Source organism: Pristis pectinata, chromosome 4 (genome assembly GCF_009764475.1).
Source record: "Pristis pectinata isolate sPriPec2 chromosome 4, sPriPec2.1.pri, whole genome shotgun sequence".
Lineage (NCBI taxonomy): Eukaryota > Metazoa > Chordata > Chondrichthyes > Rhinopristiformes > Pristidae > Pristis > Pristis pectinata.
The window spans coordinates 114,948,084-115,915,071 of record NC_067408.1 but is presented as its reverse complement, the minus strand read 5'-3'; the positions used below and the strand labels follow the sequence as shown (position 1 = coordinate 115,915,071).

At 46.7% G+C, this 966,988-nt stretch overlaps 4 protein-coding genes across 12 annotated transcripts; 2 read left to right on the top strand and 2 right to left on the bottom strand.

The window, feature by feature from the left end:
* Positions 1–82,826: 82,826 nt before the first annotated feature.
* On the bottom strand, positions 82,827–652,829 carry robo1 (roundabout, axon guidance receptor, homolog 1 (Drosophila)). Of its 7 annotated transcripts, none has more exons than XM_052015221.1 (31): positions 652,470–652,829; positions 557,705–557,833; positions 456,793–456,876; positions 369,388–369,714; positions 214,447–214,604; positions 200,268–200,388; positions 199,813–199,951; positions 196,297–196,424; positions 174,168–174,292; positions 172,874–173,045; positions 169,495–169,700; positions 167,221–167,302; positions 163,630–163,798; positions 160,643–160,809; positions 159,485–159,606; positions 155,523–155,757; positions 152,215–152,336; positions 147,964–148,135; positions 145,454–145,657; positions 130,819–130,845; positions 128,683–128,725; positions 126,078–126,229; positions 122,099–122,434; positions 118,406–118,516; positions 115,596–115,743; positions 113,972–114,220; positions 111,084–111,523; positions 109,320–109,472; positions 88,755–89,075; positions 87,942–88,165; positions 82,827–84,217 (listed from the first exon to the last, which is right to left on the bottom strand). In XM_052015221.1, exons 2-31 carry the CDS (start codon positions 557,799–557,801, stop codon positions 84,203–84,205), a joined length of 5,049 nt encoding a protein of 1,682 aa, XP_051871181.1. In that variant the 5' UTR covers positions 557,802–557,833; positions 652,470–652,829; the 3' UTR covers positions 82,827–84,202. The 7 variants fall into 7 exon arrangements, with proteins under 7 accessions (XP_051871181.1, XP_051871183.1, XP_051871182.1 ...); XM_052015223.1 differs by having other exon boundaries at positions 145,466–145,657; XM_052015222.1 differs by having other exon boundaries at positions 87,942–88,162; positions 652,470–652,828.
* A 207,817-nt stretch (positions 652,830–860,646) lies between these two features.
* On the bottom strand, positions 860,647–888,418 carry LOC127570037 (E3 ubiquitin/ISG15 ligase TRIM25-like). Of its 2 annotated transcripts, XM_052015255.1 has the most exons (8): positions 887,771–888,418; positions 883,466–883,561; positions 879,768–879,998; positions 879,623–879,645; positions 875,087–875,245; positions 873,120–873,257; positions 867,511–867,620; positions 860,647–862,046 (listed from the first exon to the last, which is right to left on the bottom strand). In XM_052015255.1, exons 1-8 carry the CDS (start codon positions 888,353–888,355, stop codon positions 862,042–862,044), a joined length of 1,347 nt encoding a protein of 448 aa, XP_051871215.1. In that variant the 5' UTR covers positions 888,356–888,418; the 3' UTR covers positions 860,647–862,041. The 2 variants fall into 2 exon arrangements, with proteins under 2 accessions (XP_051871215.1, XP_051871217.1); XM_052015257.1 differs by lacking the exon at positions 867,511–867,620.
* Positions 888,419–891,083: 2,665 nt separating this feature from the next.
* Positions 891,084–916,203, top strand: LOC127570038 (E3 ubiquitin/ISG15 ligase TRIM25-like). 2 transcript variants are annotated; one of them, XM_052015258.1, is made up of 7 exons: positions 891,085–891,734; positions 896,057–896,152; positions 899,941–900,171; positions 901,342–901,364; positions 907,897–908,004; positions 910,340–910,447; positions 913,925–916,203. In XM_052015258.1, exons 1-7 carry the CDS (start codon positions 891,150–891,152, stop codon positions 914,109–914,111), a joined length of 1,338 nt encoding a protein of 445 aa, XP_051871218.1. In that variant the 5' UTR covers positions 891,085–891,149; the 3' UTR covers positions 914,112–916,203. The 2 variants fall into 2 exon arrangements, with proteins under 2 accessions (XP_051871219.1, XP_051871218.1); XM_052015259.1 differs by lacking the exon at positions 896,057–896,152 and having other exon boundaries at positions 891,084–891,734.
* An 11,532-nt stretch (positions 916,204–927,735) lies between these two features.
* c4h21orf91 (chromosome 4 C21orf91 homolog) lies at positions 927,736–964,698 on the top strand. The gene is made up of 6 exons (XM_052015294.1): positions 927,736–928,087; positions 941,666–941,796; positions 954,919–955,105; positions 955,167–955,459; positions 961,823–961,885; positions 964,370–964,698. The coding sequence occupies exons 2-6, from the start codon at positions 941,673–941,675 to the stop codon at positions 964,534–964,536; spliced, it is 834 nt and encodes a 277-aa protein (XP_051871254.1). The 5' UTR covers positions 927,736–928,087; positions 941,666–941,672; the 3' UTR covers positions 964,537–964,698.
* The last annotated feature ends 2,290 nt before the right edge of the window (positions 964,699–966,988 follow it).

Here is a 966,988-nt window from a genome sequence, read left to right as displayed (position 1 = left end):
TCAACGTGGGATTGATTCAACTCGGGACACCCTCCATGGCTTCTTCGACATTCCTGGAGGGAGATTTCTGAGGAATTTTGACCAGGAATCCCCCATGAAGATGAATCCTCACTCTTTGAGAAGTTGAATTAATTCAAACAAAAAATGTCTGGAAATAAAGAGCAAGCACACAAGATGCTGGAGGAACTCAGCGAGTCAGGCAGCATCAGTGAAGGGAAATGGACAGTCGACATTTTGGGTCAAGACCCTTCGTCAGGACTGGAAAGAACGAGGGGAGGTAGCCGGTATAAAAAGGTGGGGCGGATGGGGCAGAGCAAGAGCTGGCAGGGTCCAGGTGAGGTGGGGGTGATAGACAGGTGAGGGAGGGGGGTGAGTGGGAATGTTGTAAGAAGCTGGGAGGTGACAGGTGGAAGTGACAAAAGGGCTGACGATGGAATCTGATAGGAGAGGACAGTGGACCATGGAATAAAGGGAAGGAGGTGGGGAGGGGAACTAGAGGGTCTGGAAATCTGGATATAAGGATCAGTTACCAGCGATTAAAGTGGAGCTGGATATGTATTTGACAGATTAAGGAATAGAGAGGTATGGAGAAATGGCACAGAACTGTCAGAACATTGAGGGAATGGAGGGAAATGGATCACGTACAGGCAGATGGGATTAGTTTAAATTTGGCATCATGGTCAACACAGACGTCGTGGGCCGAAGGGCCTGTTCCTGTGCTGTACTGTTCTATGCCCTGTGTTCTAACCCCTTTAAGATGTCCTGAAATGCTTTTCAGCCATTGAAAGAACTGTAATTCCCAACATGATGTCGGAAACATTAAGCATCGAGAGAATGGAATTTGGACGGGGGAGTCAGGGTGGTGGGGGAAGGAAAGGCCAGGGTCAGAGCGAGCATGTTCTCTGAGCCAGATCTGAGACTCAGGCAGGATGAGAGCTGGGACAGAGAGTGTGGGCCCCACAGTGTAAATTTTAAGCAGCTGTTTTAACACATTCATTGTTGTAAATGTACACCACAAATGCAAAACAAGTGTGCTCCCAATCACCATGAGGTTTGCTGAAGCTCTCTGCAACACTGCTCCTGATACAACAGCACCGGTCATCACTGATTCCACTGGGACCAGGGGAATCGGAATTGGTTTATTCTTGTCATATGTACAAGCTACAGTGAAAAACTTGTCTTACATACCATTCATACAGATCAATTCAGTACAACAGTGCAATGTAGTACAAGGGAAGACAATAACAGAATGCAGAATAAAGTGTTACAGTTACAGAGAAGGTGCAGTGTAGGCAGACAATAAGGTGCAAGGTCATAACGAGGTAGACTGTGAGGGTCAAGAGTCCATCTTATTGAACTAGGGAACTGCCAAAGTATTCATGAAGGTAGACTTCCCAGCACCTGAGGGACCCATTATGCCGATTAGCTTCCCTTTAATCCTTTAACAGTGGGATAGAAGCTGTCCTTGAGCCTGGTGGTACGTGCTTTCAGGCTTTTGTATCTTCTATCTGATAGGAGAGGAGAGAAGAGAGAATGTCCAGGGTGGGTGGGGTCTTTGATTATGCTGGCTGCTTTACCAAGGCTGCAAGAATTGTGGACAGAGTCCATGGAGGGGAGGCTTGTTTCCACGATGTGCTGAGCTGTGTCCAGAATTCTCTGCAGTTTCTTGCGGTCACGGGCAGAGCAGTTGCCGTACCAAGTCGTGACGCATCCAGATAGGATGCCTTCTGTGGAGCATTGATAAAAGTTGGTGAGGGGCTGCTCACTAAGAAGTATTGCAAGGAAAATGTGCCACTGGGGGCCCAAGAAACCTAAGAAGGTAAGTTGATTGTGCGCTCTCCCTCCTGCTCTGATACCTGCCATCCCTACTCCCTGATCTCCCGATCTTCCGACCTCTCAGATCACTGAACTCTAATCTTATTTCCAGTTTCCGCCCCTCTGAAACTCCGGATGGTCCCCCCTCCATTCCCCTGTGCTTACCCCCTCCCCCAATCCCCCTCCTTCACCCCATGTCCCCTCTTCTTCCTGCCCGATCGCCTCTCCTCTCTCCCCACACGCTGACCCCCCACTCTTCCCTCCACCCCATCCACTTGTCCCCTCCATCCACCTCTCCTTTTCCCCCTCTAATCCACTCTCCTCCCCCCCTGCGGTCTCCTGCCTGCTGTCCCCTCTAATCCCGTCGCCTTTCTCCGCCTCTCTCCCCTCCATTCACCTCTCCTAACTCCCCTCCAATCCCTTGTGCCCTCTCCAACTCAGACTTCCTGTCCTCTATCCCCGTCCTTTCCCCAGTCTGTCCCAGTCTTCCGTCCCCCTGACCCCTTCAATACCCTTTCCCTTCTCCATAACCCCCTCCTCATGGTTCCTGTCCCTTGTACTACCTCTCATCCTCACCTCTGCTCACCTGTCCTTTCATTGCCAGTTGTCTCACCGCCCTCACAACAACGCACACAAAGTGCTGGAGGAACTCAGCAGGCCAGACAGCGTCCGCGGAGAAAAGCAGGTGGTCAATGTTTCAGGTCAGGACCCTTCTTCAGGACTCTGTGGAAGAGTTGGAGAGTATGTGACGTGTCACGGACATAGGTGGGAAGGGATTGGACCAGGGGGGACAGGATAGAGTCCAGATACAAGGATACGAGCTCCATAGGGTAAGATATAGAAGAGTTGGAGAGCGTGTGATGTGTCACGGACGAAGGTGGGAAGGGTCCTGCATAAGGGTCCTGACCCGAAACGTTGACCGCCTGCTTTTCTCCACGGATGCTGCCTGGCCTGCTGAGTCCCTCCAGCACCATCGTGTTGTTCATTGAGTGATGTAAGAAGCTGAGAGGCGATACGTGGAAGAGGCAAAGGGCTGAAGAAGAAGGAATGCGGGAGGAGAGGACGTAGACCATGGAATAAAGGGAAGGAGGTGGGGAACAGATGGGCAGGTTATGAGGGTGGAGGAGGGGAAAGGGGTGAGGGGGCCACAGGAATGAGGGACGACAAAGTTGGGGGGAGGGGAAGAGAAAAAAGGTGGGCAGAAGAAAGGGGGGGGGGGTGGTTACTGGAAGTTAGAGAAATCGATGTTGAGGCCAGCAGGTTGGAGACTCCCAAGGCAGAATATCAGATGTTGTTCCTCCAAACTCATATTCTCATATGAGTTCCTCCAGCATTTTGTGTGTGTTGCTCCAGATTCCAGCATCCACAGAATCTCTTGTGTCACCCAGCTCACATCCCGACCTACTCTTGCCCTATGAAGGAGGAGTATGGGGAGGTCTCCTGTGGAAAGGCGATTGGGGTGATGCTGAGAAGGGTGGGTGGTGCTAGATCAGCACTGATTTCACTAACTCTAGTACAGACTCGATGGGCTGAATGGCCCTCTCCTCTTTTTGACTGCAGTGGTTGACAAGAGTTATTTGTAACTCTATTGCATAAATTTCAATACCATGACAGGAATGGAAAGGGCTGAAGATATAAGACACCTCTCAAGGAATATTTGATGACCCTTCCTATCGAAATATGACTAATGTAGGTCTTGTTATCAGCTGAACAGCAGGCTGCGTGTGACTGAAAAAAAATTAATGGCATTTTCATTGAAGGGTTGAGGGCCTTCGGCAGGTTTGCTTGGTAAACCCCAAACATAAGGGCAAGACGGGAACACAATTCACTGTTCACGTGTGATGCTATGTGTACGTTTGACTTTCAAATGAGAATCTATTGTTCCCTTTCTGCTTACAATGGAGGCTTTGAGATGAATCACTTCTCTGATATCTAGTGACCCTCCTACCCATTAATCAACAAAAATTGACAGGCTTTGAGGGGGAGTTGGAAGATGGGGACTAGAAGAGCCTTTCAACTGCTCTTGATGTGTGCTGTGCTTCTATTCATAATTGGTAATTGCTTTATTATTGTCACACGTACTGAGATACAGTGAAAAACCTTTGCATACCATCCAGACAGGTCATTCCATACATAAGTACAACACGGTAGAACAAAAGACAAAAAACAGAACGCAGAATAAAGTGTTACAGTTACAGAGAAAGTGCAGTGCAGGCAGACAATAAGGTGCAAGGGCCATAATGAGATAGATTGTGAGGTCAAGAGTTCGTCTCATCATACTGGGGAACCATTCAATAGTCTTATAACAGCAGGATAGAAGCTGTCCTTGGGCCTGGTGGTATGTGCTTTCAGGTTTTTGTATCTTCTGCCAATGGAAGTGGGTAGAAGAGAGAATGTCCAGGGTGGGAGGGTTCTTTGATTAGATGGCTGCTTTCCCAAGGCAGTGTGAGTGAAGAGGGAGTCTATAGAGGGGAAACTGGTTTCCATGATGTGCTGGGCTGTGTACACAACTCTCTGCAGTTTCTTGCAGTCACGGACAGAGCAGTTGCTGTACCAAGTGTGATACATCCGGATAAGATGCTTTCTGTGGTGTGTCTATAAAAATTGGTGAGGGTCAACAGGGACATGGTGAATTTCAGGAAGCAGTTTGGTAACACTTGGCGAATTACAGAAGGTGACAGACTAACGATGGGCAAATGAGACTCATGTAAATAGGACTTGATGATCCACATGGATATGATGGGCTAAAGTGCTGTATAATACCATGTGCATGTTGGTAGGTTAATTGGCCACTGTAAACTGCCCCTAGTTAGTAACTGAGTGGTAGAATCGGGGGGAATTGATAGGAATGTGGAGAGAATAATCTGATTCGTGTAAATGGATGCTTGATGGTTGGTGCAGACTCAATGGACCCAACTCCCTGTTTCCTTGTTGTATGATTCTATGACTCTATGATTAATGGCTCCTAGGGGCAGGTTACAGCTACTTTCCAATGCAACATTGCATTGCAACACAACGTGGGCAGCATGGTAGTGTAGCAGTTAGCATAACACTATTACAGCGCCAGCGGCCGGGGTTTAATTCTGGTCATTGTCTGTAAGGAGTTTGTACGTTCTGCCCGTGACTGCGTGGGTTTCCTCCGGGTGCTCCGGTTTCTTCCCACATTCCAAAGATGTATGGGTTAGGAAGTTGCGGGCATGCTATGTTGGCACCGGAAGCGCGGTGACACCTGTGGGCTGCCCCCAGAACACTCTACGCAAAAATGCAATTCATTGTGTGTTTCGAAGTACGTGTGACTCATGAAGAAATCTTATCTTTGTCAAATTCATTATCTTGTGCTCAGGAGTATTCATCTATTAATGGGAAGATTTAATTCATTCTATTTCCTAGAACCTAACTCTTCAATTTTCCCATTACTCTCCCCTCCTCCCCTTATCCACACTACCATTTTCAGGAGTGCATTAGATACCCACATAACCCAACCAAATAATCACAGGAAATGCTCGAAACGCTCAGCAGGTCAGGCAGCATCTGTGGGGAGATGAACAGAGTTAACGTTTCGGGTCAAAGACCTTTCATCAGAACCCAAACATCTTGAAACAGCGGCATATGAGGAGATCTCTCGGCTTCTGAGCCTGCTCTCTCTCACCATAGAACATAGAACAGTACAGGAACAGGCTCTTCGGCCCACGATGTTGGGTAAACTAATGACACCTTATCCCTTCTGCCTGCACATGGTCCGTATCCCTCCATTCTCTGCACATTCACGTGCCTATCTGAGAGCCTATTAACCGTCTCTGACATACCTGCTGCCACCACCACCCCTGGCAGCACATTCCACACTCTGTGTCAAAAGCTTGCCCCGAACACCTCCTTTGAATTTTCCCCCTTTCACCTTAAGTGCATGCCCTCTAATATTAGGCATTTCCACCCTGGGAAATAGATACCGGCTATCTCTGCCTCTCGTAATTTTATAAACTTCTATCAGGTCTCCCCTCAGCCTCCGTCGCTCCAGAGAAAACAACCCAAGTTTGTCCAACATCTCCTGAAAGCACATGCCCACTAATCCAGGCAGAGTCTTGTTAAACTCTTCCTGGTAAACCTCCTCTGCATCCTCTCCAATAGACTCCACATCTTTCCTCTAATGGGGCGACCAGGATTGAATGCAGTGCTCCAGATGCGGCCTAACCAGAGTTTTATAAAACTTCAACTTAACTTCCTGACTCTTGAACTAAGTGCCTTGACTAATAAAAGCAACCATGCCATACGCCTTCTTTACCACCCTATCGAATTGTGCAGCCACTTTTAGGGAGCGATTAACTTGGACCCCAAGATCCCTTTGGACATCCATGCTACTAATGGCCCTGTTGTCATCTGTTTACTGTCCCTTTACATTTGATCTCCCAAAGTGCAACTCCTCACATTTGCCTGGATTAAACGCCATCTGCTATTTCTCCGCCCATATCTGCAAATGATCTACAGTATATCACCAGACCTGGAACATCTGAAGTCAACTGCACTAACTTGCTCTAGGGAGATATCCCTTGATAACATTGTCCATTAAGAACCTATCACTCTCAGTCTTGAGATTTTCAACAGATAGTCCTTCTCCCAACATTTACGCCACATCCTCATCCAGCTTGAGCAGTTTGTTGAGGGGGAGTTCCAAATTTCTACTTGGCAAATACACAGTGATCTCCCACTGATCGGTGAGGTGACAGATGCTGGGTGTGTGGAAGTGACCAGGTGCAGGGAGGCCTGGAGATGGTGTAGTACCAGCCTTAATGAAGACAGCACAGACAGGAACACCAGAAAGTAAGAGCAGGAGTAGGCTACCCTGCTCCTCAAGCCTGCCCTGCCATTCAGTACGGTCATGGCTCAATATGATCATGAAAATATCAAATACTAGAGGGTGCAGCTTTAAGGTGAGAAGGGGAAAGTTTAAAGGAGCTATATGAATCAAAGATTTTACATGGAGAGCGATGGGTGCCTGGAACACACTGCCATGGGTGGTGGTGGAAGCAGGTACGATAGCAATATTTAAGAGGCATTTAGACAGGCACATGAACATGTGAAGAATGGAGGGATATGGACCACGTGCAGGAGGATGGGATTAATTTGTATTAGCATCATGGTCGGCACAGGCATGGTGGGCCAAACAGTCTGTTCCTGTGTTGTACTGTTCTATGTTCTATGTTCTATGGCTGATCTATGATGGTCTTAACTCCTCGTCTGCTAGCTCCCCATGGCCCTCGCTTCCTCAATCTTTATTTATCGTTATTTATTTAATAAATCTTTATTTATTTATTCCGCAATATTTATCTATCATCACCTTAAATATAACCAATGATCTGTTCTCCACCACTCCAGGGGACAAACAATTCCAGAGATTCACCGCCCTCTGAGAGAAGAACTTTCTCCGTACCTCAGTTTTAAATGATCAGCCCTTCACTATGTAGCTAATCCCCATGTTCATGACTCCCCAACTAGTGGAAACATCACAATATCTAACTGCAAACTGGAGGAACAGCACCTCATTTTCTGTCTTGGAACCTTGCAGCCTAACGGCATGAACATTGAATTCTCCCACTTCAGATAATCCCCACCCACTTTCCCCACACCACCCCCCACCCCCCGTCACCACGCTTCTTCTCTTCTTCCCTTTCCTAGCCTCTTTTTTACTCTCTTACCTTTGACCCATCCCCTGGTGGATCTGCTCTCCCCTCCTCCCCCACACCTGCCCATCACTATTTCTTACCTACATCTACCTATCACCACCCTGTGCCCACCCCGCCTCCCCTCTTTTGTCCACCCATCACTGCTCTGTTTTTCCCCCCATATATTGGGCTTCCCCTTTTCCTATCTTCAGTCCTGAAGAAGGGTCCTGACCCGAAATGTTGACCGCCTGCTTTTCTCCACGGATGCTGCCTGGCCTGCTGAGTTCCTCCGGCATCATCGTGTTTTTCATCTGGATTCCAGCATCTGCAGTCCTTTGTCTCTCCATCACAATTTCAGCAACCTGCAAAGGAATTAACAGAGAGATGAGGAGAAACCTTTTGTTGGGAGTGGCAGGTTACTGCGATTTGGACAGGGTGGTGAAACTCCCTTCTTCATCATTACTGGGTCTAAGTCCTGGAACTCCCTCCCCAACGGCACTGTGGGAGCACCTTCACCAGAAGGAATGCAGATGTTCAAGAAGGCACCTTCTCAAGGGCAATTAGGGATGGGCACCTTGCCAACAAAAAGTCCGGATCCTGAAAGATAAATGAATAAAATAACTAAGCTATTTCACAAGGATCTTGGAGAAATACTTGAATGATAAATGGTCGTGTGACACCATTTGGCAGGCTCTTTAAAAATCTTTGATTAAGGAATTCAAAACTAAGACAGGTGAATGAAGTTAAGATATCTATCAGCCAGATTCTCACACAACTGGAATTGGAATTGGTTTATTATTGTCACATGTACTGAGGTACAGTGAAAAACTTTGTTTTGCATGCCATCCATACAGATCATTTCATCACATCAGTACATCGAGGTAGTACAAGGGAAAACAATAACAGAATGCAGAATAAAGAGTTACAGTTACAGAGAAAGTGCAGTGCAGGCAGACAATAAGGTGCAAGGGCCATGATGAGGAAGATTATGAGGCAAGAGTCTATCTTATCGTACTAAGGGACTCTTCAATAGTCTTCTGACAGTGGGTTAGAAGCTGTCCTTGAGCCTGGTGGTACGTGCTTTCAGGCTTTTGTATCTTCTGCCCGATGGGTGGGGGGGGGGGGGGGGGGGGGGGGGGAGTGGAAGAAGAGAGAATGTCCGGGGTGGGTGGGGGTCTTTGATTATGTTGGCTGCTTTACTGAGGCAGCGAGAAATGTTGACAGAGCCCACAGAGGGGAGGCTGATTTCCGTGATGTGCTGAGCTGTGTCCACAACTCTCTGCAGTTTCAATGAGACATGCTGGAGAACCTGAACAGTTTCCTCCTCTTCTGATAAAATTTCCCCTCTCCTCCAATAGGGCCAACCATTTAGCTAATACAACGCCACACCCTGGAACCCGTCACTCAGCTTTCTAACTTTTAAAACTCTCCCTGTTAACCAAATCTTCCTGCTGGCCCCAGTTGTCTTTGTACAATTGTTCCCTGGTATGTAGGATCAGATCAGAACATTGCTTCTTATTCCGTTGTTTAAAAAAGGATCTAAAAGTAAACCAGGTAATTGCAGGCCAGTGAGCCTGACATCGGTAGTAGGTAAATTATTGGAAGGTGTTCTGAGAGACAGGATCTACAAGTATTTGGACAGCCAAGGGCTGATTAAGGATAGTCAGCATGGCTTTGTGCGCGGTAGATCGTGTTTAATGAATCTTGTAGAGTTTTTCGAGGAGGTTACCAAGAAAGAAGATGAAGGAAAAGCTGTGGATGTTGTCTACATGGACTTTAGTAAGGCCTTTGACAAGGTCCCACACGGGAGGTTAGTTCAGAAGGTTCAGACACTAGGTATCCATGGAAAGGTTGTAAACTGGATTCCAAATTGGCTGTGTGGGAGAAGACAGAGAGTGGTAGTGGATGATTGTTTCTCAGACTGGAGGCCTGTGACTAGTGGTGCGCCTCAGGGATCTGTGCTGCGGCCATTGTTGTTTGTTGTCTATATCAATGATCTAGATGATAATGTGGTAAATTGGATCAGCAAGTTTGCTGATGACACTAAGATTGGAGGCGTAGTGGACAGCGAGGAAGGCTTTCAAAGCTTGCAGAGGGATCTGAACCAACTGGCAAAATGGGCCAGAAAATGGCAGATGGAGTTTAATGTAGACAAGTGTGAGGTGTTGCATTTTGGAAGGACAAATCAAGGTAGGACATACACAGTAAACGGTAGGGCACTGAGGAGTGCGGAGGAACAAAGGGATCTGGGAGTTCAGATACATAATTCCCTGAAAGTGGCGTCACAGGTAGACAGGGCATCCTGGCATTCATAAATCAAAGTACTGAGTATAGGAGTTGGGATGTTATGGTGAGGTTGCTTAAGACATTGGTGAGGCCAAATTTGGAGTATTGCGTGCAGTTCTGGTCACCTAACTATAGGAAGGATATCAGTAAGATTGAAAGAGTGCAGAGAAGATTTACTAGAATGTTGCTGGGTCTTCAGGAGTTGAGTTACAGGGAAAGACTGAACAGGTTAGGACTTTATTCCTTGGAGCGCAGAAGAATGAGGAGGATTTGATAGAGGTTTACAAAATTATGAGGGGTATAGACAGAATTAATGCAAGTAGGCTCTTTCCACCTAGATTAGGAGAGATAAGTACGAGAGGACATGGCTTTAGGGTGAAAGGGGAAAGGTTTAGGGGGAATATTAGGGGGAACTTCTTCACTCAGAGAGTGGTGGGAGTGTGGAACGGGCTGCCATCTGACGTGGTAAGTGCGGGCTCACTCTTAAGTTTTAAGAATAAATTGGATAGATACATGGACGGGAGAGGTCTGAAGGGTTATGGACTGGGTGTGGGTCAATGGGACTAGCGGAATAACGTTTCGGTACAGACTAGAAGGGCCAAATGGCCTGTTTTCTGTGCTGTAGTGTTCTATGGTTCTCATAATTAAGTATTGAATCCAGTCTCTGTTCCATTCCTTTTGTTTGATCTCTCTGTTATTCTCTCCTGCAAGCATTTCTTACTTCTAAGTCCTAAACAGAGTGATCTGGGTGTGAATGTACACAGATCTGTGAAAGCAGCAGGCAGAAACAGAATCAGAATCAGGTTTATTATCACTGACAATATGTCATGAAATTTGTTGTTTTGCGGCAGCAGTACAGTGCAAAACTTATAGTAAAAATTACTATAAGTTACAAAAATAAATAAATAGTGCAAAAGAGGAATAACGAGGTAGTGTTCATGGGTTCATGGACCGTTCAGAAACCTGATGGTGGAGGGGAAGAAGTTGTTCCTGAATCATTGAGTGTGGGTCTTCAGGCTCCTGTACCTCCTCCCCGATGGTAGTAACGTGAAGAGGGCATGTCCCGGGTGGTGAAGGTCCTCAGTCATGGATAGTTGTGCTGACTGAGTCTGCAACTCTCTGCAGCCTCTTTCGATCCCAGGCAGTGATGCAACCAGTCAGAATGCTCTCCACTACACATTTGTAGAAATCTGTAGGCAGATTGTAAAAGTGATCCTGGAATCATAAATACAGGCATAAACATACAAAAGCAAGATGATACCTTTGTGAACCTTTATAAAGTTTAAATGAAAATAGAAAATAATGAAAAGAACTCAGCAGGTGAGGCAGCATTCATGGAAAGAGAAATGGGGTCAATGTTTCAGGTCAAGCACCTTTCATTAGAACAAGCTTCTAAATAGGAACAATAAAGGTGTGGACTATTTTCTAACTGGGGAGCGAATTCAGAAATCAGAGGTTCAAAAGGACTTGGGAGATCTGGTAGAGGGTTCCCTAAAGGTTAACTTGCAGGTTGAGTCAGTAGTAAGGAAGGCAAATGCAATGTTAGCATTCATTTTGAGAGGAGCAGGATATACAAGCAAGGATGTACTGCTGATGCTTTATAAGACGTTGGTCAGACTGTATTTGGAGTATCTCTGGCCTCTGGTTTTCAATATCTGAATTATTGGGAAAGGTTTCTCACTCACCGCCATATCTATGTCCTTCATGATTTGTTTTTGGCTCCTTCAGGTCCCAAGACTCCTCCAACTCCAGGCGTTCTCTCTTCTCCCCCCTTTCCATCGGCAGAGGATACAAAAGCTTGAGAACATGTACCACCAGGCTCAAGGACAGCTTCTATTCTGCTGTCAGAAGACTCTCAAACGGACCTCTTGTATGACAAGGCATTGGTCAGACCACATTTGGAATATTGTGAGCAATTTTGGGCCCCGTATCTAAGGAAGGATGTGCTGGCTCTGGAGAGGGTCCAGAGGAGGTTCGCAAGAATGATCCCTGGAATGAAAAGCTTAACACATGAGAAGCGTTTGATGGTTCTGGGTCTGTACTCAACGGAGTTCAGAAGGATGAGGGGGGATCTCATTGAAACCTTCCAGATACTGAAAGGCCTGGATACAGTGGACGTGGAGAGGATGCTTCCATTAGAAGGAATGTCTAAGATCTGAGGACACAGCCTCAGAATAGAGGGACATCCCTTTAAAATTGAGATGAGGAGGAATTTCTTCAGCCAGAGGGCGGTGAATCTGTGGAACTCGTTGCCACAGAGGGCTGTGGAGGCCAAGTCATTGGGTGTATTTAAGGCAGAGATTGATATGTTCGATAGGGGTTAAAGGTTACGTGAGAAGGTGGGAGAATTGGGTTGTTTATAAATCAGTCATGGTTGAGTGGCGGTGCAGACTCAGTGGGAAGAATGGCCTAACACTGCTGCTATACCTTATGGTCTTACTAGAGGACATGCATTTAATGTGAGAGGGGGAATGTGCGGGGAAAGTTTTTTTTATACAGAGAGCGGTGGGTGCCAGGAACGAGCTGCCAGGGATGGTGGTGGAAGCAGATACAATATTGTCTCTTAAGAGGCTGTTAGATAGACACATAAATATGCAGGGAATGGAGGGATGTGGATCACGTGCAGGCAGAAGAGATTTAGTTTAATTTGACACCGTATTCAGCGCAGACATTGTGGGCCGAAGGGCCTGTTCCTTTGCTGTACTATGTTCAATGTTCTAAGCTTACTTTATGCTGCAGAAAGGGTAAGGTGAAGAGATCAGAGGGAATGTCTGTGATAGGATGGAGATTTAAAGGTGTCAAGGTAACCATTACTTTTTCCAGTTCTGCCAGCATCTTCTGTTTGGAAGAATAAAGATGCAGATCTGCAGTGGATGAGCCAGGAAGTGGGACCAAATAAGTTGCTCAAGCAGAGTACTAACATGGACTTAAAGGGCTGAATAGCCTTCTCCCACACTAATGGTTCATATGGGAGTGAGCGACAGCGAGAGATAGAGACAGAAATAGATTTATCATTCAGCTCAACCTGGTGAATGTAAAACGCTTGCTGCAGTGTGTTCCAGAAGAACAGTGGCTGACTTCAAAAGCAAGAATAATTCATTGTATACAAATCACTGTGAGATGTTGGAGAGAGGCGGGAAGTGGTTACATAAATCACTTGCTGATGGGAGGACAGAGGGCAGTGTGCTCACATTTATTTTACAATTCCAATGGCAGCATTCCCAGGTGCAGGAATATTTCTCATCGTATCCCAGTGAACAGGTGCCAAGTCAGTTGGTTGCAGCAACAAACTCAAAGACCGCAATGAAAAATAGTTTTCATTGGCTTTATGCAGAACAATTAATCACTCTGGAAAGGGATTTGGAAAAAAAGTCTCTTTGCGGGGCTTTATCACGGCTGTTGAGAGGGGAAGATTAACAAGAGCTCAGTAAACAGTAACATATCTGTTGAAATATTGGATCAAAAATAATATCAAAAAGATTGCCGTGAGTTAATAAAAGGATCATAAAATACGATAATTATTTCATCATTGGCAAGGCTTAAGGATTTTGCAAAGTACTTTGTGAGTGCTCTGGCTTTGAGTAAACAGCTCAAAGTGGAGGGAGAGACCTCCCTCCCTTTGTCCCCATTGTTTCCTCCCTTTTCTAGAAGGCACTAACTTCTTATGTCTCATGGAATGGACGTGGGCATCACTGGCAAGGCCAGCATTGATTGCCTGTTCCTAATCCTCCTTGAGGAGGTTGTGATAATCCACCTTCCTGAACTGCTTCCATCTGCACCACAGCTTGGTATGGCAACTGCTCTGCCCAAGAGATTGCAGAGAGCTGTAAACACAGCCCAGTCCATCACAAAAACCAGCCTCCCCTTCACTGACTCTGTCTACACTTCCCGCTGCCTCAGGAAAGCAGCCAACATAACCAAAGACCCCACCCATTCCAGTCACTCTCTCTCTTTCTCTTCTCCCCCCCCCCCCCCCACCCTTCCATCGGGCAAAAGATACAAAAGCTGGAGAACATGTACCACCAGGCTCAATGACAGCTTGGAAAGAACCTCTTATACAATAAAGGTTAACTCTTGATCTCTCAAGCTACCTCCTCATGGTCCTTGCACCTTACCGTCTACCTGCACTGCACTCTCTCTGTAACTGTACCACTATATTCTGCATTCTGTTATTGATTTCCATTTTACGACCTCAAGGTACTTATGTATGGAATGATCTGTCTGGATGACATGCAAACTGGTTCTCAGTACATGTGACAATAATAAACCAATTACTAATTATTAATTACCTTCTGGTGAAAGTGCTCCCACAGGGCTATTGAGGAAGGAGATACAGGAGCTAGACCCAGCTACAATGTATGAACAGCGATTTATTTTCAAGACAGAACGGTTCAGAGCTTGGGGGAAGCCTGCAAGGGATGGGGTTCTCTTGTGCTGACTGTCCTTGATCTCCTAGGTGGTGGAAGTCATGAGTTCAGCAGGTAGCCCGAGTGAATAACTGCAGCAACAACCAAACTGTTGGAGGAACTCAGCAGGTCGAGCAGCATCTGCAGAGGGAGATGAACAGTCAATGCTTCAGGTCAAGACTCTGCGTCAGGATTCAAGGTGCAGTAACTGGAGAGCATTTTGTAGACGGTACGCACTGCAGCCACTCTGTGCCAGCATTGAAGGGAATTAATGCTGAGGGTGGTGGGTGGGACGCCAATCCAGTGGATGTGATTTATTTTATATATTCATTCAAGGGACGTGGGCTTCACAGACTGAGCCAGCGTTTAATTGCCCGTCCCTAGTTGCCCTTGAGAAGGTGGTGGTGAGCTGCCTTCTTGAGCTGCTGCGTGTGGGGGTACCCACAATGAGTTCCAGGGTTCTGACCCAGTGACAGTGAAGGAATGGCGAAATATTTCCAAGTCAGGATGGTGTGCGGCCTGGGGGATGTGATTCTCATATCGACCCATGTCACACAAGCTCAACCAATCCAAGGCTTTCCCGAAAAAAATTGCACTCAAAGAAAACTTTAGCATAACCAAACAAAATTCTTGGAAGTGCAATCTTTCGTAGCCAGAGGCAGCACCTTTTTCATTATAGCAAGATCCCACAGCAAGAACCAAACAACAACCATGAGGTGGCTCAAATTTACTGATGATACCACAGCTGTTGGCAGAATCTCAGATGGCAATGAGGAGGCGTACAGGAGTGAGATAGATCGGCTGGTTGAGTGATGTCACAACAACAACCTTACACTCAACGTCAGCAAGCCCAAGAAATTGATTGTGGACTTCAGGAAGGGGAAGTCGGGAGAACACACACCAGTCCTTGAGGGGTCAGCGGTGGAAAGGGTGAGCAGCTTCAAGTTCCTGGCCCAACTTATTGATGCGATCACAAAGAAGGCACACCAGTGGCTCTACTTCATTTGGAGTTTGAGGAGATTTGGTATGTCACTGAAAACACTTGCAAATTTCTATAGATGTACGGTGGAGAGCATTCTGACTGGTTGCATCACAGCCTGGTATGGAGGCTCCAATGCACAGGAATGCAAGAGGCTGCAGAGGGTTGTAGGCTCAGCCAGCTCCATCACGGGCACAACCCTCCCCACCATCGAGGACATCCTCAAGAGGTGGTGCCTCAAGAAGGTGGCATCCATCACTACGGACCCTCACCATCCGGGACATACCCTCTTCTCGATACTACCATGGTGGAGAAGATCCAGAACCTGAAGACCTGCACTCAACAATTCAGAAAGAGCTTCTTCCTCTCCACCATCAGATTTTTGAATGGTGCATTAACCCAAGAACACAACCTCATTATTCCTTTATATTGCAGTATTTATTTATTTTTGAAATTTATCGTGATTTTATGTCTTTGCACTGTACTGCTGCCAGAAAACAACAAATTTCATGCAATCAGAGTCAGTGATAATAAATTTGATTCTGATTCAACCTGCTCATCAGCCTTTGGTCCAGGAGATGGGCAATATTCTTGTCCATTGAGAACCAGAGTCAAAGTCAAAGTCAAAGTCAAGTTTATTGTCAAATACACAAGTCCATGTGTGCACAGGTGCAATGAAAAATGTACTTGCAGCAGCATCACAGGCACAGAGCATCAGATAAGCAGCATTCACAGGAATAAAACTCATAAATTAACAGCATAAATTATACAAGAAAGAACACAAGAACAGTCCTGTCGAGCTTGTGGAATTCTGAATTCTGAACTCCCTCCAATTGATAATTTAGCAAAGATTTCTTGAACCAACTCCAGAAAACACATTTCAATGGACTGTTCACACCCCCCTCCCCCTGCCTTTGTGGTATCTTGCTGTGTGCAAATTAGAGCCAGAAAGGGAAAGGTGATAGGAAGCCCAGTCTTTCATAATTTCCTGAAGGGGATAACCAACCAAGGGAAAGTTTCCAAGGAAAAACAATCTCTGAATGTTTTCTCCTTGGTCCTAAACCAGACGTGGCCACAGACTCAGGAGCCTCGATCCAACAGAACACCATTCCATGCTGACCACACAAGACTTGAACTGCTGCATTGAACACTTGAGAGCTTCATTCTGTCCACCCGCACTACGTCAAGGCTCCTCCGCAATTCATCCGGATCCTTCTGAAGGAATTAATTAACACACCTGTGTAATTTGACTGGGAGGTCGTTGCGCGTTAACTAACTCTGGGTTGCGAGGTGGATGAGAAGAATGCCTTTTAAGCTGCAGAAATACATGGAAATGAGAAGGGAATGGGACTGATGGAATTGTTCCTCTTGCAGCTGGCATGGATCCGATGAGCCGAAAGACCTCTTCCTGTGTTGTTATAAGATAGTTTATTCATATCCTTTGAGAGCTTCAAGTTCCCAGGAGTGAACAGCACCAATAGCCTGTCCTGGTCCAACCGCATAAACACCACGGTCAAGAAAGCTCACCAGTGCCTCTACTTCTTCAGGAGGCTAAAGAAGTTTGGCGTGTCCCCATTGACTCTCACCAAGTTTTACAGGTGCACCATAGAAAGCATCCTACCTGGATGAATCACCGCTTGGTATGGCAACTGCTCTGCCCGAGACCGCAAGAAACTGCAGAGTGTTGTAGACACAGCCCAGCACATCACGGAAAACAGCCTCCCCTCCATGGACTCTGTCTACACCTCTCGCTGCCTCAGTAAAGCAGCCAACATAATCAAAGACCCCACCCACCCTGGACATTCTCTCTTCTCCCCCCTCCCATCCGGCAGAAGATACAAAAGCCTGAAAGCACGTCCCACCAGGCTCAAGGACAGCTTCTATCCTGCTGTTATAAGACTATTGAACAGTTCCCTTGAATGATAAGATGGATTTAACCTCACAATCTACCTCGTCATAACCTTGCACCTTATGGTCTGCCTGCACTGCACTTTCTCTGCAAATGTAACACTTTATTCTGCATTCTGTTATTGTTTTCCCTTGTACTACCTCAATGCACTGACGTGATGAAATGATCTGTATGGATGGCATGCAAAACAAAATTTTTCACTGTACTTGGGACAATGATAAACCAATTTACCAAAATTAATTGATATTGCAATGAACTCCTTACACAATGGAACGTCGTCAACCCGTGAGGCTGTAGGCTTCTGAGAGACCCTGCATCCTACATATTCTGGATGGTTTGTACTATGTGGATTACCAGTGAACATCTGGATTATATAGGCTCCAGCTGGCTCTGCTACATATTGACTTTTGACAGACTCAATCTCTTTGAATCCTAGTAGACTAAGCCTATACATGTTCAATTTTAATTTTCATAGAACGTAGAACATAGAACAGTACAGCACAGAACAGGCCCTTCAGCCCACAATGTTTGCCGACATAGCTAATCCCTCCCACCTACAGAATGCCCATATCCCTCTATTTTCCTCTCATCCATGTGCCCGTCCAAGCCCCTCTTAAAACCCCCAATGAATTTGCCTCCACCACCCTATCAGACAACACATTCCAGGCATCCACCACTCTCTGAGTAAAAAACTTACCCCTCACGTCTGTTCTGATCCTACCCCCTCTCACTTTAAATACATGGCCTCCGGTATGGGATCGCTCAATAATGGGAAAAAGATATTGCTTGTCCATCCTACCTATGCTACTCATAATTTTATACACTTCCAACAGATCACCCCTCAGCCTCTGCCGCTCCAGAGAAAAGATCCCAAGTTTGTCCAGCCTCTCCTGATAGCACATGCCCTCTAATCCAGGCAGCATCCAAGTAAATCTCCTCTGCACCCTCTCTAAAGCCTCGACATCCTTCCTGCAGTGAGGTGACCAGAATTGTATACAATACTCTAAATGTGGCCTAACCAGACTTCTAGAGAGATGTATCTTGACTCCTGTACTCAATACCTTGATTAATGAAAGCAAGCATTCTATAAGCCTTCTTTACCACCCTATCTACCTGTGTAGCCACTTTTAGTGAGCCATGGACTTGCACCCCAAGGTCTCTCTGCTCTTCAACACTCTTAACGGTCTTGCCCTTTGGAATGTTTTCATTGAAATGGACAAGATCCTTAAGGTACAGGGATTATGTTTCCCCTGGCAGGGTTGGCTCTAGTCAGGAGTCAGGTGTAGACAGCAATGGGAAGAAGTTTCTTATCCAAGAGGGCTGAGGATGTTCACTTGTTGAGTATATTCAAAACTGAGAAATAGGAAATGGATCTTCAAATCTTAAAGAAATGACAGGATGGAGATTGGTGTTGAGGTGATCAATCAGCCTTGATGATATTGAATAGCAGTGCAGATATAAAGTTGTCGAGTTGTACAGCACAGGAACAGGCCCTTCGGCCCACTGAGTCGATATCAACCGTCAACCACACGTTCACACCAATCCCACACTAATCCCATTTTATTCTCCCCACATTCCCATCAACTTGCCCCCAGATCCCACCACTCACCGATACACTGGGGGTAATCTGCAGTGGCCAATTAACCTACCCACCGCATGTCTTTGGGATGTAGGAGGAAATCGGAGCAGCCAGGGGAAATGCATGTGGTGTAACGCAAAGGCGCTGGAGGAACTCAGCCGGTCGGGCAGCATCCGTGGAGGGAAATGGACAGTCAACGCTTCAGGTTGAGATCCTTCATCTGGACTGGAAAGAAGGAGGGGTAAATAGCCAGTATAAAGAGGTGGGGGGTAGGGGTGGAGCAAGAGCCAGCAGGTGATAGGTGGATCTAAGCAAGGGGAGTGATAGGCTGGTGAGGGCAGAAATGATGTCCGAAGCTGGGAGGTGAAGGGTGGAAGTGACAAAGGGCTGAACATGATGGGAGAGGAAGGTGGAGGACAGAATAGAGGGAGGGAGGTGGGGAGGGGAACCGGTGGGAGGAGTGTGTGGGTGACGGGCAGATCGAGAGGGTGGGGGAGGGGAGAGAGACAAGGTGATGGCGGCCAGTTGGAACAGGAGGAGAGAGAAAAAGAAAGGAAGAAAGGGGAAAGAAAACCCATGAGATCACAGGTACAGCGAGCAGACTCCACACACAGACAGCACTGGAGGTCAGGATCGAACCTGGGTCACTGGAGCCGTGAGGCTGTATTCCACTGTGCTGACCTGACGTGCACCATCGACACAGTGCCAACATGAGGGGCTGAATGGCCTACTATTTCTTATATTCTTACTTTCTATCCAGTTTTATATCCTGTAGATCACTGTCTGACTCCTATACACAGTTGATTGGTTATTGTCAGTTCATCAATTCAGAACTGCTTCTCAACACTTACCAAAATGTTACTGTAGGTTAGATAACTGCAAAGAGAAATGTTTTGCTCTAACCCAATCCATTTCATAAAACTGATGGGAAAATACTTTTGGTGCTGTTATTTTTCTGGCTGTGTCCTCGCCAATATATCATTGCATAGAAAATCACAGACATTTATCATTTCATCGGAGGGACAAGGGAAAGGGTAAGAAAGTGAGCCGCTCTCTACAGTGAAAGGACAACAAAGAGAATCTGGGAGTGCGTGAGCAGGGAGAGAACAAAGTGAGAGACTGAGTGACAGAGGCAGGCAGACAGAGCAAAAAAACGAGCTGCTGGAGGAACTCAGAGGGTCAGGCAGCATCTGAGGAGGGAAATGGACCGTCAACTCTGGTCTCAACTCAAAACGTCGACTGTCCATTTCCCTCCACAGATGCTGCCTGACCCGCTCAGTTCCTCCAGCAGCTCATTTTTTGTTCCAGATTCCAGCATCCGCCACCTCTTGTGTCTCACAGATAGACAGAGATGGACAGGAAGGATCAGAGAGAGGACGTCACCTTCTTGAGGCACCGCCTCTTGAAGATGTCCTCGATGGTGGGGAGGGTTGTGCCCCTGATGGAGCTGGCTGAGTGTGAGAGGTGGACGGAGAGAAAGAGACTGAGAGAACAAAAGTTGAGAAGGGACTGAGACATTCAGAGACAGGCAGAGGGAAAGACGTAGAGAAAGAGAGAGAGAGAAAAAAGTGAGAGGCAGAGAACAATGCAGAGAGAGAGAGAAAATGAAAGAGAAAAAGAGAACGATGTCGAGAGGGGGGGGGGGGGGGGAAGAAGAATGAACCACTGACGATTAGCCAAAGCCCAGTGAAGTACAAATGCAGAAAATGTCACAGCCAATTAGCACACAGCAAGATCCCACAGACGGACAGATTCCGGATTGAATTCTCCAACTTCAGATAACTCCCTCTTTCTTTCTGTGTGACAGTCCATTTTTGCCTGCTGTCTTTTTTCTCTTTTTCCTTTTTTCGTATCGTCCAGCCTGCTGGGCAATTCCCACAGGCCACACTGTACAACGTTACATGGACTTTACAACATTAGCAACACATTACACAGAGCAACAAGCAATCTGCTGGGGAAAATCAGCGGGCTGAGCAAATTCCTTGGGGGTAGAAGGTGAGGAATTGTCATGTTTCGGGTTGAAACCCTGCATTGGGACTGAGGGTAGAGAAGGAGAGGGGGAGTGGTGAGACAGGGGCCAGTGGGTGATTGGTGGATTGAGGATGACCAGCATTAAACAGACAAAGGAGCTTTAGTAGCCAGATTAACTCTCCCCTCCAGAGAAATCCCTTCTGTTCCACCCCCACCTAGATTAAATAGTTTCTCTCTTTTTCAACTCTGGTGTAAGGTTCCTGACCAAAAGCATTGACTGCTTCTCTTTCCACAGATGCTGCCTGACCTGCTGAATGTTTCCAGCATTTCCTACTTTTAACCCGCTAACAGCAACGCAATAATGACCTGATAACCTGCTCTACTGACATTCATTGAGCAAAGAATATTGACCCAGACATTAAAGATAACTGCTCTGCTCGACCAGTCCTGATGAAGGGTCTCGGCCCGAAACGTCAACTGTTTATTTCCCTCCGTTGACGCTGCCTGACCTGCTGAGTTCCTCCAGCATTTTTTGTGTGCTGCTCCAGATTCCAGCATCTGCAGAATCTCCTGTGTCTCGACTCTGCTTCAGCATGGTGTTGTGAGTTCTCTTCCGTCCAACTGAAGGGACAAAGACTAGATTTTTCCTCAGATAGGTAGAGTGAAACTCAAATCTTTTTCCCAGGGTTGAAATGTCAAATATTGGAGGGCAGACATTCAAGGTGAGGGGGGGAAAGTTTAAGAGAGATGTATGGGGCAAGATTTTTACACAGAGAGTGGTGGGTGCCTAAAACGGGCTGCCAGGGCTGGTGGAAGCAGATATGATAGTGGTGTTCGAGACTGCAAGGTGGACACGTGAATAGGGGATGGAGGAATATGGATCATGTGCAGGGGAAGAGAGTTCATTTAATCTGGCATTGTGTTCGGCACAGACATGGTGGGCCTGTTTCTGTGCTGTACCCGTCTATGTTCCATGTTCTATGTTCAAACTTGGAAGTTTTGGACTCAGGACCACAGCTGAAACTGAGCGGCAGGCAGAGATAAAGAGGCTGAGAGGCAGAAAGAACAGAGAGAGAGTTGAAAGCACAGAGTACGATGGGGAGTGAGAGTGGCAGAGAGACGACGCACATATAAAGAGCACGAAATAAAGGGGCGGACTGCAACTGAAAGATCGAGAGAGTGAGAAAGACCAAGATTGTGAGACAAAGTCAGAGGGAGACAGAGAAAAGGACAGAGATGGTGAGATGGAGATTGAGCAGGCTGGTGTTTAGCTGAGGGTAAAAATCGATCAAAACAACCACGTATAGTCACTGCAAAGATCGATAACAAAGAAATAAAGGGGATAAACAGAGAGAGAGAGAGAACAAGAGAGGAAATGAGAAGGTGGTTGGAAGGATGGCAGGAAGGAAAAGAGAAAGGAGGGGACGAAAATAAAATGAATGGTAAGAGGGGCAAGTGAATAGCAGAGGGGAAATAGAGAGAGAGTAGAGGGAGGGAACGCACACAATCAGTATATGTAGAGAATAGGAACACATGCAGTATACATGTAGAGACGGGATAGATATTGATATTGATATTTATTTGTTCGTCACGTACATCGAAACACACAGTGAAAGGCATCTTTTTGCGTTACTGAGAATGTTCTGGGTGCAGCCCGCAAGTGTCGCCACACTTCCGGCACCAACATAGCATGCCCACAACTTCCTAACCCGTACGTCTTTGGAATGTGGGAGGAAACCGGAGCACCCGGAGGAAACCCACGCAGACACGGGGAGAACGTACAAACTCCTTACAGACAATGGCTGGAATTGAACCCGGGTCACTGGTGCTGTAATAGCGTTACGCTAATCGCTACACTACTGTGCCAGAGAACACAGATATATGTAGAGAGAGGGGATAGAGAGAGGGAACATATATATATGTAGAGAGGGGATAGAGAGAGGGGGAACACATATATATGGGGTAGTAGAGAGACAGGACGGGTAATAGTAGAGCTGAGCAGGGAGATCAAGAGAGACAGCAGAGAGCAGGATTGAGACAGGGAAGAGAGGGCATGGGAGGGGAGAAGACAACAGTCGGCTGGAACAGAAAACAAACAGATGAAAAGTGCTGTGAGGAATGAAGAGGAGAGAATGGAGAGGAGCTGTGCCACAGGAGACAATCACACGCCCTCAACAAGAGCTGGCCAGGTTCCAAACTCACGGGGAGAAATTGTGTAGGGTTGAGGACATCAGTTAAATTCAGGCAGGCTGGTCGAACTGAGCCTGGCCAGCTCCTTAAATCTGAACGTTTTGCTTGGCAAGTTCCAATATGGTATCCCAGATGTAGGGGAAATTATATCAAATCATGCAGATTACGTGGAGCTCTGTTGTGCCAGAATAAAATTCCCCACGAGCAGGAGTCAGAGTGAGTCATTCCAAGAACAGAAACGCGAATCCCATAATCCAGCCAGCACTTCGAACTGACAGTGGTGCGCTGTTCAAACCTTAGGTGGATAGAAAAGATTCCCTATAGAACTATTTTAAGAAGGTCAGAGAGCTCAGGGCACAGAAGCACAACTAACAGAGCTGCTGACTCACAGTTCCAGCAACCTGGGTTCGAACCTGACCTCCGGTGCTGTCTGTGTGGAGTGTGCGTGTTCTCCTTGCTTCTGTGTGAGTCCCCCTGGATGCTCTGGTTTCCATTTATATCCTAAGATATAATACTATGTTAATTGGCCACTGTAAGCTACCCGACGTAGGGGAGTAGGAGAGTTGGGAATTGATTGATATGTGAGAGTGAATAGCTTACAAGGAAATACATGGGGGAAGGAGGCTGATCGAACTACCTCGAAAGCTAGCATAGTCTCAGAGCCTCGGGAAAGCAGCCAACATAATCAAAGTCCTCTCCCTCTCCTGTCATGCTCTCTTCAGGTATGGTACTGTAGCAGTTAGCGTAACGCTATTACAGCGCCAGCGACCCGGGTTCAATTCTCGCCGTTGTCTGTAAGGAGTTTGTACAGTCTCCCCGTGTCTGCGTGGGTTTCCTCCGGGTGCTCCGGTTTCCTCCCACATTCCAAAAACATACGGGTTAGGAAGTTGTGGGCATGCTACGTTGGCATCGGAAGCGTGGTGACACTTGCAGGCTGTCCCCAGAACACTCCATGCAAAAGATGCATTTCGCTGTGTGTTTTGATGTACATGTGGCTAATAAAGATATCTTATCCCATCGGGCAGAAGATACAAAAGCTTGCAATGCACCACTAGGCTCAAGGACAGCTTCAATCCCACTGTTATAAGACTCTTGAACCGAACTCTTGTACAGAAAAGATGGACTCTTGATCTCACAATCTACCTTGTTATGACATTGCACCTTATTGTCTGCCTGCACTGCACTTTCCCTGTAACTGTAACACTTTATTCTGCATTCTGTTATTGTTTTCCCTCGTACTACCTCGATGCACTGTATATTTAGAGCAATCTGTTAGGATGGCATGCAGAACAAAGATTTTTTACCGTACCTCAGTACATGTGACAATAATAAACCAATTGCAAATTGATGGGCTGAATGGCCTTCTTCCGTGTTGCTACGAGACATGAGCCCTCTCTGATGTCGTGGGGCTGATACATATTCCATAACTAAACATCGCAAAAGCAAGTGATTTGATCACGTGCTGCTTGTGGGTCTTGTTATAGAATCACAGAGTTGTACAGCACAGACACAGGCCCTTCGCCCACCACGTCCATGCTGACCTTTTTGTCCATCTGCACTAATCCCATTCAGTATATAGAAAAAAGAACAGTACAGCACAGGAACAGGCCTTTCAGCCCACAATAATGTGCCAAACTAATTAAACTAGTAATTAAATAACTAAACTAATCCCTTCTGCCTACACAACCTCTCCTTATAGCACATACCCTCTAATCCAGGCAGCATCCTGGTAAACCTCTTCTGCACTGTCTCTAAAGCCTCCACATCTTTCCTGTAATGGGGCAACCAGAATTGAATGTAATACTCCAGATTTGCCTACATTAGGTCCATATCCTCTCTGCATTTTCTATTCAAGTATCTATCTAAAGGTCTCTTAAATGTAGAGATTGCATCTGACTCCACCACCTCCTCTGGCAGCGAGTTCCAGATATCAACTACTCTCTGTGTAAAAAAATATTTCCCCTCAGAACCCCTTAAAGTTCTTTCCTCTCACCTTAAACCTATGACCTTTTATTTTATGGGAAAATGATTCTATCTCCCTATCTATGGCTCTTATAATTTTACATACCTCTGTCAGGTCGCCCCTCAGTCCCCATCACTCCCAGTCTATCCAATCTCTCCCCATAACTAAAGTCCTCCAATCGAGGCAACATCCTGGGGAATCTCCTCTGCACTCTCTCCAGCACGACCAGAACCTCCCCACAGTATGCCAACTGCCCACGATACTCCCAAATACAATCTAACTACATTTAAGACATCTACACAAGCACTTGAAGCGGCAAGGCATGGAAGGATATGAACCTGATGTATAGATCGGTGTAGATGGGCAATAAGGTTGGCTGAAGGGCCTATTGCTCTGCTTTACAGCTCAATGATTCCATGACTCCGTGCCATCCGAGGAAGAACCTTTGGATCCCAGCATTGGCCTCATGAGCCACCTCAGTACCTGCTGAACTTGAGTGGCAGCAGGTCACCCCCAGTACTGAGGAACCGAAAGAGGAGGCGAGATTGGTGAGATTGGGGAAACGGTGTGACATATGTATAGTTCTGTAAATAATTCTTTAGGTGAGAAAGCACAACAATAAAAATCGTCTGTGCATGTGTGTGCGTGTGTGTGTGTCTGTGCCTGTGTCTGTGTCTATCTATGTGTGTCTGTGTGTGTGATGTGTGTCTCTGCATCTGACTGTATGTGTGTGTCTATATGTTTGTGTGTGTGTGTGTGTGCACATCTGACTGTGTCTGTCTTTATGTGTGTGCAGGTCTGTGTGTGTGTGTGTGTGTGTGTGCACATCTGACTGTGGGTCTGTCTATATGTGTGTCTGTCTGCGTGTGTGATGTGTGTCTCTGAATCTGACTGTGTGTGTCTATGTTTGTGTGTGTGTGTGGGTGTCTGTGTGTCTGTGCGTGTGTGTGTGCACACAGCTGACCATGTGTCTGTCTATATGTGGGTGTGTGTTTGTCTGTTTGTCTGTGTGTGTGCGTGTGTGTGTGTGTGTGTGTGTGTGTGTGTTTGTGTGTGTGTGCATTTATCACTGGTGTGAAAGATTCTACTAATTTTCAAAGGGGAGTTGGATAAATTCTTAATAAGGAAAGATTTGCAGGACTCTGAGGACGAGCAGGGAATGGAACTACCTGGATAACTCAGAGAGATGGAATCAATAGGACAGGCAAATGGTCCTCTTTGTTACCGTATGACAGTTTGAGCTGAGTTGAGCTCTTGGTGCAAACATCTAAGAGCATCAAAGTTTGTTTTGTTAGCTCATCATCATAGACAGTGAAGATCATTTGGATTCATTGTTAAGGTCACTTTCATACAATTTTTTGGAGATATGTGGGAAGGCCAACATTTATTGTCCATCCTGAATTGCCCCTGAGAAGGTGGGGGGTGAGCCTTCTTTGTGAACCACTTCAGTCCATGCGTTGAAGAGGGTCTACTTCATTAGGAGATTTTGGTACGTCACCAAAGATTCTTACATATTTCTATAGATGTACGGTGGAGAGCATTCTGACTGCATCACCGCCTGGTATGGAGGGTCCAATGCACAGGATCACAAGAGGCTGCAGAGGGCTGTAGACTCAGCCAGCTCCATCACGGGCACAACCCTCCCCACCATCGAGGACATCTTCAAGAGGCGGAGCCTCAAGAAAGCAGCATCCATCACTAAGGACCCTCACCATCTGGGACATGCCGTCTTCTCATCACTCCTATCAGGGAGGAAGTACAGGAGCCTGAAGACCCACACTCAATGATTCAGGAACAGCTTCTTCCCCTCCACCATCAGATTTCTGAACGATCCATGAACCCATGATCATCACCTTGTTATTCTTTATTTTGCACTATTTGTTTATTTTTGTAACTTATGGTAAGTTTATGTCTTTGTACTGTACTGCTGCCAAAACAACAAATTTCATGTCATATGTCTGTGATAGTAAACCTGCTCCTGATTCCCATTGTGCTGTTGGGTAGGAAGCTGTGGGATTTTGACCCAGTGACAATGAAGAAACAGCGATATATTTCCAAGTTAGGATGGTGTGGGACTCGGAAAGGGAATCAACAGATGTTGTTATATCATACAAGTAAGACAGCTAATGATACTTGTGAAGATCTGAGGACAAACACACAAAGAGATATGCGAAACCAAGCCTAGATTGGTTTCTACTTGCAATGCACAAGGCAGTTGGATAGTACCAGGGGAAATCAAAATGTGTGGCACTGCAGCAGACTCGTTTTACTGGATGGGCAACTGGAGGATCGGGCTATTGATTGGGGACATATAACCAAGCGATGAACGTGGAGCATTCAAATTTACAAAATAAATCTGGAATAAAAAATTAACAGTACTGATGGTGACCATGAATCAAGGCTTGTCGTGGAAAGAAACTTGGTTCACTATATTAATTTGGATAAGTACAAGGTGTTGCGCTTTGGGAAGACAAATGAGCGTAGGACATTCAGCGAACAGTAGGGCCCTGGGAAGTGTTGTAGAACAGAGGGACCTTGGAGTACAAGTACATGGTTCCCTGAAAATGGCATGCTGGCCTTCGTCAGTCAGGGCACTGAGCACAGAAGTTTGGGTACTTGCAACTGTAAAGTTGCATTTATACAAGACTTTGGTGAGGCCGCATTTGGAATATTGTGTTTAGTTTTGGTCACCCTGCCACAGGAAAGAAGCCATTAATCTGATAAAGATGCAGATTTAGTTTTGGTCACCCTGCCACAGGAAAGAAGCCATTAATCTGATAAAGGTGCAGAGAAGCTTTATGAGGATGTTGCCAGGACTCGGGGAACCGAGTTATGGAGAGAGTTTGAGCAGGTTGGGACTTTATTCATTGGAGCGTAGGAGACTGAGGGGGGATCTTACAGAGGTGTATTAAATCATGAGGGGCATCGATAGGGTGAATGCACTCAGTCTTTTTCCCAGGGTTGGGGAATCAAGAACCAGAGGGCACAGGTTCAAGATGAGGGGGGGGAGACTTAATTGGAACCTGAGGGGCAAATTTTTCACCCAGAGGGTAGTCCGTATATGGAACGAGCTGCCAGAGGAAGTGGTTGAGGCAGGTACATTAACAACATTTGAAAGGTACTTGGACAGGTATATGGATAGGAAAGGTTTAGAGGGATATGGGCCAAATGCAAGCAAATGGGACTAGCTTAGATTGGAATCTTGGTCAGCTTGGACCAGTTGGGCTGAAGGGCCTGTTTCCGTGCTGTATGACTCTATGAAATCTGCCGTCTTCACCCAGTCTGACCTATAAGTGTCACCAGACCCAACGTAATGACCCATTAACTGATGGTAAATCACCCATTTCAGGGACCAGTTCAGAATGGGGAACAAGTGCTGCCCTTGCCCGCGGTGCCTATATCCCATGAACTAATACATAAAACAGGAAGAGGCTGAATCTGTATTAGCCAGCCAGATTGTTCCTCTGTGTTCAGTGTAGAAAATTAAAAGGGAAATTCCTTGAAGTGTTGCCTTGTAAGCCAGATGTCCCGGTGAGATTCCAACCACATCATTGCCACCCACCACCCACTTCACCCAGACCTTTTTTCCTCCATTTACTGTATTGGTATTGGTTTATTATTGTCACTTGTATTGAGGTACAGTGAAAAACTTGTCTTGCATATCGATCATACAGGTCAATTCATTACACAGTGCAGTTACATTGAGTTAGTACAGAGTGCATTGAGGTAGTACAGGTAAAAACAATAACAGTAGAGATTAAAATGTCACAGCTACAGAGAAAGTGCAGTGCAATAAGGTGAAAAGAACATTATTAGTGATAGTGACATACAGTTTAAATTTCAAAGTGTAGAACGATTATAGTAAGGGTAATGAGTAGATCTGGAGAGAGCAGCTTGCAACGTGTCGCCACGCTCCTGCGCCATCTTGCAATCCTAGTGTTGTTTGTTTTGTTGTTTTATTTGCACATATATAAGATATGTATAATTTATATTAATTTAAGTTGATGTTAACTTATGTTTGTCCTCGTCTTGTACTGTTCTGCTATACTGCAAGAAGCTTACTGTTATGGCATTTATACCCTGTGCTTGTGACAACAATGAACTTGAACTTGATCTCACGGTAGTGTAGCGGTTAGCATAACACTATAGCAGCACCAGCTACCTGGGTTCAATACCGGCCGCTGTCTGTAAGGAGTTTGCAACATTCTCCCCGTGTGTCTGCGTGGGTTTCCTCCGGGTGCTCCGGTTTCCTCCCACATTCCAAAGACGTACGGGTTAGGAAGTTGTGGGCATGCTATGTTGGTGCCGGAAGCGTGGCGACACTTGCGGGCTGCCCCCAGAACACTCTACGCAGAAGATGAATTTCACTGTGTGTTTCAATGTACATGTGACTAATAAAGAAATCTTACCTTATCTTTCTTATCTCTGTATTAAGACTTCACTATTCCAACATCTCTTGTCTGGAAACCCGAGTTTAGTCAAAGCTCTGGTTCTCTGTATCATAATTAGCAATGTCCCATCTGCTTTCAGCGCTGTGCTTGCTGACCAGTCTAGGCTGCTAGTCTACCGACTGCTTGATTTTAAGATTCTTACTCTTGCTTTCCAGTCCACCCAGTCCCCCAGTCAAGATGAGTTGCACCAACTCTTTCCACTCGATCACCCCAGATTTTCAGTACTCCACCTTCAGCCGACCAGGCCTCAAGCTCTGGAAGTCTGTCCCTTCACAAGGATGTTGCCAGGACTTTCAAGAGGATCTTGCTGGGTCTAGACGACTTGACTTATAAGGAGAGACTGGATGGGCTGTGGCTGTGTCCCTGGAGAGAAGGAGGCCGAGGGGTGACTTTACAGAGGTTTATGAAATCATGAGGGGCATAGATAAGGTGGATGGTCGCAGTCATTTTTCCCAGGGTAGGGGAGTCTAAAACATCAGTTTTAAGGAGAGAGGGGAAAGATTTAAAGGGGATGTGAGGGGCAAATTTTTCACACGGAGGGTGGTGGGTATATGGAACGAGCTGCCAGAGGAAGTGGTAGAGGCAGGAAAAATTAAAATGTTTAAAAGATATTTGGACAGGTATGTGGATAAGAAAGGTTTAGAGGGAGATGGGTCAAATGGGGGCAAATGGGACTAGCCCAGGTAGGCACCTTGGTCAGCAGGGACGAGTTGGGTTGAGAGCCTGTTCCCATGCTGTATAACTCTATGACTGACTCTAAACCTCTCCACCTTTCTCTTCTCCTTTAAGGCATTCCTTTAAACCTGTTCCTTTCAATGTGCCTCTACTCAGAATATCTATTGTATTTTAGGGTCAATCTTGCCTGGATAAACCCCTTTTTAGAAGCACTGGAAGTTCCACCACAGTAGACATGCTATTTGGTGTGCATCAACAAACCAATGGCACCGCCTCCAAATTATTTTCTATCAGAAATAAAACGTTCTTGGAATGATTTGCAGCACGAACAGACCAGTATTTATTGCCGCCTTTTCCCTGAGGATATTGACCCCTTAGAGATGGAGACATCTGGTTGTCTATTGACAGCAGTTTTCCTTCAGGAAGGAGACTTCAGGGAACCAGTTAAGAATTCTGTACGAGTCAGTCAGATTGCCTCTCACAGAACGTGTAGGGCCTGCCTGCTTCACAAGAGAATCCTACCACCCATGGAATCAGTCTGGTGAACCTTTGATGGTAGTTACATCTTTTCACAGGTAAGGCCTCCTAAATTGCACACAATACCCTCAAATGTGATCTCACCACACGGTAGTGTAGCAGTTAGTGTAACACTATTACAGCGCCAGCCACCCGGGTTCAATACTGGCCGCTGTCTGTAAGGAGTTTGTACGTTCTCCCCATGACTGCGTGGGTTTCCTCCGGGTGCTCTGGTTTCCTCCCACATTCCAAAGATGTACGGGTTAGGAAGTTGTGGGCATGCTACGTTAGCGCCAGAAGAGTGGTGACACTTGTGGACTGCCCCCAGAACACTCTACGCAAAAGATGCATTTCACTGTGTATTTCGGTGTACATGTGACTAATAAAGAAATCTTATCTTATTAATTGCAGCAATATATCCTTTCTCCTGTGTTCACAACCTCTCGCTCTGAAGGCCAACAGACCATTTGCCTTCTTAACTATTTGCTGCAGAGGGTCTTGACCCAAAACGCCGACTCTCCATTTCCCTCTACAGACGCTGCCTGACCCACTGAGTTCCTCCAGCAACTCAAAGTTTGCTTTCAGTGAATGGTGTCCAAGGACACACAAGTCTCTTTGCCCATTAACTTCCCTTAAAAAGACCCATTTATTCCGACTGGAGCAACACACAAAGGAGTTGGAGGAACTCAGCGGGTCAGGCAGCATCTACAGAGGGAAGTGGACAGTCGACATTCCAAGTCAAGACCCTTCATCAGGACAGGGAGAAAAGAGGGGACATAGCCGGTATAAAGAGGTGAGGGGAAGGGGTGGAGCAAGAGCTGGCAGGTGATAGGTGGATCCTGGTGAGGGGGTGGTGATAGGCAAGTGGGGGGGGGGAGAGTGGGAATGATGTGAAAAACTGGGAGGTGATGGGTGGAAGTGACAAAGGGCTGAAGAAGATGGAACCTGATAGGAGAGGACAGTGGACCATGGAATAAAGGGAGGGGGGTGGGGAGGAGAACTGGAGGGAGGAGTGTGTGGGTGAGGGGCAGATAGAGAGAGCGGGGGAGGGGAAAACATGGGGTGATGGGGGCCAGTAGGAAAAGAGGAAAGAATCAGGGACCGAGGACTTGGTTACTGGAAGTTAGGGAAATTGATGTTGAGGTCATCAGGTTGGAGACGACCAAGGTGGAATATGAGGTGTTGTTCCTCTAATCTGCGTCTAGCCCCAACCTGGCAGTAGAGGAGGTCGTGGACAGATATGTCGGTGTGGGAATGGGAAGTGGAATTAAAACGGCTGGCCACCGGGAGATCCCGGCTGGTGCGGCGGACGGAGCTAAGGTGCTTGAAGAACCAATCCCCCAATCTGCGCCAGGTCTCACCAATGTAGAGGAGGCTGCACCGGGAGCACCGGATGCAATAAATTACACCAATGGATTCTTCATGTACTCCTACTCACCACTTCCTGCCTGTCAACCAGTTTTAAATCCATGCCAATGCCTAACCCCCAATACCATGTGCTTTATGTTAACACACTAACCTTTTATGAGGGACTTTATAAAGAACATTCTGAAAATCCAATTTCACCACCTCCACTGGATCTCGTTTATCTGTTCCACCAGATACATCCTCAAAACCTCCAGAAGATTTCTCAAACATGATTTCCTCTTCAGAAATCCATGCTAACTTTATCCAACCCTGCTGTGTTTGCCAAGTGTATTGTTAGTTCATCTTTTATAGTAGCCTCCTTGCCTTCTTTTGTCTGACCTCAGTAAAACTTTGGAAGAAGAGGACAGTGCTCTAAGGCTTTAAGACACCTGTGTCCACACATAACTCGAGTCCCACACTGAAATGGATAACTGTTTACTGCCTTACAACACACTCAATGGTATGAAACTGCTGTTGGAAGATGACCTCTACCTCTTCTCAAGGCAACAGGTAGCACAAGACCCAGCAGTTAGTATTGCTGCCTCACACTCTCAGTGACCCAGGTTCAGAGTACAGGAAGGAGATAGAGAGCTTAGTGACATGGTGTCATGACAACAACCTTTTCTTCAATGTCAGCAAAACAAAAGAGCTTCAGGAAAGGGGGGGGGGGTGTACATGCACCTGTCTACATCAATGGTGCTGAGGTTGAGATGGTTGAGAGCTTCAAGTTCCTAGGAGTGAACATCACCAATAACCTGTCCTGGTCCAACCACGTGGACACCACATGCAAGAAAGTTCACCAGCGCCTCTACTTCCTCAGGAGGCTAAAGAAATTTGGCATGTCGCCTTTGACTCACCAACTTTTATCGATGTACCATAGAAAGCATGCTATCCGGATGCATCATGGCTTGGTATGGCAACTGTTCTGCCCAGGACTGCAAGAAACTGCATAGAGTTATGGACACAGCCCAGCGCATCATGGAAACTAGCCTCCTCTCCATGGACACTGTCTACACTTCTCGCTGCCTTGGTAGAACAGCCAACATAATCAAAGACCCCACCCACCCCAGACATTCTCTCTTCTCCCCTCTCCCATTAGGCAGAAGGTACAGGAGTCTGAAAGCACGTACCACTAGGCTCAAGGACAGCTTCCATCCCACGTTATAAGACTTTTGAATGGTTTGCTAGTATGTTAAGATGGACTCTTGACCTCACAATCTACCTCATTATAACCATGCACCTTATTGTCTGCCTGCACTGCACTTTCTCTGTAACTGTAACACTTTATTCCGCATTCTGTTTTGTTTAACCTTGTACTACCTCAATACACTGATGTGATGAATTGATCTGTATGAATGGTATGCAAGACAGGTTTTTCACTGTACCTCGGTACATGTGACAATAATAAACCAATTCCAATTCCAAGATAGGCTGAATAAGTTGGGTTTGTTTTCCTTCGAGCAGAGAAGGCTGAGGGGTAATTGGTAATTGGTTTATTATTGTCACATGTACCAAGGTACAGTGAAAAACTTTGTTTTGCATGCCGTCCAGACATATCATTTCAAAAACATAAGAATATCAAGGTAGTACAAAGGGAAAAGCAATAACGATGCAGAATATCGTGTTACAGTTACAGAGAAAGCGCAGTGCAGGTAGACAAATAAGTTGAAAGGCCCATGATGAGGTAGATTGTGAGTTCTAGAGTTCATGTTTACAAGACCGTAAGATTTCTGAGCAGAATTGAGCTATTCAGCCCATCAATTCTGCTGATTTTTTTTCAATCATCCTCCCGCCTTCTCCCCTTACCAATCAAGAACCTATCAATCTCTGCCTTAAATACACCCAATGACTTGGCCTCCACAGCCCTCTGTGGCAACGAATTCCACAGATTCACCACCCTCTGGCTGAAGAAATTCCACCTCATCTCAGTTCTAAAGGGACATCCCTTTACCCTGAGGCTGTGCCCTCAGATCCTAGACTCTCCTACTGGTGGAAACATCCTCTCCACATCCACTGTATCCAGGCCTTTCAGTATCCGGTAGGTTTCAATGAGATTCCCCCCCCCCCAACCCCGCATCCTTCTGAACTCCATTGATTTCAGGCCCAGAGACATCAAACACTCCTCATAGGTTAAGCGTTTCATTCCTGGGATCGTTCTTGTGAACCTCCTCTGGACCCTCTCCAGGGCCAGCACATCTTTCCTTAGATACGGGGCCCAAAATTGCTCACAATGATCCAAATGTGGTCTGACCAACGCCTTATCATGCAAAAGGTCCGTATAAGGGTCTTCTGAGAGCAGAAATAGAAGCTGTCCTTGAGCCTGATGGTACATGTTCTCAAGCTTTTGTATCCTCTGCCTGACGGAAAGGGGGGACAAGAGAGAATGTCTGGAGTCTTGTGACCCGAAAGAGCTAAAATAAAATCATGATAGGGTGGTGAGTAAGAAACTTTTTGCAAAAATGCAGATATTGAAAACCAGAGGGCATAGGTCTGTAAGGGATAAGAGTGCCAGATTCGTTGAGTCATAGAGCAATACAGCATGGATACAGGCTCTTCGGACCAACCAGTCCATGCCGACCATGTTGTCCACCCAGCTAGTCCCAATTTCCTGCGTTCGGCCCATATCCCTCTAAGCCCCGCCCCTCCATGTACCTATCCAAGTGCTTCTTAAATGTATTGTACCTGCCTCAACCACTTCCTCTGGCAGCTCATTCCATATACCCACCACACTCTGCGTGAAAAATTTACCCCTCAGTTCCTTTTTAAAACTTTCCTCTCTCACTTTAAATCTATGCCCCCTAGCTTTGGACTCCCCTACCCTGGGGAATAGACCGTTACCGTCCACCTTATCTATGCTTCTCATAATTTTAAACACTTCAGTAAGGTCGTCTCTCATTCTCCTACATTCCAAGGAATAAAGCCCCAGCCTGGCCAACCTCTCCCTATAACTCAGGCCCTCGAGTCCTGGCAACATCCTCGTAAATCTTTCCTGCAGTCCTTCCAGTTTAACCACGTCTTTCCTATAACAGGATCACCAAAGCCAGAGGGGATCTAAGGAAAATGATTTTCACCAAGAGGGTGTTGGAACCTGGAACGCATTGCCTAAGGAGGTGGTGGAGGCAGAGACTCTCACAACACTTACAAAGTATCAGCACAAGCACTTGAATCGCCAAGGCATAGACGGGTACGGACCAAGTGCTGGTAATTGGAATCATATGGATGGGAATGATGATCAGCATCGACACTGTGGGCCGAAGGGCCTCTTTCTATGCTACATGACACCATGAAACACATTCCTATTAGCAGCTCTAATTCCAGGCTCCTTTCTCTAACCCATTCAGAAGGGATGCACAACCTCAGAAGTGATTTTCCCTTGGTTGTAAAGGACAATATTTCGAGAAAGCAAAAGAAAACAGATTCGCTTGCCAAGCGTCAGAATTAAATAATTCTCCTCCCTGAAAGTGATTAACTACTAACATTTGGCATCCAATACCTTCATCGCCCACTGCCCAGATTACAAGATTGGATTACATTAATTTCCTTCTGAAAAGGGGGTTTAGTAAATACACCATTGTGGCACTCCTGCATTTTGTCTGCAGGTTTTTGAAGAGCAGGGTGTTCTGAAGAAAAGCTGTGACTGTTTTGTGATGGGATAATTGTAATATCGGTGTCACTTTTCTCACCCCTCCCCACCCCCTACCCACTGCAAAGTACCATATTCTTTGGTGCTATTCTACTTGTGATCTCTTCCTCTGTCATTCAAATTCACAGCACAAGCAGGTCAGCGTCACTACAGAGGAACTCTTCGTCGGTTTACATTGAGAGGAAAAAATGTCACTGCGTGGGAGTTTTTACCGATGCCTGCAAGAGAGACTTGCATTTCTGTAGTGCTAGACATTCCTAAATCTCTTAATCCCCTTGAAGCGCTGTCGGAAACTGGGAAATTCAGCAGGCAGCTCACATACAGGCAGCTCCCACAAATGACCTGCAAACTGTTCCAGTGATGATGCTTCAGGTTCGAATATTGACCAGGACCCCAGGAGAATTCCCACTGCTATTTTTCAAAATTACGCTATAAGGTATCCAAGTGTCACCTGAGAGAGCAGAAGCAGTCAAGCACACGGGGTTTACAGTGTCCGACACTGAGACATACACACACGGGGTGTACTGGGTCCAACACTGGGACATACACACAGGATGTACTGGGTCCGACACTGGGACACACACACACGGGGTGTACAGTGTCCGACACTGGGACACACACACACGGGGTTTACAGTGTCCGACACTGGGACACACACACACACGGGGTGTACAGTGTCCGACACTGGGACACACACGCACGGGGTTTACAGTGTCCAACACTGGGACATACACACAGGATGTACTGGGTCCGACACTGGGACACACACACACGGGGTGTACAGTGTCCGACACTGGGACACACACACACGGGGTTTACAGTGTCCAACACTGGGACATACACACACGGGGTTTACAGTGTCCAACACTGGGACATACACACAGGGTGTACAGTGTCCAACACTGGGACATACACACAGGATGTACTGGGTCCAACACTGGGACACACACACACGCGGTGTACAGTGTCCAACACTGGGACATACACACACGGGGTTTACAGTGTCCAACACTGGGACATACACACAGGGTGTACAGTGTCCAACACTGGGACATACACACAGGATGTACTGGGTCCAACACTGGGACACACACACACGCGGTGTACAGTGTCCAACACTGGGACATACACACAGGATGTACAGTGTCCAACACTGGGACACACACACACGCGGTGTACAGTGTCCAACACTGGGACATACACACAGGATGTACAGTGTCCAACACTGGGACACACACGCAGGTGTACAAGGTCCAACACTGGGACACACACGCGCGCGCGCGCGCGCACACACACACACACACACACACGGTATACAGGGGCCAACACTGGGACGCACACACAGAGTGTACAGGAGCTGATACCAAGACACACACCTTAAACCCAACTTCTTTGACCAAGATTCAAGATCCAGGTCACACTGTTATGTGATTTGGCATTGGTCCACTTAGAAAGCATCTACAGGTACCAAGGTGTAGGTTATTGAGTCTCCAGCCCTGAGACTCCAGCAGGAATATCTTGGATGCTGGGATGAGATCCCATGGGAAATGTGGTCTGAAGCCACGCTTTCTTCCCAATACATGAGAAAAGACACAACGGAGAGTTGACAAGGGCAACTTCCGAAGCACAGACTGAAAATAATATGCCAGTCTCACTCTGTGTGTCAGTAATGCTACAGGATTATCAGCTCTGAGCAAAAGATAAGATATTGTGGAAGGAGAAGTAGCAAAAAGTTAATGGAATTTCTCCCCTGCTCCACCATCCTGTGTCAATCAGTGTTGTTTCAAGTCTTAACTCCTGCTATCAGCTTAGTTTTCTAATCTAAAGAGCATCTCCACGAAAGAAAAAACATCTTGAAGCCTCTAAAATAATTAACTTGGGAAGACAGAGCATTCAACCCCTTGAGTTGGTTTTGCCATTCAGTAAGGTCACAGTTAATCAGTGACCCAAACTCCTTTCTCCTGTATTTTGCAAAAGCTTTTATGAAGATTCTGTCTGTGGAGGAATAGCAGGAATCTCCACCATCCTCCATGTGCAGAAGTCATCCTCAACTACATTCCTGCAAACCTGGGTCCAGTTTTCAGACTCTGCCCTTTCAGCCCAAGACTCTTCACATTACTACCATCAGGGACGAGGTAACGGCTTCTTCCCCTCTGCCATCAGATTTCTGAATGGTCCATGAACCCATCGTTATTCCTCTTTTGCGCTATTTATATATTTTTGCAACATAGTAATTTTTATGTCTTTATGTCTTGCACTGTACTACTGCTGCAAAGCAACATATTTCACAACATACGTCAGTGATAATAAACCTGATTCTGAATTTGATTCTGACTCCCTGACGAGCAGAAAAACTTTCTAACATCGGAAAGTACAGCATAGGAACAGGCCGTTCGGCCCACAATGTTGTGCCGAACTAATTAGGATAATGACACCTAATCCCTTCTGCCTGCACAAGGTCCACCTCCCTCCATTCTCTGCACATTCATGTGCCTATCTAAGAGCCTCTTAAAGGCCACTGTTGTATCTGCCTCCACCACCACCCCTGGCAGCGCGCTCCGGGCACCCACCACTCCCTGTGTAAAAAACCTGCCCCATACATCTCCTTTGAACTTACCCCCTCTCACCTTAAATGCATGCCCTCTGGTATTAGACATTTCGACCCTGGGAAAAAGATATCGGCTATCTATCTATGTCTCTCATAATATTATAAATTTCCCTCACTCCAGAGAAAACAACCCAAGTTTGTCTAACCTCTCCTTATAGCTCATGCCCTCCAATCCAGGCAACATCCTGGTGAACCTCTTCTGCACCCTCTCCAAAGCCTCCACATCCTTGCTGTAATGGTGTGACCAGAATTGAATGCAATACTCCAGATGCAGCCTAACCAGAGTTTTATCAAGCTGTTCTCTCTACTAGTTTTCATAAATGGTTTAAAAAATTTAATTGTAATACCTCTTAACTTTCTCAAATCCCAGCAGTAAAAGCCAACATTGAAATTTATCTTTTGGAGTTCAGATTAAGCCCTGGAATCTTCAAGCTGTAGCAGAAATTCTCCCTTACTGCTCCATCACGAAGATGATGTAAAGGCTTCTTTAGCTCCCCTTTCCCTTTCTCAGTAACATAAGGATTGCTCCATCAACAGCTGACATCCTACATTCTTTGAATTGGAATTGGAATTGGTTTATTATTGTCACTTGTACCAAGGTACAGTGAAAACTTGTCTTGCATACTGTTCATAGAGATCAATTCATTACACAGTGTATTGAGGCAGTGCAAGGTCAAACAATAATAGAATGCAGAATAAAGTGTTACAGATACAGAGGAAATGCAGTGCAAGAGGACAATAAGGTGCAAGGTCATAACAAAGTAGATTGTGAGGTCAAGAGTCTATTTAATCGTACTAGGGAATCGTTCAATAATCTTATAACATTGGGGTAGAAGCTGTCCTTGAGCCTGGTGGTATGAACTATGCCCACAACTCCCCACACTTTCTTGCGGTCCCAGGCAGAGCAGTTGCCGTACTAAACTGTAATGCATCTGGATAGGATGTTTTCTATGGTGTATCGATAAAGAGTGGTGCAGGTCAAAGGGGACATGCCAAATTATTTTAGCCTCCAACCACCTCCTTGGTCAAGCTTTGTGTCAATTGAGCTAATATGCTCAAGTTTGAAAACATTCCTTTGTCGGGCCTTGGTACATTTCATGACAACAATTGTGCAGTATAATTGCAAGTTGTCACTGCCACCGCTCATTAACTCTCCAGCATCGATTTTCGCTTACATTACAAACATTATTACAAGTGCACAGTTGTTTGAGTGGAACACGACTAGTGTATAGTCAGCTCTATCAGTTTTAATAGTCGTTTTTGGGTTTGAGTGTTGTGGATTCAAATCTATACTGACAAAGGGAAATTTTTCTGCTGAAACAATGAAACAAGATCCCATCTTCACCTGCAGGTGGACCAAAAGATCCCCTTGTTCTACATTAAATCTAGTTGTCCGAGGTAAAAATGAAAAAATACTGTAGATGCTGAAAACCTTACACAAAAGCAGAAAATGCTGGAAATACTCAGCAGGTCAGGAGAACGAAACAGTCAAGCAGTCAATGTTTTGGGTCTGCAGCCCTCCATCAGAATTCTGCTCCTCTTCTCCTCTGCTTTAGGAGGACCACTATCATCCAAGGACCCCAGAAAAACAAGGTAATGTGCCTTATTGACTACCGCCCAGTGGCTCCGACATCCACCATCATGAAGTGCTTCGAGAGGCTGGTCATGGCATGCATTAACTCCAGCCTCCCAGACAACCGACTTACTAAAATTCGCCTAGCGCTGAAACAGCAGATGCCATCTCCCTGGTCCTACACTCATCTCTGGAGCATCTGGACAGTAAAGACACCTACGTTAGACTATTGTTTATTGACCACTGCTCCTCCTTCAATACTATAGTTTCAAGCAAACTCATCACCAAACTCCGAGACCTGGGACTCAACATGTCCCTCTGCAACTGGATCCTTGACTTCCTGACCAACAGACCGCAATCAGTGAGGATAGGCAGCAACATCTCCGGCACGATTGTTCTCAACACTGGTGCCCCACAAGGCTGCATCCTCAGCCATCTACTCTACACCTTATACACTCATGACTGTGTGGCCAGATTCTGCTCTAACTCCATCTACAAGTTTGCACATGATACCAACATAGTGGGTCGTATCTCAAATAACGATGAGTCGGAGTGCAGGAAGGAGATAGAGAGCTTAGTGACATGGTGTCTTGACAACAACCTTTCCCTCAGTGTCAGCAAAACAAAAGAGCTGGTCATTGACTTCAGGAAAGGGGGTGGTGCACACGTACCTGTCTACATCAATGGTGCTGAGGTCGAGGGGGTTGAGAGCTTCCTTGGAGTGAACATCACCAATAGCCTGTCCTGGTCCAACCACATAGATGTCACAGCCAAGAAAACTCACCAGCACCTCCACTTCCTCAGGAGGCTAAAGAAATTTGGCATGTCCCCTTTGACTCTCACCAACTTTTATCAATGCAACATAAAAAGCATCCTATTGGGATGCATCACAGCTTGGTATGGCATCTACTCTGCCTGGGAACACAAGAAACTGCAGAGAGTTGTGGACACAGCTTAGCACATCACGGAAACCAGCATCTCCTCCATGGACTCTGTCTACACTTCTTGCTGCCTTGGCAAAGCAGCCGACATAATCAAAGACCCCACCCACCCCGGACATTCTCTCTTCTCCCCCCTCCCATTGGGCAGAGGATACAAAAGCCTGAAGGTACGTACCACCAGTTTCAAGGACAGGTTCTATCCCACTGTTATCAGACTATTGAATGGTTCCTAGTACGACAAGATGGACTCTTGACCTCACAATCTACCTCATTATGACCTTGCACCTTATTGTCTACCTGCACTGCACTTTCTCTGTAGGTGTGACTCTTTATTCTGCATAGTGTATTGTTTTACTCTGCACTGCCTCGGTGCACTGTGCAATGAATTGATCTGTATGAACAGTATGCAAGACAAGTTTTTCACTGTACCTCGGTTCAAGCGACAATAATAAACCAATTCTTATTCCAATTCCAATGCTGACAAAGAGTCCCAGATATTGACTGATTCTCTATCCACGGATGCCGCTTGACCCGCTGAGTGTTTCCTGCATTTTCTGTTTCTTTATTTTAGTTCTCCGTGGTGACTGGGAACAACAGTCATTTCCCCAGCTGATATCACCACAATGTTGCTCACTGTGCACAACCGGACCACGAGGTATTGTGTTCCTTTTTGGTCACCCTACTATAGGAAAGATGCCATTAAACTGGAAAGAGTGCAGAGGAGATTTACGAGGATGTTGCTGGAACTCGAGGGATTAAATTATAGGAAGAGGTTGGACAGGCTAGGACTTTATTCCTTGGAGCATATGAGAATGAGGGGTGATATTTTTGAGGTGTATAAAATCATGAGGGGCATAGATAGGGTGAACGCACACAGTCTTTTTCCCAGGGCTGGAGAATCAAGGATGAGAGGGCATAGGTTTAAGGTGAGAGGGTAAAAATTTAAAGAGCAGGCACAGTCGTGTAGTGGTTAGCGTAACGCTTTACAGCGCCAGTGACCCGGGTTTAAATCAGGCCACCGTCTGTAAGGAGTTTGTACGTTCTCCCCGTGTCTGCGTGGGTTTCCTCCGGATGCTCTGGTTTCCTCCTACATTCCAAAGATGTACAGGTTAGGAAGTTGTGGGCATGCTATGTTGGCGCCAGAAACATGGTGACACCTGTGGGCTGCCCCCAGAACACTCTACACAAAAGGATGTATTTCACTGTGTGTTTTGATGTACATGTGACTAATAAAGATATCTTATATTAATAGGAACATGAGAGGCATTTTTTTCACCCAGAGGGTGGTCAGTACATGGAACAATCTGCCAGAGGAAGTGTTTGAGGCAGGTACATTAACAACACAGAAAAAGCACTTGGACAGGTACATGGATAGGAAAGACTTAGAAGGATAAGGGCCAAATGCAGGCAAATGGGACTAGCTTAGATGGGCGTCTTGGCCAGCATGGACTGGTTGGGCTGAAGGGCCTGTTTCTGTGTTGTGTGGCTCTAGATCCTACACGTCCTATCATCATGACCGCACCTCAGAAGTGCATCATTGTTTGCTAAATGCACTGGGATCATCTGAGGCCAATAAATCCACTGAAGAACATAAGCTTTAACGTGGCTTTCTTGGTAAGCCATAGTTATAAAACCTGAATGCAGCTTGAACAGTGCATCTGCTGCTTCCGTCAGGCATGTCCGTCTAGAGACCGCTTTCTAACAGATGGCAGGGTCCTCGAATGATGGACAAATTGTTTTTCAAGATAATTCTTCACAAATTATTTCTGGTTGTTAATTATTATTTGGGATTTGACAGACTTTGAAATAAACAAATGATCAATCTTGATGCTGGTGGTGGCATGAACCAACGTACAGTACCGGTCTCTGTGACAGGCTGCAGTGGGAGTGCTGGGAACAGGAGACAAGATAACTCCTGTTAAATCAACCGGCAGGTAGTGTGTGAGAGAATCCAACAATCCCAAAAGGACGTCACAATTACTGGGAACAGGGAAGGGTAACGAGCAATCTAACCAGCACGTTGTTGTCTCCCAACCCACCTTCTACTCCCTCCTACCTCCACATATCCTCAAGACGTCCACCTTCACATCCTTACCTTCTTCCCATATCAAAGTCAATGTCAAAGTCAAAGTCGAGTTTATTGTAATATGCACAAGTCCATGTGTGCACAGGTGCGATGACAAACTTACTTGCAGCAGCATCACAGGCACAGAGCATCCGATAAGCAGCATTCACAAGAAAAACATAAATTATACTCAAATTTTTACAAGAAAAAAAACACAATTGGAACAAAAAAAAGTCCATTTTAGTGCAAATTGATCTGGCCATAGTGTTGCTGAACTGTCGTGGTGATTGTCACTCAAGCCCAGTCAAACAACCACATCTTCTAACCCCACCCATCCTACTTTCTCTCTGATCCCTCAATGCCAACTGCTCATAATCCCCCCATTTGGCTCAATCTCACCCTTCCACCATCTCCTAAATGCAAGGTGATGCGTTTTGGTCAGACAGGGGTCGGACATATACATTAAAAGGTAGTGCACTAAGGAATGTTAATGAACAGAGAGACAGAGGGGACCAAGTCCATAGTTCCCTGAAAGTGGCAACACAGATCGATAGGGTGGTGAAGAAGGCATGTGCCGTGCTTGCGTTCCTAGGGCGGTGCACAGAATTGGGATGTTATGTTGCAACATTACAAAGCACTGGTTAGGTGGCACTTGGAGCACTGTGTGCAGTTCTGGTCGCCACACTGCAGGAAGGAGGTGGTTGCACTAGAGAGGGTGCAGAGGAGATTTACCAGGATGTTGCCTGGGATGGAGGACTTTAGTTATGGGGAGAGACTGGATAGGCTGGGCTTGTTTTCCCTGGAGCGAAGGAGGCTGGAATCTGGAGCAACACACAAAATGCTGGAGGAACTCAGCGGGTCAGGCAGCATCTGTGGAGAGAAATGGACAGTTAAAACTCCACCCCTTCCCTCCACCTCTTTATATTGGCTATTTCTCCTCTATCTTTAAAACTGGCCATCTCCCCTCTATCTTTCAGTCCAGATGAAGGGTCTCGACCTGAAACATCGACTGTCCATTTCTCTCTAATAGATGCCGCCTGACCCGCTGAGTTCCTCCAGCCTGTTGTATTTTGCACATCTGAATTAAAGTCCATCAACCATTCCCTGGCCCGTATTCCCCGTTGATCGAGATACTGTTGTAGCCTTAGACAACCTTCTTCACTGTCCACCACACCACCAATTTTGGCGTTGTCCGCAAACTTACCAATCATGCCACCTAATTTCTCTTCCAAATATTCAATACAGATGATGAACAATAAAGAACCCGGCACCGACCCCTGTGGCACACTACTGGTCACAGGTCTCCACTCTGAAAAGCAACCCTCCACTACCACCCCCTGCCTCCTACCACCAAGCCAAATTTGTATCCAGTTAGCCAGCTCATTCTGGATCCCACGTGAGCTAACCTTCTATAGCAGCCTACCACGCAGGACCTTGTCAAAGGCCTTGCTAAAGCCCATGCAGACAACATCCACTGCCCTCCCCTTGTCAATCCTCTTGGTCAACTCCCAAAAAACTCAACTAAGCCCTTGAGATTTCCCCGATATAGACTTTATATCCCATCCTTCTGCCCATTCACTCAGCATGACGATATCCCCTGTTGTCACCTTCATAACTTACCCTTACCCTTGCACCTATCTTTGTTCGTGTCAACAGAGTTGGACCTACCAATGTAAAACATTCACTCCCTCTATCTAAGTCATTAACATGGCTTATAAACCACAGAATCTCCAGCACTGATTGCTGAGTAATCCTACCTGTTATAATTTGTCAGTTTGAAAAGTACCTTTTTATTCCCAGCAACACACACAAAATGCTGGAGGAACTCAGCAGATCCCTATTACCCCCCTTCCCCCACCCACCTACCTTCCCCCTCTCACCTGGACTCAACTATCACCTACCAGCTCATGCTCCTCCCCTTCCCCCTACCCTTTTACTCTGGCTTCTGCCCTCTTCCTTTCCGGTCCTGATGAAGGGTCTCGGCCCGAAACGTCAGCTGTTCATTTCCCTCCACAGATGCTGCCTGACCTGCTGAGTTCCTCCAGCGTTTTGTGTGTTGCTCCAGATTTCAGCATCTACAGTCTCTCTTGTGTCCAGCTTTTTATCCCTTCATCCTTACATTCTGCCTGCCCTCAAATCCTCTACCCTCATTTTCTGACGTGGCTTTCCTTTTAGAAATCAGAATGTGGCATCCCCCATCATAAGACCAGTTGGTTACGTACTCGGAGAAGTATACTAAATTTATTAAACAACATTTTTCTTTTGTCGAATAATATTGACTCGGTCTAATCATGTTAGTTTCTTAAAAATGCTCAATTATCACCTCTTTCATAATGCATTCCAATATTTTTGTAACAGCATGTTGGGCCACAATGGAGACAACAAGAGACGGCAGATACTGGAATCTGGAGCAAAAAACAATCTGCTGGAGGAACTCAGTGGGTCGAGCAGCATGTGTAGGGGAAAGGAATTGCTGATGTTTTGGGTCACAGCCCTGTATCAGGACTGAGGGCGGAGAAGGGAGGTGGCCGGTATAAAGAGAAGGAGAGTGGAGAGAAAGAGTTGTTGGGCCAACTTCCCTGCAGAGCACAGTGTTCTGTCTACCCCCTTTCTTGGACAGCAGTGTCACATTTGCACATTGTTGAGCCATCAGAACCCTTCTGGAGCTCAGGGAGTCATGGAAGTTTACAATCAATGCATCCAGCTCCTGTAGAACCCAACAAAACCTGGATGTATCATGGCTTGGTACGGCAACTGCTCTGCCTGTGACCACAAGAAACTGCAGAAAGTTGTGGACACAGCTCAGCACATCACAGAAACCAGTCTCCCCTCCATGGACTCTGTCTACACTTCTCGTTGCCTCGGTAAAACAGCCAGCATAATCAAAGACCCCACCCACCCCAGACATTCTCTCTTCTCCCCCCTTCCATCGGGCAGAAGACATAAAAGCCTGAAAGCATGTACCACCAGGCTTAAGGACAGCTTCTATCCCACTGTTATAAGACTATTGAACGTTTCCCTAGCACAATAAGATGGACCCTTGATCTCACAATCTACCTTGTTATGACCTTGTACCTTATTGTCTTCCTGTATGCACTTTCTCTGTAACTGTAACACTTCATTCCGCATTCTGTTATTACTTACCCTTGTACTACCTCAATGTACTGATGTGATGAATTGATCTGTATGAATGACATCCAAAACAAAGTTTTTCACTGTACCTCGGTACATATGACAACAATAAACCAATTTACCAAGTTACAGTGGAAAGCGTTCTGACTGGTTACATCACGGCCTGGTGTGGAAACTCTAATGCACAAGAACACAAGAATCTACAGAGAGCGGTGGACTCAGCCAATTCCATCACGGGTACAGCTCTCCCCACCATCGAGGACATTGACAAGAGGTGATGTCTCAGGAAGGAAACATCCATCATTAAGGACCCCCACCATCAGGGCCATGCCCTCTCCTCGATGCTGCCATCAGGCAGGAGGTACAGGAGCCTGAAGACCCACACCTCAAGGTTCAACAACAGCTCCTTCCCCACCCCCATCAGGTTCTTGAACCCACCTGAAAAACCCCAACACTACCTCGGACTGTATTTCTTTTTCTCTCTCAACTTGCACTAATGTCGTTATATGTAGTTTGTCATGTGAGTTATGTGTAATTTATGTTAATTTAAGTTCATGCTTACTTGTGCTTTTCTTGTTTGCAATGTACTTTGCTGCTGCTGCAAAAAGCTAATTTTCATGGCATTTATACCCTGTGACAATAAACCTATATACCTATATACTTATATACAATATACCTATGACAATAAACTTGGCCTTCAGGCATTATAGATCTCTCAATCGTTATGACCTTGCCCCTTATTGTCTGCCTGCACTGCACTTTCTCTGTCACTGTAACACTTTATTCTGCATTCTGTTCTTGTTTTCCCTTGTACTACCTCAATGCATTGATGTGATGAAATGATCTGTGTGGATGGCATGCAAAACAAAGTTTTTCACTGTACCTCGGTACATGTGACAATATTAAACCAATTTACCAATTTAATTTACCAATTTACAGTTGAATAGAACAGGTTAAATGAACCAAATATTATTTCTATTAGTTAATCCCTGTCCCTGTCCATTCCCTGTCTTTTTCTGTCCATCCTTGTCCATATATTCAAACATTTGTCTGTTTTTCTTAAAACCGTTTGCAGGATATGGATGTCACTGACAAGGCTAGCATTTACTTCCCATCCCTAATCACCGTGGAATTGACCATAGCTGAGGGCATTTAAGGGTTAACCACAATGCCTAATCTGGAGTCACGAAAGGCCGGACTGGGTAAAGATGGCAGATTTGATTCCCTCAAGGACATTGGTGAACCAGATGGGTTTTTACGACAATCCAGTAGTTTCATGGTCTCTGTTACTGCTGTTATGTCATTATTTATTTGATTTAATTAATTCCCCAGCTGTCATGATGGAACTGAAATTCAAGATCATTAGTCCAGGGTTACAAATCAGTAACTTAACAACAGTGCCACTGCATGCCTTAGTAAATAAACTGTACCTTGACTGGACCCCACTTGGAACACTGTACTCCATTCTGGTCCCCAAACTGTAAATGTGATACGGAAACCTTTCACCAAGTGCAAAAGAGATTTATAAGGATAATATCAGAGATCGTAACTATCCGAGGCTGAAAAAAAGAGGTATTTAAGATTATGAGATAGCTCCGTAGGATGGAAGTTTCCACTTGTGCAAGAAAAACTGGGGGCCATAGAGGTAAGACAGTCACTGATAAGTGCAAGAGATGAGACTGTGAAACCTGGTCCCACAGGGAGTGTTTGCAGTAAACAGAGATGCATTTAAGGACAAAGCATATTTCATATTGGTTGTGAACAACAATTGTTACTTTAAGGCTGTTACCCCTTTAAGAGTTGTGTCATATAGCACGGAAAAAGTGTCCATGCCGACCAAGATGTATGTTCAAGCTAATCCCATTTCCCAGCAGTTGGTCCATATTGCATTCTAGAATTCAAAATTCCAGATATCTGAATTATTATATTTGAATCCAGCACAGTCATTCCATGTTGCATGAATCTATGACTCTGTACATGCCACTGGTGTGTTCTCCAAGGCCTTTCCAGGGTCCAGAATTGGGCACCAGCTGAGGTCTAACCAGTGTTTGATCTTCACCCAAAGTGAAAATGCCTCCTGAACACAAGAACAGGGTCAGGTTGAGAAGAAAAGGCCCAAAAATGGAGTGCTGGCTGATGACATAGAGTCATACAGCATGGAAACAGGCCCTTCAGCCCAACTGGTCCATGCTGACCAAGATTCCCATCTAAGCTACTCCCATTTGCCCGAGTTTAGCTCATATCCCTCCAAAACTTTCCTCTCCATGTATCTGTCCAAGTGTCTTTTAAAAGTTGTTAATATACCTGCCTCAACCATTTCTTCTGGCAGCTCATTCCATATACGTACCACTCTCTGGGTGAAAAAGTTGCGCCTCAGGTTTCTATTAAATCTCTCCCCTCTCACCTTAAGCCTGTGTGCACTAATTCTTGATCCCCCAACCCTGGGAAAAAGACTATATACATTCACTCTCTCTATGCCCCTCATAATTTGATATACTTCTATAAGATCACCCCTCAGACTCCTGAGCTCCAATGAAAAAAGTCCCAACCTGTTCAACCTCTCTCCATAACTCAGTCCCCTTAGTCCTGGCAACATCCTCGTAAATCTCCTCTGCACTCTTTCCAGCTTAATGCACCTTTCCTATAGCAGGGTGACCAAAACTGAACACAGCATTCCAAATGCTGCCTCACCAATGCTTTGCTCATGCAGAAGGAAGACTCCCCTTCCATGAGCTACAGGGAGGCCTGGCTGACACTCACAAGCCAACTTCTCAGCATAGCAGTCGTCCTCAGTTCACAACTCCCCTCCATGGGAGATCTGGACCTGTTCTAGGATTGAGGAAGAATCCGTCCTAAAAGATGTTTCAGAAAACATTTATTTCACTCTGCAATCTGGAATGAATTGCTGAACAGTAATTTCTGAAGAGAATCGATAACTACTTTGAGAAGCACTTTTTGCAGAACTCTGGGCAGAGTGCAGGAGGGTGGGGCTAGCTGGATAGCTGCTTCAGGAATTCCAATGTGGCCTCATCCTGTGCTTGACTGTATAACAGGTAATATTTCACGTCAGGGGCAAATAGATTTGTTCACTTCACCGAAAATCAACTTGACTCTCCTCTTAATGGTTTGTGTTGGATTCGAGCCTAGAGAAACAGGACTCTGTGAAAAGTTAATAGAGTTTTGTGTCTGGCCCCAGAAAGAGCAATTAATTACCTGCAGTGCACATATACTGTAGGAGTTTTGTCTGCCCGTAAGTGTGTCTACAAAGCTGGCCAGAGAGAGATATGAAGAGGCTGGGGTTTTTGCAATTCCCAAGGGCCGGGAAGTTAAAAAAGAATTCATTCTGCATTGTTCTTACCAAAACATTACACAATACCTTGAAATTCCTTGTGTTAAAGGTTAAAATTCCAGCATCTGTCCTGAGAGATTATGGAGTCTGTCGTGTTAAAGAAAACCCATTAAAAGTAACACGAGAAACAAAGTGCCTTCAAATTGAAAGAAGCTGGGTGGTTTTAGGCTCTTGTGTAAGCTTGGGGCTCTGTATCCAACACTCTTACTTTGGAGTTTGAGAGTTCTGGGCTCAAATCCTACTCAAAGGACTTGTGCACAAAAATGCTATGCAGTACTGAGACACAACTGTTTGAATGCAGAGCCATACCCATTTATTCATTACCTCTGGGCTAGCTGACATATTATTTTTTGATTCAATTAATGTTGCGTACTCTGACAAGACTAGCTTTATTAGCCATCCATAGTTGCCCTTGAGAAGGTGGGGGTGAGCTTCCTTCTTGAACCACTGCAGTCCTTCTGGAGAAGGTGCTCCCACAGTACAGCTAGGGAGGGAGTTCTGGGATTTCGACCCGGTGAAGACAAAGAACGGGCTCCTAATTCAGCAAGACCCCATTCTCAAAATTTTTCACACACAAGAGAGACTGCAGATGCTGGAAATCTGGAGCAACGCACAAAATGCAAAATGCCGGACGAATTTTGTACGTTGCTTAAAAATTTTTCAGTCTGGTACCAAGTCTCTGTGTGGCTTCACCCCTCTCTAGCTCTGCAGTTGCTCCCACCTCTCAACCCAAAGGTTTTTGTGCCTCTTCAAATTCTGCCTCTTGGTCATCCTTGATCACCCCATCAATGGTAGCTGTGCCAGCCAGCTGCAAAAGGCTCTAACCTTTAATTCGGTTTCCCTTTCCCCAGATGCTGCCTGACCTGCTGAGTGTTTCCAGTGTTTTCAGTTCATTGTTTCAGATTTCCAGCATCTGCAGTTTTTTAATGCATGTTTTAATTTACTCTGAAATACCCTTCCCATGGAGTGTTGCAATTGGGTAATATATCCAGCACTATGATTGGCTGTAACAGAATCATGTGATGCACTATGTATGATGTTACTGTACCTATATTAAATCTGGTTACCTTGAAGAACAGACATTCCAGTATTTCAGTGTAGATAGTTGTTAGTGAGTCAGGTACTCAAGTAAACTCTGGTAGTCTGGGTACAGTGAACATCGCAAGAACACAAGAAAATAAGAGCAGGAGTAGGCCACTTGGCCCCTCGAGCCTGCTCTGCATTCAATATGATCGTGGCTGATCTGCACCAGATCCCCACTCCTTCTCTGTACCGGTTCCCCACAGACCTCAGTCCCTGATCTTCCATGGAGTGGTCAGAGGTAAGCCGCTTCGTTCCTACGTGTCAACGTCTCAGAGGATCTATCCTGAGCCCAACACATTGATGCAATCACAAAGAAGGCACGCCAGTGGCTCTACTTTGTTTGGAGTTTGAAGAGATCCAGTATGTCACCAAAGGCTCTTGCAGACTTCTATAGATGTACGGTGGAGAGCATTCTGACTGGTTACATCACCGCCTGGTATGGAGGTTCCAATGCACAGGATCGCAAGAGGCTGCAGAGGGTTGTAGACTCAGCCAGCTCCATCACGGGCACAACCCTCCTCGCCATCGAGGACATCTTCAAGAGATAGTCCCTCAAAAAGGCAGCATCCATCATTAAGGACCCTCACCATCCGGGATATGCTGTCTTCTCATTACTACCATCAGGGAGGAGGTACAGGAGCCTGAAGACCCACACTCAATGATTCAGGAACAGCTTCTTTCCCTCCATCTGAATGGTCGATGAACCCATGAACACTACCTTGTTATTCCTTTTTTTTGCTCTATTTATTTTTGTAATTTATAGTAATTTTATGTCTTTGCACTGTACTGCTGCCGCAAAACAACAGATTTCACATCATTTGAGTCGGTGATAATAAATCTAATTCTAATTCTGAAATCCCACCACAGCAGTGGGGGAAGGGGGGATTTAAAATCGAGTAATTAAATAAATTGTTTTTTTTACAAAAAGGACTGTTAGTGCTATTAGAGGTGACCATGAAAGTATTAGATTGTCCATCTTATTCACTAATGTCTTTAGCAGAGCAAGGAAATTTCCACATTACTCAGATTAATTTATATGTGACTCCAGACCCTCCACTAATGTGATGATTGCTAACAGACCCCCTCAGTTCAGGGCAACCGGGGACGGACAATAAATGCTGGCATTACCAGTGACGTCCGCATCGCATGAATGAGCACATTTTAAAAAAGGGACTTAATGACAGCATGCTCTTGAGTACAAGAGTTGGGACTTCATGCTGCAAATGTACAAGACGTTGGTGAGACCCCACTTCAGAATCAGAATCAGGTTTATTATCACTGACATACGTTGTGAAATTTGTTGTTTTGTGACAGCAGCGCAGTGCAAGACATAAAAATCTATAAATTACAAAAATAGATAACTAGTGCAAAAAAAAAGGGAATAACGAGGTAGTGTTCATGGGTTCATGGACCATTCAGAGCTCTGATGGCGGAGGGGAAGAAGCTGTTCCTGAATCGTCGGGTGTGGGTCTTCAGGCTCCTGTACCTCCTCCCTGATGGTAGTAACGAGAAGAGGGCATGTCCCGGATGGTGAGGGTTAGGAAATCAATAGCTCTGTGCAGGAGCCCAGTAACTTAACTCCTATATTGTACCCTTTATGACTGTGAGCCGACCAAGATGCCCATCTAAGCTACACCCATTTGCCCGTGTTTGGCCCATATCCCTCTAAACCTTCCCGATCCATGTACCTGTCTAAGTGCCTTTCATTCTTGTTAATGTACCTGCCACAACCACTTCCTCTGGCAGCTCGTTCCACATACTGAGTGAAAAAGTTGCCCTTTAGATAAGGTGGACAGTTATGGTCTTTTCCCCAGGGTTGGGGAATCCATAACTAGACAGCACAGATACAAGAGGGGAGAGATTTAAAAGAGACCTGAGAGGTCTTTACACAGGGGTGGTGAGTACCTGGAACGAGCTGCCAGAGGAAGTGGTCGAGGTGGGTACAATTTCAATTCTTATGGATAGGAAGGGTTCAGAGGGACATTTACCAAACGCAGGTAAAAGGGATTAGCTCAGGTAGGTACCGTGGTTGCATGAACTGAAGGGCCTGTTTCTGTGCTATATAACTCCATGACACTAATAGGGAGATCTGGAATACTTGCTTTAAGATGGCAGATTGTTGACAAGATCATACGAGGACGGTAAATCTGTGGAATTCATTGCCACAGACGGCTGTGGAGGCCAAGTCATTGGGTATATTTAAAGCGGAGGTTAATAGGTTCTTGATTAGTAAGGGCATCAAAGGTTACGGGGAGAAGGCAGGAGAATGGGGTTGAGAGGGAAAAATAAATCAGCCGTGATCGAATGGCGGAGCAGACTCGATGGGCTGAATGGCCCTTGTGTCTTATGGTCTTATGATCTTGAGTTTATATAGAAAGTAAAGAAAGGAAATAACTTCAATAATCACTGCTTAGGCCGAGTGACCATATTAGAGTCACAGAGTAATAGAGCACGGAAACAGGCCCTTCGGCCCAACTGCTCCATGCCGACCACAGCATCCTCCCTGCTAGTCCCAGCTGCCTGCGTTCAGCTCATAACCCTCCAAGCCCCTCCCCTCCATGTACTTATCCAAATGCCTCTTAAATGTTGCAATAGCACCCGCCTCAACCACTTCCTCTGGCAGCTCATTCCAGGTACTCACCACCCTCTGTGTAAAGAAGTTACCTCTCAGTTCTGGACTCCCCAACCCTGGGGAAAAGACTATGACCGTCCACCTTATCCAGACCCCTCATGACTTTATAACCTTCTATGAGGTCAGCCCTCATTCTCCTATGCTCCAAGGAATAAAGATCCAGTGTGACCAACCTCTGCCTATAACTCAGGCCCTCTAGTCCGGGCAGCATCCCTGTAAATATATTCTGCAAACTCTCCAGCTTGACAATGTCTTTCCTGTAACAGGGGGACCAAAACTGTAAACAATACTCCAAGTGCAGCCTCACCAACGACTTGTATAACTGCAACATAATGTCCCTACTCCTAAACTCGATGCCCTGACTGACGAAGGCCAGCGTGCTAAACGCCTTCTTCACTGCCCTGTCTGCTTGCGCAGACACCTTCAGCGAACTGTGCACTTGTACTCCCAGGTCCCTCTGTTCCACAACACTCGTCAGTGCCCTGCCATTCACTGTATAAGTCCCACACTGGTTTGACTATTGTAACAGCTCTTATTTGGGACAAAAACTGGGGACTTGGAGGATACATGGGTAAGTGGCAAAACAACCAATGGGTGTGTGGGAGAGAACTAAGATGGAGAATGGGACAATGGAATATCTCAGTTGGAGACAGGCATGGTTTCGATGGGCTGAATCACCTCATTCTGTGTTGCAAAAGTAAGTAAGGAGAATGGAATGTGAGATGAAGGAATTCAGCATATTGAAGACTGACGCTGGGACTGGTCTCCTTGAAACAGAGGAAGTCAAGGAGAGAGGCCTTCAGAGTGATGAAGTGCTTAGATAGTGTATTTTTAAAAAATATTTTTTTATTAGTCACATACATCGAAACACACAGTGAAATGCATCTTTTTGTGTGACTGAGATTGTGCTGGGGGCAGCCCGCAAGTGTCACCACTCTTCCGGCGCCAACATAGCATGCCCACAACCTCCTAACCCATACGTCTTTGGAATGTGGGAGGAAACCGGAGCACCCGGAGGAAACCCACGCAGACACGGGGAGAACGTACAAACTCCTTCCAGACAAGAAACAGGTTTCAGTTGTAGGAAGGTCACTAATTGGAGATCAAAGGGGATCAGCTAACAAATCGGGAGAGGAGGTGGGGAAATGTTTTGCATGGAAGGTTGTATAACCTGGAAGCAGATTCAACAGCAACTTTCAAACGGGAACTGAGGAATGAATAGTGGAAGGGAAAACGTTGCTGAGGTCTGGAGATGGTGCAGAGGAGGAGATTCATTTAGACGCCACCAACACGATGGACCAAGTGGCCTCCTTCTTTGCTTTCTGTTCCTGCATGTTGAGAAAATGGAGAGGTGATCTAATTGAGTGACAAGGTGCGGGAAGAAACTTGCTTAGAGACTGAGCCCCAGTCAGTGGCGGTGAAACATTTCCCACGGAGGCAACACAATCTCATCTGCTTCTGGAATTCGAATTTCAGAAAATGTTCCCACTGCCAAGTAGTGTGGTTATCACTAATAACTGGCAATGAATTTCCAGCCAACACTTCAATTCCACATCCCTCTCCCACACTGACATGTCCATCCACGGCCTCCTCTACAGCCGCGCTGAGGCCAGACACAGGTTGGAGGAACAATACCTCATATTCTGCCTTGGGAGTCTCCAACCTAATGGCCTCAACATCAATTTCTCAAACTTCTGGTAACCCGCTCCCCCCCCCTTCTTCATCCCCCCCCCACCCCCAACTCCATTGTCTTCCCTTATTCCTGTGGCTCCCTTCCCCTGCCCTGATGACCTGCCCATCTCCTCTCCTCCCCTCCCCCATCTTTTATTCCATGGTCCGCTGCCCTCTCCTTCTTCAGCCCTTTGCCTCTTCTATCACCTCGCAGCTTATTACATCTTCCCCCCTCCCCCACCCACCTACCTTCCCCCTCACACCTGGACTCACCTGTCACCTGCCTGCGTGTGCTCCTCCCCCTCCCCCCACCTTCTTATTCTGGCTTCTGCCCTCTTCCTTTCCAGTCCTGATAAAGGGTCTCGGCCCGAAACGTCGACTGTTTATTTCCCTCCACGGATGCTGCCTGACCTGCTGAGTTCCTCCAGCGTTTTTTGTGTATTGCTCCAGATTCCAACATCTGCAGACCCTGTTGTGTCTCCACTTTACTCTGGTAGCTGGAGTCAAGAGAAAGGGAACACATACTTAATCTTAAACCAGGCATTCTGAAGTGACTCTTAGACTTAAACAGCACAGAAACAGGCTCTTCAGCCCACTGAATCCATGCCAATAATCAAGCATCCATTTACACAAAGCCCATTTTATTCTTCCCATATTCCCATCAATTCTCCCCCCCCCTCCGCCCCCAGCAGATTCCACCACACACCTACACACTGGAGGTGATTTACTGCAGCCAGTTAACCTACCAACCTGCACCTCCTTGGATGTGGGAGGAAACCGGAGCACCCAGGGGGAAACCCACACGGTCACAGGGAGAACGTGCAAGCTCCACACAGACAGTGCCGGAGGTTGGTATTGAACCTGGGTTGCTGGAGTGATGAGGTAGCAGCTCTGCTAGTTGTGTCACTGTGCCTTCTCAGTTTTTGGAAGATCTCTTTCAAAAGAGAAGTCAGCTTTGGTGACTGACCTCAGCCTGGGCTGTATCAGGATAGCTAGCCTAAGGGAGGTTGATTGCTTGAATTGTATGCAACTCCAAAAGGTTTGTCAGGGGATTTCACTCACCGGTTAGTGACCTGTGGAGCCCTGATCCGTCAGTTGAATTGCCAGAGGCTGCAGGATATCCAATGTGATACCAAACATCAGTAAAGTGGGGGTCACAGATGGGAAGTTAGTCGTAATGTATCTGTCATACGTGCTGTCAAAGAAGCATAGAGTCATAGAGCAATACAGCACGGATACAGGCCCTTCAGCCCACCCAGTCCATGCCGACTACGGTGTCCTTGGCCTATATCTCTCCAAGCCCTGCCCCTCCATGTACCTATCCAAGTGCTTCTTAAATGATACTGTTGTACCTGCCTCACCCACTTCCTCTGGCAGCTCGTTCCATATACTCACCACCCCCTTCATGAAAAAGTTGCCCCTCAGGTCCCCTTTTAAACCTTTCCCCCCTCACCCTGAACCTATGCCCCCTAGTTTTGGACTCCCCTACCCTGGGGAAAAGACTGTTACCGTCCACCTTATCCATGCCTCTCATAATTTTAAACACTTCTATAAGGTCACCCCTCATTTTCCTACGTTCCAAGGAATAAAGACTTAGCCTGGCCAACCTCTCCCTATAACTCAGGCCCTCTAGTCCTGGCAATATATTTGTAAATCTTTTTGGCACTCTTTCCAGTTTACCATATCTTTCCTATAACAGGGTGACCAAAACTGTACCCAGTACTCCAAGTGCGGCATCACCAATGACTTACTCAACCGCAACAGAATGTCCCAACTCTTATACTCAACGCCCTGATTGATGGCCATCTTGTTAAATTAAATCCTTGTTGTCTTCTCCTGCTATCAGCCCTCCTGCCCCACTCCTTCCACCCTCAGCTCCTGAAGGCACTGACCCTGGCCAAGGATTATTCTGTGGGTCCCAAAGGTTCCTCTTCCAGATCAAGTCCAGCCTTACGTTTTGAGGGAAGGGCTGCACTGTTACTGGTCCTGTCTGACAATGGTGCAACTGGTAGAGCTGATGCCTCACAGTTAATTACTATAACTAAGGTCCCATTCAGCCAAGAAGGTGCACTTAAATGATCCAAATCTACTACCTCGAAAAAGGTTGGGAAACTCTTCCCTGGTCTCGTGCAGTAATATTTGCTTTTCAATTGATACCCTTAAAAAGCTGGTCTGGTCATTGTGGTTTGTTAGATCTTGCTGTGCAGACAGGGATGTTGCCGGGACTGGAGGGCTTGAGTTATGAGGAGACACTGGATAGGCTGGGATTGTTTTCCCTGGAGCAAAGGAGGCTGAGGGGCAGCTATATAAATGTTTATAAAATCATGAGGGGCGTAGTTAAAGTGAATGGTAACTGTTTTTTGTTCCTCAGGGTAGGGGATTCTAAAACTAGAGGGCATAGGTTTAAGGTGAGGGGGAAAAGATTTAAAAGGGACCTTGAGGGGCAACTTCTTCACACAGAGGGTGGTGGGTGTATGGAACGAGCTGCCAGAGGAAGCTCGAGAGATAGGTACAATTATAGCATTTAAAATACATTTGGACAGGTACATGGTTAAGAAAGGTTGAAAGGGATATGGGCCAAATGCAGGCAAGTGGGACTAGCTCAAGTAGACAACTTGGTCGGCATGGACGAGTTGGGCCGAAGGGCCTGTTTCTGTGCTGTATAACTCTATTTGACTCTAAATTGGCTTCAACAGCAGCTACACTTCATTGGTTGTACAGCCCTTTGGGGTGTGTTGAGATGACAATAAAACTGAAGGAAAGGGTTACATCTTTATAACACCTTTCACCATCTCAAGACATCAGAAAATGAGCGTCTTTCAAAATATTGACTGGGAATTTCCTGGAAGCATTGACTCATCACAGTCACTGCGACTGCACTCATAATGTAACTGAAGCAGGATTTCCTGACTTTCCTGGGGATTGCCACCAATTCCATATGGAACTACAGGCATTTCCCCAGGAAATCCAGGATTCCCACACAACTGATCGCAATCATGAAAGTCCTAAGCTTATCACTGTTATTCCAATGTTGGTTAATAACGATAAATGCTAGAAATACTCAGCAGGTCAGTCAGCATCTGTGGGAAGAGAAACAGTGTTAACGTTTCAGGTCAAAGACCCTTCATCAGAACCAGAAAGGAGACAAAAGAAGCTTGTTCAGCTGCAGGGAGGGTAGGGGAGGGGGAATGTCTCTGATAAGGTGACCATGGGGATAAGCTGTAAACAGGTTATCTGTACAGTGAGTGAATGGGAGCAGTCAGAGAGTGAGAACATAAATAAAAGAATGTGGGAGTTGCAAAATGCAGAGTAGGAAGACATGACCAGCAGGTCAGCTTGGGCATGTCCTCCCTTCTTAGAGAGAGAAAAAAAGAAGTAACTGAGGAGTAAAGAAACTATGAATTAAGCTAATATCACAGATGGATGACTGATACAGACCAAGAAATCAAGTTACTCGAAGTTACAGAATTCAATATTGTCTAGAAGGAAGCTTTTAAATTTTATATGTAGCATCTGCTAGAGTTCTATGGCACAACATAAGGGCTGTAGGCAGTTAGTTCTGACCTTATTGGTGAGTTCTTACAAAGAAAAGGGCATCCCTATTGTAAATCACATCACCTGAGTGGCCTGAACAAGCCCCGCCTACTGATCTCTATTGACAGCTGGTTAAGCAGTAGCCCAGGTTTCAACAGCTGTTAATGCCTTTGAGTACTCTGAATGTTTCTCACTTGACAAACTTTCAAAGGATTCAAAACTAATAAAAATTAATCATCCTATTAAAAGATAAAATCAAAAATACACTAAGAAAACAATAAAATTGAAGTTTGCTGTGAAGCTCACCAATAAAAGAATTAAATGTTTTTAATTTAAATCAATTAAATCAAAGAATCAGCTGAAACCTCCCTCTCCCTTGCAACCCTTCGTCAGTTACGTGAGGTGAACTGCCTGCAGTTCCACATGGAACTGGTGACATTCACAAGGAAGGCAAGCCAGGGCTCTACTTCATTCAGAGATTTGGTACGTCACCAAAGACTGGTGCAAATTTCCACAGATGTACGGTGGAGAGCATTCTGACTGGTTGCATCACTGCCTGGTATGGAGGCTCCAATGCACAGGATCACAAGAGGCTGCAGAGGGTTGTAGACACAGCCAGCTCCATCACGGGCACAACCCTCCCCACCATTGAAGACATCTTCAAGAGGCGGTGCCTCAAATAGGCGGCATCCTCACCATCAGGGACATGTCCTCTTCACATTACTACCATCAGGGAGAAGGTTCAGGAGCCTGAAGACCCACACTCAATGTTTTAGGAACAGCTTCTTCCCCTCCGCCATCAGATTTCTGAACGATCCATGAACCCATGAACACTACTTCATTATTCCTCTTTTGTACTATTTATTTATTTTTGTAACTTAATGTAATTTTTATGTCTTGCACTGTACTGCTGCTGCAAAACAACAAATTTTGCAACATATGTCAATGATAATAAACCTGATTCTGATTCTGATTCCCCAGGAGAATAGAGGAATTCAACAAGTCAGGTATTTGAGGCTTACAACTTACATAGAACATAGAACACTACAGCACAGTACAGGCCCTTCGGCCCACAATGTTGTGACAACATTTTATCCTGCTCTAAGGTCTATCTAACCCTTCCCTCCCACACAGTCCTCCATTTTTCTATCATTCATGTGTCTATCTAAGAGTCTCTCAAATGTCCCTAATGTACCTGCCCCCACAACCTCTGCCGGCTGTGCGTTCCACGCACCCACCACTCTGTGTAAAAAACTTACCACTGACATTCCCCCTTATACCTTCCTCCAATCATCTTAAAATTATGTCCCCTCGTGTTAGCCATTGTCACCCTGGGAAAAAGTCTCTGACTGTCCACTCGATCTGTGCCTCTTATCATCTTGTACACCTCTATCAAGTCACATCTCATCCTCCTTCTCTCCAAAGAGAAAAGCCCTAGCTCACTCAACCTATCCTCATAAGACATGCTCTCCAATCCAGGCAACATCTTGGTAAATCTCCTCTGCACCCTCTCTAAAGCTTCCACATCCTTTCTATAATGAGGTGACTAGAACTGAACACAATACTCCAAGTGTGGTCTGACCAGAGTTCTATAGAGCTGCAACATCACCTCGTGGCTCTTGAACTGAATGCCCCGACTAATGAAGGCCAACACACCATATGCCTTCTTAACAACCCTATTGACCTGTGTGGCAACCTTGAGGGATCTATGGATGTGGACCCAAAGATCCCCCTGTTCCTCCACACTACTGAGTCCTGCCATTAACTTGATAATGACTCCCAAGCAAGTTAAAGAAGCTCTCTGTTGTGTTAAACTGGAAATAATAAGGTTTTAAACCCACACTGGGATTAAGAAGGACAACTGAACTGGCTAGATGTGGGTGGCATGGTGACTCAGGTCATGGAGCAGCTGCCTCACCCCGCTGGTGACCCTGGTTCAATCCTGAGCTCTGCTGTGGATAATGCACAAATATTGTGTGCAGTTCTTGTCACCACACTACAGGAAGGATGTGGCTGTGCTGGAGAGAGTTCAGAGCAGCTTCACCAGGAGGTTTCTTGGATTGGAGGCCTTAAGTTATGGGGACAGATTGGATAGGCAGGGCTTGTTTTCGGTTTAGAGGGCTTTGGGCCAGATGCGGGCAGATGGGATTAGCTCACTGGGCAACACAGTCGGCATGGACCAGTTAGGCTGAAGGGCCTGCTTCCATGCTGTATGGCTTTGTTCAACCTCCATCCATAACTCAGTCCCTGCAGTCCCGGCAACATCCTCATAAATCTCCTCTGCAGTCTTTCCGGCTTAATGGCATCTCTCCTATAGCAATCTATTGTCTAACTGCTCCCATTCACTCATTGACCAGGTAACCTTGTTTACAGCTTATTGGTATTGGTATTGGTATATTATTGTCACTTGTACCGAGGTACAGTGAAAAACTTGTCTTGCATATCGTTCGTACAGGTCAATTCATTACACAGTGCAGTTACATTGAATTACTACAGAGTACATTGATGTAGTACAGGTAAAAACAATAACAGTACAGAGTAAAGTGTCACAGCTACAGAGAAAGTGCAGTGCAATAAGGTGTAGGGTCACAACAAGGTAGATCATGAGGTCATAGTTCATCTCGTCGTATAAGGGAACCGTTCAATAGTCTTATCACAGTGGGGTAGAAGCTGTCCTTAAGTCTGGTGATATGTGTCCTCAGGCTCCTGTATCTTCTACCTGATGGAAGAGGAGAGAAGAGAGAATGACCCAGGTGGGTGGGGTCTTCGATTATGCTGGCTGCTTCGCCAAGACAGCTTCACCAAGACCCCATGGTTACCCAGTTTTACCCTATCAGAGACATCACCCTCCCCCACACCCCCCCCCCCCCCCCCGCAGCTTCTTTTGTCTCCTTCCCAGGCCTGACGAAGGGTCTTTGACCTAAAATGTTGACCCTGCTTCTCTTCCTACAGATGCTGCCTGACCTGCTGAGTATTTTCAGCATTTTCTGGTTTTATTAGGAACTTGCTGAGTGCAATTTAGCTGTTTCTCCACATTAGGTTAGTGACTGCACTCAACTTGTTGAAATGGACTCTGAAATACCTGGAAACTTATCTGATTGTTGCTTCAGCAATACTTGTTTTCTGTCTCATTTGAATACTGTTCCTTGGCAAATCCCCTGGGCTAATGAGTCTAGTGGGATTGTAACGAATAATAGATCAATTGTACAGCCCAGACAAACTGGTTTGAGCTTCTTCAAACAGTGACAGGAGTTCTGACTAAAGGTATGGCAGTAAGTGACACTGAAGAAACAAACTTTCAACGTGATGAACCTGTTCTAAACATTAAATGTTCAACAGCTCAGGGTGGCTTTGTCAAGACATGAAGTATTTTTCACGCCTAGTTAGACCTTGAGTTGCTCCCTTGGACCGCTGCAGTCTATGTGGTTAGGGCACTCCCATGGCGGTGTTAGGTAATGTGTTCCAGGAATTAGACCCAGCAACAACGAAGGGTGTGGTGTACCTTATGCAGAGACACATTGCACCATCTGCATCCATTGGGTGGATTCTGTTGGATAGCAGAGTCATGTGAAGTGCCAGCACTTGTAAGAACATAACGATTGGAACATTCAGACGTGCAGCAGGAGTCTGAAGTCTCAACGCATGAGAAGGTTAAGATCACAGCCTTGCGAATAAACAGCTGTTGCCTAGAAATTATCGTCACCCTCTTTTGGTGAGACAAACGTGTGCTGCATTCAGTGCTGACAATTACTCGGGTATCCCAAACAAACTTGTGAAGTTGGTCAGAAATGCAGTATTTTGTACACAAGATCCACTTGGTGAAGCTGGGCCATGCATTTCCTTCAGAAACAGCATGAAGCAAATCCCAAGGACGTAAGAATTAGAAGCAGGACATGAAGCCTGCTTAGCCATTTGATAAGATCATAGTTAATTTATTTTACCTTGGTGCCACTTTCCTGCATTTCCCTTGTACTGGTCGTACCCACGTAACGACAGGGTTCAGTTTTTACAGATACCCATGAGGTGATTTTGTCTGCAAGTCAGAAAATACAGAAATGTCACTGGATATGGTTGACCACACCTCGACAGTACTGTAATGAATGGCATCAAAAGCACATAAGGCTGATAAGAAAGAGCAATGACTCAAAGTGGAGAGAGAGAGGAAACTAGTTCTGCCATTCGTAGGAATGAACATATTCTAATATTATGGGAGCTCGTTGGTGTGTAAGGGTGTCTGTAAGTCAGGCATTCGTAACCCAGGGACGGCCTGTATCTCTTGATTGTCTTGACGTGCAGATATGTATCAATCTCAGTGTTGTCTGTATTCACCCAGTGAGTCTCCACAGCCCCTTGGGTACAGAATTCCAAAGTCTTATCCTCTGGGCGAAGACATTTCTTTTCATCTCTGTCCTGTATGGCCGACCCTTTATCTTCCATCACTCCGTCACCCCATCACCCCGTCACCCCAGCACTCCGTCACCCCGTCACCCCAGCACTCCGTCACCCCAGCACTCCGTCACCCCGTCACCCCAGCACTCCATCCTTCCATCTCTCTGTCACTCCATCACTCCATCACTCCGTCACTCCGTCACCCCATCACTCCATCACTCCATCACCCAGTCACCATCACTCTGTCACCATCACTCTGTCACCTTCACTCCGTCACTCCATCGCTCCGTCGCTCCATCACTCCATCGCTCTGTCACTCCATCACTCTGTCACCCCATCACTCCATCGCTCCATCACTCCGTCACTCCGTCGCTCCATCACTCCGTCACTCCATCACTCCGTCACCATCACTCCGTCACTCCATCGCTCCATCACTCCGTCACCATCACTCCGTCGCTCCATCACTCCGTCGCTCCGTCACTCCATCACCCCATCACTCCATCACCCCGTCGCCCCGTCGCTCCATCACTCCGTCGCTCTAATTTCCCCAGCAGTGTAATTTCACCTGGAGATGATCGCTGGTCCAATCTACCCTGAGTAAAATCACCACGGGCATCTAAAAGAAATGGGTCCAGTTCCCAGGTTTATCATTCCTGATCCACACATTGATGCATTTTTGAAGACATTGTAAGTTGGTGACACGGGTGGGATCTGAGAGACTTTCTCTTTGGGAATACCAACAGCACCCTTTTACGCAGAGAGCAGTGTAACAATGAATGGGAGGTTGCACTGATGGGAGAGGATGGGAGAGATCTCCAACAGGTCCAGGCGAATTGGACAGTTGGGTGGGCAACAAAAAGAGACATAGAACATAGAACAGAACATAGAACATAGGACAGTACAGGAACAGGCCCTTTGGCCCACAATGTTGTGATGACCATGATGCCAAATCAAACTAAGTCCATCTGCCTGCATAGGATCCGTATCCCCCCATTCCCAGCTTGTTCATGTGTCTGTATAAATGTCTCTTAAATGCCACTATCAAGTCTGCTTCCACCACCCCGGCAGCCCGTTCCAAGCACCTATCATTTTCTGTGTAACAAACTTACCTCACACATCACCTTCAAACTTGTCCCTTCTCACCTTAAAGCTAAGTCCCCTACCATTTGACATTTATGCCCTGGGAAAAAAGACTGTCTACCCTATCTATGCCTTTCATAATCTTACAAAACCTCCATCAGATCTCCCCTCAGCCTCTGATGCTCCAGAGAAAAGAGCCCAAGTTTGTCCGACCTCTCCTTATAGCTAATACTCTCTGATCCAGGCAGCATCCTTGTGAACCTCTTCTGCATCCTCTCCAAAGCCTCCACATCCTTCCAGTAATGCAGTGACCAGAACTCGCATAATACTCCAAATGATGTCTAACCAAAGTTTTATACAGCTGCAACATAACTTAGAATCACAAAGTAATACAGTAAGGAAACAGTCCCTTCAGACCAACTCATCCATGTCAACCATATGCCCACCAAGCTAGTCCCATTTTCCCATGTTTGGCTCATATCCCCTTAAACCCCTCCCGTTCATGTACTTATCCAAATGTATTGGTATTGGAATTGGTTTATTATTGTCACTTGTACCGAGGTACAGTGAAAACCTTGTCTTGCATACCGTTGGTACAGAACAATTCATTACACATTGAGGTAGTACAGGGCAAGAGCAATAACAGAATACAGAGTAAAGTGTCATAGCTACAGGGAAGTGCATTGCAGGTAGACAATAAGGTGCAAGGTCACAACAAGGTAGATTGTGAGGTTAAGAGTCCATCTCATCACATAAGGGAACTGTTCAATAGTCTTATCACCGTGGGATAGAAGCTGTCCTTGAGCCTGGTGGTACGTGCCCTCAGGCTCCTGTATCTTCTGCCTGATGGGAGAGGACAGAGAATGACCTGGGTGGGTGGGGTCTTTGATCGTGCTGGCTGCTTCACCACTGGCTGTTAAACTCCTCCTTCACCGCCCTGCCTACCTGTGACGCTGCTTTCAGCAATCTGTATGCTCGTCCTCCTTGGTCCCTCTGTTCCACAGCACTCCCCAGGGCCCAACCACTGACCTGCCCTGATTTAACCTGCCAAAGTGCAACACTTGCACTTATCCAAATTGAAACTCATTTGCCATTCCTTGACCCACTTACCCAGCTGATCAAGATCCCCCTGCAATTTTGATAACCTTCCTCATTGCCTATGATATCATCCTGACTCTTAAACTCAATGCCCCGACCGATGACTGCAAGTATGCCACACACCTTCTTCACCACCCTGTCTACTTGTGTTGCCACTTTCATGGAGCAATAGACTTGCATCCCAAGATCCCTGATTGTCTGAACCTACGTGCCTGTGATGCTGTTACAAGCAGGTTTTTAATTGTACCTGTACCTCACCGTACCTGTGCACATGGCAATAAACTCAACCTGATTTGACTCGGTACCTCCCTCCGTAGAATTAAAATACTACTGAGAAATGAAGAATTTCCCAACATCCAGAAACGTGCACACAGCCAATTTTGAACCTCACAATGCTCCTTATTCCTGAGTTGTGTGAATTAATTCCTAGCACATCAAATCATTTTTGCAGCAGTAACAACTATTAAATAAGCTGTGTCACTGGATAGAGAGGCGCCTTTCAGAGCTTACACTTACACAAAGGACAACACCTCTATTTAACAGACCACTGGGCTTCTCAATTATAGCTAATCTTTCACCATAAACAGTTTCTTTAATTGCCTCTTTTAATGTCTGAGACAATGACTGTTCTTTGGATACACTGTGGTCACACCCCTGTAGGCACAGCTGAATCTGCACAAAGACTTATTGTTGACAAAACAAACATAATTACTTTGCACTGTCTGAGAAAGGAGGAATTGTATTTCTAGTGCACCATTGGGATGTTCCAGGACTTTTCACAGCCAATGAATTACCTTCTTGAAAGCTGTTCACTGCTGTAATGTAGGAAATGTGGCTCCAATATCCACACAGCAAGATCCCAGAAGCAGTAATGTGTTCAATGCTGGTGCAATCTGATTTAGTCATAGAGTCATAAAGTTATACAGCACGGAAACAGGCCCTTCGGCCCAACCTGTTCATGCTGACCAAGGTGCCCACCTGAGCTAGTCCCACTTGCCTGCATTTGGCCCATATCCCTCTAAACCTTTCCTGTCCATGTGCCTGTCTAAATGTCTGTTAAATGCTGTAATTGTACCCGCCTCGACCACTTCCTCTGGCAGCTCGTTCCATATACCCACTGCCCTCTGTATGAAGAAGTTGCCCCTCAGGTCCCTTTTAAATTTCTCCCTTCTCACCTTAACCCTATTCCCTCTAGATTTAGACTCCCCTACCCTGGGAAAAAGACTGGGACCTTTCACCTTACCTATTTAAATTTTTTTTTATTTACAGTGTGGTAACAGGCCCTTCCAGCCCAACGAGTCCACGCCACACATTTTAAACCCCAAATTAACCTACCCTTACGTCTTTAGAATGTGGGAGGAAACCGGAGCACCCGGGGGAAACCCACGCAGACACGGGAGAAAGTACAAACTCCTTACAGACAGTGACAGGAATCAAACCCCAATCGCTGGCGCTGTAATAGCGTCGCGCTAACTGCTACGCCACCATGCCGCCCCTCATGATTTTATAAACCTCTACATCGTCACCCCTCAGCCTCCTTCGCTCCAGGGAAAACAATCCCAGCCTGTCCAGTCTCTCCTTATAACTAGAGGAACAAAGGACTGCAGATGCTGGAATCCAGATGAAAAACACTATGATGCTGGAGGAACTCGGCAGGCCAGGCAGCATCCGTGGAGAAAAGCAGGCGGTCAACGTTTCGGGTCAGGACCCTTCTTCAGGACTGAAGATAGGAAAAGAGGGAAGCCCGATATATAGGGGGGGAGAAACAGAGCAGTGATAGGTGGACAAAAGAGGGGAGGCGGGGTGGGCACAGGGTGGTGATAGGTGGATGCAGGTAAGAGCTAGTGATAGGCAGGTGAGGGGGAGGAGGGGAGAGCAGGTCCACTGGGGGATGGGTCAAAGGGAAGGAGGCAGGCAGCATTGGGGGAGGGAAGAGAGGAAATTGAGGGCTGCTGATGATAGAATCTGATAGCATGGAACCAAATCGGGGAGGTGGGGAGGGCAGATTGGGAGGGGACCCAGCGGAGGGGTGTGTGGGTGATGGAGGAGGGGAAAGAAACAAGGTGATAGGGGCTCGAGTGGGTGTAGGAGGAGCTGGGTAGATGAGGGAGAAAAGAGACAAAGGGGGAGCAGTTTAAAGGACCAGCACCTCATGTACCCCCTGGGTCAACAACCCGACGGCTTGAACATTGAATTCCCCAACTTCCGGTAAACTGCTCCCCCTCTGTCCCTTTTCTCGAATACCACAGGGTGGACGTTTAAGGTGAGAGGAACATTCAATGTTCAGACTATTGGGCTACCTAAGATAGGTGCTGTTCTTCTAGTTTGTGTTTAGTCTCACTGTGGCAGCGAGAAGGCCGAGGACAGACAGGTCAGTGTCGGAAAGGGGAGGGCATTTGAAGTGATAGGTTGGTGAGTGGGTTTCCCAACTTCAGCACCTTCAGAGCCAGTGAAGTAACACTCACTCTTGTGGAGAACGATGTCGGCATTCCAGATCCCATCAACAGTGATGGCAGCGTAAAGTCATGGTGATATAAGAGTCCATTCCATCCTTGAGACCATACCAAAATAACAAGCAAATAATCAATTTTCATCTATTGTTGGTTAGGGGCAAATATTGGCCAGGAATCCATGCACAGACATTTTGCAGTTGCTTAAGAGTCAGGAAGGACTGAGCTTGATATTTCTGACAATCTTTGAGGTGGCAGAGTATCGACAACTAGCAGAGCCACTGCCTCCCAACTCCAGCGCCCCAGGTTCAATCCTGAGCTCGGGCGCTGTCTGTGTGGAGTTTGCACATTCTCCCTGTGACCGCGTGGGTTTCCTCTGTGCCTTCTGGTTTCGTCCCACGTAGAGTCATAGAGCACAGAAAAAGGCCCACAGAAAAGACAAGTGGGTCGGTGGGTTAATTGGCCGCTGTAATTTGCACCGAGTGTGTTGGTGAATGGTAGAATCTGGGAGGATGTGGGGAGAATAAAATGGGAATAGTGTGGGATTAGTGTAAATGGGTGGTTGATGTGGATTGAAGGGCCTGTTTCCATGTCACATGACTCCACCTCATTGGACAACAGGACCCTGAGGGCACGTACCACCAGGCTCAAGGACAGCTTCTATCCCACGATGATAAGACGATTGAACGGTTCCTTTATATGATGAGATGGACTCTTGACCTCACAATCTACCTTGTTTGACCTTATTGTCTACCTGCAATGCACTTTCCTGTAGCTGTGACACTTTACTCTGTATCCTGTTATTGTTTTTACCCTGTACTACCTCAAGGCACTCTGTACTACCTCAATGAACTGTGTAATGAATTGACCTGTACGATCGGTATGCAAGACATGTTTTTCACTGTACCTCGGTACAAGTGACAATAATAAACCAATTCCAATACCAATACCAATACAGCACCCCCTCAATGCTGCACTGGGAACAGTTGCACAGGTTACACATACAAGTTTCCAGAGACAGGCTTGAACCCAAAGCATGAGTCGGGAGTGCCAACCATTGATCCATGCCTTACACTGGTCCCGTGAAGGAAATAGTGGGATCGCTTTGTCCTTCAGCAGTGACAGGCCCCAGACAATAAGAAACTCCAGGCTACACCTCTGCCAGTGGAACAGACACGATGGGCCAAATGGGCTACTTCTGCTCCTTTGTCTTGTCTTGTGATCTTGTGGCTTCAGTGCTAATAAAAATTGGGCACAGATCTGAAACAGGCTGATCTATTGCCAGATCAACTCCAATGTCTTTCTGAATGAAAGGCACTTCATTCACTACACTGCCAATGCACAATCATTGAGTGAATACCTCTCATTTTGCCTCATAAATCTGGACCTGATTTGATGTTGGCCACCCTTGTGAAATAAGCAAAGCTTTGTGACGCTTAAATGGGTTTGCGATCTGTCTCACGTCTTCATAATAAATCCCTTCGGCCTGACAGCTCTCTCTCTCTCTGTTGACAGCTCCTCTCCATTGCAGTTCAATCAACAGCAACATGAACTGTACCGTATTGCCCTTGCAGTGGAATGTGCTTCAGGGAGCAGTAAGAATAATTCATTGTTAATACTGGTGGGTCATTAGGGAGGTGGGACCCAAAATTGCACTGGGAACAGGCCAGTGAGTCTCATTACTGGAGGCAAGATTAGGAAGTTGTGTGACACACATTATTGTTCCGTTTTATTGTTAATTGACTTTCTTATATAAATTAAACACAGATGTCAAACAAGGCAAGAAACCTCAAACAGGCAGATTGTTTTATGAGGAAAAGTTGGACAGTCTAGGACTGCATCTGCGTGGGTTTGGAAGACTAAACTTGATTGAAACATATGAGATCCTGAGGCATCTTGACAGGGTGGACGTAGAGATGATGTTTCCTCTTATGGGACAATTTGGAACCAGGGCTAAAAACAAGCTGCTGGAGGAACTCAGCGGGTCAGGCAGCATCTGTGGAGGAAGAGAGATGCTAGATGTTTCAGGTCGAGACCCTGCATCAGGACTGAGAGCGTAAAGGGGAGACAGCCGGGATAAAGAGGTGAGGGAGAGGGGTGAGGCAGGAGCTGGCAGGTGATAGGTGGATCCAGGTGCGGAGTCAAATATTTATGACAAAAATGAGGGGAATTTTTTTCTTGTCAGGGAGTCATGAATCTTCAGAACACCCTTAAAGTCATAGAATCATAGAGCATGGAAACAGGCCCTTCAGCCCAATTCGTCCATGCCGACCAAGATGTCCATCCAAGTAAGTCCGATTTGCCAGTGTTTGGCCCATAACCTTATAAAACCTTTCCTATTTCCTAATCAGTTGTTATTGTACCTGCCTCAACCACTTCGTCTGGCAACTCAATCCACATACGTACCCCCCTCTGTGTACGAATTGGAATTGCAATTGGTTTATCATTGTCACATGTACCGAGGTACAGTGAAAAACTTGTCTTGCATACCGATCGCACAGGTCAATTCATTCCATAGTGCATTGAGGTAGTACAAAGTAAGACAATAACAGAATGAAGAATAAAACGTTACAGTTACAAAGAAAGTGCAGTGCAGGTAGACAATAAGGTGCAAGGTCATAACGAGGTAGATTGTGAGGTCAAGATTCCACCTTATTGTACTAGGGGACCATTCAATAGCCTTATAACAGCGGAATAAAATGGTCCTTGAGCTTGGTGGTACGTGCTTTCAGGCTTTTGTACCTTCTGCCCGATGGGAGGGGAGAGAAGAGAGGATGTCCGAGGTGGGGTCTTTGACAATGCTGGCTGCTTTACCGAGGCAGTGAGAAGTGTAGACAGAGTCCATGGAGGGGAGGCTGGTTTCCCTGATGTGCTGAGCTGTGTCCACAACTCTCTGCAGTTTCTTGCAGTCACAGGCAGAGCGTTGTCATACCGAGCCGTAATGTATCCAGATAGGATGTTTTCTACGGTGCATCAATAAAAATTTGTGAGGGTCGATGGGGACATGCCAAATTTCTTTAGCCTCCTGAGGAAGTAGAGGCACTGGTGAGCTTTCTTGTCCGTGGCGTCTATGTGGTTGGACCAGGACAGGCTATTGGTGATGTTCACTCCTAGGAACTGAAGCTCTCAACCCTCTTGACCTCAGCACCTTTGATATAGACAGGAGCATGTGCACCGCCCCCCTTCCTGAAGTCAATGACCAGCTCTTTTGTTTTACTGACATTGAGGGAAAGGTTGTTGTCATGACACCATGTCACTAAGCTCTCTATCTCCTTCCTGTACTCCGACTCATTGCTGTTTGAGATACGGCCCACAACGGTGGTATCATCTGCAAACTTGTAGATAGAGTTAGAGCAGAATCTGGCCATGCAGGCATGAGTGTATAGGGAGTACAGTAGGGGGCTGAGGATGCAGCCTTGTGGGGCACCAGTGTTGAGAATAATCGTGCCGGAGGTGTTGCTGCCTATCCTCACTGATTGCGGTCTGTTAGTCAGGAAGCTAAGGATCCATTTGCAAAGGGAGGTGTGTAATCCCTGGTCTTGGAGTTTGGTGATGAGTTTGCTTGGAAATATAGTATTGAAGGTGGAACTGTAGTCAATATACAATAGTCTAACAAAGGTGTTTTTACTGTCCAGATGCTCCAGAGATGAGTGTAGGGCCAGGGAGATGGCATCTACCATAGACCTGTTTCGGTAGTAGGTGAATTGCAGTGGGTCGAGGTTGTCTGGGAGGCTGGAGTTAATGTGTGCCATGACCAGCTTCTCGAAATGCTTCATGAGAGTGGATGTCAGAGCCACTGGGCGGTAGTCATTAAGGCATGTTACCTTGTTTTTCTTAGGTACCAGGATGATCGTGGTCTTCTTAAAGCAGGTGGGAACCTCTGATTAAATAGTAAAGAGTAAAAAAATTGCCCTTCCTATTAAATCTTTCCCCCTCTCACCTTAAACCTATGCCTTCTAGTTCTTGATTCGCCAACCCTGGGAAAAAGACTGTGTGCCTTCAACCTGTCTACGCTCCTCATAATTTTATACACCTCTGTAAGATTACCTCCCAGTCTCCAAGTAATAAAGTCCTAGCCTGTCCAACCTCTCCCGATAACTCAGCCCTTCAAGTCCTGGCAGCATCCTTGCAAATCTTTCCTGCACTCTTTCCAGTTTAATAACGTCTTTCCTGTAGCAGGGTTGAACCACAATGTGTCGTGGAAGCAGAGTCCTTGAATATGTTAAGGAAGAAATAGTTAGATTTATGGTGAGCCAGTGGGTGAAAGGTTATACTGTGGGTAGACCCAAGAGCAGAGATAAGGTCACAATCAGATCGAGCGCTCTTATTAAACAGAGGAGCAAACTTAAGATGCTCAGTGGTACTCTTGCTTCTTTTTCTAAAGTCCTTATGTTCATCCACTTCACAATCCCACAACTCCCATTTCCCTAATTAAATCCACACATGTAGTGCAGGGAGTGTTGTGGAATGGGGGACCTTGGAATACAAATATATAGTTCACTGAAAGTGGCATCACAGGTAGACAGGGTGGTGAAGTAGGCGTTTGATACACTGGCCTTCGTCAGTTATCACACTGAGTGTTAGAGCTGGGACGCTATGTTACAGTTGTACAAGACAGTTTACCATAAAGATGTTATTAAGCTGGAAAAAGTGAAAGGAGATTGACAAGGATGTTGCCAGGACTCGAGGGCTTGAGTTATAGAGAGGCGTTGGGCAGGCTGGAGCTTTATTCGTCGGAGTGTGGGAGAATGAGGGATGACCTTTTAGAGGTGTATAAAATCATGGGGGGCTTAGATGGGGTGAACACACACAGTCTTTTTCCCAGGGAAAGGGAATCAAAAATTAGAGGGCATAGGTTTAAGTTGAGGGAAAAGATTTAAAAGGGACCTGAGGGGCAAGTTTTTCATGCAGAAGGTGGTGTATATGGGCAAACAATCAGCACAGCCTCTGTGTTTTTCTCAGTGAAAATCCTTTTACAAATCTGTGTTGGATCTCCTTAATCAATGCAGACCTCTCCCAGTGCCTGTTCAGTGTTTCCCTCAATTACTTCTTCTGAAACCTTTGCGAGCACTGATGAGAAACTCTCTGGTCTCTCAGTAGGAACGTACATATATTCTTCCTTCAACAAGGATGTCCCATTTGTGACTTTCCAGTTCTCTGGCACCTCCCATGATTCCAGGGAAGATTATGGCAAGCCATTCCATTACCTCCAGGCCCACTTCACCACCACCACCTCAGCTAACCTGGGATGCAAACCTCCAGACCAGATGAAATTTTAACTCTGTTTCGCTGCCCACAGTCTCCCCTGCCTGACCTGCTAAATATCCCCTTATTTTCCATGCTTTTTTTCAGATTTCCAGCTTCTGTGGTCTTTTGTCATTTAATGCCTCTTTTCCAGACAGGGTAAGGAAGTTCTTGTGAACATATTTCAGAAATTACTTCCCCTCCTTTCCTTGGCTCTTACATTTTTCCCAGTACTTGGGCACTTAAAGCCCCTAACATCACTTCTCAATAGTTATTGCACATCTCTGTAATCACTCCATCTCTTTCCCCTCAGCACCCTCACCCTCTTCACCTGCCCATCTCCCACACTAAAGACATCTTTATTAGTCACATGTACATCGAAACACACAGTGAAATGCGTCTTTTGCGTAGAGTGTCCTGGGGGCACCCACTTAAGACAGAGATAAAGTGAATTGTTTTGCCTCAGTGAGTCTTTGGAACTCTCTTCCTCAAAGGCAGTGGAAACAAAGTTTGATTATTTTTAAGGCAGAGTTCAAGAGATTCTTTATAAAGATAAGATCTTTATTAGTCACATGTACATCGAAACACACAGTGAAATGCATCTTTTGTAGAGTGTTCTGAGGGCAGCCCGCAAGTGTCGCCACACTTCCGACGCCAACATAGCATGCCCACAACTTCCTAACCCGTACGTCTATGGGATGTGGGAGGAAACCGGAGCACCCGGAGGAAACCCACGCAGACGCGGGGAGAACGTACAGACTCCTGACAGACAGCGGCTGGAATTGAACCTGGGTCACTGGCGCTGTAATAGCGTTACGCTAACCGCTCCACTACCGTGCCTGCCCCCCACACTACCGTGCCTGCCAAGGGGAGAAAGGTTACTGGGGCAGCCAGGAGTGCAGGACTGAGGTTACAATCAGATCTACAATGATATTAAATGGCCGATCAGACTTGAGGGGCCAGTTGGCCTACTCCTGCTCCTAATTCCTGTTCCTGTATATTCCCTCATGAATCTTATCCCTTAGTTTCTTACTCTGTACCTAACCTGCACTGTGGTATTGTTCGATGGGACGGCACAGAGGGAGCTGATAACTTGATAATTTAAAAATTCTCATTCTTGTTTTTCATCTCCTCCCACGATTTAGACCCCTCTTATTCTTTGTAATCGCTGCCCCTCCAATTCTACCTCTTGGGCATTCTGTCTCGCTGCTATAAGACTATTGAATAGTTCCCTGGTATGTTAAGGTGGACTCTTAACCTCACAATCTACCTTGTTATGAACTTGCACCTTATTGTCTGCCTGCACTACACTTTCTCTGTAGCTGTTTTACTTTACTCTACATCAATACATGCAAATTTATCTTCTTAGGATGTTTTCCGTAGTGGGGGACTCCAGGACCAGAGGGCACAGCCTCAGAATAGAAGGATGTTCCTTTAGAACCGAGATGAGGAGGAATTTCTTCAGCCAGACGGTGGTGAATCTGTGGAATTCATTGCTGTGGAGGCTAAGTCATTGGGTGCACTTAAAACAGAGGTTGATATGTTCTTGATTAGTGAGGGCATCAAAGATTATGGGGAGAAGGCAGGAGAACGGGGTTGAGTGGGAAAAATAAATCAGCCATGCTCGAATGGCGGCGCAGACACGATGGGCCGAATGGCCTAATTCTGGTCATAGTCTTATGGTCACTTTCCTTCCCAATGTACCAAAGTTATCAGGTTGACCTCAGCACTCCAGTCCTCTAATAGTGATATATCCACAGCAAATCAGATATGCCACAACATGTCTTAACGTGCATCAGGTGTGGTTCACTAATGTACCTGTCTGTAACATACACTGCTCTTTTATACACCACACTTGATCTTGTGATTAATGTGTCCCTGTTGCACACTACAACCACATAAACTATAGTTCCCTTTTAATTACATCCTTAGCATTCTATTCACTTGTATTCTTTAGAGTTATAGTATTATACAGCAAAGAAGTGGCCTTTGACCATTTGCTCCATCTATCTAGATGCATCATGGCTTGGTACGGCTACTGCTCTGCCTGAGGCTTCAAGAAACGGAAACCAGCCTCTCCTCCATGGACTCTGTCTACACTTCTTGCTGCCTCAGTACAGCAGCCTATGTAATCAAAGACCCCACCCACCCCGGACATTTGAGCTTTGGGTTTCCGTCGTGATACCCCTGGTTTGATGACCAGTTGTGTGGGATATTGCCCGTCCTCTCTTCACCCCCCTCCCATCGGGCAGAAGATACAAAAGCCTGAAAGCACGTACCACCAGGCTCAAGGACAGCTTCTATCCCGCTGTTATAAGACTATTGAATAGCCCCTTTGTACATTAAGATGGACTCTTGACCTCACAATCTACCTCGTTATGGCCTTACAGTTTATTGTCTGCCTGCACTGCACTTTCTCTGTAACTGCAACACTTTATTCTGCATTCTGTTATTGTTTTCCCTTCTACTACCTTGATGTACTGATGTGATGAAATGATCTGTGTGGACGGCATGCAAAACAAAGTTTTTCACTGTACCTCGATACATGTGACAATAATAAACCAATTTACCAATTTAATTTATCAATTACCATCTACACTAATTCCAGTTACCCACATTTGAGCTGTATCCTTCTGGGCCTTGTTCACCTATGTGTCTGCCTAAATGTCTCTTAAACAAAGTAATTGTATCTGACTCCACCACTTTCTCTGGCAGCGCATTCCAGATATCAACCACTTTCTGTGTAAAAAAATATTCCCCTCAGAACCCCTTAAAACTCCTTCCTCTCACCTTAAGCCTTCACCCTCTTGTTTTTGATGCCCCTGCCTCTGACTGTCCATGCTTCTCATAATCTGTTATATTACAATCAGGTCACCCCTCAGTCTCATTCACTCCAGGGTAAACAAGGCCAGTCTATTCAATCTCTCTTCATAACTACAGTCCAACAATCCTGGTGAATCTCCTCTGCACTCTCTCCAGTGCAATCACGTCCTTCCCTTAGTGTGGTGACCAGAACTGCACACAGTAATCCAAGTGTGGTCTAACCAGTGTTTTGTAAAATTCCACCATGAGGTCCCAACTCTTATATTCTATGCCCAAACCTATGAGGGTCAGAAACAAGCATGTCATATACCTTCTTCACCACTCTACCTACCTGTGTTGCCACTGTTAAGGAACTATGGACTTGTATACCAAGGTCCCTCTGTTCATCTCCTCTGTTCTAACACCCTTTTCTACAGTTGGAGAGGTCATAGTTTTGAACATTCATTCACTGGTGCACCGTGGCTGCGGTGTCCACCAACAACAATGCACAGTTGTTACTCACTCAGGCTACTCCAACAGCAAATCCCAAACTTGTGACCTCCTCCTCTCAGAAAGCTGAGGGCAGCAGGCTCATGGGAACACCACCATCGACAAGTCATGCACTATCCTGACTTGGAAATGTATTGCCATTCCTTCATCATCACTGGATTTTAATCCCGTAATTTTGTCTGCAAGCAAATCAACCCGGAAAAGTGTGAAGTGATACACTTTGGAAGATTGAATCTGAAGGCAGAATACAGAGTTAATGGCAGGACTCTTAGCAGTGTGGAGGAACAGAGGGATCTTAGGGTCCACGTCCATAGATCCCTCAAGGTTGCCACGCAGGTCGATAGGGCTGTTAAGAAGGCGTATGGTGTGTTGGCCTTCATTATTCGGGGTATTGCGCTCAAGAGCCGCGCGTGGGCAGGCACGGTAGTGTAGTGGTTAGCGTAACTCTATTACAGCGCCAGCAACCCGGGTTTGATTCTGGCTGCTGTCTGTAAGGAGATTGTACGTTCTCCCTGTGACTGCATGGGTTTCCTCTGGGTGCTCCGGTTTCCTCTCACATTCCAAAGACGTACGGGTTAGGAAGTTGTGGGCATGCTATGTTGGTACCGGAAGCACGGTGACACTTGCGGGCTGCCCCCAGAACACTCCAGGCAAAAGATGCATTTCACTGTGTGTTTTGATGTACATGTCACTAATAAAGATATCTTATCTAATGTTGCAGCTCTATAGAACTCTGGTTAGACCACACTTGGAGTATTGTGTTCAGTTCTGGTCCCCTCATTATAGGAAGGATGTGGAAGCTTTAGAGAGGGTGCAGAGGAGATTTACCAGGATGCTGCCTGGATTAGAGAGCATGTCTTATGAGGATAGGTTGAGTGAGCTAGTGTTTTTCTCTTTGAAGCAAAGGAGGATGAGATGTGACTTAATAGAGGTGTACAAGACAAGAGGCATAGATCAAGTGGACAGTCAAAGAATTTTTCCCAGGGCGACAATGGCTAACACGAGGGGACATAATTTTAAGGTGATTGGAGGAAGGTATAAGGGGGATGTCAGAGGTAAGTTTTATACACAGAGAGTGGTGGGTGCATGGAACGCACTGCTGGCAGGGGTTGTGGGGGCAGATACATTAGGGACATTTAAGAGACTCTTAGATAGACACATGGATGATGGAAAAATGGAGGGCTATGTGGGAGGGAAGGGTAAGATGGATCTTAGAGCAAGATAAAATGTCGGCACAATATCATGGGCCGAAGGGCTGTACTGTGCTGTAATGTTCTAATGTTCTACGTTCAAAGGTTCATGAACGTTTAAGTGGGATTCTGACTTAGAAGTGTTCCATCGTAATGCCGTGTAAGGTAGCTTCACACCATTGGCTTCTCAGCCAGGCACATTCACCAAATGTCTGAACCTGTGGTTTCCCTGTACTGAGTGGGATTATTATTGCAACGACACATCATCACCACCTTCTCAAGAGCTGGGGTAGTATGTGCTGGTCTTCCCAGTTTCCAAAGAAAAAAATGAATAAAAATAATGAAAATAATTGGTAGAAAGAGGGTAGATGAGAAAATATTGTTTTACCCAGAATATTATACGGCTCTGGACAGTGGAGACAAAAACCCTTCCAACATTTAATCAGTTCTGGGATGGGTATTTAACGAGCTGAGACCCACAGGTCCCAGTGCTGAAAGACTATGTACAAGAATGGTCTCCTCAGTTAAGGAAGGATGTTAAGGCACTAGAGCAGTTCCAAGAAGGTTGACTGATGAACAACTGTAATGGGCATTGACCCAGAATAATAACAGGAATCTGGGACTGCTGCTTAGTACAAAGACTGGGGAAGCCAGGGTTGTTCTCCATGGATACATGAAGGTTGGAAGGAGGTCTGACCGAAGTGGACTTGCACCTCGATGAGTAGCTTGATCGGTAGCTTGCAACAAAGAATCTGCTGGAGGAACTCAACAGGTTAGGCGACATCTGTGGAGGGGGAAAGGAATGATCGACGTTTCCGGTCGAAACCCTGCACCAGTCCCCCAGATTCCAGCATCTCTTGTGTCTTGTCTCTTGCATCCCTGTCTCTTGTGTCTCCAGGTTGGGAGGTTAATTGGCCACTGTAAGTTGCCCCTGGTGTGTAGGTGAGGGGTAGAATCTTGGGGGGGTGGGGGAAGTTGATGGGAATGTGGAGAGAATATAAAATAGGATTAATGTAGGATTAGTGTAAGTGGGTGGTTGATGGCCGGCACGGACTCGGTGGGCAGAAGGGCCTGTTTCCTTGCTGTATCTCTCTGTGACCCTGTGCCTGTTGTGCTCAAGTCTCTGGCTTCCACCTTCATGGAGGGTCGAGGGTGAGTCCCAAGTGGGGAAAATTTCGCAACTGTACTGGCACTAAGGTGGCAAGGGCACAAAATCACTCTTAATGAAAGGAAGCTGACAAAAATCAAGGATTCCAAGCTGCCTTCCAGTACTCAAATCTTTAGCTCCCATCATGCCAGCCAGACTGACTGGAGTCCAACTGCTTAAAAGCACTTCAGCTTTGGCCAAAACAATTAAACGTACAGAATAGTTTGTGTTTTTCGATTTTCTGTCCTTCTCTCTTGGGCTCATTCTGGGTTACATTTCCAAGGCCACTAGCTTGGCTTACGGTCCTTCAGTGCAAGTCCTGGCAGGCTATCCAACTGCTGCAGGCCTCACAGATAAGATTAAACACTGGCGTCACCTCTGGTTCTTATAGGTCGTCCTAAGTCTGTAAGCAGCAGCAGAAAATCTGGCCGGTCTATCTTTTCTCTGGCCTCAGTGGCCAGTTGATGCTTTCTCCTTTGCCAAAAACTTCCCCCTTGCCAGGACCTGTAAACAGTGAGCAGCTTTATTGATTTCTTCATGCACGGTTTCGACCCAGAACGTCGACAATTCCTTTCCCCCTCATAGATGCTGCTCGACCCATTCAGTTCCTCCAGCAGATTGTTTGTTGCTCCAGATTCCGGCATCTGCAGTCTCCTGTGTCTCAGTTTATTGATTTAGACTCATAGAGTCATACAGCATGAAAACAGGCCTTTCGGCCCAACTCGTCCGTGCCGACTGTGTTGCCCAGCGAGCTAGTCCCATCTGCCTGCATTTGGTCCATAGCCCTCTAAACCTCTCCTATCCATGTACTTATCTAGATGGCTTTTAAACATTGCTAACGTGCCCGCCTCAACCACTATTTCTGGTAGCTCATTCCAAGTACGCACCACCTTCTGTGTGAAGCTGCCCCTGATGTCTCTTTAAAAATCTCTCAACTCTGATCTTAAACCTCTGCCCTCTTGTTTTTAGCACCCCGTCCTTGGGAAAAAGACTGTGTGCTTTCACCTTGTCTATGCCCCTCATGACCTTATGTACCTCTATCAGGTCACCCCTCAATCTCCTACATTCCAGGGAATAAAGCCCTAGTCTACGCAACCTCTTCGGGTAACTCAGGCCCGCAAGTCCAGGCAACATCCTGGTAAATCTTTTCTGCACTCTTTCTAGTTTAAGAACATCTTTCTTATTAAAAGAGTGACCAAAACTATACACCAATACCTCATGTAACTGCAACATAACTTCCCAGTTCTTATTGTCAATGCCCTGACTGATGGAAGGCCAGCGTGCCAAACGCCTTCTTCAGCACCCTGTCTACCTGTGACACCATTTTCAGCAAACTGCATTTGCACTCCTAGGTCCCTCTGTTCCATAACACTCCCCAGAGCCTTATTGTTCACTGTATAAGTCCTACCCTGGTTTGATCTCCCAAAATGTAAAACCTCACACTTATCTGGATTGAAAACCATTTGCCAATCCTCAGCCCACATACCCAGCTGATCAAGATCCCTCTGTAATGTCTCATAACCTTCTACACTGTCTACACCACCTATTTTAGTATCGTTCCCTTGTCACAGCACCATCTTACCAACCGACAAGAGGCGACATCCACTATCAGCAGTCAGTCCAAAGCAGCGTCACTCAAAGAGTTAATGTGTCACTGAAGTAACGAGACACAGAAAATGCTGGAAATACTCAAGTCAGACGGAGGGAGCCACAGAGTTAATGCACTGGGCTCAGCCTGTACCCTGCACTCACTTCTGACCGACGTCCTGCAGTCACGGTGATGTTTTCTGGCCTGGTCCATGAGGTCAAGGAGGCCACAAGTGGGATCTAGTCGAGACTAAGCTCCCACCCACAGGTCGCCCTGCTAGCCTCTGATGGCTCATGGTCGGAGGTCTTCTTCCCCCCGATGATTGGAGACACCAGAAAATCGGAGCAGGAGTTGACCACTCGGCCCCTCAACCTGCCCCGCCATTCACCATGGCTGATCTGCCCCAGACCTCAGCTCCTCTTCAGAAATGGTTCAAAAACATTTAGAAATATTAATAAAGAATTTTAAAAGAATAATAATTTCATACACAATCACATTTCTCTTCACTGTCTCATATAATTCATGTGTAATTTATGTTCTGTGTGTTGTCTGTACCTGTGATGCTGCTGCAAGTTTTACATTGTACCTGTACCTCACTGTACTTGTGCACATCAGTCATTAATGTAACTTAATTAGAATGCTGATATTTATTAAAGTAAGAAGAAAAAAAAATGAACATTCATTGCCATTTTTTATGTAATGGTCAGTGACCACATTCAGACACGGTAGTGTAGCGGTTAGCGTAACGCTATTACAGCGCTAGCGACCCGGGTTCAATTCCTGCCGCTATCTGTAAGGAGTTTGAACGTTCTCCCTGTGTCTGCGTGGGTTTCCTCCGGGTGCTCCAGTTTCCTCCCACATTCCAAAGACGTACGGGTTAGGACGTTGTGGGCGTGCTATGTTGGCGCCGGGAGCATGGCAACACTTGCGGGCTGCCCCCAGAACACTCTACGCAAAAGATGTAATTCACTGTGTGCTTCAATGTACATGTGACTAATAAAGATGTCTGTCAAATGATACACAGGTGTGGCTGGCTTGTAAGGATATTTATGAAGTGCAATCGGTCCATCTGCTCAGTAAGTTACAGAAGCAACCCTGGGCTCAGCAGAGATCAGGAGGGCCCCAGCACATTCCACACTTCTGTGTCACTGTGCAAGGTGCAGACGTTCAGAACACAACATGCCACTGCAGTTTGTTGGCATATTCTATCCTTCAACACGATCCAACCCAAAGTTTCAGGTCAATAATAAGTCTGAAGATGGACGAAGGTTGGGAAGGGAGGGGAGAATGTAGGGGAAAGCTGGGTGACAAGATAGAAAAAAGGGGTAATGGAACAAGAAACAGAAGGGGGGGGGGCTCACAGGAGGTGTAATCAGGAACAGCAGAATCCTCAGCTGAAAATAACATTTGGACAGATACATGGACAGAAAAGGTTTAGAAGGATATGGACCAAATGTAGGCAGATGGGATTATGTAGATAGGCATCTTGGCCTGCATGGACGTTGGGCCGAAGGGCCTCTTTCTGTGCTGTATAACTCTATGAATCCACAAGAAATTACTGAAACTATTGTTGAGTTTGGAAGGCAGAAGTATGTCCAATCAGAAGATGAGGTGTTGTTCCACAAGCTCACAAAAAGCTTCAGTGGAATAGTATAGGAGGCCGGAGTCAGAGAGATCAGCGGGGGAATGGGATGGAGAATTAAATGGATAGGTAACCGGACGTTCAGGATAACGCTTGTGGACTGGAGTCAGAGGTACAGCACGGAAAGAGGCCCTTCGGCCCACCAAGTCTGTCCCAACCACCAACCACCCATTTACACTAGTCCTACATTCTCATTTTTTTACGAACCCCCCCCCCGATAAGATTTCTTTATTAGTCACATGTACGTCGAAACACACAGTGAAATGCATCTTTTGCGTAGAGTGTGCTGGGGGCAGCCCGCAAGTGTCGCCACGCCTCCGGCGCCAACATAGCACGCCCACAACTTCCTAACCCGTACGTCTTTTGGAATGTGGGAGGAAACCGGAGCACCCGGAGGAAACCCACGCAGACACGGGGAGAACGCACAAACTCCTTACAGACAGTGGCCGGAATTGAAATCGGGTCGCTAAACACTAGGGGCGATTTACAGTGGTCAATTAATCCACCAACCTGCATGTCTTTGGGATGTGGAAGGAAACGCACTTGGTCACTGGGAACACCACACGGACAGCACCGGAGGTCAGGACTGAACCTGGGTCTCTGGTGCAATGAGGCAGTTGCTCTATTAGCTGTGCCATTTTGGCACCAACCACACATATCCATTGCATCTGCAGAGCAGGTCAGCATGGTTTCGTATCTTCTGGCAAGTGACTCACCTACTGTTTCCCAAAACCCTCTTCAGCTTCAGCAAGGCACAAGTCAGCGGTCTATTGGAATGTGCTCTACTTGCCTGGATGAGACTAGTTGGAATACTAGTTGGAAATATCAACATAATCCATTATCTACACCATGTACCACCAGTTTACCAGTGGCTACAGTGTGTACCATCTGTAAAATGCTCTGTATTTTCAGGCCCAGGCTAATCTGACAGCACCTCCCAAACCTGCGACCTCTATCGCCAAGGACAAAGGCAGCAAGCACATGGGAACACCACCACCTGCAGGTTCCCCTCCAAGTCGCACATCATCCTGGCTTGGAAACGATTCTTCACCAACACTGGGTCAAAATTCTGGAGCTCCCTCCCCAAAACCACCATTGGAACACCTTCACCAGAAGATCTGCCATGGTTCAAGGTGGCAGCTCATCACCGCCCCCTTGAGGCAGGCAGAAACGGGCAACAAGTGTTGGTCCAACCAGCAACACCCATGTCACATGTATGGATAAGAAGAAAGAAGAACAATAAACAGAATGGGTAAGTGCACTTGATGTAATTGAATGGTAAAACAGATACAAAGGGCTGAATGGTCTCCTGTCAATATTATGTTGCCTCCCTGGAAGACAAGAAACTTGTTCAAATTAAAATGGAGACACAAGACATTGCAGATGCTGGAATCTGGAGCCACAAACAATCTGTTGGAGGAACTCAGCGGGTCGAGCAGCATCTGTGGGGGGGAAAGGAATTGTTGATGTTTCGGGTCCTGATGCAGGGTTTTGACCTGAAATGTCGGCAATTTCTTTCCTCCCACAAATGCTGCTCGACCCGCTGAGTTCCTCCAGCAGTTTGTTTGTTGCACAGATTAAAAGATTTATTCCAAAGAACAATCATGATGAATATTCCCTTTTCTTAAGAAAAAGTCTCAGACACAAAGAATCGTGTTTGTGATCTTGAGGACAATTTTTAATAAATAATGTGGCAGGGAAATTATATGTTGAGGGTTATTAGATCCTGAATATGTAAAATTATGACTACAGAAAGGAACTTTTACATAAAAAATACCAAGACAATGTGGGCAGGTTGTCTTAGCACAATACATTGTTGCCCTTGGTAACCACATGAGTGGTTGACAAGACATTCAACTTGAAATATCCATCCGGTGACACTGGGTAACGCAGGAGATTTGGGAGTTCTTTAGGGTGGTCATTCTGAACAGAGTTTTCCTTCAAAAAAAAGGGCATCCTGTTGATTGAAGTGAGTGAGCTTCTTCCAACTAGAACTCAGTTACTGAATCTCTCTCCTCACCACTTCCCACACCACCAGGGGCAGCAGTCAGTCCGGACGAACTTTTGCAAGTTGCATCAGCAAGCGTAACAAGGTATTGTACTTTTATTAAGTCGAGCTTGCAGCTGTGAAGTCTTTACAGGATCTATGCAGATTGGAAAGTCTTTGAATTCTTGTAAACTGCCGTAGGTTTCATCTCCATTCTTCACCTAGGCAAGAATTTTGTCTTACAAACTAAAGGACTGATTCTTTCATTTGCTTCTGTGCAAGTGTAAAGATTTCTCCCATTCCCTCCCTAGAGATCCCGACCAATCACCCCCAACCCCTCCCTCGCTCCCCCCCAATACAAAACCATCATCTCATTCTCAGATGGCTAAAAAAAACCTCAGACATTTCTCCATTTGCTTCCCCTCTGTCACACTTTAATACTCCACAACGATGTAGGAGATTAAAACCATTAAAAATGCTTTTTTCTTTCCAAATTATAAAGTTTAGTGATTGTGCTTTTGAAACCAAGAAATACAAAAAAATTAAAACAGTGCATTACAACGACAAAAAAACAATTATATATATTAAAAAAACAATTCAACTTTTTGCCGAGAAGGCCATTCTTTGGAGGATGGTGTTAGAACATGTCACTTATATACAACAGGAGGTTGGAGGACTAACAGGGTGTGACAGAGAACTCCAATATGTATTTACAATATGAATCACCCTATTTTAGCTTTCTATCTTTCAGGGAACTAATGTGTTTAAAGAAAAGTTGACAGGTATAAGTTACAATTGAAAGCTAAGTTCATCCCAACACCCCTCCCCTCAAAAAGATTCAAAAGTCAAATGAAAAAAAACCTAAACTGATGTGGTCAATCAACATGATGAAAACATTTATAATTTACACAATCCCCCTCATTGTACCAGACATTATATCTGGCATCAAATATCTTCCATGGGTAAGGAGTTTTACAAAAACTGGCATAGACCTCTCCAAAGTTTGATCGGAGTTAATCACTTGACATTAGCTTCCTTCTTCAGCTTTCCATTTCCTGGAGATGGAAGGATAACGAGTCAACAACTTAAAGCACCAACAGCAGTTTGTTTTGCATATTCATTTTCTCCCCCTGCCCTCATGTAGCTTCATTTCAAGTACAATAGCTCACTGACTGTGGAAATGAAGTAGAGATTAAGTTAGAGACACAAGAGATGCTGGAATCTGAAACAAAGCACAAAACACTGGAGGAACTCAGCGGGTCAGGAAGCATCTATGGACCCGAAACATCCCATATTGACCTGAAACATCGACTGTCCATTTCCCTCTATACCACTGGATTCCCTCCCTCACTACTCCCCTCCAGCCACCCCCCCCCCAACCTCCCTCCCTCTGTTCCATGCGCCACCTTCCTCTCCTATCAGATTCCGTCATCTTCAGCTCCTTTTGTCAATTCTACCTTTCACCTCCCAGCTTCTGGTGCGATTCCCAGTCTCCCCTCCCCCATCTGCCTATCAATACCCCCTCTCTCACCTGAATCCACCTGTCACTTGCCAGCTCTTGTTCCACCCCTCCCCTCCACCTTTTTATACCAGCTCTCTCCCTCCTCAGTCCTGAACGCCGACTGTCCATTTCCCTCCACAGATGCTGCCTGACCCGCTGAGTTCCTCCAGCGTTTTGTGTGTTGTTTATAGATTAAGTTATCCGTGCCTGAGAATGGGGTTGAGAGGGAAAAATAAATCAGCCATGATCAAATGGCAGAGCAAACTTGATAGGCTGAATGGCCTAATTCTCCTCCTATGTCTTATGAATGTGGGCCCTCCATACACGGGAACCAGCCAAAAGCATAAAACGACAATTCCAATCTGCACTCCAAGATGCACTTCATTCCAGCTTGGAAATAGATTCCAGCTTTTCCAGCTACTTCCAGCTTCCAGCCTTTCCTTCGTCACTGTGTCTAAATCCCGAACTCCTTCCCAACATCACCATGGGAGCACCTTCACCAGTAGGACAGCAGCAGGTCAAGAAGGCGAATCTGTAGTGATTCGGTTGTCATCCCTCTATAAACTTCTGGTGCATCTGCCACATTGGAGTATGGGGCTTCTGGTGCAATACTAGGTAAATGGAGTTGGTCAGTAAATGCTGAGCTCGCCAGCAACGCCCAGATCCCCAAAATAAATTAAAGATCTCTGAAAAAGCCATTTGTGGCAGTTGCTGGGATATCACACACTGGATCATTAACATCATTTACCAACCAGCACAACCTTAATCTCTACAGTTCAGCAACACGATGGCCACTTTGATCACTTTGCACTGAAATGGACCTCATCTTTTTTGTTCTTAAATTTGTTCTTTCTTGTAAAAATTGTCCATAATTTATGTTTTTCTTGTGAATGCTGCTTATCTGATGCTATGTGCCTGTGATGCTGCTGCAAATAAGTTTTCCATTGCACCTGTGCACACACGTACTTGTGCATGTGACAATAAACTCGACTTTGAGGAAGGGAATATACAACTATTCCTGCCATTCCTCCAACTGTCCACACCTTTTTACACAAGTTTTCAACCTCTATCTCCATCTTCTCTTGTTTGTCCCTTGTACATTTATCCAGCTTCCAATGCCATAGCCCACTGCTGGTAACCTCTATTATTCCCTATAAGAAGGAGTTTCACATTCTCGGGGGAACGAAGGGTGTATGAGCGACTATCCTCTGTTAACACCTCCAGCCTGTTGTCACCAGAAGTGGAGTCACCTTCTCTGCTGTGATTCCATCAAATCCTTAAAGACCTCCCATCAGCCTTCCCACTTCTAGAGTAATGAGCCCCAGCCTGTTTCAGCATGGTTGAGAGCTTCTAGGTATAAATATCACCAATAACATGTCATGGTCCAACGGCCAAGAAAACACAGCAGCTCCTCTACTTCCTCAGAAGGCTAAGGAAATTTGGCGTGTCCCCAATCTTACAGATGTACCATAGAAAGCATCCTATCCAGATGCATTAGGGCTTGGTATGGCAACTGCTCTGCCCGTGACTGCACAAAATCGCAGAGAGATGTGAACACAGCCCAGTCCATCACGCAAACCAGCCTCCCCTCCATTGACTCTGCCTCCACTTTCTGCTGCCTCAGGAAAGCAGCCAACATAATTAAAGATCCCTCCCACCACAGTCATTCTTTCTTCTCCCCCCTCCCGTCAGGCAGAAGATACAAAAGCTTGAGAACACGTACCACCAGGATCAAGGACAGCTTCTACCTCGCTGTTATCAGACTCTTGAACGGGCCTCTTGTACGATAAAGATGAACTCTTGATGTACTTCGTCATGGTTCTTGCAATTTATTTGTCTACACATACTGTACTTTCTCTGTAACTGTAACACTATATTCCGCATTGTGATTTTTTTTTCCCTTTTGTACTTCCTTGATGTACTAATGCATGGAATGATCTGCCTGGATGGCACGCAGACAAAAGCTTTTCACTGTACCTCAGTGCATGTGAGAATAATAAACCAATTAGCTTCTCCGCCATGACCCTATCAAATCCTTAAAGATCTTACATCAGCCTTCCCACTTCTAAAGTGATGCACCCCAGCCTGTTTAGGCTTCCTGATTGCTAAGAACCTTTTAGTTCAGGTTTCAAACGTGACTGCAACTTCTCTTTCTCCTGACGATGCGGAGCTTATAAGAGAGTACAGCATCCGACCAACCAGGCTGGGCTGAAAGGCCTCCTTTGGTGCTGAGCGGTACTCTTAGAAACCATAGAAACCATAGAAAAACTACAGCACAGAAAACAGGCCATTCGGCCCTTCTAGTCTGTGCCGAAACATTATTCTGCTAGTCCCATTAACCTGCCCCCAGCCCATACCCCTCCAGACCTCTCTCGTCCATGTATCTATCCAATTTACTCTTAAAAGTTAAGAGCGAGCCTGCATTTACCACATCAGATGGCACCCCATTCCACAGTCCTACCACTCTTTGAGTGAAGAAGTTCCCTCTAATGTTCCCCCTAAACCTTTCCCCTTTCACCCTAAAGCCATGTCCTCTCGTACTTATCTCTCCTAATCTAGGTGGAAAGAGCCTACTTGCATTAACCCTGTCTATGCCCCTCATCATTTTATAAACCTCTATCATATCTCCCCTCATTCTTCTCCTCTCCAAGGAATAAAGTCCTAACATGCTCAATCTTTCCCTATAACTCAAATCCTGAAGACCCGGCAACATTCTTGTAAATCTCCTCTGCACTCTTTCAATCTTACTGACATCCTGGTCTCACTAATGACTTATACAACCTCACCAAAACATTCCAACTCCTATACTCAATACTTTGATTTATAAATGCCAGGATTCCAAAAGCCTTTTTTACAACCCTGTCTACCTGTGACTCTACTTTCAAGGAATTATGTATCTGAGCTCCCAGATCCCTTTGTTCCTCCGCACTCCTCAGTGCCCTACCATTTACTGTGTGTGTCCTCCCTTGATTTGTCCTTCCAAAATGCAACACCTTACAGTTGTCTGCATTAAATTCTATCTGCCATTTTCTGGACCATTTTTCCATTTGGTCCAGATCCCTCTGCAAGCTTTGAAAGCCTTCCTCACTGTCCACTACACCTCCAATCTTAGAACTACTGGGAGTTTCTGGATGAGCTATCAGGGGCCAAATTCTACCCCCACCACCTCCGCCATATCTGCCTGGCGACGCTGTTGAAACCAAATGTTGGGAGGATCTCAGTTGGAATTCCCAACCCTGCTCCACATCCCACCATCACCCCATGCACCCTGAATTCACCTCGAACTCTTCCTCTTCACACTCGTTCATTCCCATTTCCAGCAGACCGGCTTCCGAGGCCAACCTACGGGATGGGCCGGCGACGTTCCCCGGCGCGGCTTGCTCTCCTCTGCGCCGCCCTCCGGACCCTCTCGATGAGACAGAGCTGGAGGAGCTGGGCTCCCTGGGGTTCTGCGCCGATGGAAACGTCGGGCGGCTGTAGGGAAGGACATCCTCCACACCTGCTACAACACGGGGAGGTTTAAGTCCAGGGGTCCCACCTGACTCTCTGCTCATTTTCGTTCCCTCTTGCTCATCACTCTGACGGAACGGGCGTGAAATGGTTAACGGTCTCCATTCTACACATGGTGCCTTGGACGGAAATTTTTAACCCTCGCCTCCCGTACCCTCAGAGGTTTTTGGAAGCCACCACATCTCCAGAGACTTAGCTATTGATTCCTGTTCACCCAAACCCTTCCAGAAGGTGGGGCCATTATGGAGAGGAGGGAGTGTTAAGGAGAGAGTGTTAGAGAGAGGATGATAAAGATGACAGACCGTTATAGAGAGGAGAGGGTGTTATGGAGAGGAGAGATTACTACTGAGAAGAGATACAACAGAGGCATTTAAGAGGCTCTTAAAGACAGATACATAAATATGCAGAGAATGGAGGAATTGTGTGCAGTCAGAAGGGATTAGACATCACTAGCTTAATTAATTCAGCACAACATGGTGTTCCTGTGCTGTACTGTGCAATGTTCTGTGTTCTATGTTCTAGGAGAGCACATTGCAGAGAGGAGAGACTGTTATGGACAGGAGCTGTGTGCTGGCCCTTACCTTGGGGAAGCCGTGCCTTGGCCTGGGAGCTCTCCCGCTTGCCGGCCTTGTTCAAGCGCTGCTTGGCTCCATGGACTTCGTTCTGCCAGTGCTCGGGGAGTTCCCGGCACTCTCCCGGGTTGACGCGGCCTTCCGCCAGGTGCTGGGGCTCTGTGCCCTCCCTCCCTCGGTGGGGCCCGGCCTTCCTGTCTCCGGCTCGCTCTGCCTTCTGCTCTGCTGCGTGGGGCCTCGGAACCACAGACTGCCAGGTCTCCAGCTGGGTCTTGGCCTGGAAGCTGGGTGATTTGATGGCGGGAGGGGGAACTGGTGGTGGAGGCAGCTCTGGGGTTTGGAAAAACACAAAAAACTTTCCTAATTATATCCCTGAACTTTAACAAGCTTCCTGCAACAACTTTGTCCTCAATAATAAGTTTGCATTTATATAGCACCTTTAGAGTCATAGAGTAGAGTCATACAGCATGGAAACAGGCCCTTCAGCCCATCTTGTCCATGCAGACCAAGATGCCCATCTAAGTGAGTCCCATTTGCCTGCATTTAGCAATATAGTATAACATTGAGTCATAGAGTAACACAGCACGGAAACAGGCCCTTCAGCCCAACTCATTCATGCCTACCAAGATGCCCACCTAAACTAGCCCCATTTGCCCATGTTTGGCCCATATCCCTCTAAACCTTTCCTTTCCATGTACATCCAAATGACTTTTAAGTGATGTTCTTGTACCTGCCTCAACCACTTCCCCTGGCAGCTCGTTCCACATACCCACCACCCTCCGTGTGAAGAAGTTGCCTCTCCCTTTTAAATCTTTCCCCTCTCACCTTAATCCTGTGCTCTCTAGTTTTTGGTTCCCTTTCCTAGTGCATTCACCCTATCTATGCCCCTCATGATTTTATTAACCTCTATAAGGTCACCCCTCAGTCTCCTATGTTCCAAGGAATAAAGTCCTAGCCTGCCCAACCTCTCCCTATAACTCAGGCCCTCAAGTCCTGGCAACATTCTTGTAGATCTTCTTGGCACTCTTTCCAGCTTAATGGTGTCCTTCCTATATCAGGGTGACCAAAACTGCACACAACACTCCAAGTGCAGCCTCACCAACATCTCGTCCAACTGCAACATAACGTCCCAACTCCTACACTCAATGCCCTGACTGATGAAGGCCAGCGTGCCAAATGCTTTCTTCACCACTCTGTCTACCTGTGATGCCGCTTTCAGGGAACTATGTACCTGTACTCCTACGTCCTGCTGTTCCACAACATTCCCAGGGCCTGACCATTCACTGAATAAGTCCTACACGTAATATAGTAACATTCCAAGACAGGAGCAATACAATCTAAATTTGACACCATGTTAAGAGACATTATGACAGGATGACAGGCGACCAAAGGCTTGGTTAAAGAAATAGATTTTCACCAGCAACTTACAGGAGAGAAGAAGAGTAGAAGATGGTGAGACTCAGGGAAAATCTTCCTGCTGAATGCCGTCACCCATCAGTTTTGAAGTGATGGACATTATAGTTGAGTAAAGCGGCCAGAATTCAAGAATTGTAGAGATCTCGGAGGATTGTAGGGCTTGAGAGAAGGGTGAGGGCCAGGAGGGATTGCAAAACAAGAACAGGAGCATCGCTCTGTAGTGCAGCTTGTGTGAGAAGTTTGAAGGTTGTGCTGGGTATGGAACGATACCCAGAACTACATATGTTCCCACTGCATTGTACACTGCCGTTTCAACAATTTGAACTTGATAGGCAAGCCCTCATCCAAATTGGTGAGATCCTATGCGACAGAGTAATACAGATCCAGAACAAGCCCTACCCGCAAAAACATGGTCAGCCAATAAAGCCACACCAACCACATTTCTGCTTGTCAGGAACTTTGAGTATTTCTGAATGTCACTGACATTCAGAAACATTCTCAAGCTATTAAAAATGAATTGACCAATTAAAAATTTAATAACTAAAATTATTTAAAATGAATAAACCACTTGAAATGCCTTTAAATAATTAAAATCAGTACAGCAAACACTATTAATTTAAAGTATAAATAGAACCTTGTACTTCAATCGAACTCGCCATCACCATAGAGGAGACAAGGCTATTTCTGAGCCAGGTCTAAGCTGGCACAGGTGATGGGAGCAGGTTCCTCAGGAAAAGCCAGGGGAAATGAGCAAGTGTGCGGGCACAGCTACCAGTGTTGGAGCGCAGCCTGGAAAATTGCAGCAGAGTCCAACCAAGTTCAGGACCTCCAGGGTAAATGCCAAACGTTTGCTACTGAGCTACTAGGATTTACCAGTAAGCTCCAGCCCATGGAGATGGATGCTATTCCTATCATCACATTAGTAAAACTCCAATGCAGGGAAAGACTGCAGAAGTTGAGAGGGGGAAGGGGGAAAGTTTAAAGGAGATGTGCGGGGCAGTTTTTTTTCACATAGAGTGGTGGGTGCCTGGAACAGGCTGCTGGGTGATAGTGGTACAAGCAGATAATTTAGTGGTGCTTAAGAGGCTGTTAGATAGACACATGAATATGCAGGGTATGGAGGGATGTGGATCATGTGCAAGCAGAAGAGATTTTGTTTAATTCGGCATTGTGTTCGGCACAGACAGTCTGAATTGAAGGGCCTGTTCCTGTGCTGTGCTGTGTTCTGTGTTCTAAGTTAGGTTCTTCTCTGAGAGCAGAGAAGGGGATTTAATACTGAGATTCAAATCATGCAGAACACTGATGGAATTAATAAGATAGGAGGGGCGAGGACCAGACATTGGAAGAAGGAGAGGGGAGAAGAAGGTCAATGTCTTTACCCAGTGAGTGGGAGATGGGCTGTTGTAAGGCCAATGGAGGCAGGTGCAACAAGAACTTCCCAAAGGGGAACAGAAAAAAACTTAGAGGGGAACACTTTCAGGGTTGTGGTAAATTGGTAAATTAGTAAATTGGTTTATTATTGTCACATGTACCGAGATACAGTGAAAAACATGTCTTGCATACCGTGCATACAGATCAATTCGTTACGACAGTGCATTGAGGTAGTACAGGGTAAAACAATAACAGAATGCAGAATAAAGTGTTACAGTGACAGAGAAAGTGCAGTGCAGGCAGACGATAAGGTGCAAGGTCATAACGAGGTAGATTGTGAGGTCAAGAGTCCAATTTATTGTACTAGGGGACTGTTCAATACTGTTATATAACAGCAGGATTGAAGCTGTCCTTGAGCCTGGTGGTACGTGCTTTCAGGCTTTTGTATCTTCTGCCCGATAGGAGAGGGGAGAAGGGAGAATGTCCGGGGTGGGTGGGGTCTTTGATTATGCTGGCTGCTTTACCGAGGCAGTGAAAGGTATAGACAGAGTCCGTGAAGGGGAGACTGGTTTCTGTGATGTGCTGAGCTGTGTCCACAACTCTCTGCAGTTTCTTGCGGTCACGGTCAGAGCAGTTGCCATACCAAGCCGTGATGTTTTTTTATTATGCATTGCTAAAAGCTGGTGAGTGTCAAAGGAGACATGCTGAATTTCTTTAGCCTCCTGAGGAAGTAGAGGCGCTGGTGAGCTTTATTGGCAGGGGAATGGAGTTGACCTGAGTCTCTGAAAGAGCAGGCACAGTCTTTCTGTCCTGCACCTATCTCGATTGGAGTCAGCAAGGGATGGATTTGGGGAATCAGAATGGGGAGTGTAGCCAGGACAGGCGGTTGTGCACCGTGAGTAGGATTACAGTTGTAGGTTCCTGGAGAGCCAGGCTGCCACACTGCTCTTTGTTGCAATTCATTGTGGAGTTCATTGGGATGTCCGATGGTTGTGAAAGGCTCTGGAGAAATGCAGGTCTCTCCATCGAGCTCAGTTCCACATGCAATGTTCCATCTGCTTGTTAGCTCTCCACCGTGGGATCAGAGGCAGCACTAGCAGAATGAACAAGAAAACAGGAAAACAATGGAGGTGTTCCAGAATAATCCAGCGATCCTGCTGGAAGCATTTAATATTCATCAAAGAAGTCTCTGGCTTTATGTCTTTATGCCTGCATCCTTTTTAATTCAAAACATCTGGATTATGAAGTGACCCGGTGCAATGACCTCTAATTAAATACCCTGTTCTTTTTCAATCTAATTTACCTCAGACAAAACCACACTGCATTCCCTGCCCTTCCAATCAGTTTTTTCATTACACAATCACCTCTGGCAATGAATTCCTAATATCAGGGGTTTAAGCACACAAACCCCCAATCTATTTTAATCTTCCGTTTGATTATTCCTGTTCTCTCAGCCCAATCCTAGCCTGAAGGTCCACTTCTGCTGCGATTAAATCTGGGAATGAAATACATTAAAGTTCTTTGGATCTGTCTCGTAACCGTCCCTTCCAACCTTTAAAGTCTTTGCATTCCCTATTTTTATATTCTTTATGCCCATTCCTCGGGGTATAGGATACCAGACCTTTGGGTGGGTACATGGAAAGGAAAGGTTTAGAGGGATATGGAACGAACATGGCCAAATGGGACCTGCTCAGGCAGGCAACTTGGTGGGCATAGTGAGTTGGGCTGAAGGGCCTGTTTCCGTGCTGTATAACTCTATGACTCCTGCACTATTACATGGATAGAAACAGTTCAGAGGGATATGGGTCAAACACGGGCAAATGGGACCATCTTAGATGGGCGTCTTGGTTGGCATGGACCAGTTGGGCTGAAGAGCCTGTTTCTGTGCTGTATGACTCTATATGGGGAGGCGTGGCATGCCAGCAAGAGAATGGCTGGTGTTATATTAGTGTACCTGGAAGAAATTGAAGTTACTTTCAAGGCTCCCTCAATCCCCACTCTCCTAGCACCTGACACAGCTCCAGAGACCCGGGTTCGATCCTGACCTCGGGCGCTGTCTGTGTGGAGTTTTCACGTTCTCCCTGTGACCGCGTGGGTTTCCCCTGGGTGCTCTGGTTTCCTCCCACATCTGAAAGATGTGCTGGTCAGTGGGTTAATTGGCCACTGCAAATTATCCCAAGTATGTAGGTGAGCGGTGGAATCTGGGGGGAGTTTGATGGGAATGTGGGAAGAACAAGTTATAGGGAAATAAATGGGGGAATGGGATTGATGGGATTGGTCTGCTAGCCAGCATTGACTCGATTGGCTGAATGGCCTCCTTCTATGTCACTATGAAAATATCAGTAATATAAAAATAAATGGGATCATGTTTACGTTTAAATGACCTTCTGTCGATTTAGTGACAATGGTTGCGGAAACAAATAATGCTGGAAACACTCAGCAGGTCAGGCAGCTTCTGCGGAAGAAGAAACAGAGTTAATGTTTCAGGTCTGGGACCCTTCATCAGAACTGGGAAAGAGGGCAAAACAAGTTCCCTTGAAGTTGTGGAGAAGGTACCCATGGAACAGCTGGCACAGTGGCAAAGCCACTGCCTCACAGCTCCGGAGACTTGGGTCCATACCAGACCTCTGGCGCTGTCTGTGTGGAGTCTGCATTTATGGGCAGGCACGGTAGTGTAGTGGTTAGTGTAATGCTATTATAGTGCCAGCGACTCGGGTTCAATTCCGGCCGCTGCCTGTAAGGAGTTTGTACGTTCTCCCCGTGTCTGCGTGGGTTTCCTCCGGGTGCTCCAGTTTCCTCCCACATTCCAAAGACGCATAGGTTAGGAAGTTGTGGGCATGCTATGTTGGTGCCAGAAGCGTGGTGACACTTGCGGGCTGCCCCCAGAACACTCTAGGCAAGTATGTTTTGATGTAGATGTGACTAATTAAGATATCTTATCTGAAGGTTGGGGGAGAACTGGGGAGGACAAAGGGGACATTTGTGACAGGGTGAGTCCAGGTCAAATGGGTTAATGAGGACAGTTGGACAACAGTTATGTTTTCTTGTCATTTGTGTTGCTAATTACAGGACTACCGGTCAGGTTGAGCTAATGGAGAGAGAAATACCGAGCCAATGTCACAGATGGATGACCTACAGTGACAATAGAACGGAGATACTTAAGCAGGAACCTGTTTTCAGGTTCAGTTGAGGTTCAGTGATTAGGTAGGTCTCTCTCTTCTAGTTCAAAGATCATGGGTTCAAGTTGCACCAGAAATTTGAACTCAGAGTCCAGGTGCACCTTCCTTGGCAGTAATGAAGGAAAGTTGAACTGCTGGTAGTGGTGACTGGCTGCCCCATCAGTATGGTGACTCCCAACCCTTATGACATGAAGTCACACTGGAGAAAATATGGGCTCCTACCTTCCCTTCAGCACCTGATGACATTATAGAGCTATACTGCATGGAAACAGGTTCTTCGGCTCAACTCGTCCACGCTGACCAAGTTGCCTAACCAAGCTGGACCCATTTGCCTGTGTGTGGCCCATATCCCTCCAAACCTTTCCTATCCGTGTAACTATCCAAATGCCTTCTAAATGTTGCATTTGTACCCATCCCTACCACATCCTCTGGCAGCTCATTCCATATACCCACCACCTTCTGTGTGAAAAAGTTGGCCCTCCGGTCCCTTTTAAATCTTTCCCCTCTCACCGTAAACTCACACCCTCCAGTTTTTGGTTCTCTTTCCATGGGAAAGAGACTGTTCATTCACCCCATCTATGCTCCTCATGATCTTATGCACCTCCATAAGGTCACCCCTCAGTTTCCTCCGTTCCAAAGGGTAAAGCCCCAGCTTGTCCAACCTCTCCCTATAACGCAGGCCCTCGAGTCCTGTCAGTATTGTCGTAGATCTTCTTTGCGCTCTTTCCAGCTTAGTGACAACTTTACTATAACAGAGTGACCAAAACTGCACACAATACTCCAAGTGTGGCCTCACCAACGTCTTGTATAACTGCAACCTAACGTCCCAGTCCCTATCCTTAGGGTTCTAAGCGCCTTCATCACCGCCCTATCTACTTGTGATGGCACTTGCAGCAAACTATGTATTTGTACTCTTCGGTCCCTCTGTCCCATAACACTCCCCACACTATATGTGTTCAATTAATCAGGGCAATGGCATTCATGGGTTCAAGTTGCCCCTAGCTTTGGACTCTCCTACCCTTGCAGAAAGACTTTGGCCATTCACCTTATCTATGCCCCTTATGATTTTTTAAACCTCTATAACATCACCCCTCAGCCTCCTATGCTCCAGGTAAAAAAGTCCCAGCCTATCCCACCTCTCCTTATAACCAAAGCCCTCTAGTCCCAGTAACATCCTCGTAAATCCTTCTTTGCACCCTCTCCAGTTTAATGGCATTTTTCCGAGATCAGGGCCACCAGAACTGTACGCAGAAACCTGTCACAGGCAAGTACTCCCTTGTGTGCTTGAACAATGGTGTGATTCTGGGTGCAGTTTTCTGATAAGGTTATAATGAGGCCCCGATTGCTCTCTCATGTGTGGACGTTAAAGATCCGGCGGCCACTTTTTTCGAGGAGGGTCTAACGTATCACGTGAAAGGCAGGACCTCCGGCAGAGCAGTTCACCTTCAGTCCTGCACCATGTGTCAGGCCAGGTTGTGAGCTTCAAGTCTCTGGATTGGGACCTGGACTGAAGCCGGAGGGAAACCCCTTGAGTTACAGCAGACACCTTCGAGTCATTGAGGGACCAATTCTTGCAAATTACTGAGACGGTCAAACTTGTGGAGATTCGTAATTTTGTGCAGGAAACCAACCCCAAGTCACAGAGTCATAGAGTTATACAGCAAGGAAGCAGGCCCTTCGGCCCAACTCGTCCATGCTGACAAAGATGCCCATCTAAGCTAGTCCCATTTGGCCAATATCCCTCCATACCTTTCCTATCCACGTACCTGTCCAAGGGCCTTTTAAACGTTGTTATTCTACCTGCCTCAACCACTTCCTCTGGCAGCTCGTTCCACATACCCACCACCCTCTGTGTGAAGAAGTTGCCCCTCAGGTCCCCTTTTAAATCTTTCTCCTTAAACCTACATGAGTTTCTCTTGTGTGTAAATTATCCCATACTTTCAATTACATTACGTAACTCCCGGGAAAAAAAGGAGGAATTTAATGTAAAAACATTGAATTCCACCTTAGAATTACACAACTTTAAACTGCATAATCTATAACGGAACAAGTGAGTTCTCCCTAATAACAATGCCAATTTGCCTCCACAGACTGCATAGTTGAGTACATTTCAAAGAAAACTGCTAATATTACACTGATACCTCGTAAAAGCCTTACAATTAAAATGCCAGAGTTTTATGTCCTATTAAACCTCCAGAATCCATTTAGTGAGATTTTCAGAAGAATTTAAGTGTAGCGTCAGTTGCGATTTAGCCACCTTGTCAGCTAGGAAAGGGACAGGATGTATTCCCTCCTCACCGATAATCACCAGAGTTCAGCTTTCATTAAAGTGTCAGCAATTTGCCAAAAGGATTGAGGGATGGAAACAACATGAGTGAGACAGAGAGTGGAGTGCCGGCAGGAAGGTGCAGAGAGAGAGAGGGAGAGAAAGAGAGAACGAGGGGGAGAGAGAGGGAGAGGGGGAGAGAGAGAGAGAGGAGAGAGGGTGAGAGAGGGAAAGAAAGAGAGTGAGAGATGGAGAAAGAGAGGGAGAGATAGAGAGAGAGGGTGAGAGAGGAGGAGAGAGAGAGAGAGAAAGAGAGAGCGAGGGGGAGAGAGAGGGAAAGAGAGGGAGGAGGAGAGAGGAAGAGAAAGAGGGTGAGAGAGAGAGAGTGGGGTAGCTGTTGGTACATGTGCAGAAACACCAACCCAGACAGAAAAAAAGCAACAGAGAAAGAGAAATACAGAGACTCACACAGAGGTAGAGGCACGACAAGTGACAGAATATTACAGACGAATCTACAGAGAGTGTGAGCTGTGGAGAAATCTAATGAAGGAAGAGAGAAGTGCAGGAAAACTCAGGGATAGAGACAATCTGATGGAGACACACACACGCACACACACTCACACACACACACTCACACACACACTCACACACACACGCACACACACAGACACACACACGCACACACACACAGACACACACGCACACTCACACACGCACACACACACACAGACACACACACATACACACACACGCGCACACACACACACACACACACACATACACACACACACACACGCACGCACGCACGCACACACACACACGCACACACGCACGCGCACACACATGCACGCACGCACGCACACATAAGGAAATAACAAGCAGACAGCAAAAGACACAAACATGGAGCCACAGACAGACAGATAATCTAAAAGAGGGACAGCTAGACGGAGGCAGATGCAGAGAAAAATGGAAGAGAAGGGATGAGATGAAGCAAGAGAGAGACAGAAGGCACCAGCTGGTATTGCAACACCAAACACTGATATTAGAGATGGTTATCTGTGATTAAAGTCACTTTTATGCCATTTGTCTATGACAACTCTCACTAGTTGACAGGGGAAAATAGATTCAATACCTTATTTGTTATTTGGCAAACAAAACAATTTCCTGGGACCCTTATCTCCACCCCTTCACTTGCAGCTCTCTGTCCATGCCATTATCTGATATTAGGCCCTGGCCAAGACGACTTGCACCTGGGTCATGTTGGCTTTCACCCAGTAATCATGGAGCCCAGTGGATCTTGCCGTTAGATCTGTCTCTGGGTTGCTGACATGCTTGTGTGTGTGCTGCAGAGAGATTCTGGTATGTCCAGGCCTTCTTTCTTTTTGTGCACTGCCTATAGGCAATCCTTTACACACAGTAACAGGTCATTCAACCCAGACGCTCCATGCCCATGCTTCTGGACCCCAAGAGCAGCTTCTCAGCCCTCCTCATCTCACCTCACCACATCGCCTATTCTTTTCTCCCTCAGTTGTTTATCCAGCTTTCCTTTAAATCCTTCTCTGCTCCTTGTGTCAACCACTTCCTATCGGACTGAGTTCCCCATTCACCCCACTTTCCAAGGAAAGATGTTTCTCCGGAATTCCCAGATGGATTTATCAGCCATTATCGTATATCTAAGTCTGCTAGCTTTGGGTTCTCCCACAAGTGGAACCACCTCTGTGAGATAAGAATCTAAGAATTAGGATGCCTTCAAGAGAAGGTGCCTCAAGAAGGCAGCATCCATCTGGGGCATTCCCTCTTCTCGTTACTACCATCGGGGAGGAGGTACAGGAGCCTGAAGACTCATACTCAACGATTCAGGAACAGCTTCTTCCCCTCCAGCATCAGATTTCTGAAACGTCCATGAACCCATGAACACTACCTCATTATTCCTTTTTTGCAGTATTTATTTAATTTTTAATTTATAGTAATTTTATGTCTTTGCACTGTACTGACCATAAGACATTGGAGCAGAATTGGACCATTCAGCCCTTCAAGACTGCTCTGCCATTTGATCATGACTGATTTATTTTTCCCTCTCAAATCAGGCAGAAGATACAGGAGCCTGAGGGCACGTACCACCAGGCTCAAGGACAGCGTCTATCCCACGGTGATAAGACTATTGAACAGTTCCCTTATATGATGAGATGGACTCTTGACCTCACAATCTACATTGTTATGACCTTGCACCTTATTGTCTGCCTGCACTGCACTTCCTCTGTAGCTGTGACACTTTACTTTGTATTCTGTTATTGTTTTTACCCTGTACTACCTCAATGCACTGTGTAATGAATTGATCTGTACCAACGGTATGCAAGACAAGTTTTTCACTGTACCTCGGTACAATTGATAAAATAAAACCAGTACCAATACCAACCCCATTCTCCTGCCTTCTCCCCATAACCTTTGATGCCCTTACTAATCAAGAACCTATTTAAATACACCCAATGACTTGGGCTCCACAGCTGTCTGTGGCAATGAATTCCACAGATTCACCACCCTCTGGCTAAAGAAATTCCTCCTCATCTCAGTTCCAAAGGGACGTCCTTCTATTCTGAGGCTGTCTCTTCTGCTGCCACAAAAAAACAAATGTCACGTCATATACTGTAGGTCAGTGATAAACTTGATTCTGATTCTGACTAGGAGCTGGTTTGGGATATCTGGCACTGGATTCTGTTCCACCATTCAACAAGTTCATGGCTGATCTTCTGCCTCGGTGTCCTTTCCCCGCCCTATTCCCACATCTCCTTATTCCCTTTATATCCAGAAAACTCTTGATTTCTCTTTTGAATAACTGAGACTCAACAATTCTCCGAGGTAGAGAATTCCAAAGATTCACCCTACCCCTTTGTGTGAAGCAATTTCTCCTCATCTCAATCCACAGTCTTTTTCCCAGGGTTGGGGAATCAAGAACCAGAGGGCATAGGTGTACAGTGAGAGGGGAGAGATTTAATAGGAACCTGACGGGGCAACTTTTTCACACGGAGGGTGGTGCATATATGGAACAAGCTGCCAGAGAGCTTGAGGCAGGTGCATTAACAACATTTAAAAGGCACTTGGACAAATACATGGATAGGAAAGGTTTAGAGGGATATGGGCCAAATGTGGGCAAATGGGACTTGTTTAGATGGGTATCTTGGTCAGCATGGACCAGTTGGTCAGAAGGGCCTGTTCCTGTGCTGTATGACTCTACGATTCTGTATGGCTGATCCCTTACTCTGACATGGAGACCCCTTATTTTGATCCCTTGTTCTAGATTCCACAGCCAGGAGAAGCATCCTTGCCATCGAGCCCTGTGAGAGTTCCGTAAATTTCAATGAGATCGCCTCTCATTCTCCTAAACTCTGGAGAAGAATGGCCCAGTTTACTCAATCTTTGGTGCCAGGATGAAAAGAAAGAGAGATTGGAGAATAAAATCACCAAATGGAAGCAATGCAGAGACAGAGAGATTACAGAGAGAGGAACAGAGAGATGAACAGAGAGATTACAGAGAGATGAACAGAGAGAGAGAGGGAGAAAAATGGAAAAGAGAGATGAAATAGAGAAAAAAAAAGCATAGAACAAGAGAGGGAAATCAGTAAATTGATAAATTGGTTTATTATTGTCACATGTACTGAGGTACAGTGAAAAACTTTGTTCTGCATGCCATCCATACAGATCATTTCATCTCATCAGTGCATTGAGGTAGTACAAGGGAAAACACTAACAGGATGCAGAATAAAGTGTCACAGTTACAGAGAAAGTGCAGTGCAGGTAGACAATAAGGTGCAAGGGCCACGACGAGGTGGATTGTGAGTTCAAGAGTCCATCTTATCGTACTAGGGGACTGTTCAATAGTCTTGTAACAGCGGGATAGAAGCTGTCCTTGAGCCTGGTGGTACGCGCTTTCAAGCTTTTGTATCTTCTGCCCGATGGGAGGGGGGAGAAGAGAGAATGTCCGGGGTGGGCGGGATCTTTGATTATGTTGGTGACAATGAGAAAAATTGAGGAGAAAATGAAGAAATAGAGAAGGGGAAGGAAAGAGTGGATGAAAGGAGAGCAGTGCACCGTAGAAATAAAGAGGAATAGAAAGGAGCAATGAATATGTTCAGAAAATAGAAATATATTAGAAAAAGAGTGACGAGGGAGAGTCGTGTCAGTAATTCTATGGCTCTATGTAGGCAGGCAAACTGGTGCCAGTGTCCTGGCCTAAACTTATTCCCAATATCTGAAAATCTAACATTATGAAAAAAAGTGTAATTATATCATATGATTAGGAACTTGTTGTGGAAAAGAGATGATCCATTTTAAAAATTACAACTCTTGGGATTATTAAAGGTGTCATATATAATCCAAGTCACTTCCTTGATTTGAGTTCTCTCACCAAAAACACAAAACTGACTCAAAAGCCCTGGTTGGGGGTACAGTGGTATATTGGTTAAGTTGTTAGATTCATTTTCTGAAGCCAGTACCATTGATCCAAAGGCATGAGTTCAAGTCCCACCACACCGTCTGGAAATGTAAATTCAAGTAATTAAGTAAATCTGAAGTTAAAAGCTGTGTCAATAGTGGTGACCCTGAATTACTGGATTCCCATAAATACACATCAGATTCATTAATGTTCTTGAGGAAAGGAAATTTGCCTTCCCTATCCTGCCAGGTCTATTTGTGCCTCTTGAGTCACCACTGTACTTAACTCCTGTCCCCTGAGTCACTTAAGGAATATAAATGCTGAATTTGCATATTCCCTTCCAAATTGCACACCATCCTGACGGGAAAATATATTGCCTTTCCTTCAGCATCGCTGGGTCTAAATCACGGAACTCCTTCCCCAACAGCACTGAGGGAGCACCTCCAGCAGACCCATTGCAGATCAATTATGAATTCTTATTTAACACAGATTTACACAGAAGCAGCAGGAACAACCTCTTGGCTCCTTGAGCCTTCTCCACGTTCAATAAGATCAGGGCTGATTTGATTGCAACCTCTGGTCTGCATTCCTGCCTGGCCTGGTAACCTTTCACCTCTCGTTTACTAAAAATCTATCCACCTCTGTCCTAAGTATATTCAAAGGCTCCGCTCTCAACACCCTTTGAGGAAGAGAATTCCAAAGATTCATGACCCAATGTCAGAAAACATTCCAGCTCATCTCATCCTTGGATGGAGAACACCTTATTTTTAAACAGTTGAACCATTGAACCATAGAACAATACAGCACAATACAGGCCCTTCGGCCCACCATGCTGTGCCGACCTTCAAACCACTCCTAAGACTATCTGACCCCTTCCTCCCACATATCCCTCTATCTTAAATTCCTCCATATGCTTATCTAACAATCTCTTGAACTTGACCAACGTATCAGCCTCCACCACCACCCCAGGGAGCGCATTCCATGTACCAACCACTCTCTGGGTGAAAAACATCCCCCTGACATCTCCCTTGAACTTCCCACCCATTACCTTAAAGCCATGCCTTCTTGTATTGAGCATTGGTGCCCTGGGAAAGAGGCGCTGGCTGTCCACTCTATCTATTCCTCTTAATATTTTGCATACCTCTATCATGTCTCCCCTCATCCTCCTTCTCTCCAAAGAGTAAAGCCCGAGCTCCCTTAGTTTCTCCTCATAATCCATACTCTCTAATCCAGGCAGCATCCTGGTAAATCTCCTCTGCACCCTTTCCAACGCCTCCACATCCTTCCTATAATGAGGCGACCAGAACTGGACACAGTACTCAAAGTGTGGTCTAACTAGAGTTTTGTAGAGCTGCATCATTACCTCGCGGCTCTTAAACTCTATCCAACGACTTATGAAAGCCAACATCCCATAAGCTTTCTTAACTACCCTATCTACCTGTGTGGCAACTTTCAGTGATCTGTGGATATGAACCCCCAGATCCCTCTGCTCCTCTGCACTGCCCAGAATCCTGCCATTTACCTTGTACTCCGCCTTAGAGTTTGTCCTTCCAAAGTGTACCGCCTCACACTTCTCCGGATTGAATTCTACCTGCCACTTGTCAGCCCAGCTCTGTATCCATCAATATCCCTCTGCAAGCTTCGACAGCCCTCCACACTATCCACAACACCACCGATCTTTGTGCCATCTGCAAACTTGCTAACCCACCCTTCCACCTCCTCATCTAAGTCATTAATATATATTACAAAAAGTAGAGGTCCCAGAACCGATCCCTGTGGGACGCCACTAGTCACAGCCCTCCAATCTGAATGTACTCCCTCCACCACAACCCTCTGCTTTCTACAGGCAAGCCAATTCTGAATCCACACGGCCAAGCCTCCCTGGATCCCTTGGCCACTGACCTTCTGAAGAAGAAACCTTGTCAAACGCCTTACTAAAATCCATTTAGACCACATCTACTGCACTACCCTCAGCAATCTTCCTGGTCACCTCCTCAAAGAACCTTATCAAGCTAGTGAGGCAAGATCTTCCCTTCACAAATCCATGCGGGCTGTCCCTAATCAGTCCATGATTCTCCAAATGATCAGAGATCCTATCTCTTAGAATCCTTTCCAGCAGCTTACCCACCACAGACGTAAGGCTCACTGGTCTGTAATTCCCTGGACTATCCCTACTACCTTTTTTGAATAAGGGGACAACATTCACCACCCTCCAATCCTCTGGTACCATCCCCATGGACAACGAAGACTCAAAGATTCTAGCCAGCAGTTCAGCAATCTCCTCCCTCACTCCCCGAAGCAGCCTGGGCAATATTTCATCAGGCCCCGGGAACTTACCTGTCCTAATATTTTCTAACAGCTCCAACACATCCTCTCTCTTGATATCTACATACTCTAGAACATTACCCTTACCAACACTGTCCTCAGCGTCATCAAGACCCCTCTCCTTGGTGAATACTGAAGAGAAGTATTGATTGAGAACCTCACCCACTTCCACAGCTTCCAGGCACATCTTCCCACCTTTGTCTTTAATTGGACCTACCTTTACTCTAGCCATCCTTCTGCTCCTCACGTATGAGTAAAAAGCCTTGGGATTCTCCTTAACCCTACTCGCCAAAGCCTTTTCATGTCCCCTCCTCGCTCTCCTCAGCCCATTCTTAACTTCCTTCCTTGCTAGTCTATATTCCTGATGAGCCCTATCTGATCCTTGCTGCTTACACCTTATGTATGCTGCATTCTTCTTCCTAACTAGTTGTTCCACCTCTCTTGTCACCCATGGTTCCTTCACCCTGCCATTCCTTCTCTGCCTCACTGGGATGAATTTATCCCTAACACCCTGCAAGAGATGACCACATCTCTACGGTACATTTCCCTTCAAAAATGTCATCCCAATTTACACTCTCAAGTTCTCGCCTTATAGCCTCATAATTCGCTTTTCCCCAATTAAATATCTTCCCGTCCTCTTTGCTCCTATCCCTGTCCATGACAATGCTAAAGGTTATTGAGCAGTGGTCACTGTCCCCCAGATGCTCACCCACCAATAGACCTGTCACCTGACCCGGTTCATTACCTAAAACTAGATCTAGTTTGGCATCCCCTCTATTCGGCCTGTCAACATACTGTGACAGGAATCTGTCCTAGACATACTTAACAAACTCTGCCCCGTCTAAACCCTTGGCACTAAGTAGGTGCCAATCAATATTTGGGAAGTTGAAGTCTCCCATTATAATAATCCTGTTATTTTTGCATCTTTCCAAAAACTGCCTCCCAATCTGCTCCTCTGTATCCCTACTGCTACCGGGGGGCCTATAGAATGGTCCCAGTAGAGTAACCGCTCCTTTCTTGTTCCTAACTTCCACCCATATTGACTCTAGAGAGGATCCTTCTACATTATCCACCCTTTCTGCAGCTGTAACAGTGTCCCTGACCAGTATCGTCACCCCTCCTCCTCTTCTTCCACCCCCCAGTCCCTTTTAAAACACTGAAAACCAGGAATATCCAATATCCATTCCTGCCCCGATGTCAGCCATGTCTCTGTAATCGCCACAATAGCACTCACTTCTGGATTTGAACACCCTCTCAGGAGGAAATCCTCTCCACATCCCCCCTGTCAATACCTCTCAGGACCCTACATTTCTTAATCCAGTCTCCTCTCATTCTTTTAGACTTGAACATTCACAAGCCTACTCTGTCCAACCTTTCCTCAGAAGATATACACCCATTCCAGGGATCAGTCTACCAAACCTTCTCTGAACTGCTTCCAAGGCATTATACTTCCTTAAATAAGGAGACCAAGCCAAGTGTGCACACGATACTCCAGATGTGTTCTCATCAATGCTTTACGAAAATGAAGCATCAGCTCCCTGCTTTTGTATTTCAATAACTTTTATCAATGCACCATAGAAAGCATCTGGATGCATCACGGCTTGGTACAGCAACTGCTCTGCCCAGGACCGCAAGAAACTGCAGAGAGTTGTGGACACAGCCCAGCGCGTCACAGACACCAGCCTCCCCTCCTTGGACTCTGTCTTTACCTCTCGCTGCCTTGGTGAAGCAGCCAGCATAATCAAAGACCTGACCCACCCGGGTCATTCTCTCTTCTCTCCTCTTCCATCAGGTAGAAGATACAGGAGCCTGAGGGCACGTACCACCAGGCTTAAGGACAGCTTCTACCCCACTGTGATAAGACTATTGAATGGTTCCCTTATACGATGAGATGGACTCTGACCTCACAATCTACCTTGTTGTGACCTTGCACCTTATTGTCTACCTGCAATGCACTTCCTCTGTAGCTGTGACACTTTGTACAGTTATTGTTTTAACCTGTACTACCTCAATGCACTCTGTACTAACCCAATGTAACTGCATTGTGTAATGAATTGACCTGTACGATCGGTATGCAAGACAAGTTTTTCACTGTACCTCAGTACAAGTGACGATAATAAACCAATAACAATACCCAAAGCAAAAAAGGTTACCGAGTGAGACATATAGAACATTGAACAGTACAGCATAGAAACAGGCCCTTCGGCCCACGATTGTCTGTGCCGAACATGACACCAAATTAAATTAAATCTCTTCGGTCCACACATGATCCATATCCCTCTGTTACTTGCATATTCATGTGTCTATCAAACCCGTGCTGTCCCTGCCCTGGGAGTGTGTGATGGGACAGTGTAGAGGGAGCTTCACTCTGTATCTAACTGTCCCTGCCCTGGGAGTGTGTGATGGGCCAGTGTAGAGGGAGCTTCACTCTGAACCTGACTGTTCCAGGCACCCACCACTGTGTGTAAAAAACTTGCCCCACACATCACCTTTAAACTTTCCCCCCTCCACCTTAAGTGCACGTCTACTAGTATTTGACATTTCTACCCTGGGAAAAAGATTCGAACACCCTACCCTATCTATGTCTCTCACAACTTTGTAATTATTGGACAGGAAGGTGGAGTGGTGGGTTACAATCAGGAGAAGGCTCGAAAGAATGACTGGCTCTAGTAGTAGGAGAAACTGCAGATGCTGGAATCTAGATGAAAAACACGATGATGCTGGAGGAACTCAGCAGGCCAGGCAGCATCCGTGGAGAAAAGCAGGCGGTCAACCTTTTGGGTCAGGACCCTTCTTCAGGACTGAAGATAGGAAAAGGGGAAGCCCAATATATAGGAGGGAAAAGCAGAGCAGTGATAGGTGGACAAAAGAGGGGAGGCGGGGTGGGCACAGGGTGGTGATAGGTAGATGCAGGTAAGAGATAGTGATGGGCAGGAGGGGAGAGCAGCTCTACCAGGGGATGGGTCAAAGGTACGGAGGCAGCACCCCATGGGGGGAGGGGAGGAAAGGAAAAGGAGAGAGAAGAAAAAATGTCAAGGAGAAAAAAGAGATAGGCTGAGAACGGGAAAAAACAAAAAGGAGGCCTGGTGGGGCTGCGGGGGGTGGGGGTTGGGGGTTGGTTTGGTTTTTACCAACACCCCCCACAATGCCTCTTCTTTTCTTCCCTTTCCTAGCCTATCTCTCTTTCTCCCCGCCTACTATTTTTCCTTTCCTCCCCTCCCCCCATGCCGCCTGCCTCCGTACCTTTGACCCACCCACCGGCGGATGTGCTCTCCCCTCCTGCCCCGCGCCTGCCTATCACCATCTCTTACCTGCATCCACCTATCACCACCCTGTGCCCACCCCGCCTCCCCTCTTTTGTCCACCTATCACTGCTCTGTTTCTCCCCCATATATACTGGGTTTCCCCTTTTCCTACCTTCAGTCCTGAAGAAGGGTCCTGACCCGAAACGTTGACCGGCTGCTTTTCTCCACGGATGCTGCCTGGCCTGCTGAGTTCCTCCAGCATCATCGTGTTTTTCATCTTTCCCCTTGCAATAGGGGTATCCAGGATAAGAAAGGCAAGAGGTGTAGACTGACAAAGGAGAGGGACAGGGAGTGTCCGATGACCAGACCTAAACATATTCCCATACCTGAACACCTACCAGAATCAGGAGGGGCATAGATAGGGTAAATGCACACAGTCTTTTTCCCAGAGAAAGGGAATTAAATACTAGAGGGCATAGGTTTAAGATGAGAGGGGAAAGATTTAAACGGGACCCAAGGGGCAACTTCTTCACACAGAGGGTGGTGGGTATATGGAACGAGTTGCCAGAGGAAGTGGTTGAGGCAGGTACAATAACAACATTTAAAAGACACTTGGACAAGTACACGGATAGGAAAGGTTCAGAGGGATATGGGCCACACACAGGCAAATGGGACTAGCTTAGATGGGCATCTCGGTCAGCATGGATGAATTAGGCTGAAGGGTCTGATTCCGTGCTGTATGACTCTATGACCCTAATTATTATATCACAAGACGAGGGATCTCACTATAAAAAAAGCTGATCAGGTTTGAGATACCGGAAAATGGCTTGAACGACCTCCTCTCTCTCAGTGAGACGCATGCATCATGAACCACTTTGTCAAAATCTCTTCAACATCAGCACTAAGGGCTAATGTTAACGGTGTTATTATATCACACTTCTGGGCAGTTTGCAGTGCGAAAACAGCAAATGCATTTCCTAAATTTTAACATCATTTCCCAGATTATGAAAGGTGCAATGCAAGTGCAAGATTCTTTTTGTAACTTCTCTCAGCAAGGACACATAACCAACTCATAACCCCTATGAAGCTCTCTGCTGTTGAACTGTCAAGTGCTTTGAGTCTGACTGCAGAGAGAGACTACAGAAGGTGTTGCCGGGACTACAAAAGCGAAGCTTTGAAAAATGGATTAATTAAGTTGTTTTCCTTGGAATAGAAGAGACTTAACCAAGGAGTATAAAGTTATGAGGGGCTTAGATATAGGAAGTTAGGAAGAGCTTATTTTCTTAGAGGGAGGCACACTGGCACAGCGGGTAGAGTCGCGACCTCACAGCGCCAGAGACTCGGGTTCAATCCTGACCTCCGGCGCTGTCTGTGTGGAGTCTGCACGTTCTCCCAGTGACTGCATGGGTTTCCCCCCGGATGATCCGGTTTCCTCCCACATCCCAAAGACGTGCAGGTTGTTAAGTGGCCGTTGGAATTGCCTGCAGTGTGTCGGGGTGGGGTAGAGTCTGGGAGGAGTTGACGGGAATGTGCAGAGACTAAAAAAATGTGATTAGCGTAGGATTAGTGTAACTGGGTGGTTGATAGTCACAGAGTTATACGGCACGGAAACAGGCCCTTCGGCCCAACTTGCCCATGCCGACCACGGTTGGTGTAGAATCAATGGGCCGAAGGGCCTGTTTCGATGCCTTATCTCCCTTTTGCTGCCAGCCGGGGTCAGAAATCGGGGGGGGGGGGGGGGGGGGGGGGGGGAGGTGATGCAGGGATTTAAAGCAATTGGGAGATGGATTAGAACGGAGATGTGGAAAAGTTTTTTCATCCAGAGGGTGGTGAGGGTCTGGAACTCGCTGCCTGAGAAGGTGGGAGAAGAGAAACCCGAGCCACCTACAGACAGCACTTGGATGTGTCGCTGAGCTGCAGGCTGCTGACCCAGTGCTGGGAGGTGGGATTAGGCAGGGGGGAGCTCATTTTTATCAAGCGTGGACAGGATGGGGCAAATGGCCGCTTGTGTGGTGACTTTTCCCTGACCCTCAAGCTGGCGCCACACATAAGATATCTTTATTTGTCACATGTACATCGAAACACACAGTGAAATGCATCTTTTGTGTAGAGTGTTCTGGGGGCAGCCCGCAAGTGTTGCCACGCTTCCGGCACCAACACAGCATGCCCACAACTTCCTAACCCGTACGTCTTTGAAATGTGGGAGGAAACCGGAGCACCCGGAGGAAACCCACGCAGACACGGGGAGAATGTACAAACTCCTTCCAGACAGCGGCCGGAATTGAACCCGGGTCGCTGGCGCTGTAATAGCGTTATGCTAACCGCTACACCACCGTGATGTACCGTCAGTGAAGATCTCTCGACGCATGTGTCCTGGCTGCTGCTTCTGCTTCCTCATGGGGCGAGCTTTCTGCATCACAGCGGCGCTGGCATTGCTGTCTGTGGAGAAGGGGCTTGTTGGCCGGGGACAGTGAGACGCTGGGAGGTGTCGCTGGCCTGCGGAGGGGAAAGCAGGGAGAACCATTAAACAGGGTGGCAAGGAATCCACCCGGTAACTAACTGACCAATATTCCACCCCTGTGAGGAATTCTGTTGTTTATCAGAGGCCCTCTCCACTGGGTGAATGAGTTGAAAGCACACTAAGGTTTTCACTTTGAAATGTTCAGCAGACACACAGTGAGTCGACACTTCTCCTCGGACCATCTCACTTCAGACCCAGACAACCCTCCAGTAGTTGGCGAGTGTATGCTGTCTGACAAAGAGAGGCTGAGGGAACAGAAATCGAGCTGTTGCAGAGATTGCAACCTCCTCTTTAGGAGGATGTTGCCAGGATTAGAGGCCCTGAGTTATAGGGAGAGGTTGGCCAGACTCGGTCTTTATTCTTTGGAGCGTAGGAGAATGAGGGGCGACCTTATAGAAATGTTTAAAATTATGAGAGGCAGAGATAAGGTGGATGGTAACAATCTTTTCCCCAGGGTAGGGGAGTCCAAAACTAGGGGGCATAGGTTTAGGGTGAGAGGGGAAAGATTTAAAAGGGACCTGAGGGGCAACTTTTTCACGCAGAGGGTGGTGAGTATATGGAACGAGCTGCCAGAGGGAGTGGGTGAGGCAGGTACAACAGTATCATTTAAGAAGCACTCGGATAGGTACATGGAGGGGTGGGGCTTGTAGGGATATGGGCCGAACGCAGGAAATTGGGACTAGCTGAGTGGGCACTGTGGTCGGCATGGACCTGAGGGGCAACTTTTTCACGCAGAGGGTGGTGAGTATATGGAACAAGACGCCAGAGGAAGTGGTGAGGGTGTTAGTTAGCGGGCAGTGGGAAAATGATCCCTCTTGTGTTTATTGATCTCGTTACTGGAGATTCAGTGGACCCTGCCACTTTGATCTGGGCAATGAGAAATAAGTATGAACGGTTGGTGACACAAGCACACCAAGAATGAGTTTTCAAAAGTAGCATTGAGTCATTGGGTTCAAAACTCTTTGGAAGTATAGGAGAAAGAGAGGTGGTCTGATGATTAATTTGGGGTCACCGTTCACTGAATCTTCATGAATCTGTAAATAACATGAATCGAAGCAAGCAGCTGGGAGGGATCATCCTGGGTCATGGGTTCAGTGGAAAGAGTTTAAGCTAATTGGTTTCCACCAGGTAAAATTCATCACCTCAAACTGTCTTGGTCAGGAAGCGGACAATTAATGGGAGGCATGAAACTGATGAGGTGAAATTAACCAGTGTCTGGTGTATCACTAACAGCACAGTGTAGAGGGAGCTTCACTCTGTATCTAACTGTCCCTGCCCTGGGAGTGTGTGACGGGACAGTGTAGAGGGAGCTTCACTCTGTATCTAACTGTCCCTGCCCTGGGAGTGTGTGATGGGACGGTGTAGAGGGAGCTTCACTCTGTATCTAACTGTCCCTGCCCTGGGAGTGTGTGATGGGACAGTGCAGAGGGAGCTTCACTCTGTATCTAACTGTCCCTGCCCTGGGAGTGTGTGATGGGCCAGTGTAGAGGGAGCTTCACTCTGTATCTAACTGTCCCTGCCCTGGGAGTGTGTGATGGGACAGTGTAGAGGGAGTTTCACTCTGTACCTGACTGCGTTGTACATACCTGCCGCCCCATCCTGCGCGTGGTGCCGAGCGACCTTCAGGCCTGCGTACTCAGCGGCTGCAGCCACGGCGTGCGCGAAGTCGGCGTCGGTGAAGAAGGAGCCATCAGAGGAGCTGACGGCGCTGGAACGGCCGCTGGAGCTGTTGCCATCCTCCTCGGAGGCCGAGCCCCAGCCGTTGATCATGGAGCCGGTGACGGAACTCTCCAGGTCGCCCACGCTCGAGGCAGGAGTCTGCTCCAGCCCATGGAGCAGCAGCCGGTGGGTGTGCATCTTGGCCACCTCCACCTCCACCTCCTCCTCCTCCTCCTCCTCCTCGTCCTCTTCCTCGTCCTCTGGGGCATCGGTGTCCATGTCAGAGACCAGCGGCCCCGAGATGTAGCCGTAAGTGTGTGGGGGGGAGATGGGCCTCGGTGGTGGGGGTGGACTGATGGGGTGTCTCCTTGTGGAAGGAAGAGACTCGTTTTAGACACAAACATAGAACACAGAACAGTACAGCACAGGAACAGGCCCTTCGGCCCACCATGTTGTGCCGAATCAATTACCCTACTAATAAAACACCTAACTAAGCTAATCCCTTCTGACTGCACAATGTCCATATCCCTCCATTCCAGAAGACCATAAGACATAGGAGCAGATTTAGGCCATTTGGCCCATCAAGTCTGCTCCGCCATTCGATCACGGCTGATTTATTTTTCCCTCTCAACCCCATTCTCCTGCCTTCTCCCCGTAACCTTTGATGCCCTCACTAATCAAGAACCTATCAACCTCTGCTTTAAATATACCCAATGACTTGGCCTCCACAGCCGTCTGTGGCAATGAATTCCACAGATTCACCGCCCTCTGGCTAAAGAAATTCCTCCTCATCTCTGTCCTAAAGGGACGCCCTTCTATTCTGAGGCCGTGCCCTCTGCTCCTAGACCCTCCCACTACTGGAAACATCCTCTCCACGTCCACTCTATCCAGGCCTTTCAATATTTGGTATGTTTCACTGAGATTCTCTGCACATCCATGTGCCTGTCTTAAACGCCTCTATCGTATCTGCCTCCACCCCCACCCCTGGCAGCACATTCCAGGCACCCACCGCTCTCTGTGTAAAAATCTTGCCCCACACATCCCCTTTGAACTTGCCCCCTCTCACCTTAAATGGATGCCCTCTAGTATTAGATATTCCGATCCTGGGAAAAAGATATCGGCTATGTACTCTATCTATGCCTCTCGTAATCTTATAAACTCCTATCAGGTCTCCCCTCAGCCTCCACCGCTCCAGAGAAAACAACCCAAGTTTGCCCAACCTCTCCTTATAGCTTATGCCCTCTAATCCAGGCAGCATCCTAGTAAATCTCTTCTGCATCCCTTCCAAAGTCTCCACATCCTTCCTATAATGGGGCGGCCAGAACTGAATGCGATACTCCAGATGCATCCTAACCAGAGTTTTATATGAAGTCTTGCCTGACTTTAACCATCCCCAAACACCTTACAATGACATTCTTCACCTTACAATGGTGTTCTTCTTGATGTATACGGGGCCCTGGTGAGATTGCACCTGGTGTGCTGTGCACTGTTTTGGTCTCCTTACCAAAAAATAATATATTTGTCAATTGGGGGGTGCAACAAAGCTTCACTACAACAGCAACGGCAGATTTGCTCTATGGGGAGAGATTGAGTCTACTCAGTCTGTGTTCTGTAGAGTTCAGAGGAATGAGAGTGACCTCATTGAAGTGAGAGCTGGATAAAACACATGGGTGAGGTGGGAACTGGGGAGAGATGGAGAGGGGTGGGGGCAGGTCATTCGTATGTCTGCCTGTGACTCTGTGGTGTGTGTGTGTGTGTGTGTGTGTGTGTGTGTGTGTGTGTGTGTGTGCACACGTGTGTATCTGTTTGTCTGCATGTCTGTCTGTGGATGGGTGCACGAGTGTGTACAGTTCTTATATATGTGCACAGGCGTCAATGTGTGACTGTGTGCACGTGATGGAATTGCACATGTAAGACTTTGTTAATGCATGCACCTAGATCGAAGCGTGTGTATGTTTGTGGACTCATAGTTTGTACGTGGTGTGAATGTTTATAAAAGACTGCAAGAGGGAGTGTGTTCAAGTCTGTGAATGTGTGTCTTTGAGCGTGTGTAAGAGCATGTGCATGTGTGAATGTATGTGAGTGTAAGTAAATTAATGACAGAAAGTGTGTATTTGAGAGTGTGAGTGTGAGATAGGGAGAGTGCAAGGGGTGAGTGTGTGTACATTTAAAATTGCACTTGAGTATGAGAGAGTGCTATGCCAAATGAGTGTGAATTGCAAGTGTATATGAAAATAAGTGTGTGAGAGTGAGGGGCAAGTGTGTGTACATTTGTGTGTGAGAGCGCGAGGGGCACATATATGTACATTTGTAAGTGTGAGAGCACGACAGGCAAGGGCGAGGGTGTGTACATTGGTATGTGTGTGTGAGTGTGTGATAGTGCAAGGGGTGTGTGTGTACATTTGTAGGTGTGTGTGAGTGTGAGGGGTGTGTGTACACTTGTAGGTGTGTGTGAGTGTGTGAGAGTGCAAGGGGTGTGTGTGTACATTTGTAGGTGTGTGTGAGTGTGTGAGAGTGTGTGAGAGCGCAAGGGGTGTGTGTGTACATTTGTAGGTGTGTACGAGTGTGAGGGGTGTGTGTACATTTGTAGGTGTGCGTGTGTGAGCGGTGTGTGTGTGTACATTTGTAGGTGTGTGTGTATGAGGGGTGTGTGTGTACATTTGTAGGTGTCTGTGAGTGTGTGAGGGGTGTGTGTACATTTGTAGGTGTGTACGAGTGTGAGGGGTGTGTGTACATTTGTAGGTGTGTGTGTGTGCTCCTGTGTGGCGCGTGGGTCTCCCCTCTCCCACTGTACCCTCTGCACGTGTGCCATTACCTGCGGTCGCTGGCGGTGGGGAGAAGGGCCAGGTTCTCCCGGCTGTCATGCAGCATTGGGACCAGCTCCTCCTGCGGTGAGGGAGTCAGCGTGGCGGTGGACTGGTGGCTGTAGGACACGGCCGCTGGGGACGAGGCCGCCCCTCGGATGGGGGGTGTGGGACCCCGCTCATCCTCCTCCTCCTCCAGCTCGTCTTGCTGCAGGTACATCCTGGCCGGCGGCAACGGACACACCCCGTCCCGGTCGTAACTGCAAGAGGAAATCACAGAGAGGTATGACTCGGGAGGAGGCCACTCAGCCTGTCGTGAGAGAGAACTGCCCAGTCTAATCCCACCTTTCTGGACTGGTTGGTACCCCTCTGGGTCACGGCTCTTTCAGCTACACTTCCAATGTGTAGAGGGTAGCTGCCTCTCTCACCCTTCCAGGCAATACCTGGAGAGAGTGCAGAGAGAGTGCAGAGAGAGTGCAGAGGAGAATCACTAGGATTGGAGGACTTTAGTTATGGGGAGCGATCGGACAGGCTGGGCTTGTTTTCCCTGGAGTGAATGAAAGCCGAGGGCTGACTAGAGAGTATGTAAGATTATATAAGACATTGGTGAGGCTGTACTCGGAGTACTGTCTACAGTTTTGTTCACCCTGTTATAGGAACAATGTTACTTAACTAGAAAGAGTGTAGAAAAGATTTACCAGGAAGTTGCTCGGACTTGGGGGCCTGAGTTACAAGGAGAGGTTGTGTAGACGAGAACTTTATTCCCTGGAACGTAGGAGATTGAGGGGCATAGACAGGGTGAAAGCACACAGTCTTTTTCCCAGGAAGAGGCTGCTGAAACATAGATTTAAGATCAGAGGCAAGAGATTTTAAAGGGACATCAGGGGCAGCTTCTTCACGCAAAGGGTGGTGCGTATTTGGAATGAGCTGCCAGAAATAGTGGTTGAGGAGGGCACATTAGCAACATTTAAGAGCCACTTAGATAAGTACATGGATAGGAGAGGTTTGGAGGGCTATGGGCCAAACACGGGCAGATGGGACCAACTCGATATGCAACACAGTCGGCATGGACGAGTTGGGCTGAAGGGCCTGTTTCTGTGCTGTATGGCTCTATTATGAGAAGAATAGACAGGGTCGATAATCAAGGCAGAGGCATCAAAAACAAGAGGGCATATGTTTAAGGTCAGAAGAAAGAGTTTTAAAGGGGATTGACGGGTTAAGTTTTTTGCCACAGAGAGTGGGTGATATCTGGAACTCACTGCCAGAGGATGTGGTGGAGTCAGATACAATTACCACGTTTCAGAGGCATTTAGACAGACACTTATTTAGGTAGGGCATAGAAGGATATGGTCTTAATGTAGGCAAATGGGATTAATGTGGATGGGAAAAAGGGTTGGCATGGATGTGAGGGGCCCAATGGACCATCTTGGTGCTGTCCAACTCTGTGACCAAAGCAGTCATCCAGCTCCCTCAAGCACCGAGGTTGGGGATGGGCAACGAAGGTCTTAACAACAACATTAACGTTCTCGGTATAGTATCCAAAATCAGACCCAAACCCACAAACTGGAATCGCCTAATCTGTATTCGCACCTAATCGCACCCTCCACTGCTGAATGGAGACACATGAGTCCTCACCTGTCATCTGCAGCAAGGCTGTATTCCTCAGGGTTACTTGCGCTGGGAGGCGGGTGTGTTGGAGGTGGTGGCAAGAGATCTGCCCAATTCATGCCACCCTGCTTGGGCAACTTTGGAGTCCGCACGTTCTTCTTGTGACCCTGGCTCCCTGGATAAAAACACAATGAAGGACTATGGGCTTCAGTGAGAATCTTTGGCTGGAAATGATCAATTTTAGAATGCAAGAAGTAAGAAGGTTGGGAGGTTTGTCCCCATGAGCCTACTCTGCTGGTTAATGACATCATGACTGTATGAGACATCAACTGATTCCAAACATCTACAAAACTCAAGCTGACAACTGAACATCCACAACCCCATAGAGAATTCCAATGGCTCATAATTCTCTATCAATCTTAGCCTTGAATATACTAAACAATTCAGCATCCACAGCTCTCGGGAATTAATAATTCCGAAAATTTTCCATGCCCTAGGAAGCATGGAAAGCATCTTATCCAGATGCATCTGGTAGGGCCACTGCTCTGCCCAAGACCACAAAAAATTCCAGAGAGTTGTGAACACAGCCCAGCACATCATGGAAACCAGCCTCCCCTCCATGGACTCTGTTGACACTTCTCACTGCTTCAGGAAAGCAGCCAACATAATCAAAGACCCCACCCACCCCGGACATTCTCTCTTCTCCCCTCTCCCATCGGGCAGAAGACACAAAAGCTTGAAAGCGCGTACCACCAGTCTCAAGGACAGCTTCTATCCCGTTGTTATAAGACTATTGAACGGCTCTCTTGTACGATAAGATACTCTTGACTTCACAATTTACCTTGTCATGGCCCTTGCACCTTATTGTCTGCCTGCACTGCACTTTCTCTGTAACTGTAACACTTTATTCTGTATTCTGTTATTGTTTTCCCTTTGTACCACCTTGATGTACTGATGTGATGAAATGATCTGTATGGACGGCATGCAGAACAAAGTTTTTCACTGTACCTGGGTACATGTGACAATAATAAACCAATTACACTGTGTGAAGGAATTTCACTTCATTCCTAAATCTCCGGTCTTGAGCTGGTGCCAACTGGTTGTAAACTCCCCAGCAAAAGGAAATAGCCTCCCAAGCATCTACCCTGTCAATCCCTGTCACAATTCAATACATTTGATGAAATTATTCTTCCAAAGACTAGAGAATTTTATCCCATCTTACCTAATCTCTCCAAATGGGAAACTCCTTCTACCTTCCCACAAGATAAATATTCTGTAGATGCAGAGCTTGGCTATGTCTTAGATGCACAGCATGAACCCACTCCACATGAAAGGCAGACAGGGCGACAGGGAGCTGGGAGAGCAACATGGTTGCTTTGGAGACTTGATCTAGTTCTGGAATCAAGGTGGCTGAGGGGGAACTGAAGGTTTTAAACCTCTGAGCAGGATTGATGTGGAGAGAAGTATGACCCATAAATATAAAATAGGAGAGCATAAAGTAGCAGAGGAGCAGCTTAGTTAGGCTGATTCTCACTCTCTCATGAAGCGGTTTCTGCTCTTTTAAATGTTAGACTCATACAGCATGGAAACAGGCCCTTCGGCCCAACTGATCCATGCCGGCCAAGAAGCCCATCCAGGCTAGTCCCACCTTCCCAATCCGTGTACCTGACCAACTGTCTTTTGAAAGTTGTTGTTGTACCTGCTAAAACCACTTCCTCTGGCAGCTCATTCCACATGGATATCACCCTTTGTGTGAAAAAGTTGCACCTCAAGTTCCTTTTCACCATGTTCCTGTCCACCACAAGAGCAGTTTGGCCTTGGTTTAACATCTCATGCAAACAATGGCCTTGGTAGTGTCCAGGGCCCTCAGCACGGATGGGACTTGAACCCACAACTTCCTGAAGCAAGGGTATGTCAAGAACTTAGTCGCAACTGTCACAGCTCAGGGATTTCGTTTAGGATGTCGGACTCTCCCAGAGGGAATGGTTAGGGTCAATGCCCAGACTTCAATGAAGGCACAAGGGAAGAAGAAATGGAGGCTGACTACATATGGAGGACTGAGAGAAGGGGAAGTTCCTTCATCCACTGGGTGGTGAATATTTGCTAAGTTCTTGACATGATCTTGCATCAGGAAACTGGCTCATACTGGAGGACATGCATTTAAGGTGAGAGGGGGTAAGTTCAAAGGAGATGTGCGGGGCAAGTTTTTTACACACAGAGTGGTGGGTGCCTGGAATGTGCTGCCAGGGGTGGGGGTGGAGGCAGATAAAGTAGAGGTGTGGAAAAGGCTCTTAGATAGGCACATGAAAATGCAGGGAATGGAGGGATACGGACATTGTGGAAGCAGAAGGGATTAGTTTAGTTAGGCATTTAATTACTAGCTTAATTAGTTTGGCACAACATCGTGGGCCAAAGGGCCTCTTCCTGTGCTGTACTGTTCTATGAAGCAGGAACTAAACGACCGTATAAATTTATGGCGACAGGGAGATGTAAATGGTGCATAACTTCTGGTATACACTAAACAGGCCACACGACCTATTTGTACACTAAATACATTGTATTTGTAGGAAGATCCATCCTCGGGGGTTCTGTGATGAGCGGCATGGCATTCACATCACAGAGAAGCCATTCAGCACAATTCCTACTTTACTGACTGAGACCGCCCCCCCCCCATCAACATACCCTCACACTCCTTTCTCTCTCCAATACTCATCAACCTACGTGCTGTTCATCACAGTCTCTCAAATCTAGAATATTCCACCTGCCAATCATACTTTCCATGTCTGATAGACCACTGGTTCTCCAGAACATCTGGCTAAGCCCAGCTGGTTACTAACCAGATGTGTTGCTGCCTCTGTCTGAGCTGTTGTAGGACCCTCCTGTCCCATGGTCACTCGACTGGTTGTAAGGAATTGTGGGAACGCTGCTTGTCTCCACCAGTCGATAATCTGAAAGCAAAGATGAAGGTCAACAATCAGATCAGGAGTGTCAACAGAGGCCCCTCTCCCTGCCAGCGTTTGTGAGGTAAAGTGAGAGGGATGTCAGCCATTGGAGAAGGTTTTACTTACCTATGCCATATACACGTTCTCCCAGGGCAGGGACAGCACGGGTTAGATACAGAGTGAAGCTCCCTCTACACTGTCCCATCACACACTCCCAGGGCAGGGACAGTTAGATACAGAGTGAAGCTCCCTCTACACTGTCTCATCACACACTCCCAGGGCAGGGACAGTTAGATACAGAGTGAAGCTCCCTCTACACTGTCCCATCACACACTCCCAGGGCAGGGACAGTTAGATACAGAGTGAAGCTCCCTCTACACTGTCTCATCACACACTCCCAGGGCAGGGACAGTTAGATACAGAGTGAAGCTCCCTCTACACTGTCCCGTCACACACTCCCAGGGCAGGGACAGTTAGATACAGAGTGAAGCTCCCTCTACACTGTCCCGTCACACACTCCCAGGGCAGGGACAGTTAGATACAGAGTGAAGCTCCCTCTACACTGTCCCGTCACACACTCCCAGGGCAGGGACAGTTAGATACAGAGTGAAGCTCCCTCTACACTGTGCCATCACACACTCCCAGGGCAGGGACAGCACGGGGAGAAGGTTTCTGTTGTCTCCTCTCTTGCCAGATGACATACACCCGTCTTTCACTTATTTCTGCTGTGATGAAAGTGGAACCACTTCTGGTTTTGCAGGATGTCTGCTGGCATTTGTAACCACTGGATTTTGAGGGGAACCTGCTGGAATCATTGGTGGGTGTGGTGTGTGCCTTCTCACTTTGGGTATCGAGGCTCGTTTGTCTGACGGTCGTGCAGCACTTTCACTGTGTCTGCGTGACAGATGTGCTTGTCATTTTGCTTCAGGGTTATTAATAACTTTCAGGTGACTAAAGTCAATTCTTTTGGGAACTATTAAGATCAAAATCTGTGGAAAATTTCACCAGAAACAAATGTTGGGTGATGTCAGTTAACCGAGCTGGATGCTAAAACATTGGCAGTGTTCGCAAAATTCTCAAGACAAGTATTTTTTTTTGATGAAGGGTTTTCACTCTACAAGAATTCAACACAAGTGGCAGCACATGAATTGGTCCAACAGCCACAGTGACTTTGCAACTGACTTTGACTTGTATATGTAAAGTGAATGAGAAGATTTGCTCTTTCAAGCCAGGGAGGAATATTCTGTGTTCCTTTGAAATAGTGGCCGTGTTACCTTTCACTTCCACCTTAAAGGCCAGGAGGAAGCTTTTGTGTGAAGCCTCAAACAGAGGATTTAAATTTGATGTTTTCTTGAGGGGCACAGGCGTGGGGCCTTAATGTTATGTACTTGTGAATGCTATAGCTTTGTTCGAGAGTCATACAGCACGGAAACAGTGATGAAATGAATGGCATGCAAAACAAAGTTTGTCACTGTACCTCGGTACATGTGACAATAATAAACCAATTTACCAACAGGCCCTTTGAGCCAACTCATCCTTGCTGATCAAGTTGCCTGGTGAAAAACACAATGATGCTGGAGGAACTCAGCAGGCCAGGCAGCTTCTGTGGAGAAAAGCAGGCGGTCAACGTTTCGGGTCAGGACCCTTCTTCAGGACTGAAGATAGGAAAAGGGGAAGCCCAATGTATAGGAGGGAAAAGCAGAGCAGTGATAGGTGGGCAAAAGAGGGGAGGAGGGGTGGGCACAGGGTGGTGATAGGTAGATGCAGGTAAGAGACAGTGATGGACAGGTGTGGGGGAGGAGGGTAGAGCAGATCCACCGGGGGATGGGTCAAAGGCAAGAAGAGAGAGGGGAAAAAAGGCTAGGAAAGGGAAGAAGAGAAGAAACATGGTGGGGGGGTGGGCGTTGTGGGGAAGGGGGGGGTGAGGATTACCTAAAGTGGGGGAATTCAATGTTCATGGCATTAGGCTGCAAGGTTCCAAGATGGAAAATAAGGTGCTGTTCCTCCAGTTTGTGCTTGGAATTCTCCTGGCAGTTGATACGTCAGTCCTCGGCCTCCTCCACTGCTTTTCCCTCCTATATATCGGGCTTCCCCTTTTCCTACCTTCAGTCCCGAAGAAGGGTCCTGACCCGAAACGTTGACCGCCTGCTTTTCTCCACGGATGCTGCCTGGCCTGCTGAGTTCCTCCAGCATCGTCGTGTCTTTCATCTAGATTCCAGCATCTGCAGTCCTTTGTTTCTCCGATCAAGTTGTCTACCTGAGCTAGTCTCATTTGTTTGCACTTGGCCCATATCCCTCTAAACCTTTCCCCATCCATGTACCTGTCCAAGTGTCTTTTATATGTTGTTATTGTACCTGCCTCAACCGCTTCCTCTGGCAGCTCATTCCACTGGAGTTGTCTCTCGGATGATTATGTGGGTAGTGGCTGGGGGGGAGGGATGAATGTGCCTCGACTAACCCCTTTCCCACCCATGCACATGTCTCTATATCCTAGTGTCAGCACCTCTGACAGTGTAGCACTTGGTTGGTACTGCTGTAGGTGTAATAAAAACAGCTGGATACACTCATCAGGTCAGTCAGCATCTGCGGAGAGAGAAGCAGTCATCAGAGGTCAAAGACCCTCTGTCAGAACTGCAAAAGAGGAAAAACGAGTCAGTGTTAAGATGTTGAGAGGGATGGTATAAATGGAATATCACTGATAAGGTGAGGCCAGGATTGCAATGTGATGCTGTTGATGATGTCGTCTGATTGACAGGTTACTGAGGGCAGTTAGAGAGAGAAAAAAATCAAACAAAAGGGCACGTAAAAGCTGTGAAATGTGGGTCAGACCTTTTGGAGAAGCCCAGAAGATCAGCCAGTGTTAATGGAGAGGAAAGAACAGAGTTAATATTACAGATGACTGGTTGCATCACGGTCTGGGATGGCAATTCGAATGCGCAGGAACGTAAGAAGCTGCAGAGAGTAGTGGACTCAGCCCAATACATCATGGGCACATCCCTCCCCGCCGTCGGGAGTATCTACAGGAGGCAACACCCATCACCAAAGATCCCCACCATCCGGGCCATGCCATCTTCTCACAGCTACCATCGGGCAGGAGGTACAGAAGTCTGAAGTCCCACACCACCAGGTTCAGGAACAGCTACTTCCCCTCAACCATCCGGTACTTGAACCAACCGACAAAACCTTCATCACTACAGTTTAGCAACACTGTGACCACTTTTATCACTTTGCACTAAAATGGACTTTGTTTTTTTTTGTTCCAATTTTGTTCTTGTAAAAATTGTGTATAATTTGTGTTTTCTGGTGAATGCTGCTGATATGACGCTCTGTGCCTGTGATGCTGCTGCAAGGTAAGTTTTTCATTGCACCCGTGCACACATAGACTTGTGCGTGTGACAATAAACTCGACTCTGAGGTGGGTAACCAACAAGGGAAACTGGCCAGTTCTGGTATAGAGAAAGCTAGTTCACCTCCTACTGCACTGGGTGTGTTGGCCTGGATTTGATCCTCAAAACACTGGAGGGGAAGGAACCTTCCGAGCCGAGGGAAGAACCTCTGCCGAGCCTCAGCTAGTCCCTCCTTCCTTACCCTTGTTGAGTTTGTTCTGCTCCATGATGTTGTACTGCATGGGAGATATCTCCTGCTTGCTCTGCAGCGCCTGTTTCCAGTGCTTGTCATTCAGGTCCATCCCGCTGCTGTTCATGTTGTTTCCCAGGGTGGTCTGGATGAGCTGGGTGGTGGCGTACGGGGTGGGCTGCCCTGTCTGGTTCAGGCACCGACCCTCCTTCAGGTTGGGGCTATTGAAGGTCTTCATCTCATTGATCTTGTTGCTCAGGTCCATGTCTCCGTACACTGCCGTCTCCGGAAGCGTCAGGTTGGTCTGCTTGTTCTCCAGCTGGTTGTTATAGTTGGCAATGCAGTCAGCTGACCAGACATAAGAGAGGGAGAGGGAGAGACGCCACAGTGAGATTTCGACTCCATCACCAGATCACAAGAGAGAGGAGCAGGAGCAGGCCATTCGGCCCATCGAGTCTGCTCCGCTACCTCACCATTGGCTAAACTATTCTCCCATCTAGCCCCAATTCCCGGCCTTTTCCCCATATCCCTTGATACCCTGACTAATTAGATACCCATCAATCTCCTCCTTAAACACCCCCAATGATCGGGCCTCCACAGCTGTACGTGGCAACGAATTCCATAAATCCACGACCCTCTGGCTAAAGAAATTTCTCCTCATTTCTGTTCTAAATGGGTACCCTCTAATTCTAAGACTGTGCCCTCTAGTCCTGGACTCACCCACCAAGAGAAACAACTTGGCCACATCTACTCTGTCCAGTCCTTTCAACATTCGAAATGTTTCTATGAGGTCCCCTCTCATTCTTCTGTACTCCAGTGAGTACAGTCCAAGAGCCGACAATCACTCGTCATATGTAAGCTTACAGTACAAATCAATCGGATCAGAGCTGCCGAGAAGTGTGGCTTCTCAAGAGGTGGCAGATACCAAAAATACCACAACAGAGTTAGATAAAAGTGGTCCGTCTGTTCCACAACTATATCAGTATTGTTGACGTAGCTAAGATGGCTGGTCCACACAACGAGGTTGTAACCCAGTGTGTGTGGAAGTGTGTAAATGAGAATTGACCTCCTCAGAAAACATCAACTCTTAAAAGACTCCGAATGCCTTTGAAACAGTTATTGATTACAAACCTATTTGCAGTCTGTTCAAATCATTTTTTTCAGCAGAGGCAAGAGAACTAGCAGTTAGACTTTGCACTGTTAGCTCCTTTCTTTGTGTCCTGTTCCTACTGATCTACCAGCTTTCCTCTCCGCACACTTACATACCATTCCCAGCAAAACCCAACTCCTGCCAATATGTGCACTGGTTCTTTTCCACTTGGAACAAATTAATCACTCACATTACTTTCCACTTTGCACTCTTGTGCTTATAAGGTTCTACTTGTGATATCTCCTCCTGGTGAGTGGGAGACAGAAATGGATTGAAGCCTCTACTATTCCTGGGAAGGTGCAATCCTTACCTCCTCTACCACCCCAGGGCAGGGACAGTACAGGTTAGATACAGAGTGAAGCTCCCTCTGCACTGTCCCATCACACACTCCCAGGGCAGGGACAGTTAGATACAGAGTGAAGCTCCCTCTACACTGTCCCATCACACACTCCCAGGGCAGGGACGGCACAGGTTCGGTGCCATTTTGTGTCAAGGTGTGGTGAGTTGAGGACTTTTTTTCACGGGTGCTTTATGTCTGTCTAATACCGCCTGTGGAGAGAGAGAAATCAGGCCAAATCTCACCAGTAAAGTCACGATGCAAACATCATTGATAAGCTAATCAGTCAGCAATTTCAGTGAATACAAGAGACTCACAGAACGTAACAGTACAGCACAGGAACAGGCCCTTCGGCCCACCATGACTGTGCCGACCACGATGCTGAATTAAACCTTTCCCCCTTTCTCCTAGTTCTTTCACTTCAATCAGTCTCTCTTTGTTTTCATTTCATGGCTTCTGATTTCACTTCAGGTCACTGAATTTCCTTCTCCTATTTCAAATAATCCTTAAGTTTCATTGATGAAGGATACAGGCTGGGAGTCCCGTTGTTTAGTGCGGACCAATGACTTGACCTAGCCTCCGGCCAGTGGATACAGTCTCAGGATAGGGAGTCGGCCACTTGGGGTCAAGATGTGGAGAAGTTTCTTCCCAGAGTGTTATGACTTCTTGGAATTCTCAGAGTGTAGAAGTCAAGTCATTATATTCAAGGATGAACAATATATTTTCGGGAATTTAAGGAGTCCCCACCATTGAGAACATCTTCAAGAAACGGAGCCTCAAGAAGGCCGCATCCATCATTAAGGACCCTTACCATCCGGGACATGCCCTCTTCCCGTTACTTCTTGTTACTCAGTGAAATAAATGTGAAGCAACTTGATAGTCAAATTGCTAATGTACGTCATTGAGTTATACAGTGCAGGACAGGGCCGAAGGGCCTGTTCCTGTGCTGTTCTATGTTCTATGTTCTATTGTGTCCATGCTAACGATCAAATCTCTACCTGCACTAAACTCATAGTCCAGCACTCGGTCCGTAGCTCTGGCAGTACAAGCGCTTGCCCAGGTACTTCTTACAAGTTGTGAGAATCTCTGTCTCCACCACCCGATCAGGTGGCGCATTTCCAACACCAACCACCTTTTGGGAGATGACGTTCTTCCTCAGATCCCCTCTATTACCCCTTACCCCAAACCTATGCCCTCTAGTTTTGGACATCTCCGCATGGGGAAATGTTTCCAACTACCTACCCTATCGATGCGCCCCATAGTTTTGTACACCTCTGCCACGCCACCCCCTCAGCCTTCACCCCTCCAAGGAAAACAAACCCAGTCTGTCCTTGTAAATGAAGCTCTCCATCCCAGGTAACATCCTGGTGAACCTTCTCTGCACCCTCTCCAGTGTAGTCACATCCTTCCTACAGTGTGGTGACCAGCACTACGCACAGTACTCCAGCTGTGGCTCCTGTTCCAGCTGTGTATTGTTACCAGCAAGCTATCAGGATTAAAGACTCCAATCAACACCATGAAATTTCCCACTTGATTACATTCCTGTCCCATTAATCCCAACTCCTGAAGATATCACCACATGCGTTAAATTCTATCCCATCCGAAAAGATGCCATGGCCAAGAAAGCTCACCAGCACCTCTACTTCCTCAGGAGACTAAAGAAATTTGGCATGTCCCCGTCAACCCTCACCAATTCTGATCGATGCACCATAGAAAGCATCGTATCAGGATCATCACAGCTTGATACGGCAACTGCTCTGCCCGTGACTGCAAGAAACTGTAGAGAGTTGTGGACACAGCTCAGCACATCACAGAAACCAGCCTCCCCTCCATGGACCCTGTCTACACTTCCCACTGCCTCGGTAAAGCAGCCAACATAATCAAAGACCCCAGCCACCCAGATATTCTCTCTTCTCCCCCCTCCCATCAGGCAGGATACAAAAGCCTGAAAGCACGTACCACCAGGATCAAGGACAGCTTCTATCCCACAGTTATAAGACTATTGAACAGTTCCCAAGATGGACTCTTGACCTCACAATCTACCTTGTTTGGACTCTGACCTCACGATCTACTTTGTTGTGACCTTGCACCTTATTGCACTGCACTTTCTCTGTAGCTGTGACACTTTACTCTGTACTGTTATTGTCTTTACCTGTACTACCTCAATGGACTCTGTACTAACCCAATGTAACTGCACTGTGTAATGAATTGACCTGTACGATTGGTATGCAAGACAAGATTTTCACTGTACCTTGGTACAAGTGACAATAATAAACCAATACCAATACCTTGCACCTTAATGCCTGCCTGCACTGCAGTTTCTCTGTAACCGTAACACTTTTTTCTGCATTCTGTGTTGTTTTACCTTGTACTACCTCAATGCTCTGTGCAGTGAATTGATCTGTATGGACGGTATGCAAGACAAGTTTTTCACTGTACCTCAGTACTTGTGAATAATAAACCAATTCCAATTTCAAGAGGACTTGGCACAGAAAGAACCGCACCTGGCCTACTGTAGGTTGTAAGGTTACTGTCGCTGTTAGCATGCGTGGAGGTGCAGCAGTTGATGCTACAATCATTGTGTTCCGTTCCTGTGTTGGGCCATGTATCTGCCAGCCATGGTTGGTTCGAATCTCCAATGTTTAGCAAACCTGGTCTGGTGCAGAGCAAAAACAAAATGAAACACATTAAGAAAAAATTCGGCAGATAAATTCAACCTAACAGTTTAAGTAGTCTGGTCTGGGTTACCAAGTCCCACACAGCATTTTTAATCTCTTGCCTGAAGGATTGGGCAGGAAGATTCCAGGTTTAATCCTGTTATTTCCCTGCTCTGAGCTACTCCCACAGTCTTGCTGTATAGATGTTAATATTCTCGGCTTTCAGATTTTCTTTGTTTGCAGATCCCTGCATGGCCTCACCCCTATCTCTATAATCTTTTCCGGCCCCCAAAATTCTTGGAGATCCCTGTTCTCCTCCAATTCCTGCTTTTAGATCCAAAGGTAACTTTCAGCTGTGCCTTCAGCTGTCAGAATCCAGAGCTCTGGAATTCTCTCATGAAACCTCTCTGTCTCTGTACCTCCCTTTGACTCCTTTAAGAAATTCCCCAGAAATTACCCCTTGGGACAAAACATCTGGACCACAGTCCACTCCACACGCCACTCTTCCATAGCTCCACAATTTCTGCTGATAATTTGTGAAGCTCGGATACTTTGCCATTTTACAGGCTTTTGTGTGTGTGCCCGAAAAAGAATTAGCCCCAGTTCTGGTTTGCAATCGAGGTCAAGACGAGGGAAAATCAGGGAAGGGATTGTTTTTGTTGGTGCACACTATGATTGGACAGTTTAGTCACACTTGTGCTCAGACTCAAGTGAAAAAATTGGGTGATTTAGGGGAACACTGCCTCAGCGGAATCTTCTCAGCCAGGGTACCGGAGAGAACTCTCACACCCACGCATAAACATGTGAGACACATGCAAAGTCCATGCACAGATGGATGGGCAAACACGCCTGCACATATTTATACTCACACATGCAGAAAGATTTCCAGCTTTACAGCAAGTGTCCGGTGACGGAGCAAGGGTGTATCCGTGGTTGATCACCATTGCCCTTTTAGAACAAGGATACAGAGGGACTGGAGAAGGGCTTTTTTAAATTCATTTTCAGGATCAGGGCATTGGTGGCAAGTCCATCCCTAATCATCCTTCAGCTACTCCAGTCCTTCTGGTGAAGGTGCTCCCACGATGCTGTTGGGGAGGGGGTTCCAGGATTCAGGCTTAGCGAAGATGAAGGAGCGATAATATATTTCCAAGTCAGGAATGTGTGCGAGTTGGGGAACATGCAGATGGTAGTGTTCCCCTGTACCTGCTGTCCTTGGTGTCTGAGTTTGCAGGTTTGAAGATGTTGTTGAGAAAGCTAGGTGAGTACTGTCGGTGTAGTTTGTAGATGGTACACACTGCAGCCACTGTGTACCAGTGATGGCAGGAGTGAATATTTTGGGTGGGGGGTGGGATACCAATCAAGCGGGCTGCGTTGTCCTGTGTGTTAAACTTCTTGAGTGTTGTTGAAGCTGCATGCACCCAGGCAACTGAGAAGTAGTCCATCACACCCCACACTCGTGCCTTGCACTTGATGGGAAGGATTTGGGGTGTCAGGAGCTGATTCAGCATACCCAGCCTCTCACCTGCCCTTGCAACATTCATATGGGTTAGTGCAGTTTAGTATCTGGTTAATGCTGAGAGGGTTTACAAGGAAATGCCAGGATACACATACTGTATCAGGGAGGGATGAACAGATCGCGTCTCTCTTCTCTTACAAAGGCTGTGAGGTGACCTAAAGGAGGTCTTCAAAATTTGAAGGGAGTGGCTACAGAGAGAGTGTTCCACTTGTGGGGAAGAGCGAAACGAGAGACCAATGTAAGACGGCCAATGAAATATCCAACAGGGAATTTTGAAGAAACTTCTTTACCCAAAGGATGGTGGGAATGCGGAACCCACCCCCACAGGGGGTGTTGGGGCGAATACTGCAGCTACACTTAGGGAGATGCTGGACAAACAGACGGGGGAGAAGGGGATAGAGGGTCACACTGATGGGGTTGGATGAGGAGAAGAGGACAGGAGATGCAAATGGAGCATGAACACCAGAATGGATTGGATGGGCTGAACGTCCAATCCATTCTGGTGTTCAGGCTCCATTTGCATGTACAGTCTGTCCCTGGGTGATGAATAGGTTCCATTTTCACAGAAGCCCATGTCGATTTTGTCCGTAAGTTGGAAACTACACAAAAATCACTTGACGTGATAACCGTACCTCCACAGTGTTGTAATGAATGGCATCAAAAGCTGATAAGAAAGAACAATTACCGAAGTTGGAGAGAGGGGGGAAACTAGTTCTGCTGTCTGTAGGAAAGAATGTACGTTTGTATTTCGGACTTTGAATTTAATAATACTATGGGAGCTCGTCTGTATGTACCGATGTTTGTAAGTCAGGCCTTTGTAACCAGGAGATGGCTAGTAATCCTCCAGCTGATTATAACCTGAAGCTCTGACTGAGGTGTAATGGGTTCTAGACACTCTCAGCCACTGTGTTCTTCCTCACCACAATCCCAGCTTACCTTGCTCCACTGCTCACCGTCTCTCCCCCTCTCTGATAGGCCACTGCAATTAAACACAAACATTTCCTGTTACACATCACCCGACTGGCGACTCGATACATAGACACAAGCCCCACATCCCTCAAGATCCTAATGGTTTCTTTCCCGAGATTTGTCCCTTGGAGTAGCTTCAGAAAATATACATCCCCTTCCCTCACCTTATCATGGTGGGCACAATTTCCCATTTCCCAAATACTTCCCACATTGTGCAAGAGAAGCAGTCTTACTCCTTAATAGCATCCCTTCTGGGCTCGCCCCTTAAATACCATGGAACCATAAGCATGGCAGAGGCTGGTGAGTCAGCTCCTGGTGCCCTAGAGCCTTTCCTCTATCTACAAGGTACATCAGGATTGTGAAATACTCTTCAATTGCCCTTGATCAATGCAGCTCCTATGTTCAAAAAGCTCGACACCACCGAGGACAAAGCAGCACTCCATCCATCACCTTAAATATTCACTCTCCCTCTACTACCACACACCATGATTACAATGTGTACCATCTACCAAACACACTGCAGTTACTCACCTACTGCTACAGCACCTTCTAAACCTGTGACAACCTGCCATTACATACCAATGTGACTTGGGAATAAATCGCTGTACCTTCATTGGTTCTGAGTCTAACTTCTGGAATTCTCTCCCCAGCTGTACTGTGGGAACACCTTCACCAGGACTGCAAGAAACTGGTTCAAGCAACTGACTCACCACCACCTTCTCAAGCGTAATTAGGGATAGGCAATAAACTTTGTCATTAATAGTGATGTCAATGTGTAAAACACTGCCTCCACTGTCAACATACTCCAAATATGGGTCACCTTCACTCCCACTCAGTTCATCTAACGATAGGGACCTTTTGGTATAGAACAAGGGCATATATCACCTTCCCAATTCACAATCTGTAGCCCAATAGTTTATGGCTCTTCAAGTGCTCATCCTTCTTAAATCTGAGGAGGGTTTCCATCTCCAAAACCCTTTGAGGCAGTGACTCGAGGTCTCTCAGCCCCTTTCTGGCTGAAAACACTCCTCCTGAACTCCCCTTCGAACGAAAGATCTCAAATCAACATCCTCTCAAGTCGCCTGTCTCTTTTATTTCAGGTTTTCAGCATCTGCACTGTTCATCGACTACTTACATCTCCTCCAGACAGATCGGCTGCAGTTAACACGCCTTCCTCACTCTGTCTCATCCAGAAACACCCCAACTCTTGTTGTGCAGTCTCCCTTGGTCTCCATCCTATCACAGACATCCCTTGGATCTCCCCAGTCCTCTCCCTTCTCTGCAATTTATATGCCTCATTTCTAACTCAGCCTGCCTCTGAAATAAAGTTCATTGCCCCGAAGCTTCAACCCTTTTTCTCCATTCTCTGTGGAGAGAAATTTATCCTTCATCTCAGATTTCTAGCATCATTTTCTTTTTGCTTTCTGATGTACCCTCAATACGTGTCTCATAGAACATAGAACATTGCTGCACGGTGCAGGCCCTTCAGCCCACAATGTTGTGCCGACATTTTATCCTGCTCTAAGATCTATCTAACCCTTCCCTCCATTATCCATTAGGATAAAAGTTAACAATCCTCTCAAAATTCCTTCATCGCCTCAAGTGACTTGAGACCTTAATATTCAACATTCACTGTCACAGAAGCGCAACAGGGAGAGAAGCAGGACACACGGAAACAGTGGCAGTGTAGTGTACAAAAAGCAAAGGCAAAAACAGTTGTTCTTTTGGAAAGTTGGGCCGGACAAGATGTCCTCCTTCTGTGCTGCCCGATTCCAACAGCAGGCCATTCGGACCATTGACCCCTGCACACTGCTTGGAAAGATTGAGCTGGAGAAACACCAGAATTCCGCTGAACCAACTCTGCTCCCACAGGGGGAAGTAGAGGTTTGGAGTTTGACCAACCAACAATCCCACCAATATTTTTCCTCGCATCGTCACCGTGCACTGGGCAACCTGAATCAGGGTTTGACTGTGACATTGAACTTGCTTGAGAGCATGGAGAGAGCCCTCAGACTCCAGCGGGGTGGAGGCAGGAACAGAGGGAAGGAACTCACAAACACAAGAGTGCATGCATGCAGGAACACGGCAAGCAGGGATATTTACCTGTCGGTGTGAAGGTGAAAGAGGGGACTGAAAGAAAGAAGCAAAAGAGAGGTTATCAGATGGCAGGAAGCAGGGAGAACAGGTCCACAAATCGCCAGTTAGAACCATAGAACCACAGAACACCACAGCACAGAAAACAGGCCATTTGGCCCTTCTAGCCTGTGCCGAAACTTAATTCCGCTAGTCCCATTGACCTGTACTCGGTCCATAACCCTCCAGACCTCTCCCGTCCATGTGTCTATCCAATTTATTCTTAAAACTTAAGAGTGAGCCCGCATTTACCACGTCAGATGGCAGCTCGTTCCACACTCCCACCACTCTCTGAGTGAAGAAGTTCTCCCTAATGTTCCCCCTAAACCTTTCCCCTTTCACCCTAAAGCCATGTCCTCTCGTACTTATCTCTCCTAATCTAGGTGGAAAGAGCCCGCTCACATTTACTCTGTCTATACCCCTCATAGTTTTGTAAACCTCTATCAAATCTCCCCTCATTCTTCTATGCTCCAAGGAATAAAGTCCTAACCTGTTCAATCTTTCCCTGTAACTCAACTCCTGAAGACCCGGCAACATTCTAGTAAATCTCCTCTGTACTCTTTCAATCTTACTGACATCCTTCCTATAGTTAGGTGACCAGAACTGCACACAATACTCCAAATTTGGCCTCACCAATGTATTATACAACCTCACCATAACATCCCAACTCCTATACTCAATTCTTCAGTTTATGAACGCCGGGATGCCAAAAGTCTTCTTTACAATTCTGTCTACCTGTGACGCCACTTTCAGGGAACTATGTGTCTGAACTCCCGTTTGTAAGATAGTTACAGAAACAGGCTGTCAGTTTCATTCTTGGTCTCTCTGAGGGGTAACCTTTCACCCAGAGGGCAGCCAGTATATGGAATGAGCCACCAGAGGAAGTGGTTGAGGCAGGTACATGGTTAGGAAAGACTTGAAGGGATATGGGCCAAATGGGACAAGCTATGATGGGAATCTTGGTCAGCATCGACCAGTTGGGCCGAAGGGCCTTTTTCCATGCTGTATGAATCTGTGACTCTCCCTTTCCCCTCCAGCCCCAGCCCCAGAAGCCCTCCCCACCCTCTTCCCAATGAAGCCACAAGTGTTTTGTAATAATGTCAATAATTTGAAGTCATCCAAAATTCTGCTGCCCTTGTTTTATTTTACCCCGTGCCCTTTCACCCGTCTCCTGTCAGCTCACTGATTTGCACTCACCCCCGGTTAAGAAGTTCCGTGACTTTAAAGTTCTTAGATTCAATTCCCAGACAATCCACAGCCTCAGCCCTCCTAGATTCTGCACCTCACGTGTTTATCTCTGCCCCTCTCCTCTCCTTGCTTCCTGTGACCTTCTGCGATCTCTGCATTCCATTGACTCTGGTCCTTTGATCATTTTCCACTGGCAGCTGTACCCTCAGAGGCCTGGGCCCCAATCTCTGGACTTTCCAAGGTAAAACTGCTCAGACACTCTCTACTCCGTAATACCCCTTAAAACCTCGCTTTTGGACCAAGCCTTTGGTCATCCCTTGTGAAACCTCTTGGGATACTTTACTGCAGCAGAAAGGGGAGTTGCTGTTATAACATACCAGCTCCAATATAGAGTCATAGATTCATACAGCACGGAAGCAGGTCCTTCGGCCCTCCTTGTCCATGCTGACTGTGTTGCCCAGTGAGGTAGTCCCATCTGCCCGCATTTGGCCCTTAGCCCTCTAAACCTCCCCTCTCCACATACTTAACTAGGTGGCTTTCAAATGTTGCTAATGTGCCTGCCTCAACCACTATTTCTGGCAGCTCATTCCAAATACGCACCACCCTTTGCGTGAAGGAGCTGCCCCTGATGTCCCTTTTAAATCTCTTGCCTCTGATGGGAAGAACTCTGTTATCCCAGGACAGACCTGGAGATCAATGTATGTGTGGATTATGGGAGCCATCCTCATGTAGACACAGGAGACTGCAGACGCTGGAGTCTGGGGCAACAAACAATCTGCTGGAGGAACTCAGCGGGTTGAGCAGCGTCTGTGGGAGGAAAGGAATCGTCGACGTTCCCGCTGAGTTCCTCCAGCAGATTGGTCGTTGTTCCTCCTGGATTTTCTGGATCCTATTTCAGCTGTTAACACCTCTCTAAATGGAGCGCTTTCTGACATTGGTATTAAAAACCCTACTCCCTATATACTCATGACTACGTGGCCAGATTTTACTCTATATCCATCTACAAGTTTGCAGATGATATCACTGTTGTAGGCCATATCTCAAACAGCGATGGGTCAGAGTACAGGAAGGAGATAGGGAGCTTAGTGACATGGTGTCATGACAACAACCTTTCCCTCAATGTCAGCAAAAGAGCTGGTCATTGACTTCAGGAAAGGGGGCAGTGCACATGCACCTGTCTACATCAGCGGTGCTGAGGTCAAGAGGGTTGAGAGCTTCAAGTTCCTGAGAGGGACATCACCAATAGCCTGTCCTGGTCCAACCACATGGACGCCACAGCCAAGAAAGCTCACCAGTGCCTCTACTTCCTCAGGAGGCTAAAGAAATTTGGTGCCTTGATGAAGCAGCCAGCATAATCGAAGACCCCACCCACCTGGGCCATTCTCTCTTCTCTCCTCTCTTATCAGGCAGAAGATACAGGAGCCTGAGGGCACATACCACCAGGCTCAAAGACAGCTTCTATCCCACGGTGATAAGACTATTGAACAGTTCCCTTATACGTTGAGATGGACTCTTGACCTCACAATCTACCTTGTTGTGACCTTGCACCTTATTGTCTACCTGCACTGCACTTCCCTGTAGCTGTGACACTTTACTCTGTATTCTGTTATTGTTTTTACCTGTACTACATCAATGCACTTGTACTAACTCAATGTAACTGCACTGTATAATGAATTGATCTGTACGATCGGTATGCATGACAAGTTTTTCACTGTACCTCGGTACAAGTGACAATAATAAACCAATACCAATAACAAAATTTGCCCTTTCAGGTTGATAAAGCTTCATCATATCTGAGAAATGTTTGACATTGAGTATGTTTTTAAGTTGCAGAGAAGGGAGAGGAGTGGGAAGGACAAAGGGACTGTCAGTGATTAGATTGAGACCAAGAGGGGGTGAATGATGTCAGTGGTGCTGGCTAAAAGGCTGAAGGCTTGTTAATCACAGCTGAGCTGTATTGTAGAGGTATAAATGGAAGGTGAATGAAGCCAGAGAAAGAGAGAGAAATAGAAATTAAAATATTGCTGGAACTGTGATAAACATAACTGCAGATAATGAAAATTTGAAATAAAGGCAGAGATTGCTGGATATATTCGGCACAACATGTCATATGAGGATAGGTTGAGCGAGCTTGGGCTTTTCCCTTTAGAGAGAAGGAGGATGAGAGGTGACTTGATAGAGGTGTACAAGATGATAAGAGACATAGATCGAGTGGACAGTCAGAGACCTTTTCCCCAGGGCGACAATGGCTAACACGAGGGGGCATAATTTTAAGGTGACTGGAGGAAGGTATAAGAGGGATGTCAGAGGTAAGTTTTTTACACAGAGAGTGGTGGGTGCGTGGAACGCACTGCCGGCAGAGGTTGTGGGGGCAGATACATTGGGGACATTTAGGAGACTCTTAGATAGACACATGGATGATAGAGAAATGGAGGGCTATGTGGGAGGGAAGGGTTAGGTAGATCTTCGAGCAGGATAAGATGTTGGCACAACATCGTGGGCCAAGAGGCCTGTACTGTGCTGTAATGTTCTATGTTCTGTGTATGTTCTAGGACAAGCAGTGTCTGTGGGGCTGTTAGTGTTACAAATTGATGACCTTTCATCAGAACTGGTTAGTTTTTATATAAACTGGAAAGGCTGGTTATCTGAAATGTTTGAATTTAATATTGCCCTCAGGGTTGTATTGTGTCTCGTTGGATGACGAGGTGCTGTTAGTGAAACTTACATTGAGCTTCAAACAATCTGCTGAAGGAGCTCAGCGGGGCAACCAGCATCTGTGGGGGGAAGAGGAATTGTCAGCCTGCTGAGTTCTTCCAGCAGATTGTTCGTTGCTCTGGGCTCCAGCATCTGCAGTCTCGTCTTACACTGAGCTTTGCTGGAACACGGGACGAGGTCAAAGATAGAGAGGTCAGAATGGGAGGGGGATGAAGGATTCATGTGATGGACAACTGGAAGCTCAGGGTCACTTGTGCATTGTTGGTCCACTGTCACCCAATCTGGGTTTCTCCGACACGGAGGAGACCACATCATGAGCTCTGAATTTTGTACACTGAACTGGAAAATAGACTGAGTTGCTGCTTCACATGGAAGGAGTGTCCAGGTTCCTGGATGGTCAGAAGGAGAGAGGTGGACTTTGCACCTTCTGGGGTTACATGGCTAGTGGTGATGAGGAGAGCGGTTATTGTTGGAGATGCAATCCTCGGCAATTCCTCCATCGTTCCTCTGGAAGCTCTGCTCCCATCTCATCTTCCCCTCCGCTCCTCTTTCACTTCCACTGTCACCCACTCCCCTTCTCACAGCACCTTGCCATGCGATCGCAGCAGATGCAACCTTGCCATGCGATGGCAGCAGATGCAACCTTGCCATGCGATCGCAGCAGATGCAAAACTAGCCCTTTCCTCTCCTCCCTTTCCACCACCCAAGGTCTCAAACACTCCTTCGAGATGAACCAACGACTAATATGTCCTTCTTCCAATTTAGTGCATTGTGTTCAATGCTCATGATGTGGTCTCCTCTACGTTGAAAAAAATCGGAATTGCAATTGGTTTATTATTGTCACATGTACCGAGATACCAGAGAAAAACTTGTCTTGCATACCGTCCATACCTTGCATCAATTCATTACACAGTGCATTGAGGTAGTACAAGGTAAAACAATAACAGAATGCAGAATAAAGTGTAAAAGCCACAGAGAAAGTGCAGTGCAGGCAGACAATAAGGTGCAAGTTCATAACAAGGTAGATTGTGAGGTCAAGAGTCCATCTTATTATACTAGGGGACCATTCAATAGAGCACAGATTGGGTAACCAAGTTTGCAGAGTCCCTCCATTCAGACTGCAAGGAAGACCCTGAGCTTCCAACTGCCTCTCATTTTAATTCTCAATCTCACTCTATCTCTGATCTGCCCTTACACTGCTCCAACTGCATTCCAGGAATAGCACTGCATCTTCTGACCAGTGACAATATAGTTCTCAGGACATAATGAATGTAACAAATTCAAATAACTAACCATTTCACTTTGTACCTGAACTGGTTTGTACTGATGAAAGATCATCAGTTTGTAATGCAACCTCTGTTTCTGACTTCATTGATGCTGTTTGATCTGCTGAGAGTTTCCAGCATTCTCTTGCCTTTATTACAGATTTTCAGCACGTGCAGAGTTCCAGTGCGTTTTTTGTTACCCTCTCTCCTTCCTTGTCTTCGTTCACCTCCTCCAGACAGGTCAGCTCTGACCGACAAGCCTTCGCCACCCCCTCTCAGCCAGCACCAGCACTTGTTGTACCATTCAGTCTCTCTTGGTCTCCCCCCATCACAGATACTCCCTATATTCTCTCCACCCCTCCCACTTCTCCGCAATTTAAAACGTGTCTGTTTTCCAAGTTCTCCGGGATGTGATAAAAGCTCACCACCCAACATCTTAACCATGTTTCTCTCTCCATTGATGCTGCCTGACCTGCTGAGTATTTCCAGCAATCTCATTTTGATTTCGGATATCCAACACCTACAGTTTTTCTTTGCTTTACTAACTTGGATCTTCACACATTTAAGCCCTTTTCTTTAAAATCAATTTTGGGGTCCGGGTACCTGTTCCTAAACACCCCTGAACGTTGGAGGATTGCTGTGTGAATTTCAGAAGGAAGTTACAGGTCACCCACACTGAAGAAACCGCAGTTGGATGCATTCCAGAGGGGTTAGGACTGACACCTTGCATTGTTCAAAAGGGAGCTGGATAAGGAATTAAAGCAAGGTAATTGTAGGATAATGGCAGGAGGGCAGGGAAGTGAGACTAATCAGATTGCTCTTCCCCAAAGCCAGTACAGACTCAATGGGCTGAATAACCTCCTTCGAAAGTCGTAGAGCATGGAAACAGGCTCTTCAGCCCACTGAGTTTGTGTTGGCTATCAGGCACCCATTTGCATTAATCCCGCTTTAACCTCCCCACATTCCCACCAACTCTCCTCAGATTCCACCACTCACCCACACACTAGGGGCAATTAACCTACCAACCTGTACGTCTTTATGATGTGGGAGGAAACTGGAGCACCCGGAGGAAACACACGAGTTCACAGGGAGAAAGTGAAAACTCCACACAGACAGCGCCGGAGGTCGGGATTGAACCCAGTCACTGGCACTGTGAGGTAGGGGCTCGAATAGTTGTACCACTGAGCTGCCCTTGTTGTAACCATTGTGTGATTTCCTTCCACAATGGATTTACAATCAGCCAGTTTTATGGTTAATAGTATTAAGAATTAACTTTATTTCCAAGAGGTTTCACAAGGGTGTTATCAAACAAAATTTGACAAGGCTTGGTCCAAAAGCAAGGCTTTCAGGGTATTAAGGAGTAGTCTGAGCGGTTTTACCGAGGCAAGTCCAGAGATTGGGGCCCAGGCCTCTGAGGGTACAGCAGCCAGTGGAAGACGATCAAAGGACCAGAATCAATGGAATGCAGAGATCGCAGAAGGTCATAGGAAGTAAGGAGAAGAGAGTCGCAGAGATGGACAAGTGAGGTGCAGAATCTAGGAGGGGTGAGGCAGTGGAATGTCTGGGAATTGAAGTCCTGATCTACAGCAATCTTTATGATTTTATGTAAGTTTGCTGCAGGATTAGTGTAACAGTGTCACAGAGTTATCCACCACAGAAACAGGCCCTCAGCCCAACTAGTCCATGCCAACCAATGTTTAGCCTCCTCTCCATGGACTCTGTCTATGCTTCTCGCTGCCTCGGTAAAACAGCCAACATAATCAAGGACCCCTCCCACCCCAGACATTCTCCCTTCTCCCCCTCCCATCGGGCAGAAGATACAAAAGCCTGAAAGCACGTACCATCAGGCGCAAGGACAGCTTCTATCCCGCTGTTATAAGACTATTGAACGGTTCCCTAGTACGATAAGATGGACTCTTGACCTCACAATCTACCTCGTCATGCCCTGCACTTTCTCTGTAACTGTTGCATTTTATTCTGCATTCTGTTATTGCTTTTCCCTTGTACTACCTCAATGCACTGATGCGATAAAATGATCCATATGGATGGCAGGCAAAACAAAGTTTTTCACTGAACCTCAAAATATGTGACAATAATAAACAATTTACCTAATTGAGTTAGTCCCATTTGCCTGTGTTTGGCCCATATCCCTCTGAACTTTATCTAAACCTATCCAAATCTGTTCAAATACCTTTTAAACTTTGTAAGTATATCCACCTCTACTCCTTCTCTGACAGCTCGATCCAAATACCCACCACCCTCTGTGTGGAAAAACTTACCCCTCAGGTCCCCTTTAAAAATTGGACAGGCTGGGATTGTTTTCCCTGGAGTGAAGGAGGCTGAGGGTGATCTCACAGAGGTTTATCAAATCATGAGGGGCATAGATAGGGTAGTTAGATAGTTACTGTTTTCTTTCCCAGGGTAGGGGAGTCTAAAAACCAGGGGGGTTTAAAGTGAGAGGGCAAGAATTTAAAGGGGACCTGAGGGGCAACATTTTCATACAGAGGGTGATGGGATATGGAACAAGCTGCCAGAAGAAGTGGTAGAGGCGGGTACAATTACAATGTTTGAAAGATCCATGGATAAGAAAGGTTTAGAGCGATATGGGCCAAATGCAGGTAAATGGGACTCGTTCAGTGAGGCACCTTGGCCAGCATGGATGAGATGGGTTGAAGGCAATGTTTCTGTGCTGAATAACCTGATGTTTACTATATTACACTAATCCCACAGTAAACTTACATAAAATCAGAAAGAGAGCCACAGAGAAGTTCAAGGACCTACATAAATGGCCTTTGGAAATGCCCAGTAAAGCCAACCTTCCTGTGAAGCTTGTCCCCATCCATTTGATCCCTTCCCTGTACCAGCTGTTTGATGCTACAGTGTGAATAAAACCCAACCCTGCCACACCAGCTACTGCGACCGCAGTTCCTGAGCACCCCGGGCTTTATCCATTGTCTCCCATGGCCAGGAGCCCAGTTCGATTCTCCGACTGAGCTGCGAAGCTGCATTCCTCATTAACCAGCTTCCTTTGTTAGCCATCCTCCAAGTCCCCACTCAAAGCATGACAGCGTATTTATCAAAAGAAACAACAAAACAGTAACCATAGTTACAAGATTTGAGGGAGAATAGGGAAAGCAGAACGCACTGAAGAATTCTCAAAAATGGTGGGGGTTGGAAGCAAGAGACAAAGAGTCAGCCTTGCACAGGTAACAATTAAAGATGCTTGTGCAAGGATACACACTGGGGCAGAGCTCCAGGGACAGGAATTGGAACCGGTTTATTATTGTCACACGTACCTATGTACAGTGAAAAACTTGTCTTGCATACCATTCATACAGATCAATTCATGACACAGTGCATTGAGGTAGTACAAGGTAAACCAATAGCAGAATGCAGAATAAAGTGTTACAGCTACAGAGAAAGTGCAGTGCAGGCAGACAATAAGGTGCAAGGCCATAACGAGGTAGATTGTGAGGTCAAGAGTCCATCTTATCGTACTAGGGGACCATTCAAAGGTCTTATAACAGTGGGTTAGAAGCTGTCCTTGAGCCTGGTGGTACGTGCTTTCAGGCTTTTGTATCTTCTGCCCGATGGGAGGGGGGGAGAAGAGAGAATGTCCGGGGTGGGTGGGTTCTTTGATTATGTTGGCTGCTTTACTGAGGCAGCTGGAAGTGTAGACAGAGTCTATGGAGGGGAGGCTGGTTTCCGTGATGCGCTGAGCTGTGTCCACAACTCTCTGCAGTTTCTTGCGGTCACAGGCAGAGCAGTTGCCGCACTAAGCCGTGATGCATCCGGATAGGATGCTTTCTATGGCGCAGCAAAAAAACTTGGTGAGCGTCGATGGGGACATGCCAAGGTTCTTTAACAGAGAAGGGAAGACAAATCTGCTCCAGCTGTCCTGCACTCTGAGAGTGGGTTCGGGCAATCACTCTCTCAAGCAGGGGTCAAGCTAAACAAATGGAGACACACGAGACTGCATACGCTGGGATCTGGAGCAACGCATCCCTCTATCTGGATAGAGTGGACGTAGAGAGGATGCTTCCATCAGTCAGAGAGTCTGGGATCCGAGGGCACAGCCTCAGAATAAAGGGATGTCCCTTTACAACTGAGATGAGGAGGAATTTCTTCAGCCAGAGGGTGTGGAATCCGTGGAATTCGTTGCCACAGAGGGCTGCGGAGGCCACGTCATTGGGTGTATTTAAGGAAGAGATTGATAGGTTCTTGATTGGTGAGGGGGTTAAGGGTTACTGAGAGAAGGTGGGAGAATGGGGTTGAGAAAAAAATCAGCCATGATTGAATGGCAGAGCCATCGATGGGCCGAACGGCCTAATTCTGTTCCTATATCTTATGATCTTATGCCCTCCCCACCTCGCTCACCTGATTCCATGCTCCACCTTCCTCTCCTATCAGATTCCATTATCTTCAGTCCTTTATCACTTCCACCCATCACGTCCAAGCTTCTGACGCCATTCCCACTCTCTCCCCTGTCCAATCTGCCTATGACACACCGCCACCCCTCACCTGGATCCACCTATCACCTGCCAGCTCTTGCTCCACCCCTTTCCCCCACCTTTTCATACCGGCTTTCAATCCAGGTGAAGGGTCTTGACCTGATATATCGACTGTCCACTTCCCTCCATAGACACTGCCTGACCCACTCAGTTCCTCCAGCATTCTGTGTGTTGCTCAAGCTAAACAAAGCCCGCTGTGCCCCTCTCTCCACACACCTGGCCAATCTCTCATCTTAAGTCAGAAGGTGTAAATGCAATGTTAGCATTCATTTTGAGAGGACTAGAATATAAAAGCAAGGATGCAATGCTGAGGCTTTATAAGGCATTGGTCAGACCACATTTGGAGTATTGTGAGCAGGTTTGGGCCACATATCCAAGGAAGGACGTACTGGCGTTGGAGAGGGTCCAGAGGAGTTTTACGAGAATGATCTCGGGAGTGAAAGGGTTAACATATGAGGAGCATTTGATGGGTCTGGGCCTGTACTCGCTGGAGTTTAGAAGGATGGAGGGGGGTTCTCATTGAAACCTACCGAATATTGAAAGGCCTGGATAGGGTGGGCGTGGAGAGGATGTTTCCAGTAGTGGGAGAGTTGAGGACCAGAGGGCACAGCCTCAGAATAGAAGGACATCCCTTTAGAACTGAGATGAGGAGGAATTCCTTTAGCCAGAGGACGGTGAATCTGTGGAATTCATTGCCACAGACGGCTGTGGAGGCCAAGTCACTGGGTAATTTAAAGTGGAGGTTGATAGGTTCTTGATTCATAAGGGCGTCAAAGGTTACGGGGAGAAGGCAGGAGAATGGGGTTGAGAGGAAAAATAAATCAGCCACGATCGAATGGCGGAGCAGACTCGATGGGCTGAATGGCCTGATTCTGCTCCTATGTCTTATGGTGTAGATGAGAGAGGATAGTTGGCTACTAAAGTGCGGGGGACTCGCAGCTGAACACAATCCTGTGGGTACTGTCCTATACATACAACACACACAGACACACATGCACATACTGCTGCACACACACACACACCCCCTCACCGACACACTTGTACATACAGACACACACAACACACTACAATGGTTCCAGTGATGAAGCAGTTCAGCCACCAGGGGTTAGAGTGGGAAACTGGAGCAAAGAAAACACAAGAGACAGCAGATGTTGGAACCTGGAGCAACACACAATCTGCAGGAGGAACTCAGCGGGTCAGGCAGCATCTGTGGATGAAATACAAATAATCTTACCCCTCAGATGCCCATAGAAGACAGAGGGTGGTGGTAGATGGAGCGTATTCTGCCTGGAGGTCGGTGACCAGTGGCGTTCCGCAGGGATCTGTTCTGGGACCCCTGCTCTTTGTGATTTTTATAAATGACTTGGATGAGGATGTGGAAGGGTGGGTTAGTAAGTTTGCTGATGATACAAAGGTTGGTGGTGTTGTGGATAGTGTAGAAGGTTGCTGTAGATTACAACAGGACATTGATAGGATGAAGACCTGGGCTGAGAAGTGGCAGATGGAGTTCAACCCGGAAAAGTTTGAATTGATGCACTTCGGGAGATCGAATTTGAAGGCAGAATACAAGGTTAATGGCAGGACTCTTAGCAGTGTGGAGGAACAGAGGGATCTTGGGGTCCACGTCCATAGATCCCTCAAGGTTGCCACACAGGTCGATAGGGTAGTTAAGAAGGTGTATGGTGTATTGGCCTTCATTAGTCGGGGTACTGAGTTCAAGAGCTGCGAGGTAATGTTTCAGCTCTATAATACTCTGGTTAGATCACACTGAGTATTGTGTTCACTTCTGGTCGCCTCATTATAGGAAGGATGTGGAAGCTTTAGAGAGGGTGCAGAGGAGAGTTACGAGGATGCTGCCTGGATTGGAGAGTACGTCTTATGAGGATAGGTTGAGTGAGCTGGAGCTTTTCTCTTTGGAGAGGAGGAGGATGAGAGGTGACTTGATAGAGGTGCACAAGATGATAAGAGGCATAGATTGAGTGGACAGTCAGAGACTTTTTCCCAGGGCGACAATGGCTAACACGAGGGGGCATAATTTTAAGGTGATTGGAGGAAGGTATAAGGAGGATGTCAGGGGTAAGTCTTTTACACAGAGACTGGTGGGTGCGTGGAACGCACTGCCTGCAGAGGTTGTGGGGGAAGATACATTAGGGACGTTTAAGAGACTCTTAGATAAGCACATGAATGATAGAAAAATGGGGGGCTATGTGGGAGGGAAGGGTTGGATAGATCTTAGAGCAGGATAAAATGTCAGCACAACATTGTAGGCCAAAGGGCCTGTACTGTGCTGTAGTGTTCTATGTTTCATGTAGATCCCCTTTAATACTCCTTCCTCTCACCTTAAACCTCTGCCCTCCTGTTTTTGATACCCTGTCCATGGGAAAAAGATTTTGTCTATCTACTCTATCTATACCTCTTATAATTTTATATACTCTCTTATATACCTGCACGTGGAGGAACGGGGCTGAGAGGGAAATGGGCTGAATGCAGAAAATTGGGACCAGTTGGGTGAGCACTGTGGTCAGCATGGTCCCGTTGGGCCGAAGGGCCTGTATCCATGCTGTATTGCTCTATGACTATGCTGTAGCCATAGACAACCTTCCTCACTATCCACAACACCATCAACCTTTATGTCATCCGCAAGCTTACTGGCCATACCTCCAACATTCACATCCAAGTCGTTAATACATACCACAAACAAGGAGGGTCCCAGCATCGATCCCTGTGGTACACAACTGGTGACAGACTTCCAATCAGAAAAACATCCTTTCACCATCACCTTCTGTTTCCCATCAACAAGCCAATCTTGGATCCAATTAGCCAGCTCACCTTGGATCCCATGTGCCTTAACCTTCTGGACCAGCCTTTCATGCAGGACCTTGTCAAATGCCTTACTGAAGTCCATATAGACAACGTCTACAGCCCTGCCTTCATCTATCTTCTCAGTTACCTGACAGATGGAAGGGTCGGTGACAGGTTGAATGAGGGACAAAACATGGGCAGGCAGACAATTCTGATGACAGGCCATTGACCTGAAACATTGACTCTGTTTTTCTCTCTCTGCAGATGCCGCCTGACCTGCTGAGTGTTTTGAGCATTCTCTGTTTGTATCCCAGGTGAGCGTTCAGGAGGGCCAAGTGTAAGGTTGTCACCTTTGTACCCAAGGCAGGCAAGCTGAGAATGGCCAAGACTGGCAGGAGTTGAGGGTTGGTGGAGAGGTTTCAGGGTCCAAGTACAGAAATTAACCAAAGCTGGTAAAAAGGGAATATAAATGAAAAATTAATCATTGCTGGCATTTGGGCACGCTGGCCTTCACCAGTCAGGGCAGTGAATATAAAAGTTGAGAGGTCATGGTACGGTCATGGTGAGGCCGCACTTGGAGTATTGCATACAGTTTTGGTCGCCCTGCTGTAGGAAGAATGTTATTAAACTGGAAAGACGGACAAGGATGCTGCCAGGACTTGAGAGACTGAGTTATAGGGAGAAGTTGGGTAGGCTGGAACTTTTATTCCTTGGAGTGTAGCAGACTGAGAGGTGACCTTATCGAGGCGTACAAAATCATGAGGGGCATAGATAGGGTGAATTCACACAGTCTTTTCCCCAGGGTTGGGGAATCAAGAATGAGAGGGCACAGGTTTAAGGTGAGAGGGGAGAGATTTAATAGGAACTTGAGGGGCAACTTTTTTTTTTACTCAAACAGTGGTCCGTGTACGGAACGAGCTGCCAGAGGAAGTGGTTGAGGCAGGTACAATAACAACTTTTAAAAGGCACTTGGACAGGTACATGGATTGGAAAGGTTTAGAAGGTTATGGGCCAAACGCGGGCAAATGGGTTGGCATGGACCAGTTGGACCGAAGGGCCTGTTTCCGTGCTGTATGACTCCATGACTCAGGGGGTGGAGATCAACAGGAGGGACTGAACCTCGAACTGTGCACCACGCAGCCCCAGTGCCCGTGTGGAACTACTGAGTGTGGTTCTGGGTCCTGTTGCCAGAAGGAATGCGATGCAGAAGGGGCTCACCAGAACGTTGTCCAACTCAAAGGAGGTTAGGATTAGAACACGCAGATTCACACACACACACACGCACACGCACACGCACAATCAATCACATGAACACTTCGAGCAATCACAACACAGAGAGAATCACATACACATGGGCAAACACATACACAGAAAGATAAACACACACCAGAAGTGGTGCATTTACTGTGACCACAGTGTGTGATCTAGCGGGGCTACGACCAAGGAGACTCCTACAGCACCTCCCAAATCCGTGACCTCTGAAATCTGGAAGGATGGACGGGAACCCCACCACTGGCAGGTTCCCCTCCAAGTCACATACTTGGAATTACAACTCATTGTCACTCAGTCCAGATCCTGGACTCCCCAACCCAACAGCAGTGTGGTGGCACCTTCACCTGAAGGACTGCAGTGGTTTAGTTCTGAATAAAACTCCCCATACACAGTCTCATCACACAGGGCAGGGACAGCACAGGTTAGATACAGAGTGAAGCTCCCTCTACACTGTCCCATCACACACTCCCAGGGCAGGGACAGTTAGATACAGAGTGAAGCTCCCTCTACACTGTCCCATCACACACTCCCAGGGCAGGGACAGTTAGATACAGAGTGAAGCTCCCTCTACACTGTCCCATCACACACTCCCAGGGCAGGGACAGTTAGATACAGAGTGAAGCTCCCTCTACACTGTCCCATCACACACTCCCAGGGCAGGGACAGTTAGATACAGAGTGAAGCTCCCTCTACACTGTCCCATCACACACTCCCAGGGCAGGGACAGTTAGATACAGAGTGAAGCTCCCTCTACACTGTCCCATCACACACTCCCAGGGCAGGGACAGTTAGATACAGAGTGAAGCTCCCTCTACACAGCAGGGGTTAGATGAGAAGATGAGAACACAACACCTTTCCTCATACCAGCGTAGCTGGTGGTCAGGCCAGTGCGCTTCTTCCGGTGCCGGTACAACCATATACTGAAGACCATCAGGATGATCCAGCAGGCAGCGCCGATTCCTGCAATGAAAGCGGGCTGCTTCACCACGTCCGATATCTGCTGGGCCAGGCTGACCTGACCCTCCGAGTGCTCCGGGGTTAGCCTCCCCGAGGAATCTGCAGAGGGAAAGATGCGCTGGTGAGCTGGTTGAAAGCCCCGATGAGATTGGGGATTCTTTCCGAACCACCTACTTTTCCTATGTCGACAGTCACGCCGCGATTGCTGGCCATGCTCGCAAGAGTTGCGGAGTCTCTGCGCTCTGTCCGCATCCCGAGCTCCCGGTTCCGTGCCAATGCATCACCCCTCCCCATTCCCGCACCGACCTGCCTGTCCTCGGCCTTATCCACTGCCAGGGTGAGGCCCAACGCAAATTAGAACATTCGCTCACCTTCCGCCTGGGTGCTCTACAACCCAACGGTGCGACATTGAATTTTCCAATTTCAGATAGCCCTTACCTCCAGTCTTTCTCCCCCTGCACCCACCCCCCCTTCTCCTTCCGATCCACCTCTGGTTCTCCCAATCTGTCCCCTTTCCCGTACCATTATTGCAGCCCCCCACCCCTCCCCCATCACTCATTCTTGTCCCGCTCCCCCTCTTGGTCCCATCCACTTACTACCCACAGCCTTCACCCACTGGATCCCCCTTCCCCGTCTGGTCCCACCTGCCCTACACCTCTCCCCTAATGATTCCCACTCTCACCTTCCTTACAGTCCAGCACTGGTGGTCTTTGCGTTGCTGCGTATCCCCCCCCTCTAGCTTCACACTCCCCTCCTCCCCCCACCTGCCTCCTGGCTCCCGATCCACCCTTCCCCCACCTGGCCCCATCTACCCATCATCCTTCGCCCCTCCTCAGTCCACCCATCACCTACTGGCCCCTGTCTCCCCTCTCCCCCATCCTCTCTTTACACCGGCCATCTCCCCTCTCCATTCTCAGTCCTGATGCAGTGTTTCAACCCGAAACGTTGACAATTCCTCCCCCCCAACCCCCACAGTTGCTGCTCGACCCACTGAGCTCCTCCAGCAGATCGTGTGTTGCTCCAGATCCTAGCGTCTGCAGTCTCCTGTGTCTCCACACAAGGTGGTGCTTTGCTGAGAGTTTCTGCAGGAGTTGTGAAGGAGACCATTTGGTCCATCTTGTCTCTGCTGGCTCTGTGAAAGAATGTCATATTTCACATTTCCTTTTGACATGGGAAGCCATTTGGCCCCTCGAGTCTATGCTGGGTCACAGAACAATCCCAGTCCCCGATAATTTTCACTGTAACCCCACTCCCTCTGCATTCCCATCACTTGCCCCATGTCCTACCAACCATCGACACACCAGTGGGCATCTATAGTGACCAATCAACTTACCGACTCGTCTTTGGGACTTGGTCGGAAACCGGAGCACCCGGGGGAAACCCACGCAGTCACAGAGAGTACACACAAACTCCACATAAACAGCACCCGAGGTCAGGATCGAACCGGGCCTCTGGGGCTGTGAGACTCTCCCCACGGGACACCGTCCAATTTGTCCCACAATCCTTCCCTTTACCTGAAATACACTCCTAACACTGCCTACTGGAAAAAGGGGGGGAGGGGGGGAACAAGGGGGCAACAGAGGGGGCAGAGGGGAGGGAGGAGGTAGAAGGGGTGAGAGGTGCGAGAGGGTGAGACCAGGTGGAAGGGAGGTAAGAGAGGTAGTGGAGGGGCTGTTGGAGAGGCAGAGTGCAGGTGGAGGGACGTAGGAGGAGGGGCAGGAGAGGGGATGAGAGAGGGGATAAGAGGGGGTGGAGGTGGGCCAGGAGAGGAGCTGGAAGGGTGTAGGAGGGAGGGGTACGAGGGCGGGAGACGGGGTGGGAGGGAGGGGAGTTAAGAGAGCGGTGGAGGGAAGCTGGGGTAGTGGAAGGGGGAGGGGGTAGCAGAGGGTGAGAGAGAGGGTAGAGAAGGGGTAGGAGGTTATAGGGTGGGCTGTAGGAGGGGAATAGGAGAGGGGATGGGGGTTGAGAGAGGTAGGAGGGGGTAGGAGGGGTTGTAGGAGGGGTGGGTGAGGGGGTAGGTGAAGGGTTAGGAGAGGGGTAGGAGGGGTTGTAGAAGGGTGGATGAGGGAGTAGGTGAGGGGGTGGGGGGTGGGTGAGGGGGTAGGTGAGGGGGTGGGTGAGGGGGTGCGAGGGAGGGGAAGTGTGAGAGTGGTGGAGGGAAGCTGGGGTAGGGGAATGGGGAGGGGGTAGTAGAGAGGGTTAGAGAGGGTAGGGTAGGAGGGGTAAAGGGCAGGTTGTAGGAAGGGAATGGGAGAGGGGGTAGGGGTAGAGGTAGGAGAGGGGGCAGGAAGGGTTGAAGACGGGTAGGAGAGGGGGTGGGTGAGGAGGTGGGTTAGGGTGTAGGTGAGGGGGCAGGAGAGGGGGCAGAAGGGGTTGTAGTCAGGGCAGGAGAGACAACCACTCACCAAGCTGGATGTAGCGAGGCTCACTCCGGGCTCCGTCTCCGGCCGAGTTACTCGCGGCCACCTCCACGCGGTAGCGGACCCCCGGGGTGAGGTGGGGGATGGTCACCGAGAGGGCGGGGGCCATCACCGTCCTGTTGATGTGGAAACGGCTCTCATTGCCCAGGCACCAGACCTGGAGGTGGGAGAGGAGGGAGGGGTCAGGGCTGGGTGCAGGGAGAGAGGCGTCGGCAAACGAGGCCCCCTGATGTGAGGAGGGCAGGTACACACTCAGTCATGTACTTACACAGGCACAACACACACATGCGTGTGCACACGTACACACACATGGTCACGCAACGCACAATCTGCTGGAGGAACTCAGCAGGTCGAGCAGCATCTGTGGGAGGAAAGGAATTGTCAACGTTTTAGATTGAAACCCTGCATCAGGACATCAGGGAAGCAGAAAGAATGGAACAGACTCCATACAGGAGGCAGGGTGGGACCAAGAGTGGTCAAGATAGCTGTGGGAGTCTGCGTAACGTGCTTCTTCTGTCTCCTTTCCAGTTCTGACTGAGGGTCTTCGACCTGTTTCTCTTCCCACAGACGTGGCCTGACCTGCTGAGAGTTTCCAGCATTAAGCGCTTCGACCCGAAATGCCGACTGTCCATCTCCCTCCACGGATGCTGCCTGACCCGCTGAGTTCCTCCAGCATCTTGTGTGTTGGTCCAGCATTTTCTGTGTTTATTTTAGATTTCTAGCATCTTCATTTTGATTTTTACATCATTATACCTCTGCTAAATTTTGCATTGACTGAGACTCCCACCTCCTTCTCCTGTTTCCGGCTTTCTACCCAAAACCTGCGGTCCTGAGGCCAAAAGTCTTGATACCCAAATAATAGAATCAAAAGCCGTCAGTTTCTGTGAGAATTAGACAGGCCCCAGCAGCCAGCGAGGGATTAAATGTTGCGGAAATGACTTACGAATGTTACTTGGACCTTGGAAGTTAATTCAGTTGCAGCTTGAGGAAGGAGAGCTGGAGGTCAGCTGGCCACTGGTGCTGAGGAAAGAACAGTGTGCCCTGACCACGAGGCAAGACCCATCAGTTAACACCTGCAACGCCAGCCCCGTCCAGCAGGTGGGGATGGATCTCCACTGACAACAGATGGCGCTCCAACACCACAGTCCATTCGCAGAGCCCAAGGTGAAGAAGGCCGTGTTTCCTGGGACAAGTGGGGGACATCGGCAGGGCAGGACCAGCAGCAATGAAGGAAGGCCGGCTCAAGAGGCAGGTCGAGGAGCGCTGTGACCATGGTGACCACCAAGTACTTCAAATCTTCTCAGGATGTTGGTCATAGAACAGCAATGGACAGGCCATTCGGCCCACAATGTTGTGCCGATCTTGATGCCGATTTATACCAAATGTCCTCCTCCTGTGTATCATCCATATCTCTCCATTCCCTTCGTATTCATGTGTCGATCTAAAAGCCTCTTAAACTCCACCAGACTGCCTGCTTCCACTCCTACCCCTGGTAATGCATTCCAAGCACCAACCACTCTCTGTGTAAAAAACTTGCCCCTCATGTCGCCTTTAAATTTCCACCCCCCCCCAACCTTAAAAGCATGACCTCCGGTGTTTGACATTTCTACCCTAGGAAGCAGACTCTGTCTACTCTATCTATGCCTCCCATAATTTTAAAAACCTCTATCAGGTCTCCCCTCAGCCTCTTGACGCTCCAGAGAAAACAACCCAAGTTTGTCCAACCTCTCCTGATAGCTCAAACCCTCTAATCCGGGCAGCATCCTGGTAAACCTCTTCTGCACCTTTTCCACAGCCTCCATCTCCTTCCTATAATGGGGCGACCAGAACTGCACACAATGAGCCAGTCTAAAAGTCACACTAATCCACTTAAGGTTAAACAAACAGGGGCCAGCTTGGGTTCAGATGGGGAAATGGGGAAATGCATACACTCAGCCCTGGTCTGGTGACATACTGTGACGACGAGAGGGTTTGTGTTGAAGTTCTGGAGATCTGTAGGAGGAATGACGGAGGATAGGGATGGTGGGTTTAATGTCCGAGGAGAGATTGAGTAGATAAGATCTGTATCCTCCAAAGTTCAAAAGAATGTGAGGCGATCTCATTAGATCTTTCGAAATTCTTACAGGACTTCGTGGTTGGATGCAGGGAAGGTGTTTCCTCTGGCTGAGATGTCTCGAACCAGGGGTCACTTTCTCAGAACCAGAGGTCGACCATGTAGAAATGAGATGAGGAGAGGTTTCTTCACTTGGAGCGTGGTAAATCTTTGGAATTCTCTTACCCTGGAGGACCGGGGGTGGCTTAGTCATTGGATTCAGTCAGAATTGGAGGTCCATCTAACTGGTGATGAAGGCATTTGGCATGCTGCCCTTCATCAGTCAGGGCATTGAGTATAGGAGTTGGGGCGTTATGTTGCACTTGTACAAAACACTGGTGAGGCCACACCTGGAGTATTGTGTGTAGTTTTGGTCGCCCTGTTATAGGAAAGACGTCATTAAGCTGGACAGAGTGCAGAGAAGGTTTACGAGCATGTTGCCAGGGCTTGAAGAACTGAGTTATAAGGAAGAGGTCGGGCAGGCTAGGACTTTATTCCTTGGAGCGTAGGAGACTGAGGGGTGACCTTATAGAGGTGTATAAAATCATGACGGGCATAGATAGGGTGAATGCACACAGTCTTTTTCCCAGGGAAAGAGAAGCAAAAAACTGGAGGGGATAGGTTTAAGGTGCGAGGGGAAAGATTTAAAAGGGACCTGAGGGGCAACTTCTTCAAGCAGAGGGTGGTGGGTGTGTGGGACGAGCTGCCAGAGGAAGTGGTTGAGGCAGGTACAATAACAACATGTAAAAGACACTTGGACAGGTACACGGATAGGAAAGGTTTAGGGGGATATGGGCCAAACGCGGGCAAATGGGACTAACTTAGATGGGTATGTTGGTCAGCATGTATGAGTTGGGCCGAAGGGCCTGTGTCTGTGCTGTATGACTCTATGACTCTAATAGATGTCTGGATATTAAAGGAATTGAGAGATGCAGAGATAGTGCAGAGAAATGAAGTTGAGGTAGAACAGCAGCCATGATCTTGACGTATGATGGACCAGGATCGAACAGCCAGACAGCTCACTCCTCCTCCTATTCCTTAGGTTCCTCTGCACTCTGCAGCAACTTTTAGAATGTTCCAAAGCCCCCACCACTGGGATTCGGAAGGGTGGTCACCCTTGTCACACAGGGAATGCAGCTACTCACAAACAGCAGGTAAAATGACATAGAAGATAGAACATAGGTCAGCACAGGCCCTTCGGCCCACAAAGTCTGTGCTGAACACGATGCCAAATTAAACTAAATCCCCTCTGTCTGCTCATGATCCGTTTCCTTCCATTCTCTGCATATTGTATCTGCTTCACCACTACCCCTGACAACCCATTCCAGGCACCCACCACTGTCTGTAGAGAAAAAACTTTCCCCACACATCTCCCTTAAACTTTCCCCCTCCCACCTTAAATGCATGTCCTCTAGTATTTGACATTTCTACCCTGGGAAAAAGATACTGACTGTCTACCCTATCTATGCCCCTCATAGTTTTATAAACTTCGATCAGGTCTCCCCTCTGACGCTCCAGAGAAAACAACCCAAGTTTGTCCAACCTCTCCTGAGAGCTCATACCCTCTAATCCAGGCAGCATCCTGGTAAATCTCTTCTGCACCCTCTCCAAAGCCTCCATGTCCTTCCTGTAATGGGGTGACCAGAATTGCAATCGGACAATCCGTCTCCCTCGTGATAAGTACCGTCCTACAGAAATCTTCCAGTGATCGCAAGATTGCTCACAATCCCCTGGGGGAGAGGCGGGGCCTCAGATTGTCCCTTTATCCAATAATGACACCCCAAGTAGTCCCAACCCTCTCAGATGTCAGTGCGATTTCACTTTTCCAGTCTCTGGAGTGGGATTTGAACCAGCAACCTCCAACTCAAGAGATAAAAGAGAGCGTAGTCCACTGAGACACAGAGGGGAGCTCCACCAACATTGACGTCAATAGTAACAATCTACCATCTTAAACGGAGAAAAACATCACAGGCGCATTTATAGAGAAAGTTCAACACAGCCACGCTGTAACAGAAGCAACCCAAAGGTCGGTCAAAGACAGGATCTAAGGCGAAGGTGGAGAGGATTATTGGAGGGAGTTCCAGAGATTGGGGTCCAATGCGGGGACAGTGGTGGACCAGCTAAGGACAGGGATGGGGCTTTACCTTGTACTCCTGGAGGTCACCATTCAGAGAGTCTTCGGGAGGAGGTTGCCAGGAAACCATGATGCCAGTTCCATTGCCATTATTCAGAGTGACCGTGATCCTCTGGGGTGGCGCGCTTGGCGCTGTTCATTCAGGGACGGAAATGAGAGCCAGTGTTAGCACCGGATAACCATGAAATTGGACTGTGCGACAAGTTACACATTACGAAACCTGGCTTCGCAGTACAGGTTGCTCCCCGGGTTAAGGCAGGGTTCTGTTCCCGTGAACTGTCCGTAACCCAGACAGTCCGTGAGTCAGACGCGCAGCCACCAATCGAGTTCCCACCCGGCAGATGATACCTGCAGCCCCGCAGCCAGGAAATCCATCCCACCTGTCACCCAAACACTCGTTCGTGTGTAGGGGCTGAACACAAGTTGGGCGTTCGTAGCCTCTGGAGGACCTGTACTGCAGTTCAAAATGTTCGTTACTTGACTCTCACCCATTTGGGCAGAGGAGGATTGAATTGGGTCAACACAGTGATGGAGAGGTAAGAACAGGGGGCCATCCAACCCCTCAACCTCGTTCCATCATCCAATTTAATCTGTGACTGCTTCACAGGACAATGTGCTGCAGGGAGCAGTAGGAAGTGGTCAAATTCTGGAGACCAGGGCCAGTGTTCTGGAGACTCATTCAATTCCCACCACAGCACTGGAAAATCTTAAAATGATCAAATCGTCCCTGATAAACCCAACGGCCTCACTAAATCTGCTCTCCCTGACCTGGTCTGACCTCCATTGTGCTGCAGACCCACCAGTGGGACTGACCACTCTATCCATTTGTATTCAGTTCAGGAGGCAGGTGATGAGTGTTGGTTATAGTTAAATAAAGAAATATATATAATGTTCTTTGCAAAATCCCATGTGTTTGGGGGAAAGGGTTCCAGATTCTCCCACTCTTTGTGTGAGGAGGGTGCTTCAGAAACCCTGAGTGCAGTGGCTGTGATGTTTGGGTTCAAACTGATTTAACCTGCCACTGACTCCATCTCACCATCAGGGGGAAGGGTCTCACCCACCTCTTTGCAGACTCTGGATTTGCTAAGAGGGTGCGGAGACGGACGTGAGGGTCCGTGTCCCGGTTCATCCCCAGCATCTGCGTGACAGAGGACTCTCTGATCTACGGGCTGTTCCCTGGGACACACACCGAGACAGACATCAAGTGCTGCTGGCAGGTCATCAGCTCGGTGAAGGACGCCCTTTAGTCTGCCCAAAACTCGTTGGTCTCCCAGCACAGCGAGATGTCCATAAGGGAATGCTACCGACTGGCACATTCCAGGCTGCAGGAGTGCGTGCTGAGGGACGCACTGAAGCTCGGTGCAGCCAATGCTAAGACTGTGGGGAAGGTCCACAGTCTGGGCTCCTTCCGCTACCGCACATGGAGGTGCTGAGTTGGGTGGGGAAGCCCCTCGAGCATTGAAAGGGGCATCACCTCAGGAGGCCATGTGAGTGGCAATGGTGCTATGTTTGTCTGTGTGTTTTTTTTCTTTAAAGTTTACATTACGGAATGTAACAGCCACCAATGTTAAGGTTTTGTTTTTGCGCTGTTTCTTCCTTTGTATATTTTTTATTATGAATAAAGTTTATTTCTGAAATTTAAAAAAAATTGGCGGAAAGGTCTCTCTCTTTTCTACATTGTCAAATACTTAGTGCACCTTCTGTATCCTTGAACAAACCCCAGACCAGACCCAGCACGCACACCTCGCAATTTAACCGGCTCGTCCGTGACGTAACGCTGGAGAACCCTTGATCAAGGCAAAGCCAACTTAAATGATTTGGGAGATCACATTACTCCAGATGTTAGGGGAGGGGGGAATACAGGGGAGGGGAAAGGAAGAGGTTACCAGATTGGGGTGACATAACTGGAGAACGGGATCCAAGAGAGGGAGGGTGATCAGACTCGGTGATGGGATCCTCATAGAGTCATCGAGAGATACAGCAGGAAACAAGGCCCTTCGGCCCACTGAGTCCGTGCCAACCATCACCACCCGTTCACACCAATCCTCCACTAATCCCATTTTATTCTCCCCACATTCCCATTAACTCCCCAGATTCTACCCCTCACCCACACACTCGGGGGCAAATTACAGCGACCGATTAACCAACTGACCCATACGTCATTGGGATGTGGGTGGAAACCGGAGCACCCGGGGGAAACCCACGCACTCACAGGGAGAACGTGCAAACCCCACACAGACAGCACCCGAGGTCAGGCTCGAACCCGGGTCCCTGGAGCTGTGAGGTAGCAACGCCACCAGCTGCACCTCTGTGCTGCCTGTTGGGGCAGCCTATGGGATGGTGGCAGAGTTCAACAGACTGGGGAAGGGGATTACTGAACTGGAAGAGGTGGCAACCAGGGTGGGAGAGGTATAACTGGTCTGGGCAGGGGTTAATGGACTGAGGGAGGGGGTAACCGGACTGGGGAGGGGTAACTTGGGGGTCCTCGTGCAGGATACCCTAAAGGTTAACCACCAGATTGGATCAGCAATAAGGAAAGTGAATGCTATGTTGGCATTCATTTTGAGAGGAATAACTTATAAAAGTAAGGAGGTGTTGATGAGGCTCTACGGGGCACTGGTGAGACCTCATTTGGAATACTGTATGCAGTTTTGGGCCCCTTATCTTAGGAAGGATGTGCTGATGTTGGAGAGGTTTCAGAGAAGATTTACGAGGATGATTCCTGGAATGAAAGGGCTTATATACGAGGAGCATTTGTCGGCTCTTGGACTGTATTCATTGGAGTACAGAAGAATGAGAGGGGACCTCATAGAAACATTTCGAATGTTGAAAGGACTGGACAGAGTAGGTGTGGCTAAGTTGTTTTCCTTGGTGGGTGACTCCAGGACCATAGGGCACAGTCTTAGAATTAGAGGGTACCCATTTAGAACAGAGATGAGGAGAAATTTCTTTAGCCAGAGGGTCGTGGATTTATGGGATTCGTTGCCACATACAGCTGTGGAGGCCCGATCACTGGGGGTGTGTAAGGAGGAGATTGATGGGTATCTAATTAGTCAGGGTATCAAGGGATATGGGGGAAAGGCCGGGAATTGGGGCTAGATGGGAGAATAGTTTAGCCAATGGTGAGGTAGTGGAGCAGACTCGATGGGCCGAATGGCCTACTTCTGCTCCTTTGTCTTGTGATCTCGTGAACTGGACCGGGGAGGTGGGAACACTGCCAGTGAGCTGCGGGATATAAAGCCCAAGTGGGAAAGCGTGAATGGAAAAGCAACAGGGGAAGAGAGAGCGCAGATCAAGGACAAAAGGCTCGAACTTCACCTTCCTCCAGAGTCTTGGCGTACTTCACATCGCTGTCCGCGCCCTGGAACTCGTTGAAAAACGGCCTCACTTTGACGTCATAGCCCACCCCTTTGCGAAGCTTCGGCACCACGGCGCTGCGGTCTGTGGCCGACCTCACCTCGAAGGTGGACCAGTTGGATTCCGGCCGATTCTCCGGCGAAGACGGCCTGTAGAGGATCCTGTATCCCTGGATGTACTGTGACGGCTGATCCACCTGGTCACATGGAGAGGCAGGGGGGAGAGGGGGACAGTCAGCGGGGAGTGGGAGTGGCTCCGGTTACAGAGAGGCACATCGAGGTACACACCACACGGACACCTGGCTGGGTGAGAGGGGTATGAGGGAGGAGCAGTGAGCAGGAGAAGGCCATTTGGCCCATCTTGCTTGCTCCGTTGTTCGATTAACAGATTTATACATAGGAATGAGGAACAGAAGTTGTCCATTCAAACCCCTTGAACCTCCAGCATTCAATTAGACCATGGCTGATCTAATTGTATCCTCAACTCCACAATCCCGTCTAACCTATCACCTGCCCTGCATATCGAGGATCTGTTTAACTCTGCCTTAAAATTATTCAGAGACTCTGCTTCCTGGGACCATTCTGACCAGTCTTCCCGTGCATCCTTCCACACTGTGTTGGACCCAATAGCCAGCTCCAACAGAGATCAATAGATATCAAGGGAATCAAATGATACTGGGTTCGTTCAGGAAAGGAACGCTGGGGGAATATGCCAGCTGTATACAGTTTTGGTCTCCTTATTTCAGGAGAACAGTTCAGAGAACATTTACTGGACAGGTACTTGGAATGGGTGAGTTGGCTTATGAGGAAATATTGGTTGGACCAGGCTGGTATCCACTGGAGACACAGGACACTGCAGATGCTGGAACCTGGATGCTGATGTAGGGTCTTGACCCGAAAGTTCGACAATTCCCTTCCCCTCGCAGATGGCTCTCGACCTGCTGAGTTCCTCCAGCAGATTGTTGTAACGACTGGAGTTTCAAGGAGTAAGAGGGGACTTCATTGATTCTGAGAGGTTGAGAGGGTGGACGTAGGGAGAATGTTTCCACTTGTGGGAGGATCTGGAACCAGGGGAAGAGTTTCAAAGATGGATGACCCAATGAGAGAAAAATTTCATTTCATCTGTCTCAGATGGGTGAAGAGAAACACGATGATGCTGGAGGAACTCAGCAGGCCAGGCAGCATCCGTGGAGAAAAGCAGGCGGTCGACGTTTTGGGACAGGACACTTCTTCGGGACTGTGGAAGGGTCCTGGCCCGAAACGCTGACCGCCTGCTTTTCTCCAGGGATGCTGCCTGGCCTGCCGAGTTCCTCCAGCATCGTCGTGTTTTTCATCTAGATTCCAGCATCTGCGGTCCTTTGTTTCTCTCAGATGGATGACCCCTGGTTCTAGATTCTCCCACAAGAGGAAACATCCCCTCCATATCCACCCTGTGAAGATCTTCAGGATCTTATACATCTCAATCAAGTCATCTCTCATTCCTCCAAATTCCAGTGAATACAAGCCTGGCCTGTCCAATAAGGCACCCCACTCATTCCAAGCATCTGTCCAGTAAATATTGTCTGAACTGTTCCTAATACATTAAAATAAGGAGACCAATAATGTTTACGGCTGACATTTTACCCCAGTGTTCCTTTCCTGTACTTACCCTATATCCTTTGCTTCCCTTAATAGCTACAGATCTCAGTTGGAGTTATAAATTGAGTTAGCTATTGGGTCCAACACAGAATGCATGTGAAGACCGATCAGGATGGTCCTGAGGGATTTCAGGTAAATCTGAGACTGGGGGAAATAAAACAGAATGATGGAGGAACTCAGCGGGTCAGGCAGCATCCATGGAGGGAAATAAACAGTCGATGTTTCAGGTCGAGACCCTTCATCGGGACTGGAAAGGAAGAGGGGAGAAGCTAGGATAAGAAGGTTGGGGGAGGGGAGGAGCGCACACAGGCAGGGGAGAGGTGAGTTCAGGGGAGAGGTGAGTTCAGGTGAGAAGCGAGTCCAGGTGAGGGGGGGGAAGGCAGGTGGGTGGGGGAGGCGGAGAAGATGTAATAAGCTGAGAGGTGATAGGTAGAAGAGGCAAAAGGCTAAAGAAGAAGGAATCCGGTAGGAGAGGGCAGTGGACCATGGAATAAAAGATGGGGGAAGGGAGGAGAGGAGATGGGCAGGTCATCAAGGTGGGGGAAGGGAGCCACAGGAATAAGGGAAGATAAAGCAGTGGGGGGGGAGAAAAAGAAGGGGGGGGGGGTCACCAGAAGTTAGAGAAATCGACGTTAAGGCCGTCGGGTCGGAGACTCCCAAGGCGGAATATGAGGTGTTGTTCCTCCAACCTGCACCTGGCCTCAATGTGGCAGTAGACGAGTATCCGTGTATCCATGGAGGCAAAAGGGGTAATTGATGTTTCGGGTTGAGACCCTGCATCAGGACTGCGGAAGCTGGATGTGGTCTCCTCGGTGCAGAGGAGGTGGAGAGAGGATTTGAAAGTGGTTTCTCAAGTGTGGCCAGGAGTGAAAGGACATTACTCCTGCTGGTGGAAGGGTTGAGAACCAGGAGCTTGTCAGAAGAGCCAGGGGTGAGCTAAGAAAGAACCTCCTCACACAGCAGGAGGTTACAGCTCTCGCAGTCCCATCAGGAACGGGCTGGACACCTGAAGGAGAACAGTTCGTGAGCCTTATGGGGAGGAAGCAACTGACGGGACTGCTTTTGCAAAGAGCCAGCTTGGGTTCGATGGGCCGGGTGGCCTGCTTCTGTTCAGTATCGATTCTATGGTTCAATATTGCCTCTTGCCGGGTTCTAGTTACGGACAGTGATTGAGTGTTACCAGGCAGGGATTGAAAGTTGTACATTACAGGGTCAGCAGTACAATGTCCCTGAACCATCGGATGACTTTCACTTCATTCCTCACTTGGCTCACTTGGCCCAAAGTTACCTGGCCATTGTCACACAGTCCAGTGTGGGAGGTGGTGTGCATTAGTTACCTGCTCTGTTTCCCACATTAGGACAATGACTGAACATTGGAAGTACTTCACCTTGCAACGTTCTGAGATTCATTCCTGATAGAAGTTTATAAAATTATGAGAGGCATAGATAGACAGTCAGAATCTTTTTCCCAGGGTAGAAATGTCAAAAACTAGAGGACATGCATTTAAGGTGAGAGGGGGAAAGTTCAAAGGAGATGTGCGGGGCATGTTTTTTTCACATAGAGCGCGGTGGGTGCCTGGAACGGGCTGCCAGGGGTGGTGGTGGAGGCAGATACGATAGTGGTGTTTAAGAGGCTCATAGATAGGTGCATGAATATGCAGGCAATGGAAGGGTATTTATTATGTGCAGGCAGAAGAATTTTAGTTTGATTTGGCAGATATCGTGGTCTGAAGGGCCTGTTCCTGTGCTGTACTGTTCAATGTTCTATGTTCTAAATAAACGTCTTTCTCAATTTCCCTGGAGAAAGAAGCAGACGACCAACCCAACAAGGAGGTCAGGATGAGCATTGTCCCTCAAAGCCTCACTGCAACCAAAAAATATTGAGCTTCAGGACAGAGTGGATAGCCAGCACCTTTTCCCCAGGGCAGCAATGGCCAATACCAGAGGACATCCCTTTAAGGTGAGTGGAGGAATGTCAGGGGAGATGTCAAGAGGTAGGATTTTCACACAGAGAGTGGTGGGTGTGTGGAACGCACTGCCGGGGGTGGTGGTAGAGGCTGATACAATAGGGACACTTAAAAGACTCTTAGATGGATGTAAGAAAAGTGGAGGGTTATGGGCTGTGTAGGAGGGAAGGGTTAGATTGATCGTGGAGTAGGTTTATATAGGTCGGCACAACAGTGTGGGCTGAAGGGCCTGTACTGTGCTGTACTGTTCTAAAATTCTAAAATTCAAGTTGGACACAAAAGTTGAAGGAAAGCACTAAATGGAAGGGTCAGTACTTACTGTCCAGTGAAGCTGGATGGAAGATGATGAGAGGATGATGGGATTGTGGAGATGGACGACCACTTCGCCAAGCTCCCGCTGCACCTGTTTGTGGTCCACTCCTTGCCCAGTGAGAGGAACATCTGCAGCAATTAAACAACCAAACGTTCACCACCAGTCAAAGCACAACACCTCCAACGGAGCCCTCAGCTTCAGCTTCCACGGATCACACACCCAGCAGACACAACATTCTGCTTGATGCCACAGTTGAATACTCCCAGGGCGGGGACAGCACGGGTTAGATACAGAGTGAAGCTCCCTCTACACTGTCCCATCACACACTCCCAGGGCAGGGACCGTTAGATACAGAGTGAAGCTCCCTCTACACTGTCCCATCACACACTCCCAGGGCAGGGACAGTTAGATACAGAGTGAAGCTCCCTCTACACTGTCCCATCACACACTCCCAGGGCGGGGACAGTTAGATACAGAGTGAAGCTCCCTCTACACTGTCCCATCACACACTCCCAGGGCGGGGACAGCATGGGTTAGATACAGAGTGAAGCTCCCTCTACACTGTCCCATCACACACTCCCAGGGCGGGGACAGCATGGGTTAGATACAGAGTGAAGCTCCCTCTACACTGTCCCATCACACACTCCCAGGGCAGGGACAGTTAGATACAGAGTGAAGCTCCCTCTACACTGTCCCATCACACACTCCCAGGGCAGGGACAGTTAGATACAGAGTGAAGCTCCCTCTACACTGTCCCATCACACACTCCCAGGGCAGGGACAGTTAGATACAGAGTGAAGCTCCCTCTACACTGTCCCATCACACACTCCCAGGGCAGGGACAGTTAGATACAGAGTGAAGCTCCCTCTACACCGTCCCATCACACACTCCCAGGGCAGGGACAGTTAGATACAGAGTGAAGCTCCCTCTACACTGTCCCATCACACACTCCCAGGGCAGGGACCGTTAGATACAGAGTGAAGCTCCCTCTACACTGTCCCATCACACACTCCCAGGGCAGGGACAGTTAGATACAGAGTGAAGCTCCCTCTACACTGGCCCATCACACACTCCCAGGGCAGGGACAGTTAGATACAGAGTGAAGCTCCCTCTACACTGCCCCATCACACACTCCCAGGGCCATAGAAAACATATCCCTTTTACCTTGTGTTTTGACAGGGTCGGAGATAGGACTGGGGTCACTGACACCGTATGCATTGACGGCACGGATGAGGAAGAGGTAGACAGCGTTCGATCTCAGGCCCTTGACAGAGTGTGTTTCGGCCTTCACCCGTTCGGCCACCGTTTGCCAACTGCTGCCCGCGGCGTGGCTGTGGGGAGTAACCACAGGGATTGAGTGAGATCACCGGGCACGGGTGAGAACCAAAACACCAAAACAACATCCCTCCAACATCAAGGCTGCCTTTTCTTTTGATGCTTTCAACCTTCCCTTTCAAAAGCTGTGCTGCAGCCAAAAAAGTAGTTTTAAAGTGTTGCCACTGTTGTGGTGTAGCAGCCAATTTGTGCACAGTTGCGGAACTATTTGTTCCATTCATTGGTAATTGGTTTATTATTGTCACATGTACCGCGATACAGTGAAAAATGTTTGTTTGCGTGCCATCCAGACAGATCATTCCATACATAAGTACATCGAGGTAGTACAAAAGAAAAACAGAATGTAGAATAAAGTGTTACAGTTACAGAGAAAGTGCAGTGCAGGCAGACAATAAGGTGCAAGGGCCATGATGAGGTAGATTGTGAGGTCAAGAGTCCATCTTATTGTACAAGAGGTCCATTCAAGAGTCTGATAATGGTGGGATAGAAGGTGTCTTTGAGCCTGGCAGGATGTGTTCTCAAGCTTTTGTGTCTTCTGCCCGATGGGAGGGGGGAGAAGAGAGAATGTCCGGGGTGGGAGGGGTCCTTGATTATGTTGTCTGCTTTCCCGAGACAGCAGGAAGTGTAGACGGAGTAAATGGTGGGGAGGCTGGTTTTTGCGAATGGACTGGACTGCGTTCACTACTCTCCGCAATTTCTGGTGGTCTTGGGCAGAGCAGTTGTTATTCCAAGCTGTGATGCATCTGGATAGGATGCTGTCTGCGGTGCATCTATAAAAAGTAGTGAGGGTCAACAGGGACATGCCAAATTGCCTTAGCCTTCTGAGGAAGTAGAAGCGCTGGTGAGCTTTCTTGGTCAGCTTATGTGGTTGGAGCAGGACAAATTGTTGGTGATATTTACACTGAGGAACTTGAAGCTCTCGACCATCTCCACCTCAGCACCATTGATGGAGACAGGGATGAGTACTCTGTCCTGCCTCCTGAAATCAATGACCAGCTCTTTTGTCTCACTGACACTGAAGGAGATGTTGTTGTCTTGTCACCATGCCACTAATGATAATGTGATAATGAGCAGACAATTTACAAATGTTGATTGGGACAAATATTGGCCTGAATAACCAGGTAACCACGCCATACCACTCCCTTCAGCTTGCCTTCAAAATAAAGGATCTTCTATATCCACCTTCAGAGAGCCTACTGGAGCTTAGCTGGACATCTCATTTCAGAGATGGCATTTGAACCAGTGCCGAGATGTTTGCACTCAAGCCTCAGAAGTGGGTTTTGAACCTGAGACCTCCTGGGGTACAAGGAAGGCAACAAACCACTGAGTCACAGCGTTCCCTGGGAAGTCCTTGGACTTTCCCATGCCTCATCAGCAGAAGGTTGTTGGCTTCCTGAGACAAAGAGACCAGGATAATCCCAGCCTTAATTCCTAGCATGTGCTGAGTGCACAGAAACAGCACTCCCTCCAATGCCCTGGACCCCAGACACATTAACAATTATTGTTACCTAACACTTTTAACCTTGCTAAAGCTTTCCAGGCTGAGTCATCACACATTCTGATGGTGTGCCATGTGAGGATCTCTTGGGGCAGCTCAGTGGAGGGAGGGATAGTGTTTGAAGGGTGTCTTGGGAAAAGGCAAAGAAAGATGAAAAACTTTGGATCACACAGAATAAATCTCTGAAGGCATGGCCACTGGTGGTGAGCAACAGAAATGAGCCCAGGATTGAATCAGTCTTCATTGGTTGATCACAGAGTACAAGAGTAAGGAAGTCGTGTCGCAGCTGTCTGAAACTTTGGTTAGGCCACATTCTGGTTGCCCCATTACGGGAAGGATGTGGAGGCTTTGGAGAGGGTGCAGAAGAGATTTAGTTGGATGCTGCTTGGATTGGAGGGTTCGAGCTATAAGGAGAGATTGGACAAACTTGGGTTGTTTTCTCTGGAGTGTCAGACACTGAGGGGAGGCCCGACAGAAGTTTATAAAATTATGAAAGGCATAGATAGGGTAGACACTCAGAATCTTTTTTCCAGGGTAGCAATGTTAAATACGAGAGAACATGCATTTGATGTGAGAGGGAGAAAGTTTAAGGGAGATATGCGGGGCAAGTTTATTTTTACACAGAGAGTGGTGGGTGCCTGGAATGTGCTGCCAGGGGTGGTGGTGGAGGCAGATACGATAGTGGTGTTTAAGAGGCTGTTAGACACATGAATATGCAGGGAATGGAGGGATATGGATCACGTGCAGGCAGAAGAAATTTAGTTTCATCGTGTCCATCACAGATATCAGGCACTGAAGGGCCTGTTCCTGTGTTGTAAGATAAGATATCTTTATTAGTCACATGTACATCAAAACACACAGTGAAATGCATCTTTTGCGTAGAGTGTTCTGGGGGGCAGCCTGCAAGTGTCGCCACACTTCCGGCACCAACATAGCATGCCCACAACTTCCTAACCCATACGTCTTAGGAATGTGGGAGGAAACCGCAGACAAGGGGAGAACATACAAACTCCTTACAGACAGTAGCTGGAATTGAACCCAGATCGCTGGCGCTGCAATAGCGTTACGCTAGCCGCTACACTACCATGCTGGCCCCTGTACAGTTCTATGTTCCGTGTTCTAAATGAATGAGAAAATTGTGAATATCATGTGTGATCAAGCAAGTAATCCCTCACCTCTGATCAGCACAGGGCACTGGCTTCATGGGATGGCAGGAGAAGGAGGGGGCATCTGTTATCTGTACAACTCTTCACCAACAGTAGGCAGCACCTTCCGGAGACCTAATAAAACACTACAGCAAAGCTGAGGTGAGACTGACCTGAAGGCCTCGATGATGTAGGATGTTGGGGTCGCTCCGACCTTCATGTTTGGTTGCCATATCAACGTGACCCCATTTTTGTTGACGTCTGTTACTTCCGGCTTGGATGGGATTCCAGGGATCAGGTTGGGATCCGGCAGTCGAGGAGGTGGAACTGGGACTCCAAATTCTGTGATAAGGAAGGACGAGATAAAATCAACAACAGCCTGCATTTATGTAGCTCCTTCTTCCCCAAAGAACGCACTCCAAAGGTGCTTCACAGGACAGCTATTGGACAATTGAAGAGTTATTGGGGTGGTGACTGAAAGCTCAGTCAAAGAGAGAGGTTGCAGGGAATAAAGAGTGACAGTAACCCATAGCGTTTGGAAGCAGGATGGGTGGGGAGGGTAGTTCCAGGACGTGGGAGCGTCATGGCTGAAGGTACAGCTGTCAGTGGTGAACTAGCAAAACAAACATCTAGAACTGGAGGACTGTCGAGATCATGGGGGCTTGTAAGGCTGCAGATACCTGGAGATACAAGGTGGAGCAGGGATTTGAGGATGAAAATGTTAAAGGAAATAACAAACTGCTGGAGGGACTGAGCAGGTCAGCCAGCGACTGTGGAGGCAGAGGGATGGTCGACATTTTGGGTCGGCACCCTGCACCAGGATTGGCAGGTTCTCAGGGGTCACAACCCAAAACTCCGACCATCCCTCCTCCTCCACAGATGCTGCTCGACCCGCTGAGTTCCTCCAGCAGTTTGGAGACACAAGAGACCGCAGATGCTGGAATCTGGAGGAAAAAAACAAGATGCCGGGGGAACTCAGCGGGTCAGGCAGCATCTGTGGAGGGAAATGGACAGTCGACGTTTCGGGTCGAGACCCTTCATCTGCACTGAATGTAGTGTCTCTAACGTCTTGTTTATTTGATAAGATAAGATATTTATTTATTAGTCACATGTGCATTGAAACACACAGTGAAATGCATCTTTTGCGTAGAGTGTTCTGGGCGCAGCCCGCAAGTCTCACCACGCTTCCGGCGCCAACATAGCATGCCCACAACTTCCTAACCCGTACGCTTTTGGAACGTGGGAGGAAACCGGAGCACCTGGAGGAAACCCACGCAGACACATGGGGAGAACATACAAACTCCTTACAGACAGCGGCCGGAATTGAACCCGAGTCGCTGGCGCTGTAATAGCGTCATGTTAACCGCTACACTACCCTGCCGCCTGCAGTTTGTTTTTTGCTCCAGATTTCAGCATCTGCAGTCTCTTGTGTCTCTGAAAATTCTAAAACCTTGCTGTTGCAGGCTGGCAGCTAATTAGAATATCGAAGCATAATGTAAGTCCCTGCTCCTTCTGTTGAAGTACACCAGTCCTGCTGAACATCACATTGTTCCATTACGTCCAGGTATTTTTGGTACCTGGACTTTAGATCTGGAACAGAACAAATCTTCGGTTGGGATTGAGGTAGCTGACTTCAGCTTTGGCCATGAATAACTTCACCAACTCCGATTGGATGCTGTCAGCAGGTTATATCACATGACTTCAGTCCCACCCCCCTCCACCTCTTGCTATTGGTCATTCTGAAAGGGTCCATGTCTTCCCACTGCCAATTGGACACATCCATTGACATTCGATTGGATGGTCCTTACCTGCTAATTTTTAACTCCAGTTCTACAAATGAACAAAAGTGTTCAAAGTACATGCAACTTCCATGGATTATTATTACTGAGATCTCCAGGACAGTGGGTATGCATCCCAAAGGGTGTCACTGGGGATATGAGATAGAGAAAGGAAACAAAACTTAGCCAGGTTTCCAAAATCTGATGATCTGAACAAAGGGCACAGAAACACCTGGAGTGGGAGACTTTATTACTGATCAACAATTCGCTTGATAGCATCAATACTGACTGAACTGGCTGCACCTTAAAAAGGCACATCTGTCAGACTGAGTCTATGGCAGGAACAAACAAAAGAGAAAATCTACTTCAGGGTGAAAGCACTTAGTCTTTTTCAGGGCTGTGGGGGGGGGTGGTGGTGGGGGGTGCGATAAACAAGAGGGCATCGGTTTAAGATCAAAGGCGAGAGATTTAAAAGGGACATCCGGGGCAGTTTCTTCACGCAAAGGGTGTTTGCAATGAGCTGCCAGAAATAGTGGTTGAGGCGGGCACATTAGCAACGTTTAAAGGCCGTCTAGAAAGGAGAGGTTTAGAGGGCTATGGGCCAAACGCGGGCAGATGGGACTGGCTCGCTGGGCAACATAGTTGGCATGGACGAGTTGGGCTGAAGGGCCTGTTTCCGTTCTGTGCGACTCTACGACTTGAACTCATTCTTGCCGGTCTACCTGTGGCAGATGCTTAAGTCCACGACAGTGTTAGTAGACGTGACCACTGCGTAGTCCTTGTGGGGACTGAGGTCGCCCTTGTGTGGCACTACATACGTTCCTAGCATTAGAATAGATGGGGCAGCTCAAACTGGGAAGTGTTGTGGACCCATTAGCAGCAGAGGTGTACACCGGTACAGTCTGTAACCTCAAGGGCCCTCATTACGTCAGGGCATGGGATCTACTCTGAGGGGTGCAGTGGGACATGCTGGGTGTAGCAATAGACATGGTGAGATGCCAACCTACTAAAGCTGCTGCACAGGACCACACGCATGCTAGACCACAAAAGGAAAATATTTGGTGTAACACTGTTAACGGAAGATGGGAAAACATACAATGGCTTGAACAAACAGAAGATGTGGTGATAGAGCAAGATGGGGAGAGTGTGACGAGCCTGTGTGGATTATAAGCACAGAGCAGTGATGTTGGGTGGTCTCTTTCTGTGCTGTTTGCTTGGTATAATTTGATGCAATGTTAGATCTGGTTTGATCTTTCTCATCTTCAGTTTGGATTTACATCCAGTTCTGACTGTTGGTGTCTACCTCAAGCAGATCAAGGCACTATTATTCCGCAGACACCGGACACTGATCAGTGATCTCACTTTGGCGGATCATCGCTGGTTAACGTTAGGTTGCAGCTATTGGAAAATCTTTTCAACTTCTGAACTATTGTAAAAGGAGCTTTACTGTGTATCTAACCCATGCCGTCCCTGTTCTGGGAGCGTCAGACTGGAGAGGATAGAGGGAGCTTTAGTCTGTATCTCACCCATGCCATCCCTGCCCTGGGAGTGTGTGATGGGACAGTGTAGAGGGAGCTTCACTCTGTATCTAACTGTCCCTGCCCTGGGAGTGTGTGATGGGACAGTGTAGAGGGAGCTTCACTCTGTATCTAACCCATGCTGTCCCTGCCCTGGGAGTGTGTGATGGGACAGTGTAGAGGGAGCTTCACTCTGTATCTAACTGTCCCTGCCCTGGGAGTGTGTGATGGGACAGTGTAGAGGGAGCTTCACTCTGTATCTAACCCGTGCTGTCCCTGCCCTGGGAGTGTGTGACGGGACAATCTGGATGGATCTATACTCTGCAACTAGCCTATGCTGTCTCTGCCCCAGCAGGGCTTGCTACGGATGCTGTTCCTGAAACTTGGAAGGGCTTTATTCCCAACCCCGACAGATCTCCTCTTGATCTGCAGGAAGAAATGGAATTTCAGAGTGAAAGGAGGCTCTTACCTTGAACCTCAATGCGTGCGCTCCAGGAAGCTTCACCACTTGGTGTTGATGCAATGCAAGTGTAGATGCCTGAGTCACCCAGCTACAAGTACAGAACGAAGGAGAGGAAAATAAAATTAAAAATCGAATGAGATTGAAAGTTTGTCTGAAGTTATGCTCTGTGCTTTAAGGCATGTTCAATGATTAACCCTTGAGGTGTCCACTGACTGGAGGCTTGCTAACCAGAATTTCAGATAACTCGCACATCCTGGTGTCCTCCTCTACACACACACTCACCTGTCCACCTTGTATTCCGCTCCCTTAGTTCATCGCTCCCACCCCTTCCCCGACTGAGTTCCTTCCGCCCATCATCCCTTCCCCATCTTGTTCCACCTATCGCATAGCAGCCTCTGTTCCATCCTCCCTACACACTGCTATACACTGGCAATCTTCCCTCTTCCCTCTCAGTCCTTACGCAGGTTCTTAAACTGAAACATCGACTCCGCCTATTGCCTCTACGGATGCTGCTTGGCCCGCTGAGTTCTTCCTGCATTCTTTTTCTCGTAACCAAGGACACTGAAACAGTTATCCCTGGAACCGCAGGTGGAGATGAGGGCTCACTAATTTTCACTCAATCAGTTGTGATCTGCAAGGTCCTGACAGAATGGCTGGAGAATACTCAAGGGAGTACAGTGTGAATGGACCGTAATTAAACCCATGAGTTAAATGATGAGAGATTGCAGAATTAAGGGCTGAATTCTCTGGAATTGAGAAGATTTCACATTTTCATACGACAGAGGAGGAGCCATTCAGCCCATCAATTCCCAGTAACCTATTCTCTATCACATGACTATCTACCAACCCCTGATTCTTCTACCATCTACCTACACAAGGGGTATTACAGTGGCCAACTAATCTACCAGCACTTCTTTGGGATGGAAGAGGAAAATGGAGCACCCAGGGGAATCTAGACAGTCACAGGGAGATCGTGCAAGCTCTAGACACCCATTAAGGAGAGGTTCGACTGATGCTTTTGAGATACAGAGGAGAACTGGTGGAGAGAAAACTATCACCACAAGTTGGGGAGTGTGAGACGCATGCACAGTCTACAGGATGTGTTACAGGAGTGCAGTCTACACACAGAGGGCAGTACAACTTCAAAACTCTCTCGTGCAGATGGCAAATGGTGCTGGAAAAACGGTTCATGTTAAATCTGAGACGGGCAGGATTTTTTTGTTGATGTAAACTATGAAGTGATATGGGGAAATAGCTGGATATGAGGTCACGGATACATCAGAATTTCAACGAATGTCAAAGACGCTTGAGGGACCAAGCAGCTTCTTCCTGCCCATTCGATAAGGCAGTGGAAGCAGATTTCATGGCTGAGCTTCAAAAAGGAATGGGTTAAATGTGCAAAACAAAAAAAAAAGATCCATGGGTATGTACAGGGGAGAGGAACAAGTTGGACAGCACTTAATCTGCATGACGGGACAGTGTAGAGGGAGCTTCACTCTGTATGTAACTGTCCCTGCCCTGGGAGTGTCTGATGAGACAGTGTAGAGGGAGCTTCACTCTATATCTAACGGTCCCTGCCCTGGGAGTGTGTGATGGGACAGTGTAGAGGGAGCTTCACTCTGTATTTAACTGGCCCTGCCCTGGGAGTGTGTGATGGGACAGTGTAGAGGGAGCTTCACTCTGTATCTAACCCATGTTCTACCAGCCAATTTGTGCACAGCAAGCTGTGACAAACACAACAAGGATAAATTGAATCCTTTAACTATAGGTCAGGACAGTGGGATAACTCCCTTCTGTAGAGATAATGGGATGTTTCACATCCATTGGGGAACAGACAGTACATTGATTCAATGTGTCATTCAAAAGCCACACCACTGACTTTACATCCTCTCTTCAAAACGCATCAGTGAACAGTGTTGTCTTCTACAGGCAAGCAGCATTATGGTCATTCAGGTTACGGAAATTCAATTCACAGATCACTCCTCAAGAATTTGAGGTATGGAATGAAGTTCACTCTTGGGGAACTTAAGTGAAAGGAAGTAAATAAATAAATACAAAATGTACTTTTTTCTTAACTCACGTTTCTTGATGCACGCGCGGATGAGGTGCCTTCACGTTACGGAAAATCGTGATGCGGACCATTTTCTAGGAAGGCAAACCCCTCGTAACACGGTGACTGAACCCATCCCAGACAACTGGTGTGCACCACACGCACCTGGGACTCTACAGCCAGTGAGGTATCTGCCCATAGAACAAACCAAGAGGCACCACGTCCCATACCTTGGCGTAGCGGATCTGCAGTGTTCCCGTTTCCTGTTGCTTGATGCGCGAGTCGTGGGTGGAGACCAGGACCCCGTCCTTCCGCCACAGAATGGTGGGTGGGGGGGAGCCACTGGCCAAGCAACCGAGGGCGACCGTGCTGTCGACGGCAACCGTCTGATTGACGGGGCCCTGGCGAATGACAGGTGGGGGCCGGTCCGAAATGACTAGAAGGAAATGAAGCAAATAAACCTTCAACAATTGGAATCAATTCAGTTTTAACTTTTTATAAACCATGCAAATAGCAATGTCAGACATCTGTTGCAGAGACATGCCTATAATTACAGGACTAATTGTTACTGGTACATCCCTATTTGAAGTAAACGTAAACATATGTGGAAGACTCTTCCCACACTGAATTAATAATGAACAGGCATATAGCTCTGGCTCACCTGGAATCAATAAAGACAAGCAGGCCAAAATCCTTCAGGCTTACCTGCTTAAAGAGGACCTGCCTACCAGTAAAAGTCAGTAATAATCAGGCCTACGAATAGCAGTTAGCAGAACAGCACACAAAAAGCTGGAGCTGCAGAGGAGATTTACCAGGATGCTGCCTGGATTGGAGAGCATGTCTTATGAGGATAGGTTGAGTGAGCTTGGGCTTTTCTCTTTGGAGAGAAGGAGGATGAGAGGTGATTTGATAGAGGCGTATAAGATCGAGTGGACAGTCAGAGACTTTTTCCCAGGGCGACAATGGCTAACACGAGGGGGCATAATTTTAAGGTGACTGGAGGAAGGTATAAGGGGGATGTCAGGGGTAAGTCTTTTACGCAGAGAGTGGTGGGTGTGTGGAACGCACTGCCAGCAGAGGTTGTGGGGGCAGATACATTAGGGACATTTAAGAGACTCTTAGATAGACACATGAATGATAGAGAAATGGAGGGCTATGTGGGAGGGAAGGGTTAGATAGATTAAGATAAGAGCAGGATAAAATGTCAGCATAACATCGTGGGCCGAAGGTCCTGTACTGTGCTGTAGTGTTCTGTGTTCTATGTACCTCAGCGGGTCAGGCAGCATTGATGGAGGGAAATGGACGGTCGACGTTTCAGGTCGAGACCCTTCATCTGGACAAATGAAATCCAGATGAAGGGTCTCGACCTGAAACGTCGACCGTCCATTTCCCTCCACAGATGCTGCCTGACCCGCTGAGTTCCTCCAGCTTTTTGTGTGTTGCTCCAGTTTCCAGAATCTGCAGTCTCTTGAACCAAACGGCACAACCCTAATCACTACAGTTTAGCAACACTATGACCACTTTGCACTCAAATGGACTTTATGTTCTAGTTGTGTTCTTTCTTGTAAAAATTGTATATAATTTATCTTTGACATGTTTTTCTTGTGAATGCTGCTCATTTGATGCTCTGTGCCTGTGATGCCGCTGCAAGTAAGTTTCTCATTGCACCTGTGCACACATGGACTTGTGCATGTGGCAATAAACTCGACTTTGACTTTTTGACTTTGATTACTAGAATCCAGTCCAGTTATACCTGTTGGACTGACTGACAAGAATCAGGTAAACTAATAACAGTTAGTCCTTGCAGCTCCGAGAAACTTACAAGGGATAGGAAGGATGACAGAGATCAGTTAGGCCTTCCAGAACCCACTGAGTCCTTGATAATCCATCCTCTAAACTGGAACTCCAGAGTCCCAGAGTTGTACAGCATAGGGACAGGCCATTTGGCCCACCACATCTCTGCCAACCAAAATGCCAATCTATACCAGTCCCATTTGCCAACATTAACTCCCTATCCCTCTATACCCTGCTAATGTAAGTACCTGTCCAGATGCCTCTGAACTGTTGTTCCCGTTCCTGCCTCCACCACCTCCTCTGGCAGCTCGTTCCTGATACCAACTACTCTTTGTGTGAAAAATTTACCCCTCAGATCCCCTTTCAACCTCCTCCCTCTCACCTTAAACCTATGCCCTCTAGTTATAGACTCCTCTACTATAAGAAACAGACTGACTATTTCTATGCCTTTCATAATTTTATAGACCTCTATCATGTCACTTCACTCCAGGGAAAACTGATCAAGCCTATCCAATCTCTCCTTATAACTCAAGTCCTCCAGTCCAGGCAACATCTTTGTGGATCTTTTCTGCACCCTCTTCAGCTTAGTCACATCCTTCCTATAGTACGGTAACTCAAACTGCATGCAATACTCCAAGTGCAGCCTAACCAATGTTTTACAGCTGTCACATGATGTCCCAACTCCTTTAGTCAATGCCTCGGCCAATGAAGGTAAGCATTCTTCACCACCCTGTCTGCTAGCGTTGCCACTTTCAGGAAACTATGTACATGCACCCAAGGTCTCTCTGGTCAATAAAACTCCCCAGAGCCCTGCCATTCACTGTATATGTCCTGCCTTGGTTTAACCTTCTAAAAAGCATCACTTCACACTTGTCTGAGTTAAATTCCATCTGCCATTTCCTTACCCACTTTCCTAGTTACCTCTACTTGAGGTAACCAAGTGAGAGTCCATCAAACAGGGTTTTATTCACAGAGATACGATGCTAGTTTTGAGAGAGCTGAAGACAGTTTTTAATCTCAGTGGAGATCTCTGTGATTTTAACAGTGAAAGGCAGAACTGTATGAGTGTGACTTCCTTCTGTTCCAAGGCAACTTTGAGCCTGTAGACAAGTAGACAGGGTGGTGCAGAAGGCATTTGACACGCTGGCCAAAGAAGTTGGGACGTTATGTTGCAGTTGTACAAGATGTTGGTGAGGCCTCACTTGGAGTATTATGTACAGTTTTGGTCACCCAGTTATCAGAAAGATGCCATTAAGCTGGAAAGAATACAGAAAAGATTTACAGAAATGTTGCTCGGACTCAAGGGACTGAGTTATAGAGAGAGGTTGGGCAGGCTAGGACTTTATTCACTGGAGCGCAGGAGAATGAGGGGTGACCTTCTTGAGGTGTATAAAATCATGAGGGGCATAGATAGGGTGAATACGCACAGTCATTTTCCCAGGGTTAGGGAATCAAGAACCAGAGGGCATAGGTTTAGGGTGAGAGAGGAGAAATTTAATAGGAACTTGAGAGACAACTTTTTCACCCAGAGGGTGGTCAGTATATTGAATGAGCTGCCAGAGGAAGTGGTTGAGGCAGATACATTAAAAGACACTTGGACAGGTCCATGGATAGGAAAGGTTTAGAGGGATATGGGCCAAACGCAAGCAAATGGGACTAGTTTGGATGGGAATCTTGGTCGGCATGGACCAGTTGGGCTGTTTCCATGTTGTGTGGGCCTATATGACCTAATGATCATTTGTGGCTGGGGGGGGCTTTCAGTCACAGATCGCCGGACCTTGCCTGGACCTCTGGTGTAGACCCCAAATTGCCTACCGTCAGTCACTTCCAGGAAGGCTTTGATGATGACACTCCCAGCCACGTTGAGGGCCTGACAGCTGTAGTAACCCACATCGGACCTCTGGACGTTGGTGATGGTCAGGTCCCCCACCTGCGACACCGAAAACCTGCTGGAAGGTTCCGGAGGCTGGTAGGAGAAAAGCAGATTCTGCAAGGACAAGAACACACAAGGAAGGAACGTAAATGGGTGGTCAATGAGGTGGTGGGATGGGGGAGCTGGGAGGGAGGGGGTGAGGAGACGGGCCACGGGGAGAAAGGAAGGGGAATGGAGTGGGGAGGGCAGGGAAGGAATGGTGAGTGACAATGGTTTGGGGAGGGGAGACGGGATGGGAGGGGTGAGTAAAGTCAGCAGGTCAGCAGAGGAGGTGAGGAGGAATCTGGGAGAGGAGGCAGATGGGAAGGGTTCAGAGGTCATGTGGCCGGTTGGGGCAAGGAAACACCAATGGAAAGAGGGGGCTGTGCAAAAGAGGAGAAAAGAGAGGGATTGAGGGAGGGGGGAAACGTTATGGAGGGAAGGGGAGGAGGCAGGAGGGGAGGGGAGAGGAAAGATAGGAGGGGCTGGGGTGTGGGAGGGGAGGAGAGGAGAGGAGAGGAAGGGATGGGGAGGAAGGGATGGGGTGGGGGAGAGCAGGAGGTAGGGAGGGGAGGGGAGAGCAGGAGGTAGGGAGGGGAGGGGAGAGCAGGAGGTAGGGAGGGGAGGGGAGAGCAGGAGGTGGGGAGGGGAGGGGAGAGGAAGGGGAGGACATGGTTTCTGGGGACAGAGGGAGTTGGAGACAGGGAGGGACCCAAGCAGCATATTGAGTAGCTCAGAATAAGGCCTTTATCCCACCAAACCCCCAGTGAGTCCCATGGAACGTCGATCCGTGGAATTCCCCGTGCAGCCACAGTGTTCCTTTCTGGAGTCTGTGGCAAGTCGGCAGAGTGGGGATTGTGCTCACCCTTCCCAAAGGGCCATTCCTGGTCCTGGGACCACTCTGGGTGTCCTGTGGGGGGTGCTGAGGTCTGAGCAGGAGCTCAGACAGTAGTGAAAAGGGGAAGGCCTCCAATGTACCCACAGATACCGCGTGCTCCTTCTCCAGGGGCACCCGGGCACGGGGGGTAACCCCAGAAGAAGGGCAGGCAACCAGCTGGGGCAGGACCATTGACCGCCCGCCTCCTGGACCCGTGAGTGGCCGCAACGCGCCCCTCCTTGCACTCCCACCACCGCGGTGTGTTGGCGCACAGTTCCGGGAGCCTGGGCGGCGAGGGGGTACCTCCTCCGTGCACCCACCTGACTGCCCTCCCTCTGCCAGAAGATGGCCGGCTGCGGGTTCCCCGTCGCCTCGCACATGAAGGTGACCGTCCGACCGACTGCGACCATCTGGTCCCGGGGCTTCACCACGAACTGCGGCGGGGCTGTCGAGGAGGAAGATCACAGGATCACAAGCCATTCGGCCCATCGAGTCCACTTCACCATGAGCTAAACTATTTTCCCATCTAGCCCCAATTCCCGGCCTTTTCCCCATTTCCCTCGATACCCTGATTAATTAGATACCTATCAATCTGCTCCTTACACACCCCCAGTGATCAGGCCTCCACAGCTGTACGTGGTAACAAATTCCATAAATCCATGACCCTCTGGCTAAAGAAATTTCCCCGCATCTCTGTTCTAAATGGGTACCCTCTAAGACTGTGCCCTCTCGTCCTGGACACACCCACCAAGGGAAACAACTTAGCCACACCTACTCTGTCAAGTCCTTTCAACATTTGAAATGTTTCTATGAGGTCCCCTCTCATTCTTCTGTACTCCAATGAATACAATCCAAGAGTCGACAAATGCTCCTCGTATGTCAGCCCTTTCATTCCGGGAATCATCTTCATAAATCTTCTCTGAACCCTCTCCAACATCAATACATCCTTTCTAAGATAAGAGGCCCAAAACTGCACACTGTACTCCAAATGAGGTTTCACCAGTGCCCCATAGAGCTCATCAACATATCCTTACTTCCATACTGGAAGAGACCGGGGGGGTGGTTACCACAGGAGCCGTGTGAGGTCACTGAAGAGAACCGTAGAGCAACAACAGTACTTCAAGGTATCAGACTTTCGTATCTTCTGCCCGATGGGGGGAGGGAATGTCCGGATGGGACATGAGCCTGGGCAATAGGCCACTCAGCCCATCCTGCCTGTGCCAGCCCTAACTCAGGAATTAGTCCCACTCCCAACACTTTGCAAAATCTACCTGTCCAAGGACTTATCAGGTAGAAAGTTCCCATTGAATCTGCTTCCACCGTCCTCTCAGGCAATGAATGCCAGATCACAGCAAAAAATTAATTTACTTATATAAATTAAGCCTTGTGGTTTGTCCCATCTGATATTGAGCTCAAACTCTTTTAATTCATCCCATTGTTTTGTTCTCTGGGTTTGCCTCCATCTGTCCCAGTGCTTGAACTATCCAATGTTATTCTTTACAAATTTTTCACTCACAGAGAAGCGAGAGAGAGAGAGAGAGAGAGAGAGAGAGAGAGAGAGAGATGAAGCACACTGTATGACTGTATGATGGTTCTGTGGGTTTCACAGTGGTGGGTCCTACATTGGGGAAACCTGCAGGATGTCAATGAAGAACAGACAAGGGTTTTATTGTCAGCCTGTCACTCACTCTGCTCCAGAATGAGCACTGTGTGCATTTCTGGGCTCTGCCCTGTAGGAAGAATGTCAGACTTTGGAGAGGGTACAGAGGAACAAACACCGACCCCATCGTCAAAGGGCCTCTGTCAACACTCCACAGTTCTAGAATTGGATCAAAAGGCCTTGATTCATTCTTGAACCTTCCAGCATATCTTCCTAATACCCTGCTGGGTTGTGGGCATGCACGTGGACACACACACACTCACACAAGCACCAGTCATGCAAATATCATGTACATAGAGATGTACACGCTCACCGATGGACGTGTGTATACAGACATGCACACAAACACACACACATGTGCAGAGATGCACATATAGGCATATACAGAGACACACGTGTGTGCAGACACACTGCATAGACACACATGCACAGACACACATGCACATACATATACATATATGCACACACATACAGCCACGTGCACACACATATGCACATATATCCACACATGCATGCACACATAATTTCACACACACACATGCATTTACACACTCATTCTTTCAGCTGACTGGATGTTGCATTTTGGAGAGACTCATGTGTATCAGTTCCACGTGTACAGTTCAGCAGAAACATTCCCATGGAGTTCACACTTAGGAAGCCCTTTGACTAGCTTTCCCCGGACCAGCAGAACTCAGAATGGGGTTGGATAGAACATTTGGAAACTGCTGAGACTCACAGAACCAATCATTTCTCCTCTACAACTGAATCAAATTGCAGAACTTTCGAAGTACTATTCAGTTAGCTCCTCGCCCCTGCTCTGTCCCCATTGCCCCATCACTTCCTCTTCAGATAAAACAGTCACCTTCCCTTTCTGACTGAATCAGCTTCCACTCTCCTTTTAGGCAGTGCATTCCAGAGCACAGCACGCTGTGATAGAATAAAGTGAGTAGAATCAGTTTGGCTTATTGGTTAATTATTGTCACGTGTACGGAGATACAGTAAAAAGCTTTTGTCTGCGTGCTCTCCAGGCAGATCATGCCGTACATAAGTACATCGAGGTAGTAAAAAGAAAACAGAATGCAGAATGTAGTGTTACAGTTACAGAGAAAGTGCAGTGCAGGCAGACAAATAACGTGGATTTAAGAGAACATTGTTATTGATTGACAGACTTAGAATTGAGATTATATTGAAATGATAATTGAGAAGTAAATGGAATGAGAGCATGTGCTATCACCTCGCAAAGAGTTGCCATGCTCTGGTATCATCTTGATTGATGTCTGGGGCAGAAAATGTTGGTAGGTGCTGTCTATAGATCCACAATCAGCATTGCTAATATGGGGTATAGTATAAGTCATGTCATGAGAGGTCATGTAACAAGGATAATACAATGACCAAGGGGAGAGGTATTTAAGCAACTTATCGACTAGACAAACCAAAGGTCTAGGAAAACATAGAAACATAGAAAACCTACAGTACCTGAACCTAGAGAAGATTCATTGTTCTGTTTTTGAATCTAATGTAGACTTTCAAACTCCGTGGGGACCCTTTTTTGAATTATTTTCAAAATCTTTGAATTGGTGACTGAAATGCAGACACTGGCTGACGTTGTTACGTTTCAAGGGTTTTTCCTTGTTTTTTTTTTATCCAACAGCTTCGGTTTTTGGTAGTGGGAGTAGATTTTTTTATATAATAAAATATTCCAATTTTTCATTTATTAACTATTACATGTGACTATTAATTCAAAGTATTGTGATCTTAAGTATAATTTAACACAATGTATTCTGTAATATTTTTACTCTTTTTTGATGCATGTACTCTGTATTTTTTCTCATGGAATTAATAAAAATATTGTAAAAGGAAAGGAAAACCAACAGCACAATTCAGGCCCTTCAGCCCACAGAGTTGTGCCAAACATGTCCCTACAATAGAAATTACTAGGCTTACCCATAGCCCTCTTATTTTTCTAAGCTCCATGTATCTATCCAAAAGTCTCTTAAAAGACCGGCAGCCCATTCCACACACTCACCACTCTCTGAGTAAAAAACTTACCCCTGACATCTCCTCTATACCTACTCCCCAGCACCTTAAACCTGTGTCCTTTTGTGGCAACCATTTCAGCCCTGGGAAAAAGCCTCTGACTATCCACACAATCAATGCCTCTTATCATCTTATACACCTCTATCAGGTCACCCCTCATCCTCCGTCGCTCCAAGGAGAAAAGGCCGAGTTCACTCAACCTGTTTTCATAAGGCATGCTCTGCATTCCAGGCAACATCCTTGTAAATCTCCTTTGCACCCTCTCTATGGCTTCCACATCCTTCCTGGACTAGTGCGGAGAGCAAATTCACGGAGTGTATGGAGAATGGTTCACTAGATTGATGTGCTCAGACCCAATAATGGAACAAGTGACTTATATCCAGTACTGTGCAATGAGAGGAGGTTCAAAGAGTCATAGAGCGATGCAGCACGGAAACAGGCCCTTCAGCGCACCGAGTCCTTGCCGACCATCAATCACCAATTAACTTTAATCCTACACCCATCCCACTTTTTATTCTCGTCAACTTCCCCCCCCCCACCACCCCCCCCCACAAGATTCTACCCCTCACCTCCACATTGGGATCAATTTACAGCAGCAAATTAACTGACCAACCTGCACGTCTTTGGGATGTGGGACGAAACCGGAGCAGCCAGAGGAAGTCCCTGTTTTCACAGGGCGAACGTGCAAACTCCACAAAGACAGCACCAGAGGTCAGGATCGAACCCGGTTCTCTGACGCTGGGAGGCAGCAGCCTTACTAGCTGCGCCACTGTTGCTGTTTGGGTTAACTAATGATGTGGTGATTCAGAGTCCCCGAGGGAACAGTGATCATTATGTAAAATAATTCAAAATAAAGATTGAAAGTGATTTAATTCAATCTGAAATCATGATCTTATGTCTAAACAAAGCAAAGGGAGAAGGGACTGAGTGTGAGTTGGCTATGGTAGACTGAGAAACTACATTAAAAGGTATGAAGGGAAACAAGCAATGGGTAACATTAAAATAATTACTATTTAATTTAAAACATACATATCCATTTAAGGCATATAAAAACAATAAGAAAAGTGGTTCAGAGGAAGGGGCAGAGGTGGGTACAATTAAAATGTTTAAACAACATGTGGAAGGTACATGGATAGGAAAGGTTTAGAGGGATATGGGCCAAACACAAGCAAAAGGGACTAGCTCAGGGAGGCAACTTGATCAGCATGGACAAGTTGGGCTGAAGGGCCTGTTTCCGTGCTGTATATCTCTATGACTCTATGACATGCTGGTTGGTAAATTAGCCACTGCAATTTAACTTACCAAAGTGCAGGTTAATGGCAAAAAAAACATAAGGGGGAGTCGATGGGTGTGTGTGAGAGAAAAAAAACAAATTGCATGGAGTCAAGAACACAAGAAAATAGGAGCAGGTGTAGGCCATTCAGCCCCTCAGACCTGCCCCGCCATTCAATCTGACCATGGCTGATCTACCTCAGGTCTCAACTCTTCCTCAATACCAGATCCCCAGAGCCCTCAGTCCCTCGATCCTTCAAAAAGTTATCTACCTCCAAAATAATGAGGGGGGAAATGGGATTGCACCTCTGGGAGCAGGCATGGACCTGATGGGCCAAATAATCTCCTCTGTGTTGTTATAATATCATGGATGCTGGCCATTTTTGAACCAGTTTCCCCACACTAAGAGGAGCGAGGGACACCCAGAACTGTCCGTCATTCCTCAAACAACACTTGGTACGGCAACTGCTCTGCCTGAGACCGCGAGAAATTACAGAGAGTTGTGGACACAGCTCAGCACATCACGGAAACCAGCCTCCCCTCCACGGACTCTGTCTACACTTCTCACTGCCTCGGTAAAGCAGCCGACATAATCAAAGACCCCACCCAGCCGGGTCATTCTCTCTTCTCCCCTCTCCCATCAGGCAGAAGATACAAAAGTTTGATAACTTGATGTACTGTTTTTGCCTGTATGGGTGGCATGTAAAATAACGTTTTTCACTGCATCTCGCAACATGTGACAATAATAAACCGATTACTAATTAATTACCAAAATAACTTACCTGGTGAGAATCACATTAATGTTTTATGGGAGCTTGCTGTGTACAATTTTGTGCCAGTGACTAGACTAGATTTTAAAAAGAATCTCTTCAGCTGCAAGGAATTGGGGAAATCTCTCTCTCTCTCTCTCTCTCTCCTCTCCCTGACATTTTAAGCATTTATCATTAAGGGGTAGCCTTGAATCCATTGAGTTCTCTTCACTCAGAACTTCCACTCCACATACTGCAGATGGGCAAAAGAAACGTATAACAACACCTCATCACCTCTGGATGTCAAATTGGGTAAAGAGCAGACTTGTCCTTGCCTGCACTACGTGGAGTTCAGACATAGATTAGCCAATGGCTATTCAAGTGGTGGACAGATTCAGTGAGCCGGACAGCTCCTCCTCTTCCAACGTTCCGAACTTCCAGTGCCAGATCACTTGAGGTCTCCAGTCTCCACAGGTGGTGACCATCACACAATACCACCCCATTCCCTAAATTCCTCAGAAATTGCCGGGGATTCAAACCCACACCAGACCATTTGCTTAAAAGACCTTTTCTTATCATCTCAAATATTTCAGCCAGAGTTCCTCATGGTCGCTTGATTACGACGCATCGCACACTGTCTTAGGTACTTGCTGGGAGTTCTGTCAGCAGTGGGGTTTCACAAGAGGAGCAGGGGAGATCCACTGCTGAGGCAGATTCCTCAGTCACCATCACTAATACATTTTCTCTGTTGGAGCTGGCTGTGGTTACCATATTGTACAAAGGACCTCTTTGGTTGCAAGGGTTGGGAGACACCTTAAAGATTTGAAAGACACCATTGAAGCATAAGTTTCAGTGAGCAAAACAACAAATTAAACTATCCCACTGAAAATACATTCAAATTACCAACATTAAGCCCTCCCCAAAACTTCCAAGTCTTGCTTGAAATCTTCACTTACCTTACTCCTTGCCAAAACCTGTGGAGAAATGTTTTAAGCGACATAAGATATATTTTACCTTATCTCTTGGTTCAACATTACCCATACTCCCCTCTCAGTTTTTTTTTGTTTAAAAGGCCTTCCTGTTGCCTGACCTTGTTACCAGCGACAACAGACCATGTAAGCGTGTTGATTGGTTGTTTGATGGAGGATGGAGGGTTTGGATGGGTGAAACACAGTCAGCATGAAGCGCAGAGAATGACGGATGAGGTTTCAACTTACCAACTGAACCAACTGGAACAGAACAAAGCAGATAAAAGGAAATAAATTAACCGATCGGGTGAATCACAACAGTATCAATAACAATGCAAAAATGAGAGATCAGTGCCACCACGCAACCTTCACACATGACGCTTGTTCCATGTTCATTCTGTACGATCCATTACAGCAAAGAAGGAGGCCATTTGGCTTTTCAAGTCCATGTTGGCTTAATGAGAGTTATTGGGACTAATCCCAATTTTCTTGGTTCTTGATTGGCAAGGGGTTTAAGGTGGGAGGATGGGGTTGAGAGAGAAAAAAAATCAGCCGTGATTGAATGGCAGAGCGGACTCGATGGGCCAAATGGCCTAATTCTGCTCCTATACAAGACCATAAGACAAAGGAGCAGAAGTCGGCCATTCGGCCCATCGAGTCTGCTCCACCATTCTATCATGAGCTGATCCATTCTCCCATTTAGCCCCACTCCCCCACCTTCTCACCATAACCTTTGATGCCCTGGCTACTCAGGTACCTATCAATCTCTGCCTTAAATACACCCAATGACTTTGCCTCCACAGCCACCCGTGGCAACAAATTCCACAGATTCACCACTCTCTGGCTAAAGAAATTTCTCCGCATTTCTGTTCTGAATGGGCTCCCTTCAATCCTGAAGTCGTGTCCTCTTGTACCAGACTCCCCCACCATGGAAAACAACTTTGCCACATCTACTCTGTCCAGGCCCTTCAACATTCAAAATGTTTCTATGAGGTCCCCCCTCATTCTTCTGAACTCCAAGGAGTACAGCCCAAAAGCCTCAAACGTTCCTCATATGTTAACCCTCTCATTCCTGGAATCATTCTAGTGAATCTTCTCTGATATTTTATATCATCGCCTCCACTAGATAATAGGCCCCAGACCCCACCACTCGTTGGGAGAGCACCTCTTCCCTCAACTTCCCTCCAATCTTTTCACCAATTAACTTAAAACTGTCGAGATAAACAAAGGACTGCAGGTGCTGGAATCCAGATGAAATCTCTTGTGCTTTTCAGCTTAAAACTTGTCCCTTAGGCTGATGGAAGCAGCTCCATCCTGATCACCTATTCGAGACCCTGCATAATCAGAATCATAGAGACATACAGCATGGGTAAAAAACATGACGATGCTGGAGGAACTCAGCAGGCCAGGCAGCATCCGTGGAGAAAAGCAGGCGGTCAACGTTTCGGGTCAGGACCCTCCTTCGGGACTGAAGATAAGAAAAGGGGAAGCCCGATATATAGGAGGGAAAAGCAGAGCAGTGATCGGTGGGCAAAAGAGGGGAGGCGGGGTGGGCACAGGGTGGTGATAGGTAGATGCAGGTAAGAGAAGGTGATAGGCAGGTGCGGGGGAGGAGGGGAGAGCAGATCCACCAGGGGATGGGTCACAGGTAAGGAGAGAGAGGGAAAAAAAGGGGAAGAACAAAGGGAGCTAGGCTGGGAAAGGGAAGAAGGGAAGAAGCATGGGCAGGGGGGTGTTTTGGGGAAAGGGAGTGGGGATTACTTAAAGTTTACAGACAGAGCACAAGTGTTCTGTGAAATAGTTTTATGGATATTACACTAAGTAATAATCCAGATTTAGGCATCTGCAGTCCTTTGTTTCTCCGGCTGACCAAGTCCACACCGACTAGCAAGCATCCATTTTTACACTAATCCTACCCTGACCCATTTTCTCCTCCCCCCATTCCCCTGAAGTCCCCCCCGCCCCAGATTCACCCACTCACCTGCACACGAGGGGCAATTTACAGCGGCCAATTAACCCACCAACCCGCATGTCTTCGGGATGTGGGAGGAAACCGGAGCATCTGGGGGAACCCCACGCAATCACAGGGAGAAGGTGCAGACTCCACACGGACAACATCTGAGGTCAGAATTGAACCCGGGTCACTGGAGCTGTGAGGAAGCATCTCCACTAACTGCGCCACTGTGCTGCCTATACAACCTCGATTAAATCGCCCTTTATTTTCCTGTCCTCTGTTTACTGTCTGTTCCCTCACTACCTCACACTATGGCGATGGATTGATGTAACCAAGATGCTGGCCAGACCACTTCAGAGGAGTGCTTAAAGTTCTACACGTCAGTGAGGGATTGGAGTCACATAGAGGCCCAGACCAGAATGGTTTGGCTGGCTTCCTTCCCTCAATGAGATCGCTGTGACAATTTGACAGCTTCCATCACTTCTGCAGATGTAAAAATTCAAGATCCACAGAAGTGGAATATGGATTTATGCTCCCTGAATTTTTATCCACTGATGTAGCCAATGCACCAGCAGCTGGGCAGGTCTCAATTCATATCCGTCATTTCCCATACAGACTAGTGTGTGTTCTGGAGCACTGTGTTTGCTCGGAGCACACCACACCAATATACATTGGTCCTGGAGGGAGTGGAGTGCAGATTCACTGAAGATGATATGGGATTGGATTCTGAGGACAGTTTGCACAGATCGACACAGTGGCGCAGCGGGTAAAGCCGCTGCCTCACAGTCCCGGTGAGCCGGGTTCAATCCTGACATCGGACCTTGTCCTTGTGGAGTCCGCACTTTCTCCCTGTGACCGCGTGGGCCTGCCCCGAGTGCCCCGGTTTCCCCCCACTTCCCAACGACGTGCAGCTTGGCAGGTTAACTGACCACTGTAAATTGCCCCTCGTGTGTCGGTGAGGGGTAGACTCTGGGGGGGGATAGTTGACAGGAATGTGGGGGGCATAAAAAATGGGATTAGTGTAGATTAGTGTAAATGGATGGTTGATAGTCGGCACAGACTCGGTGGGCCGAAGGTCCTGTTTCCCTGCCGTAACTTTCTCTGGGACTCACTAAGACTCTCTAGGTCATTTTCCAGCAGAGAAGATTAGTTATGATTAAAAAGAAAAGAACAAGTGAAATGTCAGCAGGTCAGGCAGCATCTGTGGAGAAAGGAAGAGGCTTAACTTCCAGCAGACTGATAGGATGAATCAACAATACTCAAAGAGAGAGCAGTGCTGCAGGTGAATGCTTTCAACCTGTGACACAAACTCTTTCTCTCTGTCCACAGACTATGCCTGACCGGCAGAGAGAGGTCAAGAAGCGAGGAGGTAGGATGAAAGTGATTGGCAGAAGAACCAAAACTGACAGGGGAAAGGTTTTTTCAGGCAGCGAGTGGTTGGCACATGGTATGCATTGCCAGGGTCAGGAGTTGAGATCAATTGTAGAGTTCAACAGGGAGCTGGATGTTCCTCAATGTAATTTTCACCAATAACTTGTCCTGATCCAGCCATGTAGATGCACAGCCAAGAAAGCACATCAGCACTTCTACGTCCTCAGAAGGCTAAGGAAATTCGGCATGTCCCCAATGACACTCACCAACTTTTACAGATGCACCACAGACAGCATCCTATCCAGATGCATCACAGCTTGGTACGGCAACTGCTTTGCCCAAGACTCAAGAAACTGCAGAGAGTTGTGGACACAGCCCAGCGCATCACGGACACCAGCTTCCCCTCCATCGATTCTGTCTACATTTCTCGCTGCTTCGGGAAAGCAGCCAACATAAAGACCCCACCCACCCCGGACATTCTCTCTTCTCCCCCCCCACCTTCCCATTGGGCAGGAGATACAAAAGCTTGAGAACATGTGCCACCAAGGACAGCTTTTATCCGACAGTTATCAGACTCTTGAATGGACCTCTTGTACGATAAAGATGAACTCTTGACCTCACAATCTACCTCGTCATGGCCCTTGCACTTTATTTGTCCATGTGCACTGCACTTTCTCTGTAAATGTAACACTATATTCTGCATTCTGTTTTCCTTTTTACTACCTTGATGTATGGAATGATCTGTCTGGACGGCACGCAAACAAATCTTTTCACTGTATCTCGGTACTTGTGACAATAATAAACCGATTACCAATGTGTATCCAAAGAAAAGGAATTTGAACAGATATGGGGAATGGAACCCAACAGGCTGTTCCTATATGGAGCCAGCATGGGCTCGATAGACTGATTGGACTCCTTCTTTGCTGCAACCATTCTGTGATACCAAAAGAAAATAAATAAAAAATTCCTGAGTGGATTCGCTGATTGATTTTTGCAGTGTGCATTCCTTTCACCATTTTGAGTGTTCGGCCTGGCTACACACACTCCGGGTGAGGATTCCTGTTCAAAGTTGTGTTGCCGACTAGTTGCTGAACCCGGGCCAATCTTTGAGCAGTGACAGGGTTTCAGTGAAGGATTGGAGGTTGCACACAGGCCTTTCGTTCCCCGTCCTTTCGGGGCTGAGGCCGTCAGCCATTCGGAGGCCCCAGCGGTTTGACAGGCTGGAATTTGGTCATGTGTAATTAGGCTAGTAAGTAGTGGCACTGACACATCAAAGCAAAAAAAATCAAACGGGTAACTTTAATGGTTATGAGACAGAGGTGCCCTTTCTTTCACCAGCCACGCACTGTTTGTAGCACTTAGAATAATGATCGCTCAATCGCTCTTGATCGATGTCTGTTCAGGCTAGCCCTTGCATGCCCTCCAAGGCTACAGTTGATACAAGCATCTTTTTTTTGAGGTCACAGCAATCTGATAAGTATGCAGCTCGTTTCTGTAGCTCGGTTTTGAGGCTTCCAATTTCTTTGTCGCTGAAGAATAGCTATAAATTGGTTGGGTCTGTCCTGCCGAATGATAGTAACTTGATGAATTTAAAAGTGTGTGTCTTTCCCCGCATTGCTTAAATGCGTGCGCTGTGTTTTGTCTTTGTTTGTTCATCCATGTGCATCCTCGTGCACGCGTGTGTAAATTGAGAGCTTTTGTGTGTGAAGTTTTATATACTTGCATACTTTCCATTTACATTTTCACTGTGCCTTATTTCTGAGTGTGTACTTTGGGGCTGTGCGTGTTTTGTAATTGCATGTGTTTTGTAACTGGTTTGTGGTAGCCTTTGTTTTATCGCTGCGTGCTCTATGGCTGTGCATGCTCTGAGACTGAATACGACCTAAGAACATGAATAGGAGCAGGGGTAGGCCTCTCGGCCCCTCAAACCTGTCCCACCATTCGATACGATCATGGCTGATCTGCCCCAGGGCTCATCTCCTCTTCTGTGCAGCTGGGTTTTGAGTCTACATCTGCTTTGTGATGTGCATTCTGAAACTGAGTATATTCTGTCACTGTGAGTGACTTGCAATTGTGTTTGAGAATGAAGGTGTTTGAGAATGAATGTGTTTTGTGAGTCAGTGTTTTGTGACTATGAGCATTCCAAGACTGTATATTTTTGTGACTGCATATACTATGAGACTGTGTGTGTTTTGTGATTGTGCATTTGTTTGGAGACTGTGTATTGTAACTGTGTATGTCTTCTCCCATACACGTTGCTTTTGACTGTGTTTTGTGACAGTGTTTTGCAACTATGAACATGCATGTACCATGTGACTGTGTTTTGGAACCCTGCATTATCTTGTGACTTTATATGTTTCTTTTTCTTTGTGACTGCCAGTGTTTAGTGATTGTGTAATACATCACAGAAACAGGCCCTTCAGCCCAACTCGTCCATGCCAACCGGGATTCCCATCTAAACTGGTCCCATTTGCCCGCATTTGGCCCATATCCCTCTAAACCCCTCCTATCCATGTACTTATCCAAATGTCTTTTAAATGTTGTTATTGTACCTGCCTAAACCACTTCCTCTGGCAGCTCATTCCATAGACCCACCCTCTGTGTGAAGAAGTTGCCCCTCAGGTCCCTTTTAAATCTTTCCCCTCTAACCTTAAGCCTGTGCCATCTAGTTTTTGGTTCCCTTTCCCTGGAAAAAAGACTGAGTGCATTCACCCTATCCATGCCCTTCATGATTTTATACATCTCTATGGGGTCACCCCTCAGTCTCCTACATGTGACTTGTGACATCATGTTTACCAACTGTGTTTTATGACTGTGTGAATTTTAATATTTATTTGGACGATGTCTCAGTAACGGTGACTTTGGACTCTGGAAGGACAGAGGAATCAGGGGCACTCGCTGCAGAATGAGCGACAAGGAGGGAAACGGGACCTCATGCACCAACAATGAAACAGTCACCGGTGTTAACAGACGCAGAAATGAGCAAAGCAATGTGTGTTTACTGCCACACTACCTGGAGACAAAATCCTTCATCACAGCGCAAAATGAGAATGAGTCCGTCCACGAATGAAGCAGACTGATCGGTTAACTTGGCACCAATCGTCTTTGTTAGGTTAATTTCAGGAAACAACACTGTTGGATTCAATATCCATGGATTTGAGACAATGCATCATCCGACTAAAATGTGGGAGGAGGTGGTGACCTGGTTTCCGATGGCTCCGTGCCACGGCAGGAGTGGGGTCCACTCACTGCCTTTGGGATAATAGTTCTCCCTCAATCAACACCAAAGGTTGATGGCACGGCCATTATGCCACTGATATTGGTGGGAGAGCAAGTTGCCAACACTTCCAGAGTTAACTGCAAAGCACATTGGGACCATCTGAAAGGGAGCTGGAAGGGGATAAATGAATGCAAACGTAGCAATTAGGAGCAGGAGTAGGCCACTTGGCCCCTTGAGCCTGCTCACTCATTCTAGGAAGTTATGTCTGATCTCAATGCAATGTCAACACATTCTGGCCTATCAATACAGATCTTTCCTTCAAAGAGACTCAAGGCCACCACAGCAATGACCAGTGGGATGCTATAAAGTCAACCACACTTCCTTGGTTCTTCGTCCAAGGCTGCTTTTGGAAAGTAGCCAACATAATCAAGGACCCCTCCCACCCCAGACACTCTCTCTTCTCCCACCTCCTGTCGGGCAGAAGATACAAAAACTTGAGAACACGTACCACCAGGCTCAAGGACAGCTTGTATCCCACCGTCATAAGACTCTTGAACGGACCTCTTGTATGATAAAGATGAACCCTTGATCTCCCAATCTACCTCATTGTGGCCCTTGCACTTTATTTGTCTGCCTGCACTGCACTTTCTCTGTACCTGTAACACTATATTTTGCATCCTGTTTTCCTTTTGTACTACCTCAATGTACTTATGTATGGAATGATCTGTCTGGATGGCACGGAAACAAACGTTTTTCACTGTCTCGGTACATGTGACAATAATAAATCAGTTACCAGTTCTGTTTAGCCAAACTGTGATGTCCCTCTCCTGCCCTCATGCCCCCACCCCAGGTACATTTAAAGCAGCACTGAGGACCACTAGAGTCTCCCACCTCTTGTGTAGCCCCAATAACCCGATCAATACAGTGTAATGGGTGGCACTGTGGTGCAGCGGGTAAAGCCACTGCCTCACAGCTCCAGCGACCTGGGTTCAATCCCGACCTCTGGCGCTGTCTGTGTGGGGTCTGCACGTTCTCTCTGTGACCGCATGGGTTTCCCCCGGGTGCTCCAGTTTCCTCCCACATCCCAAAAATGTGCAGGTTGGTAGGTTAAATGGCCGCTGTAAGTTGCCCCCAGTTTGTGGTAGAATCTGGGGGGAATTGATAGGGAATGTGGAGAGAATAAAAAATGGGATTAATGCAGGATTAGTGTAAATGGGTGGTTGATGGTTGGCACAGACTCAATGGGCCGACGGGCCAGTGTCCGTGTTGTTTCTCTCCATGACTCTCTGACAATGTGAATTCTAGACTCACGTTTTGCATTTACCAAACTTGCTGAAGGTCTCTCTCCATGACTGTGTGTGTGATGCCCCCTGCGTATCCCCCTCTGCTAGCAGCCGAAGGCAAATTTAACAAGAGTGCATATACTCAAGCTGCCAGTCACACTGTCTGGATCATGAGGACAGGCACCTGGTTGACTAGTCCAGTAACATAATCATGGCACCAGTGCTCACAGCACTGAAGAAGAAGTCCGTGACCTCTGTGTCAAGGCCCATTTGTTCTCAGTGAGGCAACATGCAGGCTCCAAAATCATGAATTTAAGGCTACAGTAGGTGTGGCAACGGCAAAACATGAATATTTCCAAGTCAGCTCCCAGGAATGGAATGAATTGTTTATGTGTTTGGGTCTCACTCCTATCAGGCTTGATCTAAAGCCTTGTGTATTCACAAGGGTCAAAACTATCAGTCAGTCAAGCACTGTTATGTCTCATTTCCTTTGAGAGGAATAGAGGAAGCTATAAATAAACAGACAAATAAATCTCTGGAACGGCAAGGGGAATAAAGTTTGCCTAGTGTTGTAGCTTTCTTCTGAGGAGCGTGGTAGTGTCAGAGAACATAGGAGATTGAGGGGTGACCTGATAGAGGTATATGAGATCATGAGGGGCATAGACAAGGCGAAAGCACACAGTCTTTTTCCCAGGGAGGGCGTGCTAAAAACAAAAGGGCGGAGGTTTAAGATTAGAAGCGAGAGATTTAAAAGGGACATCAGGGGCAGCTTCTTCACGCAAAGGGTGGTGTGTATTTGGAATGAGCTGCCAGAAGTAGTGGGCACATTAGCAACATTTAAAAGCCATCCAGATAATCAGCTTACAGGGTACTGGTGAGGCCAGACCTGGAGCACTGCATGCAGTTCTGGTCTCCTTACTTGAGGAACGATATACTGGCTTTGGAGGTGGTACAGAGGAGGTTCACCAGGTTGATTCCGGAGATGAGGGGGTTAGCCTACGAGGAGAGATTGAGTCGCCTAGGACTATACTCGCTGGAATTGAGAAGAATGAGAGGGGATCTTACAGAAACAAATACAATTATATAAGGGATATAAGATAGAGGCAGGAAGGCTGTTTCCACTGGTAGGTGAGACTAGACCTAGAGGACATAGCCTCAAGATTCGGGGGAGTAGATTTAGGACAGAGATGAGGAGAAACTGCTTTTCCCAGAGAGCAGTGAATCTGTGGAATTCTCTGCCCAGGGAAGCAGTAGAGGCTACCTCATTAAATATATTTAAGACACAGTTAGATAGATTTTTGCACAGTAGAGGAATTAAGGGTTATGGGGAAAAGGCAGGTAGGTGGATCTGAGTCCACAGCTGGATCAGCCATGACCTTATTGAATAGCGGAGCAGGCTCGACGGGCCAGATGGCCGACTCCTGCTCCTATTTCTTATGTTCTTATCTAAGTCCATGGATAGGAGAGGTTTAGAGGGCTACGGGCCAAACGTAGGCAAATGGAAATAATTCACTGGGCAACACAGTCAGCATGGACGAGTTGGGCCGAAGGGCCTGTTTCCGTGCTGTATGACTCTATGACTCTCAAGACAAGATGGCTCATGCTTAGTGTTTGGGATGTAGCTTCAGGCTAATGCAACAACAATCACTGAGGCTGTAGGCAGGTAAAATGGCCGTTGTAAATTGCCCCTAGTGTGTGGGTGAGTGGGCAGTTGATGGGAATGTGCGGAGAAGGCAATGGGATTGGTGTAGAATGCGGATTGGTGGTCAGTGTGTACTAGGGACTGTCTCCGTGCTGTGTGACTCCATGTGCAATCCCCTCTCCACCCTTAATGTTCTTTCCAAATCTACCTCTTAGACCGAGATTTTGGGCACCCATCCTGATACCTCTGGTGTGATGGCCATTTGTGTTGGATATTATCCATTCCCTCCTCCCACCTCCCATCAGGCAGAAGATACAAAAGCATATACAGTGATATGATTAAAATTCTCCAAAAGCACCTCTAAAATCTGTGACCTCCTCCACCTTGAAGTACAAAAGCAACAGGAACAAGAAAACCCCACACCCATCACCAACTTGGATACCTAATCTTAATAGGAGGCCATTCGGCCCATTGGATCCATGCCATATTCCAGAGGAGCATTTCCAATCAGTCCCTTCTCCTCTCTCCTTATTTCCCTGGACCCCTGCAACTTATTCCTTCACACAAATGCCCACCAATTTGATTCTTTTTCCCATGAACCTACACCAGGGACTATTCACATCAGCCAATTAACCTACCAATTTGCACGTCTTTCAGACTTGGGAGAAATCCTGAGCACCTGGGAGAAACCCAAGCAGTCACAGGAAGAACGTGCAAGCTCCACACAGACAGCACCGGAGACAAGGATCGAACCTGGGTAACTGGAGCTGTGAGGCAGCAGCCCAGTTAGTTGCACCACTGCGCCATTTGTGCAGACGTATTAGCTGGTCAGAATGCTGGAATTTCCTAGCCTGAAAGACTCTCTGTGCACCACAAACAACAGCTTGCATTTAACACAGCAAAACCTCCCAAATTCTTCACTTTAGCATGATGATTTATATGTCCTACTGAACCGCAGAATGAGGGATTTGGGCAGGCCACCACAAGCTTGGTCAAACAACGAGGTGTTAAAGAGCCACTTAGAGGTGGAGGGAGAAAAGCAGAGAGGTTTGGGGAGGAAATTCAGAGCTTACAAGCCAAAAAACCAAAGGCATGGCAATTAAATTTGTGGATCATCAAGAGGCTAGCAACAGTGAATGGAGATCTCCAAAGCTTCTGAGGCTGGAGAATGTTAAAGAAACACAGAGGGAAAAAGCCACAGAGGGATTTGAAAACACGGTTCAAGAAAAACACCAAGCTTTTCCCAAGTAGAGCTGTGTTCAAATCCCATCTCGGCAGCTGGGGAATTTAAATTCATGCAAGTTCTGGAAGAATGAGTTAGCACCTGTAATGGTGAACATGAAATTAACAGGTAGTCATATAAATACACTGATGAAACCACCGTAGTGGGCCGTATCTCAAATAACTATAAGTCGGAGTACAGGAAGGAGATAGAGAGCTTAGTGACATGGTGTCATGACAACAACCTTTCCCTCAATGTCAGCAAACAAAAGACTTCAGGAAGGGGGCTGTGTACATACACCTGTTTATATCAATGGTGCTGAGGTGGAGAGGGTTGAGAGTTTCAAGTTCCTTGGAGTGAACATCACCAATAGCCTGTCCTAGTTCAACCATGTAGACGTCACGGCCAAGAAAGCTCACCAGCACCTCTACTTCCTCAGGAGGCTAAAGAAATTTGGCATGTCCCCTTTGACACTCACCAACTTTTATCGATGTATCATAGAAAGCATCCTATCAGGATGCATCACGGCTTGGTATGGCAACTGTTCTGCCTGTGACCGCAAGCAACTGCAGAGAGTTGTGGACACAGCTCAGCACATCACAGAAACCAGCCTCCCCTCCATGGACTCTGTCTATACCTCTCGCTGTATTGGTGAAGCAGCCAGCATAATCAAAGACCCCACCTACCCGAGTCATTCTCTCTTCTCCCCTCTCCCATCAGGCAGAAGATACAGGAGCCTGAGGGCATGTACCAGCAGGTTCAAGCACAGCATCTACCCCACTGTGATAAGACTATTGAACGGTTCCCTTATACAATGAGATGGACTCTTGACCTCACAATCTACCTTGTTATGACCTTGCACCTTATTGTCTATCTGCACTGCACTTTCTCTGTAGCTGTGACACTTTACTCTGCATTCTGTTACTGCTTTTACCTGTACTACCTCAATGCACTCTGTACTAACTCAATTTATCTGCACTATGTAATGAATTGACCTGTACGATCGGTATGCAAGACAAGTTTTTCACTGTACTTCGGCACAAGTGACAATAATAAACCAATGCCAATACCTATGTCTTCTCGGAAGGAAATCTGCTGTCCTTACCCAGCCTGGTCTATATGTGACTCCAGACCCACCAATGCAGTTGACTTTTAACTGTGGTCTGAATGGTCCAACAAGCCACTCATTTCAAAGCAACACACAAAACACTTGAGGAGCTCAGCAGGTCAGGTAGCATCTATGGAGGCAAATGGACAGTCGACGTTTCGGATCAAAATCCTTCATCTGGGCTGGAAGATGGAGGGGAGACGGCCAGTGTAAAGAGGTGGAGGAAAGGGGTGAAGCAAGAACTGGCAGGTGATAGGTGGATCCAGGTGAGGGGAGGGGTGGGGGGGTCAACAGGCAAAGGGAGGAGGGGAGAGTGGGAATAGTGCCAGAAGCTAGGAGGTGACGGTACCCTCGTGATGCCACCTGACCCACTGAGTTCCTCCAGCAGATTGTGTGTTGCTCGAGATTCCAGCATCGGCAATCTCCTGTGTGTCCACAAATCTGGAGACACCAGGGACCGCAGGTGCTGGAATCCGGAGCAACACACAATCTGCTGGAGGAACTCAGCGGGTCGAGCAGCATCTGTGGGAAGGAAAGGAATTGTCAACGTTTCAAGTTGAAAGCCTCTATCAGATTTTACTTTATAGATCTGGCCTTGTCAGTGACATTCATATGTCAAAGGGCTGGTAGGGGCCAGGTATGTACAAGAGGGGTTGGTGAGCTGGGTACTGGTGAGAGTCCCATATTTGTTCGGGTGAGGAATGTTCAACTGTTCCTTTTCTTGCTGGACTTCAGTCAATCGATTGGCTCGGTAACAGCAGTCCAAGAGCTTTTAAAAGGCTTTCAGGTTTATCAAGTTCAATTTCACAACTTGCTCTGTTGGAATTTGAACTCACACCTGAGACTGCCAACCAATCATTATGCAACCGAGCCCTGAAAGCAGCGTCAAGTGCACGTGACTGTTCCCTGAATACCCTGGTGTGTCCTTGAGCCTGGCTGTACCTCCTCCCAGATTCTACCCCTCACCTACAAGCCAGAGACAATTCACAGCGGCCAATTAACCTACCAACCTGCGCGTCTTTGGAACATGGGAGGAAACTGGAGCCCCCCGCACCGTCACAGGGAGAACGTGCAAACTCCACACAGACAGCACCGGAGGTCAGGATTGAACCCGGGTCACTGGAGCTGTGAGGCAGTGGCTCTACTCACTGCACCACTGTCCCATCCTATACATGCACACGAAAACATAAAAACACAAACACATACACAAATGTACACATACAGATAAATGCACACACAAACTCATAGGCATGCACACCAATGGATTCACACAGACACACATGCAACACAACACTCAAACACAATACACACAAACACACAGACAAATGTGTACACACACACACACACACAGACACACACACACACACGCACAGATCCACAGTCACAAACACACAGATACACACAGACACAAACACACATACACACAGACACAAACACACACAGATACACATAGACATAGATACACACAGACAGACACACACAGATACACATAGACACAGACACACACAGACACAAACACACACACACAAACACACACACACATAGAGACAAACACACACACAGATACACAAACACAGATTCACACAGACAGAAACACACAGATACACACAGACACAAACACACACACACACACACACAGACACAAACACACACACACACATAGAGACAAACACACACACATAGAGACAAACACACACACAGATACACACAGACAGAAACACACACACACACAGACACACACACGCAGATACACATAGACACAGATACACACAGACACACAGACACAAACACACACACACATACACAGACACAAACACACACACACAGATACACAGACACAGATACACACAGACAGAAACACACAGATACACACAGACACAAACACACACACACACAGATACACATAGACACAGATACACACAGACAGACACACACACACACACACACACACACAAAGAAGGGAACAGGACTCGTGTCCTGCGTGGCTGTTGAATGAGATCACACCTACAATCAGAGCTGATTACCACCTGGGATAAGTGGGAGTTGATTACAGGAGTGCTGGAGGACAAGGATGTGGCCTGGCTCTGATAATAATCTCGAGTCTCGAACAGCACCCAGAGCACAGATCAAGGTTAAAATACTTTAAAGACCTGCCCTGCCCTCCCCTATTGTGGACAGTCTGCCTCACCCATGTCTATCTCTCTACCCTGTGGGATGGTTTCCTGAGCAGACTGTCCAAATCATCTGGCAGAACGCCTCACCGCCAGAACTCACCAACAAGCATCAAGACAGGCAGTCGAGGGTTCTGCCAAGCTGATTGCCCGCCCCTCTTCCGGGGTTACCTCAATGTCCATGCGCCCCTGGAGAAAGAACATGCGGTATCCACGGGTAAAATGGGGGATTTCCGGGACCGGTGGGCACCTCAGGGGCTCAAGTGTGTTCTGGACAGCGATGATCGTGTTAGAATTTGAAACTGTGAATAGTGTGTATGTGAAGTACTGTAATGTTGTGTGAACGTGATTCCGTAATCACTGAATAAATCTCCTTTGGAAAAGGAAAAGGGCAGGGACCGACCACAGGGGCTCGAGTGCGTTCTGGATAGAGATGATTATGTAGTAATTTGAAGCTATTGACTGTAAATAATGTGAATCATGAATACTGTAGCACTGTAATAATGTGATGCTGTAATCACTGGATAAACCTCCTTTGGGAAAGGAAGAAAAGGAAAACAAACAAGCATCAAGACCTCGCTTGGCTGGCAGTGAGAGGGTTCCCTCCTGTCAGATCCTTCCTGCACAGTCAGATTCTCACTCCCAAAGCACGCTGCTTATGAGACAATTGCCCACCTCTTTGCGGACTGTGCATTTGCAAAGAAGGTCTGGAGGACGATGCAAGGTGCCTTGTCGCAGTTCGTCTTGAGCAGCAGCAGCGACAGAGGACTCTCTGATCTATGGGTTGTTCCCAGGGTCACACACCGAGACAGACATCAAGTGCTGCTGGAAGGCCGTCAACTCAGTGAAGGACGCACTTTGGTCTGCCAGAAACTTGCTGGTCTTCCAGTACGACGAGACGTCGGTAAGGGAAAGCTGCCGACTGGCACATTCCAGGCTGCAGGAGTCCGTGCTGAGGGACGCGCTGAAGCTCAGCGCAGCCATTGTAAAGGTTTCGTGGGGAAGGACTGCAAGTCTGGGATCCTTCTGCCAACAGACACTGAGGGGCTAAGTCTGGTGTAGAAACCTCTCAAACACTTGAAGTTTGTATCATGGCAGGAAGCCACATGAGTGGCAACGGTGCCATGGACACAAATGAACACTATCAATATATAGAACCGATAACGCCAAATGTACAGACTGAATACTGCAAATGTAGAGAGCCTTGCACTCTATTTTATATACTAAGTATATATTTTTTATGAATAAAGTTTATTTTCGAAATTAAAAAATCTCCTTCACTTTATCCTCACAACCATAATCACTAGAGCTTAGCAACACTATGACCACTTTGCACTAAAATTGACTTTGTTTATTGTCGTTCTAATTGTGTTTTTCTTGTAAAACTTGTGAATAATTTATGTTTTTCTTGTGAGTGCTGCTTATCTGATGCTCTGTGCCTGTGATGCTGCTGCAAGTAAGTTTTTCATTGCACCTGTGCACACATGGACTTGTGCAGATGACAATACACTCGACATTGACTTTGAATCTCTCGCTTTTCCTCTCCCTTCTCTTGCTCGTCCTCTCTCTTCCTCCCTCAGTCTTTCCCTTGTTCCCTTCCTCTCCATTTCCCCTTTCCTCAGTCCTTTCCTCTCTCAATTCCACTTTCTTTCCTCCTTTTATTCCTTTACCCACTCCCTTTCTTTTCCCCCTCTCACTCTGTTCCACTCCTGCTTCCCCCTCTTCTTACCCTCTCTCCCCCCCCCCCCCTCCCCTCTACTGCCAGCATAGTTGACAGGGTATATTTGCTCACCATGAACTGTCAGTGTGACCGAGGCCTCCGTTTTTCCCACCATGTTCTCAGCCACACAGCTGTAAGTCCCCACGTCGGCTGCCGTCACATGTTGGATGACCAGCGTGTTACCCCCCTGGATCTCAGACCTGGGGAAGAGATCGGCACCAATTAGGGAGACGGGCTCCAGTCAACAAGCAGCCACCACAGGACCGCACTCCAGAAGGGAGAAGGACACCCAGCTGTGGTAGGGGCAGCAGAAGTGGGGGAAAGGAGACACCACACAGCCAGCCCAAGTGGCTGAAGAACCTCTCTGGGCAAAAGAAACATGGAATTTTTATGGCCCAAATGTGTTTGAGAATTTAGACCTGATAGAAGTCTATAAAATTATGAGAGGCGCAGATAGAGTAGACAGCCGGGATCTTTCTCCCAGGGTTGAAATGTCTAATACCAGAGGGCATGCATTTAAGGTGAGAGGAGAAAAGTTCAAAGATGTGCGGGGCAAGTTTTTTCACAGAGCGGTGGGTGCCTGGGATGGGCTGCCAGGGGTGGTGGAGGAGACAGATACGACAGAGGGGTTTAAGAAGCTGTTAGATAGACACGTGAATATGCAGGAAATAGAGGGATATGGACCATGTGCAGGCAGAAGGGATTAGTGTAATTAGGTGTCATTAGCTTAAATAGTTCAGCATAACATCGTGGGCCGAAGGGCCTGTTCCTGTGCTGTACTGTTCTGTGTTCTAATTCTTGTCAATCTTATAATGGGGGAAACAAGGCAGCAAGTTTATGCACAGGAAACTCACATCATGATGGTGCCCAGATTATGTGCTGTTGGTTCAGGGTTAGATACTTGCTAACACACAATGGACAACTCCCCTGGTCTTCTCCAAGAAGGTTCCATGAGGCTATTTACACAAAGGTGAGGTCACAAGCCTCCGAGTTTATTGTATCACGAGAGAAACAAAGGACTGCAGATGCTGGAATCTAGATGAAAAACACAATGATGCTGGAGGAACTCAGCAGGCCAGGCAGCATCCGTGGAGAAAAGCAGGCGGTCAACGTTTCGGGTCAGGACCCTTATTCAGGACTGAAGATAGGAAAAGAGGAAGCCCAATATATAGGAGGGAAAAGCAGAGCAGTGATAGGTGGACAAAAGAGGGGAGGTGGGGTGGGCACAGGGTGGTGATAGGCAGGTGCGGCGGAGGAGGGTAGAGCAGATCCACTGGGGGATGGGTCAAAGGTAAGAAGAGAGAGGTAAAAAAGGCTAGGAAAGGGAAGAAGAAGCGTGGTGGAGGAGGGGGGGTTGTGGGGAAGTGGGGGGTGAGGATTACCTAAAGTGGGAGAACTCAATGTTCATGGCATTAGGCTGCAAGGTTCCAAGACGGAAAGTGAGGTGCTGTTCCTCCAGTTTGCGCTTGGAATTCTCCTGTCAATGGAGGAGGCCGAGGACTGACATACCTGTGATAGTGTGGGAGGGGGAGTTGAAGTGACCGGCAATGGGGAGATGCGGGGTGCGGTTACGGACAGAACGCAGGTGTTCTGCATAGGTTATTGTATCGCTCAGGTTATTGTATCGCTCCCTTGGTTGTGTCAGTTGCACTCTGAGCTCTGGAGGGGAACTTGAACCCGCAATCTTCAGACTCGAGGCACAAATAGGAGAAAGATGATGGTTCTTCCAGAGAACTGGCAGGGCAAAAAACCCCCTGTATGATTTGCAAAGGAAGGAGGTCAGGAAGAGGCTGGACAGTTCGTCACACTGGCCAACCCTGAGGGGGCAGGGACATCATTACCCAGCACCTCCCGACTCCCTTCTGCCCTGCAGTCCCAAGCGAACGTCTACCCATGCCACCTGCCCTGAAGCCCATGTTGTGAGGGAGGGAGGGAGTGAGGAAGTAGAAGAATTGTGAGGGAGTAAAGGAGGGAGGGAAGGAGGGAGGGAGGGATTGCGAGTGAGGGATTGTGAGGGAGGGAAGAAAACACAAAAAATACTCAAGAAAATTAAATATATTGAAACATTTCAAATCCTATCTGCACTGTGGCTGAGTGGGAGATCATCTCCAGTGATCGTGAGGTACAGCTCGGAAACAAGACCTTCGGCCCGTCAAGTTCCTGCTGACTATCACGCGCCCATTTATACTAATCCCATTTTATTCTCCCCGCAGTCCCATCAACTCCCCTCCTCATTCTACCCCTCACCCACACACTTGGGGCAATTTGCAGCAGCTAATTAACCTACCGACCTGAATGCTTTTGGGATGTGGGAGGAAACAGGGGCACCTGGGTGGAAAGCCACGTGGACACAGGCAGAACGTGCAAACTCCACACAGACAGCACCCGAGGTCAGGATTGGACCCGGGTCGCGGGAGCAGTGAGGCAGCAGCTGTGGTAGCTTGTCACTGTGATGCACTGAGGCTTCTCAATCAGAAATCCCACACCAGGAACTTGAGCACAAAGGCCTAGACTGGCTCTCCAAGGCAGTACTGAGGGAGTGCTGCATTGGCACAGTTGCTTACTTTCAATGACACCTTATGTGGTGGGTGTAGATAAGGCCCCAACACTATTTATTCACCACAAGTGGATAAGGTGGTAAAGGAGGCATATGGGATGCTTGGCTTCATTGGTAGGGGTGTTGAGTACAAGAGTAAGGAAGTCATGCTGCGGCTGTATAAAACTTTGGTCAGACCACACTTGGAGTATTGTGTGCAGTTCTGGTCGCCCCATTACAGGAAGGATGTAGAGACTGTGGAGAGGGTGCAGATGAGGTTCACCAGGATGCTGCCTGGATTAGAGGGTATGAGCTATTTGGACAAACTTGGGTTGTTCTCCCTAGAGCATCAGAGGCTGAGGGGAGACCCGATGGAGGTTTTTAAAATTATGAGAGGCATAGACAGGGTAGACAGTCATGAATCTTCTTCCCAGGGTAGAAATGTCAAACGCAAGAGGACACGCTTTTAAGATTAGAGCAGGAAAGTTTAAAGGTGACGTGAGGGACATGTTTTGTATGCAGAGTGGTGGGTGCCTGGAAGGGGTTACCGGGGGTAGCAGTGGAAGAGGTAGTTTGGTGGAGTTTAAGAGGGTTTTAGATAGACACATGAATACGAAGGGAATGGAGGGATGTGGATGATACACAGGAGGAGGACATTTAGTAGAAATCAGCATCAAGATCAGCACAACATTGTGGGCCGAATGGCCTGTCCCGTGCTGTACTGTTCTCTGTTCTATGTACAATGTTAATATTTGGAAGTGCAATGGGCAAGATCTCCGCAGTGTCTGGTCTATACTTAACCCTCAATGTACATCACTGAAAAATCAGTTTTCTTGTCATTAGTCACATAGTCACATTGCTTAATTGGGCTCTTGCTATGAACATGGGAAGGTGTGTTTCCCAAGTTATGAAGGAGAGACCAAGATTGAAAATGTAGTTCATTGGCCCTAGTGCTTGTTGAGAAGTCCTAAGAGGCAGAAACATAAGCGTTGCCCCAGGGCAGTGTGTATTCCAGCAGTTGGGACAGCATGCACGGGGCAGATCCTCAGCACCTGAGTTTGGGCAGCTGGCCGTCCTCCTTCCTCCAGTGCACGTTGGGCGTTGGGTCCCCTCGAGCCTCACACTTGAACTCCACCGTCTCGTCCACCAGCAGGACCTGGCTGTTTGGTTTCTTCACAAAGGATGGTCGCTCTGAGGGAGTAGACAAGAGAGATGGAGAACACGATCTACTGTGGAGGGAGGTGAGGGCTTCACTTTTCAGTCCATCCATGTCCCTCCCTTCCCTGCTTGTTCACGTGTCTGTCTAAAAGCCTCTATCATATCTGCTTCCGCCACCACCCCTGGCAGCCAGCTCCAGGCACCCACCAATCTCTGCGTATAAAAATTGCCCCACACACCTCCTTTAAATTTTACCCCTCTCACCTTAAACCTATGCCCTCTAGTATTTGACATTCCCACCCTGGGACAAAGATTCTACCCTATCTATGCCTCTCATGCACACACTCACCCAGGACTGTCAGCTCTGCCACGTCGCTCTCCCGCTCGCCCACCATGTTGGTTCCCACACAGACGTACTTCCCAGCATCACTCTTCCGAGTGTTGGTAATCATCAGTTTTCCTCCTCGGATCTGCGTGGATTCAACAAGGACATCAGTTAGCTTAAGCCCCTGGACAGGGGAGAGGTGCGCTCAGGGCTGGGAAGGGGAAGTGGAAGGACAGGATGAAGAAGCTGCACAGAGTAATGGACTCTGCCCAGTACATCACGGGCACATCCCTCCCCACCATCGGGAGTATTTACAGGAGGCGCTGCCTCAAGAAGGCAACATCCATCATCAAAGATCCCCACCATCCGGGCCATGTCATCTTCTCCCAGCTACCATCGGGCAGGAGGTACAGAAGCCTGAAGTCCCACACCACTAGGTTCAAGAATAGCTACTTCCTTTCAATCACTCAGTTCTTGAACCAACCAGCACAACCCCAGTTTAGCAACACTATGACCATTTTGACCACTTTGCACTAAAATGGCTGTTTTTTTGTTCTAATTGTGTTCTTTCTTGTAAAAATTGTGTGCAATTTATGTTTACGTTTTTCTTGTGAACGCTGCTTATCTGATGCTCTGTGCCCGTGATGCTGCTGCAAGTAAGTTTTTCATTGCACCTGCGCACACATGGACTTGTGCGTATGGCGATAAACTCAACTTTGACTTTGATCCATCACCCTCTCTCACATTACCGACAGAATGTCCTGTGTTCCAAGACACTTACACAACATCCTAAAGAGTCAAATGGGGATATTTGGAAGTGCAATCTTTGTAGTTATGTAATCAATTACAGTCAATTTGCACACAATAATTTTCCACTATTAGCCATGCAAAGATGACTTGATAATCTGTTTTAGTAATGTGGGTAAATATTGTCTCTGGTGATCCCTGCTCGTTCAAGAAGTGATCAAGGGATCTTTCAGACTACCTGAGGAGAGATAGGATCTCAATTTAATATCTCATCTGTCTAACTCCTACAGTACAGAAAATCAAAAATAAAACTGCAAATGCTTGAGATCTGACATGAAAACAGAAAACTGCTGAACACTGATCAGGTCAGGCAGCATCTGTGGAGAGAGAAACACAGTTAATGTTTCATGTCAGACCTTTGATCTTGATGAAAGGCCTATTATTCAGAAGCTTATCAATTGCCTTTTGGAAATCAATATACCACATCAACTACGTTTCCCTCATCAATCCTCACTGTTAATAAATCTTTCCCAGTTCTGATGAAAGGTTTCGGACCTATGTCTGTTGAGACTTTATCTGTTTCTCTCTCCACAGATGCTGCCTCACCTGCTGAGTGTTTCCAGCACTTTCTGTTTTTACTCCTATAGTGCAGTAAAACTCCGATAATCCACTATTCAGAAAGCCTGGTGGTTCGGCATCTGGCTCACCAGGAGACATTTACTGTGCTCACCTTCCACTCAATGGGGAGCTGTTGCGTACGCTCCCTACCGACTCACTGGGGGCCTGGTTACCTCACTCCCCATCCATTTGATGGGGCCCCAGTTCCTGTGCTCCCTTTGAACCCACCTGCCTCAGTTTCCCACACTCACTTTAAACTTACCGGGGCCTTGCGTTCCCTCGTTCCTTTAACATTACCAGATTCCCTGGAAATGATTATTCGACTGTGTAACATTCAATAAAAAGGGGAATTAGAGTCATGCAGTTACATAGCATGGAAACAGGCCCTTCGGCCCGACTCGTCCATGCTGAGCAAGGTGTCTGTCTGAGCTGGTCCCCCTTCCCTTCATTTGGCCCATGTCTCTCCGAACATTTTCTGTCCACGTACCTGTCGAAGCCATTGGTTTCAAGTGTTGAAGCATTACAGAGTAACATCAAATAGTGTAGAAAACCTACCAAAGTCCTGAGCGGGCCAGATTAACAGAGTTTCACTGTGTAGTCTTTTTCTCCATAATGCCCCTCCTACAATGCAGCAACCTCTCCAACAGAGCAGTGCTCCCTCACTGCTCACCCTCCAACAGAGCAAAACTCCCTTAGTATTCCCTCTACAAAATGCATGCATCATTCACAACAGCGCGACACTCCCTCAGTACAGCCCCTTTTTTTTATATAAACATTTATTCGCTAAATGCACTACAAAAAGACAACCAGTGTCAATACACTACATCTAATACAGAGAAGAGACTATGCCACAGTAGAGAATGCAAACTAATACTAACGAAACACACACACGACGCTACACCCGTCAACGCAACACGCAACACTTCAAATAAGAATCGCGTTTGTACCGTCCACGACACACGCGATCCCCTGAGGGGTCCACCAAGTGCGGAACTCAGCCAGGGTGCCCGCGGAAACCACGCGCTCCCTCTCTAAACACACCGGCGCGCGCACGTAAACACGGAAGACAGGCAGGCAGACCGGCCAGTACCCTCGGCTGCCCGCCGCCGCGTCCCGTGGATGGCCAGCTTGGCCAGGCCCAGCAGAAGACCAACCAGGAGATCCTCTGCGCGCCCCGCCCCACGCCGCACCGGGTGCCCGTAGACCAGCAGCGTCGGGCTCAGTACATCCCCTCCCACAGTGCAGCACCTCAATGCTGCCATGCAGTATGAATCAAGGTGCTGGGAGTTGGTCATACACCACAACTCACTGGTGCAGAAGTCCCTTCACCTGACCATAGCTGTCACTAGTTGCAGTCTAACTTGGACTGACAGCCATCCATCGACAGGAGAAAAGCACCTGCATTACTCTATCACCTTTGACCACCTCATCAAGTTTGGCAAATGCAAAACCGGAGCTCAAAGCTCACCAGAGTCATAGAGATACAGCAGAGAAACAGGTCCTTTGGCCCACTGAGTTCCTGCTGACCATCACCCACCCATTCAGACTAATCCTACACTAATCCCATTTTACTCTTCCCACATTCCCACCTACTCTGTCCAGGTTATGCAACTCACCCACACGTTAGAGACAATTTACAGAGGCCAATTAACCTACCAACTCGCACGTTTTTGGGATGTGGGAGGAAATCAGAGCACCCGGGAGACACCCACGCGGTCACGGGGAGATCGTGCAAACTCCACACAGACAGCGCCTGAGGTCAGGATTGAATCTGGGTCTCGGGCTCTGTGAAGGAGCGGCCATCCTGAAATATAAGGGGACTCACAGCGTAATGGGAGAGCTGCGTCCATCCACTTCCCTCCCTCTCTCTGAATGTAAAATGGTTGGAAAGCGTAACTTAACACTTCCAGCGCCCACAAAACCTTCATTAAAGGCACGTTCTTCCTTAAAGAAGTGCCTCAGGATTAAGGATCCTCTTTCCTTGAATACTGTAGAGTCGGCACTGTTGTTCCTCGGATTTCAATGATTATGCAGGAATGGATGTGTTCTGGGGCACTGAAGGGGGAAGGTACTGCGGGCTGTTTGCTTTGTTGAGATGACTAGGCTCAGATGTTGCAGTGTACAGCATTTGGCTTTCGGCTAACTCAACAGCATCTCAACTGGTTTCTGTTTTTTCTGTTCAGATAAATGTTTCAGGTCCCGAAGACTGAAAGTATTTGCATTTGCCTCCCCACCATATGCTTCCCGCTGCCTTGGTGAAGCAGCCAGCATAATCAAAGACTCCACCCACCCTGGACATTCTCTCTCCTCCCCTCTCCCATCGGGCAGGAGATATAAAAGCCTGAAAGCACGTACCACCAGGCTCAAGGACAGCTTCTATCCCGCTGTTATAAGACTATTGAACAGATCCCTGGTATGATAAAATGGACTCTTGACCTCACAATCTACCTCGTTATGACCTTGCACCTTATTGTCTGCCTGCACTGCACTTTCTCTGTAACTGGAACACTTTACTCTGCATTCTGTTATTGTTTTACCTTGTACTATGTCGATGTACTGTTGTAACGAATTGATCTGCATGGACGGTACACAAGACAAGTTTTTCACTGTACCTCCGTACATGTGGTAATAATAAACCAATTTACCGATTTCCATAGCAGCATGCATAATTTCAAGGAACCCAGACCAATCCATAACTAATGAAATATCCGCAAATTAGATGCACCAGTGCAAGACAGCAACCAGTTTACATGCAGCAAACTTGCAGAAACAACACGGCACGTTAGCGTAGCGGTTAGCGCGACGCTACTACAGCGCCAGCGATCGGGGTTCGATTCCCGTCGCTGTCTGTAAGGAGTTTGTACGTTCTCCCGTGTCTGCGTGGGTTTCCTCCGGGTGCTCCGGTTTCCTCCCGCATTCTAAAGACGTACGGGTAGGTTAATATGGGTTTAAAATGGGCGGCGCGGACTCGTTGGGCCAGAAGGGCCTGTTACCACGCTGTAAATAAAAAAAAATTAAAAACAACACGATAACAACCAGAATATCAGTGCAAGCATGCGGCCTGTAGGGTAAACGTTGGGCAGATCACCTGAGGTCTCTCCTCACCTTCCTCAAAATGGTGCCATGACTGCAGACACAACAAGGGCAGGGTAAGAAGGTGGGTGGAAGGGGTTGGGGGATAATGAGGAGTGGTTGGGGTCTCTGGCTGGAGCATGGGTGGGGTTGGGGTTCTCTGGGGGAGAGGGTGGATGGAAGTGGTTGGGGGTATGGGGATAGGGTGAGCAGGAGGGGTCGGGTCTATGGGGATAGGGTGAGTGGGAGAGGTTGGGGATAGGACCTCTCCCACTCACCCTATCGGGGAGAGGGTGGGTGAGGGAGGGATCTATCGGGAGAGGATGGGTGGGAGGGGTTGGGTCTAGGGGGAGAGGGTGAGTGAGGGAGGTTGGGGATGTGGGCACATCGTGGCTGGATGTGGTTGGGTATATGTGGAAGGGGGGCAGTTGCGGATATAAGGAGAGAGTGGGTGGGAGCAGTTGGGAAGTATTATGCATCCCTCTGAAATAAACTGCAAAATCTGTGAGTTATTCAAAGCAGAAAGTTTTGCACCTTTCAGAAAAAACACAGAAACTCCGCAGAGCCCAGAGTGTGGGACTGTGAGGGGATGCAGGAGGTGACTTGGCGCTGGAATCGATTGAACGGTGGAGCATAGATGGACCACCTTCCTCATTAATTGGAATTGAAACCATCACAGATGTCGATGACAAGACCTGCCTGGTCTCGGGAGTGAGAGACAGGTCACAGGATCTCTCGTTGCAAGACCTCTTGCTTTAACGAAGCTCCTCCTGAGCCTCACTAAGCACCAATTATTTCCTTCCTTGTTTGAAGATCAATGGACTCAGGTAGCAAGATCGAATCTGGCTTGGCTCAATAAGGAAAGTCATTGGCTAGCCTCTCCCCTAAACAGCATGTGTCACTAACAGCGGAGATGCTTTGATGACCTACACAGTATAGCTGGAATGCAGTCAAATTCCTTGACTGTGATCCTCTAAAACAACAGGCAGGCACGGTAGTGTAGCAGTTAGCATAACGCTATTAGAGCGCCAGCTACCCGGGTTCAATTCCTGCCGCTGTCTGTAAGGAGTTTGTACGTTCTCCCCGTGTCTGCGTGGGTTTCCTTCAGGTGCTCAGGTTTCCTCCCACATTCCAAAGACGTATGGGTTAGGAAGTTGTGGGCATGCTATGTTGGCACTGGAAGCGTGGCGATACTTGCAGGCTGCCCCCAGAACACTCTACACAAAAGATGCATTTCACTGTGTGTTTCGATGTACATGTTACTAACAAAGATATCTTATATACGTATCTTACACATCAATTTACAAATTCTTTATTACCTGCTCTCTCAATCCAAATAAGGCAGGCAGATTATTATTTTCAACCGTCCAACCACCACTTTGCAATCTGCTCTGAGTACCTTAACGTTCTTTCCTCAGTGTCACAACAGGGAACCACTTCATGGATCAGAGATCATCCAACATTCACATTAACCTTCTGACATCTTGATACATACTTCTTTCCATATCCTTGACGTTTAAAGTGAGAATCACATTGGTTTGACAGTGTGAGGGAGCTGGATTAACATCGGGAGACATGCAACAGCGCAGCGTGCTGACTGAGCAGGGTCGCTGAGTCAGAGAATGTCAAAAAACTGCAGAAACTGGAAATCTGAAATAAAAACAGAAATTGCTGGAAAAACTCAGCAGGTTAGGCAGCATCTGTGGAGAGAGAAACAGTTCAGAATCAGAATCAGGTTTATTATCACTGACGTCTGAATCAGGTTTATTATCACTGACATATGGCATGAAATGTGTTATTTTGTGGCAGCAGTACAGTGCGAGAAAATTACTATAAGTTACAAAAATAAATAAATCGTGCAAAGGGGAATAATGAGGTAGTGTCCATGGGTTCCTGGACCGTTCAGAAATCTGATGGCGGAGGGGAAGAAGCTGTTTCTGAAATGTTGAGTGTGGGTCTTCAGGCTCCTGTACCTCCTCCCCGATGGTAGTAACGTGAAGAGGGCATGTCCTGAATGGTGAGGGTCCTTAGTGATGGATGCTGCCTTCTTGAGGCACCGCCTCTTGAAGATGTCCTCGATGGTGGGGAGGATGGTGCCCGTGAAGGAGCCGGCTGAGTCTACAACCCTCTGCAGCCTCTTTCGATCCTGTGCATTGGAGCGTCCATACCAGGCTGAGATGCAACCAGTCAGAATGCTCTCCACTGTACATCTGAGACCCGTTGAGTGCTTCAGCTTTTATTAGCAAGTAACAGGATGTGGGGAGCTGGATTCATGTTGGAGAAATGCTGTCAGTTTCCTGGGGGAGAGGGGTCCCTCTCCATGACTTCTCTTCAACTGCTGGACACTGAGGCTTTTTTCTGAATCTAAAGCATTTATAACAGCAACAGCAAATGTTTCAGTATTTCAGTCTGAAGAAGTGGGTTTTTAAGAAGGCCACAGAAGCAACAAAGAATCAGTTTCCAAGGGAGAGGGAGAGACCGCAGGAACTGGAAACATTGGGCAATGGGTGGAGTCCTTTTCCCCAATGGTGCTCTGTGAGACAGGACGTAGGAAAGCAGAGAGTCAGAGGGGTAATGCTCCAGTGGTGTGACATTAACCAGTTCAGGGACAACACTTGATACAAGTCACAATGTTTTTCACTATAAAAATCTTACAAGAACCACTTTAAAGGGCAGGGGAAATCAATCATGTTAAAGGGTAGTAAACAGAGAAGGATGTATTGGTGTTGGAATTGGTTTATTATTGTCACTTGTACCGAGGTACAGTGAAAAACTTGTCTTGCGCACCGATCGTACAGATCAATTCATTACACAGTGCATTGAGGTAGTACAGGGGAACAACAATAACAGAGTACAGAGTAAAGTGTCACAACTACAGGGAAGTGCATTGCAGGTAGACAATAAGGTGCAAGGTCATAACAAGGTAGATTGTGAGGTCAAAAGTCCATCTCATCGTATAAGGGAACCGTTTAATACTCTTATCACAGTGGGGTAGAAGCTATCCTTGAGCCTGGTGGTACGTGCCCTCAGGCTCCTGTAACTTCTGCCTGATGGGAGAGGGGAGAAGAGAGAATGACCCGGGTGGGTGGGGTTTTTGATTATGAAGGCAGGATACTTCCCTTGTGAAGCACAACATGGCAACTTTCACAGCGTCAGCCTCAAACTGCCAAACCTGCGCAGAGTGACCATCCCAAAAGCAAGCCATTCGGCCCATCGAACCTGTCAGTGTTCATGCTCCACTCTGACCTCCTCCTGCCCCTCTCCATCTCACCAGGAGGGAGCTTCTCGTCTTTTCTCCCTCAAGTAATCATTGAGCTTTCTGTCAGCAATTCCCACAGCACAGGAAGAACCCGTTGTTCATTGTTCCTGTACCAGCTCTGCCAAAACCCTATTCGGTAAGTCTATCACCACACACAGCAATCTCCACGTAGATCGATGACTTTTTTCCACATCCATTGTTTAACAAGTATTTACCTGAATGACAGTGCTTAAACTTTTCAGAAGTGTTCCTTTCTTGCCATTCCCTTGATGGTAACTGGTGGAGAGAATTGGCCATCCTTTCTGAAACACATCCGATTACAACAGTACAATCCAAGGGTGGGAGAGATTGGGTTGAGGATACAGGGAGAGAGTGAGTGCCTTCTCACATTCAACCATTATGACTTACTTGCACAACCAGAGAAACGGATAGGGTTAAGTCAAAACCAGGTATGGCCAAGAGGCTATAACATGGAACAGTACAGCACAGGAACAGGCCCTTCGGCCCACCATGTCTGTGCCGACCATGATGCCAATTTAAACTGCACATCTGCCTGCACATGGTCTATATCCCTCTGTTCCCTGCTTGTTCACGTACCTGTCTAAGTTACTCTAAAACATTTCTATAATATTGGCTTCCACCACTATCCCTGGCAGCATGTTCCAGGCACCTACCACCCTGTGTATAAAAGAATTGCCACGTAAATCTTCTTTAAACTTTTCCCCTCGCGTCTTAAAGCTATGCCTTCTAGTATCTGACGTTCTACCCTGAGAAAAAGATTTTGACTATCTACCCTATCTATGCCCCTCATAATTTTATAAACTTCTATCAGGTCTTCCCTTGGCCTCCGATACTCCAGAGAAAACAACCAAAGTTTGACACTAAATGAGAAAACAAAGGTCTTCTCAAGGGTTGGCAAGAGGTCAGGGTCTATTTATGCATCCATTGGTTGTGGACTGCGCTGGTAACTCTGGGACTTATTCTCCATTCCTTTTCATCCCTGAACCCTTTCAGGAAATGGTTAATAATCAATGCCATTGAGGGGTTGGAACCAGCTATAGACCAGATGGATAATGCATGGATAAGGGCTATGGATTTCCACCTCCGTGAGATGTTTCCAAGGTACAAGTCAGGACCATTCCCCACTTGCCTGGATGAGGGCAACTGCAACAACTCTCAAGGAGCTCGACACCACCCAGGACAAAGCAGTCATGTAGATTGGTATCCCATCCACCATCAGAAACATTCACTCCCTCCACCACAGGCGTACCCCATAGAGCCATTGCCTCACAGTTCCGGCAACCCAAGTTCGACCCTGACCTCAGATGCTGTCCAGTGTGTACCACCTACAGGATCCATTGCAGTCAGCCACCAAGACAACTTCCACAGCACCTCCCAAACCCTCCAACCAAGAAGAACAAGGGTGACAGGTGAGGGAGAGCCTCCACCCACAGAATTCTCGTCAAGTCGCACACCAGACTGACTTGAAATATTTCACTGCCCCTTCACTTTCATCATCACTGGGTCTAAATCCAAGAGCTCTTTCCCCAGTAGCACTGTGAGAGAAGTGGTTTAGAAAGGAGGCTCACCACCATGTTCTCAAGGACAGTGAGGGGTGGGCAATAAATCTGACTGCATCCCATTTGAAAATGAAAGACTAGAGGAACACTGGTGTGAAGATCCACCAATTAATCGGATTCTGTGGTGTTGCCAAGGAACACAACTCGTCCAGGAAATGAGAAAAACTCACCACGCAAATAATTCCATGGATACTTTACATCGTGGGGAGCGGGCAATCAGAGGCGCTAGATTGATTCGCTTAAGTGACAGAGCTCACCCAGAACAAAGGTCTTCCTTTACTTGGTTCTGAAGTGTCTCAGAGTCCTGGGTTCAAGTTCCCCTCCACACACTGCCAGAAGTTCCAGGTTGACCAGTCCAGTGCAGTACCAAGCCTGTGATGTACAGTTTGCAGTGCTGTCTTTTGACTGCAATTAGATCTCGTCTGTATCTCAAGCGATTTCCTGAGATCATTTGGAACTTGTTTGAATAACAAGGAATTAGCCATGTTCTGGATCCATGACCATCCACCATTAAGCAAAAGTAGACTATCTTGTCGGTAACTATTTCAGGTGCTTGCTGTGCACAAAATGGGCTGTGGCCTTGGGCCAGCAATGCTTGGTTTTGTGAGAACTTAAGGAGATTGTTGAAAGAGTTGGAGAGGAAGAAATTCATTGAGTCATGCAGCATGGGAACAGACCCTTCAGCACAGAGGGTCAGTACTGTCCAATAAACATCCATTACATTAATCCCATTTCTTCATTCTCCCCGCATTCCCATCAATGCTCCCAGATTCTACCTCTCACCTACATTCCAGGAGCAATTTACAGCAGGCAATTAACCGACTAACTGGCACATCTTTGGGATGTGGGAGGAAACCGGAGCACCCGGGGGAAACCCACACGGTCACAGGGAGAAAGCGCAAACTTCACCCAGACAGCACCTGAGGTCAGGATCAAACTAGGGTTGCTGCAGCTGTGAGTCGGTGGCTCTACCTGTGCCACCCAGTTCTTTCAATGTGCCATCCAAACTCTTTGGATACTGAGTTCTTGCAGGCTTTTTTGTGCTCACTGCCTTTCCCCAGTCAAACTGGTGAAGCAGAAGGCGTGACAAAAGCACGTGGCATGCTTGCCTTCATCGGTCGGGGCACTGAGTATAGAAGTTGGGACGTCATGATACAGCTTTACAAGATGTTGATAAGATCACACTTGAAGTATTGTGCGCAGTTCTGCTTGCCCAGCTATAGGAAGGATGTGATTAAGCTGGAAAGGGTGCAAGAAAGATTCACGAAGATGTTCCCGGGACTGGAGGGCTTGAGTTATAAGGAGAGACTGGATAGGTTGAGATTATTTTCCCTGAAGGCTGAGGGGTGACTTTAATCATAAGGAGCACAGATAAGGTTAATAGTCTTTTTCCCAGAGCAGGGAACTCTAAAACTACAGGACAGAGGTTTAAAGTGAGAGGGGAAAGATTTAAAGGGGACCTGAGGAGAACCTTTTTTATACAGAGGGTGGTGGGTCTATGGAACGAGCTGCCAGAGGAAGTGGTAGAGGCGGGTACAGTTACAATGCTTAAAAGACATTTGGACAGGCGCATGGACAGGAAAGGTTTGGAGGGATATGGGCTGAATGCAGGCAAGTGGGACTAGCTCAGGTAGGGCAACTTGGTCGGCATGGATGAGTTGGGCCAAAGGGCCTGTTTCCGTGCTGTATAACTAACTTTATGACTCTTAAGAAGTAAGGCCTCTTTATTTGATCCAATCTGCGCATCTGCTGAAAGCACTTTGTAATCAGTCTTCAAGTCTCCGTCAACATCTAAAACCCAGACAAATGCCTTCACCTGCAAACACCAGAGCAGACTACAAACATAATCATTCTTTATTTCAAAGCGAGTGAGAACTTTGTCAAAAGGATCCATCCCTTGAAAAGCACTGAAATGTTGCAGCATTCCTCAGACAGGTGAGTGCTGGTGTACTAATGTTTGGACAGGAGTCTTTTCAGGTGTCACAGGGCATCCTCCAAACAAGACCTTGGTAGGTGATGTTTTAAATGCTGGAGATCAGGAGGAGTGGGAGGGGCCGGGAGGGGGCATCAAACGCCACAGGGGTCGGCACTGCCTTAATACAGCCCTGTGCTCTCTTCCTCCGGCCACCAAAGTGAAGGGATGACATCCCGCTGTGTGCATCCTCTCCCCTGCCATCAGAATGACAGAAGGTTGGAGGGAGGGAAAGAACATCGAACATAGAACAGTACAGCACAGGAACAGGCCCTTCAGCCCATGAAGTCTATGCCAACCATGATTGCAAATTAAACTAATCCCTTCTGCCTGCACATGATCCATAACCCCTCATTCCCTGCATGTTCATGTGTCTGTCCAAAAGTATCTTAAACACCTCTATCGTATCTGCCTCCACCACTACCCCTGGCAGCCCGTTCCAGGCACCCACCACTCTCAGTGTAAAAAACTTGCCCCGCACATCTCCTTTAAACTTTCCCCCTCTCACCTGAGAGCTATGCCCTCCAGTAAGAAAGAGAGAGAGACAGAGAGACAGACAGACAGAGAGGGAGAGAGTGAGAGAGAGAGAAGAAAATGAGAGAAGGAGAGACAGGGGAAGAAATCAAATGAGTTGGTCTTACGTGGCCGAACTCTCAAACCTATAGTCACATCTGTGTCTAGGCAATCCCTCTGGGGTCAAGGGTGGCTCGATTTCTCATCAGTTTTGTACATTCGGAGGTGATTGATGAAGCTAACGGAGTCATCGAATCATACAGCGTGGAAACAGGCCATTCAGCCCAACTCATCTCTACCGACCAGTGGGCACCCATGTGTACTAATGCAATCTTCCAGCACTTGCCCTATAGCCTTCTAAGCCCAGGCGATTCAAGTGCTCATCTGGACACGTAGAACTGTACAGCTATGAAAACAGGCCAGTCAACCCAACTCATCTCCACCTACGGGTGAGCACTCTTCGTGTTAACCCCGGCACTTGATCCATAGCCCTCTATGCCTAACTGAATCAAGTGGTCATCTGGACACCTCTTAAATACTGTCAGAGACTCTGCTTCCAGCACACTCTCAGGCAGTGCAGTCCAGGTACTCACCTCTCCCTGGGTGAAAAAGGTTCCCCTCACATTCCCTCTTTCCCCTTACCCTCCACCTATCTTTGTATCATTGGCAAACCTAGCAACAAAGCCATTTATTCCATAATCCAAATTGTTGATATACAATGTAAAAAGAAGCGGCCCCAACACGGACCCCTGCGGAACACTACTGGTAACCAGCAGCCAACCAGAATGGGATCCCTTAATGCCTTTCATAATTTTATAAACTTCTATCAGGTCTTCCCTCAGCCTCCAACGCTCCAGAGAAAACAACTCAAGTTTGTCCAATCTGACATTAATTCCATTTTCTTTCCCCCACGTTCCCCGTCAACTCCCCCCAGATTACTACCACTTACCTACACTCCAGTGGTAATCCACAGTGGCCAATTAACCTACCGATCTGAACTACTTTGGGATGTGGGAGGAGAATTGTGTGCAGTCCTGGTTGATTGTGTGTAGGTCTGGTCACCCTGCTATAAGAAGGATGTCTCTCAGCTGGAAAGGGTGTGGATAAAATGGACAAGGAATTTACTGGGACTGAAGGGGTTGCATTATAGGGAGAGATGGGATAGGCTGGTTTTTTTTTCCCCTGGAGCGAAGGAGGCTGAGGGGTGACCTTATCGAATTTTATAAAATCACGAGGGGCATAGATAAGGTCACAGATTTTTCTCCCAGGACACTGGAGTCTAAAATTACAGTGCAGAGATTTAAGGTGAGGGGGAAAAATTTGAAGGAGACCTGAGGGACAACTTTTTCATGCAGAGGGTGGTGAGTATGCAGAACGAGCTGCCAGAGGAAGTGGTTGAGGCAGGTACAATTACAACGGATAAAAGACACCTGGACAGGTGCGTGAATAAGAAGGGTTCAGAGGGATATGGGCCAAACGCAGGCAAATGGGACTGGCTCAGGTAGGCAACTTGGTCGGCATGGATTAGTTGGGCCGAGGGGCCTGTTTCCCTGCTGTACGACTCTGTGACTCTATGAAATATGGAGGAAACACACACGGTCACAGGGAGGACGTGCAAACACCACACAGACAGCACCCGAGGTCAGGATTGAACTCGGGTCACTGGAGCTGTGAGGCAGAGGCTCTACTACCTGAACCACTGTGCTGCATTTTAAACACTACAGTTGAACCTGCTTCCACTATTAGCCATGCCACTGGGGTGTAAGGCTTGATTTTGGGCTCATCTCCAGAATGAGAGGTTAGAGGAACAAAGGAGCCTCTAATTCATGAGAGGAATGTGTCATGAACTCAGCACCAGGTATGTACCAATCAGCGAATGCAGTACCAACACGAACTCAAGGATGACGTTTCCAACCTTGACACTGAATTCAAAGCCCAAAAATCTCTGGCTGAAAGTGAGGAAGGAGGAAAAGAAAGTGGTTAGCGTATCGCTATTACAGTGCCAGCGACCCAGGTTCAATTCCTGCCGCTGTCTGTAAGGAGCTTGTACGTTCTCCCCGTGTCTGCGTGGGTTTCCTCCGGGTGCTCCGGTTTCCTCCCACATTCCAAAGACGTACAGGTTAGGAAGTTGTGGGCATGCTATCTTGGCGCCGGAAGCATGGCGACACTTGCGGGCTGCCCCCAGAACACTCAACGCAAAAGATGCATTTCACTGTGTGTTTCGATGTACATGTGACTAATAAAGAAATCTTATCTTATCTTCCTTCAACATATTGTCCACTCTGTGGGGTGAATGCTTTCCTAGTCAAGGTGCTTACTGGTGGGAACATACAGTGGAGGAGAAGATCATTCAGCCCACACCACTGCTCTGGTAGCCCAGCTAACAGCAGAGCAAGGAGGCCAAGGGTTTACTGACACAAGCAACAGGCATTCCTATTTTACCGTGATCCTTTCATCCCGGTCATCCAGCCGGACACTGTCCTTCTTCCAGGAGATGGTGGGCTCCGGATGTCCACGAGGTGGTTGGCACTCCATGACAGCAGGCTCACCGGCAGCGACCATGACATCGGAAGGGTTCTGCCTGAAATCATCCCGTAGGACTGTGCAGGAGAGAAGACCAGGGTTAACTCAACATCTCATCACACCGTTCATTCAAAGCACTGATTCAGACAAGTGGAAAAAGCTCAATACAGAAGAGTGGTAGTCATGCCAGAGCAGCGCTTCACATCAGCCTACAAACTACCCAAACCCCACAGCTCAGAGTTTATTACAAATCAGCTCAGTTCAAGATAACTGGAGAGTTGAGGCATTCTCCATTCCTATTTCAGTCCCTGCTTAAAGACATATCTGTCCCCACCTGTACTGTTCTCCACTGTTATATCTCCATAAATGCTGTACCCAAATGTTATACGGAGACAGATCTGTCTCCACCACTGTACCCTAGTGTTATACAATGACAGACCCATCCCCACCAGTACTGTACCCCAGTGTTACACAATGACAGACCCATCCCCACCAGTACTGTACCCCAGTGTTATACAATGACAGACCCATCCCCATCAGTACTGTACCCCAGTGTTATACAATGACAGACCCATCCCCATCAGTACTGTACCACAGTGTTATACAGTGACAGACCCATCCCCACCGGTACTGTATCCCAGTGTTATACAGTGACAGACTCGCCCCCACTGGTACCGTACCCTGGTGTTATACAGTGACAGACCCATCCCCACCGGTACCGTACCCCGGTGTTATACAGTGACAGACCCATCCTCACCGGTACTGTACTCCAGTGTTATATGGCGACTGATCTATACCCAAAATATTCATTCAATGTTGTCTCTTTCCAGCATCACACAGTCAATATTAACCCCAAATGAAAGAGAAACAATGAGAATGGTAGGATGGTTGAACAACAGAGGGAAAAAGAGAGAGAGAGAGAGAGAGAAAGAGAGAGAGAGAGAAAGAGAGAGACACACACAGGGAGAGAGAGACACACACGGGGAGAGAGAGAGAAAGAGCAAGAGAGAGGCAGAGAGAGAGTGAGAAAGAGAGAGAGAGAGAGAGAGAGAGAGAGAGAAAAACAGAGGGGGAATATGTTACAGAACGACAGAGAATGAGAGATATTGTGACAAGCAGTAAGGAGGATTCAGCGTGAGTAATGCTTTCAAAGAGACATGAGGAGATAGTGAAGAAAATTATGAGCTGTGCAAGCTGGAAATGACAGAAAGAGACAGGGTGAGATGGAGTGAAAGAATGCAAGGAGAGTGGACAAGACAGAGTGAGGGAGACTGGGCATGCACTGAGATGCCTGTGACATCGCATGTTGTATTCATCTTAATCCAACTCCTACTTAATTGAAGTCCAGTGAAGAGAGAACATCAGTCAGGGATTGTGGGAGAGCCCATTACAAGACTCGAACTAATAACATGCTGGTGTAAAACCTACCCCCAGATTAATACCATTAGGGAGGAAAATGACTGTGTGCAAAGAGTCGGAACTTCTGAAGTGTCCCATACCTTGAGCGATTAGCTGGCGTTTGAGCACTGAGCAATTAGTGTCTCACTAACTACACAGCAGCTTCCAACACTGTCAACCCAGCAATATGATTAAACATCTTAAAACAGGTCAAACACTCTGCACATCAAAAAGCAGCAGAGGAGGAGGAGGAGAGCTGTAATTAGCCAGGAAGAGGTCAGGCTCATGTTTCTCAATGAGCTAACCGTCAGAACACCAAATGCCTCGGGCAGAACAGGCAGGAGAGGGGAAGAGAAGTTCAGGGGGGCACTCTGTAAGGGACTGGTGAGGAGATGCGGTCAAGACCAAAGGAGAAAACCTCTTGGGTCCGTGTTGCCGATCTACCGGGGTCCTGAACAGATCTTCCCAGAACATCCGAAATGGTCCACACCACCTGAACATCTGGTGTAGTACAGCTATTTCAGATTTCAAGGGTAGAAGGTTGACTGAATCAACTTTTCAAAACATATGGCTCAATCAAATCCAAAGGGCAACCTAGTGGTGCAGCCAGTAGTGTTGCTGCTTCACAGCACCAGAGACCCGGGTTTGATCCTGACCTCCGGTGCTGTCCAGGTGGAGTTTGCACGTTCTCCCTGTGACCGCATGGGTTTCCCCCGGTGGCTCACGTTTCCTCCCACGTCCCAAAGACGTGTGGGTAGGTAGGCTAATTGGCTGCTGTAAGTTGCTCCCTAGTGTGTAGGTGAGTGGTACATTCGGTGGTCGGGGGGTGGTGGTGCGGGGGGAAGTTAGATGTTATCCCTGGAGTGTTGGAGGCTGAGGGATGACCTGATAGGTGTAAAACATTATGAGAGGCATAGATAGGGTGATCTGCTCTCTCTCTCTCCCGCTTTTCCATTCACGCTTTCTGGAAAGACGGTCCAATTTTCAGACTGCCCTCTAGATTTAAAGTCCCCCACCACTGAAGACAGTTGCTCTCTCCTTATCCTCTTTGTTACCCTTAATATCATGACAACTTCAATCACATTAACAGTTTAATCATCCAAATTCTAGGACTATAACCTGTGGATTCTCTGCTGAGCTGACTCTTAGAGTCCATTTATCATCTGAGCTGATTCTACCCTGTGGTGTTCCAAGCCTAAAACATCCTTCCCATGATATGGCCGCTGGAACTGCTGACAATTTTCCATTGACGCTGAGCTTAACAAGAAGAGTTTAATGCCAAACCAAATAACTTGCACCAAATACTTAATTCATTTATGTGACATATATTAGCTTGCTCTTTCATTGAAGATATTAATTTGTCTAAAGCAAATAGTTTAACATCCTTGTTAATACTCCACTTGCTTGGATAGTATAAGGATATTACCAAACATCCTCATATTCCTTGGCTTTAGTTTTACAAAGTATTCTGAGGACTTTATTTCCCAAAAATACCTTATTTTGTTTCAATTATCAAGTTAATTGCATTGTAAGTAGTGCAATGCATTCCCCCTGCTTTTCTGTTAAGAAGGTCCAACCAATCGCACGGAAAAGTGGGAAACGTTCCTTTTTTTCGCCTCACTCGTGAGGTGTGGGCATCACAGGCAAGGTAAGCATTTATTGTCTAGCCACTGCTTCCCAAAGTTGAGAAGGCAGTTAGAAGTCAATGGTGGGTCTGGATTCACATATTGGCAAGAGAAGATAACTCTATACAATACAGATACAGTTCCTTCAGCCTGACTCATCCATGCCAACCAAGGTGACTATCCAAGCTAGTCCCATTTGGTTCATACTTTCTAATCCATTTACCTGACCAAATGTCTTTTAAGTGTTGTAATTGTACCCACCTCTGCAACTACCTCTGGCAACTTTTTCCATAAACCCACCACCCTCTGTGTGAAAAAGTTGCCCCTCAGGTCCCTTTTAAATCCTTCACCCCTCAAACCAATGCCCTCCAGTTTTAGACTCCCCAACCCTGGGATAAAGACTGTAGTTATCTACATCTCTCATGATTTTACAAGCCTCTGTAAGGTCACTCCTCAGCCTCCTTTATTCCAGGTTAAAAAGTCCCAGCCTGTCCAGCCTCTCCTTATAACCCAAGCCCCCCCCCCCCCACCCCCGCCGTCCTGGTAATGTCCTCAAGAATCTTTCTTGCACCCTTTACAGCTTGATGACATTTTTCCTACAGCTGGACAACCAGAACTGCACACAATACTCCAAGTATGGTCTCACCAACATCTCGTACAGTTGCAACATGACATCTCAACTCCTGTACTCAATGCCCTAATCGATGAAAGCAATAATTCTAAATACCTTCTACCCTGTACCACCCTGTCTATCTGTGTTGCCACTTTCAGGGAACAATGTACCTGTACCCCTGAGTTTCCCTGTTCTACAACATTCCCCAGGGCCCTTCTATTTACTGTGTAAGTCCTGCCCTGGTTTAACTTATCAAAATGCAACACCTCGCATTTGTCCGAGTTAAATTCCATCTGCCATTCCTTGGCCCACTTCACCAGATCCTGTTGTAAGGATGTTGTAAAGATCACTTGAAGGAGCATCAGTAAACCAGATATGTTTTTAACTGACATGCAGTAGTCCCATACTCACCATTACTGAGACTAGCTTCTTAAATCTAGAATGATTTAGCTGCTTAAATTTAAACCCCCTAACTTCTATAACGAGCTTTCAACCTGTATCTCTGCATCAACAGTTGACCATTCTGGATTCTCGCCCAGTAACTTAGCCCCTTTGCCACCAGGCCTGCTGACAGACTAACTTTCATCACAAGTCAGTCAGGCACCAGGATAATGAAATCAGCTCACAAATTGCACTTAATCTGACAACCGTTAGGAAAACGGGAATAATTTAGGATTCGTGACTCTGGAAGATTTTTGTGGGACGACTTGATAGTGAGGAGCTTAAGGCACACGTAGAGAATTTGTGGGGATGTCTGGAATGAGGGAACATACATGGACAACAGCCACAAAGAAATTACAGAGAAACAAGAGAAAATCTTTTCGCAGAGAGCAGCGAGAATGTGGAGCCCACAGCCAACAAGAGGGCTGAGGTAAGAAACACTCTGCTGGAGGAACTCAGTGGGTCAAGCAGCATCTGTTGGGGGGGGAGGGGGACAAGGAATTGTCAATGTTTGCCTTTTGCGTCTAAATGTAAATTGGTCCAATTGTAAATTGGTTTATTATTGTCACTTGTGCTGAGGTACAGCGAAAAACTTGTCTTGCATACCGATCATACAGGTCATTGCATTACAACATTCATCGAGGTAAAACAATAACAGAATGCAGAATAAAGTGTTAAATTACAGAGAAAGTGCAGTGCAGGCAGACACTAAAGTGCAAGGGCCATGATGAGGTACACTGTAAGGTCGTGAAGCAGTTAGCGTAACGCTGTTACAGCACCAGCAACCCGGGTTCAATTCCCGCCGCTGTCTGTAAGGAGGTTGTGCGTTTTCCCCGTGACTGCGTGGGTTTCCTCCGGGTGCTCCGGTTTCCTCCGACATTCCAAAGACATACGGGTTAGGAAGTTGTGGGCGTGCTATGTTGGCGCAGGAAGCGTGGCGACACTTGCGGGCTGCCCCCAGAACACTCTACGCAAAAAAGATGCATTTCACTGTGTGTTTCGATGTACATGTGACTAATAAAGAAATCTTATCTTATTGTACTAGGGGACCATCTAACAGCCTTATGACAGCGGGATAGAGGCTGTTGTCAGGACCTGACGCAGGATTTCCACCTGAAACGCCGACAATTCCTTTCCCCCCAACAGATGCTGCTTGACCTGCTGAGCTCCTCCAGCAGAGTGTTTGTTGTTCCAGATTCTCGCACCTGCAGTCTCTTGTGTCTCCAAGTGGATGAGGTGTATGGTGTGAATGGGTATGAGGGATTCATGGACTGGTACTTAAGGGCGAAATGGAGAGAGGAATGCAAGGATAAGAACTCGGGTGGGACAAAGTCTTGTGTGAGCATAAAACACCAGCACAGGCCAGTCGAATGTATAAATTATTTGGATAAGTGTAGAGGATGTGAGCTGATAGCATCTCCTGTGGAACAGCAACCACAGAATAAACAAGATAAACATAAGCTGGAACCAGAAGGTCAGCCTGTGGCGTAGTGGTTAACTCTGCTACCTCAGCACTCCAGAGACTCAGGTTCAATCCTGACCTCGGGTCCTGGCTGTGTGGAGTTTGCACGTCCTCCCTGTGCTCCGGTTTCCTCCCACATCCCAAAGATATGCGGGTTGGTGGGTTAATTGGCCGCTGTACAGTGCCTCTAGTGTAGATGAGCAGTGGAGGAACGAAAGGGGAGCTGACGGGCATGTGTGAAAACATAAGTTGCCGGGAATCCGGGAAATAAGGAGAGGGGGGAATGGGATAATGGGATTGTTCTACTGAGAGCTGGCATTGACCTGATGGGCTGAAGGACCTCCCTTAAATAGGTAAAACACATTGTTCAAGAACATAGGTGTGTAACTTTAAAAAGAGCTAACTTCAAGTGAAGAATATTGATGTATATGAGATTCTGAGGGGGCTTGGCAAGGCAGATGTTGAGCAGATGTTTCCCCTGGCAGAGGAATCTAGAACTAGGGTTTAAAATTTCAGGATAAGGTCACCCATTTAAAGCAGAGATGAGGAGGAATTTCTTCTCTCACAGGATTGTGAATCTTTGGAGTACATTACCCCAGACAGCTGTGGAGTTGGAGGCACTGAATGTAGTCAAGGTCGCGATAAACAGATTTGTTTCTTTTGGGGAGTCAAGAATTGTGGGGATTCGGGAGGAAACTGGGGCTGAGTTAAAGATCAGATTAGTGTTAGGACTGTAAGGATTGTAGATTCCTTCTGGCCCATCATAAATAGGTGAATTCTTATTTTTCCCAGTGTAGAAATGTCAAGTACTGGAGGACATTCATGTAAAGTGAGAGGGGGAAAGTTTAAAGGAGATGTGCAGGGCAAGCTTTTTTTACACAGAGAGTGGTGGGTGCCTGGAACGGGCTGCCACGGGTGGTGGTGGAGGCAGATACGATAGCAACATTTAAGAAGCATTTAGACAGACACATGAACAGACAGAGAGTGGAGGGAGATGGACCATGTGCAGGCAGATGTGCAGTTTAAATTGACATCATAATCAGCACAGATATGGTGGGCTGAAGGGCCTGTTCCTGTGCTGTACTCTTCTGTGTTCTATGTTCTATCCCGAGGCTTCATCTGAAATGAAAAAATCAGGGGAACTGTTTCTGTCTTAAGCAGTTTTTTTTAATACAAATCTCTCCATTCTTCCTGGGAGACAAGTGATTTATTTCTGCAATGTTGTAGTTAGTGGCAATCGGAAATTCCCTAATGTAATATAAAAATGATGATGAATGTCTGTTTAATGCTAATAGTTCTTGAACTCTGCATGTCGAGACTCATGTTGTGCTGGTTACATCGCCCTTAGATCGCCTTTGAATGTCACTTGGGTGGATTGACTTCTGTGCAATTGTTCGCGTCTCCCATAGATGATGTCACGGACGTTGACAGCTGGCGGCTCTTTGCACAGAGCCGAATCTCTCAGAAATGCCCGGGGAATCGCAGCTGTCTCTCTCCACCTCTCTCCTTAAACCTTCTTGACTTTGAACAAGCATTTGGTCACCTGTCCTAACATGTGGCTCAGTGCCAAATGGAGGATCCTTGGGACATTTTTTACAATATTGTTGCAATTTATCTCACAATCAATATGATTACAACAGATTATCTGGCAATTACTTGTCCTGGGCTTCTGGGATCTTCTTGTGCACGGATCGGCTGCCAAGTTTTGTACATTCCTCCACTTCAAAGGTGCTCGATGCACTGTTAAAATGAATTGATCTGTATGAAAGGTACGCAAGGCAAGTTTTTCACTGTACCTGGGTATATGTGACAATAATAAACCAATTTACCCTTGGCTGTTGGCTACAGTGGATGTCCTCACGTTGTTAAAGGGGTCTATATGAAGATAAACAAAACAAACAAGCTGCTAGAGGAACCCAGCAGGTCGGGCAGCATCCGTGGAGGGAAATGGACAGTCAATGTTTCAAGTCGAGACTGGAGCCCAGATGAAGGGCCTCGCTCGACCTGAAAACATCGACTGTCCATATCCCTCCACAGATGCTTCCTGACCCACTGAGTTCCTCTTGCAGTTCGTTTTTTGCTTCAGATTCCTGCATCTGCAGTCTCTTGTGTCTCCATACGAAGGTACAGTAAGTTCTTTAATCCTTCACATCTAGTCTAGCAGTTGTGCTGCCACATCCCTGTAGCTGTGACACTGCGTTCTGCTATTGTTTTCACCCTGTACTATGTCAATGCACTGTGTAATGAATTGATCTGTACGAACGGTGTACAAGGCAAGTTTTTCACTGTACCTCAGTACAAGCGACAATATTAAACCAATACCAATACCAGAGGAAGTGGTTGAATGAGGTACAATAACAACATTTAATAAACATTTAGATAAGTACATGGATAGGAAAGGTTTAGAGGGATCTGGGCCAAACATGGGACTAGCTTGATGGGCACCATGGTTGACATGGACGAGTTGAGCTGAAGGGCCTGTTTCATGCTGTTTTACTCTATGAATTCTATGATTCTATAACTGTCACCTCAAATAGACATTAATTGAGTGGGAGGAGGTTGAGGAATATGGAGAGAAAGTGGTTGAGTGGGGTTGAGGGGTGAGGAGAGAAGGTGTTGGGGAGAAGATGGGTGGTGGGGTTATAGAGAGTGTGGTTGAAACAGATGGGGAGCAGGTGGGAGGTGTTGGGGTTTATGGGAGAGGGGAGCTGTGTTGTGCAATATGGGGAAATATGGGCTTGACATAAGAGATTCTGCAGATGCTGGAATCTGGAGCAACACACACAAAATGCTGGAGGAACTCAGCAGGTCGGGCAGCATTTATGGAGGGAAATAAACAGTCAACATTTCGGGCCGAGACCCTTCATCAGGACTGGAAAGGAAGAGGGCAGAAGCCAGAATAAGAAGGCGGGGGGAGGGGGAGGAGCACACCCAAGCAGGGGACAGGTGAGTCCGGGTGAGGGGGGGAAGGTAGGTGGGTGGGGGGAGGGAGGAATGAAAGGGAGTGATGTGAGAAGCTGGGAGGTGATAGGTAGAAAGAGCTGAAGAAGAAGGAGTCCAGTAGGAGAGGACAGTGGACCATGGATTAAAGGGAAGGAGGTGGGGAATGAGAGGTAGATGATGGGCAGGTCATGAGGGAGGGGGAGGGGGAACAGAAATGAGGGAAAACAAAAGGAGGGGGGAAAGGGGAAGACAGAGGGGAGGGAGAAATCGATGTTGATGCCGTCAGGTTGGAGACTACCCAGCTGGAAAATGAGGTGTTGCTCCTCCAACCTGTGTCTGGCCCCAATACGGGCTTGATCTCTGCTAAAAAAAAACTGTGACTTAGAGGTTTCTGTTCCACAGTTTTAGTACAACTTTGGTCACCTTTCTGTGCGAATGGAACGGAATGTCGATGTAGTGTGGCAGCAGGGGATGGGGAGGCTCGGGAGATTAGGCAACAAAACGCTATTGAACTGCAGCTGTGTGATCTGTAGCTGAGATAATTGTATTGAATTCAGAAACAGTTCAGCCCATTGACTTTGTTAATGGGCCACGGTGCTGTGACATTTCAGGATCCTTCCTATGCAGTGACTGCGAGAAGGAGATTAAAGTGCTGCTGGAATTAACTGGGCTTCCCTTCCCTTTTATTTCAGTCTAATCACTGGAACATTTTGCACACACTCACTCAGCTCACTGCTCAGTTTATGGGGATATACCTCTACGCCGGAGGAAAAGGTGGATTCGTGACAATCGGCTGCTGTGAGAATCCTAAATCTAATTCCTTCAGGTTCAGTGTGGTTCAGTGGTCAGCAGTCACCCTGAGACTGAACAGGTTGTGGGTTCAAACCCCACTCCAAAGACTTGGATACACAAACTTCTCTCAGACACTGGGCACACTATTGATCAGAGAGGAAGGAGAGGCATCACAGAAAGGGTATTGGAACTGGAATTAGAATTGGAATTGGTTTATTACTGTCACGTGTACTGAGGTACAGGGAAAAACTTCTGTTTGTGTGCCATCCAGGCAGATCATGCCGTACATAAGTACATCGAGGTAGTAAAAAGAAAGCAGAATGCAGAATAGAGCATAGCAGCTACAGGGAAAGTGCAGTGCAGGATAACCAAGAGGGAGTGATAGTTGTCCGGTTGAGAGAAATGAGGTCCAGAAAGACAGGACAACAGAGAGAGAGAGAGAGAGAGAGAGAGAGAGAGAGAGCGAGAGAGAGAGGGAGAGAGAGATAGAAAGAGGGAAGGCAGAGAAGCAGAAAGAGAGAAGAGGCAGAGGAAGGGGAAATCAGATTGGAGAGAAAGTGGGTGGAATGGAGAGAGAGGGGGATAGAGGGGAGGTGAGGAACCAAAAAGAAAAAATGTAGAGAGACAGAGAATATGAGGGACAAAGAAAGCTGGAGAAATCAGTTTGGAGGGAAGAGGGTAAGAGAGGAGAGAGAGAGAGAGAGAGAATGTGTGAGTAAGAGAGGTAGAGAGAAAGGGTGTGTGTGTGTATTTCTGTGTGTGTGTCTGTGGTTGTGTGTGAGAGAAAGAAAACAAGTAGAGAGCAAGAGGAGAGAAAGATAGTTAGAAAACACGGTACCATCTGTGAGTTCCGTTATAACCGGCAATGAGGTGTTACATTCCATCAAACACCACAGTGAGCCATTTCCTGTGTCACACAGGTAATCATGATGTTATCTGTGCTATCTCAGGAAGAGTGAGACTGCTGGGATCCTGTTACAGATTAAAAAGTCGTACGAGCATGGGTAACCAAAGCAGTTCCCAAGGATTGGTCAGCTCCCCGCGGGAAAGGAGGACCATTCCTGTCAATGGAAGGAGGTGGGTCCGGGTAACAATCAAACTGGACGGAGCACTAGTCAGCCTCCAGTTCAGATTCCTGAACGGTCCATGAACCCATGAACACTACCTCGTTGTTCCTTTTTTTTGCACTATTTATATTTGTAATTTATGGCAATTTTATGTCTTTGCACTGTGCTGCTGCCGGAAAACAACAAAATTCACATCACATAAATTAGTGATAATAAATCTGATTCTGAGTTTGGGTACCAATAATAAAGAAATACACAAGGTTTACAGGCCCAACCGGCTTTGAGCTCCACATTAGCCAGACCTCTCACTCTGTACTAACTCCACTGCAGTTACTCACCCAAACTATTCCATCAGCACCTCCCAAACCCACACCCCACCACCACCAGACTTAAGGACAGCTTCTACCCCACTGTGATAAGACTATTGAACGGTTCCCTTATACGATGAGATGGACTCTGACCTCACGGTCTACCTTGTTGTGACCTTGCACCTTATTGCACTGCACTTTCTCTGTAGCTGTGACACTTTACTCTGTACTGTTATTGTTTTTACCTGTACTACCTCAAGCACTCTGTACTGACTCAATGTAACTGTGTAATGAATTGACCTGTACGATCGGTATGCAAGACAAGTTTTTCACTGTACCTCAGTACAAGTGACAATAATAAACCAATACCAATACCAAGAGGCAAAAGATCTTCAGGGGTTCATGAACACCATTACCTCCTGATTCCCCACCAAGTCACGCACCAACCTGTCCTGAAGATATGGCATTCATTAGGAGCTTGAGGAGATTTGGTATGTCACCACTCTTACAAATTTCTATACATGTACGATAGAGAGCATTCTGACCGGTTGCATCGCAGCCTGGTATGGAGGCTCCAAGGCGCAGGATCGCAAGAGGCTGCAGAGGGTTGTAGACTCAGCCAGCTCCATCACGGGCACAACCAGCAGCAGCACGGTAGTGTAGCGGTTAGCATAACACTTTACAGCGCCTGCGGCCTGGGTTCAATTCCGGCCGCTGTCTGTAAGGAGTTTGAATGTTCTCCCTGTGTCTGCGTGGGTTTCCTCCGGGTGCTCTGGTTTCCTCTCACATTCCAAAGACGGACGGGTTAGGAAGTTGTGGGCATGCTATGTTGGCACCGGAAGCGTGGCAACATTTGCGGACTGCCCCCAGAACACTCTATGGAAAAGATGCATTTCACTGTGTGTTTCGATGTACATGTGACTAATAAAGATATCTTATCTTAACCCTCCCCACCATCAAGGACATCTTCAAGAAGGCGGCATCCATCATTAAGGACCTTCACCACCCGGGACATGCCCTCTTCTCGTTACTACCATTGGGGAGGAGGTACAGGAGCCTGAAGACCCACACTCAATGATTCAGGAACAGCTTCTTCCCCTCCGCCATCAGATTTCTGAACGGTCCATGAACCCATGAATGCTGCCTCATTGTTCATTTTTTTTGCACTATTTATTTTGTATTTGCACTGTACTGCTGCCACAAAACAACAAATCTCCCGTCATATAAGACCTGATTCCGATTTTGATTCACTGTTCCTTCATCATCACCGGATTTAAATTCTAGAATTCACTTCCCACCGGCACTTCGCCACATGCAGACAAGGAAATATTATTTTTCACCAGAGGATGCCTCGAGCTCAGTGCCTGAGACGGAGATGCAGGCAGAAACTCTCACCACGTTTAAACAACATGTGTACTTTGAGACCTGCAGGGCTGGACAGTGCGTTTAAGCCAGATGGCTTTTCTTGACCATCATGGACACGACAAGCCAAATGGCCTTCTTCTATGCCGCATATTTTCTGTGATTCTAAGGACTGGAGCAGTTCAAGGTGGTTCCTCATCACCTTCTCAAGGACAATCAGAGGTGGGCCATAAACGCTGGCCTTGTCAGCAATACCCACACCCTGTGAATGAACAAATAGAAACCCTACAAGCGATAAAAGTTTCCTGTGGGTGTACTGAATATGTGAATGTTTGTGGCATTGTCCCTTTATCTGGATTACAAACTAATTGCATTTGAAAAAAAGGTTGTTTCAGAGAGCAAACTACCTGGATTGAAATCAAAACCTGCTTCCAACAAGGAGACTCAGCCAGATCCAAATGGGTTTGTTCTGCTGCAGTTTAAAAAAAGTTCTACTCTGTGCCAAATCCGATAAATCTCTGCCAAAATCTCTTCCATTTTTTACTAACTAGTGTGCTCATTAAATGCCTTGAATGGTATCAATGGGCTAACAGTCTTAAAAACCAAATTATCAGCACTCTCTCTATACCAGACTTCCAGCCACTCCAGGTATTAAGATGGAGTTGTTATAAATTCAATATTACACAACTCTCCTCGGTTCAAACTTTGTTTTGTTTGTTTCTTTCTTGTCCTTGTATCAGGGGCACCAGACTCATATATAAACACCAGCTTAATGATATTCCAATCTGCAGTACTGAGTGAGCCATACAGCATGGAAACAGGCCCTTCGGCCCAACTCATCTATGCTGACCATGGTGCCCCTTAAACTAGTCCCATTTGCCCATGTTTGGTCCATGTCCTTCCAAACCTTTCCTATCCATGTACTTATCCAAATGTTTTTTAAAAGTTGTTATTGTACTTTCTTCGACCACTTCCTCTGGCAGCTCGTTCCCTATACGCACCGCCCTCTGCATGAAGAAGCTGCCCCTCAGGTCCCCTTTTAAATCTTTAACATCTCACCTTAAACCTATGCCCTCTAGTTTTTAGTTCCCCTTCCCTGGGAAAAAGACTGTGTGCATTCACCCTATCTATGCCCCTCATGAGTTTATACACCTCAGTAAAGTCACCCCTCAATCTCCTACATTCCATGGCATAAGGTCCTAGCCTGCCCAACCTCTCCTTATAACTCAGGTCCTGGCAGCATCCTCGTAAGTGTTCTGTGCACTCTTTCCAGTGTAATGATGTCTGGTGCCTCACTTGTCATGTGTGCCGTCTTTTGGATAATATGGTAAACTCAGGTCCCTGTCTACTTTTTCAGGGGGATGTAAAAATTCTCATAGCGACTGCACTGAAGGACAGCAGAGAAGTTCTTCCTGGTAACACTTGCTCCTCCTGCAACACCTCCCGAAAAATTTATCTGGTCACATGTCCCATTACTGTGTCTCCCCCCCATGGCTTCTCCACTACACAGTATCCTGAGACTGAGGATGGCTCTGAAGTAATATTAATAACGTTGTCCACATTAATGGGAGCCACTAAAAATTAGCACAGAGTCACAGAGCATGGAAACAGGCCCTTTAGCCCACCGAGTTCCCGCTGCCCATCAACCACCTATTGACAGCAATCCTACATTGATCCCACTTTTTAATCTCATGAACTCCCCCCGGATTCTACCCTACCTACACACAAAGGGCAATTAACCAACCAGCACTTTCAAGCGTTTTCCTTTGATAATTTTCAGTGGAGTTATTTTACGCTGAGGAATTCTCCCTGTGCTATACTTTTTCACAAAGCTGATGGATGTTCAACAACTATGACCTGTGTGTTAATATAAATAACTGTACCTCCAAACATAATTAGCATATTCAACATGATTTTAACTTCCTTTTGCTGATTTTCTCTCAGTGATGAGGGTGCCAGCTGGCTCTGGTGAGGCAGTAGTAGCCCTCGCAAACTCTCCCCTCAGAGCCAGCTCAGACAGGGAGTGCCGGCAATATATTTGACCTCGGAAGGACGGTTGGATAAAGTGCATACCCAGCTCCTCCCTGCACCCCAACATAGATACAGAGGCACACTCTCCCTTGTTGTACTTACACACTCCTCTTAACACATTCTCTCTCTCTCTCTCTCACACACACAAACCCTTTCAATGAATTCTTTCACTCTCTCACACACACCCTTTCAATAGATTCTCTCTCACACACACAAACCCTTTCAATAAATTCACACACACACACTTACAGTGGATTCTCTCTCTCTTACACACACACACACACACACACACACACACACACACACACACACACACACACACACACGAACCCTTTCAATAAATTCTCTCTCTCACACACAGACACAGACACACACATGTAAATACTTCCAGCAGATTCTCTCTCTCTCTCTCTCTTTCTCACTCCGGACAACATCCTGGTGAAACAAAGTACAGAATGCTCAAAGAACTCAATGGACCAAGCAGCATCAGTGGAGACTAAAGGTGTACATTGAGGTTCCTTAGTTACCTCCCCAAAAAGCTCAATCAAATTTCTGAGACTGGATTTCCCCCACACAAAGCCACGCTTACTATCCCTGATACTCCCTGCCTTTCCAAATGTACAAAAATGCCATCCCTTCGAATTTTCTCCAATAATTTCCCCACCACTGATGTAAGACTCCCCTGGCTTATTCCTGGTGCTGTTCTTAGATAAAGGAACAACATTAGCCAGCCTCCAGTCTTCTGGTACCTCACCTACTACAGCTTTAAATACATTCAAAGACTCTTCTTTTACTGCCCTTTGACGAAAAGAGTTCCAAAGGCTCATAACTCTCAAAGAGAAAAAAAATTCATCTCATTTTAAATGGATGATCTCTTATTTTTAACCAGTGACCCTAGTCCCACAAGAGGAAATATCTTTTCCACATCCACTCTCAATCATTTCCTCTCATTTTTCCAAACTCCAGCAGATACAAGCCTAGCCTGTCCAATGTTTCATTCCAAGACAGCTCGCCCATCCCAGGTATCTGTCGACTAAATCTTCCCTCAATTGCTTACAACATTGTTTTAGCATCTGTTTCCGTAATTCCAAATTCCGGGATAATTAGCCCAGGAGACAGGAATGATTCCAGGGATGAGGGTTTTCAACTACAGGGTCAGACAGGAGAAGCCAAGGCTGCTTTCTTTGGGACAAAGAAGATTGAGAGAAAATTTGACGGAGGTAGACAACACCATGACGGGTTGTCTGAGGAGGAACGGAGGGAAGCTGTTCCCATTTGCAGATGCTTCAGGGACCTGAGGGTATAAATGTTGAATTTTGGACAAGAGGTACAAGGTGGATATGAGAAAATCAGTTTTTTAGACAGAGCATGGTCACAGAGCCATACAGCACGGAAACAGGCCCTTTGGCCCAACTGGTCCAAGATTCCCACCTAAACTAGTCCCACTTGCCTGCATTTGGCCCGTATCTCTCTAAACCTTTCCCATCCATGTACCTGCTCAAGTACCTTTTACATGTGGTTAATATACCTGTCTCAACCACTTCCTCTGGCAGCTTGTTCCATATACTGAGCACTCTCTGGGTGAAGTTGTCCCTCAGGTTCCTATTAAATCTCTCTCCTCTAACCTTAAACCTATGTCTTGTAGTTCTTCATTCCCCAACCCTGGGAAAAAGACTGTGTGCATTCACCCTGTCTATGCCCCTCATGATTTTATACACCTCCATAAGATCACCCCTCATTCTCCTACACTCCAATAGAAAAAGTCCCAGCCTGCTCAACCTCTCTCCATAACTCAGTCTCTCAAGTCCTGGCAACATCCTCGTAAATCTCCTCTGCACTCTTTCCAGTTTAATGATGTCTTTCCTATAGCAGAGTGACCAAATCTGAACACAGTACTATGATGATGATGTGGAACTCACTGCCAGTAGGGGTGGTGGAAACAGGGACTATCAGAGCTTTCAGAAGAGAAGTGGATGGGCTTTGGACTTACTGGAGCATAGGCGAGGAGTGAACGGATAAGAATGAAGGGATTGCTCCAATAGGAGCTAGCATGAACTCAAAGGTCTGAATGGCCTCTGGCTAAACCAAAATGATTCTGCGATTAAAAAAGAGTTCTTTTCTGCTAATCAGTACAGCCAGATAGGGCAGTCAGAGCCTCAGAGGGCATGAGAAAGATATAGTGAGAGAGAGTGTGAGACAGCGAGAGAGAGAGATTAAGTGGGGGAGACAGAGAATGAGTCAGTGAGAAAGGACGGCGTGAGAGAGTGCATGAGAGAGTGGGACTGTGAGTGTGAGAAAGAGAGATTGACTGGAAGCAAGTGAGTGAGTGAGAGAGGGAGGGTGTGAGAGAGACTGTGAGAGTGTGAGAGAGAGAGATTGAGTGGGGGAGAGAGTGTGAGTGAGTGAGTGAGTGAGTGCGTGCGACAGGGAGGTTTTGAGAGAGATTGTGTGAGAGAGAGTGCATGAAAGAGTGTGAAAGCGTGAGGGAGAGAGGGAAAGAGAGAGATTGCCGCTGCGTTACAGCCTACGTTCTTTAACCCTCAGAAGAATCAGGACAAACTTGGAAGGAACACAGGAGATTAAGAACCCAAGGTTTGAATAAAGGTTTTTTTTACAGTCATATTGCAGGAGCATTCTGCTAATTTTAGCTGCAGGAAATGGATATATCCCACATAAAACAGATGATGTCATGAATTTCTCTGGAACTGCACACTTGGACTTTCCCTGGTCCACACTCCTGGAGATGTGAGGTCATTGTGTCCGGCCTGACAGGCAGGATTGAAGAGACCTTGACAGTCCAGTCACTGATTAATGCTCCCCTCTGAGAAGGTGAAGGGGGAAGGTGTCCATGCGCAGGGCAGTAACTGATCTCCATTCAGTCCAGTTTGTGGATCTTGGGTCTCTGCTGTATAAAACCACCTCAACGAGAAGTCTGAGTTTCATGCTACAATTAACTGTTCAATTCCCAAAGTGTGCACAATTCCGCCTTGGAGCAGGGGGTTTTGATGGATGTATTCCATACAATTACACTGATGACGTGCAGCTGAGATTTAAGCTTTCTTTCTTTGCCATTGCAAGGATTAGCTCGTTGATTTTAACAGTGCAGCCCTTTGAACACAGCTGCAATTACTTTAAACATACTTGGCCCAAATACTGGTCATTGGCCTTGTGATTTGTTTGCAAATATCCACTCCCTTCTCTCAGCCAGATTGTGGTGCCGAGGTTGATGCTAAAATTAAAGCCCTTTGCAATCATGAACCTTGGGAGAGGCAGCTCAGTACTCAAACCAGGAGGCAACGGAGATGTAAAGACTTGCATTTCTACAGCACCTTTACATCCCTTTCAGGATCCCCCGGAGTGACTTACACCCGATGAAGTACTGATGTAAGGCATACAATAAAATCATTTCCACACATTGAACTCCCACAGGGTGTAACGTGATAATGACCAGATAATCTGCTATAATTATGGTGATTAAAGGTTAGGGCAACAGACACTCTGCTTCAATAGGATGTATACAAGATCTTTTACATCAGCCAGGGTCTCTATATCTCACGAACAGAGCACATTACCTACAACAGAGTAGCATCCCCTTCATACCACAGTGGCACAGCTAGTAGAACTGCTGCCTCTCAGTGCCAGAGTCCTGGGTTCGATTCTGACCTCGGGCATTGTGGAGTTTGCACGTTCTTTCTCCCTGTCACCACATGGGTTTCCTCTGGGTGCTCGGGTTTCCTCCCACATATTGTCTTGAATATTCAGAGGATCAAAGGAGTTGGGGTTAGATGTTAAGATGTTTTCACTAGTGGGAGAATCTCGAGTGAGCAGACACAGTTACAAGGTAATGAATAGCCATCTTAGTCGAAGGTTGGTAGAAATTTTTTTTCGCAGAGGGTAGTGAATCTCTGGAATTCTCTGCCCAAGGGGGTTGTGGAGGCTGGATCACTGGAAGTATTTAAAGATGAGGTAGATATCTTTTTAAAGACCTGGCTTTATTGAGGGCAATGGGGAACTGACACAGAGGAGGAGGTGAGGCCTGGGGCAGATAGGCCATAATCACACTCCCCCCCTCCCCCCTCCCATCGGGCAGAAGATACAAAAGCCTGAAAGCGCGTACCACCAGGCTCAAGGACAGCTTCTATCCCGCTGTTATAAGACTATTGAACGGTCCCCTAGTGCAATAAAATGAACTCTTGACCTCACAATCTACCTCGTTATGACCTTGCACCTTATTGTCTACCTGCAATGTACTTTCTCTGTAACTGTAACACTTTATTCTGCATTCTGTTATTGTTTTTACCCTGTACTACCTCAATGCACTAATGTGATGAATCGGTCTGTATGAACGCTGTGCAAGACAAGTTTTTCACTGTATCTAGTGACAATAATAAATCAATTTACCAATTTATTGATTGGCATGCCAGGCTTGAAGGGCCGAGTGGCTACTCTTGCTTCTACATCTCCTCATGTTCTAATCACTTCATAAGCACCTGCCTGTTGATCTTTCCCTGACCTTCTTGGAGAATGCCACTCACCATTGCCTCTGGTTCAAGGTGAGTGAGGGAGAGTTACGCACAGAGGAAGGGAAAGGCTGCAGAGCAGGGTTCCTACCTTCCCTCTAACGGCAACACTTCCTCTGAGCTTGGCCAACTAATTGGCCGCAGTTGGTAGGGGTAGGTTTCAGGCAGAGGTTCAGGCAGCAGGCACTGAGAATGTTAAAGAGAGTTCTGAACGTAGTGCAGTCCAACACAAAAACCAGCCTCCATCTACGCTTCCCACTGCCTCGGGAAAGCAGCCGACATAATCAAGGACCCCTCCCATCCCAGACATTCTCTCTTCTCCCCTCTCCCACTGGGCAGAAGATACAAAACCTTGAGAGCACAAACCACCAGGCTCAAGGACAGCATCTATCCCACTGTTATCCGATGCTTGAATTGACCTCTCAGACCCTAAATGATGAACTCTTGATCTCCCAATCTACCCCGTTGTGGCCCTTGCACCTTATTTGTCTACCTGCACTGCACTTTTGCTGTAATGCAACACTTTCTTCTGCACTCTATTTTCTTTTTTACTACCTCGATGTAAAAAAGTCAAAGTCGAGTTCATTGTCATGTGCACAGGTACATGTGTGCACAGGTGCAATGAAAAACTTACCTGCAGCAGCATCACAGGCACAGAGCATCAGATACACAATATTCACAAAAAAAACATAAACAAGAACACAATTAGAACAAAAAAAAACAAAGTCCATTGTTGTGCAAAGTGGTCATGGTGTCGCTATACTGAGGTATGTAGGCACGGTAGTGTAGCGGTTAGCATAACGCTATTACAGTGCAGGCGACCGGGGTTCAATTCCAGCCGTTGTCTGTAAGGAGTTTGTACGTTCTCCCCGTGACTGCGTGGGTTTCCTCCGGGTGCTCCGGTTTCCTCCCACATTTTAAAGACGTACGGGTTAGGAAGTTGTGGGCGTGCTATGTTGGCGCCGGAAGCGTGGTGACACTTGCGGGCTGCCCCCAGAACACTCTACACAAAAAGATGCATTTCACTGTGTGTTTCGATGTACATGTGACTAATAAAGATATCTTATATAGTGATTCGGGTAGTACAGGTTGGTTCAAGAACCGAATATAATTTTGTCTGGTATGATCTGTCTGGATGGCACGCGAAACAAAAGTTTTTCACTGTATCTTGGTCAATGTGACACTGATAAACCAATACCTGTACAAAGTGCAAAAACCAAAAAGCATCACCCTCTGCTGACCTCTTCCTCCCACCAACACACAGGAATGTTGCAGCACTGAAGACCCTCAACAACTGCCAGACACTGCACAACACCTCAGGGAGATACACTGTGAAGGGAGATGGGGGAGCATGAAATTCCATAGTACGAACTCATAGAAACATAGAAAACCTACAGCACATACAGGCCCTTCGGCCCACAAAGCTGTGCCAAACATGTCCCTACTTTAGAAATTACTAGGCTCTATTTTTCTAAGCTCCATGTACCTATCTAAAAGTCTCTGCCTTCACCACCGTTGCCGGCAGCCCATTCCATGTACTCACCACTCTCTGAGTGAAAAACTTACCCCTAACATCTCCTCTGTACCTACACCCCAGCACCTTAAACCTGTGTCCTTTTATGGCAACCATTTCAGCCCTGGGGAAAAGCCTCTGACTATCCATACAATCAATGCTTCTCATCATCTTACACACCTCTATCAGGTCACCTCTCATCCTCCGTCTCTCCAAGGAGAAAAGGCCGAGTTCACTCAACCTGTTTTCGTAAGGCATGCTCCCCAATCCAGGCAACATCCTTGTAAATCTCCTCTGCACCCTCTCTATGGCTTCCACATCCTTCCTGTAGTGAGGCGACCAGAACTGAGCACAGTACTCCAAGTGGGGTCTGACCAGGGTCCTATATAGCTGCAACTCAGACCCACTGGGCAGCTGGAACTGACTTGGTGTGTTCCATCAATACGTCATGGAGGGACCTTCCTGGAAAACAGTAGAATCTAGGTTCTGGACACGGTGACAGGAGTTCAAATCCCACCACAGCACTTGGTGAACTTAACTCCAAGTAAAACCTGGAATTATGAAGAAAGAGCTTGCCCCCAGTCCTGGATAGTTGCAGAAACTACTGCCAGCATTCTCTTCCATTGTTTCTGGAAGGAAACCTGCCATCCTTACTTGGTCTGGCTCATGTGTGACCCCAGACCCAGCGGATAGGGTTGACTCTAAACTGCCTCTTCGGGGCAATTAGGGATGATCAATAAATGCTGGCATTGTCGGTGGTGTCCACAACTAATGAATGAAGTAAAAAGATCTGCCCTTTACCTCTCCTGCGTTGAGAAGAACAACCCACATCTCCAGGATTCTTCTGCTTCACCACCTCTCCATGTCACCTTTGGGGAAGGAGATGCCCACGGTTGCTGCAGTTCTCCCGTGGGGTCTATTTGGTGTTTTATAAAGACCGTGCCTGGTGCAATCTGCTGGATTTGCTCCAAAAAAAGCCCCGTCACACTTTCAGCTCCACCCCTCCCATCCAGATGGAAGTGAGTCTCTTCCAGTTTGGATCCAAGTGCAACCATTGCAAGTCAGGTGTGAACAGCCTGGAGGCTGTTCCCAATCACCCTTGCAACAGACGCTCAGAGTCTGTAAGAAATTAGTCCAGTAATTCTCCACAGTTGGGATCTTAAAGCTCACTGACGCCCGCTCCCATAGAACATTCGGGATCATTTACAATCTCATCTGTCTTGTTTTTCACTGAATGCTTTCCTCTTCCTACGATCTTCTCCTGCAGCAGGGTGCACAGGTTATCCTCCTTGCACCCTGGGCAGGGTGGTGGAGGGGTCAATGAGTAGGTTGCGGGGCTGGGTGAAGGAGTTAAATCCCGATCGCTCACCAATCAGTCCTTGCCTTTGGACAGTGTCAACCGTCTCAGCCCCAGTATCACATCTTTCCTCCAAGCTCATCCCTCCTTTCCCCCCTCCCTTCTCCCTCTCTTACACATGTCCATTCTCTCCACTCTTCCCTCCTTCCTCAAACTCCCCCCCCCTCCTCATGCTCTGTATACCCTTCCTCTTTTTCCTTTCCCTCTTCGTCATTCCTTCATCCCTTAATGATGATGGCAGTTTCTGGTCTGTGTCACCAAATGGGCGATCCCTGGTATTGTGCACCACAGCCACTCAAGGCAGCTGGGTCTCAAACAGCTACGCAACTACAGTCGGGTCCACAAGCATCCAGCCTTGTCCTTGTGACGCAGTAGATGGCGGGCAATGCTCAGGACAAGAAATGCACAGTGGAGGCTGCAACTGTGGCCCAGATCTGCCAACCCACCACTAAACAGGGGATCAAATTTGCTCCTGTGTGTGTGTTTGTGCAGGTGTGTGTGTGTGTGTGTGTGTGTGTGTGTGTGAGAGAGAGAGAGAGAGAGACAGACAGACAGACAGACAGAGAGATGGTAAGAGAGAGATTGAATGAGTGACTACATGACAGGGAGGGCATGAGAGAGAGACTGTGAGAGAGAGTGCATGAGAGAGTGTGAGAGAGAGAGACTGAGTGGGGGAGAGAGAGAGTGAGTGTGAGTGAGAAAATGAGGGCATGAGAGAGAGAGAGTGAGAGAGAGTGTGAAAGAGAGATTGAATGGGAGAGTGAGTGAGTGCATGAGAGAGGGAGGGCATGAAAGAGCATGAAAGTGTGTGTGTGTGTGTGTGTGTGAGAGAGAGAGAGAGAGAGAGAGAGAGAGAGAGAGAGAGAGAGAGAGAGAGAGAGAGAGTGTATCTGAATGCAACGGTGGGAAGGCCCATCACTGGGTCTAACAGATCAGCCCCAGTTGCTCCTGGACACATAAGTTCTCCCTCTGTATCTGTGGAACAAAGACACAAGAAAATCGGAGCAGGAGTAGGCCACTCGGCCCCTCAAGTCCACCCCACCATTCAATATGATCCCAGCTTATTTGCTCCAGGCCTCAACTCCTCTTCTGTGCCAGTTCCCCATAGCCCTCAATTCCCTGATCTTTCAAAAACGTATCCACCGCTTCTAACGATCCGGCCTCCACAACCCTCTGAGGCAGAGAATTCCAGAGATTCACCACCCTCTGTGAGGTGAAATTCCTACCTACCCCTTATCTTGGAACTCCATCCCCTCCTTCGAGACACCAGAGGTTTCTGTCTCAGGACAGGTTTAAGACTCAGTGCCCTCAGTGGGGACAGTGACCATCCTGACCACCACCACTGAACAGTTCCTCATCTTGACAAATTTTGCCAAAAAAAGGGTTCTGGCAATGTTCCAAAGCCCTCAGCTCGGTGATCAGCTTCCTGACACTGCTGACTGCTCTCTGTGCAATGCTGAATGGTTTTAATTTAGACTCTGATGGGGTTGGGTAGGGCCTCTGGGGTTGGGAGAAACGCAGAGGTTGGAGGGGGTGAATGAGCTTATGGTTGCCTCGGCAGGACTGTCATTAGAACACTCTGCCTTGCGTGGTACTGAGCCAAAGCTGTCAGCAGGAGCTTCACACTCCTGCCAGTGTATCACCACATGTATAAAGGCTCTCTCCCTCCTCCAAGTGAGACGTTGCCCCCGAGTTAGTGACAGGCAGATAGTAACATCAGAGCTTCCCACTTCCGATCAACACCCTCATTCCCAAGAGGCAAGGAGGTCAAGAGTATACTCAGCGTTCTCAAGTGAGAAGCACTCCCTCAATGCAGTTGCAGGTCCAAGACCCACCCTAGAGGCAAAATCCAGGCTCGCAGTCCCACGGTAGTACTGAGGGACTGCCACACTGTCACAGGCCCCATCTTTCGGATGAGGCTTTATATCGAGGCCCTGACTGCCCTCTCAGGTATATAAGAAATTTTCCCCAGGCAAATGGGACCAGCTCAGAGGATCACCTTGGTCGGCATGGACTGGTTGGGCCGAAGGGCCTGTTTCCATGCTGTGTGACTCTACGATTAAATATCAGCAGGAATCAACTATATTGTCCCTCAAAACAGTTCTGTCATTTAATAAAACTCACGGCTGACCTCATGTTGGACTCACTTCCAGTTTCCTACCTCACAACGTGCCTTCTTTTAGAGAACAAAAGTCTGTTTCTCTCAGCATATACTCTATGCCGCCGCTGACTGTAAGGAGTTTGTACATTCTCCCCGTGTTTGCATGGGTTCCCTCCGGGTGCTCCGGTTTCCTCCCACATTCCAAAGACGTACAGGTTAGGAGCTGTGGGCATGCTATGCTGGCGCCGGAAGAGTGGCGATGCTTGCGGGCTGCCCCCAGCACATTCTCAGTAACGCAATAGGACGCATTTCACTGTGTGTTTCAATGTACTTGTGACTAATAAATAAATATCTAAATCTACTCAATAGCTCCACTTCCTCAGGTCTCTGGAGCAGAGGATTCCAATGATTCATGGTGCCCTAAGGGAAGACATTTCTCCTCATCTCCTCCTTAAACTCTGACATCATGCTCCCGATAAGGAGAAACCTTCTCTGCACATCCACTCTCTTGGCTCCCTTAGAATCTTATATATCCCAACAGGTCTGACCTTCACCCCTCATTCTTCTAAACTCCAAAGAGCAAAGGTCCAACCTGCTCAACCTTTCCTCATAAGACAACCCCTTTGTCCTGGCGTCAACCAATCTTCTGTTTCCAATACAAGTGCATCCTTCCTTAAAATAACAGGACCAAAAGTGGACACAATACTTTCAGGGGAGAGGGGGACCTGGGGTGGAGGGTGCTGCACCGGGCAGTGCCGTGCAACCGTTTCCTAAGCCGGTTCACCAACACCCCGGCCGCCTGTCACTTCTGCGGCCGGGAGGAGACGGTGTACCACGTGTACATGGAGTGCGAGAGGTTGCAGCCCCTCTTCACCTATCTGAAGGGGATGCTGCTCAAGTTCTGGCTGCACTTCAGCCCGACGCTGCTGAGCTACGGTCACCTGGTGCAGCGAGGGGCAGGTTGCTCGGGGATCTCCTGGTGAGTCTTCTCCTGGGCCTGGCCAAGCTGGCCATCCACAGGTCACGGCGGTGGGCGGCCGAGGGTTCCAGCCAGGCCGCCTGCCTGCCCGTCTTCCGGGTTTACGTCCGCGCGTGGGTGTCTTTGGAGAGGGAGCATGCGGTCTCGGCGGGCACCCTGGTTGAGTTCCGCACGCGGTGGACCCCTCAGGGGATCACGTGTGTCGTGGACGGTGTGATTGGGATTCTCATCTGAAGTGTTGTGTGTGCATTTAGCGGTTGTTAACATTATTGCTGTAGTTATGTAGTTTGCACAGTTTTTCTTCTACTTTGTTGTATTAGTTGTAGTAGTTTTGACACTAGAGAATGAATGTTTGTATTAAAAAAAAGGGGAGGGGGGGAAGTTTAAAGCAGATGTGCGGGGCAAGCTTTTCACACAGTGAGTGGTGGGTGCCTGGAACGGGCTGCCAGGGGTGGTGTTGGAGGCAGATACAATAGAGGTGTTAAAGAGGCTTTTAGAAACATGAATATGGAGGGAATAGAGGGAAATGGATCATGTGCTGGCAGGTAGGTTTGGTTTAATTTGGCATATCATGGTTGGCGCAGACATGGTGGGCCGAAGGGTCTGTTCCTGTGCTGTACTGCACAGGAATAGGTACAGAAGTTGGCCATTTGGTCCCTCAAGCTGCTCTGTTCAACAAGATCATGGTTGATCCAACTTTCCTCTCTCACACCCTCTCCCCATAAGCCCTTATTCCCCAACTGATTAAAAATCTATTGATCTCTGCTTTAAATATATTCAAGGATTCAGTCTCCACTGCTTTCTGGGGCAAGGAGTTCCAAAGACGCACAACCCTTCGAGAGAAGAAATTATTCCTCATCTTAATCTTAAATTGGTGCCCCCCCCTCCCCCGACTTATTATGAGACTCTCAGATAAACACATGAATGATGTAGAAATGGGGGGGGCTATGTGGGAGGGAAGGGTTAGATAGATCTCAGAGCAGGATAAAATGTCGGCACAACATCATGGGCCTTAGGGCCTGCACTGTGCTGTAGTGTTCTATGTTCTATGTCTTCCAGTAGGGAACTCTCCCATGAGGAGAAACCTTCTCCCAATATCTAACCTGTCAAACCCTCAAAGAATCTTTTCTGTTTCATAAAGATTACCTCTCATTCTCTAAACCTCAAAGAGCACAGACCCCAACCTCCTTTTATCCAGTCGGTCGAGTCTGCACCAACCATCAGCCATCCATTTTACACTAATCCAGTATTAATCTCTTTTTTTGCTCTCCCCACATTCTCTTCCACTTCCCTCACATTCTACCACTCACCGACACACTAAGGGTAACGTACGGTGGCCAATTAACCGACCAACCCACTCATCCTTGGGAGAAAACCAGAGCACTTGGAGGAAACCCACATGGTCAGCATCCGAGGTCAGTATTGAACCCGGGTCATGGGCGCTGTGAGGCAGCAGCTCTTCTTGATGGGCCACTGCGCTGTCTTTCCAGATAAGACAATCCCTCCATACCCAGGATCACTTCAGTGCATCTTCACTGAACTGCTTTGAATAATACCTCCTCCTTTTAAAAAGGAGACCTACAAATATTCACACCCCAGGGAGAGTCAGTACCTCGGGGACTGTACCCCGGGGAGCGTCGGTACCTCAGGGACTGTACCCCAGGGAGAGTCAGTACCTCAGTGACCGTACCCCAGGGAGAGTCGGTACCTCAGGGACTGTACTCCAGGGAGAGTCAGTACCTCAGTGACCGTACCCCGGGGAGAGTTGGTACCTCGGGGACCGTACCCCGGGGAGCGTCGGTACATCAGGGACTGTACCCCAGGGAGAGTCAGTACCTCAGTGACCGTACCCCGGGGGAGTCGGTACCTCGGGTACCGTACCCCAGGGAGCGTCGGTACGTCAGGGACTGTACCTCAGGGAGAGTCAGTACCTCAGTGACCGTACCCCGGGGGAGTCGGTACCTCAGGGACTGTACCCCGGGGAGAGTCGGTACCTCGGGGACTGTACCCCGGGGAGAGTCAGTAACTTCAGAGAGTATATTTCAGGGAGACTCAGCACTGTCACATCCTGTGCCCCTTCAAGAGACAGGCAAAAAACAGAGGAAAGGAACACAACGCATTTGTAATTTCTGCCGGTTCTGTACTGAATGTTGCGACGAGATAAGTTCGCCAGCCATCCTGGGTTTAATCACAATCTTCATTCCTCAGGCTGATGACTGATAGTTTTCCTTGCTGGGGATGAATGTGACAGATGTCTGACCCAGCGAGCAATTAAACTTCAGAAAATTCCAGCCAGATGAAAGAATTAGAAAGGGTGCAAAGGAGAAATCGCAATTAAAAGCCTGTTACAATCTCGGCCTTCTGCCACTCTCCCTCCCTTCCTCTGCCACCGCCTCTCTCCCCCTTCATAGTCCTCACCAGATGCTTTTTAAACTGTAACAGATGTGTCTACACACACACACACACACACACACACACACACACACTCATTCACACTTGCATTCATGCACTCAGCCACAGACACACATACTGCACCATGCACACAGTGAGACACACACACATATCTGCAGATATACATGTAGTCATGCACACGCACACAGCAACACACACACACATTCAGACACATTTGCATTAATACACTTATACATACCCGCACACAAAATGAAAGACACACACATACATTCAGCATGGATATATGCATGCATGCCCACACATACATATTTGCAGACATACATTCAGTTGCATACACACACACACACACACACACACACACACACACACGTGCACACAGACACACACTAAAGCTAACATGCAGAGAATGGAGGGATATGGACTATGTGAAGGCAGAAGGGATTTGTGTAATTAGGCATCATTAGCCTAATTAGTTCGGCACAACATTGTGGGCCGAGGGGTCTGTTCCTGTGCTGTACTGTTCTGTGTTCTGACAGATATGCATACAAACACACGCAGACACACACAGACACAGACACACAGACATACACAGACACACACAAGCACACACACATGTACACACATACAGAGACACACACACAGACACACACACACAGACACACACAATGACACACACACACATTCACACGCACAGACAGATACACACACACAGACACATATACACACATACAGACACACACACATACTTTTCATGCCCATGGCACATTTTCATCCCCGAACTTTGCACAGTCAAATGGGGGAATTGGGAAGTTCTCCTGACACACTTTCCTTTCAGAAGCATGCAAGGTGTAACTGAAGACCGGGAAGGGGAGGTGTGGAAGTACTGGCAGGCAGCAGCTCAATAGGGCCACAGAATGGGTGTGGACACGAAGGAGGCCCCTGAAGGAGGCCAGTGGAGTGATCTGGGGTCTGATGGAGCAATTGGGGACAGGGAGGGGAGAGGGTGGTAGATGGACAGGAAGGGGTTAAGGGCACCTAATTTGGACAGTTTACTGAAGGACTGACAACAGTGTGCGGTAATCTAATCACACTATGTACATACCCAGGGACTGATTACACACAACCTTGACTGGAAGAACTGGAGAGGCCCAGTGCCCTTTTAATGAGGCTGTAGATGAACCAACCTTAGCATTCCCCACTGCCCCTCACCAATCCTCAAGTGCCCCCTCCCCGTCTAAACCCCTCCTCTTCCCTCACCCTCAGCCCAACCCTCGCCCCCATCACTGCCCCTTCTCAAACCCCCACTGAGCCCACCCTCACTTCACCGGCCTTGCCAATCATCCCACACCCTAACCCAGCCACTCATCCTCCTACTCTCCGCGCTTGGGTTCCACAATCCTGTCCCTCCCCATCTCCCTGCTTGCTCACCCAGTGGCCCTCTCCACCCACCAATGTATGGAGAACTTGCGTTCAGTCCGCAGGGTCTACTCTGTGATTCAGGTTGCCTGACACATTAATTCCCCATCCTCCTCCCACCTTTTCCCGATCTGTTTCCTATTTCCCCCCTTCCTCATTTGTTTAGATAGAAAAGGTTCAGAGGGATATGGGCCAAACACGGGCAAATGGGACTAACTTGGTGGGCACATTGGTCGGCATAGACGAGTACCAGACCTTACTACTCAAAGACCCCACCCAACCCGGACATTCTCTCTTCTCCACCCTCCCATCCGTCAGAAGATACAAAAGCCTGAAAGCACGTACCACCAGGCTGAAGGACAGCTTCTATCCTGCTGTTATAAGACTCTTGAACTGTTCCCTAGTACGATAAGATGGAATCTTGATCTCACAATTTACCTCGTTATGACCTTGTACCTTATTGTCTGCCTGCACTGCACTTTCTCTGTAACTGTAACACTTTATTTTGCATTCTGTTATTGTTTTCCCTTGTACTACCTCAATGCACCGTGTAATGAATTGATCTGTACGAACGGTATGCAAGACAAGTTTTTCACTGTACCTCGGTACATGTGACAATAATAAACCAATTACATTAAGGTAGTAAAAAGAAAACAGTATGCTGGATATAGTATTACAGTTACAGAGAAACTACAGTGCAGATAGACAAGTTTGCAGATGATACCACCGTAGTGGGCTGTATCTCAAATAACGATGAGTCGGAGTACAGGAAGGAGATAGAGAGCTTAGTGACATGGTGTCATGACAACAACCTTTCCCTCAATGTCAGCAAAACAAAAGAGCTGGTCATTGACTTCAGGAAAGGAGGTGGGGTACATGCACCTGTCTACATCAGTGGTGCTGCGATTGAAAGGGTTGAGACCTTCAAGTTCCTAGGAGTGAACATCACGAATAGCCTGTCCTGTTCCAACCACATAGACTCCACGACCAAGAAAGCTCACCAGCGCCTCTACTTCCTCAGGAGGCTAAAGAAATTTGGCATGTCCCCTTTGACACTCACTAACTTTTATCGATGCACCACAGAAAGCATTCTATCTGGATGTATCACGGCTTGGTGTGGCAACTGGTCTGCCCGGGACTGCAAGAAACTGTAGAGAGTTGTGGACATAGCTCAGCACATCACGGAAAACAGCCTCCCCTCCATGGACTCTGTCCATACCTCTCGCTGCCTTGTTGAAGCAGCCAGCATAATCAAAGACCCCACACAACCGGGTCATTCTCTCTTCTCTCCTCTCCCATCAGGCAGAAGATACAGGAGCCTGAGGACACATACCACCAGGCTCAAGGACAGCTTCTATCCCACGGTGATAAGACTATTGAATGTTTCCCTTGTACGATGAGATGGACTCTTAACCTCACAATCTACCTTGTTATGACCTTGCACCTTATTACCTACCTGCACTGCACTTCCCTGTAGCTGTGACACTTTACTCTGTATTCTGTTATTGTTTTTATCCTGTACTACCTCAATGCACTGTGTAATGAATTGACCTGTACGATCAGTATGCAAGACAAGTTTTTCACTCTACCTCGGTACGTGACAATAATAAACCAATACCAATACCAAAACCAAAATAAAGTGCAAGGGCAACGATGAGGTCGATTGGGAGATCAAGAGTTCATCTTTTAGCGTAGGAGAGGTCCGTTCAAGGGTCGGTTAACGGTGGGATAGAAGCTGTCCTTGAGCCTGGTGGTACATGTTCTCAGGCATTCCAACGGGAGGGGGGAGAAGAGAGAATGACTGCCTGTATACTGTCCACTCATCACCGTGTGGTGGTCAACTGATGCTGTCCCCTGGATAGCAAGACCTCGATATAGAAATTCTGAACTTTGGTTTAATTACACCACGGCTTTCTGTTCTTTATCTCTTTTGCCTGTTGGATGTTGCCAGGTCTTGAGAGTCTGAGAGAGGCTGGACAGATTCTATTCATTTTTTCATTGGAGTGCAGACTGGGTGGGGGGGGGGGGGGGAGAGGGTGACCTTTAAAGGTGCATAAAATCATGAGGGACATAGATAGGGTGAATGCACTCAGTCTTTCCTCAGGGTTAAGGAATCAATAACTAGAGGACATAGGTTTAAGGTGAGAGGAGAGAGATTTAGTAGGAACTTGAGAGGTAAGTTTTTTACACAGAGAATGGTGCATATGTGGAACGAGGTGCCAGAGAAAGTGGTTGAGGCAGGTTAAATAACAACATTTAAAAGACACTTGGACAGGTACATGGATAGGGAAGGTTTAGAGAGATATGGGCCAAACACTGGCAAATGGGACTAACTTGGATGGGCATTTGTCCGGCATGAACCAGTTGGGCCAAAGGGCCTGTTTCCGCGCTGTATGACTCGATGTGTCTGCACAACTCTCCGGGATCTCTGCACTCCTCTAATTCTTACCTCCCGATTTTTCCCAAAGTTAATCCCTCCACCACTGACATCCTCACCTCCGGCTGCCCATTCCTGAGCCCTGGAATTCCTTCCCCTGGAATCTCTCCTCCATCGTGATCCCAGCCTTCAGCAATCGCCCTAATATATCCTGGCACCGGTTTGCCGCACTGTGAGCTCCAACTTGCACTGATGCGGCCTTCACTGACCCAGTCAAATTCTTTTTGATAAATTTCCTTCGGACATCAAGGGTGCCATAAAGATGCGATTGTTGTTGTTGGTGTATGTGTGCACAAAGTATCGCAAATTGTCCAAGGCCTGCAGGCCAAATCCTCAGAGTCTCTGCACGATTGCAAATTCGACAGTGATGAGGTGGCTAAAGAAAATAAGGCTGGTGGTTATAGGTAGAGAGTGTTCAGAGGTAAGGGAGACCTTAAAAGGGCCCCAGATTTAAAGGCAGCCTGACTGAAACATTTCATTCAAGTTTACACCATCTGTTTAGAATTGCATTGGCATATTTAGATTTGCACTCTAAACAATGGTGGTCAGTAACAGACGAAAGCCCTGGAGAATCAGCATCATGGTCTTGTTTACTTAGACAGGCCTGGCAAGCAAGCAACCGTTTTGCTTTCCTGTTTATGTAGAGATGGCTGCTGCTTGACATACCGATCCCTTCGTGAGGTTTCAAGAATCTGTCTTGTGTGGAACCAAGAGCCGTAAATAAATAGACACCCTCTCTCATCTGCCTCGAAGCCCATTCAAGAACCAGAGCTTCAGTTGGGTCTCTGACCTCCGCAATGGCCTTTTGACCGCCCTGAGCCCTTCTCCACTGTGCGGAGTTTGTCTGCTGATGGAACGTGTGGGTTTCCCCCGGGTGCTCCAGATTCCTCCCACATCCCAAAGATGGTAGGTTAATTGCCCACTGCAAATCGTCCTTGGTCTGTAGGTGAGTGGTAGAATCTGGAGGGGGGGAGGGAAATTAGTCATAGAGTTATACTGCACGGAAACAGGCCCTTTGGCCCAACTGGTCCATGCTGACAAAGTGCCCATCAAAAGCTACTCAACCACTTCCTCATTCCAAATACCTACCACTTTGCGTAAAAAAAGTTGCCCCTCAGGTCCCTATTAAATCTCTCCCCTCTCAGCTTACACCTATGCCCTCTAGTTCTTGATTCCCCAACCCTGGGAAAAAGACTGTGTGCATTCACCCTATCTATGCCCCTCGTGATTTTATTCACCTTTATAAGATCACCCCTCATTCTTCGACTCTCCAAGGAGTAAAGTCCTAAACTGTCCAACCTCTCCCTAAAACTCAGTCCCTCGAGTCCTGGCAATATCCTTGTAAAGCTTTTCTGCACTCTTTCCAGTTTAATGACATCTTTCCTGTAGCAAAACATAGATCATAGAACAGTACAGCACAGAACAGGCCCTTCAGCCCACAATGTGGTGCCGACATCGCTAATCCCTCCTACCTACAGAATGCCCATATTCCTCCAATTTCCTCTCATCCATGTGCCCATCCAAGCCCCTCTTAAAAACCCCCAATGAATTTGCCTCCACCACCCTATCAGGCAACGCATTCCAGGCATCCACCACTCTCTCAGTAAAAAAAAACATACCCCTCACGCCTGTTCTGAACCTATCCCCTCTCACCTTAAATGCATGCCCTCTGGTATTGGATTGCTCAATAATGGGAAAAAGATATAGCTTGTCCACTCTATCTGTGCCCCTCATAATTTTATACACTTCCAACAGATCACCCCTCAGTCTCCGCCGCCCCAGAGAAAAGAGCTCAAGTTTGTCCAGCCTCTCCTGATAGCACATGCCCTCTAATCCAGGCAGCATCCTAGTGAACCTCCTCTGCACCCTCTCTAAAGCATCGACATCCTTCCTGTAGTGAGGTGACCAGAATTGCACGCAATACTCTGAATGCGGCCTATAGAGATGCATCATAATTTGACTCCTATACTCAATACCTTGATTAATGAAGGCAAGCATTCCATAAGTCTTCTTAACCACCCTATCTACCTGTGTAGCTAAAACTGAACACAATAGTCCAAGTCCGGCCTCACCAGCATCCTGTACAACCGCACCATGACCTCCCAACTTTTATACTCAATGCCCTTCCTGATGAAGGCCAGTGTGCCAAAAGCCTTCTTCACCACCCTGTCTACCTGTGACTCCACTTTCAGGAAATCATGTACCTGTGCTTCAAGGTCCCTCTGTTCTATTGTGCTCCCCAGGGCCCTACCATTCACTGTGAAAATCCCTACTTCGATTTGACTTTCCAAAGTGCAACACCTCACACTTCTCTGAATTGATGGGATGGTGGGGTGAACTAATTGGGATTAGGATAGCAACACACAATCTGCTGGAGGAACTCAGCGAGTCGAGCAGCATCTGTGGGGGGAAAGGAACTGTTGAGGATTTGGGTCAATTCCTTTGCTCCCAGAGATAAGATTTCTTTATTAGTCACATGTACATTGAAACACACAGTGAAATACATCTTTTGCGTAGAGTGTTCTGGGGGGCAGCCCGCAAGTGTCGCCACGCTTCCGGCGCCAACATAGCATGCCCACAACTTCCTAACCCGTCCGTCTTTGGAATGTGGGAGGAAACCAGAGCACCCGGAGGAAACCCACGCAGACACGGGGAGAACATACAAACTCGTTACAGACAGTGGCGGGAATTGAACCCGGGTCGCTGGCGCTGCAACAGCGTTACGCTAACCGCTACACTGCTGCGCCTGCCCAATGAGATGCTGCCAGACCCGCTGAGTTCCTCCAGCAGACTGTTTGCCTCTCCAGATTCCAGCATCTGCAGTCTTTTGTGTCTCCTGGGATTAGGGTAGGCATAGTCTAAATGGGCAGTTGATGGCCAGCACAGACTTAGTGGGCCGAAGGGCCTGTTTCTGTGCTGTATCTCTCTCTAACCAACACAAGCATCTACCCTGTTGTTGTGCCTTGGTCCAGTGAACACTATGCAGGGCACCTGGTCTTTGGTCGAGGTAAGGGTACAGGAGCACTGCCTCAGCTCAGTCTTGTTTCAAAAAGGACGTGCATTTCTATAGCTCCTTCCACATCCCCTTTATTTCGCCAATGAAGAGTTAATGCAGCGCCATCGGCCTTGGAACAAAGAGAGCGTGACAGCAAATGTGTCGATGGCAAGCTGTCACAAACAACGAGGTGAATGATCTTATCCCAGAGGGAGGTTTACTACAACGATAGCAAAGATGAAGGAGTTCGGCTACAAGGGCTTCTTCTCCTTGGATCAAAGGAATCTCATCTCAGCTCCTCAAGACTTCTCTGCCACTCAGTACGATCGTGGCTGTTCTGATTGAAGTTCATCATCGTATATCTATGTAGCCATCATAACCATTTACCACCTTGTCCCTCAACAACCTATTTACTTCTGCCTCAACAATATTCAAAGACTCTGGTTGAGAAAGAGAGTTCCAAAGTCCTAAGACCTCCGAGAAGAAAAAAAAGTCTCATCTCTGTCTTCCCTTTGTTTTTAACCAGTGACCCCTAGTTCTAGATTTTCCCATAAGAGAGAACATCATCTCAATATCCACCCTGTCACAATCCCTTAGCATCTTATGTATTTCAAGCAAGTTGTTGCTCACTGTTTTAAAGTGCTGAAGATATCAGAGGGAGGTTTTTTATCCAGAGAGTGGTTGGGGCATGGAATGCGCTGCCTGGGGCGGTGGTGGAGGCAGGTACATTGGTCAAATTCAAGAGATTGTTAGGTAAGCATATGGATGAATTTCAAATAGGGGGATATGTGGGAGGAAGGGGTTAGATAGACTTAGGGGAGGTTTAAAGGTCCGCACAACATTGTGGGCCGAAGGGCCTGTATTGTGCTGTACTGTTCTATGGTTCTATGGTTAAGATATAACCTTTCCTCATAAGACAACTCCCTGGTCCAGGTATCAGTCCAACTCTGAACTGCTTCCAACCCAGTTTTAGTATCCATTTAAGTAATTCTGATTCAGGGATATTCGTTTTGGCCCAGGACACAGGAATGGTTCTGGGGAAGAGGGATTTTCAGTCACAGGGTCAGACTGGAGAGGCTGAGGATATTCTCTCCTGGTAATGGAGGGACACAAGATCAGAATGGGCTTAGCTTGGGTCAGTGGAAAGAAACCACGGAGGTCTCTTTTGGGGCAACACAGTGGTGTAACGAGTACAGCCAATGCCCCAAAGTGTCAGTGACCCAGGTTCTGTTCTTGGGTGATGTTCCGTGTGGAGTTTGCACGTTCTCCCTGTGACCACGTGGGTTTCCCCCGGGTGCTCCGGTTTCCTCCCACATCCCAAAGACGTGCAGATTGGTGGGTTAATTGACTGCTGTAAATTGCCCCTTTCGTGTCAGTGAGTAGAATCTGGGGGAGGTTGGGGAGAATAAAAAATGGGGCTAATGTACAAATAGGGTTGATGGTCAGCATGAACTCAGTGAACCGAAGGGCCTGTTTCCCTGCTGTATCTTGCTGTGACTCTGAAGTTGGGTCATTGCCCACTCAGGCTTAGAAGAACGAGAGGTGTCTGTGCTGTATCTCTATGACTCTAAAATTTTGCTCAACTAATATAAGGTCGAAGCACGTTATCTGGCCGATGTCTTTCTCCTTCTTTGTATGTGTTGGCAGTGCACAAACTGGCTGCCACATTCTCAGTCGAGGGTTAGAGGATGCTCACACTACAGGAGGTGCCAGCTCTTTGAAAGAGCTCTCCAACTGGACTCTCCATAACCCTGAAATCTATCCCCTTTCCAAGTATTTGTCCAATTCCCTGTTGAATCTGCTTCCACCGCCCTTTCACAACCTTGGAAAAATGTTTGCACCTCTCTCTGTTCCTTTTGCTGACTACTTTCGTAAGTCCTCATCGGACAAAAATCCATGAGGCTGGGAAGGGTGATTGAGAGTCTGGTGCTGGGGAGGGGAGTTTCTTCGGGAAGGAGATATCTGAGGAGCTGGATGTGGAAGCTTTGGAACGGGTGCAGAAGAAGTTTACCAGGATAAGATAAGACAAGATACTGTATGTTTAGTCAAATGTAAGTCTAAACACACAGTGAAATGCATCTTTTTGCATCGACTGTTCTGGGGGCAGCCCGCAAGTGTCGCCACGCTTCCGGCGCCAACATAGCACGCCCGCAACTTCCTAACCCGTACGTTTTTGGAATGTGGGAGGAAACCGGAGCACCCGGAGGAAACCCACGCAGACACAGGGAGAACGTACAAACTCCTTACAGACAGCGGCCGGAATTGAACCCAGGTCACTGGCGCTGTAAAGCGTTACGCTAACCGCTACACTACCATGCCTGCTGGCTGGATTAGAGAATATCCACGAGGAGAGGTTGGACAAACTTGTATTGTTTTCTCTGGAGTGTCAGAGGCTGAGGGGTGATCGGATAGAAGTTTCTAAAATTGTGAGAGGCATAGACAGGGTAGACAGTCAGGGTCTTTCTCCCAGGGTAGAAATGTCAGATACTAGAAGGCAATACACAAAAAAAGTGCTGGAAGAACTCAGCAGGTCAGGCAGCATCCGTGAAGGGAAATAAATAGTCAACGTTTTGGGCCAAGACCCTTCATCAGGACCGGAAAGGAGGAGGGCAGAAGCCAGAATAAGAAGGTGCGGGGAGGAGGGGGAGGACCACACGCAGGCAGGAGACAGGTGAGTCCAGATGAGAGAGGGAAGGTAGTGGGTAGGGGAGGGGGAGAAGATGTAATAAGCTGAGAGGTGATAGGTAGAAGAGGCTAAGGGCTGAAGAAGAAGGAATCCGGTAGGAGAGGGCAGTGGACCATGGGATAAAGAATGGGGGAGGGGAGGAGAGGAGATGGGCAGGTCATCAAGGCAGGGGAAGGGAGCCACAGGAAAAAGGGAAGGAGTGGGTAGGGGGGGGGAAGAAAAAGGGGTGGGGTTACCTAGACACCTTAAAGCTGCCTAGGTAACCCCTAGACCTAGTGTGGGGCAAATCCTTTTACATAGAGAGCGGTGGGTGCCTGGAACAGACTGCCAGGAGCAATGGTGGAAGCATATTCAATAGTAACATTTAAGAAGGCATTTAGCCAAATGATGAACAGGCAGGGAAGAGAGAGATATGGACCATGTGCAGGAAGATGTGCAGTTTAAATTGGCATCATGGTCAGTGTACGTCAGGTATGGTGGTAAGGAAGGGCTTGTCCCTGTGCTATGTTCCAGGAGAAGCAGAACAAGAGGCAGAGGCAGAGTAAGAGGCCACACTGTCCAGTGGGTAGGATGAGCTCTGATCCGAGCCCTCGGAGATGATGGATGTTGCAGAGATCTTTCAGAAACTACATCTATGTTTTTATTCACTTTTTGGAACCTGGACATCACTGACAAGGCCAGATTTACTGCCTATCCCAAATTGTCCATCCCAAATTGCCCTCGAGGAGGTTTGGGAGTGAGCCGTTTTCTCGAATCCCTGCAGTTCTTCTCGTGAAGGTGCTCCCACATTACTGTTGAGGAGGGAGTTCCAGGATTTAGACCCAGTGACAATGAAGGACCAACGATATCTTTCCAAGTCAGGATGGCGTGGGAGTTGGAGACGAACCTGGACTGGGTGGGGTTTCCCTGTACGTTCTGCCATTTTCCTTCCTGACAGTAGAGGTCACGGGTTCAGGAGGTGCTGTTGGAGGAGCCTGGGTGAGTAACTGCAGGGCACTCTGTAGATGGTGCACACTGCAGCCACTGTGTGCCAATGTTGGAGGCAATGAATGTGTAGGGTGGTGCATGGGGTGCCAGTGTTGATGTTTTACAGTATCTTCACCAGGGAAAAGCACTGAGGAGCTTATCAAACATAATTCCATCCTAAGGCACAAAAAGAGACCTCAGGATAGGTATCCTACATTACAATGGCATCATAGTCATGGAATCAAAGCATCACACAGCATGGAAAAAGGCCCTTCGGCCCAACTGGTCCATGCTGACCAAGATGCCCATCCAAGCTAGTCCCATTTGCCCATGTTTGGTCCATATCCCTCTAAACCTTCCCTCGCCATGTACCTGTCCAAGTAACTTTTAAATGTTGTTAATGTACCTGCCTCACCCACTTCCTCTGGCAGCTCGTTCCATATACGGACCACCCTCTGGGTGAAAAAGTTTCCCCTCCTGTTCCTATTAAATCTCTCCCCCCTCACCTTAACCCCATGCCCTCTAGTTCTTGATTTCCCAACCCTGGGGAAAAGTGTCCTCGGTATCCTCAATGCACTGGTTGAAAGTCATTAGGTGGGGTGCAGAGAGGTGAGTGGTGGGCAGGTGTGGGGAAGGGGTGGGTCGGTGAAGTCCAAGCCCCCTCCATCAGCCCACTGCCACACCGCTCAGGTTTCGACGTGGAGAGCAACATCTGAAAGGCAGCGGGGAGTAACCTGAGCAGAAAACGTCTGGAAATCAGCCACTAACCACAGCCTGCCCACCACTGAAGCTCACCCCCGAGACGGCCGTGCGTTCCACAGAACGGGCTCAGGCTGTGATCACCATGTGCTTCTGTTCGAGAGCGGCAGCCTTTGTGGAGGGGTGCTTCCTGCTTTCCTGCATTTCATCGTTCCTCCACCGGTGCCTGCAGCCTCAGCTGCCTGATCCTCAGCTCTGGAATTTCCTCTCCCCCTCTTTTTCCAAGGGGCTCCCGAAAACCTTTGAACAAGCCTTCGGTCTTCTGCACTAATCACTGCGTCTCATATTTCCTTTCCACATGGAAGCAGGCCATTCAGCCCATTTAGAGTATGCCAGCACTCAAGAGCAATCCCATCAACACCCTAACTTTCATAGAACAGAGAACAGTTGTAGCGGTTAGCGTAACGCTTTACAGCGCCAGCGACCTGGGTTCAATTCCGGCCACTGTCTGTAAGGAGTTTGCACGTTCTCCCCGTGTCTGCGTGGGTTTCCTCCCACATTCCAAAGACGTACGGGTTAGGAAGTTGTGGGCATGCTACGTTGGCGCCGGAAGCGTGGCGACACTTGTGGGCTGCCCCCCAGAACACTATGCGAAAGATGCATTTCACTGTGTGTTTCAATGTACATGTGACCAATAAAGACATCTTATCTTATATTTAAAGCGGAGGTTGATAGGTTCTTGATTAGTAAGGGTATCAAAGGTTACGGGGAGAAGGCAGGAGAATGGGGTTGAGAGGGTAAAATAAACGATCGAATGGCGAAGCAGACTCGATGGGCCGAATGGCCTAATTCTGCTCCTATGTTTTACGGTCTTGCACCCCATGATCCCCCTGCACATCAGTGCTCCTAAGTGTCCTGCCATTTACTTTCTTTTTGCATTTGACATAGAACATAGAACAGTACAGCACAATACAGGCCTTTCGGCCCACCATGTTGTGCCGACCTTTAAACCTCGCCTAAGACTATCTAACCCCTTCCTCCCACATATCCCTCTATTTTAATTTCCTCCATATGCTTATCTAGCAATCTCTTGAATTTGACCAATGTACCTGCCTCCACCACCACCCCAGGCAACATATTCCACGCCCCAACCACTCTCTGGGTAAAACACCTCCCTCTGATATCTCCCTTGAACTTCTCACCCATTACTTTAAAGCCATGCCCTCTTGTATTGAGCATTGGTGCCCTGGGAAAGAGGCGCTGGCTGTCCATTCTATCTATTCCTCTTAATATTTTGTACATCTCTATCATGTCTCCTCTCATCCTCCTTCTCTCCAAAGAGTAAAGCCCGAGCTCCCTTAGTCTCTCCTCATAATGCATATTCTCTAAACCAAAGTGCACCTCCCACTTGCCCAGATTAAACTTCATCTGCCCCTTCTCTGCCCATTTCCCTTCAACCCATTCTCTCCCACATGACCATCAAATGCCCCTTGTTTCTCCTGTCCAGCACTTACTTTAGGGGTAATTTTGACCAGCTAATTAATCTATCAACCTGTGCATCTTTGGGATATGGAGTCATTGAGTCACACAGCATGGAGACAGACCCTTTATCCCACCGGGTTCATGCTGACCAACAAGCACCAGTCCTACCTATCAACTCCCCCTCCCTCCCACCCCACCAATTCCCTCTCTACCCACCGACAGTGGGAGCAAATAATAACGGCCAATTAACCCACCAACCAGCGTACCTTTGGGATGTTGGAGGAAATCCGAGCACATGGACAAAATCCACGTGTTCACGGTATGAACATGCGAACTCCACACTGACAGTGCCGGAGGTCAGGATCGAACTCAAGAACTCACTGGAGCTGCGAGGCAGCAGCACTAACCGCTGAGCCACACAGTCACCCTCTTCTGATGATTGTCCTGTGAATTGCCCAGGGTGCTTTACTACATTAAAGGCACAGTGTTCTGAAGGATGCTGAGCCCTGCACCAAGCTGTTGCATAAAGGGTATTAAGGGATATGCAGAAAAGAGTAGCCAAGGTTGGGCCAATGGACCAAGGAGGTGAGTTCAAATCTCACAAAGGCAGTTGGGGGAACTTAAGTAAATCTGGAACAAGAGGCTAATTTCAGAAATGGACACCACAAACTCACCATTTTTCTTTAACAAAAAGACTGGTTCACTAATACCTTGAAGGAAGGAAATTTACCATCGTTAACTGGCCTGTCCTAAAGGACACAGCTTGTCCAATCTCTTCAAGCCCTCTGATCTTCCCTGATGATGAGGGAAGTTTGATGCTTCCCGGCACACATTGCAGAAGGTCCAGCGTCCATGTCCAGTGGTTGGGGAGGGTGGAGAAAGTAGGGAGCTCCTCATCATCAGCATGACAAGGACATAGTCAGTTCCTCGTGAAGTGAAATGGCTGGGGAAAATTAGTATGAATGATAAATGTTGGCCTTGTGAACAAAACCCAAGTCTAGTAAATAACTTATCCTCTTATGATCCTGAACCTGCTCTGAACCTCCTCTGCTCTAAGGGGAGCAATCCTAGCTTTTCCAAACTCTCCTTAAAACTCAGAGGCCTGACTTTGCTCCGAGACTTATAATTCTCCATGGTTCCACATAGCTAAGTCAGGCTGAGGAGGCACCCCAGATTTACGAGGGACTGATTGTGTCCTTGTCTGCCAATGACGAGGAGTTCTCTGCTTGCTCTAACCTTATCATCCACCCATTGGAACATGGATGAGACTTGGACACTGGATCGATATGTGTGCCAAAGATGAGGAAAGCATCAAACAACAGAACATTAAATGTTTTTTGTTTCCCAATCTCCCCTGGACACTTGATCCAACTTCTCACCACCTGACTAACAGTGCTTGGGTAGAGTGAGACTTGAACCTGCAACTTCCTGATTACAAAGGCAAGTGTGTTAGCCATTGAGCCATAACTCACACCCAATAAAAGCAGCAGAACTGCACCAGTTGAAGGATGCGTTAGCCTCCTGGGTCTAGAAGTCATAGAGATTATTACTTTCAGACTTATTTTAACAGCGCTTTCCCTCTGCAGAGTGAGGGTATGGTGGCACACTGGTTATGGGATGGGATTAACAGCCGGACTTCTGGGCCACTGATCATGGGTTTGAGCCCCACAAAAACAGCTAGGGAGTTTAAATTCAAATAATTAAATGAAACCTAGACATATGAAAAATAAAACTAGTCTCAGTGATAGTAACTGTGAAACTAATGGACTGTTGTTAGAAGTACCTATCTGGTTCACTAACACCCTGCAGGGAAAGATATCTGTGAGTAGAACATGGCGTCACAGAGAGATACAGCACTGAAACAGACCCTTCAGCCCACTGAGTGTGTGCTATCAATCGTCCATTTAACTAACCCCACCCTGTCCCATTTTGTTCTCGCCACATTTCCATCACTTTCCCCCAGATTCTACCAATCTACTACACACACACTCGGGACAATTTACAGTGGCCAATTAACCTACTGATGAGCACGCCTTTGAAATGTGGGAGGAAACTGGAGTACCCTGAGGAAACTCACATAGTCACAGGGAGGCCATGCAAACTCCACACAGACAGCACCCGAGGTCAGGATCGAATCTGGGTCACTGGAGCTTGGAGGCAGCGGTACTACTGGCCGCACCATTGTGCTTCCCATCTGCTGTCCTTACCTGGTCTGGTCTCTGTGTGATTCCAGAGTACTCCCCCATCACCAGTGGGTTGACTCTTAATTATCTCTTTGGTTCAGAGGCAATTAGGAATTTACAATAAACGTACACATCCCATGAACGGCAAACAAACATCTACAACCAAAGCGCTCAAGAAATTTGGCATGTCCCCTTTGAACCTCACCAATTTTTATCGATTCACCATCGAAAGCACGCTAACTGGATGCATCACAGCTTGGTACGGCAACCGCTCTGCCCAGGACCGCAAGAAACTGCAGAGAGTTGTGGACACAGCCCAGCGCGTCACGGAAACCAGCCTCCCCTCCGTGGACTCTGTCTACACTTCCCACTGCCTCAGTAAAGCAGCCAACATAATCAAAGACCCCACCCACCCCGGACATTCTCTCTTCTCCCCCTCTCATCAAGTAGAACATAGAACAGTACAGCACAGGAACAGGCCCTCCGGCCCACAATGTTGTGCCAAACTAATTAAACTAGTAATTAAACGCCTAACTAAACCAATCCCTTCTGCCTACACTACGTCGATATCCCTCCATTCTCTGCACTCGAATACCTCTTTCATATTTGCCTCCATCACCACCCCTGGCAGCACATTCCAGAAGATAGAAAAGCCTGAAAGCACGTACCACCAGGCTCAAGGACAGCTTCTATCCCGCTGTTATAAGACTATTGAATGGTTCTCTAGTACGATAAGATGGACTTTTGACCTCACAATCTACCTCGTTGTGACCTTGCACCTTATTGTATGCCTGCATTGCACTTTCTCTCTAACTGTAACACTTTATTCTGCATTCTGTATTGTTTTCCCTTCTACTACCTCAGTGCACTGTTGTAATGAAATGATGTATGGATGGCATTCAAAACAAAAGTTTTTCATCGTACCTCAGTACATGTGACAATAATAAACCAATTTACCCATTTACCAAGGGCATTAGGTCCAGGAGAACATCTCCCTCCTGTTCCCCTCTCAGTCACACACCATCCTGACTTGGAAATATATATACTGCTGTTTCTTCAGTTCCTGTAGCTCCCCACCCAACGACACGTTCACCAGAAGGACTGCACTGGTTCAATAAGGCAGCTCAACACCACCTTCCGAAGGGTAATTAGGGAGAGGCAATAAATGCCGGTCTGGCCCGCAATCCCCAGATCGCTCAAGAATCTGATTTGGTTCCTTTTGAGGAACGCCTGCAGTTCCTCAAGATTAATGAAGGGAAGATCAAACCAGACACAGTTAATGAACTACACACATACAGGCACGCACACACGTACACACACGCACACACAAACTCAGACAGCTAACTCCCCAGTTCTAGCTACTAATTGTAATTGTTAAATTCCAGTACAATAGAGTCCTTCTCACTTTCACTTAGTTATCATATTATAATACACCCAGTTCCCTCTCATTTTGCCATCATTGAGCACAGCTCGGTGAAACATGAAGCCAAAAGTCCTGCTTCACTGCAATTTCCTTTTCGCAACAAATATTCCAAAGTTCCATAGTTTTCCAGATCAGCCCAACAATCCTTCTATTCTCTGAGAATGGCATTCCCCCAAACCCTGCTGTCTTCAATCAAACCTTGCCCAACAACAAGAGTAACAGCCAAACTCTAAACATTTCAGTGAAACGGGCTGGAAGCAGCGACAGAATGGAATTTATTTGACCTTATTAAGGCCATTAAAAGAAAATGGTTTGTTCTTAAAGTGGTACTGTGACCAGGCAATCTGTTTTGTGTGATGTGGGATGGAGAATAGAGTTATAGAGTCACAGAGTCATACTGCAGGGAAACAGGCCATTTGGCCCAACTGATGAGAGGGGACCTCATAGAAACATTTAGAATGTTGAAAGGACTGGACAGAGTAGATGTGGTTAAGCTGTTCCCCTGGTGGGTGAGTCCAGGACGAGAGGGTGCAATCTTACAATTAGGGGGTATCAGTTTAAAACAGAAATGAGGAGAAATTTCTTTAGCCAGAGGGTAGTGAAATTATGGAATTCTTTGCCACGTACAGCTGTCGAGGTCCAATCATTGGGGGCGTTTAAGGAGATTGATAGGTATCTAATTAGTCAAGGTACCAAGGGATATGGGGATAAGGCCGGAAATTGGGGCTAGATAGGAATAGTATTAGTTTAGCTCATGAGCAGACTCGATGGGCCAAATGGCCTACTTCTGCTCCTTTGTCTTGTGATCTTGTGATCCATGCTGACCAAGATTCCCATATGAGCTCATCCTATTTTCCATGTTTTTGTCCCAAATCCCTCTAAACGTTTCCCATCCATGTATCTGTCCAAGTACCATTCAAATGTTGTTATTGTACCTGCCTCAACCACTTCCTCTGGCACCACGTTCCATATACGGACCACCCTTTGGGTGAAAAAGTTGCCCCTCAGGTTCCTATTAAATCTCTCCTCTCACCCTAAACCTATGCCTTCTAGTTCTTGATTCCCCAACCCTGGGTAAAAGACTGCATGCATTCACCCTATCTATGCCCCTCATAATTCTATGCACCCCGTACCCTCAAATGTTAATTTTATACACCAATATTTTAATTTTTTTTAAGAATAAACTGTGGATTAGTCCCCTGCCTCTCAACAGTAGTCATGGGAACTTTAAATTCACCAGAGAAGGCAGACACAGGCCACAGGTTAATACATAATCCCTAAAATAGTGACTCTGATAGGGCAGCACTCCCTCAGTACCAACGACAGGAGGCCCAGCCTGGATCTATGACCTTCTAACTGAGAGGTGAGAGTGCTTGTGATGTCTGCTTTACACCCCCAGCAGCACAAACCCACCCCCACGTACAACAGGGTGAACAAACTTGTAACATGAACAGCACTTGCTCTTCCCCCAGAGTAATCCAACGTGGCTCCAGTTGCAACAGAGCTGGCTTACATCAGCTTGGTGATTGTAAATTGATACCGACAACCATACATGCTAAATCAGTGATCACCATGCAGTTACAGTAATAGTATCACCCAAACAAAGCTCGGACACAAGTTGTCTCTGCTGCCTAATTCCCCCAGCTCATAGCTCAACTTCTAATGGCTTGCAAAAGAAAATAGCAGGCCCTCAACTCTGCTCCCTCAATTCATATCATGGCCGATTCCATGACTCATATCCATTTTCCTGTCAAATTCCTCAATTACAAACACAAAATTACAAACTACTGGTAAAATGGTTTATTATTGGCACATGCCCTCTTTTCCTTACTACCATCAGGGAGGAGGTACAGGAGCCTGAAGACCCACACTCAACGATTCAGAAACAGCTTCTTCCTCTCCGCCATCAGATTTCTGAACGGTCCATGAACCCATGAACAATACCTCGTCATTCCTTTTTGTTGCCCTATTTATTTATTTTGTAATTTATATTAATTTTTATGTCTTGCACTGTACTGCTGCCACAAAACAACAAACTTCACGTCGTATGTCAGTGATAATAAACCTGATTCTGATTCTGAGGTGCAATGAAAAACTTTGTTCTGCATGCCATCCATACAGATCATTTCATCACATTGGTACGTTGAGGTAGTACAAGGGAAAACAGTAACAGAATGCAGAATAAAGTGTTACAGTGACAGAGAAAGTGCAGTGCAGCCAGACAATAAGGTGCAAGGCCATAATGATGTAGATTGTGAGGTCAAGAGTCCATCTTATCACACTAGGGAATTGTTCAATGGTCCTATAACAGCGGGATAGAAGCTGTCCTTGAGATGACAAAAACACGAAATGTTGGAAATATTCAATGTAAGGCAGTATTTGTGGAGAGAGAGTGTCAGTGTTCTTGGTCAATAACCTTTCATTACCATCTCTTATGGTCTAAGGGGCAGCATGATGATGCAGCAATGTTGAGCCCTGCTTCCTCCTGATTCCAGAGACCCAGGTTCAATCCCGACCTCTGGTGCTGTCTGTGTGGAGTTTGCATGTTCTCCCTGTGACCGTGTGGGTTTTCCCCGGGAACTCTGGCTTCCTCCCACATCCTAAAGGTGCACGGGATGGTGGGTTAATTGGCTGCTGTAAATAACCCTCAGTAAGTTTAAAAAAGGCAAGCTGAGGGGCATGTGGAAGAGGTACACGAACAAGGGAAAGGTCCTGATGGGATGGCTCTGCTAGGGGCTGGCATGGACTGGGTGGGCCGAATGGGTCCCCTTCCCTGTTGTAAGAAATAAGTAGGTAAGTCTATCAAATTCACCCTTGAACAACTGAACAACTGAACACTGAACAAAGAAGCAGAGAATGCAAGAATAATAACCCTTTATATGACAGCATTTGGGACAGAACTGGAATATTGTGCCTGGTTCTGGTTCTGGAAAGGCTGAAGAGTGAAAGGAGTCATAGAGTTGTACAGCAAAGAACTAGGCCCTTCAGCCCATCACAAACGTGCTGATCCCACTTGCCTGCATTAACTCCCTATCCCTCTATGCCCTGCTCATTCAAGTACCTGTCCAAATGCCTCTTAACTTATACGATGAGATGGACTATGACCTCACGATCTACCTTGTTGTGACCTCGCACCTTATTGCACTGCACTTTCTCTGTAGCTGTGACACTTTACTCTGTACTGTTATTGTCTTTACCCTGTACTACATCAATGCACTCTGTACTAACTCAATGTAACTGCACTGTGTAATGAATTGACCTGTACGATCCGTATGCAAGACAAGTTTTTCACTGTACCCGGTACAAGCGACAATAATAAACCAATACCAATAAATATTGTTATTGTTCCTGCCTCCACCACCTCCTCTGGCAGCTCACTCCAGATGCCAACTACTCTCTGTGTGAAATATCACTCCCCAGATCCCCTTTAAACCTACTCCCTCTCACCTTAAACCTTTGCTTTCTGGTTTTATCATTGAAAACAGACCCTGGCTATCTATGCCTCTCATAACTTTATATACCTCTACCATGTCACCTCTCAGCCTCTTTTGTTCTAGGGAAAACAGACCCAGACTATCCAATCTCTCTCGATAACTCGAGCCCTCCAATCTGGGCAACATCCTCGTGAATCTTTTCTGCACCCTCTCCAGCTTAATCACATCCTTCCTGTGGTGTGGCGACCAGAACTGTGCACAGTACTCCAAGTGTGGCCTAACCAATGTTTTGTACAGCTGCAAAATACAGAATACGTTTATTAGAGTGGATCAAGGAAAGATGTGGATGCACTGCAGAAGCTGGGGTTGTTCTCCTTGTGGCAGAGGAGGTTGTGATGAGATCTGAGAGGTATTTTAAAAAAAAAGAAGGGTCTAGACAGAGCAGATGGAGCGTGTCCTCATTGGCAAAGGGGTCAAGAACCAGAGGTCACAGAATGAAGGATGAAGGTGACTGGCAAACAAAAGTGGTATGTGGAAAAATAAGTATGCAGCAAATGGATGGGGTCTGTAGTGCAGTGCCGGGTAGTAGTGGAGGTAATTAGTAATTGGTTTATTATTGTCACATGTACCGAGATAGAGTGAAAAACTTTGTTTTCATACCATACAGATCATTTCAAAACATCAGTACATTGAAGTTGTACACAGGGAAAACCAATAACAGAATGCAGAATAAAGTGTTACAGTTACAGAGGAAGTGCAGTGCAGGCAGACAATGAGGTGCAAGGGCCATGACAAGGTAGATTGTGAGGTTAAGAATCCACCTTTATTGTATAACAGGTCCATTCGAGAGTCTTGTGACAGCGGGATAGAAGCTGTCCTTGAACCTGATGGTACATACTTTCAAGCTTTTGTATCTTCTGCCTGATGGGAGAGGGGAGAAGAGAGAATGTCCGGGGTGGGAGGGGTCCTTGATTATGTTGGCTTCTTTCCCGAGGCAGCAGGAATTGTAGACAGAGTCCATGGAGGGGAGGCTGGTTTCCGTGATGGACTGGGCTGTGTCCACAACTCTCTGCACTTTCTTGCGGCTTTTGGGCAGAGCAGTTGCTGTACCAAGCCGTGATGCATCTGGATAGGATGCGTTCTATGGGTAGATGCGGTTGTGGTGTTCAAAAGAGAACTGGATTATTAATTGAAAAGAAGGACTATGGGGAGAGCGTAGGGGTGTGGGACTGGCTGAATTGCTTTGGCATATGGCCAGCATGGATTTGATGGGTCGAATAGCATTCTTCCATGCAGTAATCTTTCTGTGATTCTGTGAACATTCACAGCCCTCTGAGCAGAAGATTCCAAATATACTGTGAAGGATTTTCTTCCTTGTCTCAGCCTGAGAAGCCTCATTCTTTACTGTGAACCTCTGCTCTCTGATTCCCGATTTTCCATTCAGGGAAATGGTGTCTCCATATCTATCCCAATGAAGAGGCCAAGGCTGTTGCTGATGGTGGGACTGGAACTTGCTCAAGCTAAGCTGTGGTCAACAGGAATGGCAAGAATGAGTCTGTGCATTCCCAAGGCTGAAGGAGAGGAGGTGTAGAGAGGGGGAACCATATTAACCTGTGTCCCCCATCAAGTTAGAACAATCTGGAACATATTGCCTGAAAAAGAATTATTTTACAAACTGTTGTCTTTGGCTAAAGTCTATCAGAGCAGCACAATTTGCCTGGAATGCACCAGTAATAAAGCTGCTCACACTCCACAAGGACACTTTTCAAACACCAGCTTCATGCAATCATATGGTACAAAGGGAGGCCATTTGACCCAATGAGATTGTGCTAGTTCTCCAAAGGAACTGCACAATAATCCCACTCATCTGCTCTTTCCCCGGCTCCCAGCAACTGTTTCAAATATTAATGTAATTCCCTTTGGAAGTCCCTGTTGAATCTGTCCTTTCAGGCAGATGGTAACAATTCACTGTGTAAAAATAGTCTTCACCTCACCCCTCCTTGCTTTCCAATCACCATAAATCTGCATTGTTTGATTACTGATCTTTCTGCCAGTGACAGCAACTTCTCTCTATTTATCATAACCCCTCAGGAATTGAGAAAATATAAATTATTTTTGTGATTAAAACTAGAACAACGGGCAAGAGAGAAAAGCTCAGTCATGGGGATTCTCTGCTCTTTCTCTCTGCTGATACCATCCAGTCCTTGTGGTGTTGCTGCCTTCTCCTTCCTGAGGAATTGTTCCACAGGCACTGGGTGCTGTGATCTACCCACGCCTTGCACACATCAGAGACTGAGTGTTTGACACAGACACCCACACATACATGCACCCACACATACACACACACAGGCCTGTGTGCACACGCACACGTGCGTACAAAAGCATACAGATGCACTCACACACAGCTGCAGGACCACACACACACACACAATCACACTCACATGTACTCACACACATGCTTACAGCACGGAAACAGGCCCTTTGGCCCAACTCGTCCATGCCGACTGCGTTGCCCAGCTAGCTAGTCCCACCTGCACGCGTTTGACCCATAGCCCTTGAAACATCTCCTATCCATGTACTTATCTAGATGGCTTTTAAATGTTGCGGACGTGCCCACCTCAACCACTGTTTAGAACATAGGACACAGAACAGTACAGCACAGGAACAGGCACTTCGGCCCACAATGTTGTGCCGAACCAATTACATTAGTAATCAAACGCCCAACTGAACTAATCCCTTCTGCCTACACAATGTCCATATCCTACCGTTTCCCTCACATCCATGTGCCTATCTAAGAGCTTCTCGAACGCCCCTCTTGTATCTGCCTCCACCACCACCCCAGGCAGCACAATTTCTGGCAGCTCATTCCAAATATGCACCATCCTTTGTGTGAAGAAGCTGCCCCTGATGTCCCTTTTAAACCTCTCGCCTCTGATCCTAAACCTCTGCCCTCTTGTTTTTAGCACCCCCCCTCCCTGGGAAAAAGATTATGTGCTTTCACCCTGTTTGTGCTCCTCGTGATCTTGTATACCTCTATCAGACACATACATACACACAACTGTGCACACACACACATACTCTCAATCTCCCCTCTCCACTCTCAGTCCTGATGCAGGGCTTCAACCCGAAACGTCGACAATTCCTTTCCCTCCCACAGGTGCTGCTCGAGCCACTGAGTTCCTCCAGCAGATTGTTTGTTGCTCCAGATTGCAGCATCTGTGTCTCCTTTTGGGTTAGCTGCTACGAGCTGTAGGATTAATGGGCTGAATGGCCTCTTTCTGAATTGCAATGGTTCTATGATTTTACCAGCCAAAACAGAAGCTAGCCAAAGGCTTCTGACACAACCCCAGGGAAATCTCAGTGCAAGAGACAGGACTTGGAAAATTCCCAGAGAAATGCTAAGTCTGTTCCTATTAAGTGTAGTCTGCAGCATACTGTGTTACCACACAGAGCTTCAGTTGTACAGTCGGCCAGTTATTCTGTTTGGTGTTTGAATCCAGAATGATCTCATGACTGAACAACACCATGTAAAATTGATTGGATGGTGGAGCCAGTGAAGGTTTATTCGTGCTGCGTGGCTGGAGGCAAACACTGGTGGTCACAGTCCGGGATCACGTCAGAGTGAACATAAGGATATTAGAGACAGAGGCAGGAGCAGTTCGCAGACCCATTGCTGCCTCCTCTGCCATTCAGTAAGGTCGAGGGCAGATCTGTACCTCAGATCCACCTTCCCACTCAAATCCTGTACCTCTCGACCACCACCGTCGGGAGTATCTACAGCGGGCACTGCCTCAAGAAGGCAACATCCATCATCAAAGATCCCCACCATCCGGGCCGTGCCATCTTCTCGCAGCTCCCATCGGGCAGGAGGTACAGAAGCCTGAAGTCCCACACCACCAGGTTCAGGAACAGCTACAACCATTTGGTTCTTGAACCAACCGGCAAAACCCTAATCACTACAGTTTAGCAATGCTGTGACCACTTTGATCACTTTGCACTAAAATGGACTTTGTTTCTTTGTTCTAATTGTGTTCTTTCTTGTAAACATTGTGTACAATTTACGTTTAACATGTTTTTCTTGTGAATGCTGCTTATCTGATGCTCTGTGCCTGTGATGCTGCTGCAAGTAAGTTTTTCATTGTACCTGTGCACACATGGACTTGTGCAGATGACAATAAACTCGACTTTGACTTTCGGCTTCTATGTCAAGTATCCAATTTACCTTGGTCTAGAATGCAACGTGTGGCTGAACATCCGCAGACAGCCAATGATTTCCAATCCTCCCTGTGTTAAATATCCTGAAACTTCCTTAAGAGAGAAAGTGGGACAGAGGGAAATGGGGAGGAGCAGGCAGCGGTAAGGAGAGAAACTGTGAGGTGAGAGAAAAGGGAGAATAATCGACACAGGTGGAGGAACAGTGCAAGGCTATTGGGACAAACAGATACTGAGGGGGAGATGGAGATAGAGAGAGAGAGAGAAAAAAGAGGGAGAGACAAAGGGAGGGAGAGACAGAGAGAGAGGAGGGAGAAAGAAAGAGATGGAGAGAGAGGCAGAGAGAAAAAGACAGCTAGAGAGAGGGACAGCAAGAGAGAGCCAGAGAGACAGAAAGACAGGGTGAGAGCCAGAGAGAGACAGAGACAGAGAGAGAGAGGGAGACAGAGAGAGGAGGGGGGGGGGGGGGGTAGAAAGAGAGAAAGAGAGAGCCAGAGAGACAGAAAGACAGGGTGAGAGCCAGAGAGAGACAGAGAGAGAGAGGGAGACAGAGAGAGGGGGGGGGGGTAGAGAGAGAGAAAGAGAGAGCCAGAGAGACAGAAAGACAGGGTGAGAGCCAGAGAGAGACAGAGAGAGAGAGGGAGACAGAGAGGGGGGGTAGAGAGAGAGAGAGAGAGACAGAGAGAGAGGGGGGAGAGAGAGGGGGGGCGAGACAGAGACAGAGAGAGAGGTGGGAGACAGAGAGAGACAGACACAGAGAGAGACAGAGAGAGAGAGGGGGAGAGAGAGAGAGGGGAGAGAGAGGAGAGACAGAGGGGGGGAGAGGGGGGAGAGAGAGGGGGAGAGGGGGGAGAGAGAGGGGGGAGAGAGGGGGAGAAAGAGTGAGAGAAAGAGAGAGAGACAGAGAGAGGGGGGAGAGAGGGGAGGAAGAGAGAGGGTGGAGAGGGGGGGAGAGAGAGTGAGAGAAAGAGAGAGGGGCGAGAGAGAGAGACAGAGACAGAGAGACAGAGGGAGAGGGAGAGACAGACAAACAGACAGAGAGAGACAGAGAGAGAGAGAGATGGAAAACCATACCCTGACTTCCAGACTCCAATGAACCTAAGCCAATCTTACTCATTCTCTTTCTGATTCCCTGATCCCGATTAGGTATGAAATGTTACTTTAGTAACAGCCAAACATTTAAGGCTCAGTTCTGGGGCGGCATTGATTTACGGAGAACTAAATGATCTCTCGAGGTACTAGTCCTCTTCCCTGAAAAAAAACAGCAGTCGTCAGGTTTGACACTGGGTTTCTAAAACGGTCACAGCAGGAACTCTTCCCCATTGGACTGTGAAGCACTGAGTCTCAAACACGTCAGGGAGAAGCAATTGTAGCCTCTTGGTAAGTATTTTATTTGTCAGTCTTGAATGTTCTGCAGGCAATTCCATAGCTGGAGGGGTGACAGAGAGTGGAGGCAGAGAGAGAAGGGAAGCAAAAGACAATGAGGTCATTGGAGTAAGGCAACACGGAAACAGGCCCTTTGGCCCAACTCACCTATGCTGAGCAAATTGTCTAACTAAGCTAGTCCCATTTGCCTGCATTTGGCCTGTATCCCTCTAAACCTTTCCTATCCATGTACCTGTCCAAATGTCTTTTAAACTGTGTAAATGTACCCACCTCTACCACTTCCTCTGGCAGCTCATTCCAGATACCCACCACCCTCTGTGTGAAAAACTTGCACTCGCCTTAAATGTGTGCCCTCTAGTATTAGACATTTCGACCCTGGGGAAAAAATACCGGCTGTCGACCCTATCTGTGCCTCTCATAATCTTATAAACTTCTGTTAAGTCTGTCTGTAAGGTGTTTGTACGTTCTCCCCGTGACTGCGTGGGTTTCCTCTGGGTGTTCCGGTTTCCTCCCACATTCCAAAGATGTACGGGTTAGGAAGTTGTGGGCATGCTATGTTGGCGCCGGAAGCGTGGTGACACTTGCGGGCTGCCCCCAGAACACTCTACGCAAAAGATGCATTTCACTGTGTGTTTCGATGTACATGTGACTAATAAAGAAATCTCATTTTACTTTTCTAAACTCCACTGGACACAGCCCTAACCTGAGCAAATCTTCTTTGTAAGACAAATACCATTGTATAGTTATTCTTCCATTTCAACTTCATATTAGTTTCAACATGCCTTCATGCTTTGTGTTGAAAGGTTGACCAGTTACTGAAAACAACTGCAACCTGCAGCAACACCACAATTTCAGCTCACTTAATGGTAGGCTAATGAGGAACGATCATTTTCTTTATAACTTGAAGTGTTTGAGAGGGCACATGTTCAAGTCCTTAGCTGTAAAGAATGCATCACAAGTGCAAGCTGTACTGTAAGAACAAAAGTAAGCCATTTCTGGGCAGGCAAGTGCCAACCACAAGCATATGGGACTGGAGTAGACATGAAGGCAACCCATTTTCTTTCCTAAAGGAATGTAAATGAATCGGTACATCTTGACAGCACACTGAAGAGGTTTTTTAATTTCTAAAATTGTTGTAAGCTATTTGACTGCTGCCAACATGACAGCAAATTCTCAAACTGTTGGATTTAAACTCATGTTTCACAAGCCGAGTTTATTGTCATGTGTGCAAGTACGGTGAGGTACAAGTACAATAAAAAACTTACTTGCGGCAGCATCACAGGCCCGTAGGTACAGACAACACACAGAACATAAATTATACATAAATTATACAAGACAGTGAAGAGGAAAAAAAAAGACTGTGCAGAACAAGACACTAGTGCAAAGAAAACACAATCAGAGACAAGTCCAGGGCAGTGCAAGAGGTGGTCCGTAGTGTTCCGTTGCTGAGGTAGGGTTAGGGTTGTGCAGGTCGGTTCAAGAACCTAGAGAAACAAAAGAATGCCGATGCTGGAATCTAGATGAAAAACACGATGATGCTGGAGGAACTCAGCAGGCCAGGCAGCATCCGTGGAGAAAAGCAGGCGATCAACGTTTTGGGTCAGGACCCTTCTTCAGGACTCAGGTTCAAGAACCTGATGGATGTAGGAAAGTAGCTGTTCCTGAACCTGATGGTGTGGGACTTCAGGCTTCTGTACCTCCTGCCCGATGGTGGTAGCGAGAAGAGGGTATGATCCAGACTCTGGAGTATTAATCCAGTAACATAACTACCAGATGGCTTGAGTAGTCAAGCTTCAGGCATGGGACTTGGCTTTGAGTTGCCCCAAACTTAAGCAAAGTCTTGGACCTTTGCAGACTGTGCAGGAGGGAACAAAGGGGAAAATCTCCGATGGAAATACCATATCTAAGAAAGGTCAAGAAACTGCACCAACACCTCTTCTTCCTCTGGGGCTAAAGAAATTTGGCATGTTCCCTTTGACTCTCACCAGTTTTTATTGCTGCACCATAGAAAGTATCCCATCCGGATGCAACTGCTCTGACCGAGACCACAAGAAACTGCAGAGAGTTGTGGACACAGCTCAGCGCGTCACGGAAACCAGCCTCCCCTCCATGGACTCTGTCTATACTTCTCGCTGCCTCAGTAAAGCAGCCAACATAATCAATGACACCACCCACCCCGGACATTCTCTCTTCTCCCCTTTCCCACCGGGCAGCTGATACAAAAGCGTGAAAGCACGTACCACCAGGCTCAAGGACAGCTTCTATCCCGCTGTTATAAGACTATTGAATGGTCCCCTAGTACAATAAGATGGACTCTTGATCTCACAATCTACCTCGTTATGGTCTTGCACCTTATTGTCTGCCTGCACTGCACTTTCTCTGTAACTGTAACACTTTATTCTGCATTCTGTGATTGTTTTACCTTGTACTACCTCAATGTACTGATGTAATGAAATGATCTGCATGGATGGCATGCAAAACAAAGCTTTTCACTGTGCCTTGGTACATGTGACAATAATAAACCAACTTACCAATTTATCACATTGGTTATTTAGGATTCATCAGTCTGAGAGCACAGCTGGAGAGCTACTGGCTACAGACTGTAGTGGTGAACAATGATGGTGAGCCGTCACCTTCTCAAGGGGCAACCAGGCATGGCCGGTAAACACTGGCATTGCCGGCAACAGCAACATGCCAAGGAAGACTTTGGAAGCAAAAATTCCGCTGCTTGACTGGATTCCTCAAGTGCGCAGGTCGAGATGTGGGAATTAGACACAAAAGCCAAAGCATGTTGCTCTGCCTGAATTAAGCAGATTACAATCTTGTTTCATTCAGGAGGTGATTAGGCTTTAGCATCTGATAGCAGAGCCTGTACCCTGAGGTCTAAACAAGGCTCTGGGGGGGGCGGGGGCATCAATCATCCGTCTCTGGGGATGATGAGTTCTCCGGCAACCCTACAGGGTTCAACATGTCGCAGAATGATAACTACAGCAGCTGAAATTAGTCCTCGTTAATTAAACGTGGAAGCAATCAGTTCACAGTCTCCATCTTTAGAATGCTTCCATCATTCTCTGAGGAGAGCTGGGCTCAAGAACCTTTGGGGAATTTCGGGAATCTGACAGTGCACCTTTCCATTCTGATGCCTTGCCCCCTTGTTGTGGGGGGGGGGAGTGGGGTATAAACATACCACAGCCCACTGCTTCAGAAGAGTCTCTGCAATATGCCGGTGGAGGGGAGTCAATGTTTACCCCTTGGCTGACATCTCTAACAAAAAAGGGTGATCTCTCCAACCAGGATGGACGACTGGTTAAGGCGTTGGACTTATGATCCAATGGACGTATGTCCATGTGGGTTGGAACCCCACTCCTGGTATTAGGATTTATGGGCAGGCATGGTAGTGTAGCGGTTAGCGTAACGCTATTACAGCACCAGCAACCCGGGTCAAATCCAGCCGCTGTCTGTGAGGAGTTTGTACGTTCTCCCCGTGTCTGCATGGGTTTCCTCCGGGTGCTCGGGTTTCCTCCCACATTCCAAAGACGTATGGGTTAGGAAGTTGTGGGCATGCTATGTTGGCGCCGGAAGTGTGGCAACACTTGCGGGCTGCCTGCAGAACTCTCTACGCAAAAGATGCTTTTCACTGTGTGTTTCGATGTACGTGTGACCAATAAAGATATCTTGTCTTACCGCAAAACCACCCATGGGATCTTGCTGTCCAAGCCTCCCTCCCTCCCCCAGTTCCAAAACATTCTGCAGGCTTTAAAAATTTGGGACACCCTGAAAGAGGTGCACAAGACATTAAAACAACATGGATTTCTTTCCTCAATAGTTAACAGAGTGGAAGCTAAGTTCTTCTTTTCTCCTTAAATGATACAATTTCACATCACTGAGGTAACAAATACCTCGCAGGAGTTGAACGTGAGCTTTCTAGCCAAGCATGCAGCTTCCACTCACACTATCAGATCTATCTCCACAGCTCTGGGAATGGGAATGGGATTGACCTTTCAGGTCAGCAGGTCAAACCTTCAGGATCAATATCATTGCCCTTCAGGTAATTGTAGCTGGGGCCAAGATTGAATTAAGTTTCAACAGTCTTGAGAAAGAGACAGGTCCCCTGGGAGGTCAGAGCAACCTCCAGGTCAAAACTGCAGTCAATGCAAAGTTGGGGCTTACAGTTCCGATCGTTTAATAACACTGGATGCTTAACTGGGATCAAAGTCCTCAGCGGCAAGTGGTGGGGGTAGGGCTGGGTGTTCTTTACTTCACAAACAAACCCTTAGTGTTGCTTACACTGGGTCTCTGCATCTGTTGGTTTACACAGAGAGGGGAGCAACTTCTCAACAAGCTCAAGGGCTAGTTTTTGTTCAGAGTGCCAGGAGGAGGATTTGGGTGAGTCCCCCATGCAGTTCGCAGCTGCAAAGACCTCATCAATTGGAAGGAGCAGCCAGAAGAGAATTCAACGGGGCAATTCTACATCCAGTTCAGTATGGACATTTGGTGCTTGCATCCAGGGACAGGCAGTGTGAACAAGGTTACTACTACTTCTAGAGAGAGAGGGGATTTGGGGATAAGGTGAGACAAGTGGTGTGATGCAAAGGTGCAAAGAAATGTAAACATTAGGGCAGCCCAGTGGCACAGCGGGTAGAGCTGCTGCCTCACAGTGCCAGAGACCCAGGTTCAATCCTGACCTCTGGTGCTCCTGGGCAGGCACGATGGTGTAGCGGTTAGGGTAATGCTACTACGGCGCCAGCGACCTGGGTTCAATTCCCACCACTGTCTGTAAGGAGTTTGTACGTTCTCCCCGTGTCTGCGTGGGTTTCTTCCGGGTGCTCTGGTTTCCTCCCACATTCCAAAGGCGTACGGGTTAGGAAGTTGTGGGCATGCTATGTCGGTGCCGGAAGTGTAGCGACACTTGCGGGCTGCCCCCCAGAACACTCTGCACAAAAAAGATGCATTTCACTGTGTGTTTCAATGTACATGTGACTAATAAAGATATCTTATCCTCTGGTGCTGTCTGTGTGGAATTTGCAAGTTCTCCCCATGTCTGCGTGGGTTTCCTCCGGGTGCTCCAGTTTCCTCCCACACCCCAAAGATGTGTGGGTTAGAAGGTTAATTTTCCACTGTAAATTGCCCCGAGTGTGTAGGTAAGTGGTGGATTCTGGTGGGGCAGTTGATGGGAATGTGGGAAGAGTAAAATGGGATTAGTGTAGGATTAGTGTAAATGGGTGGGTGATGGTCAGCAGGAACTCAGTGGGCCAAAGGGACTGTTTCCGTGTGATAGGAAGAGGTGTGATTGAGGGATGTATGAAGGTGGGTGGGTGGGTTAACAGGTAGGGTTAGAAGATGAAAGGGTAGAGTTAATGGATATGGGAGAAGGTGAAGAGCAAGGCTGGATGAAGGTGGAACGGTGGGGAAGACGGAACATAAGGGGAAGATGGTCAGTGGGGTACAGGGATTACATGGAACTGATCCATAGAAAAAGGAATGAGGGACCCAGCCGCCTTTTATTGTTCTTGCATATAAGTTATCACAAAGGGTTTAGAAGGATATCAGAATCAAGTTTATTATCATTGTCTTATATAATGTGAAATTTGTTCTTTTGCGGCAGCAGTACAGTGCAAAGACTTAAAAATTACCATGAATTACAAACTAAATAACTAGTTCAAAAAAGAAAGGAACAATGAGGTAGTGTTCATGGATTCATGGACCGTTCAGAAATCTGATGGCGGAGGGGAACAAACTGTTCCTGAATCGTTCAGTGTGGGTCTTCAACCTGAAATGTTAGCACCTCCTCCCTGATCATAGCAATGAGAAGAGGGCATATCCCGGATGGTGAGGGTCTTTAGCGATGGGTATGGGCCAATCGCAAGCAAATGGGACTAGCCTGGATGGGCGTCGTGGTTGGCATGGACGAGTTGGGCTGAAGGGCCCGTTTCCATGCTCTATGACTCTATAACAAAGCAGAACAAATACCACCCCAGGCAGAGTGATGAGCTGAGCCAAGGAAGCTGAACAAGGGAACTCAAAAAATATTTCTTTAGTGCCTTTTGTAGCCACCAGATATCTCAATGTTGCTCACAGCCAGTCCCTGTTATAAGGTGGCAAAAGTGGCCAGCAAATTGCGCAGAAAAAGCCCCACAACCTTAGCACAGCACAGAAACAGGCCTTTCAGCCCAACTCATCCACGCCAGTCAAGATGCTTGACTATGCTCATCCCTCAGATGTGGAACCTGTACACCTGCTCTGTCGTGGAGCGAGGGACCCAGCTCTCACACTGACCAAGAGGACGCAAGTTTGAGAGGAGGATGACTTAGCTTCTTGCTGTTCCACACAAACCTTGCCAAGAATTGAGACTAAGCACAAAAAGTGCTGGAAACACTCAGCAGGTCAGGCAGAGCTAAAATTTCAGGTTGAAGGACATTCTGATGAAGGATCTTCAAACCGACACCTTAACTCTGTTTCTCTCTCCAAAGATGCTGCCTGACCTGCTGAGTGTTTCCAGCATTTTCTCCTTTTTTTTCAGATTTTCAGCATCTGCAGGTTTTGATTTTCATCCCGCAAAGCCAGTTTATCGGAAATCTTGCTTTTTAAAAATATAGGATCTTCCATTTAATACTGAGGCGAGGCCAAATGTTTTCTCTAAGATGTTGTGGGCCTTTGGAACTCTCTTCCTCAAAGGGTGGTGGAAACTCTTTGAATATTTCTAAGGCAGATGGAGATAAGCAGGGAAGGTGGAAGGTTGCTGGGGGAGGCTGTATGTGGAGTTGGGGTGACAATCAATCATACTGATTGGCAGACCAGGTTCAAGGGGCTGAGTGGCCTACTCCTGCTTCTTGTGTGTGTGGTTTGTCACATTAGAGATATTCAGCATGGAAACAGGCCCTTCGGCCCAACTCGTCCATGCCGGCCAAGTTGCCTACTTGAGTTGGTCCCATTTGCCTGTATTTGGCCCATATCCCTCTAAACCTTTCCTATCCGTGTACCTGTCCAAATGTCTTTTAAACGTTACAATTGTACCCGCCTTAGTTTGCCACAGTTATAGTCATAGAGATGCACAGCACGGAAACAGGCCCTTCAGCCCACTGAGTCCATGTCAACCAATCACCACCAATTCACACCAATCCTACGCTAATTCCATTTTATTCTCCCCACAATCCCATCAACCTTCCAGATTCTACCAGTCACTGACACACAAGGGGCAATTTTCAGCAGCCAATGAACTTAACAGCCTGCACAACTTTGGGATGTGGGAGGCAACCAGAACACCCGGGGGGAAACTCGCACAGTCACAGGGAGAACATGCAAACTCCACACTGACAACACCCGAGGTCAGGATCGAACCTGGGACTCTGGCGTGGTAAGGCAGCGGCTCTACTGGCTGTGGCACTGGGCTGCCCCCCCTGCCCTGCCACCACCCATCAGAGGTGTCATACATCAAATAAGATACTAAACTCAGGCCGCGTCTCCCATTGCAGTTGAACAGCGAAGATCCCACAGTGGTGGTGTTGCCATGGCACGATACACAGACCTTCATCGTCATGTCCGTCCTGCCTATGAACCTCTTCTCTGCTTTTGTTTTCCTTTTCAATCCATGTTCGTACATAACAATAAGGTCTGCATTTCAGAAATACTTCATTGACTGCAAATACCACAATGTGTGGAGGTTGTGAAAGATGTCTCAGTAACGTAAGTCAGTCTTTCTTTATTCTTAGTTCTGACTAGCATGGCTGGCTCAAAGGACAACAGGGAGTGTTATAAAGCTGTCCTTAGGAGCAGCCCGCTGCCCTCTATTCCAAGAATTCCTTCGAAGGTCGAGGAATTCTAATCCCCAATTACTCCTTGACGTTTCTGATGCAGCCTGGGATGATGTATGGAGACAGGTGGTCACGCAAGGAAAAGCAAACAGGAAAGGTATAAAATGGTCCAGGCAGGCTGGGTCAAAAGGGGCAGGGGGAAGGAAGTCAGAGGTCATGAAGACATCCAAGGAAATATTTTGGACTGTATCTTCCAATTGTTTGTCTGCAATGCATGCAGTTAAACATCAGAGGATCATCTCTTTGGTAAAACTCAAATTGTTAACAGCCATGCTGCTGTAAAGGCCACATGACCCTCCCCCTTATCTGCTCCCAATAATAGCCTCAACGTCACATTTGTTCCTCAAACCCACATCCCCTGATTCCCAAGGTTGTCCCACCACTGATCATTTACCCCCTGCGTGTACTCAATGACACAGTCTCGCTGAGGAAGAAAATTCCAAAGATTCCTCACCCTCTGAGAGAAGGAATTCCTCTTCACATCATTTCAAATGGCTGAACCTTTAATCTATCTGGTATGTTGAGATGGACTCTTGACCTCACAATCTACCTCGTCATGGACTTGCACCTTATTGTCCACCTGCACTGCACTTCCTCTGTAGCTGTGACACTTTATTCAGCATGAATTGATGAATACGATTATTCTGCATGAATTGAGTGCATGAAATTCTGCATGAAGCAATGGAATGATCTGTACGAACGGTATGCAAAACAAATTCTTTCACTGTACCTTGGTACATGTGACAATAATAAACCAATTCCATCTGGTACTTGACTTGCCACTCTGGAAGAAAACCTCATCTTGCTGCCTACCTGCAATCTCTCTCAGAATTCTGCATGTCGCAGTGAGATAGAACATAGAACAATACAGCATAGGAACAGACCCTTCAGCCCATGGAGTCTGTACAGACGATCAAGTGCTCAGTCACTTATGAATCTTATTTTATTCTTCAAACATTCACATTAACTCCTCCCAGATTCTACCCCTCACCCACAGACGAGGGACAATTTACAGTGGGCAATTAACCTGCCAACCCGCACGTCTTTTGGGATGTGGGAGGAAATCGGAGAACTACGGGGCTAGTAGAAAACTATGGGGCTATGTGGGAGGGGAGGGTTAGATAGATCTTAGAGCAGGATAAAATGTTGGCACAACATTGTGGGCTGAAGGGCCTGTACTATGTTGTAATGTTCTATGTTAACCTGGAGGAAACCCACACGGTCACAGGGCGAACGTGCAAACTCGACGCAGACAGCACCTGAGGTCAGGATCGAACCCGGGTCTCTCGCGCTGTAAGGCAGCGGTTCTACTTGCTGCACCAAAGGGCTGCCCTTACTACACCAGCTTCTCACCCACTCACTAAGCTGAGACGATGGAGTTCACCCATTTTGGTGCTTGGAATGGGATCTGTGTTCCATGCACACACCCAGGTGGAGGAAACTTAAAAATTGAAAAACTGGGAAAAATTACCTTTAAAAAAGAATTAGGCTGGTTTCTCCTCCAACAGTTGTGATAAAAGGTGACCTGAACAGCGCTTGGAGACAGCCACCCAATCAGATCAAAGCTACCAGGAATCATGGGAAGTGAGTCATAGCCTTAAAGAGCTGTTGCATAAAAAGCTGCCATGGAGGTGAGGGAGCCTGCAGTGTGTTGGACTCACTACTCAGCTCCACAGATTGAGTCACGTGCCACGAAGGTCCCCGAGGCATGGACTTGTACTCAGGCAGAAATGTAGTGTATGAGGTAGAACGTCTACAGTAAGCATTGAGGGACCCAGCAATGATGTAACAAGAATGCAGAGCATTGAAAATATGACCAGGCAGGTGCAGACAGCAACACATCATGAACCCAGTGTGAACCCCTTAATCCACAGCTCCAGCTGACTTACTGTGGGGTTTTCTCCCACTTTTACTGTGAGTTAAAAACGAGGGTAGTAGGTTGCACGTTGCTGCTCCAATTTCTGTCAATGAGACAGAGGTGACTCTGGTGACATCATTATGCATACCAGAAAATCATCTGCTGTGTTTCGGTGATCTGTACCTGGTCCAATCTCCCGCTGAGCAGGATTTCCGCCGGGAATCGCTGAAATCCCAGGAAAACATGGACAGCACACTCTTAATGCGTGATTGGGTCATATCTCTCCACTTTTGCATCCTCCTCACAGATCTCTTTCCTACCAAGCTTCAAAACCAGCAAACTTGTTGGTTTGTTTTTCATCAAAGTCTTTACCATCAGTTGTGTATATCTGAGAGAGCAGCACTGATCTATTAGATACCTGCCTGCTGTGATAAGGGCATGCCAACCAGAAAATGACCAGTTTATACCAGTTCACTGTGTGTTTTTCTCTTTAACCAGGCTCTTTTCCACATTATCCACAGTCACACAAGCTCTTGTTTTATGTGACGATGGTTTGGGAGGGGGCTTGGTTTGCTCCTGGACCCATGGGTCCAGGTAGCGGGCAGTCGAGGGTTCTGCCCGAGGTGATTGCCTGCCCCTCTTCTGGGGTTACATCCATGCCCGTGTGTCCCTGGTGAAGGAGCAGGCAGTATCCACGGGTACATTGGCGACCTTCCAGGACTGGTAGGCACCATAGGAGCTCGAGTGCATTCTGCATAGAGGATACTGTGTTATAATTTGAAGCTGTTGACTGTAAATAGTGTGAATAGTGGAATATTGAAGTATTGCAATAACGTGATGCTGTAATCACTGAATAAACCTCCTTTGGAAAAGGAAATAAGAATTGCTTTGGGAGGTATCACACTTCTCTGTGAAAATCCAGATAGACCCGTCTCCCCTACCTGCCTGTGAAAAACTGACCGGATTAGACAAACATGATTTCCCATTCATAAAAATTTACAGAAATCTGACTTTATGCATATTCTCCCACACACTTTTAAAGCAATTTTGAAAATACTAAAAATAAGAAAGTTATTGTAGATTACAGGGGGATCTTGATCAGTTCAGGAAGTGGGCTGAGGAGTGGCAAATGGATTTCAATACAGATAAGTGTGAGGTGATACATTTTGGAAAGTCAAACCAGCATAGGACATACTATGAATGGTCGGGCACTAGGGAGTGTCATGGAACAGAGGGACCTAGGAGTATAAGTGCGTAGTTCATTAAAAGCAGTGTCAGGGTGGTGAAAAAGGCATTTAGCACGCTGGCCTTCATCAGTCGGGGCACTGAGTATGGGAGTTAGGACATTATGTTGCAGTTGTATAAGTCATTGGTGAGGCCACACTTGGAGTACTGTGTACAGTTTTGGTCACCCTGTTATAGGAAAGATGTGGTTAAACTGGAAAGAGTGCAGAAAGGATCTACGAGGATGTTGCCAGGACTCGAGGGCCTGAGTTGTAGGGAGAGGTTAGCCAGGTGAGGTCTTTATTCCTTGGAACGTAGGAGAATGAGAGACGACCTTATTGAAGTGTTTAAAATTATGAGAGGCATAGATAAGGTGGACGGTAACAATCTTTTCCCCAGGGTAGGGGAGTCCAAAACTAGGGGGCATAGGTTTAGGGTGAGAGGGGAAAGATTTAAAAGGGACCTGAGGGGCAACTTTTTCACGCAGAGGGTGGTGAGTATATGGAACGAGCTGCCAGAGGAAGTGGGCGAGGCAGGTACAACAGTATCATTTAAGAAGCACTCGGATAGGTACATGGAGGGGTGGGGTTTGTAGGGATATGGGCCGAACGCAGGAAATTGGGACTAGCTGAGTGGGCACCGTGGTCGGCATGGTCGGAAGGGCCTGTATCTGTGCTGTATTGCTCTATAACTCTGTTAATAATATAATGTTTCATGGTATTCATTAATGATTGGATACAGTGTATGTTCTATAAGTTTAATTATGGGCAGTGTTAGAGTGATTATTCAATGAAATTAAGGAATTATATAGCACCAGCGACCTGGGTTCAATTCCGGCCGCTGTCTGTAAGGAGTTTGTACGTTCTCCTGTGTCTGCGTGGGTTTCCTCCGGGTGCTCCGGTTTCCTCCCACATTCTAAAGACGTACGGGTAGGTTAATTTGGGGTTTAAAATGGGCGGCGTGGACTGGTTGGGCCGGAAGGGCCTGTTACCACGCTGTAAATAAAATTTATTTAAAAAAATTTATAGCAAGAGTATGTAAAGCGATACAATCCAGGTATCTGGAGAAAATGGATGTTTGTGACTAATGAGAACAAGCTGACAAACAGTTCTCAGGAACAGAACCCCTGTGAAACCTGGGGACTGCCTGCAAATAAGATTATGGGACACATCCATGGCGGAGATTGTCAAGTTCCTTCTTCCTGTGGTAGGGGCATCAAAAACAAGAGGGTAAAGGCTCAAGGTGAGAGGAAGGAATTTTAAGGGGATCTGAAGGTAACTTTTTTTTACACAGAGAGTGGTTGATACCTGGAGCGCGCTGCCAGAGGGGGTGGTGGAGTCAGGGACAACAACCATGTTTAAGAAGCATTCAGTCAGACACTCAAATGGGCAAGGCGCAAAATGCCTTAGTCCTAATGCGGGCAAATGGGATTAGTCTAGATGGGCAAAAAGTGGGAAAGGACATGCTGGGCCGAAGGGCCTGTTTTTGTGCTGTACAACTCTGTGACTCTACCCAGTACTGTACCCCAGTGTTATACAGTGACAGACCCACCCCCACCGGTACTGTACCCCAGTGTTATACAGTGACAGGCCCATCCCCACCGGTACTGTACCCCGTTGTTATACAGTGACAGACCCGTCCCCACCGGTACTGTACCCCAGTGTTATACAGAGACAGACCCATCCCCACCAGTACTGTACCCCATTGTTATATAGTGACAGACCCGTCCCCACCAGCACTGTACCCCAGTGTTATACAGGGACAGACCCACAGTCCGGTCCCCACTTGTACCATAAGCAGTGATTAATCTGAATAAACATTGTAGTGATTGACCTGTGGTGCTGTTCCCACATCCTCTCAGTGCCATTAAAGTCTGATGTAGCTGTGTCAATAATGTTTAAGTCTCCATCTTCAAGGGAAAGGGACACTCTCTCCTGACCAGCTCTGGTGCATATTCACTGGTTGCATTTCCCAGAACACTTAATTGTGACCAGCTCCCAACCCCACCCCCACCCCCACTCCCTCCCATCCCCAACTCCCCACAACGCAGACAGTAATTACTGTACAACAAATTGCTTCCTTAAACCAGACAATTCCTTCAGAATTAATCACCTCAGGCCAGACATCCCACTGTTATCTGCATCACTCAAGAGTGGTGGGGATTGACCAACCCCAGGCTTTGGAGTGACCTGTTGCTGTCTCACTTTACATTGTCCTCCCCAACCCCCTCAACCTCAGTTCTCTGGCTTCACCACCCCACCCCCCTCCCTTCCCCCCCCCCCCCCCCACATATCCCACCAAACTCAAAACTTCAAGCGGATTCTTCCTAGACTTACCAAGATTCTGAGCTGCCACTTTTCTCAGTTACAGCCCTACAACGCATGTTCATGTTCAATCCATCAAGATTAATAAAACATCAAAAAGAACATTTCTGATGTCTTCTTCAGTCTGGACAGGAATGGATTCTGTTAAGTGTGAGATGGACATTTGTTTCAAGGGGGGGAGCACTTCTATTTTGGATGTACTTCTGATAACTTCCTGGCTCCCATAGCCACATTACAATGATTAAGGTACCTTTATTAAATATGGTCATTGCTGCAAATGTCCACTCTACACACAGTGATGAAACAATGACCAGATGGCAGATGGAGTTTAATCTGTCCAAGTGTGAGGTGTTTATAAAACTCTGGTTAGGCTGCATCTGGAGTATTCCATTCAGTTTCAGTCACCCCATTACAGGAAGGGTGTGGAGGCTTTGGAGAGGGTGCCGAAGAGGTTCACCAGGATGCTGCCTGGATTAGAGAGCTTGTGCCATAAGGTGAGGTTGGACAAACTTGGGTTGTTTCCTCTGGAGCGGCAGAGGCTGAGGGGAGACCCGATAGAAGTTTATAAGATGATGAGGGGCATAGATAGGGTAGGCAGCCAGAATCTTTTTGCCAAAGTCGAAATGTCTAATACTCAAGGCGTGCAATTAAGGAGAGAGGGGTTAAATTCAAAGGAGGGGTGCGGGTTACATATTTTACACAGAGAGTGGTGGTGCCTGGAATGGGCTGCCAGGGGTGGGGGGTGGAGGCAGCGTTTAAGAGGCTCTTAGATAGAAATGCTGGGATATAGACATCACGTCGTCAGAAGGGATTAGTTTAATTAGGCATTTAATGAGTAATTTAATATGCTCAGCACAACATTGTAGGCTGAAGGGCCTGTTACTGTGCTGTACTGTTCCATGTTCAAATAATCTGTTTTACTGCAGTTGACTGAGGGAGGAGTTGATCAGGCTTTCACACACTCACAGGCCAAGTTCTAAACCACTGATGATCCTTTCACTGAGGCATTCGGGAGGAAGGGCCATCCCTTCAACATCCACCAAAGGTCCTCCAACAACCTGCTGTATTGCAATAGAGTCACACAACACAGAAACAGGACCTTTGGCCCAGCAGGTTCACAGGGACCATCAACCTCCCATTTACACTGATCTTCCACTGATCCTACTGTCTTGTGACAATAAAGTTTCATAAGACTCTGGAAAATGCAGACTAGTTCCCATCTCTTGGGAGCCACCCCTCAGAGAAGGCAGATGTCAATAATGGAGTTCACCAGTGCCTCCAATCTTGGGTCAATTGAGGAAAGGGATATTTGAAGAACAGGACAAGAGGTCTGGCACAAAGCCCATGGTCTACTGGGCCGCAGTGACTCTCCTGTCAATAAACCTGATTCTGATTCAGATACGTGCTTCCAAACCCTGAACTACCTGCAGCAGGTATCTAAAGTCATTGGAAAAATACCATCAACATTGTCTCCATGAAATCCCCCAAGTTCACTTGAAGGTTAAGCAACCAACAATAGTGTCCACTCCCAGGCCAACATCCCCAGGATTGAGGTCCCAGTCACACTAGGAAATAGGGAAAATGTTCTAGAATTGTACAAATAACTCCAAAGCACAAAGGGAGCTGTTATTAAGCTCCAATCTAGATGTCCGGACTTGTGTGAATATTTATCAATTGGATGATTTTATGATTATTAAGTTGATTGGACATGCTCAATCTGCTTGAGTAGTTGTTCTCCCTCGTGGCCAATAATTGTCCAAAGATAAATTCACACTGGCTCTATCACTTGGCCAGACTCTCAACCTGCCTCACTGGCAATTTAAGAATCTCCTCTCTTTTTAACAACAAACCGTCAGAAGTTTAATGTTAAGCTATGCTTAAGAGGCATTTAGATGGTCACTTCAGTCGGCAGGGTATAGAAGGATATGAACCTAACGTGAAATTCGTATAGATGGACAAAAGGTCGGCATGGACATGGTGGGCAGAAGGGCCTGTTATTGTACGTACATCTCTATGATTCTGACTATGACTGTATGACGATGAATCTATGACTCTCTGTGACCTTACAAATCTCTGTGCGAATCTATGACTCTCCATGACTCTTTGACTCTACAACTATGACCCTTTGACTGTGACTCTATGACTTCATCACTCCACGACTATGAATCCATGACTATGACTATGACTATGACTCCATGATTCTATGACTATGATTCTATGATGCTATGACAAGATGAGTGTGACCACCACTCTTACGTCAACCACAGGCCATCAGTACTGGACCAACCCAAGCATGCTTCGAGATCAACTAGTCAACTTCTGAGTGAGACAGCAATTCACTTGTACTTCTTCCAGTGTACGGTACTTTATTTGGTGCTCACAATGCGGTCTCCTCTAATGGTCAACCTCTGAATATTATGTGGCTGACTGTCAACTGCCCCCTTTCAACATGTTCCTGCAAGCCCATTGTGTCAAAGCCACTCCACACTGTGGGGAAACTTTGCAGACTGCAGTGGTTCAAGATGGAGGCTCACCACTGCCTCCTCAGTGACAGTTAGGGATGTGCAAGAAATGCTGGCCTTGCCTTGAAGTGTCCAACAGTGCCTCCCAAACCCATCACCTCAGCAACCATGAAGGGAAAGAGTAGCAGGTGCAGGTTCTCCTCCAAGTCACATATCATCCTGACTTGGAAATATATTACCTTTCCTTCATCATCACTGGGTCCAAATCCTGGAGCTCCCTTCCTAACAGCACTGTGAGATCACCTTCACCACCGGCACTTCGAGAAGGTGGCTCACTACCAAGAGCCATTAGTGATGGGCAATAAATGCTGACCTTGCCGGTGACACCCAGATCACGAAACATAAATATTTGAAAGCAGAAACATATTATCAGCTTCTGTGTGGACACTGATTGCATCCAACTCTCCTTCAAAACTGTCAGACTGTGTATCAGCCAATCTTGTAATCTTGTGATCTTGTGACTGGGTGAGGGGGAAACTCCCTCAAAAACAATGGGGAAATTAAAGCCATTCCCTTCCCCGTCACAAACCCTGTTCACTCACCATCAGCTCCACCCCCCTCAGAAACTTAGGTGGACTTCACACTGGACATGGGTTTATAAGCCACAACGGGCTACAAAACGAAGTCGGGCAACATCGTCGACAACAGCCCATCGCTTCCCGATGAGCTTAATGCATTGTATGCACATTTTGAACAGAAGGGGATTGGTTTGTCACCACCCTCCCCGACAGCCTCCAATGCACCTGAACCCATGGTCACCGTTGACGACGTAAGATCAGTCTTCTGGAGAGTGAATCCACGGACAGCATCTGGCCCGGATGGTGTCCCTGGCTGTGTCCTCAGATCCTGTGCAGATCAGCTGACGGGAGTATTTAAAGATATTTTTAACCTCTACCTGCTTCAATCTGAGGTTCCCACCTGATTTAAGAAGACTACCATCATCCCAGTACTTAAGAAAAACAAGGTAACATGCCTTAATGACTACCGCCCAGTGGCTCTGACATCCACCATCATGAAATGCTTCGAGAGGCTGGTCATGGCACACATCAGCTCCAGCTTCCCAGCAAACCTCAACCCAGTGCAATTCGCTTACCATCAAAACAGGTCTACGGCAGATGACATCTCCCCGGCCCTACGCTCATCTCTGGAGCATTTGGACAGTAAAGACACCTATGTTAGACTATTGTTTATTGAGTACAGCTCTGTCTTCAACACTATAATTCCAAGCAAACTCATCACCAAACTCTGACACCTGGGACTCAATACCTCCCTTTGCAACTGGATCTTTGACTTCCTGACCAACAGACCGCAATCAATGAGGATAGGCAGCAATACCTCCAGTACAATTATTCTCAACATTGTGGCCCCACAAGGCTGCATCCTCAGTCCCCTACTCTACTCCCTATACACTCGTGACTGCATGGCCAGATTCTGCTCCAACTCCATCTACAAGTTTGCAGATGATACCACCTTAGTAGGCAGTATCTCAAATAACGATGAGTCAGAGTACAGGAAGGACATAGAGAGCTTAGTGACATGGTGGCATGATCACAACCTTTCCCTCAATGTCAGCAAAACAAAACAGCTGGTCATTGACTTCAGGAAAGGGGACGGTGTACATGCACCTGTCTTCATCAATGGTACTGAGGTCGAGAGAGTTGAGAGCTTCACGTTCCTAGGAGTGAACACCACCAATAGCCTGTCCTGGTCCAACCATGTAGACGCCATGGACAAGAAAGCTCACCAGTGCCTCTACTGCCTCAGGAGGCTAAAGAAATTTGGCATATCCCCTTTGACACTCACCAACTTTTACCAATGCACCATGGAAATTATCCTGTCTAGGTGCATCATGGCTTGGTATGGCAACTGCTCTGCCCAAGACCACAAGAAACTGCAGAGAGTTGTGGACACAGCTCAGCGCATCACGGAAACCAGCCTCCCCTCCTTGGACTCTTTCCATACTTCTCGCTGCCTCAGTAAAGTAGCCAATGTAATCAAAGACCCCACCCACCCCAGACATTCTCTCTTCTCCCCCCTCCCATCAGGCAGAATATAAAAAAGCCTGAAAGCACGTACGACCAGGCTCAAGGACAGCTTCTATCCTGCTGTTATAAGATGATTGAACAGTTCCCTTATACGATAAGATGGACTCTTGACCTCACAATCTACCTCGTTTTGACCTTGCACCTTATTGTCTACCTGCACTTTCTCTGTAGCTGTGACACTTTACTATGCATTTTATTATTGTCTGACCCTGTACTACCTCAATGCACTGTGTAATGAATTGATCTGTACGAATGGTATGCAAGACAATTTTTTCACTGTACCTCGGTACAAGTGACAATAATAAACCAATTCCAATTCCAACAACGAAGACCATCTATTTCCTACTCTCTCCCGCCTCAGCTCATTCCCTGTTAAAACTCTACTTGTGTAGATGCGACTACTTCAATGCTCTCCTGACTTCTTAATTCCTTCTGTAAAACTGGAGAATATCCAAACCCCATTGCCCATGTCTGACCTCAGAACAACTCCTTTCTGCCCATCTAACCTCTCTCCCAATGAAGTAATACTTTGATTTCATAATTTTTATCCTTTTTTTCAAATTGCCAGCATGGCTTGATGGGACCAAATGGTTTCCTCCTTCATTGTAAGGACATATGGAAATTAACTCTCTCTGGATGCCTGAACCCAAAGCACAGGAATATCCTCCCCAAAGCCTCCTGGCATCACTTTGAAGCAACATTAGACTAAACCTTCACTAACTTACCTTATGTGGCTTAGCACCAATCTGTTCATAAGATAAGAGGTATCTTTATTAGTCACATGTACATCGAAACACACAGTGAAATGCATCTTTTTTGCGTAGAGTGTTCTGGGGGCAGTCCGCAAGTGTCGCCACGCTTCTGGCGCCAACATAGCATGCCCACAACTTCCTAGCCGGTACATCTTTGGAATGTGGGAGGAAACGGGAGCACCTGGAGAAAACCCACACAGACACGAGGAGAATGTACAAACTCCTTACAGACAGTGGCTGGAATTGAACCCGGGTCGCTGGCGCTGTAATAGCGTTACGCTAACCATTACACTACCGTGCCCCTGTGATGTCTTTTCCATACACTGGCACAATATTTTTGGACAAATGTAACAAAGTAAGAGGCCAACTCCTGCTTCCAATTCATATCCAGGGACCCGAACAGTTCTTCTGCGCAATGCAGCGATTCACTTGTACTTCTTCCAGTCTACAGTACTGCATTCAGTGCTCACAATGTGGTTTCCTTCACATCGAAGAACCCAAATGGAAAGTGGGTGACGGCTTTGCAGAGCCCGAGTCCAGCCCACAGGATTGACCTTGAGCTGCCACATGCTGCCTTTGAATTTACCATCTCTCTCCCATCCTGACTTCTCTCTAAAAGACAGAGAGGCCCAATGCAAGTGTGAGGAACACCTCGTCTTCCATCTGGGCACATTGCAGCCTTCCACCTTCAATACCGAATTCCACAGCTTCAGGTAGTTTGCTTCTCTGTCTATATTGGGACTGGACATTTTTTCTCTCTTCATGAGCACAGCCTGACCTGCTGGGCATGTCCGACAGCCTTGCATTTCACAATGTTATGGAGTTATACAGCACGGAAAGAAGCCCTTTGGCCCAACTAGTCCATGCTGACCAAGATGTCCATCCAAGCTCGTTGCATATACCTGCATTTGACCCATATCCCTCTAAACCTTTCCTATCCGTGTACCTATCTCAATGCCTCTACCATTCCCGTTGGAAGCTCATTCCATATACCCACCACCCTCTGCGTAAAAAATGTGCTTTTCAGGTCCTCTTCAAACTTTTCCCCTCTCATCTTAAACCTATGCCCTCTAATTTTACTTTCCAGTGCCCTGGGAAAAAGACTGTGAGCACTCACCATATCTAAGTTCTTCATTTTAAACTCCTTTGTCCATATTATCACTCTCTTAACTGCCGCTATTAGCCCATTAATTACGACTTATCCCTACAGCAACCCTGGCCTCACCCCATCACAGATATTCTCTTTGTCCCATCCATTTCTCTCCCAATCTTCTCTGCAACTTGAAACTAACTTGTTTTCACTTTTTCCCCAGTTCTGACAGAGGGTCTTCGTCCTGAAACAATAACTTTGTTTCTCTCTCCACAGCTGCTTCCTGACCTGCTGAGTGTTCCCAGCATTTTCTGGTTTTACTTAATAAACCTGGTATCTATGTTTCCTTTTGTGGAAGAATCTAGAACTTGGAGTCACAGTTTAGAAATAGTGGCCGCCCATTCAAGACAGAGATGGGGTCTAAAGTTTTTCTCCCAGAGAGTTATAAGTCTTTGGAATCCTCATCCTCAAAGGGGAGTGGAAGCAGGGTCTGAATATTTTTAGGGCAGGGGGTAGATGGATTCTTCATAAGTAGGGGGATGAAAGGTCACGGTTGTAGGCGGGAATGCAAACTTCAGATTACAATCAGATCATCATCGTCTTACTCAAAGGCAGGCAAGATTGATGGGCCGAGTGTCCGACTCCTGCTCCTAATTCATACATTGGTAAATCTGCCAATGATGTCAAAATTGGCAGCATAATTGGCAATAAGGAAGAATACTCTAGACCGCAGGGATATGTCAATGGACTAGACAACTCAGCAAAGCCATGGTGAATGGAAGTGCAAGGCAGTGAGTGTGGGGAGATGAAGCAAAATGAGGGATGTCAAGAAATGAAGGGGAGGACAGGGATTACATGCATATTCATAAACCCTCAAAGACAGCGGTGCAGGCAGATAATGTGGTTCAAAGGCATGTGGGATCACCGACCGATACGTAGAACACAAAACTAGCAAGTGACAATTTGCTGGAGGATCTCAGCGGGTCGGGCAGCACCTGTGGAGGGAAATGGACAGTCGGCGTCTCGATCAGTCCAGATGAAGGGTCTCAACCCAAACTGTCCGTTTCCCTCCACAGACGCTGCCTGACCCACTGAGTTCCTCCAGCAGTTTGTTTCCTGCACCAGATTCCAGCATCTGTCATCACGTGTCTCTCCAAGTACAAAACTTGGAGGGAGAGTTAGGGTCATGTTTGAATTAAGGGTCATGTTTGAACTACAGGTCCTCCCCGTGTTATCCATGAATGAGCGTTTGGGAGACCGGCAGGATGGAAGGGGATGGATTTACTGGCTGCTGCAGGGATCTTCTGCCGGGTGGGAATTCGGTATTTCCCTGTGACTTCTCTCCCCAACCTCCGAGCCTCAACAATCAGGGACTGGCTGGAGCCGAGCAGAACAGACACCAGATCCACCCCGGACATTCTCTTTTCTCTCCCCTCCCATCGGGCAGAAGATACAAAAGCCTGAAAGCATGTACCATCAGGCTCAAGGACAGCTTCTACCGCTATTATAACACTATTGAACGGTTCCCTAGTGCGATAAGGTGGACTCTTGATCTCACAATCTCATTATGGCCTTGCACCTTATTGTCTGCCTGCACTGCACTTTCTCTGTAACTGTAACACTTTATTCTGCATTCTGTTATTGTTTTCCCTTGTACTACCTCAGTCCACTGTGTACGGTGGGCACGGTAGTGTAGCGGTTAGCGTAACACTATTACAGCACCAGCGACCTGGGTTCAATTCCACCGCTGTCTGTAAGGAGTTTGTATGTTCTCCCCGTGTTTGTGTGGGTTTCCTCTGGATGCTCCGGTTTCCTCCCACATTCCAAAGACATACAGGTTAGGAAGTTTTGGGCATGCTATTTTGGCACCGGAAGCGTGGTGACACTTGTGGGCTGCCCCCAGCACATTCTCAGTAACACAAAAGACCCATTTCACTGTGTGTTTTGATGTACATGTGACTAATAAATAAATGTTATCTTCAATACCTTATCTTAATGAATTGATCTGTATGAATGGTATGCAGAACAAATTTTTCACTGTACCTCGGTACGTGACAATAATAAACCAATTTACCAGACTCACTCGCTCACTCACTGAGTCGGTGAGACCGGCTGGCAGCCACTCTTCCCATGCCTGCTCGCTGTCCCGAGACAGCTGCTGTGATCCTCCCCCACACACTAGCGTTGTTCATTTCCCAGTGACAAACAGTTCGGGTTACGAACAGTTCTCGGGAACGGAACCCCATCGTAACCTGGAGACTGCATGGATATAGAACACTAGTTTAGGCCACTGTTGGAATACAATTCCAGTGGATGTATTGGGAAGAAGGTAGCGATTGGGGATAAGTACTTCACTCAAAAGACTGGAGGGGTCTGGAACTCACTGCCTGATAGGAATGTGGAGGGAGAAACCTTCCCATTTTTAAACCTGGAAGAGCCATGCTGGGAAATAGGATTAACCTCAAGTTTTTGGCTGAATCCGGTGGAATCATGCCTTTAAGACAGCAATGTGTCCACAAACCTTTTACCATGGTTATTGACATCACCTGTGGACCCACGAGGACAGGTAAACAAAGGCCTGGTCTCAGATGCAGGCCCTAACCAGTGTCATGAGGGAGAAGAGAGAGACAGAGGGGCTTCTGAGAGGGAATTCCAGAGACTGGGGAACCAGTCAAACATGGTGAAGTGAGTACAAATTGGGCATAACGAAGTGTGCAGAATTTTAGGAGGACAGTGATCTTGGAAGGTCTGTCACGCTGGAGAGGATCAGGGAGAAAGGAAGAGGCAAGACCATGGAGGGAATTGTTTGAGAGTTTTAAAGTCAAGGTTTTTTTTGGGTCGGGTGCCAATACAGGTCAGTCTGCACAGGAGTCTGCAAGATTAATCGCAGCATCAGTCAAACTGAGGCGTTGAAAGTGGAAGGAAAGGTTTAAAAACTAGGTTCCTCTTACTGCAGTTCAATTGTAGCATTTCAAGCACAGAGCATAAATCTTCCAGGTGATGCAATGAAACATCAAACTCTGCCTATACATCACTTCAGCCTAGAGGCTGCGGGCCGTATCCATTCGCCCAGAATGGTTCACCAGCCAGGCAGACATCGCTTGCCTGACGTACATCACAGGGAGACTCGGCCGAGACCCTGGGGCTGAGTGATTTATTCTCAATAGTTCCTGGTTAAATGAGTCACAGTCTGCCTGACAGGGTATTATCAGTCATGGGCAATTGACCATGTCAAAGGATGTGTTCGCATTGTGTGGCACCTCATTATTTCTCTCCCATTTGGAGGGGAGCCTCTGAGAGAGCCCGTGCAGTGTTGCAGCCAAACCATTCCTCCCTCCTCAACCCCCGCACTGGGAATTGGGTTGATTTTCCACTCCTTCCGACGCCTAGTCTTCCCTTTTAATGACTCCTCGACCTGTTCAAGCAACAGGATGCGGAAGCTGGCCTTTGTTCTTGCACACATCATATGGGACTACTTCAACACTAGTCATAGAGTCGTGGAGTCATACAGCACAGAAACAGGCCCTTCGGCCCAACCGGTCCATGCCAACCAAGATGCCCACCTAAGCTAGTCCCATTTGCCCGATTTGGCCCATAACTTTCTAAACCTTTCCTATCCATGTACCTGTCCAAATGTCTTTTAAATGTTGTTAATGTACCTGCCTCAACTACTTCCTCTGGCAGCTTATTCCACAAACATACCACCCTTTGTGTAAAAAAGTTGCCCCTCAAGTTCCTATTAAATCTCTCCCCTCTCACCGTAAACCTATGGTTATTGATTCCCCAACTCTGGGAAAAAGTGTGTGCATTCACATGTCTGCCCTCATTATTTCATACACTTCTATAAGATCACCCCTCATTCTCTGACACTCCAGTGAAAAAAGTCACAACCTGCTCAACCTCTCTCCATAACTCAGTCCCTCAAGTCCTGGCAACATCCTCGTAAATCCTTTCTGCACTCTTTCCAGATTAATGGTATCTTTCTTATAACAGGGTAACCAAAACTGAACACAACATTCCAAATGCAGCCTTACCACAACTACAATAAGACATCCCAACTTCTATACTCAATGCCCTGACTGATAAAGGCCAGCATGATAAAAGCTTTCTTCATCACCTTGTCTACCTGTGATGCCACTTTCAGGGAACCATGTACCAGTACTCCTTGGTTCCTCTGTTCTACAACACTCTGCAGGGACCTACCTTTCACTCCGAAAGCCTGGATTTGACCTCAATCTCTCTATCTTCTGGGAACACGACCTCTGAAGGGGTCAATTTAATACTACGTGTGCAAAAGGCATATTGAGGACACTGAGCGGGATAGATTTTCCTTAGGAACATACAAGATGCTGGAGGAACACAGCGGGTCAGGCAGCATCTGTGGAGGGAAATGGACAGTCAATGTTTCTGGTTGAGACCCTTCAAACGTCAACTTGCTTGTTGCTCCAGATTCCAGCATCTGCAGTCTCTTGAGTTTCCATAAATGTTCCTCACTCTGTCTGATGTCCGTGCTACCTTTCTATAGATAAGGTCCAACCTTGACTGTAAATTCTCACCAGCAAAGCAATGACTGAGTTAAATAGAAAGTGTTTGCACTTACGTTGTTATTTTCAGAACTTCAAGGTGCCTGAAGAATTAATTATCGGAACAGTTCTAGGGATGAGGGATTTCAGCTCCACGGTTACACAGGAGATGTTGGGGTTGTTCTCCTTGAAGCAAGGATGGTTGAGAGGAGATCTGACAGAGGTGGAGAACATCGTGGTGGGCCTGAGACAAGGAAGATAGAGGGAAGCTGTTCCCAATGGTTCAAGGATCAGGCAACATAGAAGTAAAGTTCTGGGCCAAAGATACAAGTGGGATGTGAAGAAGAATTGTTCCTTTTCATGGACAGCATCTGGAACTCATTGCCTTTAGGGGTGGTTGAAAGAGAGTCAAAATGGAACTGGGTAGTCACTTGATGGAGGATAACTTGCAGGGTGGATGGGAAATAGAGTTGCAATGGGACTAATGGGATTGCTCTGCTAGGAGTGAGCACAGACTCAGTAGGCTGTGCTGTTATATAACTCTATGAAGTGTAATCGTTGCTCTTATGTAGGAAACATTGCAATTTTTACACGGCAAGTTCCCGCATACAGCAGTGTGATAACCCAGATGATACTCAGTGCAGTAACGATAGGATAACTGAATTTGTGAGTGTTTGTCATAGAGTCACAGAGCATGGAAACAGGCCCTTCACGCTGACCACGAGGCACTTATTTACACTAATCCTACACCAATTCCACGATGGACCTGAAAGACTAACTCTGTTTTTCCCACCATAGATGCCGCTTGATCTGCTGAGTGTTTCTAACACTTTTTGCTTTTATTTCAGATTTCCAGCATCTGCTGTTTTTTTTGATTTCCATCTGCTCCCTGTGAGAGCTTGTTCCATGCCTGTCACTCGCTGTACTTTGGACATTGCTACAGTTCAGAGTTCCCAGTCTTCTTGAATGAATGCCTCACTTGCTCACACTCAGTAAAATAGACTCACCCATTCCCCAGGCCAAACCCAAGCTGTTGATCTCACAGGCAGCTCATTTTAGGAATTGGGACTGTCCTGGGCATTGCTACATTCAGGGCTATAGGCATTTTTTTTTTGCTAACTTTGCGAACTTTCAAAATAGATGACCTCGATATTATTAAAGCCTCCAGCACCCTTGTAATCTCCAGTGCCCCAGAAGGGGCCATGTGCCCCAAATGGGTTCAAAGTATTTCATTGGCTATGAAGCTCTTTTGGATATCCCGAGTCTGTGAACATAGAACATAGAACAATACAGCACAGAACAGGCCCTTCGGCCCACAAAGTTGTGCCGACATAGCTAATCCCTCCTACCTACAGAATGTCCATATCCCTCCATTTTCCTCTCATTCATGTGCCCATCCAAGCCCTTCTTAAAAGCCCCCAATTAATTTGTCTCCATCACCCTATCAGGCAATGCATTCCAGGCATCCGCCACTCCGAGTAAAAAACGTACCCCTCACGTCTGTTCTGAACCCACCCCTTAAATGTATGCAAAAGGTGCTACTGAAACGCGGATCTGTCTTCCTTGTCTCCTCTCTCCCAGTTAACAATCCAGGTGACAGACTGTAGGATAGAATCCTCGCTCACCACTTAATCGATAGAGTATTAGAGTCATAAAGCACAGCAACTGGCCCTTCAGCACATAAAGTCCATGTCAATCACTGAGCACACAAACTTTGCAGAGTTCCACATTCTGTATGTTCTCACCCCTTCTGGATCAGAACTCAGGAGTAGATAGTGTCTTATTTAAGATAAATGTCAGACCATTTTACATTTCAAGAACATTGGAGTGTATGAAACATTGAATATAGAACGTAGAACAGTACAGCACAGGAACAGGCCCTTCAGCCCACAATATCTGTGCTGAACACGATGCCGACTTAAATTAAATCTCTTCTGCAAGTATATGATCTACAGTATATCCTTCTATACCCTGTATGTTCATGTGTCTATCTAACAAGCCTCTTAAGTTGCACTCTCTTATCTGCTTCCAATACTACCCTGGGCACCCACCACTCTCTGTGTAAAAAAACTTCCTGCACACATCTCCTTTACATGTTCGCACCTTCACCTTGCATGCATGTCCTCTAGTCCTCGACATTTCTACCCTGGGAAAAACACTCTGACTGTCTACACTCTTATGCCTCTGATAATGTTATAAAATCAGGTCTCCCCTCAGCCTCTGCCGCTCCAGAGAAAACAACCCAGGTTTGTCCAACCTCTCCTTATAGCACACGCCCTCTAATCCAGGCAGCATCCTGGTGAACCTCCTCTGCGCCCTCTCCAAAGCCTCCACATCCTTCCTGTAATGGGGCGACGGGAATCTCAATCCACTCAACCTCACACTTGGTTCCAAGCCAGAAGCTACAGCCAGGTACAACTTAGAGATCTTAAGATGTTCGGCTCAGCCACGGAGAATAAGGTCAGCCGATAAATGAGTGGTAAGGTGCTTTTCAAGATTCATCCATGCAGCACACCAACATCACCTGGACTTTACAAATCGTGGAACTCTGTTGCTAACCTGAAAGGGTTCCCAGGCCAACGATGTCACCATTCAAAAATTTTCAACTTTACTTTCGAATTCCAAGGCAGCACAGTGTTTAAATTACCAGATTAAAACACAGAGGCCAAGATCATAGATCCAGAGATGAGAGTTCAAATCCCACCATTGAAGTTGGTGAATTTAAATTCAAGTAATAAAACAAATGCAGAATAAAAGATTAGCAGAAGATACAAAAGCCTGAAAGCACGTACCACCAGGCTCAAGGACAACTTCTATCCTGTTGTTATAAGACTCTTGAACAGATCTCTTGTATAATAAGATAGGGTATTGATAGGGTAGATAGGGTAGATGGTCAGAGGCTTTTCCCCAAGGGCTGAATTGGTGGCCACAAGAGGACACAGGTTTAAGGTGTTGGGGAGTAGGTACAGAGGAGATGTCAGGGGTAAGTTTTTTACTCAGAGAGTGGTGAGTGTGTGGAATGGGCTGCCGGCAATGGTGGTGGAGGCAGATACGATAGGATCTTTCAAGAGACTGTTAGATAGGTACATGAAGCTGAGTAAAATTGAGGACTATGGGTAAGCCTAGTAATTTCTAGGGTAGGGACAAGTTCGGCACAGCTTTGTGGACTGAAAGGCCTGAATTGTGCTATAATTGTTCTATGTTCTATGTTCTAAGATGGTCTCTTGACCTCCTTCTGACCTTGCACCTTATTGTCCACCTGCACTGCATTCTCTGTAACTGTGACACTTTATTCTGTACGAACGGTATGCAAGACAAGTTTTTCACTGCACCTCAGTACATGTCACAATAATAAACTAATTTGAATTCCATTTAGTCTCCTGGTGTGTAGAGTGTAGGCGAGTGGTAAAATCTGGCAGGAGTTGACGAGACTGTGGGAAGAATAAAAATGATATTAGTGTAGGATTAGTGTAAATGGGTGACTGACAGTTGGTTTGGACTCAATAGGCCGAAGATCCTGCTTGTGTGCTGTATCTCTCTATCACACTATTATTGTCACACATACCCAAAAGTTTGGCCAAAGACAGAGGTTTCAGTGAGACTTATAAAGGAGAGGGAGGTAGAGGGACAGCAAGAGTTGGGGGAGAGAATTCCGAAATTCCTGAATTGGCGGTGCACTGACTGGAAGCAGGGATGCACCAGAGGCCAGGATCGGAGTAGGGCAGTGACTTCTGGGAGCCATGGGCTGCAGGGTTACAGATGACAGCTGTGAGTGAATCACACACACGACATACCTTCGGCGGCTTTCACGGAGCCGGCTTCTTCTGTCTGGCAGCCTGTTCTCTTACGCAACAGCGGTCCAAAGCCCACTGCGGCTAGTGTCTCCTGCCTGTGTGTTCCTTTAGCTCAGGAAGGTTGTGGTGAAGTTGGGAGGGACGGGAGGGGGTGGGGGCGAGTTGGCGGAGGAGGCGGCTGAGTGCTGCTCTCTCCAGGCTGAGGCTGTCTGCTGTCGAGTGCTGTGGACAGCTGTACCATCTGTGGCACATCTCCAGATCCCACATAACACGTTACTTTCATCTCCTCAGCTGCCTGCATCTGCTGGGGACTTTGGCAACAGGAAGAGAGCCGTTCTTTATCCAAAACCCAGTTCAAAGCTGCCACCCAGCAGCCGGGAGAGAGTTCTCGAAACCACAGAATCCTTTGCTTTCAGCTGGGGAGGGCAAAATATATCCTTACCTTCAATGAGAAGTTTGTACATGAAAGACATTCCCTCCAAGCGACTCAACTGATCCTCCGTCAGTGAAAGACACATTTTCTCACTACTCACTATGCTCCTGTTTCCATCAATGGTGCTGAGGTGGAGATGGTTGAAAACTTCAAGTTCCTAGGTGTAAACATCACCAATGGCTTGTCCTGGTCCAACCACATTGATGGCATGGCCAAGAAAGTGCACCAGTGTCGTAACTTCCTTAGGAGGCGAAGGAAATTCGGCAGATTTACCTTGACCCTCACCACAGATGCATTATGGAAAGCATCCTGCTCTGCCCGTGACCACAAGAAACTGCAGAGAGTTGTGGACACAGCTCAGTACATCACGGAAACCAGCCTCCCCTCCGTGGACTCTGTCTACACTTCTCGCTGCCTCAGTAAAGCAGCCACCATAATCAGATCTCACCCACCCCAGACATTCTCTCTTCTCCCCCCTCCCATTGGGTGGAAGATACAAAAGTCTGAGTGCACATACCACCAGGCTCAAGCTCAATAGCCTTATATCCCGCTGTTATCAAGCTATTAAATGGACCTCATAATGATAAGATGGACTCTTGACCTCACAATCTACCTCGTCATCGCTTTGCACCTTATTGTCTGCCTGCACTGCACTTTCTCTGTAACTGTAACACTTCATTCTACATTCTGTTATTGCTTTTCCCTTGCATTACTTCGATGCACTGTTATAATGAAATGATCTGTATGGACGGCAGGCACGGTAGCATAGCGGTTAGCGCGACACTATTACAGCGCCAGCGATCGGGGTTCGATTCCCGTAGCTGTCTGTAGGGAGTTTGTATGTTCTCCCTGTGTCTGCGTGGGTTTCCTCCGGGTGCTCCGGTTTCCTCCCACATTCCAAAGACGTACGGGTAGGTTAATTTGGGCTTAAAATGGGCGGTGCGGACTCGTTGGGCCGGAAGGACCTGTTACCACGCTGTAAATAAAATTTAAAAATTTAAAAACAAAGTTTTTCACTGTACCTCGGTACATGTGACAATAATAAACCAATTCCAATTACTCTTTAAGGGAACTTGCTCTGTGCAAACTGGCTGCAGTGTTTTCCACACTACAGAATAGTCCAGAATGAAGAACATAAGAAACCGAAGCAGGTGTAGGCCATTCAGCCCTTCGTGGCTGTTCGTATCAGAGAAGGGTGACCATACATTCGGTCCCTCATGACTGCTGCCCCTTCAATAAGACCATGGCTGATCTTACCACAGAACAACTCCAACACAGAAGAGGGTTATTGAGGATTGGATAAAGAGCAGAAGGAATGCATATGACAGGGAGAAAGAACTAATGATGAGGGAGGCCTGTCAAGGGTATAAATGGTGTAGGGAGGGACTTAAAAGGAAAATTAGAAAGGTTGAGAGGGATCACCAGAAATCACTGGCAGACAGGATTAAGAAAAATCCAAAGGCATTCTGTAAGTAGACTGAAGGCAAAAGAATAACCGGGGGAAAATGTAGGGTCCAACAGGAGGGTTAAAGATAGGGTAGGCTTCCCTCCATCAGAGGTAGATAAACGTGGAGGGTAAAGGGGGAGAGGTTCAGAGGGAGTGTGAGGGGGACCACCTTCACCCAGAGAGTGCTGAGTACCTGGAATGCACTGCCAGCGAGAGTAGTGGTTAATGCTTCTGTATAAAATTATGCTTCCCCATCCTCGCGACATCCTCACAACTTGGGACAGGCATAATGGCAAAGTCCACTGTCCATTGAAGATCCTGCTTTAGTCATTGAAAGACTCAACTCCTCCAACTGACGTGGACCTGATGGGGTCAAGCAATTCTCTCAACCCTCAGTGAAGTCCATTCAGCCCACCTTACTCTGTACTAGCTCATTGAATGCCTTATCAATTTGGGTCCACAATCATCTCCTCTTTCCCTCCAGAGCTCTTCCCTATTATCTACTTCCAGGTGCATGTACACAAAATTAAAAATTACCACTGAAATTTCTTTCAAACAATGTGTTCCAGATCCCAACAACTGATATCTTAAAAGAACGCTGAACCACAATCTCTTTCTTAGCAGCTATTAATTCGTTTTCTTTTTCCACTTGTTCTTCTCTCGTCCCCAGCTCTGAAGAAGGGTCTCAGACCTGAAACATTAACTCTTTGTTTCTCCCTCCTCAGACACTGTCTGACCTGGTGAGTGTTTCCAGCATTTTCTGCTCTGAGTTCAGATTTCCAACATCTGCAGTTTTTTTTTCCTTAATTATCCCAAAAGCAAGAGCTTTGGATGTAAAACAGAGCAAAAGTCAGAATCATAGAGTTAAACAGCATGGAAACAGGCCCTTCGGCCCAACTGGTCCATGTTGACCAAGGTGCCTAACTGAGCTAGTCCCATTTGCTTGGGTTTGGCCCATATCCCTCTAACCAATTCCTATCCATGTACTTGTCCAACTGTCTTTTAAATGTTGTAATTGTCCCCGCCTCTACCACTTCCTCTGGCAGCTCGTTCCACAGACCCACCACCCTCTGTGTGAAAAAGTTGTCTCTCAGGTCCCCTTTAAATCTTTACGGAGGCATTACTGGCTCCAGGTGAGCCGTGACATAGTAGAATGGACCGTACAACATGACCCAGACTTTACAACATTAGCAACACATTACACAGACACAGTGATGTAGCTGTGAGAGCCGCTGTCTCATAGCACCAGAGACCTGGGTTCAGTCCTGACCTCATTCTTTCTGTGTGGAGTTTGCACATTCTCCCGCTTCAGTTGCTCCAGTTTCCTCCTACATCTCAACAATGTGCCAACAGATGCACTGTTGAAAGTATCCTGACTGGTTGCATCACAGCCTGGTACAGCAATTCCAATGCACAGGAACACAAGAGGCTGCAGAGAGTCGTGGACACAGCCCGGTCCATCACGGGCACAGCCCTCCCCACCACTGACAGCATCTACAGGAGGTGCTGCCTCAAGAAGGCAGCATCTATCATCAAGGATCCCCACCATCCGGATCATGCCCTCTTCTCACTGCTACCATCAGGCAGAAGGTACAGAAGCCTGAAGTCCCACACCACCAGGTTCAGGAACAGCTACTTTCCTACAACCATCAGGTTCTTGAACCAAACTGCACAGCCCTAACCTTACCTCAGCAACGGGACACTGCAGACCACCTCTTGCACTAAGGTCTTGCATTTGCACAGTCTTTTTTTTAACTGTATGGTATAATTTTATGTATAACTAATATTCTGTGTGTTGTCTGTACCTACGTGCCTGCGATGCTGCTGCAAGCAAGGTTTTTCATTGTACCTGTACCTCACCGTACTTGTGCACATGACATTAAACTCGACTGGACTTGATGCATGTAAATTGCTTGTAATGTGTAGGTGAGTGGTAAAATCTGGGGTGGGCTGATGAGCAATTGGGAAGAATAAAATAGAGCGAGTTTAACTGAGTGCCTGATGGTCGGTGTGGACTCAGTAGGCTGAGTACCCTGTTTCTGTGCTGTAGGACTGCACAATTCACTGGTGTGTTGCCTGAGTGAGGAATGTGCCTGCGACCTGGTCTCCACACTAGCAGACATCCAGGCTGTGTAGGAGTCATTATTAGGAAGTACAGCAACAGGATCTGCCGAGGGAAGTGATTGAAGGGTGAGAGAGATAGGGAGCCGCATCATATTAGTCGGACTTGGGATAAGCCTTTTCAACTTTATTCACTTCCAGTCCCACGCATTCCCAAGTACTGGCTGAAACAGGCTAATAACTTCAAATCATCCTCAAGGCTCCTGCACAATATCACATCGGGGAGACCCTCACCATGAAGTCATCTGTTTCCTGATGTCTGGCTGGCTCTGTGTTAGAGATTTCAGCCTGGTGCACTATCTTCCATATTCTTGGCTTATTGCCACAGTCATAGAGTAGAGATACAGGCCCTTTGGCCCACCATGTCCATGCCAACAATCAAATACCCATCTACACTGACTCATTTGCCAGCACTTGGTCCATAACCATGTACCACCTGAGCATTCTTGATTCCAACCACACTCTGGGTGAAAACATTCTTCCTCAGAACCTTCCAAACCTCCTGCTCCCATACCTTAAAGCAATGCCCTTTGGTTTTAGGTACCTCTGCCATGGGGAGAGGATTCTTACTTTCTATCCTATCTAGGCTCCTAATAACCTTGTATATCTCTGTCAGTCCCCCCTCAATTTCCTCTGCTCCAAGGAGAACAAAGCCAGCCCATCCAATCTCTCCTCATGACTGACATGCTCCACCCCAGGCCTGGTGAATCTCCTCTGCACCCTCTCCGGTGTAATCACGTCCTTCCTGTAGTGTATCTAATTCAGGGAATCGAGGGATATGGAGTTGGTGCTTGAGAGTGACGACGAGCTAAAAGATCAGCCACGATCTTATTGAAAGGTGCAGCAGGGACAAGCAGCTAACTGGCCTATTTCTGGAGTCATGAAGCACAGAAAGAGGCCATTTGGCCCATCATGTCCATTGCAACCATCTACACCAATCCCATTTACCAGCACTTGGCCTTCTATGCCGTGGCACATCAGATGCTCATGTAGATACTTGTTAAATGTTGTGAGAGTCTCTGCCTCCACCAAACCACTGAGGTGATTCCAGATTCTAAACTCCCTCCTCTCCTTCTCATTTTTTCCCCCTCTTCTAAACTAACGTCCTCTGGTTATTGACAAACAGTGGTTTGGGGAAAAGATTCCTACTTTCCACTCTGTTCATGCCCTGCACAGTTTTGGTTACTCAATCAGCTCCACAGACTCGTGTTATGACTAACTCTGGGCTGAGTTTGCCTGCCTCTACATCAGTTCCACTGCTCCTGCACTCCTCAGGAGCCAGTGCTGGGACCACTCCTACTTCCGATATGTGGGATGAGCCCAGATAAGTCTGTTCAGGGTAAAATTTCCACATCACCAACAGGCTTAGGAAATTCCACACGTCCTCAGTGACTCTCACCAACTCTTATCGATGCACCGTAGAAAGCATCCTATCTGGGTGCATCACGGCTTGGTACGGCAACTGCTCTGCCCGGGACCGCAAGAAACTGCAGAAAGTTGTGGATACAGCCCAGTCTATCACAAAAACCAGCCTCCCCTCCATGGACTCTGTCTATAGTTCTTGCTGCCTTGGTAAAGCAGCCAAAATAATCAAAGACCCCTCCCACCCCACTCATTCTCTCTTCTCCCCTCTCTCCCGTCGGGCAGAAGATACAAAAGCTTGAAAGCACGTCCCACCAGGCTCAAGGACAACTTCTATCCTGCTGTTCTAAGACTCTTGAACAGACCTCTTATACAATAAAGATGAACTCTTGATCTCTCAATCTACCTCATCATGCCCCTTGCACCTTATTTGTCTACCTGCACTGCACTTTCTCTGAATTGATAACACTATATTCTGCATTCTGCTATTGCTTTCCTTTTTTACTTCCTCGATGTACTTAGGTATGGAATGATCTGTCTGGATGGCATGCAAAGTTTTTCACTGTACCTTGGTATATGTGACAACAATAAACCAATTACCAATTATACACCCGAACCATAGGGAAAAAAAATTCTTACTACCTCTATCAGGTCACCCCTCAGAGGTTCCTCTGCTCCAAGGAAGATAAGCCTAGCCTATCCAGTCTCTCCTTATTACTAATCCTGGTAACGTCCTGGTAAATCTCCTCTGCACCCTCTCCAGTGTAATCATATCCTTCCAATAGTGTAGCGACCAGAACTCCACACAGTTCCCCAGGTGTAGCCTCACCAAAACTTTACGAAGTTCTAACATGAGGTTCTGGGTCTAAGTTACCGTTTCTTCCATTCCCATTGGCAGCTTGGTGACTCCATTTGAAAAGTATGCTGTTTTCAGGATTGTGAGATATCTGTTGTAACTAAAACCTGAATACTTCTCATTGACAGATGACTCCCTCGCACAATTCAGCAAGGCTGATACGCCTAGGGAGGTGTTGGTGGAAGAGGAGGTTACGTGGAGTCCTATCTCCAGGAGCTGACAGATTTTGATGGATATATTACGGCATTCAAACACCCCAGGGAGCCCATCTCCTCAAGTAACTGATATTACACTATTAGACGGGGAAAAGTCACCTCACAATTCATTTAACAGCCTCTTAAGACATGATTGTGCACTAGTCCTGTCAGCAGAACTTCAGTAAAGCAGAAAGACTACATCCCCTAGGAACACGCCCAACTGAAATATTTACCCCACCAATGGGTGAAAAATGCCCCACAGTCACAGTATTGAAGAAGAGCAGTGGAGTTCTCCCATATCTATATTTACTGACTAACGAATGTCACCAGTGACAGATTACCTGCTCATTTATTTCCATCTATGGAAGCTTGCTGGGCATAAACTGGCTGCCGCAGTAGAGCTAACAGACTGTTGAGGGCTCTGGGCAAGTTTGAGGTAGTGATATTTCTGTTCCTTTTGTTTCCAATCCTGTCTCGCTGAGCTGCTGGTTCCCCTTCCCGGATTGGTAAATTGGTAAATAGGTTTATTATTGTCACATGTACCGAGGTACAGTGAAAAGCTTTGTTTTGCATGCTATCCATACAGATCATTTCATCACATCAGTACGTCGAGGTAATACAAGGAAAAAGCAATAACGGAAAGAATAAAGTGTCACAGCTACAGAGAAAGTGCAGTGCAGGCAGACAATAAGGTGCAAGGCCACAACGAGGTAGAATGTGAGGTCAAGAGTCCATCTTATCGTACTAGGGAACCATTCAATAGTCTTGTAACAGCGGGATAGAAGCTGTCCTTGAGCCTGGTGGTACGTGCTTTCAGGCTTTTTTATCTTCTGCCCGATGGGAGGGGGGAGAAGAGAGAATGTCCGGGGTGGGTGGGGTCTTTGATTATGTTGGCTGCTTTACCGAGGCAGCGAGAAGTGTAGACAGAGTCCGCGGAGGAGAGGCTAGATTCCGTGATGTGCTGAGCTGTGTCCACAACTCTCTGCAGTTTCTTGCAGTCACGGCCAGAGCAGTGTGTAATTCAAGTCGTGGTGGGAAATGATTGCACAGACAATCCCGGGGTTGCAACAGCTGAACTTGTTGCCAATTACCCGCTCCTCTGCCACAGCCACAGATCAAAGTAAAGAGAGCAACTTCCTGCTGACTTGGTCAAATTTATGTAGGATCTCTACCGAGGGAGTCTGTGAACTAACGCAGAATCGCACAAGTTCATTGGTTCATTTCTCAGGGCTGGAGGCCATCCAGCTCTCTGCCTGTTTTCCTACTGCTCTGCAGAGCCCAAAGGCAGCAGATGAAGCTTTCCACATTCGTCAGCTGCTGTCTCGGCTTCTGCCCTGCGGGTCCTGCATTAGACCAACATCGATACAGGCCCATGGCTGGCAAAGCCACAGATGTCAGTCAACCCTTTCTGAGGTCCCCAAGCCAACATCTTTTACATCCCCTTTCCATCGTCGTTCCCTTGGGTACGTGTCCCTCAAGAGAGGCTGGACAGATTGGCTCTATATTGGTATTGGTTTATTATTGTCACTTGTACCAAGGTACAGTGAAAAACTTGTCTTGCATACCATTTTTACAGATTAATTCATTACACAATGCAGTTCTTCTAAATTCCTTGGAGTTGAGAAGAATGAGGGGTGACCTTATACAAACATGTAAGTTATGGGGGCAGATACATTAGGGGCATTTAAGAGACTCTTAGATAGACACATGAATGGTAGAGAAATGAAGGGCTATGTGGGAGAGAAGGGTTAGATAGATCTTAGAGCAGGATAAAATGTCAGCACAACATTGTGGGCCGAAGGGCCTGTACTGTGCTGTAATATTCCATGTTCTGTGTCCTATCCAAAGGGGGATTGACACACTAGATGTGAGATATTTCCACTGGTGGGAGAAGGGGAAACGGTTCCAAAATAGGGGGCAGGTCAATTAAAATTGAGGTGCGTAGTAACCTCTTCGCTCAGAGGATGGTGAATCTCTGGAATTCTCTGCCCCTGAGGGTGGAGGACACTGGATCATTAGATGTATTTACGGTGGAGATAGATGACAGATCGAGGGATTGAGGATGATGGGGAACCGGCACAGAAAAGGAGTTGAGGTCAGTGCAGATCAGCCAGGATCATGTTGAATGGCAGGGCAGAGTTGAGGGGCTGAGTGGCCTACTCCTGCTCCTATTTTCTTGTATTCTTACTTCCCCATGCTGGGTGGGGGATGGGCCCTCCCATTTTCCCTCTGCTTGCTGGGGAATGGTCCCATCCACTGTCTCACACCTCACTCGACGATGAGTTCACTCTTCCCACTCCTTGCTCCCTCTTGGGCTACTTGCCCCGCTCTTCATTGGGGTGTGCACCCCTCCCCCCTCCCCAAGTCCACATTGGTCCTCCACGCTCCCCTCCCTTGCTGGGATACCTCACCTCCACTCCTCAACCTTGCCCAGTAGTCTGATTATTTTTCATGCACCAATCCTGGCAGAGATGAGAGAACTGTTTTGTGAGGGGCTTCACGGTGCATTCCTCACCTCCCTGCTCCTGACCAACATGCCTACACACACACACACACACACACACACACACACTTCCCACACACACACCCCTCCCTGACACACCCCTTCCTGACACACGCACACCTCCCTCACACACCCCTCCCTCACAGACACACATGCACACCTCCCTCACACACACACACACACACCCCTCCCTCACACACACACACACCTCCCTCACACACCCCTCCCTCACAGACACACATGCACACCTCCCTCACACACACAGACCCCTCCCTCACACACACACACCTCCCTCACACACCCCTCCCTCACAGACACACATGCACACCTCCCTCACACACACACCTCCCTCACACTCACACGCACACCTCCCTCACACACACACCCCTCCCTCACACACACACGCACACCTCCCTCACACACACACACCTCCCACACACACACACAGACACACACACCTCCCTCACACACCCCTCCCTCACTCACACACACACCCCTACCTCACAGACACACATGCACACCTCCCTCACACACACACACCTCCCTCACACACCCCTCCCTCACTCACACACACACCCCTCCCTCACACACACACCCCCCTCCCTCACACACACACGCACACCTCCCTCACACACACACAGACACAGACACACACACCTCCCTCACACACCCCTCCCTCACAGACACACATGCACACCCCCCTCACACACACACACACCTCCCTCACACACCCCTCCCTCACTCACACACACACACCTCCCTCACAGACACACACGCACACCTCCCTCACACACACACACCCCTCCCTCACACTCACACGCACACCTCCCTCACACACACACACCCCTCCCTCACACACACACACACGCACACCTCCCTCACACACACACACCTCCCACACACACACACAGACACACACACCTCCCTCACACACCCCTCCCTCACTCACACACACACCCCTCCCTCACAGACACACATGCACACCTCCCTCACACACACACACCTCCCTCACACACCCCTCCCTCACTCACACACACACACCTCCCTCACACACACACGCACACCTCCCTCACACACACACAGACACAGACACACACACCTCCCTCACACACCACTCCCTCACTCACACACACACACCTCCCTCACACACACACGCACACCTCCCTCACACACACACAGACACAGACACACACACCTCCCTCACACACCCCTCCCTCACAGACACACACACCCCCCTCACACACACAGACACACACACACCACTCTCAACACAAATTCTGCCACGCACACGACACACACACTTATCATCCCACACCGACACACACAAACTCATCACTCCACAACACAAACCCTCCCACACACACACACACACACACACACACACACACACCATACGTCCCCCCACACAGTCACACACCCCATAACCACAAACACAGAAACACCCCACACCACAACACAAACCCTACTACACATTCATTCTCCCTCAGACACACTAAATAAATACACATTGCATATGTTAAACATTCGGTCATCTTTCAGATGTGACAGGAATCTGCGACCCCATCTGCTCTCTCAGGTGGATACAGTTCACCCCTGCTGTGGGACTGCACAGGTTACCGTTGTCTCCACCCCACAATGACTGCGGGTTGCTTCAAGCCTTCCTTTCTGATCTCACATCACCCAGGGCTGCAGCTGGGAGCTGGAGTCGGCCTGTGTCTCATCTGATGCTGGGCTTGTGCTTGGGGAGCGAGAGGCAGCCGGTGAGAGGTCAGGCACTGTGAATGTAATCTGTGTCAGGAAAGAAATCTCAGCTGCTGCACGTTATACGCTGATTTTCATTCGAACACTCTGCGAGTGAGTGGGAGATTGGTGAGTTGGGGGCAGTACGAATGTTTGGGGATGGTGGGGAACAGAAGCCGACCGTCTCCATTTGACTGGGGGGGTGGGGGGTTTGGGGGAGGAAGGGGGGAGGTCAGCTACAACGCTCACTCTCACCAGTGATCAAATAAAAACTGTGCCCATTATCACCACTCTGGATAAATGATAATCAGGCTCAGTCACCTACCCGAGACCAACAATTATAAAACCAGCTGCACTTTCCACTGAATTCAGCTACACTGACCCCAATATAGACTCATACAGCATGGAAAGAGGCCCTTCGGCCCAACTGGTACATGCTGACCAAGATTCCCTCTACTCCCATTTGCTCACCTTTGGCCCATATTCCCTCAAAACCTTTTCCCTCCATGTAACTGCCCAAAAACCTTTCCAAATGTTGTTAATGTACCTGCCTCAACCACTTCCTCTGGCAGCTCGTTCCACATACTCACCACCCTCTGGGTGTAAAAGATGGCCCACAGGTCCCTATAAAATCTCTCCCCCCTCACCTTAAACCTATGCCCTCCAGTTTTGATTCCCTGACCCTGGGGAAAAGACGTTGGGCATTGACCCTATCTATGCCCCTTATGAATTTACACACCTCTATGAGATCACCCCTTCATCTCCTACTCTCCAATGAGTAAGCTCCCAACCTGCTCAATCTCTCTCCTTAACTCAGTCCCTCAAGTCCTGGCAATATCCTCGTAAATCTCCTCTGCACTCTTTCCAGCTTAATGGCATCTTTCCTATAGCAGAGTGATCAAAACTGAACGCAATTTCCCTTGTACTACCTCAATGTACTGTTATAATGAAATGATCTGTATGGATGGGATGCAAAACAAAGTTTTTCACTGTACCTCAGTACATGTGACAATAATAAGCCAATAATCTATCAACCTGTTCACTCTTTAACTACCAGCAAGCCATGGAACGTTAGAAATGTTGTGGCACAGAAGGAGGCTATTTGGCCTATTAAGTCTCTGCTGGCTCCAGGTAGAGCAATCTCATCAGTCCCAATTCCCTGCTCTTTCCCACAAATTCTCTCTCAAGTGTCCATCCAATTCCCTTTTGTAAGCCGCAATCCACTCTGTTTTCACCACCCCTCTTTGGGTCTATCAGTACAAGTTGGCCGTCGAGAACTGGAACAAGGTGTGGTGACAGTGGGGATCTCCCTCCCGCTGGGCAGCTCCTTACATGAAGGTTGCTTTCCACAAGTCTAGGGGTGGTGGTGGAGTCAACTCCCTATCCTCACAAGAGTCAGGAGGGATGAACTGCCAGCCCACAGTGGGTGGCACGGTGACACAGTTGGTCGAGCTGCTGCCTCACTTCTCCAGTGACCCAGGTTCCCGGTGCTGACTGTGTGGAGTTTGGAGGTTCTTCTTGTGACCGTATGGGCTCCCCCCCACCCCCTCCCTCCCCCGGTTACTCCGGTTTCCTTCCTCATCCCAAAGATGTGCGGGTTGGTAGGCTGATTGGTTGCTGTAAATTACCCCTGGTGTATGGGTGAGATGTTGATGAGCACATGAGAGTAGGTGTTGGGGAAAATAACTGGGTGAATGGGATTGACACGATTGCTCTGAGAGCTGACATTGACCCGATGGGCTGAATGGCCACCTTTTCTGTGGTAGTGAAACCTAACCCTGCCTACTCTGTCATGTGACCTCCCACCTACAGCAGCCCAGCTCTGCACCTTCCCTCACACACCTGCCTACCCGGCTGAACTCACACTCTCTGCTTCCTCCCCCTCCCACACTCACTTCTCCAACAGGAAACGTTGAGAGTTGGTGAGAGGAACATTATTTTCTTTAACGCTTCCATGACTTTCTCTTCCGCGTTTTCCTTGAAGCAGCGTTGGGGAAATTAATCTTTCACTGCTGGGAAGTTCAGGTCAATTAATGGTGAGTTTCAACCAGTTCAAGGGGGAGGTGTGAGACATCCTCACTTCGTTCCACAAACATGTGGAAGTACCAGGAATGAGCACAGCTTGGACACCGAAGAAGCTTGACAACACCCAGGGCAAGGCAGCCTGCTGGAAATACAGCCCGTCCACCAGCACTCTCTCACACGGATGCTGCCAGGACTTGAGAGACTGAGTTACAGGGAGAGGTTCGGCAGGCTTGGACTTTATTCCTTAAGAGCGTAGGAAACTCAGGGGTAATCTTATAGAGGTGTATAAGATCATGAGGAGCATTAATAGGGTGAATGTACTTTTTCCCTAGAGTTAGGATACCAAGAACTAGAAGTCATAGGTTTAATGTGAGGGGGGAGAGATTTATTAGGAATTTGAGGGGCAACTGTTTTTACTCAAAGGATAGTATCCATGTGGAACGAGCTGCCAGAGGAAGTGGTTGAGGCAGGTACAATAACAACTTTTAAAAGACAGTTGGACAGGTACATGGTTAGGAAAGGTTTAGAAGGTTATGGGCTAAACGCGGGCAAATGGGACTAGCTTGGATGGGGCATTTCGGTCGGTATGAACCAGTTGGGCCGAAGGGCCTGTTTCCATGCTGTGTAACTCTATGACACTCGCACACAGTGGCTGCAGTGCATACTAGTTACAAAATGCCCTGCAGTTACTTGCTCAGGCAGTTACTTGCTCAGGCAGTTACCTCCCAAACCCGTGACTGCTACTAACAAGAAGGACAAGAACGTAGAACATAGGACACAGAACAGTACAGCACAAGAACAGGCCCTTCGGCCCACAATGTCTGTGCTGAACACGATGTCAAATTAAACTAAATCTCTTCTGCTTGCACATGATCCACATCCCTCCATTTCCTGCAAATTCATGCGTCTATCTAAAAGCCTTTTAAGCACCTCCATCGAATCTGGCTCCACCACCACCCCTGGCAGCACATTCCAGGCACCCACCACTCTATGTGTAAAAATACTTGCCCCACACATCTCCTTTAACCTCCCCCACCGCCCCCCCCTCACCTTACATGCATGTTCTCTGGGATTTGACGTTTCTACCCTGGAAGAAAGATTCTGTCTATACCTCTCACAATTTTATAAACTTCTATCGGGTCTCCCCTCAGCCTCCGACGCTCCAGAGAAAACAACCTAAGTTCGTCCAACCTCTCCTGATCGGAGAAGTTGGACAAACTTGGGTTGTTTCAAGGTGAGGAGATGCTCAGAACACCACCACCTCCAGATCCCACACCATCCTGACTGAGAAACAAGTTGTAGTTCTTCCTTTCCCCTGCGGGACTACCTTCAGCACATAGACTGCAGTGGTCCAAGAAAACGACTCCACACCACCTTCTGAAGGGTAACTAGGGATGGGTAACAAATGCTGGCCTTGTGAGTAACAAATGCTGGCCTTGTGAGTAACCTGCCTCCAGGAACAAAAATTGAGGCCTAAAGCAGAAACCAGGCCTTCAGCCTCCGCAGTTGGCGACTGTATAGGACAATGCCTGAGGAAGGGGAGTCGTTGGTGGAGACCGGGGCTTTGCGGAGGGGACATTCCCCTGGGAATGCTGAAAGGGGATGGGGGAGGGGAAGACATGTCTGGTGGTGGAATCCTGTTAAAGATGGCAGATATTGCAAAGGATGTGGTGGCTAAAAAATTCATATATTCTTATAGAACCCAGCCAAAATGGTCTGTGACTTAAAGTCATCGGGTACAAAAACAGGCCCTTCAGCCCAACTCGTCCATGCTGAGTCTCAGCTAGTCCCATTTTCCTGCATTTGGTCCATAAATCGTTCTTATCCATGTACTTATCCAAATGTCTAACAAACATTACTATACCTGCCTCAACCACTTCCTCTGGCAGCTTGTTCTATATACCCACCATCTTCTGTGCGAAAGAAGTTGCCCCTCAGGTTCCCTTTTAAATCTTTCCCCTCTCACCTTAAACCCATTCCCATTCCCTGGAAAACAGACTGAGTGCATTCACCCTATCTGTGCCCCTCATGATTTTATACACCTCTATAACATCACCCCTCAGTCTTCTACACTCCAAGGAATAAAGTCCTCGCCTGCCCAACCTCTCCCTATAACTCAGGCCCTCGAGTCCTGGCAACATTCTTGTAAATCTTCTTTGCGCTCTTTCCTGTTGGAGGGGAACCTGCCCGGGTGGTGTTCCTGTGCATATTTCGTACATTGCAATAGTGATCTCGCCAATATGTCTCACTCTCATCGTAAATGCGGCAATGGAAACTTCAATTGCAGGCAACAGTCTTGATTTTGACAAAAGCCTTGTCCATGGGATCCTCGCTGCAGACAATGAAAGATGCAGGAATCCCTCAATTTACACATGGGATGTGTTCCTGAAAGATAGCTCATTAAGCAAAATTATGTGTGTTGAAAAGGCTGGGCAAGATGCATTGTCATATTCTTTTGCAGGGTATTCCTGTATGTAAAGAATAAAACTACTTGTTAGAGAAACAAATTAGAGAGTTAGAGAAAGCTATTTGTTATGTTGAAAAATAGCTTCATGATCGAAGACACGTGCCTCAAAGACTCCATGGCATTATAGTGGAAATTTGTAAATCAAACACTCATAAATCTTCAGCTCATGGTGCGTTGGATAATCTGGCTCCTGAGATGGAGACGGAGAGATCAAGAAAGGGGAGAGAGGGGTCATAGATGGACCAAGTGAATTTGAGGGTGGGGTTTGATAAAATGACGAGCTGTGCATGAGTGCAGGAAGTGACACCAATGCAGTCGTCAACGTAGCGGAGAAAGAGCTGGGGAACGGTGCCAGGGTAGGTTTGGAAGCCAATGAGAAGGGAGGCATAACTGGGGCCCATTGGGGCCCACAAGTCATCCTTCACCGTCGCTGGGTCAAAGTCCTGGAACTCCCTCCCTGACAGTGTTGAGGGTGTACTCACACTTCAAAGGCTGGCAGTGGTTGAAGAAGGCAGCTTCACAAGGGCAATTAGGGATGGGCAATGAAATGCTGGCTGAGCCTGACTGAATAAATGCAAAAAAAAATCAAGGGATGTCTGCACTTCCGCTGAAGCACACGCAGAACAAACGCAGGAGGAAAGCTCCCACTGACTGAGACCGTTGCCGAGTTGAGGGGTGGCAGAGGGGTGAAGAGAGATTTCTTTGCTCAGCAGGGTTGTGAATCTTTCGCTAGCCCACAGGGGTCATGGCATGAGGTAATGAAGGGGTCATCGAGTGTTCCCAAGAACCCGAGATGAGGAAAGCCATGGCCTGGAATTCACTGGCAGAGGAGGCAGCGGAAGGGGACAGAGATGAGGAGGAATTTCTTCAGCCAGAGGGTGGTGAGTCTGTGGAATCTGTTGCCACAGACGGCTTTAGAGGCCAAGTTAACATCACTCAACGTCAGCAAGACCAAGGAGTTGACTGTGGACTTCAGGAAGGGGAAGTCGGACGAACACACACCACTCCTTATTGAAGCGTCAGCGGTGGAAAGGGTGAGCAGCTTCAAGTTCCTGGGTATCAACGTCTGAGAGGATCTATTCTGGGCCCAACACATTGGTGCAATCACAAAGAAGGCACGCCAGTGGCTATACTTCACTAGGAGCATGAGGAGATTTGGTATGTCACCGAAGACTCTTGCAAATTTCCACAGGTGTACGGTGGAGAGCATTCTGACTGGTTGCATCACAGCCTGGTGTGGAGGCTCCAATGCACAGGATCGAAAGAGGCTGCAGAGGGTTGTAGACTCAGCCAGCTCCATCACGGGCACAACCCTCCCCACCATTGAGGACATCTTCAAGAGGCGGTGCCTCAAGAAGGCAGCATCCATCACTAAGGACCCTCACCACCCGGGACATGCCCTCTTCACATTACTACCTTCGGGGAGGAGGTACAGGAGCCTGAACACCCACACTCAACGACTGAGGAACAGCTTCTTCCCCTCCACCATCAGATTTCTGAATGGTCCATGAACCCATGAACACGACCTTGTTATTCCTCTTTTGCACTATTTATTTATTTTTGTAACTTATAGTAATTTTTATATCTTTATGTCTTGCACTGTACTGTTGCCGCAAAATAACAAATTTCACGACATATGTCAGTGATAGTAAACCTGATTCTGATTCTGTTCGTTGGGTGTACTTAAGGCAGAGGTTGATAGGTTCCTGATTGCTAAGGGGGTTGAGCGTTTTGGGGAGAAGGCAGGAGAATGGGGTTGAAAAATAAATCAGCCACGACGCGGAGCAGACACGATGGGCCGAATGGCCTAATTCTGCTCCTGTATCTTGTGGTCCTATGAGACTGGGTCACATCTTTGAAGAACATACTGGATAAATATTTAAAGACGTGGCAGGGAAAGGGCTGAGGGATGGGGTTAAGCAGGCAACATTACCAAAGCACTAGCAGAGAATCAATGGCCTGAATGCCTTCTTCCCAGCTGTAATGAGGCCACAATTTTTGGGCTTTGAGAGAAGCATGCTTTGGGGTCGCAACCAACAATCCGCTGGTGGAACTCAGCGAGTCGAGCAGCATCTGTAGGGGGAAAGCAATTGTCGATGGTTGGGGTCCAAACCCTGCATCAGGACCAAAACATCGACAATTCCTCTCCCCCCCAAACAGATGCTGCTCGACCTGCTGAGTAGATTGTTTGTTGCTCTGGATCCCAGCATCTGTCTCTTGTGTCTCCAAGGTCTGAGGTTGGATGGGAAGGTTTGGTGCGGAGGTTTGGCCGCAATCTGATGCCATTGCAGAGCAGCCATGCACCCTTCTCCAGGAGATAGTATCCGGAATAACAGGCAGCTTGAGCAAGGGCTATCAACCCGTAATGTTCTCTGAATAAGTGCAATTGAGGAGAGGCAATGAAGGTAGCATCCCACACTCAGGGACCAGGTCAAAATCAGAACTGCCTCCTGCAGTTGAATAACCCTCCGGCATTGCAGCAGAACCAATTCAAACATGACTCACGGAAAGCGGGGTAAGGACACAGCCAGGGAGTTCATTTGTCTCACCTAAAGTGATTTAAATCCTCTCACTCTGTGTCGAATAAGAAGGAATATTATTTAATCTCGCTGATCTACTGAAGCCACAGTAGGGCCGTTCAAAACCCCTGGTGCTAATTTGATTGACAACAGCCAGGAGGTTGTAAATATTGGATTCCCTTTGAGGCTTCTCCTCCCAGCAGACTCTGAAGCCTAAATCACTCCCAACTTGTGGGGATAATTGCCTGATGCCTGGGAACGTCTTTGGGAAGCTGGGTGTTATGCAAATTAATCATGTGAATAATTTAGATTTCTGAGGGTCTCTGGGAGTCTGTGCTGACAAGAAGCCTGAGGGAGCTCTCGCTTTCTGCCACCCCCTCTGCACAATTACTGACAGGCTGCTTCAATACCGACGCACATCAGCAAAATGCTATCCCCACCTTTTGACTCTGTGCGCACGAGAGCATGTTTGCCTCGTTGGCAGAATGAGATAATTGCCTGGTTAAAAGTGAAAGGGGCGGTGACTGTTGGAGAATAAGGGTGCATTAACAGTGGGGTGAGGTTTGGGGAGGGGAGGGGCTGAGAGGACAGTTCCGTGCATGTGGAGAACTTTCCTTCGACTGGCTAAGCTGTCGCTCTTTGCTTCAGTGGAAGGTGAATTGATAAGTTGGTAAATTGGTTTATTATTATCACGTGTAGAGAGGGACAGTGAAAAACATGTCTTGCATACCGTCCATACAGTATTATAACAGTGCATTGAGGTAGTACAAGGTAAAACAATAACAGAATGCAGAATAAAGGGTTACTGTTACAGAGAAAGTGCAGTGCAGGCAGACAATAAGGTGCAAGGTCAGAATGAGGTAGATTGTGAGGTCAAGAGTCCATCTTATCATATTAGGGGACCTTTCAATAGTCTTATTACAGTGGGATAGAAGCTGTCCTTGAGCCTGGTGGTACGCGCTTTCAGACTTCCCTACCTTCTGCCCCATGGGAAGGGGAAGAAGAGAGACTGTACGGGGTGGGTGGGGTCTTTTATTATGCCGGCTGCTTTACTGAGGCAGCAGGAAGTGTAGACAGAGTCCACGGAGGGGAGGCTGGTTTCTGTGATGTGCTGAGCGGTTTCCACAACCCTCTGCAGTTTCTTGCGGTCACAGGCAGAGCAGTTGCCGTACCAAGCCTTGAGGGTTTACTCAAGATGTTTTAAATTATTCGATCATGTGAGAAAGAAAGACCTCTTTTCCATAGCTCAGGGAAGGAGTAAAGTAAATTGGTGCTAGGATTCAAGGTAAGTTGAGAAATTTTCTATACATAAATAATTCTCCTATTAGGAGTTGCTTTTGACCCTGAGCCCAACACATTGATGCAGTCACGAAGAATGCATGCCAGTGGCTGTACTTCATTTGGAGTTTGAGGAGATTTGGTATATCACTGAAGACTCTTACAAATTTCCATAGATGTACGGTGGAGAGCATTCTGACTGGTTGCATCACCACCTGGTATGGTGGCTCCAATGCACAGGATCGCAAGAGGCTGCAGAGGGTTGTAGACTCAGCCAGCTCCATCACGGGCACAACCCTCCCCACCGTCGAGGACATCTTCAAGAGGTGGTGCCTGAAGAAGGCAGCATCCATCACGAAAGACCTTCACCACCCGGGACATGCCCTCTTCTCGTTACTACCATCGGGAGGAGGTACAGGAGCCTGAAGACCCACACTCAGCGATTCAGGAACAGCTTCTTCCCCTCTGCCATCAGATTTCTGAACGGTCCATGAACTCACGAACACTACCTCGTTATTCCTTTCTTTTGCACTATTTATTTTGTAGCTTATGGTAATTTTCATGTCTTTGCATTGTACCACTGCTGCAAAACAACAAATTTCTTGTCATATGTCAGTGATAATGAACCTGATTCTGATCTTGAAAGAATTGCTTCCAGTGAGGTGGAAGGTGTCTGTGTGTGATTTACTTTAATGTGTGGTGGCTGATGCATAATTTGGCAGAGCCAGGTCTTGTTCCAGTGGGAGGGAGGTCCTGGACAATTGGAGACCAGGTTCTGCTGCATAGACTTCACAGACATGCTCCGCACACCACCACACGCACAAACACACACCACACGCACACACACAGGCACGCTACACGTACACACACGCACACCACCAGATGCAAGCACCCCACACACCACACACATAGGCACAGGCATGCACGCACATTGACATTCACACACCACACATGCAAATAAATACATGCAGAGATACACACACATACACACACACCACACACATAAACAGATGTACATAGTAGTCCTCTTCCCCCAGCCCTTTTCCCTAATCCCTTCCTGAACACAGTCCCCCCCATTCCCCTCACCCTCCCTCAAACCACTCCCAATAACCTTTGGAATTCTCTGCCCTGCAGGGGGTGTGGAGGGAGTCACTCCATATATTCAAAGCTGCAAAAGACAGACGTTGGGACCACTTGAGGGTTAGGGGCAGGGTCAGCAGGACAGTGGAGCTGAGGCAAAGACTGGTTTCAGCAGAATATTATTGAATGGCAGAGCAAGCTCAGGGGCCCAGTGGCCAATGTCTACAGCTGCCAGTGATGTTTTAAATTCAACCTCTGGGGAAAAGGAATCATCTGGACACACTTTCTCTCAAGACCAGTGTCTCGCTCTTGAGGAAGAGTGGTCAGAAATGCTCACTGCTCCAGATGTTTAGGTGTGAGGTGTTACACTTTGGGGGATCAAACGTAAAGGGAAAGTACACAGTTAATGGCAGGACCCTTAGCAGCCTGGATATACAGAGGGGTCTTGGGGTCCACATCCATAGCTCCCTGAAAGTGACTGCACAGGTTGATAGGCTAGTAAAGAAGGCATATGGCATGTTTGCCATTATGAGTTGAAGCATTGAGTTCAACAGTTAGGAAGTTACATTGCAGCTTTATAAAACTCTGGTTGGACCATATCTGGAGCACTGCATTCAATTCTGGTCATCCCATGATAGGATGAATGTGGAGGCTTTGGAGAGGGTGGAGAAGAGGTTTATCAGGATGCTGCCTGGATTAGAGAGTATTAGCTTCAGGAAAAGGTTGGACAAACTTGAGTTGCCTCCTCTGAAGCAGCGAAGGCTGAACGGAGATCTAAGAGAAGTTTCTAAGATTATGAGTGGCATAGATAGGCAGCCAGTATCTTTTTCCCAGGGTCGAAATGTCTAATACCAGAGGGCATGCATTTCAGGTGAGGGCGTAACTTCAAAGGAGGCGTGCGGGGCAAGTTTTTTTTACACACAGAGCGGTGGGTGCCTGGAATGCGTGGCCAGGGGTGGTGGTGGAGGCAGATACAATAGAAACATTTAAGAGGGTCTTATACAGGGAGATGAATACACAGGGAACGGAGGGATATTGGTATATAATTGTTACTTGTACCGAGGGACAGTGAAAAACTTGTCTGGCACACCGATCGTACAGGTCAATTCATTGCACAGTGCAGTTGCATTGAGTTAGTACACAGTGCATTGAGGTAGTACAGGTAAAAACAATAACAGTGCAGAGGAAAGTGTCAGAAGGGATTAGCGTAATTAGGCTTCATTAGTGGGACAACATTGTGGGCTGAAGGGACTGTTCTGTGTTCTAGTTGCTCCAACCAGGGTGTTATATCATTGCAGCTTTGCTCCGTCCTCACTCCTCCAGGACAGATCTGCCTCCATCGCTTGGGAGACCATGACCTGCTGGCGTCAGATGGAACACAGAACAGTACAGCACGGTACAGGCTCTTCGGCCCACCATGTTGTGCCGACCTATATAAACACCAACTCCACAATAATCTAACCCTTCCCTCCTACACAGCCCATCACCCTCCATTTTTCTCGCATCCATGTGCCTATCTAAGAGCCTCTTAAATGTCCCTATTGTATCAGCCTCTACCACCACTGTGCTGGGGTGTGAGTGGGTGAACAGTGATCACGTGTGGTGAGGCAGTGGGTGGGCGGAGGTGGGCAGACTCGCCCTGAGACACAGTGAGCAGCCGGCAACAAGGAGGAAGGGGCTAGGCGGTAAGGGGAGGGAGCTGGGAGAAGGGGACACGGAGGGATTGGGTGAGACTGACAGAGGCCATGGTGAGAAGGAGACTGAAGCAGTACGGGCATCAGGATGGGGGTTTGCAAGGCTCGGGGGTTGAGCAGAGGGTTGTGGCCAAGATTGTGGGTCTGTGTCCAAAGGTGCACACGAGTTTGTCTTTGTGTGTGTGTGTGTGTGTGTGTGTGTGTGTGTGTGTGTGTGTGTCTGTATGTGCATGTGTGTGTCTCTGTTTGCATGTACTGTATGTGTTTGTGTGTCTGAGAATGCATGCATTTGTACATCTATGTGCACGTGTGTGTATCAGTGCTTACGCGTGTGTGCATGCATGTGTGTGTTTGCGCACGTGTGCGAGTCTGTGCACATGTGTCTGAATATGTGCATTTGTGTGTGCTGGTGTGCGTGTTTGTGTGCACATGTGTTGTGTGCGCACGTCTGAATGCATGCATTTGTGTGCGCCAGCGCACTTTGTGTATCTGTGCATTCGTGCACACACATGCATGTGTGTGTGTGTGTGTGTGTGTGTGTGTGTGTGTGTGTGTGTGTGTGTGTGTGTGTGTGTGTGTGTGTGTGTTTACTAAGTCTGTGGAGCAGGGTGTGGTCAATCCTCTTGCATCTCTTCTGCCATTGTGCTTCAACTTTGCTCTGTCCAGCCTGTGCGATAGCTGTTGTATAACGTCCACCCCAAGGTGAAGGAATCCATGCACAGGTACCTTGCACTCAGAGTGGGAAAAGTCATCCTCAGCCCCGAGGGGCATCCAAGAGTAAAGAAGGGGAATCACTTCCCTAGTACGATAAGGTGGACTCTTGACTTCACAATCTACCTTGTTATGACCTTGCACCTTACTGTCCGCCTGCACTGCACTCTCTCTGTAACTGTAACACTTTACTCTGTATTCTGTTATTGTTTTTACTTTGTACTATCTCAATGCACTGTGTAATGAATTGATCTGTATGAACGGTATATAAGACAAGTTTTTCACTGTACCTCAGTACATGTGAAAATAATAAACCAATTTACCAATTTAAATTCACCAGTTTTCCAGTTCTGTGGGTAAAATGTAGGCTGTGTTATGTGTTTGAGCAACCCCCCCCCCCCCCCCCCCCCCCAGCTTTCATTCTGTGGTCTTGAATCCAACATTAGGCTACAGGATAAATCTTTATCCAGGAACACAGCAGTTTACTTGCAGGACAAATAATCCAGTAAATCAAACCCGACCAGTGGCAGTTTGGGGATTTGATATCCTGATGAAAACGCAGCAAAAATAACCTTGAAACTTCTGGATTGTAATAAAAACTCTTCTGATTAATTTCCTTCAGGAAAGTAAATCTCACCTGAAGTGGTCTACACCACCTTCTTCTTGTTCAGGTAGTCTCTCGGAGGTCAAGGGTGACTGTCTTCCATTCTGTTCTGTGGGCTCTGAGGTGGCTGATGAGGGAACCACAGACTCTGCCCAAGATGGGGCAGGAGAGTAGGGGAGGGGTGGGGTGCAGGATCCATGTGTTTCCGATGCATAGACTCGAGGTTCTCAACATCATCCCCAAAGTTCCTTCTCCACTCTGAGTGGTCACACGCCATAAGTTCCCAGGGGTCGGTGGGGATGATGCAATTCCTCAATAAGGCTTTGAGAATATCCTTGAATCTTTGGTCTAAATGCAACTCTAAGGCCACAACAAAGTGGTTGACTCTTAACTGCCTTCTAATGCAATTACACCAAACTGCTACTGGACAGGATGTACAGGAGATTCGCAAGGAACATGCCCATGAAGGAGCTCATCAGTTCTGAGGAGAGACTGGAGAGACTAGGTCTGTTCTCCCTGGGCAACCTTATAGAAATGTTTAAAATTATGAGAGGCATAGATAAGGTGGACGGTAACAGTCTTTTTCCCAGGGTAGGGGAGTCCAAAACTAGGGGGCATTGGTTTAGGGTGAGAGGGGAAAGATTTAAAAGGGACCTGAGGGGCCAATTTTTCATGCAGAGGGTGGTGAGCATATGCAATGATCTGCCAGAAGAAATGGGTGAGGCAGGTACAACTGCATCATTTAAGAAGCACTCGGATAGGTACATGGAGGGGGTGGCGCTTGGAGGAATATGGGCCGAATGCAGGAAATTGGGACTAGTTGGGTGGGCACCATGGTCGGCACAGACTGGTCGGGCCAAAGGGCCTGTATCCGTGCTGCATGGCTCTATGACTCTATGGAGCAGAGGAGTTTAAGAGGAGACATGATTCAAGTATATAAGATTATAAGGGGAATGGATAGAATAGACCGCAGGAAACTTTTCCCCATAGACAGTTAGAATCTTTCTCCCAGGCTAGAAATGTCCAATACTAGAGGGCATAGCTTTAAGGTGAGAGGGAGAAAGTTTAAAAGAGATGTGTGGGGCAAGTTTTGTTTTTACACAGAAAGTGGTGGGTGCCTGGAATGTGCTGCCAAGGGTGATGGTGGAAGCAGATGCGATCATGATGTTTAAGAGGCTTTTAGGTAGACACATGAAGATGCAGGGAATGGAGGGATGTAGATGCAGGCAGAAGGGATCGAGTTTAATATGGCATTGTGGCCGGCACAGACATCATGGGCCAAAGGGCCTGTTCCTGTGTTGTGTCCTATGTTCTAAATCTGAGAGAGATAAAACTGAACCTCAAAAGGTTTAGGGTAAAGGGAAAGATATTTAGAGAGGATCTGAAGGGGACCTTTATCACCCAGAGAGTGGTGGGAAACTGGAACGCACGGCCTGAGAGAGTGTTGGGAGCTGAGGTGCTGAGAGTCCAAGCAAGCACTTGCATCGCCTACACATAGAAGGCTATGGGCCAAGTGCTGAAAGATGGGACTAATATGGATGGGTGCCCACCAGTCAGCAGGGGCATGATGGGCCGAATAGCCTGTTTCCATGCTGTATGACTCGATGGTTTAAGAAGGTTCAGCACCGCCATCACTGGGCTGTCCTTCTCGTGACCTGACCATAAATTGATTTGATATCTTTATTAGTCACATATACATCAAAACACAGTGAAATGCATCTTTTGCGTAGAGTGTTTTGGGGACAGCCCACAAGTGTCACCACGCTTCTGGCGCCGACATAGCATGCCCACAACTTCCTAACCTGTATGTCTTTGGAATGTGGGAGGAAACCGGAGCACCCGGAGGAAACCCACGCAGGCACAGGGAGAACGTACAAACTCCTTACAGACAGCGGCTGGAATTGAACCCGGGTCGCTGGCGCTGTAATAGCATGATGCTAACCGCTACACTACCATGCCTGTTGAGATTATAACCAGGAAATATAGAAAAAAGGGTCTTTGATTTCTCCCCCCAGCTCCCCAAAACCCTCAGGGTACAGAGATTGTGGAGGTGAAGTTAAGCAAAGCCTCACTGCCAACTGTCCTCCACTTCTGCAAGGACAGAACCCTCTCAACGTAGGCGAAGGGAAACCCGGTCTATTCTCACAACAGAACAGCCCACAACCTAGAGGCAGGAGATCAGATGGAGGGCTCACCAACATCGAGAGGAACAAGCAACCCAGGGGGTGGAAATCAAGAAAGGAACGAACAATCACCGAAGTGTAAACCTCCCGATAATCCAATTAAACGTGTCTTCAATTAGTCCCAATGTTCAAACGGGTCCCTATTCACAACATGCTCCTAAGGCCTGCAGTCACTAATTACTCACAACTCCTTAACTATAATTAATGCTGAAAGATGCTGGTTTGAAAAGCCTATTGATCAGAGGGAAATAAAAGCCACATGAACGGGGGTGGGGGGGGGGGTGGTGCAGAGGGAGAGAGACTGGGAGGGGGGGAATGGAGAGAGAGAGGTTTCCAGGCCATGGTGTTATTATAGAGTAACTTGAGAAGGGAGGCTTGATGTTCAATATAATAGGAAAATATTTCAGCAATGCAGCGCTCCACCACCAGTGAACAAGAGAATTTCACTTTTGGCAGCCCCTGTCTTTTGCCCTGGTTCATGCTATTATCCCATCAAAGCAGCTTAATGCAGCAACAAGAGCCAATCCGAAGCAGGCGGTATGTAGACAGAGTTTATTAGGAGTGTAAATAAAAGGTATGTTTAGTTTTTTAGCTGCGAGATTTTGGAACTCAAAGGATCACCAAATCCCTTTCATATCGCTGTCTGTCAGCACTCTGCCTTTGTTCTCACCTATTGTTCCTCTTTTCCCTTTAATTAAAGAGGATTTTTGGGAACAGAGTGGGTCCGTACCGAACACAGAGCTCCGAGCAGATTCCCCCTTCTCCTTAATTAACTGGTCTGTGTCCGACATTGTTCTGCACTCATTTTTTGATCTCCCTTCGCTTCACATTCACTTCCTTAGAACTTCTCGCACCTCAGGAAATCCCAAAGTGGCCCACAGCCAATGAAGCAGCGCCTTTGTTGTCATAAGAAGCAGGGGTAAGAGTTGGGCAAGCAGCCCCTTGAGCCTGCCCTGCCATTCAATGTTATCCTTAACACTAATTCACCACTTTCCCTATGCCTCCCTTGTAATTCTAATGTCTGTCAATCTCCACCTTGAATATATTCAGTACCTCTGCCTTTGTGGAGTGGAATTGGTATTGGTTTATTATTTTCACTTGTACCGAGGTACAGTGAAAAACTTGTCTTGCATACCGTCCATACAGATTAAATCATTACACAGTGCATTGATGTAGTACAGGGTAAAACAATACAGAAATCAGAGCAAAGTGTCACAGCTACAGAGGAAGTGCATTCCAAACACCACCCTCTGATAGGAGAAACTCCATCTCATCTCCGTCTGAAATTAGCAACCCCTTCTCCTGAAACTACATCACCCAGTTCTAGATATCCCCACTAGAAGAAGCATCCTCTAAATATTTACCCTGTCAGTCTACCTCAGAATTTTATACATTTCACTGATCACCTCTTGTTCTTTTAAATTCCAATGAGTATGGGCCCAACCGAGTGGACTTTATGTGACAAGCTCTTCATCCCAATAATCAACCTCGTGAATCTTCTCTGAACTGCTATCAATGCAAGCACGTCTTTCCTTAAATACAGAGACCAAAATTCTATCCATCACTTTGGGCGTGCTCTCATCAGCGACCTGTACAGTTGCATCAAACTTTCCCTACTTTAATACTCCATACACCTTGCAATAAAGGACAACATTCCATTGGCCTTGGGAAGACATGAGAGACTGAAGATGGCTGAAATCTGAAGCAATGCACAAAAAGCTGGAGGAACTCAGTGGGTCAGGCAGCATCTGTGGAAGGAAATGGATAATCGACGTTTCGTATCGAGACCCTTCATCTGGATTGGTTAGTGGTGGTCCCAGTTCTGGTCGCCTCACTACAGGAAAGATGTGGAAGGCATAGAGAGGGTGCAGAGGAGATTTACAAGGATGTTGCCTGGGATGCGGAGCATGCCTTATGAAATCAGGTTGAGGGAACTCGGCCTTTTCTCCTTGGAGAGACGGAGGATGAGGGGGGACCTGATAGAGGTGTATAAGATGATGAGAGGCATTGATCAGGTGGATAGTCAGAGGCTTTTCCCCAGGGCTGAAATGGTGGCCAAAAGAGGACATAGGTTTAAGGTGCTGGGGAGTAGGTACAGAGGAGATGTCAGGGGTAAGTTTTTTACTCAGAGAGTGGTGAGTGCGTGGAATGGGCTGCCGGCAACGGTGGTGGAGGCGGATAAGATAGGGTCTTTTAAGAGATTGTTGGATAGGTACATGGAGCTGAGAAAAATAGACGGCTATGGGTAGCCTAGTAATTTCTAGGGCAGGGACATGTTCAGCACAACTTTGTGGGCCGAAGGGCCTGAATTGTGCTGTAGGTTTTTCTATGTTTCTATTGGCAGATAGAATTTATTCCCACAAAATGTGAATAAGGGTAGGACGTATATAGTAAATGGTAGGGGGTGAAGAAATATTGATGAACAGAGAGACCTTGGGGTTCAAGTCCATAGTTCCCTGAAAGTGCCAACACAGGTCAAAAGGGTAGTGAAGAAGGCATGTGGCATGCCTGCCTTCATAGGCTGGGGCATGAAATATAAAAGTTGGGATGCTTTGTTGCAAGTTTACAAAACACTGGGTTGGAATGTACTTGGAGCACTGTGTGCAGTTCTGTCACCACACTATAGGAAGCACGTGGTTGCGCTGGAAAGAGTGCAAAGGAGATTCACCAGGACGTTGTGGGATTTTGGAGGGGCAGTACCAGGGAGTCCTACATTGTCATGAGAGACAGAACCAAGGGAATACTGTACTGTGGGAGGGGCAGTACTGAGGGAGGGTCGCACTGTGGGAGGGGCGGTATTGAGGGAGTGTCACACTGTGGGAGGGCAGTACTGAGGTAATGCCGCACTGTGGGAGGGCAGTACTGAGGGAGGGTCGCACTGTGGGAGAGCAGTACTGAGGGAATGCCGCACTGTGGGAGGGGCGGTATTGAGGGAGGGTCACCCTGTGGGAAGGGAGGTACTGAGGGAGGGTCACACTGTGGGAGGGCAGTACTGAGGGAATGCTGCACTGTGGGTCCACCAATTAACAGTTCAGTCCGCAAGTGGGAGGAAACCGGAACACTTGGGGAAACCCACGCAGTCACTGGGAGAACGTGCAAACTCCACACAGACAGCGCCTGAGGCCAGGATTGAACCCAGGTCACTGGCACTGTGAGGCTCTACCCGCTGTGCCACTAGGCTGTGCCCCTGTCAGAGGTGCCATACTTCAGATAGGTCATTAAACCCCAGGCCTCATCCTCCCGTGCAGCTGGGCAGTGAAGATCCCACAGTGTTGCCATGGCACTGGTGGCACTGAATTCTGGGATACACAGCCCTTCATCGCCATGTCTGTCCTGCCCAAGAACCCTTCCCTTACATTTATTTTCCCTTATTTTCCTTGCCTGATTATCTTTCAGGTTTCTGATCACACTGAACAATCCCGATATATTAACTCCTCTTTGTTCCTCACACTGTGTGTGGCTTCAGGATGAGGCCAATCAGCCCCTCAAAACTATCCCACTAGTCGATGAGATTCACAGAGTTACACAGCATGGAATCAGACCGTTCGGCCCAGCTCATCCATGCCGACCATGACACCTTTCCAATCCATGTGCCTGTCCAAACGTTGCAATTGTACCCGCCTCTACCACTTCCTCTGGCAGCTCGTTCCATATACGCACCACCCTCTGCATGAAGAAGTTGCCCCTCAGGTCCCTTTTAAATCTTTCCATTTTGCCCCTCTCGCCTTAAACCTATGCCCTCTAGTTCGACACTACACTGGTGAAAAAAATGATGACTATGAGAATTCCAGAAATTATCCTGTTTTCTTTCCTCTAAAAACTGTGTACGTCCTTCTCTTTGTTCCGCACGGACACAGAGATCCCTGGAAACCTGGGTGGTGGATCGCATGGTGACAGGAACTTGTCCACACGTGTGACAGACATGGGCACACTGCCTCACTGGATCTCCGTACCCCTCGTAACTGGACTGCTCCCTTCCTCTGCTTTTTATTCAGGCTGAGAACCTTCATGCACTGCCCACATCTAATTGTTTCAGTATGTTGGTCAGAGCTCTTTATGGTCTTAGCTCTGTTTCACTGCCCCTCTCTATCCAAGTGCTATTTTCCTGCTTTCTCTTATCTTCAGGTGGTCCAGATCATTACTGACCATCAGATCTGCTCCCAACCTCAACACAAAACTCTGGTGATATCAAAGTCCGACAGATGGCCAAACTCATGGCCGATCTTGGGATATGGATGGCATTTATTGCCCATCCTGCTGTTCCACTGTGTCCTCCCATCTGATGTTGGTAGAGCCTGGTCAAAATGCAGAGAGTTCTGGACATCACGGAAACCAGCCTCCCCTGCGTGGACTCTGTCTACACTTCTCGCTGCCTCGGTAAAGCAGCCAACATAATCAAAGACCCCAGCCACCCCAGACGTTCTCTCTTCTCCCCCCTCCCATCTGGCAGAAGATACAAAAGTCTGAAAGCACGTACCACCAGGCTCAGGGACAGTTTCTATCCCACTGTTGTAAGACTATGGAACGGTTCCCTAGTACGATAAGATGGATTCTTGACTTCACAATCTAGCTCGTCATGACCTTGCACCTTATAGTCTGCCTGCACTGCACTTTCTCCGTAACTGTAACACATTATTCTGCATTCAGTTGTTTTCCCTTGTACTACCTCAATGTACTGATGTGATAAAATGATCTGTATGCATGCAAAACAAAGTTTTTCACTGTACCTCAGTACATGTTACAATAATAAACCAATTCCAATTTCAATTGACCGATGTTTGAAGACATTTGGGGAGGAAACTGATAGATGATGTCATACCATCCATGACCTGAAGAAAGGATTGAAAAAGCTTCATGGTCCATTTCCCACTCTGTTTCCCTTTGGTTTTTGAGTACATTCTGCTCCCCTTGGCAACCCAATGGCACAGCTAGCAGAACCGCTGGCTCACAGCTCCAGCGAACCGGGTTCAATCCTGACCTCTGGTGCTATCTGTGTGGTGTTTGCACGTCCTCCCTGTGACCACATGGGTTTTCCCGAGTGCTTCGTTTCCCTCCCACATCCCAAAGACTTGCAGACTGAGAGGTTAATTGGCCGCTGTAAATTGCCCCTAGTGTGTGGGTGAGTGGTAAAATCTGGGGGGAGTTGACGGGAAGGTGGGGAAGATAGGTTATGGGGAAAATTAGCAGGGGAATGGGTTTGGGATTGCTCTGTGGGCCAGCATAGACTCGATGGGCCACAAGACCTCCTGTGTCATATGGAAATGTAGAACATAGAACAGTACAGCACAGGAACAGGCCCTTCAGCCCACCATGTCTGTGCTGAACATGATGCCAAATTAAACTAAACCTATCTGCCTGCATATGATCCATATCCCTCCATTCCCTGCATATTCATGTGTCTAAGAGCCTCTTAAACACCACTGTTGTATCTGCTTCCACCACCACCCCTGGCAGCCTGTTCCAGGCACCCACCACACTCTCTGTGTCAAATATCTTGCCCCACACATCTTCCTTACACTTCCCCCCTCTCACTTCAAATGCATGTCTTCTAGTATTTGACATTTCTACCCTGGGAAAAAAAAGATTCTGACTGTCTACCCTATCTACGCCTTTCATAATTTTATAAACTTCTATCAGGCCTCCCCTCAGCCTCCGATACGCCAGAGAAAACAACCCAAGTTTGTCCAACCTCTCCTTCTTGCTAAAATGCAAATTTTCATCAAGATTCTTTTTCATTTAAAAAATGCAAGCCAAACTGAGACCAACAAAATTCTGGATAGTACAGAAATTAAGAGATATGGGAATGGTGCAGGAAATCGATGTTTGAGGTAGATCTTATTGAATGGCAGAACAGGCTCCTAGTTCCAATGTTCTCATAAGCCATTGAAAATGTCAGCTGTTGTGGTGCGGGGCAAGAACAACCATGGGGACCTTAACTATCCCCCAAAGCACGGACAGTAAATTGCCTCCCAATCACTCTCCTCGCATTGCAAAAGCTGGGTCAGAGGTCACGGTGCTTGGAGAGCTGAGCCCTGTTCCCCAGAGGACGTCGATGCACTCAATAGATTGCAGTCAACTGCGTTAATTGTGGGAAATTGCGCATTAAAAACATACTGCAAATGGCAGAATGTGTGCACCAGGGACTCTGGCCGCACAAAGGATGACTTGTTGCCTTTCTACATTTTGCAGATGAAATGTTAAATCCCAGGCCCACATTTCACCTTCAAGTGTGGAATTTTAAAAATATCCCCTCACGCTCCATCAAAAAGCAAAGAGATTTGCCCCAATTTTCTAAACCCAACGACACTGAGAAGATTCACAGATGTGCTCACATTTCTCTAGAACTTGTCATTAAATACATTAGAAATTGTTGGTCATTCGGCACCCCCCAACCCCCCCGAGCCTGCTCTGCTACTCAATAAGATCCTACTTTGGCTCTGTTTTAGGAAGGGAAGTGGAGCTGAGGTCAAGGTTAGATCAGCTGTAATCTTATTGCTTCCTTGTGAAACAGGGCAACGTAGTTAGTGTCGCTGCCTCACAGCTCTAGTGACCCAGGTTCGATCCTGGCCTCCGGCGATGTCTGTGTGGAGTCTGCACTTTCTCCCTTTGACCACGTGGTTTCCACGCTTCCCCCCCATGCCCCACACCTCACGCCCCCAAGTGCTCCAGTTTCCTCCCACCTCCCAAGTGTGTCGTTTGTAGGTCAATTGGCCGCTGTAAATTACCCCTAATGTGGACGGTTGGCATGAGTGTTGGGGAGTTGATGGAAGAGCATAGATTACATGGAGGTAAGTAGAATGGGATTGCACTGTCTTGATAGGCTGAATGGCCTCCTATTTTGTGAAGGAAATATGAGAATAAAATCATGGCTGATCTAATCCTCCCATCCATGTACCTGTCCAAGTGTCCTTTAAATGTTATTATTGTACCTGCCTCAACCATTTCTTTCCTTCTGAACTGATGGCTCCACAGTAGAGCAAAGATCTGCCTTGAGTATATACACGACATCGCATCCCATTTTACTCAGTAAAGTGACATCCCCATCTGAATACAGGAGACCTTAAGACCATAAGATACAGGAGCAGAATTAGGCCATTCGGTCCATCGAGTCTGCTCCGCCATTCAATCATGGCCGATTTCTTATCAACCCCATTCTCCCGCTTTCTTCCTGTAACCCCTTACCAGTCAAGAACTCATCAATTTCTGCCTTAAACACACCCACTGACTTGGCCTTCACGCCCTCTGTGGCAGCGAATTCCACAGATTCACTGCCCTCTGGCTGAAGAAATTCCTCCTCATCTCAGTTCTAAAGGGACGTCCCGTTATCCTGGACATGACAGTGGGTCTGTGCACAGCAAGATCCCACGGCTGCTCCGTGATAACGGCCACCCAATCTGCTTTCTGCTCACATTGATTGAACGACGAGCGTTTCTCATGATGCAGGTGACCTCCCTGCGTTACGGCCGTTTGGTTTTACTGAAACTCCCCCACATGGAATTCACAAATCGTTACCCAGAAGTGTGAGATACAGGATTCAATTCACTCTCGTGGAATTGATTGCAAAAAATTAAATAAAGGTCTTTTTCTCAACTCGAGTTTCTTGACATGTGCGCGGATGGCACGGCTTTGCATTACAGAAGGCAACACCTTCCCACCATAACACAGGGGTCGTCTCTACTGAGTCAACACCTCATAGTGTAATCTTTTCGATTACCCAGAACTCAGGCTAAGGTCTCCTCTGATAGACACCGTCCCCTGCAGTGCAGACCTGAGAGCGTCAGACTGGATTTGTTTGCTTAAGACCTTGGAGCTACGAGCGTCTGATGAGACAAGAATGAGTGCGGCCAAGACCAGGTTACGTTACTGGTCTTTAGTCTAGAGGACTGGTAACCCCTTCACCACCCTCCTTCTGCCACCCCAGTCTCCCGCTTCTCATTCAGTCGCTCCTGCCGTCCACCCAATCATAGACGTCCCCTTTTGCTCCGCCCCTCCTCCTCTTCCTGAGTTAAAAAGCTTGCTTTATCCCCAACTTGCCCCAGTTCTGATAACAGGTCATTGCCCTGAAATGTTAACTCTACTTCTCTTTCCGCAGATACTGCCCGACCTGCTGAGCATTTCCAACAGTCACGGTTTAAGTTTGGAGTGCCAAGATCTGCAGTATTTTGCCTTCTGGTAGTGTAGCGGTTAGCGTGACGCTATTACAGCGCCAGCGACCCGAGTTCAATTCCGGCCGCTGTCTGTAAGGAGTTTGTACGTTCTCCCCGTGTCTGCGTGGGTTTCCTCCGGGTGCTCCGGTTTCCTCCCACATTCCAAAGACATACGGGTTAGGAAGCTGTAGGCATGCTATGTTGGCGCCAGAAGCGTGGCGACACTTGTGGGCTGCCCCCAGAACACTACTCAAAAAGATGCATTTCACTGTGTGTTTCGATGTACATGTGACTAATAAAGAAATAAACATCAAAGGACCAGGCCAAAGCTCGAGAGATATAAACTCAAAAACCAGAACTAAATACCTCGCACAGTAATGGGGATCACTGCAGGAAAAATCCCAACATCATTAAAGGAAGAAAATCTGTTGTCTTTACCTAGTCTGGCCTGTGTGACCACAATGTGATCGATTCTTTACTGTGTCCTTATTTCTGGGGCAAATGGGGATGGGCAAGAAATGCTGGTGTTGACAGTGATGACCACATAGATATGCAGAATGTAAAAATATATCAGTGTCTATCTTGCTACATTATGCCAGCCAGGACGTTGCCTGGATTGGAGAGTATTAGCAATGAGGAGAGATTGGATAAACTCGGACTGTTTACTCTGGAGTGTCCGAGGCTAAGGGGTGACCTGATAGAAGTACATCGCAAAACTCCCTTCCATTGACTCCGTCTACACTTCTCGCTGCCTCGGGAAAGCAGCCAACATAATTAAGGACCCCTCCCACCCCAGATATTCTCTCTTCTCCCCTCTCCTGTCGGGCAGAATCATAGAACCATAGATCAATACAGCACAATACAGGCCCTTCGGCCCACCATGTTGTGCCGACCTTCAAACCACACCTATGACCATCTAACCCCTTCTTCCCACATATCCCTCTAACTTAAATTCCTCCATATGCTTATCTAACAATCTCTTGAACTTGTCCAATGGAACAGCCTCCATCACTATCCCATGCAGCGCATTCCATGCACCAACCACTCTCCGGGTGAAAAACCTCCCTCTGACATCACCCTTGAACTTCCCACCCAATACCTTAAAGCCATCTCCTCTTGCTTTGAACATTGGCGCCTTGGGAAAGAGGCGCTGGCTGTCCACTCTATCTATTCCTCTTAATATTTTGTACACCTCTATCATGTCTCCCCTCATCCTCCGTCTCTCCAATGAGATACAAAAGCTTGAGAATTCGTATCATCAGGCTCAAGGACAGCTTCTATCCTGCTGTTATCAGACTCTTGAACTTTTATATGATAAAGATGAACTCTTGATCTCTCATTTTACGTCATCGTGGCCCTTGAACCTTATTGTCTACTTGCACTGCACTTTCTCTGTAACTGTCATACTATATTCTGCATTCTGTTTTGTTTTCCTTTGTGCTACCTCAATGTACTCACGTACGGAATGATCTGTCTGGGTGGCACGCAGACAAAAGCTTTTCGCTCTATCTTGGTACATGTGACAGTAATAAACCAATTACCAATATAAAATTATGAGAGACATAGATAGGGTAGATAGAGTCTTATTTCCAGGGTAGAAGTGTCAAATACCAGAGGGCAAAGTTTTAAGGTGAGAGGGGGAAAATTTAAAGGAAATTTATGAGACAAGTTTTTTTCACACAGAGAGGGGTGGGTGCCTGGAACGGGCTGCCAGGGGAGGTGGTGGTGGCAGGGATAATAGTAACTTTTAAGCCGCATTTAGAGATGTACATGAAAAGGCAGGGGATTGGGGGAGGTAGCCTATGTGCAGCCAGATGGGATTAGTTTAATTTGGCATCATGATCAGCACAGACACGGTGGGCCGAAGGGCCTGTTCGTGTGCCGTACTGTTCGATGTTCAAACGTAGAACTACAATCTATTTTCCCTCTCTGGTCTGGCAGAGGTACAGACCAGACAGGGGAAATAAAAGACAGGCCCATGAGCTTATGAAAATTCATGACAGCCCATACCACATGGGTCCTGCTTAAACCACATTCAAGTACCATCTGTATGGACTGCATAATGAGAGGATTAGGAGTTTCAAGCAAGCACGGGTGTATCTCAGAGCACGGAATCGCATGGGGTTAATTTCATTTGCCATTCAATCCACGCCATTGGATCTTGGATCAATGGAAGTGTAAATCAGCCTCCCTACCTTTTGCCCCCTCCTCCCCGGCATTCACAGCTTCCCAGCTTCCCCCACCAGACCAGGCAACACTCCCCAGCATTGTGGCGTGCTCAGCTGCTTAGTGCAAAAGAAGTCGGGGTGATGGGGGGAGAAAGGAGGGAAAATCCATTGGGATTAACCACATTGTTTTCATCCCAAATAAACTTGACTGGGTTGGGGCACTGTTTAACTGATCTACTTGGCACAGTATGAGTCACATCCGAGCAGCCAAGAGAAGACACAAGTGAGAATACTCCACCCCAGGAACAAAAAGGCACACATCTTGCTCTCAAAACCCTTAACACCCAGCAGCTGTGAAATAAACTGTGGATTGGGAAGTAAATGTCCACCGTTTATATTGTATAGAAGTAAAGATCATTCAGCCAATCGTGGTGGAGACATAAGAGAGACTGCAGACGTTGGAAATCTGGAGCAACACGGTACGGTAGCGTAGTGGTTAGCGCAATGCTATTACAGCGCCAGCGATCGGGGTTCAATTCCCGTCGCTGTCTGTAAGGAGTTTGTATGTTCTCCTGCGTCTGCGTGGGTTTCCTCCGGGTGCTCCGGTTTCCTCCCACATTGCAAAGACGTACGGGTAGGTTAATTTGGGTTTAAAATGGGCGGTGCGGACTCGTTGGGCCGGAAGGGCCTGTTACCACGCTGGAAATAAAATTTTTAAAAATTTTTTTAAAAACACACACAAAATGCTGGAGGAACTCAGCAGGTCAGGCAGCATCTGTGGGGGGAAATGGTTCAGAAGAGATATGAGGGGTACATTTTTTACTCAGAGAGTTCTGGATGCCTGGAATGTGTTGCCTGATAGGGTGGTGGAGGCAAATTCATTGGGGGCTTTTAAGAGGGGCTTGGATGGGCACATGAATGAGAGGAAAATGGAGGCATTCTGTAGGTAGGAGGGATTAGCTATGACGGCACAACATTGTGGGCCTGTTCTGTGCTGTATTGTTCTAATCTATGGACAGTCGACCTTTCGGCCCGAGACCCTTCATCAAGTCCTGAAGAAGGGTCTCAGCTCAAAACGTCGACTGTTCATTTTCATCCATAGATGCTGCCTGACCTGCTGAGTTCCTCCAGCATTGTGTGTGTTGGTTCAGCCCATCATTCCTGTCCCATCATTCAGTGAGATCACAGCCGATCTGATCTTATTCATCTTGTTCCACCTTCCTCCCTGCTCCCCATAACCCTTGACCACTATAGCCTAGAAAACCGATCTCAGCATTGAATATATTCAGGTTTTACATTTTTGGATCATTGGGATCTCTTCTGGGGAAGGTGGGACTTGCACAGAGAGTATGGGTCACACCTGAACCTGCGGGGGGCTAATATCCTTGCAGCCAGGTTTGCTAGGGTGGTTCAGGAGGGTTTAAACTAGTTTGCGAGGGGAATGGGAACCGGAGGAGTAGGTCAGAGGAAGAAGGGGATGGGGAAAAGTCAGATCTAACAGGTAGAGAGGCTTTGAGGAAGGAGAAGCAGAGTACAGGCTATAAAAGTAGTAAGGTAGATGGGCTAAAGTGCATTTACTTAAATGTAAGAAGCATCAGGAATAAGGGAGATGAACTGAGGGCTTGGATAAGGACATGGGACTACGATATTGTGGCCATCACAGAGACATGGCTGACATCAAGGCAGGAATGGATATTGAATATTCCTGGTTTTCAGTGTTTTAAAAGGGATAGGGAGGGGGGGAACAAGAGGAGGAGGGGTGGCGATACTGGTCAGGGACACTGTTACAGTTGCAGAAAGGGTAGATAATGTAGAAGGATCCTCTCTAGAGTCAATATGGGTGGAAGTTAGGAACAAGAAAGGAGCAGTTCCTCTACTGGGACTATTCTATAGGCCCCCCGGTAGCAATAGGGATACTGAGGAGCGGATTGGGACGCAGATTTTGGAAAGATGCAAAAATAACAGGGTTATTATGGGGTTATTATAGTCGGCCAGTCACAGTATATTGACAGGCCGACTAGAGGGGATGCCATACTAGATCTAGTTTTAGGTAATGAACCGGGTCAGGTGACAGATCTATTGGTGGGTGAGCATTTAGGGGATGGTGACCACTGCTCAATAACCTTTAGAATTGTCATGGACAGGGATAGGAGCAAAGAGGACAGAAAGATATTTAACTGGGGAAAGGCGAATTATGAGGCCTTAAGGCGAGAACTTGAGAGTGTAAATTGGGATGACATTTTTGAAGGGAAATGTACTATAGAGATGTGGTTGATGTTCAGGGATCTCTTGCAGGATGTTAGGGACAAATTTGTCCCGGTGAGGCAGAGAAGGAATGGCAGGGTGAAGGGACCGTGGGTGACGAGAGAGGTGGAACAACTAGTTAGGAAGAAGAAGGCAGCATTCATAAGGTGTTAGCAGCAAGGATCAGACAGGGCTCGTGAGGAATACAGAGTAGCAAGGAAGGAACTTAAGAAGGGGCTGAGGAAAGCGAGAAGGGGACATGAAAAGGCTTAGGTGAGTAGGGTTAAGGAGAATCCCAAGGCTTTTTACTCGTACATGAAGAGCAGAAGGATGGCTAGAGTAAAGGTGGGTCCGATTAAAGACAAAGGTGGGAAGATGTACCTGGAAGCTGTGGAAGTGGGTGAGGTTCTCAATGAATACTTCTCTTCAGTATTCACCAAGGAGAGGGGTCTTGATGACGCTGAGGACAGTGTTGGTAAGGGTAATGTTCTAGAGTATGTAGATATTGAGAGAGAGGATGTGTTGGAGCTGTTGGAAAATATTAGGACAGATAAGTCCCCGGGTCCTGACGGAATATTCCTCAGGCTGCTTCGTGAGGCAAGGGAGGAGATTGCTGAACCGTTGGTTAGGATCTTTGAGTTCTCGTTGTCCATGGGGATGGTACCGGAGGATTGGAGGGTGGCAAATGTTATCCTCTTATTCAAAAAAGGTAGTAGGGATAGTCCAGGGAATTACAGACCAGTGAGCCTTACGTCTGTGGTGGGTAAGCTGCTAGAAAGGATTCTAAGAGATAGGATCTATGATCATTTAGAGAATCATGGACTGATTAGGGACAGCCCGCATGGATTTGTGAAGGGAAGATCTTGCCTTACTAGCCTGATAGGGTTCTTTGAGGAGGTGACCAGGAAGATCGATGAGGGTAGTGCAGTAGGTGTGGTCTACATGGATTTCAGTAAGGCGTTTGACAATGTTCCACATGGTAGGCTTCTTCAGAAGGTCAGAGGCCAATGGATCCAGGGAGGCTTGGCCGTGTGGATTCAGAATTGGCTTGCCTGTAGAAAGCAGAGGGTTGTGGTGGAGGGAGTACATTCGGATTGGAGGGCTGTGACTAGTGGCGTCCCACAGGGATCAGTTCTGGGACCTCTACTTTTCGTGATATTTATTAATGACTTAGATGAGGGGGTGGAAGGGTGGGTTAGCAAGTTTGCAGATGACACAAAGATCGGTGGTGTTGTGGATAGTGTGGAGGGTTGTCGAAGCTTACAGAGGGATATTGATAGGATGTAGAGCTGGGCTGACAAGTGGCAGATGGAGTTCAATCCGGAGAAGTGTGAGGCGGTACACTTTGGAAGGACAAACTCCAAGGCGGAATACAAGGTAAATGGCAGGATTCTGGGCAGTGCAGAGGAGCAGAGGGATCTGGGGGTTCATATCCACAGATCACTGAAAGTTGCCACACAGGTGGATAGGGTAGAAGAAAGCTTATGGGATGTTAGCTTTCATAAGTCGTGGGATCGAGTTTAAGAGCCACAAGGTAATGATGCAGCTCTACAAAACTCTAGTTAAGCCACACTTTGAGTACTGTGTCCAGTTCTGGTCACCTCATTATAGGACGGATGTGGCGGCGTTGGAAAGGGTGCAGAGGAGATTTACTAGGATGCTGCCTGGATTAGAGAGTATGGATTATGAGGAGAGACTAAAGGAACTAGGGCTTTACTCTTTGGAGAGAAGGAGGATGAGGGGAGAGGTGATAGAGGTGTACAAAATATTAAGAGGAATAGATAGAGTGGACAGCCAGCACCTCTTTCCCATGGCACGAATCCTCAATACAAGAGGGCATGGCTTTAAGGTAATGGGTGGGAAGTTCAAGGGAGACTTCAGAGGGAGGTTTTTCACCCAGAGAGTGGTTGGTGCATGGAATGCGCTGTGTGGGGTGGTGGTGGAGGCTGATACGTTGGTCAAGTTCAAGAGATTGTTAGATAAGCATATGGAGGAATTTAAGATAGAGGGATATGTGGGAGGAAGGGGTTAGATAGTCTTAGGTGTGGTTTGAAGGTAGGCACAACATGGTGGGCCGAAGGGCCTGTATTGTGCTGTATTTTTCTATGGTTCAACCACTCCACCTCTGCATCTCTCCACAGGACAGATAACTCCAAAGATTCACAACCTCGGAGAAGAGATTCCTCCTTGCCTCTCTCCTAAATGGATAACAGTAATAAGAACCTTAATATCACTGCAGTTCCCCAAACAAGCAGAAGTGGATATCCGGAACTCCATCTCCTGACTTATTCCAAAGGTCAGCCAAAAACTTCAAACTGAATTCATAGATGCACATTAAATATACATTGCACACTTGTGTAGATAACAATGAACTAATCTAATCTAATATACACAAAATTTACTAAAGGTTGCAGGAACAAGATGGAAGACAGAGCACCTGTTTCTGCAAGGATATCTTCAATGGAAGACATTCTCAATGTAGGGATTGGCCATTTAGGCTTGAGAATGAGGATGTAGAACTCACGACTGGAGAGGATGGTTGAAGTTGGGTCACTGACAGCTTCTTCTCCTCCGCTATCAGATTCCTGGACAATCCATGAACCCACGAACACCACCTTGTCATTTTTTTTGCACTATTTACTTTTGAGTAATTTTATATCTTTGCACTGTACTGCTGCCACAAAACTACAAATTTCAAGTCAGTGATAATAAATCTCTGATTCTAGATGAGCACTTGAATCACTTGGGGATTGAAGGCTACAAACTAAGTGCTGGGCAATGGGATTAATATGGACGTGTGCCCATCAGTTGGCACGGATGTGATGGACCGAATGGCCTGTTTCCATGCTGTACAATTCTATGAGCCCACGAAATTTCTTCACGCAGAGGGTGGTGAATCTGCGGACTTCTCTACCTCGGAAGGCTGTGAAGGCTCAATCACTGAGTTTATTCAAAACTGAGACTGACGGATTTTGGGATTTTAATGGAATGGAGGGATAGGACAGGAAGATGGAACTGAGGTAGAAGATCTGCCAAATGCCTGCTCCTGGTTCTTATGAAAAGATGGCAGGTGATTTCAGGCCGGTTCCGTCTCCATCCACTGACGGAATCGAATGCGGTGCCCTCGGCATGTACATGAAGATTCATCCACTGAGGGCTGTCACACTGACAATCTAGCCAACACTCCAATTAACCCGGGCGTCAAATTCCATCTGATAACTCTCCTGCAAAGTGTCGTGAAGTGTTTTATTCAGCTAGAGGTGCCTAACACACTCATTCCTTCTCTCCTGCCTTCCACTCTTTCCCTTTCGTCTTCTCTTCCCCAACTGCCCGCGACACTTCCTCTACATCTTAAAACTTCTAACCATTCCCAGTTCTGCTGACAGGTCAGCGGCCTGAAACGGTGACTGTGTGTGTGTGTGTGTGTGTGTGTGTGTGTCACTCTCTCTCTCTCTCTCCACAGACGCTGCCTGACCTGCTGAGCATCTCCAGACTGATCTGATTTTGCTTCAGGTTTCCAGGCAGCCAATGTCTCTGCCTTGTGTTACGGTTGCACCTGACGGAACATGTCAATCGCTGGCCTGGAGCTGCTACCTCATTTGATGAAAATCATGTAACGCAGCCACGGGGTGTCCTGTTAGAAACTGTGAGCATTTCAAAAATGTGCTACATTATGTATTCAGATCCTCGACCCTATTGTACGCTGGAACTGTCAGTCAAACACAGACACACAGGAACACAAAACCCCAGCAGCTGCACACAATAGCTTTACACACAACACTTATCAATTTTTTTTGTAAAATACCATTAGCCCGAGTGCGTCAGGATATTTCCATCAAGTCCTACAGGAGAATTCAACAGTCAGATTCCCCTTGAATAAAGGAGTGACAAATTAGGCGACTGTAATGCAAATTAAATTGTGCTTTTGGGGGATGGGGGATTGGTAACTGGGGAATCAATTTGGTCGGGAGTTATGTTGTACGTGCGAGGCACAGAGGCTGCCTTCGCCCTTCCTGGTATGACGGGCTTGCCTCTGAGGTAAGTAGGATTGTTTTATGGGGTCTTGGGCCACCGAAACAGACCTTTCAGACCACTAGGTCCATGCTGACCATCTATATGAATCCCACTGGCCAGCACTTGAATCGCTTAGGCATTGTATACCATGGACCATGAGGAAAGCCATGTGGTCATACAGTCGTAGAGTTACACAGCACAGAAACAGGCCCTTCGGCCCAACTGGTCCATGCCAACCAAGATATAGAACATGGAACATAGAACAGTACAGCACAAGAACAGGCCCACAATGTTGTGCTGAACTAATTAAACTAGTAATTAAATGCCTAACTGATCTAGTCCCTTCTGCCTGCACAGTGTCCATATCTTTCTATTCTCTGCACATTCATGTGCCTAAGAACTTCTTAAATGCCTCTATCGTATCTGCCTCCACCACCACCCCTGGCAGAGCGTTCCAGGCACCCACCGCTCTCTGTGTAAAAAAACTTGGTATTGGTATTGGTTTATTATTGTCATTTGTACTGAGGTACAGTGAAAAACTTGTCTTGCATACCGATCGTACAGATCAATTCATTACACAGTGCAGTTACATTGAGTTAGTACAGAGTGCATTGAGGTAGTACAGGTAAAAACAATAACAGTACAGAGTAAAGTGCCCCGTAGAGCTCTTTTAAACTCACCCCTCTAAGTGCATGCCCTCTAGTATTAGGCATTTCGTCCTGGGTGAAAGATACCAGTTGTCTACTTTATCGATGCCTCTCATAATCTTATAACCCTCTATCAGGTCTTCCCTCAGCCGCCACCACTCTGGAGTAAACAACCCAGGTTGGTCTGACCTCTCCTTATAGCACATGCCCTCTAATCCAGGCAGCATCCTGGTGAACCTTTTCTACACCCTCTCCAAAGCCTCCACACCCTTCCTGTAATGGGGTGACCAGAATTGAATGCAATACTCCAGATGCTGCCTAACCAGAGTTTTATACATAACTACAACATAACTTCCTGACTCTTGAACTCAGTGCCTTGACTAATAAAGGCAAGCATGCCGTACGCCTTTTTTACCACCCTATCGACTTCTGCAGCCTGGATGGAATAGACAACCTGTCAATCTGGTTAGCACTTAGTCCACAATATACAATGCCTTGGTGGCTCAAGTGTTTCCATTTAATTTAATTTTATTTACAGCGTGGTAAAATTCCGGCCCAACGAGTCTGCGCCACCCATTTTAAACCCAAATTAACCTACCCGTACGTCTTTGCAATGTGGGAGGAAACTGGAGCACCTGGAGGAAACCCACGCAGACATAGGGAGAACGTACAAACTCCTTACAGACAGCGACGGGAATCGAACTCCGATCGCTGGCTCTGTAATAGCGTCACGCTAACCGCTACGGAACATAAGATTATGAGACGCATAAATAGGGTAGACAGCTGGTACCCTTTTCCAAGGGTCAATATGTCTAATACTAGAGGTCATGGATTTAAGGTGAGAGGGGGCAAGTTCAAAGGAGACGTGCGGGGCAAGATTTTTTACACAGAGAGCGGTGGGTGTCTGGAATGTGCTGCCAGGGGTGGTGGTGGAGGCAGATACGATAGAGGCGTTTAAGAGGCTGATAGGCACATGAATGTGAAGAGAATGGAGGGATATGAACATTGTGTAGGCAGAAGGGATTAGTTTAGTGAGGTGTTTAATTACTAGTTTAATTAGTTCGGCACAACATTGTGGGCTGAAGGGCCTGTTCCTGTGCTTTACATGTTCTAACAAGAGAAACAAAAACAGTTGAGCCATTCAGGGTCCTTCATATGAATTCATATACCCCCACAAGATGGAAGGAGGCCATTCAGCGCATCAAGTCTATACTGGCTATCAGAGCATTCCCATCAGTCCCCACTCCCCCACTTACTTTCACTCTCTCACATCAACACCCCTCCACCCCCAACCTTCCTGCCTCTCACCCGTACACCAGGGATGATTTACAACGGTCATTTAACCATTCACAGCACTTTCTTGGGACATGGGAGGAAACCGGAGCACCCGGGGGAAGCGCACAGGGTCACAGGGAGAACATGCAAACTCCACACAGAGAGTGCCCGAGGTCAGGATCGAACCCGGGTCGCTGGAGTTGTGAGGCAGAGGCTCTACTACTGCGCCACTGTGCTGCCCTTGTCAGTGGCACTTTCCTCCACAAACTATATCCCCCACCCCCAATTCCTTCAATGCCCAAAGTTACAAGAACAAAGAAGAGTGAGGAGTGGTCGCGGTATAATATAGCAAGATTCTGAGATGGATTGCCAAGATAGATTCCAAAAGGCTGTTCCTCGGGGTTGTGGTCACAGGGTAAGAGATGAGGAGAAGTTACTTTACCCAGAACTTGGAACTCCCAACCCAGGAGTTGAAGAGTCAGGAAGGTAAAGTGGGACTTTGAATGGGTTTCACTTCCTAAAACCCCACAGATCCATAGCATGAGTGAGAGACAGAGAGAGAAAGACAGAGAGAGAGAGACAGTGAGAGAGACAGACAGACAGACAGAAAGACAAAGTGAGAGAGAGAGAGAGAGAGAGAGAGAGAGAGAGAGAGAGAGAGAGAGAGAGAGAGTCTGCTCTTCAGCCCTGTGTCAGCTCTTTCACAGAGCTCTCCAACCAGTTTCCAAATTGGGCAGTCTCGGCCTTTATTCCCTGGATAGTAGGAGACTGAGGGGTGATCTTACAGAGGTGTATAAAATCATGAGGGGTATCGATATAATGAATGCACATACCTTTTTCCCAGGGTTGGAGAATCAAGAACTAGAGGGCATAGGTGAGAGGAGAAAGATTTAATAAGAACTTGAGGGGCAACTTTTTGTTTTACACAGAGAGTGGTGGGTATATGGAACGAGCTGCCAGAGGAAGTGGTTGAGGCAGGTACAATAACAACTTTTAAAAGACACTTGGACAGGTCCATGAATTGGAAAGGTTTAGAAGGATATGAGCCAAAAGCAGGCAAATGGGACCAGCTTGGATGGGAATCTTGGTCAGCATGGACCAGTTGGGCCAAAGGGCCTGTTTCCATGCTGTATGACTCTGACAACCTGCAAATTCTTCCCTTCATCCACTGCTGCTTCTGTTGAGTCTGCTTCCACGGTCCTTTCAGACTGTGTGTACCAGATCACAATGCATCATGTTAAGGAAAACACATCTTCACCCTCTCTGGATTATTTGCCTGAAAATAAACTTGGTTGCGTTGAAAGAAGGGACCATAATCTTTCTTTGACAGTGTGGTTCCACTGATGAGCTGCATTTCAGGATCAGAGAATTTGCTCACTTGCATCCCTGACCTCTGCTCTGGGACTGCTGTCAATCATACACTTAGAATCCAGGGTCAAAGAGCAGAGATCACCCAGAGCAGCACTGAAAGCACGTGTTGGTGAAACTGAATTAAATTTCGTCAGTGAGGTAATTATTTTATCCTTCCCCAAACAGAAGGGATCCATCAACTTTCCTGAGCCCGGATTTCTGAAAGGAATTAGTCATTCCAAGTGCTACAAGGCAGGAACACTGCCTGCTGCACGTGGAGAGAGTTGCTATACTCATAGAATCATACAGCACGGAAATAGGCCCTTCGGCCCAACTCATCCCTGCCGACTCTGTTGCCCAGCGAGCTGGTCCCATCTGCCTGCGTTTGCCCCAGAGCCCTCTAAACCTCTCCTATCCATGTACTTATCTAGGTGGCTCTTAAACATTGCTAACGTACCCACCTCAACCACTATTTCTGGCAGCTCATTCCAAGTACGCACCACCCTTTGCGTGAAGAAGCTGCCCCTGATGTCCCCTTTAAATCTCTCGCCTCTGATCTTAAACCTCTGCCCCCTTGTTTTTAGCACCCCCTCTCTGAGAAAAAGACAGTGTGCTTTCACCCTGTCTATGCCCCTCATGATCTTATACACCTCTATCAGGTCACCCCTCAATCTTCTACATTCCAGGGAATGAAGTCCTAGTCCACGCAACTTCTCCTTGTAACTCAGGCCCCCAAGTCCAGGAAACATCCTGGGAAATCTTTTCTGCACTCTTTCTAGTTTAAAAACATCTTTCCTATAACAGGGTGACCAAAACTGTACACAGTACTCCAAGTGCAGCCTCACCAACGTCTTGTATAACTGCAACATAACTTCCCAGCTCCTCGAGGAGAAGCCGTGACCACAGAAAGGCCACAGTGGGGAAAGAGGCTATTCGGCCCATTGAGTCCACACCAGCTCTCTGGAAGAGCAATCCTTAGTCCCCCATAGCCCTGCCAATACTTTCAAGTACTCACCCAGTTCCCTTTGAATCTCCCTCCACTACCCCCTCCCTGCCAGTCCCAACTATGTATTCCAGATTCTAAACACTCACAATATAAGAAATGTTTTGCTAATCACCTTCATTCAAATCCCCTGGTTCTTGACCCCAGCACCACTGAGACAGTCTCCCTCTATTTACTCTTATATGTAGCCTAAGGGTCATAGAGTCATACAGCACGGAAACAGGCTCTTCAGCCCAACTTGTCCATGCTGACCAAGATGCTCATCTAAGCTTTTCCCATGTGCCCACGTTTGGCCCATATCCCCCCAAACTATTCTTATCCACGTACCTGTCCAAATGTCTTTTAAATGTTGTAATTGTCCCCACCTCAACCACTTCCTCTGGCAGCTCGTTCCATATACCCACCACCCTCTGTGTGAAGAACTTGCTCCTCAGGTCCCTTTTAATCTTTCCCCTCTCACATTAAACCTATGCCCTCTAGGTTTGGATCACCCGACTCTGGGGAAAAGGTTTTGGCTATTCACTTTGTTTATATCCCTCATGATCTTATGGACCTCTTTAAGGTCACCCCTCAGCCTCCTTCGCTCCAGGGAGAAATATCCCAGCCTATCCAACCTATAACACAAGCTCTCCAGTCCCAGTAGCATCCCTGTAGTTCTTTTTTGAATCCTCTCCAGTTTAAGGCCACCATCCCATAGCAGGGTGACCAGAACAGTATGCAGTGCTCCAAATGTGACCTCACCGATGGCTTTCACAGTTGTAACATGACATCCCAACTCCTGTACTCCTAAGCAAGGGTGGTACAAGGGAAAAGCAATAACACAATGCAAAATATAGTGTTACAGTTACAGAGAAAGTGCAGTGCAAGTAGACAATAAGGTGCAAGGGCCATGATGAGGTAGACTGTGAGGTCCAGAGTTCATCTTTATCGTACAAGCAGCGGGATAGAAGCTGTCCTTGAGCCTGGTGGTACGTGCTTTCAGGCTTTTGTATCTTCTGCCCGATGGGAGGGGGGGGTGAAGAGAGGACGGGCAATATCCCACACAACTGGACATCAAACCAGAGGTACCACAACGGAAACCCAAAGCTCAAATGTCCGGGGTGGGTGGGGTCTTTGATTATGCTGGCTGCTTTCCTGAGGAAGCACAAAGTGTAGACAGAGTCCAAAGAGGGGAGGCTGGTTTCCGTGACGTGCTGGGCTGTGTCCACAACTCTCTGCAGTTTCTTGCAGTCACGGGCAGAGCAGATGCCGTACCAAGCCATGATGCATCCAGATAGGATGCTTTCTATGGTGCGTCGATATAAGTCGGTGAGTGTCAAAGGCGACATGCCAAATTTCTTTAGCCTATTGAGGAAGTAGAGGTGCTGGTGAGCTTTCTTGGCCGTGGCGTCTACATGGTTGGACCAGGACAGGCTGTTGGTGATGTTCACTCCTAGGAACTTGAAGCTCTCAACCCTCTCGACCTCAGCACCGTTGATGTAGATAGGTGCATGCGCACTGCCCCCTTTCCTGAAGTCAATGACCAGCTCTTTTGTTTTGCTGATATTTAGGGAAAGGTTGTTGTCCTGACACCATGTCACCGAGCTCTCTATCTCCTTCCTGTACTCTGACTCATCGTTATTTAAGATACATCCAGATAGGATGCTTTCTATGGTGCATTGATAAAAATTGGTGAGGGTAAAGGGGACATGCCAAATTTCTTTAGCCTCCTAAGGAAGTAGAGGCGCTGGTGAGCTTTCTTAACTGTGGCGTCTACGTGGTTGGAGCAGGACAGGCTACTGTTAAGTTTCACTAGATTTTCAATCCTCCAGCACTGGGTATTGGAAGACCAACATGACAACTGGACATGAGGTCATTTGACGTCACGTTGGTGGATACTGTCACCCAGCGAACAGCACATGGAGGGGAAATTGGATGGGTCATCTTCAGGTTGCTTAAATCAGCAGAGAGCGGGCATGAAACCCAGGCTCCCTGTGTGAACTGATCTATTCCACACCAAACAGTGCAGACAGGCTCTGAGCTATAAAGAGTGCCACAGCCTGGTGTGAATAGCTTGCATCTGAAGGCTAACCATGGCTCAGTGTAATCCCCTTGAAACTCTAAGAGCGAGACTGAGTGATACCTTGCACCCATCGACTGCATTCCAGACACAATAGTCATGTAATGAGAATGTTAACTGACACTGTAATCACACAGCAGAAGGCTGAGCCTCTGATCTACTAACCTCAGGAAATTGACCCACTCAGCTATGGCACCCGTCCGAATCATGAACAATCACAAAGCTGCCCCCTCCCAGCAACCCATGGGCCGGGGGATACCATGTAAGCCCTGGCCCTTGTCTCCGAGGCTATCGTGGGTCTGAAGACCGCTTCAAAGACTTGAGGGTATGGCCCAGCCCAATGTTTGCAATGACAGAGGGAGAATGGAGGAAAGGACAGGCAGTCAGCTGTTTGAAGCAGGGTATTCTCTGTGTTTCCTGCCAATTATTCATCCCTCAAACAAAATGGTTAAAAGAGATTATCTGATATCACATTACCCCTTGTGGGATTTTGCTGCTTTCATATCAGTGGCCACATTACAATGGTGTCTACACTGCAAGTACTTCAGTGACTGGTGGTCTTACCAGGGATGTAGGGGGGGCGTATCTGTCGGACAGAGTAGGGGACCATTATCAGAGGGGCTGAGATTTGAGCCCTGCCCCTTGGTGCAAGGAAACAGAGGTCCTGATGTCAGAGAGAGGACTAACAGAGTCCTCTATCACCCCAATGATCTGCCTACTGGAAGCCCAATCAGAAGTCGGCCAAGGAGCACAACCGATCTCCCCTTGAACAGGATGGTGAGTTCACCTCGCAGGAGATCATTCGACCCATCATTTCCGTGCCAGCTCTTCAGCTGCATCAAGCCATAACCATTCCTCCTTGCCTTGAAGCAATACACAAAACACTGGAGGAACTCAGCAGGCCAGGCAGCATCTCTGGAGAGAAATGGACGGTCGACATTTCGGGAGAGTCGACTGCCCACTTCCCCCGACAGATGCTGCTTGACCTGCTGAGTTCCTCCAGCATTTTGTGTGTTGCTCCAGATTTCCAGCATCTGCAGTCTCTCTTGTGCCTCCTTGCCCTGTCTCTCTTTAACAAACCTTGCTGTGTCTCACCTAAACTCCCTCCTCATACCTAATAGCACCTCGTGTGGCTCAGAAGATATTGGGTATGATGAGTATTCTGTCTGACAATCACTCCCATAATCTCTCTTGGAAAGTTTTAATAGAGCCCTATAAGTATGTCAAGACAAGTCAAATCGAGTTTATTGTCATGTGCACAAGTACGGTGAGGTACAGATACAATGAAAAACTTGCTTGCAGCAGCATCACAGGCATGTAGGGACAACACACAGAAATCAAAGCCAAGTTTACTGTCATATTGTTATACGCACAAGTACATGTGTGCACAGGTGCAATGTAAAACTTACTTGAAGCAGCATCACAGGCACCCAGCATCATATCAGCAGCATTCACAAGAAAAATATATATAAACAAGTTTTACAAGAAAGAACACAATTAGAACAAAAAAAAACAAAATCCATTTTAGTGCAAAGTGATCAAAATGGTCATAGTGTTGCTAAGCTGTAGTGATTAGGGCTGTGCCGGTTGGTTCCAGAACTGAATGGCTGAAGGGAAGTTGCTTTTCTTGAACCTGGTGGTGTGGGACTTCAGGCTTACTATACAGTGAAAATAAAAGTTCCTTTCCTGGAGGAAAGGATGCTGCTTGATAGCCACCCTGCGTCAGAACACGAGGCCGGGTTCTGTCTGCTCGGATCAGGGTTGCATTCCGTGTAGACGACTGCTCTGTGGAAGCCAAGGAAGCCCCCGCCTGCTGTGACATTGCAAGGAATGTGCTGTTGAAGTTCTCCCTTTGTCTCTGTCTGAGCGTCCCTCCAGAGATGTGTGCCCAGACTGGCTGCCGATCAATTAATCAGCAGTAAAATAAAAAGGTACAAATTACACATTCAGATGGGCTAATTAATTTAGAAAAATCAAGGCAGGTGGAGATAAATGGCCAAGGTCTCTCACTGCAAACACGTGTTGGGGTAGGATGCAGGGATCACTGGGTGGGATCTGATACAACATAGCGGCTGCAAGATTTTAATCTTTTAGGACGTTTACATATACATTGGAACAAACAACCATATGCATTCACACATACACACAGCTACGCACAAAATCCCACAGACAACACATGCATACAGACATACCCACACGAATACATCCCACGGACACAGAAACATTGATACACAACAGATACATGTGTATGCACACACAGACAAATGGACCCACAAACACATGCACGCATAAACAAATGCACGCGCGCGCACACACACTCACCCCCCACACACACTCACCCCCCACACATACAAATATACTGACACACAATACATACAAATGTACTCACACTGACACAATAAACAGACATACACAACAGATACATATGTCGGTACAGCCACACTGACACAATCACAAACAGAAATGTACAGACACACAACCAGACGCACACAGCAACTGTGCTGAAAATGTTGGAAAATGAAGAAACAGATATGCAGAGAAATATGGGCTTGGACACAGCGCACACAAAGAAATGAAAACAGAGAGTGCTGGAAATACTCAGCATCTGTGGACAGAGAAACAGAGGTCATGTTGCAAGACGGTCTCCAGAGACACTGGCTGACTGGTTCAGGGTCCCAGTACTGACTGCCTTTATTCCAAAATCCAAACGTCTTCTGCTTTCTACTTCTGCGCGCACACACACACACACACACACATTTCACACACACACATATCTCACACAAAAAACCCTCACACACACACATATCTCACACAAAAAACCCTCACACACACATTTCTCTCTCACACACACACACACACACACAAAGACATGCAAGCAAACACAAACCCACACACAAAAAAATCATACACAAACACACACAAACACACACAAAACACACACAAAACACACACACATACACAAGACAGAAGATGGACACCAACAGCAGTACAATGCCAGATACTGAGAAACTTAGCTAGTTGCCACGAACAATCTTTTTTCACATATTTATTCTAAATGCAGATAAGAAGAGGTGGTAATTGGCAGTCGGCGCCCGATGGCGATGCACATGGGGAGGGAGCACCGCGTGCCAAACTAAACAAAACACCAAGCTGTACCGAGAGGACAGAGCTATAAATCACGGCGGAGAAGTTGTTTATAGAACAGAGGCTCTCTGTGACCTGCTGTTGAACATCACAGGTGCAGGAATAGAAAACCACGGCCGGGCTGGGAGAGAACCGATGGAAATCAGGCCTTTCGGGTTTTCTGGTGTATCGGCAGTCATGGCAACCAAAGGCAAAACACGCAGCGGTAAAACAAAGCAGTGGAACAGCTCCTGCTCCTCTGCTGACAGAACGGGCTTTCGCTGGCTGCCATAGGCCCTTTGGTGCCCGAATGGTCAACCACCCATCCCCAGCTCAAGGGCCAGCACCCAGCTCTCCTCAGTCAGGCGCTGGGGTGTGCACGTGCACCTGCATATACACAGGCACGTACACACGCACAGGCACATACACATGCACATTTTGGGATATCAAACCAGGGTAGGACTCATACAGTGAATGGTAGGGCCCTGGGGAGTGTTATGGAACAGAGGGACCTAGGAGTACGTGCATAGTTCGCTGAAAGCAGTGTCTCAGGTAGACAGGGTGGTGAAGAAGGCGTTTGGCATGCTGGCCTTCATCAGTCAGGGCATGGAATATAGAAGTCGGGATGTTAAGCTGCAGTTGTATAAGATGTTGGTGAGGCCGCATGTGTACAGTTTTGGTTACCCTGTTGTTGGAAAGATGTTATTAAACTAGAAAGAGTACAGAGAAGATTTACCAGGATGTTGCCTGGATTTGGGGGCCTGAGTTACAAGGAGAGGTTGTGAAAACTTTATTCCCTGGAATGTAGGAGATTGAGGGTTGACCTGATAGAGGTATATAAGATCATGAGGGTGAAAGTAGGCACGGTAGTGTAGCGGTTAGCATAACACTTTACAGTGCCAGCGACCCGGGTTCAATTCCGGCCGCTGTCTGTAAGGACTTTGTACGTTCTCCCTGTGTCTGCGTGGGTTTCCTCCGGCTGCTCCGGTTTCCACCCACATTCCAAAAGACACACGGGTTAGGAAGTTGTGGGCATGCTATGTTGGCGCCGGAAGTGGGGCGACACTTGCGGGCTGCCCCCAGAACACTCTACGCAGAAGATGCATTTCACTGGGTGTTTTGATGTACATGTGACTAATAAAGAAATCTTATCTTAGTCTTTTTCCCAGAGACGGGGTGCTAAAAACAAGAGGGCAGAGGTTTAAGATCAAAGGCAAGAGATTTAAAAGGGACATCACGGGCAGCTTCTTCACGCAAAGGGTGGTGCGTATTTGGAATGAGCTGCCAGAAATAGTGGTTGAGGCGGGCACATTAGCAACGTTTAAAAGCCACCTAGATAAGTACATGGATAGGAGAGGTTTAGAGGGCTATGGGCCAAACGTGGGCAGATGGGACTAGCTCGCTGGGCAACACAGTCGGCATGGATGAGTTGGGCCAAAGGGCCTGTTTCTGTGCTGTATGACTCTATGACATGCACACTGATAGGCACAGACATGCATACCTCAATACACACAGGCACTGAGGCACTGAGGCACACAAGCACACGTAAGGGCATAGACCCCATACACATAAACACAGATACATAGACACACACACACACACACACACACACACACACACACACACACACACACACACACAGGCACTGAGGGAAAGCCATGCTGTTAGAGGAGCTGTTTTGTTTGTTGCACTAATCTAAAACCGATATCCTATCTTCTGTCTCAGATCACTGAAGTTATACTCCTTTGGGGAAGAATGGATGATCTCTCCCCAGTCCTTGGGACCAATATTTATTCCAAAACCAGCACCACTGGAAAGGATTATCTGCTCATTATCACATTGTGGGAGCTTGCTGTGCACAAATTGGCTTCATTGGTTCCCAGCTTCAGCCTGTCCTGAAGTGGCGAAAGATGCAAAGGAAGTGGCATAGATAACCGGTGGGAAGAAGGCGAGAAGATTTTTTAAAGCATTGACTGAGAATGGAATCCTGTTGTCCATGTGTGGTAGTCTCCAGTTACTCTCCTGCTCGGAGACGGGGAACAGAAGCCTCGAGGTTCCCACACATAATTGGTTCCTCTTGGAGGCAAGCTTAGGTCTCACAGAATCAGATAAGAGACAGCACTGGAACAGACCCTTTGGCCCATGATGCCTGTGCTGAATATGATGTCAAATTAAAGCAACACACAAGATTCTGGAGGAACTCAGCGGGTCAGGCAGCATCCGTGGAGGGAAATGGACAGTCGATGTTTTGGGTCGAGACCCTTCATCTGGACTGGAGATAAAGATGGGTGAAGAAGATGGAATCTGATAGGAGAGGACAGCACACCATGGAATGAAGGGCAGGAGGCGGGGAGGTGAACCGGAGGGAGGAATGTGTCAGTGATGGGCAGATAGAGAGGGCGGGTCCCTTCGTCACTTCCACCTATCACCTCCCAGCTTCTTAAATCATTCCCACCGTCCCCCCTCCTCCACTGTCCCCCCTCCCCAACTTGCCTATCACCCCCCCCCCCACCTCACCTGGATCCACCTATCACCCACCAGCTCTTGCTCCACCCCTTCCCCCCACCTTTATATACCGGCTACCTCCCCTCTCTCTTTACAGTCCAGATGAAGGGTCTCCACCCGAAACGTCGACTGTCCGTTTCCCTCCACAGATGCTGCCTGACCCGCTGAGTTCCTCCAGCATCTTGTGTGTTGCTCCAGATTTCCAGCATCTGCAGTCTATTCTGGGTTGCCAAATTAAACTAAATCTCCTCTGCCTGCACATGATCCATATGCCTCCATTCCCTGCACATTCATGTGTCTGTCTAACAGCCTCTTACACATCACTATGGTATCTGCCTCCACCACCACCCCTGGCAGCCCGTTCCAGACACCCACCACTCTCTGCTTAAAAAACCTGCCCCGCACATCTCCTTTAAATTTTCCCCCTCTTGCCTTAAATGCATGTCCTCCAGTACTTGACATTTCTACATTGGGAAAAACTGTCTACCCGATCTATTCCCCTTATAATTTTATAAACTTCTATCAATTCTCCCCTCAGCCTCCGAGGCTCCAGAGCAAACAACCCAAGTTTGTCCAACCTCTCCTCATCTCTCATACCTTCAAGCCTGCTCCACCATTCATCAAGACTATGGCTGATCCTCGACCTCAGTGCCATTTTCCTGTACTATCCCCACATCCCTAGATTCCATTAATATCCAGAAATCCAGTCCTGATGCAGGGTTTCGACCCGAAACATGGACAAGTCCTTTCCTCCCACAGATGCTGCTCAAGCCGCTGAGTTCCTCCAGCAGATTATTTGTTGCTCCAGATTCCAGCATCTACAGCCTTTTGTGTCTCTATCGATCTTGGTTTTGAATGAACAACGACTGAGCCTCTGCAGCCCTCTGCGGTAGAGAATTGCAAAGTTTTATCACCCTTCACTCAAAGAAATCTCTCCTCAACTCCACCTGAAATGGCCTTCCCTTTATTCTAAAACAGTGATGCTTGGTTCTAGGTTCCTCAGCCAGTGGAAACACCTTCCCTGCATCCAGTTCGGCTGAAAAGGCCATTCAGCCCAAGGTGCTTGTACTGGCCTGCGTGGAACTATCCAATGAACACTGCAAATATTGCCCTCTCTATTATGTACCCACTTTGTCTTTTGAAATTTATGGCTGAATCCACTTCAATTGCTCTCACAGGCAGCACGTTCCAACTCACAACAAGTCTGGGGATGTGCAACAGACACAGAGATTAATATTCAGAGCGAGAGGCTTGGGAAAACCAGACATCGGGGAGCTCACAACAACACACAGCCAGGATGAGAGTTGAAGCAGCATCCCCTGTGAAGGGAGCATCGATCGCAGCAGCTGTGTCTGAGCTGGGCTTAAGGCAAGAGATCTGAGACACTAATTGCACACAAAGGCACTGGCCTCTTGGTTCTCTGGAAGGGAGGGATGGGGTCTGTGGGGGTGGGTGGGTGTAGGGGAGGATCAAGCAAGTGAGTAATGAAGGACGAAAACATTTTATTGCTGTTTTCCTTCCTGGCGTGGGAGCTGAATAGATCTGAGTCATCCACAGGCAAGCCAGACAGTTGCCATTAGCCTCAGGAACCAGTCCTTCAGTGTCCACTCATACCCCACCCTCTTCCTTTTCTCTCCTGAAGCCAGGGCTGTAGACATTACTGCCAGTTCTGGACCAATATGGGTGCACATAAAAAAGTATCCTGACTGGTTGCATCATGGTCTGGTACGGAAATTTCAACGCACAGGAACGCAAGAGTCTGAAGAGAGCAGTGGACACAACCCGGTCCATCAGAGGCACAGCCCTCCCTACCACTGACCTGACAGAGGTATTGGAATTGCTTTATTATTGTCACTTGTACCAAGGTACAGTGAAAAACTTGTCTTGCATACTGTTCATACAGATCAATTCATCACACAGTGCATTGAGGTAATACAGGGTAAAAACAATACAGAATGCAGAGTCAAGTGTCACAGCTACAGAGAAAGTGCAGTGCAGGTAGACAATAAGGTAAAAGGTCATAACGAGGTAGATTGTGAGGTCAAGAGCCCACCTTATCGTACTAGGAACCATTCAATAGTCTTATAACAGTGGGATGGAAGCTGTCCTTGAGCCTGGTGGTACGTGCTTTCAGGCTTTTGTATCCTCTGCCTGATGGGAGGGGGGAGAAGAGAGAACGTCCGGGGTGGGTGGGGTCTTTGATTATGCTGGCTGCTTTACCAAGGTAACAAGAAGTGTAGGCAGAGTCCGTGGAGGGGAGGCTGGTTTCCGTGATGTGCTGAGCTGTGTCCACAACTCTCTATATACAAAATTATGAGAGGCACAGATAGGGTAGGTAGTCAGATAGAGAGACAGGAGACTGCCGATGCTGGAATCCGAAGCAACAAACAAGATACTGGAGGAACTCAGCGGGTCAGGCAGTATCTATGGAGGGAAATGGACAGTCAATGTTTTGGGTCGAGACCCTTCATTTGCACAGTCTGTTTCCCATGGTAGAGGGGCTGAAACTCAAGGGCTTGGGTTTAAGTTGAGAGGGAGAAGATTTAAAGGGGATCTGAGGGGTAAATTTTCACACTAAGATAAGATATCTTTATTAGTCACATGTACATCGAAACACACAGTGAAATGCACCTTTGCATAGAATGTTCTGGGGGCAGCCCGCAAGTGTCACCACAATCCGGCGCCAATATAGCATGCCCGCAACTTCCTAACCCATATGTCTTTGGAATGTGGGAGGAAACCGGAGCACCCGGTGGAATCCCACGCAGACACGGGGAGACTGTACAAACTTCTTACAGACAGCGGTCAGAATTGAACCTGGGTCGCTGGCACTGTAATAGTGTTACGCTAACCGCTACACCACCGTACCTGGAATGAGCTGCCAGAGGAGGTGGTGGAGACAGGAACAGTAACAACATTTAAGAGGCATCTGGACAGGTAATTGAATGAGCAGGGCATAGAGGGAGAGAGAGTTAATGCAGGCAAGTGGGATGAGCATATGATCAGTAAAGATACATGGGCCGAAAGGCTTGTTTCTATGCTGTACAGTTCTATGCTTCTATAACTTTGATACTATAGCACAGAAAGGTGCCATTCAGACTACTGAATCCATACTAGCTCCCACTCCATCTACAAGTTTGCAGATGATATCACCAGAGTAGGCCGTATCTCAAATAACGATGTCGGAGTACAGGAAGGAGATAGAGAGTTTAGTGTCATGGTGTCATGACAACAACCTTTCCCTAAATATCAGCAAAACAAAAGAGCTGGTCATTGACTTCAGGAAAGGGGGCGGTGTACATGCATCTGTCTACGTCAATGGTGCTGAGGTCGAGAGGGTTGAGAGCTTCAAGTTCCTTGGAGTGAACATCACCTATAGCCTGTCCTGGTCCAACCACGTTGATGCCATGGCCAAGAAAGCTCACCAGCACCTCTACTTCCTCAGGAGGCTAAAGAAATTTGGCATGTACCCTTTGTCACTCACCAACTTTTATTGATACACCACAAAAAGCATCCTATCTGTTCTGCCCGGGACTGCAAGAAACTGCAGAGAGTTGTGGACACAGCCCAGCGCATCATGGAAACCAGCCTCCACTCCATGGACTCTGTCTATACCTCTCGCTGCCTTGGTGAAGCAGCCAGCATAATCAAAGACCCCACCCACCCAGGTCGTTCTTGCTTCTCCCCTCTCCCATCAGGCAGAAGATACAGGACCCTGAGGACACATACCACCAGGATCAAGGACAGCTTCTATCCCACTGTGATAAGACTATTGAACAGTTTCCTTATATGATGAGATGGACTCTTGACCTCACAATCTACCTTGATATGACCTTGCACCTTATTGTCTACCTGCACTGCACTTCCCTGTAGCTGTGACACTTTACTCTGCATTCTGTTGTTGTTTTTACCCTGTACTACCTCACTGCACTGTGTAATGAATTGACCTGTATGAACGGTATGCAAAACAAGTTTTTCACTGTACCTCGGTACTTAACAATAATAAACCAATACCAATACCATCCTTCTTATTTCCCCGTAGACCTGCAACTAATTCTCTCTCACATATGTCCATCAACTCCTCTTTGATTCCTTCTACCACCCCCCTACACAAGGGGTAATTTAACCAATTAAACTACCAGCCAATATATCTTTAGGATGTAGAAGGAAACTGGAGCACCTGGGGAAAGCCCATGTTGTCACAGAGAGAAAGTGCAAACTCCACACAGACAGCACCGGAGGTCAGGATCGAACCTGGGCCCCTGGAGTTGTGAGGCAGCAGCACTAACTACTGAGCCACCGTGCCATCCCTAACCTCCACTGCTAAACAAGGAGGGAAGAAGAAGCATATATCCCTACCCGGAGACACAAGAGACTGCAGATGCCAGAATCTGGAGCAGAAAACAATGCTGGAGGCAGAGTCCTGATGGTAGGCTTCAACTCGAAACGTCGACAATTCCTTCTCCTCCCACAGATGCTGCTCAACCCCTGAGTTCCTCTAGGAGATTGTTTTTTGCTCCATGTCCCTACCTGGCTGTCCAAGCTAATTGGAAATGTCAGATTAAGCCATAAATAATCTGCTGGAGGAACTCAGTGGGTTGAGTAGCATCTGTGGAGCAAAAGCAATTGGTGATATTCCGGGTTGAAACCCTGCATCAGGACTGAGGAATCAAATAAAGGTCACACAGGTATTACTAAACCACATGATGCTGATATATTTGTTGAGGTAGATGGGTGAAAAAGTGGTCAAAGAGGGTATTAGGAGCAAAAAACAAACTGCTGGAGGAACTCAGCAGGTTAAGCAAGATCTGTGGAGTCAAAAGGGATAGTTGTCGTTTTGGTTAAAGTCCTAAAGAAGGGTCTTAACCCAAATCATCGATTATCTCTCTCTGCCTCCACAGATGCTGCTCAACCTCATTATCGCCTCATTATAGGAAGGATGTGGAAGCTTTCAAGAAGGTGCAGAGGAGATTTACCAGGATGCTGCCTGGATTGAAGAGCATGTCTTATGAGGATAGGTTGAGTGAGCTGGGGCTTTTCTCTTTGGAGAGAAGGAGGATGAGAGGGGACTTGATAGAGGTGCACAAGATGATAAGAGGCATAGATCGAGTGGACAGTCAGAGACTTTTTCCCAGGGCGACAATGGCTAACACCGGGGGAGGGGTGGTGCGGGGGCATAATTTTAAGGTGATTGGAGGAAGGTATACGGGGGATGTCAGGGGTAAGTTTTTTTTACACAGAGAGTGGTGGGTGCGTGGAACGCACTGCCGGCAGAGGTTGTGGGGGCAGATACATTGGGGACATTTAAGAGACTCTTATGATAGACACGTGAATGGTAGAGAAATGGAGGGCTATGTGGGAGGGAAGGTATTGGTATTGGTTTATTATTGTCACTTGTACCGAGGTACAGTGAAAAACTTGTCTTGCCTACCGATCGTACAGGTCAATTCATTACAAAGTGCAGATACATTGAGTTAGTACAGATTACGTTGATGTATTTTAGAGCAGGATAAAACGTCAGCACGACATTGTGGGCCGAAGGGCCTGTACTGTGCTGTAATGTTCTATGTTCTAACCTGCCGAGTTCCTCCAGCAGTTTGTTTTTTGATCCAGATCACAGCATCTGCAGTCTCTTCTGTCTCCAGGTTTTAAGGAGCAGCTGAGAAGAGAGTAAACAAATCAGAGACGTGCGTTTGTTAGGGCAGAGAATTTCTGAGCTGGAACCTGGGTATCTGACGGGACATCCCAATGGAAAATACTGGGGTAAGTGAGAGACCAGAAAAGAAGGAACATGTGGGTTGTAGAGCTGGAGTTTACACGGATTTGAGAACAAGGGTGACAATCTTAGAATTGATTTCAAGGCATAAACCTCACATTATTTATCTAATGAGTGAGTCCGGCACAAACTGAAAAGCAGTTAATTGGGTACAAAGGGGAAATGCAAATGATCTCATTAAGAAAGAATAGCGTTTTGATTCTGCCCTCAAGGCAGAGGGAGATGACAAGCTGTGATCTAAAAAACAATGAAGTGTTTAAAGAATTTTAACTGAACAGTTACTGCAGAGGGGGGGTGGAGATTAGAGGATGAGGGAAACAGGGAAGGGACGAGGGAGGGATGGGGAAGAGGGAGTGGAGGGAGAAGAGGAGGGGAGAGGAGAGGAAAAGGGAAGGGAAGGCAGAGGGGAGGGCAAGGAGAGAGGGAAGGGAAGGGGAGAGGAGGGAATAAGAGGAGGGACCACATTGAAGGCAAGGAGAGGTGGAAAAGGGATGCGAGAAGCGGCAGGAAAGGGGAATGGGACAGGAGAGAGGGGAAAGGGACTGGACGAGGGGGAAGGAGACGAGAGAGGGGAAAGGGACTGGACGAGGGGGAAGAGAAGGGGAGGGAAAGGAGGAGGATTTGGGAGGGTTGAGGGAGGAAGGTGAGGCGAGGGGATGACCAGGGAGGGAGGTGAGAAGGAGAAGTGTGGAGGAAGGGGGCTGGTGTGGAGGGGAGGGATGTGGGGTGAGGTAATTGCTGAAAGATAAGGAAGCAGGAGGGAGAGACGAGGAGGAAGGGTAGAGGCAGACAGGAGGGAAGGGGTGGGGGGGGTGAGGGACTGAGAGCAGGGGGGGCAGGGGACTGAGAGCAGGGGGGGCAGTAAGGAAATAAGGGAAGAACCATCATGCACAGAAGCCACCAAAACTGTTTCATGATCCATCACTGGTCCTTAATTTATTCCAATTTAATTGTTCGTGCAAGATGCTGTTCTAATCCCAGACAGTGTCAAGCTGACAGGCCTCATCAGTTAAGCCCCCTCCCCAGCTCCGGAGTTGGGAATGCTGCTCATTAACTGCTGCACTCTTTGACTCCAGGGACTTGGGGTGGGGGGGTGGTGGGAGGGAGGAAGAAACAGTTTAGAAAGATACGTTGAAAAATGAAAAAGAAAACAACCAGGATCTCGGTACCATCCTCACAGGCTGCTGAAGTAGTGGTTCACTGGACAAGGCAGTTGTGGGTCGAACAGACACACCACTCGCTCAGGAACCACATCAGCTCTCAGTCTGCCAACTCTGAGTGTATTCGTTATCCCTGACAATGGTTAGTTCTTTGTGGATGACACCAAATATTGATGGTATAGTGGACAGTGAAGAAATTTATCTCAGATTACAATGAGATGTTAATCAATTGGACCAGTAGGCCGAGGAGTGGCAAATGGAGTTTCATTCAGATGAATGCAATGTGTTGCATTTTATTAAGGCAGACCAGGAGGACAGGACTTATACAGTAAAGGGGAGAGTTGTAGAACAGAGATACCAAGGAGTGCAGGCACGGTAGTGTAGCAGTTAGCATAACGCTATTACAGCACCAGCAACCCGGGTTCAATTCCGGTCATTGTCTGTAAGGACTTTGTACGTTCTCCCCGTGTGTCTGCGTGGGTTTCCTCCGGGTGCTCTGGTTTCCTCCCACATTCCAAAGGTGTACGGGTTAGGAAGTTGTGGGCATGCCACGTTGGCACCAGAAGCGTGGCGACACTTGTGAGCTGCCCCCCAGAACACTCTATGCAAAGATGCATTTTCACTGTGTGTTTGGATGTACATATGACTAATAAAGATCTTATCTCATCTTATCTTACATCATTCCTTGAAAGTAGCAACAGAGGGAGCCAAGGTGGAGAAGAAGTCCAACCGAGTCATAGAGGTATACAGCATGGAAACAGGCCCTTCGGCCCAACTCATTCATGCTGACCGAGGTGTCTTCCTGAGCCAGTCCCAGTTTCCTGCGTTCCACCCACATCCCTCTCAACCTGTTCTGTCCATGGACCTATCCAAAGGAATATTAAACATTGTAATTGTACCCACCTCTAGCACCTCCATTTTTGCCCTCAGTCCAAATCTACATCTCGATCAAAATTGGGATAAGACCTGCACACCAACAGCATGCTTTAAATCAGGTTCTGGGAGTACTTAAGGGTGTCTACGGCCAATTAATTATTTTTTCAAAATGTCGCCGTTGCGGTAATGTGGGATGTGTGGCCGCCTTGGGTGGGTACAGCAAGATCCCACAGGCAAAGATAAGATAATTCCATTTAGTGACAGTGCCCAAGGACAGATACTGACCAATAAACAAGGGGGCTATGGCTGATTCTCTGCAAAAGACTGGTGGGGCTTCTGGCGATATTAGAGGGCAGGTTGGGTATTAGTTTAGTGCCTCACCTAAAGTACTGCAGCTTGGTGACGTTCCTCTAACAAAGCAGCGCCCTGTAGCTGTGACACTTTACTCTGTATTCTGTTATTGTTTTTACCCTGTACTACCTCAATGCACTGCATAATGAATTGATCTGTATGATCGGTATGCAAGACAAGTTTTTCACTGTACCTCAGTACAAGTGACAATAATAAACCAATACCAATACTCCAACACCCACCCAGCCCGACACTGCCGGACTCTCTCAGTACTGCCCCTCCCACAGTGTGACCCTCCCTCAGTACCACCCCTCCCACAGTGTAGCAGTTGCTCAATATTATTCTTTCCACAGTACTGCCCCACCCTCAGTATTACCCTCCCACAGGGGCATAGCATTGAAAGCAGGGAGATTACGGTACAAATTTATAAAACTTGGATTAGGCCACAGCTGGAGTTCTGTGCAAAGTTCTGGTCGCCACAGTATGGGAAGGAGGTGACTGGACTGGCGAGAATGCAGAGGAGATTCACCAGGATATTTCCTGCGTCGGAGCACTTTAAGGAGAAATTGTATAGGCTGGTTTTGTTTTCTTTGGAGTGGGGGAGGATGAGGAAGAGGTATACAAAACCATGAGGGGCATATATAAGGTGGATAGTGGGAAACCTTTCCCCACAGCAAAGGTATCTAAAGTTAGAGGGCATAGGTTTATGGTAAGGAGTAAGAGGTTTAGAGAGGATCTGAGCTAAAGATTTTTCACCCAGAGGGTGGTTGGAATCCAGAATGCACTGAGGGGGTGCTGGAGGCAGACACTCTCACAACATTTAAGATAAGATATCTTTTTTAGTCATGTACATCAAAACACACAGTGAAATACATCTGTTTTGCGTCGAGTGTTCTGGGGGCAGCCCGCAAGTGTCGCCACGCTTCCAGCGCCAACATAGCACACCCACAACTTCCTAACCCGTACGTCTTTGGAATGTGGGAGGAAACTGGAGCACCCGGAGGAAACCCACACAGACACGGGGAGAACGTACAAACTCCTTACAGACAGTAGTCGGAATTGAACCCGGGTCGCTGGCACTGTAACAGCGTTACGCTAACCGCTACACTACCATGCCTGCCCTACACACCGAAGGGTGTGTATGGGTTGACTGCTGGTAAATGGGATTAGTACTGGATGTTCTACATGGACAGGATGGGCCGAAGGGCCTGCATCCCTGCTCTCTGACTCTATAACTAATCCAGAAGTCAAGCACGGATTATTTGCTCACGTTCCGGCGTAGGGCTTGTATAGAGAAGGATGTCAGAGCAAGGTCTTTTGCTGGATATGGCTGCTTATCATTGTTTAAGTCTAAGCTTGGATAGATAGCTTATCTCACAGGACATCGTTCTGAAACATCCGGCTGTGTAACATTTCCAACCCTTCATCCGTCCAGTGAACCAAGTCTCAAGTCTCAACATGTCTCCCCTGTCGAACTGGAGATTCCAATAGTCTCACCTTAAATATCCCAGTTTCAAGGTCCCCTGCAGCCCCACACCTGTGCCCCCTCAACAGCAAACACCAAGGACTTAACCATGCAGTCTGAGCTGGGCAGCAATGAGGGACCAGGGCAGGGACAATTCATCCCTCAATCCTCTCCCTCCTTCACTCCACCTGTTCTTGTTTCCATAACCCACAATCTCCTTCCTCAAAGATTGGTAATTGATTTATTATTGTCACATGTACCAAAATATAGTGAAAAGTTTTTGTCTGCGTGCCATCCAGACAGATCATTCCATACAAAAGTACATCGAGGTGGAACAGAAGAAAACAAGACAGAATGAGGAATATAATGTTACAGTTACAGAGAAAATACAGTGCAGGCAGACAAATAAAGTGCAATGGCCATGACGGGGTAGATGAGAGATCAAGAGTTCATCTTTAGTGTATGAGAGGCCCATTCAAGAGTCTGATAACAGTGGGATAGAAGCTGTCCTTGAGCTTGGTGGTACGTGTTCTCAAGCATTTGTATCTCCTGCCTGATGGAAGTGGGGAGGAGAGAATGTCTGGGGTGGAAGGGGTCCTTGATTATGTTGGCTGCTTTCCTGAGGCAGCGGCAAGCGTAGACAGAAATCCATGGAGGGGAGGCAGGTTTCTGTGATGTGCTGAGCTTTGTCCACAACTCTCCGCAATTCCTTGCAGATAGGATGCTTTCGATGGTGCATCTATAAAAACTGGTGAGGGTCATTGGGGACATGCTAAATTTCCTTAACCTTTCATTCTGCACATTGGCTCTCTGGCCACTGCAGTGTGTTTGGGGGAGGCTGCTTCACACAAGGAATCTCATCCTGATTTCTCCTCGAAACAGCCTGGTTCTCATCTGAAGATCAAGCTCCTTGCTGGTTGGCAAAGCCCCGAGGGAGTGTTGTGCTATCTGAACAATGTTAAACTGAGGCCTTGCTCAGAGAAGTAAAGAACCCCACAGCCAATAGTTTGAAGAGGAAGAGCATTGCTTCCCAGGATCCATAGTCTATCCCCAGCATGGTCATAACACTAATTTGGCCGATTAAATCCATTGGATCGGAACACCACCAGCTTGTGCCAGCTTGCTTTCACCTCTCTCTATGCCTCATTAACACTTCTAATGATAAACAGATTATTTCAGTGGCATTTCTGCACAAATTGTCTGCTTCACTTCTTACGTTACACTTCAACGGTACTTGGAGTAAACTTGGTGATGTTCTGCAAGGCGCTACTGAAATGCATGCTGTATTCTCTGTCTTCCCTGTTCTGAGCGCTCTTGCAGTAAATGCAGTTACTGCTGGGAACCTTCAGCCCCCAGATCTGGGAATTCCTCAAGGTGCTGTGTTTCTCAGAAGTAAATCCAAGTTAAGCAACCTGTCCTCATCATCACCTCTCCCCAATCGCTCCACTCCTCCACAGAACTCCCTCGATCCCTCACACTCCACAGAAGAACCTCACCTCACACTCCACAGAACTCCCTCACCCCAACACTCCACCGAACTCCCTCACCCCCACACTCCACCGAACTCCCTCACCCCCACACTCCACAGAACCCCTTCACTCCCTCACTCCACAGAGCCTCATTCCCTCTACTCCACAGAACTCCCTCACTCCGCAGATCCCTCACACTCCACAGAACTCCCTCACACTCCATAGAACTCCCTCACCTCACATTCCACAGAACTCCCTCACTCAACATCTATACACTCAGGCAGGAGGCACCTCACCAGGGTACCCGTTCCCTTTCCCTCAGAGAGCTCTCAGCACCGTTCCTCTCTGACAGATTACCAAACACCTGATTAGCTGGATAATTCAAATCTAATTGTCTTCCACTTAAAACAACATGGGAGGCCATTCAGCCCATTGGATCCATGCCAGCTTCCCAGAGCAATTCCATTGGTCCCAATCCCTTTTCCCTGGTTCTCTCCTTCGCTGCAACTCACCCTTCCTTGCAGGCTCATCAACTCCTTTTTGTCTTTTTATTGTCATTAACCCACAAAAGGGGCAATTTAGAACATCCAATTAACGTATCACCCCACACGTCTTTGGAGACACAGGAGATGGCAGATGCTGGAGCTTGGAGCATCAAACAACCTACAGGAGGAACTCAGCGGGTCGAGCAGCATCTGTGAGGGGAGATGGACAGTCGGCTTTTTGGGTCAAGACCCTCCACCAGTCTGTTTCCCATGGTAGAGGAACCTAAAGCTAGAGGCCATATGTTTAAGGGTGAGGGAGGAGGTTTAAAGGGGATCTGAGGGGTAAATTTTTCATACAAAGAGTAGCTGGTATCTGGAACGAGCTGCCAGAGGAGGTGGTGGAGGCAGGAACAATAACAACAGTTAAGAGGCATCTGGGCAGGTGCTTGTATGAGTAAGAATGAGCTGGTGATGCAGGCTTGAATGGCCTGGATAGATCGGACATGGAGAGGATGATTCCAGTAGTGGGAGTCTAGGACCAGAGGGCACAGCCTTGGAATAGAAGGACGTTCCTTTAGAACAGAGATGAGGAGGAATTTCTTCAGCCAGAGGGCGGTGAATCTGTGGAATTCATTGCCACAGACGGCTGTGGAGGCCAAGTCATTGGGTGTATTTAAAGTGGAGGTTGATAGGTTCTTGATTAGTGAGGGCATCAAAGGTTATGGGGAGAAGGCAGGAGAATGAGGTTCAGAGGGAAAAATAAATCAGCCATGATCGAATGGCGCAGCAGACTCGATGGGCCGAACGGCCTAATTCTGCGTCTACGTCTTATGGTTTTTTGACTCAAAACGTCGACATTACCTTTCCTCCCACAGAGGCAGCTCGACCCACTGAATTCCTCCAGCAGATAGCTTGTTGCACCACAGGTCTTTGGTTGTGGGGGGAAACTGGAACATCCAGAGGAAAGCCACATGGTCACAGAAAGAATGTGCAAGCACCCAAACAAACCTGTGTCCAATGCTGGACGCTGTACGTACATGAGAACATAAGAAAAAGAGGCAAGAGTAAACCATATGGTCCATCCCACACACCCCAACATCCAATAAACTCATTGCTGATTAGATCTAGGTCTCAGTTCCGCTTTCCACCCCCGTAAACCCAATATGTTGACCTCAGCACTGAATATTGTAGGCTGAGTAAGTAGTTTAGTGATTGTTCCTTCTCCGCAATATTCTGAGGTAAAAAGTTCCAAAGATTCCCAACCCTCAAAGAAAAAAAAGCAAATCCTTCTCACCTTCCTCTTAACCATTTATTCTGGTATCACAATCTCGAACTCCAGATTCCCATAGGAGGGAAGACATCATCTCAGCTTCCGTCCTGTCAAACGCCTTCAGACATGCTCTAGTGAGATCACCTCTCATTCTTCTAGACTCCAATGTGTACAGATCCTGCCAGCCCAACCTTTCCTCACACATCCTCCTCATTCCAGGAAGCATCCCTGTGAACTTGCACTCAATACAAACACATTAGGAACCTTAGGAAAGGTATCAAGGTCTTGGGGAGTATGAGGAAGAGATTGACCAGAATGGTCCCAGGGATGAGAATGGAGAAGCTGGGATCATTGGAGCAGAGACATTTGTGGAGATGGTTCAAATTCACAATGGATTTTCTCATATTTCTGGTCAACCGGGTGGTGAAGAAGGTGTATGGTATGTTTGCCTTCATCAGGTGAAGCACTGAGTCTTGAAGCCGGGCTGTCATGTTACAGCTGTACAAGTTGGTTAAGCCGCACTTGGAGCATCACTGGTCTCTGGGTACAGGACGTTTTATAAGATATCTTTATTAGTCACATGTACATCGAAACACACAGTGAAATGCATCTTTTTGCGTCGAGTGTTCTGGGGGCAGTCCGCAAGTGTCACCACACTTCCGGCGCCAACATAGCATGCCCACTACTTCCTAACCTGTATGTCTTTGGAATGTGGGAGGAAACCGGAGCACCCGGAGGAAACCCACGCAGACACGGGGAGAACGTACAAACTCCTTACAGATAGTGGACGGATTTGAACCCAGGTCGCTGGCGCTGTAATAGCGTTACGCTAATCGCCACACTGCCATGCCTGCCCGCCAATATGTTTTCATCATATTATTCATATATCTTTTGCTCTCAATGTTAAATCTTTGAATCATGCACTAATTAGAACAGCTGCCCTCAACTTACCCCACCTACACCAGCCTTGTAAACCTGATCTTCAGTGGAGGGGGAGAGAGCGAGAGCGAGAGAGAGAGAGAGATAGCGAGAGAAAGAGATAGAGAGAGAGAGAGAGAGAGAGAGAGAGAGAGAGTGCAGGGGTTAGAAAAGAGGTGTAAAAGAGAATGAGAGAGAAGGAGAGGAAGAAGAGAGTAAATGGCAAGGGAGCAGGAGATGGGGTGAGAGAGAGGGTGAGAAGAGAGAGAGGGACAGAGAGAGAGAGAGGGGGAGAGCAAGAGAGTGTCAGAGAGAGAGGGTGCAAAAGTGAGAGTGGGGGGAGCAAGAGAAAGACTGTGAGCAAGAAGAGAGAGGGGGTGAGAGAGGGATGAAAAGATGGGGCAAGAGAAAGTGAATTACAGAGAGCAATAAGGGGAGAGAGAGAGAGAGAGAGAGAGAGGAGCCTTGCTTCTTGCAGGCTGAGCTGGGAGAGCTGGTCTTTGGCAGCCCACCTTCTCCCAGATACACATCAAAGCAGCTCTTGCAAGGAATGTTACTTAAAACAGCTTAGGAGACAGGAACAGGGAGAGAAATGTGGGCCGTATCAGTGCCATCAGCCCTGAGAGTTAGCCAGCTTTTACAATCCAGGCTTGATTACTCTGTGAACGAGAGAGGGAGAGATGGTAATCAGACACCTAGGGTAACCTGTGCGAGCTCACAGTGCCTGACTTGGGGCCTTTTGTCAGTCCAGGGGTGGGTGTGATGAGGAAGAAGAGAAAGAGAAGTAGGCGTCTCATTAACCAAGGCTTCATTACATGTATCTGATCCTGTAATTTAACAAATATAGAAGGGATCATCTCTGACCTGTCATGCAAGGCCTCTTGTACCTTCTCGAGACAATACAGCATAGCTGCAGGTAATCAGCAGCTATGGACAATGTACAAAGCTTTGATCAAAGTTTCTTGTCGAGCAGCTGCACTATTTTGTGCCTTTCCCATTGGATCCCCTTACACGGGGCAACGGGCGCACTTTGAATTATTTCCTTTCAGTGTCCACGACTGAGGCAAAGCTGCCCCTCCCCAGAGCACAGTGAAAGCAGAGGGCAGCTGAGAGGTTGAGAGGTCGCTGTATCGATGTCACACGCCACATCACTGCGTCCCTTTAATCTCCCTGCCGCAGGTTTCTCTCCCGGTCTTGGAAGCTGCCGAATCTCTCGGCGTACAACAACAAGAAGGAAAAGGTGAGGCCGGATGTAGACCGGGTGAGCGCTTCGCTGGGCACCTTCGCTCTGTCTGCCGTGGCCGTCTGGAGCTCCCGGCTGCCTGCCACTTTAATTCCCCTCCCCATTCCCACACCGACATGTCTGTCCTCAGCCTCCTCCACTGCCAGGTCGAGGCTAAACACAAACAAGAGGAACAGCACCTCACATTCCAGCTGGGCACCCTACAACCTGGCATGATAGAAACATAGAAACATAGAAAACTACAGCACAATTCAGGCCCTTCGGCCCACAAAGCTGTGCCGAACATGTCCCTACCCTAGAAATTACTAGACTTACCCATAGCCCTCTATTTTACTCAGCTCCATGAACCTATCCAACAGTCTCTTGAAAGACCCTATCGTATCCGCCTCCACCACCGTTGCCGGCAGCCCATTCCACACACTCACCACTCTCTGAGTAAAAAACTTACCCCTGACATCTCCTCTATATCTACTCCCCAGCACCTTAAACCTATGTCCTCTTGTGGCCACCATTTCAGCCCTGGGGAAAAGCCTCTGATTATCTACCCGATCAATACCTCTCATCATCTTATACGCCTCTATCAGGTCCCCACTCATCCTCCATCTCTCCAAGGAGAAAAGGCCGATTTCCCTCAACCTGCTTTCATAAGGCATGCTCCGCATTCCAGGCAGCATCATTGTGAATCTCCTCTGCACCCTCTCTATGGCTTCCACATCCTTCCTGTAGTGAGGTGACCAGAACTGAGCACAGTACTCCAAGTGGGGTCTGACCAGGGTCCTATACAGCTGCAACATATACCTCCCGGCTCCTAAATTCAATTCAATGATGAACACTTGAATTCGCCAACTTCTGCTGACTGCTCCCTCTGTGTCTCTTTTCTCCCCCTCCTGATCTACCACGTCTCTTTCCCCTCTCCCACCCACCCCTCCCATTGGGTCCTCTCCCCCACTGGTCCCGTCTGCCTTCCCCACCTCCCTCCCTTTATTCCACTCCTATCAGATTCCATCTTCTTCAGCCCTTTGTCACCTCCACCCATCGCCTCCCTGCTTCTGACACCATTCCCACTCTCCCCTCCTCCATCTGCCTCTCAGCCCCCTCACCTGGATCCACCCATCACCTGCCGGCTCTTACTCCACTCCTTCCTCTCACTTCTTTACACTGACTATCTCCCCTCCCTATCTTTCAGTCCAGATGAAGGGGAGGATTGAATTTCAAAACGGCCATCAACCCAAGACACAATCAGGATGTGGATAGATATGTGGTTGAAAATGGAACTTCATCAACGGTGGAGAGACAGGTTCGATCCTGACCACTGGTGCCGTCTGCGTGGAGTTTGTACGTTCTCCCTGTGACCGCATGGGTTTCCCCCAGGTGCTCCGGTTTCATCCCACATCCCAAACATGTTGCTGTAAGCTACCCCCGGTACTGGCAGGAGGCAGGCATGTCAGAGACGAGATGATGGGAATGGGGGAAGGAATAAGTTACAGTGAACTCTGTGAGTTAGCATCGACCCACTGGGCCCAATAGCCTCCTCCTATCTCCTAAGTAAATATAAAAAATGAATGCCAAGATTTCAGGTGTGATAATCATTTACAAAAATCTGTTTCCATGAAGTAGACAATCCTCTTCGAAACCCCAAACTACTCAATTGCCAAGGAAATGAGGTGGTGGGTTCTTACTATGTGAGAAAGAAGTTTATGGTCCTAAGTCAGTTCTGATGGCAGAATATCTAGCCCCAGGCACAATTCAGTATAATAAATAACTGTCATGTGTTAATGCCCCAGTCAAGCCTTGCTCATCTTGAGGTAATTCAAAATATTCTCTTTTAATGAACTATTGCTGTTGGCAAATTAACAACTATAGCGGAATTAGTTGCGTAACCTGTTAAGAATCTGTTAAATTAACACAAATTGTTATGCCTGAAGATCAGGGAAGTGATAATATAGTTGACGGAACACTGTATATATTTTCTACTTCCATCCTTCCGGTGTTGAGAATGATGTTGGGGAGTTTGTTCAAACATTCTGCGTAAATCGTCAATGTGGAACTCAACGTGGCCTCTCCAACTCGAGCTGACGTTCCCCTCCCCCTGCCCCCCTCATTGCCCTCCCCCAACAACCAATCGGCTTTTAAAATCCAGGCATGGTGTCACAGGCCCAACTATTTCAGCTCCATTCCACTCTAACAAACTTCCACAGATGTACTGTTGAAAGTATCCTGACTGGTTGCATCATGGTCTGGGACGGCAATCCGAATGTGCAGGATCATAAGAAGCTGCAGACAGTAGTGGACTATGCCCAATGCATCACAGGCACATCCCTCCCCACCATCGGTAGTATCTGCACAAGGCGCTCCCTCAAGAAAGCAATATCTATCATCAAATATCCCCACTATCCGGGCCATGTCACCTTCTCACTGCTACCATCAGACAGAATCCTGAAGTCCCACACCACCAGGTTCAGGAACAGCTAATTTCCTTCAACCATTCAGTTCTTGAAACTACATCAGTATAGCAAAACTATGACCACTTTGCACTACAACAGAACATAGAACATTACAGCACAATACAGGCCCTTCGGCCCACAATGTTGTTCCGACATTTTACCCTGCTCTCAGATCTAACTCTTCCCTCCCACATAGCCCTCCATTTTTCTATCATTCAAGGGCCTATCTAAGAGTCTCTTAAATGCCCCTAACGTATCTGCCCCCACAACCTCTGCAGGCAGTGCGTTCCACGCACACACCACTCTCTGTTTAAAAATCTTACCCCTGACATCCCCCTTATACCTTCCTCCAATCACCTTAAGATTATGCCCCCTTGTGTGAGCCATTTTCACCCTGGGAAAAAGCCTCTGACTGTCGACTTGATCTATGCCTCTTATCATCTTGTACACCTCTATCAAGTCACCTCTCATCGTCCTTCTCTCCAAAGAGAAAAGCCCTAGCTCACTCAACCTATCCTCATAAGATATGCTCTCCAATCCAGGCAGCATCCTGGTAAATCTCCTTTGCACCATCTCTAAAGCTTCCACATCCTTCCTATAATGAGGCAACCAGAACTGAACACAATACACCTAGTGTGGTCTAACCAGAATTCTATACAGCTACAACATTACCTCACGGTTCTTGAACTCAATACCCCGACTAATGAAGGCCAACACACCACACGCCTTCTTCACAACCTTATCGACCTGCACGGCAACCTTGAGGGATCTATGGACGTGGACCCCAAGATCCCTCTGTTCCTCCACACCGCTAAGAGCCCTGCCATTAACCTTGTATTCTGCCTTCAAATTCCAATGGACTTTTTTTTGGTTCTAACTGTTTTTTCTTGTCTAATTGTGCATAATTTATGTTGAATTTATGTTTTACTTGTGAATGTTGTGTCTCTGATGCTCTGTGCCTGTGATGCTGCTGCAAGTAAGTTTTTCATTGCACCTGTGCACACATGGACTTGTGCGTGTGACAATAAACTCGACTCTGACTTTGAAGTTGAAAAACAAAAATCAACAGTGGGATTCATTTCTGGAAAGGCAGATGCTTTTTGAAAATAATGAGCAAACGTGTTGTGCTGCCTGGTGTCCAGTGAGCAGCTCTGGTCTTTGTCTCACAAAATAGGCATGTAGGGACTGGAATAAGACCTCAAGAACATACTGATTTCAGAAGGGAGGCTATAACTAGCAGCAAATTCCAAAGAGGCTGAAGCTTGTTTCTCTGCCACCAGGTTAAGGAGACTTTCGTTGAGGTAAACCAAGAAACTACGTCTTCCCTTACAGCACGAAACCAAAATAGTCACTGATAATTCATAGGAGACGCCTTATTTTTAACCAACAGAGTAGCAAGAATGTGGAATGCCTTCACACGGACTGCTTATGCCAAATGGAGAGATTGGTGCAGGGGAAATCTGATAAACACAAGAGGGAGAAGGGAATAGAAAGATATTTGGGTGGGAGCAGATGGAGAGGAGTGGCAGGAGGCTAGTATCGGACCAGATGGGCGGAATAGTCTTTGAATGGGTGCGTGGAATTCTCCCTGTCGCCCCAAGGCCAACATTCATCCTTCGACCAGTCTCACTAGAGTGGGTTACATGGCAAGTTATTTCATTCCTACCTGTGGAATCTTGCTGTGTGCTGTTTGCCTTCTGCACCACCAGCTCTGCAACAGTGATTACACTTCACTGGCAGCACAGAGCTTTGGGATCTCCTGAGGTCATGAAAGGTGTGAAATTAACTCTTTTGTTTGAAAGAGAGCTGTGGAGGGTGTCAATCGACAATCTTTCAGCAAATCTGGCACAGTTTAATCATTTAAACTCACATGTTCTAAATTACTAATCCTCTACGGGAGTGGAAACAAAACCCTTTTATGTCTCCTAGTCTGGTTGACTCTGCAGACGGGAAGATGATGAACAGAAACTGCAGTTCCAAACATTCTTTTAACAACATTTAAATCAAGTATAGTTTGAGGCATGAATTAGCTTGAGGTTTATATTCCGATTAAAATCACCGGAGTTGGCCTGATGTGGCTTCTAGCACCTGTCATAATGGACTCAGCATTTGTCTAAGGTTCAGGCTATATTCCTGCTGGGTCCCCCTTCTAACCTGTCATGTCAGCTCTCCATGCACAAAGGGTCCCAAGCTGTACTCTCCCCCAGGTCCAGAGATCAGAACACAAAAAAGCAAGAGTGCTCTACTTTCCTGCTTGCTACCCACGATCTCCGATTTCCCTGTCATCCAAACGTTCATCCCAGCCTTGATTCAGAACTCTGAGGGAATAAATTCCTCCTCTTCTCCCTGTTAAACGGCCAACCCCTGATTGTGGGACTGTGCCCCTGAATTCTAGACAGGGCACAAGTAGGCTACCCAGGAGCCAATACAGAGACATACAGAGATTAGACAGTACCAGGAAGGTGTGAATCATTCCCTTTCAGTGTTGTATACTGTACAATGTCGCACGCAAGGACCATAGAGTGTTGGGAGTCAGAGTGAATCATTCCCTTCTAATCATTATATACCATGTAATGTAACACACGCAGATTGTACAGTATTGGACCAGAGTGAATCATTCCTTTTTACCCAGCATAAGCAGGGGAAAGAATATCACATTTGGAACATACTTTGCTTGAATTAAAATCAGATCCATTATCAAGAATAACAAAAGATGCACAAATTACTCCAATCACACAAGAACATCTTTTGGAACAAGATCAGCAAATCTGCTTTTAACCACACACAAAACCAGTTAAGCAGCCAACAGTCACCAGATCCCTGTGGCAATGAGAGTAAGGAGGCCCTTGTATCAGGCCAACCGGACTGTCACAAGGAACACATCGTGTTCCCATTTAACCGTTTAACGAGGAACACACCCTCAAACCGATCGACTGACTCCCAGTGATAGGCAAGTGCACCCCCTGTCTTTCTCTCATACAGTCAGACCACTGTAGCCCCGGGATATCTAACAGAAATTCAGGACCAACCATAGGCGTTGCCTCGGCAACAGTGCTTTGCCTCGGCAACAGTGCTTTGCCCACACATGCCAACTTTAGAAGCAAATGTCTCACATGCAAAGACACGAAAACTGCTTAAACATCTCCGTCGTCCAGTGACCAGGACAGCAATGTAGCCACAGTGAAAAATCACCAGCTAACATGTACTAACAAAAGGTGAAAGTTCGCCCACATCCCATCCAAGTCCCGAGATCACTTGTCCCAATCCGTTAAGTGTCTTTTTCCGAATTTACCAATCATTGGCCTCATGTGGTTGGGGTGCTGGATATCACAACCCACATCTGGATGTCCAAATCTCGCACAAATGGAGGAATAAAATCAGCTCAACTGGTCCAACATCAAAGCAACAACAACCAACGTGAATCTATCAAGTATCTATGGAGAATAACCATCGACTACTTACTTGCCACCTCCAGCGAGGCGTTGTGGCTGACGGCCTCTCCCAGGTAGTTCCTGGCCACGCAGACGTAGCTGCCTTCGTCCGGCTTGCTCCTGCGCCCGTGGACGATGCGCAGGAAGAACAAGGAGCCGCTGGGCAGCAGCATGCGGTGGGAGCGGGAATCGTCCTTGTCCGTTTCCACCCGCTCCCCGTCCTTGTACCACTCGATGGTGGGGCTCGGCCTTCCCTCCGCCTTGCAGTTCAGCGTGGCCGGCTCCCCCTTGGAGACGATCAGGTCGGAGGGGTGCTCCGCGATCCGGGGCGGGAAGTCCTCCTGACGGAGACGGGATCCTGAGGGAAAGAAGACAAGAAAAAATAATAGTGTTTTTTTTGTTTCGGATCTCATTTCTGCATCCATAACTTAGGCCAACACCACTGCCTCCACACAACTTCACCCAACAACTCAGCTCAGCTGGAACTCTCATCCGCTCCTCCATGACCTCTGGACTTCTCTCCCACACACTGCTGACCAACCTTTGTGAGAACCAGCTCAGTTAAGAACAAGACCTTTTCACCAACACCCACCCAGTCCCTGCTGGCACATACTATCTCTTAGCATCCTGCACCATGACCACTTTGCACTGCAATGGACTTTTTGTTCAAATTGTGTCCTTTCTTGTATAATTTATGTTTATATTTTTCTTGTGAATGCTGCTTAAGTGATACTGTGTGCCTGTGATGCTGCTGCAAGTAAGTTTTTCATTGCACCTGTGCACACATGGACTTATGCAGATGACAATAAACTCAACTTTTACTTTGACATTGAACTTTATTTTAACATTCTAATCATGGAGCCATACAGCACAGAAACAGGCCCTTTGGCCCTCTGAGTCAATGCTAACCATCAAGGATGTATCTGCGTTAATACCACACCATCCCATTTTATTCTCTCCACATCCCCATCAACTCCCTTATGGCCGTTTGGACTTATGCAGTGAATGATGGGGCCCAGGGGAGTGTTATGAAACAGAGGGACCTAGGAGGGTAAGTGCATAGTTTGCTGGATGCGGCATCGCAGGTAGATAGGGTGGCCTTCATCAGTCAGGGCATTGAGTACAGGAGTTGGGAAGTTATGTTGCAGTTATATAAGACGTTGGTGAGGCCGCACTTGGAGTATTGCGTACAGGTTTAGTCACCCTGTTACAGGAAAGATGTTATTAAACTAGAAAGAGCACAGAAAAGATTTTGCCTGGACTTGGGGGCCTGAGTTATAAGGAGAGATTGCATAATTAGGACTTTATTCCCTGGAACGTAGGAGATTGAGGGGTGACCTGATAGAGGTGTACAAGATCATGAAGGGCACAGACAGGGTGAAAGCACATAGTCTTTTTCCCAGGGTGGGGGTGCTAAAAACAAGAGGGCAGAGGTTTAAGATCAGAGGTGAGGGATTTAAAAGGGACCTCAGGGGTAGCTTCTTCATGCAAAGGGTGGTGGGTATTTGGAATGAGCTGCCAGAAATAGTGGTTGAGGTGGGCACATTAGCAACGTTTAAAAGCCATCTAGATAAGTACATGGATAGGAGAGCTTTAGAGGGCTATGGGCCAAATGCGGGCAGATGGGACTAGCTCGCTGGGCAACACAGACAGCATGGACAAGTTGGGCCGAAGGGCCTGTTTCCCTGCTGTATGACACTATGACTCTAACTCCACACAGACTGTATCACTCACATATACACCAGCGGGAATTTACAGCAGCCAATTAACCGACCAACCCGCACGTCTTCAAGGAAACCAGGGCACCCGGAGGAAATCCACACAGTCACAGGGAGAACATGCAAAGCCCACACAAATAACACCTGAGGTCAGAATCGAACCTGGGTCGCTCGAGCTGTGAGGCATAGGAGCTCTACTCATTGCATCACTTGCCACCCTTGCATCCAAATCCCTCCTGTCTGAACCTACATGCCTGTGATACTGCTGCAAGCAAGTTTCTCATTGTACCTGTACCTCACCATACTTGTGCACATGACAATAAGCATGACTTGACTTGTCTTGACTGAGCCAGTTCCACAGCTGGATGCCACTGAGATAAACACAATGGGTACCACCTCTCCACTGCCCCGAGGCAGAGGTAGATGAATCTTCACAAGCAAGGGAGTAGAAGGTTACCACAGGTCAATGGGAATGGTAAATTGAGATTACAATCAGAACAGCCATTCAACGGCAGAGCACATCTGAGGGGCCAAGTGGCCTTTTCCTGCTCCCAATTAAACTTATGCTGCTTCTAATTAAATAGGTATCCAGCGGTAGATTGAGCTACTCAACCGCACATAGCATTGGCGGATTACACGTAGACAGAGTTCCCATGGAACAATTGGGAGTGGGATCCCTGATCTCCTCCCAACACTTGCTCAAGAGCACCAGTTCCTCAGACAGGGTTGTATAACAATACTGAAATGTCACCCTTCTCATCAACTCAAACACCTCACTGCTGGAGAAGTACTTGTTGAAATGTGGTCAACAAAGGAGGTTTGTGTCTGTTGAGGTCCGAGCAACAGCATGGGAGCACTGTCATTGTTGGACCAGTAACCAGAGTCTTTTTTTAAGATATCTTCATTAGTCACATGTACATCGAAACACACAGTGAAACGCATCTTTTGTGTAGAGTGTTCTGGAGGGCAGCCCGCAAGTGTCGCCACACTTCCGGCGCCAACATAGCGCGCCCGCAACTTCCTAACCCGTACGTCTTTGGAATGTGGGAGGAAACCGGAGCACCCGGAGGAAACCCACGCAGTCACGGGGAGAACGTACAAACTCCTTACAGACAGCGGCCGGAATTGAACCTGTAACAGGTGCTGTAATAGCATTACGGTAACCGCTATACTACCGTGCCTGCCTGTCTGGGCTATTGACTGAAAATATTTAGCTGAATTAAACTTCATCTGCTGTTCCTCGGCCCACTGGCCCAGTTGATCAAGATCCCATTGTAATCTTAGATTGCCTTCGTCACTGTCCACGATACCACCAATTTTAGTGTCATTTGCAAATTTACTAATCATGGAGCGAGTGAGAGAGGGAGAGAGAGAGAGAGAGAGAGATGAAGAGAAAGTGAGCTCTTCACCAAAGTATGGCCACCTTACTTCCATATTTTTGGGCCCCATATCTAAAGAAAGATGTGTTGGCCCCAGAGAGGGTCCAGCAGAGGTTCACAAGAATGATCCCTATTGTTTCTGAACAAAAGCACTCACTCACTGAGCCCCACATACAGGCAAAACAGGCAAAAGTCAGGAGAATTCCTGTTGTTCATAAATCCTCTGCAGAGTACAACCTGGTGACATGGTGCTGATATTACTGGATTACTAATCCAGAGGTCTGGACTAATCAGTTCAATTCCCAGCACAACAGCTGTGAAATTTAAATGTAAATAAGGATTGAAACAAAAAGCTAGACTCAGTAACAATGACCACAAAGCCAGTGACTGACATGAGAAGCTCTCTGACTCACTTTCAGCCTCCTGCAGGCCTATGTGTGACTCAACAAACACGCCAAAAGAAGCCAAGGATTAACTATACTTAGAAATGGCCTCGCAATCTTCCAAGTCTGAGGCATGAAAAACTGGCAGTGGTGCCAGCCATAGGAACTTTCCTCAGAGTAGAAATGTTAAGCACCAGAGAACATGCTTTTAAGGTTAGAGGAGGGAAGTTTAAAGGTGATGTGAGGGACAGGATTTTTACGCAGAGAGTGGTGGGTGCCTGGAATGGGTTCCCAGGGGTAGTAGTGGAAGCAGGCAGATTGATGGAGTTTAAGAGGCTTTTAGATAGACACATGAATACGAAGGGAATGGAGGGATACGGATGATACACAGAGGAGGACAGCTAGTACAAATTAGCATCAAGATGGTGGGCTGAATGGCCTGTCCAGTGCTAGACTGTTCTATGTTTCATGAATTAATAATAAAAGCAGCACAGAGTTAGTCAGGGGGCTATGGGAGGAGATTGGGGACTAGTTTGGGTTTGAGCTGACATGCAAGTGATAGGCCAAATGGCCTCCTCTTGTGCTGCTGGCCCTTCTGAGCCTCCAACAAGGCCTCAGAAGCGGGGGTGGGTGTGCAGAAGATTAGTCTCACCGCTGGCAAGGAATCAACATCCTCAGGGGAAACCACTGAACAGGTGATGTGTCGGATATGTGTGAAAGGCAGTTTCAGGCGTGTCCATGAAAGGGTTAACGGCAATTGCATGGCTGGACTGCCAAGAGCCTGGGAATGATTTGGCAGATACTCGGTACATAATGCTCATTGTTTAGTTTACAGTAAGTGCTGTGTCAGTCTCATTTTCCTTTAATTCGATTTAGTGGATTACAACAAAATAAAAATGTCACAGAGTTAATTAAGATAGTACAAGACCCTACAACCATCTGTAAACATCACCGCTCCTTGATGTTCACATGAAGTTGCAACAAGTCCACAGAGTTCTGGATGACGTCAGGTTGCTGGCCTCTTAGTGTAGAGGGCACAAGTTCAAGGGCAGAGGTCACATTTTTAACCCTGGCTCCGGGGGCAGGAGGAACTCTCACCTCCGAGACACAAGGCTGTGGGCCAACAAGGACAGAAGGAAATAGGAGCAGGAGTAGGCCACTCGGCCCCTCAAATCTGCCCTGCCATTCAATATGATCAGGGCTGTCTGCCTCAGACCTCATATCCTCTTCCGTTCAACATTTAGTTGACCTTCCCACTGTAGAACTGAAAGGGTGCGATCGTACCTCTGACACCCTGAAGCAAAGCCCCAGCTCAGGTAGTTAGAACATAGAACGTAGAACAGTACAGCACAGGCCCTTCAGCCCACAGTGTCTGTGCCGACCACGATGCAAAATTAAACTGAACCTTCTTGTCTGCACATAATCCATATCCCTCCATTCCCTGGATAGTCATGTGTCTTCGAAATGCCTCTTAAATACAACTACCATGTTTGGTTTCACCACCATCCCGGTAGTACATTCCAAGACCTACAACTCTCTCCATAAAAAAACTTACCCCGGACATCTCACAGAGTCATACAGCACGGAAATAGGCCCTTCGGTCCAACTGGTCCATGCTGACCAAGATTCCCATCTAAATTAATCCCATTTGCCTGCATTTGGCCCATGTCCCTCCAAACCTTTCTTATCCATGTACCTGTCCAAGAACCTTATAAATATTGTTAATGTACCTGCCTCAGCCACTTCCTCTGGCAGCTCATTCCATATACTGACCACCCTCTGGGTGAAAAAGTTGCCCCTCGGGTTCCTCTTAAATCTCTCCCCTCTCACCTTAAACCTATGCCCTCTAGTTCCTGATTCCCCAACCCTGGGAGCAAGACTGTGTGCATTCACCCTATCTATGCCCCTCATAATTTTGTACACTTCGATAAGATCACCCCTCAGTCTCCTACGCTTCAATAAAAAAGTCCCAACCTGCTCAACCTCTCCCCATAATTCATTCCTCGATCCCGGCAACATCCTCGTAAATCTCCTCTGCATTCTTTCCAGATTAATGGCATCTTCTTTAAACTTTTGCCCTCACACCTTACAGCTGTCCTCTCGTATTTGACATTTCCACCCTGAGAAAAGGACTCTGACCATCTATCCTATCTCTGCTGCTCATCATTTTATAAACCTTTGTCCGGTCTCCCCTCAGCCTCCGACGCTCCGGAGTAAACAACCCAAGTTTGTCCAGCCTCTCCTTTTAGCACACGCCCTCTGATCCAGGCAGCATCCTGGCGAACCTCTTGCTCACCCTCTCCAAAGCCTCCACATCCTTCCTGTAATGGGGCGTCGATAACTGGACACAATACTCCAAATGCAGCCTAACCAAAGTTTGATATAGCTGCAACATGTTGTTAAACATCCAGTTAATGAACTTGAAGGACGGGATGGTCCTTTCTGATGCACTGACCTATATTAATCCTACTCTGGAATGGGTACATTGTTCTATGAGGGAAGATTGGACAGGTTCTGCTTTGTTTTTGCTGGAGTGTTGGGGACAATTCTGTCTTGGCGAAGCAGCCAGCATAATCAAAGACCCCACCCAGCCGGGTCATTCTCTCTTCTCTCCTCTTCCATCGGGTAGAAGATACAGGAGCCTGAGGGCACGTACCACCAGACTTAAGGACAGCTTCTACCCCACTGTGATAAGACTATTGAACAGTTCCCTTATACAATGAGATGGACTATGACCTCACGATCTACCTTGTTGGTTGTGACCTTGCACCTCATTGCACTGCACTTTCTCTGTAGTTGTGACACTTTACTCTGTACTGTTATTGTTTTTACCTGTACTACCTCAATGGACTCTGTACTGACTCAATGTAACCGCACTGTGTAATGAATTGACCTGTACGAACAGTATGCAAGACAAGTTTTTCACTGTACCTCGGTACAAGTGACGATAATAAACCAATACCAATTGAAATACATAAGATCCTGAGGGAGAAGAACAAGACAGCAGATGCTGGAATCTGGAGCAACACACGAAAAGTTGGAGGGACTCAGCAAGTCAGGCAGCATCAATGGAAGGAGATGGACATCAGTCCTGACCCGAAACGTCGACTGTCCATTTCCCTGTGTAGATGCTGCCTGACCCACTGAGTTCTAAGATCCTGAAGGATCTTGACAGGATGGATGGGGAGAGGATGTTTCCTCTTGAGGAAGAATCTACAACTTGGTGGGGAGGCACTGTTTAAAAAATAAGGGGTATCCATTCCAAGACAGAGATGGGATGATGTCTTTGGGTATTTTTAAGGCAGTGGGGGAGAGATTCTTGGTAAGACAGGAGATGGAAGGTTACCATTGGCAGACAGGAATGCAGTCATGGGTGCAATCAAATCAGTCATAATCTTACCAAATGGTGGGACAGGTCAGGTGAAAGTAACTCAAATTTCTTATCAGTCAACCGTATCGCAAACCTTACCAGTCCGGACCAGTTTACTTCCACCTCCGAGGAGATTCGAGGTTGGAGGTCTATTCATGCTTCTAATTCGTCTGCCTGCACTGCATTTTCTCTGCAACTGTAACACTTTATTCTGTATTCTGTTATAGTTTTACCTTGCACTACCTCAATGCGCTGTTGCAGTGAATTGATCTGTATGGACAGTATGCAAGACAAATTTTTCACTCTACCTCGATATATGTGACACTAATAAACCAATTTACCAGTTTACCAATTGAATTCATACATTTGCATGTTTCAGCTCAACCAATAACGATTACAACTGGGCCATATGATCACCGTCACACGAACAGGAGCTTGCTGTGCTCAAATTATCTGAAGCATTCATGGTTTTCCATTGTCTGTCAAGTCCACTGGGAAATTCCAGGGTTGTGGAAGGCAAAATGGAACCATGTCTATTTATAATTTCTCCACAAATTTGGCTGTTCAAAGAAAGACTGAGACAAATCATGAGTAATTGTTATTCCCAATCAAATTGTCAGCACATTTTCAATATCTGGCTCATTAACACCTTACTGGCTGCAGAAGTAAGCTGAATTACAAACCTGCTCACATCACATACCTGCCTCGCTACAGCTAAATATCCACAAATACTGAGCTACTTCCAAAAATAAAAACAGAAACTGCTGATGAGACTCAGCAGGTCAAACCACCTGAAATATTAGCTCTGTTTCTCTCACCACAGATGTTTTCTGACCTGCTGAATCTTTGTTTTTATTTCATATTTCAGAATTTGCAGTTTTTTTATTTTCAGTTATGGATGGGGATTGGTCTGTCGCTGTATAACACTGGAGTACAGTACTGTCGCAGTATAACACTGGGGTACAGTACTGGTAGGGACGGGTCTGTCACTGTATAACACCATCATACAGTACCAGTGGGGACAGTTCTGTCACTGTATAACACTGGGGTACAGTAATGGTGGGGACAGTTCTGTCACTGTATAACACAGGGGTACAGTACTGGTGGGGACGGGTCTGTCACTGTATAACACTGGGGTACAGTACTGTTGGAGACGGGTCTGTCACTGTATAATATTGGGGTACAGTACCGATGGGGACGGTTCTGTCACTGTATAACACCGGGATACAGTACTGATGGGGACGGTTCTGTCACTGTATAACGCTGGGGTACAGTACTGGTGGGGATGGGTCTGTCACTCTATAACACTGGGATACAGTACTGGTGGGGATGGGTCTGTCGCTGTATAACACTGGGGTACAGTACTGGTAGGGACGGGTCTGTCGATGTATAACACCGGAGTACAGTACCAGTGGGGACGGGTCTGTCACTGTATAACACTGGGGTACAGTACCGGTGGGGAAAGGTCTGTCATTTTATCTCCAGACCCAACTCCTCCAGCTTACTCCTTACACCTGTCATAAACCACACCACCTTCCCACCTGAGAACCACATAAAGTGCTGCTAATGTATCAGCCCTGTGCTTGCTAAGTTACATTGGCTCCCGGTGAAGCAATGCCTTCATTTAAAAACTCCCATCCTTTTTCCTCAAATCACAAGTGGCCTCACTTCTGCCGACCAGCATCCTCCCCAGTCCCACAAGCCTCTGGGTGCTCCGCACTCCTTCAATTCTGGCCTCTTGATCTTTCCCACTTTTAATCAATTTACCCTTGGCGGTTCTGCCTTCAGCTGTGTTGGACCCGAGCTCTGGAATTCCCTCCCTTAACCTCATTGCCTCTCTCCCCTCTTTAAAATCAACTTTAACAAAGATTTTGGACATGTTTCTAAACATCTCCTTTGATGCAGCTTGGGACAGATTCACTTCAAATTAAAAAAAACTTATTTGTAAATCACTTCCAAATTCCAATTGCAAAACCACAAAGCATGGTAAACAGCAACATGTGTGTTTACCATGGATACCAAACTCAAGTATTATTTAAACTAGATATTAAAAATATTTGGCAATGTACTGAGGGAGCGGAAATGAGAAGACTTTTGTTTCGCCACACAGAACCTAGGTCCTGCTCCTTGAAAGGGTAGTGCCATCAGATTCCTCAAGACATTTCAAAAGACAATTTATAGGGTTATAGAACATAGAACACTACAACACAGTACAGGCCCTTTGGCCCACAATGTTGTGCTGACATTTTATCCTGCTCTAATATCTATCTACCCCTTCCCTTCCACATCGCCCCCCATTTCATGTGCCTGTCTAAGAGTATCTTAAATGTCCCGAATGTATCTGCCTCCACAACCTCTGCCGGCAGTGCGTTCTACATACCCACCACTCTCTGAGCAAAAAAACTTACCCCTGACATCCCCCTTATACCTTCCTCCAATCACTTTAAAATTATGTCTCCTCATGTTAGCCATTTTTGGCCTGGGAAAAAGTCTCTGGCTGTCCACTCAATCTATGCCTCTTATCATCTTGTACACCGCTATCAAGTCACCTCTCATCCTTCTTCTCTCCAAAGAAAAAAGCCCGAGCTCGCTCAACCTATCCTCATAAGACATGCTCTCCATTCCAGGCAACATCCTGGTAAATCTCCTCTGCACCCTCTCTAAAGCTTCCACATCCTTCCTATAATGAAGCGACCAGAACTGAACACAATACTCCAAGTGTGGTCTAACCAGAGTTCTATAGAGCTGCAACATTACCTCAGGTCACAGGAATTAAGTAGGAATGTGGGATTTTAAAAAAAGATGCATTTCAATATCACATTTTAGATCCCCATCTGTACTGCCAAAGCATTTTGCAGGAAAGGCAATGGCTTTGACGTGTCAGAGGGTCATACACCATGGAAACAGGCCATTCAGTCCACTATGTCCCTGCCAACCAGTGGGCTGAACACTCACTATAAAGCTCATCTGTAAATTCACCAACAAAACCACTGTTGTTGGTAAAATTTCAAGCGTAAAGGACGCTTGGTGAGTGGGAGCCTTCAAAAGTGAAATATTGAGAGTATAGAATCAGTGTGTTCCTGTTAGAATAAAAGGAAAGGCTAACAGGTTTAGGGAACCTTGGTGAGAGATAGTGAGGCCCTGGTAAAGAAAAAGAAGGAGGCACATATCAGGTATAGGGCAGTTAGGATCAAATGAGGTGCTTGAGGAGTATAAGAGAACACTTAAGAGAGAAATCAGGATGGCTAAAAGAGGACATGAGGTTGCTCTGGCAGACAAGGTGAAAGAGAATCCCAAGGGTTTCTGAAGCTATATTAAGAGCAAAAGGATACTAAGGGACAAAATTAGTCCTCTTGAAGATCAGCATGGTCATCTATGCGTGGAGCCGAAAGAGATGGGAGAGGTCTTCAATTAATTTTTTGCGTCTGTATTTACTCGAGAGACAGACACAGAGTCTACAGAACTGAGGCAAAACAGTAGTGAGGTCATGGACTGTATCTGGATTACAGAAGAGGAGGTGCTTGCTGTCGAGGCAAATTAGGGTGGATAAATCCCCAGGGCCATGTGCAGAAATTGCAGGGGCCCTGACAGAGATATTTAGAATGTCCTCATCCATGGGTGAGGTGCCGGAGGACTGGAGGAAAACTAATGTCCCGTTGTTCAAGAAAGGCTCTAAGAATAGGCTGGGAAATTATAGGCCGGTGAGCCTGATGTCAGTCGTGGGTAAATTATTGGAAGGTATTCTGAGGGACAGGATATATAAGTATTTGGATAGACAGGGCCTGATTAGGGACAGTCAACATGGCTTTGTGCGTGGCAGGTCACGTCTAACCAATTTATAGAGTTTTTCAAATAGGTTACTAAGAAGGTTGACCAAGGTAAGGCGGTGGACGTTGTTTACATGGATTTCAGCAAGGCCTTCGACAAAGTCCCGCATGGGAGGCTGCTCCAGAAGGTTAAGTCGCTTGGCATTCAGGATGAAGTAGCCAACTGGATTCAACGTTGCCTTAGCAGGAGAATCCAGAGAGTGGTAGTAGATGGTTGTCCCTCTGATTGGAGGCCTGTGACTAGTGGTGTGCCACAGGGATCCGTGCTGGGCCAGTTGTTGTTTATCATCTATATTAATGATTAAGATGATAATGTGGCAAACTGGATCAGCAAATTTGCAGATGACACCAAGACTGGGGGCATAGTGGACAGAAAGGAAGGCTATCAAAGCTTGCAAAGTGATCTGGACCAGCTGGGAAAATGGGCTGAAAAATGGCAGATGGAATTTAATGCAGACACGTGTGAGGTGATGCACTTTGGGAAGACAAACCAGGGTAAGATTTACACAGTGAATGGTAGGGCTCTGAGGTGTGCGGTAGAACAAAGGGACCTGGGAATACACATCCATAATTCCTTGAAAGTGGTATCACAGGTAGACAGGGTTGTAAAGAGAGCTTTTGGCACATTAGCCTTCATAAATCAGGGCATTGAGTACAGGAGCTGGGATGTTATGTTGAAGTTGTATAAGACGTTGGTGAGGCCAAACTTAGAGTGTTGTGTGCAGTTCTGGTCACCGACCTACAGGGAAGACATCAATGAGCTTGAAAGAGTGCAGAGAAAATTTACACGGATGTTGCCGGGACGAGTTAAAGGGAAAGGTTGAATAGGTTAGGACTTTACTCCCTGGAGCGCAGGAGAATGAAGGGAGATCTTACAGAGGTATACAAAATTATGAGGGGTATAGATCAGGTGAATGTATGCAGGCTTTTTCCCCCAGAGGTTTGGTGAGACTAGAATAGAGGTCATAGGTTTAGGGGTGAGAAGTGAAATATACAAGGGGAATCTGAGGGGAAAAACTCAGAGGGTGGTGCAAGTGTGGAACGAGCTGCCAGCGGAAGTGGTTGATGTGGGTTCAATTGTAACATTTAAGAGAAGTTTGGATAGGTACACGGATGGGAGAGGTATGGAGGGATATGGTCCGGGTGCAGTTAGATGGGACTAGGCAGAAAACCAGGCCGGCATGGAATAGGTGGGCCGAAAGGCCTGCTTCTGTACTGTAGTGCTCTATGACTCTATGAAAGGTTGGAAAGATGGGGCCGTTATCTCTAGAGCAGCAGATGCTGAAGGGAGATTTGATGGAAGTTTATAAAATTACGCCAGGCATAGATAGAGCAAACAGCCACTATCTTTTTCCTAGGATTGAGCCCTCCTGTACTAGACGGCATGTATTTAAAGTGAGAGGGGGAAAGTACAAAGGAGATGTGCGGGGCAAGTTTTTTTTACACACAAAGAATGGTGGGTGCCTGGAATGTGCTGCCAGGGGTGGTGGTGGAGGCAGATAGCATAGAAGCATTCAAGAGACTCTTAGACAGGTACATGAATATGCAGAGAAGGGAGGGATATGGTCAACGTGCGGGGAAGAAGGGATTAGATTAAGGATGGAGTCATTGGTTGAATTAATTCGGCACAACATTGTGGGCTGAAGGGCCTGTCCTGTGCTGTACTGTTCAATGTTCTATGTTCTATCTTCAGCACAGAAAAATGCTGCCGCCCACAGAGGCTTCCACCCACATGGGATCACTTGCTGCAAAGGCCTCAAATTACAGAAGGCCTACTATCTGTTGAGGCCTCAAAGCACAATAGGCCCAATGGCTGCAAAGAACCCAAAAGCACAGTAACCCACCTTCCGATCTCAGGCAAAATGGTACTATCGACAGAAAAAATTAATTTAAAACAGACCACCAAATAAAGCCTAAATTAAGGAATGAGCACACTCCCACATTTATTAAACTGCCCCTGAGTGCAAGGGTTAACATCCACCAGGGACTGTGACTCAGACTGGCTCTAAGGTGTAAACAGCTGAATAGTTTACAGTAGAGACTATTTCCTGGATTTATTAGGCTAATTATACTGTGCTCCATGCACCCATTCACTGGTTGAGCTAAATATCAGTGACTGCAGTCAGGTATTTAAGGGATTAAGGTTGGACAAATCTCTTTGGGAATGGAATGTACAAGGGTTATTTGTTTTCTGTCAAAATCTCTGAAGCTTTTTTTCAACCCATTGCACTAAATTGGTCATTGGTTCAAGGTGCTTAGACAGGCCAGACTCTTTATCTGAGAAATTCGTCTGCAAACTCTGTAAGTTCTGAGTCTAACCTCTCATGGACGTGGATGTGGACACTCACCAGCTCTTCTACTTCCTCAGAAGCTAAGGAAATTCAGCATGTCCCCAATGACCCTCACCAATTTTTACAGATGCACCATAGAAAGCATCCTATCTGGATGCATCACGGCTTGGTATGGCAACTGCTCTGCCCAGGACCGCAGGAAATTTCAGAGAGTTGTGGACACAGCCCAGCACATCACGGAAACCAGCCTCCCCTCCACTGACTCTGTCAACACTTCCCACTGCCTCGGGAAAGCAGCCAACATAATCAAAGACCCCTCCCACCCTGGTCATTCTCTCTTCTCCCCCCTCCCATCAGGCAGAAGATACAAAAGCTTTAGAACATGCACTACCAGGCTTAAGGACAGCTTCTATCCCGCTGTCATAAGACTCCTGAATGGACCTCTCATCCGATAAAGATAAACTCTTGATCTCTCGGTCTACTGCCTCATGGCCTTTGCAGTTTATTTGTTTAACTGCACTGTAGTTTCTCTGTAATTGAAACATCATAGGTAACACTACAACTGTACCACTTTGCACTACAGTGAAATTTGTTTTTTCGTTCTAATTATGTTTTCTTGTAAAAATTGTGTATAATTTATGGTTTTTTTGCGTATGTTACGTATCTGATGCTCTGTGCCTGTGATGCTGCTGCAAGTAAGTTTTTCATTGCACCTGTGCACACACGGACTTGTGCAGATGACAATAAACTCGACGTTATATTTGCTTTTCTTTCCTTTTGTACTACTTTGATGTACTTATGTATGGAACGATCTGTCTGGGTGGCACGCAAACAAAAGCTTTTCACTGTCTCTCGGTACATGTGACGATAATAAACCAATACCAAATACCAGTGGTCGGGCAGCTAATAAGCCCAGACAAAGAACCCCGTATGACTCACTTCAAAGCGGCCATGCGTGACTAAACACGGTTCCTGGCGAGGAAGCAGAAGATGCGGGGATTTGGGGCTGTGTTGAGTGGGTGGAGGGGAGGTGGGGAGAGGTTGGTGGATGGACTTCAGAGAGAAGCGAAACATTTAGAGTTATAGAGGCCAAGTGCAGGCAAATGGGACGAGTTTAGATGGGAATCTTGGTCGGCATGGACCAGTTAGGCCGAAGGGCCTGTTTCCATGTTGTATTGATGATGCCGTGACTTGGGATGGCAAGACGAAAGGTTCTCCACATCTGTGCCAATCAAACTGCATCGACATACGGACGGACAAGGTAGACATCACTGTGTGCAAATTGGCAGTTGGCATGTGCCATTGGCGGTGCTCCCTCCTGGAGTTTCTGCTTCACTTGAACCTGCCACTCTCGCTCACCTCCCTCCTTCCACCTACCCCCATCACCTGTTCCTCTCTCCCTCTCCAGCTTCCCCTTAAACCCTTGGAGACACAAGAGACTGCAGATGCTGGAATCTGGAGCAACAAACACTCTGCTGGAAGAACTCAGCGGGTCGAGCAGCATCTGTGGTGGTGGTGGGGGGGGGTGGCGCTGGTGGGGAGGGGTGAGATGAATTGTCAACGTCTCGAATTGAAATCCTGCACCAGGACTGAGAGTGGAGAGGGGAGACGGCCAGGGAAAAGAGGAGAGGGGAAGACTGATGAGACAGAGGCCGGATTGGTGGACTGTGAAGGGGAGGGGGTGTTGAAGGATGACAGGCGACCATCATGTCTCCCAACTCCACCCCTTCCTTCTCAGCCTCAGGTCCCTGTCTCACCCTTCCCTCCCTCCTCTTTATGCCAGCCATCTCCCCTCTCACTCCTGATGGAGGGTTTCAACCCGAAATACTGACAATTCCTCCCCCCCCCCCCCCCACAGATGCTGCTTGACCCGCTGAGTTCCTCCAGCACTATATTACGTCCCTTATACCCTTCCCTGGTTATTCATTTCAAGTCTCCCAATGGGAGCAAGCCTCACATTCTTCCTGTTCTCTGGGAAAAGGAGAGTCTCTGGAAGTCCTAACTGGATTTGCTGATGACTGTCTTATATTACTCATAGAGTCATACAGCATGGCGACAGGCCCTTCAGCCCAACTCGTCCACGCCAACTGTGTTGCCCAGTGAGCTGGTCCCACCTGCCCGTGTTTGGCCCATAGCCCTCTAAACCTCTCCTATCCATGTACTTATCTAGGTGGATTTCAAACAGCATCTGGCATTTAATGGCAGGATACACGGTATTATTGGTATCTGGTATTGGTATTGGTTTTTATTGTCACTTGTACCGAGGTACAGTGAAAAACTTGTCTTGCAAACTTCATTACACAGTGCAGTTACATTGGGTTAGTACAGAGTGCATTGATGTAGTACAGGTAAAAACAATAACATTACAGAGTAAAGTGTCACAGCTACAGAGAAAGTGCAGTGCAATAAGGTGCAAGGTCACAATAAGGTAGATCGTGAGGTCAGAGTCCATCTCATCACATAAGGGAACCATTCAATAGTCTTATCACAGTGGGGTAGAAGCTGTCTTTAAATCTGGTGGTACGTGCCCTCAGGCTCCTGTATCTTCTACCCGATGGAAGAGGAGAGAAGAATGTCCCAGGTGGGTGGGGTCTTTGATTATGCTGGCTGCTTCACCAAGACAATCTGGATCTGAGACTTCCCATGAATGGAAACATCTTCTCAATGTCCACCCTCATTAAAGGTCCCAATCGCCTTTGGAGAGAAGACCGCAGCTATCAATCTTAGATTGTAAATTATCAACCAGAATTATTAACAAATTGAATTAGTTTAAAAATCTGCAAACACAGCAGAGTTTGTAAGATAGTGCAAGTATCTTGTGGAAACAATTTACAGATCTATTCTGCTATTTGTGAAATTCTGGTTATATTGTGGTCAGACTAAACTGTGGCTGACCTGCAAAGGAGGAAAAATGATTCTGGGAGGAATGAATGTTGACGGATATGGCACTCAATATTCTTATCTCTGTGTTAAAGTCTTGTGTGAAAGTGTGTGTCATCATTTGACTAGACAAAGATGGTATGAAAATAGAAATTAATGGAAACAATCAGCAAATCAGGCAGTGGCTCTGATGAGACAAACATCAATGATCTGAAGTCTGTTCCTCTCTCCACAGATGCTATCTGACCTGCTGAGTGTTTCCAGTATTTTCTGTTTTCATTTTAGACTTCCCACCTTCTGCCATTTTTCTTTTGACTTTCAATACCAACAAGATCTCATTTATGGCCAAACTTTGCTGCCTTAAACCATGAACGACATGGTAACACGGTGGTACAGCCGCTGCCTCACAGCTCCGGTGACACGGGTTCAATGCTGACATCGGTTGCTGTCTGTGTGGAGTGTGCATGTTCTTCCCGTAACTGCGTGGGTTTCCCCCGAGTGCTCCGGTTTCCTCCCACACCCCAAAGACAAGCGGGTGGATGGGTTAATTGGTCGCTGTGAAGTGCGCCCTGTGTGTGGGTGAGTGGGGGAAGTTAATGGGAATGTGGGGAAAATAAAACGTGATTTAAGCATATTGTCCGGATGCATCACTGGTTGGTATGGCAACTGCTCTGCCCAAGACCGCAAGAACTTAGAACAGCACAGCATAGTACGGGGCCTTCAGCCCACGATGTTGTGCCGAACTATAAGTACACTTCCTCCATGATCACCCTAACCCTTCCCTCCTGCACAGCCCATAACCCTCCATTTTTCTTACTTCCATGTGCCTTTCTAAGAGTCTTTTAAATGTCCCTATTGTATCAGCCTCTACCACCACCCCCGGCAGTGCGTTCCACACACTCACCACTCTCTGTGTGAAGAACCTACCTCTGACATCTCCCCTGAACATTCCACCTCTGACTTTAAACAGATGTCCTCTGGTATATGCTATTACCGCCCTGGGGAAAAGGTGCTGGCTGTCCACTCTATCTATGTCCCTCATAATCTTGTACACCTCGATCAAGTCGCCTATCATCCTGCATCGCTCCAAAGAGAAAAGCTCTCTCAACTTATCCTCATAAAACGTGTTCTCTAATCCAGGCAGCATCTTGGTAAATCTCCTCTGCACCCTCTCTAAAGGTTCCACATCCTTCCTCTAATTAGGTGACCAGAACTGAACACAATACTCCAAGTGTGGTCTAACCAGAGTTCTACAGAGCTGCAACATAACCTCGTGGCTCTTGAACTCAATCCCCCGAATAATGAAGGCCAGCACTCCATACACCATCTTAACCACCCTATCAACTTGTGTGGCAACCTTGAGGGATCTATGGACTTAGACTCCAAGATCCCTCTGTTCCTCCACACTGCTCAGAATCCTGCCATTAACCTTGAACTCCACCTTCATATTCATTCTTCCAAAATGTATCACTTCACACTTTTCCGGATTGAACTCCATCTGCCACTTCTCCGCCGATTTCTGCCTCCTGTCTCTACCCCGTTGCAACCTACGACAACCTTCTACACTATCCACAACCCCTCCAACCTTTGTGTCATCCACAAACTTACAAACCCATCCCTCCACTTCCTCAACCAAGTCATTTATCTATATCACAAAGAGCAGCGGTCCGAGAACAGAACCATGCGAAACACCACCAGTCACCGACCGTATGCTAAAGATGAACTCTTGATCTCCTAACCTACCTCGTCATGGCCCTTGCACCTTATTGTCTACCTGCACTACATTCTCCCTGTAACTGCAACACTATATTCTGCATTCTGCCTTGTTTTTACTACCTCGATACTTACGTATGGTACGATCTACCTGGATGGCACGCAAATAAAATTTTTCACTGTATCTCAGTGTGTGACAATAAACCAATACCAACGGGGAGCATGATGTTCAACGAGCTGGACTGTGAGTGTGTTTTTGTGCTGTATTCCTCTATGACTCCATCATCAACAGGAGAGTCGAGAAGCAGAGTGGATATTCAATGCTAAGCTGGAGAGATCTGAAAAATCATGGAATATAGTGATCAGGCAGAGAAGCAGAGTTGAGGCCAAAGAACAAATTTCCATGAAATTCTTCGAATTTCTAGAAATTGCCACCATAGCAACTTTTGGGCCAATACCTCCTTGGCCACTCACGTTCAGAATGGCTATTGTCCAAGGCAGAAGGAGGCAAGGACGCAGCCTATAATTTTGTGGGATCTCCTGATTCCACTGGCATTGAGAGAGGTGTCATGGAGCACAGCTCAGGATGACGGAGGAAGGGTGCAGTTGGGTGTGGAGTTGAGGGATGATCTTAACCTGCAATTACTGGCAAAACCTTGGGCCGTGCTTCAGTAGAGAGGAGACGCCGTGTGGCTGATTGCATCCAGAAGACTTGGCCCATTTGTGTTTCAAGGATCAAAGTAGGCTGCCCAACCCAGAAAGCTATAAACATAGCAGGTTTTATAAGAACATTCGATATGGAAACAAGAATAAGCTTCTTGGCTTCACGTGACTGTTCCACCATTCAATAAGAACATGGCGGACTATTCACCTCAGTGCCACTTCCTTGTACTAACTCCACCCCTCTTACTCCCTTCAGATCTGAAACTCTCTCTATCTCATCTTGAACGTACTGAGAGTCTGAGACCCCAGTCTACTCGGGTAGAGAACAAAATTTCATTATGCACAGGGCAGAGAACTCCCATGAGAGTCAAAGAGAGATACAGCTCAGAAGCAGGCTCTTCAGCCCATTGAGTTTCTGCTGACCATCAAGCACCCATTTTATCAATCCTACCCGAACCATTTTATTCTCCCCACATTCCCATCAACTCCCCCCAGATTCTACCCCTCACTGACACACTTGGGGTAAGTTACAGTGGCCAACTAACCTACCAATCTGCACATTTTCAGGATGTGGGAAGAAACCAGAGCACCTGGAGGAAACCCAGATGGTCACAGGGATAACAAGCAAAATCCGACAGACAGCAGCCGAGGTCAGCATCGAACCCGGGTTTCAGGCATGGTGACTGGAGCACTTGAGGTTTCTGTTCACTCCAGTCCTGAATGGTCATGCCCTTGTTTTGAGACTGTGATCCCTGGTCCCAGACTACACAATCAGGGCAAGCATCATTCCTTCATTTACCCAATCAAATCCTGCAAGAATCTGGAAAATGAATAAAACTGTAGATGCTGAAATCTGAAACAAAAACAGGAATGCTGGAAGAACTCAGCCAGTCAAACATCCGTGGAAAGAGAAACCAGCCAATGTCGCTGAGGTGTTGATGGTGGAGATCTTTAAGTTCCGAGGTGTAACTATCACCAACAATTTGTCCTGGTTCAGCCACGTGGACGTCACGGCCAAGAAAGCACCCCAGCGCCTCTACTTCCTCAGAAGGCTAAGGAAATTTGGCACGTTTCCGATGATCCTCACCAATTTTTTTACAGGTGCACCATAGAAAGCATCTTATCCAGATGAGAGTGACCAGGAGATCAGGGAACTAATTGACAGTAAGTATCAGATGTTCATGAAAGGAGCTGCTTCAGGGAAAACTAAAAGCCCTGCAGACACCAGAAGGTAGAGATCCAGCAGGAAAACAGAGGCCTAAAGACCACCATCCTATCCGGATACATGACGGCTTGGAACGGCAACTGCTCTGCCCAAGACCGCAAGGAACTGTGGAGAGCTGTGGACACAGCCCAGTCCATCATGCAGACCAGCCTCCACTCCATGGACTCTGTCTACACTTCCCACTGCCTCGGGAAAGCAGCTAACATAATCAAGGAGCCCTCCCAACCTGCACATTCTCTCTTCAACCCCCCCACCCCCCCCCCCCCATTGGGCAGAAGGTACAAAATCCTGAGAACATGTACCACCAGGCACAAGGACAGCTTCTACCCCACTGTTATCAGATTCTTGAACGGACGTCTTGTACACTAAAGATGAACTCTTGATCTCTCAATCTACCCTGTCATGGCCCTTGCACTTCATCTGTCTACCTGCACTGCACTCTCTCTGTAACTATAACACTATATTCTGCATTCTGTTTTTTTTTTCCTTTTCGTACTACCTCAATGGAATGATCTATCTGGATGGCACGCAAACAAAAGTTTTTCACTGTATCTTGTTACATGTGACAATAGAACACAGAACATGGAATATTACAGCACAGTTCGGGCTCTTCGGCCCACGATGTTGTACCGACATTTTATCCTGCTCTGAGATCAATCTAACCCTTCCCTCCCACATAGCCCTCCATTTCTCTATCATTCATGTGGCTATCTAAGTGTCTCTTAAATGTCCCTAATATATCTGCTCCCAATAAACCAATTACCAATGCTTCAAGGCAGTGATCCTTCCTCAGAATAAAACTCCTGTAAGAATTCTGTGTTTCCCTTTTGCACCCAGGACTTCACGGAACAGCAATAAGAGCATGATTGATGAGGGTTGGGCATTGAATGTTCACTACATGGACTTCAGTAAAGCATTTGACAAGGTCCCTCATGGTAGGCTGATCCAGAAAATAAAGTCACACGGGATCCAGTGAGATGGTAGTTGGATTCAAACTTGGCTTGGTCTTAGTAGACAGTGGATAGTGGTGGAAGGGTGTTATTCTGACAGGGGGAGTGTGACCGGTGGTGTTCCGCAAGGATCAGTGCTAGGATCTCTGTGATTATATGTAAATCAATTTGGATGAAAATGTAGGCAGATTCATGGCAGGACCCTTAATAGCACTGATACACAAAAGGACCTTGGGGTCCAAGTACATAGCTCCCTGAAAGTGGCCGCAGAAGTCGATAGGGTGGTAAAGAAGGCGTGTGGCATGCTTGCCTTTATCAGTCGAGGCACTGAGTTCAAGAGAGTCAGGAAGTTATGATGTAGCTTTATAAAACTGGTTCAGCTGCATCTGGAGTATTGCATTCAGTTCTGGTTGCCCCATTTTAGGAAGGATGTGAAGGCTTTGGAGAGGGTGCAGAAGGGGTTTAACAGGATGTTGCCTGGATTAGAAGGCATTTGCTATGGGGAGAAGTTGGACAAACTTGGGTTGTTTTCTCTGGAATGGTGGAGGCTGAGGGGAGACCTGATAGAGGGTTATAAAATTATGACAGGCATAGATAGACAGCAGGTATCTTTTTCCCCAGGGTTGCAACCTCTAATACTAGAGGGCATGCACTTAAGGTGAGAGGGGGAAAATTCAAAGGAGATGTGCAGGGCAAGTTTTTTTTAAACACAGAGAGTGGTGGGTGCCTGGAACGCGCTGCCAGGGGTGGTGGTGGAGGTAGATACGATAGAGGCGTTTAAGAGGCTCTTAGATAGGCACATGAATGTGCAGAGAATGGAGGGATACGGACCATGTTCAGGCAGAAGGGATTAGGCGTCATTAGCTTAATTAGTTCGGTACAACATTGTAGGCCAAAGGGCCTGTTCCTGTGCTGTATGACTCTACGAGCTTTCTTGGATAGTCTACACCTCCACATGACACGACTGATCCTCCAGCAGGGAAATTTCCATTTCAGTAGCTGCATGGCCCACTTCTCTCTGATCACTCGCTAATCTCTCACGTGGGCCTCTAGCCCTGAGCACTAACCCCCCTGCCGCCCCCCCGCTCCCACCCAGACCACTCCTCCCCATCCCCCAAACTCTATTGTCATTATGAAGAGAGTCACTAAGCTTGAAAGAGTTTTCATCAGGCGTGGGTAAGGTGCAGCTGACATCCGTCACTCCCTACTTGGGCCTGTGTAATGAAGGATGTGCTTAAATCCTCGGCACTGCTTTTGGAGATGGATCATTGCAACCGAACATGAAGCGTATCCCAGGGAGCCTGTCAGTTAAGGAGAAAGGAGTGAGCGAGAGAGAGCGGGTTGATGGAGCGTGAAAGGGATTGCTGAGAGACGTACATAAAGGCATTCTTCCCGAGGATTTAGCTCTGAGTTCTCTCCTGTTGAACAGAGAATCTCCAATCTCCCAAAGGCATCGTTTCATCTGATGTGGTATCACACCGTAGTGACAAACATACACTATACCTGCCAGCACTCCTCGAGAGCCCAGAGGATAATTTCCTGCTGGATACCTGGCCTGTTTTAATGTTACTTTAAGTTTATTAATAGCCCCACAGACCTACCCCAATAAGAAACACAGGAGCCCCTTAAATTTGCTCTGCCATTGACACCTATCTGTGTTTTTTTTAAACGGTCAATCCTTAATATCCATGGCTGAATGTAAACCACTCACTCTCAAATAAGAAGGTTTCAACTGACCCCAGACCCTTAAATAGGCGGAGATGCTTCTACAATCCCACTCGCCAGAATGGGCTCTCATTCTGGCACCCTTTGCCACAGGAAACAACCCCTATTAAATTCTCTTCAACCACCTCAGTCACGTCAACCTTTCATCTTCCACACACAAGGGAATATAAACCCTGTAGTGACAGAGCCAGAGAGTTGTACAGCAGAGAACCAGGCCCTGCAGCCTACCACATCCAATGCCAACCATCATGCCTATCTATACTAATCTCACCTGCCTGCATTAACTCCCTATCCCTCTGTGCCCTGCTCATTCAAGTACCTGTCCAGGTGCCTCTTAAATGTTGTTACTGCTCCTGCCTCCACCAGCTCATTTCAGACAACAACTACTTCTTGTGTGAACATTTTACTCTGGTTACCTAACTTATCGTCTGTGCCTCTCATAATTTTATATACTTAGAGTTGTAGAGTCACAGAAACAGGCCCTTGGTCCACCTGGTCCATGTCGACCAAGATTCCCATCTAAGCTGGTCCCATTTGCCCGTGTTTGGCCCATATCCCTCAAAACCTTTCCTATCCATGTACCTGTCCAAGAACCTTTTAAATGTTGTTAATATACCTGCTTCAACCACTTCCTCTGGCAGCTCATTCCATATACTGACCACTCTCTGGGTGAAAAAGTTGCCCCTCTGGGTCCAATTAAATCTCTCCCCTCTCACCTTAAACCTATGCCCTCTAGTTCTTGATTCCCCAACTCTGGGAAAAAGACTGCGTGCATTCAATCTATCTACGCCCCTCATAATTTTATACACCTCTATAAGATCACCCCTCATTCTCCCACGCTCCAATGAAAAAAATCCCAACCTGCTCAACCTCTCTCCATACTCAGTCCCTCAAGTCCCAGCAACATCCTCGTAAATCTCCTCTGTACTATCATATCATCTCTCAGTCTCAGGGAAAACAGACCAAGTCTCTCCTTATAGCTCAAGCTGTCCAATCCAAGCAACATCTTTGTGAATCTTTTCTGCACCACCTCCAGCTTAATCACATCTTTCCGATAGCCCGGCGACCGGAACTGCACACAATAATCCATGTGGCTTAACCAACGTTTTGTACAAATGTAACATGATGTCCCAACCCTTATACTCAATTCCTCAGCCAATGAAGGCAAGCATACACCTTCTTCACCACCCTGTGTACTTCTATTTCCACTTTCAGGGAACTATGTACTTGTAACCCTCAGTCTCTGCTCTACAGCACTTCCCAGGGCCCTGTCATTGACTGTGTATGTCCTGCCCTGGTTTAGCTTCCCAAAATGCATTCCTTTGCACTTGTAGGCATTAAAATCCATCTGCCATTTCCTTGCCCACTTTCCCAGTTAATCTATAGAGGTAACCTTAGACAACCTTCCTCATTGTCCACTATACCGCCAATTTTGGTGTCACCTGCAAACTTATTAACTATGCCACCTACACTCTCATCCAAGTCATTAATATACATGAAAAGCAACAGGGGAGCCAGCATCAATCTCTGTGGCAAACTAACCACCAGCCTCCAATCTGAAAAACAACCCTCCTACCACCAATCCAATTTTGTATCCAATTGGCTTGTTGACCCTGGATCCCATGTGCTCCAACCTTCTGGACCAGCCTACCATGTGAGACCTTGTCAAAAGCCTCTCTGAAGTCCATGTAGACAACATCTACCACCCTGCCCTCATCAACCTTCTTGGTCACTTCTTCACAAAACTCAAATTCATGAAACACAATTTCCCACACACAAATCCCTTACCAGTCTGTCTTTCCAAATGCAGATAGATCCTGTCAGAATCCCTTCCAATAATTTTCCCACCACCAGTACAAGGCCCGCCGCCCTGTAGTTCCTTGGCTTATTCCTGCTGTCCTTCGTAAATAAAGGCACAACATTAGTCTCCTCCAGTCTTCTGGTACCTCACCTGTGGCTAATGAAGGCCTCAGCAATCTCCTCCCTTTCTTCCGATAATATCCTCGGATACACCTGCTCAGGGCCCAGGGTTTTATCCACTTTTATGTGCTTGATGATCCTCCTTTGTAAATATTGATAGTCTCCAGGATATCGCTGTTCCTTCCCCTGAACTCACTAGCTTCTATGTTTTTCTCCACAGTAAATATAGACATTGGTTCCAGTAACAAAGGCCTTATAGTCCCAGCATGATGGAACTGGAATGCACCACTCCACTTGTTGGGCCTCTGAATCTAAATCAGTGGTTTACTTGGAGGGAGTTCTCCAAAGAAAAGCTGCCCAGGATCTTGCAGTCACTGGGAATTGCTAGGAGAAGGAAATAGCCCATGACATTATCAGGATTTTATTGAGGGGGCGTATTCTATTGACAATGAACAAATGAGGCTTTTGTTTGGATTGGTTGGGAATCACTGGTCTAAGTCCTGCCCAAGACTGCAATGGATTGCAGGGAGTTATGAACACAGCCCAGTCCATCACACTCACCACCCTCCCCTCCATTGACTCCACCTACACTTCCCACTGCCTCGAGAAAGCAGCCAGAATAATCAAAGAAGAGAGACCCCAGACGTTCTCTCTTCTCCCCTCTCCCATCGGGCGGAAGATAGAAAAGCCTGAGAACATGTACCACCAGGCTCAAGGACAGCTTCTATCCCACTGTTATAAGACTCTTGAACAGACCTTTTGTACAATAAAGATCTCCCAACCTATCTTGTCATGGCCCTTGCACTTTATTTGTCTACCTGCACTGCACTCTCTCTGTAACTATAACACTATATTCTGCATTCTGTTATTGTTTTACCTTGTACTACATTGATGTACTCATGTATGGAATGATCTGTATGGATGGCATGCAAGCAAAAGCTTTTCACTGTATTTTGGCACATGTGACATAGAAAGAGCCCATTTATAACATAGAGAGAATCCATTCAGCCCATCATATCAATGCTAGCTCACACAGCAATTCCATTCCCACCAATTCTCCACACACTTCAATCCAGAGAGGGTTAACAGCCATTGAAGTAATCTTGAAGCATAGCACTGTTGTAATGTAGGAAACATGGAAGATAAAGTGTGGACACAGTGAAAAACCAGAGTTGTACCATCCACTGAAGTGCTGTAGAGAAAGACCGAATGAAATGATATCAATAGAGTAGGAAGCAGGGATACAGACAGTCAAACCCACAGTGCTTTATCCCAGTCTCACTGCTCTGCCAGTGTGTTGCTCCCTTTCCTGATTCCCATGTCTGCTCCCCTTTCACCCCCACCGTCTCTCTCTCTCTATTCCCTCTTCCCATCCCTTTCCCCTATCTGTCTTTCCTACTCCCTTTATCAGCTCCTTTTATTTACAAAGCGTTTATTCACTAAAAGCACTACAAAAAACACCCCACGTCAAATACAGTATATCTAATGCAGAAAGAAACTAGGCAAAACCTGCGCAACACTACGCCCGCCACCGCAACGCACAACACTTCATATCAAAATCATATTGGTGCCGTCCACAACACACGCGATCTCCTGAGGGGCCCACCGAGCGCGGAACTCGGCCAGGGCGCCCGCGGAGACGGCGTGTTCCCGTTCCAAAGACACCCGCGCGCGCGCGTAAGCACGGAAGACGGGCAGGCAGGCCGACCTGCCGAACCCTCGGCCGCCCGCCGCCGCGTCCCGTGGATGGCCAGCTTGGCCAGGCCCAGCAGGAGACCCACCAGGAGATCCTCCGCGCGCCCCTCCCCGTCCTTTATCAGCTTCTTCCCTGGCCTTCCTTGTTGCAAAGCACTTTGACACTGGAGAACAGGGGCTGGATTCATGCAGTCCCTCTCTGTCTACCTATTCTAGACTGGACTTCCCTCTCTGTCTTTCATCCCTCTCACTGTCTCCTGCTCCCCGCTTCTTTCTTAATCAGTCTTTGTTCCTCTGTCTCATCTCTATCTCAGTGACTTTGTCGTCTTTCCTCGAGCATCCTCAGTTTTCGATCTCTCTTTCTCCATCCCTTTCTATCTCCTGTATTTTCTATGTTATTCTCTCTCTCTCTCTCTCTCTCTCTCTCGTACTTTGCCGTCCTCTCTCTCTCCACCCTTTTGCTCTCTCCAAACATTTGAGCCCCCTCTCTCCTCTCTTACCCTCTTCCCTCCAAACTGATTTCTCCAGCTTTGTCTCTCATATTCTCTGTCTCTCTACATTTTTTTCTTTTTGGTTCCTCACCTCCCCTCTATCCCCATCTCTCTCCATTCCACCCATTTTCTCTCCAATCTGATTTCCCCTTCCTCTGCCTCTTCTCTATTTCTACTTCTCTGCCTTCCCTCTTTCTATCTCTCTGCCTCTCTCTCTCTGCCTCTCTCTCTCCCTCTGCCTCTCTCTGCCTCTCTCTCTCTCCGCCTCTCCCCCTCTCTCTCTCTCATACGCACAGCTCTATGCCTGAACACCGGCCTCTTGCTACCCACCTCACTACCCACTACCCACTCCCCCCCCCCCTCCCCTCCACACACACTCTCCAGCTCTCACCAGACACTAATTAATGGTTTTAATCCCCTTCAGACAATTGAAAAGCTTTTGAATCTGAAAACAGGAGAGTTTAGGCCCAGGAAATGGATGTTCATTTTTCTAACACAATGTGCTCAGAAAAATACAAAGGCAGTCAGTGCCTGCTTCGACAGAATCAAAGTCACTGCATTTAACATTCTAACTGTCCTTTCTGCATATACGTGTCTGTGTAAAGTAAAATATATACCAACACTAATTAAAGGCTGGTTGCCAGAGTCTTGGCTATAAGCGTCTTTACCCTTTCTCCTAATAAGGTAACAAAGGATCCTTTAAGCATTGGGCTAAACAATTATCCAGCTTCACAATGACTACACAAGGCCTGGGCTGTGCAGGAGTCATTACCAAAGCAACACTCTCGACTCAGGAAGGCCCCTTCTGCAGCTTAAACTCCATTCTGTCAAACCAACACCAGCCTTCAACTGAGCCTCCACACCAGACACAAAAGACAGTTTCACCCATTTCACACAGAAGTGGCGTACCTCACTGCCCTCATCGCTCCTTATCTCTGCCACCTCCTCTGGACGAACAAACCACTAAGATCTCAGTGCTTCTCCATTTCTGGCCAATGGCCAACTTCTGGCACTGCCACCGCTGAGGATGTGGCAGCAACAGCAAGAGAGAGGGTGAAGAAGAGATTCACCAGGATCAGAAGTCCATAATTAGGAGCAGAATTAGGCCATTTGGCCCATTGAGTCTGCTCCGCCATTCGATCGTGGCTGATTTATTATTCCTTCTCAACCTCATCCTCCTGCCTTCTCCCCGTAACCTTTGATGCCCATTTGGTTTACTCCTGCCTCTTTTTCTTATGTCCTCAGTGTCCAGAATTGGACACAGGTTTGTTTGGGTGCTTTCTGTGACCATGTGGGTTTCCTCTGGATGTTCCAGTTTCCCCCCACAACCAAAGACCTGTGGTGCAACAAGCTATCTGCTGGAGGAATTCAGTGGGTCGAGCTGCCTCTGTGGGAGGAAAGGAAATGTCGACGTTTTGAGTCGAAAGATCATAAGACATAGGAGCAGAATTAGGCCATTCAGCCCATCAAGTCTGCCCCAACCATTTGATCATGGCTGATTTATTTTTCCCTCTCAACCCCATTCTCCTGCCTTCTCCCCGTAACCTTTGACGCCCTTACTAATAAAGAACCTATCAACCTCTGCTTTAAATATACCCGATGACTTGGCCTCCACAGCCATCTGTGGCAATGAATTCCACAGATTCACCACCCTCTGGCTAAAGAAATTCCTCCTCATCTCAGTTCTAAAGGTACGTCCTTCTATTCTGAGGCTGTGCCCTCTGGTCCTAGACTCTGCCACTACTGGAAACATCCTCTCCACATCCACTCTATCCAGGCCTTTCAATATTCAGGAGGTTTCAATGCGATATCACCCTCATGCTTCTAAAATCCAGCAAGTACAGGCCCAGAGCCATCAGGCACGGTAGTGTAGCGGTTAGCGTAACGCTATTACAGCTCCAATGACCTGGGTTCAATTCCGGCCGCTGTCTGTAAGGAGTTTGTACGTTCTCCCCGTGTCTGCGTGGGTCTCCTCCGGGTGCTCCGGTTTCCTCCCACATTCCAAAGACATACGGGTTAGGAAGTTGTGGGCATGCTATGTTGGCGCCGGAAGCGTGGCGACACTTGCGGGCTGCCCCCAAAACACACTACGCAAAAGATGCATTTCACTGTGTGTTTCGATGTACATGTGACTGATAAAGAGATCTTATCTCTTATAAATGCCTCTTAAATGTTGCTATTGTGTCTACCTCCACCACCACCCCTGGCAGCACATTCCAGGCACCCACCACTCTCTGTGTATAAAAACCTGCCCCGCACATCTCCTTCGAACTTTCTCCTTCGAACTTTCCCCCTCTCACCTTAAATGCACGCCCTCTAAGTACTTGACATTTCCATCTTCGGAAAAAGACTGACTGTCTACTCTATCTATGCCTCTCATAATTTTATAAACTTCTATCAGGTCTCCCCTCAGCATCCTCCAGACAAAACAATCCAAATTTGTCCAACCTCTCCCTATAGCTAATACTCTCCAATCCAGGCAACACCTGGTGAACCTCTTCTGCACCCTCTCCAAAACCTCCACATCCTTCCTATAGTGTGGCAACCGGAATTACACACAACACTCCAAACATTGCCTCACCAAACAAGGGAAGTGATGGAAACAGATATGATAGAGATGTTTGAGAGGTGTTTGGACAGACACATGAACAGGCAGGGAATGAAGGGATATAGACCACATGCAGGTGGATAGGATTAGTTAGATTGCCATCATGGTCAGCACAGACATGGTGGGCCGAAGAGCCTGTTCCTGTGCTGTACTGTTCTGTGTTCTATAAGGTCAGGTAACAGCACCTGGCTCTGGGCTTTTGGGATCAATCTGTCAAATATGTAAAAAGAAGAGAAAGGAAAGACTTGCATTTATATAGCGCCTTTTCTGTCCCTATCACCATGTTCCAAAGCACTCCCAGGCGAATGATGGACTTTTTATGCTTAAACACTTTAAAAAGTGTTTAAACATAAGAAGTCCATCATTCGCCTGGGAGTGAAAAGTGTTTAAGACTGAAGCCAATCTGAGCACAGGAAGATCCCACAAATGGCTGTGAAATTGTGACATCACCAGTCCCATCCAGCGCTTGTTGAGGGATAAATATTGGGCGGGGTCACCCGGGATAACGTCCCTGCTTTTTGTCAAAAGGTCGCCGTGGGATCGGTCGTGTCTAGCAGAGAGAACAGCGAGGCCCTGATTCAATGCGTCATCTTTTGAGTTTCACACAGTCTAAGCAGAACGCACTGCAGCCACCTTTGCATATTTCTTTCAGTGCAGTTTGCAATAGCTTCAGTCAAACCCACAACAGCCCCGCAGCAGTACACACCCAGTACACATTTAGACATTCTCACCACAGTGCAGAGATCAAGTAAATTTTTGTGCATTTTAAGGACTGGTTAATCAGTGTATAATTTGGGATGTGTACTCTCTCTGGACTTCTCAATCATTCCACAGAGTTTTGGCTCCCTTTATTCTAGTTTCTACTTTCAATCTTGATTTTGTCTCTCCCACAACTTGTACCTGTACACTGGCTGTTCTGTGGGGCAGGCAATGAAGTATGTGAGCAGAAAGGGGGAGAGGGAGCAGGAGAGGGAGAGATGGCGGGAAGAGGGGTTAAGATAGGGTTGAGACAGGGAGAAACAGAAAGATGGAGAGAGAGAGAGAGGGGGGGGAGAGAGAGAGAAGGGGGGAAGGGGGGAGAGAGAGAGAGGGAGAGAGAGGGGGAGAGAGAGAGAAAGAAAGGAGGGAAATATAGGAGTGAGAGAGGAAGAGAAGTTGAAAAAGAGATGGGGGGATACTGAGAGGAAGACAAAAGTCTGATAGGGTGAAAGAGAAGGAGAAACAGAACGTTAAATTATGCAGAGCGCAACTAGGATCAATAGTAGGAAGCTTCACTCTATAGCAGAGGTGTCTAAAACGAGGGACGATAGGTTTACGGTAAGTGTTGAGTGGTTTCGGGGGGATCTGAGGAAGAACTTTTTCACCCAGAGGGTGGCTGGAATCTGGAACCCACTGCCTGAGGGCGGAACAAGAACACCGGAAGAACTCAGCAAGCAGGGCAGCATCCGTGGAGGCAAAAGGTGTACTTCGATGTTTCGGGTCAAGACACTGCATCAGGGCTCAGGACTGAGGGGGTGATAGGGACAGGTACTTTCACAGCATTTAAGAAGTAATCAGGCAAGCACTTGAAGGCGATGGACCGAGTGTTGGTAAATGGGATTAGTGTAAGATAAGATATCTTTATTAGTCACATGTACATTGAAACACACAGTGAAATGCATCTTTTGCATTGAGTGTTCTGGGGGCAGCCCGCAAGTGTCGCCACGCTTCTGGCGCCAACATAGCATGCCCACAACTTCCTAACCCGCACGTCTTTGGAATGTGGGAGGAAACCGGAGCACCCAGAGGAAACCCACGCAGACACGGGGAGAATGTACAAACTCCTTACAGACAGCGGCGGGAATTGAACCGGGGTCGCTGGTGCTGTAATAGCGTTACGCTAACCGCTACACTACCGTGCCGGAACGATAGTGTAGATGGTTCTTGATGGTCAGCATGGACATGGTGGGTTGAAGGGCCTTTGTCTGTGCTGCGTGGCTCTGTGATTCTATGACAGATGCAGAGAGGGAGAGAGAGAGAGATGGACAAAGAGAACAAGATGGTCAGAGAGGAAGAGGGATTACCAGGGAATGAAAGATGGGAAGATGGTCGGAGGCTGAGGAGTGACCCTACAGAGGGTTATAAAATCATGGGGGGCATAGATAAGGAGGATGGTCACGTCTTTTCCCCCAGGGGAGTCCAAAACCAGGGGGCATAGGTTTAAGGTGAGAGGGGAAAGATTTAAAAGGGACCTGAGGAGCAACTTCTTCACACAGAGGGTGGTGGGTATATGGAACGAGCTTCCAGAGGAAGTGGTAGAGGCGGGTACAATAACAACATTTAAAAGACATTTGGACGAGTACATGGATAGGAAAGGTTTAGAGGGAGATGGACCAAACACGGCAAATGGCACTTGCTCAGTTAGGAAACTTGGTCAACATGGATGAGATGAGCCAAAGGGCCTGTTTCCCAGCTCAAAGAGAGAGTCATAGAGTCATAAAGTCATACAGCACAGAAACAGGCCCTTCGGCCCATCTCATCAATGCCGACTATGTTCCCCAGCGAGCTAATCCCATCTGCCCACGTTTGACCCACAGCCCTCTAAACTTCTCCTATCCATGTACTTATCTAGATGTCTTTTAAATGTTGCCTATGTGCCTGCCTCAACCACTATTTCTGACAGCTCATTCCAAATATGCACCGCCCTTTGCATGAAGAAGCTGCCCCTGATGTCCCTTTTACATCTCTCACCTCTGATCTTAAACCTCTGCCCTCTTGTTTTTAGCACCCCCTCCCTGGGAAAAAGACAGTGTGCTTTCACCCTGTCTATGCCCCTCTTCATCTTATACACCTCTGTCAGGTCACCCCTCAATCTCCTACATTCCAGGGAATAAAGTCCTAGTCCACGCAACTTCTCCTTGTAACTCAGGCCCCCAAGTCCAGGCAACATCCTGGTAAATCTTTTGTGCACTCAGAGAAAGAGGTCGGGTGATATGAAGCGAGACAGTTAAAAAGAAACAGATAGAGGGGCCCAGACTAAATGGGGTGCCTCTGGACTTCTGACTGGGACCCTGTTCAGACAATCCTCCTGGGACTATGCCCAAGGTGTCCCCAGAATGAAACTCCCCACACATCTGGTTCACTGTACCACCTTGTGCAGGGACAATAAAGAGACAGCAAGCTCACAGCCAGATATGACCACAAGGTAGCCAGGTTGGGAAAGCATCACAACAGCTCAATGCCTACATGTTCCTTGGAACAGGAAACAAAGCAGGTGAATGTTGAAACTCAATTTAAGATGCATTGTAATCAAAGGAGGTTGTCACAGGGTACAAATGCCACAGGCTGGAAATCTCTGGGTTGCTCTCACTTCCAATTCAATAGGTCGCAGGTTCAAACCTGCTCTGGATACTGCGTTGTCGAGGATTCCTCCTTCCAGAGGAGATGTAAGGCTAATTCTGCTCTCCCCACCAGCAGATGCAATAGGGGCGGCAAAGTGTGACAGCAGGTAGTACTGCTGTCTCACAGCTCCAAGGTCCCGGGTTCAATCCTAGCCTTGGATGCTGTCCATGCAACGCTTGCACATTCTCCCTGTCATATAATTAAACAGCACGGAAACAGGTCCTTCGGCCCAACTCATCCATAATGACCATGGTGCCCACCAAGCTGGTCCCATTTGCCCGTGTTTGCCCCATATACTCTAAACCATTCCTGTCCATGTACCTGTCCAAGTGTCTTTTAAATGTTGTTATTGTACCTGCCTCAACCACTTCCTCTGGCAGCTCGTTCCATATACTCACCACTCTCTGTGTGAAGAAGTTGCCCCTCAGGTCCCTTTTAAATCTTCTCCTTCTCACCTTAAACCCATGCTCTCTAGTTTTCAGTTTCCTTTCCCTGGAAAAAAAGACTGTGTGCATTCAACCTATCTAAGCCCCTCACGATTTTATACACCTCTATAAAGTGACCGCTCAATCTCCTGCACTCCAAGGAATAAAGTCATTGCCTGCCCAACCTTCCCCATAACTCAGGCCCTCGAGTCCTGGCAACATTCTTGTAAATCATCTTTGCACTCTTTCCAGTTTAATCATGTCTTCCCTATGACAGGGCGACCCTGTGTCGGTGTGGGTTTCCACCAGCTCCTCCGACTTCCTCCTACATGCCAGGTTTATGGGCTGAATGGCCTCCCCTAGCTTCTATACTTATTAGGCTGTGGGAGGATGAGAAACCTTCCATGAGGAGATCGCCTTCAATTTGTAGATAGGATGAATGGGCACAGTCTTTTTCCCAGAGAAAGGGAACCAAAAACTCGAGGGCATAGGTTTAAGGTGGGAGGGGAAAGATTTAAAAGGGAACCTGAAGGGCAACTTCTTCACACAGAGGGCGGTGGGTATATGGAATGAGCTGCCAGAGAAAGTGGTTGAGGCAGGTACAATCACAACATTTAAAAGACAGTCGGATAAGTGCATGGATAGGAAAGGTTTAGAGGGACATGGGCTCAATGCGGGCAAATGGGACTAGCTTAGATGGGCATCTTGGTCGGCATGGGCCAGTTTGGCTATAGGGCCTGTTTCCATGCTGAATAACTCTATGACTCTAATTTAGGAGGTGAAAACTTGTTCATGGGCTTTGAAAGGGGAGCAGACTTTGGAGATAAATGTTGTTTTGCTCTCAACTCTGGCCCTATCTTTCATCTCAAGCCAAGATAAAAGGTTTAACACAGCAAGGCAAAGCCAAACAGTGCTTAATCACTGATGGTCCCTTCCTATCTCACTGCTCACTGTCTTTTCCTCAATTTATCACCAGCTGAAGATTACTAAATGCAGTAAATGAAAGGGGCTTTCTAAAGAGGTGTGATTTTGTAAAACTTATGATCAAACTACAGTGTGATAAAGCTCAGATTGATTGTTTTAATTATGCTGAGTGAGAAATGCAGGTAAATATTGGCCCAGGGCATCTTGGAGAATACCACTTCTCTCCTTCACAATGGAGATAACAGAGATAGAGAGAGAGAGTTAGGGCCAGTGGTCAGAATAGCTAACTGCATCAGAGAGAAACAGGACAGATAATGAGGCACTACCGTTGTCATCTGCGATCTGGATTCGGGACATGTCATGGAATTTGGGGAAATGAAAGTTGGCTTTGCCAGGCTCGACGGTGCAATTTAAGTCCCCTTCCAACAGTAGGATATGTGGGAGGAGCAGGAGACATGACAATGGAGGACATTTTCCCCATGGAATTCCAATGGTGACACTGTGGATGTGAGATGCAAACCTCACAGAGCCACTGTGGATGGGAGAAGCAGGTACACTAACAACATTTAAAACGCACTTGGACAGGTACATGGATAGGAAAGGTTTAGAGGGATATGGGCCAAATGCAGGCAAATGGGACTAGAACATAGAACATTACAACACAGTACAGGCCCTTCGGCCCACGATGTTGTGCCAACATTTTATCCTGCTCTAAAATCTAATCTAACCCTTCCCTCCCACTTAGCCCTCCATTTCTCTACCATTCATTTGTCTATCTAAGAGTCTCTTAAATGTCCCTAATATATCTGATCCCACAACCTCTGCCAGCAGTGTGTTCCATGCACCCACCACTCTCTGTGTAAAAAACTTACCCCTGACATCCCCCTTATACCTTCCTCCAATCACCTTAAAATGTTAGCCATTTCCGCCTTGGAAAAAAGTCTCTGACTGTCCACTCAATCTATGCCTCTTATCATCTTGTACACCTCCATCAGGTCTCCTCTCATCCTCCTTCTCTCCAAAGAGAAAAGCCCCAGCTCACTCAACCTATCCTAGCGGAGATGGGAACCTTGGTCGGCATGGACCAGTTGGGCCGAAGGGCCTGTTTCCGTGCTGCATGACTTTATGACTCAGCTGGGAAAGCTGCAACAAACATGGTCATTTATGGGCTGAGATCTGAAGAATGCTGATCACTTAGCCCAGTCAGATTGTATTATGAGCCCGGCATTAGTGTATCGATGTATTTGGAGTAAAATGGAGGTAAGGTACATATCATCCATTAGCTGACAAAAAAATGATAGAACAAGCTTGAGGGTTGAATGGCCCCTCCTGTTGGGGTGCTGTGTTACTGTGCGTCCTTGCTCACATTCTCGGTCTGACCCATTTGCATCTCAGTTACTTATTTAGAGGAAACAGCAGCAAACAGCTCACTCTCTCTCATTTCTCTTCCCTCTCTCTCCTTTCCCTCCCTTCTCTCCCTCCGCTCTCTTCCCCTCGCACTTCTCTCCCCCACAGCTCTCTCAGCCTGAGGAGAGAGGGATATGGGCCAAACATGGGCAAACGGGATTAGCTTAGAAGGACATCTTGGTCGGCATGGACCAGTTGGGCTGAAGGGCCTGTTTCCATGCTGTATGACTCCATGCCCTACCTCTTCCGGCCCTCTGGCTCTCACCTTTCTCTCATCATTGTTCCCTACTTTCACTCTCAGGCTTGTGAACCTTCCTACGATCTTTATTTTCCCAAACTTTCTCTCCTCACCGCTTTTCTCTCAGTGCCACTGTAGCACATAGTCCAGGACAGCCAGTCCTCAGCCAGTATCACACTGCCTGTGGTAACATCTTTTGGAATTTTTAGACCGTAAGACAAAGGAGCAGAAGTCGGCCATTCGGCCCATCGAGTCTGCTCCACCATTCTATCATGAGCTGATCCATTCTCCCATTTAGCCCCACTCCCCCGCCTTCTCACCATAACCTTTGATGCCCTGGCTACTCAGACCTATCAATCTCTGCCTTAAATACACCCAATGACTTTGCCTCCACAGCCGCCCATGGCAACAAATTCCACAGATTCACCACTCTCTGGCTAAAGAAATTTCTGAATGGGCGCCCTTCAATCCTGAAGTCGTGTCCTCTTGTACTAGACTCCCCTACCATGGGAAACAACTTTGTCACATCTACTCTGTCCAGGCCTTTTAACATTCGAAATGTTTCTATGAGGTCCCCCCTCATTCTTCGGAACTCTAAGGAGTACAGCCCAAGAGCCGTCAAACGTTCCTCATATGTTAACCCTCTTATTCCTGGAATCATTCTAGTGAATCTTCTCCGAACCCTCTCCAACGTCAGCACATCCTTTCATAAATAAGGAGCCCAAAACTGCACACAGTACTCCACGTGAGGTCTTACCAATGCCTTATAGAGCCTCGACATCATGAGGATGAGGTATTAAACCAAGGTGTTGTCCACTCTCAGTAAAAGGTCTCACAACAAGGGGAATTCAACCACGATCTTAATCAGATGGTGAAGCAGCTTCAAGAGGCCAAGGAGCCTATCCCTGATCTGAATTAGTAAGTATGTAAGTACAGTGCACCCCTGCATTATAGTAGTTCGGGGAACAAAAACTCATCCTTATGGAATTCACAAATCAAAAAAAATCTGAGATACCCAATAAAAATTCACTCTTATGGAACTTGAGAAAAAAAATCTAAGTTAACACAAAATGCAAAAGCAACAACAAATTTTGTCAAGATGTTCACGTCACAGAAAACCGCGATTCCCATGGTTTTCTTTGATCGCAGTTCCTCTGTAATGCAGGGGTGTACTGCATCTGTCTTCTCTCAACTATCTTGGACGTTGTTTTCCTCCAGGGACTCTATAGGTTGAGTGAGCTGGGGCTTTTCTCTTTGGAGAGGAGGAGGATGAGAGGAGACTTGATAGAGGTGTACAAGATGATAAGAGGCATAGATCGAGTGGACAGTCAGAGACTTTTTCCCAGGGCGACAATGGCTAACATGAGGGGACATAATTTTAAGGTGATTGGAGGAAGGTATAAGGGGGATGTCAGAGAGTGGTGGGTGCGTGGAACGCACTGCCGGCAGAGGTTGTGGGGGCAGGTACATTATGGACATTTAAGAGACTCTAAGATAGACACATAAATGATAGAGAAATGGAGGACAATGTGGGAGGGAAGCGTTAGATAGATCTTAAGGGTTAGGTAAAATGTCAGCACAACATTGTAGGCCGAAGGGCCTGTACTGTGCTGTAGTGTTATATGTTCTATGCACAACAGATTACCTGGATGTTCTCACCGGCTCCTGAACGAGCTTACTGGGTGGGAATGGACGGATGTGTTTCCAAAATGTAGTTGATACCTTAGAATTACAAGAGGGGGTCAACAGCAGAAACTCATTTCCTTCAGTGGAGAGGTTAATAACAAGGAACCACGGATTTAAGGTGAAAGGATTTTGGAGGAGTTGAGAAAATATTATTTCACTCCGTTAGTGGCAAGAGTCTGAAATTCTCTGAGTGTGAAGGCAAAAATCCTTTCACAATTAAGCAGTGCCTGGATGACCAATGGAAGGCCATGACCTAAAGGTCTACCAACTGAAAAGTGGACATCAAAGAAATCTAAACAGCTGGCTGGTATAGTACCCTGTGTATCATCAATCTGCATGATTCCAGGATTGTAAGTGTACATCCCGTCCACTATCTTCACAGCTTAGAACTAACTTAGTTTCTCTCTTTCCCATTCTGACAAAGGATCCTGGACCTGTAATGTTAACTGTCTCTCTCTCCACAGATGCTGCCTGACCTGCAGAGTCTCCAACATTTTCTGGTTTTATTTCCTACTTCCAGCATCTGCAGTTTTTTTTATTTCCATCCAAGGTTATTCATTAAAACTCTTTCAGAATAAGCACATCTTGCTTCAATCTTTCTCCCTTCCCCACTCTCGCTTTCTGTAGACTCTCCTCTGTACTGTCTGTGTGCTCTGTCTCTCTCCCTTCACACGTTCTCTCTTTCTCTCCAACTCTTCCTGTATTCTATCCTCTTCTGTAATTTTCAAGAATATTGAAACAATTTGAGGGGTCCTCTCATGACTGGACGTTTCCTGTTGTTTATTTTCTGAACTTGATGCTTCACTTCAGTCATTACTGAAAACCATAAGTGCTTTCATTCATACTCCAGGCAAGGAGCAGCCACATGTGAAAAGTAGAGATTTTACCAACATACAGATTCTGTGTCCGCTCTCAGCACCTTAACTCTTAATGATACATTTCTCGTTAACATTGCAGTGTTAGATAAGATATTTATTCATTAGTCACACGTACATCGAAACAGACAGCGTCTTTTTGCGTTAATGAATCAAACGTTCCCAGGATAAGGACAGCACGGGTTAGAAACAGAGTAAAACTCCCTCTACACTGTCCCATCACACACTCCCAGGGCAGGGACAGTTAGATACAGAGTGAAGCTCCCTCTACACTGTCCCATCACACACTCCCAGGGCAGGGACAGTTAGATACAGAGTGAAGCTCCCTCTACACTGTCCCGTCACACACTCCCAGGGCAGGGACAGTTAGATACGGAGTGAAGCTCCCTCTACACTGTCCCGTCACACACTCCCAGGGCAGGGACAGTTAGATACAGAGTGAAGCTCCCTCTACACTGTCCCGTCACACACTCCCAGGGCACAGTCAACAGAATTAGATTCAGTATAAAGCTCCCTCTGCACTGTCCTCTGAATACGGTTCACCCTGAGAAGAGGAACTAATACATCAGTGTTACATTTCCACTCTGGTTGTTCTGCAGTCTCTCAAACATACTGCTGCCCATTCCTGACATGAACCTCCTGTTCAGCCAATGACAGCAGCAAACATTCCTGTGGTTAAGGAGACCATATTTTATTTGTTTCCCTGACGAGGCAACTTTACCTCAGTGCTGCCACCAACTGTGCCAATGAACTTTTGTCTTTGTGATCAGTTAGTTGCATTCACACACACACACACACACACAAATATGAGGATTCAAAGTACACGGAGACCTATACGCACGTGACCATGCAAAAAGGAAGCACATTTGGATATGCAAAATACACATGCATTAACTTCAACAACTCCTACATACGTGGATACATACATACACATTCTCCCATGCTGACAAATGCACATACTCACTGTCCAGGTGACACATGTGGACACTCGGGAGATGTTCTGGCAGGTGACTGACGTCCATGGGCACTCTCCTCAGTGGGGGGCAGTGAGGTGGGGATGGGAATGTAGGGGTTGAAATTCTGGGGACGATTTGAAAACAAAATACCTGCATTTTTTCTTTTAATTGCTTTGTAGTCCAAGGCCAGTTATCCATGGAGTGCCTGTTGTGCTGTTTGTAATTGAAACGCAGACCCCTGCTGACTGCTACATGCCTGTATTGTCAGTGTCTGTGCTCAATGTGTGTCCAACACAATGTGTGTGTGTGTGTGTGTGTGTGTGTGTGTGTGTGAGTGCGTGTGTGTGTGTGTGTGTGTGTGCGTGCGTGCGTGTGTGGGTGTGTGGGTGTGTGTGTGAGAGAGAGAGAGAGAGAGTGTGCTTGTGTGTGTGCCTGTCTGCGTGAGTGTGTATATGAGTGAGTGTATGTGTGAGAGTGTGCATATGTCTGTGTGTGCATGTGAGTGATTATGTGTGTGTACTTGTCTGTCCATGTGAATGCATGTACTTGTTTATGAGTGTGTGCGGGTGACTGTGTGTGACTATGTGTGTGTGTGCGTGTGTGCGTGCGTGTGTGCATGTATGTGCATGTATGTGTGCATGTCTCTGTGTGCATTATGCATGTGTGTGTGTGCATGTATGTGTGCATGTCTCTGTGTGCATTATGCATGTGTGTGTGTGTGTGTGTGTGCATGTATGTGTGCATGTCTCTGTGTGCATTATGCATGTGTGTGTGTGTGCGCGCGCGCGTACTCCCTTTCTCCTTAGGAAATGTTCTGAGAGTGCAGAATTGGCAGCACCCAGTTTCTAAAGGGTCCCCAGGACCCAACAGCACCAGTGGAGCAAACACAGTGTAACCGTCCCAAGGACATGGCTTGTGTCCACAGGCTGGGGTCCCCTCCCTGATGACAAACACCCAAAGTGGTGAGGGATCGCAAAACAACAGATTGTGAGGGTGGGGAAGGGGAGTTTCTGCAAACACTCTCTCATAGGGGGTCTCACACACACATACACACACACACACACACACACACACACGGACGCACACGGACACACATCACAAAGTGGTAGTACTGCAAAGTGCATTTGAGTGAAATACTGACTTTTGGAAGAACCTGTGTAAGAATCCTGAAGTTCCATTCATGCAATCGAGGTTAACCAGTGGCCTCAGTCGCTGGATTTGGAGAGACATAGGAGCCCTGCCAATTCCCATGGCCTCTCTGCAGAACTCATCACAGCCTCATCAGAAAAACAAAAGGGACAGCAGCACTAGTAGGCTATTCGGCCCATTGTGCCTGCTCCACCATTCAATAGGATCATGGTTGATCTTTTACCTCAGTACCACTTTCCTGCACTATTCCTATTGATTCCTTCAGTATCCAAAATTCCATTGATCTCCAAATTTGGACAACAAATTTGACTGCCAGTGGCGTGATGAAGGGCCAAAATTTGAATCAAAGCCGTGGCCCTGGTGATACTGATGTGAACGGGAAACTCTCCAGTGGTTGGAGTCGTATCTCGTACAAAGGAAGAGGGTTGTGGTCACTTGAGGTCAACCACCCAAGACGTCACTGCAGGAGTTCCCAGGCCCGACCATCTTCAGCTGCTTCCTCAATGACCTCCTTTCCGTCATAAAGTCCGAAGTAGAGACCTTTGCTGATGACTGCTTGACATTCAGTTCCATTCACAGTTCCTCAACAAGTGAAGCAGCCCATGTCTGCATGCAGCAAGACCTAGACAACATTCAGTCATGGGCTTATCATTCACAACATTTGTGCCGCAAAAGTGCCAGGCAATGCCCATTCTCCAGCAAGAAAAAGTCTCACCACTATCCTCGATGTTTACCAGGTTCCCCCATCATCAACATCTTGGGGATCATTCCTACCTCAAAACTGACCAACCAGATAAATCCAACAGCAAAACCCTGCAGATGCTGTAATTCTGATGTAAAAACAAAAAAAATTCTGTGAATCCCCAACAGCTCAGAGTTCACATTTCAGGACGATAGCCCTTTGTCAGAGTGGTAGATCTTTCACCCGAAACACTAACGCTGCTTTCCTCTCTCTACAGAGGCTGTTTGACCTTCAAAGGATTTCCAGGATATCCCGCCTTTACCAACCAACATCGATACTGTGGATTCAACAATAGATCAGAGGCTGGGTATCCTGTGGTGTGACCACCTCTCTCTGTCTCCCTATCTCTCTCTCTCACACTTAGTGTCTGTCTGTCTCTTCCTCTCTCACACTGTGTGTGTGTGTGTCTCTCTATCACACTGTTTTTGTGTGTTTGTGTGTGTGTGTCTCTCTCTCACACTGTTTTTGCGTGTGTGTGTGTCTCTCTCTCTCTCTCACACTGTTTTAGTGTCTCTCTCTCTCACTCACATTCACTTGATGTTATTTATTTATGGGATCTGGATGCCCCAGTCATTGCCCATTCCAAACCACCCGTGAGTCGGTGGTGCTGAGCCACCTTCTTGAACCACTACACTTCTTCCAATGAAACTGCTCCCAGGGTACTGTTGGGGGGTGGGGTGGGGGGCGATATTCCAGATTTACACCCGGCAGCGATGAAGAATCATCGATATATTTCCAAGCCAGGGTGGCGTGGGACTGGGAGGGGAACCTGCAGGTGGTGGTGTTGCCCTGCTTCTGCTGACCGTCTCCTTGGTGGCAGAGGTCATGGGTTTGAGAGGTGCAGGCAGAGTTAGCCTGGGTACAGGCCAAATTCTTTCCATCATCTGCAACGTACAAGTCAGGAGTGTGACGTAATGATATCCACTTTCCTTGGTGAGTGAAGCTCTAACACCCCTCAACACCATCCAGGACAAAGCAGCCTGCTTCATTGGTTCCCCATCCACTACTCCAAACACTCTCGCTCCAACACCACTGCACAGGGGCTGCAGTGTGTACCATCACTCCATAAGACCAAGGAGAGAAGTCGGCCATTCGGCCCATCGAGTCTGCTCCGCCATTCTATCATGAGCTGATCCATTCTCCCATTTAGCCCCACTCCCCCTCCTTCTCACCATAACCTTTGATGCCCCGGCTACTCAGATAGCTATCCATCTCTGCCTTAAGTACACCCAATGATTTTGCCTCCACAGCCACCCGTGGCAACAAATTCCACAGATTCACCGGTCTCTGGCTAAAGAAATTTCTCCGCATCTCTGTTCTGAATGGGCGCCCTTCAATTCTAAAGTCGTGCCCTCTTGTACCAGACTCCCCCACCATGGAAAACAACTCTGCCATATCTACTCTGTCCAGGCCTTTTAACATTCGAAATGTTTCTATGAGGTTCCCCATCAATCTTCTGAACTCCAAACAGTACAACCCAAGGGCCGTCAAACGTTCCTCATATGTTAACCCTCTTATTCCTGGAATCATTCTAGTGAATCTTCTCCGAACCCTCTCCAACGTCAGCACATCCTTTCTTAAATAAGGAGCCCAAAACTGCACACAGTACTCCAAGTGAGGTCTTACCAATGCCTTATAGAGGCTCAACACCACATCCCTGCTCTTATATTCTATTCCTCTAGAAATAAATGCCAACATTGCATTCGCCTTCTTCACCACTGACTCACCCCGGCTACCCTGATGGCATCTCCCAAACCCATAACCTCCATGACTGAGAGGGACAAGGGCAACACCACCACCCATAGGTTCCCCTCCCAGTCCCACACTATCCTGACTTGGAAATATATCGAAGATTCTTCATCACTGCCGGGTGTAAGTCCTGGAATACTGCCCCCAGCTGTACTCTGGGAGCAGCTTCATCAGAAGAACTGCAGTGGTTCAAGAAGGTACTTAGAGTATTGTGTCCAGTTCTGGTCACCTCATTATAGGAAGGATGTGGAAGCTTTCGAGAGGGTGCAGAGGAGATCTACCAGGATGCTACCTGGTTTAGAGAGTAGGCATTATGAGGAGAGACTAAGGGAGCTAGGGCTTTACTCTTTGGAGAGAAGGAGGATGAGAGGAGACATGATAGAGGTGTACAAAATATTAAGAGGAATAGATAGAGTGGACAGCCAGCGCCTCTTTCCCAGGGCACCAATGCTCAATACATTGGCTTTAAAGTACTGGGTGGGAAGTTCAAGGGAGATATCAGAGGAAGGTTTTTTACCCAGAGAGTGGTTGGGGCATGGAATGCGCTGCTTGGGGTGGTGGTGGAGGCAGGTACATTGGTCAAATTCAAGAGATTGCTAGATAAGCATATGGAGGAATTTAAAATAGAGGGATATGTGGGAAGAAGGGGTTAGTTAGTCTTAGGTGAGGTTTAAAGGTCAGCACAACATTGTGGGCCGAAGGGCCTATATTGTGCTGTACTGTTCTATGAAGGTACCACGTACTCTAGGGTAGTTTGGAATGGGTGATGAATGGGGCATAAATAAATAACATAAAATGAGTGGAACACACACACGTGTGCGCACACACACACGCACAAAACAGTGAGGGGGAAGACAGAGAGAAAATCAGATAAGAGAGGGAGACAGAGAGAGAGACACCGAGGGAGAGAGAGGGACAGAGAGGGAAAGGGAGGGAGTCGGGAGAGAGAGACAGACAGACAGACAGACAGACAGAGAGTGCCAGAATCAATAGGGAAGTATTTCAACAGACTGAGTTAATCAGATGGTCAGGTAGTGAGAGATGAAGTCAAAGAGGTATACAGCACAGAAACAGGCCCTTCGGCCCAACTTGTCCATGTTGACCAGTGTCTTCCTGAGCAGGTCCCATTTGCCTGCATTTGGGCCAAATAGAACAGTACAGCACAGAACAGGCCCCTCAGCCCACAATGCTAATCCCTCCTACCTGCAGAAATCCCATATCCCTCCATTTTCCTCTCATTCATGTGCCCATCCAAGCCCCTCTTAAAAGCCCCCAATGAATTTGCCTCCACCACCCTATCAGGCAACGCATTCCAGGCATCCACCACTCTCTCAGTAAAAAACGTACCCGTCATGTCTCTTCTGTACTACCCCCTCTCACTTTAAATGAATGCCCTCTGGTATTGGATCGCTCAATAATGGGAAAAAGATATTGCTTGTCCACCCTATCTATGCCCCTCATAATTTTATACACTTCCAACAGATCACCCCTCGGCCTCCACCGCTCCAGAGAAAAGAGCCCAAGTTTGTCCGGCCTCTCCTGATAGCACATACCCTCTAACCTTTCCTGTCCACGTACCTGTCCAAATGTCTTTCAAACACTGCAATTGTACCCGCCTCTACCACTTCCTCTGGCAGCTCGTTCCATATACCCACCACCCGGATGTGGAGTGAAACAGAGAGGTAGTCACAAAACAGACTGTGAAGTACAGAGTTTTAGATAGATAGAGAGGGAGAGAGAGGGGGAGGGAGGGAGGGAGAGAGGGAGGGAGAGAGGGAGGGAGAGAGGGAGGGAGAGAGGGAGGGAGAGAGGGAGGGAGGGAGAGAGGGAGGGAGGGAGAGAGGGAGGGAGAGAGGGAGGGAGGGAGAGAGGGAGGGAGAGAGGGAGGGAGGGAGAGAGGGAGGGAGGGAGAGAGGGAGGGAGGGGGAGAGGGAGGGGGAGAGGGAGGGGGAGAGGGAGGGGGAGAGGGAGGGGGAGAGGGAGGGGGAGAGGGAGGGGGAGAGGGAGGGGGAGAGGGAGGGGGAGAGGGAGGGGGAGAGGGAGGGGGAGAGGGAGGGGGAGAGGGAGGGGGAGAGGGAGGGGGAGAGGGAGGGGGAGAGGGAGAGGGAGGGAGAGGGAGGGAGAGGGAGGGAGAGGGAGGGAGAGGGAGGGAGAGGGAGGGAGAGGGAGGGAGAGGGAGGGAGAGAGAGGAAGAGAGAGATGAAAGAGTGGGAATTATGGGGAAAGCAGAAGTGAGAGAGGTAGATTGAAGAAGTGCAGTGAGAGAGGAAAAAATAATGCATTGTATGTGTGAGAAGCAAAGAAAGTACAGGGAAAGCAGCAGAGATGTACAGTGATGAAAGCAGTGCAATGTCTGAGACACTGAGAGCAGCTCACGGACATTGAGAAGATGAGAAGATATCTTTATTAGTCACATGTACATCGAAACACACAGTGAAATGCATCTTTTGCGTAGGGTGTTCTGGGGGCAGCCCGCAAGTGTCGCCACGCTTCCAGCGCCAACATAGCGTGCCCACAACTTCCTAACCCGTCCGTCTCTGGAATGTGGGAGGAAACCGGAGCACCCGGAGGAAACCCACGCAGACACGGGGAGAATGTACAAACTTCTTACAGACAGTGGCCGGAATTGAACCTGGGTCGCTGGTGCTGTAATAGTGTTATTCTAAGCGCTGCACTACCGTGACTGCCTGTAAATAGTTTACAGGAGGAGGTGGCTCCCAGATCATACCCATTCTCAACTGTGGCAGTGCCCAGCATATGGCTCAGAGATAATAACGGCAGAGACATGGAAAGAAAGAAGGTCAAACAGATGCAGATATAAAAAGAGCAAAAAATGAGAGTGAAATGGAGATAGAGCGTCCAAATAAAAGAAATTATAAGAGATGATTGAAAGAGAGAACAAAAGAAAACTTCAGAGTTACAAAATGCAAACAAAATCTGCCAGAGTGCTTCACTGGAGAATAAGAAGATAAAGGGGGTAAAAGCTTGGTCAAAGTGGTGGGTTTGAAGGAAGATCTTAGAGAGGGGATTCCTGAATGTGGTCTGGGCAGCAGAAGGTGGTGGACCGATGGAAATCGAGGATGTCCAGAGGTACAGAGACCTCAGGAGGCCGTGGGGAAGGAGAGAAAGGTCTTGGCGCGATTCTGGCACAAGCATGAAGTCTGTTACGGTCGTGGTGTTACTGGACTCCGAGCCAATGTGGGTCAGTTAGCACAGAAGTGATGGGTGAGTGGAGACTGAGGCAAATCAGGGCAGCAGGCAGTGTAAGGAAGGGGCAGTGGGCAATAGAGACCCACAGTGCCAGAGACAGAGGGATCATCCTGGAAGGGACACAAAGTGGGGGAGAGATACAGAAAGACAGATGCCCTGCAAGGGAGGTGTACTCCCGAATACAGGGGCAGACAAAGAAACAGGGAGAGAGAGAGGGAGAGAGAGACAAGGGAGAGGACAAAGAATGCAGGAGGGAGAGGCAGAGTGTAACAGGGCGAGAGAGAGAGAAAGAAAGGGGCAAAGAGTGCAAGAGTGAGTGTAGAGTGTGATAGAGTGAGTGAGGGGGAGAGACAAAGACAGCAAATGACAGAGAGAGAGGGGAACAAAGAGCGGGAGAGGCAGAGTGTGACAGAGATGGAAAGAAAGAGAGGGAGAGAGACATAGAGAGGACAAAGAGAGCAACAGTGAGAAGCTGAGTGCGACGGGGGGAGAGACTGGTGGAGAGAGAATGAGAGAAAGACTGGCAGAGAAAGATAGAGAGAAAGAGATTGGATCAGAGACAAATAGAGAGAGGTGCTGATGGTGAAGGACAGAAAGAGACAGAGAGAGAGAGAGGGAGAGGCAGGAGAGGGGGCAGAGGCAGGAGGGGGAGAGAGGGAGAGGCAGGAGAGGGGGCAGAGGCAGGAGGGGGAGAGAGGGAGAGGCAGGAGAGGGGGCAGAGGCAGGAGGGGGAGAGAGGGAGAGGCAGGAGAGGGGGCAGAGGCAGGAGGGGGAGAGAGGGAGAGGCAGGAGAGGGGGCAGTGGCAGGAGGGGGGAGAGAGAGGGAGAGGCGGGAGGGGGAGAGAGAGAGAGAGAGGGAGAGGGGAACAGAGGCAGGCCCGATACAGGAGGGACGGAGAGAACGTGGCGGAGAATGGGGGACACAGACAGGGACAGGGGAGAGGAAAGACCGAGGCAGACTTTCCCCCCACAGTCTGTACACAGGGGTTGCCCTAATTCACCGCTGGGACCAATATCGCCCGCATCCGGACGGAACTGGATCAGGGGGAGGGGATCAGCAAATGCAGAAAGTTTCCTCACACAGGAAGATGGGGACAGGGAGACACAGGAGGGGACTGGGGGGGATTCTCCAGTCTGTGGCTGCGGCAGTAATGAGGTGTTTTTTTTCTTTCTCTCTCTAAAAGATAATCTATTATTCATAAACCAGTCGCTTCATTACCAGTCCGATTGACCAAACTACAAGGCAGATAATTCGTGCCACTCGGAAGCACACAATCAGAATTATTTTTGTTCCAAGATCAGAGGGACTGCTTTCTGCTAAAGTTATTCACTGAACCGCAAGCAGCGAACAGCGATGCACAGCGACAATAAAATGCATTCAAAAAAAATTGCCAAATATTCCAAGCCCAAACTCCAGGAACTGAACGAGAGAGAAATCACACTTTAAACATAGTTTGCAACTAGTTTCTTTTTCTATATCTACCGTCTCCCTGACACTTCTCGCTCACAGAGTAATATAAAAATGAAGACAGACCTGAGCAGGCAGATATTAATCCGAGGGCGAGAGAGACTCGGAATAGTTGCGGGGTCATGATATAACTCCAACGCTGCACAATTCGGGAGAAGCTCCCCTCGTCCTGGGAAGGATCGGGATCCAACGCTAAGCGAGATCACACACCGACTACAGTCCGGTGGAGCCGGCGTGATACCCGCCCATGGTTAATGGTCAAGAGGTTTCCTCCGACAGAAGAAGATATCCATTCGAAGACGGCGCCGCAATAAAACTTCGGTGGCTTCAAAAAAAAAGTAGAGAGACGGGGCAGAGATTCTCAGCAGTCAGTCCCCCTGTGAAACTAATCTCGGGGGTGGGGGGGGGGGGGTTATTGTCCGAGGGAGAAAGAAAAATGCTTCCTTGCTTCTCTGAGCTCCCGGCGTCGTGTGTCTCTCTCCTATTTTGTTCTAAAACCTAGGAAATGTATTTCTGCACGACTTCGGTTCATGATCCGCGCTGGGTTTGGTGGAGAGTGGTTCTTGGGCAGAGAGGTACAAAGCTCTCCAACAGGCGCTGCTTTTTTTCTGTGTGTGTGTGTGTGTGTGTTAGGCTGGTGTTAAACTTGCTTTGAAAATCCCCCACACACGAGTCTCGGGTAGGTTTGAAACAAATAATTAGTAACAGGATCCCTGGTATGCGATCCGACACAAAGCGCTGTTCGGCACCAACTTTTCCCCCTCCACCGACTCTGGGAAGTCCACTCCTTCTTCGCCCCTCGCTTGTCTTCCGTTTGGGAGGGGGGTGTTTGGGTCCCGGTCTTCCCCTTCTCGCCGTCTTTCGGGCGGCGTGAGGAGCGATTGGGAGAGTTGAGGTCGGTGCGGATCAATAGGAGAGCCGCCTGTTCCTCCCCTCGGACCCGGCACCAATCCGAGGCAGGGGGCAGAGCCGGCATCCCGGAGCTCAGCACCGGCTCGGAGCTCACCGAGCTCACACTCACACTCACTCACTCTCTCTCACACACACACACACACCCACTCTCTCACACACACACTCAAACTCACTCACACTGCACACACTCATACACTACACACGCACTCACACACACACTCACTCACTCACACTACACACACACTCACACGCTCAAACTCACTCACACACACACTCACACTCACTCACTCACACACTCACACTACACACACACTCACACTACACACACACACTCACACTACACACACACCCACACACACACTCACTCACACACACTAACACACCTACACTACACAAACTCATACACCACGCACACACACTCATTCACACAAACTCACACACACACCATGCATTCACTCACACTCATTCACACACACACCAAACTCACACACTCCACACTCAGATACACTCACTCAAACACTCATATACTCACACTCATATTGTCACTCACACACTCACACACTTACTTACAGACACACTCACTCACATGCACTCATACATACACATTCACCTACACACACTCACACACACTTCACACTCATTCACCGCACTCACCCAGTCCACACATTCACACTCACCCACTCCACACACTAACCCACATTCAATGACTCTTCACACTCATTTTTCACACTCACTCCACACTCACACACCCTCACTCACTCTGCAGCACACTCACTTTTCATAAACTCGCTCATGCTGCTCTTCATACACACACTCATACACACTCACCTCCCTCCATAACACCATATTCTCTCCCTCAGTCACACTCTCAACTCCACACACTCACTGCATCTCACACTCAATATATTCAACTACATCAGTGACACACACTCCATAGAACCACAGAACCATAGAACACTACAGCACAGAAAACAGGCCATTCGGCCCTTCTAGTCTGTGCCAAAACTTTATTCCGCTAGTCCCATTGACCCGCACCCAGTCCATAACCCTCCAGACCTCTCCCGTCCATGCATCTATCCAATTTATTCTTAAAATCTAAGAGTGAGCCCACATTTACCACGTCAGACGGCAGCTCGTTCCACACTCCCACCATTCTCTGAGTGAAGAAGTTCCCCCTAATGTTCCCCCTAAACCTTTCCCCTTTCACCCTAAAGCCATGTCCTCTCGTACTTATCTCTCCCAATCTAGGTGGAAAGAGCCTACTCGCATTAACTCTGTCTATACCCCTCATAATTTTGTAAACCTCTATCAAATCTCCCCTCATTCTTCTACACTCCAAGGAATAAAGTCCTATCAAACAATCAAATCCACTCACCGTCACACACTAATATTCACACTCACACCCACAACATACATTCACACTCAGTCACTCCCTACATTCACACTGACAATCACAAACTCCCCTGAGACACACACTATACAATCACCCACTAACTCAGATATTGTTGTGCAGTCATATTCAGCTCACACTCACACATCTCAAATGACTGGATGTTCATTTCACTGCTCACTAATCCACACTTCATACTCACACATTCTCTCACTAACACACACCTTACATAAACACTGTTCCTCACACACACTCATGCAGGCATTCCTTCTCATTCACCTACAGTCCTGCACACACTTCGTTCACAAACACACACAACAATCCACTCAAACACATTATCACACACATACCCAAATGCACAGCCAGCAATCTTAAAAATAATTACACAAATGTACGGACTTACGATGACAATCCTTCACAAATAAACACACACACACGTCACAAAATAGATAAACTCCCTTGCACAAATTTGAAGTTGGTAGCAAATGGCTGCAACATTGGCATTTAAAATAAAAGAAAACAAAACCTGTCCTAAACTAATCAATGATGCTTCTCCTTGGGGTACAATCCCTGAAGGTACCGACTCTCCCCGGGGTACAGTCCCCAAGGTACCAACCCTCCCCGGGGTAGGGTCCCCGAGGTACTGACTCTCCACGGGGTGCGGTCCCTGAGGTACCGACTCTCCACAGGGTGCGGTCCCCGAGGTACCGACTCTCCCCGGGGTGCAGTCCCCGAGGTACCAACTCTCCACGGGGTGCAGTCCCCGAGGTACCGACTCTCCACGGGGTGCAGTCCCCGAGGTACCGACTCTCCACGGGGTGTGATCCCCGAGGTACCGACTCTCCCTGGGGTACAGTCCCCAAAGGTATGGGGTTTCCCTGGATCTTTTCAGCTACAATTGCCTTTTTGACATTTGGACAGGGCCCATTCTAGCCGCATCAACCTAGAGCATTTACACACTGGCATTCAACTGTGTCGGTATCACAGAAAGGTTTGTTCCAAACCATGTTTGACATTAACTTTCTAACAGAGTAATGACCAGGGACGTAGTGATCCTGCATGATCTTCAGTCCCTTGCACTGAATCTTATAACACAAAGGAAGACAGATTGTTCTCAGACATGTGTGCTTCACATTTCTGTCTTCTACTTAAGGTGGTCTCCTCATCAGCGACCCTGTTAACAGTGCATCCAGTTTTTTGCTCTGTTTCTAAATCTGGTCAGTGTAATTGGAAATAAATGCAAATCACAACCTTCTGATAAATTCACAATGATCTCCAACAACAGTCTGCTCTGAAATTCTCTCCATCCCCATCAGGATCCTTAAAACCACAATATGTGACCAAGATATTTTCATCCATTAGTTAAACACATAATTTTCGTTATAAACATTCCATCTCTTTCTAATTCAGAGAGGACAAATAGAAAACACATTCACTCCTTTGGATAAGACCTCTGGAATATGCAGTGTAGCAGTTAACATAACGCTATTACAGCGCCAGTGACCGGGTTCAATTCCGGCTGCCGTCTGTAAGGAGTTTGTACGTTCTCCCTGTGTCTGCGTGGGTTTCCTCCTGGTGCTCCGGCTTCCTCCCAAAGACGTATGGGTTAGGAAGTTGTGGGCATGCTATGTTGGTGCCGGAAGCGTGGCGACACTTGCGGGCTGCCCCCAGAATACCCTATGCAAAAGATGCATTTCACTGTGTGTTTCGATGTACATGTGACTAATAAAGAAATCTTATCTTATATTTAGAAGATAGATCATCATCAATACTACCCCCCCACAGTGAGACTCCTTCAGTATTGCCCCTCCCACAGTGCGACACTGCCTCAGAACTGCCCCCCACAGTGCGACAATGCCGCAGAACTGCCCCTCCCACAATGTGACACTCCCTCAGCATTGCCTCTCCCACAGTGCGACACTCCCTCAGTACTGCCCTCTGATATGCAGCATTCCCTCTCGGAGGTTTAGTTTGGACTACCAAATTTTCTTCAGCTGTGAAGTTTGTCACCCTTTGGGGCACTTTGTTGTGTTCAAGCTGTTACGCAAATACGAGTGATTGTTGAGGTGTATTAACCCCCACATACCTGGCTCAGGAGTGAGAACACTTCCCAGTGAACCAAGTCAAAGTGTGAGAATGAGAGAGAGTGAGAGTGAGAGTGAGGGAATGAATCAAAGTACAAAAGAAAAGTGTGATAGAATGTGAGAGAGCACGTGCATCAGAGGTTGGAGAACAGAGTTGAGTGTTCATTCATACACACACACACACACACACACACACAGAAATACTGACACACATGCACAGTTGAACATATACTTTGCACTATGAAGTAGACAAATACAGATATTCACACATATAAATTCACACATTCACACATACAGAAATACATATACATATTCTACACACACATTAACACACATATCTAATGCACACACACTCAAACACACACACACATATCTAGTACACACACTCAGATATATTCTCACAAATACAGTACATTGTCACATATACATTCTCACACACCAACTCACACACATATACACCCTCTCATACACACACACTCAAACACACACACACACTCACACACTCTCTCAGACACACATATACACACATTCTCACACACACACTCACATGCACACACACACACTCTCAGACACACACACACACTCAAATGCACAAACTGTCACATACACACACATGCACACTCACACACATACACACACACTCTCAGATATACACACTTACACACACACACTCACAGAAACAAACTCCCTCACACACACACACACACACACACTCTGAAACTCTCTCTCTCACACACACACACGCACGCACGCACGCACACACACACACAGATGCAATGAACTCTGACCCCACCAGCTGCCAGCCACAGTGAGAAGTCCCCACACCATTGCTAAAACATATCGCCAGTTTATGGTCAAGGCATTAGATATGTTTGTACTCTTAATCCTTGGGTATCCACTGGATTGAAAGATACCAACTAAATAAGCTGTTAAAAAGCACTCACAGAGTGCTTATGTGTGATGTGAAACGATTAAAGTGGTTTTTCAGAGCAACCATTCTAATGGAGCCCCAGAACCAAGAGTCTGCACAGAGGGCTTGCCTTCCCTCAGTCATTGTTCCCAGAGTATCGTCCCTCCGTCCATCCCTTCTCCCGTCCTCCATCCCCACCTCAGCAACTGGCACATGTTGTTTCATTACTGGTTGGTCTCTCTCACGCTGTGAGGGTAGTGGTGGGGGGCAGAGGGGGTGATTACATTCAACGGTTGGCTCTTGGGGCCACTAGTAAGACACGCAGCACTAACAACAATGACAACAGTCTGCATTTATATAGCTCTCTAAAGCATCCCAAGCCGTGTACAGGAGTGTTATCGAACAAACTGCCAATCTGCAGCTTATGAGATTTGTGAATGGAGATACAAGTCCTGATGAAGTCCTGATATCGACCATTGCCTTCCCTCCAGAGATGATGCCTGACCCGCTGAGTTCCTCCAGCGGTTTGTTTGTTGCTACACGTTCGGCCAGTGTGGACATACATTCTGAGTGGAATCTTTCTCTGCCTTAAATTTCTCTGACTGGATTTCAAGAAAAATGGAAAATGCAAATGTTCACTGCCATTACTTCCCTCAGCGCTCTCCACCTACACTGTCCACCTTGTCTCAGTAGGATTCTCATTGGTACTCCCATCATAGAGCCATGATCATACAGCACAGAAACAGGCCCTTTGGCCCAACTCATCCATGCTGACTAAGTTGTCCACCTGAGTTAGTCCCATTTGCCTGCAGATGGCCCACATCTCTCCAAACCTTTCCTATCCCTGCACCTGTCCAAATGTCTTTTAAACATCATAATTGTACCCGCCTCTACCACTTCCTCTGGCAGCTCGTTCCATATACCCGCCGCCCTCTGTGTGAGAAACTTACCCCTCAGGTCCCCTTTAAATCTTTCCCCTCTCACCGTAAACCTACGGCCTCCAGTTTTAGACCCCCCTACCCTGGGAAAAAGACTGTGATCACCCACCTTATCCACGATCCTCATGATTTTATGAACTTCTATAAGGTCACCCCTCAGCCTCCTTCGTTCCGGGGAAACAATCCCAGCCTGTCCAGTCTCTCCTTATATCTCAGACCCAGCAACATCCTTGTGAATATCTTTTTCACCCTCTGCAGTTTTATTCACAACCTTCCTATAGTGTGGTGAGCAGAACTAGACAAAGTACTCCAGGTGCAGTCTCATCAACGTCTTGTACACTTTATCACTAACAGGGTCAAAAAGAATTGAAGATGCTGGAAATCTGAAATAAAAACAGAAAGTGCTGGAAACGCTCAGCAGGTCAGGCAGCATCTGACCGTGAGTCTCCAACCTGAGACGTTAACTCTGGTTCTCCCTCCGCAGATGCTGCCTGACCTGTCGAGTGTTTCCAGCATCGTTTGTTCTCAACGAAGGGGTCAGCTGGCAGGGAGATGGGTGTGAGGTTCCCCACGCACTCCCTATTATCTGACTCCATACCCTTCTCCCCACTCTCCCTTGTCCCAAGAGCTGCCTAAGACCCAGGACACCTTGAGTAGAAGACTGCCTATGCATGGTCAGTGGAGAACCCTCTACATGGACTGTAGGTTCAAGACCCACTCCAGTACAATAACCTGTATTGGTCTGCACAGTGCATCACTGTAAGACTTTACTCAAGGACAATTAGAGATAGTTGTCCATCCCTTATTGTCCTTTAGAAGGTGCGGGTGAGACACCTTCTTGAATCCCCGTGATCCTTCTGGTGAAGGTGCTCCCACAGTGCTGTTGGGGAGGGAATTCCTGGACTTACATCAAGTAATGATGAAGGACCAGCGATATATTTCCAAATGAGTATGGCGTCCACGTCTCCAGCCCCCTGGGCCCCAAGTTTGGGAATTCCCTCCAGAAACCTCTCTGCCTCTCCCTCTTCCTTTAAGAGGGTCAGTAAAACTTTGCTTCTTGACCAGGCTTGTGATCACCTGCCCCAATGTCTCTGCATGTGGGTTAGTGTTAGAGTCATATGTCAAACAGGCCCTTCAGCCCACCGAGTCTGTGCTGACCATCAATCACCCATCGACACTAATCTCCCTCGCATCCCATTTTGTTCTCCCTACAGTCCCATCAACTTCCCTCCCCCACCCCCCCGATTCTACCCCTCACCCACACACCAGGGGGAAATTTGCAGGAGCCAATTAACCCATCAACCCACATGTCTTTGGGATGTGGGAGGAAACCGGAGCACATGGATGAAGTCCACGCGGTCACAGGGAGGACATGCAAACTCCACACGGACAGCGCCGGAGGTCAGGGTTGAACCCGGGTCACTGGAGCTGTGAGGCAGTAGCTCCCTTAACTGTACCACTGTGCCATGGCATTTGACAGTATACCATGAGTGAGCTTGGGATTTGAGTGCAGTGAAGGGGCTGGATAAATGGACGTTGTTGTCGTTGAGATGTTATAGAGATGTAGAGTAATTCAGCACGGAAACAGACCCTTCGGCCCAACTGGTCCATGCCAACCAAGGTGCCCACCAAGCCAGTCCCACTTGCCCATGTTTGGCCATATCCCTCCAACCCTTTCCTATCCACCTACTTATCCAAATGTCTTTTAAATGTTCTTATTGCACGTGCCTCAACTACTTTCTCTGGCAGCTCGTTCCATGTATCCACCACCCTCTGCGTGAAAAAATTGCCCCTCAGATCCCCTTTAAATCTTTCCCTTCTCACCTTAAACCCATGGCCTCTAGCTTTTGGTTCCCCTTCCCTGGGAAAAAAACTGTGCGCATTCACCTGATCTCTGTCCCCCATGATTTTATATGCCTCTATAAGGTCACCCATGCTCCAAGGAATGTGTAATAGAGACAAGACTTTGGTCTGACATTGTTGTGTTAGATGCTTAAGTGAGTGGGATAGTGAGGGAGCACAGGCTTGAGGGCTGTGTTCCATTAAATCCTCCTCCCCTCCTCTCTATCCACATCCTGCCAACAGCCACTCTAAAGCCGCACGGGGAACTCACTGGACGAGCTCAGGGCTCCGGCCTTGGTGGAAAGGTAAAGAGGTAACTTAATCAGGCCTTGAGAGCCAGGTTTTTACAACCTCTCCCAATTACACAATTTGTATTATCAGCAGTGGATAAGAGGAGACCAACAGCAGCTCAAGGTACAGGTCAGAGCCGGGTGGTGAAGAGGAGCTGGGAGGGGAGGGTAACGGTGGGGGTGGGGGGGGGTAAGATTGGCTGGTTGTTGATTCATCCCGGTTGTCAACACTCTCCGCCCATTATTGTGTGCATTTCTGGTCGCCCCATTACAGGAAGGATGTGCAGGCTTTGGAGAGGGTGCAGAAGGGGTTCACCAGGATGCTGCCTGGATTAGAGGGAATGAGCTCTCAGGAGAGGCTGGACAAACTTGGGTTGTTTTCTCTGGAGCCTCGGAGGCCGAGGGGGGACGAGATAGAAGTTTATAAAATTATGAGAGGCATAGATAGGGTAGACAGTCAGTCTTTTTCCCAGGGTGGAAATATCAAGTACCGGAGGGCATGCATTTCAGGTGAGAGGGGGAAAGTATAAAACAGATGTGTGGGGTAAGTTTTTTACACAGAGCACGGTGGGTGCCCGGAATGTGCTGCCAGGGGTGGTGGTGGAGGCAGATACAATAGAGGGGTTTAAGAGGCTGTTAGACACATGAATATACGGGGAATGGAGGGATATGGATCATGCGCAGGCAGAAGGGACTTAGTTTAATTTGGCATTGTGTTCGGCACAGATATTGTATCTACAGGAGGCGCTGCCTCAGGAAGGCAACATCCATCATCAAAAATCCCCACCATCCCGGCCATGCCATCTTCTCGCAGCTCCCATCGGGCAGGAGGTACAGAAGCCTGAAGTCCCACACCAGCAGGTTCAAGAACAGTCACTTCCCTTCAACCATTCGGTTCTTGAAACAACCTAATCACTATCTCAGTATAGCAATACTATGACCACTTTGATCACTTTGCACTTCAAATGGACTTGGTTTTTTTTGTTCTAATTACATTCTTCTTTGTAAAAATTGTGTATAATTTATGTTTCATTTATATTTTTTCTTGTGAATGTTGCGTCTCTAATCCTGTGTGCCTGTGATGCTGCTGCAAGTAAGTTTTTCATTGCACCTGTGCACACATGTACTTGTTCATATGACAATAAACTCGACTTTTACTTTGACCTGAGGCAGCTCCCCATTGAGCAGGGTTGGCGATGGGCTTGGGTGGAGCGGATTCTACAATGGGACAACAATGAGTGAAAGGTTTCTCATCCCCGTACATTAGCTCAGAGCAAAACAGAAAGTGACTCCTTTTGATGAGGTTTGCCAATGATAGCAGTCACATGATAGCAGGCACAGTAGTGTAGCGGTTAGGGTAATGCTATTACAGTGCCAGTGACCCCGGTTCAATTCCGGCCGCTGTCTGTAAGGAGTTTGTATGTTCTCCCCGTGTCTGCGTGGGTTTCCTCTGGGTGCTCCAGTTTCCTCCCACATTCCAAAGGCGTACAGGTTAGGAAGTTGTGGGCATGCTATGTTGGCGCCAGAAGCATGACGACACTTGCAGGCTGCCCCAGAACACTCTACACAAAAGATGCATTTCACTGTGTGCTTCAATGTACATGTGACTAATAAAGAAATCTTATCTTATAGTCAAATAATAGGCCACTGATTCTGACAGTCCTCAATGTGGATGAGTTAGTGCCCAATGACCATGCACCAAAGGAGGGCCTCTGCATTGAGAGACAGCTCTGACAAGCAGGAGTGGGCGATGAAATGACCTTTGGGTGCCTCTGCTGATGTGTGAGGGGTGGGGGGGGGATTGGAATTTCTCTTGCCTCCCACTTCAGCATAACTTTCACTGGCTGAGGGAAACCAGTGGTGTATCAAACATCAACTTCAGGGACCTGGGCAGTGCTGGCAAGCTCAGCATTTGTTGTCCATCCTTAATCAGTAGTGTTGTAAACAGGAGCAGGAGTAGGCCATTCAGCCCTTCTAGCCTGTTCTGCCATTCAATACGATCATGGCTGATCATCCGAAATATTATTATTGGTTTATTATTGTCACATGCACCGAGATCCAGTGAAAAGCTCTTGTTTTGCATGCCATCCAGACAGACCTTTCCATAGAGTGGATGTGGAGAGGATGTTTCTATCAGTGGGAGAGTCCAGGATCCGAGGGCCCAGCCTCAGAATAAAGGGACGTCCCTTTAAAACTGAGATGAGGACGAATTTCTTCAGCCAGAGGGCGGTGAATCTGTGGAATTCGTTCCCACAGAGGGCTGTGGAGGCCAAGTCGTTGGGTATATTTAAGGCAAAGATTGATGAGTTCTTGATTGGTAAGGGGGTTAAGGGTTACGGGGAGAAGACGAAAGAATGGGGTTGAAAAAAAAATCAGCCATAATAGAATGAGCTGAATGGCCTAATTCTGCTCCTATATCTTATGGTCTTAAGGTACCTAACAATGTTGAAACAACATTTGGTTAAGTACATGTTTTGGAAAGGTTTAGAAGGGTGGAGGCAGATGGGACTAGCTCAGGTGGGCACCTTGGTCAGCATGGACCAGTTGGGCCGAAGGGCCTGTTTCCATGCTGTATGACTCTATGACGCTATGACATAATTACACCATGGTAGAGAAAAGAACAACAGAATGCAGAATATAGTGTTGCAGTTACAGGGAAAGTGCCGTGCAGGCAGACAAATAATGTGCAAAGGTCACGACGAGGTAGATTGGGAGATTGAGAATTCAAGAGTTCATCTTTTAGCGAGTGAGTGATTTGCCCTTGAGAAGGTGGGGTGAGCTGCCCTCTTGAACGGTTGCATGCCTTCTGGTGAAGGTGCTCCCACAGTGCTGTTGGGGACGGGAGTTCCAGGACTTAGACCCAGTGACAATGAAGAAAAGGTGAGATAATCCCAAGTCAGGACGGTGTGTGGTTTTGGAGGGGATCCTGCAGGTGGTGGTGTTCCCCGAGCCTGCTCCCCTTGTCCTTCTTGGTGGGGGAGTTGTGTGTTTGGGAGGTGCTGTCAGAGTAGCCTGGCCGAGTAACTTCAGTGCATTGTGTGGACGGTGCACACCGCAGCCACCACCGGTGTACAGTTAAGTTCAACTGCTTGTGGAGATGAAGACAACGGCCCTCAAGACCTGGTTGATGCCTGCATCACCCTCTCCCCTATCTACACCCAGGAGGCTACCTCATAATACAGGAGAACAGCCCCAGGGATGGTCAAGAGGCGATACAGTGGGGGTGTTCATAGCCAAGTGAAGCTCAATAAAGGACTGTCAAGAAACTGTTTCCACTGAGAAGAACAAAACGCCACAGAAGAACCAAAGTGGAGGGTTCTCTTTACTCAGTGAGTTCCCATGATCCAGAACAAGAAGGTGGTGGAGGCAGATTCAACACGAACTTCCAAGTGGGAACTGGAGAAATGCTTGAAGTGGAAAATTTTCCAGAGAGTGCAGGAGCTCGTTGAAAGAGCTGGCACGGATAGAAAGGCCCGAATGTCCTTCTTCTGCGTTGTGTCACTCAAGCTCAAAGAACTGCACCTCGTCCCACAAATGGCACACTACACCCTTCCGAACAACACCGAGTTCACAAGCTTCAGGCTTCCATCCAGGCCCAGCTCTTGCCCCCACCAACCCTCCCATTTCCCCTTGAGCCATCGCCCCTGGTTATTCAATCCCCCTTGCCACCCCCCCTCCCCCACCCCCGTCACCCTCCCTTCCTTTCTCTCCTCTGTGTGTTTATTATTCCTGGTTCACTGCACTGACGGGGCATTCACGGACGATGGATGTCCTGCTGAGTATTTCCAGCATCTCCTGTTTATGGCTGCAGAGTGGACGATGTCTGTGCTCTGTCTGCCCTCTGGTGGTCAGTCTGTCCACACTATCATTATTGCAAGAGGAATCTCATCCACTGCACCTGAATTCTGTGGATACATCCCCATCCTTTGAGGCCCATTCTCAGTGAATGCAACCCACGGTCATGTGTACACCAATACCTCAACATTAAGACTAAGAGGGGCCATTCAACTTGATTGTGGCAGGATCTAACCACCAGTATTTGCATCATAATGAAAATATGACAATACAGTTTTTTGGAACAAACTACTGGAGGAACTCAGCGGGTCGAGCAGCATCTGTGGGGGGAAAGGAAAGGTCAACATTTCGGGTCAAACCCCTGTTGCTCCAGGTTCCAGCGTCTGCAGTTTCTTGTGTCTCAGGTCTTGGAATGTTCAGTTTGTCTTACCCCATCACCGATTTTTGGGGGGAGAGAGATCCAGATTCCCATTGGTTCATGTGGAGGAAGGTTTCGTGACATCACTACTGGGTAGTTGAGGTGGAGATGGTGGGATGAGTCTCATGTGGGGTACAAGCCCAGAGACAGAGCAGCTGAGCTGAATGTCCTTGATCAAGTACTCCTCTGGACCATCTCTGAACCACCCCACCGTCGAGGACATCTTCAAGAGATGGTGCCTCAAGAGGGCGGCATCAATCACTAAGGACCCTCACCACCTGGGACATGTCCTCTTCTCGTTACTACCATCGGGGAGGAGGTACAGGAGCCTGAAGACCCACACTCAACGATTCAGAAACAGCTTCTTCCCCTCCGCCATCAGATTTCTGAACGGTCCATGAACCATTGAACCTCATTATTTGTTTTTTTGGAACTATTTGTTTATTTTTGTAGTTTCTAGTAATTTTATGTCTTTGCACTGTACTGCTGCCGCAAAACAACAAATTTCCTGTCATCTAAGTCAGTGATAATAAATCTGATTCTGATTCTGACTCCACTAGGACTTGGCCTCCTGGGTAGGTAGTGACCATCAGTCCCCATCTCTGCAGTAGATGTCCAGCATTATGGGAAGAGGTCAGGGTTAGGGAGAGGTTTACAAGGTTTAACTATGGGAGAGGTACAAAGGATTACACTGAGCGCACAACGTTTGAATTTATGGTCTTGCTGCTCTTTGTTAGATGGTAACCTGAAATTTGTGAACTCTGTGTTATTCGGAAGGGTGTACTGTGCCAGTTAAGGATGAGGTGCAGTTGTTTGAGCTTATATAGATTTACACAACACAGAAGGAGGCCATTCAACCCATTATATCTGTGCCAGATCTTTCAACGAGTTCCACTTAGTCCTGCTCTCTCTGGAAAATTTTCCTCTTCAAGCGTTTCTGTAGCTCCCACTTGGAAATTCCTGCTGAATCCACTTTCACCATCCTCTTGTTCAGGATCACAGCAACTCACTTGGTAAAGCGGTAAAGAGAACCCTCCACTTTGGTTCTTCTGTGGGGTTTTGTTCTTCTCAGTGGAAGCAGTTTCTTGAAAATGTCCTTTACTGGGACTCCTCTTGGCTATGAACACCTCCATCATATCTCCTCTTGACCATAGCTGGGCCTGTTCTCCTGCATTATGAGGTAAGCTGCTGGGGTTTATATGGGGGAAGAGGGTGATGGAGGCACCAACCAGGTCTTGAGAGCCATTGTCCACATCTCGACAGCAGTTTACAAACCTCATTATTCCCTCCACAACTACCTTTCTGTTCTGTTTGTCTTGGGTTTATCCAACTTCCCCTTAAGTCAACAGAGCTAAACGTGCAGAAGTGGTTACAACACACAACTCTTCCACAGGAGCTGCTGGCCAATGATATCCCCCCCCACCCCCCAGCGTGCCTTTGGAGAGAGGTGGGGGTTACTGGGTGATCAAAGACATGGTGCTGACAGAGAGCTGGTGTCCTGGTCCAACACTTAACTCCCAATCAACAACAACCATAGACAGGTGATCTGGCCATTAAGATAAGATAAGATATCTTTATTAGTCACATGTACATCGAAACACACAGTGAAATGTATCTTTTGCGTCGAGTGTTCTGGGGGCAGCCCACAAGTGTCGCCACGCTTCCGGCGCCAACATAGCATGCCTACAATTTCCTAACCCATACGTCTTTTGGAATGTGGGAGGAAACCGGAGCACCCGGAGGAAACCCATGCAGACATGGGGAGAACGTACAGACTCCTTACAGACAGCGGCCGGAATTGAACCTGGGTTGCTGGCGCTGTAAAGGGTTATGCTAACCGCTACACTACTGAGCCTGCTCACAACAGTAGGATCTCACAACAGCTGTTTGTGAGATCCTACAGTGCTGAACTTGGCTGTTGTTGTTATCAGCAGTGAATAGCATCTCAGAGTCAATAAAGATTTCCTTACATCGGGAAGAATGTAAATATTGCTGGAAGCAGCTCAGAGAAGGCTTACTAGACTAACACCTGGAATGGATCAGTTGACTCATGAGGAAAGATTGAACACTGTGTCCACTGTAGACACCAGAAACTCCAGATGCTGGAATCTGGAGCAACAAACAATCTGCTGGAGGAACTCAGCGGGTCGAGCAGCGTCTGTGGGGGGAGGAGAGGGTTTCGACCCAAATCGCCGACAATTCCTTTCCTCCCACAGGTGCTGCTCGACCAGCTGAGTTCCTCCAACACATTGTTTGTTGTGTCCACTGGAGTGTAGAAGAGTGAAACAAGACACTAAACATAAGATCCTGAGAGGTCTTGACACCCGGTGGAGACAATGTGGATTGTGAGTCTTGTAACTTTCTCCCTCAGAAGCTTTGAACATACTTAAGGCATAGGTAGGTCGGTTCTTGAGGTGAAAGGTAACCGCGGGACTGTGGAGTTTAGGTTAGAATCAGATCGGCCCCGATCTTATTAAATGACAGTGCAGGTTCAAAAGGCAAGTGACCCTGTTCCTAATTTATACATTTGTAAATCTCTCTCAGACAGTCTGAGGCGACTTAAACCACTGTAGAAATCACACCCTCTTTACTTCCTTTGACACGGAGAGAATTTCACCATCAGGGACCCCTTCAGGAGGTTGATTGCTGGTTACGTCATGTTGGGGAGAGAATCAGGCCAAGTCTAGATGGAGAGACGAGGGCTAATCCTCTATTTTTAGAACACTGCCTCTCTCACTCTGGTTTGCTTCCTGCCCTCGCTTATTAACTATCATTAACCTGTTTCCAATTAAGTGAAATTGAGCAAGGGCAGAGAGTGTGGGCAGATAACAGAAGAGATGAGCTGGACTGGACATGAGAGAGAGAGTGCGTGCAGGGCTAAGAGTGCAACTCTTGTTCAGATAGGACTCTTGTTGAGACAGGAGCAGCTTCTTCCCCTCCGCCATCAGATTTCTGAATGGTCCACGAACGCACGAACACCACCCCATTATTCCTTTTCTTTTGCACTATTTATTTATTTTTGTAATTTATAAATTTTAATGTCTTTGCACTGCACTGCTGCTGCAAAACAACAGATTTTACGTCAAATGCGTCTTGCATTTATTAATCGGGGTATTGAGAACAGGAGTCAAGAAGTTATGAATCATCTCTATGGAACTCTGGTTAGGCCGCATTTAGAGCATTGCGTGCAATTCTGGTCAGCTCACTATAGGAAGGATGTTGAGGCTTTAGAGAGGGTGCAGAGGAGGTTTACTAGGATGCTGCCTGGATTAGAGGGCATGTGCTATCAGGAGAGGCTGGACAAACTTGGGATCTTTTCTCTGGAGCAGCAGAGGCTGAGGGGTGATCTGTTGGAAGTGTATAAAATTATGAGGGGCATAGATAGGGTGGACAAGCAATATCTTTTTTCCCATTATTGAGCGATCCAATACCAGAGGGCATGCATTTAAAGTGAGAGGGGGTAGTACAGAAGAGACATGACGGGTACGTTTTTTACTGAGAGAGTGGTGGATGCCTGGAATGCGTTGCCTGATAGGGTGGTGGAGGCAAATTCATTGGGGGCTTTTAAGAGGGGCTTGGATGGGCACATGAATGAGAGGAAAATGGAGAGATATGGGCATTCTGTAGGTAGGAGGGATTAGCTATGTTGGCACAACATTGTGGGCCGAAGGGCCTGTTCTGTGCTATACTGTTCCATGTTCTATAAGTCAGTGATAATAAACCTGATTCTGATTCATGTCAGATTTTGTTTAACACAGCATGTGCCATTTTGCAGTGTGTAGGAGACTTGCAATCCAGAGGCCAGGGTTGGCAATGATGAGACCACAGTTCTTATCCTACCACGGTTGCTGTGGAGTTTATATCCAATTAACAATTATGATAGAGTCATATATCATGGAAACAGGCCTTTCGGCCCACAGAGTCCATGCCGACCACCAATCATCCATTTACATTAATCCTATGTTAATCCGCTATTACAGCGCCAGCGACCCGGGTTCAATTCCCACCGCTGTCTGTAAGGAGTTTGTACGTTCTCCCCGTGTCTGCGTGGGTTTCCGCCGGGTGCTCTGGTTTCCTCTCACATTCCAAAGACGTACGAGTTAGGAAGTTGTGGGCAGCTATGTTGGCGCCAGAAGCGTGGCGACACTTGCGGGCTGCCCCCAGAACACTCTACGCAGAAGATGCATTTCACTGTGTGTTTCGATGTACACGTGACTAATAAAGAAATCTTAATCCCATTAACTTCTCTCACCCCAGATTCTACCACTCACCCACATACTAATGCGCACGGTCTTTTTCCCCGGGTTGGGGAATCAAGAACTAGAGGGCACAGGTTTAAGGTGAGAGGGGAGAGATTAAATAGGAACCTGAGGAGCAACTTTTTCACCCAGAGAGTGGTCAGGATATGGAACGAGCTGCCAGAGGAAGTGAATGAGGCAGGTACATTAACAACATTTAAGCTATCTTCATTAGTCACATATACATCGAAACACACAGTGAAATGCATCTTTTGCGTCGGGTGTTCTGGGGGCAGCCCGCAAGTGTCACCACGCTTCCGGCACCAACGTAGCATGCCCACAACTTCCTAACCCGTACGTCTTTGGAATGTGGGAGGTAACCAGAGCACACGGAGGAAACTCGCGCAGTCGTGGGGAGCACATATAAACTCCTTACAGACAGTGACCAGAATTGAACCCGGGTCGCTGGCACTTTAATAGCGCTACGCTAACCTCTACACTACCATGCCAAAAGGCACTTGGACAGGTACTTGGATAGGAAAGGATTGAAGCGATATGGGCCAAACACGGGCAAATGGGACTGGCTTAGATGGGTATCTTGGTCGGCATGGACCAGTCGGGCCGAAGGGCCTGTTTCCATGCTGTGTGACTCTATAACTCCACACAGACAACAGTGGGGGTCAGGGTTGAACCCAGGTCACTGGAACTATGAGGCAGAGGCTCTACTAGCTGTGCCATCGGGGTTGCATAACTACCATATGGAGGCACGTGCTGTAGTGTAGTGGTTAGCGTAACGCTATTACAGCGCCAGCGACCCAGGTTCAATTCCGGCCGCTGTCTGTAAGGAGTTTGTACGTTCTCCCTGTGTCTGCGTGGGTTTCCTCCAGGTGCTCCGGTTTCCTCCCACATTCCAAAGACGTACGGGTTAGGAAGTTGTGGGCATGCTACGTTGGCGCCGGAAACGTGGCGACACTTGCGGGCTGCCTCCAGAACACTCTACGCAGAAGATGCATTTCAATGTGTGTTTTGATGTACATATGACTAATAAAGAAATCTTATCAAACTTACTTGATACAAACACCCATCTGATTCACTACAGACCCACTCCATGTAGTTGACTCTTAAAGTGACCCAACAAGCCAATCAGTTTTACCATTTCTGCAAAATTTAAACACAATCCCCTCCGCAACCTTCATCAGAGGTAGTGCCAGAAAAACCATTCTCCCCCACTTTCTCAAGATGCGGTTGGGGATGGGGATAAATGCTAGCTTGGCCACGATAACCAGATCTTGGAAACTGAATAAAAGTCAAATGACAGTGAGGACACAAGAGATGGCAGATGCTGGGATCTGGAGCAACACACAAAATGCTGGAGGAACTCAGTGGGTCGAGCAGCATCTGTGAGGGGAATGGAATTAAATAGAACATAGACCAGTACAGCACTGGACAGGCCATTCGGCCCACGATGTTGTGCCGATCTTGATGCCAATTTATACTAATATAGAGACATGATAGAGGTGTACAAAATATTAAGAGGAATAGATAGAGTGGACAGCCAGCGCCTCTTTCCCAGGGCACCAATGCTCAATACAAAAGGGCATGGCTTTAAAGTAATGGGGGGGGCGGAGTTCAAGAGAGATATCAGAGGAAGGTTTTTTACCCAGAGAGTGGTTGGGTCATGGAATGCGCTGCCTGTGACGGTGGTGGAGACAGGTACATTGGTCAAATTCAAGAGATTGCTAGATAAGCATATGGAGGAATTTAAAATAGAGGGATATGTGGGAGGAAGGGGTTAGATAGTCTTAGGCGAGGTTTAAAGGTCAGCACAACATTGTGGGCCGAAGGGCCTGTATTGTGCTCTACTGTTCTATGATTCTAAATGTCCCCCTCCTGTGAATCATTCATATCCCTCCATTCCCTTCATATTCATGAGTTTATCTAAAAGCCTCTTAAACTCTGCCAAGCTGCCTGTTTTCACTGCTACCCCCGGTAACCCATTCCAGACACCTACCACTCTCTGCGTAAAAAACTTGACCCTCAAACATTGCCTCTAAACCTCCCCCCCCAACCTTCAAGGCACGTCCTCTGGTGTCTGACATTTCTACCCAGGGGAGATTGTTGACGTTTTGGGTCAAAACCCTGCCTCAGGACTCTCTCTGTCACAATGTCACATAAAGAGCGAGATTGCGGAGAACCCAAATGCGGAACACCGGAACGAGACTGGAGTCGGGAGATAAAGTATACCCAGAGATAGACCAATAATCTGGCAACCAGTGTTCGTGAAACCAGGGTTCTTATACTTGTCTCCTGATGGAACTCAGGTGTGTGTCATTTAGGCAAACAGTAGTGCATGGAAACCCTGTGCTGCACAACAAGGCCCCATCAATGGGGAGAAGGGGCAGAATCGAGGACCAGCACTCGGAACCATGACACTCTCTTTCCTCCAGCAGGTTGTTGGTTCTGATAAGGACAAGTGGGCTCACTTGCGAGGATGGCGGCAGGAGTCCAACCATCAGCACAGACTGAACAGCTGGGGATTCTCAGCAGAGGCGTGGGTTGAGAGGTACAGGAGTGTAGACAGAGGTTTTATTTTGGAATTATTAAGGATGTTTCCGTTTGTTGGGAAAGACTAGAACTATTGGCCATAAATATAACATAGTCCCTGTTATACTTCTTTCTCCAGAGAGCGGAGAGAATGTGGGACTCACTTCAGTGAGGAGAGGAGCTAAACATCAAGGGAGTGTTTAAGGGGAAGCTGAATAAACACGCAAGGGCGAGAGGGAGATGGTGACAGAGAGAGATGAAGAGTGGTCCAAGGCTTCCCTCTGCTGGAAAGTACAGCGTAGTGCAGGATGGACAGCCCTTAACCTTGGGGAAAGAGAAAAGAAACTGAATTTGTGTCGGACCCCAGTGTGATGCTACTGTAAGGCTGAGGAGGAATTTTGTTGGGTGTAAGCGTACTTATTTGTACATGGTGGACCAGCTTGCTTGCTGGAAGGACATGGAGGCTTTGGAGAGGGTGCAGAAGAGGTTCACCGGGATGCTGCCTGGATTGGAGAGTCGCAACTATAAAGAGAGGTCGGACAAACTTAGATTCTTTTCTCTGGAGCATCGGAGGCTGAGGGAAGACCTGATAGCTGTTTACAAAATTATGAGGGGCATGGATAGGGTAGATGGTCGGAGTCTTTTTCCCAGGGCGGAAATGCCAAATACTAGAGGGCATGGGTTTAAGGTGAGAGGGGGAAAGTTTAAAGGAGATGTGCGGGACAAGTTTTTTACGCAGAGTGGTGGGTGCCTGGAACGGGCTGCCAGGGAAAGGGGTGGAAGCAGATATGACGGCAATGTTTAAGAGGCCTTTAGACATGCACATGAACAGGCAGGGAATGGAGGGATATAGATCAGGTGCAGGCAGAAGGGATTTAATTTAATTTGGCATCATGGTCAGCACAGACACTGTGGGCCGAAGGGCCTGTTCCTGCGCTGTACTGTTCTATGTTCTATGGTGCACTGTGTTCAATGTACTAAATACAACTTGTGCAGCCACTTGTTTTAATCTGAAAATCGAATTAACAAACAATGTTCTGGAATACAGCAAAGCTGATTGATGAGTAGATTGATGAGAGACCTTGGGGTGCAAGTCCATGACTCATTGGAAGTGGCTACACAGGTAGACAGGGGGGGGGTTAAGAAGGCTTATGGAATGCATGCATTTATTAATCGGGGTATTGAGTACAGGAGTCGAGAAGTTATGATGCATCTCTATAGAACTCTGGTTTGGCCGCATTTAGAGTATTGCGTGCAATTCTGGTCACCTCACTACAGGAAGGATGTTGAGGCTTTAGAGAGGGTGCAGAGGAGGTTTACTAGGATGCTGCCTGGATTAGAGGGCATGTGCTATCAGGAGAGGCTGGACAAACTTGGGCCCTTTTCTCTAAAGTGGCGGAGGCTGAGGGGTGATCTGTTGGAGGTGTATAAAATTATGAGGGGCATAGATAGGGTGGACAAGCAATATCTTTTTTCCCATTATTGAGCGATCCAATACCAGAGGGCATGCATTTAAGGTGAGAGGGGGTAGGTTCAGAACAGACGTGAGGGGTACATTTTTTACTGAGAGAGTGGTGGATGCCTGGAATGCGTTGCCTGATGGGGTGGTGGAGGCAAATTCATTGGGGGCTTTTAAGAGGGGCTTGGATGGGCACATGAATGAGAGGAAAATGGAGAGATATGGGCATTCTGTAGGTAGGAGGGATTAGCTATGTTGGCACAACATTGTGGGCCGAAGGGCCTGTTCTGTGCTGTTCCGTTCTATGTTTTATGTTCTATCATAATGGCTTCTACAAGCTTGTGCATGAAGTTACATTAGCCAATTTGAACACAGCAAGGCCCCCACTTACAGTAATGAGAGGACGTAATGAGATCAGTGATGTAGCCACAAGAGATTGTAGATGCAAGAAGCTGGAGCAATAAACAGATTTCAGCAACTACCTGAGAAACACAGGACTACAGATGCTGGAATCCAGATGAAAAACACGATGATGCTGGAGGAACTCAGCAGGCCAGGCAGCATCCGTGGAGAAAAGCAGGCGGTCAACGTTTCGGGTCAGGAACCTTCTTGCTTTTCATCCAGCACCGACCTGTTCGACCTGCTGAGCTCTTCCAGCAGTGGGGTTTTTCCTGCTGTCATAGAGTCATAGAGTCACACAGCACGGAAATAGGCCCTTCGGCTCAACTCATCCATGCCGACTGTGTTGCCCAGTGAGCTAGTCCCACCTGCCTGCGTTTGGCCCAGAGCCCTCTAAACCTCTCCTATCCATGGACTGATCTAGATGGCTTTTAAACATTGCTAATGTGCCCACATTAGGGCTGCATGGTAGTGTAGCAGTTAGCGTAATGCTATTACAGCGTTAGGCTAACTGCTGCACTATTCAACCGCTACACTATTCAATTCCCGCTGCTGTCGGTAAGGAGTTTGTACATTCTCCGCGTGTCTGCGTGGGTTTCCTCTGGGTGCTCCGGTTTCCACCCACATTTCAAAGACGTACAGGTTAGGAAGTTGTGGGCGTGCTATGTTGGCGCCGGAAGCGTGGCGACACTTGCGGGCTGCCCCCAGAACACTCTACGCAAAGATGTATTTCACTGTGTGTTTCGATGTACATGTGACTAATAAAGAAATCTTATCTTATCTTATCAGCCACTATTTCTGGCAGCTCACTCCAAATACGCACCACCCTTTGTGTGAAGAAGCTGCCACTGATGTCCCTTTTAAATCTCTCACCTCTGATCTTAAACCTCTGCCTTCTTGTTCTTAGCACCTCCTCCCTGGGAAAAAGGCTACGTGTTTTCACCCTGTCTCTGCCCCTCATGATCTTATACACCTCTATCAGGTCACCCCTCAATCTCCTACGTTCCAGGGAATAGAACATAGAATACTAAAGCAGAGTACAGGCCCTTTGGCCCACAATGTTGTGCCAACATTTTATCCTGTAAGAACTATCTAACCCTTCCCTCCCACATAACCCTCCATTTCTCTATCATTCATGTGTCTATCTAAGAGTCTCTAATGTATCTGCCCCCACAACCTCTGCCGGCAGTGTGTTCCACGCACCTACTACTCTCTTGTGTAAAAAACTTACCTCTGACATCCCCCTTATACCTTCCTCCAATCACCTTAAAATTGTGCCCCCTCGCGTTATGACTGTCCACTCGATCTATGCCTCTTACCATCTTGTACACCTCTGTCAAGTCACCTCTCATCCTCCTCCTCTCCAAAGAGAAAAGCCCTAGCTCGCTCAACCTATCCTCATAAGCCAGGGAATAAGGTCCTAGTCTATGTATCCTCTCCTTGTAACTCAGGCCCCCAAGTCCAGGCAACATCCTGGTGAATCCTTTCAGTGCTCTTTCTAGTTAAATAACATCTTTCCTGTAACAGGGTGATGGTTGAGGGTAACTACTGGCCCCAGAGAGAACTCACTGGCTCATTATGGAAGTAGTGGCGGTGGGATCATTCACACACACACACACACACACACACACACACACACACACACACACACACACACACACACACACACACACACACACACACACACACACACACACACACACACACACACACACACACAGAGGTCTCGGTTTTACGTCTCATCTGCCGGCGCACTGCTAACTCCTCTTCCTGTATTCTGCTGCCTCCTCTGTGGGGAGGAGACCATTCAGCCCCTCCAGCCTGTTCTGCCATTCAAAGTCACTGCCGATCTTCCAGTTCATTCCTGACCTCGGGCGCTGTCTGTGTGGAGTTTGCACATTGTCCCTGTGACCGCGTGGGTCTCCACCGGGTGCTCCGGTTTCCTCCCGCGTCCCAACGACGTGCGGGGTCGGTGGGTTAATTGGCCGCTAGATTGCCCCAAGTGTGTGGGTGAGGGGTAGGATCTGGGGGGAGTTGATGAGAAGGTGGGGAGAGTGGGATTAGTGTAGGATCAGTGTTAATGGATGGTCGTTGGTCAGCATAAACTCAGTGGGCCAAAGGGCCTGTTTCCCTGTTGTATGACTTTATACCTCAGTCCCATTTGGGATGTACACCTGGCACCAAATAAACAGGTATCCATTTAATTTGAAAGTTTAAAAGGGATGTGCGGGGCAAGTCTTTTACACAGAGAGTGGTGGGTGCCTGGGCTAGTGGTAGAAGCAGATACAACAGTGGCATTTAAGAGGCTCTTAGATAGATACAGTAGTGTAGCGGTTAGTGTAATGCTATTGCAGCGCCAGTGACCCGGGTTCAATTCTGGCCGCTGTCTGTAAGGAGTTTGTATGTTCTCCCCGCGTCTGCGTGGGTTTCCTCCGGGTGCTCCGGTTTCCTCCCACATTCCAAAGACGTACGGGTTAGGAAGTTGTGGGCGTGCTATGTTGGCGCTGGAAGCGTGGCGACACTTGCGGGCTGCCGCCAGAACACCCTATGCAAAAGATGCGTTTCACTGTGTATTTCGATGTACATGTGACAAATAAATATCTATCTATCTATCTGGACACATGATTATGTTGGGAATGGAGGGATACGGACCATGTGCAGGCTGAAGGGATTAGTGTAATTGGGCATCATTAGCTTAATTAGTTCAGCACAACATTGTGGGCCGAAGGGCCTGTTCCTGTGCTGTACTGTTCTGTGTTCTGTGTTCCAATTTTAAAAGCTCTGATTTATCCGTTGTATCCATGGAATTCTTTGGGGAGAGAGTCCCAGATTTCCTCACCCTTTGAAGAGTGCTTCCAGCTATCATCCTGAAACGATTGGCTCCGTAAGGAACAGCCAACAACTTCTCCTCCCCGTGGTTTCACCATCTCACCAATCAGTCTGGGGAATGTTTGCTACACCCCAGTCTTGGCAAGTACAGCCTTTGTTAGCTCAGGAGACCACAACTGCACACAGTACTCCATGTGTGGTCTCACCAAGGCCTTGTGTAACAAGGCATCCTCTCTCCTCTACTCAAAACATCTTGTGGTGAAGCCCGACATAATATTTGCCTCCTTAAATGCTTGCTGCACCTGTGTGTTTGCTTTCAGTGACTGGTGTACAGGGACATGCAAATCATTTTGTAAGTCAACACCGCCCAACCTAACACTGTTTAAATAACACAGCACCTTTCTGTATATCCTGCTGAAGTGGATCCAAGTTATACTGCATCTGCCGTGACTTTGCACATAGCTAAGTTCACTTCAAAATAGATGGCAATTAAGAGAGTAGGAACCCCAGTTTACAGACCTAATCAAAGGGGCAACACTATCGATAGTGCAGCACTCCTCAGTATTGCCCCTCCCACAGTGTGACCCTCCCTCAGTACCGCCCCTTTTTTTTACAATTAGTACGTCTTTATTACATATTACATACGCTCTTCAAATTAACTTCCATTACAGACCACAAAAAGAACACAATTCTACTGAACATCTAGGCAAATGCAACAACACTCGCCTCGCTCCCCCCCCCCCCCACCCCCACAGTCTCGGACATGGCCTGGAAACCACTGTTCAGACCGACTGACGGAGGCACAGAACTGCCCACAGCATTTCACAAAGTCAACAGACTGAAAGGTGACGACTTCGCAGGAGCCATACCTCCAGGAGCTGCAACTGCTGCGTAGGACCAAGGCCCCGCCACCTTAGAGCCTTTACAGCCGCCATGACAAGGCACTACGCAGTCAGTGATCACAAAACACTGCTGGTGTGATAAACAGCGACACAACCAGCAGGGCACACCAGTAGTTAGTCCCGTAAAGGAGCAGTGCGGAGAAAGGAGAGGTGGGAGTCTTCTCCAGACAAGCAGACAGTCTGTGGGATGAAACACCAGCGCCGTCCCTCCCACAGCGCTCGGAACACAGACTCCAAAACCTGGCAAAACAGAGTCCTTCCAAGAAGAAAACTGCTCCAGCCTACCGCTCCAGATGAAAACCACACTACCCCACCTTCCAACATTCTCCACAACTGCACCTTTGGATTTATACAATTGCATCTTCAGTTCAACAGGAGAACGCACTCAGTACTGCCCCTCCCACAGTGCGACACTCCCTCAGTACTGCCCTCCCACAGTGAGATGCTCCCTCAGTACTGCCTCTCTAACATTGCAGCACCTCCCTCAACATGCTATGGGAGTGCCAGACAAGGTTGATGTACTTGTCTGTAAAGAGGACATTCTGATCCAAGGTGAGTGAGGGGTCTTCCTGCCTTTCACCAACAAAGAGCTGAAGATGAGAAACAGCAGGGATTGGAGGGCAGGGAGGGCAGGGATTGGAGGGCAGGGAGGGCAGGGATTGGAGGGCAGGGATGGAGGGCAGGGATTGGAGGGCAGGGAGGGCAGGGATTGGAGGGCAGGGAGGGCAGGGGTTGGAGGGCAGGGATGGAGGGCAGGGATTGGAGGGCAGGGATTGGAGGGCAGGGAGGGCAGGGATTGGAGGGCAGGGATGGAGGGCAGGGATTGGAGGGCAGGGAGGGCAGGGATTGGAGGGCAGGGATTGGAGGGCAGGGAGGGCAGGGGTGGAGGGCAGGGATTGGAGGGCAGGGATGGAGGGCAGGGATTGGAGGGCAGGGATTGGAGGGCAGGGAGGGCAGGGATGGAGGGCAGGGATAGAAGGAAGGTGAGGACTGAGAAGCTGGAGTGAAGGAGGGTGTGGAGCAGTCCCTCGAGGTGGAGAGTTGAAGCTCTCAGGGAGGTCAGGAATGCTTGGCTAATAAATTCCAAACCGTCAACACCATCACAGTCTCAACAGGACACAATTAACTCCTCACTCAGCAAGAACCTTTCGCTAAACTACAACAGCTTGAGAGCTTCAGCAATGAGCCAGCTGTGTCAGAGATGAAAGGGCTGGGAATGGGATGGGAGGAACGGCTGGTTCAAGACCCAGGGAATCTTGACAGGGAAACCAGGGAGAGGGCAAGGGAGCAGCTGGAGATAGGGAGGAGATTACTGACCCACTGGGGAGGGTCCTATCACCATCTCCTGTCACCACACCGGACCCTTCACCCATTTTCTTTCACCGCCCTATTCCCTTTTCTCCCTAAGACTTCGATCACGCTTTCTCTTTCTCTCTATCCCCTTGCCTCTCTCTTGCTCACTTTTTAGTCCTCTTCACTTCCCTTCTCATTTACTGATTTCACTCTCTCTCTCTCTCTCCCTCTCCTCTCCCCTCCACCAATCTCTCTTTTTCCCTCATTTTTTCATTTGAAAAATTATGACCTTTCTTCACCTCCCCTCATCTTTTGTCTTCTCCTTCTGAGACAGCACCGGTTAGATACAGAGTGAAGCTCCCTCTACACTGTCCCGTCACACACTCCCAGGGCAGGGACAGTTAGATACAGAGTGAAGCTCCCTCTACACTGTCCCGTCACACACTCCCAGGGCAGGGACAGTTAGATACAGAGTGAAGCTCCCTCTACACTGTCCCGTCACACACTCCCAGGGCAGGGACAGTTAGATACAGAGTGAAGCTCCCTCTACACTGTCCCGTCACACACTCCCAGGGCAGGGACAGTTAGATACAGAGTGAAGCTCCCTCTACACTGTCCCATCACACACTCCCAGGGCAAATTTGAATGCCCTTGTGAGAAGCTGAAAGACTCAGGCATAAATGCCATCATGGATTGCTTGTGTCGATTGACCTGTGTTTGTACTGTGTATCCTATGTAAACTCCTGCTATCTTGGTTCAATAGTCAGCTTTGAAATCAATGTGAGGATATGGGGCTATGACGGGTACCTCTGGCTACTGGGTAACAATGGATGCAGTTGTACAGATCTTTAATGTTGCAATCTGTCTTAATGTTTGGCAAACAGTGTTCAGCAGCAGGTTCTGTGAGCTCCACCTGGTTTCTACCAATGACGTTGCTTAGTCTAGACTACCTGCAAACACTAAATACAGCCATACCTCTGTGTGGTCTGTGGAATGTACATTAAGGGTGGACCCAATGATGGAAGGTTTTGACAGAGCGGGTGCAGAGAGAATGTTTTCACCTGCGGGGAAGGCGGTCAATTTAAGATGGCCACCGAGAAATCCAATGGGGAATTCTGAAGACTCAAGGGACTGCAGATGCTGGAACCTTCTAGAAGTTTATAAAATCGTGAGGGGCATAGACAGGGTGAGTTCACACAGTCTTTGTCCCAGGGAAAGGGAACCAAAAACTAGAGGGCGTAGGTTTAAGTTGAGAGGGGAGAGATTTGAAAGGGACCTGAGGGACAAATTCGTCACACAGAGGGTGGTGTGTTTACGGAACGAGCTGCCAGAGGAAGTGGTTGAGGCAGGTACAATAACAACATTTCAGAGACATGTTGTTATAGGAAAGGTTAGAGGGTGAACCGCGGGCAAGTGGGACTGGCTTAGATGGGCATCTTGGTCGGCATGGACCAGTTGGGCTGAAGGGCCTGTTTCTGTGCTGTAGTACTTTATGACTAAACAATTTGCTGGAGGAACTCAGTGGGTTGAGCAGCATCTGTAGGGGGAAAGGAAATGTTGATGCTTCAGGTTGAAACTTAGCATCAGGACAAATGACTGGACATCCATAGTGAAGATGAGGCAGTGGGGACCAGGGTATCGTACGTTGTTAAAATGGTGGAGGGCATGCAAGGTGTCCCAGATGTAGGTGGGAAGGGACTGGACAAGGGGAGACAGGATGGGGTCGAAGTATGAGGAGACAAGTAGTGATGTACATAAATGACCTGGATGAGTATGTTGATGGTTGGGTTGGTAAGTTTGCAGACGATACCAAGATTGGCGGAGTTGTGAATAGCGTAGAAGACCAGCGACGGATATCCCTGCATCCTTGCACCCTTGATAATGGCAAGACCCTTAACAGTGTTGAAGAGCAGAGAGACCTTGGGGTGCAAGTCCATGACTCATTGGAAGTGGCTACACAGGTAGACAGGGTGGTTAAGAAGGCTTATGGAATGCTTGCATTTATTAATCGGGGTATTGAGTACAGGAGTCAAGAAGTTATGATGTATCTCTATAGAACTCTGGTTAGGCCACATTTAGAGTATTGCGTGCAATTCTGGTCACCTCACTACAGGAAGGATGTCGAAGCTTTAGAGAGGAGGTTCGCCAGGATACTGCCTGGATTAGAGGGCATGTAATATCAGGAGAGGCTGGACAAACTTGGGCTCTTTTCTCTGGAGCAGTGGAGGCTGAGGGATGATCTGTTGGAAGTGTATAAAATTATGAGGGGCATAGATAGGGTGGACAAATAATATCTTTTTCCTATTATTGAATGACCCAATACCAGAGGGCATGCATTTAAGGTGAGAAAGGGTAGGTTCAGAACAGACGTGAGGGGTACATTTTTTACTGAGAGAGTGGTGGATGCCTGGAATGCGTTGCCTGATAGGGTGGTGGAGGCAAATTCATTGGGGGCTTTTAAGAGGGGCTTGGATGGGCACATGAATGAGAGGAAAATGGAGGGATATGGGATTTCTGCAGGTAGGAGGGATTAGCTATGTTGACACAACATTGTGGGCCGAAGGGCCTGTTCTGTGCTGTACTGTTCGATGTTCTATGTTCAGTGGGGCAAGAGCAGGTAGAACCAGGGCAGTCCTGTTTGTGGATCTTGGGTAAGAGATGGAAGCGGGAAGTGTGGGGTTGGGGCACTGTCAGGTTGCGGGCTGTGGAGGGGAGATCTCCTGATGTGATGACCTGGATGACTATGTTGATGGATGGGTTTGCAGACAATACCAAGATTGGTGGAGTTGTGAATAGTGTGGGAGACTGGTGACGGATACGGCGTGATATAGATCAGTTGCAGATGTGGGCAGAGAAATGGCAGATGGAGTTTAACCCAGATAAGTGGTGGGGGAGACGGTGGCCTGGTGTTTATTGGTGAGAACTCAAGAAGGGTTTTTTTAACCCAGAGAGCAGTGAGATTGTGGAACTCAGTCCCACATGGAGGGGTTGAAGTGAGTAGTATCAATACATTTCTCCGTCCTACATAAAATATAGTTATTGTTGGAGATTTTTTAAGATAACTAAAATAATTATTCTTCACTTTTATTTGTCTCATTTCTGTTCCTTAATCTAATTTGTCCTTCCTTTCCCTTACTCCAGAGGGGAGCTGTCCTGTAGTGACAGAAACATACCCCACTCACCACTTTAAAGACAGAAAATGCTGGAAATACTCAGCAGAATCTGAAATGCTAACTCTGGTTCTCTCGCCCCAGATGCTGCCTGATTTGTTGGGTATCTCCGGCATCTTCTGTTTTTATTTTGGATTTCCAGCATTTGCAGGTTTCTTTCTGCTCTCCGATTACCCTTTTGTACTGTCCTGCCAAAGCTCTCGCAGCTCAACCTGTCTCCTGTTCCTCATCCAGCCCAGGAGCTGCCCAGTTAGAATGGCCAAGACCAGCGTTCTGTGCTGTGGAGATTCCCATTAGAACAGCTTTCAGCTGGATAGCTCGGAAGATTCCCTAGTAAAATGTGGTGACTGAAGTCTTGGCAAGGTGCTCCAGAAAAACTCCCAATGGTTTTCAGAAGCTTTATTAACATTTCAGCAGTATCTAAAGAGTAACAAGCTTTGGTGATATTTATAGCACAGAAGGAGGCCATGCTGATGAAAAATGCCTTGGTTAATCTGGCTCACAGATTTTGCAGCTCATGGCTTCTCAAGAGCTCATCCAGATATTTTTCGTCACCCTTTCAAGCACTGAGTACACTTGCATAGTGAAATAATATTCCTTTACACCTCGCGGATCATTTCATCCAATAAACCTATGAACACTACCTCGTTATTCCTTTTGTTTGCATTATTTATTTTGTAACTTACAGTAATTTTATGTCTTTGCACTGTACTGCTGCCGCAAAATGACAAATTTCATGTCGTGTAAGTCAGTGATAATAAATCTGATTCTGATTCCTACGTTACCTTGGGGTGCTTGCCTTCATTAATCGAGGTATTGAGTACAGGAGTCAAGAAGTTATGATGCATCTCTATAGAACTCCGGTTAGGCCACATTTAGAGTATTGCGTGCAGTTCTGGTCACCTCACTACAGGAAGGATGTCGAGGCTTTAGAGAGGGTGCAGAGGAGGTTTACTAGGATGCTGTCTGGATTAGAGGGCATGTGCTATCAGGAGAGGCTGGACAAACTTGGGCTCTTTTCTCTGGAGCAGTGGAGGCTGAGGGGTGATCTGTTGGAAGTGTATAAAATTATGAGGGACATAGATAGGGTGGACAAGCAATATCTTTTCCCCATTATTGAGCGATCCAATACTAGAGGCATGCATTTAAGGTGAGGGGGGTAGGTTCAGAACAGATGTGAGGGGTACGTTTTTTACTGAGAGAGTGGTGGATACCTGGAATGCGTTGCCTGATAGGGTGGTGGAGGCAAATTCACTGGGGGCTTTTAAGAGGGGCTTAAATGGGCACATGAATGAGAGGAAAATAGAGGGATACGCGCATTCTGTAGGTGGGAGGGAATAGCTATGTCGGCCCAACATTGTAGGCCAAAGGGCCTGTTCTGTGCTGTACTGTTCTATATTCTATGTTGCATAGTTACTAACCTCCTTGCCGTGGAAACCAGTTATCATATTTGATTTCAGCACAGAAGGAGACATTCAGCCCATCGAGACTATGCCGGATCTGAGGAATCCCATCACTCATATTCCCCTCATATTACCCTGGATCTCATTCTCTCTCACATGCCCACCAAGTCCTCCCACTCATCTGTAACTTTACAGCAGTCAGTTAACCTACCCGCCTGCTTGTGTTTGGGATGTGGGAGGGACCTGAAGCTCCCAGGAGAAACCCAGATGAACACAGAAGAACATAGAGACTCCCCACAGGCAGCACCGGAGGTGAGCATTGAACCAGGGTCCTGGAGCTGATGAAGCAGCAGCTCAACTCACTTCCACTTCACCCAGCCTTAACCATTCATTACTTCAAACACAACAACTAAAAGGAAACAGCATTGTCTCCTCATAACACCACCTCTCCAACCTTGGCAATGCCCGGGAAAACCTCTGCCATGCTCTTTCCAGTAGTATTAACCTCTCACTCCTTTCATCTCAGGACTCAATCTCGTGAACTGCCTCTGAAAGTACATGGAGTCACAGAGTCATATAGCCATACAGTGCGGGAACAGGCCCTTCAGCTCAACTGGTTCATGCCGACCAAAGTGCCCCATCTAAGCTAGTCCCATTTGCCAGCGTTTGGCCCATATCCCTGAACAGATATTTATTTCTTTATTAGTCACACGTACATCAAAGCTCACAGTGAAGTGCACCTTTTGCGTAGAGTGTTCTGGGGGCAGCCTGCAAGTGTCACCATGCTTCCAGTGCCAACATAGCATGCCCACAACTTCCTAACCTGTACGTCTTTGGAATGTGGGAGGAAACCGGAGCACCTGGAGGAAACCCACACAGTCACAGGGAGAACGTACAAACTCCTTACAGACAGCGGCCGGAGTTGAACCCAGGTCGCTGGTGCTGTAATAGCATTATGCTAATGGCTACACTACCGTGCTGCCCACCTCTCCTATCCATGTACCTGTCCAACTGCCTTTTAAAACTTGCTATTGAACCTGCATCAACCACTTCCTCTGAAAGCTCGTTCCATATACCCACCACCTTCTGTGTAAAAAAAGTTGCCCTTCAAGTCCCTAGTAAAGGGACTTGTCCCTAAGTCCCAAGTTCCAATACCAGAGGGCATGCATTTAAGGTGAGAGGGGGTAAGTTCAGAACAGACGTGAAGGGTACGTTTTTTACTGAGGGAGTGGTGGGTGCCTGGAATGCGTTGCCTGATGGGCTGGTGGAGGCAAACTCATTGGGGGCTTTTAAGAGGGGCTTGGATGGGCACATGAATGAGAGGAAAATAGAGGGATATGGGCATCCTGTAGGTAGGAGGGATTAGCTATGTCGGCACAACATTGTGGGCCGAAGGGCCTGCTCTGTGCTGCACTATTCTATGTTCTATGTTCTAAATCCTCCCCACTCACCTTAGACCTATGCCCTCCAGTTCTTGATTCTCTAGCCCTGGGAAAAAGACTGCACACATTCACCCTATCTATGCCCCTCATGGTTTTATACACCTCCACAAGATCACCCCTCAGTCTCCTAAGCTCCAGGGAAAAAGGTACTTGGACAGGTACACGGATAGGAAAGATTTAGAGGACATAGGCCAAATGCGGGCAAATGGGACTCGCTTTGATGGGAATCTTGGTCGGCTTGGACCAGTTGGGCCGAAGGGCCTGTTTCCATGCTGTATGGCTCTATGACTGAGTCCTAGCCTGTCCAACCTTTCTCTGTAACTCAGTCCCACAAGTCCAGGCACCATCCTTATAAATCTCCTCTGCACTCTTTCCAGTTTAATAAGGTATCTTTATTAGTCACATGTACATCGAAACACACAGTGAAATGCATCTTTTGCGTAGCGTGTTCTGGGGGCAGCCCGCAAGTGTCGCCACGCTTCCGGCGCCAACATAGCATGCCCACAACTTCCTAACCCGTATGTCTTTGGTATGTGGGAGGAAACCAGAGCACCCGGAGGAAACCCACACAGACACAAGGAGAACGTACAAGCTCTTTACAGACAGCAGCTGGAATTGAGCCCGGGTCACTGGCGCTGTAAAGCGTTACGCTAACCTCTTTCCTACAGCAGGTGACCAAAATTGAACACAATATCCTTCTCTAAATAACATAGAACCTGAACACTACAGCACAGGAACACTTCGGCCCACGATGTTGTGCTGAACTAATTAAGCTAGTAATTAAATGTCTAAACTAATCCCATCTGACTACATAATGTCCTTATCCCTCCATTCTCTGCACATTCATGTGCCTATCTAAGATCCTCTTAAATGCCTCTATCGTATCTGCCTCCACCACCACCCCTGGCAGCACATTCCAGGCACCCACCACTCTCTGTGTAAAAAACTTGCCCTGCACATCTCCTTTGAACTTACCCCCTCTCACCTTAAATGCATGTCCTCTAGTATTAGACATTTCGACCCTGGGAAAAAGATACCGGCTGTCTACTCTATCTATGCCTCTCATAATCTTATAAACTTCCATCAGGTCTCCCCTCAGCCTCTGTCGCTTCAGAGAAAACAACCCAAGTTTGTCCAACCTCTCCTTATAGCACATGCCCTCTAATCCAGGCAGCATCCTGGTAAACCTCTCTTGCACCCTCTCCAAAGCCTCCACACCCTTCCTATAATGGGGTGACCTGAAATGAAAGCAATACTCCAGATGCGGCCTAACTAGAGTTTATTTAAAGCTGCAACATAACTTCCCGACTCTCGAACTCAGTGCCTTGAATAATAAAGGTGTGCCATATGCCTTCTTTACCACCCTATCAAATATATATAAAGAAAACAAGAGCTCAATTAGCCATGATCTTATCGAATGGCAGGGCAGGTTAGAACATAGAACATAGAACACTACAGCACAGTACAGGCCCTTTGGCCCATGATGTTGTGCTGACATTTTATCCTGCTCTAAAATCTATCTAACCCTTCCCTCCCACATAGCCCCCTATTTTTCTATCATTCATGTGTCTAAGAGTCTCTTAAATGTCCCTAATGTATTTGCCCCCACAACCTCTGCCGGCAGTGCGTTCCACGCACCCACCACTCTCTGTGTAAAAAACTTACCCCTGACATCCCCCTTATACCTTCCTCCAATCACCTTAAAATTATGTCCCCTTGTGTTAGCCATTGTTGCCCTGGGAAAAAGTCTCTGACTGTCCACTCGATCTATGCCTCATCATCTTGTACACCTCTATCATGCCACCTCTCATCCTTCTTCTCTCCAAAGAGAAAAGCCCTAGCTCACTCAACCTATCCTCATAAGACATGAAGGGGCTATATCATCAACTCCTGCTCCTGTTTATTAAGCGCTCACATCCAATGGTAAAAATTCCGCACCGGGTTTTTCCTTGGCACACAGTCCTGGAGATTAATCTTTCAATCCGTAAGTCTCTGGGGCAATTCTGGATCAGCCCGCACATTGTAGAATATTCACAATGCATAATTACATAAGGGCTTTTTAAGTGCTGAAGAATTGTCTGCAGAGCCAAGAAAGAAAAGAAGCCTTTTAATAGCCCCCATTTCACCCCCTCCCCCTGCCTTCAGTTCCTTATCGCTGTGAACACCTGCTGTATCTGAGTGAATTGCAAGTAATTACCAGCGTTTAAAGATAAGCCCATGCAGGCAGGGCACAGCAGCACCTCTTGTCCTAACTGCAGAAATTCCTGCACAGCCCAGCAATTCCATTCACTGCAACCTCATCCTTTTAAATATTACATTCAGGCTGTAAACGCTCTGCTCGCCATCTCATTCCCCCTCTTCACCATCATCCCTGGCCCACCTAATTATCCACTTTGCAGCAACAGTGTCTCTAAGTGCTGCTCGAGCCCCAGGATAATGATGGTAGGGGATCGAAAGGTTTGTGTTCAGCCCGTCCAGACCAATTTTACCGGCAGTGATTCTAATGGAAGCAAAAAGCAGGAGGGAGGTGCTGCAGGCTGGAAGTTCTCCATTGCCTCACAGATTACCCATGACAGATTCACTAAGTCTTCATCCTTCTGAACCTCCTGACTGGGGTCTCTCTCTCTCATACACATGGACACACATGTACCCACACAGACACATACAGACACACACACAGACACACACACACTCACACACACATGCACAAAGATACACGGACACACACACACATAAAGATACACAGATACCTACACACACACACAGATACAGAGACAGACACACGTACAATGGCACACAGATACACACACAAAGATACACAGAAACCTACACACACACACACACACACACACACACACAAAGATACAGAAACATACACACACACACACACACACACAGAAACACAAAGATACAGGGACACACACAGAGATACATACACAGACACAAAGATACACAGGTATACACACACACAAAGATACACAGAAACCTACACACACACACACACACACAGATACATACACACATACATACACAACAATACATCTATATAAACACACACAGACACACACAAAGAAACATAGACGCAGACATACACAAAGATGCAGAGACACACACGCACACAGATAAATATACACACATACAAAGATACACGGAGAAACACAGATACACACACAAAAAAATATATACATATACAGATACACAAAAAGATACACAATACACACTCACACACCCCACAGAGACACATGCTCACACTATTAGACACAAAAGCAATGCTTCACATAAACATTCACACATCGTAACCTCACACATAAGTATTCAGATACACACTCATACACCTCTTTCACACATACAGATTCTCTCATAGTATTCTCATACACAAACACACACACATGTAGACATACAGACACACACACACACACACATACTCATCAACACACAAATACAAGTACTCTCTCATAAACACTAAACCACATTTTCTCTTACAAGTTCAATCACATAAACTCTCTCACATGTACACAATATGTGACACATACATATGCAGACACAATACAGACAGATTTGTGCCACTTAAATAAACACACATACAACCTCTCACACACACAGGCAAGCTCATACTCCCTCATGTTCATCCATTCTCACAATCATCCAATATGTCTCCTTTACACAGACACGCACACTTGGACTCAGAAGGACACACACACAAATGCATAGGCACACACGCTGGGCGATACAATATATGGTACATATTCTGCCTTGCAGAGAGTCTCTCCTGCACACTCCCTCTCTCTCTCCCCCCCTCCCTGACCACCTCCTTTGATGTTCAAGGGCAATACCATCACCAAATCCATTTACAACAACATCCGGAGTTTTAACTTGGTGACTCAACACATCCCATGAAAAATCAACTCACGTATCTGACAAGCCACCTACCACCCTGAACATTCACCCTCTCCACCGCTGGCAAACAGTAGCTGCTGTGTGTGCACCGTCCACAAAATGCACTGCAGTCACTCACCCAAGATAGCACCTCCCAAACCTACCACCGCTCCCACTGAGAAGGACAAGGGAATCAAGCACAGACAGAACTCCTTCACCCTATTTAGTGCAAACCAGCTCGACACAAGAGCAATTCTACTCACCCCAGCCCCTCATCTCCCCAAATTGCCCCCTTTCCTGTGGTGTCTGAATGGTACAATTGAATCTGTCTTCACTGCTCTCCCCACAGCACAGTCCACACCCCTGCCTCTTGCTGCAGGAAAGTTGTTTGTAATAGTTCTTGTCCCAATCATCTTCATTCTGTTTCTCCTGGTCTTTGATCTGTAGACCAATGGGAACAGTTTCTCCTCACTGCATAAATTGTGTTTGTGACAGCGCTGGGGTCAAATCCAGCACCTCCATACGTGAGTTACCTCTGCTCCCCATGAGTGATGTCTGTGTCAGGGATGCATCACTCCCCTTGTGATGCTCCTCTACAGGGGAATTTGGACCAACGTGTCCTGGGGGTGGCCTGGAACAGTCCATGGGTAACATGGTTTTAATCCCATGGTGAGAGCTGAAGGTAAGTGACAAACCCGGCTAAATCATTGTGACTGACTGTTGCCCTGAAGCCCAATGCAAGCTTTGTGGAACAACATCTCATCTTCTGTCTGGGCACATTGCAGCATTCTGGACTTGTTGTTAGATCCTACAACCTCATATAACTTGATTTCTTGGTCTGCATCAGTCACCCATCTGTGATACTGGCTCAGTTTGTTTCTTTTTGCCTTCTTTCTTCTTTTTTTCTCAGTGGGAGTGGAGAACGTCCCCAGCCTGACCTGCCGGGCATGTCTTCCCGCACTGCATTTCACAACTCTTACATTCTTTTGTCTACATTCTCACTCTCTGACTGCTCCCATTCACTCATTGACCAGATGGTTGTGTTTACAGATTATCCCCATGGTCAGCCTGGTTTTACCCTATCAGGGACATCCCCCTCCCCCACTCTCCCCTTCCAGGGACATCCAAACCTATCAGGGACAAGAAATTCGGTTTGTCCCCTTTGACACTCACCAACTTCTATCGATGCACCATAGAAAGCATCCTATCTGGATGTATCACGGCTTGGTACGGCAACTGCTCTGCCCAGGACCACAAGAAACTGCAGAGAGTTGTGGACGCAGCCCAGCGCATCACGGACACCAGCCTTCCCTCCTTGGACTCTGTCTTTACCTCTCGCTCCCTTGGTGAAGCAGCCAGCATAATCAAAGACCCCACCCACCCAGGACATTCTCTCTTCTCTCCTCTTCCATCAGGGAGAAGATACAGGAGCCTGAGGACACATACCACCAGACTTAAGGACAGCTTCTACCCCACTGTGATAAGACTGTGATAAGATGTAACTGCACTGTGGAATGAATTGACCTGTACGATCGGTATGCAAGACAAGTTTTTCACTGTACCTCAGTACAAGTGACAATGATAAACCAATACATCCCCCTCCCCCAGCCTCCCCTTCCAGGGACATCCTAACCTATCAGGAACATCCTCCTCCTGTCCCCACCTCCCCCTTCAATCTCCTTCCCACTTCTGACGAGGGTCTTCAACCTGAAATGTTGACTCTGGTTCCCTTCCACAAATGCAGTCTGACCTGCTGAGTGTTTTCAGCATTTTCTGTTTTTAATTCACTTCAATAACCTGCTGTTTTCTGCTTCATAGTCCCCGCACCCTTCATAACATTTATGTCTTGCATTTATATAGCACCTTCAATTCAAAAGGCATTTCACAGAGGTAATTTATCAGACATAACTCGACACAGAGGCAAATAAGAAGACATCAAAGGAAAACGCCAGAGGTGGTCTGGATTGAAAATCACGGCATGAGCCTTATCCAGTGCAAGTTGGCAAGCACAATGTGTGGCGGGTGGAGGAATGACATTCAGACCCAGCAGCAGAGGCACAGATAGGGTCAGGGCAGGGGAGTCTAAAACTAGAAGGCATAGGCTGAATGTGAGAAGGGAAAGATTTAAAGGGGACCTGATGGGTAAGCTTCTCACACAGAGGGTGGTAGGTATATGGAACGAGCTGCCAGAGCAGGTGACAGAGGCAGATACAAACATAACATTTAAAAGACGGGTTCATGGATAGGAAAGGTTTAGAGGGATATGGGCCAAATGCAGGCAAATGAGACGAGCTCAGGGAGTCACCTTGATTGGCACGGACGAGTTGGGTCAAAGGGCCTGTTTTCGTGTTGTATGATTCCTCACAAATTTTGGCAGGGTGAGTTTCCAGTTACTTTCAGGAATCTCTGCAGGATGAGAAAGGGGGTTGATAGAATTGCCCTTTCAACTGCTTGAAAAACAGGGGAAAAAGCTGCAGACGTTGGAAATCTGAAATAAAAACAGAAAATACTGGAAACACTCAGCAGGTCGGGCAGCATCTGTGGGGAGAGATACAGAGTTTACTCTTAAGGTCCAAGATCCTTGGTTCCTTTTGAACCCACTTCTCTGTTTCCCTCTCCACGGATGCCGCCTGATTTTGCTGGGTGTTGCCAGCACTTTTATGTCAGATTTCCAGCATCCACTGTATTTTTCCTGAAAATAAAGAGATTATAAGACAGGTGTTATTCTTAAAGAAGGAATGAGGGAGGGAATTCTGGAGCTTATGATCTAGGGGACTAAAGACACAGTCACCAAGCGTGGAGTGTATAAACTTGGGGCTGATCAGTAGCTGGAATTGGCAGAGTGCAATAACTGAAGAGGTTGGTGGAGATAGAGGAGAGGGTACCCCAGGGAGAGATCTGAACATGCAAGTTGAGATTTGAAAATTAAGGTGTAGGTCCAATGGTGAGCCAATGCAATTTGACAAGTGTACAGTATGATGTGGGTGAGAGTGTGGCATTAGGCCACCAGGCTCAAGGACAGCTTCTACCCCACTGTTATAAGACTATTGAACAGTTCCTGAGTACAATAAGATGGACTCTTGACCTCACAATCTACCTCGTTATGACCTTGCCCCTTATTGTCTGCCTGCACTGCACTTTCTCTGTACCTGTAACACTTTATTCTGCATTCTGTTATTGTTTTCCCTTGTACTACCTCAATGCACCGATGTGATGAATTGATCGGTATGGACGGCATGCAAAACAAAGTCTTTCACTGTACCTCGGTACATGTGACAATAAGAAACTAATTCACCAATTTACAAATTTCGGACCCAGCAGCAGAGTTTTGGGTGGGGTGTTTGTTTGATGGAGCCTGCATGAGATAGCGATTGGTTGGTGACATTTGCCGAGTTGCTGGCGGAAATGAGGTCAACTGTACTGAACATCCCCAGCGCCCAGTCTATGCCATTGCCTGTCGGGACACCTCCTCCAAGTATTCGGGTGGGACACAGATCCCATCCTGTTCGAAGCAGACACTAACTGTTCACAAAGTGAGAGGTATACAATGGAAACATAACCAACAGTTTGTCAAGGGGTCGAAAGTCTCAGCTTGGTTTTAAAAAAACAGAAGTTTCATCACATTGCATTGGTAAGAGAGCTGTCTGTGCCCATAATCAGTCAAACAACTTGTTAATCAATGTTCTGTGGTTGCAAACATGGTCCGTGAGTTGGGTTGAGCCAATCGAGAGCATGGATTGGGGTTAACATCAAGTGGGTTGCACTGGGCAAGAAGAGGTGGACAAATGGAGAGATGTTGACCAAGGCAATGGGGAGGAAGTAGAGTGTAACCATGGTGATGAGGAAGAGGAGGAGAAATGGGTAACCATGGCGATAAGGAGAAGAAGGGTGACTGTAACCATGGTGACGAAGAGGAAGTGGAGGGTAACCATGGAGTAAACAGAGAGGAAGAGTGAGGGGTGTCTACGGTGATGGCGAGGAGAGAAGGAAGTGGATGGTAACCGTAGCAATCGATGATGATGGGGGGGGGGGGAGTAACCATGATATTGAGGAGAACGAAGGGAGGAAATGAAGGATAACCATGGTGAGGAGGATCTTGTGGGGGATAAACATGGTGACAAAGAGGAGAAGGGCGAGGAAGTCAAGGGTAACATTGACAATGAGGACGAGGAGGAGGAAGTGGGTGGTAACCATGACAATGGGGAGGAGGAGGAAGCGTATGCTGGAAGGCGGCCAATTGAAAGCAAGTACTACCTGTGTAGCCAAATGAAGTGTCATCGTTCTCAGCGGTGGGGACTGGCGTTCCAGTCTCGTTGCCCCTCTCCAGGCTGATGGGGTCTGTCGGGAGAAACATCAATGCTACTGAGGGGTTCAGGATGGCAGAGGTATTTGGTACTTTGGGCAAGACTGCCCAGACACAGACAGTGACGAGACAGAGACACAGAAAGACCACAGCACACAGACAATTACATCATGACTCAGCAATTGCTGCCAAACTCTGCAAAGCAAAGTTGATTCTTTCCTCCCAACACTCCCATGTTTGCCTTGTACTTTCTATTGCCCTGTATTTTCATGATTAAAACACTTCTCCCAATGTAACTTCTTATAAGAAAGGCAAAGAGGATTTGGTATGTCACCATTACAAATTTCTACAGACGTACGGTGGAGAGCATTCTGACTGGTTGCATCACCACCTGGTATGGAACCTCCAATGCACAGGGTCGCAAGAGGCTGCAAGGGGTTGTAGACTCAGCCAGCTCCATCACGGGCACAACCCTCCCCACCATCGAGGACATCTTCAAGAGGTGGTGCCTCAAGTAGGTGGCATCCATCACTAAGGACCCTCACCATCCGGGACATGCCCTCTTCTCGTTACTACCCTCAGGGAGGAGGTACAGGAACCTGAAGACCCACACTCAATGATTCAGGAACAGCTTCATCCCCTCCGCCATCAGATTTCTGAACGGTCCATGAACCCATGAACACCACCTTGTTATTCCTTTTTTTTTGCACTATTTATTTAGTAATTTTATGTCTTTGCACTGTACTGCTGCCACAAAACAACACATTTCTTGTCATATGTCAGCGATAATAAATCCGATTCTGATTCTGAACAAGAGTATACTTCCACACTGAATTACACACTGCCCTCCTGATGATGGACTCCTGTGATATACCTTTGCAGCAAAAGCAATAGCAATTGTCATAGTCAGTCCAGAGTAGGAATGATGACAGCTTCAGAAACCGCAGAGAAAACACGGAAAGATCTGGCTGTGAGTTACACTGGAGGCTGGTCAGAATTGGAAAGACGCGCAGGTGAAGAACTAAAACGTTTTATTTCCACCAAAATGAGGTCAAAATGGTGTTTAAAATGGGGTCACGGTCATAGATAACACCCTTCTGTTTTGAGGCCAAAGATATTGGCTAAGAACACACTGGTATGGGAGTAATAAAGGTAACTACTCATAGGTTTTGTACGCTGGCCGGGTTTGGATCAAGATCTACAGGAGCTGGCCAGTCAATGTACTATCTGTCAGCAGTGCTAGTGACACACCATTACAAGTGTAGACATGGCTGAAGAAACCCTTCCGACAAACGCAGGTAGATCTTTACGAAAAGGTGTGTCATCAATTCCTGGCACTTACTGACAAGTCATTCCAAGTAGCTCCTGGGACCTTCTATTAGCACTCTGAGCAGCACAGTGGTGGAGCCAGCAGAGTCGCTGCCTCACAGCTCCAGAGACCCAGGTTCAATCCTGATCTCCAGTGCTGTCTGTGTGGAGTTTGCACATTCTCACTGAGACCATGTAGGTTTCCTCTGGGTGCTCCGGTTTCCTCCCACATCCCAACGGCATGTGGCTGGTGGGATAATTAGCCGCTGCAAATTGCCCCTAGTTTGTAGGTGCATGGCAGTAGCTGGGGGTGTTGATGGGGTTGTGGAAGAATAAAATGGGACTAGTATAAATCGGTGCTTGATGTTTATATAGACTGGGTGGACCAATGGGCCCATTTCAGTGTGACATCTCACTGTCGAGCAGCATCGGGGGGAAGGAATTATCGATGTTTTGGGTCAAAGTCCTCCATCAGGACCTAAAACATCGGCAATTCCTTTCCTCCCACAAATGCTGCTTGACTCACTGAGTTCCTCCCACAGATTGTTTGTAACTGCCGAATCCAGCATCTGTAGTCCCTTGTGTTTTGCATCTCACTATCACTCTATGTAGGTGACTGAGAACCTGCCTTTGCACATCACAGTCTACTGGACAAAGCAGTCTTTGACCATGGTCTATAGTTTTACTCATGGCAATTTAACCAATGCATCACAGGCACATCCCTCCCCACCACCGGTAGTATCTACAAGAGGCGCTGCTTCAAAAATCAATCAAGAAAGATCCCCACCATCCGGGCCATGCTATCTTCTCGCAGCTACCACTGGGCAGGAGGTACAGAAGCCTGAAGTCCCACACCACTAGGCTCAGGAACAGCTACTTCCCTTCAACCATTCGGTTCTTGAACCAACCAACACAACCCTAATCACTACAGTTTGGCAACACTATGACCACTTTGATCACTTTGCACTAAAATGGACTTTGTTTAATTTTTGTTCTAATTATGTTTTTGTAATTGTGTTCTTTCTTGTAAAAATTGTGTACAATTTATGTATAATGTATGTTTTTCTTATGAATCCTGCTTATCTGATGCTATGTGCCTGTGATGTTGCTGTAAGTTTTTCATTGCACCTGTGCAATGACTTGTGCAGATGACAATAAACTGGACTTTGCATGAAGAGGAGGTATCAAGCCCATTTTAGTATCCCCCTTCATCCACTGATTACCTGCCAGACTTGTCAAAGCTACGTTAAATAGGGAGGTAATACAAGATCTCCCCCCTTCAGTATGAAGCGTAACTTGGCAAATTTCCTGCTACGGTACAAAGCGACAGCAAGAAGTGTTCAGGCCAGCAGAATGTTCATGAACAGACAGTTATGAAAGTGACTGAGGTTACTGAACCAAACTTCACTGAACACAGTTTTCACAAATACCAGATCAAGTCAGCTTTCAGAAAGAGAGAGAGAGAGAGAGAGAGAGAGAGGATTTCAAGTTAATGATAATGTTTCAGTCTGCAGACGAACAGGAAATTGGAAAATTGGAACTCTTGTTTCTGGTTGTGCTTCCATACAGAATTCCATCCTGATTGCTAACAAAATCAGGAGTGGGCATGTGGACTCTCTGGTCCCAGTGAGGGACGTACACCCATTCAGGGTGAGTGATCAGATTGTTTTCCAATGGCTGGAGCAGAGGGTCCCTGACACCATCACAACTGCAGTCAGCAGTGAATGTAGTCAGGACCAGCACCACGTCACACTGCAGAAGACTGAGTACCTTCAGAGGGCCAACCTGTTGAACGCATCCACTCAGATAAGTTAGGGAGTGGGACCACTTCCCCTGAAGGTGGGGTTGCTGAGGTTAGACCTGTAAGGAGATCGTCCAGAGTTTGTTAACCTCTGGTGAGACCAAGTCCATAGTCTCTTTGTTCATTGTGTAATATCTGCATTGTTTGAGTAATATATTACATTTGTTTTCTCATGAAAAGGGAGAACAGGGTAGCATACTGCCACAAGTTAGCATACTCTGTTCATATTGGACAAGAAGTCTGGACTGGAGACTGGTAGGACTAATGAGTACACAGTTTAAGTGTAAAGTGTTCTGCTTTGTTCATTAACCACCATGATTCTTCGATCTCCATTCCAACCCCTTGTTTGTGTCAGCATCACATACGGAAGATACCTCAGGAACTTTTATCGATGCACCATAGAAAGTATCCTATCCGGATGCATCATGGCTTGGTATGGCAACTGCTCTGCCCGGTGTCGCAAGAAACTGCAGAGAGTTGTGGACACAGCCCAGCACATCACGGAAACCGACCTCTCCTCCATGGACTCTTGTCTATACCACTCGCTGCCTCAGTAAAGCAGCCAGCATAATCAAAGACCCCACCCCGGACATTCTCTCTTCTCCCCCCTCCCATCGGGCAGAAGACACAAAAGCCTGAAAGCACATACCACCAGGCTCAGGGACAGCTTCTTTTCTGCTGTTGCAAAATGACTGAATGGTTCACTAGTACAATAAAATGGACTCTTGACCTCATAATCTACCTCGCTATGGCCTTGCACCTTATTGTCTGCCTGCACTGCCCTTTCTCTGTAACTGTAACATTATATTCTGCATTCTGTTATTGTTTTACCTTGTACTACCTGTGTAATGAATTGATCTGTATGAACGGTATGTACAAGTGACAATAATAAACCAATTTACCAATTTAATTCACCAGGAACCTTCAGACTTCCGATAACAGACTCCAGAGATGACTGCCAATGCTTCATTAACTGTTGGATGGGGGAAAGAGTGCCTTTCATCCAGGGGCAAGGGTTGCATCTCCTGCTAAATCCAACTATTTACGAGAGTGAAATGGAGGTCTCAGAAAACTAATAAACGTAAACACTGTGCACCTGCTGGGGTTTAGGTGGGATATCTTGCTCACTATAATAACCCGTGCACTGAAGGCTGAACACACAGACTGGTTCTACTCAGGGATAAAACTGCACACAGAGAATGTTCCTGAAAGGGGTGTTGTTGCAAAGTGTTTGAGGTGCTGATAGACTGTGAATAATTGGTGAAGTGTGTGCACGCGTGAGAATGAGAACGAGGGGGAAAACAAGAGTGTATTTTAGCCAGGAAGAGAGAATGCAAGAGAGCGAGGGAAAGAATGAGAGTGAATGAGAAAGAGACAGAGCTGGAGTGAGAGAGTGAAAGACAGAAAGAGAGAGACAGACAGACAATGAGAGAGAAACAGAGAGAGAAATAGGCAGACAGTTAATGAATGAGAGAGGATGAAAGAAGAAATTAAGAGATTTGGGCCAATAAATGTAGCTTTAAGAGGGTGAATTAGAGACAGAGAGAGAAAGAGTAACCAGAGAGGGTCTGAGCGACACCGAGAGGCTGGGTCCGGGAGACAGAGCACAAGAGTCAAAGACACGGGAGAAACAGGCAACAGTGAGAGGTAATCTGAAAGATAAAGAAGGAGGAACAGAGAGGGGCAGAGATGTCACAAGACAAGTGAGTAACACACAAATTGTCAATGTACTTACTGCAGAGATGTTAGATGACTGACAAGAGGGCAATGTGAACTAAATAAAGCTTGTGACAAATAGACGTACATGACTCTGCAAAATTCAATAAGAATTATTTAAAGTGATACCAAAAGGACAGCAACACACACAAAATGCTGGAGGAACTCAGCAGGTCAGGCAGCATCTATGGAGGGAAATGAACAGTCGATATTTCAGGTTAAGACCCTTCCTTTCCAGTCCTGATGAAGGGTCTCGGCCCGAAACGTTGACTGTTTGTTTCCTTCCATAGATGCTGCCTGACCTGTTGAGTTCCTCCAGCACTTTGTGTGCCTTGCTCCAGGTTCCAGCATCTGCAGAATCTTTTGTGTCTCCGTGAAAAGGAATGCATTGTATAATGAAGTTTAAAAGCGGGATAAATTCTTAAATCCAAGCCAGTAATTTATGACAGGGTCTCTCATAATCCATCTGGATCTAGACAAGCTTTTAAATCACTAAGTCATAGAAGATTACAGACCAAAAGGTTTCTAAACACTGTCTTTGTCTGCATATCTGAAATCAGGTGGTTGGCAGACGAGGAGATTCCTCTATCATGTCTGTTGGCGAAGGTTGACGAATCTGGCAGGTTAATTACCCCATGCATCAATAACTCTTTGCACTCTAGTTCTTGCCAAACACCCTGAAGAAGGCACATTCCTTGGTGCCTATTTATATTGAGACACCCCACCAACCCTCTACCTGCACACGTATTTCCCCTGCCACCTGTGGAGCCCTCAAGGTATTATAGCAGGAATAAAAGAGGGTCTGGAGAAAGGACACTGAGCAAAATCTCAAAGATCAGACCCAAACTGAGAGGTTTTAACCATCAAGAATGTTTGTGAATGAGAGATAAGGGAGGCAGAACAGAAGGACACGTCAGTGGGTGTGAAGACGGGAGGGAACACAATAACCACGGCGATGCTGGAGGAACTCAGCAGGCCAGGCAGCATCCGTGGAGAAAAGCAGATGGTCAACGTTTCAGGTCAGGACCCTTCTTCAGAACTGAAGATAGGAAAAGGGGAAGCTCAATATATAGGAGGGAAAAGCAGAGCAGTGATAGGTGCACAGAAGAGGGGAGGCGGGGTGGGCACAGGGTGGTGATAGGTAGATGCAGGTAAGAGGTAGTGGTAGGCGGGTGCGGGGGAGGAGGGGAGAGCAGATCCACCGGGGGATGGGTCAAAGGTAAGGAGAGAGAGGAAAAGAAAGGTAGAAAAAAAGAGGCTAGGAGAGGGAAGAAGAGAAGAAGCGTGATGGGGTGTTGTGGGGAAGGGGATTACCTAAAGTGGGAGAATTCAATGTTCATGCCATTAGGCTGCAAGGTTCCAAGACGGAAAATGAGGTACATAGAGCAGCCTGATTGTGTGTGGCATATTCTATATCCCAGCCACTGGGAGATCAAATGTAAACAGCGTTGATGTACAGAGGGATCTTGGGGTCCAAGTCCATAGTCCCCAGAAAGTGGCCGTACAAGTTGATAGAGTGGTAAAGAAGGCGTACGGCACGCTTGCCTTTATCGTTCGAGGCACTGAGTTCAAGTCAGGAAGTTATGTTGCAGCTTTATAAAACTCTGGTTAGGCTGCATCTGGAGCACTGCATTCAATTCTGGTCAGCCCATTATAGGAAAGATGTTGAGGCTATGGAGAGAGTGCAGAAGAGGTTTACCAGGATTAGACGATGTGTGCTATAAGGAGACGTTGGACACACTGTGGTTTTCTCTGGAGTGTCGGAGGCTGAGGGGAGACCTGATAGAAGTTTATAAAATTATGAGAGGCATAGATAGGGTAGACAGCCGGTATCTTTTTCCCAGGGTTGAAATGTCTAATACTAGAGGGCATGCATTTAAGGTGAGAGGGGGAAAGTTCAAAGGGGATGTGCAGGGTAAGTCTTTTACACAGAGTGGTGGGCATCAGGAATGTGCTGCCAGGGGTGGTGGTGGAGGCAGATACGATGGAGGTGCTTAAGAGGCTGTTAGATAGACACATGGATGTGCAGAGAATGGAGGGATATGGACCATGTGTAGGCAGAAGGGATTAGGCGTCATTAGCTTAATTAGTTCAGCACAACCTTGTGGGCCGAAGGGCCTGTTCCTGTGCTGTACTGTCCTATGTTCGCACATCTACATCTCAAAGGAAGAAAATAGATCCTCGTGACTTGAGGTGAGGCAGGATACCTGACAGATTTCAAAGGGTATTAATGGACCAATTGGCAATTCTCAGTCAGGACAAGAGGTGTGTGACAGAAAAACAAACTGCTGGAGGAACTCAGCAGGTCAGACCCCATCTGTGGAGGCAAAGGGATGGTTGATCATCCCTCTGCCCCCACAGACGCTGCCCAACCCGCTGAGATCCTCCAGCAGTTTGTTTCTTGCTCCGGGTTCCAGCATCTGCAGTCTCTCGTGTCCCCAGTAGGTGCCTAAAAATGAGCTTGGATGTCACAGGATGTGTGGAAAGCTACTCACAGCTCAAGTACAATGTTGGGTTGGAGGCCAGGAAGCTTAATGAGGGTCGAAACACTGATGTCCCAGGGAGCGTTTGATGGGGCAGTGTAGAAGGAATTTTAGTCTGTCTCCAACTCATGTTGTCCCATCCAGTGGGTGTTTCATGGAATGGCACTGAAGGAGTCTTATTCTGCACCTGATTTGTGTTGTCCCTGCTGTAGGACTATGACTGGACAATATAGAGGGAACTTTATTCTTTATCTAACCTAGACTGTCCCTATCCTGGGAGTGTGTGACGGGACAGTGTAGAGGGAGCTTCACTCTGTATCTAACTGTCCCTGCCCTGGGAGTGTGTGATGGGACAGTGTAGAGAGACCTTTATCTGCATCTCATCTCTGCCATCCCTGCACTACATTGGACAGTGTTGCAATCATTTTGGAAAGTTCCTGTTGAACCTCCTTCCACCTCTGTTTTAGGAAGAATACATTCGATTACAATCACATGAAAAGTTCCTTTCTGGCCCGTTTGCTGTTGGAAATATTACTTCCTTGGCTCTTCAGTCAAAAACCTTTCATGAATTTTAACAGCATTATTAAGGTTCCCTTTAGCCATACGGGGGAGTCTCTTTGAGACCTGTCGAGCAGAGGGAATATAGTGTTCTTGGTGAAGCTCTTGTTAGCTGGAGGAAATCAAGGGGTTGATAGTAATGTTGCATCTAATACCTAAATCAAATGGTATTAGACATCACTGATCTAATGGGGGTGAGACTAACAGATCAATAACCACATTAACTATTAAAGGGCATTGTTTGTGAATGAGGTCTGGGTTATTCTGGCCGAGTACATCCCAGACACCATCTGTGTGTCTTGGGCAGAGGTTGGGGAACGCAAAATAGGAGGAGGCCACTTGGCCCCTCAAACTACACACACGTCCACCTCATCATTCTCACCTGATGAGCATTTCTAACCTTTCAAAGTCATCGAGTTGTCCAGCACAGAAACAAGCCCAAACGTGTCCATGCCGACCAAGATGTACATTCAAGCTAATCCTATTTTCTGGTTTTGTTTCACTTCCTGCTGGATTCTTTCATTCAGAGGCTCAGACAGTTGTTGCCAACCTATCAATGCCTCTCATCAGTCAAGGTGATTAGTCCTCTATACCTCTCGCTGCCTTGGTGAAGCAGCCGGCATAATCAAAGACCCCACCCACCCGGGTCATTCTCTCTTCTCCCCTCTCCCATCAGACAGAAGATACAGGAGCCTGAGGGCACGTACCACCAGGCTCAAGGACAGCTTCTATCCCACAGTGATAAGACTATTGAATGGTTCCCTTATCGATGAGATGGACTCTGACCTTGTTATGACCTTGCACCTTATTGTCCACCTGCACTGCACTTTCTCTGTAGCTGTGACAATTTACTCTGTGTTCTGTTATTGTTTTTACCCTGTACTACCTCAGTGTGTTGTGTAATAAATTGATCTGTATAAATTGATCTGCAAGACAAGTTTTTCACTGTACCTCAGTACAAGTGACAATAATAAACCAATACCAATACCAATGCACAAAGTGTTGATGGAACTCAGTGGGTCAGACAACATCTGTGGAGGCAAAAGGACAGTCGACATTTGGGGTGGAGATTCTGCATCAGGACTGACCATACCTTTCCCCCCACAGATGCTGCTCGACCTGCTGAGTTCCTCCAGCAGATTGTGTGTTGCTCCAGATTCCAGCATCTGCAGTCTCTTCTGTCTCCTGTCAACACTTATTGGTCATCTCTAACTGTGTTCTCAATGGCCACTTCAGACAAGAACCAGCCCCTCAGTGTCATGCATCTAATGTCACGTGTCACTGAGGGCAGTGAACTCTTTCTCTTCAAGAACCAGATTTTTCTTAGTACAACCCAGAAGTTTAATGGTCACTGGTTTATTAATTCAGGTTTATTTTGTTACTTGAATTAAAATCCCCAGCTGCTGAGGTGGAATTTGCACCCATGCCTCTCGGTCTCTGGTTAGCTGTCCAGTGATTTTATCACAATGCTACTGCACTTCTCTATATCCAAGGGGGGGGGGGGGGGGGAGGGAGGGAGGGAGGGAGAGAGAGAGGGAGAAAGAGAGTTGAGAGAGGGTTAATGAGAGTTAATAACTGTGTAGGCAGTCAGAGGCATTGGAGTCAACACTGTTATCCAGAGATTATCCTCTCTCCTTCCTGACTGCAACCCCTCTTCCAGCTCCACCTTTTAACCCCAATCTCGACTGCAGCTTTTTCATTTATTTTCCTTTACAGAGACAGGCAATGGTGCCCGTGACTTAATCAGCTCAACAGAGAACTGAGGGAGGAGGCAGGGGTGAGGGTGAGACGGTGCAGAAGAGTTTGCTGCTTTACTCACGGCTCCGCCACCGCTGCCCAACCTTTGACCTTCTGGTGCCGTCCATGCCAGCGGTCACTTGGAATGGTCCAATCAGCAGCAGTTGCATTAACAAGTGCCAGGGCACCGTAGTCATCCCAGCCCGCAGAGAACCAGAAGGTGGACAGAAGCTCAGCAGCCAATTCCCGGAGCTTTCCGTCGTAAGGATCCCTCGCGGATTATTTCTGTCCCTTTTGCCTGGAGCCAGCAGTGACTGATGAGCAGGGAAGGGTGTCAGCAACTCAGTCAGCAATGCAGCAGCTACACAACCTGCAAGCAGCAGGTAAACATCTTCTCACATGTAATTCCAAGGGCTTCAGCAGATGGGTTGCATTTTCTGCTCTGCCGAATGCGTGCGTGTGTTTGTGTGTGTTTACTTCTTTACATCAGTGTGTGTGCCTTAGTGTGGTCGTCTGTGTGTGTTTGTGTTGATGGGAGTGTGTGTAAGTACAAGGGTGTTAGTCTATGTGTGTGTGTGTGCCTCTCTCTGTACAATAGAATGTGGGTATGCGTGTTTGTGTGTGTGTGTGTGTGTGTGTGTGTGTGTGTGTGTGTGTGTGCTTGTTTGCATCAGTGTGTGTGCCTACAGCTGTGATTATCTGTGTGTGCTTTTGTTTATGAGACTGTGTGCAAATACAAGGGTGTTAGACTGTGTGTGTGTGTGTGTGTCTCTGTACAATGAAGGTGGGTGTGTGTGGGTGTTTGTGTGTATTTGCATCAGTGTGTGTGCCTACAAGTGCGGTTATCTGTGTGTGCTTTTGCTCACGAGAGTGTGTGTAAATACGTGTGTGCCTCTCTCTCTCTCTCTACAATGACGGGGTGTGTGTGTGTGTGTGTGTCTGCCTTTATATCCCAATCCAAAAATAGTGACGCATGGGAAGAAGAGATATTTTTTGTAATTCTTTTGTTTCCCCTTGCAGTCTATCACCAACAGTGCACTGCACTTGCTGATGTACAAACTCCTCACAGTGTCAGGTTTGTTGAAATATATTTTACTGCAGAATGATGCAGAGACTTGGACCGCACATTGTGCTTCTTTAAACTCTCTTCCTATATTTTCCATCTCCAGCACCTCCCTCTGGTGAAGTCTGACAAAACACTGCAGCTTCTCTCTCTTTTTGATTATTTATTCAGCATTGTGTGCTTTGGACATCATTAGGCACACCAGCATTTATTGCCCATCGATAGTTGCCCTTCAGAAGGTGGAGTTGAACCATCTTTTTAGAGTCATGGAGTTATACAGCAAGGAAACAGGCCCTTCCGCCCAACTTGGAGACACCACAGATGGCAGATACTGGAATCTGGAGCAACAAACAATCTGCTGGAGGAACTCAGCGGGTCGGGCAGCATCTGTGTGGGGGGGCGGGGGAAGATTCTCCACGTTTTGGGTGGGAACCCTGCATCAGGTGTGAGAGTGTCAAGGGGAGATCACCTCAGGCTTCTGCCTCACTATTCCCCTTACACTTCTTGCGAGGGGGTTGGGATTGATGTAACCTTTTTCTACATTGATCCATGCAAAGCAACACCTCAGGCTAAAAATCCTCACCCTTTTCTTCAAATCCCCCAATAGTCTTGCCCCCACCAACCACCTTGCCCTCCCTGCTTCAGTCACTTGAACCCTCCCAGACATCTTGCTCCTTCAATTCCAGCCTATTGTTCGTTGAACATAGAACAGTGAAGCACAGGAATAGACCCTTCAGCCCATCATGTCTGTGCCGAACACGATGCCAAATTAGACTAATCCCATTTACCTGCACGTGGTCAGCAGTCCCTGCCCGCTGATGTGTCTGTCTAAACGCCTCTTAAACGTTGCTATTGTATCTGCTTCCACCACCAGCCCTGGCAGCTAGTTCCAAGCACCTACCACACTCTGTGTAAAAACTTGCCTCATAAATCTCCTTTAAACTTTCCACCTCTCACTTTAAAGCGATACCCTCTAGTATTGAACATTTCCACCCTGAACTTAATTCCTTCACCACTGATAGTTGTGCCTTTAGCTACCTGGATCCCAAGCTCTGGGATTCCCTCCCTGAAACTCTCTACTGCTCTCTCCTTCTTAAAGATGCTCCTTCAAACCTCCTCTTTGACTGGTCATCTGACCTAATGTCACACGGAATTAAATATTCTCCTGTGAAGTACTTGGGGATCTTTTGCAATGTTAAAGGTACTACATAAATGCAAGACAGAGACACAAGAGAGGCTGCAGATGCTGTAAATCTGGAGCAACACACAAAATGCTGGAGGAAATCAGCGGGTCAGGCAGCATCTATGGAGGGAAATGGACAGTCAACATTTCAGGTCGAGACCCTTCATAATGCAAGATCATTCATTCAGACAAATCCAATAACTAGACATTGGGGGAAGTTGGGTAATATTCTAGAAGATAAAACATTTGAGGCAGACATTCTGAAAATGTTGGATTTTAACAGCATCGCAATTACTTCAGTATGGAGCTAAAAATAAAAGCTGTGTGTTTTCACAGCTTGCTCTATTGCACAGGATATAGAAACTACTAAAAATACCACATCATTTGCAGCTGTAACATTGATCTTCAAATATGCCATGCTCCTAGGAGTCATCTGAAATGTTCACCATCAAACATTGACAATACGAACTTTCACCTTCTACCACAATGGATCCCTGGGGCTGAGTTACGTGGTGGGATCTAATTGAAGGGTTTGGGTTTTAGATATAAAAAATGACAGATAAAATTGACAGCACCTACAGGAGGCGTTGCCTCAATAAGGCGCCATCTATCATCAAGGATGCCCACCATCCGGGTCATGCCCTCTTCTCTCTGCTACTGTCAAGCATGAGGTACAGAAGCCTGAAGTCCCACACCAGCAGGTTCAGGAACAGCTACTTTCCTACAATCATCAGGTTCTTGAACTGACCTGCATAACCCTAACCCCACCTCAGCAACGGGACACTATGGACCACCTCTTGCACTGCCATGGATTTGTCTCTGATTGTGTTTTCTTTCCGCTGTTTTGTTTTTGCGGAGCCTTTTTTCACTGTATGGTATAATTTCATGCATAATTTATATTGTGTGTGTTGCCTGTACCTACGTGCCTGTGATGCTGCTGCAAGCAAGTTTTTCATTGCACCTGTACCTCACCGTACTCATGCACATGATAATAGACCTGAGTTGACATGATAACAGATAATAGTGAATTATAGGCTGGGATCTAATTGAGAGGTTTGGGGTGTGTTGACAGGCAGTTGCCAACTCACGACGGGGTTCCGTTCCTGAGAACTGTTCTTAAGTCGGAAATGAACAGAAATAGTGTGTGTGGGAGAGGATCACAGAAACGGTGGTGACGAGAGAGCGAGCAGGAGGGGTGGGAGGTGGGGGGGGGGGGAGGGGAGACTGGCCGCCAGCCTCACTGACTCAGTGAGCGAGCCTGCTCAGCGCTCCCAGCTCTGCTGGGCTCTACCCAGCCCCCGATGGTTGCAGCTCAGAGGAACAGGAGATATGGCACCCGGGAATACCCCGTTCCCACCTGGCAGAAGATACCTGTAGCCCTGCAGCAGCCAGTAAAACCCATCCCCATCCATGCTGCCTGTTTCCCAAATGCCCGTTGGTATGTAAGACATCTTTATAAGACATAAGAAATCTTTATTAGTCACATGTACATCGAAACACAGTGAAATGCATCTTTTGCGTAGCGCGTTCTGGGGGCAGCCCGCAAGTGTCGCCACGCTTCCGGCGCCAACATAGCGCACCCACAACTTCCTAACCTGTACGTCTTTGGGGTGTGGGAGGAAACCGGAGCACCCGGAGGAAACCCACGCAGACACGGGGAGAACGTACAAACTCCTTACAGACAGCGGCCGGAATTGAACCCAGGTCGCTGGCGCTGTAATAGTGTTACGCTAACCGCTACACTACCATGCCTGGTGTTCATGGGGAGGACGTGTATATTCAGAATAAGAAATACCCAGGAGTGGTTACAGTTTGAGATCTAATCAGGGAGTTCACTGATTTATATCTCGAATAATAGACACATGGTATGAATTATAGGCTGGGGTATAATCAAGGGGATCTGGTGGTTATAGAATAACTGATATCTGGGTATAAGTTACATGCTAGAGTGAGATCAAGGGGTTGAGGGAACTTATAAATAGAATAATACATGCCCAGGAAGAGAGGCTGGAATACAATGAAGTTCTTTTTTTAATATATGGAATAACAGATATCTGGGAGTGAGTTAAAGATTGGAATCTAATTGAGGGGATCGGCGGTGGGGTGGGGAGTGTTATGTGTAAAGTAACCCATATATGGGAGTCACTTGCAGGATGGGATCTAATCGAGGATTTCAGGAGATTTTATTTAGAATAACCAGGTTTGAGTTACAGGCTGGAGTCTTATCAAGGCATTTGGGAGGGTGTTTAACATATAAAAATGTACTAATGTAGGATCAGAGTAAATGACTGGTTGATAATCAGTGCAGATTCAGTGAGTCAAAGGGCCCATTTCTGTGCTGCATCTCTCTATTCCTCTAATATTCATACTGGGTGAGATGGGAGGAGGCTGGTGTGGAGCAGAAACACTAGAAGGCACCAGATGGGCTGAATGGTCTCTCTTTCTACTGTTCAGTGTGTGCATTGCAGACTCAGAAAGGGCCTTAGATAAAGAGTTTCAAACAGAACTGCTTTATTTTAATCAGAGATCTACAACATTGAACTCTAACTCAGTTAAAGAGGCCCTTCAGCCCACAATGTTGTGCCGACCTTTAAACCTCGCCTAAGACTACCTAACCCCTTCCTCCCACATATCCCTCTATTTTAAATTCCTCCATATGCTTATTTAGTAATCTCTTGAATTTGACCAATGTACCTGCCTCCACCACCGCCCTAGGCAGCGGTTTATGTAGAGCATAACAGATACCCGTGTGTGAGTTATCGGCTGGGTTCTAAAAAAGGTCTTGGGGGTTTAGATATAAAATAACAGATACTCAGCAGTAAAAAACAGGGAACTTAAACGAGGGGTTTTGGTGTTTATATATAGAATGACAGATATCTGGGAGTGAAATACAGGCTGGAATATAATCAAGGGGATCTGGGGGTTTATATATAGAATAGCAGATATCTAGGACAGAGTGACTGGCTGAAATCTGATCAAGGTGATCAGCAGGGTTTTATACAGAATAACAGATACCTAGGAGTGAGTTACTCTCTGAAATCCTACAGAGGAATTTTGTCTTTATTCCAATGTTTTATCTTTATCGAATTGCATACATTATCACAGTCTCTGTGTCAACCAGTCACCTTGAGAGCGAGCTACCACACTCTGTGTTATTTTCCCTGCCATTTTTGTTCTAACTGGAGAAGAGTTAACATTGTGTGTGTTTATGTATGTGTGAGAATATGTGTGTGTGAGAATATGTGTGTGTGAGAATGTGTGTGTGTGTGTGTTTGTTTGTGTGAGTATGCATGTGTTGTGTGTGTGTATGTGTGTGTGTGTGTGTGTGAGGATGTGTGTGTGCAAGTGTGTGTGTGCATGTGTGTGTGCGTGTGAGTGTGTATGAGTGTGTACGTGCGAGTGTGTGTGTGTGTGTGGAGTGAGTTGTGTTTAATTACAGTAAGAGATGTAAAGTGTCATACTGTCAAACTGCCTCTCTGCTCCATAACAGTGTGAGTTCTGGTAACCTACGGATGTCCATTGATAGAACATAGAACAGCACAGCACAGGAACAGGCCCTTCGGCCCACCATGTCTGTGCCGACCATGATGCTAATTTAATTAATTCTACCTGCCTGCACATGATCCATATCCCTCCAGTCCCTGCTTGTTCAGGTGTCTGTCTAATGCTTCATAAACGTTGCTACCGTATCTGCTTCCACCACCTCCCCTGGCAGCCCGTTCTAGGCACCTATGTAAAAATCTTGCCATGTAAATCTCCTTTAAACTTTCCCTCCCTCACCTTAAGCCTATGCCCTCTAGTATCTGACATTCTAAATGGGGGCTCCCCCATACTCTGAAGGTAAGTAGGGCCACTGCTGTAGATATACTGCTTTAAATGATCACTGCTGTAAATATAATACAGGTCTTCCCCAGCTTACATCGCCCAACTTATGGGCAGCTGGTTCATATGAACGAGCATTTAGGAGACCGGTGGGATGGATGGATTTGCTGGCTGCTGTGGGGTATCTTCTGCCAGGTGTGAGAGGGGCATTTCCCCGTGCCTGCCTCTCCGAGCCCCGACAACTGGGGGAGCTGGGGTGGAGCTGAGCAGAGCCGGGACCGCTGAGCAGACTCACTGAGTCAGTGAGGCCGCTCTTCCCGCGTCTGCTCGCACCCCCGTCACCGCTGTTTCTGCGATCCTCTTCCACTCACTGTCGTTGCTCATTTCCCACTGACGAACAGTTCTCAGGAACGGAAGCCCTATTGTAACCTGGGGACGGCCAGCAATTGCAAACACAGTTTTGATCTGTTTGAAGATAAACCACTGAATTTAACTGGGGATGCTTCTTGTGAACTGGATAAGATTTCTTTATTAGTCACGTGTACATCGAAACACACAGCGAAATGCATCTTTTGCGTAGAGTGTTCTGGGGGCAGCCCGCAAGTGTCGCCACACTTCCGGCGCCAACATAGCATGCCCACAACTCCCTAACCTGTACGTCTTTGGAATGTGGGAGGAAACCGGAGCACCCGGAGGATACCCACGCAGACACGGGGAGAACGTACAAACTCCTTACAGACAGCGGCCGGAATTGAACCCGGGTCGCTGGGTGCTGTAACAGTGTTACGCTAACCGCTACACTACCCTGCACTTTACAGTGAATGAAGTACTTTAGAAGTATTGTCACTGCTGCAATGGCAGCCGATTCAAGCACACCAAGCTCCCCCAAACCCCTGTGTGATAACAACCAGAGTAAAGGTCTGATGACGGCAGAATGGTTAAATTACCAGGCCAGTAATCCAGGGATCTGAGTTCAGATCAAACCCCGGCAGCTGTGGAGTTTAAGCTAGGTTATTAATGTGGAGTTTCACTGTGGTGCAGCTAGTAGAACTGCTGTCTTACAGCTCAATGTCAAAGTCAAAGTCAAAGTTGAGTTTATTGTCATCTGCACAAGTCCATGTGTGCACAGGTGCAATGACAAACTTACTTGCAGCAGCATCACAGGCACAGAGCATCATATGAGCATCATTCACAACAAAAACATAAATTATACCCAATTTTTACAAGAAAGAACACAATTAGAACAAAAACAAAGTCCATTTTAGTGCAAAGTGATCAAGGTTGTCATGCAAACTTGTATATTGTATCGGAGCTCAGGTACTGTCTGTGTAGAGTTTGCATGTTCTCTCTGTGACTGCGTGAGTTTTTTTACCAGGTGCTTTGGTTTACTCCCACATCACAACGACATGTAGATTGGAAGATTTATTGGCCGCTGTAAGTTGTCCCTCGTGTGTGGGTGAGGGGTGCAATCTGGGAGGAGTTGATGGGAATGTGGGGAGAATAAAAAATGGGATTAGTGTGAAAGGATGTTTGATGGTCACCATAGACGAAGTGGTCCGAAGGGCCTGCTTCCATATTGTATAACTCTGCTCCATGTAACAAAGATTATCACAAAAACTAACAGGTGTTTGTAAAAATCAAAGTCAAACTCGGTCAAAGACGAATTTATTGTCACATGTACTAGTCCATGTATGCACAGGTGCAATGAAAAACTTACCTGCAGCAGCATCACAGGCACAGAGCATCAGATAAGCAGCATTCACAAGAAAAACATAAATTATACCCAATTTTTACAAGAAAGAACACAATTGGAACAAAAACAAAATAAAGTCCATTTTAGTGCAAAGTGATCAAGGTTGTCACAGTGTTGCTGGACTGTAATGATGAGGGTTGTGCCGGTTGGTTCAAGAACCGAATGGTTGAAAAGAAGTAGCTGTTCCTGAACCTGGTGGTGTGGGACTTCAGGCTTCTGTACCTCCTGCCCGATGGGAGCTGCGAGAAGATGGCGTGGCCCGGGTGGTGGGGATCTTTGATGATGGATGTTGCCTTCTTGAGGCAGCGCCTCCTGTAGATACTACCGTCAAGGGGGACAACCTGTAGTCCTTAGTCAGTCTTGTCAACACATGACTCCAACCCCAGCCTGAGAGGTTAACTCTTACAATAACCTCTAAGGTGACCCAGCACGCTATTCAGTTGAGAGACAAGTAGAGATGGGCAATAAATGCTGGCATTGCCAGAGACAATGAATAAAAATAACCCATTTGAGTGATGTTGAGAGAAATAAACTCGGGACACCAAGGAGTATTCTCTGAAATGTCATCCTTGGAATCTTCTGTGTGCATCCGAGAGATGAGAGGGGGCCTCCGCTTAACCTCTTAAGCCCAATAGACAGTGCAGTCCTCCCCAAGTATTGGTGGAGGCTTTTGTAGTTCAAATCTCTGGAGCGGGTGTGAATGTAAGTTATGTATAATTTATGAGACACAAGAGACTGCAGAGGATGGAATCTGGAGCAACACTCAAAACGCTGGAGGAACTCAGTGGGTCATCTGGTCCAGATGAAGGGTCTCGACCCGAAACATCGACTGTCCATTTCCTCCACAGATGCTGCCTGACCTGCTGAGTTCCTCCAGTATCTTGTGTGTTCCTATGTATAATTTACATTAATTTAATTTTATGTTAACTTATGGAGGAATTTAAGTCAGAGGGATATGTGGGAGGAAGGGGTTAGATAGTCATAGGTGTGGTTTGAAGGTTGGCACAACATGGTGGGCCGAAGGGCCTGTATTGTGCCGTATTGTTCTATGGTTCTATGGTATTATGTTTGTCATGTTTGCAATGTTCTGTGCTGCTGCTGCAAAAAGCTAATTTTCATAGCTTTTATATCCTGTGACAATAAACTTGAACTTTATGTGGAGACATCGGAGAGGTGTCCACATTTTTACTTCTGGTAGGAGACATTTCCTGTCACTGGCTAACCTGCTGTCCGTCAGCCAATCACTTCACCAGGACATATTGTTCACATTTTCTCTCCTCTTTCTGTTTGATATAATTGCCAAAATGTGACAAGACGCTTTGCGTCAAACATTGGAAACTCCCCTGACATTATAGAGGACCTGCAAAACGGAGACACTCGAGATTCTACAGATGCGGGAATCTGGAGCAACACACACACAAGATGCTGGAGGAACTCAGCAGGTCAGGCAGCATCCACGGAGGGAAATAAACAGTCGACGTTTTGGGTCGAGACCCTTCGTCGGGACTACATCAGGAATTGTTATCCTCTGACACTCTGAACAAAATGGGTATCAATGACACTCCTTTCATTTACATCTATCTTTAATGTAGGGATTAAGTCCAAGAGCATCATTATAGATCACACAATTTCCATATTTCGAGACAACATAGGCCCGTTAAGTCTATGCCAGATCACAGAGTGATCCTCTTACCCGACCAATTTTCCATTTTCTCCACATTCCCATCAAATCCCCCCAGATTTTATTACTCACCTACACACTAGTAGTAATTTACAGTGGCCAATTAACCAATTGACCAACCCATATGTCTTTGGAGCAACAAACAATCTACTGGAGAAGTTCAGTGGGTCGAGCAGTGCCTGTGGGGGGAAGGGTTTCAACGCGAAACGTCGACGGTTCTTTTCCCCCCCACAGATGCTGTTTGACCTGCTGAGATCCTCCAGCAGATTGTTTGTTGCTCCAGATACTAGCATCTGCAGTCTCTAGTGTCTCTACATGTCTTTGGGATGTGGGAGGAAACCGGAACGCCCAAGGGAAATCCACGCGGTCACAGGGAGAGCTCCACACAGACAGCGCCGGAGGTCAGGATCGAACCTGGATCACTGGCGTTGTGAGGGAGCGGCTTTACTCGCTGTACCATTGGGTCACAATGCGAGGCACTAACGGGGTATCATGAGGGGCATGGGGTTTCAGGAGAATTTTACAGGAGGAGAGAGGCAAAGGGGTTTAGGAGGGGAAGCCCAGAGCTCGGAGCTCAGGCAACAGAAGACATGACTCCCAAGGGAGAAGGGATTAAATCCAGGGATGAGCAAGAGGCTAAAACTGGAGGAGGGCAGAGATCTTGAGAGGGTTGCAGGGCAGAAGGGGGGAGGTTACAGCAAAGGAGTCAATGGGCTAGACAATTGGAGAGATGGTGAGAAAGTCAAGGTGTGGCTTAACTGAGAGTCGGTATAGGTATCACCAGAGGAGACACCTATACTGGCTCCATCACCAATGGGGGAATGGGACTTCATTCAAGTTGTGTCATAAGAAGAGTGTTTTGTGGCTCCATTACTGGAGATGACAGGCCATCTAATTATCTGGCGGTCATCTGCACACAAACGGATTATGGATATGCGGGCTCACTCTTGAGTTTTAAGAATAAATTGGATAGATATATGGATGGGAGAGGTTTGGAGGGTTATGGACTGGGTGCTGATCAATGGGACTAGTGGAATAAAGTTTTGGCACAGACTAGAAGGGCCGAATGGCCTGTTATCTGTGCTGTAATGTTCTTTGGTTCTATGATAATGGGAATCGGTGCATCAGAGTTTCATTGATTGGGATTACCAACAGACAGAATGAATGGGAATGGTTTCATAGTCTACAATTGCATTATATGGGGAATTGCTAAGGATGGTTCAATCATCAGAGAAGGCCAAATCTTATCTGGAATCAGGGAGGGAGAACTACCTACCAGATGAGGCAGCTGTTGTAGAAAAATTACAGGAGAGAGGGAGGTCATTTGGCCCATCACTCTGTGCTGGTGTTTCTACCCCTCCCACCTCTTAACATCTCACTTCTAGCCTGTCCTGGTCCAACCACGTAGAAGGCACAGCCAAGAAAGCTCACCAGTGCATGTACTTCCTCAGGAGGCTAAAGAAATTTGACATGTCCCCTTTGACACTCACCAACTTTTATTGATGCACCATAGAAAGCATCCTATCTGGATGCATCACGGCTTGGTACGGCAACTGCTCTGCCCAGGACCGCAAGAAACTGCAGAGAGTTGTGGACATAGCCCAGCGCGTCACGGAAACCAGCCTCCCCTCCGTGGTCTATATTGTACCTCTCGCTGCCTTGGTGAAGCAGCCAACATAATCAAAGACCCCACCCACCCGGGTCATTCTCTCTTCTTCTCTCTCCCATCAGGCAGAAGATACAGGAGCCTGAGGGCACGTACTACCAGGTTCAAGGACAGCTTCTGTCCCGCTGTTATAAGACTATTGAATGGTTCCCTTATACGATGAGATGGACTCTTGACCTCACAATCTACCTTGTTATGACCTTGCACCTTATTGTCTACCTGCAGTACACTTCCCTGTAGCTGTGACACTTTACTCTGTATTCTGTTATTGTTTTTACCCTGTACTACCTCAATGCACTGTGTAATGAATTGACCTGTACAATTGGTATGCAAGACAAGTTTTTCACTGTACCTCAATACCTTATCACCATGTCCTTCTATTGCTATCTTCTTATCTCTATCAGGACACACCCTCACCCTAACTAACCAGACTGGAACTGGACACAGATATACAAAGCAACAAACAGGATGCTGGAGGAACTCAGCAGGTCAGGTGACATCTGTGGGGGGAAGTGGACAGTCGACATTTCGGTTCGAGACCCTTCATCTGGGCTGAAAGAGTAGAGGGGAGATGGCCAGTGTAAAGAGGTGAGGGGAAGGGATCTCAAAGAGCTGAGGAGCAGCAGAGATCACGGAAGGGAAGCAGTTGGTTGCTTCAGATTCCAGCTCCTACAGCCTCTTGTGTCTCCATTTTGCTGCAAAGCCTCCAAGGTATGCCCACGTTGAAGAAGTTTTCCTCCAACGGTTCTGTGAGACCCTCTCTCCCTGCTCCCCCTCTGTGGTTTCTGCTGCTCTCCTACTCTTTGATCTCTCGCTCCACCCCCCTTCCCCTCATCTCTTTATACTGGTTAACTCCCTCAGTCCAGATGACATCAACCCAAAACATTGACTATTCATATCCCTCCCACAAATGTTGTCAGCACACTGAGTTCCTCCAGCGTTTGGTGCTTTGCTCCAGATTTAATCATCGACCGTCTCTTGTGTCTACACAGATATCCAAGTCTGCTCTTACCAGACCTGAATCAGGTACAGTCCTTCCACAGATCAAACTCTCAGAACAGACAGCGAGTGTGTGGTGTGTGGCCCAGAAACTTTATTCAACAGAAGGCATGGTAGTGTAGTGGTTAGCGTAACATTATTACAGTGCCAGCGACCCGGGTTCAATTCCCGCTGCTGTCTATAAGGAGTTTGTACGTTCTCGCAGTGTCTGCGTGGGTTTCCTCCGGGCGCTCCGGTTTCCTCCCACATTCCAAAGACGTACAGGTTAGGAATTTGTGGGCATGCTATGTTGGCGCCGGAAGAGTGGCGACACTTGCGGGCTGCCCTCGTTGTCAATGCTAAAAGAGCATTTCATTGTGTGTTTCAATGTACATGTGACTAATAAATATATATGATATGAGGTACAGAAGAGGTTTACTGGGATGTTGCCTGGATTAGAGGGCATGTGCTATAAGGAGAGGTTGGACGAACTAGGGTTGTTTTCTCTGGAGGCTGAGGGGAGACATGATAGGTTTATAAGGTTGTGAGAGGCATAGACAGGGTAGACAGCCGGTATCTTTCTCCCAGGGTTGAAATGCCTAATACAAGAGGGCATGCATTTAAGGTGATAAGATAAGATAAGATAAGGTATCTTTATTAGTCACATGTACGTCGAAACACACAGTGAAATGCATCTTTTTGCGCAGAGCGTTCTGGGGCAGCCCGCAAGTGTCGCCACTCTTCTGGCGCCAATATAGCGTGCCCACAAATTCCTAACCTGTACGTCTTTGGAATGTGGGAGGAAACCGGAGCACCCGGAGGAAACCCACGCAGACACGGGGAGAACGTAAAAACTTCTTACAGACAGCGGCTGGAATTGAACCCAAGTCGCTGCCGCTGTAATAGCGTTACGCTAACCGCTACACTACCGTGCCTGTGAGAGGGGGTAAGTTCGAAGGAGATGTGCGGGGCAAGTTATTTTACACAGAGAATGGTGGGTGCCTGGAATGCGCTGCCAGAGGTGGTGGTGGAGGTAGATACGATAGAGGTGTTTAAGAGGCTCTCAGACAGGCGCATGATGTTCAGACAATGAAAGGATATGGACATTGTGCAGGCAGAAGGGTTTAGTTTAGTTAGGCACTTAATTACTAGTTAAACTAGTTTGGCACATCGTGGGCTGTTCCTGTGCTGTACTATGTTCCATGTTGTATGTCATTCACATTCAGCTGTGTTCCCACACAGATCAATCTTTACATATTTAACGTTTCCGTGGGAAGCCCTCTCCATCAACAGTCGTGGCAGACAATTTGATTCCCTTTTAATGACTATTGACTGAATGTCAAATATGAGGAATACCACTCACAGTGGTGATGTAGGAGGGTGGGGAAGAGTCAATCCCCGCAACCGTCTAATGGACAGGAACACTAATCATGTATTGGTGTCAATTACATCGCTGAATACATATCAGGGAATCAAATTCCCACCAGCGAGAGATAATATCCTGCTGCAGGAAATGTTAAGTCCTGAATTGAGTATTGCACAGGAATGATCTGTTTCAATTACTGTAAATTCTGCTTTTTTAAGCAAAAAAAAGTATGCCATCCTTTGCTATCAACAACATGTTGCTGGTAATGGCAACTGCTCTGCCCGAGACCACAAGAAACTGCAGAGAGTTGTGGACACAGCTCAGCACATCACGGAAACCAGCCTCCCCTCCATGGACTCTTGTCTACACTTCTCGCTGCCTCAGTAAAGCAGCCAACATAATCAGACCTCACCCACCCCGGACATTCTCTCTTCTTCCCCCCTCCCATCGGGCAAAAGATACAAAAGCCTGAAAGCACGTACCACCAGGCTCAAGGACAGCTTCTATCCCGCTGTTATAAGACTATTGAACTGTCCCCTAGTACGATAAGATGGAATCTTGACTTCACAATCTACCTCGTTATGGCCTTGCACCTTACTGTCTGCCTGCACTGCACTTTCTCTGTAACTGTAACACTTTATTCTGCATTCTGTTATTGTTTTACCTTGTACTGCCTCAATGCACTGTGTAATGAAATGATCTGTATGGATAGCATGCAAAACAAAGCTTTTCACTGTACCTCAGTATGTGTGACAATAACAAACCAATTCACCAATTAATCAATCTAAACAGTAAACTGCTGTAGGAACTTAGGGGGTCAAGCAGCATCTTTGGAGGCAGAAGGGATATGTCGATGTTTTGGGTTAAGATCGTGCATCATTTCTCCGTCTCCGCTGCACGTGTTCTCAAGGTGAGGCTTTCCACTCCAGTACTTCTGAGATGTCCCCGTTCTTCAGGAAACGTGGCTTCCCCTCTGCCATAGTCGACGGAGCCCTCACACACATCTCCTCCATTTCCATCTGCTCTTCCCCTCCCCCAGACAGAGCAGAGGTAGAGTTCACCAGTCCTCACCTTTTACCCCACCCTGGCCTCCACACCCAGCATATCATCCCTCACCGGTTCCTTTTAATAAAACAAGTCTCCAATGACTTTCTTTAACCTTTGTTTGTCTGACTGATGGAAACTAGCTCCCAACAGACAACATACTTCAAACACACACCAAACACGTGCTAAACTCCTGTCCCTTTTCTCCTCGGGATTGAGGATGACTTCCTTCACTCTCTTTCTGTGGGTTCAGCGGTGACGATGAGGCCAATGTGGGAACTGCAGACCTTGCCCCAGACAGAACAGGAGGTGACGGGTGGGCTGGTGGGCGAGTGGTTTGGGAGGTGGTGTGTACTTGCTGGTCACATGGGGCTTCTGTGTGCTCTCAATGCATGGAAGGAGCAAGAAAAGATAACCCTTTTGGGGTCCTTCGAACAAATGCTTGGAGAATAACCTTGTCATAACCAACACCCATTTGGTTATGGAGTCATACAGCACAGAAACAGGCCCTTCGGCCCAACTGGTCCATGCTGACCAAGGTTCTCATCTAAGCCAGTCCCATTTGCCCGTGTTTGGCTCATATCCCTCTAAACCTTTCCTATCCATGTACCTGTCCAAGTGCCTTTTAAATGTTGTTAATGTACCTGCCTCAACCACTTCCTCTGGCAGCTCGTTCCATGTACTGACCACCCTCTGGATGAGAAAGTTGCCCCCCAGGTCCCTATTAAATCTTTCCCCTCTCACCTTAAACCTATGCCCTCCAGTTCCTGATACCCCAACTCCGGGAAAAAATACTGTGGGCATTAACCCTATCTATGCCCCCTATGAATTTATATACCTCTATAAGATCACTTCTCATTCTCCTACATTCCAATGAGTAAGCTCCCAACCTGCTCAACCTCTCTCCATAACTCAGTCCCTCGAGTCCTGGCAATATCCTTGTAAATCTCCTCTGCACTCTTTCCAGCTTAATGGCATCTTTCCTATAGCAGGGTGACCAACACTGAATGCAATTTCCCTTGTACTACCTCGATGTACTGACATGATGAAATGATCTGCATGGAAGGCATGAAAAACAAAGTTTTTCACTGTACCTCGGTACATGTGACAATAATAAACCAATTACCAGTTATAAACGTTGATGGGAGAGCAACTTGCTGACAGCTATGACATGCACAGATTCTCCAGTGCAGTAAAACCCATCTACAAGGTCCCACAAAATAAGAGCAGGAGGGGCTCTTCAGGGTGAAATCTTCAGGGACAAAGGCAATGAATGCCCAGTGCGAGGAACAGGTCAAAGATCTCAACCACAATCTGTGAGCACCCTTGACTGTATCCGAGACGAGCCTATCCAAACCAGTCCTGCTGCTGTTCCTGTACGACTAGAAGTGGAGAAGACCCCAGGAGCAGATGGCATCCCACTGAGATCAAGTGCTGAAGAGCTTCAGTCAGAAATCCATGGTCTCATCACTTAGATCTGGGAAGTGGAAGATATTATAGGGGACCTCAAAAATGCCATCTTCGTGACCATCTTCAGGAACACGTAGTTGTATAAAACATTGGCTAGACCGCACGTAGTATGGGTCACCATGCTACGGGAAGGATAGGTAGCAATATAGAGAGAGTGCAGGATGTTGCCTGGAATGGAGGGCTGGAATTTTAAGGTGGGCTTGGATAGGCTGGGTTTGTTCTCACTGGAACAGAGAAAAGTGAGGGGTGATCTCACAGAGATTTAGAAAATTATAAGGTGCATAGATAAGATAGATAGTCACAGTCTCTTTTCTGGGATAGGGGCGTCTAGAACTAGAGGGCACAGGTTTAAGGTGAGAGGGGAGAAATCTGAAGGAGATCTGAGGGGTAAGTTTTTCCCACAGAGTGGGTGGAATGAGGTGCCAGGGAGACACAATAGCAACGTTTAAGAAACACGTGGATTGGTAATTAGATGGGAAATGTGCAGAGGGATACAGGCCTAATGTGGGCAAATGAGATTAGCATAGACAGGCATCAGGGTTGGCACGGACCAGATGGACAGAGCAGTCCGTTTCTGTGCTGTATGACTCTGTGACTCTGTAGATCTATGAAGCACCCTCAGCATCTGAGGTAAAAGGAAAGTGAAGGCATACAGCACGTTGGACAGCATCTGTTTGTTTAGGGCGAGAGGGGAGACATATACAGGAGATCTGAGGGCAGGTTTTCCACACAGAGGGTGGTGATTATCTGGAACAAACTACCAGAGGTGGTAGAGGCAGATACAATAACAACATTTAAAAAGCATTTGGACAGTACATGGAGCAGAGGGATAATGCAGCGAATGGAATTAGTGCAGGGAGGCATGGACAAGGGGGGCTGTTTCTGTGCTGTACAATTCAATGGAAGGAGTCACGTCGAATTGTCATAGTTACAGAGGGATCTCCCTCATATTCGCCCCAGAGCCAGGGTCCTCTTCACCCACCTCCTCCCAGTGGTTGACGAACTGCTCCCCGAATCAAGATGTGCATTCTACTAACCAATAGACAGAGAGGGGTGGGACTCTGCCAGTCCCACCACGGGTACAGCTCTCCCCACCATCGAGGGCATCTACAAGAGGCGATGTCTCAGGAAGGCAACAACCATCATCAGGGACCCCCACTATCCGGGCCTTGCCCTCTTCTCGATGCTGCCATCAGGCAGGAGGTACAGGAGCCTGAAGACCCACACCTCAAGGTTCAACAACAGCTTCTTACCCACCCCCATCAGGTTCTTGAACCCACCTGAAAAACCCCAACACTACCTCGGACCGTATTTCTTTTTCTCTCTCAACTTGCACTAATGTCGTTATATGTAGTTTGTCATGTGAGTTATGTGTAATTTATGTTAATTTAAGTTCATGCTTACTTGTACTTTTCTTGTTTGCAATGTACTCTGCTGCTGCTGCAAAAAGCTAATTTTCATGGCATTTATACCCTGTGACAATAAACCTATATACCTATATACAATATACCTATGACAATAAACTTGGCCTTCAGGCATTATAGATCTCTCAATCTACCTCGTTATGACCTTGCCCCTTATTGTCTGCCTGCACTGCACCTTCTCTGTCACTGTAACACTTTATTCTGCATTCTGTTCTTGTTTTCCCTTGTACTACCTCAATGCATTGATGTGATGAAATGATCTGTGTGGATGGCATGCAAAACAAAGTTTTTCACTGTACCTCGGTACATGTGACAATATTAAACCAATTTACCAACAACAGCTTCTTCCCCACTGCCGTCAGGTTCTTGAACCCACCTGAAAACCCCTAACGCTACCTCAGACTATAGTTCCCTCAACTTCCACTAAGACACGGGTGAGGCCGCACTTGGAGTACTGTACACAGTTTCGTCACCCTGTTATAGAAAAGATGTGGTTAAACTGGAAAGAGTGCAGAAAAGATTTACGAGGATGTTGCCAGGACTCGAGGGCCTGAGTTATAGGGAGAGGTTGGACAGGCTAGGTCTTTATTCCTGGGAACATAGGAGAATAAGGGGTGACCTTATAGAGGTGTTTAATATTATGAGAGGCATAAATAAAGTGGAGGGTAACAGTCTGCCCCCAGGGTAGGGGAGTCCAAAGCCGGGGGGCACAAGTTTAGGGTGAAAGGAGAAATAGTTAAGAGGGATCTGAGGGGCAACTTTTTCACGCAGAGGGTGGTGAGTATATGGAACGAGCTGCCAGAGGAAGTGGGCGAGGCAGGTACAATAGTGTCATTTAAGAAGCACTTGGATAGGTACATGGAGGGGTGGGGCTTGGAAGGATATGGGCCGAGCGCAGGAAATTGGGACTAGCTGGGTGGGCACCGTGGTCGGCATGGACTGGTTGGGCCAAAGGGCCTGTATCCGTGCTGTATTGCTCTGTGACTCTATGTCGTTATTATTTTTTGATTATTGTGTCCTGTAAATTATGTATAATTTATGTTAATTTAAATTTATGTTAACTTATGTTTGCCATGTACTGTGCTGATGCTGCATAAAGCTCATTTTCATGGCATTTATACCCTGGGTATCTGTGCCTATGACAATAAACTTGAACTTGAGATAAAGTGCACATGATCTTCAATGTGCAACATCTCCAGAAGAGGTTCAGGCAGCAGCACCAGATACGACAAGTGGCCTCTCTCCACCTTGCCCAAAGCATGTCTGCATCAGTCAGGAGGGATGGTGGAACACACGCTTAAGTTTGCTTCAGGATGGCACACAAACAATGTGTTCACAGTAGCAATAACATAACCAGGCTAAAAACATGACAACTGTCTGCAGTTACAAGGCCTGGGCACTGGAGGGCAGACAGAGGCAGCAACTCCTCTCAAGTCCCAGCCTCACCACCATTCATCTTCAATTCCTTTCAAAGGGATGGAACAGAGGGAGGGTCTCACTGTGGGAGGGGTGGTACTGAGGGAGGGTCACACTGTGGGAGGGGCGGTACTGAGGGAGGGTCACAGTGTGGGAGGGGCAGTACTGAGGGAGGGTCACAGTGTGGGAGGGGCGGTACTGAGGGAGGGTCTCACTGTGGGAGGAGCAGTACTGAGGGAGGGTCACAGTGTGGGAGGGGCAGTACTGAGGGAGGGTCTCACTGTGGGAGGGGCAGTACTGAGGGAGGGTCACAGTGTGGGAGGGGCAGTACTGAGGGAGGGTCTCACTGTGGGAGAGGCAGTACTGAGGGAGAGGCGGTACTGAGGGAGTGTCACACTGTGGGACGAGCGGTACTGAGGGAGTGCTATGCTGATGGAGATGCCACACTGAGGGGGTGCTGCAGTCTTGGATGAGCTCCCGTCTCGGATAAGGAAGCACTACATTGTTAGCGAGGCAGTGCAAGAGAGTGTTGCAATGTTGGAGGGGTACGGAGAACATCGAACTGTACAGCACACAAACAGGCCCTTCAACCCACTGTATCCATGCCAACCACAATGTCAATCCAAACTAATCTCATCTGCCTGCCCATGGTCTGCAGGCTCCATTGCCTGCCTGTGCAGGTAGTGCATGGACAAGTTGTTCCTGTTCCCATGCTGTATTACTCTTAGTGTGGTCTGGAGTATTGGAGTATTGTGTTCCGTTCCAGTTGCCTCATTATAGGAAGGATGTGGAAGCTCTAGAGAGGGTGCAGAGGAGATTTACCAGGATGCTGCCTGAATTGGAGAGCATGTCCTATTAGGATAGGTTGAGTGAGCTAGGGCTTTTCCCTTTGGAGAGAGGGAGGATGAGAGGTGACGATGGAGGTGTATAAGGTTATGAGAGGCATAACCAGCACCTTTTCCCCAGCGCAGCAATGGCCAATACCAGAGGACATCAGTTTAAGGTGAGTGGAGGAAAGTTTAGGGAGGATGTCAGAGGTAGGTTCTTTACACAGAGAGTGGTGGGTGCCTGGAATGCATTGCCAGGGGTGGTGGTAGAGGTTGATACAACAGGGACATTCAAGAGACTCTTAGATAGGCACATGGATGTAAGAAAAATGGTGGGTTATGGGCTGCGTAGGAGGGCTGTGTAGATTGATCAAGGAGTAGGTTTATATAGGCCGGCACAACATCGTGGGCCGAAGGGCCTGTACTGTGCTGTACTGTTCTATGTTCTATGAGCTCCATGACTCTAGTTTCGAGGGAGTGCCACACTGGGAATTGGACGATGCTGATGAAACTGCACTGCTGGAGGGATTTGGACAGGGGCGTACATGCCCCCCAGTACTTTTCTTGAGTCAACTGCAACACTGACATTGTGAAGGGTGGGAAGGGTTAGGATGGGGTCAGGCTGCGGACTCTAGACTGCCTTCCCAATGTTTCGTCAAGGCTAATCTCGTCCCCCCACCCTCACACATTGCCACCAGGTACCCTGGTGCCCAGGCCAAAGTGTTCACCCCACTTTGAACATTGCTGGAACCAGAATATCTGTCTGCCATGGCGCTGCTCTTTTTTTGGGATCTTGCTGTGTAACCTTATGCTGATATTGCAGGAGCGACCACACCTCGTGCTGCAGCCTTGTTACCTTTGGGACATCCTGTCCGTCTTCCATGGAGCCTTGGGTACTGAGGGTGAGTCTGCCAGGGCAGGGTGAGGGTGACAGGGCCAGTCACCATCCAGTGCTCGCTTGGAGTCACCCAACCTCGATCACCTTGGAAATGGTAGGTGTTGTTGTTGGCTCTGTGGGTAAGTTCCTCCACTGATCGTGGGCAGGCTGAGCCACTGAAGTGAAGGCGTGGGTTCAAGCCCCGGCCTCGACAGTCAAGGTGAACTTAAAATGGAGTCACGCAGCACAGGTGGAGGCCCTTCAGCCCAACGGGTCCATGCCAACCATTTCCACCAATCCGATTTCACTCTCTGCACATTCCCCTCCACTCCCACCAGACTCCACCACTCACCTACACAGCAGGCGCAACTTACAGCAGCCAATTAATCTGCCAACCGCACGTTTTTGGGATGTGGGAGGAAACTGGAGCACCCGGAGGAAACCCATGCAGTCACAGGGATGACATGCACAAAGTCATAGAGTTACACAGCACGGAAACAGGCCCTTCAGCCCAACTCATCCATGCTGGTCAAGATGCCCATCTAAGCTAATCCCTTTTGCCCATATCCTTCCAACCCTTTCCTATCCTGTACCTTTCAAAGTGTCTTTTAAATGTTGTTGTTGAACCTGCCTCAACCACTTCCTCTGGCAGCAGACTCCAAACAGGCAGAACCCAGAGCCAGGATCGAACCCAGGTCCCTGGCGCTCTGAGGCAGTGGCTCCACTAGCTGCACCATTATGCCTCCTCGTTACATTGAATAGCTACTCTTGGTATTCCCCAGCATTCCCAAATACACCATACCCCCACGTTACAGCAGTCCGGATAATGGAAATTCGCCCTTACTGAACTCAAAAATCACTACAAACTTGATATACAGAATAAAAATTCACACTTAGGGAATCTCAGTGTAATAAATAAATCAATAAACAAATAAGTGGGTGAAATAAGTGTAGCGGTTAGCGTAACGCTTTACAGCGCCAGCGACCTGGGTTCACTCTCTGTAAGGAGTTTGTACGTTCTCCCCGTGTCTGCGTGGGTTTCCTCCGGGTGCTCCGGTTTCCTCCCACATTCCAAAGACGTACGGGTTAGGAAGTTGTGGGCATGCTACGTTGGCGCCGGAAGCGTGGCGACACTTGCGGGCTGCCCCCAGAACATTCTACGCAAAAGATGCATTTCACTGTGTGTTTCGATGTATATGTGACTAATAAAGAAATCTTAATAAATGGATAAATGAATAATAAATAGATAGATAGGTAGATAGATAGATAGATAGGTAAATGAATAAATAGGCACAAAATGTATACAGAGAACTAATCTAGTTTAGCAAGGATATCGGTCACAGGCTGCTGGTTCACGGCGGAAGGCCACTTACGGGATTTGCTTTGGAAACTGACAAGGCAATCTCCTCTGCTAGTACTTGTACAGCGATACTTCAGCAAACAATGTAGCATCCATTTCTAGTTAAAACAATGGCCCTTTCTCTTCTGCCTACAATACAATCAGAATCCCCTTGTCTACAGACCGCACACCCACGGGGGCATTACTGTTGACAGAAAAGCTTCCCATAGCATTGCATCTCCACTTACGGTATTCAACGGGAAAAATGTGTTTGTAACAGAAAATTGTGATTTGGACTACTTTCTAGGAAAGCAATTTTTCCGTTATGCGGGTGTGAATTGTATCAGGAGCAGAAATCGTTTATTCGACCCCTCAATCCTGCTCCATCAGTCAATAACATCATGTCCATCTGATCTTGGCCTCAGCTCCACCTTCCTGACTGTTCCCCATCACCTCCTGTATAATCCAAGTACCTGTCCAGCTCCACCCTGAATATTCTCAGTGCCTCTGCCTCCATCACTCTGTGAGGGAGAGAAGTCCAAACATTCCCCAGCCTTTCAGAGACAAAATTCCTCATCTCCACCCTGGATGTGTGACCTCATACACTGAAAAATCCGCCCAGTGAACCAGTTAAACCCACTGAGACCAGCTCCTTGAATGGAAACCAACTTCTGCAAGGGAGAAGTGACATATATAATTCATGTTTGAAATTTTTGATTTAATTGAGCTAATTTAAATGTTTAATTGTTTTCAAACATTTTATAATGCACTAAAGTGTTCTTTTTTTCTTTTGATTTAATGAATCTTAATTTAAGATATTTAATTTTCAATAGCTTTTGTATTGCTATGGCAAAAAAGCATTAGGTTCAGGGGTGGCCGATTCAAACCCTGGTGCCTGCTCTGCCACTCATTAAAACATAGAACATAGAACAGTACAGCACAGGAACGGGCCCTTCGGCCCACAACGTTGCACTGAACTAATTAAGCAAATGACACCAAATTAAAACAAATCCCTTCTGCCTGCACATGGTCTGTATCCCTCCATTCTCTGCATATCCATGTGCCTAACAGCCTCTTAAACGCCTCTATCGTATCTGCCTCCACCACCATCCCTGGCAGCCTGTTCCAGGCACCCACCACTCTGTACAGAAAACCTGCCCCGCACATCTCCTTTGAATTTTCCCCCTCTCATCTTGAGTGCATGCCCTCTAGTTATAGACATTTTGACCCTTGGGAAAAAGATACCGGCTCTACCTCTCATAATTTTATACACCTATCAGGTCTCCCCTCAGCCTCTGCTGCTCCAGAGAAAACAACCCTAGTTTGTCCAACCTCTTCTTATAGCACACATGCCCTCTAATCCAAAGGCAGCATCCTGGTAAACCTCCTGCACCCCCTCCAAATCCTCCACGTCCTTTCTATAATGGGGTGACCATTCAGAATTGAATGCAGTACTCCAGAAACGACCTAGCCAGAATTTTATAAAGCCGCAACATAACTTCCTAAGATCATGGTTCATCTTCTATCTCAGCATCACTTATTCCCCTGATATCTAACAAGTAGTAAACTGGCTGTCTGGAGCAAGGGTTGCCATATTCATTCAGAAAAGTTTGGCCCACCTACACAATGGAAGGTCACACAGGGAGCTGTGCCTGGTATAAGCAGGTTTAGTGGGCAGACCACTGGCCATTGCTACTCAACAGAAGACTGAAGTAATAACTGAAAGATAAAAAAACGCTTGTCCTGGTACACTGTAATGGTACAGCTATGTAAAGTCCTCGTTAAACCATGCCTGGAGTGCGATAAGCACCTCCTAACCTCCCGCCTTGGAGAAGGATATATTGGTTTTGGAGGGAGTGCGGTGGTGATTTTTCCAGAATGATACCATGCGTCCAAGAGTTAAATTAACTTTTTAATTTGAGTTAAATTCTTTAATAAGAGTTAAATTATGAGGAGAGGACTGTACTTGCTGCAGAAGAAATGGTAAAGGGGTGAGTGTTTGAAATTTTTAAGATATAGATACTATAGCAAGGATGTAGAGGCTTCAGAGAGGGTGCAGAAGAGGTTCACCGGGTTGTTGCCTGGTTTAGAGAGTACGAGCTATAAGGAGAGGTTGGAAAACTTGTTTTTTCTGGAGTGTCAGAGGCTAAGGAGCAAGCTGATAGAAGTTTATAAAATTATGAGAGGAATAGAGAGGATAGATAGAGTTTTTTTCACAGGATGGAAATGTCAAATATTAGAGGGCAGAAATTTAAGGTGAGAGGGGGAAAGTTTAAAGGAAATGTGCAGGGCAAGTTTTTTACACAGAGGATAGTGGGTGCCTGGAACGGGCTGCCAGGGGTGAGGGTGGAAGCAGATACGATAGCAACGTTTAAGAGGTATTTAGACAGGCAGGGAATGGAGGGATGGGATTAGTTAGATTAGCATCATTGTGGGTACAGACATGATGGGCTGAAGAGCCTGTTCCTGTGCTGTACCGTTCTATCGATCAATTTCTATCCAGCTTTGGTACGTCACCAAAGACTCTTGCAAATTTCTACAGACGTACGGTGGAGAGCATTCTGACTGGTCGCATCTCAGCCTGGTGTGGAGGCTCCAATGTGCAGGATCGAAAGAGGCTGCAGAGGGTTGTAGACTCAGCCAGCTCCATCACAGGCACAACCCTCCCTACCACTGAGGACATCTTCAAGAGGCGGTGCCTCAAGAAGGCGGCATCCATCACTAAGGACCCTCACCACCTGGGACATGCCCTCTTCTCGTTTCTACCATCGGGGAGGAGGTGCAGGAGCCTGAAGACCCACACTCAACGTTTCAGGAACAGCTTCTTCCCTTCCGCCATCAGATTTCTGAACGGTCCACGAACCCATGAACACGACCTCGTTATTCCTCTTTGGCACTATTTATTTATTTTTGTAACTTACAGTAATTTTTAGAGAAACAGAGGACTGCAGATGCTGGAAGATGAAAAACACTATGAAGCTGCGTCATACAGTAATTTTTATGTCTTTATGTCTTGCACTGTACTGCAGCCGTAAAACAACACATTTCACGACGTATGTCAGCGATAATAAACCTGATTCTGATTCTCAGGATTATTCCCAAACTCGGGAATTCATTCAGCCTGTGCTGCCTAGTTTTCCGGATGTAACCAGCAGATGGCAGTGGAAGCTCACATGGCGATCTGCCCCCAACGTTGAGAGGTAGGAGTTGAAGAAGTCATTGCGCTTCCCTCTCCACAGTGTCACTGCCCCTGCTGACGTCCTGTAGTTTGTGTTAGAGAACCACTGCAGTCAGGGCTGGTGGTGCTATTCTGACAGTGCTCCACAGTTGGTTGTGCCATCTTCCTCAGGAGATGTTAAATAACTTGATCAATCCTGGCCCTGCCCTGGGAGTGTGTGGTGGGACTGTGTAGAGGGAGCTTCACTCTGTATCTAACTGTCCCTGCCCTGGGAGTGTGTGACGGGACAGTGTAGAGGGAGCTTCACTCTGTATCTAACTGTCCCTGTGCTGGGAGTGTGTGATGGGATGGTGTAGAGAGAGCTTTAGTCTGTATTGAGGAGACAGGAAGGTTGCAGAGAGACCTAGATAGTTTAGGAGAATGGGCAAGGAAATGGCAGGTGAGATTCAATGTTGAGAAATGTGCCTTTGTACACTTTGGAAACAGAAATAAACAGGCAGATTATTATCTAGAAGGAGAGAAAATTCAAAGTACAGAAGTACAAAGGGACTTGGGGGTACTCATGCAGGATACTTTAAAGGTTAACCACCAGGTCGGATTGGTGGTAAAGAAAGCGAATGTTATGTTGCCATTCATTTCAAGTGGTATAGCGTATAAAAGTAAGGAAGTGTTGATGAGGCTCTACGGGGCACTAGTGAGGCCTCATTTGGAATACTGTGCACAGTTTTAGGCCCCATATCTTAGGAAAGATGTGCTGATGTTGGAGAGGGTTCAGAGGAGATTTACGAGGATGATTCCCGGAATGAAAGGGCTTACGTATGATGAGCGTTTGTCGGCTCTTGGACTGTACTCACTGGAGTACAGAAGAATGAGAGGGGACCTCATAGAGACATTTAAAATGTTGAAAGGACTGGACAGAGTACATGTGGTCAAGCTGTTTCCCTTGGTGGGTGAGTCCAGGACCAGAGGGCACAATCTTAGAATTAGACGGTACAGGTTTAAAACAGAGATGAGGAGAAATTTCTTTAGCCAGAGGGTGGTGAATTTGTGGAATTCCTTGCCAGGTACAGCAGTGGAGGCCAGATCAGTGGAGGCGTTTAAGGAAGATTTTGCGCTCCCCCCCCCCACCCCTCCCAATTTCTCATTTCTTTTTCTATTTTCCCTTTTCCTTGGAGCAGACTCGATGGGCTGAATGGCCTGCTTCTGCTCCCTTGTCTTGTGATCTTGTGATCTCTCCATCTCTCTTGCCTCCTTGAAATCTCTTTGACCAATGCCTCCAGTCCCTGAACGTAGCCTGAAGTCAATTCTTTTTCCAATTGATGCTGGAGTGAAGCAGCTTGAAACACTTCTGCATCGGGTAATGCTGCTATATTAATGCAGGCTCTTCTTCCAGCATAAATTCTAACTTTAGTGGATGGCACAGTTAGTGCTGCTGCCTCCCAGCTCCAGAGTCGAGAAGATGATGGGGTCATGGACCAGGTGTGTGAACACGTTAATAAGTTAAGACTAGAGTTTCTATAGCACCTGTCAAAATATTCCACAGTGCCCCGTGTCAGTGAAGTACACCTGAAGTGCAGCATTACAGAGAAACACAGCATCCATCACAAAGGACCCTCACGACCCAGGACATGCCCTCTTCACGTTACTACCATCGGGGAGGAGGTACAGGAGCCTGAAGACCCACACTCAACGATTCAGGAACAGCTTCTTCCCCTCCGCCATCAGATTTCTGAACAGTCCATGAACCCATGAACGCTTCCTCATTATTCTTTTATTTATCACTATTTATTTTTGTAATTTATAGTAATTTTATGTCTTGCACTGTACTGCTGCCGCAAAACAACACATTTCACTTCATCTAAGTCAATGATAACAGATCTGATTCTGATTCTGACCTGGTATATGCTCAGCAAGTTCCCACAAATCTCAAGGAAGTATAGTGGGATGGCTAGTAGAGCCACTATTTCACAGCTCTGGTGATTCAGATTCAATCCTGACCTCCGGTTCTGTCTGTGTGGAGTTTGCACATTCTCTGTGTGACCGCGTGGATCTCCCCCGGGTGCTCCGGTTTCCTCCCACATCCTAAAGACGTGCGGGCTGGTTAAGTGGTCGCTGTAAGCTACCGCTTAGTGTAGATGAGTGGCAAAAGAATGAAGAGGAGATGAAGATCATGATAATAGTGAGGGTTGAGAGCTTCAAGTTCCGAGGAGTGAACATCACCAATAGCCTGTCCTGGTCCAACCATGTAAACGCCAAGGCCTAGAAAGCTCACCAGTGCCTCTACCTCCTCAGATTTCCCCCCACAATGCTGGAAGCCAGCATTAACCAAGTGGACAAACTAGCCTCTGCTTGTGTTGTAACAAGTAACAGTGTGGATGAGGTGTGGGAGACAAGACAAAGAGTATCATCATGCTTGATGACAGGCGGGGGAATATTATCTTAATGATGACAAGGAGAAAATAGTAATTTTTCTTCCAGTGACTGGCAGCTTGACAGCTTTCCCGCTGAGACCCAGGCCTCGGCCCACTTAAATCCCCCTCCTTCATCTTTTGGCTTCCATTTCAAACACCGTCACCAGAGATGCAGAGGGTACCAATTAATTAACTGCCTTAATTATCAAAGTTCCCGCATCATAGATCGTAACTAATTCACTGCTCCATCTCCTTCAGAAATATGGCACCTATCAAACCCTGCCATATGCCTTACAGTTAGGCCTCAATCTGTGATCAGGCCTCACGTTACCAGTTACCATGGCAACCGATGTAAAGTTCATCCCTTACATTCTAACAAGCCGATTTGCTTTCATTAATTTTCATTCCTTATTTAATTTGCAGCTGAAAGCACACAGCGAACACACAAGCGATTTGTTTAAAGACGTGCCGTGTTGTCTCATGTAGTCTGAACATTGAAACTGTAACCTCTCTAATTATAGACAGTTTATTTCTCTTAGTCACTCAGACAGATTTGCTCCTGGCACATGAGTGACAACAAAGCAGCTCTCTCTCTCTCTCTCTCTCTCTCCTTCTCTCCCTCTCATGTTCTCGCTCCCCCTCTCTCTCTCTCCGTCTCCCTCCCTGTCTCCATCCGTCACCCTCTCTCTCCCCCTCCCTCTTTCTCTCTCTCCGTCTCTATCTCTATCACTCTCTCTCATCTATCTCTCTCTCCTCTCCTTCTATGTCTCTCTCTCCCTCTGTCTCTTCCTCCCTGTCTTCCTCGCTCTCCCCCTCTCTCTCCTCTCCCCTTTCTCTCTCTTCCTCCCTTTCCCCCTCTATCCCCCCCTCTCCTTCTCCCTCCCCCACCCCCTAACACATCCTGTCTTCCTGCACTCCCTCCACACCCAGCCCCTCATTGTGTTTTGAGTTGCTGATTTACTGTCCCCTTGCCAGACCCCTATTGGGCTCTGTTCCAGGGCACTGGCAGTCTTCCTGTATCGCTCCGCAGGTACTCATGAAGCTAAACCAGGTGTCAATGAGCTGTTCGACTGTGGAGGTGAACTCACAGATCCGTGGCTAGCTCCCCCCGCAGACTCATGTTAACCATGCCCCATGTCTAATCCTGCACACACAGCTTTGTGCCTATAAACACCCATACACACACACTCACACACATACAAACACACACACACACACACACACATACAAACACACACAACACACGCACACACATACAAACACACACACACACACACATACAAACACACACAACACACGCACACACATACAAACACACACACACACAAACACAAAGACACACACAAAGACATGGACAGGCATGCAGACACACACACACAGACACACAAACACACACACACACTCACACACACACACACACACAGGCATGTAGACACACAGGCACATGCAGACACACACACACTCACATACACACACACACACACACACACACACACATACACAGACACACACAGACATGCAGACACACACACTCATACACAGACACACACACACTCACACACACATTCACCCACACCCAGACACACACACACACACTCAAACAGAAACACACACACACACACACACACACACACACACACACACGTACCTTGGTTCTGATAATTACAAAGCACAGCTGCTACTAAGCTATGGTTTTACCACGGGCAATCAAGAACAAATTTCTCCTTGTCAACAAGTTCCTCTGTTTCAATGTAAGCACAAGCTGATTTCAGCAGGACTTATTGTGGGATCTTGCTCTGTACAAAATACACTCTGCATGCACCCGTACAATGGCCACTAAGAAGATCTGGGAGTTTCCTGAGGGGAGTGACAAGGTCCTGGGGATATGACCCTCTGTCCAGTTTCCCCAATCTGTGAAACATCAGACAGACAGGTAGTCTCGATGAGAGATCATAGTGTGTTTTCAGCAGAGTTTCTTAAAACAACAGCTTCCGAAGCTGAGTACAGAGCTGGTACTGTGCAACAAGATAGGATTAATTAACCACTCTAAGTGAAGGGGGAAATGTGAGCAGATCAGGGGGGAGGTGAACCTACAGGGCATTGAGTACAAGAGCTGGGACATCATGTTGCAGCTGCAGAGGATGTTGGTGAGACTGTGTGCAGTTCTGGTCGCCTGGCGATTTGAAGGATGTGATTGTACTGCAGAGGGTGCAGAAAAGATACACAAGGGTGTTGCTTGAGGGCTGGAGTTATAAGGAGAGGCTGAATAGGCTGGGACTTTTTCCACTGGAGTGTAGGAGAGTTGCGGGTAACCTTATAGAGGTTTATAAAATCATGATGGGCGCAGGTAAGGTGGATGGTTGTGGTCTTTTTCCCAGGGTAGGGGAGTCCAAAACTAGAGGACAAAGGTTTAGGGTGAGATGTGAAAGATTTAAATGGGATAGAGGCAAAATTTTTACACAGAAGGTGGTGGGTATATGGAACAAGGTGCCAGAGGAAGTGGTAGAGGCAGGTACAATTGCAATGTTTAAAAGACTTTAATCTGTGGAATTTGTTGTCACGGGCGGCTGTGGAGGCAAAGTCATTGGGTGTATTTAAGGCAGAAATTGATAGGTATCTGAGTAGCCAGGGCATCAAAGGTTATGGTGAGAAGGCGGGGGAGTGGGGCTCAATGGGAGAATGGATCAGCTCATGATAGAATGGCGGAGCAGACTCGATGGGCCGCATGGCCGACTCCTGCTCCTTTGTCTTATGGTCTTATGGACAGGTGCAGGGATAGGAAAGATTTAGAGGGATATGAAACAAATGCAGGCAAATGGGACTTGCTCAAGTGGACAACTTGGTCAGCATGGACGAGTTGGGCCAAAGGGCCTGTTTCTGTGCTGTTTCACTCTGTGACTCCATCGACAAGCTCCAGGAGGGAGACTGGAGCTGAAGTCGAGAAATGGGTCTTCCAGTGGCTTCTGTCGATTTTAAAGGCTGCAAATGCTGAAGATTTATCCTTTCAGCCTGATAGATAAATTTCACTTGTCTCCCTAATGGTCCCCCTCCGATCTGCCACACACAGGGACACAGTCTGCGTGTGACTCAGGCAAATCAATCACACTTACTACTGAGTCAAATCTGACACCAACAGCAGCAACAAAGCTAGAATTTATATAGTGCCTGCAGCCTCATAAAGCACCCCACTTATTTCACATGGAGACACATCAGAAGGTATTAGGGCAACCACTCACTCACTCCACCACCGACACACAGTGGCAGCTACAGGACGCACTGCAGCAACTCACCAAGACTCCTCAGGCAGCACCTTCCAAACCCACCACCTCTACAAGCTAGAAGGACAAGGGCATCAAAAGCACGGTGAACACCACCCCTGGAAGTTGCCGTCCGAGCCACACACCATCCTGACTTGGAAATATATCTCCGTTCCTTCACCGTCGCTGGGTCAAAAGCCTGGAATTCCCTCCCGAACAGCACTGTGGGTACACCCACACCTCAAGGTCTGCAGCGGTTCAAGAAGGCAGCTCACCACCACCTTCTCAAGGGCAACTAGGGACGGGCGATTAAATGCAACAAACAAGGTGTTGGAGGAACTCAGCGGGTCATGATCTTCTTAGTTCCTCCAGCACATTGTTTGTTGCTCCAGATTCCAGCATCTGCAGCCTCTTGAGTCTCCATGGGCAATTAAATGTTGGCACGGTAGTGTAGCGGTTAGCATAATGCTTTACAGCGAGAGCAACCCAGGTTCAAATCCGGCCGCTGTCCGTAAGGAGTTTGTACGTTCTCCCTGTGTCTGTGTGGGTTTCCTCCGGGTGCTCTGGTTTCCTCCCACGTTCCAAAGACGTACGGGTTAGGAAGTTGTGGGCATGCTATGTTGGCACCGGAGGCGTGGCGACACTTGCGGGCTGCCGCCCAGAACACTCTACACAAATGATGCATTTCACTGTGTGTTTCGATGTACATGTGACTGACAAAGATACATATATCAGCCTGCGAAGCCCACATCCCTTGAATGAAAACAAAAAAGTTGCCAGGTTGCCATAGGAGGTGATCTGGAGGAGGGAGCATTGAGAAGGAGAGAGAGGTGGACATGTTTACAGGGAGGATCCTAGATCTCGGGGCCAGGGCCACTGAAGGCACTGCCGCCAGCCTTGGTCAGGAGACAGGAATCAGAGGAGGGTGCAGACAGTTGTAGGGCAGACTCGGTGGGCTGAAGAGTCTGTTTCTGTACTGTATGACACCATGTATGGGGCTGGATTTGGTTGCAAAGATAGGAAGGGGTGTGGGGAGATCTGAGAGCAAAGATGAGGATTTTCAAATCAAGATGCAGGTGGGTAGGAAGCCCCAGAGTGTTGTGATGTTGGGTAGCACACAGACAACAGGGGATGTCGAATGTGCAGACAGGACAGGCTGCAGTGAGCAAAGACCCCTCCCACCCCCACCCTGGACATTCTCTCTTCTCCCCCCTGCCATTGGGCAGAAGATACAAAAGCTTGAGTTCACATACCACCAGGCTCAAGGACAGCTTCTATCCCGCTGTTATAAGACTCTTGAATTGACCTCTTGAATGATAAAGATGAACTCTTGATCTCTCAATCTACCTCAACATGGCCCTTGCACCTTATTGTCTACCTGGAACTGCCACAGTATGTTCTGCATTCTGTTTTCCTACCTCGATGTGCTTATGTATGGAATGATCTGTCTGGATGGCATACAAAAGAAAAGCTTTTCACTGTATCTCAGTACATTTGACAATAATAAGCCAATTACCAATTACCAGAGTAACAGAGGCACATCTGAGAGTTTCAACAGAAGACAGGCTCAAGCAGAGCTCGAGGTAGACAGCAATGGAGGCAGAGAGACGGTACAAAAGTGGACGAAGTTATGTTTGTGATATCATCGTCACATTAGGAAATTTAAGTCACTTTGACTAGAAGTGAGATCAGGCGGCATTAGTGATGGTTGGGGTGGAATACATGATCAGGGAGAGCTTCCCAGAGTCAAATATGACACCGAGCTTGCAAACAATCAAGCAATGCTCAAACAATTAAGCAAAAGCAACATAGCCTGAGCAGTATCAATGTCAGTTGCCCTTTGTATCAAATGTCCTGGGTCATAACACACTTGTCTTTAACAAATCTCATCCCAGAGTAAGTCTGCCAGATTCGCTAAGGTGAAAAGAAATTTTAATCGCTCAGTTGTCTTCGCTGATCTCAGCGGTCAAAAACAATCTATGAAAGCACATCTCATACTCACGCCATTAAACTGCCTTTAAACTTCCCACACAAACCCAGTGTTGAAACCACCTTAAACTTCAATGGCCTCATTGGACAGGAACATGTCATCGATGGCAATATGAACAGAACCTCTGAAGGATGCCGAGAGATTTTCTGGGACTGCAACCATTCTTGAGCAAGGTTTGTTTCTTAAATGCTCTGGAGCTTCACTAAAACACTGTGTGTGTGTGTGTGTGTGTGTGTGTGTGTGTGTGTGTGTGTGTGTGTGTGTGTGTGTGTGTGTGTGTGTGTGTGTGAAGGTGTGTGTGTGCGCACGTGTGTGTGTGGGAGGGGGTGTGTATGTATATGTGTGTGTGTGTATGTGTGCGTGGTACTCTGTGTGTGTATGTATATGCATGTGTGTGCATATGTGTGCGTGGTACTGTGCATGTGTGCATGTGTGTGTGCATGGTACTGTGTGTGTGTGCATGTGTGTGTGTGCATGGTACTGTGTGTGTGCATGTGTGCGTGGTACTGTGTGGGCGTGTGCGTGGTTCTGTGTGTGTGTGTGTGTGTGTGTGTGTGTGTGTGGTCAATACAGTAAGAGATGTAAAGTGTCAGACTGTCAAACTGCCTCTCTGCTCCATAACAGTGTGAGTTCTGGTAACTTAAGGATGTCCATTCATAGAACATAGAACAGTACAGCACAGGAACAGGCCCTTCGGCCCACTATGTCTGTGCTGACCATGATGCTAATTTAATTAATTCCATTTGTCTGCACACGATCCATATCCCTCTATCGTTCATGTGCCTGTCTAAATGACTCTTAAACATTGCTGTCGTATCTGCCTCCACCCCCACCCCTGGCAGCACATTCCAGGCACCCACCGCTCTGTGTAAAAAAACTTGCCACGTAAATCTACGGTTGATATCTGGAACACGTGTGTGTGTGTGTGTGTGTGTGTGTGTGTGTGTGTGTGTGTGTGGTCCGTAAGCAATTGGTCATGGGAGCAACCATCTGCATGCTGCAATGCAGCTAGAACTGGGCAACATTGAGGCATGGGCTGAGAACTGGTCAGTAACATTATCCCTGCAAAAGTACCAGGCAATGGCCATCTCCAACATGAGAGAATCTAACCACCTATCCTTGGATAATGGAGCTGCAAGTGCAGAGTATTTCAAAGCACTCCTGACTTATGTCTTGCAGATGGTAGTCAGGGCACTATCTTCCTGCTTTGGAGGCTACTCCGCACCTGAACACTCTGTCAGAAATGAAGCTCGGTACCTGTAATGACGGGGTGTATCAGAGTGGCTAGGCTGCTTCACCGCTAGGTGTGTGTGTGTGTGTGTGTGTGTGTGTGTGTGTGTGTGTGTGTGTGTGTGTGTGTGTGTGTCTGTCTGTCTGTCTGTGTGTGTCTGTGTGTGTGCAAAGTAACATTTCTTCACCATCATCATAGAGTCATACAGACGTACAGCACAGAAACAAGCCCTTCAGCTCACCATGTCCACGACAACCTCTTCATCCATTTACACTAATCCCATTTGCCAGGTTAGGACTGTATCCTCTATGCCTTGCTTACTTCAGTGTCTGTCTAAATGGCTCTTAAACGTACTGATTGTATCTGATTCCACCTCCTCCTCTGGCAGCGAGTTCCAGATATCTACCACTCTCTGTGTAAAAGAATTGCCTCTCAGATCCCCTTTATATCTCTTTCCTTTTACCTTAAACCTATGCCCTGTTTGATACCCCAACTATAGGAAAAAGATTTTGACTATCTACCCAAGCCAAGCCTCTCGTAATCTTATACACTTCTGTCAGGTCACCCCTCAGACTCCTGCTCTCCAGGGAAAACAAGCCCAGCCTGTCCAAACTCTCCCCTAACTAAAGTCCTCCAAACCAGACAGCAACCTGGTGAATCTCCTCTGCACTCTCCCCAGCACAACCACCTCCTTCCTGTAGTGTGGTGACCAGAACTGCACACAGTGCTCCAAGTGCGGCCTGACCAGTGGTTTGTAAAGTGGCAACGTAACATCCCTGCTCTTATATTCCATGCCCCAACCTATGAAGGCAAGCATGCCAGATCTTTCTTCACCACCCTCTGCACCCATGCTGCTACTTTCAAGGAACAATGGACTTGGTCCCTCTGTTCATCAACATTCTTTAGCCCTCTACCAATTACTGTATGTGGCCTATTCCTATCTAACTTCCCAAAATGCATCACCTTGCACTTGTTTGGATGAAATCCCATCTGCCAATGCCCTGCCAAACTTTCAAACTAATCTACATATACCCTGGTGTAGACAATTTTCCTCGCTATCCACAACACCATCAATTTTCATGTCATCTGCAAACTTACTAATCAACAACATCCTGAAGGTTATCAGTGACCAGAAACTCAACTGAACTGGTAACATTAATCCTGTCACTACAAGAGCAACCCAGGGACGGGGCATCCTGCAGTGAATGACTCACTTCCTGACACCGCAAACCCTTTCAACCACTTACCAGGCACAAGTCAGGAGTGTAATGGAATACGCTCCGCTTGACTCGATGAGTGCAGTTCCAACAACATTCAAGAAGTTTGTCACCATTCAGGACAAGGCTGCCCAGTTGATTGGCACCCCATTCACCACACTAAGAATTCATCCCTTCAATCAGTGTGTACCATCTTATGGTAGTTACTTGTGTGGGCTACTCAGATCTCACCTACCAAACCAACAACCTCCACCAGCCAGAAGTCAAGGGCAGCAGACTCATGAACACACCACCACCTGCAAATTCCCCTGCATGCCACACGCCTTCCAGAGTTGGAGAAATATCACTGTTCTTTCATCATCACTAGGTCTAAATTTGGGAACTTTAAGGCATTCCACTAAATCCAAAATATTTTTAAACATCTCAGCAAGAGCAATTTGAAATAACTTTAACTTCTGTACAATCCAGTGAAAGAGAGAAACCTTTCAGAACTCAGTAATAAATCAACATTAATTTTCCTAAAGATAAAGATATTTATTTATTAGTCACATGTACATCGAAACACAGAATAAAGTGCATCCTTTTGTGTTACTGAGAATGTGCTGGGGGCAGCCCACAAGTGTCGCCACGTTTCCGGTGCCAACATAGTATGCCCACATTCAGGCTAAATCAGTGCAAGGACATTGTTAGGATCAACGTTAAAAATCTTTAAATCTTTACAAAAACTCTAATCACCAGCTGAAATGTGTGTTCCCCTTAAACCCACCTCTGTATTTACTTCATCCATTCCCTGTGAGAGTAAGTCCCACATTCTCACACTTTCTCCTGAACTCTCTGTTGGATTTAATAGTTATTTACTAGTTTATCAGTTGTTTATGGTATCCAGTTCTGATCTCAATCGCGTGAAAGCATCATTTTGCAGTCTATCAAACCCTTAATGAATCTGAAACACGTTTCTGTAGTCACCCTTCAGTTTACTCTTATCTGGAAGAGACAGCCCAAGGCAGCCCAGTTCTTGATAAGTATATCCTCTTAGTTCAAGATTCATTCTTGTGAATCTTTGTGTCACCCTCTCCAAAATCATTCCAGGTAGCTTTTATAATGAAGCAACCAGAAGTATGCCTGTTGCTCTGTGTGGCCTGATTGATCTAAAAATAAACATTTTTTTGATTGCTTTAAATTTTAAATTTAAATTTAAATTTTTAAATTTTACTTACAGCGTGGTAACAGGCCCTTCTGGCCCAACAAGTCTGCGCCGCCCATTTTAAACCCATATTAACCTACCCGTACGTCTTTGGAATGTGGGAGGAAACCGGAGCTTATTTATAATCTTCTTGAGATTGACAATCCTACCATTCAGATCAGATGTTTGAATCATTATTTTAATTGTCTTCCCTTTTCTATATTTATTGTCTTTTGATTTCTCCTTCAAATATTCCTATCTTATTAATCTCCGCGGTAAATAAGCCATTGCTTAATATATTTGCCACTTGGAGTTGCAGCATTATACAGCACGCAAACAGCTCCTTGGCCCCACTTGTCCAGACTGACCAAGATTTCTACCTGAGCTAGTCCCATTTGATAAGATAAGATATCTTTATTAGTCACATGTACATCGAAACACACAGTGAAATGCATCTTTTGCGTAGAGTGTTCTGGGGGCAGCCCGCAAGTGTCGCCACGCTTCCGGCGCCGACATAGCATGCCTGCAACTTCCTAACCCGTACGTCTTTGGAATGTGGGAGGAAACCGGAGCACCCGGAGGAAACCCACGCAGAGATGGAGAGAATGTACACACTCCTTACAGACAGTGGCCGGAATTGAACCCGGGTCGCTGGCGCTGTAATAGTGTTAGGCTAACCACTACACTACCGTGCCTGCCTGCGTTTGGTCCATATCCCTCTAAACCTTTGTTATCCATGTACCTAACCAAATGTCTTTTAAATATTTTAATTGTACCCGCCTCTATCACTACCTCTGGCGACCCATTTCATATACCCAACACCGTCTGGGTGAAAAAGTTGCCCCTCAGGTCCCTTTGAAGTCTTTCCCCTCTCACCTTAAACCTTTGCCCTCTTGGGGACTCCCCTACCCTGGGGAAAAGACTGTGACCATCCACCTTATCAATGCCCCTCATGATTTTATAAACCTCTATAAGATCACTCCTCAGCCTCCTTTGCTCCAGGGAAAACAGTCCAGAACAATGCTGAAATTCACCACCATCTCCAAGCGCAGCCTTTGGATTATTACGGAAAAGGATGCTTGTAGATCAAGACCTCAGACCTAGCCCAAAACTCAGGGTCTACCAGGTAGAAGAGATCTCTGCCCTAGCAGATGCTGAGACCTACCTACATCAGGTAACGCGAGGCACCGGAAGTCTCCACGACTTCGGAGTCTCCACGGGATCCTTCAAGTTCACTGGGAGGATAAGTGACCCAATGTTAGTGCTCTATCCTATCTTTATGTGCTCAAAGCATCTATCCCCACTGATTCCTGGGAATCGCCGGCCCATGACCATCAAAGTGGAGAAGGAGCAGTTAGGATGGCATTGAGAACCTTGAAGGCCCATGTAAGAAGTGGACCACATCCCATAACATGCAATCACCTGTCCCATCAACCATCTCCTGCCCCATCTGTGGAAGAGTCTCTTGTTTCCACGTTGGCCTCTCAGCCACCTCAGAACCCACAAAACCAGACAGGAAATAAGACATTCTTGATCCCAAGGGAATGCGTAGGAAGATTGTGAGTTAAGCATGTGGACCTGACCTTATGCTGACTTTTACTTTGATATTTCTGGTCCTGTAGAATGGTCTCTTTTCTCATGCTAATCCCTTTGCGATTAATGGTCAGGTCTCAGCCTTAAAGAGTGGTGGATGCAGAAATCCTCACAACATTTAAGGAGTGATGACCATTTGCACTGGCTACAGAGATGAGACATAGGAATGGGCATTGGCGTGGACACAGACTGCTTAACGTCCTCCTTCAGTGCTATCACTTTTTAAGATTCTATATATTCCCACTGTCTTTGTTCTCAGTTTATACTTTAATATCAGTTCTCAAATTCCTGAATATTTAACATTAAAAGCTTCCCATATGCTTTCCATTAAAAGCAGCTCTCAACACTCTATGGAAATCCATCAGCAACAATAATACTTGAAAATGATAAAATAAAATTGAGATCGTTGTCAGGGAACTCATTAAATTTTCAGACCATGCTCTCGAAGGTGGGAGAGGGAAGCACAATGTGTAATTGAGTTTAAGACACGCCTAATCTATAAAGAAGACAGCCGGGGCAGATTACTCACATTCTGCAGCTTTTAAATCTCATTAAATAAATGTACGATAGGAATAAAACCTGATTAAATATTGCACAAGGAATGTTAATATTTGAAACTGTACTGGAGGGATAATCTCCATTTATCAATAAGGCCTTTAATCCTCTTCAAGTGGAGCAATTAAGTCAAGGCCAGTGATACAAATGGAAAATTTGTTGATTCCTAGACTGTTCACAATATTAACAACAGCGATAATCCATTACAAATACCGGTTAGGCTTCAGCTGGAGCACTGTGTCCAATTCTGAGCACTACACGTCAGCATGGGTGTCGAAGCCTTAGAGACGGCGTGGAGATTTTCCATCATGGACCCAGGGATGAGAGACTTTGGTTCTATGGAGTGGTGAAGCTGGGGTTGTTCTCCTTGGAGAAGGTTAAAGGGAGATGAAATCAAAACCATGTAAGATTTATTACGCAGTTGATAAGGAGAAACCGTTTCCACAGGAGTTCAGAGGTAAAGATGCAGAGATCTGAATTCTGGAACTCACTACCCAATCTCTTAGCTAGCCACATGAATGATAGAGAAATTGAGGGCTATGTGGGAGGGAAGTGTTAGATAGATCTTAGAGCTGGATAAAATGTCGGCACAACATTGTGGGCCCAAGGGCCTGTACTGTGCTGTAATGTTCTATGTTCTATAATAATGTGGAATACCTTCATCGGAAGGACGACTGTAATTCAAGAAGGCAATTCACCAGCTCTTCTTGTTTTGTTTTCCCACCTCTGGTTGGTTGCAATCCCAGAGCTTTCATCATGTCATTGGTCATCTTCAGAAACCCTGCCCAATCAATCCTTCCAATTATTATGAACTGCTGACCTCAAATTTAAAATGTGCTCTATTTTTAACGTCCTTAGGATATTTCCGCAGTTTTTATTCTCTCAACAGGATCAGAAAATTTGCAGATGACACCAAGATCGGAGGTGTAGTGGACAGCGAGGAAGGCTATCAAAGCTTGCAGTGTGATCTGGACCAGCTGGGAAAATGGGCTGAAAAATGGCAAATAGAATTTAATGCAGACAAGTGTGAGGTGATGCACTTTGGGAGGACAAACCATGGTAAGACTCACACAGTGAACGGTAGGGCTCTGAGGTGTGTGGCAGAACAAGGGGACCTGGGAATAAAGATCCTTAATTCCTTGAAAGTGGCATCACAGGTAGATAGGATCGCGAAGAGAGCTTTTGGCACATTGGCCTTCATAAATCAGGGCATTGAGTACAGGAGTTGGGATGTTATGTTAAAGTTGTACAAGATGTTGGTGAGGCCAAACTGAGAATATTGTGTGCACTTCTGGTCACCTACCTACAGGAAAGATATCAATGAGCTTGAAAGAGTGCAGAGAAAATTTACAAGGACGTTGCCGGGACTTGAGGACTTGAGTTATACGGTTGAATAGGTTAGGACTTTATTCCCTGGAGCTCAGGAGAATGAGGGGAGATCTTATAGAGATATACAAAATTATGAAGGGTATAGATCGTGTGAATGCATGCAGGCTTTTTCTCCTCAGTGGGGTGAGATTAGAACTAGAGGACATAGCTTTAGGATGAAAGGTGAAATATTTAAGGGGAATCTTGAGGGGGAACAACTTCACTCAGAGGGTGGTGCGAGTGTGGAACGAGCTGCCAGCAGAAGTGGTGGATGTGGGTTCAATTGTAACATTTAAGAGAAGTTTGGATCGGTGCAGGGATGAGAGAGGTATGGAGGGCTATGGTCCGGGTGCAGGTAGATGGGACTAGGCAGAAAACCAGGCCGGCATGGACTAGATGGGCCGAAGGGCCTGTTTCTGTGCTGTAGTGCCCTATGACTCTATAACAGAAGTCCAGATCATTAATCCAGAGGTTATAAGACCATCCTGAACAATTGGCAGTGATATTCCAATACAATCTGCACTAATTCTTGCTGTGACTCAGTTTCATGTTCAGTACAGTCACGAGCTACAGAACTTGGAGGACCCATCTGGCTCTTCACTGCAGTAGTGATTTTATTACTTGCTCAATGTCCAAAGTTTCAGAAATGAAATAGACTTTAAAGCTCAGAAACTAGAAGTCTAGTCTAGTTCCAAATAATTAGACTGTGGGAATAACTAAACTGGTTCACAAAGCTGCCTTCAGTGAAGGATGTCTGCCAATACACCTGTCATGGGCCTATATGTGACTCCAGTCCTGGTTCCATGCGGTTTCTTCAGATGAAGGTTCATAAACCACCTGGTTGGATCAAACTGGGATTGGCTCAACACCTTCACAAGGCCAACCAATGAATCCAGGGGCACCCACGTCATTCAACAAAGATGTGCTCTTTTGGCTGGTCTTGGATAGAGACAAGAAGACCAGGAGGGAAATTAGAGCTGGACATTAGGTCAGGAGGCATCATGTCACCGGCCATCGGATTATAGAGTCACACAGCATTGAGACAGGTCCTTTGAGCTTTTGAATCCACATTAACCATTAATCCAAAACTAATCCTATTTTATTCTCCCCACATTCCCATCAGCTCCCCAGATTCAACCACTCATCTACACATTAGGAGCAACTTAGCGACCAATTAATGCACAGATCTACATGTCTTTGGGATGTGGGAGGCAATCGGAGTATCCGGGGGAAACTCACCTGGTCACAGAGAGAACGCGTACACTCCACACAGACAGCACCGGAGATCAGGATTGAATCTGAATCACTAGAGCTGTGAAATAGCGGCTCCACTAGCTATACCACTGTACTTCCTCGAGATTTGTGGGAGCTTGCTAAGCATAACCCGGCTGCAGCATTTCTTCATAATACAACACCTCAGACACAGGGCACAGGGCACTGTGGAATATTCTGAGGCTGTGACAGGGGCTATGGAAACTCAAGTCTTTAGTTATTAATACGATCACACACCTGATCCATGACCCCACCATCATCTCGAGTTAAACTGGTGCTCCACAACGATTCTGAACTCAATTTCCACTGTTGGAGTGTGCTGGGATAAACTGGGACTGTTTCCATTCAGACCTATGCGGTGTTCAAGGTTATTACAGAAAGTGATAACAATCAGACTCGACACCTCCATTTACTCACTGTCAACACCCCCAGAGCCACTCATCCGATCCTACAGCCTCTAATCTCAGCTCTTGTCTGCACACAACCCAAGGTTATTGCAATCCTGTCACCTTATGTCACCGACTTCATTTTCAGATCTCCTCCTCTTTCTACCGCTGTCGTGGTGATCGTCATAGCTTACTTGAAAACCAGGAAGAGGAAAAGGGAGAATGAGGAAGTGAAAATAGAAAGCAAGCAAGAGAAAATAGAAGGCCAAAAGAGAAAAAAAATATAACTAAAGAAAAAGAGAATGAGAAAGAGTTATAAAGGATGGAGAAAACAATGGAGTGAATAAGAGAAGTAAGAACAGAGTAAATGAGAGAGTGAATGTGACAATGGTGAACGAAAGAAAAAAAATTGATTACAGGTTTATTATCTGTACCGAGATACAGTGAAAATCTTTTGTTTGGATGGCATCCAGACAGATCAATCCGTACATAAGTACATCAAGGTAGTACAAAAGGGAAAAAAAACAGAATGCAGAATATAGTGTGACAGTTACAGAGCAGGCAGATAAATAAAGTGAAAGGCCATGATGAGGCAGCTTGGGAGATCAAGAGTTAATCCTTTTCTTATAAGAGGTCGATTCAAGAGTCTTATAACAGCGGGATAAAAGCTGTCCTTGAGCCTGGTGGTGCGAGTTCTCAAGCTTTTGTATCTTCTGCCCGACGGGAGAAGGGAGAAGGGAGAATGACCGGGGTGGGAGGGGTCTCTGATTATGTTGGCTGCTTTCCCGAGGCAGTGGGAAGTGTAGTCAGAGTCCATGGAGGGGAGGCTGGTTTGTGTGATGGACTGGGCTGTGTCCACAAGTCTGCAATTTCTTGTGGTCTTGGGCAGAGCAGTGGCCATAACCAAGTTGTGATGCATCTGGATAGGATGCTTTCTATAGTGCATCTGTAAAAATTAGTGAGGGTCATTGGGGACATGCCAAATTTCCTTAGCCTTCTGAGGAAGTAGAGGTGCTGGTGTGCTTTCTTGGCCAGAGTGAAGGAAAGACAATGAAAAAGAAATGAAAAGAGGACGTGAGAATAAAAGAAAAGTGCAAGAATAAAGTAAAATGAGAACAGACCAACAAATAAATCCAGAGTGGATCAAAAGCACTGGCTGTTCCAGGGCAGGTTACAGCCAATCAAGTCGTTTTGAGGTGTGGTCTGTGTTGTGATGTTCCTCTCATTTCCCTGTAGGTTGGAGTTAAGGGGCTGTTAATTCAAGTCACACTCAAGCACATAATTCTCACTGACATTGCCGAGGGGATGCTGCAGAGTCAAAGGTGCCATCATTTACATGAAGCTCCTCCCATGGGAGAAGACAGATGATGCCTCAATCTCTTCCCGATGAGTTGGTGAAGAAAAGATCTTTCAGAATCAGAATCAGAATCAGAATCCAAATCAGATTTATTATCACTGACGTATGATGTGAAACTTGTTGTTTTGCGGCAGCAGTACAGTGCAAAGACACAAAGATCTATAAATTACAAAAATAAATAAATAGCGCAGAAGAAAAGGAATAATGGGACACAAAAAATTCAGAGAAAAAAGATCCCCGGGCCTGACTGCCTCATCTTCACCATGGACGTCTGTTGTGAGAAATCCACATGGCTCCACGTGACAGTAATGACAATGACCCCCGCTGACCGGAGGACAGCATTGCTCCTCTGATCAGAAGTGATACTACTGTCAAGGTGCAGCTCCACCCACCCCTCAGGTGTGAGAGCACCTTTTGCATCTGAACCTGCCTGACCAGTATCCTTTGTCTCTGAACCTGTCTGACCATTGGCTGTGGCAGGAACCTTTGTCTTTGACCCCCACACCATTGGCTCGTTTAAATCACAACAGTGAGGCTCCACCCAGCCTCCTAGCACCATAAAAAGGGCTGCATCCCCTAGCCCTTCCTCTTTGACGACCCCAGGAGTAGTGAGACAACGCTGCAGAGATCACTGGTAAGAGTGCATCACCACATGGTCAGGGCGCGTTTCACTCAGACTCGGAGTGTTAAGGGCCAATACTAGTGTGGGTCATGCATTGAAGTGTTATATCCTGAAGTTGTACATTGTTACTGTGTGCTTGTTTGTATCAGTATGTGTGTGTGTGTGAGTGTATATTACCCCAGTTGCAATTCCCCTCTTGTGTTCGTGGTATCCTGTGCGTGAATGAGCGTGTGTCTGTTCCCATCCATTCTGTCCCACGTTTGCCTTTGTGATTAAACTAGTTTTGGTCTACAAAGCTCGTGTCCAGAGTCTTTGATCCTTAAGGCAGAAAAGAACGATTTCACACAACAAAGTCCAGTCTCTGTACACTTCCATCCCCCAGGAAGGCCTTAAGGCTCTCCGCTTCTTTCTGGACAACAGACCCAACCACTTCCCCTCCACCACCACCCTCCTCTGTCTGGCAGAACTGGTTCTCACCCTTAACAGCTTCTCTATCGGCTCCTCCCGCTTTGTCCAAACCAAAGGTGTAGCCATGGGCACTCGCAAGGGCCCCAGCTATGCCTGCCTTTTCGTCAACTACATGGAACAGTCCATGTTCCAAGCCCACACCGGTAACGTTCCCCGACTCTTTCCCTGCTACATTGATGACTGCATTGGGGCTGCTTCCTGCACCCGTGCTGAGCTCATCAACTTCGTCAACTTTGCCTCCGACTTCCACCCTGCCCTCAGATTCACTTGGTCCATCTCTGACACCTCTCTCCCCTTTCTAAACCTCTCTGTCTCCATCACCGGGGACAGATTGTCCACTAATATTTTTTTACAAACCCACTGACTCCCACAGTTACCTTGACTACACCTCTTCCCACCCTGTCACTTGTAAGGACGCCATCCTCTTCTCTCAGTTCTTCTGCCTCCACTGCATCTGTTCCCATGATGAGGCTTTCCATTCCAGGACATCTGAGATGTCCTTTCTTCAGTAAACGGGATTTCCCTTCCACCACCATTAATGCTGCCATCACCTGCATCTCCTCTACTTCCTGCACGTCTGCCCTGACCCCAGCTCCCCTCCCTCCGACATAACAGGGACAGGGTTCCCCTTGTCCTCACCTACCACCCCACGAGCCTCTGCATCCAACACAACCTCCGCCACCTCCAATGGGATCCCACCACCAGGCACATCTTCCCCTCCCACCCTCTGTTTTCCGCAGGGATCGCTCTCCCTGCGACTCCCTTGTCTGCTCGTCCCTCCCCACTGGTGACCCTCCCGACACTTATCCTTGCAACTGCACTAAGTGCTACACTTGTCCCCACACCTCCTCCCTCACCAGCATTCAGGGGCCTAGACAGTCCTACCAGGTGAGGCAGCGCTTCACCTGCGAATCCGAGGGTGTCATTTGTTGCATCCAGTGCTCCCGGCGTGGCCTCCTCTACATCGGCGAGACCTGAGGCAGATCGGGGAACCGCTTCGTCGAGCACCTTCACTCCATCCGCCGCAAAAGCAAGGACCTCCCAGTTGCCAGCCACTCCAATTCCACATCCCACTCCCATACCGACATGTCTGTCCACGGCCTCCTCTACTGCCACGTTGAGGCCAGACGCAGGTTGGAGGAACAACACCTCATGTTCCGCCTTGGGAGTCCCAACCCGACGGCCTCAACATTGATTTCTCTAACTTCTGGTGACCCCTCCCCTCTTCCTCCCCTTTTTTTCTTCTTCCCCCCCCCCCTTTGTCTTCCCTCATTCCTGTGGCCCCCTCCCCCCTTCTCTTTCCCCTCCCCCCACCCTTATGACCTGGCCATCTATTCCCCACCTCTTTCCCTCTATTCCATGGTCTACTGCCCTCTCCTACCAGATGTCTTCTTCTTCAGACCTTTGCCTCTTCTACTTATCACCTCTCAGCTCCTTACATCACTTACTTTCACCACCCTCCCCCACCCACCTACCTTCCCCCCTCACCTGGACTCACCTCTCACCTGGACTCACCTATCACCTGCCCGCGTGTTCTCCTCCTCCTCCCCCGACCTTCTTATTCTGGCTTCTGCCCTCTTCCTTTCCAGTCCTGATGAAGGGTCTCGACCCCAAAAGGAGACTGTTTATTTCCTTCCATAGATGCTGCCTGACCTGCTGAGTTCCTCCAGCATTTTGTGTGTACGTATGTTGAAAGGAATAATGAGGCAGTGCTTATGGATTCATGGATCATTCAGAAATCTGATGGCGGAGGGGAAGAAGCTGTTCCTGAATTGTAGAGTTTGGGTCTTCAGGCTCCTGTACCTCCTCCCCGGTGGTAGTAACGAGAAGAGGGCATGTCCCGGGTGGTGAGGGTCCTTAATGATGGATGCCGCCTTCTTGAGGCACCACCTCTTGAAGATGTCCTCGATGGTGGGGAGGGTTGTGCCCGTGATGGAGCTGGCTGAGTCTACAACCCTCTGCAGCCTCTTGCGATCCTGTGCATTGGAGCCTCCATACCAGACGGTGATGCAACCAGTCAGAATGCTCTCCACTGTACATCTGTAGAAATTTGTTAGAGTCTATGATGCAATGTCCAATGCCCAGCACCCTGCCTCAGCTGTTCAAGAAGGATGGTTTAAACAAAAAAACGAACTCAGCAGGTCAGGCAGCATCTATGGAGGGAAATGGACAGTCGACGTTTCGGGTTGAGACCCTTCATTTTGTCTTTTTCTCCAGATTCCAGCATCTGCTATCGGCATTCTGTTATTGCTTTTCCCTGGTACTACCTCGATGTACTTATGCTTTGAAATGATCTGTCTGGATGGCATGCAAAACAAAGTTTTTCACTATACCTCAATAGAGGTGACAATAATAAGCCAATTCCAATCCGAATTCCAATCTGCAGTCTCTTGTGTCTCCTGGCTTAGGGCAGGCACGGTAGTGTAGCGGTTAGCGTAATGCTATTACAGCGCCAGCGACCTGGGTTCAATTCCTGCCGCTGTCTGTAAGGAATTTGTACGTTCTCCCCGTGACTGCGTGGGTTTCCTCCGGGTGCTCCGGTTTCCTCCCACATTCCAAAGACGTACAGGTTAGTTGGTTAACATGGGTGTAATTGGACAGCGTAGGCTCGTTGGGCCAGAAGGGCCTGTTACCGTGCTGTATAAATAGTTTTAAAACTGAAAACACAGTGCAGAAGAGCTTACACGATCCTCTGCTGATAGATACGCGCATGCTCACATAAACAGACAACCAGAGGGATAAACTGACACCCTCAGACTGAAACACTCCTGGCTCACTCCAGAGGAAGTACAAGTTGCATTTATATAGCACCTCTTCATGGTAAGTTGTCCAATGGCTTTGCACAGTCAAAATAAAAATATTGGATATGACTTACCAAACACTTAATCATGGAAATAGATTTTAAGGGATCATCATCAATGAGGTTAGAGAAACAGGGAGGTTTGGGGAGGCAATTCCCAAGGTTAGATCCACAGCAGGTGAAGTTGTAGTCACCCATTAGTGAGCAAGGTGGATGGGAACAAGAATTGATGATGATCTCTTGGTGAGAGTTTGCAGGCCTGGAGGAAGTTACAGGAACAGAAAGGGCTGAGATCGAGAGCACAAGAACACAAGAGAATAGGAGCAGGAGGAGACCACTCAGCCCCTTAAGTCTGCCCTGCCATTCAATATGCCCTGGCCTCAACTCCTCTTCTGTGCCAGTTCCCCATGGACCTCAATTCCCTGATCATTCAGGACTGACTTCCCAATCTCCCCAATGATCCGACCCACAACCCTCCAGGGCAGAGAATTCCACAGGTTCACCACCCTCTGAGAGAAGGAGTTGCTACACACCTCAGTTTTAAATGACTGCCCCCTAATCTGAAACTATGTTCAAGGCTCTCCCACTGGTGGAAACTTCTCAACATCTGCCCTGTCGCATACTCTCGGGATCTTTTCAATAAGCTCACCCCTCTTTCTTCTAAACCTCAGAGAATCGACTCCTAATTCTTCAGCTGCTTGTGATAGAACAGACAACCCTCTCACCCCAGGATTAGCCCAGCGAACCTCCTTTGGACTGCCTCCATTGGTAGACCAGGGAGAACAATTTGAAAACAAGGCAGTGAATTTTGACGACCCTGCATTGCTTAAGAGGGAGCCCACGTAGGTCACGGTGCTCAGGGATGAGGTGCATTGTTCTCCACAAAGGGTGAATAGACTATTTGGCATTACAACCAAGCCCAATCATGTGTGCGTATGCCATTTCAAGATCACTGCATAGCAGCAGAGGTGGCAAACCTTGACGAATGTTCCCCTCTCTGGGCTGAGTGAACTAAATGTATTTGCAAATGTCTTCTCATTGTTAGCACAGTACAGCACAGGAACAGGCCCTTCGGCCCACAATGTTGTGCTGAACTAATTAAACTAATGATGCCTAATTAAACTAATCCCTTCTGCCTGCACGTGATCCATATCCCTCCATTCTCTGCATATTCATGTGTCTATCGAAGAGCCCCTTACATCCGTCTGTCATATATGCCTTGACCACCACCCCAGGCAGCACATTCCAGGCACCCACCACTCTCTGTGTGAAAAACTTGCCCCGCACATCTCCTTTGAACTTACCCCCTCTCACCTTAAATGCATGTCCTCTAGTATTAGACATTTCGACCCTGGGAGAAAGATACCGGCTGTCTACTCTATCTCCGCCTCTCATAATTTTATAAACTTCTATCAGGTCTCCCCTCAGCCTCTGACGCTCCAGAAAAAATAACCCAAGTTTGTCCGACCTCTCTTTATATCACATGCCATCTAATCCAGGCAGCATCCTGGCAAATCTCTTCTATGTCTTCTCCAAAGCCTCCATATCCTTCCTGTAATGGGATGACCAGAATTGAATGCCATACTCCAGATGCGGTCTAACCAGAGTTTTATAAAGTTGCAATGTAACTTCCTGACTCTTGAACTGAATGCCTTGACTAATAAAGGCAATCATGTCATGTGCCTTTTTTACCATCCTCGAAATCTGTGTAGCCCATTTCAGGGAGCTATGTACTTGGACCCCAATATCAGAGGGGATTGAGACCAACCCCCTTACCCTACTGGTGTAACCTGATCAGTACCAGTCTGGGTTAGTGTAATGTGTACCACGTCCACCTCCTTGTCCAAAGGCTGTGGCTTCAAGCACCACTTTAGGGCACAAAACACCAACCAGCCAAGCCAGTGCAGCACTGAGGAAATGCTGCACTATCAGAAGTGCCGTAGTGTCATCTTGCAGATGCGATGTTCCACATTTGGAGAGAGCTCAAGAGTCCAGTAACCAGGCATTCTGTAGCAAGAGACTCACTTCCTGATACTCCAAAGCCTTCCCACTATCTACAGCACACAAACCAGAAGTGTGATGGAATACAGTCCCCTTGCCTGGTTACATTAGATATCTTTATCTTTATTGGTCACATGTACATTGAAACACACAATGAAATACATCTTTTGCGTAGAGTGTTCTGGGGGCAGCCCACAAGAGTTGCCACTCTTCCGGCACCAACATAGCATGCCCACAACTCCTAACCTATACGTCTTTGGAATGTGGGAGAAAACCAGAGAACCCAAGGAAACCCACGCAGACACGGGGAGAACATACAAACTCCTTACGGACAGTGGCCGGAATTGAACCCGGGTTGCTGGGGCTGTAATAGCGTTACGCTAACCGCTACACTACCGTGCCATCATTCAGGTCAAAGCAGTCACCTTGACTGGCACCTCATCTAATATCCTCAATATTCATTCCCTCCACCACTGTCACACAGTGGCTACAGTACACACCATCTACAAAATGCTCTGCAGTGCACTCCAAGGCTACTCCGACAGCACCTCCCAAACCTGCAACCTCTATCACCAAGAAACACAAACGCAGCGGATGCATGGAACACCACCACCTGCAGGTTCACCTCAAAGTCACACACTATCCTGACTTGGAAATATAAGCCATTCCTTCTGGGTCCAACTCCTGGAACTCCCTCCCCAACAGCACTGTGGGAGCACCTTCACCAGAAGGACTGCAGCGGTTCAAGAGGGCAGTTCGCCACCAACTTCTCATGGGCCATTAGGGATGGGTGGTAAAACAGAGGGGTGGGGACAAAGGTGGTGAGATTGTCAGTTCAACAATTCTTACATAGGTTGCACACCTTGCCATGTGGGAAATCATTTCTCCATGGAGAGGAGAACAACTGTAATAATTCATCACCCCAGGCCTTCAAACGGATGGATGTGAGACCATTCTATAGTCAAGATAATCAGTAACCTCATGAAAATGTACTTTTCACACACACGCTTAGCATACATAGCACACACACAAACACACACACACACACGCATGCACACACACACACACACGTAGACACACACACACACGCACACACGTTGGCAAATTAGGCAATGTCCAGTGGCATTGTGATCACACTGAGATTAACTGGCAATATCTTCCTGCTGTGAGATGAGCTCAGTGTGCGCTTGGTCACTTTATTACTGGTATCACTGTGCATGACTCACAGTTTTTGAACGTTTTGGATCCGGACTATCCTCTCTCCCCTTCCATCACTCCGTGGATCTACCAAGGTTACACTGTCCGCTGCTGTTACATCACGCAATGTCTCAGCTGTCTGGCATTTCGAGGATCATTATCATGGAGGCTCCCTTTCTGACGGTGAGCATCTCCCTATAAATGTGGTCTCTGACGGTGAGCATCTCTCTATAAAAGCGGTCTTTGATGGTGAGAATCTCTCTATAAAAGCAGTCTCTGATGGTGAGAATCTCTATAAAAGCAGTCTCTGATGGTGAGAATCTCTCTATAAAATGGTCTCTGATAGTGAGAATCTCTCTATAAAATGTATCCCTGTTGCTGAGACTCTCTCTGTGTAAGGAATCCCTGATGGTAAGACTCTCTCTATGTAAGGAAACATTGATGGTGAGACTCTACCTATAAATGTGGTCTTTGGGTAAAAGATCCATGTGAGGATATTAGCGATTTCAAGGAACAGTAAAAGATATGATGTATTAATTGCAGAAGATGTTGTTCCTTGGACATTCACCAGCCCAGATGGAAGAACGAGTAAACAATGCATCAATGACACATTAATATTAATAGTTGACATTTAATCCCATGCATCACTTGCAGCCCAGGTCAATCCCCCTGAGCTCACACACATTTAACAACAGGAACCAGTTTTATTATTGATGGGCAATTATTGACTTTTTCAATTGTAGAGTAAAAGTAGCCTTAGATACCTCCACATACGATGCATCATTTATCCAGAATTCCTGTGTTGTGAGGAAATGGTAGCCCAAAAGCCACTGGCTTTTCCCTTTGTAGTGACGGAGGATGAGAGGCGACTTGAGAGAGGTGTATAAGAGAGGTGTTGATAGAGTAACCTTTTTCCCAGGGTATCAACGGCCAATACCAGAGGACATAAGGTGAGAGGAAGAAAGTTTAGGGGGGACGTCAGAGGTAGGTTTTTTACGCAGAGAGTGGTGGGTGCCTGGAATGCACTGCCGGGGCTGGTGGTAGAGGCTGATACAATAGGGATATTTAAAAGACTCTTAGATAGGCACATGGATGTAAGAAAAATGGAGGATTATGGGCTGTGTAGGAGGGAAGGGGTAGATTGATTATAGAGGAGGTTTATATAGGTCAGCACAACATTGTGGGCCGAAGAGCCCATACTGTGCTCTACTGTTCTATGTTCTAAGGTATCTTTATCTTTATTAGTTACATGTACATTGAAACACACAGTGAAATGCATCTTTTGCATAGAGTGTTCTGGGGGCAGCCCGCAAGTGTCGCCACGCTTCCGGCGCCAACATAGCACGCCCACAACTTCCTAACCCGTACGCCTTTTGGAACGTGGGAGGAAACCGAAGCACCCGGAGGAAACCCACGCAGACACGGGGAGAACGTACAAACTCCTTACAGACAGCGGCTGGAATTGAACCCAGGTCGCTGGCGCTGTAAAGCGTTACGCTAACCGCTACACTACCGTGCCTGCCCTATTCAAAAGAACCATGTCTCCATATAAATTCAAAACCTAAACTCTGCTGCCCATGACCCAGTTCTCCCATCTCCCCATTCACCGATCACCCCAATGATAGCTGATCTACGCTGGCTCCCAGCTAAGCAACATCTCACTTTAACAACAAACAAACTGCTGGAGGAACTCAGCAGGTTAAGCAGCATCTATGGAGGCAAAGGAGTAGTAAGTATTTCGGGTTGAGACCTTCATATCAGGACTGTATGCTTCCAACTAGCCCCCCCCCCCTTTCTTTCAAAACTTATAGAAGCTGGTGGTAGGACTTCTACAGAAGGAACCCCAGTTCTTGCTGGTACACTGAGAGACTAGATTCTCATTCACTCATTTACCACTGATTTGATGTTAGCCCAGTAGTTGTTGGCACTTGAGGGTTAATTTTCAGTCAAGGTGTGCACCATTCAATAAGTGCAAAGATTAAATTGCATTCTCTACAAAAACTATCAGAAAGAAGCGGCAAATTTATATATAGCCACAACAATCAGCATTTGGGGAAACTCAAGATTAAACCTCAGGAGGAAAGCTGGAAGACTAGAGATCTAATGAATGGACTCCTTTTAAAAATGCCTTGTTAAAATACCTTCAGTTGCATCGACAACTGTCTTAAACAAGTAAACTTCATTCAACAAACAAACTGCTGCAGGAACTCAGTGGGTCAGGCAGCATCTGTGGAGGGAAATGGACAGTCAACATTTTGGGCTGAGATCCTTCATCTGGTCCAAAGTTCATGGAGGCTGATGATGGGACTGACATAATGATCCCTCACCCACTGAGTTCCTTCAACAGATTGTTTTTTGCTCTGGATTCCAGCAACTGCATTCTCTTGCAATCTCTAAGGTAGTGTAGCGGTTCAAATCCGGCCACTGTCTGAAGGAGTTTGTATGTTCGCCCTGTGACTGCATGGGTTTCCTCTGGGTGCTCTGGTTTCCTCCCACATTCCAAAGACGTACGGGTTAGGAAGTTGTGGGCATGCTATGTTGGCGCTGGAAGAGTGGCGACAATTGCGGGCTGCCTCCCAGAACACAAAAAGGTGTATTTCACTGTGTGTTCCGATGTACATGTGAGTAATAAAGATATCTGATCTTATCTCTTGTGTCTCCCAACTTCCCACTAAACCAAAGCTGAAATTCTTAATAAATCTGGAACAAATCAGTACAGAACAAGAAGATAATATTGTTACATAGTTTCTTCTAAAAGTGCTCTGTGTACAATAACGAGGTATTATTTGGAACTTCAGCATGCCAAGATGTCCCAAGATGTTTTGCAGGATCACTGACAGGTAAAACCTGACACCACATCAGGAAAAATGAGGGCAGGTTACAAAGGCTCAGTCACAGAGATGTCTTAAATAAAGAAAGGGAGATGGAGAGGTCTAGAGAACGGATTCGCAGGTGAGGAACTGATGGTGTAGTGCAAATTGGGTCAGAACTGGAGAAGTGTAAATATCTCCAAGGACGGCAAGGCCGGAGGGGCAGTGGTGAGACCACACCTGGAGTTGTGTGTATACTATCGGCAGTAGCTCCTGTTCATTGCGCACACGGTCTGATGATTTAGAGAGAATATTGAGATTGGGAGAGGTGGGGTTAAGGTGGAGCTCAGTGTTACCAGCATACATGTGCTGGTAAGACACAGAAATGAGGCAATCTTTTTCTCACTCGCTGAGTCTTTGGAGCTCTTTTCCTCAAAGGACAGTGGAAGCAGAGTACAGCAAAACTCCAATAGTCCGTGATCCGTCTATTTGGAAATCCCAATGTTTCGGTATCTGGTACACCGGGAAATGTTTGTTGTGTTGCCTTGTGACTTACCAGGTCCTTTGTTCCCATTAAACTCTCAGGGGCCCCTGTTCTCTTGCTCCCTTGCCACTCTCTGGAGCCCTGACTCCTCCACTCCCTTCTTATTTACCCAGACCCCTGTTCCCATGCTCTTTTTCCACTCACCAGACCCTGGTCCCCATACTCCTAAGACTATAAGACACTTGAGCAGACCTTTTGTACACTAAAGATGAACTCTTGATCTCACAATCTACCTCGTCATGGCCATCGCACCTTATTTGTCCTCCTGCACTGCACTTTCTCTGTAACTGTAACTATATTCTGCATTCAGTTATTGCTTTTCCCTTTGTACTATCTCAACGTACATGTTTTGAAATGATCTGTATAGATGGCTAAGTTTTTCACTGTATCTCGGTACACGTGACAATAATTCACTAATTCCAATTTCAATTCCAGTTCCAAATTCCAAGCTCTCTTTAAGCCCACCTGGTTCTATTTCCCACGTTCCTTTGTCGCTTACCTAGGCTCTCTATATAAACTTACTCTCTCTATAAACTTACAGATTTTTACCAGAACATCCATCATTCTACCATGTAACATCCTAAAAAAGGGGAATTAAATCTGTTTTGGAATATGAATAACATCCAGTTGTGTGGAAAATCAAAGTCCTTATGCAGGGTTTCGATCCGAAACATCGACAATTCCTTTCCCCCCCCACCGTTGCTACTCGACCCACTGAGTCCCTCCAATGGATTGCGTGTTGCTCCAGATTCCAGCATCTGTAGAGTCTCTTGTGTCTCCAGTGTGGAAAATCTACTACTGAAGTCTTGAGGGTGTTAGATTAACGGATTTTTACTGCACTGAATATTTTTAAGGCAGTAGCACATTGATTTTTGATGAGCAAAGGAGTGAAAAGTTATGGGGTGCAGGGGAGAATGTGGAGTTGGGTTTACAATCAGATCAGCCATAAAGGGTCTTGACCTGAAAAATCGACTGTCTATTTCCCCTTGCAGATGCTGCCTGACCTGTTGAGTTCCTCCAGTGTTCTGTGTGTTGCTCCAGATTCCAGTATCTGCAGTATCTTGTGTCAACCATGATGTTATGGTGTGAGGGAACAGGCTCGAGGGGCCGAGTGGCCTACTCCTGCTCCTAATTCATATGTTTGCAGGTGGCATCTGGCAGGAGGCTTTCAGGTGCATTCTGGAGGAAAGCAGGGGTATGCAAAATGGAAGATCCTTGGGAGGAATCAGAGATAATGGTGTGAGCGAATTGATGGACACCATTGCTGGTGACTCTCTGGCTTCAACTGGGTGGATCAGAATGAAAGCTGGTGAGATGATCCCAATGAGTGGATGGTGGAAATACATTCGAGGATGATGGGGGCGACCGTGCCAAAGGCCAGACAAGACAAGAAGGACAAGGAGGGAGAGATTACCTTAGTCGACAAGCTGGGAACAGTTTACACTGGCCAGTTACACTGAACAGTTTACACTGGCATGTCTTTGGGATGTGGGAGGGAACCACAGCCATCCTGGGGAAACCCGTGCAGTCACAGTGAGAAGGTGCAAACTCCACACAGACAGGGCCCAAGGTCGGGATTGAACCCGGGTCTCTGGAGCTGGGAGGTAGCAGCTTTACCAGCTGTGCCACCTACTATGCCCTCGACCAGAGAGTTCTTTAAGCACTGACTTACTTCCTGAGCATTCAGTTCAGAGCTCGGCACAGAATCCCCAACAGGAACTGGACAAGAACCATCCTAGAGCATGCCTGATTACGTGAAATTTTTCAGGAGGTCGGAGTGAGCATTGACACCACATTCGGCACACACTTCATGCCTCACAGTGGGTGAGATCTAATCCGTTGGTGAGCATGAGCAATTGACAATGGGTCTGAAATGACTGTGGGTGAGAAGGTTCTTGGTGCAGGGACTGAGGGATGGAAGCAGCAATAGGGGTGTGGCTGAAGGGCAGATTTTAAACGTGAGTTAACAGAACATAGTGAAATGTTTAACACAGGGAGACCAAGCAAGAGCAGATTTCTTGATAAGAATCTTGGCAAAGGATGGATGGTGAATCTGGTAGAAATATTGGCACTAATTCATATAACACTACCCAGAACAGGAAACACTTTACAGCATTACTCATAACAAGGTCACCCCATCATTAAGGACCCCACCATCTGGGCCATGCCCTCTTTTCGTTGCTGCCATCAGGTAGTAGGTACAGGAGCCTGAAGTCCCACATCTCAAGGTTCAATGGATGGGATCCAGGAGGAGACAGCAGATTAGATTCATAATTGGCTCAGTGGTAGGAAGCAGAGGGTGAAGGCCGAGGGTTGTTTCTCGGATTGGAGGCCTGTATTTAGTGGTGTGCCACAGGGGTCAGTGCTGGGACCTTCGTTGTTTGTAATTTATAGAAAACGATTTGGATGTGAATGTACAAGGCATGGTTAGTAAGTTTGCAGATGATTCTAAAATAGGTGGTGTCGTATATGGTGTAGAAGGTCGTGAAAAATTACAGAGGGATCTTGATCAGCTGGGTATGTGGGCTGAGGATTGGCAAATGGTTTTCAATCCAGATAAATGTGAAGTATCGCATTTTGGGAGATCAAACCAGGGTAGGACTGATATAGTGAATGGTTGGGCCCTGGGGAGTGTTATGGAACAGAGGGAACTAGGAGTGCAAATGCATAGTTCACTGAAAGCGGCGTCCCAGGGAGAAGAAGGCATCTGGCACGCTGGCCTTCATCAGTCAGGGCATGGAGTTTAAAATTTGGGATGTTAATCTGCAGTTATATAAAATGTTGGTGAGGCCGCACTTGGAGTACTGTGTATAGTTTTGGTCATCCTGTTATAGGAAAGATGTTATTAAACTGGAAAGAGTGCAGAAAAGATCTCCCAGGATGTTTCCTGGACTTGGGGGCCTGAGTTACGAGGAGAAGTTGCGTGGACTAGGACTTTATTCCCTAGAATGTAGGGGATTGAGGGGTGACCTGATAGAGGTGTATAAGATAATGAGGGGCATAGACAGGGTGAAAGCACATCGTCTTTTTCCCAGGGAGGGGTTGCTAAAAACAAGAGGGCAGAGGTTTAAGATCAGAGGCGAAAGATTTAAAAGGGACATCAGGGGCAGCTTCTTCACGCAAAGGGTGGTGCGTATTTGGAATGAGCTGCCAGAAATAGTGGTTGAGGTGGGCACATTAGCAACATTTAAAAGCCACCTAGATAAGTACATGGATAGGAGAGGTTTAGAGGGCTCTGGGCCAACTGTGGGCAGATGGGACCAGCTCACTGGGCAACACAGTCAGCGAGTTGGGCCAAAGGGCCTGCTTCCGTGCTAAATGACAGCATGACTCTCTGACGAGACACTGCAGATGCTGGAATCTGGAGCAATAATCAATCTGCTGGAGGAACTCAGCTGGTCAAACAGCATCTTTGAGGAGAAAGGAATTGTCGACATTTACGGGACTGATGCAGGGTGTCAGCCTGAAATACCAACATTTCCTTCCCCCCCCCCCCCCCCCCCCCCACCACAGATGCTGCTCGACCCAGTGAATTCCTCCAGCAGATTGTTTGTTCCTCAAGGTTCAACAACAGCTTCATCTCCACTGCCATCACATTCTCGAGCCGACCTGAAAAACCCTAATTCTACCTCGGACTATATTTCCCTCAACTTGCACTAATATCATTATGTTATTTGGTTTATTGTGTTGTGTAAACGATGTGTAATTTAAGCTAATTTACATTTATCACAAGATCACAAGACAAGGGAGCAGAAGCAGGCCATTCGGCCCATCGAGTCTGCTCCAAGGAAAAGGGAAAAAGAAATGGGGTGGGGAAAAAAAACTATTCTAATCCCAATTTCCAGCCTTATCCCCACATCCCTTGATACCCCAACTATTTAGATATCTATCTATCTCTTCCTTAAACACCTCCAATGATCTGGCCTCCACTACTGTACCTGGCAAGGAATTCCACAAATTAACCACCCTCTGGTTGTCATGTTTGTAACGTACTGTGCTGTTGCTGCAAAAAGCTAATTTTAATGGCATTTACACCTTGCTATGCCCATAATAATAAATGAACTAGAGAAAAGTTTATAGTGTCAGTATATCCCTGGTAACACTAGTTGGGTAGATTATGCCATCACTCCTTATAAACACTGCAGAGTAAGGATTATATTACCCTATTATTCCTGATAACTGTGTTCCTGAGTACACACGTACATTGTAGGCTGTGAGATTTAATCAATAACAAAACACAACCGGGAATATTCCCCTCATCGATAAACAACAGATAAACAGTTTGGCAGATTTTATCTGCAGGGCGTGTGTAATGAGAGCGCCAACTTACTTATCAAGAATGGTTTTGTAATTTCATTACACCAACTGCATGCAGCAGTTTCTTCCCAGAGTATTAACACAGGGTAACAGCTCTCACAGCCCACACACTGCAGCCGGACGAATAATTCATAACATTTCCAGTTGCTGTGTTCAGTGCAAATTCCACAGCCTTCATGATGAAAGGGAGTGAATCTCCATTACAATGAAGCTGAAAATTGAAATTAAAAATACTTCAGGGGTGGTTTATTCAATTGTGAATCGAATGCCTGGGAGATCCGTAAAGAAGAAAGAATCTTTTTAAGCACTGTAATGTGTGCAGCGCTGGTGATCGAGTGAGCAATGGGCCGAAGCGAGACAGCTGTCGGCTGTTGCCGGCTCAGCTCCCCTAGACCACCCTACACGATCGGGTGATTGTCATCGGGCCTGGGGAGTCAGGTGTCGGCTACCCAACCTCCTGCTTGCCAGTGAGCCCGGTCACAGAGCAAACGTGCCCGAGAGAGGGGCTAGGTGCACACCACAGCCAGATCCTGGACGATATGTTAGGCAGGGCAAGGGCACACATGATAATCCCAATGATTTGAAAGTGACCATTGACCCTGGTAAAGGGTTTGAACTATTTTGTTTTAATTTTGTTAGTATTTTAGGATGTTTGAAATTATTTAAGTCGATTTGACCTGATTTGTCTTCAAGCTCCTCGGTGTAAACATCACCAACAATTTGTCCTGGTCCAGCCACGTAGACACTATGGCCAAGAGAGCACACCAGCGCCTCTATTTCCTCAGAAGAGTAAAAAAAAATTCAGTTTGTCCCTCTATAGATGCACCATTGAAAGCATCCCATCCAGATGCAACATGACTTGGTATGGCAACTGCTCTGCCCAAGGCCGCAAGAAACTGCAGAGAGTTGTGGACACAGCTCAGCACATCACGGAAACCAGCCTCCCCTCCATGGACTCTGTCTACACTTCCCGCTGCCTTGGTAAAGCAGCCAGCATAATCAATGACCCCACCCACCCTGTACATTCTCTCTTCTCCCCTCTCTCATTGGGCAGAAGATACTCAAAGACAGCTTCCATCCTGCTGTTATCAGACTCTTGAACCTACCTCTTGTACGCTCAAGATGAATTCTTGATCACCCAATCTTCCTCGTCGTGAACCTTGCACCTTATTGTCTACCTGCACTGGACTTTCTCTGTAACTGTAACACAATTCTGCAGTCCGTTTCTACTACCTCGATGTACTAATGTATGGAATGATCTGTCTGGATGACACTCAAACAAAAGCTTTTCACTGTAACTCAGTACATGTGACAATAAACCGATACCAGTATGATCATGGTTGATCACATTCCCTCTCTCTCCCCTGTCCAGAAATCTATTTACAGTATCTTAAGTATATAAAGTGAACTTGGCCTCCACTGTGTAGAGAACTCCACAGGTTCACCGCCTTCTGGGTGAAGAAAATTCTCATCTCAGTCCTCTCATCTTCCCTCATATGCAGAGGCTGGAATCCTGGCTCCAGACTCCCCCCAGCCAGGGAAACATCCTTCATGCATCCTGTCTGACGACCCCGTCAGAATTGTACGCATTTCAATCTCCTCTCATTGTTTGAAACTGTAGTGAATACAATTCGAGTTGACCCAATCTCTCCTCTTATGATAGTGCCACCATGGCAGGAATCAGTATCTAGTCTGCTGCCATCTACCAAGCTCCTCTCAAGCTGAATGGACACAGAACATTGAACAGTATAGCACAGCAGATGATTCCAAACATTAATGGTACTTTGAGAGAAGAGATTACTCCTTGTCTCCAACTTGGAGAGGTGATTGGTAACTGGCTTATTACTGTCACTTGTACCAAGGTACAGTGAAAAACTTTGTTTTGCATGCTGTCCATACATATCATTTCATCACATTAGTACATTGAGGTAGTACAAGGGTAAAGCAATAACAGAATGCAGAATAAAGTGCTACAGTTACAGAGAAAGTGCAGTGCAGGCAGACAATAAGGTGCAAGGCCATGACGAGGTAGATTGTGAGGTCAAGAGTCCATCTTATTGTACTAGGGGACCATTCAATAGTCTTGTAACAGTGGGATAGAAGCTGTCCTTGAGCCTGGTGGTACGTGCTTTCAGGCTTTTGTATCTTTTGCCCGATGGGAGGGGGGAGAAGAGAAAATGTCCGGGTGGGTGGGGTCTTTGATTATGTTCTATGCTTACCAAGGCAGTGAGAAGTGTAGACAGAGTCCATGGAGGGGAGGCTGGTTTCCGTGATGTGCTGAGCTGTGTCCATACTTCTCTGCAGTTTCTTGCAGTCTCCCACAGAGCAGTTGCCACACCAAGCCATGATGCATCCAGATAGACTCTTTATTCTGAAACTATGCCCGGTAGTTCTAGATACCCCCATGAGGGGAAATAGCCTCTCAGCATCCACCCTCGGAACCTTATGTTTCAATAAGGTCACCTCTCATTTCTATATTCCAGTGCGTAGATACCCAACCTGCTCAACCTTTCATCCTAAACCACGCAATCTCTGATAAAAGCTCATCAGCTAAAACATTAACTCTGCTCCTCCCCACAGATGTTGCCAGACCTCATATGGAACACAGAACAGTACGGCACAGGAACAGGCCCTTCGGCCCACCATGTCTGTGTTGAGCATGATGTCAGATTAACCTAATCCCTTCTGCCTTCACATGACCCACATCCCTCCATTCCCTGCACATTCATGTATCTAAAAACTCTTGAACACCACTATCATATCTGCCTCCACCACCACTTCTGGCAGCTTCTTTCAGGCACCCACCACTCTCTGCATAAAAAATTTGCCCCACACATCTCCTTTAAACTTTCTCCCTCTCACTTTAAATGCATGCCCTCTAGTATTCAACATTTCTACCCTGGGAGAAATACTCTGACTGTCTATATACACCTGTTATAATTTTATAAACCTATCAGGTCTCCCCTCAGCCACTGACGCTCCAGAGAAAACAACCTAAGTTTGTCCAACCTCTCCTTATAGCTAAGACCCTCTAATCCAGGCAGCATTCTGATGAATTTCTTCTGTACCCTCTTCAAAGCCTCTACATCCGTCCTGTAATGGGATGACCAGAACTGCACGCAGCCCAACCAAAGTTTTATATAACTGTATCATGACTTCCTGAGTGTTATACTCTTTGCCCCTAGCAATGAAGACAAGCATGACATACACCTTCTTCACCGCTCTATTTACTTGTGTGGCCATTTTCATGGAGGTATGGACTTGGACCCCAAGATCCCTCAGTACATCAATGCTGTTAAGGGTCCTGCCACTAACTGCATATTTTCCCGTTACATTTGCGCAACTCTTCACAATTGCCTGTATTAAACTCCATCTCCCCACCCATACCTGTAACTAATCTGTATCTGCTGTATCCTTTGATGACCTTCTCTGTTTACAGAAAGTAAAGAACAGCTTGCACTTGCATGGTACCTATAATATCCCAGCAACGTAATCAGATTGAACTTGATGCAGGGAGGGTGTTAGGGCAAGGAAGCAAAAGCTCAGTCAAAGAGGTAGGTTTTGAGCAAGAGACAGTGCGATGGAGAACTTCAGGAAGGGAATTCTCAAGCTTCGGGTGTAAGTAGCTGAAGACAGGGCCACCGCTGGGGAATTAATGAAAACTCGGATGCTGTTGATCTGATATCCAATTTTCGTCAGTGTCCTGGAAGGATAATAGACAGAAATACTGGGAAGGAAATCACACATAGCAGAGCGGTGTCTGCCAAACTCATTGACCTCTGCATGCACAGCCCGAGTCCCTGGACATTGTATTGCAAAGATAGTAATGAATGAGCCCGACATGTCTCCTTCCCCTGACCCCCACCTCTCTACTCAAGGCTGGGCGTTGGGTTGGAAGGAATTAAAGCAGCCTTCTCACCTCCAGGTCGAATCCCTTCATCTTTCTACATCTGAAGGAACGAAACAAAGGCTTAATCGCTCTCCTCCCCCCCTCCACTCCAGGTAATGAGCCAATTCCCCGTAGCGTAGCTGCTTTGAAGATGATTAGCAATGACTTCCCTCTCCAGCTGCTTCCTCTGGACAAAGATGAACAGTTATAGGCTTTCAACCTTCAACTGAGTCCGCATCTACGATAGGAATTAGCTGTAATCAAATGGGCTGGTTTTGATCTCTGCGTCCTCCAACTGGACCTCCATCAAAACTGAGCAGAATATCTCCTGGATAAACGGTCAGAGACCTGGGATTCCTCCAGGACTTGCATCAGATTTGACTACGCAGCAGTTGATTTTAAAATTGACCCTTTCAACAAAGTAATGGCTTTAAATTGATTTCTTTCTGTGTATATATTATTGTTCAATGTGCTGATTAATGTCAAGGGTGTCGTTTCTGGAGTACAGCCATTACAATGATGAGTGTCCAGTGCACACACAGTGTCCCCTCAGAACACCTCGTGTTCTAAGATAATTGACAAAAGAATCAAAGGCAAAAGTGTTCTTTTATGCAGCCGTTTCTTTAATATTCATTCATGTGATCTGGGTAAACACTGGCAAGGTCAGCATTTATTATCCATCCCCAACTGCCCTTGAGAAGGTAGGGGAGCTGAGCTACCTTCTTGAAGCATTACCGTCCTTCTAGTGAAGGTTCTCCGGCAGTGCTACTGGGCAGAGGCAGTTCTGGGACTGAGGTCCAGTGATAATGAATGGACAGTGATAAATTCCCAAGTCGGAATAGTGTGCAACTTGTGGAGGATCCTCTTGGTGAGGAACGCTGGTGAAGCCCCACTTGGAGTACTGTGTACAGTTTTGGTCACCCTGTTATAGGAATGACGTGGTTAAACTGGAAAGGGTGCAGAAAAGATCTACGAGGATGTTGCCAGGACAGACACGGTAGTGTAGCGGTTAGTGTAATGCTTTACAGCACCAGCGACCCAGGTTCAATTCTGGCTGCTGTCTGTTAGGAGTTTGTACGTTCTCCCTGTGTCTGCGTGGGTTTCCTCCGGGTGCTCCCGTTTCCTCCCACATTTCAAAGACCTACGGGTTAGGAAGTTGTGGGCATGCTATGTTGGCACCAGAAGCGTGGCGACACTTGCGGGCTGCCCCCAGAACACTCTACGCAAAAGATGCATTTCACTGTGTGTTTCGATGTACCTGTGACTAATAAAGAAATCTTATCTTATCTTATCTTAGAGGGCCTGAGTTATAGGGAGAGGTTGGCCAGGCTGGGTCTTCATTCCTTGGAACATAGGAGAATGAGGGGCGACCTTATAGAGATGTTTAAAATTATGAGAGGCATAGATAAGGCAGATGGTAACAGTCTTTTCCCCAGGGTAGGGGAGTCCATAACTAGGGGGCATAGGTTTAGGGTGAGAGGGGAAAGATTTAAAAGGGACCTGAGGGGCAACTTTTTCATGCAGAGGTTGGTGAGTATACGGAACGAGCTGCCAGAGGAAGTGGTTGAGGCAGGTACAATACATTTAAGAAGCACTCGGGTAGGTACATAGAGGGGAGGAGCCTGGAGGGATATGGGCCGAATGCAGGAACTTGGGACTAGCTGGGTGGACAACGTGGTCGGCATGGACTCGTTGGGCCGAACGGCCTGTGTCCGTGCTGTATTGCTCTATGACTCTATGTCCCTACAAGTTCACCTGCCTCTGCTGCCCTTCCCCACGGAAACCAGCCTTCCCTCCTTGGACTCTGTCTTTACCTCTCGCTGCCTTGGTGAAGCAGCCAGCATAATCAAAGACCCCACCCACCTGGGTCATTTTCTCTTTTCTCCTCTCCCATCAGGCAGAAGATACAGGAGCCTGAGGGCACATACCACCAGGCTCAAGGACAGCTTCTATCCCACGGTGATAAGACTTTTGAACGGTTCCCTTTACAATGAGATGGGCTCTTGACCTCACAATCTACCTGGTTATGACCTTGCACCTTATTGTCTACCTGCACTGCACTTCCCTGTAGCTGTGACACTTTACTCTGTATTCTGTTATTGTTTTTACCCTGTGTAATGAATTGATCTGTATGAACGGTATGCAAGAGAAGTTTTTCACTGTACCTCGGTACAAGTGACAATAATAAACCAATTCCAATACCAATCTGGAGCTTTCAGCCTGAAAGATCAGTGGAAGCATAAGACCATAAGACAGAGGAGCAGATTAGCCCATCACGTCCTGATAGAAGTATATAAAATTATGAGAGGCAAAGATAGAGGAGACAGCCAGTATCTTTGTCTAAGGCTAGAGGGCATGCATTTAAGGTGAGAAAGGGTAAGTTCAGGCACAGTAGTGTAGCGGTTAGCGTAACGCTATGACAGCGCCAGCGACCTGGGTTCAATTCTGGCCACTGTCTGTAAGGAGTTTGTACGTTTTCCCATTGTCTGCATGGGTTTCCTCCGGGTGCTCCGGTTTCCTCCCACATTCCAAAGACGTACGGGATAGGAAGTTGTGGGCATGCTATGTTGGCGACAGAAGAGTGGCGACACTTGCGGGCTGCCCCCAGAACACCCAGTAACGCAAAAAGACACATTTCACTGTGTGTTTTGATGTACATATGACTAATAAATAAATATCTTATCTTAATATCAACAACTTCAGGAACATGGCGAAAGAGCAGGAAAGTGGAACTAACTGTGCGTAATGCAGGAAACGCAGCAACCAATCTGTGCACAGTAAGATCCCACAAAGTGTGATCCCACAAAGAGTTCAAATATGTACAGGTTAGGAGCTGTGGGCATGCTATGTTGGCACCAGAAGAGTGGCGACACTTGCGGGCTGCCCCCAGCACATTCTCAGTAACACAAAAGGATGGATTTCACTGTGTGTTTCGATGTACATGTGACTAATAAGTAAATATCTTATCTTATCTTAATTCGAAGGGCAATTGGGAGGAAAGGCATTAATTGGGGAGCTCTTTCACAGATCTGACGGTAGCACAATGGGCTGTAAGATCCCGTGAGTCTACTCTAGGGTTTTCTCTCCTCCTTTAAAGCAGTCCTCAAGCCTCTCGATTTGAGGCCTCGCGGGTGCCCTAGTGGCACAGTTGGTAGCAGCTGCTACCTTACAGCACCAGCGACCCGGGTTCGATCCTGACCTCATGTAAATACTTTCGATGGTGGGAGGGATCTGCCCGTGATGTACTGGGCTGAGTCCACGACTCTCTCACAATACAGTGGTATTGGGGTCCACCTGGTGGGTGTCAGGAGGGGTAAGAAGGTATTGGGTTTGCAACTCAAGTTCAAGTTTATTGTTGTCATAGCATATATACAAATGCCATGAAAATTAGCTTTTTTGCAGCAGCAGCACAGTGCATTTCAAGCAGAGAACAAACTTAATTTAACATCAAAGTCGGAATCAGAATCAGGTTTATTATCACTGACTTATACGATGTGAAATGTGTTGTTTTGCGGCAGCAGTATAGTGCAAAGACATAAAAATTACTATAAACTACAAAGTAAATAAATAGGGCAGAAAAAAGGAATAACAAGGTAGTGCTCATGGGTTCATGGACAATTCAGAAATCTGATGGCGGAGGGGAAGAAGCTGTTTCTGAATTGTTGAGTGTGGGTCTTCAGGCTCCTGTACCTCCTCCCTTGATGGCAGTGACAAGAAGAGGACATGTCCCGGGTGGTGAGTGTCCTTAGTGATGGATGCTGCCTTCTTGAGGCACCGCCTCTTGAAGATGTCCTCGATGGTGGGGAGGATGGTGCCCGTGAAGGAGCCGGCTGAGTCTACAACCCTCTGCAGCCTCTTGCGATCCTGTGCATTGGAGCCTCCATACCAGGCGGTGATGCAACCAGTCAGAATGTTCTCCACCGTACATCTATAGAAATTTGCAGGAGTCTTTGGTGACATACCAAACCTCCTCATACTCCTCACCAAGAAGAGCCACTGGTGTGCCTTCCTTGTGATTGCATCAATGTGTTGGGCCCAGGATAGATCCTCTGAGATGTTGACGCCCAGGAACTTGAAGCTGCTCACCCTTTCCACCGCTGACCCCTCATAACCTTATATTAACATAAAAGTAGCTGAACATAGGGTGCGATGAATTTTGTGATAGTGATTATAATAAAATCAACATAGTTATGCAAAAGTGCAAAGAGAATAACTGGCGGTCCCCAGGTCAGGTAAGCGTCCCGTTCCTGGCAACTGTCTGTAAGCCGATTTCTCCATAAGTCAAGAAACGTCCATTTTCTCAAGCTACATATATATATATCTCTCACTCTACATATACTTGCTATAATTCTTTCATTTCATTGAATAATCACCTCGATACTACCCATAATTAAACTAATGGAATATATGCTGCATCCAGATAATGGAGGGTTCAGCCAGGACCGTGTTGAGTATATGGATAGCAGAGGCATGACTATCTCAGCAACGGACACAACGAGGCAAAAGTGGAGTTGGAGATGTTACAGAGGTGCAAATAGGTTGCCTTAAAGATGGTTTAGATGTGAAGTCAACTCAGCCAAATCAAGCTTATGAAAAGTCTGGTTCAGATTCAAACAGCTGCCAGGGAGAGTGACTGAGAGGGTGGCTTGAGAAAAATTTAATCTGTGCTTTGTTCTCTCTTTCCCTCCCTAATCACTCTCTCATTTCATCCATATCCCTCCCTTTCTCATTCTCTCTCGTGTCCTGGTTCTCTCGCTCATTCCTCTTTCTCCTTTCCATTAACTCTCTCCCTCTGTCATAATCACATTCACTAACCTGTTACCTTCTCTGATTCTCGCTCCTTGGAATCAGAGGCTATCAGCGTTAGGTGAGAGGTAGGATGCACAGAACCAGCCATGATCCGTGGAGAGCAGGCTTGATGGGTCTAATAGTCTGGTCCTGTCCCTATTTTCATTTTGCGTATGTTCCTGCAGATTTTATATCTCTGCATTGTTCCTTCATGTGGCTTCCCAAACATAAGGGCGAAAGTTCTGTCATGAATTCATTTTCTCAGTCTAATTCCATGAAATATTTGTGTTTGTCCTCACTCCTAGCACCGTCTATATTAAATATCTGCCTCAGTAAGTGGGACCCTGGGGTTACTACTGGATCAATCTCTTAATGAATACGCTCTGATTCTCTTTTCTAAAGGCTCTTCATTGGAGTCTGTAAGTCTTGTGTTCATAATTACACGCAGTCACACAGACATCCAACGCACTGTATGGCACAATTAAACTGTCAACATTAAGATTTAGATTCCAGCATTGGATCAGGTTTGCATTCCAGCATCTGCAGCTTTATTTGCTTCCCTGTCAACATTAATTCTTTTCTTAAGAAACGGAATTAATTCCACGGTCTGTTTGCAGGAGTTTCTCAATGCTCATCCTCCCCACTACCCCTCCCCCAGCAGGGCAATGGCTCTCTCCGTGTTATGTTCTGGAAGAGCATCGCTGTGCTTCCCCATGCCCACCCCATTCTCCAGCCTTGAATTGTAATCTGCTGCATAGCACCACAATCATTGGGAAATTGGTTTATTATTATCACATGTACCGAGGTACAGTGAAAAACTTGTCTTGCATACCGTTCATACAGATCAACTCATTACACAAGTACATTGAGGTAGTAAAGGGTAAAACAATAACAGAATGCAGAATGAAGTGTTACAGTTACAGAGAAAGTACAGTGTAGCCAGACAATAAGGTGCAAGGCCATAACGAAGTAGATTGTGCAGTCAAGAGTCCATCTTACCGTACTAGGGGACTGTTCAATAGTCTTATAACAGCGGGATAAAACTGTTCTTGAGCCTGGTGGTACGTGCTTTCAGGCTTTTGTATCTTCTGCCCGATAGGAGGGGGGAGAAGAAAGAATGTCTGGGCTGGGTGGGGTCTTTGATTATGCTGGCTGCTTTACCAAGGCAGTGAGAAATGTAGACAGAGTCCATGGAGGGGAGATTGGTTTCTGTGCTGAGCTGTGTCCACAACTCACTGAGTGTTGAGAACATTGGGCATTTAATCCCATTCATTAGAACCTCATCGTTTCCCTGTCAAACATTCCCAGGGCAGGGACAGCACAGGTTAGATACAGAGTGAAGCTCCCTCTACACTGTCCCGTCACACACTCCCAGGGCAGGGACAGTTAGATACAGGGTAAAGCTCCCTCTACACTGTCCCATCACACACTCCCAGGGCAGGGACAGTTAGATACAGAGTGAAGCTCCCTCTACACTGTCCCGTCACACACTCCCAGGGCAGGGACAGTTAGATACAGGGTAAAGCTCCCTCTACACTGTCCCATCACACACTCCCAGGGCAGGGACAGTTAGATACAGAGTGAAGCTCCCTCTACACTGTCCCATCACACACTCCCAGGGCAGGGAGGGCACAGATAAATCACAGAGTAAAGCTCCCTCCATAATTTGATTGAAAGATCATCCAATCTGAAACATTTAATCTGACTCTCTCTCCACAGATGCTGCCTGACTCGTTGTGTATTTCCAGCATTTTCTGCTTTAACTTTATATTACCGGCATCTGCAAGTTTTATTTTGCTTTGTCACCATGCCTGATCTGCTCAATGCAGTAGCAAGTGTGTGCTGAACCATAAGAGATGCTGACTGTCAAAGGAGCTGTTATACCGAAGCACCAGGTGGACATAAAAGATCACATCGCAGCATTGCAAAGTGGAGCAAAGGGGTTCCCTCCGCTGTCCTGGGTCAGTAGGCACCCCTCAACAAAGAACTGGTCATCATCACATTGCTTGTTTGCAAGGTCTTGCTGCAATCTCAATGTGACCACACCGAGCATAGCACAGAAATACACTTCAATAACTGCAAGGTGTTTTCAGCAAAGTGAGGTTGTGAAATGCAAGGTACTTCTTCACTGCTTCTTCTGTTCCTCTCAAACCTGGCCACGTTTGGGTCTACTCAAGTTTCACCATATAAAATAGAACATAGAACATTGAACATTACAGCACAGTACAGGCCCTTCGGCCCACGACGTTGTGCCAACATTTTATCCTGCTCTAAGATCTATCTAACCCTTCCCTCCCACATAGCTCTCCATTTTTCTATCATTCATGTGTCTATCTAAGAGTCTCTTAAATGTCCCTAATGTATCTGCCCCCACAACCTCTGCAGGCAGTGCGTGCCATGCACCCACCACTCTCTGTGAAAAAAACTTACCCCTGACATCCCCCTTATACCTTCCTCCAATCACCTTAAAATTATGTCCCCTCTTGTTAGCCATTGTCGCTCTGGGAAAAAGTCCACTCGATCTATGCCTCTTATCATCTTGTACACCTCTATCAGGTCACCTCTCATCTTCCTTCTCTCCAAAGAGAAAAGCCCTAGCTCATTCAACCTATCCTCATTAGGCAACCCCTTGCTCCCACTAACCTGGGTCCACAAGCCTTAAGTACCAGCCCGAAGTTATGCAAATCATCATAGGTCATTGGGTGTATTTAAGGCAGAGATTGATAGGTTCTTGACTGGTAAAGGGCTTAAGGGTTACAGGGAGAAGGCAGGAGAATGGAGTTGAGAAAAAAAGAATCAGCCATGATTGAATGGCAGAGCAGACTTGATGGGCTGAATGGCCTAATTCTGTTCCTATATCTTCTGGTCTTTATCACTCATTGCCTCCACTGATTCAGAGGAATCAACAGGGTTTTGTGCAGGGGAAATACTGGCTCGCAAATCTGATTGAGGTTTTTGAGGAAGTGACTCAGAAAACTGATGAAGGCAAGGAACAAGGTGTTGTTTACATGGACCTCAGTAAAGGTTTGGACAAGGTCCCACATGGGGAAGGATCCGGGACCTGAAACATTAATTGTGTTCTTTCCACAGACACTGCCTGACCTGCTGAGTGTTTCCAGCATTATCTGCTTTCTTTTAGATTTCCAGCATCTGTAAATCCCATAACAGGGTGACCAAAACTGTACGTCAGAATACTGTGTTATAGGAAAGATGTAGTTAAACCGGAAGGGGTGCAGAAAAGATTTACGAGGATGTTGCCTGGACTCGAGGTCCTGAGTTATAGGGAGAGGTTGGCCAGGTGAGGTCTTTATTCCTTGGAACGTAGGAGAATGAGGGGCAACCTTTTAGAAATGTTTAAAATCATGAGGGCCATAGATAAGGTGGATGGTAACAGTCTGTTCTCCAGGGTAGGGGAGTCCAAAACTAGGGGGCATAGGTTTACGGTGAGAGGGGAAGATTTAAAAGAGACCTGAGGGGTAAATTTTTCACACAGAGGGTGGTGAGTATGTGGAACGAGCTGCCAGAGGAAGTGAGTGAGGCAGGTACAATAGTATCATTTAAGAAGCACTTGGACAGGTACATGGAGGGGAGGGGCTTGGAGGGATATGGCTGAACACAGGAAATTAGCATTAGCTGGGTGGGCACCATGGTTGGCATAGACTTGTTGGGCCGAAGGGCCTGTATCTGTGCTGTATTGGTCTATGACTCTATCTGTAGTTTTTTTTTGAATTTCATTTTTTGTGATTTTTTTCACTCAGTCCATGGCTGTCGAAATAAGGGATCAGGTATCGTCAGTAATCCAAACATCGTGGGTTCAAATTTCTCCGTGACTGTTTAACATCTTGAAAGTAGCACAACAGGAGCTGGAGACTAACATCGCTGGCCAAGTGAAGTGCAGAGAGATGGCTGACTTTGGTGACTGCGAGTCCACGCCATCTGCCTTCTGATACACTCAGCTGTGTCACACCACAAACAACAGACTGCAGTGATTCAGGAAGGTGTCTCTGCCTCACTTTATAAAGAGATGTGCCGCTAACACCGGCTTTGCCAGTGCCACCCACAAACGAGTGAGACGGGAACAGCCCTCACCCTGTATCTCGCTCTCTGCGCTGCGAGGAGCTACTTTGGTCTTTTCCTGACTTCCCTTTGTTCACCCTGATGAACCTCGCTCCCCACCTGACATCCTCAATGGAATAAAAGGAGTATTAAACATCCCCCTGATCTCCTGTGGCCATTAGTGGAGGATGACAAAAAGCTCATTTCAGTGGGAGCAGATGGATGAGAGACCCAAAGCAGTTTCAAAGTGAAGATGAGTCCTGCCTGATGGCTTCTATGATGAAGGAGATGCCATTGACCCACTCACTAATGGTGAATACCTCATCCCCTCTCAGCCTTTAAGCTAGTTGACCCTGGGGCAAACAGTTAGCGCTTGACTCATTTCTCTGCACTTGTCCAGAGCAAAATAACTGGCCAACTGATTTTGTTGTGAGGTTATTCTTAGTGTGAGGTTTTATAGGCCATTCAGTCTATAGAGTTTACATTAGGGTTTTGGCCCCATGCCAGCCTCTTCCCCTTCCTCTGCCCAAGACCACAAGAAACTGCTGAGAGATGTGGACACAGCTCAGCACATCACGGAAACCAGCCTCCCCTCCATGGACTCTGTCTACACTTCCTGCTGCCTCAGTAAAGCAGCCAGCATAATCAAAGTCCCCACCCACCCCGGACATTCTCTCTTCTCCCCTCTCCCATTGGGCAGAAGATACAAAATCCTGAAAGCACGTACCACCAGGCTCAAGGACAGCTCCTATCTCGCTGTTATAAGACTATTGAACAGTCCCCTAGTACAATAAGATGGACTCTTGACCTCACAATCTACCTCGTCTTGCACCTTATTCTCTGCCTGCACTGCACGTTCTCTGTAACTGTAACACGTTATTCTTTAAGATATCTTCATTAGTCACATGTACATCGAAACACACAGTGAAATGCATCTTTTGCGTAGAGTGTTCTGGGGCAGCCCGCAAGTGTCGCCACACTTTTGGCGCCAACATTGCATGCCCACATTATTGTTTTCCCTTGTACTACCTCAATACACTGATGTGATGAAATGATCTGTATGGATGGCATGCAAAACAAAGTTTTTCACTGTACCTCAGTTCATGTGACAATAATAAACCAATTTACCACCCCTCTTCATTTGCTCACCATCTATTCCTTTCTCCTCATGTCTCTATCCAACTTCACCTTAAACCTATCACTGCCGATTGTCTCAACCAATTCCTGTGGGGTCGGGTCCGCTTTCTCCCTGCTCTCTTGGGAGAGTTTCTTGTGAATTACCTGCTGCATTGTTCTGCATCGCAGCTACTTGCTCAGGAGGTTAAGGAGGTTCGGCTTGTCACCAAACCCTCTCACAAACTTCGACAGATGCACTGTTGAAAGTATCCCAACTGTTTGCATCATAGTCTGGTACAGCAATTAGAAATGCACAGGAATGTAAGAAGCTGCAGGGAGTAGTGGACTCAGCCCAATTCATCACGGGCACATCCCTCCCCACCATTGGTCGTATCTACAGGAGAAGAACACAATGATGCTGGAGAAACTCAACAGGCCAGGCAGCATCCGTGGAGAAAAGCAGGTGGTCAACGTTTCGGGAAGAAGGGTGCTGAAGAAGGGTCCTGACCCGAAACGTTGACCACCTGCTTTTCTCCATGGATGCAGCCTGGCCTGCTGAGTTCCTCCAGCATCATCGTGTTTTTTATCCAGATTCCAGCATCTGCAGTCCTTTGTTTCTCTACTGTCTACAGGAGACGCTGCCTCAAGAAGGGAACATCCATCATCAAAGATCCCCACCACCCGGGCCATGCCATCTTCTCGCAGCTACCATCGGGCAGGAGGTACAGAAGCCTAATGTCCCACACCACCAGGTTCAGGAACAGCTACTTTCCTTCAACCATTCGGTTCTTGAACCAACCGGCACAACCCCAATCACTACCTCAGCATGGCAACACTGTGACAGCTTTGCACTCCAATGGATTTTTTTTTGTTCTAATTGTTTCTTTCTTGTATAAATTTATGTATAATTTACATTTTTCTTGTGAATGCTGCTTATATGATGCTCTGTGCCTCATATAAGGATGCCGAATATTGGAAGTTGCCCTCGAAGCCACACACCATCCTGACTTGGAAAGATATCGTCGTTCCTTCACCGTCGCTGGGTCAAAATCCTGGAACTCTCTCCCTAACAGCAGTGTGGGTACACCCACACCTTAAGGACTGAGCGGTCCAAGAAGGCAGCTCACCACCACCTTCTCAAGGGCAACTCGAGATGGAGAATTAAATGCCAGCTCAGCCTTCCAAGCCCACATCCCTTGAATTAAAATACAAACAAAAATTAAGTCATATTAGGTGTATTGTACATAATGTTTGAACACCTGTTACTAAGTGTTGGAGATGGAGCGAATGACCTTTCACTGGACAGACTGTTGGAAGCAAGAGATCAAGTGGTGTGATTTCCTGATGTCCATTCAAACAGTGTTAATGACTTTGGGCTGAGAGGAGAAAGTGACTGAAATCTCCATAAATGTTGTTCAAAAAAATTAACTCTCCTTATATGGGTCTTATAATCAAACACACCTGGATCATTGAGAGTCCTTTTGTTTTAAATCAATAGGTTTCTTTAATTTATTTATTGAATGCTGTCTTGTTAAAGTCAGAGATAATTCAGAAACTTGTTTGCCCAAGATCAATCATTGATCTTGCTTTCTCAGTCAAGACTGTTGACTTGGATTGTTTTCTTCGGAGCATCGGAGGCTTAAGGGAGACCTGATTCAAGTCTATAAAATTACGAGAGGCAAAGATCAGGGAGACAGAGCCAAGGTGAAAATGTCAAATACTAGAGGGCATAGCTTTAAGCTGAGAGAGGAAAAGTTTAAAGGAGATATATGGACACATTTTTTACACAGAGATTGCGTTCAGATGCTTGGAACAGGCTGTCAAGGGCAGAGGTGGAAGCAGACACAAGAGGCATTTAGACGGGCACATGAACAGACAGGGAATGATATGGACCATGTGCAGGCAAATGGGATTAGTTTAAATTTGCCACCATAGTCAACACAGACATTGTGGGGCGTAGGGCCTGTTCTGTGTAAGATGCCAGCTCCAAAGGGTTGTGAATGTGGTTTATTACGACAATGAATCAGGAACTGTTCTTTTTGGCCCAACACAGTAAGGGACACATAAATCTCTGTAGGCACTGTATGTGTTCTTTCTTGTAAAAATTGTGTTTATGTTTTACTTCTGAATGTTGCTTATCTGACGCTCTGTGCCTGTGATGCTGCTGCAAGCAAGTTTTTCATTGCACCCATGCACACATGGACTTGTGCATGTGACAATAAACTCGACTTTGACTTTGGCATTGCACTATATTGCTCACTCAGGCGTCTCCATCACCACCCAGCAGGACAACAACAGCAGAACCATGGCAGGTTCCCTTCTAAGTCGCTCACCATCCTGAGTTGGAAATATATCAGCGTTCTTCATCATCCCTGGGTTTAAATTCCTGAAATTCCCTCCCCTACCACACTGTGGGAGCACTGTGGAAACCTCCACAAGTGGTTGAAGAAGGCAGTTCACACCCCCCTCTCAAGGACAATTAAGGATAGGTAATAAATGCCAGCAATGCTACATCCTGTGTTTAACTGAAAAGAAAAATAATAAATTGGGCCAAAACTCATTAATATTTCATGTTCCAGCAGCCCTTTAATTATAACAATGGTACAATGTTCAATCTGTATTCCTTAGCTGCCCTCTAAATCTGGATTAATGACACCTGGTCCCAGCAAATGTCTGGAAGGTACTACAGCAGCTCTTGATGAAAGACATCACCATGACCTATGCCAGCTGGATCTGAGCTACAAAGATACGAGGGGACATGTAATGAACTGTGCAAAGTAAATGATCACTGCTGCTGACCACAGAGGTTTGATTCATTGAATTGATGGCCAGGACTCTGGCTGAGACTACAATGGAAACATTGCAGAGTTATCTCACCTAATGTGCCCAGTGTTAAACATTCCTGAGTTCCAAAGTGTCAGCCTTGACTCAGTGCATCACATTCTTGCCTCTGAGTCAAAACACCATGGGTTCATTCCCTGGTCCAGAGACAAGGGTGACACTGCTGTACAATATTGGTATTGGAATTGGTTTATTATTGTCACTTGTACCGAGGTACAGTGAAAAGCTTGTCTTACAAACTGATCGTACAGGTCAATACAAGGGGAAGGTGCACTGACAAAGGTACTGTCTGTCAGATGTGGTGTTACTTTGCTAATACTCCTCTCTCAATCAATATCACATTTTGTGGGAACTTGCTGTGCACAAATTGAATGCTGCATTTCAGGTTCCAACAGGGACTAAACTGGCTGCAAGACAATTTGGGATGCTACAGAAATGCAAGACTTCACTCTCAGCCTTAGGAATAGGGAGATCGGGTGGTCAATTGGAGTTAAGGAAGATCAGTTGCGATGCTATCGAATGGTGTGGGCAGTTCCAGCTCCTTCTACTTTTTACACAAATACAGCCTGGGCTGTGATTTCTGCTGTGCATTTTCTTACCTGTCACCTCTCTGGGTCTTAAAGATGCAGGCAGCAGGCAGATGCTTCAATAAACAACTCAATGGCACCGCACGCGCCCCCACCCCCGCACTCATCCTGCCCCTCACCGACTTGGGAATCTTCTCAGCGTTGACTCAGCGATCAAAGAGCCTGTTTTGTGTGCTTGAGGTCGGAGGTCAGAGTTGCAGCAAATCCATCAATGACAAAGTGCAGTGATGCTTTCCACTATCGTGGCTTTGCATCTCTACGTTTCTCCGGGGAAGAGCTGACAATCCATCCATCCTACTGGGAGGGGGGTGTGGTGAGGTGGAAGAGAGGGAGAGACAAAGTACCTTTCCGAACAGGAGACGGCCCATACTGACATCAGCCCCTCAAGGAACTCAAGGCCTTTACACTTGCCCTTCCAGCCTTACTAAATGAGGCGTGGCGCAGGGAGAGGAAGAGATAACTCAGAGAGACAGCGAGAGAGAGGGAGAGAAGGAGAGAGCGAGAGAGAGTGAGAAGGAGAGAGAGAGTGAGATGGAGAGAGTGAGGAGAGAGAGAGCAAGAGAGAGTGAGATAGAGCGAGAGAGAGAGAGAGGGAAATGGAGAGTCAAGTCAAGTCAAGCTTATTGTCATGTGCACAAGTACAGTGCAATAAAAAACTTGCTTGCAGCAGCATCACAAGCACACAGTACAGACAACACACAGAATATAAATCATACATAAATTATACATTAAATTATTCCATACAGTGAAAAATGAGAGAGAGAGAGAGAGATTCAGAACAATGCATATCAGAGCTTCCTTCACATCAGACCAAGAGAAAATCGCTGTATGTTTTCATAAGTTGTTGAGCAGAGATAATGAAAGAACTGTTCACAGGCTTTTGTGTTGCTGTGGCATAACTTCCTTCCCTTGTGCTGTCGATATAAAGGGCAGCATTCCATTATGCTTTTCATTATTCCCTGTATTTGCAGCATTAACTATTTCTATTTCCATTGCTTTTTATTTCAAATTTCCAGTGTTTTTATTTCCCATTACACTTCAATGATCAACGTACATGAATGCCAAAGCTTTGCACCTCCACTCAAAGCTTTTGGAAATACTCTCTTCAGAAGCTCTCACCCAAACTGGATTAACTCATCTTGGCCAACAATGAAATCTATTTAGTCCATAGTCTACTAATATCGTTATATAACGTAATACTTCCATCCACATTGTTTTCTTATTGTTGTGTTTCTGGCAAACAGGTATGAAGGTTTTTTTCTCATCATAAGCCTATGATAAATATAGTGAATGTCTTTATCCCAGATCTGTGTGGATCACTAATCACACCCTGTCGATCGGAGTCTCTGCCCATTATATTCACTTTCTTTCAGTCACTGAGTCACTCAGTCATACAGCATGGAAACAGGCCCTTCCAAGTCCATGCCAACCATCAATCACCCACTTACACTAATCCCATTTTTCTATTCTCCCCACATCCCCATCAACTTGCCCCAGATTCTACAGTTCACTTATACACTGAGGACAATTACAGTTTCCAATTAACCCACCAGCCTCCCCTCCATTGACTCCATCTACACTTTCTGCTGCTCGGAAAAGCAGCCAACATAATCAAGGACCCTTCCCACCCCTGTTTTTCTCTTGTCTCCCCTCTCCCGTCAAGCAGAAGATACAAAAACCTGAGAGCATAAACCACCAGACTCGTAGACAGCTTCTATCCCACTACTAAGACCCTTGAACAGACCTCTCACACACTAAAAAATGAACTCTTGATCTCCCAATCTACCTCATTGTGGCCCTTGCACTTTATTTGTCAGCTGCACTGCACTCTCTCTGTAACTGTAACACTATATTCTGTATTCTGTTTTCTTTCTACTACCTTGCTGTACTTATGTATGGCATGATCTGTCAGGATGGAATGCAAAGCAAAAAGCTTTTCACTCTATCTTGGTGTATGTGACAATAATAAACCGATACTAATACCAATCCACATGTCTTTGAACAAACCAAAGTACTTGGAGGTCACAGGGAGAACATGCAAACTCCACACAAGCAGCACCCGAGATCAGGATTTACCCAGGCTGCTGGAGCTGCTCTATTACCTGTGTCACTGTGCCTCCTGCAACCCCACTAATTCCCAGTCAGTTTGATAACTTGCTTCATTTCCATCACCTTCAAATTCCAACCACAGTCACTTCAGAGTGACTATATCATATGCCTTCTGGAATTCCATGGAAATGACACGCATGGACATTCCCTCATCCATCATTCCCCCCCCCAAAAAAATCACATCAGGCATAATCCACCCATTCCAAATCCCTAGTTCAGCCTGATCGACATAAAATTTTCAAAGTGTTCAGTTGCTCTATTGTTAATTATAGAATTTATTAATTACATAATAACTATGTTAACTGATCCATCACTCAATGATCTTCCCCTCTCCACCTTACTTAAATCACAGTGGTAAACCAAATCTAAACCAATGATCCTTGAATCAAAACAAATTTATAACTAGTTAATTTGCATCTTAGAAAAGCCTTCACCTGGCCACTGGACTTTATCACTCTTTAATGTTGTTGTTTCCTTCATGGGGGTTATTTGTTAATGTGAATTTTGGTGATGACCTCTCCCAATTCCTTAGGATGTCGGGTAGGGTCATAGAGTCATACAGCACGGAAACAAGCCCTTCGGCCCAATTCATCCATGTTGACCAAGATGCCCGTCTAAGCTAGTCCCATTTGTCTGTGTTTGGCCCATATCCCTCTCAACCTTTCCTATCCATGTACCTGTCCAAGTGTCTTTTAAATGTTGTTAATGTACCTGCCTCAGCCACTTCCTCTGGCAGCTCATTCCGTCCATATACTGACCACCCTCTGTTTGAAAAAGTTGCTCCTCAGGTTTCCATTAAGTCTCTCCCCCTCACCTTAAACCTGTCCCTCTCGTTCTTGATTCCCCAACCCTGGGGAAAAGACTGTGCGCATTCACCCTATCTATGCCCCTATGGTTTCATACACCTCTATAAGGTCACTCCTCAGTCTCCTACACTCCAATGAATAAAATCTTAGCCCGTTCAACCTTTCTCTAAAACTCAGTCCTTCAAGTCCTGACAACATCCTCATAAATCTTTTCTGCACTCTTTCCAGCTTAACGCCATCTTTCCTTCAGCAGGGCGGCCAAAGCTGAACAAAATATTCCAAATGTGGCCTCACCAACGTCTTGCACAACATAACATCCCAACTCCTAAACTCAATGTCCTGACTGACGAAGGCTTGTGTTGCAAAAGCCTTCCTCACCACCCTGTCTACTTCAATGCTCCTTTCAGGGAACCATATGCTTGTACTCCTCAGTCCCTCTGTTCTACATCATCCTCCAGGGCCCTAACATTCACTGTGAATGCTATCTTCTTCCCCTAACTACTGAAGTCATCACTTACCATGTCCACCATTTCCTTTCTTCCATCACAAAATCATCCTTCAGATTAGAGAAACACTTTGAGATACAGTGATTGAGTAACGTTAGATAAATGTCTTTTAAGTACAGTGCCACTCAGAATAACTCTGGTTCCCAGAGAACTCCATTGTTCTTATTTCCCATATCCAGACCTGGTTTGGACCAAATGATTGGCATGGTCAGTCATCAATGACCACCAGGAAGATGGAAGATGAAACGGGATAGTTTTACGCTTGGCATGTCAACTGCTTTCAGTGGCAGGCACATCTGTAACTAAAGGGCACAGGGAGCCAGCAGAAGACCTGGGAGGAGAGGATAATTTGTCTTCTTATAGAGCTGTCTGGAGCAGTCTGATTCTACATCCTGAAAAGCTGATGGAATCCGATGCAATAACTACTTTCAGAAAGGAACTGGTGCTATAAATATGCAGGACTCTGGGAAAAGCATGGTGGGATGGGGGTGGGTGGAGGGAATGGGACAAATTGAATGGGAAATTGAAGAATAAATTGGTTCACATTTTCAAAGAGGTAGCATTGTGAAGGTGAGCTTAGTTCTGTGGTGTTATGATCTATGTTCCTAATTATTGAATACATAAAACTAGGCTGAGGAGATAGGCTTGTGTAGTTATCTTCCAGCTCACGCAACAGGGTGAAATTCAATTTTCCGAACACTCATCACCTCACTCTGAAAGGCGAGACATTAATCGCCAATTTGACCACAGTAATAGGTTAACTTCATGATCTAATTTTTACACAATACCAAAGGTTTCTCCAGGGCTATGGAACTGGTACAGGATTCACATTGATATCAGCAACTATTAACATTACAGGGACAATTGAAATCTGAGCATCTGTTACACTGGGGAAATGTAGAGGGAGTCTTACACTGAGTTTAGCCTATACTATCCCTGCCTTGGAAGTGTGTGATAGGAGAATGTAGAAGGAGCTTTACTGTGTATCCAACCCTTGTGTGTCTGATGCGACAGTGTAGAGGGAGCTTTACTCTGTATCTAACTGTCCCTGCCCTGGGAGTGTGTGATGGCACAGTGTAGAGGGAGCTTCACTCTGTATCTAACTGTCCCTGCCCTGGGAGTGTGTGATGAGTCTTTACTTTTATACATCATTTCTCCTTCACTGTAATGTATCCTTAAGCATGCCTTCTTCCCCTTGTATCTGAACTTCTATAATTGTATGCTACTGGACAGCAGAGTCATGTGGGTCTCTGCCTCTCAAACAACAGAGCAGTGTCACAGACATTGCACTGCATAAACAACTTTTATGTCTGAACATGTAAATGGTTTTAACTGTGTTATCAGGGGAAGTATATCCTTTAGATAAAGTTGCTATATCTCAAGATATTCTCAACACATTTTATCCCCCCTCCCCTCCTCTGCAATACGCGAAGCCTAACTCCTGCCAAAGCTCAAAAATATTCCCATCGCACCTTCTGATTCCTTCCAGGGGATTTGGATGTGGAGAATGTCTGGCAGGCAGCCCTCCACCTTAGCAGGTGCCATATATTACCCTGAGTGGCTTACCTTTGTGAAATCTCTGCTCTCTGTGCTGCAAGCATGATTTGGCCTTTTGTGAGTTTATTTAAAAATTACTGAAAATCAATTGCACAAAGAATACAATTTATTTGCAGTTGTTTCACCCAAGTACATTTGTGAGGAACTCACTGCCCTTCTCCTGTAAATCTCTTCTTGTCTCTTTATCTTTCTCTTCACCTATCCCTAAGTCTCATGTGTTCGAACAATCTGCTGGAGGAAATCAGCGGGTCGAGCAGCATCTGTGAGAGGAAAGGAACTGCCGATGTTGCGCATTGAAGCCCTGCATCGACCCACTGAGTTCCTCCAGCACACAGACACACTTGTGTGTGGAGCTCCTCCAGCATTTTTGTGTGTTGCTCCAGATTCCAGCATCTGCAGTCTCTTGTGTCTCCCATGCATTCTATATTTCTTTGTCTCTCTCCCCCCTCTCTCTGTCCCTCTCCGTCATCCATTGTCTCTACACTTGCTGTCTGTATCATTGTCACAGAAACATAGAAACATAGAAAAACTACAGCACAATTCAGGCCCTTCGGCCCACACAGCTGTGCCAAACATGTCCCTACCCTGGAAATTACTAGGCTTACCCATAGCCCTCTATCTTATTCAGCTCCATGTACCTATCCAACAGTCTCTTGAAAGACCCTATCGTATCCGCCTCCACCACCGTTGCCGGCAGCCCATTCCACACACTCACCACTCTCTGAATAAAAAACTTACCCCTGACATCTCCTCTATATCTACTCCCCAGCACCTTAAACCTATGTCCTCTTGTGGCCACCATTTCAGCCCTGGGGAAAAGCCTCTGACTATCTACCCGATCAATACCTCTCATCATCTTATACACCTCTATCAGGTCCCTCCTCATCCTCTGTCTCTCCAAGGAGAAAAGGCCGAGTTCCCTCAGCCTGCTTTCATAAGGCATGCTCCGCATTCCAGGCAGCATTCTTGTAAATCTCCTCTGCACCCTCTCTATGGCTTCCACATCCTTCCTGTAGTGAGGTGACCAGAACTGAGCACAGTACTCCAAGTGGGGTCTGACCAGGGACCTATATAGCTGCAACAATACCTCTCGGTCCTAAATTCAATTCCCCGATTGAAGGACAGTACACCATATGCCTTCTTAACCACAGAGTCAACCTGCGCAGCCGCTTTGAGTGTCCTATGGACTCAGACCCACTCTTTTCCAGTCTCTTTCTATTATACTCTCCTTTTTCTCTCACTTGCTTCCACTCTTTCTCCTTCTTTACATCTCTATCTGTCTTCCTCAATCACATTCCCTCCTGAAAATGGCAACATAAGTGAATAGGGTGATAAAGGCATGCAATATACTTGCCTTCATCAGTCAGGACATCGAGTCTAAAAGTCAGAAAGTCATGTTGCAGCTGTATAAAACTTTGGTTCGGCCACACTTGGAGTATTGTGGGCAGTTCTAGTCACTACATTACGGGACGAATATGGAGGCTTTGGAGAGGGTGCAGATGAGGTTTATCAGGATGCTGCCTGGGATTGGAGAGTGTTAGCTATAAGGAGAGGTTGGACAAACTTGGGTGTTTTCTCTGGAGCCTTGGAGGCTGAGGGGTGACCTGATAGAGGTTTATAAAATTAGCAAAGAGATAGATAGGGTAGACAGTCAGTCTTTTCCGCAGGTTGGAAGTGGGCAGGTAGTGTAGTGGTTAGCATAACGCTATTACAGCGCCAGCAACACAGGTTCAATTCCGGCCGCTGTCTGTAAGGAGTTTGTACGTTCTCCCCGTGACTGCGTGGGTTTCCTCCGGGTGCTCCGGTTTCCTCCCACATTCCAAAGACGTACGGGTTAGGAAGTTGTGGGCATGCTATGTTGGTGTCAGAAGCGTGGCGACAGAACACTCTATGCAAAAGATGCATTTCACTGTGCGTTTCGATGTACATGTGACTAATAAAGACATTGTGGCGACTCACCGTCTAGTCGGGCGAACCGGCTCGGCAGTCGGGTCGCGCGGCGTCGGAGCGACGAGGCCCAAGATGGCGGCGGGCCTCGTCTTTCCGAGCGACGGGGAGAACCCGCGCGCGGGAAAGTCCTGATGACGTAGGACTTACGTCATTGCCGGTTTTTTTGGGCGGGAGTTTTTCTCCCTTAAAGGGCCCGCACAAGGTGGGAAAATAAACCAGTTCTGTTTGGCAATCCTCCGAGTAGAGTCTTGTTTTATTCCGCGGTAGCAACCGCTACAATATCTTAAATACAAGAAGGCATAGCTTTAAGGTGAGAGGGGGAAAGCTTAAAGGAGATTTGCAAGGCAAGATTTTTTTACACAGAGAGTGGAACGGGCAGCCGGGGAGATGGTGGAAGTAGACACGATAGCCATGGTTAAGAGACATTTAGACAGACGCATGAACAAGCACTTTGGACACAGGTGGATACGGACCATGTGCAGGCAGATGGAAATAGTTAGATTGGCATCATGGTTGGTGCAGATATGCTGCTCCTCTGCTGTACTGTTCAACGTTCTGTGTTTTATCTCTTCTGCCTGCCTCTCTCAGCCTCCCCATGTCTCTTTCTGTACTGCCCCTCCCACAGTGTGACCCTCCCTCAGTACCACCCCTCCCACAGTGTGACCCTCCCTCAGTACCGCCCTTCCCAAAATGTGACCCTCCCTCGGTACCGCTCCTCCCTCAGTACTACCCCTCCCACAGCGTGACCCTCCCTCAGTACCACCCCTTTTTTTTATATAAACATTTATTCGCTAAAAGCACTACAAAAAGACAACCAGTGTCAATACACGACATCTAATACAGAAAAGAAGAAACTAAGCAATGACATACTACGGTAGAGAATGCAAACTAATACTAACGAAACACACACGCAACGCTATACCCGTTAACGTGACATGCAACACTTCAAATAAGAATCGCGTTTGTACCGTTCACGACACACACGATCCCGAGGGTCAGTACCACCCCTTTTTTTTTAATAATAAACATTTATTCACTAAAAGCACTACAAAAGACAACCAGTGTCAATACACTACATCTAATACAGAAAAGAAGAAACTATGCAACGACATACTACAGTAGAGAATGCAAACTAATACTACCGAAACACACACGTGACTCTACACCCGTCAATGCGACACTTCAAATAAGAATCGCGTCCGTACCGTCCACGACACACGCGATCCCCTGAGGGGCCCACCGAGCATGGAACTCGGCTAGGGTGCCTGCGGAAACCGCGTGCTCCCTCTCTAGATGCACCCGCGCACGCACATAAGCGTGGAAGACGGGCAGGCAGGCCGACCTGCTGGGACCCTCGGCCGCCCGCCGACGCGTCCCGTGGATGGCCAGCTTGGCCAGACCCAGCAGGAGACCCACCAGGAGATCCACCGCGCGCCCCTCCCCGCGCCGCACCGGGTGTCAGTACCACCCCTCCCACAGTGTGACCCTCCCTCAGTACTGACCCTCCCACAGTGTGACCCTCCCTCAGTACCTCCCCTTTTTTTTTTACAAACGTTTATTCGCTAAAAGCAATACAAAAGGACATCCAGTGTCAAAACTACAACAACTAATACAGAAAGAAGAAAAAGCTATGCAGACAGATTCTAGCTACAGCAAACAATGCCAACTAACAACCACAAAGCGCACCCGCAATGCTTCAGATGAGAATCTCCTTCACACCGTCCACGACACACGCGAGGGTTTATATCTACTTGTACCACCTTCTTGCAAGGAGTTGTAGCCTGGATTTTGAAGTTTATGTGTCTCTGGAGTGGGGTTTGAACACATAACCTTCTGCTATCCTCTCCTCATATCTCCCCAGGAATGATGTGACAGCCCTACCACCTGACAACCAAAACCATGCACCTCAACAGCTGAGAAACAAAGTAGGAACTCTCCCAGGATGTTGCTCGAGAGATCAATGAAGACCTAGCTCTGGTTATTCCTGTCTCTTTAATAAGTGCAGAACTGGTGACAGTGAAATTTCAGTTGAACAACTGTGTTGCATTATTAATGCCCGTGATAAGTCGATGTTCTATCATTTGCTTTTACAGATTTCCCTTCAATCCTGTGATTTATTTAATCACTCTTCACAGACTCCTCTCCATCTCTGCACTCCCACCAAGAGTCAGATGACAGTGCTTTGTTCTTCATTACTCTGTTAGAGTGTTACCTCAGTTATGGAACCACCAAATCCATCAGCAGGAATCTATCTATCAGTCCCTTGAGCTCACTGCCTCACATTCCATCATGTAGCACTGCAGATCACAGCTCAATCCCAGCAAAAAGTATTGCTGAACTCTGGAGTAGTGTGCTGCTTTATTTCATCAGCATTCTCCCAGTGTAATTCTCCTTCCATCTCTAATCTTCAGTGGGTCTTGCTCTGTCTGCCTTCATTTTTTACACATGGTTAGTAAGTTTCCCAATAGCACCAACATTGGTGGTGTAGCGAACAGTGAAGAAGGTTATCTAAGATTGCAACAGGATCTAGATCAACTGGGGAGGCGGGCCAAGGAGTGGCAGGTGGAACTTAACTTGGACAAGCATGATATGTTGCATTTTCTGAGTTACACCAGGGCAGAACCTACACACTAAATGGTAGGTACCTGGAGAGTGTTGTAGAACAGAGAGACCTCGGGGTGCACGTTCATAGTTCCCTGAAAGCGGTGACACAGCAGATAGGATGGTAAGAAGGAGCCTGGCATGCTTGCCTTCATCAGTCAGGGCACTGAGTACAGGAATTGGGACATCATGTTGCAATTGCACAAGTGTACAAGGTGGGACCACACTTGGAGTATTAAATGCAGTTCTGGTCACCCAGCGGAAGGAAGGATGTCATTCAGCTGGAAAGAGTGCAGAAAAGATCCACACAGACGTTGCTGGGACTGGAGGGCTTGAGTTATAAGGAGAGGCCGGATGGGTTGGGACTTTCTCCCTGGAGCGTGGGAGGCTGATGGGTGACCTTATAGAGGTTTATAAAATCATGAGGGGTATAGATAAGGTGAATGGTCACAGTGTTTTTCCCAGGGCAGGGCAGAGCAGTCTAAAACTAGAGGGCATAGATTTGTGAGAGGGTAAAAATTTAAAAAGCACCTGAGGGACAAGTATTTCACACAGAGGGTGGTGGGTACATGGAACGGGTTGCTGGAGAAAGTGGCAGAGGCGGGTACAATTACAATGTTTAAAAGACATTTAGACAGGCGAATGGATAGAAAAGATTTAGAGGGATCTGGGCCAAATGCAGGAAAATGCAACTAGCTCAGGAGGGCACCTTGGTTGGCATGAATGAGTTGGGCTGAAGGGCCTGTTTCAGTGCTGTATAACTCTATGACCCCCTAACCTTTCCCCTTTGAAACCCTTGGTTCCTTTCCAGCCTGTAGCTCACTCCCAGCTATCTGACAAATTTTATATAAATTCTCCCTAGCGTTACTCCTCCCCAAGCTCCCTGATTAAATTCTAACCTGAAACTTATTCCCTTACTATATCTATAACCCTTGATTGGATTCTAGCCTGTAGCTCATTCCTAGTTACCTGTTATTCAATATATAGACCCCCAGAATCTCTCAATTTGTTCGACCTGTAGCTCAGTCCTGGTTATCTGTTATTCAATATATAAACCTCCAGAATCCCTCAATTAGATCCAGGCTGTAACACATTTCTGCATGTCTTTTATTCTGTACATAAATATCCCAAACCCTTGATTAAATGCCAGTTTGTTACTCACTTCTGGGCATCAGTTACTCTATATATAAACCCTCTGAATCCTTCAATTGGATTCCAGCCTGTTTCACACTCCAGCCTATCTGGTATTCTGCACCTAAACAGCCCAGCTCCTCAATAGTTTCGGCTTATATTGTCTGTGTCTCGTTGTTTGGAGGCCATGTCAAGAAGCCCTTTCCTGAGCGTGTGGATTTGCCTAGCCTTTGGTAACTGTGTTGATTTTTTTCCACTGTAAACGGACTCAACGAGAATCGACTTATCATTTACCACAACCTTCCAATATCCAGGACCACTGCAACATTTTAGACATCACTCATGGGCAGTGAATCAGATACTTCACACCAGAAGTAAGATTCTGCTAATACTGTATTAATTCATTCTGCAGCTTGTGGGGCAGGGAGAGGGAGGGAGAATTAATTAAACTCGTCAAATTGGGAAGTGCTGCAAGAGAATAGAGTGAGGGAGGAAGGTGAGAGTGGGAGAAAGGACTTGATGAAAGCTCCTTGCAGAGGGGAGGAGAAGAGAATTAAATATTCTCCGTTACAATCAACTTGCTGACTGAAATGAGCTTTAAGGAAAATGAAAGAGCTCGTTGAAAGAGGGATGCTCAGGGAATACTGAATGAACTGCAGTCAGAATGAATTGGGGAGATTGTTTGGATTTTACCAGCCTCTTTCCAGGACTAGAGGAACAGCACCTCACATTCCCCCTGGGTAGTCTACAACCCGACAGCAGGCACGGTAGTGTAGCGGTTAGCGGAACGCTTTACAGCGCCAGAAACCCGGGTTCAATTCCCACCACTATCTGTAAGGAGTCTGTACGTTCTCCCCGTGTCTGCGTGGGTTTCCTCCGGGTGCTCCGGTTTCCTCCCACATTCCAAAGACCTACGGGTTAGGAAGTTGCAGGCGTGCTATGTTGGCGCCGGAAGTGTGGCGATACTTGCGGGCTGCCCCCAGAACACTCTACGCAAACGATGCGTTTCACTGTGTGTTTCGATGTACATGTGACTAATGAAGATATCTTATCTTATCTATTGAATTCTCCAATTTCAGGTAACCTGCTCCCCCTCTGTCCCTTCTCTCTCCTCCTGATTCACCCACTTCTTCTTACACTTTTCCCAGCCCCCATCACCCTGTTCCTTTCCCCTCCTCCACCCACATACCCCTCTCACTGGGCCCCCTCCCCTCACGGTTCCCATCTGCCCTCCCCACCTCCCTTATTTGGTTCCATGCTCCACCTTTCTCTCCTGTTAGATCCCACCATCTGCAGCCCTCTGTCACCTCCACCTATCACCCCCCGCCCCCCAGCCTCTGTCCCTATTCCCACTCTTTCCTCCTCCATCTGCCTATCACCAACCACCACCCCCCCCCCAACAACCTGGATGCACCTATCGCTTCCCACCCCTTCCCTCCATCTGATTATACCAGCTGTCTCACCTCTATCTTTCAGTCCAAATGACGGGTCTCAACCCGAAACCTGCGCTGTCCCCGTAGAGTTACAACCACCCCCCCCCCCCCCCCCCCCCCGTTCAATACCATATGCAATTCTCCTTTGAAAGTAACCGATGAACCTTCTTCCACTCCCCTTTCAGGCAACGGATTCCAAAGTATAACAATCCCTTGTGATATTTTCCCACCTCCCTTAAATTTGTGTCAGTGGGTCACCGACGCTTCTGTCACCTGAGTCACCTTCTCCTTTCTTCCTTCCATTTGCAGAGTCTTTCTAAATCTGGAAGGTTATAGGCGGAGGCGCCAAAAGGCTTCTGTCTCTATTTCCACTCTCCCGTCCTCCATCTACCTGTAACCCCCTCACCTGGATCCACCTGTCACTCACTTGATTTTGCTCCACCCCTCCTCTCCAACTTTTTGTGCCGGCCACCTCACCTCTATCCTTCAGCTTAGATGAAGGCTCTCGATCCGAATCACCGACTGTCCGTTTCCCTCCACAGATGCTGCCTGACCCGCTGAGCTCCTCCAGCATTGTGTTTTTTGCTCCAGATTCCAGCATCTGCAGTCAGTTCTTGCCAGAATCGGCCTGGCTTTCTGTCTGACGAGACCAGGTCTCTGCTGCTGGGCCCTCACTGAACTTGTGCCTGTTGGGATCATGCATCACGAACCAAAGAAACCAATCCGTGCTTCTTGCAGGACGCTGTAGTGCTAACTCCTGCCACACCTTAAACCAATGAGGATGCTGCTCGAATGTGTTCGTCTTAAGGAACGATTTAATTGACCTGTTCAAGTTGTGATAGATCCAGGTAGAATAAATGCTTTCCAGTGGCAGGAGGGTTGGTAACCAGAGCTTACAAACTAACAAACCAAAGAATCAGCGAGGTGATAGAGAATTTCTATTTTTATGTTCTGATCTGAAGGGACAGTGGAAACAGATTAGAACACAGAACATAGAACAGTACGGCACAGGAACAGGCCCTTCAGCCCACAATGTCTGTGCCGAGCATGATGCCAAGTTAAACTAATTCCTTCTGCCTGCACATGATTCATATCCCTCCATTCCCTGCATGTTCATGTGCCTGTCAAAAAGCCTCTTGAATGCCACTATCGTATCTGCTTTCACTACCACCACTGGCAGCTCGTTCCAGGCACACACCTCTCTGTATAAACCTTGCCCCACACATCCCCTTTAAACTTTCTCCCTCTCACCTTAAAGCTATGCCGTCTAGTATTCGACATCTCTAAGCATAATGTCTTTATTAATGCATCGAAAGATACTGAGAATCAAAAAAGCAATGGTTTATTGACAAGACAACACACTCAAACTACGTTTTGAGCCTTCAAGGTGCTGTTGCAAACTGAGCGTTCCAAACTGTCAGTGATGGTGGTACATTGCTGCAAAACAGGGCACTCCACAACACATCACGGCCTTCTGGACTCAATATCACATTCAACAGTTTCACGTAACTTGCTTTCTCTGTTTGCATCAGAACTGACCACTTCTGCTGTAGATCACCCATCAGTTTTTCTCTCTGCACTAACGTTGTCATTGGACATTTCCTACTGCTCTGCCTGCACTTCAGAGCTTCGACATGTTCCTTTGTTTGTGTGTCCTCTCTCTAACTGCCCCAATTAACATCAACTAGATTGGGCAGGCACGGTAGTGTAGCGGTTAGCGTAACGCTTTACAACACCAGAGACCCGGGTTCAATTCCCACCGCTGTCTGTAAGGATTTTGTACGTTCTCCCCGTGTCTGCATGGGTTTCCTCCCACATTCCAAAGACATATGGGTTAGGAAGTAGTGGGCATGCTATGCTGGCACCGGAAGCGTGGCAACACTTGCGGGCTGCCCCCAGAACACTCTACACGAAAGGTCATTTCACTGTGTGTTTTGATGTATATGTGACTAATAAAGATACCTTACTTGTCTAGATGGTTTTACCATGACAACCTTGACCTTAGGCTATCAGAGATATTCTCTCTGACCCACCCCTCACTCCCTCAACCCTCTTAGCATCTCAAAACTAACATTTTTTCTCTCTTTATTGATTCTGATGAAGGCTCAAGAAGGCGGCATCCATCACTAAGGACCCTCACCATCTGGGACATGCCCTCTTTTCATTACTACCATCGGGGAGGAGGTACAGGAACCTGAAGACCCACACTCAACAATTCAGAAACAGCTTCCCTTCTCCTCCGCCATCAGATTTCTGAAAGGTCCGTGAACCCATGAACACTCCCTCGTTATTCCTTTTCTTGCACTATTTATTTATTTTTGTAATTTATATTAATTTTATGTCTTTGCACTGTACTGCTGCCGCAAAACAACACATGACGTGAAAGACAGTGATAAGAAACCTGATTCTGATCTTTAAGCTGAAACATCAACTCTTTCTCTTCCCACAGATGCTGTCTGACCTGCTGAGTGTTTTGAGCACTCTCTGCTTTTATGCCATTTGATTCCTTGTTTGATGAGACCATGGTATGAATGAACACCAAGGTACATAATGTCCCTGCTTGAAGTAGACTACAATAGTAACTTCCAAAAGGAAACAGGATAAAGACTGGAAGGAGAAAACACATGAGGTCATGGATAAAAAGCAAAGGAGTGGGTCTAACTGTATCAGAGCCAGCACAGGCACAACAGTTCAAATGGCTTCATTTCACACCAAATTGTTGTCATGATTCTGAAGAGATTTGTTGATCACAGAAGATGGTGTCTGGAACTATGACACAGTGAGCCCTGACTTATCGGTTGAAGGTTATCCTTCTAGAGGCATATACAGCATGGAAAGAGGCCCTTCAGCCCAACTCATCCATGCCAACCGAGACGTCTATCCGAGTTAGTCCCATTTGCCCGCGTTTGGCCCATATCCCTTTAAACCTTTCCTATCCATATACCTGTCCAAATGTCTCTTCAGCATTGTAATTCTACCTGCCTTTACCACTTCCTCTGGAAGCTTGTTCCATATACCCACCACCCAACAGATTAATCTCGACCAACAGATCCTGGGAACATTCAGTATCCAAAATACAAGATTGCCAAGAATACCATTTTAAAATGCAATAGAAAATAAAACATGGTGTATAATTACAAAGGCAGGGATAATAAATAACTAGTGGAGGACCTCTATATAGGTGACAACTGTGGGTCTTTATGTTCCTCTTGTACCATGGAGTCAGAAGGTTGTGGGTTCAAATCCCACAACAAAGAGTTAAGCACAAACACCTGAGGGGTGGCTGTGCTCCTGGAGACGATGTCTTTAGGATGTCTTAAAATGACCAATGACTAAAGCAACCTGCCTCCCGAGTGCGTTAGTAAACCATTGGCGCTGGTGAAGAATTGCAAAGGCGTTCGTGCTCATGAAGGCAACAGGGCTCAGTGCCCCTAAAACTGAACTGCAAAAGGACCAACACTCAGGGACTGAACCCCAACAATGTTCAGTGCCCAGGGAACCGAACCCCAACAATGGTCAGTGCCCGGGGAACTGAACCCCAACAATGGTCAGTGCCCAGGGAACTGAACCACAACAGTGGTCAGTGCCCGGGGAACTGAAACCCAACAACGGTCAGTTCCCGGGAACTGAACCCCAACAATGGACAGTGCCTGGGGACTGAACCCCAACAATGGCCAGTGCCCGGGGAACTGAACCCCAAAAATGGCCAGTGCCCGGGGAACTGAACCCTGACAATGGCCAGTGCCCGGGGAACTGAACCCCAGAAATGGTCAGTGCCCGGGGAACTGAACCCCAACAATAGTCAGGGCCCAGGGAATTGAACCCCAAGAATGGTCAGTGCCCAGGAACTGAACCCCGACAATGATCAATGCCCGGGGAACTGAACCCCAACAATGGTCAGTTACCAGGGAACTGAACCCCAACAAGATTCAATGCTTGTGGAACTGTGCCCCTAATTTGGGCTGGAACCACAGAATAGCAGGAAGTCAACCACTGGGTATCACACGGGGTTAATACAGTGAGCAGCTGGTACATAGTGCACATCGTAAGCCCAGAGCTGAACAAGCAGACTTGGGCTGAGCAGACAGATACAGAGACAAACAGACACAGGTACAGACTGACAGACAGAGACACATACACAGGCACGAGCAAGACAGATACACGCAGACAAATACTGAGGACACCATACCGAGACAGAAGGTGAGCTCTGTAAGCTCAACTCACCTGGGTCCACCTGCCAGACTGACAGATGCTGAGAGGTCACCAGCTCCAGGATGAAGACCACAGCAAGAGAAGCAGCTCCCGTCCAACACTCCCTCATGGTGTGTGCTCTCTCACATCACACACTGCCCTCTGCAGAGAGAAAAGCAGAGACAAGAGCTCTCAGTGAAATCAAAACAAAGCTATTTACACAAAATTACACTGTATGTGCAGGTCAGAACAGGCCATTCAGCCCAAACTGTGTCGACTGGTACTAATGCTCCATGGCGCTCTTAATGGTACAATATGGAGCCTTGCCTCAAAGTAAAAGGTTCAAATCCCACTCCAGAAACTTGAGTATTAATTTCTTGGTAATTGGTTTATAATGGTTGCATATACCAAGATACAGTGAAAAGCTTTTGTTTCCGTGCCATCCAGACAGATCATTCCTAAAGTAAGTACACCGAGGTAGTAAAAAGGAAAACAATAATAGAATACAGAATAAGGTGTTACAGTTACAGAAAAAGTGCAGTGCAGGCAGACAATAAGGTGCAAGGTCATAACGAGGTAGATTGTGAGGTCAAGAGTCCATCTTTATTGGTATTGGTATATTATTGTCACTCGTACTGAGGTACAGTGAAAAATATGTCTTGCATACTGATCGTACAGGTCAATTCATTACAAAGTGCAGTTACATTGAGTTAGTACAGAGTGCATTGATGTAGTACAGGTAAAAACAATAACAGTACAGAGTAAAGTGTCACAGCTACAGAGAAAGTGCAGTGCAATAAGGTGCAAGGTCACAACAAGGTAGATCGTGAGGTCAGAATCCATCTCAGCGTATAAGGGAACTGTTCAATAGTCTCATTACTGTGGGGTAGAAGCTGTCCTTGAGCCTGGTGGTACGTGCCCTCAGGCTCCTGTACCTTCTACCTGATGGAAGAGGAGAAAAGAGAGAATGACCCGGGTGGGTGGGGTCTTTGATTATGCTGGCTGCTTCACCAAGGCAGCGAGAGGTAAGGACAGAGTCCATGGAGGGGAGGCTGGTGTCCGTGACGCGCTGGGCTGTGTCCACAACTCTCTGCAGGTTATTGCAGTCACAGGCAGAGCAGTTGCTGTACCAAGCCATGATGCATCCAGATAGGATGCTTTCTATGGTGCATTGATAAAAGCTGGTGAGAGTCAAAGGGGACAACCCCAATTTCTTTAGCCTCCTGAGGAAGTAGAGACGCCGGTGAGCTTTCTTGGCCGTGGAATCTACGTGATTTGACCTGGACAGGCTATTGGTGATGTTTACTTCTAGGAACTTGAAGCTCTCAACCCTCTCGACCTCAGCACCATTGATTATTGTGCGAGAGGTCCATTCAATAGTCTTATAACAGTGGGATAGAAGCTGTCCTTGAGCCTGGTGGTACATGTTCTTGTGTGAGACTCCTAGTGAGGCTCTGCGGAACGCTGAACAGAGGGGTATGCTCTCCTCGGTGTTGGAGCCATCTGCACACTGATATGGATAGAAATGAAGCCCTGAGACTATTTTGAACGAAAGGAGCATGCAGGTGAGCAGGCGATGGGGGAAACAAATGATGTGGAGGGGCAATGGCGAGGGTGATGCTGAGCAGAGGGCGTTCGATGACAGGGTGAGGTGAGGAGGTGGAATTGCTTTGATTTGTTGAGGCACACAACTGTGCAGGGAAGGCAGTGAAGCTGACATGTCTTCGAGACCAAGCTGCAGTTAAGTGTTGCACAGGTGAATTATAGACCAATTAACTGAGAGAAGGTTTGCCATTTGTTTCATCTTTCTTTACAGGGTCTTGGCAGAATAATTTCCTTCCCACATAATAATCCAACATATCAAAATACATATTTTTCAGCTGATCTTTAAAGTCTTTGAGGAGAACAGGTTAATTCATAATTCATTAACACGGAGAAACATTACACCCATCCTCCTTAAACTCAGGCATCTCGCCTTCTCCCTGCTGCTCTCTACCAGTGAGACTACTGGTGAATAATTCCCCGACTCTCACCCTCAAAACTCCCATCCTCCAATCCAATGCACTGTTCCTCCTCCCAAGCCATGACTCAATGGGTGGCACCCTCTCAGTCAGAAGGGCTTCCATTCTCTCCCATTCCCTTCCTAAGTCCCTGAAGATGGTGCGTTGAACTGTCAAAGGGGCTATCTTTTGGATGAATCTTTAACACAAGGCCTCCTCTCACTACCAGACGTTGGTGAGACTGAACCTGGAGTATTGAGTGCAGTTCTGTTTGCCATACTCTTGGAAGGGGGTGATTAAGCTAGTGAGGATTCAGAAAAGATTCACATTGATGTTGCTGGGATGGAGGGCTTGTTATAATGAGATACTGGACAGGCAGGGACAGTTTTCCCTGGAGAAAGGTGGCTGAGGGCTGACCTTATAGAGGTTTATAAAATCATGAGGGGCATAGATAAGGTAGATGGTCACAGTCCTTTCCCCAGGGTAGGGAAGTCTAAAACTTGAGGCCATAGGTTTAAAGTGAGAGGGGAAAGATTTAAAGGGGACCTGAGGGGTAACTTTTTCACACTGAGGGTGGTGGGTACATGGAACGAGCTGCCATAGGGGGGTACAACTATAACCTTTAAAAAAAATCTGGACAGGTATGTGGATAGGAAAGGTTTGGAGGGATATGGGCCAAACATGAGCAAATGGGACTAGCTCAGGTGGGCATCTTGGTCAACATGGACGAGTTGTGCCGAAGGGCCTGTTTCCATGCTGTATTGCTCTCTGACTCTCTGACTATGACTAATCCCATTTGCCCACATTAGGACCGTATCCTGTGCTCTCACTGAATTCCCACTCAAGGTACTTCCAGGCTCAGTAATATCCCCTCCCTTCAGCCAACAAATTGGATTCAGAATTCCCACTCAGACATCCGCAGGCACTTTCATTTGAACGGTGGCTGCGGTTTGCTGCTGACTGTCTCTCCTCCTCCCCGCCATCCCCGTTCCCACAGCACGCTTTCTGAAGGAAGAAAAGAATTCAATTTTCAAAGATAATTGTGTACGATAAGCCCCCGATCCATTCTCTGCAGCAATAAGATAAACACTTAATTATCAGCCAACCTATTTCAACCACACCGCAGGGGCCGTAACCACCCCACCACTCACCGTCCTACACTGAAAGCATCAACACCACCCCCTCAGGTGCATGGTTGCATGTATTTAATTCATACAAGGCAAAAATGAATGTTCTTTTCAAGGAGAGAAATTTAACACTGTAACAGAAAGGAACTGGTGTTGAGTATGGGACCAGAGCACGTCTGTTAAAAAAATTGGAGACTCTCTGTAAGGATTGGAATTTCTCCATCAGGTTTGGAAGCTCTCTGACATGACTGGGATCTCTCCATAATTTGGGAACCTCTCTGTGCAAATTGGAAGCTCTCTGTGAACATGGGAACCTCTTCAACGTGATTGGCATCTCCCCGTGGGAACTCGAGTCTCTCCCATGAGGTATGACACCTCTCCAAGATGACTGGAATCTCACCAAGATTGCTGGAGTCACTCCGAGATAATTGGGATCTCTCTGTGAAGTTTAGAATCTCTCCGGGATGATTGGTACCTCTCTGTCTGTGAGGAATAGAACCTTTGTAGGATAGTTGGAACCCTTCTGTGAGGAAGTAGAACCTGTTCAGTAGGATCTGTTTTTGGAAGGACGGGTTTGATTACAGGGTTACAGGATTGTACTCTCTGGGGTTAGAAGAGTGGGAGATGATGTCTGTTGTGTGATGGGCTCCATGTTTCCTATGGAGTCAGATCATGCTTTATGCAGGACGGGCTTGACTGACAATCCCAATCACTTCTAAGGGCCCATTACTTAAACATGCAAGTCCCACCCATAATTGTAATCAAGACTCAGATACATCCCGGGCTACACCTCCCTGAATTTTACACAGGAAATCAGAAATAAAGCAGAAAATGCCAGAAACACTCAGCTGGTCAGGCAGCATCTGTGGAAGGTGGAAGACCCCTTTGTCTGACCCATCACTCTCCCACCGTCCCTGTAACTTAAAGCCAACTCTCTTTCCCAATTCAGATGGAATATTAATCTGTTTCTTTCTGCACAAATGCTGCTTGACCTGCTGAGTGTTTTCAGCATTTTTTATTTTGGATTTCAAGCATTTGCAGTTTTTGTTGGCGCTTTACGCTGGGGAATCTACTCACTGAAGTTGCACTGGGTCGCATCTCATCATTTCAGAGAGAGAAGTTTCAGGTCATTTACATTTTTGCATTAATTGATTTAATTTATATGGATTTAGTTAGAGTCACAGTCATAGAGCAATACAGCACGGAAACAGGCTGTTCAGCCCACCAACTTCATGCTAACCATCACGCACCCATTTACACTAACCGACATTAAACCCTTTTTTTATTCTAACCTCAGTCCCATCAACTCCCCCCACGTTCTACCACTCACCGACACACTAGGGGCAAATTACAGCGGCCAATTAACCTTCCAACCTGCATGTCTTTGGGAGGAAAGTGGAGCACCCAGAGAAAGCTCACGCCGTCACAGGGAGCATGTGCAAACTCCACATCAACAGCACCCGAGGTCAGGCTTGAATTTGGGTCACTGGTGCTGTGAGGCAGCGGCTCTGTGCGCCACTGTGCAAAAATGTAATTGTATTTAACTATTTTGTGTTTTCTTTGTGTTTTTAAGTGCATTTTCACTTAAAATACTTTATTAGATTTTTAATGACAGAGTTAATTTTTAATGATTTTTGATTACGTTTAGAGGGAGGGAGCTGATATGTGGGAGGAATGGGTTAGATAGTCTTAGGTGTGGTTTGAAGGTCGGCACAACACGGTGGGCCGAAGGGCCTGTATTGTGCTGTATTGTTCTATGGTTCTATGGCAAACACAAGCAAATGGATTAGCCTCGATAGGCATCTTGATTGGCATGGACGAGTTGGGCCAAAGGACTCACTGAATCTATGAATTATTTTTCAATGCTCATGTCAAGGACATTCACATTTAAAATCTTTAGAGAGCCAGCTCACCCGGGGCGTGGCTTAGCCGGCTGTCAAAATATTTCTGGGGCAGATCTTTACTTTCACGAGAGGGAGAGGGGTGCTGATTGTGAGGCAGCTTCAGATCCCAGGCTGGCTCTAGAGGTAACTGCAGGAAAGCATATGTTCTCTTGCTTGTCAAGCCTTATGCGCCTTGTGCCCAGAGGTTTTGTTTAATTGGAAACTAAATCGGGAGAGCTGATCAAGATACTGGAAATCAGATAGAGGAGAAGACCAGTCACCCCTTCAAGCAGTTCTGAACATCCAGTAACAACAAGGCTGATATAATCTGGCCTCAACACTTCTTTTTACTTGATGCTACAACATTTAGATCTTCGTAATGTCCAAAATTTTCTGTCTCATCCTTGACCCAGTGTCCATGTATCTCTGAGATTGAGGACTCGAAAGATAAGACCCTCGAAGAGAAGAAATTCTTGCTTTATTGGCCGACACTGACAAAACGACCCCTTGTTCTAGATTTTGCACCTCACACACATCCTTGCAACACCTCCCTATCAAGCACCCTCAGAACCTTACACTTTTCCTAAACTCCAGAGAGATAAGCAGGGCGATAAAAAAATAGACATGATTCACACAAAAAAGCGTTGATCAACAACTGCAGTGCACTGTGCTCTCGTTCCTCGAAAGGAAATAAAAAGCCAACAAAGAAAGTGTGAGTGTTTGGAGCGGTTTCAAAATACTCATTTTCAGATCCCTCCCTGGTCTTTCTCCCTGGTCCTTTTGAACAAACACAGTCTTTTTCCAAGGGAAGGGGAATTAAACACTAGAGGGCATGGGTTTAAGGTGAGAAGGGAAAGGTTTAAAAGGGACCTGAGGGACAACTTCATCATGCAGAGGATGCTGTGTATATGGAATGAGCTGCCAGAGGATGTGGTCGAGGCAGGTACAATAACAACATTCAATAGTCATGATAGTTACATGGACAGGAAGGCTTAAGAAGAATATGGGCCAAATCTGGGGAAATGGGACTAGCTTGGTGGGCACTTTGGTCGGCATGGACCAGTTGGGCTGAAGGGCCTGTTTCCATGCCGTATTACTCTATGACTCCAAGGTCTTTCTCCGTCATTCCCTGGCCTCTCTCCACCCTTCCCTCATCTTCCTCCCTAGCTCTTTAATCTCCTACAGCCCTAAAACCCTCTACCAAGTCCAGTTGCATGTAAATCTGCATTCTCCATCACTCCACCACTGGCACCCATGCATCCAGCTGCCAAGGCCCGAAGCTCTGGAATCACACAGACTTGACCTGCACTCTCCTATGTTTTGGAGAATCACAGACAAAAATTTCTTGTGGGACTTGATCAGGTGGATGCAGAGCCGATATTTCCTCTGGCTGGGGCACCTAGAACTTAGGGTTACAGTCACAAAGAAAGGTGCCGGCCATTTGGAACTGGGGTGAGAAGGAATTCCTGCACCAAGAGTGTGGTGAACCTTTGGAACTCTCTCCCCAGGAGGGCTGTGGAAGCTCTGTTGCTGAATGGAGAATGTACAGCACAGGAATAGGCCCTTTGGCCCATGATGTTGAGCTGAACTAAATAAGCTAATGACACCTAATCCCTTCTGCCTGCACAAGTTCACATCCCTCCATTCTCTGCACATTCACGTGTCTGTCTAAGAGCCTCTTAAACCCCTCTATCATATCTGCCTCCACCACCACCCCTGGCAGTGCATTCCAGGCACCCACCATTCTCTGTGTAAAAAACTTGCACCACACATCTGCTTTGAACTTCCCTTTCACCTTAAATGATTGCCCTCTAGTATTAGATATTTCGACCCTGGGGAAAAGATATTGGCTATCTATCTATGCCTCTCATAATTTTATAAACTTCTGTATCCGGTCTCGCCTCAGCCTCCGCCGCTCCAGAGAAAACAACCCAGGTTTGTCCAGCCTCTCCTTTTAGCACACACCCTCTAATTCAGGCAGCATCCTGGTGAACCTCTTCTGCACCCTCTCCAATGTCTCCACAACCTTCCTGTAATGGGGCCACCAGAATTGAATGCAATACTCCTGATGTGGCCTAACTAGGGTTTTATAAAAGCTGCAACATAACTTCCTGACTCTTGAACTCACTGCTTTGACTAATAAAGGCAAGAATGCCACACACCTCCTTTACCACCCTATCAACTTGTGTTGTTACTTTAAGGGAGCTATGGACTTGGATCCCAAGATCCCAAGATTAAGGGAGTCAAGGTGTTAGTGCGGGAAAGTGGTGCTGAGGTAAAAACTCAGTCACAATCAAGGGGCCCATTTATCTTCTCCTTGAACCACTCAGCCTCTCTGCCTCTCTCTTCCCCTTTAAATGCTCTTTTAAACATAGCTCACTGAATTTCTTTTTATCTTTGACATGGCTCAGTGTGAACACTTTGATTGCAGTAATTGCTCCTTTGAAGCACCTTAGGACTTTTCACTGCATCAAAACAGTGATATAAATACTTTTTTTGGGGTTATTACACAGAAGGAGAAATAATCTCCCAAAGAGCCAGAAGCAATCCTTAATCCCAGGTAGTGTTCCAGTGAATCTTCGACACTCACAACACCGAGGCTTTGGAAAGAAAAAACCATTTGCTTTGGTTTAATGGGAAAATAAGCAAACAACACCAACATTTTTAATCGCTTGTTGACCTGACCCATTGACAGCTGACCCCTAATTGATTTTTGATTGGCTTTCGATGGGAAGAGCGCTGAAGGTGATTGAGCAGAGTCAGACAGAATCCAATCCAGAGGAGAGGCAGTAAATTGCTTGCTCTGCAAACCATTAAACGGGTGATTTTCCAGCAGCTTGGTTGAGTGTTGTTCAGTTAAAACCAATATTTGTCATTCACCTTGTATCTCCAATGCACACTCAGTTCATTTATATTTTCTGGATGTCATAGTCACAAGAGTCACAGCACGGGAACAGGTCCTTCAGCCCACTGAGTCTGTGCCAACCTCCAAGCACGCGTTTACATTAATCCCTTTTCTATTCTCATATTCTCATGAACTCACTCCTTCCAAATTCTCCCACTCACCAACACACTTTACAGTGACCTATTAACTAACCGTTATGTACATATTTGGGACGTGGGAGGAAACCGGAGAGCCTGGAGGAAAGCCACGTGGTCACAGGGAGAACACAGACAGCACTGCAGGTCAGTGTTACCAGACCTGTGAGGCAGCAGCTCTACCAGCTATGGCACTGTGCCATCTATGCCTCTGAACACAATGCCACACAATTCTTCTCTTGCATCCTAATGAGCACCTCTTCACCACAGAGCCATACAGAGCAGGGAGAGGATCTTTGGCCCATTGTGTCCGTATCGACCATCAGGTACTGATCTATACTGATCCAATTGACCAATACTTGGTCTGTAGCCTTCTGTGCCTTGGTGATTCAACTGCTCATCCCTGTCTGTATCAATGGTGCTGAGGTGGAGATGGTTGAGAGCTTCAAGTTCCCAGGTGTAAATATCATTGAACATAGAACAGTACAACACAGGAACAGGCCCTTTGACCCACGATGTTGTGCTGAACTAATTAAACTAGTAATTAAAAGCCTACTAAACTAGTCCCTTCTGCCTACACATCCATATCCCTCCATTCTCCACATACTCATATTCCTACCTAAGAACCTCTTGCCTCTCTCATATCTGCCCCTACTAACACCCCTGGCAATGTATTCCAGGCACCCACCACTCTCTGTGTAAAATACTGCCCTGCACATCTCCTTTGAACTTATCCCTCTCACCTTAAGTGCATGCCCTCTAGTATTAGAGATTTTGACCCTGGGGAAAAGATACCAGCTGTATCCCTTATCTATGCCCCTTATAATCTTACAAACTTCTATAAGGTCTCCCCTCAGCCTCCACCGCTCCAGAGTAAACAACCCAGGTTTGTCCGACCTCTCCTTATAGCACATGCCCTCTAATCCAGGCAGCATCCTGGTAAACCTCTTCTGCACCCTCTCCAAAGCTTCCGCATCCTGCCCATAGGGGGGTGACCAGAATTGAATACAATACTTCAGATGCAGCCTAACCAGAGTTTTATAAAGCTGCAACATGACTTCCCAATTCTTGAACTCAATGCCTCAACTAATAAAGGTAAGCATGCCATATGCACCAATATCACCAATAATTTATCCTGGTCCAGACAGGTAGACGCTATAGCCAAGAAAGCACACCAGCGCCTCTACTTCCTCAGAAGGCTAAGGAAATTCAGCATGTCCCCAATTACCCTCACTAATTTTTACAGATGCATCATAGAAAGCATCCTATCCAGATACATCACAGCTTGCTATGGCAACTGCTCTGCCCGTGACCGCAAGAAACTGTAGAAAGCTGTGGACACAGCTTAGCACATCACAAAAAACAATCTCTCCTCCATGGACTCTGTCTACACTTCCTGCTGCCTCAGGAAAGCAGCCAACATAATCAGAGACCCCTCCCACCCTGGTCATTCTCTCCACTCCTCTCTCCCATCGAGCAGAAGATACAGAAATTTGATAACATCTATTATCAGGCTCAGGAACAGCTTCTATCCCACTATTATAAAGCTCTTGAACTGACCTCTTGGACAATAAAAGTGAACTTGATCTGTCAATGTACCTTATCATGGCCCTTGCATTTTATCTGACTACCTGCCCTGCCCTTTCTCTGTAACCATAACACTACATTCTGTATTCTGTGATTATTTTCCTTTTGTACTACCTTGATGTACTTATGTGTAGAATGATCTGTCTGGATGGCACGGAAACAAAAGTTTTTCACTGTAACTTGGTATATGTGACAATGATAAATCAATTATCAGTCTAGATACCTCTTAATCACTATGAGACCATGGGACACCCCTCAGACGGTGCATTCTGGTTTCCAACACCCTCTGAGTGAAAGAATTCTTCCTCAGATCCCCTCTAAATTTCTTGCCTCTTATCCTAAACATATGCCCTCTAGTATTCTGACTGGTTGCATCACCACCTGGTATGGAGGCTCTAATGTGCAGGATCAAAAGAGGCTGCAGAGGGTTGTAGACTCAGCCAGCTCCATCACCGGCACAACCCTTCCCACCATCGAGGACACCTTCAAGAGGCGGTGCCTCAAGAAGGTGGCATCCATCATTAAGGACCCTCACCATCTGGGACATGCCCTCTTCTTGTTACTGCCATCAGGGAAGAGATACAGGAGCCTGAAGAGCCACACTCAATGTTTCAGGAATAGCTTCTTCCCCTCTGCCATCAGATTTCTGAACAGTTCATGAACCCATGAACACTACCTCATTGTTTCTCTTTTGCACTATTTTATTTATTTTTTGGTAATTTATAGTAATTTTTATGTCTTGCACTGTACTGCTGCCGCAAAACAACAAATTTCCCGACATATGTCAGTGTTAATAAACCTGATTCTGATTCTGATTTTGATACGTCCGTTCTGGGGAAAAGTTTCCCCCTATCTATCCTCAGGATTTTGTATACTTCAACCAGGTAAAATGGGTTAGGGTAGGACTAGTGAAGAAATGGGTGCTTGATGGTCAGCGTGGATTCGGTGGGCCGAAGGGCCTGTACCTCTCTGAGACTCCACGTGGATCCATTCCAGTCTCAGCCTCTTACACTCCAAGATACACAAAGCCAGCCAATCCTGCCTTTCATAAGTGAAATGCTCCAGGCCAGACTACGCCCCATTCATTTTCCATTCCTGTGATTTACAACGTGTCCCTGCTCCCGTCTTGACAACTTTAAAATGCTCCTCTTCTGCCTCCTGCCCTGTAACTCTGACTTTTCCTCCCTCCTCCAGCTCTTTATCCTACCCCCCACTTTGGCAACCCCTAAGCCTCACTGAACCTCTCCCCCTTACCCTTTCGACCAAGCCTTTAGCTCCCGTCCTTTCTTGCATTTCAATGGTAATTCTTTCTGAATGCTCCTGTGATGGTTTACAGTGGAGAAGGTGCCCTATAAATCTGCTTTGTTGTTATTGAATAATGCTCACCTCATGGCGTCAGTTTAGAAGATAGTTGTTTGTCTGTGTAATACAGATGTTAAGGATCAAGACAGAAGTTCCCTTGGCACCCTTTAATTTGTCTTGCAAAATGCACAGAGACTTTGGCAACCTCTGGAAACGTGATGGATTTGCAGTGTGGGTTTTAATTTAATCTCACTTTCACCAGGCGTGTGGTGAAGACTTCTTCCCACTAGATCCTACCACAATGCACGGAAACTACTCAAGTCCTTCACCATGCCTTTCCTAAAGGTGCTGAACCTGTTCAGAAACTGGCTCTGTCAGCATCTGTCAGCCACTGACACCCCACATTGAATGGGCTTATCCGTATGGATGACTTTGGGGTGAGAGTGTCCGTAAAATGTACTTGAGTTTTGGTCTCATTGTATTGCAACCTTGCTTCTGAGTCAGAAAGACAAGATGGAGTCATAGAGTCTTGCAGCATGGAAACAGGCCCTTCGGCCCAAGAGAAACAAAGGACTGCAGATGCTGGAATCTAGATGAAAAACACGATGATGCTGGAGGAACTCAGCAGGCCAGGCAGCATCCGTGGAGAAAAGCAGGCAGTCAACGTTTCGGGTCAGGACCCTTCTTCAGGACTGAAGATAGGAAAAGGGGAAGCCCAATATATAGGAGGGAAAAGCAGAGCAGTGATAGGTGGACAAAAGAGGGGAGGCGGGGTGGGCACAGGGTGGTGATAGGTAGATGCAGGTAAGAGATAGTGATAGGAAGGTGTGGGGGAGGAGGGGAGAGCAGGTCCACTGGGGGATGGGTCAAAGGTAAGGAGAGAGAGGGGAAAAAGGGGGAGAAAAAAGATAGGCTCGGAAAGGGAAGAAGGGAAGAAGCGAAGAAGCATGGGGGGGGGGGGCGATTACTCAAAGTGGGAAAATTCAATGTTCATGCCGTTAGGCTGCAAAGTTCCAAGATGGAAAATGACCCTTCGGTCCAACTCGTCCATGCCGACTGTGTTGCCCAGCAAGCTAGTCCCATCTGCCTGCCTTTGGTCCATGGCCCTCTAAACCTCTCCTATCCATGTACTTATCTAGGTGGCTTTTAAACGTTGCTCATGTGCCCGCCTCAACCACTATTTCTGGCAGCTCATTCCAAATACGCACCACCCTTTGTGTGAAGAAGCTGCCCCTGATGTCCCTTTTAAATCTCTCACCTCTGATCTTAAACCTCTGCCCTCTTGTTCTTAGCACCCCCTCCCTGGGAAAAAGACTGTGCGCTTTCACCCTGTCTATGCCCCTCATGATATTATACACCTCTATCAGGTCACCCCTCAATGTCCTATGTTCCAAGGAATAAAGTCCTAGTCTATGCAACCTTTCCTTGTAACTCAGGCCCCCAAGTCCAGGCAACATCCTGGTAAATCTTTTCTGTACTCTTTCTAGTTTAATAACATCTTTCCTAGAACAGGGTAACCAAAACCAAATATCATGAACCCCACTTCATGCACCTTAGCACAGAATCTGATTGGACACATGCTTGGTACTGAAGGAGAATGATGCCAGCAGAGGTGCTGTTTTATTATATAATAAACCAAGACCCCATTTGTTTTTTCAAATGGACATAAAAGATCTCAGAGCCATGAGTTTCAACTAGAAGATGGACCCTGTGTTCTGACCAGTATTTATCCTTCAGTCAATGACACTGAAACAGATTACTAGGTCATAGAATCATACAGCATGGAAACAGGCCCTTCAGCCCAACTGGTCCATGCTGACCAAGCTTCCCATCCAAGCTAGTCCCAGTTGCCTACATTTGGCCCCTATCCCTCTGAACCCTTCCTATCCATGCACCTGTCCAAGTACCTTCTAAGGTCATTATCACACAGTTCTTTGTGGGAGTCTCCAATGCACAAATTGACTGCCTTCTTTCCTACATTATACCAGTGACTACACTTCATTAAGTAGTTTTTTTTGGCTCAAAAATGCCTTAGGACCTCAGTGGATTTAAGGGATAACAGAAACAAAAGTCTTTCTTTCATTTTTGGAACAAACACCCACAGCAGCCAAATGTGACAGATGCTTCATAAATCCATTCACTATTTTGTATAACACTGTCTGTTTGGCCCAATTGATCGGAGTATACCTGGAAGAAGGAACAAGCCTTACCCCACCCAACACCCTACACCACCTTGCTCCCCTGGTCCACCATTTAACAAGATCGCAGTTGATCTGATCATTGGTTTCAACTCTGCTTGATCCCAGCACGGTAGTGTAGCGGTTAGCGTAACTCTATTACAGCACCAGCGACCCGGGTTCAATTCCAGCCACTGTCTGTAAAGAGTTTGTACATTCTCCCTGTGTCTGCGTGGGTTTCCTCCGGGTGCTCCGGTTTCCTCCCACATTCCAAAGACGTATGGGTTAGGAAGTTGTGGGCATGCTATGTTGGCGCCGGAAGCGTAGCGACACTTGCGGCTGCCCCCAGAACACTCTGCGCAAAAGGTGCATTTCACTGTGTGTTTCAATGTACATGTGACTAATAAAGATATTTTATCTTGATTCCACTGGATTCAGATTCAGATTAGTTTACTGTTGCAATGAAATTCCGTGCTCGTGTGAAGCTCACAGAGTAAACTGTACATGGTAATAAAAAATACAACAATAGATACAGTGACGAGCACGAAAACGACAGAACGGTGCAAGGATTGTAGTGCAAACTGAGGTAGTGCAAGAAGAAATGCTTAAGTGATAATAATGGAAGAGGGAGAGTTAAGAGTCTGAGAAGGTGGCAGCACCACTGGGGATGTGAAAGAGGGGATGGGTTCAGAAGTCTGACAGCAGTGGGGAAAAAGCTGTTCTTGAGTCTGGTTATCTGGGCTTTCAAGCTCCTGTATCTTCTCCCAGAGGGTAGAAGAGAGAAAAGGGAATGGCCAGGGTGACAGGCATCCTTGACGATACCGTTAGCCTTCCTGAAGCAACTCATGGTGAAGATGGACCGGATGGAAGGAAGTGACGAGGCTGTGATGGACTGGGCAGTGTTTACCGCTCTCTGCAGGTTCCGTTGGTCCAGAGCAGAGAAGTTACCGTGCCAGGCTGTAGATCAGCCTTGAGTGGAATGGGGTAAAGAATTCCAAAGACTCACAATGCTCTGACAGAAAGAATTCTTCCTCATCTCTCTCTTAAATAGGCAACCCCTTCTCCTGAGACTGTGCCCTTCTGTGGTAGATTCCCTGTGAGAGGAAGCCTGCTTTCAGTATCTCAGCTCCAGCTATCTCATCAAACCCCCTGGGGATCTTCTCTGTTTCAACAAGATCACCTCTTATTCTTCTAAATTCCCAAGAATACAAACTTAATCTAATTAACCTTTCACTATAAATTAACCCCCAGTGATGCTCCTCTTCAGAACCTCAAAGGCAAGTACATCCTCCCTTGACCCAAAATTGGATGCATCAACATTTTGGACACCCGCAGCAAGATACTATGATGAACAGAAGGATGAACTGAGGTTGGTACAGCATTCAATTCAGTTTAGAAATGAGAGAGAGAAATACAGAGACACTTGTATTTATATTTCAACACAAGGGTCTGCAAGAAATCTCACTGCTTCATACTTAAGTACTAATGTAGAACAGTCACTTGTGTTGATAAGTGCAACGTTCTTTGTTCTGTCACCAGCGACTGTTTACGCTTTCCACAGGAAATGTTAATAGCTATTCTGGAAACAGCATTACTTTCTCAAATGACAGTATGTTGCAGTTAATTACAGTCTTAAGTTCGAAGATCCAGATGAGCCATCAAACACAGCAACTTGTATTTACTTAGCACCTTAAAATCAAGGAATCATAAAAATCAACAACACAGAAGGAAACCTTTCAGACTATTTTCCCTGCACCAGCCATAAATGAACCTGGTAGTAAATTGGTTTATAATTGTCACATGTACCGAATTACAGTGAAAATTTTTCATGCCATCCATACAGATCATTTCGTTACATCAGTGCATTGAGGTAGTACAAGGGAAAACAATAACAGAATGCAGAATAAAGTGTTACAGTTACAGAGAAAGTGCAGTGCAGGCAGACAATAAGGTGCAAGGGCAATGATGAGATAGATTGTGAGGTCAAGAGTCCATCTGATCACACAAGAAGTCTATTTAATAGTCTTATAACAGCAGGACAGAAGCTGTCCTTGAGCCTGGTGGTACATGTTCTCAAGCTTCTGTATCTCCTGCCGGATAGGAGGGGGGAGAAGAGAGAATGTCCGGGGTGGGTGGGGTCTTTGATTATGTTGGCTGCTTTGCCAAGGCAGCAAGAAATGTAGACAGAGTCCATGGAGGGGAGGCTGATTTTTGTAATGTGTTGAGCTGTGTCCACAACTCCCTGCAGTTTCTTGTGTTCTTGGGCAGAGCAGTTGCCATACCAAGCCATGATACATCCGGATAGGATGCTTTCTTTGGTGCATCGATAAAATCGGTGAGGGTCAGTGGGGTTCTTCATCAGTGGGTCACGTATTTCAAGTGTTCATCCAGGTACCCTTTAAATGAGCAGAGGCTTTCTGCCTCCACCACCCTATCAGGCAACGACTTCCAGACCAACAAACAAGATGCTGAAAGAACTCAACGGGTCAGGCAGCATCGCTGGAGGGAAATGGACAGTTGATGTTTTGGGTCGAGACCCTTCATCCAGACCCGCCAAACTCCTCCAGCATCTTGTTTGTTGCTCCAAGTTCCAGAACGTGCAGTCCCTTGTGTCTCAATGATTTCCAGACCCTTAATACTCAATTCTTAACATTCCCTTCCCCTGTCCTTCTACTAATGAAATTAAACCAAGTTCCAGTTACTTGTCCCTCGCTAAAGGAAATAGGGTTCACTATTCTCACTATATCTGGATCTGTCATGATTTCAGAGGCCTCAGTGTCCTTTATTCCAAAGGAAATAACCTCAGTCCAAACCAATCCCCCTCCCTCCCAACTATAATTTCCCAGCCCCGGCAATAGCCTGGTAAACCCCCCTCCCCCTTCTCTCCCCTACACCTCAATCTCACCCACGCACTTTCTCCACATGAACCTCATCATGTTCGAAATATTCCCCACCATCTGAAACTCCCCCTTTTTCACAAACACCTTAACCTTCCCTGAGAACTGAAACTCCTTCTGATTTAGTTGTGAAGCTGAGTGAGAGAGAGCAAGAGAGTGAAAGCATAGGAAGGGCACTGCGATGGGATGGAGTGTTTTGCTTCCAAAGAAGGTAAGCTGGTTATCACAGCAGCCGAACTCGTTTCCAGCACAGTGCCAATTTGTTGGCTGAATATAACAGAGCTGACATCCACTTGATGAATTAAAAGACATCACAGTTTGGCAGTTGAGGAACTGTGATGAGGAATCCAATTAACTATCAACATTCAGGTGATGATGAAATGGAAATTCCAATATCTTCATTTCCTTGGCATCTCATCAAGTTAAACTCAAAGCATCCACCCCCACACAGCATTCTTCCCCCAACTACCCACACACACTCAAACTCACACACAAACACAGACGCAAACACACATCATACACAGACTGCACACCACACACATACACTCCATCCCCAAACAACTTTATATTCTGTACAGTTCATTTTCCAACCTGTATTCACCAGTGTAATAAAGAGAAGTCAATTTGTGCACAGCAGGCTCCCATAAACGTGATTGAATTCCACCAGTTGATGGAAGGAAAATTTTCCAGCCCGGGAAGGGGAAGTCCCCGACAACAAGCGGACTGCTGGAGGAACTCAGCGGGTCAGGCAGCATCTGTGGAAGGAAATGGGCAGTCGACTTTTCGAGTCGAGACCCTTCTGATGAGGTCCAGATGAAGTTTCTTGACCTGAAACTTTGACTATCCGTTTGCCGCTACAGCTGCTGCCCGATCTGCTGAGCTCCTCCAACAGTTTGCTTGTTGCTCCAGATTCCAGCATCTGCAGACTCCTGTGTCTCCAAGGGGAAGGTCCCTGATCTCCTGCAAAATAGTGATGGTGGGATCTTTTTCATTCAACTGAGACAGAAGACAAGGCTCTGCTTTCCTGGTTCATTGAAAACAGGCAGGTATCTGACAGTGTGACACTCCCTCAATACTGCCCCTCCCTCAGTATTGCCCCATCCACAGTGTGACCCTCCCTCAGTACTACCCCTCCCACAGTGTGACACTCCCTCAGTACCACCCCTCCCACAGTGTGACACTCCCTCATTATTGCCCCTCCCACAGAGTGACCCTCCCTCATTACTGCCCCTCCCACAGTGACACTCCCTCAGTACTGCCCCTCCCACAGTGTGACCCTCCCTCAGTACCGCCCCTCCCACAGTGCGGCACATTAATCCCACAGAGGGTTAATGGCAAAAAGAATCAAAGGGGAGTTGATGGGGCTTGTGTGAGGGACAATAAGTTGCAGGAGTGCAGGGGAAATAAGGAGAGAGGAAATGGGACTGACCCACACCCAATGGGCTGCATAGCCCCCTTCTCTGTCACTTTAAGTATCTAATGTGGTCGAAGCCTGGAGCATCTTTTCTTCTACATGTCCAGAATAGTTTTCTTAACCTTCGTAAATAGCTCTGCTCGGGAATGTGGAGACACAGATCCCAGAGAAGGAGGAGGGATCTGCTGACAGATGACTTTGCATGTGCAGCTGCAGAGCTTAACTCCCTAATCAGCTGGATCTGCGTACAGTAATTGTTAGCTTTCTTGAGCCAGCCTCTCTCATTATAGCACATTAATAATAGTTTAAAGATTGCAAAGAAAGTCCCACGCATCAGTTGGGTGGTTTGTAGCAGATGATAATAAAAAAAATCTTTCACATTGTCGATCTTTTAACGAATCCAGTGCAAGAGCAGGTTTGGCTGTATTCCTGTTCACCACTCTGCCCGTTACCCATATTCTAGTGAGAAGGACATTACAGCAGAGTCTGAGGCCATTTTGCCCATTGTACCTGTACTAGTTCTGTGGGAGCGATGTTCAGTTAATCCCACTCCACGCTCTTTCCCCAATTGCACTGCAAATTTCACCTTTCCAATTGCATTTCAATCGGAAATCTGTTTCCACAGAACATCCACTCCAGACCACTGTTCAAAAACAAAACTCTTTATTCCTCCCTGGATTTTTTTCTAAGGGTCTGCAAGTTTGTTTTTGAGAGCTGAGGCAGCTCTTGGTGACCCAAGATTTCCTCTCGAGGGAGAGCAGACCATTCAGCGATGGCCATTCATCATTCCCAAGGAAAGGAGGGGTTACACTGCCTGCCCAGAGGGCAAAGGAATTGGCTCCGCAGTGGAAATTCACAGGGGCGAGTATTAAATATCTGGGAAACTGGCTGGCTCTAGGCTTACATAGACTAATCTATTCAATAAGCTCATCTGTCTAATTCTGTTAACTTGTTAGCTATCTAAGGATTCTAATCAGCAATTAATCTTACCAATTTATATCAATCTCAGACACTAATCTTAACTGTCAAATTATATGCAGCAAGGCAGTTAAAGATGAATTAGTATGACATAACTGAACTGCCTTTGTAACCCCTATTATTCATTCCATAGCCAACCCTCACTGCTAAACAATTTACATACTTAATGCTAAGTTTATAACCTGCTACTTATGATCTTGAGGCTAATTAACCATTGTTAGTTCAAGACTTTATTGGTATCATTGTACAATCTCTTACTTTGGAATTTGTTTTTCTACTTTTTAATATTTAATATCAGCAAAGGTAATTCATATCAAAAATGCAAAAAGAAATCTTTCATTACTGATTTGTCAAAAGCAATAATCATATTTTGCATTATGCAGCACTTTTAACAGAGCAATATATCCCAAGGCACTTCACAGGAGCATTAGCCAACAAAAAGCAAGCCAAGTTTTTAATGCATTATTTGGTACATGGTCTTCACTGAGGAAGTCAACATTAGTTGTCCATCCCGAATTTCTCCTGAGGAGCTTGTGAGCTGCTTCTTCGAACCGCTGCAGCCCTTCCAGTGAAGATACCTCTGCTGTGGGACCGTGGATGGGAATTTCAGGATTTAAAACTTGTGATGATGAAGGATGAAAGGTTGGACAAACTTGGGTTGTTTTCTCTGGAGCTTTGGAGGCTGAGGGGAGACCAGATGGAGGTTTATAAAATTATGAGAGGCGTAGATCGGGTAGTCTTTTTTCCCCAGGGTAGAAATGTCAAATGCAAGAGGGCACAGCTTTAAGGTGAGAGGGGAAATGTTTAAAGGAGATGTATGGGATAAGTTTTTTTTACACAGAGAGCGGTGGGTGCCTGGAATGTGCTGTCTGGGGTGGTGGTGGCATTTAGACAGGCACATGAGCACGAAGGCGATGGAGGGATCGGGACCATGTGCAGTTAGATGGGTTTAGTTTAATTTGGCATCATGGTTGGGACAGACACGGTGGGCCAAAGGGCCTGTTCCTGTGCTGTACTGTTCTATGTACTGTGAAAGGTGAGGACACTCAAGCAAGATGGCGCCAGAGCGTGGCGACTTGTTGCAAGCTGCTCTCTACAGATCTACTCATTACCCTTACTATAATCGTTCTACACTTTTAAATATAAATTCTATGTCTCTGTAGCTGTGACACTTTACTCTGTACTGTTATTGTTTTTACCTGTACTACATCAATGCACTCTGTACTACCTCAATGCACTGTGTAATGAATTGACCTGTACGATTGGTATGCAAGACAAGTTTTTCACGGTACCTTGGTACAAGTGACAATAATAAACCAACACCAATATATTTCCAAGTGTTCCCATGAACCTGCTCTCTTTGTCCTTCTGGGTGGTAAAGGGTATGGGTTTGGGAGATACTGTTGCAAGTAAATGCAAACCATCCCATAGATGGCACACACTACACCAGTGGAGGCAATTCATGTTTAGGGTGGTGAAGGGGGCGCCAATCAAGTAAGACGCATGGACCTGGAGGTTCTTGTTGGAACTGTACTCATCCAGGCAAGTCACGAGTATTCCATCACTTGTGGCTTGCAGATGGTGAAAAGCTCAAGTGGTCAGTCACTCCTGACCAAGGATGCTCAGCCCTGATCTGCTGCCGTAGCCCCAGTGTGTACACTGCTGAACCAGCCAGGCTTCTGGTCAGTGGTGAGCCTCATGGTGTTGATGGTGAGGGACTTGGCCACTGAACAGCAGTTTAATGACATTGCCACCACACAATCTTTCACACAAGGAGATTTATCAATAGGTAACAAATTGACTTATCAAATGGAGTGTATTGTGGGAAAATGTGAAATTGTCCATTTTGGCAGAAAAAAAATAAAGGAAGCATATTATCTAAATGGTGAGAGACAGCAGAGCTCTGAGATGCAGAGGGGTTTGGGTGCCCTAGTGATTGATTCACAAAAGGCTTTGCAAATAATTGGCAAAGTGAAATGAATGTTCTTGTTTGTTGCTGGGGAAATGAATATAAAAACACAACCAGTTGCTATTAAAATAATAATCTTTATTAAAACATTCTTTCCTTTGAGAGACCTAGGAGAGTTGGTTCTCTGCAATGTTGCCAATGACCAGAGGAGCTCCCTTTACCATGGAGCAATGGATGGCATCCCAACCATGATCCATAACCTCCCTTATGTTATGCACCTGGAGTATTGTGTACAGTACTGATCTCCTTATTTAATAAAGGCTGTTACTGTTTTAGAAGGAGCTGGGAGAAGGCTAACTAGACTAATAAGTGGCATGAGTGGGTTGTCTCATAAGACTGGACAGGCTAGGAGACCGAAGAGATTTTAGATGCTGGAATCTGGAGCAATAAACGAAATGCCAGAGGATGAAGTGTCTCAACCCAAAATGTCGACTGTCCACTTCCTTCCACAGTTGCTGCTTGACTTGCTGAGCTTTTCCGGCATTTTGTTTTTTGCTTTGGATAGGTTAGGTTTGATTCTGCTGGACTTTAGAAGAGTACGAGGGACTTGAAAGCTGATATTGACAGCCTGCTACACTGTCCATAACTCCACCAACCTTTGCATGGTCTGCAAACTAACCCACCCATTTACTTGTATCAATGGAAAATCTTCTTTAGCAGTGACCAGCTCAAGCTCCTGGACTCTCTCCGACCTTAAAGAACCCTTTATACGGTCTTCTATTTTGACCAAATATTTGACCACCTATCCTATTAAATCCATCCATATCATCAATTTAATCTATCAGGCCTCCGTACATACCCATACCATATCAGAGGCATCTCATGCATGCATTTTTAAAAATCATTCAGGAGAACAAAAATCTCAGAGAAACAATGAACCCAAAAGGGTCCCGGCATTTCCTGCTCTCTCTCATTTTTTGTCAATTGCTGGTCTCATTGTTTGGATCCATGACCTAATCTGACAGGCCGATAATTCCACACACTTGGATTGGCTGCTTCAAAGCTCAGTGGTTTACGCAGGGTCACTTGCCAGTGTAAGAAAGAGTGCTCGACAATAAAAATTCATGGAATTTATAAATCCGTGTTTCAACCATTGACTCCAGCAGCTTCACGGGTCACACTCAGAGCAGATAAAGATTTCAGGCACAGTGTGTGGATGAATATAAATCAGGGCATATGTATTGCTCTCAGAGGGGGTGCTTGGCTCAATGTTTGGGGAAACCACAGGTCACAGATTCATTACCACACTGTTGTAGCTGCATTTCTGATTTTTGGACCATTGCATTCACCCTACTGTTTTTATCCTTGCCTCTCGAAATCCTGTCAATGATCTCTTGTTCCCATCAGCCATCGCCCTCCTCCTCAATTAGCCCACCCCAAATCGCTGCTCCCTCCCTCACCGTCACCCCCGGTTTCAGGCTCCCCTCATCCCCAAATCTGAAAGATGTTCAATCAATGAAAGTCTTCAGTTTTATGGATCTCTCTTAGCGCTAAGCTCTGCCGTCCAGTAATGCTCCCAAACAATACTCCTCCACTCAACCAGTCCCCCAGCGAATCCAATGTCCAACTTCCTACCTTATAGGGAGATAGAATGAGAGATATATAGCAGGGAAACAGATCCTTTGGCCCACAGGTTATATGTCGACCATCAACCACTCACATCCACTAATCCCACATCAATGCTATTTTTTATTCTCCCCACATTCCCATCAACATCCCCCAGATTCGACCACTCACCTATACATGAGGGACAATTTACAGCGGCTAATTAACCAACCAACCTGCACATCTCAGGGATATAGGAGGAAAGTGGAGCACCTGGGGGAAACCCATGTGGTCACAGGGAGAACGTGCAAACTCCACACACACAGCATTGGAGGTCAGGGTTGATCTCAGGTGAACTGATAAGCTAAAATAAGCTAAGATTTCTTTATTAGTCACATGTACATCAAAACGCACAGTGAAATGCATCTTTTGTGTAGAGTGTTCTGGGGTTAGCCTGCAAGTGTCACCATGATGGGGTTAGATAGTCTTAGGTGTGGGTTGAAGGTCGGCACAACATGGTGGGCTGAAGGGCCTGTATTGTGCTGTACTGTTCTATGGTTCTATGCTTCCGGTGCCAATATAGCATGGCTACAACTTCCTAACCCATACGTTTTTGGAATGTGGGAGGAAACCGGAGCACCTGGAGGATACCCACGCAGACATGGGGAGAACGTACAAACTCCTGACAGGCAGTGGCCGGAATTGAACCTGGATAGCTGGTGCTGTAAGAGCATTACGCTAACTGCTACACCACCATCATAGAGATGTAAGGGTTACGAAGTTGTGGGCATGCTATGTTGGCGCTGGAAGCGTGGCGACACTTGCGGGCTGCCACCAGAATACTCTACGTAAAAGATGTATTTCACTGTGTGTTTCGATGTACATGTGACTAATACAGATATCTTATCTCTTATCTCTCTGTGACCCCATGCATTTCCCCCAGGTGCTCCAGTTTCCTCCAACAACCCCAAGACATGCGGGTTGGTAGGTTAATTGGCCGCTGTAAATGGCCAATGGTATACAGGCGAGTGGTAGAATCTTTGGGGGGAAATGATGGGGAGAATAGGTTACAGGCAGAATTAGCGGGGAATGGGATTGATGGGATTGCTCTGTGAGCCAGCATAGATTCCATGGGCCGATTGGCCTCCCTCTATATCATAGGGAAATATGGAGTTAATAGTCTGACACATCATACTCAATCACAAAGAAATAAGCCATTCAGCCCAAGAAGTCTGCTACACCACAGAAGCTGAAGCAGTAGTGATGAATGAGGTTCATCCGACCTCCCACACAGCACTGAAAAATTTCTGCATCAATTTTTAAACGTTGCTCTGTTCCCCTTCAGCATGGTGCAGGGGCTGGCTGTGATTTATCTCACATTTCACTGTGAGCGCACTTACAGCCTAATGATATTGGCATTTGCAGCGTGTAATTACCCGTAATTAGAACAAGAGGCAATCTCACAGTCCAAGTGAAAACCAACAGCATGGAGACACTCGAGCTTGTTCAATTGGCCTCCAACTGAAACTTAAAGGAGAAATGAAAACAGAATTGTGTCTCCAGAACACCTTATACACCACATTCAGAGTGTCATGTGATTGGCAGCTAATGAAATACTCTCTGGGAGCGTTATAAAGACAAACTGTATTGAAACAGGCCTTTGACCCAACTTAACCATGCCAACCAAGATGCCCACTAAGCTAGTCCCATTCGCCCGCATTTGGCCCATTTAAAAATGTCTTTTTAAAGTTGTTATTGTACCTGCCTCAACCACTTCCTCTGGCAGCTCGTTCCATATACTCACCACCCTCTACTCAGGTCCTTTAAAAAGCTTTCCCCTCTCACCTTACACCTATGCCCTCTAATCTTTCATTCCCTCGCCCTGTGAAAAAGACTGTGTGCATTTACCCTGTCTATGCCCCTCATGATCTTATATACCTCTATAAGGTCACCCCTCAGTCTCTTACGTTCTAGGACAAAATGTCCTAGCCTGCCCAACCTCTCCCTATAACTCAGGCTCTCGAGTCCTGGCAACATTCTTGTAAATCTTTTTTGTACTCTTTCTAGCTTCATGGCATCTTTCCTACTACAGGGTGACTAAAGTTGCACACAATACGCCAGGTGCAGCCTCACCAACACCTCGTACAATGGCAACATAACGTCCCAACTCCAGTACTCAACGCCCTGACTGATGAAGGCCAAAGTGCCAAACACCTTCTTCACCACCCTGTCTACCCGTGACGCCACTTTCAGGGAACTGTGTTCTTGTACTCCTAGGTCCCTCTGTTATACAATACTCCTTGTTGTCACTCTTGGAATGCTGAAAAAACAGCAGCCAGTTTGTGCAAAGCAAGCTCCCACATATAGCATTGTAAGGATGTGCGGATAATCCTTCTTTGGTGATCTTGATAGAGGATCAAGTATTAGTCAGGATATCGAGAGAGCTCTACTGGTCTCCATTGGCAAACATGGGGTTTCTTATGGTCCCCTGATTTACCAGACAGGAGCTCTCACATGAGGGAGTGCACTGGAGGCTGACCCTCGATTTTGGTCCTCAAGCCTCTGTTGGACTTGAATGCTTGTAGATTGGCCTGCACCAACATTTGGAGCAAAGATTGGCCAGTTCAGTTCCAAAGGCCTTCTATATTGGTTAAAACCGAAACAAGGACAAGATATTTATTTATTAGTCACATGTATGTCGAAACACACAGTGAAATACGTCTTTTTGCGTTGCTAAGAATGTGCTGGGGGCAGCCCGCAAGTGTTGCCACTCTTCCGGCGCCAAGATAGCATGCCCACAACTTCCTAACCCGTACGTCTTTGGAATGTGGGACGGAACCAGAGCACCCGGAGGAAACCCACGCAGACACGGGGAGAACATACAAACTCCTTACAGGCAGAAGCGGGGATTGAACCCAGGTCGCTTGCGCTGCAATAGGATTACGCTAACCACTATGCTACTGTGCCGCCCAATGGATGGTAGATGCTGGAATCCGGAGCAACACACAAAACGCTGGAGGAACTCAGCGGGTCAGGCAGTATCTGTGGAAGGGAAATGGACAGTCGACGTTTCAGGTCAAGACCTTTCATCTGTAACCTGGATGAAGGGTCTCAACTGGAAAAGTTGACTGTCCATTTCCCTCCATAGATGCTGCCTGACCTGCTGAAAAGGTTTTGGAATCTTGGCAGAGGACAGAACTACTGGGTGTCCAGATGCACATGTAAAGGAAGCAGCCACAACACACTTCTGATAAAGCCAGGACACAGTCAATAGATTGCCCAAACAAGCAAGCCCTGAGGAAGGGAGGAAACCCATGTCACCATAAGAGCAAGAGATGCTCTCCAAGTGCAGACATTAAGCTGTTCCTCCACATCTCTGTGACTTCCTCCACCTCCTCTGAGCTCAAACTAACAAGCTATTCCTTCTCTGACCTCTCCTAACCATGACTGTCCATGACAATAGCTGTATTTTCATCCACTTGGAATTCCTTCCTAAACTTTTCTGTCTCTCCCTCAGCTGCTCCTGCCAGGAAGGAATTTGGACACAGGGATGAGAACGTTAACATCAAGGCTTTGGTTAACTGGGAGCCAGTGTCAGCCAGCAAGTGCAGAGGGGAACAGGTTGAGTTGTAAATTCAGGTGTGTGATGGGGAGGTTTGGAAAATCTGAGATTCAAGCAAGAACCTTCAAAATCACAAGTAAGACGTGCCAGTGTCTTTATTTTCTTGGGAGGTTAAGGAGGTTGACACTCTGATAAATTTCCACAGATGTACTGTTGAAAGTATCCTGACTAGCTCCATCATGGTCTGGTACGGCAATTCAAATGCACAGGAACATAAGACGCAGCAGACAGTAGTGGGCTCTGCCCAATACATCACGGGCACATCCCTCCCCACCATTGGGAGTATCTACAGGAGGTGCTGCCTTAGGAAGGTAGCATCCACCATCAAAGATCCCCACCATCTGGGCCGTGCCATCTTCTCGCAGCTACCATCAGGCAGGAGGTACAGAAGCCTGAAGTCCCACACCACCAGGTTCAGGAACAGCTACTTCCCTTCAACCATTTGGTTCTTGAACCAACCGGCACAACCCTAATCACTGCAGTTTAGCAACACTATGACCACTTTGATCACTTTGCACTACAATGGACTTTGTCTTTTTTGTTCTAATTGTGTTCTTTCTTGTAAAAATTGTGTATAATTCATGTCCAATAAACCAATACCAATAATTTAGATTTTTCTTGTGAATGCTGCTTACCTGATGCTATGTGCCTGTGATGCTGCTGCAAGTTAGTTTTTCATTGCACCTGTGCATATGACAATAAACTCGACTTTGACTTTGGGAAAAACACAGTTCTGGAACATCAGGTGCTGATTTTATGCTCCTAATAACCTGCCTCTTTGAACAAACTGCCCCAGCATCTAATATCACCTCACATGGCCCACTGTTTGTTTGATAATGTTCCTGCAAACTGCCTCCTGATCCTTTACTGCTTTAGGCATGGTGTACAAATACAGGTAGCTATTTAAAAATCAAAGCGTCTTTGGTATTCACTGAGTGACCTTAGTTAAGCCAAACAGATCAGGATGGGATCACCAGGATGTGAAAAAGGATCTACAAAAGCGACAGGAGTCTGCGGTATTAAGCTTTGCTTTCCTATAACTTTCCGAAGGAGATATGGGAACATAATTACAACAGTCTCCACTCAAAGGAACAGCAGGTTAACACAGAATTACAACCAACGATTGCCTGGACACACAGCACTCTGTCAACACAATAGTTCTAAGCTGGCGTCTGCACCCCACAGTAGCCTGCTTACACCTCTCTCCAATTCCTGCATCACCATATCCTTTGGCTCCTTTCTCTCCCCGATGTTTATCCGCCTTTCCCTGTAAAGCTCGGTTCTAAAGATGGCTGGAGAAGGACATTCGTACTGTCAAGGCAGCATCCTGCATATCTGATCAGTCTGTTGTCTGTTTACAGCACAGACGCAGCTCCTGCCTCTCACCGGCAGGTCTGGGGTACTGATGGAGTTCACTACAGGTCCAATCTGCCAATGAGATGGCTGGTGAGCACTGAGCACCTGTTTAATTATTCCTCAGCTCAGCTGGCAAGAGAATGACAAGACAGCCTGAACAATCTGCTGCTTGACCTTCTGCCCTGGCCCACTCCCTCTGCACACTCACCCGCCCATATGTGCAAGTGTTGCCTGTGTGATTATCTTCACCGGTGGAGTGTGTGTGTGTGTGTGTGTGTGTGTGTGTCTGTCTATAAAGCCGCATCTTGAAGCACTGGCAATAAGTTCACCAGAGACAGTCAATACTTCTCAGAATCCTCTCCACATGGGAGAGATTCGCTCCCTGCCTTCACCACTGAGTGTCGGTTGCCAACTACTCACCTGAGAGTCAATAAATTGTATGGACAGCAGTAGCCCTACACACATGCACGCGCACACGCACACGCACACACACACACACACACACTCTCACACACAGAGTCAGTGCGGGTGAGTGAAGGCAAGTTTCTCCATCCCTCCCCACCCCCCCCCCCAAAACATCTTGGCTCAGACTTACGAGGATGTTCCCAGGACTTGAGGGCCTGAGTTATAGGCAGAGGTTGGGCAGGCTAGGACTTTATTCTTTGAAGCGTAGGAGACTAAGAGGTGTATAAAATGATGAGGGGCATAGATAGGGTCAGTGCACATGGTCTTTTTCCCAGGGAAGGGGAACTAAAAACTAGATGGCATAGGTTTAAGGTGAGAGGGGAAAGATTTAGAATGACATGAGGGGCAACTTTTTCACACAGAGGGTATATGGAAAAAGCTGCCAGAGAAAGTAGTTGAGGCGGGTACAATAACAACATTTGAAAGACATTCGGATAAGTCCATGGATAGGAAAGGTTTAGAGGGATACAGGCCAAAGGCAGGCAATTGGGATTAGCTTGGTGAGCGCCATGGTTGGCATGGACAATTTGGGCTGAAGGGCCTGTTTCCATGCTGTTTAGCTCTATGAATCCATGACTCAACATTCTGTCCCCATCTCCAAAGCTTCATCCTTCCATCTCCTGATTCAATCCCTGCCTCAGCTCCAGGAGCCAAGCCTATTCACCTCCAGGTTCAACCATTTCAAACCTCCTGGCCTGCAACCTTCCTTCCACATTTGCTTGTGACGTAGGAATCTATTCGGCACACCATGTCCCTGACAGCTCACAGAGCAATCCTATTCCCCTCCTAATTTCCCCTGTCATCTATTCACACCACATTCCCATCAAGTCCCCCCAGGTTCTACCATTCACCTTTACCACTCCTCTTGTACAATAAAATGGACTCTTGACCTCACAATCTACCTCGTTATGGCCTTGCACCTTATTGTCTACCTGCCCTGCACTTTTTCTGTAACTGTGACACTTTATTCTGCATTCTGTTATTGTTTTCCCCTGTACTACCTCAATGCACTGATGTGATGAAATGATCTGTACGGATGGGATGCAAAACAACGTTTTTCACTGTACCTCGGTACATGTGACAATAATAAACCTCTGTTTGAATCTCAGATCATCCAAACTTCCACTACCGATGAACTTCCACTTTGTCTTGTTTAACCTTCACCCAGTGATTGCTTGCCCGCACTGGCTCCCAGTTAAACAAGGCTTTGAGAACCTTACTCATCCCATGTTCAAATTCCTTCGTGGTCTACTTCTTCACCTTCCATTCCTCAAAATTCCCCCCGTGTGTTCTGCTTTTAATTGCACCATCAACACGTTATTCCGAATCCTCTCCACTCCCTCGTTTCACAACCTACCACTTTTCACCAAGCTTTCCCAGTAAGGGTCTGCAACAATTCTTCCTTTTCACCTGCATTTTTCCCCAAAATCCATCCAAAATTCTTGAATAGAAAAGAGTCACCTCATCACACAGGGAACCAGGTTGATAAATTTTAAATTTGTTTAAAAAATTTTATTTACAGCGTGGTAACAGGCCCTTCCGGACCAACGAGTCCACGCCGTCCATTTTAAACCCATATTAACCTACCCGTACGTCTTTGGAATGTGAGAGGAAACCGAAGCACCTGGAGGAAACCCATGCAGACATGGGAGAACATACAAACTCCTTACAGACAGCGACGGGAATCGAACCCCGATCGCTGGCGCTGTAATAGCGTCGCGCTAACCGCTATGCTACCGTGCCGCCCAAAATCGGTATGAATCAAATGCTCTTCAATTGTCTTCTTAAATCCAGAACTCAGGAAGGAAAAAATATTTCTTCCATCAGGCCAGGGGAATCATAATGATCCATGCGGACCAGGGAAGAGGCAGGTGGACCTTAATTCGAGATCTCATTTACAGGATTGTCACTCTCCCTCCACTTCATTGGGAGTGTTAGATTGGATCATGCTTGGACACACACTGAGACAAACATTAACTGCTGCTGGAAGGTCATCAATTTTGTGACACACTGTGGTCTGCCTGAAACTTGGTCTTCCAGAGTAATGGGATGTCCGTAGGTAAATGTAGGCATACATGTTGAAGGATGCACTGAAGCTTGATGCAGCCACTGTAAAGGCTCTGTGGAGGAGGACTGGTCTAAGGTCCTGCCACCATTGTACACTGAGGCACCGGGTCCTGTGTAACAGCCTTGCAAATACTTCATGGGTGTAGTGCTTAAGGTGTTGCTACTTTATAAGAGTATCACGCACAGCCCTCCCCACCATCAGTAGTATCTACAGGAGGCGCTGCCTCAAGAAGACGGCATTTATCATCAAGGATCCCCACCCTCCGGGCCATGCCATCTTCTCGCTGCTACCATTGGGCAGGAGGTACAGAGGCCTGAAGTCCCACACCACCAGGTTCAGGAACAGCTACTTTCCTACAACCACTGGTGTACAACCATAGCTGGGTGGGCATCTTAGTCAACATGGACCAGTTGGGCCGAAGGTCCTGTTTCTTTGCTGTATGACGCGGATAGGATAGGTTTAGAGAGATGGGCCAAACGGGACTAGCTTGGTGGGCATCTCGGTCAGCATGGACAGTGCTGTATGACTCTAATACAGAGTTTGCTTCTGGACTTTGGGTTTAGGCAAGTGAACAAACTGGCAGTCCGATGGAGCTGATGGTATGTAACGTGGGCCACAATGCCCACGTTGTTGGCCGAGGAGAGGACTTCAATGTTGGTTTGCTTTTCCTTCCAGTGAATTTGGAAGAGTTTGCAGGGTCAGCATTGGTGGTACTTTCCAGTGCTTTGAGATGCTTGCTGTAGGTAGTCGATGACTCTGACAAACGTACAGGAGGGCAGGGATCACTGCTACCCGCTGGACCTTGAGTTTTGTACCAGGTCTTGATCCTCCTTTTCCCTCAATTGAACAAAGCCATGCTGCTCAGATACTTGCTAGCCCATTTCCCTGATCTTAGCAGCAGGTAACTGTTGCCACTCTCCCTTGTGGGTTCAGGTTCTGTGGAAGTTCTTGGGTCTCCAGTCTTTGCTGACACACCCAGTGCTGTGCTGAGAAGTCACTGCACTGGCACAGATGTTGTTCTCTGAGTGAAATCTTAAACTAACACTCTGATCTCTCAGAAGGGAACGAAAGATCATATTCAATAATAAAGAAAGTTAGGGAAGTTCTGCCCCGATTGTGGGCAAATATCTATTCTTCAACTACTATTAATATGTCAAATGTCTGATCACAATCTTGTGAATTCTTGCTATGCGTATATTGACATGCTTGTTCCCTAAGTTACAACACACTTCAAAGGATGTCTTCTTGGCTGTAAAGCACTTTGGGATGACCTGAGGTGGTGTAAAGTGCTACAGCAATGCAATTCTTGCACTTTCTGGATGCTCCTTCTCCCTTCTCCCATCAGACAGAAGATACAAAAACCTGAAAGCACATACCACCAGGCTCAAGGACAGCTTCTATCCCGCTGTTATAAGACTATTGAATGGTCCCCTAGTACAATAAGATGGACTCTTGACCTCACAATTTACCTCGTCATGGCCTTGCACCTTATTGTCTGCCTGCACTGCACTTTCTCTGTAGCTGTGACACTTTATTCTGCATCCTGTTATTGCTTTTACCCTGTACTACCTCAATGCACTGTGTAATGAATTGATCTGTATGAACAGTATGCAAGACAAGTTTTCATTGTTCCTCTGAACGTGTGACAATAGTAAACCAATTCTAATTCCCAAATGAATGCCTGACAACATTCTGCCTTTTATTGTGAAGAACAAGTTTCCCTACTTACTTGATGATATGCTTGCCATAGGGAGAATGCAACAAAGATTTATCATCCCAGGATGTTGGGTCTGCCATATAAAGAGAGACTGAGTAGACCAAGCCTATAGTCTCAAGAGTAAGGACAAAGGGGACGAGCTTAGATGGGCATCTTGGTCAATTTGGATGAGTTGGGGCAAAGGGCCTGTTTCCATGCTCTATGATTCTATGGTATGCTCCTGTCCCCGATACTGAAGTTCTTACTGTCAGGCTTGAGGTTGTCATGGTGACAGAGCTGACTTCCCAGTGCGCAGAGAGCAGGAGGGGTGGGAAAAGTCCCACCTCTTTCACAAGATAAGCATTATTTCTAAGCATCTATAATCATTTTCCACTGCCCTGCCAGTCCCTAGATATTCCTTTTGCTGTGTCCCAGGAATCTTGATGTCTCCTATGGCCATTTCCATTTGATTATATCTATAACAATGCAGTTTATTCATCAAAACAGTCGCAGGTAAACTGTGGAGAAATGCTCCTCTGAGGGAGAGATACAACTGGTAAAATAGTGCACCCCCACTGTTTGGGACCTGATTCAATTCTCACCGCTGGTTCACTGAGATTCTTGCATCTCAGTCTCTGCCAGTGAAATGAAATGGAAAAGTAGTTACACTAAACAGACTCAGTAGGCCCACACTCTGGTCAGTGTTCATTCTCTCTCACCAGCAACCCCATCCTTCATTTCTCATTCACTTATTACACCTTTCATTTAGACCAGATCTGAAATAAAGACATAACAAGGTTCCTTCCGTCTAATCTATCAACTCTCTTAAACTCTTACATTCTGGTCAATCTGCCCAGCACCCATTCCGAGGCCAATTCATTCTTTGAGATGAACTGCCCAATAATTCCAAACGCTCAATGCACCTATGTATTTCATCTGCCTGGACGTATATGCCAATGTAAACCTGCACAGAAAATAGGAGCAGGAGTGAACTATTTAGCTCTTCAATCCTGCTCCACCGTTCATAGTCATAGTCTTCAGGACCTTCAGCACAACTCGTCCATGCCAACCAAGGTGCCCACCTGAGCTGGTCCCATTTTCCTGCATTTGGCCCATATCCCTCTAAACCTTTCCTCTTCATGTACCTGTCTAAATGTCTTATAAATGTTGCAGTTCTGCCCATGTCCACCACTACCTCTGGCAGTCCATTCCATATCTTCCCTCTGTGTGGAAAACTTGCCCATCAGGTCCCCTTTAAATTTTTCCTCTCTCACCTTAAACCAATATCCTCTAGTTTTAGACTCCCCGACGCTGGGGTAAAGCTGTGACTATCCACCTTATCTATGCCCCTCATGATTTTACATACCTCTACAAGGTCACACCTTAGCCTTCTATACTCCAGGGAGAACAACCACAGCCACAGCCAATCCAGTCTCTCCTTATAACTCAAGCCCTCCAGTCCAGGCAACATCCTCGTGAATCTCTTCTGCACCCGTTCCAGCTTTAGTGACATCCTTTCCAGAGTTCAGCAACCAGAACTGCACACAATACCTCAAGTGCGGTCTCACCAACGTCTTACGCAGTTGTAACATGATGTCCCAACTCTTATACTCAATGCCCTGACCAATAAAGGCCAGCATGCCAGACACCTTCTTCACCACCCTGTCTACCTGTATCACCACTTTCAGGGAAGTGTGTACTTGTATCCCTAGGTCTCTTGAGCACAGTGACTGGGAATGTGCTCCTTGGTTTGCAGGAAGAGGTTTTCCACTCATTCACAAGATGTGGGCATCAGCAGACCAGGACTTATTGTTCAACACTGACTACCCCAGAAACATGTGGGTCACTTCAATGAGCAGTTCAGAGTCAATCAGACAAGTTATTCTGAAATTCTAAATGGCTCAAACAAGATTAGGATAGCAGATTCCTTCCTTTAAAGACATCAGACTATCAGGTGGGTCTTCACAACAATCCATTTGTTTCAAGAACCACCATTACTGAAGCTAACTTTTAACTTAATTATTTTGAATTTAATTTCCCTAATTGCATTGGAGCGAATTGACCTGATGTCACTCAATCATTTGTCTAGATACAAGTCCAGCACTCTAACACTATTCTACCATACCCCATACTTGTTAGAAGTACTCTGAGTAACTTCAGACGGGAAAGTAAGAGGAAAATTACTTGCCCGGACCATTGATGTTGACAGATTTATAAGAACTTATTGGGTAGATGGGGACTGAGGATACAATCTGGAATTATCTGTCTGGATGGCATGCAAACAAAAGCTCTTCACTGTATCTTGGTACATGTGACAATAATAAACAGATTAAATTGGTAAATTGGTTTATTATTGTCACGTGTACTGAGGTACAGTGAAAAACTTTGTTTTGTATGCCATCCATACAGATCGATTTATCACATCAGTATATTGAGGTAGTTCAAGGGAAAAGCAATAACAGAATACAGAGTAAAGTGTCACAGATACAGGGAAGTGCAGTGCAGGTAGACAATAAGGTGCAAGGCCATAACGAGGAAGATTGTGAGGTCAAGAATCCATCTTATCGTACCAGGGGACCGTTGAGTAGTCTTATAACAGCGGGATAGAAGCTGTCCTTGATCCTGATGGTACATGCTTTCAGGCTTTTGTATCTTTGGGCAGGCATGGTAGTGTAGAGGCTAGCGTAATGCTTTACAGCGCCAGCAACCCGGGTTCAATTCTGGCTGCTGTCTGTAAGGAGTTTGTACGTTCTCTCCATGTCTGCGTGGGTTTCCTCCGGGTGCTCCGGTTTCCTCCCACATTCCAAAGACATACAGGTTAGGAAGTTGTGGGCATGCTATGTTGGCGCCAGAAGTGTGGTGACACTTGCGGGCTGCCCCCAGAACACTCTACGCAAAAGATGCATTTCACTGTGTGTTTCGATGTACATGTGACTAATAAAGAAATCTTATCTTCTGCCCGATGGGAGGGGGGAGAAGAGAGAATGTCCAGGGTGGGTGGGGTCTTTGATTATATTGGCTGCTTTACCAAGGCAGGGAGAAGTGCAGACAGAGTTCATGGAGGGGAGGCTGGTTTAATTACAACCTTCTCCACACACTGAGTGTTAAGGATCCAGAACACACTACATGAAATGCAGAGGCTTCATTTTATCACTAATCTTGCAGTGAGAGGCAATGTTTTGATTCACCCTCCTCTACAGCAATATTTACAATGGCAGCGGTTCCCATCCCTTTCAGAATCTATTTGCATTCCCATTAGAGCAGGGCATGGAGGAAGGAGCAGGGATCAATGAGGGACAATGCCAGAAGCCAGATATTAAATCGTCTTTTGTGAATCCTGCCCACACTGGGAGCCAGCGCATTAGAACCATGAGCTATGGGTTACTCAATAATGTCAAGAATATCCCCAAGTGTATTTATTGATGGCAGCTGGGATTATCTGACTTTTGAAGCAAACAAAAGTGATGGTTTTATCACCATCCGCACAGTTATCTTGTTATCATAGCAATATGTTACAGACTGGACTGGCGTTAGCTCCCAGCCTCTCTGCCTTCTCCTCTGTACCATAGTCGTCAGCTGATGACTGTGCTCTGCTTACCCCCTCTTCCCAAGCCTGGGGCTGGCCTCAGTCAACAACAAGAGGCCACTGAGGGTGACTGTAATTGGCCTGGAATCAGAGAGTCTCACAGCACAAAAGGAAAGGCCTTCGGCCCATCATGTCCATGAAGGCCAACATTTGGCCTAGCCTCATGAATCCTGCCTCCTGTCTGTAAGCAGGATGTTTTTAGCTATGCCTCCTTCACTACCCTATCAAGCAGGGAGCTCCAAACCCCCGGCACACATTGAGTAAAAAGATCTCCCCTCACTTCCTTCCACTAATTCACTTAAATCTGGCACCTAATAACTGTCCTCTCTTCCAGGGAAACAGCTCCTTCTGTTAACCCTGTTGTTAGTTTTGATTCAGAGTCACAGAGGGACACAGCACGAAAATAGGCCCTTCGGCCCACCGAGTCCGTGCTGACAATCAACTTCCCATTACATTATATTAGTTTACATTACATTATTACATAGTCCTACATTATATAGACAATCGAACAGTACAGCACAGGAACAGGCCCTTCAGCCCACGATGTTGCATTGGACTAATTAAACTAGTAATTAAATGCATAACTAAACTAATCCCTTCTGCCTACACATGGTTCATGTCCCTCCGTTCTCTGCACATCCATGTACCTATCTAAGAGCCTCTTAAACACCTCTATCATATCTGCCTCCACCACCACCGCTGGCAGCCCATTCCAGGCACCCACCACTCTCTGTATAAAAAACTTGCCCTGCACATCTCCTTTGAACTTAACTTTCTCTCACCATAAATGCATGCCCTCTTGTATTAGATATTTCCACCCTGGAAAAAGATAGCAGCTGTTTACCCTATCTATGCCTCTCATAATCTTATAAACTTCTATCAGGTCTCCCCTCAGCTTCTGTCACTCCAGAGAAAACAACCCAAGTTTGTTGAACGTCCCCTTATAGCACATACTCTCTAATCCAGGCGGCATCCTGGTGAACCTCTTCTGCGCCCTCTCCACATCCTTCCTATAATGGAACGATGGTACATTAATCCCATTTTATTCTCATCATCTCCCCCCAGATTCTACGACTCACCCATACACTAGGGACATCTTACAGCAACCAATTAATAACCTACTAACCTGCACATCTTTTGGATGTGGGAGGAAACTGAAGCACCCAGGGAAATCAACACCATTAACGTTTTTCTCTCTCTCTGCAGTTGCTGACTGACCCGCTGAGTGTTTCCAGCAGAGAGAGAGGGAAAAGGAAGGAGAGACAAGGAGGGAGAGAGGGTGAGGGAGAAAGGGGGATAGAGCAATGAAGGCGGGAAGAAGGAAATAAAAGAAATGGAAACAAAGAGAAAAAGACAGAGGAAGGCAGATACAGGCGGGGGGAAGAGACAGCGAGAGAGCGTGTGGGAGACAGAAAGCGAGGCAGACGAGCAGTAAGTTAAGAAGGGAGACAGTGTATTGTCCTTCATCAATCGTGGAATTGAATGTTGCAGCTATATAGGACCCTGGTCAGACCCCAGTTGGAGTACTGTGCTCAGTTCTGGTCACTTCAATCCAGGAAAGATGTGGAAGCCATAGAGAGGGTGCAGAGGAGATTTACAAGGATGTTGCCTGGGATGCGGAGAATGCCTTATGAAAACAGGTTGAGTGAACTCGGCCTTTTCTCCTTGGAGCGATGGAGGATGAGGGGGGGACCTGACAGAGGTGTATAAGATGATGGGAGGCATTGATCATGTGGATAGTCAGAGGCTTTTCCCCAGGGCTGAAATGGTGGCCACAAGAGGACACAGGTTTAAGGTGCTGGGGAGTAGGTACAGAGGAGATGTCAGGGGTAAGTTTTTTTTACTCAGAGAGTGGTGAGTGTGTGGAATGGGCTGCCGGCAACGGTGGTGGAGGCGGGTACGATAGGGTCTTTTAAGAGACTTTTGGATAGGTACATGGAGCTGAGAAAAATAGAGGGCTATGGGTAAACCTAGCAATTTCTAATGTGGGGACATCTTCAGCACAGCTTTGTGGGCCGAAGGGCCTGTATGGTGCTGTAGGTTTTCTGTGTTTCTAAACAGCGAGAAGTAGAAAGGGAGAGAAAGAAATAAAGACAAAAAGAAGATAAAAAGGTAAGAGATAGTGAGGGGGTAGAGAGAGGAGGAGACAGAAGGAGACAGGGAGATAAATGGGCAGAGTGACGGAATGTGAGAGATGCAGACTGAGGGAGAAGAGAAAGACAATAGAACAGAGAAGAGAGGAGAGAGGCAAAAATACAGATAAGGAGAGACAGGCAAAGAACAAGAAAGAGAAAAAGAGACAGAGACATGGAGGTAGAAGAGAGGGGACAGAGGGAGAAGGGACAATGAGACAATATAAAAGTAAAATACAAGAGATGGAGAGAGAGAGAGAGATAAGAGGCACAGGGACTTTACAGTGCAGTGATTGTTGTAATGGGAGAATTATTACAGGTAATGTGCACTCAGCAAGCTCCAATAAACCTGACACAGTGGAATAATGAAATAATGACCAGCTCACGCTTAAGTGGAGAGTTGCCGAATGGTACTCTCTTGCAGAATTCTATCCTATGCCAGGTTGCTAAGTTGGCAGTTTTCTAAAGAAACAGGATTAATTTCTCTGCATTGTTTCTGAAACCAAGGTCAGAAAGAGCCCAAGTTCAACAGGAAGGGGATAGGAGAATTGCCCTCAGGGTCGGGAGACACACAGCACAGAAAGAACCTTCCACGTATAAAGCACCTTTAAGCTAGACAGATATCCTCAGGTGGTTCACAGACATGATCTTCAGGCAAAATTTAATCTCAGGGATAAGATATCTTAGTCACATGTACATTGAAAAACAGTGAAATAGACACATGAATAGACACATGAATGATAAAGAAATGGGGGGTTATGCGGGAGGGAAGGATTAGATAGATCTTAGAGCAGGATAAAATGTCGGCACAACATTGTGGATCGAAGAGCCTGTACTGTGCTGTAATGTTCTATGTTCTATAAATGCATCTTTGCATAGAGTGTTCCGGGGGCAGCCCGCAAGTGTCACCACGCTTCTGGCGCCAATATGGCACGCCCACAACTTCCTAACCCGTACGTCTTTGGAACGTGGGAGGAAACTGGAGCACCCGGAGGAAACCCACGCGGACACGGGGAGAACGTACAGACTCCTCACAGTCAGTGGCCGGAATTGAACTCGGGTCGCCGGTGCTGTAAGAGCGTTACGCTAACCACTACACTAGCATCATAGAGGTAGGCTTTTGAGGTGTCTTAAGTGAGGAAAGAGAGAGAGGAGGAGATCGAGGAAGGGAATTCCAGGGTTGGGATCCGGGCAGGACTACTAATGGCCAAAAATGGGGTATGGAGACCTCAAGAGTTAAACAGGCGACTTGACCAATTTTGAACCATGTTGGTTTGTGCTCCACAGAATCTTCTTCCATCATCTCACCCAGTCAGTACTTGCCCTTTCTCGTTCACCCTTTCATCAGGCTTCCCTTTCCAAGGGTTTTAGTCAAAGCAAATGAGTTCCAAATCTGTGATCCTGCAAGAGCTTAGAGGGTGGACTTGACCATTAGGATATCTTAAGCTACGTGTTCACATTACCGCACCAGTAATCCAGAGACTGCAATTAAAGGAAAAAGCTCTGAACTGTGATTTTAAGAAGAACGTGGTCTCACTAACGGTGAAGATCAGAGACTCGCACTGGGTTCATCACTGGCCCCTTAGGAAAGGGAATCTCAGTGAGTAATACAGCATGGAATCAGGCCCTTCAGCCCATCTCCTCTGTGCTGACCATCAAGCACCACTTTACACTAGAAGACAAGAAAATAGGAGCAGGAATAAGCCACTCGGCCCCTCAAGCCTGCCCTACCATTCAATATGATCTATGCTGGCTGCAACTCCTCTTCTGTGCCAGTTCTGCATCACCTTCAATTCGCTGATCTTTCATGGAGTCACAGAGTAAAACAGCACGGAAACAGGCTCTTCAGCCCAACTGCTCCATGTCGACCACAGCATCCTTCCTTGTTGCCCGCGTTCAGCCCATAACCCTCCATACCCCTCCCCTCCATGTACCTATCCAAATGCCTCTTAAATGTTGCAATTGTACCCGCCTCGACCACTTCCTCTGGCAGCTTATTCCAGGGACTCACATCTCTTTGTGTAAAGAACCTACCTCTCAGGTCTCTTTTTAATCTCTCCCCTCTTGTATCTGTGCCCTCTAGTTTTGGACTCCCCAACCCTGGGGAAAAGACTGTGACCGTCCACTTTATCCAATATCCCTCATGATTTTATAAACTTCTATGAGGTCAGCCCTCATTCTCCTATGCTCCAAGAAATAAAGATCCAGTGTGGCCAACCTCTCCCTATAACTAAGGCCCTCTAGTCCAGACAGTATCCTCATAAATCTCTTCTGCACCCTCCCCAGCTAGACAATGTCTTTCCTAAAACAGGGTGAGCAAAACTGTACACAGTACTCCAAGTGCAGCCTCACCAGTAACTTATACAACTGCAACATAATGTCCCTAACTCCTAAATTCAATGCCCTGACTGATGAAGGCCGGCGTGCTAATTGCCTTCTTCACCACCCTCTGTACTTGCACAGCCGCAAGTAGACAGGGTGATCGAGAACTTTGGGTGGTGAATAACTTTAAAAAAATATTATCTACCTTGTCTTTAACTTCCTCCAGTGATTTAGCTTCATTAGCCTCTGGGGCAGACAATTTCCGCGAGAAGAAATTCCTATGGACCTTAGTTTTAAATGACCAACCCCTTACCTTGTAACTATATCCCCTTGGTTAAGACTCTCCCACAAATTCAAATATCTCAACATCAATCTGATCAGTCCCTCATGATCTTATATGTTTCAATAAGATTACCCCTCACCCCCATTCCCCTAAACTCCAAAGAATATCAATCTAATTTCTTTAGATTTTCGTGATTTACCCCAGTGAATCTCTTTTCCACGGCCTCCGCTGTCAATTTATCCTGTCCTAAATAAGGGCAACAAAACTGTGCCCGGTACTCTAGGTGTGGCCTCACCAACACCCTGTAAAACATACTTCCTTATTTCCAACCCTATTGCAATGAAGGCCAATATGCCTTTTGCTTCTTAACTGCTTGTTGCTCCTGTCAGCTAAATTTTTGTGATTCAACAAACATGATGCTGGAGGAACTCAGCAGGTCAGGCAGCATCTGGTGCCTTCACTTGGTGAAGGGTTTCAACCTAAAACGTCGACTGTCCATTCCCTCCACAGATGCTGCCCGACCCACTGAGTTCCTCCAGTATCTTGCGTGTTGCTCCAGATTTCCAGCATCTGCAGTCTCTTTCATCTCAACTTGTTGTGATTCATGGACAAGAACACATATTCCTCTCATTCGCAATTCCTCTCCACTTAGATAATAGCTAAGGACACTCACCACCCGGGACATGTCCTCTTCTCATTACTGCCATCAGGGAGGAGGTAAAGGAATCTGAAGACCCACACTCAACAATTCAGGAACAGCTTTTACCCCTCCGCCACCAGATTTCTGAACAGTCCATGAACACTGCCTCATTATTCCTTTTTTTTTGCATTATTTATTTATTTCTGTGATTTATGGTAGTTTTTATATCTTTCCACTGTACTGCTGCCGCAAACAACAAACTTCATGCAGCTAAGTCAGTGATAATAATCTGATTCTAATTCTGATAATCTGCCTTTAGATTCCTCTTACCAAAGTGCAGAATCTCACTCCTGCCCACATTGAACCTCTGTTTGCCAAGTTATCACCCACTCACTCAACCAATTTATCTCCAGTGTGTGGAGTCCACGCCTCATCGCAACATGCCCTCCCACTCATTTTCATATCATCGGCAAACTTGGTTACCCTACACACTGCCCCCTCTGACAGGTCGTTAATATAAATGGTAAACAATTAACGGCAAGAACTGATCCTTGGGGCACACCACTTGTTACATCCAAACTTGGAATAAAACTATTCCCCCTTTTGGTCTTCTATGTGACAATTTTTCTTCAAACCACTCTAACGCACTTCCCCCACATACTGTGAGCTCTTCTCGATTGCACATGGCAACGCCACTCCCATTTTATTCTCCCCATATTTCCAGCAACTCCCCCCTGATTCTCCAACTCGTCTACACACTAGGGCAAAGCTACAGTGGCCGGCTCACCTACCAACCCGCACGTCCTTTGGGATGTGGGAAGAAGTCGGAGCACCCGGAGGAAACCTAGCACTCCCAGCGAGAATGTGCAAAACTTCACACAGACAGCAGTGAAGATCAGGATCGAACCCAGGTGATGGTACCAGCTCTACGAGCTGCACCATGGTACCAAACTCATCCAGTTACGTGACTCCAGCTCATGCACCAGTGCACTTGTGAAGCGGCACAGCTAAACACTCATTTTATCTGAGATGAGTACCCAACTTTGAGGGAGAACAAGCCCTGAGGTTGCCTGCAATGTCCATGGCTCAAGAATGAATGGGAATAGCTCGATTGGATGCCTCCACAAAGGCAGAGCCTGCTGCCTCTCACTGTCCAGGCTGACAAATCAAGGTGAGGCATTCTCTATTGAGGAGATGAACCCTGTCAAGGATCTGCAGGCTCCAGGAGAGGGCTTCAACTCTATAGCACAATGGTATTCAGCTTAGGCAGCCCAGTGGCACAGCGAGTAAAGCTACCTGCTCACTGTATCAGAGACCCGGGTTCAATCCTGACCTCCAGCGCTGTCTGAGTGAAGTTTGAGCATTCTGCCTGTGGCTGCATGGTTTCCCCGGGTGCTCCGGTTTCCTCCCACATCCCAAAAACATGTAGGTGGGTAGGTTACTTGGCCACTGTAAATTGCCCCCAGTGTGTAGGTGAGGGGTAGAATCTGGAGGAAGGTGTCGATGAGAATGAAGGGAAAATAAATAAATAAAGGGCTTAATGTAGGATCAGTATAAATGGGTGGTTGGTTCTGTCTCGGTGGGCTGAAGGGCCTGTTTCTATGCTGTATCTTTCTATGACAGCTGTTGGAGGAGAAGACATAGGGAAATTGGTTTATTATTGTCACATGTATTGAGGTACAGTGAAAAACTTTATTTTGCATGTCATCCATATGGATCAATTCATTACGACAGTGCATTTGAGGTAGTACAAGGGATAATTGCAATGGTTGACACAGTGATCCTGAAATGTAACTAGTCTTCACACTTCTGGCTGTGAATGTACATCACAGAGAGGATCACTTCAACTGCCTTCCTCTCTCTGCTTTAGGTCCCAGCCTCTCCCAGATCATATTTCATTGCCCAAGACACTTAGGATGAAGGCTGATTTATCCTCAGAGAGGGTCTGGTCTCCCTGGCAGCCTGTCACGTGGATAGCAGCCTTGTAAATCACCCCCCGGCTTGCTCCCAGGATGTTACTACATGAACATTTGGCACTAATTCATCTCCTCAAAGACCCATCATTCCTGCCTGTCAGAACTTCCATCTCTCTCCTGAGAGGCGGATGCCAGAATGAAGAAAATCCAACATTCAGGCTGAGGTTCCCTGTAGTTACAGCTTGAAATTCAGCTCCCAAATAGCATTAGCCCAGCGGACACCTGTTCCTGCCGACCATACAGTTTGATCGGGTCCCTTTTCAAAGGCAAGAGAAAGATCCAGGCTGACGCTCCAAGCGCAAGGCAATAGGATCACCGCACAGTTGGTAAATTGGTTTATTATTGTCACATGTACTGAGGTACAGTGAAAAACTTGTCTTGCATTACGTTCACACAGATTAATTCATTACACAGTGCATTAAGACAGTACAGGGTAAAACAATAACAGAATGCAGAATAAAGTGTAACAGCTACAAAGAAAGTGCAGTGCAGGTAGACAATAAGGTGCAAGGCCATAATGAGGTAGATTGTAAGGTCAAGAGTCCATTTTATCATACTAGGGAACCGTTCAATAGTCTTATAACAGCGGGATAGAAGCTGTCCTTGAGCCTGGTGGTACATGCTTTCAGGCTTTTGTATCTTCTGCCCGATGGGGGGGTGGGGGGGGGGGAGGTGGGGGGCAGGTGGACAAGAGAGAATGTCCAGGGTTGCTGGGGTCTTTGATTATGGTGGCTGCTTTACCGAGGCAGCGAGAAGGGTAGACAGAGTCCATGGAGGGGAGGCTGGTTTCCGTGATGTGCTGAGCTGTGTCCACAACTCTCTGTAGTTTCTTGTGATCGCAGGCAGAGCAGTTACCGTACCAAACCTTGATACATCCGGATGGGATGTCTTCTATGGTGCATTGATAAAAATTGGTGAGGATCAAGGGGTACATGCCAAATCTCTTTAGCCTCCTAAGCAAGTGGAAACGCTGGTGAGCTTTCTTGGCCGTGGCAAAAAATAGTTGGATGTCTTGAACAGAGATTACTGAGGTCACCTATGTATCTCAGAAGCAAGTATGGGCATAAAAGACCCTGTGGCTACTGTTTTGAAGAAGAGCAGGGGAGTTTTACCAGTGTCTGTGCCACCGTTTAACAGCTAAACAAAGACAATCTAATCCTTTACTAGATTGCTGGTTGCAGGATCTTGCGATGCAGCATTAAGCAACCAATGCCATAACGCTGTGCTGTCCTGTTCTATGTTCTATTGTGAACGGATGGTCGATGTTCCTCACAGTGCTAATGTCTCTGTGACTCTGACTTTATTTTCAGTATGTGCAGCTATTTGCTTCCCATCTCCTGATGAAATTACCCTTGGTCACATGAACTTCATTTCAAAGACGACTGCAATTCAATGGCCAATCCTACCGCATCCATTCACTGTCAGAGACCAAAGACAAATTTCGCCCCATCAAAAAAACCTGAAGAATAATTATCCACTCCTCAAGGTCTAATGATACTGTAATTTAACTCAGTGCAGATTAGTTTGAGTCATAACCAGATGCGACTTAAGGTGTTTAATTATGCACAGGAATCACACCTAAATGAGGAGAACACTGCTGATTAAACAGGTGAATCCTCTGTCACGCTCATTACATTGCAAGCAGTGCCTTTTTAATTGACATCTATAGTAATTCCAAATGGTTACCGTTAATATCAGCTGGGGATTGGATCAGTTAATGAAGCTTTAAACAGATCATAATAATTTGATGCAAATCTACAAGCAATAAATTAAGTCTGCCTGTGTAGTTTGCCACACTTTCAGTAGTACTACCAGGGTGCAGTGGATCAATGGAGACACAAGAGACTGCAGATGCTGGAAACTGGAGCAACAAACAATCTGTTGGAGGAACTCAGTGGATCGAGCAGCATCTGTTGGGGGGGAAAAGGAATTGTCAATGTTTCGGTCCTGATACAGGGTCTCAACCTGAAACATCGACGATTCCTCTCCAGCAGATTGTTGCAATGGATCAATGTTGTCTCCGTGAGTAACCAGTCATTCCTGGTCCGTAGGTGGCTGTCAGTTGAGGTCTATCCAGGGGATTGAGTTCAATAACGATCTCAGCCACGTTGTATATGCTTTAAAGAATTGGTCCAAGAGTGCTTTGTGAATCAGTTGTTGCTCGGTGGGGTAGGTCTTTGGCCCCTAAGTCTGAAGGTTAAATGTTTGGGCCCCTACCTCAGAGACGTGGGATACTGAACTTGGGAGAAGATGACTCATTTGTTAGTCATGGAAACAGATCCTTTGCCTCGACTCATCCAAGTCATTTAATTATATGACAAACAACAAATATTCCAGCACCAATCTCTGCAGTACACCATTCATTACAGATTTCCAGTCAGAGAGACAACCCTCCACTATTCCCCTCTGCCTCCTATTTAGATCCAGAAACCAATTTTAGATCCAAAGCATCTTGTATCCCATTTGCCCTAACTTTCTGGACCAGTCTACTGTGCAGGACCTTGTCGAAAGCCTTGCTAAAGTCCATATATAGCACATTTACTGTCTCGCCTTCGTCAGTTTTCTAAGTAAGCTCCTCAGAAACTCACAATCTGCTGGACGAACTCAGCGGGTCGAGCAGCATCTGTGGGAAGAAAGGTGTCGTTGATGTTTCGGGTCCTGATGCAGGTTTTCAACCTGAAATATCAACAATTCCTCCCCCCACCTCCCCCCGCTGCTGCTCAACCTGCTGAGTTCCTCCAGCAGATTGTTTGTTGCTTCCTAAAATAGTCTCTCAGAATTGTCCTGGGGGTCTGTCAATTAGCCAGTCAGATTTTTCCCAACACATCACTGCAACCCACATCCTATGTCTCAATCACAAGACTAAAGTCCAGCACCTTGGTTGTCAGGAAAGCAACTGTTCCTTCCCCTTCCCCAATATTTTTATGATCAATGAACAAAGGCATGAAAACACATTTTGCTATAATTCCCAATAAATCTTATCCTCCCATAGCAACAGTTTAGTGATTGATTCTGGGTCAATCCTATGGAATTGGAAACACTCCCCTCGCTCCAAAAGAAAGCCAGTCCTAACCACCAGTTAAGATTCAACCATTCATTAATTATTCATTTTTATGAACAGAGAGGTAGACTGTTGCAGGAAAGTGGGATAAATAATGAGGTTTGCAATTAAACAGTCGTTCAGGATCATTTCCGAAGTGTTTCAACTCCACAGATTATCTTGACGGATACAAATTACATTTTGCACAAAGCCATATTTTTCAGCCAGCAACAAAAAGTGTTTTTATTTCTATAGCTTCCTTCAGTGCCTTTACAGAGCATGAAGTATTTTTGGAAAGTAGTCGCCGTTGTGGGAAATGTGTAAGGAAATTCAGCATGTCATCGAAGACTCTGGCAAACTTCTACAGACGTACAGTGGAAAGCATCCTGATTGGTTGCATCATGGCCTGATGTGGAAACTCTAATGCACAAGAACACAAGAGGCTACAGAGAGAAGTGAATTCAGCCAGTTCCATCATGGGTACAGCTCTCCCCACCATCGAGGACATTTATAAGTGGTGATGCCTCAGCAAGGCAACATCCATCCTTAAGGACCCCCACCATCCGGGCCATGCCCTCTTCTCAATGCTGCCATCAGGCAGGCAGTACAGGAGCCTGAAGACCCACACCTCAAGGTTCAACAACAGCTTCTTCCCCACTGCCATCAAGTTCTTGAACCGACTTGAGAAACCCTAACCTTGAACTGTATTTATCCTTTTCTCAACTTGCGCTAATGTCATTAAGTTTATTTTGTTGTGTATATTATGTATACAGAGGAAAACCTCTGCAGCAGGAGGTGCAGTAGCGTAAAGTCCCACACCACTATGTTCAAGAACAGCTACTTCCCTTCAACAATTGAGTTTTTGAACCAATCCGCAAAACCCTAATCACTACCTCAGTATAGCAGCATTATGACCACTTTGCACTACAATGGACTTTTTTGTTCTAATCGTGTTCTTTCTTGTATAATTTTGCAAATTTATGTTTAATTTATATTTTTCTTGTGAATGCTGCTTAACTGATGCTATGTGCCTGTGATGCTGCTGCAAGTAAGTTTTTCATTGCACTTGTGCCTACATGGGCAGGCACGGTAGTGTAGTGGTTAGTGTAATGCTATTACAGCGCCAGCGAACTGGGTTCAATTCCGGCCGCTGTCTGTAAGGAGTTTGTGCGTTCTCCCCGTGTCTGTGTGGGTTTCCTCCGGGTGCTCCGGTTTCCTCCCACATTCCAAAGACGTACGGGTTAGGAAGTTGTGGGCATGTTGTGTTGGCACTGGAAGCGTGGCGACACTTGCGGGCTGCCCCAGAACACTCTACGCAAAAGATGCATTTCACTGTGTGTTTCGATGTACATGTGACTAATAAAGAAATCTTCTCTTACTTGTGCAGATGACAATAAACTCAACTTTGACTAATTTATGTTAATTTAAGTTTATGTTAACTTATGTTTGTCACTTTTGTAACGTACTGTGCTGCTGCTGCAAAAAACTAATTTTCATGGCATTTACACCCTGTGTATGTATGCCTCCGACAATAAACTTGAACTTGAAACTTGACCACTACTTCATGCAGAGCAAACTCCTAGAAGGTCCCTGTATAGTGGTGTTGGTAAAGAAAGACCTGTTGACACCGGGAACAATGAAAATCAAAAGAAGCTGCAGATGTTGGAAATTTGAAATAAAAATCGAAAATGCTGGAAATACTCAGCAGGTCAGACAGCACCTATGGAGAGAGAAACAGTTAATGTTTCAGGAACAGCTCTTCTACTCTTGTTTGAAGAACCACAATGGAATCTTTACGTGTATTCACAAGATTTGGTATTGGTATTGGTTTATTATTGTCACTTGTACCAATCATACCAATCATACAGGTCAATTCATTACACAGCGCAGTTACATTGGGTTAGTACAGAGTGCATTGAGGTAGTACAGGTAAAAACAATAACAGTACAGAGTAAAGTGTCACAGCTACACAGAAAGTGCAGTGCAATAAGGTGCAAGGTAACAACAAGGAAGATCATGAGGTCAGCCATGATCTCAAAATGGCGGTGCAGACTCGAAGGGCCGAAAGGTCTACTTCTGCTCCTATTGTCTATTGCCTAGTCCATCTCATCCTAAAAGAGAACTGTTCAATAGTCTATCACAGTGGGGTAGAAGCTGTCCTTTAGTCTGGTGGTACGTGCCCTCAGGCTCCTGTATCTTCTACCTGATGGAAGAGGAGAGAAGAGAGAATGAGCCGGGTGGGTGGGGTCTTCAATTATGCCGGCTGCTTCACCAAGACAGCGAGAAGTAAAGACAGAGTCCAAGGAGGGGAGGCTGGTGTCCGTGATGTGCCGGGCTGTGTCCCCAACTCTCTGCAGTTTCTTGTGGTCCTGGGCAGAGCAGTTGCCGTACCAAGCCGTGATGGATGTTTCAGCTCATCCAAAATTCAGCACCTCTGAACATGCTGCACTCCCTAATTATTCGAACCTCTGGAACCTTCTTACTCAAGTAAGGCTGCTACCCACTGATCAAAAGTAACACATAATGAGGGTAGCAAACCAATTGAACAGTTCGTCTGTGTCTCCATCTTGTAGTTTGAGGAATTAATATTGAGCAGGAAATCAGGAGGTCACCTTACTCTTCCAGTAATGCCCTGGGATCTTCCTGTTCTTCATAAAGGGGCCTGGGTTTACTGGCCAAAGCATATTTTTCTTCACACCCAGAGACCTAGTATCAGAGAGTGGACACACCAGAGACTGCAGACACCAGAATCCGGAGCAACACACAAGATGCTGGAGGAACTCAGTGCGTCAGGCAGCATCTGTGGAGGGAATTGGACAGTCGATGTTTTGGGTCGAGACCTTTCATCTGGCAGTCCACCAGTTCCTCCAGCAGTTTGTTTTGTTTTAGCATGAGAAAGCAATTGGACCGTGGATTGCAGAACTGATTTCGAATCTGGTCAGCATCAAGTTGATTCTCACTGATTAACAGGCACAAGAGACTCTCACCCCTATGGCTGGGTTGTACCCATTAGAAACATAGAAAACCTACAGCACAATACAGGCCCTTCGGACCACAAAGTTGTGCCGAACCGTAGAAATTACTAGGCTTACCCATAGCCCTCTATTTTTCTAAGCTCCATGTACCTCTCCAAAAGTCTCTTGAAAGACCCTATCGTATCTGCCTCCACCACCGTTACCGGCAGCCCATTCTACACACTCACCACTCTCTGAGTAAAAAACTTACCCCTGACATCTCCTCTGTACCTACTCCCCAACACCTTAAACCTGTGTCCTCTTGTGGCAACCATTTCAGCCCTGGGGAAAAGCCTCTGACTATCCACACAATCAATGCCTCTCATCATCTTATACACCTCTATCAGGTCCCCGCTCATCCTCCGTCGCTCCAAGGAGAAAAGGCCGAGTTCACTCAACCTGTTTTCATAACGCATGCTCCCCAATCCAGGCAACATCATTGGAGGGAATTGGACAGTCGATGTTTTGGGTCGAGACCTTTCATCTGGCAGTCCACCAGTTCCTCCAGCAGTTTGTTTTTTTTTTAAACATGAAATCTCTTCTGCTTCCTGTAGTGAGGCGACCAGAACTGAGCACAGTACTCCAAGTGGGGTCCGACTAGGGTTCTATATAGCTGCAGCATTACCTCTCGGCTCCTAAATTCACTTCGGCGATTGATGAAGGACAATACACCATATGCCTTCCTAACCACAGAGTTAATCTGTGCAGCTGCTTTGAGCATCCTATGGACTCAGACCCCAAGATCCCTCTGATCCTCCACACTGCCAAGAGTCCTGCCGTTAATGCTATATTCTGCCATCAGGATGCAATGAAACATTCTGAGACGTTTCATCACATCCTGCCCTCCCCTTCACTTTCTTGTCTGTGGTCAATTCCCTTGTCATCCTCTCTTCTCTTTGCCCAGTTGAGAAATGGACACACACTTCATTACCCAATGGATAATCAGAATATTTATTGACATGCTATGTTAGCCAATGAGCTGGAGGAGAGGTGGGATCTATGGCTCACAGCAAACAATCTACTGTCCAGTAAAAAGTTGATTTACTGAGAAAATGGGGAGAATTTAAAGAGAACAGAAACTACAGCAACCTCTCCCAATAAAAGCAGATTAATCCCACCAGCTAAATGCAGTGAGTGGAGAATAGTCACGTATAAATCATGCATCTTAAAATCAATCCCTCTCGCTTTCAGCAGGGCAAATACCAAGCTTGATTGACAGTGGAAATACCCAATCACCTCCAGCCTGGATACTTTGAGCACCGTGATTGCATTTAACATAGAACAGTACAGCACAATACAGGCCCTTCGGCCCACAACATTGTGCCGACCTTTAAACCTCGCCTAAGACTATCTAACCCCTTCCTCCCACATATCCCTCTATTTTAAATTCCTCCATATGCTTATCTAGTAATCTCTTGAACTTGACCAATGTACCTGCCTCCACCACCACCCCAGGCAGCACATTCCATGCCCCAACCACTCTCTGGGTAAAAAACCTTCCTCTGATATCCCCCTTGAACTTCCCCCCCCATTACTCTAAAGACGTGCCCTCTTGTATTGAGCATTGGTGCCCTGGGAAAGAGGCGCTGGCTGTCCACTCTTATCTATTCCTCTTAATATTTTGTACACCTCTATCATGTCTCCTCTCATCCTCCTTCTCTCCAAAGAGTAAAGCCTGAGCTCCCTTAGTCTCTCCTCATAATCCATACTCTCTAAACCAAGCAGCATCCCAGTAAATCTCCTCTGCACCCTTTCCAACGCTTCCACATCCTTCCCATAATGAGGCAACCAGAACTGGATACAGTACTCTACGTGTGGTCTATCCAGAGTACACGGTTTTAGCCACAGGTAATGCTCCAGTCACACTCTTCCCCATTACTTTTTCTTAACATTTAAAGTATTAGTTAAAACTCATTCTTTCCTCTTTGCCAATGCCCTATTGAAGTTTCTGCTGGCTGGGTCCCAGAGATCAGAGGAATGCTTGGAGTCTTCTGGCCAAGTGTGAAGTGTTGGCAACCGCTCATTTCACTCCAAGCTCCATTAGGAACTGACTTAAACTAGGACTGAGAAACACAAGAGGAGCCAGTGGGTGGGCGGAGAATGGGGCGCGGCGTGACGGTGGTCAACTGGACCTCTCCCCACCATTCCCCTGCTCCTAGTAACTAGCATGAGTGTGGTCCTTCTCAACAGACCCAAGTCAAGAGAATTATGATCTCTATTGTAACATTGGGTCCTTGGAATAATATTCACACCCCGGTGTGAGAAACTGTCTCCATCACTGCTGATAACTAAACAGTGCAGCGGCTGTGGGCGTAATGATGGGATCACTCACCAACCCGAGTCTTTGTCTAAATGTAGAAACACATCTTCCAAACTGCCTCACCATGGCAACAGAGACATCACTTTTAAGATGCCGCAGCCTAATTGTAACACATTAGCACTGTCATACAGAGGAAGAGAGTGTCCTTTGAAAGAATAAATATCCTTGTTACCCTCCTGCTGTTGCTAACAAACATTAGGTTTGGGCATCTGCTGTGCCTCCAGCTCCAGGTGTCAACGGCTGAGGAATCACAAACTGAGGAGCGGCAGGAAAACAGCAGGATACGGGGAAAGAACAGAGGCTGAGGGAGTAACTGGATTTGAAAGAGCAGCATACACTCAATGGGCTGAACAGCCTCCTAGATTGTACTGTTCCATAGAAAGCATCCTATCCGGATGCATCGCGGCTTGGTACGGCAACTGCTCTGCCCGGGACCGCAAGAAACTGCAAAGAGTTGTGGACACAGCCCAGCACATCACGGAAACCAGCCTCCCCTCCATGGACTCTGTCTACACTTCGCTGCCTCGGTAAAGCAGCCAACATAATCAAAGACCCCACCCACCCTGGACATTCTCTCTTCCCCCCACCATCGGGCAGAAGATACAAAAGTCTGAAAGCATGTACCACCAAGCTCAAGGACTGAACGGTCCTCTTGTAAGATAAGATGGTCTCTTGACCTCACAATCTACCTGGTCATGGCCTTGCACCTTATTGTCTACCTGCACTGCACTTTCTCTGTAACTGTAACATTTTTATTCTGCATTCTGTTATCGTTTTCCCTTGTACTACCTCAATGCACTGATGTGATGAAATGATCTGTATGGATGGCATGCAAAACAACCTTTTTCACTTTACCTCCATACACGTGACAATAATAAACCAATTTACCAATTTTTACTGTTCTTTATAGCCATGTCATCTACACATGCGTCAAGAAAAAAAGTTTATTTTTTCCATAACATGGAGTCACCTGCAGTTAGCCCCGTACCAGCTCTTTAGTGATGGTGATGTTACTTGCACAGGAGCACAAGAAAATGGAGCAGGAGTAGGCCACTCAGCCCCTAAAACCTGCCCACCATTTAAATACAATCATGGCTGATTTACGCAGGCCTCAACTCCTCTTCTGTGCCAGTTCCCCATCGCCCTCAATTCCCCCATCTTCCAAATATTTATCTATCTCCACCTTAAATATATCTAATGATCCGGCCTCCACCACCCTCGGGGGCAGAGGATTCCAGAGATTCACTGCCACCTGAGAGAAGTCATTTCCACGCACCTCAGTTTTAAATGACCGGCTTCTTATTTTGCACCTCTGTCCTCTTGTTCGTGACTCTCCCACGAGTTACAATGTCTCAGCATTTTCCCAGTCAAGCCCAGTTAGAATCTTGTATCTTTGAAGAAGGTCACCCCTCATTCTTCTAAACTCCAAGAATACAAGACCCCAACTGTCCAGCCTCTCCTGATGGGACAACCCTCTCATCCCAGGAATGATCCTGGTGAATCTCCTTCAGACTGCCTTCAATGCTACTATATGCTTTTTTAGGTAAGAGGACCAAAACTGTGCACTGTACTCCAGGTGTGGCTTCACCAATACCTCATATGACAATAACAAAACCTCCCTATTCTGAAACTCCAACCCCTTCACAATAAAGACCAACAAGACATTTGCCTTCTTAACTACCTGTTGGACGTGCTTGCAAACTTTTTGTGATTCATGCACAAGAATAGCTCGATCCCTCTGAACTTCACTCATTTACTGTCTCTTTCCATTTAGATAATAGTTTGCCTTTTGATTCCTCTTACTGAAGTGTATGACCTCACACTTCCCCACATTAATCTCCATTTACCAGGTTTTCACCTAATCTACTTACATCTCAACGCAAAATCACAAAGTCCCCATCACAACATGCCTTTCAACCTATTTGCATATCATTGTAAACCTTACATTTTTCTCCCTCCTCCAAGTCATTAATGTAAATAGTAAACAACTGAGGGCCAAGAACTGATCCCTGAGGTGCTCCACTAGTTACATCCTTCCAGCTCGAAAAGGACCTATTTATTCCAACTCTGTTTTCTATATGAGAAACAAAGGACTGCAGACACTGGAATCTAGATGAAAAAACAACAAGATGCTGGAGGAATAAAGAACTACTTGAGAAACCTCCCCTCCCCCCATGCCGCCTGCCTCCATACCTTTGACCCATCCCCCGGTGGTTCTGCTCTCCCCTCCTCCCCCGCACCTGCCCATCACTATCTCTTACCTGCTTCTACCTATCACCACCTTGTGGCCACCCCGCCACCCCTCTTTTGTCCACCTATCACTGCTCTGCTTCTCCCCCCATATATTGGACTTCCCCTTTTCCTATCTTCATGGGAGCTGCCTGACCTGCTGAGTTCCACCAGCATCTTGAGATGAGATGAGATGAGATATATTTATTAGTCACATGTACATCGAAAAACACAGTGAAATGCATCTTTTTGTGTCGTGTTCTGGGGGCAGCCCACAAGTATCGTCACGCTTCTGACGCCAACATAGCATACCCACAACTTCCTAACCCGTACGTCTTTGGAATGTGGGAGGAAACCAGAGCACCCGGAGGAAACCCACGCAGTCACGGGGAGAACGTACAAACTCCTTACAGACAGCGGCCGGAATTGAAGCTGGGTCACTGGTGCTGTAAAGCGTTACGTTAACCGCTACATGACCGTACCTGATCTTGTTTTTTCGTCTGTTTTCTATGCGACAGCCAGCTTTCAATCCATGCAAACACACCTCCTCCAATTCCTTGAGCTCTTAATTTACGCATCATCCTCTTCTGTCGCACCTTGTCAAGTGTCTTTTAGAAATCAAAATACACATCTACAGCTTCCCCTCTATCAACTCTCCCTATCGTATCTTCAAAGAATTTAAGCAAAATCGTTAAACATGTTTTACCTTTCATAAAACCATGATTTAATTATCATTAGTTTTATTCTATACTTCATTATTTTTTCTTTCATTATTGACTCCAGCATCTTGCCAACAACAGATGTTGACCTAACTGGCCTACAGTTCCTTGCCTTCTGTAATTATAATTCCTCCTCAGTGTTATTCAGTACTATTGGGATGTTCATAGTATCTTCTACTGTAAAGATTGATGCAAAATATCTGTTCAACTCTTCTGCCATTTCTTTGTTCCCCATAACTATATTCACAGACTCATTCTCTAGGGGGGCAAAGTTCACTTGAACATTTCTTTTTTTATATATGGTTAAGGAAACATTATCTTTTTCTGTATTCCTTGCTAGTTTGCCCTCATTGTTTTTTTCTTCTGTTTTATTATCTTTGAGCACCTCTTTTGCTGTATTCTGAATTCATACCAATCTCTCTATCTACCAATGATTGCATCTCCTTATGTAATTTCTCTTTCAACTTAATACCCTCCTTAACTTCCTTGGTCAACCATGGTTGGTTCATCCCTCCTTTAGAATCTGTCCACCTTACTGGGATATACTTTTGCCAAGTGTGTTGAATTACCTCCTTTAATGTCTGCCACTGCTTGTCTACCATCTGTCCTGCTAATTAATCTGCCCAAACCGCTTCAGCCAACTCTGTTCTCATTCCATTGTAATCCCCTTTAAGTTAAAAACAGTGGGTTTCTAACCAGAGGTCTTCCTCTCAAACTCAAAAATTCTCTCAAAAATTCTATCATATCATGATCACTATTTCCAAAGTGATCTGAGACCATTTATTAAACCTGCCTCTTTATGTGTTCTCAGAACCAAGACAGCCTATTCCTATATTGGGCCCATTTTATAGAATACCCTTTGAAACTGTCCCAAAGTACACCCCATGAATTTGTTCTCACAGCTACGCTTTCCAACTTGATTAACCCAATCCACATGAAAATGTCTGTGAAGCTGCTGCAAGCAAGTTTTTCATTGTACCTGTACCTCACTGTACTTGTGCACATGGCAGTAACCTCAACTTGAGACTCATAGAACAGTAGAGCACAAAACAGGCCCTTCGGCCCACAATGTTGTGCCAACTTTGACTCGAGTCAGAGTCAAAGTCAAAGTCGAGTTTATTGTCACATGCACAAGTCCATGTGTGCACAGGTGCAATGAAAAACTTACTTGCAGCAGCATCACAGGCATATAGCATCAGATAAGCAGCATTCACAAGGAAAATCTAAATTAGACACAAATTATACACAATTTTTTACATGAATGAACACAATTAGAACAAAAAAAGTCCATTTTAGTGCAAAATGATCAAAGTGGTCATAGCGTTGCTAAACTTTAATGATTAGGGTTGGTTCAAGAACCGAATGGTTGAAGGGAAGTAGCTGTTCTTGAACCTGGTGGTGTGGGACTTCAGGCTTCTGTACCTCCTGCCTGACGGTAGCTGTGAGAAGATGGCATGGCCCAGAATGGGTCTTGAAAATTAAATTTTCCCATCATTATAGCATTGTTCTGTTTAAACGGCCCCAGTATTTGTTGGTTTACACCTTTATCACAATCGATGAGCTGCAGCTTCAAAAACTGCGTAGCATCAGGGAGGGGGAGAGTTTTGTAGATACTGTACATAAGGAGACGGTCACCCCTCCTCAGAGCAGGTAATTCTAGAGTCCAGGAAATAGATAGAATGGTGACTGTCAGGGGAGGGACCAGGAAAAAGAAAATGAACAGGCAGATAGAGCAGAGAACCCCAGAGGCTGTTCCCCTCAGTAACAAGTTTTCCGCTTTGGAGGCTGTAGAGGGAGATGACCTGCCGGGGCCTAGCAGCAGTAGCCAGGTCTATGGCACTGGGACCGGTCCTGCTGCTAGGAAGGGAAGGGAGGAGAAGAGGAAGGCAGTAGTGATAGGGGACTCGATAGTCACGGAAACAGATAGGAGGTTCTGTGGCAGTGAGCATGAATCCCGGATGGTATGTTGCCTCCCAGGTGCCAAGGTCCGGGATGTCACTGATCGGGTCCACAGGATTCTAGAGCGGGAGGGAGAACAGCCAGAACTCGTGGTTCATGTTGGTACCAACGACATAGGTGGGAAGAGGGATGAGGTCCTGAAAAGTGAGTTCAGCAAGCTAGGCAGAAGGCTGAAGAACAGGTCCTCAGGGTGGCGATCTCACGATTGCTGCCAGTGCCATGCGATAGTGAAGGGAGGAATAGGAGGAGATGGCAAATAAATGTGTGGCTGATAAGTTGGTGCAGGAGGGAGGGTTTTAGATCTTTGGATCACTGGGATCTCTTCCAGGGAAGGTGGGACCTGTACAGAGAGGACAGGTTACACCCGAACCTGAGGGGGGCCAATATCCTTGCAGCCAGGTTTGCTAGGGTGGTTCAGGAGGGTTTAAACTAGATTGCGAGGGGGAAGGGAACCGGAGGAGTAGGTCAGAGGAAGAAGGGGTTGGGGAAAAGTCAGATCTGACAGGTAGAGAGGCTTTGAGGAAGGAGAAGCAGAGTACAGGCTATAGAAGTAGTATGGTGGATGGGCTAAAGTGCATTTACTTAAATGCGAGAAGCATCAGGAATAAGGGAGATGAACTGAGAGCTTGGATTAGTACATGGGACTATGATATTGTGGCTATTACAGAGACATGGCTGACAGGGCAGGAATGGATATTGAATATTCCTGGTTTTCAGTGTTTTAAGAGGGCTGGGGGGGGAGAAGAGGAGGAGAGGTGGCGATACTGGTCAGGGACACTGTTACAGCTGCAGAAAGGGTAGGTGATGTAGAAGGATCCTCTCTAGAGTCAATATGGGTGGAAGTTAGGAACAAGAAAGGGGCAGTTACCCTCCTGGGAGTATTCTATATGCCCCCCTGGTAGCAGTAGGGATCCTGAGGAGCAGATTGGGAGGCAGTTTTTGGAAAGATGCAAAAATAACAGGGTGATTATAATGGGAGACTTCAACTTTCCAAATATTGATTGACACGGTTTAGATGGGGCGCAGTTTGTTAGGTGTGTCCAGGATGGATTCCTGACACAGTAGGTCGACAGGCCGACTAGAAGGAATGCCATATGAGATCTAGTTTTAGTTAATGAACCGGGACAGGTGAAGGATCTATCGGTGGGTGAGCATTTGCCGGACGGTGACCATTGCTCCATAACCTTTAGAATTGTCATGGACAGGGATAGGAGCAAAGAGGACGGAAAGATATTTAACTGGGGAAAGGCGAATTATGAGGCTATAAGGCGAGAACTTGAGAGTGTAAATTGGGATGACATTTTTGAAGGGAAATGTACTATGGAGAGGTGGTCAATGTTCAGGGATCTTTCGCAGGATGTTAGTGATAAATTTGTCCCGGTGAGGCAGAGAAGGGATGGTAGGGTGAAGGAACCGTGGGTGACAAGAGAGGTGGAACAAATAGTTAGGAAGAACAAGGCAGCATTCATAAGGTGTAAGCAGCAAGGATCAGACAGGGCTCGTGAGGAATATAGAGTAGCAAGGAAGGAACTTAAGAAAGGGCTGAAGAAAGCGAAAAGGGGACATGAAAAGGCTTTGGCGAGTAGGGTTAAGGAGAATCCCAAGGCTTTTTACTTGTACGTGAAGAGCAGAAGGATGGCTAGGGTAAAGGTAGGTCCGATTAAAGACAAAGGTGGGAGGATGTGCCTGGAAGCTGTGGAAGTGGGTGAGGTTCTCAATGAATACTTCCCTTCAGTGTTCACCAAGGAGAGGGGTCTTGATGATGCTGAGGACAGTGTTGGTGAGGGTAATGTTCTAGAGTATGTAGATATTGAGAGAGAGGATGTGTTGGAGCTGTTAGAAAATATTAGGACAGATAAGTCCCCGGGCCTGACGGAATATTCCCCAGGCTGCTTCGTGAGGCGATTGCTGAACCGTTGGTTAGGATCGTTGAGTCCTCATTGTCCAAGGGGATAGTACCAGAGGATTGGAGGGTGGCGAATGTTGTCCCCTTATTCAAGAAAGGTAGTAGGGATAGTCCAGGGAATTACAGGCCGGTGAGCCATACGTCTGTGGTGGGTAAGCTGTTAGAAAGGATTCTAAGAGATAGGATCTATAAGTATTTAGAAAATCATGGACTGATTAGGGACAGCCAGCATGGATTTGTGAAGGGAAGATCTTGCCGCACAAGCCTGATAGGGTTCTTTGAGGAGGTGACCAGGAAGGTTGAGGAGGGTAGTGTAGTAGATGTGGTCTACATGGATTTCAGTAAGGCGTTTGACAAGGTTCCACATGGTAGGCTTCTTCAGAAGGTCAGAGGCCAAGGGATCCAGGGAGGCTTAGCCGTGTGGATTCAGAATTGGCTTGCCTGTAGAAAGCAGAGGGTTGTGGTGGAGGGAGTGCATTCGGATTGGAGGGCTGTGACTAATGGCGTCCCACAGGGATCGGTTCTGGGACCTCTGCTTTTTGTGATATTTATTAACGACTTAGATGAGGGGGTGGAAGGGTGGGTTAGCAAGTTTGCAGATGACACAGAGATCGGTGGTGTTGTGGATAGTGTGGAGGGATGTCGAAGCTTGCAGAGGGATATTGATAGGATGCAGAGCTGGGCTGACAAGTGGCAGATGGAGTTCATTCCAGAGAAGTGTGAGGTAGTACACTTTGAAAGGACAAACTCCAAGGCTGAATACAAGGTAAATGGCAGGATTCTGGGCAGTGTGGAGGAGCAGAGGGATCTGGGGGGCTTCATATCCACAGATCACTGAAAGTTGCCTCACAGGTAGATAGGGCAGTTAAGAAAGCTTATGGGATGTTAGCTTTCATAAGTCGGGGGATCGAGTTTAAGAGCTGCGAAGTGATAATGCAGCTCTACAAAACTCTGGTTAGGTCACACTTAAGGTATTGTGTCTGGTTCTGGTCACCTCATTATAGGAAGGATGTGGAGGCATTGGAAAGGGTGTAGAGGAGATTTACCAGGATGCTGCCTGGATTAGAGAGTATGGATTTTGAGGAGAGACTAAAGGAGCTAGGGCTGTTCTCATTGGAGAGAAGGAGGATGAGGGGAGACATGATAGAGGTATACAAGATACTGAGAGGAATGGATAGAGTGGACAGCCAGCGCCTCTTTCCCAGGGCACCAATGCTCAAAACAGGAGGACATGGCTTTAAGGTAATTGGGGGGGGGGAAGTTCAAGGGAGACGTCTGAGGGAGGTTTTTCATCCAGAGAGTGGTTGGTGCATGGAATGAGCTGCCTGGGGTGGTGGTGGAGGCTGATACATTGGACAAGTTCAAGAGATTGTTAGATAAGCATATGGAGGAATTTAAGATAGAGGGATATGTGGGAGGAAGGGGTTAGATAGTCTTAGGAGTGGTTTGAAGGTTGGCACAACATGGTGGGCCGAAGGGCCTGTATTGTGCTGTACTGTTCTATGGTTTTATTGGTGGGGGTCTATATACTACCTCCACCAGAGCTTTCCTACTCTTGCTGTCTTTACCTTCACCCAAACGGACTCAACATCTCCTGAGCCTAGAACATCTCTCACATCTTGTCCCGAATTGACCTCGTCATGGCCCTTACACCTTATTGTCCTCCTGCACTGCACTTTCTCTGTAACACTTTATTCTGCATTCTGTTATTGTTTTTCCTTTTGTACTACCTCGATGTACTTATGATTTGAAACTATCTGTATGGATGGCAGGCAAAACAAAGTTTTTCACTGTACCTTGGTACATGTGACAATAACAAACTAATTACTAACTACTTCATCTTGTATTAACATCACTACCCACAACCTCTTCCTTCTCGCTTGTCCTTCCAAAAAGGCAAAAATACCTGAGTATTGAGTTGTTAGCTTTGATTGCCCTGCAATCTGTGTTGTAAGGACTATCAAATCACACCCGTCCACCCCAATTTGTGCCTTTGGTTACTCTCCCTTACTACGATTGCCTCATGCTGAAGATACAAAGCCTTGAGGTTTGCCCTTTTAACCTTCCACCATTATTTTGCTCAGTGGCCCTATCTGCCTTTCCCCCTCGACTTCCCTTCCTCCTGCTTCTTCGTCCTACTGTTCCTTCTTTCATTTCTGCCCTTGTTTCTCTCTCCCTCGTCACCAAATTTGGGTTCCCGTCCCCCCATGGAGAGCCATACATCACGGAACAGGCCCTTCGGCCCAACTCATCCATGCCAACCATGGTGCCTTCCTGAACTAGTCCCATTTGCCTGCGTTTGGTCCATGGCCCTCTAAACCTTTCCTATCCATGGAACTGTCCAAATGTCTTTTAAATGTTGTTATTGTACCTGCCTCAACCACTTCCTCTGGCAGCTTGTTTCCACCCACTGCATGAAGAATTTACCTCTCAAGTCCCTTTTAAATCTTTCACCTCTCACCCTAAACCTATACCCGCTAGTTTTTTAGATCCCCTTCCCTGGGAAAAAGACTGTGCGCGTTCACCCTATCTATCCCCCTCATGATATTATACACATCTATAAGGTCACCCTTCAGTCTCCCACGATCCAGGGAAAAAAGTCCCAGTGTATCCAGTCTCTCCTTATAGCTCAAGCCCTCCAGTCCCAGTCTGAGCCTGCTCAACCTCTCCCTCTAACAATACAGAGGAACAACGAGGAGATAACACATGCGTTGGACTACATCTATTTCTTCTCATATAGAACCAGTATTTACTCAATGGGCCAAATGGACAACTTTGCGCTGTCACCATTCTGTGACGCACAGAGGCAGGGATCGAGAGAGATGCAAGAAGAGGGAGAGAAATGGTTAATACTTTGTGGGGAAAGACGAATAGGAACACTGTGGGAAAGCAGGGAGGCCGCCGGAAAGAAAGTCGAAATGGGAATCAAAGAGCAGATGGAAAGGTGGAAAGGGGAGAGAAAATGGATAGAGAGAGAGTGAGAGAGGATGAGAGAGAGGAGGCGGAGGCGGCGGCGTGGGGGGGAGGAGGAGGCGGCGGGGGGAGGAGGAGGCGGGGGGAATAGGGGGGAGGGTGAAATCGAGGGAAAGGTGGAGAAAGGGAGAGGGGAAAGAGGGGAGTGGGAGAAAGGAAGAGAGCTCAGCGTGGGAGAAAACAAAGCGAGAGAGACAGGGAATGAACTGGAATTGTAGAGATATAAAGACAGTTGCAAGGAGAGAGAAATGTTAATGCCGTCTGTGAGAAACACCATGGGAAATTGAGTAATTTAATATCAGGAAGAATAGTTTGACAGGTGTTTTATGCAAAAGCAGCAGCACTTTCCCTGATAGAATTTAAATGGAATATCAGCTGGAAGCTGTGACTAAATGTAATATATTCATCCAGATGTTTTACCAGATTTCTGAATGTATACTAGAGAAAGGTTTCTGCACAACAGAAAGCTCGACGGCACAATAGTTGTTCTGCGAGGAATGAAATGTGTCCCAATTAGCAAAACATCTTCCACCCTTCTGCCCATTTCTGTAATGTTATTCTATCCCTTTATCTCTCAGCCTCTCCCCGTTCATCCCACACTCCCCCGTTCCTTTCACTCTCACCCCCCAGTTAGTTGGCAGGCACGGTAGTGTAGCGGTTAGCGTAATGCTTTACAGCGCCAGAGACCCAGGTTCAATTCCTGCCGCTGTCTGTGAGGAGTCTGTACGTTCTCTTCGTGTCTGCGTGGGTTTCCTCCAGGTGCTCCGGTTTCCTCCCACATTCCAAAGACGTACGGGTTAGGAAGTTGTGGGCGTGCTATGTTGGCGCCATAAGCGTGGCGACACTTGCGGGCTACCCCCCCAGAACACTCTACGCAAAAGATGCATTTCAGTGTGTTTCGATGTACATGTGACTAATAAAGATCTTATCTTATACTGCTGTGTGTGTGTGTGTGTGCGCGCGCGCACGCACACGCGCGCACAGTTATGTGTGCGTGAGTGCACACGCATGCCTGTGTGTGTATTTGTCTATGTGCACGTTTGCGTATGTATGTGCATTTGTGCATATATGTGTATGCATGTGCATTTGTGTATGAATTTGTGTGTGTTTGTATGTGTGTGCAGATATGAATCTGTATGTGAGTGCAGGCATGCGTTTGTATGTGAGTGCAGGCATGTGTTTGTATGTGAGTGCAGGCATGCGTATGTGTAGTTCTGGTGTAGCAGGAACAGGTTGGTCGAGCACCGCTGTCTTGTGGACATTGAGTATAAGGCTTGGGAGCTCAGTCTCTGTGTCCGTGCAAACATCATCGTTATCTGCAGACTGCAGCTCAGCTACTGAGGCTGGGTAGCCCTGGTATTGAAGCCCTAATTACAGGGAGTTGGCTCCGTTGGGCAGGCTTTATTGCTCACATGCCTGACAACAGACTCGTGAACTCTGCCATGGGACAACATTACCAGGCAGGCAGAGGAAAGGATTCAAGGACATGCTCAAAGCTTCTCTGAATGAGTGCAACGTTCCCACTGACTCCTGGGGACTTCTGGCCCACGACTGCTCAAAGTGGGGAGGAAGCCTCCAGGATGGTATTCAGAACCTCGGGCCATGCATCAGGAGTACACAGAGCCCGTGTAACCGGCGGAAGGAGTGGACCGCCTCACAGACTCCCCACACACCCGATCCGTCACCAACCTCCTGCCCCATCTATGGAAGGGTCTGCAGATCCCACATTGGTCTCATCAGTCACCTCAGATCCCACAGAACAGAATGGATCCCAAGGAACTGTCTAAGAAGAGGAAGGTGTGTGTGTCCGTGCATGTGTGTGCGCATGTGCGTGCGTTTGTGTGTGTGTGCCTGCGTGTACGTGTGCCTGTGCCTCAGTGCGTGTGTGTGTGTGTGTGTGTGTGTGCGCGTCTGTATGTGTGCCTGTGCCTCAGTGCGTGTGTGTGCGTGTGCATGTGTGTGTGTGTCTGTGTGCATGTGTGTGTGTCTGTGTGCATGTGTGTGTGTCTGTGCCTGTGTGGTCTGTGTGCACTCTTGCCGGTCACCATACATACACTCAGTGCTTCTGAAAGACACCCAGACATCCAAATATCTGAGCAGACCTGGCCTCCACATGTAAAGTCAGCCCACAGCAAGAACTCCAGTAGGATGTCAAATACCTCAGAGCCAAAACAGTAGATATGGTCACAACCAAACTGTACTTAGCCTGGCCAGGCCAACCTTGAACACTACAAGGGAGACACAAGCAAAATATTCAGCTTCAGAAGGCAGCACATGAAACAACCATGAGGAGTATCACCACCATTCAGGGGTTTGTGTTTGGAAGGTGGAGTTGGGGGTTGTTCTAGTAGAGTAATACAGCACAGAAACAGGCCTTTCGGCCCATCTTGTCATGCCAACTAAGATGCCCATGAAGTACAACATCAGATGGCCCAAATGGCCTTTCTCTTCTTTTGACCTTTCAGTTTACATTTGTCTCACACCTTTCTGTCTCCATTCGCTCCACTAGTCAGACCAGCTCTCTCTGCCTCTCCACACAAGTACACTTCAAATAAAAAACATCCTTGCAATTTAATAGATTTGATTAATTTAACAGGCTGGACCTGCATATGTAACTCTCAGCTGGTGTGGCTCAGTGGGAGAGCTCTGTCAATCCAACTCAGACAACTGTGAGTTCAAGACCGAGCAAGTCCACTGCTTTTAGTGCAGTATTAAGGGACGTCTGTACAACCAGAGATGCTGTTTCTTTTGGATGAGATATTAAACTGAGAGCCAATCTGCTTTCTGAAGTGGATGCAAAGAATCCCACAGCAACGCTTTGAAGATTAGGAGAGGGTACCCTGCTGTTTGGGCCAATCTTTATCCCTCAACCAACACAACTAAAAACCGATTATCTGGGTATTATTGCATCACAGTCTATAGCTACCTGCTGTGTTTCTGCAAAGCATCCCTTCGGAAAAGACGTTTCATCGGCTGGAGAGTTCTTCAGGAGGTGTGAAGGGTGTCCCAGAGATATAAATCTCTTAGTTTTGCCTCCTCTTGCTTGTGGTCTCTCTCTCTCTCTCTCTCCTTCACTCGCCCTCCCTCCCCCACACTCTCCCCCTCCCTCCCGCACACTCTCTCCCCCTCCCTCCCCCTCATTCTCCGTCACACTCTCTCTCCCCCTCTCCCCCCTCCCTCCCTCACACTCTGCGCCTCCCTCCCTCACACTCTCCCCCTCTCCCTCCTTCCTTCACACTCTGCCCCTCCCTCACTCTCTCCCCCACTCCCTCATTCTCCCTGTCACACTCTCTCCCCCTCCCTCACACTCTCCTCCTCCCTCAGTCCCCCTCCCTCACACTCTCCCCCCCACTCTCTCCCTCCCCCCTCCCTCACTCTCCGTCACACTCTCTCTCTCCCCCTCCCTCACACTGCCCCTCCCTCCTTCACACTCTCCCTTTCTTCCCCTCCCACTCTCTCCCCTCCTCCCTCACACTCCCCCTTCCTCCCTCACTGTCTCTCTGCCCTCTCTCGCCCCTCCCTCACTCTCTCACTCTCTCCCTCCCCCCCCCCCCCCTCATTCTCCGCCCCACCCCCCTCTCTTTCTCAGAGCAAGGGAAGTTCCATACAGGTCGTCCCAAACACAGCACCAGGAAAGCTCGATGTCCTTTCTTACTCTGGGCCAACAGTTGAACTAACACAGGTCAGCTTGTAACAGCCACTCTACAGCAGCCACTCTGTTGTGTTAAACCTATTACCAGAGGTTCATGAAGGCAATCTACTCAAGGGCCAACAAGTGAAGACCAATGCAACGCCTCCATCTCGTAAATGAATGAATGATTAAAAGACAAATCACCAGAGAAGCAGGGTGAATATAAAAGGCAGAATGACAGAAGAGACGTTAATCTGGGAGGATCAATATTCATTGATTAAGAAGATAGCCCAAAACCTTTATTTCAGCCATTCAAATCACCCTAAGCTCTGCTGTCATCCAGCTGCCCTGCAGGTCAATCCAACCATGAGGCTAAAGCCCCAGTAACCAGTGGCTCTGTATTCACAGACACGTTCTCACAACCTGTTCTCCTGCAAATCGTTCACAGCACCGATGGACACAGCTGAGGACTCACTCACCAAGCTCTGTGCATACACTGCATCCATGTGTAAACAGGCCCTTCCTAAGGTCAGCTGGAGGTTAATTATGGTTGGCTGGGACGCTGTGAAGGTCAGCAGAGCAACAGAAAATGCTGGTGGTTTTTCCTGGTTTTGACTTTTTCCATATATAATAAACATAAATGTGGCACTTAAAATGTGAGGAGTTAATGTACTGGGTGATAAATACATCGGCGGATGAGCAAGTTGGATAATGACATTGAACTTCATAGAACAGTACAGCACAGGAACAGGCCCTTCAGCCCACCCTGTCTGTGCTGATCATGATGCCAAATTAAACTAATCCCATCTGCCTGCTCATTTGATCCGTATCCCTCCATCCCCTGCATATTCATGTGTCTATCTAAAAGCCTCTTAAACACCACTATTGTATCTGCCTCCACCACCACCCCTTTTTACAGAGAACCACTCTCTGTAAAAAAAAAATTGCCCTGTACATCTCCTTTGAATTTACCCCCTCTCACCTTAAATGCACGCCCTCTGGTATTTGACATTTCTACTCTGGGGAAAAAAAACTCCGACTGTCTATCTATGCCTCTCAATTTTATAAACTTCTGTCAGGTCTCCTCTCAGCCTCTGCCACTCCGGAGAGAACAATCCAAGTTTGACCAACCTTTCCTCATAGCTCATACCCTCTAATCCAGGCAGCACCCTCTCCAAAGCCTCCACATCCTTCCTGTAATGGGGCGACCAGAACTGCACACAGTACTCCAAGTGCAGCCGAGCCGAAGTTTTGTTCAGCTGCAACATGACTTCCTGACTCTTGTACGTAGTGCCCCGACCTAAGAAGGCAAGCATGCCGTACACCTTCTTTACCACCTTAGCTACTTGCCTGGCCACTTTCAGCAAGCTATGGATTTGGACTCCAAGATCCTTGTATCTCAGGCAGAAAATCTCCAACCCTCTATTCCTTCTCTCTCCTGTGTTTCACCTGCCTGCTGAAACAGGATCCCCCTCTCCCTGTGGAATGGGATCCCCACCACTCCCTGTGGAGCAGTATCACCCCATTCCTTCTTGGAATGGGATCTCCCCATTCCTTCCTGGAAATGGAATCATCCCACTCCCTGTGGCAGGATCCCCCCCACTCCACGTGGTACAGGATCATCCCACCCCCTACAGAACAGAATCCCCCCACTCCCTGTAGTACGGGATCGCCCCGCTCCCTGTGAACAGGATCTCCCCGCTCTCTATGAACAGGAACTCCCTGTGGAATGGGATCATCCCATTTTCGAGCGTCCGTCATAGCCACAGGACATCTCGAAGCACCTCAATGCCAAAGGATTTCTTGAAATGCAGTCACCATCATCACGTAGTCAACAATGCAGTTACTCCACACACAGCGAGTTCCCGCAAACAACGAGGTCCCAGTGACATAGGTTGAGGGATACATGTGGGCCCCAGGAAACTCCTCCGCTCTTCTTTGGAGTAGAGTCATGTGACATTTAGCATGCACGGTTGGGTTCAGAGCAGAGTTCGGGTCAGAGGTGCCTAGTCATACAGCACGGAAAAGGCCCTTTGACCCAACTGAGTCAACGAATCCTACTTTATACTTCCCATATTAGCGTAACACTATTATAGCACCAGCGACTCGGGTTCAATTCCCACCGCTGTCTGTAAGGAGTTTGTACGTTCTCCCCGTGTCTGCGTGGGTTTCCTCCGGGTGCTCCGGTTTCTTCCCACATTCTAAAGACGTACGGGTTAGAAAATTGTGGGCATGCTATGTTGGTGCCAGAAGTGTGGCGACACTTGCGGGCTGCCCCCAGAACACTCTACACAATTTCACTGTGTGTCTTGATGTACATGTGACTAATAACGATATCTTATCTTATCCTATCATACAGCATGGAAAAGGCCCTTTGGCCCAACTGAGTCCACGAATTCTACTCTATACTTCCCACATTCCCATCAACTACAGCACTGATTCAAAGGGCTGTATTTATTATGATTCTGATTCATCATCAGAATATTGAATGGGTTGAGGTGGAGACTAAGTTGCATAAGTATCTTTCCGTGGGGGTGAGTGTCACACCGGCTCCCTGCTGGAAAGCCCAGCGTCCCAGGGAGTGACTTATATACACACAGCCCAGCAGATATCAGGGTGAAGTGTTACAGACTGGAATCTGACCAAGAGGCCCAGGGGGTTTACACAGAGAGTAACAGATATCTGAGGGTGGGGAACAATTCAGAATCTAACCGAGGGATTCAGTGGGGGAGTGGTTTCTACAACAGATACCCAGGAGTGAGATACAGGCTTGATTTTAATCAAGTGGTTTGGAGGGCTTATAACAGATACCCAGGCATCTGGTCAAGGGGTCTAGGGGGTTTATGAAAAGTGACAGATCCCCAGAAGTCAGTCATGGGCAGGGATCTAGTCAAGGGGTCAGGGGATTTATATATGAAAGAACAGGTAAATAGGAGTGAGTTATAAACCGGAATCTAATGGAGTGGTTCAGACGGGTTATATACAGAATAACAAATATCCAAAAGTGAGTTACTGACTAAAATCTAATCGAGGGATGTGGAGGGTTTATACATAGAACAACGGATACACAGGAGTGAGTTATAGGCTGGGATCTGATTAAGGGGTTGGCAGTGGGAGAGGAGAGAGCAGGGTGGGGTGGTTTATATGTGAATTAACAGATTCCTAGATGTGAGTTACAGATTAGAGTCTAATTGAGGGGTGTGGGGGTGGGGTTGGTTAATGGGAGTGAATATTTGGAGAAAAGGTTACATAGGGTGGGGAACTAATTCGACAACTCTTTCAAAGCCATCCAGGCAAGGGTTGAATGGTCTCTTCCTGTGCAGTATGATTCAATGACACACTGTGATGGAGGGGTGGTAGGGTCAGACTTTGGGAGATACATAATCAACCTACATCTCTAACTATAATGCTGATTGTGGGAGATTGCTTTGCGCAAATTTATTGCCACTTATCTTTCTTTACAATGAAGACCAGCCTTGAAGAAGCACAGGAGAGATCATTTCTGAGGCACAGAGAGACGCTGCCTCAGGAAGGCAACATCCATCATCAGAGATCCCCACCATCCAGGCCACGCCATCTTCTCGCAGCTACCATCGGGCAGGAGGTACAGAAGCCACTAGAGTTTAGCAACACTATAACCACTTTGAACTAAAATGGACTTTGCTTTTTTTTGTCCTAATTGTGTTCTTTCTTGTAAAAATTGTTTTTATGTTTAATTTATGTTTTTCGTGTGAATGCTGCTTATCTGATGCTCTGTGCCTGTGATGCTGCTGCAAGTAAGTTTTTCATTGCACCTGTGCACACATGCAAGATTTCTTTATTTTTCACATGAACATCGAAACACACAGCGAAATACATCTTTTGCATAGAGTGTTCTGGGGTTAGCCCACAAGTGTCGCCACGCTTCTGGCGCCAACATAGCATGCCCACAACTTCCTAACCCATACGCCTTTGGAATGTGGGAGGAAACCGGAGCACCCGGAGGAAACCCACGCAGACACGGGGAGAACGTACAAACTCCTTACAGACAGCGGCTGGAATTGAACCCGGGTCGCTGGCGCTGTAATGGTGTTATGCTAACCGCTAGACTACCGAGCCTGCCAAGTATATGCACATGTACTTGTGCACATGGCAATAAACTTGACTTTTGACTTTGGTGCTTTACAGCAATTGGTTTCACCACAGACTTCTTCACTGAAACTGGAGATCGGTGATAGAAGAAACGGTCGCCTAGTGGTGAATGACTGGGCATTGGATCAGAAACAGGCAGCTCCTCACAAGCTGAATTAAACTAATGTTCATATTAAAGCCCACACACTTATCCGTGCACTGGGATTAGAACAATGAATCATCTTGCATGTAGAGAAATATCTACATTTACACTGCAATTTTCACAATATCTGGAGTCTGAAATGGCATTTACTGGAGTAACATGTGGAACAGAAAGGTTGTCACGGGGAAAGGCAGGACAGGCTAAGCTTGTCTCCAGTGTCATTTAGAAGAGGAGATTTGATAGAAACATGCATGTTTCAGCTGGATGAATGCAGACAAGACGTTTCTTCCCGTGGAAGAATCTAGAACGAGGGTTCATTGTTTAAAATTAAGGTGGGTTTCCCACTTAGACCAGTGAGGAGGTGAATATTTTTCTCTCAGATGGTCATCGATCTTTGGATCTCACTTCCTCAAAGGCAGTCTTTGAATATTTTTAACATAAAGGTAGACAAATTTCTTGAAAAGAAAGGAGTTAGAAGTTTACTGTGGGTAGACAGAAGGGTTGAGGTTATCAGCAAATCAATGATGCTGTGGCAAATAACAAAATTGACTGGCACATTTAACTATTCATTCGTATATTCGTATGTACAAAGTCCTTTTTCATCACAGCAATGCAAGAAAAGGTAACTCACTCCCATTATATTGAAGATAAACCATCAAAATTCCCTCCTCAACACCCATTCAAATCCCTCAATTAGATTCTAACCTCAGCTATCAGTTATTCTCCGGACAGATCCCTGAACCCAGGAATAAGATTCCAGCCTGTAACTCACTCTTGGGTATCTCTTACTATATAAATAAACCTCTGGACTCCTTGATTCGATCGCAGCCCGTAACTCACTCCCGTGTATCTGGTTCCGGCCACTGCCTGCAAGGAGTTTGTATGTTCTCCCTGTGTCTGCATGGGTTTCCTCCGGGTGCTCCGGTTTCCTCCCACATTCCAAAGACGTACTGGTTAGGAAGTTGTGGGCATGCTATGTTGGCGCCGGAAGCGTGGCGACACTTGTGGGCTGCCCCCAGAACACACGACACAAAAGATGCATTTCACTGTGTGTTTCGATGTGCATGTGACTAATAAAGATACCTTATCTTAGACAACTGAACCCTTTGATTATATTCTAGCCTGTAACTCACTCTGATATTTTGTACATTGGTAATTGGTTTATCATTGTCACATGTACCAAGGTACAGTGAAAACCTTTGTCTTGCATGCTACCCACACAGATCATTTCATTGCATCAGTGCATTGAGGTAGTACAAGGGTAAACAATAACAGAATGCAGAATAAAGTGTTCCAGTTACAGAGAAAGTGCAGTGCAGGCAGACAATAAGGTGCAAGGCCATGACAAGAAAATGAGGACAAGAGTCCATCTTATCGTACAAGAGGTCCATTTAATAGTCTTATAACTTGTGGGCTAGAAGCTGTCCTTGAGCCTGATGGTACGTGTTTTCAGGCTTTTGTATCCTCTGCCCGATGGCGCGGGGGGGGGGGGGGGGGGGGGGGGGGGGGGGGGGGGGGGGGGAGGAGGCGAATGAAGAGAGGATGTCCGGGGTGGGAGGGGTCATTGATCATGAATTGGAAGTGTTAATCTCTAAACAAGATCAGTTCGTGACTTTAAAACTCTCACCAATGGGGTAAATGGTTTGTTTCCATGATTATTACAACAGGACCTCGACAATAGTTTCTTTACCTCATGGTCTCCCCCCCTCCTTCCTCCCAACCATAACCCCACACTCAGTAAGACAGATGTACATGACAACACAACCAACAGCTGGCATTTAAGCAACAGCTTTAATGTGGCAAAATGCCCAAAAGTATTTCAGAGGAACAATATTTAATAACGTTCAGCACTGAATTTTATCTTTGCACCATTCTATTGTTCTCATAGAACATAGAACAGTACAGCACAATACAGGCCCTTTGGCCCACAATGTTGTGCCGACCTTTAAACCTCGCCTAAGGCTATCTAACCCCTTCCTCCCACATATCCCTCTATTTATCTTCCTCCATATGCTTATCTAGCAACCTCTTGAATTTGACCAATGTACCTGCCTCCACCACCACCCCAGGCAGCGCATTCCATACCCCAACCACTCTCTGGGTAAAAAAAACCTTCCTCTGATATCTCCCTTGAACTTCCCGCCCATTACTTTAAAGCCATGCCCTGTTGTATTGAGCATTGGTGCCCTGGGAAAGAGGCGCTGGCTGTCCACTCTATCTATTCCTCTTAATATTTTGTTCTGTGGTCGTTGTATTTACTGTATTTATTATTGCCACATATACTCTTTACTCTGTGAGCTTCAAGCGAGCAAGGAATTTCATTGCACTCCAGTGTATATGACAATAAACTAATCTGTAATCTGCAGGTGATCAAGGGCTCAGTCAAAGAGGTGACTTTTTAAAAAAACTTCTCGATGGAAAAGAAGCCTCTTTTTTGGAAGGGAATTTCAGAGTATTAGGGCCTTGACAGCTTTAAGTAGACAACTGTAGCCTGGCCAGAGCACCTCAAAAAAAAACAAAAACTGCTGGAGGAACTCGGCGGGTCAGGCAGCATCTGTGGAGGGAAATGGACTGTCGACGAATCAGGTTGAGACCCTTCATCTGGACTCGACCCAAAACGTCGACTGCCCATTCGGCTCCACAGATGCTGCCTGACCCGCTGAGTTCCTCCAGCATTTTGTTTTTTCTTCCAGATCCCAGCATCTGCTGTCTCTTGTGTCTCCAGATGTATCACCTCGTTTCCCTGGGGCTGCTGAGCATCACTGAACTGTTCTCACACTTTGCAACACTTACATTAAACTAAATTAATTCTAACAACTTATCTGCCGGCATCATCTTTGCAACAATTCAGCGAGCTACACTGAGAACTCTATTGAGAAATAAGATGAAATCAATTTATAGATCTGAATTTCCAAGTAATGAACACAAAAGGGGAAGGTTCTTCTGCTGCCTGTAAATTAGAACACAGAACAGTACAGCACAGGAACAGGTCCTTCGGCCCACGATGTCTGTGCCGAACATGGTGCCAAATTAAACTAAATCTCTTCTACATGATTCATGTCCCTCCATTCCCTGCATTTTCATGTATCTATCTTAAAGCCTCTTAAACACCTCTATCATATCACCTTCCACCACCATCCCTGGCAACTCGTTCCAGACACCCACCACTCTCTGTGTAAAAAAGTTGCCCCACACATCTCCTTTGAACTTTTCCCCTCTCAATTTAAATGCATGCCCTCTAGTATTAGACATAAATTACTTCAGAGGAAGCAGACTCATCTCCTCCTATTTCCCCATGACCATAGAACATCAGCCAATTATCTTGGTAGTTTTCCTCAACAATACCTCTGTTATTATTCAATAACCAGTTGTGTCACGGTGCTGAAGGCGAGATTATCACCCCGGGGCATAGGGGCTGTTCCCGTCACATATCCTAAGAGTCCAACGTGGGGTGACATGGTCTGTCACTGGGTTTCTCGGCAGGCACAGTAGTGCAGCGTAACGCTATTACAGCGCTAGCAACCCGGGTTCAATTCTGGCCGATGTGAGGAGTTTGTACGTTCTCCCCGTGTCTGCGTGGGTTTTCTCTGGGTGCTCTGGTTTCCTCCCACATTCCAAAGACGTGGGGGTTAGGAAGTTGTGGGTATGCTATGTTGGCGCCGGAAGCGTGGCGACACTTGCGGGCTGCCCCCCAGAACACTTGACGCAAAAGATACATTTCACTGTGTGTTTCAATGTACATGTGACTAATAAAGAAATCTTATCTTCAGACACATACCATTGAAAATTTCTCCTTAAGTTGATTCAGAGTCTCTTCTGCTCTACTTCATCATGGCCCTTGCACCTTAATTGTCTACCTACACTGGATATTCTCTGTAACCTTAGCACTATTATCTACATTCTGTTCTTGCTTTTCCTCATACTACCTCGATGTACTGATGTACGGAATGATCTGTCTGGATGGCATGACAACTTTTCACTGTATCTCGGTACATGTGGTCAATAATAAACCAATTACCAGTTACCACGTCGGGGTTCTGCTGCACTGTTTGGAATTATTCTGTTCTGATCAATGTTTGTGCATCAACCGACGTAACCAACCACAGATTATCTAGTCATTATCATGACCCTGAGCCAGGTGGTCAGAACAGGGTCTCACTTAGAGGGAGCCAGCAGCTGGAGATTGTGCGGCAGTGGAAGTGAGGTGAGAGCATGGGAATCAAGAGGGGAAGGAAGAAGGAATGGGCGAGAGAAACAAGGACTGCAGATGCTGGAATCTGGATGAAAACCACGACGATGCTGGAGGAACTCAGCAGGTCAGGCAGCATCCATGGAGAAAAGCAGGTGGTCAACGTTTCGGGTCAGGACCCTTCTTCAGGACTGAAGATAGGAAAAGGGGAAGCCCAATATATAGGAGGGAAAAGCAGAGCAGTGATAGGTAGACAAAAGAGGGGAGGCGGGGTGGGCACAGGGTGGTGACAGGTAGATGCAGGTAAGAGATGGTGATAGGCAGGTGAGGGGGAGGAGGGGAGAGCAGATCCACCAGGGGATGAAAGGAAGGGGAAAAAAGATAGAAAAAAGAGACTACGAAAGGGAAGAAGAGAAGAAGCGTGGTGGGGGGGTGGGGGGGGGGGTTGTGGAGAAGGGGGGTGGGGGTTACTTAAAGTGGGAGAATTCAATGTTCATGCTGTTAGGCTGCAAGGTTCCAAGATGGAAAACGAGGTGCTGCTCCTCCAGTTTGCGCTTGGAATTCTCCTGGCAGTGGAGGAGGCCGAGGACTGACATACCTGTGATAGTGTGGGAGGGGGAGTTGAAGTGACCGGCAACGGGGAGACGCCGGTCGCGGTTCAGAAGGAATGGGCTAACCAGGTGAGTAAAGGGGGAGGAAGCCGAGAGGGGTAGGGACCAAAGAAGTGGGGAGACCACGAGAGGCAATTAGGGGAAAATTATCAAAGGTAGGGATTCTGAGGGAGGGGATCATGGAAGGGGGAGCAGGAGGGGAGATGAGGAAAAGAATGGGTTCAAGATTATGTGTCTGTGTCGATGGTGTGTGTGTGTGTGTCTGTGTGTGTGTGTGTGTGTCCGTGTGTCTGTGTGTGTGTGTCCAGCAGAGCCTGCTCTTCAATTGTCAGACCTCCTTGTCAGTTTAGTCATAGTTACAGCACAGACAGGCCCTTTGGCCCACTGGCCATCAACCACCCATTTACACCCATTTTCTTTCCCCCATCAACTCCCTCCAGATTCTACCACTCATGCTAGGGGCAATTTACAGCGGCCAATCAACCTACCAACCATCTTTGGAACGTGGGAGGAAGCCAGAGCACCCAGGGAGGAACCCACGTGGTCAGAGGGAGAATGTGCGAACTCCATGCGGACGGCATCAGAGGTCAGGATCGGACCTGGGTCCCTGGCAGCTATGCCACTGTGCCATCTTATTTATCACCAGTACCTGATCCCAGCTCATGCCTGATGTACCTTAACAAACTCCCTGCTCTCTCCCCCTTCACCAGTTCATTGGCCAAGACCTCTTTGTCACTGTCCTAGACCTTACTCTGTTAAGACTGCGTGGTAACAGTGACCCCACATTAAAGTAATTCACCCACGCACACTTCCACCACAGTCGAAGAGCAAGCCACCCTCCATTGCTAGGGACTGCCTGAGCCATAAAACAAGCTGTAGGTGGGACACAAGAGATTCTGCAGATGGTGGAATCTGGAGCAACACACACAAAATGGTGGAGGAACTGCAGCACTCATCACCTTCCTGGTTGCCTGACCTGCTGAGTTCCTCCAGCATTTTGTGGTGTTGCTGTAAGTGGGAGCTTTCTATGCACATTGCCAAATTTTCAACATTACGCCACTCACTGCACTTTAAGTTGGCTGCAAAGCAGTCCCACACTTCCTGAGGTCGTGAATGGAGTCTCTCTTCCCTTATCCAAATACAGGCATGGTAGTGTAGCAGTTTGCGTAACACTATTACAGTGCCAGCGACCCGGGTTCAATTCCGGCTGCTGTCTGTAAGGAGTTTGTACGTTCTCCCCGTGTCTGTGTGGGTTTCCTCCGGGTGCTCCGGTTTCCTCCCACATTCCAAAGACATACGGGTTAGGAAGTTGTGGGCATGCTAGGTTGGCGCTGGAAGCGTGGCGACACTTGCGGGCTGCCCCCAGAACACTCAACGCAAAAGATGCATTTCACTGTGTGTTTCGATGTACATGGGACTAATAAAGATATCTTATCTTATCTTACAATTGGCTCCCATTCCTTCATTTGCTGGGATGTGAAACCTGCTGCTGTGAAGAGCAAAGTAACTGGGGGCTGGGGACTTGTGGGTTCGAGTCCCAGTGAGGACACTAACGTACATAATTCAGGGGAGATGATGGGGGCAGACACTTTCACAATGAATAAGGTATTCAGCTGAACTCTTAAAAAGCCACAGCATGGAAGGCTACAGGCCAGGAGATGGTCAAAGATCAGCCATGATCACATTGAGGCATGGAGCAGGCACAAGGGCATCAAATAGCCCACACTTGCTGCTATTTTGGTATTGGAATTGGTATTGGTTTACTATTGTCACTTGTACTGAGGTACAGTGAAAAACTTGTCTCACATACGGTTTGTACGGATCAATTCATTACACAGTGCATTGAGGTAGTACAAGGTAAAAACAGTAACAGAATTCAAAGTAAAGTGTCACAGCTGCAGGGAAGTGCATTGCAGGTAGACAATAAGGTGCAAGGTCAGACAAGGTAGATTTTGTGTTTCTACCACCCCCTCCGATCTACCCTTCCAAGAGAGATAAAATCTACTTATGGACGAAGGGAGAATTCCCCTCTGCAGAAGACCTTAAAGGTCAGCGTGTTACTCTTAATTAAAACACATGCACAGCATGTATGTAGATCATTCTGCATGCACGGAAGTTTGCAGATGAAACAAAATTGGTGGTGAAGAAGGTTGTTTAAAGCTACAATAAGATCTGATCAACGAGGAAAGTAGACTAAGGAACGGCAGATGGAATTTAATTAGTTTAGACAAGTGCAAAGTGATACCCTTCAGGAAGTCCAACCAGGGCAGGACTTACACAGTAAATGACAGGGCCCTGGGAAGTGTTGAACAGAGAGCCCGATGGGTACAAGAACATAGTTCCCTGAAAGTGGAGACACAGGTAGACAGGGTAGTGAAGAAGAGGTTTGGCATTTTGCCTTCATCAGACATGGCAATGAGTACAAGAGCTGCGACATCACGTTACAGCTATACAAGATATCGGTGAGACCGCACCTGGAATATTGTGTGCATTTCTGGTCACCATGCTACAAGGAAGGATGTGCAGAAAAGGTTCACCAAGATGTTAATAGAAACACAGAACATTACTGCACAGTACAGGCCCTTCGGCCCACAATGTTGTGCCGACATTTTATCCTGTTCTAAGACCTATCTAACCCTTCCCTCCCACATCGCCCCCCCCCCCATTTCTTTATCGTTCATGTGTCTATCTAAGAGATGTTACCAGGACTGGAAGACTTGAGTTACTAGGAGAGACTGGATAGGCTGGGATTGTATTCCCTGGAGAGGAGGAGAATGAGGTTTATAAAATCATGAGGGGCATAGATAAGGTGGATGGTCAGTCTTTTTCCTGGGGAAAGGGAACTAAAAACTGGAGTGCACAGATTTAAGGTGGGAGGGGAAAGATTTAAAGGGGACCTGAGGGGCAACTTTTTCCACACAGAGGGGTGGTGGGTATATGGAACGAGCTGCCAGAGGAAGTGGTAGAGGTGGGTACAATTAGAATGTTTAAAAGACATTTAGACAGGTATGTGGATAGGAAAGATTTAGAGCGATATCGGCCAAATGCAGTAAATTGGACTAGTTCAGAAAGACACTTTGGTCAGAATAGATGAGTTGGGCCAAAGGGCCTGTTTCCGTGCAGTGAAATTCAATCCGGCCCCACTGATCCATTCTTGTTTTAAGTGAACCTTCTCCCCTCCAAGTCTGACCTCGAGGATCACCCGAGATTCCACAGGGTGTGATCCTTGCCCCAGACAGGATCCGAACCAGCTCCTTCTTGGTGGCTGTGCGGACTCGGAACTGAGCACAGACTGTCGAGCCTCTGGGGGAATGAGTGAGGGAGGAGCCAGCATTTAAATTATTCTTATTCCCAAAGAAAGAATAAAATACAAACCTTTGTCGGAAAAAAAATGTAAGCAGGAGACTGAATGAATGAAGCATGCGAATTTCTAAAAGAACCCCTCACCGTCAGAAGGAGGACCTGCCATTGTGCCTGTAAATGAGACGCTTTTGATATCTCAAGCCACATTGCTAAATCTTCAGCAGCAGCAGAAATTGAACCATTCAGCTTAAGTTCAAATTGAGGCTTATCAGTGAGGAGAGATTTACAGGGGGAAAAGGCTAATCTTGAAGCAAGCAGTCCAGGGGATGACTGGAGTGGAATTTAACAAGGGAATAGGGTCCCTAAGCTACAGCTTAACTGAGACGCTGTTTAACTCACACCAAAAGGCAGCCTGAATGGCAAACGTCCAGCTCTCTCTCTCTGCCCCTCTCTCACCTTCCTATTTCCTGTTTTTATATTTTTTTTAAATTGCCTCTCTCTCTCTCTCTCTCTCTCCATCCCACGTCTATTTATCTTCCTCAGTGCACTTGACATTTCGGAAGGAGAGGCACGATGGGGAAGGAGGAGGGAGAACGGCTGGGATAATGAGGGATGACACGAGGACAAACGATCGTGGTTCAGGGCGTTATGAAGGAGAATGAGTGGGGATAAGAAATAATGGAGGAAAGAAATCATTGGCAGGAGCAGCCCACAGGCAGTGGTCATACTGCTGAACAGTGTCACAGAGTCATACAGCAGGGAAGCAGACCCTTCGGCCCAACTCATCCATGCTGACCAAGGTGCAGACTAAGCTAGTCCTATTTGCCCATGTTTGGCCCATATCCCTCCAAACCTTTCCTGTCCATGTACCTGCTCAAATGACTTTTAAATCTTGTTAACACACAGTAGTGTAGGGGGCAGGTACGGTAGTGTAGCAGTTAGCATAACGCTATTACAGAGCCAGCGACCCGGGTTCAATTCTGGCCGTTGTCTGTAAGGAGTTTGTACGTTCTCCCCGTGACTGTGTGGGTTTCCTCTGGGTGCTCCGGTTTCCTCCCATATCCCAAAGACGTACAGGTTAAGAAGTTGTGGGCATGCTATGTTGGCACCAGAAACATGGTGACACTTGCGGGCTGCCCCCAGAACACTCTACGCAAAAGATGCATTTCACTGTGTGTTTCGATGTACATGGGACTAATAGAGATCTTAATCTAATGTACCTGCCTCAGCCACTTCCTTCGGCAACTCTTTTCATATCTGGACCACCCTCTGGGTGAAAAAGTTGCCCCTCAGGTTCCTATTAAATCTCTTCCCTCTCACCTTAAACCTGTGCCCTCTAGTTCTTGATTCCCCAGCTCTGAGAAAAAGACTATGAGCATTCACCCTGTCTATGCCCCTCACAATTTTATACACCTCTATAATATCACCCCTCATTCTCCTATGATCCAAAGAATAAAGTCCCAACCTGCTCAACCTCTCTCTATAACTCAGTCCCTCAAGTCCTGGTAACATCCTTAAATCTCCTCCACACTCTTCCAGCTTAATAGCATCTTTCCTATAGCAGGGTGACCAAAACTGAGCATAATATTCCAAAAGCAACCTCACCATTGTATAACTTCAACATAATAGTCAAGTTGAGTTTATTGTCACATGCACAAGTCCATGTGTGCACAGGTGCAATGAAAAACTTACTTGCAGCAGCATCATAGGCACAGAGCATCAGATAAGCAGCATTCACAAGAAAAACATAAATTAAACAAATTATACACAATTTTTGCAAGAAAAAACAATTAGAACAAAAACAAAGTCCATTTTAGTGCAAAGTGATCAAAGTGGTCATAGTGTTGCTAAACTGTAGTGATTAGGGTTGTGCCGGTTGGTTCAAGAACCGAATGGTTGAAGGGAAGTAGCTGTTCCTGAGCCTAGTGGTGTGGAACTTCAGGCTTCTGTACCTCCTGCCCGATGGTAGCTGCGAGAAAATGACATGGCCCAGATGGTGGGGATCTTTGATGATGTCTCAACTTCTATACTCAACGCCCTGACCGATGAATGTCAGCATGTCAAAAGCCTTCTTCACCACCCTGTCTACCTGTGACGCCTCTTTCAGGGAACCATGTACTTGTACTCCTAGGTCCCTCTGTTCTACAATACTTCCCAGGGCCCTACCGCTCACTGTGAAAGCTCTACCCTGGTCTGTCTTCCCAAAACATAACACCTCACACTTATCTGAATTAGACTCCACTCGCCATTCCTCAACCCAATTACCCAGCTGATCAAGATCTCCCTGTAGTTCTTGATAACCACCTTCATGTTTACAACAGTGTGTTAATGAAGAGATAATGGGGGGGGGGGGGGGGGGGGTTGTAAGAAAATAAATGTGATTACCATGGAGAATCTTAACCATCATATGGATTGTTCAAATTGAATTGGCATATACAATTTTAAGGAAGAGTTCATGGAGAGCATTCGTGATAGATATGAAGTATACCACATTGTGGACCCAGTGAGGAACTGGTCTTATGGAATGAGATGGGATTAATTAGTGATGTCCCAATTTGCCCATGTGATTAGTAATGTCAAATTCAGTCTGAGAGCAATAAACTTGGACAAACAATTATGGTTTTATGCTTTAATAAAGGAGGGATGAATTCTAAAAGTAGGAAACTCTTACCACGGGGCACAGGTGGGACCACATATGGAGAATCATGCGTAGTTTTGGTCTCCTTAATTAAGGAGGGATATACTTACATTGGAACAGCTTGGGGAAGACTTAATAGGTTGAATCCCAGGATGAAGAGTGTGTCTTAGGAGGTAAGGTTGAGCATACTGTGCTACTAATCATTGGAGTTTTGAAGAATGGGAGATGACCTTTTTGAAGCATTGAAGTTCTGAGGGAGCTGGACAAGGTAGACTCTGAGAAAATGTTTTCCCTGGTGGGGGAACCTTGAATTAATGGGCATGGTTTCTGAACAAAGGGTTATCCATTTGAGCCTGAGTTGAGGAGATATTTCTTCTCTCAGGGAGTCATGAATCTCTGGGATATTCTGACCCACAGAGCCACTGGATCATTAAATATATCCAAGGCTGTATGGACAGATTTCTTGGACTATAAGGGGGTGGGGGGCAGATAGGCAGGAAAGAGGAGCTGAGACAATGATCTGAACAGCCAAGGCATTGAATAATGGAGCAGGGAGGCTGTGGCTGATTTCTACCCTGCCTTTATGTTGTTATTTTCAATTCCATGGGCATGAAGAAAGAGTTGGTGAATGTGGACTAGTAAACGAGATTAGAGAGTATGATGGCAGTTCAGCAGTGACAGATATTTAAATAAATATTTCATAATTATCAACAAAGATATGCCCAATGAGAAATAAGGATATGAGATGGAAAGGTATCCTTTGTGGCTAACTAATGTGGTAAGCGATGGTATGAGACTGAAAAAAAAAGACTTGTAATGTTGCAGTAGAGGAGGTAAGTCTGAAGACTGAGAGCAGCGAAGCTTAAGAGGGAGGAAATAAAATATGAGAGTAATCTAGCAAGACATAGAAAAAACAATTGTAACAGAGCTCTTATAAGGACATAAGGAAAAATGGGATTGGTCTTCTCATTGAAAGAAGGGCAAACTTGCCTTGGAGGCAGTTCAGAGAAGGTTCACCAGGTTGATTCCTGGGATGAGAATGAGCAGAACAGGTCTGTACTCTCGTGAATGAGATGTGATCTCAATGAAGCATCGGATTCTGAAGGGGCTTGATAGTGGGGATGAAAAGACAATGTCTCCCCTTGTGATGAAATTGAGAATCAGTGACTTAGGGCACGCGCACACACACACACAAAGAGACGCTCACACACACACACAGACACACACATTTACACAGACACAAAGAGATGCTCACACACGCACACAGATATGTACACGTACACAGATACACAATGCACACACATACACGCTCGCAGACAGATGTACACATACACAGACACATGTGCATACCTGCGCACACAAACATACACGTACGTAGATGCACTTGCACGCACACACAAACACACACAGATATGCTCACACAAGTGTACACACACACAAACATACTTGTGCATACACACATGCACTGCTGGAGGAGCATGGACCGCTGAAGTCAAGACTGGTGTTCAAATTCCACGAGGAAAACTGAGGAATTCAAGTAAATGACAGCATCAGTACTGGTGGCCACCAAACAACTGGTTTGTTGTAAAAACTTATCTGGTTCAGTGGTGCGCGGCAGGGAAGCAGAGCTGGCATCCTTCCCTGGTCTGACCCATACCTGATTCCAAACCCACCAACATGATTGACTCTCATCTGCATCTTCAGCTCGTCAATGTGGGCATGGACACTACACGCTGGCTTCGTAAGTGACGTCCACATCCTGTGAACTGATAAGAAAGGGCCTTCCCTCCACACTAGGAACTCATCTCCAGAACACCGCAACCAACCACTTGCAGAGAATTTATTGGGAAAGTTATAAAATGTTTAAAAAATATTTTTCAAACTTTATAGCTTTTGGAAAAAACTTGACAGTTGGAAATCTGATTGGCAGCCATGAATTATCCAAGTAGGTAATGGATTCTATTCACTTCCTGAACGCTTGCAGGCTGGCCCAGAACATTCTACGCAAAAAGACGCATTTCACTGTGCGTTTCGATGTACATGTGACTAATGACGATACCTTTGTAGGAACAGCAAGGACGGACATGCCTGACAGTCATCAGTAGGAGTGTGAGGGAGGTTCTGCAGCAGGCAGATCATGTGATAGTTCCAGGAATATGGCCGGAGTTGGCAACCTGACACCCCTTTGTTCCTACATTATCGAAGATCTCTACCATCTGGGCCATGCCATCTTCTTGCAGCTACCATTGGGCAGGAGGTACAGAAGCCTGAAGTCCCCACACCACCAGGTTCAGGAACAGCTGCTTCCCTTCAACCATTTGGTTCTTGAACCAACCAGCACAACCCTATTTGCCACTACAGTTTAGCAACACTATGACCACTCTGATCACTTTGAACTAAAATAGACTTTTTTTTGTTCTAACTGTGTCTTTTTCTTGCAAAAATTGTGCATAATTTATGTTTTTCTTGTCAATACTGCCTATCTGATGCTGTGCCTGTGATGCTGCTGCAAGTAAGTTTTTCACTGCACCTGTGCACACATGGACTTGTGCAGATGACAATAAGATCGACTTTGAATTTTGTTCCTCAATATTTTTCATACCCAGGATCCTCAATCCATTCTTCCAATCGTTACCCATCTCTCACTCCACTCCTTATCTATTTCTGTACCTGTGTCGCTTTTCACACTGCCTCCCCAATGGCTGATCTGCCCCAGGCCTCTTTGCCAGTTCCCCATAGCCTTCATAACGTATTTCCCTAATCTTTCCAACATTTATCTACATCCTCTTGAAATACCAGAGATTTCTCAGAGTCATGGAGTTATACAGCACGGAAACAGGCCCTTCAACCCAACTTGTACCTGCTGATCGAGGTGTCTTCCGGAGCTAGTCCCATTTGCCTGCATTTAGAACATAGAACATTACAGCACAGTACAGGCCCTTCAGCCCATGATGTTGTGCCGACATTTTATCCTGCCCTAATATTGATCTAACCCTTCCCTCCCACATAGCCCCCCATTTCTCTATCATTCATGTGTCTATCTAAGAGTCTCTTAAATGTCCCTAATGTATCTGCCCCCACAACCTCTGCAGGCAGTGCGTTCCACGCACCCACCACTCTCTGTGTAAAAAACTTACCCCGACATCCCCCTTATACCTTCTTCCAATCACCTTAAAATTATGGCCCCTCGTGTTAGCCACTGTCGCCCTGGGAAAAAGTCTCTGACTGTCCACTCGATCTATGCCTCTTATCATCTTGTACACCTCTATCAAGTCACCTCTCATCCTCCTTCTCTCCAAAGAGAAAGGCCCTTGTCTTTGACCCTTATCTCTTTGAACCTTTCCCATCCATGTCCTTGTCTAAATGTCTTTTAAACATTGTAATTGTACCCTCCTATACCACTTCCTCTGGCAGCTCGTTCCATAGACTCTGACCTTACGATCTACCTTGTTGGGACTTTGCACCTTATTGCATTGCACTTTCTCTGTAGTTGTGACACTTTACTCTGTACTGTTATTGTTTTTACCTGTACTACCTCAATGCACTCTGTACTGACTCAATGTAACTGCACTGTGTAATGAATTGACCTGTACAATCGGTGTGCAAGACAAGTTTTTTTTTACTGTACCTCGGTACAAGTGACAATGAAAAACTTGCCTCTCAGGTCCCCTTTAAATCTTTCTCCTCTCACCTTAAACCTGTGCCTTCTAGTTTTAAACTTCCCTACTCTGGAAAAATGACTGTGACAATCCATCTTATCCACGCTCCTCATGGTTTCATAAACCTCAATGTCACCCCTCAGCCTCCTGGACTCCAGGGAAAACAGTCCCAGCCTATCTAATTTCTCCTTTGAACTCAAGCCCTCCAGCGCCAGCAACTCCAGAGGTTTACTTCCATCTGTGAGGTGTTGTTTTACCTTTTGGTAGTGCACTGTGGTTGTATTGAGCAGAACACAGTGATGCAGTGACACAAGGGTAGAGCAGAGACCCAGCTGGTGCCTCAGAGCTCCATCGACCCCAGGTTCGACCCTGACCAGGTACCGTCAGTGTGGAGTTTGCACATTCTCTCTGTGACAGCATGGGCTTGCTCCAAGTGCTCCATCTTCCTCCCAAGTCCCAAAGACATACCAGCAGATTAATTGGCTGCTGTAAATTGCCCCTAGTGGAGGTGGATGATAGAAGAATCAGAGTGTTGATGGGCACGAGAGAGAGAATAGTTTACGGGGAAATATGGGTGAATGGGACTGATGGGATTGCTCTGAGAAGTAGCATAGACTCGATGAGCTGAATGGCCTCCCCTGCCATATGGGAATATGGATGCAACATTCTCTCTCTCTCTCTCTCTCTCTCTCTCTCTCCCCCTCTCTCTCTCTCTCTCTCTCTCTCCCTCTCCTCCCTTATAGAGGTGAATAGTTAAAGTCTTTTTCCCAGGGCAGGGGAGTCTAAAACTCAAGAGCATAGATTTAAGGTAAGAGGCAAAAGATTTAAAGGGACCTGAGGGGCAAGATTTTCACTCAGATGTGGTGGGTATCTGGAATGAGCTGCCCAAGGAAGTGGTAAAGATGGGTACAATTATAATGCTTAAAAGACAGGTACATGCATGGAAAAGATTTAGAGGGATATGGGCCAAATGCAGGCAGATGGGACTAGCTCAGGTAGGCACCTTGGTCAGTCTGGATGAGTTGGGCCGAAGGGCCTGTTTCCCTGTTGTATAACTATGACTCACCAAGGTTGTCTCTGAGTTATGCAGGGTTAATGACCAGCACACTGTGACTCTCTTCCCCTAAGGATTTTTTTTCCCCCTGCACAGATATGGATCCATTTTCACTCTGCCTGAACAAAGGATTGAATTCCTGCCATTTCTCTCATTTGGAGTTTGCCGTTACTATTGCAAGACTGCTCCTGATTTGTTTGTTATTTGATGCTCACACTGGGCCGTGAGCTCCAGTCTCCAGCATTCTCCCTCTTGCTTAGTGAGTGAACAACCCAGTGCTCAGGAGCCAGGCAGTTACTAATGGAGCGCTGCTTTGCCCTGAAGTCTGAGAGAAGCTCTCTGTGACTGATTGCTTCCATTTCTGTCAGAATGCAGAGTCAAACACTTGGGAATTTCAGAATCAGTTCCCACCAACTCCAATCAACTTACTCATTCTTTTCCCTGGTTTTTGACTCTTGGTTCCTGAAGGCAGAAATTCCTCTGTTGTTACATCCCACCCACAGCTCGATTCTGTGCTATTTCCCTGCTGAGACCACCACTGCATAGCCTGATCTTCACCCAGCGTCAGACATATGATACATATCTGCAGCTAGTCTGGTGCTGAGGGCATAATCCAACTAAATGGTGAAGCAGACAAGGAGACAAGTGGCCCACCTCTGCTTATTTTCCTTATATTCTTATTATATTTGAGTACAACAGTCTGAAGCTGCTGTATAAATCTTTGGCTGGGCCACATTTGGACCACTGCATGTAGTTCTAGTCGCCCCACTACAGGAAGGATGTGGAGGCTTTGGAAAGGGTGCAGAAGGGGTTCACCAGGATGCTGCCTGGATTAGAGAGTATTAGCCATAAGGAGAGGTTGAACAAACTTGGATTGTTTTCTCTGGAGCGTTGGAAGCTGAGGGGAGACCTGATAGAAGTTTACAAATTTATGAGAGGCAGAGATAATGTAGAAAGTCAGAGTCCTTTGCCCAGGGTGGAAATGTCAAATGCTAGAGGGCACAGCTTTAAGGTGAGAGGGGAAAAGTTTAAAAGAGATGTGCGAGGCAAGTTTTTGTTTTTTTTTACACAGAGACTGGTGGGTGCCTGGAACACACTGCCAGGGAAGTGGTGGAGGCAGGTACCATAGTGACGTTTAAGAGCCATTTAGACAGGCACATGAACAGGCAGGGACTGGAGAGATATGGATCATGTGCAGGCAGATGAGATTAGTTTAATTTGGCATCACGGTTGGCATAGACATTGTGGGCCGAAGGGCCTGTTCATGCACTGTACTGTTCTGTTATATACGTCGGCTCCCTGTTTAGACTAAGCAATATATGACGATGAATGGCTTCATCATCACACAACATCTACAGGTATATACAGTCAGACAGCATAGAAACAGGCCCTTCAGCCCATCCAGACCATGCCGACCATCCAGTATCCATCTTATACTGATCCCATACACCAGCACTTGGTCTGTAGCCTTCTGTCTCAGCAATTCAAGTGCTTGTCCAGATACTTTCCCCCATCACCTCCTCAGGCAGTGCATCCACATTGCAACCACAACCTAAAACATTTTCCGCAGGTCCCCTCGTACTCCTCACTTTAAACCTGTGTCGTCTGATTTTAGACATCTCTGTTATAGGGAAAAAGTTTCTCACCATCCATCCTATCTATACCCCACATAACCTTGTGTACATCTATCAGGTCCCACCTCTACCTCCTCCGCTCCAGGGACAACAGACCCTGTCTCTCTAGTCTCGTCTTAATTGAAACACTCCACCGCAGACAACATCCTGGTGAATCTCCTCTGCGCCGTCTCCAGTGCATCACATCCTTCCGACGCTGTGGACAGTCGGTCTACATGAACATTTCTGACGTGATTTCCATTTGAACTAACTACCTCTTGGCACTGCGAGGACTTCTGCTCCAAGGTCCCATTGATGAGCCTTGTACCTGCTCACTAGTCTGCTGATTCAAACTCCCTCACACAGTTGAACTGCTTTCCTCTTCCTCCGAACATGCCCTTTTGCTTTATTTGTTGCCTCTCCGCTCTCTCCTCCCTAAGCTGGGCTGTACCGAGGTCAATCACGTGCAAAAACGGTGATGTACTATCAGTTCTACCGGAGTAAAACTAGTGGTAAGACTAGTAATTGCGTGTGGGGCTGTAAAATATTTAAACAAGAAGTTAGTCAATGAATGTATCATTGTGAGAACACTTGCACCTTGAAGACTTCTTTTAGCTCGTGTACAGATTTGCTTGCTGCCCACTGAAAGCAGGACCATGCAGAGGGTTCTAAGTCTGAAGAGAACCTAATATCTTCACATCGCAAAAACTCTTGTAATAAATCTGAAGAGAATGATGGTCCACTGTCCAACTAATTCTGCTGGTTTTGCATTTATTTATTTCAACTCTTCAATTGCTCATTCTGCTGTTGTGCTGGTACATTCATGTTTAACTTCTCCCATGGTGAATGCACACCAATGAGCACAGGAAATGATAATTCCCCCTTTGGCGAACATTTGAAGGCACAATCCTCTCCAACTTTTTATCAGCATAACACTCCTGGTGGTGGTCTTGACAATGATGATTCCAGTGTGTTTGGCATGCGACTCCTCGACTATTCTCTGTCTAAGGACATTTGAAGTGACTATCTCATGTCCCCATTTCAACTACCCCTGTTCATTAAGTAATATCACCTACCAAGTTTCGCTGTTCCATTAGTTATTTGAAGTGCTGACATAAATCTACTTTGCTCTGACATTGCTGATCCCCTTACGCTTGGCCCAAAGATCCTTTGGTTAATTAAGTGCAGTTTCTTCAGTGGAAAAGCGATGTCCCAAGACCTGTAATAATCAGGTGACCCAATAGCAACTCATCCATGTCTGCCTCAGCCAGATATTGATCCCTGTCACAGGAACTGTTGACAAGAGGTTAATGGGTAAGATCTTTTTATTAATAATAAATTGTTTTCACTGCTTTAATGGAGATAATCGATTTAATTCCTTTGAACTATTATACTACAAAAATCCTTAATCAAAAGAGGAGACTTAATTCCCTCTGCAGAAAATTCTTCTACATGATAACACGGCACCTTTGACAGAAAGGAATCTAAGTGCTTTAAGTTACTGAGGCAGAATTTGACAGGGTGCCCACAGATAGTTGGGCAGACAGCCAATTGCTCAACCTTAAAAAGGTATGAAAAGAGGTGGAGAAGGGTTTAGGGAGGGAATTCCAGAGCTCAAGGCCGGGGCAGCTGAAGGCACGGCTGCCAATGGTGGAGTAATATGGTAGAGCTGCCCGGAGATCTCAGAGGGGGATAAGCTGGAGAGTTAAGGCTAGGGAAGGATTTGAAACTGAGGATAAGCATGACTGGTAGAGTGGAACCAGTGTAGATCAGGCAGCACTGGGTTGATGGGTGATCGAGGTGGCAGAGCCCTGGATCATCTCAGGTTAATGAAGAACAGAACAAAAGTGGCCGAGGCAGGAGGCCTCAGAGGTCTCCCATTTGCGACTGTAGAGGCAACCGAGGCACAGACGAGGCTTCCAGCGAGTCAGGACAGCAGCAGTGTCAGGTAAGCATGACTCATTGCTAAACTTCAGAAATCTTGCACTACGGTTTAAGGGAAAGATACCAATTTACAGCGCAGGGGAGGCCATTCAGCCTGTCCGTGCTGTTCAACAAAATGGGCTACTTAGCCTGATTGCACTTCCTGTAGTGAATAAAGCTGGCTAATTCCAGGTCACAGAACATAACATACAGGCGCTATGGCCCACAATGTTGTGCCGACATTTTATCCTACTCTAAGATCTACCTAACCCTTCCCTCCCACATAGCCCCCTATTTTTTTTTATCATTCATGTGTCTATCTAAGAATCTCTTAAATGTCCCTAAGGTCTGCCTTGAATGTTCTCTCAGATGTTCGTCAGTCCCGTAAGTGTCTTATGCATCCATACCGCCCAATTTCTAAAGCAGCATAAAAGGCTAATGAACCAATAGAATCTCACTTGTAATGGACTCTACATTAGCAAGACTCCAATCCCTTTCATTAAACGTGTGAGAACATTGGCTGAACATACAGTTAACACACAACAGATGGAGGGAAAGCAGTTCCACGACTCGGTCTTGCCTAATATACACACACAAAAATAACATGCAATGACATTGGTCCATCAAGCCTGCCCCACACTTTGAAGGGCTAGATCATGGGACTAGACATTCCAGCAACACCTAGAACACAGAACACACAACACAGCACAGGAACAGACCCTAGGGACCACAATGTTGTGTCAGACTAATTTAGTAATTAAACGCCTAACTAAACTAGTCCCTTCTGCCTACACAATGTCCATATCTCTCCATTCTCTTCATAGCCATGTGCCTATCTAAGAGCGTCTCAAACACTATCGTTTTTTGCCTCCACCACCACCCCTGGCAGTGCATTCCAGGCACCCACCACTCTGTTTAAAAACTTACCCTGCACATCTCCTTTGAACAACCCCTCTCACCTTAAATGCATGCCCTCTACAAAGAAGTTTATCATATGCACAAGTATATATCAACCCTGGGGAAAAGATACCGGCTGTCTACTCTATCTATGCCTCTCATAATCTTATAAACTTCGATCCGGTCTTCCCTCAGCCCCCGCCACTTCAGAGGAAATGTCCCTAGTTTGTCAAAACTCTCCTTATAGCAAGGGCAGGCACGGTAGTGTAGCAGTTAGCGTAATGCTATTACAGTGCCAGCGACCCGGGTTCAATTCCCGCTGCTGTCTATAAGGAGTTTGTACGTTCTCGCAGTGTCTGCGTGGGTTTCCTCCGGGTGCTCCAGTTTCCTCCCACATTCCAAAGACGTACGGGTTAGGAAGTTGTGGGCATGCTACATTGGCACCGGAAGCATGGCAACACTTGCGGGCTGCCCCCAGAACACACTATGCAAAAGATGCATTTCACTGTTTCGATGTACATGTGACTAATAAAGATATCTTATCTTATGAAATCCAGGCAACATCCTGGTGAACCTCTTCTGCACCCTCTCCAAAGTCTCCACATTATTCCTGTAATGGGATGACCAGAATTGAATGCAATGTTCAGAAGTGGCCTAACCAGAGTTTTATAAAGCTGCAACGTAACTTCCCAACTCTTGAACTCAATGCCTCGACTAATGGAGGCAAGCATGCCACACGCCTTCTTTATTATCCTACCAACCTATGTTCCTTTACCCTATTCCATAAATATTCCTAACCTTCTGGTAGAGGCAAGAAAATCCATGGGCCAATATTGGGGAAAATGTCTGAAAAACATATATGCAGCCAGCACAATCAGAGAGCCCACCCACCCGGGACATTCTCTCTTCTCTACTCTTCCATCAGGTAGAAGATACGGGAGCCTGAAGGCACAAACCACCAGAATTAAGGACAGCTTCTACCCCACTGGTATAAGAGTATTGAACGGTTCCCTTGTACAATGAAATGGACTATGACCTCACGATCTACCTTGTTGTGACCTTGCACCTTATTGCACTGCACTTTCTCTGTAGCTGTGACACTTTACTCTGTACTGTTATTGTTTTTACCTGTACTACTTCAATGCACTCTGTACTAACCCAATGCAGCTGCACTGGGTAATGAATTGATCTGTACGATCGGTATGCAAGACAAGTTGTTCACTGTACCTCGGTACAAGTGACAATAGTAAAGCAGTACCAATATTTACGATCCCCTTTGCGAACAGGAACTATTCCTGGCAACTTTTACCTTGAAACATCAGGAAAAGTAATCAGCCGTACACCTCTGCCGCTTCAGAGGATTACGTTTGATAAGCTCAAATTCCAAATCCCGATCTCCCCCCCCGTCAGTCTCTGACCCCAGGCTGCTATGCAAACTCCTGGAATGGAAGCTCCTCATTTCATGGCTTGGGAATCATCCCTGGCACCATTCCCATTTGGAGATTAAACAGAAAGCCTGACACCAGAATGTGCTACTCCTCCTCCAGGGCTATGTTCCCAGCCCCTCACCCACCCCACCTCCACTCAATCCCCCCCATTACAACCAGTGCCAACACTTCCTCCAGCAATTCACGAGTGACGCACGTGCCAGGCATCAGAAAGCGAACAGGTGTCATTCTGTAGCTCTCTGCTGACATCTCACAGAATGATTCATCTTGCTTTACATTTCCATAGTCCTTGGCATGCCCTCACCAGGTTACCAAGCAGGACAATAGAGGAAGTGGATGTTGTGCTTTGTAGGGTCACATCAAAATCTTCCTCTCTCTATAATTCCCTCAAACATTTTTCTGGCCTGCTGTCTCCTCATAACCCTGTGTCAATCCCAAACTAATCCCACTGTTCTCTTTCCCAACTGCCTTGAATCAATCCCTAATTCATCCCAGTGCCAATAATTTTCCCCATAACCATGCATCAATCCCAATTAATCCCTGCGCTCTCCCACAATATTCCTGCATCAATCCCAAATTAACCCAACTGTTCTCTCTCCTAATCACTCCAGTATCAATACTTTTTCCCCATAACCCTGTATCAATCCCAACTAATCCCACTGCTCTGCCGAATGGCCTCCTCCTGCTTCTGATTGTTGTTACGTTGTATTATTCTTATCCCACAGTCCCACTCCCTGCCCATGGCCTATACTGATCCCAAACTCTTCCCTCTGATCTGTCATCTCTCCAAAGCCACAAACACACCCCAATGACCCTCCTGCCCCTTGCTGACCACGAACCATGTTACGGTCTCCAACACTACCAAATGACCAATGATGGCATCTGGTAACCAATGGCTGCACGAGAGTAGGAGACCCCGGCCCCCCCAACCTGCTGGTCAATAACCCCACCTACTCATTACTGACCACGGGCCCATTTATTGCCCATGGGCACACCTGCTCGTCACACGCTGACTGTCACCTCCCACTGTCATCAAACCTGCTGACAATTATCCCCAATGGCCAATCACCTCACCTGCTTCTCACTCACTACCCCACCTTCCCTTGTCTGTAGTGCTTCTCTCTCCCTCCCTCATCCTACGTCATGCTCTCTTTATCCCTCTGAACTTTGCTCTATTCTCTTTCTTACTCTCTCTCTCTGGGTATACGTTTGTCTCTCATGCTCCCTCATTCTCGCTGCCTGCCTTGCCCCGTGATATTTTACTCTCCCTTTCTCCATTCCTCTCTCTCTACCATTCTCTCCTTTTCACCATCTCTCTCCATCTCGCTCTTACACTTTCTGACTCTCACTCTCTCCCTCGCGTTCATTCTCGGTTCCCCCCCTCACTCTTCCTGAGCCCTCCACGCTCCCTCCCACTCTCCGTTCCTCTCTCTGCCTTTCTTAGTTCCCCCATGTCCCTCCGCTCTTCTCCCTCCCTCTCAAACCTGCCTCTGTGCCCTCCCTCTCACCCTGTCCCTTCACGCATTCCCTCGGTATTTTGCTCTCTCCCTTTCCCCTCTCTGTCCGTCCCCATTTCCCCATCCTTCTCTCTTTCCCTTTCCCCTCAGCATCTCTCTGTCCCCCTTTTCTCCCCTCTCCTTGTGCTCTCTCTACCCATCTGTCTCCCTCCCTCTCTGCCCCTTCACCCTCCATCCCTTCCCACTTTCTCTCCAACTGTCCCTCTCCATCTCCCACAATCTCTCATTCCCTCTTTATCCTACTCTCCCCATTCTTGCTCTCTCATCCATTCTCCCCTTTCTTCTTGTTCTGCAATACCTTTCTCCCTCTTTCATCCCTCTCTCTCTCTCTCTCTCTCACACACACACACACAAATTCTCTCTCAGCCCTATGTCAGCCCCGCCATCCCTGATAGATCTCCTGACCCCAACTCTCTGCAGCCTAAGGTCATTGCCTCTCCCAGATCACTGCACCTTACAGAATTCCACGAATAACAGTAATTAACAAAAATATCCATTAATGCAAAATAATTCCAACATGATATTGGATTTGATATCAGTAAATCAAATGATTAATAATCGCCATCAATAATAATAAACAGACATTAACACAAATGGTGAGATTTCATCATAATCCTGCAACAAACTAAACAGCTGGATCCCATGCACAACACAATTATGATTAATATGCTCATCCAATTTACCAAATATGAAAATTGAATGTTAAGGGATGCAGGAAAATTGGACAATCTGGTGCAGCAAAATAAAACTAACTATAATGAGCAAGGAGTGGGTGGCTATCACACTGGTGTGTAGAGACAGCGGAAATGCTGATTAATACTCAGTGTAGTGCTGAGCGAGCTGGTGAGGGAATCAGGTGTTGCACAGGGCATCACTCCAATTCACGGACGGATTTAGTCTCTCTGCGTCTTCATTAACCTCCACAGGCACACACACACACACACACACACACAAACAAACCCCAATACACACACACACAAAATACACACACAGACCCTCCCATCTACACACACACAAAACACACACACAAACCCTCCCATCTACACACACACAGACCCTCCCATCTACACACATACAAAACATATTTGAAAACTCTCCCTACATTGATTTTTGATTTCTTTATTAGTCACATGTACATCAAAACACACAGTGTTCTGGGGGCAGCCCGCAAGTGTCGCCACGCTTCCGGCGCCAACATAGCATGCCCACAACTTCCTAAACCATACGCCTTTGGAGTGTGGGAGGAAACCGGAGCACCTGGAAGAAACCCACGCAGACACGGGGAGAACGTACAAACTCCTTACAGACAGTAGCCGGAATTGAACCCAGGTCGCTGGCACCGTAATAGCGTTACGCTAACCGCTACACTACCGTGCCTGCCTGGACACAAATCTACAATGCACACAAACACATACAAACACTCCAATACACACACTCAATATATGCATAAACAAACTCCCATTTACACACAAAACCCCAACTACACACACACATGCACAGAACCCCCGCCATCTACACATACAATATATACTTACAAACTTTACATACAAACACAAACCCCATAATACACACCCAAAAACCCAACACAGACAGGTAATATACATACACACAAACAATACACTGATCCCTCCATCTGCACATACAATACATACTTAAACCCTCCATGCACACATACACAAATAGACACCCCAATACACACATTCAAAGCATGCACACACAATTCCCAAACACACACACTCACACAAAGCCCCAACACAAACACATACATACACAAAGACATCATACCAGACACACACAGACCCTCAGTGCCCTCACAACACACATATACACAAAGAATCCCACACATAATACAAACAGTATATGCACACAATACACAAACACGCACATATATACAGAAACAGACTCCCTTTGCTCATACAACACAAGCGCCGACTCCAACAAGCACACAGAACCCCCTAATACATGCACACACACAAACCCTCAATATCCATTCATACAGAGGTAAGACGGACCTGTCAAAGCCATAAGCAGAGGTGTTGAAATCTAGAGACCGTAGGTTAAGAGATGAGATGTTTAGAGGGGGTCTAAGGAGTAGGTTCTTCACCCAGATGGTGGTTGGAATCTGGAACTCTCTGCCTGTGGGGGTGGTGGAGGCAGAGATTTACAACATTTAAGAAGTGTCCAGACACACAATGGAATCATCAAGGCATGGAAGACCAAGTTCTGGTGAGTGGGATTAGCGTAGATGGCTACTTGATGGTCAGCATGGACAGAAATGGGCCAAAGGGCCTATTTCTCTGCTGTATTACTCTTACTCCCCACCCCCCCCCAAACCCACACACACACACACACACTTGCACACACACAGAGCCCATCCCAGTTCATATACAAACTCCTAATAGGCATACATACAGAAACCCTGAAACAACATAAACCTTGAGGCTATGCTCAGCAGACCCACACCCAAAGCCCCAAAATAGACATATAGACACACTAATCTCTAACACATACCACTCAATATACAGAGACGCACAGATATACACACGCTCAGCCACACCCACGCACAGGTTCTCTCCCCACATGCTACATTTATTCAGTAAACTCAACCAATCCTAAATTCCTGAACATCATAAGCAATGCCTGGACAGTGTATGTTAATGAGTAGTGACTGCTTAATTCCAAAGCATCCCCCCAAAACACACATCGATCACATATTCATGCACTCCGGCACAGACATACACACCCTTGCAAACCCCTACACACATAAACACCAATATATACGCATAACCCAGTGTAGACACACACACACAGACCCCTACACTAACTCACACCCCAGCACATTAACATGTGCACAGCTCCTCTCCATCACACTCTCTCCCTCCCCTCTCCCCAGGCTAACATCTTAACACCCCCACCCCTTCCTTAACTATGTGACCCAGTGATCCCTCATCCCCACGGACCCAGGGCTTGGCCCTGTGAATTCTGATGCAATAATCACTGTACGTGATACAACATCAACTTTTCCCCCCTCTCTGTGCGCGCCAGCAGCAGGGCTTTAAACACTAAAAGACCGGCGTGGAATTCAAAGAAGTCTCTTCGAACTGCGAGCAGGTATACGGGTCAGCGCAGCCTCACATTTCGCCAGGATCCAACGTCCTGGGGGTAGGAAGCAGAGCTGAGTATCAACTGCGTTAGCCAAGACCTCCCTCATGAATTATATTTTATTAATTATGCAGCACACACACACACGCGCGCACACAAAAATAATCCTTCTGAGTTAACAACCGTGTTTCACAATTAAATGGTCTCAGGCAGAGAACAGCAATTTGATCCGTCTCTCTCTCTCTCTCCCCCCTCTCTCAGCCCAAATTCTCAATCACTCCCGGCAGGTCCTCCGACAGCCCCATAAACTCTCGCACCCTAACTGGAGAGAGGCAGGCATCAACAATATATAAAAATATAACTCTCCCTAGCAGGTTACTTCCAACTCTTTCCACCGAGTGCAGTCCAGAACAGGGCGCAGACGAAGGAGAGATGGATTGAAGGTATATTTTTCAAACATTCAGTTTCATGTACAGTCTCCGCAACGGCGCAGCGCCTGAGCCCGTCAAGCCACGAATCCCCATTGTTTGTGGATCTATTTTACAACTCTTCCCGTGGTTTTAGACCAAAGGCGCTGGAATTGGCACCTGTGCATGGGCGCAGGCTGGCGAAGTTGTGGGATGAAAAAACTGAGAAGGGGGAAGAATACAAACGCTTTGCAAATAAAACACAGCCCCGTGCAAAAACAAGATTTTTTTTTAAAAGTCCGCACTTACCAAAACTTGCAGCGCTGGTTCAGAGGAAATGTATCTGGCCCATTGCAGCGTGTAGCTGAAGCTACACGCGTTTAAATCTCCGCACTGTAACTTCTCAGTTGCATTTTATGACGGAGATTCTTGCATCAGTGTTGGATTTTATTCTGCAGAGAGGGGACGGGGAGGGAAGGGGTTGGGTGGGTGGGAGGGTGGGGGTGCATTTAGGATTTTTGGGGGAGAGGGGGAATTGTGTCCCTCAATCCCACACAAAAAAAGTCACAGGGTCTGAAGCTGTCAGGTGCGGCTGAGCGTTGGCTCGCAAGCAATGCAGCAAAGGCTGACAGCGGAATCCACTCCCGCATCGTTTGCAGAGATTGCGCAGGGTGCGCGGTACAGAGCGGCCGCAGGGTCCTAAAGAAAGTTCTCCCCCCCTTCCCCCTCCCCCTCCGCCCCAGCCCTGCGCCAACCCACTACCCCATGGGAGCCCCGCCACAAACACACGCCCCGACACCCTCCTGTGTTACAGCCCAGCCAACGGCGTTCACTCAGACCGCCTCTGCATCATTGGAGTCATTCAGTTGTACGGCACAGGAGCGGGCTTTTCGGCCCATCGGCTTCAGACTGGCATGGGCGGAGTCATCACATCCAAATTCCTGGAAATTACAGCTCTTTCAGTGTTCATCCAGGTACAGTACTGCTTAAATGTAGGAGGGGTCTCTGCCTCCACCGCCCTTTCAAACAGTAAGTTGTAGACCCCCACTACTTATTGAGTGAAGTAATTTTTGCTCAACTCCCATTTGGAATTGGCATTGGTTTATTATTGTCATATGTACTGAGATACAGTGAAAAACTTGTCTTGCATACTGTTCATACAGATCAATTCGTTACACAATGCGTTGAGGCAGTACAAGGAAAAACAATAACAGAATGCAGAATAAAGTGTTACAGTTACAGAGAAAGTGCAGTGCAGGCAAACAATAAGGTGCAAGGTCATAATGAGGTGGGTTGTGAGGTCAAGAGTCCATTTTATCCTACTAGGGAACCGTTCAATAGTCTTATAACAGTGGGATAGAAGCTGTCCTTGAGCCTGGTGGTAGGTGCTTTCAGACTTTTGTATCTTTTGTCCAGTGGGAGGGGGGAGAAGAGAGAATGCCTGAGGTTAATTTAAATTAATGCTTCCTAGTTACTGACCTCCCAGTTGAGGGAAATGGGCTGTTTACTCTGTGTTGGCATCTCCTGATGTTATCAATTGCCATTAAATCACTCTGTCCTTCCCAAAATGAAAGCAATCCCAGCTGGGGCAGATTCTGCTGAGCAGCAGGTAGTGTTGCTGAGGCACAACTCGAATCTCGACCTCCGGTGCTATCTGTGTGGAGTCTGCACATTCTCCTGTGACCCTGCGCGTTTCCCCTGGGTGCTCCAGTTTCCTCCCACATCCCAAAGATGTGCGGGTTGGTAGGTTGGAGACACAAGAGACTGCAGATGCTGGAATATGGAGCAACACGCAATCTGCTGGAGGAACTCAGCGGGTTGAGCAGCATCTGTGGAGGGAAATGAATTGTTGACTTTTCGGGTTTGAACCCTACACCGGTTAATTGGCTACTGTAAATTGCCCCAAGTGTGTAGGTGGGAGGCAGAGGAATCAGAGGAGCATCTGAGGGAGTTATAGGGGAATAAACAGATGAATGGGGTGGATCGGATTGCGCTGAGAGATAGTATAGACTTGATGGGCTGAACAGCCTTTTTCTATGTGAAATATGAGTAAATAAGATGGGAATAAGCTGTAAACAAGGTTACGTTATCTGGTCAATGAGTCAATGGGAGCAGTTAGAGAGTGAGAACATAGACAGAAGGATGTAGGAGTTGGAAAATGCAGAGCAGGAGGACATGTCTGCCAAGTCATGCTGGGCATGCCTGGACTCCCAGAGAGAAAACGGAAGGGAAAAAGGGGGCAGGAAACAAGCTGAGCTGATATTACAGGTTGACAATGGATACAGACTGAGAAATCAAGTTACCTGAAGTTGTAAAATTCAATGTTGAGTCCAAAAGGCTGCTCTTGATTTTCACTGTTTGACAAACCTCTGTTAGACTTCATTGTTGGTGAACATCAGTGCACAGAGCCATCATCCTCTGAGACATAGGGCAGGTCACACAGAGGAGACGTTGTCCAGGATCCAGGCTGACACACTCAGTATGGGTGTACAGCAATTCGAATGGGCAGGAACATAAGAAGTTGCAGAGAGTAGTGGACTCAGCCCAATATATCACAGGCACATCCCTCCCCACCATCAGTAGTATCTACAGGAAGCGCTGTCTCAAGAAGGCAACAACCAATATCAAAGGTCCCTGCCACCGGGGCCATGCCAACTTCTCACAGCTACCATCGGGCAGGAGGTACAGAAGCCTGAAGTCCCACACCACCAGGTTCAGGAACAGCTACTTCCCTTCAACCATTCGGTTGAAACTCTAATCGGTTTAGCAACACTATGACCACTTTGATCAATTTGCACTACAATGGACTTTGTTTTTTTTTGTTCTAATTGTGTTCTCTCTTGTAAAAATTGTGCATAATTTATGTTTAATTTATGTTTTTCTTGTGAATGCTGCTTATCTGATGCTATGTGCCTGTGATGCTGCTGCAAGTAAGTTTTTCATTGCACCTATGCACACATGTACCTGTGCATATAATAAACTTGACTTTGGCACCGAGGGAATGCTGTATTGTCACAAGTGCTCTCCTTTTGGAGGTGGACCTCAGTGGGAAGAGGGGAATGTCAATGGATTTAGCATATGGATTACAGAAGGCATTTGATAAAAGACTGCAGACACAAGAGACTTCAGATGCTGGAATCTGGAGAACACACAAAATACTGGAGGAACTCAGTGGGTCAGGCAGCATCTACAGAGGGAAATGGACAGTTGAAGTGTTGGGTCGAGATCCTTGACTCATAAACGCTGCCTGACCCGCTGAGGTCCTCCAGCATTTTCTTTAATAAAAGACGGTTCTCCATAGTTATTTAACAGCCTGGATAATGGGACAGAAAACCACTTTTCCAAGTATGTTGATGACACAAAGTGTCAATAGAAACTCTACAAAGAAGCACTAATAGGCAGAGTAAGTGGGCAAAACTGTGGTCAATGAATGTTATCGAAGACAAAGGTGAGATTATCTAGTTTGGACCTTAAAGAGGATGGAACAGAGGACTTGTTAACAGGTGAAAAGCCAGGAGTAGTAGCTATCCAAAAGGCAGAGGGGTTTGAGGGAAACTGGATGTGGTGAATGTGAATGAGTCATAGAGTAATACAGCATCGAAACAGGCACTTTGGCCCAACTCGTCCATGCCGATCGTGGAGTGTTGTCTGCAGTTCTGGTCGCTATGCTATAGGAAGGATGTGATAAGGCTAAAGAGGGTGCTGAAAAGATTCACAAGGATGTTACCCAGACTGGAGGGCTTGAGCCTGGAAAGGCTGGGACTGGTTTCCCTGGAGTGATGGTGGCTGAGGGGTGACCATATAGAGGTTTATAAAATCATGAGGGGCGTAGATAGGGTAGATGGTCACAGTTTTCCTCCCAGGGTAGGGGAGTCTAAAACTAGAGGGCATAGGTTTAAGGTGAAAGGGGAAAGATTTAAAGGGGACCTGAGGGGCAACTTTTTCACACAGAGGGTGGTGTTTATCATACAAGCTGCCAGAGGAAGTAGCAGAGTCAGGAACAATTACAACATTTAACTGACATGGGGGCAGGTACATGGATAGGAAAGGTTTAGAGGGATATGGGCCAAACACAGGCAAATGGGACCAGCTTAGTCAGATATCTTGATCAGCATGGGTGAGTTGGCCCAAAGCACCTATTTCTGTGTGATATGACACTATGGCTCCATGCATAAAGTTTTAATATGTATTGGGCAGGTACAAAAGAAAATTACCGAGGCTAATGGACTGCTGGCTCTTATATCCAAAAGGTGTGAAAGGAGTGGTGCAATAGGGTAGAACTTAGGCAAATCCCAGGTCAAAGCACACCTAGGGAACTGTGAGCAGTCCAAGGCACCACACACTGGAAAGTAGCTATTGGTCTTTGAGGGAGTGCAGTGTGAACTTACCAGAATGACACCTGGACTCCCAAACGTTAAATTATGAGGAGAGATTCCACATATTCGGGTTGTATCTCCAGAAATCCAGAAGATTGTGTCGAGATTGCACGGGTAAGTTGCATGGATTCCAGTACCATGCAGAACTGTTTCCATATTGTACCAACCTCAGGATATTGACCGTGTTGTTCTGGTTTCCATTTAGTGAGCTCATCTAATGAACAGGCAGCACACCTCAGACCCTAAGAATGCACACCATGCACTACATGGGAAGCCCAAGATATCTCCTGTGTCCTGGACATACAAGTGCCCAGGTTTTAAAGATTGAGCAGCAGCTGATATGATCCTGGTCCACGTTTGAGGCTGAGAATTTCTTGGATAGCACTCATGAAACCTCCAGAAATCTAGAGGTATTAAGGGGAACTGACTGCAGAGAGAGAGCAAGTGTCTCTACTGATTAAGGGAGGTTCTGGCATAACAAGTGGAGAGGCAGTGTCTGAAAACTGGAGCCATGACTTTCATGTCTGAAATTAGGAAGCACTGCTACACACAGAGCCTGGTGAAGATTCAGAACTCTCCTCTGCAAACAGCAGCTGGTACAGATGAAAAACACCATGATGCTGGAGGAACTCAGCAGGCCAGGCAGCATCCGTGGAGAAAAGCAGGCGGTCAACGTTTCGGGTCAAGACCCTTCTTCAGGACTGAAGGTAGGAAAAGGGGAAGCCCGATATGTAGGAGGGAAAAGTAGAGCAGTGATAGGTGGACAAAAGAGGGGAGGCGGGGTGGGCACAGCGTGGTGATAGGTAGATGCAGGTAAGAGATAGTGATAGGAAGGTGCGGGGGAGGAGGGTAGAGCAGATCCACCGGGGGGTGGGTCAAAGGTAAGGAGAGAGAGGGAAAAAAAGGAGGCTAGAAAAGGGAAGAAGAGAAGAAGTGTGGTGGGGGGGGGGGGGGGGGGTTTGTGGGGAAGGGGGTGGGGATTACCTAACGTGGATTTCCTAGCCCCTCTCTCTTTTTTCCACCTCGCCTTTTTTCTCTCCGTACCTTTGACCCATCCCCTGGTGGATCTGCTCTCCCCTCCTCCCCCACACCTGCCTATCACCGTCTCTTACCTGCATCTACCTATCACCACCCTGTGCCCACCCCGCCTCCCCTCTTTTGCCCACCTATCACTGCTCTGCTTTTCCCTCCTATATATCGGGCTCCCCCTTTTCCTATCTTCAGCCCTGAAGAAGGGTCCTGACCCGAAACGTTGACCGCCTGCTTTTCTCCACGGATGCTGCCCGACCTGCTGAGTTCCTCCAGCATCATCGTGTTTTTCATCTAGATTCCAGCATCTGCAGTCCTTTGTTTCTCTAGCAGTTGGTACGGGGTTGATTGTTAAGTTTAATTCTGATATTGATAGCTTTTGGTTAATCCAAAATATTAAGAGATAGGGACAATAGGCCCACAGATCAACTGTGGCCTTATTGAAAGTTGTAACAGGTTAGAGGGTTGAATAGTCTCCGGTTGCCTCAATGTTCCTCTCTTTTCCTAACAAGATCTTGGTGACAGTTCATTTACTACAATGCTGTATGGGATGAAGGAAATCAATTTAATAGGAAAATGGGAGAAGCAGGAATTGTTCTCTTTAGAGCTGAGAAGATGAAAGGAGAATTTAGCGGAGCTTTGTCAAATATTTTTAGGAATTTTGTTCAAATGATACCACGGGTTTGTGATGCAGAGAGCAAAGATTTCAGTAAGTTACTTACTTGTCTGTGGATACAGGCATCATTAATTGCTCATCCACGATTTTTCTTTGCACCCCATCCACAGCCGCTCACTCACTCCATCACTAACACACAGTGGCAGCAGTTTGTACCATCTACAGGACGCACTGCAGCAACTCACCGAGACTCCTCAGACAGCACCTTCCAAACCCACCACCTCTACCAGCTAGAAGGACAAGGGCATCAGAAGCACGGGGAACACCACCCCCTGGAAGTTGCCCTCCCAGCCACACAACATCCCGACTTGGAAACATATCGCTGTTCCTTCACCGTCACTGGGTCAAAATCTTGGAACTCTCTCCCTAACAGCACTGAGGGTACACCCACACCTCAGGGACTGCAGTGGTTCAAGGAGGCAGCTCACCACCACCTTCTCAAGGCAACTGGGGACGGCAATGAAATGCTGGCTCAGCCTGCGAATCCCACATTCCTTAAATGAATAAAGGAAATGTTGTGCCATTGCAGAGATAATAGTATGATGCGGGAATAAAAAAAGCTGCAGAAACCTGAAATAAAAACAGAAAATGCTGGGGACACTCAGCAGGTCAGGCAGTAAATGTGGAAGGAAAAACAGTTAACATTTCGGATCCAAGGTGTTCCATTTCCCTCCTACATCCCATAGGCATGCAGGTGGGTAGGTTAATTGTCCACTGTAAATTGCCCTTAGTGTGTTGGCAAGTGGTCAAATCTGGGGGGGGGGGGGGGGGAGAAATTGATGGAAATGTGGGGAAAATAAAAATAGGATTAATGGATTAATGTAGAATTATAAAGCATGTAGAATAGGATTACTGGTACGGCAACTGCTCTGCCCAGGGCCGCAAGAAACTGCAGAGGGTTGTGGACACAGCCCAGCGCATCATGGAAACCAACCTCCCCTCCTTGGACTCTGTCTTTACCTCTCGCTGCCTTGGTGAAGCACCCAGCAGAATCAAAGACCCCACCCACCTGGGACATTCTCTCTTCTCTCCTCTTCCATCGGGTAGAAGATACGGGAGCCTGAGGGCACGTACCACCAGGCTTAAGGACAGCTTCTAACCCACTGTGATAAGACTATTGAACGGTTCCCTTATACAATGAGATGGACTATGACTTCACGATCTACCTTGTTTTGACCTTGCACCTTATTGCACTACACTTTCCCTGTAGCTGTGACACTTTACTCTGTACTGTTATTGTTTTTACCTGTACTACATCAATGCACTCTGTACTAACCCAATGTAACTGCACCTTGTAATGAATTGACCTGTATGATCGGTATGCACGACAAGTTTTTCACTGTACCTCGGTACAAGTGACAATAATAAACCAAAACCAATACCAATTAATGTAAATGAGTGTTTGATGGTCCACCAAAGGGCCTATTTCTGTGCTAGATGTCTCTCCAATTCTATCATCCTTCACCAGGGTTCTTACTGACCTGAAACATGAACAGTTTCTCTTTCCACAGCTGCGGCCTGGCCTGCTGAGTGTTTGTACCATTTCCTGACTGAATCTTCTCATATCATTTGGATCTGGGATCCAATGAAGGCCAGACCAGGTAAGGATGGTAGTTCCCCCTGCCTAAAGATGGGGCATTTTGAGCCAGTGTGTTTTTATGAGAATCTGGTAGTTTCATTGGCATCTCTGCAGATTATTGCAGATCATTCAATTTAGTGATTTTAAATTCCTTCACTGCCATGGAGAGATTTGTATGACCTCAGATCATTGGCAAAAGACCTTAAGGAGGGAAGAGGAAGGTTTAATTTCTGCAGAAAATCATCATGAAAAGCAATGCACTCCCTGAAAGGGAAGTAGACTCGGATTCAATTGGAACTCTCCAAAGCAAATTGGACAAATACTTGAAAGGTGTGAAAGTGCAAATGCTGTGGGAAGAGGGCAGGGGAGTAGGGACTAATTGGAGAGTTCGTTCCAAGGGCTGGCACAGGCATGATGGGCTGAACAGCCTCCTTCTATGCTTTATCATTCTTTGAGTGCCTAGCTGTCATCTCTATTACAAATTGATACCCTGTGTGTATATATTTGCCCTTGCTTTATTACTCTGGATGATGTGTGTTTTAAATTCTCCCTGCTAATTGATGAGGGGATTGGCTCTGAGATAGTTCAGCATCACAGCCAATTTGTTGACATTATATTTCCTCTGAAAAAGAAATGAAATTTCTTGATTCTGACAGTTCCTTTATATCAGTGGCTCGAGTCATCCGGAATGCAATCAGTCCTCTGACTGTCTCCTTCTCCCCTCTGCCCCCTTTCCTTCATTTGTTAATCTCTCACTCCCTCTCTCTTTGCCATTATCTTTCTTGTCTCCCTTTCTACCTTTCTTTCTGTCTCTCTCTATTCCTGCCTTTATTTGTCTCTTATTCTCTGTTAACTCCCATCAATCTCTGTTTCTCTCCCTTTATATCTCACCTTCTCTCTCTCTTTCTCTCTTTTCCATTTCTCATTTTTATCTAATAGCCGTATATTGGGAGCTAATTCTGGATTGAAATTATATTGTAAATCGTGTCCAGACAAATCACTGTCAAGATGTAACAGGACGTGACTTGAGTGAAACCGAGGAAGACCTGAATAAGGTATCAATCCCAAAGCTCTATCTCTCTCTCCCTCTCTCTCTCTCTCTCCCCCCCTCTCTCTCTCCCCCCCTCTCTCTCTCTCCCTCTCTCTCTGACTCTCTCTCCCTCTCTCTCTCTGACTCTCTCTCCCTCTCTCTCCCCCACCCTCTCTGCCCTCTCTCTCGCCCCCCTCTCTCTCTCCCCCCCTCCCTCTCTCTCTCTCCCCCCTCTCTCTCTCCCCCCTCTCTCTCTCTCTCCCTCTCTCTCTGACTCTCTCTCCCTCTCTCTCGCACACAAACTTTTCCCTCTCCCATTCTATCCCTTTCTTTCTTCTCCATCTCTCTGTATCTCTCTCTCTCTGTAGCTCTGTCTTTCTCTCTCTCTCCTGCATCTCTCTCTGTATTTCTCTCTCCTTCTGTATCTCTCTCCCTCTATATTTCTCTCTCTCCTTCTGTATCTCTCTCTATGTATCTCTATCTCTTTCCCTCTCTCTCTCCCTCCCTCTGTATCTCTCTCTCTCTCTCTCTCTCTCTCTCCTTTTATCTCTCTTCCCCTGTCTTTCTCCTTCCCTCCATTCATCTCCCTCAAAGATCCACTTAATTCTGTCTGAATAAGTTTGGATTGTTTGCTTGTTTCATTTCAAATCTCATTTGTCCAGGACTGAGAGAAGAATATCACAGGGGCAGAGTTTTATTTTTTGCTTGACGTCGATTCGATATAGAAATTAGTATTGATTGTGTTTGGTCTGGATTTAGCTACAAGCATGGCTGGGAAAGCAGATGAGCCTTTGCCCTTCAGTTTTGTTGAGGGACAAGGCACTACAAGGCACAGCACCGATGGGGACGGACACTCAGAATTCTGTCCTTGCCTTGTGATTATAAACCTGCCACAGCATCAATGTATCCCCTGGAACCCTTGTTCACAGGACAGCCTTTGGGGAGAGAGACACAACATTCACTGACTTACAGTGCTGCCTGAGTTACTTCATAAGGCCAAAAGAAGGACAGGCCATTCAGAATCAGGTTGGCAGTTAGCGTAATGGTATTACAGCACCAGTGACTGGGGTTCGATTCCCACTGCCGTCTGTAAGGAGTTTGTACGTTCTCCCCGTGTCTGCGTGGGTTTCCTCCGGGTGCTCCAGTTTCCTCCCACATTCCAAAGATGTACGGGTTAGGAAGTCGTGGGCATGCTATGTTGGCACCGGAAGTGTGGCGACGCTTGCGGGCTGCCCCCAGCACATTCTCAGTAACACTAAAAGACTCATTTCACTCTGTGTTTCACTGTACATGTGACAAATAAATATCTTAGCTATCACCGACTTAGATAATGTGAAATGTGTTTTGCGGTAGCAGTACAATGCAAAGACATAAAATTACTATATATTACAAACAATAAATAAATAAATAGTGCAAAAAAAATGAAAAGGAATAACATGGTAGTGTTCATGGGTTCATGAACCGTTCAGAAATCTGATGGCGGAGGGGAAGAAGCTGTTCCTGAATCATTGAGTCTGGGTCTTCAGGCTCCCGTACCTCCTCCCGATGATAGTAACGAGAAGAGGGCATGTCCCGGATGGTGAGGGTCCTTAGTGATGGATGCTGCCTTCTTGAGACACTGCCTCTTGAAGATGTCCTCGATGGTCGGGAGGGTTGTGCCTGTGATGGAGCTGGCTGAGTCTTCAACCCTCTGTGGCCTCTTGCGATCCTGTGCATTGGAGCCTCCATACCAGGCTGTGATGCAACCAGTCAGAATGCTCTCCACTGTACACCTGCAGAACAGAGAGACAACAGAGAACACTACAGCACAGTACAGACCCTTCGGCCCACGATGTTGTGCCGACATTTTATCCTGCTCTATCTAACCCTTCCCTCCCACGTAGCCCCCCATTTCTCTATCATTCGTGTGGCTACCTAAGAGTCTCTTAAATGTCCCTTATGTAACTGCCTCCACCACCTCTCCAGACAGTGCATTCTGTGCACCCACCACTCTGTGTAAAAAACTTACCTCTGACATCCCCCTTATACCTTCCTCCAATCACCTCAAAATTATGCCCGCTCATGTTAGCAATTTTCATCCTGGGAAGAAGTCTCTGACTGACCACTCGATCTATGCCTCTTATCATCTTGTGCACCTCCATCAAGTCACCTCTGATCCTCCTTCGCTCCAGAGAGAAAAGCCCTAGTTCGCTCAACCTATCCTCATAAGACCTGCTCTCCAATCCAGGCAGCATCTCGGTAAATCTCCTCTGCACCCTCTCTAAAGCTTCCACATCCTTCCTATAATGAGGCAACCAGAACTGAACACAATACTCCAAGTGTAGTCTAACCAGAGTTTTATAGAGCTGCAACATTACCTCACGGCTCTTGAACTCATTACCCCAACTAATGAAGGCCAACACACCATACGCCTTCTTAACAACCCAATCGACCTGTGCGGCAACCTTGATGGATCTATGGACGAGTCTTGCAAGAGTCTTGGTGACATGCCAAATCTCCTCAAATGCTTAGGAGGGATCTATAAACCAAATGTGGATCTGGGTCCTGGAACTTTGTGGATTAGCAGAGGGGCATTAGCCCATAGATCAGTCTTTGGTATAAGGTGATCACACACTATCCCCCCACTGCCCATTAGGCCACAGAGTTTGAGTGCAGATACGATATATCACAGAGCCAGCGGCAGATTTTATGAGTCATTATTTTAAAGTCTTTGAATTAATGTAATAAGTGCATTACCTTTTTGAAATAGATTCTTTTTTTAAAAGATTAATATTACTAAAGGCCCTGGGGAGAGAGCAGAGTTCAATACTCTGCTGTCTGTAGCAGTGACAAACCTGGCAAGATAAGTTTTTCTCTCTACCTCGGTACATGTCACAATAACAATAAACCAATTCCAACAAAGGACAAATTTAGAGCGGATCTTGGATTTGTTGGAACAGTTGGAACAGGAGTAGGCTACTCAGTCAATACAATCATGGCAGATCATCACCCCTTGGTACGGCAACTGCTCTGCCTGGGACCACAAGAAACTGCAGAGTGTTGTGGACACAGCTCAGCACATCACGGAAACCAGCCTCTCCTCCATGGACTCTGTCTACACTTCTCGGTAAAGCAGCCAGCATAATCAAAGACCCCACCCACCCCGGATATTCTCTCATCTCCCCCCTCCCATCGGGCAGAAGATACAAAAGCCTGAAAACATGTACCGCCAGGCTCAAGGACAGCTTCTATCCCGCTGTTATAAGACCAGTACCCTTGTATAAAATGGACTCTTGACCTCACAATCTACCTCGTTATGATCTTGCACCTTATTGTCTGCCTGCTCTGCACTTTCTCTGTAACTGTAACACTTTATTCTGCATTCTGTTATTGTTTTCCCTTGTACTACCTCAATGTACTGATGTAATGAAATGATCTGTATGGACCACATGCAAGACAAGTTTTTCACTGTACCTTGGTTTATGTGACAATAATAAACCAATTTACCAATTTCTACACAGGAGGTGTTTTTGATCCTGTCTTGCTTCTCCTGCTGTATATGTTTGCTCCTGAGTAGTGACTGGCCCATCCCCTTTACGATGGGGACAGCTGTACCCAATCAGAGCGATGGTGCAGAGTTCCAGTGCAATGGCTCAGGCAGTGGAAGCGTAGGTTTAGTCCACCAATAGATAGCCCAATGATGCAAATGTCAACTTGGTCAGGAATTGGATGGGAGGCAGGGCCCATGTCCTGATCACCCAACAGTCTTGGCTGGAATAGAGCGCGATCAGTGGATTAGCAGAGGATGAGTGGTGGTCCCATCCATCTGCTGTGCTTTTCCAAGGTGACAGAGTTCGAGGGATTAGGAAGTGCTCTTAAGGTACCTCGGCAGCTGACTGCAGTGCATTCTGTGTTATGCTGCAATGACAGTGCACCAGTGACAGAATGAATGTTTCAGGTGGAGGACGGGGTGCCAGTCACATCGGCTGCCTTGTCCTGGTTGAGCTTCTGGAATGTTGTTGAAGCTCCAGTCATCCGGGCGGTGGAGAGTATTCCAGCACACTCCTGGCATGCAGGGTGGGAGAAAGGCTTTGGCTCACTCACCCTCTGTCCTACTTCACTAGCCACCTGATCCAGATCGGTTTCTGGGCAATGATGAACCACAAAATTTTCCTTTATTGAAGGTAATGCTGTTCATTGTAAGAGGGAGATGGTCGGACACACCCTTGATGCAAATGGACATCACTACCGTGACAAAACACCAACATATCAATTCTAGAACTCAGAGTCTTGGCAGCTGGAGGTTCAGCCTCCAATGGTGCAGTGATCAAATTCTGGATGACCAAGAAGCCAGAATTACAGAGAGTTCAGTGGTTATCAAATGGAGGAGATCACAGCAGAAGGAACCTTTGGCAAACATAAGCTTGTTTCTCATTGTTGTATATCTCACCCATTGCCTCTTTAATGAAAAATGCAGCTCCAAGAAAATGACATGAACTTCAAGCTGATTTATTGCAGATCTTCTACCTCTTATTTAATGCCTTTTAGCAAACGATCTGTTAAAACTGACATCAGAATTTAGAAAATCCATACACATTTACTTTTTTATTTATGTTCATTTAATCTCAAATTTCTCATTCTGCCTTTGCTCCCTGCTGTTTGAATTCATCCATCAGACAGCTACTTAACCTGTCAACATCAGAGCACAACGAGGAGTGGCTGGAGATAAAGCACTTTTCGGTTCTTGGCCTCCACCTTATCCCCGTTCTTGTTCGAACCAAGAGTCTCACTCTGTGCTAGGCAGGGCATCCAGTCTTTAACACTCCTCCCTTCCCTCAGCACTTCGTCACTCCTCTCCCTTTGCCACTCCCTACTTTTCCTCCCTCCGTTACTCCTCTCCTCTGCCCATTACCAGTCTCTCTCCCTCCTTTCTCCACCTTCTTCCATCACTCCTTCCCGTCCTCCATACAAGCCCCCTCCCTCCTCCCCTCACCCTCCCCTCCTGATTACCATTTTCCTTCCCTCCATCTCTCCCGCTCTCCCCCAATAACTACTTTTCTCTCTTTGTTGCTCCTTCACTCCCTCCATCACTCCCTCTCTCCCACTGTTAGCTGTCTCCCCCTTCATTCACCTCTCTCCTCACTCTGTCACTCCTCTTCCAGACCAGGGAGAAGAACCAGGACACCAGGAGCTCTTCTTCAGAACAAATCCGTGAGGTCTTTCATGTCAAACTTCAGAACGTGGATGGATCGGTATTGGAATTGGTTTATTATTGTCACTTATACAGTGTCTTGCAAACCGATTGTACAGGTCAATTCATTACACAGCGCAGTTACATTGAGTTAGTACAGAGTGCATTGATGTAGTACAGGTAAAAACAGTAACAGTACAGAGTAAAGTGTCACAGCTACAGAGAAAGTGCAGTGCAATAAGGTGCAAGGTCACAACAAGGTAGATCGTGAGGTCAGAGTCCATCTCATCGTATAAGGGAACCATTCAATAGTCTTATCACAGTGGGGTAGAAGCTGTCCTTGAGCCTGGTGGTATGTGCCCTCAGGATCCTGTATCTTCTACCCGATGGAAGAGGAGAGAAGAGAGAATAACCCGGGTGTGTGGGGTCTCTAATTATGCTGGCTGCTTCACCAACACAGCGGGAGGTAAAGACAGAGTCCAAGGGGGGGAGGCTGGTGTCCGTGATGTGCTGGGCTGTGTCCACAACTCTCTGCAGTTTCTTGCGGTCCCGGGCAGAGCAGTTGCCGTACCAAACCGTGATACCTCCAGATAGGATGCTTTCTATGGTGCATCGATAAAAGTTGGTGAGTGTCAAAGGGGACATGCCAAATTTCTTTAGCCTCCTGAGGAAGTAGAGGCGCTGGTGAGCTTTCTTGGCATCTACGTGGTTGGACCAGGATAGGCTATTGGTGATGTTCACTCCCAGGAACTTGAAGCTCTCAACCCTCTTGACCTCAGCACTGTTGATGTAAACAGGTGCATGTACACCGCCCCCTTTCCTGAAGTCAATGACCAGCTCTTCTGTTTTGTTGACCAGCTCTTTATCTCTTTGCAATTGTGTCAGAGCACCCTAGAGTCATACAGCACAGAAACAGGACCTTCAGCCCACCATGTCCATGCTGATCATGAGGTACCCATCTATACCAATCCCATTTTGGTCCATAGCCTTATAAGCCTTGGAGGTTCAAGTGCTCTCTGACAGAGCAGCACTTCCTCTGTCCTTATTAGTGTCAACTTCGATTTCATACAACCGCAACATCATTACAATGTAAAAGAAAATACACTGGGAAATAAACAGTTGCAGCCTCTTCAGGGACAGAGAGACAGAGATGTACACAAACAGGCAGACAGCTAGGGACAGAGGCAGGCAGACACACATGCAGAGAGACACGAACGGCCAGAAGGTAGAGATATAGACAGATGGGACACAAACCAGTAGAGAGAGTGAGAGATATTCAGACATAAAGAGGTAGACAGGTCAAAAGACAGGGATAGGCAAATAGGCATAAACAGGCAGACAGAAACCGAGAGACAGAGTCACAGACAGATTAGATGCAGATAAACAGGCACAGGCTGCGTCAAGACATTAAGACTGAAAGACATAAGCGGAGGCAGGAGGAGCAAAACAAGCAGAGTCCCAAACCATCACAGGTAGGCACAGAGGGAGAGGCACAGACAGACATGCAGTACATAGTGATAGACACAGAGACCCAGGCAGTTGCAGTTGCAGTTGCTTTTACTTCGCGCGCACACACGCACACACACACACACACACACACACACACACACACACACACACACACACACACACACACACACACACAGAGCAGCTGAATATATTTGGATGTATCTAATGATTTTGTTTGGATTTTTGGGTCGTCCCCCTTGTAATGAATTCCTGCTGGGTATGCAGACGTGCTGAAGCTGCCCATTGCGGAGCTGGGAGAACATTCACATTCAATGCTTATTCACTTAAGCGCCTTGATCCTGATGCATAGACATAAAAACACAAAATAACATCATGCCCTCCTCGCTTTTCTTTGCATAATTAGGACTTCTCGAAGCAAATTAAAAACCGTTTATGAATTAGCTCCCTTGCTTTATGTGCAGTAGTTTGGTGATTAACTAGAATGTCTAGCTTATCTAAATTAGCTCATTAGGCAGGATAAATGTTAAAATGAACCCTGACAATGTGAGGTGCTGTAGATTCTCATTTTACTTCCTGATACTGATCTGCAGCCCAGTTGTCTTGTGTGTTCATTATGTGTCTCTGTTTACACAATTTAGAAATTCTGATTTTAAAATTCACTTTCTATGCTAATCCTGTGGGCCCCTGTAACCTCACACATCCCAGGAACAGCCTGACTGCCTGCATTGTATTCTGCACAGACTCAGGAGAAGCTTAAGACGTGGACCCAGCTGGTGGAATCTGTCTGATTGAGTTCCAGCAAGACACTTCCTATTCACGTTGCTCTGGACCCATTTGTGACTCCTGTCTTAGGCTGATGATGTTGACTTAAACTACAACCTGAAGGGACCTGGGTGTGGCTTTGTGGGCCCTGAAAGTAGAACGGTGACCATAAGGAACTTGGGGTATCCTGGGGATGTGAAAGGTGATACAGAAATGATTTTTTTTTAAACTTGGATTGTTGTGCCACAACATCATTTTCTCAGTGACACCACATCCTGAGAATGAATCAAAAGTAATGATTGTAGTTTTATTCATAAAGTTGCAAATATGATCGCATTTATTTTCAGAAAGTTTCAACTGGAACTAGCTCAGGTAGGCCCCTTGGTCAGCATGGACGAATTGGGCTGAAGGGCCTTTCTCTGTGCTGCAGTGCGCTATGATTCCAAAACCAATTCAGTGGGGCTTGAATTTTATAACACATAGAGTCACAGAGTCATACATCACAGAAACAGGCCCTTCAGCCCAACTGGTCCATGCCGACCAAGATGCCCATCCAAGCTAGTCCCATTTGCTTGGCCCATATCCCTTTTAAGCCTTTCCTATCCATGTCCTACTGTCTTTTAACCATTGTTATTGGGATGATGGATGCAAGAAAGGAGCTGAAGGGATTTGGGAATGGAGAAAGTTTGTATATATATATTTCGAACTATCTTTGGGAATATGGTCTTTGATTGGGCTGAGTGATAAGTTTAAGACATTTCCATCAATGGGTCAATAGCCAAATCCCAGTTGAGGAAAACTCAAGCAAAGCAGGGAATAAGTGTAAGAATCAGGAGACAGTTGAAAGAATTTAATTTGAATTGTTTTCTTTGTCTCCTCTTCTGAAACTGGGCCACAATTTTTCAAGAAGCCTCTATCACCACAAATGGAAGGCTGGATGTTGTTTTTCTCCGGGGGGATGCATGATACCACAATGGTCACCACTTCAAGAGTTATAGCATAATAACGTTGTTAGGAAATTCAGGCCATCAAATCCATCCCAGCTGCTAGTGGACCAATCCCATCCATCCCATTCCCCCACTCTTCTCCCGATACCCTGGAAATTATTCTTTCTTGTGTCTGTCACTGGTTGAATCTGCTTCCCCCAGTCTTACAGGCAGTGAGACCAAGATCACCACCACTCCCTGCAGTATAAGATTTCTTTATTAGTCACATGTACATCGAAACACACAGTGAAATGCATCTTTTGCGTAAAATGTTCTGAGGGCAGCCCGCAAGTGTCACCATGCTTCCGGCGCCAACATAGCATGCCCACAACTTCCTAACCCGTACGTCTTTGGAATGTGGGAGGAAACTAGAGCACCCGGAGGAAACCCACACAGACACGGGGAGAATGTACAAACTCCTTATAGACAGCGGCCAGAATTGAACCTGGGTCACTGGCGCTGTAATAGTGTTACGCTAACTGCTACACTATCTGCACACCTCCCAGTTTAATGACATCTTTCCTATAGCAGGGCAACCAGAACTGTACGCAGTACTCCAAACATGGCCTTACCGACATCTCGTACAGCAATAACATGACATCCCAACTCCTGTACTCAACATCTCGACCGACAAAGGCCAGCACTTAGACAAGTTACACTCACCTATCGTCAATATCTACCCTATTTCCAGGCAGGGCAGTGTTGCAGTTAGCGTAATGCTATTACAGCACCAGCAACCTGGGTTCAATTCCGGCCGCTGTCTGTAAGGAGTTTGTACATTCTCCCCGTGTCTGCGTGGGTTTCCTCTGGGTGCTCCGGTTCCCTCCCACATTCCAAAGACGTACGGGTTAGGAAGTTGTGGGCATGCTATGTTGGCGCCGGAAACGTGGCGACACTTGTGGGCTGCCCCCAGAACAGTCTATGCAAAAGATTCATTTCACTGTGTGTTTTGATATACATGTGACTAATAAATCTTGTATCTTCTCCCTTTTCTTTTGTCCCAAATTTAAATCTACACCCGATGGCAATGCATTCAGTCGCTACCCAATGATTGGCATTGGGACCAAGGTCTTTATATCACCCTGAGGTTTGATCCCAGGTTGCAGAAACCCTCGCCAAACCCACCAACCTCAGCACAAATCCCTGGTTCCCATCGCTCCACCTGTGGTGACCAACCCTTCAGCAGACAAGCATTACGCTCTGGAATTCCCTTAAAAAAATCCTCTCTCCCTGTTCTTCCATCTTTAAGTCACTCAGTATATTTAAGGCTGAGATGGGCAGAATTCAGGACTACAGGGGATTCATAGGGGAAGTGGAGCTGTAACCAAGATCAGAGAACCATAATCTTATTGAATGGTGGAGCAGGCCTGAGGGACCACAGGACATACAACTGTAGCTCTGAAAAGCCCTTTCAGTGAATTTGCGTGAAGGATAAATATTGGCTGGGCCATGGAGGGGAGCTGATCTCTTATGTCCCATAAGAGAGTTAAATTGCCCACTGCTCTACTCTCTCTACACAACTGTGTGGCTAAGCACAGCTCAAACCCCATCTACAAATTCGCCGATGACACCACTGTTGTTGGTAGAATCTCACATGGCGACGAGGAGGTGTACAGGAGTGAGATAGATCGGCTGGTTGAGTCGTGCCTCTGATTCTGGTTCTGAATTAACTTCTGTTCAATGTCTAGATTAGATTAGTTTGTCATATACAGAGGGCGCAATGAAATTCCTTGCTCATGTGAAAGTCACAGAGTAAGCAGTTTACATGGTAATAATAAACACTGTAAATACAACTACAGCACAAAGCAGCAGAAAGATGCAAAGATCGAAGTGTAACAAATAAATGCCAAAGTTGAAATACTTGAAAAGAGGTAGAGTTAAGAGTCCAAAGACGTGGCAGCGGGAAGCGAGTGTAAAAGAAGTGACTGGTTCAGAAGTCCAAAAGCAGTGGGGAAGAAGCTGTTCCTACGTCTGGACATCTGGGCTTTTAAACTCCTGTATCTTCTCCCAGAAGGTAGAAGAGAGAAAAGGGAATGGCCAGTGTGACAGGCATCCTTGACGATACTGTCAGCCCTCCTGAAGCAACGCACCGTGAAGGTGGACTGGACGGAAGGAAGTGACGAATCTGTGACGGACTGGGCCGTGTTTACCACTCTCTGCAGGTTCCTTCGGTCCAGAGCAGAGCAGTTGCCATGCCAGGCTGAGATGCAACCCATCGGAATACTTTCTATCTGTTGAAGTTGGAGAGAATCCTCATCGACAAGCCGAACCTTCTCAGACACCTAAGGAAGTATATACACTGATGCGCTCGCTTGATCACTGCATTGGTACGAAGGGATCAGGTGAGCTTGCTGGTGTTATGGATGCCTAGGAACCTGTTGACCATCTCCACAGCAGTTCCATTGATGAGGACAAGGTTGTATTCACCTCCCTGATTCCTCAGGTCAACAACCAACTCTTTTGTATTGCTGACGTTAAGGGCTAGGTTGTTGTTCTGACACCTTGACACAAGGTTTCATCCGGGACATAACAATGCAGCACTCCCTCACTACTGCACTGCAAACCTTCAGCCTGTGCCATGTTCTCAAGTCTCGAACTGACTCAGCAGAGTGAGTGCCACCTATTGAGCCACAACACAAGGGGAGTCCCTGACCCTCCGCTTCTCCAGCTGGAGCCCACAGACTGCATCAGCCCTCGAGTCAGTACAGGCGAGGGAGGTTTCGGGTTTGGCTGGCTGAGCCACATGGGTTGAAACTACAGCCAGAGCTTCAAAGCACAGTTGCTGCCTTGCATTTGGAATCGATTCAGCTCAGGACACAGAGCTGTACGGCACGGAAACCAGACCCTCCGGCCCAACTCGTCCGTGCCAACCAAGGTGCCTTCCTGAGCTCATCCCATTTGCCTGTGTTTTGCCCAAATCCCTCTAACCCTTTCCCATCCATGAATCTATCCTAATGTCTTTTAACTGTTATAATTATATCCGCCCCTACCACTTCCGCTGGCAGCTTGTTCCATGTACTAGAACATAGAACACTACAGCACAGTACAGGCCCTTCGGCCCACAATGTTGTGCCAACATTTTATCCTGCTCTAAGATCTACCTAACCCTTCCCTCCCACATAGCCCCCCATTTTTCCATCATTCATGTGTCTATCTAAGAGTCTCTCAAATGTCCCTAATGTACCTGCCCCCACAACCTCTGCCGGCAGTGTGTTCCACGCACCCACCACTCTCTGTGTAAAAAACTTACCCCTGACATCCCCCTTATACCTTCCTCCAATTACCTTAAAATTATGTCCCCTCGTGTTAGCCATTGTCACTCTGGGAAAAAGTCTCTGACTGTCCACTCGATCTATGCCTCTTATCATCTTGTACACCTCTATCAAGTCACCTCTCACCCTCCTTCTCTCCAAAGAGAAAAGTCCTAGCTCACTCAACCTATCCTCATAAGACATGCTCTCCAATCCAGGCAACATCCTGGTAAATCTCCTTTGCACCCTCTCTAAAGGGTGTACTCACCACCCTGTGTGAAAACCTAGCCCCTCAGGTCCCCTTTAAATCTTTCCACTCTCACCTTATGACCTCTAGTTTTAGACTTCCCTACCCTTGGTAAAAAAACTGTGACCATCAACCTTATCGATACCCCTCATTATTTTATAAACCTCTGTAAGGTCACCCCTCAGCCTCCTATGCTTCAGGAAAACAAGTCCCAGCTGATCCAGTCTCTCCTTATAACTCAAGCCCTTCAGTCCCGGTAACACCCACGTGAATCTTGTCTGCACACTTTCCAGCTTAATTACATCTTTCCTATAGCTGTCCGACCAGAACTGCACACGATATTCCAAGTGTGGTCTCACCAATGTTTTGCATAGCTGTAACATGAGGTCCCAACTCTTGATGGGAGTTGGGACCTCATGTTACAGCTGTACAAACACGATGATGCTGGAGGAACTCAGCAGGCCAGGCAGCGTCCGTGGAGAAAAGCAGGCGGTCAACATTTCAGGTCGGGACCCTTCTTCAGGACTGAAGATAGGAAAAGGGGGAAGCCCAATATATAGGGGGGAAAAGCAGAGCAGTGATAGGTGGACAAAAGAGGGGAGGCGGGTTGGGCACAGGGAGGTGATAGGGAGATGCAGGTAAGAGATGGTGACAGGCAGGTGCAGGGGAGGAGGGGAGAGCAGATCCACGGGGGATGGGTCAAAGGTAAGAAAGGGGGCTAGGAAAGGGAAGAAGAAAAGAAGCATGGTTGGGGGTGGGGGGGGGAGAATGTTGTGGAGAAGGGGGTGGGGGTTACTTAAAGCGGGAGAATTCAATGTTGATGCCGTTAGGCTGCAAGGTTCCAAGACGGAAAATGAGGTGCTGTTCCTCCAGTTTGTGCTTGGAATTCTCCTGGCAGTCTTGTACTCAGTGCCTCATCCAATGAAGGCAACTATGCCAGACATCTTCTTCACCTCCTTGTCTACCTTTTCACCCAGGCTGCGACTGTGTGAGAAAGAGCAGGAGAAGTGGGTTGGGATGACGCAGTGATGCAGCGGGTAGAGCTGCTGCCTCACGGCTCCAGTGACCCAGGTTCAATCCTGACCTCTGGTGCTGCCTGTGTGGAGTTTGCGTGTTCTCCCTGTGACTGCATGGGTATCCCTCAGGTGATCCAGTTTTCTCTCATGCACCAAAAGATCTAAGAGGATGTTGCCAGGATTTGAGGAAATGAGTAAAAGGGAGAGGTTGAGCAGGACCGTAGGAGACTGAGGCATGACCTTATAGAGGTGTACAAAATCATAGGGTGAATGCACGCAGTCTTTTTCCCAGGGTTGGGGAATCAAGCACTGGAGGACATAGGTTTAAGGTGAGAAGGGAGAGATCCGAGGGACAACTTTTTCACCCAGAGGGTGGTCTGTATATGGAACGAGCTGCCAGAGGAAGTGGTTGAGGCAGGTACATTAACAACATTTAAAAGACACTTGGACAGGTACATGGAGAGGAAAGGTTTAGAGGGATGGAACTACCTCAGATGGGCGCCTTCGTCAGCATGAACCAGTTGGGCTGAAGGGCCTGTTTCCCTGCTGTATCACTCTATGACTCTGTGCAGGTTGGTAGGTTAATTCCCAACTGTAAATTGAACTGTAGAATCTGGTGGAAGTTGATCGGAATGTGGGGGGAATAAAATGGGATAAGTGTAAATGGGTGCCTGATGGTTGGTAAGGACTTAATGGTCTGAAGAACCTGTTTCTGCCTGTATCTCTCTGTGAAGAGCCTTTGGGAACAAACAGAAGGCATGGAGCAGTTCCACAGTTTTGAGGAGAGAATATCAGAGGGCAGTGGGGTTGCAGGGAGGAGGGAGGATGAGTAGGATGGGTTTATGTCAGGGTTGGGGGTTGCCATTTTACAATGGTAGAATTCAGAGCTGGTCAGGCTATTCAGCCCCTTGATCTCCTCCATTCAATAGGATTTACCTTTTTAAAACATGCACTTGATATAGCGGTGATAATTGGTCATTGGTTTATTATTGTCACGTGTACTGAGGTACAATGATAAACTGTTTTGCATGCCATCCATACAGATCAATTCATTACACAGTGCATTGAGGTAGTACAGGGTAAAACAATAACAGAATACAGAGTAAAGTGTCACAGCTACAGAGAAAGTGCAGTGCAGGCAGACAATAAGGTGCAAGGCCATGACAAGGTGGATTGTGAGGTCAAGAGTCCATCTTATCATACAAGAGGTTTGCTCAAGAGTGCTATAACAGCGGGATAGAAGCTGTCCTTGAGCCTGGTGGTACGTGTTTTCAGGCTTTTGTATCTTCTGCCCGATGGGAGGGAGGAGAAGAGAGAATATCTAAGGTTTGATTATGTTGGCTGATTTACTGAGGCATTGAGAAGTGTAGACAGAGTCAATGGAGGGGAGGCTGGTTTCCGTGATGTTCTGAGCTGTGTCCACAACACTCTGTAGTTCCTTGCGGTCTTGGGCAGACCAGCTGCCGTACCAAGCCGTGATGCATCTGGATAGGATGCTTTTTATTGTGCACCTATAAAAATTCGTGAGGGTCAAAAGGGACATGCCAAATTTCCTTAGCCTCCTGTGGAAGTAGGGGCACTGGTGAGCTTTCTTGGTCGTGGTGTCTACGTAGTTAGACCAGGACAAATTAAGTGGTGTCAAGTTTCACCAACCGTCTTCGAACTTAGAGTGTAGTTGTCTATGATGTCAGAGTCATAAAGCACGGAAACTGGCCTTCGACCCACCATGTCTCTGTGGACCAGCACTCCCAGTTACCAGTCCTTGGTCCATAGCCTGGAGGTCAGGAATGAACCTAGGCCTGGAGCTGTGAGGTAGCTGTATAAACCAACACCACTGCACTAATAAACCAACACTACTGTGCTGCCCAGATTGTCATGGTGTTGGTTTATTAGTCACATATACCAAGGTACAGTGGAAAACTTTGTTTTGCATGCCATCCATACAGATCATTTCATTAGATTTAGACCTAAGACAGGAGGAGCCTCAAGTGCAGCATAAACACTGGCATGGTCCCACAGGAGTGAATGATCAGTTGCTTTACTGGCTCTGGAATCAGGTATAAAGCAGAGGCAGACAGAATGCTTCCTTCTGTAAAAATCATTCATGAACCCACGTGGAATTTTTCAACAATCTAGTCGCTTCACAGATAACGTTATTGATATTGCCTTTTTAATTTGAAACCTATTTAATTACTTGAATTAAAACTTACCCGTTGCCATGTTGGGATTTGAACTCTCATTTCCAGACAGAATATGTTGCAAATGAAAATGAAATTAACTGCAGATGCTGGAAATTGGAAACAAAAATCAGGGAATGCTGGAAACACACAGCAGGTCAGGCAGCATCTGTGGCAAGAGGAACCAAGGTGAATGATTCAGACTGAAGAGAGAAAATGTCCGTTTTAAATTGCAGAGTGGATGGGGGAGGGATGGACGGGACACAGGGAATCTCTGTGATAGAGTGTGGTCAGGGTTGCCATGAGATGATCTGTTGAGGAAACTATCCAGTTGATGGATTAATGTGAACACTTCGACAGAGAAAGCACAAAGAAATGTGAAAAGGTGTGAAACGCAAAGTTGTAGGAAATGTCCAACAGGCCATGATGGTGGAGTCAATATCACAGATGGATGACTTACGGCAGAACTAGCCAATTTCAATCTAAATGTACATGTGAGTTACCTGAAATTGTTGAATTTCATATTGAGTCTTAAAGGCTGCGCATTCCCAGATGAAGTGCTGTTATGGTAGGCCTCTTAAGAACATTGAAATACAGAGGGATCTTGGAGTCCAAGTCCATAGCTCACTGAAAGTGGATAAGGTGGTAGCGTATGGAATGCTTGCCTTCATTGGTAGGGATGTTGAGTATAAGAGTAAGGAACTTTGTATAAAACTTCAGTCAGACCGCACTTGGAGTATTGTGTACAGTTCTGGTCGCTCCATTACAGGAAGGATGTGGAGACTTTGGAGAGGGTGCAGAAGAGGTTTACCACGATGCTGCCTGGATTAGAGGGTATGAGCTATAAGGAAGGTTTGGACAAACTTGAGTTGTTCTCCCTAAAGTGTCAGAGGTTGAAGGACGACCTGATAGAGGTTTTTAAAATTACGAGAGGCAGAGATAGGGTAGACAGTTGGAATCTTTCCCCAGGGTAGAAATGTCAAACACCAGGGAACATGCCCTTAAGGTAAGGGGGAGAAAGTTTAAGGGTGATGTGAAGGATAGGATTTTTACACAGAGAGTGGTGGGTGTCTGGAATGGGTTACCAGGGGTAGCAGTGGAAGAGGAAGTTTGGTGGAGTTTAAGAGGCTTTTAGATAGACTCCTGAATATGAAGGGAACGGAGGGATATGAGTGATACACAGGAGGAGGACATTTATATAAATTGACATCGATTGGCACAACATTGTGGGCCGAATGGCCTGTCCAGTGCTGTACTGTTCTATGTTCTAATTTGTTCTTCAGGCTTATGTTGGTCAAGATAGCTGTGGAGATCTGTGGGCTTGTAATAGATGTTCCTCGCTAACCTATCCCCTGAACTGGTTGGTCATCTGAGAGTTCAAGACTCATTCTACAAAGGATCAGACCCTCAAGCACCCATCTATACGAAGGAGACACAAGAGACTACAGATACTGGAATCTGAAGCGACAATCTGTTGGGGGGGTGGGGGGGGAAGGAATTGTCAATGTTTCAGGTCGAAACCCTGCAACAGTACTGAGGTCCTCCAGCAGATAGTTTGTTGCCCCGTCTATAGTAATCCCATTTACCAGCACTTGGTCTGTATCTGCCTCCCCCTCTCAGGCAATGCTTTCTGAATTGCAACCACCTCGGTGAAAATAATTTTTCTCAGATGCTGTCTAACCCTCTTACGACATACCGTAAACCTCTGAGTTGGAGAGTCATAGAGCGATACAGCACGGAAGAATACTCTTCATCGCACTGCGTCTGTGCTGAGCATCAATCATTTGAACTAGTCCCATACTCATCTCACTTTATTCTCGCCACTTTCCCCAGATTCCACCAATCACCTACCCACCAGGGACAATTTACAGTGGCCAATTAGCCTCCCAACCCACACGTCTTTGGAGAAAAGAATCCGGATCAACAAACAATCTGCTGGAGGAACTCAGTGGGTCGAGTAGCATCTGTGGGAAGAAAGGAATTGTCGATGTTTCAGTTCAAAACCCTGCACTGGAGCTCTGAATCAGTAGTCCCTTGTTCCTTCTGGGGCCCTACCATTATTTGACCTCCCAAAGTGCATCATCTTGTACTTATGAGGATTAAATTTCATCTGCCATTGCTCTGCCCAACTGACCAATATTGGTCAGTTGGGCAGAGTCAATATTGACCGGTCAATATTGTTCTGTATCCTATAACCATCCTCCTTTCTATATGGGCCGTGACATTGGCCCAGTTTTTCTCTCGATATTAGCACTGTCTGTCGGGCATTTTCCACATCTCTGCAGCTCACAGGTTTTACCTGTTCCTTTGTTTGTGTTTCCTCTCTCACTTCCCTCATTAACCTATTGACCAAATGGCTTCACCATCACAGCAACCCAGGCTTCAGCCTATCAGGGACATCCCTATTGACCTGTCCACCCCTCTGCTCCTTAAAGCTGACTTGTTTTCATTCTTTCCCAGTTCTGACGACAGGTCTTCGACCTGAAACATTACTGTTGTTTCTCCCTCCCCAGATGCTGCCTGACCTGCTGAGCATTTTCTAGCAGTTCCTGTTTTCACTTCAGCTTTCTGGCATCTGCAGTATTTTGCTTTTCAACAAAAGGAGACACGCCTTATAAAGAAGAGGTGGGAGTGGATGAAAGGTAAGGGGAGATTTGTCACCAACCCAGAGTTATTTTATTTAGAACCTAGCAGAAAGTGACAGATTTATCAAAGATTTGCAAAAGCAACATAGCCAATATAAAAGTGAATGTAGATAGAGCGGTGAAGGTGTATGGCATGCTTGCCTTCATCAGGAGCATAGAGTATAACAGTCAGGAAGTCATGATGCAGTTGTATAAAACATTGGTTAGTCTGCACTTGGACTATTAAGTGCAGTTCTGGTCATCCCAATTCAGGAAGGACGTGGAGGCTTTGGAGAAGGTACAGAAGAGGTTCACCAGGATGCTGCCTGGATTAGAGAGTACGAGCTATAAGGGGAGGTTGTTCAAACTTGGGTTGTGTTCTCTGGAGTGTCGGATCTGAGGGGAGACCTGATAGAGGTTTATAAAATTATGAGAGGCATAGATAGGGTAGACAGTCAGAATCTTTTCCCCAGGATAGAAATGTCGAATACGAGAGAACATGCATTTAAGGTGGGAGGAGAAAAGTTTAAAGGGGATGTGCGGGGCAAGTTTTTTGTGCAGAGAGTGATGGGTGCCTGGAATGGGCTGCCAGGGGTGGTGTGGAAGCAGATATAATAGAGGCATTCAAGAGACTTTTAGACATATGAATATGCATTATGCTTGGCACAGACATTGTGGGCCGAAAGGCCTGTTCCTGTGCTCTCCTGTGCTATGTTCTACGTTTTATAATCGTTCTTTTTGAACATAAAAACATACTAATGAGGAACAGGAGTAGGTCACTCAGCCTTCAAATTCTACACTGCTGTTCTGTCAGACTGTTGCTAATCCAACCATAACCTCAACTTCGCATTCCACCTCTCACCCTTCTTTTGATAAGTATCTATCTACCTCTTCTTTAAAAAGATTCAAAGACATTTAAGGTGAGAGGGAGAAAGTTCAAAGGAGATGTGCAGAGCAAGTTTTGTTTTACACAGAGAGTGGTGGGTGCCTGGAATGCACTGTCAGGTGTGGTGGTGGAGGCAGATGTGATAGAGGTGTTTTAGAGGCTCTTAGATAGGTACACGAATGTGCGGAGAATGGAGGGATATGGACCATTTGCAGGCAGAAGGGATTAGGTGTCATTAGTTTAATTCGTTCGGCACAACATCGTGGGCCGAAGGGCCTGTTCGTGGGCTGCACTGTTCTGTGTTCTTTGTTCTGTGTTCTCTGTGACTCTGCTTCGAGTACCCTATGTGAAAGAGAATTCCAAAGACTCATAACCCTCTGAGAGAGGAAAAAAAAATCATCTCATCTCTGTCTTAAATGGCCGACTTATTTTTATACAGTGTCTGTGAATTACCGTGAATTGTGAGGGTAAATAATTTCACTGCTGGCCTCTCCTGTTGCGCAGTCCCAGTAAGGTACACTGGTTTCAGACCTTGGAGACTCGAATCTACCCATTAACCAGACAACAACAGGAGCTAATATTAAGCAGACATTACAATGTCTCAGCGGTACAGTTGGAAATCATACACTGCTGTATGTTAAATGGTCCTTAACTGATAAATGTGATAAAACAGATGCAATAGCTTATACAAATCAGAGATGGATGCACTGAGCTAAAAGTTAGTTGCCTCAGGCAATGGCTACTTGCACAGGTCTGCATCAAGTCCCTAGGAGCCACATCATACACAAAATCAAGGTATATCATTAATACTTGATAGCCTCCAAGTACACCAGCTGAATAGAAAATCTCGCTCTCCTTCCTTAGTTAACGGGGAGAATCAGAGGAGGTAGATGTTCTCTCGAGCAATGTCACAAGGGCAAGGTTAAATCGAAAAGTTTCTTGTACACGAAAGTTCTGCTTGAAGAAATAAAGAGTTTGAAGAAGAAAAGAAAGAACATGCCTTTCTACAGTCCTATTACTGCCTCAGGACATACCAAAGCAACTCACAGCCACTGAAACACTTCTTAAAAGTATGGTCATGAATGTGATGCAGGAAAGTGGCAGGCAAATTGCATACAGCAGGATCCTCAAAAAAACAGCTAAAAAAAAACTGATATTATTGGAAGGATCCTGCCAAGGACACGATACAATGGACACCTCTGTTCTACCTCAGACATTTGAGGGCAGCTGTTCAACCAGCATGGAGAGGAGAACCATCATAAGGTTTCTATGGATGAGGCAATTCGGCCCATCAGAAACATGCCAGCTGAAAGTGGAGGTATTTCCTTGTGGGCCATAGCTCTTTGAGTGCTCACTTGGGTACCTTTTAAAGGTGACAAGGGTTTCAGGTCGCTAGCAGTGTTCAGTGCCTCAAGGTTAAGGAACATCTAGACAAGCCCTTGAATCACCAAGGCATAGAAGGCTGTGGACCAAATGGGAAATGGGTAAGTGCAATGGTCGGCATGAAGGTGGTGGGCCGAAGAGCCTGTTTCTGTGCTGGGTGACTATATGGCTCAATGATTATACCTGTGAGGTCAACCACGCTTCCTCGAGAGATAGTGGAATGCTTTACACACAGAGCACTGGACAGGCTTCATACTCAGTAGCACGCAAAGAGGGCATTCAGCCTTTCATAATGATGCCAGCCAAAAATGGAGCTATTTATATCTTACTCTCATTTCCCATTTCTTGATTATCTACAGCCTTAGTTACAGCTCCATGGGGAGCCATCACAGACATCATGGGCCCCTAGACCACTAATCCAGTCACATAACCACTGTCCTTCCACACCCAAAGCTGCTGAATTCTTGTAAATGCGTCCTTGAGAGAGACAGCCATCTTTACCAAGTGTGCTCTCCAAAAGATGTGTGAGGTAGTATCAGCCTACAAAGAAAATAACCCGAAGAAGAATAGCAATCCTCTGGCGTGGGAGAGAGATAAGGGCAGCAAAGCAATGTGAGCAATATCAAGGAGGTATTTACAAAAGAGTTTCAAGTTTGAAGTTCATTGCCGTGGGCATTCATACCCAGGGTATAACTGCCATGAAAATTAGCTCTTTGCAGCAGCAGCACAGTACAGTATGTACATGACACACATAAACTTAAATTAACATAAAGAAAGGGAAAGGCCAGGAGTAACATGGTGCCCTTAATGACAGACACAGGTGACACTGTAATTGAAGATAATGAAACTGCCAACATCCTAAGTAATTACTCTGATCAGTCTGTGGTGTAAAGAAAGACAAAGAACCAGAGATACAAGGGAACTAAAAATAAATTATGACGAGAACCAGCTTTACTTGTTTAAAAACGGCAATAGAGGAAATAATGCAAACAAAGGAATTTAGTGCTTTTATCGTGCCTTGCCTGTCCTTTTACACAATGCCCCAAAGTGCCTCAGAGACCAATACTTAAAAAGTGTGGTCACTATCATAATGGAGGAAACCCTATTTGTCCGCAGCAGGCTCCCGCAACAGCAAAGGGACAATGGCCCCATAATCTGTTTTAATGGTCAGTTAAGGAATCAACATTGGCCAGCACTCTGGGGAGAACATCTACCTTTGAAATTGTGTGAGGGAAGTATTGTATAGAAGAGAAAGAGAGCGAGAGAGCGAGAGAGAGACAGAACCGAAACCTCTTGTGTAATAGCTCAGTTGACAGGCAACACTTTAACAGTGCAGCACTCCTTCAGATCTGCATAGGGAGTGTCAACTTAGATCTTATGCTCAAGTTTCTGGGATGGGATGACCACCTGTCTATTCTACCAGCAGGCCACCACATTTTAGAACATAGAACAATTACAGCACAATTCAGGCCCTTCGGCCCACAAAACCGTGCCGAACATGTCCCTACCCTAGAAATTACCAGGATTACCCATAGCCCTCTATTTTACTCAGCTCCATATACCGATCTAACTGTCTCTTGAAAGACCGTATCAGCCTCCACCACCATCTCCGGCAGCCCATTCCACACACTAATTTACACATTTTGCACGCATTTACATTTTCTTGCAGTGGATTTTGGCATTGAACCATCTTACATGCCTTTCAGAAGATCAAAATGCACAATCCAACACATCTCCACAAATAAACTCATCTTCCCATTCATTGCAGTCTTTTTACAACTTTCTGCTCTCATCCAAAGCACTGTGTCAACTGACTAAAGCTGTCACACTCTGTTCCTTCGTCACAGTTATATGAAGAAAGGCCTCAGTACCTATCCCTGTGAAACATCACAATTCACAGATTTTATATTTCTTTACGATATGGAAGGAGGCCATTTGGCCCATCAATTTCCTGCTGACATTGAGAGCAATTCCATCCATCCAATTCCTTCACTTATTTCCCCATGGCTCATTCTCTCACACATGCCCATTAATACCTCCCTGATTCTTCTATCAGCCACCTACACTAGGGGTGATTAACAGTGGCCAATCAACCTTTACAAGCTGGCAGGTCTTTGGGATGTGGGAGGAAACTGGAATATCCATTGGGAGAACGTGCAAACTCCACACAGACAGCTCCGGAGGTAGGAATCAAACCCAATTCACTGGAGCTGTGAGGTGGATGCATTACCTTCCATACCTGTCAGAGGTCGAGAACTCCAAAGATTTACAGTCTTCCCAAAGCAATTTCTCCTCATCCACTCCTCAACTCTTTATCTGAGACAGTGCCCTGAGTTCTAGGTTGTCCAAACAGAGGAAATAACCTTTCGCTATCTACCCCATCAGCCCCTTTCAGTCTTGTATGTCTCTGAGGTCATCTCTTATTCTCCTGAGTGTCAGTGAGTGTAGGCCAGCTTTCTTAATCTGGCAGCAGATCTCCCTTATCCCAGAAGTCAATCCTGTGAATCCAGTTTGTTTATCCTCCCTGGGAAGTTGTCCTCGCGTAAGTTCAGCTCCCGAAAACGTAGGCAGTTCTCCATGTGCGATCCCATCAAATCCCTGTAAAGTTGCAGCAAGACTTCCTTTCCCATGACTCCAAAGCTCTTGTATTAAAGGCTGGCATACTGTTTGTTATCTGAACTTCTTGCTGCAGCAACTCACCAAGACTCCTCAGGCAGCACCTTCCGAACCCACCAACTCCACCAGCCAGCTAGAAGGAAAAGGGCAGCAAAGGCACGGGGAACACCACCCCCTGGGAGTTGCCCTCCCAGCCGCACACCGTCCTGACTTAGAAATGCACCGCCGCTCATTCGCCGTTGCTGGGTCAAAGTCCTGGAACTCCCTCCCTCATAGCACTGTGGGTTTACCCACACCTCGAGGACTGCAGCAGTTCAAGAAGGCAGCTCACCACCACCTTCTCAAGGGCAACTATGGGTGGGCAATTAAACGCTGGCTCAGCCTGCGAAGCCCACACCCTTTCAATGAAGGAAAAAAGGAAATGTGTGCACGTGTGTTTGCATATCCGTGTGCATGCATTCATGTTTGCATGTTGGTGTGTGTTTGAGAACATTACAGGAGCAGACTATATGACCCTCCATATCTGGCATGTACCATATCTCCCAACTCCCCTAATGTCCAAGAATGTGACGATCTCAATCTTGAATATATTCAGTAACTGAGCCTCTACAGCTCTCTGGGTTAGAGAGTTAAACATCTTTAACTCTCTTCATTTCACTCTAAACAACTAACCCTACCTGAGGCTGTGCTCAAGGTGCTTGTGTCCATAGTGGCCTCTCTGCACCTCTGTCAATCCCTCTCAGAATCCTGTGTGTGTCAGCCTGGGGTATTGGGAGTGGTGTGTGTGTGTGTGTGTGTGTGTGTGTGTGTGTGTGTGTGTGTGTGTGTGTGTGTGTGTGTGTGTGTGTATACACATGTGTATGTACATGTGTGCAGTACAGAAACAGGCCCTTCAGCCCAACTGGTCCATGCTGACTGTGTTGCCCAGTGAGCCAGCCCCATCTGTGCACGCGCGTGTGCACAAGTGCTTTTAAACAAGAAATAGGACAAAGATCACAAAAGCACAGGAACACCACCACCTTGGGGGGATCTCCTGGTCGATTTGCTCCTGGGCCTGGCCAAGCTGGCCATTCACGGGTCCAAGTGGCGGGCAGTCAAGGGCTCTGCCCGAGCCGACTCCCTGCTCCTCTTCTGGGCTTATGTCTGTTCCTGGGTGTCCTTGGAGAGGGAGCACACGGTATTACAGCGCCAGCGACCCAGGTTCAATTCTGGCCGCAGTAAGGAGTTTGTACGTTCTCCCTGTGACTGTGTGGGTTTCCTCCCACATTCCAAAGACGTACGGGTTAGGAAGTTGTGGGCATGCTACGTTGGTGCCAGAAATGTGGCGACACTTGCAGGCTGCCCCCAGAATGCTCTACGCAAAAGACGCATTGCACTGTGTGTTTCGATGCATGTGACTAATAAAGAAATCTTATCTTAGATTTCCGGAAACGGCGGGCCCCTGGTGTCTCAAGTGTGTTGTCGATTACTTTAACAGCATTTAACTTGAAAGTGAAAATAGTGTTTGATGTAGTTATGAATATGTATTGTTTTTCTTTGCAGTGATTATTGTAATAGGTGAATAAACTTCTGTATTGTTTGGAAAAAAGTACACCACCTAAACACAAGAGATTCTGCAGATGCTGGAATCTGGAGCAACACACACAAAATGCTGGAGGAACACGGCAGGTCAGGCAGCATCTATGCAGGGAAATAAACAGTCAGTTTATTTCGCGCGTGTGTGTTTGTGTGTGTGTGTGTGTGTGTGTGTGTGTGTGTGTGTGTGTGTGTGTGTGTGTGTGTGTGTGTGTGTGTGTGTGTGTACACACATTATCATTGGGGTCAAATAGCAGCCAATCCGAGTTGGGGTATGGGGTGATGGACCACCCATTGACTGACCCTGTTCAACCTGTCAGGGGCTGTGGGTGAGAAGACCCCAGCAAAGATCCCAACCTCTCCCAGGTGGCCAACAACAGCAGCCCCGTTCACTCCCCTACACAAATCTAACAGGCTTGTTTGGACAAACCGACTGAGTATAAATGAAAGGCATTTTATCACTGAACAGCACTGCCCAATCTCACAGGCAATAAATTGAAGTGAAATTGTTTGTCTCTCTCTTATTTACGGCTGGACTAACAAGAAGGAGCTTCCGAATTGAAACATAAAACATCGATTTCTCATTCGTTGAGGGTCAGTGCTGATAAACCAGTGTATTTTTAGTTACTTGGAGTTTAGTTGCTTCACCTGATAAATCTTGCTGGTGCCTCTTATCCTTTGGCTTAACAAAATGTGGAACTTCCAGAGGAATGGTTGAGATGAAGAGCAAAAGTAGATAATCAAGAGGCAGAAATGGAAGGATATGTTGATGGAGGGAGTTGGGAAATTTGGATGGAGGTTCAATCTAATGTGCTGAATGACCTACTTCTTTGCTTGAATTCCCATGTAGTTCTCTCGGGATATTGGGAAAAACATTTAATTGGTTTATTATTGTCACATATACCAACATAGTGAAAAACTTTGTTTGTGTGTCATCCAGACAGATCATGCCGTACGTAAATACAGAGGTAGTAAAAAGAGAAACAGAATGCAGAATGTTACACTTACAGAGAAAGTGCAGTACAGGGGGACAAAGTGCAAGGGCCATGGCAGAATGGGAGTTCACGAATCTGATAACACTGGGACAACAACTGCCCTTGAGCCTGGTGGTACGTGTTCTCACGCTTTTGTATCTTCTGCCCAACAGTGGGGGGGGGGGGGGGGTGAGGTGAGGTGAGGAGGGGAGAAGAGAGAATGACTGGGGTAGGAGGGGTCCTTAATTATGTTGGCTGCTTTCCTGAGGCAGCAGGAATTGGAGACAGAGTCAATAGAGAGGAGGTTGGCTTTCATGATGGACTGGGCTGTGTTCACAACTCTCCGCGATTTCTTGCAGTCTTGGGCAGAGTAGTTACCATACCAATCTGTGATGCATCCAGACAGGATACTTTCTTTGTGCATTTATAGACAAAAAAGTGGTGAGAGACATCCAGGACATGCCAAATTTACTTAGCCTTAGGAAGTAGAGGCATTGGTGTAGGACAGATAAGGAGAAATATCTTCACTCAGTAGGTGGTGGGCCTGTGGAACTCTCTCCCACAGGCACGGTAGTGTAGCAGTTAGCGTAATGCTATTACAGCACCAGTGATCCGTGTTCAATTCCGGCCACTGTCTGCAAGGGGTTTGTATGTTCTCTCCATGTCTGCGTGGGTTTCCTCCGGGTGCTCCGGTTCCCTCCCACGTTCCAAAGACGTACAGGTTAGGGAGGTGAAGGTATGCTACGTTGGCGCTGGAAGCGTGGTGATACTTGTGGGCTGCCCCCAGAACACTCTACGCAAAAGATGCATTTCTCTGTGTTCCAATGTACATGTGACTAATAAAGACATCTTATAGGCCACATCATTGAATAGGAGATAGATTTTTAGACACAAAAGCAAGGAACAATGGACAGGTGCAGAAACATGGCATGGAAGGGATGTTTGCTCATGTTATTTTGGAGAGTTTAAACTAATTTGACAAAGGGGTGGGACACCTAGTCACAGTGATTCCCTTTTCTCTCTTCTACCTTCTGGGAGAAGATACAGGAGCTTGAAAGCCCGGATGTCCAGACTCGAGAACAGCTTCTTCCCCACTGCTAACAGACTTCTGAACCCATCCCCTTCCCGGTGGTGCTGCTATGTTCTTGGACTCTTAATTCTACCTCTCCCGGTTATTCTGTTATTGTCACTTTAGCATTTCTTTTCGCACTGCCTCAGTTTGAATGATTATCTTTGCACCATTCTATCGTTTTTGCCCTCATCACTGTATTTATTATCACTACACCATTTACTCTGTGAGTTTCACATGAGCAAGGAATTCCATTGCACCCTGGTGTATATGACAACAAGCTTATCTGTGTAAGTGGGGAAATTGACCTGAATGTAGAGGATAAATCAAGCACATCCAATGGGCAGAGCAGACAAGGTAGGGGGCATGGGGGGTGGGTGTCAGTGCTGGTAGGCTCAACCGCATTTAACTTTAAAACAAGGAACTTCACAGGTAAGTCAGATGAGCTCAAGAGCATGGATCAACATTTGGAATTATGATATTATTGCAAGGACAAATGTAGTTGAGTCTTTGGATGATACTAAATAGGTGGTGTTGTAGACAGTGTAGAAGGTTATGAAAAATTACAGGGGGATCTTGATCAGCTGGGTGCATGGGCCGAGGATTGGCAAATGGCTTTCAATTCAGATAAATGTGAGTTATCGCATTTTGGGAGATCAAACCAGGGCAGGGCTTATGCAGTGAATGGTAGGGCCCTAGGGAGTATTGTGGAACAGAGGGATCTTGGAGTGCAAGTGCAGACTTTGCTTAAAGTGGTGTCACAGGTAGATAAGGTGGTGAAGGCAGCATTTGGCGCACTGGCCTTTATCAGTCAGGTCATTGAGTATAGGAGTTGGGAAGTTATGTTGCAGTTTTACAAGACATTGGTGAGGCCACACTTGGAGTACTGTGTACAGTTTTGGTCACCCTGTTATAGGAAAGATGTTTTTAAAAACTAGAAAGAGTGCAGAAAAGATTTAGCAGGATGTTGCCTAGACTTGGGTTACAAGGAGAGGTTGTGCAGACTTGGACTTTATTCCCTGGAATGTAGGGGGTTGTGGGGTGATGCGATTGAGGTGTACAAGATCATGAGGGGCGTAGACAGGGTGCAAGTACAGAGTCTTTCTCCCCAGAGAGGGGGTGCTAAAAACAAGAGGGTAGAGGTTTAAGATCAGAGGTGAGGGATTTAAAAGGGACATCAGGGGCAGCTTCTTCACGCAAAGGGCGGTGCGTATTTGGAATGAGCTGCCAGAAATGGTGGTTGAGGCGGGCACATTAGCAACGTTTAAAAGCCATCGAGATAAGTACATGGATAGGAGAGGTTTAGGGGGTCATGGGCCAAACGCAGGCAGAAAGTACCAGCTTGCTGGGGAACAGTCAGTATGGACAAGATGGGCTGAAGGGCCTGTTTCCCTGCTGTATGACAGGACACAAAAGAGGGGGAATGCTCCACTGTTTAGGGACAACATCACAGTAGTAATGCAGAGGATATTCTGGAGAGATCATCTAACAAGGACAAATGGATAGGATTCAGGAATAAGAGAAGGGTGATCACTGTGAGATTATACTACAGGCCTCCCAATAGTCTGTGGGAATTAAGGGAATAGGTATGCAAGCAAATCACAAATGTGTAAAAGCAGTAGGGTTGTAACTTGACTGGGATTGACTTATTTTCTGGGGCTTTGATGGGATGGAATTTGTGAAGTGAGTCCACGATGCTTCTTTGGGACAATATACAGCTCGTCCTACCAGAAAAAGGGGCTATACTTGACCTTGTTTTAGAAAATGAAACCAGGTGGATGGTGGAAGTGTTGGCTGGGGAATATTTTGGAAACAGTAACCACAATTCTGCAAGTTAAGGTCATTATTAAAAGGGATAAGGTTGTCCTCAAGTTCAGGTCCTAAACCGGGGGTGGGGGGGGGGGGGGGGAAGCAGAAAGAGGAGTGGGGAGACTGATTTCAAGAGCACAAGAGAAGACCTGTTGCAAGTAGATTGGGAGTAGATACCCGAGATTAAAACTGCATCTGACAACCCCGAGTCTTTCAAAAGAGAGCTAGCAAGAGTTCAGGACAGTAGGTTCTGAGAAAGGTGAAAGGAAAAGATGGCAAGATTAGGGAACCTTGGATGACATTGAAGGTTTGATCAGGGAAAAGGTGAGGTGTTAGACGTCCTTTGGTTTTGTGATATATATTAATGACTTGGATGTGAATGTAGACAGTATGGTTAGTACATTTGCAGATGACATGAAGATTGATGGTGGTGTGGATAATGAGGAGGGTTGTCAAAGGCTACATCAGGATATAAATCAATTGGAAAGTTGGGTGGAGCATTGTCAGATGGAATTTAATCCCAACAAATGAGGTGACGTAATTTGGCAAGTCAGTCAGGGGGTAGGACAGTAAATGGTGGGGCACTAAGGAATGTTGATGAACAGGGAGATCTTGGGGTCCAAGTTCAGTTCTCTCAAAGTGGCAACACAGCTCAATATGGTAGTGAATGCATATGGCATTGGTTGGCATGAACAAGTTTGGCCAAAGGGCCTATTTCCATCCTGTATATCTCTATGACATTCTTGCCTTCATAGGTTGGAGTAAAGAATACAAAACTTGGGATGTCGATTTGCAACCTTATGAAACAAGTTAAACTGCACTTGGAGTATTGTGTACCGTTCTGGTCACCACACTATAGGAAGATTGAGATTGTACTGGAGAGAAAGAGTGCAAAGATTACCAAGATGTTGCCAGGATTGGAGGACTACAGTTATAGGGAGAGACTGGATAGGCTGAGCTTATTTTCCCTGGAACGAAGGAGGCTGAGGGGTAACCCAAGACAGGTATGTATAATGACAAGTAGTATAGATAGGGTAAATAATCAGAATCTTTTATCCCCATGATAGGGGTACCAAAAGCAAGAGGGCAGAGGTTTAAGGTGAGAGGAAGGAATTTGAGGAGTGTTTTTCTGAAACAGTGGTTGATATTTGGAACATGCTGCCGGAGGAAGTGGTAGAATCAGATACAATCACTAAGTTAAAGCAGCATTCAGTCAGACACTTAGATGGGTGAGGCATAGAAGTATATGGTCTTAATGTGGATGTGTAGATGGGCAAAAAAGTCAGCATGGACAGGATGGGCCAAAGGGCCTGTTTTTGTGCTCTATGACTCTATTGCATCAAATACCCAGTGTGGAAGTTGGGCATTTGTCACAACTGGTCTGAGTGGGTGTTAAATACTCCATACAAACCTCCAAAACCCCTCACTCGCCCTTATCACCATATCCCCCTCATGTATTTATTTAACCCCATCTCCACCATTCACCTCAACCTCTTCCTGAGAAAGCTCACACTATAGATGAAACATTTCTCCTGAGTTTGTGTTGTATTTATTAGTGACCACCTTGTACAAGTGGTTCCAAATCGTGGATTTCCCACATGGAAATATTTGCTCTCCATCCAGCTTAAGTGCTTCTGTAAACTGGCCTTCAACCTTCTATCAAAGAAGGAGCCTCAGAGTGCTCACTCTTCACCAATAATCTCAGTTCATCTGAGAGTTTCTTTGCATCTTCAGCTTTTTGTAACACAGACCAGACCAATACAAATAATGATAAATAGATTAGGTGATAAGTATAAGTTGAGCAGAAAGATCAGAGACAAGGTTCACAGAAATTGAGGGGGAAGTGAGAAGCACACATGCATACAACCAAGATGGTGAGATGCACAAAGGCAGACACAGCAAGAGTGTGGTGCACACATGTACAGTCAGAGGCACACAAAGGAAAGGGCCGTTTATAGACAGGCACAGAAGCAAAGTGAGACACGCCAAGCAGCATAAAGACAGGCAGATAGAGTGAGACATGTACAGACATGGAAGACAGACAGAAAATATACAGAAAGACAGCTTTACACAAACATCATGTGGACACAGACAAACATGGACGCAAACACAGAAGGACACATGCATACACACAATGACAGGCAAGCACTGCAGAAATAAAACATGCACAGACAGTGAGAGAGACACAGGAACAGCGAGAGCAGCAGGTTGCACCCAGTGCTGGCAACAAAAGCTGTGAAAGACGGCAAAGGCTTTGGACAGCTGGTTCCTCAGATGAAAGGAGGGGGGGATGTGAGTTTAGTGAAGTTTGAGCAGATTTGTTTTATGTGATAATGAGGGCTTGAATAGTTCCCTCAGGGATGGAGCGAGACAGCAAAGACATATCCACCCTGATAAACTCAGTGGAATGAAGCACAAGGGTAGAGTAAGGTGATGGAGGGGGGGAAACAGGTAGTAATTTACAAATCAAGTGTGCAACAATGTTCCATATGGAAGGCAGTATCATTGCTGGCATTGTGGCATATTTTCCAGTCTCTCAATTTCCTCAGATTGGATTTTTCAAACAGTTAGTTGTTCAGTTTATTCACTACTATGGTGCCAATCAAACTGTCATTCTGTAAGTGAGATCTATAAAGCTTCAAGGAATGGAACACTTCCCATTTCAAACACTCAGTGTCAGCTCCAAATATTTAAGGACAGGTGTAACACCAGTTGCACACAGAGTAAAGCTTCCTCTACACTATCTGATCAAACACTCTCAGGGCAGCAATAACAGGGGGTCAGATATAGAGTAATGCTCCCTCTACACTGTCCACTCAATCTATCCTCTTATCTTGTACACCTCTATCAAGTCACCTCTTATCCTCCTTCACTCCAAAGAGCCCCAGCTCACTCAACCTATCTTCACAAGACATGCTCTCCAATCCAGGCAGCATCCTAGTAAATCTCCTCTGCACCCTCTCTAAAGCTTCTACATCCTTCCTATAATGTGCTGACCAGAACTGAACACAATACTCCAAAAGTGTGGTCTGACCAGAGTTACCTCACAGCTCTTGAACTCCATACCCTGACTATGGAAGGCCAACACTCCATATGCCTTCTTAACAACCCTATCAACCTTGAGGGGTCTATAGACCTGGACCCCAAGATCCCTGTTCCTCCACACTGCTAAGACTCCTGCCATTAACCTTGTATTGCCTTCAAATTTGATCTTCCAAAGTGTATCACCACACTTATCTGTGTTAAACTCTATCTACCACTTCTCAGCCCAGCATCCTATCAATGTCCTGTTGTAACCTTCTACACTATCAAACACCACCACCCTTTGTTATCGGCAAACTTACTAACCCACCCTTCCATATCTTATCAAAGTCATTTATAGAAATTACAAAGAGCAGGGGCCCAGAACAGATCCCTGCACAACACCACTGTTCACCGACCTCCAGGCAGAACTCTCTCCATCTACCACCACCCTCTGCCTTCTATGGGCGAGCCAATTCTGAATCCACACAGCCAAGTTTCTCTGGATCCCATGCCTCCTGACTTTGAATGAGTCTTTCATGAGGAACCTAAACACCTTGCTAAGATCCACGTACACCACATCCACAGCGCTACCTTCATGTGTGCTTTGTCACATCGTCAAAGAATTCAATCAGGTTTGTGAGGCACAACCTGCACCTCAAAGCCATGCTGACTGTCCCTAATCAGCCTATGCTTCTCCAAATGCTCAAATCCTGTCAAAGAATCTTCTGCAGTAATTTGCCCACCAGTGAAGCAAGACTCAATGGTCTGTAATTTCCAGGGTTATCTCCACTCCCCCTCCTGAAGGAACATTTGCCACCCCCAATCATCTGGCAATACTCCTGTGACCAGTGAGGCAAAGATCATTGCCAAAGACACAGCAATCTCTTCCCTAGCTTCCTTATTTACCTTGGAAATATCCCATCCGGCTCCAGTGACTTATCTATCCTAATGTTTTTCAAAAGTTCCAACACATCCTCTTTCCTCACATCGACATGCTCCAGCACATCAGCCTGTTGTACGCCATTCTCACAAACATCAAGGTGTCTCTCTGGTGAATACTGAAGAGAAGTATTCTTTAAGGACCTCCCCTACCTCTTCTGACTCCAGGCACGTTTCCTCTTTTATCCCTGATCGGTCCTACACTCACTCTCATCATCCTCCTATTCTTCACATGCATGTGGAATGCCTTGAGGCTTTCCTTAATCCTAGGAAGGAAGGCCTTCTCATGCCCCTTCTAACTTTAAGTCCATTCTTAAGCTCCCTCATGGCTACCTTTTAACTAGAGCCCTGTCTTATCCTTGCTTTCTAAACCACAGGTAAGCTTCTTTCTCTTGACAAGAGAATCTACATCTCGTCAACCACAATTCCTTCACTCAGTGATCCTTACCCTGCCTCAGTGATCCTTACCCTGCCTCAGTGATCCTTACCCTGCCTCAGTGGGATAAACCTGTCCAGAACCCATGCAAGTACTCCCTAAACAACCTCCACATTTCTACTGTGCACTTCCAAGAACATCTGTTCCCAATTTATGCTCCCAAGTTCCTGCCCGAGTTCCCCCTCCCCGAGTTAAGTACTTTCCCATAGTGTCTGCTCCTATCCCTCTCCAAGGCCATGGTAAAGATCAAGGTGTTATGGTCACTATCTCCAAAATGCTCTCCCACCAAGAAATCTGAAACCTGATCAGGTTCATTGCCTAGTACCAGGTCCGGTAGGGCCTCTCCTCTTGGCAGCCTGTCCACATACTGTGTCAGGAATCCTTCCTGGACACACTGAACAAACTCCATCCCATCCATCTCCCTTACACTAAGGAGGTGCCAATCAATATTAGGGAAGTTGAAATCACCCATGACAACAACCCTGTTATTTTTGTACCTTTCCAAAATCTGCCTCCCAGTCTGCTTTTCAGTGTCTCTGCTGCTATTGGGGGGGGGGGTCTGTAGAATACTCCCAATAGAGTGATTGCTCCCTTCCCGTTTCTGACTTCCACCCACACTGACTCAGTGGACGATCCCTCCAGGACATCTTCCCCATCTACAGCTGTGATACTGTCCCTGATCAGCAAAGCCACTCTCTTCCCCCCCCCCCCCACCTCTTTTACCTCTGTCCCTTTTGAAACATCTAAATCCCAGAATACCCAGCAGCCATTCCTACCTTGTGACAGCCAAGTCTCTGTAATAGCCACCACGTCATAGTTCCACGTACTTACCCATGCTCTAAGTTTATCAGTCTTGTTCCTGATGCTTCTTGCATTAAAGTAGACACACTTCAACCCATTCAACTGACTGCAATTTTGCCCTTTCAACTGCCTCTACTTCCTCAGTCTTTCTACACGCTGCATCTACTTGTACACTAAATGCACCAACCTCTGACCTATCACTCGGGTTCCCATCCCCCAATAAACTAGTTTAAACCCTCCCTAACAGTTCTAGCAAACCTACCCACAAGAATATTGGTCCCCCCTCCAGTTCAGGTGTAACCCATCCTTTTTGTACAGGTCATACCTTCCCCAGAAGAGATCCCAATGATCCACAAATCCAAACCCTGCCCCCTGCACCAACTCCTCAGCCACACATTCATCTGCCAATCAACCTATTCTTACCCTCACTGGCACATGGCATAGTCAGAAATCCAGAGATTACTACCCTTGAGGTCCTGCTTTCCAGCTTCCTACCTAGCTCCCTATGTCCCTCTTCAAGACCTCATCTCTTTCACAACCAATGTCATTGGTATCAATATGTATCACAACTTCTGGCTGTTCACCCTCCCCCTTCAGAATGCTATGGACCCAGTCCAAGGCATCCCTGACCCTGGCACCTGGCAGGTAGCATACCATCCAGGAGTCTCTTTCACATCCACAGAATCTCCTGTCTTCCCTCCCTCCCTCCCTCCCCCCACCCCTTCTGCACCACACAACCAGGCTCAGTGCCAGAGACCTGATCACTGTGGCTCCCCCCCCCCCCTTACAGTATCCAAAGTGGTATACTTGTTATTGAGGGGAAGAGCCACAGGAGTTCACTGCCTCTTCTCCTTCCTTCTCCCAACAGTCACCCAGCTACCTGCAGTTTAGGAGTGACTGCCTCCCTGTAGCTCTTATCCATAAACTCCTCATTCTCCTGTAGGAGCCAAAGGTAATCCAGCTGCAGCTCCAGTTCCCTCAGACAATCTGTAAGGAGCTGCAGCCGGATGCACTTCATACAGATGTAGCTATCAGGGAGACTAGATGTCTCCCAGAACTCTCACATCTCATAAACTGAACACACCACTGACCCTGGAGCCATTCTACCTGCTCTAGCCTGGCACTGAAGGAAAAATCAAAGAAAGAAGACTTTGGGGCAGAAAACCAGAGATTTACCTTAGCCTCCATTCACCAAAGCCCCAATCTAACACTGATCTACTCTTAACAATAGCCACTCTGATTGACCCTACCTTGTGTTGTTAATCAGCCAATCAACTATTAACAATTTGCAAATGTGTCTCCTTTAGACTCTTGCAGGGTGAATCTCACAAGCACAAGCATAGAGACTCACCTCTTTTCAAAGCTCTGGTCCAAATCTCTCTGTTACCATGTGGGTTTCCTCCGGGTGCTCTGGTTTCCTCTCATCCTAAAAGACATGCAGGTTTCTAGGTTAATTGGCTGCTGTTAAGTGCCCCTAGTGTGTGGGTGAGGGGTAGAATCTGGGGGGATGTTGATGGGAATAAAATGGAATTAGTGGAGGATTAGTGTACATAGAACATAGAACAGTACAACACAATACAGGCCCTTCTGCCCACAACATTGTGCCGACCTTTAAACCTCGCCTAAGACTATATAACGCCTTCATCCCACATATGCCTCTATTTTAAATTCCTCCATATACTTACCTAGTATCTTAAATTTAACCAATGTACCTGCCTTCACTTACAGTGTAAGTGAGTGCTTGATGGCCAGACTGGTCTCATTGGGCTGAAGGGCGTGTTTCTGTGCTCTTTCAATCTATTGCATTCTATGACTTTAGAGGCATGCATAAAGGCAATGGCAGAGATTCATAGAACGTAGAAAGTACAGCACAGGACAGGCCCTTCGACCCACAATGTTGTACCGAACCAACGGTGCTTTGGCCATAGAGGCATGCAGACGACACTGTGACCACAGGTGTGAGGGTGGCCTCCAACAAAGAAGATGGACAGGCCATCCTTAGGATCAAGGACCAAAGGATCCATGACCTAAGCCCAAACCAGTTCACAACATTGCGGGGACTGGAACGCATTCTGGACAACAAGGACAACATGAATTTAATCTTTAATTGTTGTTTTAATAAAGTTATTTTACAAGAAAAAATACATACTCACACAAAACAGGGTGATACCAAAATTACAATGTGACTTCACTTCAAGACAGAACAGGATGTATGGCTTGTGAAGGAGAAATTTGCAAGACTGAGTGAAAGGAATAGGGGCGTAAAACTAAAATTATCCCAAAAGCTGGAATGGGCAATGATGGGCCCAGTGACTTCCCCTCTGGAATTGGAATTGGTTTGTTATTGTCACATGTACCAAGATACAGTGAAAAACATAGTTTTGCATACCATCCAGACACATCATTTTATACATAAGTACATCGAGATGATTCAAAGGGAAAAACAATAACAGACCGCACAGTATAGTGTTACAGTTAGAGAGAAAGTGCAGTGCAGGTTAATAATAAGGTGCAAGGGCCAGGACGAGGTAGATTGTGAGGACAAGAGTTCATATCTTTAATGTATAAGAGGTCCATTCAATAGTCTTATAACAGTGGGATAGAAGCTGTCCTTGAGCCTGGTGGTACGCGCTTTCAGGCTTTTGTATCTTCTGCCCGATGGGAGGGGGGAGAAGCGGGAATGTCCGGGGTGGGAGGGGTCCTTGATTCTGTTGGCTGCTTTCCTGGAGGTGATAATGGGACCCATTAGGGGAGAGGTGTGTGGCAGATGGAACCAGAACCAGATGAGGGGGGGGGGGGGGGGGTGGGGCACGGGGGGGTGCATGTTTGTGAAGTCTGTGGGTGGATGGAACCAGCAGGGGCTGGAGTTGTGGGAAAGGGGACAAACGAGGATGAAAGAATGGGGATATGTTTCCTGTTAGAGTTGTGTGTGACTTGAAGAAGGACCTGCAAGGGTTGGGTTGCTGGGCACCTGTTGCCCTTCTGGTTGTCTCAGGCTGAGGGTCATAGAGTCATACAGCCTGGAAACAGACCCTTCAGCCCAACTGGTCCATGCCAACCAAGATTCCCACTAAGCTAGTCTCATTTGCCTGCATTTGGCCCATATCCCTCCAAGCCTTTCCTATCTGTGTACCTGTCCAAGTGTCTTCTAGATGTTGTTAATGTAGATGTCAGAGTAGCCCAGGTGAGTAACTGCAATGCACCTTATTACCTTCCAGCCAAACCATTTTCCTGAGATTATGCCAACTCCCCATCCTGATGGAAAATCCTCTCAGCATCCACCTGTTAAACCCTCTGTGAATCTCAGCTTTGATTTATTTTTTTTTAGGATAAGGTAAAATTTCTTTATTAGTCACATGTACATCAAAACACACAGTGAAATGCAGCTCTTTGCGCAGAGTGTTCTTGGGGCAGCCCGCAAGTGTCGCCACGCTTCCGGCGCCAGCGTAGCATGCCCACAACTTCCTAACCCGGGCGTCTTTGGAATGTGGGAGGAAGCTGTAGCACCCGGAGGAAACCCACGCAGACACGGGGAGAACGTATAAACTCCTTACAGACAGCGGCCGGAATTGAACCCGGGTCGCTGGCGCTGTAAAGCGTTACGCTAACCGCTACACTACCACAGGCCGTCATTTATTGTCCAGTCATAATTGGTGCTGAGCCGCCTTTGAGAATGGAAGCAGCCCTTCCGGTGAGGGTGTTGTGGAGGGAGTTCCAGGATTTAGGGCTGGCAATGATGAAGGAACGGAGATAAGGTGTGTAACTTGGAGAGGCACCTACAGGGAGGGATGTTCCCATCAGCCTGCTACCTTTGATAATAGGCCCTGATGTTCTCCTAGCTAGTTCTGCAGTGTCATGCAGACTGGCCTCTCCCAGGTGATCAGGAGAATGAACAGTTATGCTTAACTGAGACAAATTAGCGAGAAGGTCAGTGCCACCACTAGCTCCGAGTGCCAATCTGTCGGGAGCCAGACATCTTCTTCCTGCGTCTCCTGCCAGCTCAGCGCTCACTCCCGTCAGATCTCCCCCCACGGAAGTGGCAGATGGCCACACAGATGGGGAGATCGAGGCCTGTCTCAGTGTCACTGTCACCAAACTGCTAAGCAACCAATTCTTCGTCAGTCCTGGTGAGAGCTTTTGGCTCAGTCCATGTAACTGTAACAACAGCAACACATTCACGAGCAGCAGTGAGTGGGAATCAAAGAGGAAGGAAACAAAGAGCAAATAACAAGCAAAGAAATTCCAATAAGCAGTAGCAAATTGGGTATTAAGGCATTTACTGCTACCCAGCAGTGTTTTCAGATGAAAATTGACACATAAGATGTTAGGACGGTTAATAAGATTTCTTTATTAGTCACATGTACATCGAAACACACAGTGAAATACATCTTTTGCATAGAGTGTTCTGGGGGCAGCCTGCAAATGTCACCACGCTTCCGGCGCCAACATAGCATGCCCACAACTTCCTAACCCGTACGTCTTTGGAATGTGGGGGGAAACCGGAGCACCCGGAGGAAACCCACGCAGACACGGGGAGAACGTACAGACTCCTTACAGACAGTGGCCGGAATTGAACACTGGTCGCTAGCGCTGTAATAGCATTACGATACCTGCTACACTACAGAGCAAGATAGGTTTTAACAAATATATTACAAGAGGGGAGACAGAGATGGAGAGGTTGAGGAGGGAATTACTGAGCTCAGAGCCTGAAGCTGTCAGTGGTGGAGTGGTTATATTTGGGGATGATTGAGAAGCCAGGACTGGAGCAGTGTGGAGATATCAGGGGGTCACAGAGATTAAAAAATTAACAATTAGAAATTGTGATAGAAATTTTCAGAGGTAGAAAAATGAGGCTGTGGACTTTTGAGCAGGAGAATGAGAATACATACTGAGCATTGTTTTATGGAACATAGAACATTATAGCACAGTACAGGACCTTCGGCCCATGATGCTGTGCCGACATTGTATCCTACTCTAAGATCTATCTAACCCTTCCCTCCCACATAGCCCTCCATTTCTCTATCATTCATGTGCCTAACTAAGAGTCTATTAAATGTCCCTAATGTATCTACCCCCACAACCTCTGCTGGCAGTGCGTTCCACACACTCACCACTCTCTGTATAAAAAACCTACCTCTGACATCCCCCCTATAACTTCCTCCAATCACCTTAAAATTATGCCATTTATTCTGTGAGCCATTTTCACCCTCGGTTTCTTTCAGTTCAGAAGTTGTGATCACAAGATCACAAGAGAAAGGAGCAGAAGTAGGCCATTCAGCCCATCGAGTCTGCTCTTGTTCTCTCCTGTTCTGTCTCTTCACTCAACTCCTACTCCATTTTGGAGAGGGTGCAGGTTCACCAGGATGCTGCCTGGATTAGAGAGTATTAGCTATAAAGAGAGGTTGGACAAACTTGGGTTATCTCTGGAGTGTCAGAGGCTGAGGGGAGACCTGATTGAGGTTTATAAAATTATGAGAGGCACAGATTCTGTGATGATGGTCAAGCCTTTTTCCCAGGGTAGAAAAGTCAAATACTAGAAGACATACATTTAAGGTGAGGGGGATTGTTTAAAGGAGATGTGCGGGACAAGTTTTTTACACAGAGAGTGGTGGGTGCCTGGAAGAGGCTGCCAGGTCTGCTGGTGGAAGCAGATGCTAGAGTAGTGTTTGAGAGGTATTTCGACAGGCACACAAATATGCAGGGTATGGAGGGATATGGATCATTTGCAGTTAGATAGGTTTAGTTTAATGTGGCATCATGGTCGGCACAGACATCGTGGGCTGAAGGGCCTGTTCCTGTGCTGTACTATTCTATGTTCTATACACTATTTGTTCCCCGTATCTCGGGAGGCACTGTTATACTTGGGTTTTGGTATTAAGTGATCCAAATACTCAGTGGGATTGAGCCTGAGTTACCATTTGTCAGGTGTGAATTGAATTGGAATTGAATTGGTTTATTATTGTCTGATATATTGAGATACAGTGAAAAACTTTGTTTTGCATGCCTCCATACAGATCATTTCATCACATCAGTGCATTGAGGTAATACAAGGGAAAACAATAACAGAATGCAGAATAAAGTGTTACATTTGCAAAGAAAGTGCAGTGCAGGCAGACAATAAGGTGCAAGGTGATAACGAGGTAGATTGTGAGGTCAAGAGTCCATTTTATACAAGGGTACTGGTTTTATAACAGCGGGATAGAAACTGTCCTTGAGCCTGGTGGTACATGTTTTCAGGCTTTTGTATCTTCTGCCAATGGGAGGGGGGAAATGAGAGAATATCCGGGGTGGGTGGGGTCTTTGATTATGCTAATTGCTTTACCGAGGCAGCGAGAAGTGTAGACAAGAGTCTGTGGAGAGCACAGGCCACAGGTGTTGGAAGGCATAGAGGGAGCACCAAAGCCCAGTCAATCAAATGCTCCACCCATGGCTATACATAGGTATTCAAACCTGACTGCCTTTGGAAGGGCATATTAAACATACACATGCACACCCATCCTCAATATGTTTAATAGTTATTAGGAGAATGGGGGGAGGTGAAATGAATGGCAGTTCATCACATATGGAGTGAGTGATCAGAATTTAATCTATTGGGACCATGGACAGTGGGAGTGAATGGAAAGGATTTAATCCATCGGGGTTGTACACAAAATGAAAAGCACGATGATGCTGGAGGAACTCAGCAGGCCAGGCAGCTTCTGTGGAGAAAAGCAGCCGGTCAACGTTTCGGGTCAGGAAGATAGGAAGAGGGGAAGCCCAATATATAGGAGGGAAAAGCAGAGCAGTGATAGGTGGGCAAAAGAGGGGAGGCGGGTGGTAGATGCAGGTATTGGTATTGGTATTGGTTTATTATTACCACTTGTACTGAGGTACAGTGAAAAACTTGTCTTGCATACCGATCGTACAGGTCAATTCATTACACAGTGCATTGAGGCAGTACAGGGTAAAAGCAATAACAGAGTACAGAGTAACGGTGATAGGCAGGTGTGGGGGAGGAGGGGAGAGCAGATCCACTGGGGGATGGGTCAAAGGTAAGGAGAGAAAATAAAGGGATTAGATGAAAGAGAAGGGGAAGAAAGGAAGAAGCATGGTTGTGGGGGGAGGGGGGAGAAGGGGTGTGGGGATTACTTAAAGTGGGAGAATTCAACGTTCATGCCGTTGTATCCGGGGTTGTATACAACGGGGGTGAATGCAAAGAGGTCTGGTCCATTGACATTGTGTACAATTGAGTTGATTAAAAATGGTTTAATCCATTGCAATTGTAGACAGTGGGGGTGAATGGAAGGGAGGTTAATCCACTGGGGTTGAGTATAATGGGAATGAATGGGAAGGGAAATACCAGAGACTGCAGGTACTGGAATCTGGAGCAACAAACAACGTGCTGGAGGAACTCAGCGGGTCGAGCAGCATCTGTGGGAGGAAAGAAATTGCCGACGTTTTAGGTCGAAACCCTGCATCAGGACACTGAGTGAATGGACAGAGGTTTTGTGCACTGAGGTCGTATCTCATGGGAGTGGATGCAAAAGGGTTCAATCCATTGCAGTGGTGGACAGTGGAAGTGAATGGGACGGGGGGGGGGGGGTTTGCATCATTCAGATTCTGTACAATGGAAATGAACAGGAAGAGGCTTAGTCCTTTGGGATTGTGTACAATGGAGTGAGTGTCCTTTGGGATTCTATTTTAGATTGGGTCTACACTGAGGAATACTGTATGCAGAAATAATGTATAAGGAAACTCTTGTAAAAAATCTGGTAATTCTGGAAGAGTGGGGTAGATTTTAAAAATCTCTGCTGTTGAACTTTCAAGATCGGACCCTGAGGACTGAGCTGAACCCACCAGGTGTCCTTGCTGGTAATGAGGGCTGCATTGTGGATTTGCCTGAAGCAATTGGCAAGGAACCAGTAAGGAAGAGAGTGTAGGTCATGTCTGTCTTAGAGAGCAGCGCTCAGTGAATGTAGCTGAAGGTTATTTACGTTTCAGTTAATCAATTTAATTTTCGTAATGCAATCTTTATTTACATAGAGGTCCCAAGGAGCAGCCGCTGAAATGGCCTTGATAAATCACAGAGATGTGCAGTCTGCTACCTCCTGGCTAGGCAACAGGTCCCACAGACAGACGACAGTGACTAAGTCAGCTTTCACATTGCTTGGTATCAACACTTATTCAATGCTTCTATAAGGAGCCTAAGGACATTTTACTGGGGAAGCTCTCCCACTGGCTAACGGCCTCGGTTTCTTTCAGTGCTGTCCTGGCGTTCAACACCATCATCTCTTCGTACATTCTCCCCGTGTCTGCGTGGGTTTCCTCCGGGTGCTCCTGCTTCCTCCCACATTCCATAGACGTACGGGTTAGGAAGTCGTGGGCATGCTATGTTGGCGCTGGAAGCGTGGCGACACTTGCGGGCTGCCCCCAGAACACACTACGCAAAAGATGCATTTCACTATGTGTTTTGATGTACATGTGACCGACAAAGAAATTTTATCTTATTAATCACCTGGGCCTTACCTTATCTAAACCTGGGCCTCTGCACCACCCCCTGCAACTGGATACTCGACTTCCTCATATCGGGAGACCACAGTCAGTGCAGATCGGTAGTAACATCTTCTCCTCGCTGACAATCAACACAGGCGCACCTCAAGGATGTGTGCTTAGCCCACTGCTCTACTCTCTACACACTCCTGACTGTGTGGCTAGACACAGCTCAAGTGCCAGCTATATAAATTCGCCGATGGCACCACTATTATTGGTAGAATCTCAGATGGCGATGAGGAGGCGTACAGGAGTGAGAGAGATCGGCTGGTTGAGTGGTGTCGCAACAACAACCTCGCACTCAACGCCAACAAGACTAAGGAATTTATTGTGGACTTCAGGAAGGGGAAGTCGGGAGAACACACACCAGTCCTTGAGGGGTCAGCGGTGGAAAGGGCGAGCAGCTAAGTTCCTGGGAGTCAACATCTCGCAGGATCTGTCCTGGGCCAACACACTGATGCAATTGAAGAAGGCACACCAGTGGCTCTACTTTGTTAGGAGTTTGAGGTGATTTGGTACGTCACCAAAGACTCTTACAAATTTCTACGGATGTACGGTGGAGAGCATTCTGACTGGTTGCATCACAGCCTGGCATGGTGCCTCCAATGCACAGGATCGCAAGAGGCTGCAGAGGGTTGTAGACTCAGCCAGCTCCATCACGGGCACAACCCTCCCCACCATCGAGGACATCTTCAAGAGATGGTGCTTCAAGAAGGCGGCATCTACCATTAAGGATCCTCACCATCCGGGACACATCACTACCATCGGGGAGGAGGTACAGGAGCCTGAAGACCCACACTCAATGATTCAGGAACAGCTTCTTCCCCTCCGCCATCAGATTTCTGAACGGCCCATGAACCCGTGAACACCACCTCATTATTCCTTTTCTCTTGCACTATTTATTTATTTTGTAATTTCTGGTAACTTTATGTCTTTGCACTGTACTACTGCCGCAAAACATCACATTTCACGTCATCTGTGACAATAAACCTGATTCTGATTCTGGCTGCTGTTTTCTGCTGGGAGGGAGTCCATCTGCCTCCATCACCTCCCCAGGCAGTGCATTCCAGATTCCAACCTGCCTCTGGGTGAGAAAATTCTTCCTCAGATCCCCTCTAAACCTCGTACTCCTCACCTTAAACCTACGTCCTCTGGTCTTAAACACCTCTGCATGGCACCATGTCAATTAGCCAGATCGATCCTGACCTTTATTGGTGTTTGTCATGGATCAACAGCAATATCAGCTGGGATTTACATTTATGTCCTCCACATGATCAAAACTCAGTGAGATAGGTTTTCAGTGGCAGAGTAAGGTAAAGAGATAGTGTAGCGGTTAGCGTAACACTATTATAGCGCCAGCGACCCGGGTTCAATTCTGGCCGCTGTCTGTAAGGAATTTGTATGTTCTCCCCGTGTCTGCGTGGGTTTCCTTTGGGTGCTCCGGTTTCCTCCCACATTCCAAAGACGTACGGGTTAGGAAGTTGTGGGCATGCTATGTTGGCGCCGGAAGCATGGCGACACTTGTGGGCTGCCCCCAGAACACTCAATGCAAAAGATGCATTTCACTGTGTGTTTCGATGTACATGTGACTAATAAATAAATATCTTAAGATATCTTAAGTGTTGGTAGGGTGGTGGAGGGATGGGGGCATGGAGAATTTCCAGAGTTTAATGATGCAATATTTGAAGGAGCAGCTTCCCATGGTGGAGAGATTAATATTGGGATATGCAAGAGCCCAGAAATGGGTGAGTACACACACACGCACATGAGTGTGTTTGTGCGTGTGTGTCTGTGTGTTTGAGTGAGGGTGTGTGTGTCTGTGTGTTTGTGTGTGTGTGAGTGTGTGTGTGTGAGTGTGAGCAAATGTGTCTTTGCCTGTGTAGGTGGGTCTGTGTGTCTTCAAGTGTCAAGCCAGTGGAGACTGGTGGGGAAGGGAGGAAGGAGTGAGACCACATCGTGTGTTTGAATGCAAGGTCAGTGAACTTATCTGGTTTAACTTCAAACCATATTATATCCACTTAGTAAACCCAAGTGTTCTTACAGATTGGTCACATTGAAAATTTATTTCAGCAGCTTGTTCCTGTTGAGCGTATCGGCTTGTTCACCAGTTGGGTGCGTGTGTGCGTGTGTGCGTGTGTGCGTGTGTGCGTGTGTGCGTGTGTGTGTGTGTGTGTGTGTGTGAGAGAGAGTGCATGTGTGTGTGGGTGTGCACGAATGTATCTCAGCCTGTGCAGATGGGTCTCTGTGTCTTCAAGTGTGCAGCTCTGAGCACCATTGTACATTTGTGATCTGCGTCTGGGTCTGTGTGAATGTGTCTTTATGTGTCTGTGTATGCCAATGTGTCTCTATGTTTGTAGCTCCATGTCTAGGCTTCATGCCTGTGAATGTGTGTCTGTGCATGTGCGCACGTGTGTGTGTGTGTGTGTGTGTGTGTGTATGTGTGTGTATATGTGTGCGTGCGTGTATGCTTGCATGTGAGAAACAAATATTGTGAAGCTCAAGAGCGGATCAGTGCACCAGCCATTCATAATTGAATTTCAGGAGTGAACAAGCAGTAGTTTTTGAGGAAAACAGGTACATAAAATATGTAGCTCTAACACCCTGATACAGCTGCTTATTTTTTGCCTGACTGCTTGACATATGTTCCTGCAAGCACAGGGTACTGCATGAAATTAACTGGGGATTGCTTATTTGCGTGCATCAAAGTGGTTCACGATTACAACAAAAGACTGGCTTCATTTCATTGCTGAGAAGAGTGCAGACATGCAGGAAACATGCCTAATAAATTAAAGGATAGACCTTGCCTCACCGTTCCATTCCTCTCCCTGCTCTCTGGACAGAATCGGAGATAGTTGATTGTTGACAGCAATTGGAAAGTTAAATAGCAGCTGCTAGAAAAGCAGAGCATCTCAGAACATTTCGAGTTCACCCATTACCCCTGCGTTTACTGATTTACACTGGTTTCTAGTTGAATTTAAATTTCTCATTGTTTATAAACCCCACTGCAGTTTCACCCCTTGTAATCTCTGAAATCCTCTCCAACCCTAAACAAAGGTTTCCAAGCCCCTCCCGTCTAGCTCCTAAATCATTTATAGAACATAGAACAGTACATCACAGGAACAGGCCCTTTGGCCCATGATGTGCCCAACTAATTAAACTAGTCATTAAATGCTTAACTAAACTAATCCCTTCTGCCTACATGGTGTCTGTATCCCTCCATTCTCTGCATATTCACGTGTTTAGCTAAGAGCCTCAAACGCCTCTATCGTATCTGCTTCCACCTCTACCCCTGGCAGTGCATTCCAGGCACCCAGCACTCTCTGTGTAAAAAACTTGCCTGATATTCTGATATTAATGTCTCCTCCACTGGCAGCCAATTAGAATCGGAATTGGTTTATTATTGTCACTCGTACCGAGGTACAGTGAAAAACTTGTCTTGCATACTGATTGTACAGATCAATTCATTACACAGTGCATTGAGGCAGTACAAGGTAAAACAATACAGAATGCAGAATAAAGTGTTACAGTTACAGAGAAAGTGCAGTGCAGGCAGACAATAAGGTGCAAGGCCATGATGAGGTAGATTGTGAGGTCAAGAGTCCATCTTATCGTACTAGGGAACCATTCAATAGTCTTATAAGTGTGCTCAACAGCTCTGAAGTCCCCTCCCAGTCTCTCTTCCTTTAAGATACCACTAAAACTGATCTTTCAGTCACCTGTCCTAGCATCTACATGGCGCAGTCAAATTCTGTCCAATAACCCTCTGCCGGGATGTCTTGGGATGCTTCGCGATGTTGCAAGTGTTACGTAAGTTGTTGCAATTTGCAGTCCAGTGCCTGGTTTGGCTTCCCGTTGGGATGAATGAGTCTGGCTTGTCTGCGGTGACCAATCCAGTGTGCTGAAGGAGCTACCCCGATCCCAACTTCCTGACGTGAGTCGCCACCAACTCAAGACTCTTGACAACTAAGCGTGTGCACAAGAACTGCCTGTTTCTGCCTTTCTTCGATGCTCTCTGTCAGAATGAAGGACAATGCCCTGGATAAGAACATCCCTTCCAAGTCTCACTGAGTGACTGACTTTGCAAAAGCTCTCATTGTGCTTAAGACTTCCTTTTATCTATTTACTCATTCTTATTCATTCATAGGACACCGATATCACTGACAAGGATGTATTGTCCATCCTGACTTGCTCCTGTTCTTCTTACAGAGAGCACTGTTGGTCTTGACTCCAACATGGACCACCTTTTCTGAATAATATTATCAACCCAATTGGGTTTTCACAGCATTTGGTGGGATTCATGGTTATCATAATTGAGATTAGGCTGCTATACTGGAGAAAGATTGGTTCCCAGTCACTCCCGGGCCAATCTTCCAGGAGGGATACCCTTCACTAGACTGGAATAGGATGAAAGGTCAGATCCAGAGAGCAGAACAAAAGTAAAAAGTAGAAAAGTTGAGGAATAGTGGAATATTCGTAAAACAAGGAATATTAGTTTAGGAACTAAATTCTGTATTGGAGAACATACAGAAACAGGCCATTTGGTCCATCTGCTCCGCACTGGTGATTCTGATCCACATGTCTCCTCCAAACACCTTCCATCTCCACCCATCACCAGATCTATTCCTTTCTCCTTTGTATGTTATTTACCTTCTTAAATCCGTCTCAGCTCTCAGAATGTGTACTTGCAGGCAGTGTCACTGAGAAGGCCATTCGGCCCATGTTGGCTTCAAACAATAACATTTGGAGTATTGAGTGCAGTTCTGGTCACCCTATTAAAGGAACGATGAGAAGGCTTTGGAGAAGGTGCAGAAGAGGTTCACCAGGATGTTACCTGGTCTGCGGAGTATTAGCTATAAGGAGAGATTGGAACAAACTTGGGTTGTTTCCTCTGGAGTGTTGGAGGCTGAGGGGTAATCTGTTAGAAGTATATAAAATTATGAGAGGCATAGACAGGGTAGACAGTGAGAGTATTTTTCCTAGGGTAGAAATGTCAAACACTAGAGGGCGTGGCTTTAGTGTGAAGGGGGGAAGGTTTCTAGGAGATTTACGTGGCAGGTTTTTTACACAGAGTGTGTGGTGGGTGCCTGGTTTGTGCTGCCAGCGGAAGTGATGAAAGCAGATACAATAGCAACGTTTAAGAGGCATTTAGACAGGCACATGAACAGGCAGGGACTGGAGGGATATAGACCACGTGCAGGCGAATGGGACTCATTTATATTGGCATCGTTGTTGGCTCAAAGATCGTGGGACAAAGGGCCTGTTCCTAGGCTATATGTTCTAAATTCCATCAGTCCCTTTCACTTTCCCTCTTTATTTTCATTTAACATTCTTCTCACATGTCCATCACCTCCCCTGTGATTTTATTTTGGCTACTAACCAACACTAGGGGTCATTTACAGCAGCCAATCAACCCACCACACATCCATGGGAGGTGGGCGGAAACCGGAGCACCCAGGGGAAACCCCAACAGTCACAGGGAGAACGTGCAAACTCTGCACAGAGAGCACCGGAGGTCAGAATTGAACTAGGTCGCTGGAGCGGTGAGGCAGCACCACTAACTGCAGTGCCATTGCACCTCCCTTGCAGTGGACTGTCAGTCCACCGATGGCAAGAATGTGCCCAGAGCTACTTGATGTTGACCTCCAAGGCCATCTGCAGACACTTCCATCAGCCACTGGCAGGAGCTTGCACTGGAGCAGTGGGATAGACAAAGCCACATGGAAGGCTGTCACTAAGAAGATGCTGAAAGGTGATTACTGTATATGACCTTTGAATGGTTTTTGCTATGATCGAATGTGTAAATACCATCCGGAATTTTGTGATCCCATACCTTGTAAACAGAACATATAGAACATAGAACAGGACAGAACAGGCCCACAATGTTGTGCCGACATTTTATCCTGCTCTAAGATCTATCTAACCCTTCCCTCCCCTCCACTTCTCTCTCATTCATGTGCCTATCTAAGAGTATCTTAAATGTCCCTAATGTATCTGCCCCCACAACCTCTGCCGGCAGTGCGTTCCACACACCCACCACTGTCTGTGAAAAAACTTACCTCTGACATCCCCCTTATACCTTCCTCCAATCACCTTAAAATTATGTCCCCTCATGTTAGCCATTGTCGCCCTGGGAAAAAGTCTCTGACTATCCACTCGATCTATGCCTCTTGTAGACCTCTATTAAGTCACCTCTTATCCTCCTTCTCTCCAAAGAGAAAAGCCCGAGCTCGCTCAACCTATCCTCATAAGACATGCTCTCCAATCCAGGCAGCATCCTGGTAAATCTCCTCTGCACCCTCTCTAAACCCTCTCTAATGCTGGACTTATCAGCAGCAGAGAGAAGCAAAGGAATTAAACTGGAATGGGGATCTGGTGTCACGGTGTTGTCGGTTGTTGACTGATTCTTTCCATTCCTCCTCTTCACCTCCACTTCCTTCCCTACTCCTGCTCTTTCTCCTCCAGCCCAATATTCAGGGAGAGGGAAATCCCTTGCAGTTCCTCGTCTCCAAGTTCGCATGTGGCACCTTGAGGTGCTGTGTGTGGTGCCATCAGGATGTTTGCTGTGCTGTTCTATGTTCTATGTTAATCTGTTTGCATTTGATGTACATGCTTCCCAACATCATTAACAATGGACACCTAATATTACAGCTATGTCAATACCCATAATCTCCAAGCCATGAGAATCCAATTTTAGATCATTAAATGCGACATGGAAACCAAAACAGTGCACTATAGTTACAGTGATAGTAACAGAGGGGGTTTGGGAGGCACATCTCTGCCTCTGAATGTTGAGGGCCTGACGTTGTGCCTGGGACTTCACTTAACATTGAGTGACGGCTGGCTGCAATTGGCAACTGTGAGGCAAACGAGCCTCACATTGATCAGGGAAAGCAGTCCATATATCTCGAGGTATATTCCAAAGGGATCCCACTTGGCCAGATCAAAAATAGATGGTTAAAAATTCCAACTGGACAAAAGTCGACAGAATCACAATGCCAATTCCCAGTCATAAGGTGCAAGTTAAGAGCACTCAGTTAAGAGCACTCACTCAGTACTGGGCAGAGGTTGTTGGCTGAAGTCCCATCCTAGAGCACAATAATCCATGCTGTCTCTCCAGTGAGGCATTAAGGGAGTCCAGCCTTGTCAGACTTGCCATCTTTTGGATGAGATGTCAAACCCAGGCCCCAAGTACACTCACATATAAGTGTAAAAGGGCGACTGTGATACAGACGTTAGAACTGCTCCTTCACAACTCCAGCAACCTGGGTTTGATCCTGACCTTGGGTCCTGAGTGTAGAGTTCGCTCATTCTCCCTGTGACCATGTGGGTCTCCCCTGGATGCTCCAGATTGTTCCCACATCCCAAAGACGTGCTGGTTGGTTAGTTACACACACAAAGTGCTGGAGGAACTCAGCGGGTCAGGCAGCATCTATGGAGGGAAATAAACAGTCGATGTTTCAGGTCAAGACCCTTCAGCTGCCTACAGCTGCCTGGGCCCCAAGCTCTGGAATTACCTCTTTGCCTCCCCCTCCCTATTTCTTTCCACCTTTAAGATGATCTTTAAAGCAATGTCCAATCTTTTCTCATTATACGAGTGGAGGACAAGTTTTGCTTGATAACAGTCCAAATGAAGGGTCTCGACCCAAGACATCAACTGTTTATTTCCCTCCATGGATGCTGCCTGACCTGCTGAGTTCCTCCGGCATTTTGTGTGTGTTGCTCCAGATTCCAGAAACTGTCTCCTGGTTGGTTAGTTAATGGGCTGCTGTAAATTGGCACTAGTGTGTAGGGGAGGAGTTGATGAGTATGTGAGAGAGAACAGGTTACTGGGAAATAAATAGGGAATGGGGTTGCTTTGAGAACCAGCATAGACCAATGGGTCAAATGGCCTCTTTCTATGTCTTAAGAAAATGTGAAAAGAATGTGGGTTAGTAAGTTTGCTGATGATACAAAGGCTGGTGGTGTAGTGGATAGTGTAGAAGGTTGCTGTAGATTACAACAGAATATTGATAGAATGCAGACCTGGGCTGAGAAGTGGCAGATGGAGTTCAACCCGGATAAGTGTGAAGTGATACACCTCAGGAGATTGAATTCGAAGGCAGAATACAAGGTTAATGGCAGGACTCTTAGCAGTGTGGAGGAACAGAGGGATCTTGGGGTTCAGGTCCATAGATCCCTCAAGGTTGCTGTGCAGGTCGATAGGGTTGTTAAGAAGGCGTATGGAGTGTTGGCCTTCATTAGTTGGGGTATTGAGTTCAAGAGCCATGAGGTGATATTGCAGCTCTATAGAACTCTGGTTAGACCACACTTGGAGTATTGTGTTCAGTTCTGGTCACCTCATTATAGGCAGGATGTGGAAGCTTTAGAGAGGGTGCAGAGGAGATTTACCAGGATGTTGCCTGGATTGGAGAGCATGTCTTATGAGGATAGGTTGAGTGAGACGGGCTTTTCTCTTTGGAGAGAAGGAGGATGAGAGGTGATTTGATAGAGGCGTAGATCGAGTGGACAGTCAGAGAATTTTTCCCAGGGCGACAATGGCTAACATGAGGGGACATAATTTTAAGGTGATTGGAGGAGGTTTTAAGGGGGATGTCAGGGGTAAGTTTTTTACACAGAGAGTGGTGGGTGCGTGGAACGCACTGCCGGCAGAGGTTGTGGGGGCAGATACATTAGGGACATTTAAGATACTCTTAGATAGGCACATGAATGATAGAGAAATGGAGGGGTATGTGGGAGGGAAGGGTTAGATAGATCTTAGAGCAGGATAAAATGTCGGCACAACATTGTGGGCCGAGGGGCCTGTACTGTTCTGTAGTGTTCTATGATCTATGAAAAGATCCCATTGCCTCTACTTTAGTAAGAGCAGAACAGTTCTCAGTGATGCCTGGCCGATGTTTAACCCTAAATCAATATCGCCCGATCACTCCAGACAAATTTGTCTCAAATTTAATGACAAAGATAAATCTGTGACTTTTGTTGTACAAAAGCCCACTTCAACAACATTCATTCGACTCCTAAGGGCTTTTGATTGCCCTTGGAGGAATGTGGCAGGCGCCAAAGAAATTCACCTCTTACTTTGGGTTTGGTTCTGTCCAGCTGTTTGGTTTCTTACTGTCTCTCTCACTTTCTCTCACGTTTCACTGGGCAGGACATGAAGGGAGCAGGTCAGACCTGAATGCTTGGCAAGTGGTGCCCATAACTCCCCTCCCCCACCCCACTCCCACAGACCAGAAAAGTAGCAGATCCGCAATTTCCCACTGAACAAGCAGAACAGCAGCCGTTGGCGCAGGACTGGAACCACTGCTTAGCATTTTTATTGCAAAAGGTAATCATCTGTTCCATGTGTAATGAGGTTTAATCAAAATTAAATAATGTCAAATAAAACGTAGATTATTGTATCTGCAGAAAATATATGAAGTACAGCCTTCAGCATTCACTGGAGAATATAATTACTGCCTAAAACCTGGCAAATTATAACAAGTTTGCAACAGATGCACTGGTAGGGAATTGTCTGAAAAACCAAATGATTTCAATCAGTCCCTCTGGGTGGACTTGGGAGCTGAGAGGATGGAGAGACTTACACCGTGTGCCAATCCCAACGAGAGCAAACCTTCACCAGCACCTGTCCCATACACCCACAATACATGTCATACAACTGCACTTCACATCATTGTAGTCATGTATGTTGTAGTGGTGTACGTTGTAGTTGTAGTAGTGTAGATTGTAGTAGAGTACATTGTCGTAGTGTAAATTGAAGCAGTGTACATCATAGTTGTGTGCATTGTTGTCCTGTATGTAATAGTAGTGTACATTGTAGTCATATACTTTGTAGTGATGTACGTTGTAGTGGTGTACATTGTAGTGGTGTACGTTGTAGTGGTGTACATTGCAGTCATGTACATTGTAGTTATGTACATTGTAGTGGTGTACATTGTAGTGGTATACGTTGTAGTGGCGTACATTGTAGTCATGTACATTGTAATGGTGTACGTTGCAGTGGTGTACATTGCAGTCATGTACATTATAGTCGTGTACATTGTAGTGATATACATTGCAGTGGTGTACATTGTAGTGGTGGACATTGTAGTTGTGTACATTGTAGTGATGTACATTGCAGTGGTGTACATTGTAGTGGTGTACATTGTAGTCGTGTACATTGTAGTCGTGTAGATTGTAGTGATGTACATCGCAGTGGTGTACATTGTAGTCGTGTACATTGTAGTCATTGGTATTGGTATTAGTATTGGTTTATTATTGTCACTTGTACCGAGGTACAGTGAAAAACTTGTCTTACAAACTGATCGTACAGGTCAGTTCATTACACAGTGCAGTTACATTGAGTTAGTACAGAGTGCATTGATGTACTACAGGTAAAAACAATAACAGTACATTGTACATTGTAGTGATGTACATTGTAGTGGTGTACATTGTAGTCGTGTACACTGTAGTGGTGTACATTGCAGTGGTGTACATTGCCACAAACACAGACTAATGTGCACTCCTGTAAATACCACCTTCTCACATATTACTAAAAATGTATGTGCTGGATGTGGGCGTTTGCATTGATCGTCCATCCCTATCTTCTCTGAGAAGCTGGGGGATGAGCCACCTTCTTAAACCACTGCAGTCCTTCTGGTGAAGGTGCTCCTGCAGCACTGCTGGTGAGGAGTTTCCAGGATGCGGTCTCAGCAACGATGAAGGAACATTTCCAGGATCCAGAGGGGAACTGAAGGAAGGTGCCCACATGCGCCACCCAGCCTTTCCCTAGGTGGTAGAGGATGCATACTTTGAATGCTTAGAGATTGAGTAGGCTGGGGTTATTCCCACTGGAACATAGGAAGCTGAGGGGTGACTTCAGGAAAGGGGGCGGTGCACATGCACCTGTCTACATCAACGGTGCTGAAGTCGAGAGTGTTGAGAGCTTCAAGTTCCTGGGAGTGAACATCACCAACAGCCTGTCCTGGTCAAATCATGTAGATGCCACGGCCAAGAAAGCTCACCAGTGCTTCTACTTCCTCAGGAGGCTAAAGAAATTTGTTTTGTCCCCTTTGACTCTCACCAACTTTTACAGATGCACCATAGAAAGCATCCTATCAGGATGTATCACGGCTTGGTACGGCAACTGCTCTGCCCAGGACTGCAAGAAACTGCAGAGAGTTGTGGACACAGCCCAGTGCATCACAGACACCAGCCTCCCCTCCTTGGACTCTGTCTTTACTTCTCGCTGTCTTGGTGAAGCAGCCAGCATCATCAAAGACCCCACCCACCCGGAACATTCTCTCTTCTTTCCTCTTCCATTGGGTAGAAGATACAGGAGCCTGAGGGCACGTACCACCAGACTTAAGGACAGCTTCTACCCCACTGTGATAAAACTATTGAACGGTTCCCTTATACAATGAGATGGACTATGACTTCATGATCTACCTTGTTGTGACCTTGCATCTTATTGCACTGCACTTTCCCTGTAGCTGTGACACTTTACTCTACTGTTATTGTTTTTACCTGTAGTACGTCAATGCACTCTGTACTAACTCAATGTAACTGCACTGTGTAATGAATTGACCTGTACGATCGGTATGCAAGACAAGTTTTTCACTGTACCTCGGTACTGGTGACAATAATAAACCAACACCAATGCCAATACCAAACTGAGGTTCATAAAATGATGAGAGGCACAGGTGGGTTAGGTAGTCAGAGTCTTTTCTCTGGGCTGGGGGAGTCTAGAACTAGAGGGCACAGGTTTAAGGTGAGAGGGGAGAAATTTACAGGAGATCTGAGGGGTACGTTTTTCACACAGAGGGTGGTGGTTATGCAGAATGAGTCAGATTTTGAATCAGATTTATTATCACTGATATATGTCGTGAAATTTGTTGTTTTGCGGCAGCAGTACACTGCAAGACATAAAATTGCTATAAACCATAAAAATAAATGAATGGTTGCCTTATACAATGAGATGGATTCTTGACCTCACAATCTACCTTGTTGTGACCTTGCACCTTATTGTCCACCTGCAATGCACTTCCTTGTAGCTGTGACACTTTGCTCTGTATTCTGTTATCGTTTTTACCCTGTATTGCCTTAATGCACTGTGTAATGAATTTATCTTTAAGAACAGTATGCAAATTTTCACTGTACCTCGGTACAAGTGACAATAATAAACCAATACCAATACCAAAATGGGATTCGTCCAGATAGGCATCATGTTTGGCATGGGAGAATTGGGCTGTGCTGTACAACTCTCTGACTCCAAGGTGCCATCAAAGTAAGCCTGCTGAATAACTTCAGTGTATTTAGCCTATCCACACTCCCACCACAGTACAATGGTGGTGGAGGGACTGACTATTTAGTCAGTCTAACTCCATCTACAAGTGTGCAGATGATACCAGCATAGTGGGCCGTATCTCAAACAACGATGAGTCGGGGTACAGGAAGGAGATAGAGAGCTTAGTGACATGGTGTCATGACAACAACCTTTCCCTCAATGTCAGCAAAACAACAGAACTGGTTGTTCACCTCAAGAAGCGGGCGGGGGTGGGGGGGCAGTGGGAGCGGGGTGTGGTGCACATGCTCCTGTCTGCATCAACGGTGCTGAGGTCGAGAGGGTTGGGAGTTTCAAGTTCCAAGGAGTGAACGTCACCAATAGCCTGTCCTGGTCCAACCACGTTGACACCATGACCAAGAAAGCTCACCAGCACCTCTACTTCCTCAGGAGGCTAAAGAGATTTGGCATGTCCCCATCGACCCTCACCGTCTTTTATCAATGCACCATAGAAAGCATCCTATCTGGATACATCACAGCTTGGTACGGCAACTGCTCTGCCCAGGACCGCAAGAAACGGCAGAGAGTTGTGGACAGTTGTGGACAGTTCAGCATGTCGCGCAAACCAGCTTCCCCTCCATGGACACTGCACTGCACTTTCTCTGTCGCTGTGACACTTTATTCTGCATTCTGTATTGTTTTACCCTTACTACTTCAATGTACTGTGCAATGAATTGATCTGTATGAACAGTATGCAAGATGGGTTTTTCACTGTACCTTGGTACAAGTGACAATAATAGACCAATTCCAATTCCAATTCCAATATTTACAGTGATGTTAGGCAGGAGAGTTCAGGATTCTGATCCAGAAACAATGAAGGAATAGCAATACTTTTCCAACTACTGACAGTGTCTGGATCAGAGTTAAGAATCAATTATATTGATAAGCCTTTGGCTCAAGCAGCAAAACAAAAGGTAAAAACTGCTTTAGTTCCCTACAGGGCCAATTGGGCTTCAGGATAATCTTTGCCTTTATGCTAAATTTTACTCTGTGTTTTTATAATTGATTTATTTATATATATTTTTTAGCAATTCACCTTCATGTACTGCAGAGTTACATCATTAATTCCAGTAACAAACCCTTTACAGTGACCCCACGGATTAGGCACGAAGTACATAAAAACATGTGAATTAGGAGCTGCACTAGAACACTTGTCCCTTTGAGCCTGCCCCACAATTCAATAAGACTGTGGCTCGTCTGACTGTAATGTGAACTCTGCATTCCTGCCTGCCTTCTGTAATCCTTGTTTATCAGGAATCTGTCTACCTGCTGCCTTAAAAACATTCATACACTGCTTCCAAAGCCCTTTGAGGAAGAGAATTTCAAATACTCACAGCCTCTGAGAGAAATGAATTTACCTCATCTCTCTCTTGAATCTGTGACCTCATATTTTTAAACTGTGACCCCCACTTTCTAGGTTCCCCCACAAGAGGAAACATGCTTTCCGCATCCACCCTGTCAAGACCCTTCAGAATATTTTATACTTCAATCAAGTTCCCTCTAACTCTTCTAAACTCCAACAGATATATGCTTTGTGCGTTAAAACTTTCCTCATGAGACAGTCCACCCATTCCAGGTATCAGTCTGTTAACCCTTGTCTGAACTGTTTCCAACACATTAATGTCCTTCTGTAACGGCTGCTACCGCGATGCGAAAATAAGACACTAGTCGATGAGTTGCAGAACAAAACCGATTTATTTTCCCGTCTTGTGCAGGCCTTTTAAGAGGAACGGTTCCCGCCCACCGAAAACGGAAATGACGTATGTACTACGTCATCAAGCTTTTCCCACGTGTGGGTTCTCCCCGTCGTTCGGAGAAGACAAAGGCCCAGCGCCATCTTGGGCCTTGCCGCTCCGAAGATGCGCGACCCAACCACCGAGCTGGTTCGCTTGCTCGGACGGTGAGTTGCTACACTTCCTTAAATAAGGAGAACAATGCTGTCCACAGTACTCGAGATGTGGTCTCACCAATGCCTGATACAACTGAAGAATAACCGCCCTAGTTTTGTCTTTAATTCTCCTCACAATGAATGCTAATATTCAGGTCACTTTCCCAATTACTTGCTGTACCTAAACAATAACCTTCTGTGAATCAAGCACTCAGACACCTTAGGACTCTGCGATCTCTCACTGGATAATATGCTTCCTTTTATTCATCCTGTCAAAGTGGACAATTTCATACCTTTCCGTAGTATACTCCATTTATCAGATCTTTGCCCACTCACTAGCTTTCTACATCTCTTAGTAGTATCCTTATATTTCTTTCACAACTTTTTTTTTTGCATTATTTTTGTAACTTATAGATTTTTATGTCTTGCACTGTACTGCTGCGGCAAAACAATAAATTTCACATCATATGTCAGTGATAGTAAACCTGATTCTGATTCTGAACTTCCTCTCCTATCAGCTGCAGTATCTTGCATCTACACTAACCTGTCAAACACTTGCAGGGCAGGTACAAAATGAGCTGCATGAAGAACAAGACTCCAAATAAAAACTTTCTGTGAAACTCTCCAAGGGGATGGGCAGGACAGTTTATATACCAAGCAAGCTCCCCCTACACTGTCCCATCACACACTCCCAGGGCAGGGACAGTTAGATACAGAGTGAAGCTCCCTCTACACTGTCCCATCACACACTCCCAGGGCAGGGACAGTTAGATACAGAGTGAAGCTCCCTCTACACTGTCCCGTCACACACTCTCAATGCATGTACAGCATGGGTTAAATACTGATTAAAGGTCCCTTTGTGTACCCAGCATTGATATTACTCACCTTACTAAACAGCTCAGAAGATGCTGGAGCTTGCATGAGTGGAGGTTTAACATCACACAGTCCTTCATGCTTTGTGTGGTTCCTCCCTGGCACTGTCATGTTCTCCTTCACCCTCAGGTCCACCCCTGGGAACGCTACACTGGCAACTTCACATGGGGAACCTGCCCCGTCCCGAGGATCACTTCAGTGAAAGCACCACTGGATGGATGTTAACTGTGGATATACTGTGAGGTAGCATCGACAATCTTCTTGGTTCCAGGGAGTCTAAAACTAGAGGACATAGATTTAAGGTGAGAGGGGAAAGATTTATAAGGGACCTGAGGAGCAACTTTTTCACACAGAGGGTGGTGAGTATATGGAACGAGCTGCCAGAGGAAGTGGTAGAGGTGGGTACAATTACAATATTTAAAAAACATTTGGACAGGTACATGGACAGGAAAGGTTTAGAGAGATATGGGACAGATGCAGGCAAGTGGGACAACTTTGGATAGACATTTTGGTCAGCATGGATGAGTTGGGCCAAGGGGCCTGTTTCTGTGCTGTATACTGTAACTCTATCTTGGACTGTCTTTTTTCCAGCCATTTTGTCCGTCACAGACTTTCCTTTTCTTCTCTCTGTCCTTCCCACTTCCTTCACAACTTAAGTTTACTGGTTTAATCTCGGACTTCGTCCGGTTCATTGGAAGGATATAGACCCACAATGTTGACTCTGTTTCTGTCTACACAGCCTGACCTGCTGAACGTTTGCAGCATTTCCGGTTTAATTTCAGATTTCCAGCATCTGCAGTAGCTTGCATCGTACTGCAGTGGTCACTGGCTGGAAACTAACATCAAGACAATAGTATCTGTTGTGTCGACCATCCCTTTCCCTCCACAGATGCTGCCTGACCTGCTGAGTTCCTCCAGCAGTTTACTTTTTGCTCCAGATTCCAGCCTCTGCAATCTTTTGTCCCCTTTGACAGGTCTTCCTCGCTATCTCTTTGGTCAGACAGGTTTGTCAAGCTTTGATTGGATATTTTTGTGGAATTGAGATCACGTGACCCCTTGCGTCCAGCCATCCCTTTGCCCCGCCCCCCACCTCCTGCTATTGGCTGCTCCCACCTCTCCACACTTACACTTGAAACCAAATGGAGATCAAATAATGGCTTCCATTGCCTGATTGGTTTGATGGCCTCTTCTCACCCTAAAAGTGGCTTAATTAAGTTCGTTTTTAAGATGTAGGCATTATTTTCTTTAATTTGGCTATGATTTCTACAATGGGTTTATTGCTGGTAAGTTCCTAGAGAGTTAATCGGTGATTTCTAGGTATGGATAGAGTTGACATCTTGGGACTGACTGAGTGGAGTTCTGTTAAAGAAGCAACCCGCTTGTTTAAACCTATGTATTTTATACTTTGTTTAAAGTATTTTTAAACATTTACTGCTACAACTCTATATGGAAGGTAGAGAAACAAGTCAGAAATATCTAACCCATGTGGTAAATCTGTAAAATGATTTTAATAACTTGGGAGAAAGGCCTGGTGAGAATTAGTAACCAAATGAATTTTATCGTTGTACTTTACTGTTGCAAGGAGTTTGTACGTTCTCCGTGTCTGCGTGGGTTTCCTCCGGGTGCTCCGGTTTCCTCCCACATTCCAAAAAAAAGATGTACAGGTTAGGAAGTTGTGGGCACGCTATGTTGGCGCCGGAAGCGTGACGACACTTGCGGGCTGCCCCCAGAACACTCTACGCAAAAATTGCATTTCACTGTGTGTTTCGATGTACATGTGACGAATAAAGATATCTTATCTTCTTGACCTTTGCAAGGAAATGAACTTCACATTTTCTGGGAGCTTCTCCATTTGCGTGTGTTGCTGGCTCCTTGTTTTAAATCAGAATTTAATGGTAACTTTGCACTCTCTGCCTGACATGTCCTTTCATCTGTCCGTGTGTTGCTGGGTTAAAGGAATGCGTTGAAGTCTTGCTCTATTCACTGCATTTGAGACTTCAAACCTTTCACTAAAGTGAACTGCAGGCAGCAGTCAGAACTGCTCTTTAATCTGCCGTCTATCCCTCTCTGATATGTACGGAGTTAGGAGCTGGAACTCGGCACCTTTTCTCCAATCATTCTCTCACTTATCCTTTGTGTTTGGCCTTTCTCCACTCAATTCAATTCATTTCTGTTTGGCAGATGCACAGTCTTCAGTGGCACCTCTGATTGCATTTGATACGTCCTTCTTTTCTTCCCTTCTGATGCCAATTGTGTCCTCTTATCCCCTGAATGTGTTGGCTCTGACTGGGCAGGAGATACAGTGGATGCAGGTACCTGTTTTATTCTATATGTTGGTGTGAACATCGGTAATTATTCCTGTGTGTGTGTGTGTGTGTGTGTTGGTGTGTGTGGTGTGTGTGTGTGGTGTGTGTGTATGCGCGCGCGCGCACATGCGCACACAAGCCTGTTTATGTTTTTGTGTGTGGATGTAACTGTGTGTATACATGTGCATGTAAATGTGCCTGATTGCCTTCATGAGTGTGTGTGTGTGTGTGTATATGCATGTGTGCTTATGTGTCTGTGTGTACATGTGGCCTTGTTTATATGCACCTGTATGTGTGTTTGTGCGTCTTTATTTCTGTATGTATCTGTGTCTATGTGTGTGCACACATGTCCTTCCTTATATGTGCATGTATGTGTTTGCATGCTGTTACTTCTATGCGTGTATCAGTATATCCACGGTAGTGTAGCGGTCAACGTAACGCTATTACAGCGCCAGTGATCCGGGTTCAATTCCAGCCGCTGTCTGTAAGGAGTTTGTACGTTCTCCCCGTGTCTGGGTGGGTTTCCTCCGGGTGCTCCGGTTTCCTCCCACATTCCAAAGACGTACGGGTTAGGAGCTGTGGGCATGCTACGTTGGCGCCAGAAGAGTGGCAACACTTGCGGGCTGCCCCCAGCACATTCTCAGTAACGCAAAAAGATGCATTTCACTGTGTGTTTCGATGTACATGTGACTAATAAATAAATATCTTGTATGCCTCAATGTGTGTGTGTGTCTCAATGTGTATGTGTGTCTGTCTGCGTGTGCCTACATAAGCATGAGTGTGCATGTGCGTTGGCTCACGAGTGTGTTTGTGTGTATACCTCTGTACTTGCGTATTTGTGCATGAATGGCTTTCCCGGGGTCCTTTAGACCACACGATATCCAGCACTGAGTAAACAGAAATGTTCCCCAAAGCCACACCTTCGGTCCCTGCCACACCCTGTCTTACTTCATCAGTGTGTTATCCTTGACCGCAAATTGAGCTTCAGATCACACCTTTACTGAGACCTGTCCCCACCTTCATTACGTTCAAACGGAGCCTCGCCGCTGCTGATTGAGTGCTGTAGCCCTCGTCATGCAGACTCTCCAGACTGCTGTCACTTATTCCAGTCTCCGTTAACTTCAGCTTGCCCAGAACCCTGCAGCCGATATCCTAATTTAAACCCTCCCTTTTACCCACCTAATCTCTGCCTGTTGACTTATACTGACTTATTAAGAAGCTGCTCAACTTTTGAAGTTCTCATCCTTGTTTTCAAATCCCCCTCTGACCATAAGATATAATAGCAGAATTAGGCCATTCGGCCCATCGAGTCTGCTCCGCCATTCAACCATTTTCTCTCAACCCCATTCTCCTGCCTTCTCCCCGTAACCCTTAATCCACTTACCAATCAAGAACCTATCAACCTCTGCCTCTATGGCGGCATGGTAGTGTAGCGGTTAGCGTAATGCTATTACAGTGCCAGCGCCCTGGGTTCAATTCCCACTGCTGCCTGTAAGGAGTTTGTACGTTCTCCCCGTGTCTGCGTGGGTTTCCTCCGGGTGCTCCGGTTTCCTCCCACATTCCAAAGACATACGGGTTAGGAAGTTGTGGGCATGCTATGTTGGTGCCAGAAGAGTGGCGACACTTGCGGGCTGCCCCCAAAACACTCTCAGTAACACAAAAAGACATATTTCACTGTGTGTTTCGATGTACATGAGACTAATAAATAAATATCTTATCTTAATTACACCCAATGACGGCCTCCACAGCCGTCTGTGGCAACAAATTCCACAGATTCACCACCCTCTGGCTGAAGAAATTCCTCCTCATCTCAGTTCTAATGGGAAGTCCTTTTATTCTGAGGATGTGTCCTCGGATCCTAGATTCTCCCACTGATGGAAACATCCTCTCCGTCCACTCTATCCAGGCCTTTCGGTATTCAGTAGGTTTCAATGAGATCCCCCTGATGCCAGTCCTCCTATTTTCTGGAATCTCCTATTTCTTGGGATCTCTGTACTCCTCCCATACTGGTCCCAAATCCCTCCACTGATGGCTGCCATGCCTACAGCTGCCTGGGTCCCAAGCTCTGGAATTACCTCCTTACCTCCGCTGCCTATATCTTTCCACCTTTAAGATGATCCTTAAAGCATTGTCCAATCTTTTCTCATTATACGACTGGAGGACAAGTTTTGCTTGATAACAGTCCAGATAAAGGGTCTTGACCCAAAATGTCAGCTGTCCAATTCCTGCCACAGATGCTGCCTTATCCACTGAGTTGCTCCAGCATTTTGTTTGTCTGATTGATAACACTCCTGTGAAGATTTTTGGGACATGTTTCTGTATTAAGAGTGCTTATAACAATAGAAGTCATTGTATGTGTTTCTATGTGTCTGTACAAATCCGTCGCTGTTGTGTAAATGTGTGCCTGTACTTATGTGGGTGTGTATGTATGTGCAGTTTGTGGCTGTGGTTTACTTTCTTATTTCAATGCAACACTGTCGCCCTGTGTTATTCCTCACATGCTCATCAACTGCCCTTTGATTCTTTTACCACTTACCTTCACAAAGAGGTACTTACTGTCATCAATTAACCTACCAGCACATGTCTGCGATGTTGGAGAAAACCCATGTGGTCACAGGGAAAGAAGATGCAAACTCCACGCCAGAGGTCAAGATTGAAGTCGGGTTGCTGGGGCTGTGAAGCAGCAATAGCAACTATTTCCATGGTGTATGTTTTAGCATGCACATGCATGTGCATGTTTGTGTGTGTGTCTGTATCTCTTGAGCTTGAATGTATGTAAGCTTCTGTCTGTATATCTGTGTCTATGTATGTGTGTGTGGTTGTGTGTTTTTGCATATGTGTGTGTGCTTGGATGTATGTTAATGTCTTTGCTGTGCATTTCTGTATGTTTTTTGTGTTGTGTGTGTGTATACCTGTGCTGTATGATTGTACATAGGCATGTGGTTGTGTGTGGATATATGCTTACATCTGTCTCACATGTTTGTATGTATTTCTGTTTGCATCTGGTGTAGGTGTGTGGGAGTGTGCATGTCTGTGTGTATGTGAACAGTCTCAATTTGTGTGTGTGTGTTTTTGTGTTGGTTTCTGTTTTGTATGTGAGGTGTGTCTCTGTGTGTTTGTGTGTGTGTCTATGTGTTTGTGTATGGCTGTGTGTGTGGGAGTCCATATGTTTGTGTGTATTTGTGTGTGGCTATGTTGTGGTATTTGTGTGTGTGTGTCTGTGTTTGTGTATGGCTGTGTGTGTGGGAGTCCATATGTTTGTGTGTATTTGTGTGTGGCTATGTTGTGGTATTTGTGTGTGTGTGTCTGTGTTTGTGTATGGCTGTGTGAGGGTCTGTGTGTTTATGTGTGTACATATTTGTGTGTTGCTATTTGGTCTGTGTGTGTCTATGTGCGTATGTCCTTCCAAGTGTGTGGATCAGCTGAAGCAGAGACCAGACGCTGAGTGCCCAGACATGGACATTGATTTACTTTCCATCAACTGTATTGGTGATGATTCCTCTGATAAAGTAACACATGGTTAGCTCAGAACTAGGGTCAGAGCGTGTGGAGCCAAGGGGCAGGCGGCAGGGTGATTGCAACAGAAAACAGTGATAAGGGGTAAGGACAGCTAATCATTCCAGGGAAAAGATGGAAATTCTACAGGTTATAGCTCTGGAACAGCTGCTTTTCACAATCTACAGTAAAGCTCCGATAATCTGCTATCTGTCTGGGAATTCCAATGGTTTAGCATCAGGATCATTGGGGCCCTGTTTCCTGCTCCCTGTAAACTCACCGGAAAGTTTATTATGCTAATGTGTAACATCTAACAAGAAAGGTCATTAAAAGGATGTTGGGATGTTGATGGGAATGATGTCCAATAGCCTGAAAAATCTGCCAGATGGATTATCGGAATTTTGCTCCCCGTTGATAATTTGGACTCGGATAGCCAAAAATTTAAACTGCAAGGTGGGGTTAATGCAAATAAGGCTGGAAAAACACATGGAGACATGATTAAGCTTGTAGACTGAATGTGAAGTTGCCAAATGAATTTCAGTGTGAACATAGAACACTACAGCACAGTACAGGCCCTTTGGCCCACAATGTTGTGCCGACATTTTATCCTGCTCTAAGATCTATTTAACCCTTCCCTCCCACATAGCCCCCTATTTTTCTATCATTCATGTGTCTATCTAAGAGTCTCTTAAATGTCCCTAATGTATCTGCCCTCACAACCTCTGCAGGCAGTGTGTTCCATGCACCCACCACTCTCTGTGTAAAAGAAAACTTACCCCTGACATCCCCCTTATACCTTCCTCCAATCACCTTAAAATTATGTCCCCTCGTGTTAGCCATTGTCGCATTTGGAAAATTTAGGACGAGGAATAGAAATTGGGAAAACACTGGAGAACAATACAGGAAAACAGCAATAGGAAACACTTAAAATGATGTACAGCAGATCCCAGGAATAACACGTTCTGATGATCAACATGAGTAAACTAGGCATCAACGAAACACTAAACAAAGGACAATGACTTGAAGGGAAAACTAAGAGTAGGACAAGACAAGCAGCAGGGAAGAAGAATCCTCCCCCACCCAATCAACGTACCAAAGTTAAAGAGAAAGCCCCTGATTGTTTCAAATACAGGTGGCAAGTTGGACATTCAATAGGTTATTAAAAAAACGGTAGTGTAGTGGTTAGCGTAACACTTTTACAGCATCAGCGACCCGGGTTCAATTCCGGCCGCTGTCTGTAAGGAGTTTGTATATTCTCCCTGTGTCTGCGTGGGTTTCCTCCGGGTGCTCCCACATTCCAAAGACGTACAGGTTAGGAAGTTGTGGGCGTGCTATATTGGCGCCAGAAGCGTGGCGACACTTGCGGGCTGCCCCCAGAACACTCAACGCAAAAGGTGCATTTCACTGTGTGTTTCGATGAACATGTGACTAATAAATAAATATCTAAATGATTAAAAGGTTGAATAAGGAGGGAGTTCGAGGATGAGGTAAAGCAGGCTAGGAATGTAAAGGTAGATAGTAAGGGTTTCAGTAGATATTTAAAAAGAGTCACCCAAAGTGAGTGGTGATCTTGGAGAAAGTGAGTCTGGGAAATTAGTAATAGAAAATGAGAAGCTAGCAGATTAATAAAATAGGTATTTGCATGCCTTTATTAGAGGATACAAGATTCCGTTGTTGTTAGGTAGTGCATTGGGACTGAAGATGACTTGCTTCCATTCTAGTTCTGTGGTGACTGATGGGGCCAATGTGGGAACCACAGAACTCCTCCGTAGATGAAGCAGGGGAAGGCTGATGGAGCGGGATGGTTGGAGGTCTATGCACTCCATCTGCCATTTACACAGGGCTTCTGTGTGTTCCTAATACAGGAAATACAGGACTTGCCGAGCCAGGTCAATAGGATTGTTAAGATGGCGTATGGCGTGTTGGCCTTCATTAGTCGGGGTATTGAGTTCAAGAGCCGCGAGGTAGTGTTGCAGCTCTATAGAACTCTGGTCAGACCACACCTGGAGTATTGTGTTCCTTTCTGGTCGCCTCATTATAGGAAGGATGCGGAAGCTTGAGAGAGGGTGCAGAGGAGATTTACCGGGATGTGTCCTGGATAAGGGCATGTCTTATGAGGATAGGTTGAGTGAGCTAGGGCTTTTCTCTTTGGAGAGAAGATGACAGGTGACTTGATAGAGGTGTACAAGATGATAAGAGGCATAGATCAAGTGGACAGTCAGAGAATTTTTCCCAGGGCAAAATTGGCTAACACGAGGGGACATAATTTTAAGGTGATTGGAGGAAGGTATAAGGGGGATGTCAGAGGTAAGCTTTTTACACAGAGAGTGGGAGGTGCGTGGAACGCACTGCCTGCAGAGGTTGTGGGGGCAGATACATTAGGGACATTTAAGAGACTCTTAGATAGACACATGAATGATAGAAAAATAGGAGGCTATGTGGGAGGGAAGGGTTAGATAGATTTTAGAGCAGGATAAATGTCAGCACAACATTGTGGGCCGAAGGGCCTGTACTGTGCTGTAGTGTTCTATGTTCTAATACATGGACTTGAGGTTCTCAATACTATCCTGAATGCTTCTTTCCATTTTGAGGCAGTCGTGGCCAGAGATTTGCAAGAATCAGTGAGGACCGTATTCAACATATAAGATTCTAAGGGGGCTTGACAGGGAAGGTGTTGCGATGTTCTCACTACTGGGAGAGTTATGGACAAGTAACTACAGAATAAGGGGCCAGTCATTTGAAATTGAGCTGCATAGAAATTTCTTCTCTCAGCGGAGTGAATCTTTGGAATTCTCTGCCTCCAAGGGTGGTGGAGGCTGGATCAGTAAATAGAGTCACAGATTAATACAGCACAGAAACAGACGCTTTGGTCCAACTCGTCCATGCCGACCAAGATGCCCATCTAAGCTAGTCCCATTTGCCTGCACTTGGCCTATATCCCTCTAAACATTTCCTATCCATGTACCTGTTCAACTGTCTTTTAAGAGATATATTTAAGGTGGAGATAAGATAAGAAAAGATTTAAGATAAGATATCTTTATTAGTCACATGTACATTGAAACACACAGTGAAATGCATCTTTTGCTTAGAGTGTTCTGGGGGCAGCCCGCAAGTGTCGCCACGCTTCCGGCGCCAACATAGCATGCCCACAACTTCTTAACCCGCACACCTCTGGAATGTGGGAGGAAACCGGAGCACCCGGAGGCAACCCATGCAGACATGGGGAGAACGTACAATCTCCTTACAGACAGTGGCCGGAATTGGACCCAGGTCGCTGGCGCAGTAGAGCGTTACGCTAACCGCTACACTGCCATGTAGTTGAAAGATCGTGCAATAAATGGCTATGATGAACTGGCACAGAAAAGGAATTGAGGCCACTATAGACCAGCCATGATCATATTGAATGGCAGGGCAGGCTTGAGAGGCTGAGTGGTCTACCTCTGCTCCCTGTTCTTGTGTTCTTCTGAGATGTTGCTTTGTTTTAGGGAGGCTCTGAGCACATACTTGAATCTTTTCTTCTATCCCTCTGGTAATCTCTTCCTGTGACAAAGCTGAGAACAGAGGGTCTAGTTTGGAAGTTTGATGTCAGGCGTGTATACAATGTGACCTACCCATCAGTGCTCACTGTGTGTAACTAGAGTGTCAATGCTGGGCGTGTTGGCCTGGGAAAGGGCAGTGATGTTGATTTGAAACCTACCTGACACTGAAAAGCCTGGATCGAGTGGACTTGGAGAGGATGTTTCCATCAGTTGGATATTCTTGGACCCAAAGGCACAGCCTCAGAATAAAGGGACGTCCCTTTAAAACTGAGATGAGGAAAAATTTCTTCAGCCAGTAGGTGGTGAATCTGTGGAATTTGTTGCCACATACGGCTGTGGAGGTCAAGTCATTGGATGTAATTAAGGCAGAGGTTGATGAGTTCTTGACTGGTAAGGGGCTACGGGAAGAAAGCGGGAGAATGGGGTTGATAAGAAATCGGCCATGACTGAATGGCGGAGCAGGCTCGATGGACCGAATGGCCTAATTATGCTCCTATAACTTATGGTCTTATGGTTTATCCTCCCAGTGAATTTGGAGAGAAAACATTGATGGGCTTCATCTTAGGGTCTCAAAAGAAGCGGCTAGTGATATAATCGATGCTTTGGTTTTAACTTTCCAACATTCCCTTGATCAGGGAAGGTTCCACTAGATTGGAGAAGAGCAAATATAACATCTTTATTCAAAAAGAGGGGGAGATTAGACAGCAGGAAACTGTAGCTCGGATTATCATCTATAATCAGAAAAACGTTAAAAGCTGTTATTAAAGTTCTTTCAAATGGTGTACGTTCTCCCCGTATCTGCGTGGGTTTCCTCTGGGTGCTCCGGTTTCCTCCCACATTCCGAAGACGTACGGGCTAGGAAGTTGTGGGCATGCTACGTTGGCGCCAGAAGCGTGGCGACACTTGCGGGCTGCCCCCAGAACACTCTACGCAAAAGATGCATTTCACTGTGTGTTTCGATGTACATGTGACTAATAAAGATATCTTATCTTATTTAGAAAGGCACTTTATGCATCTTATTGTCTACCTACACTGCACTTTCTCTGTAACTGTAACACTATATTTTGCATTCTGTTTTCTTTTTTCTACCTCAATATACTTATGGATGGAATGACTTGCCTGAATGACACACAAACGAAAGCTTTTCACTGTATCTCCGTACATGTGACAATAACAAACCGATACCCAAGGCTACGTCAACGTGGTTTCGTGAAAGGGAAAAGATGTTGGGATTTTCAGAAGGCATTTGATGAGGCACTGCATCCAAGGTTATTGTGGAAAACAGAAGCTCATGGTGCAGGGGTAACAGATTTGCATCAATAAAATTTTGACTGTCTGACAGCAAACATAAGAGGTAAATGAATTGTTTTCAGATTGGCAAGATGTAACTTGCAATGTGCCACTGGGATCATTACAAGAGTCAAATATTTATCAAAAAATAAACTGCTGGAGGAACTCAGTGGGTCGAGCAGCATCTGTGGGGGGAAAGGAATTGTTGAGGTTTCAGGTCGAGGCCCTGCCTCGGGACTGAGAGTGGGGAGAAAAGATAGTTGGGGGGTGTCTTGTGTCGACAGTTCCTCTCCCCCCACAGATGCTGAGTTCCTCTGGCTCTCAACTTTTTGTAATTGGTATAAATGACTTGGATGAAGAGATGGGTGGTTTGTACATGTGATTAATAAATAAATATCTTATCTTGTTTGTTCAATTTGCTCATGGCGGAAAAATAAGTAGGAAAATAAATTGCAAGAAGGAAATGAGGAGGCTACAAAGGCATATAGATGGATTAAATGAGTCGGCAAAGATCAGGCAAATGGAGTGTACTGTTGAAAAATGCGAAATTGACCACGTTGGCAGGAAAAGTAAAAATATTATCTAAATGGTGAGACATTACAGATCTCTCTGCATCTTGGAGTTCTGTAATGTCCTGGCACCAAAAGCAAGAACTCAGGGTCAGCAAATAATTGGCAAAGGTAACAGAATGTCATGGTTATTGTGGGAGGGAATTGAATACAAATTAGGGAAGTTACATAGTGCATTGGTAAATTTAAAGTGGTAAATTAGTTTATTATTGCTACATGTACCGAGGTACAGTGAAAAACTTTGTTTTGCATGCTCTGCATACAGGTCATTTCATTGCAACAGTGCATTGAGGTAGTACAAGGGAAAACATTAACAGAATGCAGAATAAAGTGTTACAGTTACAGAGAAAGTGCAGAGCAGGCAGACAATAAGGTGCAAGGCCATAACGAGGTAGGTTGTGAGTTCAAGAGTCCATCTTATCATATAAGAGGTCCATTCAATAGTCTTATAACAGCAGGATAGAAGCGGTCCTTGAGCCTGGTGGTACGTGCTTTCAGGCTTTTGTATCTTCTGCCTGATGGGAGAGGGGAGAAGAGAGAATGTCCGGGGTGGGTGGGGTATTTGAGTATGTTGGTTGCTTTACCAATGCAGGCAAATGGGATAAGTGCAGATGTTCAAAAAGGTTGGCATGGATGTGGTGGGCTGAAAGGCCTGTTTCTGTGCTGTCCAACTCTATGACTGTGTGTTGTGAACCGGGGAACTATCAAGAGGGACTCGATGAGTTGTGGCAGGACATTTTGTAGCTGATACACATCATAGTCATGGTCTGAGATTGTCTGGAGAACAAAGACCAATTAACATATGTGGTGATGTTATAGAAACACTGGAATTGGAAAAATGATTAAAAAGCAATCTTAGCAAGAAGAGTTGAAATGAATTTCAAAAGAGAACTCTCTGCTTGACCAACATCAATGAAGCTGTAATTCAGAGTGTGGAAATGGATAATGCAGTAGATGTCATGCATCTTGATTTTTAAGAGGTCTTCAAAATTGCTTCATATAAAGGTCAGAACAAATAATCCAAGGCAGTAGAAGCAGAGTGAATGGTCAACTAGCAGGAGGTGGGAGATGAGGTTGGGCAAGGATACATGCTGTTTATAATTCATATTAAATTGTGAACTTTAGAAATCAGATACACAATTTTTAAATTTGAAGATGGATCCAATCAGGCAGATGTACACCTTCCTGAGGAACAAATCATTTCAATAAACTTGCAGACTAGGCAGCTGATTTCAACATGGATAGGTGTGATAGTTTACATTACAGTGAAAAAGGTCACCTATTACCTGGAAAAGAAAGAAGCTAAATGAAGTATAGGAGGCAGTACTGAGCACAGATACTCCAACCACAAAGGCAGTGATGCATGTTTCAAGTCGTAACAAAAGCAAAACAAGCACTTTGTGTTATATCTCAGATAGAGTGAAAAACACGAGAAGTTATGTTGCATTTGTACAACTGAAGTCTTATAAAAAAATGTGTTATAAAGTACAAATAGAAACACTGTGGAGGGTGCAAAAGTACATAGTTGTTTGGTGGGCCAGTGTAGAGGGAGCTTCACTCTGTATCTAACTGTCCCTGCCCTGGGAGTGTGTGATGGGACAGTGTAGAGGGAGCTTCACTCTGTATCTGACTGTCCCTGCCCTGGGAGTGTGTGATGGGCCAGTGTAGAGGGAGCTTCACTCTGTATCTAACTGTCCCCGCCCTGGGAGTGTGTGATGGGACCAACGTAGAGGGAGCTTCACTCTGTATCTAACTGTCCCTGCCCTGGGAGTGTGTGACGGGACAGTGTAGAGGGAGCTTCACTCTGTATCTAACTGTCCCTGCCCTGGGAGTGTGTGATGGGCCAGTGTAGAGGGAGCTTCACTCTGTATCTAACTGTCCCTGCCCTGGGAGTGTGTGATGGGACAACGTAGAGGGAGCTTCACTCTGTATCTAACTGTCCCTGCCCTGGGAGTGTGTGATGGGACAGTGTAGAGGGAGCTTCACTCTGTATCTAACTGTCCCCGCCCTGGTAGTGTGTGACGGGACAGTGTAGAGGGAGCTTCACTCTGTATCTAACTGTCCCTGCCCTGGGAGTGTGTGATGGGGCAGTGTAGAGGGAGCTTCACTCTGTATCTAACTGTCCCTGCCCTGGGAGTGTGTGGGAAGATTACGTGATACATACCAGTTGCCTGAAACTCAGTTTTCTAGCACCTATATCATCCTCTGAGATACATCCACAGCAGTGTCTTTGTTACTTTAACCATCTTACTCTAAAGTTCTTCATAGAACAAATGTCTTATTTTTAATCCAATAGATTTCTCGGTACCTGAATAAAATGCATTTCTGTTTAATTTTCTTTTCTTCACTAAACCAGAGACAAAAATATATGAAAGAAGTCTTGATGCATATACACCAAACATCCCTCTGTCTCCCCAGATGCTGCATGACCCGTGGAGTTTCTCCAGCAGTTCATATTTTGCTATGAAAAATGGGAGTTGTCTGAGTGCTCACTCATTTGAGGTTGAGCAAACCACTCTTTCTATTTCTTCAAGAACGGGAACTAGAGCATGCAAGAGCTCTCCACACTGTCCAACCCATTAACTAACTGGCTGAGTTTTCAGCTTGAATGTCCTTGTTCAATAGATCTAATCTCTGGAGTTGTATGATTGATTCATGACTATAATTAAATGTACACATGAGAAGGAGGATAAGCATCTGAAAGTTATCGATGGCTCTTAATGATTCTCAGGAGCTGTCGCCTGTGTTTCCTGGTTGTAGTGGATAAGGCAAACTTAAACTGTAATATTGTGGAAATTAAGGTCCAGTATAACGGGCCATATTGTTCAACTCATTCCCATTCTGGGGCCACAAGAGACTGCAGATGCTGGAATCTGGAGCAGCACACAAAATGTTGGAGGAACTCAGCGGGTCAGGCAGCATCTGTGGAGGGAGATGAACAGTTGATGTTTCGGGTTGAGACCCTGCATTTGAAACGTGTATCCAAAGCCGCCAGTGACTGTCTTGCTGCCTGTCACTGGTACTGTCAATGCTGTCCTGTCTGTCAATCACTACAGTGCTAACTGAAACTTGTTGGCCTTCAAGTACAACAAGGTGTCTGAAAGTGAATATTGCCGACTGGCCCATTCCAGCTTGCAGGAACACCTGCTAACGGATGCACTGAAGTTTGGTGCAGCCAATGCAAAGACATTGTGGGGAATGATTGTGGGTCCTGTCTCCACTGAGGGGCTGAGTCCAGTGTAACAGCCCTGTAAACACTGGGTTGGTGTATTGTCCAAAGAGGCTGTGCAAGTCGCTTTGGTCTTTTTACGTAGGTAAGATTTCTTTATTAGTCACATGTACATCGAAACACACAGTGAAATGTATCTTTTGCGTGGAATGTTCTGGGGGCAGCCCACAAGTGTCGCCATGCTTCCGGCGCCAACATAGCATGCCCACAACTTCCTTACCCCTATGTCTTTGGAATGTGGGAGGAAACCGGAGCACCCAGAGGAAACCCACACAGTCACGGGTAGACGTACAAATTCCTTACAGACAGCGGCCAGGATTGAACCCGGATCGCTGGCGCCGTAAAGCGTTACGCTAACCGCTACACTACCGTGCCTGCCCTGCCATAGAATGTATTAACTTGATGACACCAGAAATGTATGGAATTGATGACACTATGGATATAAAGAAAGTCACGTACTGTTTGCATTGTATCTCCTGTATTTACTGTAAATTTCCCCGAGTGTGCAGTTGAGTGGGAGAATCTGAGAATGTGGGATTAGTATGAATGGGTGGTTAATGATTTCACAGTCTTGATGGGCTGAAGAGCCTGCTTCCGTGCTGAATCCTCCTGTGATGACCCTAGTGCATCTCAAACAAACCCCGTCTGTTGATGGTGAAATGTTTTGAAGTGTTCTGATGCTATGTCTTTAAAATGCACTCAAGCTGTAACGGCTCTGATCTATTAATCATCAGGTGTAATGGATTATTGATCAAATAATCATTTACTTTGCTTTCCTTCTGATTCCACCGGTGAAAGGCAGCACTTTGAAATATTTGAGGTGACTACTCAAAGAGAACCTAGTCTTGGAGTGCTGTGCACAGTTAAGGTCTTCGTCCCACAAGAAGTGGTCGCAAAGGCAGGGAAGGATCCCTCTGTAGGACGTTACAAAGGGTGAACCAGCTGGGCTTCAGAAATGAGAAGGCTGAAGAGCGACGACTGAGGTCTTCAAAACTTAAGAAAGGTTCAGATAGACCAGGGAAAGATGTTTCCACTATGCGAGTCTGAAACTCGAGGCCATCAACAGAACAGTCAACAATGAATCTGACAGGAAATTCAAGAGTCATTTATTCACACACAGAAGCACGAAAATTGGATCTACTTGTGTATGCTTCTCAAGCACAATTGTACATAAACCTGATTTTACCCGGGTTAGATTGCACGTGATCATTTAGAGTTACAGAACACAAAAACAGGCTCTTTGGCCCAGCTGGTCCATGATGACTAAGATGTCCCATTAAATTAGTCCCATTTGGCCCATATCCCTCTAAACCTTCCCTATCCATGTACCTGTCCAAGTGCCTTTTAAATGTTGTTAATGTACCTGCCTCAACCACTTCCTCTGGCAGCTCATTCAATATACTGACCACCCTCTGGGTGAAAAAGTTGCCTTGCAAGTTCCTATTAAATCTCTCCCCTCTCACCTTAAACCTATGCCCTCTAGTTCTTGATTCCCCAACCCTGGGAAAAAGACTGTGTACATTCACCCTATCTATGCCCTTCTTGGTTTTATACACCTCTGCAAGCTCACCCCTCATTCTCCTACACTCCAACGAATAAAGTCCCAACCTACTCAGCCTCTCTCCATATCTCAATCCCAGCGAAACCTTGTTTCCAGGTGAGTTTTCGTCCATTGGAAAACTGGTCCAGGCATTTCCGTGCGCACATCACCTTCGGATGGTCAGCGTTTTCCTGGGGTTAGTTGCGTGATTATTGACATCACAGGTTGCACATTTCCTCAAATCCCAGCAGCGAGCGCAGCTTTTGAGTGGAGCCGGCAGAGAACCAAGCAATCCGCGGGCAGGGAGCAGCAAGGTGACGTCGTTAAATGAACAGCATCTGCCGGCTTCAATCTTCACTGGAGACACAAGAGACTGCAGATGCTGGAATCTGGAGCAAAAAACAAGATGCTGGAGGAACTCAGCGGGTCGGGCAGCATCAGTGGAGGGAAGTGGACAGTCGATGTTTTGAGTCGAGAACCTACATCTGGACTGAAAGATAGAGGGGAGATAGAGGTGAAGGGAAGGGGTGGAGCGAGAGCTGGCAAGCGCTAGGTGGATCCAGGTGAGGAAAGGTGATAGGCAGAACTTCCCAGCTTCTGCCGAAATTTCCACTCTCTCCCCCTTTCATCTTCCTGTCACCTCTTCCTACCACTTTATTGCTTGGAAAGTAGGAGACTGAGGGGTGAGATTACAGAGGTGTATAAAATCATGAGGGGCGTCGATAGGGTGAATGCACACAGTCTTTTTCCCAGGGAAAGAAGAACCGGGTGCTAGAGGACATAGGTTTAAGGTGAGAGAGGAAAGGTTTAAAAGGGACCCAAGGGGCAACTTCTTCACACACAGGGTGGTGGGAATGTGGAATGAGTTGCCAGAGAAAATAGTTGGATTTGGATTTGGAATTGGAATTGGTTTATTATTGTCACGTGTACTGAGATAAAACTTTATTTTACATGCTATCCAGACAGATCATTCCAGACATAAGTACATCGAGATAGTACAAAGGTAAAAGCCGCACATGAGGCTGCTAAACAAGATAGGAGCCCATGGTATTACAGGAAAGGTACTAGCATGGATAGAAGATTGGCTGACTGGCAGAAGGCAAGGAGTGGGATTAAAGGGGGCCTTTTCTGGTTTGCAAGAATGATCCTGGGAATGAAAGGCTTAATGTATTAGGAGCGTTTGATGGCTCTGGGCCTGTACTCGCTGGAGCTTAGAAGGATGAGGGGGGATTTCATTAAAACCTACCGAATATTGAAAGGCCTGGATAGAGTGGATGTGGAGAGGATGTTTCCAGTAGTGGGAGAGTCTAGGACCAGAGGGCATAGCCTCAAAATAGAAGGGCATTCCTTCAGAACAGAGATGAGGAGGAATTTCTTTAGCCAGAAGGTGGTGAATCTGTGGAATTCATTGCCACAGATGGCTGTGGAGGCCAAGTCATTGGATGTATTTAAAGCGGAGGTTGATAGGTTCTTCAGTAAGGGTGTCAAAGGTTACGGGGAGAAGGCAGGAGAATGGGGTTCAGAGGGAAAAATAAATCAGCCACGATCGAATGGCGGAGCAGACTCGAGCAGATTCCGCTCCTATGTCTTATGGTTTTATGGTCTAAAGCGATAACAGAATGCAGAATGTAGTGTTAATTTAGATTTAAAGGAATGATTATAATAAATATAATGAGTAGACCTCTTGGAGTAGCTTGGAAAGAGTTGCCACAGTATAATAGTGACATTTAAAGGACATTTGGATAAGTGGGGTTTAGAAGGATACGGGCCAAAAATGGGAGATGGAATTAGCTTAGGTGGGCATCATGGTCAGCACGGATGAGTTGGGCCGAAGAGCCTGTTCCCATGCTGTATAACTCTATGACATTCAGCTACACACCAGGGGCAATTTACAGCGGCCAGTTAACCTACCAACCTGCATGTCTTTAGGATGTGGGAGGAAACCAGAGCACCCGCGCTTCCTTTGCTTCCTTTCGTAAAGAGCTGGATAAGGACACAAAGGAGAAAGGGACATAAAGAGCCGGTTATGGGGCAAGATGAAGAGTGGGTGGAGGCTCCTTTAGAACATGAACAATAGCATGGAGCAGATGGGCCAAATGGCCTTATTGTGTGCTGTACATTCCAAGTAGTACTGCTGCCAGCCTGCAGATTAAGAATATCAATGGGCAGCATCACTTGGAGATTATTCCTGGATAAGTTGTGCGACATTTCATGCACAGTGTTATTAACTTCGATGCCTGTGCCGAGAGAATTGAAGACAAGTTTCTGACGGAGGGGTTCTAATCCTGATTGATTATTGGTAAGCAGTGAAAAGTTTATTGCAAACTTGTCAGCCACTACAATTCAAGATCAATATAAATCTGCACAAAAACCTCTTACGAAGCCAGATAAGAAGCAATAAGCTCTTAGATCAGATCAAAGGCAGTCTGCTCACTCACACTCTCTTAATTTAAATTCAAATCGGGTTAATCAAACTGCTTTTCTTTCGGCAAATCTCATTCCTTATTAATTGAAATGCGTGTGTATGCGTGTGTGTGTGTGTGTGTGTGTGTGTGTGTGTGTGTGTGTGTGTGTGTGTGTGTGTGTGTGTGTGTGTGTCAGAGAGAGAGAGAGATTCTGCACTTTAATGTGTCTGAGCATCTGCATATGTCTGTGTGTATGTGTTTCTGAGTTTCCATGTATGTCTTTGTTCTGTATGTGTGTGTGTCTAAGCTTGCATATGTATATCTGTGTGTGTGTGTGTGTGTGTGTGTGTGTGTGTGTGGTGTCTGTGAATCAATGTGTGTACATTTATGCTGGTATGCATATCTGTTAGCTTGAGTGTGCGTGCTTGTGTGTGTTTGTGTGTGTTTGTGTGTGCATGTGTGTGAGGGTGTATATACACATGTACGTCTGTGTACAGAGGCATAGGTGTTTATTTCTTTGTGGGTGCACATATAACATCATTTGTAACATAAGGTGCTCAACAGTGCAGTGAGGTGTTCACTGATGTCTAAATTAAAGCCCACAATGCTTTAATAGAAGCAATAATGAAATGCAATTGATTAAAAAAAATCTCTTGAGTCTTCACTCTCTATCGGTATAATCGGCAAAGAATGAGGTTCCTGATATTTGCTATGTTGAGGTAGGTGTCTAGTCAGGCCATGCGATGAGTGAGTTTGCTTTGGCACCTTTGCAATATAACTGGGGACCTGAGGGACCTCTAATGCAGTTAGTTAACAGTTTGAATTTAATCCATGGTTTGATGTGGAGACAGGCATTCTCTAGACAGAACGACATTGAGTGTGTGCCAGAGACTCAGGCCATTCAGGCTATCTGATCCCCGCTGGTGTTTATTCCACAAAGAAACCTCCTTCTGCTCCTCTCAATCTCGCCCTTTCAGGATCACCTTAATTTGTTTCTTCTTTATATATTCATCTGCCTTCTCCTTCTGGAATGCTGCTCTGGTGACCTGTGGAAGGGTTTTGAAAGAGTTGACAGGGAGAAGCTTTTTTCCAGTGGCAACAGGACAGAGTCAGACGACAAGGATTACAGACAATCGGCAAGTGAATCAGAGAGGGGATGAGAAATGTATTTTACGTTGCGAATTTCTCCACTGACTGACAGGACAGTTGATGTGCAACTTTCAAGATAGAATTGGATAATATGTGGAGGGAAAATTTTCCACGGCTGTGGGGAAAGAGCACAGGAGTGGGACTACTTATGTTATGAAACTGCTTCATTTTTTGTCCATCCCTAAACACTTCTGAACTGAGGGGCTTGCTGGATCATTTCGGGGGCAACTCAGAGTCTACCTCACTCATAGGTCTGCAGTCACATGTAGACTTGGGTGGTTATTGAAGCTTTCCTGATTGATCCCAGCATTCATTTATTTGATGACCTGAGTTCTAACGAAGAGTCTTTGAACTGAAACATTCACTCTGTTTCTCTTCCCACCGATGCTGCCTGACCTGCTGAGTGTTTCCAGCATTTTCTGATTGAGGGGTAAGTTTTTTATGCAGTGAGTGGTTGATATCTACAGCTCGTTGCCAGATAAGGTGGTGAAATCAGATATACTCACTACATCTAGGAGGCATTTAGACAGACACTTACAGAGGCAAGACATTGAAGGATGTGGGCCTAATGCAGGCAAATGGTATTAGTGTAGGTAGGCAAAAAAGTTGGCATGGACATGATGGGCTGAAGGGCCTCTTTCTATGCTGTATTACTCTAAAAGGAACAACCTTTTGGTATCCTGTCAAGGGCTCTCAGAAACGTATAAGTTTCAATAAGATCAGTTAAACTCTTGAGAATATAGACCATTTCTGCTCAGTCTCAGTTGACCCAGGGTCCATTCACTACAAATTGGTCTGTGACTTATTAAAGAACAGTGGAAATCGGTCCAAATGCAACATAACCCGAGGATATAACAGATTGGGCTCACGTCGAAATGCAGCACAGACCATTCTTATCCCCAAGGAATATTAGCAAAATTTGCTCAATGTTTGCTTCCAGGGTCAATTGTCTATAGATTGTTTTCACTGATTTAAATTATGAATAACTAAAATTTTGAACAAGGTTTACAGATTAAACAAGCACACTTAAAATCAAGTTAAATCACATTTTTAATACAGTAATTGATTGAATAGACTTAAAATGTGTTTTGTTTCATTAAATCTCCCTCATGTAATCTCATTCTGTAAACCCTCGGGACTTTCTCAATAACTGCAGCATGAGAGAGTCCAATCTCATCCTCGACTTCCTGGATTTGCAAACCATTATCTAAATTGTAAGCACATTGATTAACTGGCTATTGGTGAACACTGAAGAATTATTTCCAAGTAGATATTACCAGAAGAGTTATGTTGCTGGTTGAGCTCTGAGCTTGTACAACGGAATGCATCACTGCTCGGTGGACCTAAAGATTTTTCTCAGAGCTCTGTGAGACTGCGCTATCTTAGATGGACACTGCAATGATCAAACAACTCAAATGTTTCTCAGAACATCTCTAAAACTGAACTGCTCCTATCCCTCCGAACTCCAGCACATCAGTGACAATAAATCCACTCCTTACGACAGATGTCAAGCCAAGTTCCCTGATACAGATAGAAGGATTGAAAAACATAGAAAAAGAACATAAAATGAAGAGGAGGCAAATGAAGAGTGGAAAGGGGAAGGAAGCAGAAAAAGGCAGGGCGAAAGACCAATGGAAAAGAAGCTGGGCATCTTAGTTCTGATCTAGCCTTGTACATTTGTTAACCCTCAGTCCCACAGTGCTGCCGCAATTACATTTCAAAAGCTCATCGCTGGATGTACAATGTGTTGAGACACACAGAGATTGCAAAAGACATGATGGAAATACAAATCTTCTGCAAAGCATAGACCAATCTTTCAATGACCATCTATCAACCGATTAAAGAATTAGATTCTGTGTACATTAACGTACATCAATCAAATTTATCTCCAAACAGCTTTCTCTCACTTTTTGTCACAATTTATATTTCTTGCCTTCTATCTGCCTCTCTATTTTTCTTTGGAACTTTCCATCTATCTGTCTATCTTTCTATCAAATGCCCATTTGCCTTTTTTTTGCTTTCCTCCCTTAGTCATCCTTATTTACTTTCTATCTGCTTTTTGTCCTTTATTTATGTTTCTTAGTCATTCTATCTGCATCAGGAAACTACAATGAATTCACAGGGACAATATTAAAAGCTATTATGTGGGACGTTGTAGCAGGGAACTTAGAAATGCAAGGTAATCAGGCAAAGCCAACTTGGTTGAAAGCAGAATCACGTTTGACCAATTTATTGGTGATGTTTGAAAAATTAATTTGTGCTGTGGATAAAGAGGAACTGATGGGTGTACTGCAGTTAGAATTCCAGAACTGTCTACTTGCACGGCTCTTTCTCTGTAACTGTAATATGATATTCTGCTTTTCTTTCCTTTTGTACTACCTCGATGTACTTATGTATGGAATGATCTGTCTGGATAGCACGCAAACAAAAGCCCTTCACTGTATCTCGGTACATGTGACAATAATAAACCAATTACCAATTACCAGGTGTTTGATAAACTTGACTTCAAAGTCAAGAAATAAAAGCCCAGGTTGTAGGAGGTAATAGAACATGGATAGAGTCATAGAATCGTAGAGTTATACAGCACAGAAACAGACCCTTCAGCCCAACTCACCCATGCCAAACCAAGTTGCCTATCTAAGTTAGTCCCATTTGCCCGTGTTTGGCCCATATCCCTCATAACCTTTCCTATCAGTGTACCTGTCCAAATGTCATTTAAGCATTGTTATTGTACCCATCTCTACCACTTCCTCTGGCAGCTCGTTCCATATTCCCACCACCCTCTGTGTGAAAAAGTTGCCCCTCAGGTCCCCTTTAAATCTTTCCCCTCTCACCTTAAACCTATGCCCTCTGGTCTTAGACTCACCTACCCTGGGGAAAAGACTGTGATCATCCACCTTATTTGCCCCTCATGGTTTTATATACCTCTATAAGGTCAGCCTTCAGCCCCCAACGCTCCAGGGGAGAAATGTCCCAGCTTTGGAAAACTGGTTGGCTCACAAGAGGAAGACAGTAGACATAAATAGCATTTTGTCTGGTTGAGAAGGTGGGCAAGATTATGCCAGGTGGTGTGCCACTGGGGTTGATGCCAGGGCCTCAACTTTTTACAACTGATGTACATTGGTGTGCAGAATGCAAGTCAATAGCTCCCTGAAAATGGCAACACAAGTAGATAGGGTGGTAAAGAAGGTGTACAGCATACTTGCCTTTTATTCCTGGGTGATTCAAGTGCTTGTCGAGACATTTCTTAACTGCTGTCGGTGACTCTGCTTCCACCACTCTCTCAGGTAGTGTGTTCCAGGTACTCACCACTCTCTGGGTGAAAATCGTCCCCCTTCAGATCCCCTCTAAATCTCTCACCCCTTACCCTAAATCTATATCCACTAGTTTTATTTACCTCTGATTAGGGGAAGAGATTCCTGGTCTACCTTATCTATACCCCGCATAGTATCTGCCCCTCCTTAACCCACTCCACTCTAGGGGAAATAGACCCAGTCTCACCAGTCTCTGCACAAAATGCAAAGACAAATGCAAGGAACAGCACTGCCTGGCCTTCTTGGTCCCACAAAAGCCTCTGACCCATCAGCTGAGCGGGACTGTGGAACACCTTTCACAAATTCGGCAGCCCCCGTAAATTCATCTTCATCTTACCTTTGCTCCACATATGCGAGCCGTGATATCAGCGATGGATCGGTAACTAAACTTTTCTCAATGAAGGCTGGAGTGAAACAAGGCCATGTCATTGTCCCAACACTCTTCTCACCACAACGTTACATAACCTTCGTAACTCATGAGAAACTGTTCAACCTCTGGCGACTGCACTCCAGAACTAAAGTAGCCCAAACCTCAGCAGCTGAACTTCAGGGTACAGACATCTCTTGTGTTTGGACATGCTCGGAGACTGAGCACCAAGATATCATTGACTCATTTACCAAAGTTTATGAGAGAATGGGCTTTGTCCTCAACAACAGGTAAATTGGTTTATTATTGTCTCATGTACTGAGGTACAGTGAAAAGTTTGGTTTGCATGTCATCCATACAGATCATTTCATCACATCAGTGCATTGTGAGGTAGTACAAGGGAAAAGCAATAACACAATGCAGAATATAGTTGAAAAAGCAACAAGATGCTGGAGGAACTCAGCAGGTCAGGCAGCATCCGTGGAGAAAAGCAGATGGTCAACATTTTGGGTCAGGACCCTCCTTCAGGACGTTCTTCAGAGTTTTTGTTGTTTTTTTCATCTAGATTCCAGCATCTGCAGTCCTTTGTTTCTCCATGCAGAATATAGTGCTACAGCTACAAAGAAAGTGCAGTACAAAGACAATAAGGTACAAGGGTCATGATGAGATAGATTGTGAGGTCAAATGTCCATCTTATCGTACAAGGGGTCCATTCAATAGTCTTATAACAACAGGATAGAAGCTGTCCTTGAGCCTGTGGGTACATGTTTTCAAGCTGTTGTATCTTCTGCCCGATGACGGGGGGGGGGGGGGGGGGGGGGGGGGGGGGGGGGGGGGGGGGGGGGGGGGGAGAAGAGAGAATGTCCGGGGTGGGTGGGATCTTTGATTATGTTGGCTGCTTTACCGAGGCAGTGAGAAGTGTAGGCGGAGACCATGGAGGGGAGGCTGGTTTCCGTGATGTGCTGAGCTGTTTCCAAAACTCTCCGCAGTTTCTTCTGGTCCTGGGCAGAGTAAGACAATGGTACTCAACTAACTTGACCTTGCTGCACCACGTTGCCCCCATCATTACTGATCACTCCCTCGACCCATTACTGTCGATATTCTCAGGCCTTCCCATCACTGACCTGAACCCCATTTCCCTATCATCTACCCTCTCCCTCTCCCTGAACATCTTCCCCACCTCTCCATTCTCCAAGCCTCAGCCCATCCATTTTCTCTCCAACCCTTTCTTGCCCTCTTACTTGCTTCAAAATCCAGAATGGTAGATGAATGCCCTGATGCCTTGGGTCTTGAGCCCATGAGAATACCATGTCTTCCCGTCAGTCGGCTGAGGGAAGAGCTACCATTGGATCAGTGGGCAATACTTCCAAACTGTCCAGCCACAGTCCCTATCATCCACTGTCTAAAGCCAATGGACAATTCAGAGATATGTAAAGGAGTAAGGAGCATTCGGAATAGACTACAAGATGATCTCGACAAATAGATTGGGCAGAGAAGTGGCAGATGCAGTTCAACACAATACCTGTGAGGGAAACACTTTGGCATAAAGAATGGGTAGACATGGTACAGACTGATGGTTAGGAAAGCTGGGAGCTGTGTGTTGTCCTGAAGACATTGTCTGGTGGAGAAATTATGTCACCTGTGCACATCTTCTGCGAGGATGTTCTACCTTCACATATCTCAGGATCCAAAGATGGAGAGTCACCATCTGTGTATGCATGCACCCAGCGATTGATCTCCCTCCTCAGTTGGGAGACTCAGAGCCCCAATGTTTCCTCGTTCCCCAGGAGAAATTGAAGGACTTCCTCTGGATCTTGGTAACAAAAGCAGGGGGTGGAACTAAAGTCACCAATCGCTATCATGGCAGGGAGACCATCGGCTGGTTTATGACCAGTGCTTGACTCCAGTAGGGAAACACGGAGCAGTCCTGTCCAGCACCCTAGCAAGGTGGTGATTTTCACCTCCAGCTCCTGCCAGTTTGCCAGCCAGGCTTCCTCAGTGGGGGTGGGGTAAAGTCCCAGATAGAAGAGATGCATACTGCTGTATGCAAATGGTCTCGTCTACTCTGGCAAGGGGTTCTCCTGCTACCGACCTACCAGGAGCTGGGAATATTTCTCCCAATTGATTCTTGTGGAGAATGTGGCCACGAAGACCCACTGCTTCTAGCACAGGTCAATGAGATTGATTTCTGACCTGCGCTGATCCTGTCCTGGGAGTGTGTGATGGGCCAGTGTAGAGGGAGCTTCACTCTGTATCTAACTGTCCCTGCCCTGGGAGTGTGTGATGGGCCAGTGTAGAGGGAGCTTCACTCTGTATCTAACTGTCCCTGCCCTGGGAGTGTGTGATGGGACAGTGTAGAGGGAGCTGCTGATACATGCCACACCCTCCTCAGTGAGATCTCTCATTGCTGACCAGATGCCAGTTGAAGTTAACAAGGTGGCCTATTATAAATTATGCGGCAGAATTATTTTATCTCCATCTCTCAAACAAATGTGTAATATAAAGTGGGGAAATGATGTGAGAATCCATAATATGCTGGTAAGCCGATCATTAGTTCACTGCATAGCTTTCATGAATCATTTTAATTGGGGACAGATGATGATTTTAGGAGCAGGGTTCGTCTAATCTCCCATATTTCAGTGCTTAACAAGTGTCTCCACAATACTAATGAGACTATTACTCTTGGAATTCCCTCTCATAAAAAAACCTAATTGATTGTTTGTTAAGATATCTGGAATCAAACAGAGAAGTGAATTGAACGGCAATGTGTTACATTACAATCAGCAGTAGCTCGCTATCTGTAACACAGCCAGGCATTGAAACCATCTTAGACAGCAGACTGGCACAGAGTGGGGATGTAGATGAGAGTGTAACACACTGGGAATGTACACAGGAGTGCAACTGATAGTGTGATGTATGTGAGAGTGTGACAGAATTTGACACAGTGTCTGATGGATATACACTCATAGCGCTATATAGCACGGAAACAGGCCCTTCGGCCCAACTTGTCCATGCTGGCCAAGTTGACTAACTGAGCTAGTCCCACTTTCCTGCGTTTGGCCCATATCCCTCTAAACCTTTCCTATCCATGGACCAGTCCAAGTGCCTTTTAAATCTCATAATTATACCATCCTCCACCACTTCCTCTGGCAGCTTGTTCCATATACTCACCACCCTCTTGTGTGAAAAATATACCCCTCAGGCCCCTTTTAAATCTTTCCCCTCTCACTTTATATGCCCTCTAAGTTTAGTCTCCCATTACCCTGGGGAAAAGACTGTGATCATTCACCTCGAGGTACTTTTGTATGGAATGATCTGTCTAGATGGCACGCAGACAAAGCTTTTCACTCTCTTGGTACATGTAACAATAATAAACCAATTACCAATTACCACTGTTAAGATTTGATACAAGCACATCATTACACCTTCTCCTTTATGTGAGGATCTTTTGTGACCCTCTCCCCTTCAGTCCATGCCTTCTTTAAGTTCACCTGATATCCTGAGCACCCTTCACCAAAATCCCTCCTCTCTTCCCCATCATGTAATGCAGATCGTGGTTATGGACAGAACGCAGGTGTTCTGCAAAATGGTCGCCTAGTCTGCGTTTCGTCTCGCCAATGTAGAAGAGGCCGCACTTGGAGCACCGAATGCAGTAGATGATATTAGGGCAGGTGCAGGTGAATCTCTGTCTCACCTGAAAGGACTGTTTGGGTCCCTGGATGGAGGTGATGGAGGTGGCGTAGGGGCAGGTTTTGCACCTATGGCAGGGGCAGTGGAAACTTCCCGGAGTGGGAGCGGTATGGGTGGGGGGTGGGGGGGGGGTGAGGAGTGAATTAGGGAGTTAAGGAGAGCACGGTCCCTGTGAAAAGCAGAAAGTGGTGGGGAGGGGTCTGCAGCATCTGCAGTCCTTTGTTTCTCTGACAGTAAGCTTGACTTTGACTTTGATTTTAACTTTGAGAGATGTCTAAATCTAGAGGGCATAGATTTCGGGTTAGGAACAGGAGGTTTACAGGGGATCTGAGGAAGAACATTTGTGTCTCATTTGCATTTGTATTTACATTTGCAAGAACATCGGTTACAATGGGATATCGACAGGATGCAGAGCTGGGCAGAGAAGTGACAGATGGAGTTCAATCCGGAGAAGTGTGAATTGATACATTTTGGAAGATCGAACTTGAAGGCAGAGTGCAAGGTTAATGGCAGGATTCTTAGCAGTGTGGAGGAACAGAGGGATCTTGGGGTCCATGTCCCTAGGTCCCTCCAAGTTTCTGCGCGTTGATAGGGTGGTTAAGAAGGCGTATGGTGTGCAGGCCTTCATTAGTTGGAAGCATAGAAACATAGAAAAACTACAGCACAATTCAGACCCTTCAGCCCACAAAGCTGTGCCGAACATGTCCCTACCCTAGAAATTACTAGGCTTACCCATAGCCCTCTATTTTACTCAGCTCCATGTACCTATCTAACAGTCTCTTGAAAGACCCTATCGTATCCGCCTCTACCACCGTTGCCGGCAGCCCATTCCACGCACTCACCACTCTCTGAGTAAAAAACTTACCCCTGACATCTCCTTTATATCTACTCCCCAGCACCTTAAACCTATTTCCTCTTGTGGCCACCAATTCAGCCCTGGGGAAAAGCCTCTGACTATCTACCCTATCAATACCTCTCATCATCTTACACACCTCTATCAGGTCCCCCCTCATCCTCCGTCTCTCCAAGGAGAAAAGGCCGAGTTCCCTCAACCTGCTTTCATAAGGCATGTTCGGGGATTAAGTTCAAGAGCCATGAGGTGATGTTGCAGCTCTATAAAATTCTGGTTCAACCACACTTAAAATATTGTGTTCAGTTCTGGTCTCCTCATTATTGGAAGGATGTGGAAGGTTTAGAGAGGGTGCAGAGGAGATTTACCAGGATGCTGCTTGGATTAGAGAACATGTCTTATGAGGAACATGTCTCTCCTTCATCGATCTTTCCGTCTCCATCTCAGGAGGTTTCTTTTCCACTGACATCTTCTACAAACCCACTGACGCCCACAGCTACCTCGATTACAGCGCCTCCCACCCTGTCTCTGGCAAGGACGCTATCCCTTTTTCTCAATTTCGCCTTCTCTGCCGCATCTGCTCCCATGATGAGGCTTTCCACTCCAGGACATCTGAGATATCCAACTTACTTTCTCACCGGAGCTTCCCCCATCTGTGGTCGAGAGACCTTGCACCAGTATCTCTGCCACTTCCCGCACCTCTGCTCTCACCCCCACCCCTCCCAGACCCAATAGGGATAGGGTCCCCCTTATCCTCACATTTCATCCCACCAGCCTATGTATCCAACATATCATTTTTCGCCACTTCCGCCATCTCCAACGGGACCCCAATACCAAGCACATCTTCCCCTCCCCACCCCTTTCTGTCTTTTGCAGCGATCACTCTCTCCACGACTCCCCGGTTCACTGCTCTCCCCCTCTCCATCCTGCTCCCACCCCGGGAACTTTCCACTGCCCCCCGCCATACCTGCCCTACAGCACCTCCATCATGGGACCCAAACAGTCCTTTCAGGTGAGACAGAGATTCACCTGCACCTCTGTTAATGTCATCTACTGCATTCGGTGCTCCAAGTGTGGCCTCCTCTACATTGGCGAGACAAAACGCAGACTAGGTGACCGTTTCGCAGAACACCTGCGCTCTGTGCGTAACCGCGATCTGCATCTCCCCGTTGCCGGTCACTTCAACTCCCCCTCCCACACTATCACTGAGATGTCAGTCCTCGGCCTCCTCCACTGCCAGGAGAATTCCAAGCGCAAACTGGAGGAACAGCACCTCATTTTCTGCCTTGAAACCTTGCAGCCTAATGGCATGAACATTGAATTCTCCCACTTTAGGTAATCCCCACCCCCCTTCCCCACAACCCCCCCCCCCCCACCATGTCTCTCTTTTCCCCTCTCCCAGCCTATCTCTCTTTTCTCCACCTTTTTTCCCCTTTCTCTCCCTACCTTTGATCCATCCCCCTGTGGATCTGCTCTCCCCTCCTCCCCCGCACCTTCCTATCACCATCTCTTACCTGCATCTACCTATCACCACCCTGTGCCCACCCCGCCTCCCCTCTTTTGTCCACCTATCACTGCTCTGCTTTTCCCTCCTATATATTTGGCTTCCCCCTTTTCCTATCTTCAGTCCTGAAGAAGGGTCCTGACCCGAAACGTTGACCACCTGCTTTTCTCCACGGATGCTGCCTGGCCTGCTGAGTTCCTCCAACATCGTCGTGTTTTTCATCTAGATTCCAGCATCTGCAGTCCTTTGTTTCTCTCTCATGAGGAAAGGTTGAGCAAGCTAGGAGCTCTTTGGGGCAACAGAGGACTAGAGGCAACTTGGTAGAGGTGTATAAGATTATGAGAGGCATAGACAGAGTGGACAGCCAGCACCTTTTCCCCAGGGCAGCAATGGCCAATACTAGAGGACATCCGTATCAGGTGAGTGGAAGAATGTTTAGGGGAGATGTCAGAAATAGGTTTTTTACACAGAGAGTGGTGGGTGCCTGGAACGCACTGCTGGGGGTGGTGGTAGAGGCTGATACAACAGGGTTATTTAAAAGACTCTTAGGTGGATGTAAGAAAAATGGAGAGTTATGGGCTGTGTAGCAGGGAAGGGTTAGGTTGATCGTGGAGTAGGTTTATATAGGTCGGCACAACATCGTGGGCCGAAGGGCCCGTACTGTGCTGTACTAGTCTATGTTCTATGTTCTATCTCGAGGTTTGATGGAATCTGCAGCACACCACCTGAAGGGATGGTGGAGGCAGGTACTCTTGCAACAGTCAAGGAGTATCTAGTCGAGTACTTGAATCACCAAGGCAACCATCACTAAGGACCGTCACCACCCAGGACATGCCCTCTTCACGTTACTACCATCGGTGGGGAGGTACAGGAGCCTGAAGACCCGCACTCAACGATTCAGAAACAGCTTCTTCCCCTCCGCCATCAGATTTCTGAATGGTCCATGAACCCATGAACACTACCTCATTATTCCTTTTTTTTGCACTATTTATTTATTTTGTAATTTTATGTAATTTTATGTACTGCTGCCACAAAACTACAAATTTCATGTCACATAAGACAGTGGTAATGAACCTGATTCTGATTCATCGAAGGCAATGGGTCAGGTGCTGGTAAATGCGATTAGTATGAGTGCATACTCGATGGTCACCATGGACATGATGGGCTGAAGGACCTGTTTCTGCACTGTTTGACTCTATGACTACCGTGGTGCTTGGGAGAGGTGAAATGAGAACCCTGAATTGTCAAAGGAAAAGCTGACAAGAAAATGAGTCAGCTAATTATCACATGAACTGATAATCTGATTTACGGTGCCTACAGGAATCTAACTAAAGAGAATCAATTTTTAAATACAGAAGGCCCAAGTCTCTCAGGCCCCACTAGCCCCACCAACACCAACTAATGTCTCCCCACAGAAATGTTAATTGACAGAAACTGGGCCTGCGGCTCTCTGAGGTATTGTTGCCATGGTGAAGTGACTTTGATTTAAACTGTGTTGGGAGGCTGTACTCTGCTCAGGATAAGCTTTTGTTAGCTTGCTGTGTGAAGTACGCCTGAGGTCAGCCTCTCCTGGGACAGACAAAACAGTGCTGAGCTTGGGCAAAGGGGACAGGAGGAGGCTATTCAGCCTATCAGACCTGCTACACAAGCACAGGAAGAGTCCACCATTGGTATTAGTATTGGTTTATTATTGTCACTTGTACCGAGGTACAGTGAAAAACTTGTCTTGCAAACAGATCATACAGGTCAATTCATTGCACAGTGCAGTTACATTGAGTTAGTACAGAGTGCATTGATGTAGTACAGGTAAAAACAATAACAGTACAGAGTAAAGTGTCACACTTCCCATCCCAAAATGTTCCAGAGAGAGTAGGGGTGAACTAAGTTTAATCACTGAAGTTCTTTTGGTGAAGCTGCTTCCACAGGCCTGCTGGGGAGGGAGTTCCTGGATTTAGACCCAGCAACAATGAAGGAATGGAAAAGTATTTTCAAATTAGAATGGTGTAGACTTGAAGAACTCAGGGTCCTGACTTATAGGGATAAGTTGGACAGGCTAGGACTTTATTCCTTGGAGCGTAGAAGAGTGGGGGGTGATCTTGTAGAGGTGTATAAAATCATGAGGGGCATAGATAGGGTGAATGCACATAGTCTTTTTCCCAGGGTTGGGGAATCAAAAACTTAGCGGACATAGGTTTAAGGTGAGAGGGGAAAGATTTAAAAGGGGACCTGAGGGGCAACCTCTTCACACAGAGGGTGGTCGGTATATGGAACCAGCTGCCAGAGGAAGTGGTTGGGGCAGGTGCATTAACAACATCTAAAAGGCACTTAGGCACGTTCATGGATAGGCAAAGTTTGGAGGAATATGAACCAAGTGAGGGCAAATGGGACCAGCTCAGGTGTGTACCTTGGTCAGCATGGACCTGTTGGGCCGAAGGGCCTGTTTCTGTGCTGATTGACCTGGAGGGTAATCTGCAGGTGGTGGTGTTACCATGCATCTCCTGCGTTTGTCTTTAGAACATAGAACGTAGGAACCGTACAGCACAGGAACAAGCCTTTCATCCCCGATATCTGTGCTGACCATGATGCCAATTTAAACTAATCCCATCTGCCTACACATGGTCCATATCCCTCCATTCCCTGCCTGTCCAAATGCCTCTGAAATGTTGAATCTGCTTCCACCACCTCCCCTGGCAGTGCGTTCCAGGCACCTCCCACTCTCTGCGTAAAAAACTTGCCTCATAAATTTTCTTCAAACTTTCCCCCTATCACCTTAAAGCGGTGCCCTCTGGGGTTTGACATTTCCACCCCGGGATAAAGTCTCTAACTGTCTACTCTATCCATGCCCCTCATAGTTTTATAAACTTCTATCAGGTTGTCCTTCAGCCTCTGACACTCCAGAGAAAACAATTCAAGTTTGATCAACTTCGTCTTATAGCTAATACTCTCTAATCCAGGTAGCGTCCTGGTGAACCTCTTCTGCACCATCTCCAAAACCCTGTAATGGGGTGACCAGAACTGGACACAATACTCCAAATGTTTTATACAGCTGCAACATATCTTCCCTACTTTTATACTCAACTCCCTGTCCAATGAAGGCAAGCATGCCGTACGCCTTCTTTACCATCCTCAACACTTGTGTTACCACTTTCAGGGAGCTATGGGCTTACACCCCAAGATCCCTTTGTACATGAACGCTCCTAATATTCCTGCCATTTATTGCAGGCTTTCATCTTACACTTCCCAAAGTGCAAGTCCTCACACTTGTCTGGATTAAACTCCATCTGCCATTTCTCCGTCCATATTTTCAACTGATCTATATCCTACTGAGTACTTTGACAACCTTCCTCACTAGCTGCAACTCACCAATATTTGTGTCATCTGCAAAGACAAGTGTGAGCACTGTGGGAGGTCAAATGTTTTTGGCAGGACACTTGAGCATTGATGTACTTGGGGTCCAAGTCCATAGCTCCCTGAAAATGGCAAGACAAGTAGATACAGTGACAAAGATGGCGTATGGCATGCTTGCTTTTGTCGGTGGGGGCATTGAGTATAAGAGTCAGGAAGTCATGTTGCAGCTGTATAATACTTTGGTTAGGCCACACTTGGGAGTATTGTGTGCAGTTCTGGTTGCCCCATTATAGGAAGGATGTGGAGGCTTTGGAGAGGGTGCAGAAGAGGTTCATCAGGATGTTGCCTGGATTAGAGAGTATTAACTATAAGGAGAGGTTGGACAAACTTGGGTTGTTTTCTCTGGAGCATTGGAGGCTGAGGGAAGACCTGATAGAAGTTTATAAAATTATGAGAGGCATAGATAGGGTAGACAGTTCGAGTCTTTTCCTCAGGGTAGAAAAATCAAATACTAGAGGACATAGAGGGGGAAAGTTTTAGGGAGATGTGGGGGTCAAGTTTTTTTACACAGAGAGTGGTGGGTGCCTGGAATACGTTGCCAGGCGTGGGGGTGGAAGCAGATACGATAGTGGTGTTTAGGAGACATTTAGGCAGACACATGAACATACAGGGAATGGAGGGATATGGACCACATGCAGGCAGTAGGGATTAGGTTCATTTGGCATCATGGTCAGCACAGACAAGGTGGGCCGAAGGGCCTGTTCCCGTGCCGTACTGTTGTTCAAACTTACTTTTTGGTGGTAAAGGTCGCAGGTTTGTGAGGTGTTGTCGGGATAGCCTGGGCAAGTAACTGCAGTGAATTTTATAGATAGCACCCATTGCAGCCACTCGTCCAGTCCAATAGGAAGGTGGTGGAAAGGCTCAGGTGTCAGGTGGTGAGTCTACAGATTTACTGTTGAAAGTATCCTGACTGGTTGCATCACGGTCTGGGACGGCAATTCGAATGAACAGGAACATAAGAAGCTGCAGAGAGTAGTGGACTCTGCCCAATACATCATGGGCACATCCCTCCCCGCCATCGGTAGTATCTACAGGAGGCGCTGCCTCAAAAAGGCAACACCCATCATCAAAGATCCCCACCATCCAGACCATGCCATCTTCTTGCAGCTACCATCGGGCAGGAGGTACAGAAGCCTGAAGTCCCACACCACCAGGTTCAGGAACAGCTACTTCCCTTCAACCATTCGGTTCTTGAACCAACTAGCAAAAATCTAATCACTACAGTTTAGCAACACTGTGACCACTTTAATCACTTTGCACTAAAATGGACTTTTTTAGTTCAAATTGTGTTCTTTCTTATAAAAATTGTGTGTAATTTAAGTCTAATTTCTGTTTTTCATGTGAATGTTGTGTCCGATGCTCTGTGCCTGTGAATTTGCTGAAAGTCAGTTTTTCATGGTACCTGTGCACACATGGACTTGCGCATCTGACAATAAACTCGACTTTGGCGTTGCCTTTGAGTCACTTGTCCCAGGATACCAACCTCTGATCTGCTTGTAATAATGTGGCCGGTCCAGATGAGTTTCTAGGTAATGGTGGTCCCTAGGTTATTGATGGCAGGGGACTTGGCAATTCTAAAGCCATTAAATGTTAAGGTGAAGTGATTAGATTTTTGTTCGAGACAGTCATTGCTTGGCACTTGTTTAGTGTCAGTTACTTGCCATTTATCAGTCCACGCTTGAATCTTGTCCTGAATTAGCTGTATCCTGACATGGACTGCTGAGATGTTATGAATGGAATTGAACATTATGCAATCATCAGTGAATATCTCCACTTCTAGCATGATGGAAGGAAATCCCAGTTGAGCCCAAAGAACTCCTGAAGCGATATCCTGGGATGATTCGCCGCCAGCAGCCACCACCATTTTCCTTTGTGCAATGTATAATTCCAGCCAGGGAATGTTTTACCAGAGTTTCTTGATGTCACACTCTTTCACAACCTCTCTCGGTTATTCCTTTATTGTTACTTTAGCATTTCTTTTTACACTACTTCAGATTGCACTACAGTCTTTGCTCCATTCTGCTGTTTGTTGCTCTTTGCGGTAGTTCTTGTATTTCCGTTACCATGTCCACTGTTTACTGTGAACTTCATGCAAGGAATTTCATTGCACCCTGGTGTATATGACAATAATCTGGTCTAACCTAATGCTTCCTCAATGTCAAGAGCAGTCACTCTCACCTCACCTCTGAAGTTCAGCTTCTGTTCATGTTTGGACTAAGGTTGGGATGAGGTCTGGGGTCAAGTGGTCTGGCGAAACCCAAACTGAGCATCTGTGAGCAGGTTATTGGTGAGCAGGGAACATTGTTGACAACACCTTCACCACCTTGCTGATGATTGAGAGTAGACTGAAGATGCAGCAACTGTCTGGATCCTTTCTGCGGACGAGGGTATGACTGGACAATTTTCTGCTTTCATCAATAATAAACACAAAAATACATTTGTCCGTGTTCAGTGTTCAAGTGACAGCCCATTCCAATAGCAAAGCCAATCCATTTTTGGGAAGAAATCAGCTCACGTTAAAAGTGAAGACCCTAGTTCTCAATATCAGTGAGCTGTTACAGAGTCGTTGCATTAAAATTGGCCAACCAAGGTGAGTAAAGTGCAGGAGAGCAAGGGACAGGTCAGTGAGTGTGTGTGTGTGTGTGTGTGTGTGCGTGTGCGTGTGCGTGTGTGTGTCTGTATTTCTATGTCTGGAAAAGAGTGGTGAGTAATATGTTGTGTATGGGTGTGTGTGTGCGTTTGAGAGTGTGTGAGTGCATGAGAGTGCATGTTTGTATTCACGTATGTGCAGGTATGTGGGGGTGGAGGTGGAGGGTAGGTATTGCATATATGTGTGTGTGTGTGTGTGTGTGTGTGTGTGTGTGTGTGTGTGTGTGTGTGTGTGTGTGTGTGTGCGCGCGCTTGGATTGAGGGCTGGGGTGATATTATGTGTGGATGGGGCTGTGTGGGACAGGTTGTGAATGTACACCATCATCATCAACACCATTTTCCCCTCAGTACTAATCAACAAGCCTCAAAACCTGGGTCTCTGTACCTCCCTTATCTTCCTTATTGGGAGACCACAGTCAGTGCGTATTGGTAATAACACCTCCTGACAATCGACACAGGTGCACCTCAGGGATGCGTGCTCTATTCTCCCTACACTTATGACTGTGTGGCTAGGCACAGCTCAAATGCCATCTATAAATTCGCCGATGACACCACTGTTGTTGGCAGAATCTCAGATGGTGATGAGGAGGCGTATAGAAGTGAGATAGATCAGCTAGTTGAGTGGTGTTGCAACAACAGCCTTGCACTCAACGTCAGCAAGACCAAGGAATTGAATATGGACTTCAGGAAGGGGAAGTCGGGAGAACACACACCAGTCCTCATTGAGGGGTCAGCGGTGGAAAGGGTGAGCAGCTTCGAGTTCCTGGGAGTCAATATCCCAGAGGATCTATCCTGGGCCCAACATATTGATGCAATCATGAAGAAGGCACACCAGAGGCTCTACTTTGTTCAGAGTTTAAGGAGATTCGGTATGTCACCAAAGCCTCTTACAAATTTCTAGAGATGTATGGTGGAGAGCATTTTGACGGGTTGTATCTCAGCCTGGTGTGGAGACTTCAATGTGCAGGATCAAAAGAGGCTGCAGAGGGTTGTAGACTCAGCCAGCTCCATCACGGGCACAAGCCTCCCCACCATCAAGGACATCTTCAAGAGGCGGGTGCCTGAAGAAGGCGGCATCCATCATTAAGGACCCTCATCACTCGGGACACGCCCTTTTCACTTTACTATTATCAGAGATGATGTACAGGAGCCTGAAGGCCCACACTCAATGATTTAGGAACAGCTTCTTCCCCTCTGCCATCAGATTTCTGGACAGTCCAGGAACCCATGAACACTACCTCGTTATTCCTCTTTTGCACTATTTATTCATCCATCTATTTATTTATTTATTTATCCATTTATCTATTTATTTATCTATCTAACTAGTTATCTATCTATTTATTTATTGGTAACATGGTAATTTTTTTGTCTTTATGTCTTGGACTGTACTGCTGCCGTAAAACAACAAATTTCACGACATATGTCAGTGATAATAAACCTGATTCTGATTCTGATTCCACTATCTATATCAAAGTCAAAATCAAAGTCAAAGTCGCATTTATTGTCATATGCAATAGTCCATGTGTGCACAGGTGCAATGACAAACTTACTTGCAGCAGCATCACAGGCACAGAGCATTAGATAAGCAGCATTCACAAGAAAAAAATTACTTAAACATAAATTATACACAATTTTTACAAGAAGACACAATTAGATCAAAAAAAGTCCATTTCAGTGCAAAGTGATATCTGTGTATCTATGTACAGGTTTGAGTTTGAGAGCCGATTGTGTCATTAGGTGTTGGGAGTGTTATGTGTGTCTGTGTCAGGGTGTATCTAGGAAGGCAGATGTGTGTCTGTGTCAGGGTGTATCTAGGAAGGCAGATGTGCGTCTGTGTCAGGGTGTATCTAGGAAGGCAGATGTGTGTCTGTGTCAGGGTGTATCTAGGAAGGCAGATGTGCGTCTGTGTCAGGGTGTATCTAGGAAGGCAGATGTGCGTCTGTGTCAGGGTGTATCTAGGAAGGCAGATGTGCGTCTGTGTCAAGGTGTATCTAGGAAGGCAGATGTGCGTCTGTGTCAGGGTGTATCTAGGAAGGCAGATGTGCGTCTGTGTCAAGGTGTATCTAGGAAGGCAGGTGTGCGTCTGTGTCAGGGTGTATCTAGGAAGGCAGGTGTGCGTCTGTGTCAGGGTGTATCTAGGAAGGCAGATGTGCGTCTGTGTCAGGGTGTATCTAGGAAGGCAGATGTGCGTCTGTGTCAGGGTGTATCTAGGAAGGCAGGTGTGCGTCTGTGTCAGGGTGTATCTAGGAAGGCAGGTGTGCGTCTGTGTCAGGGTGTATCTAGGAAGGCAGATGTGCGTCTGTGTCAGGGTGTATCTAGGAAGGCAGATGTGCGTCTGTGTCAGGGTGTATCTAGGAAGGCAGATGTGCGTCTGTGTCAGGGTGTATCTAGGAAGGCAGATGTGCGTCTGTGTCAGGGTGTATCTAGGAAGGCAGATGTGCGTCTGTGTCAGGGTGTATCTAGGAAGGCAGATGTGTGTCTGTGTCAGGGTGTATCTAGGAAGGCAGATGTGCGTCTGTGTCAGGGTGTATCTAGAAAGGCAGATGTGCGTCTGTGTCAGGGTGTATCTAGGAAGGCAGATGTGTGTCTGTGTCAGGGTGTATCTAGAAAGGCAGATGTGCGTCTGTGTCAGGGTGTATCTAGGAAGGCAGATGTGTGTCTGTGTCAGGGTGTATCTAGGAAGGCAGATGTGCGTCTGTGTCAGGGTGTATCTAGGAAGGCAGATGTGTGTCTGTGTCAGGGTGTATCTAGGAAGGCAGATGTGTGTCTGTGTCAGGGTGTATCTAGAAAGGCAGATGTGCGTCTGTGTCAGGGTGTATCTAGGAAGGCAGATGTGTGTCTGTGTCAGGGTGTATCTAGAAAGGCAGATGTGCGTCTGTGTCAGGGTGTATCTAGGAAGGCAGATGTGTGTCTGTGTCAGGGTGTATCTAGAAAGGCAGATGTGCGTCTGTGTCAGGGTGTATCTAGGAAGGCAGATGTGTGTCTGTGTCAGGGTGTATCTAGGAAGGCAGATGTGCGTCTGTGTCAGGGTGTATCTAGGAAGGCAGATGTGTGTCTGTGTCAGGGTGTATCTAGAAAGGCAGACCCATACTGCTGGGTGTAAGGGTGACTATTGCTGTTCTATGTAGATTAACTTCAACAGCCTGTGTTCATTGCTCAGTCTGAGTGCAGTTTCCACATTCTGTGCTGATAATGTCCTGTGTGTGATATTAATATGAAGAGACTGGATCAAGAGATCAAAAAGCAGTGGGCAGCAAATGTAAGTGTGGAAAGGTGAGGGACTGGTGCATCATTAAGAGGCCATTGAGAGAAGGGACGGCAGCTGCTCCCAGCTCATTCTAATTCCTGATTTGTTCAGGTACCCGCTTTGCATTGATGAGTGATAGTAATGAATTAATTCAGGTGCCTTAATCTCCCGTCTGTTTACCTTTGAAGGGATTTACAACGAAAAGGGTTTGTAGGATCATTTAACTGAAGAGCAGACCTGCAAACAGTTCAGAAAGGACAGAGTTACATTGTGGGGTTTGCTCAATTCTGTTTGGAGACTTGATTATAAATGAGTGACAGTGAGGGAACGGTTCCCAGAACAGTAAACCACCTTTCCTCAAACTTTTGAAGATTACACAGTCTCACCTACAGTGCAACAGACTACACCAGGCTGCTCCCTCTCTCCTTCACACACACACTTCCTAACTCTTTCTCTCCATATCGCTCCATCTCTTTGCTTCTGATTCCATCTTCCTTGCTCTCTCTCTCACACACTTCCTCTTTCTCTCTATATCGCTCTGTCTCTTTATTTTGGTCTTCATCTTTCTTGCTTCGTCTGTCTGTCTTTCCCTCTCTCTGCCTCAGTCCTTTTTGTCTCTACTCCTGTATGGTATTGGTATTGGTATTGGTTTATTATTGTCACTCGTACCGAGGTACAGTGAAAAACTTGTCTTGCATAGTGATCGTACAGGTCAATTCATTACACAGTGCAGTTACATTGAGCCAGTACAGAGTGCATTGATGTAGTACAGTTAAAAACAATAACAGTACAGAGTAAAGTGTCACAGCTACAGAGAAAGTGCAGTGCAATAAGGTGCAAGGTCACAACAAGGTAGATCGTGAGGTCAGAGTCCATCTCATTGTATAAGGGAACCGTTCAATAGTCTTATCACAGTGGGGTAGAAGCTGTCCTTAAGCCTGGTGGTACGTGCCCTCAGGCTCCTGTATCTTCTACCCGATGGAAGAGGAGAGAAGAGAGAATGTCCCGGGTGGGTGGGCTCTTTGATTATGCTGGCTGCTTCGTAGATTTCCTCTCCATACCTCAATCCCCTTCTCTCACTTCTCTCCCATTGTCTGTGTCTCAATCCCTCACTTTCTCTTCATCTTTCTCTCACTGTTTCCCCCTCTCCCTTTCCCTCTGCACATCAGACCTTCATACAACAGAGAAGGCTATTCAGCCCGTCGAATCTATGGTGACAGAGCAATCCCATCAGTCCCTCTCCCCTACTTATTTCCCTACGACCTATACCCTCTCACTTCCTCTATCATTCCTTCCCTCCCTCTCTTTCATGGGGAAATTTGCCCAAATTCCCAGGTGTGAAAGTGTTGGGATCAGGCTGTGTAATGGACATGTGATCATATTCCATCTCGTTCTGCTGCATCTGTGAGCTACTGTCTGCTCTCTGTATCAATGTCTCTGACACGCTCTGATTCAGTCAAGTACCTCTTTCACTTTTATACATTGTCATGACAACAACCTTTCCCTCAATGTCAACAAAATGAAAGCTGGTCATCGACTTCAGGAAAGGGGGCGGTGTACATGCACCTGTCTACATCAATGGTGCTGGGGTCAAGAGGGTTGAGAGCTTCAAGTTCCTAGGAGTGAACATCACCAACAGCCTGTCCTGGTCAAATCACATAGATGCCATGGCCAAGAAAGCTCACCAGCGCCTCTACGTCCTCAGGAGGCTAAAGAAATTTGTTTTGTCCCCTTTGACTCTCACCAACTTTTATCAATGCACCATAGAAAGCATCCTATCTGGAGGTATCACGGCTTGGTACGGCAACTGCTCTGCCCAGGACCGCAAGAAACTGCAGAGAGTTGTGGACACAGCCCAGCGTGTCACGGACACCAGCCTCCCCCCTTGGACTCTGTCTTTACCTCTCGCTATCTTGGTGAAGCAGACAGCATAATCAAAGACTCCACCCACCTGGGTCATTCTCTCTTATCTCCTCTTCCATCAGGTAGAAGATACAGGAGCCTGAGGGCACGTACCACCAGACTCAAGGACAGCTTCTACCCCACTGTGATAAGTCTATTGAACGGTTCCCTTATACGATGAGATGAACTCTGACCTCACGATCTACCTTGTTGTGACATAGAACATAAAATATTACAACACAGTACAGGCCCTTCGGCCCACGATCCGTGCCGACATTTTATCCTGCTCTAATGTCTATCTAACCCTTCCCTCCCACTAGCCCCCCATTTCTCTATCATTCATGTGTCTATCTAAGAGTCTCTTAAATCTCCCTAATGTATCTGCCCCCACAACCTCTGCCAGCAGAGCGTTCCACGCACCCACCACTCTCTGTGTAAAAAACTTTCCTCTCACATCCCCCTTATACCTTCCTCCAATCACCTTAAAATTATGTCCCCTCGTGTTGGCCATTTTTGCCCTGGGAAAAATTCTCTGACTGTCCATTTGATCTATGCCTCTTATCATCTTGTACACCTCTATCAAGCCACCTCTCACCCTCCTTCTCTCCAAAGAGAAAAGCCCAAGCTCGCTCAACCTTTCCTTGTTTTACCCTGTACTACCTCAATGCACTGTGTAATGAATTGACCTGTACAATCGGTGTGCAAGACAAGTTTTTCACTGTACCTCGGTACAAGTGACAATAATAAACCATTTCCAATTTCAATTCCAGACGCTGCCTGATCCGCTGAATTCCTGCACCAATTTGTTCTTTTGCTCCAGTTTCCAGCATCTGCAGTCTCGGTGTGTCCCCTTACCCTCTCCCCACACCTCACCTCCTTCTGAGGAGACACCTCTCCACATGCCTCCCAACTTCTTCCCAACATCTCCTCTCACCTTCCCTCCGAGGCCCTCACTCCTCTCCTCACCAGACCCTCTCACTCTTCATCCTCAGTCCTCTCCAAACTCTCCCCCGATCCCCAGCCCCGGGTCCCCCACCTCTCCCCCTGGGCTTCTCCTTCCCCTCACCTTGCAGCATTATCCAAAAATCATTGACAAGTTTCCTCACTGCTGCATGTAACTTAGCCACGAGGTGGTGGGTTGGACATCTGGTAATGGTGCTGTGGCCAAAACAGGGTGCACAATCATTTTGGGTTGGAGGAGGTTACTGAGGCAGATGAAGGGGGATGGATTGGTAATTGGTGATTGGTTTGCATGCCATCTATACAGATCATTCCATACATAAGTACATCGAGGTAGTGCAAAGGGAAAAAAACAGAATATAGTGTTATGGTTACAGAGAAAGTACAGTGCAGGTAGACAAATAAAATGCAAGGGCCACAGTGAGGTGGACAGAGAGATCAAGAGTTTATCTTTAGCGTATGAGAGTCCATTCAAGAGTCTTATAACAGCAGGATAGAAGCTGTTCTTGAGCCTGTTGGTACGTATTCTCAAGCTTTTGTATCTTCTGCCCAGCGGGAGGGGGGGGGGTAGAAGAGGGAATGACCAGGGTGGAAGAAGTCCTTCATTATGTCAGCTGCTTTCCCGAGACAGTGGGAAGTGTAGACGGAATCCATGCAGGGTAGGCGGGTTTCCGTGATGCGCTGGGCTGCGTTCACAACTCTGCAATTTCTTGCGGTCCTGGGCAGAGCAGTTGCCATAACGAGCCGTGAGGGATCCAGATAGGATGCTTTCTATGGTGCATCTATGAAAATTGGTGAGGGTCATCAGAGACATGCCAAATTTCCTGAGCCTTCTGACGAAGTAGAGGTAATGGTGCACTTTCTTGGCTGTGGCATCCACATGGTTGGACCAGGTAAAAATGTTGGTGATATTTACATCTAGGAACTTGAAACTCCCAGATATCTCCACCTCAATGTCATTGAACAAGCTGACGAAGAACATTGTTAAAAGTCCTAAATGTGATGCATTTCCCGTTGGATCATTCAGAAATCTTCTTACTCTACTACTGTTTAACTGTGTGATTAGGATTGCAATTAACAGCTGATGATTTTTTTAATCGTGGTGGAAATGTCAAATACTAGAGGGCATAGCTCTGGAGAGGGAGGAGTCATAGAGATGTACAGCACGGAAGCAAGCCCTTCCTCCCAACTCGTCCATACAGACCAAGATTTCTATCCAAGTTATTCCTATTTGCCTGCGTTTGGCCTATATCCCAATAAAAGGTGAGAGGAGCAAATTTTAAAGGAGATTTAAGAGGCAACTTTTTTTACACAGAGAGTGGTGGGTGCCTGGAACAGGCTGCCAGGGGAAGTAGTAGAGACAGATCCGATAGCAATGTTTAAAATGCGGTTTAGACAGGAGTATGAACAGGCAGGAAACAGAGGGATACAGACCACGTGCAGGTTGGATTAGTTTAAATTGGCATCACAGACATGGTGGGCCAAAGGGCCTGTTCCTGTGCTGTACCGTTTTATGTTCTATGTTCTAAATGACTATGTTTAACGTTTTTTTGATCACTCAGCAACCTTAAATTCACATCCGATACAGCAGCAGAGAAACAAATATGCTCAGAACACCAGGAGAGATCTCTGTCCTTCTTCAATATAACACCAGAGGAACTTTTATGTCCCTCTCAGAGAAAAAACTTGTTTTGATGTACATGTCCATTTGAATGGATGGTTGTCAATCCAATAACTCTCAAACAGCTCGAGGCCATCCAGCACACAGCAGCCTAGGTGAGTGACACCTTGTGACCACCCCAACCATTCATACCCTCCAGCACAACACACCATGGCAGCACTGTGACCATCTGCAAAATCCACTGCAGTTATTTGCCCAGCCCCTCCCAAACCAATGACCCCCTGCCTCCAAGAACGACAAGGGCAGCGGGCACAGGGGAACACCACCACCTGTTGAACATAGAACGTTACAGCACAGTACAGGCCCTTCGGCCCACAATGTTGTGCCGACATTTTATCCTGCTCTGAGATCTATCTAACCCTTCCCTCCCACATAGCCTCCCATTTCTCTATCATTCATGTGTCTATCGAAGAGTCTCTTAAACGTCCCTAATGTATCTGCCCCCACAACCTCTGCTGGCAGTGCGTTCCACACACCCACCACTCTCTGTGTAAAAAACTTACCCCTGACATCCCCCTTATACCTTCCTCCAATCACCTTAAAATTATGCTCACTCGTGTTAGCCATTTTCGCCCTGGGGAAAAGTTTCTGACTGTCCACTCGATCTATGCCTCTTATCATCTTGTACACCTCTATCAAGTCACCTCTCATCCTCTTCCTCTCCAAAGAGAAAAGCCCTAGCTCACTCAACCTATCCTCATAAAACATGCTCTCCAATCCAGGCAGCATCCTGGTAAATCTCCTCTGCACCCTCTCCAAAGCTTCCACATCCTTCCTATAATGAGGTGACCAGAACTGAACACAATACTCCAAGTGTGGTCTAACCAGAGTTCTACAGAGATGCAACATTAACTGCCGGCTCTATAATGAAGGCCAACACACCATATGCCTTCTTAACAACCCTATCGACCTGCGTAGAAACCTTGAGGGATCTATGGATGTGGACACCAAGATCCCTCTGTTCTTCCGTACTGCTAAGAGTCCTGCCATTAACTTTGTATTCTGCCTTCAAATTCGATCTCCCAAAGTGTATCACTTTACACTTATCCAGATTGAACTCCATCTGCCACTTCTCAGCCCAGGTCTGCATTCTATCAATGTCTTGCCGTAATCTACAGCAACCTTCTATACTATCCACAACACCACCAACCTTCGTGTCATCAGCAAACTTACTAACCCACCTTCAACATCCTCATCCAAGTCATTTATAAAAATCACAAAGAGCACGGGTCCCAGAACAGCGGAACACCACTGGTCACTGACCTCAAGGCAGAATATGCTCCATCTATCACCACCCTTCTATGAGCGAGCCAGTTCTGAATCCACACAGCCAAGTTTCCCTGGATCCCATGCCTCCGGACTTTCTGAATGAGCTTTCCATGAAGAACCTCATCAAACGCCTTATTGAAATCCATGTTCACCACATCCACTGCTCTACCTTCATCAATGTGCTTTGTCACATCCTCAAAGAATTCAATCAGGCTCATGAGGCACGATCTGCCCCTCACAAAGCCATGCTGACTGTCCCTAGTTAGCCTGTGCTTCTCCAAATAGCCATAAATCCTGTCTCCAAGAATCTTCTCCAGTAATTTACCCACCACTGAAGTAAGACTCACTGACTTGTAATTCCCAGGGTTATCTCTACTCCCTTTCTTGAGCAAAGGAACAACATTTGCCACCCTCCAATCATCTGGCACTACTGTGGCCAGTGAGGACATAAAGATCATCGCCAAAGGCACAGCGATCTCTTCGCTTGCTTCCCGTAATAACCTTGGATATATCCTGTCCGGCCCCAGTGACTTATCTATCCTAATGTTTCTCAATAGTTCCAGCACAACCTCTTTCCTCACGTTGACATGCCCTAGCACATCAGTCTGTCGTATGCCATCCTCACAAATGTCAAGGTCTCTCTCTCTGGTGAATACTGAAGCACAGTATTCATTAAGGACCTCCCCTACCTCTTCCGACTCCAGGCACATGTTTCCTCTTTTATCCCTGATTGGTCCTACCCTCACTCTCATCCTTCTTCACATACGTGTAGAACGCCTTGGGGTTTTGCTTGATCCTGCTCGCCAAGGCTTCCCCTCCGAGCCACACACCATCCTGACTTGGAAATATATCACTGTTCCTTCATCTGGGTCTAACTCCTGGGACTCGCTCCTCAAATACAGGGCTGCGTTCCTGTGAACCGTTCATAACCCGAACTGTTCGTAAGTCAGAAGTCAACGACCACAGTGTGCGGGAGAGGATGGCAGAAACAGCAGGGACGGAGACGCGAGCTGGCGTGGGAAGAGCGGTCCCAGCCGGCCTCACTGACCCAGTGAAGGAGCGAGTGAGTCTGCTCAGTGCTCCTGGCTCTGCTCAGCTTCAGCCAGCCTCCGATCATTGTGGCACAGTGGGGAGAGAAGGCACGCAGAAGTGCCCCGTTCCCACCCGGCAGAAGATACCTGCAGCCCTTCAGCAGCCAGTGAATCCATCCCCGTCCATCCCGCCGGTCTCCCTAATGCTTGCTCGGATTTACGGTGTGTCCATAAGTCATGTGTTGGTAACCCAGGGTGGACCTGTAACAATGGGGGCACCTTCACCAGAAGGACTGAAGTGAGTCAAGACTGCACCTTGCCACCAGCTGCTCAAGGGTAATTATGAATAGGCAGTAAATGTAGATACCACGGCCAAGAAAACCCCCCAGCGCCTCTACTTCCTCAAGAGGCCAAAGAAATTTGGCATGTCCCCATTGACATTCACCAATTTTTATTGATGTACCACAGAAAGCATCCTATCCGGATGCAGCACACTTGGTACAACAACTGCTCTGCCCGTGACTGCAAGAAACTGCAGAGAGTTGTGGACACAGCTCAGCATATCACGGAAACCAGCCTCCCCTCCATGGACTCTGTGAACACTTAGCGCTGCCTCGGTAAAGCAGGCGACTTAATCAAAGACCCCACCTACTCCGGACTTCTCTCTTCTCCCCCCTCCCATTGGGCAGAAGATACAAAATCCTGAAAACACGTACCACCAGACTCAAGGACAGCTTCTATTCCTGCTGTTATAAGACTATTGAACGGTTCCCTAGTACGATAAGATGGACTCTTGACCTCACAATCTACCTCATTATGGCCTTCCACCCTATTATCTACCTGCACTGCACTTTCTCTGTAGCTGTGACACTTTATTCTACATTCTGTTATTGTTTTACCTTGTACTACCTCAATGCACTGTGTAATGAATTGACCTGTATGAATGGTATGCAAGACAAGTTTTTCACTGTACCTCAGTACATGTGACAGTGATAATAATAAACCAATTCCATAAATGTTGACCCTAACACCAAGCCTCAGAAAATCAATAAATAAGTAAATCATCCAAAACAGCACTTTTGACAGGGATAGCCAACTGTACCAAGATAGTCACCCTTAGAGTTTGAACTCTGGCTTTGGACTAGTATTTGAACCAATGCCTCTCTGATTCAAGGTCGAGAGAAAGAGAGAGAGGGAGAGGAGTGGCCACTGGGCCACAGTTGACTTACTCTGACGTCACACACAAAAAGCTGGAGGAACTCAGTGGGTCAGGCAGTATTTATGGAAGGTCAACGTTTCGGGTCAAGACCCCTCATCTGGACTGAAAGGTAGAGGGGAGATAGCCGGTAAAAGGAGGTGAGGGGAAGGGGTGGAGCAAGAGCTCAAAGAGCTGAGAAACAGCAGAAATCAAGGGGGGGGGGGGTCAGTTTATTGCTTCAGATTCCAGCATCTGCAGTCTCTTGTGTCTCCATTTTGCTGCTCCACTGCAAAGCCTCCAAGGTATGCCCACGTCGAAGAAGTTTTCCTCCAATGGTTCTGTGAGACCCTCTCTCCCTGCTCCCGCTCTGTGGTTTCTGCTGCTCTCCTACTCTTTGATCTCTCGCTCCACCCCCCTTCCCCTCATCTCTTTATACTCCCTATCTCCCCTCTTTCTTTCAGTCCAGAGGAAGTCAACCTGAACCGTCGACTGTCCATTCCCCTCCACAGATGCTGCCTGACCTGCTGAGTTTCTCCGGCATTTGGTGTGTTGTTCCAGATTCCAGCATCTGCAGTCTCTTGTATCTCCACTTTACTTTGGCATCACTTCATCCAGTCAGGCATTCAGGGCAGACTTTGTCCGAAGAGTGGAACTCGCTTCCGCAGGGATATTTGAGTGAACAGCAGAGATTGGCTTAAGGCAGAGCCAGATAAACACAACAGAGGGCAAGCTAATACTCATCAAAACTGGCCTTTAAAAGGCACACCTCTTGACATGCAGGGTCAAAGTCAAAGTCGAGTTTATTGTCATCTGCACAAGTCCATGCGTGCACAGGTGCAATGAAAAACTTACTTGCAGCAACATCACAGGCACTTGGCATTCACAAGAAAAACATAACATACACAAATTTTACAAGAAAGAACACAATTAGAGCAAAAAAATACAAAGTCCATTTTAGTGTAAAGTGTTCAAAGTGGTCGCAGTGTTGCTAAACTGTAGTAATTAGGGTTTTGCTGGTTGGTTCAAGAAATGAATGTTTGAAGGGAAGTCACTGTTCCTGAACCCGGTGGTGTGGGACTTCAGGCTTCTGTACCTCCTGCTTGACGGTAGCTGCGAGAAGATGGCACGGCCTGGATGGTAGGGATCTTTGATGATGGATGTTGCCTTCTTGAGGCAGCGCCTCCTGTAGATACTCCCGATGGTGGGGAGGGATGTGTCCGTGATGTATTAGGCAGAGTCCACTACTCTCTGCAGTTTCTTACATTCTTGTGCATTCGAATTGCCGTCCCAGACCGTGATACAACCAGTCAGGATACTTTCAACAGTACATCTGTAGAAGTTTGTTAAAGCGTTCGGCGACAAACTGAACCTCCTTAATCTCCTAAGAAAGTAAAGACACTGGAGTGCCTTCCTTGTGATTGCGTCTATGTGCTGGGCCCAGGAGAGGTCATTTAATGTGGCAACACGTTGCAAGCTGCTCTCTACAGATCTACTCATTACCTTTACTATAATCGTTCCACGCTTTTAAAATTAAACTCTATTTCACTAACTATTACTAATAATGTTCTTTTAAATATTGCACTGCACTTTCTCTGTAGCTGTGACACTTTGTACTGTCATTGTTTTTACCTGTACTACCTCAATGCACTCTGTACTAACCCAATGTAACTGCACTGTGTAATGAATTGACCTGTACGATCGGTATGCAAGACTAGTTTTTCACTGTACCTGGTACAAGTGACAATAATAAACCAATACCAATACCAATCATCCAGAAATTTAAGCTGCTGACTTATCTACCGCCGATCCCCAGTGTAGAATGTGATTTGGGAGTGATGAGCAACACTAGACTAGACAATAAACACACGGGCTGGGTCAGGGATAATTCAGACCACGTTATTGTACTGATTGGCACTGAGATTCGCTCCCACTGTCGCTCAATGCCGCTGACAGAATGCAGATTCTTTTAAGATTTACCTGTCAAAAGCGACAAAAGAGAACGGTTTTAATTGTGTTTCAATCTGGCTCTGCGGTTTAATATTAACCTCCAGAGGCTGAGTCAATCTCTCTCACTGTCAGTGTCCTGCTGTACAGTGTCATACACACACAATGCAGACAAGCACTGCACTGTTGCTTTTACAAAATCAACAGGAACACTGAGGCCATTCTGCCCAACAGGTCTATACTAGAGATCATACTCCAAGTGAGCCTCCTTTCCCAAACTGCCCCCCACCTTCCTCCTCTATTCCTCTTTCCCTCATGTGTTTATCCAGGTCCCCTTCAAACCCATCTTTGCTATTCACCCGACCACCCCTTGTGGGCGTGAGTTCTGATCTCTGGACAAACTTTCTCTTGAATTCCTCCCTATATTTATCAAAGAATGCATATTGGTAGTCCTCAGTGACACCTTTCCTAAATGCGTCTAGTCAAACATCTTGATACTTTGAAGATTTCTTCTTTATTCTGAAGACCCACAGCTGTCCCGTCATTGAAACCTGCCAGATACTGAAAGGCCTGGATGGAGTGGACATGGAGATGATGCTTCCATTAGTGGGAGAGTCTGGGATCCGAGGGCACATCCTCAGAATAAAGGGACATCCCTTTAGAACTGAGTTGAGGAGGAATTTCTTCAGCCAGGGGGTGGTGAATCTGTGGAATTTGTTGCCACAGAGGGCTGTGGAGGCCAAGTTATTGGGTGTATTTAGGGCAGAGATTGATAGGTTCTTGATTGGTAAGGTTAAGGGTTACTGGGAGAAGGCAGGAGAATGGGGTTGAAAAAAAAAATCAGCCATGATTGAATGGTGGAGCAGACTCGATGGGCTGAATGGCCTAATTCTGCTCCTGTATTTTATGGTCACAGCCTTTCTTGTTGGGGTGTGAGCACAGAGCTCTGGCTAGTTCAGGTGCTATTACAGTCTCAGCAGGGGAGGAGGCCATTCAGCACATCAAGTCTATTCTAGCTCTCTGTAAGAGCGATTCAGTTAGTCTCTCTCTTCCATCCCATCCCCATTGTCCTACAAATTCTTTCGCTTCTAATATTTATTTGGCTCCCTTTTAAACTCTGCAATTGAAACTTCCTCCATCACTACCCTGCCACTGAATCATAGAATTATAGAATCATAGAATTATAAAATCATACAGCACAGAAACAGGCCCTTTGGCCCAACTTGGCCGTGCCAGCTGTGATGCCTATCTGTGCTAATTCCATTTGATAATTAGTAATTGGTTGGTAGTTGGTTTATTATTGTCACTTGTACCAAGGTACAGTGAAAAACTTTGTCTTGCATGCCATCCATGCAGATAATTTCAAAACGTCAGTACATCGAGGTAGGACAAAGAGAAAACAATAACAGAATGCAGAAAAAAGTGTTACAGTTACAGGGAAACTGCAGTTCAGGCAGACAATAAGGTCCAAGGTCACGACGAGGTATAGTGAGAGATCATGAGTTCATCTTTATCATACAAGAGGTCCATTCAAGAGTCTTACAACAGCGGGATAGAAGCTGTCCTTGAGCCTGATGGTACGTGCCTTCAGGCTTTTGTATCTTCTGCCGATGGGAGGGGGGAGAAGAGAGAATGACTGTGGGAGGGCTCTTTGATTATGTTGGCTGCTTTCCCAAGGCCGTGGGAAGTGTAGACAGAATCACTGTAGAGGAGGCTGGTTTTCATAATAACTGGGCTGTGTTCACAACTCTCTGCAACTTCTTGCCATCTTGGGTAGCGCAGTTGCCATACCAGGTTGTGCTGCATCCAGATCAGATGCTTTCTATGAGTCAATGGGGACATGCTGAACTTCCTTAGCCTTTTGAGGAAGCGGAGGCACTGGTGTGTGTTCTTGGCCATAGCATATGGTTGGACCAGGACAAGCTATTGTTGGTGTTTACACCAAGGAACCTTGAAGCTCACAACCACCTCCACCTCAGCACCATTAATACATACAGGGCTGTGTGCTCTGCCTCACTTCCTGAAGTCAATGACCAGCTCTTTTGTTTTGCTGACATTGAGGGAAAGGTTGTTGTCATGACACCATGTCACTAGGTTCTCTGTCTCCTTCCTGTACTCCGACTCATCGTTATTAAAGATACGGCCCACCATGCTGGTGTCATCTATGAACTTGTAGATGGAGTTAGAGCAGAATCTGGTCACGTGGTTGCGAGTGTAAAATGAGTAAAGTTGGGGGCTGAGGATGCAGCCTTATGGGGATTAGTGTTCCATCACTCAGAAGATGCAAAAGCTTGAAAACACACACCACCAGGCTCAAGGACAGCTTCTATCCCGCTGTTATCAGGCTATGGAACAGGCCTCATATGATAAAGATGAACTCTGGACCTCACAAACTATCTCGTTATGACCTTGCACCTTATTGTCTGCCTGCACTGCACTTTCCCTGTAATCGTAACTCTTTATTCTGCATTCTGTTATTGTTTTACCTTTTGGACTACTTCAACGTACTTACATTTTGAAATGATCTGTATGGATGCCATGCAGAACAAAGTTTTTCACTGTACCTGCATGCATAATAAACCAATGACCACTTACCGCGTGGATTTTCTCTTGATGTTCTGGCCTCCTTCTTTACATGTGCTGGGCGGCAGGTTAATTGGCCGCTGTAAATTGTGTGGGTGGCTGGTGGGAGAATTGGGGTGGGGGGGGTGGAGATGTCCGTGAGAAGGGGTCACAGAAAAATGTGGGAAAGTTGGAATGCCCTGAAAGCCAGCATATACTCAAAGGGCTGAATGGTCTTTGTTGTGAGAAAATGTGGGACTTTCAGCAATTTGCCTGCTCCTCAGTTTCCTACCACTGTAGAAGAGTCCCAATAGAGTAATTGCTTCAATATTGTTTCTTAATGCTAAACAGATAGATTCTGTCCAGGACACCCTCTCTCTCCAACGCTGCAATATTCCCCTTAATCAATACCACCGCTCCCCCTCCTTTCCTTGCTTTCCTTGCTTTCCTGAACACTTTGTACACAGGAAGATTTCGGGCATCTTCCAACCCTATTTTTAGCCAGTTTGCCACACAGCATTGAAATCCCAGGTGGTTAATTGAACCTGCAACTCACTAATATTGTTCTTGTGTTTATAAGATAAGATTTCTTTATTAGTCGCATGTACATCGAAACACACAGTGAAATGCATCTTTTGCGTCGAGTGTTCTGGGGGCAGCCCGCAAGTATCGCCACGCTTCCGACGCCAACATAACATGACCACAACTTCCTAACCTGTACGTCTTTGGAGTGTGGGAGGAAACCGGAGCACCCGGAGGAAACCCACACAGACACGGGGAGAACGTACAAACTCCTCACAGACAGTGGCCGGAATTGAACCTGGGTCGCTGGTGCTGTACGTTACGCTGACCGCTACACTACCATGCCTGCCCATACATGCACTGTAAATTTAGATACAGTCACAGAGTCACACAACAGGCCCTTTGGCCCATCGAGTCCACCAACTATCAACCACCCATTTACACTAATCCTACACTAAACCCGGTTTATTCTCCTTACATTCCCTGCCAGATTCTACCTCTCACCTGCATACTAGCAGCAAGTCAAGGCAAGTCAAGTTTATTGTCATGCACACAAATACAGCGAGGTACTGGTACAATGAAAAACTTGTTTTACACAATAGAATTTCATCAAGACCACCCTGAATCCCACGATCCCATGTGCTTTTTAGCAATGGCCAATTAACCTACCAACCCAGACATCTTTGAGATGTGGGAGGAATCTGGAACTCCAAGGGAGATTGTTTAAACTCCATACAAACCTTAGACCTTTGTGTTCTCTCTACTTCTGACACCACCTGCAGGTCCCCTTCAGGTCACCCATCATCCCGACGGGCAACGTATCTCTGTTCCTCATCGTTGCTGGGTTTAAATTATAGCAATGGATGTCCTTATCGTTCTCCAGAGCCAATGTCCACAAGAACAGAATTAGGAAATTAAGAGCAGGAGTAAGGCACCTCATTTCCTCCCCAAGCATCCACCACATCCAATATGATCATGGCTGATCTACCTTTAGCCTCATCTCCTCTTCTATGCCAGTTCCCCATACACCACAGTTCCCTGATCTTTCAAAAATGTATCTACCTCCTCTTTAAGTACCTGCAGTGACCAAGCCTCCACAACCTGAAGGGGTACAGAATTCCAGAGATTCACCATCCTTTCTGAGAATGAATTCCAATACAGCTTAGTTTTAAATGACTGGTCCCTTATCTTGTAATTATGTCTTCTCATTCGTGACTCTCCCACTAGTGGAAACATCTTTCCTATCATTCCCTCGTAGGATAGCATGTGTTTCAATAAGGTCATTCCTTGTTCTACTAAACTCTGCTAAATGGGCTGTGTAAATGATTCAAACCAAAAGCCACTAGACACAGCAAAACTAACAACAACCTACATTTATACAGCACTTTTAACATCAAGGGGTTCTTCACATCATCAAAGGTAAGATAGGATACCTTTATTAGTCACATGTACATCGAAACACACAGTGAAATGCATCTTTTTGCGTAGAGTGTTCTGGGGGCAGCCCGCAAGTGTCGCCACACTTCCGCCGCCAACATAGCGTGCCCACAATTTCCTATCCCGTACGTCTTTGGAATGTGGGAGGAAACCGGAGCATGCGGAGGAAACCAACGCAAACATGGGAAGAACATACAAACTCCTTACAGACAGTGGCAGGAATTGAACCCGGGTCGCTGGCGCTGTAATGGCATTACACTAACTGCTACACGACCGTGCCTGCCCTCCTACACTACCACCCACCCCAGACATTCACTATTCTCCCTCCTTCACTTGGGCAGAAGATACAAAAGCCTGAAAGCATGTACCACCAGGCTCAAGGACAGCTTCTACCAGGCTAAAAGTTTCCCTTTTGAAGGAGCTTTTAAGTTACCTGGCCTGTTATTTCAGCTTGTGAGTCTCTGTCATATGTTGTTTGATAGTCCCTATATAAATCGGTCTTATATAAATCGGTAAATCGGTAAATTGGTGCCGAAGTACAGTGAAAAACTTTGTTTTGTGTGCCATCCATACAGATCATTTCATCATATCAGTGCATTGAGGTAGTACAAGGGAAAACAGTAACAGAATGCAGAATAAAGTGTTACAGTTACAGAGAAAGTGCAGTGCAGGCAGTCAATAAGGTGCAAGGGCCATAATGATGTAGATTGTGAGGTCAAGAGTCCATTTTATTGGTATTGGTGCAGTTCTGTAATCTTATAACAGCGGGATAGAAGCTGTCCTTGAGCCTGGTGGTACGTGCTTTTGGGCTTTTGTACCTTCTGCCTGATGGGAGGGGGGAAAAGAGAGAATGTCCAGGGTGGGAGGGGGTCTTTGATTATGTTGGCTGGGATCCAATTGAGGGATCTAATTTAACTACATGGTTGAAGGAATAATTGCCAGTGAGGGAGTGATAAAACTGAGGAGATGGGCTAGAATTGGAGCAGGACAGGGATCCTGGAAACTGGAGTTAGAAGAGTTCTTCAGTGAGAAACTGCGGAAGGATATGAAGTGCATTTACAAACTGGCTAATTATCTTTAGAAACTGTTTTCTTTTAATGTGCAGAGTTCACAGGCTCTCCTTTAAGCTGCCCTTTCAAGTATTTTACACTGAAATTAATAGTTTGATGAATGATTGATAACACACATTTCAAGTACAAGAATACAGACAATAGGGAGATAAATGGTTTTGTTACAAAGTGATTTATCAGGAATGCTCTTTTATTCTCATGTCTCCTCCTTGTAAACTCGCCGAATATTTATTGCAGCCTCCCAGACAGTGAGATACGATATCTTCCCACATAAATTTAGACTTCTGTCTCACACAGGGAAAATTTACGCTCGTTAAGTAAAGATCAACTGGTAGCAATTAAGCAATTCAGTACCACTGGGCAAGGACAGGTCTATGAACAAGGCATGGCTCAGAACAGAAATTTGGGCAGTTTACTCTCTATACCAGTCTCACATTAATCTAACAATTATAGAGCAGCATCTGTCATTACCCTCCTCAACTTGTATTTAAGTACTGCCTTTTCACAGATAAAATGTTCCTAGGATTCACAGGAGTGTTGTCAGACAAAGTTCGACAATCCACGTATTCAGTAGGTGACTAAAGCAGCAGGATTTAGGCAACATTCTTAAGGACACTGGACAATGTAGAATATGCATAATGTATGGTTATGGACATTGTGTAGGCAGAAGGGATTGGTTTAGTTGGGCATTTTATAAGATATCTTCAGTCACATGTACATCGAAACACACAGTGAGATGCACCTTTTGCGTCGAGTGTTCTGGGGGCAGCCCGCAAGTGTCGCCACACTTCCTGCACCAACATAGCACGCCCACAACTTCCTAACCCATACGTCTTTGGAACATGGGAGGAAACCGGAGCACCCGGAGGAAACCCACGCAGACACGGGGAGAACGTACAAGCTCCTTACAGACAGCGGCTGGAATTGAACCCGGGTCACTGGCGCTGTAATAGCGGAACGCTAATTGGCTTGGCACAACATGGTGGGCCAAAGGGCCTGTTCCTGTGCTGTACTGTTCTATGTTCTATTAAAAGTAGAGAGAGAGGGAGAGAGAGGGGTTGAGCTGAGCAGAGCTGACCTGGAGGGAATTTCAGAGATCTCCTATGTTTGTTGACCTGGAGGAGATTGAGCAGGGAAAGACAAAGCTATCACTTTCAGTCATGTTTGAGCTTTGTAACCTGAGTTCTCGCCTATGGAGGGTGAATGCTGGGGGGAGGTGGAGGAATGTAGACCCGCAGGCTCAAGGACAGCTTCTACCCCACTGTGATAAGACTTGAACGGTTCCCTTATACAATGAGATGGACTCTGACCTCACGATCTACCTTGTTGTGACCTTGCACCTTATTGCACTGCACTTTCTCTGTAGCTGTGACACTTTACTCTGTACTGTTATTGTTTTTACCTGTACTACCTCAATGCACTCTGTACTAACTCAATGTAACTGCACTGTGTAATGAATTGACCTGTACGATCGGTTTGTCAGACAAGTTTTTCACTGTACCTTGGTACAAGTGACAATAATAAACCAACACTCAGTCAGTTCCATTCCTCAGCTTCACATCACTTCCCATTCTACATAATAAGATCCCGTATCACGGAATGAAATAGACAACTGGAATCCCTCAACTGTTTCCTAGCTTATTAATAATTCCCGGCTATTGTTGTTCTATGCATATATCCCCGGACCTCTTGATTAGATCTCAGCCTATAACTCATACATAGCCGCTTATTATTCTAGACGTAAACCCCAGAACCCTCAATTAGATTTTAATGTGGACTCACATTGGGGATTTGTTATTCTATCATAAACCCCCAAACCCCAAATAAAATTCCAGCTTGTAGCTCACTCTGAGTATCTGTTTTCCTCTATATATAACCCTCTCGAACCCCTCAATTAGGTCCCAACTTGTATCTCACTCTGGGGTATACATTATTCAATGTATAAACTGCAACCTCTCCCCTCCCCCACTGCCCCAACCAAACACCTCATTCAGATTCCAGTCTGTGACTCACTCCCAGATATCTGTTGTTCTGTATATGAATCCCCCAAACCCCTCAATTAGATTTGAGCCTGTAACTCACTCTGGGCATCTGTTGTTCCATATAAATCTTTAGTCCATTGGTCCTGTAGACTAAATGATCTTTAGCCACTAGACTCAGACTGATTGCTGATAAAAACATTATTTAAATATTAGCAGGACTGGAAAGGTTTCAAATCCCCTGTGGGTTGGTAATGTGACTGGGCTCATCTGCGGACTTGAGACAGTGTCTATTCAAAGAATAATAAACCTCTCTCTTCTGGATGAAGCATTAATGTCAGAGCCTGTGGTGTTAGACTAACATACCTGTCATTGAGAGCGGCCCGTCCCCAGGGAATTCAGGGCCTTTGCTGTGTCTCAGATCAAATTGTGAGTGATTAGCAAATAGGCAACAGGGAGATGGGCTGGTTGTGTTGGAGGAGGGAGCTGGGTCAGGCAGGTGGGTGGGAGGGGCGATAATATTTCTGCCGGCAGTCTGTCACCAGAATAAGGGAGGCTGATGTGCTCTTGCTGTTTGTGTTAGGATGCACTGCTCATTTTGTTGATGTGGAGTTGTTGATGAGGCTCCAGCTACCTGAAGTAGCCAGAAATCAGAGAGGGGCCTGTCCTGTACTACTGATATACATGGCTGGCAAGTGAATATCTATCAGAATCAGAATCAGATTTATTATCACTGCTTTATATGACATGAAATGTGTTGTTTTACGGCAGCAGTACAGTGCAAAGACATAAAAAACTATAGATTATAAAATAAATAAATAGTGCACAAAAACGAACAATAAGTTAGTGTGCATGGGCTCGTGGACCGTTCAGAAATCTGATGGCGGAGGGGAAGAAGCTGTTCCTGAATCGTTGAGTGTGGGTCTTCAGGCTCCTGTACCTCCTCCCTGATGGTAGTAACGAAAAGAGGGCATGTCCCGAGTGGTGAGGGTCCTTAGTGATGATACCACCTTCTTGAGGCACCGTCTCTTGAAGATGTCCTCGAATGCGGGGAGGGTTGTGCCCGTGATGGAGCTGGCTGAGTCTGCAACCCTCTGCAGCCTCTTGCGATCCTGTGCATTGGAGCCTCCATATCAGGCAGTGATGAAACCAGTCAGAATGCTCTCCACCGTACATCTGTAGAAATTTGCAGGAGTCTTTGGTGACGTACCAAACCTCCTCAAACTCCATGCCTTCTTCATGATTGAATCAATGAGTTGGGCCCAGGACAGATCCTCAGAGATGTTGACACCCAGGAACTTGAAGCTATTCACCCTTTCCACTAAGGACCCTCACCATCTGGGGCTTGTTCTCTTCTCGTTACTACCATCAGGGAGGAGGTACAGGAGCCTGAAGACCCACACTCAATGATTCAGGAACAGCTTCTTCCCCTCCGCCATCAGATTTCTGAACGGTCCATGAACCCATGAACACTACCTCGTTATTCCTTTTTTCACACTATTTATTTATTTTTGTAATTTATGGTAATTTTATGTCTCACACTGTACTGCTGCTGCAAAACAACACATTTCATGTCATATGTCAGTGATAATAAGCTTGATTTTGATCCTGAATGTCCTTTGTCCACCTCATACTGTCATAGGGTTATACCACATGGAGAGAGACCCTTCGGCCCAACTCAACCATACCGACCAAGTTGCCAAATTGAGCTAGTCCCATTTACCTGCATTTGGCCCATATCTCCCCAAACCGTTCCTATCCGTGCACCTGTCCAAATGTCTCTTAAACGTTGTAATTGTACCTGCCTCTACTACTTCCTTTGGCAGCTCGTTCCATATACCCACCACCCTCTGTGTGAAAACCTTGCCCCCCAGATCCCTTTTAAATCTCTCGCCTGAAACCTATGCCCTCTAGTTTTAGAAATCCCTACCCTGGGAAAAAGACTGTTATCTTTCACCCTTATCTATGTCCCTCGTGATTTTATAAACCTCTATCAGGCCAGAATCAGAATCAAAATCAATCAGCTTTAAGATAAAATAAGATTTCTTTATTAGTCACATGTACATCGAAACACACAGTAAAATGCATCTTTTGCGTAGAGTGTTCTGGGGGCAGCCCGCAAGTGTCAACATGCTTCCAGCGCCAACATAGCATGCCCACAACTTCCTAACCCATACATCTTTGGAACGTGGGAGGAAACCAGAGCACCCGGAGGAAACCCACGCAGACACGGGGAGAACGTTCAAACTCCTTATAGACAGCAGCCGGAATTGAACTCGGGTCACTGGCGCTGTAACAGCATGACGCTAACCACTACACTACTGTGCCTGCCCATAAGTGATCAGCCTTGATCGTATTGAATGGCAGAGCAGATTCGAGGAGCCAAGTGCAGATCCTCCCGTCTTATGAACACCCGTCTATGTACAGTCCAAACATACGAGGGAGCGTTTGGGAGAGCGGAGGGTGGATTTGCCTGCTGTTGTAGGGCTGCAGACTGCGCTTGACACTAGCTGGAACTTTGCCCCATTGAACACTGCAAGAATACATTTTAGTTAACGAGTTGATGTCTGGTTTGCAAATCCTGTCTATAGATTCACCAGCCGGGCCAGCACCAGTGTCCTTTTTTAAACTGTCAAAAGCATTTAAAACCTTGTCTGCAGTGAAATCTTTTAAAAGAATATCATTAATAGCCCAGGGCAGGCTCGGGCTAAATTTGTTAACATCAGCTTTATTATTAAGAAGGCAAAATGGGATTTAAAATGTTTCTCCTGACTAGCTATTGCAATAGGACAACCCACCTATGCAGTCATTTTCTGGCAAAACTGTAGAACTTGTTCCCGCTGGGAATGTTTGCAATGAATAGTGTAGATGCATTTAAGGAGAGGTTAGGCAAGCAAGCAAGGGTGAAGGGATCTTTAGACCGCAGTGCTTGAATTGCATGTGGCTCTTTGATGTGCAGCTTGAGGCTGTCCAAGACCTTTGCTTTCTGGATTAGAATATGAAATTTTGTTAGACTAGAGAATTGTAGTTACAGTTTGTTTCCTATTACACACTGCTACACTGGGACACCAGTTAAAAACCAATTAGAATTCTTTGATCAACAAAATGCATTCCTTTAGTAGGAGTTAGTACTGTAGGCTGTGGGCATGAAGCTAAACTTGGTGAAACCACTGAGAAAACAAAGCATAAAGATGAAACCAGATTTTTCGAGCTGGGGGGAGAACACAATTTCTTCTTTGTGAAGGTGTCTGTTTAATATACAACAATCCCATGACCAAATCAAAGAGTAAAAGCAACAGGTGAAATCAACAGCAATGCACACAAAATGCTGGAGGAACTCAGCAGGTCAGGCAGCATCTACGGAGGGAAACAAACAGTCGACATTTCGGGTCAAGACCCTTCATCAGGATTGGAAAGGGAGAGGGCAGAAGCCAGAGTAAGAAGGTGGGGAGAGTGGGGACGAGCACGAGCTGGCAGGTGATAGGTGAGTCCAGGTGAGAAGGGGAAGGGAGGTGGGGGAGGGGGTGAATGAAGGGAGTGATGTAAGATGCTGAAAGGTGATAGGAGGAAGAGGCAAAGGGCTGAAGACGAAGAAATCCTCACTCCCCAACACACACTGAAGGGTTCCTTTGAATTGCCAAGTATTGAACCCACACTTGTGTCTCAAGGGGTTAGCCATACATTGAACTAACAGCCAGGTAATTAAATGCACACAGTAAACAGTTTAGCTAAGTTTTGTTCTTATTGCGACAAAAGTGTATTTCGTGAAAACTTTATAGGATTTGGCTATGTCTGTGGTTATACATTCGACATGATCGTGTGTGTGTGTGTGTGTGTGTGTGTGCGTGCGTGCGTGCGTGCGTGCATGTTTGTCTGCAAGTGTTTGTGTACCTGTGTGTGTGTGTGTCTATGTATGCATGTATGTGTGCATGTGTGTGCAAATGTGTGTGTACGTGTGTACGTGTGTGTGTGTGTGTGTGTGTGTATGCCATATGTGCATGTCTGTGTTTTGTGGGATGAAGCATGGGCTACACAGTAGTTACATGTTTGTTGGGTTAACTGTGATTATGAATGTGACTCACGTAAGTCAGATGACTGTGAGTCCCACTGGAATAAGATGGACTCTTGATCTCACAATCTACCTTGTCATGGCCTTGCACCTTATTGTCTGCCTACACTGCACTCTCTCTGTAACTGTACCACTTTATTCTGCATTCTGTTATTGTTTTCCCTTGTACTGCCTCAGTGTACTGATATGATGAAATGACCTGTATGGACGGCACGCAAAACAGTTTTTCACTGTACCGCGGTACATGTGACAACAATAAACCAATTTACCAATTATCAGTAGAGGGTTACATCGATAGACTTAGCTGAGAAAGACCATGGGGAGGTGTGAGTGGAGCATAAATACTAGCATGGACTGTTGAGCTGAGTGGCCTGTTAGATGGAAAATTTCATTGGCGGCAGGGGACAGAGACACATGCAATTTAATTGAAACAGTTGTGATGTTTCGCTCAAATACCGAACTCTGCGGTGAAACTACACTGGAAAGTTTGTGGTGATAGGTTCGATGGTGACGTGAACTCAGCTGACAAGCCCTGGCTCCTTTTGAACACCCTGGTGGACTTGCGATTCTTCCTCTGGTGGTGGTAATGTCAACCTAAATCAGTGCAGAGATTGGTCCTCGCTAACCCGATTTGCCTTTTGGTACACAGGAGCCTCCAGTCAGTTAAAATACTGTCTACATCACTTCAGAGGTACAATTCCTTCTGTGGCTGGGCGGACAGACAAACATCATCACATGTAATGAAATCTTCCTTGCCCAGATCCCCGGGGATTAGCTAACCCTGTATTCCAGGCACTGTTAATTCATATCAGCATTAAATTGAATTTTAAAACAATAAACTCCACAGAAGAGGGACAGGTTTGAACAGATAGCTGGATCCCCAGCACCTGAACCACCTCGCTGCAACGTTCCACCAGGATTCCAGTGGAAAGTTGAAGAAGGGACTGTGAAGGAATCGTCCAGCAGAACATGGCCTTTGGCTGTGAGCCTGCAGAAGAATGCAGAACATTGAGAAACTGGGAGTCCGCTTATAGAACATAGAACATAGAACACTACAGCACAGTACAGGCCCTTCGGCCCACAATGTTGTGCTGACATTTTATCCTGCTCTAAGATCTATCTAACCCTTCCCTCCCACAAAGCCCTCCATTTTTCTATCATTCATGTGTCTAAGAGTCTCTTAAATGTCCTTAATGTATCTGCCCCCACAACCTCTGCCGGCAGTGCGTTCCACGCACCCACCACTCTCTGTGTATAAAACTTACCCCTGACATCCCCCTTAGACCTTTCTCCAATCACCTTAAAATTATGTATAAGGTGGATGTCAGAGAGTGCAGAGAGTGCTGGGTACGTGGAACACACTGCCTGCAGAGATTGTGGTGCAGATTCATTAGGGACATTTAAGAGACTCTTAGATTGCCATGTAAGTGATAGAGAAATGGAGGGCTATGTGGGAGGGAAGGGTTAGATAGATCGTGGGCCGAAGGGCCTGTACTGTGCTGTAATGTTCTATGTTCTATGTGCGCACATACAGTATTTACGTGAGTCTGTGTGTGATGTGTGCTTTTCCGTGAGTGTGTCTGTTTATGTGCATGTGAATGCATGTGTGTGCACATCTGCATGTGTCTGCGTGTGGTGTGTGTGAGTTTCTGTGTCTGCATATGGTCTGTGTGAGTGTGTGTGTGTTGTGCATGTACACTTGTGCCTTTTGTGTGTGGGTGCATCCACTTGCATTTTTGTATATGTATACATTGTGGTTGTGTGTGTGTGTGTGTGTGTGTGTGTGTGTGCACCTTTGCAATCCACATGGGCATTAAAACAGAAGAATCTAACACAACAGGGTATTGGTATTGGTATTGGTTTATTATTGTCACTTGTACCGAGGTACAGTGAAAAACTTGTCTTGCATACCAATCATACAGGTCAATTCATTACACAGTGCAGTTACATTGGGTTAGTACAGAGTGCATTGAGGTAGTACAGGTAAAAACAATAACAGTACAGAGTAAAGTGTCACAGCTACACAGAAAGTGCAGTGCAATAAGGTGCAAGGTCACAACAAGGTAGATCACGAGGTCATAGTCCATCTCATCATATAAGGGAACCGTTCAATAGTCTTATCACAGTGGGGTAGAAGCTGTCCTTGAGTCTGGTGGTACGTGCCCTCAGGCTCCTGTATCTTCTACCCGATGGAAGAGGAGAAAACAGAGAATGACCCAGATGGGTGGGGTCTTTGATTATGCTGGCTGCTTCACCAAGGGAGCAAGACATATAGAGTCCATGGAGGGGAAGCTGGTTTCCGTGATGTGCTGAGCTGTGTCCACAACTCTCTGCAGTTTCTTGTGGTCCTGGGCAGAGCAGTTGCTGTACCAAGCTATGATACATCCAGATAGGATGCTTTCTATGGTGCATCGATAGAAGTTGGTGAGTGTCAAAGGGGACAAACCAATTTCTTTAGCCTCCTGAGGAAGTAGAGGCGCTGGTGAGCTTTCTTGGCCGTGGCATCTACATGATTTGACCAGGACAGGTGTTGGTGATGTTCGCTCCTAGGAACTTGAAGCTGCTGGGTAAGGGGAGTTGGTGACAAGTTGGAGTGATTACAAGAAACAACCAAAATTAACATGTGTAGCGATACAGTCAGTGACACAGGGACCTGGGTTATGAGTCACAGTGAGAAGGAACTGGACCAGTGGCAACAATATGCACTATGTGGTGTGAAATGGGTTCCTCAGTGACAGTGTGAGGAAGCAGGATTAACATCAACGGTGATACAGTCAATAATTTAAGCAGCCAGGAATCTTGTCCTCAATGGTTTGTTTAAGACTGAATTGAGGTTGGATCTTTGTGAGCTTTTGTCAAGAAAATTAAAATGTTCCTGAGTTCTTAGCGCCTGTAGTCTCTTTGTGGTGTTGAAGATAAAACAGCATATTAATTGGATTATGAATCGTTTGAATTTCATCAAACCCCACAGGGCACAGGCTTTCCAAACTTCACAATAGTTCAAGTGACTAGTTTCATTTTTCCACTCAAATCAAATTAAAATCTTAATGAACTCCTACTTCGTTTTATCTTCATTTAATTCACAGCCCGCAGAATCTGACCTATTGTTTCTCAAAGAGGATTCATCTGGAGGAATGTAAAGCTCTCTGGGAAGTCTCCGCATTCGCACGTATTAGTATTGGAATTGGTTTATTATTGTCACTTGTACCGAGGTACAGTGAAAAACTTGTCTTGCATACCGTTCGTACAGATTAATTCATTACACAGTGCATTGAGGTAGTACAGGGTGAAAATAATAGAGCTCTCCGGGTAGTCTCCGCATTTGTCCAGGTCAGGCAGCATCTGTGGAGAGAGAAACAGGGATAGCAGTGCAGGTTGAAGACTTTTCATCAGGATCATCCTTCCCCACCACGCACGCACGCACGCACCCACGCAGAGTCAGTGGACTGGTCCATGTTCAAAGACTCAGCTACCAGCCTAGATGAGTATGTCACCACCATCACTAATTTATCGGTAAGTGTGTTGAGGACTGTGTACCAAATAGGACAATAAGGGTGTTCCCAAACTGGAAACCATGGATAAACTGGGAGGTCCACTCCCTACTGAAGTCGAGGACTGCTGCATTCCAATCAGGTGACCCTGACCTTTACAAGAAATCGAGATACGACCTCCGTAAAGCTATCACAGATACCAAGGGACAATACCAGTCCAAGATCGAGTCCCAGACCAGCCATCAGTTGTGGCAGGGCTTACATGCTGTAATGGGCTACAAAACGAAGTCGGGCTGCATCGCCAACAACAGCTCATCCCTTCCTGATGAGCTTAACGCATTCTATATGCGTTTTGAACAGAAGGAAATTGTCACCATCCACCCTGACAGCCTCCAATGTACCTGAACCTGTGGTCACCGTCGAGGACATAAGATTAGCCTTCCGGAGAGTGAATCCATGGAAAGCATCTGGACCCAATGGTGTCCTTCGCTGTGTGCTCAGATATTGTGCAGATCAGCTGGCAGGGGTATTTACAGACATAGCTAATCTCTCCCTGCTTCAGTCTGAGGCTCCCAACTGTTTTAAGATAACCACTATCATCCCGCTACCGAAGAAAAACAAGGTAACATGCCTTAATGACTACCAACCGGTGGCTCTGACGTCCACCATCATGAAGTGCTTCAAGAGGCTGGTCACGGCACACATCAACTCCAGCCTCCCAGAAAACCTCGACCCACTGCAATTCGCCTATCACTGAAACAGATCTACAGTGGATGCCATTTCCCTGGCCCTAAGCTCATCTCTGGAGCATTTGGACAGTAAAGACACCTTCGTTAGTCTATTGTCTATTGACTACAGCTCTGCCTTCAATACCATAATTCCAAGCAAACTCATCACCAAACTCTGACACCTGGGACTCAACACCTCCCTCTGCAACTGGATCCTTGACTTCCTGACCAACAGACCACAATCAGTGAGGATAGGCAGCAACACCTCCGGCACGATTATTCTCAACACTGGTGCCCCACAAGGCTGTGTCCTCAGCCCCAATCTCTGCCATTTCCCGCACCTCTGCTCTCACCCCCACCCCTCCCAGACCCAACAGGGATAGGGTGCCCCTTGTCCTCACATTTCATCCCACCAACCTACATATCCTTTCCCACAAACAGCCCCCCCCACCACGCTTCTTCTCTTCTTCCCTTTCCTAGCCTTTTTTCCCTCTCTCTCCTCACCTTTGACCCCTCCCCGGTGGATCTGCTCTCCCCTCCCCCACACCTGCCTATCACCATCTCTTACCTGCATCTACCTATCACCACCCTGTGCCCACCCCGCCTCCCCTCTTTTGTCCACCTATCGCTGCTCTGCTTTTCCCTCCTATATATTGGGCTTCCCCTTTTCCTACCTTCAGTCCTGAAGAAGGGTCCTGACCCGAAACGTTGACCGCCTGCTTTTCTCCACGGATGCTGCCTGGCCTGCTGAGTTCCTCCAGCATCATGGTGTTTTTCATCTAGATTCCAGCATCTGCAGTCCTTTGTTTCTCTCTCATGAGGAAAGGTTGAGCAAGCTAGGAGCTCTTTGGGGCAACAGAGGACTAGAGGCAACTTGGTAGAGGTGTATAAGATTATGAGAGGCATAGACAGAGTGGACAGCCAGCACCTTTTCCCCAGGGCAGCAATGGCCAATACTAGAGGACATCCGTATCAGGTGAGTGGAAGAATGTTTAGGGGAGATGTCAGAAATAGGTTTTTTACACAGAGAGTGGTGGGTGCCTGGAACGCACTGCTGGGGGTGGTGGTAGAGGCTGATACAACAGGGTAGAGCAGATCCATCGGGGGACAGGTCAAAGGTACGGAGAGAAAAAAGGCGAGGTGGAAAAAAGAGAGAGGGGCTAGGAAATCCACGTTAGGTAATGCCCACCCCCTTCCCCACAAACCACCCCCCCAACCCCCACCACACTTCTTCTCTTCTTCCCTTTTCTAGCCTCCTTTTTTCCCCTCTCTCTTCTTACCTTTGACCCATCCCCCAGTGGATCTGCTCTCCCCTCCTCCCCCGCACCTTCCTATCACTATCTCTTACCTGCATCTACCTATCACCACCCTGTGCCCACCCCGCCTCCCCTCTTTTGTCCACCTATCGCTGCTCTGCTTTTCCCTCCTATATATTGGGCTTCCCCTTTTCCTACCTTCAGTCCTGAAGAAGGGTCCTGACCCGAAACGTTGACTGCCTGCTTTTCTCCACGGATGCTGCCTGGCCTGCTGAGTTCCTCCAGCATCACCGTGTCTTTCAGCAAGTTACACTCCTGGTGAAGGACCTTGTGCATCCAGACCTCACTCTGAAGGAAGGTTTTTATTTAAGAAACAAACTTTGATCCCGGATGTACTCTCCAAATGGGCAGTGAAAGCAGGTTCAACAGGAATCTGCTGAAGGAAGCTGGACAGGCAGCAGGAGAACAGTGAATATCTGCAGGAATATTGCAGGGGACTGGGATTAATTGGAGAGTCCTTTCAAAGAGCCAGCACAGCCTTGGCTGTGGCCATGAAGAGATATTCCTGTATCCCAAGGCTGAAAAATTAAGAGGTTTTCTGTAGCACCCTTCACATCTCTTTGGGGATCTCTGAAGTCGCTTTATCTACAATAAAAGCATAGTTGAAATATTGAATTATGGCAGACAATTTATACACAGCAAGCTCCCACAGAATGTTAGTTGAAAGGCAAAACGTTGGGATAACTGCTTTGCTCTCCTTCCAAAATGGGACCATGGGATCTATTACAACCACAGGAGCGAACAGATGGAACCTCATCCATAGAGTCAAAGAGTGACACAGCACGGAAACAGGCCCTTCGGCCCAACTGGTCCATGCTGAACTGTGTTCCTGAACTAGTCCCATTTCCCTGTGTTTGGCCCATATCCCTCTGAACCTTTCTTATCCATGTACCTGTACAAATGTCTTCTCAACATTGAAATTGTACCCACCTCTACAAGTTCCTCTGACAGCTCATTCGACATACCCACCATCCTCTGTGTGAAAATCTTGCGTCTCAGGACCCCTTTAAATCTTTCCCCTCTCACCTTAAACCTATCCCCTAGAAAAATAACAGTGGCCATCCATGTTACCTACGCCCCTCATAATTTTATATACCTCTATAAGTTCACCCCTCAGCCTCCTTTGCTCCAGAGAAAACGGACCCAGCCTCTACTTATAACTCAACCCCTCCAGTCCTGGTAACATCCATGTGGATCTTTCCTGCACCCTCACTAGCTTAATCATATCCTTCCTACAGTACGGCAACCAGATCTGCACACAATATTCCAGGTGCAGTCTTATCAATGTTTTGTACAGATGTAACATGACGTCCCAACATTCGATGAGGGCAAGCATGCCATAAGATTTCTTCACCACCTTGTCCATCTGAGTCACCACTTTCAGGGAACTATGTACTTATTGGTACGGCACCTGCTCTGCCCGGGACCGCAAGAAGCTGCAGAGAGTTGTGAACACAGTCCAGCACATCATGGAAACCAGCCTCCCCTCCATGGACTCTGTCTATACCTCTTGCTGCCTTAGTGAAGCAGCCAGCATAACCAAAGACCCCACCCACCCAGGTCATCCTCTCTTCTCCCCTCTCCCATCAGGCAGAAGATACAGGAGCCTGAGGGCACGTACCACCAGACTCAAAGACAGCTTCTATCCCACTGTGATGACTATTGAACGGTTCCGTTATACGATGAGATGGAGTCTTGACCTCACAATCTACCTTGTTATGACCTTGCACCTTATCGTCTATCTGCACTGCACTTCCCTGTAGTTGTGACACTTTACTCTGTATTATGTTATTGCTTTTACTCTGTACTCCCTCAATGCACTGTGTAATGAATTGATCTGTACAAACGGTCTGCAAGACAAGTTTTTCACTGTACCTTGGTACAAGTAACAATAATAAACCAATACCAATACCAACACCAATACCTGTACCCCTAGGTACACCTCTCTGTTCTGCAACACTCTCCAGGACCCCATCATTCACTGTACAAATCCTACCCTGGTTTAACATCACTTTGCACTTGTCTGAGTTAAGTTCCTCCTGCCAGTTCTTGGCCCACTTTCCCAATTCATCTGAATCTTGTTCTAGACAACCTCCTTCACTATCCACCACACCACCAATTTTGGTTTTATCTGCAAACTTGCTAATCATATCACCTATTTTGTTTTCTCTGGAGCAGTGGAGGCTGAGCAGAGATCTGATAGGGGTTTATAAGATTATGAGAGGCATAGATAGAGTGGACAGCCAGTATCTTCTTCCCAGGGTTGAAATGTCTAATACCAGAGGGCGTGCATTTAAGGTGAGAGGGGGTAAATTCAAAGGAGATGTGCGGAGCAAGTTTTTTACACACACAGTGGTTGGTGCCTGCAATGTGCTGCCAGGGGTGGTGGTGGAAGCAGGTACGAAAAGTGTTTCAGAGCTTCTTAGATAGGCACATGAATGTGCAGAGAATGGAGGGATATGGACATGTGTAGGCAGAAGGGATTAGCTTAGTTTCACATTTGATTACTAGTTTAATTAGTTCGGCACAACATTGTGGGCTGAAGGGCCTGTTCCTGTGCTGTACTGTTCTATGTTCAATGTTTCATATTCTCATCCAAATCGTTATGATCCATGACGAACAATGTACCCAGCACTGATCCCTGCAGCACACACTGGTCACAGGCCTCTAATCTGATGAACAACCCTCCACTACAACCCTCTGTCTCTTTCCACCAAACCAATTTGTACCCAGTTGTCTTTCTCACCCTGGATCCCATGTGATCTAACCTTCCAGACCAGCCTTTCATGTGGGACCTTGTCAAAGACCTTGCTAAAGTCCACGTAGGCAATACCTACCACCCTGCCATCACCAATCCTCTTAGTCATCTCTTCAAAAAACTCAATCAAGTTCAGGAGACACCATTTCCCAACCCCAAAGCCATGCTGACTGTCTCTAATCAGTCCTTGCCTTTCCAAATGCAGATAGCTCCTCTCTCACAGAATCCCCTCCAGTAACTTTCATATCAATGATGTCAGGGTCACCAATCTGTGGTTCCCTGGTTTGTCCTTGCAGCCCTTCTTAAATAAAACCACAACATTAACTGCACTCCAGTCTTCCAGTACCTCACCTGTGGCTAACAAAGATTCAAAAATCTCTGACAGGGCTCCTGCTTCCCACGATGTTGTAGGATAGACTTGGTCAGGTCCCGGGAACTTAACCACCTTTATCACCTCAACAACACAACTCTTCACTCATAATGTCGATAAGTTTCAGGACGTCACTGTTCACTTTCCTGAATTCCCTTACTTTCATAATCTTCTCCACAGGAAATACAGATGAGAAGTATTCACTTAAGACCTCACCCAGACACGATATTCCATGCACAAAGCCATGCTGGCCATCCCAAATCAGTCCTTGCTTTTCCAAATGCAAATAGCTCCTCTCTCTCAGAATCCCCTCCAATAACTTTCCCATCAATGATGTTGAATGGATAAAGGTGGATAAAGCCTCACACATAGATGACCACACCGATCTTTAAGGGGACCAATTCTCTCCCTCTTGCTTTTAATATAGTTACAGAATCTCTTTACCTGCCAAGGATAATGCCAAGGGGGCATAATTTTAAGGTGATTGGAGGATGGTATAAGGGGGATGTCAGGGGTAAGTTTTTTACACAGAGAGTGGTGGGTGCGTGGAACGCACTGCCGGCAGAGGTTGTGGGGGCAGATACATTGGGGACATTTAAGAGTTAGACACATGAATGATAGAGAATTGGGAGGGAAGGGTTAACATTTGGGAGGGAAGGGTTAAATAGATATTAGAGCAGGATAAAATGTCGGCACAAAATTGCGGGCCGGAGGGCCTGTACTGTGCCGTAGTGTTCTATGTTCTATGTTCTATCTCGAGTGGACCTAAGACCTACAACCTCTTTCTCAGAGGCGAGAGAGCTATCTCTGAAATACACTTCTCGCCTAACACTAAATCGATAAATTGGTTTATTATTGTCACATGTAGCGAGATACAGTGAAAAACTTGTCTTGCATACCGTTCATACAGATCAATTCATTTCATCAGTGTATCGAGGTAGTACAAGGCAAAACAATAATAGAATGCAGAATAAAGTGTTACAGTTACAGAGAAGGTGCAGTGCAGACCGACTATAAGGTTCAAGGCCATAACAAGGTAGATCATGAGGTCAAAAGTCCATCTTATTTTACTAGGGAACTGTTCAATAGTCTTATAACAGCAGGATAGAAGCTGTCCTTGAGCCTGGTGGTACGTGCTTTCAGGCTTTTGTGTCTTCTGCCCAATAGGAGGTGGGGTACATGGAAGAGAGAAAAAGGAAATGATACTCATATCCCCTTTTTGCCCTCCAGAACTCTGTGCAACACTTGTACACAATGCACATTTTGGAGCTCACATCTCAGGAGTAGAGTTTGAACTCAGACCCCTGCAAAAGAGAGATGGAAATGCAAGTTCCTTTCTTCTATCTGAATACGTCTCCTTTATTCTTCCTCTTCCAGAGCTCCGTACATTCCCACCCTCCATCAGGGCATTCATGCTCAGTGCCATTCTGAGAGTATAATTAGGGATTAGGTTTAAAGGAGTCTATGTCATCCTGTTTCAGGTTAACTGATAGATTGCTCTCCAGGTGGCCTGAATCAGTTGGGAGATTGTGAACTCCAAGCACAGCTTCCACTGAAGGAAACCACCTTATGTTTGTTGTCCTTCAAGCGTCTCAAAGCACAACAGAGCAGACAGATTTCAAAGCTTCTAATTACAGGTTGGAGGGGAAGAGGCTGCAGCAACTGCCAAGTGTCACACCTGCGAGAACATATTGATCTTCATTTTCAAACAAAAGATGGACCGGTCTGTGTACTTGTCACCCTCTGTTTTATTGATCCTTCTCCAGGCAGTTCTCCTGAGCACTGGTTTGCTCTCAGTGTTATGAAAAAGGTGCAAACAATAGAATCACGGGAAAGATGCCAGAGACAAGAGGATAAGTAACACAAAAGGCTTTGCATTTCTGTCATGTATTTCATGTCACTTACAGGACATTGTGAAGCACCTGACAGCCAATATAGTGCAGCCTATAGGGCATAGTCTTTCTCCCAGGGTTGGGGAATCCCGGGGGGGGGGGGGGGGGGGTGGAGAGAGAGAGAGAGAGAGAGAGAGAGAGAGGGAGAGAGGGAGAGAGAGAGAGAGAGAGAGAGAGAGAGAGAGAGAGAGAGAGAGAGAGAGAGAAGAGATATCTTTGTTAGTCACATGTACATCGAAACACACAATGAAATGCATCTTTTGCGTGGAGTGTTCTGGGGGCAGCCCGCAAGTGTTGCCACACTTCTGGTGCAAGCACAGCATGTCCACAACTTCCAAACCCGTACGTCTTTGGAATGTGGAGGAAACCGGAGCACCTGGAGGAAACCCATGCAGACATGGGGAAAATGTACAAACTCCTTACAGACAGCAGCCGGAATTGAACCCGGGTCGCTGGCGCTGTAAAGCGTTACGCTAATTGCTGCACTACTGTGCCTGCTGGTTAACATGGATGATTTGGGCCGAAGGGCCTGTTTCCATGCTGTATGACTCAATGACTCTTATTTCCCTGGTCTACTTTGAAGGAGTTCTATGGGGATCTTTAAACAAGCTCTGTTTAAATGACCTCCTACGAAAGGTAGCACCTCAGTGCTGCACTCCTTCAGTAAGAATCAGCCTCAAGTTTTGTGATTAAATCTTGAGTGGAGCTTAGACCCACAACCTCTTTCTCAGAAGTGAGAGAGCTATCTCTGAAATACACTTCTCGCCTAACACTAAATTGGCAAATTTAGTTTATTATTGTTACATGTACCGAGATACAGTGAAAAACTTGTCTTGCATACCATTCATACAGATCAATTCATTACACAGTGCATTGAGGTAGTAAAAGGTAAACCAATAACAGAATGCAGAATAAAGTGTTACAGTTACAGAGAAAGTGCAGTGCAGGCAGACAATAAGGTGCAAGGTCATAACGAGGTAGATTGTGAGGTCAAGAGTCCATTTTATCGTACTCGGGAACTGCTCAATAGTCTTATAACAGCGGGATAGAAGCTGTCCTTGAGCCTGGTGCTTTCAGGCTTTTGTATCTTCTGCCTGATTGGTGGGGGGGGGGGGCAGGGAAGAGAGGAAAAGGAAATGAATTCTTTCCAGTGTCCCGGTCCCTGTCAACAATTATATTTCTCCCTGAAAGTGGCAACACAAGTGGATAAGCCTATGGCAAACTTGCCTTCATCGGTCGGGGCACTGAGTGTAAGAGTCAGGAAGTCATGTTGCAGCTGTATAAAACTTTGGTTAGGCTGCACTTGGAGTATTGTGTGCAGTTCTAGTCACCCCATTACAGGAAGGATGTGAAGGCTTTGGAGAGGGTGCAGAAGAGGTTCACCAGAATGCTCCAGACAAGATGCTGGAGGAACTCAACAGGTCAGGCAGCATCTGTGGAGGGAAATGGACAGTCAATGTTTCGGGTCGAGACCCTTCATCAAGACTGGTTGATGCCCGGATTAGAGAGTATTAGGAGAGGTTGGACAAACTTGTGTTGTTTTCTCTGGAGCATCAGAGGCTGAGCAGAGACCTGATAGAGGTCGATAAAATTACTAGAGATAGAGTAGACAGCCAGTCTTTTTTCCCAGGGTAGACATGTCAAGTACAGGAGGACATAGCTTTAAGGTGAGAGGGGGCAAGTTTAAAGGAAGTGTGTGGGGCAAGTTTTTTACACAGAGAGTGGTGGGTGCCTGGAACGGCTGCCAGAGGTGGTTATGGAAGCAAACACAATAGTGGCATTTAAGAGGCATTTAGACAGGCACATTAACATACAGGGAATAGGGGGATATGGATCATGTGCAGGCAGATGTGTCGTTTAATTTGGCATCGCATTCGGCGTCGGTATCACGGGCTGAAGGGCCTGTTCCTTTGCTGTACTGTCTGATGTTCTAAGTCTGACCAACACTACCAGTGAACAAATAATTGGGCCAGTTTGCTGTTTGCGGGAGCTTGCTGTGCATAAGTAGGCAGCTGCTTTGAACATTACGATAGTGACTACACTTCCAATGTAAAGTATGGCTGTAAAGTATGTTCAGCCCTGGGACTGCCATGGGCACAGCAGGAATACATTCCCTTCAGTTGTTCACACTGAATAATTTTGTTCCTGCTACTGTAATGATCCCATGTCTCCTGATAGAGATAGTTGTCACCAAATGGCTGCTGCACTTGACGGTGATCTCTCTCTCTCTCTCTCTATCTCTCTCTTTCTCTCTCACAGACACACACACACAAACACATAGATACACATGCCCACACACAGATACACATGCCCACACATACACACAAAAATATGCAAACAAATGCAAATGTATAAACATATATACACACTCAACTAGTCACACACATATATACATACCATATGAATATATATACACACACACACACATAAATACACACATACACGCAAATAGGTGCACACACACATACAAATATGTACATACATACACAAATATGCACATACACACACACACACACACACACACACACACACACACACACACACACACAGTGTTCTGGCTCTGGTAAAGCAGACACCTGGGAGAAGCAGGTAAACTATGAGCCACATCAGTGTCGCAGTTTGCTGTCTTGGCCTAGAGCCATCTCTGTTGTTTAATGAAAGTCCGTGAACAGCTGACTGGCTCCAGCCACTGAGTGACAGACAAAGAGAGAAGCAATTCCTTCAAATGTTCCATCTTGGTCCTCTCCGTTCACTGTATCACTGCCTGTGACAAAACAAAAATGGGAGACAGGTTCTTTTTCCTGCGAAAAGCATATGCTATGCTGATGGTTTTGGAGATTGATAAGAAATGCAGAGCTTTAAAAATGCCAGAAATGGACCAAAGGAGTGTTTATGAACTAAAATGTGCAAAAGCTAGCCTGGATGAGTAGTTCATAGAGTATATTCAGGATACTTTCTTAGATTGATACATCCTGGATCCTACCAGAGACTCGGTTGTGCTAGGTCTGGTGTTGTTCTAAAAGAAGGGATCACAGTAGCACACTTGGTAGAGTTACTGAACTCAGCCTCAGTGACCCAGGTTCAATCCTGACCTTGGGCGCTCTCTGTGTGGCGTTTGTGACCATGTGGCGTTTGTGACCATGTGGGTTTCCCCCAGGTGCTCTGGTTGACGTCACGGATGTGTGTGCCTGTGTGTGTTTGGAGTGAGAGTGGGGTGATATTATGTGTGGGTGTGGCTGAGTGGGACAGGTCGTGGATGTATCTATATCAACATCAAAATCAAAGTCAAAGTCGAGTTTATTGTCACATGCACAAGTCCATGTGTGCACAGGTGCAATGAAAAACTTACTTGCAGCAGCATCACAGGCACATAGCATCAGATACACAACATTCACAAGAAAAAAACATAAATTAAACATAAATTGTACACAATTTTTACAAGGAAGAACACAATTAGATCAAAAAAAAGTCCATTGTAGTGCAAAGTGATCATAGTGTTGTGATACTGAGGTAGTGATTAGGGTTGTGTCGGTTGGTTCAAGAACCGAATGGTTGAAGGGAAGTAGCTGTTCTTGAACCTGGTGGTGTGGGACTTCAGGCTTCTGTACCTCCTGCCCAATGGGAGCTGCAAGAAGATGTTGCCTTCTTGAGGTAGCGCCTCATGTAGGTACTACCGATGGTGGGGAGGGATGTGCCTGTGATGTATTGGGCAGAGACCACTACTCTCTGCAGCTTCTTACATTCCTGTGCATTTGAATTTCCATCCCAGACCATGAAGGAACCAGTCAGGATTGATGTGAGTTGGTTGTTCAGTTGGCCACTGTAAGTTGCCCCTAGTGAATGGAGGAATCTGGGGGAAGTTGATGAAAATCATGGGGCAATCACTTACAGAGATAATTAGTGAGGGAATGGGATCCCTCTGTGATATGGCAAAGGCTCAATGGACCAAAATGGCCTCATTCTAAGTTGTAAGAAAATATGGAAAGGTTTAGTTAATGGCCTCAATATGAAGAGATCCCAAGGTAGTAGAATGCACAATATTCAGCACCATTCGCGACTCCCTCAAATAATGAAGCAGCCCACAACACAAATGCAGCAAGACCCGGACAGTATCAGGCCTGGGCTGAAATGTGGCAAGTAACATTCACGCCACATAAGAGCCAGGCAATGACGATATCCAACAAGAGAAAATCCAGCTGTCAACGTTTTAGGAACATGGTCCATGAACCCATGAACACTACTTCATTATTGCTTTTTTTGCACTATGTATTTATTTTGTAACTTAGAGTAATTTTATGTCTTTGCACTGTACTGCTGTCGCAAAACAACACATTTCATGACATATAAGTCAGTGATAATAAACCTTATTCTGACTCTGACATTCAAACAGCATTACCATCACTATGGAAATTCATAGTGGAAATACCCCATTATCTATATCCTTGGGGTTATCATTGACCAGAAACTGGAGTCACCATATACACAATGTGTCTACAAGATCAAGTCAGAGGCTGGGAATCCTGCAGTGAGTAATTCACCTCCTAGCTGCCCAAAGCCTGTCCACCATCTATAAGGCTCCAGTCAGGAGTGTGATGGAAGACTCTTCATTTGCCTGAACGAATGCAGCTTCAACAACACTCAAGAACAGGACATAGCAGCCCACTTGAGAGGCAGCCCATCCACAACCATTCACTCACTCCACCACCGACACACAGTGGCAGCAGTTTGTACCATCTACAGGATGCACTGCAGCAAATCACCAAGACTCCTCAGACAGCACCTTCCAAACCCACCACCTCTACCAGCTAGAAGAACAATGTCAGCGAAAGCACGGTGAACACCGCCCCCTGGAAGTTGCCCTCCAAGCCACACACCTTCCTGACTTGGAAATATATCGCCGTTCCTTCACCGTCACTGGGTCAAAATCCTGGAACTCTCTCCCTAACTGCAGTATGGGTACACCCACACCTCAAGAACTGATGCGGTCAAGAAGGCAGCTCACCACTACCTTCTCAGGGGCAACTAGGGATGGGCAAATAAATGCTGGCTCAGCCTGCAAAGCCTACATCCCTTGAATGAATATTAAAAAAAGTCACAATTAGAGTATTGAATCTTGCATTCAGTTTTTTGAAAAGGAAGAACGAGTCCAGGACTGGTATTTTAAATTTAAATAAGGGAAATTCTAAGGACAGGAAAGCAATGCTCGCTGAAAAGAACAAGCAAATTAGGTTAGGGAAGCATTCAGTCGAGATGCGGTGACAGACATTTAAGAGGGTCTTTCAGAATGCACAGAGCAGATACATTCCAACAAAAGTGAAAATTTCAAAGGGGACTATCTGTGGTTAATTAAAAAAGTTAAAGATAGTATCAAACTTATAGGAAAATCATATAATTGTACAAAGATGGATGGTGGGTTAGAAAATAGGACAAAATATAAGAAAGAGCAAGGAATGAATAAAAGATTAATAAGGAAAGAAAAACTCAGGTATGGGTCAAAGCAGATAGCTGGAGTTTCTACAGACATCTAATAAAGAAAAGAGTTAATGAACTGAGCATTGGTCCTATAGAAACTGAGTCTGGGGAATTAATAATGGAAAATAAGGAGAGGGTGGATGAATTAAAAAGGTACTTCGCACCAGACTTCACCATAAACAATACAAGCTACATACCAGAAATAGCTGTAAGTGGGAATTGTTGGGAGTTAGGAACTCAGAAAATTACAATCACCAGGGAAGTGGCACTGAGCAAATTGTGGAGATGTGAGCTGACAGGTCTTTGGGTCCTGATAAACTTCATCCAAGGATCTTAGAAAAAGTGTTTAGAAAGATGGATGATGTGTTGGTTTTAATTCTCCAAAAACTGTTAGGTTCAGGGAAGGTTCCATTAGATCAGAAAATAACAAATGTAGATGTAAATGGTGGGTGTATGGAACGAGCTGCCAGAGGAAGTGGTAGATGCGGGTACAATTACAGTGTTTAAAAGCTATTTGGACAGGTGCAGGGATAGGAAAGGTTTAGAGGGATGTGGGCCAAATGCAGGCAAACGTGACTAGCTCAAGTAGGCAACTTGGTCAATATGGATGAGTTGGGCCAGAGGACCTGTTTCCATACTGTATAACTCTAGCACTATAGGCCTAAATGTAATTTTTAAAAGGGGTGAAATCAGAAACCAGGGGCCAGTTAGTTTAACATAGCAGACACTGAGAAACATCCTAGATAATCAGGCAGAGTCAGCGTGGTTTTGTTGAGAAATCATGATTGACCAATTTATTCTTCAAAGAAATAACATGTGCCAAGGATAAGGAAGAATCAGTGCATCTAATGTAGTTGGAATTCCAGGTGGCACTTGAAAAGTTGTGGAGAAAATAAAAGTTTATGGTGGAGATAGAAGGCTGGCTGGCTAACAGGAAAAAAGTATAAATGGGTCTTTTTTCTAGTTGGCAAGATGCAACAAGGGGGGGGCCCACGGGGATTGGTGCTGGGGTTCAATTTTTTACAATTTATACATAAAGGGACCAAATGCATGGGTGCTAAATTTACCAATGACAGAAGAAGGAAAAAGGAAGTAACAAATGGATTGGGAGTTAGATTAAGTAGATGTGCAAAAGATTTGGAAAATGGACTATAAAGTAGGAAATGGCGAAACTATCCATTTCGGTATTGGTTTATTGCTGTCAGATCTGTCACATGAGATACAGTGAAAAGCTTTTGTTTGCATGCCATCCAGACAGATAATTCTGTACATTTGTACGTCGAGGTAGTAAAAAGAAAACAGAATTTAGAATGCACTTTGGCAGCTAAAATAAAACAAGCATACTACTGTATGTAAATGTAACAACACATCACTGTTTATTGGAAGGGAGGAAAAGTTTTGACACTGGGTTGTATTCAGTGGAGTTTAGAAGGAATTTGACTGAAACATACACAACTTTTAATATTGGTTTTGAGAGAGTGAATGTGGATAGGATGTTTCATCTTGTGGGAAAAAAAATTTGGAAGTACAGGTCACTGTTTAAAAATAAAAGGTCACCCATTCAAGACACAAACCAAGTTAATGTTTTCCTCTCAGAAGATTGTGTGTCTTTGAAACTGTCTTTCTCAAAGAGTGGTGGAGCTAGTCTTTGAATATCTTTTGAGGCAGATGTTGATGGATTCCGGACAAGCAAGGGCCAATCTTATTGAGCATTGATGAGAGATGTTGCTGGACGAGTCAAGAGAAAGGGATTGCAATCGATGCAGAGAGCACTGACAGGGAAAATCCCAATGCCTGTGTATGTACAGTTCGCAAATATGTGCCTTCAAGTCAAGAGAGTATACAATCACCTGAGCACCTTAGATTTGTGCACAAGGTCAGTATATTCACCCATTTTCCATGTAACTTGTATGAAATGAATGGCATCCAGCGCTGCAGTGATTCTATTCCCAGATTTGTAACAAAACTCCTGAACCTGGTAAGAGATTGACAGTTCAAATCCACCTGTGGTATTTGACATTCACTCAGGAATTTTAAAAACTGTCAGTAAAAGAGACATTGAAGCTGTCAGAGAAAATTGCAGATGACAGAGTTTGCGTTTCTACAGCTCCTCTTGCATGCCAAGGATATCCAAACACATTTAACAGTCAATGAAGAGAATGAAGACATTCAGCTCCCTGAAGCTTGCTCTGCAATTCAATTAAACCATGGTTCACTCACAACTACCCTCATACAGTCGTGTCACAGCCGGTACCCAACAATCTAAGGGCTGATAAGTGGCAAAGTACATTCACACTGTAACATTGTCAGGCAATGGTTATCTCCATCAAGAAACCACCTAATACCTTCAGTTCAGCAGCTTTAAATTCCTGGGTGTTAACATATCGGATGACCCGTCCTAGTCCCAGCACAAAGATGCAATCACAAGGAAGGCACGCCAGCGTCTTTACTTTCTTAGGAGGTTAAGGAGGTTTGGCTTGTCACCGAACACTCTAACAAACTTCTACAGATGTACGATTGAAAATATTCTGACTGGTTACATCATGGTCTGGGACGGCAATTCGAATATGCAGGAATGTAAGAAGCTGTAGAGAGTAGTGGATTCAGCCCAATACATCACGGGCACATCCCTCCCCACCATCGGAAGTATCTACAGGAGGCGCTGCCTCAAGAAGGCAACATCCATCATCAAAGATCCCCACTATCTGGGCCATGCCATCTTCTCACAGCTACCATTGGGCAGGAGGTACAGAAGCCTGAAGTCCCACACCACCAGGTTCAGGAACAGTTACTTCCCTTCAACCATTCGGTCTTGAACCAACCTGCACAACCCTAATCACTATCTCAGTATAGCAACACTGTGACCACTTTGCATTCCGATGGACTTTGTTTTTTATTCGTTCTAAGTGTGTTCTTTCTTGTAAAAATTGTATATAATTTATGTCTAATTTATGTTTTCCTTGTGAATGCTGCTTATATCACACTATTTTTCATTGCACCTGTGCACACATGTGCTTGTGCATATGACAATAAACTCGACTTTGGCTTTGTTTTGCAGGCAATGGCAAAATCACTTTTGTGTTCCTTACCATTGATCAGAAACCCATCTGGACCATCCATATAACCACTATAGCTATGAGAATAGGTCAGAGGCTGGGTAACCTCTGGCTACTGAATCACCTCCTGACACCTCGCTCTTTTCCACCATCTGCAAGGCACAAGTCCGAGGTGCGATGAAACACCTTCCACTTAGCTGATGAGTGTAACTCCAAGAAGCTCAGCACCATACAGGACAAAGCAGCCCGCTTGACTGATACCCCATCCATCACCCTAAAGGTTCATTCCCTCCACCACCTGTGCATCCTGACTGTAATGCATGCAATCTGCAAAGTACACCACAGTTACGTGCCTAGGTTAATCTGACAGCACCTCCCCCAGCCATGAACTCTACCACAAGAATGTCAATGGCAGCAGGCACAAAGGAACACCATAAAGTCATAGAGTCATACAGCACGGAAACAGGCCCTTTGGCCCAACTGGTCCATGCCAACCAAGGCACCCATCTAAGCTCGTCCCATTTGGCCCATATCCCTCTAAACCGTTCCTATCCATGTACCTGTCCAAGTGTCTTTCAAATGTTGTTAGTGTACCTGCCTCGACCACTTCCTCTGGCAGCTCGTTCCATGTACGGACCACCCTCTGGGTGAAAAAGTTACACCTCAGGTTCCTATTAAATCTTTCCCCTCTCACCTTAAACCTATGCCCTCTAGTTCTTGATTCCCCAGCCATGGGAAAAAGACTGTGTGCATTCACCCTATCTATGCCCCCTCATGGTTCTATACACCTCGATAAGTTCACCCCTCATTCTCCTACCCAGGTCATTCTCTCTTTTCTCCTCTTCCATTGGGCAAAAGATACAGGAGCCTGAGAGCACATACCACCAGGCTCAAGGACAGCTTCTATCCCACTGTGATAAGACTATTGAACGGTTCCCTTATACAATGAGATGGACTCTGACCTTGCGATCTACCTTGTTGTGACCTTGCACCTTATTGTCTACCTGCACTGCACTTCCTTTGTAGCTGTGACACTTTGTACTGTTATTGTTTTTACCTGTACTACATCAATGGACTCTGTACCAACTCAATGTAACTGCACTGTGTAATGAATTGACCTGTACGATTGGTATGCAAGACAAGTTTTTCACTGTACCTTGGTACAAATGACAATAATAAACCAATACCAATACTAAAACTCTCCAATGAATAAAGTCCCAGCTCCTGCGGCTTCGTCTCTTAAGTTGCACATCGTCCTGACCAGGAAATATTTCACATTGACACTGGGTCTAAGTCCTGGAACTCCCTCCCCAACAGCAGTGCGGCAGCACCTTCACCACACCGACCACAGTGGTTCAAGAAGGGATGTGCCATAACTGCTGGTTTTGCCAGTAACATCAAGAATATATTCAAAGGTATTTAAGAGACTCGGGAGTTATGTCTGGTCCTGTCCTAATGATCTGGTAGGACAGCAGCTGGAGGCTAAATGGCAAAATGAGGCAGCCATAAAGTACTTAATTTTATTGCCTTTCATCAGCTGTGATTCTTTGCAGTTGATCTTTAAATAAAGGCCACATAATGATGGCATAATTGGAGACTTGGAGCAATAAGCAGCAAAGCCACGTGTAAAACAGAAATTTAATTAGAGGAAATAAGGAAATATAAGTACAACAACTGGCAAATATATGTCATGTCCAATGTAGGAAAATGCCACCAGTTTACTTATCGTGAGCAGAGGAAGTACTGAAAAAGATAAAGCATCGAGCTCTGGAGGAAGTGTTCAGAACCTTGGTTTAGGTGGGAGGCTTCATAAAAGCTTCAGGAGGGAGAAGAGAGGAGAAAGGGGATCGGGTGGATTGTGTTCCAGAAATTGGGTTGGAGGGGAAAAGGGGGTTGGCTGAGGAAATGAGAAACAAGCAGGGTGGTGGTGAAAGAGGTGCTTATCAATGGGGAGAAGGCAGTCCAGAGAAACGGGATTGCATGTTGAGTGTATCCTTGAGTTGGGTGGGAGAAGTAGGTTATCTCGGTTAATCCTATCACAGTACTGCACCCGCTCCCAGTGCCAAAGTTGTGAATTAGAGCTCAACTTCAGGACCTTCCATTAGTTAGAACTGCAAGATCCATACAGAGTTTCTCGGGGTGGTTCCAGTGGTGATCTATACATTAGTGACGATCTGCTTCACCCACCTTCAGAATCTCCCTGCTTGGTGCTTTATATCTCAAACCCACAACCTCTGCCATTAAGGACCTGGGAACACAACCCCGTCGTGTTCCCTCCAAGTTGCACACCATCCTGACTTGGAAATATATCAGTGTCCCTTCATTATCACTGGGTCTAAGTCCAGGTCTCCCTTCCCAAGAGCACTCTGGTAGCACTATCACCACAGCAGTTTAACAAGGTTGCTCACCACCACCTTTCCAAAGGCAATTAGGGATGGGCCTTGTCAGCGATATCCAGATGTTGAATTCAATGTTGAGTCCCTCATTTTGTAGCTTTACATTTTCACTTTAATTCTCCATTGCACTCCCTCTCTGCCTTCTGTTCTGATGAGCCCAAAGTAAGCATGAGGAACAGCACCTCATCTTCTCTCCAGGGACATTGCAGCCCGCAGGACTCAGTAACCAATGCGACTATTTCAGATAAGCTGCCGTTCCACTTTCCTTTGATGAAAGTTCTGATATTACTTCTGCTTCTCACTCCCCAGATGCTGCCTGACCTGTTGAGTATTCCAGCATTCTCTGTTCTTTCATATTTCCATCAACTACAGTGTTTTATATTTCACAGTGTAGCGGTTGCTACCGCGGAATAAAACAAGACTCTACTCGGAGGATTGCCAAACAGAACTGGTTTATTTTCCCGCCTTGCGCGGGCCCTTTAAGGGAGAATGTTCCCACCCAAAACAACCAGCAATGACGTAAGTCCTACGTCATCAGGACTTTCCCGCGCGCGGGTTCTCCCCGTCGCTCGGAAAGACAAGGCCTGCCGCCATCTTGGGCCTCGTCACTCCGACGCCGCGCGACCTGACTGCCGAGCCGGTTCGACCGACTAGACGGTGAGTCGCCACAACAGATTTTTTTTCTCTCTCCTTTATTCGTCTCCCCCTACTTTCATGTTCTCCAGACAGATTAGCTGTGATTATCAAGCCTTCCCTGCACCCTCTTTTGCTGGCATCACCACCGCTTGTGTTGTCCCCCTGGTCTCCATCCTACCACAGACCTTTACAGCAATGTAAAATACATTTTATTTTTAATTGACCTGAAACATTATTTCTGTTTCTCTCTCCACAGATGCTGCCTGACACTCTACCTCATTATTCCTCTTTTGCACTATTTTATTTATTTTTTGGTAACTTATATTAATCTTTATGTCTTGCACTGTACTGCTGCTGCAAAACAACAAATTTCAAGACATATGTCAGTGATAATAAACCTGATTCTTATTCTGATTCTGAGTGTTTTCACCATTTTCTGTTTTCTTACCCTCATCTGTCCTCATAATTTATCACTAGTATCCATGAGAAACCCAGTCATATTTCTACTTTATGGATTCCGATCCAGAAGCATCACAGCTTGGTACATCAACTACTCTGCCCAAACCACAAGAAATGGCAGAGAGTTGCGAACACAGCCCGGTCCATCATAAAAACCAGCCTTCACTCCACGGACTCTGTCTATACTTCTCGCCGCCTCAAGAAAGCAGCCAACATAATCAAAGACCCCACCCAACCCGGACATTCTCTCTTCTCCCTCCTCCCATCAAGTAGAAGATACAAAAGCTCGAGAACACATACCACCAGGCTCAAGGACAGCTTCAATCCTGCTGTTATAAGACTACTGAATGGACCCCCAGTACGACAAGATGGACTCTTGACCTCAAAAATACCTCGTTGTGGCCATGCACCTTATTATCTACCTGTATTGCACTTTCTCTGTAACCGTAACACTTTATTCTGCATTCTGTTTTTCCTTTTTGTACTACCTTGATGTAATTATGTATAGAATGATCTGTCTGGATGACACACAAACAAAAGCTTTTCAGTGTATCTCGGTACATGTGACAATAATAAACCAATTACCCATTACCGTTTTCAGGATCCAGACATCACTGACAAGGCCAGCATTTATTGCACATCCCTACTTACCCATGAGCCACTTGCAGCTGAGTGGCTTGCTGGGCCATATCAGAGGCTGCATAAGAGTCAAACACATGGGAAGGGACTGGACTCAGACAGGGTAAGGATGGCAAATCCCAGTTGGGTTTTTACACCAATCCAGTAGTTTTTGTGGTCATCATTACTAACGATGAGTTGTTGATCTTCCAAATACATATTAACTGTGTTTAAATCCCATAGGAAATGCGGTGGGATTTGAACTCAGGTCTTGGAATTGTTTGTCCCAGAAATGAACACAGCGCTCGGCATAACTGCATGGCATAGTGACTGTAGCACAACCTCCACTCCTCTGACTTTAGGATACTTTAGGATACAAAACCGAGATGGGGGGAGGAACAGGTGCTGTCACAGAGGCAGGGAGCCTCTAGAGGGACTTGGACAGGTTGGGAGAATGGGCAAAGAAGTGGCAGATGTAATACATTGAAGGAAAGTGTACGGTCACGCACTTTGGTAGAAGAAATAAAAGCGTTGACTATTTCTAAATGGGGAGAGAATTCAGAAATATGAGGTGCAAAGGGACTTGGGAGACATAGTTCAGGATTCTCTCAAGGTTAACTTGCAGGTTGACTCAGTAGTAAGGAAGGCAAATGCAATGTTAGCTTTCATTTCGAGAGGGCTAGAATAGAAAAGCAGGGATGTAATGCTGAGGCTTTATAAAGTGTTGGTCAGACCACATTTGGAATATTGTGAGCAATTTTGGAACCCAGATCTAAGGAAGGATGTGCTGGCCTTGGAGAGGGTCCAGAGAAGGTTCACAAGAACAATCCCAGGAATGAAAGGTGTGTTTGATGTCTCTGGGCCTGGACTCGATGGAGTTCAGAAGGATGAGGGAGGATCTCATTGAAACCTACCGAATGCTGAAAGGCCTGGATAGAGTGGATATGGAGAGGATGTTTCTATCAGTAGGAGAGTCTAGGATCTGAAGGCACAGCCTCAGAATAAAGGGACGTCCCTTTAGAACTGAGGTGAGGTGGAATTTCTTCAGCCAGAGGGTGGTGAATCTGTGGAATTCGTTGCCACAGAGGGCTGTGGAAGCCGAGTCTTAGGGTGTTTTTAAGGCTGAGATTGATAGGTTCTTGATTGGTGAGGGGGTTAAGGGCTACATGGAGAAGGTGGGAGAATGGCGATGAAAAAAAAATCAGCCATGATTGAATGGCGGAGCAGTTTCGATGGGCCGAATGTCCTAATTCTGCTCCTATATCTTATGGACTTAGGAATTGTAGCAACATTCAGAGATGATTGATTTGGAGGAACACAAATATCTCAAAGAGCTGCAGGATTGGAGGTGAATTTTTTATATTTCTATGTGGGATGTGGAGATTGTTGGCTCCCTGCCCTGAAATATTGCCCTGAGATCAGTGGTCAAACCAAATGCAGTTAGTAATCTAGGATCTTAGAGTCAGTGTGTGCCTGAAGGGAGGAGACAAGAGGACCAGTCTGGTGGTTTCATGGTTATAATTAATAAATCATTACTGATTTATTTAATTAGTTGAATTGACATTCCATAGTTTCTGTGATGGATTTGATCTTGGGATCGATAGTACTGACTTGTCCTGTAACTTAGCAACCATGACACTATACCACCTGAAGTCAGAATCACTCTCTAATCCTTTAATCATCTTGAATATCTCCATTAGCTTTCCCTTAGATCCTTTATTTTCAGGGAAAACAAACCATGCGATGCAGCATCTCCACCTAATTACACAGAGAGTGAGAACAAGGAGAGATTTGAGAACAAGAGCAAGAACTTCACAGAGACACAAGAGACTGTAGATGCTAGAACCCAGAGCAAAAAACAGGCTGCTGGAGGAACTCAGAGGGTCAGGCAGCATCTGTGGAGGGAAATGGACAGTTGACATTTCAGGTTGAGACCCTTCATCTGGACTGAAAGAGTCGAGGGGAGATAACCATAATAAAGAGGTGAGGGGGAGGGGTGAGGCAAGAGCTGGCAGGCGATAGGTGGATCCAAGTGAGGAGGGGCGATCGGCAGATGGAGGAGGGAAAGGTGGAGATAGCGACAGAGGCTGGGAGGTGATGGGTGGAGGCAACAAAGGGCCGCAGATGGTGGAACCTGATAGGGAAAGAAGGTAGAGCGTAGAACCAAATAAGGGAGGTGGGGAGGGCAGATGGGAACGGTGGGGGAGAGGGGACCCAATGGGAGGAGTGTGTGGGTGATGGCAGATGAAATAGGTAGAGGAGGGGAAATAAGCAGGAAAGAAATAGGGTACTGGGGGTGTGGTCGGGTGGGTGTAGGACGAACTGGGTGGATCAGAAGGAGAGAGAAGGGACGGGGGGGGGGGGGTGGTGCAGGTTACCTGAAATGTTCATGCCGTCAGGTTGTAGACTGCCCAGGTGGAATATGAGGCGCTGTTCCTATTGTTTACGTTTAGCCTCACCCTGGCAGTGGAGGAGGCCGAGGACAGACAGGTCAGTGTGGGAATGGAGACGGGAGTTAAAATGGCTGGCATCGGGAGCTCCAGATGGCCACACTGGACGGATGATAAAATCTGTTAACCTTTTTTTGTGAGGAGTATTGCCTCAGTACACGGTTCTATATCTTCACCAACCTCTGGAGGTAGCAATAGTCCGACCCTCAAACAGTGCAGCAGTCCTTCAGCAGTTACTTTCTTGGAAGGTTAAGGAGGTTCGGCTTGTCACCGAACACTCTAACAAACTGCTACAGATGCACTGTTGAAGGTATCCTGACTGGTTCCATCATGGTCTGGTACGGCAATTCGAATGCGCAGGAATGTAAGAAGCTGCAGAGAGTAGTGGACTCTGCCCAATACATCATGGGAATATCTCTCCCCACCATCAGTGGTATCTACAGGAGGGGCTGCCTCAAGAAGGCAACATCCACCATCAAAGATCCCCACCATCCGGGCCATGACATCTCCTCGCAGCTCCCATCGGGCAGGAGATACAGAAGAAGTCCCACACCACCAGGTTCAGGAACAGCGACTTCCCTTCAACCATTCGGTTCTTGAACCAACCGGCACAACCCTAATCACTACAGTTTAGCAACACTATGACCACTATGATGCACTAAAATGGACTTAGTTTTTTTTTGTTCTAATTGTGTTCTTGTAAAAATTGTCTATAATTTATGTTTAATTTATGTTTTTCTTGTGAATGCTGCTTATCTGATGCTATGTGCCTGTGATGCTGCTGCAAGTAAGTTTTTCATTGTACTTGTGCATATGACAATAAACTCGGACTTTGAGCTGAGATAATAGACATTAAGACTTAGGAGAGGGACTACAAAGCCAAACTCTGCTTTCTCAGAGGTGGAAGGGAGCCGTGTAACTGAACAACAGCAGACACAGAGTAAAGCATGGGACCCAAGCAGTGATAGTCTCAACAGATTTATCCCCATTGTGAGTGCTAACACTTGTCAGGTTTCTGTCAATACCTCGCAACTTCAGCATGAAACAATTTCCCTTTGGTAATAGGGAGGTCTATCAATGTCCTACCACATAAAAATATATCAAGGAGCTCTGGAAAAGGGCTGCATTGCAAATTTCTCAGAAAATGCAGTGATATTTCCTCTGCTAATGGATACGGTGCTGTTTGGAAAGGTCAACAATAAAATCAATTTATGAGGATCTTTGGCATAAAGCTGAGGCCAGAGCAGAAACACACCATAGCGGTGAACTCCCTCTGGACAATCGTGGAGAAATAGAGGAACCTATTATGTTACCCCTTACTCTAACAACATGGGTATTACTGTTATCATACTCACACCAGACAAGGTACCACCGTCCCCTGTAGTATCCCCTACTAGACAGTAATGGCTATGTCCCTACTCTCATTGATGGGATACTATTTTTCCCCCACGCTCTCCAGATGGAGTATTACGGTTTTCACAAGTAGGGAAGTCACGAACGTAGAACAGAGAACAGTACAACACAGGAACAGGCCCTTCGGCCCGCCACGTCCATGCTAAACATGATGTCAAATTAAACTAATTCCTACTGCCTGCACATGACCCATATCCCTCCATACCCTGCATATCCATGTACCTACCTAAAAACCTCTTAAACTTCACTATCGTATCTGCTTCCACCACCACCCCTGGCAGCCTGTTCCAGGCACCCACCACCCTCTGTGTAAAAAACTTGGCCCTGCACCTCTCCTTTAAACTTTCCCCTTCTCACGTTAAAGCTATGCCCTCAAGTATTTGGGCCCTGGGAAAAAGATTCTGACTGCCTACCCTATAATTTTATAAACTTCTATCAGGTCTCCCCTCAGCCTCAACAAGAACCAAGGGGACGGAGCTGCAAAGTAAAGGGATGGTCATCTAAAACCGAGGTGCGTAGAAATTCCTTCTCTCAGTGGGCAGTGAATCCCTGGAACTCTCTGCCCCCAGGGGTGGTAGAGCCCAGATTTTTCAATGTATTTAAAGAGCAGATAGATAAATATTTGAAAAGTTGAGGGATTCAAGGTTATGGAGAACGGGGGCAGAAGAGGAGTTGAGGCCAGCATAGATCAGTATTAGACCATAAGATATAGGAGCAGAATTAGGCCATTGGGCCCATCGAGTCTATTCCACCATTCAATCATGGCTGATTTTTCTTTCAACCCCATTCTCCCGCCTTCTCTCCATAACCCTTAACCCCTTTACCATTCAAGAACCTGTCAATCTCTGCCTTAAGTATACCCAATGACTTGGCTTCCATCGCCCTCTGTGGCAATGAATTCCACAGGTTCACCACCTTCTGGCTGAAGAAATTCCTCCTCATCTCAGTTCTAAAGGGACGTCTCTTTACTCCGAGGCTGTGCCCTCAGATTCTAGACTTCCCCACTGCTGGAAACATCCTCTCCATGTCCACTCGATCCAGGCCTTTCAGTATCTGGTAGGTTTCAATGAGATACCCCCTCATCCTTCTGAACCACATCGAGTCCAGGCCCAGACACATCAAGTGCTCCTCATACATTAAGTCTTTCATCGCTTGTGAACCTCTTCTAACCCTCTCCAGGGCCAGCACATCTTTCCTTAGATACGGGGCCCAGTTGCCATGTTGAAAGATGGGGCAGGCTTGACAAGCCTAGTGGCCTACTCTTGCTCCTATTTTCTTGTGTTTTCTTTCTTGTGCCCTTGTACCTTGCACTCAATGTCAATGAGACCAAGGAAGGGGAAGTTGAGACAACACACTCTAGTCCTCTTTGAGGAGTCAGCTGCGGAAATGGTGAGCAACTTCAACTTCCTGAGCATCAGCATCTCGGAGGATCTATCCTGGGCCCAATACATTGATGCAATCACAAAGAAAGCATGTCAGCAGCTCTACTTCGTTGAGTTGGAAGAGGTTTGGTATGTCACCAAAAACTCTTACAATAGATGTACGGTGGAGAGCATTCTGACTGGTTGCATTATAGCCTGGTATGGAGGCTCCAATGCACAGGATCGCAAGAGGCTGTAGAGGGTTGTAGACTCAGCCAGCTGCATCATAAGTACAACCCTCCCCGCCACTGAGGACATCTTCAAGAGATGGTGCCTCAAGAAGGCGGCATCCATCACTAAGTAGGCTCACCACCTGGGACATGCCCTCTTCTTGTTACTACCATTGGGGAGGAGGTACAGGAGCCTGAAGACCCACACTCAATGATTCAGGAACAGCTTCTTGCCCTCCGCCATTGGGTTTCTGAACGGTCCATGAACCCATGAACTCTACCTCCTATTATTCTCCTTTTTGCACTATATTTATTTTTGTAATTTTATGTCTTTGCACTGTACTGCTGCCACAAAACAACACATTTCAGGTCCAATAAATCAGTGATAATAAATCTGATTCTGATTCTGTGTTCTCGTTCCCCAGCTTTACACATTGGAATAGCATCATCTCGTTTCAACGAAAGTCATGCAGATAAGAATCTTACTGTAGGTTTGAGTAAGGTTGAAAGAAAAATCAGCCATGATTGAATGGTGGAATAGACTCGATGGGCCCAATGGCCTAATTCTGCTCCTATATCTTATGGTCTAATACTGATCTATGCTGACCTCAACTCCTCTTCTGCCCCCGTTCCCCATAACATTGAATCCCTCAACTTTTCAAATATTTATCTATCTGCTCTTTAAATACATTGAAAGATCTGGGCTCTACCACCCCTGGGGGCAGAGAGTTCCAGGGATTCACTGCCCACTGAGAGAAGGAATTTCTACGCACCTCAGTTTTAGATGACCATCCTGTTAATCTCTTCCCCCATTTCACTCTGCTCCTCACTAACCAATTTTCATGTGGTTAATTGCGATTTAAGGCATAATACCAGGAGGAATAGTCCTTTGTTTTATTTGGTACACTGGATGAGGTTGTTGATTGCAGAGGCACCATTTATTTCCCATTCTTAATTGCCCTGGGGTTGTTGGTGAACCAACTTTTTGAACTCCTCCCACAGTGCTGTACGGTCAGAAGTTCCAGGATTTAGACCTGGCCATGAAGAGGGAATCAGTAGATAATTCCACCAGGAAAGCATGTGATTAAATGGGCTGGCTATGCCCCTGTTCTTCTAGGTGGCCTTGAGAAAATGATAATAAGTGGTCACATTTTGACCATTTTATACACTACCAATACTCTGGAAATGCCAGAAATTCGGAAGTCTGTACCTACCCACCCTTATCCCACAGTCTTGTATCCCAGAGGGACCCATTCCCTTAAAGCCTCAAGGTCATCAGAAGACATGGCTGCCTTTGTCCAACGTTCCTGCCAAGCTTTTGATCTTCCCAGTGCTCCCACACACCAAGGAATAAAACAGCCAGATAATTGTTGCTGATGACTAATTCCATCCCTGAGGATCAGATGGTCAGGAGGGGTAACTATGAGGGCCAGAGGAATTTTGGCAAACGATCCCTTCGGAAAAGACTCAAATCCTGGAAGGTTCCACAGGGCTCGGTCTGGTGAAGAGAGCTAGTGGACGGAGTGGGGATCTGGGAGCGAAGGTGGGGTGGGTGAAAGGATGGGGAGACAATGAGGTTTTGGTTCTGTCACACAAGCCTGAAGTGTGCTCAAGTTGAAGGCAGCAGACACCCTAAATCTTGGCCAAGAGCATATCTTGAAATTCATTAACTTCCCGTTGGGTATCAATGCTTGCAGCTGTCCCTCAGCCTTCACCCTTAACCCTGACTTTCATCCAACAAACACTGCACAGATGGGAGATAATTATTCAGTGTGATCGCTCTGGTCTCCCATCCCCAACCTCCAGGATTGCTGCATGAATATTAATAACGAATGCGATCTAAAGATTTAGCAACTCGAAGCCAAACACAGCCAGCGGGCAAATTCTGTTCACTCTCACTGGCAGAAAATGAAATGTTGATATGTAAAGAAGACCATGGAACAATTTAATAAAAAGGCAGCTACTGCTTTATGTGAATTAATTTCATGCTTATCAAAGTGAGAGCTATGATTGATGGGGCACTGGGCGTTTCCCATCTCAGGCGCACAGTGTTAGCATGAAAAACTCTCAAACAAGAACAACATGGGTTAGACACAGGGTAAATCTCCCCCTACACTGTCCCATCACACACTCCCAGGGCAGGGACAGTTAGATACAGAGTGAAGCTCCCTCTACACTGTCCCGTCGCACACTCCCAGGGCAGGGACAGTTAGATACAGAGTGAAGCTCCCTCTACACTGTCCCATCACACACTCCCAGGGCAGGGACAGTTAGATACAGAGTGAAGCTCCCTCTACACTGTCCCATCACACACTCCCAGGGCAGGGACAGTTAGATACAGAGTGAAGCTCCCTCTCCACTGTCCAGGAGGCTTGTTCTGTGCTGTTGTCAATATTACACAGGTAGAACTGTCTCTCCACCCAATTGCCTGGCTCAGATTTGTTCATTGCCGAAAAACTTTGGGAAAGCTGAGGGACCTTTGGTTGACCTGGGTGAAGATGATCCCCATCCAAAAAACTGTGTAGCCCCCGAGCCAAAGTACCAACAACAGCAGGGCCAGAGCCATTATCCCTTCTCCCTTTCCCACTGCAATCCATCCCCCCTCTCTCTATCCGTGTTTATTCTTGCAAGCTTCTGAAAGTCCCAGTGAACTTTAGGGTCTTGGGGAGTGCAGTAGAATGGAGGGACCTAGGAGTACAAGTACATAGTTCCTTAACAGTGGTGACACAGGTCAACAGTGTGGGAAAGCAGGCGTTTGGCACGCTGGCCTTCATCAGTCAGGGCATTGGGTATAGAAGTTGGGATGTTACGCTGCAGTTGTACAAGACGTTAGTGACGCCGCACTTGAAATAATGTGTACGTTTTGGTCACCTTGTTATAGGAAAGACTTCATTAAGCTGGAAAGAGTGCTGAAGAGGTTCATGAGGATGTTCCCACGAATCGAGGCATTAGGTTATAGGGCAGGCTAGGATTTTATTCCTTGGAGCATAAGAGATTGAGGGGTGACCTTATATAGGTGTACAAAACAATGACGGGCATAGACAGGGTGAATGCACACAGTCTTTTTCCCAGCATTGGGGAATCAAGAACTAGAGGGCACAGGTTTAAGGTGAAAGGGGAGAGATTCAATAGGAACCTAAGGGGGTTAACGCAGAGGGTGGTCAATATATGTAACAAGCTGCCAGAGGAAGTGGTTGAGGCAGGTATATTAACAGCTTTTAAAAGACATTTGGACAGGTCCATTGATAGGAAAAGTTTAGAGGGATATGGATCAAATGCTGTCAAATGGGACCGGCTAAGATGGGCATCTTGGTCGGCATGGACCAGTTGGGCCGAAGGGCCTGTTTCTGTGCTGTATGGCTCTGCTGGTAGGGCCCTCCCTTTGCAATTCTGGTGTCTGCGGCTATTGCCTCGGCATCATTTAAGCTAATCACATGGGACAACTCTGTTAGCCAAAATAGATTCGATGGGCAGGATGGCCTCCCTCCATGTTGGAAGGGAATAAGGAAATAAGTGTGAATGCAGGAAGGAGGTTGCAGACACTGCTTGAATATATAGGGTGGCTGATCCTCGAGTTCTGGCTTCATCCGTTCCGTGCTCCTGATCATTGGAAGAAGGCAATCCATTTGAGGGACCGTTCCTGGCCCTCTCTGAAACTCCAGGAGCAGGCTGCTGGGGCAACTGTCCATGACCATTGCCTGTCCCTCTTCCAAGCTTACATTCATGCCTGGGAGCACACAGTATGCAGTGCCTCAATGGTGGTCTTCCACAACCAATGGATCCAGGCTGCATCCTGGACACTAAGGACAAAATCTTAATTTAAGTTTTTGTTGTTCTGTATTGATTTTATTTTGAAACAATGGAAAAAAGTCAAGAATAAAGACACCTACATTAGACTATTGTTTATTGAGTACAGCTCTGCCTTCAATACTATAATTCCAAGCAAACTCATCACCAAACTACAAGACCTGGGACTCAACACCTCCCTCTGCAACTGGATCCTTGACTTCCTGACCAACAGACCGCAATCAGTGAGGATAGGCAGCAACACCTCCGGCACGATTATTCTCAACACTGGTGCCCCACAAGGCTGCGCCCTCAGCCCTCTACTCTACTCCCTATACACTCATGACTGCGTGGCCAGATTCTGCTGTAACTCCATCTACAAGTTTGCAGATGATACCACCGTAGTAGGCCGTATCTAAAATAACAATGAGTCAGAGTACAGGAAGAAGATAGAGAGCTTAGTGACATGGTGTCATGACAACAACCTTTCCCTCAATGTCAGCAAAACAAAAGAGCTGGTCATTGATTTCAAGAAAAGGGGCAGTGTACATGCACCGGTTGACATCAATGGTGCTGAGGTTAAGAGGGTTGAGAGCTTCAAGTTCCTTGGAGTGAATATCACCAATAGCCTGTCCTGATCCAACCACGTAGACGCCACGGCCAAGAAAGCTCACCAGCGCCTCTACTTCCTCAGGAGGCTAAAGAAATTTGGCACGTCCCCTTTGACACTCACCAACTTTTATCAATGCACCATAGAAAGCATCTTATCTGGCTGCATCATGGCTTGGTATGGGAACTGCTGTGCTCAGAACCACAAGAAAGTGCAGAGAGTTGTGGACACAGCCCAGCACATCACAGAAACCAGCCTCCCCCCATAGACTCTGTCTATACCTCTCACTGCCTTGGTGAAGCAGCCAGCATAATCAAAGACCCCACCCACCTGAGTCATTCCCTCTTCTCCCCTCTCCCATCAGGCAGAAGATACAGGAGCCCAAGGGCACGTACCACCAGGCTCAAGGACAGCTTCTATCCTGCTGTTATAAGACTATTGAACAGTTCCCTTATATGATGAGATGGACTCTTGACCTCACAATCTACCTTGTTATGACCTTGCACCTTATTGTCTACCTGCACTGCACTTCCCTGTAGCTGTGACACTTTACTCTGTACTCTGTATTGTTTTACACTGTACTACCTCAATGCACTGTAAGATAAGAGATAAGATGTCTTTATTTGTCACTTGTACATCGAAACACACAGTGAAATGTATCTTTTGCATAAAGTGTTTAATGAATTGACTTGTACGATCAGTTTATGAGACAGGTTTTTCACTGTACCTCGGTACAAGTGACAATAATAAACCAATACCAATACCAATAACCATGGTTTTGGTGCAGGCGATTATGTGCGTGTTCAGAAGGGGTTAAAAGATTTTGAGGAGCAATTCCAGTTTAAAAGGCTGAGACAGGAGTAGCAATGATAAAGAAGGCCTATGGCATGGTTGCCTTCATCGCTGGGGGCATAGAGTATAAGAGTCAGGAAGCCATGTTGCATTTGTGTAAAACTGGTCAGGCAGCACTCGGAGTATTGTGTGCAGTTCTGGTTGCCCCATTACAGGAAGGATGTGGAGGCTTTGGAGAGGGTTCAGAAGTTGTTTACCAGGATGCTGCCTGGATTAGAGAGTATGAGCTATTAGGAGAAGTTGGACAAACTTGGGTTGTTTTCTCTGGAGTGTCAGAGGCTGAGGGGAGACCTGATGGAAGTTTGTAAAATTATGAGAGGCATAGACAGGGTAGACAGTCAGGGTCTCTTTCCCAGGGTAGAAATATTGAATACTAGAAGAGGACATAGCTTTAAGGTGAGAAGGGGAAAGTTTAAAGGAGGTGTGTGGGGCAAGTTTAGATACTGCAGATATTTCGATATTTATTTATTAGTCACACGTACATCGAAACACACAGTGAAATGCGTCCTTTTGCATTACTGAGAATGTGCTTGGGGGCAGCCCGCAAGTGCCGCCACACTTCCGGCGCCAACATAGCATGCCCACAACTTCCTAACCCGTACGTCTTTGGAATGTGGGAGGAGACCGGAGCACCCGGAGGAAACCCACGCAGACACGGGGAGAACGTACAAGCTCCTTACAGACAGCAGCAGGAATTGAACCCTAGTCACTAGCGCCAGTTAAATTTGGCATCATGCTCTGCACAGACATTTTGGGACAAAGGGTCTGTTCCTGCGCTGTACTGTTCTATGTTGTATGTACGGTCTAGCGAATGCTGACGTCCACATCAGCAGTGTTCAGTGCTGGGTTTGAGGAGAGATGCCTGTCACTCAGGTCACCAGTGACAGTCAGTGCTCACTCTTTGAAAGAGCCAATCAAAGGGTCCCATTCCCTTGCCATTTCCCCAGCCCGATGCAAATTTTTCTGCTTCCCTTTTGAAAGTTTGTTTTGAGCCGGCTTTTACCTTTGCTTAGGGCCAGATCTCAACAGCTGGCTGGGGAAAGGAAATTCTCCTATCGCCTTTCCCCTCTGTCTTTTGTCAGTCTGTGCCCTCTGGTTACTGACCCTCCTGGAAACAGGTGCTCCTGGGTGGGTGGAAAAGACGGCAAGGCAGAATAGTGCCGTGCAGTCGTCTACATTCTATTTTCATCCACAGTCAGAATCTTTTCCCCAGGGGTACAAATGTCAAACACCAGAGGATGTGCTTTTAAGGGGGGAAGTTTAAAGGTGATGTGAGGGGCAAGTTTTTTTCCGCAGTAAGTGGTAGTTGCCTGGAATGGGTTACCAGGGGTAGTAGTGGAAGCAGGCAGTTTGGTGGAGTTTAAGAAGCTTTTAGATAGACACATGAATATGAAGGGAACGGAGGGATGTAGATGATACACAGGAGGAGGACAGCTCCTATAAATTGGCATCAAGATCGGCACAACATCATGGAGTCTACAGCGCAGAAACAGGCCCTTTGGCCTATCCAGCCCATGCCAACCTGATTTCTGCTGAGTCCCATCTACCTGCACCCAGACCATATCCCTCCAAACCCCTCCCACCCATGTACCTATCCAAACTTCTCTTAAATGTTACAATTGAACGCATATCCGCTGGCACTTGCGCTGGCAGCTCGTTCCACACTCGCACCACCCTCTGAGTGAAGAAGTTCCCCTCAGATTCCCCTTAAATATTTCACCTTTCCCTATAACTTCTAGTTCTAGTCTCACCCAATCTGAGGGGAAAAAGCCTGCATATATTCACCCTACCTATATCCTCATAATTTTGTGTACCTCTGTAAGTTCTCCCTCATTCTTCTGCACTCCAGGGAATAAAGTCCACAACCTCTTCAACCTTTCCCTGTAACTCAGGTCCTCAAGTCCCCGGCAACATCCGTGTAAATTTTCTCTGCACTCTTTCAAGCTTATGATCTCTTTCCTGTAGGTAGGTGACCAGAACTGCACACAATACTCCAAATTCGGCCTCACCAACGTCTTATACAACTTCAACATAACATCCCAACTCCTGTACTCAATGCCCTGATTTATGAAGGCCAATGTGCCAAAACTCTCTTTATGACCCTATCAACCTGTGACACCTCTTTCAAGGAACTATAGCTCTGTGTTCCCAGGTCCCTTTGTTCTACTTCAGAGCCCTACCATTCACTGTGTAAGTCTTACCCTGGTGAGATATACTCAGTGGGACGAATGGCCTGTCCCGTGCTGTACTGTTGTATTTTCTTCCTAGGATGGGAGGCAGGGGCTTCAGTTTAACATCTCAACCCAAAAGCAGCACTTGCAAAACAGCAGGACCCTACATTATATTAAAAGCAGAACAGTAGGAAATGTTCAATATCTGCAGAGGCAGAACCAGGGTTAATGTTGTATCTTTAATGAACTTTCTTCAGAATCAACAATATCGTTAGTAATAAAGGGAGAGGAGTTCTGAAATCTGGTGAAGATTCCTTGAGTACTCAACTCCCATATACCCCATCTCCCTGGGGCTGGAGAGAGCCCTCCAGCAAGCACTCTGTGCTGGGGGAACCTTTCTTTCTGCAGTAAATGCGACTGCAACTCCTGCTCCAAAAACTGCGTCAAATAGCGAACGTTTTCTGAGGGGTAAGGCACGGGTGGTGGTGCCACTGCCTCACAGCACCAGAGACCTGGGTTCAATCCTGACCTCAGGTGCTGTCTGTGTGGAGTTTGCACGTTCTCCCTGTGGACCCTGTGGGTGCTCCAGTTTCCTCTTACATCCCAAAGGTATGCTGGTTGCCAGGTTACTTGGCACTGAGTATCAAAGTGAGTGGTAAAATCTGGAGGGAGTCATGGGGTCAAAGAGTCATGCAGGGACACAGAGTCACACGGAAACAGGCCCTTTGGCCCAACTGGTCCATGCTGACCAAGTGCCCACCTAAGCTAGTCCCATTTGCTCATTTTTGACCCATTCCCTCTAAACCTTTCCTATCCACGTGCTTATCCAAGTGTCTTTTAAATGTTGTTATTGTACCTGCCTCAGCCTCTTCCTCTGGCAGCTCCTTCCATATACGCACCACCCTCTGGTGACTTTTGAAACTTTTCCCTCTCACCTTAAACCTCTGCCCTCTAGTTTTTGAGTCCCTTTCCCTGGGAAAAAGAGCGCGCGCATTCACCCTAGCTATGCCCCTCATGATTTTATACGCCTCTGTAAGATCACCCCTTGCTGATGGGAATGTGGGGAGAATAGATTGGCTGTAGAATTAGTGCTTCATGGTTACTGAAGGGCATGTTTCTGTGCTGTTTGACTGTCAGATAAAATCATTTCAGGCAGGTGAGGCAGGCACAGTGACTGGAGTCTTTCTCTTGGCAATTCACTGGGAAAATATGGTCTAAACCTGACACGGAACAGATTACCACCCACAGAGTCACAGTTAGCACGCTGGTGGGAATGGCGGAGATTGTTCTGTTGAAACTATCACCTTCACTGTTCTAAAGTTTACTTACAAATAACGGGCAAATCCAGGATGCCGCATTGATTTGTCTCTGTGGCTCGATAACACTGCAGGATATTGTGCGTCTTCAATCGCTGCTTCCTGTCAAATCCTCCCTGACTAAAACGATTTTCTGTTGGAGATCACTTTACCTCTGCTACCTGAAAGAGCAGTGAGAGGAGGTGGGTTTTATTTTTGTTTACTGTTGAATGACTGAATGCCAGAGGGTTTTCTGCACCCATTGAGAGACAGAGAGGGAACTGAGTATTCAACGAACCTTCACCTTGTCTCGATAGTCCCTCCATTCCTGATAATTAAACAGTGACCATGGCGGTGTCCAGTATAAGAGTTCTGCTTCTCAGAATGCCAGTGAGCAACAACACACAATGCCATTGTTAAATGTTAGCACCGTGTGTGGAGTCAAGACAGAAACCAATGGCTCTCGCAGGACTGAAGAAACACTATACTGTCAGGAGGAATAGCAAGGAAGGCACTGCATCTTCAGAAGGTCATTTCAAAGCGTAGCTTGACTGTGGAAGGGGCGGTATGAGGGAGGGTCACACTGTGGGAGGGGCGGTACTGTGCCGCTGTGCAGGGGCTGCCTGGGTTCTACCGGGATCTGATGCGGGTGTAGGGCGTGGTGTCGTGTGGCGAGCGCGTGGCCGCTCCCCCTCCGGTTGTGATGGGTGCCGGGGGGGGGGGGGGCGGGGGAACGCTGGGTGGGTCCCGGCCGCGCTGGTCCCCACCCCGCTGGAGTTGCTGGTTAGGCCCAGGGCCCGGCGTCTCTCACGGGAGGTGGCTCGGCACAACCTGAGCCGCCTGGAAGACACGCTGACGGTGCCGTTCCGCGAGGCGCCGAGGCGGTACTTGTATGGGCTGCTCCTGCACACCTTTCACTTCCTCGCCCTGGTCTTCCGGCCGGACACACCGTGGCGGTCCATCTTGCCGGTGGGTGGCGGGGGGGGGGGGTGGTCCCTGGTGGAGGTCTCTCTACGCGGGAGTCCTCCCGCTGTACGTCAGGGACCTGGGGTGGAGGGTGTTGCATGGGGTGGCACCGTGCAACCGTTTCCTGAGCCGATTCACCGACACCCTGGCTGCCTGTCACTTCTGCGGCCGGGAGGAGACAGTGTACTACGTGTACGCAGAGTGCGAGAGGTTTGCAGACCCTCTTTGAGTACCTGCGGGAGCTGCTGCTTAAGTTCTGGTTACACTTCAGCCCGGCGCTGTTGGTTTACGGGTACCCGGTGCGGCGCGGGGAGGGGCGCTCGGCGGATCTCCTGGTGGGTCTCCTGCTGGGCCTGGCCAAGCTGGTCATCCACGGGACATGGCAGCGGGTGGCCGACGGTTCCAGCAGGTCGGCCTGCCTGCCCGTCTTCCGCGCTTACGTGCGCGCGTGGGTGTCGTTGGAACGGGAGCATGCAGTCTCCTCGGGCTCCCTGGCCGAGTTCCGCGCTCGGTGGGCCCCTCAGGAGATCACGTGTGTGGTGGATGAGACGGATGCGATTTCGATCTGAAGTGTTGTGTGTGGCGGTAGCAGGTGTAGTGTTGTGCAGGTATTGGTTTTGGACAGGTTGTTTCTTTCTGTACTAGGTGTAGTGTATTTGCTGTTGGTTGTTTTTTGTAGTGTTTTTAACGAATAAATGTTTTGTACAACGAAAAGGGACGGTACTGAGGGAGGGGCAGTGGGGGGCGCGGGGCAGTCGTGGCCACGCCGTCCCCGCTCTGCCAGAATTGCTCGTCGGGCCCAGGGCCCAGCGTCCCTCTTGGGAGGTGGCGCAGCACAACCTGAGCCACCTGGCAGGCACGCCGGTGGTGCCGTTCCGCGAGGCGTCGAGGCGTTTCTTGTACAGGCTGCTCCTGCACACCTTTCACTTCCTCGTCCCTGTATGCCGGCTGGACACGCCGTGGTGGTCCATCTTGCTGTCGGGCGGCGAGGGGGGTCCCCGGTGGAGGTCTCTCTATTCAGGAGTCCTCCCCCTTTACATAGGGGACCTGGGGTGGAGGGTGCTGCACCAGGCAGTGCCGTGCAACCGGTTTCTGAGCAAGTTCACCGACACCCCAGCCGCCTGTCACTTCTGCAGCCGGGAGGAGACAGTGTACTATATGTACGTGGAGTGCGAGAGGTTGCAGCCCCTCTTCGCCTGTCTGATGGGGCTGCTGCTCAAGTTCTGGCTGCACTTCAGCCCGACACTGCCAATCTACGGTCACCTGGTGCAGCGCGGGGCGGGTCGCGCGGGGGATCTCCTGGTGGGTCTTCTGCTGGGCCTGGCCAAGCTGGCCATCCACGGGTCTTGGCGGCGGGTGGCTGAGGGTTCCGGCTGGTCTGCCTGCCTGCCCGTCTTCCGTGCTTACATCTGTGCGCCGGTGTCCTTGGAGAGGGAGCACGCGGTATCTGTGGGCACCCTGGGTGAATTCCGCGCTCGGTGGGCCCCTCAGGGGATCATGTGTGCCGTGGACGGTACAACCACGATTCTTATTTGAAGTGTTGTGTGTTGTGTTAGCGGGTGTAGTGTTGCATGTGTGTTTCATTAGTATTAGTTTGCATTCTCTACTGTAGTATGTCATTGCTTAGTTTCTTCTTTTCTGTATTAGATGTAGTGTATTGACTGGTTGTCCTTTTTGTAGTGCTTTTAGCTAATAAACGTTTATTTAAAAAAAGGGGCAGTACTGAGGGAGGGTCACACTGTGGGAGGGAGGGTACTGAGGGAGCTCTGCACTATGGGAGAGGCATTCTGAGAGAGCGCTGCTCTGTCAGAGAGTGGTACTGAGGATAATATATTAAACTGGATTGTTGTCGAGTACCATTGGAATTCTGAAACACTCGTCCCTGTTCCATTCTACAGCAGCAAGGACAGATCGAAATAACAAATCAACTGAGTCATTGCTGCCTGTGGGATCTTTCAGTGCTGATTTAATCCTCTATAACTAATGCTGCTCTTCAGCCCTTGCAGATCCCTCAGTCCTCCAACTCCGACCTCTTTAATACCCCCACATGTTCACTCCACCACTGGAGACTGTGCATTCTCTTGTCTGGACCCTGACCTTTGGGATTCCCTCCCCGAACTTCACCACCTCTTTGCTTCTGTCACCTCCTGTAACTAAAGTGGTTTACTTCTGATTAACAATGCTCCTGTGAGCACTCCAGAATGTTTTGCACCATGGAAATGCAAATTGTTGTTAACAAGGATCACAATCCCAATAAGTACCTCCCTACATGTGGAAAAATTCCTGAGGAACAGGCTGAGTTCAGACTCAATTTCTTTGAGCTCGAACAGGGATGCATTGGGTGTTTTCCCAGCAGGATTGGATTTATAGAATACGGAACTGGAATACTAAAGGTTAAACCAATGTGGGCAAGCCTGACACTGATGGAACGTTTCAATGGAATAATTATCAGGCAACTGGATCGAGCCCTTCTGATAACCAGGGTCCAGAGGGGCATAACAGTGGAGGGGAGCAAGGACAAATTAAAATCATTAATCAAGTATATCGGCAGTGAACAGATGCTTTACGGAGAGATTTCCCATTAATAATGACATACAGTTGAATAAAAAGATCTTTCTTGTATGTATTCGTTCTCAGGATGTAGGCAAGGCTGGGATTTGTTATCTTTCTCCCACGTGTCCTTTTGATGTGTTATTTCTTCTTAAGAACAAGTCTACCTTAAAATCGGAGCCAGGTGCTCAGGGTAACATGAAAGGCAAAGGGAACTTGTGACTCTCCCTAAAAAGCCCAACTGGAGTCAAATGAAATTTTCCAATCTGAGTCATAGAGTCACAAAGAGCCGTAGAGTCATATGTTGACGGCACAGCTAAGAAAGCTCACCAGCGCCTCTACTTCCTCAGAAGGCTAAAGAAATTTGGCATGTCCCCAATGACCCTCACCAATTTTTATAGATGCACCATAGAAAGCATCCTATCTGGATGTATCACAGCTTGGTACGGCAACTGCTCTGCCCGGGACCACAAGAAACTGCAGAGAGTTCTGGACTCGGCCCAGCACATCACGGAAACCAATCTCCCCTCCATGGACTCTCTCTACACCTCTCACTGCCTCGATAGAGCAGCCAGCATAATCAAAGACCCCACCCACTCGAGACATTCTCTCTTCTCCCCTCTCCCATCAGGCAGAAGATACAAAAGCCTGAAAGCACGTACCTCCAGGCTCAAAGACAGCTTCTATCCCACTAATATAAGACAATTGAATAGTTCCCTAGTCCTTGAACTCACGACCTACCTCATCGTGACCTTGCACCTTATTGTCTGCCTGCACTGCACTTTCTCTGTAACTGTAACATTATATTCTGTATTCTGTTATTGTTTTACATTGTACTATCTCAATGCACAGTGTAATGAATTGATCTGTACGAACGGTATGCAAGACAAGTTTTTCACTGTACCTCGGTACATGTGACAATAATAAACCAATTCCAATAATAAACCAATTCCAATTCATGCTGACCTAGACAGCCATCTGAGCTAGCTCCATTTGCCCATGTTTGGCCCATATCTCTCCAAACCTCTCCTATCTATGTGCTGTCCTTTAAAATATTGTTAATTAAGAGGAGGTTGAGGTTGTCGTTAAAATGAGGATGTTAACTTTTTGAGTTGAAAAGTAAGCAAGTGTAGAAGCTGGTAATCTGAGTTAAAAAACAGAGAGTGGTGGTACTTTAGACAGGTACATGAACAAGCAGGGAATGGAGGGATGTAGACCATGTGTAGGTAGATGTGAGTTTAAAATGGGCCTCATGGTGACTCAGACATCGTGGGCCGAAGGGCCTGTTCCTGTGCTGCACTGTTCTACATTCTATGTTCTATTTAATCATCAGGTCAGTCAGCGTCTGTGCAGAGAGAAGCCGAGTCAATGTTTCAAGCTGATGACTTTTCGTCAAAATTAGGAAAAGTTAGAAATCAAACATGTTTTGGGTTGCTAGAAAGGGCGGAGAGTTGGAGAAAATAAAGAGGGCAGGGGTTGCAGAAGAGATATACGAGGATTCTGCCTGGACTAGAGGGCCTGAGTTATAGGGAGAGGTTGGCCATACTGGAACTTTTTTCCTTGGAGCATAGGAAAATGAGGGGTGACCTCATAGAAATTTATAAAATCATGAGGGGTATGGATAAGGTGGATGGTCATAGCCTTTTCACCAGGGATGGGGAGTCCACAACTAGAGGGCACAGAGACAAGATAGGAGGGGAGAGATTTAAAAGAGACCTGTGAGGTAACTTCTTTCCACAGAGGGTCTTGAGTACCTGGAAAGAGCTGCCAGAGGAAGTGGTTGAGGCAGGTACAATTGCAACATTTAAGAGGCATTCAGATAGGTACACGGAGGGGAGGGGCTTGGAGGGTTGGTATTGGTATTGGTATTGGTTTCAATTGTACTGAAGTACAGTGAAAAATTTGTCTTGCGTACCGATCTTACAGGTCAATTCATTGCACAGTGCAGTTACATTGAGTCAGTACAGAGTGCATTGATGTAGTACAGGTAAAAACAATAACAGTACAGAGTAAAGTGTCACAGCTACAGAGAAAGTGCAGTGCAATAAGGTGTAAGGTCACAACAAGGTAGATCGTGAGGTCAGAGTCCATCTCGTCGAATAAGGGAACCGTTCAATAGTCTTATCACAGTGGGGTAGAAGCTCTCCTTAATCTGGTGGAACGTGCCCTCAGGCTCCTGTATCTTTTACCTGATGGAAGAGGAGAAAAGAGAGAATGACCTGGGTGAGTGGGGTCTTTGATTATGCTGGCTGCTTCGCCAAGACAGCAAGAGGTAAAGACAGAGTCCAAGGAGGAGAGACTGGTTTCCATGATGCGCTGGGCTGTGTCCACAACTCTCTGCAATTTCTTGCAGTCCTGGGCAGAGCAGTTGCCGAAACAAGCTGTGATGCATCCAGATAGGATGCTTTCTATGGTGCATCGATAAAAGTTGGTGAGTATCAAAGGAGACATACCGAATTTCTTTAACCTCCTGAGAAAGTAGAGGCACTAGTGAGCTTTCTTGGCCAAGGCATCTATGTGATTTGACCAGGACAGGCTATTGGTGATGTTCACTCCTAGGAACTTGAAGCTCTCAACCCTCTCGACCTCAGCCCCGTTGATGTAGACAGGTGCATGTACACCGCCCTCTTTCCTGAAGTCAATGACCAGCTCTTTTGTTTTGCTGACATTGAGGGAAAGGTTGTTGTCATGACACCATTCCACTAAGCTCTCTATCTCCCACAAAACACACACGTGCACACATGGCACACACACAGAGGTATATACACACACACACTCTTGCACACGCATGCACACATACAGTACATGCACACACACACACACACGTGTGTATAGCCAAATCCAATAAAGTTTACACCAAGTACATTTTTGTTACAATAAGAACAAAACTTAGCTAAACTGTTTACTGTGTGCATTTAATTACCTGGCAGTTAGTTCAATGTATGGCTAACCCCTTGAGACACAAGTGTGGGTTCAATACTTGGCAATTCAAAGGAACCCTTCAGGTGTGTTGGGAGTGAGGATTCTTCGTCTTCAGCCCTTTGGCCTCTTCCTCCTATCACCTCTCAGCATCTTACATCACTCCCTTCATTCACCCCCTCCCCCACCCATAAGGTGCAAGGCCACGACGAGGTAGATTCTGAGGTCAAGAGTCCAAGGGGATTTATAATCTTATAACGGCGGGATAGAAGCTGTCCTTGAGCCTGGTGGTACGTGCTTTCAGGTTTTTGTGTCTTCTGTCCGATGGGAGGGGGGGAGAAGAGAGAATGTCCAGCGTGGGAGGGGTCTTTGATTATGCTGGCTGCTTTCTCAAGGCAGTGGGAAGTGTAGCCAGAGTCCACAGAGGGGAGGTTGGTTTCCGTGAGCTGTGTCCACAACTCTCTGCAGTTTCTTGTGCTCTCGGGCTGAGAATGGGTTAAGTTCTATGCCTGTGAGAGAGCTTGTGACTGAGAGGTTTGCAAGTATTTCTCTCTATAGGGCTTCACTGGTTAATCGATTTCAACCACATTTAAAGTGTCAGAGAGAAATCTTTAAAATTCGAATGGGGACCTCTCATGCAATAGAGAGTGAGCCTGCAGCTCAGCTAGAAGAAGTTCGCTGATGATTGTCAGTTTCTGAAAGCTGGCCCCTGATGTACAGTGTCTTCAAGAGGCACAAACTAATTCTCTGCAAAAACAAGATGGGAATCTTAATTCAATTCTTCCCCTGACTTTTGATCTTTACTGCTGAGCAGATCATTACGAGCTGAGGAATGGTGTGTTCACTCACAATGCACCTCTAAGACCTACTCACTGAGGGACCGTACTCAGTACCATATTGATCAACCAAAGGCAGAAAAAGCAGGTGTGCTTTTACATCACAAACTCTCAAATATCCTGAAGCACTTCACAGATAAGGAATCACTTCAGCTGAGTGACTGCTAGAGACCAAAAACCACGAGAGCAATCTCTTGACATTCTTGCCCATAATATAAAATCCCAGTGCTCTTCAAACCCATTCCCATTCACCCCAGAATCCCAAGAGAACAAACCTTTTCCCATTAATTTGCACTGCAGGGGACCAAATCCCATGCATGCATTCCCATTGTACACAATTCCAATGGATTAAATTCCATCTCATTCTTTCATGCTGTACACATTCCCAATAGACCAAGCTCCCTCCAACTTACTCTCTTTGTGTCAGATCCCGTGTTAGGCTGGAGGTTATTCTTGTGAGAGTTTAAGCCACAATTCAGGCACATAACTATCAAAAATCCAGCAGTGGAGAATTTGCAACTTGTGTTAACTTCCAGTCAAGGTCAATATAGACTGAGCAAGCATCTGATAAACATAAAGGGCCACGGCTTTCACTTCTAAGATGTTTACCAGGCTCCTTTGTAACGGCCTGGGAGGAATACATTGAGCAGCTGTGTCACAGTTAACTCACATCCACTAAGATGATGACAATGATGAGCTTGGTTGTGTATTACGGATAGAAATTCAACCTTGACCGGCAGTGCTCGATGTGTAAAATAGCAGCGGCTTTGCATAGCCCTTGTTGACTTCACTGAAGCAGAACTTCAAAGCTGAATACAACGCCAGTCACTGTGCACGTTTACTACAAGCAACCCAATATGTTTAAAAAGTATGGTATAACCCCTTTAAGTATTGCAGGTACTATGTGTTAATGTACATAGGCTGTGGCCATCTTATTGCAAGTAGCATCAAACCCCATTAATGTTGGAGACTGCTGACTTAGTCCCTTGAGTTGCCTGGACACTGCACCATGGCAATTCTGAGCTTCCCACAGGGAGAACAACCTGACCTTTGAGACAGACATTCAGTCGGAATAGAGTTGTGCAGGCTGTTTGAGGAAACGGCAGACTACTGAGGAGCAAGAGTGAGACAAACCAGATGCATTAAACACCAGGTATCAGCAATTTCCCTACAAATCACACCCAAAATTGTACCATTTTGGAGCTGTGTATTTTCCTTCAGTTCCAGCTAAAGCTCATTGGTGTATCACTCTGCCATGTACCAGCAGAATAAGGAAAAAAGTTTTGCATTAATAATTAAAAATTTATCCAATTTCCTTTTGTAAACTCCGAGTGAATCTGCTTCCATCGTACATTCAGGCAGGGACTTTCAGATTGTGATGACTCACCATGTAATTCTTCACATTCATTTGTCAATTGTGCCGAGTATTGTCTTGTGATTCCCAACGCATACGCCATTGGAAGCAATTTCTCCTTATTTATGACATCGAAGGCCTGTGTCATTTTGAACACCTCTCTTAAATCACCCCTAACTTTCTCTGCTTGAAGGAGAACAACACCCACCTTCTCCAGTCTCTCTTCATAATTAAAGTCCTCCAACATTAGGCCCATTTGAGTAAAGTCCCGTCTGCTGCAAAAGCAAGGACCTCCCGGCGGCCATCCACTCCAATTCCACATCCCCCTCCCACACTGACACGTCTGTGCACAGCCTCCTCTACAGCCACATCGAGGCCAGATGCAGGTTGGAGGAACAACACCTCGTATTCCGCCTTGGGAGTCCCCAACCTGACGGCCTCAACATCGATCATCGATCTCTCGTAACTTCTGGTAAACCCTCCCCTCTCCCCCCAGATCTTTTTTTTTCCCCTTTCCTTTGTTTTCTCTCATTCCTGTGGCCCCCTCCCCCCTTCTCTTTCCCCTCCCCCACCCTCATGACCTGCCCATCCGTTCCCCACCTCCTTCCCTTTATTCCATGGTCTACTGCCCTCTCCTACTGGATTCCTTCTTCTTCAACTTTTTGTCTCTTCTGCCTATCACCCCTCAGCTTCTTGCATCACTCCCTTTCGTTCCCCCTCGTCACCTACCAATCCTCCTTTCATCCCCCCTCACCTGGACTCACCTGTCACCTGCCGGCCTGTGCTCCTCCCTCTCCCCCGACCTTCTCATTCTGGCTTCTGCCCTCTTCCTTTCCAGTCCTGATGAAGGGTCTCAGCCCAAAACGGCGACTGTTTATTTCCCTCCATAGATGCTGCCCGACCTGCTGAGTTCCAGAAGCATTTTGTGCGTGTTGCTCCTTTAAAGTGTAGTGGCCAGAATTGAACACAATTCTCCAGCAGAAGGTTTGCCAGTGTATTAGAAAGGTTTCCCAGGGATTCCTTGCTAGTTAATAGATTAAGGTTTAAGATTTAAGGGAGGTGTTCACAATGACAAGTGGTTTTGATATCATAAGTTCGGAGAAATAGCCTCCATTGGCAACTGTGTTGGGAACCACGAGACAACACTTAGTTCAAATGGATAAGGGGTATATTTACATCACAAATTCACAGAGCCTGGATTTATAAAGTCAACGATTCTGTTTATTTTTGTTACCAACCTTCCAAACATTTCTTATCACCTGCATACAAGACAAGACAAGATATCTTTATTAGTCACATGTACATCGAAACACACAGTGAGATGATCTTTTGCGTAGAGTGTTCTGGGGGCAGCCTGCAAGTGTCACCACGCTTCCAGCACCAACACAGCATGCCCACAACTTCCTAACCCATACGTCTTTGGAATGTGGGAGGAAACCGGAGCACCTGGAGGAAACCCATGCAGTCATGAGGAGAACGTACAAACTCCTTACAGATGTTGGCTGGAATTGAACCTTGGTCTCTGGTGTTATGCTAACCACTACGCTATCATGCCTGCCCTTAGGAATAGTAAAGGGAAAAAATAACTAGTGGGAGTTGTCTATAGGCCACCAAATAATAACATTACGATGGCACGGGCAATGAACCAAGAAATAAATGTAGCAGAGGATGTGGAGAGTCTACAGAGAGCTATAGATATGTTAAGTGAGTGGGCAAGGGTCTGGCAGATTGAGTACAATGTTGGTAAATCCCCTCACCCCTCCCTGTTCTTTCAGTCTTTAGAAACCACATACAAGGTTTTGCCAGGGAATGGGATGGTCAAAATGACCTGATTGTCTGGTCAACAGCCCCATCTCCAGCTGACCGTTTTCAAGATTTATCAAAATGTTGTAGAACTTAGGCTATTCAGACCAAAATTCAGAAGCAAATCATTGTTTGGTGAGTAAACGTTCTTAAGGAGAACGCAAATTTATTCCAGCATTGACCATCAGGAGTGGTTCAAATAAATGGTAACTGTTCTAAGCAGAAGAACGAGGGGCAAAATATGAAGGCACTTGTCTAGAGTTTGGGTCCCACTGCTTCAAGGTGGTAATTGGTAATTGGTTTATTATTGTCACATGTACCGAGGCACAGTGAAAAACTTTGTTTTGCATGCCATCCATACAGATCATTTCAAAACGTCACTACATTGAGGAAGTACAACAAAAAATCAATAACAAAATTCAGAATATAGAGTTACAGTTACAAAGAAAGTGCAGTGCAGGCAGACAATAATGTGCAAGGCCCATGATGAGGTAGATTGTGAGCTCAAGAGTTCATCTTTATTGCACAAGAGTTCCGTTCAAGAGTCTTATAACAGTGGGATAGAAGCTGTCCTTGAGCCTGGTGGTACGTGCTTTCAGGCTTTTGTATCTTCTGCCCGATGGAATTGCAGAAAAGAGAGAATGTCCAGGGTGGAAGGGATCCTTGATTATGCTTTCCTGAGGCAGCGGGAAGTGCAGACAGAGTCCATGGAGGGGAAGCTGGTTTCCGTGATGTGCTGGAGCGACATTGGATACAGGCAGAAAAATGAGAGGATTGGACGGGAGATGGCGGTGGAAAGAATGGGCGGCACAGTGGTGCAGCTGTAGAGCTGCAACGACCTGGGTTAGATCCTAACCATCGGTGCTGTCTGTGTGGAGTTCGTACGTTCTCGCTGTGACTGTGTGGGTTTAGTATGGGTGCTCCGGTTTCTGTCCATGTCCCAAACACACCAGGTTGATGGGTTAATTGACCACTGTAAATTTCCCCCAAAGGTACAGATAAGTGGTAGAATCAGAGCGGGTGGAGGGGGATATAATGGGAATGTTGGGAGAATAAAATGGGTTGGGGTAGGATTAGTGTAAAAAATGGGTGTTGATGGTCAGCTTAAATTTAGTGGGCCAAATTTATATGGAAGTTTATAAAATTTTGAGAGACATAGATCGGGTGGCCAGCCAGTATCTTTTTCCCAGGGTGGAAATGTCTAATACTATCTACTACAATATATAATACTAAAGGGAATGCATTTAAGGTGAGAGGGGGAAAGTTCAAAGGAGATGTGCGGGGCAGGTTTTTAAACACAGAGTGTGGTAGGTGCCTGGAATGCGTGCCACAGCCAAGAAAGCTCACCAGGGCCTCTACATCCTCAGGAGGCTAAAGAAATTTGGCATGTTGCCCTTGAAGCTCACCAACTTTTATCGATGCACGATAGAAAGCATCTTATCTGGATGCATCACATTGGTATGGCAACTGCTCTGCCCGGGACCGCAAGAAACTGCAGAGAGTTGTGGACACAGCCCAGCACATCACGAAAACCAGCCTCCCCTCCACGGACTCTCTCTACACTTCTCACTGCCTCAGTAAAGCAGCCAGCATAATCAAGGACCCCACATACTCAGGACATTCTCTCGTCTCCCCTTTCCCATCGGGCAGAAGATACAAAAGCCTGAAAGCACCTACCACCAGGATCAGGGACAGCTTCTCTCCCACTGTTATAAGACTATTGAATGGTTCCCTAGTACAATAAGATGGATTCTTGACCTGCCTTGTTATGACCTTGCACCTTATTGTCTGCCTGCACTGCACTTTCTCTGTAGCTGTGACGCTTTACTCTGCATTCTGTTATTGTTGGACCCTGTATTACCTCAATGCACTGTGTAATGAATTGATCTGTACGAACAGTATACCAGACAAGTTTTTCACTGTACCTCAGTACAAGTGACAATAATAAACCAATACCAATACCAAGATACAATGGAAGCATTTAAGAGGCTCTTAGATAGGCACATGAATGTGCAGAGAATGGAGGGATATGCACCCTTGTAGGCAGAAGAGATTAGTTTAGTTTAGCATTTAATTACTGGTTTAATTAGTTTGGCACCACATCATGGGCCGAAGGGCCTGTTCCTGTGCTGTACTGTTCTGTGTTCTAAATGGCCTGATTCTCTGCTGTATTTATGACTCTCCGGATTCTGCCAAGGGACTCTACCTTCAGAAGGAAAGGAAAGAAATTGCATTAAAAACTGAAAAAGCTGATCTGACAAAATCATTGTGTGGTTTAATACTGGCCTCAAAATCTTCCATTTCCTGGACCATTTGAAGGAGAAACAGAACAGGGTCAGATCCTGAAATTCATCTGGTTCTGTTGTCATGTCTCATTATTGCTGAGGTGAGCTGTGCTCACATTGATTTGACCAGACTTAATGGCTGAGGATATTCATGGGCTCTGAACACACAAAGTTGATATGTGCCTCATTTGTCCCCAAACTTACAAGGAGCATGCAGTCAGCTGGAAACCTTATTGATAGATTTTTCTCTGAAAAATATCCAGTAAACAAACTGTTACAACAGAAGGAAGCCATTCGGCCCATTCTAACTCTGCTGTGTCTCTAGTCAAGCCATCCAATTAAAACAATTGCAGATGCTGAAAATCTGAAACAAAAACAGAAAATGCTGGAAATACTCAGCAGGTCAGGCAGCATCTGTGGAGAGAGAAACAACCACTAGCTTGTTTTCTCTCTTTCCCAGTTCTGATGAAGAGTCCCAGATCTGAAATGGTAACTGTTAACTGTTTCTTTTTCACAGATGCTGTCTGACCTGCTGAGTTTTTCCAGCATTTTCAGTTTTTGTACAATTTGACCTACTTGTTCTGTAAAGATAGTCCCAGCTGGTGATAAACTGGGGGTTGGGGTGGAACTTAAGAGCATAAGACATAGAACAGTACAGCACAGGAACAGTCCCTTCCACCCACGACATTTGTGGCAACCGTGATACCAATCTGAACTAATCCCATCTACCTGCATGATCCATGATCCATGTCCATTCCCTGCCTAGTCATGTGTTTGTCTAAATGTCTTTTAAATACTGCTATGCTATCTGCTTGCACCACCTCCCCTGGCAGTGCATTCCAGACACCTACCACTATGTAAAAGACTTGCCTCACAAAACAACTTTAAACTTTCCCCCACTCACCTTAAAGCTTTGCCTTCTAGTACTTCTCCACCCTGAGAAAAAGACTCTGATGGTCTACTCTATATATGCCTGTTATAATTTTATGAGCTTCTATCAGCCTCTGACACTCCAGTGAAAACAATCCAAGTTTGTCCAACCTCCCATTATAGCCGATAGATTCCAATCCAGGCAGCATCCTGGTGAAACTCTTCTGTACCCTCTCCAAAGCCTCCACATCCTTCCTGTAATGGGGCGACCAGAACTGCACATACAATGTGGCCTAATCGAAGTTTTATACAAGTGCAACGTAACTTGCCAACTTTTGCTGACCAATGAAGGCAAGTATGCCGTACACCTTCTATTTGGACTGCACCCCAAGATCTCCTGTACATCAATGCTCCCAAGGATCCTGCCATTTACGCATACTTTCCTCTTGCATTTGACCTCCCCAAATGCAGATCCTCACACTTGTCCAGATTAAACTTCATCTGACATTTCACTGCCCAAATTACCAGCTGGTCGATATCCTGCTGAATCTTTTGACAACCTTTCTCACTATCCAAAACTCCACCAATTTTTTGTGTTATCTGCAAGCTTTCTAAACAGATCACTTGCATTTTTGCCCATAACTTCTATATATATCTCAAACCACAGAGGTCCCAGCACTGATCCTTGCGGAACAGAAGAAAGATTTCAAGACGTAGTGTCGTCAAACCAAGTCTTCAGTTTTAATACAGTTTCCTTTGCCTGCCTCCTGAAGTTTCGGTCTCCTAGTGGAGTCCAGTCCTTCAAGTCGCTCCAATATCTAACACACTGTTTGACACAAGGCCAGCTCGAAGTAGAGGGAGCCATTCCTGTTAAACTGGATTATAACCAGACAACATGGGAACTACACAGCAGGTCAGGGGGTATTATGGAGAGAAGTAGTTTCAGATCCATAAATTTTAACTCCCTTCATTCCCACCCCTACACCCACTTATACTCCAAAAATCCTCTCTCACTCCAAAAAATCTCTCATGCTTTTGTTGAACCTTCTCCTCATACACCTTCATAAGTCCAATCATCCTCAGATTCATGGTAACTCCCACATAATTACCTTAGAGAAACAAAGGACTGCTGATGCTGGAATCCAGACGAAAAACACTATGATGCTGGAGGAACTCAGCAGGCCAGGCAGCATCCGTGGAGAAAAGCTTTTTTTGCACGGATGCTACCTGGCCTGCTGAGTTCCTCCAGCATCAATGGAGTTTTTCACCCCTCATAATTATCCTCATTAATACCCCAACTGTTGAAAACCGGCGGTGGAGGTGTGAAGTGGAATTGAAAGAACTGTGAATTTAAATCACTTCAAACTGTCATTTTTATGTGATATTTACTGGAGCTTCTCACCTCTGAATTGACCAGCCTTGGGTTCATAGAACACAGAACAGCACAGAAGTAGGCCTTTCGGTGTCTGTGCTGACCATGATGCCAATCCCAACTAATCCCATCTGCCTGCACACGGTCTCTATCCCTCTATTCCCTGCCTGTTCTAAATGCCTCCTGAATGACACTATCGCATCGGCTTCCACCACCTCCCCTGGCAGCCAGTTCCTAGCACCCACCACTCTCGTGTAAAAAAAAAATTGCTTCATAAATCTCCTTTAAACTTCCCCTTCTCACCTTAAAGCTGTGCCCCTGGTATTTGACATTTCTGCCCTGGGAAAAATACTCTATCTACCCTATTTGTGCCTCTCATGGTTCAAGTTTCACTTCAGAAACTCAATGCCATAACCTAACCACCGGGCAAGGGAGTGCAGCACTGTTAGAGATACAGCCTTCCAAACTAGGCTACAATTACAGCAATACCATGCTAACTCCAGTCCATTCAGGTGGGTACAGGACCCATGTTTCTGTTTAAAGAAGCATTAATTGAATTCTTCTTGTTGTCCTGATGAATTAGCCTTTAAGCAACATCATTTAAATATAGAAGCCTGGAAATCAGAGTGATTTGCACCCTACTTTTTAGGCAAAAATAGATTTTGCCCAAAAGGTCCACATTTATTTCTGGGTAAAATTGTGAACATTGCAAGATGGATAAGACATTTTAGTAACTACTCTAGTGCATTTGTCACAAGCTCAGCACTGCGTACCCTACCGACTGGACCTCCCAGTGATGGACTGCTGTAATGACAGCCACAAAACACCTGCTGAAGTCTGCAGTGTTGTGAATTAAAGGGTCTCCGTTCTGACATCGATCTGTGGCACAGGGCATCTGCTGGCTTTATCCTGGAATGTACAGGAGGTCTGCAAGCTCATCATTGTTTGCTCCATGGATGATCGCAGCCTTTTTATTTCATGCCTGTCAGCATAAAACTGTGCATGAGTCATCTCAGCCCTGGGAGGGACCAGGGCCACCAGGCACATAGAGACATGGAATGATAGGAGAGGAGGAGGTCATTCCACAGAACCATAGAACAGTACAGCACAATACAGGCCCTTCGGCCCACAATGTTGTGCCAACCTTTAAACCTCGCCTAAGACTATCTAACCCCTTCCTCCCACATATCCCTCTATTTTAAATTCCTCCATATGCTTATCTAGCAATCTCTTGAATTTGACCAATGCACCTGCCTCCACCACCGCCCCAGGCAGCGCATTCCATGCCCGAACCACTCTCTGGGTAAAAAACCTTCCTCTGATATCTCCCTTGAACTTCCCACCCATTACTTTAAAGCCATGCCCTCTTGTATTGAGCATTGGTGCCCTGGGAAAGAGGCGCTGGCTGTCCACTCTATCTATTCTTCTTAATATTTTGTACACCTCTATCATGTCTCCTCTCATCCTCCTTCTCTCCAAAGAGTAAAGCCCGAGCTCCCTTAGTCTCTCCTCATAATGTATACCCTCCAAACCAGGCAGCATCCTGATAAATCTCCTCATTCAGCCCTTCAAACCTCTCTATGCCACTGTTATAAGAGTCAAACAGAACTCTAGTATGATAAAGATGGACTCTTGACCTCACAATCTACCTCGTCATGGCCCTTGCACCTTATTGTCTGCCTGCACCGCACTTTCTCTGTAACTGTAACACTACATTCTGCATTCTGCTATTGTTTTTCCCTCGTACTACCTCAATGTACTACCTCAAATGTGGCATAAACCTGTTTGGACGTCATGCAAAACAAACACTGTATTTCGGCACATGTGACAATAATAAACCAACAATTATAAACAATAAAAAAGCCTGTTCTGCCATACGATATGATCTTGGCTGATCATCTATCTCAGTTTGCTATTCCTGAACTCATTCTTCTTGATGCCTTTTGCGTTAAGAAATTTATCTATTTCCATCTTAAATATAATAAGTGACATCTTCTGACCTCTGTTTTGGTCTTTACCTCTCCCTGCCTTGGTGAAGCAGCCAGCGTAATCGAAGACCCCACCCACCCAGGTCATCCTCTCTTCTCCCCCCTCCCATCAGGCAGAAGATACAGGACCCTGAGGGCACGTACCACCAGGCTCAAGGACAGCTTCTATCCCATGGTGATAGGACTATTGAACGGTTCCATTATATGATGAGATGGACTCTTGACCTTACAATCTACCTTGTTATGACCTTGCACCTTATTGTCTACCTGCACTGCACTTCCTCTGTAGCTGTGACACTTTACTCCGCATTCTGTTATTGTTTTTACCCTGTACTACCTCAATGTACTGTAAGATAAGAGATAAGATAAGGTATCTTTATTCGTCACTTGTACATTGAAACACACAGTGAAATGCATCTTTTGCATAAAGTGTGTAATGAATTCACCTGTATGATCAGTATGCAAGACAAGTTTTTCACTGTACCTCGGTGCAAGTGACAATAATAAACCAATACCAATTCCACAGGTTCACTACCCTCTGAGCGTGTGGGTCTAGACCAGAGCACAGGAAGCCACAATCACAGATGGTCATTCACCTTCATGGAAGCAACTTACCCAACATTATAGAGTCATAGGGCAATACAGCAAGGATACATGTGGTTAGCATGGGACAGAGGCATAACTGGCACATCTCCATCCACCCGTGTTCATTCCTGACCTCTGGTGCTGTCTGTGTGGAGTTTTTATGTTTCGTGTGGGTTTCTCCCAGGTGCTCCAGTTCCCTCCCATGTCTGAAAGACATGCTGGTTGGTAGGTTAATTGTCCATTGTAGATGTGTTGTAGTCTGGCAGGTGAATCAGCATTGAAGTGATTTAAATGTTTCACAAGGAGTTATAAGGAGAGACTGGATAAGCTGGGACTGTTCGCCATGGAGCGTAGGAGGCTGAGGGGTGACCTTTTTGAGGTTTATAAAATCACAAGGGGCTTGGGTAGGGTGAATGGTCACGGTCTTTTTCCCAGGGTAGGGGAGTCCAAACCTAGGTTAAAGGTAAGAGGGGAAAAATTAAGAAGGGACCTGAGCAGCAACTTTTTCACACAGAGGGTGGGTATATGGTATATGGAATGAGCTGCCATAGGAAGTGGCAGAGGCGGGTACAATTGCAACGTTTAAAAGATATCTGGGCAGGCACATGGATAGGAAAGGTTTGGAGGGATATGGGCCAAATGCAGGCAAATAGGACCAGCTAAGGTAGGCACCTTGATCAGCATGGATAAGTTGGGCCGAAGGGCCTGTTCCCATGCTTTATATCTCTATGTGAGACAGTGGATGATCAATGGGCTGATTGGCCTATGTTGTAAGAAAACATGAGATGAGTTCTAAGATCCTTTAAGTCAGGCAACCACCTCAATGATCAGAGCAGCAATGACATAGCGTGGCACTCAACGATAATTTGGCACATCAAAGTGCGGTGGAGGCGGTTATCTCACCTGAAGCGGGGAATGGAATAAATTGGAGAGTTTGAAATAGCTGGCACAGACATGTTGGAAGCTCCTGCAATTCCTTGCATTCACGGCTTTTCCAGAGCTCGTGTAGAATAAGCCCCCTGCCATGTAAGTCCTGCTTAATATTTCATGCAGCAATTAACAAATGCAGAGCGAGAGCTGTAAGGGGGAGGGGAGATGGAGGGGTGACTGTGGGACGTCAACAGCGGGAGAAACACATTTGTGACTAGCCGGTGATTTGAGGAACAGCTTGTGGTCCTGTTAACTGTCTCAGACCTTAAGCGTTGCCACCGATCAGGGACTTGGCAACACACGGTTTCGGCAATTGCTGGAATCAATCTTCCATTAGCAACCAGTCAGGAGGCATTTTTATAATTGGCAGGCTTGGGGAATTTTTAAAAAATGGAACAGCTTCTTTGGTGAGCTCCCACTTCCCACACACCAACCACACCCCCCCAGCCAACACCAATCCAACAGGGAGTGACAGTCCCGGCAGTTAGCAGCTTCCCAGAGGGGTTAATATTTGCACTAAAGCTTAAAGACCACTACCCCGTTAGAAGAGCAGAACTGAGGGAGTACATACTGAGAGAACGAAGCACTTTGTGGGCTGAATTGAGGGAGTGTCGCACTGTCACGGGGCAGTACTGTAGGATACAGCACTGTCAAGGAGCAGTACGGAGGGAACACTACACTGTTGGATGGACATTACCGAGGAACGAGAGCACAGTCAGAGCAATGACTCTGAGAGAGCTCCCCACTGCCAGAGGATAGTACTGAGGAAACATCACATCACTTAGACAGCACCTTCGAAACCCACAGTCTCTACCAACTAGAAGGACAAGGGCATCAAAAGCACGGGGAACACCGCCCCCTGGAAGTTGCCCTTCAAGCCGCACACCATCCTGGCTTGGAAATATATCGCCGTTCCTTCACCGTCAAAACCCTGGAACTCCCTCCCGAAGAGCATTGATGGTATACCTAAAACTCAAGGACTGCAGTGCTTCAAGAAGGCAGCTCACCACCACCTTCTCAAGGGCAACTAGGGATGGGCAATTAAATGCTGGTTCAACCTGTGAAGCCCATGGTTAGCGTAACGCTATTACGGCACCAGCGACCTGGGTTCAATTCTGGCACTGTACATTCTCCCCGTGTCTGTGTGGGTTTCCTCCAGGTGCTCCGGTTTCCTCCCACATTCCAAAGACGTACTGGTTAGGAAGTCGTGGGCATGCTATGTTGGCACCGGAAGCGTGGCGACACTTGCGGGCTGCCCATAGAACACACTATGCAAAAGATGCGTTTCACTGTGTGTTTCGATGTACATGTGACTAATAAAGATATCTATCTATCTATCTATCTATCTATCTATCTATCTATCTATCTATCTATCTATCTATCTATCTATCTAGCTAAAGAAAAACACTTTGGAGGGGTAGTTCTAAGGGAACACTGGAGTTCTGGAGGAGCAGTACTGAGGGATTGCCACACTGTCCATGGGGCACTTTAAGGGATCCCTTCATCTCCAGAGGGGCAGCACCAAAGGAAAATCTCGGTGTTGGAAGGGCAATACTTAAAGAGCACTGCACTGTTGGAAGGGCAGAACTGAAGATAAGGTAAGATTTCTTTAGTAGTCACATGTACATCGAAACACACAGTGAAATGCACCTTTTGCATAGAGTGTTCTGGGGGCAGCCCGCAAGCGTCGCCACGCTTCCAGCACCAACATAGCATGCCCACAACGTCCTAACCTGTATGTCTTTGGAATGTGGGAGGAAACCGGAGCACCCGGAGGAAGCCCACGCAGACACGGGGAGAATGTACAAACTCCTTACAGACAGCGGCCAGAATTAAACCCGGGTCGCTGGCGCTGTAAAGCGTAATGCTAACCGCTACACTAGAGGCACCATGCTGTGGGAGAGGCAGCACTGAGGGAGCGGTGCGCAGTTGGAGGGGAAGCACTGAGGGAGGGGCAGTCAGAGGGAAAATACTGAGGGAATGCCGCACTGTCTCAGGGTCAGTATTGAAGCAATGCTGATACCTTAAAGCAGCAGTACTGAAAAATAGCTGGAAGGGGCAGTGAAGTGGGAGTTCTTTACTGTTAAAGGAAAGTATTGAAGGTGCAGGCATTGTTAAAGGACTGCAGTGCTGTCAGAACCATGGTACTGAGGGAGTACTGCAGTTTTAGGGCAGTACTAAGGGAATGCTGCACTGCCTGTGACAAATCCCTGAGTCTGCGTGAGTTTCCTCCGGGTGCTCTGGTTTCCTCCCACATTCCAAAGACGTGCGGGTTAGGAAGTTGTGGGCATGCTATGTTGGCGCTGGAAGCGTGGTGACACCTGCGGACTGCCCCCAGAACACTCTACGCAAAAGATGCATTTCACTGTGTGTTTCGATGTACATGTGACTAATGAAAAAGCTTATCTTATCCTTACTTTTTCTCTTATTCCGTCTGGGTATCCTACAGCCTAATGTCATGAACACTGAATTTTCCACCTTCAGGTAACCCACTGCCTCTGGTCCACACAAGTTCTCTCTTCACCTTTTCCATGCCCCACCAGCCCCCCACCGACCCCCATTACCTTGACATCGCCCTCCCCCATCTAGTTCCATCTGCCGGTCATCCACATCTAACCCTTCCCTTGGTTCATGGTAGTGCAGGGCAGGCACGGTAGTGTAGCGGTTCGTATAACACTATTACAGCGCCAGCGACCCGGGTTCAATTCCCGCCACTGTCTGTAAGGAGTTTGTACGTTCTCCCCGTGTCTGCGTGGGCTTCCTCTGGGTGCTCCAGTTTCCTCCCACATTCCAAAGATGTATGGGTAGGTTAACATGGGTTTAAATCAGCGGCGCGGACTCGTTGGGCCTGAAGGGCCTGTTACCGTGCTGTACATAAAGTTAAAGTTAAAATCTTCCCTCAGCCTGAAAGAGCGCAACCCCATCCTAAGTAGTCTCCCCTCCTTACTATAACACTGCAGCACTGACAACATCCGCTGCGCAATCTCTACTTCTGTCACATCTTTCTCAAAGTACAGTGACCAGAACCGTACACGATGACCTCACTAATGTTCCGTAGTGATCGATCTCCCCCCACCCTCCTCACAGAGTGACCGTCATGGAGTTATGCTGCACAGAAACAGGCCCTTTGGCCCAACATGTCCATACTAGCCAAGACACCTACATAAGCTCATCCCATTTGCCTTCACTTGGTTCATATCCCTCTTAACTTTTCCTATCCGTGAACCTGTCCAAATGTCTGTCAAACATTGCGATTGTTTACCACTTCCTCTGGCAGCTTATTCCATGAACCTCTCCGGTCCCCTTTAAATCTTTCCCCTCTCACCTTAAACCTGTGCCCTCTCGTTTTAGACTCCCCTACCCTGGGAAAAAGACCATCTATCCTGCCCTATCTATGCCCCACATGATTTTATAAACCTCTATAAAGTTCAATTCAATTCGAGCTATAAAGTTCAGGTTCAATTCCGCCCACTGTCTGTAAGGAGTTTGTACATTCTCCCCGTGTCTGCATGGGTTTCCTCCTACATTCCAAAGACGTACGGGTTAGGAAGTTGTGGGTGTGCTACGTTGGTGCCGGAAGCGTGGCGACACTTGTGGGCTGCCCCCAGAACACTCTACGCAAAAGGTGCATTTTACTGTGTGTTTCGATGCACATGTGACTAATAAAGCTATCTTATCTTAAAGTCACCCCACAGCCTCCTTCACTCCAAGGAAAAGAGTCCCAGCCTATCCAATTTCTCCTCATAACCCAAGTCCTGGCAACATCCTTGCAAATGTTTTTGCGCCCCCTCTAGCTCAATCACATCCATGTAAATAACCCGACTACCTGTATCATCTCCACCCCATTCCCCCCCACCCAAACCCAACCATTCCTAATTCAGTCAGAAATGTTTGGGTTCAAGTTCTGCTCCAGGGATTTGATAGTGCAGTGCAGGCTGGCACTCCTGTGCCATGCTGTGGGACTGCTGTACCATCAGGGATACTGACTTCAAAGTGAGGCCTGATCTGCCCCCTCGGCTGAACATAAAAAGATCCAGCAAGAGGGATCTTCCCAGTGACCAGGACGGTATGTAATCCTCAACCATCATCACCATTATAGATATAAAAGCAGAAACATAAGAACATAAAAATCATGAGCAGAAGTAGGCCCCTCAGCCTCTCAAGCCTGCCCTTCCATTCAATCTGCCCCAGGCTGCATCTCCTCTTCCGTGCCCTCGATTTCCTGATCTTTCAAAAATGTATCTAACTCCTCTTTAGTTCCCCCCTCCTAGCCTTCCACAACCCTCTGAGGTAGAAATTCCAGAGATTCATTACACTCTGCAAGAAGAAGTTCCTACCCACCTCAGTTTTAAATGACAGTCCCTAACCTTGTAACTATGTCCCTTGTTTGAGATTCTGGTAGAAACCTCTCAACGCCTACCCTATCACATCCCCTCAGGATCTTATATGTTTCAATAAGATCAGCCGTCATTCTTCTAAACTCCAATGAATATGGACCTAATTTCTTTATCTGCTCATGAGAGGATTAATATCTTCACCCCTTGCGATAGTTCTACTTTCTTTAGCTGCTTGAGAAAAAGCTGGAGATACAGAGAAGGTCAGGCAGAAGCTGTGGAGAGAGAGAGAGAGAGAGAGAAGCAGAGTTAATGGGTTCAGGTCGACGAATATTCTCAGGAGCTGGGGAAAGTTTGAGGGGTGGACAGAGCAAAGAAAATGTCGGAGAGACTGGAAGGCACAAGTACGAGCAGTGAGAGAGGGAGGGGGAAGATTTATTAATTCAATTTATGTTCACTTATGTTTGTCATGTGTGTAATGTACTGCTGCTACAAAAAGCTGATTTTCATGGCATTTATACCCTGGGTATGTATGCTGGTGACAATAATCTTGCACTTGAACTTGAACTTAATCGTAAACATTGCTGATCTATCTGATTAACATAGAACATAAAACAGTATAGCACAGGACAGACCCTTCAGCCCACATGTTGTTTCAAACTAATTAAACCAATGACTCCCAATTAACCACTCTTCCCTGCACATTGACCATATCCCTCCATTCTCTGCCTATTCATATGCCGGTCTGAGAGTCTTTTAAACACTTCTACGCAACCTGCCTCCACCACCACACATTCCAGTGCATTCCAGGCACTCATCACTCTCTGTGTAAAAAAATTTGCCTTGCATGTCTCCTTTGTACTCCCCCCCCCCCCCCTCTCATCTTAAATACATGCCCTCTGGTACTAGACATTTCACTCCTGGGTATCTGTGCCTCGTATAATTTTATAAACCTCGATGAAATCTCCCCTCAGCCCCCGCTGCTCCTGTAACAGGCTGATTACTGTAACAGGTTATCTAGTCAGTGTCACATTATTGCCTGTGGGAGTTTGCTGGGTGCTAATTGGCTGCCACCCATTCCAAAAGGATATCACTGGATGGAAAGAGCTTTGGGAACATCCCGAGGTCATTAACTCTCCTGTAGACATGGTTCCTCTGTTTTATCAATGTTGCCTTTCATTCCCCTCTCAGCACCCCCACACACTGGGACCACAACTGTTCACATTCACTGATCAACCCAACTGAACACCAATTGCATCTGATCTGTCACAGTGCAAACTCACCCTATCATGGTACTCCACACATAATCTGATGAGGAGCTATCTTTAGCACTGAGACACAGATGCTGAAATAACTTACTTCAACTGCTTGACTTACCAGTTAATAAATCCCATGAAGTACATACAAAATTAATTACAATCTGCAGACAGCTATAATGAACAAGAAAATGTTCAGCTGTTGCATTATGTATCATACCACTGACACCTTCTACATGACACCAGCCTGACACAAGTGTTGATTCTATTGGTAATTAAGGACTGGTAATGAAAGTGTCCTTAATAGAGTCCTGATACTGGGTTTCAACCCAAAACGTTGACAGTTCTTCTCCTCCCACAGATGCTGCTCGACCCGTTGAGTTTCTCCAGCAGATTTTTTGTTGCTCCATATTCCAGCATCTGTAGTCTTTTGTGTGGCCTTAATATTTATGGTGAATGAAAAATGAGATAAAGGCTTTAAGGGCCTATAGAATGTGTGGTTTATTAATAAGAGCGTGGGATTGAACCAGGTTGCAGGATCTTTAAGGCAGCAACTGTACCAGCTGTGTCACTCTGATGCCCACAGGCGTTGTAATGAAAACAGAACATGCTGGAAACACTCAGCAGGTCAGGCAGCATCTGTGGGGAGAGAAACAGCTAATGTTCCAGGTTAGAGACCCTTCATCAGAACTTCATCCACTTCTGATGGAGTCCCAGACTTGAAGTGTTAACCGTTTCTCTCTCTCCCCAGATACTGCCTGGCCTGCTGAGTGTTTCCAGCATGTTCTGCTTTTAACTCAGATTTCCAGCATCTGCAAGTTTTTTTTTAAATTTCATTTCGGGAAGATGTTGGGTGTTTAGCTTCCATTGGGCTGTGTTGGGACAGTGTTAAAGGCTGAAAGGTCAGAGTGGTGGTGAGATGGAAATTTAAAGTAAAAAGCAATTGGAAGCTTAGGGTCACCATTGTGGCCTGAACAGTGTTTTGCAAAACAGTCACCCAATCTATCATCGGTTTCTTCAAACAAGAGCACTGCTTGCAGTATGTTGAACTGGAAGAAGTATGCGAACCACTCTTTCACCTGGAAAGTGTGTGTTGGGGCCTTGGATGATGGTGGGGACGAGGTGGAAGGTTAAGGATTGATAACGTTGATGGGGTGATTGGGAAATGTCAAGTTCACTTGTTGCTTCCCAAAATGCGCTGTCACATGAATGACATTCCTTCTCTATTTTACAAGGACATAAGAAAATAGGAGCAGGAGTAGGCCATTTGGCCCCTCAAGCCTGCCCCGCCATTCAATATGACCATGGCTGATCTCCGCTGGCCTCAACTCCTCTTCTGTGCCAGTTCCCCAACGCCCTCAATTCCTCAATCTTTCAAATATTCATCTATTTCCACCTTAACTAAGATAAGGTAAGATGTCTTTATTTGTCACATGTACATCGAAACACACAGTGAAAGGCATCTTTTACGTAGCGTGTTCTGGGGGGCAGCCCGCAAGTGTCGCCACGCTTCCGGTGCCAACATAGCATGCCCACAACTTCCTAACCCGTACGTCTTTGGAATGTGGGAGGAAACCGGAGCACCCGGAGGAAACCCATGCAGACACGGGGAGAACGTACAAACTCCTTACAGGCAGCGGCCGGAATTGAACCCAGGTCACTGGCGCTGTAATAGTGTTACACTAACCACTACACTACCGTGCCTCGACCGATCCAGCCTCCACTACCTTCGGGGGAAGAGAATTCCAGCCTCTTGAGAAAATAACTTTCTACACGCCTCTGTTCTGAACAAACGGCCCCTTATTTGTAACTATGTCTCCTTGTTTGTGAATCTCCCAGTCGTGGAAGTATCTCAACATCTACCCTGTCAAGCCCCCTTAGGATGTTTGAATGAGGGTCACCCCTTATTCTTCAAAACTCCAAGGAGCACAGACCCAAACTGTCTGGCATGTCTTGATAGGACAACCCTCGCATTCCTGGAATCACCCTGGTGGATGTTTTTTGGGTTGTCTCCAATGCTATGAGGTCTGATTTTTAGGGCCAAAATGTGCACAGTATTCTATCTGTGGCCTCACCAACATCCTGTACAACTGTAACAGAAGCTCCCTATTCTTAAACTCCAATGCTTCACAATAAGGTAATAAGATAAGATTTCTTTATTAGTCACATGTACATCGAAACACACAGTGAAATGCATCTTTTGCGTAGAGTGTTCTGGGGGCAGCCCACAAGTGTCACCACGCTTCCGGCGCCAACATAGCATGCCCACAACTTCCTAACCCGTACGTCTTTGGAACATGGGAGGAAACCGGAGCACCCGGAGGAAACCCACGCAGACGCGGGGAGAACGTACAAACTCCATACAGACAACGGCTGGAATTGAACCCGGGTCACGGGTGCTGTAATAGCGTTACACTAACCACTACACTACCGTGCCTGGCCTAAAGGCCAAAGTGCCTTTTGCCTTCTTGACTACTTGTTGGGCTTGCCTACTAATGTCTTGTGATTCATGTGATAGAACGCCAGGAACATCGTGTGATCCCACAGACACTCAGAATGAGCCCTTGAGAACCCAAGGACCAGCCATTGATTAAGAAACAATCTGCTGGAGAAACTCAGCGGGTCTGGCAGTCGGTGGGAGGATAGAAGTTGTCGACATTTCAGGTTGAGACCTGCAGGGTTTGTTGCTCCAGATTCCAACATCTGCAGCCTCTTCTGTCTCCAGACACTGATTAGCACAGGGAATTGGATAGTTCTCATTCCTTCTTTCCAAGTGTTCTGATCTGCCCAAGAATCCTCTGTGAAATTGATATTGACCATAATTAGCCCATTATGATCCCTGGCAGCCTCCCACACTTCCTAAGCAGCTCCCTTTATACCTGTTTACCTACAGTCAACAGATCTTGTCAATTAGGATTTTGTTGCTCTTGTGACTATTGATTTTAGCTGGATATGACTTTTGTGCAGAGGAGGCTCAGACTGGAATCAATAAGGATAAATATAGAAACTGTGATGGGAGGGCAAGAGCTCTGCATAGATTTATGAGATGCCACTGTCCATTTTTGCTTCTCTACACGTAAGCTTCACTGGGAAGGCCATTAACTATTTCTGATGTACAATGAGGGGGGAGAAGAATGTCCAGGTTGAGTGGGGTCTCTGATTATGTCGGCTGCTTTCCCGAGGCAGCGAGAAGTGTAGACAGAGTCCATGGAGGGGAGGCTGGTTTCCGTGATGTGCTGAGCTGTGTCCACAACTCTCTGCAGTTTCTTGTGGTCTTGGGCAGAGCAGTTGCCGTCCCAAGCCGTGATGCTTTCTATGGTGCATCGATAAAAATTGGTGAGGGTCAAAGGCGACTTGCCAAATTTCTTTAGCCTCCTGAGAAAGTAGAGGCACTTTCTTGGCCGTAGTGTCTACATTGTTGGACCATGACTGGGTATTGGTGATGTTCACTCCTACCTATCATCATCATATAGATGCTTACCATGTATTGGTATTGGTTTATTATTGTCATTTGACCGAGGTACAGTGAAAAACTTTTCTTGCATACTGATCGTACAGGTCAATTCATTACACAGTGCAGCTACATTGAGTCAGTACAGAGTGCATTGATGTAGTACAGGTAAAAACAATAACAGTACAAAGTGTCACAGCTACAGAGAAAGTGCAGTGCAATAAGGTGCAAGGTCATAACAAGGTAGATCGTGAGGTCAGAGTCCATCTCATCGTATAAGAGAACTGTTCAATAGTCTTATCACAGTGGGGTAGAAGCTGTCCTTAAGTCTGGTGGTACGTGCCCTCAGGGTCCTGTATCTTCTACCCGATGGAAGAGGAGAGAAGAGAGAATGTCCCGGGTGGGTGGGGTCTTTGATTATGCTGGCTGCTACACCAAGACAGCGAGAGGTAAAGACAGAGTCTAAGGAGGGGAGGCTGGTGTCCGTGATGTACTGGGCTGTGTCCACAACTCTCTGCAGTTTCTGTGGTCCTGGGCAGAGCAGTTGCCGTACAAGTTGGCTTCATGTTAAACACTAAAGAGTATAGTACAGGAACGGGCCCTTCGGCCCACGATGTCTGTGCTGACCATGATGCTAACTAAAACTAAACCTGTCTGCCTGTACACGATCCACATCCCTCCAAGTTTGTGTGCCTGTCCAAATGCCTCTTACGCACCGCTATCATATCTGCTTCCACCATCACCAACAATGGAGAATATGTTTCAAAACATCTTCATTGCTTTGGGGCATTCTGAACTGGACATACATAGAGTCATAGAGTAATACAGCATGGAAACAGGCCCTTCAGCCCAACTCTTCCTTGCCAACCAAGGTGCCTATCTGAGCTAGTGCCATTTACCTGTGTTTGGCCCATATCCCTCTAAACCCTTCCTATCCATGTACATGTCTACTATGCCTTTGTCAAATCAATGTCCTTTAAATGTTATTGAACCTGCCTCAACCACTTCCTCTGGCAACTCGTTCCATATATCCACCACCCTCTGCGTGAAGAAGTTGCCCCTCAGGTCCCTTTAAATCTTTCCCCTCTCATCTTAAACCTATGCCCTCGAATTTTTGATCCTCTTTCCCTGGGGAAAAGACTGTGTGCTTTCGTCCTTTCTATGCCCCTCATGATTTTATACACCTCTGTAAGGTCACCCCTCAGTCTCCTACGTGTTAAAGGTGCTACAGAAATACAAATCTTTCCTTCTACTAATTTGGTGTCAATAGAACCCTCAAAGGGTCCATATGTTGACTTTCACCTTCTTCCTTGCAGGCTAATTCACTGAACTGGATAATAATGACTAGATCAGAACACTCTATACTGGATGGAAGCTGCTGCAAATCTCAACACTCAGCATAAACTAACTGGTGCAAATGTATCCAGGGGATAGGGTGGAAGAGACAGGGCAACAGACGATCAGCTGGAGGAACTCAGTGAGTCGAGCAGCATGTGTAGGGGAGAAAGGAGTTGTTGAGGTTTTGGTCAAAACCTTTCATCAGGACTAAGAGGGGAGAGGGAAGATAGCCAGTATAAAGAGAAGAGGGGAAGTGGTGAGACAGGGGCCAGTAGGTGATTGGTGGACCGAGGTGTGGTGAAGAACGCTGCCTCAGAAAAGTAGCCAAGGATCCTTCCGACCCCGGTCATTCTCTCTTCTCCCCTCTCCTGTCGGGCAGAAGATACAAAAGTCTGAGAGCACGTACCACCAGGCTCAAGGACAGTTTCTACCCCGCTGTTATCAGACCCTTGAACGAACCTCACGTACAGTAAAAGATGAACCCTTGATCTTCCAATCTACCTTGTCGTAGCCCCCGCACTTTATTTGTCTACCTGCACTGCGCTTTCCCTGCAATTGTAAGACTATATTCTGCATTTTGTTTTCTTTCTACTATCTTGATGTACTTATGTATGGAAAGATCTATCTGGATGACACACAAAGTTTTTCACTGTATCTCAGTACATGTGACAATAACAAGCCAATTACCAATGACATGAGGGACAGAGAATTGGGGAGGGAGGGCAAGACTCTACACAAATCTTTGAAGGAGGTGGGGCAAGATGAGGTGGCTGTGAAACTGGATCTGTCATCTGCCATCCTTGACTTTATTAATTGGGGAATAGAGTACAATTCAAGTACAACTCTGGTCAGACCACACTTGGAGTATTGTGTTCAGTTCTGGTTGCCTCATTATAGAAAGGATGTGGAAACTTTAGAGAGGGTGGAGAGGAAACATACCAGGATGCTGCCCGGATTGGACAGCATGTCTTATGAGGATAGGTTGAGCGAGCTAGGGCTTTTCTCTTTGGAGAGAAGGAGGATGAGAGGTGACTTGATAGAGGTGTACAAGATGATAAGAGGCATAGATCGAGTGGGCAGTCAGAGACTTTTTCCCAGGGTGACGATGGCTAACACAAGGGGACATAATTTTAAGGTGATTGGAGGAAGATATAAGGGGGATGTCAGGGGTAAGTTTTTTACACAGAGTGGTGGGTGCGTGGAACGCACTGCCGGCAGAGGTTGTGGGGGCAGATACATTAGGGACATTTAAGAGGCTGTTAGATAGGCGCATGAATGATAGAAAAATAGGGGTCTATTTGGGAGGGAAGGGTTAGATAGAGCAGGATAAAATGTTGGCACAACATTCTGGGCCGAAGGGCCTGTACTGTGCTGTAGTGTTCTATGTTCTATGTTCAAGTGGGTTGTGCTAAAGTTCAGCACCGTCTGGGCATCTGGAGGACTGTGTGAAATACTGGGCAATGCATTGCAGAAATGATGTCAAACCACTGCAAGATGTGAACTGACCAAGGGGGCAGTGATCGCTGCTTGTAGCTCGGAGTTGAATTAAGGAAAATCTGTGCTCATTGAAAGCAGCTCGTGATTAACCCTCCATTACACTGACCGAAGGACACTGAGGTCAAGAGACAATGTGCGCAAGGCACCAATTTGGCAATGCAAGCCCTTTAACCTCCGTCTCATTTCAAGCGCTGCGCACTTGAGAAGGTCACAGGTTTCCCTCTAAAGCTCCATTGCAGCCAACAGTACAGGAAGCTGGCACAACATGTCCTGCAATGTCTTAAACTGCGCTGCTGGTATCAGAGAAACGTCAGACTTGCTGAGGGGGGTGACTCAGAATTCAAACCGAGTGTGTAGACTTGAAAAATCATTTTGATGCAAGATTTGGACATAAAAATGGATGCCTTTATCTATAAGTGTGGTCTAACATTTTCTGCTTGCAAACAATCATTGTCAGGACTATTGACACTGAGTGGTACACAGTTACAGCCTCTTAGGGGTACAGTTCTTGAAGGTGCTTACTCTCCCTGGAGCAAAGTTTTTGAATGTGTGGACTCTCCCTGGGATACGGGCAGAGAGTCCTAGGGAGATAAAGCTCAGAAACTGGCCCTTTGAGTCTACACTGACCATCAACCACCTACTTACACTAAATCTACATTAATCCCATTTTATTCTCCCAATATTCCCATCAATTCCCCCCAGATTCCACTACTCACTACACACTAGGGGCAATTGACAGAGGTCAATTAACCTGTCAACCCACACGTCTTTGGGAGGTGGGACAAAACTGGAGCACTCGGAGGAAACTCATGTGGTCACAGGGAGAACGTGCAGACTCCAAACAGACAGCACCGGAGGTCAGGATCAAACAAGGGTCTCTGGCACTCTGACCTGCTCTACTAGCTGCGCCATCGTGCCAGCCATGGTCCCTGAAGGTGCCGATTCTCCCTGGGGTATGGTTCCTCATGGATTCTCAGAGTTATACAGCCCTGAAGTCAGGACCTTCAGGACTGTACCCCAGGGAGAGTCAGTACCTCAGGGACTGTACCCCGGGGGAGTCGGTACCTTCAGGGATGATACTACCTGTCCATTCCAACCTTGAAGCACCTAGTTGCATAATCCTATGCAAATCCCATTTTATTCTCCCCACGCTCCCAACAACTCTTCCCGCCTACAACAGAATCTATTCTACTATTCACCCACACACTGTGGGCAAATTACAGCAGTCAAATAACCTATCAACTAGCATGCCCTTGGGAGGAAGCCAAGAGCACCCAAGGGAAACCCACAATGTCACAGGGAGAACACGCAGACTCCACACAGAAAGCGCCGGTGGTCAGGATTGAACCCAGGTCACTGGCGCTGTGAGGCAGCAGCTCTCCTCACTGCACCACTGGGCCACTCAGTTCCTAGAGGTACTGATTCTCCCTGGGATACAGCTCCTCTCTGAACTCTTGAGAGTCAGTCTTTGGGAGGGTTTCACAGAAAGTAATCTCAACATTGAGGCAGCAATCACCAATCTGCTACTGGCATGTCACAAATGCACTCAATCTTCCCCAACAGAAACTCAATCTATCACCGAAAGTGGATTAATTTTTCAAAGATTATTTTGCCAGCTAACAGTTGGAGACCAGGTTGAAGACCTTCTCCCAGTGCCCAGGGGAAATCGATATATTGAATGTAGCTGACAAGCTGAAGTGAGAGCAGTCACGTTATCAATCGTCAGAGACCATTCCTTTAATTGGCTGTCTTGTGTCAATCAGACTGTAGATTTAGAGCATGGATCAACCCCTCACTGAACAGTTAACCATGGAGACACTCTGTGTATCAATAACTGTGGTGTGATGACAGTTTTCTGTGTCCTTAGGCTTGTCCTGTTCAAGCTGTGAAATTCAAAAAAATGACAGAGTGCTTGAGAGATTTTTGTTTTTAACCTCATTTGGTGTTGGAATTGGTTTATTATTGTCACTTGTACCGAGCAGTGCAGTTACATTGAGTTAGTACAGAGTGCATTGAGGTAGTACAGGTAAAAATAATAACAGAATGCGGAGTAAAATGTCACAGCTACAGAGGAAGTGCATTGCAGGTAGACAATAAGGTGCAAGGTCACAACAAGAAGGTCAAGAGTCCATCTCATCATATAAGGGAACCGTTCAATAGTCTTATCATCGTGGGATAGAAGCTGTCCTTGAGCCTGGTGGTACGTGCCCTCAGGCTCCTGTATCATTTCAACCAAATTCAATGGAAGAACATAGAACATATTCCAGTACAACAAAGGAACAGGCCCTTTGGCCCACAATATCTATGCCGAACATGATGCCGAATTAAACTAAATCTCTACTGCCTGCACATGATCCATATCCCGCCATTTCCAGCACATTCATGTGTCTACCAACAGCCTCTTAAATGCCACTATCACATCTGCTTCCACCACTACCCCTGGCAGTGCGTTCCAGGCACCCACCACTCTCTGTGTAAAAAATACCTGCTTTAAACTTTTCCCCTCTCACTTTAAATGCATGTCCTCTAATATTTGACATTTCTACCTTGGGAGAAAGATTCTGACTGTCTCCTCCATCTATGCCTCCCATAATGTCATAAACTTCTATTGGGCCTCCCCTCAGCCTCCGATGCTCCAGAGGAAACAACCCAAGTTTGTCCAACCTCTCCTTATAAATTGGTAAATTGCTTTATTATTGTCACATGTACCGAGGTACAGTGAAAAACTTTGTTTTGCATGCCATCTGTACAGATCAATTCATTATAACAGTGCATTGAGGTAGTACAATAACAGAATGTAGAATAAAGTGTTATACTTACGGAGAAAGTGCAGTGCAGGCAGACAATAAGGTGCAAAGTCATAACGAGGTAGATTGTGAGATGAAGAGACTACCTTATCGTACTAAGGAACCATTCAATAGTCTTATAACAGTGGGATAGAAGCTGTCCTTGTGCTTTGTGGTACGTGCTTTCAGGTTTTTGTATCTTCTGTCCAATGGAAGGGGGGAGAAGAGAGAATGTCTGGGGTGGGTGGGGTCTTTGATTATGTTGGCTGCTTTCCCGAGGCAGCGAGAAGTGTAGACAGAGTCCATGGAGGGGAGGCTGGTTTCCGTGATGTGCTGAGCTGTGTCCACAACTCCCTGCAGTTTCTTGCAGTCCTGGGCAGAGCAGTTACCATACCAAACCATGATTCATCCAGATAGGATGCCTTCAATAGTGCATAGATAGATTGATCATGGAGAACTGTTATTCTGTGTTATTTTTTATTCACACAAGTAGAATAACAGACACCTGGGAGTGAGTTACAGGCTGGAATCAAATTGAGGAGTTGTGGGGAATGGAGGAAGAGGAGAGCCGGGGTTATATATAGAATGATAAGTGCTTGGAAATGAGCTACAGTTGAGTCTGTTTGAGGGTTTGCAGGGTTGACGTACTGAATAACAGATACCTGGGTGTGAGTTGCAGGCTGGAATCCAATCAAAGGGTTAAGTGAATTCTTATGCAGACTAACAGATATCCGAGAATGCGTTAGAGTCTGAAACCTATTTGAGAGGCTCAGGGATTTATATTCAGAAGGGAATTTATTATTTGTGAGGTTTATATATCAAATAATGGATTCTCAGAGTAACTTAAAGGCTGAAATATAATCATGCATTCATATATAGAATAGCAGATACTTGGGAGAGATCTGTAGGATGAACTCTAAGTAATTGAGGGTGCTGTGAAGAATGGGATTACAAAGAAACTCCGAGCTCTTCACTTAGAAGGACAAGAGCACCTGCAGATTCCCCTCCAGTCATATTCTATCCTGACTTTGAAATACATTATGGTACACCACTGCTGAGTCTGAATCCTCAAGCAGTCTTCCCAACAGACAGTGGGAACACAGTCACCAGATGGACGGCAGCTTTCAACAAGGTGACTCACCACTGTCTTCTCAAGGGCAGGTAGGGACGGGCAACATATGCTGGCCTTGCCAATCACACCCAGATCCTGTGTGTGAGAAGAAAATATAGAATAACAGATCTCCAGATCAATCCATCTTTTGCTTCACTTTTTTCATTTTCCTTTCTCTCTAATTCACTCTATTTTCTCACTCTTACTCTCTCTTCTCTTTCTCTTTTTGTCCCTTTCTCTCTTTCTTTCCTGCTCTTCATCCCCGCAGTGAGAAACCATTAGAGACTGGGTAGTGTCACGTCAGTAGAGAATGACAGTGTTCATCGTTACTTGCAGCAGTGACAGGATGGATCGTCTCCAGTAGTTCCAGAGGCTGGTGCTGAAGTTCACCGAGGCTATGGGGTGGACAGGGCCAGTCTTGGTAAATGGGATTAGTATAAATAAGTACTGATGGTTGGCATGGATATGGTGGGCGGAAGGGCTGTCGTACAGCACAGAACAGCACACATGCCATCCATTCTACCTAACTACATGAATCCCATTTACCTGCATTAGGTCTGTTGCCTTGGCATGGCCTTGTTGCAAGGCTACAGTAGAAATGGACTGATGGTATTGCTCCACTGAGAGCAGGCACGGACCAAATGGGCTGATTGGCCTCTTTCTGTGTCTAACTAAGTATATGAGTGAGTTATGCTGCTGTTCTTGCTGTTGTATGCAGTATACTCTCAGTAAAGAGTCATAGAGTCATGCAGCACAGAGACAGACTCTTTGGCCCATCAAGTCCTGCTAACCACCAAGCACCCATTTACATAAATCCCATTTCATTGCCCCCAAATTCACATAAGCTGATTCTACCCCTCGTCTACACACCAGGGGCAATTTACAGCGGCCTGCATTGGGATGTGGGAGGAAACCGGAGCACCTGGAGGAAACACTTGGGGGTCACAGGGAGAACGTGCAAACTCCACACCAGCAGCATCCGAGGTCAGGATCGAACCTGGGTTGCTGGAGCTGTGAGGAAGTGGTACTGCTAGCTGTGGTACTCACCACCAATTAGGAGTATTCAGACAAATGGGAACTTAAATAAAGTACAAGTGTTACAGCATAGGTGAGGATTGAAGTGTCAGAGGAGAAGAGACCTTGGCCCTACTCTGTTATTCATGGTTGATCTGTTGTAATTGGTAGTTGGTTTATTGTTGTCACATGTACGAATATCCAGTGAAAAGCTTTGTTTGCGTGCCATCCAGACAGATCATTCCATACACAAGTATGTCGAGGTAGTACAAAGGGAAAACAATAACAGAATGCAGAATATAGTGTTACAGTTACAGAGAAAGTGCAGTGCAGATCGACAAAGTGCAAGGGCCACGACGAGGTAGATTGAGAGATCAAGAGAGCACATCTTTATCGTACGAGAGATCTGTTTCAAGAGTCTGATAACAGTGGGATAGAAGCTGTCCTTGAGCCTGGTGGTACGTGCTTTCAGGTTTTTGTATCTTCTGCCTGATAGGAGGGGGGAAAAGAGAGAATGTCCGGAGTGAGTGGGGTCTTTGATTATGTTGGCTGCTTTCCCGAGGCAGCAAGAAGTGTAGACAGAGTCATTGGAGGGGATGCTGGATTTTGAGAGGGACTCAGCTGTGTCCACAACTCTCTGCAATTTTTTTTGCAGTCTTGGGCAGAGCAGTGGCCATACCAAGCCGTGATGCATCTGGATAGGATTCTACTGGTGCATCTGTAAAAAGATGGACCTATAACTGTGCCCATGTCCTTCAATAGTCCGTCAGTATCCAATAAAGGGACATTGCTGGGAATACACGACTGTTCCATGGTCAACTCCATGACATTGTAGGACAGTGAGCAACATTGTTGAAAAGCATCGTACTGTAGGCTAGCATCTGGTGCCACCTAGTGACGTGGGGAGCTCCAAGCACAATCGCAGGAATTTCGCACTTGTTAAAAGACTGTTGTTTTAAAATACCCCAAGGCAATGTGATCAAACATTTCACATGAGGTGTTAGGATGGACCTAAAGTTTGTTTTTGAGAAGGAGTGAGAGTTGTGGACAGAGACACACAGGTACACAGACAAACAGACACACGGACACACACATACATGGACACACACACATACACCTATACAGACACAGAGACAGACACACAGACGCATAGACACACTCACACACATATAGACACACAGATACACAGACACACAGCACACAGACACATAGACACACACACACATACATACACACACACACATACAGACACACAGAAACAGACACAGAGACAGACACACACACACATAGACACACAGACACACACACACACACACACACACACATAGACACACAGACACATAGACACATAGACACTAAGACACAGACACACACACCCATAGACACACACACACATACACACACAGACACACAAACACACAGACACACACACACACACACACACACACACACACACACACAGACATAGACACAGAGGAATTTTTCAGAACTGGAGGGATGGCTGACAATGGTGGAGCAACTAAATTCAAGGACAGTCAAGAGGTTAGAGTTGGACGGTCACAGAGAGTTGTAGGGGCCATGAGGTTACAGTCATTATGGAAATGATGAGACATTCTAGCTGCGAGCAGGCAGCTCTTTGGGTCTCCAGGTTCCTGTACCTCCTCCTTGATGGTAATAATGAGAAGAGGGCATATCCTGGATGGTGAGGGTCCTTAGCGATGGATGCCGCCTTCTTGAGGCACCACCTCCTGAAGGTGTCCTCAATGGTGGGGAGGGTTGTGCCCGTGATGGAGCCGGCTGAGTCTACAACCCTCTGCAGCCTTTTGCGATCTTGTGCATTGGAGCCTCCGTACCAGGCTGTGATGCAACCAGTCAGGATGCTCTCCACCATAATTTATAGATTTTGTGTCTTTGCATGGTACTGCTGCTGCAAAACAATAAACTTCACATCATATGTCAGTGATAATAAATCTGGTTCTGATTCAGACTGTGATGCATTAAATGACACAGAGATAAAGGCCATTCAGCCCAAGTAGCAACCTTTAATTCCTGCCTTTCACTGTCTCCCATTCTAATTCCCCTGTCCTGCCCCACCCTTTCCTCCTCCATATATTTATCCAGCTTTCCCTCATCCCATTCCCTCTGGGATAACATTGCACAATCTCTCCACTGTCCCCAATCTCCCTTTGCATTTACTCGTGACCGGAGAGGGTTTAGGCAGGTGAATGGGCTGCAGCATATAAAGTCATGCAGAAAGGAGACAGAATAGAGGAATAAGATGCAAAAGGTGTTGGACAGCACCAGAGAAATAATATTATTAGATGGGGGCAGGCAGGAATAGTAAGAACTACAGGGATTACAAAGGCAAAAAATGAGGTGAATAAAGTCAGCGAGTTACAAGCACAAATTAACCTGTGGAAATCTGATGTGGAGTTCTCCCTGCTCACCTCCTCACATTTCTCTTTACCTTTGTTTGTCTCTCTGTCTCTCCCTCTTTATGTGTCTTTCTCTCTACTACCATCTGTCCCCAACTCCCACTCTCTCGATCCCCCTCTCCCTCATTTTCTTCCCCATTGGTCTTTTTTTGCTTTTCCCCTAACTCTAATAGGTTGAGTGAGCTGAGGCCAATCTTCTGGGAAAGTCCTCGATCTGGCCGAACCTCTAGTGTGACCACCTTCCTGAAACTCCTGTCTATGACCCTCTGCCTCCTGTAAGTTCCTCAGTGAGTCCAACAGTCTAGAGGAGCTGCAGCTGGACTCACTTCCTGAAGATATGGTCGTCAGGGACGCATCTTACAGGAGCAGTGTACCACTCCTCTGACTCCCTTTAGTAAACTGTCAGACTTAGGTGTAAAAGGTGAATAAAAATCTTACCTTGTTCTCACTTTGCTGCTCCTCGTCCTCTTCACTGAAGCTCGGCATTCAACAAAGCCCACCCTTGGACCACCAGCAACACTCCAAGCTTGAAGCAGCCCCTCTGACACTGGCTGCTCTGCTGGATACTTTCATTCGCTGCTGGGGCAGACACTAGTGAAACTAACAAACTGCTTACCTGCATTTTCTTGAAGCTTTCCCAAATCCCCCATTTGCTTTGACACCTCTAATTCCCAATTTACTGGTGTCCTTCCTCCTAATCCCCATTTACTGGGACCCACCCCCAGTTTCCCAGGGCTTTTTCCTTGGACTAGAGAAGCAAAGGACTGCGGATGCTGGAATCCAGATGAAAAACACAACGATGCTGGAGGAACTCAGCAGGCCCGGCAGCATCCGTGGAGAAAAGCAGGCGGTCAACGTTTCGGGTCAGGACCCTTCTTCAGGACTGAAGATAGGTAAGACCAAGCGCAGACTGGGTGACCGTTTCGCAGAACACCTGCGCTCTGTTCATGACCACGATCTGCATCTCCCCGTTGCCAGTCACTTCAACTCCCCCTCCCACACTATCACAGGTATGTCAGTCCTCGGCCTCCTCCACTGCCAGGAGAATTCCAAGCGCAAACTGGAGGAGCAGCACCTCATTTTCCCTCTTGGAACCTTGCAGCCTGATGGCATCAACATTGAAGTCTCCCACTTTAAGTAACCCCCACCTCCCCTTCCACACAACATCCCCCCCCCACCATTCTTCTCTTCTTCCATCTTCTAGCCTCTTTTCTTGTCCCTTTTCTCTCCTCTCTCTCCGTACCTTTGACCCCTCCCCTGGTGGATCTGCTCTCCCCTCCTCCCCCTCACCTGCCTATCACTATCTCTTACCTGCATCTACCTATCACCACCCTGTGCCCACCCCGCCTCCCCTCTTCTGTCCACCTATCACTGCTCTGCTTTTCCCTCCCATATATCGGGCTTCCCCCTTTTCCTATCTTCAGTCCTGAAGAAGGGTTCTGACCCGGAACGTTGACCGCCTGCTTTTCTCCACGGATGCTGCCTGGCCTGCTGAGTTCCTCCAGCGTCATCGTGTTTTTCACCTTTTTCTTGGACAATAATTCCACATTTACCACAAACCTTCCTCAATGTTAGTTTGACCCATTTTTCCATTTATACTGGGACCCTTTCGAACACAGAACATAGAACAGTACAGGCCCTTAAGACCACAATGTTGTGCTATATAAACACCTACTCCATGATCAATCTAACCCTTCCCTCCTACACAGCCCATAACCCTCCATTTTTCTGACATCCATGCGCCTTTCTAAGTCTTTTAAATGTCCTTATTGTATCAGCCTCTACCACCACCCCCGGCAGTGTGTTCCAGGCACCCACCACTCTCTGTTTAAAGAATCTACCTCTGACATCTCCGCTAAACTTTCCTCCATTCACCTTAAATGGATGTCCTCTGGTATTGGCCATTGCCGCCCAGGGGATAAGGTGCTGGCTGTCCACTCTACCTATGCCTCTCATAATCTTATACACCTTTATCAAGTCTCCTCTCATTCTCTGTCACTCCAAAGAGAGAAGCCCTAGCTCACTCAACCTTTCCTTATAAAACATGTTTGCTAATCCAGGCAGCATCCTGGTATGGATCTTCACCCCTAAGTCCATATTTAACTAGAGTGTGCCCTCATTCCCCATTTACTTGGACTATCCTCTTGACTGGAACACTCCACAAACTTTTCATTGTCTGGGACCCTCTAATTCCCCATAGGAATTAATTAGCCACTTTCTGGTACCTTCCTATAATTTCCAATTTACTGGGAATTTCATCTAATGCCCCATTGTCTAGCACTCTTCTAGCTCCCTGTCTACTGGGGCCCTCACCGAATCTCCCATTAACTAGGACACTCCTCTAATTCCCAATTTACTGAAGCCCTCCACTGATTCCCTATTTTCCTGGGAATTTTCCCAAATCCCCTATATACTGGTGTCCTCTCCTAATTCCCATTTCACTTATGTCCTCCCCTATTTACTTCGACCCACCCCCGATTTGCCAATTACAACCTTTCCCTACCTCCCCATTTACCAGACCATCCCTAAATCCCACATTTTCCAGAAATCGCTCCCCCCACTCCTGCTAATTCCACATTTACTGGAATATTCTCCTGATCCTCCATTTACCGGTACCCTCCCCTAATTCCCGGTTTACTGGAACCCTCCACTATTTCCAAATTGGTGCTCTCCTGAAATTGCCCAGTTGTGTTGTCCTCAGCTAATTCTACAATTTGCTGATATTTTCTGCTGAATTCCTCCTTCTTTAGTGTCCGTCTCCAAATCCCCAAATTACTGGGAACCTAATCCCCTAAACTACTGGTGTACAATTATTCCCATTTACTGACCGCCTCTATTTTCTAAATAAAGAGAGGTCTGACAGGGGTATACCAATTCATGGGGCATAGAAAGGGTAGATAGCTGGAATCTTTTCTCCATATCATATGTATCTAAGACTAGAGGGCATAAGCCAAGGCTCAGGGGAAGGAGCTTCAGAGGGTATCTGAGAAAGAATTGTTTTCACCCAGAGAGGTTTGGAATCTAGAACACAGTGCCTGAGAGAGCAGTGGAGGCAGATACACTCACAAGCAGTAGTAAGATCAGTTTGAACCATAGAACTATAGAACCATACAGCACAAAACAGGCCCTTCGGCCCACCATGTTGTGCCGTCCATCAAACCACCCTTTGTAAAACAAGTTTTTCACTGTACCTCGGTACAAGTGTTAAGGACTCAGTGAATGTCCCTTTAAGATAGAGAGTGTGTGTGTGTGTGTGTGTGTGTGTGTGTGTGTGTGTGTGTGTGTGTGTGTGTGTGTGTGTGTGTGTGTGTGTGTGTGTGTGGGGCGTGCTTACGTCAACAGAAGATAAAGGACGTAATGACGTTGTTGAAGAAGTCAGTCGAAGGAAGAGAGAGAGAGAAAAGGGAGAGAGACACCAGCCTGCTAGTTTCTCTATCGATGGATGAGAAACAATAACTGTGTCTGCCAGTGAAATCCATGTATGGAAATTGGAAGTAATCCAGTGGAGTTCACTTTGTTGCTGACCTGTAGAAGGAAACAGGTATTTGTATGTGGACGACCACGGTTCGGATGCTTTTCGGAGTGAGGAAGTCACTACCGAGTAAACACTGAAGTGTCGTTTGGGTTCCATCGTGGAACATTTGGATTTCGTATTTACTCTCCCTATGTCCTCTACATCTACGTCTTATCTTCAGACAACGGTGGTTGTTGAAGAAGCCTTTGCTCATATTTCACCTTATGGCTTGCGGAACTGAACTTTAAGAACCATTCCTGGACTTGGAGTTTGGGACTTTGCCACATACACACGAAGAGTTTAGTTGTGGGGTTAATGTTCAAGGTTTAACATTTTTAATTCTAACATATTAACATTTTTACTTCTATTTTTCGTATTATTATAAGTAGTGATTAATAAAATAGTTTTTAACACTGAATCAGGACTCAGTGTGTTTCTTTTGTTGCTGGTTCGTGACACAGGTGGCAATAATAAACCAATGCCAATACCATGAAAATAAAATGAGTGCTGGAATTGCCAAGGTATAAAAGGCTACCGGCTAAGTGCTGGTAAATGGGATGGTCTTCATGGACATGGTGGGCTGTTTTTGTAATACTATGAATCTATGGTCTATGAATCTAATGTAAATAACCCATCCACCCATCCCATCAAGGTCTGGCTGCCTCTACCAGTGGCAGAGCCTGCAGAAGCCTCATGGAACTCGTTCATCTTAACATAGAACACAGAGCATAGAACAGTACAGCACAGTATGGGCCCTTCAGCCCACAATGTTGTGCCGACCTATACAAACCTTATCTGGTCGCCTCATTATAAGAAGGATGAGGAAGCGTTGGAAAGGGTGCAGAGGAGATTTACCAGGATGCTGCCTAGTTTGGTGAGTATGGATTATGAGGAGAGACTAAGGGAGCTAGGGCTTTACTCTTTGGAGAGAAGGAGGATGAGGGGAGACATGATAGAGGTGTACAAAATATTAAGAGGAATGGATAGAATGGACAGTCAGCGCCTCGTTCCCAGGGCACCAATACTCATTACAAGAGGGCATGGCTTTAAAGTAATGGGTGTGAAGTTCAAGGGAGATATCAGAGGAAGGTTTTTTACCCAGAGAGTGGTTGGGGCATGGAATGCACTGCCTGGGGTGGTGGTGGAGGCAGGTACATTGGTCAAATTCAAGAGATTACTAGATAAGCATATGGAGGAATTTAAAATAGAGGGATATGTGGGAGGAAGGGGTTAGATAGTCTTAGGCGAGGTTTAAAGGTCGGCACAACATTGTGGGCTGAAGGGCCTGTATTGTGCTGTACTGTTCTATGATTATGATTCATTCAATCTATCCTCCTCTCTCCTTCACCTTCCATAAGCCTCTATTTTTCTTTCATCCATGTGCCTATCTAAGAGTCTCTTAAATGACCCCTACCACCACCCCTGGCAGTGTATTCCAGGCACCCACCACTCTCCGTGTAAAAAACCTATCTCTGACATCTCCCCTGAACTTTCCTCCACGCACTTTAAACGGGTGACTTCTAGTATTGTCGATTACCGCTCTGGGGAAAAGGTGCCAGCTGTCCACTCTGCCTATGCCTCTCATAACCTTATACACCTCTATCAGGTCACCTCTCATCCTCCGTCGCTCCAAAGAGAAAAGCCGAACTTGCTCAACCTCTTGTCAGAACCCACAGAACTGGAGCTGAAGGAAGTTATCCTTAATCCAGGAGGACTGCCTGAGAATGTGTGCATAAGACATGAAGTAAAAGAGTAGATTAAGGAAATATGGATAAAATATAGCAGCACTGATTTGTTTCTCAATGAGGAATTGAGTGAATTCTTGTTTGGTCACCAGCAGAGGGCAGGATCTCCTAGAAACATTTTAGAACATAGAAAAACTACAGCACAATTTCCCCTTGTTGAGCATTTTCCCTTTATAATTCTAAAGGACCAGCAAACCCTCTTGCTAACTGACAGGGGTTTCAGGTGGGTGTACCCCAGCTCCCTCTGCCTGTTCTGGATCCCTGAGCTCCTAATGGCTGGGATTGGGAGGGTCATTTTACTTTTGGGTCACAGGGTCCACCAGATGTAATAGAATTAGCTGCACAGTAGGTTCCACCCTTAATTTTCCTTTCTTTTTAAGTCAATAATTCTCCATTTTAATAGAACATAGAACAGTTAAAGCACAGATTACAGGCCCTTTGGCCCACAGTGTCTGTGCTGAACATGAAGCCAAATTGAACTAAATCTTTTCAGTCTGTGCATGACCCATATCCCTCCATTCCCTGCATATTCCCTGCACCACTGTTGTATTTACTTCCACCCAGGAACCTGTTCCAGGCACCTCCCACTCTTTGTGTTTAAAAAAAAACTTGCCCTGCACATCTCCCTTAAACTTTCCCCTCTCACCTTAAATGTATGTCCTCTAGGAAGTCGGGAGAACACACACCAGTCCTCATTGAGGGGTCAGTAGTGGAAAGGGTGAGCAGCTTCAAGTTCCTGGGTGTCAACATCTCAGAGGGTCTATCCTGGGCCCAACGCATTGATGTAATCACAAAGAAGGCATGCCAACGGCTCTACTTTGTTAGGAGTTTGAGAAGATTTGGTATGTCACCAAAGGCTCTTACAAATTTCTACAGATGTACGGTGGAGAGCATTCTGACTGGTTGCATCACTGTCTGGTATGGAGGCTCCAATGCACAGGATCGCAAGAGGCTGCAGAGGGTTGTAGACTCCATCACGGGCACCGTCCCTACCATCAAGGACACCTTCAAGGGGCGGTGCCTCAAGAAGGTGGCATCCATAACTAAGGACATGTCCTCTTCCTGTTACTACCATCAGGAAGGAAGTACAGGGGCTTGAAGACCCAAACTCAACAATTCAGGAACAGCTTCTTCCCCTCCACCATCAGATTTCTGAACGGTCCATGAACCCATATGAACATTACCTCGTTGTTCCTTTGCACTATTTATTTATTTTCGTAATTTATGGATTTTTATGTCTTGCCCTGTACTGCTGCCGCAAAACAACAAAATTCATGTCATTTGTCAGTGATAATAAAACTGATTCTGATAGTATTTGACATTTCAATCCTAGGAAAAAGATTCTGACTCTCTATCTATGTCTCTCAAATCTAAATAAAATGTTTCATGTTAATGCAATTGAAATTTGCTCCACTCTCTCACTGGGTAGAGATTTCACTTTTTCCCAAAATTTCCCTCATATTTTCTCAGTATAGAGGAATTGCGGCAAATTTTGCTCCAAGCTAGTCAGCAATGGTGGGTGAACCTTCCCACAATGCAGTGCTGTGCAGAAAATGCCCCATCAAAGGGCTCGCTCATGCTCTGCTGCACTCTGGAAGGAATGGAAGCAGCTGACCTACTAGTCGGTTGGCCACATTGGCGACGGTCTTGACCTGAGGTGGGGAATGGAGAAGTGATGGCCATGTTGGTATGGGAGGTCGTTTCACACAGGTATCTCAGATCATTGCACTTGGGTATCAAGTTGAGCTTCAAGTTCCTGGGAGTGAACATCACCAACAGCCTGTCCTGGTCAAATCATGTAGATGCCATGGCCAAGAAAGCTCACCAGCTCCTCTACTTCCTCAGGAGGCTAAAGAAATTTGGTTTGTCCTCTTTGACTCTCACCAACTTTTACAGATGCACCATAGAAAGCATCCTATCTGGATGTATCATGGCTTGGTACGGCAACTGTTTGGCCCAGGATCACAAGAAACTGCAGAGAGTTGTGGATACAGCCCAGCGCATCACGGACACCAGCCTCCCCTCCTTGGACTCTGTTTTTACCTCTGGTTGTCTTGGTGAAGCAGCCAGCATAATCAAAGACCCCACCCACCCGGGACATTCTCTCTTCTCTCCTCTTCCATCGGGTAGAAGATACAGGAGCCTGAGGGCACGTACCACCAGACTTAAGGACAGCTTCTACCCCACTGTGATAAGACTATTGAACGGTTCCCTTATTTGATGACATGGACTCTGACCTCACGATCTGCCTTGTTGTGACCTTGCACCTTATTGCACTGCACTTTCTCTGTAGCTGTGACACTTTACTCTGTACTGTTATTGTTTTTACCTGTACTTCATCAATGCACTCTGTACTAACTCAATGTAACTGCACTGTGTAATGAATTGACCTGTACAATCGGTTTGTAAGACAAGCTTTTCACTGTACCTTGGTACAAGTGACAATAATAAACCAATACCAGTATCAATCTCAGAATCACATCAGGCTCAGATAGAAATTATTTACTCTTTATTTTTGAAAGATTTAAAAGCTTAAGTATAATGTATGTGAATTAATATTTCTATTTCTCTCAGCTTCTGTTGCTTCTTAGAGTCACAGAGTCATACAGCACGGAAACAGGCCCTTCAGCCCAACTGGTCCACACCGACTGTGTTGCCTAGCAAGCTAGTCCCATCTGTCCATGTTTGGCCCATAGCCCTCTAAACCTCTTCTAGCCATGTACTTATCCAGATGGCTTTTAAATGTGCCCACCTCAACCACTATTTCTGGCAGCTCATTCCAAATATGCACCACCCTTTGCGTGAAGAAGCTGCCCCTGATGTCCCTTTTTAAATCTCTCGCCTCTGATCTTAAACCTATGCCATCTTGTTTTAAGGAAGAGACATTCCCAGCAAAAATGACAGACTCAAGAGACCGCAGATACTGAAATCTAGAGCAAAAAGGAACTGCAGGAGGAACTCAGGGGAGATACAGGGTTTCAACCCCAAACTTCGACAATTCCTTTCCCTCCACAGACGCTGCTCGACCCACTGAGTTCCTCCTGTAGATTTGGAATAGTTGCATTTCGATGACACCTTTCACTCTCACAGCAGTTTACCAGCAATTATGTAATTTCCAAGATTGGTCAACCTTCTTATGTGAGGAATGCCACATCCAAATTGTGCACAGAAAGCTCCCGCAAACAATGACAGAACGACAAGACAACCTGTTTCAATGAAGGGATAAATCTTGGCCAGAACCCCAAGGAAGAATCAGAAACACAAGATACTGCAGATGCTGGAATCTGGAGCAACAAACAATCTGCTTGACCCTTTGAGTTCCTCCAGCAAATTGTTTGTTCTCCAAGAAAGAACCCTTGTGTTCTTCTTTGAAGCATTCTGTTGTCTCTTATACTCATCTGGGAAAAGATTTGAGCTTTAACGTCTGATTTGAACGACATCTCTGGTGTTGCATTCTATCAGTACTGTACAGAAACATCAGCCTAGATATTTTGCTCAGCTGTCGGGAGTGGGAATTGAATCTACATCCTACTGATCTGCAGACCAATGCAGAAGCTCCCTTACTAATGAATCCCCCCCCCCCCCCACTTCATCAAACCCCATGTCAAAAACCTTCTCTATCCACGATAAGCCTACATTATGATTGAGCAAGTGGATTGTGATGTGCTTCCCCTCACTTTAAGTGGACATATCAGAAAACTGAGAAAAACTATGTTCAGTAACATCAGGATAAGTAAACCAGCTAAAGAAAAGTAACGGATACAAAAAAGGGGCTTTCTGTTCAGCATATTGAATCCAAAGAGTAGAAATTGAGTTGCAATCCTGATGCAGTTTCTTTACAGCCATTTTCTGGGGGAATCCCATTTAGTCTGTGGTCAATTTATTCAGTGAGATCATTCTGAAAAGAAGAACAAAAAATAAATATATCTCCTCACTGTCATATCCTAGAATTAGGAAAAACATGCAGCAAAATAACATACGGGTATCAAGGGAGTTAATACTAGGGAGGGGTGAGTTGTCTGTGAACTGGGTGCTGTGGTAAATAAATACAGATTGAGAATTGGTTAACAGACAAAACACAAAGAAATAGGAATAAATGGGTCTTTTTCCAGGGGCAGGCAGTATCTAGTGGGATACCTCAGGGTATCTTTGAGGATGTGACAAAGCACATTGATGAAGGTAGAGCAGTGGATGTGGTGAACATGGATTTTAGTAAGGCATTTGATAAGGTTTCTCGTGGAAGGCTCATTCAGAAAGTCAGGAGGCACGGGATCCAGGGAAACTTGGCTGTGTGGATTCAGAATTGGCTCGTTCATAGATAGGAGGGTGGTGGTAGATGGAGCGTATTCTGCCTGGAGGTCGGTGACCAGTGGTGTTCTGTAGGGATCTGTTCTGGGACCCCTGCTCTTTGTGATTTTAATAAATGACTTGGATGAGGATGTGGAAGGGTGGGTTAGTAAGTTTGCTGATGATACAAAGGTTGGTGGTGTTGTGGATAGTGTAGAAGGTTGCTGTAGATTACAACAGGATATTGATAGAATGCAGACCTGGTCTGAGAAGTGGCAGATGGAGTTCAACCTGGAAAAGTGTGAAGTAATACACTTCAGGAGATCAAATTCGAAGGCAGAATACAAGGTTAATGGCAGGACTCTTAGCAATGAGGAGGAACAGAGGGATTTTGGGATCCATGTCCCTAGATCCCTCAAGGTTGCCGTGCAGGTCGATAGGGTTGTTAAGAAGGCGTATGGTGTGTTGGTCTTCAGTAGTCAGGGTATTGAGTTCAAGAGCCACGAGGTAATGTTACAGCTCTATAGAACTCTGGTTAGACCACACTTGGGGTATTGTGTTCACTTCTGGTCGCCTCATCATAGGAAGGATGTGGAAGCTTTAGAGAGGGTGAAGAGGAGATTTACCAGGATGTTGCCTGGATTGGAGAGCATGTCTTATGAGGATTGGTTGAACGAGTAAGGGATTTTCTTTTTGGAGTGAAGGAAGATGAGAGGTGGCTTGATAGAGGTGTACAAGATGATAAGAGGCATAGATCGAGTGGACAGTCAGAGACTTTTTCCCAGGGCAACAATGGCTAACACGAGGGGACATAATTTTAAGGTGATTGGAGGAAGATATAAGAGGGATGTCAGAGGTAAGTTTTTTACACAGAGAGTGGTGGGTGCGTGGAACGCACTGCTGGCAGAGGTTGTGGGGGTAGATACATTAGGGACATTTAAGAGACTCTTAGATAGACACATGAATGATAGAGAAATGGAGGGCTATGTGGGAGGAAGGGTTAGATAGATCTTAGAGAAGGATAAAATGTCGGCACAACATTGTGGGCCGAAGGGCCTGTACTGTGCTGTAATTTTCTATGTTCTATGAATCATGATTGGGCCCCAGCTATTCAGAATATATATCATTGACTGGATGAGGGAACTAAGTGAAGCATTTCCAAGTTTGCAGATGATACAAAGTTCAGGGGATTCTGAGCTGTGAGGAGGCGGCAAAAAGACTCCAATGGGATTTAGACAAGTTGGGTGAGTTGGCAAATACATAACAGATGCAGTTTATCATGAATAGATGTGAGGCATCCACTTTGGTTCTAAAAAGAGAAGGACATTATGATCTGAATGGTGATAGTGGGAAAAAGGAAGGTGCAATGAGACCTTATAGCATTGTGCGAAGCTCTGGTCAGCACACTATAGGAAGGATGTGATTAAGCTCGAGAGGATGCAGGGAAGATTCACAAAGATGTTGCCTGGATTGGAGGGCTTGAATTATCAGGAGATAGAACATAGAACAGTACAGGATAGACCAGGCCCTTCAGCCCACGATGTTGTGCCGTCATAGCTAATCCCTCCTAGCTACAGAATGCCCATATCCCTCTATTTTCCTCTCATTCATGTGCCCATTCATGAAATGTTGGATAAGCAGGATCTGTTTTCCCTTGAGTGAGGGAGGCTGAGGGGTGACCTGATAGTGGTATGAGAGGCAGAGATAGGGTAGGTAAGCCAGTGTCTGTTTCCCACGGTAGGGTTATCTAAAATGAGAGGGCATATGTTTAAGGTGAGGGAGGAGGTTTAAAGGGGATCTGAGGGGTAAATTTTCCACACAAAGAGTAGTTGGTACCTGGAATGAGCTGCCAGAGGAGGTGGTGGGGGCAGGAACAGTAACAACAGTTAAGAGTCATAGAGTCATACAGCACAGAAACAGGCTCTTCAGCCCAACGGTCTATGCCGACTGTGTTGCCCAGTGAGCTAGTCCCATCTGCCCGCGTTTGACCCATAGCCCTCGAAACGTCTCCTATCCATGGACTTATCTAGATGGCTTTTAGATGTTGCTCATGTGCCCACCTCAACCACTATTTCTGGCAGCTCGTTCCAAATATGCACCGCCCTTTGTGTGAAGAAGCTGCCCCTGATGTCCCTTCTAAATCTCTTGCCTCTGATCTTAAACCTATGGCCTCTTGTTTTCAGCACCCCCTCCCTGGGAAAAAGACTATGTGCTTTCACCCTGTCTATGCTCCTCATGACCTTATATTGTTTGCAGTTCTGGTCACCTAACTATAGGAAGGATATCAGTAAGATTGAAAGAGTGCAGAAGAGATTTACTAGAATGTTGCCGGGTCTTCAGGAGTTGAGTTACAGGGAAAGATTGAACAGGTTAGGACTTTATTCCTTGGAGCGTAGAAGAATGAGGGGAGATTTGACAGAGGTTTGCAAAATTATGAGGGGTATAGACAGAGTAAATGTGAGTAGGCTCTTTCCACCTAGATTGGGAGAGATAAGTACGAGAGGACATGGCTTTAGGGTGAAAGGGGGAACATTAGGGGGAACTTCTTCACTCAGAGAGTGATGGGAGTGTGGAACGAGCTGCCATCTGACGTGGTAAATGCGGACTCACTCTTAAGATTTAAGAATAAATTGGATAGACACATGGATGGGAGAGGTCTGGAGGGTTATGGACTGGGTGCAGGTCAATGGGACTAGCGGAATAAAGTTTTGGAACAGACTAGAAGGGCTGAATGGCCTGTTTTCTGTGCTGTAGTGTTCTATGATTCTATGGTTCTATATACCTACATACCTTATATCTTGACAAGTACTTGAATAAGCATGTCAGAGAGGTATAAGGAATTAATGCACCAAGTGGGATTCATATAGGAAGGCATGGTGGTCAGCATAGACATGGTGGGACAAAGCAGCTGCTTCTGTGCTGTACAACTCTGTGATCTGGGTGTGCTTGTACACCAGTCGCTGACAGCAGCTGTTCAGGTGTAGTGAGCAATTAAGAAGGTAAATGGTATGTTAAACTTCATTGCAAGAGGATTAGGGTCCAGAGCAAGGATATCATACTGCAGCTGCACACAGCCTTGTGAGGGTTGTATGCAGTTCTGGTCTCAATATCCTGATAGGTATATAAAATTATGAGAGGTATAGATAGGGTAGACAGTCAGAACCTTTCGCCTAGCCCATCTCTCCTCTTTTGTCGGAGAAACAAAGGACCGCAGATGCTGGAATCCAGATGAAAAACACGATGATGCTGGAGGAACTCAGCAGGCCAGGCAGCATCCGTGGAGAAAAGCAGGCGGTCAATGTTTCGGGTCAGGACCCTTCTTCAGGACTGAAGATAGGGAAAGGGGGAAGCCCGATATATAAGAGGGAAAAGAAGAGCAGTGATAGGTGAACAAAAGAGGGGAGGCGGGGTGGGCACAGGGTGGTGATACGTTGATGCAGGTAAGAGCTAGTAATAGGCAGGTGTGGGGGAGGAGGGGAGAGCAGATCCACCGGGGGATGGGTCAAGGGTAAGGCAATAAAAGGGAGGCTAGGAAAGGGAAGAAGAGAAGAAGCATGGTGGTGGGGGGGGGGTGTTGTGGGGAAGGAGGGTGGGGATTACCTAAAGTGGGAGAATTCAATATGCATGCTCTCTTGTCCACCTATCACTGCTCTGCTTTTCCCTCCTATATAATGGGCTTCCTCTTTTCCTATCTTCAGTCCTGAAGAAGGGTCCTGACCCGAAACGTTGACCGCCTGCTTTTCTCCACAGATGCTGCCTGGCCTGCTGAGTTCCTCCAGAATCTTGTTGTTTCTTCATCTAGAAGTGTCAAATACTAGAGGATATAGTTTTAAGGTGAGAGGGACAATGTTTAAAGGAGATGTGCGGGGCAGGCTTTTTACACAGAGAGTGGTGGGTGCCTGCAATGTGCTGCCAGGAGTGGTGGTGGAGGCAGGTACGATAGTGGTGTTTAAGAGGCTCTTAGATAGACGCATGAATGTGCAGGGAATGGAGGCATGTAGATTATGTGCAGGCAGAAGAGATTTAGTTTAATTCAACATAGTGGTCAGTGCAGACATTATGGGCCGAAGGGCCTGTTCCTGTGCTGTGCTGTTCTATGCTCTATGTTCTGTCTGAGGAAGGATGTTCTTGCCATGGAGGGAGTGAAACAAGGGTTTAGTAGATTAATTCATGGGATGTCAGGGCTAATGTATGAGGAGAGATTGGTTTAGTCAGGCTGCATTAGGGTCAGTGAAGTGCAGATGAATGATGGGGGAATCTCAAAGAAACCCATAAAATGGCACACACAGATAGGTCGGAGATTGAACCATGGAAATATTTGCTCGAAGAGTGGCTGACAGTACCTTCATTAACTGAGGCAGCACGATGGAGTTTGTGACATATTCCAGGAACTGGCTGAAAAATTAGTTTCCCTTCTGGTCATACTTGAGAGAACCAGGCTTCAGGAGGGTATGAATGCAGTGGTCGTATACAACAGAGCAGCTATGTGACAGTGTGGAACTGGGAAGTGTGGCCACCTAAAGTGTATGTGTTCACAGAGCCAGCTTTCACAGTCCTGTCCTAAAACAGAGGCTCTGAATTTTATCGGGAGAAGCTTTTAGGAATATACATGCACGCGTTGTTTGCCTACACAAGGCATGGAGTTGGCTTGGTTGAAGAGCAGAAAGCAGGTGTTAGGAAGTTTAAAAGCATCTATTTTCTCACTTAACATGTGCCCCATTTGTAATGATTAAAATTATATCAACTGGCTGACCCAAGTGTCTGACAGGAAAGGGTACGAGAGTCGGTGATGTTTGTGTCTGCAGTTTCACCTTCAAAGTGGAACGACTCAGCTGGAGGAAGTCAATGGCTGGAAGTGGGTCTGGAGTCAGAGGAGAAAACGTATCACTTTCCAAAATAAGTCAGCAAAGTGACTGAGACGGGGGCTGCACTGAGACAGAGGGTTTATGGTTACTTCTTCATTTTAAAGCCTTGTTAAATAACTGTAGCTCATTTGCAAGCATCACGCACGACAGTCATGTACATCAGGGCTGGAGCGAGTGAGTGTTTAAGGCTAACATGCTGAATTTCATTACTTAGTGCTTCCAATATGGTTGTCTGGTGCTTTTGGTATTCCCGGAATATCTCCTGGATAACAGAGGTGACACTGGACAGGTTCAGGGTAATACGCTGTGACTTTGTACCTCTGTAATGAAGGAGTGAACAGCAGTTTTATTAATGTTTTATTGCCATTCAGAAACACAAAATGCCGCAAATGATTACCGCCACAACTGATGTCTGTGCTGCCTCACAAATCCCTTTGCAGATGTGAAAGCTCCCAGGGAGTTTCAGTTCATTTATTCCTTCGAGGGGTGTGGATGCCACTATCAATGCCAGTACTCATTCCCACCACTAACTGACCCGGATATGAGAAGGCACTTCTTGCTGCCTCAGTAAAGCAGCCAACATAATCAAAGGCCTCACCCACCCCGGACATTCTCTCTTCTCCCCCCTCCTATTGGGCAGAAGAAACAAAAGCCTGAAAGCACATACCACCAGACTCAAGGACAGTTTCTATCCTGCTGTTATAAGACTACTGAACGATCCCCTAGTACGATAAGATGGACTCTTGACCTCACAATCTACCTGGTTATGACTTTGCACCTTTTTGTCTGCCTGCACTGCACTTTCTCTGTAACTGTAACACTTTATGCTGCACATTTTCCCTTGTAATATCAAAATGTGATGAAATGATCTGCATGGACGGCATGTAAAACAAAAGTTTTTCCACTGTATCTCGGTACGTGTGACAATAATAAACCAATTTACCAGTTCAGTGCCCACTGGGATGATAAGTCCAGAACCAGACCATGCCGTGATGGCAGATCTCCTTCCTAGGTGGGTCTTTATAACAATCCAGAAGTTTCATGGTCACCGTTACTGACACTTTTTATTTATTATATCATTTTTCGTTAAAGTCTAGTTGGTGGGATTTGAACTCATGTCTAGAACAACTCTGCAGAAATCTGACTGCTCACCTGGTAATAAAGGCTTCTGAAATTAAGGCACAACATCAGCCATCCTTCAATACCTCGACCGTGGCTAAAGATGATGCAACTATCTCTGCCAGCACCCCTGCAATTTCTTCCCTCGCTTCCCACAGTGTCCTAGGATACACTTGATTAGACCCTGGTGTTTTATTCACCTTAGTATGCCTTAAGAGCGCTAGCACCTCCTCTGCTGTGGATAGCTTCCATTCACTTCCCTTAATTTCCCAGCTTCTACGACCTTCTCCATGGTAAATGCAGATGAGAACTATTCATTTAACACCTCTCCCATCTCCTGTGGCTCCACCCATAGATGACCACTCTGATCCTTAAGGGGACCTCTTCTTTCCCTGGTTACCCATTTGCTCTTAACGTACTTGCAGAATATCTTATAATTCTCCTCTACCTTATCTGCCAAAGCTATCTCTGTCCTCTTTTTGCCCTCCAGATTTCTGCTTTAAGTGTTCTATGTTCTATATAGCCGAGAGCAGTGCCCTCTAGTTCTGGGCACTTTTGTGATTGGGAGGAGTTTGCAAAATCGTACCCTGTTTATTCCCTGCATGATCTTGTGTACCTCAATCCCTCAGATTCCTCTGCTCCAAGATAAACAAACCAAGACTATCCAGTCTCTCTTTATAACAGAAATGTTTACCCCCAGCTAACATCCTGCTGAATCTTCACTGTACCCTCTTCAATGTGGTCTTGTCCTTCCTATAGTGTGGTGACCAGAACTGTATAGAAAACTGTTTGCAGTTCTCAGATGGCAGGAAGATTTGTGGTGTTATAAACATAAGAAATAGGAGCAGGAGTCAGCCATCTTGCCCTTCGAGCCTGCTCCGCCATTCAATAAGATCATGGCTGATCTGACTGTGGACTCAGCTCCACCTACCTGCCTTTTCCCCATAACCTTTAATTCCCCGACTACGCAAAAATCTATCTAACTGTGTCTTAAATATATTTAATGAGGTAGCCTCTACTGCTTCCCTGGGCAGAGAATTCTAAAGATCCACCACTCTCTGGGAAAAGCAGTTTCTCCTCATCTCTGTCCTAAATCTATTCCCCCGAATCTTGAGGCTATGTCCCCTAGTTATAAATAGTGAGGAAAGTTGTCTAAAGCTACAGCATGATAATAGATCAGCTGGAAAATTGGGCAGAGCGTTGGCAAATGGAATTTAATCCCGACAAGTGCAATATGAAACATTTTCAAAGGTCAAAAGAACATAGAATAGTACAGCACAATACAGGCCCTTTGGCCCACGATGTTGTGCTGACCTATATAAACCCCTACTCCATGATCAATCTAACTATTGAATCTAACTATCCAACTAAAGACCATTGAACGGTTCCCTTATACAATGAGATGGACTCTTGACCTCACAATCTACCTTGTTATGACCTTGCACTTTATCGTCTGCCTGCAATGCACTTCCTCTGTATTCTATTATTGTTTTTACCTGTACTACCTCAATGCACTGTGTAATGAATTGATCTGTACGATCGGTATGCAAGACAAGTTTTTCACTGTACCTTGGTACAAGTGATAATAATAAACCAATACCAATACCAAGTCGTGTGTTGGCCTTCATTATATGATCCAAGCATAAAACTGAAGGCTTTTAATGCAAGGCCCTGGAGAGACGACAACTGGAATTTTGCACGTGGTTCTGGTCTCCTAACGAAGGAAAAATGTATTTAAAATAGAGGGAGTACAACAAAGATTGAGTAGAGATTAAGCAAACTGGGCCTATACCATTAAGAGTTTAGAAAAATGGGAGGTGATCTCATCAAAAAATACACAATTCTTTTTGGGCTTGACAGAGTAGGTACAGAGAAAATGTCTCCCCGGATTGGGGTGCCTGGAACCAGATTAAAGGCTCAGCCATTCAGAAATTTGATAAATCTTTGTAGTTCTCCTCCCAAGCAGGCCGCATCAAAAGCCCTGGTTTGCACAACAGCATATAAGAACTGTGGCTGCTGCTGAACATGTTTATACACTTAGTGCAACACACTGAGTTCTGGATTTTCTTCGTCCAACTCGATTTTGCACTGACCCTGCACTAATTTTGTATCCTGTATATACCATTTTTTGCACTATTTGTATTTGCACATTTTTTTTGTCTGCGTTCATTGTATGTTCTCTGTTCTACGTATGTCCTCTGTTGTGTGAGTCTGGGGAAAACGACATTTCGTTCCTCTATGTGTTTTTATAGCATATGGGTGAACGACAATAAAGTAACTTGAACTTGAGGCTCACACACATCAAATATCGATCTTTTTCTGAATATTAAGGGAACTTGGGATGTTGGGTTTGTACAGAAAATGGTGCTGAGGGAAAAGATAAGCCATGAGCCAAAGGTTCACAGGCACCTCCTCTAACATCTTCTCCTGCATTCACTGGCCTCCTCTACATCGGCGAGAACAAGCGTAGACTGGGTGACCGATTCGCAGAGCACCAGCTTCTGCCCACAGTGGCCATCCCGAGCTCCCGGTTGCATCCCGCTTCAACTCCCCTTCCCATTCCCACACCGACCTGTCTGCCCTCGGCCTCCTCCACTGCCAGCGTGAGGCCCAACGCAAAATATCTCCTACTTGGTAACCCTCACCTCTGATTTGTCCTCCGACCACTCCCCGCTCCCAATTCTCCGGTCGCCCTATTTTTGTCCTCTTTTCCACAAGCCCCTCCAGCACCCCCATCACCCATTTTGTTCCCTTCCCCCTCCAGGTTCCATTCACCTTCTAAGCCCACATTTCACCCACTGGCTCCTCCTCCCTCCCCTATCTGGTTCGGATTCCACCTGCCTTACACCTCTCCCCTAATGCTTCCCATCATCACCTTCCTTACTTGTCAGATTTCAGCTCCGGTAGCTTTTAAGTTCCTGCTTCTCTCTCTCCTGGCTGTCTCCACCTTCACCTGCCCCTCCCTTCTCCTGGCTCCATCCTCCTTTTGTTAAGGTCTGCCTCCTTCTATCATGTCTACCAACTCCACCCCTTACCCTCCCCCATTGGCTTGACCCGCTCATCATCCTTCACCCCTCCCCAGTCTACCCGTCACCTCTGGCCCCTGTCTCCCCCCCTCCCCCCTCCTCTTTATACTGGCCATCTCCCCTCTCTCAGTCCTGATGCAGGGTTTTGACCCAAAACTTTGACAATTCCCTTCCTCCCACAGGTTCTGCTCAACCTGCTGAGTTCCTGCAGCAGATTATGTGCTGCTCCAGATACCATCATCTGCAGTCTCTTGTGTCTCCTCCATGAGCCATGATCTTATTGACTGGTGAAATAGGCACAAAGGGCTGAATAGCCTACTACTGCTTCCCTTATGTTTTTATACTCTTATCCGTACAAAGTCAATGTAAATCATTTGGACAAAGGTTCCTTGCTGTAAGCTTCTATAGATCCAGTAACATCAATAGCAGTGCAATTGAGAAAAGGTGGATGATGCTTATGAAGAGTGGCAGCACTAACTTGAACCTGTGACACTTGAAGGAATGGTATTGGAATTGGTTTATTATTATCGCTTGTACCGAGGTACAGTGAAAAACTTGTCTTGCATACCGATCGTACAGATCAGTTCAATATACAGTGCATTGAGGTAGTACAGGGTAAAAACAATAACAGAATGCAGAGTAAAGTGTCACAGCTACAGAGGAAGTGCAGTGCAGGTAGACAATAAAATGCAAGGTCATAACAAGGTAGATTGTGAGGTCATGAGTCCACCTCATCGTAGAAAGGAACTGTTCAATACTCTTACAACAGCGGGTTAGAAGCTGTCCTTGAGCCTGGTGGTACGTGCCCTCAGGCTCCTGTAACTTCTGCCTGATGGGAGAGGGGAGAAGAGGGAATGACCCAGATGGGTGGGGTCTTTGATTATGCTGGCTGCTTCACCAAGGCAGCGAGAGGTATAGACAGAGTCCATGGAGAGGAGGCTGGTTTCTGTGATGTGCTGGGCTGTGCTCACACCTCTCTGCAGTTTCTTGCGGTCCTGGGCAGAGCAGTTGCCGTACCAAACCGTGATGCATCCAGATAGGATGCTTTCTATGGGATTCCAGTGGTAAAGTTATAGAAATCGTAATCCAGTGGTCTGGACTACGGATCGGAAGATCTAAGCTCAAATTCCCACACACAAAATTTATTTATTTGAAAAATCTGGAATAATAATTTGAGATTGACAAAAACCCATCTAGTTCCCACACTATGGATTACCTTCACCACATAAACTGCAGTACATCAAGAAGTTGACTCACTCTGCAACTCACCAAACCTCCCCCAAACCACCCCTCCGGCTATTTAAAAGTCTTGCCGGCAAGATCCAGATTCTGTAATTAAAATTTAACCCTGACTTGTTGAGCCTATCCTGCAGTGAGCCATACTCACAGGACTTTTCAAACCCATGTGCAATTAATTAACTCTTTTTAACTTTGAATTTTCCCAATTGAAAAGTGCTGCCTTTATATTTCATTATTTTCTATCTGTTGGAAAGGAATTAAATCTTCATTCCACCTTTAGTGTTGGTTAAGATTTGTTTGGTACATCATCGATCAGCTGAATGATTACTTTAACATTGACCTTCTGGATTGGAGATTTTAAAACTCTGCCCTGTCTCAAAATTTTTGAAATGCTTTTCATTTAATGAGAGAGATGTAAGTAGTCGGTTAAAGTACCTGTTGGGCTGCATGTGCTGTCCTGGAGCATTTTGTCCCAAATTTCCACCAAAAAATGAAACAGGATTCGAAACCACTTCAAAAGGATTTCCACTCTGTTTTTCAGTGATAGCTTGGGAAGATTGAAATAGTGAACCTCTAAAATGATAAAAGTAATACAAACTGTTATCCAACAGGATGAATGAAAAATAGAAGCAATACATTCACAAATAAAAATCAGTGAAATATAATACTTAGATTTTTAAATGAAAATGGAGTGGCAGTTAGGAATGAAAAATCTAAAAAGAGTTAAACATGTCAGTGAGTAATTCATAAAACTATTAAGGAAATATAAATCTGGACAAAGGAAATAATCCATAGAAGACTGTCCATCCCTGGTGCGAACTTCAGACGTTTATTCCCAAGAATGATACTGATCGGTCGGTCCCGGTTTGTGCCTTTCTCCCTTTTGAACCACTGTCCACCACTGGTCACAATAACTACATTTGTATAGCACCTTTTAAAGTGGATTACGCAGATTGGGACTATACCCTTAACAGTTTCGAGAAGTGAGGGGTAATCTCTTTGAAACGTATTTGGTTTTTACTGGCTTGACAGGGTAGATGCAGGTATAGCGTCTCCATTAACTGAGCTGTATAGAATCAGGGCAACCAGTCTCAAGTTTAAGGGGTCAGCATTAAGGACGGAGAAGAAATGTCTTTGGAAGCATGATGAAACTTTGGAGTGCCCTCCCCAACTGAGGTTGACTCATGACAGCAATCAATATATTTTTGGATATCAGTGAAAGTTAGGAGCAAGAGGTTGGTATAAGTGAGTGGTGCTGAGGAAAAGACGAGACATGATAGATTAAATGCTGGAACAGATACAAGTGGCTGAAACCATACACAGTTAATATAAATAATCTGGATTTAAAGATTCCATGTTCTAAATTTCTAGATCAAGTAACATCAATAGCAATGCAATTGATAAAAGATGGAAGATGCTTATAAAGAGTGGCAGCACTAATTTGTACCTGTGACACTTGAAGGAATGGGATTACAGTGGTAAAATTATACAAGTAGTAATCCAGTGGTCTGGACTATCAATCAGAAGATCTGAGTTCAAATTCCCACACACAAAACAGGGAGTTTAAATTTACATTTGAATTATCTGGAACTATAATTTGAGATTGACAAAACCCATCTAGTTCCCACACTATGGATTACCTTCACCGCATACACTGCAGTAGATCAAGAAGTTGACTCACTCTGCAACTCACCAAACCTCCCCCAAACCACCCCTCCGACTATTTAAAAGTAACAAATGTTGGTCTTGTTAGTCAGATCCAGATTCTGTAATTAAAATTTAATCCTGATTTAACATAGAACACTGCAGCACAGTACAGTCCCTTCAGCCCACAATGTTGTGCCGACATTTTATCCTGCTCTAAGATCTATCTAACCCTTCCCTCCCACATAGCCCCCTATTTTTCTATCAATCGTGTGTCTATCTAAGAGTCTTTTAAATATCCCTAATGTATCTGCCCCCACAACCTCTGACAGCTGTGCGTTCCACACACCTACCACTCTCTGTGTAAAAAACTTACCCCTGACATCCCCCTTATACCTTCCTCCAATCACCTTAAAGTTATGTCCCCTCATGTTAGCCTGTTGAGCCTATCCTGCAGTGAGCCATACTCACTGGACTTTTCAAACTCATGTGAAATTAATTGACTCTTTTTAACTTTGAATTTTCCTAATTGAAGAGTGCTGTCTTTATATTTCATTATTTTCTATCTGTTGGAAAGGAATCAAATCTTCATTCCATCTTTAGTGTTGGTTAAGATTTGTTTGGTACATCATCGATCAGCTGAATGATTACTTGAACATTCACCATCTAGATTAGAGACTATAAAACTATGCCTTGCCTCAAAGTTTATGAAATGCTTTTCATTTAATGAGAGAGGTGTAAGTAGCCGGTTAAAGTACCTGTTGGACTGCATTAACATACTACTTAACGTCTTTCTGTGAGTGTTTTGTTCCAAGTTTCCAGCAAAATTGAATAATAAGCCAGAGGAGTTAACTGCAGGGACAGTATTTATCTCCTGTTTTTTAATGGTAGCTTGGGATAGTTGAAGTTGAGAATATCTGCAATGATAAAAATAATACAAACTGTTATCTAGAATAAACAGGATAAATGAAAAATAGAAGCAATAATTTCACAAATAAGGATCAGTAGAATGTAAGAATTAAATATATAAGTAAAAATGCAGTGGCATTTAGGAATTGAAAATAAAAATAGTTAAACATGTCAATCAATAATTCATAAAGTAATGAAACAAATAGATATTTCTGGTTGAAGGAAATAATTGATAGAAGCCCGTCCATTCTTGGTGTGAACTTTAGTAGTTTATTCACATGAATTATTCACGCTGATTGGTCCTTCATATCCTGGAGTGTCTTCTTGAACCATGTCCCACCACTGGCCACCTTCCAGTGTTTAGGTCAAATTATGTCACTGAATAAGAAGAACTGCACCTTTAAAATTACCAAATATCCTATGACACTTTGCAAGAATTTTAATAAATAAACTTTGATGCCAAGCTACTTCAGGACATATTCGGGTGGATTACCTTAAACTTAGTTGAAGATATCAGTGTTAAAGGTTATCTTAAAAGGGGACAGAGAATGATAAGAGACGTGGAGAGTCATTACGAATGGAATTTCAGAAGATAGGTACAAGGAGTGTGAGGGTAATGGTGCTGAGTGCAAGAAGGGTTGAGAACATGCAGGATTTTGAAAAGAAGAGGTGAGAACTTTAAAAAAGACCCCATGGCACTGTTTTGAGGAGTAGGGAAGATATCACTGGTGTACAGGGGATAAGACACATTAAGCAGCAGACAACTCAGGGCTGTGATCAGTTGGGACCAAAGACACAACTTTCTATCTCCCGCTCACTGTCTCACAGTCACTGTCAGAGACAAGCTGGAAAGGAACTTTAGAGAGACTGAAAACATGAGATATCGGGTTACAGTTGTGTGCGGTCTTGTACAGGAAGTCCCCGGGTTACGAACGCTCGACTTACGAACGCCCATACTTACAAACCGACCTCCGTAAAGCCTATTACTTTAAAAAAAATCGAGTTACACACAATGGTTTGTACTAATGAACGGGCGGTTCGTTAGTACGGGACGAATGGGACGAACTGTAAATATTTACATGTATGGTTTAATGCAATGGTTGTCCATATTTGCATCTGATTGTGAAGAATTTTAATGTTCATTCGTAAAACATTGTAGAAGAATCTATTCGCTTGCACAATGATTTGAGTTAGATGCTTTCTGAATATCCGACTGTGTCTTAGAACAGAGGCGGTGAACACTGGATCCAGACATTATGTAATCATTTTATTTTTGAGGAATGTTGTCAAACCACCGGCGTACTGTTTGGTACTTTGTCAGCATAGGACTCACGGAACAAAAGATTTCTGCCCGAGTACAGAAGCAAGCACCGGGCCGGGCGGTGAGGAGAGGGGGCGTGGGCTTCAGTCCGCTCTTTCCACTGTGCGCTCTACTTAGATATCATGGAAGTTGCTGCTCAGCTTTCCCCAGCCCAGAGATTTCTTTATGGTGCAAGCTCACAGGGCAGCAATCAATGTTGTGTTGTTACCATAAAGATATCTCCCAGCACATTAACATGTGAAGCAGATGCTCCCAGTCCCCAGCAATGGCCCACATTCAATGCTGAATGATCACACTGCTTGATGCGGCCTGTCCGGCACCAGCCCTCACAAGTAGCCTCCCTATACTGAGCTATAAAGCAATTCATCCTGGGGAGAACACCCACGGAGGACCAAGGATTCATGCCAGGTACTTCCAAGTAAAGGAATGCTAATAACTGCTCCGCATTCGGTTAACATCACCTGCGACCCACTGAACCTTAACTCGCTGCATCCCGCACGGAATAAAAAAAGAAACGTAATGAAAACTGTCGAATTGGGTCCATTTAACGAATAAATAACAATTATAAATACTGTACTGGCTTACATACTGTTCCGACTTACATACAAATTCAACTTACAAACAGACTCAAAAACGGAACTCGTTCATAATCTGGGGACTTCCTGTATTCAGTTTTGGTTACTCTGTTATAGGAAAGATATCATGAAGCTGGGAAGAGTGCGAGGAAGATTTACGAGGATGTTGCGGGCTTGAGGGACCAAGTTATAGGGAGAGGTTGGGGAGGCTAGGATTTTTTGGGACAGGTACATGGATAGGAAAGGTTTAGAGGGTTATGGGTCAAATGTGGGCAAATGGGACTAGCTTAGATGGGCATCTTGGTCGACATGAACGAGTTGGGCCAAAGGGCCTATTTTCATGCTCTATGAGAGGCGTAGATCGAGTGGACAGTCGGAGATTTTTTCCCAGGGCGACAATGGCTAACACGAGGGGACATAATTTTAAGGTGATTGGAGGAAGATATAAGGGGGATGTTAGAGGTAAGTTTTTTTTTACACAGAGAGTGGTGGGTGTGTGGAACGCACTGCCGGCAGAGGTTGTGGGGGCAGATACATTAGGGACATTTAAGAGACTCTTAGATAGCCACATGAATGATAGAGAAATGGGGGGCTATGTGGGAGGGAAGGGTTAGATAGATCTTAGAGCAGGATAAAATGTCAGCACAACATTGTGGGCTGAAGGGCCTGTACTATGCTGTAGTGTTCTATGTTCTAACTCTATGACTCTTTGACTCTACGAATAGACAGAAAATATTTTTCAGCAATTTGGACCAGGCCACCAGTATCTCATGATTTAAATTGGTAAATTAGTTTATTATTGTCACATGTACCGAGGTACAGTGAAAAACTTTGCTTTGTATGAAACTGCAGATGCTGGAATCTGGAGCAAAAAACAACTTGCTGGGGGAGCTCAGCGGGTCGAGCAGCATCTGTGGAGGTCAACATTTCAGGTCAAGACCCTGCATCGAGATGTGTTTTTGTACCACCTCTGCTAGTTTTGCTGCAGGAGGTACATTCTTCACTTCACCATCACCAGCACCGTCTGGGTATTTGGAGCGCTGCTCCCATTATTTTATCTTACAACAGAGAAGGAGGCCATTCAGCCCATCGAGTTATGTTAGCTTTAAACACCCAGCAGTTCAGGCAGTATTGGGGGATAGGGAAGCAATAACCCAGAATTTCTCTGCACATGTGCCAATCATGCTGACTGTTTTCACTGCAGTGCAAGAGGCTGAGGGAGGACCTTATAGAGGTGTATAAAGGGGTGTAGATGAGGTGGATGGTCACAGTCCTTTTCTCAGGTTGGAGGAGTCTAAAACTTAGAGGGCATAGGTTTAAGGTGAGAGGGGAAAGATTTAAAAGGGACCCGAGTGGCAAGTTTTTCACACAGAGGGCGGTGGGTTTATGGAATGAGCTGTCAGAGGAAGTGGTAGAGGTGGGTACAATTAAAAAACAGCTACCTGGATAGGTAAGGTTTAGAGGGCTATGGGCCAAAAGCAGGAAAATGGGTTAAGCGTCAATAGGCATTTCAGTCGGCATGGACGAGTTGAGCTGAAGGGCCTGTTTCTGTCCTGTATGACTCTATGACACTTTAAGAGATGAGGGGTAGGAAAGTCGTAGACCTGTTCTTGTCACTTACCTCTCGTAGATGAATGCAGAGCCAAACATGAAAAAGGGTCCATTCACAGTGGTTTACGTGACTTAACTGCTGAATCACGAGTGATGTTTTATCAATGTTTGAGTAAATTGAATGGTGCTTTTACGTTAAGTGGAGAAATAAATAGAGATAGAGTCATAGAGCATGGAAACAGGCCCCTCGGCCCAACTGGTCCATGCCGACCAAGATGCCCATCCAAGCCAGTCCCATTTGCCAGCATTTGGTCCATATTCTTCTGAACCTTTCCAATCCATGTACCTGTCCAACTGTCTTTTAAATGTTGTTATTGTACCTGCCTCAACCACTTCCTCTGGCAGCTCGTTGGATATATTCACCACCCTCTGCCTGAAGAAGTTACCCCACAACTCCCTTTTAAATCTTTCCCCTCTCACCTTAAACCTATGCCCTCTAGTTTTTGATTCCCATTCCCTGGGAAAAAGACTGTGCGCATTCACCCTATCTATGCCCCTCATGATTTCATACACCTCTGAAGGGTCACCCCTCAGTCTCCGACATTCCAAGGAATAAAGTCCTCGCCTGCCCAACCCCTCCCTATAACTCAGGCCATTGAGTCCTGGCACCTTTCTCACAAATCTTCTTTGCACTCTTTCAGGAACTTTTCTTTAGGCTTCCATTTTCCAGAATAGATTTACATACAGATATCACTGAACAACAACACCATAAGTGATATCCAATGTTCCAATCACAGGTCTTGCCACCAAACTTCCTCCCAGATCCTGAGGCTGTACTCATGACTCTTTACGACATACCCAACAGCTTGCAGTTCTTTATCGCCCCCGCCTGCCCTCCCCCCACCCACCAGCAGCACCTTACACACACTGAGACTCACCTCGAGAGAAGCTGCTTCACGTCCTGTCAATAAAAGAGAGGAAGTCAAATTAAAATCAAAGAAAACAAGACGAACTATGATTCAGAGCAAGGAGCGTTTGAAGTGAGTCTTTGCAACAAAATAATAGATGGATCACAATGAGTACCTGAAGAAAGGAGAGAGGGTCCTTCTGCTCTTGATCCTGGGCTTCCTTGTCTATTAGTTCAATTTCTTCCATCTTTTTTATCAGTGAATCAGAGCAGCTCTTGATTTCGGAGACCGCTCGATGCTCCTCCTCATCGATCAGCTTCAGTGCCGACTTCTCATCTTCTTCCAACTGCTTCCTCCATTTGGAGAAAACCGTCGACAGTTTCTCCTTCAGTTCCTTACTGCGTCTCTGAAAATCCAACCATGGCAACAACTTATACAGTGTTTAAAATGTACCAGAATATCCTAAAGGTCTTCAGATCCTTCACAGTGGCCACACAAGTTGATAGGGTGGTAAAGAAGGCGTACGGCATGCTTGCCTTTTTTAGTCAGGGCATTATTCAAGAGTCAGGAAGTTATGTTGCAGCTTTATAAAACCCTAGTTAGGCTGCATCTAGAGTATTGCATTCAACTGTGGTCACGACATTATAGGAAAGATGTGGAGGCTATAGAGAGGGTTCAGAAGAAGTTTACCAGGATGCTGCCTGGATTAAAGGGCATGTGCTATAAGGAGAGGTTGGATAAACTAGAAATGTTTTCTCTGGAGTGACGGAAGCTGAGGGGAGACCTGATAGAAGTTTATAAAATTATGAGAGGCAGAGATAGAGGAGACAGCCGGTATCTTTGTCTAATACATGAGGGCATGCATTTAAGATGAGAGGGGGTAAGTTCAGGCACGGTAGTGTAGCAGTTAGCGTAATGCTATTACAGTGCCAGTGACCCAGGTTCAATTCCGGCCACTGTCTGTAAGGAGTTTGTACGTTCTCCCCGTGTCTGCGTGGGTTTCCTCCGGGTGCTCCAGTTTCCTCCCACATTCCAAAGACGTACAGGTTAGGAAGTTGTAGGCATGCTATGTTGTCACCGGAAGCGTGGCGACACTTGTGGGCTGCCCCCAGAACACTCTACGCAAAAGGTGCATTTCACTGTGCGTTTCGATGTACATGTGACTAACAAAGATATCTTAATCTTCATCTCAAAGAGTGGTGGGTGCCTAGAATGTGCTGCCAGGGGTGGTGGTGGAGGCAGATACTATAGAGGCATCTAAGCGTCTCTTGGATAGGCACATGAATATACAGAGAATAGAGGGATATGGACCATGTGCAGGCAGAAGAGATTGGGAGTCATTAGCTTAATCAGTTCAGCACAACATCATGTGCCAAAGGGCCTGTTCCTGCACTGTACTGTTCTATATTCCATCTGTTTATCTGAAAATATTTGGTGCTGAGTTACATTTGAAAATATTTAAACATGGGGTGGAACAGAAGTTGGGTAATTTTGCTTTAACTATATAACACTTTGGTTACCATGTGTAGAGTTCTGTGTACAATTTGATCCACTTATTTAAGGAGGGATTTTTTTTCAGGGTTTGGGCATTGCTGGTAAGGCCAACATTACCCGACTGTTTGCACCACGGTCTGGGACGGCAATTCAAATGCACAGGGACATAAGAAACTGCAGAGAGTAGTGAACTCAGCCCAATACATCATGGGCACATTACTCCCCACCATCAGTAGTATCTACAGGAGGTGCTGCCTCAAGAAGGCAACATCCATCATCAAAGATCCCCACCACCTGGGCCATGCCATCTTCTCGCAGCTCCCATCGGGCAGGAGGTACAGAAGCCTGAAGTCCCACACCACCAGGTTCAAGAACAGCTACTTCCCTTCAACCATTCGGTTCTTGAACCAACCGGCACAACCATAATTGCTACAGTTTAGCAACACTATGACCACTTTGAACACTTTGCACTAAAATGGACTTTCTCTTTGTTTTTAATTGTGTTCTTTCTTGTAAAATTCTGTATAATTTATGTTTAATTTAGCTTTTCTTGTGAATGCTGCTTATCTGATGCTCTGTGCCTGTGATGCTGCTGCAAGTAAGTTTTTCATTGCACCTGTGCACACATGGACTTGTGCAGATGACAATAAACTCGACTTTGACTCTGACTTTGATCAAATGCACTCAATCTTTACAACTTGTTGACCAGGCTTTGGATGGATGAATACCATGCGCTTGGTGTGTCGGAGCCCGGAATTGGAAGGATTGTCTTGAAGAAGGTATGAAGGAGATTAAATGGATTGGTCTTGGGGATGTGACAGTAGAGTGGAGTGCCTGGGACTTGTGCATATGACAAAAAAAACTCAACTTTAACTTGGATTTATTGCCTGTCCCTGCCATTAAAAAGATGAGGGAAAGCCACCTTTTGAACTGCTGTAGTCATTCTGCTGAATGAACCCACAGGGAAGAAGCTCCAGGATTTAGACCCAGCTACAAAGAGGGAATGTCAATAAACTTCAAGCACCTCATTTTCCGTCTTGGAACCTTGCAGCCTAACGGCATGAACATTGAATTCTCCCACTTTAAGTAATCCCCACCTCCCCTTCCACACAACCCCCCCCCCCCCCACCCACCATGTCTCTCTTTTCCCCTCTCCCAGCCTATCTCTCTTTTCTCCACCTTTTTTCCCCTCTCTCTCCCTACCTTTGACCCCTCCCCTGGTGGATCTGCTCTCCCCTCCCCCCCCGCACCTGCCCATCACTATCTCTTACCTGCATCTACCTATCACCACCCTGTGCCCACCCCGCCTCCCCTCTTCTGTCCACCTATCACTGCTCTGCTTTTCCCTCCCATATATCGGGCTTCCCCCTTTTCCTATCTTCAGTCCTGAAGAAGGGTCCTGACCCGAAACGTTGACCGCCTGCTTTTCTCCACGGGTGCTGCCTGGCCTGCTGAGTTCCTCCAGCATCATCGTGTTTTTCAAACTTCAAGTCAGGATGGTGTGCAATTTGCAGATGGTGATGTTGTGTCACAGAAAGGAGTTGAGTCCTGCAGCACATCAGTTATGATCATATCGAATGACAGGGTAGACTTGAGGGGCCAAGTGGCCTATTCCTGCTACTATCTTATGTTCTTATGACATTTGTTATCTTATGACATCTGTGAGCTCTGTCTCGGAGGCCAACGTCAGAACATCCTTCAAGCGGGTGAACTCTCGCAAGGCGTCAGGCCCCGATGGTGTACCTGACAGGGTACTGAAAATCTGTTCCGACCAACTGGCTGGTGTGTTCAAGGACATATTCAACCTCTCACTGCTGCAGTCACTAAAGACTCTTACAACTTTCTACAGATGTACGGTGGAGGGCATTTTGACTGGTTGCATCACTGCCTGGTACGGATCCTCCAATGCGTAGGATCACAAGAGGCTGCAGAGAGTTGTAGACTCAGCCAGCTCCATCACGGGCACAACCCTCCCCGCCATCAAGGACATCTTCAAGAGGCGGTGCCTCAAGAAGGCAGCATCCATCACTAAAGACCCTCACCATCCGGGACATGCCCTCTTCTCGTTACTACCATCACAATAAGACAATATAGGAGGTACAGGAGCCTGAAGACCCACACTCAACGATTCAGAAACAGCTTCTTCCCCTCCGCCATCAGATTTCTGAACGGTCCATGAACTCAAAAACACTACCTTGTTATTCCCTTTTTCTGCCCTATTTATTTATTTTTGTAATTTATGGTAACTTTATTTCCTTGCACTGTACTGTTGCCACAAAACAACAAATTTCACATCATCTAAGTCAGTGATAATGAATCTGATTCTGATATCCATCGCTCTAATCCTCTTTAAATCCAGTTGCACACAATTTTCCCTACCTTAACTTCAATTTCTGCTTGCTCCAGATCTTGATGTTCACTAGACCAATCCTTCTGAATCATATGGATATTCTCAACCTTGTTCTTCAATTTCTCCTGCAAAAAAAAGAACAGAAATACTTCAGAAGGTGAATCCCCCAAAGGACCTCAGAAAGAAAGTTGGCACATGATCAGGAGATGCCATGGGCAGGAAGTAGTTGAGACATTTACTGGACTGGGTGAATCACATCTTGTCGACTTTAATGAGTAAAGCCTCATCAATTGATACATTGAAAAATGTTGCAAGGGAATTATCAAAATAAAAAGACCTACAGGTTAGGAAGTTGTGGGCATGCTATGTTGGTACCAGAAGCGTGGCGACACTTGTGGGCTGCCCCCAGAACACTCTAGACAAAAGGTGCATTTCAGTGTGTGTTTCGATGTACATGTGACTAATAAAGATATCTTATCATGCCATAGCAATCTTATCCCAGATATTCCCTTTATTCCATGCTGGATGCATGGAGGACATTTCCCTGGTTGAGGAGTCTAAGACTAGGGGCAGGGCCTCAGATTCAGGAGAAATATCTACATATGGAGGTCAAGTCAAGTCGAGTTTATTGTCAAGTGCATGAGTACGGTGAGGTACAGGTACAATGAAAAACTTACTTGCAACAGCATCACTGGCAGGTACCTAACAGACAACAACACACAGAATAAAAATTACACAAGACAATGAAAAGAGAAAAAAAAGTATGCAAAAGCAAGACCCTAGTGCAAAAATGAGACTCAGTCAGACACATGCCCATGGTGGTAAATTTAGTAGAGGGTGGCCAATTTTGGAATTCTCTCCTGTGGAGGGAGTGTGCAGCGTCTGTCACTGAATTTATTCAAAACAAATAGAACATTACAGCACAGTACAGGCCCTTTGGCCCACAATGTTGTGCTGGCATTTTATCCTGCTCTAAGATCTATCTAACCCTTCCCTCCCACATAGCCCTCCATTTCTCTATCATTCATGTGTCTATCTAAGAGTCACTTAAATGTCCCTAATGTATCTCCCTCCACCACTTCTGCAGGCAGTGCGTTCCATGCACCCACCACTCTCTGTGTAAAAAACTTACCTCTGACATCCCCCTTATACCTTCCTCCAATCACCTTAAAATTATGCCCCCTCGTGTTAGCCATTGTCGCACTGGGAAAAAGTCTCTGACTGTCCACTCCATCTATGCCTCTTATCATCTTGTACACCTCTATCAAGTCACCCCTCATCCTCCGTCTCTCCAAAGAGAAAAGCCCTTACTTGTTCAACCAATCCTCATAAGACATGCTCTCCAATCCAGGCAGCATTCTGGTAAATCTCCTCTGCACCCTCTCTAAAGCTTCCACATCCTTCCAACAATGAGGCGACCAGAACGGAACACAATACTCTCAAGTGTGGTCTAACCAGAGTTTTATAGAGCTGCAACATTACCTGGCACCTCTTGAACTCAATACCTCAATTAATGAAGGCCAACACACCACACACCTTCTTAACAACCCCATCAACCTGTGTGGCAACCTTGAGGGATCTCTGAACGTGGACCCCAAGATCCCTCTGTTCCTCCACACTGCTAAGGGTCCTGCCATTAACCTTGTATTCTGCCCTTAAATTCGATCTTCCAAAGTGTATCACTTCACACTTTTCCAAGTTGATCCATATCTGCCACTTCTCAGTCTGCATTCTGTCAATATCCTGTTGTAACCTAAAGCAACCTTCCACACTATCCACCACCCTTTGTAACATCAGCAAACTTACTAACCCACCCTTCCACACCCTCATCCAAGACATTAATAAAAATCACAAAGAGCAGGGGTCCCAGAACAGATTCCTGCAGAACACCACAGGTCACCGACCTCCAAGCAGAATACGCTCCATCTACCACCACCCTCTGTCTTCTATAGGCAAGCCAATTCTGAATCCACACAGCCAAGTTTCCCTGGATCCCATGCCTCCTGACTTTCTGAATGAGCCTTCCATAAGGAACTTTATCAAAAGCTTTACTAAAATTTACGTACATCACATCCACTGCTCTACCTTCATCAACGTGCTTTGTCACATCCTCAAAGAATTCAATCAGGCTCAATAAGCACAACCTGCCCTGCACAAAGCCATGCTGACTGTCCCTGATCAGCCTGCGCTTCTCCAAATGCTCATAAATCCTGTCTCTAACAACCTTCTCCAGTAATTTGCCACCCTCCAATCATCTGGCATGACTGATGATCACCGCCAAAGGTGCAGCGATCACTTCCCGTAATACCCTTGGATATATCTGTCTGGCTCCAGTGATTTACCTCTGGATATATCTGTCTGGCTCCAGTGATTTACCTCTGGATATATCTGTCTGGCTCCAGTGATTTACCTCTCCTAATGTTTTTCAAAAGTTCCAGCACATCCTCTTTCTTCACGTTGACATGCTCTAGTGCATCAGCCTGTTGTACACCATCCTCACAAACATCAGGATCTCCCTTACTGGTGAATACTGAAGCACAGTATTCATTAAGGACCTCCCCTACCTCTTCTGACTCCAGGCACATGTTTCCTCTTTTATTCCCTCATCGGTCTTATGCTCACTCTAGTCATCCTCCTACTCTTCACATACGTGTAGAACACCTTGGGGTTTTCCTTAATCCTACTTGCCTAGGCCTTCTCATGCCCCTTCTAGCTCTCCTAAATCCATTCTTAAGCTCCCTCCTGGCTACCTTGTAACTCTCCAGACCCCTGTCTGATCCTTGCTTTCTAAGCCTTAGGTAAGCTTCTTTCTTCCTCAACAAAATACTCTACGTCTCTTGTCAACCACTTGTCTGTTCCTACACTTTACCATCCTTAACCTGCCTCAATGGGACAAACCTATCCAGAACCCCACGCAAGTACTCCCTAAACAACCTCCACATTTCTGTTGTGCACTTCCCCAAGAAGATCTTTTCCCAATTTACGCTCCCAAGTTCCTGCCTAGTAGCATCGTAATTCCCCCTCCCCCAATTAAATACTTTCCCATATCATCTGCTCCTATCCCTCTCCAAGGCTATGGTAAAGGTCAAGGAGTTATGGTCACTGTCTCCAAAATGCTCTCCCACCGAGAGATCTGAAACCTGATCAGGCTCATTGCCTAGTACCAGATCCAGAATGGCCTCTCCTCTAGTTCGCCTGTCAACGTACTGTGTCAGGAATCCTTCCTGGAAACTCACAACAAACTCTGCCCTATCTATTCTCTTTACACTGAGGAGGTGCCAATCAATCAATATTAGGGAATATGAGGAAATATTAAGGAAAATTAGGAAATATTGATAGATTGCTGTATAATTAGGGTATGAAGGGATATAGGGATAATGCTGAAAAATGGAGATTAGGTAGATCAGCCACAAAACAACAAATTTAATGACATACAGTATGTCAGTGATAATAAACCTGATTCTGATTCTGACCTTGAGCTCAAGAGGGTTGAGAGTTTCGAGTTCCTAGGAGGGAACATCACCAAAAGCCTGTCCTGGTCCAAACACGTAGACACCATGGAGAAGAAAGCTCACCAGCGCCTCTACTTCCTCAGGAGGCTAAAGAAATTTGGCATGTCTCCCTTGATAATTGATAAAAACCAACTTTTATCAATTTTTATCCAGATGCATCACAGCTTGGAACGGCAACTGTTCTGCCCGTGACTGCAAGAAACTGCAGAGAGTTGTCGACACAGCTCAGTACATCACTGAAACCAGCCTCCCCTCCAGGGACTCTGTCTATACTTCTCGCTGCCTCAGTAAAACAGGCAGCATAATCAAAGACCCCACCCACCCCGGACATTCTCTCTTCTCCCCCCTCCCATCAGGCAGAAGATACAAAACCCTGAAAGCGCGTACCACCGGGTTCAAGGTCAGCTTCTATCCCGTTGTCATAAGACCATTGAACAGTGCCCTAGTATGATGATGGACTCTTGACCTCACAGTCGACATCATTATGGCCTGCACTGCACTTTCTCTGTAACTGTAACACTTTATTCTGCATTCTGTTATTGTTTTATCTTGTACTACCTCAATGCACTCTGTACTAACCCAATGTAACTGCGCTGTGTAATGAATTGATCTGTATGAACGGTATGCAAGACAGGTTGTTCACTCTACCTCTGTATATGTGTAGATAATAAACTAATTTACCAATTTACCTTGCTTCTACTTTTTATATTTTTTTTTAAATTCACATTGCTCTCAATCCTAATGCTATCCCTTCACGTCTGGGATCCAAGGATTAGGAAGGTAAACTATTGGAGTTTCCAGCTCTTCAGAAACGTCGCTCACCTTTAATTTGTCTTGCGCCTCCTCCAGACTGAGCAGATTGTGGGACTTGTGACTCCCTATGACGGTACAGGATATACACACACATTCCTCGTCCTGCTCACAGTAGAACTCAAGGACCTTCTTATGACTTGGGCACTGCCTTCTTGTGAGGTCAGCAATGGGCTCGATCAGACTGTGCTCTTTGTAAATCTGCTTGGTCAAGTGCGGTTGCAGGTGGAGGGAACAGAAGGAGGTTTCACATTTGAGGCAGGTCTTCACAGCTGGGGTTGGGGTGTCGATGCAGTACTCACACATCACGGTGGCCGACTGGGCATCTGTGGCAGTAACAGCAGCCGTGGCAGCCTGGCTCTGGATGTATTTCTCCACGATGTTCTGCAGCGTGTGGCTTTTCACCAGGCTGGGTCTGGGGTTGAAGGTTTTCCGACATTGAGGACAGTTGACTTCATGCAGAGTCCCTGAATGGTCCCAGGCATCGCTGATGCATTTGGTACAGAAACTGTGCTGGCAGGGCAATACCACAGGGTCCTGGAACAACCCCAGACACACACTGCAAGTCAACTCTTCAGCCAACACCCCAGTCTCCATTCCGTCTGCATGGAGAGAGAAGAAATCCTGTCCAGGAGTGCAGAAGCACAGGAGTTGCAGGAAGTGATTCTACTTAGTTTCCGTTTCATGATTTGTCTGAAATTTAACTCCTCGAGTTCTGCACTAGCGCTGCCCTGTTAGCATGCATAAAAAAGGTGAGTTTTTAAATTTAGGAAGTTTAGTTATTTTCTTCAAGCCTGCTGAGTGCGTGTGTCTGGAAACAGAGCCGAGGCCAACCAATGCAGTGTCTATCAAAGAGCAGAACATTCAGGGACTCTCAGTCCTTCCAGCTAAAGCAACAACTCACTTGCACCAGAGTATTGCATCCATCCCTCACAATATGAACTTTACATTGATTCGGATCAATGATGACCGATTTTCACAGCCTTGGACCTTGCAACACCCCATTACCTCTGCACTGCAATTATTCCGGTCACTTGTGGTTGACAGAATTCTTGGTTGACAGAATTCTTGGATGCCATTCCCATTTCACACCAATTTTGTGGATTGTTGAATTACTATAATCAATTTTTCTTGAACCTACCGGCAAAACCCTAATCACTACAGTTCAGCAACATTATGACCACTTTGATCACTTTGCACTAAAATGGACTTTGTTTTATTTTATTCGAATTGCATAATTCATGTTTATCATGTTTTCCTTGTGAATGCTGCTTATCTGATGCTACATGCCTGTGATGCTGCTGCAAGTAAGTTTTTCATTGCACCTGTGCACACATGTACTTGTGCGTATGACAAGAAACTCGACTTTGAATTTGACTTTGCCAGATCTAGCAAGGCCCTTAGTTCCATAGCCCAGGTTGCTGTGGAAAGAAGGGAAGCTGAAGTGGACTGAAACTCAGGCTAAGGCTTTTGTGCATTCCAGAGAATTGCTACAGTCTGCTGATGTTCCAGTCTATTACTCAACTGGTGTTGGTGTGGTGTTGTCCCATCAGAAGGAACATGGTTCTGAAAAGCCAACACAGTTCTAGAGTCATAGAGTCATACAGCCTGGAAGCAGGCCCTTCGGCCCAACTGGTCTATGCTGAACAACGTGCCCATTAAGCTAGACCTATGCCTGCATTTGGCCCATATCCCTCGAAAAACCTTTCCTATTCATCTACCTGTCCGAGTGTCTTTTAAATGTTGTTAATGTAACTGCTTTAACCAGTTCCTCTGCTGGCGTATGAGACTGGGGTGATCTCACAGAGGTATATAAAATCATGAGGGGCATAGATAGGGTGAGTGGCCTCTTTTTCCAGGGTTGGGGAATCGAAAACAAGAGAACACAATTTTAAGGATGGAGGTGAAAGGTTTCATAAGAACCTGAGGGGCAACTTTATTAAACAGCAGGTGTTGGATATATGCAACCAGCTGTCAAAGGAAGTGGTTGAGGCAGGTACATTAGATACTTTTAAGAAGTATGTGGGCAGGTATATGGATATCAAGAGTTTGGAGGGATATGGGCCAAGTGCTGGGAAATGGGATTAGTTTGAATAGGCATCTTGGTCGGCACGAACAAGTATGGTAAATTGGTTTATTGCTGTCACATGTACCAAAGTCCAGTGAAAAACTTGTCTTGCATACCGTTCATACAGATTAATTCATCACACAGTGCATTGAGGTAATACAAGGTAAAACAATAACAGAATGCAGAGTAAAGTGTTACAGTTACAGAGAAAGTGCAGTGCAGGCAGACAATAAGGTGCAAGGTCATAACGAGGTAGATTGTGAGGTCAAGAGTCCATGTTATCATACCAGGCAACCATTCAATAGGCTTACAACAGCGAGATAGAAGCTGTCCTTGAGCGAAGCTATGATGCATCGGGAAAGGATGCTTTCTATGGTGCATTGATAAAAATTGGTAAGGGTCAAAGGGGACATGCCAAACTTCTGTAGCCTCCTGAGGAAGTTGAGGCACTGGTGAGCTTTCTTGGCCATGGTGTTAATGTGGTTGGACCAGGACAGGCAATTGATGGTTCACTCCTAGGAACTTGAAACTCTCAATCCTCTTGACCTCAGCACCATTGATGTAAACAGGAGCATGTGCACCGCCCCCTTTCCTGGTCAATGACCAGCTCTTTTGTTTTGCTGACATTGAAGAAAAGGAAGTTGTCATGACACCATGTCACTAAGCTCTCTATCTCCTTCCCGTACTCTGACTCATCATTATTTGAGATACAGCCCACTACGGTGGTATCATCTGCAAACTTGTAGATGGAGTTAGAGCAGAATCTGGCCACGCAGTTGTGAATGTTTAGGGAGTAGAGTAGGGGGCTGAGGATACAGCCTTGTGGGGCACCAGTGTTGAGAATAATCGTGCCGGAGGTATTGCTGCCTATCCTCACTGACTGCGGTCTGTTGGTCAGGAAGTCAAGGATCCAGTCGCAGAGGGAGGTATTGAGTCCCAGGTCTTAGAGTTTGGTGATGAGTTTGCTTGGAATTATGGTATTGAAGGCGGAGCTGTAGTCAATAGACAATAGTCTAACGAAGGTGTCTTTACTGTCCAGATGTTCCAGAGATGAGTGTAGGGCCAGGGAGATGGGCCTGTATTTGTGCTGTACAACTCCATGACACTCAGCAGGCTTGGAGAGAATAAATAAACTTTCTAAGTTACAAAACTGACCTCCACCTTTCTGCATGTTAATATGTAACATGGCTGTGTTACTACAGAACTCGAGGGGTTAAATTTCAGACAAATTGTGAAACTGAAACTAAGTGGAATCACTTCCTGCAATTTCTGGTCGGCCTTTGCACTCCTGGGCAGGGTTGCTTCTCTCTCCGTGCAGACAGAATGGAGACTGGGGTGTTGGCTGAAGAGCTGACCTGCAGTGTGTGTCTGGGGTTGTTCCAGGACCCTGTGGCATTACCCTGCCAGCATAGTTTCTGTGCCAAATGCATCAGTGATGTCTGGAACCATTTAGGAACTCCGAACAGAGTCAGCTGTCCTCAGTGTCGCAGAATGTTCAACCCCAGACCCAGCCTGGTGAAAAACCACACACTGCAGAACATCGTGGAGAAATACATCCAGAGCCAGGCTGCCACAGCTGCTGCTACTGCCACAGGTGCCCAGTCGGCCACCGTGATGTGTGAGTACTGCATCGACACCCCAACCCCAGCTGTGAAGACCTGCCTCAAATGCGAAACCTCCTTCTGTTCCCCCCACCTGCAACCGCACTTGACCAAGCAGATTTACAAAGAGCACAGTCTGATCGAGCCCATTGCTGACCTCACAAGAAGGCAGTGCCCAAGTCATAAGAAGGTCCTTGAGTTCTACTGTGAGCAGGACAAGGAATGTGTGTGCGTATCCTGTACCATCATAGGGAGTCACAAGTCCCACACTCTGGTGAGTCTGGAGAAGGCACGGGACAAGTTAAAGGTGAGTGAGCTTTCTGAGAACCTGGAAACTCCAGTAATTAGTTGACCATTCTAATCCCTGAATCCGTAAGAAATTTAAACATAGAACATAGAATACTACAGCACAGTACAGGCCCTTTGGCCCACAATGTTGTACTGACATTTTATCCTGCTCTAAGATCTATCTAACCTTTCCCTCCCACATAGCCCCCCATTTCTCTATCATTCATGTGTCTATCTAAGAGTCTCTTAAATGTCCCTAATGTAGCTGCCCCCACAACCTCTGCCGGCAGTGCGTTCCACGCACCCACCACTCTCTGACATCCCCCTTATACCTTCCTCCAATCACCTTAAAATTATGCCCCCTCGTGTTAGCTATTGCCGCCCTGGGAAAAAGTCTCTGACTGTCCACTCGATCTATGCCTCTTATCATCTTGTACACCTCTATCAGGTCACCTCTCATCCTCCTCCTCTCCATTCTCTAATGATTTGTAAAGTCCGATGGCTTGGCTGACATGAAGGGAAGAGTAAACCACGTAAGAGATATTATAATATGTTACTCCTTTCCTCCAGCAGCCTGTCACTGTTCACCCCTGTGCTCACTCACCTCACTCACTCCAGGCTACCCACCCTCCACCCTCCTCCTCTGCTTCTGGTTCCTCCTGAGCAACTCTCTCTCTCTCTCTCTCTCTCTCTCTCTCTATCTATCTCTCTCTCTCTCTCTCTCTCTCTCTATCTCTCTCTCTCTTTCCTCCTTTAACAGTGGCTGGGTTTGACAATTGTTTGTGTCCTTGTTTAGACCTTTCCCGAGCATTCAGTCAAACTTCTTATTCTCCTCGGGCATATCCTCGGGATGGAGGATGACTCCTTTCCACTCTGGTGTTGTGAGCTGGTGAGGCCACTCTTGGAACACCCTCCTTTCCACAGACAGGGCAGGAGTTGACTAACAAGACAGATAGATAGGGAGTTTGTGAGGAGGTCCACTTCGTCCATTGCCTGTACAGACCTTCTGAGTGCTCCCAATGCATGACTCAAGGCTCTCAATACTATCCCCAGGCAGAATGCACTTCTCCACCTTGAGCGGTCATGGGCCAGAGGTTCTCAGGAGTTAGTGAGGGTGTTGAACTTCCTCAATGAAGCTTTCACCACATTGAAAAAGTGGTGTCAATTGAAACAAGATAATGCTTGTCAGAGAAACAGAGGTGACTGGAGGATTGAACACAGAGACACTGAGTGCAGTGGCATCACCGTAAAGGTGGGAAAATTGGACAAGGGGGTGTATTGGCAATCTGGGAATCTATCATCGACCAGGTGAATTGCTCACAGGATTTATTGTATAAATGAAAACAACAGACAGGGCTTTGGAAGTGCTTCAAGAAGTTTTCCTCTCTCTCCATGTTTTGGAAGTGCATCTGTAATAGTTACAGATCAGACCACACCCAATATGCCAAACTCATCTGCCCAGATGTTTGACCTACAAGGGACTCAAGGGGTGTGTGAGAGAGCAGGAAAGTAGTGTTAAGGCCAAACTGAATCCGTCATGATCTCATTGAACAGAAAACTCAAGGAGCAGATTGGCCAAGTCTTGCTCCCATTTCTTATGTTTTTATGCTCAAAGTTCTCGACATGTGCCACATTCCCAAATATTCCTTTGCGTGCACTTGTGTGAAATACATTGGAATATTTTTGCAAGGTTAAAGTCAATGTATAAATGGATATGGTGATTTAAATAGTGAAAGGCAACACTGACTCACATTGTTCAATAAGTCATTAGTGGCCACGCCAGTAAGTAGGGTGGTAAAGAAGGCGGATGGCATGCTTGCCTTCATTGGTTGGGGTACTGAGTAGAACAGTCAGGAAGTCATGGTGCAGCTACAGAAAACTTTGGTTGGGCTACGCTTAGCATATCCTGGGCAATTCTGGTCGCCCCATTACAGGAAGGATGTGGAGGCTTTGGAAAAGGTGCAGAAGAGGTTTACCAGGATGCTGCCTGGATTAGAGGGTATGAGCTATAAGGAGAGGTTGGACAAACTTGGATTGTTTTCTCTGGAGCATCGGAGGCTGAGGGGAGACCTGATAGAAGCTTATAAAATTATGAGAGGCATAGATAGAGTAGACAGTCAGAGTCCTTTGACCAGGATAGATATGTCAAGTACTAGAGGACATGCATTTAAGGTGAGAAGGGGAAAGTTGAAAGGAGATGTGCAGGACAAGTTTTTTTACATGGAGTGGTAGCTGTCTGGAACACGCTGCTGGGGGGGGGGGGGGGGGGGAGAGTGGTGGAAGCAGATAAGATTGTGATGTTTAAGAGGCTGTTATACACACAAATATGCAGGGAATTGATAGATATGGACCATGCACAGGCAGAAGAAATTTAGTTTAATACTGCATCGTGTTCGACATAGACATTGTGGGCCAAAAAGCCTGTCCCTGTGCTGTGTTGTTCTATGTAGAACATAAGAGCAGGAGTAGGCCACTCGGCCCCTCACCCCTGCCCTGCCATTCAATATGATCATGGTTGATCTGCCCCAGGCCTCATCTCCTCTTCTGTGCCAGTTGGTATTGGTATTGGTATTGGTATTGGTTGATTATTGTCACTTGCACCAAGGTACAGTGAAAAAGTTGTCTTACAAACCGATCTTACAGGTCAATTCATTGCACAGTGCAGTTACATTGGGTTAGTACAGAGTGCATTGATGTAGTACAGGTAAAAAAAGTAACAGTACAGAGTAAAGTGTCACAACTACAGAGAAAGTGCAGTGCAATAAGGTGCAAGGTCACAACAAGGTAGATCGTGAGGTCATGAGGTCATAGGTCACAGTCCATCTCATTGTATAAGGGAACTGTTCAATAGTCTTATCACAGTGGGGTAGAAGCTGTCCTTAAGTCTGGTGGTACGTGCCCTCAGGCTCCTGTAACTTCCACCCGATGGAAGAGTAGAGAAGAGAGAATGTCCCGGGTGGGTGGGGTCTTTGATTATGTTGGCTGCTTCACCAAGACAATGAGAGGTAAAGACAGAGTCCAAGGAGGGGAGGCTGGTGTCCGTGATGCTCTGGGCTGTGTCCACAACTCTCTGCAGCTTCTTGCGGTCTTGGGCAGAGCGGTTGCCATACCAAGCCGTGATACATCCAGATAGGATGCTTTCTATGGTGCATTGGTAAAAGTTGGTGAGAGTCAAAGGGGACAAACCAAATTTCTTTAACTTCCTGAGGAAGTAGAGGCGCTGGTGAGCTTTCTTGGCCGTGGCATCCACGTGGTTTGTCCAGGACAGGTTGTTGGTGATGTTCACTCCCAGGAACTTGAAGCTGTCAACCCTCTCGTCCTCAGCACCTTTGATGTAGACAGGTGCATGTACACCGCCCCCTTTCCTGAAGTCAATGACCAGCTCTTTAGTTTTGTTGACATTGAGGGAAAGGTTATTGTCATGACACCATTCCACTAAGCTCTCTATCTCCTTCCTGTACTCCAATTCATCACTGTTTGAGATACGGCCTACAATGGTAGTATCATCTGCAAACTTGTAGATGGAGTTAGAGCAGAATCTGGCCACACAGTCATGAGTGTATAGGGAGTAGAGTAGAGGGCTGAGGACGCAGCCTTGTGGGGCACCAGTGTTGAGAATAATCGTGCCGGAGATATTGCTGCCTATCCTCACTGATTGCGGTCTGTTTGTTAGAAAGTCAAGGATCCAGTTACAGAGGGAGGTGTTGAGTCCTAGATCTCGGAGTTTGGTGACAAGCTTGCTTGGTATTATTGTATTGAAGGCAGAGCTGTAGTCAATAAACAATAGTCTAACGTAAGTGTCCTTACTGTCCAGATGCTCCAGAGCTGAGTGAAGGGCCAGGGAGATGGCATCCACTGTAGACCTGTTTCGGCGATAGGCGAATTGCAACGGGTCCAGGTTGTCTGGTAGGCTGGAGTTGATGTGTGCCATGACCAACCTCTCAAAGCACTTCATGGTGGTGGATGTCAGAGCCACTGGTCGGTAGTCATTGAGGCATGTTACCTTGCTTTTCTTTGGTACCGGGATGATAGTGGTCTTCTTAAAACAGGAGGAAACCTGAGATTGAAGCAGTTCCCCACAGCCCTTAATTCCCAAGTCAAAAAAATAATCTACTGCTCCCAATGATCCTGCCTCCACAACCTTCTCGGGTGGAGAATTCCAGGGATTCAACACCCTACGCTCCTCAGTTTGAAATTACTGCCCTAACCTTGCAACTGTGTTCCTTTGCTCAAGATTCTCCCAACCACTTCCTGTCCGAGGCAAGTTCTAGTGGAGGCCTTTATTTTTGTCTGAATTCTTTTGGCAAAGCACTTCCTGAAGTATTTCAGTTGTTGTTCTAGTGGGAACTGAAGGCAGAGGTGGGGAAGCTTCAAACAATTCAGAACAATTGGACAAGTGAACGTCAGAAGCTGAAGGATTATGAAAGTGAAATTAAGGTAAGGAACATTGCACGCAACTGGATTTAGGGAGGGTTTGCCTCAGAGCTGGGAATATCCCCTTGAAACAGAGCTGATGTCAGTTGCTCCCAGTCAGTTCCATGTTGTACCATGATCCCCAGGGAGCAGCTCACCACCACATACAGAGCTGTGACCTTACAGGGCATCACTGAGCCTGACTTGGCCAGAGACCTGTCGGAAAGACAATGTGGTTGCTCAGGTAAACGATATCCCTGGAGAGACCTGCAGCGTCTACACATCAGAAGGAATCGTGTGCCTGTGGAGAAGGTGCCAAGGAGATGGATGAATGACTTACCTCTTGTTGGGCTTCTCTTGGCATGCTTTTTTATTCATAGATTCATGAAGAGATCCAGCACTGAAACAAGTCCTTCAGCCCCACTGAGTCTATGCTGACCACAATAGTGACCACAGTAGGCATGGTAGTGTAGCGGTTAGAGTAACGCTTTACAGCACCAGTGACCCGGGTTCAAATCCGGCCACTGTCTGTAAGGAGTTTGTATGTTCTCCCCGTGTCTGCGTGGGTTTCCTCCGGGTGCTCTGGTTTCCTCCCACATTCCAAAGACGTACGGGTTAGGAAGTTGTGGGCATGCTATGTTGGCGCCGGAAGTGTGACGACACTTGCCGGCTGCCCCCAGAACACTGCACAAAAAGATGCATTTCACTGTGTGATTCGATGTACATGTGACTAATAAAGAAATCTAATCTCATCTAATCAGCTCCCTATTTACACTACCTGCTCCTCTCACCTACACCATCAGCTCCCCATTTGCCCTGCCTGCACTGCACTTTCTCTGTGGCTGTAACACAACATTCTGCATTCCGATTTCTGTTCACTACCTCAGTGTAAGTATGCATGGAATGATTGTCTGGTTGGCATGCAACCAAAATTTTTTCACTATATTTTAGTACAGGTGATAATAATAAACCAATGTCCCACATTAATCCACATTCTCCCCATATTCCCCCCAATTTTCTATTCTCCCCACATTCCACCAAATCCCCCTCGATTCTGCCACTCAGCTAACACACTAGGGGGCAATTTACAGCAGCCAGTTAACCTACCAATCTGCTCGTTTTTTGGGATGTGGGAGGAAACTGGAGCCCCCGCAGGAAACCCACGCAGTCACAGGGAGAACGTGCAATCTCCACACAGACAGCACCCATGGTCAGGATCGAACTCAGATCTCTGGTGCTGTGAGGCAGCAGCTCTACTTGCTGCACCACTCTGCTGCCCTTCTCTGGTGTAGAAATGTCATGTTCTGACTGCTGTAAGTAATTCTAGGCCCGTTTACTGCTGTGGTTATCACATCCTGGCTACGACTAACAATGTCTCCTGATTTGGCCCTGGGGATCTGAACCCCTGAATTCCGGTGGACGTGGTCGGGCTCTGTTGCACTGGTGGTGTCTGTTTTCACCCTCGATGACAGTGATTGGTTAGACACAGAGAGTATCTGTATTGACTTACAATTACCTTTGTTGGTATTGGTATTGGTTTATTATTGTCACTTGTACCGTGGTACAGTAAAAGCTTGTGTTACAAACCGATCGTACAGGTCAATTCATCTCACAGTGCAGTTACATTGAGTTAGTACAGAGTGCATTGAGGTAGTACAGGAAAAAACAGTAACAGTACACAGTAAAGTGTCACCACTACAGAGAAAGCACAGTGCAAATGGTTCAGTTAAAAGCAAACATGCAAGTCAAACAAAACTAAATATCTGTGCACACACCCACTAGGGTTCTCTGACCCTCCCTGAATAGTCAAAGAATAGAAAAGGTAATACTCAGGAATAGGAATTCACACTGGCCAGGTGTTCCTCTTGATCCTGACATAATCTCCACATTTCCGATGTGAGGTCCTCCACTTCTGCAATGGTTGGTCTCCAAAGGTTTCGCTGCTTCTTCTTCCGAAACCCTCCATTCTGATCCTCTTTCTTATCAGACCAAACTGTTGTGTTTCGATGTTGTTGGCTCAGGCTTATCTGGCTAGCCAGTGTCAGCTGCTCACTGGCTCTGGCCCAAGGCTGCAAACAGTGTTACTTTATTGTTCTTCCCCCAGACTTGTGCCTCATGTCACTTTCTGTGTTCTCCCTTAGTCAGGCCAGTTCAAACCAGTTTAGCCAGGTCATCCAAATCCTGAGCTCAGGTCACAGGCTGTTCTTTGCATAAACCTGCCATTTCTACCTAACCAAATAAACAGCTTCCTTTTTGGAAATGATCTCCGGTTTAGCAGATTATCAGTAGGGACCTCAATTCCTTTGATCAAACCGTCCCTGAGCAAGAACCAGTTCACAAAATGGTGGCTGCAAGAACAGTCTCACAAAATGGCAGGCTCCCTTCCTTCCACCACATGGCAAGAACAAAGACATTTGGTTTGTCTATTTCCACTGTCCTTGACTCATTCCAGTTAGATGTTTTGCAGGCTTTAATTTCTTTATGGCCAATATTGGCATTTGGTGGACCAGTATACTGGAATTTGACACTCCCTGTGACACAGTACCTATCAACCAAGCCATACCTACAGCTCCCTGGTTACTCAGGCAACTTCAGAGATGAGCTCCAATCTGTTACACACTCCTGGGGCTTGGATCACATTTCAAACTGTTGGGTAGACTGGTTTGGAAAGTTAGATCACAAGGGAGCCAGGGTGAGCTAGCCAGTTGGATACAAAATTGGCTTGGTGGTAGGAGACAGAGGGTGGTAGTGGAAGGTTGTTTTTCAGATCAGAGGCCTGTGACCAGTGGTGTGCCACAGGGATCAGTGTTGGGTCCCCTGTTGTTTGTCATCTATATTAATGAATGATTAGTAAGTTTGCAGATGGCATCAAAATTGGTGATGTGGTGGACAGTGAAGAAGGTTGTCTAAGGTTATAACAGGATTTCAATGAGCCGGAAAAGTGGGCAAAGGAATGACAGATGAAATTTAACTCAGACAAGTGCAAGGAGATACATTTTGGGAAGTTAAACCACAGCAGGACCTACACAGTGAATGGCAGTGCACTGGGCAGTGTTGTAGAACACGGAGACCTAGAGGTACAAGTACGTAGTTTCCTGAAAATGGTCACAAAGTTAGACAGGGTGACGTATGCCCTGTTTGCATTCATTAGTCAGGGCATTGAGTACAAGAGTTTGGACGTCATGTTACAGCTGTCGAAACCCTGCATCAAGTTTTCAAACTGAAACATCGACAACTCCTTTCCACCCACCGATGTTGCTGAACCTGCTGAGTTCCTCCAGCAGATTGTTTGTTGCTTCAGATTCCAGCATCTGCAGTCTCTTGATTGGCTGGGACTGTTTTCCTTGGAGTGAAGGAGGCTGAGGGGAGACCATATAGAGGTTTATATAATCATGATGGGCAGAGACAGGGTAGATAGTCACAGCCTTTTTTCTAAGGATAGGGCAGCCTAACATCGAATGTCTTAGGTAAGAGGGGTATTGGTATTGGTTCATTATTATTACTTGCACCGAGGTACAGTGAAAAACTTGTCTTGCATACCGATCGTACAAGTCAATTCATTACACAGTGCATTGAGTTAGAACAGAGTTCATTGAGGTAGTACAGGGTAAAAACCACAACAGAATGCAGAGTGAAGTGTCACAACTACAAAGGAAGTGCAGTGCTGGTAGATAATAAGGTGCAAGGTCATAACAAGATTGATTATGAGGTCAAGAGTCCATCTCATCATATAAGAGAACTGTTCAATAGTCTTATCACCATGGGAAAGATTTAAATAAAAGTTCTTGTTCTTGCTGTGGTTGGATTTTCAGAAACACAGTAAGGAGCTGAAGGGAAAACTGTCAAATGAGTTCTCCAATTGGAGGAAGCAGTTGGAAGAAGATGAAAAGTCGGCACTAAAGCTGATCGATGAGGAGGAGAATCGAGTGCTCTCCAAGATCAAGAGCTTCTCTGATTCAATGGGGGAAAAGATTGAAAAAATTCAAATAATAGACAAGGAAGCCCAGAATCAAGAGCGCAAGGATCCTTTCTCCTTTGTTCAGGTACTCATTGTGGTCCATTTTGATTCTCCCACACAGCCACTCCCAACATTTCTGTGTCTCTTGAATGGCCACCCTTAATCTGTCTATGCAGAATGTAATGGTTGGTGGGCTGGACTCTGTGAGAGGTAGCAACTGTACAAAGATTGCTTAGACGACATTGTTTAGAACATTGTGTATCATTCTGGTCACCACACTACGGTAGGATATGGCAGCAACAGAGAGAATGCAGAAGAGATTCCCCCGGATGTTGCCTGGATTGTAGTTATGGGGAGAGATTGGATAGATTGGGCCCATTCTCCCTGGAAAACAGGAGGCTGAGGGAGAATCAGGTTACGTTCTCCCCGTGTCTGCGTTGGTCTCCTCTGGTTGCTCCAGTTTCCTCCCACATTCCAAAGATGTACAGGTTAGGAAGTTGTGGGCATGCTGTGTTGGCGCTGGAAGCGTGGTGACACTTGCGGGCTGCCCCCAGAACACTCTACGCAAGGATGCATTTCACTGTGTGTTTCGATGTACATGTGACTAATAAAGATCTTAATCTTTAATCACTGACATATGTCATGAAATGTGTTGTTTTGTGGCAGCAGTACGGTACAAAGATATAAAAATTACTATAAGTTACAAATTAAATAAATAGTGCAAAACAGGAATAATGAGGTGGTGTTCATGGGTTCATGGGCCGTTCAGAAATCTGATGGCGGAGGGGATGGAGCTGTTCCTAAAATGTTGAGTGTGGGTCTTCAGGCTCCTGTACCTCCTCCCCGATGGTAGTAATGTGAAGAGGGCATGTTCCGGGTGGTGAGGGTCCTTAGTGATGGATGCTTCCTGATGGTGAACTGATAGAGAGATATAAAATTATAAGATGCAGAGATGCGGGGGCAGTCAGGATCTTTTACCCATGGTAGGGTTATCAGAGCTAAAGGGTACAAGTTTAAGGTGAGAGCGGAGAGGTTTAAAGGAGATTTAAAGGAGAAGTCCTAAACAAGGGTCCTGGCCTGAAACATTGACCGCCTGCTTTTAGCTGCCTGGCCTGCTGAGTTCCACCAGCATCATCGTGTGGTTCAAGAACCAAATGGTTGAAGTAGTCAGTCCTATTTCCCTGCTCTCTGAATCAAATTCACTCTTGCTTTATTTGAACATGTGCTCATTGATTTCTTCACTTTTATTTAACAGGATGTGAAGCAGCTTCTTTCAAGGTGAGTCTCAGGTGTGCCGGATGTTGTTCCACTGGGGACTCTTCATTATGTGGGAGCGGAGTTCATGGAAGGAGACTGGTGCTAACCTCCAAGATGGAAACACACAGTGAGGGCCCAACACACTGCTTAGATTCTCTCTTCTAGACTTAACGAGACATGAGATCTACTCCTTATTTGGGCATTGCCACCTCTCTCCTGGCACCTTGAGAACTCTTCCTATTATTGAGCAGTGAACTGGCACTCAATCATAGCGTAAATGTTCTCAAATTCCCTCCTGGGTATCAGTTGCTTACATCTCATGTTAAAAAGAAAAAGGAAAGTCATGCGTTTCTTCAGCACCTTTCCTGACCTTCGGATGTCCAAAATAATCTTAAAACTAATAGCACTTTTTCAAATGTAGTCACTGATTAATATAAGAAACAAATTTGTGCATTGCAAGCTCCCACAATGAGCAAGCTGACCATAGGCAGCTCATCTGCTTTATTGTGTTTATATGGAGATAAATGTTGGCCAGGATGCTCGGGAGGACTTCACTCCCCTTCCATACAGTGCCATGGGATCTATCTTCAAATTCAAATCCCACCATGGTCCCTTCTTATGTATGCTTTCCCATCCAACCTCAAAACCCTCTTCAGTCATCAGTGCACCTCCAATTTCAGTTTATAGAGTATCCCAGAATTTAATCTCTGAACCATTGATCGCTATTCCTTCAAATGCCTGGGAGTCTGGCTCCAAACCTTATTGCTTTTCTCCATTAGACACTCCTAGAAACCTCCCTTTATACTAAGCATGTAGATATCTGCCCTATTGTTTACTTACTCAGTGTTAGGTTTTGTTTGTTAATGTTCTTATGCCGTGGGACTTTTACTGTGTAAAAGGTGCTACGTATAAATCCAGAAAATGCTGGAAAATCTTGGCAAGTTAGTCAGCACCTGTGGAAAGTGAAACAGTCAACACTCTTGGTCTGTGACCCTTCATCAGAACTGGATATGTGAGAGATGCTGGTTACTTTTCAGCAGGAGGGAAGGTGGGGGAGAGATGTGCAGAACAAAGGGAATATCTGTGATAGGATGAGTCAAAAAGGCTTAATGACCTAGTAACTTAATGTGCTGATAACTGTCTGATATAACCCATTTTAATTCATCCTATCACAGACATTCCCTTTGTTCTACACATCCTCCCCAACCTTTCCACCGACTGAAAACTACATACATTTCCTTTCTCTTCCAGTTCCAATAAAGGGTAGGCAGAGCTGAAACACTGACTGTTTTTCTCTATCCACAGATGCTGCCTGATCTGCTGAGTATTTCCAAAGTTTTCTGTTTTTGTTTTAGATCTCCAGCACCTGCAGTTTTTTTTATTGTATTGTGGCGGCTGCTACCGCGATGCGGAAAAACAAGACACTAGTCGAAGGGTTTCAGAACAAGAACTGGTTTATTTTCCCGCCTTGCGCGGGTCTTTTAAGAGAGCCTGTTCCCGCCCACTCAAAACGGCAATGACGTATATGCTACGTCATCAAATCTTTCCCGCGCGCGGGTTCTCCCTGTCGCTCGGGGAAGACGAAGGCCCACAGCCATCTTGGGCCTCGCCGCTCCGACGACGCGCAACCCGACCGCCGAGCCGGTTCGCTTGCTCGGACAGTGAGTCGCTACAGTATATAAATCCAGTTATTGTCCTATAGAATGAGGTGCAACAATGAGTGCACTGTTCAAAAATACAGTACAGGACAAAAATGTCTTGACAAACCTTTAGCCACTACTGGACTATTGTGTCAAGTTCTGTGCTTATTCTGCTTGGAACAGAAAAGGTTGCAGACAGGATCTGATAGATACATTTAACATCATGAAGTATCAAAATGGAGCAGATAGGGGGAACAGTCCCATTGGTGGAGGGGTCAAAAGCAAGAAGTCAGAGAAAGATGTTGATTGGCAGAAGGCAAGTAACCAAAGGAAATATATTTTCAAACAGAGAGTGATTAGGGTCTGGTATGTGCTGCCAGGTCTAGAGGTGGAGGCTGATTAAATTTACAATTCAAAAGGGATCTTGATAAATACCAAATAGTAAAGACTTTGCAGTGCTCTGCAGATTCTTAGAATTTAGAACATAGAACAGTACAGCACAATACAGGCCCTTTGGCCCACAATGTTGTGCCGACCATTAAACCTCGCCAAAGACGATCTAACCCCTTCCTCCCACATATCCCTCTATTTTAAATTCCTCCATATGCTTATCTAGTAACCTCCTGAATTTGGCCAATGTACCTGCCTCCACCACTGCCCCAGGCAGCACATTCCATGCCCCAACCACTCTCTGGGTAAAAAACCTTCCTCTGATATCTCCCTTGAACTTCCCACCCATTACCTTAAAGCCATGCCCTCTTCTATTCACAAGATCACAAGACAAGGGAGTGGAAGCAGGCCATTCAGCCCATTGAGTCTGCTCCAAGGAAAAGGGAAAAAAAGAAATGGGGAATTGGGGGGGCGGGGGGAAGAAAAAAAAACCTATTCTAATCCCAATTTCCGGCCTTATCCCCATATCCCTTGATACCTTGACTATTTAGATATCTAACTATCTCCTCCTTGAACGCCCCCACTGATCTGGCCTCCACTGCTGTACGTAGCAAGGAGTTCCACAAATTCACTACCTTCTGGCTAAAGAAATTTCTCCTCATCTCTGTTTTGAAACTGTAGCCTCTAATTCTAAGATTGTGCCCTCTGGTCCGGGACTCACCCACCAAGGAAAACAGCCTAGCCACATCGCTATGAGGTCCCCTCTCATTCTTCTGTACTCCAGTGAGTACAGTCCAAGAGCCGACAAACGCTTATCATACGTAAGCCCTTTCATTCCTGGAATCATCCTCGTAAATCTCCTCTGAACCCTCTCCAACGTCAGCACATCCTTCCTAAGATGTGGGGCCCAAAACTGCGCACAGTATTCCAAATGAGGCCTCACTAGTGCCCCGTAGAGCCTCATCAACACTTCCTTACTTTTATACGCTATACCTCTTGAAATGAATGCCAACATAGCATTCGCTTTCTTTACCACCGATCCGACCTGGTGGTTAACCTTTAAGGTATCCTGCACGAGTACCCCCAAGTCCCTTTGTACTTCCGTACTTAGAATTTTCTCTCCTTCTAGATAATAATCTGCCCGCTTATTTCTGTTTCCAAAGTGTACAACGGCACATTTCTCAACATTGAATCTCATCTGCCATTTCCTTGCCCATTCTCCTAAACTATCTAGGTCTCTCTGCAACCTTCCTATCTCCTCAATACTCCCTACTCCTCCACCTATCTTGGTGTCATCCGCAAACTTAGCCACGAAACCATTTACTCCATCATCCAAATCGTTAATGTACAAGGTAAAAAGGAACGGCCCCAACACCGACCCTTGCGGCACACCACTAGTGTTGAGCATTGGTGCCCTAGGAAAGAGGCACTGGCTGTCCACTCTACCTATTCCTCTTAATATTTTGTACACCTCTATCATGTCTCCTCTCATCTTCCTCTTCTCCAAAGAGTAAAGCCCTAGCTCCCTTAGTCTCTCCTCATAATCCATATTCTCTAAACCGGGCAGCATCCTGATAAATCTTTGCACCCTTTCCAACACTTCCACATCCTTCCTATAATGAGGTGACCAGAAGTGGATACAGTACTCCAAGTATGGTCTAACCAGAGCTTTATAGAGCTGCATCATTACCTTGCGGCTATTAAACTCGACCCCTCGACTTATGAGAGCTAACATCCCATAAGCTTTCTTAACTACCCTATCCACCTGTGACACAACTTTCAGGGATCTGTGGATATGGACCCCCAGATTCCTCTGCTCCTCCACACTACCAAGAATCCTACCATTAACTTTGTACTCTGCCTTGGAGTTTGTCCTTCCAAAGTGTACCACCTCACTCTTCTCCAGATTGAACTCCATCTGCCACTTCTCAGCCCAGCTCTGCATCCTATCAATGTCCCTCTGCAATCTTCGACAATCCTCTAGACTATCCACAACACCACCAACCTTTTCATCATCTGCAAACTTGCCAACCCACCCTTCTACCCCCTCATCCAAGTCATTAATAAAAATCATGAAAAGCAGAGGTCCCAGAATCGATCCTCGTGGGACACCGTTAGTCACAACCCTCCAATCTGAATGCACTCCCTCCACCACAACCCTCTGCTTTCTACAGGCAATCCAATTCTGAATCCACATGGCCAAGCTTCCCTGGATCCCATGCCCTCTGACCTTCTGAAGAAGCCTACCATGTGGAACCTTGTCAAATGCCTTACTAAAATCCATGTAGACCACATCTACTGCACTATCCTCATCAATCTGTCTGGTCACCTCCTCAAAGAACACTATCAGGCTCGTGAGACATGATCTGCCCTTCACAAAGCCATGCTGGCTGTCCCTGATCAGACTACGATTCTCTAAATGCCCATAGATCTTATCTCTAAGAATCCTTTCCGACAGCTTGCCCGCCACAGACATAAGGCACACTGGTCTGTAATTCCCTGGACTATCCCTACTACCTTTTTTGAATAAGGGGACAACATTTGCCACCCTCCAATCCTCCAGTACCATTCCTGTGGACAACGAGGACTCAAGGGTCCTAGCCAAAGGCTCAACAATCTCCTCCCTTGCCTCGCGGAGCAGCTTGGGGAATATTCCATCAGGCCCTGGGGACTTATCTGTCCTAATATTTTCTAACAATTCCAACACATCCTCTCTCTTGATATCAACATGCTCTGGAACATTAACCTTACCAACACTGTCCTCAGCATCATCAAGGCCCCTCTCCTTGGTGAATACTGAAGAGAAGTATTCATTGAGGACCTCACCCACTTCCACAGCTTCCAGGCACATCTTCCCACCTTTGTCTCTAATCAGTCCTACCTATACTCTCGTCATCCTTCTGCTCTTCACATAAGTGAAAAATGCCTCGGGGTTTTCCTTAACCCTACTCGCCAAGGCCTTTTCATGTCCCCTCTTGCTTTCCTCAGCCCCTTCTTAAGTTCCTTCCTTGCTACCCTATATTCCTCATGAGCCCTATCTGATCCTTGCTGCCTACACCTTATGTATGCTGCCTTCTTCCTCCTAACTAGATGTTCCACCTCTCTTGTCACCCATGGTTCCTTCACCCTGCCATTCTTTCTCTGCCTCATCAGGACAAATTTATCCCTAACATCCTGCAAGAGATCCCTGAACAATGACCACGTCTCTACAGTACATTTCCTTTCAAAAATATCATCCCAATTCACACTTGCAAGGTCTAGCCTTATAGCCTCATAATTTGCCCTTAAAATAATTAAATATTTTCCTGTCCTCTTTGCTCCCATCCTTGTCCATGACAATGCTAAAGGTGAGCGAGTGGTGGTCATTGTCCCCCAAATGCTCACCCACTGAGAGATCTGTTATCTGATCTGGTTCATTACCTAATACCAGATCTAATATGGCATCCCCTGTAGTTGGCCTGTCAACATACTGTGACAAGAATCCGTCCTGGACACACTTAACAAACTCTGCCCCGTATAAACCTTTGGTCCTAAGCAGGTGCCAATCAATATTGCACCATGTTAGCTCTGCCACCAGGCAAAGATGCAGCAATGGATACTCTAGGTATTGAGAACTATCCCAATGGATTGGTTAGGTGGGGACAGAGGAGTAGATGGAAATCCACATGGAGAGATGAGAGGTAACTTGGAAAGTGCACGCGCTGGAAGGGAATACACAGTGAGTGGTAGGGCACTGAATGTACAGCAACAGAGGGCTCCTCCATAAATCTCTGGCGGGATGAGCCCTCATAGATAATGTTGCTCAGAAGCCTTACAGGATATTCACTCTATTACCTGAGACAGTGAATACAAGAGCAGGAAGGTTATTTTAGAACATTAGTGAGGTCACAGCTAGAGCACTATGTACCATCGTACTGTGCTGTACTTTGTGATCATCACACTACAGTAAGGATGTGGCATCAGTGGAGAAGGTGTGGAGGGGGGTCACCAGGTTGTTGCAGGGGCTGGAGAGTTACGTTATAAGGAGAGTGTGACCTAGCTGGGGTAGCTTCCATTGAATGAAAGAATCTTAGAAGAGATTTAATCGAGGTGGATAACTTTAAGAGCTTCCCTGACCACGTGAAAATATTAAAACCCATTTCCTTTAGCAGAAAGGTTGATAACTAGAGGATGAAGACTTAACATAGAACATAGAACATTGCAGCACAGTACAAGCCCTTTGGCCCACAATGTTGTGCCGACATTTTATCCTGCTCTAAGATCTATCTAACACTTCCCTCTCACATAGCCCTCCATTTCTCTATCATTCATGCATCTGTCTAAGAGTCTCTTAAATGTCCCTAATGTATCTGCCCCCACAACCTCTGCCAGCAGTGCGTTCCATGCACCCACCACTCTCTGTATAAAATTTACAATTAATTAGTTGAAGGATGAAAGGGCAGTTAGAAAACATGATTTCGAGAACCCAATGTCTGAAAGAGTTTTATTCTAAGTAACAGTTTACATTATTTCTATCATTTTAGGTGCTCAAAACTTGCTAATGACACACTAGTCTCAGGAGGCACTGCGTGTAACAGTTTCAATAACTTTGGCTATGTGGATCACTATCAACCCTACAATCCGGCTGCCAGGTACAAGATTGAAGCCCACATCTTGCCTTGAATGATTCCATGGGATGTGGAGTATGTATGAAACTATGAAAGCTGGCAAGATCTCAAGATATTTCACAGTCAAAAACAAGTGTTGCTGGCAAGAGAATTCTAAAATTCTCTTGATCTCTGTTTTGAAAATCCTCCACAACCCTTGGGTGGAGAATTCCAAAGGTTCAGTACTCACTGGGTGAAGACATTTCTTCTTAATTCTGTCTAGAATGGATGACCACTTATTTTGAGACTGTGCCCCCTGGTTCTAGACACCTCAGCCAGGGGAAACATCCACTCCCACCCTGGGATGACCCTCCAGAACTTTGTGTGTTTCATTGACTGAAGAAACCCCTCCCTCCCTCTCACATGACAAGGTGACACAAATCCAGAGGCAGCATGAATTAACAGAGGCATATGTATCCCTGTGAGAGATAGAGTTGTAGGAATTAATGGTGTAAAAGGAGGTGTAAATTGGTAAATTGGTTTATTTTTGTCAGATATACTGATGTACAGTGAAGAGCTTTGTTTTGCATGCCATCCATACAGATTGTTTCATCACATCAGTACATTGAGGTAGTACAAGGGGAAACAATAACAGAATGCAGAATGAAATGTTACAATTACAGAGAAAGTGCAGTGCAGGCAGACAATAAGGTGCAAGGTCAAAACGCGGTAGTTTGTGAGGTCAAGAGTCCATTTTATCGTACTAGGGGACCATTCAATAGTCTTATAGCAGCAGAATAGAAGCTGTCCTTGAGCCTGGTGGTATGTGCTTACAGGCCTTTGCATCTTCTGCCTGATGGGAGAGGGAACGTCCGGAGTGGAAGAAGAGAGAATGTCCAGGTTGGGTGGGGTCTTTGATTATGCTGGCTGCTTTAGCAAGGCAGCGAGAAGTGTAGACAGAGTCCATGGAGGGGAGGCTGGTTTCCATGATGTGCAGAGCTGTGTCCACAAGTCTCTGCAGTTTCTTGTGCTCTCGGGCAGAGCAATTGCCGTACCAAGCTATGATGCATCCAGATAGGATGCTTTCTATAGTGCATCGATAAAAATTGCTGAGGTCAAAAGGAACATGCTAAATTTCTTCAGCCTCCTGAGGAAGTAGAGGTGTTGTCCTGGTTCCAACGATAGGTCTTCCATCTACATTTATAACAGTTCCCCTTTCTGCAGATTTTGCCTGACCAGCTGAGTGTTTGCAGCATTCTCTGTTTACATTCCGAGGATGAGGGACTCATAGATGTAGATTAGCTGGAGAAACTCCACTTACTCTCATTGAACAGAAAAGGTTGCAAAAGAGCACAAGGGTCCAAACAGAGGTAATTTGGGAAGAGCAAACAATGCAAGGGAACACACGACAGGGCACCAAGTGTAGAGCTACAGAGGGAGCTCGGAGTGCTTTCCACAGACCTCTGTAGTTAGGCGCACTGTTTGTTGTCATATGCACAAGTACGTGTATGCAAAGGTGCAATGAAAAACTTACTTGTAGGAGCATCACAGGCACATAGTATTAGAGACACAACATTCACAAGGAAAGCATAAATTAAACATAAATTATAGAGCAAAGGACAGCATTAGAACAAAAAAAGCAAAGTCCACTGCAGCGCAAAGTGTTCAAATATAATATATAAGATCACCCAGCGGCCTTCAGGAATTAGCTAAGCCAGTGAATTCAAGAGCTGTGAGGTCATGCTAGAACAGTATAAAATATCAGTGAGGTCACAGCTGGAGCGTTACAAAGGTGGTGCATATTTGGAATGAGCTGCCAGAAATAGTGGTTGAGGAGGGCACATCAGCAACATTTAAAAGCTTCTAGATAAGTACATGGATAGGAGAGGTTTAGAGGGCTAATGGTCAAATGTGGGCAGATGGGACTAGCTCGCTGGGCATGAATGAGTTGGGCCGAAGGGCCTGTTTCCATGCTGTGTGACTCTATGACTCTACCGTGGTATTGTGGCATACAGCGTAAGCACCACACGACAGAAAGGATGTGGCAGCACTGGAGAAGGTGTGGAGAGGATTCACCAGGTTGTTGCCAGAGCTGGAGAGTTATGTTATGAGGAGAGTGCGACTTGACTGGGGTTGTTTCTATTGAATGAAGCAACCTGAGGAGAAACTTAATTGAGGTGAATCACTTCAAGAGCTTCCCTGACAGAGTGACAATGTCAAAACCCATTTCCTTTAGCAGAAAGGTTGATAACTAAGCGACGGAGATTTAAAATTAATTAGTTGAAGGATGGAAAAGCAGTTAGAAAACATGATTTCTGGAACCCACGGCCTGAGAGTGTTTTATTCGAAATAACAGTTTACGTTACTTCTTTCATTTTAGACCCTCACAACATTATTATGAAGATTTCAACACAGAAGTTGATGCGTGGAACAGTTACTCACAATTTGGCTACGTGAATCCAAGTCAAACCTTCATGCAGACTCTCGGGTAAGAGATTGAAGCCCACATCTTGCCTTAAATGATTCCATGGGATCGCGAGAATGTCTCAAACTATGAAACATGGCAAAGTCTCAGGACATTTCTTTGTCAACAACAAGTGTTGCTGTCAAGAGAATTCTAAAATTCTCTTGATCTCTGCCTTGAAAATCTTCGACAACCCTTGGGTGGAGAATGCTGAAGGTTGTACCTACTGGGTGAAGAAATTTCTTCTCAATTCTGTCTGGAATGGATGACCTCTTATTTTGAGACTGTGCCCACTGGTTCTAGAAACCCCTGCCAGGGGAAACATCCACTCCCACCCCGTGGTGACCCTTCTTCACATTTCATTGCCTGAAGAAACACATCCCTCCCTCTCACATGACAAGGTGATGCAAAATCAGAAGCAGCACAAATCAGAATCACAGAGTCTACAGCACAGAAACAGACCCTTCGGCCCAATTTGTCCATGCCAACCAAGATGTCAGCCTGAGTTAGTCCCATTTGCCTGCGTTTGGTCCATATCCCTCTGAGACTTTTATATGCATGTCCAAATGTCTTTTAAGTGTTGTAATTGTACCCAGCTCTACCACTTCCTCTGGCAGCTTGTTCCACATACCCACCGCCCTCTGTGTGAAAAAGGTTGCCCCTCAGGTCCCCCTGAAATCTTTCCCTTCTCAGCTTAAACTTATGTTTTCCAGTTTAAGACTCCCCTACCCTGGGAAAAAGACAGTGACCATCCACCTTATCTGTGTCCCTCATGAATCTATAAACCTCTATAACATCACCCCTCAGCCTTCTGTGCTCCAGGGAAGAAAGTCTCAGCCTATCCAGCCTCTCCTTATAACTGAAACCCTCCAGTCCCGGTAACTCCCCTTGAATCTTTTTTGCACCCTTTCCAGCTTAATGACATCCTTCCTTTAGCTGGGCAACCAGAACTGTGCACAATACTCCAGGTGTGGTCACACTGACGTCCTGTACAGCTGTAACATGACATCCCAACTACTGTACTCAATGCCCTGACCAATGAAGGCAAGCGTGCCAAACACCTTCTTCACCACCCTGTCTACCTGTGTCACCACTTTCAGGGAACAATGTACCTGTACCCCTAGGACTCTCTCCTCTACGACACTCCCCATGTCCCTACCATTTACTGTGTAAGTCCTGCTTGGTTTAACTTCCCAAAATGCAATTGGTAAATTGGTTTATTATTGTCACATGCACTGAGGTACAGTGAAAAACCTTGTTTTGCATGCCATCCATACAGATTTTTACATCACACAGTGCATTGAAGTAGTACAAGGGAAAACAATAACAGAATGCAGAATAAAGTGTTACAGTTACAGAGAAAGTGCAGTGCAGGCAGACAATAAGGTGCAAAGCCATGTGAGATGAAGAGACCATCTTATCGTACTAAGGAACCATTCAATAGTCTTATAACAGCGGGATAGAAGCTGTCCTTGAGCCTGGTGGTACGTGCTTTCAGGCTTTTGTATTTTCTGCCCAATGGGAGAGGGGAGAAGAGAGAATGTCCGGGTTGGGTGGGGTCTTTACCAAGGCAGCGAGGTGCAGGTAAGAGTCCATGGAGGGGAGGCTGGTTTCCGTGATGTACTGAGCTGTGTCCACAACTCTCTGCAGTTTCTTGTGGTCCCAAGCAGAGCAGTTGCCGTACCAAGCCGAGATGCATCCGGATAAGTGTGAACACCTCACACCACTCTCTGTGTGAAGATGTTGCCGCTCAGGTCCCCTTTAAATCTTTATCCTATCATGTTTAATCTATGTATCCTAGATTTAGACTCCCCTACCCTGGAAAAAAGACTGTGGCAATCCACCTTATCCATGTTAAATTCCATCTGCCATTTCTTGTCCACCACACCACCAATTGTGGCATCATTTGCAAACTTACTGACCATGTTAACAACATTGTCATCCAAGTCGTTAATATAGATGACAAACAACAGTGGACCCAGCACCGATCCCTGTGGCACACCACTGGTCACAGGCCTCCAGTTTGAATAACAACCCTCCACTTCCCCCCTCTGTCTCCTTCCACCAAGCCAATTAACAGAATTAACAGAGACATTTGTACCTCAATGAACGATGGAGTTGTAGAAATCAATGGCATCAAAGGAGGCCTTTCAGCCCATCATGATCATTCTGGCTAAAATTGGACTAGAGGTTAATCCCTTTTCCCAGCTCTTGGTCCTTCGTCTCCCAAGTTATAGATCTTCATCCAAACACTTCAAACGTGGGGAAGGTTTCTGCCTCCACCAACCTCTCACACAATGAATTCCACACCCCTGCCACTCATCTTCTTCTCAAATCCCCTTTAATCCTTCGACAGTTTAACACCACCATTCTCCTGGTTGGTGACCTCTCTGCCAAAGAATGCCAGTCCTTCCTGTTTACTTAGGGTTACTCATATGAATGTGCCTGCTGATATCTGCTTTCAGACAGTAGAGAGTGAGGATTTGTCATTAATTCTAATCTTATCTTTTAAATATTATTACAACTAACTATCTCTGCCTGCCTTTCGTGTGGGATACTACGGATGAAACTGCTTACCTTAGTAAACAGGTGCAACACTCAAAACGCTGGAGGAACTCAGCAGGTCGGGCAGCATCTAAGGAGGGAAATGGACTGTTGATGCTAAGGAGAGATCCCCCCTGAGGAGGGGTCTTGACCCTAAAAGACGACCGTCCATTTCCCTCCATTGATGCTGCCTGACCCGCTGAGTTCCTGCAGCGTTTTGTGCGTTGCTCCAGATTTCCAGCACCTGCTGTCTCTCTTGTGTCTACCTTAGTAAACAGGCCCTTTGACCATCAAGCTTCCACTTGGACTAATCCCAGTTTTCCTCAAGCTTCTCCATTGATTCCCCATCCCCCTCACCACTACCTCATTGTCCTGTCAGTCCAAGTTGAAGTCAAAGTTGAGTTTATTACCATCTGCACAAGTCCATGTGTGCACAGGTGCAATGAAAAACCTACTCGCAGCAGCATCACAGGCACAGAGCATCAGATAAGCAGCATTCACAATAAATTAAACATAGATTATACACAATTTTTACAAGAAAGAATGCAATTACAACAAAAAAAAGTCATTTTTTTACAGTACAGTGATCAAAGTGGTCACAATGTTGTTAAAACTGTAGTGACTAGTGTTGTGTCGGTTGCTTCAAGAACCGAATGGGAAATCGTTGTTCCTGAACCTGGTGGTGTGGGACTTCAGGCTTCTGTACCACCTGCCCGATGGGGGCTGCGAGAAGATGGCATGTCTCAGATGGGAGGGTGTTCACCCACTTGGGGCAATTCATAGCAGCATATTAACCGAGCAACAAGCATGACTTTGGGATATGGGAGGAAGCCGGAACACCCAGGGGAGAACATAGAGATTCCAGAGATATTAGTTCTTGCATTAATTATTTGTAACAATTTGGGTTTGGTTTCTGAATGGAAATTAATAAAACCACTGTTCACTTTTTCATCATAGAACCTCACTATCTCAGGATATCACCGTAAACTTCTCCAGACTCACCAGTGTGATCCAAAATCAGATGGCTGGATATGAAAACTACCAGAGAAACATAACCGGCGCTATCAATGAAAAATCTCGTCAGTTAAGCTGTTACAACCAAACTGCCAAATGTAACCAACCCAACGACAATTACCTTTGGTAACATTCAACTATGTAAGGAAAAAATCAGAGTTTCTTGGTATACTTATGTGTGTGTGTGGTGCGCTGTGCCTTTTGTCAGGGTGTATTGAATGTTTGCAGCACAGGTTTGACCAAATAAGTGAGGAGGGATATTTGTGTGATCCACAGTAACTGGCTGTAATCTCTCTGGACACCTACTGCTCCTGTTGCTTCATTTCAGCACAGTGCACCTCCAACAGGGATTGGGAGGTCACTGACAGTAAATCTGTGGGCCTGCTTCCTGTCCAGTCTTTCCCTTTCTTAGGAAGTGTTATTGCACCTTATTGCACTGCACTTTCTCTGTAGCTGTGACACTTTACTCTGTACTGTTATTGTTCTTACCTGTACTACATCAATGCACTCTGTACTAAGCCATTGTAACTGCACCGTGTAATGAATTGACCTGTACGATCGGTATGCAAGACAACTTTTTCACTGTACCTCAGTACAAGTGACAATAATAAACCAATACCAATGCCAGTCCTTCAGCTGCAAGGATGACTCACAGTCTTAGTCCAATGGCAATGTCCAATACAATTGGAAACCAGGTTCTGCTGCACAGACTGCGCATGCACGCACGCACATGCGCACGCACGCACGCACACACACACACACGCATAGGTGCACACACACATACATACACCCCACACATGCACACAAAGCATAGGCATCCACAGACATACACTGTACATACACAAAGTACAGACACACACATACACATGCAGAAACACACACACATGCATGCAGAAATACACACACATACACACAAAGCACAGACATCCACAGACACATACATGCAGAAAATTCAGACACACACAAACGGCAGCTTGGTCGAAAGTGATGGACTTTAGAGGAGAGAGAGGTGGAGGGACAGAGTTTTACCAGGCGAATTATTGAGCTAAGGGCTTTCACAACAGCAAATACAGCTGCCAATGGTGGAGCAACCAAATTCCATAGTGGGTAGAGAGCTTGGATCTCACTTGTAGGACTTCAAGAAGTTTCAAGAACTGGAGAGGTGTTACTATGAATACATAGGGTGATAGAGTAATACAGCATGGAAACAGGCCCTTTGGCCCAACTGGTCCATGCTGACCAAGATGCCCATCTAAGCTTGTCCCATTTGCCTGTGTTTGGCCCATATCCCCCTATAAACCTTTCCTATCCATGTACCAGATGTCTTTTAAATGTTGTAATTGTAGCTGCCTCTATAGCCTCCTCGAGGAGCTCGTTCTTTGTACCCACCAACTTCTGTGAGGGAATGAGAAGGAAGAGAATGTTTAAATAACCCAAATAAACTTTTAATAAATCCAATAGACTTGCTATTCAAAGATATTGGTAAATTGGTTTATTACTGTCACATGTACCAAGTCGTGGGCACGCTATGTTTGCGCTGGAAGCGTGGCGACACTTGCGGGCTGCCCCCAGAACACACCACGCAAAATGCATTTCACTGTGTGTTTCGATGTACATGTGACTAAAAAGAAATCTTATCTTATTTATCCAGTGAAAAACTTTGTTTTGCATGCCATTCACAAAGATCATTTCATTATGTCAGTACATCGAGGTAGTACAAAGGAAAACAACAACAGGATGCAGAATAAAGTGTTACAGTGACAGAGAAAGTGGATTGCAGGCAGGTAATAAGGTGCAAGGCCATAATGAGGTAGATTGTGTGGTCAAGAGTCCATCATATTGTGCTAGGGATCCGTCAATAGTATTATAACAATGGGATAGAAGCTGGCTTTAAGCCTGGTGGTACGTGCTTTCAGGCTTTTGTATCTTCTACCCAATAGAAGGGAAGGAGAAGAGAGAATGTCCGGGGTGGGTGGGGTCTTTGTGTTGGTTGCTTTACCGAGGAAGCGAGAAGTGTAGACAGATTAACAAATGATAAACAAATCATTAACTTTACAGTAATCTTGAATAATAAACTTAATCTCTGCCTTACAAATACTAAACTATTGCAGCTATCTGACTTATTCATATAACTTTTTGGAGTCTCTATCGATGCTGCCTGCTACTGAAATAAATGCTGCCAATTATCTCATTGACCCTTAATAAAGAAATGTTAATTTTGACTTTGTGCTGTGACCTTCTGTTTCCCAAGATGTTGTTCATTCTACCAGTCACTAATTTCAGCCCTACAGTGGGTCAGTGGGAGGAGGGTTAACACAGTGGAATCACTGTCTGGAGACACAAGAGACGGCAGATGCTGGAAATCTGGAGCAACACACAAAGGAGCTGGAGCTTCAGGAAGGGGAAGGAGGGTGAACATGTGCCAGTCTACATTGGGCCATCGGCGGTGGAGAGAGTCAGCAGCTTTAAATTCCTGGGTGTTAACATATCGGATGACCTGTCCTGCGCCCAGAACATCGACGCAATCATAAGGAAAGGGCGCCAGTGTCTTTACTTTCTTTGGAGGTTAAGGTTTGTCACTGAACATTCCAACAAACTTCTACAGATGTACTCTTGAAAGACCCTGAGTGGTTGCATCGCGGCCTGGTACGGCAATTCCAATGCGCAGGAATGTAAGAAGCTGCAGAGAGTCGTGGACTCTGCCCAATACAGCACGGGCACATCCCTTCCCACCATCGGTAGTATCTACAGAAGGCACTGCCTCAAAAAGGCAAAGTCCATCATCAAAGATCCCCACTATCGGGGCCATGACATCTTCTCATGGCTACCATCGGGCAGGAGGTACAGAAGCCTGAAGTCCCACACCACCAGGTTCAGGAACAGCTGCTTCCCTTCAACCATTCGGTTCTTGAAACTTACCTGCAGCAGCATCACAGACACAGGGCATCATATAAGCAGCATTTGCAGGAAAAACATAAATTAAACACAATTTTTATAAGAAAGAACACAATTAGAACAAAAAAAACAAAGTCCATTTAGTGCAAAGTGATTAAAGTGGTCAGTACATACAGGTACATGTGCGTATGACAATCAACTCGACTTTGACTTTTATTTTGATAGAATCATACAGCATGGAAACAGGCCCTTCAGCCCAACTGGTCCATGGTGACCAAGATTCCCATCTAAGCCAGTCCCATTTGCCCCTGTTTGACCCATATCCCTCTAAACCTTCCCTACCATGTACCTGTCCAAGTACCTTTTCAATGTTGTTATTGTACCTGCCTCAACCACTTCCTCTGGCTTATTATTGGCACATGAACCGAGATACAGTGAAAAGCTTTTGTTTGCGTGTCATCCAGGCAGATCATTCCGTACATCACAGCAGTAAAAAGAAAAACAGGATGAATGTAGTGCTACAGTTACAGAGAAAGTGCAGTGCAGGTAGACAAATAAAGTTCATAGGCCATGACGAGGTAGATTGGGAGATCAAGAGTTCCAGAGTTCATCTTTCGGCGCATGAGAGGTCCGTTCAAGAGTCTGATAACAGCGGGATAGAAGATGTGCTTGAGCCTGGTGATATGTGTTTTCGCACTTTTGTATCCTCTGCGCAATGGGAGGGGGAAGAAAAGAGAATGTCCGGGGTGGGAGTGGTTTTTGATTATGCTGGCTGCTTTCCCGAGGCAGCGGGGGGTGTAGACAGAGCCCATGGAGGGGAGGCTGGTTTCCGTGATGTGCTGAGCTGTGTCCACAACTCTCCGTAATTTCTTGCGGTCTTGGGCAACACAGTTGCCAAACCAAGCTGTGATATATCCAGATAGGATGCTTGCTATGGTGCACCTGTAAAAATTGGTGAGCGTCATCAGGGGCATGCCGAATTTCCCATTTACCAGCACTTGAATTGCCAAGTCATTGGGACTGAGGATGATTAGCTTCCACCCCAGTTTTGTGGGTTCTGAGGTGGCTGATGGGTGAATGTAGGACCTGCAGACCCTTCCGATGGTAGGTACATGGTTGGAGATACAAGAAATTCTGCAAGTGCTGGAATCTGGACCAATGCACCATAGAAAGCATCCTATCTGGATTTATCACAGCTTGGTATGGCAACTGTTCTGCCCAGGACCGCAAGAAACTGCAGAGAGTTGTGGACACAGCTCAGCACATCACGGAAACCAGCCTCCCCTCCATGGGCTCTGTCTGTACCTCTCGCTGCCTCAGTAAAGCAGCCAGCATAATCAAAGACCCCACCCACCCCGGACATTCTCTCTTCTCTCCTCTTCCATCGGGTAGAAGATACAGGAGCCTGAGGGCACGTACCACCAGACTTAAGGACAGCTTCTACCCCACTCTGATAAGACTATTGAACGGTTCCCTTATACGATGAGATGGACTATGACCTCACGATCTACCTTGTTGTGACCTTGCACCTTATTGCACTGCACTTTATCTGTGGCTGTGACACTTTACTCTGTACTGTTATTGTTTTTACCTGTACTACATCAATGCACTCTGTACTAACTTGATGTAACTGCACTGTGTAATGAATTGACCTGTACGATCGGTTTGTAAGACAAGTTTTTCACTGTACCTCGGTACAAGTGACAATAATAAACCAATACCAATACCAATACACAAAAAAAAAGTGCTGGAGGAACTCAGCAGGTCAGACAGCATCTATGGAGGGAAACAGTCAACTTTTCAGGCCGAGACCCTTCATCAGGACCAGAAAGGAAGAGGGCAGAAGCCAGAATAAAAGGGGGGTGGGGGGGAGGGGGAGGAACACATACAGGCAGGGGACAGGTGAGCTCAGGTGAGGTGGGGAAAGTAGGTGGGTGGGGGAGTGGGGAGAGATGTAATAAGATGAGAGGTGATAGGTAGAAGAGGCCAAGGGCTGAAGAAGAAGGAATCCAGTAAGAGAGGACAGTGGACCATGGAATAAAGGATGCGGGAGGGGAGGAGAGGAGAGGAGATGGGCAGGTCATCAAGGTGGGGGAAGGGAGCCACAGGAATAAGGGAAGATAAAGGAGTTGGGGGGGAGAAAAAGAAGGGGAGGGGTCACCAGAAGTTAGAGAAATCGATGTTGAGGCCGTCAGGTTGGAGACTCCCAAGGCGGAACATGAGGTGTTGTTCCTCCAACCTGCGTCTCGCCTCAGCGCGGCAGTAGAGGAGGCCGTGGATAGACGTGTCAGTATGGGAGGGGTACATGGAATTGTAGTGGCTGGCCACCGGGAGGTCCTGGCTGTTGCGGTGGACGGAGCAAAGGTGCTCGACAAAGTGGTCACCCAGTCTGTGTCGGGTCTCACGGACGTACAGGAGGCCGCTCCGGGGAGCACCAGATGCAATAAATGACACATGGTACCATGGTTGGCCAGGATATGGTGGGCTGAAGGGCCTATTTGTGTGCTGCATGGCCATAATGGCTTGAAAGTATATCACTGGACTTTCGCCTTTGTTGGGTTTCAATCCTGGAGCAGTAAACCCAACCGCAGTGTGGAGACCTTCCCCATGTGGGTGCAGAGAGTCAAGAACAGGATGTGCAATGCTGGCCTTGCCAGCGATGCCCAGATCCCCAACAATAAACAAATAAAAATAAAACTGCAGATGCCCAAAATCTGACATAAAAACAGGAAATGCTGGAAAACACTCAGCAGGTCAGGCAGCATCTGTGGAGAGAGAAACAGAGCTAATGTTTCAAGTTCCTAGGAGTATCTCAAATAACGATGAGTTGGGGTACAGGAAGGAGATAGAGAACTTTGTGACATGGTGTCATGACAACAACCTTTCCTTCAATGTCAGCAAAACAAAAGAGCTGGTCATTGACTTCAGGAAAGGGGGCAGTGTACATGCACCTGTCTACATCAATGGTGCTGAGGTCGAGAGGGTTGAGAGTTCCAAGTTCCTAGGAGTGAACATCACCGATAGCCTGTCCTGGTCCAACCACATAGACGTCACGGCCAAGAAAGCTCACCAGCACCTCTACTTCCTCAGGAGGCTAAAGAAATTTGGCATGTCCCCTTTGACACTCACCAACTTTTATCAATACACCTATCTGGATGCATCATGGCTTGGTATGGCAACTGCTCTGCCAAGGACTGCAAGAAACTGCAGAGAGTTGTGGACCCAGTCCAGTGCATCACGGAAACCAGCCTCCCCTCCATGGACTCTGTCTATACCTCTCACTGCCTTGGTGAGGCAGCCAGCATAATCAAAGACCCCATCCACCCGGGTCATTCTCTCTTCTCCCCTCTCCCATCAGGCAGGAGCCTGAGGGTACATACCACCAGGCTCAAGAACAGCTTCTATCCCACTGTGATAAGACTATTGAACAGTTCCCATACACGATGAGATGGACTCTGACCTCACAATCTACCTTGTTTGACCTTGCACCTTATTGTCTACCTGCAATGCACTTCTCCTATAGCTGTGACACTTTACTCTGTATTCTGTTATTGTTTTTACCCTGTACTACCTCAATGCACTGTGCAATGAATTGATCTGTACGATCGGTATGCAAGACAAGTTTTTCACTGTACCTCAGTACAAGTGACAATAATAAACCAATACCAATATCACCGATAGCCTGTCCTCATCCAACCACGTAGACTCTATGGCCAAAAAAGCTCACCAGCACCTCTATTTCCTCTGAAGGCTAAGGAAATTGGGCATGTTCCCTTTGACCCTCACCGATTTTTACAGATGCACCATAAAAAGCATCCTATCGAAATGCATCACGGCTTGGTATGGCAACTGCTCTGCCCAAGACCGCAAGAAACTGCAGAGAGTTGTGGACGCAGCTCAGCACATCACGGAAACCAGCCTCCCCTCCATGGGCTCTGTCTATACTTCTCGCTGCCTTGGTAAAGCAGCCAACATAATAAAAGACCTCATCCACCCCGGATATTCTTGCTTCTCCACAATTCCATCAGGCAGAAGATGCAAAAGGCCGAAAGCACGTACCACCAGGCTCAAGTACAGTTTCTGTCCCACTGTTATAAGACTCTTGAATGGACCTCTTGTACAATAAAGAAATTTTGACCTCTCAGTCTACCTCGTTATGGCCCTTGCATCTTATTGTCTGCCTGCACTGCACCTTCTCTCTAACTGTAACACTTTATTCTGCATTCAGTTATTGCTTTTCCCTTTGTACTATCCCAATGCACTGATGTGATGAAATGATCTGTATGGATGGCATGCAGAACAAGGTTTTTCACTGCACCTCAGTACATGTGACAATAATAAACCCACTTACCAAGTCCATCATCCCTCACTGGAGCAAAGAAAACATAATGAATGTGATTGAAATCAGCGGGTCAGGCAGCAGCTGTGGAGGTAAAAGGACAGTTGACATTTCGGGTCGAGACCCTCATCTGGACTGATGGTGAGTTTGGGGTTGGTGCAGAGAGAGGGGAGAGCAGTGCGTTCAGTGGGGCTGAGGTTGGAGTGGGTGAGGAGAGTGGTTACATCGAGACGCTTGATGCTCCCTTGCAGTTAGAAATGAAAAGATCCAGAGAGGGCAGAAGGCTGGCAGGGGGAGGTGTCCGAGAGGAGGAGGAGGGCTTCAGCTGGTCATCAGAATCAGAATCAGACTCAAGTTTATTATCACTGACTTATATGACGTGAAATTTGTTGTTTTGCGGCAGCAGTACATGCAAAGATAAAATCTATAAATTACAAAAATAAATAAATATTGCAAAATAAAAGAAATTACGGGGTAGTGTTCACGGACCACTCAGAAATCTGATCACAGAGGGGAAGAAGCTGTTCCTAAAATATTGATTGTGAGTCTTCTGGCTCCTGTACCTCCTCCCCAGTGGTAGTAACGAGAAGAGGGCATGTCCTGGATAGTGAGGATCCTTAGTGATGGATGCTGCCTTTTTGAAGCACTTCCTCTTGAAGATGTCCTCGGTGGTGGGGATGGTTGGTAAATTGGTTTATTATTGTCACATGTACCAAGGTACAGTGAAAAACTTGTCTTGCATACCGTCCATATATATAATTTCATTACAACAGTGCATTGAGGTAGTACAAGATAAAACAATAACAAGATGATGAGGCATAGATCGAGTGGACAGTCAGAGACTTTTTCCCAGGGCGACAATGGCTAACACGAGGGGGCATAATTTTAAGGTGATTGGAGGAAAATATAAGGGGGATGTCAGAGGTAAGTTTTTTTACACAGAGAGTGGTGGGTGCGTGGAACGCACTGCCGGCAGAGGTTGTGGGGGCAGATACATTAGGGATATTTAAGAGACTCTTAGATAGACACATGAATGATAGAGAAATGGAGGGCTATGTTGGAGGGAAGGGTTCGATAGAAGCTGCCCTTGAGCCGGGTGGTACGTGCTTTCAGGCTTTTGTATCTTCTGCCCGATGGGAGGAGGGAGAAGAGAGAATGTCTGGGGTGGCTGGGGACTTTGATTGTGTTGGCTGCTTTACTGAGGCAGTGAGAAGTGCAGACAGAATCCATGGAGGGGGAGGCTGTTTTCTGTGACGTGCTGAGCTGTGGTCCACAACTCTCATTTGGGGTTGGGTGGGGGGGGGGGTGGGGGGGGGGGGGGGGGGGGGGGGGGGGGGGGGGGGGGGGGGGGGGGGGGGGAGGTTGTGGGGGGATGGGGAAGCAGTCTTGGAGGCAGAGGCAACAGAAGCAGAGCTCAGCATCATGGTAGGCAAGGGTCCAGATGAAGGATGTTGATCCTCCACAGATGCTGCCCGACCCGCTGATTTCCTGCGACGACTTTTGTTGATCCAGATCCATCATCTGCAGTCTCTGGCGTCTCTTCCCTAAACGTAGGCAAAGTAGAACGTCAATCATTGCCTAGGTCTGCTGGAGTTGGGGGGGAATCCACCTTAATTGTTTTTCTTTTAAATGGGTGCAGTGCAGGAAATCCCCAGGTTCCCATTTGATCCCCAGTCCTGAATCATTCATTGTTGGGAATCCCCCCCCTCCTCCTCCTCCTCCCCCCCTCCTCCTCCCCTCCCCCCTCCTCCCCTCCTCCTCCTCCTCCCCCTCCTCCTCCCCCCTCCTCCTCCCCCTCCCTCCGCCCCTCCTCCTCCCCCTCCCTCCCTCCTCCTCCCCCTCCCTCCTCCCTCCCCCTCCTCCTCCCCCTCCCTCCCCTCCCCCTCCTCCTCCCCCTCCCTCCCCCTCCCCCTCCTCCTCCCCCCCCCTCCCCCTCCCCCTCCTCCTCCCCCTCCCTCCCCTCCTCCTCCCCCTCCCTCCCCCTCCCTCCCCCTCCTCCTCCCCCTCCCTCCCCCTCCTCCTCCTCCTCCCCCTCCCTCCCCCTCCTCCTCCTCCTCCCCCTCCCTCCCCCTCCTCCTCCTCCTCCCCCTCCCTCCCCCTCCTCCTCCTCCCTCCCCCTCCTCCTCCTCCTCCTCCCCCTCCTCCTCCCCCTCCCTCCCCCTCCTCCTCCCCCTCCCTCCCCCTCCTCCTCCCTCACCCTCCTCCTCCTCCTCCTCCCCCTCCCTCCCCCTCCTCCTCCCCCTCCCTCCCCCTCCTCCTCCTCCCTCCCCCTCCTCCCTCCCCCTCCCCCTCCTCCTCCTCCCTCCCCCTCCCCCTCCTCCTCCTCCCTCCCCTCCCCCTCCTCCCCCTCCTCCTCCTCCCTCCCCCCTCCTCCCTCCTCCCTCCCCCTCCTCCTCCTCCTCCTCCCTCCTCCCTCCCCCTCCTCCTCCCTCCCCCTCCCTCCCCCTCCCCTCCTCCTCCAGCCCTCCCCTCCTCCTCCTCCCCTCCTCCTCCCCCTCCTCCTCCCCTCCCCCTCCTCCTCCTCCTCCTCCTCCTCCCCCTCCTCCTCCCCCTCCCTCCCCCTCCCCCTCCCCCTCCCTCCCCCTCCTCCTCCCCTCCTCCTCCCCCTCCTCCTCCCCCTCCCTCCCCCTCCTCCTCCCCCTCCCTCCCCCCTCCTCCTCCTCCTCCCTCCCCCTCCCCCTCCTCCTCCTCCCTCCCCCTCCCTCCCCCTCCTCCTCCTCCTCCCTCACCCTCCTCCTCCCTCACCCTCCTCCTCCTCCTCCCCCTCCCTCCCCCTCCTCCTCCCCCTCCCTCCCCCTCCTCCTCCCTCCCCTCCCCCTCCTCCTCCTCCTCCTCCTCCTCCTCTCCACCGGGGAAGTCCACACGGTGCAGTGGCGGTGTACCACCGCCAGGGGGCGCCAGGGGCCCAGGGTCACAGAACTGATAGATGGGGGGGGGGTGAATGTTGGCCAAGTGTTTGCTAATGACCCCAGATATCCACCAACAGAGACCAGGGGGAGAACAGGAATGAGGTACTTCGTCAAACACCCAACAGAAACAGAGCTGCCACCTCATCGGCCTTCATTCTTTGATAATGAAGATAACAACATTCCCCTCCCAGCCCCCACAGGGTTCATAGTGGAATGCTCCACGATGGACGTGACGTAATGGAAAGGGAGGAACCAACTACAGGTAGGAATTGGGGGAGAGTTGGTGTTTGGAATTGTATTCTTCATCATGATGGAGTCCTTAGATTATGTTATGAAGTAATAAAGGTATATTACTATGTAGTAGTATCCTCTGTGATGGACGGAATGTGCTGTACTGTCTTGTTGTGGGTGTTTAATTCACACGCCTGTTATTAAAACCCCCTCCCCCCGAATCCCAAGGTTCGTTGGTGAACTCGGAGCAGCGGAGGGACGGAGGGAGAAGGTGCACGGACTGGATACAGTGAGTGAGGGGATACACTGTGTCGGGGGGGCGGTGAGGGGATACACTGTGTCGGGGGGGCGGTGAGGGGATACACTGTGTCGGGGGGACGGTGAGGGGATACACTGTGTCGGGGGGGACGGTGAGGGGATACACTGTGTCGGGGGGGGACGGTGAGGGGATACACTGTGTCGGGGGGGGCGGTGAGGGGATACACTGTGTCGGGGGGGCGGTGAGGGGATACACTGTGTCGGGGGGGGACGGTGAGGGGATACACTGTGTCGGGGGGGCGGTGAGGGGATACACTGTGTCGGGGGGGCGGTGAGGGGATACACTGTGTCGGGGGGGGACGGTGAGGGGATACACTGTGTCGGGGGGGCGGTGAGGGGATACACTGTGTCGGGGGGGCGGTGAGGGGATACACTGTGTCGGGGGGGGCGGTGAGGGGATACACTGTGTCGGGGGGGACGGTGAGGGGATACACTGTGTCGGGGGGGACGGTGAGGGGATACACTGTGTCGGGGGGGACGGTGAGGGGATACACTGTGTCGGGGGGACGGTGAGGGGATACACTGTGTCGGGGGGGGACGGTGAGGGGATACACTGTGTCGGGGGGGCGGTGAGGGGATACACTGTGTCGGGGGGGCGGTGAGGGGATACACTGTGTCGGGGGGGACGGTGAGGGGATACACTGTGTCGGGGGGGGACGGTGAGGGGATACACTGTGTCGGGGGGACGGTGAGGGGATACACTGTGTCGGGGGGGGCGGTGAGGGGATACACTGTGTCGGGGGGGCGGTGAGGGGATACACTGTGTCGGGGGGGGACGGTGAGGGGATACACTGTGTCGGGGGGGGGCCGGTGAGGGGATACACTGTGTCGGGGGGGGACGGTGAGGGGATACACTGTGTCGGGGGGGCGGTGAGGGGATACACTGTGTCGGGGGGGGCGGTGAGGGGATACACTGTGTCGGGGGGGGACGGTGAGGGGATACACTGTGTCGGGGGGGGACGGTGAGGGGATACACTGTGTCGGGGGGGACGGTGAGGGGATACACTGTGTCGGGGGGGGACGGTGAGGGGATACACTGTGTCGGGGGGGGACGGTGAGGGGATACACTGTGTCGGGGGGGGACGGTGAGGGGATACACTGTGTCGGGGGGGACGGTGAGGGGATACACTGTGTCGGGGGGGACGGTGAGGGGATACACTGTGTCGGGGGGGGACGGTGAGGGGATACACTGTGTCGGGGGGGGACGGGGAGGGGATACACTGTGTCGGGGGGGGGGGGAGGGGATACACTGTGTCGGGGGGGGACGGTGAGGGGATACACTGTGTCGGGGGGGACGGTGAGGGGATACACTGTGTCGGGGGGGACGGTGAGGGGATACACTGTGTCGGGGGGGGACGGTGAGGGGATACACTGTGTCGGGGGGGACGGTGAGGGGATACACTGTGTCGGGGGGGGACGGTGAGGGGGATACACTGTGTCGGGGGGACGGTGAGGGGATACACTGTGTCGGGGGGGGGCGGTGAGGGGATACACTGTGTCGGGGGGGGACGGTGAGGGGATACACTGTGTCGGGGGGGGACGGTGAGGGGATACACTGTGTCGGGGGGGACGGTGAGGGGATACACTGTGTCGGGGGGACGGTGAGGGGATACACTGTGTCGGGGGGACGGTGAGGGGATACACTGTGTCGGGGGGGGACGGTGAGGGGATACACTGTGTCGGGGGGGGACGGTGAGGGGATACACTGTGTCGGGGGGGACGGTGAGGGGATACACTGTGTCGGGGGGGGCGGTGAGGGGATACACTGTGTCGGGGGGGCGGTGAGGGGATACACTGTGTCGGGGGGAGCGGTGAGGGGATACACTGTGTCGGGGGGGGACGGTGAGGGGATACACTGTGTCGGGGGGGGCGGTGAGGGGATACACTGTGTCGGGGGGGGACGGTGAGGGGATACACTGTGTCGGGGGGGACGGTGAGGGGATACACTGTGTCGGGGGGGCGGTGAGGGGATACACTGTGTCGGGGGGGACGGTGAGGGGATACACTGTGTCGGGGGGGACGGTGAGGGGATACACTGTGTCGGGGGGGGACGGTGAGGGGATACACTGTGTCGGGGGGGACGGTGAGGGGATACACTGTGTCGGGGGGGGGACGGTGAGGGGATACACTGTGTCGGGGGGGACGGTGAGGGGATACACTGTGTCGGGGGGGACGGTGAGGGATACACTGTGTCGGGGGGGACGGTGAGGGGATACACTGTGTCGGGGGGGGGACGGTGAGGGGATACACTGTGTCGGGGGGGGGACGGTGAGGGGATACACTGTGTCGGGGGGGGCGGTGAGGGGATACACTGTGTCGGGGGGACGGTGAGGGGATACACTGTGTCGGGGGGGGGGACGGTGAGGGGATACACTGTGTCGGGGGGGACGGTGAGGGGATACACTGTGTCGGGGGGGGGCGGTGAGGGGATACACTGTGTCGGGGGGGGGGGGTGAGGGGATACACTGTGTCGGGGGGACGGTGAGGGGATACACTGTGTCGGGGGGGGGCGGTGAGGGGATACACTGTGTCGGGGGGACGGTGAGGGGATACACTGTGTCGGGGGGACGGTGAGGGGATACACTGTGTCGGCGGGGCGGTGAGGGGATACACTGTGTCGGGGGGGACGGTGAGGGGATACACTGTGTCGGGGGGGACGGTGAGGGGATACACTGTGTCGGGGGGGACGGTGAGGGGATACACTGTGTCGGGGGGGACGGTGAGGGATACACTGTGTCGGGGGGACGGTGAGGGGATACACTGTGTCGGGGGGGCGGTGAGGGGATACACTGTGTCGGGGGGGACGGTGAGGGGATACACTGTGTCTGGGGGGACGGTGAGGGGATACACTGTGTCGGGGGGGACGGTGAGGGGATAGACTGTGTCGGGGGGGACGGTGAGGGGATACACTGTGTCGCGGGGACGGTGAGGGGATACACTGTGTCGCGGGGACGGTGAGGGGATACACTGTGTCGGGGGGGACAGTGAGGGGATACACTGTGTCGGGGGGGGGACAGTGAGGGGATACACTGTGTGGGGGGCAACGGTGAGGGGGGGATACATTGTGTGTCGGGGAGATCCAGTGAGAATCAGAGGGGATCTATTGGGAGAAGGGACATACTGAGCGCCAGAGGGGATATTGTGGGAGAGGGAATGCAGTAGGAGTTCGAGGGGATACAGTGGGAGAGGGGATACAGTGGGAGCCAGAGAGGATATTGTGGGAGAGGGAATGCAGTAGGAGTTTGAGAGGATAACATTGGGAGTCAGGAGAGATACAGGGAGACGGGATACAGCGTCACTGGGCTGAGGGGATACAGTGTGGACAGGAGTATTCTCACTGTGATCGTGAGGAAGAGGATCTGGTGTGTCGTGGGGGAAAAGGCATCCAGTGTGACCCTGAGCTGGATTAGTAAGGTAAGTAGAATTGTATGACCCTCCTCCCCTCCCCCACTGGTGTATGGAGGGGTTGAAGCTTGCTGGGGGCAGGGCTGCTGCAAGAGATTGGGTCAGGAAGGACAGTGATGAGTGTGAGAATGTTTAAAGATCTGACAGTGAACTCTGCTGGATTTATTCCCCCTCTCCCTTTTTGAGGGATGGTGTGAAGGCGGATCTCTCACTTGCCTGAAAATAGAGTAACTGTAATGTTGACCAAGTTTGGGGGCCGCTCCTCCAACCACACTGCTTCCTTTCACACTGAATCAATGTTTTTTTCTTGATTGCAGAAAAAAAACATTGTGCATCAGGGAGGGTGGGGGGTGGTGGTGAGCGTTCTGGGGCAGTATTTATCTGTGGTGGTTTAAGACTGGTCTGGACATTACTATGTTGCTGTTTGCGGGGACTTGCTGTGCACAAATCAGCTGCTATGTTTTCCTTTACTTCAAGAGTGACTGGACTTCACAGCTAGTAAAGTGTCTGTGAAGCTTTGAGGTGTCCTAAGGTAATGTAGTATCCAGCTGTTGTAAGACTATTGAACGATAAGATGGACTCTTGACCTCACAATCTACCTCGTCATTGGTATTGGTTCATTATTGTCACTTGTACTGAGGTACAGTGGAAAACTTGTCTTGCATACCGATCGTACAGGTCAATTCATTACACAGTGCAGTTACATTGAGTTAGTACAGAGTGCATTGAGGTAATAGTAACTGACATAGAATTTAAGTTTAAAAGGGTAGAACTATTATAGTAAGGGTAATGAGTAGATCTGTAGAGAGCAGCTTGCAACGAGTTGCCACACTCCGGTGCCATATTGCATGAAGTGCCTTGCACCTTATTGTCTGCCTGCACTGCACTTTCTCTGTAACTGTAACACTTTATTCTGTATTCTGTTATTCCTTTCCCTTGTACTACCTCAATGTACTGCTGTGGTGAAATGATCTGTATGGACGACATGCAAAACAAAGTTTTTCACTGTACCTCGGTACATGTGACAACAATAAACCAATACCACAGAGTGGAGAAATGCCAAACTACTTATGAAAGTGTACCTGTCCGGGCAGCTGTTGTGACGGTCCTGAGTATGTCAGTTATTGCTTCATCTTCCTGCACTCACCATTCCGCTGACCATGTGGTTCAACTGAATTGTGACTAAAACTGATCTATAGCAGACTGAACTTTCTCACCAGTTGTGTTGCTTTCCTACTGAGCAATGCTGCAGTTAGAAATATAATCCTAGAATGGGAAGGGATCACTCTGCTCTTCAAATCCCTGCCTGCTGTTAAGTACAATTCTGTCTAACATTTGATATTGGTTTATTATTGGTAAATTGGTTTATAACTGTCACATGTACTGAGGTACAGTTTAAAAAAAACTTTGTTTTGCATGCCATCTGTACAGATCATTTCATCACATCAGTGCATTGAGGTAGTACAAGGGAAAACAATAACAGGATGCAGGATATACTGTTACAGTTACAGAGAAAGTGCAGTGCAGGCAGTCAATAAGATGCAAGGCAATGACGAGGTAGATTGTGAGGTCAGGAGTCCATTTTATCGTACTAGGGGACCGTTCAATTGTCTTGTATCAGTGGGATAGAAGCTGTCCTTGAGCCTGGTGGTACGTGCTTTCAGGCTTTTGTATCTTCTGCCTTATGGGAGGGGGGAGAAGAGAGAATGTCCGGGGTGGGTGGGGTGTGAGATTATGTCGACTGCTTTCCCGAGGCAGCGAGAAGGATATGGAGGCCCCTATAGTTTCCCCAGCAGTTTTCTGAAATGTGATGAGCATCTCTGTAACTCCATAAGCAAAAGCTGGAAATGTTCTACAAGTGGTGGAGTGGGTGGAGCTGCTGCCTCACACCACCGGAGACCCGGCTTCAATCCCGACCTCCAGTGCTGTCTGTGTGGAGTTTGCATGTTCTTCCTGACGCTGTGTGGGTTCCCCCCGGGTGCTCTGGTTTCTTTCCACGTCCCAAAGACGTGTGGGCTAATTGCCTGCTGTAAATTGCTCCTAGTGTGCAGGTGAGTGGTGGAGTCTGGGGGGGAAAGACATGGAACATAGAACAGTACGGCACAGGAACAGGCCCTTTGGCCCACCATGTCTGTGCTGGCCATGATGTCAATCCAAACTAATTCCATTTGCCTGAACGTGGTTTGTAACCTTTCATTCACTGCCTGTTCATGTGCCTCTCTAAATGCCTCTTAAACATTGATACCGTGTCTGCTTTCACCACTTCCCCTGGCAGTGTGTTCTAGGCACCTACCGCTCTCTGTGTTTTTAAAAAAAACTTTCCCCTCTAATATTTGGCATTTCCACCCTGAGGGGGAAAAAGGCACTGACTATCGACCTATCTATGCCTCTCATAATTTCATAGACTTCTACTGGGTCACTCCTCAGCCTCCGACGCTCCAGAGAAAATGGAGTCATGAAAATGAGGGGAGAATGAGGGCAGGCACGGTAGTGTAGTGGTTAGCGTATCGCTATTACAGCGCCAGCGACCAGGGTTCAATTCCAGCCGCTGTCTGTAAGGAGTTTGTACGTTCTCCCTGTGTCTGCATGGGTTTCCTCCCACTTTCCAAAGACGTACGAGTTAGGAAGTTGTGGGCGTGCTACGTTGGTGCCGGAAGTGTGGTGACACTTGTGGGCTGCCCCCAGAACACTCTACGCAAAAGATAGATTTCACTGTGTGTTTTGATGTACATGTGACTAATAAAGATATCTTATCTTACCTTAATAAGATGGGATTTATGTAAATTGGTGCTTGATGGTCAGTGCAGACTCAGTCGATCATAGCACTTGAGTCCAGATGAAGGGTTTCGTCCTGAAGCATTGTTGTTGGGACCTGTTCCTGTGCAGCAGTATGTCTCTGCGACTTGATCCGAAATAGTCTCTTGTAGGATTGTTGGAAAGACCAAAGAATTGGAACTCGTTGAGTAGACCCAGCTGAGTTGCCTGAATTGCCTTGAGCTGTGTTGTAGGTCTCCAACTTTTTCTGGTGTGCTTTCCCATTGGAAGAAATGAGTGGCATTGAAACACATCAGGGAGCTTCATAGAGTAGAAACTGAGAAGTTCTTTACCCTGGGGGATCTCGAACTACAGAGCAAAGCCTTGGAATGAGGGGTCATGCCTTTCATATGAATTTGAGGATGAATTTCTTTCAGAAGATATGAATATTTGGATTTCTGAGGTTAGAGTTATTAAGGATATTCAAGGATGGGGTAAATTGGTTTATTATTGTCACATGTACCAAGGTACAGTGAAAAACTTTGTTTTGCGTGCTGTCCATACAGATCATTTCATCACATCAGTTTATCGAGGCAGTACAAGGGAAAAGCAATAACTGAATGTAAAGTGTTACAGTTACAGAGTGCAGTGCAGGTAGGCAATAAGGTGCAAGGCCATGACGAGGTAGATTGTGAGGTCAAGGGTCCATCTTATTGTTCAATAGTCTAATAACAGCAGGATAGAAGCCTGGTGGTACATGCTTTCAAGCTTTTGTATCTTCTGCCCAAAGGGAGGGGGGAGAAGAGAGAGTGTCCGGGGTGGGTGGGGTCTTTGATTATGTTGGCTGCTTTACCGAGGCAGTGAGAAGTGTAGACAGATTCCGCGGAGGGGAGGCTGGTTTCCGTGATGTGCTGAGCTGTGTCCACAACTCTCTGTAGCTTCTTGTGGTCCCGGGCAGAGCAGTTGCCGTACCAAGCCGTGATGCATCCAGATAGGATGCTTTCTATGGTGCATCGATAAAAGTTGGTGAGGGTCACATTATGTATTGTGGGGTCCTGAGTGAAAGTGGAATTGATTAGATCACCCATGATCTTGTGGTGAAGGGGGTCGAATAGTCATCTCCTTCTCCCAGTTCTTGTGTTCCTGTGAGCACGTGGTTTGAGAAAACAACCAGCAACAACTGTCGTTTTTTGCATGTCATTGCAGTGGAAGCATTGTTTTCCTCCTCAAGTCAAAGGACTTGTTTACAGACAGCATTCCCAGACAGGGGAATCTTCCTTAACATAAAGGTTTGTTACTCTACTATTGCTGAGCTGCTTATAATTTTGTTATAAGGTATAATTTTTAAATGAGTGTTTTAATTATTTCTGACGCGCCTTAGACTTTGTGGTTTGTTAACATCAAACGTGGGTTAAAGATTAAAATTAAACATATGCTCAAAAACCTAGGCTGATTCTCCTGTACCAGGGAGTTAGTTTGGGCTGCTGCCTCTTGGATGAAGTGTTAAACACCAGAGCAACACACAAGATGCTGGAGGAACTCAGCAAGTCAGGCAGCATCTGTGGAGGGAAATGGACAGTCAACGTTTCAGAATCAGATTTATTATCACTGACTTGTATGTCGTGAAGTTTGTTGTTTTGCAGCAGCAGTGCAGTGCAAGACATAAAAATAATGAGGAATAAATAAAAAAATAAAAAGGAATAAGGAGGTATTGTTCATGGACTGTTCAGAAATCTGATCGTGGAGGGGAAGAAGCTGTTTCTCAATCATTGAGTGTGGGTCTTCAGGCTCCTGTACTTCCTCCCTGATGGTAGTAATGGGAAGAGGGCATGTCCCAGATGGTGAGGATCCTTAGTGATGGATGCCGCCTTCTTGAGGCGCCGTCTTTTGAAGATGTCCTCTGGTGGGGAGGGTTGTGCCCGTGATGGATTTGGCCGAGTCTACAGCCCTCTGCAGCCTCTTGCGATCCTGCGCATTGGAGCCTCCATACCAGGCTGTGATGCAACCAGTCAGAATGCTCTCCACCCTACATCTGTAGAAATTTGCAAGTGTCTTTAGTGACGTACCGAATCTCCACAAACTCCTGATGAAGTAGAGCCACTGGTGTGCCACCTTCGTGATTGCATCAATGTGTTGGGCCCAAGACAGATTTGGGTTGAGACCCTTCACCTGGACTGAAAGATAGGAGAAAGAGGGGAGATAACCAGTATAAAGAGGTGGGGGGAAGGGGTGGACTAAGAGCTGGAAGGCGATAAGTGGATCCAGGTGAGCAGGGGATTGAGTAGATGGAAGGAGGAGAGAGTGGAAGTAACGATGAGGCTGGGAGGTGATAGGTGGGGGTAACAGAGGGCTGCAGATGCTGGATCCTGATAGGAGAGGAAGGTGGAGCATGGAACCAAGTGAGAGAGGTGGGGAGGGGACCTAGTGGGAGGAGTGTGTGGATGATGGGGAGATGGAGTGTGTGTAGGAGGTCTTGGGTGGATCAGGAGGAGAGAGAAAGGGACAGAAGGGGAGCAGGTTACCTGAGACTGGAGAAGTCAGTGTTCTTGCCGTCGGGTTGGAGACTGCCCAGGTGGAATATGAGGTGCTGTTCCTCTAATTTGTGTTTAGCCTCACCCTGGCAAGTTAAACGCAGCCTCGGTCTACCCTCTCAAGAGCACACAGAACATCCTTCATTTTATAAACATCCTTTATTTTGAAATAGAGCAGCGGAGGTTCTCCCTCAAACAGCATCAGTGAAAAACATGTGATTTGGTTCAGATGAAAGATCTCGACCCGAAGCGTCAACAGTCCATTTCCCTCCACAGATGCTGCCTGACCCGCTGAGTTCCTCCAGCTCCTTTGTGAGTTGCTCCAGATCCCAGTATCCGCCGTCTCTTGTGTCTCCATATGATTTGTTTGTGGGGGCTTGCTGTGCACAAATTCAGTGTGCATTGCAAGGTTTACACTGTGGTACTGTAGGTATCAGTACAGTGCAACACCCTAGTTGTTGTGTTGGAGATTATGTTGTTCTCTTCTGTAGCTCTGTCATCAGGGATGGGACCACATCCACCCAGAAGAGCCCACAGTCAGTCTCTGGTCTGTATTTTACACAGAAGCACAGACACATTGGTCTTGTGCAACAAGGTCAGTGATGGAGACAGGGTAAGAGAGATTAAATAACAAGTAACAACAGCAAAGGTTGTGCAAGTCAAGAGGGTGTAGTGTAGCTTGTACCATTGTGTAACTGTGGAGCTATAATCCTATAGGTGTTGAAGCCAGGTAGTTGCATCGAGGATGGCAGACGATATCAGTGTGATACCTGCTTCATGCTTGTGGGCTGTGTGTCTGTGGAGTTCCTGGGCACCAAAGTCACATTGAAGAAGTTCTTCATTTTGCATTTGTATATCAATTGTCCACATCTGGCACAATTTCTGTGGAAGTGATTTAGAGATGAGCAAAACATACGTGGGAGATGAAAGTGAGGGACCCCACACATCGCGCCATTCACGTCCGCGCTTGAGACTTTGTGTGAGTTTCCTTCAGCTTTCTGGGTTGTGTCAGAGGTGAAATGGCCTTGCTGGAGATCGAGTGACTTGAGGCACTGATGGGAACGTTGGTGATGGGGTGGTGGCAGGGGAGTAGGGAGGTGTAATTTATTTTCTTCATCTTTTGGGTTTCGGGGAGGGTTACTGTGTTATGATGCATGGATGGGGGAGCCACATTCGCCTCCTCCGACTCACCACCATACAGCATTGAGTTGGACCTTGGCAACAGAAGATCTGCTGGAGAAACAGGTCATGATGCAGTGTTTTGACCCGAAGCATCAACAATTTCTTTCCCCTCCCAGAGATGCTGCCTGACCCGCTGAGTTCCTCCAGCAGATTGTTTGTTGCTCTAGATCCCAGCATCTGCAGTCTCTGGACATTGGCAAGGTGGTCGAGGCTTACCGAAACACAAGACGCAGCTGTTAACTGTTCAAGGGCCACCGACAGTGTCCACAGTACTGATGTAAATGCTCTGCAAATTGTCTCTGGGTCAGATTACCCCTTGTCCTTGCTGCCTTTACCTTGCCTTGTAAGGTTAGCGTACGCCCCAGCATCATGTTGTGATAAATTTAGTTCCACACAACATCGTGTGTCAAAGGGCGTGTTCCTGCGCTGTACTGTCCTTTGTTAAATAGATAGGAAAGGTTTAGAGGGATATGGGTCAAACGCAAGCAAACAGGACCAGCTCAGTTAGTCAACTTGGGTGGCATGGACGAGTTGGGCCGAAGGGCCTGTTTCCATGCTGTATGATTCTACTCTGACTCTACACTAGAATAGCCCTGTGTCTCACATTGTCACTGAAGAAAGCCACATTCAAGGTTTTGTTTGTGCTTCTGGAATCGGGATGGAGGGTCATGAGGTAAAGAGGGTGGTAATGGGAGGGAGCAGTGTGGGGAAGCATGGAAATCTTGATCAAGAAAGATCCCACGGCTTGGGAAAGTGGGGGGGGGAGGAAAGGCGGGAAAGTGGGGGGGAGGGAAGGCGGAAAGGTTCTGTCCCATGTGTGCTGTCCACTACCTATCACAGGATTCCTAACCCTAAATATTTACTTATTAACTCCCCATCTTCAGATGCTTTTATCAATAGTTTTAAATCCTCCTCCTCTGGTTACTGACCTCCTGCTGTAAAACAAAACTTTCACCTCATTTTCTGCATCCAAAAAACTAAGATAATTTGGGCTATTGATAGAGATCACTTGGCATCCTCAAGTTGCTATTGGTAGGTGCAGAGATGGTCATTATAATGCAATGCAGGTCCTTGTGTCTGGAGGGCTGGAGTACAAGTAGATAGAAGTTGTGTGTAAAGCCCTGGGTAGACTACCCTTGGAGCACCATGCGCAGGTCTGGTGCCCATACCTGAGGAAGAAAGGACAGCTTCCCTACGGAGTGCGAGCAGCTTAGATTCATCAGTGTGTCCAAGGGCTAGGCTTGTGCTCTCTGCCGATGCTGGAATCTGGAGCAACACACACATTGCTGGAGGAACTCGGCGGGTCAGACGGCATCTGTGGAGGGAAATGATGAAGGGTCTTGACCCGATACATCGACTGTCCATTTCCCTCCACAGATGCTGTTGAGTTCCTCCAGCGTTTTATGTGTTAATTGTTCCCTGCAGCTTAGTTTAGGGGTGTGATTTAATTGAAGTATTCCCGATATTTTGGGGAACCAATAATCTCTCTGCCCCCCCCCCCCTTTCTCTGGGATGTAGAGGACAAGAGGGCAGCGCATAAAGGTCGGAACTGGTTAGGAAACACCTAACACAGAGTATAATAGGATTTTGGGACACGCCTGTAAACAATAATTGACACTGGCCAGTGGTATAACCAATATTGTTATCCCCACCTCTCCCATCTGGCTGCCCCACCTCCCTTATTTGGTTCCATGCTGTACCTTCCTCTCCTATCAGATTCCACTGTCTGTCACCTCCACCCATCACCTCCCAGCCTCTGTCGCTATTCCCACTCTCCCATCTGCCGATCGCCCCTCCTCACCTCGATCCACCTATTGCTTGCCAGCTCTTGCTCCACCCCTTCCCCTTTATACTGGGCCTTCTCCCCTCTTATCTCTCAGTCCAGATGAAGGGTCTGAAGACCCAAAACGTCGACTGTCCATTCCCCTCCACAGATGCTGCCTGACCCACTGAGTTCCTCCAGCATTTTGTGTGTTGCTCCAGTTTCCAGCATCTGCAGTCTCTTGTGTCTCCCATAACCAATAGCATTAGACGGGTGTATGGAGCTGGGTCACACAGTGACCCTCCGGCCACTGCCTGTAAGGAGTTTGTAAGTTCTCCCAGTGTCTGCGTGGGTTTCCTCCGGGTGCTCCGGTTTCCTCCCGCATTCCAAAGGCGTATGGGTTAGGAAGTTGTGGGCATGCTATGTTGGTGCCAGAAGCGTGGCGACACTTGCGGACTGCCCCCAGAACACTCTACACAAAAGATGCATGTCACTGTGTGTTTCGATGTACATGTGGCTAATAACGATATCTAATCTTAAGTCTTCCCTATGATCTGATGTGCAGTGGCACACGTTCAAATGATCAACTTCAAGTTTATTGTGCCGATGAAGGGTCTCGACCTGAAACATCGACTGTTTATTTCCCTCCACAAATGCTGCCTGACCCGCTGAGTTCCTCCAGCACTTTTTGTGAGTGTTGCTTCAGATTCCAGCATCTGCAGAATCTCTTGTGTCTAATGAATTGCCATGGGCATAGACACACAGGGTATAAATGCCATGAAAATTAGCTTCATGCAGCAGCAGCACAGTGCATTACAAGACGAGGGCAAACATAAGCTAACATAATCATAACTTAACATAACTTATATCTAATTTACAAATGGCATCCTGTTATACTTTGAGCCTCCATATCCCAGCACCAAATCCCTCCTCCTCTGCCCAGAAGCTGCGTGCGTGCTATAGGAGGGAGACAAGGTCAGAGGATTTGTGGCAAAGTGCCAGTGCTTTTGAGTGCATGACCTGCTATGTGCATTATTCAGTGAACAAAGGCCCTCAGCATGTGCATTAAACTGAATTTAAAATGCACTTTAGTGAATGCGTCATTCAGACCACTAATCAACCCAAAGAAACTTATGGTTCAGAGCTGCCAGGAACTAGGTGTTTTACAGCCTGCATACAGAAGGCCTGGCTTGTAGCTTTGCAGTTAACGAACAAGTACAGTTTATTACAGCAGGAGAGCATTGACCTGAGGCCAGAGTTGTAATTGCATTGAAATGTGGGGAAGGGGACTGCAGGGGTCTTGCGTGTTCTGGTTCCCCGGACGGAGGAAATGGAGTAATTAGTCAGAGTGGGGAAAGGGGGTTGGGGGGTGAGGAGAGAAGAGAGAATTGGAATCTAGAACTGGGGCATAGCTCCAGGATAAAGAGCCATTCATTTAACACACTGACTGAAACTCCAGAGAGTTGGAATCTAGAACCAGAAGTGTGTATGCAGAATAAAGAGTCATTCATTTAAGACTGAGATGAGATGGGGTTTCTTCATTAGGAAGTAAGTCTTCAGAATTCACTACCCCAGCAGTCATTAAGTATGTGAACATGGAACATAACAGCACAGTACAGGCCCTTTGGCCCACAATGTTGTGCCGACATTTTATCCTGCTCAAAGATCTATCTCACCCTTCCCTCCCACATAGCCGTCCATTTTTCTATCATTCATGTGTCTATCTAAGAGTCTCTTAAATGTCCCTGCCCCCACAACCTCTGCCGGCAGTGCGTTCCACGCACCCACCATTCTCTGTGTTAAACAAACTTACCCCTGACATCCCCCTTATCCCTTCCTCCAGTCAGCTTAAAATTATGTCCCCTCGTGTTAGCCATTGTCGCCCTGGGAAAAAGTCTCCGACTGTCCACTCGATCTATGACTCTTATCATCTTGTACACCTCTATGAAGTCACCTCTCATCCTCCTTCTCTCCAACCTATCTGAAAGGTTTAGGGGAGGCGAGAGGTCGTGGGGAACAGGCAGGAAAGTAGCCAAAAACCAGTTCAGCCACAAGCTTATTGAATGGTGGTACGTGCCCTTAAATGCAGACACAAGAGACTGCAGATGCTGGAATCTGGAGCAAAAAATGAGCTGCTGGAATCTGGACCCACTGAGTTCCTCCAGCAGTTTGTTTTTTGCCGTTTTTATCCTTAAATGCATTGGGTTCAAATGCATCTTCTGCTGGAGATGAAGGGTCTTGACCTGAAATGTCGACTGTCCACTTCTTTCTGCAGATGCTGCCTGACCCACTGAGTTCCTCCAGCTGTTTGTTTTTTACTCCAGATTCCAGTCTCTTATGTCTCCATCTTCTACTGCTGAAGTTTCTGACACTTAGACTGTTGGTGAGCTGAGATATTGCAACTCCATTGCCATCAATACTGCCCACAGCACAAGGCGGTTGTGGTCAATGGGGAAAATATTATGTTGCTTTGTAACTCAGCTAGTCTAGTGTTGGGGTGAGACCATAGATTGTAGAGTCCATATTCAATCTCCGTTCTGTTCTGGAATTGGTAGCTGCAACAATATGAAACAAATTAGTTCATGTTCACAGTTAGGGCGAGAGAGGCAATTCTGAAATTTTTCGCTTAATCAGACCAAATCAGAAATGCGATTTTAATGTCCCCCTTTCTTTAAAATCTTTGTGTGTAGGGAATGATCTGTGAAACGATTCCTGCTTTAAGTTGTTAGTTATCCTTAAAACGTTCTCTCCTTAAGCTTGGTCAAGTAGGGAACTTGACTGAAATCTTCAAAGCTGATTGGACAGTCATATTTGTCCAGCATTTTCTGCCTTTCAAATGTTACGGAACTACTGAAGAAAAAGCTTATTTTTTGGACGCCATTAGGTGACAGCAGCAGGGAAACAGATACGGAGTTTATCTGCTGCTTGTTTTATCTCTGCACTGGACCAGACCAAATGCAACAACTCAGCTGACCTCTGGTGCCTTCACAACAAATTGTATTTATGTAGCAGCCCCAACAATAACAATGGCTGAGGGCCACTCACACGACCATTGTCAAAGACAATTTGACATCTATCATGTGGGGAAATGTTAAGATGGGTGATTAAAAGTTTGGTCAGAGAAATAGGTTTTGGAGAGCAAGTTGGGAGGGCCGGACAGATGTGGGGAGGGAATACAAGGGGTTGGGAACTGACTTGGAGGGGTGGACAGATGTGGGGAGGGAATACAAGAGGTTGGAAACTGAGTTGGGGGGTGGACAGATGTGGGGAGGGAATTGAAGAGTTAGGAGCTCAGCATGGTGACTGATGATGGAGTGATTAAAATTGCGAGGAGTCAAGGGGCTGAATTTAAAGGACCACAGAGACCTCGAAGGGTTGTACGGGAGCACTGGAAAAATCTTCATGTAAGAAAACAAAAGGCAATTTCAACAATCCAGGAGCTGAGCCAACCAACGTTCCAGGGTGGATACAAGGGTTAAAGGTTCAGAAACTTGGCTGATGGTCAAATAGGTTGTGAAGAGTCTGTGACTACGGTGTGAAGGACTTTCACCTGAGCTTGCGGGCAGTGGTTCACAGCCCTGTATAGTATCCAGGCTGAACACATTGAAGATTGCACTGACAGTCATAGAGTTATAAGGCACAGAAATGGGCCCTTCGGCACAACTCGTCCAAGTTGCCCAACTGAGTTTGTCCTATTTGCCTGCGTTTGGCCCATATCCCTCTAAACCTTTCCTATTGGACAGGCACAGTAGTGTAGCAGTTAGCATAATGCCATTACAGCGCCAGTGACCTGGGTTCAATTCCGGCCACTGTCTGTAAGGAGTTTGTACGTTCTCCCCGTGTCAGCGTGGGTTTCCTCCGGGTGCTCCGGTTTCCTCCTGCATTCTAAAGACGTACGGGTTAGGAAGTTGTGGGCATGCTATGTTGGCACCGGAAGGGTGGCGACACATGCTGCGCAATAAGATGCATTTCACTGTGTGTTTCGGTGTACACGTGACTAATAAAGAAATCTTATCTTATATCCACGTACCTGTCCAAATGTCTTTTAAATGTAATTGTACCCACCTCTACCACTTCCTCTGGCAGCTCATTCCACATACCCACCACCCTCTGTGCGGAAAAGTTGCCCCTCTGGTCCTCTTTAAATCTTAACCCTCTCATGTTAAACCTATGCCCTCTAGTTTTTGACTCACCTATCCTAGGAAAGACTGTGACCATTCACCTTATCAGTGAGAGTGTGCTGCATTATAGGAGGTACCCGTTTTCAGACGACACATTAAACCAAGCTTCTAGCTGTTGTGTTGGTCTGGTGTATAAGATCTAATCGCTATTTTTAAGGGAAGATGAAGTTATCCCCAGTGTTCTGGTCCATGTTTAACTCTCAGCCAGCATAACCAGAGCAGACTCTTGCTCACCATCCCAATACTTTTACTGTGAGGTCATTCTGTGCACAAATCAGGAGCATTAGAACTGTGACAACACTTCACAATATCTCTGGATGGCCCTAAAGTGGCTTGGGACCGGTTGAGATTGTGGCAGACATTGTAATGAAGCTGGGATTTAATTGGCGCTTGTCACAAACCCTAGAATTAAATAAATGCATGTTTGTTGTAATGATGTACAAGGAGGTTGTTCGGCTCATCAGATCTCTGCTGGCTCCTGGAGGATCTATCCTATTACCTGCATTCTCCCTCTCCTTCCCTGTATCCCTGCAACTTATTCTCTCTCACACATGCTCATCAACTCCCCTTTGATTCTTTTTGCCATTGACCTTCACCAAGAGATAGTTTAATTATCCACTATAAATTATCAGCACATCTTTGGGATGTGGGAGGAAACCAGAGCACCCAGGGGAAACCCAAGCAGTCACAGGGAGAATGTACAAACTCCACACAGACAGCATCGGAGGTCAAGATCGAAGTTGTGAGGCTGCTGCTCTTCTATTTGTGCAATCCTTAATTGTGTTAAGATTTTTGAATTCCTCACCTTGCCCAGAGCATAAATTCAATGTTTATCTGACCCTGAAGTCTTGTAAATCCACTTTGCTGGATCATCCCTAATTGTAATCAATGCTTCATTGAATCTGTGTCCCCATAACCCTCACCTACTCTAAACCGTCAACATTCTTAATAACTTCTGGCATAGAGAATTTCAAGACTTCACTAAAGAGCAGAAATTCCTCCCTCATTGCAGTCTTAAGTGAGCAGTTGTTTATCCTGGACCTATGCCCCTGGTTCTAGGTTCCGACTCTGTCTCCTCTCCCTCTCTCCCCCAACAGTTCTGAGCCTGTGTTGTGATTGTCTGCTCCCGATTTATTCCTGTTCTGTTTGACTCATTGAGCCTCCTTGCTGTTTTCAGACTCGCTATGAACGAGGAGCAGTTTGTTAACATCGACCTGAACGACGATGATATCTGTGGTGTCTGTAAGCTGGAGACGGCGAAGGAGATGCTTTCGTTCTGCCACGTTTGCTTCGAGCTCAGCATTGAAGGTGAGAGTGGTCTTGAATGGGGTAACCAGGGAAGGGTAGAGAAACCATTATATTGTTGAAGACATTACACTACTTGTTATAGTGGTGCCATCAGTCTGTGTTAAAACATTGTGCCCTGAGCAGAGGCTGTAAAGTGACTATGGGTCTAGGCTGAAGGTTAAGGAATTATTGTCTGACAGTTGGAATGTAAATAGGAGCAGAAGGTCCGATTAGATCACAGCCTTTCATCACTTGCTGCTGTCTACTTCTCCTGACTCTGTAATAACTCTTGTTTTAACAACAGTCCGCCTTGATTTTGGAATTTACGCAATTGACCCCCAGCCTCAACGACTTTACAAAGGAAGAGAGTTTCCACTATCCTTAAAGTTAATATTTTACTTAGAAACCTTTGTCAGAATCCTGCTAATGCAACATTTTGGACTGGATGGTAAGGCATAAAACATGAACACAAAGCTTTATCTTAGGAAAGGAGTCTGTGACCCAAAGGACTTAGATCCCAAGTCGTGGCTCCCTAAGAACCAGCCACAGACGTTGATGTCAAAGGCTGTAGCCTTTGTCTGCTCTTCCCTCCAAACCACTACCCAACCCAATGAGGAATTCAGTCTGCCACCTCAAATTTTTCTAGTACCGAAACAGGCCATTCAGCCCATCATATCCATGCTCCTATTTTAACTCACACACTTTTTCGTCCAGTCTTGGCCATCCCTTCTCTTTCTCGCCATCTCTCACCTGTGTCGAGATTCCATTTGGTGATACTCTGAAGCACATTGGGACATATTACAATGAAAGCTGCAATAGAAGCTGTAACCAGCTTACACTTAGATGTGTTGGATTTAACTGGTAATTGGATTATTATTTGTCACATGTACTGATGCAGTAAAAAGCTTTTGTTTGCATTCCATCCAGACAGATCATTCCACACATAAGCACATCAAGGTAGTAAAAGGGAAAATAACAGAATGCAGAATATAGTGTTGCAGTTGTATAGAAAGTGCAGTGCAGGTAGACTAGTAAAGTGCAAGGGCCATGAAGAGGTAGATCGAGAGTACACAAGAGGTTTATTCAAGATTCTGATAACAGTGGGATAGAAGCTGTCCTTGAGCCTGGTGGTGCGTGTTCTCAAGTTTTTATACCTTCTGCCTGATCGGAGGGGGGAGAACAGAGAGTGACTGGAATGGCAGGGGTCTTTGATTATGTTCGCTGCTTTCCTGAGGCAATGGGAAGTGTAGATAGAGTCTTTGGAGGGGAGGCTGGTTTGCGTGATAGACTGAGTAACTCTTTACAATTCCTTAGGGTCCTGGGCAGAGCGGTTGCCACACCGAACCATGATGCATCCGGATAGGATGCTTTCTCTGGTGCATCTGTAAAAATTGGTGAGGGTCATCGGGGACATGCTGTATTTCCTTAGCCTTTTGAGTTAGTAAAGACACTGGCATGCTTTCTTGGTCATAGCACCCATGTGACTGCATGGTGTCTTGGTATGTTCTAGTGGTTAATAGGTGCAAGTCCTATTTGTTTCACTTTCCGACCTCTTATACATGTGCCTGTGTTTGCTGTGTATCTGAATGGGGAGAAAAAGAATAGCTTATCAAGATATCAGAAGGCTCCAGCTGCTGTGGGCTCTGTGTGCACGACCTCTCTAGGTAAAGTAGAGGTTAAAGCAGAATTAGGTTTATTTATGACATGAAATTTGTTGTTTTGCAGCAGCAGTACCATGCAAAGGCATAAACATTACTATAAAGTACAAAAAAAGATAGTACCAAACAAAAAGGAATAACAAGGTAGTGTTCATGGACTGTTCAGAAATCTGATGGCAGAGGGGAAGAAGCTGTTTCTGAATCATTGAGTGAAGGTCTTCAGGTTCCTGTACCTCCTTTCTGATGGTAGTAACAAGAAGAGGGCATGTCCTGGATAGCGAGAGTCCTTTAGTGATGGATGCTGCCTTGAGGCTCCACCTCTTCAAGATGTCCTTGATGGCGGGGAGGGTTGTGCCGAGATGGAGCTGGCTGAGTCTACAACCCTCTGCAGCCCCCTTGCGATCCTGTGCATTGGAGCCTCCATACCAGGCTGTGATACAACCAGTCAGAATGCTCTCCACTGTACATCTGTAGAAATTTGCAAGAGTCTTTGGTGACATACCAAATCTCCTCAAACTCCTAAACAAAGTCCAGCCACTGGCGTGCCTTCTTCATGATTGGCATGAACATGTTGGGCCCAGGATAGATCCTCTGAGATGTTGACTCCCAGGAACTTGAAGCTGCTCACCCTTTCCACTGCTGACCCCTCAATGAGGACTGGTGTGTGTTCTCCTGACCTCCCCTTCCTGAAGTCCACAATCAATTCCTTGGTCCTTGCTGACGTTGTGACATCACTCAACCAGCCGATCTATCTCACTTCTGTACACCACCTCATCGCCATCTGAGACTCTGCCAACAACAGTGGCATCGTTGGTGAGTTTATAGATGGTGTTTGAGCTGTGCTTAGCCACACAGTAAACGTAATTTACTGTCAGGTTATTGAGAAAACATGTGTTTCAGTTCTTGGAATTTTTAAATCAACAAAAGAAAACTTTTCGATGATGAATGATTTATACTTTGTTTCAGAGTAAAGTACGTCAACAGTTGATGGTGCTTTCCACTGTATAGAGGGTGTGGCCTGTCTTTGTGGTATTTGGGGTTTCCTATTCTTTCAAACATTTCAGACTTTCAAACAAGCTTGACATTTCTCTAACTCTATTAGTCAACAGCAGGAACCTTGTGTATAAAATAGAAACAAAATGCTGGAAATGTTTAGCAGGTCAGGCAGCACTTGTAGAAAGAGAAACTGAGTTTGTTGTCTTCAGGAAGAGGGGACAGTGCACACGCTCCTATTTTCCTGTTTACATCAACGGTGCTGAGGCCAAGAGGGTTGAGAGCCAGCGATGCCCAGATCCCAAACAATATACAAATCAAAATAAAACTGCAGATGCCCAAAATCTGAAATAAAAACAAAATGCTCGAAAACACTCAGCAGGTCAGGTAGCACCTGTAGAGAGAGAAAAAGAGTTAACGTTTCAGGTTGCTAGGAGTGAGTGTCACCAATAGCCTGTCCTGGCCCAACCACGGGCAGGAAAATGCACCGGTGCCTCTACTTCCTCAGGAGGTTAAAGAAATTTGGCAAGTGCCCTTTGACCCGCACCAATTTTTATCGATGCACCATAGAAAGCATCCTATCCAGATGCCTCACGGCTTGGTATGGCTACTGCTCCGCCCAAGACCGCAAGAAACTGCAGAGAGACTTTGTTTGTGGATCTGGTGGTGATTCTGTAGAGGGTAAACCTTATTTAACCAGTTCAAGCTCTGAGTTGAACACCTTTCCAGTGGCCTCTCGTATGTTACACAGTACGTTACGCTGTTGGTATGCTGAAAGCACAACACTCTTTGACCAGTCATCCACATTTAATGCTGGTTTTTGGCTGACCCAGTTGTCCTTTTGTTCCAGTGACTTGTTTCTAAATGAGTTTCGTGCATGTAATGCATTAGATTTTTAATAGTGAAGCCTCTTCTCGTATCTTCCTGTTGACTGATTTTAGCTCTGTGTTTGACTCTGATTCAGAAATGGTTTGCAAAACTTGAATTTTTCATTCATTTGTGGTGTTTCTGTTCTGTTTTATTTCCATCTCCCCCTCCTCCCCCCCCGCCCCCCCCCGACATTGGGATGCTGTTTCCAAGAATTCAAAGTAATTTTTTTTTTTACTACATTCCCCTTCATAGTGTAGATAGCAGCCTGAAGGAGAGTTTAGAAACCACTTGTGTGTTAGTCTTCAGTGGGTATACTTAGACCCAACACAAGACTAGACCTGTGTTCCAGATATTACAGCCTTTGCTTCTTCCCATGATGAATCAAGCTATCATTCTGGATAAGGGAGAATTCGCCTTCCTAAATTTGAAGCACTTTTTTTTAATTTCAAAAATAAATTTTATTCATAAAAATATATGCAAGAAATACAACAAAAAAAAGTGCACGACTCTCTTTACATTCATAGTGTTGTTTAATCTGTATATTATTGGATTTCTACATTGTTAGTGTTAGCTCCTTCTGTGTACTAGGCATCATTGCCACATGAAGATACAAACTTTTGATAGGCCTTTTTGATAGGATAACTTTTGATACAAGCGTTTGATAGGCCTCTACACAGGGCTTAACCCCTCAGTGCCTGGTGGTGCAAAGATCTTATACCTTCCCCACAAAAGCTTTGCGTTGTCTGCACTGATCTTCAGTGCAGTCCTCAGCACCTACTCCTGCAGCCTGGAATGTGCCAGTCAGCAGCACTCCCTTACGAACGTACTGTTGTACTGGGAGATCAACAAGTTTCGGGCAGACCAAAGGGTGTCCTTCACCGAGTTGACGATCTTCCAGCAGCACTAGATGTCTGTCTTGGTGGGTGTCCCTGGTAACAGAGTCCTCTGCTACGCAGCTACTTGGGACCTTGACCAAGACCCTTGCATACTTCTCCAGACCTTCTTTGCAAATGCACAGTCCACAAAGTGGCAGGCGATCATCTCACCCTTATTGCAGGCATCCCGAGGGCAGCGTGCACTGTGGGTGAGGCATCAACGGTATAGGATTTAATGGGGAGGTCCCCTCTCACCACCAGCCAAGTGAAGTCCTGTGTCTGTTGGTGACTTCTGCCGATGAGGCATTCTGTCAAATGGTTTTGCCAGTCGGCTCAGGAAAGTAGCCCACAGGATTCATCATGTCCTTCTCTGCAAGGCCTGGAGGACGTTCCATGCTGACCACTGCCTGATGGACTTCTCGTTTATTTCCTGAGAGAACTTTGCCACACTACCTGTCCTTTGTGGAAAGATCCAAGAGAATGGAAGGTTGCACAGCCAGGAGACCAGGCCCACCCTTTGCAACACTGAATTTGAAACAGTTCCACCCAAGAGACTCAGAGCATTTTCATGTTGGAACATGACCCCTTTCCCAGACAACTGCCAACGGGATGTTTGAGTTACACCTCACAGTAAGGCCTGCTGTAAACAGCTCCCAGGCATAGTGAGACAAATGGACCAGACAGAACTGATTTCAGCTGTGATGTTCCAAAGACAGATGTTTAATGCAAGCTGCTCTGTGAAAGCTCTTCAATTAGTCCTGCTCTGTCCCCACTGTATCTACAGTAAGGCTCAGACAGCATATCTCGTCCTTCCTGTCAGAATATAGTGACAATCTTTATAAGCTCTGTCATAAAGACATCAAAAAATCATTAAAAGGGGATTTAAATAATTAAAACATTTAAAACTCTAACGAAACAATTAAAAACAAGCAAACAAAATAAGTCAAACACAACTTTTTCCTCTGGATCAATGATCTGCTTCAAGTGGATATAATTATCATTCCTTCACCTGATTTCCCTTGCTCTAGGATGAAGGTCTGAAACTCCTCTTCAGTAAGTCACTGAAGCTGTAAAATAATTTTTTAAATAAGTTAACCATTTTAAAAGTTAGCTTTAAGTTTATTTTCACCACCAACATTCCCGATAACAACTGGCTGAGTTGAAAGCCTCCCACCTCCCCTCATAAATAGAGGACGGATTCTTAAAACGAAAGCAGAAATTGATAGAAATACTCAACAGGTCAGGCAGCATCTGTGGGGAGAGGTTTCAGGTTGATGTGAGAGAGACTTGCCTATTCCATGTATCCAGACAAACCTTCCTTGTTCAGATCTCTGTAATGTTGAGGTCAACCGAAGTTCTGCTGTCCTGGGTCATAATTTGCATAAATTCCTGTTTAGTCCATGTCACAGTGCCTGCTGGCCCGACATTAGCCCATCCATCTTAAGTAAAAAATCAAGAATCTGTAAATGCTGGAAATCTGAAATAAAAACAATTGCTGCTAAGATTCACTTCTTGTTCTCAAATCTCTCCAGGGCCCCTCCTTACGCCAGTAGTTTCCTCCATCCGTTTGGTGTGTGTGTGTGTGTGTGTGTGTGTGTATTTTGCAAGGTCTTGCTGTAATTTCTATCTCTGTGCAAGTGTTTCCAGATTTGGAATGCTCAGAGTAGCAATAGTGCCAGATGTTTCCTCGTTACATTGAGGGGATTAAAATAGCTGTTCGTTCTTCTTTGTAAAGTCTTGATGCCAAATCCTTTGCTAGGTTATAAAATGGTGGGTGGGGGCTGGTGGAGAGTCAGCAGAGTATTGTACAGACTTGGAAGGTTGGTTGATTTGTGACTGCACTTGCAGCAACTCGGTGATGTGGCAAAGGTTCACTAGACTGATCCCTGCAATGCTGGGACTTGTTGTATCAGGAGAGCTTAAGTTGATCAGACCCATATTCACAAGTTTAGAAAATCTCTTTGAAGTCCACATAATTCTGATGACAGCCTGGTTGTTGGAAGGATATTTTCCCTGGCTAGGGTATCTAGAATCGGGGGTCACTAGTCTCCAGATGTGGAGCAAAACATCTTAGGGAGGAGATGATGGTGGTGAATCTGTGATATCTCTACCACGGAGGACTGGAGACCAAATGGCTGTGTATACTTAAGAATGAGATGGGTAGATTTCTAGACTCGGGGTTTCAAAGTTTGTGGGGGAGAGATCAGGAAATACAGTCCTGAGATAGAGAATCAGAACCAGGTTTATTATCACTGACTTGTATCAGTACAGTGCAAAGGCATAAAATTACTATAAATTGCACAATAAATAGTGCAATAAAGGAATAACGAGGCAGTGTTCATGGGTTCATGCACCATTCAGAAATCTGATGGCGGAGGGGAAGAAGCTGTTCCTGAAACATTGAGTGTGGGTCTTCAGGCTCCTGTACCTCCTCTCCGATGGTAGTAACGAGAAGAGGGCATGTCCTGGGTGGTGGGGATCCTTGGTGATGGACGCCACCTTCTTGAAGCACCGCCTCTTGAAGATGTCCTTGGTGGGGAGGGTTGTGCCTGTGATTGTATTGAATGGCAGAGTAGGTTCAATGGGTTGAACGGCCTACTCCTATTATCTGTGTGCCCTCATTGTACGGAGACCCAATGTGTAGAGTAATAGAATCATGTAGGGTAGAAACAGGCCCTTCAACCCAACATATCCATGCTGACTATTGTACTCATCTATATTAGTCCCATTTACCCACAATTTGGTCCCAAGCTTCTATAGGATGTGGTGCTGGCTTGCATGTAGATGTGGTTTGAAACCTTGTGGCTCCTTTATGCCACAGGCTTATCGCCTGCTTGCATTTACGTAGTGCCTTTAACAGAGCAGTAATGCCCAAAGCAATTCACAGGAGAATTATCAAACAGAAAAACTTCCCACTGAGCGGCAGAAAGAGATCCAGGAGCAAAAGTTTAGTCAGAAGTTCCCAAGCCCGGCGGCAGTCCCTTCGCCATTGCTTCCTGCGCTTTGAGCTGAAGCTCCCGTCCGATTCAACATGAGGAAAGCTGCAGCCCAGACCAGGAGGCGACTGAGTCTCTGTCCCTGGGGCAGTGGAGGGATCTGCCTCCAGAGCACCATCCATTGCTCTATCTGCACCCTGATTCTAGGGTGTTCCTCTCTCTCTGTCGTCTTGATTTCTGATTCTTTCTACTTTTTATCCATTTCATTTTCCATCTTTTTTTCTCCTCTCCCTCACTCTCCTCCCTTCCCTCCTCTCCTTTCCTCATCCTCCCTTGCTCTGCCTCCCTCCCTCTCCTCCCTCGCTGCTCTCTACCCCCTCTCTCCTCCCTCGCTCCCTCTCTCTTGCTCCTCCCTTATTCACACTCTCTCCCTCTTTCTTTTCCCAATCACGTGTTCCATCGATCCCTGACCTCACCCCCACCACAATCCTTCTGAAAGCTTTTAGTGCTCAGGAGATGGGATTGGTGTCCTCAGGCGGCACCTTGCCTGATAGAACGTCCTACCAGACTCGGTGCACTTGTTGCCAGACTCTTGGTGTGCTCTGTAGTGAGATATCGGGATGCACAGAGCAAGGAGATCTGCAGTCGAAGGTGCTGTCACATTGCCTGTGTGTTTGGGACATCTGGGCCTGTGTTTCTCTTGTCTCCCCATACTTTGCATTTGATGGAATGAGCCAAGAGCAAAATAAATTTGCTATCGTGCAAGACCACGCTTGTTCAATCAGCTTTTGATCAGCATTTATTTGTGCAGCAGACAGATAGTTGAGTAAATCACCCTGTCAGACCAGTCTACAGGCACTCAGCACGCAAGTAAAACCTTCTCCACCCTGAACTCAAATTCAGATTATAAGACTTGTGGCTCGCGTTTCCAACATTCAGATTTTTCTTCTTTCAGTACTTTCAGATTTTATTCATCTCCTCCTACATAGTGGCGCAGCTAATAGAGCTGTGCTCTCACAGCGCCAGAGACCCCAGTTCAATCCTGACCTCGGGTGCTGTCTGTGTGAGTTTGCACGTTCTCTCTGTGACCATGTGGGTTTCTGGTTTTCTCCTGCATCCCCAAGTTGATAGGTTAACTGGCTGCTGTAAATTGCCCCTCGTGTGTGGGTGAGGGGTAGAATCTGGGAGGAGTTAGTGAGAATGTGGGAAGAATAATAAATGGAATTAATGTAGGATAAGTGAGTGGTTGATGGTCAGCACAGACTGTGGGCTGAAGGGCCTGTTTCCCTGCTCTGTTCCCTTATAACTCGATGACTTTATTTATATCTCTGACAGAAATAACTTTTGTTGTTTACTTGGCCACCCCCCTTTCACCCAGCAGTACCACCACTTGTCACTCAGTCTCTTATGTTCTTCGTCCAATCACAGACGTCGTCTCTGTGTGAGAGAGAGAGAGGCAGGGAGGAGAAGGAGAGAGGGGACGGAAGGAGAAAGAGAGAAAGGAGGGAGGGAAGGAGAGAGAGGGGGGGAACGGAGAGAGAAGGGGAGAGAAAAAGGGGGAGAGAGAAAAGGGGGGAATGGGGAGAGGGAGAGAAAAGGAGGAGGGAAGGAGAGGGGGAACGGGGGAGAGAGAGGAGGGGGAACGGGAGAGGAAAGGGGAGGGAAGAAGAGGGAGAGAAAAGGGGGAGGGAAGGAGAGAGGGGGAACGGGGGGGAGGAGAGAGAAGGGGGGGGGGAGAGAGACCCTTTGCTTTCTCCATTTCAACATCTCCTACCCCACCCATCCAGCCTTTTCCCTGCAACTTAAAATGCCTTTTATTCCATAGCTTTTCCCCATTCTGCTGAAATTTTGCTTGAAGTATTTTCAACAAAGATATCCATTTTCGAAGTCATGATTAAGCTTTCACCACTGTCCTATGCCACAGCAGATGGCAGAGTTGAAGTAAAGTTTCCCATTCCCTTTATAAATAGAGGAGACCTCTGATATAAAATCAGAAAATGATGGAAAACTCAGCAGATCCAGTAGCATCTTTGGGGAGAGGAATAATGTTTCATATTGAAGCATCAGCTCTTTTTCTTTCTCCACAGATGTTACCTAACCTGCTGAATATTTCCAGCATTCTCTGATTTTATTTCAGATTTGCACAATCTACAGTTTTTGCTTTTGGATTCCATCCATCTCACTGGCCACTGAGCCACAGATTATCTGGAGTATAGTATTCAATCTTCTTACTAAGGAATGGATATACTTTTTTTTCCCAAAAATAACCTTCATTCATTGTAAAAGATATATATACAAAAAGAAAGACAGTGCAAAACTCAATACATTCAGTAGTGTTAACACTGTAAATGTAGCACCATTGCCACTCATGTGGCCCCCTGGGGCGATGCATCCTTTCGTTGTTTGGGGGAGCTTCCCCTCAAAGAGGGAGCGTGACAGAGGTTCACCAGACTGATTCCTGTGATGGCAGAACTGACCATGTAGAATATGGAGACACAGTCACCTCTCCCCTAATGGTTCCCATTCTTACCTCCTTATCGGAGTCGAGCACTGGTAGCCCTTTGTGTTTCTGTTTATCTCCAACCTTCACACTCCCCACCTTCCTCCATCTGTCTCTCATTTTTTTTTCTTTGTCTGCCTCCTTCAGTCCATTTGAAAGGTCTCCACCCAAAACATCGACAGTCCATTTCTCTCTATAGATGCTGCCTGACCCACTGAGTTCTTCCAGCAGATTGTTTGTTGACATATCGAAAAGATGGGTCAACTAAGCTTGTATTGACTAAAAATTAGAATGAGAGAAGATCTCATTGAAACGTACAAAATTCTGACGGGGTGGATGCAGTGAGGACTTTTCTCCAGGCTTGAGGGGAGATTTGGACCAAGGAGCATAGTGTTAGGATATAGAATAAGACATTTAGGACTGAGATAAGCAGGAATTACTTCACCCAGGGGGTGGTGAACATGAAGGATTCTCTACCACAAAAGATTATGGGGCCAAGTTATAGAGTCATAGAGTTATACAGCATGGAAGCAGGCCCTTCAGCCCAACTCGTCCATGCTGACCAAGTTTCCTCCCTGAGCTAGTCCCATTTGCCTGTGTTTGGCCCCATATCCTTCTAAACCTTTCCTATCCATGTAATTGCCCAAATGCTTCTTAAATATTGTAATTGTACCTGTCTCTACCACTTCCTCCAGCAGCTCGTTCCATATGCCCACCACCCTCTGGGTGAAAAAATTGCCCCTTGGGTCCCTTTTTGAATCTTTCCCCTCTCGCTTTAAACCTATGCCCTGTAGTTTTGAACTCACCTACCCTGGGGAGAAGTCTTTGGCTGTTCACTCTATGTCCCTCATGATTTTATAAACCTCTCACCCCTCAGCCTCCTACGCTCCAGGGAAGAAGCCCCAGCCTATCCAGCCTCTCCCTAAATTGTTGATTCAAAAGGCATCGAGGGGCATGAAGGGAGCACAGGAACTTGGATTTGAGATGGGGGGATCAGTCCTGGCCATATGGGTGGTGGGGCAGGCTTGAAGGGCCAAATGGCCTAGTCCTGTCCTTATTTTCCATGTTTCTAAGCTGATTTTGGAGGAAGGTATAAGGGGGATGTCAGAAGTAAGTTTTTTACGCAGAGAGTGGTGGGTGCGCGGAACGCCCTGCCGGCAGGGGTTGTGGGGGCAGATACATTAGCGACATTTAAGAGACTCTTAGATAGACACATGAATGAGAGAGAAATGGAGGGCTGCGTGGGGGGGAAAGGTGAGATAGATATTAGAGCAGGATAAAGTATCGGCCCAACATCGTGGGCCGAAGATACTGTGCGGTAATGTTCTATGTTCTTGACTGCTCGTGGCTGTCAGAAGAACAGCTTTGGATGAAAATGATTGGTCAATAAGGCAGAAAAATGGCAATTTAATACAGGTAGATATGAGGCCACGTATTCACAGGGGCAGCAAGGCAGGGGAATGCACTGTGAATGGGAAGGTGCCCTCTCCAGCACCAAGGGCATTACATACAGCTCTGTAACCTCCTCTTGCCTCCTCCCCTACCTCAGCTCATCTGCTCCTCCATACTGTGGTGGTACCTGGACTTGTTCCTTCTGCCCAAGATGTCCTCTCACCTTCTGCCTCAATAATCTGAACCAAAACTCTGTTGCTCTGTGTTGCATTGTCCAGATCAACCATCACCCCTGTTCTTGCTGTCCTACCTCTCTACAGACCAGCACTGCCCTTCACCTTTGTTCAAGCCCCTCTGTCGCTGTAATCTCATCCAGTTTTCAGAGATCTTTGTGGCATCCTGACTTACTGATCCTTTGTTTAAACATTTGGTTATTGCTGCCAAGGCCCTAATCTGATGAATTATCTCCCTCAGTGCTTTCACCCTCTCTCACTGTGAGCCTCTCTTTTCACCCCCCCCATCCTGTCTCTCCCTCTCCCGTTGCTCTCCCTCCCTCCCCCTCTCCCGTGCTGGCTCCCTCCCTCCCCCTCTCCCGGTGCTCGCTCCCTCCCTCCCCCTCTCCCGTGCTCGCTCTCTCTCATGCTCTCTCACATACATTAGACTATTGTTTATTGAATACAGCTCTGCCTTCAATACAATAATTCCAAGCAAACTTTTCACCAAACCCTGAGACCTAGGACTCAACACCTCCCTCTGTAACTGGATCCTTGACTTTCTAACAAACAGACCACAATCAGTGAGGATAGGCAGCAATACCTCTGGAACGATTATTCTCAACACTGGTGCCCCACAAGGCTGCGTCCTCAGCCCCCTACTGTACTCCCTATACACTCATGACTGTGTGGCCAGATTCTGCTCTAACTCCATCTACAAGTTTGCAGATGATACCACCGTTGTAGATCGTATCTCAAATGAGTCGGAAGTACAGGAAGGAGATAGAGAGCTTAGTGACATGGTGTCATGACAACAACCTTTCCCTCAATGTCAACAAAACTAAAGAGCTGGTCATTGACTTCAGGAAAGGGGGCGGTGAACATGCGCCTGTCTACATCAATGGTGCTGAGGTCGAGAGGGTTGAGAGCTTCAAGTTCCAGGGAGTGAACATCACCAACAGCCTGTCCTAATCAAATCACATAGATGCCACAGCAAGAAAGCTCACCAGCACCTCTACTTCCTCAGAAGGCTAAAGAAATTAGGTTTGTCCCCTTTGACTCTCACCAATTTTTACCGATGCACCATAGAAAGCATCCTATCTGGATGTATCAGGGGTTGGTACGGCAACTGCTCTGCCCAGGACCGCAAGAAGCTGCAGAGAGTTGTGGACACAGCCCAGCGCGTCACGGACACCAGCCTCCCTCCTTGGACTGTCTTACCTCTCGTTGCCTTTGGTGTAGCAGCCAGCATAATCAAAGACCCCACCCACCGGGACATTCTCTCTTCTCTCTCTTCCATCGGGTAGAGAAGACTTAAGGACAGCTTCTACCCCACTGTGATAAGACTATTGAATGGTTCCCTTGTATGATGAGATGGACTATGACCTCACGATCTACCTTGTTGTGACCTTGCACCTTATTGCACTGCACTTTCTCTGTAGCTGTGACACTTTACTCTGTACTGTTATTGTTTTTACCTGTACTACATCAATGCACTCTGTACTAACTCAATGTAACTGCACTGTGTAATTAACTGACCTGTACGATCAGTTGTAAGACAAGTTTTTCACTGTACCTCAGTACATGTGACAATAATAAACCAATACCAATCATGCCCTCTGCCTCCCTTCTCTCATGCTGTTATTTTCCATTTTGAGATTGATGTTTTGGGCAAACGTTAATGCCTCTTTACTTTGCATCTTTCAGGGGTGCCCAGGTCTGACCTCCTCCACACGGAATCTGTGCGGGGCCACAGGGAGTGCTTTGAGAAGTATCACCTCATAGCCAACCAGAACCTGCCAAGGTCTAAGGCATCCAAGAGTACCTACAAGGACGTGAAGGAGATCCTGAGCAGGAAGATCAGTCAGATCATTCAGTACGCCCAGAACCAGCAGTCCTGACACTGACCTGCGGCACTGCAGGCAGGCTGAGGTCAGGTGGTCGCGACCCCTGAGCCTGTCTTCCTCAGGACACACTTCCATCACCAAATGGTCCCAGTTGCCCCGTTACTCCCCGCGCTGGCTGGAGGTGGGGGCGCCCGGCTACTCGGAATGCACGCAGGGAATCTTGGAGCGGGAGGGGCAGCCTGGCTTCGGCGTGGAGGTCCTGGGAGCGGACGCCGGTGGGGTTTGCAGCGGAGAAGCCCGGTGGTCCACCAAGAAGGTCGGGCTGGGGGCAGAAGGTCAGCCGTCAGTGGAAAGTCGCAGAGAGGAGGCCAAGTGTCACACTCACTACACGCACGAGGACTGTAAGTACAGCATCACTGTCACCGTCTCGGAACATCCCGAAACACTGCACAGCCAACAGCACACTTGAGAACAGTACAGCACAGGAACAGGCCCTTCAGCCCACCATGTCTGTGCCGACCGTCTAAACTAATCCTATCTGCCTGCACCTGGTCTATATCCCTTCATTTCCCTGCTTGTCATGTGTCTGTCCAAATGCACCTTAAACATTGTCTGATGTATCTGCTTCCACCACCACCTCTGGCAGCCCGTTCCAGGCACCAACCGCACTCTGTCTATAAAACAAAACTTGCCTGTAAATCCCCTTATTGGACTCTGTCTTTACCTCTCGCTGTCTTGATGAAGCAGCCGGCATAATCAAAGACCCCACCCACCCAGGACATTCTCTCTTCTCCCCTCTTCCATTGGGTAGAAGATACAGGAGCCTGAGGGCACGTACCACCAGGCTCAAGGACAGCTTCTACCCCACTGTGATAAGAGAACCGTTCCACTTATACAATGAGATGGAGTCTGACCTCATGATCTACCTTGTTGTGACCTTGCACCTTATTGCACTGCACTTTCTCTTTGACACTTTACTCTACTGTTATTGTTTTTACCTGTACTACATCAATGCACTCTGTACTAACTCAATGTAACTGCACTGTGTAATGAATTGACCCGTACGATCGGTATGCAAGACAAGTTTTTTTACTGTACCTCGGTACAAGAGACAATAATAAACCAATACTAATACCCCTTTCACCTTAAGCCTGTGCCCTTGAGTATTTGACATCTCCATCCTATCTATTTCTCTCATGATTGGTTTGTTATTGTCACGTACTGAGGTACAGTGAAAAACTTTGCTTTGCATGCCATCCAGACAAAAAAAGTTGATAAACATTCAGATGCTTACTGAACTGATACCTGGAACAGGCAGGTTATCTTTTAAAACATAAGTACAAAGGGAAAAGCAATTACAGAATGCAGAATGTAATGTTACAGTTACCAAGGAAGTGCAGTACAGGTAGACAATAAGGCCACGACAAGGTCGATCATAAGGGCAAGATTTCGTCTTTATCGTACAAGAGGTCCATTCAAGAGTCTTATGACAGTGGAATAGAAGCTGCCCTTGAGCCTGGTGGTGCATGTTTTCAAGCTTTTGTATCTTCTGCACTATGAAGGGGGGGGGGGGGGGTGTGGGGTGGTGGGGGGAAGAAGAGAGAATGTCCGGGTTGGGAGGGGTCCATGATTATGTTGGCTGCTTTCCCGAAGCAGCAAGAAGTGCAGAATCCATGGAGGGAAGGCTTGTTTTCATGACGGATTGGGCTGTGTCCTCAACTCTCTTTATAGACTTCTATCAGGTCCCCTCAGCCTCCATTCTTCAAGTGTTGGAAATGTGGCAGCCAATCAGCACACTGCAAGGTCCCATTGTGAAAATAACGAGATCAGCCTTAAGAAAAATTGATTGAGGTTTAAGTATTGCCAGGACCCTGTGAATAGCCTTGCTCCTTGAAATAGTGAGAGTGTTGACACTCAGGCAGTTCTCTGTCTCATTCCCACCCTCTTGCCTCAGTTTCTTTCCTTTCCCACACTGTTCCAACAAAGCTCGAGGAACATCACCTCATCCTCCCAATCGACCCATTATTGGCCTTCCACACTCAACACTGGGTTCCACTTTGAGTAATCCATGTCTGGCACTGTATCAGCCATGGGGACACTCCTCTGGTAACTTCAAGCTTACTCTGCATTGATACCTTTACTTCCCTGTTATCTTTCAGCTTACACTCGAACCCTTATGTCAGTCAGTCTCTCTTGGCCCTCAAATCTGATGGGACTCTCTCCCTCCCTCCTTTCTTGCTGTCTTTGTGAGAGATACCTTATAGGCCTGGCTCAATTCATCTGCCACAGTCCCCTCAACCTTGCCTTTTGTCACCTTGATTAACTCCATCCAGCTCCTAGATTAGTTTATACACCAGGGTGTAATGAAGTTCCTTGCTCATGCGAAGCTCACAGAGTAAACAGTGTACATTGTTACAATAAATGCAACAATGAACGCAAAACAACAGAATAGTGCAAAGTATAGCAGTGCAAACTGTAGTGGAAAAAGAAATGCTGAAGTGCCAATGGCATAACAGAGGTAGAATTAAGAGTCTGAGAAGGTGGCAGCTCCACCGGGAAGGGGATGTGAAAAGGGGGATTGGTTCAGAAGTCTGATAGCAGCAGGGAAGAAGCTATTCTTTTTAAGATATCTTTATTAGTCACATGTACATCGAACCACACAGTGAAATGCATCTTTTGCGTAGGGTGTTCTGGGGGCAGCCCACAAGTGTCGCCACGCTTCTGCCGCCAACATAGCATGCCCACAACTTCCTAACCTGTACGTCTTTGGAATGTGGGAGGAAACCCACGCAGACACGGGGAGAACGTGCAAACTCCTTACAGACAGTGGCCGGAATTGAACATGGGTCGCTGGCGCTGTAAAGCATTACGCTAACCGCTACACTACAGTGCGGAGTATGGATGTCCAGGCTTTCAAGCTGCTCATCTTCTCCCAGAGGGTAGAAGAGAGAAAAGGGAATGGACAGTGTGACAGGCATCCTTGACGAGACTGTCAGCCTTCCTGAAGCAACGCACGGTGAAGATGGACTGGATGGAAGGAAGTGACGAGCCTGTGATGGACGGGGCGGTGTTTACCAACTCAACCCCCCACCCCGCAAAGGAAGTCATCCAAAACTCTGCCGCCTTGTCCTATCTCCACTAAGTCCCATTTGCTCCATGTTCCTTATGCTGGCTGACATTGCTGGGTTAAGCAACCCCTCCATTTTGAAGTTCTGGTTTCCATTCCCCTTTGTGGCCTTCCTCCTCCTGGTCCCTTGTCACCTCTTCCCACTCTTATCCTTCTGAGATCTGTGCCCTGCCAATTCTTTTCTCTATTCATGCACAGTATGGGGACATCATTGGCAATTCCAGCATTTATTGTTCATCCCTCATTATCCCTGAGCGGAAGACACCCAAAAGTGGGTCTGGAGTCACATATACACCAAACAAGGTCAGGACAGCAGATCTCCATCCCTGAAAGACATCAGTGAACCAGATGGGGCTTTACAACAATCTAGTAGAATTATGGACACGCTGCTGGCTTGTATTTTTCCAAATTCCTTAAGTTATTCGGGCGCTTCAATTTTAATTCCCACTACCATAGTGTGATTTGAACTTGTGTCTCCGGGTCAATAGTCTAAGCCCCTGGCTACCAATTCAGTAACTTAACTACTGTACCATTGGAATTCCATTCTAGCTTCCCGATTATTCCTGACGTCACTTTCTTCCCACCTTTGCACCTCAACTGCCTGGTTCCTAAATCTTGGAATACTCAGCAGGTCAGGCAGCACCTATGAAGAGAAAATAAAGCTATTGTTTCAAGTCGATGATCCTTCATCAGAGATTGATTCCTGAGCCCTGGAATTGGCTTCCTGAACCTCCCCTGTTTAAAACCAACTTTCTTGAGCAATCTTTTGCTCCTCTGTCACATTTTATTTCATATCCCTCGAGAAGCTTATTGGGACTTTGCTATGCGTGCAGTTATGGTTGTCCCATTACAGGAAGGATGTGGAGGCTTTGGAAAGGGTACAGAAGAGGCTTACCAGGATGCTGCCTGGATTAGAGGGTATGAGCTATAAGGAGAGGTTGGACAAACCTGGGATGTTTTCTCTGGAGCATCGGAGGCTGAGGGGAGACCTGATAGAAGTTTATAAGATTATGAGAGCCGTAGATTGGGTAGACAGTCAGATTCTTTTCCCCAGGGTAGAAATGTCAAATACTAGAGCACATGCATTTAAGGTGAGCAGGGGAAAGTTTAAAGGAGATGTGCGGGGCAAGTTTTTTTTTAACATGGAGAGTGGTGGGTGCCTGGAATGTGCTGCCCAAGGCAGTGGTGGGAGCAGATACAGCAGTAGCATTTGAGGCTTTTCGATAGACACGTGAATATGCAGAGAATGGAGGGCTATGGATCATGTGCAGGCAGATTTAGCTTAATTCAATGTCAGACACAGTGAGCCAAAGGGTCTGTTCCTGTGCCATACCGTTCAATGTTCTGTGATGTAGGTGGTGCACAAGTTGGAAAGGATAGAGAGTAGAAGCCCCACCCTACCCCTCCCAAATGACAAAGTGTTGAAATTGGATGCAGGCCTGAAGAGTATCTATCATCTATCTACCTTGGTTCCTCCTGCCCAGGGCCTGAAGCAAACCTTTGTGAGGGAGCACAAGACGAGGAACCATTATTGCCTCAGCTCTAACCGTCAGGCAATTATTTCACAAGCTGGTATCACGAGGAAACACTTTGCATCATTTCTCTAAATTGGATTGCATTGTTCCCCGCCTTACTGTGAGGGCCCCTCATCTCCGTGCTTCAGTCACTCTCAGCGAGGGGTGAGCAATTGCTGCTATCGACAGCTGGGTCAGTGCCCCGGGTGTTGCTTCATGAGCCCACTCCCATTTCTCTACTGGAAGTTGTGGTTGAACAGCCAAGCCCTGCCCACCTGAATGGCTTCCGTGCTTACTGACCCCAAACCCTAGATGGGCGTAGTCCTCAAACAGTGTTGGGGTGGGGAGACTAACTATGGAGAAGTGGGCAAGATAAGCAACTTGGGGTGAATGTAGGAGAGGCCACCCTACACGGAACAGCCCCTTCCACCCACTCTGTGCCAACCATCAAGCATTTACATGAATCCAATTTTATTCTCCCCCATATATATTCTTACAGATTCATACAACATGGATACAGGCCCTTCGGCCCAACTCGTCTATGCCAACCAATATGCCTGTCTAAACTAATCCCATTTGACTGTGTTTGGCCCATATTGCTCTAAGACTTTTCTATCCATGTAACTGTCCAAATGCATATTAAACATAATTCTACCCACCTCCACCACTTCCTCTGGCAGCTCATTCCATCTACCAACCACCCTCTGTGTGAAGAAGTTGCCCCTCAGATCCCCCTTAAATCTTTCTCTTCTCACCTTAAACCTGTGCCTCCTCGTTTTAGACTGCCCTATCCTGTGGAAAAGCCTGTGAGTATTCACCTTATCTATGCCGCTCATGATTTTGTAAACTTCTGTAAGGTCCCCTCTCGGCCTCTCTTGCTCCAGGGAAAACAGGCCCAGCCTGTCCAATTGCTCCTTGTAACTCAAGCCCTCCAGTCCATGTGGTGCTGTGGAACCAGCACGCACAGAGCAACTGGGGGAAGCTAGTCAGTACCTCGAGCTCCCATTGTTTGATTCAATCAGGGCAAATCAAAATGTTAAACTGATCTACCTCTGTCAATTCTTTGACTTTGAGAAGCCATGTCAGCTCTCCCGGTTAGCTGGGAAGTATTCCAACTGAGGAAGAACAGGGGAGTTCAGTGTCTTGCACAATATTCATCCCTCGCTCAACGTTGTGGGGAAATAAAGCAGGTGACCTGGCCATCATCACATTTCAGTTTGTGGGAGCTTGCTGTGCTGGAATGAGCTGCTGCACCTCTTGCGTTATAACAGTGAGAACCTGAAAACTCAAAAAACAAAACCCTGCAGACCTGAAGTAAAAACTGAAAATGCTGGAAGCACTCAGCAGGTCAGGCAGTGTCTGTGGAGAGAGAATCAGAGTTAACATTTCTGGTCCTGGACCCTCTTCTGAACTGACGTAGGGTCTTGGACCTCAGTAAGTTCTTATTTGGCTGGAGACCACGTTGGGACATCCTGAACTGACTGCACTAGAGAAATCCCTCTAACAAAATCTACGAGTCTCTGTGTTTGGCGGAGGGAGTCCCAGCTTTTACCACCACCCTTTGTGTCAGGAGGTACTGGCTCTGATGTCAGTGTTGCGTCTCCTTGTAATGGATCACCACTGTCACCCTACAGCTCAGCCTTTGCTCTCCTGCCATTGTCTGTAAGGAGTTTGTACGTTCTCCCCGTGACTGCGTGGGTTTCCTCCGGGTGCTCCGGTTTCCTCCCACATGCCAAAGGCGTACAGGTTAGGAGCTGTGGGCATGCTATGTTGGCTCCGGGAGAGTGGCCACACTTGCGGACTGCCCCCAGAACATTCTCAGTAACGCAAAAAGATGTATTTCACTATGTGTGTCAATGTACATGTGACTAATAAATAAATATCTAATGACTCCTTCACCCTAATTATCTGATGGAAGACAGAAGAACTGAAAATCAGGAAAAAAAAACTGCAGAGAGTGGAACTGTGAAACAAAATAGCAAATGCTAGAAACATTCAGCAGGTTGGGCAGCATCTGTGGAGAGAGAAACCATTAACGTTTCAGAAATGTTAACTCTTGTTTCCCTCTCTAACCTGCTGATCTTTACCTTTGCTGATTCTAACGCTGTTGACCTTCCTTGCAGTGAGTGAGATGTCGATGGATGATCTGGTGCTGTTGAACGAACAACTTGTCAAACAGATCAAAGGTAACTCCCCACAGCTTCTCTTTTCAAATAAAATCTCTGAGGCAGAACTGTGCTATCATCTACAATACACAGTCATAGAGCAATTCGGCACTAGTCCATTGCCAACCAAGGTGCCCACCCAAGCTAGATCCATCTGCCCACATTTGGTCCATATCCCTCTAGATATTTCCCATCCGTAGACTTATCCAAATGTCTTTTAAATGTTGTTATTGTACCTGCCTCAACTACTTTCTCTGGCAGCTCATTCCATAGACCCACCACCCTCTGCATGAAGAAGTTGCCCCTCAGTCCCTTGTTAAATCTTTCCACTCTCACCTTAAATCTATGCCCTCTAGTTTTTGAATCCCTTCCCCTGGAAAAGATGACTGTGTGCATTCACTCTATCTAGGCCCCTTATAATTTTATACATGTCTATGAGGTCACCCCTTAGTCTCCTACATTCCAAGGAATAAAGTCCTAGCCTGCCCAGCTTTTTCCTATGACTCAGGCTCTCGAGTCCTGGAAACATTCTCATAAATCTGCTTTGTACTCTTTCCGGTTTAATGACGTCTTTCTCATAACAGAAGGATCTTGGGGTCCACGTCCATAGATCCCTCAAGGTTACCATGCAGGTCGATAGGGTTGTTAAGAAGGCATATAGTATGTTGGCATTCATTAGTCGAGGTATTGAGTTCAAGAGCCACGAGGTAATGTTACAGCTAGTTAGACCACACTTGGAGTATTGTTCGGTTCTGGTTGCCTCATTATAGGAAGGATGTGGAAGCTTTAGAGAGGGTGCAGAGGAGATTTACCAGGATGCTGCCTGAATTGGAGAGCATGTCTTATGAGGATAGGTTGAGCAAGCTAGGGCTTTTCTCTTTGGAGAGAAGAAGGATGAGAGGTGACTTGATAGAGATGTACAAGATGATCAGAGGCATAGATCAAGTGGACAGTCAGAGACTTTTTCCCAGGGTGATGATGGCTAACATGAGGGGACATAATTTTAAGGTAATTGGGGGAAGGTATAGCGAGGATGTCAGAGGCAACTTTTTTTTTACACAGAGAGTGGTGGGTGCGTGGAACGCACTGCCGGCAGAGGTTGTGGGGGCAGATACATTAGGGACATTTAAGAGACTCTTAGATAGACACATGAATGATAGAGAAATGGAGGGCTATGTGGGGGGGGGAAGGTTAGATAGATCTTAGAACAGGATAAAATGTCAGCACAACATCGTGGGCCGAAGGGCCTGTACTGTGCTGTAGTGTTCTATGTATATAACAGGATGACCAAAACTGTACACGGTACTTCAAGTGTGAACTCGCCAATGTCCTGTACAACTGCAACATAACATCCCAACTGCTATACTCAGTACCCTGACTGATGAAGGCCGACGTGGCAGACATCATCTTCACCACCCTGTCTACCTATGAGGCCACTTTCAGTGAACTATGTATCTGTATTCATGGGCCCCTCTGTTCCACAACACTCTCCAGGGCTCTACCATTCACTGTACAAGTCCTATCCTGGTTTGACTTCCCAAAAATGCAACACCTCGCACTTATCTGGATTGAAAGCCATTTGCCAGGAGCTGTAGACAGTTGTATCAACTGTGGTACCACTGACAACATAAAATAAATTTTTCAGCTCCTGCGATGGGATTTGAATTTGTCTTCTCAGGTCATTGGTCAAGCTCTGTGAGCTATTGGTCCGTTAAAGTGACCTCTGTTACCCTGTGTGACTGAATCTTTATCTGCTGTCTAGACACACGATGTGTAATGATCTACAACCTGTGTGCTCTGGTCACTGACCCTCCTGCCAACACACACACACACACACACACACACACACACACACACACACAATATAGAAGTGACCCTAGCGTTCCTCATCTCTCCACCTAACTAAACTCCCTCATCACAGTAAAGCTACTTTGCATCCTATTCGAAACCCAGCAGTCCTTCCTAAAGTTTGGGGACCAAAATTAATCTGTCGTAGAGTCCTACAGCACGGAAACAGGCCCTTCGTCACAACTCGTCCATGCCGACTGTGTTGCCCAGCGAGCTAGTCCCATTTGGCCACGTTTGTCCCATAGCCCTCTAAACCTCTCCTATCCATGTACTTATCTAGATGTTGTTAATGTGCCAGCCTCAACCACTGTTTCTGGCAGCTCATTCCAAATACGCACCACCCTTTGCGTGAGGAAGCTGCCCCTGATGTCCCTTTTAAATCTCTCGCCTCTGATCTTAACTTATGCCCTCTTGTTTTTAATACCCCCTCCCTGGGGGAAAAAGACTGTGTGCTTTCACCCTGTCTGTACCCCTCAAGATCTTCCTATCTTAATCACTCTGCTACCATAGTCACATTGGGTACACTACTACAGCTGTGGTTCAACAATTGGTTGCATGAAAGGGAAGCCTGTACTCTCCACCATCCAGTCCCCACTCCTCCAGCTGAACTGGGGCCAATCATCCTGATTTGCTTTTGTTTTTCTCCCCTGCTCGAAGTGGTCTTTGAAGATCTGACGCAGGAACTGGAGAAGAAGGATTCCCTCTCCTCTGAGCTTCACGTCCGCTACATCGCCATCGAGCAGCTCTTCAAGAACCGTTCCAAACTGCCGTGGTTACAGATTGGGCGCAGGGGCATTAAGCCCAGTGTCCCCCTAGACAACTGACCTCCAGCCCATCTCAAAGACAAGCTTTACAAAATCCAACCCCAACAGTGTTAGAAGACTTTGAACTCCACAAGATGTGGGGGATATTTTGTATGCATCTATATTTACAGAGAGAAAATTTGACAGCATTTTATGTACGCATAAATCAAATGTGTTTCTTAAGCCATTTTGTTTTAAAACAGTGTTTGTTCAGAACTTATTGGTCCTTGGGACTTTTCAACAGCATTTCTCAAACCTGCAAACCTTTACCAACAAGAAGGGCAAGGGAGCACTGGCCATTGTAGGTTCCCTTCCCAGCTGAGCGTCATCCTGCCTTTGAAATATGTCCCTGGTCTACAGCACTGGGTCTAAACCCTGGAACTCCCTCCCCAACAGCACTGCGGGAGCACCTTCACCAGAAGGACTGCGCTGGTTCAAGGAGGCAGCTCAAGGGCTACAGAGACGGGTAGTCAATGCTGCTCTTGTCAGTGTTGCCCACGCCCTGGATGAAAAAACAATTACGGACTGTGTGATCTCAAGCATAAGGGGAGGCCTCCTATCAGTAGTGAGTGGTTTTATCCAGCCTCTCACTGGGCAAGTTCCCACCCAGTTGGGCCGTGCAGACTGACCCAGGGCTGGAGCTTTGGTCTGTTCATGGAGAGAAGCCATCGATTGGTGGGCACCCCTGGTGCCTCACTCAACACACAAACTGGGTCAGTGGGTCAGGCAGCATTGGTGCATTCACTGCCACGGTGCTGCCTCTGGATTCATACCTCTCCCACTGATGGCGAGTGGCTAGAGGTATCTGTGATGCACTCCGCAGTGCATCATCGTTGTCCTTTTGGGTGTGTTACGCCGGATATAGATCCCTTGAAACTGTGCTTTCGCCACCACTATGGTGCCCTTGGGTCTAAACCCCAGGGGGAATTGACGCCTTAACAGGGGTGTGGAGATGAGTTTACACTGGTGGTTTTACCATCTTGCAGGAACCAGCCTGTGAGGCAGGTGTTGGGTCCATCGTTACAGCCTCACCGGAGAGTGTCCGATACACAATCAGGAAACGTCAACTCCTTTGCCATGGTAGTTCTGGGACTGCAGGTGGACCACTGGCTGCGCTAGTGCTCTGCAGGTTTGGTGCTGGGATCGCTGAGTGTGGTGCAGATAGTGAAGGACCAGTCCTGTTGTCCCCCGAGCCTGACCTTGGGGTGCCTTCACGTGTAACCGTGGTGCTGGTGTGAAGTGACCCTCTTTCCCTGAGTTTTATTGCAAACCCTCCTTTTATCCCCTCTGCAAGTCCAGCCAGTGGTGTGTGAAATGGAGGCGCGCTGTGACCCAGTTGATTAGAATGAGCCCAGTGAGTGGGTTCACACTGTGACACAGTCCGTTGGTCCAATTTTAACTGAGGCTTCCTGGGTCAGGCAGAGAATGAGCCCATTGAGGGAAGTTTGGCAGTGTGGGAGTTGCTGACTGTTGGAATAGGTCGCTTCCTTCATCATGTGTCGTAGTTTCAACGGCACAGCTGCCCATTCAGCCCATTGTATCTGTGTCAGCCCAGCCTGGTCCACTCCCACCTCAGTCACGGCACATCAAGACCACATACAAATACACGCAATAAACATCTGTACCAATCATCCCAGGCAGCCGTGACCACCTTCTGAGTGAAGACACTCCTCCTACTTTAAATCACTGCCACGTTTAAGGGGATATCAGCCACCTTTTTGGCTGTCAGTTCTAGCTCTGCATGGATCCCATTGAACAGTAGAACAGGCTGAATGGCCTCCCCTGACTGTCAGTGATAACCAGATGAAAGCCTGCAAATGTAGCAGGCGAGAGCAAGAGAGAGAGCGAGGGTCTTTTTAGATACTAAAATTTTAATAGAATTTTGAATTCATGTTCTCCCAGACAGAATGCACCTGATTGTGGAATCTCTCAGTGTGTGTGGTATTTCAGATTTTAATATCCTTTATTTTTCTGTAAGTAGCGAAGTATATGACTTATTTTCTTTAGTGACTGTGTGTGCGCGGGAATGTACATATTCCAAAGGTCCTTAACATAAAGAAACTCCTCTATAAATTGCAAGCACAATACTGGTAATCCAGATAAAACTACCAGCAACCAGGGCTGTGGGAGAGAGAAACTGGGGCAGGGGGGGGGGGGGTTAAATGTTTCAGGTCTATGACCTATCCTGAAAACATTAACTCTTCTGCAGGTTTTGGGCAACCAGCGAGTTTCCAGCAATTTTCTGCTTTAACTGTTTTGTATTCTGCAGGAGTTTGATCTGAATTTATAATGTCTTTTTAAGAATTGTTCTGCTTTTGGTTACAAGCCTCATTGTGTGATAAGTAAGTACTTTGGGGTGCAGTATTAAAGCCCAAACAAAAAAGAATATTTGCACTGAATTTAGTACATTCTTCCGTTCAATGAATGCAGTGAATCCAGCATCCTGCAATGTGGGCAAGAGACTGGGATTGGG

What these genes read in the sequence shown, in the direction of transcription:
- LOC127570037 (XM_052015255.1), bottom strand. Translation starts at nt 888,355, where the DNA reads ATGGAGACTGGGGTGTTGGCTGAAGAGTTGACTTGCAGTGTGTGTCTG. An exon ending in AAGCAGAAATTGAAGTTAAG is followed by an intron (nt 879,999 to 883,465) that starts GTAGGGAAAATT and finishes TTGGATTTTCAG; the next exon opens with AGACGCAGTAAGGAACTGAA. An exon ending in ACCCTCTCTCCTTTCTTCAG is followed by an intron (nt 879,646 to 879,767) that starts GTACTCATTGTG and finishes TTTTATTGACAG; the next exon opens with GACGTGAAGCAGCTTCTCTC.
- c4h21orf91 (XM_052015294.1), top strand. Translation starts at nt 941,673, where the DNA reads ATGAACGAGGAGCAGTTTGTTAACATCGACCTGAACGACGATGATATC. An exon ending in CTTCGAGCTCAGCATTGAAG is followed by an intron (nt 941,797 to 954,918) that starts GTGAGAGTGGTC and finishes TGCATCTTTCAG; the next exon opens with GGGTGCCCAGGTCTGACCTC. An exon ending in TCACTACACGCACGAGGACT is followed by an intron (nt 955,460 to 961,822) that starts GTAAGTACAGCA and finishes CCTTCCTTGCAG; the next exon opens with TGAGTGAGATGTCGATGGAT.
- robo1 (XM_052015221.1), bottom strand. Translation starts at nt 557,801, where the DNA reads ATGAGGGAGTGTTGGACGGGAGCTGCTTCTCTTGCTGTGGTCTTCATC. An exon ending in GTGACCTCCAGGAGTACAAG is followed by an intron (nt 148,136 to 152,214) that starts GTAAAGCCCCAT and finishes TCCCACCTCCAG; the next exon opens with GTCTGGTGCCTGGGCAATGA. An exon ending in TTTCACCTTCACACCGACAG is followed by an intron (nt 128,726 to 130,818) that starts GTAAATATCCCT and finishes GTTTAATTGCAG; the next exon opens with TGGCCTATCAGAGAGGGGGA.
- LOC127570038 (XM_052015258.1), top strand. Translation starts at nt 891,150, where the DNA reads ATGGAGACTGGGGTGTTGGCTGAAGAGCTGACCTGCAGTGTGTGTCTG. An exon ending in AGGCACGGGACAAGTTAAAG is followed by an intron (nt 891,735 to 896,056) that starts GTGAGTGAGCTT and finishes TTGTTGTTCTAG; the next exon opens with TGGGAACTGAAGGCAGAGGT. An exon ending in ATCCTTTCTCCTTTGTTCAG is followed by an intron (nt 900,172 to 901,341) that starts GTACTCATTGTG and finishes TTTATTTAACAG; the next exon opens with GATGTGAAGCAGCTTCTTTC.